Source organism: Giraffa tippelskirchi, chromosome 5 (genome assembly GCF_054371585.1).
Source record: "Giraffa tippelskirchi isolate mGirTip1 chromosome 5, T2T-mGirTip1v1.2.pri, whole genome shotgun sequence".
NCBI lineage: Eukaryota > Metazoa > Chordata > Mammalia > Artiodactyla > Giraffidae > Giraffa > Giraffa tippelskirchi.
The window spans coordinates 145199221-146352653 of NC_137279.1; the positions used below are offsets into that span (position 1 = coordinate 145199221).

Genomic DNA, 1153433 nt, shown 5'->3' on the forward strand with positions numbered 1-1153433 from the left:
CTTTCAAAAGATCAAAGTAGAGTTATGCTAATGAGGTGACAGCGTGGGACCCCAAAAGAAGCTCAGGATGGGGCTGATCACCAAAAAGACCAAGTAATTAGAGGGCACTGTTGTGGTCTAGACTGCCGCCCACCACCACCCCCTGCCCCTCCCTGCCCCATCATATGCTGAAGCCCTAACCATTCTCATGTGCACATATTAGAAGCTTTGGACTTGAGAGAAGTAATGAAAGTTAAATGAGGTCATAAAGGTATGGTTCTAATCTAATAAAGCTGGTGTCCTTGTAAGAAGAGACACCAGTGCCTGCTCTCTCCCTACAGTTGTGCACAGACACGAGGCCATGTGAGAACACAATGAGAAGGTAAGAGTGTATTACACAAACCAGGATGAGAGGCCTCACCAGAAACCAACCCAGATGGTACCTTGGTCTTAGCCTCCAGAATTGTGAGAAAAAAATTTTCTGTTGTTTAAGCCACCTAGTCTGTGGCATTTTGTTACGGCGACCTTAGCTGAGTAATGCAGGTGGGAATTTCAGCCCCACCCGACATCTGGGGAGGAGAGGAAGGCTGAAGATTCTCCATAAAAACTTGAATGATGAGATTCAGGAGTTTCCAGATTACACACTGAACTATGCTTCCAAGGAACACACTGAGGTACTGGAGAGGTGGTGCATTGGGAGAAATTATGAAACCTCGGGGTCTCTCCTTATACCTTGCCCTTTGCATTTCCTCCTTTGTAATAAACCAGTAAGTGTGTTTTATCCGAGTTCTGTGAGTCATTCTTGCAAATTATCAAACCTGAGGGCAGGGACATGGAATACCCAAATTTGTAACCAAAGTGGACAGAAGTGTGGGTAGCCTGGGGATCCAGGATTTATAAGTGGTGTTGGAAGCGAGATACCACTTCAGGCATAGTGGGCCAGAGTTTTTAAACCTGTGGAGTCTGATGCTAACTATTCTGCATTATTGTCAGAATAAGATTGAACTGTGGATGCCAGTTGGTATCAGAATTGGAAAAAAAGTGACATAAGAAATATCATCTGGTATAACATATTTTAGCAGTATTCAACGTTTAGAATTACAAAGAAATAGTAAATTCACATTTGGTCCTTTCATTATTCCACCTTGATATTTTCTGAGGTATCTAATAATGCAATCTAATGAAAATATGGACAGCTAACTTTATGCAGTTCAAAATCAAAACATGAATTTTTTTTCCATCATAGTAAATAAATCAAGTATACACTATTATATGAAATAAGACTTCTTGAAAAGAATACATACAGATACACAAATTGAACAGATACATAACACTGAACAAATTTATTTAAGTTTATTTTTAGAATGTATGTACATGAAATCAGATTGTACACAATAGACCAAAGGTTAACCAGAGACCAAAAGAGTCATATCAAAATAATTTAAGGGAAACTGTGTTGACTTTTTAAAAATAAGGCAAGTGAAATGTGGGCTCAGAATTATGTGGGTTCAGAATTAAAACTTTTATGTAACTTCTGATCACTGTATAAAGGGAGATTATGAACATCAAAGTTTTGACTATTACTGTACAAAACAGAAACCAAAAGCTTTCCAAATTGCAGTAAAATTAATTCCTCTAATATAAGACCATTAAGTCTACAAAGTCACTGACAAGTTATTTAAATCCTAGAATATTTTCTCAATGCAAATTTTGGAACACTCTGAATACTTTAAAACCTTTTCTGTCTGGAAAAACACTGAAATTCCAAGAAATTTCTGTTGCTCTAATTTTCAGAGGTTAAAACAACAAACCAAATGTATTTTTCAAGGTTAATGTAATTCAAATACAGTGGAACTAAAGGAAAACAAGTAATTTTAATAAAACCAAATGTGTTATAGAAAAGGCAAGTCATAAAGTGAAACAAAAGTAGAAAACTTTTGGGTTGGCCCAAAAGTTCGTTCAGGTTCTTTCATAACATTACAGAAAAACCCAAACAAACTTTTTGGCCAACCCAATACTATTAGAATCAATTGTACAGGTTTAGTACAAGAGAACCTATGTTAAAATTTTCACTGGAAAAAAAAAACCCTTAAAGCCCTTCCTCTTTACTGGAGTTTAAATAGTAGATCATATTCTAATTAGTCAACAATTATTAACACGGTGATCTGGTTAATTTTTATACCTGCCAATGTGTTCACGGGCTATAATAACCCTTTGAATTTGTGCTGTACCTTCATAAATCTGGAAAAAAAAAAAAGTAGGTTAAATATATTTCATATGTAAGTCCTCAGTATTTTAGACAGTACTCTAAACTCCATTCCAATACTAAACTGAATCAAACCATACATATGGTCTATAATCTACAGTGATTCTGAAACCTGATTTTCTGAAAACCATGAAAATACATAATTCTCTAAAGATTAGTTAAAATTATTATAAGAACTCTACCAAAATTTTGGAGGACAGTCTTAAAAGGATATTAACTTTCAAAAAGTATTTGGGAAATCTAATGTTTAATGTTGCTGAAATATTTAACCAAATGTTGTGAGCTGTTTTAGCTAGTTGTTGCCTTCAGTCATTTTCTATTATTACTCTTAAACATGATTTTTATTTTTTGTTCCTAAGGAACTGAGTTGCTAATGAAAAAAGATGCTGGAAAGATTTGTTTTGTTCAGTTAAGTAGTCCTAGAAGACAGCCCTCACTTCCAGTTTAAACTTCTAACTATTTGTTCAGATGCCACAGAAAAGTAAAAAGGTAATAATTATAGGCTCCAGGGAAAGGAGAGCATTATCAAATAAACCTGGAACTTTGGATAAGGCACAAATTATGGTCCTCAGTTTTTTCAAATCTAAATTGAGGGGCTACACTGTCTAAATTTCTTTCTTCAACATTCTGTGATTCTACCTCTGGATTTTAAATGGCTAGATTTGTCAAATAATTTCCTGGGGGTTGAGGGAAGCAATGGAGGAGATGCTGAGAATCATGGCTTATAAATACTTAATATACATGTGGCATGAGCATTTATATCTTATTTACTAAGTCACTACTATCTCTTCACTACTATCTCTAAGTTTTCTTAACCATCAATTTAATTTAGAAGACAGAGTCATATCATGTTCTCCTCAGGTTTTTTTACCTCCCAAATATGACCTCAAGAGTTGTCAGGTAAGATTCAAAATAAAATAATTTAATTAATTTAAGTGATACGCAAACTTTTAGGAGAGCAAAGAGTGGGTTACAATTAGCTAGGAGGTTAAGAATTAAAGAAGGATTATTCAGATAAATCTACATGTCTACACTATTTGCTTTGTCAGCTTGCTCACTCAAGGCACATACTTCAAAGTAACATTCTTCTTTGTGTTAATTAGTTCTAAAGATTTAGGCTCACAGCTACTTATTATGATGATTTATTATTACCTGTGACATAAAATCTTTAAATAATCAGAGATCTACCATATGATTTATGAATATCATATTCCTTAAAAATCAACCATAATCATTTTTAACATTACCTGATAGATCTTGGCATCCCTCATTAACTTTTCTACAGGATATTCAGTATTAAATCCATTGCCTCCAAAAACCTGAACAGCATCAGAAGCTAACTGATTTGCGATATCTGCAGCATATGCCTTTGCAATAGAGGCATAATAGGTATTTCGGCGTCCAGAATCAATTTCCCAAGCTGCTCTCTGGTAACTCAATCTAGCTAGTTCAACTTTCATTGCCATTTCAGCCAGCAAAAATGATATTCCTTGGTGCTAGAATTAAACAGAAAAAAAGTTTAAGGATATTTATTTAATAATTTAAAATTATTTCCCCTGAAACTTTTTTTTAACTTTAAAAACTAATTTTAGACTTAAAAAGTTACATTCTGCTTCTTCCAGTGGTAACATATTACAAAACCATAGTATAATTAACACTGGTAAAATATTATCAGCTAACCTATATACTTTATTCAAATTTGGCCAAGTTTTCCACCATGTCTTTACTCTGTTGTAAGATCTCATCCAGGATTCTAACTGAATTTAATTGTTATTTCTTCCTAGTCTTTGCAAAGCTGTTAGGATTCCTCAGTCTTTCCTTCTCTTTCATGACCATTGTGCACTTACGAAGAATACTGATTGGTTATATTTTGTAGAATGTCCCATAGTTTGGGTTTGCATGATGTTTTCTCAGGATTGGAATGAGGTTTTACATTTTTTATAAAAATACCACAAAAATTATATGGATCCTTCTGTGCAGCTCCTGGGATTTTTAAAAGAAAATTGCCATAGACAGTGAAAAATAATGTGGCACTCTTATCAGGTGCTGATGGGAAAATGACAAGGACAAATAAAAGATGCTTTTTATCCTCTAGAGGTTCATGATCAAACAGGGTAAGTGCTAGTCACTCAGTTGTGTCCAACTCTTTGCGACCTCATGGACTGTAGCCCACCAGGTTCGTCTGTCCATGGCATTCTCCAGGCAAGAATACTGGAGTGGGATGCCATGTCCTTCTCCAGAGAATGTCGCCAACCCAGGGATCAAACATAGGTCTCTCACACTGAAGGCAGTTTCTTTACCATCTTTCAGTCACCAGGGAAGCCTAATCAACTAGGAGACTTAGACAAATATTTTCAATAGGAGACAGTAAGTTATCTATGAGTTATATGGCCAAGATATGTTATAGGATGGAACTATGTCCACCATACCTTGATATGTGAAAGTTTCAAATATGAAGTATGCTTACAAGTTTGGAAAAATATATTCATGACCCCAAAAGACCAGAGTACACATTCTATTTAAAGAATCAATGAAACATTCTACATGATAGATAACATGTCAGACCACAAAAAAAGTTCAATAAGGGTAACAATGTTGAAATCATGTCAAATGTCTTTTCTGACCACAGTGGTAGAAACTATAAATCAAAAACGGAAAGAATCCTGCAAAAAAACACAAAAAATGTGGAATGTAAACAACATTTTATTAAAAAAAAAACAAACAATGGATCTCTTAAGAAATCAAAGAGAAAATTAAAAAAAATACCTGGAGGCAAATGAAAACAGAAACATAATGTTCCAAAATCTACGGGACATAACAAAGGCAGTTCTAAGATGGAAGTTTATGGCAATTCAGGCCTTCCTCAAGGATTAAATGAATTAATGCATGCAATACTATTTGTTGAGAAGTTCACAGTGCAAAACATATCATAAGTGCTAGAAGTATAAAGGTTTCCAAAACAGAAATTTACTGCTTGGGCAGAGCTTACATTCTAGTGAGACAGTAAAGAAAGACAGTAGACAAACGCATACATGATATAATGTTGGGCAGTGCTAAGAGCTATGAAGAAAAAAAAGTGAGATCTTCCCAGGGGGCACTAAGTGGTAAAGAATCAGCCTGCCAATGAGGCAGACACAAGAGATATAGGTATGATCTCTGGGTTGGGAAGATCCCCTGGAGTAGGAAATGGCAACCCACTCCAGTATTCTTCCCTGGAAAATCCCATGGACAGAGAAGCCTGGCAGGCTACAGTCCATGGCATCGCAAAGAGTCGGACACGACTGAGCACACACACATCAGTCACAGTCATCATTATATCAAGTGTTTCAGATGTTATTTTACATGGGGTAATCAAGGGTACATTCTTTAGTGAAAAGAATGAGGAAGGGGATATCTGCCAGGAGGAGTAAACACAAAAACAACAAAAAAAGTCAGTGTGAATGACAGAAGACCACTGCGAGTACTCTGGATTTTGATCTGAGTGTGATGAGAAGATACTGAAAGAATTTTGAGCATAAAGTGGTTAAAAAAGAAGATATAAGTATATTTCTTTCTAAGTATATCTTATTTCAGTCTCAAGTCCCAAATAGTATTTCTCCTCATCCATTTTCCCACCAAGAAATGGAAATCATGGGGAAAAGATATTGCCTACTAGCAATAATAATCAATACAAATGACAGTTACTCACAAGGGATTTTTTTGTATCATCCCAAACTACTCCAACTTTAACCTGGATGGAGGATTTTGACTAGACCAAGGAGTAGGCAGTTATTGCCTACTATTAAGAGATTTTACCATCCAGTAATTTGTTATTGGTTTTCCTAGTTTTACTTATTGACAAGAAAAAATACCAAAAAATACCAAAAATACCAAAACCAGAATTTGCCTGCTAATGCAGGAGACATAGGTTTAATCCCTGGTCCAGAAAAAATACCATCCTCTGTTTTTGTCAGTTTTCTTTACCCACAGCAACAGACCAAAGCTATGTATAAATCAGCCGCTTAATATCTCTTTTGTTTAGCTTAGAAAAACAGTAAGCAAAAACACAGACCTTCTATACTTAACAGTAAGAGCCATGAGGCAAAAATATCATTGTGCAGATGGTAAGAATACAAAAAAGAATCTTTAGAGTCTGTAAGAAAAGGCACATAAAATATTCCATTTTGAGTTGAAAATAGCCAGAAGAGTATCAGATAGTTGGTGAGAAGGACCTGAATGATGTTATCTGTTTATGATTCAGTTCAGTTCAGTCGCTCAGTCGTGTCCAACTCTTTGCGACCCCATGAATTGCAGCATGCCAGGCCTCTCTGTCCATCACCAACTCCCGGAGTCTACCCAAACCCATGTCCATCGAGTCGGTGATGCCATCCAACCATCTCATCCTCTGTCGTCCCCTTCTCCTCCTGCCCCCAATCCTACCCAGCATTAGGGTCTAAAGGCTTTGGCATAGTCAATAAAGCAGAAATAGATGTTTTTCTGGAACTCTCTTGCTTTTTCGATGATCCAGCGGATATTGGCAATTTGATCTCTGGTTCCTCTGCCTTTTCTAACACCAGCTTGAACATCTGGAAGTTCACGGTTCACGTATTGTTGAAGCCTGGCTTGGAGAATTTTGAGCATTACTTTACTAGCATGTGAGATGAGTGCAATTGTGCAGTAGTTTGAGCATTCTTTGGCATTGCCTTTCTTTGGGATTGGAATGAAAACTGACCTTTTCCAGTCCTGTGGCCACTGCTGAGTTTTCCAAATTTGCTGTTTATGATTAAACTAAACTAATATTTAACAATAAACATACATTTCACTAATCTGTATACATATAGCTCTGGTGACATCAATGAGCTAATATAGACTCTCTTTTCGTCCACAAACACAAAGAAATGCTTGATTTAAAAACAAAACAAGGGCGATTACCTCATGGCTCAGTGGTAAAGAATCTGCCTGCTAATGCAGGAGACATAGGTTTCATCCCTGGTCCAGGTAGATCCCACATGCCATGGAACAACTAAGCAAGTGTGCCACAAATAATGGGCCTGTGCTCTCGAGCCCAGGAGCTGCAACTACTGAGCCCGCGTGCCGAATGTTAAAACCTCTGCACCCTAGAACCTGTGCCACACAACAAGAGAAGTAACTCCAATGAGAAGCCTGCTCACCACAACTAAGAGAGAGACCCTGCTCACCAAAACTAGAGAAAAGCTCACAAGTAGAGCAACAAAGACCCAGCGCAGTCAATAAACAGTTATTTAAAAAATAAAAGCAAAATAAAACAACTTAAAGGAAAGAAACAAATCTCCAACAGCCTCCAAAAATTTAATCCTGATTGAGAAGCAATGACATGCGGAAGGAAAAAAAAATCAGACTGAGATTTGAGTCTAATGGGATAGGAGTTGGAGTTTTAATGAACACAGGAGACAGATGTGAGAATGAAAAAGATGAGGGGCTGAAATTGAGATTCCCTGCCGATAAGAACTTCTCTTTCCAAAAGAAGAACTAAAACTCTCAGCTCATCAAGGCAAGAAGGCCACAAAGAAGCTTATTTCTTGCCCAAGACTCTGTCTGGGAGATTTAAAAAAGGAATCTCTTTTAATCAATGTATACAGCTGTGGTACAGGATTTCACAAGTGGAGAAATTCATGTGGAAAAAACAGCTATAAGAATGCTGAAACCTCTGGGCTACCTGATAAAAGTACAAAAAAGTACAAAAACTGGTCTCCTGGATACTTCCACAAAGCATTGAAGGAAACTAATGAATGCAGCTACAGATAAGCTTATAAGCAAAAATTAAGACAGGAAATAACTGATCTAATAGAGAGATCAGATGCGGTAGACCAAAAAAATAGCCACCCAAAGAACTTGAAATAACAGAAAAAAAATCAGAAAGTGACTATAATTGAAGTTTTATAGAATTAAAGAGATAAAAAAGGAGAAAGAGAAGCTATGTTGAAAAACCAGGCCACCATAAAAGAAAGGGTAGAAATGAAAAAGAACCAAACATAAATTCTATAAATGATAAAAATCATTAAATGGATTGAAGAGGAGATTAGATGTAGGGTTAAAAAAAACTGAAAAGCAAATCTGAGAAAGTTATCTAGATTATATCAAAAATAAATTACATAATTGAGGTTGAGATACAGAAGTGTACTAACCCAAGTTTCATTGATAGAACACAAATTGATACTGGACTGGTTCATGATACACAAAGTGAGAGTAAGCATTTGTAACAATTTGATAGTGTTGTGACATTTTTATATTTTATAAAAATAATGGTCCACAGTTGACTGGAAATTAAAACCTATCTTCTACCAGATAGTTTGAGAACCACTGACACATGACTGGAAAAAGTCAGTTTTCATTCCAATCCCAAAGAAAGGCAATGCCAAAGAATGCTCAAACTACCACACAATTGCACTCATCTCACACGCTAGTAAAGTAATGCTCAAAATTCTCCAAGCCAGGCTTCAGCAATATGTGAACTGTGAACTTCCAGATGTTCAAGCTGGTTTTAGAAAGGGCAGAGAAACCAGAGATCAAATTGCCAACATCCGCTGGATCATCGAAAAAGCAAGAGTTCCAGAAAAACATCTATTTCTGCTTTATTGACTATGCCAAAGCCTTTGACTGTGTGGATCACAATAAACTGTGGACAATTCTGAAAGAGATGGGAATACCAGACCACCTGACCTGCCTCTTGAGAAACCTGTATGCAGGTCAGGAAGCAACAGTTAGAACTGGACATGGAACAACAGACTGGTTCCAAATAGGAAAAGGAGTACGTCAAGGCTGTATATTGTCACCCTGCTTATTTAACTTATATGCAGAGTACATCATGAGAAACGCTGGGCTGGAAGAAACACAAGCTGGAATCAAGATTGCTGGGAGAAATATCAATAACCTCAGATATTCAGATGACACCACCCTTATAGCAGAAAGTGAAGAAGAACTAAAGAGCCTCTTGATGAAAGTGAAAGAGGTGAAAAAGTTGGCTTAAAGCTCAACGTTCAGAAAACTAAGATCATGGCATCTGGTCCCATCACTTCATGGCAAATAGATGGGGAAACAGTGGAAACAGTGTCAGACTTTATTTTTTTGGGCTCCAAAATCACTGCTGATGGTGATTGCAGCCATGAAATTAAAAGACGCGTACTCCTTGGAAGGAAGGTTATGACCAACCTAGACAGCATATTTAAAAGCAGAGGCATTACTTTGCCAACAAAGGTCCGTCTAGTCAAGGCTACGGTTTTTCCAGTGGTCATGTATGGATGTGAGAGTTGGACGGTGAAGAAAGTTGAGCGCTGAAGAATTGATGCTTTTGAACTGTGGTGTTGGAGAAGACTCTTGAGAGTCCCTTGGACTGCAAGGAGATCCAACGAGTCCATCCTAAAAGAGTTCAGTCCTGGGTGTTCATTGGAAGGACTGATGTTGAAGCTGAAACTCCAATACTTTGGCCACCTCATGCGAAGAGTTGACTCATTGGAAAAGATCCTATGCTGGGTAGGATTGGGGGCAGGAGGAGAAGGGGGCGACAGAGAATGAGATGGTTGGATGGCATCACTAACTCGATGGACATGGGTTTGGGTAAACTCTGGGAGTTGGTGATGGATAGGGAGGCCTGGCGTGCTGCGATGCACGGGGTCGCAGAGTCGCACATGACTGAGCGACTGAACTGAACTGAACTGACACATAGGGATAGAAACAGGGAGTTCCGTCCACTGTTTAACCAATAGTTACAGAAGGAGTTATAGAAGAGAATACAGACAATGGGGAAGCGTAAATGTTTGGCAATCCAGTGGTTAGGACTCTGAGTTTTCACTGCCCCAAGGGCCCAGGTTTAATCCCTGGTTGGGGAATTAAGATCCCACAATACATGCTGGGTGGCTAAAAACAATAACAAACAGTACTAAAATTATTTGATTATTTGATATGCAAGGAGACATGAGAAATAACATGGATTAAGAGTATGAAATGGAACCCTGGATCTATGATTTCTAAATTGTGTGTCCTTGGACAAATTATTTATTCTAAGCTGCAGCTTCCTGGTCTTTAATGGAAATTGTAGTACAAACAAAAAAGAGTGTACTGGTGGAATTAGATAATACAGGCACTTAAATATTAGCTGTTCTTTTTCTTCTTAATTAACATAAATCCCAAAGCAGACAACAGATATTAATAGTAGCAGAGTCTAAAGAAAATCTACTCTTGGGACTTACCTGGTGGTCCAGGGGCTAAGACTCCACGTTCCCAATGCAAGGGGCTAGAGTTAAATCCCTGGTCAGATAATTAGATCCTACATGCTGCAACTAAGACCTAGTACAGCCAAATAAATTTATATATATATATATATGCAAATCTATTCTTAAAACCCACCCTGACACTTCCATTTCACATTATCTTCTTACTACCAAAGCAGAAATAAACTATTTTTTATTTAAAAGATAGTTTTCGTTCAATGCATGATACAGGGTGCTCGCGGCTGGTGCACTGGGATGACCCAGAGGGATAGGATGGGGAGGGAGGTGGGAGGGGGTTCTGGAAGAGGAACACATGTACACCCATGGTGGATTCATGTCAATGTATGGCAAAACGAATACAATATTGTAAAGTTAAAAAATAGATAAACATTTAAAAAATAAATAAATAAAAGATAGTTTTCAAATATGAAGTGAAAATGAATGGTTTTACATTTGAACAAAACAAGTATAGTATTAAAATTACCTCTATAAGCAGCTTTCCAAAAGTTTTTCTCTCCAGGGCATACTTGGTAGCTTCGTCCAAAGCTCTCTGTGCTAGTCCCACAGCACCAGCTGCTACCTAGCATTACATTTTACAAAGCAGAAGTTCATGTTGTCTTTAAAACACACATATAATGGCTACCTGCCTAAAATCTAAGTTAAAGTTTGTGCAAAGAGAAGCTGACCTATACCTTAAGGCAATAAAGGGTGGGGGAAATGACAAGCATTTAAATTTATATTTTATATGAATTAAAGGTTAATGGAAGGCATTTGTAAGGCACAGGCTCATAGCCTAGAGATAAATCATTCTTTCTGTTTAACAAGGGAAAGCTGCTCACGGGAAATGTTCCTAATGAGTGAGGCAAGAGGAATGAGTACACATTAGCAGGAATGATTAAATTAAGTGTGAAATGCTTCTTTGTAAATCTAACAACTATAGTAATTTTTACTAAAATAATTTCTGTAACAGCAAGAATGTTGAAGAATTCTAAAAAAAAAAAAAAAATCCCTCCATCTTTAATAAAAGCAGATATTTAAAAAGAAATACAGACCAAGAAAACAATGTTAAAACAAAACTATTCAATATAATAAATGAAAACTCCTCTACAGGTTATTAAGTCATCTTACTTACTGGTGGTCTGGTTTTATCAAATGCTCCCATTGCAATTTTGAAACCAGCTCCCTCACCAATTAAAACATTTTCCTTAGGCACTCTCACATCTTCAAAGACAATTCCTCTTGTATCTGAACATCGCTGGCCCATATTTAATTCCTAATAAGGAAAACAATACATAGTATGAAACATACTTTGAGCTAGCATAAATTCTTGCTTTAAGCATTGTTAAAGACTTTAAGATTTTCTGCAATTGCTTTATATGGAGGGGGACAAACTATGGCCTGCAATGCCTATTTTCTAAATATAGCTTTAAAGAACTACAATCACACCTATTCATTTACATATTCTCTGTGGCTACTTTCTTGCTACAACGGCAGAACTGATTTGTGACAGAGACCATGTGGCCCTCAAAATCTAAAATACTTAAGTATGCTATATCTTTGAAAAAAAAAGTTTGTGAAACCCTCATCTAAAACAAAGTTTCACAAACTCTGAAACGGTTGACTACAAATTGTCACTTACCTGTCAATGACAAATGGCACTTGCTGAGAGCATCTGCCAGTGAATGAACAACAAGGGCAGTCACCATTTGCATCTGCAGAGATTGAACCCTGTGCTGCTGCAGCTGCTGACTTTCAACACCTCCTGAGGGAGTTCAGGGTGGAATGAGGCACTCTGTGCCCCAGGGAATCTGGCAGAACAGATCTTTAGATGTGTGCTGTATGCTAAGTCATTCAGTCATGTCCGACTCTTTCCAACCCCATGGACTGGACTATAGCCCGCCAGGCTCCTCTGCCCATGGAGATTCTCCAGGCAAGAACACTGGAGTGGGTAGCCTATCCCTTCGCTAGGGGATCTTCCCGACCCAGGAATTGAACCCAGGTCTTCTGCATTGCAGGTGGATTCTTTACCAGCTGAGTTACCAGGGAAGTCCTAGTAAAGACCTACCAGTTCTTCAGATAGCTGGATATTTTCAGGAACTGATTTCATGATCCCACAGATTCTCCTGGGAAACTTAACAGTCCTATTAAGCCACTCCTCCTTCCCATTTCCCTCTGGTGGCTCAAAAATTAAAGAATCTGCCCACAATACAGGAGACCTGGGTTTAATTCCTGAGTCAAGATTTCGTGGAGAAGGGAATGGCTAGAAAAATCACTAAATTCCTTCATGGTGACATTAGCTCCTTGGGACTAGCAGAAAACCTTCTGTAAAGTAAGCACTTGATTGCATTGAACTCCTCCTTGACCAAAATCTTATATATTAACATTCCCTGACTGCCTCTTTGGAGCAGTCTCTCAGAACTATCTGAGGTGCTGTCTCACGGGCTGCAGTCTTCATTTTGCCCCAAATAAAACTTAACTCACAACTCTCAAGTTGTTTGTCTTTTTTAGCCAACAAAACCAACAGTAGTCTAAAGTCTACATGAACATATTACCCACAAAGACAAATTTCATTGTATGTTTGTAGACTATCTTGTTACCACAAATGTCAGTAAAAGCATTTAACATAATTTGCTTTGGAACATTTAATTTTAGCTTAACTAATAGAGCTAGCAATGTACTGAGTAAAAGTTAAACTTCTATTAATATTTATCTCCATCTCTGAGAATTAGGTGTTCTGGGATAGAATTTACATATAGAAAAATTAACTCTTCTAACATATTCATTTCTAATAGTTTAGACATATGAATATGTGCTAACTATCATCACAATGAAGATATTTCAGCATGCCGAAAAGTTCCTTTGTACTCTTAGTCAATTCCCTTACTCTACTCCCAATCCCAAGAAATCACCAATCTGATTTCGTCCATAAGTTTTTCCTTTTACAGAATGTCATATAAATGGAATAAGGTCATCCTTCTGTGTCTGACTTTTCACTTAGCAGAGTGCTTTTAAGATTCATCCATGTTGCTGCTGATCAGTATTTCAGAGCAGGATTCCCCTATATGGATGTACCATATACCCTTTATCTACTCACCAGCTGATGGACACCCCCACTGCCGTGCCACTCCCAAGTTTTCAGCAATTATAAATAAAGCTGCTATAAACATAGGTCCTTGTTTTTATTTCTCTTGGATAAATATCTAGGAGTGCTGGGTATGTGGTAAGTGCATGCTTAACTTGATAAGAAATTGCCAGGGACATGAAAATATACTTATCATTACTAACTATTAGAGAAATGGCAATGTAAACTACAAGAGGTACCTCACACTGGTCGGAATGGCCATCATTAAAAAGTCTACAAATAAACTGACATAGCCACTATGGAAAACAGTATGGAGATTACTTAAAAAACTAGGAATAAAACCACCATATGACCTAGCAATCCCACTCCTAGGCATATACTCTGAGAAAACCAAAACTGAAAAAGACACATGTATTCCATTGTTCATTGCAGCACTATTCACAATAGCTAGAACATGGACGCAACCTAGATGTCCATCAACAGATGAATGAATAAAGAAGTTGTGGTACATACACACAATGGAATATTACTCAGCCATAAAAAGGAATGCATTTGAATCAGTTCTAATGAGGTGGATGAACCTACAGCCTATTATACAGAGTGAAGTAAGTCAGAAAGAGAAAGATAAATACTGTATACGAACGCATATATATGGAATCTAGAAAAACGGTACTGAAGAATTCATTTGCAGGGCAGCAGTGGAGAAACAGACATAGAGAATAGACTTATGGACATGAGGAAAGGGGAGAAGAGGGTGAGATGTATGCAGAGAGTAACATGGAAACTTACATTACCATATGAAAAATAGATAGCCAAGGGGAATTTGCTGTATGTCTCAGGAAACTCAAACAGGGGCTCTGTATCAACCTAGATGGGTGGAGCAGGGGGAGGAGATGGGCGGGAGGTTCAAAAGGGAGGGGATACATGTATACCTATGGCTGATTTATGTTGACGTTTGCCAGATAACAACAAAATTTGGTAAAGCAATTATCCTTCAATTAAAAAATAAATAAAAGTTTACAAATAATGCTGGAGAGGGTGTGGAGAAAAGGAACCCTCTTACCCTGTTGGTGGGAATATAAATTGGTGTTACCACTATGGAAAGCAGTATGAAAGCAAAAATGTTAGTCATTCAGTTGTGTCCAACTTTTTGCAACCCATAGCCCACCAGGCTCCTCTGTCAATGGAATTCTCCAGGTGAGAATACTGGAGTGGGTAGCCATTCCCTTCTCCAGGGGATCTTCCAGACCTAGGGACTGAACCTGGATCTCCTGCATTGCAGGCAGATTCTTTACCATCTACGCCACCCAGGGAAGCCCAGAAAACAGTATGGAGGTTCTTCAAAAAAACAAAATTAGGGTTACCATATCAACCAACAATTCCACTCCTGGACATATACCCAGACAAAACTATAATTTGAAAAGATACACGTATCCCGATGTTACTAATGGCACTATATACAACAGCTGAGACATGAACCCAACCTAAATGTCCATCGACAGATGAATGGATAAAGAAGATGTGGCATATGTACACAATGGAATATTCCTCAGCCATAAAAAGAATGAAATAATGCTATTTGCAGTAACTTAAATGGTCCTAGAGATTATCATACTAAGTGAAGTAAGTTAGAAAAAGAAAGGCAAATACAATATATCACCTATATGTGGAATCTTGGAGTAAGAAATAGCAACTCACTCCAGTATTCTTGCCTGGAAAATCTTACAGACAAAGGAGCCTGGTAGGCTATAGTCCATGGGGGTCACAATAGTTGGACGTGACTGAGCACATATGTGCAATCTAAAATACAAGACAAATGAACGTATCTACAAGACAGAAACAGACTCCCAGACACAGAGAACAGACTTGTGGTTACCAAGGCAGGTGATGAGGGAGGGAAGGATTGAGAGTTTGGGATTAGCAGATGTAAACTAATATATACAGAATGGATAAACAATAAGGTTCTACTATATAGCACAGGGAACTATATTCAGTATCCTGTGATAAACCATAATGGAAAAGAATATGAAAAATATATATATATAACTGAATCACCCTTCTGTACAGCAGAAATTAACCCAACATTATAAATCAACTATACTTCAATGATATATATATATATGTGTGTGTATATATATATATGTGTGTGTGTATATATATATATATATATGAAAAAAGAAATTGCCAAGATAGTTCTATCCCCTCAATGTTTTGTTTTAAAAATTTTCAAACCAACAGAAGAATTGCAAGAGGAGTAAAATGAATACCTATATACCTTTGCCTAGATTCATCAATTTTGGCACATTTACTTTATTTCTGTGTTTTGTGTGTGTGTGTATAACTATTAGCTATTAGCATTATTTGTTGAATTATTTGAGAGGAAGTTGTAGATACCATGACCCTTCTTAAGAAAAAAATATAATCTAGTTTTTAATAAGCAGCATGAGAAGCAGGAGCAATGGGAATATAGACAAACTGTAAACATATAGAATTGTATATGTATACAAATTGTATACAATTTGGCCACTCTTTCAAATGACTTGAAATGACTATTCTCAACTTAAAAATCTTCAGGAAGGATTATTTTACCCAATAACATCAAATGCAGCTTTATTTTTATTGCAACTTAGTACAAACAAAATGTTTTCAATAAAGGAAACTGAAATTAGTAATTTTTAAATTTATAGTTAAAACAATATTGGAGGCCTTAATCACTATAAGTACACATTTACCTTTCTTCCAATCTGTACTCCTGGGGTGTCTGCTTCCACAATAAAGCCAGTAAAGGCTTTACTAGCAGGAGCCTTAGGATCTGGATCAGAACGAGCCAATAAAAAATACCTAATAAACATGGTGATAAAGATAATGGTATCAGCAGATAACAACATACAGCATATGATGCCTCCCATCTCAGTTAATCCTCCCAACAATCCAATTATTATTACCCCCATTTTATAGAAGAAATGAAGCATCAGAGAGATTTAAAAGCTTGCCCAGGTCATAACCTTATGATGTGGCAGAGCTAGTATTTCAACCCACATCTACTTCTTATCTATTAATAATATGGAATTTAACTTTTTGTTGTTGTTTGACTGTCAAGTAAAAATGCCTTATATCAAGATAACAGGAAGTATTTATGTACTGGAACTGTCACTTTTTCTTTCCCAAAACTAGTTTTAAGTATTTAAAGGACAAGCTATTTAGAAAAGTAGGGCAAATGGGGCTGCCTATGAAGAGCAACAATCTAGAGACCTGTAGGTTCTGACTACTGTCCTCTTTACACAGCAAAATCAGAGTTTCTGTTATAGCTGAATTATCATGAATATCTGCTATGTTTTCTCTACAGAAGAATTTTTCCCAGACAGATTTAAAAATGCAACATGAATATGAGGAGAAAAGGCAAAAACATCCAAATATCCATGTAACCCATGTTCTAAATAGCCTGAAATAGGAGAATTTTTTAAAAATTCCTTAAACAACAAATTTATTTTCTGTGCTTAAGACTAATAAATTATCATTCATTCTACAGTTTTACTTAATAGTTTAAAAAAATAGTAAAAACTCTTTTCCAGTTTCATATTTTACCTAATTTGTCTTATTACATGATGAATTGTACTTAATGAATTCTTACAGTTGTGAAAGTTTCTAATTGCATTATTAGATTTCTCTCAACTTGTTACATTGTAATCATTTCTTCACTTTTTTATTACTTGATGATATTATGATAACTTAAAGATAACGATATATGGCACTACATAATACTGGACACTCATAAAGTGATGGACATATTTAAAATAGACAGTAAACTCACTCTCAGGAATAATGCTTTTCTTGCCAAAAAATAATGCTGAAAGAGCACACATATATATATTGAGTCAGAATTTTTGCAGTCAAGGAAAGATAGTCCATTTTTAGTTCATTGTTCCAATCAGCAGAGTCCTTCCTCTATAAGTTTCTATTTATATACTTGTAATGATGAGTAAATACATTTTTCCCATCAACTTACATATTGGATAGAACCACTATCGAAATATTTGTCCTTATGCTGAACTATACTCTACATTTGTCTCACTTGTACCCATTTATTCTCAACTGGCTTTCTGAAGCAAATGTATGAACCTAGTCTTCTTTGTATGAGACATTATTTCAAAAATTTTTAAATTCTTCCAATACAAATATAATTCCTTTATTCTTTACAGGACATGTTTTCTGCCTTCACCCTAATGAAGAGCATTTACTTGCTTCTGAATTTATTCCATTTTGTCAACGACTTTCTTAAAAAGTGTTTCCTAGAACTGCTGCCATTTTTTTCCTGCTTGTTTGATGCTATAATTCAGCAAGAAGTATTCGCTTCTTAAAGGCAGATATATCGGACGGTTGATTCCTATTGACCCTTTCTTCATATTTTTTTTTCACAAATAGTGCTACCAAATATGTCTTCCTTCAACATTTTATATTTATACAAGTGATTTGATGACACTTCGTTGAACTTCATGTCACTATTTTTGAACTTACATATTTGGTCCTTTTAGATTTTATTAAAGTAAAATTCTGTCCACTCTAAAAGATAATGCTTATTGCTCAGGATTAGAGAAATGTGCTTTCCTTTTTCCTCCCTCAGAGTCTTAGGGGAATGATTCCAAGGAGGTTCTGGTGCAGAGAACCAGAGAGTAGGTGTAGTGTGCCAAGTAGATGGAGCTCTAGCTTTCCTAATTAGATTCAACCAGAGCAGGTTTTTTTGTTTTATTTTATTTTACATATTAAACTTCTGAGACAATTTGAAGAAATACCTCAGGACTTAGAACTTTTTTAAATTACTGAATTATTTAGAATCGTTTATGGGCCATCCAGTTCCATGAATAAACTTATCTTAATTGTGGTGGTTTCATAACAAAGGAAAGGAGAGAGGGGGAGATTCTGAATATGAAGTAATGAAGAAACAATGTACAGAGATGTTTTAAACAACATACCAGTTAGCTTTTCCTCCATTGGTTATCCACATCTTCTGACCATTAATAATATACTCATCACCTTTCCTTTCTGCTTTGGTTTTTATACCAGCTACATCAGAGCCTGCTATAGGTTCTGTTACACAATAGGCCTTGAATATATGGAAAAAAGGAAACAAATAAATCTTAATTATTAAATTATTAACATTTAGAACCAGAAAGTTATCTTATTTTTAAATAATTTTAAATATCAATAATTTTAAATTATTGAAATTATTTAAATGTCAACAATTTTAAATATTTTAAAATATGTAAAAATAAAATGTTCTTACAGAATCAAACTGTTCAAATGTAAAAACATTTAATATGTAATTTAAAACTAGATGTAGGATACCAATTATTGTTGTTCAGTTGCTAAGTCATGTCCAACTCTTTGCGACCCCATGAACTACAGCACGCTAGGCTTCCCTGTCCTTCACTGTGAAGGATACCAATAAACTATGTCAAAAATTAAAATGTTAGGTATCTTCAACCAAGGTAAATTCAATTTCACATGAACACATTCATTCAAACATGTACTGAGTAGTATCTACTATTTACCAGATTATAAAGGAGGAGATGAAAATATCTTGTCTTCAAAATTTTTACAATGTAACAGTGGAGACGAATACTATAGAACACTATACTGTAATTACATATCTAAGTATTATAGTCATACATAAAGAGCTTGAAAAACTATCTTTAGCTTTAGGGTGTCCAGAAAGCTTCCAGAGGTGATGCTTAAATTAAGTCTCAAAAATGAAAAGGAATACTCAGAGGATAATCAGATTCTATAACACGTATACTCTGTGCATGTAAAGGAATGGTGGAAAATTAATCTGGGAAGAAAGGAAGGGAACAGATGACAAAGAACACCTTTATTACACTAAGTTAAATTTTTATCTGGTAGAAAGAACAGGAGCCTCTTAAGGCTCTTCAACAGAGGTGTGACAAGATGTAAAAAGTAATGGATAAAGGGATGAGTTCAGTTCAGTTGAGTCACTCAGTTGTGTCTGACTCTTTGCCACCCCATGGACTGCAGCACACCAGGCCTCACTGTCCACCACCAACTCCTGGAGTTTACTCAAACTCACGTCCATTGAGTCAGTGATGCCATCCAACCATCTCATCCTCTGTCGTCCCCTTCTCCTCCTGCCTTCAATCTTTCCCAGCATCAGGGTCTTTTCCAATGAGCCAGCTCTTCGCATGAGGTGGCCAAAGTATTGGAGTTTCAGCTTCAACATCAGTCCTTCCAATGAATATTCAGGGTTGATTTCCTTTAGGATGGACTGGTTGGATCTCCTTGCAGTCCAAGGGACTCTCAAGAGTCTTCTCCAACACCATAGTTCAAAAGCATCAATTCTTCAGTGCTCAGCTTTCTTTACAGTCCAGCTCTCACATTCATACATGACTACTGGAAAAACCCCAGCCTTGACTAGACAGACCTCTGTTGGCAAAGGAATGTCTCTGCTTTTTAATATGCTGTCTAGGTTGGTCATAATTTTTCTTCCAAGGAGCAAGCGTCTTTTAATTTCATGGCTGCAATCACCATCTGCAGTGATTTTAGAGCCCCCCAAAATAAAGTCTGCCACTGTTTCTACTGTTTCCCCATCTATTTGCCATGAAGTGATGGGACCAGATGCCATGATCTTAGTTTTCTTAATGCTGAGTTTTAAGCCAACTTTTTCACTCTCCTCTTTCACTTTCATCAAGAGGTTCTTTAGTTCTTCTTCACTTTCTGCCATAAGGGTGGTGTCATCTGCATATCTGAGGTTATTGATATTTCTCCTGGCAATCTTGATTCCAGCTTGTGCTTCATCTAGCCCAGTGTTTCTCATGATGTACTCTGCATATAAGGTAAAAAAGCAGGGTGACAATATATAGCCTTGATGTACTCCTTTTCCTATTTGAAACCAGTCTGTTGTTCCATGTCCGGTTCTAACTGTTGCTTCCTGACCTGCATACAGATTTCTCAAGAGGCAGGGATGGTGGAAGGCATACAGATTTCCCAAGAGGATAAAGGGATGGTGGAAGGGTGAATAATGGGTTGCTGCAGTTCATTCCCATTTACTGGGTGATGGGAACTGTGAATAAAAGGCCTAAAGACACAAGTTCCTCACCCTTAAGGTACTTAGTCCAAAGAGAGAAACCTTAACAGTTCATTTTAATACAAAGTGGTAAGAGACCATAAGGACATTAGAAATGACTACTTAGACCTATAGAGGGGTGGGAGGTGGGTGACAAGGAGGGTAAAAAGAATACTTTTGGAGGAGATACAATGAATACTCATTGGAGGAGATAAGTCTTGAAGGACAAATAAATGAGGCAAGCAGATCTAGCCACAGAAGAATGAAATAGCATTGTGCAGGGCAAGGTACTAGCAGCTCAGGTGTCGTTCAGTCAGTAGGTCATGGATTCTTTGCAACCGTATGGATTGCATCATGCCAGGCTTCCCTGTCCTTCAGTATCTCCCAGAGTTTGCTCGAATTCATGTCCATTGAGTAGGTGATGCTATCTAACCATCTCATCCTCTGTCACCCCCTTCTCCTTTTGCTTCAATCTTTCCCAGCATCAGGGTCTTTTCTAATGAGTCAGCTCTTGGAATCAGGAAGCCAAAGTATTGGAACTCCAGCTTAAGCATCAGTCCTTCCAATGAATATTGAAGGCTGATTTCCTTTAGGTCTGACTGGTTTGATCTCCTTGTAGTCCAAAGGACTCTTAAGAGTCTTCTCTAGCACCACAATTTAAAGGCATCAATGTATTTATTTTTTTATCAATTATTTAAGTCTAGTGCAGCAGCAAGAAGAATGTCTAAGAGATAAGTCCATGTAAGAAGGTAAAGGTCAGATCTAAATACAGATCATACAGATTATAGCATTAGCACTGTTGATTTATATAAAACTTACCCTTGACTTAAATTGCCAAATCAGTCTCCCCATTGGTGTTAAGATTTGGTATACTCACCGAATAGCCTATTAAGTCCCCAGTTCCAGGCTTTACCTCTCCCGACCTTTACCTTCTTACATGGATTTATCTATTAGACATTCTTCTTGGTAATAAATACCTTAAACAAAATGTGTCCCAAACAAAATTATTTTCTGTCCACTCTTCAGAACAACTTCTCGCCTAGATTATCTAAAAGTGGCACTAGTGGTAAAGAATTCACCAGCCAATGCAAAAGATGCTAAAGATGCGGGTTCGATCCCTGGGTTGTAAGATCCCCTGGAGTAGGGAATCGCAACTCACTCCAGTATTCTTGCTTGGAAAATCCCATGGACAGAGGAGCCTGGAGGCTACAATCTATGGGGTCACAAAAAGTCAGACGTGACTGACCACGGTATCTAAAATGAGAGTGATGAAACCATTCTACTCTGTACTTATCACACCATGTTAGAGTGCTATATTTAACTCTATGATATTTTTGAGTCACTGTTAAGAAGGTGATGGGACTTTATTGTGAAGACAAGATGAAAAAAAATTGGCTCTAATTAGCTTAGAAAAGATAAGATTCACATGATAGCCATAATCAAATAGCTGAAGGGTTATATAGGCAAGGGAAAGAATTTGAATTTATAGGAGAAAACTGCTATGAAATTATTCAAACTTACTGAACACCTATTATGGTATCAGGTGGTGAAATGATAAAAAGAAATGACACAATCCTTTTCCTCAGGAGAACATAATCTAGAAAAGCTTTCTAATGGTCAGAAATACTCCCAAATGCAGCTGCTGGAGGAGGCCATGACTCCCAGATACGAAAACATGAGCTAGATGGCCTTTTCCCAGATATGTGATAGAGCAAATTCAGATGACACATAAAGTTAACTAGATTACTCGTCTACCTGTAGATGCATAGATGTTTTCAGCATCATAACAACAAAAAAAAGTATTATACAAATGAACTGTTCAGAAAAAATAACGCTTTAAAATACCAAAATTTTAAGTATTGATAACGTTGGGAATTTTTCCGTTGAAATGTGCTATTAGACATTTCTCTGGTTTATAACGTATAGTTTTTAGAGCTTATGAAGTGTATGGATTTGTGTGTTTCTATACAAAATGGATGGTTTTTGTCTTATTTGATTGCCACAGAGTAATTTAATTTTATGTTTTTTTCGGCAGAAGACACTTTTGCTTCCATTGCAACTTGTCTTCATTACCACACTGTAAGTCAAGAAAATTAGTATTTATTTTTATATAAATATGTTAAATATATTAAAATAATATTCTTGAAATAATATATTAAAAGATTAATTTTCTTAAAAGATATTAATTTAATATTCTTAAAGATATTAATATTCTTAAAAGATATATTAAAATATTAAGAGAACATATTACAATAATATTCTTTTATTCATAACTATTTATTTATGAAGAATTTATTTTGCATAATTTTATAAATCCTATGATACAATAATACAAATAAAATAATACAGTTTGGGTAAGGATATGAGGGTCTACCAGTCTGTTGTGAGCAGGAGCCCAGTTTTATTTGCTGTTTTATTCTAAGTCTACCTGGTACACAGTATTCAAAAATTTAGAAGAATAAGAATAACATTATAAGCCTATTAGTGATGATGCCATCATCTTATTTTTGTAGAGTTTACTAAGCAATTTTGCATTGTTCTCTATTAAATTACTAACTTTTTTTGTCTTACACTCTAAAGGGACTGGAGGTAGTTTATATAATACATGTTTTTTTAAAAATCACAGTGAAGTAAAGGTAAACTAGAAGAATAATATACTATAACACATGCTTTAAGGTTAAGATAATTACTAACAGAGGACTATAAAATTGGCTCTATGCTTCCTACTTACCAAAACAAAAAAATACTACCTGTAAGTGTAAACTGGCATATAGCAAGGAATTCAGATATTAAGTGAATGGATAGATGAATGAATGGCAGTTAAAGAGAAACAAAGTTTCCCCTGGTATTAGGTATGAAAGAAATTTCTCTATTATATTGCAAAAGGGACACTATGTAAAGATATTTTTATAAAAACATAAGCACTTTATCTCACTATATCCTTCTAAGATATTATATGCCCTATTTTCAGAAGAGATTTTGAACCTAGGTAACTGTATAAGATCCTACTGCTACTACTTTGCTTGAAGCCAGGTCTGGGGACCTCAACTTCAGTGTTGTTTCAGTTACATTTCAGCTATTAATACTTCCCAGTTCCACTGGAAATGCACGGTTTTATGACAAGAGTTTTCTTTACCACTGTTAGGTTTTTTTCAGACACTTCAAAGTTCTTAGACCACGTTTGGACAAATAAGTTTACTGAAAGACTTGCCTATGACAAGCTTGTGCCAACAGTCTGATACTTGTTTCTAGTCATCTAATACTGTATATATTTTAGGTATATGCTGTTTAAAAAATTTAACCCAATTTTTTAAAAAGAAATATGGTATTATAAACAGTGCTGCGATGAACAGGACATGGAAGCAACCTAGATGTCCATCAGCAGACGAATGGATGAGAAACCTATGGTACATGTAAACAATGATATATTACTCAGCCATTAAAAAGAATACATTCGAATCAGTTCTAATGAGATGGATGAAACTGGAGCCTATTATACAGAATGAAGTAAGCCAGAAAGAAAACACCAATACAGTATACTAACGCATATATATGGAATTTAGAAAGATGGTAACAATAACCCTGTATGCGAGACAGCAAAAGAGACACAGATGTATAGAACAGTCTTTTGGACTCTATGGGAGAGGGCGAGGGTGGATGATATGGGAGAATGGCACTGAAGCATGTAAATTATCATATGTGAAATGAATCGCCAGTCCAGGTTCGACGCATGATACAGGGTACTCGGGGCTGGTGCACTGGGATGACCCAGAGGGATGGGATGCAGAGGGAGGTGAGAGGGGAGTTCTGGAACATATGTGCACCCATGGCGGATTCATGTCAATGTATGGCAAAACCAATACAACATTGTAAAGTAAAAAAAATAATAAATAAATATATAAATAAAAAGAAGAAGGAACTAGCAAAAAAAAAAGAAACATGGTTTCTTATTATTTAAATATATATATACAATAATACAATTAGTTTTGATTTGGGGGAAATTTTTCTGTACTATTTTGGGGGAAATTTTTCTGTACTAAGTGGTATTGAAAAATAATTATACAGCTCATTGCTCTGTGACAACCTAGAGGGGTGGGATGGAGGGAGTAGGAGGAAGGTCTAAGAGGATGGGATATATGTGTTGTGTACATATAGCTGATACACTTCATTATACAGCAGAAAATAATACAACACTGTAAAGCAATTATACTCCAGTAAAAAAATAATTATAGTGTTACCCTTACTTATTTCTGTTCTCATATCCTCAACCAGAGTATAACTGATCACATGATCTGGCAAGAGATTAAATCTTACAAATATGTACTAACCCTGTAAAGTTAAACCCAAAGACTTATCTTTTTCTGTATAAACTTTTACCATGACATTATTTTTAAAAGCAACAATCTAAGGAATTTAAATATTCAATAATATGGACCACTGCTGCTGCTAAGTCGCTTCAGTCATGTCCGACTCTGTGCGACCCCACAGACAGCAGCCCATCAGGCTCCCAGGTCCCTGGGATTCTCCAGGCAAGAACACTGGAGTGGGTTGCCATTTCCTTCTCCAATGCAGGAAAGTGAAAAGTGAAAGTGAAGTCGCTTAGTTGTGCCTGACTCTTTGCGACCCCATGGACTGCAGTCCACCAGGCTCCTCTGTCCATGGGCTTTTCCAGGCAACAGTACTGGAGTGGGTTGCCATTATGGACTAGTGGAATAACTTATAGTATATCAATTAGATAGCATATTATGTAGTAATAAATATCACAGTATTTAAAAAGTAGAGCATAAAAATGCTTATTATATTAAAAAGGATATAAAACTGCACATACGAGCATAACTGTGAAAAATACATCTATATGTAGTAAAAAATCAAATAGAGTATACAGTAATACAGTAAGACAGCTATACCAGTTAACTTCATATCTGAGGGATTACAGATATTTTTATTCTTCTTCATATCTTTCTAAATCTTCTGTATCATTTTTATAATCAGAAAAAATTTTTGAATATTAATTTCTAGAAAGTTTAAACAGAACACAATTGTACTATAATTTTATAAATATTATTGGGAATTAACTGAAACTTAGTATAAATTAAGCAATACTGTGAATTAATATACCTATTGATTATTTTCATTTTCACCCTTGGCTTCATATTTTGAGTATATCAATTGCACTAGATACATATTTGAGTATATATTATGAGCTAGAAGAGGGAAAATGTACAGCAAACCTTTATTAATTCAGAGGTCAGAATACTTTAGTGACTAGAATGAATATATTTTTACATATATTAAAGGTATGAATAACAAAAAAAACTGTCAAAGAAATGTTTAAAATACTTAACTACTTTTAAAAGACTTTAATATTTTAGAAATACCTATTTATAACTGATAAGATAATTACAAATACTCTTATCAGTACATTAAGTTCTTCTAACCATCTCTCTACACTACAATTTTTTAGCTTGTTTCTAACATTTTATACATTACAAGAAAAGAACCTGGATGTTTCACACAATTCTTAGATAATATTGAGATTTAGCCTTCTAAGAAACTTTCATTTGTTGAAACAAATTGACAATTAAGTAGGAAATACATATAAATGTTTTTTATTAATTTGCCTGAAACTTAGGCCCTGAAATAAATTTAAAACATTTATTTTCAAACATTACTTTCTACTCTTTCAGGCTGATTCTCACAAGTAGCTTAAAACTAATAACCATTTACTATGTTTCAGTATCACAATCAGACCCTAGACTGAAATGTTTGACTAATACCCAAAAGAAAGAAAACATCCTTATGTAAAGTCACTTTCAAAATAAAAACTCAGTATGCATGTGTGAAAATGTATGAAAATATCTTTTTTAAAAAAATCCAATTTAAAAATTAGTTAACTCTCAGAAAATTAAATAAAAAATCTATAACTCTCCTGAAGTCACTCAGTCATTCAACAGTTATCTTTTCAGTCATATTAATTTCTTATTAGTTCAGTACACTACTAGTTCAAACACCTAGAATTATATATTTGATCTGAACTTTCTAACACGCAACCACTCAGTTCGAGAGCTCCAGAGTGCTCCATTAAGTAGATATTTCTTGCCTGGAAATAAGCTAGAGAATTGTTACGTTAATTTTCTGGCATCCTAGAAACATCATAAGTAGGTTTCTTTCTTCTGGAAACAGGCAAGGTAATAATTTTATGACACTTTGTGGCATCCCAGAAACACTACTGCACTTAAATACATTGCTTTTGTCTTAATGTGTTACATAGCCCAATGTATATATACAGACTGAAGAGGAAAAAGAGCATGCTTATTCCTTTCTTCTTCTATTTTTATTCCTTTCTTAAATGTGAAATAAAGTAGCTGCTGCATATACTCACACACATTAATGGCTCCTCAGTCATTCTCCCCAAATATTTCTTTTGTTGTTGATCATTTCCAGCAATAATAACAGGCATTTGCTGTCAACCAAAGGAAAATGACATTAAAAAAGCAAGATATTTTAAAATTAGTATGTCAATTCTTTCTTTATATATGGCCTCGCTGCACAGCTTATGGGGTTTTAGTTTCTCAACCAGGGACTGAACCCAGGCCCTCAGAGCAGTGAAAACTCAGAGTCCAAACCACTGGACTTCCAGGGAATTCTTAGTAAATTCAAATATAACACTATAATTCAAAACAAAACAACTATTTTTCCCCAAGTGTAAGCCCAAAGAATTGGCCTTTATTCTGCCTCTAAGTCAGAAAGCTAACACCACAAGGATATAAATCTGTTAATCCAAGTATGCACATAAAACTAAGTTATATAGGACTTGTTGGTAACATAATATGTAAACATCTACTGTAGTAAAATGCACAGGTAAATAATTAAATTTATAATAAATGACATGGTACATATGGTTAGGTCTCCTAAGACTTATTCACTAAACTTCAGCATTGCCAGCAGTGGCAGCAAGTCATCCCAATCCTTCTCCTGAATGACCTTATCTAAGAACTGCCACTGAAGCCACAGCCAAAGTGTACAGTTTCCCCACAAGGACAGGCAGAACTCCAAGTACTAACGACAACAGGGTCAGAACAATCAACTCATGGAGTAAAAATCCAGGCTTCATTGCAGAACCTTGTTTTTTTTTTTAGAAGAAAACTGTGTTATGCCAACTAACCTAACCTAGCAGTACTTCTTCATTAACAACAGCTCGGTTAGCCAATTAATTTTCTAAATAACTTACCCCTAGAGAATTTGCTTCAATAGCAGTCTGAACCCCTGTACATCCATAAGCCAATTCTTCAGTAATTAAACAGCTATCAAAAGTTCCAAGTCCAAGACCTCCTACAATATCAAAATGTTTTAAGAGCCCATTGTAATACATAGCATATCTCAACAGAAATAAAAGCAAATTATTTAAATGACTTGCAATATAACAATTAGGTTAACTTGCTTTTAAAAGCAAATTTACAAATACAATATCTATAACATAAGAAACTAAATGATTTTGGGCCAGTACAGTAACAAAGTATACTTTGTTATATAAAGCTAAAATTAGTTTTAAAATTTCAAAAAGCTCTCTTACTATTTGTAATGTGGACCTGTCTTCCTGCTTCACCTTGATTTTGTAAAAATTTGATTCAACTTTGCTAAAAGTTTGACCCTTTGAGGAGAGGAGTGAAAGGAAGTCTCAATTAAATGTAAACTTGAAAGTAGAATTTAAAAGCAACAACTCAACCAACCTAGACAGAGAAGTTAACAAGGATTAAGTTAACATTGTGATTTAATCACCAGGTCCTGTCCAACTCTTACGACCACGTGGGGTGTAGCCTGACAGGCTCCTCTGTCCATGGAATTCTCCAGGCAAGAATATTGGAGTGGGTTGCATTTCCTTCTCCAGGGATGTTCCTGACCCAGGGATTGAACTTGAGTCTCCTGCATTGCAGGCAGATTCTTTACCATCTGAGCTACCAGGGAAACCCCACTTTGGAACCGGTTATAAAGAAGGAAGAATGTCTCTAATTGTTGAGTACAAGGCTTCTAAAAGCTGGCAAACATTGAAGTCTATACAGGGGCACATAGGTACAAAACCATTTAATGGTGACAAATATTTGAAAGAATGACTGAATAGAGTTTTAGAGTTTTCTTGCTCATATGCATGCTAGGATTAAAAATGTAAAGAAAGCTTACCACAACTTTCTGGAATGTGTGTATTCATTAAACCAAGCTCCCAGGCTCTTTTAATTAATGGGACAGGGTACTGAAAGAAATATAGTAAAAATAGAGAAAAAAAAGTTATATTTAGAATCTACTTATATTTAAAATTTTGTAAAATTTGTCAAAGACTTTCATTCCTTAAAGTGTATATACTTACCTCGCCGGTTTTATCATATTCTGCAGCAACTGGAATTATTTCCTCCCTGGCAAATTTACGAGCAGTAGCTTGAAATTCTTTCTGTTGTTCAGTGAATTCTAAGGAAAAGTTATTTTTAAAATATTTAAATAGGACAATGAGTTGAGAAAATGAAGTCAGTATGTAGATATTTATAATTATAATGGAGACTTTCACCTTTGATAGCCAGGAAGTTACAATGCAATGTGCTTTCAGACTACTCAAGATTTCATTGTATCATATAATTAAATCTATGTCAGTATTAATGCCAAAAAGGTAGGTAAGATTTCTTGCTTTTACAAATGAGTAATAGATACAAACAAGTTTTTCTCTTCCCAGTATTACAGTAAAAACAATTTTTCTTACTTATTCTTAGCTCCGAAGCAGAATCATCATACGTTTACTAATACTGAAATGAAACTAATATGTAAGACATATCCTGATCTCAAGAATCAATCTAATTATGGAGGTAAGACATGACCAGTGACCATACACTAATAAAACTTGTACAAAATATCATATAAGAATACCATAACTTCAATTTTACGCCTCCTTTAAACTCAGATAACTTAAGTTTACAAAGGAGCCCAAAGTAACTGACAAAAGTGGTGGGAAGTCTTCTTAAATTAATGAATGAAATAGGGTGGCTGGACCAAGCACAGAAGCCAGTTACTACTGTATTTTTTTAATTCCACACTAACATGCAGTTTTATTATAGTTGCATCCAACATTAAACGATAGGTAAAATTTAAGAGCAATATAGGATGTTTTGGGCAAGAAGAATGAGAGAAAAGGCAGAAAGGTAAGAATGAAAAATAAGAATTTTTAGGACTATAGCAATCATTTGTATAAGGATGTGTGAAATAAAATATAAAAGACATTAGAAATTTGGTATTTAATAGCCTAAGATCAAATCTCTCATTTTACAGATAAAATGCAGATTTCCAGAGAATATCAAGGAGAGATAAGAAAGCCTTCTTAAATGAACAATGAAAAGTAGAGAAAAACAATAAAATAGGAAAGACTAGAGATCTCTTCAAGAACATTGGATATATTGAGGGAACACTTCATGCAAGGATGGGCATGATAAAGGACACAAATGGTAAAGAACAGAAGCAGAAGAGGTGGTAAGAATACACAGAAGAACTATACAAAAAAGGTCTTAATGACCCAGCTCACCACAATGGTGTGGTCACTCACCTAAAGTCAGATATCCTGGAGTGTGAAGTCAAGCAGGCCTTAGGAAGCATTACCACCAACAAAGCTAGCAGAGGTGATGGAATTCCAGCTGAGCTATTTCAAATCCTAAAAAACGATGCTGTTAAAGTGCTGCACTCAATATGTCAGCAAATTTGGAAAACTCAGCAGTGGCCACAGGACTGGGAAAGGTCAGTTTTCATTCCAATCCCAAAGAAGGGCAATGTTCAAAGTACCGTACAATTGCAATCATTCTGCATCCTAGTAAGGTTATGCTCAAAATCCTTCAAGCTAGGCTTCAACAGTACATGAACTGAGAACTTCCAGATATCCAAGCTGGATTTAGAAAAAGCAGAGGAACCAGAGGTCAAACTGCCAACATTTGTTGGATTATAGAGAAAGTGAGGGAATTTCAAAAAATATCTACTTCTGCTTCATTGACTATACAAAAGTCCTTGACTGTGTGGATCACAAACACTGTGGAAAATTCTTAAAGAGATGGGAATACCAGACTACCTTACCTGTCTCCTGAGAAACCTGTATGCATGTCAAGAAGCAACAGCTAAAACCTTACATGGAACAATGAACTGGTTCCAAATTGAGAAAGGAGTAGAAGATGGCAGAAGAATAGGACGGGGAGACCACTTTCTCCCCCATAAATTCATCGAAAGAACATTTAGACGCCAAGCAAATTCCACAAAATAACTTCTGAATGCTGGCAGAGGACATCAGGCACCCAGAAAGGCAGCCCATTGTCTTCAAAAGGAGGTAGGACAAAATATAAAAGATAAAAAGAGAGACAAAAGAGGTAGGGATGGAGATCCATCCTGGGAAGGGAGTCTTAAAAAAGAGAGAAGTTTCCAAACACCAGGAAACACTCTCTCTGGTGGGTCTGTGGCGAGCCTTGGAATCTCAGAGGGCAAAATAACCGGGAGGAAAAATAAATAATTAAAACCCATAGATTACGCACCTAACAGCAACTCCCAGCAGAGCAGCAGCCCAGATGCGAGCATCCCCCACTAGCAAGCGGGGGCTGGACAGGGAGGGGCGGGCTGCATTGCTTTGGGTAAGGACTGGGCCTGAATGCCCCGAGGGCAATCTGAGGGAACTAGATTGAAAAAGCAACCCAGACTGTGGGACAGCCATCCTGCAAAAAGCCTTAACCTAAGACACCGCCAGGCCCATTCACAGAACAAAGGACTGAGCAGAGCTAGCCAGCTGAGGACCGGCCCATCCGCCACTGGAGATGGGTAGGCGAGGGCAGCCAGAGCCAGAAGGGCACAGTAGTGGCCCCAGAGAGGCATCCTATACCAAACTGCAAGCAGACCTTGTTGCTAACCAGGACTTCTTGGGACTCTGGAGGGTTGACACCCGCCGAGAGGGTCGCAGCCAGAGATCAGCTCCCCAGGGGAGACACATGGCACACCTGGGAAGCCCAGCCCATTGTACACCCAGAAAACTGAACGGCTGGGATGGGGGAAGGGAAAAAGGTGCAGCCCCCGACCACGCTAGCCAAACACCTGGTCACCTGAGCTGCTCAGACCTTGGAAGGGCACAAAACCCAGGCTCAACCAAGTCTGCACCTTTGTGAAGTACCCAAGAACCTGAACCTGAGCAGCTTAGACGTGGGAAGTACAGGCAACCCCAGGGGCCACTTCAGACAGTTCCCAGCAGTGCAACCTAGAAACTGAGCAGGGTAGACTGGGAAAGCACACTCGCCGTGAGCGGGGGCAAACTCAGTGTGGCCAAGACACTGCAAGCACTCCCCACACATGCCAGTGATATTTGTTTGCAGTGTTCCTCCCTCCCCACAGCACGACAGAACAAGTGAGACTAAAAAAAGTGACCACAACCGCCCCCTGCCCCCCCACCATGTGTCAGGGCAGAAATTAGACACTGAAGAGACCAGCAAACAAAAGAAGCTAAAATAAACAGGGAACTGCTTTAGAAGTGACAGGTGCAATAGATTAAAACCCTATAGTTAGCACCGACTACATAGGAAGTGGCCTATAGACCTTGAGAAGTACAAGCCGGACCAAGGAACTATCCGAAAATGAACTGACACCACAGTGTCCGCAACAGCTCCAGAGAAACTCCTAGATATATTTTTACTATTATCATTTGTTAAATTTTTAAAACATTTTTTATTATTTTTTAACTTTTAAGTCCCCAATTACTCCTTCAATTTTCATTTTTATAACCTATTACTTGCAAAAAAAAACCCCTATTTTTAAAGCAAACTTCATATATATATATTTTATAATTTTTGTGACTCTGGTGTTTTTTTTTCTTTTTTCTTTCTTTTTTTTTTTAATATTGTATTTCTGAGAATCTAACCTCTGCTCAGATCATGAACTGCTTATTGCCAAATTCAGACTTAAATTGAAGAAAGTAGGAGAAACCACTAGTCCATTCAGGTATGACCTAGATCAAATCCCTTATGAGTATGCAGTGGAAGTGACAAATAGATTTAAGGGACTAGATCTGATAGACAGAGTGCCTGATGAACTATGGACAGAGGTTCATGACATTGTACAGGAGACAGGGATCAAGACAATCCCCTTGGAAAAGAAATGCAAAAAAGCAAAATGGCTCTCTGAGGAGGCCTTACAGATAGCTGGGAAGAGAAGAGAAGCGAAAAGCAAAGGAGAAAAGGAGAGATATTCCCATCTGAATGCAAAGTTCCAAAGAATAGCAAGGAGAGATAAGAAAGCCTTCCTCAGCGATCAGTGCAAAGAAATAGAGGAAAACAACAGATTGGGAAAGACTAGAGATCTCTTCAAGAAAATTAGAGATACCAAAGGAACATTTCATGCAAAGATAGGCTTGAAAAGGACAGAAATGATATGGACCTAACAGAAGCGAAAGATATTAAGAAGAGGTGGCAAGAATATACAGAACTGTACAAAAAAATTCTTCACGACCCAGATAATCACGATGGTGTGATCACTCACCTAGAGCCAGACATCCTGGAATGTGAAGTCAAGTGGGCCTTAGAAAGCACCACTACGAACAAAGCTAGTGGAGGTGATGGAATTCCAGTGGAGCTATTTCAAATCCTCAAAGATGATGAAAGTGCTGCACTTGATATGCCAGCAAATTTGGAAAACTCAGCAGTGGCCACAGGACTGGAAAAGGTCAGTTTTCATTCCAATCCCAAAGAAAGGCAATGCCAAAGAATGCTCAAACTACCGCACAATTGCACTCATCTCACATGCTAGTAAAGTAATGCTCAAAATTCTCCAAGCCAGGCTTCAACAATACGTGAACCGTGAACTTCCAGATATTCAAGCTGGTTTTAGAAAAGGCAGAGGAACCAGAGATCAAAGTGCCAACATCCGCTGGATCATCAAAAAAGCAAGAGAGTACCAGAAAAACATCTATTTCTGCTTTATTGACTATGCCAAAGCCTTTGACTATGTGGATCACAATGAGCTGTGGAAAATTCTGAAAGAGATGGGCATACCAGACCATCTGACCTGTCTCTTGACAAACCTGTATGCAGGTCAGGAAGTGACAGTTAGAACTGGACATGGAACAACAGACTGGTTCCAAATAGGAAAAGGAGTACATCAAGCTGTATATTGTCACCCTGCTTATTTAACTTATATGCAGAGTACATCATGAGAAACGCTGGGCTGGAAGAAACGCAAGCTGGACTCAAGATTGCCAGGAGAAATAACAATAACCTCAGATATGCAGATGACACCACCCTTATGGCAGAAAGTGAAGAAGAACTAAAGAGCCTCTTGATGAAAGTGAAAGAGGAGAGTGAAAAAGCTGGCTTAAAGCTCAACGTTCAGAAAACTAAGATCATGGCATCTGGTCCTATCACTTCATGGGAAATAGATGGGGAAACAGTGGAAACAGTGTCAGACTTTATTTTTTTGGGCTCCAAAATCACTGCTGATGGTGATTGCAGTCATGAAATTAGAAGACGCTTACTCCTTGGAAGGAAGGTTATGGCCAACTTAGATAGCATATTTAAAAGCAGAGACTTTACTTTGCCAACAAGGTCCGTCTAGTCAAGGCTATGGTTTTTCCAGTGGTCATGTATGGATGTGAGAGTTGGACGGTGAAGAAAGCTAAGCGCCAAAGAATTGATGCTTTGGAACTGTGGTGGTGGAGAAGACTCTTGAGAGTCCCTTGGACTGCAAGGAGATCCAATCACTCCATCCTAAAGGAGATCAGTCCTGAGTGTTCATTGGAAGGACTGATGTTGAAGCTGAAACTCCAATACTTTGGCCACCTCATGCAAAGAGTTGACTCATTGGAAAAGACCCTAATGCTGGGAAGGATTGGGGGCAGGAGGAGAAGGGGACGACAGAGGATGAGATGGTTGGATGGCATCACTGACTCAATGGACATGGGTTTGGGTAGACTCCAGGAGTTGGTGATGGACAGAGAGGCCAGGTGTGCTGCGATTCATGGGGTCGCAAAGAGTGGGACACGACTGAGCAATTGAACTGAACTAAGGGGTAGGGAAGGCTGGGATCTATTATGTGTTGTTTGAGAACGTACTTTGATCCCATCACTATATAGGATTTTACATATGTCATATAATTTGATCTTCAAATAAACCTTGTGTTACAGATAGATGCAACTGGTCACAGGTGTTATCACTATTCCTTTACTTGACCTCCACAATCTCCCTCTGAAAGACTTGTATCTATCTCATTCTCTGTCATTCACCAAATCACCACAGATTTCTACTACTAGTCTCTTACTATTGGTTATGAATCTGTATGTGACAAACTGAAACTAAATAGCAATGATACCAAATATCTCAATAAGAAAATAAGAAGATACAGTGTCCCAAACTGCTATCCTCACAGTGCCTTGAAATTTTCACTTAATTCTGTTAAAAAAAAAAAAAAAACAACTTTATATGGATGCTAACAATCTTAAAAAATAAAAACTAAAAATGTTAACCTTAGGGAGTTTTGAGTTTGCTATTTCTTTCAGGGTATGAGTTAATTATCTCAGCTGCCTTTTAACTTGTTTCTGAGACCAAGTGAATTGAGAAAACAGGTTTTTAAACTAGAGAAACGGTAATACTCCTGAAGCAAGACACGCTCTAGGGGGCAAAGGATGCTGAAGAAAGGGGTTATTATTTCAAATTCTTTGCCTGGGATCTTCATTTTCAAAAGAAAAGGGGAAGGTAAATGTTATTCTGGTTTCCCCCAATACCACAGGGCTCCCCAATCCCAAGACTAAGAACCACATTTAGCACCAAACTGCTGTTCAGTATATGATGGCCAAACTAGACTCTGGCTTATTAGTAAATACCTAGCAATGTGTATCTAATAGTGTTTAAGAAGTATTTGTTGCATTCATTTCTAAGTTGAAGACTATTCACATGGAACGGTGGATCTGTTATTTATTTGGGGCTATATACTTAAAAATAGCAGGAATATATATACACGCTGCTGATACAGATGTATGTATAGGGTACTACTGCTGAAGAAGAAAACAAGATCAGAAAGAATGAGTGTGACTTACAGTCAACAATCTATGGATGGTGACAGACATTGCTAAGTTTGTTTACAAACATATTTCAGATAATTAAATATAAAAAGTGGCATATATGGACTTCTCTGTTGATCCAATAGTTAAGACTCCAGCATCCACTGAAGGGAATACAGGTTTAATCCCTGGTCGGGGAACTAAGATCCCATATGCCATGTGGCAGCCAATAATAAATAAATAATGAGATAGAATCTTAAAAAAAAAGTTTCATATATATAACAAACACAAGTTTAAAGTCAAAACACAAAACAAAATATATACCAAAACTAAATCCTGATCCTGGCTCACGTTGTAGGGCAGTTTTTGTATGTTGTGATCTCCAGTCAAAACGAGAAAGACTTCTCAGTACCTGTAAAGAATAATTTTATTACAATAAATTTGGGAATTTAAACATCAGTCAAGTAGAATACTGGTAAGTATTTACAAGTAAACAGAGCAACTTGTTTGACCATATTCAGGAACATAGTTTAAGTCATTACTTAAATGCTTTCAACCATAATTTGATTTTTGTATTAAGTGAATTATCAGATGTTTTAACACCTATCATAAAGGAAATTCTTTTTTAAAAAATGCAATGCCAATAAAACTAATCAGTAGCTTTGCACTACTAAAATGGAATATTTCCAAGACAATTAAGAGTCAGGGGTAGTAGTAGACTTAGAACCACTGTTCCAGAAATCTCACCTTTCAGCACCAGAACACCTTGTAAATGGAGAATTGCAATGGGGGGCAAAAATAAGATAGTATCATACTACATTCAAGAGTTGCCTCATTCATCAACTTTGATTCCCTGTCCCTAGTAGCCTCCCAAGAATGTCTCTGGGAATCCTCCCCTTGAAGAACTCCATTTTCTAAGACATCTCACTTTAAGAAAACAAATTAGCATAAAAGCATGTTATATATTTTCTGCTGTTGTCTGAAAGTATTCTTCGAATGTTCTGAGCCAAGGGTCAGCACCTTATGGTACCCACCAGTCTTGTAAATAAAATTATGTTGGTACACAGTCTGACCACATTGTCCATTGCTGCTATCACAGCAAAGCTGGGAAACCATATAGTCCACAAAGCCAAAAAAAGTTTGCTAGCCCTATTTTAAACCATTACTCAATTATTTGTCTTAATTTCTGAAATCTACTCATATTTCTTCAAAAAGATATGTAAAAATACAATCAGATATTACTTTGAGGCCTATTTTTATATTCATAGAAAAAAAGGATATAATCAGATATTGTTCCTTTGCAATCTATTTTTATACTCATAACAGTTTAATATACACAAAAAGCAACCACTTGCATTTATTAAGTTTATCAAACTGGAAACTATACTGGAACTCCTGAGTAAATGTTTAAGGAGAGCCAAAATTACACAATTTACAGTTTAAGGAATTTGACAGAACTAAATTCTACTAGACCGGGAGCAGACTGTGGCTCAGATCATGAACTGCTTATTGCCAAATTCAGACTTAAATTGAATAAAGTAGGGAAAACCACTAGTCCATTCAGGTATGATCTAGATCAAATCCCTTATGAGTATACAGTAGAAGTGACAGATAGATTTAAGGGACTAGATCTGATAGACAGAGTGCCTTATGAACTATGGACAGAGGTTTGTGACATTGTACAAGAGACAGGGATCAAGACAATCTCCATGGAAAAGAAATGCAAAAAAGCAAAATGGCTGTCTGAGGAGGCCTTACAAATAGCTGGGAAGAGAAGAGAAGCGAAAAGCAAAGGAGAAAAGGAAAGATATTCCCATCTGAATGCAAAGTTCCAAAGAATAGCAAGGAGAGATAAGAAAGCCTTCCTCAGCGATCAGTGCAAAGAAATAGAGGAAAACAACAGATTGGGAAAGACTAGAGATCTCTTCAAGAAAATTAGAGATACCAAAGGAACATTTCATGCAAAGATAGGCTCGATAAAGGACAGAAATGGTATGGACCTAACAGAAGCAGAAGATATTAAGAAGAGGTGGCGAGAATACATAGAAGAACTGTACAAAAAAGAGCTTCACAACCCAGATAATCACGATGGTGTGATCACACACCTAGAGCCAGACATCCTGGAATGTGAAGTCAAGTGAGCCTTAGAAAGCACCACTACGAACAAAGATAGTGGAGGTGATGGAATTCCAGTTGAGCTATTTCAAATCCTCAAAGGTGATGCTGTTAAAGTGCTGCACTCGATATGCCACAAATTTGGAAAACTCAGCAGTGGCCACAGGACTGGAAAAGGTCAGTTTTCATTCCAATCCCAAAGAAAGGCAATGCCAAAGAATGCTCAAACTACCTCACAATTGCACTCATCTCACATGCTAGTAAAGTAATGCTCAAAATTCTCCAAGTCAGGCTTCAGCAATACGTGAACCGTGAACTTCCAGATGTTCAAGCTGGTTTTAGAAAAGGCAGAGGTACCAGAGATCAAATTGCCAATATCCGCTGGATCATCAAAAAAGCAAGAGAGTACCAGAAAAACATCTATTTCTGCTTTATTGACTATGCCAAAGCCTTTGACTGTGTGGATCACAATAAATTGTGGAAAATTCTGAAAGTGATGGGAATACCAGACCATCTGACCTGTCTCTTGAGAAACCTGTATGCAGGTCAGGAAGCAACAGTTAGAACTGGACATGGAACAACAGACTGGTTCCAAATAGGAAAAGGAGTACGTCAAGGCTGTATATTGTCACCCTGCTTATTTAACTTATATGCAGAGTACATCATGAGAAACGCTGGGCTGGAAGAAACACAAGCTGGAATCAAGATTGCCGGGAGAAAGATCAATAACCTCAGATATGCAGATGACACCACCCTTATGGCAGAAATTGAAGAAGAACTAAAGAGCCTCTTGATGAAAGTGAAAGAGGAGAGTGAAAAAGCTGGCTTAAAGCTCAACGTTCAGAAAACTAAGATCATGGCACCTGGTCCTATCACTTCATGGGAAATAGATGGGGAAACAGTGGAAGCAGTGTCAGACTTTATTTTGGGGGGCTCCAAAATCACTGCTGATGGTGATTGCAGCCATGAAATTAAAAGACGCTTACTCCTTGGAAGGAAGGTGATGGCCAACCTATATAGCATATTTAAAAGCAGAGAGATTACTTTGCCAACAAAAGTCCGTCTAGTCAAGGCTATGGTTTTTCCAGTGGTCATGTATGGATGTGAGAGTTGGACGGTGAAGAAAGCTGAGCGCTGCAGAATTGATGCTTTTGAACTGTGGTGTTGGAGAAGCCTCTTGAGAGTCCCTTGGACTGCAAGGAGCTCCAATCAATCCATCCTAAAAGAGATCAATCCTGGGTGTTCATTGGAAAGACTGATGTTGAAGCTGAAACTCCAATACCTCGGCCACCTCATGCGAAGAGTTGACTCATTGGAAAAGACCCTGATGCTGGGTAGGATTGGGGGCAGGAGGAGAAGGGGACGACAGAGGATGAGATGGTTGGATGGCATCACCAACTCGATGGACATGGGTTTGGGTAGACTCCGGGAGTTGGTGATGGACAGAGAGGCCTGGAGTGCTGCAATTCATGGGGTGGCAAAGAGTCAGACACGACTGAGCGACTGAACTGAACTGAAATTCTACTAAGCTAGACACTGAAAGAAAAGAGAAACCCAACAATCTACTAAAAGATGATGGACTGAACTTGCTTATGTTTTTCAAAATCTGTGAAAAGAAACTCTCCACTTTGTAGATGACAACTTCAACTCGTAAACAAAATTACTTGCATTTAAAGTGACAATATAGACTATCAAATGTATTAATTTAAATAACCCTTTCAATAATATATTTTATACTACAATTTTTTTAAATTACAGAATATAAAAATTCACATTTTCTTTGTAATCTTCATTAATTTTGGAATTAAAACATGGTTTCTCAGGTACTCATTGTCCGCAAAACCTATTCTTGTTCAATCACATTCCATGTATTAATGCACCCGAATCTTTGAGTCAATCCTAAAACTAAGGAATTATTTTTATTCCTACTTTGTATAAGAAGAAACTGGGCCTCAGAAAGGTCAAGTAAAATTGGCCAAGGTCACTCTACTATTAGGAACCAGGATTATTATCTTAACATTTACGATCAAGAATTTGTGCCCTCAACCACAAATTGCTATACTGCTATAGCAATAGCAATATTGCTATACTGCTCTTTCAATTCCAGTATCCTAATTTGGCTATTAGATTCTATAAAGAAAAAAAATGCACAAAAATCAAACCAAAAACCTCTTCTAAATGTGTTTATACAGCATGGCACAAAATCAGACCTCACAATATAGATAAATGGTTTGCTGAGATTTTAAATAGGGAATTATCAGTGTATTTAAAATAATTTAATAACAGTTTACATATGAAATTTACTCATATTTTACAAGGAAATATGTTACATAAAACAAAGTATAAAGGTAGTTACAGCCAGGGAACAATGTCCACAAACTTTTTATTAACTTCTTTCCCAACCTGGAAAATGAGGTCAACCTTATTGCATAACTGTCGAGATGATCAAAGTACGACAATGTCTTAGAAGCAAAACCGTTTATAAATGTTATTAAGTCTGAGTTCTCTGCCAGAAAAATGGAATTCAAAACCTCCAAAGGTAGCAACTTTAATCAAGCATTAACTTTTCAATAACAGCACAGCTATAATTGAAAACTTTTGCATATTTCTTAGGAATTAAGAGTCTGAGTTTCATGGGCGTGTCAAAGTGGTGTAAATTTTCTGGATCAGGTATTTCTGCATCTATTTCGTTCCGGCAACAACCCACCGCCCCCGCCCCCGCCCCGAGATTGAGAAATCCAGGTCTTTTTTCCTGGTATCAGCGTTTAAAATCATTTTTTAAATCCGTCAATTTCTGCCTTCAGCACCCAGTAACTTGTATGCTGCTGCTGCTAAGTCGCTTCAGTCGTGCCCGACTCTGTGCGACCCCATAGACGGCAGCCCACCAGGCTCCTCCGTCCCTGGGATTCTCCAGGCAAGAACACTGGAGTGGATTGCCATTTCCTTCTCCAAGTAACTTGTATAGCAATGACAAATACTGGGCAATAATCCATTAGAATTACTCTGAACTCGACGCTATTTTGGTACAAGACATAACTTTCTCAATTATAAGTAACATATAAATGGCAATAATATTTAAGATGGCAAACTGTATCTAGTATCATATGTGAGACACTAGAATAAACAGACGAGCTTCACAGAAAATCTTGCTCTGGAATTTTCTTTTCTCCTTTATTTACGTACACAACCTGGAAGCGCCTCCCTCCATACTGTAAAACCAAGTGCGTATTAAAACATATTAAGCATCCCAAGGAGCAGCTGCTCCATTTTCCTTTTCCTCGTGACTTGGCAGGCACCCAAGGTAAAGACTATCTAAATTCTGCACTTTGTAGTATATACATCACAGAAGACTTCCTTCTTAGAGTAGGGACTGAGAGCCGGTAGCGAGTGTCCTCCAAGAGATAATAAACTAGTTCAGCAAAAACACGGTTGTAATTTTTAGGCCCTGGCCAATTAAAAGACAGATTTACTTCGGGATATGACAGGATTCCTCTGGGAAATCTTTGGAAGGTTCTCGGGCCAGAGAAAGAAAAGAGATATTCTGAAAAGGGGACGCCATCTATATACGGGGCAATTGCCAAGGAGATACAGGAAACTGAAAACCCAGAAAGCGTTCTCTCCCACAGTGCGAGGAATGGGTGGGCGCGAAAGCCAGGCGAGGGTCCGGAATCCTGGTTGCTACCAGGAGTGGGGTAAGGAGGGCCAAGGCGCCCGATGATTGGGCTCCTTCCTTATCACAACTTCCCACCCCGCCCGGCCTCCTCCCAAACACCACAACCTCCACTTCCCACCTCCGCCGAGCCCTGCTCTTCCTCTCACCCTGCAGCTTCGCCTAAACAGCGCGATCATGGTGACTGCCGGCCCGGTTGTGCGGCCTCTAACCCGGTTGTGCAGTCTCTAACCTGGTTGTGCCAAGCCGCGGACGCTCCTGGCTAAGGTCTCATCTGCCCCCGCCCACATTATGTCCCCGCCCACCCGCAAAAGTTGTGGGCGGGGCCTCAGTTGGAAGGGACTAGAAGGAAAACGAAAGAAGGAGGAGGGGGCAGCCTGCGCGGCTTAGTTGAACGCATGCTCACTCGGCGATGGTCCCTCTGCGGCCCCCACCATCTTGGGAGGAGGTTTAATGTGCTCTAGGTGCCTGACGGGACCCAATGAGTTTCCCTGAAAAAGCTTATCTTCCCGTCGGTCCTTTGAATTCAGTCGACGCGCCCTGTTGGGGGAAGACTGAGGCTGTGCGGAGATAGAACCCGGAGGGCGAATGGTGGCGGAGGTAGGGACTGGGCGGACTGCAGGCGCCCACCCCGGAGATTAAAGGGTCACGTAGCAAGCCGAGAATCTGGGTGAGAGGGCTTGGCAGAAAGGCGTCTGCTGGTGTTCTATCTTGACTTTTATCCGGAGAAACCTATCAGACTCAAATCATTTCAGCTTCGAGGGGTCAAAGGGTAATTTTCTCTGAAACAGTGGACCCAAAGCAGAAGGATCTTCTGTGGTTTAAATCAAAGAGGAATGTAATCACTTGAGAGATCACAACATTTCTGAATATTCCCAAGGTTATTTATTACTGTGCACGAGTGTGGAAGTAAAGGTACAAGATAAACCTATCTTAAATCTTATTGCTCAGCTACTGAAAGTGAATGTCTGCCTGATTAATTCTATTTAGACATGATCTGTGAGATAACCATGGTGTTAAAATGCCCGGCAATTTGTAAAACTGTGTATTTGTGGAAGCTAGTAAAAGCCCAGTGCAAGTCGAGGGTATGAACGTTTCCCAGGATTCCTAGTACTTTTCATTTTTGTTGGCCCCATCCTAATTTAGGGGGATTCCCTGATGGCTTAGATGGTAAAGAGTCTTCCTGCAGTGGAAGAGCCCTAGGGTTGGATCGCTGGATTGGAAAGATCCCCCGGAGAAGGGAATGGCTACCCTCTCTGGTATTCCTGCCTGGAGAATTTTGTGGACAGAGGAGCAGGGGGATTCCCTGATGGCTTAGATGGTAAAGAGTCTTCCTGCAGTGGAAGAGCCCTAGGGTTGGATCGCTGGATTGGAAAGATCCCCCGGAGAAGGGAATGGCTACCCTCTCTGGTATTCCTGCCTGGAGAATTTTGTGGACAGAGGAGCCTGAGAGGGCTACAGTCAATAGGGTCTCAAGAAGTAGGACATGGCTGAAGGACTAACACTTTCAACACTTTCAACTTTCATCCTAATTTAGGCCCTCATCGCTGACCCCTAAATTTTGAAGACCCAATACAGCCTGAATAAATAAATAGGTTTTTAAAAATAAAATATCTCAACAAACTGGGTATAAAGAGAATTATCTCAGCATCATAAAGGCTTTGTTTATCTTTCTAAAATGAAAATCTGAAGGTTCCTAATTTTATCATCTTCGCTGGCTTGTTATTTGTAGGATAGAGTTAAAACTTAATTGCGTAACAGGAAAGATCTTTTACTTCCTAGCACATCTGATTGCTCCACCTCCTATCTCTCGTAGTTGTCTAATATGATTTTTGCATGAACGAATTCCTCTGGACGTAATACCCTGCCTCTTGGATCTCCATCTGATTTTTATTTGTCCTAAGGAAAGGCAGTTCAAATGTCACCTTTGGTGAAATTCCCAGAGCTATCTGTCAAATCAAATAATTTCTCCTGTGTGTTCTCTATACAAACCTTTTTTTTTTTTTGAACTTTTTATTTTGTATTGGGGTATAACCAATTAACAATGTTGTGATAGTGTCAAGTGAACAGCAAAGGTATTCAGCCATACATATACATGTATCCATTCTACCTCAAACCCCACTGCCATCCAGGCTGCCATATAACATTGAGCAAAGGTCTATGTACTATATAATAGGTCTGTGTTGGTTATGCATTTTAAATATAGCAGCGTTGTACAGACCTCTTTTATAATGTTAATAAAGGGTTAGGCCCCACATGGCCCAGTCTCTACAGAGTTATGTACACATAGTATAAAAATGAAAGCATTAAATAAGAGAAATTGTAATCTTTTACTTACATCGCTCCAAGAAAATTGTAGACATTCAATTTATAATCCATGGTTATGATCTGTTAAATCCCTTTCTTTTCTATTGATTTATTATCTTCCATTCTGAAACCACATCCAAATGTCTCTCTATCCCTTCCTTTATACTTTACTCCTTATTGTGGAGAAAACTCACAATAGCAGCTCTTGCTTTTCTCAATTTTTTCATTTTCTTTCCTCTCCTCTTATCTACAGTAACTTCCTCTCTTCCATCCCCCCTCTTTTTTTTTTTATAACTTCACTGAGATATAATTCACATACTCCAAAATTCACACTTTTAAAATGCACAATGTAATGGGTTTTAGTCTACTCACAGGGTTATATATGACCATCACAACTATCTAATGTTAGAGCATTTCATCATCCCTAAAAGAAACAACATACCTGTTAGCAGTCATTCCACATTCCCACCTTCTCCCTCCCTTCTCCCTACTTTGTTTCCCTAGATTTTCCTAATCTGTACATACATATAAATGGAATCATAAAATATGTGGTCTTTTGTGACTGGTTTCTTTCCACTTAACATCATGTTTTCAAGGTTTATCCATGTTAAATGTATCTACTGATACATTAATTCCTCTTTATGGCTGAATAATATTCTATTGTATGGATGTATACCACATTATACTTATGCATTCATCAGTTGATGGACATTTGTGTGATTTCCACTTTTTGGCTACTAGGAATAATGCTGATTCATATGTGTACATTTATGTACACATATGGATGTATGTGTATATACCTAGGAGTGGAATTGTTGGGTCATATGATAACTCAAGGTCATATGATAATGTCCAAGGTAAAGAGCAGTGGCTGTGCTTTCCTGGGGTAGCCGTGAAGAGATACCTCACATACAAGGTAAGAGAAACCCAAGTAAGACGATGTTGAGAGAGGGCATCTGAAGGCAGACAGACTGAAACCACAATCACACAAAACTAACCAATCTGATCACATGGACCACAGCCTTGTCTAATTCAGTGAAACTAGGTCATGCCAGGTGGGGCCACCCAAGATGGATAAGTCATGTTGGAGAGGTCTGACAGAATGTGGCCCACTGGAGAAGGAAATGGCAAACCACTTCAGTATTCTTGCCTTGAGAACCCCATAAACAATATGAAAAGGCAAAAAGATAGGACACTGAAAGATGAACTCACCAGGTCGGTCGGTGTGCAATATGCTACTGGAGATCAGTGGAGAAATAACTCCAGAAAGAATGATGAGATGGAGCCAAAGCAAAAACAACACCCAGTTGTGGATGTGACTGGTGATAGAAACAAGGTCAAATGCTGTAAAGAACAATATTGCATAGGAACCTGGAATGTTAGGTCTATGAATCAAGGCAAACAGGAAGTGGTCAAACAGGAGATGGCAAGAGTGAACGTCGACATTCTAGGAATCAGCGAACTAAGATGGACTGGAATGGGTGAATTGAACTCAGATGACCATTATATCTATTACTGTGGGCAGGAATCCATTAGAAGAAATGGAGTAGCCATTATAGCCAACAAAAGAGTCCGAAATGCAGTACTTGGATGCAATCTCAAAAACAACAGAATGATCTCTGTTTGTTTCCAAGGCAAACCATTCAATATCACAGTAATCCAAGTCTATACCTTGACCAGTAATGCTGAAGAAGCTGAACTTGAATGGTTCTATGAAGACCTACAAGACCTTTTAGAACTAACACCTAAAAAAGATGTCCTTTTCATTATAGGGGATGGGGATGAAAAAGTAGAAAGTCAAGAAACATCTGGAGTATCAGGCAAATTTGGCCTTGGAGTACAGAATGAAGCAGGGCAAATGCTAATAGAGTTTTGCCAAGAGAACTCAATGGTCATAGCAAACACCCTCTTTCAACAACACAAGAAAAGACTCTACACATGGACATCACTAGATGGCCAACACCAAAATCAGATTGATTATATTCTATGCACCAAAGATGGAGAAGCTCTATACAGTCAGCAAAAACAAGACCGGGAGCTGATTGTGGCTCAGATCATGAATTCCTTATTGCCAAATTCAGACTTAAATTGAAGAAAGAGGGGAAAACCACTAAACCATTCAGGTATGACCTAAATCAAATCCCTTATGATTATACAGTGGAAGTGACAAATAGATTTAAGGGACTAGATCTGACAGACAGAGTGCTTGAAGAACTATGGACAGAGGTTCGTGACATTGTACAGGAGACAGGGATCAAGACAATCCCTAAGAAAAAGAAAAGCAAAATACAAAATGGCTGTCTGAGGAGGCCTTACAAATAGCTGTGAAGAGAAGAGAAAAGCAAAGGAGAAAAGGAAAGATATACCCATTTGAATGCAGAGTTCCCAAGAATAGCAAGGAGAGATAAGAAAGCCTTTCTCAGCAATCAGTGCAAAGAAATAGAGGAAAACAGTAGAGTAGGAACGACTAGAGATCTCTTTAAGAAAATTAGAGATATCAAGGGAACATTTCATGTAAAGATGGGCTCAATAAAGGACAGAGATGGTATGGACCTGACAGAAGCGAAAGATATTAAGAAGAGGTGGCAAGAATACACAGAAGAACTGTACAAAAAAGATCTTCACCACTCAGTTAATCACGATTGTGTGATCACTCACCTAGAGCCAGACAACATGGAATGTGAAGTCAAGTGGGCCTTAGAAAGCATCACTACGAACAAAGCTAGTGGCGGTGATGGAATTCCAGTTGAGCTATTTCAAATACTAAAAGATGATGCTGTGAAAGTGCTGCACTCGATATGCCAGCAAATCTGGAAAACTCAGCAGTGGCCACAGGACTGGAAAAGGTCAGTTTTCATTCCAATCCCAAAGAAAGGCAATGCTAAAAAATGCTCAAACTACCGCACAATTGCACTCATCTCACACACTAGTAAAGTAATTCTTAAAATTCTCCAAGCCAGGCTTCAACAGTACATGAACCGTGAACTTCCAGATGTTCAAGCTGGTTTTAGAACAGACAGAGGAACCAGAGATCAAAGTGCCAATATCTGCTGGATCATTGAAAAAGCAAGAGAGTTCCAGAAAAACATCTATTTCTGCTTTATTGACTATGCCAAAGCCTTTAACTGTGTGGATCACAAGAAACTGTGGACAATTCTGAAAGAGATGGGAATACCTGACCCCCTGACCTGCCTCTTCAGAAACCTGTATTCAGGGCAGGAACAACAGTTAGAACTGGACATGGAACAACAGACTGGTTCCAAATAGGAAAAGGAGTACGTCAAGGCTGTATATTGTCACTCTGCTTATTTAACTTATATGCAGAGTACATCATGAGAAACACTGGGCTGGATGAAGCACAAGCTGGAATCAAGGCTGCTCGGAGAAATATCAATAACCTCAGATATGCAGATGACACAACCCTTATGGCAGAAAGTGAACTAAAGAGCCTCTTGATGAAAGTGAAAGAGGAGAGTGAAAAAGTTGGCTTAAAGCTCAGCATTCAGAAGACTAAGATCATGGCATCTGGTCCCATCACTTCATGCCAAATAGATGGGGAAACATTGGAAACAGTGAGAGACTTTATTTTGGGGGGCTCCAAAATCACTTCAGATGGTGATTGCAGCCATGAAATTAATAGATGCTTACTCCTTGGAAGGAAAGTTATGGCCAACTTAGACAGCATATTAAAAAGCAGAGACATTACTTTGCCAACAAGGTCCATCTAGTCAAGGCTTTGGTTTTTTCAGTAGTCATGTATGGATGTGAGAGTTGGACTATAAAGAAAGCTGAGCACCAAAGAATTGAAGCTTTTGAAGTGTGGTTTTGGAGAAAACTCTTGAGAGTCCCTTGAACTGCAAGGAGATCCAACCAGTCCATTCTAAAGATCAGTCCTGGGTGTTCATTGGAAGGACTGATGTTGAAGCTGAAACTCCAATACTTTGGCCACCTGATGCAAAGAACTGACTCATTTGGAAAGACCTTGATGCTGGGAAAGTTTGAGGGGAGGAGGAGAAGGGGACGACAGAGGATGAGATGGTTGGATGGCATCACCAACTCAATGGACATGAGTTTGGGTGAACTCTGGGATTTGGTGATGGACAGGGAGGCCTGGCGTTCTTCAGTTCATTGGGTCGCAAAGAGTCGGACACGACTGAGCGATTGAACTGAACTGATAACTCTGTTTTTAACATCTTTGTTGCTGTTTTTTCCAAACAGGCTGCATCATTTTATATTCTCTTTAGCAATGTATGAAAGTTCCAATTTCTTTACATCATCCTTAACATTATTATCTGTCATTTTGATTACAGCCATTCTAGGAGAAGTGAAATGGTATTTCATTGTGGTTTTCACTTACATTTCCTTGGTGACTAAAGACGTCCAGTACCTGTTCATGTGTTAACTGATCATTTGTGTATCTTCTTGGAGAAGTGGCCACTCAAATCCTTTGCTCATTTTAAAATTTTATTATCTTTTTATTAGTGAATTGAAAGAGTTTATTTTATGTAAGTACCTCATTAGATATATTATCTGCAAATATTCTTTCCCATTCTTTGGGCAATTTTTTCTCTTTTTTGGTGGTGTCTTTTGAATGAAAAAGTTTTTAATTTTAGTAAAGTCCAATTTATCTGTTTTTCTTTTGTTGTTTGTTCTTTTTTTGTATCTAAGAAATCTTTGCCTAACCCAAGTTTGTGAAAAGTTACTCTGATACTTTCTTCTAGGAGTAGTATAGTTTCATTTCTCACATTTAGGTCTATGATCCATTTTGAGTTAATTTTTGTGTGCAGTGTGGGGCAGGATTCCAACTTTATTGTTTTGCATGTGGATATCCAGTTGTGACAATGTCTCATATTGCATATCCAATCTAAAGCCAAAGAAAAGTGTTTTCAATTTTTAAACATTTGAATCTACATAGTATTTGATATAGTTTGAAAGGTTTTCCATTCTGGAAACAATCTTTGGTAACTTAATTGAAGATCTTTTATTTTTTGTAAAAATATAATTTTTATTTTTAATCTTTTTTCTCAAAAATTTCTAATCTAATTTCCATAACTAAAATAATTATTCTTTCATTATCTCTCCATGTAATGTTTGGGCTTTCCTGGTGGCTCAGACAATATCGAATCTGCCTGCAATTCAGGAGACCTGGGTTTCATCCCTGGGTTGGGAAGATCCCCTGGAGAAAGGAATGGCTGGCTACCCACTCCAGTATTCTTGCCTGGAGAATTCCATGGACAGAGGAGTTTGGCAGGCTACTATCCATAGGCTTGTATAGAGTCTGACACAACTGAGCCACTAACACTTTCACTTTCATATAAATTTTATTTGTGTGTTAGCAAAAATCCAAGCTAATTTATGAATGGTCAAAGTTACAAGCTTAGATCCTGTTATAAATCATTAAAACACTACTTGTTGGACATTGGATTCTGATTCTAAATGGTTGATTTCATGTTTTTTTGTTGTTGTTGTTTTGGAGCAGAAACTATTCTTTCTAAATTTTTTATGCTGTTGCTGAAATTATGCCCTAAAATAGTCTGCTTTATTTTCTGTAGATTTGCTTACACAAGGAACAGATTTTAAATTTTGCTCTGTTGCATCAAATTTTAATTGCCAGTTATTGGGAAATTTTCAATATGTCTTCTTCCAATCTCTTTTTTCTGTATCATTCCAGTCATATTATTAGCTTCTTTATCTCTGTCTGATTTTACATTGTATTATATCTTCATAGAAAATTTAAAATGTGTCCATGTTTATGTTTTTAAATTATGAAGTAACTTAATTACAATATCATTTAAAAATAATAAGTATTTACATTTATTTATCAATTAAAATTTACTTAGCTCTCACTATAACTAGTACTATCTGTATAATATAATTAGATAGATACATTACAATGTTATGTTGGCACCTAGAAAAAAGTTATTGGACCAAATCAATCCATTGATTCTGACTAAATGGGTATTAGCAGTTGACCCATTGAAAAAGACCCTGATACTGGGAAAGATTGAAGACAAAGCGATGGAGGTTAAAGCCCTTGGTGTGTCACAGCTCTTGGACAGACCACGTCTCAGCTCTTGGACAGATCAGTGTTACAGCTCTCAGACAGACCAGTGTTAGAGCTTCGTGTTACAGCTCAGTTTTATTTAGAAAATAAAGGAAAATACATCCTCGAGGTGTGAGGGCATGGTGACCCAAAAGACGCAAAGAGAACAGAGAGAGCAAGGGAGAGCGAGAGAGAGAGAGTGCCCTGGCCCTTTAGCTCCTCTTTTTATATGTTTTTTCCTCCCCCTGGGCTTGCCCTATGTAAACTGGGCCAGCCAGGAGTGCTGTTTGTTCTACCTGAGGTCCTCACTCCAGTCCTCAGACCTTCCTTTGTTCTATTTTTGTGGGTTTTTCCCTTTCTTGTCTTTTAGCTACTGCCATTCTGGACTCCTTTTTCCTATTCTAACAACCTAACATTCCCCCTCAAGAGATGGGAGGCCCAACTCTTTGGGAATAGGGGCGTCGAGGTCTTTCTGACTACTTCCTACTGAGCTGGGATGGTGAAGGGCATTGGACCTCCCCCTCTTGCTAGTCTCAGACCTGTGTTCTTACAGTGGTGTCCATCTAACGGTCAGTGATATTTTTCATGATCAGCGGTAGTTTTATATATCCTTGTTGAACTGGCACTGCATGTTGTAGCTTGTTGACCTGGGCAGAGACAAAATGGGTTAGATGATTGATAATACATGGAGCAATCATAAGCAGCATCAGTATAGCGTAACAAGAACTAGTAGGGGTATTAGCCAACTCCAAATTCCCATCGCCGGGATGGCTCAAGTTCCTCCTTGTTCAGGGATCAGAAGATCTTTCTCCTGTCTGTTTTGGAGTACAATTCCTGCCAAGCTGTGTTGGTTCTTTAGAGCTGTCCTGAGAAATCTTATCCCCAGAAACTAGATTTTGGGGGTGTTCATTAGAAGGGCACTCATTTGTAGTTCTGAAAAGGTATCTGAGACCTCCCAGGGCCTCACAAGTGTACTGTGTCCTCTTCTGTTTTCTTCCACAGCTTGGCTCGTGAGTAGTGAATCCAGGAGTCATGTCCTGATACCTTGACCACTGAGGGGATAGAAAGTATCACAGTGTAGGGGCCCTTCCATGTGGGCTTGAGTTGAGCCTTTGGGGACCCATCTTTCCAAACTTTAATTAGGACTTGAGTCCCTGGAGCATATAGGGGTGACTCCTTAGAATCTTTTGGATCCTGGTTCACACCCCACAAGCGTATATCCTGTTGGAATTGCCCAATGGCCATGGTATAAGACTGGAGGGTCTGAGCCTCTGGATCTAGGAAGAGGTCATTGACATAAACAAAAGGTCTCCCATATAGCATCTCATAAGGACTAAGACCAACCTGTTCCTTAGGGGCAATACAAGTGCAGAGGAGAGCTATTGGCAAAGCCTCCTTCCATCCCAGGAAGGTTTCCTGGGTTGTCTTTTTTATCGCTGATTTTAAGAATTGGTTGGCTCTTTCTATTTTTCCTGAAGACTGAGGCCTCCAGGTACAGTGGAGATGATAAGTAATGCCCAATGCTTTAGAGACCCCTTGGGTGACCTTAGAAGTAAATGATGTCCCATTGTCACTTTGTAATGACCTGGGCAGACCAAATCTTGGAATGATTTAATGGAGCAGTTTTTTTTTTTTTTACCACCTCCTTAGCCTCCTCAGTCTGGGTGGGAAAGCCATCAATCCATCCTGTGAATGTATCTATCATGACTAATAGGTATTTATACTCTTGAGAAACTAGCATCTGGGTGAAGTCCATCTGCCAGTCCTCTCCTGGGTAGGTCCCACATCACTGGACAGGCTGGGCCAGCTGGGGTCTTTGAGCTCCTTGGTGGTTGTTTAATGACAAGTGGGACAAGAGGAGACCACTTGCCTTATAGTTGTTTGGAGGCCTGTTCCTCTGAAGGGCCCTTCTAGTAATCTTTGGAGGGCCTTTTCCCCTAAATGAGTGGTGGCATATAAGGAGTTAACCAGCTTCCATTGGAGGTTCCCAGGCAGAAAACGGAGTCCCTCCTTTTGGAACCCCCCCATATGATCTTGAAAGTCCTCACTCTTAGCTTTAAGAGTCTCACCTTCAGTATATGAAGGAGTTTCTGGCAAATTAGTCTGTGGAACTAAGGTGGCAACCCCTATTAGATCATTGTTCTGTAATGCTGCTCTCTTAGCTGCCTGATCAGCTGCTTGGTTCCCTCGTGCCACTTCCATGCTCCCTTTTTGGTGTCCTTTACAGTGGGAGACTGAAACCTCAGTGGGCAGATGGACTGCCTCCAAAATTCGAAGGCTTCGATCACCATATTTGATCGGGGACCCTCGGTGGTCAAGTGGCTTCTTTCTTTTCAAATAGCAGCATGTGCATGTAGCAACAGCAAGGCATACTTGGAGTCAGTGTAAATGGCTACTCTTTTTCCTTTTCTGAGCTCTAAAACTCAAGTCAGGGCTATGAGCTCAGCTAATTGGGCTGAAGTACCTGGTGGCAAAGGTTTAGCCTCTATGTTCTCAAAATTGGAGACTACTGCATATCCAGTTCTTCTTTTTCCATCCAAGACAAAGCTGCTTCCATCAGTGTACCGGATTTCCTCAGGATTGGTCAGAGGATCTTCCGACAATCCCTCTTGGCGTTTTGTCCAGTGGTCCAAGGTTTCTAGGCAAGAGTGAAAGGGGAGAGAGCCCTCAGGGGTAAGCAGGAGGGTGGCTGGGTTAAGAACCTCACAAGGGAATATAGTGAGGGTTGGATTTTCCATCAGCGCTACTTGATATCTGAGGATTCTTTGATCAGACATCCATAAATGGCCTCTCCCATTTAGGAGTTGTTTCTCTTGGTGGCTGGTAAAAATAGTTAGTTTGCCCCCAAAAGACAGTTTTAAAGCATCTTCTATCAGGATTGCAATAGCTGCAAGATTTTGAAGGCAGGGAAAAATTTCTTCCCAGTAAGGGAGGAGGACAGTCAGGGACCACTAGAAACTGGTGGGAAAATATTTGTTCATCCCATCAACAAAGTGCTCAGGTGAATCCTTTTGTAACTGTTTTTCCTGTAGCACCCAAAATAGTACAGGTTTGGGAGGAGAAGGCTATGGAGTAGGAGGTCAGCACAGAGTAGGTAGCCCTGTGTCAACCAAGAAATTCTCAGGGCTACCTGCCCCAGTTGCACCCTTAGCTCCAGCCCCATGATGGTTATCTGCAACAGGCAGGCTGGCTGGAGTGGGCCGCTTCAGTCCTCTTGAAACAGTCCCTGTTGAGGGAAGCCTTGGCACTTGACCTTGAAGCTCTTGGGTGCCAAGGGCAGAGTGCTGCCCAATGTCCCAATTGATGGCATTTGTAGAAAGCTGTTTTAGGAGATTTGTCATGGTTTGAACACTCTTTGGCCCAATGCCCTGCCTGTCTACAGATTAGGCATTTTCCTGGTGCCTTGTCCTTCAAGGCACTGTGCTTATTTAACTTATATGTAGAGTGCATCATGAGAAACACTGGGCTGGATGAAGCACAAGCTGGAATCAAGGCTGCTGGGAGAAATATCAATAACCTCAGATATGCAGATGACACCACCCTTATGGCAGAAAGTGAAGAAGAACTAAAGAGCCTCTTGATGAAAGTGAAAGAGGAGAGTGAAAAAGTTGGCTTAAAGCTCAATATTCAGAAAACTAAGATCATGGTATCTGATCCCATCACTTCATGGCAAATAGATGGAGAAACAGTGGAAACAGTGGCAGACTTTATTTTCTTGTACTCCAGAATCACTGGAGATGGTGACTGCAGCCATGAAATAAAAAGACGCTTACTCTTTGGAAGGGAAGTTATGACCAACCCAGACAGCATGTTAAAAAGCAGAGACATTACTCTGCCAACAAAGGTCCGTCTAATTAAGGCTATGGTTTTTCCAGTAGTCATGTATGGATGTGAGAGTTGGACTATGAAGAAAGCTGATTGCTGAAGAATTGATGCTTTTGAACTGTGGTGTTGGAGAAGACTCTTGAGAGTCCCTTGGACAGCAAGGAGATCCAACCAGTCCATCCGATTGGAAATCAGTCCTGAATGTTCATTGGAAGGACTGATGTTGAAGCTGAAATTGCAATACTTTGGCCACCTGATGCAAAGCGCTGACTCATTTGAAAGGACCCTGATGCTGGGAAAGATTGAAGGCAAGAGGAGAAGGGGATGACAGAAGTTGAGATGGTTGGATGGCACCACCAACTCAATGGACATGAGTTTGGGTAAACTCCAGGAGTTGCTGATGGACAGGGAGGCCTGGCGTGCTGTGGTCCATGGGGTCACAAAGAATCAGACACGACTGAGTGACTGAACTGAACTGAATTGAACTGAACTTGTCCTTGAAGGACTCGAGGTTTGCCATAGGGCTTCCCTGGAGGGCAGCCAGCATCTGGGCATGCCTTATCTCTTTCCTTTTCTCCTTCTCTTGGGCCTTGGCCTTCCTCACCTATTCTCTGTTGTAAAAGGTATTGATGGCTGTCTGGACCATCTCATCTAAAGATGCAGCAGGGTCCTGCTGTAGCTGTTGTAACTTTATCCTGATGTCTGATGCTCATTGGGACAGGCATTTGTCCTTTAAAATCACCTGTTCCTCGTAAGAATCTAAGCCCATATTGGTAAAATTTTGTAGGGCCTCTTTTAGCCTTTCCAAAAAGGCAATGGGGTTCTCCTTGGGCTCCTGAGTTATTGCTGAGACTGGGCACAGACCCACAAGTAATAGGCTTTGTTCTATTTCCATGGGTGGACTTCCTTAGGGGTGAGTCTTTCTGAAGCTTACCCTACCCAGTACTGTTGCAACCTGAGAGCCAGGCATCCCCAGGTCAGGGTGCAGATCCCCAGGCAAGCTGAGGCATGACAGCCTCCTGGAGACCGAATCCCCCAGCAGGTACTGCCCGAGAATTGGGTCCCTGGGCAGGACAAGGCATGTCGACCTCCTGGGACCCCTGGACTGGCAGATCCCCAAGCAGGTTGAGTCATGACAACCTTTCGAGGACCAGATCCCTAGGCAGGGCAAGGCAAGTTGACCTCCTGGGACCCCTCTGGACTGGCGGATGCCTGAGCAGGTTGAGGCATGACACCTCCCAGGGAACAGATTCCTAGGCAGGTCGAGGCAGTCAACCTCCTGGGACCCCCGGACTGGAGTTGGGCGTCCCCAAGGTCTCCAGCATGACCAGTGCTGGGTAGGATTAAGGGGTTGTAATTTTAACTCATTGACAGTTTGTTCACTGCAGATGGGAATAGATATCATGATGTAAAGCAATCTAAGCCTGTTCCTAAGCCAGGTTCCTGAGATTGGGAACCTGATGAAGCAGTCCTAAGCCTTATCCTATTACTGCTCTAAGGGGATAAGTCACTGATTTCCTCCCCTAGTCCTTCATAAGAGCAGGTTAGGGTATCTCCAATGGTAAATAATTCATTGTCATAGACCCACTTTAGGTAATAACAGAAGTAATGACAAAAGAGTGGGTTATCTGGCCCTGTTAGGGGCATTAAAGTATTTTAATACTAGACTGAGTGGAGCAATGTTGCCTACAAGGGGGCAGAGTCCTGGTTGTAGGAGTTAGTAATTGGCTTAAGAACAAACTGGTAAGAGGCAACAGACCAGATGTTCCATAAAAGTGGAGTGGAGATTTGATCTGGGGCTAAGTTTGTAACTTTAGGAAAAGGGTGGTGAGGGTTTGGGCCCAAACGGCCTGCAAGGCTAACTCCTAAAGTGCAGGCATTACCTCTGGAAGCCCAATTGCCTTTGAAGGGATGCCAATAGATGGACTTCTAGCAGGCATTGTGTGCCTGTCTCCCATCCTAGTGGGTTCACTGAGAGTGCTGATGTTGCACATGTTGTAGGAAACATGGACGATGAAGGCCTGAATATCTAGAGGGAGTGGTTATTATACAGTATTTCCCTCCCTAGGGCCAAGTATTTTCTGGTTGTCCCTCCAGAAGATTGTAGAGGCAACATTGTGGGCCTGGACAGGGCTCAGGAAAAGAGCATGAAACAGGAGGGAAGGGGGCAGGGCACAACTTTTGAAAAAATGACATAGTGCAAGGGCATAACATAAACTGATTAAAATCAATTGGGTCCAAGATGACAAGTCAAATTCAAGTAAAACTTAATACCCAATCTGTAAGCTAAATGACATACCCAGAGATGGCAGGACAGCTCCAAGGTGCTGTCAAAAGAAGGTGGAGTGGGTGGTTCCCCAATGGGTGGGATGATTCTCCCACTCATTAGCATATGAATTCACCCAGCTCGCAAAACCTAGACCCATTCCATGACCAGAGCCCTTGCCCTCTGCGATGGCCCACACCCTGCAGAGTGTGCTTCTCTCTGAATCCTAACAAATCCACCTCTTACCTATTGCTGTGTCTCTCACTGAGTTTTTGCAATGAGACATCAGAGCCTGAGCTCCATTAGGTCCTGAAGCCAGGCATCATGAGTTTTGGATGGACTCAAGTCGCGGGAGAGAGGAGCTGAAGGACAGGGAGGAAAAAGCAGTGGGAAAAACATGCCAAGGAATCCACTTCATAGCCTGGCAGAAAATCTGCTAAATACTTGACCTGTGCTCACAGTTTTCATTGGCCTGATCTTTGGCACAAAGAAGATTAAGGACAGAAGAACCCTCACTGGCTTGGGTAACAGCTACTGGGACTCAGCAGAGAGTGGAGCCTTTGGGACATATTGAGGAGTAGCCTCTCCAGAGTCCCTCAATTGTGCCCACTGCTGCTTGCCTGTTCGCAGGGGTTTCTAGGAAACAAGAAACGAGAGATTGTAAAGGAATTAAGATTTTGTTAGGCATATGTCCCTCCAGCCATAGGAGCGAGGACCTCCTACCTTAACCAGAGGTCTTCTCGAATCTGAGAAGACTCAATCTCGAGACTGAGCCACGTGAGCTTTCTGCTGAGTTCTTTTTTCACTGTCCCTGTTTCTAGCACGCTGGGCTTCTTGTCACTTCCCTGTGCTGGGTTTTCTTCAGGTTCTGCTTCTACCATGGGAGCTTTCGCCGAGTTGGGCTCCTGCTGTGCTTGGCCTTCTCCTTGCAGGGGCCAGCACCGAAGTTGTTTCAGCCAGGTTAAATCCGAGTCATGGCACCATACATGTCAGGGGAGTGGGTAATTTCCTTGGTTCTGTCTCATCACAATAAAAATTTGAAGTGACGGATGTTAAAGCCCGTGGTGTGTCACAGCTCTCAGACAGATCAGTGTAGCAGCTCTGTGTTACAGCTCAGTTTTATTTAGAAAATAAAGGAAACTACATCCTCGAGGCATGAGGGCATGCTGACCCAAAAGACACAAAGAGAAGAGAGAGCAAGAGAGAGAGCGCGCGCAAGAGAGTGCACGTGCAAGAGTACCGGCCCTTTGGCTCTTCTTTTCATATGTTTTTTCCTCCCCTTGGGCCTGCCCTATGTAAATTGGGCCAGCCAGGAGCCTGATGTCCTCACTCTGGTCCTTGGACCTTCGTTTGTTCTATTTTCACAAGCTTTTCCCTTTCTTGTCTTTTAGCCACCGCCATTCTGGACTTCTTTCCCCTATTCTGACTACCTAACAGGTGGCAAGAATACACAGTAGAATTATACAAAAAATATCTTCATGACCCAGACAACCACAGTGGTGTGATCACTCACCTTGAGCCAGACATCCTGGAATGCGAAGTCAAGTGGGCCTTAGGAAGCATCACTACAAACAAAGCTAGTGGCAGTGGTGGAATTCCAGTTGAGCTATTTCAAATCCTAAAAGATGTTGCTGTGAAAGTGCTGAGCTCAATATGCCAGAAAATTTGGAAAACTCACCAGTGGCCACAGGACTGGAAAGGGTCAGTTTTCATTCCAATCCCAAAGAAAGTCAATGCCAAAGAATGCTCAAACTACCACACAATTGCTCTCATCTCACACACTAGCAAAGTAATACTCAAAATTCTCCAAGCCAGGCTTCAACAGTACATGAACTGTGAACTTCCAGATGTTCAAACTGGATTTTAGAAAAGGCAGAGGAACCAGAGATCAAATTGCTAACATCCGTTGGATCATCGAAAAAGCAAAAGAATTCCAGAAAAACATCTACTTCTGCTTTATTGACTATGCCAAAGCCTTTGACTGTGTGGATCACAGCAACCTGGAAAATCCTGAAAGAAAGGGGAATACCAGACCACCTGACCTGCCTCCTGAGAGATCTGTATGCAGATCAAAAAGCAACAGTTAGAACGGGACATGGAACAACAGACTGGTTCCAAACAGGGAAAGGAATACGTCAAGGCTGTATATTGTCACTCTGCTTATTTCACTTATATGCAGAGTACATCATGAGAAACACTGGGCTGGATGAAGCACAAGCTGGAATCAAGGCTGCTGGGAGAAATATCAATAACCTCAGATATGCAGATGACACCACCCTTATGGCAGAAATTGAAGAACTAAAGGGTCTCTAGATGAAAGTAAAAGAGGAGAGTGAAAAAGTTGGCTTAAAACTCAGCATTTAGAAAACTAAGATCATGGCATCCGGTCCCATCACTTCATGCCAAATAGATGGGGAAACAATGGAAAAAGTAAGAGACTTTATTTTCGGGGGCTCCAAAATGCAGATGGTGATTGCAGCCATGAAATTAAAAGATGCTTGCTCCTTGGAAGAAAAGCTATGACAAAACTAGACAGCATATTAAAAGGAGAGACATTACTTTAACAACAAGGTCCATCTAGTCAAGGCTATGGTTTTTCCAGTAGTCATGTATGGATGTGAGAGTTGGACTATAAAGAAAGCTGAGTGCCGAAAAATTGATTCTTTGGAACTGTGGTGTTGGAGAAGACTCTCGAGAGTCCCTTGGACAGCAAGGAGATCCAACCAGTCAATCCTAAAGGAAATCAATCCCGAATATTCATTGGAAGGACTGATGCTGAAGTTGAAACCCCAATACTTTGGCCACCTGATGCAAAGAACTGACTCATTAGACATGCAAAGACCCTGATGCTGGGAAAGATTAAAGGCGAGAGGAGAAGGGGACAACAGAGGATGAGATGGTTGGATGGCATACTGACTCAATGGACATGAGTTTGAGCAAGTTTTGGGAGTTGGTGATGGACAGGGAAGACTGGTGTGCTGCAATGCTTGGGGTGGCAAAGAGTTGGACATGACTAAGGGACTGAACTAAACTTGATTCTTGGTTTAAGTCTCTCCCTTTTTTCATGTCTTCTGGCCATCTTACCATGGACCAGATGTATGGGTTTAAGATTAATGATCACCAGTTGTTTTTCCCTCAAGCATATGGAATAGAATTTAATTACTGCCCTTCCCTGGATCCATCGTGCCTATAATCCATCAGACCAAAGACACATTCCTGGAATTAAGAACAATGGAGTGGGATATTTACTGAAAACAAGACTCAGGTCTCAGAGTTCTACACAGACTGCCTAGTAGTTTCTACCTCATCCTCACCTTTAACAACACCCTCAGTTCAATACAAAAGAGGATGCTGAGTGAGAGAAGAGTTAGTTATGGGAGATTACCAGGAAAAGCACAGTCAACCTGGATGACTGTGATGAGGGATTACATCCTTGCCCTCTCCATTGGTAAAAATTTCTAGAAATTTGGTCACCCTCCTCTTCCAGGTGTTGAGAGGGAGTTACTGTTATTGTTATTTATTTGCCAAGTTATGTCCAAATCTTTTCCCACCCCATGGACTGTAGCCTGCCAGGTTCTTCTGTTTGTGGGATGTCCCAGGCAAGAATAATGGAGTGGGTTGCCGTTTCCTTCTCTATGGGATCTTCCCAACTCAGGGATGGAACCCATGTCTCCTGTATTGGCAGGTGGATTCTTTACCACTGAGTCACCAGGGAAGCCACTGAGAGGGAATGAAAAATGAAAGTGAAAGTTGCTCAGTCATGTCCAACTCTTTGCAACCCCATGGACTGTACAGTCCATAGAATTCTCCAGGCCAGAATACTGGAGTGGGTAGTCTATCCCTTCTCCAGGAGATCTTCCCAACCCAGGGATCAAACCCAGGTCTCCCGCATTGCAGGTGGATTCTGAGAGGGAGACACCTTACAGAATCTCCTTACAAAAGGAGATTTTCCTTACAAATATTCCTTGCAAAAAGGCAACTCCTGCTTGGTTCTCAGGTCCTTTCCCCTGTCTGCTGTTATTCAGAAAATAACCAGCTTGAATCACTTAATATGCCAAGGACACATATTTCAGGGTGGCAAATTCTGCTCCCCTACAGTCTCTTTCAGGAAACATTATTGCTGCAGCCCACAATGATCTTTTCTACTCAAATCATCAAAGCATCTGTTATCAAACCAAACTTTGGTCTGCTCATCTGCCAACCAGCAACACCAACTTACTGACACAGGGTTGTAGTGAAGGAAAGTACAGTGTTTATTGAAGGTCCCAGCAAGGAGTACAGACAACTCAGGCTCAAAAGACCCGAGCTCCCAGAGCGTTGGTTGGTGGTGAGATAACAGAGTGGTGTTCCAGCAATCTTGTTCTCAGTCTGAAGTTATGAAATTCCACCTGGATAGGTGTCAGTAATGCGTTGGGAGCTGCGTTAGGCATTACTGACAGATAGGGGCCTTAGTTCCTATGTTGTCGTTGTTCGAGTTGCTAAGTTGTGTCCAACTCTTTGCGATCCCATGGACTGTAGTCCACCAGGCTCCTCTGTCCATGGGATTTTCCAGGCAAGAATACTGGAGTGGGTTGCATTTCCTTCTCCAGGGGATCTTCCTGACCCATGGATCAAACACAAATCTTCTGCATTGGCAGGCAGATTCTTTACCGTTCAGCCCCAGGGAAGCCCCTCAATTCCTGTAGAAGAACTCAAAGATACACTGTCATGTATCTCCCTTCAGGAGTAGCAAGGACTCCACTTTACTGCTGTACTATTTTTTCTTGGGGCTTCCCAGGTGGCTCAGTGGTAAGAATTCACCTACCAAACAGGAGACAGCTTTGATCCCTGGGTCAGAAACATTCCCTGAAGAAGGTAATGGCAACCCACTTCAGTATGCTTGCTTGGGAAATCCTATGGACAGAGAAGCCTGGTGGGCTACAGTCCATGGGACTACAAAGAGTTGTACCCAAAGTAGTGAGTAAACAACAATTATTTCTTGACTACTTTTTCTTTGTTTCTGCATTCCCTTTCTTTCCTGATTAGTAACTGTCTGAATCTGCCTTCTGGAACTCAGGAAAGGTCTAGAAGTTTGCAGTCTTTTTCTACAAATAAGAAACAGAGGACAAGGAAAACCTTTTGTACCCAGGAGGGCCTGCTCAGTTTCACATTTGTTAACTTTAATTTCTATGACATTTACTATACAACAAATGTGTCCAAGACTCTATTTCTAATGAGTCAGAATTCAGATTCAGTTCTGTCAAATGCTCTTACACATCTGCTTATTTACTTTATGAACAAAACTTGACTAAAAAACACACACAACCTAAATTTTGGGAATTATGTTTTCTTCAGGGCACTACTGAAGGATATAGCCCTCAAACAACCTCTCAACTCTGAGGAACTGTTTCAAAGAAGTAAAGAAGGAGGCAGGATAGATAGAAGTTTTTGCAGAAAAACAAAAAACAACAGGTAGTTGAACATCAAAAGATTACTGCTAGTTATAACCCAGATGTCTCAAGTTAATGAATTTTGTGCTTTTCTACAGTATGGGCTCGCTGAAATTATTCCTTTGATATGCACCTTAACTATCTAGGACCAATATCCTGTTTTTCCCCACCCTGAATCTCCTCAGGGTATACCAGGTGACTCCAGAGGCTGATGGCTTTTTAACTGCAACATTCTTTGTTTACTGAAATGGCAGGCGACATTCTTTGTGCACATTACTTTGGGAAATCTTTACAAATAGTATCATCGAACATTTATGGATAATTAACAGTGCATCAGATTTTAATGTGTTTTCCATGAATACAACAATTTAATTCTTTCAACAGTCTCATGAATAAGGAGCTGTGATCATTATCATTTTATGTATGTGATAATAGTACAGAAAGTTAAGTCTCAACTGGCAGAACTAGAATTTGAACTCAAGTAGTCTGAGTCCAAAGACTGTATTCTTAATAATCACTTATTCATACATTGCATTTAACAAAACTTTGCTGAGCAATTACTATGTGCCAAGCACAGTGCACAGTGCTGGGAATTTAAAGATAGAGAAGTGCATGTACCTTTTTTAGGAGCTTGGTATTCTAGAATAAACAAGAAACTTTTGTCTTTGGCATGAAAGTTATTGACCATAACTACCACCATCACCAAACAATAAGAACAGTGAGAACTTGCTTTTTCCCAGGTACTGTCCCAAGTATTTTGCCAGCATTAATTCACTGACCTTCCAAACAATCTTACAAAGTCATTCTTCTTCTTCTTCTTCTTCTCATTTTGTCAGATCAAGAAACTGGGACCAGAGATGTTAGGATGTTAAACCCAAGCCAAGAAATGGAAGATCTGGCTTATGGACACAGCAAATCTGGCTCCAGAACGCAAATGCCTAAATGAATATTACCTGTGAGTGGAAGAATTTCAATTTTTCTGGAGCATAAACAAATGGTATTATATTTTGTATAATTAAAAAAATTGACTTTAGACAATTCAGGAACTTGCAGCCTACCATGCTCTTCCGTCCATGGGATTTTCCAGGCAAGAGTACTGGAGTGGGTTGCCATTGCCTTCTCCGTGGAGAAATGATAGTCATTCTGAAATGAGATGCAAGAAAGTGCAGTTACTAGAATGGCCAGCAGAGGGTGAAGGGAGACAGGCTTTGTAATGTAATGCTACATGAAAATGGGGTAAACTGTGCAGAACTGATAATCGCTGAAGTCCCCTCTTGCTCTAACATCCTCTGACAGTGATACTTGTCTGAATTTCATTAGATCAGGGCAATATAAAACACAAACCAAAAAAGGAGTGGTCTCTTCTCAAATATATGCAGAAGAGATACTTATCTGATTTAACATGGTGTTTATTTGAGGGTTTATTAAACGTTAGTTAAGGCCTTCTCTAAAGAAATAAGTGTAAGATGACTCATATCCTTGAGGAACTCAAGGTCTCCCTGAAGAATTAAGATAAATAAAAATTTGGAGGATGATACTAAACATCATACTAATAGTTTTAGAGGAGTTCAGAGACAAGGAGAAATTAATGGGGTTGAAATGGAGCTGAACCACTTCATGGAAAAGGTAGCCTTATTCTAGTACTGAAAGGTGGGTAGTATATTTACAGGTAGAAAGGAGAAAGGGGGAAAAAAATTGGTCCTTTCTTAAAATTAAATTCAGTTTCTCAAGCATTTATAACCTGTTTTCAGTGAGCAAAGTGCCATCCTAGGCACTGTGGAGAAAATAAGAATGGGTGATACAGTTTCTGCCTAACAGAAATCACAAATACCCTATCAGTAATAACATAAGTCAGGATAATGTTGACAAATAACAGGGTATGGTAGAAAAACAACAAGATGCTCTATTGGAGACCCCTAAAGCTGACAACAAAATGATATATTCTTCTAATTTTAAAGACAGGTACCAGACCATTCATGTAGAACATTCTAAGTATATGGTCCTAAACTAGTTCTGTCAGCTTTTTAAAAGACAAATATTTATATTACAATCAGCTAAGACTACTGTCTATTACTTTTTTTTTAAGTAGCTCAGTTGGTAGGGAAGCGCCAATAAAGCCCATGCAACAATAAAGACCCAGTGCAGCTAATAAAAAAATAAACACAATTTTAAAAAAGAAAGAAAGTGATGGACAGTAGTCTTAACTGATTGCAATATAAATATTTGTCTTTAAACTTTGCTTTTTGCTTTGCTTTATTGCTTTTTTATTACTTTGTGACAAGCCAGGACTTCTGTCTCTTGCTGTGCACGGAATTCTCATTGTGGTGATTTCTCTTGGACTCTAGGGTGTGTGGGCCTCATAGTTGAGGCACAAGGGCTCAGTAGTTGTGCTTCCTGGTCTCTAGAGCACAAGCTCAATAGTTGTGGTCCATGGGCTTAGTTGCTCCGAGGCATGTGGGATCCTCCCTGACCAGGGATCGAACCTGTGTCTCTCCTGCATCTTCACCACTGAGCCACCAGGGAGGCCCTAGTTCTGCCAGTTTTAGCTGTTCACTCACTTTCAGTCTACACACAAAGCTGAGGTTGAAGAGAAAGAGGTTTCTTTGGAGAAGAGGTGACAGAGTACTTTGCATTTCACTCACCTTACTACTCCGTCTGGAAGGGGAAGGAGAAGAATGTATTCCTCTATAGTAGAAATCCCCTAAACAGATAGAAACTTCTAGGCACTCAGAACTTGCTCAGAGAAGAGGCATTTGCTAGGTGCCAGTATGGCAAGAATTTCAGAGTCTTGGAGAATGTGGCTCTCTGCATAGCAGAATTATTGCCTTCTGTTGGGCTTCCAAGGTAGCACTAGTGGTAAAGAACCCATCTGCCAAAGCAGGAAACATAAGAGATGCTGGTTCGTTCCCTGGGTCAGGACACATAAGAGATGCTGGTTCGTTCCCTGGGTCAGGACGATCCCCTGGGGGAGGGTATGGCAACCCACTCCAGTATTCTTGCCTGGAGAACCCATGGACCGAGGAGCCTGGCAAGCTAGTCCATGGAGTCAGACGGAGTTAGACATGACTGAAGCGATTTAGTACCCTTGCATATTGGTGTTCTAAGTTGTTTCTGGATGTTGACATGGCTGGTATGAGGTCCACATTCTTTTCCAACCTGGAAAACTGGCAGGCTGCCAGTTCCAATGAACTTTGAATGAACTTCTGTGGAATGCATTTAAAGCATGGGGAGCTGCATCCTCTGACCTCTTTTTTATTTTTATCAACAGCAATGTATTTACTGCTTTGGGAGTAAACAGGAGTAAAAGAAACCTTGAATAACAAAAAAGAAAGAAAGCTTGAATGGAGGCCAAGCTGTCTTTTTACCTCTTCTCAAACTTGGACCTGACAAACTGCCCTGTATGACTGCTACTGCTAATACTGCTACTAAAAGGTACAGAATATAATAGATGCCTCCTCTTCTCAAATCAAGGAGAATTTTTTTAGGGGGCTACTTAGTGAGTTTTATGCACATCTTTAGGAATGTGAGGGTCTTATCAATGATTATTCTAATGGTGAGATGCTGTGGCTGGAACGGCCCCACCTGGTAGCTGAACACACAGGTGGCTACGTTGAGACTGGGCTGTCCTTCCTCCCATAGCAGGATAAAGGTGTATGTTTTTGAGGTTTGGTAAGGACTCTGTGGAAATGATACTAACCATGTGTGCTACCTGAGGAGCAGGAACAGAGAATAGGTTCCAGAAATCCAGGAGCCAGACAGAAAGAAGGGCAGACCAGGCAACCACGTAATTTATAAAGAACTGACAAAAGTACCCCATCGTAAGCAATTACTACTGCCACCTAGAGGGCCCCGCCAGTAGATTACAACTGTACCTCCACAAAACTGTGCCGCATGACCCTGGTGGGGCTTCCCTGGTAACTCAGACAGTAAAGAATCTGCTTGCAATGAAGGAGACCCTGGTTTGATCTCTGGGTCGGGAAGATCCCCTGGAGAAGGAAATGGCTACCCACTCCAGTATTCTTGCCTGGAGAACCCCATGGACAGAGGAGCCTGGCAGGCTATAGTCCATGGGGTCCCAGTGTTGGACACCTCTGAGCAACTAACACACACACACACCCATCCATTACTTACCCTCCCACCCTCTAGATATTAGAAACGGCGACTAGAAAATTGGTGAGATGGAGCCAGGAAAGAAGACAAGCCAGTTTTGACCTGCTACCCCACATGGGTTAGAGGATGTTGTTGTTCTTTAGTTGCTAACTGTCTGACTCTTGCAACCCCATAGACTGTAGCCTGCCAATCTCCTCTGTCCATGGGATTTCCCAGGGAAGAATACTGGAGTGGGTTGCCATTTCCTCCTCCAAGGAATCTTCCTGACCCAGGGATTGAACCTGCATCTCCACCCTGGTGGGTGGATTCTTCACTGTGGCTTAGTGGCTAGAAGAAATTTAAATTAGAATGGGTTTGGCGTTTGAAATTACACTCAATAGAGCTATTTTTGTGCTTTCTAGCTTTTTTAGTTCTAATACAGTGTTACATGGTTCTCAGTTTTTCTGAGATTTGCATTCTCCCTTTTAATCTTCAATATTGCTTTACACTTTACTTTTAAAAATTAATTTTATGTTCTCATTAATGTCTGTATGAGGAAGAATATTTTCTTTTTGGGGCTCTGCTAACTTCCAGAATGCTTTCTTCATCTGTGTTCTCCTTTCTAATATTTATTTATTTTTGCCAATATGTGTTTGCAAAGTTATTGTGCCCTTTCTTTTCATCTTTTTTATATGGCATATGAGCAGCTTCTATTTGCTTTGCTACAGTGCGGATGAATCCCACTTGCTTAGCTATTACCTTAGGTTCACACAGGAGGGAAGAGCTCAGCTGTGGCTGTGTACAGCCTTTGTTGGGAGACCTGCACTCTGCCCTCCTGGGATTTCATTAAATGTTTCCTATGCTAAACTCTGTCCAGACGCTGGGGTTTGTTTCTATCACACTAAGAATATCAATGTGTTTTGGATTATTCCTGCTGGTCATCTTGGAGCCCTGACTTCTTTGTTTCCCTTAGAGAAGGTAATCTAAAATTTTGTTTTGTTTAGTTTGTTTGTTTGTTTTTTACTGGAGTCTCTACTCCAGTGTTATCAATTTTTCCTTCCCACAAACACCCATTTCTTCCAATCAGCAATTTCTCTTCCTCCCAACCCCCACTCTGTCTTCCTCTGAGGAAAAGATGAGCCAAAAAGGAGAGTTTTGCCCTGTATCAATAATACATGTGTAGGTTACTTCCCTTCAAGCATTAAGAATGCCTCTTCTCTACTTTCCCTCCCTCAGAGACTCTTGTCCTAATTATTCCCTTTTTTTTTTCTTCCTTTCTGCTAAATCCCCATTTATTGTTGGAAATAATTAACTCTGGGTGTTTATGATTGTTCTGCTATCCTCTGCATTTTCCACCAGCTGAAAGAGAGTCAAAGGGTTCCCTTTTCTGGCAGGACAAAGAGGTAGTTAGGGTAAAACTTTGCCCCTGTTGCAAAGTTCTCTGTCTTCATATCTCATCTGAATCTCTCTTTCCCAGGTTTCAGGGCAGATTGGGAGGGTGGTTTAAAGTTTTCAGAATCTTGTTTATTTATCTTCCCTACATAGTTTGGAGGATGATGTTAAAAGTCTTGCCATACTGCTCCGAGCTTTGTTCTGTAAATTTTTGGAAACTTGTGTATTTTTCTTTGATAGTTTCCAATTTTTGAAGGTTATGACATGACCTTTCCCCTTGTTTGATGGCGGTCGATATGTTTTTGCTGCTTTAAAAAGTTGCTTTTTTCCATTAACTATTCAAGTAATTAAGCTATGTGGAAGGGAGATTTTTAGATTTGATTGAACTCTAGTATCTAAATCTTAAACTCTCATTCCCATTCATCAGTTGTATAAATCAAAGGTCATAGTGTTTAAGTGAGTTACTTGAAACACAGCTTGCAATATCAAAGAAAGTGACAGGGAAGAGCCATGATTTGAATCTAGACCTCTTATCCTTCAATCACTATTCTATTCTGGAAGCCAATGAAGAGTAGTCCGGAGTTTTAAATTAAGTGACTGATGAAATGAGACATGCATTTTAGGTTAAGGAGGTGGCAGGTGGTCTTACAGATCTGTGAGATGAATTTATAGAGAGGAAACTATGAAAGCAAGGAAACAAGCTAGGAAGGAAGGTTTTTATAATATCAGATATAAAGCAATGAGGGCCTGAATTGAAGGGGAACCTCTTTTTTTGGTCTCACAGTTTGTGGGACCTCAGATCCCCAACCAGGGATTGAATCCACACCATTGGCAGTGAAAGCTCAGAGTCCCAGTCACTGGACTGCCAAGGAATTCCTTCATATCTTAGAGTTTTGAGTTTGGTCATCAGGGTTAGTTCCAGAATGCCATCAATATTGTCTCATACAATCAAATGTGTAAAAATTTTGTATTAAACTTGGGAAACGTTGGATTAGGTAACAATGGAAGGAATCTCTCGTAGTTTTTTTTTTTTTTTTTTTCAACTGCTTACTTGGGATTCCCTGGTGACTCAGACAGTAAAGAATCTGCCTGCAATGCGGGAGACCCGAGTTTGATCCCTGGGTCAGGAAGATCCCCTGGAGAAGGAAATGGAAACCCACTCCAGTATTCTTGCCTGGAGAATCCCACGGATGAGGGAGCCTAGCGGGTTGCAGTTCACTGGGTGGAAAAGAATCGGACACGGCTGAGCGACTTCACTTTCACTTGCATGTACATCAAATTGGTTCAAGTTACTGTGTTTCAGTTTCCTTATATTTAAACTGGAGAAGTTTAATCAGATGGACTGTAAGTTCCCTTCCAATTCATAGTAGACACTCAGAAGCAAGAGAATGATGTCAGCATCCTAAGACAGCCCTCTTTTTGTCCCCTTCCTTTTAAACAACTTAATTAGGCATCTATCTAGGGATTCAACACAATACTTAAAGGGGCCGAGGAGGAGTCTTGCCCATCTGCGCACTGGGTAATAGGCAGACATACCTTGATGCCAGCAGTGGAGCTAACAGGAGCTTGTGAATTAGCCATAGTCCCTCATGATCCTGGTGGAGGAACACCAGGATAGACTTAATACAAGTCCAACCTTCCTAAAAAAAGATTCCAGCTCTTCATTTGAACAAAAAAGAATATAAGTTTTGATGTATCGCAGAGAAGAAGAGCTTTGCCTGGCCTCCAAAGCAGCACAGCTGTGAAGCTGAACTAGCAGCGGTGACCTATCCCACGGAGGAAACGGGAGAATGGTGGGTGAGTGCCTGGCTACCTCAGCTATGTGGAACACTGCTGGAGAAGCCGGTTACTGTCCTGTGGCACCCAGAGCATTCAGGTTGGACCCCCATGACTGGGGGGAGGGAGAAGATCAAGAAGGGGGCAGAAGGGAATATCAAAGGGCATTAAGGGAGTGAGATTCCTGCTGACTACCATCAGGACTCCGGCAGGAAGCTCACTCGTGAGCCGCTAGAAAAACCTCATCCAAGGATAGCCCAACCTGGCCCATGGGCACCGTCAAGGCCCCGAGAGCTAAACCAGCACTTCCCCCACACTCTGCAGCTGACTCCTGGTGCCTGCTCCTCAGTACAGTAGAGAAAGCAAGCTCACCTGAACAGGGAGTCCCTTCAGAAAACTGGCCCGTGTCTGTGGGCAAGAGAGAAACCACAAACTTGAGTTTTAGCGCCACCTTCTGGAAAACAAAAGGAAGGTTGCCAACAGCCAGCCTACTGAGTTTTAAGAACCAGAAAAGACATACAATTTAAGAATTCTGCCACAAGAGGGAGCAAGAAGAGTGAAGCAGGTATATCCATATACGGCTGGAAAAAGCAGCTCACGTAAGCAGGACCAACAAAAAAATCTTCCACCAGAAGTCAAAAAGTAAAGTTTTGACGTATCTGCCTCCTCAAAGGCAAGAACAGAAATGCAAAACCCTCAGGAACATGAACAATCAAGGAAACTCGTTATTATCAAAAGATCACCATAATCCTCCAGAATGCGAATTCAAAGAAATGGAATTTTGCAATTTATCTGATAAAGAATTCAAGGTAGCTATTTGAGGAAACTCAATGAGTGACCAAAAAGTACGATTCATTGAAATCTGAAAAACAATACCTGAACAAAATGAGACTTTTAGTGAAAATGGAAATTACTGAAAAGAACCAAACGGAAAGTCCAGGGCTGAAGAAGTCAATGAACTTAATGAAAAATGCAATAGAGGGCGTCTACAGCAGAACAGACCAAAGATAGAATGAATCAAGGATCTTAAAGGATGGGAACTTTGAAATAATCCAGTCTAAGGAGAACAAAGGGAAACGAATGCAAAAGAGAGAAGAAAGCCTGCATCATCTATGGGACATCACTAAATGTACAAATATTAGAGTAATTGAAGTTCCAGATGGAACAGAGGGGAGAAAGGGGCAGAAAGGCTATTTAAAGAAAAAAAATGGTTGAGAATTTCCCAAGCCTGGGAAGAGACTTAGACATACAAGTTCACAAAGCGAATAGATTATTCCATTATCTCAGTGCAAAAAGGCCTTCTCCAAGGCACATTATAATGAAACTGTCAAAAATCAAAGACAAGTATAATTTTAAAACCAGCAAAGGAAAAAAAGGTTGTAAACTGCAAAAGAACCTGCATTAGGCTATCAGTAAATTTCTCAGCAGAAACCCTATAGGCTAGGAGAAAGTGGAGTGATATAGTCAAAGTTTTAAAAGAAAAAAATGCCAGTCAGGAATACTTTATCCAGCAAGCATGTCCTTCAGATATGAACCAGAAAAAGGACTTTTCCAGACAAAAACTTTCTGAGAGTTTATCCTGCCTTGCAAGAAATGCTGAAAGGAATTCTTCAAGCAGAAATGAAAAGATTCTAATTAGACATGAAAACATATGAAAATACATAGCATACTGGTAAAGGTAAATATACAGTCAGATTTAGAAGGCTAATTCTGGGCTTCTTCATGGCTTAGTAGTAAAGAATCTGTCTGCCAATGCAGGAGACATGGGTTTGATCCCACATGCTGCAAAGCAGCTAAGCCCATGGGCCACAACTATTGAGCCTGTGCTCCAGAGCCTGGGAACTGCAACTACTGAGCCCACAGGCTGCAACTACTGAAGCCCGTGTGCCCTATAGCCCATGCTCCACACAAGAGAAGCCACTGCAATGAGAAGTTCGTGTACTGCAACTCGAGAGTAGCCCCTGCTCTCCACAACTAGAGAAAAGCCTGTGTAGCAACGAAGATCTAGCACAGCCAAAAATAAATAAATAAACATTTTTTTAAACTTAAAAAAAGACTGATTCTGTAACATGAGGTATGTTAACCATTTAACTACAGTACAAAGGTTAAACACAAGTTTTAAAAATAACTATAGCCACTGTAACTTAACAAATACACAATATAAAAAGAGATAAATTGTGACATCAAAATCATAAAAGGACAGAAGCAAAAAAGTGAAGCTTTTATACGCAATTGAAGTTAAGTTTCTATCAGGATAAAATGGATTATTTTATCTATGTTTTGGGTAAGTCTCATAGTAACCATGGTCTTCCCCAGCGGCTCAGTGGTAAAGAATCTGCCTGCAATGCAGGAGACTCATGTTAGATCCCTGGGTGGAGAAGGTTCCCTGGAAGAGGGTATGGCAACTTACTCCAGTATTCTTACCTGGAGAATCCCATGTACAGAAGAGCCTGGCAGACTACAGTCCATAGGGTTCCAAAGAGTGGGATGTGACTGAAGAGACAAGCATGCACATGTGATCACATGGTAACCATAACACAAAAATCTATAATAGATTTATACAACATAAAGAGAGAAGAATTAGACATACCACCATGGAAAATTACCAATTCACAAAGGTAGGAAGGAGAAAAAAAAATAGTGGAAATACAAAAAAGTCAGAAAGCAATTAGTAAGACATCATTAGAGAGTCCTTAAACATCAATCAGTTTACTTAAGTTCAGTCACTCAGTTGTGTCTGACTCTTTGCAACCCCCATGGACTGTAGCACACCAGGCTTCCTTGTCCATCAACAACATGTTCAAACTCATGTCCATCAAGTCAGTGATGCCATCCAACCATCTCATCCTCTGTTGCCCCCTTCTCCTCCCACCTTCAATCTTTCCCAGTATCAGAGTCTTTTCCAATGAGTTAGTTCTTTGCATCAGGTGGCCAAAGTATTAGAGCTTCAGCTTCAGCATCAATCCTTCCAGTGAATATTCAACTCTGATTTCCTTTAGGATTGATTGATTTGATCTCCTTGCTGTCCAAAGGACTCTCAAGAGTCTTCTCCAACACAGTTCAAAAGCATCAATTCTTCGGCGCTCAGCTTTCTTTATAGCCCAATTCTCACATCCATACATGACTACTGGAAAAACCACAGCTTTGACTATATGGACCTTTGTCAGTAAAGTCATGTCTCTGCTTTTTAAAATTCTGTCTAGGTTTGTCATAACTTTTCTTCCAAGGAGCAAGGGTCTTTTAATTTCTGCAGCGATTTTGGAGCCTCCCAAAATAAAGTATCTCACTGTTTCCATTGTTTCCCCATCTATTTGCTATGAAGTGATGGGACCAGAGGCCATGATCTTCATTTTTTGAATGTTGAGTTTTAAGCCAGCTTTTCCACTCTCCTCTTTCAGTTTCATCAAGAGGATCTTTAGTTCCTCTTCACTTTCTGCCATAAGGGTGGTGTCATCTGCATATCTAAGGTTATTGATATTTCTTCCTGCAATTTTGATTCCAGCTGTGCTTCATCCAGCCTGGAATTTTGCATGATGTATTCTGCGTTTGAACAAGCAAGGTGACACTATACAGCCCTGATGTACTCCTTTTCCAATTTGGAACCAGTCCATTTTTCCATGTCTGGTTCTAACTGTTGCTTCTTGACCTGCATACAGATTTCTCAGGAGGCAGGTAAATATCAATAATTACCCTAAAAGTAAATGGATTGAACTCAATAATCAAAAAGCACAGAGCGACTGGATGCCAAAAAAACTCAAGACCCAAATATATGCTGCCTACAAGAGACTTCAGGGACTCCCTAACCTAATCCCGAAGTGCCCTGTCTTTCAGTCCTATCTTTTACTGCTCTGGAGAAGGGAATGGCTACCCACTCCCGTACTTTTGCCTAGAGAATTCCATGGACAGAGAAGCCTGGTGGGCTACAGTCCCTAGGGTTACAAAGAGTTGGACACAACTGAGTGACTAACACTTTCACTTTTCACTTTACCACTCTAGCCAAGGAGTTGTTCATCAATAAACAATGAGCTAAGCTCTCATTACAGTGGTTAAGCCCAAAGTCTCCACCCTAACGGACCATCTAGTTTAGTAGGGAGATAGACATCCACACAGTTTACCAAGATATGAGGTAAATAAAATAAATATTAATGATAAGGCACAAAAGTCATGCTATGTAATGCACAAAAAGAAGCAATTACTTGTCAGTAGGAGATTGGAGTGAATACCACATAGGCTAGGCCTTAAGGGATAAATAAGACTCTATTCCTTAAGGTGAAGATGAAAAGTAGAGTATTCAACATAGAAGAAACAATGTGAACAACAAATATGAACATACATGACATATTTAAGGAATTGTGAAAAGCACAATTTGATTAGAACATTAAGTGCTGAGGGCAGAGTAGAGAGAGAGGGGGCTGGAAAGGTGAGCTGGGGCCAGAGAGTAGACAACTTTGCGGGACATGGAGAACTTGTACTTTGTTAAATAAGCTTTCGGAATAGAAGAATAATATTCTTTGCTTTGTGTAACAGTAACGTAACCAAGGCATTTGTGAGTGTGGAGATGAATTAAGGAGATAAGAGAATGGAGGCAGAGAGACCGATTAAGCTTCAAGGAAAAGAAAAGATGAAAAAATTAACACTGGGTGTTGCTAGTAACAGAGAAAAGGGGCCAGGCTACTGGAAAATGATCTTGCAGAAACCAAAAAGATTTGACTATAAAGCCAGGCTGGGGGGATGCACATCGGAGAGGAATGGAATAAAATTTATCAAAAACCATATACCTAGATTACTTTCTTCTGGCCCACTTTGTGCATGGCTTCAGTGCAGAGCACAAAAGGAAGAGTGACGCCAGAGGAGGTTAGAAACAGTCATAGGTCAGATCATTCCCATGTTGGCATGTTGAGGATTTGGATGTTCTTCTACAAGAAGTGGAAGCCCATCGCAAGGATTTTAGTAGTCGAGTGAGATGATCAGTTTCCTCCCTTCACCCTATCCATCCTTATTCTGGCTAGAATCCGTAATACATTATTTTCTCTTCAACTTCTTATCCTCGCAAAACCTTCTTACAAAGCATACACTAAAGATCAATTTAATTGCCTGCTTTCTCTGGTCTTATGCATTGACTGAGTAAAATAAATTAATTCCCAGCTTGATTCTCCTATACATACATTGTCTTCAACACTGTTTCGCCATAACAATGCTCAGAATTCTTTCAGCATCTCTTGTTATCTCTTTCTCTTAGACTCCACAATAGGTATGCCAAATTGTTCTATTCTTCTCAGATGTTCTTCCCCACAATTTACTCCCTCAAACTAAGCTTTATCTTATCTCCTGCAGAAGCTGTTAGAAATTTTCTCAGCATCCTGCCACCAATATCTGCAAACTTACCTGCACTTACATTCACTTGTATCAGTTAAAAAAAGTGACTGCACCTGGAGAAGGAAATGGCAACTCATTCTAATATTCTTGCCTGGAAAAGTCCATGGGCAGAGGAGCCCGGCGAGCTGCAGTCCATGGGGTTACATGACTGAGCACGTCCACGCGTGAAGGTGGAGAGAGATGGGTTGGTAGCAATAAACTGGTAGAACTAAAAAAAAAAAAACAACGGACTGCAAATATAAAAAAGCACAATAGCAGTTTAAATTATAAAAGATTATGTTTTCTTTCGTTTTAAACTTCTTTTTTTAAAGAAAAGTTTCTTGCATGAGACAGGGTGCTCAGCATTACCTCTGGAAGCCCAATTGCCTTTGAAGGGATGCCAATAGATGGACTTCTAGCAGGTATTGTGTGCCTGTCTCCCACCCTAGTGGGTTCACTGAGAGTGCTGATGTTGCACATGTTGTAGGAAACATGGACGATGAAGGCCTGAATATCTAGAGGGAGTGGTTATTATACAGTATTTCCCTCCCTAGGGCCAAGTATTTTCTGGTTGTCCCTCCAGAAGATTGTAGAGGCAACATTGTGGGCCTGGACAGGGCTCAGGAAAAGAGCATGAAACAGGAGGGAAGGGGGCAGGGCACAACTTTTGAAAAAATGACATAGTGCAAGGGCATAACATAAACTGATTAAAATCAATTGGGTCCAAGATGACAAGTCAAATTCAAGTAAAACTTAATACCCAATCTGTAAGCTAAATGACATACCCAGAGATGGCAGGACAGCTCCAAGGTGCTGTCAAAAGAAGGTGGAGTGGGTGGTTCCCCAATGGGTGGGATGATTCTCCCACTCATTAGCATATGAATTCACCCAGCTCGCAAAACCTAGACCCATTCCATGACCAGAGCCCTTGCCCTCTGCGATGGCCCACACCCTGCAGAGTGTGCTTCTCTCTGAATCCTAACAAATCCACCTCTTACCTATTGCTGTGTCTCTCACTGAGTTTTTGCAATGAGACATCAGAGCCTGAGCTCCATTAGGTCCTGAAGCCAGGCATCATGAGTTTTGGATGGACTCAAGTCGCGGGAGAGAGGAGCTGAAGGACAGGGAGGAAAAAGCAGTGGGAAAAACATGCCAAGGAATCCACTTCATAGCCTGGCAGAAAATCTGCTAAATACTTGACCTGTGCTCACAGTTTTCATTGGCCTGATCTTTGGCACAAAGAAGATTAAGGACAGAAGAACCCTCACTGGCTTGGGTAACAGCTACTGGGACTCAGCAGAGAGTGGAGCCTTTGGGACATATTGAGGAGTAGCCTCTCCAGAGTCCCTCAATTGTGCCCACTGCTGCTTGCCTGTTCGCAGGGGTTTCTAGGAAACAAGAAACGAGAGATTGTAAAGGAATTAAGATTTTGTTAGGCATATGTCCCTCCAGCCATAGGAGCGAGGACCTCCTACCTTAACCAGAGGTCTTCTCGAATCTGAGAAGACTCAATCTCGAGACTGAGCCACGTGAGCTTTCTGCTGAGTTCTTTTTTCACTGTCCCTGTTTCTAGCACGCTGGGCTTCTTGTCACTTCCCTGTGCTGGGTTTTCTTCAGGTTCTGCTTCTACCATGGGAGCTTTCGCCGAGTTGGGCTCCTGCTGTGCTTGGCCTTCTCCTTGCAGGGGCCAGCACCGAAGTTGTTTCAGCCAGGTTAAATCCGAGTCATGGCACCATACATGTCAGGGGAGTGGGTAATTTCCTTGGTTCTGTCTCATCACAATAAAAATTTGAAGTGACGGATGTTAAAGCCCGTGGTGTGTCACAGCTCTCAGACAGATCAGTGTAGCAGCTCTGTGTTACAGCTCAGTTTTATTTAGAAAATAAAGGAAACTACATCCTCGAGGCATGAGGGCATGCTGACCCAAAAGACACAAAGAGAAGAGAGAGCAAGAGAGAGAGCGCGCGCAAGAGAGTGCACGTGCAAGAGTACCGGCCCTTTGGCTCTTCTTTTCATATGTTTTTTCCTCCCCTTGGGCCTGCCCTATGTAAATTGGGCCAGCCAGGAGCCTGATGTCCTCACTCTGGTCCTTGGACCTTCGTTTGTTCTATTTTCACAAGCTTTTCCCTTTCTTGTCTTTTAGCCACCGCCATTCTGGACTTCTTTCCCCTATTCTGACTACCTAACAGGTGGCAAGAATACACAGTAGAATTATACAAAAAATATCTTCATGACCCAGACAACCACAGTGGTGTGATCACTCACCTTGAGCCAGACATCCTGGAATGCGAAGTCAAGTGGGCCTTAGGAAGCATCACTACAAACAAAGCTAGTGGCAGTGGTGGAATTCCAGTTGAGCTATTTCAAATCCTAAAAGATGTTGCTGTGAAAGTGCTGAGCTCAATATGCCAGAAAATTTGGAAAACTCACCAGTGGCCACAGGACTGGAAAGGGTCAGTTTTCATTCCAATCCCAAAGAAAGTCAATGCCAAAGAATGCTCAAACTACCACACAATTGCTCTCATCTCACACACTAGCAAAGTAATACTCAAAATTCTCCAAGCCAGGCTTCAACAGTACATGAACTGTGAACTTCCAGATGTTCAAACTGGATTTTAGAAAAGGCAGAGGAACCAGAGATCAAATTGCTAACATCCGTTGGATCATCGAAAAAGCAAAAGAATTCCAGAAAAACATCTACTTCTGCTTTATTGACTATGCCAAAGCCTTTGACTGTGTGGATCACAGCAACCTGGAAAATCCTGAAAGAAAGGGGAATACCAGACCACCTGACCTGCCTCCTGAGAGATCTGTATGCAGATCAAAAAGCAACAGTTAGAACGGGACATGGAACAACAGACTGGTTCCAAACAGGGAAAGGAATACGTCAAGGCTGTATATTGTCACTCTGCTTATTTCACTTATATGCAGAGTACATCATGAGAAACACTGGGCTGGATGAAGCACAAGCTGGAATCAAGGCTGCTGGGAGAAATATCAATAACCTCAGATATGCAGATGACACCACCCTTATGGCAGAAATTGAAGAACTAAAGGGTCTCTAGATGAAAGTAAAAGAGGAGAGTGAAAAAGTTGGCTTAAAACTCAGCATTTAGAAAACTAAGATCATGGCATCCGGTCCCATCACTTCATGCCAAATAGATGGGGAAACAATGGAAAAAGTAAGAGACTTTATTTTCGGGGGCTCCAAAATGCAGATGGTGATTGCAGCCATGAAATTAAAAGATGCTTGCTCCTTGGAAGAAAAGCTATGACAAAACTAGACAGCATATTAAAAGGAGAGACATTACTTTAACAACAAGGTCCATCTAGTCAAGGCTATGGTTTTTCCAGTAGTCATGTATGGATGTGAGAGTTGGACTATAAAGAAAGCTGAGTGCCGAAAAATTGATTCTTTGGAACTGTGGTGTTGGAGAAGACTCTCGAGAGTCCCTTGGACAGCAAGGAGATCCAACCAGTCAATCCTAAAGGAAATCAATCCCGAATATTCATTGGAAGGACTGATGCTGAAGTTGAAACCCCAATACTTTGGCCACCTGATGCAAAGAACTGACTCATTAGACATGCAAAGACCCTGATGCTGGGAAAGATTAAAGGCGAGAGGAGAAGGGGACAACAGAGGATGAGATGGTTGGATGGCATACTGACTCAATGGACATGAGTTTGAGCAAGTTTTGGGAGTTGGTGATGGACAGGGAAGACTGGTGTGCTGCAATGCTTGGGGTGGCAAAGAGTTGGACATGACTAAGGGACTGAACTAAACTTGATCCTTGGATTAAGTCTCTCCCTTTTTTCATGTCTTCTGGCCATCTTACCATGGACCAGATGTATGGGTTTAAGATTAATGATCACCAGTTGTTTTTCCCTCAAGCATATGGAATAGAATTTAATTACTGCCCTTCCCTGGATCCATCGTGCCTATAATCCATCAGACCAAAGACACATTCCTGGAATTAAGAACAATGGAGTGGGATATTTACTGAAAACAAGACTCAGGTCTCAGAGTTCTACACAGACTGCCTAGTAGTTTCTACCTCATCCTCACCTTTAACAACACCCTCAGTTCAATACAAAAGAGGATGCTGAGTGAGAGAAGAGTTAGTTATGGGAGATTACCAGGAAAAGCACAGTCAACCTGGATGACTGTGATGAGGGATTACATCCTTGCCCTCTCCATTGGTAAAAATTTCTAGAAATTTGGTCACCCTCCTCTTCCAGGTGTTGAGAGGGAGTTACTGTTATTGTTATTTATTTGCCAAGTTATGTCCAAATCTTTTCCCACCCCATGGACTGTAGCCTGCCAGGTTCTTCTGTTTGTGGGATGTCCCAGGCAAGAATAATGGAGTGGGTTGCCGTTTCCTTCTCTATGGGATCTTCCCAACTCAGGGATGGAACCCATGTCTCCTGTATTGGCAGGTGGATTCTTTACCACTGAGTCACCAGGGAAGCCACTGAGAGGGAATGAAAAATGAAAGTGAAAGTTGCTCAGTCATGTCCAACTCTTTGCAACCCCATGGACTGTACAGTCCATAGAATTCTCCAGGCCAGAATACTGGAGTGGGTAGTCTATCCCTTCTCCAGGAGATCTTCCCAACCCAGGGATCAAACCCAGGTCTCCCGCATTGCAGGTGGATTCTGAGAGGGAGACACCTTACAGAATCTCCTTACAAAAGGAGATTTTCCTTACAAATATTCCTTGCAAAAAGGCAACTCCTGCTTGGTTCTCAGGTCCTTTCCCCTGTCTGCTGTTATTCAGAAAATAACCAGCTTGAATCACTTAATATGCCAAGGACACATATTTCAGGGTGGCAAATTCTGCTCCCCTACAGTCTCTTTCAGGAAACATTATTGCTGCAGCCCACAATGATCTTTTCTACTCAAATCATCAAAGCATCTGTTATCAAACCAAACTTTGGTCTGCTCATCTGCCAACCAGCAACACCAACTTACTGACACAGGGTTGTAGTGAAGGAAAGTACAGTGTTTATTGAAGGTCCCAGCAAGGAGTACAGACAACTCAGGCTCAAAAGACCCGAGCTCCCAGAGCGTTGGTTGGTGGTGAGATAACAGAGTGGTGTTCCAGCAATCTTGTTCTCAGTCTGAAGTTATGAAATTCCACCTGGATAGGTGTCAGTAATGCGTTGGGAGCTGCGTTAGGCATTACTGACAGATAGGGGCCTTAGTTCCTATGTTGTCGTTGTTCGAGTTGCTAAGTTGTGTCCAACTCTTTGCGATCCCATGGACTGTAGTCCACCAGGCTCCTCTGTCCATGGGATTTTCCAGGCAAGAATACTGGAGTGGGTTGCATTTCCTTCTCCAGGGGATCTTCCTGACCCATGGATCAAACACAAATCTTCTGCATTGGCAGGCAGATTCTTTACCGTTCAGCCCCAGGGAAGCCCCTCAATTCCTGTAGAAGAACTCAAAGATACACTGTCATGTATCTCCCTTCAGGAGTAGCAAGGACTCCACTTTACTGCTGTACTATTTTTTCTTGGGGCTTCCCAGGTGGCTCAGTGGTAAGAATTCACCTACCAAACAGGAGACAGCTTTGATCCCTGGGTCAGAAACATTCCCTGAAGAAGGTAATGGCAACCCACTTCAGTATGCTTGCTTGGGAAATCCTATGGACAGAGAAGCCTGGTGGGCTACAGTCCATGGGACTACAAAGAGTTGTACCCAAAGTAGTGAGTAAACAACAATTATTTCTTGACTACTTTTTCTTTGTTTCTGCATTCCCTTTCTTTCCTGATTAGTAACTGTCTGAATCTGCCTTCTGGAACTCAGGAAAGGTCTAGAAGTTTGCAGTCTTTTTCTACAAATAAGAAACAGAGGACAAGGAAAACCTTTTGTACCCAGGAGGGCCTGCTCAGTTTCACATTTGTTAACTTTAATTTCTATGACATTTACTATACAACAAATGTGTCCAAGACTCTATTTCTAATGAGTCAGAATTCAGATTCAGTTCTGTCAAATGCTCTTACACATCTGCTTATTTACTTTATGAACAAAACTTGACTAAAAAACACACACAACCTAAATTTTGGGAATTATGTTTTCTTCAGGGCACTACTGAAGGATATAGCCCTCAAACAACCTCTCAACTCTGAGGAACTGTTTCAAAGAAGTAAAGAAGGAGGCAGGATAGATAGAAGTTTTTGCAGAAAAACAAAAAACAACAGGTAGTTGAACATCAAAAGATTACTGCTAGTTATAACCCAGATGTCTCAAGTTAATGAATTTTGTGCTTTTCTACAGTATGGGCTCGCTGAAATTATTCCTTTGATATGCACCTTAACTATCTAGGACCAATATCCTGTTTTTCCCCACCCTGAATCTCCTCAGGGTATACCAGGTGACTCCAGAGGCTGATGGCTTTTTAACTGCAACATTCTTTGTTTACTGAAATGGCAGGCGACATTCTTTGTGCACATTACTTTGGGAAATCTTTACAAATAGTATCATCGAACATTTATGGATAATTAACAGTGCATCAGATTTTAATGTGTTTTCCATGAATACAACAATTTAATTCTTTCAACAGTCTCATGAATAAGGAGCTGTGATCATTATCATTTTATGTATGTGATAATAGTACAGAAAGTTAAGTCTCAACTGGCAGAACTAGAATTTGAACTCAAGTAGTCTGAGTCCAAAGACTGTATTCTTAATAATCACTTATTCATACATTGCATTTAACAAAACTTTGCTGAGCAATTACTATGTGCCAAGCACAGTGCACAGTGCTGGGAATTTAAAGATAGAGAAGTGCATGTACCTTTTTTAGGAGCTTGGTATTCTAGAATAAACAAGAAACTTTTGTCTTTGGCATGAAAGTTATTGACCATAACTACCACCATCACCAAACAATAAGAACAGTGAGAACTTGCTTTTTCCCAGGTACTGTCCCAAGTATTTTGCCAGCATTAATTCACTGACCTTCCAAACAATCTTACAAAGTCATTCTTCTTCTTCTTCTTCTTCTCATTTTGTCAGATCAAGAAACTGGGACCAGAGATGTTAGGATGTTAAACCCAAGCCAAGAAATGGAAGATCTGGCTTATGGACACAGCAAATCTGGCTCCAGAACGCAAATGCCTAAATGAATATTACCTGTGAGTGGAAGAATTTCAATTTTTCTGGAGCATAAACAAATGGTATTATATTTTGTATAATTAAAAAAATTGACTTTAGACAATTCAGGAACTTGCAGCCTACCATGCTCTTCCGTCCATGGGATTTTCCAGGCAAGAGTACTGGAGTGGGTTGCCATTGCCTTCTCCGTGGAGAAATGATAGTCATTCTGAAATGAGATGCAAGAAAGTGCAGTTACTAGAATGGCCAGCAGAGGGTGAAGGGAGACAGGCTTTGTAATGTAATGCTACATGAAAATGGGGTAAACTGTGCAGAACTGATAATCGCTGAAGTCCCCTCTTGCTCTAACATCCTCTGACAGTGATACTTGTCTGAATTTCATTAGATCAGGGCAATATAAAACACAAACCAAAAAAGGAGTGGTCTCTTCTCAAATATATGCAGAAGAGATACTTATCTGATTTAACATGGTGTTTATTTGAGGGTTTATTAAACGTTAGTTAAGGCCTTCTCTAAAGAAATAAGTGTAAGATGACTCATATCCTTGAGGAACTCAAGGTCTCCCTGAAGAATTAAGATAAATAAAAATTTGGAGGATGATACTAAACATCATACTAATAGTTTTAGAGGAGTTCAGAGACAAGGAGAAATTAATGGGGTTGAAATGGAGCTGAACCACTTCATGGAAAAGGTAGCCTTATTCTAGTACTGAAAGGTGGGTAGTATATTTACAGGTAGAAAGGAGAAAGGGGGAAAAAAATTGGTCCTTTCTTAAAATTAAATTCAGTTTCTCAAGCATTTATAACCTGTTTTCAGTGAGCAAAGTGCCATCCTAGGCACTGTGGAGAAAATAAGAATGGGTGATACAGTTTCTGCCTAACAGAAATCACAAATACCCTATCAGTAATAACATAAGTCAGGATAATGTTGACAAATAACAGGGTATGGTAGAAAAACAACAAGATGCTCTATTGGAGACCCCTAAAGCTGACAACAAAATGATATATTCTTCTAATTTTAAAGACAGGTACCAGACCATTCATGTAGAACATTCTAAGTATATGGTCCTAAACTAGTTCTGTCAGCTTTTTAAAAGACAAATATTTATATTACAATCAGCTAAGACTACTGTCTATTACTTTTTTTTTAAGTAGCTCAGTTGGTAGGGAAGCGCCAATAAAGCCCATGCAACAATAAAGACCCAGTGCAGCTAATAAAAAAATAAACACAATTTTAAAAAAGAAAGAAAGTGATGGACAGTAGTCTTAACTGATTGCAATATAAATATTTGTCTTTAAACTTTGCTTTTTGCTTTGCTTTATTGCTTTTTTATTACTTTGTGACAAGCCAGGACTTCTGTCTCTTGCTGTGCACGGAATTCTCATTGTGGTGATTTCTCTTGGACTCTAGGGTGTGTGGGCCTCATAGTTGAGGCACAAGGGCTCAGTAGTTGTGCTTCCTGGTCTCTAGAGCACAAGCTCAATAGTTGTGGTCCATGGGCTTAGTTGCTCCGAGGCATGTGGGATCCTCCCTGACCAGGGATCGAACCTGTGTCTCTCCTGCATCTTCACCACTGAGCCACCAGGGAGGCCCTAGTTCTGCCAGTTTTAGCTGTTCACTCACTTTCAGTCTACACACAAAGCTGAGGTTGAAGAGAAAGAGGTTTCTTTGGAGAAGAGGTGACAGAGTACTTTGCATTTCACTCACCTTACTACTCCGTCTGGAAGGGGAAGGAGAAGAATGTATTCCTCTATAGTAGAAATCCCCTAAACAGATAGAAACTTCTAGGCACTCAGAACTTGCTCAGAGAAGAGGCATTTGCTAGGTGCCAGTATGGCAAGAATTTCAGAGTCTTGGAGAATGTGGCTCTCTGCATAGCAGAATTATTGCCTTCTGTTGGGCTTCCAAGGTAGCACTAGTGGTAAAGAACCCATCTGCCAAAGCAGGAAACATAAGAGATGCTGGTTCGTTCCCTGGGTCAGGACACATAAGAGATGCTGGTTCGTTCCCTGGGTCAGGACGATCCCCTGGGGGAGGGTATGGCAACCCACTCCAGTATTCTTGCCTGGAGAACCCATGGACCGAGGAGCCTGGCAAGCTAGTCCATGGAGTCAGACGGAGTTAGACATGACTGAAGCGATTTAGTACCCTTGCATATTGGTGTTCTAAGTTGTTTCTGGATGTTGACATGGCTGGTATGAGGTCCACATTCTTTTCCAACCTGGAAAACTGGCAGGCTGCCAGTTCCAATGAACTTTGAATGAACTTCTGTGGAATGCATTTAAAGCATGGGGAGCTGCATCCTCTGACCTCTTTTTTATTTTTATCAACAGCAATGTATTTACTGCTTTGGGAGTAAACAGGAGTAAAAGAAACCTTGAATAACAAAAAAGAAAGAAAGCTTGAATGGAGGCCAAGCTGTCTTTTTACCTCTTCTCAAACTTGGACCTGACAAACTGCCCTGTATGACTGCTACTGCTAATACTGCTACTAAAAGGTACAGAATATAATAGATGCCTCCTCTTCTCAAATCAAGGAGAATTTTTTTAGGGGGCTACTTAGTGAGTTTTATGCACATCTTTAGGAATGTGAGGGTCTTATCAATGATTATTCTAATGGTGAGATGCTGTGGCTGGAACGGCCCCACCTGGTAGCTGAACACACAGGTGGCTACGTTGAGACTGGGCTGTCCTTCCTCCCATAGCAGGATAAAGGTGTATGTTTTTGAGGTTTGGTAAGGACTCTGTGGAAATGATACTAACCATGTGTGCTACCTGAGGAGCAGGAACAGAGAATAGGTTCCAGAAATCCAGGAGCCAGACAGAAAGAAGGGCAGACCAGGCAACCACGTAATTTATAAAGAACTGACAAAAGTACCCCATCGTAAGCAATTACTACTGCCACCTAGAGGGCCCCGCCAGTAGATTACAACTGTACCTCCACAAAACTGTGCCGCATGACCCTGGTGGGGCTTCCCTGGTAACTCAGACAGTAAAGAATCTGCTTGCAATGAAGGAGACCCTGGTTTGATCTCTGGGTCGGGAAGATCCCCTGGAGAAGGAAATGGCTACCCACTCCAGTATTCTTGCCTGGAGAACCCCATGGACAGAGGAGCCTGGCAGGCTATAGTCCATGGGGTCCCAGTGTTGGACACCTCTGAGCAACTAACACACACACACACCCATCCATTACTTACCCTCCCACCCTCTAGATATTAGAAACGGCGACTAGAAAATTGGTGAGATGGAGCCAGGAAAGAAGACAAGCCAGTTTTGACCTGCTACCCCACATGGGTTAGAGGATGTTGTTGTTCTTTAGTTGCTAACTGTCTGACTCTTGCAACCCCATAGACTGTAGCCTGCCAATCTCCTCTGTCCATGGGATTTCCCAGGGAAGAATACTGGAGTGGGTTGCCATTTCCTCCTCCAAGGAATCTTCCTGACCCAGGGATTGAACCTGCATCTCCACCCTGGTGGGTGGATTCTTCACTGTGGCTTAGTGGCTAGAAGAAATTTAAATTAGAATGGGTTTGGCGTTTGAAATTACACTCAATAGAGCTATTTTTGTGCTTTCTAGCTTTTTTAGTTCTAATACAGTGTTACATGGTTCTCAGTTTTTCTGAGATTTGCATTCTCCCTTTTAATCTTCAATATTGCTTTACACTTTACTTTTAAAAATTAATTTTATGTTCTCATTAATGTCTGTATGAGGAAGAATATTTTCTTTTTGGGGCTCTGCTAACTTCCAGAATGCTTTCTTCATCTGTGTTCTCCTTTCTAATATTTATTTATTTTTGCCAATATGTGTTTGCAAAGTTATTGTGCCCTTTCTTTTCATCTTTTTTATATGGCATATGAGCAGCTTCTATTTGCTTTGCTACAGTGCGGATGAATCCCACTTGCTTAGCTATTACCTTAGGTTCACACAGGAGGGAAGAGCTCAGCTGTGGCTGTGTACAGCCTTTGTTGGGAGACCTGCACTCTGCCCTCCTGGGATTTCATTAAATGTTTCCTATGCTAAACTCTGTCCAGACGCTGGGGTTTGTTTCTATCACACTAAGAATATCAATGTGTTTTGGATTATTCCTGCTGGTCATCTTGGAGCCCTGACTTCTTTGTTTCCCTTAGAGAAGGTAATCTAAAATTTTGTTTTGTTTAGTTTGTTTGTTTGTTTTTTACTGGAGTCTCTACTCCAGTGTTATCAATTTTTCCTTCCCACAAACACCCATTTCTTCCAATCAGCAATTTCTCTTCCTCCCAACCCCCACTCTGTCTTCCTCTGAGGAAAAGATGAGCCAAAAAGGAGAGTTTTGCCCTGTATCAATAATACATGTGTAGGTTACTTCCCTTCAAGCATTAAGAATGCCTCTTCTCTACTTTCCCTCCCTCAGAGACTCTTGTCCTAATTATTCCCTTTTTTTTTTCTTCCTTTCTGCTAAATCCCCATTTATTGTTGGAAATAATTAACTCTGGGTGTTTATGATTGTTCTGCTATCCTCTGCATTTTCCACCAGCTGAAAGAGAGTCAAAGGGTTCCCTTTTCTGGCAGGACAAAGAGGTAGTTAGGGTAAAACTTTGCCCCTGTTGCAAAGTTCTCTGTCTTCATATCTCATCTGAATCTCTCTTTCCCAGGTTTCAGGGCAGATTGGGAGGGTGGTTTAAAGTTTTCAGAATCTTGTTTATTTATCTTCCCTACATAGTTTGGAGGATGATGTTAAAAGTCTTGCCATACTGCTCCGAGCTTTGTTCTGTAAATTTTTGGAAACTTGTGTATTTTTCTTTGATAGTTTCCAATTTTTGAAGGTTATGACATGACCTTTCCCCTTGTTTGATGGCGGTCGATATGTTTTTGCTGCTTTAAAAAGTTGCTTTTTTCCATTAACTATTCAAGTAATTAAGCTATGTGGAAGGGAGATTTTTAGATTTGATTGAACTCTAGTATCTAAATCTTAAACTCTCATTCCCATTCATCAGTTGTATAAATCAAAGGTCATAGTGTTTAAGTGAGTTACTTGAAACACAGCTTGCAATATCAAAGAAAGTGACAGGGAAGAGCCATGATTTGAATCTAGACCTCTTATCCTTCAATCACTATTCTATTCTGGAAGCCAATGAAGAGTAGTCCGGAGTTTTAAATTAAGTGACTGATGAAATGAGACATGCATTTTAGGTTAAGGAGGTGGCAGGTGGTCTTACAGATCTGTGAGATGAATTTATAGAGAGGAAACTATGAAAGCAAGGAAACAAGCTAGGAAGGAAGGTTTTTATAATATCAGATATAAAGCAATGAGGGCCTGAATTGAAGGGGAACCTCTTTTTTTGGTCTCACAGTTTGTGGGACCTCAGATCCCCAACCAGGGATTGAATCCACACCATTGGCAGTGAAAGCTCAGAGTCCCAGTCACTGGACTGCCAAGGAATTCCTTCATATCTTAGAGTTTTGAGTTTGGTCATCAGGGTTAGTTCCAGAATGCCATCAATATTGTCTCATACAATCAAATGTGTAAAAATTTTGTATTAAACTTGGGAAACGTTGGATTAGGTAACAATGGAAGGAATCTCTCGTAGTTTTTTTTTTTTTTTTTTTCAACTGCTTACTTGGGATTCCCTGGTGACTCAGACAGTAAAGAATCTGCCTGCAATGCGGGAGACCCGAGTTTGATCCCTGGGTCAGGAAGATCCCCTGGAGAAGGAAATGGAAACCCACTCCAGTATTCTTGCCTGGAGAATCCCACGGATGAGGGAGCCTAGCGGGTTGCAGTTCACTGGGTGGAAAAGAATCGGACACGGCTGAGCGACTTCACTTTCACTTGCATGTACATCAAATTGGTTCAAGTTACTGTGTTTCAGTTTCCTTATATTTAAACTGGAGAAGTTTAATCAGATGGACTGTAAGTTCCCTTCCAATTCATAGTAGACACTCAGAAGCAAGAGAATGATGTCAGCATCCTAAGACAGCCCTCTTTTTGTCCCCTTCCTTTTAAACAACTTAATTAGGCATCTATCTAGGGATTCAACACAATACTTAAAGGGGCCGAGGAGGAGTCTTGCCCATCTGCGCACTGGGTAATAGGCAGACATACCTTGATGCCAGCAGTGGAGCTAACAGGAGCTTGTGAATTAGCCATAGTCCCTCATGATCCTGGTGGAGGAACACCAGGATAGACTTAATACAAGTCCAACCTTCCTAAAAAAAGATTCCAGCTCTTCATTTGAACAAAAAAGAATATAAGTTTTGATGTATCGCAGAGAAGAAGAGCTTTGCCTGGCCTCCAAAGCAGCACAGCTGTGAAGCTGAACTAGCAGCGGTGACCTATCCCACGGAGGAAACGGGAGAATGGTGGGTGAGTGCCTGGCTACCTCAGCTATGTGGAACACTGCTGGAGAAGCCGGTTACTGTCCTGTGGCACCCAGAGCATTCAGGTTGGACCCCCATGACTGGGGGGAGGGAGAAGATCAAGAAGGGGGCAGAAGGGAATATCAAAGGGCATTAAGGGAGTGAGATTCCTGCTGACTACCATCAGGACTCCGGCAGGAAGCTCACTCGTGAGCCGCTAGAAAAACCTCATCCAAGGATAGCCCAACCTGGCCCATGGGCACCGTCAAGGCCCCGAGAGCTAAACCAGCACTTCCCCCACACTCTGCAGCTGACTCCTGGTGCCTGCTCCTCAGTACAGTAGAGAAAGCAAGCTCACCTGAACAGGGAGTCCCTTCAGAAAACTGGCCCGTGTCTGTGGGCAAGAGAGAAACCACAAACTTGAGTTTTAGCGCCACCTTCTGGAAAACAAAAGGAAGGTTGCCAACAGCCAGCCTACTGAGTTTTAAGAACCAGAAAAGACATACAATTTAAGAATTCTGCCACAAGAGGGAGCAAGAAGAGTGAAGCAGGTATATCCATATACGGCTGGAAAAAGCAGCTCACGTAAGCAGGACCAACAAAAAAATCTTCCACCAGAAGTCAAAAAGTAAAGTTTTGACGTATCTGCCTCCTCAAAGGCAAGAACAGAAATGCAAAACCCTCAGGAACATGAACAATCAAGGAAACTCGTTATTATCAAAAGATCACCATAATCCTCCAGAATGCGAATTCAAAGAAATGGAATTTTGCAATTTATCTGATAAAGAATTCAAGGTAGCTATTTGAGGAAACTCAATGAGTGACCAAAAAGTACGATTCATTGAAATCTGAAAAACAATACCTGAACAAAATGAGACTTTTAGTGAAAATGGAAATTACTGAAAAGAACCAAACGGAAAGTCCAGGGCTGAAGAAGTCAATGAACTTAATGAAAAATGCAATAGAGGGCGTCTACAGCAGAACAGACCAAAGATAGAATGAATCAAGGATCTTAAAGGATGGGAACTTTGAAATAATCCAGTCTAAGGAGAACAAAGGGAAACGAATGCAAAAGAGAGAAGAAAGCCTGCATCATCTATGGGACATCACTAAATGTACAAATATTAGAGTAATTGAAGTTCCAGATGGAACAGAGGGGAGAAAGGGGCAGAAAGGCTATTTAAAGAAAAAAAATGGTTGAGAATTTCCCAAGCCTGGGAAGAGACTTAGACATACAAGTTCACAAAGCGAATAGATTATTCCATTATCTCAGTGCAAAAAGGCCTTCTCCAAGGCACATTATAATGAAACTGTCAAAAATCAAAGACAAGTATAATTTTAAAACCAGCAAAGGAAAAAAAGGTTGTAAACTGCAAAAGAACCTGCATTAGGCTATCAGTAAATTTCTCAGCAGAAACCCTATAGGCTAGGAGAAAGTGGAGTGATATAGTCAAAGTTTTAAAAGAAAAAAATGCCAGTCAGGAATACTTTATCCAGCAAGCATGTCCTTCAGATATGAACCAGAAAAAGGACTTTTCCAGACAAAAACTTTCTGAGAGTTTATCCTGCCTTGCAAGAAATGCTGAAAGGAATTCTTCAAGCAGAAATGAAAAGATTCTAATTAGACATGAAAACATATGAAAATACATAGCATACTGGTAAAGGTAAATATACAGTCAGATTTAGAAGGCTAATTCTGGGCTTCTTCATGGCTTAGTAGTAAAGAATCTGTCTGCCAATGCAGGAGACATGGGTTTGATCCCACATGCTGCAAAGCAGCTAAGCCCATGGGCCACAACTATTGAGCCTGTGCTCCAGAGCCTGGGAACTGCAACTACTGAGCCCACAGGCTGCAACTACTGAAGCCCGTGTGCCCTATAGCCCATGCTCCACACAAGAGAAGCCACTGCAATGAGAAGTTCGTGTACTGCAACTCGAGAGTAGCCCCTGCTCTCCACAACTAGAGAAAAGCCTGTGTAGCAACGAAGATCTAGCACAGCCAAAAATAAATAAATAAACATTTTTTTAAACTTAAAAAAAGACTGATTCTGTAACATGAGGTATGTTAACCATTTAACTACAGTACAAAGGTTAAACACAAGTTTTAAAAATAACTATAGCCACTGTAACTTAACAAATACACAATATAAAAAGAGATAAATTGTGACATCAAAATCATAAAAGGACAGAAGCAAAAAAGTGAAGCTTTTATACGCAATTGAAGTTAAGTTTCTATCAGGATAAAATGGATTATTTTATCTATGTTTTGGGTAAGTCTCATAGTAACCATGGTCTTCCCCAGCGGCTCAGTGGTAAAGAATCTGCCTGCAATGCAGGAGACTCATGTTAGATCCCTGGGTGGAGAAGGTTCCCTGGAAGAGGGTATGGCAACTTACTCCAGTATTCTTACCTGGAGAATCCCATGTACAGAAGAGCCTGGCAGACTACAGTCCATAGGGTTCCAAAGAGTGGGATGTGACTGAAGAGACAAGCATGCACATGTGATCACATGGTAACCATAACACAAAAATCTATAATAGATTTATACAACATAAAGAGAGAAGAATTAGACATACCACCATGGAAAATTACCAATTCACAAAGGTAGGAAGGAGAAAAAAAAATAGTGGAAATACAAAAAAGTCAGAAAGCAATTAGTAAGACATCATTAGAGAGTCCTTAAACATCAATCAGTTTACTTAAGTTCAGTCACTCAGTTGTGTCTGACTCTTTGCAACCCCCATGGACTGTAGCACACCAGGCTTCCTTGTCCATCAACAACATGTTCAAACTCATGTCCATCAAGTCAGTGATGCCATCCAACCATCTCATCCTCTGTTGCCCCCTTCTCCTCCCACCTTCAATCTTTCCCAGTATCAGAGTCTTTTCCAATGAGTTAGTTCTTTGCATCAGGTGGCCAAAGTATTAGAGCTTCAGCTTCAGCATCAATCCTTCCAGTGAATATTCAACTCTGATTTCCTTTAGGATTGATTGATTTGATCTCCTTGCTGTCCAAAGGACTCTCAAGAGTCTTCTCCAACACAGTTCAAAAGCATCAATTCTTCGGCGCTCAGCTTTCTTTATAGCCCAATTCTCACATCCATACATGACTACTGGAAAAACCACAGCTTTGACTATATGGACCTTTGTCAGTAAAGTCATGTCTCTGCTTTTTAAAATTCTGTCTAGGTTTGTCATAACTTTTCTTCCAAGGAGCAAGGGTCTTTTAATTTCTGCAGCGATTTTGGAGCCTCCCAAAATAAAGTATCTCACTGTTTCCATTGTTTCCCCATCTATTTGCTATGAAGTGATGGGACCAGAGGCCATGATCTTCATTTTTTGAATGTTGAGTTTTAAGCCAGCTTTTCCACTCTCCTCTTTCAGTTTCATCAAGAGGATCTTTAGTTCCTCTTCACTTTCTGCCATAAGGGTGGTGTCATCTGCATATCTAAGGTTATTGATATTTCTTCCTGCAATTTTGATTCCAGCTGTGCTTCATCCAGCCTGGAATTTTGCATGATGTATTCTGCGTTTGAACAAGCAAGGTGACACTATACAGCCCTGATGTACTCCTTTTCCAATTTGGAACCAGTCCATTTTTCCATGTCTGGTTCTAACTGTTGCTTCTTGACCTGCATACAGATTTCTCAGGAGGCAGGTAAATATCAATAATTACCCTAAAAGTAAATGGATTGAACTCAATAATCAAAAAGCACAGAGCGACTGGATGCCAAAAAAACTCAAGACCCAAATATATGCTGCCTACAAGAGACTTCAGGGACTCCCTAACCTAATCCCGAAGTGCCCTGTCTTTCAGTCCTATCTTTTACTGCTCTGGAGAAGGGAATGGCTACCCACTCCCGTACTTTTGCCTAGAGAATTCCATGGACAGAGAAGCCTGGTGGGCTACAGTCCCTAGGGTTACAAAGAGTTGGACACAACTGAGTGACTAACACTTTCACTTTTCACTTTACCACTCTAGCCAAGGAGTTGTTCATCAATAAACAATGAGCTAAGCTCTCATTACAGTGGTTAAGCCCAAAGTCTCCACCCTAACGGACCATCTAGTTTAGTAGGGAGATAGACATCCACACAGTTTACCAAGATATGAGGTAAATAAAATAAATATTAATGATAAGGCACAAAAGTCATGCTATGTAATGCACAAAAAGAAGCAATTACTTGTCAGTAGGAGATTGGAGTGAATACCACATAGGCTAGGCCTTAAGGGATAAATAAGACTCTATTCCTTAAGGTGAAGATGAAAAGTAGAGTATTCAACATAGAAGAAACAATGTGAACAACAAATATGAACATACATGACATATTTAAGGAATTGTGAAAAGCACAATTTGATTAGAACATTAAGTGCTGAGGGCAGAGTAGAGAGAGAGGGGGCTGGAAAGGTGAGCTGGGGCCAGAGAGTAGACAACTTTGCGGGACATGGAGAACTTGTACTTTGTTAAATAAGCTTTCGGAATAGAAGAATAATATTCTTTGCTTTGTGTAACAGTAACGTAACCAAGGCATTTGTGAGTGTGGAGATGAATTAAGGAGATAAGAGAATGGAGGCAGAGAGACCGATTAAGCTTCAAGGAAAAGAAAAGATGAAAAAATTAACACTGGGTGTTGCTAGTAACAGAGAAAAGGGGCCAGGCTACTGGAAAATGATCTTGCAGAAACCAAAAAGATTTGACTATAAAGCCAGGCTGGGGGGATGCACATCGGAGAGGAATGGAATAAAATTTATCAAAAACCATATACCTAGATTACTTTCTTCTGGCCCACTTTGTGCATGGCTTCAGTGCAGAGCACAAAAGGAAGAGTGACGCCAGAGGAGGTTAGAAACAGTCATAGGTCAGATCATTCCCATGTTGGCATGTTGAGGATTTGGATGTTCTTCTACAAGAAGTGGAAGCCCATCGCAAGGATTTTAGTAGTCGAGTGAGATGATCAGTTTCCTCCCTTCACCCTATCCATCCTTATTCTGGCTAGAATCCGTAATACATTATTTTCTCTTCAACTTCTTATCCTCGCAAAACCTTCTTACAAAGCATACACTAAAGATCAATTTAATTGCCTGCTTTCTCTGGTCTTATGCATTGACTGAGTAAAATAAATTAATTCCCAGCTTGATTCTCCTATACATACATTGTCTTCAACACTGTTTCGCCATAACAATGCTCAGAATTCTTTCAGCATCTCTTGTTATCTCTTTCTCTTAGACTCCACAATAGGTATGCCAAATTGTTCTATTCTTCTCAGATGTTCTTCCCCACAATTTACTCCCTCAAACTAAGCTTTATCTTATCTCCTGCAGAAGCTGTTAGAAATTTTCTCAGCATCCTGCCACCAATATCTGCAAACTTACCTGCACTTACATTCACTTGTATCAGTTAAAAAAAGTGACTGCACCTGGAGAAGGAAATGGCAACTCATTCTAATATTCTTGCCTGGAAAAGTCCATGGGCAGAGGAGCCCGGTGAGCTGCAGTCCATGGGGTTACATGACTGAGCACGTCCACGCGTGAAGGTGGAGAGAGATGGGTTGGTAGCAATAAACTGGTAGAACTAAAAAAAAAAAAACAACGGACTGCAAATATAAAAAAGCACAATAGCAGTTTAAATTATAAAAGATTATGTTTTCTTTCGTTTTAAACTTCTTTTTTTAAAGAAAAGTTTCTTGCATGAGACAGGGTGCTCACGGCTGGTGCACTGGGATGACCCAGAGGGGTAGGATGGGGAGGGAGGTGGGTGGGGGGTTCAGGATGGGGAATGTATGTACACCCATGGCTGATTATGTCAATGTATGGGAAAACCACTACAATATTGTAAAGTAATTAGCCTCCAATTAAAATAAATAAATTAAAAAGAAAACAAAAAACAAAAAAAAAGTTTCTTTATAAGTTTTTTAAAGAAAAATTTTAAAGTTGGTTTAAGATGCTGTGTTAGTTTCTACTGTACAGCAAAGTGAATCAGTTATACATATACATATATCTACTCTTTTAAAAATTATTTTCCCATTTAGGTTATTATAGAGTACTGGAAAGAGTTCCCTGTGCTATATAGTAGGTCCTTATTAGTTATCTACTCAATGCTAAGCTTCCAATTTATCCCTCCTCCCCATTCCCACAGTAATCATAAGTTGTTTTCTACATGTGACTATTTCTATTTTGTAAATAAATACAATTTATTCCATTTTTAAAGATTATACATGTAAGCAATATGATATGATATTTGTTTCTCTCTTTCTAACTACTTTACTCAATCTCTAGCTCCATCCATGTTGCTGCAAATGACTTTCTTTTGTTCTTTTTAATGGCTGAGTAATATTCCATTGTATACATGTACCACATCTTCTTTATCCATTTCTCTGTCAATGGACATTTAGTTTGCTTCCGTATCTTGGTTGTTGTAAACAGTGCTGCAATGAACATTGGGATGCATGTATCTTTTTGAAGTATGGTTTTCTCTAGGTGTATGCCCAGGAGTGGGATTGCAAGATCATTGTTGCTGTTGCTGTTGCTAGGTCGCTTCAGTCGTGTCCGACTCTGTGCGACCCCATAGATGGCAGCCCGCCAGGCTCCCCAGTCCCTGGGATTCTCCAGGCAAGAACAATGGAGGGGGTTGCCATTTCCTTCTCCAATGCATGAAAGTGAAAAGTGAAAGTGAAGTCACTCAGTCGTGTCTGACTCTTAGCGACCCCATGGACTGCAGCCTACCAGACTCCTCCATCCATGGGATTTTCCAGCCAAGAGTACTGGAGTGGGGTGCCATTGCTGATAACTCTATTTTTAGTTTTTTAGGAACCTCCACACTATTCTCCATAATGGTCGTACCAATTTATGTTCCCACCAACAGTGTAGGAAGCTTCCATTTCTCCACACCCTCCCCAGCATTTATTATTTGTAGATTTTTGGACGATGGCCATTCTGACTGGTGTTAGGTGATATCTCATTATAGTTTTGATTTGCATTGCTCTATTAATTAGTGATGTTGAGCATCTTTTCATGTGCTTTTTTTGGTCATCTGTATGTAAGAATTTGTATTTTCTCACATAAAAAGCTTGGGGCCAAAGACTAGAGGGTATTGACAAGGAATAAGTATAATAATTGGGAGGCTGGGACAGAAGTACAAAAAGTTAAAGCATCACTGGCCATCATAAGAGGAGCTCAGTAGTTGCTGCTACTATTATTTTTTCTTATCATGGAATTAGTTCTAAGTCACAAAGAATATCAGCAGACAAGTTGTGACTAGTACTCAGATTTCCTGATTTAATATGCTTAGACAACCTTAATGAGGATAATGTTTCTGGCTTAGGAAACCAGTGAATATTTAAATCCTCATAAACCATTTCCCTGTGGCTCCTTGCACACTGAATCGGTGGCAATCATTGCTTCCAAGAAGGCATAATCTGTCTAGAGAAAATGACCTTTGCTAAGTTTGAAATCTCACGGTGAACTTTCTTGAGTCCCTTGTCAGACATTTGTCTTGAAATTCAGACCTTTTGAAAGGGAAAGAAGCCATCTAAATTTCAAAGGTATTCTATTAACCAAGAGAAATTTTTAGTTATTTGAAAATAAAGCTAATACTCTATTTTTAAAAAGAAACCATAATGGAGAAAGAATGGAGGCTATGATCCAACAAAAGTCCCATTGTATGAATAGTAGGAAGTGCTGGGGAAAGAGTTAAGGGGTGTATGTGAGAGACAAGTGCATGAGAGATGAGACTGTGTCCTTTGCTCATAGTGCAGTTATGTGGGTTGACAGTTTTGGAGAAATTTGGGAACCTTACTGGCCAAGAGTTTGAAAGCTTTTGAGAAAAACCCTATACCAACAAGGGATAGCCACAGAAGCATAAAAATTGTGTTATGGTGTTTTAGGCAGAATAGTAGCTGGTGCATATGGCAGGAGAGATAGAAAGTTTCCCGGGAAACTCTGAGGATACATAAAGGGTGAAAGTGAGAAGTGAAAGTGAAGTCCCTCAGTCTTGTCTGACTCTTTGTGACCCCATGGACTGTAGCCTATCAGGCTCCTCAGTCCATGGGATTTTCCAGGCAAGAATACTGGAGTGGGTTGCCATTTCCTTCTCCAGGAGACCTTCCCGACCCAGGGATTGAACCCAGGTCTCCCGCATTGTGGGCAGACACTTTACCATCTGAGCCACCAGGGAAGTCCTATATAAAGGGTAGTTTAGAAATAAACATTAATATACTTGCCAGGAAGTCACAGCACAGGAGGTCTCAGTAGAGGTTTCTGTTCAAAGAACATAATAGTGGTAGCTGTGAGTGGGCAACTCCAAGATGAGATCCGGATGGAGGATTTTGCCAAGTCTCGGAGGATTTGCAGCATCAGTGAAAGTCAATGAAGGTAGCCTGATCAGCAGGAGGAGATGGCTTAGCTTCTTGAGAGCCATCATCCTGCATTGCCTATGCCAGGAGATCAGACAAAACCCACCCATTTTAGCAGTTATCACAGTAAACATATATGGACCAATGCCCAGAGCTCAGGTGAGGCAACCTATGCATCACCCACACATCATTTGGATGCCAGGGAAAAAGCACAATGTGTAGACCAGAAGACAGCCTGCCCCACTATGCTGTTGTTGAGACGTATAATAAACTTCTGTGTTCAGATTTCAAAAGATGAGAGGGGAAGAGAAAGAGTAAGAGAGAAAAAACCTTGAAAAACTGAGCACTAATCTCCCAAGAGACTAGGTTTATCTTAAACTGTTTTACCATTAACTGGGCAAAGCTGAATGTTTCACTTCCCCCATCTTTCTATTTCATATTTTGAAAAATCTCAAACCAACAAAGAGGTTGAAAGATTTTTACAATGGGTATTCCTATTTCTTCACCAGCATTCATCAGTTTTTACTGTTTTGTCTTACTCAGTTGATCTCTCTGCCTACCTACCTACTTATCTATCATGTATCAATGTTTCTGCTGAAGCATTTGAAAGCAAGTTGCAGACATCATGGCATTTGCTTCTAAATATTAAGTTTAACCTTATGAAATTGCTAATAAGTAGTCGTTTTTGTATTTTCAACTTAATACTTCAGTATGCATCTCTTAAGAATAAGGACATTTTCCTTTATAAAAACACTAATGATATTCTCCTATATAACAATGCATTCTCCTATATAACAATACTCCTATTGAGAGAGTCAATTCCTAGGCAGGTTGATAAGAAGTCCAGGATCCCAGAGGAGGATAAAGGGGTCTGGGACTCTCGAGCAGGAGGAAAGGACCAACGTTTTAAGTCCAGAGCTGATGATTGCACAACAAAACATTTGCTCAAGGATGAGTTGCTCAAGTTTTTCTTTAAACTCTGTACCAATGGCTATATAACAATAATGTTTCCTGCTCAAGGATGTGTTTCTCCTTCTTGAGAACCTTCTGACTAATCCTGTTATCTTAAAATGTATATTATGGGAGTGGGTCTGTTAAGACCTTTTACAATCTTGAAACATTCTTTTGATTTACTGTAATAACCAATTAAAAAAGTATGTAACTCCCTTGCTAAGACTAGTGAGGGGGGCACTCTCCGTCCCCCTTCTGATGTCTATGCCAGAAGCTTCCTCTGTCCCTTTTTTGCTTTAATAAAACTCTGATACACAAAAACTCTTGAGTGATCAAGCCTGGTCCCTGGTTCCAAAGCTAAATCTTCGGAGATCACAAACCGACATTGTTCACCGTAAGCTATCACTATATAGCAAACTATATAGGACAATCTCCTATATAACAATAACATTATGCATCTCCTAAGAATAAGGACATTCTCCTATATACCAATACTACTAACATAAGTAAGAAAATCACATTAATTGAATAATATCTTATGTACAGTCCATATTTAACTTTTTAATTGTCCAAAATGTCTGTTATATGTGGTCTACTTTCCCCACCCTGATCCAGGATCCAGTTGGATTTGATATTTATGCCTCTTTAGTCCCTCTGTTTTTTTCATGATGCTGACTTTTATATTTAAAAAAATAAAAATCCAGGACAGTGTCTTATAGAATTGCACATTTTGATTTTATCTGACTTGTTTCATCATGATTAGATTTATGTTAAACACTTTTTATAAGTAAACTACATAGGTGATGTGTATTTCTCATTGATTCTCACCAGGAGGCACATGACACATAGTTCAGCTACTGGTGATGCTAAGTTTGATTATTGATTAAGGTGGTGATCACACCAACTCTCCATTAAAGATACAATTTTCCCTTCTCAGTCTACAACTAATATACAGGATAATATATAAGAATATCATGTTCTCAACAACCTTTTATCCAAAGGCTTTAGCATCCACTGATGATCCTTAGATGTTATATGGGAAGTTTGCCAAATGATGATTTTCTGATTCTATCTTCTACACTTACTAGCTCAATTCTTCTAAAAAAAAAAAGCCTAAAGTTCTCTCTTTTGGATACCACTATGATTCATAGGGCTTCCCAGGTGATGGTAGTGGTAAAGAACCCACCTGCCAATGCAGGAGATGTTAGAGATGTGGGTTGGATCCCTGGGTTAGGAAAATCCCTGGAGGAGGGCATGGCAACCGACTCCAGGATTCTTGCTTAGAGAATCCCATGGACAGAAGAGCCAGGTGGGCTACAGTCTAAAGGGTAGCAAAGAGTCAGACACGACTGAAGAAAATTCACATGCTCCTGGGTTCATAAGTTTTATTTGATTTTATTCAATGTATTATAATCCATTATCATTATTTTGTATATATATATTTTGAAACTCAAATTTGCATAATTTTGACCAGTAGGGAACCATTTTAAGCTGGCTCATTTGTCCTTTTGTCCTGAGCTCATTGGTCTTTGAGGAGTTCTTTGATTTCTGGCACATCAAGATGTTCTTAGTTCACCTAGTACTTCATCTGCTACAGACCTGGAGTCATTTCTCCAAGGATCCCTCTCTCTGTCTTGTGGACAGTGGTATTTAGAAACCAAGATCTGACTGCCAGTTGTGTTTATTACTATAGAGCAACACTGCTTCTAGACCTAACAAGGAACTCCAGAACACATCTGAGTGTTAGTGTGAAACTTTAACTCTCATCCAACCCAACAGCCATATAATTAACTTATTAAATTTATTCCAATTACCCATACAGTAGTCAAGGAATCAGAGTTTTATTATAAAAGGTAAATTAGATCATGTCTTCCCCTTCTTAAAATCATCCCCATGTAGCAAACCTCAGGGCGTCCCTGATAGCTCAGTTGATAAAGAATCTGTCTGCAATGCAGGAGACCCTGGTTCGATTCCTGTGTTAGGAAGATCCCCTGGAGAAGGAATGGACTACCCACACCAGTATTCTTAGGCTTCCCTGGTGGCTCAGATGGTAAAGAATCAGCCTGCAATGCGGGAAACCTGGATTTGATCTCTGGATAGGGAAGATCCCCTGGAGGAGGGCATGGCAACCCACTCCAGTATTCTTTCCTGGAGAATCCCCATGGACAGAGGAGTGTGGTAGGCTACAGTCCATAGGGTCACAAAGAGTTGGACATGACTGAGCGACTAAGCACAGCAGAGCACAATAAACTTCGGCTACATTGATCTTCCTTTAGTTTTTCTAATGCGATAGTGTCTGGTGGTGACCGAGATGGTCCATTTTCAAAAACCTTACCCTTTAAAACTGCAAGATTTTGTATGTATTTATCATGTATACATATATTAATACAATAGTACACTCAATGTAAATACAACCAAATAAATATGGTTGGATTTGTGCAGCAATTTTTTTTTTAATTGATGGGATGCCTATCAATTTGGAATTTGGAAACCACTGTTCTAATCCTAAGTTTCCTACTGGGGTTTTTGGATGTGCTATTTTCATGAGGAATTTAAGATAATTCTATCTCCTCTATAAAACTGTAAATACCATGCATGCACAGATCATGTTGTTTTATTTCTCCATTGTATACCCAATCACCTAGAACATGACTGGCATATAGTATTACTCAATACATATACACATGTCAGAGAGGATAAATAGAAAGAGAAAAGAATGGAAATTACAATTTGGTCCATTATCAAAAATATCACTAAAATGTTTCTTTATTTTGTATGCTATTTATTTTGCATGCAAATTGCTCACTCGTATATGGAGAGGTCAGTTGGTTGATTGGTAGACTGAGTAAAGGAACAAAATTATAAACAGAATTATAATGGAGGGGGTTACTGCAGACACAAGAACGTTTTTAGGGTAAAGTGGTTACTTGGAAGCTAGCAGAGGTCAGATTGAATATTCTGTCCTTGAGCAGGTCAACTGGAGTATTAAGGAAAACAATTTTAGTTGTTTATATATATATATATATATATTCCATAAAATCTTGAGAGTTTAACTATAGATCATACATAGCAGACTATTTCTATATAATGTCTGACTATCCTTCCATCTATACACTGCTTTACTCGGGCCAGGTCTGTGCTATTTCCCCCAGAGGAACTTCTGGATAATTTGAGCAGAGACCTAGTTTGAGGATTTCTTGGCCTTTCTAGATGCCTTCTTTTGTTTCCTGTGGGTTTCTGTGGAGTTGAACTCTCTTAAGCATACACATCATTGTGGGTACAACAAAGCTCCATGTTAATTAACTCCCTTTTAGAAGGACATAGTCCTAGAGTTAGGTGACAGTTGGGAAATTGAACTTAGCAAAATCAAATTTTCTTTCTCATAGATTCAATTGCTAGTAGTGACAGCTGTATCACGGGTAGGTAGGTATCTCTGCAGAAGATTTTTGCTCTGAGAGTAGTAAAGTGTAAAGGAATCGTCTTGAGAGGGCGCCATCTCAGAAACCTAGAGTTGACGTTTAAGTCCCTAAATGCTGTCTCTGAATTTCATGTCTTTCTGTGCAATTCAAACATGCTTAAGTGAAATCACATTTCTTAAGGTCAGGGTCATCAATGAAAGAACTAGAATGAGGTAAGATTCTATAAACTCTCATTCCAGGACCCTCCAACTAAATTCAGGTGAAATGTTATTGTAATGAATATCTGTGTATCTATTATAATGATCAGAGAGAAAGGGAAGATGTCTAACTTAAGGTCTCACGTATCCATAATGTTGTGTGAGATGGGGTAGGAAGCCAGCCTCAGTTTCTCCACTCCTTCACAGGATGATTTTGAGTATATAAGTGCTATAGGAATTCTTTTTAGTGCACTAGTTGGACTATCTCTCTCTCTTCCTGTCATCTTTTCTTTTTACCTTTCTTTGACTCTAGTCACATAATTGCAGTTTCCCTTAAAACTTCAGCTTAAGTGAGTATTATGATTTTTTTTGTATGTAAAATTTAAAAATATTAGTTTTTTTTTTCAGTAATGGGGCAAGTTTGGATTCTTTTGATAGTCTTTGGTATTAAAATGATTAAAATCAATGGGGCTTTTGTTCCTCCTTTTCATTTTCTCTAAACTGCATGCTAAGTCGCTTCAGTTGTGTCTGACTCTGTGCAACCCTATGGGCTTAGCCCTCCAGGTTCCTCTGTCCATGGGATTATCCAGGCAAGAATAGTGAAGTGGGTAGCCATTCCCTTCTCCAGGGAATTCTTTTTAGTGTACTACACAGAGATCAACCCTGCATCTCCTGTATTAACAGGCAAATTCTTTACTACTGAGCCACCTGGGAAGTCCAATTTATGGATAGATATTCAATATAAAATATTTCAGCCAAAAATAATCTTCTGAGGGTTATATTTTCAACCTTTTTACTGCAGTGGCAGTATCATAAAATTAATGACAATCACGCTTTTTGTAGTATGAATGATATTTTAACTTTGGTCTTTAGTATAATTTGTATGACAGGTTCATTTTCCCTGTTGGGCTCACTTGATACTTCCACATAAGGAACATGTATTTCTTTCTGCCATTCTGATTATTTTTTACTCTATAGACAGTCTTGACAGGGCTGGAATAATCTAAATAGAATTATTCACTACATATAACTAAAGTTACCACTGTAGCATTGTGACTACTTTTTGAAGGGATTCATTCAGAACCTTCCTATCAAGGGAAATAGATATTAGACCAGTTTTGTCCTTGTCACCATCAATACTTCATTATCATCATCAAATAAAATATAGAGATTTCCTCATGCCCAGCAGAATTACATATGACTTAAAATTTCTGACTTACTGTGGTCATTCTCATTGATGTCTCTAAGAACAGCCAGAAATTTAAAAACACCAATCTCTGCAATCTATCTCTAGAAATCATGATTAAGTGGACCTAAAGCCTTGATAACCTCTAATTCTAAGGGTATATAGACACCAACAGAATTAGATTAGTTCCAAGGATTTGGTTCAGTACCTACTCTTTGGTGATAAAACTCAACTGAGGGCTTCCCTGGTGGCTCAGTAGTAAAGAATCCACCTAACAATGCAGGAGACTCAGACTGGGTCCCAGGTCAGGGAAGATCCCACATGCCACAGAGCAACTAAGCCCATGCACTACCACTATTGTACCTGTGCTCTAGAGCCTGTGAGCTGCAACTACTGAAGCCCACACGCCGTAGAGCCCATCCTTGGCAACAAGAGAAGCCCACATATAGCAACTAGAGAGTAGCTCACACTGGTCACTACTAGAGAAAAGCACACATAGCAATGAGGATCCAGCACAGTCAAAAAAAAAAAAAGTTGATGGGATGTGAAAATGGATACGGATATACACAGTCCATAAGCTATATATTACTGACAGTTGTGTTATGTTAAGCCTGCCTTGTTTTGCTTTGTTTCATGTTAACCAACATGAAAAGAATTTTTTATCTGGAAATCCAGATTCCTGAATCCTCTTGAAAAATGAGAATCCTCAAATCCAAGGTTTCCATTCCCACAAGCCAACTTGCAGCTGTGGGTACATGTGCTCTCAACTTCCTGAAGTCCTTACCTCTCACTTAAGTGTAGCCTACATATGTATGGGGCTTCCCTGGTGGCTCAGATGGCAAAGAACCTGCCTGTAGTGCAGCAGACCTGGGTTTGACCCCTGGGTCAGGAATATCCCCTGGAGAAGGGAATGGTAACACACTCTAGTATTACTGACTGGAGAATTCATGGACAGAGGACTAGTGGGCTACAGTCCATGGGGTCTTCAAAGAATCTGGCATCTGGTGACTAACACTTTTTTACATATGTATACTGCTTGTGTCATGCATTTTGCTTTACTGATCCCTCTGTTCAGTTCAGTTGTTCAGTCATGTCCGACTCTTTGTGACCCCACGGGCTGCAGCATGTCAGGCCTCCCTGTCCATCGCCAACTCCTGGAGTTTACTCAAACTCGTGTCCATTGAGTAGGTGATGCCATCCAACCATCTCATCCTCTGTTGTCCCCTTCTCCTCCTGCCTGCAATCTTTCCCAGCTCAGGGTCTTTTCAAATGAGTCAGTTCTTCGTATCAGGTGGCCAAAGTATTGGAATTTCAGCTTCAGCATCAGTCCTTCCAGTGAATATTCAGGACTGATTTCCTTTAGGATGGACTGGATGGATCTACTTGCAGTCCAAGGGACTCTCAAGAGTCGTCTCCAGCACCACAGTTCAAAAGCATTAATTTTTCAGCATTCAGCTTTCTTTATAGTCCAACTCTCACATCCATACATGACCACTGGAAAAAAACATAGCTTTGACTAGATGGACCTTTGTTGGCAAAGTAATGTCTTTGCTTTTTAATATGCTGTCTAAGTTGGTCATAACTTTTCTTCCAAGGAGAAAGTGTCTTTTAATTTCATGGCTGCAGTCACCATCTGCAGTGATTTTGGAGCCCCCAAAATAAAGTCTGTCACTGTTCTCACTGCTTCCCCACCTATTTCCCATGAAGTGATGGGATCAGATGCCATGATCTTCGTTTTCTGAATGTTGAATTTTAAGCCAACTTTCTCACTCTCCTCTCTCACTTTAATTAAGAGGCTCTTTAGTTCTTCTTCACTTTATGCCATAAGTGTGGTGTCATCTGCATATCTGAGGTTATTATATTTCTCCCGGCAATCTTGATTCCAGCTTGTGCTTCTTCCAGTCCAGCGTTTCTCATGATGTACTCTGCGTATAAGTTAAATAAGCAGGGTGACAATATACAGCCTTGATGTACTCCGTTCCTTATTTGGAACCAGTCTGTTGTTCCATGTCCAATTTTAACTGTTGCTTCCTGACCTGCATACAGATTTCTCAAGAGGCAGGTCAGGTGGTCTGGTATCCCCATCTCTTTCAGAATTTTCCAGAGTTTGTTGTGGTCCACACAGTCAAAGGCTTTGGCGTAGTCAATAAAGCAGAAATAGATGTTTTTCTGGAACTCTCTTGCTTTTTCGATCCCTACAAATATTCTATTTGCAATCCTTAAACAAAAGCATGTACTGTGAGCTACCCAAGGCCTGAGTAGCTGTGACTGTAATGTCTCTGGGTCTGTTCACTGATCTGTTCGGTTGGGCTCAACAAATCTCTTTCCATAGTCTTCTGTAATAGTTGTGACCTTCAGTTAAGAAAATGATTCAAAAATACTTTGAAGTTCTACAAGTTAATCATGAAAGTGAAAGTGTGAGTTGCTCAGTCGTGTCCAACTCTGTGACCCCATGGACTGTAGCCTGCCTGTCTATGGAATTTTTTGGGCAAGAATACTGGAGTGTGTTGCCATTCCCTTCTCCAAGAGATCTTCCAGAATCAGGAATTGAACCCAGGTCTCCCACATTGTAGGTAAATTCCTTGCTATCTGAGCCACCAGGAAAGCCATGTACAAAAATAGACAGTTTGTCAACTAAAATCTTGAGTTCCCTCTGCTAATAGTAATGGCATCATGGAAGGAATAAATAGAAGGAAACAACTTCTGGTCTGAAACAGAGCTATTCTATTTCATAAGCAGCTGGTGTCATGAAATGAGGCTGATATTAAGTTAGAAGAGCTTCACAGAAGTCCTGGAAGCTGTGTACCAATAACTGTACCCCCAGGAACCTCATGTCCTCATCTATAAAACATGGAAGACAAGGCTTGCCTTCTGAACTCTCAAGTTTGTGGTCAGCATCAAATGAAATAAAGTATGTGAAAGTAATGAATGAACTGTCAGATTTTATATTAATATAGACAATAATTAGTATTTAGTGATAAATTATGAACACATAAAGAATGTTTCCACATCTAATATTTACACATCTTAAGAGTCTGAAAAGTAGTTTGGAATTAAATCAAAGATGGCTTTTTGGAAGAGGAAATTTTGATTGAATCTCATTTCTAGCTATACAACAGAGAATGGGCCTATGTTGCTAATTAAAATAAGCTTGCTATTTTGTTTTTTAATTCCATTGCACACCTTTGTTGTGAGAGGAGTTGGGTATTTCATATTTTCTTCAGACTACTTACCTCAAAATAAAGCATTATATAAAGTTAAATTTAGAAAGAGTGCAAAAAAAATCTGATTATTTTGTGACTGAAAAATCTCAGGATATTTATTAGAATTGGAAGGAATCTTTGAGATGAGATTTTACAAACCAGGAAGCAGCACAGCGGGATTAAATGACTTGCGCAAGTTCTCAAAGCTATGATGTTGCAGGGTTAGAATTCAACACCAGAGGTTTCGACTCCAGTGTTCTTTTTCTTCCCTTCAAACTTTTTATTTTATATCGGGGTATAGCCGTTTGTCAATGTTGTGATATTTTCAGGTGAACAGTGAAGGAACCCAGCCATCCATATACATGTATACATTCTCTCCCAACCCCTCTTCCATCCAGGCTGCCACATAACAGTGAGCAGAGTTCCATGTGCTACAGAGTAGGTTCTTGTTGGTTATCCATTTTAAATATAGCAGTGGGTATATCGGACTCCAGTGTTCATACAGGGGCACCACATCAATGCTGGGGCAACTTCTGACTAGAGGTACTGAATTGAATCACTGGATGCTTAGATAATCAGATTAGGTTGGGGACACAGGCGAGAGGCAACTGCTGATAAGATCTCTGTGAATTAGAATGTGGGTTTTGAGGAAATCCCAGTTCCTGCAAAGAAAGAAATGAATTGGCATCTTCCCGCCTGCCTAATGGTAATCTCCTCCCTACTCTACCCCTTCCACCATTCCTTTAAAGCTAGGCTGCCAATCCTGAAGGAAATCAACCCTGAATATTCATTGGAAGGACTGATGCTGAAGCTCCCATACTTTGGCCACCTTCAACACTTTGGACAGCTCATTGGAAAAGACCCTGATGCTGGGCAGGATTGAAGGCAAAAGGAAAAGAGGGAGGCAAAGGATGAGCTAGTTAGATAGCATCAGCGACTCAATGGACATAAGTTTGAGCAAACTCTGGGAGATAGGGAAGGACAGGGAAGCCTGGCGTGCTACAGGCCAAGGGGTTGCAAAGAATCGGACACGACTGAGTGACTGAACAATAACTTGGTTACCTTTACATTCTCAGGTCAGACTTTTGCATGACCTTGCTGCTCCGACACACCGGTGAGATTCCCTTTCTGATCAGCACGCTAGAGGAGGACAGCTCCTTCTGGGTAATGAAAACTTTTCAAATTCACAATCAGAGCGAGAAAGAACTCGACCACTGGAACAAAGTTTCTCCTGGAGGTCAAGAAATCACTCCTCCGCCTCCTAATTCCTCCAGTTTCTGAAAGCGTGCTTTCTTTCCTCTTTTTCCACAGCCCTAAGGGACCTGTCCTGCGTTTTCGCTGTAAGAAGTTTAGGGCCTGAACTAGGTCATTCTTCCAGTTGTCGGTCCCTGGGCTGCCTCTGGAACTTAATTTCTCTCCTCTCAACCACTCACTATCCAGTGACCTTCTTCCCTTCCTGGTTCCGCAGGGGCAGAGGCATCCACGCGTCCCGGGGCTCATCGCCCGCTTGGAATTCTGGCTCGGTGCCCGAGACCAGCTTTTTGCAGAGCGGCCCGGTCGCAAGTGCAGGTGCCAATACTCCTGCAGTTGGCTGGAGTTCTTGTTGGCGTGTGAAGACTGGTGCCTTTCGGGGGCCTACCCCGCGGCCGACGTCGCTCCCTGCCACCTGGGGTGGGGGTGTTAGCTTCCGAGGCGCCGAGGCAGGCAGGATGCGAGCTGCATCAGAGTTGGACCGTCTGGCTTTCTCCCGAGTCGCAGATGGCCGCGGGACCCCCACTTCCTCCAGCAGTCCCCTGCCGCCGCCACCGTCGCCTTCCCCAGCAGCGGCGGCTGGACGACAGCGCCGTCACTGGTTGGATTGTAGCTGGCGGCTCAAACGGGACACCCTGGGGTGGGGGAGGGGGGAGGGAGGGTGTGGGAAAGGGGGAGGTCAGCGCTGGGCGGGCACTCGGGGGACCCGGCGCTGCCCCCTCCAGCAGCAGCAGCACAAGCAGCATCCACAGCCGCCGCCGCAGTCTGAGCGGCCGCAGCAGAGCGAGCGCGAGCTTCACCAGCTCCGCGCGGCGGAGAGCAGAGGGGCGGCGGCGCCCGCCCCAACCGAGCCGAGCAGAGCCGAGCGCGCAGCCGGGCCGCCGCCGCCGCCTCGCAGATGCCATCACAGCAACAAAGAGCTCACTGAGCCGACAGCCGCGGCGAGAGCTCGCCTGGAAGCCCTCCACGGTGCCCGCTCCAGGAGCTGGGTGACAGCAGGAGGAAACGCTCCGGGGGTCTGGGGGAGGGGAGGGGACAGGAGATGGCCAAGAAGAGAAAGCCCCCCAGCATCAAGGGTGAGTTAACGCTCCATTCTCACCTCTCTCCATCCCACCTCCCACCCGCCGACCGCCCCTATGGCTAGCCTGTTTACATCCGGGCTTGGCCAAGTGGAAGGCTGCCTGCTGGGGAAGAGTTTTCCTTCTCCCGGAGGTGGGGAGAACTGCTGCACCTTCCTTTACCTCCGGGGAGACACCGATAGGAGTTTGTCCCCTTTTTGTACCCCGGGGAAACCTGGAGACACTTGTTCTCACCCCACCCCTTTCCCACTCCAAGAGCTTGGGTATCTGTTGCACCTTACCCCCTCAGGGCAGTGGGGTGAGAAGCGACTCGGGTCCTCGGGTCTTAACCTTTTCGGAATCAGGCTGTGTGTGTGTGTGTGTGTGTATGAGAGAGAGAGAGTTTTTCGAGGTGTCTCTCTACTACTCTCTCCTCCCAACCTCCCTCCTCCCTCCGTCCCTTCATCCCAGGGTGACAAGTTCTGCATCCATTTTCCCAACCTCCAGCCTCAAGATAAGATAGGAGCTGTCCGGCTCTCCTTTTCCCTTATGGTCAAGGGGATTTGCTACAGGTCGTGTCCCTGCAGGCTTTTCCCCTCTTCCCGACTTGCTGAGGCGGGCAGTGACTCCCGTTGTTGAGGCGGGCCCCTGTTGCTCCTTTGGAACCAGGGCTTCTAAAGTTGGAAAGTTCAGAGGGGAGAAGCGCTGGCAGGGAGGATAAGGATGAGCTTATTGCCGGGGCTACTTCAGGCATCGCGGCGTGGTCGGGAGCTGGACTCCGGAGGGAGCCTCGTAGGCGGCGTCCAGCAGGAGCGGGGTATCCCGGACTCGCCCAGCGCCGCGCTGCGCGCAGGGAGCTGGTGCACTCGCCGCCCGCGGCCGCAGCGCGGACTAGCAGAGGTCGCCGCTGACCGGCTGCCTAGCGCTTCGACTCTCGCGCTGGGGAGCTAGCGGTGGCGGAGAGGTGGTCTGCAGCACTGCAGAGAGGTGGAAACCAGCTCGGCACCATGCGCGGTGAGGAAGCCTGTGCCGGAGGAACTGCACCAGAGCTTGGTGGGAAGGAGGAAGCAGTGGCGTTTGAAGTTGGATTTCAACCCAATGGGCCTGATAGCCCGAGAGGCGGAGATTTATCGCGCCTTGGGGCTTAATAACACAGAACCACACTCTGAGATGCGAAGGGATGTACTCTTGAAAATATAGGTTAGGTTTGCAGCAGCGCGCCAGGCTTTGGCTTGCTGCTTCCTTTTTTACCCCCCAAGTCTTGCTTGTGGGAGCTTAGCTCTACTCTAGAGGTCACTAGGGGGACACAACTTTATCTTGGTGCTTCAGCTTGCCTTTTAATTGCCGCGGAGTACTCAAATCACTTGTTAGAAAGGGTTTCAAACCATGATCCTTAATCTTTTAGAAGATGTTGCTACGAAACACCCAGGATTTTCTCTTTTCTGCTCGAAAATATAATAGATATATAATTTTAGTGCAATGCATTTCCTTAAATATAATACAGCTCCTGTAAAATAGAAAAGGCCTTAAACTTGATTTTTTTCTCTCCCAATGAATTAGTACATGTTTACAGTGGTAGACGACTAAAGAAAGAAAGAGAGAATATATTCATATATTCATCTACAAACAATTTTCTTATGATAATCTCAAAGAATTAGTCTAAACTCAGATTGACAGGGTGCATTAGCTGCACTTTTGGTTCGCTCCTTTTTATGGAACCATATCGCACCATGAATGAAACAGAAGGATTGGTTTTCAGCACTGCTGAACGGCTATCCATTGGCAGAAATACATTTCATACCCACCCCAAACCTTGCAGATTGTAAATGATCCATGAAGAGTGGAAAAATTTTCCCAGTTTTACAATACATGCTAGCTGGAGACAGTCTTACCCTGAAATTAATCTTGGCAGACATGCAAAAAAATACAATTGAAGCCAAATTAATAAGTGAACTAATATAACAGTTTGATGAAACGTATCTTATTACTACCCACCCCAAAAACAAAGAATTTTTTGATTTGTAAGCTGAGATAGGATTGTATTTTCTTGAATTTAACTAGATAGTGAACTAATTGAAGAGCAGCGATTAATAGAGTTTTGTCATTTAAATGTTAAGAGTTCTTTTGGAGGAATTAATAACCAGGCTTTCCTAGGAAATGTCTAAAGAAAGTTTATTGTAGTTCTTTAAAAATAAGGTTTTCTCATACTACATGTTTTCCTTAAAAGTTATGTTATTTAGCTCTTACTGATTTGTGTTTTTTTTTCTCTCTCTACTAATGCTGAGTTTCTGTCTTTTTCTTTAAACCAGATTGCCATTTCTTTCTTAGAAGGAAAGAAACCTTGGAGAAAATCCTTGGAGTTTCCCTTTAGCAAAGCACAATTAATTGTGATAGTTCAAAGGCAAGCCCAGGAAGTTGGAATCCATTAATTTGCCTCAATGTTGCCTTTTAAGAGGAGCACTCTACAAAAGCATCTGACTGCTGGCTTGCTGAACTGCTCCCAGACATCTGCTTCTAAGCTACAACCAACTTAAACTGGGACTGCCTGGTAGAAAACCAAACTGCTAAATGCTAGGGCATTTTTGTTTGCCAGTTTAGTTTTTTGGCAGGCTGGGGTGAACTTTGTGAATAATAAACTATAGGTTTAGCAACATCCCACCTGTGTTGGTTATCCTCTATCCAGAGCTGTTTTCTCTGCTTAGCTACACTGTGTGCCGGGAAAGATGATTTGTTAGAGCATGTGACAGGCAAGTTGCTCATTGGCTCCTGTAGTCCTTGCAACAGACACTACACATCTAGAAAGCTAGAAATTGGCCAGAGGGAAATAGTCTTTTAATACTGACAGAAGATACTAGCTTTCATTTGTGGCACTCATTAAAAGACATTTTATAAAATGACTTTTATAAAAGAATATTTGTCAATCCAATATTTATAATATTTTAATGAAAAGATATGCTGTAGTCCATTTCAATAAAAGTCTTATAAACATAGGTTAGTTACATTGATTATAGTGATACTAACCCTCCTCCCCCAGTATTATTAGTACAATGATTCTCACTCACATTTAAAAGTTAAGTTATGCTTTTAGATTCATCTATTTATGCATTCATTCAGCAATTTTATTGACTACTGGATATGTACTAGGTTCTGTGCAAAACTAGGGATGCATTGATAAACATGATACTCAATGAAGGGTATATTAAGAGGGAGGCTTGGACCAAGACTAGGTAAACAAATATATGAATAAGAAAATTTTACAATGATTAATATCATGAAAATAAAATAAGACATATTCTGGAAAGTGATTGGGGGGTTACTTTATTTTATTTTTTTTGTGTGTGAGGTTACTTTAGATTGTGACATTTGAGCTGGGAACCAAATGAGTAATTTACCTGCCAAGAGCTAGAACATGGTATTGCAAGCCTTAAGGCAGGAATGAGATTGTGGCTTGGCACATTCAAATACAGAAGAACTGCCAGTTTGGCTGGAGTGCAGTATGTTAGGTAGAGACGGGTAGGGAGAGGCCAGACTTTCTGGACCCTAAATAGGAGTTAGATTTTAGTTTAAGTGCAGTGAGAAGCCTATTGGATGCTCACTAGATGTTTAGGGCTTCATTCTTATCCTTGAGGATGGTTTCAGGGAGAGCAGCTTTCCTACGTCAACACCCTAGGCAGAGTAAGGTCCCTACCCAATGAACTTCATTTTTCTAAAAGGTCTAATTATAATCAAGGAACTGAGACCTCCTGCTGAGAGCCCTCTTACCTGCAATATTTGGGGCTGAGATGTTGATAGCATTTCTAGGAATCTCTGCTTAAGGAAACAATTCTAAAGAGAATCAGGACTATTAATAATTCAATGTTTTGGTAAAGGTTAGTCATCATCCCCATTCCCCATCCCCCAACAATCCTTTCAAAGCAAGTAAATCTTAGGAAAAGCATATTGTCATGGTAGAAGGGAGGAGTACAAAGAGCCTAGAACATTACTGTGCAGTAGGCGGAATGTGGAAGGCAGCACGAGAGGCTCCTAGGTAACGGAAAGGGGTCCGTGAAAGAAGAGTGATGCTTGGAAAGGGGACATGAGAAAGCCTCTGAGACAGCATCAGCCAGTTCGTGATTTTGCCAAGAGAAGCAGAAGCCTGATGTGAGAGTGTGCCAAGAGAAACACTCTAATTCAAGCACAAAGGAAGTTCAAATCAGGGTATCTTTATGCTTTTGACTGCTTTTTACTTGTGAAGCATTTATAACAATAAAAGCACACAGGCTTTTAAAAAAGCTCTTTGATTTTACTTATTATTAGGTAGCTCTTATGGATTATAATCCTCACAGATGAAAATAGCATAAAAAAAAAGTAGTGATAAAAACTGCTATTTGTTGGAGGTATCTGCTTGACATCTAATTAGCAGGGAAATTATACTCTTGGGTCTCTATCTTGCTGTGGAGATGTTGGCAGTGGGGAAGGGGGCAGGAGATTGGGTCTGTTGGATGATTTTCTGCCCCATAAGCATTTATTCCTAGAAGGTGCCATGATATTTAGAAGACATGTAAATCGTAATTTTAAAGCCCTCCACTGTCTCTCCCACCTTCACTTGTCTGCTTTTTTGCCAGCAATTAATAATGAAAACTATGTTAAGAATTTTTGTAGCTTCAGGACATTGTTTAGTCCCCTCTCCCTGTTTTCTTGGTGCTCCAATGGACTCTTGAGGCTGGCAGGGCTGATAGTGCTCAGGGATTATGTAACTAAGAATGGATTTGGTCCTTAGTGGTACTGTAACACAATGTGTTTATGACATCAGATTTTTTTCATAGCATTGAGAGTCATAGTAGGTTAGAGTTAAAAAAAAAGGCTCAGTGTTGTTAGAGTTAGTGGAGGAATGCTATAGTAAGAGGTGAGTAATGCTGTCAAATATGAATAGACTATATAAGGAATTTGGTCAAGTGTATTATTTGTAATTGCATATTATATGTCAGGATATGTCTCTCTCTATAGACATATATATGAGCATATATCTAGAGAGAGATATGTATATAGGCATATCTTGATATATATATAAACTAGAGCTCAGTTCCCAATGTAAATTCAGATTTCACTCTATACATGCGAGTGTGATGTCTGCATTTTACATATAAGGAAATTGAGACACAAAGATATTAGGTACTTTCTTGGGGTCTAAGAATAAATTATGTACTGTGGATAAAGGCATAACCAAGCCGTATGACACACTCTCCTTTGACTATGTTCAGTGTTTTTTTAAATTAATTTATTTATTTTAATTAGAGGCTAATTACTTTACAATGTTTTAGTGGTTTTTGCCGTACACTGACATGAATCAGCCACGGGTGTACATCTGTTCCTCATCCTGAAACCCTCTCCCACCTCCCTCCCATCCCATCCCTCAGGGTTGTCCCAGTGCACCAGCTTTGAGTGCCTTGTTTCATGCATCAAACTTGGACTGGTGATCTGTTTCACGTATGGTAATATACATGTTTCAATGCTATTCTCTCAATCATCCCACCCTTGCCTTCTTCCACAGAGTCCAAAAGTCTGTTCTTTATATCTGTGTCTCTTTTGCTGTCTTGCATATAGGGTAATTACCATCTTTCTAAATTCCATATATATACATTATTATACTGTATTGGTGTTTTTCTTTCTGACTTACTTCACTCTGTATAATAGACTCCAGTTTCATCCATCTCATTAGAACTGATTTAAATGTGTTCTTTTTAACAGCTGAGTTATATTCAGTGTTTTAATACCTGTTCACTTTCCTCAAGATCTCTCAAGTCTAACATAGAAAGGGAGATCAATTTTGCTTTTTCATGCTGAATCAAGAGGATGATACACTTTCCTCAGAAGTATCACAACTTTATTGTTTGTGATCCACTTTAAAAATTAGAAATACATTGCTAACAAAGTATGCTAACTGCTCACAAATGCTACGGTACTGAGGTTTTAGGGCCTCTCTAGTGATAGGGAGGCCAGACAAGTGAACAAATATTCTGATTTTTTGAAGTGGTATAAGTTGGAAAAGATGCATGTGGGTCACCTCTGAGGTAGATTCAAGTCATTTTGCCATTCATGTGGAAAGCCATTTGACTGCTGTGGTAGCTAGCCTTTAAGATGGCTTCAGTGTTTTCTGCCTACTGGTGTTCACACCCTTACATACTCCCGTCCCACACTGAACTGGGGCTGACCTGTGTGACCTGTAGAGGATGGTGGAAGGCTATGCTGTACATAAAGACATGCTGGCTTTTGTCTTGCTCTTGTATATCTGGTGCTCTCTTATATTGCTTACTTTGGGGAAGACCAGCTGCCAAGTTGTGAAAGCACTCAGGCATTCTGGTGGAGGGGCCCATGTGGGAAAGAAATGAGGCCTCCTGCTAAGAGCCAACTCCAGCTTGCCCTCCTTGTGCACAATCTACCTTAGAAACGACCCTTTAGCCCGGTTAAGCCTTCAGGTGTCTATAGCCTTAGCCAACATCTAACTGAACGTCATGAGAAATCCTTACCTAGGTCTACCCAACCAGCCTACTTTTGGATTCCAGTATTGCAGAAACAGTGAGAGATGATAAATGGTTACTGTTGTGCTGAGACACTAAAGTTTGTCACACAACATTGGATAATGAATATATCTATGGTTCATTACTTTTGTACCTTTATCTTGGGAGGTGGGAACCCTCTTATTGTTGTGTAAATAGTAGGGGAGACTGTGTATGTGTGAAAAAACATATGTATTTTTAAAACCTTCCACTACAATAATTTACTTATTTATATACTTTTCATATGTAAAAGATTAATATATCATTATTAATCTTTATATTTACATATCTTTTATACATAAAAGATTAATTTTCTTATTTATATAATCACTCGAGGGTTTCCCCTAAACTAGCTGCTACTTCCAGGCTCCTGGGAATAAAAGGAACATTGAATTCACAATCTTCATTACTAGTCTTGGCAATGGCCCTGAATCTTAGTTCTCTTTATTACTTCAGAGAGCTGGGCTGAAAACCTGAAGTTCTCTTTTTGCTGTTTCCCTTAAGTTCCTTTTAGCAGCTTGATTCCTTCTCCTCCACTTCTTTGGTTGGTCCTCATTTCTGCCCTCTATAGTTCACTTGGTTTGGCAGGTACCTTCCAAATAAAAGCCCCACCAAACGAAAAAATGAGAGTAATAGACTACAAATGCCCTCCAAGTCCTCCAACAGCCCTCCAAACTGAAAAGACAAAAAGTCCCTTAAAACATAAAATCTCCCAATAAACCCTTCTCCAGCTCTATTTATCTACTTCTCCCTACCAAGGAGTCCCTGCCCCCTCCCAGCCCAACTAGTCCCTTAATGTATAACAAGGAGAGTGAGAAAGAGGATAAACATGAAGAAGCCTGCGATTCCTTCTACTTCAGTGTAGAATACTAGTGTGCTTTATTTCAGCCCCTCACTCATGTCTTCATTCACTTGACAAATATTAACTGAAGACTTACTCTGTGCTAGAAGTATATTTGGGATACAAAATGAAGCCTTTAGGTAGGGAAGACAGTTCAGTTCAGTTCAGTTGCTCAGTCGTGTCCAACTCTTTGTGACCCCTTGAATCACAGCACGCCAGGCCTACCTGTCCATCACCAACTCCTGGAGTCTACCCAAACCCATGTCCATCGAGTCAGTAATGCCATTCAATCATCTCATCCTCTGTCATCCCCTTCTCCTGCCCCCAATCCTTCCCAGCATCAGGGTTTTTTCCAATGAGTCAACTCTTCGCATCAGGTGGCCAAAGTACTGCAGTTTCAGCTTCAACATCAGTCCTTCCAATGAACACCCAGGACTGATCTCCTTTAGGATGGACTGGTTGGATCTCCTTGCAGTCCAAGGGACTCTCAAGAGTCTTCTCCAACACCACAGTTCAAAAGCATCAATTCTTCAGCGCTCAGCTTTCTTCACCGTCCAACTCTCACATCCATACATGACCACTGGAAAAACCATAGCCTTGACTAGATGGACTTTTGTTGGCAAAGTAATGTCTCTGCTTTTAAATATGCTATCTAGGTTGGCCATAACCTTCCTTCCAAGGAGTAAGCGTCTTTTAATTTCATGGCTGCAACCACCATCTGCAGTGATTTTGGAGCCCCCAAAAATAAAGTCTAACTGTTTCCACTGTTTCCCCATCTATTTCCCATGAAGTGATGGGACCAGATGCCATGATCTTAGTTTTCTTAATGCTGAGTTTTAAGCCAACTTTTTCACTCTCCTCTTTCACTTTCATCAAGAGGCTCTTTAGTTCTTCAATTTCTGCCATAAGGGTGGTGTCATCTGCATATCTGAGGTTAGTGATATTTCTCCCGGCAATCTTGACTCCAGCTTGTGCTTCCTCCAGCCCAGCGTTTCTCATGATGTACTCTGCATAGAAGTTAAATAAGCAGGGTGACAGTATACAGCCTTGACGTACTCCTTTTCCTATTTGGAACCAGTCTGTTGTTCCATGGCCAGTTCTAACTGTTGCTTCCTGACCTGCATACAGGTTTCTCAAGAGGCAAGTCAGGTGGTCTGGTATTCCCATCTCTTTCAGAATTTTCCACAGTTTATTGTGATCCACACAGTCAAAGGCTTTGGCATAGTCAATAAAGCAGAAATAGATGTTTTTCTGGAACTCTCCTGCTTTTTCAATGATCCAGCGGATGTTGGCAATTTGATCTCTGGTTCCTCTGCCTTTTCTAAAATCAGCTTGAACATCTGGAAGTTCACGGTTCCTGTACTGTTGAAGCCTGGCTTGGAGAATTTTGAGCATTACTTTACTAGTGTGTGAGATGAATGCAATTGCATGGTAGTTTGAGCATTCTTTGGCATTGCCTTTCTTTGTGATTGGAATGAAAACTGACCTTTTCATGAATAAACTGTTGAGATTAAAAATTGAAATGTACTATGAGGAAAAAAATAGAGAATAGTATGGGGGATTTGGAGCGCTGGTGATGGCCTGATGGGGGAGGGTGAGCTATTAATAGGATGGTTAGGTAGACTTTTAATTGGAAACAATATTGAAGGAGACAAAGTAGTTTTTATGGAGGAGGAAGAATCTTTCAGAAAGAGAAAAAAGTCAGTTCAAAGACCCACTGGTGAGAGTATACTGGCGTATTTGATAAACAGAAAGGAGAGTGAGTGAAATTAGTAAAGAGAATAGAAATAGGAAAGGGGGGCAGAAAAGGGAGGGAGGACTAGATGACTTCGGGCCCTGTAGACAATTTTAAAGACTTTGACTTTAATCCTTAGTGAAATGGGGCATCATTGAAGGTTTTGAACAAAGGAATAATAGGCTCTGATTGACAATTTGAGAAGAATTACTGTGGCTACCATGTCGAAAATATCCTCTAGGGGCAAGAGAGAAGCTAAAAGACTAGTAAAGAGTCTTGCAATATTTCAGTTGAGAAATGATGGTGGCAACTATCAGGGTGGTAGCAGTGGAGGACCTGAGAAATAGAAAGACATGGAATATATTTTGAGGGTGGAGCTAATATGGTTTCTGGAACTAACAGGCTGTGTGAGAGAAAGATATGAGTCATGGATGATTCCATAGTTTGTAACCTGAGCTACTAATAGGATGGAGTTGTGATCAGCTGGTATTGGAAGATTGTGGATGGGGTAAGTTTAGTGACAAAGGAGTTCAGTTTTTTTGTTTTTTTTTTTTAGAAGATCAGTTTTTGACACATTCGAGTTGAAGTGCTCATTTGATATTCAAGTGGAGATGACAAGTAGGAGGTCAGACACATGAATCTGGAGTCTGGGGCAGAGGCTGGGCTGATGATGTGTATTTGGGAGACATTGGCACCCAGGTGGTGTTTAAGACCTTAGGCTGAATAACTTCCTGGCAAGTGAACGTAGGCTGAGAGACATGATCTAAGCCCAAGGTTACTGCATTATTAAGAGGGAAGGGAGATGGAGTGGAAACTGGTAAAGGAGATTCAGAAATAGCAACTGGTGAGTAAGGGGAAAGTCAAGAGTGTGAGGGGTCCCGGAGCCAAGGGAGAAAGTGTATCAAAGTGGAAAAGAATAATCGACTGTGTCAAATGCTGCTGCTGAAGTAACATGAGGGTTGAGAAGTGACCAAGGCATTCATTACTGTGAAGGTTACTGAAGACCTTGACAAGGGCAGTTGGAATAGGTCAACAGAGAATGGGAGGAGAAGAACTGGAGACATCAGAGTCACATCTTTTGAGAGTTTTTATGGCAAAGGGAGCAAAGAAATGGTGCTGTGGTTGGGAGCAGTAGTCATCAAGAAAAAAGAAAACTTTTCTAAGATGGGAGAAATGATGGCAGGTTTCATTCCTTGTTTTTTGTCATCATTTGCTTTGTGAGGTGGTCTTTAACATCTCTTTCACTATTTTTTTTTAAACCATTGAACTGTACACTTTTTTTTTTTAAATGGATTTGTTCATTTTTGGCTGCACTGGGTCTTCGTCGTTGCACTTGGGCTTTTCTCTAATTGCGGCGAGTGGGGCTACTCTCTAGTTGTGGTGTTTCGGCTTCTCATTGCAGTGGCTTCTCTTGTTGCAGAGCATGGGCTTTAGGGTGTATGAGTTTAGTTGCCCCACTGCGTGTGGAATCTTCCTGGAGCAGGGATGGAACTGTGTCCTCTGCATTGGCAGGCAGATTCCTAACCATTGGACCACCAGGGAAGTCCTTTCTTTCACTATTTTAAATTTTGGCTGCTTTCTAGGACAATTTCTTGGGGAGATACGGAGGGAATTAATGTACAATGATTTTATATTAGTTATAAGGATGTTTCTTTTTTGTCTTTTACTTCTGTAAACAGATTGTCTTTAAAAATATTAAATATACTATGAGAAGAGAAATAGAAATGGATTTCCTGATGACATATTTAATAAAATATGCACAGTAGAAGAAAGTTGCCGTGAGAGGAAAGTTTGCCAGTCATCATGTTGCTGATTGTAGCAGTCCATTCTGTCAGCTGGAAAGCTCAGAAGGAACTAAGGAAAAGTTTAAAAATATTTTGTGTAGGGGCAAGCCTGGTTGTTCTTGACCAGAGGCAATTATGCAGTGTCTTGACATTTTTGATTGTCATGACTGGGGTGATGCTATTGATTTCTGGTGGGTAGAGACCAGGGATGATGCTAAACATTCTGTAATGCCCAGGATAGCCCTCACAACAAAGAATTATCTGATTTAAATTGTCAACAGTGCCGAGGTCAAGAAATCCTGGAATAGCCCCATCATTTTTTCATTCTTTCAGAGAGAAGCTAGCAAGCTCCTTCTGAAAGAGTCTGTTTAACCTAGCCCATTATTCTACGTTTAGTCGAGGCACAGCTGTTTAAAAATTAAATTCAAATAAACACAGGTTTTTTTCTTTTTGTCTTTGCTTTCTCTTCCCACCTCCCTGTCCTGCCTTCTGTTGGTTCCCCTTATATTTTACTATTTTTATAAACTTGCACTGTTTCCCATCGGGCCCATGACATTAGAGGTATATTAAAGTTATGGTAAAAAAAATCCTTGAAAGAAAAACACCAATACAGTATACTAACTCATATATATGGTATTTAGTTAATCGTTAAAGATAACCCTGTATGCGAGACATCAAAAGAGACACAGATAAATAGAACAGTATTATGGACTCTATGGGAGAGGGCGAGGGCGGGATGATATGGGAGAACGGCATTGACGCATGTAAATTATCATATATGAAACGAATCGCCAGTCCAGGTTCGATGCATAATACAGGGTGCTTGGGGCTGGTGCACCGGGATGACCCGGAGGGACGGGATGGGGAGGGAGGTGGGAGGGGGTTTCTGGAACGGGAAAACATGTACACCCATAGTGGATTCATGTCAATGTATGGCAAAACAAATACAATATTGTAAAGTTAAAAAATAGATAAATAAACTAATTTAAAATGAGAAAAACCAAAACAAAACAAACAAAAATAGAAACAAAAAAATCCTTGATTCATTTGGGGAACCACAATTTTATATTGCTGATTCCTATTCTGCATCTGACAGTTTTTTGAAAGAAATAATCAAGAATAGGATGATTTGTTAAGCTCTAGCTCTTTAATGAGAAAGGTTAGGTGGCCTCCCAGCCATCTTTTCTGTGGCCTCTTTTGACCATTAGGACTTCAGGGGAAAGCTGCACAGTCCTACTGCCAATGTGTGCATTATCTGACAAGGAAGACTCTGAGCTAAGTCAGGACTGTCCTAAGTCCTTGTTGAGTGAAAGGATGAAAAATTTTAAATCCAGTTTTGTAAGAAGCAATTTAAAGTTTATGTATTTAAAAAACTTGAAGGACAGGTTCTTTATGTACATTTTGCAGTTCATTGGATTGTGTTTGAGTGTCCAAATCCAGAGATAAAAGTAAGATTTTTGAATTGACATTGAAAGTTTATTAAAAGTGTATTATCACTCTAGGCTTGCCCTATGAAAAAATTCAAAAGTCATTTTGAAGTTAGCCTATATACATTTTGTAAGTATTAGTTTAAGAATATCATAAAATTATAAAAAACTATAAAAGCTACTTAATGAACATTCATACTTCACAAGTTCTGATATTAACAGTATTTTTCACTTTGAATTAAGTTCCTGTTTCTTTTTATGCATTGTTCTCATACTCTTATTCACACTTACTTTGTTTGGCTGCACAAAAATGTTATCATTCTTTTTCCATGGCAATGACTTTGCTTCTGCTGATTTAACAAATTTACTGTAGTGAAAGAATATCTATGACTAAAAAAGAAGCATTATGTTATTTAAAAAAGATCTTTGTTCATAAATAAACCTGTCCAGGGATATCTTAGTTGTGTAAGGTAGGACAGATTTAAAGTTATAAAGAATAGTTTTGACATATTCCTATGGCTGATTCATGTTCATATATGGCAGAAACCAATGCATTTATTGTAAAACAATTTTCCTCCAATTAAAAATAAATAAATTTAAATTAAAAAAAGAGTAACACTGGAATTCATCCCTTCTCTTGCCCTTATTAGCCCTTAAGAAAGACTTATATTAAAATACATACAACAGAAATTCTGCATTGAATAATTATCATATTTCTCACACACAAACTTTATTTAGTAATCTATAGACACAACCCAAAGGCAAAAAGATATGTGGTTCACTTGCCAAATTCTAAGGTCAAGACTGGTTATGTTTTAACCTCTGTAAATTCTCTCTACTTGATTCTGAATCAATACCTTAAGTATGATGGATAAGCAAATTAATTAACTATACATAAGTTTATCTGGATCAAGAGAGGCATGTAACCTACTTAAACCATTTGGCAAACAAGCCATTTTTAAGTTTATGGCAGCATTGAATGGTAGAAAAGTATATTAATTAGAAATAACTTACTAAAACAAGCCTTTGAAGAATTCTAATGGCAATATTTTTAGTTAATTGTTTTTATTATGTTAAAGGAATGGAATATCTTTTGAATATTGAGAACTTTCATGAGTCTAGACTTTCCTCCAGTTGGTCCTATATAGTGTGGTTTTATGTTACATCTTGTATTTCTGAAAACTGGGTTTTTTTTATGTACTAAGGCTGAAGAACCTTGAGAATGGCCGCTGGCAGACCAGAGGTCCAGTCAACCATCAAGAATCCCTCGGGATGGGAAGTTGGCTCGGTGGTATCCTTGAGTAACTTGAGGTTAGGGCTCTCTATGAGGAATTTCCTCGTATAGGGAGGAATAAGCATGCAGTCTTTTCATTCCTTTGGATATGCTAAAATTTTTTTCTTGGAATCATCCAGACCCTGAGATAGCTCTTTATATAGCTTATTATTTTGACCCCACATAGATGTGCTTTTGCTGATTTGTGTTAGCTATTGTAGTGCTGACTGGCATTGAAAAACTTGACGTATGAAGTCATGTGGAGTTCAAGGATGTATGTCTCATGCTGATCACTATTTTATGAAGTATCTGCATTATGAGTACCTGATGAAGACGTTTTTCTGAGTGTCACTAGCTAACAATAGACAAAGTAAGTCATGAAACTCATTGAGTTTCCCATATGGGTAGACAGCTTGTTTTTGTTCAGTCACCAAGTCATGACCAACTCTTTGTGACCCCATGGACTGAAGCACTCCAGGCTTCCCTGTCCCTCACCATCTCCTGGAATTTGCCCAAGTTCATGTACATTGAATTGGTAATACTGTCCAACCATCTCATCATCTGTTGCCTCCTTCTCTTTCTTCCTTCAATCTTTCCTAGCATCAGGGTCTTTTCCAATGAGTTAGCTGTTCGCATCAGGTGACCAAAGTATTGGTGCTTCAGCTTCAGCATCTGTTCTACTGATATACCGTGGTGTTTCAGGGTTGATTTCCTCTAAGATCGACTGGTTTGATTTCCTTGCTTTCCAAGGGACTCACAAGAGTATTCTCCAGCACCACAGTTGAAAACATCAATTCTTCGGTGCTCTGCTTTTTTTACTGTTCAGCTCTCACATCCATACATGACTACTGGAAAGACCATAGCCTTGACCATATGGACCTTTGTCAGCCAAGTGCTGTCTTTGCTTTTTAATGCACAGTCTAGGTTTGTCTCAGCTTTCCTACCAAGAAGCAATCATTTTCTAAGTTCATGGCTGCAGTTACCATCCGTAGAGCCCAAGAAGAGGAAATCTGTCACTACTTCCACCTTTTCCTCTTCTATTTGCCATGAAGTGAAGGGACTGGATACCATGATCTTAGTTATTTTAAGCTAGGAAGGGTAGCTTGGAAGCTCAAAACTGAGAATGAGCCCACTTCTTACATAAGACTATGGAATCATAAATTATGCATTTGTGAATTAATTTTGTTTTTCATATCTTTATTCTTTTCTGTCATCATCTTTCTATATATACTTTGTTTTGTTGAAATGTATGTAGTTTTATAAACTACTTTAAATCTTCTTTGAAACAAGATGAATTATAAACAAATTAATGTTGGCTAAGACTAACTTTACGGAAATTAAATAATCTACTCAAAGTTATTAACTAGTAAAGAATGTGCATTTAAACCTAGATATAGACTCAATCAAATTTTTTTTTTTTTACATATAGTAAAACAAAGGATCTCATTGTCCTAATCCAACTTTTCATTTGCAGGTTACACTAGTTTTGTTCATATATAATTTTCTATAGTTGAGGTTTTATTTATCATCACCTTTATCCACTTGGCTGCACAAGCGGAGAATCTGGAGTCATCCTTGACTCTCTTTTACAGGCCTGTGCTCAAGCAAATGAAATTGGTCATTACTATTGATCCTGATAGTATCTACTTTTCTTTACCTCCACTGTCACAGATATAATTCAGCACTCCTCATTTCTAGTATGGATTAGAACTACCTATACACTAAAAGCAGAGAAGGAAATGGCAACCCACTCCAGTATTCTTGCCTAGAGAATCCCAGGGATAGGGGAGCCTGGTGGGCTGCAGTCTATGGGGTCGCACAGAGTCGGACACAACTGAAGTGACTTAGCAGCAGCAGCAGCATACACTAAAAGGTCTCTTTGCATAAGGCCTAAATCATCTCTTAAGTTATTTTTCACAGTATTGCAGATATGCTACTACCAACATGCATGTTTGATCATTTCACAGTCCTAAAGTAATGGCTCTCCATCACCTCTACCCAGGACAAAAATCGAAATTCCACACCAAGGTATATCAGACTCTCTAGAATCTGACCCATCAAAACCCTTCCTGCTTCATCTTTTCCACACCAATCCTAAACTTAATGACCCACCATTCTAACACTGAGGACCACACACATTCTTTTATGCTTCCTCTGCCTTTGTGATGTTGTGTGTGTGTGTGTAATGCTGAAAATTCCTATTTATCCTTCAAACCTCAGCACAATGTCACTACTATGCTAAACTTTCATCTTCATCTTCCCCTTTGACACTCCCTACAAGCACAGTTAAACTTTTCCTCTTTGCTTACCCCATTACATCTTCCACTTAGGTCTATTTGTCCTCCTATATTGATTTAAGATTTAAAGTGTAGAGTTTATTTGTCCATCTCCTTTCTCAGTTCTCCAGGGGATCTTTAGTCTTACCTTTGCCCTGAAGCAAAAGGAACCAAAAGCCTGACAGGAAATCAGTCACTGGCTTAACATCCCAGGGTCAAAGTATCACTGTAGCTTACCCCGCCTCCCATTATCCTGGTAATATTATAGGGAAGTGTGTGTTTCAGGCATGGGAGAACAGTTCCCTGTGCTCAAGTAAGTCTGCTAGAAACTGTTCTTTCCTAGGGCTGCTTCTAATCTTCCTGTGTCTTGGATTAATTTTCCTGAATCAAACCTGGCTCTCTGTAAGTTGTCACCTGTCTGGAGTTGGTCTTGAGTTTTATGGGATTGCACCAAAGGGACTTTGCCATGTGCCTGTTTGTTGTTCTTTCCTGTACGTTTCTTCATAGATACCTACCACTAGACTATGAACACCTTGAGGGTCCTGATTGTGTGATATTTATCCTTTAATCTAAAATGTCTAGTATAATTCTGGATATATTACAGAAATCTATGGACAGAGGAGCCTGGCAGGCTACAAGTCCAGTTCAGTTCAGTTCGTTCACTCAGTCGTGTCTGACTCTTTGCGACCCCATGGACTGCAGCATGCCAGGCTTCCCTGTCCATCACCAACTCCCAGAGCAGCTCAAACTCATGTCCATCGCATTGGTGATGCCATCCAACCACCTCATCCTCTGTCATCCCTGTCTCCTCCTGCCTTCAATCTTTCCCAGCATCAGGGTCTTTTCCAATGAGTCAATTCTTCGCATCAGGTGGCCAAAGTATTGGAGCTTCTAACTATCTCCCTCAAAATATAGGAGGGAGGAAAGAGAAAATATCTTTTCAGATACCTCCCTCTTTTCCTCCCTCCCTCCCTTCTTTTGTTATAAGTATTTTCTAATTTTGCATCAGTTTTGTTTAACAAAAAGGAATTTATTAAAAATTATTTCATTAAAAACTGCAGATATGTAATATCAAATTAATTTTAAGAGTTGACAGATGAATTTATATATTTGTGTTAACTTTATATGTCTCACTTTGAAATTTGGGGAAAAATATTATATGTTGAAAAACCAACTTGATTCTTATATTGTTATTAAAATTGTGACCTTAATAATCTTTTTTACTAAAATGATTTAAAAGAAAATGGTACCATAGCCTCTTTACCTGTTTCTGTTGCATTGTCAACTTTCTTCCAAGGTATAGCACCATTATAATTGCTAACTCAGTAATCTTAAAGAGGTAGGGAAGGTCTGCAGGTGTAATTTTTCCCATTTCTAAAATCGAGGCAGCATGGAGTTTTTGTTGCTTACTGTCAAATTACACATCACTCTATCATTACATTGTAACTTTTTGGCAGTGCTGCACAGCTTGTGGGATCTCAGTTCCCTATCCAGAGATTGAACCTGTACCAGGACAGTGAAAGTGCTGAATCCTAACTACTTAACTACCAGGGAATTTACATTTCATTGTAATTTTGAATGTCATTTTACATTTGACTTATGGACACTTTTAAAAAGTTGACCTGTCAACTTTTACAGGTTTTTCAATAATAATGTAAAATCTTTTGTACAACTTTTACAATAATAGTGAGATATTATTAAGATTGGAATTCAGCTTTTCTGTTGGTCTTATTATTATTTTTGTAGGCAGTTAGATATTATGCTAAGGTCAGGAAAATTTATACCTTTTAATATTTCATTTGGAGACACTAATGACCTTTGGATCTGGCTTAGAAGACTCTACTGCTATGTTTAAACATGTTCTTTCTTTCCCTTTGGAACTTTACCTTTTCATTTCAATTTTTCAAAAGCTGATCTATTTCCATTTATGATGTCGTTCTTCTTTTAATATTGATTAATAGCAAGCTGTGGTATGTACTTAGAAGTCATTAGAGTTAAAACTGAGTTAAAATCCTATGTTATCTATGCTAAAAGTGGGAAAGATTTTAGAAATGGTTTAGCTTAATTCCTTTTGAAGATGAGTAACCTTAGGCTTGGGCTTGCCAGGCTCAGAGGTAAAGAATCTACCTGCCAAACAAGACTTGGGTTCCATCCCTGGGTTGGGAAGATCCCCTGGAGAAGGAAATGGCAACCCACTTGTTTCTTGCCTGAAGAATCCCCATGGACAGAGGACCGTGGTGGGCTACAGTCCATGTGATTACAAAGGTTTGAACATGACTTAGCAACTAAATAGTAGCAGCAGCAGCAGCAGCAAATTTAGACTCAGGGAGGTTAAAATTACTTTTTCAAAGTTACACAGTCAGAACTCGGGCAAGCTTGGATTGAAATTCAGATCCGACGTTTAGTCCAATGTTGCTTTTCACCACATGCTCTGAAATTAGCTGTATTGTCTATGGATGATGTGGCAGATGGAGCAACAGAGGTCTTCCATTTATGACCTGGAATTAGAGTATTATTTTGAGTCAGAGTGGTGTATGCGTGTGCATGCATGTGTGCGATTGTTTCAAACTCAGTGTTAACAGAAGAAAGGTGCTTTCACTTATCCTCAGTTCAGTTCAGTTCAGTTGCTCAGCGGTGTCTGACTCTTTGTGACCCCATGGACTGCAGCACGCCAGGCCTCCCTGTCTATCACCAACTCCTGGAGTTTACTCAAACTTATGTCCATCGAGTCGGTGATGCTCTCCAACCATCTCATCCTCCGTCGTCCCCTTCTCCTGCCATCAATCTTTCCCAGCATCAGGGTCTTTCTAATGAGTCAGTTCTTTGCATCAGGTGGCCAAAGTATTGGAGTTTCAGCTTCAGCATCAGTCCTTCCAATGAATATTCAGGACTGATTTCCTTTACGATGGACTGGATGGATCTCCTTGCTGTCCAAGGGACTCTCAAGAGTCTTCTCCAACACCACAGTTCAAAAACATCAATTCTTGGAAGGGGAAATCATGTACATCCATGGTGGATTCATGTCAATGTATGGCAAAACAAACACAATATTGTAAAGTTAAAAAAAAATAGATAAATAAACTAATCAAAAAAAAGCATCAGTTCTTCAGTGCTCAGCTTTCTCTGTAGTCCAACTCTCACATCCATACATGACTACTAGAAAAGCCATAGCTTTGACTAGACAGACCTTTGTTGGCAAAGTAATGTCTCTGCTTTTTAATAAGCTGTCTAGGTTGGTCATAACTTTTCTTCCAAGGAGCAAGCGTCTTTTAATTTCATGGCTTCATTCACCATCTGCAGTGATTTTGGAGCCCCAAAAATAAAGCCTGTCACTGTTTCCACTGTTTCCCCATCTATTTGTCATGAAGTGATGGGACCAGATGCTATGATCTTAGTTTCCTGAATGTTGAGTTTTAAGCCAGCTTTTTCACTCTCCTCTTTCACTTTCATCAAGAGGCTCTTTAGTTCTTCTTCGCTTTTTGCCATAAGGGTGGTGTCATCTGCATATCTGAGGTTAGTAATATTTCTCCTGGCAATCTTGATTCCAGCTTGAAATTTTCATAAATATATATAATATTTAAAAAGCAGAATATAATCTACATTTTGTTATTCAGTGGCTAAGTCATGTCTGACTCTTTGTGACCCCATGGACTGCAGCACACCAGGCTTCTCTGTCCTCAGCTGTCTCCTTGAGTTTGCTCAAACTCATGTCATCGGGTCGGTGATGCCATCCAACCATCTCATCCTCTGTCGTCCCCTTCTCCTCTTGCCCTCAATCTTTCCGAGCATCCGGGTCTTTTCCAATGAGTGGGCTTCTTCACATCAAGTGGCCAAAGCTTTGTGGAGCTTCAGCTTCAACATCAGTCCTTCCAGTGAATATTCAGGACTGATTTCCTTTAGGATTGACTGGTTTGATATCCTTGCAGTCCTAAGGACTCTCAAGAGCCTTCTCCGGCACTGCAATTTGAAAACGTCAATTCTTCGGCACTCAGCCTTCTTTATGGCCCAGCTCTCACATCTGTACATGACTACTGGAAAAACCATAGCTTTGGATAAACTACATACCTATATGAATTAAGCATGCTCTCAATATCTGTGTACGTGATCTCATTTAATCCCTAAGAGGTATCTTAGTGGTTCTCAGTCCTGGGTTAGCTTCCAAATACCTGTGAAGCTGAAGTGCAAGGATTGAGGCAAAAAAGCATTTAATGAAGCTTAAATACCTACTGAATCAGAAACCACAGTGTTTCTAATATGTACTGTGATCGGGAATCACTTAAGGTAGATATTTGTATATTTTACATACATGACTAGGAGTTCTCACATAGAAAGAGGCTGAACAAATCTTTCATTATTTGCTTGGCAAATAGCTATTGACACTGAATGATTACCGAGGCTGTCTGACTTCAAGGACTGTGTTCCTAATCATTTAGGTGAATTCTATTTATGGGTTCTATCAGAAAAAATGCTTTTTTAAAGTGAGAGAAAGCTAATATTTGCAAAGAGATTTACAGTTCCTTTACAAAGAATGACAACTTCGCTATGTTATTATCATTGCTGTTTTACAAATTAGGAAACCAAGGATAAGTAAGATTAAGTGATTTGCCAAAAATTACTTAGCCAGCAAGACCTAGGGCCAACAGTGTGAATCTAGGTTTTCTGACTCTGGTCTTAGCTTTTTCCCATGACTTAAATTAACTGTTTATTTACAGTTAACTGTATATTTATGAACAGAATTAGAATAATGAAGGTAGTTACGTGACATCGTAGGATTAATTATCTCCTAATAATTAAATTTATTTAGAAATTGTGAAAAAATAAAACTAACATAGTATCTATGGTTACATTTTATTTTCTTAAGTGTTAAAGAGTCAACAGATTATCTATTTTATAGAAATGAGGACTCTAGGTTTTCTATTTAGCTAATATACTGATCATTGATTAATTCATTCCTAGTTGAGAATACATTGACCGATATTATTATGATACAGGATTTATATACTGGTGTGATGTGATACTTGGACTAGTTTGCTAGTGGAGTGACTGAAGCAGATGGATTTATTTACACCAGGAAGAATGCAATTAGGATAATGTTGCGCTGCTCTGGCTATCATAACCCTTTTAATTACCTTTGCTTATGCCCTTTCCATCTAGGCTGGACCGCATGCAAAGCTCAATAAAATGACAGTTTCATTCTAAAGAGACAGCTTTTTATTTTGGATTTCTCCTTGAGGGTAGTTGGATGACAATTCAGAAAGACAAATTCTCATTAAAATAGCTTTATTCAAAAGTCACGTTACATCTGTAACAGTATATGGAATTGTGGATGTTTTGTCTTAAAACTTGAGACCTCAAAGCTTAGGATATTGGGTGACAATTATGTCCACGGTTCAAAGAGAGGTGCTAGACATAGCTCCACAGTTTTACTGTAAGTTGGTCAGATCACCAGTGCTGTCACCTGCTTCTTGTCTATTTAGGAGAAGAGATTCAATTAAGATTTTTTGAAAGGAGCTCATAGGAGTAGAAAACAGTGCGGCTTTTCTTTGTTTTCTTTTACAGGGAGGGAAGAGAGGTGCTCCCCTTACCCTCAAATCAAGTCTTGGGGAACTCACGAGTACTGCTTATAAAAGTTAGAGTTGTCTATGAAATGGCAAATTGGCATTTCAGCCCATGGCCAGTTGCTTGCTAAAATTTTAGAATTTTAGGATCTAGTGGTCTTTTTCCACGCCTCTCCCCAAGCCCAGTATGAGCATTTTCTTGTGAGAACCTGATGTGTGGGCCCCTGTAATTTGGAGCAAGGTGTGATAATAACCCATCTCTGCTGCTTCTCTGGGGAAAACTGAAAAAAAAAAAAAAAAAAACAACAAAAAAACAGCTAAGTAGAAGTGCCCTTGACTGCAGAGCAAGGAAGGGAGGGGTCAGCAGTTTGTCAGGCTGCACTTGCATTGTAAATCCTCAGAACCACGTGGACCCTATCCAAGAAGGTTGCCTACTAGAGCAATCCAGAGAGCCAGTGGTGATGATTATAATGGTGGGTTGAAGAGTTCTCTGTCAATTGCAGGAAGCATATAGACGATAGGACCTTGCTGAAGGTCTCCTCCCAATCCACAGACCTGTCTTGTGAGATCTAGTATTTGGAAGCCTGCATGTAGAGTGCATTTAATAGTCAAAGGAGAATTATAAACAAGACTTATATTTTTTTTATCCCTGCCATTTCCTAGGATCCAGAAAGGCAAAGGGCAAATATGGGGGTGGGGAGGGAAGAAGAAGCATAAAAGAACAAAGCGGAGCCTTCCTCCTTATCTCCTCACTGCTGCTCTTCTTCCCACCCACCGGGAGTCATTCCTGAGGTGGCGTGAGGGGAGAAGCTCTAAATCAAATGTAAGATTAATGCTTCGATTTAGACGAGACTTAACTTTTTTAGTACCTGATGGCAAAACTGTTACGAAAAGAAATCTGAAAGAGATGCTGTCAAGGATGGAGGAAGGGAGACCTGACAGAATGTTTCATGCAGTGATAGGAGACAAATGAAGCTCTTTCCTGATTGTTATTGAGTCCAGTTCATGTGGTAATGAATAATGAAGGTCACTGTTTCTTTAACAGATAAATTGTAGGGAAAAGAAAAAGAAGCAGCTTCTGCTTTCTGAATTGTAAACAATTTAGAAAACTACAGAAATATTTTTTTAACTGAGAGGCTAAATTAGATAATTTTTATGATACTTTCGAACTTCAAAACTCTACACCGTTTTGGGGTGTGTGTGTGTGTGTGACTTTTTAGTAAGTTGTGGCCAAGAATAATTTGTCAGCTCTCAGTATGTTTTTGTACATAACTGGGGCTCAAGGATTATTTTTGGAATACTGTCTACCTTTCCCACATTACTGTATCCCATATATATCATTTTTATGAGTTTATTATAGAAGAGTTTCATTATAATTATGAAATTACATTCTTCACTGCTGACAATGCAGCTTTTAAATCATTGGTCCTAATAGTGGTATTAACTCGTTGCATTTTTTATTATTTTATGCCAATAGACCAAGCCTTTTGAATGTAGGCCAGTTCAGTTAGCTAGCCACATCATTTCTTTAAAGCCAAGATATACCTGGAACAATTTTAACAGATGGACCCCAAATTAAAAAAGCTTTGGTTTTGTAAAAAGCTCAGTTATATATTATAATATAAATGCTAGGTCTCCTGCCATTTCTGTTTATTTATTTATTTAATTTTTAAAAATCTTATATTGGAGTATAGTTGATTTACAATGTTGTGTTAGTTTCAGGTATACAGCAAAGTGATTTCTCCCACCATCTTTAAAAATTAATTTAAAAAATTGGCATATAATTGCTTTACAATGCTGTTAATTTCTCCCATACAACACTTTGAATCAGCTATAAGTATACATATATTCCCTCCTTCTTAAGTCCTCCTTCCACTGCACCCCCATCCTGCCCCTCTAGGTCCTCTCACCATTTTTAGAAAAGCCTTTGCCTATTTAATGCTAATGGTCCTTGACCCTTGACTCTCCTTAGGTAATGAAAGAAATAACACTGGAGTTGTTACTCGTTGAAGTTGGCTGTTTTCATCAGCCTTCAGGGTCTGGCCCAGGTTTTAAATGGGCAAATTTGAATAATGCCATTTGTTGAAGACACTTTCATTGCCTTAGGCTATTTCTAACTTTTTGACAATTATCAATACTTCCCAGGTGGCCCAGTTGTAAATAATCCTACTGCCAATGCAGGAGATGCAAGAGATGCAGGTTCGATTCCTGGGTCGGGAAGATCCCCTGGAGGAGGAAATGACAACACACTCCAGTATTCTTGCCTGGAAAATCCCATGGACAGAGTACCCTGGTGGGCTACATGGGGTCACAAAGAGTCAGACACAACTGAGCGCGTGGGCACACACACACAATACTTGTAGCAGGGCAGCATGGATAGTAGGTATCTGAGAAAGAGTCTTTCTTCTTCACAGGCACTAATCCTATCTAGTAGGTTTTGGTTTAAAAACAAATTCTTTGTGCAAGTGTACTGGTCCTAATTCATTATTCTCTCTAAGTCCTACAAACCCTTCAGCAGAAATTAACTTTAGAGGGTCATAGCCCTTCCTGATAATAAATCTGGTTATCTAGAACTTAGTCTATTTCTTCTTCATGAACAAAGGACTATGCACTGTGTGGTTGAGACAAGATAAGAAAACACAAATATTTGCATATGACCCTCAAATCACAAGTTTGAGGGCTACTCATAAGAGAAGCTCACCTTCTTTGTTTTAGAGGGTGACAATTCACTATTCAGGATGCTGCAAATTTTGCTTCTTACTGCCTAGGTTCAGAGAGCCTATAACTGTCCGTAAATATTCTTAAAAACTTAACTTAGGATTTTGTTTTTTATTTTGTTTTTTGCTTCTTTTAATACTAGTGTTATAGCTGAGACATAGATTTGTATCTTTTGACCCTAGAAATATTATCTTTTTACTTTATGATATAGATGATTTTGTTTTGTGAAGTGTCTAAATAAGGGACTCCCTGCTTTTACTGTTTTACTGATAGAATGTGAGCTTATATAATGTGAGTACAGGCATAGAAACATTCTCACTAGACTGTTTCCAATAGTCAACCAATAAAAAATTTTTTCTTGCATTTTAAATTTTTTAATGTTTATTTTTATTCTAAATTCACTGGTAATATAAGAAAAGCAAAGATTTTGGGAAATATGCTTTACCTGGCTATGTTCAGCTCAGTTCAGTTCAGTAGCTCAGTCGTGTCCCACTCTTTGTGACCCCATGAACCGGAGCACGCCAGGCCTCCCTGTCCATCACCAACTCCCGGAGTCCACCCAAACCCATGTCCACTGAGTCGGTGATGCCATCCAACCATCTCATCTTCTGTCGTCTTTCCTCCTCCCGCCCTCAATCTTTCCCAGCATCAGGGTCTTTTCAAATGAGTCAGCTCTTTGCATCAGGTGGCCAAAGTGTTGGAGTTTCAGCTTCAACATCAGTCCTTCCAGTGAACACCCAGGACTGATCCCCTTTAGGATGGACTGGTTGGATCTCCTTGCAGTCCAAAGGACTCTCAAGAGTCTTCTCCAACACCACAGTTCAAAAGCATCAACTCTTCGGCGCTCAGCTTTCTTTATGGTCCAACTCTCACATCCATACATGACTACTGGAAAAACCATAGCCTTGACTAGATGGACCTTTGTTGGCAAAGTAATGTCTCTGCTTTTTAATATGCTGTCTAGGTTGGTCATAACTTTCCTTCCAAGGAGTAAGCGTCTTTTAATTTCATAGCTGCAATCACCATCTGCAGTGATTTTGGAGCCCAAGAAAATAAATGTGACTCTGTTTCCACTGTTTCCCCATCTATTTGCCATGAAGTGATGGGACCGGATGCCATGATCTTTGTTTTCTGAATGTTGAGCTTTAAGCCAACTTTTTCACTCTGCTCTTTCACTTTCATCAAGAGGCTCTTTAGTTCTTCTTCACTTTCTGCTATAAGGGTGGTGTCATCTGCATATCTGAGGTTCTTGATATTTCTCTCGGCAATCTTGACTCCAGCTTGTGCTTCCTCCAGCCCAGCGTTTCTCATGATGTACTCTGCATATAAGTTAAATAAGCAGGGTGACAATATACAGCCTTGACGTACTCCTTTTCCTATTTGGAACCAGTCTGTTGTTCCATGTCCAGTTCTAACTGTTGCTTCCTGACCTGCATACAGGTTTCTCAAGAGGCAGGTCAGGTGGTCTGGTATTCCCATCTCTTTCAGAATTGTCCACAGTTTATTGTGATCCACACAGTCAAAGGCTTTGGCATAGTCAATAAAGCAGAAATAGATGTTTTTCTGGAACTCTCTTGCTTTTTTGATGACCCAGTGGATGTTGGCAATTTGATCTCTGGTTCCTCTGCCTTTTCTAAAACCAGCTTGAACATCTAGAAGTTCACAGTTCACGTATTGCTGAAGCCTGGCTTGGAGAATTTTGAGCATTGCATTACTAGCGTGTGAGATGAGTGCAACTGTGTGGTAGTTTGAGCATTCTTTGGCATTGCCTTTCTTTGTGATTGGAATGAAAACTGACCTTTTCCAGTCCTGTGGCCACTGCTGAGTTTTCCATATTTGCTGGCATATTGAGTGCAGCACTTTCACAGCGTCATCTTTCAGGATTTGAAATAGCTCAACTGGAATTCCATCACCTCCACTAACTTTGTTCATAGCGATGCTTTCTAAGGCCCACATGACTTCACATTCCAGGATGTCTGGCTCTAGGTGAATGATCACACAATTGTGATTATCTGTGTTGTGAAGATCTTTTTTGTGTAGTTCTTTTGTGTATTGTTGCCCCTCTTCTTAATATCTTCTGTTTCTGTTAGGTCCATACCATTTCTGTCCTTTACTGAGCCCACCTTTGCATGAAATGTTCCCTTGGTATCTCTAATTTTCTTGAAGAGATCTCTAGTCTTTCCCATTCTATTGTTTTCCTCTATTTCTTTGCATTGGTTACTGAGTAAGGCTTTCTTATCTCTCCTTGCTCTTGTTTGGAACTCTGCATTCAAATGGGTGTATCTTTTCTTTTCTCTTGCTTTTCGCTTCCTTTCTTTTCACAGCTATTTGGAAGGCCTCCTCAGACAGCCATTTTGCTTTTTGCATTTCTTTTTCTACGAGATGTTCTTGATTCCTGTCTCCTGTACAATGTCACGAACCTCCATCCATAGTTCATCAGGCACTCTGTCTATCAGATCTAGTCCTTTAAATCTATTTCTCACTTCCACTGGTAGAGTATTGTTTATGTACTATTTTTAATTGAAGTATAGTTGATTTACATTGTTTCAGGTGTATAGCAAAGTAATTCAGTTATATATACATAATTGAATATTAATTCTTAGGTATATATTCTTTTTCAGATTCTTTTACACTGTAGTTCAACCAGAAAAGATAAATGTGCAAAAATATACATGCTATACTCCCTCCTTACAAAATGAAATATTAAAACATACAAAAGCTTGTCTTGAAATCTTAAAAGCTAACCTTTTGTGTAGTCTCCCTAAATTCCTCTCATTTTCCCCCCTTCTTCATTGGCAGATTGAGATAGGTTGACTACTCATTTTGTGTGTGTGTGTGTGTGTTGTGCAGATAATTGAATTTGGGCTTTTCAAAAACTTCTCTCTTTGTTAAAGGAAAGTCTATACAGTCATTTCAGATTTGTTCTCATGTATTCTGCCTTCTCCAAGCCCTATCTATTGAGAAAGTATTTTTATCTTGTGATTTCAAAAGTATTCCTAGGTCTTAACCCTCTGCATGACTCTTGACAAGACGTATAATTAGTAGAAATGACATCTCTTAAATGCACTGGGTCAATGAAAAAAGGGTTATCTATTTAGAATTCATGATGAAGAGGAATATATTAGTGTAAGGAAGAGAGTGAAGGAGATTCTTTTAAAACTTTTGCTTAGAGACCTAGAATTTATTCTTATTCTATAGTCTCTGACTTAAATTTATGTATTCTGGTCAAATCCAGAGATTATTGAAGGCTTTCACTTTACTCTGATTTGTCTTCAGTAGTCATCCAAATCTAACACTTTCCTGATTGCAAGCAACTCTTTTTCCTGGTATATTAATGATCATAATTCAGAGTCCATTTCATTTCCTGACCAAAACCTCTGCCTTCAAGAAATTAAACTTTGTATTTTATTTTTTTGGTTTAAAATGAGCATTTTAAGCCCAAAGGCCCCAGTTTTTAATCAATATTGCTTTCCTCACTTAGAATATTTATAATAATATGTACCAATTTATTTCATATGATAGCTTTTGTATGCTAATATTTTTATATTTTAAATGCTGAAATTTGGCAACATGGATGATTTTTTTTTATCTTGGAAACCTAAAGTACTGTACAAAAACAGGTGTGGTATAATATGCCTCAGTAGAAGAATGAGGCATTTGGTCAAGAAAATACTTGTGTTAATTGAAGATTATCATATATACATTATAAATTAACAACTGATTTAGCAAAGATTATAATACAATAAAATGCCTGTAACACTAAAAACATGTAAAACAATCAAAGCTTTCTAATAGTGAGTCAGAATAATTACTATGAACATTTGCTACTATTGTGCCATAGATATAGAGAAGTGCTAATTAAGAGAGCCCTAGTTATGTTGGATTCAGGGAGCCACCTGAGTACTGTTTGTATTCTTATGAACCTATTATGTATGGAATTTAAAAAGAGGTGAAGAAAATGATAGAGGAAACTCATAGTATGCTAGATTTTTCTCTTTTCCATCTCAGCAATTAATTACAAGCTTGACTAAAATAGTCTTGATTTTTTAAACTCATTTAGCTTATAACCTTTAAGAAACTGTAGAAAATGAATAAATATATACAAATTATATATCACTAGATATTTTTACAATTCTCACTTAAAATGCACATAGGGAAAAAAATGTATTTAGGGACTGTTTAAAGACTATAAAAATATGTATTTAAAAGCTATTAAAAACTAGTTTGTAAAGGATCATTCTTGTTGAGAATGTCTTTGGAGCTTTATGATCTTGAGTTTTTAATGTCTGATTGCAGGTTGAACACAAAACAAAAGCAAAACATTAAAAAACAATGGACTATTTTAAAGCTAATATAATCCATGATTAAAGTATATATTGAGAAGACTTAAAAAACTAGAAGTGATTACATCAACTAATACCCTGAATAAGCAATAGCTAATTCTTATTGTACACTTAGTGTGTGTCAGACACATTTAAAAATGTTTTACACTTATTAACTTATTGAATTCAGTTACTTAACAAATACTTACTGTGTACCTCCTCAGTGATGTGTATATATAACTGGATAATAAACAGAAAAAAACCTTTGCCCTCAGGGAATTTGTATTTTAGTGGGAGAATACCCACAATAATCAATATTAATGAGCAAAACATAGTGTGTTTTATGGTAGTAAATTTTATGATGAAAAAAAGGAGTAAAGAAAGGAAGGGTGTGTGAGTGAATGTGGGGATCTGGTGGTTAAGACTCCACGCTTCCTGTGCAGGGGATTTGGGTTTGATCCCTGGTCAGGGAACTGAGATATCCCACACGCCTCTTGGTGTGGGGGGTGGGGAGGGAAGACTGTGACATTTGAGCAAAGACCTGAAGTAGGTTTTAAAGACACCTGGATATCTGGAAAAAGAAAGGCCTAGAAAGAAGGAATACGTGCCAAGGCCCCAAGGTGGAAGACGTTTCACACATTCATTCCTGGTGCAGCAGAGAAGCCCATGCAGCAGAATCCAGTGAGTTAGGAGGAGAGTAGCAGGAGAAGATGAGGTCAAGGAGATAATGAGGGATCTGATCATGTAGACCTAGGCTTTTATTCTGAGGAAGGTGCAAAGCCAACCAAGATTTTGAGTAGAGAAGTGACACCATATGACTTACATTCTAACGGGATTCCTTGAACTGCCGTGCTAAGAATAGACTGTGCTGGGCAAGGACTGGAAGAGGAGATCAATTGGGAAGCTGTTGGAATGGTCAAAGCAGATACTATGGTTCTTGGAGCAGGGTTGTGTACTGGTAGAGTGTAGTGAGAAGTGGTTGGATTTTGTTTGTGTTTGGAAGGTAGAGCCAATAGGTACAGGAAGAGAAGAATTAATTATGACTCAAAGCTTTTGCCCTGAATGATGGAAAGAGGAAATTCATGATGGATATGTGAAGACTGTGGGAGGAATAGGTTTGGAAGGGGAAGGTCAGAAATTCAGTTTTGGGCATTTTGAGTTTGAGATGCTTGTTAGGTAGTAGAGATGAATCCACTCTACAACTCTATGAGGTGGTTACTCTTATTGTCCCTCTTGTGCAGTATGGAAAGGTTAATTTCTGTTTATTTACTCAGGAAGTAACAGAGGCAGGATTCAAACACAGACACTCTGGCGCCACAGCACCTGATTTTAGACACTGAGGGGTCTGTAGCTAAGGAATTTATAAATGAATATGATCATATTGAGTTATATAGAATTATAACATGGAAAAGTCCAACCAAGCACAAGATCTAAGATACCTGGCAGCTTAGACTAAAATGGCTCTTTTAAAAGGACCATGTATAAAAATTTAAGTGGTTTGCACAATGTCCATGCCCATTTCTATCTCTATGTCTATCTCTGTCCCTCTTTACTTTCTCCTAGAGATCATCTACTGCTCCATACTTGCCTGGCTGGAGTGGGAAAGAGTTTTCCATGCTACAAGCTCTGTGTAGCTGTGGAAGTGGTTCCTATTTTGATCACTACAAACTTCTGGTGCTCTTTTATTTAGGCATTTTAGTCTCAATCTCTCTAGTGTCTCAGGTTCAAAGAAGCTCTTGTGGTTTCTGATTACTTCCTGAATGTTGAACCAAAGTCCTGGTTTCCTAGGAACCCATAACTTATGGTATTGTTCTGGGTTAGTACATCTTTATAGTTCCATTTGGTTCAGTGTACTTATAATTGACTTACCACATGGCAGCTGTTTAGGTGTCCTTTTGTCAATCACTTTACACATACAAGCCCAGCCCAGATAACTTGTGCTGCACTGTAAAGCATATAATTTAGCAAAACAAATTCTTACAATTTAAATATGCATTTTCTGTATTAATAACATTAATGCGGATTCTTTTATATAGTTCATCCAAACAATTGTGTACTTAAATTTATTTTTTAAAGAATTAGGACTTGAGCTAAGTTTCCTACCAGCTCATAGAAAATGTTTTATATCTTGGCATGCCATCTCAAGAAATATGTATTTGTAAATGAATAGCTGACATACCATTAACTATTCAGCAATACACTCAGCAAATCAATACAAATGTAGTGCACAGTCAATAGTATGATTCATTTGTCATTTGGCAGTTGGTCCCATCAGAGTAAGCACAGTATTATAAAAAGCTAAACTTTCCCCTTCCTTTATTATATGCTCTGTTACTGCATGATTAAACCAAAGTGTTAAAGTCTGAACTCATTATATTTTGTACTTACAAATACATGTGGCTGGAAGCATTCAGTGAAACAATATAATTTGTTGAGGGAATTTAATCTTAGAGTGCATTGAAACAATGTATAACTTAGAGTTAAGAAGCTTGATTAACTCTTAAAAATGTGGAGGATGTAGAAATTAAGCAGTTTTAAGAATAGAAAATGATTTTTGGATTTTTACCTGTGTAAACATTAGTAAGAATTTTAATGTGTTATAAGTTTTCTCTAGAAAATAGGAGTGAGGGCACCCCTCTTCTATGAACTGTGCTTTTCAGAGTATCCCTCCCCAATACTTCCTCATTCTTCATTGGCCTTGTTTATGACTCTAAAGAAATGTACAGATTGCCGGAAGAAATATCAATAACCTCAAATATGCAGATGACACCACCCTTATGGCAGAAAGTGAAGAAGAACTAAAGAGCCTCTTGATGAAAGTGAAAGAGGAGAGTGAAAAAGTTGGCTTAAAGCTCAACATTCAGAAAACTAAGATCATGGCATTTAGTCCCATCACTTCATGGGAAATAGATGGGGAAACAGTGGAAACAGTGTCAGACTTTTATTTTTGGGGGTTCCAAAAATCACTGCTGATGGTAATTGCAGCCATGAAATTAAAAGATGCTTACTCCTTGGCAGGAAGGTTATGACCAACCTAGACAGCATATTAAAAAGCAGAGACATGACTTTGCCAACAAAAGTCCATCTAGTCAAGGCTATGGTTTTTCCAGTGGTCATGTATGGATGTGAGAGTTGGACGGTGAAGAAAGCTGAGAGCCGAAGAATTGATGCTATTGAACTGTGGTGTTGGAGAAGACTTTTGAGAGTCCCTTGGACTGCAAGGAGATCCAACCAGTCCATCCTAAAGGAGATCAGTCCTGGGTGTTCATTGGAAGGACTGATGTTGAAGCTGAAACTCCAATACTTTGGCCACCTCATGCAAAGAGTTGACTCATTGGAAAAGACCCTAATGCTGGGAAGGATTGGGGGCAGGAGGAGAAGGGGATGACAGAGGATGAGATGGTTGGATGGCATCACCGACTCGATGGACATGGGTTTGGGTGGACTCCGGGAGTTGGTGATGGACAGGGAGGCCTGGCGTGCTGCGATTCATGGGGTCGCAAAGAGTCGGACACTACTGAGCGACTGAACTGAACTATTCACTTAAAGACCCAGCAGGCTCTTTCATGTTCTGTTAGTTCTTAAGCATGTCACATACAACTGTTCATAAACACATAATCAATTTTATCCTTCTGTATATTTCATTGTTTAAATAATTCTCATGTATTACTTATTCCCACAATATGGTCTTACTGCTTCTGCTAATAACTGGACCTAGGAGAGGACAGACACATCCATGAAGGATATATTTTGTAAGGTAGAAATAGCATTGCACTGAACTTGAAGGATGCAGGTCTTGGATGATGGGTGCTTACAGGATTGAGTTTCTAATAGAGATGGGTCACTGAAGGTTACTTACTCCACAGTTTTGCCTAAGAGCTCTCAGGCTCTTATAGTATTGAGCAGTTTGCTTTATCAGCACTGCTGGCTTATAGTTTAGTATCAGGAATATTTATTATTTTAAATATTTCATCAAGATTTACCTGTTGTTTGAAACTGCATAAATTTCAGCTGACAGAAGAAGAAAAGGTCTCAAGTTTAGTGACAGATAATAATTTACCATTTGGGTGTTCTTGCTTAAGTCAGATAGACTGAAGCCAAGCGGAACTATTTAGATCATTTACTAAACAATAGCAATGTATATTTTCTGGGCAGGCTTCCTTGAGTTTAGATTGCTGCAGTGTCTACCTGGAACAACTTTGGAAAATGCAAATTAGAAAATAAGAGAGGCCTGATAAACCACAGGGAGGACATTGTTTTTGTCTTCTAGTTCCACAGTTTACTCCCAGGTGCAATTTAAGGTGTTGGCTTTGGTATAGTCTGCTTTCTTGGCATGTTATCTTTTTCCAAATGCTACCTCTTGAAGCTTATTCGGCTGAAACTGAAATGAGTTGAGACTTTCACTGACAGTCTCTAAGCCATATTTGCTGATGCATTGGGTGCAGCCATGCATGGGGTGCATGATTATCTTTACCACAAATATTGGACCTGGGTAGAAGATGCAAGTCTTGTATTTGAACCTCAATGTGGTGAAAATGTACCACTCTAATGGCAGAAAGCAAAGAGGAGCTTAAGAGCCTCTTGATGAGGATGAAGGAGGAAGGTGAAAGAGCCAGTTTAAAACTAAATATTAAAAAAGCTAAAATGTCATCTGGTCCCATTACTTCATGGCAAATAGAGGGGGAAAAGGTGGAAGTAGTGACAGATTTCCTCCTCTTGGGCTCTAAAATCACTGCAGATGGTGACTGCAACCATAAAATTAGAAGATGTTTGCTTCTTCACAAGAAAGCTATGGCAAACCTAGGTTGTGTGTTGAAAAGCAGAGACATTACTCTGCCGACAAAAGTCTGCATAGTCAAGGCTATAGTCTTCCCAGTGGTCACGTATGGTTGTGAGAGCTGGACCATCAAGAAGGTGGAGCGCTGAAGAATTGATGCCTTCAGACTACGGTGCTGGACAAAACTCTTGAGAGTCCCTTGGACGGCAAGGAGATCAAACCAGTCAATCTTAAGGGAAATCAAACCTGAATACTCTTTGGAAAGACTGATGCTGAAGTTGAAATTCCAGTATTTTGGTCATCTGATGCGAACATGTGGCTCATTGGAAAAGTCCCTGATGCTGGGAAAGATTGAGACAGAAGGACAAGAGGGTGTCAAAGGATGAGATGGCTGGATGACATCACTGAAACAATGGACATGAACTTGGGTGAACTTTGGGAGATAGTGAGGGACCTGCTGTGCTGCAGTCCATGGGGTTGAAAGAGTTGGACATGACTGGGCGACTGAACAAAAACATGATGAAAACACTGTGCATATTTCTCAAAGCAGGCAAGCACTCTCATATGAAAAGGAAGGAAACATTTTTTTTTCTGGCTTCATTGCTTGAATTACACTCCATTTAATTCTTGTGCTTATTTACCTGATAGTTATTAGAGCAACTTCTATTTGTTTCATAAAATAAACCTGCATCATTTTGTGGCTGGAGTCACTTCCGTTATGTATAATCACTGTCACCTTTAGGAGTCAGAATCAGACTCAGCAACATTTAAGCACATTACCTGTGATGGGAACATGCTAAGGAGTATTTTCATTTATCCATGCATTGATGAATATTAAATTTTATTGAAATAATAAATTCATGTGGTTAAAAAAGTCTAGCAATACAGAAGAATTTATAGTAAAAGCTGCAATATCTTAGAGATAACAGCAGTAACTAACAGAAGAATCAAAACAGAAACTGTTAAAAGTTGGTCACCTCTGTGGGTAGGGAGGGCTTCCTCAATGTCTCAGCGGTAAAGAATCCACCTGCAGTGCAGGAGACGCAGGAGATATGGGTTCAATCTCCTGGAGAAAGACATGGCAACCCACTCCAGTATTCTTGCTGAAAAATTCCACAGACTAACGTGGTGGGCTACAGTCTGCAGGGTCTCAAAGAGTTGTACATGACTGAGCGAGTGAGCGAGGGAGAGGGTAGGGAAGTGTGTGGCTGGATGTTGTAGCTATATATACACACACCACTATATCTTGATTTATTTAATTAAAAAAAATTAATTTCCTTCTTGATATGCTAGATTAGGACTGAATTTATTTGTATCACTGTTTATGTTCTCATTCCCATTTTGTTGTTGTTTGTTGTTCAGTTGTTCAGTCATCTCTGACTCTTTGCGACTCCATAGACTGCAGCATGCCATGGTTCCCTGTCCTCTACTGTCTCCCGGAATTTGCTCAAACTCATGTCCATCTACATTTAATTATCTCAGTACAGTCTGCCCTCTCTATGCCATTGTCCATAAGGGGCTTAAGTTTCCATGGTTGTTGGTAACCCAGGGGTCCCGGAACCAACACCCTATGGATAGTGAGGGACAACTGCAGTCTGTTTCCATACAGATTACTTTTTTTTTTTAGATTAACTTTGGTACTTGAAAAACATAACTAAATCTTCATTTCTTATTCTATTAACCATGGACAGTACTCTTAACTACCCACTTTGTAAAATAAACATGTTATAACTATTAATTCTTTCTTCCTTTTTATCCTCTAATTCCTAATCTTCCAAGTCAATAAACAACATTTCCATTAATATTTACTGCAGAGCTGTATATAGTGTGTTGGTGTGACACTTCCTTCTCTATGGATCTAATGTTAGGACTTCTCTGTCACTCAGTGAAGAATGTTCCTAGCTTCAAATTGCAATGGGTTCTTTATTTAAAATTTCACCAATAGGCTTTATCATGTTCTTCTTCCAGATTTCTCAATCTATTCAGTCTCCCTGCCTTCTGTCCCTCTTGGGGACCTCTCTCCTGGGACACTGCATTCCCTGGGTCCAAGGCCTTTCCAAAGCTGTTCTCCTGAGACTTACTCTCTTCTGAACAGTGACTTCTGTTTCTTGGATCTTATGTGTTTTTTTCCTAACTGACACCTTCAAGTTAACTTCCTAAACAAGGATGTGTAGGAGGAAAACATCTTGTAAACCAGAACTATCTTGATTCTACATTCACGCTTAATTAATCTATTCATTTAGCTGGAAATAGAATCCCTGGTTGAAAATCATTTGCTTTCAGAACTTTAGGAAATGCTTCAATGTTTTCTAGCACGTAGCTTTGTGGATGAAAAAAATCTGATGTTAGACTAATTTTGTTCATTGATTACCTGTTTTTTTTTTTTTAATTTCATTTATTTTTTGGCTGGGTCTTCATTGTTGTGTGGGCTTTTCTCCAGTTGCAGAGAGTGGGGGCCACTCTCTAGTTGTGGTGTGTGGGCTTCTCATTGTGGTGGCTTTTCTTGTGGAGCACAGGCAGGGCATGTGGGCTTCAGTAAGTGTGGCATGTGGGCTCAGAAGTTGCAGGTCCCCCACTCCAGAGCACAGGCGCAATAGTTGTGGTGCATGTGCTTAGCTGCTCTGTGGCATGTGGAATCTTCCCAAATCAGAGATGGAACCCCTGTCTCCTGCATTGGCAGGCAGATTCTTTACCGTTGAGCCACCAGGGAAATCCCTGATACCTATTTTTTTTCTTCCTCTCTGGCCTCTTTCAGGCTCTTTTCTTTATTCTTTGTGTTTAAAAAAATTTACATATATATATGTCTTTGCTTTTAACGTGAAGATATTTTCTTATATTATTTCTTTGATAATCTTCTCCCTTCTATGTACTCTCTCCCAGTTTCTCCAAAATTCATTAGTGGATATTGAATATTCTGGATTTATTCTCTTTGTTTCTTTATTCCATATTTTCTGTTTCTTTGTCCTATTGTTCTATGTCCTGGGATATTTACCTGGTTTTATCTTCTAATACTTCTCTTGAATTACGTTATTCATCTAAAGCACTTTCTTGTTTACTGAAAAAAAAAATGATATTGTCTTCTTGTCTATATTTTCTAGAATCTCTGAGAATAATATTTTGAGGTTTTAAAAAATTTTCTTAGATCCCTCTGGATTATCATTGCTTTTTGTGGGGTCATTTTTCCTCTGCTAGTTCATTTTTATCTTTCTTTTTTAATATTATAGGCTTTACTCAAATATCTGGGGATTTTGGTGGAAACTGACTGGGGCTCTGGTTATGTTTACCAACTGACATTCTCTGCTTTTTGGTTCGTGGTTGGGGTACCAGCCATTAAGCTTGGGAATCCCTAATAACCAGGCCAAGGAATGCTTTAATCAACACTCTAACACTTATGACAACCCACTCCAGCATTCTTGCCTGGAAAATCCTATGGACAGAGGAGCCTGGTGGGCTATAGTTCCTGGGATCACAAAGAGTTGGACACGACTGAGTGACTGAGCATACTAACACTTAGACTTGCTGCTTCACTTTTTCCTAATACGATCAGAGACGATAGCTCAGATTTTTGTGCTAGGTTACCTGCCTGGCCTCCGATAGTCTTACTTCCTGGAATTGGGGAGAGGCTTGTACAACTGTTGACTCTTGTATAAACCAAGGATCAGTAAATGTTTTCTGTAAAAGTGTGATAGTAATATTCAGAATTTGTGGGTCACATACAGTTTCTATCACATAGGATTTTTTTTTTAAAACAATGCTTTAAAATGTAAAAACCATCCTTAGATAACTGGCTGTGCAAAAACAAGTGGTGGGCAGCAGTTTTCCATACTCTTGCAAAATAGACCTGCAGTTAGTCCCTGTTTTCAGCCCTGTGTTTCACTCTCAACTTCTGAGTCTCAGTCCTATGTGGGATTGGGATTTTATAAAGCAGCTTGAGCTCCCCTGAGTTCTGCCCTGCCTCCTGAACTTCAGCCTTTCTTCACTTGTATTCTGGGCTGTCTCTTTATTCTCTGATTTCTTGGTCACTAGACTTACATCTGCTTTCTTTCTTCCAAGAGTCTGTTGAAAATTCATATCCACTATGGCTCCCTCCCTGTTGTTTTTTGTTATTGTGGTATATGCTCTTGGTTCCTATAGGTTCTCATCACTTCCAAATTCCCAGTACCATCAGTTGCCAGCACCTGCTTCTCTGACTGTGAGGGTTCTGTCTCACTGTAGGAGCTTGCTCTGCCTGCCCAAGGGAAGAGCCAAGGAATGTCTCCTCCCACCAGCCCTCACCACTAGCTAACAGGGGTTGATAAATAAATACCCCAGCTTCCTTGCTTCCTTGCTTCCCAGCTTTCTTACCTCTGTCGAAGTATCTCTGAGGTACAGTGTTGTCCTCGGGCTCCAGAATTGCTAAGCAGGATTGACTCCAAGTGCTAATAGTATGTTGTTTGCTAATGAACCCTTGATTGGCCCTCCCTGGTTCTGTGACTCACGTGACTCACCTGACTCACCCTCCCTCCTCTGCTAAAGATCCGTGGGATTCCTTCTCCCTTGAATTGCTTGAATTGAAATCCCTGTGGAGAATCTGCTGGTGCTGAGGAACCAAAATGGAGACTAACCATGGAGACCATGGGTTAGTTTTTTTCCTTTATTATAATTTTAATTAAGTCTCAGGTAGAAGGAACAGATAGCCTTGAGTACTACTTTTATTATATTGAATCTGAATCTGATTAATCAATATTATTGATACAGTGAGTATTTACTATGGACGAGGCATTGTCTGTGGGAGACAGAATCATGAATTAGCCTTGCCTTCTAACCTGCAAGGAACTTGCATTCTGCAGAGCAGATAATCCATGCAGTAAAATGTTTAAAGTATTGTTAAGAGAGGTTGAGATGGATGTGTCGTGGGGCTTAGCGGGCATGAGAAGTTATTTGCAGATGGGTGACCAGGAATGGCTTCAGGAGGGGATGTGGGCTTTGTAGGAGAAATCAGTTTGAAAACATAATGACGGGGCTAGGCATTCCTAGGAGAGAAAACGGAACCAACACAAACCCTGCTCAAGAGGCATGTAACGAGGAATGGTTGACTCGAGAGAGGCTTTCTATTTCTAAAAGAGAAAAAAATGATGTAAAACAAGCATGTTGTTGTTGTTTAGTGGCTAAGTCATGTCTGACTCTTTTGTGACCCTTTGGACTATAGCCCACCAGGGTCCTCTGTCCATGGGATTTTCCAGGCAAGAATGCTGGAGTGGGTTGCCATTTTCTCCTCCAGAGGATCTTCCCCATCCAGGGATTGAACCCGTGTCTCCTGCATTGCAGGCAGAGTCTTTACCACTAAGCCACCTGTAAGTCCCCAAAACAAGCACTAGTACATATAAAAACACAAATGTGTGTGTATATGTGTGTGTGTGAATTCATTAATTCAAATTGTAAGGAGATAGTCACATGAATATTGATGGAGGTTGCTGATAACTGACTTATACAATTAAGAGTTTGGATTTGATGTAGGAAAGAAATGGAAGCTATCAGATTCCTCTGGGAAGGGAAATTAAAAACATATTTAAGGGAGAATTAGTGACTCGGGATATTTTATTTTGTGAAGGATAGATTGAACAGAGATGAGGAGGAAACCATTGCAGGTGAGTATAATTTTTCAGTCTGCATCATTGTGGGAGACTACGGGATTGGGAATCTTAGGGCTAATTTGAGAAATATGGAAGAAAAAGCTGAAAAAAAGAATGAAAAAGCAGATAGTGGTATGGAGACTGGGAAGCAAGGGGAAAAATTCTAAGAAAGAGGTCAAGCTCTTAGGAATCTCTCAAAGTAGGAAGGACACTAGGGAAAGTGAAAAACGAGGTAGGTCTGTGTCTGTACTAGTTAGAATTGAGAGGGTGAGCTGATAGGTTGTTGGGAAGAACTCTGCTTTATCTTTTATTTGTCCTGTCACTATTTCTGATGATTTGTGCCCTTCAGAAGAGTTGGTGAGGAATTGTGTAAAACTAACATTGAAGGTTAAGCTTCGGATTTATTTGAAAAACACATTTTTTTTTAGTACCAGTACTTAAAGGGGTTTCAATGAGAATAATTAAACAGAAAATATATCCTTCATTGATAATGAAGTCTTGAGCTTAAGTGAAAGACTCTTAGAGCTTTCAAATTGTACATTAGAATTTCTATTTAAATTGATTGACTGCGGTAGCCACAACAGTTGTTTTGCTGACTTCCCTGTGAAGACTTCCTGTATGGAGAAAAAGTGCAAAACAGAATTTACTGCATTCCCACAATGTCAATTTCTTAGGCACCGATCCGTAAATTAGCATTATTAGTGGGGAAGGACACCTTGTGTCTAGCTACATGTATTTAACTATATGCTGAAAAGACTGTGTTCATTACTGTAACTGTAAGGTAGCTGTAGCCACACATTAATAAATTATGAGCTACTATTTCAGAGAAATTGCTCTACCAATAATAAGTAGTCTATGTTCTATTTTTCTTCTCCCTTGGATATCTGTATAGAGTACAGTTATTCAGAAAACAATCTCAGAGAAATGGGAAAGCTTAAATTATAACCTGCTTTTGCCCCTTCATCCTCACCCTTATTAAAAAGCATTTAGAATTATTCTAGCATTATTAGTTGCTCTTTCAGACCCTAAATCTTAAGCTCTTTTTTTTTAAATTTCATAATCCTTTCAAGGTCACCTCCCACTGTCTTTTCTGTTAGCAACTGCTGTAAGTGGTATCATACTCTTAAGTTTTCTACATTTTTATGTGTAAGTCATTTACTCTAAAGGTTCTTTTGCCATCCAAAATCATGGAAGCAGTTTACTCTATAGGAATTCTACTGTCTTCTAGGATTTTAGAATGAACAATTCTTTAAAAACTCTCAGGTACGCTGAGAACTCCTTTCTTCTAATCTCAGCCATGCTTGTTGTTGTTGTTGAGTTAGTGGGCTATTTTAATTCTCTAGATTAGTCTCCTCTTGTCTGTAGTTGAAGTAACAGCCATCTCCATTTAGCATAAGCAGGAAGGGAGAAGATATCAGCAGCACACAAGACTATCTGTACATGATTGACCGTAATTGAGAGGACATGTGGACTGGCCACAAACTAATTTTGGAATCTTCGTACCACATGGGTACCATGTGTGCATTACCCATCTCCTGGTCCAGGGAGGATAACCAGCAGCAGTCAGGGATCACAGAAGTGGCTTGAAGGACAGGGTTCTATTTGGGATCCATCCAAGAGGAGCAGCCACTCTCCTGGCTCACCAGACTTGGCCGCCAAACTTAGTAGGTTAACAGTAGACAAGGAAATGTGGAGAATACAAGATAGAGGAGAAGCCTACTTCCTTCTGGGCCCCCCCCCCACCGCCCCCCGCTGCTGTCCTTCCCCCCACTTTCTACTCTATTCTTAAGGAGGAGAAATGAGGAAAAATAATCAGCCCATGGGTGTGATTGGTTCTCGCTTCCCTCCCTACCAAGCCTGGAAATGAAGTGCTAGTACCATTACTACCTGGAAGATGGCCCCACCCTGCCCTTCTGGTTCTTCCTGATGTCTATTGAAGGGAGGGGGGAGGGGCAGCAGACCAGCATACCTGTCATCATTCTCTTTTCCTTCCACACCCGTATCCAGCTGATGCTCACTCATTCTTTTAAACCGATATGTTAATATCATTGCTTATAACCTACAGTAATATAATTAGAATACCTCTGCTTTGTTACTCTCAGATATTTCTGCTTAGCAAATTATATGAAAGGTCCTAATTCCAGGACAGGGAGTACATCTTCTGGGGAAATTCTGATGTTATTATATATGGGGTAGAGCACATTTTCTTTCCACATCTAGCTTTGGAAAAAAGTGTTAGAGATGATAAAAATATTGACCTTTTGGCAGGATGGTTTATTTTCATGCTGATACTGGAACTTTGGGACAGTGCTATTTTGCATCGCTATTGAAAATTACAGTAAGAAAGTAAAACATATTCTGCTTTAACCAAACTGTAATTGACATTTTTGAAAATAGACCCAGTCTCAGACCTTCAAACAATAAAGGCATTTTTATTGCTAATTTGATTCTATCAAGATGACTTCTGAATCTCATAGAAGAACTTTAGTTGTTACAAGTAGACTCGAGGTGACAATCATGTGTATTTTTATCATAATATAACAGTACTATGATAAACTTCTGCCCCTTCTGATTTTCTATGAATTGGGACTCTAATTATCAGGCACTGAGCCTCAATAACTTCTGGTGCTGTGGCATTCTGTTTTTTCCCAGTTTCACAGGCTTCAAACACTGATTTTAGAAGTGCCTCATTATTGCATAATGTTCCTAGTTCATTGTCATGAACAGAGAGCTGGAAGTAGAATGTTTTAAGGTAGTTATTTGAAGACAGTAAAGTTTTTTTTTCGGTTTTTTTACATTTGAATAATGCATTAGTATGAAAAATAACACCTTCAATATTGTTTTCGAAGCCAAATTTTAATTGCATGAAATTTCAAAAGTTTGTCTCTCAAATGTTGCTTTACTACCTATAAAGCTCTATCTATATCAGCTGGGAAAAGCACCTCATACTTTTCCAGTGCCAGGCACTTCAGATACACTGTGTTATTAATTCTCACAATTGTTTCTGGAGGTAGGAATTATTACCCACATTTTATAGAGGAGGAAACTGAGAGTCAAAAGAGGTAAAATGATTTGCAGAACTCATAAGTACAAAGCAAGTACTTGAACCTGGATCTGACACCAAAGACTGTCTAACTTTCCACTCTACTGCCTGGAGTGAGGAGAAAGAAATGTGTCTAGTCAAACAGAAATGGATAGGGCCATCTGGAAGGGTAGTTCTGCCAAGTTCTAATAGGGAAAGTGCTGGGCCTCTTTATAACTAACATTAATGTAAAGTTGAATCCCTTTACTGAATGATCACACTCTTATAAAACACTCTGATACGTATTTTAGTTCTGAGTTCCCATATACAAGAGTACAGCATTGGCCATAATTGCTGCTGCTGTAACTTTGTACATTATTGGCAATTTTTTGAGGCAAGGTGAATTTTCCCCTTTAGTTAAGAGCTTGATTGTTCTCTCTAGCCTTCCCTTAATCTCCTGCTGAGATCTTGCTAAACATTTTGAGGATGAACTAATCAGTGTTTTGTATCCTTTCAAAAATGTGAATGCTTTTTTTTTTTTAGCATAATTTAATGTGAGGCTCTTCAGATGGAAATAGATCGAAAGACTCCCTTGCCAGTCATGGTTTCTGAAAATGGGTTGGCTTAGTGATGCTGATGGGTAGACAACCTCATTAAGGTTTAACCTGAAGTAGAAACCTCAGATAAATGTTTCTAAATGGGTGACAATTTATAAACAACTTTGAATCATTTATTCTTTCATTCTCAGAATTGTTCCAGGTCATTTGCAGATACTGAAATTCCTTCTGTGGGTATTATGAGAGGGAGGTAATCTGTTCACAAATCCTCAGAGCCAAATTGATAAGCTTTCAATTCTTAGCTTTAACAGCCTATTGATCCTATTGATTGATGCTTGAAAATCAAATTTGTTTTTCCCTCACCCTAGTGAATCCTTCAGCACAAAATTAAGATGCTTAATTTGAAATGAATTCTCCCCAAAGCAGAAACAGCTCTAATTTTCCTGTAAAGGCCATCAGTGTTGCTTCTTTGGATTTAGTGTTAGATGACAGTAATTTTCATGTCCTTTCTGGGTCAAGATAGTTCATTGGCATATTCAAACTTTTAATAAGCCAGAGTGTATTTGGATAGTATGCTGATTAAAGAGGTGAAAATGTTGTGATGACTTTGGTAAGAATCTTTTAATATAATTTCACATCATTTAAATATGTAGAGACATGGGAAATAAACCAGTCTCTCTCTCTCTCTTTTTTTTCTGTATGCTAGGTACAGATTTTAAATTTCAGCAGCATAATTCAGATTTTTGCCTTATATACTTTATTAGTAATCTATATATTTTCCAATTAAACTTTTTTTAAGGAAAGTTCTTATGATTTGGGCTTTCCTGGTAGCTCAGCTGGTAAAGAACCCATTTGCAATGCAGGAGACCTTGGTTTGATTCCTGGGTCGGGAAGATCCCCTGAAGAAAGGATAGGCTACCCACTCCAGTATTCTTGGGCTTTCCTGGTGGCTCAGGTGTTAAAGAATCCACCTGCAATGCGGGAGACCTAGATATGATCCCTGAGCTGGGCTGATCCCCTGGAGGTGAGCATGGCAACCCACTTTAGTATTCTTGCCTGGAGAACCCCCATGGACAGAGGAGCCTGACAGGCTACAGTCCGTGGGGTCGCAAAGAGTCGGATACGTTTGAAGCAGAGTTGGATATTATATACTACATGTGTAATTTTCAGACACCTTTGTGAAAACTGAAACAAATGCCTCCATGTCTGATGCAATGGAACGATTGTGTTATTTTCGGTTATATGGTTTAGGATGATGAGTTCACATAAATATAACCGTTTTTCTTACATTTGATGCCAAGACCATGACCCTGGCTTGTCTTATGAAGAGTAAAAGCATATTCTAAGTTATTTGTCTATATATAATTAATCTTACAATATTGGTTCAATTATTCTTTAATCCTTTTGGCTATCATTTGTAATACAAAAATAATTTTCCAAATAGTATTAAAGATAGTATTTGAATGAGATGGTAGGGAAGAAAATTTGAAGATTTTAGAGGTCAGAGTAGGCACAACAGATAAACTTCTTATACAGAATGTTTTCTGAATGAGGCCCTTTCTTATTTAGTTGTGTCATTAAAATACAAATAAATATTTTAAAAATATTAACTTACACTTACCATCATCATCTTATACTGCAGTATTAGTATTTATCTTAAATTGTTAACTTCAGCAGTTGCTTGACTTAGTTTTGCATTTCCCACAAAAACTATCTCTGAGGTTTTACTGTAAAACTCTACTTACATCCAAAATCCTTTTATTTTCCCACCAAAGCAGGGATTATTTTATTTGTATACTTTTTTCTTCCAGTTTTATTGAGATATAATTGATGCATAGCACTGTATAAGTTTAAGGTGTACAGCGTAATGGTTTGACTTACATACATCATGAAATGATTGCCACAGTTTTAGTGCATATCCATCATCTCATACAGATCTAAAACAGAAGGAAAAGAAAAAGAAATATTCCTTGATGAGAACTCTTAGGATTTACTTTTACCAACTTTCATATATAACATACAGCAGTGTTAATGACCTTATTATTGTCTCTATTCCAGAGACTGTACATTCATCCTCCTGACTGACTTGTTTTGTAACTCGAAGTTTATCCCTTTTAATTTCCCTCATCTATTTCATTCATCCTCCCACTCCCTGCCCCTTGAGTAATCACCTGTATGTTCTCTGTATCTATGACTCTTTCTGTTTTCTTTCTTTTTTTAGATTTGATATATGAATGAAATACAATATTTGTCTTTCTCTATTTGACTTACCTACTGAGCATAATTCCTCTAGGCCATGTTGTCATAAGTGGCAAGGTTTCATTCTTTTTAATGTCTGTGTAATGTTCTTCTGTGTGTGTGTGCATGTCCATGCCTCATCTTCTTTATCCTGTGAACACTTAGACTGCTTCTGTATCTTGGCTGTTGTGAGTAATGATATTTGCAAACTTTTATGAAATGTTCTTGTGTAAAACTATACTATGTTAAACCAAACTTTACTATCTTAATGATACTTATGTGCAATCTATGTTTAAAATACCACAGAATCTGTTATCAATTAAAGACAAAAAAAATACAGATAGAAATTTCAGTAGTTGAAAGGAACTCTAAATTTCAAAACAGACAAAAGTTTTTAAATATAATAGATGAATATATATGAGAAAACTTCACAGTGTTTTCTTGTGAGCTGTTTCTTGGGTTGCTTCACATTTTTTAAAAATTAATAAATTTTTTTATTAAAGGATAATTGCATTACAGAGTTTTGTTGTTTTCTGTCAAACCTCAACATGAATCTGCTGTAGATATACATATATCTCCTCCCTTTTGAACCTCCCTCCTATCCCCCTCCCACCCCACCCCTTGAAGTTGATACAGAGCCCCTGTTTGAGTTTCCTGAGCCACACAGCAAATTCCCATTGGCTATCTATTTTACCTATGGTAATGTAAGTTTCCATGTTACTCTTTCCATACATCTCACCCTCTCCTCCCTTCTCCCCATGTCCATAAGTTTATTTTCTATGTCTATTTCTCTACTGCTGCCCTGTAAATACATTCTTCAGTACCATTTTTCTAGATTCCATATATGTGCATTAGAATATGATATTTATCTTTCTCTTTCTGACTCACTTCACTCTGTATAATAGGTTCTAGGTTCATCCACCTCATCAGAACTGACTCAAATGAATTCCTTTTTATGGATGAGTAATATTCCATTGTGTATATGTAGCACAGCTTCTTTATCCATTCATCTGTTGATGGACATCTAGGTTGCTTCCATGTTCTAGCTATTGTAAAAAGTGCTGCAATGAACTATGGAATACATGTGTCTCTTTCAATTTTGGTTACCTCAGGGTATATGCCTAGGAGTGGGATTGCTGGGTCATATGGTGGTTTTATTCCTAGTTTTTTAAGGAATCTCCATACTGTCTTCCATAGCGGCTGTATCAATTTACATTCCCACCAACAGTGCAAGAGTGTTCCCCTTTCTCCACATCCTCTCTGGCATTTATTGTTTGTAGACTTTTTGATGATTGCCATTCTGACTGGTGTGAGGTGATATCTCATTGTAGTTTTGATTTGCATTTCTCTAACAATGAGCAATGTTGAGCATCTTTTCATGTGTTTGTTAGCCATCTATATGTCTTCTTTGGAGAAATGTCTGTTTAGTCTTTCTCTCACTTTTGATTGGGTTGTTTGTTTTTCTGGTATTGAGTTGTATGATGCTTGTATATTTTGGAAATTAATCTTCTGTCAGTTGTTTCATTTGCAATTATTTTCTCCCATTCCGAGGGTTGTCTTTTCACCTTGCTTATAGTTTCCTTTGCTGTGCAAAAGCTTTTAAGTTTAATCAGGTCCCACTTGTTTACTTTTGTTTTTATTTCCATTACTCTAGGAGGAGGGTCATAGAGGATCTTGCTTTGATTTATGTCATCGAGTGTTCTGCCTATGTTCTCCTCTAAGAGTTTTATGGTTTCTGGTCTTACATTTAGGTCTTTAATCCATTTTGAGTTTATCTTTTTGTATGGTGTTAGGAAGTGTTCTAATTTCATTCTTTTACATGTAGCTGTCCAGTTTTCCTAGCACTAGGGTTGTTTCACATTTTGAAGCTTATTATGGTGTCACGATAGCTAGAACAAAGTGTCAGAGTGAAAAATCATAGCTAAGAAAAGTGGGTGATGGCTCTCATGTTGATAGAGAAAAGGATTTTGGGAGGCTACAGATTCTGAGTTGGCTGAAGGTAAAGATTAAGGGGAAATTTTCATAAGTATTAGAAAGATAAAAGTTATAATATTATCTTAACAATTTCTGTCATAAAATAATAAATAAAATTATGCAAAAATGGTGATGTAATTTTTGGAATTATTTCTAAAGAAAAGAAAGATGTTTAGGAATTGAAAACATTTTTTATAGAGGAGTGATGACGGTGATGGGGCAAAGGAGAAAGAAAATATACATAAAAATGTAAAATACTAGAATCTCGTGTGACTATCTCCAAGGGGAATATTTATCATAATTTTAGAAATATCCTAAAGTGTTTGTTACAATGAAAAAATATTACATTAATGTGTCTCTTGATGAGAAGTAACCTGAGTCTCAAAAATTTTCACATTTCCCTTATTTCAATGCAAATCAGATTATAGCCATCACTTCATGGTAAATTATAAAGTAATAAGCAATAAATTTTGAAATAACCATAATATGATGGTAATGATAACCTCAATCACTTTTGTTCAGCATTTGTTGAAAGTGCCAAATCTTGTTTTGACTACAGTAGAGAAGTGGTCCTTAGGAAATTGGAAGGATTTTATGATACAGAATAGTTAAAATTTAAAGCATTTGATTTTCTGTTTTTAATTTTATTTAGCCAAGGATCATAGGACTCTCCCAATGCCTCCTAAATGATAAAGTCATTAACTATTTATTGATTGTTTATAATACTGGAATATTAAGCCCTGCAGTACTGGATGTTATGGGTGTTGGAGATGTGTAGTGAAAAATACCAAGGCCACTGTTCTCATAACATTTACATTCCCTGGGAGAAGAAAGACAATAAAAAGAAGTGACAAATGTGTGTAAAAGTATACTGATTTGCATTAAATACTATGGAGAAAACATTTAAGTGGGGTAAGAGTAATTTTTTTCTTTTTTAAGGATAAGAGTAATTTGAACAAATTACCCCAGCATAACTCCATTGTAATAAAATATTTCTATTCTTGTCCTTTCTATTGTCAAGAAATTTGCTAATAATAAACTCTGATAATATAGTGAGACTCCATGACTAATTACACATAATTGGTTTCTCCACTTTTTCACATACTACAGAGAACAGACTATGATTCCAGTAAATTTGGATCACGCATAGAGAAGATTTCAGATAAAAATAATGCATGGAAATAGACATTGACATCTTGTTTGCTGCCAGAAGCCACAATTAATGGCTAGCAGAGTGTTGAATTAGCCTATGGACAGATGTATGAGAGTCTTGAAGCAAAGTAGTTTTAATCAGAGGTGATTTATAACCCTATTAGAATTTTTACAATTTATTGTTTAGTTGCTCAGTCACGTCGATTCTTTGCGACCCCATGGACTGCAGCATACCAGGCTTCCCTGTCCTTCACTATCTCCTGGAGCTTGCTCAAACTCAGGTCCATGGAGTCAGTGATGCCATGGAACCATCTCATCCTCTGTTGTCCCCTTCTCCTCCTGCCGTCAATCTTTACCAGCATCAGGATCTTTTCCAATGAGTCAGATCCTTCTCATCATGTGGCCAAAGTACTGGAGTTTCAGCTTCAACATCAGTCCTTCCAATGAATATTCAGAACAGATTTCCTTTAGGATTCACTGTTTTGATCTCCTTGTAGTCCAAGGGACTCTCAAGAGTCTTCTCCAACATTACAGTTCAAAAGCACCTATTCTTCAGTGCTCAGCTTTCTTTATGGTCCAACTCTCACATCCGTAAAAAACTAGAGCTTTGACTAGACGGACCTTTGTTGGTAAAGTAATGTCTTTGCTTTTTAATATGCTGTCTAGGTTGGTCATAACTTTTCTTCCAAGGAGCAAGCGTCTTTTAATTTCATGGCTGCAGTCACTATCTGCAGTGAGTTTGGAGTCCCCCAAAATTAAGTCTCTCACTGTTTCCATTGTTTCCCCATCTATTTGCCATGAAATGATGGGACCAGATGCCATGATCTTAGTTTTCTGAATGTTGAGTTTTAAGCCAGCTTTTTCACTCTCCTCTTTCACTTTCATCAAGAGGTTCTTTAGTTCTTCGCTTTCTGCCATAAAGGTGGTGTTATCTGCATATCTGAGGTTAGTGATATTTCTCCCTGCAGTCTTGATTCCAGCTTGTGTTTCATCCAGTCTGGCATTTTGCATAAAGTATTCTATATATAAGTTAAATTAACAGGGTGACAATACATAGCCTTGACGTACTCCTCTGCCAATTTTGAACCAGTCCGTTTTTCCATGTCCAGTTCTAACTATTGCTTTTTGACCTTCATACAGATTTCTCAGGAGTCAGGTCAGGTGGTCTGGTATTCCCATCTCTTGAAGAATTTTCCACAGTTTGTTGTGATTCACACAGTTAAGGCTTTGGTGTAGTCAATAAAGCAGAAGTAGATGTTTTTTTCTGGAACTCTTCTGCTTTTTTGATGATCCAGTGGATGCTGGCAATTTGATCTCTGGTTCCTCTGCCTTTTCTAAATCCAACTTGGCCATGTGGAAGTTCACGGTTCACGTACTGTTGAAGCCTGGCTTGGAGAATTTTGAGCATTACTTTACTAGCGTGTGCTGCTGCTGCTGCTGCTGCTAAGTCGCTTCAGTCGTGTCCGACTCTGTGCGACCCCATAGACAGCAGCCCACGAGGTCCCCCCGTCCCTGGGATTCTCCAGGCAAGAACACTGGAGTGGGTTGCCATTTCCTTCTCCAGTGCAGGAAAGAGAAAAGTGAAAGGGAAGTTGCTCAGTCATTTCCGACTCCAATGACCTCAAGGACTGCAGCCTACCAGGCTCCTCCGTCCATGGGATTCTCCAGGCAAGAGTAGTGGAGTGGGCTGCCATTGCCTTCTCCTACTAGCGTGTGAGATGAGTGCAATTGTGTGGTAGTTTGAGCATCCTTTGGCATTGCCTTTCGTTGGAATTGGAATGAAAACTGACCTTTTCCAGTCCTGTGGCCACTGCTGAGTTTTCCAAATTTGCTGGCATATTGAGTACAACATTTTCACAACATCATCATTTAGGATTTGAAATAGCTCAACTGGAATTCCATCACCTCTGCTATCTTTACTCATAGTGATGCTTCCTAAGGCCCATTTGACTTCACATTCCAGATGTTTGGCTCTAGGTGAGTGATTACAGCATCGTGCTTATCTGGGTCATTAAGATCTTTTTTTTGTGTAGTTATTCTGTGTATTCTTGCCACTTCTTCTTAATATCTTCTGCTTCTGCTAGGTTCATACCATTTCTGTCCTTTATTGTGCCCATCTTTGCATGAAATTTTCTCTTGGTATTTCTATTTTTCTTGGACAGCTCTAGTCTTTCCGATTCTATTGTTTTTCTCTATTTCTTTGCATTGATCACTGAGGAAGGCTTTCTTATATCTCCTTGCTCTTCTTTGGAACTCTGCATTCAGATGGGTATATCTTTCCTTTTCTCCTTTGCCTTTAGCTTCTCTTCTTTTCTCAGCTCTTTGTAAGGTCTCCTCAGATAACCATTTTGCCTTTTTGCATTTCTTTTTCTTGGGGATGGTCTTGATCACTGCCTCCTGTACAATGTCATGAACCACTGTCCATAGTTCTTTAGGCACTCTATCAGATCTAATACCTTGAATCTATTTCTCACTTTCATTGTATAATCGTAAGGGATTTGATTTAGGTCATACCTGAATGGTCTAGTGGTTTTCCATACTTTCTTCAACTGAAGTCTGAATTAGGCAATAAGGAGTTCATGATCTGAGCTACAGTCAGCTGCTCCCAGTCTTGTTGACTGTATAGAGCTTTTCCATCTTTGGCTACCTAGAATATAATCAATCTGATTTTGGTATTGACCATCTGGTGATGTCCATGTGTAAAGTTGTCTCTTGTGTTGTTGGAAGATGGTGTTTGGTATGACCAGTGTGTTCTCTTGGCAAAATTCTGTTAGCATTTGCCCTGCTTCATTCTGTACTCCAAAGCCAAACTTGCCTGTTACTCCAGGTATCTCTTGACTTCCTACTTTTTCATTCCAGTCCTCTATTATGAAAAAGACATCTTATTTTTGGTGTTAGTTCTAAAAGATCTTGTAGGTCTTTACAGAACCGTTCAACTTCAGCTTCTTCGGCATTACTGGTTGGGGCATAGACTTAGTTACTGTGATATTGAATGGTTTGCCTTGGAAATGAATAGAGATCATTCTGTTGTTTTTGAGATTGCATCCAAGTACTGCATTTTTGGACTCTTGTTGACTATGATGGCTACTCCATTTCTTCTAAGGTATTTTTTCCCAGGGTAGTAGATATAATGGTCATTTGAATTAAATTTGCCCATTCCAGTCCATTTTAGTTCGTTGATTTCCTAAAATGTTGATGTTCACTCTTGCTATCTCCTTTTCGACTACTTCCAATTTACCTTGATTCATGGACCTAACATTCCAGGTTGCTATGTAATATTGTTCTTTACAACATCGGTCTTTACTTTCATCGCCAGTCACACCCACAACTGGGCATTGTTTTCACTTTGACTCCATCTCATCCTTGTTTTTAGAGTTTTCTCCACTCTTCTCCAGTAGCATATTGGGTACCTGCGAACCTGGGGAGTTCATCTTTCAGTGTCATATCTTTTTTCCTTTTCATACTGTTCATGGGGTTCTCAAGGCAAGAATACTGAAGTCGTTTGCCATTTCCTTCTCCAGTGGACCACATTTTGTCAGAACTTTCCACCATGACCGATCTGTCTTGGGTGGCTCTACATGGCATGGCTCATAGTTTCATTGAGTTAGACAAGGCTGTGGTCCATATGACCAGTTTGGTTAGTTTTCTGTGACTGTGGTTTTCATTCTGTTTTCCAGCTGATGAATAAGGATAGAACTCAGTTCATCTAACTAAATTGTCCAACAGTCATACCCAGTGCTTGACGCTAACTGATCGTGGAAACCAGAATTGTTCTTTCTAACATACCCAACCCCTACCACCTGTGTGTGTTTCTAACTCTGTGCTCTTCTTGTGTGATTCGTAACATTTAAACTTTTCTACTTTTTCTGTTCATAGCCTGTCTGTCGTTTAAAACCCTATTTCAGTGCTGCTTTCTTTTCCCTGACTGCTCATCATGATGTCCTATTACACTTGTTTGAGTCATACCATGAATACTTATTAAGAACTGTTTATTTTCTACAGTTTCTGTATATTTCACTTTAACACTTTAAGAACACTTATTTTTTCATGGTTTTGTTCTTGTAAGACTTATCAATAGATAACAGACTTTGTGTGAGAAAGTACATGTCTGCACATCTAGCACAGCGCCTGGAAAGTGGCCTATGGTCATTAAGCGCTTAGTGCTTGTCCACTGACTCCCTGATATCTTGGGAATTCTTGAGTGGCTATCATTGAGATTATCTGAGTTATGTTGTAATAATAATAATCTGTTTTATCTTTTGATTTTGGGGGGAAATGTGTGCCTGAGATCACTCTGCACTTTCTTTCTCTTTGGATGAGTTTGATTACATGTAAATGTGTTATTCTCAGAGTAGTCAGTATTGGTTTTATGCTGCTGCTGCTAAGTTGCTTCTGTCGTGTCTGACTCTTTGCGACCCCATAGATGGCAGCCCACCAGGCTCCCCCATCCCTGGGATTCTCCAGGCAAGAACACTGGAGTGGGTTGCCATTTCCTTCTCCAATGCACGAAAGTGAAAAGTGAAAGTGAAGTCGCTCAGTCGTGTCCAACTCTCAGGGACCCCTTGGACTGCAGCCTACCAGGCTCCTCCGTCCATAGGATTTTCCAGGCAAGAGTACTGGAGTGGGTTGCCAGTGCCTTCTCCGATTGGTTTTATGACAGTGCTTCAATATTGAAGTCTCGGACTTCCCTGGCAGTCCAGTCATTAAGACTCTGTTCTTCCAGTGCGGGGGTGCTGGCTCAATCCCTGATTGGGGAACTAAGGTCCCACATGCCATGCGGTGCCACCAAAAAATTAAAAAAAAAAATTTTGAGGTCTCAGGGTCTACATTGAAATATCACAAAATCATTGATGATAGAAGGAATGTGTACATAGTTCATGTCCTGTAATTCTATATAAAGTTTGGGGTTTCTTTGAATATGATCTTTACATTTTTTTTAAAGCAGCTAACCAACCAACACTGTTAAGGCAGTGTTTATATATGTATGTTTCCTTTTCTCTGAGTGGAAGAGCAATTCAACTTTGTGCAGCCTTCATGCTCATAGATGATAAAAGGCAGTGAACTCTGCTTATCTTGAATACCCACTTCTGTTGGTTTCAGTACAAATGTAGTATCTGTGCTGGTTGCTAGCCAGTAGTCTGAAACATGGAACAGAAAATAACTGATATGTCTGCATAAGCAACACACTTAATCTTTGGTAAAGTAATTTGAAAATTTGTGTTACATTTTATCAGGTGATAAAAATTTTAGATAGTATGTTTCTAAAACTTGCCAGGCATAAACTCAACAGTTTTCTTGCCCTTACTTGAACATCTTGCTCAACTATCTTGCTGTTACTTCTAGAGAAGTAAAAAGAAAAAAAAATGTGAAGGAAACAGAAATCAGAATTGGAAGGACATTTGTGGTGAAAATTATATACACTTACCATAGTACTTTCTACTGGTTCCCCATCTATTTGCCAATGAAGTGATGGGACCAGATGCCATGATCTTAGTTTTCTGAATGTTGAGCTTTAAGCCAACTTTTTCACTCTCCTCTTTCACTTTCATCAAGAGGCTCTTTAGTTCTTCTTCGCTTTCTGCCATAAGGGTGGTGTCATCTGCATATCTGAGGTTGTTGATATTTGTCTCGGCAATCTTGATTCCAGCTTGTGCTTCATTCAGCCCAGCATTTCTCATGATGTATTCTACATATAAGTTAAATAAGCAGGGTGACAATATACATCCTTGACATACTCCTTTTCCTATTTGGAACCAGTCTGTTGTTCCATGTCCAATTTTAGCTGTTACTTCCTGACCTGCATATAGATTCCTCAAGAGGCAGGTCAGGTGGTCTGGTATTCCCATCTCTTTCAGAAGTTTCCACAGTTTGTGGTCATCCACACAGTCAAAGGGTTTGTCATAATCAATAAAGCAGAAATATTGACCTCTGGTTCTTCTGCCTTTTCTAAAACCAGATGGGGAAACAGTGAAAACAGTGACAGATTTTACTTTTGGGGGGCTCCAAAATCACTGCAGATGGTGACTGCAGCCATGAAATTAAAAGGTGCTTACTCCTTGGAAGAAAAGTTATGATCAACCTAGAAGGCATATTAAAAAGCATAGTCATTACTTTGCCAACAAAGGTCCATCTAGTCAAGGGTATGGTTTTTCCAGTAGTCATGTATGGATGTGAGAGTTGGAGTATAAAGAAAGCTGAGCGCTGAAGAACTGTGGTGTTGGAGAAGACTCAGAAGAGTCCATTAGACTGCAAGGGAAAGTCCATCGTAAAGGAAATCAGTTCTGAATATTCATTGAAAGGACTGATGTTGAAGCTGAAACTCCAAAACTTTGGCCACTTGATGCGAAGAGCGGACTCATTGAAAAGATCCTGATACTTGGAGTGGGAGGAGAAGGAGACGACAGAGGATGAGATGGTTTGATGGCATCACTGACTCAATGGACATGAGTTTGAGTAAACTCCGGGAGTTGGTGATGGACAGGGAGGCCTGGTATGCTGCAGTCCATGGAATCGCAAAGAGTCGGACACTACTGAGTGACTGAACTGAACTGAACCATAGTACTTAGGGCTTCCCTGGTGGCTCAGGCAGTAAAAAGTCTGCCTGCAATGCAGAAGACCCAGGTTCAATCCTTGGGCTGGGAAGATACCCTGGAAAAGGGAATGGCAACCTGCTACAGTAGTCTTGCCTGGAAAATTCCATGGACAGAGGAGCCTGGCGGGGTAATGTTCATGGGGTTGCAAAGAGCTGGCCACAACTGAGTGACCAACACTTTCAGCATACTCATCAAATTGCCATTATTTGACTGTGTTATTTTTGAAAGCAGGAATTCTGCTTTATTTCACTTTTGAACCTAGCACAATGCATGGCTTATAGGTGCTCAATAAATGGCTGCTGAATTTATGTTTTTGGAGTAGGCTAATATATTTATTGTTGTTTAGTTGCTAAGTCATGTCTGACTCTTGCAACTGCCTGGACTGCCTGGACTAGGCTCCTCTGTCTTTGGGATTTCGGAGGCAAAAGTGCTGGAGTGAGTTGCCATTTCCTTCTCCAGGGGATCTTCCTGACCCAGGGATTGAACCCGAGTCTCCTATATTGGCAGGTGGATTCTTTATCACTGAGCCACTAGGGAAGCTTGGGCTAATATATAATGAAAATTTAATAATTTAGACTGAATAAGTGAATTTTAGTTTAACTCACTGACCACAAATTATATATTTATAGATTTATAAATAGCAATAAAAATGTCTATTGTCTACTGAATTCTTGAGTGACATCCAGTTCAGGTGACAGGAATACTGACACACACTGTGGCCATAATGTGTATGGGTTTCACCTCGTAGCTGGGAATTATAAATAAGTCTGGTTTCGATTTCAGTTATTGTGGAAACACTTAAGGCTTATAAATGTGAACCGTGGCCTTTTCTTTCCTTGTTTTAAAATGTTATTAATATTTTCCTAGAGGTGATATTCTGCCTATCTTGCCACTTCTTTGCACCTAGATAATAATACTTGCTGAATGTTAAAAGTGCCCTGATGGATCACCAGAAAACTTTCTACATATGAGATATGCAGAAACTGGAAATTTGTAAATCAGGAAACCACAAGATGTAAAGCTATTGATTAGAAAGTATGCGAAGTTAAGCTATAGGTCATTATGTCTCACTCCTTCCTTCCACATACTCCTTCCACTTTAAGGAAAAGCAGAAAAGCTTTTTCCTTAATTGTGCTTACTCTCTCAAAAGATGTGTCACTTACCAATGCCTACAGGCATACCATATTCCATACTCTATCAAGTCCTCATCCTCAGGATGAAATGTCTCCCCCTTGCTTGGCATATAAAGATGCCTTTGGGGAAGAATTTATGGAAGACTTTATTCATATAAAAACAGGCTTGGGAAATAAGTCTAGATAAAATTCTATCTCCACCTATTAGTACCTAAGGCAGGAATTGCTCCTTTGGCCTCCATCTATAATCCTTTTCTTCCTAGCAGCTTTCTGGTGGGCATTTGACACAATTCTGACCAACGATAAGCAAAAGCCTCTGGGTGGGGCCTCTGGGGAAGCTGGGAGATTCAGTGGGTAGACTCTTCTGTCTTTTCCCACTTCACTCTTTCTTGCTTCTTTCTGCCTGAAGTCCTCTGATGCCTGGAAGTGCATCCATGTAACTAAGAGGCAGAAGTCACACAGTGGTGCGTGTTGGGGCAGAAGGAAGAAGAGCCTTCCTATATCCTTGTCCACATTGTTGCTTTGTTGTGGTTTAGTTGCCAAGTAGTGTCTGACTCTTTGCAACCCCATGGCTTGGCAGCTTGAAGCACACCAAATTGTCCACCTCCAGCCCTCTTGTTTTTGTTGTTATTTATTTTTAGTAACAATGACCATTTCTTGTTTAAGCCACTGAAGTGATTGTTATATTACAGTTCTAACTCGGTACTTCTAACTCAGTCCTCAGTGTCCTCATTTATAACTTGGGGATATTAAAACTGCCTACTTCATAATGTTGATATGTGATTGAAATGAATTAAGTGAGAGGCACAGCAAAGTGCCTGTCTCAGAGTAAACACTAAACAAGGTTTAGATAACATCATTATTCCAACCTGAATATTTTGTTCATTATATTTGTGTTAGAAATTTAGGTTGCAAAATTGATCATATGCAACTCAGTGCAGCTTTATCATGATCTTGTCTTCTCTTCTGAAGATTGTTTTTAGCATTTTTAAGAACAGTTTTGTTGAGGTGTTACTGACTACAGTGAACTGTACATGTTTAAAATTACCGATAAGTTTGGATGTATGTATTACCTGTGAAACCAGGTTGTTGATATTTCTTCTGGCAATCTTAATTCCAACTTGTTATTCATCTTGCCTGGCATTTCACATGTTATGGCTCAGACAGTAAAGCGTCTGCCTACAACGTGGGAGACCCGGGTTCAATCCCTGGGTCGGGAAGATCCTCTGGAGAAGGAAATGGCAACCCACTCCAGTATTCTTGCCTGGAAAATCCCATGGATGGAGGAGCCTGGTAGGCTACAGTCCATGGGGTCGCAAAGAGTTGGACACGACTGAGCAACTAAACAAACTTGATAAACAAACAAACTCAGCATATAAGTTAAATAAGGAGAAAGTGAAAGTGAAACTCACTCAGTCGTGTCCGACTCTTTGCAACACCATGGACTTTAGTCCATGGAATTCTCCAGGTGAGAATACTGGCATGGGTAGCCTTTCCCTTCTCCAAGGGATCTTCCCAACCCAGGGATAGAACCCAGGTCTCCCGCAGGTCCCCTTCATTGCAGGTGGATTCTCTACCAGCTGAGCCATAAGGGAAGCTCAAGAATACTGGAGTAGGTAGCCTATCCCTTCTCCAGAACATCTTCCCAACCCAGGAATTGAACTGGGGTCTTCTGCATTGCAGGTGGATTCTTTACCAACTGGACTATCAGGGAAGCCCTTTAAATAAGGAGGGTGACAATATACAGCCTTGTCACACTCCTTTCCCAATTTTGACCGAGTCAGTTAGAGTATAAACTAATTCTGTTTGGAGGAAGAGTGGTCAGAAAAAGTTTAGACCATCACTATAATCAAGGTAATGAATATATCTATCACCCCCAAGGACTTCTTCATGTACCCTTCATAATCCCTTCATTCCTTCACTTCCCACCTCTCTCCCCTCTGGATGACTGCTTGTATGCTTTCTATCACTATAGATTTTTTTTCAATTTGTAGAGTTTTATATAAATGGAGCCATACAGTATGTCCTCTTTTTTTTTTTTTCTTTTCCCTGAGAGGGATGATTCTGGCCTCTTCCACTCAACATAATTATTTGGAGATTCATCCATGATTTTGCATGTTCAATAGTTTCTTTTTATTGTTGAAATAGCATTCTATGGCATGAATATGCAGACATTTGTTTTTACCTATTGATGAGGAACTTTGAGTAGTTTTCATTATTTTAAAACATTAAGTATCTCTCTCCTGAAACACTTTGTTTATAACTCTAATGGAACATTTCTCATCATGTGTTAAATGATGTTGTTTTCATACATCCTCCATTAGACGATTCTTGTCCTTCAAGATAGGGGAACTGGGTATTTTTCGTCCTTGCTCTCCCAGTCCCTAGCGTAGCACTATAGTTTCAAATTGGTACTTCATTTAAACAATCCTCTTAGGTGAAGCCCAGACTTTCTCTTCCTCCTGTATTGTCTTCATTATCACCATTACTCACTCAAAAAGAAAGTTGAGAGATGTTTGTTTGCTGCTTTTTGAAAGTAGACTTTATTTATGTATAATTCATACACAATAAAAGTCTCCATTTTTTTAATTTAAAAATTTTGTATAATTTCTAAAGGTTATACTCCATTTACAGCTATTACAAAATATTGGCTATATTCCCCATGTTGTGCAATACATCCTTCTAGCCTGCTTTACACACAATAGTTTCTACCTCCCATTCACAGACCCCTAAGCTACAAACCACTAGTTCTCTATATCTGAGTCTGCTTCTTTTATAATCACTAGTTAGTTGTAGTTTTTAGATTCCATATATAAGTGATACCAGGTAGTTTTTGTTTTTCTCTGACTTATTTCACTTAGCCTCATTCCCTCCAAGTTCACCCATGTGTGTGCTTAGTCACTCAATTGTGTCTGACTCTGTGATCCCATGGACTGCAGCCCACCAGGCTCCTCTGTTCATGCGGATTCTCCAGGCAAGAATACTGGAGTGGGTTACCATTTCCTTCTCTAGGGGATCTTCCTTATGCAGGGACTGAACCTGCATCTCCTGCATTGGCAGGTGGTTTCTTTACTACTGAGCCACACACACACACTTGTGTGTGTGTGTATGTATATATGTGTGTGTGATATATCTATGTATATGTGTATATTAATGTGATATATATATATATATAAAAGCTTCTTTATCTATTCTTCTTTTGATGGACACTTAGGTTGCTTCCTAAGTGTCCATCAAATAAATAATGTTGCTATGAACACTGGGAGGCATGTATCATTTCAAATTATTGTTTTTGTTTTTTTTTCAAGCATATACCCGGGAGTGGAGTTGGTAGATCATATGGTAGTTCTATTTTTAATTTTTAAGACCCTCCATACTGTTTTCCACAGTGACTGCACCAATTTACATTTCCATCATTAGTATGTGAAACTTCCCTTTTCTCTACATCCTTACCAATATTTGTTATTTGTGTTCTTTTTGATGATAGCCATTCAGACAGATGTGAGGTGATAGCTCACTGTGATTTTCATTTGCATTTCCCTGATGATTAGTGACGCCGAGCATCTTTTCATGTGTCTGTTGGACATCAGCTTTCCTCTTTAGAAAAATATTTATTCAGTTCTTCTGCCTCCTTTTTTATTTTTAGCCCTGTGGCATGGCTTCCAGGATCTTAGTTCCCTGACCAGGGACTGAACCCAGACCCTGGTAATGAAAGCGCCGAGTCCTAACCACTATATTGCCAAGGAATTCCCTCCCCATTAAAAGTCTTTTTAAAAATGTTGCATTGTATGAACTGTTTATATATGTTGAATATTAATCCCTATCAGTCATATCATTTACAAATATTTTCTCCCATTTAGTAGGTTGTCTTTTTGTTTTGGTGGTTTCCTTTGCTGTGCAAAAGCTTTTGTTTACTTAGATCCCATTTGTTTATTATTTGCTTTTATTTCCTTTAGGAGATGGATCCAAAAATATTGCTGTGGTTTATGTCAAAGAGTGTTCTGCTTATGTTTTCCTCTAGGAGTTTTATACCACAAAGCTATAGTAATTAAAACAATATGGTACTGGCATAAAAACAGACATATAGATCAATGGAACAATATAGAGAGCTCAAGTATAAACCCACACTTATGGTCAATTAATGTATGACCCCAGAGGCAAGAATACACAATAGGAAGAAGACAGTCATTTCAATAAGTGGTGCTGGGAAAACTGGACAGCTACCTGTAAAATAATGAAATTAGAACATTCTCTAGCACCATATTCAAAAATTTGTTGTTCAATTGCTCAGTTGTGTCTGACTCTTTGTGACTCCATGGACTGCCGAATGCCAGGCTTCCCTGTCCCTCACCATCTCCTGGAGCTTGCTCAAACTCATGTCCATTGAGTTGGTGATGCCATCCAACCATCTCATCCTCTGTTGTCCCCTTCTCTTGCCTCAGTGTTTCCCAGCATCAGAGTCTTTTCTAATGAGTCAGCTCTTTGCATTAGGCCAAAGTATTGGAGCTTCAGCATCAGTCCTTCCAATGAATATTCAGGACTGATTTCCTTTAGGATTGACTGGCTTGATCTCCTTGCAGTCCAAGGGACTCTCAAGAGTCTTCTCCAACACCACAGTTCAAAAGCATTAATTCTTTTGTGCTCACCCTTCCTTATGGTCAACTCTCACATCCATATGTGACTATTGGAAAAACCATAGCTTTGACTAGACAGACCTTTGTTGGCAAAGTAATGTCTCTGCTTTTTAGCATGCTGTCTAGGTTTGTCATAACTTTTCTTCCAAGGAGCAAGCGTCTTTTAATTTCATGGCTGCAGTCACCATCTGCAGTCATTTCTTGGAGTCCAAGAAAATAAATTCAAAAATAAAGATCTAAATAAAAAACCTAATATAAGACCAGAGACTATAAAACTCAGACATTCTAAGTGGACAGATCAATGACTTTGAAAAATGTTTTGTTCATAGAGCTCTATAAACCACCAAACCAATTAAGATATAGAACATTTTTAATCTTCCCCCAAAGTTCACTCGTACACCTTGGCAGTTTCATAATGTCAGTCTCTTGCAGCCCTCTGTTACAGCCAATTACTGGTCTGTCTGATTTGTATCAATATAAAATGGCTTTGTCTCAGGTGAACTTTCATACAAGTCAAATTATTCAGTATGTACTCTTTATTTCCAGTTTCTTTCAATTTGCATAATTATCTGTGAGGTTCATTTGTATTACATTGATTTGTCTTTTTAATTGAGGGTATTTAATCCATTTATGTTTAGTATTATCTTTGAAATATTTGGGTTTCAGTGTACTATCTTTTTTTTCATTCCATTTTTTTACCTCTACTTTTCCCTCTGTTACTCATTTCTTGACTTTTTTTAATTGAATTGAATTTTTATTTTGCATATGTGTTTCATTTTATTTCCTCTGTTGATATCTTAACTCTACCTTTTATTATTTTTAGTGGTTGCCTAGGGCTTACAATATATACCCTAACATAGCATAGTCTGTGTGTTAATAAAAATAATATTCTACCTTTTTGTGTTTCCTCAATCCTTTACACACATCACACTTCTCATTTCACAAATATAATAATGTTAATCAGAATTATTCCATTTACACCCTTTCCTAAATTCACTTTTTTATTTAAAATCACTCAAATGACTTTCCCTTTTTTTCCTGGTACTAAGTTACCTCCTAGAAATTAAAAGTCACTTGCTCCTTGGAAGAAAATCTATGACCAACCTAGACAGCATATTAAAAAGCAGAGACATTACTTTGCCAACAAAGGTCCATCTAGTCAAGGCTATGGTTTTTCCAGTAGTCATGTATGGATGTGAGAGTTGGACTATAAACAAAGCTGAGTGCTGAAGAATTAATGCTTTTGAACTGTGGTGTTGGAGAAGACTCTTGAGATTCCCTTGGACAGCAAGGAGATCCAACCAGTCCATCCTAAAGGAGATTAGTCCTGGGTGTTCATTGGAAGGACTGATGCTGAAGCTGAAACTCCAATACTTTGGCTACCTAATGCAAAGAATTGACTCATTTGAAAAGACTCTGACGCTGGGAAAGATTGAAGGCTGGAGGAGAAGGGGATGACAGAGGATGAGATGATTGGATGGCATCACCAACTCAATGGACGTGAGTTTGAGTAAGCTCTGGGAGTTGGTGATGGACAGGGAGGCCTGGCGTGCTGCAGTCCACGGGATCACAAATAGTCAGACAGGATTGAGTGACTGAACTTACTGCAGTTACCTCCTAACAAGGCTTATCAAGTTCATTATGTTTTGAACCTTGTGCACATCTCTAAATTAATCTACTACTGCTTCAACTCCAGGGATACTGATTTTCTTAGCATACTTCAAATACATCTGGCTGTTTGAAACTTTTGTGTCTTATATAAATTGTTCCTTCTGTCTGGAATACCCATTCTCTCTTGCCATTTACACCCCCCTCCAGGCAGGTTGATAAGAAGTCTGGGGTCCCCGAGGAGGAGAAAGGGGTCTGGGGCTCTCAAGGAGGAGATTGGGGTCTGAAATTCTCAAGGAGGAGGAAAGGACAAAGGTCTTTTTTTTTTTCTCTTTACATTCCATAGTCTTAGTCACATAAAATGTTTTTTTCTTTAAACTGATGATTAAACAACAAAAAACTCAGTTTAAACTCTGTACTAAGGATTATATAACAACAATGTTTCCTGATTGAGGACAGTTTCTATTTCTTGAAAACCTTCTGACTAATCTTGTTATCTTAAATGTATATTAAGGGAGTGGGTCTGGTAAAATATTTCTGTTGTTAAGTTCTAATCCTCTTATTTTAAAATGTAAGCTGTGGAAGTGGATCTGGTAAAATTTTTACAACCTTGAGACATTCTTTTTATTTATTGTAATAACTAATTTAAAAAGTGTATAGCTCTCTTGCTAAAGACTAGTGTGTGGGGGTGGGCACTCTCCGATCCCCTTCCGATGTCTGTGTCAGAAGCTCTCTCTGTCTCTTTTCTTACTTTAATAAAACTTTGCCACACAGAAGCTCTTGAGTGATCAAGCTTGGTCCCTGGTCCCAAAGCTAAATTTTCTTCTTAGGAGATCACGAATCCGACATTCGTTCACTGTAAGCTATCACACCCCTAGCCTAGCCTTCAAGATTCTTTACTTGATGGTGGAGTAGCATGGGGCACCATAGGATTTTGACCAGCAGTCAAACATGTGCAACAGAAGAAATGGCGGGGAGTTATTGCCCAGGGGGACACCACTGACCAATGAAGAACAGGTGGTGGTGGTTTAGTCGTTAAGTCGTGTCCGACTCTTGGGACCCCGTGGACTGTAGCCCACCAGGCTCCTCTGTCCATGGGATTTTTCCAGGCAAGAATACTGGAGTGGATTGCCATTTTCTTCTGCAGGGGGTCTTCCCAACCCAGGAATCGAACCCAGGTCTCCTGCTTTGCAGGCAGATTCTTTACCGACTGAGCTATGAGGGAAGTCGTGAAGAACAGAGTAATGGGTAAATGCTTTGTGCTTTCTTTCCTTGACAGGTTATTAGTGTGTCATATAAGACTCAGTATCCAACCTTCTGTATTGGTGGCCAGACAATTCAATAACAAATCTTTTTTTGACTCTCCTTCCTTCCCTCCTTTGTTCCTTCTTCCCAAAATTTTGTTCCCTGAAACATACTTCTTTGTCTTAGGTTCTGTATTCTGAGGAACCCAGGCTGAGAAAATACAATTATTACCTGTACAACAAGTACAATGCCCATAACTTCCTCCAGACCTGTGATTTTTTTTTTTCAAACATCTTAAGGCAGTACTTTATTAAGCCCTAAAATATACAGCTGGTAAAAGTAGAGCAATTCTGATTGGAATGAGAATGAGGCCGAGGTTTTGTAAAACAAAACACAATACACTAATTAAGCTGTGAACTTCATGAGACTTAGAAAATGTCTTATTAATCTTTGACTCCTAAGAACCTGGTATACAGTCTTGCTCCCAGCAGGTAGTCAATAATATTCATTCCGCTGAACTACATTTAACTGAGGGAAGCTAAAGTCTAGACAATATAAATAATTTTATTTAGTCTACAGTGATTATGGATACAAGAACAAAACGAACACCGTTCTAATACTTTTTCTGGAAACATGAGGTTTATTAGGAAAGGCAATAAAATGTTTTCTGCAAGGTCAAGTTTTTCTATTCTTGACTTTGTATGTTAATTTTCAAGTGGATGTCCAGACTTATGTGTTATGTCATCAGTAATAAATTGAAATAGAATTTTTAAAGATCCTCTACATTCTTGAAATTGTTTATTAATAAAGTGAAAGGGATGGGAAAGTTATTTATACTTATTTTATTGTTATCAGTGTGGGAAGAGTGAGATAGTAAAGTAAGGCTAACATCTAGAAAGTAAATAAACCACTACAGAATCAAAGAGCCACAAATGGAGCCTCTTCTTATATACTGTGTTGATAGTATTGAAGGGTGTCATCATTTCTTAAGCATGGCAAAAAATCCAGAGGGATAGATTTCTTGAATTAGTTATTGTGAACAAGATTTTCTGAGTGTTCAGAGGTGGGGGAGAAGTGACAAAAAAACTGACCTGGAAATTTATGCTCTTAAAAAATTTAGCTGGGTGTATTTTTATATGAATAAAGTATTTTATCAATTGGTCCATTAATTCACCTACTCACTCACCCACCCATTATAATGGTGTTAAGACTGGCACTTAAAAAGCTTCCATGAGAATCTGTTCTTTACCATTAGTCAATGATTTTTTTAAATTATGTTTCTTTAAATAAGAACTTCAAACTTTTATGGATAGCAAGTTAGTGACTGAGTTTCATTTCCTTTATTGTAAACATTGGACTTATTTATGAAAGTTGTGAGGAAAATATAGCCTTAAAATACAGCTATCCAATCATTCAGCATACATGTCAGTAATACATACTTGGTACTGAGTGCTGAGGATTCAGTGGTAAATATAGTTAAATAGATTTCAGAGATAGAAGGAATACCAAGAGATGTTATAAGGAGGGCTGGTAAGGCATAGTTACTGTCCATGAGACACAGACATGGAGAAAGGTTGTGACTTGTCCAAGGTTACAGAGCTTGTAAATGATTCCTCAGAATATATAAGGTTATTTTTAGGTATAATTTTGATTTGCATGAATCTTCTAAGCATTACTGAATGATATCTATGAAGACAGCCAATGGCAAAAGGATCGTTGCACAAATGAGAAGCCACTAAAAAAACCCACTACTCTTTGGAAGAGGAAAGGGTTAGGGCTTCCCTGGTGTCTCAGACGGTAAAGAATCCACCTGCAATGTAGAAGATCTGGGTTCAATTCCTGGGTCAGTAAGATCTCCTGGAGAAGGTAATGGCAACCTACTCCACTATTCTTGCCTGGGAAATCCCATAAACAGAGGAGCCTAGTGGGCTACAGTCCTTGGGGTTGCAGAGAGCCAGACATGACTGAGTGACTAACATATATAGGATGGAGTGGGGGGAAAAATTTAGGATCATTTCAGTTCATCTAAAAATTTTTCAAACTTGAGTCTTTTCCCCATTGAGTTGCATATGGCTTAAAGAGTTGAAAAATAAACTGTTTATTGAGAATCTAAAATGTGTTAGGTACTTTAATATCTATTAACTCATTTAATATTCACAACTACACTGTAAAACACTGTATCATTAAGTATGATTAGCTGTTTCAGCTTGGTGTCAGAGAGTGTGATATTCCTTAGTGATCATCATTGTCCAGAGTCTGACGCACACTCTCATGTTCAGTAACTTCTATTATGTGGTCATCGAGAGGTTAACAGGCCCAGGCAAATTGGTCCCTTCTCACCAAACTTATGAGTCTGACTATAAATCAGGACCTCAATTTACAAGTCTCTATGAGGAAATTAACTGCCAAGTAGACTAGATATTCATGTCAGCTTGTCAGAACCTTTTATTCCCTGAGGAACAGAACACTTGGGAAATTAAAGACAGGAGGATGCCAAGGAAGTAAAAATTAGAAGAAAGTGAGTTGGATGCTCTTAATAAGGAGAGTGTCATGCAGTTACTGGAGCCCAGTGTTCCTTCTCTGCCACTGGAATATACTTGCCTGGCTGAGGGATCTGAATATTATTTTTACCCAATCATATCCCTCAGTCAATATTGTCTACGATCATGGCCAGTTGTATACTCAGCCGCAGTAAGAGAAAATAGATAGGGAGAGCCTTAAACTTTGTTCCCCAAAGTCCTCTAGTTTGGGCCAAGCATCTGCAGATGCTAGAAGAAGGAACAGAGAGGCAGCTTATGGATTAATTATAATAATCAGGACAGAGATTATGATAGTGATAATCTCTGATAGTGACTCAAGATTTATTATGTGTTAGAAATTGTGCTGAGCTTTATATCAATTACCTAACTTAACTCTCATGACAACCATCTCCAATCAACACTTAATATTCTTGTTTTATGTAGATGCATGCGTGCCTGCATGCTAAGTCGCTTCAGTCGTGTCCGACTCTGTGTGACCCCATAGATGGCAGCCCACCAGGATCCTCTGACCACAGGGTTCTCCAGGCAAGAATACTGGAGTGGGTCGCCATTTCCTTCTCCATTTATATAGATGAGGAAACTGAAGTTTAGAAATGTTAAAAAATAATTCACTGGAAAGTGGGTAGTCCAAACCAGTGGAATGGGGGCATCTCAAGGTTAGTGTGTCCAAAGCTGACATCTTCATTTCTTCTTAAAACGTATTCCTCTTCCAGGTCTGAAACCTCTAGGTACTAGATCCCTCTCTCCATCTCTCTCTCCCTCCCTCCTTCTGTTCTACTTTCTCTCTCCCTACTTCTATCCTTCCTTCCTTCTCTTCTTCATTCCCTCCACTCTCAGTTCCTAACATCAGAAAATACAGTAAATTTCACCTCCAAAATACACAGTGGATCTTTTCCCTTTCCTTCACCTCTCCAGTCACCACTCTAATCCAGTTATAGACCACCTCCTGCAGTTGCTAGGCTCCCCCCGCCCCACAAACCAAGCATTGTCCAAAAGAGTGGTATTTTTCTTTATATAGGTAAAATTTATGTAACATGAAGTCAGTCATTTTAACCATTTAAAAAGTATACAATTGAAAGATGGTAACGATAACCCTATATGCGAGACAGAATAAGAGACACAGAGGCATAGAACAATTTTATGGACTCTGAGGGAGAAGGTGAGGGTGGGACGTTCTGGGAGAATAGCATTGAAACATGTATATTATCATATGTGAAACAGAACACCATTCCATGTTCGATGCATGAGACAAGGACTCAGGGCCGGGGCAATGGGATGACCCAGAGGGATGGGATGGGGAGGGAGGTGGGTGGGGGGTCCAGGAAGGGGAACACATGTAAACCCATGGCTGATTCATGTCAATGTATGGCAAAAACTATTACAATATTGTAAAGTAATTAGCCCCCAACTAAAATAAATAAATTTATATAAAAAAAAAAAAAAGAATAACTGGAGAAGGGAGGCCTGGGAAGAACAGGGTGAGATTAAGCAAGGGGATGGGAATCAAAAAAAAAAAAAAAAGTATACAATTGAGTGGCTTTTCATATATTCACAATGTTTTGCAGCCATCACTACTATCTAATTCTAGAACACTTTCAAAAAGAAACCCTGATCTATTAAACACTTTTCTGTTCTTCTTCCCCTGAAAACCAGTGATCTGCTTTCTGTCTTCATAAATTTGCCTATTCTGGACATTTCATGTAAATGGAATCATATTTTGTGGCCTTTTAAAAAATTTTTTGGCTTTTGTGTGTGGCTTCTTTCATGAGAAATGTTTTCAAGGTTCATCCTTGATGGAACATGTATCAGTCCTTAATTCCCATTTATGTCTGAGAAATATTTTATTGTATGAATATATCACGTTTTGTTTATTCATCAGTTGATGAACATTTGGATTGTTTCGACTTTTTGGCTATTATGAATAATACTTCTGTGAACATGTTTTAACACCTGTTTCAACTCACTAATCTTTCAAAAATGAAAACCATGTGATTTCCCTATTTAAAATCGTTCAGTAGCTTCTTATTGCAATCATATTATAGTCCAAATGGCTTATTTTTCTAATTTTAATTTATGTTTGACTGTGCTGGGTCTTTGTTGCTGTGTGTGGGCTTTCTATAATGGTGGTAAGTGGGGGATGGGGGGGCTACTCTAGTTGCCATGTACAGACTTATTGCTTCAGTGGCTTCTCTTTTGTGGAGCATGGCTTCAATTGCTCGGCAGCACCTGGTATCTTTCTGGACTGGGAATGGAACCTGTGTCCCCTGCACTGGCAGGCAAATTCTTAACCACTGGACCACCAGGGAAGTCCCAAGATGTTTTCTTTTGGCCCACAAGGGTCTACATGCTCTGCCTCTTCTTCCTCGTTTAAGCATCTTTCCTCTTCCCTTAATATGCGGCAGGCACACTTGCCTCCATTTCTTTTAGCTTCTCAAGCCTGCTTAGAGTAGTCACACTTAACTGTTTTATGCATTTCACACCTGAAATGCTCTTTGCAGTTCTTCACATGGCTAGTTTATTTCATCTTTCAAATCTCCATCCTTAATGTTGCCTTCCCTGAGAAGTTTTCCCCTAACTCTGTTATTCCCTATTTGCTTCTAATAGTTTTCCACCTTATGATTACATGTTTCTTTCTACTCTGTCACCCTCACAAGAATGTAAAGTTCCTTAAGGTCAGGAATTAAAGTGTACCCATTTTCATCATTAATGTTTACACCTGTGCTTAGTGCACAACTTGACACAGAAGAGGCACTTCATAAATGTTTGAATGAATGGGAAAGATCACAGGTGTTGGATGTGAGATAGAGTAATTCAATGTTTGGTGACAGAGGTATGTGTGCATGCTAAGTCGCCTCTATGCAACCCCATGGACTGTAGCCTGCCAGACATCTCTGTCCATGGGATTCTCTAGGCAAGAATACTGGAATGGGTTGCTATGCCTTCCTCTAAGGGATCTTCCTGACCCAGGGATTGAACCCACGTCTCTTATGTCTGCTGCATCAGCACGCAGGTTCTTTACCAATAGTGCCAACTGGGAAGCCCTAACAGAGGTACACTGACAAAAAAGAGCTAGGTGGTACAGGATCTTCAGTTATGCTAACATTTGAAAATCTCGGCAGGTGAGTGTTCAAAGAGCAGGTCAGTCATTGGTTCAAGATGGAATCTGAACCAAGATGGGAATCTGGTTAAGGGGTCAGAGGAAAACCTCTGCATGTAAAGCCAGAGTTTAGGAAAAAAGAGCATGGTTAATTTGATGTCAGTTCTAAACAAACTGACTAAATTTCCTTAAATATCACCTGTCTAAAATCAGGATTGGGTCTTGAAACCAGCCTGGAACTGAGGTCACAGCCATAAAGCCACCTCCTTTTAGAAGAGGATGACTAAAAAGATGAGGATGTAGGCAGGGGTGACAAACTCAAAACTGTTAAACACTGATAGACCTATGCTCTTCAAATCACCAATCTTTCTTTAGCATTTTTAATTAATACCTCATCCTTATCTACTTGATGTGAATAGATTGTGGCCAAATCACCTCATGTCCCCTTGCCTTCTGGATATGACCACCAGGGTCCTTTAGAGCTCTGAAAATCTATGATCCTCCATGCCATAGTTTCCAAGTTTCAAATGATTTTTTTCACCATGCACAATTGATGTTGGCTCTCAAGTATCATATGTGTTTGTGGGTCCTTTCAAAATGGCACTGCTTGACTTGAAAAAACAGCATATTTCAGAACACATAACCCTTAATCTTAAGACTGGAGGTATAATTTCAGAAAAAAAGAATTTGAATAATATTTAGTAGCAAGATTTCCTAAACTATTTTTTAATATGGTAGTTACTTAAAGGTAAATGCATATGTTTACAAAATCATCTAACTTTAGGAAGTTAACATCCAAAGTGTTAAAATTTTCTTTATTTGCTCTTCATTGTTGTGTGGGCTTTACTCTAGTTGTGGCAAGGGACAGCTGTTCTGTGTGCAGGCTTCTCACTGATGTGACTTTGCTTGTTGCAGAGCACAAACTCTAGGGCATGTGAACTTTAGTAGCTGAGACATGTGGGCTCAGTAGTTGTGACTCCTAGGCTCTGGAGAACAGGCTCAGTAATTGTGGTGTATGGGTTAGTTGCTCCATGGCACATGGGATCTTCCCAGATCAGGGATTGAACCTGTGTCTCCTGCACTGGCAGGCGAAATCTTTGCCACTGAGACACCAGAGAAGCTCCCAAAGTTTCCCCCTCCCCCAACTAAAGTTATTAGATCAATCTATTCTCTGAGGATTTCATTTTGATTTTTGTCTGAACACAAACTTAAGCTAGTAGAATAGAAGTTTATTGGTACCTAAATTGCAAGATTAGACTAATCTTTCTTATTCTTTGCTGTGCAATGAACTGTGATAAAAATGAGAGTCTGTACAAATCAGAGATATGTTAACAAGATTCTTAGACAGGAATTAGACATTTTCCATGACTGATCAGGTAGCACTGTAATGAGACAGATCTAGTCTTGGATTACAATTAGAAGTTTGAAGAAAGACTTAGAAGTCTTAAACAAATTTTATGAAGTACAAAAATGGTTAAGTGGAGCAATATGAAATGTCAGCTCTGGGCTTCTTAACATGTAACTTTGAAATGAAAAGTTAAAGAAAAACGTGATAACATTTAAAAATCTAAAAATAATTTTTGAAACAAGTCTTGAATTTGGACATACTTATAAGGAATAAAAACACAAATCAAGGAGAAGATATTTAAGGAAAAGAATGGCTACATACGCAAATGTAGAAGGAATAATGGAAGCAGAAAATCGCCATTTTGCAACCACTATTGTAATAATGGATTCAGAAGAATAATCGATGAGTGCTAAAAGTTTGAAGAGGAATGGGATATTTATGTGTCATCAGAGTATGCCCTTAGAGATTACCTACTAATTACAAAGCAAGAAATGGTAACTTGACAGTGGAGAAACTTGACACTACTTTATTGAGTGATCAAAGTTAACATCATAATGATGGAATAAACTGAGTTTGATTCCTGACATGATACACTGAGAAAGTCACAACGCCATTTCTGTAGTATTCTTGCCCAAAATGCATAACTTGAATCTAATCATGTGGAAACATCAGACAAACCCAGTATCTAATTTATTTATCTGTGGTCATGTAGAGAATGTCCTTGTTCTTAGGAAAGAAGAATGAAGTACTTAGGGATAAAAAGGCATGATTCTGCAAATAATTCTCAAATGGTTCAGGAAAAATATCTTGTGGATGTACATGTGTTTGTGTGTGTGGGTAGAAAGAGAAATATGGCAAAGTGGTAACTGTGACTTTGATTGAAGGGTATGCAACAGTTCTTTGTTCTATTCTTCCAACTCTTCTGTAAGTTTGAAATTATTTCAAAATAAAAAGTTAAAGAAATAAAAAGAGCAATCAATAATAATCTGCCTGAGAAAAGGTGTTCTTTTCTTCCTGAGTCACTATCAATGAATAGAAAGCATTTGAACAGTGCCAAAGTGAAACTGCAGACTCCATGAGGCAGAACTGATGGCAGAGTTGGTAGATGAACTTGCAGTATTATTTATTAGTATAATTCAGAAAACAAGGTTGAGTTTCTTATAACTATCTCTGAAGATTGTTACCTTATGTGGATAATTCAGTTCATTTTGTAGATATTGACAGGGCTCCTATTGTATTTCAATATCTTTGCTAGACGCTGAGGCTTCTGTGATGACTAACTCTTGTTCTCAGGTCACTGACACTTGGGAAGGGGGGACAGCTATAAAAACAAATTTAATATTAGACAGTAAAAGTAAACATAGATAAACAGATGCAATAATTATGATGGTATGGGGAGGAGGGGTTGGTGTGGTGGAGGGGAATGACAATGAAGCCCAGGAGTTTTCCATATGGTTGGGGGATGGGACGGATGGAGCAGAGAGATTCCTGGCAATGGGAACAGTAAGGACAGAGGCAGGAGTTACAAGAAAGGTTGGGTTGTTTTGGGGACTCAAGTAGTCTGGTGTTGTTGAGTGTATATAGCTTTCTGATTTTCAATTTGTAATAATAAAGCATTAGCCTTTAGTTTAGTTATAGTTATGAATATTGATGACACTAAAATAGTACAAAATAATTAACACCAGAGAACATACAATATAAAGTAAACCTTTCAGAAACTGTTCTTATTTTGTATTAGATGGCATTAAAAAAAAACACAAAACTTGGGATTCCTTTTGTTTAAAAATAACTTGTGATTCCTTCTGCAAAACCTTTTGCAGGTTTTATCAAATTTGAATAATATATGGGCTCTTTTTTAAGGAAAGAAATTCCCATTATTCCCAACAAGCATATCTTCAGATGCTTAGTGGCTGGGGGATCAGAGTTTGAGAATGAAAATGCCTTTCCATTACAAATTGCTACTATAAAAGAGATATTTTGTTTTCAATTGGCAAAAGTGTTTTGGATTATCAAAATGAAAACAAAGCAAATAAACTGCAATAGGCAAATGATAAAAGATATTTGCAGTCTTAGAGTTGAAAGCTTAGTATTCTTCACATGCAAGCTTTACACAAATTTGTAAGTAATGCATTCAGACACCCTGAGTACATGGGCAAACAACCTGATGAATAATTTATAAAAGATGAAATAAAAATGACTAGTAAGCATTTAGAATGTTCACCTTCCTGATAATTTAAAAAGTAATTTATAATGAGAGACCATTTTTTGACCTATAAAATTTGTAGATGTTTTTAAAATGTATAGCCTGTGTTGATGAGAATTTTTAATAATAGAAAAAAATTGCAAGCAATCTGTCTATCAAACAGTGTTAATGTATGTTGATATAGTATACATTTCCTGGTCATTAAAATGTTGCTTTTGAGAAATTTTAAATAATAGAAATGCCTGTGCTATCATATTAAATCTAAAAAGCAGTGAACAAAAAGTATGATTTCACCTTGTCAAAATACACATAGAGGATTTTGATAACATCTTCTATTACCATAGTATACTTATCAGTAGGAAAACTGGGTGAAAGAGTTTATAGGAACTCTCACTACTATTTTGCAACTCTTCTGTAAGTCTAAAATTATTTCAAAATGAAAAGTTGGAAAACATACAGAGAAAAAGGACTGATAGGAAAAACAACAAAATCTTTGTAGTAACCTCTACATGGTGAAATGGGTTTTTTCCCTTTCATTAAAAAATGCTTTTCTCTAACATTTTTACAAGTTACATGCTATATCATCATCATCATCATCTCTCTCTCTCACACACACACACACACACACTTCTTTCTCTAAAATTAGAACAACACAAAAGCTAAACTTGAAAGAAAAATGCCATCTACCACAAGCAATTTGTTGATCAGTGTGACAGCTAAACATAAAAAGCAGAAATATGAATGCTGAAAAAGGGTCCATATGGGTGGAAGAAAATACAGAGGTATCAACTGCTTAGAGATGCACTTAACAGGTGGATGTGAACTATGAGAGTAGATAATAAAAATAAAGGTGGAGATAGATGTAGGAGACTGTGGCACTGATAATTTTATTTTAGTGGTAAAGGAGATAACAAAGTCTTCTCAAAAGAGAGTAGATACCCACAGTATTTTATGTTAGAAGAGAATAAGGTTAATTCTTTAGGTTTCTAGGAATCATAAATCATAGTAGGTTATGGGAGTATTCCCTTAAGGTTGGTTTTTAATAAGTTAAAGTAAAATCATTTGTTGTAGGTAACCATCTTTATACTTGTTTTTATCACAGACTCTGTTCTAAGCAACTCAACTTTGCACTGGTTCAGGTCTTCTGAAACGACAGCCTCTTATCTTAATGACTGACAAAGGTAACCACCTAGTCAAATTAAGTCCTTCTTGATGTAGATGTTGGTGTAAAATATTATTGTTCAATATTAAATAAGGACAAATAGAAAAATGAATACAGAGTATGGTGTCACTAGGAGCTGCACCTGAAACACTGCAGCATTGTGGTTCTCAGTCTTTTCCTATCTCAAGACCTCTGAGATGCAGGGAATCCTCCTTCCGTGCCTGGGGGCTCCCTATAGCTGTGATTCTGAGGAAGTCATGGTGTATATGGGCTCTGTGGTTTGTAAAGAGCACATCCTCAGGCAAACTTAAGTCACTTCTGATACTGCCCCCTTTCTACTGCTTCACTCCCTGCACCTTAAGAGTTACTGTTAGAATTGACATTTTCTTAAAGGATTATTCTTCTTAGCCCCCTTTCTCATTGGGAAGTCAGAGCTCTTTGAAGCAACCTGGTATCAGAAGTTGTTCCTTCTAGAGGGACTTAGAAGCACTTTACATTTTGACCCTGAGTTCTACTATTTCTGTCTTCATAATTAGGTTTTAAGCCCTTGGCATTGAAAGACCAGGTTTTATCTATCTTTTTACCTTCTTCAGGGTTGGCCTTTAACATTCAAAAAGGTGGTTACTTAGCAAATGTTTGCTGAAAATGATTACTGTTTTCCTTAAGGGCAGATTTTGTTCCCTCATGAAGGAAAATCTATTTATTGCTATGAAAAAAATGTTGTATAAGTACAAATTAAAATGAAAAATATAGAGTATGTAGCTTAAAGCTAAGCTGCAGCTTTGATCTTTGGCTGAGTATTTTAAAAAGATTACAAGGGTTATTAAAAATAGGATCTAAAGGTCTAACAAGACCTAAAAATGGGCCCAAGAATGTGTGTAAATCTGCTTAGGCTCCTGAAGGCTGCAGGCACATTGTAGTATGTGGGCATCACTGACACAGACCCCTGCTCCATGAATATGTTCTAGGGGAGCCTCTACCCTCTGAGTGTGGACTGCAATTGTTCCTCAAGTAGGAAAACAGGAAAATGACAGATTTAAAGAACACTTTCTTGTACGCAGATATATAGTGTTATTAACATTCTTATGCCTGGTGCAGATTACTTCATTGCTTAGGCCTATTTGCTCCTTTGTCAAAGAGAATAACAATCACCTCCTAGAACAAGGTAAGGATCAAATGGACACAGTGTCTGAGAATCAGTATGTATATGTAAATAAATAGTGGTTTGTATTTTATTCACAAATTGAAATTCAGAAGTAGGTTACAAGTGTGTAAGTGTATTTGAAATAGCATCACTAGGGTTTTATGATACCTTAGCTATATTGTGGTTTACACTGGCATGTGAACAGAGAGCAGGACATTGCTACCGTGTTTGAGGGAAAGCAATTTCTCAAAGTCACACAACTGACATCCTCCTAGAGTTCTGGAACCATGATGTACTTGTAAGATGAGTGGTGACGCTGAAATTGTTAGTTGCCAGCCGTGTCTGACTCTTTGCGACCCCATGGAATGTAGCCCACCAAGGTCCTCTGCCCATGGAATTCTCCAGGCTAGAATACTGGAGTGGCTACCTGTTCCCTTCTCCAGGAGATCCTGACCCAGAGATCGAACCCCAGTCTCCCACATTGCAGGCAGATTCTTTACCATCTGAGCCACAGGGAAGTCCAGGTACCTAGCTCTTTTCCCTGTTGCTCATTTGGTATTTATCGTTCTTTCCTGAATATTAGCTATTAGATAAACTAGAGAAGATATCACAACGTTCACCATCAGAAAAAAACCATTTCTTTCACAGTAATATCTTCTTTTTAAAACTTCTCCTAATTGATGTTTCTGTTGGCCTTCATTTAGGGTCAGGTACCTTGCAGGCCTTTGACAAATAAATGAATGACATTTTCTTTGCCATTTATGTTAGGCTCCTTGGGCATGAGTCATTGTTCAACTCTAATCAATTTTTTTTGCAGGATTTACATGTGTAATAGATGAAAAAAATGTGATCGGAAAAATCATAGAAAAGAGTATAGATCTTGGCAAAAATTTCCCATCCATAGGACAACATTTGCATGCTTGTTAGAGTAGAACACAGAGGCTATAGCATCCCCAGTGACACCACTATCAATAGAAAATATTCAGTAAACATAAAATTACCTGTGAAGTTGTGCTAGGTGTCATAATATGAGAATCACGTTGAGAACAGTGATTGGGAATTACATATATTGACTTGATAGAAGGAGAGAAGAAAAGCAATAAGCAAATATCTATATATGGGCATTGTGGTTTTCATTATGTAGAAGTTATAACCTAAATTTTGGAATGTTGTTGTTGTTCAGTTGCTAAGTTGTGTCTGACTCTTCGCAACCCTATGGACTGCAGCACACCGAGCTTCCCTGTCCTTCACTATCTCCTGGAATTTGTTCATACTCATGTCCATCGAGTTGGTGATGCCATCCTATCATCTCATCCTCTGTTGTCCCCTTCTCCTCCTGCCTTCAGTCTTTCCAAGCATTAGGGTCTTTTCCAATGAGTCAGTTCTTTTCATCAGGTGACCAAAGTATTAGAGCTTCAGCTTTAGCATCTGTCTTTCCAATGAATATTCAGGGCTGATTTCCTTTAGGATTGTCTAGTTTTATCTCCTTGCAGTTCAAGGAACTCTCAAGAGTCTTATCCATCATCACAGTTCAAAAAACATCAATTCTTCAGCCCTCAGCCTTTTTTATGGCCCAGAATTTGGTATGTGGAAAAGGTTAATTATGTGACCGAAGTAGAGATTAGAAATAAAGTTTAGGTGACTTCGATGTCTTGTCAGTTTCACGCATAATAATCGTAGTGTTACTGTGAGCTCTTGAGTTTGCCAGGGGAGAAGGCATTTCAGTGTCGGCAGCCACCAAGGCAGGATAACAGGACAGTGGCAGGGAGAGTGATGGCTCTTACTCTTTGGAGTGTGTTCTTCAAGGCTGACCCAGGCTCTGGTTAGGCCTTGTGCTAGTACCTGAGGCAAGGTAATGCCTAGCACTATATTTCAGGGTGTGCCCTGGGCTCTTGTACCTGTGGGGAGGGTCAGGGAGGGGAACGCCAGCATTTTTATTTATGCAACTCCAGGGCAATGTATGTCTTCAGGGGCAATAAAGAGGAATGCCAGTGCTAGAGAGATAACCAAGATGATACTTGAGGAAATGATATAGCACCCAAAATTGCCTCAGAGATGAATAATAAATTCAATCTGAAACTGTTGTAAATTTTGTTTCCAAGTGCATGTAAGAGCAACAAAGCCAGTAGACATTTAGATGGGATTTTCAAGCTGACAGTTTATCCAGACTTTATACTTTAGCTTAAATGGGAGTGCCTCAAGTCACTCCTGATTCATTTCTGCAATGGAAAGGGAGTCTTTACAGTATGTTTTAAAACCACTGAGGATTTATTTGTATTAACATTTTAATTTTGCTAAATGCCAGTAAAGGCTATGCCTTATATTCACTTTTCTGTTAGGCAATTGCTTGAAAATGTGTCATTGTAAAGTTTAAGAGATATGTAATTTACTAGTATGTCCAGAAGCCAAGAAACTATTTCTACATTTATTTCTATATCTGTATCTATATGTGTTTATCTATATATTTATACCTACATCCATATCTATATTGTCCAATGGTCATACTTTCAAACATACTGATATTATAGAAAATAGAAATTGACATATTTAGATGGAGTTAATAAGATTAAAAATTATATAAAAATTAATCATGCACCCATACTTTAAAAGAAAAAGACTGTAAGAAATGAAGGTAAAGGCAGTAATAGTTCCCTTATATCCTAAGATTAACAAAGTTGATCAAAGCCCATCTGTTTATTCTTTGATTTTCTGTTTTACTTCTGTGGTCATTGTCACTCCAGTAGCATGTACAACAACACTGGAATATTACAAAGAAGGTTAGTATAGCCCCTGTGCAAAGATGGGACTTCTCAGGTGGCTCAGTGGAAAGAATCCACTTGCCAATGCAGGAGATGCAGGAGACATGGGTTCTATCCCTGGGTTAGGAAAAATCCCCTGGAGTAGGAAATGGCAACCTGCTCCAGTATTCTTGCCTGGAAAATACATTGACAGAGGAGCCTGGTGGGCTACAGTCTATGGGGTTCCAAAGAGTTGGACAAGACTGAGCAACACATGCACATACTAAAATGATTCACCAATTTGTAAAGCTGCCATATTTTTGTGTGGTTAATGACTTCTTTCTTTGGGTTCTTATGACACATGTATATACATTAGCTGTTATCTTACTGTATTATACTTGTTTACTTCTCTGTCCTGCAACAGAATTACTAAAAAAAAAAAAAAAGAAATTATTTTTTGTATCCATAGTGGCTAGCATATTGCCTAGCTTCTAAAAAGCACCAAGAAAATGTGTAATGGATGAATAAAAGCTTTATAGTCTATGAGTAAGAAACAAACAGCATTCTTTGTATAAATCCTTGTAACCCAGAAACTGATTCTGAAGCAGTTAATCCTCTTCTTCCTTTCTCACCTTGTCTTCTTGATGATAGAATTTCTATTTTAGTGTGATGCCCACATGGCCACCTCCTGTTGATAACTAGTCAGCACAACTCAGTTTGGTGATGGACAGATGGACAAGCCTGCTGTTGTTCTTGGCCATAAGACTGTTCTCCATAGTCTTATTTGTATCAAACAGGCCTTTCTTCCTGTCTTTTTTTTTGCAGGACTGTACATATTTGGTCCTAATACTGTCTCAAAATATTAAAGGCCATAAACAGGCTTTGGAAAGACAGATGAACAGAATTATTTTGAGAGATGCATGATATCTAACACACAAAAGAAGGACTTAATGGAAAAAGAACCATAAAATATGCCACTATTCAACTAAAGAGTTGCTAGTCTTCTCTCTTTTCTACCATAGTGGGATTAAAATAAAGCTGCAACATATTTCTGAAAAAATTCCAGATTATGGTACCAGTTATAATTCATTCAAATTTTATGTATAATCACATACATAAATAGTAGCTGCTTCAAATTAGCAATATAAACTAGAGTTGCATAGATAAGACACTGGCATGTTAATTTTTTCAACCATATGCAACATTCAAGAGCATTTTAACAGATATTTTCTTTACTGGAAAAAAAATGGGGAAAGAAAATGAATATTTAATGTTTATCATTGGTCAGGCATTTTTTTTCTTTTTTCTGTATTTTTTATGTAATCCTCAGAACTGCATTGTGAAATAAATTTTATTGTGAAGAAAAATTTAGGCTTAAAGGTAATAAGTAATCTGCTCATGGTCACAGAGCTGGGAAGTGACAAAACTGATTCCAAATCAAATTTTTCCAACTCTTGGATATTTTTCTCTACTTAATATGCTGGATTAGCCAGCATACAGTCAGTTTTTAAGGAATTTGGGTTCTTATTATAAATCTGTTGTTGTTTAGTTGCTAAGTTATGCCTGACTCTTTTATGACTCCATGGACAGTAGCCTGCCAGGCTCTTCTGTCTATGGGATTTCCCAGGCAAAAATACTGGAGTGGATTGCCATTTCCTTCTCCAGGGGATTTTCGCCAACCAGGACTGAACCCATGTCTTCTGCATTGGCAGGTGGATACTTTACCACTGAGCCACCAGGGAAGCTCTCATTATAAGTAGGAGTGTTTTAAAGCATTTCCCATTATTGTGAATGATGTCTTGGATGCCACCTAATATTTGTGCTACATGGGATGGGGTCCTGTCTCCTTTTCCAGATAAGTAAGTGGGTTGATTGAAAAATGATTCAATAGTGTGGTATAGGAAAGTGAAGTGAAGTTGCTCAGTCGTGTCCGACTCTTCGTGACCCCATGGACTGCAGCCTACCAGGCTCCTCCGTCCATGGGATTTTCCAGGCAAGAGTACTGGAGTGGGATGCCATTGCTTTCTTCCAGGTATAGGAAAAGTGATCTCTGAATTTTTGGAATGACAAGGTTGGAAGAAGAGTGCTCAGTGTCTCACAAACATTCTTCAGGAACTACTGGTCCATTTTTAGATGTCAATATTTGCCTTAGCTGTTCTTTTGCCTGAAGAGTCTGTGCCTGGGCTACTGTGATGGGGACTGACTTCAGCACTTGATTTCATTCTTGTTTTGACCAACTCATGGAGCACCGATGTTTTGACTGATAAAGGGGGTTGAGGGAAGAATCACTCTAGCCTTCTTGGGCTCTCTTAGCAAGCATCATTTTGTGGCTAGGTTTTATCTGAGGCCCATTGAGGTTGTTCATGTGTATATCCAGATCCAAGGAGAACTCCGGAACTGACTGCACTTTTTTGTGGAGCAGGGGTCATGCAAATCCTGAACTTCCTCTGGCTGTTTCAGCATCGCTGCCTCTCCCTCCCCGCTTTGGCATGGTAGCAGAAAGTGAAGTCGCTCAGTCGTGTCCGACTCTTTGCGACCCCATGGACTGTAGCCTACAAGGTTCCACTGTCCATGGGATTTTCCAGGCAAGAATACTGGAGTGGGTTGCCATTTCCTTCTCCACGAGATCTTCCCAACCCAGGGGTTGAACCCGGGTCTCCCGGATTATAGGCAGACGCTTTACCATCTGAGCCACCAGGGAAGTATAGTAGCAGAGTGCTTACTAAAGAGGAAAGATTCTGTGTGTTTGCTGCTCTTCTCATCCTACCCTCAGATGAGTTAGATTCACCTCAGGGTGAAAGGACAGGTTACAGGACTGACGGCTGGTACAGTAACCAAGTAACATAGTTGCTAAATGGGATCGACTCGATGAAGTAACAGACCTTGCCAGTTGTCATCCTGGTTTCCTTAGGTAATGCAAACAGTGCCAGAGGCAATTTCTAACTGTGTTAGATGATGATTTTTCTCCCCACAGCAGCCTTCAATTATAGTATGCTTAAAAATGGGAGTTAATCCAGACAGAATGATCAATTGGCTAGGTAAAATTTAACAAGTGAGTTTCATTCCAACTAAGTTACAAAGATGATTGTAATATTTGGAAACTGTCTTTTAGTGAGAAGCTCCGGAAAATAATTCTGAAATGCAGGCATAATTTCCAAGATGTAGAAATGGTCATTATGTTTAAATAGATGTTTATTTGTCTCTCTTATCTCTGTTTTCATATTTCTTTAGATATATGTGTTTTCCTATCATTTAAATTTAGTGATTAAGCTGTATTTAAACTAATGCTTTGTCATTAATGGGAGGTCGCCTTTAAAAAGTTGATTCAGTAGTATGAGTTATTTCAGGACTGGAGTTGAGCTGGTTCCTATTAATGAAGACTATTTTCCTTTTCTTTTTCTAGGACAGTGGAATTAATATAATCAGTTTTGTCTCTTTGTAGTCATGACACATTCTAGGCTTAGGTAAATAAACCCAACTGAAAAATAACAGACTAGCCAGCCCTGTCTATCACTTGGCTCAAAACTGTCATTTTTGGTTTCAACGTTATATTCACGAGCATTAATATGAAAAGTCTCTGTCAAAGATTTGCTTCATGTGTTTTGATTGCTTTAGAATGGAAATTTAAATACTGAATTTCAGAAATGAATTAGGAGAGGAGTGGAGAAAGTCCTGCACAACGAGTCAGTCAGTTGGTGCTGGTCTTGGTTTGCTACCACGTATGTACCTGGACAAATCACTTCAAATTTCTTAGCATGTTTCCTTTGTTTTTATTTTTTAAAAATAAATTTATTTACTTATTTATATGGGCCTTGTAGGTGTCGATATTGGTAAAGAATCTGCCTGCCAATGCAAGAGATGCAAAAGATGTGGGTTCAGGCCCTGGGTTGGGAAGATCCCCTGGAGTAGAAAATGGCAACCCACTCCAGTATTCTTACCTAGAGAATCCCATGCACAGAGGAGCGCGACACACACACACACACACACACACACACACACACACACACACACACACACACACACACACACACACACTTATTTGTTGGCTACTCTGGGTCTTTTTCACTGTGTGCAGGCTTTCTCTAGTTGTGGAGTGCAGGCTTCTCATTGTGGTGACTTCTCATTGCAGAGCACAGACTCTAGGGTGCACGGGCTTCAGTAGTTGCTGCACATGCTAGTTGCAACTCCTAGTCTCTAGGGTATGGGCTCAGTAGTTGTGGTACATGGGCTTAATCGCCCTGAAGCATGGGATGCATGTGAGATCTTCTCAGACCAGGGTTCCAGGGATCAAACCCATGTCCCCTGCATTGGCAGGAGAATTCTTAACCACTGGGTCATGTAGGAAGTTCTTCCTTTGCTCTTGTAACTAAGATGGTTCGACTAGGTTGGGATGGCCCATAGATGTCTGCTTGTCTGCCAGCTCTGATTAATTGGTAATACCTGCCTAGGGAGCTGTGCTGGCAATGAGGGTGAGCCTCTTTCAGCTGATGGGAAGACTGGGAGTGAGAGGGCCACTTATTTGCCCATACCTGAACTCACCCACTTCTTGGATCATTTTCTGTTTCTATTATGACTTTCATAATTTTTTTTTTTTTTTTGCCACACAGCGTAGCTTGTGGGATCTTAGTTATTCAGAGCAATTGAACCCAGGTCCTTGGCACTGAAAGCAAGGAGTCCTAACCACTGGACTACCAGGGAATTCCCCATGACCTTTATGATTTATTCTTAATTTTTACCTCAAGAAATGTTTTCTCTATCCTTGAAGATAATTGGAAAACTTAAGAGCAAGGAGACATAGTCTTTGAGTTCATCTAGTCAAAACTAGGCTGATGTATATAAAAGTGCTTTGTAAAATGTTGCACACTATTTTAGTTATTTGAGGACAGCATGGGTGGTGCTAGTGGTAAAGAACTCACCTGCCAATGCAGGAGACATAATAGACGAGTGTTCGATCCCTGGGAAGATCCCTTGGAGGAGGAAATGGCAACCCAATTCAGTATTCTTGCCTGGAGAATCCTATGGACAGAGGAACCTGGTGGGCTACAGTCCATAGCGTCACAAAGAGTTGGACACAACTAAATAGACTTAGCATGCATGCATGATTAACTAATAGTTAGCTTTCCCATGTGTTTGAGGAAGGGGGCCTTCCTCCCTAATTTTCATGAAATGGTTGTTAGAGAACTGATGCAGTTTTAAAATGTAAATTTCTCAGCAGTTATTCCACTGACATTAAATTAAGAAAATTAAGTGTTAAGTTGTACCATATGGGCAGTAAACACTGTAGATATTCAGAGAACTAGAGAGCTGGAGTCATCAGGGAGTACTGAATGAAAAGGTGGAAAACTGAACATGGCCTAATATGGGCAGAGTTAGACAGAAGGGCATTTTCAGGTACGGGACAGAATTTGGATAAAGCATGGAATAAGAACAAAGCACAATTTGAGGCAATAGACAATTGGAGGCAACAGACAGGAAGTATAAACTGTTAGGTTTCAATAAGGAAAAATTTGAATTGCTAAAAATAATATTAATTTTGATGATAGCTAGCATTTATTTATTTATTTTCCCACCAACTTTTTTTTTTTTTTTAGTACTTCCAATGTGTCAGACCCTGTTCTAGATACTGGGGGTACAGCTTTTAGTAAAATGGACGAAAATCATTGATCCTTAGAGCTTACATCTTAGTGGGAGAAGACAGATAATAAAGCAGTAAGTGAAATATGTGGTATGTTATACAACTACCAAGGAGGAGCTAATGGAGTATTAGGGATGGGCTGCAATTTTGGATACAGTGGACAGGGAAGTACTCAATTGATGGGTAATGATTGAGTAATGACCTGAATACCACATTTCAGGCACTCAGCTAAGCTAGTTACAGATACGAAATAATTTTAATTTTCATAGCAACTTTATGAGAGTAGGTACTATTATTAGTCTCATTTTATAGATGAGGACCTGAAACACAGACAACCAAAGTCATCAAGAGTGCACAGCAATTAACTGTAGGAGTGGGGATTTCCACTCAGGAAGTCTGCTCTTGGAGCTTATAATTTTAGTCTTCAAGTAGGAAAATCAAAAGTCCTTGAAAAGACTGTCAGAGGTCAAAGTATTGATAGCCTCTTAGAGCTAGAGGGGAATTTACTTATTTTCTAATCCAGTGGTTTTCAGAATGTATCAGAAGCACCTGGAGAGCTGGTTAAAACCTAGGTTTCTGGACCCTGCCCCACCAGTTTTTGCTCCAGTAAGCCTGGGGTGAGGTCTGGGAATTTACATTCTAACAAGTTTTCAGGTGATGCAGGTGTTGATGGTTTGGGCAACTTCTGAGAAATATTGGCTGGTCTGGTGGTTTGCAAACTTGGCTGCACATCACAATCACCTGGGGAGCTTCTAAGACCTGTTCATGCCTTAATACAGGAGACCCTGAGAGCCTGCACTTAATTTTGGTCTGGGCTGAGACTCTCATGGTATTAGTGAGTACATTGCACATGGAGGATTAAACACCACTTGTCTAGTTTAACTTTCATTTTACCGATAAGGAAACTGGTCTGAAGGAACAGTTTTTTTCTCTTCTGGTTTTGGCTTCTAGTATTCTGCACACTGTTTCTTACTCACTCACTTGATTCTTGATTATATAAGGTCAGGGGCTGTGTTAATCTATTTGCCACATGGTCAAATGTAGCAGGGAATAGGGAATCACTAAAAGTTTTTAACCAGCAAAGTGACATAAAGAAAGTAATATTTTAGGATAATTCATTATTCGAAAGGGTAGGATAAAGAGATTAGAGATGTGAAGATCTTCCTATTGCAGTGTTCCTGTAGAGCCTTGCTACTCAAAATGTGATAGACAGCAGCAGCAGTATTACCTGGAGCTTTGTTAAACATGCAACTCTCAGGTCCCACATCAGACCTACTGGATTAAAACCCACATTTTACAAGATCCCCAGTGATTTGTGTGCACATGGAAATTTAAGAAACACTGCCTAGAACACTGTATGACTAATACCTGGGCTTATAGGGTAGCCCTACAGGAGACTGAAAAGCAGCAGTGAATATAAATGGCTGAGCAGGTCAGCTTTTCTTTAAGCCTATTTCTTGGGATCTTTCTTTCTCCCCCTCTCCAGGATCTTGATAGGTATTCAGTGGTCAAAAAGGTTAGTTTGGCAAATACCAGGTTAAACAAAGATAAACAGGTTTCTTTGTGGCCAGACATCTTTTAATATGCTCATGTGCTTTCTGAATCTCCAAGATAAAAACTGTACTATGTAGCTGCTTCTACCTTTATTGATCATGGAAGTTAGTCTGGGGGGCATCTTCACATGTTACTATTTTGTTGATAATATCTTGGTAAAAATGTAATAGTCCTTTGTGACTATTAAGGTTCTAGACTTATAAGATATGCTAGCCCCTGGTCATCTTAGATTTCCTAAATTTAATATCTCTTGCATTCTTATACATTAATGATGAAAGATTAGAAAGAGAAATTAAGGAAACAATCCCATTTACCATCACAACCAAAAGAATAAAATATCTAGGGATAAACCTAGGACCCAAAAGCCCTGTACTCAGAACTATAGGATACTGATGAAAGAAATCAAAGATGGCACAAACAGATGGAGAGACATATCATGTTCTTGGATTGGAACAATCAATATTGTGAAAGTGGCTGTACTACCCAAAGCAATCTAGATTCAGTGCAATCCCTGTCAAATTATCAATGGCATTTTTCTCAGAATTAGAACAAAATAATTTACAATTTGTATGGATACACAAGCAACTGCAAATAGCCAAAGCAATCTTGAGAAACAAAAATGAAGCTGGAAGTATCAGGCTCCCTGACTTCAGACTACACTACAAGGCAGTAGTAATCAAGATAGTGTGGTAATGGCACAAAAACAGAAATATAGATCAATGGAACAGGATAGATAGCCAAGATAAACCCACACACTTATGATCACCTAATCTATGACAACTCTCACATCTGCTACTACTACGACTACTGGAAAAACCATAGCTTTGACTATATGGACCTTTGTCAGCAAGGTGATGTCTCTGCTTTTTAATACATTGACTAGGTTTGTCATAGCTTTTCTTCCCAGGAGCAAGCATCTTTTAATTTCATGGCAGTCACCATCCACGGTGATTTTGGAGTAGTTATGTATGGATGTGAGAGTTGGACCATAAAGAAGGCTAAGCACCAAAGAATTGATGCTTTTGAACTGTGGTGTTGGAGAAGACTCTTGAGAGTCCCTTGGACTGCAAGGAGATCAAACCAGTCAATCCTAAATGAAATAAACCCTGAATATACATTGGAAGGACTGATGCTAAAGCTGAAGCTCCAGTACTTTGGCCACCTGATGCAGAGTCGATTCATTGGAAAAGACCTGATGCTGGGAAAGATTGAAGGCAGGAGGAGAAGGGGATGACAGATGATGAGATGGTTGGATGGCATCACTGACTCAATGCACATGAGTTTGAGCAAACTCCAGGAGATAGTAAAGCACAGGGAAGCCTGGCATGCTGCAGTTCATGGGGTTGCAAAGAGTGTAGGACATGACAGAGTGACTGGACAATAACAAATCTATGACAAAAGAGGCAAGAATATACAATGGAGAAAAGACAGTTTCTTCAACAAGTGTGCTGGAAAAACTGGACAGCTACATGTAAAAGAATGAATTTGGAACATTGTCTAATACCATACATAAAAATAACTCAAAATGGATAAAAGACCTGAACATAAGGCCAGGCACTATAAAACTTTTAGAGGAAAACATAGGAAGAACACCATATGTCCCAGCAATCTCATTCCTAGGCATATATCCAGGGAAAGCCATAATTCAAAAAGATATATGTACCCCAGTGTTCATTGCAGCACTATTTACAATAGCCAGGACAGGGAAGGAACCTAAATGTCCATCAACAAAGAGTGGATAAAGATGATATGGTACATACGTACAATGGAATATTACTCAGCCACAAAAAGGAACAAAACAGTGTCATTTTCAGAGAGGTGGATAGACATAGAGACTGTCATACAGAGTGAAGTAAGTCAGAAAGTGAAACAAATATCATATAATGTTGCTTATATGTGGAATCTAGAAAAATGGTACAGATGAACTTACTTGCAAAGCAGAAACAGAGACACAGATATAGAGAACAAACTTATTGATACCAAGGGGGAAAGGAGGGGTGGGATGAATTGGGAGATTGGGATTGGTGTGTGTGTGTGTGTGTGTGTGTGTGTACATATATATATGTATATATATACACACATGCTGCTGCTACTGCTGCTAAGTCGTTTCAGGCGTGTCTGACTCTGTGCGACCCTATAGACGGCAGCCCACCAGGCTCCCCCATCTCTGGGATTCTCCAGGCAAGAATACTGGAGTGGGTTGCCATTTCCTTCTCCAGTGCATGAAAGGGAAAAGTGAAAGTGAAGTCGCTTAGTGATGTCCGACTCTTAGCGACCCCGTGGACTGTAGCCTACCAGGCTCCTCCGTCCATGGGACTTTCCAGGCAAGAGTACTGGAGTGGGGTGCCATTGCCTTCTCCGATATATACACACACATATATATATAAATAAAATACATATAAAATAGATAACTAATGAGAACCTGCTGTATAGCACAGGGAACTCCGTGCTCTGAGGTGGCTTAAATGGAAAGGAAAACTAAAAAGGAGGGGATATATGTGTATATATATATTTATATATAACTGGTTCACTTTGCTGAATAGCAAGAACTAGCACAACATTGTAAAGCAACTATACTCCAGTAAAAATTTTTAGAAATGTTACCTAAATTTATTATCCATTACTTATCTGTCCCAGTGTCCAACTTTTCCATCACTGGTATAGGTATATGACTTGACTTCTGACTCACTTTCATTGGCTGAGCCCTATTTGGATAGAGTCATAGGATACTACTATGGGTTTTGTCAGTGCTGATTTGGGGAAAGCATTCAAGAGTTGATGGTTATGGTGATGGAGATGAGGAGGAGATACTGGAGGATGTTCGGGTCACTGGTCATATGTTGAAGTTTAGATTGTGGTAGGAATAAAATCAAGAGGTATGACTGAGAGCAGTTACTGAGTGAGCAAAAAGAAACAGGAAAGTTTGATTGACAATTATAAGGCACAACATTTGTCAGCAAATTCATAGTCAAAAATAAAAAGAAGCAAATGAACAGGTCCATTTGGGAACTAGGGTTGTTTTAAGGCAGTCCTAAATGGGCTTTCTACAGTTTATTTCCATTGATGCCCTTTTTGAAAATTCATGGCCCATTTTAACTTTGACAGGTTGATTTATCCCAAATTCTATGACTTAGAACATATTTAATTTTAAATTATGTTATCCAGTAAATTACCAATATCTTGGATATAATATTTAGATATACTTTGTATTAACTTTCATGTATCCTGGATATGAAGTTTCACTTTTTTTTTCTTTTTTAGTAGTAGAGTACTTACTCTTCTCTTAGCCCTAGGAGGAATGAAAATATTTCTCAGTGATATACTAATACTTACTTTGGGCAGTAAACCACATCACTTTTTTTTGTTGTTAATAAATCAATGGGAAGTATTTTTGATTTAGATCTGTTTCTAAATACCCAAAAGCTTTTTAATTTCCTTTTCCTGACATTTAAAAAATGTCATTTCTTAAAAAAATCAAGGCATTACTGTTATTTCTATTTATGTCATCAGCATAACTTTTCTTAGGAGTTTTTCTCTTGAAAAATTTGATATTGCTTTAGCAAGTAAACTCAGATATGTAAATGTTTCAAATCTGATTCAGTTTCTCTTTATTGAACCGTTAGCTAAAAGAATTTTTATACTTTCAGAATAAATTTTGAAAATCAAGAAGAGTATATTGAATTAAGTAGTTTTTTTTATTTCAGAGACATCTAGAGGGGATAGTAAAGTTTAAACTCATTTTTCTCCATCTCTAAAATCTATAGTTCTCAGACCACTGTGATTAGAGTGATGATCCAGAGATCTTACAAGCGGCTACCATCCCAAAGAAATTCAATTTTTCTTTTTTTTTTTCATTAGTTTTACCAAGACAGAAAACTAGACTGGTTCATTATAGAATTATAGAGGTTGGCAGTCTCCAGGAGGAGTACTAAGATGCTTGATGTGTCCTATTGTCAGGCTAACAATGGTGGGAGATGCAGTTTAGTAGGCAACCCCGACTCATCAGCAGAGTGGGGCATGAAAGATTGTGGTAGCTGAGTGACTACTTCTGAACAGGCAAAGAGGGCTAGGTGGTTACTATGGGAGCACCAGCTACTGAATTTTAGATAGCATGGGTAGCTGGTATCAACTCTACATCCTTATGGTCATAAGGAAGAGATAATAATAGAGGCAGCCATTGTCTTGTCCTACATGCCAAAAGTAACTCATTAATGAGCCTTACTTAACATGCTATGGGTTGCCAAAATTTATTCTAGAAAGATTTTCAGCAAGGATTGGAGCAGGACATTCAAATTAATCCTTGGGTTACTAGACATTGCCATCACCTGAGTCTTTGTATGACATTCATCCAGTAGCGTGTTTATCAAACATCATGATGCTAGGTTCTGTGCTGGGTGCTAGAATATCAGGGCAAAAAGGTGAATGTTGTTGTTGCCATCATATTGCTATGCTGACTAGAGTAGGATGCACATAAGTAAACAAGATAATATAACAGTATATTCTATGCTGTGATAGGAGAAATACAGTGAGCCACGGTAACATACAGAAAGGAGGTGCTTAACTTTTAGTTAAGGAGTCAAATAAGAAGAGGTATCTACAGGAAAGCTGAGTAGACGATGAACAGACTGAGAGGGGCTGGGGCAGGAAAGAGAATTTTGGTCAAGGGGAAAAAAGCATATACAGAGGTCTGGAGAAAGATCAGAAAGAAAGTTCTGTTTAGAGCATACAGATCTTGGGAAGGAAGAGTGGCTAGAAATGTAGACAGAGTCTAGACATGAGGGGTTTTGTGAACATTTGGGTTTCTTTTCCTAGATGGAAAAAGAGCCATTGTAAAGCTTTCGTGCATAGAAAGGATTAGGTATGTGTTTTAAGATAATGACTCTGGCAGCATTCTGGAGATTGGGTTGGAGGGAGATAATACTGGAGACAATGAGCACTTGTCAAGAAGGGGACACTTCTAGGGAAGTTTACATAAATGAAGATGGTAGCTTGTATTTGACAAAAAATAGCATTCTTAATGGCTGATATTTTTGTGTTTGGCACACTGACATTAAAGTGATTTACTTTTATAAGATTAAAGTTTTTATGTCATTCTTTAACTCATTATTTCCCATTTTATAATTCTTCAAGAAACCATTCTTATTTCTTCTCTCATATCTTTGTAAATGATTGTTTTTGTTGCTTCCTGAATATTTTCTTGCCAGTGTGTTTTCTGCTCTGGACATGTTTTTTCCACCTTTTGTCACTGTGATTTTTTTTTTCAAACTTGGGTGAGGAGAATTAACATTGAGAGAGAAGTAATTATGATTCTAGTGAGTAGATCTTGGTTGCAACAATTATGGAGAAGCTGAGGTTTCCTCGAAAGGACTAGTAGAAAAACAATCAGCGGTTCTTGGCATTGGAAGGAAAGAAAATAGTTTAAAGACAAACAGCGTTCCTAGAGGAGAAGAGTCTTGCTGTACAGCAATCAATATAGTAGGATTAGAAAAGACCAACACGGATCAACCCCAAAGTGCAGAAAGTAATTAAGGGCACAGAAGGCACATAATACATGTCAAGTTCAAAAGAGAAGCTGCAAAATTACACGCTGGAGTTCAGAGTTTAAAAATGACAGAAAGAGCAAAGGTGGAAAATGACAAAAACATTTCATGTAAGACTAACTAAAAGTGCTGGGATTTTATGGTTATAGTACATGGGGCACAGAAGGTCCGTGAACAGCCTAGAAAGGTGTCTAATGGATGGAAAGGGTAATTCATTGATTTGAGGGGAACTTGTAGGCATTGATTTAAAAAAAAAAAGTAAAATTAAGTGAATTCTTTGCCTCAGTACTCTCAAAAAGCACAGTCTTGCTAAAAAGAGAAATCAATTTAAAATGAAAGGAGTAAAACTGTACCTGTAAAAATGTTACCAATCAATAAGTGGCAAAGAAATTGAGAAATCTGAATTCTCAAATAGAACTAGATATGCTTTCTTCCAAGATTAGTGGTGTCCAAAGCCAATACTTCATTCGTAGAGTTCAAAATCCTTTTAAAAATGTATTATGTGGCTTTCATATATTTTGTTCCCAAGTCACTCAATGTAGGCCATTTTTAACGCATTCTTGCCTTTCTGTCTATGCGTTACAGTGTGACACATACTCTTAGGTAAAGCAGAGGAAAACATCAAGAGTATATGGAGAAGTCCCAGCAAAGAGAACTTCCCTAACTTTTCTTTTTTTTTTTGAGGAAATAAGCTTGTTGCTGTGTACGATTTGGAGGAAATGGATTTTGCTTACTCTGTAAATCCTTGCCTTAGTCCGTTTGGGCTGCTGTAATGAAAATACCATCTACTTGAAGAACAGACATTTATTTTTCACAGTTCTGGAGACGGGGAAGTCTGAGATTTTTCAGTGGACTGTGTCCTGGATTCTTGTGGATAGCTGCCTGCCAGTGGTGTCAGAGAGACAGAGACAGACAGATAGGCAGACTAATTTAGTCATGTTGGCTCCATTTTTAACCTAATTACCTCTCAAATCTCTTATCTCCAAATACCATCACATTGGGGATTAGAGTTTCCACCTGAATTTAGGGGAATGCATAGCATCTTTAGTGATCCAAATTTTCCAAAATGACAGCAATTGCTCTTTCTTAATCACATGATAAAGGCAGGGTTGGAAGGATGGGTATGCTGCTGCAAAAACAGGGATTTCCTGTTCTCCTCTCAGAAAGGATTCAGAAATAATTTCATACAGAAGTGTTTTTGTAAGTCAAAAACAACTGCATATTGGCAAGTTCATATAGTTCAACCTAATATACATAGATGAGGGACCGCTACCTTAAGATTGGTATCATTTTTCTACATTTGTTCCATTTTCCGGTTTTCCCAGGTCTGTTTCTCCATTGTGATTAGAAATTAACCCCAGAGCAAACAAATGATGAAAGATTTTCCTTGTGCACGTTTTCAAGGACAGAAATACAAAGAGAGCCTCAGGGATATTGGACACATAATGGTAATTATCACAAGGAGAAGAAAGTTGGCTGTGGGTCTGGGTGCAGCTGCAAGGAAACAAGGGCTGGACTGGGCATGAGAAAAGGTACTAAGACTCAGCTTGGAGGGAACAGGTGGGGTTCCCCAGCTCCTTATATTTTCCTGAGAATAACTAAACGTGGGAACTGGCATAGTCTAGTTATTAAGAGCATGGACTCTAGAATCAGTTAACCACTGAGTGTGAGTGCTGCCCTAGTAAGGAAGTGAATTGCTGTATGCTCTATTCCCATTATGCCTGGGGAGACAAGGACCACAAAAGATGGAGTAGGTGAGAAGGTGGTAGCCCCTCAGGGTGCACAGGAGGGCAATTGAAGTATATCACAGGAACTGAGGAAATCAATGAAAGATCACGAAGAGCTGGTCTGAAGCAATGTGGAGGATTCAGGAGGCTCTTAAGGGTTAATTCCATGTAACTGGTATATATCTGATTCTGGTGCATTGTCTTTTACAGTGATCAATGTGGGATTACTAATTATATTACTTCTTAAAGGAAGCTTTGTATTTTATATCAGTGTATAGCTGATTAACAATGTTGTGATAGTTTCAGGTGAGCAAAGCAACTCAGCCACGCATATACATATGTTCATTCTCTCATATGTTCATGTTTATTTTTGTTTTTATTTCCATTATTCTGATAGATGGATCAAGAAAGATGTTGATGTGATTTATGTCAGAGAGTGTTCTGCCTATGTTTTCCTTTAGGAGTTTAATAGTGTCTTATATTTAGGTCTTTAATCCACTTTGAGCTTATTTTTCTGTGTGATGTTAAAGGATGATCTATTTTCATTCTTTAACATGTAGCTGTCAGTTTTCCAGCACCATTTGTTGAAAAGACTGTCTTTCCACCATTCTATAATCTTATCTCCTTTGGCATAGATTAATTGTCCATAGGTGCATGGGTTTATTTCTTGCCTTTCAATCCTGTTCCATTGACCTATATTTCTATTTTGTGCTAGTATTATACTATTTTGATGATTATAGTTTTGCAGTATAGTATAAAGTCAGGGAGTCTGATTCCTCCAGCTCTAATTTTTTTCCAAGATTGCTTTGGCTGTTTAGGGTCTTTTGTGTCTCCATACAAATTTTAAGATTTTGTTCTAATTCCGTGAAAAATGCCATTGGTAATTTGGTACACATTGCGTTGAATCTGTAGATTACACTGGGTAGTATAGTCATTTTGACAACATTGATTCTTCCAATCCAAGAACATGGTACTAATTATATTACTTTAAATGCAAGTATGTTACTTCAGATATAATTATATTACTTTTAATACAACTTGTGTTTTTTCTTCAATTTATTATTTTTTTTAATATTTATTTTTGACTACATTGGATCTTTATTGCTTTGTGTGGGCTTTCTCTAGTTGGAGAGAGTGGGGCTACTCTTTGTTGCGGTGAGCAGGCTTTTCATTGCAGTGGCTTCTCTTGTTGTGGAGCACAGGTTCTAGGCGTGCAGGCTTCAGTAATTGCAGCACATGGGTTCAGTAGTTTTGGCCAATGCCAGGGCATGGCTTAGTTGTTCCATGGCACGTGGACTCTTCCCAGACCAGGGACTAAACTCCTGTCTCCCGCATTGGTAGACGGGTTCTCATTCACTGTACCACAAGAAAGTCCTTTTCTTAACTTTATATTTAAATATTTTTCAAATATATAGAAAATTTGAAAGAATAATACAGTATATAAACTTAATATTTATTACTTTGATTCAACAGTTCATATTTTGCCATATTTCATGTAAGTGTGTTTTTTTCTGAATACATTAAATATAAGTTGTAGATATCTTGATATTCACAAGTATTAAAAAATAATGAAAATTTTTTATTGCAATAACATTGGTTTATAACATTATACAAGTTCTACGTGTACAATATTTTACTTCTACCTATGTATACACTACCTCCCACCACCAAAATTTAGTTTCCATCTTTCACCATATAGTTGATCCCCTTTGCCCATTTTGCCCTCCCCCCAACCCTTCCCCTCTGGTAACCACTACTCTGTTCTCTATCAATCATTGTTAATATTTTATATGACCACAATACCATCATCACATTGAAGGCAGTTAGATATACTAATAACTTTTCCTGATTAACTGGGACTTAGTTACATTTCTTCCTTAAGAAGTGAATGCATTCATAATTTTAAAAATTATTTAGCAATTTTGAATATAGAGAAAAACATAAATATCAGCTATAATCTTATTAGCCAGTTGAAACCAATGTTAACAATTTAATATATTTCTTTCCATTGATTTTTTAAAGCGTGTAGGATAAAATTTGTTATAAAATTTGATACCAAAAAAAACTTACATCCAGCCTTTTACAGTTAATATATCATTATTGCTTTTCTATGTTGAATGCTTAAAATATTTTTGTTAGCTACACACTATTTCATAATGAGGCATATTTTATTCCCCTATTCCCTTTACTCAATATGTCAGCAAATTTTGAAAACTCAGCAGTGGCCACAGGACTGGAAAAGGTCAGTTTTCATTCCAATCCCAAAGAAAGGCAATGCCAAAGAATGCTCAAACTACCGCACAATTGCACTCATCTCACACGCTAGCAAAGTAATGCTCAAAATTCTCAAAGTCAGGCTTCAGCAATACGTGAACCGTGAACTTTCAGATGTTCAAGCTGGTTTTAGAAAAAGCAGAGGAACCAGAGATCAAATTGCCAACATCCGATGGGTCATCGAAAAAGCAAGAGAGTTCCAGAAAAACATCTATTTCTGCTATGTTGACTATGCCAAAGCCTTTGACTGTGTGAATCACAACAAACTGTGGAAAATTCTGAAGGAGGTAGGAATACCAGACTATCTGACCTGCCTCTTGAGAAACCTGTGTGCAGGGCAGAAGCAACAGTTAGAACTGGACATGAAACAATAGACTGGTTCCAAATAGGAAAAGGAGTACATCAAGGGTGTATATTGTCACCATGCTTATTTAACTTCTATGCAGAGTCCATCATGCGAAACGCTGGGCTGGAGGAAGCACAAGCTGGAATCAAGATTGCTGGGAGAAATATCAATAACCTCAGATATGCAGATGACACCACCCTTACGGCAGAAAGTGAAGAAGAACTAAAGAGCTTCTTGATGAGAGTGAAAGAGGAGAGTGAAAATGTTGACTTAAAATGCAACATTCAGAAAACGAAGGTCATGGCATCCAGTCCCATCACTTCATGGCATAAAAATGGGGAAACAGTGGAAACAGTGGCTGACTTTATTTTTTTGCTCCAAAATCACTGCAGATGGTGATTGCAGCCATGAAATTAAAAGTTGCTTGCTCCTTGGAAGGAAAGTTATAACCAATCTAGACGACATATTAAAAAGTGGAGACATTACTTTGTCAACAAAGGTCCATCTAGTCAAGGCTATGGTTTTTCCAGTAGTCATGCATGGATGTGAGAGTTGGACTATAAAGAAAGCTGAGCACCGAAGAATTGAAGGTTTTGAACTGTGGTGTTGGAGAAAACTCTTGAGAGTCCCTTGGACTGCAAGGAGATCCAACCAGTCCATCCTAAAGGAGATCAGTCCTCGGTGTTCACTGGAAGGAGTGATGTTGAAGCTGAAACTCCAATACTTTGGCCACTTGATGCAAAGAGCTGACTCATTTGAAAAGACCCTGATGCTGGGAAGGATTGAGGGCAGGAGGAGAAGGGGACGACAGAGGATGAGATGGTTGGATGGCATCACCGACTCAATGGACATGGGTTTGGGTAGACTCTGGGAGTTGCTAATGGACAGGGAAGCCTGGCATGGTGTGGTTCATGGGGTCGCAAAGAGTTGGACATGACTGAACTGATACTGAACTGATACTGATTCCCTTATAACTGGGAGACCACGCACTCTGATTTGTCTAAGGGTAGTCCTTATGTATGAGAAGGGACTGGGAGAATTATTAAAATACCCTAATTTATTCCCAGAATTATCACATTTTGGGATAATTGTCCTGGGAGAATTATTAAAATACCCTAATTTATTCCCAGAATTATCCCATTTTGGAAGGCCAATTATATAGTCACCTTTCCTATAAACACCCAACCAACAACTGACCATTTGCTATTTTTAATTTTCTAATATATTTACTCTTACATTAAATTTTTGTTCATTTCCTGTTATTTCATGAAGGCATATGCCTAAAAGTGAGGTGACTAGATCAAAGAGTAAGAACATTTTTTAAGGTTTTGTCTACATACTGTTCTGCTTGTATTTCTGTTAAATATGTAAAATACTTTACCATTAAACTGGATTCATCAAATTTATCTGCTTTCAACTTTGAAAGTTTTACACTCTTTGAGAATGGTTTCTTAACACTGGCACAATTATTTTGGCCCAGATAATTCTTTTTGTAGAGGACCATCATGTGCATTGTAGTATGGTTCAGCAGCACTCCTGGCCTTTGCCTCTTAGATGTCAGTAGCAGGAGGCTCAGTGGTAAAGAATCTACCTGCCAATGCAAGAGATGCAGGTTTGGTCTCTGGGTTGGGAAGAACCCCTGGCGGAGGAAATGGCAATCCATTCCAGAATTCTTTCTGGGATAATCCCATGGACAGAGGAGCCTGGCGGGCTACAGTCCATGAGGTTGCAAAGAGTCAGACATGACTGTTCAGCTGAGCATGCCTGCACGCCAGTGGTATGCCTACCCAGTCTTGGCAGTCAACGGTGTCTCCAGATATTGTCAAACGTCCCTGCGTGCAAAATAACCCTCAGCTGAGAACAGAACTCAGAAAATGTACAGGGATAATAACAGCAACATCTTCCTTACCTAGTGTATTTGTCTCATTTTTTAATCTCATTTGTTTTTGATAAATAAATTGCTTATTTAGCATGCTGGAAATGGTATAAGTTATTTGTTCTAGATTACATGACCCAAAGTGGCCATTTGAACCTAGTCTATCTGTCTTCAAAGTCTTGTCCATGTGTCCTCCTGCCTGAAGGACTCAGGTAAGTCCTGTCATGCCCTCACCATTGTTTAACAGCAAACAAAGTATTTTCTCTCCAGTGAACTTTTGGCAATCATTTGGGATGTTTTATTGTTATCAAGGTAGTTCTTATTTTTATCATTTGTAAGTGGAATTGGCTGTGTGAATAGAAGTTGCCCCATAGGTACTAGTTTCCACTTACACTTGCATAGAGTTATTGTAATATGCTAATGAGTCTGCAGGGCTTAAAGGGGAAACCAAATGAAAGAGGACTGATTACCTTTTCCTCTTTCTGCCTCCAAAAGCTGTTCTCTTTACTTTCCCTTAATGTTGATGACTTGTCCTTTGAACAGGAGACAGACTCCAGGTCATCCACAAATGAAGGGAGTACAATTTAAGTCCCTGAAAGAAATGTTGATCTTTTTATCTTCTGTCTTCAAAGCTGTTCAGAATAAAGAAAGCCATCTTCAATCTCTGAAAGCAAAACACTGCATATGTAGTTTAGTTCCAGATTGTTTGGGGACAGATTCTAAGACAGAAACGTAGGACTGGTGAGTGGAGAGATCAGATTGAAGAGAGTATTTTCAGTTCATTCTCCGCCCCCCCCCACCCCAATGTTAATTCTTTCTCATTGCTGGTTTTTCCAGGCTGAGCTGACACCCATTATAGAGATTAACTGCTTTTTAAAAATTAGAATATAATTGCTTTACAATGTTGTGTCGGTTTCTGCTATACAACAAAGTGAATCAGCTATGTGTATACATATATCCCCGCCCTTTTGGACCTCCCTCCTACCCCCACCCCCATCCCACCCTTCTAGGTAATCCCCACACTGAGTTGAGCTTCCTGTGCTATACTGCAGGTCCCCACTAGCTATCTGTTTTACATATAGTAGTGTATGGATATTGATACAGTCTTGTGCTAGAGTCAGTCCACCAGTACTGCCAATGAATGCCTGAGTGATGATAACGTGCTAGAGAAATCTGGTGGATATTCCAATATTGGAGGAGGATGTTTGGCTTAATTTTACCAGCTAAACTCAGTTTAGAACCTTAAATATGGTAATTTAAGCAAGCATGACTGAACTAAATCAGTTTTGTCATTCTAAAATAGTGGATGTGGCTGATTGTGAAGGCTCTTGAAAGAAAAAGCAGAGAGGCACTATGACAGAATCACTTTTCCCCCAGAAGATACTAGGCCGGGAGAGAAAAAAAGAGACTTGGATCTGAAACAGAGAGAATTCTCATCTATTCTGAAATGATTCTTTACTTCACAGTATGCTACTTTATGTTTTGTAGTACTCTTTGGTCTTTGAAACGTTTTCGCAAATATTAGCTCTTTGACCACCTTAAGAGTTAAGTCAGGCAGACATTCATTTTTCAGAAGAAGGAATGAAACAAGGAGAAGCTGTATTTTTCCAGCTTTGTAGAATTAGGAATGACAGAGGATCCTTGATGCCAGTATGTCAGTGTTGTCTGTACTCTACCCCAATGCTTATGTAGTTCCAGAGATTATACAATTTCTCTGTTTTTAGACTTTCACAGTTTTGATGGAATTTTAAACTAGTCCCCTTGTGAATAGTATTTAAAATAATGATTATTATGTGGTTGCCTTCCCCCAAATTTGATGTGAGACTTCAAAGTATACCCACTGTGTTCTCTGAAATTTGAGTGCTATCCCTACTCTCTCTCTCTTTTTTTAATGTTTTCTTCTTTTCTATCCTTGTGTAAGGCTGAGCAGAGTTTATTACTGTACATACATCACATTTTGAGTTTATGATAGCTTTTCTGTTAATGGGTTGGGTATTACTGTGTTTCGACCCCTGTAAATCCTGTGTTAGGACAACTTGGCTCCACGATGTACTGCTGAACTGTAACTTAAAAACCCTTGGCTCTTCTCCTTGTCAGGCAAACTTGAACATATAACAGTGTTGTCTTAAATAAGACAGAATTAGATTTCTTTTTCAGTAAACGAATATTTGAAAAACAGTGTATGCTAAAATAGCCCTCTGTCTCTTCTCTGCTCTTCATGTTGCTCACAATGTGTTAAAGCATAATATAAAATGGAGAAAAGATCTTCCCTACTTTATTGTGGTGCTATTTTAACTTCTACTCCTCAACTACTTCATTTTGTGAGTCTTTTTGACCCAAATTATTTTCTGTCCTAAGCAGCCTTCTTGTAGCTTATTACTGCCAGTTGAAATTCTCAGTATTTTTCCTCCTTTTCTCTCCCTCCCTGCCTCCTTGCCTCCTTTTTCTCACTCCCCATTCTGCTATTTTGTATTCATTCATCTACCCATTGATCCACTGATCCATCCATCTCTATCTCTTAGTAATAGGAAGCCCATGTTTAGCATGCACAGTAGCCAAAGCTGTACAATTTCAGAATTTGAAATTTGAAAGTATTCTTAAATTGAGCAAGTTTAAGTGAACTTAGAATTGATCTGCCCACTCTCAGTTTTGAGAGTGTTTTTTATTACAGTATTATTATCTTTTAAGTATAATTTTATAGTCAAGCACTCATAATTTATGAGACTCTATATGGCTTCGAAAACTAAGAAGTTTTTGCTTAAGAAATTGAAATTTAAAGTCAGTTCAGGGTATAGATAAAAGTGGCCCTCTGTGTCTATCGAGGTGTGTACGTGTGTTTCAATAATTGATGCTTTTGATTTCAGTGACTGTGCCATTTCAGTATTCTCCCTCCTCCCCGCCCCGCCCCCTTCCCCACCAGGATGGAGCCAGTCCTGCTAGCGTCGTAACCCTCAATCTTTGGCACTCTTATCAACTGCCTCAAGATTATCTCACTTTCCACTGAAGGAAAATGACAGGTGACCAGGGAATTTGCTTTTAGCAATTCAGTCAGATTTCCTCAGAGAAAACTCTACCTCCCCATTTCCATCTTACAAAGGGCATCATGAGGGATTTAGTAACTCAGAGCTTAGTGACTGGAGAGTCATTGCATGATAGGGATATTTTATTTAGGAGATGACAGTCAGGCACATGTAAGCTAGAAGAAGAAGAAATAGTAGCTTCAGTCTCTTTAATATTTTGTAGAATACTGCATATTTTCAACATATACAGTTTTTCTGTGTTTTTTTGTGTGTGTGTTGGGGAAGGGTACAAATAATAATGTAGTAAATATAGAAGGATTTCTACTTAAGGTAATTTAGCTTATGAGCCAAGAAATGTATCTTATGTGGATGGTTTCCCACTTTGTGCTCAATTTGTCTTCACTGTCTTTGTTGAAGTGATGAAAATAATGTAAAAGTCACAAGGTTGTGTCTGACTCTGCAGTCCCATGGACTGTAGCCTGCCTGGCTGCTCTGTCCATGGAATTCTCCAGGCAAGAGTACAGGATTGGGTTGCCATTCCCTTCTCCAGGGAATCTTCCCAACCCAGGTATCGAACCCAGGTCTCCTGCATTACAGGCAGATTCTTTACCAACTGAGCCACTAGGGAAGCCCTGATATGGGAAAACAAAAAAAAGTAGGGATATACATATCCAGAGCCACAACCTGAAGGCTTGCTTGCAGTTTCAAATTTTTTAAAAAAGCGTGTAATGAAATAATTTTTACTAATATTGAAGATATCTAAAGTGTCAAACAGATTTATTGAGATATACTTTATATTTAATATAATTCTCCTTAAAATATGAAGTTCAGTGGTTTTTGGTATATTTATGGGGCAGAGGAACCAGAGATCAAATCACCAACATCTGTTGGATCATCAAAAAAGCAAGAAAGTTCCAGAAAAACATCTACTTCTGCTTTATTGACTACGCCAAAGCCTTTGACTGTGTGGATCACAACAAACTCTGGAAAATTCTGAAAGAGATGGGAATACCAGAACTCCTGACCTGCCTCCTAAGAAATCTGTATGCAGGTCAAGAAGCAACAGTTAGAACTGGACATGGAACAACAGACTGGTTCCAAATCTGGAAAGGAATATGTCAAGGCTGTATATTGTCACCCTGCTTATTTAACTTATATGCAGAGTACATCATGCGAAATTCCAAGCTGGATGAAGCACAAGCTGGAATCAAGATTGCCAGGAGAAATATCAATAACCTCAGATATGCAGATGACACTACCCTTATGGCAGAAAGTGAAGAAGAACTAAAGAGCCTCTTGATGAAAGTGAAAATGTTGTCTTAAAACTCAACATTCAGAAAACTAAGATCATGGCATCTGGTCCCACCACTTCATGGCAAACAGATGGGGAAATGATAGAAACAGTGAGAGACTATGTTTTGGGGCTCCAAAATCACTGCAGCTGGTGACTGCAGCCATGAAATTAAAAGATGCTTGCTCCTTGGAAGAAAAGCTATGACCAACCTAGACAGCATATTAAAAAGCAGATACATTACTTTGCCAACAAAAAAGTCCATCTAGTCAAAGCTATGGTTTTTCCAGTAGTCATGTATGGATGTGAGAGTTGGACTATAAAGAAAGCTGAGTGCTGAAGAATTGATGCTTTTGAACTGTGGTTTTGGAGAAGACTCTTGAGAGTCCCTTGGACTGCAAGCAGATCCAACCAGTCCATCCTAAAGGATATCAGTCTTGAATATTCATTGGAAGGACTGATGCTGAAGATGAAACTCCAATACTTTGGCCTCCTGATGCGAAGAACTGACTCTTTGGGAAAGACCCTGATGCTGGGAGAGATTGAATGTGGGAAGAGAAGGGGATGACAGAGGATGAGATGGTTGCATGGCTTCCCCGACTTGATGGACATAAGTCTGAGTAAGCTCCAGGAATTGGTGAAGGACAGGGAAGCCTGGCGTGCTGCAGTCCATGAGGTCGCAAAGAGTCGGACATGACTGAGCGACTGAACTGATAGGATTGTGTGACCACCAATCTACTCTAATTTTAGAACATTTTTACCATGCCAACAAGAGTCTCTTTAACATTCACTTCCTGTCTCCTAGCCCTAGACAACTACTTATCTGTCTTTTCTATTGATTTGCCTCTTCTGAATATCTCATGTAAATGGAACCATAAAATATGTGCTCTTTTGAGATGGACTTTTACTAGTAACTTTTTGTTTTATTCAGGAAAATTGTTTTAGAATTATTTAAAATACAGAATTTTAAAAAAATGTTTTATTTTATATTGGAGTAAAGTAAATTAAAAATGTGATAATTGTAGGTGGACAGCAAAGGGACTCAGCCATACATATATACATGTATCCATTCTTCCCCCAGACTCTCCTTCCATCCATGCTGCCACATAACATTGAGCAGTTAGTTCCCTGCGCTATACAGTAGGTTCTTATTTGTTGTAAGACAGAATTTTTTAAGAAAGAAAATTAAAACCACTTCTATCAAATCAGTGCTAAGAAAAAAACTCTAAATCATGTTTTATCTGTTTTCCCAGTCTTTTTCTATTTATTTGTTATTTCATTCATTAATTTGTTTAGCAGATTAATTTATTGAGTATGTAATTTATTGAGTATATGCATCAGTCACAGTGCTCAGCATCGGACATACTGCAGTACACAGACAAGCAGGTTAAGTCTGGATGAATAAGTAATAACCATTGCACTAAGTGCTGCAGATCAGTATAGACCACCTGTACTGTACAATGCAGATGTAGTTTACTTTTTCTCAAGAGGTTATTAATATATGCCTATGTATATGTATTTTAAATAACTGGAATCATATGACACACCAAGTTTAGTGTCTTTTTTTCCCCTTAAAACTATATGATGAGTATTTTCCGATTCATTTAAGTGTTCTTTGAAAATGCTATTTTCAATGACCTCATACTTTTCTACTGGATGAATACATCAAATTTATTGGAAATTTGAACACTTACTGGAATTTAAACTTCTCACAGTGGCATTCATCTGCAGTTTAAAGTGACAAAAAGCTTATGTGAAAAGGCGTTTGTATTTATAAACCAGACCTGCCAGTTCATTCCTTTTAATATATGCCTATCTTGTACATTTTGCTTCATGATCCTTCTATAATCAAGACTTTAGAATTTATCAAGAATTTAGAATTTACTATAGAATTTATGGCTCCTGGAGATAAAAAGGTGGTTATAGCACTTTTTGTTTTAATAACCACTCTCACTGTCACCGTTTTATGATATTTGGGAAATCTCAGAGAAATCCAATGTAAGAGATGGCAAAAATGACTGCTGGGTTTTCAAGGGCCCATCTGCACTGCAAATTGAGGGTTCTTTCTGGAGTTAGTATAGATACTTGGGTGATTATTGGGAAATTAGGGGTTGGAAAAGACACTGTTGAAAATCAACTTTTAAAAGAAATGACAACTCCACAATCATTGATGTTTGGGAAGTACTCACTTTTTTACTTAGGAGTTTATTTGGTTTTTATTTTTCCTTCTCCATTTTTTAGTTTCTCCTCATTTTAGTCTGTTTTGGTGTGCTCCTACCTTATTAAGATATTGCCTCTATTTATTTCTGTTTCCTGTGTGTGCAGGTCAGCTGTCTCCCTGGGGTCAAAGTCATCCAAGCATAAATCCCCTTCTGTTGGTCTCTTGCTTTTCTCCCGAGCTGTGTGTTGCCATTTTTGCTCCCAACTTTTGTGTTCCATCTTCATTTCTTGGGCTCCTAGCTCTACCTCCACTCATACTTTCTTGGGAGTCTGCAAGGTCTGTTTTTCATTTAGTGGTCTATCTGATGCTTTTCATTCTGTTATGTTTTGGTATCTGTGCTGTTTCTCTCTCTCTCTCTGATTAATATGTGTTTCACCTTGACTCTGTTCATTTCTGTTCCTAGATTTCTGCAGTAGCTTCTTGCACATCCAGTGAAAACTCATGGAGGGCAAAGAAATTGGAAGGAAAGGACAGCTGCTGTAGTCACTGATGGAACAGCAGCTCTTAGTGTAGATTTACTTATAAAAGGGACTCACTGAAAAGGAGAATTTTTCTAACATGCTGCTCCTATTGAGAAGTTCCCTGGCTTAAATCCAGAGATTCATCTTTACTTTTAAAGAAAGCCTCTAAAAATAGGCTGGTCCTCCAAGTAGGATTATTTATAGAGCCACACCCGATTCTTCCCATAAGCAGAACTGACTCTTTTAGAGGCTTGTAATAGGGGAAATATTCTTGAAGCAGCTGCTTAGAGTTACTTTAAAATAGTTTTTAAAAATTTCACAAGAAATTTGCACATATGATGTGCTTCAGTACTCCATATGACAAAAGTGGTTGTTTAAGAACTCTTACCCCACCTTGCAAAAAGAGAGGGTCAAAGAGTCAATTTGACGAAGCTTATTGGAGGACTTGCTATGTGCCATATACTTAGCTGGATACTGGGAAGTTATAGGTGAATAGGCATATGCAATGCCTGCCTTGGTCATAGTCTAACACAGAACTTACATTCATTCATCAGTTTATTTGTTTATTTATGTCACATGAATGAACAAGTTCTTAGACCTTGGTCTCAAGTAGTTCACAGACAAACTATTGCTTCTGTCCATGGGAACTCATGTTTTAGAAAAGGTGTTTAGGAACTAACATTCTACATACAGAAAGAATGGTATGTAAAACCATACCGTGGTATATAAGATTTCAGTTTGATAAATTTCAGATTTCATACTGATGCAAAATTTCTGAAATAACCAAGAGCTTTTTATAGTGGTACTAATTACTATGATTGGAATGGATGATTTCTAAAACCTTTTTCAGTTATTAAAAAGTTTATTTTCTGTGTTTATTGCTGTCAGTTTTATCAGTTGCTCTCCATCTCTGAGTCATATACCTGAAAGACGTTTACCTTTTTCAGACAAGATAAAATTTTAGTTTCTGTAGTCAAGCATCATGTTTTATTTCCATTCATAACAGGTGCCCCCAAATAGTACTGGACATAAGGTCTGGGTTTGTCCTAATAGATCAGTGTAGTTTTTGACCCTGAGTAATTATATCAAAGTAACTTACCTTTATTCCTGCTTATTTAAATCAGAAATCTGCCATTACCCTTGCATAGTCTGAAATAAACTGCTTAGTTGGTGCAATCAGTATGTTTTCTGGTGATGTGTAGATGTTTGAAAATACTAATTACCTAATTAAGTACCAAAAAATAATCCTGTTCCAAATCAAATTTATGTTGGTAAAGAAGAGAGATTAAAATGATCATCTCAGATTACAGGGGAAGGAGTTAGAAAAGAAAGGAAGCGCTCCTTTATTCAGTGTCTGTGTCTCATTTTTTATTTGTATTGTGCTCAGTTGTGTCTGACTCTTTGCAACCTTTGTACTGTAGCTTACCAGGCTCCTAAGTCCATGGGATTTTTCAGGCAAGAGTACTGGAGTGGGTTGTCATTTCTTCCCATTCCAGGGATTGAACCCACGTCTCCAGTATCTCCTGCATTGCAGGCATCAGGGAAGCCCCTTAACTACTTGGATACCAGTCAGCATTTCCTTCACAGGTAGAGGATCTGAGCACTCCACTTGTTGGCTGTGCTGACTTACCTGGAAACGTAATGCATTCGTACAGTTGTTGTCACCCTCAGAATCTTGAGTACCAGACAAAAGTTGACTGAAAGGCAAGTGTAGAATGTTGACCAAATTTGAAGAGCTCCCAGGTTAGATCACAGAAGTATAGTGCTGTTGTAAAGTTTCAGCTAGTGATATGTGGTTCTAGCAAGTGTAGCAGAAGAGGCAGCAAACAAGAACCATCCAGGATAGATATAACAATAATCTGAATTTGAGAAGTGTAAAGATTAGATTTGAATGAATACTATTCCTCTATTAAAATCAAATGCTTTGGCAAATGCATTTGGGAGATGTGTTATGCTGATTTAGGCTAATTCAGGCTTCAAGATGAATTTTGCATCAAAATTATAAATAATGCCCACCTACATATTTTCTATAGAACTCCCTTCTGTTTAATGCAGTTTAAACTTCCTTTCTGTGTAGTTCAGATCTGAGTCTTTTCTCTAATAGCACCTGACTTGGAGTCATGAGGAGAAGGGGGCGACAGAGGGTGAGATGTTTGGATGGTATCACCTACTCGATGGACATGAGTTTCAGCCAGCTCTGGTAGTTGGTGATAGACAGGGAAGCCTGGCATGCTGCAGTCCATGAGGTTGCAAAGAGTCAGATATGACTGAGCAACTGAACTGAACTGGAGTCTAGGTTCCAATTCTTCTTTTTAAAAAAATTTAATATTTGATTTCAACGGATCTTAGTTGCTACCTGTGGGCTTTATCTAGTTGTGGCAAGTGGGCTCAGCAGCTGTGGCTTGCCTGCTCTATAGTACAGGCTCAGCAGTTGTGGGGCTCAGGCTTAGTTGAGCTGAGGCATGTGGAATCTTCCCAGACCAGGGATCAAACCCAAGTCCCCTTCATTGGCAGCTGAATTCTTAGTCACTGGACCACCAGGGAAGTCCTACGTTCCAACTCTGGCTTCATTGTTCACTGACCCTGTAACATATACTAAAATAAAACTCAGGCTCAAGGTTCTCCAGTGTAAAATGAGTCCAACAGTATTATCCTATCAAACTGATATTTGTGATGAGGATCAAGTAGCATTAGGTAATAGAATGGAAGAAAGAACTCTGAATACTGTGATCACTGCAATTAAGTTAATAAAAGTAAGGTAGGCAATGCATTGTCAAATGCATTTTAACAGAATAATTTATTTTTCCAACAAAAGTGAAATTACTGACAAAAAGTGCATGTGGCAAACATAAATATTGAATGTGAGCTTATAGAGCTTCCCTGGTGGCTCAGCTGGTAAAGGACCCACCTGCCAATGTAGGAGATGCAAGAGACATGAATTCAATCCCTGGATTGGGAAGATCCCCTGGAGACAGAAATGGCAACCTGCTCCAGTATTCTTGCCTGGGAAATTCCATGGACAGAGGAGCCTGGCAGGCTATAGTCCATGGGGTTACAAAGAGTTGGACACGACTTAGCGTATATACACACACACATACATACACACACACACAAGCTTCTAGGTGTCCATTTTGTTCTTTGCCCTTTTTACCTAGGTAGCTTTACCTCAGTCTTGTTCAGGAGCGTCTTACCAGGGATTACTCCTCCACTCCTACCCCATTACAATGGGTAATGATGTGCTACTTCCCTTATACAATCTAGTTCTCAGTAGAATTCCTTTATGTAACACACATCACCCTTTGTAATGGCTACTTGTGTGCATGTTTGATTGTCTTTCCCTTTAAGTCCTGAACTCCAAGAGCTTGCTTGTTTTACTTACATACCTGATCACCCACACAGAATGTGGCACCAAATCATCACTGAATGATTGTTAGGTAAATGTTTCAACCCTTAATACATTTATCTAAATCTGTTTGAGTCACTAACCAAAAATTGGGTTCAGTTCAGTTTAGTTGCTCAGTTGTGTCTGACTTTTTGTGACCCTATGGACTGCAGCACACCAGGCTTCCCTGTCTATCATCAACTACCAGAGCTTGCTTAAACTCATGTCCATTGAGTCGATGATGCCATCCAACCATCTCATCCTCTGTCGTTCCCTTCTCTTCCTGCATTCAATCTTTTCTAGCATCAGGGTCTTTTCCAATGAGTCAATTCTTCACATCAGGAGGCCAAAGTATTGGAGTTTCAGCTTCAACATCAGTCCTTCCAATGAATATTCAGGACTGATTTCCTTTAGGATGGAGTGGTTGGATCTCCCTGAAGTCCAAGGGGTTCTCAAGAGTCTTCTCCAACACCACAGTTCAAAAGCATCAATTCTTCAGTGCTCAGCTTTCTTTATAGTCCAGCTCTCACATCCACACATAACTATTGGAAAAAACATAGCTTTGACTAGACGGACCTTTGCTGGCAAAGTAATATCTCTGCTGCTGTCTAGGTTGGTCATAGCTTTTTTTTTTCCAAGGAGCAAGCGTCTTTTAATTTCACTGCTGCAATCACCATCTGCAGTGATTTTGGAGCCCAAAAAAGTAAAGTTTCTCACTGTTTACATTATTTCCCCATCTATTTGCCATGAAGTGATGGGACCAGATGCCATGATCTTAGTTTTCTGAATGTTGAGCTTTAAGCCAACATTTTCACTCTCCTCTTTCACTCTCATCAAGAGGCTCTTTAGTTCTTCTTCACTTTCTGCCATAAGGGTGGTATCATCTGTGTATCTTAGGTTGTTGATATTTCTCCTGGCAATCTTGATTCCAGCTTGTGCTTCATCCAGCTTGGCATTTCGCATGATGTACTCTGCATATAAGTTAAATAAGCATGATGACAATGTACAGCCTTGATGTATTCCTTTCCTGGTTTGGAACCAGTCTGTTGTTCCATGTCCAGTTCTAACTGTTGCTTCTTGACCTGCATACAGATTTCTCAGGAGTCAGGTCAGGAGGTCTGATATTCCCATCTCTTGAAGAATTTTCCAGAGTTTGTTGTGATCCACACAAAGGCTTTGGTGTAGTCAATAAAGCAGAAGTAGATGTTTTTCTGGAACTCTTTCTTTTTCAATTATCCAACGGATGTCGGCAATCTGATCTCTGGTTCCTCTGCCTTTTCTGAAATCCACCTTGAACATCTGGAAGTTCACAGTTCACGTATTGCTGAAGCCTGGCTTGGAGAATTTTGAGCATTAGTTTGCTAGCCTGTGAAATGAGTGAAACTGTGTTGTAGTTTGACCATTCTTTGGCATTGTCTTTTTTTGGGATTGGAATGAAAACTGACCTTTTCCAGGCCTGGGGCCACTGCTGAGTTTTCCAAATTTGCTGACATATTGAGTGCAACACTTTCACAGCATCATCTTTTAGGATTTGAAATAGCTCAACTGGAATTCCATCTCCTCCACTAGCTTTGTTCTTAGTGATGCTTCCTAAGGCCCACTTGACTTGGCATTCCAGGATGTCTGGCTCAAGGTGAGTGATCCCACCATCATGGTTATCTGGGTCATGAAGATCTTTTTTGTATAGTTCTTCTGTGTATTCTTGCCACCTCTTCTTAATTCCTTCTGCTTCTGTTAGGTCCATAAATTGGGTTCAGGACTGCTCAACAACTCAACATAGTAATCTGCAGAAATCAAGGAATAGTCAGTCATTCTACTGGAACTTGGATTAATTATGTTTACTGTATACCCAGATGCCGATTACCATCTTTGCGGTCCTAGGTTCAAAGTAAATTTGATTCTTTTAATATTACATGAAAAGGATTTCTGGTTTTCTTACTGTTTATTGAGCTGAAGTCAGTCATCTCAGATGCTGGAAATCTTCTGGCTGTAAATAAATCTTGAGTCAATTATTCATTATTCATTTATAAAATAATTCCTTACAGTAAGATTACAGTTTTGGAAAGAAATCCATATCTTAAGGCTTTTATTTATTTATTTTTTTACTTGAGCTGTACTTATTTATATGAGCACCTTCTCAGATTTATCAAGGCCAAGCCATAGCACATCAACAAGGTTGCACAGGACCCAGAGGCTTATGAGTTCCTATCACAGCTCTGCACATAACTTTTCTGTGGCCTTGTGCCAGTCAGTAAGCACTTCTGGATTTTAATGTCCCAGTCATGTAATTGGGATTATAATGTGTGTCTCTTCTCTGCCTCACTTGAATGGTGAGGATTAATGAAGAGACTGACTTGACCCTACCAGTGAGAAAGAAGTAAATCACTCGCTTTTTAAGAGGTTCATTAACTCTTTGAAGCTAGTAGCTATTTAATGCTTGGAAAAGATAATTTACCAAATGACCCCAGGTTAGCCTCAAAGATGTCATGTACCTCCCTGTAGTGAGAACTTGTTCGGTTCTCACTGGCAAAAGCAGGCATTCAACCTTTTATATCGCTTTGAAGGAGTTGGTTTCATAAATGTGCATAGTGGTCTCATCACTCTGTTAATACTTTGTAAAAATATTGCTGGTAAGAGTGTATTGAGAATATATTAAAATGGGTTTTATAGGTAATATTTGTTCAAATGCGAGACACTCTGCTGTACTTGATATTTATGTTATTTTGCATCCTAATTATTATACTTTATTTTTGGTGGAATATGTTCATGCAAGTTCTCAAAACACATTTGCTTTTATCACCGCAGTGTTTGCACAGTCATGCCCCGTATCCCCCCACAAGCTTTATGTGTGTTTTAAATTAACTGATATAGCTACCATGTAAGGGTAGCCACAAAGGCTTCCCATATGGCTCAGCTGATAAAGAATCTGCCTGCAGTGCGGGAGACTTGGCAGTCCTGGCTTGGGAAGATCCCCTGGAGAAGGGAAAGTCTACCCAGTCCGGTATTCTGGCCTGGAGAATTCCAAGGGCTGTATAGTCCATGAGGTTGCAAAGAGTCGGACATGACTGAGCGACTTTCACTTTCTTTCACTTTCAGGTACCATGTAAATGTCTGTAAAACACATTATATGTTAAAAAAGAAGTTCCCATACTTGAAAAGTTTAGAAAGTACTGTCCAATAACAAGTCTGACTATATTTAGAATACAAATCTGGCTATATTTAGTATTTCTGTTCTGGAGTATAACAAGATCTGAGATGCCATTTTGGATTTTCCCCATTGTTTCTACCACTTTTGTTTCATTAAATACTTTCTCACCTTTATTGTTGGTCAGAATTGGGAGAGCATGTGCCTTTATTCTTCTGACTTCTCAAACAGGACCTCTTATCATGCACAGCAAGAATTTATGAGATGTGCTGATTTTATCAAATAGACTTCTTTGAGATACCTAGCTATTTGGAATGAAAGTTGCTCAGTTGTGTTCGACTCTTCATGACCCCATGCACTGTAGCCCACCAGGCTCCTCTTTTCATGAAATTCTCCAGGCAAGAATAGTGGAGTGGGTAGCTGTTCCCTTCTCCAGGGGATCTTCCCAACCCAGGATCAAACCCAGGTCTCCTGCACTGCAGGCAGATTCTTTACTGTCTGAGCCACCAGGGAAGCCCAAGAATACTGGAGTGGGTATCCTATTCCTTCTCCAGGGGATCTTCCCGACCCGGGAGTCGAACCGGGGTCTCCAGCATCGCAGGTGGAATTTTTGCCAACTGAACTACCAGGGAAGCCCATATATTTGAAGTCCCCCATAATTAAATATCTTGAGAGAGTATATGTGAATGTGTTTTGCACAGTGTCTAGTAGCTACATGGTAGATACTCAGTAAATCTTAATTTTTTTTCTTTTAAAATGGCTGCATCAGAAATGTGGCATTTACACCCTTCAGTTGGCCACAGGGCCTGTTGTATATGCCCTGAGTGGTCTCAGGTTTCTTTCTTTCTCCTTTTATTCTCCTCCAGCTCTTCTACCAATCACATTGCTCTTTCTCCAGCCTGGGATTCTTTTCAGTGAAATAATAACATTTTAATCTCTGATATCTAGCTGCAGTGTGATCCTATCAAGTTTGGGAAATACATTACAGTCACCCCTAGGTATTCATTGGGAATTTGGAAGAACCCCTGCAGATACCAAAATCTGTGGATGCTCCAGTCTCTTTAAAAAATGGCGTAGTATATGCACATAACCTATGTAAAATCTGTGGATACTTTAGAACATCTCAAAATTACTTTTAATACAGAATAAAATGCAAATGCTACATAAATAGTTGCAAATATAATGTAAATAGTATGTAAATACTTGCTGGAGTATGGCAAATTCAAATTTTGCTTTTGAGGACTTTCTGGAATTTTGGAGGAATATTTTTATCTCTAATTGGTTCAATCTGTGTGTAGAACCTGTAGCTACAAAAAGCCAACTGCACTTCTTTGCTTAGAACACCCCTGCTCTTTCTGCTCTTTTGGACTCTGTTCAAGAGCCACCTACTCTAGCAAATTTTCCCTAACCTCCTCAGTTAGATGTCTCTCATCTCTTATTTCACATAAATCCATATGTATCTCTATCAGTGTTTAAAATACTATAATCATTAGTCCATTAAGCTGCCTCACCCACTAGACTGTAGGTCGCAGCCACTGAAGTTCTCAGGCACTGTATTTCATCTCTGTAACTCAGGGCTTAGTACATAATCAGCATTCAATACATGTTTACTGATCCAATAAATAAAATTGTATTTATTTCCTTGTGTTAGTATCTCAAATTTATTACCCATTGTGTTTTGGAGTATAGACATCTCAGATCATAACTCTTATATCTGCCTCTCCTTTGCAAATGGGTTTCTTATGTAAATTATTGAGCCTCTCCTCTATTGCAAGTCTTCTTCCAATATCATTTATGTCCTCTAAAGTAACCATTCTATTTTTATAGTTTTAACTGAACATTTTCACTGCATTACTTTATTTCCAATTTAAAACCTTTCTGATCAAAGCTGTAAATTTCTGAACAAACATATTCTTCTAGTTCTTGCGAGATGAGTATTTTATCCCAACTAATTTTCATCACTTTGATACCTTTAACTTTTTATTTTATATTGGAGTATAGTTGATTAACATTGTTGTTAGTTTCAGATATACAGCAAAGTGATTCAGTTATACATGTGTATATCCTTTTTCAAATTCTTTTCCCATTTAGGTTGTTATGTAATTTTGAGCAGAGTTCCCTGTGCTATACAATAGGTCTTTGTTGGTTATCCATTTTAAATGTAGCGGTGTGTACATGTTAATTCTAAACTTCCTAACTATCCCTTCTCTCCTGGTAACCATAAGTTCATTTTCTAACTTTACGAGTCTGTTTCTGTTTAGTAAATGAGCTCATTTGTATCATTTTTTTAAAGATTCTGCATATAAGCAATACCATATGATATTTCTTTCTCTCTCTGACTTCACTTAATATGATAATTTCTAGATCCATCCATGTTGCCGCAAATGGCATTTCATTTTTTGTGACTGAGTGATATTCTATTGCATGTGTGTACTGCATCTTCTCTACCTGTTGATGGACATTTGCTTCTTTTAATGGACATTTGCTTCTGTGTCCTGGCTATTGTAAGTAGTGCTGCAGTGAATATTGAGGTGCATGTATTTTTTTTAATGATGATTTTCTCCAGGAATATGCCAGGAGTGGGATTGCTGGATAATATGGTTGCTCTATTTTTAGCTTTTTAAGGAACCCCTCCATACTGTTCTCGGTAGTGGCTCTACCAGTTTACGTTCTCATTAACAATGTAGCAAGTTTCCCTTTCCTTTTGATGTTGGCCATTTTGACTGGTGTGAGGTGATACCTCATTGTAATAGTTTTGATTTGCATTTCTCTAATAATTAGTGGTGTTGAGCCTCTTTTAATGTGCTTTGAATCTTTTTTTACATCTCCAGCCTACCCATGTGAACACATTAGAGATCCTTTTCAACTATTACTTTGGTGACTTGGGCTGCTGCTTGTGGTGGATTAGCCTGGCAGAATGATATTGTTGGAGTAGTTCTATGACCATGCATGTAGACAGTCTTTCTCTTTCACTTCAACCTGAATATTATGGCAAGTCAATGATTGTATCAACATGTGAGAACTTGTTTTTACAAATGCAAGTTTCAGCAGAACATTTATTACTTTAGAGGTTAATGCATTTTTGAAAAGAATGTGATTCAAGTATGAGATTTTGACAAATACAAATTACTAATATGTATTAACATTATTAAGGAGAAGAATTAATTGACATCACTTGAGAGACGTTGAGATGTCCATGTATTTTTGTAACTTTTCCTGTGGCTGTGAGTGTTGTCAAGAATCAAACATAGTGGCAATGATACTTAACACATTACACTTCTAACTTTAACATAGTTCTTTAGTCTCATTTAATTCTCAGAATAACCATGTGAGACAGACAAGAAGAGCAGGAAGCAGATAAGGAAATTAGGGGTCAGGAGAGGTAGAGTGATTTGAGGACCAACCAAGTGAAGATTGGAGCTCCCCTCCTGAGCTCCCAGTACCAGGCTTGTTCCATCACAGTACTTGGGACTTGGTTAAAGAATATGCTAAAGTGTCATCTGAGCCACTTTTGAAATAATAATTCTTTCGATGTCAATATAAAGGCCAAAACAAATTAAATTTTTGTTTTAAAAAGTAGGAATCTTAACATTTATCCTTATCTTCATGCATGAATATTAATTGAGGATCCACAGGGTGGTTGACACTGTAACTGACTAATTTCATGGGAGTTCAGACTTCGCATGAGACAATGATAAAGCAAAATGCTGCTGGCTAAAGCATACTAGCAGATATATAGGCAAAAATATTTTTCTGTCCTTTGATCAGTGTTGTTTGGTCTTACTGAGCTATGGGTGGGAGGGTGTGTGTGTGTGTGTGTGTGTTTGTGTGTTTGTGTGGTGTGACGTGACATGGAATTTGTCCTTTTATTTGGTGCATCAAAATTGCTGCCTTTTCTGTGTTGCTTTTGTTAATAAAAACTATTGTTGGCACTTTACTGGGTACCATGTGCTGATATTCACACTTGCTTTTAGTACTTGAATCTATCTTATGCATTGTTTTATCACAAAGAAATTTAGTAATTTTATTCTCATTGTATCTGAATGATCAGCTTTGTATGTGTGACTTAAGCTTATTATATCCAGTTTTAGAACATGTGTGCCTAGGGAAAAAGCAGGTTTTTTTTTTTAAAGAGAACAACAGAAGTTAATTATTTTGCTGTATAATACTGTTTTATTAAGCATCTGGCTTTGGCATTATTCATTGGCATCTGTCATTTCTCTATGCTTGAAGCTTTTTAACTCAGATAACAATTCATCAGAGGAGCACAATTATTCAACAAGAATCCTCTGTATAAGAACCTGGAGTGTAATCTATTTCAGCTGTCTTTTGGGGGGTGATGTGGCAGCTTACTGATGACTATCAATACCACCATAATCTCTCCTTGGCTCGTGAAATTCATGACTGGAAGCTTTTCCTTCTTGTAGGTATTGCTTGATGATGTTACTTCCATTATTATGAGAAAATGGGTGTGAAAGTGCTTTGAACTTTATTGAATGCTTAGCAAACATGAACATATGCTATTATCATTAGTTATACTTACCAGAATGCTCACCTTAATAAAGTGAGATTAGCTTGAAAAGGGAGCAAGATCTGCTATCTTTAGTTTTATGTAAGTCGAGGGAATGTAGTAAGAAAAATCTCAGCTAACAAAGAAATATCTGATCCATTATCTATTTTGTTACTGCTTTATAGGCTTTCAGTGCTTGGCAAAGAGGGATGAAATTGAGGAGGGACAGAGGAACAGAGAGATAAGAAGCAAATAATTTCTCAAGAGACTGTCACTAAGATGTGGTGGGACTAGCTCTTTGTTTCTCTGTCACCCTATTAATTTGTACTTGTGTTTTCTAGTTTTTATTAGAGTCACTGATTGAAGACTTTCACTAAAATTAAGTTTTTTTGTATGACAATATAAACTGCTAGTTTTCTAAGGTTTCCTTAATAGCCTGAAATCATTATAGAACAAGGAGAGAGAATCAATTTGGCACTTAATGTCTGACTTTGCCCAAAGCATGCTTTATGTGCTATAATGTTGTCATAATAACTGTACAAAGAAGAGTCAGTTTTCCCCATTTTATATACCAGAACAAGGAGGCTGCAAGATGATAAATCTTTATGTTTAAGGTTATACAACTAGTAAGTGCTAGAACTGGTGTTCAAGACTAGGTTTCTCAGAACCCCTTACCAGGACTTTTAATCTTGTACCCAGCATACTGACTTTAAAATTAAATGTTTATGCATTTGACATTTTCAAGGTTCTTTCATGAAGGTAATTTTCTCTGATTTTACCGAGAATTGTGTTGATGAGCTGAAATGATTTGCTTCATTTTTACAAATGAGCTTCAGAGTGTTTTGTCAGTTAAGGTATCTTCTGCTCTAACAGAAAGTCTAAAAATGTTCAATGTTCTGTTTCTCTTCCATGTAAAATAAAAAGAATTAAAAAACCCCTCATATTTACAACTGGTGGAGTTGACTGTTTTCCAAGAGGTAACTCTGAAGCACCTAGTTGCCGTCCATTTGGTGGAGTCTTCATCTTAAACATACAGTTTCCAAGATTGAACTGGTAGAAAGGACACGAAGAGGGAGAATGTGATGACAAAGATCATATCTGTTCCTGTTCTGAGGATAGCCAGCTACCATATGACCCTACTTAACTTCAGGAGGAGTGGAAAGTGTTGGGTTTCCCTGGTGGCTGAGACGGCTCAGAATCTGCCTGCAATGTGGGAGACCCTGGGTTGGGAAGATTCCCTTGAGAAAGGAATGGCTACCCACTCCGGTATTCTTACCTGGAGAGTTCCATGGACAGAGGAGCCTGGCAGGCTTGCAAAGAGTTGGACATGACTGAAGGACTAACGCTTTCACTTCACACTGGCAAGTGTAGTCTCTGGCAGGGCAGTGCTGAAGGTTCAGCAGGCACATGACCAGTTTTGTGAGTTTTTGCACGTGATAGTTTACCAGATGTATTGCCACTGTGTACCAGGATCCTCCAGCTTTCTAGCCTCTGACATTCATTCCTTATTATTCACTGCCTGGCCACAAAGCCAGTCACATATATTTTAGGTTTTCTTTTTTAACAGCAATATCAAATTTTAAGGAATGATTTTTGTTTGGTATGGATTGCAGCAGACTAATTGCTGTGCCAGATAAACTTTAGAATTGCCATGGTTTAGCACAGTAGAAGTTCATTTCTTACTTACATACTAGCAATGTGGGACCACAATGGTATATTTGTGTGTTTGGGGTGGGATAAACCAGGGTTAGGGGAACTATGATCTACACAGTTTTTTGAACATCTTGACATCCATTTTGTCATCTTTAACAGATGCCTTCCATGATCACATGAGCATTGACATCTTGATAGTGAATGGAAGTGTTTTATAGGTGGGTGCAATAGTGATGTCTGTCACTTCTGCTCATATTCCATTAGTCATAACTAAGCCATATGGCTGCATCTAAGCGGAATGTGTAGTATAGCTATGTGCTCAGGAAAAAGGGGCGGTGCTTTGGTAAATAGCTCGCTATTATGTTCCATAAGGAATAATGACTTTCTAAGCATATTTACATTGGCTACATCTATACATTTTACAAAAAAACTGTGTGTTCACATGAACCGAAAAAGTATTTAAAATATTCTAGTCATTATATAAGCAGAAAGAGAGGTGGAACAGCAAAAAGCTACCCAGTTGTAGCTGGAAGCTACTGTTTCTCATTTGAGTGTATAAAATATACTGACATATATGCAAAGCACTAGGCAAACCTGTTTTGATTATATTTACTAATAGTAAAAATTTTACTTTCAGCATACTGCATACAACTTTGTCATTTGGAGAGGAAGTATATTTGTAGAACTATGAATGGGTTCTCTCAGTGACAGACATCACTCATCTTGAAAATAACCTATATTTGTAACTAGATTAAATTCATTTTATGAAGAATTTATATTCCTGCTGAGTTAAAAAGTGTGGTTTTGATAATATGTACTTTCTATCACAGTATGTCTGACTTTAATTGCTTTGTATGGAAAAACATAGACTGAATACATAGCTTTTGTTGTGTTATTAAAATAAAGTATTAAAATATTTTTGAAGACTAAAGTAAAAATAACTGCATTGGCATGCAAACGTTAGCATTAAACCTGAAAATTGCTATTATTTTAAGGAAAATGGAATTAAAAGAGTAGACTGAACGCTATATTTTCTTATGTATATCTTAAAAATGCACCAAGGTTCAAATTTAAAAGGGCAAATTATGATTAAATTAACTGAAACAATATCAAATTTTAGGAAAATAGTGCTGCTATTTTAATGATTTTTTTATGAGAATTTATTGTTGGCTCCTTGGCTTAGATATGTGGAAAAGGGAAAGTCCACACTGAGACTGACAATATGCTGGACTGAATAACCCCAAAATATGCCATCTATTCATCTAACAAATATTTCTTAAAACCTACTTTTTGGCCCATGTTTGCAGCTGGTCAGATATCATCAATCACATACGTTGCACATGCTCAGTGTAGATTTTCCCTCTTCCACATGTCTAAGCCAAGGAGCCTACAATACATTTATACATAATCGTATTTTTTTCCTAACAATTTAAAAGTTGATATTGTATTCTTATCCAAACTGCCCCAAATGGCAAGAACCTTATCTGCTTTAAATATTCATTAACATACTTTTTCTCACATTTCTGTCTTATTTTGTTGTCTAGAATTTTAGTTTTATATTTTTAAACACATAAAATAAGTTATGCTTTTGGTAGTCATTAATCAAATATAGCAATAGTAAAAAATAAATTTCATCTTTATATGATCGGTCATATGACAGGGTCATGATTTTTGGCACCTTAGAGCTTATATATGAAGAACATTGCAGCCATAAAGTAAAGAGTACTACTCTGCCAGTTCTGGGCTTCCCTGGTGGCTCAGATGGTAAAGAATCCGCCTACAATGCAGGAGACCTGGGTTCGATCCCTGGGTTGGGAAGATATCTTGGAGAGGGAATGGCTACTCACTCCGGTATTCTTGCCTGGAGAATTCCATGGACAGAGGAGCCTAGTGGACTATAGTCCATGGGTTGCAAAGAGCTGGACCTGACTGAGTGATTAACACTTTTTTTTTTTTTTTGCCAGATCCAGGTAGAGAAGTCCTAGGGAAGGATTTTGGTCTTCCCTACTTTGGTCATTCACCCATCCATTGTCCAGTTCATTGTGCCAGATGGATGAGTGGCATTACTGACTCAGTCTGTTTAATATGCTGGCATTGTGGTCAGGCAGGATGGAGGTGGGATTTGTTACCAAAAGAAGGAGGACGAGGAGTTGCATAGATAAAAACAGTAGTTAAAGTGCACCTTTCCCTATTACTTTCCCAGATTAGGGAGTGAGTGAAAGTCGCTCAATCATGTCCTACTCTTTGTGACCTCATGGACTATAAAGTCCATGGGATTCTCCAGGCAAGAATACTGGGGTGGGTAGCCATTCCCTTCTCCAGGGGATCTTCTCAACCCAAGGATTGAACCTAGGTCTCCTGCATTGCATGCGGATTCTTTACCAGCTGAGCCACCAGGAAAGCCATAATACTGGAGTGGGTAGCCTATGTCTTCTCCAGCAGATCTCCCCAACCCAGGAATTGAACCAGGGTCTTCTGCATTGCAGGTGGATTCTTTACCAACTGAGCTACCAGGAAAGCCCAGATTAGAGAACATGATCCTTTCTTAATTCTACTCCTATTCTAACAATATCTCTGTTATTGTCTTTGTGACCGAGCCTTCCTTAGCCTTAGCTATGTGCATTTAATAGCTTCTTTATATGCTTTCCTTAGTTTATCATATGGGTTTATAGCTATAATCTCTTGTTTGTCTCCCTTATTAGCCTGTAATTTCTTTTTGGTAAGGCAGTTTCCTTTGCATTTTTACAATCTTCATGTATTCATTCATTCAACTATTATTTATTGAGTGCCTTTGTGCCAAATATTGTGATAGACCCTGGGAAAATAGTGGACACTCAATAATGCCTTTGGGAATAAAGTTTCCCTGTACATTCTGAGAAAATATTTGTTTTGTTACTAAGGTTTTGACAGGCTAGATTGTTTCATTTCATTTTCCTGATATTGTAATTTAAAAGCCTAGACATTCTAGAGAATGACCTTTGAAAGGTTACACATGATGAGGATTTCAAGGGGAAAATTTTGGCTTAGCATACCAACCTCCTCACTGTGTTTTGAAATGTAGTACCTCAGGGAGGAGGCGAAGAAGACCAAAACCTCCTTGATGAAGAGATGAACTGCAGGGCCTGGTGTATTCCTGTTTTCATTAAAATGGTAACATACCCATGTGTTTAGTCAGCTATAGCCTATTTCAAATTCTTTTAAACACTGTGAAGTACTGAAATAAATTTCAGTGCTTCTCAGGGTAGCACCAAATAAAGGATAGAATAAAATGAAAGCTATGAAGAAAAACCACTCACGTTCTACATTCTGACTACTATTTGTTATAATCATAAAAAACATATCGGAGCTGTTTCAATTTCTAAGACAAATCACTTCTTAAAGAATAAGCAACTGATATTTCTGCATAGCCTATTTTCTGCAGACCCTATGATGCTACCAAAAACTGAAATAATACTATATGTGTGTGTTTGCACATGCATATGAATTTATTAAACTCCCTGACACATCCTAAACTGTACACATGTTCTAAAGATGGCTGTGTATGATTTGGAGGATAATAAAGCATCTGGTCCCATCACTTCATGGCAAATAGAAGGGGAAAAAGTAGAAGCAGGGATGGATTTTATTTTGTTGGACTCCAAAATCACTGTGGACAGTGACTGCAGCCATAAAATTAAAAGATGCTTGCTCCTTGGAAGAAAAGCTATGACAAACCTAGACAGCATATTGAAAAGCAGAGACATTACTTTGCTGACAAAGGTCTGTATAGTCAAAACTATGATTTTTCCAGTAGTCATGTACGGATATGAGAGTTTGACCATAAAGGAGGCTGTGTGCTGAAAAATTGATGCTTTCAAGCTGTGGTTCTGGAGAAGACTCTTATGAGTCCTTGGAGAGCTAGAAGATCAAACCAGTCAATCCTAAAGGAAATCAGTCCTGAATATTCATTGGAAGGACTGATGCTGAAGCTGAAGCTCCAGTACTTTGGCCACCTGATGCACAGAGTTGACTCATTGGAAAAGATCTTGATGCCAGGAAAGATTGAGGAGAAGGGAGGAGATGACAGAGGGTGAGATGGTTGGATGGCATCACCGACTCAATGGGTGTGAATTTGAGCAAACTCCAGGAGATGGTGAAGGACAGAGGAGCCTGGTGTGTTGATATCTGTTCCATCCTGTCTCTCTGACCTCTGCTTCTGCTTGTTGTGAACACATACTAGAGTAATGGAGTGGACTTGCTCAGGAGTGTGGAAGGGCAGGTAGAAAATAATGGGGACTGAGAGGGAGAAAATGTTGTGTCTAACGTGGGAATGGCTTAGTTTTGAGAAAAACCAAAACCCTAACATTTTAAAGCATCTCTTACAAATAGTTCTCTCTTCAGTGAGCAATAGCAGCAAGATTAGGTGGATAAAGACTGTGTGAATGAAGTAGGATTTGAGTAACTAGTCTCAATTATTTCCCTTCAGATGTTGACCTGCAATATAACATGAAACAATTTGAAGAAAAATGCTCTTTTCAATAGGTCGTGTACATTACTTCTTTAAAGAGACCAGTCCTATTGATGGAAAAAATGCCTACTTTGTAGACGAAGAATAGAAGGAATTGTGTAATTCACAAAGATACCCCAAATGCCTTCATTAAAGAAAATGAACAAAAACATTAATATCAGTGATTAAATGTAACATTGTGTTTACTTAAGTCATTAATTGGTATCAATGGTAATAATTCCTCATATTCTTAGACATCCAATACATTATTCATTTCTCCTTTGGCTGATATATGGGAAAAATCAGAGGGACAAGTTTTCATGTAGTGACTTACAGGAAAAATAGATTATTCATTAAGATAATAGGTGAATGTTAAATGGAGGCATTGTTGCTTCACTGTTTATTTTTCTTGATGGTTTATTAAGTTTCTTTACTGTTCCTTTTTTTTTTTTTTACAACTTAATGTCTTCATGTGAAGTTGAGGGTATAATGAGTGTGAATATCAGTATCTTTACTGGATATATCAATACCCTAAGTGGAAGTTCAGCACATAATAATTTATGTGGCCTCTTGTACTTAACATTTCATATGGGCTAGTGCATCATGAAGCTAAGTAAAGAATTAATAATTCCTTCTTAGAAGCCACAAGTGATTTGTTTTGCTTATTAAAAGTAAGTCTACTGCTAGAAAATTGTGATACTTAAGTTACTGGTTCCTAAATATCTTTCCTTGAATATTAAAATCTACTTATTTTATTTTAGCTTCTTTGACAAATCATTTTCTATTATCTTCAGTTTTCTTCACTTGCCAGTGTGTTCCATTTATTCATTCACTCACTGCATTACAAAAGGTGTGATCAAGACTACTAACACAGATAAACCATTCAGTTTGAAGCTTCTACTTGCCAAAATAAATCACTGCAGATAGTGACTGCAGTCATGAAATTAAAAGACGTTTACTCCTTGGAAGAAAAGCTATGACCAACCGAGAAATCATATTAAAAAGCAGAGACATCACTTTGCCAACAAAGGTCCAAATAGTCAAAGCTATGGTTTTTCCAGTAGTCATGTATGGATGTGCGAGTTGGACTGTAAAGAAGGCTGAGCATTGAGAGCTGATGCTTTTGAGCTGTGGTGCTAGAGAAGACTCTTGGAGAGTCCCTTGGACTACAAGATCACACCAGTCCATCCTAAAGGAAATCAACCCTGAATATTCACTGGAAGGACTGATGGTGAAGCTGAAGCTCCAATACTTTGGCCACCTGATGCGAAGAGTTGACTCAATGGAAAAGACCCTGGTGCTGGGAAAGATTGAGGGTAAGAGGAGAAGTGAGCAGTTACCATCTCATGTACATTAATTTGAGCGATCTTCAGGAGATAGTGAAGGGCAGGGAAACCTGACGTGCTGGAGTCCATGGGGTTGCAAAGAGTCAGACATGACTTAGCAACTGAACAACAAAAGTGCTGCTTGCTTCTAATATTTCAGGGGCTTAAGCCTGAAGAAGCCCAGACTTTAGGACAAACAAACAAATAACCTAGCTGTAGATCTTGTATTCTCTAGTTTATGGTCTTGTAGTTTGTACAAATGATGACAGAGTATCTGGTTGCTGGCTGGCTGTTTCTCTTTTCATTCTAGCTGTTTTGGTTGTAAACACATTTTAGTCAGTAAGGCAAGATTTATGAAGCAGAAATCTTGAGAATCTTTACTTTAAGGCTACTAAAGCTCTCTGACCCCTCTTTTCCTCAAACACATGAATTTTTATTGTCTGTTATTCTCTAAATTCACAGAATAAAATCCAGGCTTATTTTCAATGATGAAGGCTACTTTAATTTTGGATTGGAGAATAACTTCCATACCCTTAGAATTGGTCTCAGTCAGCTATCTTAGACATTTGACTTAATTACACACATTTTTAACAAGTTGTATATATGTCATCAGATCATTTCACCATAAAACATAAATGAGTGCTATAATTACAGGGAAATGTCACATGCATCTCATTATCACAAAGCAGGATTTGTCTTAGAGAAATAAGTAATTTCATTCTAAAAAAAAGGATAAAAGTTCAAGTATTTTGAGTATTGCTGATACCTTAATGCATAAGTACATAAATATGAATCTGGAGGATTAAATATGAGAGAGGAGAGTGATTTTTAAAAAATAAATTACTTGAACATTCTTTTCAAAATTCAGATATAAATTTCTCAATACTTTGTTACTTTTATTCAGACTTGGCCAAAAATCACTAATAGTGTACCTTACCCTAAGTACCTCATAGAAGTGTCACAGTCTAGTGAGATCCGAATTGACTCACATGTGGATTATTTCTTGAGATCCTGGATAATTTTTTAGTTTTAGACAAGACATTCCTTTCTATGCTTTATTTCTTCAAAATTTTCTAAAGTGCCCAAATTTCAACTTGCCTCATGGCACTGCCTGGAGCTGTTTTCCTTTCTCTATTTGCATGGCTAGTTCCATTCTCATACTTAAAGTGTCAGCCAAGTAGCATTGCTTCTAAAAGGCCGTTTTTTGGACTACTCCATCAAAATCCCTTTTGATGTTATACACTCTCATTATGCATTGTCTCTTCATTCATTTTACATTTTTAGTTTGGAGTTAGGATTTGTTTAGTCTTTGCCTTTTCCTTATTACCACTTCTTGGGGACTGAGGACTCCATAGGTACAGGGGCACATAGTAGGTGTTTGTTAAAATTTTCTGACAGAAGGAATGATCCTGGTATTAAGGCTGGAATCAAATCCTACCAAATCAAATTAAATCTCCAGAATCCTACTGTTGTTGTACTTTAGCCACTGTATGCTTTTACCATATAATATATTGGATTATTTTCTGTCTTTTCTCCATATGTGAAATAGCCTCCACATGTTCTAAATTCAAGAGATGTCTCGTTTCCATATTATATTTGGGAAGCATAATAGAAGCAAGTAATTGTGGCCTCCCTAAGTATATTATTAATTGTAATACAGCATCAAAAATAGAATTCTGAACAGAAAATGACAGTTTCTTTTGACACCTAAAAAGCCTTTGCTTTTCAAAAAAACTGATTTACTCTCAAGACAAAAGCAACTTTTTTCAAAGATAAACTATTTGTTTCTTTCCTCTGATTTTTGGTAAATTAATAGGAAAGGGTAAAAATATGCTTTCTTTCTATGGAATTAAATCCTTTTAAGCTTTGTTTTCATTAAAAATCTCTAAACACTGATTATTTCACATCACATCTTCAACACATTCACATGTGCACACAGCTTCATTATGCATTTTTTTCAAGTACAAATTGTCTTGGCGACTTGATTGACTTAGGTGTGAAATAGTTTTTTTGTCCAAATCAGGGACAGACACATCAAATTTTCTCAAACTTTTTAGCAGCAGGCTTTCATTTGCTGGCTTGTGTAGAGCCTTTTAAAGTTTTCTTTGTGGAGGGAACATATTTGAAAATGTACCAGCATTTTCATATTACTATTTTATTATTAAATAAAGCAACTTATATGATTTTAGAATTAGAAGTTTTCTTAGAGATAATCTAGTCCAATAACCTCATTTCTTATTTATTGTCATTTATAGTAACAAAATGAATTTGTATATACATAATGCTTCTGTTTTGAAATGTATTTGAAATAAAAGTTTGTGAATAAGAGGTAGTAGTGCTCAGTCGTATTTGACTCTTTGCAACCCTATGGACTGCAGCCCGCCAGGCTCTGGAGTGGGTTGCCATTTCTTCCTCCAGGGGATCTCCCCAACCCAGAGGTTGAACCTGCTTCTCCTGTGTTTCCTGAAATGGCAAGTGGATTCTTTACCACTAAGCCACCTGGGAAGCCCTGTGAATAAAAATCTTTCAATAAAGAATATATTTTAATTTTCTTTCCTCGTAAAAAAGAGAGGGAGAATTTAGTCCCCTCAACATTTTAGCAGTTGTTTCATTCTAAGACTTTATTTATATCTTTCTTTGGATGTTTCTTTTCTTAATTTCTAGATCTTGGTTAGAGTATATTTGTTTCCCCATATAAGGACTTTTAATAAATAAATAATCCTATGTTAATTTGATGCTATTAGATAATTTGTGTGTTTAGGGAACACGGTATCTTTAAGCTTCTATTGAGGTTTAGGATGTTGATAATAATAGTACTAGTGGTAGTTATAAATGATATATTGATTTTGGGACCAAAGCTTGCTCATTGTTAAAATTTACACCCAAGGACCCTCTTTACCACAGTTTCAGATTGATTAATCTCCCTCTGAAGTTCAGTTCAGTCACTCAGTCATGTCTGACTCTGTGACCCCATGGACTGCAGCACACCAGGCCTCCCTGTCCATCAACAACTCCCAGAGCCTACTCAAATTCATGTCCATTGAGTTGGTGATGCCATCCAACCATCTCATCCTCTGTCATCACCTTCTCCTCCTGCTCTCTATCTTTCCCAGCATCAGGGTCTTTTCAAATGAGTCAGTTCTTCACATCAGGTGGCCAAAGTATTGGAGTTTCAGCTTTAACATCAGTCCTTCCAATGAATATTCAGGACTGCTATACTCCAATATAAAATAAAACATTAAAAATATTCTGTGTTTTAAATAATTCTAAAACAATTTTCCTGAATAATCACAAAATGTTACTAGTAAAAGTCAATCTCAAAAGAGTACATATTTTATGGTTCCATTTACATGAGATATCCGGAAGAGGCAAATCAATAGAAAAGACAGATTAGTAGTTGTCTAGGGCTGAGCGCCAAAGAATTGATGCTTTTGAACTATGGTGTTGGAGAAGACTCTTGAGAGTCCTTTGGACTGCAAACAGATCCAACCAGTCCATCCTAAAGGCGATCAGTCCTGGGTGTTCATTGGAAGGACTGATGTTGAAGCTGAAACTCCAATACTTTGGCCACCTGATGCAAAGAGCTGACTCATTGTAAAAGACCCTGATGCTGGGAAAGATTGAGGACAGGAGGACAAGGGATTGACAGAGGATGAGATGGTTAGATGGCATTACTGACTTAATGGACATGGGTTTGTGTGGACTCCAGGAGTTGGTGATGGACAGGGAGGCCTGGCATGCTGCGGTTCATGGGGTTACAAAGAGTCAGATATGACTGAGCGACTGAACTGAACTGAGAGCTGGGGGACAGGAAGTGAATGCTAAAGAGATTCCTTGTTGGCATGGTAAAAATGTTCTAAAATTAGAGTAGAGTGGTGGTCACACAACCCCATCAGTTCAATTCAGTCACTCAGTCATGTCCAACTCTTTGTGACCCCATGCACTGCACCCTGCCAGGCTTCCTTGTCCTTCACCAACTCCTGGAGCTTTCTCAGACTCATGTCCATTGAGTCGGTGATGCCATCCAACCATCTCATCCTGTGTCGTCCGCTTCTCTTCCTGACTTCAATCTTTCCCAGCATTAGGGTCTTTTCCAATGAGTCAGTTCTTCGCATCAGGAGGCCAAAGAGTTGGAGTTTCAGCTTCAGCATCAGTCCTTCCAATGAATATTCAGGACTGATTTCCTTTAGGATGGACTGGTTGGATCTGCTTGCTGTCCAAGGGACTCTCAAGAGTCTTCTCCAACACCACAGTTCAAAAGCATCAATTCTTCGGTGCTCGGCTTTCTTTATAGTCCAACTCTCACATCCATACATGACTACTGGAAAACCCATAGCCTTGACTAGATGGACCTTTGTTGGCAAAGTAATGTCTCTGGTTTTTAAACCCTCTGTAGTAGCACTACTCTTTTCCTCAGGCTGTCTGGCCAATGCAGTTTTCCCTCTGTCCTGAGGTGTCAAGCCATTCATCTTGTTCTTCCTTCCCTTCTTCTAAATGTTTATAGTAAAGCCTTTTCTAATTTATTTTATCCCCAGCAAATAGTAGATACTCAGTAAATATTTGTTGAATATGAATAAAAATATAATTTATTATATTTCTATCATATGTAGAATACCATATTCAGTTTTTAAATTTAGCTGGAAAAATTTAAAACATTCATGTGACTTAATATTATTTCATAATATATCATATCATTTCTTCTATAAATGGATTTTCCTAGTGTTTCAGATTTTTCTGAAAATCTGATCAGTTAATACAGGAGGAAAAGAATATATATTTGGGAATAAATGAAATTCGTTTTTACCCTGGACTTCCCTGGTGGCTAAGAGGGTAAAAGAATCTGCCTGCAATGTGGGAAACCTAGGTTTGTTCCTTGGGTTGGGAAGATCCCCTGGAGAAGGAAATGGCAACCCGCTCCAGTATTCTTGCCTGGAAAATCACACGGACAGAGGAGACTGGAGGGCTACAGTCCATAGGATTGCAGAGTTGGAAACAACTGAGAAGCTAACACTTCAAAACGAGATTTTATGATTGTTAAGGGCAGGGACAGTGTCATGTGTTTCTTTTATGGTTTTCCATTTTCATTAAAGAGTAGATTGCAACCGAAGTCTTAGAGCTTTTAAAAAAGGATTTGTATTAGACTTCAACTCTTGATATTTTAGGACTAGGAGGAATTTTAGAGATGGTCCAATGTAATCTTTTCCTTTTTCGGACAAAGAAATGGAAACATGATTGATTGTTGCCATTTACATAGTATTTGTACATACTTAGGGACTGTAATAATAACCACCTTTTCCTGGTGGCACAAATGGTAAAGTATCTGTCTGCAGTGTAGGAGACCTGGGTTCGATCCCAGGGTCGGGAAGTTCTCCTGGAGAAGTGAATGGTTACCCACTCCAGTATTCTTGTCTGGAGAATCTCATGGACAGAGATGCCTGGTGGGCTACAGTCCATGGGGTTGCAAAGAGTTGAACATGACTGTCTAACACTGTTGAACAGGTAGGCTACTGGGTGTGATTCTAAGCACTTCCCATGTATTACCTTGTTAATCTTGATATTTCCCACTGAAGCTATGTATTAATTGTATCCCCATTTTGTCCATGAGAAAGAGAAGTCCAGATGGGTTAAAATAGCTGCTCATCTTCAGACAGCTAGTAGGTGATAAAGTTATTTAATGTCTCTGAGCTCTCACTCTTAATTCATATGCTTTTAATATGTTGCCTCTCTGATTAGGACCAAGATCTTCTGAGCCTCTGCTTTCATGTGTGTCTACTCTGAAAAACTTAGAGATGATTGAGTGTTCTAAGTGAGAAACAGATATTAGGGTGGCAGTGAAGTTAGTAGGGGGCAGTAATGAAAGGAAGCTGGTGACGTTGGTGAGATGAGAATATAATATGGGAGAGAAGAAATGGTGGTGTGCAATTCTGGCTGGAGAAGTAATCCTAAAGTATTTTTGGAAGAAGATAGATCTTTCTGAGTAGGGCCCATGAAGTGATATTTGCTCAGAGAAGTTTAAACAAATTAGGGGTGATCATTCTGCGAGGAGAGCAAATCAAGAGGTAATTCCAAAGCTCATCTGCAAAATATCTATTAGACCTTCCTCGATTTGCTGTTTTCTCTTCTGAAATAAATTTGCTATTGTGAGTGTTGTTTGTCTTTTGAAAGGATCCCTCAAATGATACTGGAAGGACACCTAGACGGAGGACATAAAGTCCACTTTTGTCATTTGGCTTCTTGCTGAGATGTGAATACATCAGAGATGAGGCGTAAAATCCTCATCGTTGATGTTATTTTGCCTTGCGAGGACTTCTTTAATAAATGACAAGGGCAAGTAGGAAAGGACGCAGAATTCAGTCTCCTCATTTAGTTTCCTGCTGATGTGTGAATAATTCAGGGGTGATGCACAGTGTTTTTATTTTATGCCATTTGGTATTTCATGTAGGCAGCTGAATGGCTTTTACCCAAAGTCTTTGTAGGACCATCTTAGCAGAGTGGCACTTTGGAAGAATTCAGAATTATTTGAAAATTCCAGTTACTAAGGGATATTTCACAAGCCTGGGAACTGTTACATTGTTTACCACAAGGTTAGTGCAAGGCAGAAATTTCCGAAATTTTTTAAGAAAAGAAACCTGGAAAGATCATGAATTAAACATGTATTTAGTTAAGAGAAATACAGGGTATAACATTCTACTGATTGTGGCTATCTCTTGTATTGACATTTTGAAAATGTCTTAGAGCCACATAATCCTAGGTCTCAGAATGCAAACTTACATGAACTTGGCCTACTAATGGGCAGTAACAAAATAAAACATTCTAGTCAAAAGTTACACAAAAATATCTTAGTATCAAGATTAGCCGATAGCCTGTATCTTATCTTTATGAATGGAAGTAACTCCAGCTTGCTGATTATCAATCCAGGAAATGGTAAAATGTTTAGTATTTATGCATCTTGTTGAAAGGATTAGTATTATCAGTTCAATTCAGTTCAGTCGCTTAGTCATGTCCGACTCTGTGACCCCATGGACTGCAGCACTCCAGGCTTCCCTGTCTGTCACCAACTCCAAGACTATCACCATCACCAACACCATCACCAAGCTTGCTCAAAGTCTTGTCCATTGAGTCGGTGATGCCATCCAACTATCTCATCCTCTGTCATCTCCTCCTCCTCCTGCCTTCAATCTTTCCCAGCATCAGGGTCTTTTTCAATGAATCAGTTCTTCTCATCAGGTGGCTAAAGAATTGGAGCTTCAGTTTTGAATATTCAGTTTGAATATTCAGGAGTGATTTCCTTTAGGATGCACTGGTTTGATTTCCTTGCAGTCCAAGGGACTCTCGAGAGTCTTCTCCAACACCACAGTTCAAAAGCATCAGTTCTTCAGCACTTAGCTTTCTTTATGGTCCAAGATTGAAAATAATGTGTTCTAGTGAGAATTGAGTTCGATTCTTGGGTTAGGAAGATCTTCTGCGGAAGGGAGTGGCTACCCATTCCAGTATTCTGGATAATTCCATGGACAGAAGAGCCTGGTGAACTACAGTCCATGGGGTTGCAAAAATCAGACATGATTGAATGACTGTTACACAATAAGTGAATGTAAATATATATAAATATAATTATCTTGGGACACATTCAATTTAGCAGCATTAAATGACTTTCTCTAATTATAAAGTGCAAAATGAAATCTAGTAAGTCTAGGTTGGACAAATTTACTATTGACAATAAGTGCCTAGGAAATGATGAAAAAGGCAGAATGTATGGTAATGAAATTTTAAAAATATTGTTAGTGGTTTTGCCTTTTCTAGTTATCATATTGTTGTCATTTTCCTCCCCCTGGATTTTAGAATAGAATCTGCTATTGAAAGTGAACTGATTTAATGAAGGAGTGGTAAATATTCAATGAGGCAGCAAATCTGTTCATGTTTTTATTAGCATATAGTTTTGAAGAAACAAAACAAGTCTAAAGGAAAGACTTAGAGTCTAAGATACAGGCATAAATCAAGGTCATATTTGTATATCTTGTATGTACTGAATCAGGATGAAAATATTTGGCCTCTCTGATTTTCTGTCACAGAGTCACATTGCAGAATCATAGAACTTGTGTTTAAAAGACTGGTTACATTACTTAGAATGTAACCTTACATTACTTTCATTGGGCTTCCCTTGTGGCTCAGCTGGTAAAGAATTTGCCTGCAATATGGGAGACCTGGGTTCGATCCCTGGGTTGGGAAGATCCCCTGGAGAAGGGAAAGGCTACCCGCTCCAGTATTCTGGCCTGGAGAATTCCATGGACTGTATAGTCCGTGAGATCACAAAGAATCAGACATGACTGAGCGACTTTCACTTCACTTCACTTCACTACATTACTTAGAAAGAAGTATTCCACTGACAGCTGGATGAGACATATTGCGATTGGACAAAGTCTAAAAAGCCTACTGCCTTCCAGAGGAAAAGCTCTTCTTATTAAAAAGGAAGGTAATTTATAAAATTATGGGAAGCACATGAGAAAAAAATAAGGCTAGGACGAGGAGAAATCTTATAAAATAAGATGTTAATTATGTGCTAGAATCAGAGAAGCTGAGTACAATGGAGAAAGTCATCTGTAAAATGATTGTCTTTTGAAAGTAAACATAGAAATATTTCCAAATCAATGCAGAGAGGGTAATGAAACATCTGTGTGTGATTGGATTTTAATTGGGGCACACATATATATATATATGTTCTTTCTTGAGGAAAGAACAGCACAGGACAAGCCCCCATACTCAATAAATACAAAAACCCCATTCTCCTTTCTACCTCACCCAAACTGTCTGATACAGTCTAAATCCTTGTCATCAATTTCGGAATTTTGCTTTGGAAATCAACCAGTGAGATTGAATTTTATCTTCAGACATTATCTTTTCCTTTTGGAAAGCTACAAATATCTTCCGAGGTGTTTTAATTTTTTGATATTATTTTTTAAAAATTTAATTAAAAAATTGAAATGTAGTTGATTTACATTTGTGTTAATTTCTGCTGTACAGCAGTGTGATTCAGTTATACATATATACATATCTATATTTTCTTTTTTCAAATATTCTTTTCCATTGTGGTTTATTACAGGATATTGAATATAGTTCCCTGTGCTATAGAGTAGAACCTTATTTATTCATTTTTAACCATCATTATTTTAAATAGTTTTATCTGGTTTTTTTGGAGAAGGGAATGGAAACCCACTCCAGTGTTCTTGCCTGAAGAATCCTGTGGACAGAGCAGCCTGGTGAGCTACAGTTCATGGGGTTGCAAAGAGTCGGACACGACTGAGCGACTAACACGCATGCATCCAGTTCTTGGCTTTTGAATGTCCATGAGGAAGGTTTTGAAAGATTATGCAAAATATCACTCCCTTTGGAGCTTCCATGTAGGCCCTGGAAATGTTGGGAAATGCTTGTAATTTTCATGCAGAAAAAAGGACACCCAGCAGAATTAGGTAGACTGTAATTCAATCAAGGGGTTCTGGTGGCATTCTTAACCTGGAAAGTACAGTTTGAATGCTTTATGAATAATACCACATTGCCAACATTGAATTAGAGATAGTATTTTTACTTGAGGACTAGGAATACTAGGAACATAAAACAATTTTATAGCCTCTGAGGTTGAGGGAGATGATAATTTATCACACCAGAGGTCTTTTAGTGCATGATGCAAAGAAAGATTATAACATGTGTAGTATAATGTGTGTAAGAATGAAGTCTTGTCACTTGTTAGTCTGTGAGGAGAAGGATTTGAATATAGAGGACACAGTGGTCTGTGAAACATTACAGGACTTGTGATATGAGGACAGGATTGTAATGCTTTTGAGGACACCCAGGTTGCCAGGGACACGAAACCCTAGTCCTCACACATACCACATTTGTACTTTAATCGGAAAAATTCTATTGAGACTAACCTTCCTGCAAGGGAATATTATCTAAACAGAACACTGTCATTTTGACAGTTAGATGAAAAACTTATATTTTATGAGCCTGGAAAGAAGTGAGTTGAATGTTATCATAAGATAACACACGGTCTGGGGGCACCCTGGGGTGCTGCTATCTCTCATCCCAGCACAAGCTCAGAAACCCTTAGCCTGCTTGGTAATTGTCAAAGTTATTTTAATTTGAGCCATAACCAATTATTTATGTAAAAATATACTGTAAAGACGGTAGCTGGAGAGCAAGAACATGAAAATGTATTTTTTTTCAGACTTGTTGAGATTAATGAACCCTCAAAATGTTATTAACTTTGCAGAATGAGTACCAAGTCTAAACAGCTCTGCGTTTAAAAATGCCTTGGCTTTCTTCTCAGAGAAGTGAATGAGTTGATTCTTGTGACTGGGACAGAAACGTGCTTAGACATTTGCTCTGCACACTTCTCCCTGCATGATCCACCCTTAATTTTGCCATAATGACTTTTTATTCTAGTTTTGCTCCTTTGTCTTGAGAGGTCTGTTCTCAGTGGCATAGAAATAGGAAGAAGAACAGTGGCTCATTATTCAGTTTTCTTTGGCATCATGTTGTTTCACTATTGTTTTAACTTTGGGGATAGTTGCTCTGCAAGTTATCCCAAAGAGCAAGAGCCTTACTAGATTAGGGTGTTTAATCTCTCCCAATCTTGCCTTGTGGGGATGTGAAGAACCTGGGAGGACTTTCCAGGACACACTCTGAAAGAGATTCGGAGCTGGAAACCAAGAATGATTATGAAACAGCATTATAAATACAGATCAGGGAAGAAAAGGCTTAGTGGTTACTTGGCTATGGTTCTTAAGACTGTGAAAAATTTATGGGTGAAGGGTATTAACTAGCTTATTTGGATCTTTTCTGAGCATAGAGAAAGAGTAGATGGTCTTCCCTGGTGGCTCAGATGGTAGAGGATCTGCTTGCAATGCAGTAGACTGGGTTCAGTCTCTGGGTTGAGAAGGTCCCCTGGAGAAGGGAATGGCTATCCACTCCAGTATTCTTGCCTGAAGAATTCCTTGGACAGAGGAGCCTGGTGGGTTGCAGTCCATGGGGTCATAAAGAGTTAGACACGACTAAGTGACTAACACTTTGATTTTTTACCTTCAAATGGACTTAAGCAATGACTTGAAGGGTTGAATGACTGATTTGAATAAAAGCTGCCAGTCTAAGACAGTTAGCAGAAGAAAATTAATAAGACATAGAAGGTACTAGAATGCTAGAGAGGAAATACATTGAATAAATTAGAAAAGAAACCAAACCAAACAAACAGAGAAACAGTGTCTGAAAGTGAGGCATTACTATTTTTATATCCTCTCAGATAGAGGATTATTGCTTGATCAAGGGACTGTGCTCTCCTGGCCATCTCTGGAAGATGAAGGATTTGGTTAGGAAGATTCTGAGAGCTGCCTATGCTGGTCTTCTCTCCCTTCCTTTTGCCCTTGAGTTCAGGGATGTGTGTGTGTGCACGCGCGCGCGCATGTTTTAGATGCAGAGGGGTACTTGAAACAACATTCTCTGTTGAAAGGAAGGCCTCAGATAGAACCACAGTCCACCTTGCAGAAAGATTTGTATCCTGGAGATTCCCTTTAAGGCAGGGATTCAAGCAGTGATGAGAACGATTTGCCCTGTAATGAAATGTTACAAGCCATTAATTTTATGAAACTGCAAAGAAACCCCAGCCAGATCATTAAAAAAGACAAAAAAAAAAAAGATCTAGGAATCACTGAGAAAATATTAGCTTTCCAGGTTCAGGGAAGGAATTTAACTGGGCCTTTCCCCCCTTTTTCCATTGTATTTGAAGCTATCATGCATTGTATTTGAAGCTATGGTTTTTGCTGTTTTTCCCTTAAGCCCTTGTCATGTGCTTCAGTTCTAGAGTTTTCAGGGAATTAGGGAGCTAGAAAACCCCAAAAGGTAGAAGGTCAAAGCAAAAGCAGTCACTCAAAAGCTCTCCGTTGCTGTGAAGATCAAGTTCACACTCCTTAGTTTACAAGAGGCCATAGGTTCCTGTACCTTACTCACTGTCCAGCCCCATTTCTCCACCTGGCTTCCTTACTTCTCTCGGCTCTTTGACATGCCATGCTTCTTCCACCCCAGTCTTGGAACATTGTTTCCTCTCCTTCAAACTCCTTTCATAGGCTAACACCTACCTGTGGAATAGGTTTAGTTTGGACTTAACTTTTTCCAGGAGGCTGATCCTAATTACACACCCTCCCCAATATGGTCTGGGTGATGGCCCCACCTATGTGTTTCCACCGTGCCTCCTGTATTTAGACAGTCATAACACTATATAATAATTTAGATGCTGACTTGGCTGTAGTCATCCACACTAGGCTATAAATTCTATTTTATGTTCCAGAAGAGTTCCTATAACATAAACTAGCTTTTGTGGAAGAATTACATTAAACTTGGCCTAACTTTGGCTGTGGTAGTGGGTGAGGAACATTTATAAGGAGGCAAAACTATACATCATTTGCTTTCTCTTACATGTCCATTCTTTATTATCTTTTGGGTATTAAAAAAGAAAAACTGTTGTTGTAAATTATGGTCCTGGGGTTTTCGAAAAATGAAGCTTTTAGTTTCATGTATGGACCTCATTCAATTCTTTTTAGAAGTCTTGTCCTAAGGATTGATTTGAAAGCTTGGTTATTATCAGAAGCTCTTAGCTTTCCAGGATCATTCCTTAGGTACTCTTGTAGAAACATCTGCACTGTGGGAATTCCTTCAACGTGATGTGAAATGAGTGGTGATGAAAAATACCTGCCTCTAAGAAAATTTTTGGTGCTTAGGAAATATTCGAGTCATTCTTGAAGGTCCCCTTCCTTTGAAATGCAATGTGTCCCTGTGAGAGGCTGGATATGCTGACTAGTTTTTATTTGTCTCATAACCAGGACATTTTACCCCAGTGGCATCATATTTTATTCCGTTATACTCCATAACATTTATTTATGTTTTTTCACTAAGTTACACACATATTGGTTTCAGTATATCACAAAAAGAAAATGGAAAAGAAATCATTATGTTTTCAGTGGGGAATGGTAGTAAAATCTACTGCTGAACTACATAAATGGTATTATTGTCTTAAATGCCACATAGTATTACAGCATAAGGCTTATTATGTTGCAGTATACCTTACATAAGTATTTTCTTCATTCTGTCATCAATCACTCAGTCTTCAGCTGTCCTGTCTAAGATGGAAGCCCCTAGCCACATGGGCTGTGGAGAAGGAAATGGCAACCCACTCCAGTATTCTTGCCTAGAGAATCCTGTGGACAGCGGAGCCTGGAGGGCTGCTGTCCACAGGGTCGCGCAGAGTCGGACACGACTGAAGCAACAGCAGCAGCAGCAGCAGCCGCGTGAGCTACTGAGCAAGCACCTCAACTGTGGCAAATATGAGTTGAAATGAACTATAAATGTAAAAAATAGGGTTAATAAAAGGTTTAATAAAAAAAGATTTTAAAACATATCATTAGTAATTATAATATTGATTACAATTTTTGGGATATTGATATTTGGGATATATTGGGTTAAATAAAAGATATTACTAAAATCAATTTCATGTATTTCTTTTTACTTTTTAATGCGGTTACTAGAAGACTTAAAATTACATGACTTGTATGTGTGCTTTGCATTACATTTATTTTGGACAGAGCTGGTCTATATAGCGTTTAAATAATGAAGGCTTTTTTTTTTTTTTGCTGGAAAGGATATATATAGTCACTGTAGCAAGTAATACTTGGTGACTGGTTGACTTGTAGGAATGGGATCTCCCAAAAGCAATTAAGTATACCCAATGAAATAGATGGGGAAACAGTGGAAACAGTGTCAGACTTTATATTTTTGGGCTCCAAAATCACTGCAGATGGTGATTGCAGCCATGAAATTAAAAGACGCTTACTCCTTGGAAGGAAAGTTATGACCAACCTACATAGCATATTAAAAAGCAGAGACATTACTTTGCCAACAAAGGTCCGTCTAGTCAAGTCTATGGATTTTCCAGTAGTCATGTATGGATGTGAGATTTGGACTATGAAGAAAGCTGAGCACCAAAGAATTGATGCTTTTGAACTGTGGTGTTGGAGAAGACTCTTGAGAGTCCCTTGGACTGCAAGAAAATCCAACCAGTCCATCCTAAAGGAGATCAGTCCTGGGTGTTCATTGGAAGGACTGATGTTAAAGCTGAAACTCCAATACTTTGGCCACCTGATATGAAGAGTTGACTCATTTGAAAAGACCCTGATGCTGGGAAGGATTTGAGGGCGGGAGGAGAAGGGGATGACAGAGGATGAGATGGCTGGATGGCATTACTGACTCAATGGACATGAGTTTGGATGAACTCCAGGAATTGGTGATGGACAGGGAGGCCTGGCGTGCTGCAATTCATGGGGTCGCAAAGAGTTGGACATGACTGAACGACTGAACTGAACTGAATGGCTTGGGATAAACTACTCATAATAATATTAATAATAATAACTACTCTAGTGAACTAATAATATTATTCACCTTTTTGGATTTTTTAAGGATTCAATAAAATAATATGTGTGAAGAAAGTGACCTAAAAATAGTATTGTCTCATGGCCAGAAGGGTGAAAACTATCAGAGATGAAACCTATTACGGAACAATTTAAAAACTGTTTTCAAGCATGATATATAAGTAGTGATGTACTCTACTATCTGTAGATTCAATTAAAACATCAGAGAATGGACATTTTTTAGTTGATGTGAAGATTTGTTATACCAGCATCATTTTGCATGTATAACTGTTTTTCTGAATGGTGCATGATATTTTATTTAATCAATATATCAGCCTTTATGTAATCATTCCCTTATTCTTAGAGATTGGGTTGCTTCTAGTTTTTTGCTCTATTATGGTGATAAATACCTGTCAAAATTCCATATTTTGGGTAATTTTCCAAGGATGTCAGACTGATTTTAAAGTATATAATGAGTTATGTAGGGATTGAAACCCCATTTAAATTCCTGGCTGATACTGAACAAGTTATCCAACTAGGAGAGAGTTGAATATAAGCTCTTTCTTTACCAGTCTTGTATTTCTAGAGTAAGAAATTGAAATGGGGCAAAGATTTACTAAATGTTGACAGGAGGTTATTCCTATTTTGATAACATAGGCAATAAGAAAAATGATAATAAAATCAACAGATTTTGGACATTTCAGTTTCAACATCGAGACCTTGCTTTAACTGAAATCTTGAATGCAGAGTTTTAGCCCTGTTGAACAGTTTTGTCTAAAGCAGTCCAAAGGACTCTGAGAGTGCCCTGCAACTTCATAAAGGCCCAGATAATTGACCAATATCACATGTGAATTAGCTTAAATTTGCACCTTGGGTTTGGGAAGAGACTATTATTTGTATTTCAGACCTTTCAGTTTCAAAAAAAAAAAAAAAAGTCTTGGAAGAAAGGTTTCATTTTGCCCATGACTGTGTGTTTGTAAAAGTTTTATTTTCAGAGCAGATGTTTAAAGCCCCAAATGCTGCGATTACATTTTGTGAATATATTTATTGTCTTAATCACACAGAGCTTCTGTTAGTGGTAGTAGGTTAGAAATTGCAACTCATTCCAAATAAAGTTGGGCGGAAATAGGAAGGCAACTCCAAATTAAGGCAGAGCACTTTAATAATGATCTCTTTTAAAATACGGCTTCTCATTATCATAACATTACAAACCCTGCTTGTAGCTAGAGTTCCAGAGTTCAAGTGCAAATGTTTAGAGCTGCTGCTGCAGTATTCATTCAAATGGAGAGAACAGTGCAGAGAATGTGTATTCAGTGAGACCGAGTTGTATAGTTTATGTTCTATGCATATAGAGTTGTTAATTTTAATGTAGTTGCTCTTATTCTCAAGAACACCTGCTACCCGGACAATCCAGTTATAAAAGCAACTCTTCCCAAAATTATTTTCTACTATATTACTTGGGTCTAGACACAATGCTTGAGCACTGCTTGTGTATAAGAATGTTTACAAGTTACTGTGATATTGGTTGAACATTTCAAAGGTTCTAGGCACCTTAAAGACCATGACTGTTGCCCCTGCATTGTGCACTGAAAATTCTAATGATGATGTGGTAATATTCTGAAATAACAATAACAACAATATTAATGAAAAGGTATTCCATTTATTTTCTTTTAAAAAAATATTTATTTATTTGGTTGCATTGGGTCTTAGTTGCAGCCCATGAGGTCTTTTGTTGCTGTGCTCAGACTCTAGCTGTGAAGTGCCAGCTTAGTTGCTCTGCGGGATGTGGCATCTTAGTTCCATGACCAAGGATTGAACATGTGTCTTCTGCATTGCCGGAGAAGGCAATGGCAACCCACTCCAGTATTCTTGCCTGGAAAATCCCAGGAATGGGGGAGCCTGGTGGGCTGCTGTCTATGGGATCGCACAGAGTCGGACAGGACTGAAGTGACTTAGCAGCAGCTTCTGCATTGCAAGGTGAATTTTTAACCACTCGACCACCAGGGGAGTCCCAAGCATTCCATTTAGAATCAAAACACTTGGACTATGTTACTTGGGTGCTGGCTGCTTGTCACTTGGGCAAGTCACTTAACTTCTGAAAACTGCTGAATTTCCTTGTTGAGAAAGTGAGTGCAGAATGGATGGTCCTAACTTGCAATGCAGGAGACCTGGGTTCGATTCCTGAGTCAGGAAATACCCTGGAGAAGGGAATGGCTTCTCCATGCTGAATACTCCAGTATTCTTGCCTGGAAAATTCCACGGGCAGAGGAGCCTGGCAGGCTACAGTCCATGGGATCGCAAAGAGGCGGACACAACTGAATGACTTTCACATTCAGATTGATGGAAAGTAAAGCTCACGTTAATGATTCTTGGAGCTTGATTTGTATGATTTATTCAACTTTCCTAATCTGTGGGTCAAATAAAAATGAAGCTTTTATTTAAGTGACACCCCTAGGGTATGATCCTCTGCCAGTATCTCCTCTCACTTTGTGAGTTCATCCATTTCCACAACATCAGCTGTGAGGATGGCATCTAATTCTCTATCTTTCCCTGGGACCACTTTCCTGAGCTCTAAACCTACATTATTTTCAACTGGAAATTTCTACTTTGAAATTTCATGGATATCTTCAAGCTCATTATGTTCAATACCAAATTTCTCATTTCTACTTGCCCTTTGCTTTTTCTCATTAATTCCATGTGCATTTTTTTGAGGGAATACTTTATGAAGGCATTGGCATAGGCGCTGGAAATGCAGTGGTAAATAACATAGTCTTTTTCGTTTTCTATTCTGTCAGGAATACTTTTTGTAACACCTATGGCACCATCTTTTGGCTATTTCTTTTCCATTAAAAACATTTTTTTAATGGTAAAAGTCACACAATATAAAACATACTATTTTAACCATATTTAACTGTACATTTCAGTGGCACTAAATACATTCATGTTGTTGTGCAACTCTCACCATCATCCATCTCCCAAATATTTCACCTTCCCAAACTGAAACTCTGTCCCTATTAAACACTAACTCCCCATTCCCCCTCTCTATGGCCTCATTTCCTGGTCCTGGCCCCTGGCATCTACTAGTGTACTTCCTAACTCTATGAATTTGATTATTCTAGGTACCTCATATAAGTTGAATCAAACAGTATTTGTCTGCACCTAATGTATATTGGCCAAAGTACCTGATGTGAAGAGCTGACTCATTGGAAAAGACCCTGATGCTGGGAAAAATTGAGGGCAGGAGGAGAAGGCGACGACAGAGGATGAGATGGCTAGATGGCATCATTGACTCGATGGACATGGGTTTGGATGGACTCCGGAAGTTGGTGATTGACAGAGAGGCCTGGTGTGCTGTGGTTCACGGGGTTGCAAAGAGTCGGACATGACTGAGCGACTGAACTGAACTAAATGTATATTGGAATGCATTTTTAAGGTTAACAATATATGCTACAATCAGATTGTAACTTATTTCCTTCCGTTGTGCTATACAGTAGGCTCAGTCGCTTCAGTCATGTCTGACTCTGCTACCCTCTGGACTGTAGCCCACCAGGCTCCTCTGTCCATAGGATTTTCCCAGCAAGAATACTGGAGTGGGTTGCCATGCCCTTCTCCAGAGCATCTTCCTGACCTAGGGATCGAACCCATATCTCCTGCATTGCAGGTAGATTCTTTACTGCCAAGGAACCGGGAGAGCCCTCACTTTATACATAGTAGTGTATATATGTCAATCCAAATCTTCCATTTCATCCCAACTCCCCCACCCCCTCCTGGTGTCCATATGTTTGTTTTCTGCATCTGTGTCTTCATTTCTTCTTTGCCAATAGATTCATGTGCACCATTTTTCTACATTCCACATGTATGCCTTTAGTCTTTGAATTCTCAATGCTCAGTATATGGTAGGTGCTAAATAAATTTTGTTGAATTGAATCAAAGGATATGGTTCCTGATTCCAACTTCATTTCCTGCCATTTTCATCCCACTCTGTTGTTCACCCTCACTGGACTTAAGAGTTCTTTGAATATTCCGTGGTCTAGTCTCTGTGCTGTTTATAGGAATGTTGCTGTTCCATTGCTGGGAATACTGTCGCTCCTGCTTCTCTGTGTGGTTTGTAACTATTGGTCTGACAATTTGATTTACACTTCTCTAGGAAGCCCCCATTCCACTTCCTTGGTATTCCTATTTTATGACAGATTTAGAAAGTCTACTTTGTTTTCTTAAAGCATCCTCTGCTATCACAGCATTCTTTGTACTGGTTGTCCTTTTGAGTTTATTAGTCTTTCTCACCCACTGGACTGGGACCTCTGGTTTAGATCAGTGTGCCTAGCATTTAGTAAGCTCTTAATAAAGTTTTCTCCAAAACCATTTTTTCCTTCTTGATTAAAAGGAGAAGAGAGAAATAGCATTTTGAAAACCTAATATGTGCCTGTCAGTATGCCAGGTGTTTATCTGTACAGTTTTTGGAGAAACGCAGTTGGAGGCAAGAACCTTAGCAAATAGGCAGCATTTGCAGTTCTGTAATCTTAGACCTGTGCTTATTCATAGGCTTGGGGATCTATGTTGTTTCCCCATGTGTGCTATGAAAGGCAGTTTCTCTCATTAGAAAATGTGTGGGCCTAATGGTGAAGCTACATAATTAGTTTATTTTGTAATATTCTATGCTTTATAGTGTGGGGGGGAATCTACTTTAATAGACTGTAAGGTGTTTCCTAAACTGGGGCAAGCATTCTCCTGGGGTATGAAGCCATGGAATAAGCAGACGTATCTTCCACATGTTAACATTTACTCATAACTACAGACATTTCTCAGAGTCGCACATGACTGAAGTGACTTAAGCATGCATGCGTGCACAGACACTTCTACTTAAAGATAGTGGAGTAAGGTCATTTCAATGCTACTTTCCTCCCTGAAACTCATAAAAACAAACTACCTCTTCCCTAAATCCTCAAAGAATCAAAATCAGGGAAGAAAATATTATGTTCAAGTGAAAAAAAGATAAACAATTATGAGGAATAGCAGCCCAATATAGTGAAATTTAGATGAAATATGAGAAAAATAGAGTCAAATATGTAACAGGACTGTAGAGTTCCTGTTAATAATTCCTAAGAACAATGGGCAGTAATTGAAAGTTTGTTAGCATTATGACATGATTAAATTTGTGTTTTAAAATGATCCCTTTGACTGTAATGAAGACAACTGATTTGGGAGCAAAGACTAGTGTGAATACAGGGAGACCAGTTAAGAGGCTTTTGTAGTAAAACAGGTGATTCTGTGGTAAAAGAGGTGATTATGTCTCAGACAAGGGCTGTGACACTAAAGATGGAGGTAAATGGGTGTTTTCTGTGAAATAATATATAGGAGACAAACAGACTTAATTTGGTGATAGATTTGCATTTTGGAATGTGCATGGCAGAAACCCACTCATTGTTTCCTATATCCATTTTCCTTCATTCCTTCTAGAAATAGTGCCACTTCCCCTATCCTGAGTTTTAGCTGTATACATGATTATCCAGCTAGAGTCTCTTATCAGGCTCTTGTTCATTTACATGTGACCACAGACTAAATTTGGGCCAACAACCAGGTCCCTTTCTAAAAGTCAAGGCTACTTGCCCTGGACTCTAAGCCCCTTTCATGGGCTGGAACATGGACTGGTGCTAGTGATCCAGTTTCCATCCGTGGTGGCTTGAGCATCAACTTAAGGGCTGGGAGAAAAAGAGGGTAGAAGAAACTTGGGTTTTTGGATGACCTTGTGAAGCTGAGCTTCCCCACTGGCTTTATTCTACTCACTTTTGCATTTTTATACATTATAAAGATAATTTCCTATCTTGGTTGAGCCACAGTATTTTGGGATGGATTTGTTTCAGTAGTTTACCTTAATTATTCCAGGTGGACAGAGGGGACTGAATTGGATGAATGGTGATGTCATTCACTGAGATGAGAAAGGTTTATTATCTCTTTCAGCTTTGAATAATTTATATATTTGATTAAATATTATTTTTATATATTTACTTGAATAAATGATAAAAATGTTTCAAAAGCATATATACCTCTCCCTGAGTTACCACAAATTTATTCTTTTTTATGAGATTAAACTTTGCCAATATAATTTTATTTAATTGTGCTATCACCCAGCTCATGCTTCTGAAACCATTAAGGTATAATGAAAAGCAAAACTGACTTCCTGAATCCTTGGTCTATTTATTTTGATAGGCTTGACCTGACTTATCCATCTAGTTAGACAACAAACAGGCAAGAAACATTTCAATAAAGAGGAGGAGAAAAAATGAGGTTAATTCAGAATGAGTTTATTTTTTAGTTTACCTATGAGGGTCTCTAGAAATCATCACTTTCATTTTTAGGAAGGGTTTATGTTCTTTGCCCTTAATAATCCACTGAATTTGTTTGGAATATAAAGTATGCTCAGTATTCAGAAACCATCCTCTTTCCTTTTGAAAATCAGGGCAGCCACCCTCATGCAGATTTTAGCATCTCTTATTTTCTATAGTGCCTCATAGATTACTAAAAAATATTTCTGTCAAAATGTTTCCTATATTATTTATCCAGAGACACAATCATTATCAAAGTAATAACAGCTAGAACTAAGTAAAAAAGTGGTTTATTATTATGAGAATTATTCCTACCTTAAAAATCTATATTAAACTCATTTGGAATTTTATGAACTTTTCCTATAAGCTCAAAGAGGTAGAAATCAATGAAGAATATTAATAGTTTCTTTAATAGTCTTTATAAAAATGAATATTTTACAGCTCCTATTTCAACAATTCCACTTCTTCATGCTAATCCATAGAGAATTCTTTGGGAGCATGAGGGCAGCTGTTCCTACTTAACAGGTGAAGCAATGGAATTATTAAGTAACATAAGACTTTTTCAGTTTATATACTAATCAGGAACTAGATAAGGACGCTGAATGTTTTCATTTCTGGTCCAGGGTACCTTTCATAGAACTATGCCTTCTTATGGTAAATGCAAGTTCATTAGCAAATAGGGTGGTACTATAATCTATTTGAAATGATGGTGATGAATGAACTAATTGTATCTAAATAGTGATTTCTGTAGGTAATTTGCTTTCAAACCTTTCAGTGAGTGTTATTTTACACATTAGAAAGTAAATTTAAGAAATGATTATTCTTCTACAAGGAAGGAACCTGACCTTAGAGTATACAGCAATCCATAAATCCATAAACTTGATGCAAACAAAATTACTTAAGCTAGATTAACCAATTAGAGAGAATTTAGTTGTGACTTCTAAGCTGTATGAAATAAGTTTGAACTTATTCAACTGACAAAATTTTTTTGCTGGCCACTATTTGCAGTTAACAGTGGTGAGCAAGGCAGTCTCTGCTTTCATAGAACTTTCCTTCCAGTGGGAGAGATACATAAAATGTATATAAAACAGAATTCCATCCATGCAATTAAAAAAAATAAAGGAGAGTAAGTAGATAAAGAGGGTGGCCTCTTTTGGATAAAAATGCTGGCTTTAAGAGGTGATGTTTAACTGTGACTAATGAAAGGAATATGCCAAAAATTTCTGAGGCACATTGAATGTTGATGCAGATACCCTGAAGTAGAGATGAGCTTGACAACTGCTAGAAATGATAAGAGTTCTGATGTGATTGAAACAGAGTTAGAGGTGGGGGGAGTGATGGAGGGATGTGGTTGGGGAGTTAGCCAAAGCCAGATGACATAGAGCCAGATAGACTGGAGTAAGGACTTTTTGATTTTGTACTGAATGCATTAGACAACATAGGAAGATTTAAGTATGAGAGTGTATCATCTGATTTATTCTTTTAAAAGATCATTTTGGATGCATATGGAGAATGGACTAGGGGTGGGAGTGGAACTAATTTGGAGTCAGGGAAGCTATTGCAAAGATGTAGCAAAGAGATGATGATACCTTGGAGCAGAGTAGTAGTGGTGGAGGTGATGAGAAGGATTAGATTTGGGATTTTGAGAAGGGTTGTATTTTGAAGGTAGAGCTCCTGTAAGTTGCTGATAAATTGGATGTGAGGTATAAGAAAAAGATAAATCAAGAAAAAACTAGGTTTCTGTCCTGAGCAACCAGATGAGTACTTAATGCCATCTACTGAGCTGTGAAGACTGGGAAGAAAGAGGAATGGGCAGAGAAATAAAAAGTTTGTTTTGGACATGTTGAACTGGAGATGCCATTTGGACATTCAAGTATAAGCATCACATCGGCAGTTGAATATACAATTCTGGAGCTCCTGGCAGAGGTTAGGAGCTGCAGATAAGAATTTGTGAGTCATTAGCGCTTAGAGGATATTTAAAGCCATGGGAGTAGGTGAACTCATACAGAAACATGATGGAGAGAATGTATCTGAGGACTTAGCTCAGTCACTCCAATATTTAGGAAAGTCCATTTATAGTTGAGGAAGAGGATAAAAATCTAGTAAAGAAGGATGAGGAGTGGTTAGTGAGGTAGGGGAAAAATCAATAGAATGTGCATTAATGTGGACGATGTCCCATTACATTTCCCTGTTTAAAGTTAATAATTTCTCACCTTCTCTCTCCTCAAAACATCAGTGCTCCCTGCTTCACTCCACCCCACACACTATCAGCGTAACCTTGCTTCACATTTCACAGAGAAAATCGAACAACTCAGGAGATGTGAACTTCATTATCTTTCCATCAACAAATACATTAACTGTATCTACTCTGCCTGTCCATTTATTGAAACAAGTGCTCTTTCTCTGCTGTACTGTAAGATGGATCCTTCCTCACAGGTGCCAGATCAGATTTCCTTTTTCCTTTCCAAGGTCTGTGCTCTTATAATTATCCTCTTTTTCTCTTTTGCATCATCAATCATTTCCATGTTGCTTATGTCATTTCTATTAATATAAGAGCATGCTGTGCTTTCTTTCATATTGAAAAATAAAAACAAAAGTTGAATTCTGTCCTATTCCTATGTCCTCTTCTACTTTTAACCCTTTTGTTTCTACTGTTTGTAGTAAAACTCATCTTCATATACTATTTCTATTCCTTATCTCCTATCTCTTTAAAAGTATTTTTATAATGTAATATTTGATATATACAAAAGATTATTTTAACATATGTAAGATCTAAATCATGATAAGGAACACCTGAGCAACTGGAACCCAATTTAAGAACTAAAATGATTAATATTGTTGCATCTACAATTTGTACTTTCCTCACCTATTTTTATTTAGCCCCTTTCTTCTTCCCCAAGGTGACTCCTCTTGAAGTTTGTTTTTATAATTTTGTCTCCAGAGTTTTTCGTTTTATCTCTATATGTTTATTTTTGCTTATTTTTGAGCTTTATGAAAATGGCACAGTCTTCATAATGTCTTATGTACCTAGCTTTTTCCATTTCATTGTTATGTTTCTAAGATTCATCCAGGCCTCAGTGATATTTTACTTTCACTGATATATAATATTCCAGTGTGTAGCTATTATACAATGTATTTACCCATTCCTCTGTTGATGTATATTAGGATTGTTTCCAGGTCTTTTGATTTATGACTACTGCTGCCATGAATTTATTTGTATATCTCCTGGTGAACAAATAACAAGAGTTTCTGTAGACTAGGATTTACAAGCCCCACACAAGAATTGCGAGCTCATAGGATAAGGGAATGTTTACTTTTATAAGATAATGGCAAATAGCTTTCCGAAAGTGACTGTCTAAATTTACCCTCTTCCCAGCAGAATGGAGAATTTTTGCCATTCAATTGGCATTGACAGTGTAAAATGGCATCTTGTTGTGTTCTAGCTTTGCATTTCCTGATTATTGCAAGGGTGCTAAGTTGCTTCAGTTGTGTCCGATTCTGTGTAAACCTGTGGATTGTAGCCTGCCAAGCTCCTCTGTCTATGGCATTCTCCAGGCAAGAATACTGAAGTGGTTGTCATGCCCTTCTTTAGGAGAGCTTCCAACCCAGAGATCAAACCCACATCTCTCATGTCTCTTGCATTGGCAAGCAGGTTCTTTACCACCAGTGCCACCTGGAAAGTCTCTTCCTGAATATTAATAAGGTTGAAAATTTTTCTAAAATTATTTTTTATTGAACTATATTTGATTTACAATGTATCAGGTGTATAACAAAGTGACTCAAATATATGTATGTATTTGGCCCATAAGCATAAATATACGTATATATTTATATATGTTCTTTTTCAGGTTCTTTTCCATTATAGGTTATTATAAGATATTGCATATAGTTCCCTGTGCTAGTCAGTAGGTCCTTATTCTTTATCTATTTTGTATTTAGTACTGTGTATGTTAATCCCAAGTTCCCAATTTATCCCTCCACTCCTTTCCCCTTTGATACTAATATGTTTGTTTTCTACATCTTTGGATCTGTTTCTGTTGTTGTTCAGTTGCTAGGTTGTGTCCTACTCTTTGCAACCCATAAACTGCAGCATGCCAGGCTTCCCTGTCCTTCACTATCTCCCAGAGTTTGCTCAAACTCATGTACATTAAGTTGGTGATGCCATTCAACCATCTTATCCTCTTTTGCCCCCTTCTCCTCCTGCCCTCAATCTTTCCCAACATCAGGTTCTTTTCCAATGAGTTGGCTCTTCCCATCAGATTGCTAAAGTATTGGAGCTTCAGCTTCAGCATCAATCCTTTCAATGAATATTCAAGACTGATTTCCTTTAGGATTGACTTGTTTGATCTCCTTGCAGTCCATGAGATTCTCAAGAATCTTCTCTAGCACCACAGTTCAAAGGCAGCAATTCATTGGTGCTCAGCTTTCATTATGATTCAGCTCTCACATCTGTACACGACTGCTGGAAAAATCATAACTTTGACAATATGGACCTTTATTGGCAAAGTGATGTCTCAGCTTTTTAATATGCTGTCTAGGTTTGTCATAGCTTTTCTTCCAAGTAGCAAGTGTCTTTATTTCGTGGCTGCAATCACCATTCACAGTGATTTTGAAGCCCAAGAAGATAAAATCTGTCACTGATTCTACTTTATCCCCGTCTATTTGCCATGAAGTGATGGGACTGGATGCTGTGATCTTCATTTTTTGAATGTTGAGTTTTAAGCCAGCTTTTTCACTCTCTTTCACCCTTATCAAAATGCTCTTTCATCCCTCTTCTCTTTCTGCCATTAAAGTGGTATCTGCATATATGAGGTTATTGATATTTCTCCCAGCAATCTTTTGATTCCAGATTGTGATTCATTCAGCCTGGCATTTTGCATGATGTGTTCTGCATATAAGTTAAATAAGCAGGATGACAATGTACAACCCTGTCATATTCCTTTCCCAATTTTGAAGCAATCCATTTTTCTATGTTTAGTTCTAACTTTGCTTCTTGACCTGCATACAGATTTCTCAGGAGACAGGTAAGGTGGTCTGGTATTCCCATCTCTTTAAGAATTTTCCACAGTTTGTTGTGGTGGTGGTTGTTGTTCAGTTGCCAAGTCATGTCCAACTCTTCTTAACCCCATGGACTTCAGCACACCAGGCTTCCCTATCCCTCACCATCTCCCAGAGTTTGCCCAAATTCATGTTCATTGTATCAGTGATGCCATCCAACCATCTCATCTTTTGTCACCCTCTTCTCCTCCTGCCCTCAATTTTTTCCCAGCAGGATCTTTTCCAGTTAGTCGGCTTTTCACATCAGATGGCCAGAGAGCTGCAGCTCTAGCATCAGTCCTTCCAACCAGTATTCAGGGTTAATTTCCTTTAAGATTGACTACTTTGTTCTCCTTGCTGTCCAAGGGACTCTCAAGAGTCTTCTCCAGCACCACAGCTCAAAAGCATCAATCTTTTGGCACTCTGCCTTCTTTATGGTCCAGTTCTCGCAACTGTATATGAGTATTGGAAAGACCATAGCCTTGACTATATAGATCTTTGTCTGCAAAGTGAAGTCTTTGCTTTTTAACACACTGTCTGGATTTGTCATAGCTTTCCCTCTGAGAAGCAATTGTCTTCTAATTTCATGGCTGCAGTCACAATCTTCTGTGATTTTAAAGCCTAAGAAGAGGAAATCTGTCACTACTTCCGCCTTTTCCCCTTCTATTTGCCATGAAGTGATGGGGCCAGATGCTGTGATCTTAGATTTTTTTAAATATTTAGTTTTAAGCTGGCTTTTTCACTCTCCTTCTTCAGCCTCATCAAGAAGTTCTTTAGTTCCTCTTCGCTTTCTGCCATTAGAATGGTATCATTCACATATCTCAGGTTGTTGTGGGGGTACTGTGAGCCTAAATTGGGGGTGCTCTTTTCCAGAAAAGATTGGTATTTGCTTCTGCTCAGAGCCCAGGGTACTCTCAACCTGGAGCTACAGTCTCTTTGAGGTGTTTGGGTTGATTTGAGGATCTGAAGCTAGCCTGCCATGTCTTGCAGTTGGCCCAAGGCTTGGTCTTAGTTAGTAGTAATGGTATTGCCTTCAACATACCCTGTTTCCTCTTTTTATTTGGTATTGCACAGTGCTGGCTACTTAGGTTTCAACTCTTGGGAGTTTTTTCGTTTTATTTTGTGTTTTGGTTATGATGGTAGAGCTGCTTGGATTTTTGTTTTTTTATTTTTTAGTTCTTGCAAACCCAGCAGTTCTTTAAAACACTATGTATTATTCATGATCCACTTGGTTTGTAGCAGAAGGGCTCTTTTAGAAAATCTGGTTTACTGTTCTTTGGAAGCCATCATTTTGTCTTGAAGCCACTCCAATCAGGCTTTCTTCCCCATCATTTCAGTAAAAATATACTTGTCAAGATCACAGTGACTTCCAGATTGCTGAATCCAGTGATCTGTTCGTATTTCTTTCTGTCTCTTAGCAGCACACTTGAATGACAAGTTAAAATTTTTTTAACATAATCTGTTAAACTGCTTGACTTTGAATTTACTTGATTTTCTGGGATGCATCTTTTGTATTAGAATGAATACAAAGATGGCTAAGTAGATCTTCAATAGTGGCCCATCCTGGGGGCTAATCCTACTCAGGAACACTGCAGCAGCATATAGTTCAGCAATTCAAAGGAACAAATGTAGTACTAACTATAAATCAGAAGAAACATGCCTTACTAAAACACCACTACAGTCCTACGCAATTTGTCTTTTCTCTTAGTGAACACAATCTTTTGATAAGGAATATGATACTCTTTTGACAGTCTTCCCTCAGAAGTACTGGAGTCTGAGGGAAAAAAAAGTTACTGCTCCTTTGCAATCATTCTGGTAAAATTTCAGAAAGCAGCAGAAGTATTGCCCCCTATCAATACTAGCTAATGCATCGAACTTGCACTGGTTATCTATTTTACATATGGTAATGTACATGTTTCAATGCTATTCTCTCAAATCATCCCACCCTCATCTTCTCCCACTGAGTCCAAAAGTCTTTTCTTTACGTCTGTGTCTCTTTTACTGCCCTGAACATAGGATCATCGGTTGTTATAGTTTAGTCACTCAGTCGTGTGGGACTCTGCGACCCCATGGACTGCAGCATGCCAGGCTTCCCTGTCCTTCACCATCTCCTGAAGTTTGCTCAAGCTCATGTCTATTGAGTTGGTGATACCATCCAACCATCTCATCCTCTGTCACTCCCTTTGCCTCCTGCCTTCAATCTTTCCTAGCATCAAGTTCTTTTCTAATGAGTCGGTTCTTTGCATCAGATGACCCAAGTATTGGAGCATCAGCTTCAGCATCAGTCTTTCCAATGAATATTCAGGGTTTATTTCTTTTAGGATTGACTGGTTTGATCTCCTTTCAGTCCAAGGGACTCTCAAGAGTCTTCTCCAACACCACAATTTGAAGGCATCAATTCTTCGGTGCTCTGCCTTTTTTATTGTCCTGCTCTCACATCTGTACATGACTACTGGAAAAATCATAGCTTTGACTATATGGACCTTTGTCGACAAAGTAATGTCTCTGCTTTTTAAAACACCATCTAGGGTTTGTCATTGCTTTTCTTCCAAGGATCGTCAGTACCGTCTTTCTAAATTCCATATATATGCATTGACATACAGTATTTGTCTTTCTTTTTCTGACTTACTTCACTCTATGAAACAGGCTCCCAAAGTTGGTGCTCTGGGACAACCCAGAGGGATAGGGTGAGGAGGGAGGTGTGAGGGAGATTCAGGATTGGGGGGACACATGTATACCTGTGGCCGATTCATGTTGATATATGGCAGAAAACATCGAAATATTATAAAGTAATTATCTTCCAATTAAAATTAATTAATTAAAAAATACTAGCTGTTGGTAAAGGTGATGCTAATTGTTCTGGTGTTTTTGTGCCATCCTAGTTTTCATTGCTGTGGTTCCCAAGGGGCCTTTCTGCACCTTGGACTCTATTACATCATTGATAATTACTAAAGCTACCTTGATAAAAATTTATAATCTGAGCAAAGACAGGCTCTTTCAGTAAATATTATCAAAGCCTGATTGTACAGAATTCATTATAAAGTTTTGTTTGTCATTTAAATCCACTAGGATGGATTAAATTTTGGGATTGGATTATGTCCTGGACTCATTCATTGTATGAAACGTGGGCAATTGCATATATTTGCTTACCTCTTAATTTCTAGTGCTATTTATCAAATTTGTTTAAATTAACCTAATTGCTTTTTTATCCCTTAAATTAAACTTGATGCAGTATCCAGCTGTAAACCTGATTGCTTTATAAAATAGGTTATTTTAATTTTTAAGTGTTAGTTTTGTGTGCCTAAGATAGGTTTGGAACTTGCTAGAGTCTGAAGATACAAATGTGAATATGAGTATCTAGATGATTCACACTTTCTCATAGATTCAACTCTTTATTCCTTAATACAGATTGAAAAGAAGCAAAGATCCTCTTTCTTATGAAGCAGTATCAAATTCAGATATACACTACAATAAGAAAGCTTTTGGTGCTTGTGTGCATCTGAGTGAGTTATTTGATTTGGATTGAGCAAAAATCTGTAACACAGCTGATTACAGTTCTCTCAGGAGGAAGAAAACTTTAAGTAATCAGTGATAGAAAAAGAATACTAGAATTGTGACGTGTGTAGAAGTCATGAAACCTGAAATAGCTTATGTGTTAATATAGAAGGCAGCCACGTTTGCTTTATGTTTTACACTGCTTGTGTGAATTTTTAATATTAACTGTCACTGTCTTTGAACTAAGAAAACTGAGAAGTTTTTATAATTAGATGATTTGTTATGGCAAAGATGGATATGTTTGCATTTTAAAAAACAGTTTCTATTTTATCATAATTACATATAGTCAGAAAAAAAGAAGTTTGTTAACACTCAGTGTCATGTTCAAATATAATTTTGTAAACTGTAGTGTAACTCTTACGTTTTTTAATTCCTCTAAGATTATGATGCAAAACAAAAACCAATGTAGGAAATTCACTTTTTACTAGTTATAGAACACAAATAATAGATAACCAAAAGATCCTGTAATGCATTTAATTTTAAGAGCCAACTTTTACTTGTAAATTATAATTTTTTATTTTATATTTTGGAATTTAAAAGGTGAAATTCTTTGAGGTTAAGCCCAAATCAAGTTGTGGTAGTTTTATAAGTTTGTGCACGCCTGTATGTGTATGCATGTGTAGACGTAGGGGTGGGGGTGGTTGGGAGGGAAAAAGAAAATGTGTTTTCAAGATCTCTTTGAAAGAATACAGAGTAACATTGCTAATTATTTTATTATGTTTTATTAAATCAGTGATATAGAACCTAGTTACTCCAACGTTGGGTTTGAGACTTAGAGTCTCATGAACCAGTGAAGGAAAGAAATCACTTGTGAGTTTACTGTTACGAGAATGAACCACCTTTACCTGACATACAGGAGTGAAGTTCTCTTTTTCTACAGCTCCATGTGGGGATGTGAAGCCTACCACAGTTTGTAGGCAAATATAAAATGCAGATGAGCCACCTCTAGTTGTGGCCTATCTCACTTATCCATAGGACCCCTTTAGGGGGACCCCTGTTGTAGTTAGATGCTGATATAAAGATAAGCAGAGATGAAAGGGTAGAATTTATAGAGCATAGTTTCCCAGTTTTCTTGGTTAGTAATCACCCTTTGTTGTATATAGAGAAGTAAATTCATTAAAGAACCATCAACCATCACCATTATGATATCCTTTTGGTGTAAGAAACTGGAATCAAGGATCATGTTAGGGGCCTTGAAATGGGCAACCTTAGAAAAGGGGCTCCTTTTCTTCCCCAAAATCAGACTCATGATGTAAAAGACTAATGCTTCAAAACCACATTTCTTGACAAGATTCCTAATTTTCATGTTAAAACCACATATGGATCATTTCCTTTACATAGATATTTTAATTAATATATTAAAATGTTTTTGTTAATTAGCATGTATTTCAGTTGACTAAAACTCTAGCACCTTGTATTAGCAGCACCTTTTTGGGATGGGGGTAGCATAGGGTAGACAGAATACATTTACTATGTTGGGCCAAATGTGTCTGTAGCAGGGAGGACTGTTGTTCTTTAGTTGCTAAGTTGTGTCCAACTCTTTGCAATCGCATGGACTGTAGCCCACCAGGCTTCTCTGTCCATGGGATTTCCCAGGCAAGAATACTGAAGCAGGTTGCCATTTCCTTCTCCAGAGCATCTTCTAGACTCAGGGATCGAGCCCAGGTCTCCTACATTGATAAGCAGATTGTTTATGCTGAGCTATCAGCAAAGCCCTAGGAAGGATAGTACTAAAATTACTCAACTGAGCTCTTGTAAAATGAGGTGACAGAAGAGTTACTGGGTCACTTTAGTAATCCTTTTACTGAATGCTTTCTGTTGTGAGGCAGTGGCATAAGCGCAGTGGGGGATTTATGGTGTCCTTGGAGAGCCTGCTCCAATCTAGTTGGGAAACCTAGGTGTCCATGCCTGTAATGCAGGGTACAAGGTACAGTGTGCTCTAAGGTGCTATTAAGTGCTGGGGTACAGAGAGGGAAAGCAGCTCTTCCTTTACAGCAAGATTGGAGAAAACTTTAATGAAGAAGTAGAATTTTATTTTCACTTTAGAAGTTAAATGAATTTTAATAGGCAGAGCTATAAAACAGACATCCCAAGCCATAGTTGTAAGTAATACAGAGTGGATTCTAGAAATAAAAGAAAAAAGAGTCAACAGTATGTGTGGCTGGAGTGGCAAGTAGATGGGGAGGTGAGGCATAGTAGCAGGTTCAGGGCAGGCCCCAGAGGACTCTGAATGTCATGCTGAGGAGTTTCTGCTTTTATTCTGTGTTAAGAGTCATTGAAGATTTGGGGGCCAGTCTATTTATAGTATCAGATTTCCATTTTAGGAAGATAATTGCTGGCAGTAGGAGTTCAGTTCCACAAACATGTATTCAGTGGTTGTGCAGGGAAGTACAAAGATGATAGACATTCCTACTCCAGAGACCTTAGTCTTAGTCTTGATGTTATGGGGAAAAAATGGATTGGAGATAGGTGAGGGTGGCAGCACAGAGCACAATTAATACACTTTTGTAATGGTATTATTGAGAGATTATGAAAAATTTAAACTAGGACAGTAGCAAGGGGGATAGAAATTATGGGGCAGAATCAAGAAATGTTTCAGAGACAGTGTCATCAGGACTTGAAGCTGAGAAGAAGTTGCAGGTAATGGGGATGCTAACCTCCAGAAGCACTCTAAAATTGCTAACAACATGACTGGGAGGGTGTTGCTGCTATTCCTTAAAGGTGGGGACAGAAGAGAGGCAGACTTAGTGATGGGAAGGAGGGAAGATTGAGTTCTGTTTTGGTTCTACTGTGTGTGAGGTGCCAACATGGCATCTATGAGGAATGGTTCAAAAGCCATTTAGAAAGGTGAGTCTGAGAGATAGAAGAAAAATGAGAAGTAAAATTATGTTTGGATGATGCTGACAGAAGTATTTGAAACTGTGTCAGTGGTTGAAATCTTCTATTGGAAGAGGTATAGAGTAAAAAAGAGGGGTGGAAAACATGTGTTATCAATGAGTTTGGGGAGGATTGATGATATAAATAAGAGAAGCCTTGGTATATTGCAAGAAAACTTGAGGAAAGGAGTATTAATAATAAGGGTTGGTTAGCAATGTCAGGTGCTGCATGGAGGTCAAGTAGAATGAAGGATAAGGAGAACTCATGGATTTTTTAAATTAGAAAGCTCCTGGCCACCTCTGGAGACCAGTTTTAGTAGAGGAGTGGGCTGAGTAGTTTCATTAGTTTGCAGTGAAATGAGGAATACATGCGAGATGAAGCAATAGGGAAATAGAGTTCTTTTCCCCCACTTAATCCATAAATATTTATTGAGCATTTGCCTCTCATTTGTGAAGTGGGGGAAGGAGGAGAGATGGGATAGTTATTTAAAGGGAAAATCAGGGTCATAGAGAGACTATTTTTGGATGGGAAAGCAATGCAGAGGGAGAGAGTGAGTCTAAAAGAAGAAATAATAGAGCCAATGTCCCAAAAGGTAGGAGGGAAGGAGCTCATAAGTTTAGGTGGAGCAGTTTACTTTGACCTAGCCGTGTTCATGTGGGTGGGGAGAAGGATGAGGCTGAACCTCCACAGAGCTCTTAGTTTAAATCCACACTAACAGTTGCTTACTTTGTTGCATGTTACTGTTTGTGATGATGTTTGCAAAATGGCATAATGATATTTTCTGAGGGGAGTGGATCTTCACATTTTTCAGGTGCAGAGAGCTCTCTGAAAACCCTTTGAAATATTAATGGGGGTGCAGTGTTAGGAGTCCACCTAGTCATTTAAGAACATTAACAAGTGGAGGTGAGATAATCCCAGTAGTGAAGTCACACAGAAACAGTATCTCCAAGCAGGAATTTCACCTGTTCTGTAGAGAACAATGGTGATTCTCTGGAAATGACTCTTCCTAGAGTCAGTTGGTAATCATGTGAAATAATAGTAATGTCAGCTTCTGAATGTATGATATGGTAGAAATAACATGTAAACATTTTGGAGAACTTAAGGAGCAATGTTTTGTTCATAAACAAGAGAGTTTAGAGAATATATATAATAGAGGAGGAGCCTAAGCAAAGACACCTTCCCTCTGTTTAAGGGAGCGAGGCGGAGGTGACTGTTTCCCTGCGTGAGCTACAGAAAGTGTCTGGAGAGTATTAGTTGAGACCATCTCACTGTGGGATAAAAGCAAGCTGGGTTTATTTATTTATTTTTGAAGTTTTAATTTTGTATTGGGGTATAGCTGATTCACAGTGTTGTGATAGTTTCAGATGAACAGTGAAAGGACCCACATCTGGATTTATTATAAAGAATATTTGCACTACCATTCCATTTGTATCAAAACAATACAAATGTGCTACTATTACATTTGTATCAAAACAATAGCTTTTGCTGCTAAGATGATGATTAATAAAGAGTCATTTCAAGAAAATTCACCAAGCAGCATGAGAAATGGATTCCTGAAAGGGTTTAGAGCAGTTGAGGACAGATCCAAACTGACAAGAAAATTTAAGCTTGATTTAGTGCTTTATAAAAATTGCTCACTAAAACGAATGGGTGAGGGGTCAAGAGAGAATTCCGTTTTTCTTATTGACAAGAACTGGCTTGACATCACATACCCTAAATGGCAAGTGTCTACACATAGGCTGGAATAAAATGAAGGCAGGAATGCTCTAAAAATTCTATGTTGTGAAATAATTTTCCAAAACAAGGAATGAATTTGAGACAGAGACATTCCTTTTTGATAGGAAATAAACAAGCTCTACTTTTGACTATTTACTTGAATTATATGTTTTCATCTAAAGGTCTGACCTATTCCTCTTCTTTGCTTCAGATGGTGGTTTTTATCTTTTAGCTTTTGCTACACCGTCAGAAATCTTGTGTATTTCTCATTGGACATGAATTAATAATGCTTTACCTGCAACACAAAGAACTATTAAAGTGATAAAAAGACAATGACTGTATTTTGGCTCTTCAATAAAAGTAAATATCTGCTCCCTTTCTTTCCCACTGAACTACTAAATGCTGAAAAATCCACAGCCTTTCTGCAAAGAGGGTCACGTTATGGATCTTTTAAATAAATAAGTTAATTAAACCTTGATATTATAAAACATTTCTGAGAAGTTCTAATTAGTTTTTAAACAATATTGAAATAATGACTTGGTAACTCACATTAAAAAAAAATTATAACCCAATCAGTCTCACTATACAGTATGCCACAGTAGACTGATGATTTTTTAATGGTTAGAAACACAGTTCTTTGGTCTGGCTAGTAATCAAGATAGCTTGGGGGGAAAAAAAACACTGAGGTTTTATAGAAGTGACCAGAATTTTTAATGGCTTTATTGACTCTCCAGGTATTTGCTTTGTTTCTTTCTTGAATAGTATAAGGTACAGAAACTAACATATTCAACTGCAATCTTTTAATTTAAGTCAGTGTTTACTTTAGGTTGTTGGATTGCCTCTTTTCACTGGAGATACTTTGCAACTCAGTAAAATAGGTCTGGATTTTTTCCCGTGGGATTCTCTAATTATGCCCCAGTTCCCCTTGACTTAACTGCACAGTATAGACAAAACCACTTCTTAATCACTGGAGGTTTCATCTAATTTCTTTGTTGTTTCTGCTTCTGTTGGCAAGAGTTCAGGGTGTTTGAAGGGAATGCTAGGCTTGAACAAGAGTTATAGAGGAAGTGGTGGGGAATGGTAGAGAGGGAGCTGAATCTGACTGGATCCCAGAGGCCTAAGTGTAAGACCATGATCTTTCTAAAATGTGTAGCTGCCCTTGAGACCATCCTGCTTCATTGGCAGCAGAGTTCCTCACCACCTGTTTGAGATTTCCTGGCATGTTTGTTAAAAAGGCAGCTCCAAGAGTTCCATTCCAGCCTACTGGATCAGATCCTCTGGGGATGCTGTCTATAAATTTGCATTTTTAACAAGCTTCAGGACTTCATACTTTAAACTCTGAGAACCTGATTAAGTTTCCTGGCATACACAGCCAAGGTAGTCCTGCCTGAAATGCTGTCTCATTATTCATTCCCAGACATTACAGTAATCAGCGGGGGAATGCATGCATTTCTGTTCACATAATGCTGATTCAGGATCCCTGTGTTTGTAAATAACTTGACCTATAATAGAATTGCTCACTTGACAAGTTCTGTAGATACCTTTCTATCAGAGAGTTCTGCAGATAATAAGCTCCATGAGGGCCATGACCTTGTCTGTTTTCCCAGTTGTATCCTTAGTACCTCACATAGTGCCAGTGCATAGTAGATGCTCAATAAAATCTTTGAATTCATCCGTGCTTAGATATCATATCCCTCCTTTGCCCAAGAAAGATGTAATCATCTTCTGCTCTTTATTTTGGTCATAGTTTTAATATGAAGCCAGTTCATGACAGTCATGATCCAGGTCTACTGACTCTGGAGTCTGTTTCTTAGTTTCTCAGGATGTGTTTCTCTAACAAGAACCCCTCCTAACAACAAAAATTCTGGATGTTCTTTTAGAGGCAATTATTTTTGAAATAGTAGGAATGGTTATTGCTGAAATTGACAGAGAATCCAGCTACACTATTAGAGTTCCTAAGGGAGGGATCCAGGCATGCATCCTCTTTAAAAGCTACAGGATTCTAATATCCAACCAGAGTTGAACCACTGCTTATGCTGCATGCAAATAATGTCTTTAGTGACCAACTAGTAAGTGTATGTTTTGTAAACTATTTGGTATTGTGAGAAGACTGGAAAGCTGAGTCTTACCTCTGGCACTAACTAGCTTCATGCTTGAGGCCAGTTACTATTACTCCTGGGGCTCAGCGATGCTGTCCTTAAAATGGGATATTGGGTAGCTAAATCTCTCAGATTCTTGCCAACCCTACTCTTCTATACTCTTCTAATTGGAAGCCAAAGTCAAGTCAGACACTGGAGTAGCCAAGTTGCACAGGTGGTGTATGTATCTTGTGGCAGCTGTCATTTATTTTTTTCCTAAGTAAATCATTCTAAATTGGTGCTTGCACTGGGAATGCCTGTCAAGTTTAGTTTATTATGCTAAATAGTACCCTCTTGGATGAAGCTAATTTTGCTTCCCAAGTCACATCGATTAGCAACTTCCATGATGAGAACATCTGATCAGACCATATTTTGCACTCTAAAGTTTAATTTAGGTTAGCAGACACTTCTTGAGTTCCAACTGGTGTATCATACACTGTGCTAAATTATGAGATATAAAGATTAATACAGTAGAGTCCCTGTCCCTGAGTTGCTAACAAGTATAATGCACAAATGGGGCTTCCCAGCTAGTGCAGTGATAAAGAATCCATCTGCCAATGCAAGAGACAAATGGGACATGGGTTTGATCCCTGTATTAAGAAGATCCTCTCAGTAGGAAATGGCAACCCCCTCCAATATTCTTGCCTTGAAAATTCCACGGACAGTGGAATCCATGGGGTCAAAAAGAGTCAGACACGACTGAGCACACACGCACGCATAATGCAGAAATAGGGAGGTGTAAGCAGGGTGATTTCCCATAATGGAAAACTGATGAGATCACTATTTCTAGGTCTCTCCTCCTGCTACAGCCAGATCTTATCATAATCCAGGGCTAAGAGTCTGAAAGATAGAGACCATGTAGGTCAACTTGTTTTTAAGGAAGATTAGACATTAGCAAAGTGGCTGCAACTAGAAGTCGGGGGGTTTTAAAATTAAAAAAAAAAAGAAAAGAAAACACATGTGTTTCATTGCATCTTATGGTTTGGAGTTATAGGGCTATAGGTACTAGGACATCTGAGGGGTGTTCAGGAAACAAGATTGGAAGTAGTTTTCTGAAGTATGTGTTGATACAGTTTATGCAGAATGGAAAGCAATACAAGTTTTCTGAACTCATCAAAAATGTGATAAGGTACTTCTCTGCATTTGGTCCAGCTTAAGTCCGACCTTCAATTTTCAGAGAAGATTATGAGGTTAACTAGATGGGGGATTTAAAAATCTAACAACAGTTTAGGTGAGCAACTGATATGTTAACTTGGCATTCCAACAGAATTATAAAAAGCATAGACACCTGCTTGCTGTGAAGTATAAGATCTTCCATGACTAATTTACACACAGTTTCAGAAATAATGTAACCAGTGGTTTTGCCAGTCCTCTGGAAAAAAGACCCCATTAGAACTGAAAATGAGGTGATGAAAATAATGATAGCAGCTAACCCTATTGTATGTCTGCTATATGCTAAGCCCTGCGTTCTTTGTTTTACTTATCTAACAGAATCTCCTTTTACAACTTTACAAAGAAGAAACCTAAGGCACAAAGATGTTAGCTATTGTTGAAATTCAAAGAGCTGGTAAGTGGGGGACCTAGGGATCAAGCACATAGGTTAGTTAGGACCCTCCAGATGGAAACAGAAATAAACCTAAGCCCACTTAAACAAAAGGAAGGATACAGGGCTCTGTGGTGTAACCTGTTCTTAGAAATGTGATTGGAAGGGATTTACTGTCCACCTTTTCAGTCTTCATTTCTTCTCCTTTCTATGTCTTCTTTGTTGCCTCTTTCTCTTCAACTATTCTTGGCCCCTTGCTTTTGAACTGACTGAAAAATAGCATATAGTGGTGAAATTCTAAGGAAGTCAGACAGGAACTTTGCAATGGCTTATTAAGTGCCCTTGGAAAGGTTACTGAGGCTGTACTTCAATAGTTCCTATAGCTAGCATGGTCTTTCTTAGTAAAAAGTGAACGTGGATCTCAGATAATTATTTCTGTAGTTAAACAGCCTCCATGATTTTACCTATACATATAATTCTTTTTTGAATTATAAATCAGGAAGATCTTCCAAGTTTATCTTCCAACATAACTCTTATGCTGCCCTGATTCTTCATGGAAATAGATCAGATAAACCCATTCACTTGGATGTATAAAGACTTGATGATTTATGTATTACTTATCCTAGGGTATTGTGCCTTATTTAAAGGGACAACTTGAGAGTGATTTCCAAAAATCTTCAGAATGGAGCATCAGACTCCAAAAGGAAGACTGAGACTGTTATAGCCACGTGTTCTGGGAAACAAACTCACTCAGAAGGACAATGCAGATAGTGGAGTGCAGTTTATTACACCGGCAGGCCCAAGGCAGAGTCTCCTCTTGGCCAAGGACCCCAACCGACTTTTGTGAAAATCTTATATACCTTAAGTATACTGCTCAAGCCCACATCCCCGAAGTCCTTAAACCTATCCTGAAAAGTGTTAAAGGGAGATACAATCACGTTATAGCTATGATTCATCATCAAAAGGGTCAGCTGGTTATACATTGTAGCCTACACCAGTGGGTGACATAAAGATTACAAAAGTGATTGACTACATAGGGGATTATTGCATTCTTTTTGGCAATGGGAAATCTTGGTATGAAATCTGGTGTTTATCAGTCTGGGAGGCCAGTTCGGCTGTAGGTATGTTATCCCCATGGCTACCAGGCACATAGTCCAAAGCTCACTGAAAGTGCAAGATGGAGTTTCCTTCTTTTTCAAGATGGAGTCAGCTCAGCCTATTTCTTTCCTCCCTCAAGACAAGGCAGATATTTGGGGACATCATGGACTTAGACAGCATCCTTCAAATTATTCTTTATCCCACTATATATTATCCTACTCTAGATATTCCTGAGGATGTCATTCACTTGAATAGAGAGTAATATTTAATTGAAATATCTGGATAATTGCCTTACTTTCTGCATTACTCAGGATAGTCAAGTTTATGCTTTGGAACAAATGATCCCTAAAACACCAGTGGCTTGAATCAACAAAGACTTATCTTTTGCTTATGTGACATATCAATCTCAGGGCTGCAGAGAGGCTATGCTCATTTTAATTATTCTAGTCCTCTAGGCTCCACCATATTCAACAGTCCTAGTTGCCATGCCAGAGGGAAAAGATGTACTAGAGAATCTCATCCTCCCATTTAAATTCTAATTCACTTGACTTTTTCATTGTCTGGATAGAAACATGGTCCCACCTAACCGCAAGGGAGGTAGGGGGTTCCATGTGCTAGAAGGAATGAGAATTTAATTCGATTAATAGCACAAATGACTGTCCCGCATTTTAATAGTTTTCCTCTATAGGAGATTCCCAGAATGTAATAAAAGCGGACAGTTCAATCTACTAACAGTCGGATACTATTTTAAACATTTTATATGTATCATATCTCAATCTTCAGGTCAATGCTTTTGTTACTCCCATTTTAAAGATAAACATAAAGTCTGTCAATGTTTGGAAAAAAAAATAAAGATAAACAAACTGAGGCATAAGAGATTTAATAGTAATTTGTTCAAGATCTCACAGCAGCCTGGGATTTGACCTCTCGCTATAGAGTCCATGCTTTTAATCACAAAAAGCATGTTCTTTATCTGGATTACTTATAAATAATGATGGTTTTCATGAGAAATGATTAATTATGGACACATAGAGAAATTCAGAGTTTATAGGCATATCAGAGGTGTAAAATATAACTGTTGCTACAAAAATAGAAGTGACCCAATCTTGAGAACATTTAGGATAGGAGGCATTTTTCTATTTTGGTATGTTTTGGAATTTCAATGCATGACTGGTATTCTGATGGCAAGTTCTAATTTAGACCGATTTGAGTTGAAACTTAGATAAGCAGAGATGGGAAGACAAGCATTTCTCCTGGAGGAAAAGGTAAGAAAAGATAAAGTGGCTATATCTAGGAAGTAATAAGTTATTTAACTGCTGGACAAAGAAGTAAGTTAGGAAAGGTAAATCAAGCCTTGATCATGGATATTTTTGAATGAATGGGAAGTCTGAGTTTTGGTTCATAGGTACTAGGGAGCTATTAAGTGTTTTTGAGCAGAGCGACAGCAATCCAACTGACATTTAGGAAAATCAACTATCAGTAATACTTATCAGGTTGGCCAATAAGTTTGTTTGATTTTCTTTCTATAAAATGTAATGGAAAACCTGAGTGAACTTTTTGGCCAACTCAATAAAATGGCTAGGCTGAAAAGGAAACCGTAGTCAGAGAAATTATTTAAGAAAGTGAATAACCCAGGACAAAGACATGAAGGTCCTAAAAGAATCTGATAGACTTGAGAATAAAAAGGGAATGGATGTGAGAAATATTCCATATAGTTAAGGATTTTTTTATATGTGGTCACCGTAATGAGAGAGATTCCTGTTGAGGACCAATCATAGTCAGTTGGAGAGGGAGAGAGAGGAGAGACATGGGGAGGGGTGAGAGTAATGAGGAAACTGAACCAGCCCTTTCTTGAACCCCACTCTAGGATGCTACCACCACCTCTTTGAACTTTGCTGTACTGGTCTCACTGTAAAAATGACCTTTTTCATTAGTTCTTCCAAAGTAAGATTGAAATTCTTTTTTTTTTAAAATAGTAACATATGCTACCATTTTTGACTGTTTATCAAATGCCAAACATTTTCCATGCTTCATTTCTAATTATGATCACAACCTTGAGACATATATACTGATAGCACTTTAACTATGAAGAAACTGGGGATGAGAGAAGTAGGTGACATTATCTTTCTTACCACCGTAGTTTGGCCTCAGGTCAAACACAGGGAAGGAACGCAGCCCCACCCGTCAACAGATTATTGGATTAAAGATTTACTGAGCATGGCCCCGCCCATCAGAACAAGACTCAGTTTCCCCCACAGTCAGTCTCTCCCATCAGGAAGCTTCCATAAGCCTCTTATCATCAGAGGGCAGACAGAATGAAAACCACAACCACAGAAAACTAATCAAACTGATCACATGGACCACAGCCTTGTCTAATTCAATGAAACTATGAGCCATGCCACATAGGGCTACCCAAGACGGATGGGTCATGGTGGAGAGTTCTGACAAAACGTGGTCCACTGTAGAAGAGAATGGCAAACCACTTCCGTATTCTTGCCTTGAGAACCCCATGAACAATATGAGAAGGCAAAAAGATAAGACACTGAAAGATGAACTCCGCAGGTTGGGAGTTCAATACACTACTGGAGATCAGTGGAGAAATAACTCCAGAAAGAATGAAGAAAAGGAGCCAAAGCAAAAACAAACCCAGTTGTGGATGTGATTGGTGATGGAAGTAAAGTCCAATGCTGTAAGAACAATATTGCAAAGGGACCTGGAATGTTAGATCCATGAATCAAGGTAAATTGAAAGTGGTCAAACAGGAGATGGCAAGAGTGAACATAAACATTTTAGGAATCAGTGAACTAAAATGATCTGGAATGGACCAATTTAACTCAGATGACCATTATATCTACAACTCTGGGCAAGAATCCCTTAGAAGAAACGGAGTATCCCTCATAGTCAACAGAAGACTCCAAAATGCAGTACTTGGATGCAATCTCAAAAACGACAGAATGATCTCTGTTCGTTTCTAAGGCAAACCATTTAGTATCATGATAATCCAAGTCTACGCCCCGGCCAGTAATGCTGAAGAAGCTGAACTGTTCTATGATAACCTACAAGACCTTCTAGAACTAACACCCAAAAAAGATGTCCTTTTCATTATAGGGGACTGAAATGCAAAAGTAGGAAGTCAAGAGATACCTGAAGTAACAGGCAAATTTGGCCTTGAAGTACAAAAAGAAGCAGGGAAAAGGCTAACAGAGTTTTGCCAAGAGAACACACTGGTCATAGCAAACAACCTCTTCCAGCAATAAAAGAGAAGACTATACATGGGCATCACCAGATGGTCAATACCGTAATCAGATTGATTATATTCCTTGCAGCCAAAGATGGAGAAGCTCTATACAGTCAGCAAAAACAAGACCGGGAGTGGACTGTGGCTCAGATCATGAACTCCTTATTGCCAAATTCAGACTTAAATTGAAGAAAGTAGGGAAAACCACTAGATCATTCAGGTATGACCTAAATAAAATCCCTTATGATTATGCAATGAAAGTGACAAATAGTTTCAAGGGATTAGATCTGATAGAGTGGCTGAAGAACTATGGACGGAGGTTCATGACATTGTACAGGAGGCAGTGATCAAGACCATCCCCAAGAAAAAGAAAATGCCCAAGAAAAAGGCAAAATGGTTGTCTGAGAAGGCCTTACAAATAGCTGAGAAAAGAAGAGAACTGAAAGGCAAAGGAGAAAAGGAAAGATAGACTCAGTGATCAATACAAAGAAATAAAAGAAAACAATAGAATGGGAAAGACTAGAGATCTCTTGAAGAAAATAAGAGATACCAAGGAAACGTTTCATGCAAAGATGGGCTCAACAAAGGACAGAAATTTTATGGACCTAACAGAAGCAGAAGATAATAAGAAGAGGTGGCAAGAATACACAGAAGAACTTTACCAAAAAAGATCATCATGACCCAGATTACCACGATGGTATGATAACTCACCTAGAGTCAGACATCCTAGAATGGGAACAGGATGGTATGATCACTCACCTAGATCCAGACATCCTGGAATGTGAAGTCAGGTGGGACTGAGGAAGCCTCACTACAAACAACTAGTGGAAATGATGGAATTCCAGTTGCGCTATTTCAAATCCTAAAAGAGGATGCTGTGAAAGTGCTGCATTCAATATGCCAGCAAATTTGGAAAACTCAGCAATGCCCACAGGACGGGCAAAGGTCAGTTTTCATTCCAATCGCAAAGAAAGGCAATGCCAAAGAATGTTCAAGCTACAGCACAATTGCACTCATCTCACATGCTAGCAAAGTAATGCTCAAAATTTTCCAAGCCAGGCTTCAGCAATACGTGAACCGTGAACTTCCACATGTCCTAGCTGGATTTAGAAAAGGCAGAGGAACCAGAGATCAAATTGTCAACATCCATTGGCTCATTGAAAAAGCAAGAGAGTTCCAGAAAAACATCTATTTCTGCTTTATTGACTACGCCAAAGCCGTTGACTGTGTGGATCACAACAAACTCTGGAAAATTCTTCAAGAGATGGGAATAACAGACCACCTTACCTGCCTCCTGAGAAATCTGTATGCAGGTCAGTAAGCAACAGTTAGAACTGGACATGGAACAACAGACTGGTTCCATATTCGGAAAGAGTACATGAAGGCTGTATATTGTCACTCTGCTTATTTAACTTATATGCAGGGTACATCATGTGAAATGCCGGGCTGGATGAAGCACAAACTGGACTCAAGATTGCTGGGAGAAATATCAATAACCTCAGATATGCAGATGACACCATCCTTACGGCAGAAAGCAAAGAAGAACTAAAGAGCCTCTTGATGAAAGTGAAAGAGGAGAGTGAACACAGTGGCTTGAAACTCTACATTCAGAAAACTAAGATCATGGCATCTGGTCCCATCACTTCATGGCAAATAAATGGGGAAACAGTGAAATACTTTATTTTTTTGAACTCCAGAATCACTGCAGATGGTGACTGCAGCCATGAAATTAAAAGACACTTGCTCCATGGAAGAAAAGCTATGACCAACCTAGACAGCATATTAAAAAGCAGAGACATTATTTTGCCAACAAATGTCCATCTAGTCAAAGCTATGGTTTTTCCAGTAGTCATGTATGGATGTGAGAGTTGGATTATAAAGAAAGCTGAGTGCTGAAGAATTGATGCTGTTTTTTTTTAAATTTATTTAGTTTTTATTGAAGGATAATTTCTTTGTAGAATTTTGCTGTTTTTTGTCAAACCTCAACATGAATCAGCCGTGGTTATACATATATCCCCTCCCTTTTGAAACTCCCTCCAATCTCCCTTCCCATCCCCCCCTTCTAGGTTGATACAGAGCCCCTGTTTGAGTTTTATGAACTGTACAGCAAATTCCTGTTGGATATCTATTTTACATATGGTAATGTAAGTTTCCATGTTACTCTTTCCATACATCTCACCCTCTCCTCCCCTCTAGCCATATCCATATGTCTATTCTCTATGTCTATTTCTCCACTGTTGCCCTGTAAATAAATTCTTCAGTAACATTTTTCTAGATTCCATATACATGCATTAGAATACGGTATTTATCTTTCTCTTTCTGACTCACTTCACTGCGTAATAGGTTCTAGGTTCTTCCACCTTCAGAACTGACTCAAATGTGTTCCTTTTTATGGCTGAGTAATATTCCATTGTGTATATGCCCACAATTTCTTTATACATTCATCTGTTGATGGACACCTAGGTTGCTTCCATGTTCTGCTTCTGCTGCTGCTAATTTGCTTCAGTCGTGTCCAACTCTGCACGACACCATAGATGGCAGCCCACCAGGCTGCTCTGTCCCTGGGATTCTCCAGGCAATAATACTGGAGTGGGTTGCCATTTCCTTCTCCAATGCATGCATGCACGGTAAGTCACTTCAGTCATGTCCGACTCTGTGCGACCGTATGGACAGCATCCCACCAGTCTCCTCTGTCCCTGGGATTCTCCAGGAAGAATACTGGAGTGGGTTGCCATTTCCTTTTCCATTTCATGTTCTAGCTATTGTAAATAGTGCTGCAGTGAACAATGGGATACTTGTGTATCTTTCAATTTTGGTTTTCTCAGGGTATGTGCCTAGGAGTAGGATTGCTGGGTCATATTGTGGTTTTATTCCTAGTTTTTTAAGGAATCTCCATACCATCTTCCATAGTGGCTATATCAATTTACATTCCCACCAACAGTGCAAGAGCATTCCCTTTTCTCCACACCCTCTCCAGCATTTGTTGTTTGTAGACGTTTTGGTGATGGCCATTCTAACCAGTGTGAGGCAATATCTCATTGTGGTTTTGATTTGCATTTCTCTAATAATGAGCAATGTTGAGCATCTTTTCATGTGTTTGTATCTCTTCTTTGGAGAAATGTCTGTTTAGGTCTTTTCCCCACTTTTTGATTGGGTTGTTTGTTTTTCTGGCATTGAGTTGTATGGGCTGATTGTTTATTTTGGAAATTAATCCTCTGTCAGTTGTTTCATTTGCTATTATTTTCTTCCATTCTGAGGTTTGTCTTTTCACCTTGCTTATAGTTTCCTTTGCTGTGCAAAAGCTTTTAAGTTTAATCAGGTCCCACTTGTTTACTTTTGTTTTTATTTCCATTACCCTAAGAGGTGGGTCAGAGAAGATCTTGCTTTGATTTATTTCATTGAGTATTCTGCCTATGTTTTCCTCTAAGAGTTTTATAGTTTCTGGTCTTACATTTAGGTCTTTAATCCATTTTGATTTTGTCTTTGTGTATGGTGTTAAGAAGTGTTCTAATTTCATTCTTTTACGTGTAGCTGTCCAGTTTTCCCAGCACTATTTATCGAAGAGGCTGTCTTTGCCCCATTGTATATTCTTGCCTCCTTTGTCAAAATTAAGGTACCCATAGGTGCATGGGTTTATTTCTGGGCTTTCTATCTTGTTCCATTTGTCTATATTTCTGTTTTTGTGCCAGTACCATACTGTCTTGATGACTGTAGCTTTGTAGTATAATCTGAAGTCAGGAAGGTTGATTCCTCCAGCTCCATTCTGTTTTCTCAAGACTGCTTTGGCTATTCAGGGTCTTTTGTGTTTCTATATGAATTGTGAAATTTTTTGTTCTAATTCTGTGAAAAACGCCATTGGTGATTTGATAGGGATCACATTAAATCTGTAGATTGTGTTTGGTAGTATAGTCATTTTCACAATATTGATTCTTCCTACCCAGAAACATGGAATATCTCTCCATATGTTTATGTTGTCTTTGATTTCTTTCATTAGTGTCTTATAATTTTCTGCATACAGTTCTTTTGTCTCCTTAGGTAGGTTTATTCCTAGATATTTAATTCCTTTTGTTGCAATGCTGAATGGGATTGATTCCTTAATTTATTTTTCTGGTTTTTCATTGTTAGTATATAAAAATGCAAGTAATTTCTGTGTATTGATTTTGTATCTGAAACTTTTTGTAATTCATTGATTAGCTCTAGTAATTTTCTGATACTATCTTTAGGGTTTTCTATGTACAGTATCATGTCATCTGCTAACAGTGAGAGCTTTACTTCTTCTTTTCCCATCTGGATTCCTTTTATTTCTTCTCTGATTGCTGTATCTAGGATGTACAGATCTATGTTGAATAATAGTGGTAAAAGTGAACACCCTTGTCTTGTTTATGATCTCAGGGGGAATGCTACCAGTTTTTCACCACTGAGAATAATGCTTGCTGTAGGCTTATCATATATGGCCTTTACTATGTTGAGGTAGGTTGCTTCTATCCCTATTTTTTTGAAGAGTTTTAATCATAAATGGATGCTGAATTTTGCCAAAGGCTTTTCCTGCATCTATTGAGATGATCATATCGTTTTTATCTTTCAATTTGTTAATATGGTGTTATCACATTGATTGATTTGTGTATATTGAGGAATCCTTGCATCCCTGCAATAAACCCAACTTGATCATGTTGTGTGAGCTTTTTGATGTGTTGCTGAATTCTGTTTGCTAAAATTTTGTTAAGGATTTTTACATCTATGTTCATCAGTGATATTGGCCTGTAGTTTTCTTTTTTGTGTGTTTTCTTTGTCTGGTTTTGTTATCAGGGTGATGGTGGCATCATAGAATGAGTTTGGAAGTGTTCCTTTCTCTGAAATTTTTTGAAAGGGTTCTAGAAGGATAGGCATTAGCTCTTCTCTAAATGTTTGATAGAATTCTCCTATGAATCCATCTGGTCCTGGGCTTTTGTTTTTGGGGAGATTTTTGATCACAGCTTCAATTTCAGTGCTTGTAATTGGGTTGTTCATAATTTCCATTTCTTTCTGGTTAAGTCTTGGAAGATTGAACTTTTTCTAAGAATCTGTCCATTTCTTCCAGGTTATCTATTTTATTGCCATATAGTTGTTCATAATAGTCTCTTATAATCCTTTGTATTTCTGCATTGTCTGTTGTAACCTCTCCTTTTTCACTTCTAATTTTGTTGCTTTGATTCTTCTCTCTTTTTTTCTTGGTGAGTCTGGCTAAAGTTTTGTCAATTTTGTTTATCTTCTCAAAGAATCACCTTTTAGTTTTATTAATATTTACTATTGTTTCTTTCATTTCTTTTTCATTTATTTCTGCTTGGATCTTTATGATTTCTTTCCTCCTACTAATTTTGTTTTGTTTTGTTGTTGTTATTGTTCTTCCTTTTCCAGTTTTTTAGGTGTAAAGTTAGGTTGTCTATTTGATGTTTTTCTTGTTTCTTGAGGTAGGATTGTATTGCTATAAACTTCCCTCTTAGAACTGCTTTTGCTGTGTCCCATAGGCTTTGAGTTGTCGTGTTTTCATTGTCATTTGTTTCTAGAAATTTTTTGATTTCCCTTTTGATTTCTTTAGTAACCTGCTGGTGATTTAGAAATGTGTTGTTTAATCTCCATGTGTTTGTGTTTCTTATGCTTTTTTCCTTGTAATTGATATCTAGTCTCATAGCATTGTGGTCAGAGAAGATGCTTGATACAATTTCAATTTTCTTAAATTTATTGACTCTTGATTTGTGACCCAAGATGTGGTCTATCCTGGAGAATGTTCCATGTGCACTTGAGAAGAAGGTGTATTCTTCTGCATTTGGATGGAATGTCCTGAAGATATCAATGAGATACATCTCATCTAATGTATCATTTAAGACTTGTATTTCCTTATTAATTTTCTGTTTTGATGATCTGTCCATTGGTGTGAGTGGAGTTTAAAGTCTCCTACTTTTATTTGTGTTATTGTCAATTTCTCCTTTTATATCTGTTAGTGTTTGTCTTATGTATTGAGGTGCTCCTCTGTTGGAGAATAGATGTTTACAATTGTTATATCTTCCTCTTGGATTGATCTCTTGATCATTAGGTAGTGTCCTTCTTTATCTTTTGTAATCTTCTTTATTTTAAGGTCTATTTTGTCTGATATGAGGATTACTACTCCAGCTTTCTTGTGCTTACCGTTTGCATGGTGTATATTTTTCTGCCCTCTTACTTTCAGCCTATGTCTGTCTTGAGGTCTGAAGTGGGTTCTTGTATACAACATATATATGGGTCATTTTTTTTTATCCATTCAGCCAGTCTGTGTATTTTGGTTGCAGCATTTAATCCATTTACATTTAAAGTAATTATTGATATATATGTTCCTATTGCAATTTTCTTAATTGTTTGGGGTTGATTTTGTAGATCTTTTTTCTTCTTTTGTATTTCTTGACTATACACGTCCCTTTAATATTTGTTGTAAAGCTGATTTGGTGGTACTGAATTCTCTTAACTTTTGCTTGTCTGAAAAGCTTTTGATTTCTCCATCAATTTTGAATGAGATCCTTGCCGGGTACAGCAATCTTGGTTGTAGAGTTTTCCCTTTCATTACTTTAACTATATCCTGCCTTTCCCTACTGGCCTGCAGAGTTTCTGCTGAAAGATCAGCTGTTTAGCATATGGGGTTTTCCCTTGTATGTTACTTGTTGCTTCTTCCTCGCTGCTTTTAATATTCTTTCTTTGTGTTTAGTCACATGTTTCTCTTTGGGTTTATCCGGTATGGGACTCTTTGTGCCTCTTGGACTTGTTTGACTATTTCCTTTTCCATGTTGGGGAAATTTTCAACTATAATCTCTTGCAAAATTTCCTCATACCCTTTCTTTTTCTCTTCTTCTTCTGGGACCTCTATAATTCGAATGTTGGTGCAGTTGATATGGCTCCAGAGGTCTCTGAGACTGTCCTCATCTTCTTTCATTCTTTTTACTCTATTCTGCTCTTCAGAAGTTGTTTCCACTGTTTTATCTTCCAGCTTACTGATTCGTTCTGCCTCAGATATTGTGCTATTGATTCCTTCTAGAGTATTTTTAGTTTCAGTAATTGTGTTGTCACTGTATGTTTATTGTTTAATTCTTTTAGGTCTTTGTTAATTGATTCTTGCGTTTTCTCCATTTTGTTTTCAAGGTTTATGATCACCTTTATTATCATTATTCTGAATTCTTTTTCAGGTAGTTTGCTTATTTCCTTTTCACTTATTTGAACTTCTGTGTTTCTAGTTTGTTCCTTGAAGAAGGTTGAATTCTTTCTTCCTTTTGGTTTCTGCCCTCCTGAGATTGGTCCAGTGGTTTGTGTGAGCTTTGTGAGATTTATGCTGAGTTTTTTGTTTGTTTGTTTGTTTTTCCTCTGATGGGCAAGGCTGAGTGAGGTGGTAATCCTGTCTGCTGATGATTTGGTTTGTATTTTTGTTTTGTTTGTTGTTTAGATGAGGTGTCCTGCATAGGATGTTACTGATGGTTGGGTGATGCAGAGTCTTGCATTTGAGTGATTTCCTTTGTTCGAGTTCTCACTATTTGATACCCCCTAGGGTTAGTTCTCTGGTAGTCTAGGGTCTTGGAATTAGTGCTCCTACTCCAAAGGCTCACGGCTTGATCTCTGGTCAGGAACAAAGACTCCATAAGTGGTTTGTTATGGCATTAAGTGAGACTGAAACAAATATCCAAAAACGAGAAACCAAAGATGAACCCCAGACAAATGGCAGTTACAAAATCAGTCAGATAATAACTAAAATAATGGAATATACACAAGTACATATACACCCATGAGCAAAGTGAAAACAGTCCAACAAAAATAAAGTACAGTAAATTGACCCAGTGGACTAAGGAAATAAAAAATTATATTTACCAGTTAAGAACAAAACTAACTTAAGCACTAACTGTAAAACAAAACTAAAGCAAGGTGTCAAGTGGGCAATAAAGCAATGAATACAAAACCAACAAATATGTTGAGAGGAAAGGAAAGAAAGAAAAGAAAGAATAGATATGCAAAGTTAAATAGAGGTAGACGAAGAAGATTTATATACATTAAAGGTTAACTGCAAGGGGAAAAGAACAGTAGGAAAAGCAAACAAAGGAATAAATGTAGAAAAATAATAATAGGTTTAAAAATTAAAATTAAAAAAAGAGAGAGAGAGAAAAAAAGAGGAAAACTCCACAGAACTGCAAAAGCCCAATGTAGAGGCAGATGTTTATGACAACAATAAAAAATGTGACTGAGAAAATAAAAAGAAAGCTCAAAATCTTAATTGGATTTCTTAGTGCCAATAAAATAGACAGCTACAACAGAGGGGGAAAAAAAGGAAAGAAAAAAAAAAAAGGAAAAAATCCAAAAGAATGTACAGAACAAGTCAAAAAATAAGAATAATAAATGTTTTTCTTGAGCCACTACTGTCAGAGTCCTTTCCCTCACTGGGAGTCACAGCCACCTTACCTCCCTAGGATGCCCTCCAACACTGTGCTGATCTCTGGACCTGCTATGGAGGCAAATCAGATTCTAATCTGGCCCTACTCCTGTATGTTCTTGCCTCCAATGTCCACAGCTATCAGAGCTAGTAAGTTTTCTTTTGTGGGAGCTCTCGATGGCCTTTTATGTATTCAGTCGACACAGAGTCTGCTTAGTTGATCATGTGGATTTAATCTGCAGCTTGTACAGCTGGTGGGAAGGTTTTGGGTCTTCTTCCTTAGCCATACTGCCCCTGGGTTTCAATTGTGGTTTTATTTCCACCTCTGGATATGGGTCGTCCACTGGGGTTTGCTCCTGAGGCTGCCCTGGAGGACTTGCGTTTTCTCCTGTGAAGGCCAGGTGTGGAGGTGGTGAAGCTGTTTGGGTCGCAGGGGTTCTGGCAGCACCAGATAATCAGGGGGATTGGCGGCTAGGGCAGCAGGAAATATAGTGCTCTAGAAGGGTATGGTAACCAGTATTGGCCAATACATTCCAGTATTCTTGCCGGGATAACCCCCTATCTGACAGAGAAGCCTGGCAGGCCACAGTCTACAGGGTCGCAAAGAGTCGGACACAACCGAAGTGACCCCTTGCGTATAGACGCAAGACTTTTTTGCCTGTGGCAGCTCTGCCCCAGTGAGAGTTAAGAGTGAAGGTGGCGCAGCTGCTTGGCTTGCAGGGACCCTGGTGGCACCAAGTGTGCAGGGACACAGACTGCTTCTGTCGCAGGAGTTATGGCCCTATGAGAGTCTTTTTTCAAGCCTCTTGTAGCTTGTCAGCAGAAAGCCTCTTTGGCCAGTCTTTCTCTGTAGCTCCGCTCATTCAGGCACTTAGAAGTTCCCTTACCTGGGGACCTTCTCTGTTGTTTGGCGCATCAGGCACATAGAGGGGCCCCCCTGGCTGGGGTCCTACTCTCTAGTTCAGTGCATCAGGCATTTGATGAGCCAGCCTCTCTATTGTTCAGCTGCCGATGCTGGTGTGTGGGGAGAGAAAGGCCAGGGTGATGGCTCCACCCGCTAGGCGTAACTCAGCAGTATCGCCCTGCTTCCATGGCTGCCTGGCTTTCTTCCACAGGCATTTCCCACCACGATTTCCTCCCTCACATCCCCTGAACCCATCACTCCACAGTCAACAGCAGCCATCACCCTGAGATTGCTCCACAATCCCTAAACTCCAGCTCCCAGCTATTGCGCCTTCCAGGGGACCAGTTCCTGTCCAGGGTATGTATGACTGCCACAAGGACTGTCTGATTCTCATTCGATTTAGGCTCTCACAAATCAGCTGTTTAACTCTCAGCCTTAAATGTTTCTCCTCTGACTCAGACAATTGCCCCGCTGTGGGGATGGCACCCCTGCTTCAGTTCCCCCACCTGCCTAGGGCAGGTCCAGTCTTACTAACACTCCTGCTTTTCCACCTAGTTCCTTCATCCTACCAAGTTTTGCATGGTTCTATATATTCTTTCCTACTGGTCAGGTATTGCTGTTGCTCTCAGCTGGTGTTCTGCATGCGTTTCTGTGTCTGAAGGTATATTCCTGATGTTTCCGTGGGGAGAGATGTACTCCACGTCCACCTACTTCTCCGTCACCTTGTTTCAAATTGATGCTTTTGAACTGTGGTGTTGGAAAAAACTCTTGAGAGTCCCTTGGACTGCAAGGAGATCCAACCAGTTAATCCTGAAGGAAATCAGTCCTGAATATTCATTGGAAGGACTGATGCTGAAGCTGAAACTCCAATACTCTAGCCACCTGATGTGAAGAGCTGACTCAGTGGAAAAGACCCTAATGCTGGGAAAGATTGAAGGCGAAGGGAGAAGGGAACGACAGAGGATGAGATGGTTGGGTGGCGTCACCGACTCAATGGATATGAGTTTTTGTAAACTCCGGGACTTGGTGATGGACAGGGAAGCCTGACATGCTGCAATCCATGGGGTCGCAAAGAGTTGGACACGACTGAACTACTGAACTGAACTGAGGCAGAACTAACTTTCAAACTCAAGTCCTCTTACCAATAGCCTATTGTTTTTTCTGCTCATTTTTTTTTTCTCTGCAAGAAGTAACTCAAGTTATATTTTTATTTTAATGTTCTCTAGAACTGAATAATACTACTCTTTTCTACACTTAATGCTGCCCTTCTATGAATTTTTAAAAATAGGTCAAATAAAAAATTAAATATATAAAACTATAAGGGAAAAATTTAAGAGAAAGGAAGAAATCCACACATGGATGACTTTCAGAGTCCAGAGTTTTCACCTTAGGTTAACTAAAATCTGCTGTAGTTTAGCTTAGCTGCTAAATTAGATTATCAGAAAGAACTTATCTAATTAGTCTCCTTCTCAGTGTAACTGTGTCTAGACCACCTGGTTCTTACAACGCTTCATTGCTTTCCTCTGAGTGTTCTTCCTTTCTGCTAAGGTGTGGTCAATACGAAGTTCCGTGTGTTGACTATCCTTAACCAATAAACCAGTGAAACCTCAGACACCTTCCCTTTTTGGGAACGGTCAATGGATATTTCTAAGATACTAACAGAATCAAATGGAGGTAAAAGTATGAGAAAACTATCTGAAGGAAACAGAAAAAGAGATACTGAAATGGGGATTGGGGTGGGGGCGTGGGGGGCTGCTGGTTAGGTCTGAGAGATCTGGCTGGTGAGATCCGTCCTAGAGCATTCTTGCTTTGCTAGCTTCTGTCCAAGGTGCTGCTGCTAATGTAGGCAGTACAATGTTTTGTTTTTATAAATGTTTGTTTATTTATTTATTGACCCTGTCAGTTCTCAGTTGCAGCAGGCAGGATCTTGGTTGTGTCTGTGGAATCTTTCATTTCAGCGCAGTTGTGCTGCAGGGGCTCAATTGCTCTGTGGCCTGTGGGATCTTACTTCCCTGACCACGGATCAAACCTGCATCTTCTGCATTGCAAGGTGGTTTCTCAAGCACTGGACCTCAAGGGAAGTCCTTTCAGTACATTGTTTAATAGACAGTGAGGTAGAGCCATGAGATCCAAGACTGAGAAGGACAGGAGTGAGTGTGGCATGTTCACATCATTCAGAATGGAGCACTGTTAGTACTTATGGGACCCATGCAGGGCTGCTACTACTATGCTCTTTACTCTGCTGGAGCAAATGATTAGGACAGACTTTGTGGATCTAAAACGAGTTTCTTAATTAAGTTGGCATGTCTGTCTGACAGCCTTTGGGTCCTGAGAAGATTATCATCTGTGCAGCTTCTGTCTCTTCCACTATGTCTCAGACTCTTGGCTGCTGTCAGTGTTCCTTTAAAATGCAATGCTTCTGCAAGTTTACAGACTTCAGGGCTCCGAAGCTTTATTGACCATCTGCCACTTTCACGCAATTAGTTTTGCCCTTTCTGATTTTAATCGTTCCAGTTTACAAAGTTCTTTACTAGTTATGTCTTTTACTTTTCAATCAACCAACCACCAAATGCTTACTGACATTCCTAGTGTGCCTGATGTACTGCTGGACATTTGGAGGGAGTGTGCAAAGAAAAAAAAAAAGTCCGTGGTGCCACTTGTCCAGGTTGGGTTGCTCTTATACAATACTTTTCCTCCTTTTTTGCTGTGGCTTTCCTGTCACCTTCCACCTGGTTAGTACATTTAGATTTACTATCTTGTCTCAACTTTTGGACAAGTTGTATTTAAAGAGTTGCAAGATAATAAAGATAAAAGTTTTAACAACTTGGAAAGGAAGCTGAATCGGTATGGAAAAAGTGAGCTTATTAATGGGACAGCACTATTATTATTATTTTTTTTAATTAGTTTATTTTCTATTTTTTAACTTTACAATATTGTATTTGTTTTGCCATACATTGACATGAATCCACCATGGGTGTACATGTTTTCCCCCTCCAGAACCCCCCTTCCACCTCCCTCCTCATCCCATCCCTCCAGGTTATCCTGGTGCACCAGCCCCGAGTACCCTGTATCATGCATTGAACCTAGACTGGCGATTCGATTCACATATGATAATTTACATGCTCCCATGCCATTCTCCCATATCATCCCACCCTCGCCCTCTCCCATAGAGTCCATAATACTGTTCTATTTATCTGTGTCTCTTTTGATGTCTCGCATACAGGGTTATCTTTACCGATTGACTAAATACCATATATATGTGCTAATATACTGTATTGGTGTTTTCCTTCCTGGCTTACTTCACTCTGTATAATAGGCTCCAGTTTCATCCACCTCATTAGAACTGATTCAAATGTATTCTTTTTAATGGCTGAGTAATATTCCATTGTGTATATGTACCACAGCTTCCTTATCCATTCATCTTCTGATGGGCATCTAGGTTGCTTCCATGTCTTGGCTGTTACAAACAGTGCTGCGATGAACATTGGCGTACACGAGTCTCTTTCAAGTCTGGTTTCCTCAGTGTGTGTGCCCCGCAGTGGGATTGCTGGGTCATATGGCATTTTTATTCCAGCACTATTATTTTTAATGCTTCCTACCATAGAATGGCTCCTGTTGTTGAGAAATGTGTTTAGAATTTTTTGGGTTGCTTGTTTACTTTGCAAATGAATCATTTATGTTTTTGTTGTTTGCTGAGCTCACTCAATCAGTTCTTCACGTTGTGTCTTCTTTGTAAGAAAGAAACTGTATTGAGATACTGTAACTTAAAATCACCTTTCCTGCAACTTGATGCACAGAATGCATTATCTGAAATGAAACAAAATCCTAGTTTTTTGACATATTAATATTTCATATTTCTTCTTAGATGTTCAGACCCCAAGCAAATCTCACAAAACCAGAAACCCATTTTCTACTGACTTGTCCTTCTCACTATCAATGGAACCAAGACTCTTGTTGTTACTGAGGAGTATGCTATTAAAAAGTATGATAATGTATAGAATATTTAACACTATTCTAGGGGAAATTTTCAAAAGCATAGAGTGAGGGTCTCTTTGTTAATCCATTAATGTTCAGCTATAGACTGAGAGTTGTTAGTTTTACACAGTCAATATGATAATCTTTAGAAACAAAACAAGCCTCAGCATAGCAGACAGCAAAATAAATTCTCCAGCATTGTTACACAATGAGGTGTGTTGAAAATCCACTGTATTCTGGGAGGTGGTCCTAAACAATTGCAAAGCCTTATTACGTCCAGAAGTGGAAAGAAAGTGATACATACCAAAGCCAAATTCAAATTCTCCAGGGACATACGGGCTTCCAGCAAAGCAACACCTTTTCTAACCACTTGATGGTGTCTTTGCGGCTTATACCCTGAACAACACACCATAGGAAACTAATGGTGTTTTAAATGGAAAACAGCAGTTCATCAAGATTGGTTAATCGGTTCTTGGCAAAATTTCAACTTAATGGGTATGCAAGTGTATCTGTGTGTGCTCAGCAAGGCCTGTCCCGAGCTTTCTAATGGTGTCACTCAGTATTATAAATTTACTTTGACAGCTAGTAAACAGACAAGTGAGTCCTGAGAACAGGGAGTGTGGAGCCTGTAGCAATTTCCAAAAGAGGGAGGCAAATAGAGCCAGGAGCGTATTAACACAGCAAACATTGAACTTTTCTGCTTCTCCACTCTTTACTCTTTAATGGAATGTTAGTAACATAGCAAAATATGGTGCAAAACCTTCATTTAAAAAAAATCCTTAACTGATAGGCTAGGAATTTAGGATTAGGAATAAATTATTAAAATACACATTTTAAGGGAAATAACCTATGGTCAAACAATATTTCAGAGATATTAGCTTTGTTCCTCTGTGTTAGATCGATATTTCTATTGGCTACAGCTGACTTGGTAGAAGATTCATATAACAAGCAGACAACCATCTTATTTAGTTCTACCAGCCATGGGAAACTACAGTAGGAGATGTTTATATTTCATTGTTTCATCAGGAGGCTTGACCTTACTAAGCAATTTGCTAAGTATTTTTTTATGGTGGGTTTATGAAATTGCTATATGTGGGAGAAATTACTATACGTATTTATCCCATAGAGAGTACTGTTGTTTTCTGCTCTCTTTTGGCCTGTCAGAATAATACATCTTACACCAGAGAATTTTTTGTTTCTAATCCTTACAAATGATGCATTTGAGGAAAGAACCAGGTTTTAATGTCAATGAGTGAAAGTAGCTTGAGTCTTGAGAATTTGTAGAGCAGAGAAAGTGGAAGGAATGCCCCCCTCTTTTTTTTTTTAAGCACATAAAGGCATCAGGAAGGGAAGAGAGCTGGTTTTCTGTTTAGTCCAAATGTATAGCAGAAAGCTCTAGTGGAAAGAGCACTAGACCTAGAGTCAAAATGTAGGACCTAGAGTTCCAGTGTAGGATGGTTGTTTGATCGTCTTCCTTCATGTTGAGATTCATGTCACCCTTGCCAGCTAATGGAACAGATAATGCCTCCCTCACATGCTCCAGATGTTACACAACTGCCAAGTATTCTAATAGCGTCATAACATGTAAAACTTGCTCCACACCCAGAATCTCTTTCCAACTCCTATTTCTGTTAGTGGTATCAATATGTTCCCCAGCCAACGCATCTCTAATCACTACTGCTGTGAGTAGTATCTGTTCATTTGGGATATTGATGATTTGACTAAAGTTTACTTTCTAAGTTTTTATCTAGACAAACATTTTAAAGTGAAACAAAGTGAGCTTGTCAAAAGGTAACTGTGTTTTCACTGGTTTCTTGTGCACCTATTCACTAAAGGCCTACTAAGTGTAAAACACTGTGCTCTGCATTTTGGGCAGCTGACTGAGGACATGAACAAAGCCCTCCTCTGGCCCTCAAGTGAGCTGACAGCCTCGTGAAGGTTCAGATGTGTTCATACCTAACCCTGATATGAAGCATAGCTCTTAGAACTGTTGGGTCACTCTAACATGGAAACAACTCATAGCAGTATCCATTCCAGAAAGGGCATTCACTTTTACACATGTTGTCCAAGTTTTACATCACATCACTCTGGGTACGAGCCTAGCCTCCTATTTAACACACACACACACACACACACACACACACACACCCAAATGTTTCTTGAAGTTAATAATAACTTAATTGAATACATGAGGAGGTCATAAAATATCTTTCTTCTTGAATAAGCATTTCCATGATGATACATAATGGATGTGTCACACTTCAAATGGCTCACCAGAGTTCCTTTTTCCCTAAACAAATAACAGTGTTCTTCTGAAGAGGAATTCTGGCAAATAAAATTTTTGCCTTCTTATCTCACAAGATTTTATGAGTTGTAGACAAGTTTTCCTAATAAAACTTTTTTATGCCTATACATTTTTCTTTTTCCTATTATGTGTTGATCACTCTTAGCAAGGCAGCAATGAACTAAGGACATACATGAAATGAATAACCAGCAGTTGGCCCTTCAAGAGCTGTATGCAAAATGGTGATCTTATGAAAGAAGAGGGAAGCCTTAGTAAATTTTTCAGACCACTAGGGCACCATTGAGAACAATAGTGAAACAGTGTCTTTATGAAGTCAGCAAAATGAACCACAGCACACTACAGTGCCGTGGCTTCCTATTGAAAGAAAAATTAAAATGAGATGAATAACTGGGCTGTCATCTATTAAGTGTTTGCACATATGGCTAATGGCCTACATTAAAATTCTAACCAATCTGTACACTTCTATAAATAGATTAAGAAGCAGCTCCTTTGTTTCTTTCTTAAGCTTGCAGTCCTTGGGCCAAATAGGATATCTTAAAGATGATGGTTGGATGCGTTAAGCACCCATAGGTTCATGAGTCCTAGGTCACCTGTACATATCATTCTATCTGTGCTAATTAAAATGATCTGGAATGATTTTGTAATATTTTACATAGGTATATTTGTATACACTAATAGCATATGGTCCCCATTTTAAAGCTGTTTTACAGCAAATAATTGTTGTGTTTTGAAAGAACGATATTTGAGGTGGACCATACTATATTTGTTTTTTCTTTAAAAATTTTATTGTGCATTGAGTATAGAAGATTAATAATGTTGAGATAGTTTGGATAGCAAAGGGACTCAACCATACATATACATGTATCCGTTTCCCCCCAGAACATGTTTTATTATTACAAGTGAAATCAAAAGGGTAACACAAAGGCAGTAGGATAACCAAATAGGTAGAAGGTCAGTGAAATATACTAGGCCAACCTCTGACCACTGTTCAAATAAACAGAATAGCGCAGGACTCTCTTAAGCAAATGTGGCACAAAGAAAACTTCCTTTAAGAAGAACAAAAGTTTAGATATATTCTTTTTGGAATAAGTCTTTTGGCCTAAAATTAAGCCTGAAGTCATCTCTTTTATTCTAATATCTGTTTATAATCGCCCAAGGCTACTGGTAAATTGTAATACTATAGACTGAATTAGAATTATAATGGCTAATTGTGAGTGTTTTGTTATGATTTGAATGGACCTGGTGGCTCAGATGGTAAAGAATCCACTTGCAATGTGGGAGACTTGGGTTTGATCCCTGGGTTGAGAAGATCTGGAAGAGGGCTTGGCAACCCACTCCAGTATTCTTGCCTGGAGAATCCCCATGGCAGGAGCCTGGTGGGCTACCGTGGGGTCATAAAGAGTTAGACACAACTGAGTGACTAAGCATAGCACAGCACATATTATATTTGAAGGCTTCCCAAGTAGCACTTGGAGAAGGCAATGGCACCCCACTCCAGTACTCTTGCCTGGAAAATCCCATGGACAGAGGAGCCTGGTAGGCTACAGTCCATGGGGTCGCCAAGAGTCGGACGAGACTGAACAACTTCACTTTCACTTTTCCCTTTCATGCACTGGAGAAGGAAATGGCAACCCACTCCAGTATTCTTGCCTGGAGAATCCCAGGGACGGCGGAGCCTGGTGGGCTGCCATCTATGGGGTCGCACAGAGTCGAACACGATTGAAGCGACTTAGCAGCAGCAGCAGGTAGCACTAGTGGTAAAGAACCCACCTGCCAATTCAGGAGGCATAAGAGATATGGATTCAATCCCTGGGTCGGGAAGGTCCCCTGGAGAAGGGCATGGCAACCCCCTCCAGTATTCTTGCGTGGGAAATCCCATGGACAGAGGAGCCTGGTGGGCTACATATAGTCAATAGGGTTGCAAAGAGCTACATGCCACTGAAGTGACTTAGCACACACATGTGCATATTATATTTGAAAACCATCCTGCAAGTAAAATTAAACAATTTCCCTTCTGAAATAGTAAAATTACATTAAATTCCGAAGAGATCATTTCCTAGATGTCTTAATGCTTGCTCTTTTCATTTTTGTGAAATCCACAAATTTAATCTGTAGCTATTACCTAGTATGGCTTAGAATATGCAAGTGGTGGGTAAGAAACTTCTAAGGTTATGGTGTTTGGACACTCCAGCTGTGGGCTGTAAAGTCTTCTGCTTCATAGAGCATGGTAAATAAAAGCAAAGCATGAGGACAGAAATTTTAACTTTGGATATGCTTGCATTTTGTAGATTCCTTTATATTACTAGTCTGTACAATTATTGGGATATACTCACTGTTCAGAAAACAGTGTTTTAGTGGTGTTTAACATTAAAACAGTGTTTAACAGTGTTTAAAACAGTGTTTTAAACTTCTTTTAATTTATCAAAAGAAGTATTTCCTTTGATTGAGTAAAGAAAATTGTACACACCACAATAATCTGAAAACCTAGAGGCTCTAATCAAAGCACTCAAAACCTAAGAAATTAAGGAAACTATATGGAAAATTTAATCAATCCCAGGATTTATATTTCTATGGACAGCAGGTAGTTGTGCATTCTCATTTAAGTTGACAGTTTCTGTTGTTTAATTGAGTGTTTAGACAATTTGATTTAATTACTAATAGCGTTCGGTTGAAACCCAGAATCTTACTGGTTATTTTTATTTATTTCATCTCTTCTGTGTTCCATTTTCCTTTTTTCTTTCCTTCTTTCCTTTCCTTTATTTTTATTTTTACTTTTTTTTATTGAAGTATAGTTTATTAAAAATGTGTTAGTTTCAGGTGTACAGCAAAATGATTTATAAATTAAGTTCTTTTGTACCATTTTTTAGATTCCATGTATAAGTGATATCATATATTTGTCTTTGTCTGAGTTAGTTCACTAAGTATGATAATCTCTAGGTCTCCATTTACTGCTTCAAATGGCATTATTTCATTCTTTTATTTTATAGCTGAGTAATATTCTATTGTGTATATATATATGTGTATATATACACATGTATATACCACATTGTCTTTATTCAGCTGTGGATGGTCATTTAGGTTGTTTAGATGTCTGACTATTGTAAATATTGCTTCTGTGAACAGTGGAACATATGTGTCTTTTTAATTAGAAAGTTTTTGTCTTTTCTGGATATATGCTCAAGGGTGCTAGAGCGTGTGGTAACTCTATTTTTAGGTTTGAAAGGACCCTCCATACTGTTCTCCATAGTGACTGTACCAATGTACATTCCCATCAACTATGTAGGAGGGTTTCCTTTTCTCACATGCTTTCCAGCATTTATTATGTGTTTGTAGACTTTTTACCAATGGCCGTTCTGACTGGTGTGAACTGATACTTCATTGTAGTTTTAATTGGCATTTCTCTAATAATTTGTGTTGTTGAGCATGTTTCCACATGCTGCTCGGTCATTTGTATGTCTTCCTTGGAGAAATGTCTACTTAGATCTTCTGCCCATTTTTTGATTGGGTTGTTTGTTTGTTTGTTTTTTTGAAGTTGAACTGTATAAGCTGTTTGTGTATTTGGAAATTAAACCCTTGTCGGTGGCATCATTTGCAAATATTTTCTCCCATTCTGTAGGTTGTCTTTTTGTTGAGTTTATGGTTTCCTTTGTTGTGAAAAAGCTTTCAAGTTTAATTAGGTCCCATTTGTTTATTTTTGCTTTTATTTCCATTACTCTAGGAAACGGATCCAAAAAATTATTGTTGTGATTTATGTCAAAGAGTGTTCTCTGTTTCCCCCAGGAGTTTTATAATATCTAGTCTTACACGTAGGTCTTTAATTCATTTTGAATTTAATTTTGTATATGGTGTTAGAGAAAGTTCTGATTTCACTCTTTTATTACATGTATCTATCCACTTTTTTTGGCACCACTTATTGAAGAGTCTTCCCTTCTTTTGATTATTTTTTTATTACTCCATTTTATCTCCAGAAATGATTTAATATCCCTGATGTCTGTACCTTTGCCCCTCCTATGCCTGTCATGGGCAACCACTCTAGTATATTTGCTATCGGTCCTCAAATATAACATGTGCCTCCTGGAGAATCCCAGGGACAGAGGAGCCTGGTGGGCTACCGTCTATGCGGTCGCACAGAGTCGGACACTACTGAAGCAACTTATTAGCAGCAGCAGCAGCAACCTTGTAAATGAACTTTACATGCTTGTGTTTTTAAATTATCCAAATGACATCCTATAAAATAATACTTTATACACTTTAACATACTTAAAGTATATTTTAGAAGACTTTAATATACTTCTTTTTTATTTTTAGTGGTTGCTCTAGGGTTTACAGTATACATCTTTAACTTATGATAGTCTGCCTTCAAATGATACTATATTAATACCACTCCATGATGAGTATAAGGATCTTACGGCAGTTTGCTTCCATCACCCTCCTCCTGTTGGTCTGAGTATTATCACTAATGTGTTATAAATCCCACAAACACTGCTGTTATTTTTGCTTTAAACAGTCTATGATCAAAAGATTAAAAATGAGAAAAATGTTTTTATATTTACCTGTATATATATATATATATATATATATATGCACACATATGTTGCTCCTTGTTCCTTTGCATAGATTATTGTTTTTATCAGATATCATTTTCCTTCTGTCTTCTCTAGAACTTCCTTTAACATAACATACAGATCTGTAAATGAACTCTTTCGCTTTTTGTTGGTCTGAAAAAAGTCTTTATTTCATCTTTTCTTTGGAAGATTTTCTTCTAGATATATAATTTCATGTTAACAGAACTCTTTTCCCTTCAGCGCTTTAAAGATGTCATTCACTGTCTTAGATCTCTGATGAAAAATCTGTTATCCATTCTTATCTTTCTTCGTCTGTACGTATCTTTCTCTGGTTGTTTTTAAGATTTTATTTTCTGTTTTGTTGTTTCTCATCAGTTTGTTTATCATATTCTCTGGTGTGGTTTTCATGTTTATCTGCTTGTGGTTTGTTGAAATTCTGACTCTGTGGGCTTAGAGTTTTCATCAAATTTGAAAAAAATTCATTGGTTATTTCTTTAAATACTTTTCTGTTCCTCTCTGCCTTAGTGGAACTCTAATTATGCATGTGTCAGACTGCTTGATATTGTGACTTTTTTATATTCTGTCCAAAAATTTTATGCATCTTTGCTTTTCAAACTCTGATCTCAGTGGAATCACTGCGCTCTGTTTAGGCTTCTTTCTCTAAGGGCTTCCCTGGTGGCTCAGTGGTAAAGAATCCGCCTGCCAATGCAGGAGACACAGCTTCGATCTCCGGGTCATAAAGATCCCCTGGGGAAGGGAATGGCAACCCACTCCAGTGTTTTTGCCTCAAGAATTCCATGGACAGAAGAGCCTGGTGGGCTACAGTCCATGGGATCACAAAATAGTTGGACACGACTTAGTGACTAAACAACAACAGCTCTGAGCCATAGCATGGACCTGTTTCCAAGTGGTGATCTGGAGCAACCGAAAGGCTCACCTGGTTTGTTGCCCTTCACTCAGAGATCAGAGACCCATGCTCTGAAAAACCATTGTTCTTTGATTTTTTGTTTTGTTTTCCTACTTATATATGGCAAGAGGCAATTCACACAGCAATTAATCCTTCACAGGCAGAAGTTTCCCCTGCTTTATTTTTGATCAATTCATAAAATTCTTTTAAAAAACTAATTTTTCATAATAAAAATTAGAATATATGAGTATCATGAACAAACTGTATTGCATTTAGGATAAAATCCAGCATGCATTTTCTGACATAGAGGCCCTGCATGATTTGGCCCCTTCGTTCCATTCTAGGTGTCCCTTTTACTACTCTTTCCTCCACTCAAATCCTCCAATGATACTAGAGTATTTTATTCCTCCAATCTACCATACATGCTCTTGCCTCTACCTGGCAGGATTCTCCCAATCATCTCTTGAGTACCTCTTTGTCATTGTTTACATGCAGGCTTGAATGCCACTTACTGAGTGATTCTTTTTTTCTTTTTTTGCATGACTTGTGTGTGTGAAAAAATTAGGTTTTCTTGTTGTATTGTGTCATAGTATCCTCTAGTTTTCCTTTACAGCACTGAACATAATTTTTAGTTATATTTTTATTTGTATGCATTTCTTTTTATTTGGAGGATAATTGCTTTACAGTGTTCTGTTGGGTCTGCTACACAACAGTGTGAATCAGCCACAAGTATATATATATATATCTCCTCGCTTTTGAGCCTCCCTCCCTCCCACCCTGTATACTTATTTTTAATTGTCCATCTGGCTGATAGACTGTAAGCTCCAAGAGGGCAGTGAACTGGCTATTTTGTGTATCTGTAGGATGCAGAGCCTGTATCCTACACTCTGGCATATAGTAGGTACTCAACAAATAATTGTTGGCTTGCTGTAGTGCAAACTGGGTAACAGTGAATTCTGTAGCTTGCAGGACTTGGGATGACAAATAAGCTCATTTTTCTTTAATTCCAGTAAGATGGTTAAGTGTCACAGCACCTCTACTTTGTTATTATAATGTCTTAAGAAACTGGATATGAGGGGTAAAAGCAAAAGGAAATGTCACTTTTTGGTATTTCCATGCTTTCTGTATTTATCACTGTTAGTTGCTGTAATCCTATGGTTTTAAAAGTATAGCACAGAAAATCTTCCACGAACGTTCTGGTACATTTTCTCACTTAAAAATAAGGGCTATTGCTCTTAGTTATTATAAGACATTCTAATTATAGAAAATTTGGAGAGTCAAGAAACGTTTTCTGAAAGTTTCCTTGTTATCTCTTGGTCTCCTTTGTTGCTTCATCAACCTCTTCCCATCTTTTTTTGGTGTGGGCTGAAGATTTTAGCCTTGACTTTCTTCTTCTCATTGGGACTCTTTCCTTAGACTATTACCCATGCCCTTAATTTCTCTTTCATATGTGTATATGTGTGTGTGTGTATAAAATGTTTTTTAGTGTAGTAATTGACATATGTGGGCTTCCCTGATGGCTCAGCTGGTAAAGAACCCACCTAAAATGTGGGAGACCTGGGTTTGATCCCTGGGTTGGGAAGATCCCCTGGAGAAGGAAACAGCTACCCACTCCAGTATTCTGGCCTGGAGAATTCCATGGACTGTATAGTCCATGGGGTCACAAAGAGTTGGACACAACTGAGTGACCTTCACTTTCACTTTCTTTCAATTGACATATGTACACTGCTATGTATTAAGTAGATGGCTGGCCAGGGCCTACTGTATAGCACAGAGGAAAACAAGGAAGGTACAATCTGTGTGTAGGACATATATTAAGTTAATCTTAAAAATTCATTCCAGTATACATTAGTTAAGACAAATGTGTATTTTTAATCATAGTTTTTGCTCTAGACTCCAACCTCATGTATCCATTGGCAACATGACACCCTCTGTTTAGAGATCAGACCCGTGTCCAGAAACACATACATCATCAGTCTTCTAGACTCAGTCCATGTCTATTTCAGTGTCTGATACAACCACCTGCCTAGGTGTCCAATCCAAAAACATAGACCTTATCATGAGTTCTTCTTTCCCCTTCCTCATAGCTCTATCACTTTAACCAGTTCCGCCACTGTAACCAATCAAATACCTTTGTGTCAGTCTTTGTCTCCATCTCCATTGGCTGAGCTATAACCATCTCTCACCTAGAAAACTGTTCCAGTCCCTGACTGGTCTCTTTCATCATTCTTACTTCCTTTCTTTCATCTGCACACTGCAGCGAGACAAATTTTTGAAAAATACACATTTTAACCCTGCCCAGAACTCTTCAATGGTTTCCTACTGATGTCACAGTAAAGATAAAAAAAGTCCTAGTCTATTAACCACATAAAGCCTCCACACATTGTTCCTGTGCTTTCTCTTTTGCTCTTTTTATTCTTTGCAATTGTGCTAGACTTTTTTAAAATTAATTTTTATTGAAGTATAGTTGATTTACAGTGTTGTGTTAGTTTCTGCTTTGTAACAAAGTGAATCAGTTATACACACACACACACACACACACACACACACACAACCACTGTTTTTAGATTCTTTTCCCACATAGGCCATTACATAGTGTTGAGCAAAGTTCCTTGTGCTGTACACTAGGTTCTTATTAGTTGTCTGTTTTATATATGGTGGTGTGTATATGTCAGTACCAATCTTCCAGTTATCCTTCTTGCCCCCCTTTCCCCCTTGGTAACCACAAGTTTGCTTTCTACATCTGTGACTCCTGTTTTGTAAATAAGTTGACTTGTAACATTTTTGTAATACATTGCACATATAAATGATATATTTCTTTTTCTCTCTCTGACTTACTTCACTCAGCATGACAGTCTCTAGGTCCATCCATGTTGCTGCAAATGGCATTATTTCATTCTTCATTATGACTGTGTAATATTCCATTGTATATGTATACCACATTTTATTTATCCTTTTCTCTGTTGATGGACATTTAGGTTGCTTCAATGTCCTGGCTATTGTAAATAGTGCTGCAGTGAACATTGGGGTGTATGTATCTAGAATTTTGTCAAGTCTTAGAATGTGCATGCTCTTTCTTTCCTTATAGGTATTGTATGTGCTGTTCCCTCAGCCTTAAGCACTCATCCTCCTAAACTTTGGTCTGTTTAATTCCTGTCTATATTTCAACATCTTAATATAAGCCTTCCTTGAGTCTCAAATGGGTTTCCTTGTTTCATGCTTTTATGGCACCTCACACCTCTTCTTTATGGCACCTCAAAACAATTGTAACGATTATTAATTTTAAGTTAGTTATGTCCTTCTCTTACTAGAGTGTGAGCTTTCTGAAAGCAAGGCTGTGCCTATCTTATTCTTCATTAACATTGGTGCCTAACACCCTGTTTTGAATAAAATAGATAGTAAATATTTTTGGATGGAAAGATCCTTTGAAAAAATTTCTGGCAAAAGAATCAGTGTTCCCTTCTGATTGTTGGGCCCTGTTATCTATATTTAAAATGGGTGGCTCAATCATAGATTGAGGACAAAGGATGCACTAAAACAGACATGGGAAAACTGGCTACATACAGTTGAAAGTTTAGGAGAGTATAACTTTGAGTTTATGTAGGATGTCAGGGACTCTGTTTATTCCTAGCCATGAATGGTTTTTAGGCATGGGCAAAAGTGTATTCTCTGAATCAACCTGCCAACTTGATAATGGAAGAGAAATTAATAAAAAACATACCCCTGGACATAGGTCACATTAACCTAGAGATCTGGCTAAGAATAAACTTTGTAATTTGCAGGCAGTAGCCATTATTGTGGGCTATTCTGCAGGATTCAGGATAGACAGAAACTGTCCCAGATACCCATGCTTTGCAAGTTAAGTGTCTATAGTAGGGAGAAAGGAAGTTGTAGGACCTGAAAATTTTGTAATGCAGTTGAGCAATAAATATGTATTGAGTATCTTATATATGCCAGGTACTAGTGATTCCATGGTGTTCTAGACAGGCATTAAATAAATACACAAGGTTTTGGATAATAGAAAATTTATGTCAAATGAAAGTTGCTCAGTTGTGTCCGACTCTTTGTGACCCCATGGACTGTACAGTCCATGGAATTCTCCAGGCCAGAATACTGGAGTGGGTAGCCTATCCCTTCTCAGAGGATCTTCCCAGCCCAGGAATCGAACCAGGGTCTCCTGCATTGCAGGTGGATTCTTTACCAACTGAGCTATTAGGGAAGCCCTATGTCAAGTTTTATAAATATAATAGTCTAAGTGCACAAATTAATATAACCTACAATAAAGGTATCAACAAAAGCTGTCTTGTGCTGGGTCTGTGGTCTGCTCAAGATTTATAGATACACATAGTATGGTAAAAGGGGAGGAAGGCAGAATAACATGCTCCAAAATGTACATATTTGTGGATTTGATGATTATCAAAATTGTTAATTTCTATGTTGATACCAGAGGAGAAATTCTAGGAAAACATTTCTTGCTTATGGCTTGTCTGATGGAGACTTTTATTTCAGAGATAAGACTCAGTTTCAGTCTAAATGCCAGCTTTAATTTAACAGTGTAGTTGCCTAGAGTCCTGTCTTGAGAAGGATTCTGAGACCATGTCTAGTCTTAAGGTGTAGAACACTGTGATTGAAATATTTGACATAGCCGAGGATGTAGTTATGGAAGCTCTCATGTCATAAATTGGTTTTCCTTGTTCCATGTGATTGCAAAACTTACCTTTTTCATCCTCAGTAATTAAAATTGATTATTTATTTTATTAAACAAATTATAATATTATTGCATTAAAAATGCCACGTCTCTGTGTTGGACCAATATTGCAAAATGCTACATTTTCTGATTTTTCCTCATTAAATCCTACTGAATATAATCTATTCAATTTAATTAAATACTGAAGGTAGACTGAAAACTCTCAACTCATTTGGAGCTCAAGATTAGAAATAATACAAAATTCACAGATCCTAGTAAATTGTTATCAAACAGAGAATATTTTCATTGCAGGATTTGGGCTGCCCTGCACTAACAATTGTATTTTGGTACATATTCTAGTGGCTCGGATGGTAAAGAATCCTCCTGCAATTCAGGAGAACTGGGTTTGATCTCTGGGTTGGGAAGATCCCCTGCAGAAGGGAACAGCTACCTGCTCCAGTATTGTGGCCTGGAGAATTCCATGGACTGTATAGTCCATGGGGTTGCAAAGACACAACTGAGTGATTTTTCACCTTCACCTTCACCTATTTTAAACCTCTGTGGCAACAACAGCCAACATTAAAGTATATCATTGTGATGTGGCAGCTGTTAGAATAAATATGGGAAAATATCATAGAAAAAAAAAAGTCCCAGAGTGTATCTGTGCATATGTAATAACCTCTCTCTACTTATTTTGTCTTCATTTTCCTCTTTCCTCTCCTTCCTTCCATCGTCATCCCAGCTAAGTCACACCAGAGTTTTCTTGTTTTTCACTGAGAATCATGGTTCTTTTCCCTTTTGTATTTGGTGATTGGATTCTGTTATGGGTCAATGACTGTTAAAGAGAGCTGCCCTCACTTTCTTCTTTTGTGACTGTTTAATCCTTTTCTTATCTTCAATCATCTTATACTTGGTAGCTTATGCTTATTCAGCTTACACCCTTTTTCTTCTTTTTGTCCACTGCTTGCACTGAAGTTTGCCTGTTTTGCTTCTGACCTTTACATGGGGGGATATAATTGGACAGTCTACAAAGGCAGATGAATCTATGTGAAGTGATCTTTAGACTAACCTTCAAATGTCTCTTGAAGGTTGGGAAATTGACTAGTATATCTTGGCACCAGGAGCATTTTCCTAACCTACTTCATGAGCCATATTGAGCTCTAACTGCTTCATTTGACTTGAGACCCTTTTCTTCTTCAACACTTTCTAAAGGTGCTTAAGGTAATGGAATGGAATGAGTTAGGATTGTTGTGTACCATTTCTTTATCTAATTTGCTGTCTTTGTCATGGACCTGGGTAAGATTCTGATATTGACTATACTTCTGGCATTCAGAAATGGGATACAGCATTATGCTAGCAGTCCAATTTGAATCCCCCGAGTTACTAACTTCAGTACGCTGTACTTCAAACATCTTTCCCATGTGTTATTATGGCGGCACCCTTATGTCTTGTTGCTGCTTCAAGAATTATAGAGAATTCTCATTCTCACTGGACTGCAAACTATCAGGAGATAGAGACAGCGTCTTGCTATTTCTTTGTGACCCCTAATGCCACACTACTAACACAGAGTAGGTGCTCAAGAAATTTTGGTTGAATGAATAAAAATAAAACAAAGCTGTTTTAATTTAAAGTAGTATATAAATGTAACAAGCACCATTTCTACAACCTTCCTGTCCCAAAATACAGCACAGAAATTTGCAGTCAGTGCTGTCAATTTTCCATAAACTTTTAAGAATCATTTTTGGACTTGTGATTCTATATGTGGTTACCTTTCTTTCAATTTCTACCTTTTCTTCTCTTACCTGCCCCTCACATAGCATTAGGACCTATTATACAGGCTGATATGGAAAGAGATTGCATCTTTGCTCATTCAAAGGATAGTGCTGATCTGGACAAATGAAGTGAATCCTAGAAGTGTTTATTTAGGATGACATTGCTTGAGATGATATCACATAGATCTCGTTAATTCAATGAATCTTTGTTTTTATTTTTTTGAGGAGAAACAAAAGGATTTTTTTTTTAAATCACAAATGAAAAGAGACAATAGTAAAAGTTGGGACACATGACTTTCCTTATAAGTAGGTATGTGTCTGCACATTCAGTCATGTCTGATTCCTTTGCGGCCCCATAGACTATAGCCTGCCAGGTTTCTCTGTCCATGGAATTTTCCAGGAAAGAATACTGGAGCAGGTTGTCATTTCCTTCTTCAGGGAACCTTCCCGACCCAGGGATTGAACCCATGTCTCTTATTCCTCCTGCATTGGCAGGCAGGTTCTTTACCACTAGCACCATCTAGGAAGCCCCATATAGCAGGCAATTAATTGCATAAATCGTTCGGAAATGGCATCATTACTGCCAAACCTGGCCTTTTCTTTACCTCCCCTTGTCTGCCATCCATCATATGGGTGTCACAGTTTCTGCAAGGAATTTGTGCTTTATGTTTTCTCTTAGGACATCACCTAAAAATGTAGTTACTATGAAAATGGATAAATTACCTAATTTCTTTCTGCAACATGTAGCATAACATTAATTCACACTACAGCATTAAAGACATCTGTTAAAAGGGTTTAAACAATTTTTTTTTTTATTTGAGTATAGTTGTCCTTTTCATTATAGGGGACAGGAATGAAAAAGCAGTAAGTCAAGAAATACCTGAAGTAACAGGCACATTTGGCCTTTGAGTACAGAATGAAGCAGGGCAAAGGCTAATAGAGTTCTGCCAAGAGAATACACTGGTCATAGCAAACACCCTCTTCCAACAACACAAGAGAAGACTCTACACATGGACATCACCAGATGGTCAACACCAAAATCAGATTGAATATATTCTTTGCAGCCAAAGATGGAGAAGCTCTATACAGTAGCAAAAATAAGACCAGGAGCTGACTGTGGCTCAGATCATGAACTCCTTATTGCCAAATTCAGACTTAACTTGAAGAAAGTAGGGAGAACCACTGGACCCTTCAGGTATGACCTAAATCAAATCTCTAATGATTATACAGTGGAAGTGAGAAATAGATTTAAGGGATTAGATCTGATAGACAGAGTGCCTGATGAACTATGGATGGAGGTTGGTGACATTGTACAGGAGACAGGGATCAAGATCATTCCCAAGAAAAAGAAATGCAAAAAAGCAAAATGACTGTCTGAGGAGGGCTTACAAATAGTTGTGAAAAGAAGAGAAGTCAAAAGCAAAGTAGAAAAGGAAAGATATACCCATTTGAAGGTAGAGTTTGAAAGAATAGCAAGGAGAGATAAGAAAGCCTTCCTCAGTGATCAATGCAAAGAAATAGAGGAAAACAACAGAATGGGAAAGACTAGAGATCTCTTCAAGAAAATTAGAGATACCAAGGGAACATTTCATGCAAAGATGGGCTTGATAAAGGACAGAAATGGTATGGACCTAACAGAAGCAGAAGACATTAAGAAGAGGTGGCAAGAATAACAGAAGAACTGTACAAAAAAGATCTTCACGACCCAGATAATGACAATGGTGTGATCACTCACCTAGAGCCAGGTATCCTGGAATATGACGTCAAGTAGGCCTTAGAAAGCCTCACTATGAACAAAGCTAGTGGAGGTGATGGAATTCCATCCAGTTGAGCTATTTCAAATCCTGAAAGATGATGCTGTGAAAGTGCTGCACTCAATATGCCAGCAAATTTGGAAAACTCAGCAGTGGCCACAGGACTGGAAAACTCAGCAGTGGCCACAGGACTGGAAAAGGTCAGTTTTCATTCCAGTCCCTGAGAAAGGCAGTGCCAAAGAATACTCAAACTACCACACAATTGCACTTTCCTCACACACTAGCAAAGTAATGCTCAAAATTCTCCAAGCCAGGCTTCAACACTACATGAACTGTGAACTTCCAGATGTTCAAGCTGGTTTTAGAAAAGGCAGAGGAACCAGAGATCAGATTGCCAACATTCGCTGGATCATCAAAAAAGCAAGAGAGTTCCAGAAAAACATCTACTTCTGCTTTATTGACTATGCCAAAGCCTTTGACTGTGTGGATCACAATAAACTGTGGAAAATTCTGAAAGATATGTGAATACCAGACCACCTGACCTGCCTCTTGAGAAATCTGTATGCAGGTCAGGAAGCAACAGTTAGAACCGGACATGGAACAACAGACTAGTTCCAAAGACGAAAAAGAGTCCGTCAAGGCTGTATATTGTCACCATGCTTATTTAACTTATATGCAGAGTACATCATGAGAAACGCTGGACTGGATGAAGCACAAGCTGGAATCAAGACTGCTGGGAGAAATATCAATAACCTGAGATATATAGATGACACCACCCTTATGGCAGAAAGTGAAGAAAAATTAAAGGGCCTCTTGATGAAAGTGAAAGAGGAGAGTGAAAAAGTTGGCTTAAAGCTCAACATTCAGAAAACTAAGATCATGGCATCCAGTCCCATCCCTTCATGGCAAATAGATGGGAAACAGTGAAAACGTGGCAGACTTTATTTTTGGGGGGCTCCAAAATCACTGCAGATGGTGACTGCAGCCATGAAATTAAAAGACACTTGCTCCTTCTAAGAAAAGTTATGACCAACCTAGACAGCATGTTAAAAAGCAGAGACATTACTTTGTCAACAAAGGTCCATCTAGTCAAGGCTATGGTTTTTCCAGTAGTCATGTATGGATGTGAGAGTTGGACTGTAAAGAAAGCTGAGTGCCAAAGAATTGATGCTTTTGAACTGTGGTGTTGGAGACGACTCTTGAGAGCCCCTTGGACTGTAAGGAGATCCAACCAGTCCATCCTAACGGAAATCAGTCCTGAATATTCATTGGAAGGACTGATGTTGAAGCTGAAACTCCAATACTTTGGCCACCTCATGCGAAGAGCTGACTCATTGGAAAAGACCCTGATGCTGGGAAAGATTGAAGGCGAGAGGAGAAGGGCATGACAGAGGATGAAATGGTTGGATAACATCACCAACTTGATGGACATGAGTTTGAGTAAACTCCGGGAGTTGGTGATGGACAGGGAAGCCTGGCATGCTGTAGTCCATGGGATCGCAAAGTCGGAAATGACTGAGTGACTGAACTGAACTGCTAGTTGCTTTACAGTGTTGTGCTATTTGTATATATGTACCCCCTCTTTTTTGAATTTCCTTCCCATTTTGGTCACCACAGAGAATTGAGTAGAGTTCCCTGTGCTATACAGTGGGTTCTCATTAGCTGTCTGTTTTATACATAGTAGTGTATATAAGTCATTCATCTCCCCATTCATCCCACTCCCCCCACTCCTTTCTAAAGTGGAGCACATTATACTTGAATATCTGGAATAAGGATGAGTTAATTGAGAACACTGAGAGATAGGAACAGGTTAAAGAAAAAGTGAGTTTAAGAGTCATGGAAAATGTTTATCTGTCTGTCTGTATTTATGTGGAGGAGCATGTTCATCCTAGTGGTGAAAACTGGGGGAAAATCAAAGTAGGTAAACACTGGAACAGCCTTGGGCCAGAGATGCCTGGGGCATGATTATCAAAGGAGTGTTAGGGAGACTCCTGCTAGACGGGAGTGTCATTGACCATCTATTGTGCTCTTGTGATTTGGAAGGGATACCAGTGAGTATGTTTTGAGGTGCACTTATTTTCTTCATGGTTCAGGCTATATAAAAAAATATTAGTGATATACAAAATAATCTCTTGTTTATCAGTCATCTCTTCTTTTCATTCACCTATTTTATTTTCATATGGCAGCATCTGTCAGAGCTCCTGTTTTCTACAAGGAAGAGCATTAACATTCATCACCAGGTATCTGTTAGGTGACAGGCACTATGGTGAGCATTTTAGTATCACACTTTATCACGCTTCTTACTCCTGACAACAACTGTGATGGAGCTTCCTCCCACTGTACAGACAAAAAAACAGACACAGCATGCCTGCCCCAGGCTGTAAAAGGGGTGAGGGATAGTGTTGGGCTATGTCTTTCTCACCCCACCATGGCCATGCAGAAAGCAGAAGTTGATGTAAAATAAAATGTATTTTTTTTTCAGGCTATGAATTTGCAAACTTTCCATAAAAACACTGTTTCTAATTTCTAAAATGTAGTATTCATCTTTCTCTTCCTTATAACCATTCTGTAGCCTTTGATTTTGTAGACTTGGGTCATTTCTATCCTCATCCTTTTTTCTCTCTGTGTGATGCTGTTTATGTATGGACCACATTTTCTGGCCCATTTTCTTTTGGCTTTCTCTGGGCCTTCCCTAACTCCAGTATATTTTTCTTTAAATTGTGGCAACTTGTTTGTTATTGTTGCTCAGACACTAAGTTGTGTCTGACTCTCTGCGACTCCATGGACTGTGGCACCCCAGGCACTCCTGTCCGTCACAGTGGAGCAATACGAGCAAACTCCTTTCTGAAGTTTGCTCATATTCATGTCCTTTGAGTCAGAGATGCCATCGAACCATCTCATCCTCTGCTGCCTCCTTATCCCTTTGCCTTCAGTCTTTCCCAGCATCAGAGTCTTTTCCAATGAGTCAGCTCTTTGCATTAGGTGGCCAAATATTGGAGCTTCAGCTTCAGTAACTAGAACTGTAAAAAAAAAAAAAAAAAATGTTTACTGATGTATGGGATGATGATCTTTATTTTGTTCCAGTACCTGACCATGATGCCCAGAATACTGTTAACTTTTTGACTTCAGCAGCAGTTCTTTTTTTGGAAAACATAAAAGATTACAGATGATACCCAACAACATCAGGTCCTCTCAGACCTTGGGTGCTCCAGCATACATTTTTACAACAGCATAACCACGTGTGTCCATTTGCCCTCCCTTCTTGCTTCTCCAGTCCCAGCTCCTATCACTCAGCCTCTCACCCAATGTACTCCAGCCATGTTGGCTTTGTTTTAGTTTCTTGTAGTTGCCAAGTTCCTTCCTATCATAGGCTGTTTGCCCACACTATGCCCTTTGCCAAGACTGCCAACCATCATGCTACCTCTTACTCATCTTTTAAATTTTAGATTAGATATTGTCCTCACATCTTATACTTCTCCTTCATAGCATCTCTGATACCACATTTGCAAGTAAATTGTTACTGATGTGTTATTTGGTTAAAGTCTATCATCTTGAAGCTTTACAAAACAACTTCAAGTGGGCCGGGATTCCCTTAGTCACCTAGGTAGCTTCAGTGCCTAGCCTAGTATTTGATACCCAGTGAAAAAGAAGTCTTTCAGTCGTGTCCTACTCTTTGTGACCCCATGAACTGTAGCCTGCCAGGCTTCTCCGGCCATGGGATTCTCCAGGCAAGAATACTGGAGTGGGTTGCCATTTCCTTCTCCAGGGGTTCTTCCTGACACAGGGATCGAAACAGGGTCTCCCACACTGTAGGCAGACTCTTGATACCCAGTAAGAGGTCAATAAATGTTTGCTAATAATGAATAAATTAAGGAAGAAAGAGATGGGAATACCAAACCACCTGACCTGCCTCCTGAGAAATCTGTATGCAGATCAAGAAGCAACAGTTAGAACTGGACATGGAACAACAGACAGGTTCCAAATAGGAAAAGGAGTATGTCAACGCTGTATATTGTCACCCTGGTTGTTTAACTTATATGCAGAGTACATCATGAGAAATGCTGGGCTGGATGAAGCAGAAGCTGGAATCAAGATTGCTGGGAGAAATATCAATAACCTCAGATATGCAGATGACAACATCCTTATGGTAGAAATTGAAGAAGAACTAAAGAGCCTCTTGATGAAAGTGAAAGAGGAGAGTGAAAAAGTTGGCTTAAAACTCAACATTCAGAAAACTAAGATCATGGCATCTGGTCCCATCGCTTCGTGGCAAATAGATGGGGAAACAATGAAAACAGTGTTTAATTTTTTTGGGCTCTGCAGATGGTGACTGCAGCCATGAAATTAAAAGACACTTGCTCCTTGGAAGAAAAGTTATGACCAACTTAGACAGCATATTAAAAAGAAGTTATGACCAACCTACACAGCATATTAAAAAGCAGAGACATTACTTTGCCAACAAAGGTCCATCTAGTCAAAGCTATGGTTTTTCCAGTAGTCATGTATGGATGTGAGAGTTGCACTATAAAGAAAGCTGAGTGCCAAAGAATTGATGCTTTTGAACTGTGGTGTTGGAGGAGATTCTTGAGAGTTCCTTGGACTGCAAAGATATCTAACCAGTCTATCCTAAAGGAAATCAGTCCTGAATATTCATTGGAAGGACTGATGCTGAAGCTCAAACTCCAATACTTTGGCTACCTGATGTGAAGAACTGACTCATTTGAAAAGACCCTGATGCTGGGAAAGATTGAAGTCAGGAGGAGAAGGAGATGACAGAGAATGAGATGGCTGGATGGCATCACTGGATTTGATGGACATGAGTTTGAGAAAACTCCAGGAGTTGGTGATGGACAGGGAAGCCTGGTGTGCTGCAGTCTATGGGTTCGCAAAGAGTCAGACATGACTGAGCGACTGAATTGAACTGAAGGAAGGAAGAAATTAATAAGCCTGTGGACATAGTTATGCCCATACTCTGGGTCCTGTGCTCTTTTTCGGCAAGGAGTTTATAGTTAACCTCTTTTGCAAATGATGTAGGTTTAGCATCACATCCGTCTTGGGCTTGCAGACTCTCAGGTCTTTTTAACAGGGTTCAGTGAAGCCAGGAGAGAATGAGAAATGAAATCAGCTACAGAAGCTGGCTCTGCTTGGGCAGCTTCCTGGTCCCTTGCAGTATACCAGGTGTATTAAGCTCAGGCACAGTCTGGATAGGCAGCAGGCTCCAGAGCATGTCTGATTTGGCAAGCAGGTCACCACAGTGGCAATTCCAGCCGCCAGAAGATGTTGGAAGTTCAGAGAAGTGGCAACATTGTGGCTCTGGGTGTTCTCTCTGTTCAGACATATCCAAGTCAGGGAGTTAGAGCCCTGTGAGCAGGCTTCTGTCTTCAGAGCTGGCAGGAGTGAGGCAGGACCTCAGGGTCACTGCCAGGTCCATGAACACAGGAAAGGAAATGCAGCTCTGGGCAAAGCAACTAAGGCAGAAGCCCAGGTTTTCCCGTTGATGGTGGGAGAGCACAGGCAGCTGGCAGGAGAGCCTGCAGTTCAAAGGTTTCATGAGTGCCTGGATTCCTTCCTGGCACCTGGAGCCTAAGGGGTGGACAGAAGGGAGAGTCTTACTGAAAAATGTCAGCCTGCGTGTTTAATTCCGGAGTGTTCTTCTAACTAGTTGTGAATTATAAGTGCTGAAAATGGCCTCTGTGGGAAGGAACATGCATTGCTATTTCAATAGCTTGTTGTTGTTGCTTAGTCATGTCTGACCTTTTGTGACCCTGTGAACTGCAGCACACCAGGCTTCCCTGTTCACTGTCTCGCAGAGTTTGATCAAATTCATGTCCATTGAGTCGGTGATGTCATCCAACCATCTTTCTTCTGTTGCTCCCTTAATCTTTCCCAGCATCAGAGTCTTTTACAATGAGTTGGCTCTTCACATTACATGGCCAAAGTATTGGAGCTTTAGCGTCAGGATTCATCCTTCCAATGAGTATTCAGGGTTGATTTCCTTTAGGAGTGACTGATTTGATCTCTTTGCTGTCCAAGGGATTCTCAAGAGTCTTCTCCAGCACCAACAGCTAATTCTTCTTTTAATGACAATAATTTTATTACTATCAGTCAGTTCAGCTCAGTCACTCAGTCGTGTCCGACTCGACTCTTCGCTGCAGTCGAGACCCCATGGACTGCAGCACGCCAGGCCTCCATGTCCATCACCAATGAATATTCTGGACTGATTTCCTTTAGGATGGACTGGTTGGATCTCCTTGCTGTCCAAGGGACTCTCAAGAGTCTCTTCCAACACCACAGTTCAAAAGCATCAATTCTTTGGCACTCAGCTTTCTTTATAGTCCAACTCTCACATTCATACATGACTACTGGAAAAACCCCAGCTTTGACTAGATGGACCTTTGTTGGCAAAGTAATGTCTCTGCTTTTTAACATTCTGTCTAGGTTGGTCATACCTTTTCTTCCAAGGAGCAAATGTCTTTTAATTTCATGGCTGCAGTCACCATGTGCTGTGATTTTGGAGCCCAAAGAAATAAAGTCTGTCACCATTTTCATTGTTTCCCCATCTATTTACCATGAAGTGATGGGATCAGATCCCATGTTCTTAGTTTTCTGAATGATGAGTTTTAAGCCAACTTTTTCACTCTCCTCTTTCACTTTAATCAAGAGACTCTTTAGTTCTTCTTCGCTTTCTGTCATAAGGGTGGTGTCGTCTGCTATTCTACTTATCATCATTATTATCTTTTCTAAGTGAACACAGCTTATACATATTCACTTTCCCTTGACTCTTTATCACAACTCTGACTCTCAATGATTTATTATTTTTAGAACTTAGACCAAGTGTTGTCATTTCTGCCCACGAGGTTTACAGTGGGAATTCTTTTCAACAGCATTCATTAATGGGTTGGCAAATCTGATAAAGCACCAAAGAATTGGATGCTTATTTAAAGTATTGATATTTTTGTTTAATATGTGTGTGGAATTATTTGAATGTTAAAGCCTTAATATGCTATCATTGTTCAACATAGAGCTTGCTACCTTTTTTTTCTTCCCCACAAATACCCTAAATTTTACCTACCAAATTGAACTGGCTATGCTAATATCTGTCAAGTAGGTCTTTCTGTGAAAGCAAAAGGCCACGTGTAACATGGCTAAAGTGTGGCTGCTAAATTTGAATTATATCTCTTTTCTCTATTCTGCATGTAGTTAATAAGTATTTAATGCATATTAAGTTTCCAGGACTAATGTGCCTTCTAAGGAATAAGTATTAGCATAAAATGAAAGTAAACAAAGTGCCTCATTTTTTGGTGCTGAATTTTGCAAGACTGTCAGTATATCATCTACAGTGTACAAGGCATGGATAAAAATGGAAGAGTTAATAGCTTTATTTCCCACCCCTAAACCTCTTACCTCCAGCATTTTCATGCAGTTAAAAAAAATTTTTTTTTTATTGAAGTATAGTTGATTTACAATGCTGTGTTAGTTTCTGGTGTACAGCAAAGTGATTCAATTAAATGTATATTATATATATTTTCAGATTCTTTTCCATTATAGGTTCTTACAAGTATACAGTTTTTTTTACATTTAAAATGTTATTTGTAAGATTTGTAGTAATAATTTGAAATTATTGCATATTTTATTTTATATCTAGTAGCTTGTATCTCTTAATTCCCTTCCCCTACTTCTCCCCCCCCACCCCCGCCACCATCCCCTTCACCTCTGATAACTGCTAGTATGTTTTCTGTATCTATGAGTTTTTGTTCCTGTTTTGTTACATTCATTGACATTTGTTTCATTTTTTTGGATTTAAGTGGAAAAATACAGCATGTGTCTTTCTCTGCATGCAGTTTTTGTTTTTTTAATTTAAAATTTAGTGCTCTCTATCAGTGAATTCAGGTATTAAGTATCAGTTCACCAGTCCAACGACTTTATGTTATTCTGTGTATTAAATTTTAAGGACTAGGATTTTTAGGGCAGGGAGAAATAGGTATTGATCTCCAGAGACACCAACTTCTAAAAATAAAGATTTGTTTGCCCTTTGTGCTTTTTTCTAGAACAACGATCAGACACTGACTCAGAGGGCGAGAAATATGGTAAGTCAGTCTGGGTGCTAAGTATTAAGTTTGTCTAAGAATGCTTTATGACAGTCTATTGCAAATACACGATTCTTTCAAACTCTAGGAATGCCTAATCTTTAGTTGATAAAGACTAATTGCTGATGAACACTTTTTGGGTTCTTTCATGTGGCTGATTTCTACCTCCTGAAGGAGTTCCCTCTCTTCAAAGTTATAAAAGAATCCCCAAGGAAGAACATCATATATCTACTATGTTTCCTGACCTCAGTTCATCCCATACATGTTGATTTCTTCTGGTCCTTCCATCCCAGTTTATGACTTTGACACATGTGTCTTATTTACATCTTTTTCTGATCAAGATCTCCACTGTCAACCTTCTTGGATGTTTCATGACACCCTGAGTGTCTTAGCCAATCCTCTTCATTTTGTAGCACCTGATTTGCTCCTCAGTCAGCCCTTGATAGTCAAGTCTTGCTACTCCAAGGGTGGACCAACAGCCTGGGTGTTATCACCTGGGAGTTTGTGAGGAATGCAGAATCTCAAGGCCTGCCCCAGACTTAATGAATCAGAATCTGCATTTTCACAAGATCCTTAGTGATTCATGCAAATGAAAGTTTGAACCACACAGGCTTTAAAAATTGTTTTCCATGTATGCACTCCCATTGCCCCTGAGAGCTACAGATAAGTACTTTTCTGCTGTAACTTCCAACATTACTTGGGTTCCAAATCATCAACTAAAAAGATGAGCGTATATGTACCTCTATTCTCAAAGCCACTTTTTGGACTCTTGTGTAATTTAATTTTACCTGTGTAGATTCTATTATTTATTATGCTGTATAGCATTTTAGAGTTCTCAAATTTCCCTCACACAGATTTTATTTGATCACACATGGTCCTATAAAGTGGAAAGATAGGTAATATAATCTTTTGTAGAGGCTATATTATAAATTTCTAGTTGTGATTTTCTAACCTTAGGTTGGGAAAAGATCTGTGTCAGAAGATATTTTTTTCCTACTTTACAGAAAAATAGAAGTCAAGCCTTTGGGGGCTACCAGAAATCAGTCAGTTATTCTGACTAAAAATGTATCATAATTCAAAATCGTGTTTTACTGCTCAGTATGATCAGTTTGGAGAAGGAAATGGCAACCCACTCCAGTATTCTTGCCTGGAGAATCTCCATGGACAGAGGAGCTTGGGAGGCTACAGTTCAAAGGGTTGCAGAGTTGGACATGACTGAGCAACTAAGCATGCATGTATGCATGATCAGAGTTACCTTTTCATTTGCAAGCCTTGTTTGTCTTAATTAAAGTAAAGTAATTTGCATCCATGCAAAATTTTAATAGAATTTTTAAATAAAAATAATATTCAATTCTTCAACCCCTTTTTATTAAAAAAAAGAAAAACCCATATATATATATATATATCTATCTTTAACATTGTTAGTTTTATTTCTCAGAATAATTTCTACCTAATCTAATTTTACTTGGGTCAAATTATGTTTCCACAGTGTCAAAATGCCAGGGTTAAAATGTTCTGCTGTACTTTTAATTGCTACATTTTTTTCCCCTCAGTCAGGCTGTGAGTGTTAGCTAGAGCTGTAACAATGGAAAATTATTGCTATAAGTTTGACTTCAAGTGGAAATTCCAGAAAGCCTAGAGGCATCTTGCAGGGAGCAAATGTAAATTTAAGGGCAAAGGACACATTTTCTTCAGGCAAAATGTGTCAAATTGACTTCCTGGGAAAGAGTTCTCTCCTTACCTTGGAGCTTTTATTTCACTTGGCAACCCAAGCTGGCTTCCTTTCTTTCCATAGCATTGAGTGCCTCTTGGCACAGAATATTGCAATCAGCTATTCCACATCTATGTGAACAAGAGCCTTTGGAAGCAGAAACTGATTACAAAATATGATTTCCTCACACAATTCAACAGGACACTCTTTATTTTAGTTTTTGATAACTTGGTTTAAGTAACTGAAATGTATATATCTTGCATTATTAATTCTTGAAATAGCTTGGACTTTGCCTGCCTACTCTTCCAAATTATAAATATTAAACATAGATAAAGGTGGCTATTCTGGAATGACATTCATTTTATTTCCCAAATGTCTTTTTATTTTGGCATTTTCTTGAGAATCAGGAAGGCTGAGTGTCATGGATTTTAGAATACTACTTGGGTCTTTCGGAGGGTTGACATGACAACAACAGTAATAATAAAATATTTTCATAGCACTTACTAAGTGCTGGATACTGTTCTAATTGCTTTACGTATGTGAATTTACTTAATCTAGTCTTTGAGATTGGTTTCATTTCCCCCATTTTACAGTTGAGAAAACTGAGGCTTAGAGAGGTTAAGTAACTTGCGAAAACTAGCACAGTAAAAATCTGACACAAACTGCATAAAGTTTTCTATTTTAAAAAAGACTTTGTAATTAAAAACAAACTTTTGATTTCCTCACCTTAGGAAATGAGGTGAGCCTGTAATTTTCCATTGACATATCCTTGTTGCCCATAAGTAGATACAGAAGTTTGAAGTATTGATAAAAGTGAATCCAACTGGAAAACTGAAGTGATTTCTCCACGTGGGACTGAGACCACAGCCTCAATCCCCTTTCCCAGTAGACTTCTTAGTTTAGGTCTTCTTTATAGCACATGCAGTATATTCACTCATATAACCAACATAACTGGTCATACTATTAAGGAGTTCATGGGGACAAACTACATTCAGTCAAGATTTGTTAAACACTCTATTTTTTATTACTTAAACAGGGAAATTACATTTTCCCTCCCATTCCTGCTTCTGTCCGTCTCTGTCAGCACTGATTCCTTTCAATAGCCTCCCTCATTCTCACTCAGATCCCATGTCAAAGCTTCTCTTTCGAGTGGTGCTCAGCTTCCTGTTTGATCTCTGCAGGAAACCAAGGTTCATCTCTGAATTTCGGTTGAATGTTCTGACTACAGCTGTATGTTACAATCTCTAGAAGGGTTGCTCTGGTTTGAATGTTATTCCTGCTGTCCCCTGTGTACAGTTTATAAGACTGACTCTGGTTTTCTAGTGGTTCTACATTCTCTCTACTTTGGATCAGAGCAGTGTGGGTAGACTGTATTCTGCAATTTCAATTTCTTGATTTTTGGCAGTTGTAGGCACTTTTATTCAACAAGCATTTATTCAGGATCCATCATATGCCAGAGGTTTAGAGGCTGAAGGAACCTTGAGGATCATCTTCAGTATCTTCCTTTTATAGGTGAAGGGTTGAAGTTCAGAGGGTTTAAAGGGCTTCCCTCAGATTGTTAGTGCTGGGCCAGGATTAGACCCAGATCTTAGAATCTGTGCTCTCTCAACACCACGTTTTTCAGCCTTTACACTTTTAATTTGAGGGATATGGTTATTCTTAGATTTCCATAATATTCTTAAATTTCCCCTAAAAGCTTAAAAATATTAGTAAGTATCTCCTTGCTTTTGTAACCAGATAGCTAGGATGCCTATTAAAGCAAAACTGGTTGCAAAATTGGTCCAGATCCCTACCTTATGTTTCCAGAGATTCATAGTATATTTTTGAATATTACCAAGAGTTCCCACCCATTTATTTCTCTACTTGTGTAACTTCATGTTTGCATTTTATCCCAGTTTAATTTGCTCTTGTAGGATAAGGTGAGAGCAAAGCACATTAGCACAAAGACAAGAGATGAGTACTCACTCTATAAATTGCATGGAAAGGGGCACCTTTAGGCATTTATAAGCACACATCCTTGAATATTTTTGTAATGGTTGAGAATATTCTGATAAATATACTACCTGAGGCTAGTTGAAGAGATGAAAAAAGTAATAAAAGAGGGGAACTGTTTAAAGTAAAAGAAATTCCAATTAACAAATCCTTAAAACATTATACTCTTCTTTCTAAAATATTAATTTCAGATGTAGATAGGCATAAGTGTACATTATAGCCTATGCATACAAAGAGCCCAGAAACTCTTTCTATTCTCCTGAAAATGAAGGAGACCCTACGATGTTCATTTTTGAGCTTGATATTCTTTTCCAGATGACCAGGCCTGCCTTAACACCAGAGGGTGGAACACTGAGGAATATAATTTTTCTATTCATTGAAGAAAGCTCTTCAGTTAGAACCACTCTTAGCAGAAAAAAAAGCTAAGCTACTCAATTTTATTTTTAAACATAGATAAATAGTATCTTAGCAGCTCAGAACTTGCTGAGAAAACTGGATTGCTTAAACTGGAAAGTGCAATTGAGGTTTGAGAATATGAGCTGGAAGCAGGACATGGCTAAGCAACTGGAAAACTTCAAGTGGAAACCTGGTAATTGGTTAACCTGTGCTTAGTGGCTCAGTCATGTCCGACTCTTTGTGACCCCACTGACTGTAGCCTGTCAGGCTCCTCTGTCCACGGGGATTCTCCAGGCCAAAATACTGGAGCGGGTTGCCATACCCTCCTTCAGGGGATCTTCCTGACCCAGGAATCAGACCTGGGTTTCCCGCATTCCAGGTGGATTCTTTACCATCTGAACCACCAGAGAAGCCCATGTTAATGTAATACTTATCAGATTATTTATTTTATACCAAAGTATATAAGTGGTAAGAAGACAGAAATGAATCACTCTTGCTTTCTTTGAATATTGTCTATAAAACCATAAGAATAAGAGAGATGTGTGCCCGCAAAGAAAATTTCCATTGAACTCTAGTTTAGTATTGCTGACAGAGTTTAATGTGTATCTAACTGGTTGGTACACTTCATGTTCCATACATAAACCTCTTTGTTATAGGATAGACTGTGGCAGAGTGTGGAAACAATAAACACAGGAAACGTTCTTATAGTTGCATATCCCTCAGGAAGCAGAATTCCTTTTAACAATAATAGATAATAATAAACAATAATAATTAACTTCTTGGAATACATTTTCAGGACATTTGATTTTGAGCATTCAAAATACCAATTTGTCCTGAATTTGTGAGTGTCATGTGTGTGTGTGCATTGGTGTGTATGTGATGGCATGTGAGAAAGGGAGAGCCAAAGTCAATTTTGTTATGATATCAAGGTTAAAGTAGATTTTGCAAACACATCTTCCAGAAAAACTGAGTTGATGCCACCTAAGTCAGAGCTCATTAGGACTACAGAACAAATAATTACTCAAGTCAGTGATTATGATAAGAACCTTGACCTGATTGGTCAAATGGTCTTGTTAAATGTGATGCTTAGCAGGAGGCCTTCTTTTTTTCTTGGTTCCTCTGTAAGATAATTCTGGTTAAAGCAACATTTCCTGATACTACTGACATTTTACTCAAATACCTGGGTTAGTGATACACTAGCCTAAATAAATATTCAAAAAATTGTTAGTTATTTGTTAAACTTTTATAGACCTAGTTAAATACTCTTCTGCAAATGTAGAAATCAATGTATCCCTTAAGCATAGGGAACATGATGTCAAGGTGCAATGCAAAAAATTTGGCTTTTTATATAATTAACATCTTAAGCTGAGTCTTAATTTTATAAAGTATACCATTGGCACAGTAATCTCTATTGATACTTTAAATATACTAAATATGACATACATGCTTATACTCATACCAGTTTCCTCTTTGCTTCACATATTCACTGCATTTTGTTTTGTTTTGTTTTAAAAATAATTTATTGAAATATAGTTGATTTACAATGTGGTGTTGATTTCTGCTGTACAGCAAAGTGATTTATATATTTATACACATTTTTTTTCCACATTCTTGTCTATTATGGCTTATCACAGGATATTGACTATAGTTCCCTGTGCTGTACAGTAAGGCTTTGTTGTTTATTTATCCTATATATAATAGTTTGCATCTGCAACCCCAACCTCCCCCTCCATCCCCCCACCCTTCGCAACCACAAGCCTGTTCTCTATTTACTACATCTTAATTTACACCATTTCAAGCATTTTTCCTCCTAAAGAATCTGTTGGAGAACCTTGACTGCTCAAACTCATACCTGTTTTCTGTTCTGTTCTTCTCTTTGAATGTTTCCTAAGTACTTAAACTATGAATCGGGTACAGTGTCTCATATGAAATAAAGTAGCTCATAGAGTAAAAAGCTTTCAAAGAAACAATCTAGAATTGTGGGTGTATGCATGTATGTTTGTGTGTGTTTAAGAAGAAGAACACTAGAAACAGATGAGTGTAAAAGTCATATTAAAATTTATTTATTTTGGCTGCATGGGCTTTTCTCTAGTTTCAGCAAGCAGGGGCTACTCTCTGGTTTTGCTGCGTGGGTTTCTCATTGCAGTGGCTTCTCTTGTAGAGCAAAGGCTCTAGGGCTCATGGGCTCAGCAGTTGCAGCTCCCTGGCTCTAGAGCACAGGCTCTAGCTATGGCACATGGGCTTAGCTGCTCCACAGCATGTGGGATCTTCCTGGACAGAGATTGAACCCATGTCTCCTGAATTGGCAGGAGGATTCTTTACCACTGAGCCACCAGGCAGGCCCCAAAGTCATATTAAATTTTAAAGTCAAGTTTGTTGTCCTTAAAACTCCTGAAGTTCTGGAGTGGGTTTTCTGGAAACGGTGTGTGACATTACGTATTCAATCATACTTGTTGGTTTTTCTAATGAGATTTGAGAACAGAGTTAAATTCAAATTAGTAAGAAAGATAAAACTAGCTGATCTGAATAAATCTCTAAGCTAGCTATCACCATATTTACACAGTGATTCACCGTTTCCTCGACACACTGAATTTCTTCATCCTAGATTTTTCTTTCTTCACCCACTGAGCCCAGGCTCTCACCAAATCTAACTCAAAGGCCAGCCCCTTTATTTGAAGGCTTTCCTGGTATCTTCAGCAGAATGTGAATTGTCCTTCCTTCACATTTCCCAAGGCCTTTGTTATACTAGCCTTCAAGCACTCTTGTTGTTGTTCCTGAGTTACAGTATTGATGTATTTCTACTTCTACACTGAGATTTCCTTCACAGAAGGAGTTTTGTTTCTTATTCATCTTGAGCCCCACAGTGGAAGTGCTCAAGTGAAATAAAATCAATTCTATCCAATACTTGGGCTTCACAGGTTGCTTAGTGGTAGTGTATCTGCCTGCCAGTGAAGGAGACACAAGAGACGTGGGTTTGATCCCTGGGTCGGGAAGATCCTGTGGACGAGGGCATGGCAACCCACTCCAGTATTTATGCCTGGAGAATTCCATGGACAGAGGATCCTGGTGGGCTACAGTCCATGGGGCCACAAAAAGTCGGGCATGACTGAGTGACTGAGTGCTAGTTCAATACTCAGAGAAAAATATTCAGAGGTCAAAGTCAATTTAAAGGAAAGTTTTTTTTTTGTCAGGACACATTATATTTTATGGGCACTAGGTCAGTGAAGAGTATTCCAGGTTGCCTGAGCCTGAGTTCAGGAGGCTTTGGAGCTGGTCATTTTGGTGGCTGGAAGGGCACCGGATGCTAAAGTCAAGAGAGGAAGGTGTAAAGGTGATCCTTTCCTTTCTCTCAAGTCTCACTAGTAAAGTAAAGGAAGGCAGAGTGAGTGGCATGGATATGGGAATTAAAATTGAGCTGGCCTGTTAGGAGATCAGTGGGGAAGGAGTAGGACAATTTTTATTGAAGATCTATGATGTATTGGACATGTTACACATGGTATTTAAGGTAAAACTGTAATAATCATAATGCTTTCTCACATTTATGGAAATATCTCATACTTTTTATAAATGACTTCATATCATGATCTCACTTGATTTTTCAAGCCATGGCATAGGTAGTGTATCAATTGCATCCTTCCTTTTACAGAAACTAAGGTATGAAAGGGCAAAATTTGTTCAAAGTTACATACTGAGTCAGAGACATAGGATTGAATATAAACTTTGTTTTTCTGTTTCTTGTTTGACTCTCTACTACATCTTTTTTATGTTATAAAACCAACAATGTAGTTTTTAATTATTTTATACAGCTGTCTTTTAAATCAGTTAAGAGCTTTTTATTTCTTCATGTGCATCAACACTGGTTTTATTTTGGGAAATATTTTATTGTGGGAGATTTTTGTTTATAAAACAGAATATCATAATTTAAAAGTTTTAACTAAATATATATTGCTAAATAAATAAGCACATCTTACTAATCTCTCACTTATGACTCTAACCAATTATAGAGTGGGGAGGAGTGAACTTTAGAAAGTAGATATACTTGTAATAACCTATAATGGAAAAGAACCTGAAAAAGAATATATATATATATATACCTGAATCACTTTGCAGTACATTTGGAAGTAACATGCTTTGTAAATCAACTATACTTCAATAAAAAGAAGTAGATATAAGTTTCAGAGGTAATGGGGGAGTATATCTCAGTCTTTGTCTACTGATTTTAAAGCTGGCCTGTGTGGAAGAGGGAGTTACCAGGTGGCTCAGTGGTAAAGAAACTGCCTGCCAGACAAGAGATGCAGGTTCAATCCCTGGGTTGGGAAGATCCCCTGGGGAAGGAAATGACCACCCACTCCAGTATTTTTTCTTGGAAACTCCAATAGATTCAGCTTGGCAGGTGATAGTCCATGGGATCAAGAAAGAGTAGGACACGACTTAACAGCTCAACAACAGAAAAGTGAAAGACGGTAGCAGACTCTCATCATCTTGGCATAGAAAAGATGTCCGTCCAAAACTTCTTTTTACTTGAGAATATAAAGCTACCTAATAGAACTGAGTCAAAAATAAATGTCTTAGAAATTATAGACTTCCTGGAAGAAAGAGACCTAGAAGGTTTTAATTAAGAATTCAAGAGTTGATTGGACCACTAGATGACCAATGGATTTTTTGAACACTATTAGCTACCAGAGAAGGAAATGGCAGCCCACTCCAATATTCTTTTTTTTTTTTCTTCTTTAATAAATTTATTTATTTTAGTTGGGGGCTAATTACTTTACAATATTGTAGTAGTTTTTGCCATACATTGACATGAATCAGCCATGGGTTTACATGTGTTTCCCATCCTGAACCCCCCTCCCACCTCCCTCCCCATCCCATCCCTCTGGGTCATTCCATTGCCCCAGCCCTGAGCATTTGTCTCATGCATCGAACATGGAATGGTCCACTCCAGTATTCTTTCCTGGAGAATTCCATGAACAGAGGGGCCTGATGGGCTATAGTCAATGGGGTCACAGGGAGTCAGACATGACTGAGTGACTAAACAGCTATCTACCTTAAATTAGGTATCATCCCATTAATAATAAAGCTTTGGGAATGATTGGAATTGGGCTATAACTTGAGTTATCTTCAAAATGCCTAAAACACCCCCTTGTGCACAGCTGTGCTGACCTCTACATAAAGCTGCTCTAAAGGGTGCCACCTCCATCCTCTAAGAGCCTTTTCTGATGGCACTGAAATAATCAGGTGAATTTAATGGCAAAAGTAACAACTGCAGTGATTCTACAGATAGGTTCTCTGTGTGTTCTTCAGAAGTAGAAACTTTAAAATCTCTCTAAAGTAATTCACTTATTTCAAAAAGTACTAATGGGAGGAAAGATTGTATATTAATTACAGGCCTTTGAGGCAAATAAACTGTAAAAGAAGAATCATCCTTAGAAGAGCGTGGCAAATCTTACGCTATATTATTTCTTTATTTTGAATTTTTTAAAAATTGAAATATAATTGCTTTACAAAACTGTGTTGGTTTCTGCCAAATATCAACATGAATCAGCCATAGGTATACATATATTCCCTGCCTCTTGAACCTCCCTTCCAACTTCTTCCCATCCCACCCCCCTGGGTTGTTGCAGAACCCTGGTTTAAATTATTATTTCTTCTTGATGAACCTGAGGCTGGAGTTTGCACCCATCCTTGGCTGCCTCAGCAGTTCAGTTCAGTTCAGTTCAGTTGCTCAGTCGTGTCCGACTCTTTGTGGCCCCATGAATTGCAGCATGCCAGGCCTCCCTGTCCATCACCAACTCCCAGAGTCTACACAAGCCCATGCCCATCGAGTCGGTGATGCCATGCAGCCATCTCATCCTCTGTCATCCCCTTCTCCTCCTGACCCCAATCCTTACCAGCAATAGGGTCGTTTCCAATGAGTCAACTCTTCACACGAGGTTGCCAAAGTATTAGGGTTTCAGCCTCAACATCAGTCCTTCCAATGAACACCCAGGACTGATCTCCTTTAGGATGGACTGGTTGGATCTTCTTGCAATCCAAGGGACTCTCAAGAGTCTTCCCCAACACCACAGTTCAAAAGCATCAATTCTGCGGCGCTCAGCTTTCCTCATTGTCCAACTCTCACATCCATACATGACCACTGGAAAAACCATAGCCTTGCCTACACAGACCTTTATTGGCAAAGTAATGTCTCTGCTTTTAAATATGTTATCTAGGTTGGTCATAACTTTCCTTCCAAGGAGTAAGCGTCTTTTAATTTCATGGCTGCAATCACCATCAGCAGTGATTTTGGAGCCACAAAAAATAAAGTCTGACACTGTTTCCACTGTTTCCCCATCTATTTCCCATGAAGCGATGGGACCAGATGCCATGATCTTATTTTTCTGAATGTTGAGCTTTAAGCCAACTTTTTCACTCTCCTCTTTCACTTTCATCAAGAGGCTCTTTAGTTCTTCTTTACTTTCTGTGATAAGGGTGGTGTCATCTACATATCTGAGGTCATTGATATTTCTCCCAGCAATCTTGATTCCAGCTTGTGTTTCCTCCAGCCCAGCGTTTCTCATGATGTACTCTGCATGTAAGTTAAATCAGCAGGATGACAATATACAGCCTTGACGTACTCCTTTTCCTATTTGGAACCAGTCTGTTGTTTCATGTCCAGTTCTACTGTTGCTTGCTGGCCTGCATACAGATTTCTCAAGAGACAGGTCAGATGGTCTGGTATTCCCATCTCTTTCAGAATTTTCCACAGTTTATTGCGATCCACACACAGTCAAAGGCTTTGGCATAGTCAATAAAGCAGAAATAGATGTTTTTCTGGAACTCTCTTGCTTTTTCGATGATCCAGCGGATGTTGACAATTTGATCTCTGGTTCCTCTGCCTTTTCTAAAACCAGCTTGAACATCTGGAAGTTCACGGTTCACGTATTGGTGAAGGCTGGCTTGGAGAATTTTGAGCATTACTTTACTAGCGTGTGATATGAGTACAATTGTGCGGTAGTTCGAGCATTCTTTGGCATTGCCTTTCTTTGGGATTGGAATGAAAACTGACCTTTTCCAGTCCTGTGGCCACTGCTGAGTTTTCTAAATTTGCTGGCATATTGAGTGCAGCAGTTTCACAGCATCATCTTTCAGGATTTGAAATAGCTCAACTGGTATTCCATCAATTCCACTAGCTTTGTTCGTAGTGATGCTTTCTAAGGCCCACTGGTCTTCACATTGCAGGATGTTTGGCTCTAGGTGAGTGGTCACACCATCTTGATTATTTGGGTCATGAAGATCTTTTTTGTACAGTTCTTCTGTGGATTCTTGCCACCTCTTTTTCATATCTTCTGCTTCTGTTAGGTCCATACCATTTCTGTCCTTTATCGAGCCCATCTTTGCATGAAATGTTCCCTTGGTGTCTCTAATTTTCTTGAAGAGATCTCTAGTCTTTCCCAATCTGTTGTTTTCCTCTATTTCTTTGCATTGATCGCTGAGGAAGGCTTTCTTCTCTTTCCTTGCTATTCGTTGGAACTCTGCATTCAGATGGGGATATCTTTCCTTTTTTCCTTTGAATTTCACTTCTCTTCTTTTCACAGCTATTTGTAAGACCTCCTCAGACAGCCGTTTTGCTTTTTTGCCTTTCTTTTCCATGGGGATCATCTTAATCGCTGTTTCCTGTACAATGTCACGAACCTCTGTCCATAGTTCATCAGGCACTCTGTCTATCAGATCTAGTCCCTTAAATCTATTTGTCACTTGCACTGTACAATCATAAGGGATTTGATTTAGATCATACCTGAATGGTCTAGTGGATTTCCCTGCTTTTTTCAATTTAAGTCTGAATTTGGCAACAAGGAATTCATGATCTGAGCCACAGTCCGCTCCTGGTCTTGTTTTTGCTGACTGTATAGAGCTTCTGCATCTTTGGCTGCAAAAAATATAATCAATCTGATTTTGGTGTTGACCGTCTGGTGATGTCCACGTGTAGAGTCTTCTCTTGTGTTGTTGGAAGAGGGTGTTTGCTATGACCAGTGCGTTCTCCTGGCAAAACTCTATTAGCCTTTGCCCTGCTTCATTCTGTACCCCAAGGCCAAATTTGCCTGTTACTCCAGGTGTTTCCTGACTTCCTACTTTTGCATTCCAGTCCCCTACAATGAAAAGGACATCTTTTTTGGGTGTTAGTTCTAAAAGGTCTTGTAGGTCTTCATAGAACTGTTCAACTTCAGCATCTTCAGTAGAAATGTCTATTGGCAGGAATATCACTGAAATAACCCAAGTGACTAGAGAGTGTTTGAGAACTGTACACATTCCCCCTGACTTGTGAATTCATTTTCATTGTCTCCTCTGTAGAAGGCAAGTTTGAAATCTGGCAGGTAGTCAAGGTTTTAAAATATGAAAGCATAGCACTTTTTAAGTCAGTTTTATGATGCGTTCTGGTCAATAGTTGCATGTGCAGCATTATGAAAAGCTGAACTGGCTTCAGTCTGTGTTAGAGAGTGAATAAAAAATAGTGACATAGGTAACTAAAAAGACTGCTGTAGGTGACATTCCATTATTTGTTCATAACCAATATTTAATCAGCAGATGCTATGACTCAGAATTGCTGTTCAGAGTAGCAGGGCATATATTAGTGGAGAAAACAAAGCCCTTACCCTCTTAGAGCTTATATTCTAATGGAAAAGATAGACAATAAATAAAACAACTTTCCAACTTCTCCAAAAGTGGTTCTACCAGTTTTCCTTCTCACTCACAGTGTATGAGATCTCATTATTTCATGTCTTCTGTCAGCATCATATTATCAAGCTTTTTACTTTTTACAAGTGTTTTGGGGTTATATAGTTCTTTCTTTTTGTGGTTTTTGTTTATATCTGCTGTATTATTAATGAGATGGAATTGTTAAATTGCTCTGTCATGTCCGACTCTTTGTGACCCCATGGACTGCAACATGCCAGGCTTTGCTATCCTTCACCATCTCCTGGAGTTTGCTCAAACTCATGTCCATTGAGTCAGTGATGCCATCCAGCCATCTCATCCTCTGTCATCCCCTTCTTCTCCTTCTTTGATCTTTCCCAGCATTAGGGTCTTTTCTAATGAGTCAGCAATTTGCATCAGGTGGCCAAAGTATTAGAGCTTCAGCATCAGTACTTCCAATGAATATTCAGGACTGATTTCCTTTAGGATTGACTGACTGGACCTCCTTGCAGTCCAAGGGACTCACAAGAGTCTTCTCCAGCACCACAGTTCAAAAGCATCTGTCCTTTGGCACTCAGCGTTCTTTATGGTCCAACTCTCACATCCATACATGACTACTGGAAAAACCATAGCTTTGACTAGATGGACCTTTGTTGGCAAAGTAATGTCTCTGCTTTTTAATATGCTGTCTAGGTTTGTCATAGCTTTTATTCCAAGGAACAAGTGTCTTTTAATTTCATGGCTTCAGTTACCATCTGCAGTGATTTTGGAGCCCAAGAGAATAAAGTCTTCACTGTTTCCAGATCACTACTTTATTATTTATTGACCATTTTGATTTCCTCCTCTGAAGTCCCTACCCAAGTCCTTTGCTCACTTTTCCATGAAGTTTTTGGTCAGTCTTTTTCTCTTTGAGCCACAGGACTTCTTTACATACTCTGAGTATTAGTAATTCAGTGTTATAGGTGTTACTAGCATCCTCTGTGAATGTGTTATCCCACTTTTTAGTGAGTCTTTTGAAAACAGAATTTCTTCTTTTTATTGTAGTTAAATTTATCATTTATTTCCCTTGTATCTAGTCCTTTTTTTCCTATTGCTCAATAAATCTCTCTGAGGCTTTATAATTTTATCTTTCACTTTAAGTTTTTCTATCTAGAATCAACTTTCATGTCTGATGTGAGGTAGCAGTCCAAACTGATTATTATTTTTTTCCTTGTGTATATCCATTGTTCTATCACATTTATTGAAAAGAATGTACATCCATAGGGGTTTTATGACCTGTTTTATCATAGTATTTGATACAATACTGAGAAAGCATGTTAAAATATCCTACTGTGTGAATTTGTCTTTTTTTTCTGGTAGTTCTATACAGGTACATTTAAAATTTCATTAATTTCATGTGATTGAAACTGTTACAGCATTCTGGTTAATTGAAACTTTTATCATTATGACGCGCCCCTCTTTATGCTGGTAATGCTTTTTACTGTAATCTCTGTTTTCAGAGACTACATACAACTCCTTTTTTTTGGTTATGATTTATATGCCACATCTTTTTTCATCCGTTTACGTCAACTTTCTTATATTCTTATTTTTGGATATGCATACAGCGTATAGTTGGAATTTTTTTTTTTATCTAGTATGACAATTTTTATTTCTCACAGGCACATCTAGTCCATTTGTAGTATATGTAATTGTCAATATATTTGAGTTTATATATGTCTTTTCTGCTACAACAAAATATCAGACTGGGTGGCTTAAACAACATACATTTTTTTCTCACAATTCTGGTGGCTGGAAAGTCCAAGATCAAGGTGCTGGCTGATTTGGTTCCTGGTGAGAGCCTTCATTCTGGCTTGATGCTGTTTGCCTTCTCATTGTGTCTCCACATGGCAGAGCGAGTTGGCTCTGGTCTGTCTTCCTCTTTTTGCATGTGTGCGTGTCCAATTGCTCAGTCAGGTCTGACTCTTTGCGACCCTTGGACTGTAGCCTGCCAGTTTCCTCTGTCCATGGACTTCTCCAGGAAAGAATAGTGGAGTGGGTTGCCATTTCCTATTCCAGGGGATCATCCCAACCCAGAGATCAAACCCACACCTCCTGTGTCTCCTGCATTGGCAAGTGGATTCTTTAGTACTGCACCACCTGGGAAGCTCCTTCCTCTTCTATGAGGACATTAATCCTATTGTGGGGGTCCCAGCTTCATGGCTTCATCTAAGACCCTTCTTCCTGATAGTATCATATTGAGTGCTGGGACTTCAATATATGAATTTGAGGAGAACACAAGGATTCAGTCCTTTGACAATATGCATCACCTTATATATGTATACCTTACTTTTCAAAAGTTCACTTTACACCTCTTTGCTTTTTATGACAGACTTATATTTGTATCTGTTTTCAGTAACTGAAAGATATCAGAAGATGATTTTCACTTTGGCAAAAAGAGATGAAAAGTGGAAATAGTGTTCAGCACTTGTTTTGAATGCACCTCTTATAGAGGCAGCAGGCATTCTAGGCAGCGAGAGTAGCACACCAGGCTCCTTCCTCAGTGTCTCAGCATCACACTGCCACAGCTTTAAACTGTGCTTGTGAGCATCAGTGCTTTATCTCAATTTACTTTGTGCATCTATTAGCAACATGTGTCCTATGGTAATTGCTTCTTTGCTTAATGCCATTTTGGCTTACTAAAATTTTCATAGAAATGCTCTGCTTTTGGATAACAAGGGAAACCTGCATGGTATTTTTTCATTGCCTTAACTGTTCTATAAAGATTTTCTTCTCTTTCTTATCTGATTCTGGATTGGCTAATTTTTCTTATTCCAGTTTCCTTCCTATAATATTTTCAAAGTAATGCTTACCAATTCTGCTTTTTAAAATAATATAGCATACATGCTCATTAAAATTTAAAAGTCATTAATATTTTACTTCCTATTTACAGAATACAAAAGTGTACAATACTTCAAGTGCTTGATTACATTCTATAATTCTCATAATTTTCTCTTGTTTTATATAACCCCACATACTCTATTATTGTTGCTTTCTATAGCCACTGATTGTTCTCCCTTCTTAGGTGTTTAGTTTTCTTCTTTCATCAAAGACCTTCCATCTGACTTACTGTTTCTTCTTTCAGGAATATATATACTAAATATATTTCAGTGAGATGCTGCTAATGGCAAGCCTTCATGCTTTTTTTTTTTCTGAAAAATGTCTCTATTTCACCGTTTTTTGGGGAACACTAGACATAGGGACTCTGCATTCAGATGAGAATATCTTTCCTTTTCTCCTTTGCTTTTCGCTTCTCTTCTCTTCCGAGCTATCTGTAAGGCCTCCTCAGACAGCCATTTTGCTTTTTTTGCATTTCTTTTCCATGGGGATTTTCTTGATCCCTGTCTCCTGTACAATGTCACGAACCTCTGTCCATAGTTCATCAGGCACTCTGTCCATCAGGTCTAGCCCCTTAAATCTATTTGTCACTTCCACTGTATACTCATAAGGGATTTGATCTAGGTCATACCTGAATGGTCTAGTGGTTTTCCCTACTTTCTTCAATTTAAGTCTGAATTTGGCAATAAGCAGTTCATGATCTGAGCCACAGTCTGCTCCTGGTCTTGTTTTTGCTGACTGTATAGAGCTTCTCCATCTTTGGCTGCAAAGAATATAATCAATCTGATTTCAGTGTTGACCATCTGGTGATGTCCATGTGTAGAGTCTTCTCTTGTGTTGTCGGAATAGGGTGTTCACTATTACCAGTGCGTTCTCGTGGCAAAACTCTATTAGCCTTTGCCCTGCTTCATTCTGTACTCCAAGGCCAAACTTGCCTGTTACGCCAGGTGTTTCTTGACTTCCTACTTTTGCATTCCAGTCCCCTATAATGAAAAAGACATCTTTTTTGGGTGTTAGTTCTAGAAGATCTTGTAGGTCTTCATAGAACCGTTCAACTTCAGCTTCTTCGGCGTTACTGGTCGGGGCATAGACTTGGATTACTGTGATATTGAATGGTTTGCCTTGGAAACGAACAGCAAAGGAGAAAAGGAAAGATATTCTCATCTGAATGCAGAGTTCCAAAGAATAGCAAGGAGAGATAAGAAAGCCTTCCTCAGCGATCAGTGCAAACAAATAGAGGAAAACAACAGATTGGGAAAGACTAGAGACCTCTTCAAGAAAATTAGAGATACCAAAGGAACATTTCATGCAAAGATAGGCTCGATAAAGGACACAAATGGTATGGATCTAACAGAAGCAGAAGATATTAAGAAGAGGTGGCAAGAATACACAGAAGAACTGTTCAAAAAAGATCTTCATGACCCAGATAATCACGATGGTGTGATCACTCACCTAGAGCCAGACATCCTGGAATGTGAAGTCAAGTGGGCCTTAGAAAGCACCACTACGAACAAAGCTAGTGGAGGTGATGGAATTCCAGTTGAGCTATTTCAAATCCTCAAAGGTGATGCTGTGAAAGTGCTGCACTCGATATGCCAGCAAATTTGGAAAACTCAGCAGTGGCCACAGTACTGGAAAAGGTCAGTTTTCGTTACAATCCCAAAGAAAGGCAATGCCAAAGAATGCTCAAACTACCGCACAATTGCGCTCATCTCACATGCTAGTAAAGTAATGCTCAAAATTCTCCAAGCCAGGCTTCAGCAATACGTGAACCGTGAACTTCCAGATGTTCAAGCTGGTTTTAGAAAAGGCAGAGGAACCAGAGATCAAATTGCCAATATCCGCTGGATCATCGAAAAAGCAAGAGAGTTCCAGAAAAACATCTATTTCTGCTTTATTGACTATGCCAAAGCCTTTGACTGTGTGGATCACAATAAACTGTGGAAAATTCTGAAAGAGATGGGAATACCAGACCATCTGACCTGTCTCTTGAGAAACCTGTATGCAGGTCAGGAAGCAACAGTTAGAACTGGACATGGAACAACAGACTGGTTCCAAATAGGAAAAGGAGTACATCAAGGCTGTATATTGTCACCCTGCTTATTTAACTTCTATGCAGAGTACATCATGAGAAACGCTGGGCTGGAAGAAACACAAGCTGGAATCAAGATTGCCAGGAGAAATATCAATAACCCCAGATATGCAGATGACACCACCCTTATGGCAGAAAGTGAAGAAGAACTAAAGAGCCTCTTGATGAAGGTGAAGGAGGAGAGTGAAAAAGTTGGCTTAAAGCTCAACGTTCAGAAAACTAAGATCATGGCATCTGGTCCCATCACTCCATGGGAAATAGATGGGGAAGCAGTGGAAACAGTGTCAGACTTTACTTTTTTGGGCTCCAGAATCACTGCTGATGGTGATTGCAGCCATGAAATTAAAAGACGCCTACTCCTTGGAAGGAAGGTTTTGGCCAACCTAGATAGCATGTTTAAAAGCAGAGACATTACTTTGCCAACAAAAGTCCGTCTAGTCAAGGCTATGGTTTTTCCAGTGGTCATGTATGGATGTGAGAGTTGGACGGTGAAGAAAGCTGAGCGCCACAGAATTGATGCTTTTGAACTGTGGTGTTGGAGAAGACTCTTGAGAGTCCCTTGGACTGCCAGGAGATCCAATCAATCCATCCTAAAAGAGATCAATCCTGGGTGTTCATTGGAAGGTCTGATGTTGAAGCTGAAGCTCCAATACTTTGGCCACCTCATGCGAAGGGTTGACTCATTGGAAAAGACCCTAATGCTGGGTAGGATTGGGGGCGGGAGGAGAAGGGGACGACAGAGGATGAGATGGTTGGATGACATCACCGACTCGATGAACATGGGTTTGGGTAGACTCCGGGAGTTGGTGATGGACAGAGAAGCCTGGTGTGCTGCGATCCATGGGGTCGCAGAGAGTCGGACACGACTGAGCGACTGAACTGAACTGAACTGAGACATAAGGACACTAGATATCACTAGATGTAGACTTCTGTGCCCTTTCATTGTCCCTCTCCATCATTTCTGGTCTTTCTTTCTGGAAATCTGGTTTGACATATAGTAAAACTTCTCACTCTGTACTCAGTGTATCAACTATACTTTAATATTTTTTCATTCTTAGTTTCTTTGTGCTACATTCTGAATAATTTATTTTTACTTACTTTCTAGTTTGCCAATTGCCTCTACAGCTGTGTCTAATCTGATGCCAAACTTACTAAGTTTTACATTTCCTTTGCAGTATTTTCACTTCCAGATTTGATTTGATTCATTTTCAATTCTACAGAATAATTTTGTATACTTTTTCACAGTTAATTTCAAGCTTGTCTTTTTATTTATGAAAAATAGTGAGCATAGTTGTTTTATAATCTGGGACTAATGATTTAAATGTTTAAAGACTTTATTAGTCAAATTTTGTTGTGTGTTGATTATCTAGTTTTTTTTTTTTTTGTGGTGTCTTGTTTCCTTATATAATTTGCTTTTTTAATTGTGAGGTGCCTATTTCGTTAGAAAATTATTTGTGAGAATTCTTAGAATAAAGATGAATTTGAACAGAAGTCTATTATTGTCTGTCAGTTTCTTAGGAACCTGTACAGATTAATTTCACATACACTGCAAATTCAGATGAGAGTGTTTTCACCCATCTTACTGCCCAGTGTCACAGTAGCTTTCTGGAGGGTAAGGTCCATTTTATTCTGAGGGTATAGTCCTTTGAAGTTCCAGCTCAGCAGAGGAACAATTTCCTACTTGACTTTCCTGCTCATCTTGAGCAGTCTCTGGCCTCGATCTTCTGTCCCCTTTGCTCCTTGAATTTGCTAAGTTGGTAAGTATCCTTGGGTTTATCATGACTTTAGTGGTATTCTCCTCTCTCAGGGTTCTCACTTTCACTTTGATTTGAGCCTGGCATTTCTTCATTGTTTTGTCAGCTCTCCAGTGCTCAAAAAATATTCTTTAAACTTTGTATTTAGAATATTTAGTTGTTTTTATAGAAAGAGAGAAAGGAAAAACAGTTGAACCTCTCATACTTTTGGAATTGAAGCTAACAGATTTTCACTTCTAGATTTAATCTTCACAGTTTCATATTTCTACTGTCATGGCATGTCAGGGCTCCCTTGGTGGCTCCGATGGTAAAGAATCTGCCTGCAATGCGGGAGAACCAGGGTTCAGTCCCTGAGGAAGGGAATGGCTACCCGGTCCAGTATTCTTGCCTGGAGAATCCCATGGACACAGGAGCCTGGTGGGCTACAGTCCATGGGGTCTCAAAGAGTTGGACACAGCTGAGTGACTAACACACATATACAATCTCATGGCCAATTATTTAGTCAAGTCGTTGTCTTTCGTGCTAGATTTCCCTTCCCTAGTTTTTTCTCTCCCTTCTCTAAATCGGCACAGGATGTAAAAGAAATAAACCCCCAAAGTTTTCTTTTGACATTGAACTTAAAATGTGTTTACTCTCTTTGTGAAAAATCCATTCTAAGAGGAAAAAAATTCATGAGCATTTCTGCCTCACATATGTTCTATAGATTTTGCAAGCATGAAAACTGGGCTTTTTTATCTTTGACTTGATCCAAGGAGACAGGACTCCAGGAAGGAGTGAGATAAGTCCCCAGGCATCCATTCCAAGTGAATATCTTGTTCTGTAACACACCCCCACCCACAGCACTAAGAAGAGCATCAGTCTCTCTCTTTTGCTCTCTCTCTGAGTAGATTTAACAGTTTAGAGTGGATCATGGAGTATGATATATATCCCTGATGGCCGCTATTTCCCTGATGGTCATTATAAGCGACTAGTTTGACCAGTTGGTTAAAAACCATAGTTTACCACAATTTTTCCTCAGTTGTCTTACAAGTAGAAGCATCCACATGATACAGATTCTAACAGTGCACTCCATCTGCAGTTTTTATTTGTTGGTCATGATGCTTTGTGGGTAGAAATTATGCACTAAAATATGTTTTCGTTCCTACATTTGAGGCCCAGGAATAGGGATGTTTTTCCAGTGATTATTATCTTCCATCTTCTTGAGTTGTAGTAAAAGTCAGAGTTGATAAGCAGTTTAATTTTGTTCTCATAAATAACCTCTGGGTGATATGAGGAAGTAGAAAAGATGTTATCACCAGCTACCAAAATGCTTTATGCACTCATGATAAATTGACTAGTTCTTGCTATTTTTCTTTAGTAGTGTTTATTCTTAAGTTCACCAGAAGTCTTTTACTCAACTATAGTTTTAAAGATAATTTTCTCCTTTTTTGTTTTACAAAAGTTAACATTCATATTTATATAATGATGAAAACTATCATTTTCCCTAACCTTTATTCATTCACTGTGCTCTTGCCTGAACTCTGTAGATGGAAAGGCCAGATGAAGTCACTTATTTTTATTTTTAGGGTAAGTAAATATGCTCCTTGTTTCCTATCTCTGGTTGTGAAATTGTTCTTATAGTTTCTTGGAGGTATGGGAATAGGGCTTGGTATGCTAATGAAATATATAACCTATGAAAATGGGAAGAAAATAAGGAGTTGCTTCAGTGTAATTAGAGTATGTTATTGGTCTTTTTTTTTTTAAGTGCCTCATGTTGAGCAATAAAATACAAATATGGCTAGAAGGAAATACTAGAAAACCCAAGCTGTTAACCTTCAAACTCAATTCATGTTCTTGTTTGCTTCTAGACTGTTTTTAAATCAATATTGATTCATAATTTTATTTATTCTGAGAAGATGTGTAATTATCCAGTAATTCGTGGCTGTTCTATAGCACAAATTCAGTGCTTTGTCACAGTAGTCAAGAAAAATCATTTTTTCAGAAGTACATTTCCATTGCCCCCTAACCGTGCATCTTTCAGCATTGCCTATAAAACCAGTCTATTAGGAAGCAGCCTGAGTGTTTTATGTATGTTTTCTTTTGCTTGCTCAGTGGGCATGAGGTTGCTTTTTTTAGGTATTTCTTCTAAGGTTGACATTCTAACTAAATGTTAACAATTTGTGTTCATATAGGGCAGATTATGTCAAATGATGATGCAAGCTATTTAGAAACCAACCCTGTGGGTTTAAAGTGAAAGTGAAAAAGTTCCTCAGTCGTGTCCGACTCTTTGCAACCCCATGGACTATACAATCCATGAATTTCTCCAGGCCAGAATACTGGAATGGGTAGCTTTTTCCTTTTCCAGGGGATCTTCCCAACCCAGGGATCAAACCCAGGTCTCCTGCATTGCAGGTGGATTCTTTACCAGCTGAGCCCCAAGGGAAGCCCCCTAAAAAAATTATTTGAAAAAAAGATTAAAAAAAAAAATCTTAAAGCAAGAGATTTGACATTCCAGTGTTTTGTCATAGGGTGTTTTGTCATTCGTATGTTTAGGAAATTTTTCAATATAGGGGAAGAACAACCATCAAAAGATCATGCTACCATAGTATTGTTTGGTTTGGATCAGTGCTAAAGGAGTCTTATTTGCATTTCTGTTCATCTTGCCATGTCCAATGTGGGGTCATGTTTCTGCTCAAGAGGAGTTTCTGGAATGCACATCATTTTCTGCAGAGACATTGCCATCACGAGGTGATGAAGCATGGTACTATGCCCTTTCTTTCATGCCTACCAAGTGTACTCCTCTGCGGTGCTTCTGGAATTGCCTCATGTTCTCTCATTGCTACAGTCTCAGTCAGGCATCTACCACCATCTTATGTCTGAAATATGACAGCAATCTTCATGTTGGTTCCTCTGCCTTTGCTGTTCTGTTTCCTCTGCATCATGCAGAAGCATAAACATGTGACGATTGTATTACTTTCCCAGAAGACTTGAGGGGCTCTGTCAGTCCTCCAGCTCCGGATGGTGTGCATCATTCCCCTAACTGCTCTCGTAATCCTTCCCCCAGATTCTCTCTTTGCTCTGGCTCAGCATGTGCTTTTGTCCAGCTTTCCCAGGTGATACAAGATTCTATCCTTTAAGCATGCTCAAAATTTCTTTCTTTCAAAAAGTGATTTCATAAATGTTACACACAGCTTAGTCATTGAAAGCATTTAGAATTGTTGGTGTCACTTATAGTCAGTGTGACAATCCAACTAAAGTTGGGTTGCATCAATTCTGCACAGACTGACTTTCGTTATAAAGGTGATTTACATGTACTTTACTATTTTCCAGTTAGATGGTCATTCTGAAGGAAGAAATTGTTTCCTTCTTTTTTCATTTTGTACTTTTTGCTACTATCTATCATTTTATAAATGACAAAATGGAACTTCAGAGAGAAAAAAAGCAATTCTCTCAAGATCATACAGCTTGTAGTGGCAGAGATGACATTTGATGCCAGGTAATTTGATAGCAATTTTTACTCACCAGTATGGTACTGGCTCCCTTACTTCCTTTGTTAACTCCTACTGATCTTGACATTACAAAATGAATGATAAATTAGTGTTAGTGATAGGGGGAGTCATTTTTTTTATGTAAGTGCATTTTTAGGAGTCTATTAACTTGCTTTTAATACAATTTGAAACCTATCTAAAATAATTAGCTGATGATTGTCAAGATTGATTTCCTATTTGTATTTTTATAACCTAAATTAAAATAATTACTGTTAGTGTTAGTCTCTCAGTCATGTCCGACTCTTTGCGACCTCATGGACTGTGGTCCACCAGACTTCTCGGTCCATGGAATTCTTCATGTAAGAATACTGGAGCGGGTTGCCATTCCCTTCTCCAGGGAATCCTGTGACCCAGGGATTGAACCCAGGTCTCCTGCATTTCAGGCAGATACTTTACCACCTGAGCCACCAGGGAAGAGTTCACAATTACCTTGATATTATTTTTAAACTTACTCTATAAACATTTATTGAATGCCTATTATGTATACACCAGGTACTAAAGCAGATAATAGCAACAGAGCAATCTCCAAAGTCTAGTTTCTGCCCTAAATGACCTATCAATCCAATAGGAGGAATAGTCACATGTATTAGCTTCTTCTTGCTGCTGTAATGACTTAGCACAAATGAGGTGGCTTAAAATCACACAGACTTATAATTCTGGAGGTCAGAAGTCCACAGTAGGTCTCAGTGGACTGAAATCAAGGTGTCGACCGGGCTGCGTTATTTCCTAGAGGTTCTATGGGAAAGAGAATCAGTCTTCTTAAATTTCCACCTTCTAGAGGTTGCCACGTTCCTTGACTCATCACTCACTTCAGTCATCAAAGTCAGCAATGGCCAATCAAGTTTTTCTCATGTCGCATCACTTTGACCTTGTTTCCGTTGTCACATCTCCTTTGACTCTTCTGTCTCTCTTTTCCCTATTTAAGGACTCTTGTGATTATACAAGGCTCACCTAGATAATCCAGGATAATCTCTATGTCTTGTGATTTTCCACTTAACTAAATCTGCAAAGTCCCTTTTGCTGTGTAAGGTAACATAGTCACAAGTTTGGGGTTTAGGACATGAGCATCAATCTACCACATCATGTAAACAAACACCTTGTTGGTACAGTATACCACGTGCAACAATACAGTATACCACGTGCAATAATAGAAATATATGTCTCAGAGATGAATGGAATTAGCTACCATGAGGTAGGGACCAGTCAAGGTGGGCTCCACTTACTGGTATAGTGACCAGTAGAATATCTTTAGTCCTTGTCCTTCTTGACAATGAATGGGAAATTTGTGAGCAGAACTGTAGACTTCCTTTAGCCATTGCCAAGGGAATGAAGAGGAGAAAGTCATATTATTCAGAGAGCACTGTATAAAATACGAGCTTCCCTTGTAGCTCAGCTGATAAAGAATCTGCCTGCAATGCAGGAGATCCCTGTTCAATTCCTGGGTTGGGAAGATCCACTGGAGAAGGGAAAGGCTACCCATTCCAGTATTCTTGGGCTTCCCTGGTGGCTCAGCTGGTAGAGAATCCACTGTTCTTTACCAGCTGAGCCACTTTTGTAGGGGAACCATAGCAGTTCAGAGTTGCTAAAAGATCAAGTTTGAAGTGAGGGATGGTAGGAGATGAGGTGGATGAATGGGCCAGATCAAGAAAGACCATATGGGCTGTGAAATTGGAACATGGTCCACTAAGAAATGGCAAGGAATATGGCTCTTTGTCCTTCGTTGAGACTTAGAGGGAAGAGAAACTTCCTTTGATAAAATGATGGATCCTCATTTATAGGCACACCATCATAAGCATATTTGAAAAGTAAAGGAAAACAAGTATTTAATTATTCCCAATTCTCTACTGACTGTTGTGGAATACTAAAGTAAGACAACTTTGTACCACACTATTTTCCCATGCTCGTTGGAAAGTTATCTGATGTGCTTGCTCATAATAGTTCTAAGTTCTCGGATACTTGTTTGCCCCACCTTAGTTCCCCCTTCACACTCTAAGTCATATTAGATTCTCTGAAGGAGAACACCTGAAGGAATAACATTAAATATCTCAGATTTTTGCTTTAAATAACTGATCAGTGGTAGTTATATTGTCATTTTCTTTGAGAAACAGATTGCTTTTAAGAAAGAAAAGTGTCTGGGCATGACCAGATGCTTTATCTTGCTGTTTTCATTTGACTGAGTCATGTGCAGTTGGCACCCATAAACTGAATTAATTACCTGGACTGTTTTTCATAATCTTCAGGAATTATTTCTAGTAAGAAAAAATTGTACTATATGCCTGCAATATAAACTGTTAGCTATAATAACAAATGTGCAACTGTCTATAATGAATAATTTTTAGTGATTCTATTATCACAACAATTTTGGTGATCAGATAGTCATAAGAACTGATGAAGCTTTTAAAATGATTACCTAATCTTAATTTCTTTTCTTTTCCTTTAAGTGAGAAATATGAATTGCACTTAATTAGCTGAGCTATGTGGTAGTGAAGCATTATAGCTCTTTTTACTTAGCTGGTCCCTCAGTCTATTTATTCCAGAGATGCAATTAGAGCACATGAGAGCCTCAGAAAAAGCAATGCCCTGTATTGATTTCAGGAAATAAAAAATTTGCATGACAATACAGATTCTGTTAGCACATGGGGCAGGGTGAAGTTATCACTTTCCAGCTGCTATTACTATATGAAATCAGCTAAATTGTATCATTTGACTGAGGTGTTAGTGTATTTGCAACTGAAATATAAGGCAGCCTGAAATTACAGTCAAAAAGTGTCAGCTTTTCAGAAGATTTGACAATAACATTTCATTTACACTGCAATCCACTTTTCCACTTTGTAAGGTGCAAGTTGCACAAAAATTGGAAGCCAGCCTAGACACTTTTAAACCAGTTTTGCCCATCTTTTTGAAAAAAGAATAATTACAGGGTCAATATAAGTTTCCAACCTCTTTCAATATATTTTCTTTCCCCACTCATCTGTGAAATTTCTCTAAGGTCACTATTGAGAAATTTACTGCCAGGTAGCTCAGCAGAGGCTTTGGGGTCAGACTGAATGCCACCTCCACCTCTTGTTAGCTGACTGAGCTAGGGCAAATTAGCTGTGACTCAACTTCCTCATCTATAAAATGGAAGGATAAAAGTGGCATACATCATAGAATTATTGAGAGCATTAAATGACAAAATAAATATGCCAGTGCTATTGTATTGCATAGTTCAAGAGGATACTATTCACATTGTGTTTGTGTAGAATTGTAGAAAATGACATATGTGTGTAAAGCTCTTATAGCAGTTCCTGGTACAAATAGGCATTCACTTAATATTAATATTTCTGTGGAATTTATAATCCTTCTTTCTTGAAATTTTTGAGTTTTCTTGAATGTGACTTTCTGCTTCTCTTCCTATAGCTGTTATCTTTTACTCTTAATTGTGTGTTTCCTAAAGCTCATACATATCTACATATCTAATGATTTGCTTTTCTCTCACTTCATTAGGCTTGGTCTGTTATGTACAGCTAGAATTAAGGACAGTGCATGAATGAGACAGAGGTTAAGAATAAAATTCAGAATGAAATCAAGTGACCTCAGTTCAGTTCAGTCGCTCAGTCATGTTCGACTCTTTGTGACCCCATGGACTGCAGCACGCCAGGCTTCCGTGTCTGTCACCAACTCCTGTAGCCTGCTCAAATGTCCATCAAGTCGGTGATGCCATCCAACCATTTCTTCCTCTGTTGTCCCCTTCTCCTCCTGCCTTCAATCTTGCCCACCATCAGGGTGTTTTCCATTGAGTCAGTTCTTTGCATCAGGTGGCCAAAGTATTGCAGCTTCAGCTTCAGCATCAGTCCTTCCAATGAATATTCAGGACTGATTTCCTTTAGGATGGACTGGTTTCATCTCTTTGAAGTCCAAGAGACTCTCAAGAGTCTCCTCCAACAGCAAAGTTCAAAAGCATCAATTCTTTGGTGCTCAGCTTTCTTTATGGTCCAATTCTCACATCCATACATGACTACTTGTTGAGACCAGCTCGACAAGCAGGGTTTCCGAAAGCGCGATATGGCAGGAGAATGAGAAGCGAGACACAAGAATTCAGAGAAAAGCGAGGATCAGGGGACCAACGCCGCTCCAAGGTGAAGGTGCCGAAACTGAATCCAAGCCAGCTTTATTATACTTTCAGCTGTGAAAGAAAGAATATGCGGGGAGTTAAACTATAACTCATGTAGCCTTCAGGACCAAAGAACAAAATGATCATTAAACATTGAGTAATTAGGAAACAGTAATCAATAACAAATCAGTAACTAAGACTAATATTCTTATCCATAGATTTTCCACCAGATACGTAAAACATGTGACTCTGAGACGCCAGTTGAGAAACAGTCTAGGGTCAGTTTTCCGACCCCAGGGTCATATCTTGTTTTCAAGATTATTAACTGTTCCCTCTAGACTTGTTCCAAGAGTCTCATGCCTTATAGCATCCAGTTTATCAATAATTATAAATTTCTTTTGCGGCCCTTGCTGAGGCCTGCTTTTCTTTTATTCTTCTTGTCTCCTACAACTACTGGAAAAACCATAGCTTTGACTAGATGGATCTTTGTTGGCAAAGTCATATCTCTGCTTTTTAATATGCTGTCTAGGTTTGTCATAGCTTTTCTTCCAAGGAGCAAGCGTCTTTTAATTTCATGGCTGTAGTCACCATCCGCAGTGATTTTGGAGCCCCAGAAAATAAAGTCTCTCACTGTTTCCATTGTTTCCCCATCTATTTGCCATGAAGTGATTGGGACCAGATGCCATGATCTTAGTTTTCTGAATGTTGAGTTTTAAGCCAACTTTTTCATTCTCCTCTTTCACTTTCATCAAGAGGCTCTTCAGTTCTTCTTTGCTTTCTGCCATAAAGTTTGTGTCATCTGTATCTCTGAGATTATTGATATTTCTCCTGGCAATCTTGATTGCAGCTTGTGCTTCATCCAGCCCAGCATTTCATATGATGTATTCTGCATATAAGTTAAATAAGCAGGGTGACAATATACAGCCTTGATGTACTCCTTTCCCAATTTGGAACCAGTTCATTGTTCCATGTCCAGTTCTAACTGTTGATTCTTGACCTGCATACAGATTTCTCAGGAGACAGGTCAGGTGGTCTGGTATTCCCATCTCTTGAAGAATTTTCCACAGTTTGTTGTGATCCACACAGTCAAAGCTTTGGTGTAGTCAGTAAAGCAGAAGTAGATGTTTTTCTGGAACTCTCTTGCTCTTTCTATGATCCAGCAGATGTTGGCAGTTTGATCTCTGGTTCTTCTGCCTTTTCTAAATCCAGCTTGAACATCTTAAAGTTCTCGGTTCACATACTATTGAAGCCTGGCTTGGAGAATTTTGAGCATTACTTTGCTGGCGTGTGAGATGAGTGCAATCATATGGTAGTCTGAATATTCTTTGGTATTGGCTTTCTTTGGGATTAGAATGAAAACTGACCTTTTCCAGTCCTGTGGCCACTGCTGAATTTTCCAAATTCTCTCAGGTGACCTTGTGGTCTCCAAATCTGATTGTGCATCTGAATTATCTGATAGGACAAGTCTACCCCAGACCTTTGGAATTATAGTATTTGGTGTGGAGGGGCTGGATAAAATGGTTTTGGTGTATTTTAGCTGTTCAGCCAATTTGGGGGTGGAAATCTTGAACCAGCAAGAATATCAGCACTAGTGTTCATTATCCAGGTCAATGCACAGGGGCCTGAGTACTGGTGGAAAGTAGAGCCCGAGTTCAGCATCAGTCAGGAGGTGGAAAGACCTATCTGTTCATGATCCCCTTGGGCTCCATGGCACCCTCTGCACATCTCTGTCATGGCTCTTAACACCGGCGTTGAAATTTTAGTCTTAAGCTTATATTTCTTATTTTCACTTGAGATTTGTGAAAGCAGACTTAGTCTCCAGAATTCTTCCTCAAATCCCTACCAACTTTTTCTTGCAAGAATACAATAAATGTTGTTATAATGAGTTGTGGAAACCTTAAGTCAGGTCAAAAGAGGGAGTGTATTAGTGGTAGTCTTTGATTGCCTTTAACAGATGTGAAGTAGCAAAAAGCAATATAAAGAATTTCAGTGTAAGGATATAATATATCACACAAAACTCAACCCATGTCTCGGGTAGGGACTGGAACAGGAAGCTGAAGTCCATGAAGATTTCCCTCTTTGCTGCTTTTTATACATTGGCTTCAGTGATTTCTTTCTGAAAGCTTGCTTTCTCCGCTTCTCTGGTCTTCAAGATTTACATTTTTCAGTTCTGATCTTTCACTGTCTATTCTAATTCTAATCCCTGGGATAGAGTGACCAGAAATGACTGGCCTAGTTTGGTTGTAATGTCCAAACCAGATCCAGTCACTGAATCCCAGGAAACAGGTACAAGGGAGAAACTAGGTGGCTAGAGACCATGCCTGTGGATTAGAGAGGAAGTCAGTTCCCAGAGAAATGGTGACTAGACACCCTGAAATGTATTTGTTGCCATGAGGCAGAGGCAGACAAGGCAGTCAGAAAAGGAGAAGCTGACAATTGTGTCAGAACTGAAGTATTTACAGCTGTCTCAAACAAAAAGCGGAGAAGGCAATGGCACCCCACTCCAGTACTCTTGCCTGGAAAATCCCATGGACAGAAGAGCCTGGTAGGCTGCAGTCCATGGGGTCGCGAAGAGTCAGACACGACTGAGCGACTTCACTTTCACTTTTCACTTTCATGCATTGGAGAAGGAAATGGCAACCCACTCCAGTGTTCTTGCCTGGAGAATCCCAGGGACAGCGGAGCCTGGTGGGCTTCCGTCTATGGGGTCGCACAGAGTCGGACACAACTGAAGCGACGCAGCAGCAGCAGCAGCAAACAGAAAGCATTCTACTCACTTCCCCTGGAGTAGGAATCCATGCTGGCTTTGCAGGGTATGACCAGAGGAGTCTGTTTTGCTGCAGTGAGATAAGGCACTATGGCTCCCAGGTCCGTTATATACCATGTTGGTGCCAGTGGGTACCTTGGACTCTCTATGTCTGGATTTTTGCATATGTACAATGAGGCTAATAATAGTTTCTAATCTAACTAAAGAATACATTTGTTTTTCAAAGTAAGCAAAATAATGCTTGAGAGCACTTAGAACAGTGCTTAACATTTAATGATTGAAAACATATTAAATATTGTTATTGTCATTATAACAACAGATCCTGATGTGCTTTATGGAATTTATTACTTTTCATGTGATAAAGTTACGACTTCCAAGTATTTATCTCAAGATTTGACCCAGATTTCAATTTCTTTAAAAAAAACTTTTTATTGAAGTATATTTGATTTACAATGTTGTGCCAACCTCTGCTGTATAGCAAAGTAACTCAGTTTTACACATATATACATTCTTTCTTAAAATATTCTTTTCCATTATGGTTTATCCCAGGATATTGGATGTAGTTTCCTGCACTTTACAGTAGGACCTTGTTGTTTATCCATTCTAAATGTTATATCTTTTATCCCCCATCATCAAATTCCCAGTTCATTCCTCTCCTTCTCCATAAGACTTCAGTTTCTTGATTTAAGTTGAACACTGGACTTTCAATTAGATGTCCCCATGAGCTGAATCAGCCTCATGCTCTTTTTCTCATAACAACTTTACAGTTTCTTCCATTTGGTAACGTTCCCAACTGTTTTAATAATATCAACCTTAAACTGAGGTAAAAGACCCAAAGTAACTGAGAATCACAATTTCTAAGTCTGAAATCTCTTTATTTGGTCTTGACATCTCTCTTTCACACCCTAAGTCTTACCATTCAAGTGCTTTTTATCTTTGTCATGTAATTCTGACTAAGGGTGAATATACATAGGGGCTTACCAAGTGTCAACCACTGTTTTAAGCATTTTTACAAGTATTAATTCATTTAATCCTCATAACACCTTTATGGCATAGATACTATTGTCATCCCCATTTATAGATATATGGGATTTCCTGTTGGCTCAGACAGTAAAGAATCTGCCTGCAATGCAGCAGACCTGGGTTCAATCCCTGGGTTGGGAAGATCTCCTGGAGAAGGGAATGGCTACCCACTTCAGTATTCTTGCCTGGAGAATCCCGTGGACAAAAGAGCCTAGAGGGCTATAGTCCATGGGGTCACAAAGAGTTGGACATGACTGAGTGACTAACCCTTTACAGGTATGGAAACTGAGACTCAGAGAAGTGATATGATCTGTCTAGGGTCACGGCTAGTAAGTGACAGAGAACAGGCAGTCTGACTCCAGAACTGTTGCTCCTAAACCCTAAGCCACACGACTGCTCTGTGATGACTGATGAATCTCTCTTTTCATTACTTGCACAACCATTTGGGGTGGGGCTCACATGACTTCACCTCTATTATTGCAATAGGTTCCTAGTTGGTCCCCTTGACTTTGTACTTTGTGATAGCACTTATATACTGCCACTAGATTATTCTTTAATGAAGCCCTGCTTCTACCATTTCATTCCTTTGTTCAAAATCCTTCTGTGACCCAAGGTCCATGACTGTCAATACCCAACCTGGAGCCCAAAGATGTGGGATGTAAGTATGCAGAATTTGTATGTGAAAGAAAGTGAAGTCGCTCAGTCGTGTCCAACTCTTTGTGACCCCATGGACTGTAGCCTACCAAGCTCCTCCATCCCCTGGGATTCTCCAGGCAAGAGTACTGGAGTGGGTTGCCATTTCCTTCTCCAGGGGATTTTCCCAACCCAGGGATTGAACCCGGGTCTCCCGCATTGTAGGCAGGTGCTTTACCATCTGAGCCACCAGGGAAGTATCAGAAAGAGACCTGTCCAACTAAGTGACAACTTGAAATAATGAAGGTAAACCTAAGGTTTATTCTAGAAGCTGAGGCCTAGCATTCCCCTGTCCTGGGGATCCCCAAAGTGTATTCTGCGGGCACTGGCCCTTCTCAGCTCTGAGCTCTGGGTATTTCCTCAGATAACTTGTCCTTGTGAACAACCAGCATCTGAAAAGTCAGATTAAAATTGCTACCTACCTTTCAAGTTACAAGAAAAACTCACATGAGATCTGGGAATGAAGTAACATTTAGACTCAAAATGGCTCATCTTCACATGAGAAAGATGAAACTACTGTTTTTTGCATTAAGTTTTAGTTCTAGGCAAAGAAAGAAATCCTGCTATGACTCCCTGTGGCCTAGGATGTATAAAACACCTTCTGTCCCTGGTTTTTTCAGCTTTCGGTAGTCTGGTTCCATACTATCTATTTAGCTTTATGTTTTTCTCCTTCTGTCCGATTATCTAGGACTCTAATCAGGCTGATCTTTTCACCATCCCCATGCACTTGCTGTTCATTCCTAACTCTGTGACTTCATACTTGTCCATCTCAAGATACCAAGACTCTAGGAACCCTTCCTTACTAATCTCAACTGAATGTGACCTTTCCTTCCTTAGAATGCTCCTAATACTTTCCTTGTACCCCCTCTTATGGTATCATATTCTGTCTTGTTCTCTGTGACTTGTGTCCTTTTCTTATTTCTCTCCCTGCTCACTACTTTGTTAGCCTGTTGAAGAAAGAGACTGTGTTTCACTAAACCCTGTATTCCCTGCAGTGCTTCTTTCAATGCAGAGCACATAATGGGCGATCAATATGTAGTTACTGAATTCAACAGAATTCTAGTTTTACCCATTCAGAATGTTTCTCTTTTCTCTTTTATTTTGTTCCAATCTTTCACAAAAATCTCACTTCTTGAATGAAACGCTCTTGACTGCTCTAGTCCTCAATGAAACTTACTTTCTCAGAACTCTTGTAACACTTCAGGCTGATACCATACAATTTAGTACTTTATTATTTTATACAGTCTATTCATTGCTTGTGTATTATAAGACAAGACCTGATATATAAAGATTCTCAAGAGATGTTTGTTGAATGAATCAGTATGTCAATCTTGCCCACCAACTGTAAGGTCTCCAAGACAGGAAGCATTCTTTATATATCTTCTGTATGCCCTCAGAGCTCTCAATGTATAACAGGTGCTTTATGAATACTTGCTGACTGACTGGCTCTTGGATTTCTGTTCCAAGTCTGTCCTCTCCTTCCTGTTGTTCTGCCCTCAGCCTGTGATTACACTGAAGAGGCTTCGGAGTCCTCAGGTCTAATTTCCCCATTGAGTACAGGCTGAGTCAGATTGCTGACACACAGGCCTCTTTTTTCCAGACCCTTTTGAAATTCTGTCTTTAATTCAGGTCTTTTTATAGGAACAAATGCCTAGAGGAAGGGAGCAGGAATCCTTTGGTTGGGGGGAGAAGAGTCAGGGGGTTGAGAACTGCAAAATATAAACCTTTGGCCAGAAATGATTTTACAGAACTTGTTACTGGATGTACCCAGTACATGTGGGGGAAAAGGCCATTCTGTGTCTACTTTGTATTGTTTAAAGACAAGGGTAATATATGACAATTCATGTTACAACAGTGAATGACTAGGGCATTTCTTCAGATGGTATGAAGTCTGCCAGTAGATCTAAAAAATAACAATAAGAAGCAATAAAAATAACATTTGTATAGTAAAAGATAATAATGAGTTTTGCATAACATATAGCCAACATGGCAGAGACCAGTAGTGACTGGTATTCCAATTTCTCAAAGGAAAGCTTCATGTACTGAGAGGAAAGGGAGAACTGAGATAAGCAGACATCTCTATTACACTGTACACCTCACAAGTACACAGCAATACTTGGAAATGGCAGATGGTAGAATGTGTTTTTGCAGACTGGAAGGGCTTCAAGTTTTGCTCTCATGGCTGTGATCTATAATGTTGCTGCTCAGAACAGTGGGAGATATGTACACAGTGTGCCTAAGAATATGGTGCTTAACAACTCTTTCCAGACTTGCTTCTAGCTGGAGAGAGGGAAAATTATTGACAGCTGTATCCAAGGTATAACTGATATTTCACTGGACCAAAGAATGAGTTCAACACTGCACTAAGCAATGGACTGGCTAAGATTTGAATTTTTCTTTATTCATATTTTCTGTATATTTATTTGCCATTTCATTGGCTTACATGCTTAGAAAGTTCTTTATTTTAAATGCAGGTAATCCAAGGGCATATGATCCGCATTTCAGAGGACCCGTTGTCAACAGGTAAGCAGTTCTTTTCTCTGGAATGCATTTGTTAACAAACACAGAAAGCTTATTTTTTTTTAATATCATTTTCCGGTCAACGGAGAATTGTGTCTACTATGAGAAGGAAATGATTTATTTTTAGCATAAACGTCCCCTTATTTATACAGGGTAAGTACGGGGAATAAATCTTCCCATGAGTCATGAATAACCTCTCCTATTCAGCAAACTAACTGCCTCAATTTATTAGACTGAAGAGTTTGTGTTTCTTGAAAAGAGAAGCAAAAAACTGCTTTACAAGATTTAACCACTTTGTAGAGAAGTAGACACATTCCAGTAGTTGTTTTATGCACCTGTTTACTGTGTGATTCACCACTGCAAATGCAGAGTTGCTATGCCAACTTCTTCCACACAGGGTATTTCTGCCACTCAGCCTCCCAAAGCAGAGTGCCTTCTCAGAGTCATCCATTCACCAATGCCACACGTACGCTTTAGGGTATTTTAAACTGCTCTAGGGAAATAACTGCTTCTCAACTGGTGTTTCTCCTGCAAGGTGGCATGGCATTTAAAAATTATCCAATAATTCACAGGCTTCTTTTATTATTATTTTCTACCCTCTATTCTCAGGTTTCCTGCTAATCAAAAAGGGAGCTTGCAGGGTAGAATGGCTAAAAATGAAGAGAAAATTATGCTGTGGGTAGCTGTTTTTTTTGCTTAGCATTGACTTGATTTCTGGCAGTTGCATGTCATAATAAACTGTGATGTGAAATAATGATCAGCGTCCTTAGTTGCACTTGCCAGCATGTATATTAGCATTACAGTTATGTCTCTGTAATATCCTAGCTTTAAACAAATGTGTATCTAATTTATTCTAATTCTGTAAGAAGCCAAGTCATTTGTTTGAGTCACTCATTCAAAGATGTGCCTATGCCCTCTTTAGAGTAAGTCTGAAATCTCTCTCATTCTCTCCATGGTAACACCATGAATACATTTTATTGACCAGTGTACAAACGGCCTCATTTGATATAGAGGTTACTTTTATTGTACTTGCATTCATTTTATAGTAACTAATTTGTATGAATGGCATCTAGCTTATTGACCTCAAGAGATCTCTAGATATAATCCAGATTCAACAGTAGAAACAAAAACAATGATAATAAGGGAGCTGCCAAATTTACACAGATGAAATACAGATTAGAGTTAATGCCTTTTCTAGCCATAGAGAAGAAAGCAGAGCTTGGTCTGACCGACTGTAGGTGTGGGGAAGGAGGTTAAAATCTGTTTTCAGTTATTTAGAATGTACTGGTAGAACCAGGTAGTCCAGGTAAAGTCTAAAGCACTGTGATGATCACTGTGAGGAAAGTAATCTATTTTTGCTAAGGGCCTTTTGTGATGTTTTAGCACCAAAAAAGCCTTCAAAGGTGAAATAATCATTGTGTATACCCCCCCACACCCTAATTCTTTAGTCTAAGAATGGAGAGAAGTATTGTAAAACCTTGAGGGCTTAACTATAGAAAGACACAGTTTGCTCATTGGTAACTTTTCAGATACAGAGGTTTATAATGCATTTTCTGGGAAAATAGTTGGGTCTTTCAAGAGCAAGTGAGAAACCCCACCTTCTTCACAATACCTCTGCATCAAAGCCAGCTTTAATAACATGTTACTTACATAATGTCAGTTTCTTTTTGAGAGATCCCAAGTCTTATCAGATATTCCAGTAGACCTTTACAGCACTGTCTGCTCACCATTCACCATGTTCTGTATAACTCTTCAGTTCACAAGGTCATCATTTTGTGCCCAGTGATCACCCAACTGTAGTTGTTTCCAAGAGAAGTGAAGGAATGATGGTAATTCCATGGAAGAGATTAACTTGGTTTCTCATTTGTCCCCACCTACTTAGATAAGAGGGACTTCCTGGCTGGCTCAGTGGTAAAGAATCCACCTGCCAATGCAGGATTTTGATCCTGGGTCAAGAAGATCCCCTGGAGAAGGAAATGGCAACCCACTCTAGTATTCTTGCCTGGGAAATCCCATGGACAGAAGGAGCCTGGTGGGCTACAGTCCAAGGGGTCACAAAGAGTCAAACATGACTTAGTGACTAAACAACATTAACTAAGATAAGAATTGGGCATATATGGAAGCTAATGTCCCATAATGTTGACAACAAACAACAGTTCTTGAAGAAATGTTTATTTGGCTGCATTGGGTCTTAGTTGCAGCACGCAGGCTTAGTTGCTTAGTGTGTGGGATCTTAGTTCCCCAACCAGGTATCAAACCTGAGTCCCCGATATTAGAAGGCAGATTCTTACCACTGGACCCCAAGGGAAGTTCCACAATGTTTTTGATAGTCCTCTTTGGAAAAGTAGTTAACCAGCCTGTGCTTTGTCCCCTATATTCAACAGAATTTTAGCATTGGATTGAGGTTCTGAGATTTTTGTAAAAGTTTGAGGGATGTTTAGCAGTATTCTTGGCAGTACAGTAGAGGGCAAAAATGAATGCACATAGAAAACAGAAATAAATCTCTTTTACAAGCTGCTATGTTGAGAAATATCTCTTACAATTTTAGAACTAAGAAAAATTTTCATTTAATGGAAAGTTGGTATACTTTTCTTCTGTTATATAAAGAGAACTGTAATCTGCTGTTTCTCCTTTTGTCCTGACTTATAGAAAGCCCACTGATAATTTAATTTCAGTGCCAGCAACTACATTAGCCTTTGAGTCGAGCATTTCTTTTCAGGATTTTGAATTTCTATTTCTATTTTAATAATGCTGTTGCATCCAGTTTTAAGTCATTTCACAAAGTCAGAATATTCACTCTTGAAAGAAGCAGCTTATAGGCAGACAGGTAAATAGAAATGAAAACCTTGACTGTTCCATAATTGACTTTTCTCCTTCTCTATAAACAAAGTAGATGAAGGACCTGTGACTCATACTAATCAAATTGATAGGTTTCACAATGCTAAAAATAACTATTATTATAAATGGCACAAAATCTGTCTGGAATGTAATAAGATGTGCTTATTTTTACCTGAGGCACTCAGTTCAGTTCAGTCGCTCAGTCGTGTCCAACTCTTTGCAACCCCGTGAACCACAGCACACCAGGCCTCCCTGTCCAGCACCAACTCCCAGAGTATACCCAAACCCATGTCCATCGAGTCGGTGATGCCATCCAGCCATCACATCCTCTGTCGTCCCCTTCTCCTCCTGCCCCCAATCCTTCCAAGCATTAGGGTCTTTTCCAATGAGTCAACTCTTCACGTGAGGTGGCCAAAGTATTGGAGTTTCAGCTTCAACATCACTCCTTCCAATGAACACCCAGGGCTGATCTCCTTTAGGATGGACTGATTGGATCTTCTTGCAGTCCAAGGGACTCTCAAGAGTCTTCTCCAACACCACAGTTCAAAAGCATCAAATCTTCAGCGCTCAGCTTTCTTTATAGTCCAACTCTCACATCCATACATGACTACTGGAAAAACCATAGCCTTGACTAGACGGACCTTTGTTGGCAAAGTAATCTCTCTGCTTTTAAATATGCTATCTAGGTTGGTCATAACTTTCCTTCCAAGGAGTACGTGTCTTTTAATTTCATGGCTGCAATCACCATCAGCAGTGATTTTGGAGCCCAAAAAAATAAAGTCTGACACTGTTTCCATTGTTTCCCCATCTATTTCCCATGAAGTGATGGGACCAGGTGCCGTGATCTTGGTTTTCTGAATGTTGAGCTTTAAGCCAACGTTTTCACTCTCCTCTTTGACTTTCATCAAGAGGCTCTTTAGTTCTTCTTCGCTTTCTGCCATAAGGGTGATGTCAATTGCATATCTGAGGTTATTGATATTTCTCCCGACAATCTTGATTCCAGCTTGTATTTCTTCCAGCCCAGTGTTTCTCATGATGTACTCTGCATATAAGTTAAATAAGCAGGGTGACAATATACAGCCTTGACGTACTCCTTTTCCTATTTGGAACCAGTCTGTTGTTCCATGTCCAGTTCTAACTGTTGCTTCCTGACCTACATACAGGTTTCTCAAGAGACAGGCACTGGGGGAAGGTTAAATTCACTCTCATGAAGGGATTTAAGGAGAGACTGAAGGGGCATTTATTATGAATGTTGTGAAGGGGATTCATTCATATAAAGGAGTTGCACTAAATGACCTCTGAGTCCTTTCCATTCTTGAAACTCTGTGACTCTGTGATTCAATATTTTTGCTTACTGTAATTAGCATACAATATTATATTAGTTTCAGGCATACAACATAGTGATTTGATATTTTTTATTCGTTATGCTAGTTACCATCTGTCACCATGGAAAATTGTTAAAATATTATTGACTCTATTTCCTATGTATATATTATATTCCTGTGAGTTATTTGTAACTGGAGGTTTGTACCTTGTTAATTCCCTTCACCATTTGTCTGTCCTCCCATGTCTCTCCCCTCTGGTAACTCTCAGTTTGTTCTCTGTATTTATGAGTCTGTTTCTGTTTTGTTTGTTCCTTTATTTTGTTTCTTAGATTCCACATATAAATGAAATCATATGGTATTTGTTTTTCTCTAACTTATTTCACTTAGCATAGCACCTTCTATGTTTATAGTACTGTCACAAATGGCGAGATTTCACTTTTTTATGGCTGAGTAATATTCCATTAACACATACACTATACCACACCACACCACATCTTCTTTATCCATTCATATATTGATGGATACTTAGATTGTTTCCATATCTTGGCTATTGTAAATAGTACTACAATGAACATAGGCTGCATATATCTTTTTGAACTAGTGTTTTCATTTTCCTCTGATAAATACCTTGAAGTGGAATTGCTGAATCATATGGTACTTCTGTTTTTAGTTTTGTTTTTACATTTAGTTATTTATTCATTTTTATTTTTGGCTGTGCTGGATCTTTGTTGCTGCACACAGGCTTTCCCTAGCTTCATCATGAGGGGGCTATCTTCTAGCTGCAATGTGCAGGCTACTTATTGTGGTTACTTCTCTTGTTGTGGAGCATGGGCTTTAGTGGTTGTGGCACATGGGCTCAGTAGTTGCAGCTTGCAGGGTCTAGAGTACTGGCTCAGTGGTTGTGGCACATGGGCTTAGTTGCCCCATGACATGTGGGATCTTTCGAGACCAGGGATTGAACTCATGTGCCCTCCACATTAGCAGTCAGATACTTAACCACTGGACCATCAGGGAAGCCCTATTTTTAGTTTTTAAAGGAACCTCCATACTATTTTCCAAAGTGGCTGTACTAATTTATATTTCTAGTGATAGTTCACCAGGTTTCCCTTTTCTCATACATCCTTGCCAGTTTTTATTGTTTCCTGTCTTTTTGATAAAGCCATCCTGACAGGTGTAAGGTGATACCTCATTGTAGTTTTGATTTGCATTTTCCTGATGATTAGTGATGTTGAGTACCTTTTCAGGTGCTTGTTGACCATCTTACTTTTTTGGGAAAATGTCCATTCATGTCTTCTACTGATTTTTAAGTCAGGTTGTTCATTTTTTGATATTGAATAGTATGAGTTATTTATATATTTTGGATATCAACTCCTTATCACATATATTGTTTGCAAATATCTTCTCCAATTTAGTAGGTTGCATTTTCATTTTGTTGGTGGTTTTCTTCACTGTGCAAAAACTCTTTAGTTTGAACTAGTCATATTATTTTTGCTTTTGTTGCCATGGGATATTTGGAGATATATCCAAAAAGATATGCTAAGACCAGTATCAAAGAGGTTACTGCTTATGTTTTCTTCTAGGAGTTTTCTGGTTTCATATCTTTCATTTAAATTTTTAATCCATTTGAGTTTAATTTGTTTATGGTATGAGAAGTTGTCTAGTTGGATTTTTTTGCAATTAGTTATCTGGTTTTTCCAACACTGTTTATTGAAGAGACTGTTTCTCTCCATTGTACATTCTTGCATCCTTTATTGTAAGTTAATTGGTCATATTAGAGTGGGTTTACTTCTGAGCTCTCTATTCTGTTCCATTCATCTGTATGTCAGCTTTTGTGCCAGTATCATGCTGTTCTAGTGACTATAGCTGTGTAGTACAGTTTGAAATCAGGGACTGTGATACCTCCAGCTTGCTTATTTCTCAGGATTGTTTTGGCTCTTTGGGGTCTTTTGTGATTCCATACAAATTTTAGAAATTTGTTCTAGTTCTTTGAAAAATGCTATAGGTATTTCAAAAGGGATTGCACTGAATCTATGGATTGCTTTGGGTAATATGGACATTTCAACAATATTAATTCTTACACTCTATGAGCACAGTGTCTTTCCATTTATTTGTGTCATCTTCAATTTCTTTTATCAATGTCTTATAGTTCTCAGAGTAATGATGTTTTACTTCCTATGTTAAATTTATTCCTAGGTATTTTATTTGTCAATGCAACATTGAGTGGATTGTTTTCTTCATTTCTAATATTTCATTATTAGTGTACAGAAAAGCAACAAATTTCTGTCCATTAAACTTCTATCCTGCAACTTTACTGAACTCTTTCAATAGTTATAATTGTGTTTTGGTGGAGTCTTAGTGTGTTCTATACGTAGTCATGTTATCTGCAGATAGTAATAGTTTAATTGCTTCCCTTCTAATTTGAATGCCTTTTCCCCCTCTTTTAAAATGTATTTATTTTAAATTGGAAGATAATTGCTTTATAATATTGTCTTGGTTTCTGTCATACATCGACAAAAATCAACCATAGGTGTATATATGTACCCTCCCTCTTAAACCTCCCTCACACGTCACACCCCATCCTACCCCTCCAGGTTGTTTTTTATTCCTTTTTTCTTGTCTGGCTAGACTCCCCAATGCCACGTTGAATGAAGTTGTGAGACTGGGCATCCTTGTCTTGTTCTTGATCTTAGAAGAAAATCTTCCATGTTTTTACTGTTAAGCATAATGTTGGATGTGGATTTGTCATATGTGGCTTCTATTATGTTGAGGTATGTTCCCTCTAGTCACACTTTGTCAAGAGTGTTTGTCATAAATTGATGTTGAATTTTGTCAAAATTTTTTTCTGTATATATTAATATGATCATATGACTTTCATCATTTATTTTGTTAATGTGTCACATTGATTGCAGCTACTGCACCATCCTTCAATTCCTGGAATAAATTCTACTGTAATGTATTGTTGCATTCAGTTTGCTAAATTTTTTTTGAGGCTTTCTGCTTCTGTGTTTATCAGAGATATTTGTCTGTAATTTTCTCTGTGTTTGTGTGTCTATCTGATTTTGATTCAGGGTAGTGCTGGACTCATAGAATAAATTCAAAAGTATTCCCTTTTCGTCAATATTCTGGAATAGTTTAAGAAAAATAGATAACTCTTCTTCAAATGTTTTGTAGAATTCCCCTGTGAAGCCATCTGGTCCTGTGACCTTTGTTTGTTGAGAGTTATTTTTTAAATTACTGACTCAATAACATTACTAGTGATAGGTCTATTCAAATTTTCTATTTATTCTGAAAATAGAGTCTTGGAAATCTTGGAAGATTTTATGTTTCTAGGAATGTGTCCCTTTCTTCTAAGTTATCCACTTAGATAGCATCTGGCAACTGTTTATAGGGCTTCCCTGGTGGCTCAGACAGTAAAGAATCTGCCTGTTCATAGTATTTTCCTATTGATTTTCTGTATGGATGATCTACTGGTGTAAGTAGAACTGCTTTGTATTATTGTGTCTTTCTTTACATCTGTATATATTTTGCTTTACATATTCAGGTGCTCCTTTGTTGGGTGTATAAATGTTATTATATGTTTTATTCTTTTGTTGTTTTGACCCCTTTATCATTATGTAATACCCGTTTTGTCTCTAGTTAAAGTCTTTTACAAAAGACTATTTTGTCTGATACGGGTATTACTCCCCCAGCTTTCTTTTTGTTTCCATTTGCATGGAATATCTTTTTGTATCCCTTCACTTTCACTCTCTCTCTATGTCTTTAGAGCTGAGTTGAGTCCCCTGTAGTGACATATTAGATGAGTCTTTTTCTTAATGCATTAACTTACCCTATATCTTTTGACTGGAGAATTTAATTCATTTGCATTTAAAGTAATTATTGGTAGATATATACTAATTGCCATTTTGTTAGTTGTTTCCTGGTTGCTTTTGTAGCTCTTCTCTGTTCTCATCTTCTCTTGGTTACTTCCCTACGGTTTTATGTATTCTTTTAGTGGTATGTTTGGATTCCTTTCTCTTTATTTTTGTGTATCGTTAAGTTTCTGGTTTAACCATGAGGTGCTATACACGAACTTGTATACATGGTCATCTATTTTAAGCTGATATTCTTAAGTTTGAAGGCATCTGAAAGCATTGCATTTTTACCCCCCTCACATTTTATGTTTCTGACATCATATTTTAAATCTTTTAATTTTGAGTATCTTTTGGGCTACTCATTGTGGTTGATTGCACTGCTTTTGTCTTTTAACTTTCAGTCTAGCTTTTCAAGCAGCTGATCTCATACCGTTCCTATATATTTGCCTTTACAAGTGAGGTTATTTTTTCATATATTTAAAACTTTCCTTTGTGATCTTTTCCACTTAAAGGAAATCCTTTAGCATTTCTTGTAAGTTCAGTTTGGTGGTGATGAACTTTATTTTAGTTTGACTGGGAAACTCTTTATTTCTCACTTTAATTCTGAATTCTGTAACTTTGCCAGATAGAGTATTTTGGACTGTAATTATTTTTTCTTTCAGCACTTTACATGTATCCTGCCATTCTCTTCTGATCTGTTAAGTTTCTGCTTAAAAATCAGCTAATAGCCTTATGGGGTTTTCCTTGTATGGAATTGCTTGTTTTTCTTTTGCTGTCTTTGAGATGCCATCTTTTGCTTCCTTAATTATAATATGCCTTGGTGTGAATCATTTTAGGTTCATCTTGTTTGGGACTCTCTAGGTTTCCTATACCTGAATGTCTCTTTCTTTCCCTAGAATAGGGAAGTTTTCAGCCATTATGTTTTCAAACAAGTATTCTTCCCCTTTCTCTCTCTTATTTTTCTTGGACCTCTATAGTGCAAATATTAGTATGGTTGATGTTTCTCTAGAAGTCCCTTAAATTCCCTTTATTTAAAAAAAAATCTTTCTTCTCTTTGCTTTTCTGATTGGATGATTTCCACTATTCTCTCTTCCATGTAGCTGATCTATTCTTTTGGATTATCTAATCTGCTATTGATTCTCTTTTTCAGTTATTGTATTCATCAGCTCTGATTGGTTCTGTCTTGTATTTTCAAAGTCTTCTTTGAAGATCTCACTGTATTTCTCCATTTCTCTTCTAAGTATACTGAGCATCCTTATGATCATTTCTTTGTATTCTATGTCAGGTAAAACACTTACCTCTGTTTCATTAGGATTTTCCCTAGGGTTTTATTTTGTTCTTTCACTTAGAAAGTATTTCTCTGTTTCTTCATTTTGTGTGACTCTTGGCATTTGTTTCTATGAATTATGCAAAATATCTACCTCTCCTAGTCTGAAGGAGTGGCCTTATATGGGACTATCTACTGTGTAGACTGTTTGCACCTGCTAGCTTTGGCAGGCTAACTGGAGCTGGAGGAGGTGTGAGTTGGGTGAAATCTCAAGGTATGTTGTGCCAAGTTTGCCTTGGCAGGTTGGCAGGAGTTAGGGTGAGCATGAGTTGGAGGCAATCCTGAATCTGCCTTGGTGGAGTAGCTAGAATAGGAGCAGACTCTGGCTGGGGGTAGTCCCTGGGTGTGCCATATTGAGGCCATCTTGGTAGGATGGCTGGAGCCGGGATGGCTGTGGACCATGGAGAGTTCTGGAAGTGATTCAAACAATGGCACTTTCCAGTTCCTCTCATATTAGAGAGAGTTCCAGTGGTTTTCTGCCAGTTTAGCAGAAGCTCTAAGGTTAGTAAATTGATTTCTTTCCATATAATCTAAGTGCCCTTTAAAGTAGTATGTTTATTGTTTTTATTTTATATTTTTGCTGTGTCTCAGGGTGGATAAGTCTGCATTCAGGTCCCTCAATAATATCTGCCCCTGTTGCAGGTCATGTGGTCAAGGGTGAGGTTTCTGTGTATAGTGTTTCCCTGTCTTTCCTACCAATTTCTACGTGGTCCTTCTATTTGTAGAGCTGTTCAGTCAACCTCAGGATGAGTTGCTTTGTGTATAGGTGGAAATTGGGTGTGTTCATGGGAGGAGATGAGTTCAGGGTCTCTCTACTATATTGTCTTAGACTTCTTCCTGTCTTTATGATTCAACTTTTAATGCCAAAGCAGAGAAGGAAGAGTTCAGCTTCTGGGCTTTGTGATATATGCATATAGCTCTGTTGATACTCAACAAAAGCTTTTGTAATTTCTAAAGTGCCATTATTAAGTAGACAACTTCAATTATTGTGATAACACAATGCTGTCTCCTAAGCTTATGCAGTCCTCATGAACTTTTTATTCTTTTTGAAGTAATTGTCTTGTCACTATTCTTGTTGTTAAGTTGCTAAGTAGTGTCCAACTTCTTTTGTGACCCCCATGGACTGTAGCCCACCAGGCTCCTCTGTCCATGGGATTTCTTAGGAAAGAATACTGGAGTGGGTAGCCATTTCCTTCTTCAGGGGATCTTCCCAACCCAGGGATCGAACCTGCGTCTCCTGCATTGGTAGGCAGATTCTTTACCACTGAGCCGCTTGGGAAGCCCTCTTGTCACTGTAGAGGGAACTTAAATGTCTAGAAGTGGGGTCCATCATCAAGGGAAAATGTGAGGAAAAGTTCATTGAAAAAAGTACACAAAGATCAATAAAAAATGTAGGTCCCATGTTGTAAAAATATCTGAACAAGTTTCAAAATCATTTTGACTTGTAAAACAGTTTGAAGTAAAAACTCTATCTCTTATCACTCCTTTGAAAACTTTTAAGTAGTCTCAAAATGTGGAAGGAAATAAAAACAAATAATTTCCCTGAATGGCTAATTCTTCAGAATGCAAATATGAATTGAAAATGTGCTTTAACTTGGCATTTATTTGCCTCATGTTGATTGGAGCAAATGGTCTAATGTGATCAGTTATTTATCATTGTGACTCTATTCCACAGGAAGATGTGGACTAACAGACATCCTTGAAATTCATAGCCTATCCCTTGTATTCCTCAATAAGTGAATTTGTTCTTTATTAATGTTTTTTCACTTTAAAGAGTCACCACCTATAAATTATTCCTAATAATGAAAATAATCAATCTAAAAGATAATATTAAACCTTGAAACCACCTTTAAATCAAAGGATTTAAAGAAAAGTATTCATTAACTGTGTGCTTGTTATGTGTCAGGCAATGTACTGGTTGCTAGAAGTACAAAGATGAACTGAGCAAAGTTCCTGTTCAACAGAGCTTGCAATCTAGTAGGAAGAGAAGATGATAAAAGGATAAATGTGATGAGTGCAATAACAGAGTTACCAGCCCAGGCATGGGAAATGAAGAGTGTCTAGTGTGCTAGGAGTAGGGAGAGGTGAGTCTGGAAAAACCTAAGAGGAGAGGGGACCCTTGAGCTGGTTCTTAAAGATATTCCAAGAAAAGTTGGCAGCACACCTCAGCGTACAGAAACCTGAGAAAAACTGTCCTGTCCTGGAAATGGTTTGGTGTACACCCAGTGTGTGAAGATCAGGATGAGGTGGAGAGAAATGATGCTGAAGAGGTAACAATGAGCAAAATCATCAAGGACTTATTCAACATATCCGTGTGTTTGGTATTTTATTCTATAGGCTGAGAAAAGACATTGAAGAATTTTAAGAAATTGACAATGAAACTTGTATTCTTAGAAGCTTTTGTTTAGGAAGCATTAGGAGAACACTGCTCTGTACAAGATCTATATCCAGTACCAGGGACACAGATCTCCTAGAAATGCTCCTAAACTCCACAGTTTATTCTTATTCTGTTGCCTATGTTTGTGTCATAGAGTGAGGGGAGAGGAGTGTCGTAATCAAAGCAAAGACTGCAATGTAGAAACGTGTAAGTGGCGGTGACAGTTGGAATCTAAACACTCTTGTGATGGTCTCCGGGTGCCCTGTGAGAAAAAAGGGGAGGATGCCGCCGGAATCATCTTCCTCTTTGATGCCGCTGTCATTCCCTTCTACCGTACCCTCAGTACCAGAAAATGTTTCTAACTCTTCCCCTCCCCCAATGTCTTACATTGGGGAGATGAAGTGTATTCTTCATTGTCTTGCTAGCTGGTCAGGTCCTCAGCGTGAATATTTTCTACAGCACCTGGAAAATTACAGCTGTTGCTGTAAAGTCTAGAGCAAACCGACCACCTTGTATCTTTGAGTGCCAGCTGCATCTTTGGGATCAGTGGTTTTGAGGCTGGGTTGAGCAGGAATGCAATGAATTTCTCAGGCAGCTGGAGGTCAGTGAGCCAGACTTCGTGGCAGAATTTTACCAAGCAGTGGCTGCTACAGCTGGTAAAGAATGATCGGCATTAAAAATCAAAGAAGATAACCAGAGCTAGTGAGGTCATGGCCACAACTTTACTCAGAGAACTTTGGATGTATCACTTAAAGATCTGGGAATGGTGTCCATCTGAGCAAATCCAGATCAGCAGTCTGCCTCCTAGCTTACTTCTTTCCAAGAGATGTCAAATCATCAAGAATTTCAAAACTTCTTCTGCAACTATAACCAAAAGGAATCTACACATTATAACTCAAGTCTACTATTGGCCCATGGGGTATCAAGTAGAGCCCTTGTGCTCTATAAATAAGAGAAGGGAGTACAAAGTCATGATCTTACTAAAGGTCATGTTTTTATAATTTGGCTGGATTGGGATGGCTGATTTCATTGTCATTACCAAATGTTGGCATAATTATGTGACATCCCCATTACCAGCTTTCCTAGTGATGATTTAGTAATATTATGGAAAAATGAGGAGATAGAGATGTTTGTTTCTCTACAGTGATGTTTGTTTGAATCCAACAATACTTTTTCTAAAGTATATGTGAAATCTTTGGATTTCACAGATGCTTCTATCTTATAAGTGTTCTCTACAACAATATGAAAACAAGTGACATTCTTTAAGGTTGAAGGGTTTATTTTTTATATTAAAATAAAGAATGAATTTTCAGAAAGAAAGAAGACTGCAGTGTAGTGAGGTAAACACTATGTAGACATTCAGGTTGCAATGGAAGCTCTAAGGAGAGAGTAAATCATGTGGAAGGGAGTGGCACTGCTTGCCTGATATGGTCATTCTTGAAGAGGACTGAAGGATGTATAAGAGTTTTTCTTTATGTAGGAAAGGGCAAGGAGTAACCCAGAGATGCATATGGAGGAAGAGACTTTGCTTGACTCATGTTAGAGTATTACAAGTATTTACAGTAGTAGGAGGGAGAGTATGGTTGGGAGATAAAATTGCTTAGGTTGCAAGAACCCAGATACTGAAGAGCATTGTATATCAGAAGGCATGGAGTTTGACCTTTATTCTAAAGGGTGTGAGATGAATGGCAAGCTTCTGCTTTTTTTTTTAATTTTATTTTATATTGGAGTATAGTTGATTAACAATGCTGTGTTAGTTTCAGGTCAGGGGAGTTGCATGGTTAGATTTGCTTCAGTTGTCTCTATTTGTCATTTCTTCTTTCTCCCCTTTGTCACATTCTCTCCAGTACAGATTTATTTACAGCTCTCCTCAAACTGATTTTGAAAAGGTCACCAATGACTTCCATCATGCCAAGTATAGTGGGCAACATCTTTTATTTTAATTTTACAGCAGCATTTGACATAGTGACTACTCTTGCTACTTTCATTTTTTATTTTTTTAAGTATAGTTGATTTATAGTGTTGTGCCAATCTCTGCTGTGACTCAGTTATACATATAGATATACATTTTAAAAATATGTTTTCCATTATGGTTTATCATAGGATTCTGAGTATAATTTCCTGTGCTATACATTAGGACTTTATTGATTATCCATTCTAAATATAATAGTTTGTATCCACAAACCCCAAACTCTCAGTCCATCCTCTCGCTCCCCCACAACCTTGGCAACCACAAGTGTGTTCTCTATGTCTATGAGCCTGTTTCTATTTTGTAGATAGGTTTATTTGTGCCATGTTTTAGATTCCACATATAAGTGATATCATGCAGTATTTGTCTTTCTCTTTCTGACTTACTACCCTTAGTATGATAATCTCTAGTTGAATCTATGTTGCTGCAATATTTCATTCTTTTTTATGGCTGACTAGTATTCTGTTATATATGTACCACATTTTCTTTGTCCATTCATCTGTCGATGGACATTTAGGTTGTTTTCGTATTTGGCTATTGTGAACAGTGCTGCTATGAACATAGCGGTATCTTTTTGAATTATAGTTTTTTCCAGGTATGTTCTCAGGAGCAGGATTGCTAGATCATATGGTAATTCTATTTTTAGTTTTCTGAGGAAATTCCATACTGGCTGCATGGGTGCTAAGTTGCTTCAGTCATGTCCAACCCTTTGGGACCCCATGGACTGTATATAGCCTGCCAGTTTCCTCTGTTCATGGAATTCTCGAGGCCAGAATGTTGGAGTGGGTCACCATGGCCTCCTCCAGGAGATCTTCCTGATCCAGGGATTGAATCTACATCTCTTATGTCTTCTGCATTGCAGGAAGATTCTTTACCACCAGTGCCACCAGGGAAGCCCCCATATGGCTATACCAACTTATATTCCCACCAACAATGTAGGAGGGTTCCCTTTTCTCCATACCCTCTCCAGCATTTGTTACTTGTAGACTTTTTAATGATGGCCATTCTGACTGGTGTGACCACTCTCTCCTTTTTGAAATAGTCTTTTCTCTTGGTTTCCTTGACATCATACTCACCTGATGCTTCTTGCACCTCATCACTACTTCCTTTTTAGTTTCCTTTTCTGTGTCCTTAACCCCTACTTGATCTCCAAGTATGAGAGTGCCTTGGTCCTCATCCTTCACTCTTCTCTAGTCTACTTTTACACTAGGTCAATGACTTTAAATATTATCTACATGTCGGTGACTCCCAAACTTTATATCTCTAGCAATGAATCTTCCGTTGACCTTTATATTTCTTTATTCAACTGCCTGTTTGACTTCTGTATTTGAATTCATGGTACTTATTCAAACTTAATTTGGCCAAACAGAACTCTTGATTCTTACTTGCACTTGAAAGCTCTAAAATCTCCTCCATCAGTCTTTTCCATTTCAGAAAGTGACACCAGTATCCTCACGCTGTTACTCAAGTTACAGGTTCTTGGCTTTCTCTTCCCATCCTCCCCCCGTTTCTCACATTCAATGCATCAGAAAATCTTATTGGCTTTAGCTCCAAAATATATCCCCAAAATACCTACTTTTCTTTTTCACAGTTACCATCATCCATAGCACCATATATCCGACTTATACTTTAGCACTAGACTCTAGAATGATCTGTTTTCTTTCCTTGTTTTTCTATAATCCATTCTACATAAAAAATCTTGAGTGAGCTTTCAAATCATGAATTAATCATAGCTCTTCTCCTTAATACATTTTCAATAGCTTTCTATACTGTGTAAATTAAACTGAAACTCGTGTCCTACATGAGTGCCCTCTGTATGACTCACTTATATCATCCTGTACCACTCTTTCTCTCTCTCATCCTTTTATTGTAGCCATGCTTGCCTTCTTCTCATTTTTTAAAGATTTTAAACTTGAAGCCATCCTGGGTACACTGACTGAAATACTTTGAGCCCAGACCTTTGCATGAATAGCTACCTCTTGTCATCCAGCTTTTAACTGCCATTGCCCAAGAGCCCTTCATGACAACCCAGTCTTCCAGTCACTATCTACAACATCATTTAATTCTACTTTCTTTATAGTATTCAACACTATTGAAAATTTCTTTATTCATTTTTTTCTCACAATTAATATCCTGTTTAAAAGATCAGGTTTGTGAGCAGCAAGAACCTTGAATGTTTTGTTCATCAGTGTATTCCCTATGGTTAGAAAAGTCCCTGACATATAATATGTGTCTGGTGAATGACTAAATGAACTATTATCCTAGCTTCAAAGCCATGGGTATCCTGGAAAGAAGAGAAACTAGTTGAAACAAAGGTAGGATACCATTTAGATGAATTTTCAGTTATCTAGCTGACAAATGATTAAAACCTAGACTGAGGCAGTGCCTCTGGAAAAGAAGAAATCTGAGAGGTAATAAGAAGGCAAAAATCTACAAGGCTTTAGGACTGATTGTATGCTGAGGGTGGAAGAGAGGGTCTGGCATGACTGTACTAATAACTGAATGGATTACAGTTATATTCATGAAGGTAGGGAACACATGAGGAAGAGCCAGAATGGTTATGAAGAGCAGAGAAGACAGCTAATTTAGTTTTTGAAATGTTGAGTTTTGAAATGCCTATGGCCTCTCCAGGTAAGAGTATTCAGTAAAGAGTCAGAAATATACTTATGAAGCTCTTTTAAATATTGATATATTTCTTTTAACTAAAAAAGTATCTAAATACAAGGGAAGATAGAAAGAATGTTAAGTCTAATAGAAAAATGTGTAAGTTTTCTCTTCTGAGAAGTACTTCCTTATCCTTGCTGCTCTCAGAGTACTCTGTGTGCTTATAACACTGTGTTGTAATCAGTTGTTTGCTTGGCTAGCTCCTCAATTAAGCCATGAGTGCTGCCAAGGAGAGCTGAATATAACAGATAATACATGATAAATAACAGTTTCAATCATGTTGTTGTTGTTCAGTTGCCAGGTCATGTTCGACTCTTTGCAACCCCATGGACTGCAGCATGCCAGGCTTCCCTGTCCTTCACTATCTCCTGGAGTTTACTCAAACTCATATCCATTGAGTCAATGATACCATACAACCATCTCATCCTCTGTTGTCCCCTTCTACTGTCCTCAGTCTTTCCCAGCATCAGGATCTTTTCCAATGAGTCAGCTCTTCATATCAGGTGGCCAAAGTATTGGAGCTTCAGCTTTAGCATCAGTCCTTCCAATGAATATTCAGGGTTGATTTCCTTTAGGATTGACTGATTTGATCTCCTTGCATGTTACACACGCCCCCCACCCCCACCTCACCCTTCAAATTTCACAAATGACTTCCCACTGCCTAAAAGTTAACTCCAAATTCCTTAACATGTTACTGAAATCTCAACACAAATTTGTCTTAAGTTATCTGACTGAACTCTACTCTCTCTGGGGTTTCTAAATTCTTGAATGAACTCTCTGTTGAGACAAACCAAGTCATGTGCATTTCTGCAGGGTCTGAAAATTGACTTTGTCCATGTTCTAGAATTACTCTAATTCAGGGATCATGATTAGTATTAACAAAGCTCACAAGAGACTGATGTATAAAGCCAGAATGTTAATGTAATCATTTACATTGAGAAATTTAATTGCTGAGAAGGCCTGATGTTCCTGTTGGCCTGACCAGCGCATTGCTCCCTTTAGGCAAACTACACAAGAAACCTAATTATCAAAAGGTTGCTGGGTAAATGTGTAGTCAGAAAAGGAAATTACAGGAGTGGAATGGCTAATGGCATCAGGCTCTTCCAGCCTGGCTATCTATTGACAGAGCAGCATCTTCACATTGGATCCTTATTTCAATTTGTCTTAGTGCCCTAATCTGGAGGGTGCTCAGATGGGCAGACCTGTTTGAGCATCACGTGCAGTTCTCTTTAGATATGTTAATAGATTCAAGAAGTTTGGAATCAAGGCTTGTTAGACTGGGAGGCTTAGTCTCACTGAGGTGACTGTGTGCATTAATCATGTGTTTAGTCAGAGTTTAAGTTTCAGAAAGCAGTATTATTTTCTCCACACTCACAGTTTGGGGAAGTATCTCACTGACATCTCAAGTGGTAGTCTTCCTTGCTCCATGGCCCTGCTCAGGACCCACCTCCTATGCCCTCCAGCCTCAGAATGACTTCCCTCCACTGAAATCCTGCAGCTTTTACTATGGATGGTATACAGCACATAATACTTGTGATTGCTTTTTAGCTTTGGTACTCATGTATTGTCTTAATATCTGATTTGTAATTCCTTGGAGGACAGAGATCTGCATTCAGTATGTGTGTAAGTAGGTAATGATGAGCCTCTTTCTTTTTTTTCCTTCTTCTCAATATAGCACCAGTTAGAGCACCTACTCCTTGGATGGCATTCTGGTACAAGGAAAGGGGTTATTTCTTTCATGGCTGTGCTAAAAAATGTCAAGGTTCTTTAATTTGTATCTTCTTTCAGATGAGTTTTCTGTTAAAAAAACTAAACAAACAAATCCTTTCTCCATGTCCTGAGAAGATAGTGCATGACCTTTATTACAGGGTGTCAATTGTAGCAATTTGGACTTTATTTTTTTCCAGACTTGGATCACAGGTCAAGCAAGTGGTCATAACATTTTAATGACTTTTCTCTGACACAAAAATAATGGAATAAACAGAATAAGCTGACTTTTTCCACTGGGACCTGTAAATCTTTGACCTGCTTTTACATAGTATATTCAAATCCACAGTCCACACTGTGTACAGTGTCATGCCCTCTGTGGATACTTCATAAAAACTAATTGAATTGAAAAATAGTCTGAGATGTATTCCATAAGTTTTAGTAATTCAAATAGCTCAGAGAACTCTGACACTGTCTTCCTGTTACCCGAGCATCTTGTTTAGGAATTTGAACCCCTGTATCACACCAATGTCATGTGAAAATGGTGTAGGATTTGCATAACTTTAAATAGGCTAGAGTGTTAATAATGACTTTAAAGTCCTGAAGTTTAAACCTATGTGTAATGCTTCACTTCTCTGTGATGGTTGGGCTCAAATGCCATGGTCATTATCCAGTCTCTTATGAGGGTCACCTTTGTACTTATCCATAGGATCTATGTCACATTTCTTCCTCCACATCCTTGTTTTCTTTTATTCCTTCAACAAATATTTGTAGTACACCTTACTCTATGATAAGAATTGTACTAGTTGGTAATAATACAAAGATAAGATGTCCTTGTCCTCAAAGAATTAGCATATAGTAGAAGAGATAGGCAATGGAAAAGAGTTTACTTCAATGTGGGAAGTACTGCCATGGAAGAGAGAAGGACCTAACTCTCAGTGGATGCCTTATGTGACTGCTCTTCCAAAGATTAATTTTTATTTATTCTCACTCAAAAGTTATTGACTGATCATCTACTATGTGCCCTCTCTCCTCTGGGCATTAGAGATACAATGATAAACAAGACAGGCCAGGAGCTGGTTCCCTTGGAAGCAGAAAGAAACCGGGCAGATAACATCTGCGAAATGAAAATGACAGTTTTATAAGATGATAAGTATGTTGCTGCTGATGCTAAGTCACTTCAGTCGTGTCCAACTCTGTGCAACCCCATAGATGGCAGCCCACCAGGCTCCCCCGTCCCTGGGATTCTCCAGGCAACAATACTGGAGTGGCTTGCCATTGCCTTCTCCAATGCATGAAAGTGAAAAGTGAAAGTGAAGTCGCTCAGTTGTGTCCTACTCTTAGCGACACCATGGACTGCAGCCTACCAGGTTCCTGCATCCATGGGATTTTCCAGGTAAGAGTACTGGAGTGGGTTGCCATTGCCTTCTCCGTGATAAGTATGAAGAAGAAAATGAAACAGAGGATGTGCTAGTACCTGGCCGGAGTGTGAGTAGGAGCATTAATTTAGATTTGGTGGTCAGGGAAGACCTTTCTATGGAGGTGATGATGGAAATGAGACTTGAATGATAAAGAGCAGCCAGCCATGCGAAGATTAAAGGCAGTGGATTTCAGATAGAGGGAGAACAAAATGTAAAATCCCTAAGGCAGGAATGAGCTTCTGTGCTCAAGGAGTAGAAAGAAGACCCCTGTGAGCACAGCATGGTAGATGGGGGCAGGGAAGTGGGGAGGGAGTGTGAGTTGGTAGGAGAACCCTGAAAGCACATTCTACTAAGTGCAATGGAAAAGCTATTTGAGGGTTTTAGTAGGAGAGTAAGTTAGTCTTGTACATTATAAAAGCTCATTCTAACTACTGGAGAATGGCTTTTAAGAGTCCTAAAGCAGAAGCAAGGAGATCAATGGGCAGATTTTGCAGTCATTGAAGTGAAGGAGTCAGTGATTTGGCCTAGGGTGGCAGTAGTGGAGATGGAGAGATGTGTATAGATTCAGATATGTTCTGGTGGCAGTGTTTATTGATATGAAAGGTGAGGGAAAGAAGTCAAAGATAACTGCTGGACTTGTGACTAGTTGAAGCTCCAATATTTTGGTCACCTGATATGAAGAGGTGACTCATTGCGTAAGACCCTGATGATGGGAAAGATGGAAGGCAGGAAGGGAAGGGGATGATAGGGGATGAGATGGTTGGATAAGCATTACTGACTCAATGGACTTGAGCCTGAGCAAAAGGAGACAGCAAAGGACAGGAAGCCTGGCATGCTGCATCCATGGGGTCGCAAAGAGTCAGACCCAACTTAGTGACTGAACAACAAGATGTATGACATGAACATTTGCATGTATGACAATTCCCCTTCCTAAGAATGGAAAGATTAGGGGAGGTACAGGTGTGCTGGTTCAGAAATCAAGACTTCTGTTTTGTCTGGTGAGTTTTATGTACAGAGTAGATATTCATGTAATGATGCTCTATGTGAGTCTGGAGGTCAGTGAAGAATAAAGTGAGAGTGGGAGATTGAGAGTTGTTGGTCATACGCGTTTAGATAACATTAATATTTAAAGTCGAGTGTCTGGATAAGATCACTTAGGAGGGTAAGGAAGAGGCTGAAGGACAAAATTCTGGATTTGACAGCATTTGGAGGTCAAGCAGAGATGAAGGAGCAGGCAAAGGAGCCCTCAGTGATTAGGAAAAGCCAAAAGAATGCAATGTTATAGAAATTAAGAGTGTTATAAGAGTTTGTTTTTTATTTACTTATTTTTAAAGTTGCCAACTGTGTTGACAGCTTTGAAAAGTCAGGCAAGATAGAGCCTGAGAAGCCACCACTCGATCTGGCACCATGAACATCATCAGAGACCTCATCCAAAGCAACCTCAGTGATGTCATGGGCACTCAGGTCTGGCAAGGGACAGTAAGTTAGACTGTGCGGTGAAAATCTGGAGGGGGCTTCTAGAGACAACTCTTCAATAAGTTTTACTGGAGGGTGAGTGGAATCTGGGATCAAAGTGGAGTTTCTGAAGAGGAACTCTTCTAGGACACAGTAGTGTGTGGAGCTAGAGATGATCCAGGACATGGATAATGCAAGAGCAAGGGAAACCTATGGACGTGAAGCCCTGAAGATAGACTCCACCGCAAAACTGGAGAGTCTGGCTTTTGGTAGAAACAGGGGTTCCTAGTCTGTAGTACAAGATGGTAAGCAGGGAATAGACTAGAGATATTGAGTGTCAATAGTTTTGGTGATGAAGAGAGATTCTTACTGCTTGCTTTTAACTATTCGATGAATTATGAGATAAATTATCAGGCAGGGATGGGCTGGTGGTGGTGGTGGTGGTGGCAGGCCCAGGTGTATAAGGACTGGGAGGAGAAAGGATGAAACAATCATTTTGGAAAGTGGAGAAGTGAGCATACATATATGATTAATGCAGAATGTATACATATATATCATATTTCCCATATTGTTCATTGTTGTTCCATCACTAAGATCTACCTGACTCTTTGCAACCCCATGGAATGCAGCATGCCCAGCTTCCCTGTCCTTCACTATCTCCCAGAGTTTGCTCAAATTCATATCCATTGAGTTGGTGATGCCATATAGAGAATATTATTCTATTCTTAGAAAGATTTAAGAGAACATGAATATTGTTCTGATGGAACATAAATATTTTTAGACACAGATACTGAGATAGCTGGAGTTGAGGGGCAGTACCCTGGGGTACCTCACATAGATGGAGGGTCTGGAATAGTATTTTGAAGAAACATACTGTCAGATGAGACAGGAAAAATGTGTATCATGCAAAGTGGATTGGTTAACTAGATCAGAAAGCAGAAGCTAATATAAAATATAGCTGAAAAACAGAAGGGGCTGGATCTGGTGTATGAAATATTGGCAGAATTTCATTTCGGTTATAATAGAGAGGGGAAAAAAGAAGAGGTTTAGGCAGATTCTAGATCATACATTAATTTATTCCATCATTCATAACTCTTAACTGTTACACTGTGGGGCATACAGAAACGAATAAGACACAGGTTGTACTCTCAATAAACTTGAAATTTAAACTACTAGCTTTAACAGAAAGCTACTTCTCGATAGAGGTATAAAAGCACAATTAAAGGGGACAGAGTAAAATGAATAATTATTCCTGATTAGAAGGATAAAGGAGTGTTTCTTGAGGGTCTTATTTGAGCTGGACTTTGCAGGAGTAGAATCAGAGAATGAAGAAGAAAATCAGACTCATGGAGGCATGTTGCAGATAGAGTTTTCCAGACCCAGATGCTGAGATGGAGTTTGGGATCAAGCTCTCTGGTAGGGAATAACACCCGTGAAAAGAAGAGGAAGGAAGTAGAATTACATAGAGGGAGGTGTCAGTCTGTTACCAGACCCCACAAAACCTCAGCCCACATTTTAGGGAGCTCTGGAGCAAGGACTGCCCTACTGAGGGGTCCAGAGTAACTTTGAAATGGCTACACCTTTATGAGCCCACCTGACTCAGTCCCTGATTTGTGAGCTTCCCAGGAGGAGTGAAGTGGTAGAAGTGGACCCTGAAGATGCTGTCAACTAGAAGCTGTCTGCAACCATATCCGTTGTAGCCATTAGCACCTTCTTCCTTGAGGGGGAACCTGGGTGGTGCATCTTTGTGTGGAATATAGTGTGTGAGTGCATGGTATGACCCCTCATGGCCCCAGAGGGGTTGGAACAGAGACTAGGGCAAAAGATCCTTGGGGAATAAAACTGGACAGATCGTTTGGGATTATGATTTGAAAGTCATGCATGAGCATTGGAATGTTTTCGTTCCTATGAGGATGTTAGGTCTCTATAATGCTTGAGTGCTCTGCTTTCAGGAACAAACTCCAGGTAGTAGAACTAGGGTGGCAGAACCTCTTAGAAATAATAGTTGCCATAAAGCAAGCTGCCTAATGAATTTGGTAGTGGGGAATGAAGGGTGGGGAAGACCACACACTATGTCCATTTTCATTTGGATCCCTTGTTCTTGGATAACAGTATTTATGATGGTTCACTCAGCACAGACATCTAACCCTTCCCCTTTAACCACAACTAAAATGTTTCGAGGGGACCCATATAGCCCCTCTTTTTGAAAAAGCTAAAACATACATGTGTCAGAAGACTATATCAGCATATATTTTTCAAGCATTTTGGGCTTTCCTGGTGGCTCAGGTGGTAAAGAATCCGCCTGCAATGCAGTCCCTGGGTTCAGTCTCTGGGTTGGGAAGATCCCCTGGAGAAGGGAATGGCTGCCAACTCCAGTATTCTTTCCTGGAGAATTCCATGGACAGAGGAGCCTGGTGGGCTACAGTCCATGGGGTCGCGAAGAGTCGGACACAACTGAGTGATTAAGACTCACTTTTCTTTTGTTCTTGTGCTTAGGCTGTTTTGGCTTTGAATGGATTTGTTTTCCATTTGCTCTCAGGCCATCGTGATTGATAGTGAACTCTTTTGGCAGGGGAATGGGGAGAGATTTTTTTATTTAAAAATTAGAGATAGTCTGTGTCCAGAAGGAGCAGGAGACCAATGAATCGGCTCAGTCAGGAAGCCAGGGTGGGTGGAAGGCAGCAGGCAGCTTGCAAGAATTTGAGTCCCGGGGTGTGGTGCCCTCTTGTGACTGGGCTGTAGAATGTGAAATGAGGACTCGGGACAATGTTAGTAGCAGCATCCCAATGTTGAATTTCTAAGTCTTTCAGAAACCATCAGTAGAGCAGATGACCAAGTCCAAATAGAAGCACAGAGGACTTGAGAGTATAAAGATAGTATCAGGAAGCAGAAGGCCAAGCCTGAAAGAATCATATTCATTCACTAGCATGCCACTTTAACTGCTTCTTAATGTAATGACTGCAGGGCTTCACTGCCACAGTTATTTTCTAGTTAGACTCATGGAAAAGTTACTGAAGAAATAATATCAGATTTTATCTGGGTATTTTTATTTAGTTTAAATCTTTTCCAAGTTGTATATTAGTTTTCAAATGGTTATTTTGCTTGTTTAGTTAAATAAGGAATTATCATATACCTAGTATAAGCAACTATCAGAGACGCCATCCTATTTTGGTCATGAAGCCATCACTCAAGAAACACCCTTCACTTGGTATGAGTTTGCCCAAATTCCATATATAGAGTCTCAGAGAAAAGAAGTAAGTTTTTTGTTTGTTTGTTTGTTTTTAGGAATAACTTTTTATTGCTGGTCTTATAAACCCGAATGAACAAATCTCACAGCTCTACATTTTTAAAGTCTAGGCATCATAAAATTAGACTAAAACCTAATAACACACATCTTATTGTCACTTTAAATTTATTTATTAAAAATTTATCAAAGATGTCTTTGTGTTTCATGACTTTTGATCATAGACATCACTTTATATGCTTTGGGCTTGTGAATTCAGATCATTATGAAGTTTATTTCAAACTGGAAGTCAATTTATTTGGCCGGTGTCTTTAAGAATCAATTTCTTCATGTTGGCAAAGTTGTGGCCCTGCAAATTATTATTTATCTTATGTTTTTGGTAATTTGTTGTTTTATTCTTCACAGGATGCTTTGTGTCAGACACAGTAAAAAAAATAAAGCTGAAAATCAAAAGAAAATAATATTTGCTAACAATTTAAAGTAGAAAAGTCCACACTAGTGGTCTCCATGTGCTTATTTCTTAATTTTTTTTTTACTGAAAACACTCTGTTGTAATGTACATTAACATTTTATAGGTCCCTCTAAAATAGAGTGGAAAGTTTGCTCCTTGCGGTAAGTAGTGAAGGTACTGTTATTTTACAGTTGTGTCTTTGATATCACAACTTGTTTTTTCAGATTTCAGGTATCAAAGTTACAACTGCATAAGCCATCTCCATATGCATTATCCACAATTTAGTTTTGTACTGTTCAATGAAAGAGGAAATGAATCTCCATCTCCTCCTTCCTGAAAAATGTTTGATTTCCTATCTCATTACCGTTCATTCCTCCCTAAAACCCTGATCTTGATGTTTGTGTGTAATATTTGTGCTGAGTTTATGAACTTATTCAATGTACTTGGTTTCCCTGAACTAGCTATGATAATGTTGATGTATTACTTATTGATTCTGTGATATATTTAGGATTAGTAGACCATGTCTATTTTCTTAAATGTCTGTACCATCTGTATCATTTACAATTCAGTTGGAGAGTTAATCCTAACACACATAAACTTTAGCGAGTTTTTTGATGCTTAACCATCATGGTGATTGTAAGAGCAATAAGATTTCCAGTTATAGAAGAAAGAGCTCAGTTAAGTGCTAAATATCAGATTTAATGTAGGAGAGAGCTTTAGAAGTACCTGAAAATATGGATAAGACGTGAATTTTTAAAAGAAAAGGACAAAGTATTCCAAGTTAAAAAATACCCAGAATAAAGACAAGGAGTCTTCAGTACATGAAATACTGTCCTAATCACAGGGCTTCAGTTCTTCTAGCTTTCCTGAATGAATGTGTATCTGTCTATCTCAATATGAATGTATTTTCAGTTCAGATCAACCACTCAGTTGTGTTTGACTCTTTGTGACCCCATGGACTGCAGCACGCCAGGCTTCCCTGTCCATCACCAGCTCCCGGAGCCTACTCAAACTCATGTCCATAGCATCGGTGATGCCATTCAACCATCTCATCCTCTGTTGTCCCTTTCTCCTCCTGCTTTCAATCTTTCCCAGCATCAGGGTCTTTTCCAATGAGTCAGTTCTTTGCACCAGGTGGCCAAATTATTGGAGTTTCAGCTTCAACATCAATCCTTCCAATGAACACCCAGGACTGATCTCCTTTAGGATGGACTGGTTGGATCTCCTTGCAGTCCAAGGGACTCTAAAGAGTCTTCTCCAACACCATAGTTCAAAAGCATCAATTCTTCAGAGTTCACTTTTCTTTATACTCCAACTCTCACATTCATACATGACTACTGGAAAAACTAAAGCTTTGACTAGACAGACCTTTGTTGGTAAAGTAATGTCTCTGCTTTTTAGTATGCTGTCTAGTTTAGTCATAGCTTTTTTTCCAAGGAGCAAGTATTCTTTAATTTCATGGCTACAGTCACCATCGGCAGTGATTTTGGAGCCCAAAAAATAAAGTCGTGTTTTTTTTGGGGGGGGGGTCCATAAGTGAATGTATATTACATATATGAATATATATGCATGTTTGAGCCCTTTTGCAGTAAGAAATTGGGCCCAACTATTGATGAAACAACTTGTTTAATTGAGTTGTTCCCCCTTTGCACTGGTCCAGTTCTTTTGCTGGGTTGATCATATTGAATAATTGTCTTCATATTGAGTAGATATAGTTTCAGCATTCTTAATGAGGAACACAGTAATTTTCTCTCAATATTTCTGATTAACCTTTGTTGCCCAAGTGTGCTGAAACGTGAGAAGTCTTTTGGCCACAACCTTTGGCCTGAGACCTAAGTTTTTTCATTTTGTTTTTAAATGTGTTTATTTTTAATTGAAGGATAATTGGTTTATAATATTGTGTGATTTCTGTCATACATCAACATGAATCAGCCATAGGTATACATAAGCCCCCTCCCTCCCACCCCATTGCATCCTTCTTTGTTATCATAAAGCCCCAGTGAGTTCCATGAGTCATACAGCAAATTCCCACTGCCTATCTCTTTTACATATGATAGTGTATATGTTTCCACTAAGTTTCAGTTCCCTTAAAAGGGCCGGGGCAATGGGATGATCCAGAAGGATGGGATGGGGAGGGAGGTGGGTGGGGGGTCCAGGAAGGGGAACACATGTAAACCCATGGCTGATTCATGTCAATGTATGGCAAAAACTATTACAATATTGTAAAGTAATTAGCCCCCAACTAAAATAAATAAATTTATAAAAAAAAAAAAAAAAGAAATCTAACTAGATTACCAAAAAAAAAAAAAAATCAGAAGCCAGTATGACACATGCTGAATGGGTTTTACATCCCTGAGAATGTTTGGATTAAAATAAAAATATATTATGTACTAGTTATATTAGCCAAAGTGTTTTGTTTTAACTAATTTATTCATTTATTTAATTAGGTAATACATGGGGATTGGGTAAATGATTCAAATAGTACAGAAACGGCATAGAGTACCTAGTCCCTCAGAATCCTGCCTTTGAGATTCAAATATTAATGCCTTGTGTATCCTTTCAAATAAATGAATGCATTGAAAAGTATATGCTTGTGTGTACATATTAATATGTACACATGTATTTGTATATCCCTTTTTATAAATAAAAGTATGCTATAATAGCATTCTATACACACAATATGTTTGTAAATCAGTTCATCAGTATATATAGAGCAGTCATAGGAGTTTGAAAAGAGGTCTTGAAAATATATAACTCAAAATTTTATTGTTAGTCACACAATTTGAAGAAATATGTCTTCAATACCCTTCTCTGTCTTCTACTCACATATAAAGGTCAAGTTCACATGTTCCCTTTCTAATTCTTATTCTTATTCTCTGGCAGAATCTATTGCTCTCTTGTCTGTGTTCTCTAAATAATTTGTATATTATATATACTCTGTTCATGACCCTTATAATATTAAAGGTTTTTTGTTTGCTTGTTCTTCTGTTTTTATCCACGAATAGATAGTGAGTTCCTTTAAACTCTTCTTTTTCTGGATCTTCATTCTCTGGTACAGAGTCTGGTATATAATAGGTACTCAATAAATATTTGTCTGATTTTTTTTTTTTAAGTGTTAGGCCCTTAACTTTCATTGCTGGTAGAATCCATATTTTCCCCTCATTGTTGTTGTTCTTTGGTATTTGACTTGAATACTTATCTCCCCAATGATAACTTTCTTAAACCATGGAGCAGGAAAAGAATTAGGTTGAAAAATAAAACAAATATGTCACCTGGAAACATTTATTCAGTGTCCCTTTTATAAACTTTTATGAGAAAAATAAATGATCCTTTGCATTTTTTATTAAGAATTGCTGAAGAAAGGCTGATAATTGCCAAAATAAATCTACAGCTCTCAGCCTGGAGCAATTGCTTTACATGTGTTTGCATATACACTTCTTAAACCTGCTCCATGATATATGCACACATTTGTGTGCTGCTCACAAAGATGTTTCATGTCATTACTTCTGAAATCTTCATGTTTGGCTTAGTCAAGCAGACTTCTTTAATAGCATCATGGATTGTGTTGCCATGCTGTAAGACTACAGTGCTATATATTCATTTATCTGTGCTCTGTTCATTTATATCATCTTCTCTCGCTTGCAATATTTAATAGAACTTTTGGTGTAAATGCAAATAATTGAAAGCATTATTTTTTATTTGTTCACATTATGGAGCTTGTGGTTCTGTTTTAAACATCCTTACTGAACGCATGAGCATTTTTCTTCATTTTACTTTGAAGATCATCTAAGACTCATCTTTAAACTGCCTCATTATGTCTTTCAGAAATACAGTTCTCAGTTAACAACTAATCAGGAAATTCAAAGTATTTGAAATATGTTAGGAAAAGCAGATGTTTGCTATTTAAAGTACTGCAGATGATTGTTATTTCTTTTTCTAGTCAAAAGACGTTCATATCCACTAAATAAATGCATTGTCTTGAAGTGTGCATCCTTCTGTGTCACAGTGGAGGGAAGTCTTCACTGCTAGAGTAAGAAATGAAACTGTTTTGCTAATGTTCTGCTTAACTATTCATTTTGCACAGTAGGAAAACTGGGCTTGGGAAAACATTAGTAAATTTCACTCTTCTCAGCCTAACAGGAAAAATAGACAATGGAAATGGCAGTTGTTGGCTGGTTGCTTTGAAATACTAGCATGCTGAATGAGTTCAATAGTTTTATTTTCTTTTAACCCAAAATAAGCTTAGCTGATTTTGCAGAAAACTAAGCCTTAAGCATAAACATAGATGTTAACATGTTAAGCAACTGAGCTAATGATGTCAAGTCTAAGGGCACAGAAGCAAAAGTAGGAAGAATTGTTTAAACATATAATTACACAGTGAATTCAACTATAGAATTGAAAAGATCTACTATCATTTAATAGTTTCATTGAAACAATCATAATAATTATCCATGTACTTTTAAAAAAACTTTAGAGTTTATTTGGTTCAGCATTCTGTTTTGGGATTGCAGGCCTGGATACATGGAAAGGCTTATCCAAAATTGCCTGATGATTTGGTGGCATAGTTGGGGTTTGAATCCAGGTCTCCAGGTTATGAATCTAGAGTTCTTCTATATTTCTCTGACATACAATAAAAATGCTGCTTTTTAATTTCATGGCAGTATTTTTTTTGATATTCTGTTTTGGTGGGAGAAGCAAGCTGAGAGAAAGAAGAAAACTATATTTGCGGAAAAGATGGAGGAAGAAGAAAAAGGTGAGACTGGTTGGCAAATAAGGAGGAACTTTGGGAGAACAAAAACATCTAGTGGGGAATGTTTTTGGTTTCCAGAATATGGTGTATGATATGCCTTATTTTTTGCTTCCCCTGAACTCTTCAGCAAACGTCTGTTCCTCAATTCCACTGTAGCATTGGATCACTTTTGATGGACTTGACTAAAATGCTGAGGATAACCTCTGAATGGGTGAGGTCAAGAGCCCAGACTGTCACATGGAAGACTGTCACACGTTTATTCGTGGGATTATGTGACTAAAGTCTCTTCTCTAAACTATGAACTCTACAAGAATAAGCCATGGATCTCTTGTTCACCATTTTATCTTTAGTATCATGTATATTGCCTGGCATGTAATACATGCACCGTAAAATTTTGCAATCTGTTAGGACACAGAATATGACTTCTTTGCAAAGGATATATATCAGCACTTGATCTTCTGGACAGTTTAATCTCAGGACAACTCTACAAGGAATTTATTTCTAACTGCCAGTATAGATTAGGGAGCTGAAACTTGGGAACAGCATGTCACTATCCAAGGGCACAAAACTCATTAGTGACAGTGCTGGTACACTGAAAGAACGTTAGGGCTATCTGACTTCAAATGTCATGGCTAGGGGACAGTTCAAGATGACAGTGTAGGAAGACCCTGGACTCACTCCTCCATAGAAACACTGAATCTATACATACATAGAGGAGTTTCTCCCAGAGAAGAACTGAGGGCCGATTGAACAACTTCTGTACAACAACAATAAAGGGACCATGTAGCGGTGGACAGGAAAAACAGAGATGTCATATTGACAGGAGCCCCACCCCCAACACAGTGCTCTGCAGTAGAGAAGGGTGATACTGAAGGGCCCGTGTATGCATTTACACCCTCTGGGGCATAGTGAAAAGACAATGATTTAAAGGGTGCCTAGACCATGCATGAAGGAAATGCATTTACTAAACCTGGAGTGTCTGCCAAATGGGCAGGGAACTGCACAAACTCGCTCCAGGGTCAGAGGTCCTGGAAAGTGCCTTTTTTTTTTTTTTTGGACTTCTTCATCCATCTTGATGATGAGCTGGGAACATGATCTAAGCATTCTGGCCATCTTCCAGGACTGCCCTAGCCCACATCAGTTCTATGCTCCCCTCGCCCCACCACTACCCACACCACCAAGGTGGCCCCTGCCCCATACCTGTGCTTACCCCAGCTCTAGCTCTCCTGCTAGGTCAGCCCTGGTGCACAGCACCATGGGGCAGCCCCAGTGTGTACCTACCCCAAATCTAGCCAGCCTGCCAGCCAAAGCTATCTGACGCTTTGTTTACACAGAAGATTCCCTTATACAAGTCCACACTAATAAAACCAGGAGAGGTTCCTGTTTTGCCTAATTCATTGAAACAGTCACTGAGAGTCAAACAACATGAGGAGGCAGAAGGATATGTTCTAAACAAAAGAACAAAATAAAACTCCAGAAAAAAAACCTGTTGAAACAGACTAGTAATTTACTTGATAAAGAGTTCAAAGTAATGGTCATAAAGATGCTCACCAAGCTCAGAAGAATGGAGGAATGCAGCGAAACCTTCAACAAAGAGGTGGAAAATATAAGAAAGAACCAATCATAGCTGAAGATTAAAATAAAAAATACACTAGGTAGAATCAATAGCACATTAGATGATACAGAAGAATGGATCAGCAATTGGGAAGATAGAAGAATGGAAATCACCCAATCAAGACAGCAAAAAGAAAAAAAAAATTAAGATTAGGATAGTTTAAGGGGCTTCTGTGACAACATCAAGCATACCAAAATTTGCAGCTATAGGGTCCCATAAGAAGAGAGCAAGGGACAGAAAACTTATTTGAAGAAATAGTGGCTGAAAACTTCCCTCATCTGGGGAAGGAAATAGATATCCAGGTCTAAGAAGCATAGAGAGTTCAGAATAAGATGAACCCAAAGAGAGCCACACCAAAACATATTACAATGGAAAAAGCTAGAATTTTAGAGATGACAAAAGAAAAAAGTTACATCAGCTAATATTTCAGCAGGAACTTTGTGGGTCCAAAGACCCACAGATAATGTATTCAAAGTGTAGAGAATACTCTGACAAGGCTATTTAGAATTGAAGGAGAGATAAAGAGTTTCCAGGGAAGCAAAACTTAAGAGTTCATCACCACTAAACTGGCCTTACAAGAAATGTTAAAGGTTGTTTTTTGAGCAGAAAATAAAGGTCATAACCATAAATAAGAAAATACATGAAAGAAAAAACTGTCTCTGGTGAAGGCAGTAAGAAAGTGTCTCTAACAGAATAAGAGACACAGATGCATGGAACAATTTTATGGACTCTGAGGGAGAAGGTGAGGGTGGGACGTTCTGGGAGAATAGCATTGAAACATGTATATTATCATATGTGAAACAGAACACCATTCCATGTTCGATGCATGAGACAAGGGCTCAGGGCCGGGGCAATGGGATGATCCAGAAGGATGGGAGGGGGAGGGAGGTGGGTGGGGGGTCCAGGAGGGGGAACACATGTAAACCCATGGCTGATTCATGTCAATGTATGGCAAAAACTATTGCAATGTTGTGAAGTGATTGGCCCCCAACTAAAATAAATAAATTTATAAAAAAAAAAAAAAAAAAAAGAAAGAAAGTGTCTCTAGTTAAGGCACCAGATCAGCAATTTATAGAGCTAATATGAAGGTATAATCAATTATAACTATAGTAAGTAGTAAAGGGATATGCAAAAACATGTAATTATGATTAAAAAACATGAAATATGGGAGGGGTAGTAAAACTGTAGTACTCTAACAATTTATTCAAAATGTATTGATTATAGGTTTTAAATAAACTGATGTGTGTGTGTCTGTATGTACACATTTTTAATCTACATAATGGGTATTACTCAGCCATATAAAGGAATGAAAACTTGCCATTTGCAGTAACACGTATAGACCTAGAGGATGTTACACTAAATGAATGTTATACAGAGAAAGATAAATACTATATAATTTTCACTTATATGTGGAATCTAAAAAACAAAACAAATGACAAAATGTAGCAAAACAGAAGCAGGGTTATATATAGAGAGAATGTAATGTGCTTGTGCTTAGTCGCTCAGTCGTGTCCGACTCTTTGCGACCCCTTGGACTGTACCCCTCCAGGCTCCTCTGTCCATTAGGGATTCTCCAAGCAAGAATGCTGGAGTGGGTTGCCATGCCCTCCTCCAGGGGATCTTCCCAATCCAGCGATCAAACCCAGGTCTCTCACATTGCAGGTGGATTTTCTGCTCTCTGAGCCACCAGGGAAGCCCAGAGAATATAATACTGAGTTCTGATTTTCATTTTCTCCTATATGTTTATGATATATTCGTATTTCTTTGTCTTTTGCCTTACTTAGCAATTCAACAATGATAAATAAGCATACTTGCTTAGAATCCCAGCCTCATTTTCTGAAGCAAGGTCATGTATCACTAGCTTATTTGTGTTGCCCCAACCTTTTACCAGAAGGCTCTTAAGGGATTTGTGAATTAAATCTTTGAACGTATTTGAAAAGTTTGCCTGGTAATTGGACAGAAGGAGACCCTTAAGTACAAGGTCACCTAACCCAAACCATTATTTAGGTTGCATACAGCTCTAATATTAAGCAGTTAGGAAGACATTCATATAATTAAATGATCCATAGTATCTAATGAATATCCATTTGTCATCGAAAATCTTGCTCCCATCAGGGAAAGGTGACAATCATTAATATTCAGCCCTTTGAGCTATAACTTAAAGATGAGGTTATATCCTTAGACACATAGAATGGTTTTGACCTCCTTCAGCTTACAAGAAAAAAATGTATACATATCTTTGGCTTTTTCTTTGGTTGTGTTGCCTTTTTTCTTTCCATGCAAATTAATGTCATATTGTATTCTGTCTCTAAAGACTTATCACAGAATTTTGATATTTGCTACAGGGCAAATGAATTATAAAATCATGTTTTTAAAATATCTTTCATTTCTAGGTTTTGCATGAAGAATTCCCTTGTCTTTTGTTGTTCATTTTTCTTTCTATGGATTTCTTTGATTGCTTTTATGGATTTTTTTTTTTTTTGCTAGTCAGATATAGCTTGATAGTATTCTCTGGTATTTTTTTAAAGATAAGTTTCTTTTTGAGCTTTCTGGTGGATAGCTTTTACTAAATTTAAATATAAGCATCTATAAACTTTTATAAACCCTATTACACTTGAGACTTAGATGCCATATATTTTTGACTTTCCAGCATATTTGAATTCCAAATAATGAATTTTTGTTTTCTGTTTAAAGTAATTATCTTTTCCTTAGACTGAAATGGTCTAAAACCTTTGAAAAAGATCAGAGTAAAAAGTAGTACAGGGGAGGGAATTTGGGAAGTGGAAGAGAGTATGTTTTCCAACTCAGGTGAAAAAGCCAGGTACTTACCATAGTAACTAGGAAGATGAAATGAGAAAACTTTGAAGTATTTTCTACATTTAAGTAATTTACTTTATCTTCTGTTTCCTTTAAGACTATCTGCTTTCTTTTTCTAGGATACATTATTATTTTGCCTCTTATATTTTAAAGCCTTCCACTGAGCTTCTCGTGATATGAAAAGATTTCACCTTCTATTCCCTGTGACCCATGCTAATGTAAGAAAGCTATGCTATGCATGATCCAAACAGTTCCAGACGAGACACATTATTAGAGTTAAACATACACACCTTTGTCTCCTTGCCAGAAGGATGATAGCAGGGAGGCATGGATACACTGGTGGCTTAGCTCTATTGGGAACTTTAGAATAAAATTCAGGAGAATAAAGGGTAGATTTTAGGTCTTGAGCCTAAGGCCCTTTTCTTTCACTGCTTTTAGAAGAATTGGTAAAGACTTAAATAAATCAATAATAAAAATTTTAACAAGGCTAAGCATTTTCTTGACCTCTTAGTATCGCCTCTGAGAAAGTAGAGAGGGTCCATGCTGAACATAAAATCAAACTAAAACTGTTTAATAACAAATTTCAAGAAACCTATGATCTGGGATTAGGTTTATAAATTTTTCTATAATATGAGTTGAAATGGCCTCTAGGACAAATGCTATATCCTGTCTGCTGCTTTTATATTCGGAGAGGATGTATTTGACTATGGATTGGGAGTAGAGAGGGGAAGGAAAGATTACATTTCCAATTTGTACAAATATTAATGCATCCCAAAGCACACAGAAGTCTCTGCAGAATCATATGGCGCTAAATAAAAATCAACATAATGCACTGTTTACCAGCCTAGCATCTAAATGTCAGCTTGGCTAGATTTTTATGGGGGCCTTCTTATATGATAGTCTTGATGTGTTTTGTCAACTAAGCACTCACCTCTGAAGATTTTCAGATCCAGAAAGGCCTTGAAAATCTGAGATGGGGAGATGTGTGTTGGGGGATGCGATTTAGACTGGATATTTGAAATGAAGAATGCAAAACCAACTTTGGATACTGGTGCTGAAGAATAAGAAGCAGGCTTTTGTCCTTCACTTTATTCTGGTGCTCACCTCTCCATCTAAGACAGCTGCCAAGAATACCAAGGAGACAGTACAATGAGGGAGCCACAGAGACTGATGGTGGCCAAAAAAGCTCTGGACCAAAAATAAAGCTTGGACTAGAATATTCAAGAGGCAGCCAAGGGTGATGCTTCTGCATCAAAAGTCAGAGGCCAGCATACTTAACCTGTCATTGTCTGGCATGCTTTTGTCTCATCCAGGGTTTTATTTATCTTGAGATTCAAGGGCATGAAGCCTCAGGTCACTGTATGAAACCCATATGTGCTTGTCATAGAACACTATTTTACTATGACTCATTTATCTGTTCTTTTGGATAAAACAAACCAGGTCATCTTATTTCAAATTAAATGTATACTCACAAAAGTCAAATGTTCAAGTATATATTTTTACCTTTAGTCTATATGGGAGGTTTAACCACAGGTTGACCTCCTTTGGCTACATTTTTAGAGAACTTTACGTATAAGAAGTGCTTCCCTAGTAGCTCAATTGATAAATAATCTGCCTGCAATGCAGAAGACCCCGGTTCGATTCCTGGGTCAGGAAGTTCCCCTAGAGAAGGGATAGGCTACCCACTCCAGTATTCTTCGGCTTACCTGGTGGCTCAGATGGTAAAGAATCCACCTGCAATACAGGAGACCTGGGTTCGATCCCGACTGGGAAGATCTCCTAGAGGAGAGCCTGACAACCCACTCTAGTATTCTTGCCTGGAGAATCCCTATGGACAGAGGAGCCTGGCAGGCTCCTGGCAGGCTCCAGTCCTTGAGGTCGCAAACAGTTGGACCTCACAGAGCAACTGAGCATAGTACAGCATGAATAAAAAGGCATGCCACACCTAAACTGGAATAGGTTCTATTCTGTCACTGCACTATGAGAAATGCTACTTACCTGATGTTATAAACTAAATGTGTCTCTCTAAAATGCATATGATGAAGCCCTACCTCCACAATGATATTGGAGATGTGAGGCCTTTGGAGGTATCAGGTTCAGAGAACATTATTAGGATAAGTTCCTCATGATGGGGTTAGGGCCTTTATAAAAAAGGGACAGACCTCTCTCCCTCCTTCTCTTTTCTTCTCTCCTCTCCTCTCCTCTCCTCTCTTCTCTTCTTTTCTCTTCTCTTTTCTCTCTCTCTCTCTCTCTCTGCCATGTCAGGATACTGCAAGAAAGGAGCTATCTGCAAGTGAGGAAGAGAGTGCTCACCAGACCCTGACCATGCTGGAACTATGACTTTAGTCTTCCCAACCTCCAGAATGAGAAGTAAATGCCTGGTGTTTCATCACGCCAACTGTCTTATTTTGTTATAGCATCCTGAGCTGAGACACCTGGGATGCTCACTTTGTTCACCAGGAGAGTGTTCTTAAGGATAGATTGTTGTTGTTCACTCATTAAGTCATGTCCTACTCTTTGTGACCCCATGGACTGCAGCACACCAGGCTTCCCTGTCCTTCACTATCTCCTAGAGTTTGCTCAAATTCTTGTCCATTGAGTCAGTGATGCCATCCAACCATCTCATCCTCTGTCGCCCCCTCCTCCTGCCCTCAATCTTTCCCAGCATCAGGGTGAGGGATGCATCTCCCTTGCTTAAGAATCTATTCTTAATTGTGTATGAAAGGCATTTTGTGACAACCACAGAATCATTAGTTGAGAATGAATGACTGAACACAACTAAGGAATTTACTGTGTATAATTTTCCAACTAATTTTTATCAGTTTCAGCAACCAGTAATATATAGGCATCAGAATCATCCCCAGATGCCTGTCACTAACAGGTGGGGGAAGTTATTGAGAGAAAGGTCTGTCCTCATTCTGGTTTGAGTCCTTCTAACGTCTAAACTCTGCTGCGGTCTTGGTCCCTCCCGGATTTCCCAGTGATCTGCTTGTGATCTGCACACCCTGTCTGTATCTAGATTAGTCCAAGCTAAGTAGACATCTTCCTGTTATCAGAGGTGATTGAAAAATTGGAACATTTACAGTCTCTCAGTCTAAAATCATACTTTTTGAATATTTAATATTCTAGCCCTATATAAAGTCCAGTATTTAAAATACAAACGGGCTTTATCTCTTATTTCTATTACTCTTGGGATTTTAATCACCAATTCCACAAACTGGTAAAATTCTGGAAGTGCAACTTCTTTCAACATCAGTAGGCTTTGCAAAAATGCCTGCTATGTAAAATGCCTCCTGCACATTTTGCAACTTCTGTAAATGTCCTCCATGCATTTTCAGAGAGAGGTTTCATTGATCCTCATGGGTTTTTGTGGGTAGAAAATAATTTTGGTTTGAATGCTAGTATTTGCTTAAGAATTATTTACCTTGTGGCTGCTGCCTTTGTTTGCTGCCTTGTGGAGTTTTGTTAGATGAACATTATATATCTGCTTTCATGTGGGTTACATGTGCATAGCAGGGCTCATAGTGGCCATATGCTCTGGTAGTGTATAATCATTTCTTTCATAGCCATACTAAATCCATCTGGTAAGATCAAATCCACAGCCAGTAGGAAGAAAAAGGGGGAAGGTGATATAAGAAGAGGAAAGAGGCATTTTATGATATATTAAATCATAATACCAACATTCCTCCCAAATTTAACCAAAAAAATGTATCAGCTCCTTTGTGTACCAAGTTCAGAAGGAAATTTAGTCTCTCGTTCAATAAATATTTATTAACTCCTACTCAATACGCCAGCAAATTTGGAAAACTCAGCAGTGGCCACAGGACTAGAAAAGGCAAGTTTTCATTCCAATCCCAAAGAAAGGCAATGCCAAAGAATGCTCAAATTACCGCACAATTGCACTCATCTCACATGCTAGTAAAGTAATGCTCAAAATTCTCCAAGCCAGGCTTCAGCAATACGTGAACCATGAACTTCCAGATGTTCAAGCTGGTTTTAGAAAAGGCAGAGGAGCCAGAGATCAAATTGCCAATATCTGCTGGATCATTGAAAAAGCAAGAGAGTTCCAGAAAAACATCTATTTCTGCTTTATTGACAATGCCAAAGCCTTTGACTCTGTGGATCACAATAAACTGTGGAAAATTCTGAAAGAGATGGGAATACCAGACCATCTGACCTGTCTCTTGAGAAACCTGTATGCAGGTCAGGAAGCAGCAGTTAGAACTGGATATGGAACAACAGACTGGTTCCAAATAGGAAAAGGAGTACGTCAAGGCTGTATATTGTGACCCTGCTGATTTAACTTATATGCAGAGTACATCATGAGAAATGCTGGGCTGGAAGAAACACAAGCTGAAATCAAGATTGCTGGGAGAAATATCAATAACCTCAGATATGCAGATGACACCACCCTTATGGCAGAAAATGAAGAAGAACTAAAGACCCTCTTGATGAAAGTGAAAGAGGAGAGTGAAAAAGTTGGCTTAAAGCTCAACGTTCAGAAAACTAAGATCATGGCATCCGGTCCCATCACTTCATGGGAAATAGATGGGGAAAGAGTGGAAACAGTGTCAGACTTTATTTTTTGGGGGCTCCAAAATCACTGCTGATGGTGATTGCAGCCATGAAATTAAAAGACGCTTACTCCTTGGAAGGAAGGTTATGGCCAACCTAGATAGCATATTTAAAAGCAGAGACATTACTTTGCCAACAAAAGTCCATCTAGTCAAGGCTATGGTTTTTCCAGTGGTCATGTATGGATGTGAGAGTTGGATGGTGAAGAAAGCTGAGCGCCGCAGAATTGATGCTTTTGAACTTTGGTGTTGGAGAAGACTCTTGAGAGTCCCTTGGACTGCAAGGAGATCCAATCAATCCATCCTAAAAGAGATCAATCCTGGGTGTTCATTGGAAGGACTGATATTGAAGCTGAAACTCCAATACTTTGGCCACCTCACGCGAAGAGTTGACTCATTGGAAAAGACCCTAATGCTGGGTAGGATTGGGGGCAGGAGGAGAAGGGGATGACAGAGGATGAGATGGTTGGATGGCATCACTGACTCGATGGACATGGGTTTGGGTAGATGCCAGGAGTTGGTGTTGGACAGAGAGGCTTGGCGTGCTGCAATTCATGGGGTCACAAAGAGTTGGACACGACTGAGCAACTGAACTGAACTGACTGATTTAGACATTAGGGATTCCCTGGTAGCTCAGATGGTAAAGTATCCACCTGCAATGTAGGAGACCCCAGTTCAATGCCTGGGTTGGGAAGATCCCCTGGAGAAGGGATCGGCTACCCACTCCAGTATTCTTGGGTTTCCATGGTGGCTCAGCTGGTAAAGAATTTGCCTGCAATGCAGGAGACCTGGGTTTGATCACTAGGTTGGGAAGGGCCCCTGGAGAAGGGAACGGCATACTAGGAGTAAAGATACATAGATAATTAAGTCCTAGGTTCTACTCTCAACTTTCCCATATTCCAGTGGCAGAGACAAGTATGTACAAATAATTAAAGTACAGTGCTGTGGCAGAGATATGACAGAGTGGTCAGGGAGCACAGTGGAGAGACCAGTTCTTTAGCCTAGTGTGGTCAGTGATTGCTTACCAAAGGAGACGTTTAAGTTGGGTTTTGATGTTTTGTCAGGTAGTAAGGGGAGAAAGAGTATTCCTGGCAGAGACAAAAGGCGTTCTTAGTTAAGTTGTGTGAAATTGTCATTTTTATGTCAAAATAGTTAAATATCAGCAATTTCATATGGTTCAACCAAATACAAAGCCACTAAGATATGAGACAGCAAAGGTTATTTGTGAGTGTGAATGGACAATAAGAAGTAATTTTGAGCAGTTTAGTAAGAGCCAGATTATGGAGTTTGGACTTTATTTTGTAAGCAGTTGAGAATCTTAAAAGGTTCTGACCAATGGATTTATATGTCAAGTTCTGTATTTTACAGTGATAATGGGTGAGAGAGAGCACGATGCTGTTTGGAGGCTGTGGTATCCGTCCAGATAAGAGATAATGAGGCTTCAACCTAGGCAATGGCAGAGAGATTGTAGAAAAAGAAACAGAACATTGTAGATGGAGAATTTTAGAACTTGTCAATCAAACAGATGTGGAGGATGAGAAAGGAGTCGAGGATGTTAGGATTTGTAGTTGGAGTGAGAGAGTGGGTGGTAGACAGAAATAGGTAAGGAAAAGAGCAAATTTTTAGACCTCTGGGAGCAATAGATAGTAAATTTGATTTTGGATCATGGAATTTAAAAGTAAGGAGCTAGCATTTGGGAGAAAATTAAGGCTGTTCATTGCTGATGCCTTGGAAACCATGATATAGATGAAATCTCCTTAGATGAGCAGGTAAAATTGAAAGATGAGCTAGATCCCAAGAGAACCCTGAGATTATGCCAATATTGAGATGAGGGGCTTCCTAAGTGGCTCTAGTGGGTAAAGAACCCACCTGCTAAGCCCCAAGACACAGGTTCAATCCCAGAGTAGGGAAGATCCCTTGGAAAAGAAAATGGCAATCCACTCCAGTTTTCTTGCCTGGGAAATCCCATGGACAGAGGAGGCTGGTGGGCTACAGTCCATGGGGTTGCAAAGAGTCAGATGTGACTCAGCGACTCAAATAGCAACAACAAAGAGACTTGCCAGATAGACAACTTAAGATAGAACCTAGATTCCCAGACTGTGATTCTCAAAGCACTTTGTTGCCTCATGGAGCAAGCCCAGCCTGAAGACAGACCATATTTTGAGACACTTCCCTTCTGTTTGCAGCATAATGAGACCAGGAGAATGACTAAAAGCTGCAGGTCAGTTACTTTCTTCTTCTAGAAAAGCTTTTCATGAACACAAACTAAAATGAAGCAATCATATTAATTTACTGTCTAAGTTTTAGATAAATTTGAAATTCTGAAAAGCTACCATTGAGCCCTACAGAAAGTGATGATCAAGTGTCGGGGATCGTTCAGAGTTATTTGATGATTGCCTTAGACAGTCTTAAGAATACCAGTTATCTTTCCAAGTATTTTCATTTGTTAAGGTGAACCCAAGTCCTTTTTGTGTCCAGCACATTTCATTTTGGCCTTTTAAGTCTTTTGGCAATATCTCAGCTACTGTCATTGCTGCTACTGCAACCTCACACTTTGGCACATTTATCCAGTCACTAAAAAATGAAGTAAGAGTGAAACTGAAAATCTTCTAGCTTTTTAAACAATCAACTACTGAACACATGCAGCTTTCACAGCAAAACATGAATGATGATGCTGGCATGTTTCCTGCTATCCAGTGTTAATTAGCAGTAGATTGGAGGTTTTCCTAACTGTTACTGTTCTGGGACTAGGCTGCACAGACATGGAGACTCGGTAGATTCGCCAAGTTTGTTAATAGGAGAGACAGAAAGAGACATGTTGGGTCTGTTGAGTGGTTTGTAGGCCGCTGGCAGATAATAGTTGTATTAGAAAGGAAATAACAAGTGTTTTAAAAGGAGGGGAACAATAGATACAAAGAACAGATGTCCTTAAACTTTGTTCCTGTGTACAACCTTTATTATTTGACTGTTAAAATTACTTAAACTATAAAGTAAAAGTAGAGACATTAAATTTCAATTAATTTAATAACCACCACCCTTCTTTATCTCCTTTCACAGATTATGGAATACTAACTTTATAATTGGATGCATATATCTGCTTTATGATTTTCTTCAAAGTCAAAGTTTCAGTAAACTTTCTTACGGATGACCTTTATATATTTTCTTTTCCTTTCCTTATACCACAATGGTTCTTTCTCTGCATTTTTCTCCTTTAAAAAATTTGTTGTTTTATTTTTGGATGCACTGGATCTTCATTGCTGTGTGCGGTCATTCTGTAGTTGCTGTGAGTGGGGGCTACTCTCTAGTTTCAGTGTGTGGGCTTCTCATTGCAGTGGCTTCTCTGGTTGTGGAGCACAGGCTCTAGGCATATAGGCTCAGTAGTTGTGGTGCATGGGCTTAGTTGCCCCAAGATGTGGAATCGTCCTGGACCAGAGATTGAACCCATGTCCCCTTCACTGGCATGCAAATTCTTAAGCACTGGACCACCTGGGAAGTCCTATGCATTTTTATTGATCCTGTTTCTCTGAATTCTTCTCTCTTGCCTTTTTCCTTTTCATCCTTTACCTTGATTCTTCTGATTTTAATTAGGGGCCCTACTCCTTCCTCTCATTTTTTTCTTCCCTAAATCTCTTTTCAGCTTATTTTTCCTCTCGATTTTGTCTTGTCTTCAGTTGTCACTTTTTTCTTTGCATCCTTGTCCTTTACCCTGTCTTTGCTCACTTACACATAGTTGACAAGAGCTAGAAACAACACGATTCAATAACTTGTCACATGGCTTGTTGATAATCGACATCCACATCTAGAAGCATTCAAGGCAAGCTCTCTTTTGATGTGGCCTTTGGAGGTTAAAACCAACAATAGAGCAACACTTTATGTCCATTACAGAAAAGACAGATGTCACCTAACCACATTCACACCAGAAAATGAAAAATAAGATCTTTGGTCTCCCAAAGCTCAGAGGAAATATATTTTTATCAAGTTGAACAGAATAAAAAAGTGGAACAGAGTGCTTTGAAGACCATAGGAGAGATAAATATAAGGTTTGATGCTCAAAAATTTGTGAGCATCCTTTCTCCCTCTGTGTTAGAAACTGTTAGGGAGAAATTCATTCACATCTATTTCAGTCCATGAAGAATCTTTGTGGAACTGTAAACTCTCTTCATGCTGTGGCATTTATCATCACAGTATCCTGGCGACCCGGGAAAACAGATGTGCATGGGAGGCCGGTGATGCTGATGAAGCAGAACTGGCCCTGGTTTCATTCTCTTCTGTCTTGCCACTGCTCTATTTCAGCCCTCATTTCCCTAACTCTCATCCTTCTGCGTTCACCACATACTTTATTCCAACTCATCCTCCATTCTAGTGCCAAATATATGTAAATAAGATTGTGCTTTTGATTTATTACTCCTCTATCGAAGAACTTCCAGTCGAAAATAAGCTGAAATTGTTGTCAGTAGCTACCTAATTTGTAAAATGATGTGTTAGTAACAGCTTTTGTGTCAACTTTACAAAGGTGTTTTAATAATCCAAATGAGATAATATATGCCAAAATGAGACATAAACCATCAAGCGCTTAGACATAAGATACTGTAACTGTGGATTTCCCTGATGGACATGTCCAAACTGAGGACTGGTCAGTCATTCTGCTGTACCAACCTCCTCTTGTATTGCTGCCTCCCTTTTTCCTCTGTTTTGTTCATACTGATCATCCGTCAGATCACAGGGCAACCCTGGTCTCACCTGCCCTCAGGATCTTTGCGTTTGTTGTTTCTTCTGCTTAATACATAACTCCCACCACCTCTTTATTTCTTCAGTCCAGCTTTATTGGGATATAATTGATATATGACATTGTCTAAGTTGCACTTAAATGTTGTAAAATGATTAGCTAACACTTCCATCCTATCGCATGATTACCATTTCTTTCTTGTGGTGAGAACATTTAAGACTAGTCTCTTAGAAACTTTGAAGTATATAATACAGTGTTGTTGACTTTTTAATCCCTAGGCTGTCCATTAGATCTCCAGAAAATTTTTATTTTGTAGCTGCAAGTTTATACTTTTTGACTAACATTTCTCCATTCTTCTATGCCCGGACCCCCAGTAACCACAATTCTACTCGGTTTCCAAGAGTTTACCATTTTTAGATAAGTAAGTGATATCATGCAGTATTTGTTCTACACTATCTGACAGTATTTGTTCTACACTATCTCACTTAGCATGATGTCCTCAAGCCCATCCATGTGATAACAAATGGCAGGTTTTCCTTCTTTCTGATGGCTGAATATGTTCCACTGTATAACATACCATATCCTTATTCATTTGTCAACAGATAGATTGTTTCCATGAATGAAAACTTCGCTACATACATACTTTGCTAGTATGACTGATACTGCAATGAAGGTGGCAGTGCAGATATTTTTTCAAGATCCTGTTTCATTTCCTTTGGATTTATACCCCAAAGTGAGATTGTCAAATCATATGGTAGTTCTATTTTTAATATTTTGAAGAACTTCCATACTGTTTTCCAGTTTATATCCCCATCAGTAGTGCACAAGGGATCCCTGTCCTCCAAATTGTTGGCAACACTTATATTTTGACTTTTTGATGGTAGCCATTCTAATAGGTGTAAGGTAGTAATTCACTGTGGTTTTGGTTTGCATTTCCTTGACAATTAATAATGTTGAACACTTTTTCACATATATGTTGGCCATCTTTATATATTCTTTGAAAAAATATCTACTTCGATCCTCTGCTCATTTTTAATTGGATTGTTTGGATTTGCTTTTGAATTGTATGAGTTCTTTATATTTTTTGGATGCTAACCCATACTAGATACATGATTTGCAAATATTGTCTCCCATTCTGTATGTTGCCTTTTCACCTTGCTGATGGTTTCATTTGTTGTGGTGCAGCTTTTCAGTATGATGTAGTCCCACTTATTTTTGCCTCTGTTGCTTGTGCTTTCGATGTTATATCTTAAGAATTGTTGCTAAGACCAATGTCAAGAAGCCATTTTCCTTATTTCTTTTGGAGTTCTATAGTTTCAGGTCCTACATTTAAATTTTTAATCCATTTTGAGTTAATTTTTGTGAGTGGTGTAAGATAGGGGTCAAATTTTGTTTGTTTGTATGTGGCTATTTCATTTTCCCAAAACCATTCATTGAAGAGGCTATCCTTTTTGCTCATTGTGAGATATTGGCTCCCTTATCAATTGTTTGTTGACAATCGATTGGGGGGTTTATTTCTGAGCTCTCAATTATGCTCCATTTATGTATGTGTCTGTATGCCAATACTGTACTGTTTTGAATACTATAGCTTTGTAATAGCATGGTTTGACATCAGGAAGTAAATTCCTCCAGCTTTGTTCTTCTTTCTCAAGATTGCTTTGGTTATTAAAAGTCTTTTGTGGTTCCATGTGAATTTTAATCAGAAAAGTATGCCACCCAACAATCTTTTCAAAGTTCTTCCCTACTCTATCATAGTGTCCTTATATCTTTTACAATATCATGTTTATTTCCTTCCTAGCACTTCCATCGCTACCATAAATCTGTCATTGTCTTATTTGTTGACCTTTACTTATTTATGGCTAGTTTACCATATTAAATTATGGGTTTCATGAGTGAGGGTACTGTATCTGTCTGGTTCACCATTGTATTTGTAGTATGTACTGTAGTACCTGGTACAGAATAAGTACAAATAGATATTATGAAAGTAAAATAATGAGTTAATTTCTTTTGATTCTGTGACACTAACTGATCTGTTTTATAATTTCTACTGAAAAAGAATTCCAACTAACCTGACCTCGTTCTCATTTCCATCAGCCATGCACTTAACTTTGCAAATTTGTTCTTGTACTTCCTTTGGCTAGAATGAACCTCTCTTCTCAGGCAGTCAAAAATTTCCATAATCCAAAATTTGATTCATCCCTTGTAATTAAAATGTCTCCTATATTCTAACTCAGACTGAGCTTTTTCTACTCTAACCATCTAGCTTCTTCCTAATTGTAGTACTTACTTTTACTTCTACATTTTAGACAGTATTTATTTTTAATGTTAAACTTTTAGATGTTTTTATTTTTTTATACCATGAAACTAGAGTATTTAAGGGCTAGAGTCATATTCTTTTTTTTTTTTTGGCTTTATGTCTCCTTCCTCCCCCAACAGTTTTGACTTCCCCCTATGATGTACTCCACATCGCCCCCACCCCAGCCACCACCATATAACACACATATACGCATCTTACCTTAGTAGCAAATAGCAGACACTTCAATTCAGTTCAGTCGCTCAGTCATGTCCGACTCTTTGTGATCCCATGAACCGCAGCACGCCAGGCCTTCCTGTCCATCACCAACTCCCGGAGTCCACCCAAACCCATGTCCATCGAGTCGGTGATTTCATCCAACCATCTCATCCTCGGTTGTCCCCTTCTCCTCCTGCCCTCAATCTTTCCCAGCATCAGGGTCTTTTCAAATGAGTCAGCTCTTCTCATCAAGTGGCCAAAGTATTGGAGTTTCAGCTTCAACATCAGTCCTTCCAATGACACTCAGGACTATCTCCTTTAGGATGGACTGGTTGGATCTCCTTGCAGTCCAAGGGACTCGAAAGAGTCTTCTCCAACACTACGGTCCAAAAGCATAAATTCTTCGGCACTCAGCTTTCTTTATAGTCCAACTCTCACATCCATACATGACCACCGGAAAAACCATAGCCTTAACTAGATGGACCTTTGTTGACAAAGTAATGTCTTTACTTTTTAATATGCTGACTAGGTTGGTCATAACTTTACTTCCAAGGAGTAAGCATCTTTTAATTTCGTGGCTTCAATCACCATCTGCAGTGATTTTGGAGCCCAGAAAAATAAAGTCAGCCACTGTTTCCACATCTATCTGCCATGAAGTGATGGGACCGGATGCCATGATCTTAGTTTTCTGAATGTTGAGCTTTAAGCCAACTTTTTCACTCTCCTCTTTCACTTTCGTCAAGAGGCTCTTTAGTTCTTCACTTTCTGCCATAAGGGTGGTGTCATCTGCATATCTGAGGTTATTGATATTTCTCCTGGCATTCTTGATTCCAGCTTGTGCTTCCTCCAGCCCAGCGTTTCTCATGATGTACTCTGCATAGAAGGTGAATAAGCAGGATGACAATATACAGCCTTGACATACTCTTTTCCCTATTTGGAGCCAGTCTGTTGTTCCATGTCGAATTCTAACTGTTGCTTCCTGACCTGCATATAGGTTTCTCAAGAGGCAGGTCAGGTGGTCTGTTATGCCCATCTCTTTCAGAATTTTCCACAGTTTATTGTGATCCACACAGTCAAAGGCTTTGGCATAGTCAGTAAAGCAGAGGTAGATGTTTTTTGTTATATTAAAAAAATAGACAGTTCGTGGACAAAATTGCTTAATGTCTTCTATACTTATTATTAAGATACTGTTCTGAGTATCTCTTGTTGAAATGAAAGAGACTTATTGGTATAGTTTGTGATGTATTTTAAGTCTAATGATTTTTTAACAATATATTTATTAACTTAACAAAAACATTTATTTCAATATTTAGCTTAGGACAGCTGTAACTTCATACATTTACTATAGCTGGATTTAAATTTCAGTCTCCCACTGAACACAAATGTCAAGAATTAATTTATTGAATATAAAATGTAAAATTATTCAGAAATAAGATGTTATAACTTCCTATTTTACTGTTATCAGCTCTAGAATATGCTAACCTCGGAAATGAATCTCATTTTGGCTACTTGAATTCTGTGAGAATATACAATATTCAGTTTTCATATGTTATTCTTATAAAACATATTTAGTATTTAATAATGATAGTCACAGAAAAACATTCTTTGGTGTAATCCATTTGGGTTGTCTAAAAATTATTAGAATAGGAAAGTCTTATTATTTTTATGATTGTTTAAATGAATCTCACTAGTAACCGTGGTATATTCTGTAATTTGTCTCCCTGAACATCCATTCCATACCATCTTCTGCCTTGTCTCCTTTACTGTAGGAGTTGAAAAGTCAAACATTCAATTTTCCTAACCACTTTCCAGGCAGGAATGGCCATGAGACACAATTCAAGCCTATGAGCTCAAGGGCAAGTCTTCTAGGAGGGACCTTCTTTTCTAAATAATAAGACAAAGCTTTATTGAAGAGATACAGGTGTCTTGAGTGCAGCAGTCAACTTTTGATATGAGGTACAAACATGAAGATAAATCCCTACAAGCTAAAGATGAGAGGGGGAAGAAAGAGGAAATGAGTTACTTAGGTCCCTAATGGCATCACTGAATGACTCACAACACTAGCTCAGGACTTCCAATCGCAGAACTTCTTGTATGAAACAAATTCTTTGGAATTTAAGCCACTGTTTCTGGCATAAATTTTCTAGTATTTGCAACTGAACAGATTTTATTTTATTTTATTTTTATTTATTTATTAATAAATTTATTTATTTTAGTTGGGGGCTAATTATTTTACAATATAGTAGTGGTTTTTGTCATACATCGAAATGAATCAGCCCTGGGTTTACATGTGTTCCCCATCCTGAACCCCCCTCCCACCTCCCTCCCCATCCCATCCCTCTGGGTCATCCCATTGCCCCAGCCCTGAGCATTTGTCTCGTGCATTGAACCTGGAATGGTGTTCTGGTTCACATATGATAATATAGACGTTTCGATGCTATTCTCTCAGAACGTCCCACCCTCACCTTCTCCCTCAGAGTCCATAAGACTGTTCTGTGCATCTGTGTCTCTTATTCTGTCTCACATTTTAAACTGATACAGTTAGGTTCAGATTTCTATTGGATTACACAGAGACTGTATTTAGTAAGTGCAAAGCAATAAACATTTAGAAAACATTGTTTTATCTTAAACCCTAAAAAGGTTAATGAAATCCCCTTTAAAATTAATAGCAATCACCCTGTTCTTGGGCTTCCCTGGTGGCTCAGATGGTAAAGAGTCTGCCTTTAGTGTGGGAGACCCAGGTTCCATTCCTGAGTCTGGAAGATCCCCTGGAGAAGGAAATGGCAAACCACTTCAGTATACTTGCCTGGAAAATCCCATGGATGCAGGAGCCTAGCAGGTTAAAGTTCATGGGGTTGCAAAGAGTCACACACAGTTGTGTCCGACTCTTTGCAATTGCATTAATTAACTCTAATTAATTAGTGCAATTAAATGTGCATTAATTTTTTTAAACACCACCCTTGTAGAGAAGGGGGACAAAAAGAAGCAAATGTAGAAAAATATGGGAAACCTATTGAAAATGTGTTCATTTCCCCAGTACCTCTCAACTCCCCCATCAGGCAACACAAAATCAGTGCAGCTCATGTTTTCATCAAAATTTCGCTGTAACTCAAAAAGCAATATGGCTGGAAGTCTCCAGGTCCCTACATGGGAGTGTAGTTTTTATAGATATTAAACAAAAGTCTCTAAATTAAATTTGCCTTTATATATTCTTTTAAAATATAGACACCACTGGCCCCAGGCAGTGGGGTTGCAAAGAGTCGGACACAACTGAGTGACTTCACTCATTCACTTACTCACTCACCCTATTCTTACTAGTAATGCTTTGTTGTAGAATAAACAGCTTGTAGAATAAAATGTACTAGCAGATATTTACAAAAAAGAATGAGCAGTTCATGTAGTACTTCAGGCTCTAGATAAATGGTTGGAATTTCCCCTTTTGCTGAATAATTTGAGAACAGAGGGACACAGCAGTTTTATACATTTTAGAAATGTCTACAATGTACTAATGTCTGATGTTCAAGTAACACTTGCACTCATTCATTCACTGGACACATGTTGAATGTCTAGGCTTCTTTGCTTTGGACACGTAATGAAAACTACCATCTCTTATTATACCATCTCACAAATTGTTAATTTTCTTCCTAAAGTCAGCAGACCTCCCATTTCAAAGTAAAAATTACCAACAACATACTAGTATAGTGATGCCAGATATTACTTAAACCCAAGATGTCACGTTGTGTTTGTCTTCCTCTAAAAACTGAAATTATTGCCAAAACAAATTCTAAGTTTAAAAAAAATGTTTATGATGGGAGAAACCTTGTTTTCTATAGGTATGATGTAAGTCATTAATGGCCAAAATTCAATCTTTCAATCAAGATAAATAGGTAAATTTATATCATAGTTAAGGATTTTGCTTGTGGAATGTGTCTAATGACTTTATATCTGTATAGTTTGTAGTTTAATTTCTAGTAAATTAAGTTTATTTTCTTCCCTACTGTATTCATTGTAATGGTTAATAGTTGATGTTAATTCCCAGGTTATTTCTGTTTCTCAGATATGCCAAATCAATACTCAAGTGATTTTCTCTTATAAAAATTGTTTTTGATTAGAGTAATACATGTGTTTGATACACGGTTTAAAAGTTACAAAAGGATATGCAGTAAAAATTAGGTCTACCTCATCTTTTCCCAGACACACAGTCCCCCTTCTTAATGTACCTACCATTTCCAGTTCCCTGTATCAGTCAGTTCAGTCACTCAGTCGTGTCCGACTCTTTGTGATCCCATGCACTGCAGCATGTCAGGCTTCCCTGTCCATCACCAACTCCCAGAGTTTACTCAAACTCATGTCCATTGAGTCGGTGATGCCATCCAACCATCTCATCCTCTGTCGTCCCCTTCTCCTCCTACCTTTAGTCTTTCCCAGCATCAGGATCTTTCCCAATAAGTCGGTACTTTGCATCAGGTGGCCAAAATATTGGCGTTTCAGCTTCAGCATCAGTCCTTCCAATGAATATTCAGGATTGATTTCCTTTAGGATTGACTGGTTGGATCTCCTTGCAGTCCAAGGGACTCTCAAGAGTCTTCTCCAATACCACAGTTATATTCCTTGATAGTCTTACCTAAAATTATTTAAAATTTATTCTTTTATTTAATGGACACTTAAATGATTATAAATATAAAATGTTTTATGACTGAGGTAATGCCTTGCTAAATTTATTTCCAAAACTAGATTTTCATTTCATGTTCCAAAAGCACTAGGGTAACTATAGGACAACCTGCTTAAAATTAGTACAGATAGCTAATAAACATTCTAAGCAGAGGCAAAGTTCTAAGATCACCACTGAATACATATTATTTTAAGGAAAATAAAAAAGGATTTTTATTATCCACATTTGCTTAAATAGATATAAAGAAAATGACAAAAGAGAGACATACCATCAAATCAGAGAGACTTGATGAGTGAAGGTTAAAAGGCCAACTCTGTTTGCTATATATGCAGTGATTCAAACAAGAAGCAGGGGTCTGTATCTTATAAAGTTGGTGAGATGTTCATTACTGGGAAACAAAGGTCTGATTTGTAAGAAGTTTATTGAGGCATTTATGGATGCATATTTTCAATTCCATCTTCATTTAGAAATGTTTAAGCAATAAGAAAGATTAATCAGAAGACAGTCTGTTACTCTGTCACACACTTTTTTAGTAACCATTTTTGCTTAAAGGCAATAAAAATGTGTTTTGAATTTTAGTCAATAATGATCAAGAAAAAAGTTAAAGAGCAGAAGATCAATTTTTAAACTTATTTTGAGGGGATCAAAAAGAAATTCGTGTAATAAAATAAGGCAGCAATCTATATATTATTGTCAAATGCAATCTATGTGTCTTAGATTTTTGTTTCTGTTATAAATGCAATTTGTGCTCATTGTGACAGCTTTGGAAAAAACAAAGGAAGAAAAACAAAATCACATAAAATCATACCACCTTGAGATAGTGGCTTCTAGCCTTTTATTGTATCCTTTTTTATATTATTAAGCATTTGCATATATGTTTATATATCTATACATATATTACACATGTTTTATAACTATTTTTCTCAATATATTATGACCATGTTTTCATATAATTATTATTCTAAAAATTGTTTCCAAATTTTCTTTATTATAAACAGTATTTTAAATCCTTATAAATTAATTCTTGCTTCTTCAATACATATTTCCATGCTACAAATTACTAGAAAAGAAATTACTAGATCAAAGGGCATATAATTTTCTGATGTGCCCATCATCTGTAGGTACCTTTTTTCATTATTAAAATTTTGGGTGACAAATAGTAATCTTTTCATTTTAACATGTAGGCCTTTGATTACTAAAAATATTAACTGTTTATCATATTACTTAAGGAAGTATGATTAAAAAAATTTTAATAGCAGAATTTTTGTAGCTATCCCAGTCATGAGAATTTTCAGAAGTTCACTGTTTAAACAGATATTCTTGAGCACCTACTCTGTGTTTCTATGTAGAGGGATGTTAACCTATTCCAAGAAGATTAAAGAGCATTTTGAACTGATATATGTGCATCCTCAGTCACTAAGTCATGTCTGACTCTTTTGTGACCCCATGGACTGTAGCCTGCCAAGCTCCTCTGTCCATGGGATTTCCCAGGCAAGAATACTGGAGTGGGTAGCCATTTCCTTCTCCAAACTGTTACGAAGTCTCTGTAAACTTTTGGACCAATTCCCAAGGCTGTTCTCAGTTGGTTCTCCTAGGACCTCTTTGATGATACCAGTTGTACTGTAGGCAATAACTATGATCTAGTTTTCACTTGACTAGCAATTTTCTGAGTGGTTTCCTCTCACTGACACATTCTTAACTATAATGCAGGTTTTACAAAGACGGTGAATAATATAGTTAAGATCAATTTTGTCTGAACTTATTCCATTTTAAATAAAAGAGACATTGATATAGACATCACTTAAACTTCTGTATTTAAAAATAAGGTTTTATTTCCCCTTTACAGATAGAAAATATAACCAGTTAAAGCTACTCTCTAAAGACATTGGAAACCCAAGTGCAAACAATATAGGAGAAATATAGGATAGAGGAAGATTTTAAGATTCAGTTATCCAAAAGAACTAAATAATGCAGGTACAATATGGAAATATCATCTTAAATATTCTAATCAATTCAAAAAAAATTATCAGTATCATTGTATGATTTCTTAGGGTATTATGCTATTTGGTATATTTCATTTTCAGCAACAGTTTTAGACGTACTAAAAAAAGACAGTCCCATAAAACTAACACTCTCTTCTCAATGACTGGGTGTCAAAATTATCTTTTAAAGTAAATATAACTGTAAAGTCATTCTTAAATTTTTTTAAGAAAATAAAAACACTTGTATTCAGTTTGAGCACCTGAAAATATTGAGTTCATGTGATTAAAAGCTCATTGTACCTTCCTATTTTCTGATTATGTAATGGTGTAATTCTTCAAGATAATTTTTTTTTTTTTTTAGGTTTGAGGCATTTTGTTATAAAAAGCTGGTACGCATAAGTGAATAAGAACTTAAAATCATCATACATTTACTTCATTTTTTAACTTGGTCTTCTAGTAAACCTTTAGCTTCATTGATTTTGGCTGCTATATAAGGAGATCCTCCCTTGTCTGGGTGATTTAAAAGCATAATTCGTCGATGAGCATCTCTTATTTTGGCTTTATTGGCAGTAGGGCTTACACCTAGTATTAATGCTGCTTCCCGTTTTGTCATTTTGGATTCAAACCCACCTCTGTAATAGCCACCACTGAAGGCAGATTTCGGTAGACTTTGAAAAACTTGTTTTACTTGAGGCTCCATATGCTTCATGGCTTGCAAAGCATAACGACCTGCAAATCCTGCAGCAGCAATGGTCACTCCAGCTGCTACCACTGTACTGGCCATGGCACCTACTTGGTTCCCCTGCCTCCACCAGGAGCGCGGTTCATCCAAGCCCACCAAGTTTACTCCTCTATCACAAAGCGATTCGGCCACCACCAATGCTTACAAACCACCTAGGCAAAGGCGCCCGAGGAAATACGGCAGTGGCGGCCGTAAACTAGGTCAGAAAACTGTTGTCTTCAAGATAATTTTTTAACCTTTTATCATACTTGTAGAAATGGCTGGTGTAATGTGCTTATTTCTAAAACCTCAACTTTCACACACACCCCCAAATGGTATATATGGTATTTTCTAAAGCTGTGGGAATAGAACAGTAGAGAACTTTTAGACAATATGTCTGGAAAAAAAGAGAAGCTGGAGGGAAAGGGGAAGGTTACAGTTAACTCCTTCAAACACAACTCTTAGAAAATGCTCTTATCACCAATCATCAGATTCTCTATTAATAGTGAAGGGTGGCAGAATAGAAGAATTTTTAACTTACACAGATCTGTACCTCACATAGCTCCCAAATGTTTTGAGTCTGCTGACAAAGCATCATTTAGCTTGATTTAATTCATGCCACATTCTACAGTTTGCCAAGTATCTCGGTGGAGCTTAGAGAATGGCCCCCAAATTAACTGTCTTTTAATAAAGCCTCTGGGAAGTGAAGCAACCATTCAATTTTCTGGAACAGACTTCTGCAGTAAGAAACTGAGAGGTAACGGGTGACTTAATGGCATCATGCAGGTGCCAACCAAACTACAGAGGAGAAGTGCTTCAAAACTGTGGGTTATCAATGCAGCCATGTCATAGACAGATGTACTCAGGTGACACCACGAACTTTCAAATAAGAGGTGATCATCAGACTAAATTCATGGGCAGTGGACAGCCCCTAAACTGACTCATTAGGCATGAATGGATGATCTGTCAGAGAAAAATGACTTTTAAGACCTCCATTCTTGCTCTAATGCTTGATATTAATGACCTTTTGGGATGGTTGATATCATTGAAATTTCAGCTGCCACAAAGAAAACTAGTAAATGAATCAGTTTCTGAATGAAGATAGAAAGCTGTCCCTGAACAAAAGAGGCAGAATGACAGTTGTAGGAAAGAAGAACCAGTGTGGAAGTGAAATGTAAACTTAAGAAACAAAACTCTCTTATTACCTCTGAATTGAATTTAATTTTTTTATGATTTATTTTATAGGAGATTGAAATGTCTAGGTAGCAGACTTAAGCTTAACCCAAAAATTAAATCCTTAGACAACATATTCACTATATAGGCCTTATCCCCTTCCAGAAAGGAAGATCTGAAATTTGAAATACAGCACTTTGAGTTTCACCAGAGCCTGCTTATGATGTATTGGCCTGTCAGTTACAGGTGTGTCTTACTAATCATTCATAGGACATAGATTGCCATTTGTCTGTGGCACATAACACTCTGTGCTTAACTACTGCCGTAAAAGGACATTATGGCCTAGATCAGAGGTCAGCAAACCTTTTCTATAAAAATCTAGGTAGTAAATTTTAGGCTGTGCAGGCCAGATGGTTTCTGTTGTGACTACCCAGTCATTGTGGCACATAAGTAGGCATAAACAATATATATGTAAATGCATGTAGCTATTTTCCAAAAATCTGTATTTATGGACACTGAGATTTAAATTTTGTATAATTCTTATATCACAAAATACTCTTGATTTTTAAAACTATTTTTAAAAAGTAAAATCCATTCTTAGCTCACAAAAAAGCTGTACAAAAGCAGGCAGCAGGCCAGATTTGGCCCATGGGCTGTAGTTTGCACCCCCATCTCGATTATAATTGGCTTCCCTGATGGCTCAGCAGTAAAGAATCCACTTGCAGTGCAGGATACTCAGTAGATGTGGGTTTGATCCCTGGTTTGGGAAGATCCCTTGGAGAAAGAAATGGCTACCCACTCCAGTGTTCTTGTCTGGAGAATTCCTTCAGAGGAGCCTGGCGGACTATAGTCCATGGTGCCACAAAGAGTCAGACATGACTGAGTGAAAGCATGCAGGCACTAGATTATAATAGTTAAAAGATAATTGCCTTAAAGATGTACAAAGTGTCTGTGAGTCTACAGAGCTGAGAAGGATCTCTTTTAGCTGAAAACTGCATGAAGGAGGTGACATTTTAACTTATTTGAAAGTTGGGATTTTGATTTTCTTAGCTGAATACAATTTTCGCATTTAAAACCAGTTATTTAATACCCATATTAAGCTTGTTCATAGCAAAATTTTAAATTCAATAACACATGACCTTGAACAAATACATTCCTGTAAACTGAAGCCTCCAGTCATTATTATGTCTTCCATGCTGTTTTATTTTTTTAATTGCGGTAAGAACACTTAATGTAAGACCTACCCTCTTAACAGAATATTAAGTACCCAACACAGTGATGTTAAAAAAATATACACAATGTACCACAGACCTCTGGAACTTACTCATCTTGCATAATCAAAACGCAGAGCCACTGAATAACAACTCCCCATTTGCCCCTCTCCCCTGCCCCTGGCAGCCATCATTCTACTTTCTGTTTCTATGAATTTGACTATTTTAGATATCTCAAATTAGTGGAATTCTACAGTTATTTGTCTCTCTGTGGTTGGCTTATTTCACTTAGCATAAGGTCCTGTCCTCTAGGTTTATTCATGTTGTCCAAAAGAGTTGAAATCAGAACCTCAGATGTATATCTGCAAGTTCACTGCATGTTGTCCAAAAGAATTGAAATCAGGAGCTCAAATAGGTATCTGCATGTTCACTGCAACATAACTCACGATAGTCAAGATATGGAAATAATTAAATGTTCATTGACAGATGAATGGGTTACAATGGAATGTTATTCAGCACCAGAAAATGAAGGGAATCCTACTATATGAAGAATGGGATTTTAACAGATGGGGTAGAGATCCAGACTGGAGTGCTTTTGATAGTAAAAGTAAGCACTGTTGATTGTTATTCCAGGATAATAGGTTTAAATCCTGGCTATTTCATGCAAATTGGGACATATTGTATCCTAGTAGAATGAGTCTTAAAGCAACCATGAACAGAGAACCCTGAATGTTGTCAAGGGAGAGTTCATTAGGTATGCTGCTGCTGCTAAGTCGCATCAATCGTGTCCAACTCCGTGTGACCCCATAGACGGCTGCCCACTAGGCTCCCCCGTCCCTGGGATTCTCCAGGCAAGAACACTGGAGTGGGTTGCCATTTCCTTCTCCAGTGCATGAAAGTGAAAAGTGAAAGTGAAGTCGCTCAGTCGTGTATAACTCTTAGCAACCCCATGGACTGCAGCCTACCAGGCTCCACCGTCCATGGGATTTGCCAGACAAGAGTACTGGAGTGGGGTGCCATTGCCTTCTCCACGTTAGGTATGCAGTGAATGAAAAAGTCCAAGTTGGTTGAAGCACAGGAGATGAATAGGGGGAGAAAAACTAGAAAGGTAGTCTGAGGCTTGAACTAGGATTGAAATTGTATTTTCTTAAACATAAAGCTAAGACATTTGGAAATTATTAAACAAGTAGTGGAGAAACATTGCAACTTTTAAACAATAAAGGGACTTTGTTTGCTCTCAGTGACCCAACTGAGGAAAATGTACAGCTATGACAGACCTCTACCTAGAATATGATTCAGAATGATTTTAAACCACGAGCTTGTATCACCCAGTTACCTCAATTCCTATCTTAAGAGTCTTCAAAATTATCCAAACTAAGCAGTTGGTTTTTTTTAAAAAAATAACTCATTTTCCACAGAACATTTGGGATTGTAAAGATGCCTTGACATCAAAGAAAGAAACAATGATGACACTTTATAACTTATAAAATTTGAATTAAGCTTCTGCTGTGTTGCTGACTCCCAAAATGGTGCCCAAGCTATATTTTATATTTTTTATATTCAATTTTCCAATAATTTTCTAAGCAGTGACTTTTTTCCAGCAGGGAATATGGAGAGAAATAAGAAGTGGAAAGAAATAGATGTTTCACACATACACACAGCTAATTTTAAAAGAAAAAAAAATTAACAACAAAGGGAATAAAATCACTAGAGGAGCAAATTCAGAAATAAGAATTTTTAATTTAGAAAAACTTTCCTACTTTTTTGAAACTCTTGAATTCTTCAAACTCTTCCACTTTGTTCAATGCTCTTCCATGTTTAAATACTATGAAATTAACCAGTCTAGTCATGGTGTGTGGTATGGTCTGCTATTTTTCTAAAGTAGTGGTCCAGAAAAGGAAAAGTAGATTTGAATACATTATCCTGCCTGGTCCCAGAATAGAATCCCCAGACATCTCAGGGTGTGAATTAAAATGTTACCCCTCTCTAGTGAGAGACTAGACTGCTAGGAGAGTGGATAGAGAGTGGTTGTGTGGGTGCACAGTAGCCCCTGGTGCTGTGGCATGTTCTTGGTGCAAGAAAGAAAGAGAAATCATAGTATAAACCCCCCTTGTTGTTGCTGTTGTTATAAACCCCCCACAGACCAAAACTCTGATTGATGCCATTCATCAGGACCAGTAGTCGAGCAATGTGGGTTTTATTTCTTAGAAATTTCCTTTTGGCTCTGCTTCTTTCCTTGTGCTTTATTTTTTTTAATTGGTAAGTTTCTTTAACTCATCTTTCTAGTATGTTTACCTCTTCCTGTGCTGACTACATAATATAAATAGAAAACATTATCATGCTATATAATAGTCATTATAAACATGCAGTATAATGTATATTATCTATGATGTAGCCATGTAGATACAAACATATCATACATATAATATTACAGGATATTGGCCAGCCTGGCTAGTGCTTCTGACTATATCCCTCTCTCCTTGGTAGTTATGATTACACACAAGGGCTTTGACAACTTCAAGATTTCTAATAAAAGCTTATCAGTGTTCTAGTTTTCTCTTCCTTAGTTCTTTGCCTGCAGGCATTGCTTCTTAGGTATCATACTATTTAGCAACTACCCTGACAGGATGAAAACTGATCTTGAGTAGGATGTGTCAAAATGCAAATAAACCAGATCCTTTCCTCACTCTCTAGCAGGTTTTGCCTTCAGTGATTGTTAAACAAAGAAATCCAGATTATCTTTTTTTTTTCTCTTTTTATTATTCTCATAGTTCTTCAGTCCCTGTGAAATTTTAAATTCCTAGGTTGAAATTTGATTTAAACAAGTACTGGTTTGTTATTGAATTGACTGTGATTAGTTTTCTCTATGATGGATCCATTTCCTGTTGTGAGGTGGAGTAATAAGGATATGTGTGGAGTTTTCAATATGGCTAATTGGAGTCTTTCTAGAAAGTTGTAATCATAGCAGAATAACCACTAAGTGAAAAAGATTGGGTATAGGAGACTTAGATGTTTGTCTGCCTCTGCAACTACTTCTCTCTCGTGGACCTTATATAAGGCAACTCACCTCACTACCCTGAAAAACCCAAAGGTAGGAAACTCACAAACTTATGTAAGTGAAAGCAGTAAAAGTATAACAGGGCTTTATCAATATATAAGGTATTACTGTGTCTGTTACTGTACAATTATTATTCATTATTATTGCTATTACCACCACTAAAAATAGAATGTTACTTCAGCCTGTCTGTGCTAAAAGATTGGAACATATCCATCTAACCTCTAGAACAAGAAGTTTTTGCTATGAAAACTCTCATGTGCATCTTTTAATCCTGTCAAATACATTGCTCTGTCTCTTTCCTAATAGATTCTTCATTAAGTTTCAACAGATTGTATTTTTTTCTTACTTTTAAGACAAGTTTTGACCTTCTAGACCCCTTACAAGCTGAACAAAATTTAATATTGGAAGTAGGAAATACTTTAGATAAAAACCTGAGTTTCCCTACTGGATACTGGTTTGACTTGTGATCCCTTTGAAAATTACCATGCCTCTCTGAGCCAAATTTTCTCTAAATCTCATTTCACAATATCCAGCTTACAGAATAGCTGGAAAATTACAGTTTAGAGCATTTCGTTTCATAATGCATTATAGACATTGTTGTTTGAATAGTTGCAACTCTGTTCCTCATAGAAAGCTTATGTAGTCAATCTTTTATTTAATCAGAATATCCTTTATATGTGCACGTAGAAGGATAATGGAGAAAGAGAGGAATGGAAATGGCTAATTTTTTTTTTTATTATGTCATGTACTGGGAAACCTGAAGGAGAAAATTATAAAATCAAATAACTTTTCAAATAACAATTTCAAATAAAAGAATTTTTTGATGTCAGTGTACTCTAACTTCTAAAAAAAATTACAAATAAAGAATCAAGAGAATAAATGCTAACAGCTTTGGAGGAACTTCTTTAATCACAGAACTATAACCACTCTCTGCTGTTTAAGTCTTTTATTGTAGAAATACATCTGATCTACCTTTTAGAATTATTAAGTATAAAAAGGCATATCACTGTTGTTATTATCCATTATTATTAATAATAATGGAGGGGGTTGCCATTTCCTTCTCCAAGGAATATTCCCAACCCTGGGATCAAACCCAGGTGATCTGCATTGCAGGCAGATTCTTTACCATCTGAGCCATGAGCGAAGCCCAATTTTTTTTTTTATGCCTTCCTATGTATATTTTTGCAGTAAACATTAGTCATTTTGTATCCCTTTTAATTCTCTCCCCCCCTCCCCATCCACCTTCTAATACCATCACCTTGGGGGTTAGGTTTCAACACAAGGACTTGGGGAAGACACATTTAGTCCATAAGAGGGAGGAAAACGGATGCTATGTGAGTCTTCTCAGGATCCTTTTAATTCATTGTTCCTCTTCATCTTTAGGAGTTGTACAGATGTGCTGTGCTGCATGATCTTCATACTGTTCATTATGGCCTACATTCTTTTAGGACTTGCAGGTGAGTAAGAACAGGTATAGAAGATATTTAACTTTTACTATTTACATGACTAAGTCAATGTCACATTTTTAGCATTAATCATTCCAAAATCCTTCTTATTATTGATTATTGCCTTTTCTGGAGGGAGTATACCTTACCAGAACTCATTGGGTAGGAGATGCAATGAGAAATAAACACAAAGCAGTTTATTCAAAGGGAAGTCTATAAATTACTTAGATAGATAAAATTAGACAAAAGAAAGAAAAACCCTTTTAGTTGCTTTTTAATCATTTTTACTTTTGAAATTTTATTAAGCAGCTAATAAGGTTCACATTATTATTTACTAATTAAAGTTAGGGACTATTGATGAAAGTGAAAAAGGAGAGTGAGAAAGCTGGTTTAAAACTCAACATTCAGAAAACTAAGATCATGGCATCCAGTCCCATCACTTCATAGCAAATAGATGGGGAAACAATGAAAACAGTGACAGACTTTATTTTCTTGGGCTCCAAAATCACTGCAGATGGTGACTGCAGCCATGAAATTAAAAGACGCTTGCTCCTGGGAAGAAAAACTATGACCGACCTAGACTGCATATTAAAAAGCAAAGACATTACTTTGCTGACAAAGGTTCATCTAGTCAAAGCTATGGTTTTTCCAGTAATCATGTATGGATATGAGAGTTGGACTATAAAGAAAACTGAAGACCGAAGAATTAATGCTTTTGAACTGTGGTGTTAGAGAAGACTCCTGAGAGTCCCTTGGACTGCAAGGAGATCCAACCAGTCCATCCTAAAGGAAATCAGTCCAGAATATTCACTGGAAGGACTGATGCTGAAGCTGGAGCTCCAATACTTTGGCCACCTGGTGCAAAGAACTGACTCATTGGAAAAGACCCTGCCGCTGGGAAAGATTGAAGGCAGGAGGAGAAGGGATGACAGAAGATGAGATGGTTGGATGGCATCACCAACTCTATGGACATGAGTTTAAGCAAGCTCTGAGAGTTGGTGATGGACAGGGAGGCCTGGTGTGCTGCAGTCCATGGGGTCGCAAAGAGTTGCTCAGACAGGACTGAGCAACTGAACTGAATAAGGTTCATGTTACTATTTACCAATTAGAATTAGAACCTAGATAAGTCTAAGTAACTTATTACCTTTTCTTTTTATAAGCAAATCAAAAAGAAGGAACAATTATTAAGTATTTCACCAAATAGTTTCTTGACATATAAGAAGTCCTATTGTCTTTGCCTACCAGAAAAAGATAGCCTGTGGTTCATTGTTAGATTAAAGTTTTTTCTATGGAAGTGGAAATAAAGAGGACAAATGAAGTCTTTATTTAGGTTTAAAAAAAAAAAAAAAAAAACTACCAAAATGGATCAATCAGTATGGCAGAGTAAGAGGACATGAAGCTCACCTCCCCCAACAAACACATCAAAATATATGTACATGTGGGACAGTTTTCACTGGAAACTGGCAGAAAGACTCCAAGGACTGTTAAGATACACACATAACTGGGTAGGAAGGGGGAAAAAAGGCAATCAGGTCAGGTCGTGTGCTCCTGAGAGCGGACCTCAGAGGACAAGAAAGATCACACAGGTGGACACTCATTCTGTGAAATAAGCAATGAGAACCACAGATTGAGTGCCCCTGTCCTGGGTTTCTATACAGAGGAGACAAGCCCTCTTGGCTGGTTGAAGGACTGCTGGGATAACAGGATGGCTGTGGGAAGCCTGGACTACAACTGTGAGGAGCACTCCTATGCTAGCTTGCCCCTGAGGCAGGGCGGACAGAGGTGTGCTCTAGTGGCTCCTGGGTTTTCCATAACCTCCTTGGCATGCACACCAGCTGAGCAAAGGCTTTGGTCCTTCTCATTCCACATCACGATGTATCATTGGATCTGGGGCAGCAGTGAGTGGGTAGAAGACTCGACTGTGGTGTGCAGAGATGACCTAGTCCCAGGGCATACCCTGGGTGAGAGGGTGGCAGCCACTACTGAACTTACTCAGGCAATACATCTCAAGTAGCTCTCAGGTCTCGGACAGCAGTGGCTCCACCACAGCTTACCCCCAATCATGTGCCAAGTGTCCATGTAGCCCAGGGATGAGGTTCAACAAAAGCGCAGGAAAGGTGAAGGCTGAGGACAGTGACGTGCTATGAGGGACAAAGGGAGACTTGTACATCAGGTTGTGTCTGAGCCGAAAAAAGGAAACAGTTGTAGATGCCTTCACAGGCAGTGTGTCAGAGATAGCTGGGACCTCCGTCTGCAGACAAGGTGAGCAGAGAGCCCTCACAAGCCCCACTTACCTCAGCACTTCCCCACTCTAGGGCAAAGGTCCCAGTGCAGATAGAGGGGAAAACATACTGAAAGGGAAGAGAACCAGCTTGGCCTCAACCCTTAGGGTGTCAGCTCCAGCAGCTTGGGCTCAGACCCCACCCCTGATTGGACATTGGTAGCCATTGAGCAGAGAGAAAGTCCTGCCTCACACTGGGCTCCAGCTCTAATCCCTCCATCTCTAGTTTCACGGCTGCAGTCACCGTCCATAGTGATTTTGGACCCCAAGAAAATAAAATCTATCACTGCTTCCACTTTTTCCCCTTTAAAGCTGTGAAGCTATGGAACTGGATCTTAGTTTTTTGAATGTTGAGTTTCAAGCCATCTTTTTCACTCTCCTGTTTCACCCTCATCAAGAGCAAGAGGCTCTTTAAATACAATACTGTAAAGTTAAAAAATAGAAAATAAACTAATTAAAAAGGGGGGGCTCCTTAGTTTCTCTTCACTTTCTGCCATTAGAGTGGTATCATCTGCATATGTGAGGTTATAGATATTTTTCCCGGCAATCTTTATTCCAGCTTGTGATTCATCCAGCCCAGCATTTCGCATGATGTACTCTGTATGTAAGTTAAATAAGCAGGGTGACATTATACAGCCTTGTCATACTCCTTCCCCAATTTTGAACCAGTCCATTGTTTCACGTCTAGTTCTAACTGTTGCTTCGTGACCCACATACAGGCTTCTTAGGAGACAGGTAAGGTGGTCTGGTATTCCTACATTTTTAAGAATGTTCCACAGTTTGTTGTGATCTACACAGTCTAAGTCTTTAATGTAGTCAATGAAGAAGAAATGCATGTTTTTGTGGAATTCCCTTGCTTTCTCTATGATCCGATGAATGTTAACAATTTGATCTCTGGTTGTTCTGCCTTTTCTAAACCCATCTGGCAGATGTCTGGAGCATCTGGAAATTCCTGTTCACATACCATTGAAACCTAGCTTGAAGGATTTTAGCATAACCTTACTAGCATGTGAAATGAGCATAATTGTAAGATAGCTTGAACATTCTTTGGCATTGCCCTTCTTTGAGATTGGGATGAAAATTGACCTTTTCCAGTCTTGTAGCTACTGCTGAGTTTTCCAAATTTGCTGACATATTGAGTGCAACACTTTAACAGCATCATCTTATAGGATTTGAAATAGTTCAGCTGGAAATTCCATCACCTCCACTAGCTTTGTTTGTAGTAATGCTTCCCAAGGCCCACTTGACTTCACACTCCAGGGTGTCTGGCTCTTGGTGAGTGACTACACCATCATGGTTATCTGAATCACTGAGACCTTTTTTGTATAGTTCTTCTGTGCATTCTTGACATCTCTTCTTAATCTCTTCTGCCTCTGTTAGGTCCTTACCGTTTCTGTCCTTAATCATGCCCATCCTTGCATGAAATGTATCCTTAATATCTCCAATTTTCTTGAAAGATCTCTACCTTTCCCATTCTATTGTTTTTTTCCTATTTCTTTGCATTGTTCACTTAAGAAGGCCTTCATATCTCTCCTTGCTATTCTCTGGAACTCTGCATGTAGTTGGGTATATCTTTCCTTTCTCCCTTGCTTTTCACTTCTCTTCTTTCCTCAGCTATTTGTCCCCCTCAGACAGCCACTTTGCCTTCTTGCAATTCTTTTTCTTTGGAATGATTTTGGTCACCACCTCATATACAATGTTACAAACCTCTGTCCATAGTTCTTCAGGCACTCTGTCTACCAGATCTAATCCTTTGAATCTATTTGTCACTACCACTATACAATCATAAGAAATTTGATTTAGATCATACCTGAATTCCCTAGTGTTTTTCCCTACGTTCTTCAATTTAAGCCTGAATTTTGCAATGAGGAGCTGATGATCTGAGCCAGTTAGCTCCAGGTCTCGTTTTTACTGACTGTATAGAGCTTCTCCATCTTTGACTGCAAAGAACATAATCAATCTGATTTTGGTATTGACCATTTGGTGATGTCCATGTTGAGAGTCATCTCTTGTGTTGTTGGAAGAGGGTGTTTGCTATGACCAGTGTATTCTCTTGACAAAACTATGTTAGCCTTTGTTCTACTTCATTTTGTACTCTAAGTGCAAGCTTGCCTGTTACTCCAGGTATCTCTTGACTTTCTACTTTTGCATTCCAGTTCCCTATGATGAAAAGGACAGCTTTTTTTTTTTTTGGTGTTAGTTCTAGAAGGTCTTGTGGGTTCATAGAACTGGTCAGTCAACTTCAGGTTCTTCAGCATCAGTGGTTGGGACATAGACTTGGATTACTGTGATGTTAAATGGTCTGCCTTAGAAATTAGCTGAGATCATTCTGTCTTTTTTGAGACTGCACCCAAGTACTGCATTTTGGACTCTTTTGTAGAGGGTCCCAAACATGATGAACCTAAAATAGACCCACACCAAGACATACCATAATTAAATGGCAGAAGTCAAACATAAGAGAGAATGTTAAAGGCAGCAAGAGAAAACAGAGTCATATGCAAGGGAATTCTTATAGGCTATCAGCTGATTTCTCCACAGAAACTTTTCGGGCCAGAAGGAAGTGGCATAATATGTACAGAGTGCTGAAGGGAAAATCCTGCAACGTAAAATACTCTAACGAGCAAGATTATCATTTTTAATAGAGGAAATGTTAAAGGCTCTTCCATAAGTGGAAAAGAAGTAAGAATCTTAAGGAGAAAATCTCCCTAGGAAAGGTAAATATATAATAAAGACTGATGACCAACCACTTACATAAGCCTATTGGAAGTCTAAAAGACAGACAATTCTAAAGCAACTAAAACCATTATAAATAGATAAGAGGTAAATTTGGCCATAGAGTACAAAATGAAGCAGGGCAAAGGGTAATAGATTTTTGCCAAGAGAACACACTGGTCATAGCAAACACCCTTTTTCAGCAACACAAGAGAAGACTCTACACATGGACATCACCAGCTGGTCAACACTGAAATCAGATTGATTATATTCTTTGCAGTCAAAGATGGAGAATCAGCAAAAACAAGACCGGGAGCAGACTGTGGCTCAGATCATGAACTCCTTATTGCCAAATTCAGACTTAAACTGAAGAAAGAAGGAAAAACCACTAGACCATTCAGGTATGACCTAAAGCAGATCCCTTACAATTATACAGTGGAAGTGAGAAATAGATTTCAGGGACTAGATCTGATAGTCAGAGTGCCTGATGAACTATGGATGGAGGTTCGTGACATTGTACGGGAAGCAGTGATCAAGACCATCCCCAAGAAAAAGCAATGAAAAAGACAAAATGGTTGTCTGAGGAGGCCTTACAAATAGCTGAGAAAAGAAGAGAAGCGAAATGCAAAGGAGAAAAGGAAAGATATACCCATTTGAAGGTAGAGTTTGAAAGAATAGCAAGAAGAGATAAGAAAGGCTTCCTCAGCGATCAATGCAAAGAAATAGAGGAAAACAACAGAATGGGAAACACTAGAAATTTCTTCAAGAAAATTAGAGATACCAAGGGAACATTTCATGCAAGTTCAGTTCAGTTCAGTTCAGTCGCTCAGTCGTGTCCGACTCTCTGCGACCCCATGAATTGCAGCACACCAGGCCTCTCTGTCCATCACCAACTCCCGGAGTCTACCCAAACCCATGTTCATCGAGTCGGTGATGCCATCCAACCATCTCATCCTCTGTCATCCCCTTCTGCTCCCGCCCCCAATCCTACCCAGCATTAGGGTCTTTTCCAATGAGTCAACCCTTCGCATGAGGTGGCCAAAGTATTGGAGCTTCAGCTTCAACATCAGACCTTCCAATGAACACCCAGGATTGATCTCTTTTAGGATGGATTGATTGGATCTCCTTGCAGTCCAAGGGACTCTCAAGAGTCTTCTCCAACACCACAGTTCAAAAGCATCAATTCTGCGGCACTCAGCTTTCTTCATCGTCCAAATCTCACATCCATACATGACCACTGGAAAAACCATAGCTTTGACTAGACGGACTTTTGTTGGCAAAGTAATGTCACTGCTTTTAAACATGCTATCTAGGTTGGCCATAACCTTCCTTCCAAGGAGTAAGCGTCTTTTAATTTCATGGCTGCAGTCACCATCAGCAGTGATTCTGGAGCCCAAAAAAAGTAAAGTCTGACACTGTTTCCACTGTTTCCCCATCTATTTCCCATGGAGTGATGGGACCAGATGCCATGATCTTAGTTTTCTGAACGTTGAGCTTTAAGCCAACTTTTTCACTCTCCTTCTTCACCTTCATCAAGAGGCTCTTTAGTTCTTCTTCACTTTCTGCCATAAGGGTGGTGTCATCCGCATATCTGAGGTTATTGATATTTCTCCCAGCAATCTTGATTCCAGCTTGTGTTTCTTCCAGCCCAGCGTTTCTCATGATGTACTCTGCATATAAGTTAAATAAGCAGGGTGACAATATACAGCCTTGACGTACTCCTTTTCCTATTTGGAACCAGTCTGTTGTTCCATGTCCAGTTCTAACTGTTGCTTCCTGACCTGCATACAGGTTTCTCAAGAGACAGGTCAGATGGTCTGGTATTCCCATCTCTTTCAGAATTTTCCACAGTTTATTGTGATCCACACAGTCAAAGGCTTTGGCATAGTCAATAAAGCAGAAATAGATGTTTTTCATGCAAAGATAGGCACAATAAAGGACAGAAATGGTATTGACCTAACAGAAGCAGAATATATTAAAAAGAGGTAGCAAGAATACACAGAACTATACAAAAAAGATCTTCATGATCCAGATAATCATGATGGTATGATTACTCACCTAGAGGCAGACATCTAGGAATGCAAAGTCAAGTGGGCCTTAGGAAGCATCACTATGAACAAAGCTAGTAGAATTCCAGTTGAGCTATTTCAATTCCTAAAAGATGATGCTGCAAAAGTGCTGCACTCAGTATGCCAGCAAATTTGGAAAACTCAGAGGTGGCCACAAGACTCAAAAAGGTAAGTTTTCATTTCAATCCCAAAGTAAGGCAATGCCAAAGAATGCTTAAACTACCACACAATTGCACTCAATTCACATGCTAGCAAAGAAATGCTCAAAATTCTCCAAGCCAGGCTTCAACAGTACATGAACCTTGAACTTTCAGATGTTCAGGCTGGATTTAGAAAAGGCAGAGGAACCAGACATCAAATTGCCAAGATCTGTTGGATCATCAAAAAAGCAAGAGAGTTCCAGAAAAACATCTACTTCTGCTTTATTGACTATGCCAAAGCCTTTGACTGTGTGGATAACCACAAACTGTGGAAAATTCTTCAAGAGATGGGCATACCAGACCACCTGACCTGCCTCCTGAGAAATCTGTATGTAGGTTAAGAAGCAACAGTTAGAACTGGACATCGAACAACTGACTGGTTCCAAATCGGGAAAAGAGTACATCAATGCTGTATATTATCACCCTGCTTATTTAACTTACATGCAGAATACATCATGAGAAATGCTGGGCTGGATGGAGCAGAAGCTGGAATCAAGATTGCCAGGAGAAATATCAATAACCTCAGATATGCAGATGACACCACCCTTATGGCAGAAAGTGAAGAAGAACTAAAGAGCCTCTTGATGAAAGTGAAAGAGAAGAGTGAAAAAGTTGGCTTAAAGCTCAACATTCAGAAAACTAAGGTCATGGCATCTGGTCCCATCACTTCATGGCAAATAGACAGGGAAACAGTGGAAATAGTGGCTGACTTTATTTTTTGGGCTCCAGAATCACTGCAGATGGTGACTACAGCCATGAAATTAAAAGACACTTCATCCTTGGAAGGAAAGTTATGACCAAGCTAGACAGCATATTAAGGAGCAGAGACATTGCTTTGCCAACAAAGGTCCATCTAGTCAAGGCTATTGTTTTTCCAGTAGTCATGTAGAGATGTGAGAGTTGGACAATAAAGAAAGCTGAGCGCTGACATATTGATGCTTTTGAACTGTGGTGTTGGAGAAGACACTTGAGAATCCCTTGGACTATAAGGGAATCCAACCAGTCCATCCTAAATGAAATCAATCCTGAATATTCATTGGAAGGACTGATGCTGAAGCTGAAACTCCGATTTTTTGGCCACCTGATATGAAGAACTGACTCATTTGAAAATACTCTTATGCTGGGAAAGATTGAAAGCAGGAAGAGGAGGGAACGACAGGGAATGAGATGGCTGGATGGCATCACTGACTCAATGGACATGAGTTTGAGTAAACTCCAGGAGTCGGTGATAGACAGGGAGGTCTGGCGTGCTACAGTGCATGGGGTCTCAAAGAGTTGGACACGACTGAATGACTGAACTGAACTGAAGAGATAAGCATGAAGATGTAAAATATGACATCATAAGCACAAAATGTGTGTAGAGGAAGGGAAAATGTTGATATTTTAGAATGTGCTTGATCTTAAATTACTACCAATTTAAAACAAGTTTATATTATTATAGATCAACATATATGAACCACATAGCACAAATCAAAAATCTGTAATAGTTTCACAAAAATTAAAAGGAATGGAACACTCATATACTAATAAAGAAAATCATCAAACCCCAAGAGAAGAAACAAAATGAAGAAATATAAACAGAGAATAATATAAAAACAACTGGAGAACAAGTAATAAGATGGCCATAAGTACACACCTATCAATAATTGCTTTAAATGTCAATTAACTAAATGCTCCAATCAGAAGACACAGCGTGGCTGATTGGATTTTTAAAAAGATCGTCTATATGCTACCTGTAGGAGATTCATTTTAGAGCTAAAGGCACACAGAGACTGAAAGACCAGCAAGGGAAAAAGATATGTCATACAAATAGAAATGACAAGAAAGTGTGGGTAATAATTTTAGTACTGGAAAAAATGGCTTTGAAACAAAGGCTATATCAAACAACAAAGAAGGGCAGTATATAATGATAAAAGTCTCAATACAGGAAGAAGATATTTGTTAACATATGTGCACCCAACCCAGGAGTGCCTAAATATATAAAGTAAATACTGTCTGGTATAAAAGGAAAAATTGATAAAAAAAAAAATGATAATAGGAAACTTTAACATCCCAGTGATACCAATGTATCATCCAAACAGAAAATAAATAAGGAAATAATGTCTTAAATGACATAGTAGAGCAGCTAGACTTAATTGGTATCTAGAGGACATTCCATTCAAAACAGCAGAACATTCTTTGCAAGCGCACACAGAATTTTCCCCATGATGGATCACATCCTAAGCTACAAAACAAGCCTCCACAAATTTAGGAGGATATAAATTATACCAAGCATTTATTTCAACCATAACAGTATGAAATTAGAAATTAATTACATAAAGAAAAATGAGAAAAGAACAGATATGTGGAGACTAAACAACATGCTATCAAAAAGCCAATGGGTCAATGAAAAAAATCAGAGAGGAAATCAGAAAATACCTTGAGACAAATGAAAATGGAAATACAACCTTCAAAAATCTATAGGGTGCAGTTAAAGCAATTCTACGAAGAAAAATCTCAAACAGCCTAAACTACCACCTAAAGGAATTAGTAAAAGAAGAATAAACAGAACCCAAAGTCAGCAGAAGGAAGGAAATATTAAAGAACAGAGAGGAAATGAATAAAATAGAAATTTGTAAATCAGCTATACTTTGATTAAAAAAAAAAACTACCAAAGGAACTGATGTGAATATTTTCTGTAAAATGATTTCACCATTGCCTATGTATAGATTCTATCAGCAGTAAAAAGGCAGTGCCTATCTAGAGAACAATGGAAAATATTCTTCTCTGTTCTTCAGTTTTATTTTCCAATAAAGAGAAATACTTTGAGAACAGTAATTGAAAGTAATTTCCAAAAGATCATCTGAGTAATACTGTGCAAAAGCTACACATAACTGGAGAATGTAAAAAAAATACAACAGAAGATAGGGAAAGAGAGAAGAACCAAGGAATATAAACCACAAAACCAAATAACGTGTTGTTAAGTTCTTCAGAAGATTCCTTTGGTATTTCTTTTATGCATCTTAATTTCTAAACGTTGATGTAATAGTAGCACAATACATTGGAGAAGGATATGGCAATCCACACCAGTATTCTTGCTGGAGAATCCCATGGACAGAGCAGCCTGACGGGCTATAGTCCATAGGGTCTGCAAAGAGTCAAACATGACTGAATTTACTTAGTATGCATACATGTGAGCACAATACATAAATGAATGAATTGAATATTAAAATGAAGTGATTTTTCTTATTATATAACTAACGGAATTTTAGCATCTCCAAGTTTGGGACACATGTTTGTCACTGTCATTTTTTTTGTTTGTTTTTACTTTTTGTCATACAGTTGAAATATGTTGTATGAGAGAAAAGATTTGGAGTCAAACAGATCTAGGGCTTCCTCATATGGTTTGGTGGACATAAGCTACTTTCTTAATCTCAGTTTTCTCATCTGTAAAATAGGGAAACACTACCTACTTTAGAGGGCTGTTATGAGGAGTAAATGAAATAATATCCAGCTATACCAATAATGCTACATAATAGTACAAGGCAGTATTTCATTTGCTACCATTGTATAATCTAGTTGTTCTGAATTTTAATAAATTGTTTTTAAATATAATTTACTATATTGTTTCTATCAGTTCAGTTCAGTTCGGTCGCTCAGTCATGTCTGACTCTTTGTGACCCCATGAATCGCAGCACGCCAGGCCTCCCTGTCCATCACCAACTCCTGGAGTCCACCCAAACCCATGTCCATCGAGTCGGTGATGCCATCCAACCATCTCATCCTCTGTCGTCCCCTTCTCCTCCTGCACCCAATCTTTCCCAGCATTAGAGTCTTTTCCAATGAGTCAACTCTTCGCATGAGGTGTCCAAAGTATTGGAGTTTCAGTTTCAACATCAGTCCTTCCAATGAACACCGAGGACTGATCTCCTTTAGGATGGACTGGTTGGATCTTCTTGCAGTCCAGGGGACTCTCAAGAGTCTTCTCCAACACCACAGTTCAAAAGCATCAATTCTTCGGTGCTCAGCTTTCTTCACTGTCCAACTCTCACATCCATACATGACTACTGGAAAAACCATAGCCTTGACTAGACGGACCTTTGTTGGTAAAGTAATGTCTCTGCTTTTAAATATGCTATCTAGGTTGGTCATAACCTTCCTTCCAAGGAGTAAGCTCTTGGGTAACAATAAGTATAAGTATATTGTTTCTATAGCAACTCATAATTTTTGTTATTAAAGTTTGAATGCATGCAGGAACTTCATAAGGATCTCTTACTGTGTCTGAAATCTTTCCAATAGGAGATCTTATATCATAATTGAATTTCTCCTGTCCATCTCAGAGCCAGTCTCTTGTAATCCATGGAGAAATGCCTTCTGTCCTTATCTAGAGCTGGGAATGCTACTGCCACTCTCTCCCTTGTCAGCACAGTAGAACAAACAGTAGAATGTGTACTGTTATTTCCTCTGAAACAAGATGAGAAATTTACCTTTTTGTTTAAGATCTCCAGATGCAGTGTGTAAATGCCTTAACTCACATAGGGAAATTGGGATACAAATGTTCCTCAGTGAAAAATTGTGTTCAACATTGGAATTAGTGTTTCCTCTAAATTAATCCTTGTGCCACTAATTAAAATGTTGTTGTTCAGTTGCTAAGTTGTGTCCAATTCTTTGAGACCTCATGTATTGCAGCACACCAGGCTTCCTTGTCCTTCACTATGTCCCGGAGTTTTCTCAAACTCATGGCCATTGAGTCAGTGATGCCATCCAACCATCTCATTCTCTGTCACCTCCTTCTCCTCCTGCCCTCAGTCTTTCCCAGCATCATGGTCTTTTCTAATGAGTTGGCTCTTAAAAGCCATTCTAGCCTGTTTCTAAGACAAATTTAACTCTTCTAATGCTGGACTAAAAGAAGAATGAAGGAAAACACTTGGCAGATATTAATAGAAATGTTAAGCATTTTTTTTTAACATGAAAGAATGTACACCTTCACTTGAAGAAGGTTAAAGACGTCAGTTTTACTTTTGTGTTGTAAATAGTTTTGCATCTTGTAGATTAGGACCCTCCTAGGCTTATCTTTCATCCTTGTGCTTTTTATAAGGAATGTTACCATGAAAGAGACATGTTTCCTACAAATTCTACCAAGGGAAAACAAAACAACAAAACTGTTCTTTGCCCTGAATGTAGAATATGGCCAGCTAGGGTAACACTTGGATGCAACAAAGGCACTTGACATTCGACTGATGAAAGGCAGAACCTCTGTTCAAGTGGGTGAAGTGGAGTCTGGGTAGATGGTAATCGAATCTCCTTGAAAGGTCGAACTAACATTTATGCTAATAGCCCTCTTTTGTCCTCCTTCACTGATGGGTGCTGTTCAATTATTGCACTAACTAGAAAAAAGAGTAGGAATATTTATTATGCAAATTGTTCTTGCTCTCCTTGTGCTAACCTTATGTATACAATAATAGCACAATTTTAACATTGAATAATTTTTTTATTTCTTTTCAAGTGGATTTCCAGTTGAGTTACTTTTTTCATTGTTGTATTTACATGGGAAGGACTTATGGTTAGGGTTCAAAGCTTGTTTTTGGTTTTCTTTTTTAATCTTAATTAATTATTCCTATTAGTTAAGACAGGAAAGTAAATTAATGTGAACAAGCCTAGGCTCTGTCACTATCCTGTAAGAAACCAAGGTAACATGGAGATGACGTATATAGGTGTCCTATCACTAGGCTGGGTGAGCTCCCTACAGTTAGATAGTGTTTACTGTCGGCCTGTAGGGTTTTCAGATGATTGAAGCCCACTCAACGTTTGACTGTGTGAGATCCCCCACATCTCCTGCATTGGCAGGTGGATTCTACCACTGAGCCATCTGGGAAACCCTCATGGGATGAGGTGGAGAATAAACAAAATAGCTGAATTAATAATCAAATGTGGACTTCCGTGGCGGCTCAGTGGTAAAGAACCCACCTGCTAATGCAAGAGATGTAGGTTCTATCCCTGGGTCAGGGAGATTGCCTGGAGGAGGAAATGGCAACCCACTCCAGTATTCTTGCCAGAAAAATCCCATGAACATAGGAGCCTGGAGGGCTACAGTTTTGACTATAAGAAATCTTATAGTCAACTGGTGTTCTGATGTTTTTGGCTGGTGCCATTTTATATAATTTCTTAGTGAATTGCTTATCTGGATCCTTCCACTCATAGTGGTTTCCTATGCTAGGACCCAAGACTATAGTTTTTCACTTGTTATGCCGTGGTCAGCCATTCACCTGAGAATTCAGTCTTTGAATTCTGAAGATCTACAGGGAAGATCCTGTGCAGAAGGAAATGGCAATCCTCTCTGGTATTCTTGCCTGGGAAATCCCATGGAGAGAGGATCCTTGTGGGCTACAGTCCATTGGGTCGCAAAGAGTTGGACACAATTTAGTGATTAAGCATGCATGCACAGTCAAACTTGATCCTATCATTTCTAGTATTAAAGTATATGTTTATTGTCTTAGAGTGACAATACAGTCAGATGTCTACTTTTCCATTCATTTCTTAATGAAATCCAGCATTTTATTCTCTACTCTGACCTGGACTACCCTGAAATGCCAAGGAGAGGTCAGTTTTGTTTCCATTGTCTTGTTGGTGAGGGCAATCTTATAATCAACCGGTGTTCTGATGTTTTTGGTTGGTTCCATTTGATATAATTTCTTAGTGAATTGCTTGTCTGGATCCTTCCAATCATAGTGGTTTCCTATGCTAGGACCCAAGACCATAGTTTTTCACTTGTTATGCCATGGTCAGCCATTCACCTGAGAATTCAGTCCCTACTCTTAGACCCTTCTGTCAAGTCTAGGACACCATCCCAGTCTCTCTCTGTCTTCATGGAAAGCCCCCCTTTGGGGTATTTGTATTCCTTTTGGCCTATAGATATAGTTCAGGGTTGATTTATTCTGTCCTAAAGTGAAATCTCAAGGAGAAAAATTTAGTTCTTGTCCCTTCCCTTTCTTAAAGCTAATTAGCCTTCCTTTCCCAAGGGATATGAGGATGGGAGAAACCATATTTTCATAACTGAGAGGTCCCTCGGGTGAACTTTTGACAAACAAAGATAGTTCCAAGGTGACTTTTTGCTTCTGTCTATGTAGAGAAGCAGTGGGCTATCTCTCTTACTATTAAAGAAATAAGCAAATATAATTATAAAGATTATGCTACAGAGTCATCCCTTTATAGTTTGTGAGATTGCTGTTGTGATCCTAATATTCATTGTAAGTGAATACTAGTGATGAAAAGTGAATATGACAGGAAGTCACACTGTACCTTTACTCTACTTGGTAACTAAAATGAGCCTGCCTGTCAGATCACAGCTTGGAAACATTGTTTTAGCAAAATTACTTTTTTCCCTGAAAAACGTAAGAAAGTTAAATAATTCCAGTTCCATTATCTTTAAAATTGTTCTAGTAAACTTTTCTTAATGAAAAATTTATTGTATTTGTAAATAACCGAACCAGTATTAAATGTCCTTTTGCATCCTTGATAAATATATAGATGTTTACAGATAAAACTATATACCTATACATTACTTTGGAAGTCTTCATTTTAAAAGGAACACACTTAGTTTTGACTGTTACTCGAACAGATTTTTTTGATGTTGTGTGAGATTTTTCCTGCTTGTTGTATTTTGTTGAGTGCATGGGTCCCAGAAGATCTCAAGTGGAATATTGTTAGCCTGAGAGAGACTGATTTATGCTCAAGGACATGACCCTAAACTCACTATTGGGTGGAAGAGGCCACCTATGAAATGAGAAACAATATTTTTCTTATCCAGGCAACTGGAGACAGGGCTGCTTCCAAAAATGTTTCTCCAGCAGCAGTGTCATCAACACAGATTTTCAAATTCGGTGTCATGTGTCCTATTACCTGCTTCATTGCATTTGTAAATTGCTTGTGTTAAAAAGCCATAAGCACAATTTGGCAGGCCTGTTCCTCACATATTAAAACAGTTAAAATGTACCTTTAAGGGATACAAAGTAATGATACGAAAGCCAAAATTCCCAACCAGCAAGTGTTGAGGGAATGCCTTAGCTGCCCCAAACAGATTTGCAGTTAATTTTTAAGTGTCAGTGCAAGCAGTTGGTCTAATCACATTTTCTCCTTGACAGAGGGCTTTGCAATGGCTGCAACTTCTGACTCAACCCTAGAGCACAGCAGAACATGCTTGGCAAATGTTTGGAAATAAGAGAAAATATTAGATAATAATACTTGCTCCTGAAACTTTAGTAAGATACCTTGCCTTGACTATGAGTGAAAGGATAATTTGCCTGAATAAAGTTTTCACCCATCTCTTACCAGTCTTTGTTACTCTGCTATGAATTACCCAAATAGGAGTAGTTCACAAATAATTCCCCTTCTCTTTCTCTCTCTCCCTGCTCCCAACACAGAGAAAGGTGCATGCATCAGCTACACTTAAAGAGTTTTTTGAAATTTATTTCTAAATGTTATGTGGCAGCCTAGATGGGAGGGCAGTCTGGTGGAGATTGGATACATTTTTGTGTATATGTATATGTGTGTGTATATATTTATATATGCTGCTGCTAAGTTGCTTCAGTCATGTCTGACTCTGTGCGACCCCATAGATGGCAGCCACCAGGCTCCTCCGTCCCAGGAATTCTCCAGGCAAGAGGACTGGAGTGGGTTGCCATTGCCTTCTCCTTATATTTATATATACATATATACATATACATACATACATACATATATATATATATATATATATATATGGCTGAGTCCCTTTGCTATCCACCTGAAACTATCACAACAGTGTTAATCAGCTATACTCCAATGTAAGATTAAAAGTTTTTTTTTAAAAAATGGTGTGAAAATTAAGGGGGAGAGATGGTTTGTTCTGATTTTTATTGATTGCTATGTGACTTTGTCATTTGATCTTATTCACCACTATAATCCAGGCAGCTTAATTCTGGAGCCTGTGCTGTTAGTCACCATTCTATACTGCATTTTATTTAACAAGGAAGGTGAGTGAGGATTCTTTAAGTAATAAAGGTTACTGAGGGAGAGGCCAGACCAGAACCCCATGATACTTTCCTAAATGTTTTTCTCACTCCTTCCCCTCCCTCATCTAATTCCACAGAGTTGGGCTTAAAACAAAGAGTGTAAGAGAATAGCACTAGAGGAATAAAGTGAAAAGCAGGTATTATTCTGCAGCAATAATTATGAAAAATCTGAGAGCTGCAGTCTTGCTCTGTGACACCAAGTGTATATTCACTTTGCTGCAGTGTCATTGTTTACATTCACTGATCATTTGCAAAATTAGCCTCCATTATGTACCCACTAGAGAGAGGAGCATATTCTTTATGATAATCCACACCTATTAGTACAGATTTGATTTTTTTCTTTCAATCAATGTGTGTACTATGGAGTAAATAAAATTATGTCAGACAGTATCTCATTCTTTGGGCTTTTTTTTTGTCCAGGAAAACCTCAAAGGATTTCATAGATCTCTCCAAAAAGTGTATTTACTAGTAGATATTAATAATGAAGATTGCACGTAACATTTTCAGATAAAATAAACTACATCAGTGTTTAGGAGCAGTGAAAAACTCTTCCTTGACATAAAGCAGTGGTTTCCAGTTATAGAACCATAATTAAGCTAGTAAACACCTAGATGAGTGGTACTGAATGTATGGTGACTGTGCGTTTTTCAAGGAAAGTAGGAAGAGAAGGACCCACTTGAACAGAGCCTCTCCCGTGGATTGCACGTCTGGCACTGACAATCTTGTTATGCTAAAACAATCTCCCTGTAGTTCATTATATAAAATAACCTAAGATGCTGCCTCTCCATCCCTATCTTGGACCATGTTCCAGCCCATGTGTGCACTACACTGGTCCTCTTTCCATTCCCAGGACCCATCTTGCCCCTCCCCTCACAGGGCCTTTGTCCCCGTGTCCGTCTCCTGGAAGTCTCTTTGTACCTCTGTTCATTTTTCAGATCCCTGGTTCTGTATTACTTCACAGGACATCATCCCCGACCCCCCTCATTTGGTCATCTGCCCCTATGAATCGCTCTTTGCATTATGTATTGCTCCTTTCTAGTGCTTGTCAGAATTGAAACTTCATGTTTGTGTGAGTAATGCATTAAGATCTATTTCCCCCAGTAGACTGTAGGACCTGAGAGAGCAGGAACCTTTATATACTCAGCATCTAGCACGCTGCTGCCATGTAGCAGACACCCAGAAAACATTTGTAGAGTGAATAAGGAAAAGAATGAACAAATTTTTCTGTTTTCATTGTTTCCAACCACTTTAGTGTGGATCAAAACCTTGTAAATAGTAGTAGATCAAAACCTTGTAAACCTTGAAGCATATTATTGTATTAATAGCAAGCATAGAGTCAGACCTGCTAATACAGAAAAACGACAAAGAGGGTCTTCCTTGGTGGCTCGGTGGTGAAGAATCCTCCTGCCGATGCAGGACACGTGGGTTTGATCCCTGATCCTGGAGGATCCCACATACCATGGAGCAGCTAAGCCCATGAGCCTCAATTACTGAAGCCTATGTGCCCTAGAGCCTGGGCACCACAGCAATGAGAAGCCTGCACACTGCATCTAGAGAGCAGCCCCCACTCTGTAAAACTAGAGAAAGCCCTCAAGCAGCAATGAAGACCCAGAGTAGGCAAAAATAAACAAATAGATATTTAAAAAAAGAAAAAGATGTTGTGAAAAGTCTAATTTTATCTCTTGGTTATTTGGTGATTTTTCTATTTTCCTTCAATTCTATATATTATTATTATTAGTTACAAATATCCTTTAAATATATGCTTTTCCCCATCTTTTACTTCTTTCTTTCTCTCATCCCTTCCATTTTACAGACTCTGAAATTTAGAATATATGCCTTTCTGTTCTTTTCTTTTGCTGTTCTATGTGGCAGTAAATTCTGACAAAAGAATCTGAAAACATTATATCTCTGGTAGTTTTTTGTTTGTTTTTATAGATGGGGAAACAGTGGAAACAGTGGCTGACTTTATTTTTCTGGGCTCCAAAATCACTGCACATGGTGATTGCAGCCATGAAATTAAAAGACGCTTACTCCTTGGAAGGAAAGTTATGACCAACCTAGATAGCATATTAAAAAGCAGAGACATTACTTTGCCAACAAAGGTCCGTCTAGTCAAGGCTCTGGTTTTTCCAGTGGCCATGTATGGATGTGAGGGTTAGACTATAAAGAAAGCTGAGCGCCGAAGAATTGATGCTTTTGAACTGGGGTGTTGGAGAAGACTTTTGAGAGTCCCCTGGACTGCAAGGAGATCCAACCAGTCCATCCTAAAGGAAATCAGTCCTGAGTGTTCATTGGAAGGACTGATGTTGAAGCTGAAACTCCAATAGTTTGGCCACCTGATGTGAAGAGCTGACTCATTTGAAAAGACCCTGATGCTGGGAAACATTGAGGGCAGGAGAAGAAGGGGACGACAGAGGATGAGATGGTTGGATGGCATCACTGACTCAATGGACATGGGTTTGGGTGGACTCTGGGAGTTGGTGATGGACAGGGAGGCCTGGCATGCTGCAGTTCATGGGGTGGCAAAGAGTCGGACACGATTGAGCGACTGAACTGAACTGAACTGAATGGAGTCCTGAATGTCTTGCTGAATATATCTAAAGTTTCCCCTGTGAGTAGGCTGGTCATTTGTTCAGAATATGGACAGGGCATTTTTCCTTTTCCCCTTGGATTTCTTCTCTATCCGTTTCTTCACCCTGCTCTGTCCTCTGAGAAGCTGGCATTTATGATGGCATCAACAGGCTCTCTTGTTCACTGGCTCCCAACTTGGTTTGCCCTGGGCAGGGGGCGGGTGTCAATAGTAGATTGGATGGACTTTTCTGGTGGTCTAGTGGCTAAGATTCTTCACTTCCAGTGCAGGGGGTGCAGGTTTGATTCCTGATTAGGGAACTAAGATGCCACATGCAACACAGCTCAGCAAAAAAATTAACATAAAACAAAAAAAACAAAACACCAGTAGATTGGAGTGTAAGAGAAATGGCTTAATGGAACTTATTCTTCTGACTCTCTTGCTGGTAGGTCACCACAGGTGAGCTTCACCTCTCTACGTAAGGCCCAAGTCCAGTTAGTCAACTCTTTTCCATTTGGCTTCTCTTTCTGGATTTGGGGAACTCCTTCCTCCTTTGCCCTTTCAGGTCTAGAGGTAACAACGATTCTATTGTAGCTAGCCTCTGGGTTCTGAACCAGCTCTTCTTCTTTTCCTTAACTCTGCTCAGACCTTTGTAAATATTTCTTTATTGAACTCGCTGCAATTATCTCATGTGAGTATAACATCTATTTGCTGCTAGGATTCTTCTGTATTCTAGAAAACAGCAGCCCAACCTTGAAAGATATTGCTTCCTAAGTGGTGTATTAACTGGGTCTTCCATAGGGTATTTTGTTCCATAAGGCTGGCTATTCTGGTTGATTGAGTTGAGTGTTGGTCATCCACTCCTGACAAATTTGTCACATAAGCATTGCTCTGAGCCAGGTCAGTGTAAATAAAAGTCTGTGTTATCCAAAATCCACATACAGTCTTCATTCCTGTTGTCATGATTACTTTTTCACAAAAATCATTGAACAAGTACTTTTCTATCTGGTTATTGAAAACTGTCTCTATAGAGGGGTCTAAGCAGCCACATAAGACCCAAGTATCTTCATATTTTGAGTGCATTTGGAGGTCAATACGTCTAATATTTCTTAAGCTTTATTGCCATTGGTTGTCCAATATTTTTGCTTTTCCAGTTTGTGATAATGTGGTCAAAACATTGGCCTCTGTCTATGAATAGTGATTCAGTTCATGTCTTCTTTTGGTCAAAGTAGATAATCAGAAAAATGCCTCCTGATCAGTGCCAACAGATCCTCTATAATCATCTATAAATATTATTTGATTTTTTTTCTTTACTTAAGTAATCATAGGGGCCTTTCCATGAGCCATGGGTATATGTTGAAGCTATGCCTCAGGAGTCAACACACTATTATATTGAGCAATTTTCTTATGTAACTTCCTTGTGCCTTCATGACCTTTTCCAGCATTATATGGATATAGCACTTCTACTCAATAATGGAGTGCTGTTGGGCACAGCCAACTTTAGGCTTGATGGATCAGATGACATTCAGTTCCCTGATGGGTTTCTCATGTCGTTAGGTGATTATTCAAGGTTCAGAAGCTACCTCTCAAAAGAATAACAGTTATTTGCTAAAAGGATATGAGTTTTCTCCAAAGTCATAGGAACCTCTGTGATCCTCTAATAGGCATTTACCACAGTTGGCATATAACATCCTGCTCTCTGACAGATATTTTAAGTACCATTGAGTCCACTCTGCCATACAGACCTAGTGGCAGACATGCTAGTACAATAACCTGGATTATCTGAAAAGCACTTTATTTCTTGGGGCAGCCATTAAATGCTGTGCCTCTTTTTTTAATAACAGACAGTGCAAGGTACAGCAGCTTATCTTTTACTTTGGAGGAGGTATCACTACCCGACCCTCAGATCTTCACTGAAAGACTCCTGTATTTTCATGAGATTTATCTCCTTTCCGTAGCACACATATGTCTCTGTAAGACATCTGGATTGCATGCCATCCAGTACTCTCCAGATCTTATGAGCATGATGCCGTCAGTGTAAGGGATCTGTGTGGTATCCTGTGAAGTAAGATATTATTCAAACCCTGCAGACTAAACTGTGACAAAGAGCTAGGGGGTCATATAACTTTGAGGGGAGACAGTAAGGATGCAGCACTATCCCTACGAGGAGAAAGCAAATGCTCCTGGTGTTTTATACTTACTGGGAAAGCTTTTGTGAAAGCTTTTGTTATTAATAGATCAGTTGCTGCCTCCATGCTGACAGAAGCTGCTTTGATTTATTCTAGTAGAGAGACTACAACTTTAACAGTAGCTAAGATTAAGGCCATGACTTGGTTAAGCTTAAGCAAATCCATTATCATTCTTCAGAAACCATCTTCCCTCTTCACTGGCCAAACAGGGTGATATAGAGTTTCCTTAGGGAGAATGTGCTAATTATTAATTAGTGTTATACTAAGTATGAATGTGTTCATCTCTATATTTTCAGAGTCTTTATGTGCCTATCATATAGTAAGGCCAAATGAATGAATGAATGATAGTTAATAGGAATTTGATGAGTGACAATTCAGTATGGATGAATGAATGGGAATTTGACTGTATTCTAGACTGTTACTTTAAGATAAAGCTCTTCATGTTAACTTTTTTAAAAGAAATAAGGTAAGTAGGTATGATTGGTTAGATAGGCCCTAAGGAATATTGCCAATCAAGTTGCAGGCTCCACATATTAAATCATATAGTGAAGCAACAAAAAATAATTAAATCTTAGCTGTTGTAGCTATGAGTTTAAAACATAACAAAACAAATAGAAAATAAAATTTAAGTATTTTGAATATTTAGGTAGAAGGAGAGAAGGATTTAACTGCTTCCTTTAAGTATATAAATGATTTTAAAAGCTATATGGGAGTTAATTATCTATTGCTGCATAGGAAATTACTCCCAAACTTGGCAAAGTAAAATAAACATTCTTTAAATTAAAAAAAATTTTTTTTAACTTTTATTTATTTTAGGCTGTGCTGGATATTTGTTGCTGCACAAGCTTTCTCTACTTAGAGCAAGTGGGGGCAACTTTCAAGTTGTGGTGTGCAGGCTTCTCATTGGGGTGGCTTCTCCTGTTGCGGAGCACAGGCTCTAGAGCACAGGCTCAGTAGTTGGATGCATGGGTCTTAGTTGCCCTGTGGCATATGGAATCTGCCCAGACCCGGGATCAAACCCATGTTCCTTGCATTGGCAAGCAGATTGTTAACCACTCAGTCACCAGAAAATCCCTCAAATAAACATTTTTTATCTCACAGTTTCTGTGGTCAGAAATTGGGACTAGCTTAAAGTTGGGTAGTTCTGGCTCTGAATTCTTCATGAATTAGCAGTCAAGATGTAAGCCAAAGTCACAATCAGCTGAAGGCTTGACTGTGGTCAGGGATTAGCCTTCTAGATGGTTCCCTTGCATGGATGTTAGCAGGAAGCTTCAGTTCTCACTGACTGCTGACAATAATGTGGGCTTTATCTGTAGGACTGTCTGAGTGTCCTCATGTCGTGTCATATGGCTTCCCGTAGAGCTACTGATCTAAAGGGAGAGAGGGAGAGCAAAGAGAAAGCTGCATTGCCTTTTATGACCTATTCTTGGAAGTCACCAAATGTTATTCAGTCACATTCTATTCACTAGAAGCAGTCACTAAGTCTAGTCCACACTCAAGGGATAGGACATTAAGCACCACTATCTGAAAGAAAAATGTCAAGTAATTTATAGACATATTTGAAAGCCACCGTACATGGTGATCTGCAGCCATGAAATTAAAAGACACTTGCTCCTTGGAAGAAAAACTATGACCAACCACGACAGCATAATAAAAAGCAGTGACGTTACTTTGCTGACAAAGGTCCGTCTAGGCAAAGCTATGGTTTTTCCAGTAGTCATGTATGGATGTGAGAGTTGGGCCATAAAGAAAGCTGAGTGGTGAAGAATTGTTGCTTTTGAACTGTGGTGTTGGAGAAGACTCTTGAGAATCCCTTGGACTGCAAGGAGATCAAACTAGTCAATCCTAAAGGAAATCAACCCTGAATATTCATTGGAAGGACTGATGTTGAAGCTGAAACTCCATGGAACTCCAATACTTTGGCTACCTGATGCAAAGAACTGAATCATTTGAAAAGACCCTGATGCTAGAAAAGATTGAAGGCAGAAGGAGAAAAGGATGACAGATGATGAGATGGTTGGATGGCATCACCGACTTGATGGACATGAGTTTGAGCAAACTTTGGGAGTTGGTGATGGACAGGGAAGCCTGGTGTGCTGCAGTCCATGGGGTCACAAAGAGTTGGACATGACTGAGAGACTAAACTGAACTGAACTGATACATGGTGATCAGCTGAATAAAAGTAAGTGAATGGGGTGTATGTATACATGTAGCTGATTGACTTTGCTGTACAGCGGAAAACTAACGCAACATTGTAAAACAACTGCTGCTGCTTCTAAGTCGCTTCAGTCGTGTCCAACTCTGTGTGACCCCTTAGACGGCAGCCCACCAGGCTCCTCCATCCCTGGGATTCTGCAGGCAAGAACACTGGAGTGCGTTGCCACTTACTTCTCCAATGCATGAGAGTGAAAAGTGAAAGCGAAGTCGCTCAGTCATGCCTGACTCTTCGTGACCCCATGGGCTGTAGCCTACCAGGCTCCTCTGTCCATGGCATTATCCAGGGTCTTGCCTGGAGTAGGTTGCCATTTCCTTCTTGTAAAACAACCATTTGCCTATAAAATTTAATTTAAAAGAGAAAATGAGATTATTCAGGTCTTCTGCCTATTTCTTAATCAAGTTGTTGGGTTTTTTGATGTTAAGTTGTAGGAGCTGTTTATAGAATTTGGATATTAACCCCTTCTTGGCCATACCATTTGCAAATATTTTCTCCAATTCAATAGGTTATGTTTTTATTTTGTTGATGGTTTCCTTTGCTGTGCGAAAGCTTCTAAGTTTAACTAGGTCCCATTTTTTTTATTTTTTTTGCTTTAGGAGACAGATCCAAAAGTCTTGCTACATTTTTTGTCAAAGACTATTCAGCCTGTTTTCTTCTAGTAGTTTTATGGTTTCCAACCTTACATTGGAATCCAATGTACATTCCAATCTTACATAGCAGGGAGGGAACACAGCTCCACTCATTAACAGAAAATTGGATTAAAGATTTACTGAGCATGGCCCTGCCCATCAGAACAAGACCCAGTTTCCCCCTCAGTAAGTCTCTCCCATCAGGAAGCTTCTAAAAGCCTCTTATCCTTGTCCATCAGAGGGCCTACAGACTGAAAACCACAATGACAGAAAACTAAACAATCTGATCACATGGACCACAGCCTTGTCTAACTCAATGAAACTATGAGCCATGCCGTGTAGGGTCACCAAAGGCAGACGGGTCATGGTGGAGAGTTCTGACAAAATGTGGTCCACTGGAGAAGGGAATGGCAAACCATTTCAGTATTCTTTCCTTGAGAACCCCATGAACAGAATGAGAAGGCAAAAAGATAAGACACTGAAAGATGAACTCCCCAGGTTGATAGGTACCCAATATGCTACTGGAGATCAGTGGAGAAATAACTCCAGAAAGAATGAAGAGATAGAGCCAAAACAAAAACAACACCCAGTTGTGGATTTGACTGGTAATGGAAGCAAGGTCCAGTGCTGTAAAGAGCAATATTACATAGGAACCTGGAATGTTAGGTCCATGAATTGAGGCAAATTGGAAGTGGTCAAACAGGGGATGACAAGAGTGAATGTCAACATTTTAGAAATCAGCGAACTAAAATGGACTGGAATGGGTGAATTTAACTCAGATGGCCATTATATCTACTACTTTGGGCAAGAATCCCTTAAAAGAAATGGAGTAGCCATCATAGTCAACAAAAAAGTCTGAAACGCAGTTCTTGGATGCAATTTCAAAAACGACAGAATGATCTCTGTTCGTTTCCAAGGCAAACCATTCAGTATCACGATAATCCAAGTCTATGACCCAACCAGTAATGTTGAAGAAGCTGAAGTTGAATGGTTCTATGAAGACCTACAAAATCTTTTAGAACTAACACCCAAAAAAGATGTCCTTTTCATTATAGGGGACTGGAATGCAAAAGTAGGAAGTCAAGAAACACCTGGAGTAACAGGCAAATTTGGCCTTGGAGTACAGAATGAAGCAGGGCAAAGGCTAATAGAGTTTTGCCAAGAGAACCCACTGGTCATAGCAAACACCCACTTCCAACAACACAAGAGAAGACTCAACACATGGACATCACTAGATGGCCAATACCAAACACAGATTGATTATATTCTATGCAGCCAAAGATGGAGAAGCTCTATACAGTCAGCAAAAAGAAGACTGGGAGCTGACTGTGGTTCAGATCATGAACTCCTTATTGCCAAATTCAGATTTAAATTGAAGAAAGTAGGGAAAACCACTAGACCATTCAGGTATGACCTAAATCAAATCCCTTACAACAATAGAGTGGAAGTGAGAAATAGATTTAAGAGACTAGATCTGATAGAATGCAAGAACATCCCCAAGAAAAAGAAATGCAAAAAAGCAAAATGGCTGTCTGAGGAAACCTTACAAATAGCTGAGAAAAGAAGAGAAGCAAAAGGCAAAGGAGAAAAGGAAAGATATACCCATTTGAAGGTAGAGTTTGAAAGAATAGCAAGGAGAGATAAGAAAGCCTTCCTCAGTGATCAATGCAAAGAAATAGAGGAAAACAATAGAATGGGAAAGACTAGAGATCTCTTCAAGAAAATTAGAGATACCAAGGGAGCATTTCATGCATAGATAGGCTTAATAAAGGACAGAAATGGTATGGAACTAACAGAAACAGAAGATATTAAGAAGAGGTGGCAAGAATACACAGAAGAACTGTACAAAAAAGATCTTCATGACCCAGATAATCACAATGATGTGATCACTCACCTAGAGCCATACATCCTGAAATGTTGAAGTCAAATGGCCTTAGGAAGCATCACTACAAACAAAGCTAGTGGAGGTGATGGAATTCCAGTTGAGCTATTTCAAATCCTGAAATATGATGCTGTGAAAGTGCTGCACTCAATATGCCAGCAAATTTGGAAAACTCAGCAGTGGCCACAAGACTCAAAAAGGTCAGTTTTCATTTCAATCCCAAAGAAAGGCAATGCCAAAGAATGCTCAAACTACTGCACAATTGCAATCTTCTCATACACTAGCAAAGTAGTGCTCGAAGTTCTCCAAGCCAGCCTTCAACAGTACACGAACCATGAACTTCCAGATGTTCTAGCTGGATTTAGAAAAGGCAGAGGAACCAGAGATCAAATTGCCAACATCTGTTGGATCATTGAAAAAGTGAGAATTCAAAAAAAACATCTACTTCTTCTTTATTGACTATTCCAAAGCCTTAGACTCTGTGGATCACACAAACTGTGGAAAATTCTTAAAGAGATAGGAATACCAGGCCACCTGACCTGCCTCCTGAGAAATCTGTATGCAGGTCAGGAATCAACAGTTAGAAGTTGACATGGTACAACAGACTGGTTCCAAATCATGAGAGGAGTACGTCAAGGCTATATATTGTCACCCTGCTTATTTAAGTTCTATGCAGAGTACTTCATGAGAAACGCTGGGCTGGAGGAAGCATAAGCTGAAATCAAGATTGCCAGGAGAAATAGCAATAACCTCAGATATGCAGATGACACCACCCTTATGGCAGAAAGTGAAGAAGAACTAAAGAGCCTCTTGATGAACATGAAAGAGGAGAGTGAAAAAGTTGGCTTAAAGCTCAACATTCAGAAAAGAAAGATCATAGCATCTGGTCCCATTACTTCATGGCAAATAGATGGGAAAACAATGGAAACAGGGGCAGACTTCATTTTTTTGTGCTCCAAAATCACTGCAGATGTTGACTGCAGCCCTGAAATTAAAAGACACTTGCTCCTTGGAAGAAAAGTTATGACAACCTAGACAGCATATTAAAAAGCAGAGATGTTACTTTGTCAACAAAGGCGCGTCTAGTCAAGGCTATGGTTTTTCCAGTAGTCATGTATGGATGTGAGAGTTGGAGTATAAAGAAAGGTGAGTGCCGAAGAATTGATGCTTTTGAACTGTGGCGTTGGAGAAGAGTTGAGAGTCCCTTGGACTGCAAGGAGATCCAACCAGTCCATCCTAAAGGAAATCAGTCCTGAGTGTTTATTGGAAGGACTGATGTTGAAGCTGAAACTCCAATACTTTGGCCACCTTATGTGAAGAATTGACTCATTTTAAAAGAGCTGGATGCTGGGAAAGATTGAAGGTGGGAGAAGAAGTGGACGACAGAGCATGAGATGATTGGATGGCATCACCGACTCAATGGGCATGAGTTTGAGTAAAGTCTGGGAGTTGTTGATGGACAGGGATGCCTGGTGTGCTGCAGTCCATGGGGTCACAAGCAGATGACATGACTGAGAGACTGAACTGAAGTGAACTAATCTTACATTTAGGTCTTTAATCCATTTTAAGCTTATTTTTTATATGGTGTTAGAGAATGTTCTGATTTCATTCTTTTGCATGTAGCTGTCCAGTGTTCCCAACACCACCTACTGAAGAAATTGTCTTTTCTCCATCATATATTTTTGCCTCCTTTACTGTACATTGGCTGTAAATGTGTGAGGTTGTCTCTGGACTTTCTATTCTGCTCCATTGTTCTATATGTCTTTTTTTTTTTTTAAACCAGTACCACAGTGTTTTGATTACTATAGCTTTGCTGTATAGTCTGAACTTAGGAAGCATGGTTCCTCCAGCTCTGTTCTTCTTTCTCAAGATTGCCTTGGCTATTTGAAGTGTTTTCTCCTTCTGTACAAATTTTTAAATTTACATTTTTCTAAAGAATACACACTGATGGCCAACAGGCACTTGAAAAGATGATCAACATTGTTAATCATCAGAGAAATGCAAATTAAAATTACAACTAGGTATCATACCTTTAAGAACAAATATTTTCAAAAAAGAACACAAATAACAAATGGTGAGGATTCAGAGAAAAAGGAACCCTTGTACACTGTTAGTGGAATTATTAATTGGTGCAACCACTATGGAAAACAGAATAGAGGTTTCTCAAAAGAACAAAAGATACAATTACCATATGACCCAGAAATTCCACTCCAAAGAAACAAAACCACTAATTTGAAAAGACATGTGTACTGTAGTCTTCATAGCAGCATTATTTATAAATTCCCAAGATAATGGAAGCAACCTAAATGCCCAACAACAGATGACTGAACAAAGAAGATGTGGTGTCTGTGTGTGTGTGTGTGTGTGTGTGTACACACATAAATCCAGTGGAATAGTACTCAGCCATAAAATAGAATGAAAATTTCAGCATTTGCAACACCACAGATGAACTTGGAGGGCATTATGTTTAGTTAAATAGATCAAACAGAGAAAGATAAATACTGTATCACTTATATGTGGAATATAAAAAGATAAAACAAATGAATTTTTTTTTTAAAACAAGTGAATTTTTACAAGTACATGGGATTAAATTATAATAAATCCATGATAGCCTATCCCCCCAAAAATCTGGGAGAAAATAATGTGAAATTTATATATATATTTTAGATTGTTCAGAATGTGAATGACCATCTAAATCAGTGATTCTCAACTGGAGCCATACCGCTACATAGAAGGTCTTTGGGAAAATTGATTTTTTGATTGTTACAATGTTTTGGAGGTATTACTATCTTTTAATGGGAGGACGGGTGGGTGGGTGGGAGCCAGGAAAGATAGATGCCTGGCAATATATAGGACAGTTCTGCACTCCCTGCCAACTTTCCCATGTCCCACTTATGTAGGTGACAATTTGCTTTTAAATACTTGAATCTGGAACTTCTGTTTTAAAATCACACATTTTTTATTTTTGTGCGGTTTTAATATCTATCAAGAGAATTTGAAGAAAGATTGTATTTTTGTTGTAATTTAATAAAATTTGTTCATTTAGAAAAATCATATGACAGATAACACCACTTGTAGTATTTGAATCTCCTACACAATTGCTTGAATCCTCCTGCAATTATAACTGTTATATTCAATGATTCTATCTATAGGTACAAGCATCTGACTATTTTCTTGTGTCTTCTAGTTTAGTTACATGTGAGCATTTCCACATTGATATGCATTAATTTTAAATTAATTTTTAATTTATCATTTACATTACTGTTAGTACACTTTATTGTTTTTAAAAGAATTTGTGGTAGATAAGTTATGTTTTATAAATATTATTTCAAGATTTTTATAAAAGGAGCATTGTCAAATATTGGTTATAAAAAGGATGTGTTGAGTATGATGGGACTGAGAAGGACTCACATAGCCATGATGCTATGACACTATTAATTACCTTATATGAGAAGCTGTGACGTTTGTGGGAAAATATTCTAAAACAGATCTATCCTGGAGAAACTCAAGTGAGTCATATGTGTAAGTTAAATTTCCTAGTAGCTACATTTATGGAAGTAAAAAGAAACAGATGAAATTAGTTATAATAATATACCTTTTAAAATTAACCATAACCAAATATTATAATTTCAAATATAATCAAAACGAATAGTATTAATGAGATATTTACATTATATTTTGTTGTTGTTCATACTGTCTTTAAAACCTGAGATATATTTCACAGTTATAGTGTGGCTCGCTTCAGATAAGCCACATTTGTGTGTGAAGTAGACATGTGGTTAGTAGCTATCCATGGCACCCCACTCCAGTGCTCTTTCCTGGAAAATCCTATGGATGGAGGAGCCTGGTAGGCTGCAGTCCATGGGGTCGCTAAGAGTCGGACACGACTGAGTGACTTCACTTTCACTTTTCCCTTTCATGCACTGGAGAAGGAAATGGCAACCCACTCCAGTGTTCTTGCCTGGAGAATCCCAGGGACGGCGGAGCCTGGTGGGCTGCCGTCTATGGGGTTGCACAGAGTCGGACACGACTGAGGTGACTTAGCAGTAGCAGTAGCTATCCATATTGGACAGCACAGTTCTAGAATTTCCATGAATAGAGAAATTCCAAGAAAGGGAGTAAACTGTGAGAAGCCCCTTGCTTCACTAAGGGACAGAATAACTGCTACTGCATATTTCTTTTTTCTCCCTCTTTTTTTTTTCCCCCGCCATATTCCTACAGTGGAAGTGTGTAGAGATGTGGGCTTGGTGAAGAAGACCAAGACAACTAGAGGGACTTCCCTCATAATCCAATGGATAAGACTTTGCCTTCCAATGCAGGGGCTGCAGGTTCGATCCCTGGTCAGCAAGCTAAGATCCTGCATGCCTCACAGCCAAAACACCAAAGCATAAAACAAGCAATATTGTAATAAATTCAATAAAGACTTAAAAAGGGAGAGAGAGAACTAGATATCCTTGATTGAGGTGACTTGTTTGAACTGACCCTTGCAACTTTCAGGTCAAAGTCTTGATGTTCTATCTCAAACACAGAGCATCTGCAGCAACACTTCTGTGCTAGAGGCTGCATGGAGAGGTGTAGCAGCCACTTAGTAATTCAAAAGTACAAAATCAAGGAAAACTCTTCTCTTGACACTTCCATCTTCATCTTTCCCTCCTTCGACCCTGGGCATCAGATCCCTGTCAGCCAGATGCTTTCTCCTGCCAAGTACAAAGCTCTTTTGTACAGATGGCAGAGGATCCAAAATTACCTGTGTTATCTCCTTCCCTACCATATGTGTCTAACATACTGCTGATCCTCATTATGCTGATATCTTGTTTCCCACTGTTAACAAGCTCTTTCCTAATACCCTTTAGTAGGCAGCAGTATAGTGACTATAATCTAATGTTTAAAGCATGAGCCCTAGAGAGCAACACTCGTAAGTTCAAACCCTGTTTATGCCGCTTAAAACCTGAGTGATCTTAAGAAGTAAATAAAACTCTGAGCTGCAAATAATATCTGAAGTGAAAATAATGTCCACTTCACAGCCTATTGTGAGACTCAAATGAGAAATGGATGTAATACATTTTCATAATACTTGATATATGTAAGCATTTAATAAATTGAAGCCTCTTATAATGATACTATTTCATCAATCTATAATTCCTTCCTACTCCTGGTCACCTTCCCAATTCCTTCTCAAATCCTAGTCATTTCCCAGTCTTTCTGAGATCCCACCTCATCTCCAAGTCTTCTATAGACCTTATTCTCTCGTTTTCATGTGTTTGTTGAGAACTCTGATGTAAACTAAACTGATATTGACTTCTGTACAGGACACACAGAGGTCATTTAGTAATTTCTTTAATTGGATGACTGATGATGACAAAAAAAAAAAACAAAAAACTATCGCAGGTGTTACCACAACCCCTCAACCCCTCAGTTCTTCTAAGTTTGCTTGCCGCTATGGCGGATAGTTTTGTCATGCCCACTGACATGGCAGCATGGGCTGATGTTCTTCTGTATGGTTCCTGAGAAGCTCCCCAGCAGCATGGAGTCACCTCACTCATGACATTATTCCACTCATTAACATGCCCTTTATTGACTTTGCTCCCTTCCCTGTCTCACTCTCTTCACCTTCACTTAACTAAAATCACTTTGCAAATTAGCTACCTGCATCAGTGTTTGGTTTCCATGAAATCCAAATAAGACAGGAACTTGCATGACTAGGTCCACATTGTATGCCTAGTACCACATTAGGCATTCCACTTTGTCTTCTTTCATATTGTCAACATTCTTTGGGATTGGGTATTATTATAACCATTTTTAGTAACAAATTAGAAAGCCAAGACTAAAATATTTCAGTGACTTTTTCAGGGTTGTAAAAATATTAAGCAGCAAATGTTGCAATCCAAATGCTTCTTTCAGTTCAGTTCAGTCACTCCGTCGTGTCTGACTCTTTAAGACCCCATGGACTGCAGCACGCCAGGCTTTCCTGTCTATCACCAACTCCCAGAGCTTGCTCAAACTCTTGTCCACTGAGTCAGTGATGCCATCCAACCATCTCATCCTGATGTGAAGAACTGACTCATTGGAAAAGACCCTGATGCTGGGAAATTTTGAAGGCAGGAGGAGAAGGGGATGACAGAGGATGAAATGCTTCTTTAGGTGCCCGTTTTGAATTAAGCATATAAAAAAGGACTAAAACATTTGGGGATAAAGTTTAAAGAAATATATTACAGAAAATAGAGTTTGTAAAATTAGATCTCTTAGGTATCTGACAAACTAAGATATAAAAACAGAATTTAATAAAACAGTGGCTAGAGACATTGTACATTGAACACTTGGTTGTCATTTAAATGCCTTATTTATAATCCACTTTCTTTATTCTGGGAAATGAAGATGGGAGAGAACTGCCTGAATGAGTCAGATTTTATAAGAAGGTATTTAGAAGATGAAACTGATTTAGCCTCTATGACATTGGAGAAGAATTAGACAATGGAGACTTTTCTAGGTGCTTGGATACTAAAAGGAAATGCTTGGATGGATGATAAAAATTGAGAAAAAATTCTTTTCCATATTAAAATTCTCATTCAGAATTGATTTCTTTTTATCTTTCCAAGTCACACAGGCCATGTATATATGAGTGATTGAATTGTAACATGAACTGTCAAATCCATTAAATGTGGGTAAGGAGATAGCTGGGCAAATGTTTAAAGAAGTAAAGGACAAAGAGATAGGTTTTCTGTATGCAGAGGCAAACGTTAGGTGACCAATGCATCTTCCAGATTTTTAGGAACTGGATTTTTTTAACTGTTTATTTTATATTGGGAGTATAACTGATAAAAATATTGTGATAGTTTCAGAGGAACAGCAAAGAAACTCAGCTATATATATGCATGGTTTCATTCTCCCACAAACTCCTGTGCCACATGAAAGTGTTAGTTGCTCAGTCGTGTCCGACTCTTTGCGACCTCATAGACTATAGCCTGCCAGGCTCCTCTGTCCATGGGATTCTCTAGGCAAGAATACTAGAGTGGGTAGCCATTGCCTTCTTCAGGGGATCTTCCCAACCCAGGGAAGTTCCTAGGGAGATAGAAAGTGGCTCAGACGGTAAAGAACCTGCCTGCAATGTGAGAAACCTGGGTTTGATCCCTGGGTTGGAAGATCTCCTAGCAAATGGAATGGCTACCCGCTCCAATATTCTTGCCTGGAGAATTCCATGACAGAGGAGCCTGATGGACTACAGTCCGTGGGGGTCACACAGAGTTGTACATGACTGAACGACTAACAGTTTCACTTTCAGGTTGCCATATAGAATTGCATTAATCGAATTAGAGAAATTATAAGCATTCAGTTAAAATTAGAGTATCTCCCAATTTAGCTACCATATATTACTTTGTGTGCTTCTCTAATATAGCTTGCAAGTGTATAATTCTTAGAAAATACTGATGACGAATTTATATGACCCTACCTAGCATATTTAGAGAAAACAGAATCAAGTCTTCAATTTCATGAAGTTTGAAAACACTGGATATTTATAGGCAGTTTGAGATTATCACACAAAATGTATACTGAATTTTTATTGTGTATTACTTCTAAAGTTGCTACTGTTTGCCTTTACAGTGTCATAACAGATCATAAAGAACTAGCCAGTTTGAACTGGGCATTATAGTTTCATTTCTTGAAATTTTGAAATGGTCTTCACTTATGTATAACCTAAAAGAATTACATCATAATATTTACTGCAGATTTATTAGCTCTGATATGAAATCATTTCATTTTAAGCCCTAGCAAAAGTGACTTCTTGCCAACCAAGCATTTGTAGTGTGCCCTCTAATTCACATTTTAATAAATGTCATTTTCTAAGTGTGTTACCTCATGCTTTGGCTACAACCCAGATGAATCCTGAGAGAATAAGAAATGTGCTTTCTGACTGATTCATCCATATTTTATTTTGCTTTTCATTAAGAAATTACTCTTTGAAGAAAATCAATAATCTTTTGTGACTGAGGGGAGAGGTTAGTGTATTACAGTGGTGCATTCTAATTTCTCAAATCAGACTGCCTTTAGCCAGCTGTTGCTGATTGTTTTTTCTTTTCTTGTTCCTACAGCCTGGGTCAATGGTGACCCCAGAAGAGTGGCATATCCTACAGACAGCCAGGGCTACTTTTGTGGCCAGAAGGGCACCCCCAATGAGTGAGTATGGCCATCTTTCTTTGTCTGATTTTACTGTCTAAGCTGGAATGTGGAAATCACTTTTGCATTAGTCATACTAGACTTCATAAGAGGACTGAAATTCATATACTTGGGCTTCTATCCTCTTTTCCCCAGAGACAGTTTATAAACAGGTGGGATGTTTCATATTATTTGATTTAGACAAGACGTCATCGTTCTGCAGAATTTTATTAAAATGCATGAAGACCCTGGTTAGTAAAAAATATAAATGTGATGGATAAATTGGACCAGTGAGCTTTATGAGAAGTCATATTTTAAAATGCTGTATGAAATGAGCTATTGGAAGGCTGAGATCTGAGTAGCTGCTAAAAAGCTAGACAGTACAGTAGTTAGAATTGTTTTTGTCACAGTGTCTACAGATAAACCGTTCCACCTTTCAAAGTGAGGGGCACACCTTGAATGTCTTCAATGAGAGGCAGGTGGGCTTTTCAAGACAACTAGCCTGCTGCTGACAATGACCCTGAAGCTAAAACAAACAAGAAAGAATCTTCCATCAAATTTCTTTCTAATGTTAATCATAACGGAAGTTTTCATTTCTGAAAGTAAGTTTTCTATTTCTTCATCATAAAGAAAAAACAAAACAGAAACCCACATTTTTAGAAAAAAAAATTCTCCTTTCTCACTGGCCCTTTTCTTTGCTAGTTATACCTGAGTTTTTACACGGTCTCCTGGTTCTTCATAACCAATTCAGTTTCTATAAAAGTTGGTAATGAAAGGGTAAAAAAAACAAAGAAACAACAGCTCTCTCTACCACCAGAAACAGCAAAAACAAGGCTCAGCATATTTCTCTTATGTTCCCATGTCACCCAACTATAACTGTAGAGCTTATTATTCCAACAGATAAAACAGATTTAAAAAATAAGGTTAGGAAAGTGTTAACAAAATACAGGGTAGAATTATTATGAGCAATTAAGAGAAACCAGAAATTTGGGTGAGGTTGAGTGACACAATTAAATCCTTAATCATGTCAGGTTGAGTTTACGATATGTAAGTTGATGTCTACAAAGGTCTTCACTGCCTATTACAGACAACTAAATTCTCAGCTAGGGTGGTAATTCTTAGCCTCAGTAACTCAAAAAATCCTAGACATTGCCAACAAAACCTTCACACTATGAAGGACAACGAAAGCACCGGGTGGTAAAAAGATCATACAGATCTCTAAATAGCTAGTTCTTTAAAATAGGCTATCTTTAAAAGGGCTTCTGTAACAGTGTTTCTAGGACTTAAGCCAATGACCCACTTATTTTCAACAAAAATGGGATACCACAAATTTCAGTATATTAAAGATCATTCAGAGACAATCCCAGAGTAACACAGATATGTTCTTTAAAGTATTATTTGTAATAACAATATATTGGAAACTCTACAGATATCTAATAATATGTGGATGGTAGTAAATTGCCCTTGTATTTATTAAATATAATGGAGCCATTAAAAATTTGTATTTATAATTTTAAGAATTGATTATGTTAATTTTCTTCATAGTTTCTGGATTTTCTTCTTATTGCCAAATTCAGAATTAAATTAAAGAAAGTAGGGAAAACCACTAGACCATTCAGGTATGACTTAAATCAAATCCCTTACGATTATACAGTGGAAGTGACGTATATTCAAGGGATTAGATCTGATAGACAGAGTGCCTGAAGAACTATGGACGCAGATATATATGAACATTGTACAAGAGGCAGTGATCAAAACCATCTCCAAGAAAAAGAAATGTAAAAAGGCAAAATGGTTGTCTGACAAGGCCTTACAAATAGCTGAGAAAAGAAAAGACTCAAAAGGCAAAGGAAAAAGGAAAGATATACCCACTTGAATGCAGAATTCCAAAGAATGGCAAGGAGAGATAAGAAAGCCTTCCTCAGGGATCAATGCAAAGAAATAGAGGAAAACAATAGAATGGGAAAGACTAGAGATTTCTTCAAGAAACTTAGAGATACCAAGGGAACATTTCATGCAGAGATGGGCTCAATAAAGGAGAGAAATGATATGGACCTAACAGAAGCAGAAGATATTAAGAAGAGGTGGCAAGAATACACAGAAGAACTATACAAGAAAGATCTTCATGACCCAAATAACCACGAAGGTGTGATCACTCACCTAGTGCCAGACATCCTGGAATGTGAAGTCAAGTGGGCCTTAGGAAGCATCACTATGAACAAAGTTAGTGGAAGTGACAGAATTCCAGTTGAGCTATTTCAAATCCTAAAACATGATGCTGTGAAAGTGAGGCACTCAATATGTCAGCAAATTTGGAAAACTCAGCAGTGGCCACAAGACTCGAAAAGGTCAGTTTTCATTTCAATCCCAAAGAAAGGCAATGCTAGAGAATGCTCAAACTACCAAGCAATTGCACTCATCTCACATGCTAGTAAAGTAATGCTCAAAATTCTCTAAGCCAGCCAAGCTTCAACAGTATGTAAACCATGAACTTCCAGATGTTCAAGCTGGATTTAGAAAAGGCAGAGGAACCAGAGATCAAATTGCCAATACCCATTGGATTATTGCAAAAGCAAGAGAGTTCCAGAAAAACATCTACTTCTGCTTTATTGACTGTGCCAAAGCCTTTGACTGTGTGGATCACAACAAACTGTGGAAAATTCTGAAAGAGATGGGAATACCAGAACACTTGACCTGCCTCTTGAGAAACTTGTATGCAGGTCAGGAAGCAACTTAGAACTGGACATGGAACAACGGACTGGTTCCAAATTGGGAAAGGAATACGTCAAGGCTGTATGTTGTTACCCTGCTTACTTAACTTATATGCAGAGTACATCATGAGAAACACTGGGCTGGATGAACACAAGCTGGAATCAAGATTGCTGGGAGAAATATCAATAACCTTAGATACGCAGATGACACCACCCTTACGGCAGAAAGTGAAGAGGAACTAAAGAGCCTCTTGATGAAAGTGAAAGAGGAGAGTGAAAAAGTTGGCTTAAAGCTCAACATTCAGAAAACTAAGATCATGGCATCCGGTCCCATCACTTCATGGCAAATAGATGGAGAAACAATGGAAACGATGACATGTTTTATTTTGGGGGGCTCTAAAATCACTGCAGATGGTGACTGCAGTCATGAAATTAAAAGATACTTGCTCCTTGAAAGAAAAGTTATGTCCAACCTAGACAGCATATTAAAAAGCAGAGACATTACGTTGCCAACAAAGGTCCATCTAATCAAGGCTATTGTTTTTCCAGTAGTCATGTATGGATGTGAGAGTTGGACTATAAAGGAAGGTGAGCATCGAAGAATTGATGTTTTTGAACTGTGGTTTTGGAGAAGACTCTTGAGAGCCCCTTAGACATCAAGGAGATCCAACCAGTCCATCCTAAAGGAAATCAGTTATGAATGTTCATTGGAAGGACCGATGCTGAAGCTGAAACTCCAATACTTTGGCCACCTGATGAGAAGAACTGACTCGTTTGAAAAGACCCGGATGCTGAGAAAGATTGAAGACAGGAGGAGAAGGGGATGACAGATGATGAGATGGTTGGATGGCATCACCGATTCGATGAACATGAGTTTGAGTAAACTCCAGGAGTTGATGGACAGGGAGGCCTGGTGTGCTGCAATCCATGGGGTTGCAAAGAGTTGCACAACTGAGCGACTGAACTGAACTGAACTATGTTAATTTTCTTCATAGTTCCTGGATTTTGTGTCATGATTATGGTTGCTTTTCTCCTGAAAATAACATTTAGTTCTATTTCTCCAGGATATCTATGGTTTATGAGAAGTTATAAATTGCTAATACAGTTGCAATTTGTTTTTGTATATGGAATGAAATAGGAATCAAACTTCCTTTTTTTTCTAGTTGTAAAGCCAATGATCTTAAAATAATTTGTTGAAAACTGTACCGTTTGTCCTGATTTCTGATAACACTATTATCATTTGGTAAATTGATATGTATGTTTCTGAACCATCTATGCTTTTCAGTATATATATTTTAAGCCTCACAATGTTTTAATTCTTATATAAATGTGTATTAATTTGAAAAGTTAACAGGTTATTTCAAAAGTTTATGAGAGTTTTCATTGGTTAATGTAAATATTTCTGAAAATATCACATTTCAGTCATTAAAACAGTATGTAATTATCATAAATCTTAGGCAGAAAGAAATAAATACAATTACAAATATATATTTTGAATATGATAAGATGGGATTTCAAGTCAGTGCCAAAAGAATGGATTATTAAATAAGTGGTACTGAATTAACTGAAATGCTATTCATAAATATAAAACTGGATATTTATCGCATACCTTATGCCAAAATGAATACTGAAACTTGGAAATTTAAATATAAAATATACAACCAAAAAAGTAACAGAAGAAAATTCAGGAGTGTGTTTATATAATAATGGGGAAAATAACTTTTTCTAAACTTGACACTAAAGCCAGAAAATGTAACAAAAATGTTAAAGTATATTATGACACAATGTAAACCCACTTTAACCTACAAAGTGGTATACAAAGTTAAAAGATAAGTAGAAATTCAGAAAACATGTTTTTCAACATATATATCTGACAATGGGTCAATAGCTTTATTATATGAACTACTTTTACAAAATCAGAAAAGGAAAAGAGGATAATTCAATATAGAAGCTGGAGAAAGTAATAAAAGAAAATAGCATGATATAATAGCCAATAATAATAGAAAGTGCTATTCAATCCCAATTTTAAAAAGAAATGCAAATTAATAGATATTGTTGTTGTTCAGTCGCTAAGTTGTGTTCAACACGTTGTGACCCCATGAACTGCAGCACACCAGGCTCCTCTGTCCTCCACTATCTCACAGAGTTTGCTCAAATTCATGTCCATTGAGTAGGTGATGCTATTTAACCATCTCATCCTCGTCTTCTCTCTTCTCCTTTTGCCTTCAATATTTCCCAGCATCAGGGTCTTTTCCAATGAGTCGGGTCTTCACATCAAGTGGCCAAAGTACTGGAGCTTCAACTTCAGCATCAGTCCTTCCAGTGAATATTCAGGGTTGATTTCCTCTAGGATCGACTGGTTTGATCTCCTTGCAGTCCAAGGAACTCTCAAGATTCTTCTCCAGCATCACATTCAAAAGCATCAATCAGTGTTAAACCTTTATGGTCCAGCTCTCATATCCACACATGACTACTGGAAAAACCATAACTTTGACTATACAGACTTTTGTTGGCAAAGTGATATCTCTGCTTTTTAATACACTGTCTAGGTTTGTCATAGCTTCCCTTCCAAGGAGCAAGTGTCTTTTAATTTCATGGCTGCAGTCACCATCCACAGTGATTTTGGAACCCGAGAAAATAAAATCTCTAATTGCTTCCACTATTTTCCTTTCTATTGCCATGAAGTGATGGGAGATGCCATGATATTCGTTTCTGAATGTTGAGTTTTAAGACAGCTCTTTTACTGTCCTCTTTCACCCTCATTAAAAAGCTCTTTAGTTCCTCTTCACTTTCTGCCATTAGAGTGACATCATCTGCATAGCTGAGGTTGTTGATAATTCCTGACAATCTTTATTCCAGCTTGTGATTCATCCAGCCTGGCATTTCAAATGATGTACTTTGCATAGAAGTTAAACAAGCAGGGTGACAATATACAGCCTTGTCATACTCCTTTCCCAATTTTGAAGCAGTCTCTTGTTCAATGCCTGGTTCTAACTTTTGCTTCTTGACCCACATACAGGTTTCTTCAGAGACAGGTAAAGTGATTTGGTCTCTAGGAATTTTCCACAGTTTGTTGTGATCCAGAGTCAAAGGCTTTTGCATAGTCAATGAAGCAGAAGTAGATGTTTTTCTGGAATTCCCTTGCTTTCTCCATGACCCAACAAATGTTGGCATTTTGATCTCTGGTTCCTCTGCACATATGAAACCCAGCATGTACATCTCAAAGTTCTTAGTTCATATACTGCTGAAGGCTAGCTTGAAGGATTTTGAGCATAACCTTGGTAGCATGTGAAATGAGTGTAATTGTATGTGGTTTGAACATTCTGTGTCATTGCCCTTCTTTGGGATTGAAATGAAAACTGACCTTTTCCAGGCCAGTGGCCACTGCTGAGTTTTCTAAATTTGCTGACATGTTGAGTGCAGCACGTTAGCAACAGCAGCTTTTAGGATTTGAAATAGCTTAGCTGGAATTCCATCACCACCACTAACTTTGTAGTAATGCTTCCTAAGGCCCACTTGACTCCAGGATGAAGCTGTCAAATTAAAAAGATTAAAATTTCCAGGGTTGATCAAAGCTTGGGGAAGAATTCAAATTTTCTACTGGTTTTGGTGAAATATGATAAGATTTATCACAGTTTATCAATAGTTTATCAAAATTGTATATTCTTTTTGATTCAGCACTTTTTCTCCTAGAAACTTATCTAATGGAAATTTACATAAGCTTTCCTAATGTTAAGGTACTATGAAATAGTAGTAATAAAATGGAAACAGCTAAATGTCTGTTAAACTCTAAGGCTTCCACAAAGCAAAGGAAATCATCAGCAAAATGAAAAAGCAGGCTATGGAATGAGATAAAATTTTGGATTGGCCAAAAAATTCATTTGGGTTTTTCCATAAGATATTACAGAATAACTCGGACATTTTAGACAACCCATTATTTGTGAATCATACATCTGATGAGGGTTTAGTGACCAAAATTTATAACAAATCCATGTAATTCAATAGCAAAAAAACAGTGAAACAAATGATTAAAAATTTAGCAGAGGATCTAAATAGACATTTTTCCAGAGGAGACATACAGATGGCCAACAGCTATATGAAAATGTGCTCAACATCACTAATCATCAGCATATCAAACTATGAGTTATCATCTGATTAAAATGGCTATCATCAAAAAGACAAGAGAAAACAAGTGCTGGTAAGTATGTGGAGAAAAGGGAACCCTTGTGGATTTTTGGTGGGAATGTAAATTGTTGCAGCCACTATAGGAAACAGTATGGAGAGCCACAAAAATTAAAAATAGAAGTACCACATGATCCAACAATTCCACTTGGTACGTATCTAAAAGAAATTAAATCATTATCTTGAATAGATATCTGCACCCCCTTGTTCACTGAAGCACTATTGTAAGCAGCACTGCTTACAATAGCCAAGTCTTGGAAACAACCTAAGTGTCATTGGATTGGTATACAGATAAAGAAAATGTGATTTTATGCAAATAAATAAATTTAGTTAAAAAATCAGTCATAAAAAGGAGGAAATCTTGCCATTTGTGACAAGACAGATGGACCCTTAGTGAATTATGCTATGTGTTGTCAAGAAAAAATGAATTCATAAAAATGAAAAGATTGACGGTTACCAGAAGTGAGAGGTCTGGGTGTGGGAAAGGGGTTTAGGTGGTCAAAGGGTGCAAATTTCCAGTTATAAGTTTCTAGGGATATAATGTACAGCAGAGGATGAGATGGTTAGTGTTATCAATTCAATGGACATGAATTTGAGCAAATTCCGGGAGATAGTGGAGGACAGAAGATCCTGGTATGCTGCAGTTTATGAGGTTGCAACGAGCCAGACATGATTTAGTGACTGAGCAACAACAACAGTGTACAACATGGACTTCCCAGGTGCCACAGGGATAAAGAATCTGCCTGCCAATGCAGCAGATGCAAGAGACATGAGTTCAATCCCTAGGTTACGAAGGTCCCCTGGAGTAGGAAATGGCAACCCACGCCAGTATTCTTAACTGGAAAATTCCATAACAGAGGAGCCTAGTGGGCTGCAGTCCATGGGGTTGCAAAGAGTTGGACACTACTGAGCAAGCACACACTGTACAGTATGGTGAAATCATAGATGTAAACTAAACTTATTGTGGTAATTATTTTTCAATATATACATGTATTAAATCATTATGCTATATACCTTAAACTAATACAGTGTTACATGTCAAGAATATCTCAATAAAACTGGAAAAAATTAAAGTAGGATGTAGACAAAAAAAAAAGAAAAGAAATCCATGGATTTCAATCTAGTATGGTACAGTATGCTGGCTAAAGAATAAAGTATAATGCCTACAATTCCATCTGAAACATTACATTTACCCCCATTTTCTCTAGTTACTTTCTGGCACAAAACCCTAATTTAATGCCTTGGGTACTTAACCACTACATGAATTTATCCTGATTATTGATTTCACTTATTTATCTTCCTCTTCTAGAGTCAAAGTTCTTTGACATCAGGGACATTCTTTTTTGTTTTGTTGTTGTATCCTCAACACTTCATTGTAGTCAGTGCCTGGAATATTCATTGCTAAATGAATCAGAATAAAGGGGTAGCCCAGATAGGACACTGACTTGCTCCCAAGATGGAGATCAGTGTAAAGTTCTTATCAGATCCTCCTATCAGCACTGCTAAGTAGGTGTCATTATTTTACTCTGATTTTCAAAATTTGAAAGCAAATTCAGATAGCTTAAAATATGCATTTAGGGTCAACTGACTACTAAGTGGCAAAAGTAGCATGTTCTAACCCCAAATTCTGTGCTATTTAGAGTGCATATTGATAGAGTTCTAGTGAAATTGGTTTTCCATGTTCCATATATAATTCATGTTCCATGTTTAACTTGACATTCAGATTTGTAATTCTTCCCTCATTGCCTGTTGATTACATAGTTCTTAGGATCAGTTCACTTCAGTCGCTCAGTCGTGTCCAACTCCTTGCGACCCCATGAACCACAGCACGCCAGGCCTCCCTGTCCATCACCAACTCCCAGAGTTCACCCAAACTCATGTCCATTGAGTTGGTGATGCCATCCAACCATCTCATCCTCTGTCATCCCCTTTTCCTCCTGCCCTCAATCTTTCCCAGCATCAGGGTCTTTTCAAATGAGTCAGCTCTTCACATCAGGTGGCCAAACTATTGGAGTTTCAGCTTCAACATCAGTCCTTCCAATGAACACCCAGGACTGATCTCCTTTAGGATGGACTGGTTAGATCTGCTTTCAGTCCAAAGGACTCTCAAGAGTCTTCTCCAACACCACATTTCAAAAGCATCAATTTTTCGGTGCTCAGCTTTCTTTATAGTCCAACTCTCACATCCATACATGACTACTGGAAAAATCATACCCTGGACTAGACAGACCATTGTTGGCAAAGTAATGTCTCTGCTTTTTAATATGCTGTCTAGGTTGGTCATAACTTTCCTTCCAAGGAGTAAGCATCTTTTAATTTCATGGCTGCAGTCACCACCTGCAGTGATTTTGGAGCCCAAAAAATAAAGTCAGCCACTATTTCCACTGTTTCCCCATCTATTTGCCATAAAATGATGGGACTGGATGCCATGACCTTAGTTTTCTGAATGTTGAGCTTTAAGCCAACTTTTTCACTCTCCTCTTTCACTTTCATCAGGAGGCTCTTTAGTTCTTCTTCACTTTCTGCCATAAGGGTGGTGTCATCTGCATATCTGAGGTTAGTGATATTTCTCCCAGCAATCTTGATTCCAGCTTGTGCTTCTTCCAGACCAGTTTTTCTCATGATGTATTCTGCATATAAGTTAAATAAGCAGGGTGACAATATACAGCCTTGACGTACTCCTTTTCCCATTTGGAGCCAGTCTGTTGTTCCATGTCCAGTTCTAACTGTTGCTTCCTGACCTGCATACAGGTTTCTCAAGAGGCAGGTCAGGTGGTCTGGCATTCCCATCTCTTGAAGAATTTTCCAGAGTTTGTTGTGATCCACACAGTCAAAGGCTTTGGCATGGTCAATAAAGCAGAAATAGATATTTTTCTGGAACTCTCTTGCTTTTTCGATGATCCAGCGGATGTTGGCAATTTGGTCTCTGGTTCCTCTGCCTTTTCTAAAACCAGCTTGAACATCTGGAAGTTCATGGTTCACGTATTGCTGAAGCCTGGCTTGGAGCATTTTGAGCATTACTTTACTCGCATGTGAGATGAGTGCAATTGTGCGGTAGTTTGAGCATTCTTTGGCATTGCCTTTCTTTGGGTCAGCAGTCTCTTGATTAGTTGAAGCATCAGAGAGCATTTAAATATCTGAGACCATTATCGCTAAATAGTTCCTTAAGTAATTAGCCCAGACCCAAATTAAACAAAAGTTGTATTCTGTTATTTTTTATTTGTTTTTGAAGCAAAAGTGCTTTCATATGAGAATAGGAACACACAGGACAATGCACATTGTCCAAGTGAATACACCTGATTTCAGAAAAAATACATATTACCTTGAATTCAGACCATGATGAAAGCCAGGAGAATACTGTCCTTCCATAATGATGTATAATGAATGAAACACCATTCTTTGGGAAAGTGCTTGAAGCAGACACCAAACATTGTTTTAACCTCCTCTTCTTTTCCCTCCTCCACCAAAAAATACATAGACAAAGCAGGAAAAAAGTACCATTAAATTACAAATAAAATGTGTGTATGTGTATGTTCATTTGCAGATGAAATGGATCTTTGTTAGGATGTGTAAGCAGTTTAGACACTCGGAACAGTTGGGTCCAGGACATACTTGTTAGACTGTAACAGAGCATTTGTACTCAATAATTTCATGATGTACTTATAGCACTCCTTTGATTCTCAACTTTCAAAAATATTCCTTGTAACTGAGCTTAAAATTCCATGTTTAGAGATGGTGCGATAGTGTTTGGGATAGAATTTGTTGGTTCTGTGCTTTGTTTAATCCATGCCTAACCAAAAGGATTCCAAGGGAAATACTGAGAGTTTTCTAAAATGCCAAAAGAGATAAACTCTAAGTGAAATGGGGTGCTTTTTTTTGATGTGTATGACTTTCTCTGCCTTTGAGTTGCAGGGAAGTTATTCATTATACTTGGGTATGATCCTTTTCTTTGGGATTTCTACTAAATTTCAAGAACTCGATTGGTTTTGATGCCACCTTCTGGCTACTACAAAAATTTCAGCTTATAAAATTTGGGTTGTAAACACTTTGAACGCTGTCTGATACAGCCCAAATGCCAAATTAGACAGACTGAAATACCCATCCACCTAGTATGAACTTCAGAAAAGGAAACAGGAAAGATTAAGAAGACAAAACTTACATTTAAATTTTGCATTAATTTGACATCTAAGTGAAAGAATAACTTTATCTGCAATTCACTGAAGAAACTCTTACAAAATGGCAAAGAGGTCTCATAAATCTGAACATTCTACAAGCCCAGATTTACCACTTGATTTATTTTTTAAAATCTGTATCAAAATAATATATGCCTGTGAAAGTAAACCAAACAATAATGAAGAGCTTATAATAAAGGCAATAAAAGCAATGGTCTCCTGTCTTAAGACTCCTTACCCACAGTTTCATTCCACAAGATAATTGCTCCTCTTTCTGGTTGCTTTAGACACTTCAGGCTGCTACAGCAGAATACCATAGACTAATCTTGTAAACAACAGAAACTTACTTCTCACAGTTCTGGGAATTGGAAGTTCATGATCAGGTGTCAACATGGTCAGGTTCTAGGTGAGGGTCCATTCCCTGGTTTGACGTCTTTATTATGCATCTTCAAATGGAGGAAAGGATTAAAGAGGTCTCTGGTTCTCTTTTATAAGTGCACTAATCCTATTTATGAGGGCTACACCCCACTGACCTAAGCACCTGCAAAGGCCCCATCTCCTAATAACCATCACGTTGGGGGGTTGATTTTAACATGTGACTTTGGCGGGGGGAAAAATATTGGTCTTAGTTCTTCTGGAAGTTTTTTGCATAACTTTGAATCATATTCTTATTCTTTCATTTCATGCTTTATTAATTTTAGATAGTAGCCATTGATAGCCTGCTATGAAAAATGGAAGATTTAACTCATGTACTTTATGTTTTCCTAATCTTCCTCCTCCTTCCATGTTTGATAGTTAAATTATTACCTTTAGATACTTTCATGACTTTACACAGTATGCTGAGTCTCTACTGCTTGTCCCACTAACTTTTGTCAGTGTCTTGACTTCTCTTTATGTAAGAAGAAGGTATTACCCCCACTACCATTCTCCATCTTTCTTTCCTATTCCTCTTTCTAGTTTCTTTTTTTTTAATTTTTATTGGAGTATAGTTGATTTGCAATGATATATTAGTTTCAGGTGTACAGGAAAGTGAATCAGTTATATATATGTGTGTGTGTGTGTGTGTGTGTGTGTGTGTATACATATATATACACATATATCCATTCTTTTTAGATTCTTTTCCCATATAGACCATTACAAAGTGTTGAGTAAAGTTCCCTGTGCTATACAATGTGTTTATTAGTTATCTGTTTTATATATAGTAGTGTGTATATATCAATCCCAATCTCCCAATTTATCCCTTCTTCCCCCCATCCTCTGGTAAACATATGTTTGTTTTCTACATCTGTATCTCTGTTTCTGTTTTATAGATATATTCATTTGTACCCTTTCTTAAAATTCCACATATAAGTGGTATCACATATAGTGTTTGTATTTTTCTGTCTGATTTACTTTACTCAATATGAGAATCTCTAGGTCCATCTATATAGCTACAAATGCCATTATGTCATTCTTTTTATGGTTGAGTAATATTGTATGCAGGTCAGGAAGCAACAGTTAGAACTGGACATGGAACAACAGACTGGTTCCAAATAGGAAAAGGAGTACATCAAGGCTGTATACTGTCACCCTGCTTATTTAACTTATATGCAGAGTCCATCATGAGAAACGCAGGCTGGAGGAAGCACAAGCTGGAATCAAGATAGCCGGGAGAAATATCACTAACCTCAGATATGCAGATCACACCACCCTTATGGCAGAAAGTGAAGAACTAAAGAGCCTCTTGATGAAAATGAAAGAGGAGAGTGAAAAAGTTGGCTTAAAGCTCAACATTCAGAAAACTAAGATCATGGCATCCCGTCCCATCACTTCATGGCAGATAGATGGGGAAACAGTGGAAACAGTAGCTGACTTTATTTTTCTGGGCTCCAAAATCACTGCACATGGTGATTGAAGCCATGAAATTAAAAGATGCTTACTCCTTGAAAGGAAAGTTATGACCAACCTAGACAGCATATTAAAAAGCAGAGACATTACTTTGCCAACAATGGTCTGTCTAGTCAAGGCTATGATTTTTCCAGTAGTCATATATGGATGTGAGAGTTGGACTATAAAGAAAGCTGAGCGCTGAAGATTTGACGCTTTTGAACTGTGGTGTTGGAGAAGACTCTTGAGAGTCCCTTGGACTGCAAGGAGATCCGACCAGTCCATCCTAAAGGAGATCAGTCCTGGGTGTTCATTGGAAGGACTGATGTTGAAGCTGAAACTCCAATAGTTTGGCCACCTGATGTGAAGAGCTGACTCATTTGAAAAGACCCTGATGCTGGGAAAGATTGAGGGCGGGAGGAGAAGGATACAACAGAGGATGAGATGGTTGGATGGCATCACCAACTCAATGGACATGGGTTTGGGTGGACTCCAGGAGTTGGTGGTGGACAGGGAGGCCTGGTGTGCTGGGGTTCATGGGGTCACAAGGAGTCGGAAATGACTGAGCGACTGAACTGAATTGAATATTCCACTGTATACCTATACCACATCTTCTTTATCTATTCCTCTGTTGATGTATATTTAGGTTGCTTCCATGTCGTGGTTATTGTGAATAGTGCTGCTGTGAACATTCCTCTTTCTATGTTTACCCTTTACCTAATCAAGTTTGTAATAAAATTCAATTCTGCAACTTCATCAGAATCATTCATATTCTGTTGATAGATTGACTCTAAAAGTTTTGGAAATAAGACTTGTACTTTGTAATAGCTATTTAAAGTTTATTCACTGTCTGGCCATTACATTTTCATTTCTACTGCGTCCCTGATATCAAAGCCAAATTTTCCACTTCATTTGCAGCTTAGCATCATTCCACATTTTAGTGGATTTCAACTTAGAGCGATGACATTCTTGTATAATGTTTTATTTGCCAGCAAGTTTTCTTGAACAGTCTCTATCAGGACAACAATTTTTCTACCTTTCCAACCCCACTATTTTTCAAGGGCTCCCTCTTCTCTGAACACCTACCTTGCAGAATTTCTGATTTTTGTTCCACTCAGCACCAGGCAAATTTTCGGCTCAATGCATAGCTTTAATTCTGAGACTTATCTACCTCATTTGATTGGACCCTGCTGTTAGACTTAGCAAATAAAAAAATGCTCAGTTAACTTTAGATTTCAGATAAACAGAAGTATTTTTTTTTTAGCCTAAATTTGTGCCATGAACTGTTTTCTATATCCCAACTTGTCTTCTTTCTTTGTTGACACCCTTGTTTAGATGGAGAACATTCTTGACTATCTTCCTAAGACAAGAAAGCATAGAAAATAAATCCTTGGAAATGTTTTTCTTCTCCCTTTTTACAATTGATTGATGGTCGAGCTTTATATAGCTTGAAAGACAAGTCCTGTCAAAAATTTTATGATGTTATTCTGTTGTTTTTGGCATCCGGTCTGTCTAATGTTAGTCTGATTCACATACCTTGTAGTGACATTTTTCCTTTGGGAAAGCATTTAAAAATATTTATTTTTGGTGTTCTGAAATCTCAGAATTCAATGTAGGTCTTACTTTGAAAAGAAACCTTTTTGTCCAGTCTTTGATGGGTCTTTTAATTCTAAGGAACTGTGACTCATCACCTCTGAAAAATTTTCTTCAGTTATTTCTTTGCTATTTTCATTCTTTCCATTTTATTTGTTGTCTTTTTGGAACTCTGTTATTCATAACTTGGACCTCTTTGATTAGTCTCAATACCGTTTTTTTCCACTTATAGTTTCCATTTGTGACTTTTAATTCTGTATTCTAGAAGATTTTGTCAAGTTTTTTCCAGTTCTGCCTTTGATTTTTAGATTTTGTTAATCATAATTTTAGTCTCTTAAAGCCCTTTTGTTTTCTAATTGTTTATAAAAACAGTATTTTTATTTATGAATAAATTGATTGAATCTCTCTAAAAATACTGTTTTTTAAAGGTCCCTTCTATGCTCTGAGTTATTTTTATTTTATCCAGCATTGCTTTCTGTTTGTTTATTTTAGTCTTTTTCATTTTCTGATTTCTCTTAAATTCCTGATGCTACTTGGTAATTCATTTTTACTATAGAAAGAATTGGGTCACTTGTGTGAATTTGCTCAGCTGCTGTGTCAGTAGGTCAGTTTTTCCAAGGAGACCTCTGCCTAGTATGGCATAGGAACACTGTATTAGCTATTAGATTTCACTACCACATGACCTGGTTTGAAGCTGACTGTCAGACATGGACTTTTAAAATGCCAGAATATGAAGAATTGTAGACTGGGGTATCCAATTTCACAAAGCCTCTTGCTATCATTCAGTGAAAGAAGCCTTTGTTTTTGCCTGTTTTTCCTGGATCCTAGAAGTCTTACGTGTAGGACTATGGGGGGAGCACAGAGGTGCTGATTTGTACTGTACACCTGTATCAGTTCAGTCACTCAGTCATGTCCAACTCTTTGCGACCCCATGAATCGCAGCATGCCAGGCCTCCCTGTCCATCACCAACTCCCGGAGTTTACCCAAACTCATGTCCATCGAGTCGGTGATGCCGTCTGTATATAAACCTTTAATTAACCTTCTCACTTTTGGCCACATTTCTCACTCTCAACTTTTGAGTCCAGAATGTATCATGCTTTCTAACAGGCATATCATATCCCACCCTTTTTGTAGCTTTTCTATAGTGCATTCATCACTCAATACACTCTCATATACTCTTCATCTTCCAGAAATTATTGACCTCTCATGCAATTGTGAGCAGATCCCATCCTGCACATCCTTAGTCAGTATGGAAGTGATTATCCCTTTTTGTAGTTTTATTCTTTTATTTTTGTGTCTCAGGAAGGAAAAGAGATGGGCTTAAGTGCATCTTACATCATCTTGAACTAGTAGTTTGTAGTTGCTTCTATTTTATTGTTTCATGGTGGAAATATAATTCAAGTTAAATAATAAGTTACTTCCTTAATCACTTTTGCAGAATTATTCCTCTCCAATCATTACCATTTGGCTTCCCTCATGCCTCAGATGGTAAAGAATCATCCTGCAATGCAGGAGGCCCAGGTTCCATACCTGGCTTGAAAAGATCCCCTGGAGAAGGAAGTGACTACCCACTCCAGTATTCTTGCCTGGGAAATCCCATGGACAGAGGAGCCTGGCGGGCTATACAGTTCATGGGACCACAGATTGGTATGTAAGGAATCTGAGGACCACTGACATTCAAGGATATCAGGCAGGCCTTGACAGAAAGTACAGATGTGTGCAAAAAAACTAAGGAGGATTCTAAGATACTGAGAAACTTATTCTGAAATTGATCTCAATTATTCTGCAACATCTGATGAGTGCCTAGAATGGGCCAAGTACTAGGCTAAGTGTTGGGAAAGTAGATGGATATAAAGATGAATAAGATACAAACTTTACCCTAGAGGATTGCATAATCTGGTGAATAACTTGAGTTTATGCAGCATTTTGCAGTTTATAAATCAGTTTTACCTATGGTGGACTCTTGACACTTGCTGATTTACCATTCAGCCTTTTAACTACTCCTAAGGGACTCCAAGGAGAAGGCAGTGGCACCCCACTCCAGTACTCTTGCCTGGAAAATCCCATGGACAGCGGAGCCTAGTAGGCTGCAGTCCATGGGGTCGCTGAGAGTCGGACATGACTGAGCGACTTCACTTTCACGCATTGGAGAAGGCAATGGCAACCCACTCCAGTGTTCTTGCCTGGAGAATCCCAGGGACGGAGGAGCCTGGTGGGCTTCCGTCTATGGGGTCGCACAGAGTCAGCCATGAATGAAGAAACTTAGCAGCAGCAAGGGACTCCAATGATCCATGACATGCAATAATTTATTCATTCGCTTAGGTACAAATTTGAGTCACATGCACCATGAGACTGTGTAGAATGTATAGCTGCCTGCGTGGTGAAAGAGCCAAATTCACTCTTGTGGAATCTTTAAGTAGCCTTGTGCATACTGTGCATGCATTTATAGCCAGATTCTTGAACCATCAGAACTCGATGGGATTACAAACATGAAGTAGGTTTATTTCCCCTCATCATTGCCTTTAATGATATTCTTTCAAATTTCTTTTCTTCTTGTTTTGCCATCTTGGGTATCTTCCATAGCTTTCTAAACACTTTATGTTAAAAAGTTCAGTGTAGTCCAATTTAAAATTTGAACCCATCTCTTCCAATTCCCCAGCTCAGGTTTGAACTCTGCAAGGGAACTTAAGAGTGAGAGAGAGGGCCTGTTTTGTTATTTTCCTTCTCTTCCCTGCCTCCAGATTTTAGCTCTTTCTTTGTGTTGTGACATATAGAAGGAGAAAGAGTGTCTGTTACTTTCCTGGCCACTGCCCTAGTCCCACATGGTTGTTGCTACTGAAGCTAAGATGTAACTGACTATCTATAAACTCTCTCCTTGACAAAGCCTGGCTCTCTCATGGTGTAGTGGAAATTCTCTGGGGAAGTCCTTACTGACTAGTCTTTTGATCTCAGAAATCAGTTTTGGCTTTCTCTCCACCAAACCCCTTCAGCTCCATCCCTGGTGATTCATCTCCAGTCTCTTATCAGGTGATGCACCACCAGGAAGGTGCAAGCCTATTTCCTTGGCTCCATACCCTCCCATGCCAGACCGCTTCAGTGCTGTCCTCTATCTGCACCATTGGTTTATTTCCACTCTCTTGTGGTTTCTGAGTCTCACATTTCTCTGCTAAAATGGGCAGAGGGCTGTAGTAAGTCTGCCGCACAAAGCAGTATCCAGCTGGAAACTGAGATGCTGGTCTGCCCTTCCCATGTCCATGTATGCTCAGTCACTTCAGTCACATCTGACTCTTTGAGACCCTGTGGTAGCCCTCCATACCGTCCCAGCTATAGCCTGAGACTGCAGCTTGCTAGGCTCCTCTGTCCATGGGATTGTTCAGGCAAGAATACTGGAGTGGGCTGTCGTATACTCCTCCAGGAGATCGTCCCAACCCCAGGATCGAATGCAAGTCTCTTATGTCTTTGGCATTGGCAGGTGGGTTCTTTACCTCTAGAACCAACTGGGACACCCTCTGTCTCTGTGAGAGATTCTCTCACATCCTGTGTGATTTGAAATCCAGAAGAAATAATCCACCCTTTCAATGAAGAGGGGAGGAAAAATCCTCTGAACTCTGATCACTATATCCTGCCAACTCCACTGTCTCCAATCACCTCTCTCACTCATCTTTTGCTTATGTAGACATGAGCAAAAAGCAGCAGAAGTGATGCAAGGATCTAGCACACATTTTCTGTAGAGAGCTCTTTTTGTTTCTAGATTCAGATCCTACTTGGTGATTGTGAGTCAGCAGGAAAAATATAACTCAACAGCCTGTTATACATTTTATGCTGTATATGTTAGTCATGTTAATTGGGGACTTCACGAGGTTCTGGAAACATTCCTCTTGAATGTATATAGCTATGTTCTCTCCAGATATTGTTTGTAGAGCACCTGTATCTGAATCAACTGGAGATCACAGGGGGAAATGTGAATTCCTAGAGTCTGGGCTCTGAAGGGTTGAGAAGGAGTCAGGAATCACAGTTTTCAACAAACACCCCAGAGTTCACTGATGCATAGTAAAGTTAGACAGCCATTTGTCTTGAGCCCACCGCACATTTCCTATGTCCTCCCAACACCACTGTTCAGCAGGTCAGGCTGGTATTATCCCCGTTTTACTGCTGAGGAAATTGAGATTTAAAGGAGAAACATGGCTTGCCAAATGGCAAAATCATCACTTATTGCTAGCAGTGTGTGTGTGTGTGTGTGTGTGTGTGTGTGTGTGTGTGTGTGTGTGTTAGTCACTCAGTCGTGTCTGACTCTTTGTGACCCCATGGACTGCCAGGCTCCTCTGTCCATGGAATTCTCCAGGCGAGAATTATTGGAGTGGGTTGCCATTCCCTTCTCCAGAGGAATCTTCCTGACCCAGGGATTGAACCCAGGTCTCCAGCATTGCAGGCAGATTCTTTACCATCTGAGCCACCAGGGAAGATCCCCAATAATGAATGTCAAGTTATTGCACCACTATGCCCCTGAACATAATTTTAAACAGAGAGAAAATACAACTAAATTTATCTTTTTTCAGATCATTGAAATAATACATGTTTATCTTATGAAACCCATAAAATACAAAATTATCTAAGCAAATATAATGCCATCATTCAGATATAATCATTTGTTTCTGCATATAATGTGTTATAATTGTTTTTGCAAAATTAAATCATGTTTTGATACTCTTTAGTAACCTGTTCCTAAATTCATCCATTAAATATTTTTAAACATTATTTTCAATGGCAGTATAATCTTTTACTTCATGGATGTGGAGTTCTTTATTGAACCCATACCCTGTTGATGGACAATTTGATTATTTTGACTTTTTACTATTACCAAAAGCTACTTTCAGTGTTAGGCCACTTGACGGGGATTTGGGGAATATATCGCAACTGTCTAGAGGAAATGAAACAGATTTTTAAAGGTCATGTTATATTAAAGTATACCCGATGATATGAAATGATATGAAATATTTCCACAGTCACTAAAAATATTATTTTGTTTTTTTAGGAACAAGTCCGTTTTGTTTTACTTTAACCTGCTCACCTGTACCAGTCCCTCTGTGGTGGTAAACCTACAGTGTCCTACTACACAGGTAAGGCAAAAAATATGCTTCACTGGTTTTTAGCAATTTTGAACATTCTTGGATGACAGAACTGAGAAACTCTATTTGAATTCTGGATGTGTGTGATTAATGATGAATTTATGGAAGGTGACAAGACAGAAGTATAATCTCATGTTTGTTCATATACAATAAAAACAGGGATTAATCATTTAGTATCACTAGGAACCTCAGTGATTATCTTGTCCAACCACCTATTTTTATAAGTGAATAAACTGCAGTATAGAGAAGTGGAGATATTTTTCTCATGATCAGTATTAGGAAGAATAAAGCCATCTATTGTAACTAATAAACTTCAGTTTTTCAGTGACTGAACACAATAGTTTCTTTTTGGTCATATAATAGTATAAGGCAGTGTTTGCAGTCCGTGAGCAGCTCTCTTCCAGGCTCCTTTCATTTGGTGACTCTGTCATCCCTTAAGGCCTCAGCAGCAGCAGCAACATCAAGTTGCCAGAAGGAGGCAAAAGGCTGAATAAAGCACCCCTGTTCTTAAAAGCCTTGGGTCACACATTGTATTTCTACTCAAAAACCATAAACTTATAAGTTTTAAATGTTCAACCTGAGATGCAGGAAGGAAGGAAAGAAGGAATAAAGCAATGTAATTGTGGACTGAGCAGCCTCTTGTGTACCATGAAGAAATGAAACAAGGGGCACAGATATCAATGGGCAGTTCATTCTGTTTTCTGTAGTCTGTCCATCGGTCCTCTAGAGGACTCTTCTTCCCAAGGGTGACAGCTCAGAATCCCGTGTGGTACTGAACTTCAACCCACAGTCTAGGATCTGTGGATGATGGATAGTCTCTCCATCAGGTCTTGACACTGGGAATGTACAATGGGAACAGGGCTAGGGAAGTTATAACACAAACTCCCATTCAGAAAAGAAGGGGGTGTAAGTGCACAGTGATCTTTAGTGCATAGCATGAGAACAGTCTTTTGTTCTCTTTGGATTGTGTTCTCTGAAGGAAGTTCCTTATTTGTCATCCTGTGATCCTTCGCCCAACAAACTAGAAGGTTATTTCCTGTCTGTCATCCTCAGGTCATACCACTGCTAAGCATTGGAAATATGCCCTCTTAGAGGCCACGTGGCTTTGAAACTCTTCTTTCTGTTGTACAAGTTTATCATGTCAAAGATTATTTTAACAGTCAAAGGCCTTCTCAGGTTAGGTCATGAATTTAGCAGTACAACTACCTCAAAAACTCAGTAGGATTTTGACTTATTTGCTTCCTCTTGGTTCCTTATGCAAGTAAACCACAGCTGAAGGTCTTCTCTAGAATTAAAATCTGCTTGCTTTCCTCCTCATGTCCCTCAAAGACTTTTGATATCTTATTTCCTGCTGAGATTTAAGCCATCTTGGGGTATTAACATCTTAGTTCTGTGACCACTTCTACCACAGAACCTTGTTTTTATCACAACCACTCACCCCCAAGGTCAAATCCTAGATCTTGTAAGTACCAGTAATTACCACCCTTAATTTCAAACATCACACTGTCTAATCATCTCAGTCCCTCTAATATTTCAACTCTGGTTATTCTTCTACCTCACTGGGACCTACAAACCACTGACCTGATGCCCTTCAAAATTTCCCTCAGTTCTATCACGTTTCCATCTCCTTCTTTATATGATTTAAACTCCACGGTCCCTCTTTAAAATCACTCCTTTATAGAACCCTCATACACTGTTTGTAGGAATGTAAATTGGTGCAACAGGTATGGAAAACAGTATGGAGGTTTCTTAAAAAACTAAAGATAGAACTACCGTGTGATTCAGCAATTCCACTCCTGAGTATATATCCATAGAAAACTCTTAATTTGAAAACATACATGCTCCTCAGTGTTCATAGCAGCACTGTTTACAATAGCCAACATATGGAAACAACCTAAATGTCCATTAACAGATGAATGGTTAAAGAAGATGTGGTACACACATAAAATGGAATACAACTCGGCCATAAAAAGAATGAAATAATGCTATTTGCAGCAATTAGAGGGCATTGCTTAAGTGAAATAGTCAGACAGAGAAAGATAAATAACTGTATGATATCACTTATATGCTGCTGCTGCTAAGTCGCTTCAGTCGTGTCCGACTCTTCACGACCCCATGGACTGCAGCCTACCAGGCTCCTCCGTCCATGGGATTTTCCAGGCAAGAGTACTGGAGTGGGTTGCCATTACCTTCTCCGATCACTTATATGAGGAGTCTGAAAAATGATACAAATGAATTTATTTACAAATCAGAAACAAACTCACAGACATAGAAAACAAATTTATGGTTACCAAAGAGGAAGGTAGAAGAGAGATAAATTATGAGTTTGAGACTAGCAGATATATACTACTATATATAAAATAGATAAACAGGGTTCTATATAAACAGGCTCCCTGTTTAGTACAGGCAACTATATTCAATATCTTTTAATAAAGTATAATGGAAAAATGTATATGTATATATATATATATTCACTTTGCTGTACACCAGCCAAAGCCAAAACAACACCCAGGTGTGTATGTGACTGGTGATGGAAGTAAAGTCCAATGTTGTAAATAGCAATATTGCATAGGAACCTGGAATGTTAGGTCCATGAATCAAGGCAAATCAGAAGTGGTCAAACAGGAGGTGGCAAGAGTGAACATTGACATTTTAGGAATCAGCAAACTAAAACGGACTGGAATGGGTGACTTTAACTCAGATGACCATTATATCTACTACTGTGGGCAAGAATCCCTTAAAGAAATGGGGTAGCCATTATAGTCAACAAAGAGTCCAAAATGCATACTTGGAGGCAATCTCAAAAACGACAGAATGATCTCTGTTCATTTCCAGGGCAAACCATTCAATATCATGGTAAACCAAGTCTATGCCCTGACCAGTAATGCTGAAGAAGCTAAAGTTGAACAGTTCTATGAGGACCTACAAGACCTTCAAGAACTTACACACACAAAAAAATTTCCTTTTCATTATAGGCAACTGGAATGCAAAAGTAGGAAGTCAAGAAACACCTGGAGTAACAGGCAAATTTGGCCTTGGAGTACAGAATGAAGCAGGGCAAAGGCTAATAGAACTTTGCCAAGAGAACGCACTGGTCATAGCAAACATCCTCTTCCAACAACACAAGAGAAGACTCTACACATGGATGTCACCAGATGATCAATACCGAAATCAGGTTGATTATATTCTTTGCAGCCAAAGATGGAGAAGCTCTCTGTACAGTCAGCAAAAAACAAGACCGGGAGCAGACTGTGGCTCAGATCATGAACTCCTTATTGCCAAATTCAGACTTCAACTGAAGAAAGTAGGGAATACCACTGGACCATTCAGGTATGACCTAAATCAAATCCCTTACGATTATACAATGGAAGTGAGAAATAGATTCAAGGGATTAGATCTGATAGAGTGCCTGAAGAACTCTGGACAGAGGTTCATGACATTGTACAGGAGGCAGTGATCAAGACCATCCCCAAGAAAAAGAAATGCAAAAGGGCAAAATGGTTGTCTGAGGGGGCCTTGCAAACAGCTATGAAAAGAAGAGAAGTGAAAGACAAAGGAGAAAAGGAAAGATATATCCATTTGAATGCAGAATTCCAAAGAATAGCAAGGAGAGATAAGAAAGCCTTCCTCAGTGATCCATGCAAAGAAATAGAGGAAAACAATAGAATAGGAAAGGCTAGAGATCTCTTCAAGAAACTTAAGAGATACCGAGGGAAAATTTCATGCGAAGATGGGCACAATAAAAGACAGAAATGTTATGGAACTAACAGAAGGAGAAGATATTAAGAAGAGGTGGCAAGAATACACAGAAGAACTGTACAAAAAGATCTTCACAACCCAGATAATCATGATGGTGTGGTCACTCACCTAGAGCCAGACATCCTGGGATGCGAAGTCAAGTGGGCCTCAGGAAGAATCACTACAAACAAAGTTAGTGGAGGTAATGGAATTCCAGTTGAGCTATTTCAAATCCTAAAAGATGATGCTGTGAAAGTGCTGCACTCAATATGCCAGCAAAATTGGAAAACTCAGCAGTCGCCACAAGACTTGAAAAGGTCAGTTTTCATTTCAATCCGAAAGAAAGGCAATCCCAAAGAATGCTCAAACTACCACAAAATTGTACTCATCTCACACACTAGCAAAATAATGCTCAAAATTCTCCAGGCCAGGCTTCAACAGTACGTACGTGAACCACGAACTTCCAGATGTTCAAGCTAGATTTAGAAAAGGCAGAGGAACCAGAGATCAAATTGCAACATCCATTGGATCTTCAAAAAAGAAGAGAGTTCCAGAAAAACATCTATTTCTGCTTTGTTTCCTATGCCAAAGCCTTTGACTCTGTGGATCACAATAAACTGTGGAAAATTCTGAAAGAGATGGGAATGCCAAACCACCTGACCTGCCTCCTGAGAAATCTGTATGCAGGTCAAGAAGCAACAGTTAGAACTGGACATGGAACAACAGACTGGTTCCACATTGGGAAATGAGTACATCAAGGAGATATCGTCACCCTGCTTATTTAACTTATATGCAGAGTACATCATGAGAAATGCTGGGCTGGATGAAGCATAAGCTGGAGTCAAGATTCCCGGGAGAAATATCACTAACCTCAGATATGCAGATAACATCACCCTTATGGCAGAAAGCGAGGAACTAAAGAGCCTCTTGATGAAAGTGAAAGAGCAGAGTGAAAAAGTTGGCTTAAAGCTCAACATTCAGAAACCTAAGATCATGGCATTTGGTCCCATCACTTCATGGCAAATAGATGGGAAACAGTGGAAACAGTGACATACTTAATGTTTTCGGGCTCCAAAATCAGTGCAAATGGTGACTGCAGCCATGAAATTAAAAGACGCTTGCTCCTTTGAAGAAAAGTTATGACCAACCTTGTCTAGCATATTAAAAAGCAGAGACATTATTTTGCCAACAAAGGTCCACTTAGTCAAAGCTATGGTTTTCCAATAGTCATGTATGGATGTGAGAGTTGGACTATAAGAAAGCCGAGTGCCAAAGTATTGATGCTTCTGAACTATTGTGTTGGAGATGACTCTTGAGAGTCCCTTGGACTGCAAGGAGATCCAACCAGTCAATTCTAAAGGAAATCAGTCCTGAATACTCATTGGAAGGACTGATGCCGAAGATGAAACTCCAATAGTTTGGCCACCTGACATGAAGAACTGACTCTTTGCAAACACTCTGATGCTGGGAAAGATTGAAGGCGGGAGGAGAAGGGGATGACAGAGGATGAGATGGTTGGATGGCATCACTGACTCAATGGACATGAATTTGAGTGGATTCTGGGAGTTGGTGATGGACAGGAAGGCCTGATATGCTGCAGTCCATGGGGTCGCAAAGAGTCGGACATGACTTAGCAACTGAACTGAACTATACACCAGAAACTAACAAAACATTGTAAAACAATTATGTTTCAATAAAATTTTAAAAAGAATTTTTAAATCACTCCCTTATATAAACTCTCAGTTCTTTTGCCCTGTCTCATTTAGTTGTACTTCCCTGGCAAAAACTCATTCATGACTGAATGCAGCTTTCTACCTACGCCATGCTTCAACCTAGCCAGTAGTGTGTTCTTGCAGAAAACACAGACAACAGTCCGTTAAATTGAGGACTGCTAACCTCAAGGGGCCCCTCAATGCTCTCCCTGAATCGCACAAGAGACCCTTTGTCCATTCACTAGCCACTCTGCTAGAAAACAATTTCACACCTTTTCCTCTCACCTCAAACCCCCAAGCCCTCCTTCCCAGTCTCTATCAGCCTTTGACTTGGCTTCCTATTTCACCGTGAAAATATCAGCATTCAGAAGATAACTTTTACAAGTTCCCACACTGACTTTCCTGCCATTATCTGTGTTCATGTATTTACTCTGCCTTCCCTGCTCTTCTCTGGAAGAACAGCCTGTGCACCCAAGGCCAGCCCATCTGCTTGTGCATTAGGTCTTATCTTCACTCACAAACTCCCCCACACAACTCCAGAAATCTTCCTTTATTTATCTTTTATCACCATTTTCTTTCTCTACTAAATCATCCCCATTAGTAGAAAAACATGCTGTTGTTTCTTCCACATTAAAAAGTTCTCTCCTTGATCCCATATCCTCTTCCAGTTACTGCTTCATGTCTTTGTAATAATTTATATCCAATGTGTCTGAATCCTCTCTTCTTACTTGCATTCAGGCTTTTATTCTTACTCCATTTTCTCCAAATGATACCATCGATCTCCATATATTTAAACCAATGGTAATTCTGTATCCATATTTACTTGATCCAACAGTAATGTTTAATCAATCCTCTTCCTTAAAGTACTTTCTAACACTTGGCTCCTAGGACGTAGCATTCTCTTTCCTCTTAATTCTCTGGATCCTCCCTCTCAGTATTCTTTGATGGTTTCCCCTCATCTTCCCAGCGTCTTGTAAACACTGGAGTTTCCTCCTCCACCAGGCTTAGCTCTCTTCAAAATATTTATTTACCCCTTTGGTGATCACACCTTGTCTTTTGGTTTTACTACCATCTATATACCGCCCTTCCTAGTTTATATATGTATACAAGTCTGTTTCCAGGACTCCAGTTCTTTCTATCCAATCGCCTATGTCATGTCTCTACATGGATATTTAGTTGGCATCTCAGATTTAACATGTCCAAACTCAATCCCTGAAAGTCTCTGACTTTATCCCTAAAATTGTTTCCCCACCCACAACAGTCTTTTCTTTTTCAACTAAGGCCAACTCTAAATACTATGGAATCATCCTTGATCCCTCTTATCTCTTGTACTCATATTTGAGCTGTGAGCTAATTCCTCTGGTCTCCATTCAAAATATACCCAGGGCCAAATTACTTTTAACCATCTCCTCCTCTTTTCAAGGAGCCAGTATATTGTTTCAGTAATCCCTGACTGGTCTCTCTGCCTCTATTTCTGCCCCTGCCTCCCATCCCTTAGTCCCTTCTCCACCCAGCAGCCAGTGTGATCCTGTTAAACATCAGTCACATTATATCCCTCCTTTGCTCAGGCCCCTTTCCCTCAATAGCTTCCCAGGTTACTCATATTAAAAGTCAAAGTCCTAACAGTGTTCTCCAAGGTCCTTCACTGTATGCCTGACTCCGACCACATTTGCTCTGTTTCTCCCTCTGCTCACTGCACTCAGGTCATAGTGACCATCCATTGTCTTCAAAGGATCCAAGAAAGCACCTAGACTTCGATGTTCTCCCTGCCTAGCCTCCTCTTTCTCCAGATGACTACAGTTTGATCACTAGTCTTCTTCAAGTCTCCCTCAAATATTACCTTTTCAGTGAGACCTCCCTTGACTACCTGTTTAAAATTAGAATCCCATCCTGGTTCCTTTCATCATCTGGCTTTCTTTCTAGCCTTATTTTTCTCTATAACAGCTACTACCATCTTGGGTGCTTAGTCACTCAGTCGTGTCCGACTCTTTGCTCCCCCATGGAGCCTGCCAGGCTCCTCTGTCAATGGGATTCTCCAGGCAAGAATACTTACAGCAAACAATTGTACTCATTTGTTGTTACCCATCTCTTCTTACTAGAATGTAAACTTCTTGAGGGTAGGGATTTTTATCTCTTTTGTTGACTGCTGTGTCCCCAGTGCCTAGAACAGGCTCAGAGTAGGTGACTGATAAATATTTGTTGAATTAAAGAGTAAATGAGTGAATGAGAGAATTAATATTTTACTATTCCCAGTCTGGAAATGTTTCCACTATACTATACAAATCCATCATTCTCATGATGAAACAAAAAATCCTTCCACACTATGCTTTTTGTTAAACATTTCAGTTACTAGATCCTTTCTTCATTGGAACTGTACTGTTTTAACCTTCAGTGTAACTTTCTCTCCCACTCACCAAATCCTAATTTATATTAGAGTGTTAATTGCATATGAACAGAATATGTAAAAATAATGATGAAGAACTATATTCAAGGTGCCCCTTTGTGGTAACACAAAGAATCAGAACTGAGTCAGAATATATATCAGCTGCCAGTAATGCAGAATTGCTCTCAGTCTGCCAGGTAATAATGTATCTACTGATCCAAGCCATATTTTTATGCATTATGTCTTCCGTTAACAGCGGCATGGTCCAGACATGTGTCATAAGCATTTAAAGGACAAACCTTGATCAATTAGGATATCCAACCTCAATGTGACCTTCATTTTTGGCTAATTATATGTTGATTGCTACTAATCAGCACTGTATTTATAGTGAACAAACAGGTCTGATCGAGAGAGAGAGAGTAAAGAGCAGTTGCTATATTGTTTTTTAACAGCTCATTTATGTTTGGAATGAAATTTGATGTGAGTCTCTTTAACAAGACATTTTTTAACATTTAGATTACTTTCTTTTATATGTTGCACGTTTGCTCAGTTGCTAAGCTGTGTCTGACTCTTTGAGAACCCCATGGACTGTAGCCTGCGGGTTCCTCTGTCCATGGGATTTTTTCAGGCAAGAATACTGGAGTGGATTGCCACTTCCTCCTCTAGGAGATCTTCCCGACCCAAGGATTGAACTGGCATCTCCTGCATCTCCTGCATTGGCAGGAAGATTCTTTACCACTGAGCCACCTCAGAAGTCCACATGTTACATACAACATACTTTTATGTGTGTAGTATACATTGTATGTGTGTGTATTTATAAATGCAGAAATAATCATGGCCTCAACTAAGTAGTTCCTACCATCATTTAAAGCCAGTGAAGGCATTAATACATTCAGTTTTTACTTTATAAATCCATTTAAATGTATCAAACAATGGGCTAGTTCAGTTATCTTCCAGAGTCATATAAGTAAATTGCCAAAGTGTAAATGTCTGTGAGTTAGCTCCGAAAGTTTTTTTCAGCTTAACTCCAATCAGAGTAAACTTTGGATATTTGCATTGACAACGACCTCAGTCTTCTTCCCCAAAATGTGAGCATGTTAGATGTTGTGAATGTCTGTCAACAGTTCTTCAGTTTTCATAGAAAGAGATCTGCGAGACTTTCATTATTTCCTCCAGATGTGCATGAATGTGTATATGTACTTGTGTGTGTGTGTGTGTGTGCACAAGTATGTAGGAGAGACTAAGAAACAAAATACATCTGGAAGTGTGAACATGGAGATGGGTTGTTTACCTTTTAGAAACTTCTAAAAGAAGTTAGAATGCTGCTGCTACAAAACAATATTAACTGTGAGATTTGAGGTACCCATTTAGTTATCCACCTACTACCTTAGCTGTGGGATTGATACCAAATGTCCTCACGTAGCAGAAACATGACCAAAAGATAGGAAAGAGATATTAGCTTAGCAGCTGTGTTTTTACTTAATTGCCAATGGGGGCTGAGCTATACAATCTGGCCAGTGAGAATAGTTACCACAATACAGTAGGGAGATGGAGCAAGTCAGAGCTGAGAGGGCTTCCATAAGGAGGAACTGAAGGTAGAGGAGAGAATGTTCAAGAATTGACTGCAACTCTCATGACATCATGTGATCCTTGGTTTTTTATTATATACAAAAGCAAAACAAACAGAGTGCCTCCTCCCTGATTGTGTTTTCTCTCTGTGGAGTTACTAATTGGATTGCAGTCACTCCACAGGAGCTCTGTGAACTAGCACAGTGATCTGATTTGGCATTAATAGGCCCCTAAAGTTCATTAAAGATAATTACATCAGTGACCTCTCTGCCCACACTTGACTGGCATTGCTAAAAGACAATAATAATGATTGATTACCACAAATATCCCTAATTTTGTTAGTTTCTTATGGTGATAAGCCCCCCAATTATGTTCTGAGAATTCACTGGTTTTGATAGTTCTTAGTGGCATAAGTTATCAATGTTTGGAGCATTTTAAATTACCATTCTATTCATAGATAGGAAAGAAAGCAAGATTCTAACCCTGAAAATGTATAAACTACACAGGCAAAATTAATCTCAGATTAAACTCATCTACTAATTCAGAAAATCATTAAAAATCTCATTAAAAGTTCATCTCTGTCCTGTGAATGATGTCACATCTACAAGTGATAAAATTGCACACACACATACGAACACCTGTAAAACTGGTAAAAACTGAGTAAGGTTAGTGGATTGTAACAATACCAATTTCCTGGTTGTGATATTGTGCTATGGTTATGCGAATTATTACCATTGGACAAAACTGGGTGAAAAGTATGTAGAATTTATTATTTTTACAGCTGTGTGAAGATCTACAACTATATCAAATCAGAAGTTAAAGATAATTTTGCCATTGTATAGTATCTTATTGTTTTAATAGCACATTAGCATTCAAGGGCAAGGAGTAGAAGTTGATAGCTGGTACATGAAATTTAATTTTTTACAATGTGTTTAGAAAATTGATTTAACTTTCTTAGATGGAAAATGGTGTTTTGCTTTTTTATTATGATGGGTAATTTAGAAGTCTGACCTTGTAGATAATTCCTTGGTTTGTTCAGTTCAATTCAATTCCTACCACTGTGTTTCTTTATTTCACAGATCTGTGTCTCCAAGTGCCCAGAAAGATTTTTAACTTACATGGAAATACAATTTAAGTACAAAAATGACAGTGAATACTGGACATACTACAGCCAGTTCTGCCGGACTACTTTTCTTAAGCCTGCGGAGGTATGTGTGTTTAAGCTTAAAACTAGAGAAGAATTTGTCTTGTTTCAATCTCAAGTATAATGTATTTGTAACTGGACAAGTTCCAAAATTTTCTAGGAAATGATTACTAATGTTACCATTTCATTAAAGCACAAATGCCCATATATATGTACAAACATAACACAATTTAGAGCATATCATTTTGTAGACTTGGGGTGTTATACAGGACTGTTAGGTCTGGTAAGTTAGTATCAACTATTTCCTGACACCAACAGATTCTCCACTTGGATGGATTTTTTTTGCTGTCAAGACCTAGGAGCTAAATGTCATTTGCGGTCACCATTTCATTAATGTGGTGATAAAGCTCCATGGCTACAGGGTAACAAGAACTTTACTTCCAAACCTGGTTTGATAATTACTCATTTGAAAAAAATCCCCAAACACTATCTAGACTTAAGATTTATAAGGGAATTCTACAGCCTTATTATGTTAATTAGTTGTGATGGCTTCTAAATTAGAGGAGATATCATATTTCCAGGAAAAAAGTAAAGCATTAGACTGAGGATATAACTAAGACAAAGATACACACCTTCAAAGATTTACCTTGGTTTCAGCATGTCTGACTTTATTATTGTTGATTCAATTGAACTACAGTTAGGATATTTAAGAGTGTTTGTCAAACAAGTATGTGTGTATGATAATCTTACAATTACTCTTACTAGGGGAGTAATTTGAAATTAGGAGATTATTAGGGAATTGCATTTTTAAAGGATACAATTTATATATTGAGTAAGATGCGTCATCACATAGTCTTTGAAATGTTAACACACTCTTCCTTCAATTTTAGACTCTCTCACAAGTTTTACTGGATAATGATTGTCCATCAGCGATTTATCCAAGCAAACCTTGTAAGTGGTTATTATTTTACATCAGAAACACAGGATCTACCAAGAAGTTATTTAATTCAGTTCCCTTATTTTACAATTGACAAAACTGAGGCTGAGAATGGTCCTATGACTGGCCCAGAGTCGCAGAGTTAATTGAGAAGAAAGCGAAAGCTACAAAGCCCATTCTTCTGACTTCAGCCCAGGGTGTTCCCCAGGAGCTTGGTGAGGTTTTAGGTTTGGTGGCATAAACGCACACAGAAAAATTTGAAAATTGAATATTGAAAGTTCAGTAGGCTTGATTCTTTGCTACTCTAAGAACACATATGATCCACACACAGACATACCCTAACACACCTACCCCTGAATTCGGCCAAAAATTTGTTGAAAAATTGCTTGGGGATTGAAAATGGGCTATATATTTGTCTTTATAATTTTTGTCTTTATAATTTAAAACATGCAATATTTATATGTCTCCTGAATGAACTGAAATTGTATTTCTTTAAAATTTATAAACTTAAACCCTGTTTAGGAGAAAATGAGATAATCGTTCATTTTCCTTTCTTAAACATACAATTCTAACTACAGGTTAAAAAGCTTTACATGAATATATCCATCACAATGTTATTCAAAAGAACCAAAAAAAAAAAAAGAAAAAAGAAAAGGAAATATTCTAATATCCAAAAGCAAGAATATACTGAAATAAATTATGATGCATTTATTAAATGAAATATTTTAGAATTTTTGCATATGATAAGTATTGTTTATGTTACAATTTTTAAAAAATGAAAAATACTATATGCATTGTAATGACAAGCCTGTATAAATGAAAATGAATAAACAAAAAAATATTCAAAGAAAAAGATTGAAGAGAAATATGCCAAAATATTAAGTAATTAGCTGGAATCAAGATTGATGGGAGAAATATTAATAACCTCAGATATGCAGATGACACCACACTTATGGCAGAAAGTGAAGAAGAATTAAAGAGCCTCTTGATGAAAGTGAAAGAGGAGAGTGAAAAAGTTGGCTTAAAACTCAGCATTCAGAAAACTAAGATCATGGCATCCGGTCCTATCACTTCATGACAAATAGATGCGGAAACAGTGGAAACAGTGACAGAGTTTATTTTTTTGAGCTCCAAAATCACTGCAGATGGTGACTGCAGCCATGGAATTAAAAGACGCTTGCTCCTTTGAAGAAAAGTTATGACCAATCTAGACAGCATATTAAAAAGCAGAGACATTACTTTGCCAACAAAGGTCCATCTAGTCAAAGCTATGGTTTTTCCAGTAGTCATGTATGGATGTGAGAGTTGGGCTATAAAGAAAGCTGAGCGCCGAAGAATTGATGCTTTTGAACTGTGGTGCTGGAGAAGACTCTTTGAGAGTGCCTTGGACAGCAAAGAGATCCAACCAGTCCATCCTAAAGGTATTCAGTCCTGAATATTCATTGGAAGGACTGAAGCTGAAGCTGAAACTCCAATAGTTTGGCCACCTGATGCGAAGAACTGACTCATTTGAAAAGACCCTGATGCTGGGAAAGATTGAAGGCGGGAGGAGAAGGGGACAACAGAGGATGAGATGGTTGGATGGCATCATTGACTCAATGGACATGAGTTTGAGCAAGCTCCGGGAGTTGGTGGTGGACAGGGAAGCCTGGTGTGCTGCAGTCCATGGGGTCACAAAGAGTTGGACACGAGTGAGCAACTGAACTGAACTGATTTTGGAGAGAGCAAAACTATGGCCATTTTCTGTCTTCTTTCTTCTTTTTTCTATATCTGTTTTCCACAATGAGTACGTATTTCTTTTAAAATGGAAGAAAGATAATAGTCATCAGTTTGAGTAGAAAGTCAAGGTACCATTGAGTTAGCAACCATCAAACACAGTGTCTTACATGCTCCCTTCATTCTTCTCTGGATCATTAAAGACCCTCCATCAAAGTTGTGGGTCTGGCAAGCAACTGCATTTAACCAGCATTCCCTGAGCAATAGTGTCTGTAGTTAAGAACAGTGTTATAGATTTTTATGCAAAACGGTAAAAATTAATCATTAGTCCCTGAAGATACATTAGGTATATAAGATATAGTCCCTGCCTTTACAGTTATAGTTTGTTTAGATCACACAATATAAAATGTACTTTGGGGATGTTGTTGTTTAATTTCTAAGTCATGTCTGACTCTTTTGCAACTCCATGGACTGTAGCCCACCAGGTTCCTTTGTCCATGGAATTCTCCAGGCCAGAATACTGGAGTAGGTAGCCTTTCCCTTCTCCAGGGGATCTTCCCAACCCAAGGGTCAAACCCAGGTCTCCCACATTACCGGTGGATTCTTTACCAACTGTGCCATCAGGGAGTCTAAGAATACTGGAATGGGTTGCCATTTCCTTCTCCAGGGGATCTTCTTGACCCCGGGATTGAACCCACATCTCCTGCATTGCCAGGCAGATTCTTTACCAGTGAGCCACCAGGGAAGCCCTCATTGGGGACACAAAAATGAATAAGACACAGTCCTTCAAAGTCTAGTGAAGGAAACATTGAGATCAATTTGTATCCCCCCAATAGAGAATTAAATATAGTACTTGAAACAATGTTATGCAGCTAACAGAATTCACTCATTAAAGATTTTATAAATGGAAATAAGTAATAACAAAAGAAACAAGAGACAATATCACATATACTGCATAGTTAATTACTCTCAACAAAAAAATGTATACGGAAGAAAGACTGGAAGGAAATGCACCAAAATGTTAATATAGTTCACTGTAGCTGGTAAAACTATGTACAGTTTTGTGTCTTGTTTCAAGAATTTTTCTCTACTTTCCAAAAATATAATGAGCATATTTAGTAATTAAAGGTAACAGACTAGATGAGTTACTGTCCAGAAATACTACATAGAACAAGTTTGGGAGGTTCTGTAGATGGGATCAGTCATATTGAAGAAGCAAAAAGAAAAGGAGTACACAAAAAGGCAGAAGAAGGAGAGAACCTGGGCCTGTGAGCCAAGGGAAGAGAGTTATAAAGGGCAGGGGTTGTCTCCTGTGTCAAAGACTCATTCAACAGAAAAATTTAACTCATTCAACAGCAAAGATTTACTGAGTTCCATTATGTACAAAGCACTGCGCTAGATAATGGGTTTCAGCAGGATGAAGTAAAAAGTATTTGGAAGTTTTGGCAATTAGGGGGTCATTGGACTCGCTGGGAGGACAGTTTCCATGGCAAGGTGAAGGCAGAAATATGGTTGGATTGAGAGGGAATAGAATCATCTGGTAGAGACTATGTCAAATTTGCCGGGGGGGAGCAGGACAAAGAGAGAATACTGAACAGTCATCCCTATTACAGATGCTACAGAAGATGAAGGTGAGTAGACAAACTGATATTAAAGCAAGATAAGTCAGGAAAAGCTTTATGAAGACATAGTTCTTTCTCTATATCAACTGCTTTCATATTTTCAGGTTTAAACTGAATATCAACCCCTGAAAATCTGTAATACTTCTTGTAAAAAAATATAAAGATAAACCATTCCTGATTCTTCCTCTTTCTTCCTTTAAAATTGAGGTTTTAAAACATTTTTAGTAATAGAGATTTGTAGAGAAGCAAAGATTCTGTTGAATTAAAAACAAGTACATAAAAAAAAAAAGTACATAAAAGACTGAATGACAAACTCTCAGAAATCATGCTAGTTGACAAAGTATGGGCCATTTTTGATGGCTTTATATTTCCATTTCCAGCCCCTCTAAAAAACTGATAAATGAAAAAGCTGGAAGAGAGACAAATTATTAACATTTTATAAATAAAAATTTGGTTATCTTAGTAGCCTAAAGTTTGAGCTGATGCTTATTTCTCAAAGAATTATTCACTAAACTCTGGTTTTCAAGGTTTCACTCAAGGAATATCTAAGAATTTTAAAAAAAATAACAAAACTAAATTCATCTAATAATTCAAGTAAATATAGCCTTTTTATTAAGATGTGTTGAGTATGAGAGCGAGGTTGTCAGTATTATTCTTATAAAATCTGTGCTATGTGTCCTGCTTATGGCTACTTAATAAATATACCATGTATGAAATAATCAAGTTTAAATGTAGCTTCAGATTATGATTGTATTTACTTCCCATGTCTGTCTTAGAATCATCAAAAAATCTGATTATCAAGTAATGGGAAGTTATCTATACTGAGCAAGTTATATAGTGTCTAGCAAGCAAGCATTTGATTATAAATAACAGAAAGCTAAAGAAAGAGAGGATATCATAAAGAAAGAAAAGTGATTATCATAATTTTAATTTATTTTTACAGTTCTCCAGAGATGTTTCCCAGACTTCTCTACTAAAAATGGCACTTTAACAGTAGGAAATAAGACAGTGTTTGATGATGGAAGTGGAAAGACAAGAAATGCTGCAGAACTCAGAACAGCTGCAAAGTATGTTGATCACATCCCCATTTTCAATTTTTATGCACCCCATTATTATCCCTGAACTGAAGCTTTGTTAGGTTAAGGGTTATAGAGGAAAAATTATGTGTTATTCTGAAATATTCATGTCACTGTGGATTGGAGACGTTGGTATGTGTTCGTTGAGAATACCAAAGGAAAAAGCAGAATGAATTTGAAAGAACAATTATGTTTTTCAAAATGGTTAAGTCTTTCATCATCAACAGGTACATAAATGAGACATCAGGAAACATATTGAGACATCTTAATATAATTTACTTTTGAATGAGCATAATTTAAAAAGCCCATGATTTTTTAAAGCATCATTTAAAAAAAAAAAAGACTGAAATAATAAAGCTGCCAGCTGTTTTAAATGGAAGGGAGCCTTAAGAAAGGTGAAATAACCATGATGCTGCTGTGTTGAATTTCTTTTAATACTTACAATGAAATAAATTTTCTGTTTCTCTTGGCTGTATGCATCATGGCATTCCACGTTATTTGGAAATATAATTTCCTCATGCACACAGATGTGTGTATACAAATTTAAACACACAGTATCATTGCATAGCTCAGTTGTTAAATTTAAAATTAAAAATATATTGCAAAAATGTATTGTTCTAATAGTACAATTCCATTGATAAAATTTTGAAGTAAGCACACGTGTGCTAAGTTGCTTCAGTTGTGTCTGACTCTTTGCAACCCTATGGACTGTAGCCTGCCAGGTTCCTCTGTCCATGGGATTCTCCAGGCACAAATACTGGAGTGGGTTGCCATGGCCACCTCCAGGGAATCTTCCTAATACAGGGATCGAACTCACATCTCTTATGTCTCCTTCACTGGCAGGCAGGTTCTTCACCACTAGTGCCACCTGGGAAACCCAACTAAATTAAATTACACTATGATGCATATATATATGGTACAGCTAAGTAAACTGGGAAATTATAATCACAAAAGTCAGAATTATGGTTATTTTAGGGGAAGGGAGAGGTATTGTAATTGGAGCACATGGGGGAAAGGAATGACTGTGTTGCACTGACTAAGTGTGTTCACTTTGATAATCCATCCAACTGGATGCTAATGATTTGTGTCCTTTTCTGCATGTGCCTCTTTGTGCTTTCTGCTACAGAGTGTCAGAAGAAGCAGAAACTAAATATCATATTCACTCTTAGCTCTATGGATTTTATAAGTTAGAAGCTGATCTTATTTAAATTCATGTCTTATATTGAGGTCTCTGCAACACTGAGGGCATGTTGCATATATTGGAAAAATGTCGTTTACCACTCTTGAAAGCAATGCTTCCTCTGTCTGTAGCTGTAGCTACCTTTGTAGGTTCACCAAAGTGACACCTCATGTATTACTGTGGCTAGCAAAAGGGTCACTAGTGATAAATGGTTTCTAAAAATATGCTTAGAACATCAGCTTCCAAGTCCCTTTTATCATAACAAGAACATTTCTCTTTAGTGGTAGTCAAAAAATAATTGATTTTTTTTCTTCTTTGAATTCAGTGGTATCAATAAAGCCCTTGATGCAAGGGCAATTGGAATGAAGGTGTTTGAAGACTATGTAACAACATGGTATTGGATTCTCATGTAAGTGAAAACATAAGTGTTTTGTCTCCAGCCCCATTCTAAGTTTATCTTTGTAGAATTTCTTTCATCAGATTCCCCATTCATATTCATGAATGAGAGATTGACTCAGATTTCAGTTCCTGTCAGTTTCTTTTTCAGACAGAGTGAAGAGCCAAAAATATTTGGAAATCTGCCCAATATTAGCAGAAAGTTATAAGAATGTAAATTTTAATTTTACTCATTAAATTGCTAGTAAGAGTATTCATATATTTCAAGTCCCATGGGGCCTCACTGTGGTATGTATGTGCCTTTCACCACGTATAACATTTGTCCTTCCCTTGATCTCCAAAGGATCATTCTTATTTTTTAATGCAGCCCTTCCACATAATGTTTGTTATCATCATCATCAAACTCACTCTACTTATGAAAAGCTGAAAAAGATATATGAAGGGAGGAAGAGGTTTTAAATTTTCAGACTTAAGATTTGCATTTCTGAAACATAAAGGAAAATGTAGTCAGTCTTCCAGAGCAGGTCCATGTGTTTGATATCCCTAAGGCTGTCATTACTATCTGGCTTTTGTGTCACCTTCTTGTACCTTACGGAGAAGGCAATGGCACTCCACTCCAGTCCTCTTGCCTGGAAAATCCCATGGACGGCGGAGCCTGGTAGGCTGCAGTCCATGGGGTCGCTAAGAGTCAGACACGATTGAGCAACTTCACTTTCACTTTTCACTTTCATGCATTGGAGAAGGAAATGGCAACCCACTCCAGTGTTCTTGCCTTGAGAATCCCAGGGATGGGGGAGCCTGGTGGGCTGCCATCTATGGGGTCGCACAGAGTTGGACACGACTGAGGTGACTTAGCAGCTTGTTACCTTAAGTACCTTAAAGGCATCTATGACTCCCTAGTAATCAAAGAATAAAGTGGAAACTTCTTCAGATACTTACAGGAACTCTTACAACCTATCCAACTTACTTTCCCAGATTTATCTCCATCCATGTTTCTTGATTAACCCTATATTCTAAACACAGCAAATAGCATACCCATTCTCAGACCATCACACCCTTGTGTTTTTGCACATTCTCTTCTCTTTCCTAGAATATCCTCCCTTGTTCCCTGGGAAATTTCATCTCATTATTTAAAATCAGCTTTTGTGTCACTTACGATGTCTTCTTAACTTCCCTAGATACAGTAAATTACTTGCACCTCTGTGTTCCTCATTCATTGTGTGTGTGTGTATATATACGTGTGTACATACATATGTGTAAACACACATATCTATCTTCTATATAGCACCTACCATCTTGTGTTTTATTTGCCTGTCTCTTTCCCTCTGATAAACTATGAAATCTTACTATGGTAACTATGTCTAACCTGTCTTTGTTTTCCAGAGTCCTAGTATGGTTCTTGGACTGTAGAGAATCGTAGAAAATGTGGGTTTAAGAAACAGTTATAAAAGTACTAGGGGGAAAAGATAGATATATTTAAGTAAGGTGCTTAATAAAGTCAAAATTGTATTGTGTGTAAAATACTAGGGAGTAGTTTTTAGAGCTATAAAACTAGATAGTTTTATGAGGTTTTACATTGTTATGCTTTATCTTAAACAGAGTAATTATTTTCAGTGTGTATTTCAGGGTATATCTCCATCGCAGAGATTGTAGTTTCTACTTGACGGGAAACTGGTGCCCCTGTTGTCAGACCTGAATATCACTAGATAATTTCTGTATCTTCTTTATTTTGGCTTTTCTACTCTCACCTGAGAAAGGTATAATTTATAATAGATTCTCCTGCCCTCCTCACACACACTGAAATAGTCTCTACCCAAGGACTAAACACTAGAGCATAAACACCTTCCTTTATTATCAGCTCTTCTGTTCTCATCTGTTTCACACATATGGGAGAATGCCGCTGAAGCATGTAAATTATCATATGTGAAACAAATCACCAGTCCAGGTTCGATGCATGATACAGGGTGCTCGGGGCTGGTGTACCGGGATGACCTGGAGGGATGGGATGGGGAGGGAGGTGGAAAGGGGGTTCTGGAAGGGGAACACATGTACACCCATGGTGGATTCATGTCAATGGCAAAACAAATACAATATTGTAAAGTTAAAAAATAGAAAATAAACTAATTAAAAAAAATAAAACAAAACAAACAAACAGAAAGCCAAACAGACATGCCGGGACTTAGTATACTCAGAATTTTTACGTGGGAATTAAAAACACAAGTAGTCAAGAACTATATTCTTATTTTTTCCCCTCTGATCTTGTTTTTAAAATTTTTATTTTATTTATTTTTATTTTTGGCTGTACTGGGTCTTGGTTACTGCACAGGATTTTCTCTAGTTGCCGCAAGTGGGGGCTTCTCATTGCGGTGGCTTCTCTTGTTGCAGAGCACAGGTGGCGAGGGCTTCAGTAGTTGCAGTTCTGGGACTCTAGAACACAGGCTCAGTAGTTAATGGCACATGGACTTAGCTGCCCCGAGGCATGAGGGATCTTCCCAGACCAGGGATTGAACCTGTGTCGTCTGTATTGACAGGAGGATTCTTTACCACTGAGCCACCAGGGAAGCCTCCCACCCCCTGCCCCAAGCTTTTTTAAATAACCCTCTTGTCCTATGCCATAGAATAATTTTTTCAGTCACACTGCATATTTCAGTATTAAAGTATCTGTGGTTTGCTTCTAAATTAAAAGCCCAGGCTCTGTAAGACTGTGCACTGAGAAGGTACTCTGGTACATGCTGTCATCTATCCAGTGACAGTATTATTAATAGTTTCTTCTTAAAGATAACATTTGAAGACAATAAGCTCAGTAACTGTGCCAGGCTGTCTATTGCTATTTAGAAATTTGCAGATATCACCAGCAGTGTCAGGTCTTAACAGAGGTATCAGCCAAATTTCCAATTTTAGTGAGTTCTCTTTGATGAAATCACTTAGAAAAATCCAATATAACTTTAACCTGGACATATAGTGGGGTTGGGAAGAAGTACCTCCAGTACTCAATCAAACCCCAGGAAGAAATTAAAACAAGGAAAATAGTCATGCTCTTGATTGCTTGATAAAGTCACATGGCCCAGGAGACATAGATGCCTTATCCCGGCTCCAGATAATGGCCCACAGATCACTGGGGATCTGAAATAAATGTCTGGTGATGTTAGACATCACAAACGATTAGAGATAATTAGGCTAGAATGATAATGGATACAAAATCATGGATTCAGGAACTGTGTAGGACAATTATTTTGCTTGTCTTTCTGCCCTAAGATTGTTCTCTTACTGCTAGTTATATCACATACGGTTTTCATTAGTGACCAGGTATATAGAGCAGCAGTAACCTCTCATGGATATGCTTTGTAGCTTATCACTTGGTGTGTTAAGTGTGAAGAAATAGAATAGGACTGCGGCAGAAAGGAATTGTGATTTTTCCTGAACAACTATGGACACAGAATTTGCATTTACCTAGGCACGAAAAATGATTCATGTATCAAGTTCTGATGATCCTATTGTTTCCCTTGAAAGTCTTAACAGAAGGAATTGCTTATACTTTTTAATGTTATAAATGTTTCTACAGTCAGATAAAATAATCAAGAATTATTTTGAATAGAAATAAGTGTTGTCTTGCTGTGTTTGTTATGTTTAGCACACTGGCCCCCTATGTTTGTTGTGCCTTTTTTCCTCCAGTGGCCTGACTATCGCCATGCTCCTCAGCTGGATGTTTGTGATGCTCCTGAGGTTCACAGCTGGATTGCTTTTCTGGATCTTCACCTTTGGTGTGATTGGAATCATAGCTTATGGTAGGTATCCACCCATCTTAAAATCACCAAATACCAAAATAATCTTTTTCTTTTCAGTTGCCATTGTCAATGACCAGGAAGCATTTTACTTCCAGTGAATTTAATCCTTTTTTACTGTCTTCCTAAAGGTGTTAAATTGAGAAAAATTACTTAATTCTGCATATTAGTGTCTCTGTTACTTTTTTCTTCTTTATCTTGAGGGAAAAAGTGCTATCAAAATATTCTTCTATTTTTCTCTACAGTCTTTGGTCTCATATCTCATGAGTATTAAGAAGGAGGTGAAAAGAATCCCATTTAGGTTAATGAAAACTATTTCAGACAATTTCTTTTAGTCTTTTAACTTTTTATCTGATCAAAGGCCCAGGTCTGCGTAGTTATAGATGTGTGATCGATCTATTTTTCTCTTTCAACTTCGAACTTTTAATCCAGGTACTGTCACACACTTTAATAATTGGCCAGTACTCCATAATGGGCCATCACCCTCTAGAGGCAAGTATTCTGAATTACACTTATTGGATGGAGAGTTACTTTACTTCTAGGTTGAGTTCTAATTATTAACTCAGTTCTGCCAAATGCAGTACAGGTGAAATTCGAACATTGGAAAAAAAAAAAATTGGGCTTCCCTGGTGGCTCAGATGGTAAAGAATCTGCCTACAATGCAGGAGACCTGGGTTTCATCCCTGAGTTGGGAGATCCTCTGGAGAAGGAAATGGTTACCCACTCCAGTATTCTTGCCTGGAGAATTCTATGGAGAGAGGAGCCTGGCGGGCTACAGTCTATGGGGTCGCAAAGAATCAGTGAACAGTATAGCCCTTACAGCAGCTTCTTCTCAGTCTTCTAATAAATGTATGAGCCAGTATATGAATGTTTGAGAGGTTTCTATTCAAAAGAATGATTTTCCTACAACACCATTTACATCAACAATGAGACTTTTATACTCACAGATACCAAAATAACACTTATCTTGTTTCTGTCAGCCAAAGAAGAAGAGCTTTATACATATCAGTATAAGAATGTAGAGTACCCAAAATCTGTAGTTAGCTTGAGTTCCAATCCTGGCTCCATAATGTAACTGGAGGACTTGGAAAAGTTTCTGAATGATTGTAAGACTCAGTTTCCTTATCCATACCAGTACAGTAATGGTATCATATCAGCACAGTAATGGTATCAGCACAGTAATGGTATCTCCATCATACCATTACTGTGAGAATTAAATGAGACAATGAATATAAAGCTCTTAGAACAATCCCTGGAACACAGTAAATACTCAGTATGTCTTGGGTTACTGTTATTATCGTGCTCGTTAGCCTCATTGAGTTTCTCAACAGTTGCTTAGGTGACTCCATGTATTATTCCTTATCTGTTCATGCTGTGCAGCTGCCCATGCATCTCATGAAGGAATATAAGAATTGCTGTCTCCTAATCTGAAACTCCCAATAAAACTTTTTGTCAAAAATCCTTTGTTTTCTTCCTCGGAGCTCAAAGTATCCCCTGCCCTTTTCTGTCTTAGAGTTTGGGGATGTGAACAATTCTCACTGATTATAACAAATTAAGAGTTACATAGAGGATAGCCATATAATACCATGGTTATAAATATGTATTTGGAATATGGAGAAAGCATAGTTCTCTGCAAGTACAGTGTTCTCTATTTCACGGTTTCCTCAACTGCGTAACAGAAATCTCTGAGTGTTAAATAAATAATGTATATAAAGTACTTAGAGAGCCATCATAGTAATTGTCCGATAAATGGTATTTATTATTTTCTTATTATGCAGGAGTATTATTAAGGAAAGAGGACTTGAAGCCCAGGGAACATACTTTGAACAACAAACAAACACTAGGACAGGAATGAGATAGGAATAGAAAAATAATTGGAAAATAACTGCTGAGACTTTCACATCCACCATGGTGAAGGAACTAAATAATCTGAAGGGTCCTTTTGCTATGAAATGATGGCATATTATATTGTATTGTTTTATTTATTTTTTTCATGAGCTTACTAGAAATAAAGGAAGTATCCCAGAAAGGAAAACCATTTTCAACCCACAAGCTAAAAAGTGGGGAACTGAGCAGGAGGCACAGTAAGATTATGGGTAGATCATACCAGTGCTACAATCAGGAGACTCAGAGCCAGCAGAAGAGTAGAGAGTCAGGCCTGAAACTCCTGGAGTAGTCCTGGATCCTGGAAAATGCATAAAGTGATCCTAGTTTGGTAGTACCCTTTGGTTGCCAATAGAAATAAATATGAATCCCCTCTAGATGGAAGCACCTTCAATTCAGATCACTAGGTTTCAACAGATTAAAATGAACAATGTATGAGTTGCAATCAAAGATTTCCAAACATGTAAGGAAATGGTCTTTTGCAAGAAACAAATGATAAACCTCATATTGAGGTCGCTAAGAAATTAAGATATGGGCTGATGCAGAACATGAATTAATGTTTAAAAATTAAAAATACAATTAAAAAATAAGAAATCATCAAAAATATTTAGGCATACATGAAGATGAACCAAATAGAACTTTTCGAAACAAAGCAATAAAGTGTTATATTCAAAATTAAATAAGTTAAATAGTAAAATAGATAATTAATGAACTGAAAGATGAAACTCTTAATTAATTACTCAAAATACAGCAGAATGTGAACAAAGGACAAAATATGATTCTGTGTTTAAGAGAAATACAGAATAGATTGAGAAGGGCCTAACATGTATCAGCATATTTGAAAGGTATTGACTGAGAATTTTCTAGAACTGATGAAAGATATAAATTCAAAGCTACAGGAAGCTCTACCAAGAGGAGTAAGGGAAGTGACACCCATATATAGTCGTACATTTTTTCATTTATTCATTCAACAAATATCAGTTGTGCAGCTGCTGTGTACAGGCACTATTCTAGGCTCTTGAGAAAGAACAGTAAACAAAAAGTCAGAAGTTCTTACTCTCTTGGTGCTTATAACCTAAGCAAATTATCTATTAGAAGGTGATACTTGCCACAGAAAAAAAGAAATAATAGGCACAAAAGAAGGGGGATTGAGAGTATCATGGTAGGGAGAGGAGTACAACTTGCAGTATTAGTAGGGTAGGCATTTTTGAGAGGAGATCCAAGAAAACACTTGAAGGAGAAAATGGGATTAGCCCCTGAAGATACAGGAGAAGTTCCAGACAGTAAGTACAGTTAGAGCAAAGTCTTAAAAGATGGGAGCATGTTGAAGAAATGGTTAGAATGCTTGCATGGATGAGTGTACCAAATAAAGGGGAGAATAGGAGATGAGGAATTTCTGGAGGGCCAGAGACTTAGATTAGTTTTACTCTGAGTGAAATAGGGAGACAAGGTAGTGTTTTGAGCAGAGGAGAGATGTGAAATGATCATGACTTTAGTTCCTGGTGGCTCAGACAGTAAAGAATCTGCCTGCAAGGAGACCTGGGCTCGATCCTTGGGTCAGGAAGATTCCCTGGAGAAGGAAATGGCAACCCACTCCAATATTCTTGCCTGGAGAGTCCCTTGGATGGAGGAGCCTGGCAGGCTGCAGTCTATAGGGTCACACAGAATTGGATACAACTGAAGTGACTTAGCACGCACACATGAGATAGGAAAGGTTTGTGTGGAGCAAGCTTGGTTTAGAAATGGGATTAATCAGAAGTGTAGTTTTGGCTTTTGGTTTTTTTTCCTTTTTTAAAAATTTTTTTACTTTACAATATTGTATTGGTTTTGCCATACATTGACATGAATCCGCCATGGGTGTACATGTGTAATTTTGAATATGTGGAGTTTGAGATGTTTATTAGGCATTAAGATGGAGATGTCACATAGGCAGTTGAATACACAGTTGAATGTACAGAGAAAGAGATAGTTAGCCTAAATAAATATATTTAGGAATCAGGATTATTAGAGCCATGAGAATGGCTGAGATCACCAAGAAATTAGGTGTAGGTAGAGATGTGGACCAAAGACTGAGTTCAGAGGCCCTGCAACATTAAGAGGTCAGAGAGAAGAGAATGGAACAGCAAAGACAACAGAGGAGAAATGGGTTTTCTTTGAAAACTAAAAGGATGTGATGTTATAGAAGCCAAGTTTAAAAAAAACAAAAACGGAGGGGGTGATAAACCATGTCAAATGGGGCAGGTTGGTCAAGAAAGATAAGAACGGAGAATAGACTTTGGATACATAAATATGGCAAGATTATTGGTAATCTGATTAGGGTAGTTTTGGTAGCATAATGAGGAAGAAAAGCCTAATTAGAGTGGATTGAGGGAGAATTGGAGGAGAGGAATTACAGGCAGACAATATATATGGCTATTTGGGAGAGTTTTATTGCAATGAAGCACAAGAAATCTGGCAGTGGATAGAGGTAAGACTCAAAAGTAGACTTTCTTTTGTTTTACTCTTTAAGGTGGGAGAAAGGAAAATATGCTTGTATATTGTCTGGAATGAATACGTTAGAGAGCAAGAAATTAATGATGTAAAAGAAATAAATTGTGAAAGTTCAGAATACCAAAGACAAAATATTTTAAAAACGATAAGAGAGAAAAGACAGATTGCATACAAAGGAACAGTTAAGCTGAAGAAGACTTTTTCAAAACAACAAAAGGAGCAAAATAATACCTTCAAAGAGCTAAGAAAAAATAATGGTCAGCCTATAGCTGTATACTCAGCAAAACTATCTTTCAAGAATGACGGTAACATTGAAGATATTTTAGTTCAGTTCAGTTCAGTTGCTCAGTCATGTCCAACTCTTTGCGACCCCATGAACCGCAGCACAACAGGACTCGCTGTCCATCACCAACTCCCGGAGTCCACCCAAACCCATGTCCATTGAGTCAGTGATGCCATCCAACCATCTCATCCTCTGTTGTATCCTCCTCCTGCCCTCAATCTTTCCCAGCATCAGGGTCTTTTCAAATGAGTCAGCTCTTCGCATCAGGTGGCCAAAATATTTGAGTTTCAGCTTCAACATCAGTCCTTCCAATGAACACCCAGGACTGATCTCCTTTAGGATGGACTGGTTGGATCTTCTTGAAGTCCAAGGGATTCTCAAGAGTCTTCTCCAACACCACAGTTCAAAAGCATCAATTCTTAGTTGCTCAGCTTTCTTCACCATCCAACTCTCACATCCATACATGACTACTGGAAAAATCGTAGCCTTGCCTAGATGGACCTTTGTTGACGAAGTAATGTCTCTGCTTTTTAATATGCTGTCTAGGTTGGTCATAACTTTCCTTCCAAGGAGCAAGCATCTTTTAATTTCATGGCTGCAGTCACCATCTGCAGTGATTTTGGAGTCCAGAAAAATAAAGTCTGCTACTGTTTCCACTGTTTCTCCATCTATTTTCCATGAAGTGATGGGACCAGATGCCATGATCTTAGTTTTCTGAATGTTGAGCTTTAAGCCAACTTTTTCACTCTCCTCTTTCATCAAGAGGCTCTTTAGTTCTTCACTTTCTGCCATAAAGGTGGTGTCATCTGCATATCTGAGGTTATTGATATTCTCCTGGCAATCTTGATTCCAGCTTGTGCTTCCTCCAGCTCAGCGTTTCTCATGATGTACTCTGCATAGAAGTTAAATAAGCACAGTGACAATACACAGCCTTGACATACTTCTTTTCCTATTTGGAACCAATCTGTTGTTCCATGTCCAGTTCTAACTGTTGCTTCCTGACCTGCATACAGGTTTCTCAAGAGGCAGGTCAGATGGTCTGGTATTCCCATCTCTTTCAGGATTTTCCATAGTTTATTGTGATCTACTCAGTCAAAGGCTTTGGCATAGTCAATAAAGCACAATTAGATGTTTTTCTGGAACTCTCTTGCTTTTTTGATGATCCAGCAGATGTTGGCAATTTGATCTCTGGTTCCTCTGCCTTTTCTAAAACCAGCTTGAACATCTGGAAGTTCACAGTTCACGTATTGCTGAAGCCTGGCCTGGAGAATTTTGAGCATTACTTTACTAGCGTGTGAGATGAGTGCAATTGCACAATAGTTTGAGCATTCTTTGGCATTGCCTTTCTTTGGGATCGGAATGAAAACTGTCCTTTTCCAGTCCTGTGGCCACTGCTGAGTTTTCTAAATTTGCTGACATACTGAGTGTAGCACTTTCACAGCAGAAGATATTTTAAGATAAGCAAAAACTAGAGTTTACAAGTAGACATATAGTAATTCTAAAGGAGTGTCTACTTCTAGAGGGAAAAATGATTCTGCAAAAATGTATGAGATGCAAGAATGAATGGTGAGCAAAGAAAATTAATTGGTAAATGTGTAGGTAGGGCTTCCCCGGTGACTCAGACAGTAAATAATTTCCCTGCAATGCAGGAGACCTGAGTTCAATTCCTGGGTTGGGAAGATCCCCTCGAGGAGGGCATGGCAACCCACTCCAGTATTCTTGCCTGGAAAATCCCCATGGACAGAGGTGCCTGGCTGGCTATAGTTTGTGGTGTCACAAAGAGTTGGACATGACTGAGCGACTAACAGCATAGCACAGAACTTAAGAATCTTTGTACAAAATAATGATAATATCCAATTTTTTGAGGTATAACTGTATATAAGTAAAATACAGAGGAATAATCAGACTGGGATGATTATTGAATAATCCAAGGTTCTTATATTTACTGGGTTGACTTTAGACTTGGTTAGTAAGTACACAGTCAATTTTCAAGAGTAATTTATTCTAAAAATTACTGGTTTAGTAGATATCTCTAAACCAGTAAAGGGGGAAAACAGAATATAAGTTAACAAACAAAAACTGATTGGTTTTTAAAGGACAAGAATTTGAAGTGTTGACACAAAGTGGAACAGGAAATACAAAAACGAAGAAGGTTGAAACAAAAGTAAATATAGCAATACATTAAATGTATTAAGCTCACCAATTAGAATACAGAGATTGTCAGGTCAGATTAAAATATAAACATACAAATTGGAGTTGTGTTCTTTACAGAAGTTACAAAAACATAAGGAAAATGGAAGTTTGAAAGTGAAGGGATACAGAAAATACTGTATTCCTATGTATCTTCCCAGAAATACTTTATGTATGCATAAGAAAATATATATATTGTTCTTACTTCTTATATGAATTATAGAATATTTTATATAATTTTTATAATTTTATAATGTTTATTTATTTTTTTCATTTAAAAAAGCATCTAGTGATCATTTACTGTCACTAGAGACTTTCTCCTCTTTATATGGAAATACAGTATTCTACTGTGCAAATATACTATAATATTTTTAATCAGTCATTATTGATGGACATTAAAGTTGTTTCTAATTAAAAGGACATTTAAAGTCGGGTGTTGCCATCCAAAGAAATACTGAAAAAATTTTATTGAATATGATAGCACATTTAGACTGTTGGATGCACATAAAATATTTAATGTGTAAATAGGAATCTTTCCTTTGTAAAAATGACCATGCTAATCAATTTCATGTAGATGTGTGCTTATATTTCACAAAATAACATTTTATATTAGTCTACTTTTCTCTCTTTTTCAAGGAATATGGCGCTGTTACCTAGAATACAGCAAACTTCAGGAACAGCCAGGTTCTCAGTTAAATGTATATACCATCGGGATTCAGACTGACATAAGCATGTACTTTCGCCTGAAACAAACATGGTTCGCACTTAGTGAGTGGATTTTAAAAACTTGCTTTGTTAAAATTGTAATAACAAGAAAGCATCTTTTTGTCTAAAGAAAACTTGGGTTGGTATAACTCTTTAAATACATCTATTGCTAACATCATTAAAATAAGTGTCTATAATACTACTAGCCATAGTAAATGGAAAGTCATTGAGGGGAATTTATTATATAATCTAAGAAAGTGTTACTATACAATGATCTCAAGCTATTTGCCTTCAACTTAACATGAGTCAGATATAGACATTAATCTAATATCTAAGAAAGGTATTTTAAAAGGAAAAAATGCTTGAAAGTTCAAACTTGCATTTAAAAACAGAAAAAGAAAAAATAAAATGAAGAAACAAGTTTTTCATGACAGGACTTTAAAACTACTTGTTATAGAATTGGAATAATAAGTAATTTTTACAAATTTACATTTTTTAGAGTTTATTTAGATTAAGTTAGTTAAGGGTAATATTAACAGAATTTTGAAAGGTAGATGATTTCAGAGATGGCTTTAATAGTTTTTGTTATACTATTCCTTGTTCTTTACAGAGATTCATGTTCTTTAATGAAGATTTTTTTAAATGATCTCTAATTACATGGTGCTTTAAAAAAAATTCATCTTCCTATATTGTTGAAGTTAGACAGCCAGACAAGACAAGTTTGAGGAAGCCTGGTAAGGAGTCCAGATAGCCAAGAGGAGGGCAATATCTTGGAGAGCATCATGATTCCAGAATGGATCCCTTAACATAATCTGAAAACTTAATTTTGCCACTTCACCCAGAAGTCATTTGGATGGCTTTCAGAGACAGGCTCACAGCATGTCACCAGAGTGTCACTGTATTTGTTTACACTGTTAGGATACTCGCTCAGAATGTAGACATATCCCACCTAGCACACTGCTTTCCTGGGCTCAACCCACATGGGGAATAACATTACTAATTAGAAAGTTTTTTTAGCAGAGACCCTTGGATAGTCTTGAGAGGTATTTTCTTCAGACTCATGCCTAGCTTGATGACTTACCCTGGCTGCACAGAAGCCCCCACAAGATTCCTGTGTCTGACATATTCAGTATTTCTCTGTTCCTTGGATAGTGCTAGCTCAAAATGCCAAATTCTTGCTCTTTGAGTTCCCATTTCTAGCTCTCATGCAGCTAATTCCCTTCAATAATATAACACATTATTTTTTTCAAATATGTTTCAGAAAAACTTCATTGATAGCTGTTTCTTTCTCTCTTTTTTTTGACTATAAAAATCAAGCATCTTGGGACTTATATCCTCATCCCTTTTCCTGAATTTGAGTGATTCTATATCCCTCAATAGTCACCATACTGTTACCTATCATTTCTGAAGATGACAAATCTCATCCATTATGTATTGAAACCTCTAGTTTTACTCTCAGATGGATGTTAGTTACAGGTTCTATGGTCATCCTGCTGCTGTCTTTTAAGGATCTTCGACACAAAATCATTGAGATGATTAGAATCTGCCATTGGAAAAGTTAAGAGAGGTACTTTGAGGAAAATGCAGAGCTTTTATTTTCAAGTCTAGGAATACTTATCTTTCCTCAAATGAGTGTTAACTTTCATAATCCATTATGAAATAATATCAGACATTATTTGCTCTGTGTTTATAATTCTCAGCACCAGTGACAAGGGTATACATGTAAAATTATACTTATTGACATAAACGCTAAAAATATGCGTAGTAATGCACATAAAAATTATCATTTTATGAGTCTTGGATTGTATTAGAAGATGGTTCTATTCTCATTTCTATTAATTATCTCAGCCTCCTTGATAAAGTTAGATTTATACCAGCTTCTCTGTAGGGTCTCAAAAAATGTGTTTCTATTGTTTGCTCTTATTTAAACAAAAGGAGGGAATATATAAATTCAAAAGACTGCTGAATTTCTTTAATATAGCCATTTAAAATAATATAATTTTGTAAAAGTACAAATTTAATATGCAATGTTCTTTTTCAATGCAATTTCAGAACATAAAGTGACTGATACAGTTTATATTCTTAAGTTTATCCAAAGAAGATAATGATTTTAGCTTAATATGGTTACATTCCACATTTTTGGGCTCAGTGTAGCTTTAAAAGAATCAGTTATGCATAAAAACATAAATACACAGTTGTAATAAAAGAAGATGTAGCAGGGAGATATTACATTACTGAGAAACCTCCCACATCTCTGGGTTAACTGGTGTCTCCTCACTTGAAGATACTAACTGAAGTATGATAAACATCTGAATCTTAGTGGTATAACAATAGAATAAAATAATGAGTGTCCTATGATTGGAAGTGTTCAGACATGAGCAGAATAACTAGCAGGAATGTTATAGAGTAGATCCTTTCATGGGTAAGAATTTAGCTTTTCATTAAGTTTCTTTCATGATTTCAGAATCTGTTACTAGCCATACTAATTCCTTAATTTAGACTCCACGTCTTTTCACTTTTTAACATCTCTAAGGTCAGGATGCATTTTATAATCGATAGACAGACATTGAATAAAGGATTTTTTACTTTTCCTCAAAGGTTATTACTAAATTAAAGGTATGTCATAGAATTGAGGAAATATAATAATTAGGGCTGTTTGGCTTCAAGTGAAAACAAACAAAGCTGGAGGCAAGGCAGAGGCATTTATTCTAAGAACAGAGAAGTGTCTCACCAAACTCAAAATAGCAGAAAAGCAGCTGGACTTCCAAGTGGACCTGGATCTAGGAAACAAAAAGCCAAAATGGAGCCAAGGATTCCTCTACTTGCTCTCTTTCTTTACACTCGTACACTTTATTCTTTCTTCGCAGGTTCACTTACTTTACATAAATGTGGTTTTGACACAGTAAATGTGTATAACTCTTAGTTCAAGAGGCATACAAACATCAATTCAAAACTAAATTAGACCTAAAGGAGTGGATTGTGGGGTGAGAGGGAGGCTCAGGAGGGAGGGGTTATATGTATGCTTACAGTGATTCACGATGTTGTACAGCAGGGAAAAAAAAAAAAACTGAACTGCTGCTGCTGCTAAATTCTAATTCTGAGGCTTTTATTACACAGCTTGGGTTGGGTTACACTCTGATTTTATCAAGGCAGTCATGATGGGTGGGGTCACAAACTAAAAATGTGGTATCCCAGAGCCCCACCCTGTCCATCAGCAAGATAATTAAGAGGCATTGTGAGCCTGGCAGCAGCTCAAAAACTTTCTTCTGTAATGATTCTCTTACTCAAAGAAGTTTACAAGTGAAAACATCTAAAACAGAGTTGTCTCAAGCAGCCCTTCCTTTTTTTCTCTGCCTATTTTCTCATTTTTACAAGTGGTGTGAAATGTTTCCATAGATAAAATGAAGCCTGTCCAAAAGAGTTGTTTAAACTCTAGCTAAAAGTTTTAATCCAGAATTTTTTTTTAAAGCATTTCTGAGAGGTTTTAAAAGTGAATTTCTAAAACTGGCATTTTTGGAGAGGTAGCACTGCTTAAATTATGAAGTGTCAGAGCTGGCAGAAATCATCATGAAGATCAGTCTAATGTTTGCAGAGAAATTTGCTCTTTGGATTGATTTGCATCGCACACTAATATTTTTTTCCTGTTTAAAGTGATAATACTCTGCCTCCTTGAACTGTTCATCATCCTCATGCTGATCTTCCTCAGGAACCGAATCCGTATTTCCATCGCCCTGCTGAAGGAGGGGAGCAAGTAAGGCCTTGATGGAGAGACTCACATAATGTATATCCGTCATTCATACCAGTCACTGCTTATTTGTAGATGCCCCAGACTCTTTTCCCTTTAAGACGGCTTGTTAAATCTGCTTTCCATTCAAGAAAACTTGTTCAAGTTCAGACTTTGCCACATATTAAAAACTTCACACTAACAAGTCCTTCAAAATCCCCAAACATCAGTTATCTTAGAGCAAAATAAAGCTAAAACCTGTGTACTCTGTGCACTAGCACTTTTTTAAAACACTAAATATATGTTAGGAGAATAGCTTATGTGAAAGTAAGTGATAAAGTACTAATAAAAGTTAGTTATATTAAATGTTGTATGACTCCCATACTGAATTGTATGTTAATAGTGATGGTTGAGATCATTTGTAGAACTGTAAAACACTGTAATTCTATAAAGTCAATTATGTGTTCTGCTAGTTTTGTATAAGTAACAAAATTTGCCACTAGACAGAGTAATTGGTCTTAGCAGCACCAGACTACAGGTTTTTGTATCTACAGCTCTCAATTCAGGAACATTGTATACCCAGAGTCATTTTTATTTTAAAATACTACAAAATAAACACAATTTTTCATAAAATTCATGCTATGATGTAATAACACCTACAGTTACTAAACTATTCCAAAAGGTCACTTGAAGATAAGACATTAAACTTTTGAATAATGCATGGAAACAACAAAGTAAGTATTACTAAAAGCCAACAGATCATGTTCTTTGTTAAGAACAATGGAAATTGGGTTGTTAATGACCAAGGGCCAAATTATTTTAAATAGTCTTTAAGGATTGTTTTAACAAAATCGTCATCTATAATAATAATAGTGCCACCTAGAGCCAGTGTTTGAAATAGTTAACAAGCAGTTTGCTAGATTAAATCTGTCCTTCCCACAATAACTGAAGCCCTATCATTAACCACTGAAAGCTACTGATTTGCTGGGTTATTCCTTAAATAATGTGATGTTGTACAATTCACTTATCCAACCGCTATGCCTCTAAATGTGTGTGTGTGTGCATGTGTGTGTTAAAGGGCAGTCACTACTGTGACAGATTAATTTTTTTTTCAAAGGAAAATAAGAGCTGGAATAAACTGATGTGAGAATACAGGGTAATCATCATAGCGATGCGCAGTATTTCACTCACATCAGTGTCTGGAGGAAAGAGAGAATAGCATAGTCTAAATAGTGAGGTGGAGAAGGTACAAATAAAAAAACGAATCTAAAATGTGTCAGTGTGGGAATTCCCTAGTGGTCCAGTGGTTAGGGCTCTGGGCTTCCACTGTAGCAGGCAAGGGTTCCATCAGCCAGTCCAGGAACTAAGATTATGCATGCCCCATGGCGTGACTAAAGAAAAAAATGTGTCAGTGCATTAGGAGTAGAAATAGTTCTCTTGTAGTTCAAACAACATAGAGTTAATTTAGTGTTATATGCTAAAAAATTATTCAAAAGTAGTTAGTAATAGGGTAACTAGTATGTGAATATTTTAGAAAGCATATCTTAGGAGGAAACATCAAAATAATTATTTATCCTGGAAAATGAAAGAGTTACTTAAAGGGTTGCCATATGGAAAAGGTGGTCATTTCTTCTCCAGAAGGTAGTGGATGTGAATTACATGCAGGAGAAGAACTTCCTAATACTTTGGTTGTTAACAAAATAAGCTGTGTCATATGAGACTAAGGAACATGTTCTGAAGACAGTTCAGAAGGGATTCTTGAATTAGAGATGGATTCTCACATTTGATCAGATGATTGTCAAGATCCTCTGCAATTTTAAATGTCTAAACAAAAGGGAAAAATACCATGATTATAATGCATGAAGTCTTTCTGAGTTAGACAGAAATAACCAAAGAGGAGAAAGTTTGGAGAACTTTTGGTAGGAATCAAACATGAGCACTGAAAGAATGCTATTAACTTAATAAATAAATAAAAATTAAAACCAACTATGAATACACTAGCAAAAAAGAGTCAATGGTTATTAACACTGTTCTTTGAATGAATTCAGTCTAGTTCTAACAGATGAAATTTTAATTGAGAAATTATAACTGTATCATTTTGAATTTCAACTATTTGTTTTATTTCAGAGCCATTGGATACATCCCCAGTACTTTAATTTATCCAGCTTTAACTTTCTTTTTCCTCTCAGTCTGCATTTCCTACTGGGCTGTGGTAGCACTGTATCCTTTGGTAATTGACCTTTTTAAACCTCAGATCCACTCTCAGAAACTGGGAGTTTATATACCTTTCCATCCTGGAAAGACTAGAAACATCCTAAAGATATAATTGAAATGATGATGATGATGATGATAATGGTGATGACTGCTAAGCTCTAAAAAAGTTTTGGTGAACCAATTGAATTTCCCCTCAAATAGGTCATATGGTAGATTTTGTTTTAATTTATCTTCACATATGGTACTTCTCCTTTGCAATACCTAAAAAAAAAAAGTCTCTTTTATATTTTATTGCTTTTAAGGGGCCACTCAGTGTAGCTGACCCATGTTATATTACTCTGGGTCTTAAAATGAATGAATTATTAAAGGATTATAAGTTTTTTGAAATTAGTCTTTCAGTAAACTTTTGAGTTATTCACACATTATTTTCTTATCCATTTATTTTCAATCTACCAGCAAATAATTTAACCTTAATAGAGTTCACTCAGTTACTTGGCTACATCAGGGGCACCTATATACAAAGTCATAGCCCCACAGGGGCAATGTGAACATGAAAATAAAACCTGTGACCCAGTGGTAAGTAAAAGAAACTCTTTTGTTTACTTTAATACAGAACTCTACTACATTTCATCCAACAGTTGTTGTAGGAATAATGCTGCAATAGAGACCCTGTGCATTGATGAGGATCACTGTAGAGAAGGGGGGAGTGAGTCAGATGTTAGCTGAAGATCACTGAAAACAGTGGGCAGAATAGAGAGAAAACACTGCGATTGCCTGAGCTCACTTTTCGTGTCATATACCTAAGAAGCATGTATAGTCAACAACCACACTAACAAATGTAAAATTATAGTGGCTGCAGACTAATGAACATTTGATGGTAAAATGAGATACTTTTCCAGAACTCATAAAAGAACTGTATAAAGTGATGTTATAGAAAATAGAAATAACAGCAGAAGCTAATAGAAGAAGAGCAGGACGAGCAGTTGGGGGCTACACAAGAGAAGGCAGGGAAGGCATTATCTTGGAATAGTATTATTATATTATCCTTGTTGGTTTCTTTTTTCTGAGTGCAGGGTTTTAATACAACTGGAATTGCCAAAGCTTGCCCTGGGGCTCAGTGTCATTTTGCTTTCTATGGCGGAAAGAGCCTATATCATCAATACATCACTACCTTCCAGTTACTCAATCTATTCGTTTTTCTCTGGCTTATAAACTTTGTCATTGCATTGGGTCAGTGTGCCCTTGCTGGTGCCTTTGCTTCTTATTATTGGGCCTTGAAGAAACCTGATGACATCCCACCCTATCCACTTTTTACTGCATTTGGACGAGCCATAAGGTAAGTTTCACATTGAACACTACACCTATCTTCCCAGTTATGTTTAGTGTGCTTATAATATAAGTGGCAAAGTACTTGAGGTCAAAGGTATAATTCAAGATTCATGAATGTCCATTGGCTTTGTCTGGTTTTATAGACATCATTTTATTTTTAATCCCTACCCAGACCAATCCTTCTAAAAGGTTACTGGAGCGAAGAAGTAGGGGAGGGCACTAAATTAAAGATTAAGGATGAACTTGTCTCTCTTTCTTCATTGCTCAGCTCAAACATAAAATCAATGTAAAATGATAGGCTATTGGTATCATTTTTGTAGATGAAGTACAAAATGAGTGTATACGGTTTAAAGGCCTCTATGGAGACCTTTGTCAATCTGAATAAGAGAGTAGAAGTTCTTTTCTATCAACCCTTTTTACCAATAAAAATTAACTAACATCCTTTTAGTTCTTAGTAAAAACATTTTAACCTTTATTCTCATTTTATCTTTGTCCAGATATCACACAGGATCCCTAGCATTTGGATCTTTAATTCTTGCAATAATTCAAATGTTCAGATTAATCCTAGAATACTTGGACAAACGTCTTCAAAGTAAGATTCTAGAATTCATCTTTTCTCAGACTTCCTGACTTCTATGAATAGAGTAGACTGGATCAGGGGATGGGGGAACATAATGAACTGTAATTTGGATGCAGTAATAGGGATGGATGTGGTCAGATTGGGGAGATGTTTAGAAGGAAAAGCCAACAGGACTTGTTGAGTATTAAATATGGTGGGGGTGGGGATAGGAACAATGGTAAAGAAAAGAGAAAAAGTGTGTGATACTGAAAGCCGCTCACTTGTGTCCGACTCTTTTGTGACCCCATGGACTGTAGCCCACCAGTCTCCTCTGTCCATGGGATTCTCCAGGCAAGAATACTGGAGTGGGTTGCCATTTCCTTCTCCAAAAGTGTGTGATATTACTTACTAAATTATGGAAGCCAGGAGAAACACAATTCAAAGAAGAGATTAAAATTTGTGTTTTTGACCTGTTAATATTGAGAAGCATGGTGGGGATGTCAGGCAGTTCTAAGTCTAGAGCTCAAGACAGGGAAGGCTTAAAATATAAATTGTGGATATCATTTGCTCATACATGACACATACAGTTTACAAAAACATAAGCTGTTTGGAATGTGCTTTAAAAGATTTTATTATTAATTGTCAAAATAATCTTGAAACAGAACAACCAAGTTGGAAAACATACAGTTCCTGATTTCAAAACTAAATACAAAGCTACAGTAATCAATACAGTGTGGCACTGGTATAACGACAGACATATAGATCTGAGATAGACTAGAGAGCCCTAAAATAAATGCTCACAAAAAGGCTATTCAATATGGGAGAGTTTCTTTCAACTAATGTAACAAAGAAAACTGGATATCTACATGCAAACGAATGGCCTTATGCCATATACATGAATTAACTCAAAATGGATCAAAGACAAACATAAAAGCTAAAATTATAGAAGTCTTAGAAGAAAGCATAGGAATAAATCTTCTTAACATTGGATTTAATGATGATTTCTTAGATATAATACTAAAAACACAGGGAACAAAAGAAAAAACAGATAAATTACACTTCATCAATATTTTTAAAATGCTTGTACATCAAAGGACACAATCAAGAAAGTAAAAAGACAACCCACAGAATGGGAGAAAATACTTGCAAGTCATATACCAGATAAGCAACTAATATTTAGAATACATAAATAACTCCTACAACTCAAAAATAAACAACGTAATTCAATATGGGCAAAGAATTTTTTAAGTAAATTTTTTTCAGCTTGAGGTATAATTGACAAATAAAATTGTATTTTTAAAGTGTACAAATGATGATTTAATGCATATATACATTGTGAAAAGATCCCCACATTTAAGGTGGGACATTTTTTCCCTTTTTTCGTGAGAATGCTTAGGTTCTACTTTCCTAGCAAATTTCAATATACAATACAGTATTATCAACTGTAGTCATGTTTTACATTATATCCTAAAACCTTATTCATCTTATAGCTAAAAGCTCACCAGCCTCTCCCAATTTCTTCCATGCCCAGCATGTGATAACCACCATTCTATTCAGTTTATATGCATTACAATTTTTCCCCCATGTATAAGCAATACCATGCTTATACATGCATGCATGCGTATTTGTTTTTGTCTGGCTTACCTCTCTTAGCATAATGCTCTTCAGGTTCATCCATGTTATTGCAAAGGTAAGATTTCTTTCTTTTTATGGCTGAATAATATTCCATTGTGTATATATACTATACTTTATTGATTGATGTACCTAATAACACTTAGGTTGTTTCCATACATTGGATACTGTAAATAATGCTGCAATGAACACTAGAGTACAATTATCTCTTCAAGATAGTGATTTTGTTTCCTTCATATACAGAATTATATACATACTTTGTATCTAAACAAAATATACATATTCCTTATATATACAGAATTAGAATCGCTGGATCATATGATAGTCCTGTTTTTAATTTTTTAAGGGACCTCCATACTGTTTTCCATAGTGGATGCATCAATTAACATTCATACCAACAGTGTACAAGGGTTCCCTTTTCTCTACATTCTTACCACTACTTGTTATCTCTTGTATTTTTGATAACAGATATGTGAACAGGTATGAGGTGATATCTCATTGAGGTTTTGATTTGCATATCATTGATATAACTAATGTTGAACACCTTTTCATGTACCTATTGGCCATTTGTATGTATTCTTTGAAACATCTATTCTTGTTCTTTAAACATTTTTAATTGGGTTATTTGTTTTTTGCTGTTGAATTCTATACAGCCCTTGTATATTTTGAATATTAACCCTTTATCACATGTGGTTTGCAAATATTTTCTCCCATTCAGTAGATTGCCTTTTCATTTTGTTGATGGTTTTCTTGCTGTGCAGAAGCTTTTAGTTTAATGTAGCCTACTTGTTTAGTTTTGCTTTTGTTGCATTTGCCTTTTTTGGGTGTAAAATCCAAAGTCATTGCCAAGGCCAATGTCAAGGAACTTACCACTATAAAATCTTGTAGGATTTTATGGTTTCAGGTTTTACATTCAAGTCTTTAATCCATTTTGCATTGATTATTCTGTGTGGTGTAAGATAAGGGTCTAATTTCATTCTTTTGCATGTGGTTATCTGGTTTTCCTAACACCATTTATTAAAGAAACTGTCTTTTCCCCATTGTATATTCTTCACTTCTTTGTCAAAAATTAACCATAGATGCATGGGTTATTTCTGGGCTCTCTATTTTTTATGCCAATACCAGACTGTTTTGATTACTTTAACTGTTTAAAAGAATTTGAAACCAGAAAGTATAAGGCCTTTAGCTTTGTTACTCTTTCTTAATTGCTTTGGTTATTTGGATCTCTTGTGATGTTATACAAATTTTAGGATTGCTTTTCCTATTTCTGTGAAAAATGGCATTGAAATTTTGATAGGGATTGCATGAAAGTTTTAGATTGCTTTGGGTATTGTGTACATTTTGTGCAGTGTGGTGCTTAGTCACTTAGTCAGGTCTGACTCTTTGTGACCCCATGGACTGTAGCCCACCAAGTTCCTCTGTCCATGGGGATTCTCCAGACAAGAGTACTGGAATGGGTTGCCATGCCCTCCTCCAGGGGATCTTCCCAACCCAGGGATCAAACTCAGGTCTCCCTCATTGCAGGCAGATTCTTTACTGTCTGAGCCACCAGGGAAGCCCAAGAATTTCATTTTAAATGTACAATAAATTACATTTAAAATTACATTTTAACAATATTAATTCTTTCAATCCATGGAATATTTTCAACTTATTTGTTTCTTCATTCTTGTCAATAGCTCACAATTTTTAATACACAATTATTTCTCTTCTTCATTTATATTTATTTCTAGTTATTTTATTGTTTTGATGTAATTGTAAATGAAATTGTACTCAATTTCTATTTCCAGTAATTAGTTGTTGGTGTACAGAAAATCAACCGACTTTTGTATATTGATTTCATTACCTGAAACTCTACTGATTTCATGTATTAGCTTTAATTGTTTTTTTGGTGGAGATTGTAGCATTTTCTTATGTAAGATCATGTGATCTACAATTAGAGACAATCTTCTTCCTTTCTGATTTGAATACCTTTTATTTCTTTTATTTGCCTAATTGTTCTGGCTGAGACTTCCAAGTTCTAAACTGAAAAAATGTGGCATTAGTGGGCATCCTTGTCTTGTACCTATTATTAGAGGAAAAGCTTTCAGCTTTTTACCATTGAATATGATGTTAGCTGTGGGCTTGTAAGAAATGGTATTGGTTATGTTCAAACCTTCTATAACCAGTTTACTGAGAGATTTTATTACTAAAGGAAGTTGAGTTTTGTCAAGTAATTTTTCTGCATCTATTGAGATAATCACATTATTTTTTACCTTCATTTTGTTAATGTAGAGCATATTTATTAATTTTCATATGTTGAACCATCCTTGCATCCTGGAATAAATCCTACTTGATTTTGGCATGTGATTCTTTTAATTTCCTATTGAATTCAATTTGCTAATATTTTGTTGAGGATCTTTGCATTTATATTTATCAGGGATACTGGCCTATAATTTTCTTTTCTTGCAGTGTCCTTGTGTGGGTTTGGTATCAAGGTCATGATGGCCTCATAAAATGAGTTTATAAATGTTCTATCCACTTCTGTTGTTTGAGAGTTTGAGAAGAGTTATATTTATATTAATTCTTCTTTGAATGTTTGGTAAAATTTCACCAGTGAAGCCGTTTTATCCTGGACTTTGCTTTGTTGGGAGGTTTTTGATTACTGATTCAAAATCTTGACTAGAAATTGATCTGTTCAGATTTTCTATTCCTTCATGATTCAGTTCAGCAAGTTATATGTTTCTAGGAATTTATTCACTTCTTCTATGTAGTCACATTTGTTGGTGTAAAATAGTAGTCATAGTAGTCAGTTATGATCCTTTATGTGTGTTATCAGTCATAATGTTTCCTGTTTCATTTCTGAATTTATTAATATATAAGTCTTCTCTCTTTTTTTCTCAATTGGTCTAGTGAAAGGTTTATCAATTTTATGTTTGAAAAAAACAGCTGGTATTTTCATATATCTTTTTGATTGTTTTTTTCCATCTCTTTCATTTATCTCCAGTCTGAGCTTTACTATTTCCTTTCTTATACTAACTTTGTACTTAGTTTCTTCTTTTTTTCTAATTCCTTGAGGTGTGAAGTTAGTTTGTCTGAGATCTTTTTTAATAACATAGGTGTTTATTGCTGTGAACTTACCTCTTAGAACTGCTTTGCTGCATTCCGTATGTTTCGATGTGTTGTGTTTCTATTTTCCTTTGTTTCAAGTTGCTCTTTGATTTCACTTTTGATTTATTCTTTCAACTCTTGATTATTCAGTGGCATGTTGTTTAATCTCCACACACTAGTGAATTTTCTGGTTTTCTTCTTATAATTGACCTCTAGTTTCATACTATTGTCTTTAGAAAAGAGGCTTGATATGATTTCAGACGTCTTCATTTATTAATACTTGTTTTGTGACCTAACATGATCTATCCTGGAGAATGCTCCATGTATACTTGAGAAGAATGTGTATTCTGCTGTGGTTGGATGGAAAGTACTATAAATGTTAAGTCCATCTTAACATTTGTTAATATATACTTAAGTCCAATGCTTCCTTTTTGATTTTCTATCTGGACAACCCATTGTTAAAAAGGGAATTTTGAAATCCTGTGGTATTATTATATTGCTAAATATTTCTTCCTCCATACCTATTTATATCTACTTTATATATTTAGGTGCTCCAATGTTAGGTGCATAAATATTTATAATTTCTACCTACTCTTGATAAATAGACCCTTTTTTCATTGTATAATGAGCTTTGTATCACAACAAACTGTGGAAAATTCTTAAAGAGATGGAAATACCAGACCACCTGAACTGCCTCTTGAGAAATCTGTATGCAGGTCAGGAAGCAACAGTTAGAACTGGACATGAAACAATAGACTGGTTCCAAATAGGGAAAGAAGTACATCAAGGCTGTATGTTGTCACCCTGCTTATTTAACTTATACGCAGAGTACATCATGAGAAACGCTGGGCTGAAGGAAGCACAAGCTGGAATCAAGATTGCTGGGAGAAATATCACTAACCTCAGATATGCAGATGACACCACTCTTATGGCAGAAGGTGAAGAGGAACTAAAGAGCCTCTTAATGAAAGTGGAAAAGGAGAGTGAAAAAGTTGGCTTAAAGCTCAACATTCATAAAACTAAGATCATGGCATCTGGTCCCATCACTTCGTGGGAAATAGATGGGAAAACAATGCAAACAGTGACAGAATTTATTTTGGGGGGCTCCAAAATCGCTGCAGATGGTGACTGCAGCCATGAAATTAAAAGACGCTTACTCTTTGGAAGAAAAGTTATGACTAACCTAGACAGCATATTAAAAAGCAGAGACATTACTTTGCCAACAAAGGTCCATCTAGTCAAAGCTATGGTTTTTCCAGTAGTCATGTATGGATGTGAGAGTTGGACTATAAAGAAAGTTGAGCGCTGAAGAATTGATGCTTTTGAACTGTGGCGTTGGAGAAGATGCTTGAGAGTCCCTTGGACTGCAAGGAAATCCAACCAATCCATCCTAAAGGAAATCAGTCCTGAATATTCATTGGAAGGACTGATGATGAAGCTGAAACTCCAATACTTTGGCCACCTGATGCAAAGAACTGACTCATTGGAAAAGACCCCGATGCTGGGAAAGATTGAAGGCAGGAGGAGAAGGGGATGACTGAGGATGAGATGGTTGGATGGCATCACCAACTCAATGGACATGAGTTTGAGCAAGCTTGGGGAGTTGGTGATGGACAGGGAGGCCTGGTGTGCTGCAGTCCATGGTGTCGCAGAGAGTCAGACATGACTAAGAGACTGAACTGAACTAAACTGAATGAGCTTTGTGCCTTGTTTCAGCTTTTGGCTTAAAGTCTATTTTGACTGATACAAATATAGGTACACCTGATTTCTTTTGGCTTCCATTTTCATGGAAAAATATTTTTCTAATCTTCCACTATTGGTCTAAGTATGTCTTTAAAGGTGAAATGAGGCTCCTGTAGGTAGCATATACTTGAATCTTTTTAAAAATTTTCATTCAGCCACTCTGTCTTTTGATTGGAAAATTTAGTTCATTTACATAGTTGTAATTATTGCAAGTTATAGACTTACTTATTTCTATCTTGTTAACTGTTTTCTGGCTGTTTCAAAGTCTTTTGTTTTTTCTTCTCTTTGTGATTTTATCATTTTATATAATGGTATCTTTTAATTCCTTTCTTGTATCTACTATAGGGTTTTGCTCTGTGGTTATCATGAGGCTTATGTAAAATATCCTATAATAACTAAAGGAGAAGGAAATAGCAACCCACTCCAGTATTCTTGCCTGGAAAATTCCATGGACAGAGGAATCTGGAGGGCTACATACAGTCCATGCGATTACAAAGAGTCAGCCACGACTGAGCACATCAGCAGCGTAATAACTAAATACCTTATAGTTAAAATATCTTATAGCTGATAACAAGTGAATTAGTAATGCATACAAAACTCTGCATTTTTATATCCCCTATGCACATATATTTTATGCTACAATGTTTTTGATATCACAATTTACATCTTTTTATGTTGTGGATCCATTAAGTTATGTAGTTATACAGAAAAAAGTCCTTTTAATACTTTGCCTTTAACCTTTATACTATAGTTTTAAGTGATTTACCTACTACCATTAAAATTTTAGAGCATTTTGAATTTAAGTGTATATTTACCTTTACTGTGAGTTTTATGCTTTAATACATTTTCATGTTACTAATTAGCATCCTTTTGTTTCAGCTTAAAGAACTCCCTTTAATATTTCTTGTAAGGCTGGTCTACTGGTGATGAACTCTTAGCTTTCATTTGTCTGGAAAACTCTTACCTCTCCTTCAATATTGAAGGATAGCTTTGCCACATAGATAGTTTCTTGGTTGGCAGATTTCCCTTTCAACACTTTTAATATATTATTCTATTTCATTCTGTCCTGCAAAGTTTCTGATGAAAAACATGCTTATATTCTTATGGGGATTTCCTTGTATGTAAGAAGTTCCTTCTTTCCTGCTGCCTTTACCTGACTTTTGACTTTTGAAAATTAACTTTAACAATTAACAATGTGGATCTCTTTAGATTGGAATTCTTTGGACTTTCTGGATCTGGATGTCTGTTTCTCCAGGCTAGGGAAATTTTCAGTCATTATTTCTTTATATATATTTTCTGCCCCTTTTTGTTCTCTCTTCTCTTTCTGGGACCTCTGTAATATATATAATGGTCTGCTTGATGGTGTCACATTAGTCTCTATAACTTCATGCTTTCTCTAACTGGATAAACCCCACTGCATTGTCTTTGAATTCATTGATCTTTTCTTTCACTAGATCTAGTCTGCTGTTGAATTCCTTTATTTAATTTTTCAGTCCAATGATTATAATTTTGAGCTCTATAAATTCTGTTTGATATTTAGAAATTTTCTCTTTATTGAAATTCTCATTTTGTTCATGCATTGCTCCCTGACCATGGTAAGCATCTTTATGGCCATTATTTTGAATTCTGTATTGGGTAAATCAGTGATCTCTGTTTCATAAATGCTAGTTCTGGAAATATATCTTGTTTGTTTATTTGGAACATATTCTTTTGTTTCTTCATTTTTTTCCTTGACTCTCTGTATTCATTTCTGTGCATTAGATAAAGCAGCCATCTTTCCCAACTTGACAGACTAGTCTCCTGTAGGAGATGAGCTTCATTAATCAGCCCAGCCCAAGCTTCTTATTCTCTCAAATCTTTGTGATTGTCCTAGCCATCATAGTTAAGCAGCTCTTAGTAGTTGAAGGTGTAACTAGACCTGTCGGTGTCCCAAAGGGAAGGGTCACAATCAGAACCTAGACAAGGCTGATTAGAAGCTAAACCCTCAGACATCAGCTGGAAAAGTATATAGTTAAGCCCCTTTCAGGGAGAAACTAGGAGGGAAGTTTTTTCCTGCTTCCTCAGCACTCAGCCAGGATATATAGTCATGGTAGTGGTTAGTGGTGGTAGGGCACTCCTTTACCATTTAAAAACTGATTCTTAGTTTTCTATAGTCCTGTGAAACTCATAAGTACAAGCCCTATCAGAGCCACACAAAGCTGGGTCACCAGGCATGTGTACAAGCTCCTTCCAAAGAGAAGTTGGTGACCTGCTTCCCCTAGCTCCCTGTAGGACCACAGGTAGATCTAGAGTGTGCAAATTAGAAATTCAACTTTTAGGCAGGGTGTTGTAAAGTATGAACTCAGTCCCTTCCCAGGAAAAGACTGGAAGATGGGCATTTTTGCTTGCTCTCTCTTTGCTAATCTCTGGGGGTAGAGTGATTTGCTATAGTTGTTTTTTATAGTCCCATGGAACTTGTGGGCATAAGCTCCTTTGGCTTCAGAGCTAAATGTTTTGCGGGTCTGTCTCTTGGGTGGGAATCTTGAAAGTTGGAATCCTTCATGTGCTGCTCAAACCCTTTACTCCTCAGGGAGAAGCTGAGAGTTGGGGGTATTGTCCTGGTTGTATAGTGTTGTGCCAGGGGTAGGGTTTATGGTGAGTGCGTCTCAGCCTTTCCTACAATTTCACTGTTAGATTTTTTTAGTTGCCTGATGTGAAGGAGTCACTCAGCTTGTTTCTGGATTTCCCTCAGAGGAAATTGCTCCAAGTGTAGCTATACATTTGGTGCATCTGTGGGAGGAGGGAATTTCAGGAGCCTCCTTGTCACCATCTTTGTCCCTCTTGCAAATGATTTACATAGATATCGCTCTGAAGAAAGTATATGTGGTGAATAAATATATGAAAGGATGCTCAATATTAGTCATTGTGGAAATGCAAATCAAAAACATAATGAGCTACCACTTGATACCTAACAGAACGGCTACTATCAAAAAATGAAAAATAATATGTTTGTAGGTTGAGGATGAATTGGAACACCTGTGTATTGCTGGTAGGAATGTAAAATCGTATTGCCACTGTGGAAAACAGTATGGTGATTCTTTAAAATGTTAAAAATATGATTGCCATATGATCCAGCATTTCCACTTCTAGATATATACTCAAAAGGATTGAAAGCAGGGACTCAAATACCTGGGCACCAATATTCATAGCAGCATTATTCACAATAGCCAAAAGATAGAAACAACCCAAATTTCCATTAACAGATAAGAGAAAAAACAAAATTGTTTGTGTGTGTGTATATATATATACACACACACACACACATATACACACACATACATACATACAACAGAATATTATTCAGCTCTAAAAATAAATGTAATAGATGGATCCTCATAACTTAATGTTAAGTGAAATAATCAAAACACAAAAGGTCAAATATTATAAGATTCTGCTTATATGATGTATCCAGAAGAGGCAAATTCATACAGACAGAAGTATGATAGAGATTACCAGGGACTTGGAGGAGGGGAGAATGAGGAGTTATTGTTTTAATGGGTACAGAGTTTCTATGAGATGATGAAAAGTTCTGGAAATTGATAGTGATGGCAGTTTCACAATACTGTGAATGTACTTAATGCTACTGAGTTGTATGCTTAAAAATGGTTGAAATGGTAAATTTTATATATATTTTACTACAGTTAAATCAAAAGGCCCATTTAAAATTTTACTATTATTTATTTTTATTCATAGAGTCTACAAATCATTAATAGGTTTAAATATCTCCTTCTCATAGAGGCACAGAGCAACATTTCTAAATTCCTAAAATGCTGCCTGAGATGCTGTTTCTGGTGTTTGGAAAAAGCAGTAAAGTTTTTGAACAGAAATGCCTACGTTATGGTAAGTAGATTATTTTTATTTACTAAACTTCTTTGCAAACCCAAACCCCATGTCTACATTTCCATCTCAAAAGCACTTGTACATCAAGCAGTTGAATTTATCACCATGTTGACATAAGAATTTGTGAATCCAATGCATGATTCAGGGCTATGCTTTCCTAGCTGAGAGAGTAACTTAACTGTACTACATTATTACCTTCAATACCTTTATGGAGAGGGAAAATATTATTTCCCTTGTGTGTGTATACACTCAGTCGTGTCTGACTCTTTGCAACCCCATGGACTGTAGCCCTCCAGGCTGCTCTGTCCATGGAATACTCCAGTCAAAAATACTGGAGTGAGTTGCCATTTCCTCTTCCAGGGGATCTTCCCGACCCAGAGACCAAACCTGCATCTCCTGCATTGGCAGGCAGATTCTTTACCACTGCACCACCTGGGAAGCCCATTATTTCCCTTAGAAATATAAAAATGTGCTAGATTGAAAATAATATTATTTGTATTTGACATACTTTCATGGGAGGAAAGCTCAATTAGTCTAGATTTCACAATGAAAAGAAAATATTCTTCTAATTCTGGGATTTACACATTTTTAAGGAAGGATCTGTTTCTCTTTATGATTCTTATTTTGAAATGTGTGGGCATTGATAATGTAACTGAATTTGTTACTTATTTCCAATGGGAATATGGAGGCTTCTAAAGAGATTTTTTTTTGAAAAAATAGGGGATCCAAAGATACTGTTCTAAAATTTAGCAACTACAACCTTCTTAATACTTGATTATCACAGTGATATAGAGTCTGATGGTGTGATTCAAATAGTTATAGATACTCAAAGAGTCATTTATATAACTCCAGTGAGAATATTTTATGAGCCTCTTAATCAATAAAGCAAGTGTGTATTGGAAGGTACAGGGTTTCCTGAGAGTAATTTGTAATGTGAATGCTACAACATTTAACCTATTCAGCAACACATCATAGCCAAAACCCTTCAAACACAAGCTGTGACCTGGGATTTGAGAAGACCTACCTCTGTTTAAAGTTGTGTATTTTCCATGGAATTAAGGGAAAATAGCAACTGAAATATACCTTATTGTCAATGACTCTGACAGTTGTGCAGAGTTGAGGATACATGGTTCCCAAGCCTCCCATGAACCCAAAGGTTGGAAAGATGAATGAGAGTAACTATATGGGTAACAGAGAATTGATTAATGTTCCTGTCACTGGATTGTCTGTTGGTCTTGTTAAGTTATCAGAATAATATCAACTGTCTTCCTCAGATGGCAATATACGGCAAAAACTTCTGCAAGTCAGCAAAAGATGCTTTCAATCTGCTGATGAGAAATATTTTAAAGTAAGTAAGCAGGTTGAGCATTGCAGTGGATGGTTTGGTGAATCTTGAGCATTCATACTTCACATGTTAGTGGTTTTATTAGACATGAATCTTCTCTTTTATTTTAAAAGATTTAAATCTTATCCTTCACACCTTTAATTTCTTTGTATGTCTTTGAATTGTTGCTTCCATCATCCATCTATACCTTTATACCCACTGGCACTTACTCATCTTTATTATACCCTATGCTCAAGAAGTTCCCCACACAAACATTATCGTCACGTTTCTGACTTTTCCTTCCTCCCAAAATCGACAGAGTCTGAGTGAACAAAATTAGAGAACCAATGCAGCCATCCTCAGGATGCAGGGTGTCTATAGTCCTCAAATTAGAGTGAGAGAGCCTGACACCCCCAATAGCACCTGGCAGCCCTATAATGCCACTTTCTGTTTACTTCCTTATAAATAAGTCAGAATTCCATGCCTGGGTTCCTTCATTTCTTGCATTTAATAAATGCTAAGTAAGATTTCAGCAAAGACACATCAAAATGAATTTGTGGATTATTTACTTTCACAAATTTCTAGTAACAAATCTAAGTTAAACACAAAATTATACTTTTTTTCTGATTCTCAGAATTGCAGTTATGGATAGAGTGACAGACTTTGTACTAATCCTGGGGAAGATTCTAGTTGCTGGGTGTATCGGTAAGTAGTAGTAGTGATAATAGTAACAATAACAACAGCAATGAATATTTAAAAAAAATTTAACGGGTGCTTAGAAAAACTTCTTTATGACAAAAAGCTATATTCCTTTGCTCCAGGTGTCCTGGCCTTTCTACTTTTCACCGAAAGACTCCCAGCGATTATAGAAGGACCAACATCTTTAAATTACTACTGGGTACCTTTGCTGGTAAGAGCTGATAGTAAGTTTGGGCTGCTACAATAAAAATACCATAGACTGGGTGGCTTAAAGAACAGGGGTTTATGCCTCACAGTTTTGAAGACTGAGAAGTCCAAGATCAAGGTGCCCACAGATTCAGTCCCTGCTTTGCTGTATCCTAATGGGGTAGAAAGAGAGATCCTCTCTCATCTTCTCTTATAAGGGCACTAACCATTCACGAGGTCTCCATCCTTGTTTCCTCATTACCTCCCAAAGGCCCCACCTCTAGATGCCATCACACTGGGGATGAGGTTTCCACATAGGAATTTTGAGGGTACACAATTCATTCCATAGCCGCTGGGTAATATTGACTCTGATTTATGAGAGATGGCGAAATAAAAAACCAAAAAAGGGATAGGAGAAATAGTGATAGCTAACATGATTAGTCTTACTTTGTGCCCAGCCTCATTCTGCTGTGGAGCTTGGGTTCCTTGGAAGCCACCCCTGAGACAGAGGATTGCAAGCAGAGGGCTTATTATGAAGTGCTCTCCAGAGATACATTGGAGAGGAAGTGAGGAGGACAAGGCTGGGCAAAAAAGAAGCTGATCCATTCTGCAATTACAGTTGAAGTCTCAGACATAATTATAGGAATTTCTGACACAGGGACTAGGCCTCCATATACTGCATCAGGTAGCCACTGGCCAAGGGTTGCCCTCTGAATGATGGTGTAACCTTGAGTGAGGCAGTTCCCTGCAAAAGCAAGTCCTGTGGAGCAAAACAGCTGAGTCAGCTGCCTGCCTACATTCTCAACAACTGGGGGATGGATGTGGCAACTGTATAGGACCTGGAGGGAACCCTGTGGGGTATTTTACAGTATATTATTAATAACTCGCTCAATCCATGTGTCATAAACACCATTGTTACATCTTCTGCTTCCCCACCAACAATCTTCCATAGGAAGCACAGAGAGATTAAGTGACTTGTAGAGTGAGTGCCTGAGCTGTGATTAAACCTAGGCAGTGTGTGCCCTTAACTCCTATGCTCTGGACTTCCCCGGTGATCCAGTAGTTAAGAGTCTACCTGTTGGGCCTTCCTGGTGGCTCAGTGGTAATAAAAAAAAAAAAAAAAAATCTACCTGCCAGTGCAGGAGACATGGGTTCAATCCCTGATCTGGAAAGATTCCACATGCCACAGGGCAACCAAGCCTGTGAGCCACAACTACGGAAGCTCGTTCACCTAAAACCTGTGCTCTGCAAGCAGAGAAGCCACCCCAGTGAGAAGCCCCACTACAGTTAGAGAATAGCCCCCACTTGCCACAACTAGAGAAAGCCCGCATGCAGCAGTGAAGACATAGCACAGCCAAAAATAAATGAATATTTTAAAAAGAATAGGATTATTCCATGAAAAAATGAAACAAAACAAAAAACTCTGTGCTTTACTGCCTCAGTATGCAGGATCCTAGATTGGGATGCTTTTGGTAGGCATTAGGGATAGTGAAAAGAAAATTGGCAGATAATCTAGTACATATTGTTTAAATCTCAGTTCAAATACACTCAAAACCATTATCATTGAATCTTTTACATTTCTATATTGAAATCTTTTCCATCAAAGAGTACTTCAAAGCTTCCTTATCATGATTTCATTTAAAACTGCGTTATTGTTCTTTTGGACAAATTTACGCCATCTTCATTCTTTTCTCTACTCATTTACAGACAGTGATTGTTGGATCTTATATAATTGCACATGGATTCTTCAGCGTCTATGCAATGTGTATTGAAACAATTTTCATCTGCTTCTGTAAGTTTTCAGTATATGTGTTTTCCCTCTTCAGTGGATAACCGAAAGATGAAAAGGTTTACACCCATGTCTTTAGCTGGCTGTGGATTTGCTATGACCTGGCTGCAACTGCAAAACAGTGTTTATTTGGAGGGAGACATTGTCTAGTAGATTCTTTTTAAAACTTAACAGCTAATAGATGGTATTTGCAAAGCACAGGAGAGTCAGGCATCATGGCATGGTGTTAGCATGAAATTATTTTTTAATTTCTGAAAATGTTTTCAAATTTATAGTAATGATTGGCTTCTGTTATGCTTAGTTAATAACTGAAGACTTAACTGGGCTTTGAGGCTAGGCTTTGGGGACTCTTGAGGAGAGCCATTATAGTTTCTGATAAAGCCAAGCTGGCAATGATTTCAAAGATATACAGAGCCAATTCACACTAGGTAACACAACGACAGATAGATAGGATTCATAGAGAGGCATGTCTTGGAAATGTTTAGATGAACTCTGAAGCTTATAGTTAAAATATTTCATTAGGGCTTTCATTACTGACTTCTGCACTGTGCCTCTATGGAGCATGTGCTACTCACATACACAGAACGGGCATGTTTTCTATTAGTAACTCATCTTAAAAGCCCTGAGGAATCTAGTGCCCATCAGGAACTTGATCTGTTGTCACCTTCAGCCTATAAAGTAAGGTCAACAGATGAAAGAACAGAGCTTGTTAGCCCTACAGCTAATACCCTCTGAGAGATTATTTCTCTGGCACATTGCTCTTAAGAGAAGCAGAGAAAACATTCTATTACAGGGTATTACTGAGTGATCCACCTGTATAAAATGAACAGTTTCGTGGTTTGTTTTTTTATAACTCATAGCACCAACTGCACGCTGGGATCAGGAGAGGAGATAAAGTATATGTGTGTGTGTGTGTGTGTGTGTACCACCTGCAATGCAGGAGACCTGGGTTCGATCCCTGAGTTGGGAAGATCCCCTGGAGCAGGGCATGGCAACCAGCTCTAGTATTCTTGCCTGGAGAATACCATGGACAGAGAAGCCTACAGTCCATGGGGTCACAAGGAGTCAGACACAACTGAGCAACTAAGTACACACACACACACACACACACACACACACACACACACACAGATACTTCATAGGGAGTTATATTGAAGGAAAAAATCTTCTAGAAAATGGTTGGATCTCGTTTTCCTTTCTGAACATTCACAAATCAAATTTCAGTAACTGGGCAAAGAAATCAGGAGAACTTTGTGCACAAATGAGCTCTTCCTTTGGCTCTAAATGGAACTGGAATGTTTAATCTTTTCCTAGCACCTCAGTGGTTTGTCAGGAAAAGCCATCTACAAAATACCACATGAACAAACTTCAGCTCAGGTATGAGATGGAAGAAGAAACACGGGAATAAGGTAGCTTAAGACATAGAAGAGACAGAGCTTTCAAATGTTCAGAGATCTTTCATCTCAAATGCTAATTATGGGAGCCAAACTGGGAGAGCCCACTGGGATCATCCCCATTTTTGTAACTGAAAAGTTTTCTCAAAATGTATCCCAGGAAATGTCTAGAACCTACCAGTTTCCAGTCTTTGGAAGCTTTGGCAAGTCTTGTGGATTTTAATTTTGACAGTGGATTCTAAATTTGAGAATGAAGAGGTTTTTTGCACTCGTCTATGTTACTATATTCCATTCATCTATATTGCCAAGTTCTTAAATATCAGGTATAATTTCAGCCTTGTTCAAAACATCATGTGTTGAACATGAATTTTTCTTTTTGGATATTCTTGTCATTGATAATAAAGAACAAGAGAAACTAAATTGTGTTTCTCTTCCCTCTCCAGCTGTTACTTTGGGCAACATCTAACTTTGGAAAATATTCTCCTTAAATGATATTCCAAACCAAATTCTGATTGTGTGGAACTGTACCTTTTGTTGTTGTTTTTTCTGCATACCTCTTTATATCTATTATCTTGACTGCCAGAAAACTGGTATGTTTAAAAATGCAAACCACTTGCAAATACTCTACTTTATAGAAACATAGCATCCTTTCAACATTACAAAGAAATGAGAATTTTGATCCAAAGATAGGAGAAAACAATACTTGTAGATGATTATTATCATTATTATGTGATTGATACTGTAGTTCCTACCCATTCCTCAAAAGTAATAATGATATATAATATGTGATATAGAAATATGATTAAGGAAAAAAGAACAAAAATGTTCAGCATCTATGATGTTTCCTCCTTAGCTTTTCATTTTGTAGGTGAGGAAAGTCACTGTGAAGTTCACTGTAAAAATCTGATAAACCAATAATCCAACCATTCCAAAGAGTATGGTGAAAAATAACTTAGATATATTCTAAGTGATTATGCTATATGGTTTTATATAATATTTCTTATCCTTTATTTCATAATAAATAAAGGCTAAAAATAATATATTTTAATATACTAGTAAAAACAGAATCAAGTTGCATTTATATATTTATTGAGATATTATCAGTTGTGAATTATATGTATCTGCAAGAAATTTAATTCTATGTAAACTTCTTGTTTCTCAGCATCATTCTGATCCTTTCCCCCAACCACCCAGCAGATGTATACTCAGTGAATACCCATCATCTTACTATAGCCTAAGCAAAGCAGGAATATAAACTCATGTATTACAAAAGTCAGAAGACATTGCATTAGCTTTTGAATGTAATCTGAGGCAAACTGCAAGGATTTAGGACAGGGCACCTTTTAGTTAGCAGCATGAGATCAGAAGTAGGTGTCTAGAAACTGGGTCCTCACCTCATCCTGATTGCCCCAAAGCTTTCAAATTTAGGAGAATCATTTCATATCCCTGGGTCTCAGTTTCTTCATCTGTAACATTAGGGTGTGAATTACCAGTAAGAGCAACTTTGAACTCTGAAATTCAGTTATTCTCTACATGTATCATGCCACATTTTTTATTTAGCTTCATCTCAGAGGATACGGCAGTTTACCTTTAAGAACTGAACAGTTGCAGAATTTAAAGATAACACCTTTGAAAGGACATAAAAGAACTTATTAACCTTTAAACTATCAAAATAAACCTCTTTGGGAGTGGGTGGGATTTACAAAGTTTTAGTGCTTCCTGGCAGAAGTTGAAGCTTCTAACTTTGACTAGCATTGGCTACTTAACTGCACTAATTTGTCTTATATTTGACTTTCTAACACTGCTTTCTCTGATTTTTCCCTGTTCAACTCTGCAAATTCTAAAAATACATATAATTATTCTGCTGCTGCTTGCTGCTTTTGCCTGCTTTGGCTGCTGCATATACAGGTGAAGATCTGGAAAGAAATGATGGATCAACAGAAAAACCCTACTTCATAACCCCTACCCTGCACGGAATTCTGAACAAGAAGCAACTAGTTCCCCAGAAGCAGAAAAAGTAGAAAAGCTCCCAACAGTGCCACTCACTTTTAAGTAGAAGTTTTGTAAATTAGGTCATTTGTATTGGAAAATGATGCTTTTAAGTAATGTGAAATTTCAGTACCTATTCCTGAAAAGCAAGAACCTGGTACCATCTGAGGTATCAGGCAGTTGATGACAGTAGTCTCTGTGAACTAGGATACTTTATAGACTGTGGCTCCAACTGAAGAGCAAGGTGTAAATGTCACATGTTTTCTTAAAGACTATAGCTGAAAGTGTTTCCAAACTTTTATAACTTGGCATGCTGTTTCCCATTGTGGCACTTTGACAACCTTTCTTTTTACAAATGTATATTTGTAAAAGATATTCAGGAAATTTTTGAAAGCACTATAAATGTATAATCAATTAGCCATAAACAGGTTGATTTATAGTTAACCAGCATATGGTACTAAATTTGCAAATGTGGTGCTATGGTTATATTTATACTGTTCAAGATAGTGGACAACATCCTAAACTGTGATAAAACTTATATTAATGGTTCCCTAGGAAGTATATTTCAGTAAGTGATTCAAGACCATAATGAATATATAGATGGTAAGGTTATACAGGTTCCACAGAGAGCATTACTAGGTAAAAATTACCATGGAAACTTCATAGGCCATTTTGTTGTCATGAAATTAAAAGTTGAATCTGAGTTCTGGAATATCACTTTTAATAATATGAACCTGAGGCCACCATGAAAATATTCTGAGCAGAACTGAGATGGCCACATAACTCGTACCCTTTGTCTATAACCCAAATAGAGATGAATCCTTATGCCCACCGTATAGGAAATGGGTATGGATATGTTTCAGAAGAGTGATTAAATCTTTTATGAGCATACCTGTTTTTCTAGATTAAAGAGATCATGTCAGTTTGTTCTATAAAAGGTTTAATTTTAGCTTAACCATCAGTGAAAAAAGAGAAAAGATAAGTAAGACTTCAGATTTTACCCTAAGGAAACATTAGCCCTCCATAGGTACCTCAGCTGGTACCTTTACAAGGGGCATACTGTGGGTTAGGAGATCTCTTCCTGAAGGGTTCAGGAGGGAAGTTATTCTTCCACCTCTGCTGACCAGAGCAACAAACCAGGCTCTGGCAGCCATGCCTTAGTCTTTTGCATGGTGGAGCAAAGCATGAATCAGACATCCACGTACCTAGTCTATCCATCTCCTGTGTACAAGAGCATAAGATATGGCGAACAGTGTGAAAATGCACCCCAAAGGAGTACTGGGTCAACAGTGTCCTTTTGGCTTTTACACTAAGTTTGTATATAAGGATTATTTATGTCTTGACAAAAAGGAGCATGATCTGGATATAATCCATGTACCCAAGAAGAGAGTCAGAAATGTATTATTGTGTTATAAATTAACATGTCTAGTAATTTATTTAAAGACCCTGAAGTATGGGGTCACTGACTTTCTACCAGCTTAATAGCAAGAAGCCAATGACTAGGGGAGAGTTTCAAAATATTGGTCCTTATATGGCCCCCATCTTATTCTTGGCTTACTTTATTGAGACAATTGTAATCAAAAGTATCATTTGGCTTCATATCTTGGCAAAAGCCTTCTTCACTCTCATGCTCCTTGAAGTATAACTAGAGAAGAATGATAACCTATATTTCTAGATAGTTATTATTATTTTATTCAATAATATACCTGGATGAGAGGGGAGTTTGGGGGAGAATGGATACATGTGTATGTATGGCTGAGTCCCTCGTCTGTGTGCATGAAACTATCACAACATTGTTAATTGGCTATACTCCAATTTAAAATAAAAAATTTAAAAGAAATAATACAAGGTTCACAACAAAAATCTAGTCAAATAGTTACCTCTATCTTAAGTGTCGAAAAATTATAAGGAATAAATCCCCTTTTAGGAGTAGTTGAAAAATTCATAATGATGAAACCAAACAATTTTTAATTTTCTGTGTATGTATCAGAATCACTCTGAGAATTTGTTATAAATATTGCTATCTGTGCTCCCCACCCCAAGAGACTCTGATGTAAGTATTTTGGTGTGGGACAGCCAGTGAATTATTAAAAAGTTCTCTAGTGATTCTGATGCACATAAATTTGGGAAATCACTTGAATAAAATATAAGTTAATGTGTGGGAAATTAGTTGCTTATTTTCTTCTGATATTCTTGGCTGTTCTAGGAATTAGAAAATTATGAAAGACAAAGGAGATTCATTTGGAGATAGCTAGCAATCATAACTTGGTACTAGATGGGACCCATGTATTAAATGCTTAACATTAAAACTACTGATTAGACCATAAGACTCACCACAGTAAAAGTATTCATTGAACAGTACGGAGATACATTCTAAACTTGACTATAAGAATATAACCCTTGGGTGCAAAATCATAGGAAAAGGAATGTTGTTCGGTTCAGTATTTCTTAATATTTTTTTAATAATTAGAAAGCTCTAAGTAGAGAAGTTTTAGCCCATATTATGTGCTTAATCTAGTTAGAAGAATATTTTTCATTAATTACCTCTGTGTAATTGAAATATTTAGAGAAAAATGGGTGTTGTTTTTGAGAAAAATTTGGAAGCCACTTAGAAAGAAATTAAATAACAATGAAAAAATGGAGAAAATGGAGCAATATGTCTCAAAATTTGCGGTTCAAGGATTTGAAATATACTGAAAATTTACAAATCTTTTTAGAAAACTATACTGCTTAAATTGTTGCTTGAAACAAAAAGGCAATTTTGAATTAATACAGTAAGTTAGGAGGCAAATTCAATACATAATGCTTTTTAGGAATATGAAGGTGAATTTACAAATTCCTCATATATCTCTTGATTTTTGTATAATTACATTTGCTCTCTAAAAGAAGAGAAAACTTGTTTCCTCAATCATGCAGCTGAGAGGCAGGTGCTATTGACAGAATCAGACCTGGTACACAGAATGAGATAGTATCTTATTGACATAATAACAAGGGCTGATTGTTTTCTCTTAGTTATGTTTACAGTAATGTTGATGCCAAACTATGCTGTTTTTTAAAATAACATTTTGAACTGCTGTAAAGCAAGTATACAGCAGATGGCGATGTTACTTCTCTTACAGTTGTGTTTTGATATTTACCCTGTGCCATTCTTCCTCCTAGTGGAAGATTTAGAAAGAAACGATGGTTCTGCTGAAAAACCCTATTACATGAATCAGTCTCTGATGAAGATTATGAACAAGCGAAATGTAGGAACCAAGAAGCAGTAGAAGTGCAAACTCGGGTCATCCTGCAGCGGTGTCACCTCGTCTCCTGTGTCTGCACTGCACTCCTCTCATAAGTGCTCCGTGTGTGGAACCCTGTATTCACGACCTTGTTGGCTTTGAGTTGCATGTTTTATACCAAAGCTTATACTGTAATATGTGAAGCCATCAGAAGTCGCAAGGGAATTGTTAATAACACGGAACATTTTTTATACTAAGACCTTCTGTTTGGTAATTCATTTTTAAAGAGAATGGCTTGGATGTTTTGAAAATGCTAGTGAATATGTTAATATTGTTTTAAATACTAGGTTGAAAATGATACATGATTTAAACTAATAGCTCCTAATATATTTTTAAAATTACAACTAAAAGACTTCTGCAGGGAAAATTGGTAAGCAAAGTGAAAGAGAAGATTTTAAAGTTTTCCCATTTGACAGTAAATCGGTAAAAGGAGGACTCCACTCCAGATTTTGCTCTAAGTATAGACTGTTTCCTATGAAACAAACTGTCAGTCATCCAGCCTTTACTACTTCGTCCTCTCTGACAAAGTGCCTTACTGGCTGTTTAATATCACCCAGCTTTTGTGGGCAAGTTTACAAACATTGTTTAAAAAAAAATCCTGCAATGTTTAGTGATTAAAATAAGTCTTCTTGCATTTGTTTTCCTTTTAGCTTACTGGGTGGAAACCATTTGTCATTTCACTATGTTTGATAGTCTCACTATATAGACTACATTTTGCAGCATAAACAATTTCCCTTGCGCCTAGTGGACGTTCATGAATGTGTACTACACGCAAGAAAAAAACCTGAAAGGACACTTGTTGGGTTTGTTTGTTTTTTTTACTAAAAGTGAATTTAAAATGTAATCTTTTCTATGATTGATCTTTGAAAATAAAATAGGTATAAGACTACATTTATCAGTGTTTTACACAGATTGGAAAGGGAAACTTTAAAAAATCACAGAGGGAAACTTTACCCCCTGGAAAGGGTGCTCACAGATATCGTGTATTTTAAATGATTTATTGTCCATGAGTGTACCAAGTATGTTATTTCCATTCTCTAACTTTTGATATGAACTAGTCAGTTTACTTACGATACTTACTTTTTATTGTGCTAATATGAACAGGAAGATAATTTCTAATTCAGTTTTAAATAATTTTATTAGTACTGCTAACTTGAAAGAAAATGAATTCGGTTTGTTACGCAGTGTTATAGAAAGAGTCCATAAAACAATCACCCTAAGGGAATGTCAGTCACACAGTGATAAGTTGTGAAAGCTTTGAGAATCAACTGTGTAAGTTACTAGCAGTTTATCTACTATCATATTTAACTGTGACTTTGGATATTCTTTTATGCCAAAAATGAACTCACATGAGCACATGACAGTCTGAGCTCTGTAATCAGTGTGCTTCTGCTGTGCAGAAATACTAGGGACCTATTGTCTAAAAAACTTTGATAACTGAAGTGTTTAATATTTACTGAGATATGTTGTTACTCATTGTTTTAAATCTGTTTTTTTCTTCTAATAAACATTTAGATAAGAAAAAAACTCTCTGCATTTTCATTTCTTTAAGCTAGAAAAACATACCTACTAGGACAAGATTTCCTCTGTATCAAATATTTTGATTTCTTTTAAAATCTAGATTTATCTTTAAAATGGTTTTTCACTTTTTCCTAGCTGTACGTTGATTGCCAAACCAAATAACTGATAATTTATGTAAAGTAAGTAAGTCAAAGATAAATGGAGAAGAAATAGATTTTTTTTTTAAACCCAAACAATGGCCTAAATTAGTCAGTTGGTCTTTGTTTTTTAATTTGCCAAAGGTTTTCTCAGTCCCTCTTTTGGTTTTGGCCAGTTTCATAAGAAGTAAGTCTCATCAGTTTAAAGGCAGGGATAAGTTTACATAGTGTAAAGAACGTGAACACAAATTAACAATAGTTTTCTAAGGTGAGATTAAACATCACTATCACTGGTTTAGCTCAAGCTAAAAATTTTCTTAGGTTCAGATATTCCTTATCAAATGTATGAGTCTATTGAATTACATATTAAATCTTCAAACTTAATTTTTCTTTAAAATTTAATGGGTTTCTTTAAATGAAAATATAATATTGCAGTTCTCAGGGTTATTTTAAAATGTCCTTCATCTAATAATATGTTTGTTAATATACTAATGGTTCTTTTCTTATTTAAAAAAAAAAACAACTGTCATTTGATTTCCAGAAGAAACCCAAATCCTGCTTTATATTTTAATAATAACTCCCACTTTTAGGTGATAAAGTACTGATCATATATGTAAACAAATTGTTTGAAATTGGACTATGATTGATTTGATTTTTCTATGTGCCTAGAAATTTTAAAAAGAGATTGTGACTCCACACAGTAAATTCACACTATTAGAAGTTCTGTGGGATCATCAGGTATAATGCAGTTATTATTTAAACTAATATTGGAAAGCAGACTGCATTCAACAATTCCTTATTTTCTTTCACTATATAGCTGACCAGCACTCATTCCAATGTATGTTCTTTCACTTTCACAAGTGGTGTCTCAGGAAATTGCTCTTAAACTCTAACCAGGCATAGCAATTATCTTCAGTATTATCTGGTTCTGGACTGAAGAACATGCTTTATAAATCAGTCTTTGTTGGCATAAGATACGGGGACAAAACTGAACTAAAATCATTATTGCAGACCATGGATATGAAATTGTGTCTTGACATTTTTTCCAGTTTCTTGCAAATATTATTCTTAGATGTTTGTAAATGTTTGTGTTTTAAAATATACTATATATAAGTATATTATATCATGGTGAAATAAGTGTATATAAATAATTGATGAAATACCTTACCAATATAGTAGGAATAAATTACTTCTCCAAAGTTACTTCTCATATACTATGTTTCTAGTCTTGGTGCTAAAATGGGTATTGACGACTACTCAGAACCTGAGTTGCTTCTGGTCCTTAGTGAATTAATCATAATCCCAAAACAAAGCCAACCCCAATTAAAACAAACAAATTCCTTTACTCATGAAAACTGAGTATCATTTTATGCAAGCCTTGGACATCAGGATGATGTCACAGTCACGGACCCTCTTAAAATTTATCAGGCCAAACTGAACTGTTCTCTTCCCCCCATTTACGACTTTCCAATTGCTTAAAATGAAACAGCCAAAATAGCATACAAACTGGCAATATCTTCTCTAATGGTTTCTGTGCTGGGAAGAATGAGGGCTGTTATGTGACACATTTAAAAGCAATCAATTCTATTTTACTATTTGAAGTCACTATTTTTTTTAACACCTCAGATCTTTTTTTCCAGTCCTTTTTTCTACTGTATGATTCAGAATAATTTAAGCAGATGGATAAAACAATCTTGTGAATGAAGTAAAATGCCCATCTACCACTGACTTAAAAATATGGACATCTTCATATTCTGGCCTTTTACTATACATGATACTAAGAGCATTGCATTTTAACAAAGATGGGAGAGACTTATCAAATGAAAAGATGTTTCCATTCTGCATATAAATTAAAGTGAGCCTGGACTTAATTCATTGTTAGATTAATCTTGAAATCTCCACATTCTTCCACCCAAATGGAAGGCTGCACATGTGTCTGCAGTGCACAGGAAGAAGGAAATGAAGGTAAAATGTTGGGAAAAGCATTGGTGTCCAAGGAGAGAACAGAAAAAGTTGAGAATATATAAAAATATACCTGTAACAGCATCTAAGAGGGCAATGTTACAGGAAGTGGGGTGCCTTCTGAAGGCAATTCATAAATCTATTCAAAAAAGGAAACTCTAACAGATTTGAAGTTAGTAATTAAAAATATTTTTTAGCTTTCCAGTAGCTGAGCTATTTTAAATCATAAAAATGATGCTGTTAAAGTGCTGCACTCAATATGCCAGCAAATTTGGAAAACTCACCAGTGGCCACAGGACCCAAGAAGGTCAGTTTTCATTCCAATACCAAAGAAGGGCAATGCCAAATAACATGCAAACTACTGTACAATTCTGCTCATTTCACATGCTAGCAAGGTAATGCTCAAAATCCTTAAGCTCTGCTTCAACAGTACATGAACTGAGAACTTCCAGGTGTACAAGCTGGATTTAGAAAAGGCAGAGGGACCAGAGATCAAATTGCCAACATCCACTGGGTCATAGACAAAACAAGGGAATTCCAGAAAAACATCTGCTTAATTGACTTTGCTAAAGCCTTTGACTGTTTGGATCACATCAAACTGGAAAATTTTTAAAGAGATGGGAATACCGGATCACCTTACCTGTCTCCTGAGAAACCTGTATGCAAGTCAAGAAGCAATAGTTACTGGACAGGGAACAACAACAGACTGGTCTAAATTGGGAAAGGAGTATGACAAGTCTTTATATTATCACCCTGCTTATTTAACTTATATGCAGAATACATCATGCAAAATACCAGGCTGGATGAATCACAAGCTGGAATCAAGATTGCTGGGAGAATAACAACAACTTCAGATATACAGATGATACCACTCTAATGGCAGAAAATGAAGAGGAACTAAAGAGCCTCTTGATGAGGGTGAGAGAGGAGAGTGAAAAAGCCAGCTTAAAACTCAACATTCAAAAACTAAGATCATGCCACCTGGTCCCATCACTTTATGGTAAATAGATGGGGAAAAAGTGGAAGCAATGACAGATTACTTTCTGGGCTCCACAATCACTGCAGATGATGACTGTAGCCATGAAATTAAAAGACATTTGCTCCTTGGAAGAAAAGCTATGACAAACCTAGACAGCATATTAAAAAGCAGACACATCACTTCACCAACAAAGGTCCATATAGTCAAAGCTATGGTTTTTTTCAGTAGTCATGTACAGATGTGAGAGTTGAACCATAAAGAAGGCTGAATGCCAAAGAACTGATGCTTTCAAACTGTGGTGCTGGAGAAGACTCTTGAGAGTCCCTTGGACTCCAAGGAGATCCAACCAATCAATCCTAAAGAAAACCAACCCTGAGTATTCATTGGAAAGACTGATGCTGAAGCTGAAGCTCCAATACTTTGGCCATCTGATGCAAAGAGCCAACTCATTGGAAAAGACCCTGATGTTGGGAAAGATCAAAGGCTGGAAGAGAAGGAGACAAGAGAGGATGAAATGGTTGGATGTCATCACCAAATCAATGGACATGGATTTGTGCAAACTCTGGGAGGTAGTGAAGAGTAGGGAAGCCTGGCGTGCTGCATTCCATAGGGTCACAAAGAGTGAGGCACGACTTAGCAACTGAACAAAAACAACAAGTAAACAGCATTGAAGCAGACTATGTTAAAATAAAACTATCACATAGATGTATTTAGCCAAAACAAAAAAGAATGTTCTAATATGATTTATGATTAAGGGATTAAAAAACATCTGGGGAAGATATAAAGATGGCAGAATATGAGGATAGAAAATTCACCCCCTCCCACCCCATGAATCCATCAGAAATACATCTACATGTAGGAGAAATTCTCACTGAAAACTAATTGGAAACTGGCAGAAAGAATACTGTACAACCAAGCCTGTAAAAAAAGATCTACATGGAATCTTATAGGAAATGAAGACATCATTCTGGGACCTGTGCTTTTTAGAGGGAACTGAGAAGAGGGAGATTACAGGGCAGATATCATTCCTAAAAAATAAGTGGTTAAAAACCACATATTGGGCACCCCAACCTTGGGGTCAGCCACTGGGAAGATGAGTCCCCTTGACTGGGTGGAGACCAGTGGGATTAACAGGAAGGCTGTGAGAAATCAATTTATGAGTAGTGTGCATATCCCTTCCTCCCAAAACAGGGCAGAGAATGCAGATGGAAGCTGCATGGGACACTGGCTGGTTTCTCCCAATGGCTGGTGTGAGCCCCAGCCTGAACTGAGCACCCACTCCGGATCTACTTGCTTCATGACAGAGCTCTACCCTAGGGTGAGAGCTGCTGTGGCTGAGGTGAGATCTCAGCTGTGAGGCATGGAAGTGGCTCAGACCTGGAACAGCATCTGAGTGGGGTGGGGGCAGCCATTACTGGTGCTGACACAGGCATAGCATCAGAGGTCTTCCAAGTCTCTGCACCTAGGGCTGACAGCCCACACCGTGACCCATGCCAAGCACTGCACCATCCCCACTGGATCTACAGCACAAATCCACACTAGCACTAGAGTGAGTGCTGTGGTGGCCAAGAGAACTCAGTTGTGAGGGACAAAGGTAGGTCAGACCCAGACAGGCATTCAAGTGGGCCGGGGCAGCCATTATGGTGCTTACACGGGCAGAGCATCAGAAGCAGTCTTGGTTGCTGACTGGCTAGGGCCAATATAGCTTGTGCCCAGATGTATGGTGAGTGCCCAGACCAGTCCCTCCTGTTGCACCACTGCTCCCCTCTGGGGCCAAAGTGAAAGTTCTGGAAGTGGGGAGAGCACACACTTAAAAGGAAGGGAGTCAACTCAGACCTGAACCTCAGGGCTTCTGTTCTAGCACCTTTGGATCTACCTCCAGCCCCAGTAGGGTGGTGCTGACCACTGAGCAGAGGATAAGGCCTAACTCACAACTGGATCTGGCCGGCGTCTCTCCATCTCCAGCCCTAAAAGTGAAAGTGAAGTCATTCAGTCGTGTTCAACTCTTTGAGACCCTATGGACTGTAGCCCGCCAGGCTCCTCCATCCATGGGATTTTTCAGGCAAGAATACTGGAGTGGGTTGTCATTTTCTTCTCCAGGGGATCTTCTTGACCCAGGGATCGAACTCACATTTCCCACATTGCAGGCAGACTCTTTACCCTCTGAGCCTCCAAGGAATCACATCTCCAGCCCTGCCTTCTACCAAAGTGAAAACTGCCAGCACACACTGGGAGAAAACATAACTCATGCTCATATCAGATCCTGTTCTCCTACCAAAGCAATGGAGCTCACATAGACTGTATTAGGGGAACTCCCACACAAGGACACCCCTTCAAGACTGCAATTGGTAACTAACTCTTTCACCTAATTTCATAGAGACAGAGGAATTTGTTTTAACTGAAGGAATAAGAGAAAAACCCAGGAAAACAAAGTAATAAAACAGAAATAAACAATTGACCAGATAGAGTTCAAAGCATTACTAAAAAAAAAATGCTAACCAAATTCGGGAGAAGAATATATGAACACCATGAGAATTTTAACATGGAACTAGAAAATAAAAAAAAAAAATCTAGTCAGAACTGAAGAACAACTGAAATGAAAAAGACACTAAAAGGAATTAACAGCAGACAAGGTGATACAAAAGAATGCACCAGTGATCTGGAAGATGGAATAACGGAATTCACCCAGTTAGAACAGCAAAAAAAATGAGAATAGTTTAAGGGACTTATATGACAAAATCAAATATATTAACATTCACATTATAGGGTCCTGAAAGTGGAAGAGAGAGGAAAATGGGTCAAGAATTTGATGAAATTATGGCAGAAAACAACCGGAACCTGAAAAAGGAAGAAGCCTATTCAGGTACTGCAAGTACAGAGGGTCTCAAACAAGATGAATCCAAACAAATGCACACAAAGATATATCATAATTGTGTGCCTAGTCACTCAGTTGTGTCCAACCCTTTGCAACCCCATGGACTGTAGCCTGCCAAGCTCCTCTGCCCATGTGATTCTCCAAGCAAGAATACTGGAGTGGGTGGCCATTTGCTTCTCCAGGTGATCTCCTCAACCCAGGAATTGAACCCGTGTCTCCTGCATTGGCAGGTGGATTCTTTACCACTGAGCCCCCCAGGAAGCCCATACAATGGTATATTACTCAGCCAAAAAAAATGAACTCCTGCCATTTGCAGCAATATGGATAGACATAGAGAATATTATACTTAGTGAAGTAAGTCAGACAAATATTACATGATATCACTTATATGTGGAATCTAAAAAATAATACAAATGAAACTATATATAAACAAAACAGAAACAGGCTCATAAACACAGAAAAAAAACTTATGTTTACCAAAGTTAAGAGGGAGTGGGGAAGGACAAATAAGAAGTATGGGATTAACAGATATATGTAAAATAGATAGGCAACAATGATTTACTGTATAATGCAGGGAATTATACCCAATATAATAATGTGTGTGTGTGTGTGTATATACATATATATATATATATATATATATATAAAATATCCTATAATAGAATACACTCTGCGAAAAGACTAAAGTAAAAGTGAAAATTAGTCATATCCGACTCTTTGCAACCCCATGGACTATACAGTCCATGGAATTCTCTAGGCCAGAATACTGGAGTGGGTAGACTTTCCCTTCTCCAAGGGATCTTCCCAAACCAGGGATCAAACCCAGGTCTTCTGCATTGCAGGAGGATTCTTTACCAGCTGAGCCATGAAGGAAGCAAAAAGACTAAGTCATCATGCTACTCACCTGAAAGAAACATAATATTGTAAATAAACTCAACTTCAGATTTTAAAATCACATAATCATCTCAATAGATGAAATAAAAACATTTGGCAAAACTCAACATCTGATCATGATTAAGAACTCTCATCAAAGCTGGTACAAAAGAAACACATCCTAATATAATTAAAGCAAACCCACAGCTAATATCATACTCAGCAGTGAAAGTTGAAAGCCATTCCTATAGAATCAGGTACAAGACAAGGATGCCCACTCTCATCATTTCTATTTAACATAGCATTGCAAGTTCTAAACACAGCAGTTAGAGAAGAAAAAGAAATAAAATGCATCCAAATGGGAGGGATGAACTAATAAATTAATTCAGTGAAGTTGCACTATATAAGATTAATATACAGAAATCTGTTGCTTTTCTATATATAAACATAAAATATTGTGGGCCTTAGGAAGAATTACTACAAACAAAGCTAGTGGAGGTGATGGAAATCCAGCAGAGCTATTTCAAATCCTAACAGATGATGCTGTTAAAGTGCTGCACTCAATATATCAGCAAATTTGGGAAATTCAGCAGTGGCCAGAGGACTGGAAAAAGTCAGGTTTTCATTCCAATTTCGAAGAAGGGCAATGACAAACAATGTGCAAACTACCAAATTCTCCAAGATGGGCTTCAACAGAAAGTGAAGTGAAAACTTCGAGATGGTAAAGCTGCATTTAGAAAAAGCAGAAGAACCAGAGATCAAATTGCCAACATCTGTTGAATCATAGAAAAGGCAAAAGAATTCCAGAAGAACATCTACTACTGCTTAATTGACTACTCTAAAGCCTTTGACTGTATGGATCACAACAAACTGTGGAAAATTCTTAGAGATGGGAATGCCAGATCAACTTACCTGCGTCCTGAGAAATCTGTATGTGGGTCAAGAAGCAACAGTTAGAACCAGACCAGGAACAACGGACTGTTTCCAAACTGGGAAAAGAGTACATCAAAGCTATATATTGTCACACTACTTATTTAACTTACATGCAGAGTACATCATGCGAAATACTGGGCCTGATGAAGCATGAGCTTGAACCAAAATTGCTGGGAAAAATATCAATATCGTCAGATAGGCAGATGACACCACTCTTATGGAAGAAAGCAAAGAGGAACTAAAGAGCTTCTTGATGAGAGTCAAAGAGGAGGGTGAAAAAGCTGGCTTAAAACTCAACATTCAAAAAACTAAGATCATGGCATCCAGTCCCACCACTTCAGGACAAACAGAAGGGAAATAATGGGAACAGTAACAGACTTTATTTTCTTGGGCTCCAAAAATCACTGCAGATGGTGACTGTAGCCATGAAATTAAAAGAAGCTTGCTCCTTGGAAGAAAAACTATGACGAACATAGACAGTTTATTAAAAAGCAGAGACATTGTTTTGCCAACAAAGGTCCATCTAGTCAAAGCTATGATTTTTCCAGGAGCCATGTACGGATGTGAGAGTTGGACTATAAAGAAAGGTGACCATCAAAGAATTGATGCTTTTGAACTGTGGTGTTGGAGAAGACTCTTGAGAGTCCCTGGACTGCAGGGAGATCCAACCAGTCCATCCTAAAGGAAATCAGTTCTGAATACTCATTGGAAGCTCCAATACTTTGGCCACCTGATGTAAAAAGCTGACTCACTGGAGAAGACCCTGATGCTGGGAAACATTGAAGGAAAACACTGAAGAGGAGAGCATAGGATGAGATGTTTAGATAGCATCACTGACTCAATGGACATGAGTTTAAACAAACTCTGGGAGATAGTGAAGGACAGGGAAGCCTGGTGTGGTAGTCCATGGGGTATTCCATGGGGTCACAACGAGTCAGACACAACTCAGCGACTGAACAACAACAATGGAGAGAGTGTGGAGAAAACGGAACACTCTTGCACTGTTGGTAGGAACGTAAATTGATACAGCCACTATGGAAGATGGTATGGAGATTCCTTAAAAAACTAGGAATAAAGCCACCATATAAAGCAATCCCACTCCTAGGCGTATACCCTGAGGAAACAAAAATTGAAAAAGACACATGTATCCCATTGTTCACTGGAGCACTATTTACAATAGCTAGAACATGGAAGCAACCTAGATGTCCATCAACAGATGAATGGATAAAGAAGTTGTGGTATATATACACAATGGAATACTACTCAGCCGTAAAAAGAAACTCATTTGAGTCAGTACTGATGATGTGGATGAACCTAGAACCTATCATACAGAGTGAAGTAAGTCAGAAAGAGAAAGATAAATATCATATTCTAATGTATATATACAGAATCTAGAAAAATGGTACTGAAGAATTTATTTACAGGACAGCAACGGAGAAACAGACATTGAAAATAGGCTTATGGACATGGGGAGAGGGGAGGAGAAGGTGAGATGTATGGAAAGAGTAACTTGGAAACATACATTACCATATGTAAATATATAGCCAATGGGAATTTGCTATATGGCTCAGGAAACTCAAATAGGGGCTCTGTATTAACCTAGAGGGGTGGGATGGGGAGGGAGATGGGAGGGAGGTTCAAAAGGGAGGGGATATACGTATACTATGGCTGATTCATGTTGAGGTTTGACAGAAAACAACAAAAGTCTGTAAAGCAACTATCCTTCAAAGAAAAAAAATTTTTTTTAATTTTAAAAGTGAGACCTAATAAAACTTGGGCTTCCGCAATGGCTCAGCATGTAAAAAATCTGCCTGCAGTGCAGAAGAAACAGGAGACTCAGGTTTGATCCCTGGGTTGGGAAGGTCCCCTGGAGAAGGCAATGACAACCCACTCCAGTATTCTTGCCTGGAAAATCCTACGGACAGAGGAACCTGATGGGCTACAGTCCATGGGGTTGCAAGGAGTTGGACACGACTGAGCAACTAACACTTCTAATCAAACTTAAAAACTTTTGCATAGCAAAGGAACCATTGACAAAAGTAAAAGACAGCCCATTTGGTAGAAAATATTTGCAAATGATATGACAAACAAAGGGTTAATACCCAAAATATATAAACAGCTCACATAACTCAATATCAAAAAAGTAAACAACCCAGTCAAAAAAATGGGCAGAAGTCCTGAACATACATTCAGTCATACAGATGGTTAACAGGCACAGGAAAAGATCCTCAACATTGTTAACAGAAAAATGCAAATAAAAATAACAATATCACTTAACACCTATCAAAATGGCTTTCATTAAAAAGACTTCAGATAATAAATGTTAGTTAGGATTTGGAGAAAGGGAACCTTGTACCCTATTGGTGGGAATGTAAACTGATGCAGTCACTGTGGAAAACATTACAGAAGTTCCTTAAAAAATTAAAAACAGAACTACGATATAATCTAGTAATTCCACTACTGGGTATATATCTGGAAAAATCTAAAATACTAATGTGAAAAGATACACGCACCCCAATGTTCACAGCAGCACTGTTTACAACAGCCAAGACACGAAAGCAATTTAAGTGTCCATTGGCAGATGAATGATAAAGAAGATGTGGTGTGTGTACAATGGAATATTACTCATCTGTAAAAAGAATGAAATTGTGCCATTTGTACCAATATGGATGGACCTGAAGGGTATCAGGTAGTAGTTGCTCAGTCGTGTCCAACTCTTTGCCATCCTTTGGACTACAGCCCTCTAGACTCTTCTGTCCATGGGATTTCCCAGGAAAAAATACCACAGTAGAATGCCCTTCTCCAGGGGACCTTCCTGACCCAGACATTGAACCCAGGTCTCCCGCATTGCAGGCAGATTCTTTACCCTTTGAACTGCACAGCAAGGGTATTAAGCCAAGTGAAATAAGTCAGACAGAGAAAGATAAATATCATGTGATATAACTTATATGTGGGATGTAAAAAATAAAACTAATTGTATATGGCAAAAAGAAACAGACTCACATACATAGAAAACATACTTATAGTTACCAGTGGGGAGAGGGGAGGGACAAGATAAGGGTATGGGATTAAGGAATACAAATTACTATGTATTAAATAGATAAGCAACAAGGATATATTGTATGGCGCTATACAATATAGTCATTGTTTTGTAATAAATGTAAGTGGACTATAATCTATAGAAATACTGAATTACTATGGTGTACCACTGAAACTAACATAAACTGTAAATCAACTACACCTTGATTAAAAATATTTTTTTAAATAAGAAACACTTACCCTTCTTGTAAGTGTTCTTGTATGTCAGTCAAAGCTTTGTTGTCTTGATGAGCTCGGGTATTTCTTCTTTTCGTTACAACTATTAAGATGCATTCACCTTTGAACATTTTTCAGTTCCTAATTAGTTTTGGGTGGCCATAAAAGAGAGAAGAAAGGAATGGCTAGAAATCATTTTATGCTGTGTCATTTAAATACTTACAGTATTTATTTCAACTCACCAGGTAAACTGATGAATAATATAGATGAAATGATGAACAGAATCATTTTGCCATCTATAATATGAAACCTGAAATATCACTGAAATATCCACTTCAGTCTTTTTTTTGGTTTCATTTTTCCCTTGCTTATAAGAAATCTAGGCTCTAATAAGGTCTTTGGGAGGAAATGGAGGTGCAAGAAGTAAAGGAAGAATGATAATGAAAACCCTAACTACAGCTTGGTTTGCACTATGGAGTGGCACAAGTTGAAGGTGTGGATTCTGAACCCACACAAGGGCAGCAGGAAAGTGACAGAACACAGGAGTAGAGAGAGCGTAAAGGCATTGGGTTGGGTTTTTGAACCAGTTTGGTTCAGTCGCTCAGTTGTGTCTGACTCTTTGCGACCCCATGAACCGCAGCACGCCAGGCCTCCCTGTCCATCACCAACTGCCGGAGTCTATCCAAACCCATGTCCATTGAGTCATTGATGCCATCCAGCCATCTCATCCTCTGTCATCCCTTTCTCCTCCTGCCCTCAATCTTTCCCAGCATCAGGGTCTTTTCCAATGAGTCAGCTCTTCACATCAGGTAGCCAAAGTATTGGAGTTTCAGCTTCAACATCACTCCTTCCAATGAACACTCAGGACTGATCTCCTTTAGGATGGACTGGTTGGATCTCTTTGCAGTCCAAGGGACTCTCAAGAGTTCTTCTCCAACACCACAGTTCATAAGCATCAATTTTTCAGTGCTCAGCTTTCTTTATAGTCCAACTCTCACATCCATACATGACTACTGGAAAAACCATAGCCTTGACTAGACAGACCTTTGTTGACAATGTAATGTCTCTGCTTTTTAATATGTTGTCTAGATTGGCCATAACTTTCCTTCCAAGGAGTAAGTGTCTTTTAATTTCATGGCTGCAATCACCATCTGCATTGATTTTAGAGCCCAAAAAATAAGGTCAGCCACTGTTTCCACTGTTTCCCCATCTTTCAGCCATCAAGTGATGGGATCGGATGCTGTGATCTTAGTTTTCTGAATGTTGTGCTTTAAGACAGCTTTTTCACTCTACTCTTTCACTTTCATCAAGAGGGTCTTTAGTTCTTCCTCGCTTTCTGCCATAAGGGTGGTGTCATCTGCATATCTGAGGTTATTGATATTTCTCCCGGCAATCTTGATTCCAGCTTTTGTTTCTTCCAGCCCAGCATTTCTCATGATGTACTCTGCATATAAATTAAATAAGCAGGGTGACAATATACAACCTTGACGTACTTCTTTTCCTATTTGGAACCAGTCTGTTGTTCCATGTGCATTTCTAACTGTTGCTTCCTGACCTGCATATAGGTTTCTCAAGAGGCAGATCAGATGCTCTGGCATGCCCATCTCTTTAAGAATTTTCCACAGTTTATTGTGATCCACACAATCAAAGGCTTTGGCATCGTCAACAAAGCAGAAATAGATGTTTTTCTGGAATTCTCTTGCTTTTTCGATGATCCAGCAGATGTTGGCAATTTGATCTCTGGTTCCTCTGCCTTTTCTAAAACCAGCTTGAACATCTGGAAGTTCACAGTTCACGTATTGCTGAAGCCTGGCTTGGAGAATTTTGAGCATTACTTTACTAGCGTATGAGATGAGTGCAATTGTGCGGTAGTTTGAGCATTCTTTGGTATTGCCTTTCTTTAGGATTGGAATGAAAACTGACCTTTTCCAGTCCTGTGGCCACTGCCAGGTAAGTTTTAATTTCAAGTCACCCTGTTATTGTGTGACCATGGGCAAAGTATTGAACTATTCTGAGGTTCTGCTTTTCTGCTCAAGACTGAACTTCTTCTGCTCAAGACTGAAACTAACCTCCTCCTCACAATGCTACCAGGATGAGGATATGAGAGCTTGTGCTTTGTGCCTGTTTTTTAGGACCTGGTAAAGAGAGACCTGGTAGCCATTAACAGTGTGTTCTCTTTGCTGAGGACTATTTGTGCCCTTGACAGTTTGATTTTACTCCCCTGCTATGCAGCAGGCAGCTAAAGTGGGCCTCTCTGAGAAGCTAGTAAAGGGCATGTATGATAGAAGTGGGAACCCCTTCCCACCACCACTCTCACGCCAGGCCAGGGTCAATGTTTTCAGAACGTGGATGGCCAGTTTCTTTTTCATTCCTTTCTTGGAGCTTCATTCCAAATCCCACATAAGATTTATTTAGCAAAGCTGGAATTCTTGGGGCACTCATGACAGACCCCCCTTTTGAATAGCCAAGGAAATTCTACTGATGTTTCAGTTCTTCTGATTTATACTTCCTATTACCTTCTTTCATTTTAAATTCTGGCAATAAACTACATGTGAGAAGTTGGCAAACTGTATGGCATTTCTACAGTCCCTTAACCTTTACTTGTTCTCTAAGTAATTCTGAAAACTGAATAACATTTAACTTCAATTTTGCACAACTGGACAATTGGAGCCTTCAAAATTTAAGCCCATGGATTTGCACTTTGTATTTCTGAGTGGTAGCTTTTCTCTGCAGACCCTGCTCTACAAGTCGGTGTAAGTCTGTTAAAAGATTTCTTTCCTTCTGCATCCCTACGCTAGTTTTCCAGGCAGGAAGCCTTGGATAAACTGCAGGCGTTAGGCCTTTCTTGAAGACTGTTTTGGCCTCTATGAGGCTTCCTGTTTTCCTGAGACAGAACAAGATGGTTACATCAACCTTAAAAAAAATCAGCAGAGAAGAAACCATACTTAAAGTAGCAAGTATTCCCTTTCTTTTGGTGGGTCCTAATTAGTTTTGGGTGGCCATAAAAGAGAGAAGAAAGGAAAGGCTAGAAATCATTTTATGCTCTGTCATTTAAATACTTACAGTATTTATTTCAACTCACCAGGTAAACTGATGAATAAGTTAGATGAAATGATGAATAGAATCATTTTGCCATCTATAATATGAAACCTGAAATATCACTGTGTTTGGGTAGGTGGAGTCAAGAGAAATCAAACTAGTAAAAGATTTTAGGAATTACACAGTTTTTTTTTTTTTTTTGGTTTGCTTGGAACATTGGGATATTTTCAGATTGCTAGTTTAGCACTTGTGATAAAAAGAGATAGAGAATATCTGAGCACACAGTATGTTTCCCAGCTTATACACAAAGTAGATGTTAAGATAAAGGAACAAAAACTTGGTACAAAATACACTAAACTTTAACAATATTCCTGTGTTTTCCTAATTTATTACATTTAAATGAAATGATTTCTTGAATTTTTAAAGTTAACCTATTTTGAAAAACGAAGTTATTTTTGCTGCTATTCAGAACTCCTTTTTAAAATAATTTTGGTTTGCTCCTGACACAATTTGCCATCCTTGTTGTTGCTGTTTTGCATGTGTTTGTCTTGGGCATATAAATTGCTCTTGAACTGTTTTTACCAAATGTGGGCCATTATGAAATAGTCACTCTCAAATGGTACTTAATGGAATTTAAAAGCAGCAAATAAACCACAAGTAGGGAGGACTCTTGATGGGCCTTGATTGCCTCAAAGCACTGTACCTGCAGTGCATGTGCCTGCACCAGTACAGAGGTGCAAATGCATGTGTGTCAGGAAGGCAGGATGGTGTGTGTGCCCAGCACACAGCAGAGTATACAATAAGTGCCCATATATGGAAACTATCTTAGAAACAGGAAAACAATCTCTATCTCCTTATAAGACCCTGAGCCAGATACCAAAATTACCTTAATATTAAGAACAGAAATAAGAGCTGATCAAAAATGTTTCCCATTACATTCTGCCATGTTTCCCCAAACCACTGAATGCCCTCACCAGGTTTACAACATGCTGATACTGAAGGGAAGACCTCTTGGAGATAGAATCTTCAAAAAGAAGATTCACAACTATGGCAGTGCAAGCTATTTGACTGTCATTTGTTCCCCAGCCAGCTTTTAGCTGAATTTACCTCAAAGTATGCCATGTTCATTTCATTCAAGCTCTAGAGAATTGGATTTCCTGCCAGTACCACCCAGTCAGTCCCTGAAGAAGCAGCTGCTTGATCCATGCTGTGCTTCCATCTGTGCAGAACGGATCCAAGAATTTTTCCCATCTGAGACTGACCATTTGACTATCAACCACCTATGAGGTGTCCCAGTCCACCAAGACCCCAGAGTACTGGCAATGGTACTCACAGGTGCAAAGGCACACTAATAGATTCTCTCTCCAGATTTTCTCTCAGATTTGGAAAAAAATCAACTTGATAGTTATTAAACTCTTTCTGGATGTGTGGCAGTGTGGAAGGTTTAAAAATATAATGGCTTGTCCCTGCTCTACGCTTTCTCTTCAGAGTGATCATACAAATGCCCAGTTACTTACTTATTCCCCCCACTAGACTGTGAGCACCGTGAGGGCACAGACTCTGTCTTATTCTCAACTGTATCTGGGGCCTGTCATATAGTAGGTGCTCATTAAATGCTTCTTTAATAAGTGAATGAGTTAGGTGAAGTCTTCAAGTAGGTAGGACTTACATGGTCTTTGGAAGGATATTGAAGGTAGGCATAAGATACTGAAAAAAGAAAAATGTTAAAAATATCAGGAAATGTGAATTCTGAAAGGGAGGTAGATAGGAAGAAAAACAAGTCCCATATTTTGAACATCATTTTGTGCACTGTTGGGGCAAGAGCAGCAGGCAATTTTTGATGGGTGACTATAGCTGGGGCTTGATATATAGTATATCAAATGTTTGAGGCAGGGGGACAATGGAAGCTCCAGAAGTAGACACCATCTCAAAGAAAAGGTAGGAACCAGGAGGCATGAAGGCTAGGGAAGGTCCTTAGTGGGTGTCCTTAAGGACTGAGCAAAAAGATTCAGAGATCAGAAGAGAGAGACAGAGAGACAGAGACACACCAAAAGGTGGAATAAGAATACCTTTATCCTCTAAGGTTAAAGACTATTTTCTTCTCCTCCCTCTCATTCTAGAAGCTGGTGAGGTCCCTTGCTATTCACCATCAGGTATAGTCTTCCCTTGGAGAAGGAAATGGCAACCCACTCCAGTGTTCTTGCCTGGAGAATCCCAGGGACGGGGGAGCCTGGTGGGCTTCTGTCTATAGAGTCACAGAGAGTCAGTCGGACACGACTGAAGCAACTTAGCAGCGTCTTCCCTTGATAAAGGGCTCAGGGGCATGGAGCACCATCCACAGCTTTGCTATGTTCTCTATGACAAGTTACTTCACCTCTCTGAAACTCAACTTTTTCATCTGTAAAATTGGGGTGATACCTGCCTCTTGCAATTGGGGTGGTAATGTCTAAATTTAATGTGATATATCATCTAAAGCACCAAACACTTAGTACCTGACACATCACAGAGGAGATACATATACATTTTTTTTTCTGCCCATGTAGCACTTAGCCCTAGACTCAGAAGACTTACATTGAAGGCCTCTCTCTGGCACTAAGGGCTTCCCTGGCAGCTCAGACAGTAAAGAATCTGCTTACAATGCAGGAAACCTGGGTTTGATTCCTGGGTCGGGGAGATCCCCTAGAGAAGGACATGGCAATCCACTCCAGTATTCTTGCCTGGAGAACCCCATGGACAGAGGAGCCTGGTGGGCTATAGTCCATGGGGTCACAGAGAGTTGGACACAACTGAGTGACTAACATTTTCACTTTCTCTGGCACTAAGCTCATGTGTGACCATGGGCCTCTGTTTCCTCATTAAGGAAGACATGAAGGAATGAGTAGGTCTATCTCCAAACCATCTTCAAGTGCTAAAATTCTCTAGTTCTCAGATTATAAAGAGGAATGTTTGGGAATCAAATATTTAAGATTTTTAACAATGTAATTGCTCAGGAGAGGCAGAAGTCACGAACCAACTAGTCACCACTTAGCTTGGTGATTAGCTCTGACACTTTCTGATCTTCCTCACTTGGGCCATGGATGTGTCTGTGAGACAATTCCTAAGAGAGTCACTCATGAGTGAATGAAGGGGTTTAAGTCCATGAGAGAAACTCCCTGTTTTCCTTTGAGGAACCGTAAAGTTAGTGTGTCAGCCTCAGATGGAGACCCTGGGGTGAATAATGAATGCACAGGTGGTGGCTATAAATGTTGGAAAGGGAGGCTATCAAATGCAGAGATGGAATTACATTGAAAGCACATTTCTAGACAAATCCTCATGGTGTTTGTTTAATAACTATGCTACCTCCAGAGCTATAGGCTTTCAGAGCACTATAATTATGTCACGGGCCAGACTTGCAGCTTCTCTTGTCTCAGACCCTGCCTCAGGCAGGGACTCAAGCAACTCATGGTGGAAGCCGTCAGCAGCCCCTTACACACCTCCTCCACCTCACCACATCACTACCACCAGACAGCAAGGACCTTCAGGATACTGCCTTATTCTGTGGACCCTGTCACAGCCCTCACGTGTGGTTTTACACAAAGGCAGCCCTCAGCAAATGTTGGGTAAATGAATGAAAGGTGGGAGCTGCTGCTACTGCTGCTGCTAAGTCGCTTCAGTCGTGTCCGACTCTGTGCGACCCCATGGACGGCAGCCCACCAGGCTCCCCCGTCCCTGGGATTCTCCAGGCAAGAACACTGGAGTGGGTTGTCATTTCCTTCTCCAATGCGTGAAAGTGAAAAGTGAAAGTGAAGTCGCTCAGTCGTGTCTGACTCTTAGTGACCCCATGGACTGCAGCCCACCAGGCTCCTCTGTCCATGGGATTCTCCAGGCAAGAGTACTGGAGTTGGGTGCCATTGCCTTCTCTGGAAAGGTGGGAGGGATCCCCCAAAAGACCTAATGGAGAGAGAGTCTAATGTTAGCCATTCAGTTGTGTCCGACTCTTTTCCACACCATCATGAACTGCAGCTAGCCAGGCCCCTCTGTCCATGGGGATTCTCTAGGCAAGAATACTGAAGTGGATTGCCATTCTTTCTCCAGGGGATCTTCCTGACCCAGGAATTGAACCTGGGTCTCCTGCATTGCAGGCAGAGTCTTTACCATCTGAGCCACCCAGAAAAGCCCCCAAAGTCTTAATCACTCTCAATAATAGCTAACAGATCAATGCTTTACAAAGTTATTTAATCCTTTTTTGAATTTGTTTCATCCTTTCAGCCTGTATGAATGTGGATAATTAGTGATGGAATGCTTCTGTTCATTTGTTCTAAACAGTTCACTCTTGCAATGAAGCATTTCCTAAAGGAACCCTAGGTCAGATGGGAGAGGTAGCAGATGCATAAACGTAAATTATAAGGCAGAATGTAAATTAAAAGAAAAAAAAGCACCACGGACATTTAAAGGAGAGGATGACTTTCAGGGAAATGGAAATGTTTCAAGGACTGAGTGGTATTTGTGTTAGATCTTTAAGGAGCTATATGATCTTGAGTAACAGAAAAAATAAAAGGAGGAAGATGGCCAAGTATAAAGCCTGAGCAAGGCATGAAGGTAGAAAGCAAAAACACATTCCGAAAGCAACTAGTTAGATTAAATGTAGACTAGTTAGATAAATTAGATTAAAGGTAGGCTAGGGATTGTAGGAGTTAAGGCAGAAACACAGGTTAAAGTTTAATTGTGAAGTTTTATTTACTATCAAATTATGTAAGTCATAATATTTTACCAAGGAAGACCAGGATCAAAGCTTAGGAATACTAATCTGAAAATTGAATTAGCAAGGAAAACATCTGCACTTAAGGGCTCTCACTAGAAGACTACTTGCCTTGCTTTGGAAAGTGTGCTAGGGGACCGGCAGCTTTGGTACCTGGGAGCTTGCTACAAATATGGAATCTCTGGCTGTCCCAGGCCCACAGAATCCAAATCTGCATGTGCATTAACATATAAGACCCAACTCGTCCAAGGAGGGTAGAGAAGAACCTGAACACAGGAGGCTGCTCAAAGATGACAAGGAGGCGATAGGGAAGAGAGATGTGGAGAGGCAATACACCTCAGGACAGCCAGGACATCTGAAACTTTGCACTGGGACTGAGAGGATGGTGGGGCCGTTTCTCAGGAATGTCCAGAGGAAAAGGATGCAGCGTGCATGAGATGACAGGAAAGGAGAAAACCTGCCTTCACATCTAGAAGTCAAGGAGCCTGCAGGGAGCATCCAGGTAGAGATGCCCAGAAGGCATTTGGAGAAGCAGATTAGATCACGCACAAAGTCCTCTTGTACTTTGTCTCAGTACCAAAAACATTCAAATAAGAAATGTAACGAAACACCTATAGTGCTGGCATTGAGTAAGATTTCACAACTCAATGGAAACACAGGTGTTATCTAGTTCAATCCTCTCCTGTGAGAGTAGGAATTGTAAGCCCAGGAAGGGAAAGTGACTTTGACAGGTGACTCAGAAAAAAAACTCAGCTAGATAGTCAGGGAGTTACGTGACTCCCAACACAGGGCTATTCCACTTCACTGTTATTCTAGTAATAGAGGCCTTGGGAACTAGGAATAGAGGAACTGGGCTCAAGGAAGTTATGCTAGAAATCATGAAAGAATCAATGGAAGTCTCAGAAAATGTCTCAACAAGTAAACTTCAGGAATTTTATAAATAAGTCTCTTCTCATGGTCCATAAACGTTGATCAGGTTTCAGTGTTATTTCAGAATGTACTTAGTATTGGCATAGCAAGACCAATTCTAATCTGGAATGTTTTTTATATGACAACCATATTAACTAGCATTTTTATAGACTCACTATGCACCAGGCACTTTTCCAAGTACCTTACATATATATCAGCTCACTTACTACAACTAGCATGAAAGAGGCACTAATCATTTTCCACATGGAGAAACTGAGGCATAAATAAAACAAATAACCCACCTGATGACACACTGCTAGTTATTGGTGGAGCTAGGATTTAAACAGGCAATAATTTTTTATTTTTGTATTGGAAGATTAGCCATATGTATTTTTCCTCCTTTTCATGTAAAATGATAGATCTTTCTATGAGAACCAGTTCTAACCCTGCACAGAGACTGTTGAGCTAATAGAAGTGCTTGGCTTAGGGTAATGCATTAGTCTATATCCTCTTTGACTAATCCTCATGCAGTTTTGATCTAACGCTGGCTTCTAGCCAATGATTTTAGTCCACTTCCATATCCTTTTTAATGCTTTTCAGTCTCATTATCTTTACGTCATGTCTAATGACCATCCTAATGAGTTTGCCTCTCAATGTCTTTTAGTAATAGGAGGCAAGAAAAGACACTGCTTCTATTGTTTTCAAAGGATGAAGCCCTCTTATTGGGCTTTCTCTTTTCAGCTTTGGGTCTGGGGTATTTGTCCAATGGAGTTCAGTTTCCTTAGAAAGCAGGGGCACTGGCTAAGGTTAGCTCCCTTTCTCCATCCAGAGAAAGATGCTTCCAGGATGCCACCTGCACCTCCTTTGTAGCATCGTTTGGGAAAACGTGCTCTGATTGTGTCTCCCTTGGAAGATGCTGGCACAGCTCCTCTGAAATAAATCCTCCCAGCTGGAGGGAGCCTGGGCTGAGGGCGGGGTACAGAGGCAGAAGCTGTCTTATGGAGACCTTCATTAATGGCCTTGTGAGTTGCCCTGATTTTTCCACATGTCTGACCAAGTCAATTTCCTGTCTTGGATCTCTTTTCTTCTTGTCAATTCCCAACTTTTCTGCTCTTCATTCTTGGCCTGGATGGAAGGGTGATTAATTTTATTTTTTTTGCTTGAAATGTACCAAGTGTTTGCCTTCTGGCATGGAGTCCAGAGTAGTGTCAGGGAAGGGCTCAAAGTTTAATCTTCTCCAAATGATAAAACTGAAAGTCTATTTTCTGTCCTCTTTCCCTCTCAGTTCTTTTCTTTCCGAAAAAAGAATTTTTAATCTAAGTTTTAAAATTTACATACAATAAAATCAACCTTTTAAATGTATGATTCTATGAATTTTAACAAATGTGTAAAGACATGTAATTGTCATCATAATCGGTTCTTTCCTTTTTTTAAAATCCAAATCACTGAACAAAACATTAAGTAAACATGTTAATACTTCGTATAACTCAGTTGAACTATTATTAGCGCAAGACTTGGTGACTTTTTTTCCTAAGACGATTATGTTATCCATTAAGACATTTTAAACATTGCAGTGTTTTGTTTATCTCTAAGAGAAACTTCCAGTTCTTGAATATACAAATATAAATGAACAAGATCAACATTTTCATGGTCTAATACAATTGATTCTACCAAGTGTATCTTTAAATTTCTTTTTTCCCTTTTGGACTAACATGAATAATGTTTTGATGGTTTATCTTAAAGAATCTTGATTTTATTACTTCATTTGAGCAGTTATTTATTTAGGGCAGGATAAATAAATTATATCTGGTTGAGAAATGATATTTACATCTCAAAGTGGAGAGCGATGTTGTGAAAACATAATAAGCAGAGGGACATGAATGAAGTCAAGCTTGACTATCACATCAAATCACAATTTCAAGATTCTGGAAAAAGTCATAATCATGTGAGAATGTGGCTAAAGGGAACAATCTGTCTGCAGCTTTGTGTTCAGGGCCAAAAATATAAGAAGGAAACAAAGAATCTAATTAATGGAGAATAATCATATGATCCTGAATGACAAAACAGAGCAAAAGTCAATTTAGACAGTCTTGATTTTTATTCTTGAGTAAAAATATTTTTCTATTTTTTTATTGAAAAGGTTTTTCATACTCCATCCATTTCTCTGTCTGGCCTCTCATTCTTCAAGATCCAGCTGAAAGGAATCCTTCCCTGAAAAGTCTTTCTCATTCCCCATAGTGAAGCTACTAGTCTTGGCTGTGTTCAGCTAAACATCGCCTAGTGTGGGTGTGTGCTCAGTTGCTGAGTCGTGTCCGACTCTTTGCAACCCTATGGACTGTAGCCTGCCAGGCTCCTCTGTCCATGAGATTTTCCAGGCAAGAATACTGGAGTGGGTTGCCATTTCCTTCTCCAGGGGATCTCCCCAACCCAGGGATCAAACCCATATCTCCTGCATCTCCTGAATTGGCAGGTAGATTTCTTACCACTGAGCCACCTGAGAAGCCCCAACATCTCCTACAGCATTGACTTTTTTGCGTCGCAAACATCTGTTTTTAAGTCTGTCTTCCTCCTTGGGTTGTGAATTCCATGTCATATTCACCCTTATTTTGATAGGGGCCTAGCAGGGAGCTCACTTGTTACTGGGTGAAAAGTAAATGGATAAATATCAGTTGAGCAGTTGGTTAGATGGTCAGTATTCATACCCATTCAGCAGTATTACCTAGCACAGCAATGTGCTAAAGATATAATGATGAACAAAAACACCCTGGTCTTTGTCCTCAGAGAACTTACAATCTGATAAGGGAAAATAATAATAATAAATATCATCAATTTAGAGAGGATGTTTTTTCTTAATTGATAGAATGCATTTTAAATTAACTCAGTTATTACAGTTCCATTATTATTTTTATTATACTATTAATATTTGATATTACTGTGATGAGACTTTAGTTTCAGCAAAGGGCTATTAACTATGACATCAATCAACATAATTAGAAAATATATGAGCATTTTTTTTTGCACAGCAAAGGAAACCATAAACAAGATTAAAAGACAACTCTCAGAATGGAAGAATATATTTGTAAACAAAGCAACTGACAAAGGATTAATCTACAAAATATACAAAAAGCTTATGCAGTTCAACATCAGAAAAACAAACAACCCAATTGAAAAACTGGGCAGAACTAAATAGACCTTTTACCAAAGAAGACATACAGATGGCCCACAAACACATGAAAACATGCTCAACATCACTCATTAGCAGAGAAATGAAAATCAAAGCTACAATGAGGTATCACTTCACACCAGTCAGAATCAGTTCAGTTCAGTCACTCAGTCGTGTCCAACTCTTTGCCATCCCATGGACTGCAGCATGCCAGGCCTCCCAACTCCAGGAGGTTACTCAAACTCATGTCCATCGAGTCGGTGATGACATCCAACCATCTCATCCTCTGTTGTCCCCTTCTCCTCCTGCCTTCAATCTTTCCCAGCATCAGGGTCTTTTCCAATGAATCAGTTTTTCACATCAGGTGGCCAAAGTATTGGAGTTTCAGCTTCACCACCAGTCCTTCCAATGAATATTCAGGACTGATTTCCTTTAGGATGGAATGGATGTCCAAGGGACTCTCAAGAGTCTTCTCCAACACCACAGTTCAAAAGCATCAGTTCCTTGGTGCTCAGCTTTCTTTACAGTCCAACTCTCACATCCATACATGACTACTGGAAAAACCATAGCTTTGAATAGACAGACGTTTGTTGGCAAAGTAATGTCTCTGCTTTTTAATATGCTGTCTAGATTGGTCATAATTTTTCTTCCTAGGAGCAAGCATCTTTTAATTTCATGGCTGCAGTCACCATCTGCAGTGATTTTGGAGCCTCGAAATACAAAGTCTGTCACTGTTTCCATTGTTCCCCCATCTATTTCCCATGAAGTGATGGGACCAGATGTCATGATCTTAGTTTTCTGAATGTTGAGTTTTAAGCCAACTTTTGCACTCTCCTCTTTCACTTTCATCAAGAGCTCTTTAGTTCTTCTTCACTTTCTGCCATAAGGGTGGTGTCATCTGCATATCTGAGGTTATTGATGTTTCTCCCAGCAATCTTGATTCCAGGTTGAGCTTCATCCAGCCTAGCATTTCTCATGATGTACACTGCATATAAGTTAAATAAGCAAGGTGACAATATACAGCCTTGATGTACTCCTTTCCTGATTTGGAACCAGTCTGTTGTTCCACGTCCAGTTCTAACTATTGCTTCCTGACCTACATACAGATTTCTCAGGAGGAAGGTCAGGTGGTCTGGTATTCTCATCTCTTTCATTTTCCACAGTTTGTTGTGATCCACACAGTCAAAGGCTTTGGTATAGTCAATAAAGCAGAAGTAGATGTTTTTCTGGAAGTCTCTTGCTTTTTCGATGATCCAGCAGATGTTGGCAATTTGATCTCTGGTTCCTCTGCCGTTTCTAAATCCAGCTTGAACATCTGGAAGTTCATGGTTCATGTACTGTTGAAGTCTAGCTTCCACAATTTTGAGCATTACTTTGCTCACATGTGAGATGAGTGCCATTGTACAGTAGTTTGAGCATTCTCTGGCATTGCCTTTCTTTGAGATTGGAATGAAAACTGACCACAGGACTGGAAAAGGTCAGTTTTCATTCCAATCCCAGTCAGAATAGCCATCATGAAAAACTCCACAAATAAGAAATGCTGGAGAGACTGTGGAGAAAGCAGAACACTCCTACATTGTTGGTGGGAATTTAAATTGGTATAATCACTATAGAGAACAGTATGGAGGTTCCTTTAAAGACTGAAAACAGAACTACCACATGACCTAACAGCATGACCCAGTGGTATAGGCTACTTCTGAGCATATACCCAGAGAAAAGCATAATTCAAAAAAATATACACACCCCAATATTCATTTCAGCACTATTTACAATACCCAGGACATGGAAGCAACCTAAATGTTCACCAACAGAGGAATGGATAAAAAAGATATGGTACATATATACAATGGAATATTAGTCAACCATAAAAAGGAATGAAAATTGTGCCATTTGCAGAGATATGGATGGACCTAAAGCCTGTCATACAAAGTGAAGTAAGTCCAAAAGAGAAAAACAGATGTCATATATTAATGCATATATGTGGAATCTAGAAAACTGGTATAGATGAACTCATCTGCAAAGCAGAAATAGAGACACCGGCATGGAGAACAAATGTAGGATACCAAGGGGGAAAGAGAGGATAGGATGGAGTGCAAGGTTGGGATTGGCATATATACTCTATGTATAAAATATATTACTAATGAGAACACACAGTGCAGTCCAGGAAACTACTCAATGCTCTGTTGTGACGTAAATGGCAAGGAAACCCAAGGAAGAAGAGATATATGTATACATGTGGCAAATTCACTTTGTTATACAGCAGAAATTAATACAACAAAAAAGCAACTATACTCCAATAAAAGAAAAAAGAAAATATATGAGTGTTCTTATATCTTGTGTTTTCTTAAGTTACTAACTTACATAAAATGTTTCTTAAGTTACTAACTTATATAAACTTCTATGAATAAAAAAAGAAAATATATGAGTATTATTATATCTTGGGTTTTCTTATTTAAGTTACTAACATATATAAACACACAGCTACATGTAATTTTACTTATATATATGTATAATATTGTGTGTGTCAGGTGCTCAGTAGTGTCCGACTCTATTGGACCCCATGGACTGTGTAGCCTGCTAGGCTCCTCTGTCCATGGAATTCTCTAGGCAAGAATACAGGAGTAGGTTGCCATTCTCTTCTCCAGGGGATCTTTCTGACCCAGGGACTAAACATGGGTCTCCTGCATTGCAGGCAGAGTCTTTACTATCTGAGCCATATTATTGGAATCTAACAAAGAAAACAATGATTTTAGTTCATAGATGATATTAATAGTTCTAACTCCAGATCTAACAATAAAAAACTCTGTATACTTAAATATTAACACGTCTCTCTCTTCTTGTACAAAGAGCTCTAAAAGAGACATTGTGAGAACTAGATAATAACTGCAAAACCTAATAACTCAAAGATGTTGCAAATTTCAGACACATTGCACAATTCTAGTAAAGGAAGATTTACTGAGTACTTCCTCTGTTAGGCACACTGGCCCAACTAACATATTAGGGGATCTGAGAAGATCTATCCTTTACTGTGCCCAACTTTGCATGAAATATTCCCTTGGTATCTCTAATTTTCTTGAAGAGATCTCTAGTCTTTCCCATTCTATTGTTATCCTCTATTTCTTTGATCACTGAGGAAGGCTTCTTATCTCTCCTTGCTATTCTTTGGAACTCTGCATTCAAATGGGTGTATCTTTTCTTTTCTCCTTTGCCTTTAGCTTCTTTTCTTTTCTCAGCTATTTGTAAAGCCTCCACAGACAACCATCTTCCCTTTTTGCATTTCTTTTTCTTCGGGATGGTCTTGATCACTGCCTCCTATACAATGTCACGAACCTCTGTCCACAGTTCTTCAGGCACTCTGTCTATCAGATCTAATCCCTTGACTCTATTTGTCATGTCCACTATATAATCATAAGGGATTTTATTTAGGTTACACATTAGTGGTCTAGTATTTTTCCTTACTTTCTTTAATTTAAGCCTGAATTTGGCAATAAGGAGTTCACGATCTGAGCCACAGTCAACCTCTGGTCTTGTTTTTGCTGACTGTATAGAGCATCTCCATCTTTAGATGCAAAGAATATCAAATCAATCTGATTTCATTATTGACCATCTGATAAAGTCCATGTGTAGAGTCTTGTGTTATCGGAAGAGGGTGTTTGTGATGACCAGTGAGTTCTCTTGGCAAAACTCTGTTAGCCTTTGCCCTGCTTCATTTTGTACTCCAACACCAAATTTGCCTGTCATTTCAGGTATCTCTTGACTTTCTACTTTTGCTTTCCAGTCCCCTATAATGAAAAGGACATCTTTTTTGGGTGTTAGTTCTAGAAGTTCATGTAGGTCTTCATAGAACTGTTCAACTTCAGGTTCTTCAGCATTACTAGTTGGGAGATAGACTTGGATTACTGTGATATTGAATGATTTGCCATGGAAAGATGGGCACAATAAAGGACAGAAATGGTATGGACCTAACAGAAGCAGAAGATATTAAGAAGAGGTGGCAGCAATACACAGAAGAACTATACAAAAAGATCTTCATGACCCAGATAATCATGATGGTGTGATCACTCACCTAGAGCCAGACATCCTGGAATCCCAGGTCAAGTGGTCCTTAGGAAGCATCACTACGAACAAAGCTAGTAGACATGATGGAATTCCAGTTGAGCTATTTCAAATCCTAAAAGATGATGCTGTGAAAGTGCTGCACTCAATATGCCAGCAAATATGGAAAATTCAGCAGTGGCCACGGACTGGAAATGGTCAGTTTTCATTCCAATCCCAAAGAAAGGCAATGCCAAAGAATCTTCAAACTACCGCACAATTGCCCTCATCTCACATGCTAGCAAAGTAATGCTCAAAATTCTCCAAGCCAGACTTCAACAGTACACGAACCATGAACTTCCAGATGTTCAAGCTGGATTTAGAAACGGCAGAGGAACCAGAGATCAAATTGCCAACATCTGCTGGATCATCGAAAAAGCAAGAGAGTTCCAAAAAAACATCTATTTCTGCTTATTGACTATACCAAAGCCTTTGACTGTGTGGATCACAACAAACTGTGGAAAATTTTGAAAGAGGTGAGAATACCAGACCACCTGACCTTCCTCCTGAGAAATCTGTATGTAGGTCAGGAAGCAATAGTTAGAACTGGACATGGAACAACAGACTGGTTCCAAATCAGGAAAGGAGTACATCAAGGCTGTATATTGTCACCTTGCTTATTTAACTTATATGCAGTGTACATCATGAGAAATGCTAGGCTGGATGAAGCTCAACCTGGAATCAAGATTGCTGGGAGAAACATCAATAACCTCAGATATGCAGATGACACCACCCTTATGGCAGAAAGTGAAGAAGAACTAAAGAGCTCTTGATGAAAGTGAAAGAGGAGAGTGCAAAAGTTGGCTTAAAACTCAACATTCAGAAAACTAAGATCATGACATCTGGTCCCATCACTTCATGGGAAATAGATGGGGGAACAATGGAAACAGTGACAGACTTTGTATTTTGAGGCTCCAAAATCACTGCAGATGGTGACTGCAGCCATGAAATTAAAAGACGCTTGCTCCTAGGAAGAAAAATTATGACCAATCTAGACAGCATATTAAAAAGCAGAGACATTACTTTGCCAACAAATGTCCGTCTATTCATAGCTATGGTTTTTCCAGTAGTCATGTATGGATGTGAGAGTTGGACTGTAAAGAAAGCTGAGCACCAAGGAACTGATGCTTTTGAACTGTGGTGTTGGAGAAGACTCTTGAGAGTCCCTTGGACATCCATTCCATCCTAAAGGAAATCAGTCCTGAATATTCATTGGAAGGACTGGTGGTGAAGCTGAAACTCCAATACTTTGGCCACCTGATGTGAAAAACTGATTCATTGGAAAAGACCCTGATGCTGGGAAAGATTGAAGGCAGGAGGAGAAGGGGACAACAGAGGATGAGATGGTTGGATGTCATCACCGACTCGATGGACACGAGTTTGAGTAAGCTCCGGGAGTTGGTGATGGACAAGGAAGCCTGGCGTGCTGCAGTCCATGGGATGGCAGAGTCAGACACGACTGAGCGACTGAACTGAACTGAGAAGAAGATCTACTTTGTAGATAGAGGATAACGAGTTTGTTCTAGATTCTTCTATCCATTAATTCTTGTTTCACTGCAACTTACTTGGGAGAAAGAGGAGAGTGGCGGGAAAGTCCAAATGACACTTATCTTTACATTTTATTCTTTGAATTTTTGTAGAGAACTTTGAGATACATCTTGATGTTATCCACAGTGTCCACAGTAGATAATGTGAGTAGCCCAATTCGAGTTAGGAATCTCTATAACAGTTACATTTACAGGAAATTATAACTCATTCTCAAGGCTTTAGGAAACTTTCATTTTGAGAATACATCATATAGAAAAGTTATCAGCAACAGAAGATTAATGAGGCTTTCTAACCGACCATTAGTAGACAAGGAAGACTTCTCAGGGGAGTTGTAGGGGGGAGAAAAAACAAACTTGAATCACTGGAGGGCCTTTCACTTGTGTTTTTGTTGTATACCAGAATTTGGCACTAAATTAAATTTATGTGAATGTAATTATTAAAAAAACGTGGTGGGGGCGGGGGGGGAATGCTTCCCTGGTGGCTCAGATGGTAAAGAATCTGTCTGCAGTGCAGAAGACTTGGGTTCAATCCCTGGGTTGGGACGATCCCCTGGAGAAGGGAATGGCAACCCACCCCAGTATTCTTGCCTGGAGAATTCCATGGACAGAGGATCATGGCAGGCCATAGCTCGTTGGGTTGCAAAGAGTCAGACAAGATCTCATACTATTTATCCTACAATTCCAGTGAAATTTGAAAATCTCTGGAAGGTTGGAGTATGATGGCCTTGACAACGAAAACTTGCCTTTGATACTTCATCCATAAATTGCATTGTACACACCAGCTGCACATGCCACTTGTACTGGGATCAACAGAATGAGCTGCTAGTTCATTCCTCTTCACTTTAAGGCTTGAATTATATTTTTGATAATATTTTTATAAATTAATGGCTTTCTTGGCTGCTCAGATCATGGAAATTTTGATGGTAAACAATCTCTTTAGAAATGTGATTAAATATAAGAAAGCAAGAGAAAAGAAAGCATCATAATTTGTATGATATAATAATTTGGCATTTTATTTCCTTCATCTCAGGGAAAAAGCCTGCTCATGTCTTGATAACACCATTTTTCCATCAGATGGTGCAGGCAGGAGTCAGCTGTTTCCCATAAAGATATCTTGGGAAACAGCAGCGGTGCTGTCTACACTGGCAGATGCTATCTGACATTATTTCTGGAGGGTAGTTCCTATTGAAATGTTTCAGGAGGGTTTTCTAAAGAACAGGCCAAGATGTCAAGAATGGTTAGTGCTGATACATGCCAAAGTCAATGCAAAATAAGTAGAGAGGAAAGTAAAATCTTCTTTGAAGGAGGAAAGAAAGATTCTGAAGAAGGTGAGAAGCAGGCAGTGTTCACAGGGCATTGAAAGGGGGATTGGTAAAACTGTCAGGTACTGGGAGCTGAAAGTTGAAACCTGTGGCCACAGGCACTGATACCCAGATCTTAGCCAATGTTTGTATAACAGAGGATAGGGAATCTTAGCTCAGTGATGGAAGGAAGAGAACGCAAAGCTCAGAAGTCCTCACCTGCTTGGAGCTGGGTCACTCTACCTTGATCGATCTTCCATTGAAGAACATTAAGAATTCTTCTCATGGTCACCAAAAAGGAATAAAGCCTCCACATATGGAGTGCTAGACCTAGGCCAGGACTCCAAATAGATGAGGGGCAAGTCAAATGGCTGCAGTTCCAGTGGAGGGGGCCCAGAGTAGAGGGAAGCTCTGTTCCACAAAAAAGGATCATGGAGAAAGGAGTTCAGGGGGGATGAGACAAGCCTCAGTCAAATGTTTTAAGATCTGTCATGTGGAAAGTCTTGGTCCGTGAGTTCCTGAAGGCTGGGCTTGAATCCATAAGGAAAAGTCACAAAGAGTATAATTCATCTGAAGATAAGTAAAGCCATTACATTGGATAAGCCAGCTGCTGGAGTATAAACAGACAAAGGCTGATTTTTTCTCACACTGTCTCTTTAAACCTGCTCTTTGAGAGTAGTCTTTCCTTATCCTGGATGAGAACTGGGGCAAGCCCATGACTTTCTGTTTTCTCTTAAGTAAAAGAAAGTTCTGTAACTACTTAGACATGAACATGTTCATGGACATGAACTTGAGCAAATTCTGGGAGATGGTGGAGGACAGGGAAGCCTGGTGTGCTGTAGTCGATGGGGTTGCAAAGAGTCAGACGTGACTTAGCGACTGAACAGCACAACCACATATCTCCTTAAAGTAAAAAACATAGCCTCAAACCAGATGACAAAGATAATGAAGGGGGTGGCCCTTCTCTGTTTCCCTGCTCCTTGTTGCTTCTCCTCTCCCAGTTTGCTTACTGTGACTTCTGACCTTTCCAGATAGAGGCAAAGGAAGGAAGAAGAGATAAGGGGAGAAGGAAATGTCCTACTTGGTTGCTCTGTTATGTGGTCTCTTGTCTGCAATTCTTTGACCTGGATGAATGCAAGCTTAGTCTGACAGTGACTTTCTGCTATGACCCTAGAAAATTTTCCTCCAGTCTCTCTTCTACTGAGGCTTCAGTGCCCTTTGGATGGCCACTGAACAAGATCTAAGAAAAACCCCACTAGGGCTTGCTTTTATATATTCATAATTGGGAAGTATAAGCCCTGGCCAGCAGCTGGCCAAGCAGTTCTCTTTCTTCATCCTGCCTTGGTTCCCTGTGCCCACCAAGGAGAAAAGGCAAGCATCCAGCTCTCCAAATGAAGCCTCTTGCCCTTGAATTGAGATAGTAATAAGGAGGGACTTTCCATCTTTTGCCCCACACGATCATTTCCAATTTCCAGCAGCTTGACTCTTTTATTGCATCCTATATGTTGCAGATGAGTCTTCTATTGGGTTGACCAAAAAGTTTGTTTGAGTTTTTCTGTAAGATGTTGTGTGTGTGTGTGCACTTAGTCGCTCAGTTGTATCCAGCTCTTCATGATGCTCTGGACTGTAGCTCACTAGGCTTCTCTGTCCACAGGATTTCCCAGGCAAGAATACTGGAGGAGGTAGTCGTTCCCTTCACCACGGAATCTTTCTGACCCAGGGATTGAACCGGAGTCTCCTGAATTGCAGGCAGATTCTGTATCGTCTGAGCAACCAGGGAAGCCCAAGACATTATGGAAAAACTCAAAAGAACTTTTTAGCCAAACCAAAAACAATTTCTCAGTCATAGTGGCCTATCTCATTTTGGAATTTGGTGTTTGTCAACCGAAACTGAAATAGGAAGAGTTCCATGTTAATACCCTATTATCCAAAGGAGGACTTTTTCACATAAATAGTACAGTATTTCTCATGCTGAGCTGGGATTGCAGGCGCAGACAAGAGGAATGTCTCACTTGGTGCTCTGGCTCCTCCACCCTCATGTCAACTGCAGCAGTTCCACTATTATGTTCCTCGTATGTTGAGTTTTTGTGTAAGATTTCACTGTGTGGTGTTAAGTCGCTCAGTCATGTCCCACTCTTTGAGACCCCATGGACAAACTCCTCTGTCCATGGGATTCTCCAGGCAAGAATACTGGAGTGGGTTGCCATGTCCCCTTCCAGGGAAGATTTCAATGATTTCAGTCAAATGCTGTTTATGCAGTAAAAATGCCTTGACTGGTGACATTCACTCACTTGCCTACTCTAGTTCAGTTCAGTCGCTCAGTCATGTCCGACTCTTTGTGACCCCATGGACTGCAGCATGCCAGGCTTCCCTGTCTATCACCAACTCCCAGAGCCTGCTCAAATTCATGTCCACTGAATCAGTGATGCCATCCAACCATCTCATCCTCTGTCATCCCCTTCTCCTCCCGCCTTCAATGTTTCCCAGCATCAGGGTCTTTTCCAATGAGTCAGTTCTTTGCATCAGGTGGCCAAAGTATTGGAGTTTCAACTTCAGCATCAGTCCTTCCAATGAATATTCAGGACTGATTTCCTTTAGGATTGACTGGTTTGATCTCCTTGGAGTCCAAGGGACTCTCAAGAGTCTTCTCCAACACCACAGTTCAAAAGCATCAATTCTTCACTGCTCAGCTTTCTTGCCTACTCTAACCAAGATAACAGTCTAGGCAGATTTACCCTGATCTAAGGCATCCAGAACTACTGTAATGGTTAACCAGCAGCTTTTAATTCCAGTGAAAGTGAAAGTGTGTCACTTAGTTGTGTCATACTTTCTGACCCCAGGGACTGTAGCCCACCAGGCTCCTTAGTACATGGAATTCTACAGGCAAGAATATTGAGTGGGTAGCCATTCCCTTCTCCAGGGGATCTTCCTGACCCAGCGAATGAATCCAGGTCTCCTGCATTGCAGGCAGATTCTTTACTATCTGAGCTATCATGGAATTCCAATGAAAAAAATGCCTCTTTTTAGTTCAGCTATTTACTAACTGGAGGAATTTGGGTGAGTAACTGAAATTGTGTCTATCTCAATTTTCTCATCTGTTAAATACCAGTTAGTATTGTTTTGAGTCCTATATGTCAAGTGCCTGATGTGATAATCACAATCATTGTTGAGACTTAGAACATCACAGCTGTACAGCCTTTCAAAGCTGCCTTGGAAGATACTGTGCAATGCCCCCATGGTTACATCCTCTACTATGTCATCAGTTTGAAGAACTTTGCTCTGATGATGGCTGTGTCAAGAGGACACAATGTCCTCTCAAACCACTTCCTTCTACTCTCTAAGTGAAAAGTTTCAACATCTCGGAGTTTCCTTGGAGCTTTTATTATGGGTACAGACATAAAAAGCCCATATGGGCAGCTCAACCTAAATATAAATGTGAGGAAACCTCATTACTGGATAGTCCTAGCAATGTCCTCCCCAATCTGAATGTAGACCTGCCTCAAGGCAATCGGAAGAAGCTTTATGATAATAAAAGAATGAACAACCATTATGTAATTCTGCTTGGAAATTGCAGTCACCTCTAACTTCCAACATCTCTCAGTGCTCATTGGGAATAATTTCCAGTATCACAATTTCCATATGAAAGATGGATCCTGTGATGGTTAATTTTATTCATCAGCTTTTCTAGGCTATGGTGCTGGTTGTTTGGTTCAATGTTGCTGTGAAAGTATTTTTACATGTGATTATCATTTAATCAGTAGACTTTAAATAAAGCAGATAACCCTCTATAATGTGGTGGGCCTCATCTAATAGATTGAAGGCCTTAAGAGCAAAAACTGAAAATATCCTGTAAAAGAAGAAATTCAGTCTCAGGACTGCAACACAGAAACCCTGCCTCAGTTTCTAGCCTGCCTGCCCTGCCCTGAAGATTTCAGACTCAAGCCTGCAACATCAACTCTTAAATTTCCAAACTGCTGGCCTCTGCTATAGATTTCAGACTTGCCAGCCTCCACAATCATGTATGCAAGTTCCTTAAAATAATTCTTTCTACGTATCTCTGTATATCCTACTGGCTGTTTCTCTGAAGAACCCTGACCAAGATTCCATCTTGGTACTCCTCACAGTGTCCACCAAGCACAGGGTTGAACTGAATTTTCTTAAATGGGTTGGTTATTCCTTGAATATGAACTAGAGTATAAGTGGCCACAAGACTGAGCTCTATGTGGAAAAACACTGCTCTGGGCTTGACTTTGCCCTGCCACTTACTACTGTATGAGGCTCATCTTTTGTGCTCAGCCCTGCAACCTTCTTAGCACCTCAGCACATTCACCTAGATCATTTCCTCTGACTCTACCTGTGGTATCTAAGTGCATTGAACCCTTTGTGATAGAAGTCTCAGTGGCTGCAGACCAACTGATGGGATCCATGAAATTCTGCCTTTTCACAATGGTTGCCAAGAGAGAACAGGTGACAAGCTGTAAGTGCAGGAAAATTAATGCCACATCGGACAGATGTTGATAAAAAGATGTTGATAAGAAGAAGTCGGCAAATCAACTGCATGCTCTCTCTCTTCATGATGGGATTCAGCGGTTCTGCATGGATGTCCAGACTCTCCGAAGAATCACATGTGACCAAACAGACAGATCTGAAGAAAAGCTCACAGTAATGTACCACTTTGAATTTGCTTCCCCTCTGTCCTTGCCTCAGTCCTTCTTTTCCTACATTTGTGATTCCCTGGAATTGTATCCCACTCCCTAATAATGTTGACATGTAAGTTTTGTTTTCTAAACATCTGGGTGAAGACACTAGCTGTGTGACTTTGGTGAATCACTTGACTCATCTAAGCTCCAACTCCCTTGTCTTTAATGTGGAAATAGGAAGAGTATTTTCTTCAGGAATGTTTTGAGGATCAGGTAATATAATGCACAGATCTTGGGGATGCATTTGATAAGTGACAATTATAACACTATGTACAAACCTAGACAGCATATTAAAAAGCAGAGACATCAATTTGCCGACAAAGGTCGACAGAGAGTTGGGCCATATAGAAAGTTGAGTGCTGAAGAATTGATGCTTTTGAACTGTGGTGTTGGAGAAGACTCTTGAAAGTCCCTTGGAATGCAAGGAGATTAAACAAATCCATCCTAAAGGAAATCAGCCCTGAATATTCATTGGAAGGACTGATGCTGAAGTTGAAACTCTAATACTTTGGCCACCTGTTGCGAAGAGCCAACTCACTGGAAAAGACCCTGATGCTGGGAAAGATTGATGGCAGAAGGAGAAGGGGATGACAGAGGATGAGATGGTTGGATGGCATCACTGACTCGATGGACATGAGTTTGAGCAAACTCTGGGAGATAATGAAGGCCAGGGAAGCCTGGTGTGTTGCAGTCCATGGGTTACTGAGAGTAGGACACGACTAAAAAACAACATAGCTTTTGCTGCCTCATGCAGCATATGTACAGGAGCAGCCCCACATCGGGGAGGACTAAAGCTTTCCAGTGCCACCTGTGACTGAGGGGTCCATTCTGTCTAATTCTGGAGCTTATTACTAGGAAGCCTGTCGCTGTGGCATACATAAGCCAAATTTTCTGATAGCAGAGCAGAATGCCCCCTCCCTGAGGGCAGCTGGATCCCAAGGGAAAACCATTCCCAATACTTCTCCTAACCTCATTCATCTAGTGTCTTGATTTCTGTAGTGGAGAAGTAAATGGTGGGGCAATTGGACAGAAGAGTATAGAAAAGTTCCTTCACCTGAAAACCAGGAATGGTTTTCTTGGGGGATTGTGGAGCGGGGGTGAAGAAAAGAAAATCAGGAATGGTGAAGACATTCTATCTGCTACCAAGCAGTGTAGCACTTTCTCAAGTCCTACTTTGAATATGGAGTTGTTGGGGGTAAAGCTGGAGGGATTTCTTTAGATGAAATGTCTTTTATTATGAGACAGAAAACAGGATAGATTTTGAGGCTGATTTTTCATGGCTGGAGTGCAGAGTTAGGGGCAGGAGCTGGCTCTAGGCTCCAAGCCCTTGCAGGTAGTCTTGGGAAAAATGGCTTTGGGTTGGATGTGTGTATGAGTGAGAGAGAAACAGAGGGAGGGGGGAAGAGAGAAAATGCATAAAATAGAGAAGCCACAGAACAAAGCATATAAAATTATTGAGAACCTGGGTTTATGGGGGCAAGGGGAGTCTACAATGTACCCAGAGTGGGGCATCAGAAGAGAGGCATCTTCTCCTCTATATTGCGAGAACCCCAGCTGCACCAGGGACAGAAGTAGGGGCCTGATGTCACTGCCCTTCTTCAGTGTCCAGGGGTTGTGCCAGGCTCCAGGACTGCCAGGCTGGGGGTAGGGGTTCATGACCAAATCAATAGACCATCAGTGTTTCCTTGATGTCAAATGGCACAACAGCCAAAAGAATGGGAGTTTTCAGCCGAACAAAAAGTGTTCTCTCTCCAGAGCCATACTAATAGAAAATTCCTTAGGCTGAGGAAGTATAACTGAGATTCTAGAAGCTACCATTATAGGAAGAAGGACACACCTATTGTAGTTAGGATGAGGTCTTCGAGTTATTTGAGTAGAATATTTAAAAGATCAGATCCTTTTTTCAAATTCCCTGAATTGGTAAGTTAAGACGGCTTCTTCTTTATACCTCAGTATTTTAGAGACAGGATAGCATAATGATTAAGAATATATATTCTGAGGCTAAATTGCCTGGATTTAAATCCTGGTTCTATCAATTACAAGCACTGGGAGTGAGGCTCCAGTCTCCTCAAAGGTGAAATCAGGATGGTAGTAACTAACTCATGGGACGCAGGGAGGATTGAAGAAAGTTCCCACCTATGGTGCCAGGCACCTAATAAATGTGCATAATAGTACATAATTAGTACATAATAAATGTACTAAATGCCAGGTAGTAACTTTTTTTTTTTTGGTTGTGCCTCATGGCATGTGGGATCTTAGTTCCTGACCAGGGACTGAATCCACACCCCCTGCAATGGGAACACTGAGTCTTAACCACTGGACTGGTGGGGAATTCTCTATCAGGTAGTAATATTGTCTTGGTTTTTTTCCTGAGAGATCTTGCTTTTCCCAGGGGAAATGGAAGCTCCCAAAAGGTTTCCAGAAAAGACTGAGCATGCTCACAATCAACTCTTAATAATGGAGCTCCTTGTTCAAAAGAAAGAGACTGAGCTAAAAAGAAACAGAATGCCAGAACTCAAGGTTTGCTATTAGGGTTTCCAGCTGAGGGCTAATTTGAGGTAGAGAAGATGGTGTCATGAAGACCTGGGAGCAGCTCGGTGATCCCACAGAAGCCTCATTTGCAAGCACATCAGTTAGCAGAACCCGGATGTTTCTCTGAGAATCACGTGGGAGCCCCAAACTAGATAATTTGTGTTTCCATCTCTAAGGAGAAGCTGGAAAGGAGAGGAATTTGGATTCAGAGAGTAAAATGAGGGTATTGGATGACATGATCTCTAAAGACTGTTCCACATTCTGTAGGCACGGAGTCTGCAAGCATGACAAAAAGTAGATTAAAAAATATTCAAGGCAGGGAATTCAGGCAGATGCTCAGGAAAATATGTTTCCACCAAATTCCTGCTGAGCCTCAGAATACCTCAGTAAGGGAAATGATGGGACTTTCATACACAGAGTTATGGAGGAAAAAATGAAGCGCAAAGTTGGGGGAAAAACTTACATCAGCAGAGACGGGCTTTTTTTTATCTAGCCAGTCTCTCCTCATTTCACCATGGCTAAAAGTTATGTCCTGTCAAAGGAAGCCTTAAAAGAATTTGGATGGACAAGTTCAACAGCAGCTACAATCAAATTATCTCCTATTCTGTTTTGAAATCTCCCATTTGAGCAATAGCTTAGGCCCAGAATTATAAAATAATTCATGAAATATTGGGATAGCCAAAAAATTCATTTGGGCTTTTTCCATAAACTGTTCGAGACAAACCCGAACAAACTTTTTGGCCAATCCAACAAAATATTTGGCCAATTGCATGTGACTGTCAGAAGACCTTAGGACTGACGTAATGGTTCCTTGTGTCTCTAAAAAGCAGTCCGCAACAAATAGTTATGATATGCAGTATAGTCTGTGCACTGTAAGGTAATGAAATTAGACTGCAAAACTTCATTTGATGGATAAGGATATTAAAAAGGAATTAAAGTACTGCTGCAACAGAGGAATTCTTGTGCTCCAGGAGATGAAAGATGGGGAAGCTTCGGCAAGTCCAGGGATGAGACAAGCAGCTGCTGAGCAAATCTCTTTGCTATTATTCTACCAGAGCATCCCTAGAGTTTCTAGTCCAGGATCTGCTGCCCTACACAAACACCAATCATTCTGCCAAGATGTTGGCTCGACATCCAATGAAGGAGCTGAAGCCACTCTATTAGGCCCATCAGCAAAGCTTCAGCCTTACCAGGCTCATTCTCTCTTAGTTTTTCAGTCCCTAGCGGCTTTGTCACCCTGCTTATCATTCTCTCTTAGGAGGAAAGAAGAGAAAGGAAGAGAAATCTTATAAGGCATCAACTGAAATCTGAGACAAGACAGCAGTCTTTCCCTAGTGCTGTCTTTCTGTGTGCATGCTAAGTTGCTTCAGTAATTTCCGACTTTTGCAACCCTGTGGACCACACCCACCAGGCTCCTCTGTTCATGGGATTCTCCAGGCAAGTATGCTAGAGTGGGTTGCCATGCTCTCCTCCAGGGGATCTTCCTGACTCAGGGATCGAACCCAGGTCTCTTACGTCTCTGGCATTGCAGACAGATTCTTTACCACCTGAGCTACCTAGGAAGCCTTTCTACTTACACCAAACTTCACCATCTTAAAAGCACAGCACAATTCAAAAAAATCAAAGTAAAGCATTCATGTTATGATTCCAGCTTGGGCAATCTTTTCTTGAGGCACAGAGATCATGCTTGTTAATAGTGATTCCCTTTATCTCCAGTTGTCAGCCTCTCTGGGAAAGAGATTCTCAGGTGACAATGACCTCCAACAACGCCAAGTATACTGGTTCCTTACCATTTTGGAAGAAGTGGTTATACCCATACAAGTTAGCACACCAGATAGAGAATATATACCATGCACCCCTTCCTCCCTCCCCACCAAAAAAACCAGGCCCTGCCTCTTGGTCACTTAGTGACTCAGATTTCCTACCTGAAAATTACAAAACTAGGTACAAGCCAGTGTCTCTGTGACTCGACAAAACGTCTGAATATTTGAAAATATGCATATGTAGGGTACCAAGTGCATTCATCCAGAGGACTGACTCACATTCTGGCAACTGGGGAATGCCAAATAGCATCTTGGTCAAAGATTTCACAGAACTCTAAAAAGTCAGCGAGAGGAATTTTTGGTGTAAACAAAGCAGACCCAATCGGTTATAATTTTTTGAGCCCCCAGGGCTGATTTCGCTCTGTGTGCCTTGGTTGGTTTGCTCCAAGGACACCTGCTTCACTTCCTCAACCTTTACTGTAACACGTGTGGTGAAGAAAAAAAAAAGAATCTAAAAACTGAGTTCAACTACCAGCCTCCTAGGAAAGTTTTTTGGCCACCTCAACTGCACCACCGATAAAGTGGGAATGAGAATAGTTTACCCTGTACTGTTGTTGAGAGGACTAAACATAATGTTCTTTAAGCTGCCCCTCATAGCAAACTCTCCGTAAATAAACAGTAGCTTAATAAGGGCTACTGTAAATTAACACCTGCAGAGGCAGAATCACTCATCAGGAAACTGCTGCTTAAAGTCCCTCTTACTGTCCCAGGGTTTCTCAAAAGTGTAATCTCTGACCATGTGCTGCAGAATCCCTCAGGATGCAAATAAAAGAGATTTCTGGTCCTGATCCCAGATGTGGCAAACTGGAATCCCTGGGAATCGTCATTTCTGATGCCTCCATAGTCTTCAGATGACTGTCTAGTATGATAAAAGTTGAGAACCACTGAATTAGAGCACTAGCTAAAGCAGATGATTTCTTTTAGTCATGGGTTTGTAAAGAACTAGATGAGTTATAAGTTTCAATGATTTTAAAGCACGCTCCACATTTCCTGACTCCTGAGGGCCTTTCTAATCTCTGAAAGATTACATAATATGGTTAATTGGGGAAATTTAAAAACTAGTCAAGATAGTTTGGAGGGAAGTTTTTTTATTTTTTCCTGACTTACTCGTTAACTGAATAATTCTGGGCTATTATTTAGGCCCAATAGGCAGCATTTACCCAATTCCCTGGGCTATTAAACACAATTTTATATTATTTGCTCATTTAGCTTGCTTAATACAACTCTAATTATGTAGAAGGTGCCTGGTCTAAAATCCACTTGCTCTTAGACTTAATAGTACAAAAGAACTAGGATCACTGAAGTCTTGAACTTACAGTTGCACAGAGAAAAATTATTTAGCAGCCATGAAACACTGGGCTGATATGGATCCATGTTAGCATGAAGGCGAGAGTCTGAACAGCAAATACTAGCCACTTCTTTGGCAATGAGTAAGTGTGGCCCTGGAGTATATGCTGAAAAAGCAAAAACAGAGTTGGCAGAGCTGTCAGAGCTGTCAGTCTACCAGTGTTCCTCTAGCAGTGACACCAGGGAAGCACCAAGAATCCTGAAAAGCAAGCCAATTTCACTGGCAAAGACCGGGAGCTCCCCTTGAGCATTAGCGGAGCCTTTATTAAATGGGCCCCACAGCTAACTGGTGATATGGAGAACTTGGAGAAGGGCCACAAAAAGCAATCAGGATCAGTCAGGCTCCAGAGGAATACATTCTTTGATGGTTTGGTGATAGAGTCATGGGCTGGGAGGGTAGCTGTACAGGAGAGATTAACAGTGCATTTAGATGGCTAAGTGATAGTTAGGAGTGTAAATATTTCTGCTACTAAGAAGATCAAAAGGAATTGATCAAAGGATCAGTTCTTCTTATTAAGAAAATTAGGGTGGACTTCTACAGAAATTGGGCCTGAAATTGAAGACCTGGTGGTGAGGGAGAGGGTTACGCTGTCTTAGTGTGTTAGGGGAAACCTACTGCTGCTTTCCCACTTGGGAGCACCCTCTTTCTCTCACCTCCACCCTGCCTCACCCCTCACTCCAGGAGCCACTACCCACTCTTGATCTAGGGCCAACGATATGCCAGACATGGGGCTAACTGCTTTATATTTCCTATCTCGTTTAATCTTCACAGTAAACCTGTAGGGAGTGGGGTGGTGTTCTTATCTATAGAAGAGAAAACAGGATCCATGAGATTAAGCAACTTTCTCAGAGTCATATGGTCAGAAAGTAGCAGACCTGTTATGTATTGTTACAAAACTCTAAGCACAATTTTATCACGTCTACTTGCCCACAGCCCAGGAGGCCAGTGTGGCTGGAAGTGAGCAAGCAAGTCAGGCAAGGATTGGAAATAAGGTTAAAAAGTGATGGGGTGGGGATGGCCACCTGATAAGTATCCTCCAAGGCTCTGGATATACATGGAGGATATAGGATTTTCTTATGAATATGAAAGGAAGCCACTGGAGGGTTTTGAGCGGAGAAGCACTAATCTGGGTCTTAAATAGATCTATTAGGGGGGAAAGGGCAAAAACCAGGAAAATAGTTGTGTATATATGTTAACAGTCCACTTGTGAGACTGTGGCTTGCAGTAGATGTGAGTGGTAAAGATGTAGGGAAGTGAGTGGATTCTGGAGACAGTTCAAGGGTAAAAGTATGTGATGAATTGGTAGGTGATATCCCCAAGGCCACATATAGGTAGTAAGGCTGCACTAGGCTGGGGTTGGAACAAGGCTCTGACACCAAACCCAGCAATCTTTCCCCAACTACAGGGAGCCATGCCACTCATTCCTGAGAAGGATTTCCTGAACCTGAGGGCCAAAATACAGTTTCTAGCATGTAAAACTCATGACTGGGTTGTGCATGAGTTTTGTCTCCTGTGTGTATCCTGCATGTCCATAGCTCTTCGCTCCACATACGAAACAAGAGGAAAGTTGACAGCAGATTATCCAGAACACAGATTAAAATACAATTCCGAACCCTCTGTCCAAATGTTTTAACCTACTATGAAGACTACCAGAGCAAGGTCAGCTGAAGCTTAGTATAGCTACTAAGGGCAAAGAGAAAAAGTGTGAAAATCGCTAAGTCATGCCTGACTCTGTGACCCCATGGACTGTAGCCCGCCAGGCTCCTCTGTCCATGGAATTCTCCAGGCAAGAATACTGGAGTGGGTTGCCATTCCCTTCTCCAGGGGATCTTCCCGACCCAGGGATCAAAACACAGTCTCCTGCACTGCAGGTAGACTCTTTACCATCTGAGCCACCAGGGAAGCCCACTAAGGGCATGTTGAAAGGTAAATTTTATGCTTTAAGCTGTACTAGGTACAGGATGGGAGGAGCCACTTAACAGAAATGAAGTGACTCTGTGGCCACATTTACACAGCAAAAGCCAAGTGGAAGACAGCAATTACTCTGTAACTACAGGCTGGGGAGTCAATTTGGGTAACTCCAATAAAAACATGTGCATTGGATGATTTCTCTTGCCTGAATTACTTGATAATGACCCAGCTATCTGCTTTACTTAGTTGAAGAGAACAAGAAACAGGTACATCTGAGTCAGGGACCTTCCCGGGGCCATGGTACAGCCGAGGCTGAGGAGCCAGCAGGGGAAGGCTATCCCCAGAAGCCCGCCTCCAGCTGGCAGATGCAGTGAATCCTTGATAAAGAGCTTGCTCTGTCAGTGCCCTTTGCTAGGTTCTAGAGATCTTAAGATGCCATTACTCCGATGTTTCACAAAGTCTAGTCTTGAGACAAACTTGAGAAAGAATACTTAAAATGTGTGAAGTTTAGAGATACTTTGAGGAAATGATGCGAACAGAGAGGGGGCAACTGACTCACACTGGGAGGGGATGTGGAACAAACAGGGAAGGCTTCCTGGAGGAGACGATGCCTGGGATGGGTCCTGCAAGATGAACAGTTAGTAGCTAGTAAAAGAGAAAGAGAGAAGGGAGAGGGAAGGCTAATGTGGAGGTTGGTGGCATTTTTCTTCTCTAATGATAAGAGTTTACCCCAAAATGATATTTAATAAATCCTATTCAGGCTTTGGTCTTCCCTGGTGACTCAGACGGTAAAGAATCGGCCTGCAATGCAGAAGACACCAGCTTGATTCCCTGTGTTGGGAAGATCCCCTGGAGGAGGGAATGGCTACTCACTCCAGTATACTTGCCTGGAGAATTCCATGGACAGAGGAGCCTGGTGGGCTACAGTTTATGGGGTTGTAAAGAGTCAGATATGACTAAACGACTAACACTTCACTTCACTTCTCTATTCAGGCTTTACTATGCACCAGACACCTTGCTAACCACTTCCAGGCATTGTCTTATTGACTCTTTATAATAACCATTTGGGAATAGCACTATTATTATTCTGTTTTATGCACAAGGCACAGAACAGTTTAATAATTTGCCCACAGTCATACCAGTAGGGTGTGGCAAAACCAGGATTTCAAGCTATATGACTTCAAAGTCTTTGCAATGCTTTTCTCTGTCCTGATTTTGTCTGTAATATGGTTTCTGTAGTTCTGGGTGATGCATGCAGTTTCCACACAAGCCCATGAGATCAGAATAAACTCATGTTTCATTGAGGCCAGAAGTGTGCTCTCAGGGAAGAACTCTAGCAGGCAAGTGACACAGAGAGGCAGCAACTTTGCCTCTGACCTGCTGTTCCTGAGCTGGTTCGGCTCTATCTCAACTCTGCCCTCTCTGCTTCCTGGCACCTTGTCCCCCTGCCCTATGTGAGCTCGGGATGCTGCTCAGAACCTATGTAGTCCCTGCAGACTGGGGCAGCCTCCACTTAGTTTCACCACAGTCTCTCTCCTTCCATCCTACTGAGAACGCGGGTGGGATCTATGTCTTTGCGAGAATTTTCCTGGTTCCTCTCTCACCTTCCTTCCGTTACTGATCTCCTGCAAGTGCCATGCTCAGCTTAGGAGTCTGTGAAGCCATCTTTGCTCATCAAGGCTCCTGACACATTTCGATCATTGCCATAAAAAGAGCCAGACCATGTTCTAAAAGATAAATGATGAACTAAGAATTGTACGTGGTCTCGATTGGAGGAGTTTCAGCCAAAGATGAAATTCCGTGGGTCAGAACTATGCTGGCAGTGTAGCAGACTTCTTCCAGTGCATCACAAAGAAATGAGCTAATAACTAGTAGTGGTTCTCTAGAGACTTTACCCTCATTCCAGGAAATAAATATTTTGAAATTGAATTTGTAGCCATGATTTCCATTTTCCAGTATAGCATCATCATTCCTTTAGGTTTAAAAAATATTTTTTCAAACATTTATATCACCTCTGCAAGATAAACTATACAGAGATTTTATCTACCCAAATTACAGAAGGTGACACCTCTGTTTGCCTGAGGAGCTTTCTAAGATGAAGAAGGAAGTTCCTCTGGACAGCGAATAGATAGTTTCCATTTGTACTGAGGTTGCGATAAGAGAAAAACTTCACTTGAGAACATGGAATTCATTACCAGTATAGATGCCCCACCTCTGACTTTATTTAAGGAAATGGATGGAGCACTGTCCTCCTGGGGTTGCTTAGGCTTGGGCAATGCTTGCCAGACTTCTGATGTTTTAACAGCCCAGCCTCAGTTTGCCTGATCCCCTGCCATTAGCCCCACCCTGCTAAATTAATAGATCATGTTTTTACCATGTTTTTCCATTTATCATATCATGTTAAGTCTCATACAAAAATCTTCCTTTGACTGTTGAGGAAACCGGTAACCAGGGAGGCTAAAGCCCTTGTTCTACAGTTCACTGGTGTCAGAAACTGCTAAAACCAGGTGTCCCACATTTTATACTGTGTGTGTGTGTGTTTGCGTGCACTTAGTCATGTCTGACTCTTTGCGGCCCCGTGGACTGCAGCCCGCCAGGCTCCTCTGTCCATGGAATTTTCCAAGCAAGAATACTGGAGTGGGTTGTCATCTCCTACTTCAGGGTATCTTCCCAACCCAGGGATTGAACCTGCATCGCCCACATTGGCAGGTGGGCTCTTTACTGCTAGTATCACCTGGGAAGTCCGACATCTTATACTAAATGGTGTAAAAAGAATATAAGGTGCAAAAGGCATTTAAAAGATATTTGCTGAAGGAAGAATATTTTGAGGATTTAAGAAGAGTTCTTTTGGAATTTGAAGTTATTTTAGGATGCTCAAGCATGAGAATCATGCTCATTATTTTCCAACAAACCTCATTCAATAAACTGAGCATTTACCACATTATACTGTGAAAGCAATGGGAAAGCAAGTCCCTCCCAGGACTTGCTCTCCCTTATTTCTTAGCAGCCTCTCTCCTTTTGCCCTGTGGTCTCTCTCTCACACACATACCACCCACCCCTGAACTCTGCTCTCAGCCTCCAGGACTCACTCTCCCTTACTTCTTAGCATCCTCTCTCCTTTTTCCTGGTGGTCTCTCTCTCTCACACACACACACACATACCACCCACCCACCTACCCACCCCTGAACTCTGCTCTCAGCCCCCACCAAGTACAGAACCTTGGTAGATCCTCAGCAAGTATTGCTGATACAACTAGAGAGAAGGGTGTTTCCTGCAGGCGTCTTTACATCCTCTGAAAACCTATCTTCCTTGAATTTGTTTATGAAGCTCAAGCAAATGACAGTCACTTACAAATTTATTCTGAGACCTCTACAGAGTTATAGAAATAATCTGATGCTCTGGAGAATTCTTGAATATTAAAAACCAAAGGCCTAATTACATTAATCAAAGTTTCTTAAATTTTAGTTTCCCTACTATTACAATATTGTAAAGTAATTAGCCCCCAACTAAAATAAATAAATTTATTAAAAAAAAAAAATTTTAGTTTCCCTGTCTGTTGAATGGGGGACATGATGCTATACAGAAAAGCATTTGAAGAGCATGAAGGGCTTTTCAAAAAAACAAACAAACAATAAAATCATCAATGAATCTAATAAAATGTTATAAAGACTTTCCAGATGCTTCAGTAAAATGTTTGATGTCAATAAATGATACCTCAGCTGAACAAATCCTACGGGATGTTCACTTAGCCATGGATGCAGAACAATTGAAGGAAGAAAGGTCACAAAAATGGTTGCTTGTGTTTACCTTTACTCCTTTTACAAGAAAATAGGTCTTCAAAATGTAAATTAAAATGTTTTATCAAGTAATTAATAAGGCTTTAAAATTATCTTTCTCTCTTGGAAAAATAATTGGTATCAACTCCACTAGTAGGCAAGATAGACACGTGCTCTGGAAAACATCTCAAACACTGCTAGTGGAGATGTAAATTAGTGCACCATTCAGAGAACAATTGATGAATTTCAGGAGTCTTAAAACTATTCATGCACATCTGGTGCTGGGGCTGCTGCTCAGCTTTTGAGTCACAGCCGGTTGACCTCTGAGACCCCACAGACTGTAGCCCCCAGGCTCCTCTGTCCATGGGATTCTCCAGGCAAGAATACTGGAGTGGGTTGCCATTTCCTTCTCCAGGGGATCTTCCCAACCAAGGGATCAAACCCACATCTCCTTCATTGGCAGACAGATTCTTACTGCTTGCCAAGCTCAAGCAATATGGTGGGCTGTGTATCAATTAAAATATTGTAGATGAGTATGGTACTTTGAAATATGATTATTATATTAAAAGGGAAAAACAGGCTATAAAATAGTTTTCACTGTGTGATTGAATCCAAGCAGACACATATTAGACAGTACCCAGTGTACTTCTTTTGAATTCAGATCCATTCCTTCTCTAAAAATTTGGTTGTATTTCAAAAGAGCAAAATCAAATACCACTAATTTTAGTTTCTTTATCTCCTGGAATGGAAACCATTGGGAAATTTTCCTGGGCCAATATACTTTTGGTATTTAGTGTACTGCAATCCAAATGACTTCTAAATAACAGAATCATTTCTTTCATAACAGGTAAAGTCCTTCAAGCTATAACACAGTCCTAAGATCTCATTTAGTCTCATAATGCTACTGGAGTAATTATATACATAATTTATCAAATCAAGAAATACTACAGCTATAAGATTTCAAATGCTTATAACAATTTTAAAAGCATGAACTATAATCTTAACAATACTTATTATGAGATACTCAAAACACATGTACTTACAACTTAAAGTAATGTGGAATTTTAAGAATGATATTTGCATAATGCACAATTACTGTTAAAGCTATACTGTCTTACTCACACTCACTTAAAGGAGCATTGACTTAGTGTGACTTCAATTTTAATGTCTGAATTGGTGATTCAATTGATTTGCAGAGCAAAAAAGTTATCTTTACTCTCCTACAGCTCATGAATCTCTGAATACTGAAGAGATAACCTATTTGTTACCCAGATCTTTGTTAGTCCAACAATAAAAAGTCTTCCTCCAAGACTCACAAAAGTCGTTTGATCACCCTCTAATTTCAAGCAAATAGGTATTGTGCCTACATGCTCACACTGAGCGGAGAAGGCAATGGCAACCCACTCCAGTACTCTTGCCTGGAAAATCCCATGGACGGAGGAGCCTGGTAGGCTGCAATCCATGGGGTTGTGAAGAGTTGGGCACAACTGAGAGTCTTCACTTTCACTTTTCACTTTCATGCATTGGAGAAGGAAATGGCAACCCACTCCAGTGTTCTTGCCTGGAGAATCCCAGGGGCGCGGGAGCCTGGTGGGCTGCCATCTATGGGGTCGCACAGGTTTGGACACAACTGAAGCGACTTAGCAGCAGCAGCAGCAGCTCACACTGAGTATTACTAACATGGAGATAGTTCAATCCTTCCCTAACTTAAAGTTATAAAAGTAGCACCTCCGACTTCCATTAACAGAAGCAAAAACATAGTCATAATGTTTGTATCACATGCAAAAAATGTTTTAGTACTCTATCTATCCCATTTTTATTATTAGCAACTTCATATGCTGGATCTATAAGTCTCATTATTTTGACAACTTTGAACTTCTCTGTTATGGAAATTTTACTTCAACTTTGGGTATTCATCTTTGGAACTAAAAATGGTAGTGATGTGGTTCATAAAATTTCTCTGAGCATTGTGAGCACAGAAAAAAAGACAAAAGAGAGAGAAGGAACACTCACAATCAAGCACCTTCCAAGCTAAATGGTGCCAATTACATGCAGCTGGGAAGTGGAAGAAGCCACTTACAACAGAGGTTGGCTAGACTACAAGAGCTTTCTTCCACATCTGGTAAAGGAAAGCTGACCTCACCACGTGGTGCCTGGGACAGGTAGACAAGAACCCAGGAGATTAGCATCGATTTCACAAGATCAGATACAGTGACTACTGGCTATGTTCTTTGTTTTTGGCCAAAAGGATTGTAACTGGAGTAGCAAGTTTAAAAAAACAAAACACTTTTTCCCCCCTTTCTCCCATAGTGAAACTTAGGTTTGTTGCTTCTGGTTTGAGGCAGATAGTAAGTTACTGACATCCATGTGATTGCTTTCTGGTTGCATTTATGATTACTAGAATAGAATTACAAATACTCCACTATTACTTCCAGTCCTCTGCCAGATGTGAACCCGCCAAGTTAAACAAAGACTTAAACTTAAGATTTCTTTCTCACTACCTTTTTTTTCCTGATTGGTATATAAAAGACAAGAATTAAGTACTGATTAAATTCTTTAAATCCAAAAATTAGTAAGTAGAGGGTGGCACTACTTACTTTTGTAATTCCGAGACAAGTGTCCACTGCTACATAGGATAAAGTCCTGAGGTTTAGATTTCAGCTCTCAATCACAATCCCTAAAGAGGGTTCACTAGGAAGAAAAAGTAAAGAGTCTCTGCTCTAGAAGCATTGATCACAAACTCCAAATATTTCTTGTCTTCCTTTTTCAACCCTTAAGAAATACATTCTAATAGCCCACATTTCATTTCTGGCTTGGGACACCCCAAAAGGTCATTTTGAAAAGCACTCTGCCTTTTCTTTCACATTAATTTTATTAACTAGTTCAAAAGAGACAATTTGCCAAATGAGATATTTTCATGTGTTCTTTTCTTGAGTAAGTGCAATCATCTACAAATAAGTTTCCTATTAAAATGTACTCAAAACAAAGCTCAAAACAAAATGACTTTTAAAATTAAAAGTTGTTATTATATGTGTAAGAGGCTAAAGTCAACTTACTGCTGAAAATACACACACAAAAAGGATAAATTGGTTGAAACTTTCACAAGAATGAAAAATGTTTAATAAACTTAGAATGGTGGGCTTATTAAACTATAGTGTTATTTACAGCCATAGTTCATCAACCACAAACACAATAATGTGTTTGCATGGCATGCTACAACAGAAGCTTTATTCAGTTCATTCAGAAAACATTGGCAAAATAAATTTCAATTGCAAATTCACAGATACAAGCTTCAAAGTATAAAGTTGTATATAACAAAAAAATACAGGTAATATTTATAACAATAACTTACAGATACAAACTAATGATAAACTACAATTTCACAAAGGATTGTAAACATTTTGCACACTTGTCAGTCCTTTCTTTTAGGCAAAGTGCTGTTTTGATGACAAATAAATTAACAGATACACACTTGAGTGAACTATTTTCATACAATACAAAAAAAAGTTTTGATTTGTTTTCTTCTTGTAAACATAAGTTTTACAAAAAATGAAGAATCAATAAAAGTGTCTTGCAGGCCAACTAGAGATACATACCTGGGCAGCAAAGTGATGTTGGAAATGCTTTGGGTGTTAAATAAAAAATTAACATTAATATATTTTCAATGGTATTTTATACATAACAAATGACAAGTTTATATCCTTAATCATTTCTATCCCTGAAAAAAGGAATTAGGTATGACTTATTGGCAGTTGTGTCATTGAATGGGGTAACAAGGGCTGGAGTCCAAGAGTTGTTGGTGAATGAGCTACAAAATAGAAAGAAATTTGTGGATCAGTTTTGTAGGGTAAATAAAACTGACTTAAAAACAAACAAAAAACAATCCAAGGCAAAGTCCTCTCACAACTGATTATAGCTGAGGGCACCAAGCTATACTCATTCTACTGACCTCAGCAGAAGCATTAACTTATTCAGCATAGTGAGCATAGTATTGTGAGAATCCAGGAGTGGTTTACTCCAAAATCTTTATTTTGGGCCCCAAGCTTTTGCCACTTTAAAGTCCTCCATCCATACCCCATTCACTGCACTTTACCCTGCAGCCAGAAACACACCACCTTCATCTACAGAGATGTTGCTAAATTTCATATGAAGTTTCCTCTATAGGGTGACTCTTGCCCCAAATTCCTATTTATGAATGTTTAACTGCCTCCTTCCTAAACATACATGAAAACACATTTGACTCGGGCAACACTAGTCATTCATGTGAACACACACAATTTTAATCCTAACATAGGTAAATGGCAACAATGATACAGGCTCTGATTTTCACTTTAACCAAAACTTAAAATGAACTTTTCACTCTCAGCAAAGACTATGCTGCTTCAAACCAAATGTCCTTCTAAGAGCAACTAAGAAAGCTGGACAAAATTTTTAAAAAGCTGTTTGAAGGCATCTGCAAGATACGAAGGCAGTGAGAGTTCGCAAAGTCAAGTCCCAGAGAAGGAAGGAAATAAAATGAGGCTATTTCTCCTCCACAAGTGTAATAACAATTTTAAAAGAAAATGAGTGTCTAAGAGGCTGAGAAGTTTAGCAGAGTTTTCAGGAGTTAGACTTTGGGTGATGTGGAACAAATATGAAGGACCAGGTACCACTGAAGAGAAGCCTTCATTAAAACTAATAGACACAAAACACAAGCTTTGGGGGGTATCCCAAAAGGCTGCTGCCAAGAAGTGGTGACCCAGAAACATGCCAGCCTTTGTGAGAACTGATGTCTGATTGGATTAAGTTGGTCTTCCCCTGACCTAACTCCCTGCCAATGGCAAAACTAAATTCTCTCTGGTGGAAAATATCCCATCCAGAGCTTCAAATTATTTCTAGTTTTCATACCTCACATCTGAAGTGCAATAAAAAAGTAACAAGGTAAATAAGACATGACATGACTAAAAACAAAGAGGAAAAAACAATAGAATAGATCGCCAAAATATCCAGATATTGAAGTTGTCAGGTATGAACTTTAAAATAACTATAATTAGTATAACAATTTATTAAGAAATAAAGTGACAAGATAGATAATTCTGGCATAGAAATAAAAACTATATAAAAGAATGAAATGGAAATTCTAAAAACTGAAAACAATAACTGAAATTAAGACCTCAGCAAGTGAATTTTACAGCATAGACAGAGAGAGAATTAGTGAACTGGAATACAGGTCAGAAGAAAATATCTAGTCCAGGACATGGAAGATCAAAAGGCTAGAAAATATGGACTTTTTCAGTAATAGCAGAAATAATATTTGAAGATACAGAAAGTTTGTATAAGCAAATACATCAAACTTTCATATTCAAGAAGCATATCTAGGCACATTCTATAAAACTTAAAGCCAAGCACCAAGAGAAAAGCTGGGGGAAAAGGACATTCACCTTTAAAGGAGCAAGAATAAGACCCACAGCTGACTTCAACAATAAGTGGTATCAAGTCAGTTAACTACATTCTAAATAACAGAAACAATAGAAGAAAACTGTTTTATTCATATTGTCAAAGTGCTGAAAGAAAATAGCTGTCAACCTAGATTTCCACATATAAAGGAAAATCCATTTACAGTTAACTGCATCAAAACATTGGAGAAGGCAATGGCACCCCACTCCAGTACTCTTGCCTGGAAAATTCCATGGATGGAGGAGCCTGGTAGGCTGTAGTCCATGGGGTCGCTAGGAGTCAGACACGACTGAGCGACTTCACTTTCACTTTTCCCTTTCATGCACTGGAGAAGGAAATGGCAACCCACTCCAGTGTTCTTGCCTGGAGAATCCTAGGGATGGCGGAGCCTGGTGGGCTGCCGTCTATGGGGTCACACAGAGTCGGACACGACTGAAGCGACTTAGCAGCAGCAGCATCAAAACAAAAACCTATAAAAAAAAACCTAACAAAAGATGTGCAAGATTCCTAAACAGAAAACTCCAGAATATGAGAGAGTATTTGAAGGTGACCTAAATAAACAGAAAGACAGACTAGGATCATGGTTTGGAAGACAATATTAGTAAGATGGTTTCCTACAAGCTAATTTAACAGATTATATGAAAATCTCAACTGTTTCCTCTTTTTTTGGTGGAAAAAATTATGGGAACATAAAGGATCAAGAATAGGCAATACAAACTTAAACAACAAAATAGGATAACATGTATTACTGGATATCAAGAATTATATATCCAGCATTAGTAAAACAATTAGGTATTGATACAGAAATAAATAGACCAATAAAACAGAATAGTATGTGCTAAGTCCCTTCAGTCACGCCCGACTCTTTGTGACCCCAGGGACAGTGGCCCTCTAGGCTCTTCTTAGGGTACAGAAGTTGACATATATATTATATGGACACTTGATTTATGACAAATGTAGCACAGAAAATCAGCTGGGAAATTGGTATTTTCATAAACATAACAAAGACTTGGTCCTTATTTTACACTACATAGAAAATTCAATTCCAGATGGACTGTAAATCTAAATGTCAAGGTTAAACATGGTTAGTGAAGTTTGTAGAAGATACCATAGGAAGAATATATGACAAAGGTCCATTTGGTCAAAGCTGTGGTTTTTCCAATAGTCATGTATGTATGTGAGAATTGGACCATAAAGAAAGCTGAGTACCAAAGAATTGATGCTTTCGAACTGTGATGTTAGAGAAGACTCTTGAGAGTTCCTTGGACAGCAAGAAGATCAAACCAGTCAATCCTAAAGGAAATCAGTCCTGAATATTCATTAGAAGAACTGATACTGAAGCTCCAATACTTTGGCTACCTGATGCAAAGAACTGACTCACTGGAAAAGACCCTGATGCTGGGAAAGACTGAAGGCAGGAAGAGAAGGGGACGACAGAGGATGAGATGGTTGAATGGTATCACTGACTCAATGGACATGAGTTTGAGCAAGTTATGGGAGTTGGTGATGGACAGGGAGGCCTGGAGTGTTGCAGTCCATGAGGTCGCTAAGAGTCAGACACAACTGAGCAACTGAACTGATAGGAGGAATGTCTTCATTATCTTTGAGTAGGAACAATTTCTTGAACAGGTCATAAAAAGAGCGTTCCTCATGAAGGAAAAAAACTGATGAACTACATTAAAATTAGGAACTTGTGCTCCATAAAACATACCCTTAAGAGAGCAATACATATAATCATGAAAAAACTTATCTATATGCAATACACAGCCAAAGTTAGCACAAATCAAGGAAAAACAAAACAGACAAGCCAACAGACCAACAAGCAAAAGACATGAACACAAAAAAAACAATATACAAATGCCCAAAGAAAAAATACTCAGGCTCATCAGTGATGAGGGAAAAGCAAATGGAAATAATGAGATAGCACTATACAACCACTAAGCCGGCTAAATTAAGAGGTCACACCACATCAAGTGCTGGAGAGGATGTAGAGCTCCTTGAACTCTCATGTGTTGCTGGTCAGAGTGTATATTGGTTCAATCAGCATCAGAAACTTTTTGGCAGAATCAACTAAGATTGAACATACGTGTAGCCAAGCCCCTATATGCTACTCTTAGCATATATATACTAAATAAAACTGAATTAATATGCACCAAAAGGTGTGTACAATGAGGGCCATAGCATCATATACATAAAAGCCCAAACCGGAAATAAAATGAGTGCCTACTAACCTTAAGTGGATAATGGTATCCTACAGTGGAATTTTGTATAACAATGAAACAAATCACTGATTCTTGCAACAATACAAAGGAATCTCACAAACATTATAGTTGAAAGAAGTGAGACACAGAATACATTCTGCAAGGTTTGATTTATATAAAGCTCAACAACAGGCAAAACCAGAACATGATTTTAAAAGTCAGGCAATGTTACTTTGCAAGAAGAGGATAATGACTGAGAGGGGACATAAGAGAAGCTTCTGAGGTGCTAATTATATCCTACTACTTCCTCTGGGTAGTGTTCACATGGATATGTTGATTTTATTAACTCATCAAGTTGAATACTTATGTGTGTACTTTTCTATACGTAGGTTTTGCTTCAATAAAAAAAGTTTAACAAAATTCAGTAAACCTCAATCTAAAAATCTAAGGGTGAATACTGTCTCTGACCATAGGAAAATAAATTATCCAAATATTTATCAGGTCAAAACAAAAAGAATGTTTTTTTCTAAGTAAAAATCAAGCACCATCTATGAGTCATTACAAATATCTGTATTTTAGCTGTAAAGTGAGTGCTATGCATGCCCCTTAAAAGGCTGCCACAGAAGTAAGAAGGTTGGATCGTTCTTCTCCCTACTGCATCCCACTCCCACAGCATTTTTCAGCTACTACTGAGGTAATATTTCAAAATGTGAATCATACTAATAATATAATATTAGAAGGTATGAGTGATTGTTTGAAAGGCAGCTGTTAAATGTTAGGATACCTACCATCCATATAACTATGCAGTGCAGTTAACATCGTCCCATCTTGGGGCACATAGGCAGAATAAGCCATTTCTTCTAACATCGGTGGAGACAGTCTGGAGGGGGGCACTGCTGTGACTGGGGCAGAGGAGGAGTGATTAGGACTGACGTGTTTCTTGTGGCGTGCTCTACAGTTCTGAAACCATACCTGAGAGGAGAAAAGCAACAGTAGCTACGTCACATAGCAGCTGAGTACAATACCAGTTCAATACAACAAAGGATGCAACTCTACCATATAAGCGCAGCACAAATCTAAAGAAGCTTTCTTTAAAAAAGAGTTCTGTAGACACAAGAGAAATCATTTTGCACAGTTATCAACGGTCATTTTCTTTGCCCAAATAATAATGATCTGATGATTTAATTTAAAACTGGTTCTATAATAAGCCAGCATCTTCCAAAACAAAAATGGGGGTGGGGATTCAAAATTTCAGAAAAGTTTCCTTGCTTCTCCTACTGACATTTGGGACAAAAAGAAAAACGGGAAAAGCCCTTTCATCAGAAATTTTTTAAAAATACACTACTCACTGTATTCTCAGACACCTGCTGGACTTATTTGAAATCCATTTTCAAATGATTAAAATCCCCACTGAGAACTTAAGACTTTCTACAAACCTCTTGATTCAGTTATTCCAGTCTCTTGGTAACCTGCTGAGTTCAATTCCTCTTAGTAAATACATAGGCTATTCTCTAAGAAGCAGGTTAAAGTCAGGCTTACAGTAAGAAACAACTAGCAATATTTAAGTAGAATAAAATACAAACATATCCACTGGTGAGACAGTTCACCAAATGTAAAGAGCGAATCACTTTGTTGTCCACTCCATCACAGAAATAAAGGAAGCAAGTTCTGGGTTAAGCAGAATTTTATACGCAAGTCAGGGTAAACAAGTCTAGACCACCCAGAATGCTTCCAGTAACTAAGCTACCTGCATGTGAACTTCCTGCTCTTAGATAAAACCCACTTACAGAGTGTTCCTCTATTAAAATATTACAGCATTTATTTGCTATCACTCCAAACAACTCTGTCATAAGAAGATAGAGAAGTGGAGGCATAAAATCTTTATAAGGAAATTAGGATAGGAATATTTGGGGATCAAGGGAGAAGGCCAGGCGCATAAGTCTCTGCCCAGGGCTGGCAGACAGTTAGTTGATGGCTCAAGGGAATCAGGGCTGAACAATGTGGAACAGAGGGCTGAACAAAAAAAGATTTATTAAAAAGCTGGCCTGCTTCAAAAGGCATACCTTGTTATCCTTGGGATTCATTAACAGAAGTATAAACTCAAGGGGTTAAAACCAAAGGAAAAGGGGTCTGAGCAGGTGGCTGAGGGGTAGCATCTAAGGAGTATTTCGGGAACAAGCTTAGGCATGTATCAAGGAAAACGATGTAGTCACAGCCTGATCACCCATGTTCTAGAGCACTAGCGAGACTCAGGTATCTATACAGAGACTTCATCCAAAGTCTTCAGTCACAGGTCCCTTTACAGGCTCCTAAACAACAGATGCCACTGCTGTCACCCAGCCAGCCAAGAGGACACACTCACACATTCTCCAACTTTTAACCAGGGACAGCTGCCACCTGCCTTTTCCGCTCACACTGCCCAGAAGACAGGCACCCCAGAGGACTACATTAACCTGAAACACATGGCACTACGATTACCAGAGTTTCTTCAAGGTATCCTATGTCTGCAATAAATTATACATTAGATGGAAAATATTCATTTTTTAAAAAATTTCAGACTTTGGAAATAAATATGAAGATAGCCTGATGTTAACAGTAGAATAACTACCTTAATGCAATTCACATACCTCCTAGAAAATAAATCAACAGGAAATTAAGCAAAGAGAGGTTTGAAAACACAAAGTGTCATGTAACTTGCACATTTAAACAAAGTTGAAGATTTCAGGCATCAGAAAACTTCTGACATGAGGGCTATCTAGCTTGAGGAACGAAATACAAGTCCTTTTGATTCTCCTTACTGACTTAAAATCTCCTCTTGCTTTGCAAACCTCTAAGAGTTAAAATTTCTTCTAAGTAGCATACTTTTCAAAAATCTGAGCTGTAAATTGTAAAATACATAAGCTGAAAGCAAGCCATGTAGACATTCTGTAAAAGAAAAGACTAGTGCATTAGATCAATCTCTTAGAAAACCCAAAGGGCCAAATGAAAGAATTTAATGTATGAAAAAGATATAATTTTAAATGACTGGGAAATCAGAGCTGGCACAGAATTGATTAGAGAAAGCTAACTAATCATTTGGAGGGGGAAAGAAAAATCTCAACTTCACAACATGTAACCAAAAGTCCATTACAAATAAATAAGGGTTCAGATATAAATAATTGGGACCATAAATGTTTATCGAAACAAAAGCCAATATTGATATACTTCTCTAGGTGAAGCAAGAAAAAGTCCAAAGCTATCAGAAAAAAAAAATATGAAGAGATTTGAATACAAAACAATGTAAAATTTCTATGTGGAAAAAATAAATGAAAAGGCAATTGATGAACTATGAAAGTTTAACATGATAAGCAATAAAAATCAGTAAGATAAAGAGAAAAGAAATAACCCAATATAAAAATCAGCTAAAAAAACCCATTTTTTAACCATAAGTAAACGTATTAAGGTTTATTGATAATAAAAGAAAGATAAATAAAAACAAAGTTATTTTCTTACTGGCAATTGGAAAGGATGTAAGAGAATGATAGTTTTTAGGATTTATCCACATTGAGGAAAGAGAAATTTCATATGTAGGTTCTGGGAGAATAAATTGATAATGAACTTTCTGCAAGGTGAATTTTGTACTATCAGTCAAAGGCTCTTATAATGTTTTTATCTTTTGACTCAATAATCTCACTTCTAGAAATTTATCCTATAGACACCACTGGACAAATGCACAAAGTATATACACAATGTTCTTCACTGTAGCATTTTTATGAGGTAAAAAAATTCAAAATAAACTAAATAAATTATGTAGCAATACAAAGGATGTATATTTTAATATGGAAAGAGAACTCCAAGCACACTGAAAGAAAGAGCAATGTTTTAGCATGTTTCTGTAAGATATACAATTCATAATTCAACTTTGTGAAAGGATATGTGAGCAGTGATTATATCTGGATGTAGTATTAAAAGTAAAATCACCCATCTTTGTTCTGTGATTTCAGCTCAGTGATGATCTGCTCTGTTACAATGTCTCACTGTGCAGATTTTCAGGGCTTCCCTGGAGGCTCAGATGGTAAAGAATCTGCCTGCAATGCAGGAGACCCAGGTTTGTTACCTGGATTGGGAAGATCCCCTGGAGAAGGAAATAGCTACCCACTTCAGTATTCTTGCCTGGAGAACTCCATGGACAGAAGAACCTGGTAGGCTACATAGTCCACGGGGTCGCAAAGAGTCACACACAACTGAGCGACTAACAATTTTCACTTTCATGCAGACTTTAGCTAGTAAAGGTGAGACCTGTGTTTATATCCTGTATAGGACCAGTATTTCCACCTAATCTTTGGATAACCTAGTTTACATATACGAATCAAGTCCTAGTAAATCTCTTTTCTTTAACATTTCTAATGTGTGCTCAACGCTAGGAAGTAGCTGGGCAAAGAGGTTCTGACTACTATTTGAGTTCACAGTAATTAATCCTTCAAAAATACTGTGAAGGACTATATATTTGAATTGTTAGTACTCCTTTGCCATTTTATCAAAATATTTAAATTTAACTCTTACATATTAAAAACCACCACCCAACAACATATTCTCCAGGTTCTAGGGCTTACAATGTAGTTAACTTGCTTATAATACTGGTGACCTAAATACCTGGAAATTATATGAGCGATGTCTGTCTGAGGTTCTTACTTCTTCAAATAATGAAGAAGGCTCTCAGAAAATCCTCCATTTTCCTTTGCTTCCAACTTCAAAATAATCTAAAACATAATAACCATGAATCTGACTTAGCTACAGCAATCACTGTCACTGAATGTATAGAGTCTTGATTACGAGGACCCCCTCAGACCATTGAGTTGAAACTACCTCAACAAAGGAAGCTTCACTTCCAGGTAAAGGAAACTCATCACCTCAATGGTGTGAGCTAAGTTGCTCAGTCATGCGTGACTCTATGTGACTCCATGGACTGTAGCCTGCCAGGCTCCTCTGTCCATAGGATTCTCCAGGCAAGAATACTGCAGTAGGTTGCCATGCCTCCTTTAGGGGATCTTCCTGACCCAGGGATTGAACTCATGTCTCCTGCACTGGCAGGCAGTTTCTTTACCAGTAGTGCTCAACAGTAGCTGATGCCAATTTTGTAGACTTACACACTGAGAAAATTCTTCACTGTGAGTGAAATCTGTTTTTCTCCTACATTCCCTTGCAGAGACATGATCCTGCCACCTTTCATAACCATTTAAAGACACCTCTGTTTATACTCTTCCTTCCCTTACCATCTCTGGATCTTTTCTCCAGATAAATATCCCCGTTGCTGTTAATAACAACAGACTTTCATGACCTTAATCTTCCTCTAAAGGGAGCACTCTTTTCACATTGGTTCCTAGTTAGCCCCTTTCTAGAATCTGGCACTCTGAGACAAACACAATACCCTGGATATCTGAACGTACTGAAGTCATGGGACTTGCCTCCTCAGATAGCCTCATTACACTGCACTTAACCAAATCCACTGTACATCTAGGTCTTCGGAGAAGCTGAGGTATTTTCAGGTCTCTCCCACTGACTTCTTGGAATAAATGATCTTTTAAACATGAAATACTTCAGGCTTAATAGAAATAAATATAATAAATAAATAAATAGAAATAAACTGAGGAATAAACACGTTTACCCACCAGCCAATTTAAGAAATAAAACATTATAGTGCAGTGTTAGACTTAACTGTTTCCCCCCACTGAACTTCATCTTGACAGTCAGTCACTTGCAACATTACTTCGTTATACCTTTTTAACCTTAAATATTATTTTAAATTGTTTTCTATTTCCCTAATCGAAGGGAAATATAAGATCCTGACACAGTTGACCACCTCCATCTTGAATCCACCTTAGTCCTTGGGCCTCCATGATGCTTCTACACAAGACTCATTCCTTGGTTCTGGCTGTGATGGTCCAGTTCAAACAGCTCACTCCATAAAGTTCATTCTTCAGCTTTTACTGTCCACAGTCTCTCTATAAAGGATCTAATTTCATGAGTCGTGTTCATCCTCTGTGAAAGTTGCTCAGTCATGTCTGACTCTTTGTGATCCCATGGACTGTAGGCTGCCAGGCTCTGTCCGTGAAATTCTCCAGGCCAGAATACTGGAGTGGGTAGCCATTGCCTTCTCCAGGGGATCTTCCCAACCCAGGCATCAAACCCAGGTCTCCTGCACTACAGGCAGATTCTTTACTTTCTGAGCCACCAGGGAAGAGTATCCATGGAAATGGTGTTTCATCCTTTAAAATACCGGTTTACATGCTCAACTGCCACCATCACTGCCTGATAATCAGAGCTGGAAAGGAATTCATCTCCCTCCCAACTGCTGAACCCACATTTTAAAAACCTTTAATATTCCTGTCAGTAATACCATTTCCATGGATATTTTGACTTCAAATATAAGTCATCTTTGATATCTCTCTGCTTCACCATTATGGTATCCATGTCTTTTTCCTTGTCTCTCTTGCATCCAGTGCCTGCCATTAGTGTTCAGTTGATAAAATGTTTCAGAATGAATTTGAGGCCACCACCTCAGTTAAGTCTCTTTTCGAAAAATCATTATTTTGCTGGGCATCACTCCTAACCTGTCAATCCCCATGTAGCCTCTCCCAACTCTAAGTCTTTCTAGGTACTGTCATCAGTCCTTTCTTCCTAAAAATACATATCATGGTTTTCTCCTGCTCAGAAGCAAACTTGATATCTACAGGCCTCTCCAAGTTCAGCTCAAACAATTCTATTTCCAACAATTTGCAAACATAAATTTTATCTTCCAACAAATTTGCTCTAACTTATCCTTCCCTACTTTTGTTTACATCATTCCTTCTACCTGGATCTTTAATAAAGGTCATCAACATTGCCCACCCCCTGCACACACACACATCCACATACACAATCATAGAAAAGTAGAAACAATTCTGGCTTCAGAAGCAGATCTAGCTTCAAACCATAGTTGTCTTTTTAGCCTTAGGATCTTAGGCTTGCTCTGAGCAATGAATGAAGTAAGTTTTGTAAAGAGCTGTCTAACAAATGGTAGCCTAGATCAAGCAGGTTAATTGATTATCAGGCTTTTTAAAAAACTGATTGTGAAGAGATCTAAAACGAGAAGCTAATGCTTTGACATTTCTACACACACACACACACACACACACACACAATGTACACTTATGAAAACCTAGAATAGAACTTTTAGCATCTCTTGATTAACCTTTAAAATAGTCACCTGTATCACACGTCTGCTCAAGCCTGTCCTTTCTGCCAGTTTCTGGAGAGTCTGTGCATCTGGGTTGTTGTCCTGAGCAAACTGCGCTTGCATAACCTGTTTTTTTAAAAAATGTAGGTAGTAAATAGTAAATAGCTAAAAATAAGAAGCTCAATCTTCTGAACTTTGATGACAGGAGAGATAAGGCATGCACAAGAAAATGGAATACTTGTATTTTACTACTTGAAAATCAATACAGAGAAGTGTTTATCAATAAAAAGAAAGCATATTATGTAAAATTGTGCACAAGTTGCTATGCTGAAATCTTTAAAAAAAATCAATTTCAACATAAAAACTTGTCTCTCAACTATGCTGTTAAAAATAAGCTCACCTTTTCTTCCATTCTTACAACCCACAAAAATGCATAATAGTATAAGTCTATTGACTATTTTTTCCATTTTGTTAAAAATTACTAGCATTAAACAATTTTTTAAAATATAAAAATCATCTTTAACCTCTACTCAACTAAACAGGTTCAAGGCCCCTACATCAATTTGTATGAAAATAGTAGACAGTGCAACAGATTGCACTCCACTTAATTGCAATGACTCCATCATTCATTGTTTCTAGCACTTGTTCTATGCAAAGGAACATCTGGGACCTTAAAAGAGAGATACTTATCAGTCTATTGCATAAGAATTTCCTGAGATCTAAATATTCATAGATTGAAAAGCTCCCAGGTGATTCTGATGTGAACCTTTGGATTGGAACCTGGCCTCAGCTTCCTGGGAGAAAGACATATGCATGCCAATAATTAACAACAATACAAGCTAAAATGAGATGCATGGAGTGAAGGAGGAGGAGGAAGAGGAGTTCCAGAATAAAAGTACAAGCAAAGGGTTTTGGATTCCTTCAGAAAAGGAAGTAATGGGAATCAAGCAAGGTATTTGAATTTTATTACTTATAAGTCAATAGAGGGAAGTATAAAATATAAAGAAAGTATTATAAGAATGAGAGAGTGGAGCCTAGCATCCAAATGATTGTGCATGTCCTGGGCATGGGATGGGGGTAATCTACCTAACCTAAAGTCCTGCTGACCCTGACACCATTTCCAACAGTCAAGATTAACTGCATTCTCTACTATGCTCCTCAAATAATACCATCCTCTGCACTGCACCAGGTAGCTAGCTAATTTGCTAGCAAGTCGAACTCTTCATAGCAGAAAGTGAGTTTCTGGAGGGCAAAGGGAATGTCTTATCCATTATATCTGGAGATAATGCCCAGATTAACCGAATGAACCTCCACAATGTGCACAAAATCTGAAGATAAAGACCAATGGAGAAAAAGTGGAGAAAAAGACCAATGTTGTCCCGGGAAACCTTATGAGGTTTAAAAATTGTATATTTATTTTCAGTTAAGTTCTCACTGATAGGGACTCTTCCAGAATAAGGTATTCCTGGCTTCCAGTCCAATATACTTGTCCACATACTCGCTGTAAACTAGTACTTGTACTTTTGCTTTTAAAAATGGCCAGAAACAGCCTAAAAGTTTATTATCATGCCCAGTTCACTTCATTTTTCCTCTCCTACTCCAAATGTGTTACTTTAATATCTTCATGTGCAAACAGTTGTGTTTATATGTACTTGAGCATGTAACATCCCAAAGAGAAAAGATGAACAAATTAATGTCTTTGATTTTTTAATTTTTCAAGGAGAAAAGCTGAACAGATATTTATTTGTAATGCCATTATAGATAATTTATAAAACAAAAAACATATGCTCTTCACAAATGCATTTCAAATTCACAAGTTTAATAATGGAACCAAATTACATTTACTAAAGCAATTTCTCATTAAGGAATAAAGGAAAACTTAAATCAACACTGATGGTTTAAAACTGGAATATGCTAACGGAAAAGTAAGATGCATTCATCAGTGTTTAGTCTCACAAAAGAATCCTTTTAATTTCGACTTGGTTTCATTGCTTTCCAGTCACTAATGATAATAAAAATCTACCCTATTCCTCTTCTGAGCTATTTAAAATGGTCAAGGATCTAGCCTCTGTAGACACATCATTTTAAAGCCAGAAAGTCTACCAAAAATGTCAAGAGTCAGCACAGTAGCAGCTGACCAACTTAATCTGAAAGTAGATTAAAGTAGGGGCTAAACCTGGCGTGTTTAACATTAATAATCATTGAGCAAGTACTTCCAACTACAATAAGCAAACCATAATATTGGCAGGGACTTTTAAAATACAATTTATACAAATGAGACAATATTTGAAATATTTTTGCCAACACAGAGTAGTCTATTTTGTAAGTGTTAAACTGTTTTTTTCTTCTTGTAATTTTCTAAAGAATTTGGGAAATTTGTTCCTTATACTTTAACTCTTCTAAAGTCCAAACAAGGTACTGTATGAATAGTCGTGACTTACTGATCACCTACATTTTATTGTTTTGCTAAATTCAAGCACTACTTAAATAACTAGCTTTCTGAAAAGTAGGACAATTTAACAATGAGGTACATGGCCTGATTTATTAAAGGTTCTGGTAGAGTATAATGATTCAACTTATCCTAAGTACCTAAGCAACAAAGAACACTTGAGGACAAGATTATGTCTCATTGTTTCAGTCATTCCTGGCATAGATAAATGCTAACAAATACTAAATAAATGAGAATATGCTTAGAAAGAATATAATTTCTGCTTTCATTTTTAAAAAATCCATGATTCTGGTATAAATTTTTAAAAACTCATGATTCAGATCACATTTTCATATAATAATGCATGGCTTAAATAGTTTTTATGCACAATTTGCAATTTAAAACTATAAAGCCATCTTCAAGATTCAGAATCTCACTCTTGTTTTAGCTGCCACAGCAGTTAAATAGAATCTGGGTAAGGCACAGCTCTACTCATGGTCTCCTGGGAGGCCAAGGAAAATTAAAAGACCAGAAGTTTGGGAAGTAGGGTCCAAATCTCTTCTCTGCCATTCCCTTGGTTGTCTGCCTTGGGAGAGTCCCTGCAGTTCTTGGATGAATTGTAAGAGATGAAAGAAGATAACGTACAGGAAATTATCTGGCATAGGACTTGGTACACAAAGACTGCCACAAATATTATTCCCTTTCTATTTAATTAGTATCTATACTTTCTAGATGAGATTGTACATATATACCTAAAAGTTGCTTCAAATTTTCAGTTACCCTTTTACTAATAAATTTTTATATTGAATGAAAGTTATTGGTCTTATGACTATTAAAATTATGGCCAGTCTTTCACGGAAACAGCCCACTTTATACACAGAACATATTTATATTAGAGACTATATTTTAACCCAGACACCTTTTAGCTACTGGGTATTTTGCTACCAGGTCTCCCACAGGTACACATATCCCCTAACTTGGGGCTTTACATGATCTTCACGATAACCAAATGAGGCACCCAGAAAAACAAGCTTCAAACAGATATTTCTTTCAGCTGCCTTACCTTCCATTTTCTACTTACTATGTAGTTGATGCCTGAATTAAGGAATCAAAAATAATTTTCTGGAATTTTTTTCAAGAATGGATCTAGATTTTAAAGCTAGATTGCTTTTCAGTGACATTAAGGTCCTTTGGGATATTTATGTCATAGCAAGGCTTCTTTCTTAATCATTGTCAAAATAAACGTTCTCTCTTTTACTGCATTCATCTTAAATACTGACAAGTATTAGAATACTATCAGTGATTTTTCAAAAAATTATCTTCACTCATTTATTAACATTGTATAAATATCCTCTAAAGTCTGATCTAAGATGGATACTATATAAAGCTCCTAGCCATACATACATGGTAGGTGCTCAATAAATGTTACCTCACCTTAACATAAAGCAAATACTTCAGTCATACTAATCTTTTAGAAAACGATTTATCTGAAAAAAAAATGTCAGAAATAATCACTGTGTGTACAGACTTAAATATAAAGCAAAGAGCAATTATTTCATTATTTTCTTGACTATAAAAACAGAAGTTATGACAATTATATTTAGGACAACTAAGTTGAAAATAATCCCTCCATTTTCAGGGAACATAATCAAACTTTAGCATCAAATTATAGAATTACTCCCTCTACCCCCTTTAAAAACAAGGAAAGGTCTACTTGATTGCAGTCAATCAGTAGATTTCTATTTATGGTAAGGCATTTTCAATTCCTTCCTCCTCAGAAAATGTACAATCTTGTCTATTAAAAGACTCAATGCGGTTTGTTAAAAAGATGAACACATCAGAGTCCCACAGACCCACATACTGAATGTTTTTTTCTGTTAAGTGTCGCAAAATGTTCTGTCTTCTATTAAAATTACATGTAGTAACATAAATACCTGGGTTAAAGTAATTTTTTTCAGAAGTCAGGACAGAGAAACATTTTGTTTACACCTTGATGTAAACGTTAACAGACGTCAGGAAGACAAACTTGCATGACAAGTTCACATCATATCACAACTCTTGGAATATTGATAAACAATATTTAGGGCAATGTTTTCATACACTCGACAAGTCAGTTTGCACAAAAAGCGCAGAGTAACCTTTTTGAAAAAATAAAAATATTTTAAGACAGCATAGACATTGCTTTTTGTTTGGCTTTTGTTAGTTTTGGTGTTTTTTGTTTATTGGGCTTTTTTTCTTTTTTTTTTTATTTGGTGGAAAAGGGCTTCAAAAACTCAAATTCATTGTCATGTCTACCTGGAGCTGATCTGCTGTAAAGCTGGTCCGAGCTCTTTTTGCTGGTTTTGGATGATTAACATCTTGCTCTGTAAGAAGGGCGCCTTCAACACTAATCCCATTACCTGCATTTAAAAAACACACCAAATGTGTTGGTAACTCAAATGGGGGCAGTCATACAATAATAGGCTTCTTGCATCTCTTGGCTTGGTATGAAACTGTATACATCTTCTAGTTTTCCAAATCCCTTAAGATTTAGAACATACTAGAAACATAATGTAGAAACAACATTTCATTTGTAGGCTTATATATTTAGTCAAAAGTGCACCAAGTTGGAAGTGCACATCTAAGGCTCATCCTTAAAAAGGCAAACACAAGGAAACAACTGGTTACAAAAAGCAAAACAGAACCCTAAACTCAAGGCTGCTTCCTGAGAATATGGCACAAGGCAAATACATATGCCATGGCTTTTCTTATAAATAAACAGATGGAGACCATCACTAACAGTAGAGGGCTTAATGAGTTTCACCACAATTACACTGCACAAAATAATGCTTTAAGACGACCTTAGGAAAAAATCATTTTTATCCCTGTGTTCACTGTCCCAAAAGATTCAAAAGTATTTTAAGTATATATTTACCATTTTCCACTTCTCTTTTTAAATTATCCAGCATGCAGTCATAATGCACTCTGCAGAGGACTTTCTCTTCCACTAAAGCAAACTCCTCTCCCGTGGAAAGTTGTCTTTTGCAAGAAAAGCAGGCAAAGCATGCCAAATGATAGACATTCCCCTTGGCCCTCCGGACCCAGTCAGTAGAATGGATATGCCTCCCACAGCGAGAGCAGCGAGTTCCATACCTTCTACATAAATGGGGGTGGGGGGAGGGTGAAGAGTTAATGCTTGGTGAGATATTCATCAGTCTAGGATTAAACTAACACGTTATATTATTCATTGGATTAACCCAAGTATTTAAATCTTTTGAAAATGAAACAGGAATCAATTATTTTTTAAAAGTCAATATGGTAAGCAGCAGCAAGACTTGAGATGGGATCATAATTCAAACCTGTTTATAAAACAAAAACTTCTCATTGTTACTCTAAAGGAGGATAGGATTTTTTTCTTTTAAAATAAATGAAACATGAGTTTCAATATCCTTCTTGTAACAAATATCAGGGCATTTATAAATTATCTAGAGACTCAACATAACACACACACACACTCCAGACTGAAAAAACTAAAAAAGTACAAAGCCATACCACTGAAGATATAAATAATGATGTCTTAAAGCCAAGTTGAGACAATTAGAAAATGCTTTAAACTTTTTTAAAAAGTTAAAACATTTAAAATTGATATTATCAAATAATGAATAGAACAGAAATTGTTCACTCTGGTGCGTGAGGAAGGAAAATTCAGAAATGTTTCCTTTGGTAAACAAGCTCTTGCATTACCATCCACAAGAGGAGGAGAAATATTACCTAAAACTTTTAGACACATTTCTGGACATTAAATGCAAGTTAGTCTTAACAAAATGCCAGATGTAAAGATTTCCTTTTTCTCTCAGTCCTTGTGACACTCTTGTCATATCTCCTACCACAACTGCAGTAATAGCCTGGCATATCCACATTAAACTAGATAAGTATATGTGTCTGTGTCTATTCATTAACATATCCTTAGAGGTATTGCTAGTTTTTAAGTTAATCTGAATCATAAAAATCAAGTTTTGAATATAGTAAAATACAAGGTATTAAAAAAATCCTGAAGAACTAGACTTGTAAAAAGTCTCTGAAAACAAACCTTTCAAGCAGCTTTAAATTAAAAAAAAAAAAAAATAAGATTAGCATACCCTATGTGAAAGAGGAGGCAAATTGCTACTGTTTTTGAGGAAATAGAAAGTAAATCTGATGAGAAATATATGATTTGGGTAATTATAAAATCCTATGATTTTATAAAATAAAGGACTCTGGGTTTCATGAAGTGCTTTAACTTGCCTAGCAATTTTATTCAAATTAATCACAAACTCTTAAATCAGTTTTTGAAATTGAGTATAAACAACATAATTAGTATTACAAACTTCATTATGTAGTATTAACTTCCGAGTTTCACAATGAACATTCTTCTTCCTTTGGAAATGCAAATAGAGGAAAAAGCTGATAATTTTGAAAAGTCATGCTTAAGGATGATTTCAATTTTGAGATAGCTATCCATTAAGAATTGAATTCTATCCTTGAGGAAATTTTCCATTTAAATGATTATAAAGAGACCAGGCAGAGAAAATGTTACATTTAATACCCAACGCAAATATAATCGCACAAAATAAATATCAAAGAACAGACAAAAGAAACAATTTTTAGGCAGGTTATGTAATTAGACTTGGTGTATTTCCGATACTGGAATGGTCAATTCTTCTGAATAATATGGTTTATCACAGTTTTCAAACTGCTGGCAATTTATAGGTATATTACAGGGGGTCATTCTATAATAAACTGGTAAAAGCTCAATAACACTTTGATTTTTTTTCCCCTATAATTACTTTATTTTGTCTTACTACTCTGCCTGAACAAAGAGCATTGCTATAATAAGTCACCTTATATTTCATACTTTATATCCCTGCACAGCAAAGAAGTGTCCCTGTTTTTAATAACTAAAACTTTCATTTACCAAGGTAGAAAAAATTATTCAAAGTTAATTTTTATATACTGGGTTCCTAAAACATATAAATATGCTAATTTTGTTTTAATCCAATTTACCTCAAAAATATGAAGCATTCTCATTTTGAAATCTGTTGTATAAGAAAAAGTGGGCTTCAGTAAATAAAACTGGACCAGAAAGCCTATTTATACAATTCTCTTTGTGTAAATAATTTCTTGGTGTATCTACTTACTAAAAAAGCAAAAGAAGTTTCAGTATACCTGAAATAATCAAGTTTGCAGAAAATGTCTTTGTCTTTAATATAACAGCTGGTGTGCCTTCCTAAGGAGGTCCTGCAGACGCTGCAGGAGAGACACCGGACATGCCAGCATAGGTCGTTCACCTGTGAAGAAAAAGGGGCCAAATGAGAAGCCATTCTAATACCACGCTTAAGAGTATCCTTCATTGGTTTTCTGTATCAGGCAATTTTAAAAGCTAGCCCCTTAATATTTTAACACATGCTCTCAATGTTCCCATCTAAGAAGTGTCATTTACATAAATACGCATCTAGATATACTCTTTTAGATTTCAGCCAGAAAAATCACAACATATTCTATATTTTGTGTTTATTTTTAATATAATTTTGAAAAATTCAAGTTTTCTTTTTAAATCAAATGTCCATTCTGTTTTTTTTTTTTTAATCAACATCTAAGAACATAGGGAAAATTTTGGTCACTTTAAGTCCTACATATTGGTTTTATAATTTTTCCTTGACCAAATTCTTCCCACCATAACACATGGCAACTAAAAAATTCAAGTCACATACCTTCTCAATCTACTTTTTAGCCAAATAATTATAAACTGTTCACTAGTTACAGTGAGAAAGAAAGTGGACAAAAAGCTTTGTAAGATAAATACTTACCCTTGTAAAGAAGCCAGGCAATTCATTTCGCTTACAAAACAGACACTGCTAAGGTAGATTTAGATGTTGATATGGCAGAAGCCCTGGCTCCCACCTAACATTAAATGACCAAACCATAAAGCACTGGTAACCCTATTTTAATGATTTGGTCATTAAAGGAAAAAAATAAATCTATTATAAGTGATTCTAAAAAGGCACACAAGTATTATTTATCATTTATACTTAGTAAGACATTTTATTTTATAAAATGCTTTAATAAATCATAGCACTTTATATTGTAAATAGGGGAATGAAATACTGTTGAATCAGTGGACAAATCATACAAACCCTCACCTTAAACTGTTGCCATCATACTATAAGCTGCATACATTTAGCCTTCAGGAATGAAGATGTGTACTGAACTGAATTTGCCTATAATGCAAGCTCCTAAAGTTTGCCCTTGTTAAATGGGCACAAGAACTTGGTTTAGTTTAATTAAATTTCATTTAAAAGAACAGCAATAATGCAAAAGAAGCAGTTACACTGTACAAATGGATCTAATGCCTAATATAGGAATTAGGAAATTGAAAAAAATGGGAAATTTTGAAATATAGCTTTTGCTACACTATTTCATAATAAAGACAATCTTGTCCAATGATTCTATCATGTTAGCACTACTGTTCAACATGTTTTACTGTGACATGAAATATAAAAGGTACTGTGAAGCTGAAGAAGAAAGTTTCACTGGCTTCTAATTAGTTATGTGCCTCTTTCCAAAGCACTGATCAGAGTATCATTTTAGTGAAATTTTAACTTTTGGTTTTTCTATAAAAGAACACACTCACCATACAAGAAAATAGGGAAAACAGCAATGGAAAACAACCAGAAAAAAATCTGAGGAAACTAAAATTTTAAAAATTAACAATGGTGATCGCTGTCCTGGAAACAGAGATGTATTTTCTTCCCCCCCGCCAAATGGGTCCAATTAAATTAAAGTTGAGAAGTACAGGCTTCCATTAGTATTCCACTGTTTAAGGCCTTCTGCATTTTGATCTCATCCAGGTTCTTTTTTTTTTTTTTTAAAGCCAGGATAGATGCAGTCTTCAGGGCAGAGTCATGGTCATTCTCTAGTTCCCTAAAGCCAGATGTAATTCCTGGTCTGCCACCTTTCCTCAAAGCTTACTAAAAAAACAAAACAAAACGAAAACCTCCTTCATCTTCTTTTTCTTTTCCAGAGAGGAAAATAAGGTGAACAGAAAAAATTCTGGAGACTATAAACCTGTCCTGATGGCTAGCATTCATTCAATCTCTGTATGTATACATATATAGGATCAATCCAGAAAAAAAAAAAAAATCACTCAAACGACAGGGCACTGAAGTATCACATAGGGCAATAGACATATCTAACTCCTCTCACATTTTTGTCTAACTCCGTTTTACTTGCCTCGTGATATGGTGTTTTTCTTTAAACAGTTACATACTCAAATATTCTATTTAACAATTATTTTTTCACCAGTGACTTGAACTGAATTCAAACTTATCTGGAAGACTATGTACTCAAAATGGTGGTGGTGGGGAGTTGAGAACTCGAGTTTTTATATAATCATAAACTGTCAAACTTTTGTTAGTTTCCTATATGATAGGAAGACAGTTTTCTTGCATATCTACTAATATGTACTTATGCATACTTTCTTGTACATATACTAAAGAGTAAACTAAGACTGTATGTAGAAGACTTCATTGAGAGGACTCCAGTCCTATTACAAAGGAAAGCTTTTTTTTTTTTTTATAAATTTATTTATTTTAGTTGGGGGCTAATTACTTTACAATATTGTAATAGTTTTTGCCATACATTGACATGAATCAGCCATGGGTTTACATGTGTTCCCCTTCCTGGACCCCCCACCCACCTCCCTCCCCATCCCATCCCTCTGGGTCATCCCATTGCCCCGGCCCTGAGCCCTTGTCTCATGCATCGAACATGGAATGGCGTTCTGTTTCACATATGATAATATACATGTTTCAATGCTAAAGGGAAGCTTTTAAAAGACTCATTTAGATAATTTAGACTGTTTTATACAAATATATATCTGATATATAAACATATGTTAACAGATAAAAGATAAACGCTAGAAACAATTGTCTATTTCAGAGGATATGTTAAGAGTCACTTTAAACTTTTTTCTTTTTCCTCTCTAATATGAAGTGGATCCATTACACATCCATTCAGAAATATTCTGAAAGGTAAAGCTAATTCCTGAGAGGGCTCAGGAAAGGAAGAAGCTAGTTTTGATTCAAAAGATGGTTTTGAAATATTCAAAGAGGTTCAGGTCTAGAGACACTGAAATGGGAATCTTAAGAATGCAGATTTAAAGAGAAAGCCATGCTAACTTGCCAGCCTTAAGAATCAACCACTAATTAAGTAACTTAGTTACTTTTTTAAACAGTTTTCACCAAAATTCCTTTTGGTACTTTATCTTAGTTGTACCTACAGGGTATCATTCCAACTTCCCAGATGCAGCAGCTTTGTATGCTGAGGCAGAAATTTAAAGAAACTCATAAACTTGCTTTTTGAATTCATATTCTACATAATGAATTCTTTTGAGAAACTAGGTGGGGGGTGGTGGGGGTGGGGAGAATAGAAAGTGAAACTGGTTTGCTACTAATTTAGTGTAGGAGAGATCATTATTTTAAATAGTGGTTTTAAAAAACTATTGAAGTTGAAATTCCATGATATTAGGATTAAAACACAGGGGACTATGATCCTTCGTGCAATGACATGGATAACTGGCCTGCCAGAATTTGTACTCCAAAACTCCCCCACAATATCTTGAGAGAAGTAAAACAAATTAAGACAGACAGTCAGCTCTCAAACCACCACTTGAAGCACTTCATCCTAGGCATTTTTCTTTCTTTTTGTTTTGTCTAACTTCACATCAATTTCCATTGCCCTCCTAAGCACTAGAGATGACGTTTAAAAAAAAAAAAAATCACTGGGTGGCCCTGAAGTATTAAACCTTAGTAAGAGGAGGAAGATATTGAAAATGGTTTTTATTTAAATGGTAGTACGAATTTTATTTTGGAAAAGCCTCAGGTTAGTGTAAATAAACATAAGACTATGTAAAAAATATCTGTCTAGAAAAGACTCTTTAAGGCACTTTACAGTGGTTCTCGCCAAAGGAGACACTGAAAAGGGAAAATCGGTCAACATGTACAGACTTGGAACCCTCATAAGCAGGCAGACGCCTGGGTGTTACTGCGGGTTATAACCCGAGGATCAGTAAAAATAATTAGGCAGGACCTTGTTTCCAGAATGGGTAAGGATTTCCCCACTTCCGTTCCTCTACATGTAGGTGGCTGACTCCAATACTTTCACTCGGGTATCGCCACCCCTAGACCACACACACAAGCAGTTTGGCAACAACAGGGGGTGTTCTAAGATTTCTTCTCCCACTTTTCCCCACCTTATGAGTTGGTCTTGACTGGGCGGTTGTGCTAAGAAAGTCTACAACCTCGAGCGAGAACTTCAATGGAAAAGAAGGGGAAAATAAACTTTTCTCCTTCCCCAGAGCTCCCTGGGGAACCGCGCTCGCCTGGGCCTCGCGGCTCCGCCCTACCTTGAGAAGGTACTTGTCCACGATCTCCAGGCCGCAGCTGCTGCACACACACTTGCCAGGAGGGCAGACGGAGCCCGAGGCCATGGACCGGGGCGAGGACGACGGGGACAGCGGGGCCGAGGAGGAGCACGAGTCCTCGTCCCCCACTCCCTCGGGGCTCACCTGCAGGAAGCCACGAGGCGCGGTCTCAGGCGGTTCTAGACCCCTCCTCCTCTCCCCATCCCACAGACCCGCGGGGGCTCCCTCACCGCCTCCCCTCCCTTCCCCCAAACCACCCCCAGTTCCTGATGTCCCGCTCCTCGCCCTCCCCGGGGTCCAAGCTCCCACGGCGAAGCCGCCGGGGCTGCAGACCCCTGGCCTCCAAGTCCTGGGGTGCCTGGCGGCTCTGCCCAGCTCGCCCCAGATCCTTCCCCCTCCACCAGCTCCTCGAGGGGCCAGTTGAGCCCGGGAAGGAACTCTGGGACAGCAGCCCTTCGTTCTGGGCCGCCTCTCCACGGCCAGCACCCGGGGCCCTACCCACTCACCAGCCCCTCTTCCCCGGCGCCTTTCCGAGTCCTCCCGGCCGCCAGGGCTGCAGTCCGCCCGCACTCCTCCGACATGAGCCCCTGGCACTGAGGAGGTGAGAGCCGGGAAGTGGAGAGGAACAGAGACGAGAAGTTCAGAGTCGGCACGTGCAGCCGGGAGCTTCAGCTTCTCGGCACGCGGGGCGAACTAATGAAGGCCCCGGCGCGCCGGGCCGCACAGGCAGCAGTCTGCGCGCCTGGGCCCGCGCGCTGCGGGCGAGCGGACGGCGGCGCAGCCCTAGCACGCAGCGAGGCGGCCACGGGAGCTCCGGGGGCTAGCCAGGCCCGCCGCCGCGCTCTCCGGGCTACGGGTCCCCAGCGCTCACCGGAGCACGCCGGTTCCCCGCCCCCCTGCCAGGGGTAACGAGTTAATAACAATCATCCCCGCACAAAGCATTTTCTTTCTAGACGTCAATCACTGCGGAGCGGGGATCACTGGGCTAAAGGGGGTGCATGGGGGGGTGGGGTGGAGTAGGAGAGAAGAAAAGAGGATTTGAGGAGGGGGTGGGGGTAGAAACTTGATTTCTTTAATAGCCTCAATTAAAAGAGCGAGACATATATTTTTAAATGGGAGCTTTTTGAGTTAGATAGCCCGAAAGGTGAAGAGGTTTAATAGGATACTTGAAAGCTAATTACAGCGGGATTTAAGAAGCCTGGTGTTTGTTCCGATGACAATTTGAATGAAAATGCTTCAGATTAAACCGAGCCAGCAGCTCTTTCGTAAACTTACAGCAATTAGAGCTGCGAGTGATTTATACTCGTTTCTTTAAGGTGTAAATTGCCACTTATTGCTCGGTAAGTCAACATTTTGAGTTACCAAAGGATTATTTTTAACCAGCGCAAAAAGCGGGTCGAATAATGGAAAATATCCAGCTGAATTTAATTTGTGTCATTAAAAAACAACTCACACAACCTCGGTCAAAATGTTTTAAAGCAACAACGCGCATTACTCAAGTGTTTCCAAGCCTTTGCAGGAGTTTTGTTCTTAAACGAAAAAGCAGCCGCTCTGGGCTTTTTCTGCCTTCGTTTACGGAAACGCTAGCTTGGGGGGCGGGGGGCTGGTGTCACGGAACTCAAGCGGCCCACACTTTTGTAGTTCTGTCTCTTCGCCTCCCTCTTCCCTCTGACAGCATCAAGCGAGACGCTGTCCGAACCTCTGAGTCCCCCCAACTCCACCCCCGGGCTCTCTGCCGGGACCCAGCGCCGCAGCACGGAGGCCGCGTCCTCGCAGACACAGAGTTTAGGCAGTAGCCCCCGGAGTTCCCGTGCGTCCTCCGCAAGCATTCGGGCGAAGACAAAGTCAGTGGTGCCCAGTGCGGGGCCGCGGAGGCGCTCAAACAGGCTGCAGATGATTTTCAAGCCTAAAACGCGACATACCCCGCGTTTGTGAGTAAACGCTCCTGCCTCCAGAGCGAGGTGAGAGTTTGTCATTTCCCCGCTATCTACTCTAGGAACGGTGCGACTGGAGAGCCCTAGGGTTTGTTTCTTTCGATTTTTTTTTTTTTAAAGTAAAATGGCCCTCAAGCCCTCCCTGCAATCCCAAAGGTCTTCCTGGAGCTCCGTCTGCTTCTGTTTCGCTGTGCGACCGCGGCAGCGAGGATCGCCATGCGGCCGGAGGAGCTCCTTAGGGCCAGCAAGCGTCCGCCGGCTGCGTAACAGAGAAGCCTCGCCTCGGCTCCGTCCCTCCCCCACGTCCCCCCCTGCCCCCAGCCGCCCGAACCTCCCGACTCACTTTCCCGACCTCCCGATCACCGCTGCAAACACAACAAAAGCACGACTCACATCGCTTTAGGCTCGAGGCTTCGTCTCCCAAATTACGGTCTCCATGCCTCAGGTTAAGTGAGCTTGTGGGGAGGGGAGGCAATGATTACTAACTAACGCCACTACGTAATAATAATAATAATAAAAAATTGCCGGGTTTGAAGATGAGACTGTTACAGGTAATTTCTGAACCTCGTTTAGGAGCCCAAACAGCTCGCGTTTCAAGGAAACTGCGATTCAGCTGGTCTGGCCGGGCGTCGGGTCGCTCACCTTCTCAAGGGGAACTGCCAGCTCCGGCACGTCCTTTTCTTCTAGTTTACACACAAACATCTGATCGCTTTTCCAATACATGGCACTGCTAGGGCTGCTTATCACATACCAACTCCAGAGGGTCAGAGGCTGTCCGTGTCTGCCGATCTGGCCCCCCTCCCCCGCCCCAGTGCGCTAATGAAAGCTGACACACCAAGAAGAGTAAGAAGGCTACAAGTCTTCGTCCAAAGAGGCCGCTGTGACCGTAACCACTCCGATGGACTGTTCCTAAGATTCTTTCCCCAACTTCATTGAGCTCTGCGCCTTTAGGAAAAGGGGGGAAAAAAGTTTTGTTTTCCAGAGGGTGGAACCTTACATGGGGAGAGGGAAGAGGGTGTGGGGTGAAAGTCTTTTCCAGGAGGAATAGCCTCACCTCCTTCAGAAAAACCCGCCTTCCCTACAAGTTAAGATCGTTATCAGGACAAGCCAACTTACTCCAGATTTAGTATTAAAGAAGGAAAAAAAAATGAGAATGGCCTGTTAACTTTTGACTTTTAAAAAAATCTGCTCTCTGCATCTGCCGTGGCTTTTTAATTCTCACTCCCCGACCAAAACCTAAACAAAGATTCAGGTTACATCTCTTTCTGCAGCAAGCTGAAGGGGAAGCGGAGGTCTGGGTGACTCGAATGTTTTAGTCATTCTCCTGAAATGAGCCGCTCTCCTGTCTAGCCCTGGACCGCGACGGCTCCCTGGCAGCCTGGAGGCTGAGTTATCTTGAGGTTCGCACTCCCTTTGCGAAAAGTCTTCTCATTAAGATAAAGAAGGAATATCTGAGCAGCACAAAAGCTTTGCTACCAGATTAGAAATCAAGGCTATAGGAAAGACAAAAAAAAAAATATGTTGCTAATAGTATTGCTCTTTCATCTCATCCTAGGCAACACTGAAGCCCTGGAAGTGACCAACTTCTGCCTCAAATTTTGGCTGCGGATTTGGGGGGTGGTCCTCAGAATACTGGTAATTTTGATTAGAATTGGAGGGTGTGTTTGTTTAAATAACTTCTTTATGATATAAATTTTACTTCATTATGTAGTGTATAAAGAGGAATTTGATAAGACTAACAATTTTTATTTCTAATTTCCCCTTTTTAAGAAACAAAACAAAGCAAGCCTCTGAAACAATAATATAAGACTATCTAGGAGTCTCTGTTTCTTAAAGGCCTTTAACAAAATCATATAATGTTGCTTCAATAAGATATAGATTTATAATATTGTCTCCTTGCCTTATTGTCTAGAAGAGGAAGATCGAGGCGTTCCCACCCAGACTCGTCAGCAGCAGGCTAGAGGGAGGACAATGGGCAGAGATAGATAGACTTGCCGGTCATAAAATGAGCCCACGTAACAGCCTGGGACCGAGCATCGACTACAGATTTAGTTTTTCCTCCATTACATTTTTCTCTCATAAACACGAGGGTCTCTAGAGCATTTTCCTAACGCCATTGTTTTCTTTACGTGAAGCTGCGCCCACGTTAATATTAGCTATCCCCCTGCCGGTGCTCTCTGGGAGCTCTCGTTTAAATTTACGGAGGTGCGGGGGAAGGGGACAGAATTGAAGGCTTGGGGTGGACCGACTTCTCGAAAAGCTAACTTGTGCTTGGAGAACAGAAATACTTGTGTTTTTCATCAAGTGCAAAAATTAGTGTTTTTGGAAGAATCCACATAATGCATTTTCCATGAAATAGCATCAGTCTCGAGATTGCTCTTCTAAATGGAGAGAGTCGTGCAGAATGTGGACTATCAGGCCGTATATAGAGCAGAACTGAAAATGGAATTAAAAATAAAGACCCAATTCGGCGATTTAGTTACAGTCTCTATTTGTTAAGGGTCTGCAAAATGAATCTGGGGTACTGTTTGGCTACCATCCGGGAGAATAAATCGCGCGGATCATTTGGAGATTCGGGGAGCGCTGGAGCTGTCTTGGGAAGTTAGGGCGGGGGCGCGGGCGTTCATGCGGTCTTTCCACCCACCCTCGCCTAATCAGGCGGCTCTCAATCAGGTTTTCAAAATACTGATCTTGATCTAAGAGCTCCTATCTCTGCATAAGTGGAGGAAATTATTCGTTTTTAGAGGCTTCTGGGTTTGGACAAGAATGATCCTCAGACATAAGAAGACCTCAAAGACTGGTCTGGCGTCCGCTTTACTCCTGGAGCCCCGCAGGACACCGACCTTTCCCACGGGGTAATTGCTCGCACCCAGCCTTGCTCAGTAGGCCTCCGGGTGGTGAGTTTATTTCTATGTCCCAGGCGGTATAGGCCTTCGGTCGGGGGTCGTGTGGGGAGGGAGGAGGCGAGTGATGCGCAGGTGTTTGCTGTGAATGTCAGGGCTGAGCGTCCCTCTCGTCCAGGGCCCAACCACCTTGTGACCCCCAGTCGAGGGCGAGCATACCGAGGGGTCTTTCCTAGACAGTGGCCCCAACTCCTTGGAGCTCGCGTCACACCTCTTACCCAGGCTTCTCCTCGGCTCCGGCAAAGGAAGAGTTCGCCTGATGCTTCGCAGAGTACCCCTTCCTACCTTAGGTGCTTGTGCTAGAAGTCAGGACCTTTTTTGTCTGTTAAATGAGTGTTTTTAGCTCGACTCCAACTGAGACCAATTTTGGTCGAATAAGGATAGACCAAAAAAACATCATCTTGTGTGTCTGCAGGTGGGTAAGGAATCGCCGAGTTGGAGCGATTCCTACCTACTAACTTGAAATTTCTGGAATGCCCACCTCTCCTTAAATGAAAACCGGGTACCTAAGCCCACCTAGGGGGCAACCAACACCCAACCCACAGCCCTGACGGATAGGACTCTTTGCAAGTTTGGGAGAAAGAAAGCCAGAGACTTGGGAGTGCCTCCTGCCCCAGGCTTTGGGGCGCTCTGCTAGTTGGGAGGTGCAGGGTGTGTCCCTCTAAAGATCGAGGGGGTCAGGGCAGGGGTCTGGGTTGAGCCAGGCCTTGATTGGAGGTCCATGGCTGGAGAGCAGGAACACCAACCCGCCCTGACCCCCACAGCTTCCACTCACCGCGAAGAGCTGCCTAATTGGGCTCCGAGCAGCTGCGAAATTTGTAATCGCCTAATAAGCCTTCCACCTCGGTAATTCTTATCAAAAGGCATAAAACTGATATTTTCACACTCGGCTTGCACCACAGGAGCCGTTTATAAACATCCTTCATCAGTGGGATGAAATTAAGCCTGCATTGACAGAGGTCTCTGGAACTCGATATTTAAAAGCAATAGATCCGAATTAGCAAATTATTACTTTAAGTAAGGAAAGTCCCCACCAACTTGACTATTGAACCTTTTGCCTTTGAGTTCCTCGCGGTGAGTAACCACATGTTTGAGAAAACTTAACCTCGAGTTTTCGCGGTACTCAGGCAATCTTCGGAATCTCGCTTCCTGAATCCGCAACCGCCCCGGCTCTTAGCCCTCCCACCAGCCTTCAACGCGCTCGAGTCAGACCTGTGTAGACACGGGGGAGACACTGCTGAGACACGGACGAAAACACAGTCAAACGAGACTCGTCCAGGACTCCCAGGCTCGAAGGCACAGGGCCAGTACCAGCGATTGGGGCCCTGCATCTTCCCGGGCAGGCGGCTCTCGCTAACCACACCCCTACCCCCAGGTATCCGCTCCAGGGGTCGGCGAGAAGACAGGCGGAGGGTGGAGGGCGGAAGACCTCTGAGCGGTAAGAAGGCACAGCTTCTGGGTGATTCTTTACTCCTAGCGCTCAGCCAAGAGGCCTCTGAAACTACGGAGGTCACACTTGATTCAGGGTATCCTTTGATTTTTGACCACTTCGTCTGGCCATTATTAATATTGATCCGGAAAAGGACGGATGGAAATAGCTTGCAGAGTTTTTTGTTGTTTCGCCCTGCCCCCGCCCCAAACTTGCCCAGGAAGCCCCGTGACTCCTCAGAGAGAGCGGAGCGGGAAATGCTCTCACCTTGGGACTTACCGGTCCCAGGCTCGTTTCCAGACCTTGTCACCCAGTTTCCGAGGGAAAGGGAAGGGCGCGTTTATTCATGCCAGCGGAGGTCGCCCAGTGGTGGCGAGAGCCTCCGTCTGAGACCCACTGATCTTTCCCCCACTGTGGGCCAAGGCCGAGGCTGGAGGGTCTTCCCCGGGAGGCTCGCTTGGTGTGCACCGGACAGCCAGGAACCACGGCGCGCAGACCCGGCCTCCCTCTCCAGCCCCGCTGGCAGTCTGTTATGCCAACTGCTGTCGGGTGAGCCGGCTGGGGCTACTTGTCACTAGTGGGTCTAGAAACCCACCAACTAAAAACCGAGTTCTGCGACCGAAAGGATTGTTTGTGTAGATTCCGTGTTCCTTTCCAGGCGGTGCGCTCATCCCCTCCCCTAGCTTTCCCTCCTGAGCTCAAGCAAACTTGCGTGGTCCGCTGCGACAGGAGATAGCGGTACCGTTTCTCCCAGATGGGACCGCTGGTAAGAGAGGAAAGAATTAGAAGCCGTATGCAGCCCGAAATTAGGCCGAGCGCTCTCTGGGACGCTCCCGGGCTAAATGCTACTGCACAAAGCGCAGAAGTCCACTACTTCCTTTACTCGTTGTGACATTTCCAAGCCGACAATCTCGCCTTAAGCACGCTTGTGGCTTGGAGCTGCTGATTTTATATGCATTTTATCGTTCAGAATGAGCAATAGGGCAGGACCAGTGGAAACCCGATTCTAACTTATTTCTACAGACCTCTGCCCGCACAGCTCTGTAAAAGCCAAACTAGGAGTTTGAGAGAAATAACAACCAAGTCGTTTCTCTCCAGCTTTTTATTACACATCCGAGGCCACCGAGCTGATCTAGCTTGGAGCTCACTCATCTAGAAAGAGGACGCAGACTTCCCCTTATCCACTCTCCTCACTCCCTGAGAGTTAACAAAAACCCAGCAAGGGAGGCAGGAGAGCCAGACTTGATCCGAGTGCAAAATCCTGGGTGCCTGACGGCATTTCCTGGGTGGAGTAGGGGTGGTGGCAGGGAGCTGTGTGAGCCTCCCATTTGCAGGCTTCGATCCTGTTTTGACGAGAACTTGCAGCTCCGTTGTTAGTGTGGGTGCATCCAACAAGTCACGAAGTCTCACCCTGCAACCTCAGTTTTGAGGTTTCTACCCCCCCCAACATTTCCATGTCCCATTGCTGCTTATCCGATGTAACTTGTGAAATGATAATTTGAAAGAAATCTGCAGAATAATCTTGAGCCATAATTTTTCATGTTAAATAACCTTCTATAAGGATTTCTGCTAGAGGAGACTGGCTCTTGTAACTATGGCAGTGCTTTCTCCCTCCTCCCTTTCTTCCTCCCTCCTTTCCTCCTTTCCTGTCTGCTTGCCTCCCTGCCTGCCTGCCTTCATGGGAGATCAGGGTTTAAGAACTATGTGTTATACTAAGCTCAGTTTTTGAAGTTAGTCAAAGCTGTAATGGATTTTAGAGTAATTTACTTAACAACTTAATTTTTCTCATCAGTAAAATGGGGACGACAGCACTAATGATGTTGAAATATTTTCACCAGCAGATACACAGTAGCTTCTCAATGAATGTAATCTTCTTCCACTCCTCCCTCCTCCTCCTTTGCCACCCAAGAGCTGTCTAGATGCAAGGTGTCACCAACGGCTTAATTTCCCAGGTGAAGGGGTCTGGCCATGCTCCTAAGCACCGACCTTGGTTCCAGTTGGCCATTTTGAGTAGTTCACCTGCTCGGATTCTAATGCTGGAGGAGCCTCCCAGTGCTGCTGGGGTTCTGAAGAAGAACTCACAGCTGCCAGCCACCTCTAATCAGGGCATCTCAGCCCAAGTAGGCACGCGAACAACTTTTCCTCCCACAGCTTTATTTGGGGGTTAATCTGGCGCATGTAAATGATTGGCACCCTGCCTTCTGTTAGTTTGCAGGAACTTCTGAATATTGTGAAAGCAGCAATACTCATTCATAGCTGTTGCTTTTTGTCAAAAGGAGCTGAGGAGCATCACCGTTCTTCAAGAACTTGCCAAAGGCAATTTTACCAGGTTGAGTCAGAATTCGAACCCAGACACCGTACGCTGAGGCCGACTTTCCTTGTTTTTCAAAAGCCCTCCTCTTAACCATTCCGCTGTGTTGTCCTCTTTGGGGTGAGCTCAGAAAAGGACGCTTTTAATCAGGGGATTCATTTACCTCAACTCGAGACGGTTTTTTACATAGCTCAGTTGACCTGGGTTGCAGCTCCAGCACAGGTGGTCCAGCTGCCAGAGCTTTGCCCCCGCCGGCTTCCTGCCCAGTTGCCAGTGCCGGGAATCCGGTATCCGGTGGGAAAGAGCGCCCCCTTCCTTCTACTCTTCCCGGTGCGAAGTTTAAAAGCACAGAATAGTTTGCAGTGTCAAATAAGCTGACTACAGGGGGGAAGAGTTGAGTTTTTAAATCGGTGGTAAAATTTTTCTCCTTTCCTTTGCAAATTACAGAATCCGATGACTAATCATCAGCGAGTGGGTCAAAACCTGGATTAAATAAGTGACCAGTGCTCTCCGTACCTCCTGCAGTGTAAAGGTCGGCGGGCACTCACTTCCTGAACTTTCCTCTGGACACTTTGACCAAAGTTCGGGTCACTGAGTCTCCGGAGTCTGCAGAAGCCTCGGTGCCCAGCTGTGCAAAATCATCTCGCTGCACCCTGTATCACCACTACTCCGGAGAAGTCTTTAGAAATAGTTTTCCCCCCTAGAGAAACAGGTGGATAAAGTTGACTCCAGCAGATCTTTGACAGCTCCAGGCTTCTGTCACTCTGGAGGCAGGAACCATGTGCTGTTCTGACTCTCTGGAACCTAGTTCAGTATGTTGGCACTGGGCAATAAAGGATGGCTTTTTGAATGAAAAAATATAAATATGTGTGTTGGCAGGTACAGAAGGTTTCATGCCTTTCTATGTATTCTTAGTTCCAGCTTCCTGTTTCTTTACAGTAGCACCTTCTTGCCAGGACCCAAGTCTTTTAATCCCTTAGAAGAATGAGGCAAGGACGGGCATAGATATTCTGACAATTCAAATTGAGGAACTTGCCAGGCTCTACTTTTCTTCTAGGGCAAGGGACTTACAATGGCTCATTTGGACCCCTCTGGATCATCCTTCAGCCCTCAGTGTTTGCAACTGAAAACCTACTGTGGGTGCTTCAGAGACCATCGAGGACTGAGCCTCAGTTATAGGTGAGGACGCTAATGGGACAAGGAATTGAACCATATTGGACCCCAGAAGCCCAGAGAAGCCTCCATGGGCCCACTCTTGACTGCACACATGGAAGTGCTGTGTGTGTTTGCCTGACCTAAGTTGATCTATGCTTTGGCTTGCCCCGGGGCAAAAAGGGAGCCTGGATGGTAGCTGAGGTCACTGAGAGCCAGATGGTGGTGCTGTCAGGCCTCCCCGGCTTGGGAAGGAGATGCACCCCTGTTTACAGCCTGCAAAACTACCCAAGAACGTGGAGAGGATGCACAGGTGATGGTGTATAGTCTTAAGCTAGGTAGATCCACGTGCCCCCCACACCCACCCCACCCCACCCCCCTGCCAGGTCATAATTGTGTGCACTGGGTGCCTCAGGGGCTCAGCTCCCTCTCTCCCCAGACCCAGCCTCTCTCAAGCGAGGACAGGTCTGGAGCAGAAACTGTAGCCCTGGGGGACCGTTTGACTAGGGTCCTGAAGGGCTGGAAGAGATCTGTTGGCCTGGGATTACTGCACTGGGAATTTACACCAACACTAAGAGAAAAGCCCTAGGGTTTTATCTTGAAAACTGGGGTCTCTTGACAGATGCACCAAGAAAATTTGCAAATTTAGCTACAGCTGCTGCAGGCAAAGAAACACAGGGAAGAACATGGTTTCTTCCTTTAGAAGAGCATGCTGCTGCTTCTGCTAAGTCGCTTCAGTCGTGTCCCACTCTGTGCAACCTCATAGACTGCAGCCCGCAAGGCCCCCCCGTCCCTGGGATTCTCCAGGAAAGAACACATCCATTACCTTTCAGAAATAACTCCTTGACTTGCTGAGTGCTTAGTTTGCCTTTTCATTGCTTTTGGGTTTCAAAGTCACCAAAAACAGCAGGCACAATTTCTTGTGGAGCTTTATGAATAAATGCCTTTTCAAGGTGTCTTCCTCCTTTCAAAATACTTTTGCCCTGTTTCAATAATTAATTTTAGCGATATTGTGGGGAAAACCTCTCGCATTACAAAACATCTAGATCAGTCCATGAATATCTGTCTTTTAAAGGTCAGCGGAGGAAAAAAATTACAGTTAATAAATTAAGCCGTAATTCCCCATTCTTTATACTGTCCCCCACTGCCACCCAGGCTGAAATATCTTTTTTCCTAAAAAGGTTTTGTATTTTTAGAGAGGAATATGTGCATGTATGTAGATACTCATAATAAAGAATAGCATTTGTTGTTTAGCATCACCTATATTTAACATATGTTGTCACGCATATTCTTCACAGTCATCAAGGAGGTAGATATTGTTCTCAAGACATATTTGCAACGGATTCTAGATGCAAACCAATTCCAAGGTGTTAACCACTTTACTATATATAAAGGATATTGAGTGAGCCTGGCAGGGTATGAAGTCCTCCCTCCTGGACGTTTGGACATGTGGCTCCACCCTTGCTCTGGAGTCCTAGAAACCTAAGTTCTCTTAAGAGCTGGGGGAATGGGGGACTGCAGGAGAGGCTTGAGGGACCTGACTGATGCTGTTACTTAGGACCCAAAAGCGGTGGGGGAGGGGGAGTAGGGCTAGAGGGATAGGAAGCTGCTGCGGGGGAGCGGGGAGGGAGAGGAGATAGATCGCGTGCTGGGAGAACACTTTCTCATCGCCAGGTCATAAATATTGTTGCATTTCCTTGGAAACCCCAAGCCCCTACGCCCCTAGGGGCTAAAGCCCTTCCCCTCCAGCAGCAGCCTGGGTTGGTTCAGTCGGCGCCTGCCTTCGGAGGTGACCTCTCCGTGACGGCCCTTGGAGCCCCGCTTGTCCTCGCGGCGTTCGAGCCGAGGTTCCCAGCCCCTTGGCCTTGGTCGCAGCCGGTCGGCGGCCCCGGGGCAGGCTGGGAAATTCCCTGCGGCGCAATTCCCTGCCGCGCGGTGCACCCCGGGAGGCGCCGAGGCGATGCGCCGTGAAGGAGAGCGAGGCCGACCGCCCCAGCGACGTATCCTAGTCCCAAAGTAGCCGGGCATCCAGGTGAACCCCCACACCATTAATCCAGTCTCCTGGAGAAGGTGGGAGGAGGGTGGCCCCGGCTCCGAGCATCGGAATGCCTACCCCAGGCCAGGCTCTGAGTTAGGCTGGTCGCCCTGGTGGGTTTGACCACTGCCCTCCTAGCGCCCTTTTCCGTGGGCGACCTTAGGGCGGAAGCTTGGGTTTCAAATGTGAAACATTCGTCTCCTGGAATCAGATCCGGATTCCAGAGGATGTTAAGGCTTTTCTTTCCTGGGGGGATAAAAATAATCACCGCCCGAGGAGACTCAAGGCCCAAGCCCTTCTGCCCATCAACTGTCTCTGCCTATAAATAGGTAGGTAATTCTTGTTCAACCCTTCCAGTCCTCAGAGTGCACATCTTGGTATCTCACAGAAAGCTGTTACAGAAGAGAGAAAACCTAAAAGCCAAGCCTACTACACACCAGGCCATGGGGGCCTGACTAGGTCAGAACAACGTGTGCCTGAAGTGATCAGTAAAGTAGTCAGGCTTGAAATGCTCAAGTCGGGAGTGCAGGCTGGCTCCAGATAGATGCCGACCGGAGAGTTATGTCGTGTACTGCTCTTTCTCCACGAGTGGCCTCTACCCAGGCAGGCCAAGGCCCTGGAAGTCGACCCACACTTGGGAGGGGTGGGTCTGGCTTTAGGGAGGCGTTTCGAGGGATTTTACTGTCTTCTACTTGGTTTTGGTTTCTGTGCCAGCCATAGAGGCCGTTGGTACTTTTAAGACTGTTGTGCAGTGCATGAACAAACTGACCAACTGCCCGAACACTTGTATACAGCTCTAATAAAAGGTGTGTGTGTGTAAGAGAGAGAGGGAGAGGGAGAGAGAGGGATTTTTCTGGGCTGATGAGAATATTTTCAGTTTCAAGTGATGTGTAGAGGTCCTTTGTTGTTGTTCAGTCTTCAAGTGGTGTGTGACTCTTTGCAACCCAATGAATTGCAGCATGCCATCTAAATTTTTGAGATTAATACAAAAACTTATTTCCTTTTTATGTGATCACTTTTTAAAAACATGCATGAAAATTTATGTTCTTAATTCTGGCCACTCTGATAGAGGTTTAATACCAATGCATAAGAGGAAGCCAAAGGGAAAATATTTGTATGCCAGCCTTGGTCTGGAAAAGTATCAGTAGCATTTCTTATTTGACAAGGAAATGCGTTTGCTCACTCTTTTCTTTCCCTTTCTTTTTCATTTGGTAAAGGCACCATTTTTAATATATATCCCATGTTTATTGTTTCTGTTTGGTACTTTGGTCATTTACAGCACATCTGTTTCTGATATTGTTCCTGTGTTAAGCACACACTATTGTGTTAGTAAGATTTTACACCATCTGTTTAAGAAAATTCTTGCCAGTGCTATTTGATGCCCAGTTGAACTTTAGCCAAACTTCATTTTATAATGTTCTCTCAGTCCTGAGCATATATATAATACACTTTAATGAAATTATGCTTTCATACTTGCTGACAGACATCAGAAACTCATTTGCCCAGGTCAACAGCCGTTTAGCTAAATGTTAAATAGGAGGAACAATATTAAAATAGTAAAAATGTTGAAAAAAATTAAGAAACAAAACTATTGAATTGAGATCAAATAATCACCCAAATAACTGCTACACACACACATACACACACACACACATACACAATGAATTTGGATGTGGCTGTTGGGAGTTTATGTATGTTTCTGAAGATTTATGTATTTCTTCATTATATATATTAAACTTGGCAGTTTGTATTTTTGACGTTATTCCTAAAGGTGTAACAACTGGTTTGAAACATAATAAAGTAGAATAAAATTATAATGTGACTATATCACATATATATTAAATTATATTAAACACATACAAACTTAATAATTGAGCTTAACTAAAATAATATATATATATACATATATATATTATCATGTGTACACTCATAAAGGTTTTCACTGTATCATCAAAAGGTAACAGGCAATGTTGCCCACCTGAGGCCTCTTTAAAAGTAGAGTTATTTAGGGAATTCCCTGGTGGTTCAGTAGTTAGGACTCTGTGCTTTCACTGCTGAGGAACCAAGTTCAGTCAAAAGAAAGAAGTAGAGCTGTTTATGACAATTCAAAAAATATTAAAGTACTAATATCTGTATTTGTTGGATGGGCATATATATCTAATAGTGGCATAATGATAAGATTGGAATTGGCTTGAAAAAAGTGATTACTGGCTATTTTCAAGTATCTTTTCTAGAACACCATATTCCTATTGATATATTTATCTATTTTGTTTACATCCAATGTGTATACTCCAGTGTAAAGCCTTAAAAATGGTAATTTCACATGATTTTACGTGAAATTAAAACACAGAAATAGAAACCGTAACACTTGGGTTGACAAACTTCTGACATTCATTCCCAAAAATCAGCATTCTTCAATTGACAAAAACATGTCCTTTGATTTGAGTTCTGCCAAAAACAGATTGTCACAGCCTTTTGCTTTTTACCTGGACAGACTGCTTTTATGGCAGATGCTATGAGGAAAGATGTGTCCCTTAGATAACTGCTTAGGGGTGTACAGTCTCTTTATGTTTGTTTCTTTAGGAAAACAAACTTTGTTTTGGTATATTTAATTTCTAAATAAAATGTATCCATAATAATTGACATTTTTAAGCAAGAGAATTGGAATTTAGTACTATTTTACTGTGAGATATATCTGGTTATAGAATTGGAACAAGCCTCATAGCATTTCTCCCTATATATACACTTTATTAAGATCTACATTCTCTTTAAACTATTTATTTAGATGTCTCAAATGTAACCTGTAAACCTTTTAAAATAACTGATGTTAAAACAAACCTTATGAATCTTCACATGTCTGGTTCCAATTAATCTGCTTAGACTATTTAATGGATAAAATAACAAGCCTAACTTTGTCAATCTCCAGTTCTGCACTAACATTCTATGTGCCTCTTTAAGGTCTAATGCCTTTTCCTATACATATTTAATCCGTAGTTATCCTCATGTAAAACCTGGGATTAGAAGAGTAATTAACTGTGTGCATTTTCTTAGAAGACTGTTTTTCAGCTTAATCAATATAAAAGTGAGATGGTCTCAAAATTATGTCACTGATTATTGAAAGGAAACTATGTACCTCTTTGTGAATTGAATTCATCAGGTATCTACAAGGTACCAGGTGCTGTGGATACAAAGAAGAGTAAGACATGGGTGGTCCTTGCTCTCAAAAAATTCCCAATCCATTAAGGAGACTGACAAAAATAGAACTAGCTCCTTCCTTCAATTCTATTATTGCCTATTTCTTGGGCTTTTAATTGATTAAGTATCAGATGATCTTATCATAATACTTTGTATAGGTTTTTAAAATTTAAAAATAGTTCAAAGATTTTATATAGAATGAAAGTGAATGAAAGCAAACTACCCCCAGAAGGCTATATGGCTTCTGAGATAACCATTACTTTTGGTACTTTTTCAGGTGTGGGAAGGGGACAAAATTAACTTGATGTTCCTGAAACATCTGCTCAATTATTTTGAGTCTTGCATCATAAATCCTCAGTCTGTTGTAGAATCTGTTGAAAAAGTAGTAGTAGGGCACCATATAGGAGCTAGAGAAAAATTTTAGATTTGTTCAATTCCAAAATCTGGAACAGCTCCTTTCCTCACACTTTCTTTATCTCCCCTACAAAATAATCTTAGATTTTATCACTGAAAACTTTTACAGATGATTGGAAGGGGAGAGGAGGATTCTACAAAGGCTACCATTTAAGGCAATGGATGATTGAAGTCAATATTTGCTATTTTTTCCAACATATACTTGCTAACTTTGGCAATTAATTATTCCAAAACTACATGGCAGAGTTTATTTTTCAAACAAACAAGTTGGGGATTAAGTATTTAGCAGACCTTTGTAAAAAAAAATATAGAAAGTTTTGTTGGGAATATAGAGTAAAAAGAGATAAAGTTTCCTTAGCATGTCAAAGAATTATAGTCGTTAATTTTAACTACTCTCGCTAATACTTTTAGAAATTAAAGTTTACTTTTCTTCTTTTATATACATTGATGAAAAATATCAGGAGAGAAGAAACAATCATTTGATTGAATTAATTGAGTGCCTTTTACCCTTGAGGAAACATTGCATTTTAATTTTCTTTTGTTTAATCATGGTTTTTGAAGTCTATACTGTGCTTTTTTCTTTTAGAGGATATTGCATCTCTAATACTCATAGATCTATTTATGTGATCAGTTGATTCCTACTGGCTATTGTCACACACTTTATTTCTAATTTTCTTTATTTTCCTTAACTCCTTGCTTCTTAGGAAGACAGAATGCTGATGTAAAAGCTTCACAGTTGGAGTCTGCTGACCTGTATCTCAGTTTTAGGTCCTGTTCTTTTTTAGTTAGTTGTGTGGTTGTTGTTTGTTGTTGTTCAGTCTCTCAGTTGAGTGAGACTCTTTGTGACCTCATGCACTGCAGCATGCCAGGCTTCCCTTCACCATCTCCTTCCCTTCACCATGGTCCTTCACCATCTCCCGGAGCTTGCTCACACTCGTGTCCATTGAGTTGGCAGTGCCATCCAACCATCTCGTGCTCTATTGTCCCCTTCTCTTCCTGCCTTCAATCTTTCCCAGCATCAGGGTCTTTTCCAATGAGTCAGCTCTTCACGTCAGGTGACCAAGGTATTGGGACTTCAGCTTCGTATCAGTCCTTCCAATGAATATTCAGGGTTGATTTCCTTTAGGATTGACTGGTTGGATCTCCTTGCAGTCCAAGGGACTCTCAAGAGTCTTCTCCAGCACCACAGTTCAAAAGCATCGATTCTTCAGCGCTCAGCCTTCTTTATGGTCCAGTTCTCACATCCGTACACGACTACGGTTGTGTCTTGTTGAAATCACTCAACTTTCTAAGCCCTAGCGCCTACAGTTTGGGGTGGGGGAGATAGGGCTCTTCAGAATAAGTCATCATTGAAAATCTTTCTAGCTTTTAGAGGTAAATCACTGTTTACAGATTTTTAAGAACTTTTCTCAAACCAGCTTTGAAATCTGTTATGATAGTTCTCCAAAAGAAAATGTTTCTTCAGGTTATAATCCTATTTAAGAGTATCATCATGTTATAGTTTATTTACTGAAATCAAGTTGAGACTGAACTCTGATCTCTAACCTGCATCAGTTCCTTCTACAAAGCTAGATAAAATTATCTTAAAGAGAAGTTAACTCTTACTCCAGCCCAGAGTATGGATCCAAGTGTAACAGAATGAGAAATCCCCAAAAAGGCTTCCTCATTCTTCTGTTTCTTTTCACTGAACCTTTAAAACCTAGTTTAAATGCTTCCTTCTCATTGAGCATTTCCATTCAAGTTGGAGGCGATTTCTCTTTTCTTTGAGCTGCATATTCATTGAATTGGTCAGCTGCTTGGCTGTATAATTCATGTTCACTGTAGGCACAGCTGAATGTGATTCTCCTAGTGCTATAGCTCTGGCATTCTGTTTTTGGTGATTCAGCCTTAGAGTTTGGTGTTAAATAAACCCTGGTAATGATGCAGGTGAGGCAGAGCTAGGAACTGGTAAGGTGATCTGATAGATCATTTGTTAATTAGCTCAACATATTTGACTTTCTCTTGTTTATTTCTAGGAGACTTCTCTCCCATCGTGAGTGTGACATGTATTTTTTTTGGTTTGTTTCCTTCCTGGTGGTCATAATGAATTTGGAGTGAAATGGCCATCCTCAGTTCAGGGGCTCCTTAGTTGATATTTGTAGGGCAGCAGAATAAAGTCAAGGATGAAGACTGTGGCCATGGAAGAGACTAAAGAAAACTAGGACACTGTAGGCTTGGTTTGGAGTGTGAGGATGTTTTACTTTCCAAAATATAAGTTTTTAAAAAAAATTGACAGTATATTTCCTGACATTAATTCTGGTGATAAAAACATTGGCATAGCTAATGTTTTTTGAGGTGATGGACAACTCAGTAGCAGCTGAGTAGAACAGAAGTCTCATCAACTTGACTGGCTGAGACCTGTAGCCCATTTGACAGCTGCAGAGGATTATTTCCATTCTCCCCAAGGTACAGGTTATTTCCATGTAAAATAATTCCATGTATGTATTTTTAAATGCTATAGTATTGTGCATGGATTGAGCTAATTGATTATCAATATCTGTTGCCAAATATTAAAAAGTGAGAGGGATAAACATTATAATTGCCTTACTAACATCTGTCCTACTCTTTATACTACTGTGTAGTAGCATGTAGTTTGATTAGGGTTGATTCTAAACCTAGGTCCAGGAGTGGCAAACTAATGGAGGTAAACCAATTATCACTGTGATTTTTAAAAATTGAATTATAATTAACCTAAAATATTATATTAGTTTCTGATGTGCAGCTTGACTGTGATTAATTCATGGATGGTTACAGGTAATTAAACTCCATGAAGATATGTAATCTGTTTTGCTCATAGCTGTATTCCCAGTGCTAAGTCTCTTCAGTCGTGTGTGACTCTTTGTGACTCTATGGACTGTAGCCCGCCAGGCTTCTCTGTCCATGGGATTCTCCAGGCAAGAATACTGGAGTGGGTTGCCATTTTCTTCTCCAGGGGATCTTCCTGACCTAGGGATCAAATCTAGGCCTCCTGCATTTCAGGTGGATTCTTTATCCACTGAGAATAGTACCTGACATACAGTAGGTGATCAGTGAATATTTGCTGAAAGAAAAAAATGAAGCAAGGTAGTCTGATCAAAATGATTCTTGGGCATTTTGTTTGATCCTCAGAATTTGGGAAGAATCCCTATTTTCCACAGATATAATTTGGGAAGCCTGTAGCAAATGTATATATTTTGTGGCCATGAAAGAAATGCCCAAAGATGAAACTGACATGTGGAGGAGAGAGGAGGGCAAAGCTGAGAAAATGAATGAGAAATAGAGCCTCTGTGTTAACCTGTACCTCTAGTTCAAACTACCTTGAATTAGATGTTTTTAGTTTGACCAAGAGCATCCTAAATGATATATGGAGAACAGTTCAAGGTGTATAACAAAGAACAACTAGCACACTGATTAGCTCTTTTCCTATACATACTGAGTTTTCAGGTTGAGAGTTTAAAGACTTGAATACAAAACTACCATCAGACAATCTTCGACTGAATTAGAGTTTTTGGTAAAAACTCCAAGACATGTGGAATCTTAATAGTTTTCACGTTGTGATTGAGCAAGACTGCCTTTAAAAAATCAAATAGTTTTTAAAGTATAATGCATTTATTCTAAATCCATAGGTTAAGTGAGTGTTAAGTGATGCATCCAGTTCAGTTCAGTCACTCAGTCATGTCCGACTATTTGCGACCCCATTGACTACAGCACACCAGGCCTACCTTTTCATCACCAACTCCCAGAGTTTACCCAAACTCATTTCCATTGAGTCAGTGATGCCATCCAACCATCTCATCCTCTGTCATCCCCTTCTCCTCCTGCCCTCAATCTTTCCCAGCATCAGAGTCTTTTCAAATGAGTCATCTCTTCACATGAGGTGGCCAAAATATTGGAGTTTCAGCTTCAACATCAGTCCTTCTAATGAACACCCAGGACTGATCTCCTTTAGTAGGGACTAGTTGGATCTCCTTGCAGTCCAAGGGACTCTCAAGAGTCTTCTCCAATACCACAGTTCAAAAGCATCTTCGGTGCTCAGCTTTCTTTATAGTCCAACTCTCACATCCATAAATGACTGCTGGAAAACCGTAGCCTTGACTAGGTGGACCTTTGTTGGCAAAGCAATGTCTCTGCTTATTAATATGCTGTCTAGGTTGGTCATAACTTTCCTTCCAAGGAGTAAGCGTCTTTTAATTTCATGGCTGCAGTCACCATGTGCAGTGATTTTGGAGCCCCCCCCAAAAAAAGTCAGCCACTGTTTCCACTGTTTTCCCATCTATTTGCCATGAAATGATGGGACCAGATGCCAAGATCTTAGTTTTCTGAATGATGAGTTTTAAGCCAACTTTCTTACTCTCCTCTTTCACTTTCATCAAGAGTCTCTTTAGTTCTTCACTTTCTACCATAAGGGTGCCTTAGTTTTCTGAATGTGGAGCTTTAAGCCAACTTTTTCACTTCCATTGAGAGGCTCTTTAGCTCTTCTTCGCTTTCTGCCATAAGGGTGGTGTCATCTGCCTATCTGAGGCTATTGATATTTCTCCCGGCAATTTTGATTCCAGCTTGTGCTTCATCCAGCCCAGCATTTCTCATGATGTACTCTGCATATAAGTTAAATAAGCAGGGTGACAATATATAGCTTTGACATACTCCTTTTCCTATTTGGAACCAGTCTGTTATTCTATGTCCAGCTCTAACTGTTGCTTCCTGACCTGCATACAGATTTCTCAAGAGGCAGGTCAGGTAATCTGGTATTCCCTTCTCTTTCAGAATTTTGGACAGTTTGTTGTGATCCACACAGTCAAAGGCTTTGGCATAGTCAATGAAGCAGAAATAGATGTTTTTCTGGAACTCTTATTGCTTTTTCGATGATCCAGCAGATGTTGGCAATTTGATCTCTGGTTCCTCTGCCTTTTCTAAACCCAGCTTGAATATCTGGAACTTCATGGTTCACGTATTGTTGAAGCGTGGCTTGGAGAATTTTGAGCATTACTTTACTAGCATGTGAGATGAGTGCAATTGTGCAGTAGTTTGAACCTTCTTTGGCATTGCCTTTCTTTGAGATTGGAATGAAAACTGACCTTTACCAGTCTTGTGGTAATGCATAGAAAACTGAACATGTTCCATTTAGGTAAATTCTATTTTGTGGCTTTTCCCCTGAATTTGATATAATAAAAACACATGTATTTCACTCAGTGGTATGTACATAGTGCTAAATAAAAATTTGAAGTGACTTTAAACTAGCTTTAATATAAAATGTAGCTTATATATCAGAAATAGAACATCTCATATCTCCCTTTTTTGTTATATATTTAAGATCTATTTTTAAAATTATTAAGTGTGTAGTAGAATTGAAGCCTTAGGCTCTCCTCTGAAACATAGTTACTAATTTTTAACACAAATCTGTAATGGTTTGAGCTTAACCTTAAGTTGTCTATAGTTTTCATTCCATATGACAGAGTATTAATAACTCAGAATTTAGGCCTTTGTCATACCTTGCTTATATATATTCAGATTAATTTTGATTTTATAAAACTTCAAGTGTGAAGACACAAAGATTGCTAGTTTGAGATTCCTGCACTAGGTCTTTAAAAAAATCTAAGTTAGAGTTGACGACTCAGCTGTGCTACTTACTAGCCTTGTGGACCTTTCTATGCCTCATTTTTTGTTTAGAAAATGAAGATACTAATGACTTCTTTGACTATCTTAAAGGGTCATTGTGATGATCAGATGAGTTAATGTCTCAGAGATGTCTATTAAAATGTAAAGCAATAAACAACTCTTAGGTAATCTTATAAGTTTCTAAAGTATAAATTGTGGGAGCATATTCTAAATGCAAACAAAAAAATGATAAGGGCTTATTAACAGGATAGTAATGAGAAAATCTGAAAATGGTTTCTATTGTAATCCGTATCTCAACTCAGGTGACTTGATTTTGGTAGACAGTGTGCAACCTAGTGATTTAGAACTTCTTGGGGCTTTTTAAAGTGTTTGTTTATAAGGCGAGATCCAAAAAGACTTCCTACTAAGAGAAGACACTTTGGGAAGTCATTGTGGAATGGCAGATGAGACAGACAGTGCTTCAACTAGAAGGTTACAAACCTAGAGACTACATTGCTTCCCTCCTACGGGGCATGACCCTATGAAGTTGATGGCTCTAGTTTTAATTAAAAGAAAAACAACAGAGAGGGCTGTCCTAAGATGGAGGAGGAATAGGACAGGGAGACCACTTTCTCCCCACAAATTCATCAAAAGAACATTTGAATGCTGAGCAAATTCCACAAAACAACTTTTGAATGCTGGCAGAGGACATCAGAAACCCAGAAAAGCAGCCCATTGTCTTTGAAAGGAGGTAGGACAAAATATAAAAGATAAAAAGAAAGACAAAGGAGTTAGGGATGGAGATCCATCCCAGGAAGGGTGTCTTAAAAGAGGAGAAGTTTCCAAACACCAGGAAACTCTCTCACCAGCAGGTCTGTGGGGAGTTTTGGAATCTCAAAGGGCAACATAACCAGGAGGAAAAATAAATAAATAAATAAAACCCATAGAGTATGTGCCTAATGGAAACTCCCAGCAGAGAAGTACCCCAGATGCTTGCATCTGCCACCAGCAAGCGAGGGCTGAATAGGGAGGAGCGGACTGCATTGCTTAGTGTAAGGACCAGGCCTGAATGTCCTGAGGGCTACCTGAGGGAGCTAACATGAGATAGCAATCTAAACTGTGGGATAGCCAGAGAGAGAGGAAAAAAGAGAGAGAGAGAACTATCCCGTGAAAAGCCCTAACCTAAGGCATTGCTGGGCCGCTCACAAAACAAAGGACTGAGCGAATACCAGAGGAGAGCTAGCTGGCTGCAGACCGGCCCATCCCCCGCCAGAGGCAGGGGGCAGGCAGGCGGCAGCCAGAGTCGGAAAGGGGCAAACTCGGCCTCAGAGACGGCATCCCCTACCAAACTGCGAACAGGCTTGCAGTTGCTAACCAAGACTTCATGGGATTCTGGACGGTTGACATCCACCAGGAGGGTCGCAGCTAGAGAGAGATCAGCTCCCCAGAAGAGACACACAGCACGCTGGAGATGGGGAGCGCCCGCTGCCACACAGTAAGCCGAGCGTCTGGGACCGGGGAGGTGATAAGACACACTTGCTGCCGGGGGAGAGTGCGTTTGCCAAGCACCTGGTCGCCTGAGCTGCTCGGACCTGGGAAGGGCACAAAACGCGGGCCCAACTGAATCTGCACCTTTGTGGAGGACCCGAGAACCTGAACCTGAGCAGCTTAGACCTGGGAAGTGCATGCAACCCAGGGCTTGCTCCCTGCAGAGCATCCTGGAGCCTGAGCAGTGTAGACTGGGAAAGCACACACGCTGTGAGCCAGGGCAAACCCAGTGTGGCCGAGACACTGTGAGCACTCCTCACACACGCCAGTGATATTTGTTTGCAGTGTTCCTCCCTCCCCATAGCAGGACTGAAGAGACCACCTAAATAAGAGACCTAAATAAGAGCCTAAGTAAGAGACCACCTCTGCCCCCTTGTGTCAGGGCAGAAATTAGACACCAAAGAGACCTGCAAACAGAAGAAGCCAAATAAACACAAGGAACCACTTTGGAAGTGACAGGTGCAACAGATTAAAACCCTGTAGTTCACACTGACTACATTGGAAGAGGCCTATAGATTTTGAGAAGTATAAGCTGGAACAAGGAACTATCTGAAACTGAACTGACCCCAAACTGCCCACAACAGCTCCAGAAAAATTCCTAGATATATTTTTACTATTATCATTTAAAATCTTTTTTAATTTTTTTCTTTTTTTAAGTCCTCTATTACTCCTTAAATTTTCATTTTTATAACCTACTATTACCTTGCAAAAGAAGACCCTAGTTTTAAAGCAAACTTCATATATATATTTCTTATACTTTTTGTGATTTTGTTTGGTTTTTTTTTTTAATATTGTATTTTTGAGAGTCTAACCTCTACTCTAGATTTTTGGTATTTGTTATCAATTTTGTACCTTTAAGAATCCAATCTTCAGTACCCATTTTTACTTAGGAGTGTGATTACTGGCTTGATTACTCCCTTCCCCTTTTGACTCTTCTTTTTCTCCCCGAGGTCACCTCTATCTCCTCCCTCCCCCTTCTCTTTTCTACCCAACTCTGTGAATCTGTGTTTGTGTTCCGGGCTGTGGAGAACACTTAGGGAACAGAGTACTGCCTGGATCTATCTCTCTCCTTTTGATTCCCCTTTTTCTCCTCCTGCTCACCTCTATCTCCTTCCTCCATCTTCTCTTCTCTATGTAACTCCGTGAACCTCTCTGAGGGTTCCAGACTGTGGAGAGCACATAGGGAATTGTTTACTGGCTAGATTGCTCTCTCCCCTTTTGTTTCGCCGTCTTCTCCTCCAGGTCACCTCTATCTCTCTCCTCCCTCTTCTCTTCTCCATATAACTCTGTGAACCTCTCTGGGTGTCCCTCACTGTGGAGAATCTTTTAACCATTAACCTAGATGTTTTATCATTGGTACTGTATGGATGGAGAAGTCTTGAGGCTACTGTAAGACTAAGACTGAAAACCAGAGGCAGGAGGCTTAAGCCCAAATCTTAGAACACCAGAGGACTCCTGACACCAGGGAACATTAATCAATAAGAGATCATCCAAAAGCCTCCATACCTACACTGAAACCAAGCACCACCCAAGAGCCAACAAGTTCCAGAGCAAGACATACCAACAACTTCCAGAGCAAGTTCCACCAACTCAGGAACATAGCCCTGAGCTTTAATATACAGGCTGCCCAAAGTCACACCAAACCCATAGACATCTCCAAACTCACTACTGGACACTTCATTGCACTCCAGAAAGAAGAAATCCAGCTCCACCCACCAGAACACCGATGCAAGCTTCCCTAACCAAAAAACCTTGACAAGCCACTCATCCAACCCCACCCTCAGAGAGGAACCTCCACAATAAAGAGGAACCACAAACTGCCAGAATACAGAAAGGCCACCCTAAATACAGCAATCTAAACAAGATGAAAAGGCAGAGAAATACTCAGCAGGTAAAGGAACATGATAAATGCCCACCAAACCAAACAAAAGAGGAGGAGACAGGGAGTCTACCTGAAAAAGAATTCAGAATAATGATAGTAAAAGTGATCCAAAATCTTGAAAACAAAATGGAGTTATAGATAAATAGCCTGGAGACAAGGATTGAGAAGATGTAAGAAATGTTTAACAAGGACCTAGAAGAAATAAAAAAAAGTCAATCAATAATGAATAATGCAATAAATGAGATAAAAAACACTCTGGAGGGAACCAACAGTAGAATAATGGAGGCAGAAGATAGGATAAGTGAGGTAGAAGATAGAATGGTAGAAATAAATGAAGCAGAGGGGAAAAAAGAAAAAAGAATTAAATGAGGACAACCTCAGGGACCTGGACAATGTGAAACGCCCCAACATTCGAATCATAGGAGTCCCAGAAGAAGAAGACAAAAAGAAAGGCCATGAGAAAATTCTCAAGGAGATAATAGTTGAAAACTTCCCTAAAATAGGGAAGGAAATAGTCACAGAAGTCCAAGAAACCCAGAGAGTCCCAAACAGGATAAACCCAAGGCAAAACACCCCAAGACACATATTAATCAAATTAACAAAGATCAAACACAAAGAACAAATATTAAAAGCAGCAAGGGAAAAACAACAAATAACATACAAGGGGATTCCCATAGATAACAGCTGATCTTTCAATAGAAACTCTTCAGACCAGAAAGGAATGGCAGGACATATTTAAGAACTCGAACCCAAAACAACAAAGTAAATGACAACGGGATCATACTTATCAATAATTACCTTAAATGTAAATGGGCTGAATGCCCCAACCAAAAGACAAAGACTGGCTGAATGGATACAAAAACAGACCCCTATATATGCTAAAGGCCCACCTCAAAACAAGGGACACATACAGACTGAAAGTGAAGGGCTGGAAAAAGATATTTCATGCAAATGGAGACAAAAAAAAGCAGGATTAGCAATACTCATATCAGATAAAATAGACTTTAAAATAAAGGCTGTGAAAAGAGACAAAGAAGGACACTACATAATGATCAAAGGATCAATCCAAGAAGATATTACAATTATAAATATATATGAACCCAACAAAGGAGCACCGCAATATGTAAGGCAAATGCTAACAAGTATGAAAAGGGAAATTAACAATAACACAATAATAGTGGGAGACTTTAATACCCCACTCATACATATGGATAGATCAACTAAACAGAAAATTAACAAGGAAACACAAACTTTAAATGACACAATGGACCAGTTAGACCTGATTGATCTCTATAGGACATTTCACCCCAAAACAATGAATTTCATCTTTTTCTCAAGTGCACATGGAACCTTCTCCAGGATAGATCACATCCTGGGCCATAAATCTAGCCTTGGTAAATTGAAAAAAATGAAATGATTCCAATCATCTTTTCTGACCACAATGCAGTAAGATTAGATGTCAATTACAGGAAAAAAAAAACTGTTAAAAATTCCAACATATGGAGGCTAAAAAACACGCTTCTGAATAACCAACAAATCACAGAAGAAATTAAAAAAGAAATCAAAATGTGCATAAAAACGAATGAAAATGAAGACACAGCAACCTAAAACCTATGGGACACTGTAAAAGCAGTGCTGAGGGGAAGATTCATAGCAATACAGGCTTACCTCAAGAAACAAGAAAAAAGTCAAATAACCTAACTCTACACCTAAAGCAACTAGAAAAGGAAGAAAGGAGGAACCCCAGGGTTAGTAGAAGGAAAGAAATCTTAAAAATTAGGGCAGAAATAAATGCAAAAGAAACAAAAGAGACCATAGCAAAAATCAACAAAGCTAAATGCTGGTTCTTTGAGAAGATAAATAAAATTAACAAACCATTAGCCAGACTCATCAAGAAACAAAGGGAGAATAATCAAATTAACAAAATTAGAAATGAAAATGGAGAAATCACAACAGACTACCCAGAAATACAAAGGATCATAAGAGACTACCACCAACAGCTATATGCCAATAAAATGGACAACTTGGAAGAAATGGCCAAATTCTTAGCAAAGTAAAGCTTGCCAAAACTAAACCAAGAAGAAATAGAAAATCTTAACAGACCCATCACTAGCATAGAAATCAAAACTGTAGTCAGAAATCTTCCAGCAAACAAAAGCCCAGGACCAGATGGCTTCACAGCTGAATTCTACCAAAAATTTAGAGAAGAGCTAACACAAATCTTACTCAAACTCTTCCAGAAAATTGCAGAGAAAGGTAAACTTCCAAACTCATTCTATGAGGCCACCATCACCCTAACATCAAAACCTGACAAAGGTGCCACAAAAAGAGAAAACTGCAGGCCAATATCACTGATGAACATAGATGCAAAAATCCTTAACAAAATTCTAGCAAACAGAATCCAACAACATATCAAAAAGATCATACATCATGATCAAGTGGGCTTTATCCCAGGAATGCAAGGATTCCTTAATATCCACAAATCAATCAATGTAATACACCACATTAACAAATTGAAAGATAAAAACCATATGATTATCTCAATAGATGCAAAGAAAGCCTTTGACAAAATTCAACATCCATTTATGATAAAAACCCTCCAGAAAGCAGGCATAGAAGGACCATACCTCAACATAATAAAAGCCATATATGATAAACCCACAGCAAACATTATCCTCAATGGTGAAAAATTGAAAGCATTTCCCCTAAAGTCAGGAACAAGGCAAGGGTGCCCACTCTCACCACTATTCAACATAGTTTTGGAAGTTTTGGCCACAGCAATCAGAGCAGAAAAAGAAATAAAAGAAATCCAGATTGGAAAAGAAGAAGTAAAACTCTCCCTGTTTGCAGATGACATGATCCTCTACATAGAAAACCCTAAAGACTCTACTAGAAAATTACTAGAGCTAATCAATGAATATAGTAAAGTTGCAGGATTTAAAATTAACACACAGAAATCCCTTGCATTCCTATACACTAACAATGAGAAAACAGAAAGAGAAATAAAGGAAACAATTCCATTCACCATTGCAACAAAAAGAAGAAAATACTTAGGAATATATCTACCTAAAGAAACAAAAGACCTATATATTGAAAACTATAAAACACTGATGAAAAAATCAAAGATGACACAAATAGATGGAGAAATATACCATGTTCATGGATTGGAAGAATCAATATAGTGAAAATGAGTATACTACCCAAAGCAATCTAGAGATTCAATGCAATCCCTATCCAGCTGCCAGCGGTATTTTTCACAGAACTAGAACAAATAATTTCACAATTTGTATGGAAATACAAAAAACCTTGAATAGCCAAAGCGATCTTGAGAAAGAAGAATGGAACAGAAAGAATCAACCTGCCTGACTTCAGGCTATACTACAAAGCTACAGTCAAGACAGTATAGTCCTGGCACAAAGACAGAAATATACATCAATGGAACAAAATAGAAAGCCCAGAGATAAATCCACGCACCTATGGACACCTTATCTTTGACAAAGGAGGCAAGAATATACAATAAAGAAAAGACAATCTCTTTAACAAATGGTGCTGGGAAAACTGGCCAACCAGTTGTAAAAGAATGAAAGTAGAACACTTTCCAACACCATACACAAAAATAAATTCAAAATGGATTAAAGATCTAAACGTAAGACCAGAAACTATAAAACTCCTATAGGAAAACATAGGCAAAACACTCTCCAATGTAAATCACAGCAGCATCCTCTATGACCCAGAGTAGTGGAAATAAAAGCAAAAATAAACAAACAGGACCTAATTTAACTTAAAAGCATTTGTACAACGAAGGAAACTATAAGCAAAGCGAAAAGATAGCCTTCAGAATGGGAGGAAATAATAGCAAAAGAAGCAACTGACAAAGAATTAATCTCAAAAATATACAAGCAACGCCTGCAGCTCAATTCCAGAAAAATAAACGACCCAATCAAAAAATTGGCCAAAGAACTAAACAGACATTTCTCCAAAGAAGACATACAGATGGCTAACAAAGACATGAAAAGATGTTCAACGTCACTCATTATCAGAGAAATGCAAATCAAAACCACAATGAGGTACCGTCTCATGCCAGTCAGAATGGCTGCTATCCAAAAGTCAATAAATGCTGGAGAGGGTGTGGAGAAAAGGGAACCCTCTTACACTGTTGATAGGAATGCAAACTAGTACAGCCGCTACAGAGAACAGTGTGGAGATTCCTTAAAAAACTGGGAATAGAACTGCCATATGACCCAGCAATCCCACTGCTGGGCATACACACCAAGAGAATCAGAATTGAAAGAGACACGTGTACCCCACTGTTCATCGCAGCACTGTTTATAATAGCCAGGACATGGAAGCAACCTAGATGTCCATCAGCAGACGAATGGATAAGGAAGCTGTGGTACATATACACAATGGAATATTACTCAGCCATTAAAAAGAATACATTTGAATCAGTTCTAATGAGGTGGGTGAAACTGGAGCCTATTATACAGAGTAAGCCAGAAAGAAAAACACCAATACAGTATACTAACGCATATATATGGAATTTAGAAAGATGGTAACAATAACCCTATATGTGAGACAGAAAAAGAGACACAGATGTATAGAACAGTCTTTTGGACGCTGTGGGAGAAGGCGAGGGTGGGATGATCTGAGAGAATAGCATTGAAACGTATATATTATCATATGTGAAACAGATCGCCAGTCCAGGTTCAATGCATGAGACAGGGTGCTCAGGGCTGGTGCACTGGGATGACCCAGAGGGATGGGATGGGGAGGGAGGTGGGAAGGGGATTCAGGATGGGGAACACATGTAAACCCATGTCTGATTCATGTCAATGTATGGCAAAACCCACTACAGTATTGTAAAGTAATTAGCCTCCAACTAAAATAAATTAAAAAAAAGAAAAATAACAACAAACAAACAACAATATATATATTAAAAAAAAAACAAACCTGATGATCTGTGTGGCAGAAAGAATTTTTTTAAAAATCTCAAAAGCAAATAAACACTGTTTAGAAGTTGCTGGCTTGAGTTAGTTTTAAGTCTCAGAATGCCTAATCTTAAGTATTTACTACTTATCTCATTTTCAGCACAAACATGCTACTTACAAAACTGTATTGCAAAGAGGTTTTCCACATCTGCTAATTATTTATAGCTACTAGCTAATCTGGTAGTTTAGATCAGAGAAAATTAATCAAACTAGCTTGTTTATCACGGTACAGCTGAAGCTTCCATTTTTAGGAAAGTGTTTTGTACTTCTGAGTAACCATCAAATCACCAATTTCACCATTTTTACTTTACAAAATATTTTTGAGCTGTTGGATATGTAACTCAGTCATTAATTCAGAGTATCTAATAAAGGACTTAGGTTTTTTGTTTTTCTACACTTTCTCCTGAATGCTTTTGAGAATTTGCTTTGGGGTATTGCCTTTTTTCTTTATACTGAGTTAGTGTTCACTTGGTGTTTTGCTTTCCAATTTGTGGGTTTACTTGGGGCAGATATTCCTCATAGGTTACTTTTCCTTGATTCCTAATATTATAAAGAATATAATAAAATAAATTTTGAGGTTATTTAAATTTGGATATTGTAAAGAGAGAATTATGTATATTTGTATTTCAAAGTAAAGCATAGTAGTCTCTTGTTTTTGTAAATATCTCTTAAAATGTATATCTGCCTTAAATAGAACCAAGAGGCAATTAAAAACTACAACTTTAAAGCTTTTGAAAATGATGAAATTCAGGAGGTAAATATTATATTACTGATATTTGTTAGCCAGATATTCAGAATGAGTCAGGCTTAAATTATCAAAGAGAAATGCTGAGTAATTATCTATGAATGACTAAAATAATAGCAGGAATAATCAAAATTTCATTTAAATTACACAAATGATGAGTTGATTTCTTTTTCCACTTGGAAAAAAATTCACAGCAATTGCATTGTAGAAAATGTTATAGTACTTTTAGAAGATTGATCAGTAATATTTTGAGTTTATTATCTATGAATGTATAAAATAGATCAGAATTACAGTGTAAATAATGTGGATTTTAATAGACTTAGTTCCAAGTACATTTTCACTCCATTTTTGATAAAAAATTTGGGAACTGAGCCCTCACTTAAGGTTGAATAGCAAGGAGTTTCAGTATTTTTTGTTGGTTTACTAATATCTTGATTTTCCATGTTAAGCTACTATTATGGAGAAGGGAAGATAAAATATTAAGGCCACAAAGATTAACTACTGATCTAGCAAAGTAAAATATTTTCTGGCAAAGTATAATATTTTTAATACTATAAAAATAATATTAAAACAAGTACTTCTAAAGAATTATGATATATTTCTTTGAATAGAATTCTATATAGACCATTGAAATAGTTACCAAAATGAAATTGAAAAAAAAAGAAGAATCTGTTCCAAAAGTTCAAAGTCAATGTCAAAGCAAAAAAAAAAAAACCCGAGAAACTTGACATAGGCAGTTTGAATTAATTAATATTTTCAATCAAGCTATAAAGACATTGCAATTTTGTTTTCTTTTGCATTTCATAAGGTATGCCAGCGCTGGATATATTTTTATATTTCATAATTTGAAATAATGAGTTACGTTTAGACAAAGTAACAGTACATTCAGAGTTGGACCTTTACTTTTTATTTTCTTAGCTGCAGTACATCTATTTTGTCTATGGCATGTTTCCAGCATTTTTATGATGTCCTTTGTACACAAAGTTCTTTGGTGTATGTGAATCAGGGTAGATTTGTTTTATATTTGACTTACTTTGGAATCAGTGTAAATAAGGTGGATTTTGATAGACTCTTAGTTCCAAGTACATTTTCACTCCATTTTTGATAAGAATTTGGGAAGTGAGCCCTCACTCAAGGTTGATTATAGTAATAAAAATGTGTAATTTTGAGCCAGAATAGTTGTTTATGAACTATTTGATTTAATTAATTATAATAGATATGTAGATATGACTTCATTTTTTAGAACTATTAACCATTTTGCACAATAGATATAAGCATGTAGTGCTATGTTAAGCAGACTTTTTAAAATGAAGATAAATCAGAAAAAATATTTTGAGACTAAAAATTATTTTATTGTTTTCTAACTGTAAGTATGGTATATATACTCACTGTAAAATTAAAATACTAAACATACAAATAAAAAAACGGATACAATATCTCATAGGCAGACTGGGTTACATTTTAAAATGGTAAAAGATTGTTTTTCACTTTGTTAGATCTCATGGAAATAGTGTAGATTTTTAAAATGTATATTGCTGATTTCACTATTAATGAGAAAAATGACTCTGATTTAAGCCAGTAAAATTTAATATGTGAACATATTTGTGTGGAACAATGGAAGTTTTCCAGTCTTTTATGAAAGAAATTAGGGAGTGCCATATCTTGAAGTTATAGTAAATGAGTGCTGATCTTTTACTAATTTATTACTGAGAGAGAATATTTAAGTTAGCTTTAATTTGTAGCATATTTTTTCAACCAGAAAAAAATGATCTAAATTATTTGGAATTGCTTTATTTCTGTAAATAATCTGGATTGTTTTGGCAAGATTTTACCTAATATATTCTAATATGTATGCTCGGTTAAACTTTTATGAGAGGAACATTTATGGGTGGAGGTGCTTCTTAGCGCTTCCCAGGTGGCGCTAGTGGTAAAGAACCTGCTGGTGAAGACAGGAGATGTAAAAAGTTGAGTTGGGAAGATCTTCTCCTGAGTCTGGAAGATCCCCTGGAGGAGAGCATGGCAGCCCACTCCAGAATTCTTGCCTGGAGAATCCCATGGACAGAGAAGACTGGCAGGCTATAGTCCATAGGTTTGCACAGAGTCAGATACAACTGAAACGACTTAGCACACAGGCAGGGTGCTTCTTATGTGGAAATTATTTTTCATTAGCCAGCTTGGTTACCAGTAAATTAATACATTTTGAATGATCAAATTCTTTTCCCAAGTACATTTTTAAATATATTTTTATTCAAAATTTGCTCAACTCCCCAATGCATCAAAATGAGAGGGCATAAATAATAACTTAATTTGGTTAGCTTTTTATAATTTACAAAATAATTTTCAAAATATATAATATAATTAAATAAAATTATTCAGAAAGACTTTGTGGAACCAGAAAGACAATCCATTATTTGACACTTTTGTTTAATCATGGTAAGTGCTTATATTGACCTAGTATCCATATCTTTGATTAAAATAACTTTCTTTTATAATCTTGAGTGAATTAATACTATTTTTGTGAAATTTACTCCCTATTGTTAATGTAATGGATGGAGGAGTTTTGCCAAATTTGTCTAGATTTTTATCCATTAAAAGAAAAATAATTGTTTGAAAACTTGTTTCCTTATTTTTGCTTTTCTATAATTAAGGATGCTGTAGAGACCTGTAGTTGATGCTATGCATTGTTTCTTATCTTCTGTAAGTACTTTTATTCTTAATAGTCCATAAAAGAAATCCTCATATTAGTGTCCAGTCTAGCAGTATCTCTGTACCTTCACAGATTTTCTTAAATGGAAATCCCATGTATATTACCATTATTATTTTATATTTTATAGTTATCCTTAGTCTTTAAAGCAACAAAAGATAGGTAGTACACTTAATCTACTTTCAGAAAAACCTTTTTAATTTAAACTCTGCAGTTTACAGTTGGTAATCATGTGAGTGGAAGTTAGTGTTTCTTAAGGGAGAGTACTCATGAATAATTTATATAATATTATTTTAGTAATATTTAAAATAGTTCAGTGAATTTTTGATGACTATGATATGTTAAATAAAATGTCTTGGGTATTATTTAAACAATAAATTTTCTAACAGGTTGAAATAAATTTGCTATGAATGTGACAAAGTATTGATAACTTGTTCAGTAAAGAGCTCATACAACTTAAATGAGTGAGAAACATGACTGTTTCATAACAGAGGAAATACAAATGGTTAAGAAACATATGAAAAAAACCTCAAACTTATGTAAAACTTACAAGTAACAGAGTAATGAGATTATTTATTGCTCAAATAAGATTAGCAAATCCTAAAGATATGTCATGCCAGTAAATGTGAAGGTCATTGTACTCTTGCTAGAAGTAAAACTTGATTCTGCTTTTAACAATATGTAGCAAACAAGCCTTATAAAATGTTTATAATGAAGTATTTTCCCTTTTTGTAGTTTGTGTAAAGGAAATAATATAAAAATTTTCACTAAGGCTTTTACTCTAGGATATTTAGCTCAGCCTTTTGTATATAAAGGAAAAATTGTAAACAAACTAAATTCTCAGGGACATGCTTAAGTAAATTATGCTTCATTCAAATAATGAAACATAATGTAGTCATTAACAATAAATAAAAATGATTTTATTATCTTATAAAAAACTTCTGATATGTTAGATGAGAGAAACTGGATGTAAAAGTAAATATACAAAATGATTTATGTTATAATGAAGGAAAAAAGACTGGAAGGAAATTTGACAGAATGTCATTGCAGAAGGAGAAAAATTATGGGTGTTTTTTTCCTAGTGCTTTTTCATTTACTACTTAGTAAATATTACCAGTGAGAAATATCTTATTTTTAAGTTGGGGGGGGAGGGACCTTAAAAAAAGCCCATATCCTTTGCCTCAGCTATGTCATATCTAGAAATCTATTCTGAGGAAATAATCCTGAATATTGACACAGATTTGTACAAAAGCAGTATAGCTTTTTGTTGCTGTTTATTAATAATTGCTATTTGAATCAAGCAAGATATTCAGAATATATGAATAATTAAGATATGCTATTTATTTCTAGAATGGAATATTATATAGTTATTAAAGTTGTTTTTCTGAAGAAGTTTTCAAATGGGAAAATTTTATGATATAGTATGATCCTATCACTGATTCAAGTTGATGTTTGGCAGAAACCAACACAATACTATAAAGCAATTATCATTCAATTAAAAATAAATAAAATTAAAATAAAATACAACAACAACAGCAGAAAGAAGGCTAGCAGATGTGCCTGTCAGTATGGTTTCATCCTTCTCACTAAATCAAAATTCCATCATATCATGGATAACTTTTTAAAATAGTCATGACTATCAGAGATGAGTCTTATTTTGCGTAAAAGTGCTGTCTGGTGAGGGAAAGTGTAGAAGGTGGCTGTTTCACTGACTTAACTCCATAACACATGGAGATATTAATGATGTCTACTGTGGTGTTAAAAGTGTAGCAAACCCTGTTTCAAACAATACAGGATAATGTTGAACACTTCCTGGTAAATAGGTAGGAAGATAGACCTACCTAATAGCTTCTATAGATTGCAGCTAGTTACAGAGTCTGAAAAATTTAGATGTTCTTAATAAAGAATAATTCTTCTACCCATCTAACGTGCCAGGGAATGGCTGACAAGATCAACCTTTCACAGCCTGTTCACATTTCTATCGTGATAGAATTATCAGAAGTATAATCTTGGAATGTCAAGCACATTAATAAACACATGATTTTCAGAATGTATCAGTGGTCATGTTTAAGAACTAAAATACTTGTGCTTCTTGAAAAGATTTAAAAGGGAAATTTGCACAAAAGAAGTATATAAAATAGTTTTGCTTCATTTAAAAAATCCATTTCAAATAAAAATATGTAGTACTATAATAAGCAAGAGGCATCTACTCACATACAATATCTTAATTTGAAAGTACTATGTCCCTACTTATTTCTTTCTTAGTCACTCTGTTCATAGATGAATAAATGTATGCTATAAACATGTGTTCATTTAAAATATATATTCACATAAAATCACTTGAGCTAATCACAAGCCATATCTTCCTATCTCATTTCAGAAGCTTACAAAAGATTTAAATGACCCATGTTACCTAAACCAGCTTTATTTCTTTCTAAAGGAATAACAGATCTTGAAAAGAAACATGGTTTCTGATAGGGGGAACCAAGATTTTTGAGAGCTCACAAATATCTAGTGGGGGAACTTATAAAAGAAATACCTGTTATTACATGTCACAGCAATCACAGCATTTTTTTCTCAAATTTAGTTCCATTTTCTTTCTTTCTGCAAAAAAAAAGACAGGCCTGAATCAATGTAAAAAGTCCCATCCGTAACTCACCAAAAGCAAAAAACAAAAAAACAATTTTGTTCATATGATATTTCCCTTGAGGTCTTAATCGGTTTAGTCTGTAGGATTTCCTTTTTGGGTGACATTATCAGAAGAAATTACCCTATACCATTACCTTTGGTCAACAAGATTTGACAAGCTTTCCTTCTCTCTCATCTGCATCTAAGTAGAGGTTGCAAGCAATTCCCTGAGACAGGAAAGTGTCGTCTAGACGTGACCCTTTGAAGTTTCTTTTACTTCCATCTTCAGCTCACTGCAGTTTCATTTTGGAGGGTCATCAGCCTTAAACACTCAGAATCTGTGGACGATGCTGCTTTACTTATTATAGCCATTTACTGTAGTACTCTGTGCTGAAGAAAAAGTGAGGCTGGCTGTAGAATTTGCCTGGAATTCATTCAGTATCACCCTTGGTAACCGTTACTTGGGCAGTGGCTTCAGGTCAGGGAAGAATACAGGGAGAAGCTGGGAAGAGAACTTTGCAAATCAGAAAGGTCCAAGGGAGTGTATCTCAGTCATGCAATAGTAATTTTTTGTTCATTTTGTTTTTCTGAGGACAGAGCATTCCTTGAAAATTTGCAGTTTAAAACTGGTAATAATAATTACAGAAAAGAATGGTGCTTCAGCCAATTTCTTAACTAATTTTAAAAGTTTGCATTGTTTGTTTTTCTCCTTACATTACTTCCATAAAGCAATATAGCTAGATTCTCTTGATTCTAGTACATTGGACAAAGTTTCAAAAAAGTTTGTCACTTTAGGAAAAAATTGCTCATTTCCTACAGTGTACCCAATTTCCAATGGATACAGTAGATTGTGTCTAAAAGGTTGCACAGTCTTTAGCATAGTCCTTGCCTTCCTTGTTCATTGTTAGTACAACATTAAAAAAATGGTAACCTTAATGAAACCTGAGACTCCTTTAGACTTACTTAGAAACTAATAATAACTTCTAGAAGTCAATCTTGCAACTGAACAGTACTATTGTGAGAGGTGGGGGAGATAGAGGTAGAATGGGGGTAGCATAGAAATTCTAGACTTTTCTTTTACTGATAAAAGGATTAACTTTACTGTTTCATATTACATACCTATTCTGTTTGTCCTAATATCAGTAACTTCCCTGCCTGTGTTCCTCCTGCTGTAGGAAAAAGTTTTATTCACTTCTGATTTACATCTGTCTTATCCAAGTTGCAGTTTTAGGAAAAATGTGAAAGTGGTCAGTTTTCCAAAACCTTTTGTAAGTAGGGCTTTACAGTTACTGTCCCAAGACCTTAATTCCAATAGGGAAACTTGCTAATAAGTTAGACAACATGGTAGGAACAGGTTCTGAGAAAGCTCTGAGAAATACTCTTACATTTTTCAAGTAGTGATCTGGGTCTCTTAGTATCTCATAGTTGAATTGATTCTTAAGAATTAGAAAGATGATGTTTTGGATTTATTCCTATCAAAGGGAGGTTGAAAGGAAGAGAGGTTACGGCATAAATACTGCTAAGCCAGAGAGAGCAGTCTTACAGAGTGCTCTATAGTTTGAAATAGCATTTTACCTATGCATCATCTCACATTGATTTTGATCCTAAAAATACTCCTTCTTAAATAGGCCATCATCAAATGGCCATTTTCAAATTTCCATTTTTCAAGGTATGGAAACTGAGGCTTTTGCTTAGTAACTTTCTTAAATTCGCATAGTTAATAAAGAACAAAATATTAAAACTAGGTCTTATGATTGTGAGATCTGGCCACTACACCAAAATTTAATGAGGATTCCTTGGTGAGGAGGGAAATATAGAAGAATTTGGTTTCTTGAGATCTGCCAAAGGCTAAACCTTTGCAAGCGTCATTTAGCTGGAGAATAAGTAAAATCTGCAAAGTACAGAGCAAATATGCATTGTTTTAAACACCCACAAATTGATATATGAATGTTTTTTACATTCTTTTACAAAGCATTTTATAGCTGTTCAGTTTTAAGTTGATAGACTTTTTGCACATTTTCACGCTTCAATATGTCAAAAATATTCCCCCTAAATTACACCGCGTATCTTTAGAAGATGGTTTTCCAGCCAGTTTTCAGAACCAGTGACATGGAGTGTAGGATGAAGTAAAGTTTTAAAATCTGATATTTATGGTTGGGGACTGAGAAAAGTAGATTATTAAAGACTCCTAAGAGATGTATATATACTCTTAAAAACTTACCCATAAACCCAGTAATGAAGATTTAAAAAGTAAAATTTTATTATTTGTTGATTAAAATATTATATACCAATACTCTGTGGTCACAGATATTTAAAAATAAGACTAACAAACTGGAAAAACGGATTTAGTCAAATAGTTTAGTGGTGAGATTGTGTGATTTTTTTCTTTGAAGAGTTTGGTTTCAAATGTTTTCAAAAAATTACTGTGCATAATTTTTATAATTTTAAATAAAAACAAAACACTGGGAAAATAATTTAAATGCTGGTATCCTTTATTTAACAATTCTCTTTCTAGTCATTATTCATTTATTTAATAATTTTTTTCTAGTCATTTTTATAATGTTTCTGTCCCATTACAACTTACTATTTTCTGATTTTGAAGATTAATGGGATTAGTCATTAGTGCTTTATTGTCTAGCAGAATCAGGATTTTCATCAAAAAAGAAAAAGAAAAGGATCTCACGGTAAGCCTGAATCATACCAGTAATTTTATTGGGCCTGAAAGTGTTCTGAGTCTGGAGGAAACACTCTGTAAAACTTGCAGACTCATCTGGTAGTGATTTGTCCATTTACTATGTTTTGGACTTGCATCCCGGTCAGCTGTTGCCAAGAGAAGGCAGACAGGGGAATAAAATTATTATCAAGAAAAGGCTTGGAAACACACTGAATGAAGAAAACTGAGATAAACTCAAACAAAATTAAGGATGAAATGGACTCCAAGAAATAAAAGGGATTAGAAAAAGAAGTGGACTTAGTCCCTCTAGGATAGCTTTCTTTCTTTTTCTTCCTGCCCTTGACATATCAAGTATTAGTCTTTAAATTTATTTAATTAATTGGACAACTAGGAATAGGTTTTCTCTAATATTTTAGTCAAATAGATTCTATGTCCTGAAAATTTGCCTTTGTTGTTACTCCTTCACCACTGCTTTAGTAGTTTTAAGTGTAATTTCTAGCAGGTTTATCTTATGAACTCACTATTTCTCAGATTCATTAATAAAATATGTAAATAATTAATGTAAATAAATTTAAGAAAAAGATATAGTTTAAATATAAGAAAAAAACATTATGGGCCAAGGACTTTTAGGTGTACTTGTACATCCAATGAGACTTATAGTTTAAATAAAAAGATACTGAATGAAGATAGAACTATGTAGATAAATCCCTGTTATATGCAACTCAAAAATATTTGTAACACACTTGAAGTTAAGTGTTCAGAAATCTTTGGACATGAAGTGCATCCTTTAGGAGCTTACCAAACTTCATTAGATATTTTGACACTTTTAAGTAGAGTAATTGTTATAATCACTATTATTTATTAAGGTACTCTAAGTTGATAATGGAGAAGGCAATGGCAACCCACTCCAGTGCTCTTGCCTGGAAAATCCCATGGACGGAGGAGCCTGGTAGGCTGCAGTCCATGGGATCGCTGAGTGACTTCACTTTCACTTTTCACTTTCATGCATTGGAGAAGGAAATGGCAACCCACTCCAGTGTTCTTACCTGGAGAATCCCAGGGACGGCGGAGCCTGGTGGGCTGCCGTCTATGGGGTCGCACAGGGTCAGACATGACTGAAGCGACTTAGCAGCAGCAGCAGCAAGTTGATAATACTTACTAGTAGGCTGAAGATAGAATTTATGCATTCAGTCACTAAACTGTAGTTGAACCTTCTGTCTTTGAGGAGCTGTTATTATAAAACAGACAACGTTGATAATGATCAAGAGGTAACAAATGGAATACATTTAGATAATGTGTTTATTTTGTAATCTGTCCGAAATGTAGAGAACTCCGGATGATGAAAACAGTTTATATATGCTCAAGTGAAAGTGAAAGTCACTCAGTCATGTCCAACTCTTTGTGACCCCATGGACTGTATGCTGCTGCTGCTGCTAAGTCGCCTCAGTCGTGTCCGACTCTGTGCGATCCCATAGACGGCAGCCCACCAGGCTCTGCCATCCCTGGGATTCTCCAGGCAAGAACACTGGAGTGGGTTGCCATTTCCTTCTCCAGTGCATGAAAGGGAAAAGTGAAAGTGAAGTCGCTCAATCGTGTCCGACCCTTAGCGACCCCATGGACTGCAGCCCACCAGGCTCCACTGTCCATGGGATTTTCCAGGCAAGAGTACTGGAGTGGGGTGCCATTGCCTTCTCCCATGGACTGTATAGTCCATGGAATTCTCTAGGCCGAAATACTGGAGTGGGTAGCCTTTCCCTTATCCAGGGGATCTTTCCAACCCAGGGATCAAACCCAGGTCTCTCACATTGCAGGCAGATTCTTTACCAACTGAGCCACCGGGGAAGCCCAAGAATACTGGAGTGGGTAGCCTGTCCTTTTTCCAGTGGATCTTCCCAACCCAGGAATTGAACCAGGGTCTCTTGCATTGCAGACAGATTTATCAGTTGAGCTGCCAGGAAGATACTAGTAAAATAATTTAGAATGTAAGACTGATTCATATGTCTAAAATAGTAGTTTGTATGAAATGGGTAAATATTTGAGAGAATTGTTTATTCCACTTAAGACGGTATTGTATAATACAAGTGGAAAGGGCACTCTCTTAGCATCAAGCAAACCTGGGCTAGAATCCCAACACTACCACTTACAACCTGGATAATCTTGGGCAAATCATTTAAACAATTTACTCATATATAAATAGGTTGTAATTATATCTTACTCACAGAATTCTTGCTGATAATGTAGCTATAGTGCCTAGAATGACAACTGATACATGAAGGAGTTCAATAGATGGTGGCCACAATTATTATAACAGTTCTAGTGATTACTTTATTCTAAGCCTTTAAATTCATAATATTTCATAATTTTAAAAAGTATAAACTTCTTATGCTTTATTTTTTATGTAAAGTTCTTCTAGGATTTCTTGATCATATTATTGTGACTGACTTCATCTTGAAATAGGTTGGAGAATGGTTTGGGATAAATTAAAAGAAACTGGAGGTTGGTGTGCTCAAGTTTACCATGCTGACTTTCTGCTACTGAAGTCACATTTATACCTCAGGACTGCTGCTACTTGGCAAAAATATGACCCACTCCTAGGAAAGAAAAAGAAAAAAGGGCAGCTCATGAATTCCTCAACTATTCCAGGAGTTAGTACAGTTATTGTAGCCACTGCAATCTATGGGGTAGGCATGTTTTTTGTTGCCAAAGCCATCTGTTATGGGTCTGTTAATCCTATTATTTAAGAAAGAAAAGGAGTAGAAATTTGATGGTTATATTTATAATTTTTATATTAACAAAATATTTTAGAAATCTGTTACGTAGCAATCTTTTAGGGTTCATCAGATCTTACTATTGTTTTCTTAATGTTCATTAAATGAAAGTTTGCCTTTTATTGCTTTGCATTTCTCATGGTGCCTAAGTTAGGGCCTTGCATGTTTTTAAAGTTTTTAAGTAAAAGTTAATTGATTTATAAATTCCTATTTCCCCCAAGGACTTGTCTTTTTCATGAGTTTTTTTTTTTTTTAGAAATGTAGCAATATGGAAAATGGGGGTGTGTAAGTTCTAGGTTAAGGCCTTAAAAAGCTTTGCAGCATTATCTTATCCTGAGACACCATACATAGAAGCCTGAATTAACTCATTTAAAGATGACAGATCTTATAGAAAAAGAGGTCCTGTTATAGAAAGACTATAAAGAGAGATTCAGCCAGACATCAGTCATTTCTGCCATACCAGCCTATAACCTTGAAATGTGGATGAAGTCATCTTAGATCCTTCATCTCTGGTCAGACTGCAAGCTGGCAGATTCATGAGTGAGCTCAGTGAATACCTTATGGAGCAGACATAAGCTGCCCAACTCGATCCAGTCCTTACTGCAGAGTTGTTAGGAAATGAATTGTTGTTGTTTTAAGCACTAAATTTGAAGATTGTTATGCAGCAATAATTAACTTACATTTTGTATAAGAAAATTATGTGTAATCCCATCACTTTGACAGAAATAAACAGTCTGGAATAATTCATATGGTGTAGAGAGTTTGTAATTTGCTTTTTAAAATTTAACATTGTATCATAAATATTTTCTTATGCAATTAAGAAATCTTTAAAATATTTATATTTAAAAGAAAAAAGATACATAAAAATAAAATCAACAACCCAAACAAAAACATCATAACAAGTCTTTAAAAAATGAGCAATGTGTGTTCTTCTCTATATTACTGATACTTTAAATGTATGTGGAATCTGGGCTGTGGGATCTGCATATTAGTTATCTATTGCTGTGAAATAAATCATCCCAAAACTTAATTACTTAAAATAATAATAAATATTTTTTGTCTCTCAGTTTCTCCCAGACAGGAATTCAAGAATGGCTTAGCTTGGTGGTTCTGGCTCTGGCATGAGATTGTAGTCAAGATTTTGGCTGGTCTGCAGCCATCTTAAGCCTTTACTGTGCTGTGCTTAGTTGCTCAATTGTGTCTAACTCTTTGTGACCCCATGAACTGTAGCACACCAGACTCCTCTCTCTGTCCATGGGGATTCTCCAGGTAAGAATACTGGAATGGCTTGCCATGCCCTCCTCCAGGGGATCTTCCAACCCAGAGATCGAACCCAGGTCTCCTGCATTGCAGGCGGATTCTGTGCCATCTGAGCCACCGGGGAAGGAGTTATCTATTGCTATGAAATGAATCACCCCAAAATTTAATCGCTTAAAACAACAATGAACATTTTTTGTCTCTCACAGCACTTTACTAGGGCTGGAGTATTTACTTCCCAGATGTCTTGCTCAAGAGACTGACAAGTTTATCCCTGTTGTTGGTTGGAAGCCTCAGTTCCCCCCTCTCCACAGGGCTGGTTGAGTGTTCTCAGGACATGATGGCTGGCTCACCCCACAGCCTGTGACCCAAGAACTAAAAGTGAAATCCTGCAGTGCCTTATTTGACTAGCCTCAGAAGTTACATACTGTAACTTCTGTAGTATCATTTTAGTCATTCTCGTCAACCCTATTCAGTGATATATGTATCACCTTTGCTGAAATATAGAATGATATAAATGACCATTAGAAATATACTGACTATAATAAAATCTGAGAGAATATTGAACCAAAATGGCCATAGGATGAAAATAGTTTTATTGAAATATAACCTTAGGACTTGAGAATTGTGTAGCTATGCAAAACAAGGTTTATATGTTCTGTTTGGAAGAAAAAAATTATTTATAATTAAAAATCATCAATGGTGAAGAATAGGTTAATAAGTGAAGAGATTAAGAAACTAAGTTGGATTTCAGTATTTTAGTGAAATGATATATTAAGAAAAATCTTCTACCATTGAGTTAAAAAAAATTCTCTGTTGAAGATTAAGTTACGCAGAAAGCTGAGCTGAAAAGTAACTTAAAACTATTTTAAAAAAGAACCTGGGTCTCCCGTGTTGTAGACAGATGCTTTACCATCTGAGCCACCAGGGAAGTCTCAACAACGAGTTAATGCACATAGTATGAAACTACATAAAGTGAAGTAGAGTTAAGATATTTTCTGATGGATAATATTGGTTTATCATGTAGATAATCAGTCTGGAAAATGCAAGTATTTTCAAAGAGTTATTGTTATGTTTTTAAGTAACAGTTTTCCTTTGTTGCTTTATCCACAAAACCAAAACTGATTCATGATATCCTGGTAGACTAAAACTGGAAGATACTTTGGCAATCAGTGAGCGAGTCTTCCATCTAATACAATAATTTCTTCCTATAGCTTTTTGATAGATATATATCTTTTACTTGTATATCTCTGTTGGGCAATTGTAATTTTTTTAAATTTTATTTTTAAAATATTGAGTCAACATATAACATATTATACTATATGTATTTCTGTCTTTAGAATAGCAAATAGTTTTTTCTGCTTCTCCATGACAGCCTTCAAGTGTCTTCCTTCATCTTGCTTTTCGATGTCATATATGCCAAGATTTAGGTTATTCATAGGCAGCATTTATTGTCACTGTCCACTTCTTTAGGACTTCATTTTCCTCACTGTGCCATTGTAAAAGCAGTCTCAAAATGTGACTAGAAAATACGGATATACATTGATCTGATAGAATTTGAGCTTAATACTTTACTAGAAGTATAAACCTCATGAAGGCAGGGACTGTATATTTTTACTCAACATTACATGTAGATACCTACCACTTAGCAAGTTGTCTAGCACATAATAAACAATAAATCAATGAATGAATATGGCTCAACTTAGCATATGTGTCTTTTTGCTAGGTCCTAGATTTGTTCCTTTCTCAAAATTTCAGGGTTACTTTACTAGTGGATGATAGTACTTTGTGGAGGCGGAAATGGCAACCCACTCCAGTATTCTTGCCTGTGAAATCCCATGGACAGAGGAGCCTGGTGAGCTACAGTCTATGAGGTTGGAAAAGAATCAGACATGACTTAGTGACTAAACAACAACAACAATAGTACTTTGCATTTTTTAAAAGTTTATTCCAACATTTCAAAATATCTTGTGGATAAATTAGTGGACCATCCCCATATTATCGGACAATGTCTGTTTTTCATTGCACTAGTACTACCACGGAGAAGGCAATGGCACCCCACTCCAGTACTCTTGCCTGGAAAATCCCATGGATGGAAGAGCCTGGTAGGCTACAGTCCAGGGGGTCGGAGAGTCGGACACGACTGAGCAACTTCACTTTCACTTTTCCCTTTCATGCACTGAAGAAGGAAATGGCAACCCACTCCAGTATTCTTGCCTGGAGAATCCCAGGGATGGCGGAGCCTGGTGGGCTGCCGTCTATGGGGTCGCACAGAGTCAGACACGACTGAAGCGACTTAGCAGTAGCAGTACTACCCTGGTATCCTAAAAGCATTTTTTTTTTAACCATGAAAAGGACAAGTACATTATGCCCAGTGGGAGAGGAAAGTAGGACAAGATCAATTCTGTGAATTGAAATAAGATCACATAACAAGGATAGCCTCTTGATTCTTATAAGATTCAACAATGGAATTTTGTACTAATGCCTTTTTGAAAATAACCAAAAAAACAAACAAACAAACAAAAAAAAACAACTGGAAACCAAAAGCACCTCTTTCTTGCATTTGGAAATTATTAGATTTAGATCTGGCTCAGAATAAAGAGCTCTTATTCATCATCTACACATTTGCATTGTCTACACATTTTCTTGAATTTACTGAAGCTGTTTGTCTTAAGTATAGACCTAGCTTGGTTTTATTAAACTTTTAGTAACTGACAGAATCAATGTCAAAGTTAAGAGGTTTACTTTACATTGAAGCTGTTTATTGAGATAAACTGGAGTGATTTTAGCTTTCATGTCAACCTTAAGTGGAATCTACTTACTTGCTCTGGTCATTCAAGAATTCCTGTTAAAGTTGCCAAAACACTTGCATTAGAAAGCACCAACTCAGTTACTCGATTGCCACCCAACTAATCAAGGTGTAGTTAGTTTGTTGGAGCAAAGTAAGGTGCCCCTAAAACTAGAAACAAGACTACTTTCTAAATGTAAGACAAAAATCATTGAGTTTTATATGAGGTTAGGTATCTGTAGAAACTGTTAATGTGTGCCTGAGGTTGTCCATGGTTTAGATAAAATACTCTTCCAAACTCAATTTGCTCAGACTCTTACTTACAAAGCTATTTTATGATTAGTAAGTCAGTCTTCCAGATGTTTTGATTTGGAAGGTCTACTTCCCTGAATAATAATAGATAGACCTGTGTCCATGGTTACTGGAAAAAAATATTCCTCATTATAAATGAATGTGTTGCTTAATGAATCAGCCTCTGGTGCATTTAGCTAACCTAAATCAGTATTTAGGAGCCTATTCAACTCTAGGTGCACTGAGAACAACAAAAAGATACAGGTGTTATAGTATTAGCTCTTTTTACATCTGGGTGGATAGCCCTAATTTCTCACTTTAAATATTCTAAAGAATTCCACTGTAGTTATTAATATAGTGAATAGACATCACCATCATCATTATTTGTTAAAATTCTAAGTTGAGCAAATAATTTTAGCAGTATGCAAAGTACCGCTTCCCTGGTGGCTTAGAGGGTAAAGTGTCTGCCTGCAATGCGGGAGACCCGGGTTTGATCCAAGACCCAGGTTCGATCCCTGTATTGAGAAGATCCCCTGGAGAAGGAAATGGCAACCCACTCCAGTACTCTTGCCTGAAAAATCCCATGGATGGAGGAGCCTGGTAGGCTACAGTCCATGGGGTCACAAAGAGTCGGGCATGACTGAGCGACTTCATTGACTTACTCACTTAAAGTACTAATTGGCTCATCTCATTCAAGTTTTGAGATGGGAGCTGAATTTGACAGTAATAAAGGCTGACTTGTCAGATTGTGTGTTTGGCTGGTATTTTGGCACCATCCACCCAACAATAGCTATGTAACAGCATAGTTATCATAATGTCTGTAAAGAATATTTCAGAACTGCAGAAAATTATCTAGCTCAGAATGTGTATAAGAGATTCACTTTCTATGAGTGAAATATGAAATGTAAGCATTGAAATAGAAGTAGGACTATCAGATTTTACATGAAAAATTCTGGTGTCCTAAGTAAGGAATTTTTGCTGTTTCAAGAGAGTTCCTAAGAACTATTATAATATATTTATAGAACTATGAAAACTAAGAATATAAATATTTATTCAGATAGCATAATAGCCATAAAATATAATGTGGGTATGGTAGGTAAAAATGGCACCCCCAAAGATATATTCCCTCCATCACTCCTAGATCCTTGAATGTTACCTTATATAGCAAAAGGTATTAAATATAAATATTTAAATGTAAAAAGATGTAATTAAATAAATGATCTGAGAGGAAGAACTTTTCCTGAATTGTCTAGTGGGCCCTAAATGCAATCACATATTCTTATAAGAGAGAGGCAGAGGGAGATTAAACGGACAGAAGAAGAGAAGATACACTGAGAACAAGGCAATGTGAAGGCAGAATAGAGAGAGATGTGGCCACAAGCCAAGGGATGCGAATAGCCACTAGGAGCTGTGTAGGGAGAGAGCAAATTAGCCAAGCTGGCCTGTTCAGGCTCTCTCATCCTGTGTTTTTGTAAATAATTACTATGTAACAGTTGAGATCATTTATAGCACTGCATGTGGGCTTCAGGAGGTACTGGCTTGGTAGTTGCTACTTTGTGCTTTATGCATGTATGAGCTCCACCTAAAAATGCAGTGGCATTACTACTGTGTCACTGCTGTATCCCTTGGATCAGTCACAAGAGGAGAGAATATAGTGTGTCTGCTGCTATGGCTGCTGTGTCAGCCAGGAGAGAATAAATGGGTCTGCAGTTCCTACGACTCCTTGAGTCTTCTTCCAGCCTCTTAGCTCATGCCTTGCCTACCCTGGATTCAACAAACAGTGTGCACAGTGAGATACAGCAAGACAACTGGCGTAAAGGATCAGCAAATGAAGCTGGAAGAGGCAAAGAATGAATTCTGTCTCCAGAGATAGTGGGGCTTTGTGAAACCTTGATTTTGGACTTCTGACCTCCAGAATTCGAAGAGAATAAATTTCTGTTGTTTTAAGTTAGCAGATTTGTGGCAAATTTGGTATAACAGTCAGGGGAACCTAATACAGTAGGTGTAGGTTTGCAGAAGTTTTGTTTCCCTCCCTAACTTAAAAATCATCCTACTTCTTTTGATGGTGAGATACAGGTGGAAAGCAAACAGTTAGCTGTACCTTTGATGAAATGCATTGTGGTCTTCTTACATGTTTATATGATATTTTGCTACATTAAAGTGTTTTCCTTCATTTTTTAATAAGGAATACATACATACTCTTGGCTGAAAAAAACATTTCGCTGCACTGATAAACATGTTTATCACAATGATAAACATTAGGTTGTAGTCTACCTCAACATAATTTGTTTGTCATGATTTGTTGATATGTTAATAAAAACACAATGACAGCACACGATGCTTAGTTTTCTTTGCTCTTTGACTTCCCATGTTCAACAGTGCATATTCTTATGTCAAGGAAAGGAGCACTTATCTATTAATAGGGTCTCTGCTTGAGTTTTTGCACTTACAGACATGTCACATAGGGACTCTTTGTTTCTTTTTTCCTTCATACTCTGAATATTTATTAAGTTTCTGTTAGGTGCCAGGTGACTCAGAATGCTGAGGACATGGTGGTAGATGGGTCAGAGAAGACCCTTGTCTCTTAAAGTCACTTCCAGCCCGTTAGTGCTTTTGCACAAATTAGTAAAAGGTCCTTTCAGCAGTCACAGCTGCGAGGGTACAGGATTTGTCCAGCTAAATAAAACTGGGGTTTAGCCTCACTTGCTCCCTTGGCTGGGTACTTTTGTGCCCAACCTGTACTGCTATCAGCAGAACCCTGGCTTTGTCTCAAGAAGATTGGTATGTAGCCATAGCAGATGGTTTTCTCAGTACCTCCAGCACTTCTTTTTACTTTGAAAGAGAGACAAAAAAGTTTCTGGGTGACTGAATAGAGCAGGCTCCATTTCCAAATAAGGTTGCATATACCTATGAATGGAGAAACTGAGAAGGTGAATATTGCTAGTTTCTGCTCCTGCATGCTTTCTCTCATAGAAGCTGGTAGATTTATCTTGACAGGTTTTCATGAACTTAATTCTGTCCCACAGGTCAGAGAATTTGTTATGTTCTGTGTTTTCCAGAAGGTAAAATGTCGATGAATTAGAGAAGAAGCCTACTCCTGTGATGCTGAGGATTATTCTGTGGGCTCTGGACTGCTAAAATTTGTGGAGAGGTGCTAATAGGCTATGAGAAACTATTTGGGAGGATGATATATTGAATGAAAAAAAATTATAAGAACAGAAGTGACCAGAGCTACACCACAGATGTGTATGGAGAAAACGCTGCTCTTTTTGGACTGCACAAAATTATCGCATGACAAGGATGAAGAAACCTCTTGAATTCTCAGTATAGTCTGTCTTCCTTTTAACAGCAGCAAAGGTACATGTGGATAAATGGTTCATGTATTTTCCATAAGTAAAGGTAATATTTGCATTGTTCAAAAGAGGAAATTATTAACCATTGGAAAACTTGAGAACACTGTGGGATTTAAGGTGTGTGTGTGTTAGGGGGAAAGTGTGTGTGTGTGTGTGTGTGCGTGTGTGTGCACACATGTGTACATGGTAATTAGGTGTCTTTTGCTTTAAAAAGATAATGGGAGATGTTTTGCTTTAAAAAGATAATGGGAGAATAAAGTTTCTTCATCTTTCTCTATCATAGCATAGGGATTTAGGGACAGAAAAATAACTGATAAGTGATCCTTTTTAACAAAAAAGAAAAAAAAATGCCTGAATCAGTAATCTAGCTTGCCAAATGCAGTCTGATGTATAGAAAGATTTGTATTTTAGGGATTGGGGCTGAGTGGGAGTGGAGGAAAAGATGTGAAGGGGGAAAAAGTAACCAACAGCAGGCTGCAGATAGTTAGGACAGAGCCAAGAAAGAAAGACAGAGCCAAGATCTGGAAGATTCATTCCATTCTAAAATAAGTATCTCCACTGCTTAGTTAAGTTGAGAGAATGGTTTATGTTAAAATTGCCTGTATGTGGGATAGCTTACTATAAATGCTCTCTTAAGATGACTGAACTACTCATTCAGTTATAATTAAGTTGGTCAAAATATATAAAGTTCTTTCTTTGAGTTCTAACTATTCAAATAGGTTGTTACTACATTTGTACAATTGAGTGTGATATAAAGTTGCACTTGACTAGAAAGTGAGGTATCTTAAAAGTAGCCTGATTTTTTTTTACTTACTTTTGGCAAGGAACAGAAAAATCCCTGTAAAGAGTCATTCTTCTTTTCTTCAATTTCCATAATTGTATTGAACATGAAAAGCAGAGTGTATCTTCTTATACAGTATCCTCATAGGTTAGATAAGAAAGGCCCTAAGGTTAAATGTCTCTCGTTTATATAACTCTAGTTGTGGACTTGGAACACGGCTATAAAACTCAAGTGGGTTCCATTCCAAGCAAAACTGACTTTTTTTTTTTTTCAGGTACAGGACAATAAGTTTGCAAATCAGACCTAATCTCCTGACTATAACTGACAGCAGATAGATCTGAAAAGACACCAATTGAACCAAACACAGATATACTTGACCAACGAGTTTTCATTTGAGAGAATAGCTACATGTGGCAGTGGTGGCTTCAGTAATATACATTATAAACAGTATCTTCCATACCACACAAAGCAGTGATATCCTTCTTTCTTAACTTCTCATGAAGGCCTGGTTCTGACTGAGTCTTTTAATGGTCAGCCTGCATTTCTGTTTTCTGAATGCTGACTCACAGTCTCCTTGCTCCCAGCCCACCCAATGGGCATTCTTATAAATAGAAAGATGTGTTAGTTCACAAAAGAGGAAGTGGTAAGACCCAGGGAAAGCATTTTGCTGCTCTAGAGAGCTTTTTTTCTCTGGGAAATTTCTGAAACATGCCAAACTATCAGTGACAATTCCCAGATCCCAGCTTAGGGAGAGTTTAGTATCTACTGGAAGGCAGCATAATGTAGTGATTAAAAATACTAAAGTCAGATTTCCTGGATTTGCATTTTAGCTCCTACAAGACTACAGGGCTTCAGACTAGTTAGCTAACTTCTCTCTGTGCCTCATTTTCCTCATTATAAAGTGGTGATAATAACAATACCCATCTCTTAGGGTTATTGTCAGAATTGAGTTAATATAAAGTGCTCAGAATAGTAAGCAGTCTAATTCTTTTAAAATACAGTGAGCATTGCCAGCAAGATACTATTAATATTTGAAGGGTATAGAGTGATACCTCAAATTATCTGCCCAGTAGAGTTTCCTAATGCTTTGCATTTTGTATTAGAAATCACTCAGTGTAGAACAAAATTAAGACATATTTGTTATAGGGACAAGGGCCATAAATTGGAAAAAGGCCAGTGTTATATTTAATTGTCTGTGATAAAGGGTATGGGTTGCAGCACTCTCTATAGCTGTCCTGATTAGGGGCTAGTTTTGTCTCAGAATTGAACTCAAGACTGAGTTTTCAAATGAGGACTAAGGTTGGTTGGTCAAGCTTTGGTGCTAGGTCTAGCTGCAGTGACATCCAACCAGGTTAGTTAACCCAAATGACATTATGATGGCAGTTAAAAAAAATGACTGAAGAAGTATGAATTGGAAGAAATATTGGACTCATTTATTTCCATAACGGAAGTAAGGTGAGTGACTGGAGTTTTCATGAAAGCAACTTGGGCTCCATATGAGGAAATAGTTTTCAACCACAACTGTTTTAAAATAGAAAAGGCTGCCTTAGTAAGTAATAAGCTTTCACACTAAAAATGTTCCAGGAGAAACTGGCCTGCCACTAATCAGAAATGTACCTGTTTGTTCATCTGTAAAGTGAGGATAACCACCAGAGTTGTAAGATTAAAGGAGATAATATGCACATGGCGTTAGCATGGGGCTGGACACATTGTAAATACCCCATGAATGGTAATTGCTGATACTACCATAACCACCATCATTGCTACCATCATTATTATTATTAATTAGAATTTTAAATTTAGCAAAGATGCTGGACTATATAATCTCTCTAGTTTTTATGAAAATAGATGGTTAGCTTATGCTAACCATTTTAAGGTCTTCTTCCACTCAGGAAGTTTAAAATACTTAGAAATGGGAGACATTTTGTGTTGTAGAATGTGGTGTTACTCTTCATGTGTTTATTATGCTAGCTCCTTTGACTATTCTATTTATTATTCTCTACTTTATTTAGAATGGTTTAACCTGTGTGTAGTTCAGCTGTATTCTTTGTTAGTATAGTAATTATAGACTTTCTTCTGTTTATAAAGATGAAAAGGAGATGGGATAAAGAGACGAAAGAAGTTTCAAGTTTAAATACCAAGGTCTTTTATTTCTCAGCTGGTGAACAGGTTAGATGAGAATTATTTTAGAGAAAAAAAATGGCACCTTGTTTATTTTCTCTTGAAGGATTCATTTTATTCTAAACTCACACTTTGAAAGTTTTAATACTTTTTTTTTGTGACTGTGTCTTTTCTTGCAAAAAGAAATTGAGTTAGAAATAAAACAAAAATCAGCATATTTCCTTTCAAGGCGAAGGAGTAGAATTTGCAGAAGCAAGATTAGAACAAAAAATTTAAATGAGGTGCATGTTTAAATGAAGGAAAAAAGTGAAAACTATTATTTTTTCTTTTGCTCTAAGTATATTCTCTGATATACAGTATTTTATATCACTACAGAAACCTCTAATTGTTCTCATTCTGTATTCATTGATGGTGAGGTAGGGCTCCACAGGACAAATAAAAGATTGCAGATTTATCACATCTATGAGGAAATAGGGGACAAGAAAAAGGAACACAGATAGTGAGGTTATAAAGGGTTCAGAATCATAAATGGTTTTGCTCTATAATCCCTACTCGCTTAGCAGATGATAAATGGAAGCCCTGTTGGGGTTTGGCTTCATTTTTATTTTTTCTGTCTGTGTGCAGTTTACTTAGATTCTTTCTCTTCTCCTTCAAGGATTTTTTTTCACCCTTGCCTATAGGCCTGGAGAGGCAATCAAGACTGAACAATAGGTGCCTTCTTATTTCAAGTGGGTAATTTGCATTTCTGAGGATCTCCTGACTGGATTAAACACATTTCCCAGAGGCTTCTGCAACTGGGGGAATGCTCCTTCTAGAAATTTACTTCATCTCTAGCAGGGTAGGGTGTTGCTCAGCTTTCACACTCCTGAGAAGCACAAGACACCTGAATTTGCACAAAGTAATTGTTTCATTTCCGCTGTGATTCAGTTATTCATAAATTCAGAAGGGTTGAGTACATACTCTTTCCTAATTTTCACACTGTTTACTTGAGTGTTTTGCTTAAAATGAAGCAGGCAAGGTGTGAAGGAGCAGGAAACTAGAATTTTGAAAACCTATTCTTGAGTTCTGATTTTAGGTCAACTGCTTTGCCATACTGAGCCTCGGTTTCCCCATTTGTAACTTGAGGGATTGCCACCCTTTAGAGCTCTGAGAGATGAAAACTCTATGCAATAGATAACACTGACATACCCTTTTTTCCTTTTTGCAAAAACAAAGTACTTTGGGAGCAGGCTTTATAGTGGAAGTGGTATCTCAGTTGGTCTAGAATGGAAAGCAATTCAATAATGAATAGTCCATACTATAATATGAATAGGCCAAAGAGGAGAGACTGGAGCTCTGGACTATATAGAGGAAGCAGGACTATAACAAAGGAAGCAGCACTCAAAATGGAGCCTCAGGGAGGTTGGTGAGGTAAGATGAAAAGCCAGAGAACAGAGTCCTGGAGGCAAGGAGGAGGTCATGCCAGATGTCACGAAAGTGAAAGTGAGGGTAGCTTAGTTGGGTCAGACTCATTGTGGGCCTCATAGACTATCTAGTCTATGGAATTCACCAGCCCAGAATACTGGAGTGCATAGACTTTTCCTTCTCCAGGGGATCTTCCCAACCCAGGGGTCGAACCCAGGTCTCCTGCATTGCAGGTGGATTCTTTACCAGTTGAGCCACAAGGGAAGCCCAAGAATACTGGAGTGGGTAGCCTATCCCTTCTCCAGAAGATCTTCCCAACCCAGAAATTGAAGATTGAACTGGGGTCTCCTTCATTGCAGGTGTATCCTTTACCAATTCATCTATGAGGGAAGCCCCCAGATGTTACTAAGGACCCACTTAAGGCTCACGTCTATTAGAACATATAACGGTTGGAGGCTTTTTTCATGAAGTTGGTTGAAATAGTGGGACAGAATATTGTGTTGGGTTTAATAGTAATTGTGGAGACAAAGTATAGATTATTATTTACATAATAATAAAGAACTATAAAGAAGGTTGGCTATTTGGTTGGGAAAAGAAGGAGAAATAATAGGAATAGATAAAGAAACATAGGGTCAAAAGATATTTTCTTTTTAAAGGAGGAGAGATATTGATATATTTATATATTAAGGGAATAAAGACAATATTGAAGGGATAGTATATGCAGGCCAAGAAAGATGCCAGCCAAAGCCCTGCTTAAAATTCTGTGGTCTCTTGGGACTGACATATACAGTCCTATGATTTCTGACTGTTCTTACCTTCTGGCTTTATCTCTAATCATCCTCTGAATGCTCTTGAACTAAGCAGTGCAACTGAAAGAAGTATGATACTTCCTTTATGTCATTGCAGATGCTAGTCAAAATGACCTTCCTTTTTCTTCTTCTTCTTCTTCTTCTTTTTTGGCCTGGCTAATTTTCAGTTCAGTTCAGTTCAGTCATTCAGTTGTGTCCGACTCTTTGCGACCCCATGGACTGCAGCACGCTAGGCTTCCCCGTCCATCGCCGAATCCTGGATCTTGATCAAACTCATGTCTATTGAGTTGGTGATGCCCTCCAACCATCTCATCCTCTGTCGTCCCCTTCTCCTCCTGCCTTCAATCTTTCCTAGCATCAGGGTCTTTTCTAGGGAGTCAGTTCTTCACATCAGGTGGCCAAAGTTTTGGAGTTTCAGCTTCAGCATCAATCCTTCCAGTGAATATTCAGGACTGATTTCCTTTAGGATTGACTGGTTGGATCTCCTTGCTCTCCGGGGTACTCTCAAGAGTCTTTTCCAACACCACAGTTCAAAAACATCAGTTCTTCAGTATTCAGCTTTCTTTATGGTCCAACTCTCACATCCATACATGACTACTGGAAAAAACGTAGCTTTGACTATACAAACTTTATCGGCAAAGTGATGTCTCTGCTTTTTAATAGCTGTCTAGGTTGGTTGGTCATAGCTTTTCTTCCAAGGAGCAAGTGTCTTTTAATTTCATGGCTGCAGTCACCATCTTCAGTGATTGTGGAGCCCAAGAAAATAAAGTCTGTCACTGTTTCCATTGTTTCCCCATCTATTTGCCATAAAGTGATGGGACTGGATGCTATGATCTTAGTTTTTTGAATGTTGAGTTTTAAGGCAACATTTTCACTCTCCTCTTTCACTTTCATCAAGAGGCTCTTTAGTTCTTCACTTTCTGCCATAAGGGTGGTGTCATCTGCATATCTGAGGTTATTGGTATTTCTCCCGGCAATCTTGATTCTGGGCTAATTTTCACTTATCCTTAAAGCTTTGTTCAGATGATCCCTTTCTCTGGGAAACATTTCCTGTTATCTTTGTCCTCCACTCTCACCTTAGCCAGGGTTAGTCACTTCAATTGGAATTCCTTTAAAATTCTTCATAGACTTTTATGTTATTAATCATGTAATATTAAGTTTTTAAAATTTGTCTGCTTCCTGTAGGTGGCCATGAATTTCTAAAAGTCAGACAGCGCTACTTGAGAAGAAGTGCTCAATAAATGTTTATTAAATAAGGCAAGGAGGGCAACACTTGAGAATCATGGTGTCAAAATGACCTCTACTGTGTTTCAAGGATTGTTGATTGAATGTCTCTTTGTTCCCCAGTTCTACTCTAAAATAATTGAAGCTTTCTTGATTGTGAGAAAGAACTACTAGTAAGGCAGATAGTTAGTAGTCATATTGCCACCTGTTCTAAGGCCAGGACAGACTCCATTAATCAATTACTATACTTGCTCACACAGCTTGAGTGTTGCCTCTTTACATGGTAATGGATCAGTGTTAACACCTGGGGCAAAACCTATTTGCTGTTTTGCAGTCTCTTGTTTTTCTTAAACCTTTTCTTTGTTCTTATTATTCAGTTGCTAAGTCATGTCCTACTCTTTATGATGCTATGGATTATAGCATATCAGGCTCCTCTCCTCCACTCTCTGCCAGAGTCTGCTCAAATTCATGTTCATTAAGTTGGTGATACCATCTAACCACCTCATCCTTTTACACCCCCTTCTCATTTGCCTTCAGTCTCTCCCAGCAGCATGGTCTTTTCCAATGAGTCGGCTCTTCACATCAGGTGGCCAAGGTATTGGAGCTTCACTTTCAGCATCAGTCCAATGAATACTCAGAGGGGATTTCCTTTAGGATCGACTGGTTTGATCTCCTTGCAGTTCAAGGGACTCTCAAGAGTATTCTCCAGCACAATACGAAAGCATCAGTTTTTTGGTGCTCAGCCCTTTCTGTGGTCCAGCTCTCACATCCGTACATGACTACTGGAAAATCTATAACTTTGACAGTATGAACCTTTGTGGGCAAAGTGATGTCTCTGCTCTTTTAATTTTATTATTATGTTTTCTAGGTTTGTCATAGTTTTCCTTCCATGGAGCAAGTGTCTTAATTTCATGGCTATAGTCACCATCCACAGTGATTTTGGAGCCCAAGATAATATCTGTCACTGCTTCCACTTTTTCCTCTTCTTTTTGCCATGAAGTGACAGGACCAGATAGCATTTGATCAGAGTTATTTCAATGTTGAGTTTTAAGCCAGCTTTTTCGTTCTCCTCTTTCACCTTCACCAAGAGGCTCTTGAGTTCCGCCTCACTTCCTGCCATTAGAATGGTGTCATCTGCATATCTGAGGTTGTTGATATTTCTCCTTGAAATCTTGATTCCAGTTTGTGATTCATCCAGTCTAGCGTTTCATATGATGTACTCTGCATATAAGTTGAATAAGCAGAGTGACCATATACAGCCTCGTCATACTCCTTTCCCAATTTGGAATGAGTCAGTTGTTCCATGTCCAGTTCTAACTGTTGCTTCTTGACCTGTGTACAGGTTTCTCAGGAGACAGGTAAAGTGGTCTGGTTGTATGGTCTTTTAAAGAATTTTTCACACTCTGCTGTGATCCACACAGTCTAACGCTTTAGTGTAGTCAATGAAGCAGAAGTAGATGTTTTTTTCTGGAATTCTCTTGCTTTCTCCACGATCCACCGAATGTTTGGCAGTTTGGTCTCTGATTCCTCTGCCTTTTCAAAACCCAGCTTGTGCATCTGGAAGTTCTTGGTTCATGTACTGCTGAGGCCCAACTTGAAGGATTTTAAGCATAACCTTGCTAACATGTGAAATGAGCACTATGGTATGATAGTTCTTTGGTATTGCCCTTCTTTGGGACTGGAATAAAAACTGACCTTTTACAATCCTGTGGCCACTGCTGAGTTTTCTAAATTTGCTGGCATATTGAGTGCAGCCCTTTAACAGCATCATCTTTTAGGATTTTAAATAGCTCTGCTGGAATTCTGTCACTTTCACTAGCTTTGTTCATAATAATGCTTCCTAAGGCCCACTTGACTTCACACTCCAGAATGTCTGGTGAGTGATCACACCATCATGGTTATCCCGGTCATTAAGACCTTTTTGTGCAGTTCCTCTGTGTATTCTTGCCACCTCTTCTTAATCTCTTCTGCTTCTGTTAGATCCTTACCTTTTCTATCCTTTATTGTGCCCATCCTTGCCTGAAATGTTCCCTTGAAATCTCCAAGACTATTGAAGAGATCTCTAGCCTTTCCCATTCTACTGTTTTCCTGTTTCTTTGCCTTGTTAATTTAAGAAGGCCTTCTTATCTCTTCTTGATATTCTCTGGAACTCTGCATTCAGTTAGGTATATATCTTTCCCTTTCTCTCTTGCTTTTCACTTCTCTTCTTTCCTCAGCTATTTGTAAAGCCTTTCAGACAACCACTTTGCCTTCTTGCATCTCTTTTTCTTTGGGATGGTTTTGGTCACTGCCTCCTGTACAGTGTTAGAACGTCTGTCCATAGTTCTTCAGGCACTCTGTCTACTGGATCTAATCCCTTGAATCTTTTCATCACCTCCACTATATAATCATAAGGGATTTCATTTAGGCCATACTTGAATGGTCTAGTTATTTTCCCTACTTTCTTCAACTTCAGCCTGAATTTTGTAATAATGAGCTTATGATCTGAGCCACAATCATCTCCAGGTCTTATTTTTACTGACTGTATAGCGGTTCTCTATTTTTGGCTGTAAAGAATATGTGCTTAGTCGCTCAGTCGTGTCTGACTCTTTGCAACCCTGTGGACTGTAGCCTGCCAGACACCTCTGTCTGTGGGGATTCTCCAGGCAAGAATACTGGAGTGGGTTACCATGCCCTCCTCATAAAGAACATAATCAATCTGATTTTGGTATTGACATCTGGTGATGTCCGTGTGTGGAGTTGTCTTTGAGTGCTGTGACTGGTGTTTTCTTTTGACAAAGATCTGTTAGCTTTTGCCCTGCTTCTTTTGTACACCAAGGCCCAAAGTTGCCTATTTATCTCTTTATTTCCTACTTTTGCATTCCAATACCCCACGATGAAAAGGACATCTTTTTTTGGTGTTAGTTCTAGAAGGTCTTGTAGGTCTTCAAAGAACTGGTCAGCTCAGCTTCTTTGGCATCAGTGGTGGGGCACAGACTTGGATTACTGTGATGTTGAATGGTTTGCTGTGAAAATGACCCGAGATTATTGTGTCATTTTTGAAAATTTACCCAAGTTCTGCATTTTGAACTCTTTTGTTGATGATAAGGGCTACTCCATTTCTTCTAAGGGATTCTTGCCCACGGTAGTAGATATAACGGTCATCTGAATTAAATTCACCCATTCCCATCCATTTTAATTCACTGATTCCTAAGATGTCAACATACGTTCTTGATATCTCCTGCTTGACCACATCCAACTTACCTTGATTCATGGACCTAACATTCCAGGTTCCTATGCAATGTTTTCTTTACAGCATCAGACTTTATTTTCACCACCAGACACATCCATCACTGAACATCATTTATGCTTTGGCCAAGATGCTTCATTCTTTCTGGAGCTATTAGTAATTGCCCTACAGTATTCCCCAGTAGCATACTGGATACTTTCAGAGCTGGGGGCTCATCTTCTGGTGTCATAGCTTTTTGTTTTTTCATGCTGTCCATGGGGTTCTTCAGGCAAGAATAATGGAGTGGGTTGCCATTTCCGTTTCCAGTGGACCATGTTTTGTCAGAATTCTTCACAGTTCTGGCAAGACCTTTCCTAGAAATGTAATATAACTCCTACTGCTCTAAAACTATGTTCCCCTGGTTTCTCCAGAAATCTGTCTGGCCAGTGCATGTATATGTGACCTTCTGGCAATAAGCTAAGATGGATTTTCATTTTCCTTAGTAATTTATTATAGGAATTATACTCCTATTAGTAAACAGTGAGTGTTAAGCCCACTTTTCAGATGAAGGAGCTGGGAATCGTTAACATTTTTAAAATTATAATAGGGAGGATGTTGAGGGCAGAAAGGTGATATCTATCTATATGGAAAGATTACATCATATTTACACAGGAAAAAAAATATGAAAAAGTGAGGAATTTATTGTGATATTTATCTTTTTCTTAATCCCCTGTTCTCCATTCCTTACTCCACACCCTATAATGTAATTTAACAAAAATTTGCTGAGTAAGGATGGTATCCCCAGTGCAGTGGACATGAGCTTGGGCAAACTTCAGGAGACAGTGAGGATCAGGGAGGCCTGGCATGCTGCAGTCCAGGGGATCAAAAAAGTTGGACATGACTGGGTGACTGAACAACAAATAACTTGTGCTAAGTATGCTAAATATGTTCTAGGAATAGGAGATACAAAAATGCATAGGACAAATCAACTGTCAGGAAGTTTACAATCTAATTAGGGAAGGTGTTAAGAAGTAACACAGGGATATATAGGATGAGGGTGGAGGCTTCCCTGGTGGCTCAGCTGGTAAAGAATCCTCCTCCAATGTGGGAGACCTGGGTTCGATCCCTGGGTTGGAAATATCCCCTGGAGAAGGGAATGGCTACCCGCTTCGGTATTCTGGCCTGGAAAATTCCATGGACTGTATAGTCCATGGGGTCACAAAGAGTTGGGCATGACTGAACAACTTTCACTTCACTTCATTTCAGTGGAAAACATGCTAATATGACTTGGTCTGCATTGTTCCATTTATCCATCCATTATTGTTAGATCATTTACTAACCTTTTAATTTTAATGATCAAAGTCACTTAGAATTTTTCTTAATCTTGAATCTTGTTTGTATAAGGATAATTCCTTGAATCATGGAAACTGTATGTGGATAAGAGAATCTTATGCTCCTATGGATAAAACCATTAAGGAGTATTACATTATAAACAGGGTGTGTACTTCTTTTCTGGATCAGAAAGTCAGAATTTAGTAAGATAAAAAAAAAACCCTCAGTAAGACTTAAGAATTAATCAATTTAGAACATATTACTAATTTTTTTTAATGACCATCCAGACTTTGTTGAGTCTGTAGAATTAGTTTGTTATAAGTGGCAAAAGACAAACATTATTTAGAAAATTAAACACAAAAAAAGACATATCCCCACCTTGTTTACTCGACTCAAATTGCAGCACAAGCATTAAAGAAAGCCTTGCTAAACTTACCATGTTCTCCAGGGAACATTAAATTAGCACCCATATGAATATTATAAAAATAAGGAACAGAATGTTCACAGTAAACCTTAGGAAGATTCTGAGGCAGATAAGGCCAAAAGTTTAATTTTCATTTTTTAATGTAATGCTGTTACAACTTACTTGCAATGTTCCTCCCTACATGGCGGCCCCATAATTATTTCATCATGCAGCAGGAAATCCTGGTAGGTCATATATAAACAGCCTGAGGCAGGAACCTCTTCATCTGATAGAGTATGACATCTGACATCTGTGCAGCCGGCTGCTTGCCTGCCACAATTAACCAGGAAGCTCGGGCATTAACTAATGCAAAGGCCACTGGGAGCTTGGGATAATGTGGAGTAGCAAAGGTCTTTCCTAATCCAATAAATTCCTATGAAGATGAAAAAGTGACAGCAAATAGGTGACAGTTTTCTCTGGAACTGAACCTTTGTGGTCTTTTTCCTGATTGTTTTCCAAAAAGCAGCAAGCCATCTTTCTTGTCTTGCCTCCCATTCTACTTCTCATGTATGCATAATTTCCCTTGACTTTGAATGAGACTTAAGTGCACTTAGAGGCTGCTGAAATTTTGCTCTTGGTATTGTTTATGCTCAAGTGGGGGTGGGAATCCCTTTCTGGGCTTCACAAACTAAAGGAAACCCAGATTGGAACCTCTGTGTAAAATATGTTGAGGGATTGAGCCAGCACCTGCTTTACAGGCTAATTGTTTCTACCAGCCCTATTGTTTGTTATTCTATTTGGAGGCAAATGCTAAGAACACTAGATGATTTGCATTGCCAGGAGTTTAACTGGATTGCCTCCTTTAAAATACATGTATATATATATGTACATATATATATATTATATGCATGCATATATAATTTTTATATTTTATTTCAGTGTTTTTATTAAACAAATTCGTTCCAATCCCAAAGAAAGGCAATGCCAAAGAATGCTCAAACTACTGCACAATTGCACTCATCTCACATGCTAGTAAAGTAATGCTCAAAATTCTCCAAGCCAGGCTTCAGCAATACGTGAACCGTGAACTTCCAGATGTTCAAGCTGGTTTTAGAAAAGGCAGAGGAACCAGAGATCAAATTGCCAACATCCGCTGGATCATCGAAAAAGCAAGAGAGTTCCAGAAAAACATCTATTTCTGCTTTATTGACTATGCCAAAGCCTTTGACTGTGTGGATCACAATAAACTGTGGAAAATTCTGAAAGAGATGGGAATACCAGACCATCTGACCTGTCTCTTGAGAAACCTGTATGCAGGTTAGGAAGCAACAGTTAGAACTGGACATGGAACAACAGACTGGTTCCAAATAGGAAAAGGAGTACGTCAAGGCTGTATATTGTCACCCTGCTTATTTAACTTATATGCAGAGTACATCATGAGAAACGCTGGGCTGGAAGAAACACAAGCTGGAATCAAGATTGCAGGGAGAAATATCAATAACCTCAGATATGCGGATGACACCACCCTTATGGCAGAAAGTGAAGAAGAACTAAAGAGCCTCTTGATGAAGGTGAAGGAGGAGAGTGAAAAAGTTGGCTTAAAGCTCAACGTTCAGAAAACTAAGATCATGACATCTGGTCCCATCATTCCATGGGAAATAGATGGGGAAACAGTGGAAACAGTGTCAGACTTTACTTTTTTGGGCTCCAGAATCACTGCTGATGGTGACTGCAGCCATGAAATTAAAAGACGCTTACTCCTTGGAAGGAAGGTTATGGCCAACCTAGATAGCATGTTTAAAAGCAGAGACATTACTTTGCCAACAAAAGTCCGTCTAGTCAAGGCTATGGTTTTTCCAGTGGTCATGTATGTGAGAGTTGGACGGTGAAGAAAGCTGAGCGCCGGAGAATTGATGCTTTTGAACTGTGGTGTTGGAGAAGACTCTTGAGAGTTTCTTGGACTGCAAGGAGATCCAATCAATCCATCCTAAAAGAGATCAATCCTGGGTGTTCATTGGAAGGTCTGGTGTTGAAGCTGAAGCTCCAATACTTTGGGCACCTCATGCGAAGGGTTGACTCATTGGAAAAGACCCTTATGCTGGGTAGGATTGGGGGCGGGAGGAGAAGGGGACGACAGAGGATGAGATGGTTGGATGGCATCACCGACTCAATGAACATGGGTTTGGGTAGACTCCGGGAGTTGGTGATGGACAGGGAGGCCTGGCGTGCTGCAATTCATGGGGTCGCAGAGAGTCGGACACGACTGAGCGACTGAACTGAACTGATTAAACAAATATTTACTGAGTACCTACTATGTGTGAGACACTATGCTTGACCCAGGGCTAAATAAGATCATTTCTAATCAGAACTGAAGATCATCTCTGCCCGTGAACTTGGTCTAATGAAAGAGACTACCACATACAGCAACATACATACAGCAATATACATACAGCAACTAACATGCAATTGTGGTTACTGGCTTATAATATGAACTAAGAATTGATAAAGGAGGAAACAGATTCCTTAAGAAGAGGACAATCAGAAAAGATAGCATGGAGGAAGTGATAGTTTTTCTGCATCTTGAGTGCTAAGTTTTCTAGGTTCTCAAAGTGAGAAAGAGCGTCATAGAGTGAGTAATGAACACAAAGTCACTGAGTTGTTGAAGATCCAGGGATGTTTGAGAGAATTAAGGGAGGATTAATATTGTGTGCACATAGGATGTGTGGAGGGGTGAGAAAGGAGATCAGGCTAGAAAGATAGGCCTGGTACCTTGGGAGCCATGCTACCTTGGGAGCCATGCTAAGGAGTTACTGTGCAGGCAGTGACTAGCTTGATTTCTTTTAAAATTAAATGAAAATTATTGCTGGAATGATGTTTTTGGAATCTTTTCTGGCAGAAGTGTGAGATAGATTGTTGAGGGAAAACATATTTGAGTCAGGAAGCCAGTGAGAAAGCTATTTCAGTAGGTACTCTCCACACTTCATTTGTTGATTCCTTCAACAAGTAAATGCATAAAAAGATTAAAAAAAGATACTTTTGAGTTTTTGTGTCTTGGTATTTTACTGGTATGGCTTCATAATTAATTTGTGTGCCCTCTCTTTATCTTTATTCCCCTACCTCATTTCCAATTTTCTTTTTTCCATTTCTGAGCCATCTGAAACCAGAAATTACTGAAATCATACCCTTTTGAGGTTAAAGCTCTTGGCCAATATTCCAATCATTTCAACACTATCCAAGTTGAACTCTTTGAAGTCAGTGCCTTGCTAGTAATGATATAGCAGATATTTGTCCAAAATAATCACTAGTTGGTTTATAAGAGAGAAAGAGGCCTAACAGACAAGTGTTGGAAAATACATATGGTCAAATATGAACTGACTTGAAAAGTAGGCTGCAAGAATCCGATAAGGAGAAGTCTGTGGGATTCAGAGCATACTGTATTAATTATTATTATTCATTCTATATTGCCACAAGTGTGCAAAATGTTATATAAGTCGTTGACAGTGCTGGAGAAAGAATAATAGCCCAGGCCTGGAGTGCTTATAATTTATGTAAACACATCCTTTTATTTTGTTTTTCTAAGCCATATCTCTGAATTGTTATTCGACTTATTTTGCTCATATTCATATTTCATCTCTGGTTCTCATATAAACTAAAAAATAAGTTGTGTTAAGAATCACACATGTTTTTACAAAATGATGGTTCTCATCCATAGTATTGGAACCACCACATTGGGAATTCTGAGTACAAAGCAACTCCTTGGTTGGGGTTCCATGTGTTTTTGAAATGAGAAAAGGAGAGTATATTTAAGGCTCTCTGGAGATGAATGAGACTAGAAGACTGTAGTGTTATTAGGAGCTTTTCTTAATAGAGTATTAAAAATCTTTGTCTTTGAAAGTGTTTTTACTACTAGGAAAACAGAGGAAGTCATGTAGAGAAGATTAGTATCAACATTTATTATTACCCTAAATTTCTTGCTAGTTCTGCCTCCCGATCATACTTAGTTTATCAGGTTCATTGGTCTCCACCAATATAAATTCATGCCATCTTATTGCTCTATTTTACCTTGTTGAGGAAATTCCTTAAGCTGACTTCGTTCAGAAGCAGACTGAGTGATTTATACAGCCTCGGGTTTTTGTTGGATAGCAATAAGTGACTTATGGACAGGCAAATTCGGTAATGATATGAATGTGATAGTCGGGAGACCTCTATTTTACTGCAGCTATGCATATTACTTATTTTACTATTTAAAAATATTTGAAAGATACAATTTAAACACTGATGCAATTTGTGTTAGCCTCTGAAAAGCTTTGCCTTAAAGTCAGAAATAAAATTTATGACAAGTTTGGAACTTCTAATTTGAAGGTTCTATAAAATATGATTTATAAAACTTATCTATCTTCTGATATGAAATAACCCCCACTGATAAGAAAGAAATTAATAAACCAATAAAATGACTGTTTTAATTCACTAAAATTAATTGAGTCCTCATTGTGTGAGTACTATACTTAGGCACTATTGATACCCTGGTGAATAAAACAGATATGTTCCTTGACCTTATGAGTGTACATATTGTAAACTGACAATCACAGTACTTTATGGAAGTGTTTTTATAGGAGAAACAGAATAAACTGTGAATCTCTTTTATGGCTCTAAACTTATACCTAATTATCAGAGAGGATTTCCCAGAGGAAATGATGTCTAAGTAGCTGAAAATTGGGGTTGGGAGTTTGGAGAGGATTCCAGGTAGAGAGAGGAGAAAAGTTTAGAAGCAAGTGAAATTCTAGTAAGAGTCTATAACTGAAGATAATCCAGTATGCTTTGAGCTTAGATTACAAGGATGGAAGAGGGGGAGGGAAAACTAAAAAGCAAAATTATTCATATTAGTATAAGCCAAGATAATACATTAGGACCATCTACTAAAAAAGAGGTTCTAAACTTGGTCCCATGGCCTTGTGGGGAGTCATGGATGAGCTTCAGGGAATTTCTTGAGGAAATTTTTTGCATAAATATATTCTTGAAGGGCACCAACAAGTCATTCTTGTTAAGAAGAAAAATTTCTTCCTTGTTGTCCCTCCCCCACCAACACATAATAACTATTTGTGATATGTTAGCAATTGGACTTTGGCAACTTCATTCACTCATTCACACATTCATATATTTAACAAATATTTATTGAATTTTTTGTAAACAAGGGATACAATGGTGAATAAGAGATGACAGACTTCTAAAGGGGAGGACAGGAAATAGGCAACAAATGAATGAGATTTCATAGTAATAAGCATTATAAAGAAACTAAAATAAGAGATTTTGATAGAGAGGAAGGCTTCCCTGAGGAAATCACAGTTGAGCTAAAACTTGAATTGGCTAGAAATGGAAATAGCTAGTGAAAGACTCTGAGACAGAATTGATTTGATATATTTGCTGAATCAAAAGAAGGTCATTGTAACTGCAATATAAATAGTTGGTGGGAGAGTAGTACAAAATAGGATGTGACACTGGAGAAAAGGATAGGATCCAAGTCATATCGATTGTGGCCAGGAATTTGAATTTGATTCTCAATACCATGGGAAATCATTGAAAAATTTAACAGTAGTATCACATAATATGATTTATGTTAAGGAAAAAAAAATGTAGAGAAGAGTAGAAATAGGGGGAGACTAGTTAGCAATCTGTTGCAGTAGTTCAAGTGAGATGATTTCATTTTAGTAATGGAAATGGAGATTAGCATATAAATTTGAGATTATATTTTGGACCAATACCTAGCTGCCTGTGCATAGGCATGAAAAGATGACTAACTGCAATGGATGAGATTCTCCAAATACAAATACCTTTTACATGGAAAATATTAAAGAAATTTCCACAAAATTTCTTCACAGATCTGACAGACAAAACCAAGTCAAGATATGTGGGTTCAAACTTCAACCCTGTCATTTGTGACTTTGGGTCAACCAGTGATGTACCTTCTCTTGGTCAATTTTCTTATATAAAATATGAAGTTAATAAAATATGAAATCATCCAACACTCCTGGTTCCAAGTGAATTTTGTTTAGTTCTAAAATGAGCAATAAATAACTTCAGCACAACCAAATGATCCTTGAGAATGGATAGCTGAAAAAGGGAGACAAGAAGAGAATCCTGAGGAAAAACTGTTATCATTTTTACCAAAAGCGAAATTGCTACCTTTCTTATGGTGCTCCACATTGAAAACTTTTTTTAGGATCCCATTAAACATGGTCTTAACTGGCTCCTTTTGTTCTTGTATTCAGAAGTATACACACACAGGCAGTGAGATTTCCAATGCTAGGTAAACAATATGGTCTGGCTTCTGAAAATTCATTCTGCATATATTACATGCATTGATATTCAAATATTCACATGAACTTCCCAGGAAGCTCACAGTGATTATGACCTCCACAATCACCTTAATTGGCCCAGGCGCTCTTCAAGAGTGTGCCCAGGAGACACTGAGGATGAGCTCAGACCTTTGTGGCTGTGTACTTACAAATCTTCTCCTTTCTCTTTTCTATACACTGTGAAAGCTCTGCAGTTGAAAGTAACTCTAGGAAGCAGGTTTGGTATCGGGGTGTGGAACAATCTCAAAAAGCTTTAATTAGATACCTCCTTCCTTGTGGCTCAGCTGGTAAAGAGTCCACCTGCAGTGCAAGAGATCTGGGTTCAATCCCTGGGTTGGGAAGATCCCCTGGAGAAGGCAACTGCTACCCACTGTAGTATACAGTCCAGGGGGTTGCAAAGAGTTGGACATGACTGAACCACTTTCACTTTTGGTGAAAACTAGGGACTAGCATTGTTCATATATATACATATTTATTTATTTATTTAAATTATTTGCGGTATCTTTTGCTCTCTTAAGCAGCTAAGTCAGTGTTAAGTAAAAGTGTAGCTTAGTTAATGTTGTTTGTAGAAATGGGAGTTCTTTGTTATGTTGCCATACTGGTATAAAACCAGAGAAACACCGTGTGCCTTTCTTCATCCCTTCATATAGAAACAAGACTCATGAATTGGGGTATGGAGGCAACTTGGGCGGGAGTGCAGGGACAGAAGGTAGTTGATGGCATACATAAATTTTCCAGTTGGAAAGTTGGTATTCTCACTCTGCACCTAGAATCCTGTAAATGGACTTAAAGCTTCACTACTATTGTTGATCTGGAAGAAACCTGCTAAAATAAGCCAATGTTTCCGAAATCTTAAAACAAATGGTTTTAAGATTTTAGAAATCTTAAAAGAAAACATGCTTTTAGGTTGTGCCTGTGAATTTTATGGCTTCCCTGGTGGCTCACTAGTATTTGGATGAACTAGTCAGTGCCTCTGTGAGTAAGAAAAGAGCTGTTGAATTTTAATTTTGATTGTTCTCCATATTGCTTCTCAGCTATCAACCTTCCATTCATGTTGATATATTTTAAGAAAAAAAGCCCTTGAATTCAGACACTGCTAGAATATTCCTTTGAATAGCAGGGCAGGAAATCTTCCTGTTGAGCAAAATATTACAGTAAGTGAAGTTTGTCCTAAGGGAGATGCCTCTCCTGCTCTTTTGACATATCCCCTTTCATTATTTTACCCTACCGAGTTCTAAAAGATAATTAAAAAAAGTAAGATCATGACTCTTGTACATGATATAAAAATGAACATGTGTTAAAGATTTTATTTAACACATTCAGTGAGGGAACCAGGCAGATGTTATAACTGGTCAAAAGAGAATCTGCAAAACAGAAGGATCTATATAAATTTATTGAAACAAACAGCCAAGTCAAGGGAAAGCTGATTTTTTTTTCCCCAGAGTTGGGAAGTCCATTAAATCTAACAGGACAGAATTTGCATCTTTATCAGTTATGTACATTTTACAGAGTTGTAAAATAACTCAAGGATGATGAGAACTAAAGTCAGATAACCTGAAATGGTTTCTTTTAGACAATGCATAGTTTTCTTGTTGTTGTTGTTGTTTAGTTGCTAAGTTGTGTCCAGTATTTTTTGTGACCCCATGAACTGTAGCCCGCCAGGCTCCTCTGTTGCTAGGATTTCCCAGGCAAGAATACTGGAGTGGGTTGCCATTTTCCTCTCCAGGAGATCTTCCTGACCCACGGATAGAACCCATGTCTCCTGTTTGGCAGGTAGATTCTTTACCACTAAGTCACTTGGGAAGCATAATTTTCTACTGAAGACCAAAATTTCTTGTACAGTTCTTGTATAAATTTATTAATATTATAGAACAAAGTAAGCATCAAGTAAATATGGCAAGTATCAATTGGAGTGCAGTCATTGGTTAATTGACAATGCCTGGAACATTCTCTGAGAAGTTTTCAGGTTCAGCAGGAAAGAGTGTAACAATGGAGTAGTAAATAATGGTATTTGTGGTAAGCATTTGATCCTCTGTTATGGAAGAAAGTCATCTGTAAACTAATTTACCCTAGAATATCATGGACTCATTGTTACTCCTCCCAGAGGATTTACATATAAAAAGAAGAAAGGCACTATGAAGGAAAATATTTAATTTTCTTTTTTTCATATGTGTTACACATGTGAAATTACATGGCTTGGAAAAGTTCAAATGGGAAAAAAAATTCAAGCATTACAAAATGAAACACAATGAAAAGTCTCCCACACCTGCTTACTGGTTCATTTTACTGTTTTTCTTAACAAAGCAGCTACTGATTACCAGTTTCTTGTGTATCCTTTAAGATGTACACAAAGGCTGAACATGAAATATATTGCATGTTAGTAGAAATTATTTGTTTGGTCTCATAGTTACTGTTAAGGTCTTAGCTGTTAAGTGGAGTCCCTACACATGCGGCCAAAAGTGTGAAATTTCTTATTTTATTTTATTTTTGTTTATTTTTTATTTTATTTTATTTTTATTTTTTCTTTATTTTTTATGTTTTCTTTTATTTTTTCTTTATTTCTTTATTTTTTTCTTAAAATGTTTTGCTTTGGATTATGAAATATTATGAACATATAGAAGTTCAGAAAGTAACATAATAGACATCCATGCACCCTTCATAGATTATAGATTTAGAAATATTGCCAGATCCTCTGAAGAACAGATAAATGTTACTGAAGTAAAGTTCAAATCTTCTAGCATTTCCTTTTCTTTCTTGCACCAGAGGAAACTATGATAGTATTCTCAGATTGACACTGATCATTTCTATGCATATTTTTCCTACATATGTATATATGTAGAATACATGTGCGTAAATGCCTATACTATGCCTGAGTGTGTATGAGCTCAGAGGCATATATACGTATGTATTAACACACACACACTATATGCTATTATATTTGTGCAGAATTTTGCATTATCCTGCTCAGTTCAGTTCAGTTGCTCAGTTCTGTCTGACTCTTCACAACCCCATGGACCACAGCACACCAGGCCTCCCTGTCCACCAACTCTCAGAGTTCACTCAAATTCATCTCCATTGAGTCGATAATGCCATCCAACCATCTCTTCCTCTGTTGTCCCCTTTTCCTTCTGCCTTCAATCTTCCCCAGCATCAGGGACTTTTCAAATGAGTCAGCTCTTTGCATCAGGTGGCCAAAGTATTGGAGTTTCAGCTTCAACATCAGTCCTTCCAGTGAACACTCAGGACTGATCTCCTTTAGGATGGACTGATTGAATTTCCTTGCAGTCCAAGGGACTCTCAAGCATCTTCTCCAACACCACAGTTCAAAAGCATCCATTCTTCAGCGCTCAGATTTCTTTATAGTCCAACTCTCACATTCATACATGACTACTGGAAAAACCATAGCCTTGAGGAGATGGACCTTTGTTGGCAAAGTAGTGTCTCTGCTTTTCAATATGCTATCTAGGTTGGTCATAGTTTTCCTTCCAAGGAGTAAGCGTCTTTAATTTCATGGCTGCAATCACCATCTGCAGTGATTTTGGAGCCCCCAAAATAAAGTCTGTCACTGTTTCCACTGTTTCCCCATCTATTTGCCATGAAGTGATGGGACTGGATGCCATGATCTTAGTTTTCTGAATGTTGAGCTTTAAGCCAACATTTTCACTCTCCTCTTTCACCTTCATCAAGAGGCTCTTTAGTTCTTCTTCACTTTCTGCCATAAGGGTGGTGTCATCCGCATATCTGAGGTTATTGATATTTCTCCCGGTAATCTTGATACCAGCTTGTGCTTCATCCAGCCCAGCGTTTCTCATGATGTACTCTGCATATAAGTTAAATAAGCAGGGTGACAATATACAGCCTTGACGTACTCTTTTTCCTGTTTGGAACCAGTCTGTTGTTCCATGTCCAGTTCTAACTGTTGTTTCCTGACCTGCATACGGATCTCTCAAGAGACAGGCTGGTATTCCCATCTCTTTCAGAATTTTCCACAGTTTATCCTGCTCTATGCATCTCTTGGAAACTGCCCTAGTAAACATTACTTTTTGAAATTTATGCCTAGTAATACAGTGCTAAGTTGCCTTGATCGTGTCTGACTCTTTATGACACCATGGGCACTAGCCTGCCAGGCTCCTCTGTCCATGGGATTCTCCAGGCAGGAATACTGAAGAGGATTGCCATGCCCTCCTCTAGGGGATCTTCCTGACCCAGGGATCAGACCCAAGTCTCACATCTCCTGTATTGGCAGGCGGATTCTTTACCACTATTGCCACCTGGGAAGTGATACAATAGATGTAGTTAATTTATTTTTATTGCTATATAGTGTTAGAAGATTAAACTAGGACATATTAAAATATGTAAGAGTTTTTTTGAGCAAAAATTGATTTGAATTGGGCAGCACCAAACCAGAAGTGATTAGGAGCACTCCACCAACAGGAACTAAGGAAAGACCTTTATAGGGAAGAGGTGGAAACAAAGCAAAGCTGTTATTTGATTGGCTGCTGCTTAAGTGGTTCCCTTATTTGGGAAAGCCTAGTTGTCTGTGATTGGTTGTCCTTAGGTTCCAATTTCTTAACTGTCAACTAAAAAGATAAAATGCATAATGTGAGAATTGTGAGTTTGTTTTATTTGGGGCAAAAATGAGGACTATAGCTCAGGAGATAGCATTTCAGATAGCTCTGAGAAACTGCTCCAAAGAGGTAGGGGAGAGGTCAGTATTATATATGATATTAGTGAAGGAGGCACATGTACAATTAAGCACTCATTTTGGCAGAGGCTTGCTGCTCAGTCATGAGAAGTAGGCATCATCAGTAATGAGTTTAATGCTTTTCTAGATATAAGAAGATGCAGGAATTGGGCTCATAAAATCTTCTCCTGAAAATATCTGTCTGAAGGCCTGTTCTGGCAGTTTTTCCTAGAGCATGGAGTGCCTCATTCCTGATCTCCACCTTGAACTTCTTTCAGGGTGTGTTGAAGGTCAGCAGCTACAGTAATTGTGACTTAATCCTTGTAGAGGCAGATGGCAAGTTCTAATTTTTAGTTGGCATCACCTTGAGACATTTCAGGCTTAGGTTTGGTTTACTTAAGTAGGCTACTAAGGCACTGAAGGCAGCTCACTCTAATGGCCACTTTGTTTAATTAGTTTAACAATAGCTGCACTCAATATTGGAGAAGGCAATGGCACCCCATTCTAGTACTCTTGCCTGGAGAATCCCATGGACGGAGGAGCCTGGTAGGCTGCAGTCCATGGGGTCGCTAAGAGTTAGACACGACTGAATGACTTCACTTTCACTTTTCACTTTCATGCATTGGAGAAGGAAATGGCAACCCACTCCAGTATTCTTGCCTGGAGAATCCCAGGGGCGGGGAAGCCTGGTGGGCTGCCGTCTCTGGGGTCACACAGAGTCGGATACTACTGAAGTGACTTAGCAGTAGCAGCACTCAATATGCCAGCAAATATGGAAAACTCAGCAGTGGCCATAGGACTGGAAAAGGTCAGTTTTCATTCCAATCCCAAAGAAAGGCAATGCCAAAGAATGCTCAAACAGCTGCACAATTGCACTTATCTCACACGCTAGTAAACTAATGCTTAAAATTCTCCAAGCCAGGCTTCAGCAGTACATGAACCATGAACTTCCAGATATTCAAGATGATTTTAGAAAAGGCAGAGGAACCAGAGATCAAATTGCCAACATCCGATGGATCATCGAAAAAGCAAGAGAGTACCAGAAAAACATCTATTTTTGCTTTATTGACTATACCAAAGCCTTTGACTGTGTGGATCACAATAAACTGTGGAAAATCCTGAAAGAGATGGGAATACCAGACCACCTGACCTGCCTCTTGAGAAACCTGTATGCAGGTCAGGATGCAACAGTTAGAACTGGGCATGGAACAACAGACTGGTTCCAAATAGGAAAAGGAGTACATCAAGGCTGTATATTGTCACCCTGCTTATTTAACTTATATGCAGAGTACATCATGAGAAACATTGGGCTGGATGAAGCACAAGCTGGTATCAAGATTGCTGGGAGAAATATCACTAACCTCTGATATGCAGATGACACAACCCTTATGGCAGAAAATGAAGAAGAACAAAAGAGCCTCTTGATGAAAGTGAAAGAGGAGAGTGAAAAAGTTGGCTTAAAGCTCAACATTCAGAAAACTAAGATCATGGCATCCGGTCCCATCACTTCATGGCAGACAGATGGGGAAACAGTGGGTGACTTTATTTTTCTGGGCTCCAAAATCACTGCAGATGGTGATTGCAGCCATGAAATTAAAAGATGCTTGCTCCTTGGAAGGAAAGTTATGACCAACCTAGATAGCATATTAAAAAACAGAGACATTACTTTGCCAACAAAGGTCCGCCTACTCAAGGCTATGGTTTTTCCAGTAGTCATGTATGGATGTGAGAGTTGGACTATAAAGAAAGCTGAGTGCTGAAGAATTGATGCTTTTGAACTGTGGTGTTGGAGAAGACTCTTGAGAGTCCCTTAGACTGCAAGGAGATCCCACCAGTCCATCCTAAAGGAGATCAGTCCTGAATATTCATTGGAAGGACTGATGCTGAAGCTGAAATTGCAATCCTTTGGCCACCTGATGCGAAGAACTGACTCATTTGAAAAGACCCTGGGATTTTCAAAGATGCTGGGAAAGATTGAAGGTGGGAGGAAAAGGGGATGACAGAGAATGAGATGGTTGGATGGCATTACTGACTTGATGGACATGAGTTTGAGTAAGCTCCAGGAGTTGGTGATGGACAGGGAAGCCTGGTGTGCTGCAGTCCATGGGGTCACAAAGAGTCAGACACGACTGCGTGACTGAAATGAACTGAACTGAATGTGTATGTTTGCTAGTCAGGAGACTCCCTGTCCCCAGTAATACTGGGATTTTATGGAGGCTTCCTCATATACACATGATCAGTCATAAACTCCATTTCCAGTCCCTTTCCACTTTCTAGAGGATCAAGGGGAGAGCTGAAAATTCTTAATATCTTATCTTGACTTGATCTTTCTGGTGACCAGCCCTATCCAGGAGTCATCCAGGAGCCCATCTAGAGTCATCTCATTGAACAAAAGATGCTCCTAGTGCTCTTATCAGAGATTCACAAGGTTTTTAGGATCCCTGTGCCAGGGAAAGTTAGTTGCTTAGTCGTGTGAGACTCTTTGAGACTCCATGGACTGTAGCCTGCCAGGCTTCTCTGTCCGTGGGATTCTCCAGCCAAGAGTACTGGAGTGAGTATCCATTCCTTTCTTTAGGGGGTCTTCCCAACCCAGGGATTGAACCCAGTCTCCTACATTGCAGGCAGATTCTTTACCATCTGTGCCACACATATTAGAACAAAAGATGCTCCTAGTATTCTTGCCACCTTGGAATTTGCCGAAGTTTTAGGAACTCTGTGCCAAGAACCCAGTGAAAAATTGCTGTGTTCTATAGTATATGCATAAACTGTATAAAGTATATCACATAAACTGTATAAAGTATATCATATAAACTGAAATTGCCTCTTCAGAGTGGTTGTACCATCACACACTTTAACAGCAATCTATCACTAATGCTTGTTTTCAGGTTTACTGTTTTTTGTTTTTTTTCTGCCAGGCTGGAGGGTATTGTTATTTAATTTTTGTTTTCTGGTTTACTAATAAGGTTGATCATGTTTTCATTGTCCATTATAAATTTTCCTTCTCTGAACTGTCTATTGACCTGTTGGGTTGCTTGGCTTTTTCTTATTGATTTGAAGAAACTTCTAAAATATTAGGGTGTGAATATTTTTGTGATTACAAAAATTTCAAATTTCTTTTAAGAGTATGAGACTTATCTTTTAACTTTGTTTATCACACCTTTTGACATATAGAAGCTTATCATTTTAATGTTCATCCGTCTTTTCTTCTATGGTGTGTGCCCCCTTTTGGGGTGTTTATAATAAATCCTTTCCTAACTGGTGGCATTATAATGTATCAGTTTCAGTAGGCTGAGCTGCATTCCTGTGTTTTCAGTTAAGGTAGGCCACATAAAGAGATTCTTGTGAGAGATTTGGAGACTGAAGTGTAGCAATAGGCATTTTGTAGCTCAGACATTTTATCGCATATCTAACAGGTCGCTTCATTGGCATGAAGCAACAGTCAGGCTGTAACTGCTCTGCCTTTTCCTGAATCTTTCTTTAGTTGCTCTAACGCCTGGGCCAGATGTGTGTGTTTTAAAAGCTCCATTGAAGAAGAGCCCCGGTTTCTATAGGACACCTATATGTTTGTTGCTTCATGTTTATCTGGCCTTCCCAACTTTCTGCCCCGTGGCCTTAAAGCTCCAGCATCACATGGGAAGACACAGCAGGCTTACGGAAACTGGGTAACCAGCTTCCACAGTCACATAAAGTCAAATTCACATGATAAATCACAAACCACGTGTGTCCGTATGATTGAAACTCTGACTGATACAGTATGTTTATGACATAAAGAAAGCCTTCTATAGCTTTTTGTAATAGCTATATTTTTCACATTTAGGCATTTAGTGCATCTAAAGTTTACCTTTTTGTGTGGTGAGTTATACACAGACCAAAACAATCTTTTTTTTTTTTTTTTAATGTGGATAGCTGTTTATCTATCCTTATTCCAGCAGTTTCTCTGTCACAAATAAAATATCTATATGTCCACATCAACCTTTTAATTTATTCTGTTTCATTAGTCTACTTACATGTAGTTGGCACACTATCAGAATTACTGTTGCCTCACAGTTAGTGTTAGATAACTAATACAGTTAGCTCTTTGATTCTTTCTTTCAAAATCATGTTGGTTATTTTGGCTCTCTATACTAACATAGGAATTTTAGTAGAAACTTGCCAAGTTTCATGAAAAAAAAATGGAATTTTGTCTGTAGTAACCCTTGCTATATAGATCAAATTAGGGAGAATTGCTTTATGTCTAAGACCTCCCATCTAAGGACATGATATATTGTTCTCCCTGCACTTAAAGTCAATAGTCTTTATTTTTAGAGCAGTTTTAGGTTTATAGAAAAATTGAGCAGAAAATAATGAATTTGTTACAGTTTATGTGCCAGTACTTACATAATATTAACTAAAGTCTGTAGATTACTTAGGGTTCACTCTGTATTCTGTTTTCAGTGGTGTTTGACCCATATATAATGACAGGAATTCACCATTACAGTATCATGCAGGGTAGTTTCACTGCATTAAAGATTCTCTGCATTCCACCTATTCATCCCTCCCTCCCAAACCCTGGCAACCACTGAGCTTTTTACTGTCTCTACAGCTTTGTCTTTTCCACAGTGTCATATATTTGAAATCATACGGTATATAGTCTTTTGAGATAGGCATCTTCACTTAGCAATATGCATTTCTGTATCCTCCATGTATTTTCATGGCTTAAAAGTTCATTTCTTTTTATTACTGAATAATATTCTGTTATATGCATGTACCGGAGAAGGCAATGGCACCCCACTCCAGTACTCTTGCCTGGAAACTCCCATGAACGGAGGAGCCTGGTAGGCTGCAGTCCATGGGGTCGCTAAGAGTCGGGCATGACTGAGCAACCTCACTTTCACTTTTCACTCTCATGCATTGGAGAAGGAAATGGCAACCCACTCCAGTGTTCTTGCCTGGAGAATCCCAGGGACGGGGGAGCCTGGTGGGCTGCCGTCTGTGGGGTCGCACAGAGTTGGACATGACTGAAGGGACTTAACAGCAGCAGCAGCAGCAGCAACAGCATATGCATGTACCAGAGTTTGTTTATCCATTCGCTGTTGAAGAATATCTTAACTGCTTCTGGTTGTGGCAATTATGAATAAAGCCGCTGTAAACCTACATGTTTAGGTTTTTGTGTACATGTAAGTTTTCAGCTAATTTGTATAAATACTAAGGAGCATGATTACTGAATTGTATGATAAGAATATGTTTAGTTTCATAAGGAACTGTCATATAATCTTCCACTGTGACTGTACAGTTTTGCATTCCTACCAGCAATGAATGAGAATTCCTGTTGCTCCACAGACTCTGAGGTGGCTCAGTGGTAAAGAAACTGCCTGCCAGTGTCGGAGATGCTAGTTCAATCCCCGAGTCAGGAAGATCCCCTGGAGGCAGAAATAGCAACCCACTCCAATATTCTTGCCTGGAAAACCCCAAAGACAGAAGAGCCTGGCAGGCTATAGTCTATGGGGTTACAAAGAGTTGGACATGACTGTGCAGTTGAGCACACACACACACTCACTTGGAGCTGTGTTTTGGATTTTAGCCAGTTGGCATCTGGTCCCATCACTTCATGGCAAATAGATGGGTAAAAAAAGGAATCAGTGAGAGACTTTATTTTTTTGGTCTCCAAAATCACTGCAGATGGTGACTGCAGCCATGGAATTAAAAGACACTTGCTCCTTGGAAGAAAAACTATGACCAACCTAGACAGCATATTGAAAAGCTGAGACATTATTTTGCCAACAAAGGTCCGTCTAGTCAAAGCTATGGTTTTTCCAGTAGTCATGTATGGATGTGAGAGTTGGGCTATAAAGAAAGCTGAGCACCAAAAAATTGGTGCTTTTGGACTGTGGTGTTGGAGAAGACTCTTGAAAGTCTCTTGGACTGCAAGGAGATCCAACCAGTCCATCCTAAAGGAAATCAGCCCTGAATATTCATTGGAAGGACTGATGCTGAAGCTGAAATTGCAATCCTTTGGCCACCTGATACGAAGAACTGACTCATTTGAAAAGACCCTGATGCTGGGAAAGATTGAAAACAGGAGGAAAAGGGGACAACAGAGGATAAGATGGTTGGATGGCATCACTGACTCAATGGACGTGAGTTTGAGTAAGCTCCAGGAATTGGTGATGGACAGGGAAGCCTGGTGTGCTGCAGTCCATGGGGTCACAAAGAGTCGGACAGGACTGAGCAACTGAACTGAACTGAATATATATATATACACACACACACAGTGGTATCTTATTAGTTAATTTGCAATTCCCTGGTGATATATGATCTGAATTTTTATGTGTGTATTCATTTGCCATCTCTATATCTTTGGTGAAGTGTCTGTTCATATCTTTTGCTCATATTTTAATTTTGTTGTTTTCTTATAATTGAGTTTTAAGAGTTCTTGTATATTTTGAATACCAGTTCTTTATCAGGTGTTTTGCAGAGATTTCCTACCAGTCTAGTGCTTGTCTTCATTCTCTTAGTGTCTTTCATATAGTCAAGTTTTTAATTTTAATGAAGTCACATTTGTCAATTATTTTTTTCATCAATCACGCTTTTGCTGTTGTATTTAAAAAGTCATTAACAAATCTAAAGTCATCTGAATTTTATCCAGTGTTATCTTCTAAGAGTTTTGTAGTTTTACATTTTGTATTTATATCTATGATCCATTTTGAGTAAACTTTTGTGAAAGATGTGTGGTTTGTACCTATATATATTTATTTTTTACATGTCAGCATTCAATTGTTCCAGGACCATTTGTTGGAAAAATTATCCTTTTTCATTGAATTGCCTTTGCTCCTGTTTTGGTCATTTCTAGGCTTTCTATTTTGCTGTACTGATTTACTTGTCTGTTCTTTTACCAATTACTCTACTGTCTTGATAACTGTAGCTTTCTAGTAAGTCTTAAAGTTGGGTATTATCAGTCCTCTGAATTTGTTCTTCTCTTGCAATATTTTGTTTATTTTGGGTCTTTTACCACTCCATATAAACTTTAAAATCAGTTGTCAGTATTTACAAAATAACTTGCTATAATTTTTATTGGGATTGTGTTGAGTCTATAGATCACATTGAGAAAAACTGACATCTTGACAGTATTATGTCTTTCTATCCTTGTACATGGAAAGTCTCCGTTTATTCAGATTGGTGATTTCTTTCATGAGAATTTTGTAATTTTCCTCATATAGATCTTTTATATATTTTTTCAGATTTACTTCTAAATATTTCTTTTTTGGGCACTAAATTTAATCGTATTATTTCTAATATCAATATCTAATTGTTCCTTGCTGGTATTTAAGAACACAATTGACTTTTTTTTTAATTTATTTTTTTATTGAAGGATAATTGCTTTACAGAATTTTGTTGTTTTCTGTCAAACCTCAACATGAATCGGCCATAGGTATACATATGTCTCCTCCCTTTTGGACCTCCCTCCCATCCGCCTCCCCATCCTACCCTTCTTGGTTGATACAGAGCCCCTGTTTGAGTTTCCTGAGCCATACAGCAAATTCCCTTTGGCTATTTTACATATGGTAATGTTAGTTTTCATGTTACTCTTTCCATACATCTCACCTTCTCCTCCCCTCTCCCCATCTCCAAAAGTCTATTCTCTATGCTTGTTTCTCCATTGTGCCCTGTAAATAAATTCTTCAGAACCATTTTTCTAGGTTCCATATGTGTGCATTAGAATATGATATTTATCTTTCTGTTTCTGACTCACTTCACTCTGTATAATAGGTTCTAGGTTTATCCACCTCTTCAGAACTGACTCAAATGTGTTCCCTTTTATGGCTGAGTAATATTCCATTGTGTATATGTAGCACAGCTTTATCCATTCATCTGTCGATGAACATCTAGGTTGCTTCCATGTTCTAGCTAAGCCACTCTGGTATTCTTGCCTGGAAAATCTCATGGACAGGGGAGCCTGGGGGCTATAGTCCATAGGGTCACAAAGAGTCAGACATGACTGAAGCAACTCATCATTTACACATGGATATTAACCTTATATCCTACAATTTTGCTATAATTGCATTTTAGTTTCAGAAGTTGTTGATTTTTTAAAAAGATTTTCTGTGTAGACAGTCATGTCATCTGTGAACAATGAGAGTGTTATTTCTTCCTTTCTGATTTGTATACCTTTTATTTCCTTTTCTTGTCTTATTTCATTAGTTAGGCTGTCCAGTAAATGTAAAATAAGTGTAGTAGGGAGAGACATCCTTGCCTAGTTCTTGATCTTAATGGGAAAGAATCTAGTCTTTTCTGAGAACGTTTTTCATGTATACAAACAACAGTTTGATTTCCCATTAAGGGCCCACACATCTTTTATTTCTAGGCATTTTAATGTTTTTGTTGCTATTGATTTTTCTATGTTCATCTTATGCCAACATTTCTCCTGCACACTCTTACTAGGTTTTATAATTTCTCATGTGTTCTTTGGGTATAAAATCATATTATCTGCAATAATGACATTTTTTGTTTATTCCATACTAATTCTTTTTGTCTCTAGTCTCTTTTCCTTACCATATTGCACAAGATACAGTCTATAATGCAGATGTTAAAATGGTATGGTGATACTGGATATACATTTCTCACTCCTGACTATTTTAGTTATTTTCAAGCACAATTTAGAGGAAATAAATATATAAGAGCCAGGAGTTGCTGAGTTTGAAGATGAAACTATTTCTCACTTAATCTCTCCTGGCTAAAAGCTCTGAAAGTAAGAAGTGAATTGTTGCCATTAGTGCAGTGACTGAGCAAAGATGCTGTGGAATCTGCTGGCTCTTCATCAGATTATCCAGAGGACCATAATTACTGCTTCACACAGGAAGTTTGAAAATAAGGTTCCAGAGAAACAAAAGATGTTTCAGGAGGATAATGGAATTCCAGTGCATCTGAAGGGTGGGATAGCTGACACCCTCCTATAAAGAGCCACCATGATTCTTGCAGTTGGTGGAATGGCATATGCCATATATCAGCTGGTTGTGGCTTCATTTCCCAAGACGAAGGACTGGCTTCAGTTTATCCTTCCAGCAGTCGGTTCAGTTTCATTCAGCTCTCTGCGGACTGATAAATAGCTAGGTTCTTGGGGATCAGTATTTATTGACTTGTACTAACTGCCACCAACAAAGCAGTCTTTACCATAAAAAAGGAAAGAAAACAAAAGGCCTTAGGACAAGGGTCAAATTCAGGCAACTACCAGTAAATTTCAGGGTAAAAACCAGATCAAGTGTGTAGCTACAGGACTCTTGTTTAAATCTGAGAAAGGATAAAAATGATGCCTCAGAGACATTTACAGCTAGACAAAGGAGCTCTAAGAATCTTAAGAGTGCTCTCCCGTGACACCCTGACTCTCAGCTCACATTAGAGAGAGTGCTGTTTCAAAAAGACAGGTGGGTGAGTTGTTTGTCTAACTGTTGTTGTTCAGTTCTTCAGTCATGTCCGACTCTTTGCAACCCCATTGATTGCAGCACACCAGGCTTCCCTATCCTTCACCATCTTTTGGAGTTTGCTCAAACTCATGTCCATCGAGTCAGTGATGCCATCCAACCATCTCATCCTCTGTCATCCCCTTCTCTGCCTGCCTTCAATCTTTCCCAGCATCATGGTCTTTTTCCAGTGAGTCAGCTCTCTCTTCAGGTGGCCAAAATATTGGAGCTTCAGCTTCAGCATCAGTCCTCCCAGTGAATATTCAGGATTGATTGTCTTTAAGATTGACTGGTTTGATCACCTTGCCATTCATGGGTGGTACCAGATGCTGTTGGCTTTAGGGAGTGCGAGCCTCATGCCGTTCAGGAGCTGAGTACTACAGAAGTCATCTTAGAGGGCACTGAGGGAAACCATTCACAGGGATGTGTCACATGCGTCACACGAGTCACATGTGTCACATGTGTAATTCTTTAAAAAGACAGGAGGGGAATGTATTCTTATAGCTGATTCACTTCGCTGTACCACAGAAACTAAACCAATGTAAAGCAACTATACCCCAATTAAAAAAAAAACTGTATCCATCTCATTATTATGTATACACTAGATCTATTTATTACCTGCCATGATTCAAAGAATCATTAACCACTTTTATGTAAAGTTTAATAGAAATATTTTTAGGTGACTAACTTCAAAATTAGATAAATGAAAGAAAAAGGAAAAAATTTAGACATATTCCAGATCCAGATGTCAAACTTATTTCATCTTTAGAGATTCCTCTGGTAAAATCTGCCTAGAGCTATCTTTTGAAAATTGTGAATTAACTTCAGGACTCAGAGGAAAATAGCTTAGTGATTGATTACCGATGTCTTCCATGAGTGTGGGAAGGGGCTATGCCAAGAGAGATAATGGCTTCAACTTTGCCCATTGGTCAGTCAACATTTGTGATATTATGTTCTATGCTGGAAATCACATTAAAGTGTTACATTGAAACAACTGTTTTTACAGTTTGATGAAAGTTACGGACTTGATCCCACGAGAATGTACATTGCATATATATGTAAAGTTTTGTGTGCCATTGCAAGAGATTCATGGCATCTAGATTAAGAATTCTTGAGTTGGAGGATATGGGGAAGTATACCTTAAATAATAGTAATAGGAGCTACATTTAGTAAACAGTTCTATGGGCCAGTGCTCTACCAGGTAATTTCATATATAAAATATTCTTTAAGATACAACCAACAATCTCACAAAGTGTGGAGTATTACTTTCATTTTGGATGAGAGGTAACCAATGGTAAGAGACATTCTGTAATTTCCTTAAAGTCACACAATGACACATCTGGGATTCCAACTCAAGTACCTCTCACTCAAAGCTCAAGGTTTCCATCTTCTATAAAGGAACATATCTTACATACAATGCTTAATAAATATATGAACAGTAAATAAATGAAAGGCTGTCACATGGAAGGTATCAAATTTTATATTGCTCTGGAAGTAATGTATAGGTAGACTCTATAAAGAGTGATGTTTGATATATAAAATTTATTTTTTTAAGAACCCTATGTTACTAGTCCTTTGCATTTACTTAACAGTTTGTCTCCTTAAAAGACCTTACTTTCAAGTATAATCTCAAATGACTCTCGGTCTTACTCTATGAGGCAGATAAGGTAGTTTTAATTACTACTGTTTTATAGATAATGACACTCAAACAAAGGGATTAAGTAATTTTCTAAGGTCAGACAGTAAATTATGATCAGAGCTCCAGGTCTCCATTAGTCATCAAGCCTATCTTTTAACCATGTGATTCTGCGTCTCAGAACAGCTCACTGTAAAATGAGAGGTAAGACAATGAAAGGGGTAGGATATATATTGGAGTGATACTGTCCACTTTGGCTGGCCAGATAAATGAAGATATCTATTTAGGTACTCTAAATCATTAATTCAAAATATATCCTCTCTGCTACTGTAAAGGGATTCAGAGGTGTACAGTTAAACATCTTAACTCTTGGAATTATTTTATGTGGAATTTTATAATTTACCGAGTTCTTTCAAATACATTATATCTTTCATATACATGATTTGATTTTCAAACCATGCTGCTTGCTAGGCAGACCAGACCTTGTTTATCCTTATTTTAGAAATGAAGACATTGAGGTTCATAGAGCTTGGAAGGCTTCCTCTAGTCACACAACTTATGTAGTAGAACTGAGGTTTAAACCACCAGCTTTCCTGCCTCTTTCCATTAGTAGAGCTGAGAGAAGAGAGTCCAGTAAGTACAAATTGGAAAATGGATGCTGCTGATTTTTGTAGTGAGCAGCAGCACTGAAACATTTCAGGATGACTTGCATTTGTTTTTAGAGCTACCTTCGGTCTGTGTTTTAGGACTGTCTGTTTACCTGTTCTGGTGTGGAGCAATCTGGTTTTCTTTACTTCTGTTCATAACTTCTCTTAAGAAAAGATAAGAGGGATAAATTGTTCTCATGACATGGGTTTTTGGATGGACCCAGAAATTGTTTTCTGAATCTGTCAAGTGCTACCTATGATTGGGATCTTGGCTGGAGACACTTTTGGCAGTTTATTCAAGTGCAACCTTCTTACTTTCCCTCCCTCTGCTTGTTTTTGTCGAGTTAGGGCCTACCTAACATAAGTCTGACTATTTGTTAAAGAAGGTCAAGAGGGAAGCAAAACATGGCGTATATTCACACTTTCAAAAGTAAACCATACCTTTTTCACTTTTAAAAAGGATTGAAATATAATTGACATAGGACCTCATATTAGTTTCAGGAGAATAACAAATGATTCAGTATTTGTAAATATTATGAAATGATCACAACCATAAATCTAGTTAACATCTCTCCCCATACCTAGTTATAAAAATGTTGCTTCCTTATGATGAGAACTCTTAAGATATTTCTTAGCAACTTTCAAATATGCAATACAGCATAATTAGCTATAGTAACCATGCTGTACATAATATCTTCATGACTTATTTATTTTTAATGGGAAGTTTGTACCTTTGTTACACTGAGGAATTTTTCATCTATTCCTTGTTTGTTGAGTATTTTTACACTCAAAAAAAGTGTTAAATTTGTTAATTACCTTGATTGATTTTGGGGCTTCCCTGGTGGTTCAGATGGTAAAGAATGTGGGAGGATCCCCTGGAGAAGGGAATTGCTACCCATTCTAGTATTCTCACCTAGAGAATTCCATGGACAGAGGAACCTGGTGGGCTACAGTCCATGGTGTTGCAGTTGGACACGACTGAGCAACTAAACTTTGGTTACTTTTTAGCTATTAAAGCAGTATGTATTTCTGAAATAAATCTGACTTGATCATGGTGTATAATCCTTTTTATACATGGCTGGATTTAGTTTGCTAGTATTTTGTTGAAGAGTTTTACCTCTTTATTCATAAAGGGTATTGGCTATTTTTTACTTGTATGTCTTCTGTCTGATTTTGGTATCAGGGTAATACTGATTTCATAAAGTAACTTGGGAAATGTTCCCTCTGCTTCTTTGTTTGAATAATTTTTGGAGGATTGATATTAATTTTTTGGAAACATTTATAGAATTTACCAGTAAAATCATCAGGGCCTGGGGTTTCTTTTATGGGAAATTAAAAAATTATGAATTCAGTCTTTTACTTGCTGTATATTTACTCTGTGTCTTTCTAGGAAATCTTCCATTTTCTCTAAATTATCTAATTTTGAGGTACACTGTTATTTTTCCTGTATAATTCTTTTTATTCTTTTTTTCCCCTTTAATTCTTTGTATTTCTCTTAAGTTGACATAACAACCCCTCTTTCAACTTTTATAATCTGAGCCTTCTTTTTTATTTGATTATTCTAACCATCTGAGCCACCAGGGAAGCCTATTCTAGCTAAAGTTTTGTCAATTTTTTTGATCTTTAATAGAACCAAATTTTGGTCATGTTGATCTTTAAAGTTGTTTTTCTACTCTCTGTTTCATTTGTTTGGCTCTAATCTTTATTATTTCCGTCTGTCTCCTTGCTTTGGGTTGAATTTTCTCTTCTTTTTCTAGTTTCTTAAAGATGAAGTTTAGGTTATTGATTTTAGATCTTTCATCTTAAAAAAAAAATACTGGCATTTACAGTTTTAAATCTTCCTCTAACCACTGCTTTATTTGTATCACATAAGTTTTGGCATATTGGGGTTTTGTTTTCATTCATTTCAAAATTAAATTTACCCTTCTGATTTCTTCTTTGACCCAATGGATATTTAGGAAAGTGTGCTTAAATTCCACTTATTTGTAAATTTCCCCAAATTTCCTTTGGTTATTGGTTTCTAATTTCATCCTCTTGTGGTTGGAGAATATAGTCTATTGTGAAGAATTTTCCATATGCACCTAATAAAATGTATATTGTGCTGTTGAGTAGCATGTTCTCTTGTTCTATAGATATCTTTTAGGTCTAGTTGGTTTATAGTATTGTTCAGGTCTTCCATTTCCTTGATGATCTTCTATTTATCCTATTTATTATTGAAAGTGAAAGACTGAAGTCTATTATTGTTGCTGTGTCTGTTTTTCCCATTTATACTGTGTTTTTACTTCATATATTTTGAGGTTCGGCTGCTAAGTACATATGGGTTTGTAGTAATTATGTCTTCCTGATGGACTGACACATTTACCACTATAAAATCTACTTCTTTGAATTAGCAGATATTTTTATCTTAAACTCTGTTTTGTCTGATGTTAGCTTAGTCACTCCAGCTCTCTTTTGGTTATTGTTTGCATGGTATATTCAGTTCTTTTAGGTGCAACTTATTTGTATCTGTAAATTATGAAAGTCTTTTCTAAACAGGAGATGTTTGGATTATTTTAAACTATTATGCCAATTTCTACCTTTTGATAGAGTGTTTAATCCAATTATATTTAATGTAATTTATAATGAGATATGATTTATGTGTGACATTTTTCTATTTGTGTTCTATGTTTTGTGACTTCTTTATTCCTTTATTTTTCTATTTGTGCCTTATTTTGTATTAAACAGATATTTTCTATGCCAATTTAAATCACTTGTTTCTTTTACTCTATATATATTTAAAAATTTGTTGCCATGGGCATCACAATTCTCATTTTGTGTTAAAACAATATAGTACAGGTTAATACCAACTTAATTTTGATGGTATATAGAAACTTTGCTCTAATAATGCTTCATTTCTTCCTGCTCCTTTGTGTTATTATTATCAAACATATTGCATCTTTATACATTATAAGCTCTTCAACACATAATTATTACTTTATGTAGTTGTCTTTTAAATAATAGAGAGAAATAGTTACAAACAAAAATACACTTAATGGTTTTTTATGCTTACATATGTAGTTACCTTTACTGATACACTTTATTTCCTTATGTGGATCTGTATTACTATTTGGTATCCATTCATTTTTGCCCTAAGCGCTCCTTTTAATATTTCTTGTAGGGCTAGTAACAAAATATCTGTGGTTTTTAAAAAATCTAGAGTGTTTTAATTTCTGCTGCATTTTTGAACAATAGTTAGGTATTTATAGAATTTTTGGTCGGCATTCCTTTTCTTTCAGCACTTTGAATGTGTACTCCTACTGCCTGCTAGGCTCCAGAGTTGCTGTTTAAAAGTCAGCTGTTCATTTTATTGAAGATTCTTTGCATGTGATGAGTGTTTCTCTCTTGCTGTTGTGTCTTTGGTTTTCAACATTTTGACTATGATATACTTAAGGATAGATCTCTTTGAATTTATCTTATTGGAGTTCACTGAGCTTCTTAAATGTGTAGATTAATGTTTTTCATAAAATTAGAAACTTTTAGACCTTTTTTTCTTCAAACATTGTTTTGTTGTTTTCTCTTTATCCTCCCATTGTACACATCTTGGTTTGCTTGATAATGTCCTGTAGGTCTCTGAGGCACTGTTAACTTTTTTCCTCATATTTTTTTCCCTGGTTCTTCAGATTGGATAATTTGATTACTGCTGCTGCTGCTAAGTCTCATCAGTCGTGTCCGACTCTGTGCGACCCCATAGACGGCAGCCCAACAGGCTCCCCAGTCCCTAGGATTCTCCAGGCAAGAACACTGGAGTGGGTTGCCATTTCCTTTTCCAATGCATGAAAGTGAAAAGTGAAAGTGAAGTCGCTCAGTTGTGTCCGACTCTGTGCGACCTCATAGACGGCAGCCTACCAGGCTCCTCTGTCCATGGGATTTTCCAGGCAAGAGTACTGGCGTGGGGTGCCATTGCCTTCTCCAGGATAATTTCATTGACCTGTCTTCAAATTTGTTGATTCTTCCTTTTACTAGTCTTCCCAGTTTTGTATTGAGAGCCTTCAGTAGATTTTTTATTTTAGTTATAATTTTCAACTCCAGAATTTCTATTAGCTTCTTTTAAATAATTCATATCTCTTTATTGATATTTTCTTTTTGGTGAGGGATTGTTCCCATAATTTTAACTTCTTTGGTTCTTTAGACATCATTCCTTTAGTTCTTTGAGCAGATTTCGTAGCTTATTTATAGTCTTTGTTTAGTAAGTCCAACTTCTGAACTTCTTCAGGTATAATTTCTGTTTATTGCTTTTTTACCCCTGTGTATGGTCCATAGTTTCCTGTTTCTTTGCATGACTCCCATTTTGTTTAAAACTAGACTTTTAAAATAATGTGATAACTCTTGAAATTGGATCCTCTTCTCTCTAGGATTTGTTGTTATTCTTATTAGTTGTTGTTTCTTTGTTAACTGACTTTTTGGGATGAATTCCCTAAAATTTGTATTTCTTATTGTATGTTGCCACTCAAGTTTCTGTCTATCTGGTTAGTGGTCATTGGAAGTCAGTGTGGTTTTTTGTTTGTTTTTTAAATAAAGTCTCCATGAATTGTTGCAAGCCTTTGGTTAATTTTCAGAGTTCTGAAAAAGTTGATTTTGGCAGGTATTTCCAGTGTTCACATGATTTTTATAGAAGAGTAGATTGTCGGAGGTCTTTACTTCATCATTCCAGAAATGCTCCTTTTTGCATTATTCCCTATTCACTTTTACCAAGGCTGATGGGAAAATGTAGCCCTATGAGGATGTCTAGCTCTACTTGCCTCACGTCATTTTTTCAGCAATGCTCTTGAAATCTGTGTAGCTGACCATCAGATTGTCTTCTTGTAAGCAGAGAATTTTATTTTTAATTCATTCTTGTATGACATTACTCAAGGGTACTAACTGTATATCATTAAAAGCAACATTAGACCCAGTGACCAAATCTTATTCCTCCAATCTGTTCTCCTTCTCACTAATATAAATATGTCTCCTCAAGTCTCCTGGGTCATCTTGTGTGTGCATACTAAGTTGTGTTAGTCACGTCTCGCTCCATGTAACACTATGGACTGTAGACCACCAGGCTCCTCTGTCCATGGGATTCTCCAGGCAAGAATACTAGAGTGGGTTGCCATGCCCTCCTCCAGAAGATCTTCCTGACCCAGGGATTGAACCTGTGTCTCTTATGTCTCCTGCATTGGCAGGCAGGTTCTTTACCACCAGTGCCACCTGGGAAGCCCCCTGGGCCATCTTACAAAGGTAAGAATAGAATCTAAATGTAGTTACCGTTCAGTTCAGTCATTCAGTTGTGTCTGATTTAGTCTTTGTGACCCCATGGACTGCAGCATGCCAGGCTTCCCTGTCCATCACCAACTCCCAGAGCTTGCTCACACTCATGTCCATCGAGTTGGTGATCCATCCAACCATCTCACTCTCTGTCATCCCCTTTTCTTCCTGCCTTCAATCTTTCTCAGCATCAGGGTGTTTTCTAATGAGTTAGTTCTTTGCATCATGTGGCCAGAGTATTGGAGTTTCAGCTTCAACATCATTTCTTCCAATGAATATTCAGGACTAATTTCCTTTAGGATTGACTGGTTTGATCTCCTTGCAGTCCAAGGACTTTCAAGAGTTTTCTCTGAAACCACATTTCAAAAGCATCAATACTTCGGTGCTCACATGACTACTAGAAAAACAATAGCTTTGACTAAGTGGATTACTTGTAAGCAGTTTTATTAAGTAAGTGCTTTACTTGCATTATCTTATTTGATGTTCACAATAAATTTATGTGGTCAGTAGTTTCTTTAGGTCAGTTTACATCAGAGGAAACTGAAGTTGAAAAGATCAAGCAACTTTTCCAAGGTTATCCAGGTAGTAAGTAATAAAGCTGGTCCTCAAACCCAGGAATTCTCATTGTAGAGATCACATGCACTGACTGCATTGTGCTGATTTTTGCCTCAAAGAGGGCTTCCCTGGTGGCTCAAACAGTAAAGAATCTTCTTGCAATGTGGGAGACCTGGGTTTGATCCCTGGGTCAGGAAGATCCCTTGGAGAAGGAAATGGTAACCCACTCCAGTATTCTTACTTGGGAAATCTCATGGACAGAGGAACCTGGCGGACTACAGTCCATGGGGTCACAAAGAGTCAAACCCGACTAAGTGACTAACACTTTCACTTTCTTTACCTCAAAGAAGTGTGAAGAAATAGGAGGGTATGGAATGCGAAGGTAGACATTTGACAGAGACTTTGGAGCACTGTAAATCTATATTCTTTTTCACTTTTGCAGATCTTTCCTTCAGTACTGCTGTGAGAAATTTTTGGAGCTGCTTTGTTAATTAATCTGACCAGTTATAGAGAGAAACATAGACATTCTGGGCATATGGACTAAATTATCACATGAAGTTATTTTAGAGATTTAAATGTAAAGATGGAAGGGTGAGGAATTTGTAGACTTGGAATATTTCTATTAGATAGAATAGTTACAGTCATTTTTTGATAAAGAAAATTAAAATGCCAAGCATATTCCTTTTACATAATGGATAATATGCTATATGAAAGAGTGAGGAATGTTTTATAGGGATTTTATAGAGAATAGTTTAAATCCTTAATTAAAAAATTAAGGTAATTATATTTTCTTGATTTTGTGACATAATGTTCATAAAAAGGCAGTTTATTTTTCTCTAAGAAATTTATTATTTTCTTAGTGATGCTTACACTCACACATTTCTCAGCTTGGAGTTACAGTGCTAAATGCAGCTATATTTAAATTTTTGAGGAAAAATGCTGCACTGTAGGAACCATATAAAAATTTTGTACAAATGATATTCTTTTCAAATAAATAAAGCTAATTTATGTAGCTGAGAAGTCATAAATTGAAATCTATTGTCCAAGCTCAAGAAAGTAAGAGACAATCATGCAAATTTCATTTCTAATTATATAATATGATTTATATATATTTAAACATACCAACAAATATATTTTCTTTATTAATGAGTGCATTGATACCATATAGTGGTATTTAATATTTCAAAGAGTGGCATTCTGAATTGAAATTTTTTCCTATTGATGTTCTTATTTTTCTTTTCACTTGAAGGAAAAAATCACATTCATTTTATAGAGAGTTTCAGTTTTCCACGGATGAAGATATTAATAATATTTTCTTTAAGGCATCTGTTTTCAGTTGCCCAAGAAGCTTCTCAATAGCTAATGGAAAAGGACCAAAGAGTGAAAGAAATGTTCTGATACAGTTCTTCAGATTAGAGTCACTGGACATTCCACCTGTGGTAGCTGGTTTGTGGTTGGCAATTGTACTCCTTGGTCTGGCCACTATGCAGAGCAGAGGAAAGCAATCCTTATAGTCTGGCTGTGTGTTGCTACATCTGTTTGGAAGTCTGGTGGTTGTGCATTTTTGTAAGCAATACACTCCAGCTCGTAAGCTTAGGTACAAGTTGCTTAGTTGCTCTTCTTGTCATGTGTCCCCAGCCAGTTGGCCTGGAAGTGGCTGGAAAGGCCTGTGAGAACTGCTGCTGACCTTAGAGCATGGGGCAGTGTAGCATGTCCCTCCATAAAAGGGAGATAGTATAAATCTGGCTACCAAGAAGCAACCTTGCACAGCTGCCTCCCATCAGAACCGCAGTCAGCTAATCCTTCTGCAAGATTAGCTGTTAGAGACAGGCAGGTTATTGGATCAACATTTTCTGGCTTGCAACCCTGCCAGGTGCTTCAAACTTTCCTTCACTTAGCCAGATTTAACCAGAGATTTTTTTCTTTTGGGTGTTCTACCAGCTGTTAAACTCTGGGGATATGGACTTTGGAACAATAAAGCTTACTTCTTCTGCAGCCTGTCAATTGCAGGTGTTTTTCTGCTGTGTGTTTCAAGCCATAACAATTGGTATTCAGAGACATGGGTCTGATTATGGGGTGTAGTTAGACCAGACTGAATTTGAATCTTGGCTTCAACACCTTCAAGCTCTCTGCCTAGTTTTCTCTTTTGTAAAGTGGGATAATATCTTTTTTTATAGGTTGTAAAAAGGTTTTAGCTAGTTGATACAGAGAAAGAGTTTAACATATTATCTGGCAAATAAAAATCCAATTTGTTCTGGAAAGTTCTAACATGTTCTAGTGACTTGAGAGACAGTACTGTTTGGGATAACACAACATTTTATCAAAGCTGATGATTAATCAGAATGCTTCATTCCTGATGACATTAATTCTAATATAAATTAATTCCAGTTTTTGAAATTTTGTTTATTGTATCCTTTGTTCAAGCAATAACTGTCCTAGTCCATTTGGGCTGTTATAACAAAATATCATAGTCAGGGTAGCTCATAAATACCAGAAATTTATCTCTTACAGTTCTGGAGGCTGGAAGTCTGAGATACGGGTGGCAGCATGATCAAGTGAGGGTCCTTCTAGGTCACAGACATCTTGTTGTATTCTCATGTGGTTAAAGGGACTTGAGAGCTCTGTGAGGTCTGTTTTATAAGAGCTCTAACTCTGTTTATGTGGGCTCCATCCTCAAGACCTAGTCACTTCCCAAAGATTCACCTCTTAACACCAGCCACATTGGGCATTAGGATTCTACCATGTGAATTTTGGGAGGAAATAAATATTCAGATCATGGCCATAACCATTTGGTAAATTTGTAATGTGTCTCTAGCTGAGGTGTTAGTAGACGTACAAAAGAAACAGAAGAAGACTTGTACTAGAAGAGATTTTAGTCTCTTTTTAGCTTTGTGTGAAAAGTCAGCTTACTTCTAGCATTCTTTTGGTCTTGAAATTTGGAGCAGTACTTTGATATTACACTGAACTTAAGGCATTATACTTCTCTTGGAGTTATAGTTATATATAAAACTTCCACTGAAGGTCTGCCATTCATCTTATAATATCTAAAATATGGGTCTATCACTATGGTTTATTCTTTATTGAAGAGCACTAGAGTACCTTCTAGGATATCAAAATATTTTCTGTTTCTAATGTGATATTCTGGATAGTTACAATCTATTAATTTTCCCTCTTCTCATATTTCTAAAGCCATAGCTGGATAATGGAATAATGGAATAATTATTGGCTAATCCATTATCCAATAATGGATTAAATAATGGAATATGACCAGACACTGAATTTTTTTAAAAAATGGTTAATGTGTGATACTAGAAAGAAGAAGGAATAACATCTTCAGATGTGTCTCTTTTCTGAGAAAGTGCTCAATTTTTATAAATGCTGACTTTCAGTTTTTTCATTTTGTTATAACTACAGTTTAGTTGGAAGGTGCTATGGCCTAAATGTTTATGTCCCCCCCTATCAAGTTTATACATTGAAATCCTAATGCCCACTGTGATGATTAGGATGTGGAGTCTTTTTTAAACTGAAGTATAATTGATTTAAAATGTTGTGTTACTTACTGCTTTATAGCACAGTGACTCAGTTACATATATATACATATATATATATACACACACATACATTCTTTTTGAAAATATTCTTTCCCATTATGATTTATCATACAATATTGAATATAGTTCCCTGTGCTATACAGTAGAACCTTGTTGTTTATCCATTCTGTTTATAAAAGCTTACATCTGCTAACCACAACCTTAAGAGGTTATGAATTGGGTTAGTGTGCTTAAAACAGAGAACCCACAAGCTACCTGGTCCCTTCTATTAGATGATGGCACAGAGAGAATACAGTAGTTTGTAACCCAGAAGAGGGCTTTCACCAGAACTTGACCACACAGGCACCTTGATCTTAGATGTCCATCCTCCAGAATTGTAAGAGATTTCTGTTGTTTATAAGCTACCCAATCTGTGCTATTTTGTTATAGTACCTCAAATGGACTAATGCAACAGCCAAGTTTTCAGTAATGAATTAACCAGGGGAGATTTACTGGAACAATGATGATTGTGCAAGAGTGCTTAGACACGTCCAACTCTTTGTGACTCCATGCACTGTTGCCGGCCAGGCTCTCCTGTCCATGGGATTATCTAGGCTAGAATACTGGAGTGGGTTGCCATTTCCTCCTCCATGGTATCTTTCTGACTCAGGGATTGAACCCACCTCTCCTGCATCTCGTGCATTGGTAGGTGGATTCTTTACCACTGAGTCACTTGGGAAGTCCCAGCGATGATGGTTGAGTTTCTTAAACTATGATCAGAAAACATCAGGCTTTTAAAGAAGTTATTAACTGACAGTGAGATTTTCTAGCCTGGTTTGAGTGTGGCCATCTAGATATGTCCACGTACAAATTCTCCACACTGTTTTTGCTATATAGACTGGTCTTGGAAGAGGAAAAGTCTGCAGTTATCCATATGATTTTATACCTCAAACCTGAAATTGAGCAAATTATTGAATTGTCTATAGTGTGCATGCAACCAAAGATTCTTATCTTGAAATGCCTAGATAATAATAGTAATTATCTGTGTTTATTTGAAAATTCCAATTTTTCAAAGTGTTCCCCACTTAACTTATTTATAAATTAACTTCATTTGATAATAGAAAAAAAGCATGAGAAATTGGGATACAAAGAGGTTAAGTGACTTCCTTTAGGCTGCACAGCACATCAGTGGAGAAGAACTCAAATCTAACTCTGGCTGAAGATTTAGCTTTCTTTGCATTATATAACCCAGCTCAAAAAAGGATGATAGCCACTTCACGCACTGTGAGTTAAGCTTCATTTAGAACATGACTTTTTAACACATGCCTTTGTAGTAGACTTTTAAAATTTGAACTATTCACTTAATCAGTCTTTTGCTTGGCTGATGCAAAATTCACAATGGAGTTAGCTTGCCTGCCATGTGGAATATAATGGTGACAAATCACATTCCACGTTGCTAGGCTTTTTACAGTATACTTAAACTTTATTGGCTACATATCTGTCTTTGAGAAAGGGAAATGTGAACAATACAATGCAAAATGCAAAACATCTGTTAGATTTTCTTATCCCTAAACAAGCATTGTTCAGCGAGCATTTTAAGATTAAAAAAAAAAAAACATTCTAGTAACAAGTTATGGAAGGTAGAAAACTAACAATTACATGAGTTAGCTTCTGAGGGTTGGTTGTTTTTGTGTACTTAAGCTTCTAGATGACCTTTGCATAATGTATATCCGAACTTAATCTAACTTGACTGTGGCTTTTAATATATGTACAAAGAAAAGTTTAGGCTAAAAATGAATGACTGTGACTTACAAATAGTATAATGGGGAAACACACAGAACCAACATACTGAAGTGTTTTCTATTATTTATACTAAGCAGTTATAGAAATTATATAGATGTAGGATATAATGACTCTAAATTATATACTTTCTGTAATAGTCTTATTCAGTAACCTTTATCCTTCACTATGAATAGATCCTTTTCCAGAAGCGGGATGGCAGTAGGAAAGGAACCAAACCTTAAGATAGCCCTCAATTAGATGGTACTGGGTATAGCTGAGTAGCCCCCTTATTTTGAGGAAATATGCATTCTTATTCTTCTGTACTAAGAGAGGATGTTTGTGTACCTTACTTTCTCTAAGCCATCTTTCATCATTCTTAATAATGTGACTTATATTTTAAGTAATTAAATACCAGATTTACCCCCCTCGATTCCTTTTTATAGATGGATTATTACCAAATTGGTAGGATGTTTGGAGACCTCTGGGACATGGTAAGTAGCTATCATTCCCTATAAATAGATAATAAGCACCTTATTGTAAAGCTTGAATTCTGTTTGACATATGCAATTGTGAAAGCACATTTATAAACATGCAAGAGGAAAAGAAAAATATTTTTTAGCTCTTTGCAGCCCTTTTGGAATTACTGTTTTTCATATTCCTTGTATAAGGGAACCTGTAAATACTTATTCTAAAATAACTGCTCAAGATAAGTGAAACGTAGGTGTTTGAATTTTCAGGCCTACCTTATCGAAAAAGATGGCGGGAGAGTTGTTGACCAGTTTCAGCACAAGTTTTTCCTTTCTTTTTTTCTAATCATGAATTTATACCGCTCATAAATTTATCATACAAAATCAGAAGACTTATGTGTATGTTTTTAGCTAAATATTTTTCATATGGTAGATTATAGAGTTAGCAATTACCTAGGAAATTTGGGCTTTGCAGACAACTGAAATCATCGTAGGCCAAGATCAGAAACAAAACTAAAAGCACTCGGCTATTTAAATAAGCAAAAGAGTACATACTTGATTTAGCCTTAACTAACTTAAAATTCTGGAGTACTTTTACCTGATTTTCTTAGTAATCTTTGTGGAATCAAAATAAGCCTCTTCCTATTTGTATTAAAGGCTTTGCTTAAAAATGATGAAAGAAAGAAGATTTTAAGAAAAATATTTTGCATATTCAGAAAGGAAAGTTTAAAGACAAAATAAAAAACATTATTGGCTCATAATAATTTTGTAGGAACAGCATGGTTATGTTTTCACTCAGTCAATGAGTAAAACCATTGAAGCCTGGGTTTAATAAGATAGGTATCTCAGAGATCAAATGATTGACAGAAGCACTCTCTTTTCCTTATGTATCAGCCTTCAAAGTCCAATGGCTCTTATACTTTTCTGTACTTTAAAAAGGTACAAACATTGCTTGAAAACTGCTTTTACTGCCCATTGTGTCATGTCAATTTTAAGTCAAGGCATTATTTGTACCATTAATTATACCATTTGGAACATGTTTATTTTTGTTCAGTCTCTAAGTTGTGTCTAACTCTTTGTGACCTCATGGACTGAAGCACATGAGGCTTCCCTGTCTTTCGGTATCTCCTGGAGTTTGCTCAAACTCATGTCCATTGAGTCGGTGATGTTATCCAACCATCTTATCCTCTGTCATCTCTTTCTCCTCCTGCCTTTAATCTTTTCCAGCATCACGGTCTTTTCCAATGTGTTGGCTGTTCGCATCAGGTGGCCAAAGTATTGGAGCTTCAGCTTTAGCATCAGTCCTTCCAATGAATCCTAAAGGAGCTCAACCCTGAATATTCATTGGAAGGAACATGTTAAGGATCTATAAAAAATGTAAAATAACCTGAAGACAGTAGTTGTTATCAGCATTAATAAAGATTGATGATAATTTTTTACCAGTATTATTTAACCTAAATTCTCAGAAAACCTAGGGATAAGTGACAGAGGAAAGAGTTGTCATTGTGAGTGGACTATAACAAGATCGTTGTTAAAGAAACGTCTAACGAACCATATGAGGAAGAGGAGCAGGCTGTCACTGCTCTGAAGATAATTATTCTGTGCCAAAAACTTTTCTAGAGGAGTTTTGTTGTTTTTGGTGCTTGTTTCTGGGTTTATAAAATTGGAATAAAAGAGATCTTAGTTTCAGTCAGCTCTGCCAGCTGTGTGGTCATGGACAATATATCATTGAAACTCTCTGGGCTTTGAGTTTCTCATCTATAAAATTTTGAGATTAGGATTGGAACTCTACAGCCTTTTCCAGCTTTAAAATTCTAGGATTCCAGAAAATAGAAAGAAGAGAAAAACACATAGGGACTATAATCGGTTTTTGAGCAACTCCTCAAAACCCCTCCCCTGAAATATCCATTTTGGACGTAGTGATCTTTAGGTTTTCATGGTCCTATACATAATAAATATGTGTGTAAGGAGGAGGGAACACCTACTGAGCACTTGTAAATGTTAGATGTCACTTTCTCCAGGAAGTTTTTCCTAAATACCCACCCTCCTTCACACCTTTTAAAATGGGTATTCATTCCCACCTTTACGTTTCATCTGCATCTTCTGCTTGCTTCTATTATTATTGCATTGTACTCACTTAAATGCCTGTTATTGCTACCAGGTTGTTAGTTCCTTTGATATAGAATTGTGTTTTAGTGTCTACTCATCTTTTAATCACAATTTCTCACACAGACCCTCGCATATTAAAGGCACTTAGTAATAAAAATCTTTGGAATAAATATTCACTGTTTTATATGTGCTGTCTCACTGAACCTACATAATATAACCCTATCTCTAAGAAGATGAGCTCAAAGTGGAAACATAAATGTCATACTGCTAATAAATGATAAAGCAAAGATTCTACTTTGGAACTCTCTGACTCCAAATGTGAGTCTTTTCTGCTTGATCAAGCTGCCTTCCATGCAGAGTAATCAGAAGGCCGGTAGAACAGAATTTGGTTCACAGCTTGGACAGGATATCTGGTCAAATTTCACATTGTTGAACAATGTACATATTTCTTTTGTCTTTCAGTATGGCTGATGTACCTGTTTTCACTAAGGAAACAGGGTTGGCTTGGATGCTTATTTTGTATTTTTAAAGTTTTGGTACTACTGATCTTTGCATTTAAGAAAAAATCGACTTAGCCATAGTTGGGGTTGTTGGAGACCAAGGGGAAAGCAGAATTCAGTTGCTTCTCTTCTCAGTCTGCGCTCCACGATAGATTCCACATCCTCTATTCTCCTTTCACTTTCACTTATTTCACTACCTGTTTTGTTATGTTCATAGGCTATCAGCATTCCCAGAGAGAGTCACAATATCCCTCTCCCTGACTCTACCACAAATACTTGCTGGATCTCATTGCTGCTTTTGATACTTTCATTCCTGTCACACTGATTCCTTGTTGCATTCCCTACAACACCTATTGTAAATTTTTTGTACTTTTTCTATTTTCATTATTCCACTTTCATTTACCTTCATCCTTTTATCTTCAATTTTGTTGATTTAGATTTGCAGTTATTATATAATGGGATGACAGAGGATGAGATGGTTGGATGGCATCACCGAATCAATGGACATGAGTTTGAGCAAACTCCAGCAGATAGTGAAGGACCTGGCATGCTACAGTCCATAGAGTCACAAAGAGTCATACACGACTGACCAGCTGAACAACAGCATATACTGGGAATTTGAGCTTTACTATTCTTCACCTTAATCTTTCACTTTTCCATTTTTTAACTCTGTGTCACTGGTCACTGGCCTACCTTCTTCCTCTTCTCTTCTGAAGAGTGACATTTCCCAAGGCTCTGTCTTCCACTGTCCTCTCTCTCTCTCTTTTACTTGTTACTTACCTACTTTTATGTAGTAATTTGCATCTGTTAATCCTATATGCCTAATGTGTCCCTCCCCCCTTGTTGGCTGTTGGATTGTCATAAGTTCCATTGTCTCCTCCTGACTTACTCTTTTGTGATCCTGTGTGTCCTGTGACTTAAACTATCATCTCCAAAGACACGACTTTCAAATCTACATCTAGCTCTGATCTCTCAAGTCAATTTCATCCTTATCTTTAAAATTGCTATTTGGAAATCTTCACTTAGCTGTATTTCACTCAGTTCAGACTCAGCATGTCTTTATCCTGATCCTAAATCATCTTTCCTTCACTTTCTTATTTCTGATAATGAGAGTTCTTCCTCCTTTTTTTGAGACTGTTCTCCTAGAGCATAGTTATGATCATGTCATTCCCATTGCTAATTCTGTATTTAACCTTCCTAAGCCTCAGTTTCCTCATCTGAGTGTGTTATGAGTCTTTGGATTGTGGTGATGAAAGTATACACTCATATGAAATGGGCCAAACTTGGCACCTGATTTATGGAAGGCATTCTCTGTTGGACTTTCCCTTATTTAGATTAAACACTGTCTTGGCTTTGTATTGTTTAAGAAATAGAGCTAGTGCTTCTCAGCCTGACTTGCAAACTCTTATCAAAGTATCTGCTGAAAATGCTCCACTTTTTCTAACTTTTGCTTATATTTTTTTTGAATTTGAAAGTTGGCCCTTTATAATTTATACCAGTTAAAATCCTAACCCAGTATAAGTACTTTCTCTTCCACAAAAGGCTCCCTAATGCTCACATTTATATGTCAACTCCTCTTTTCATTCTCAACCCTTTTCCCACAATTTACAAATTCTGTCTTGAATTATACTTATAGGTAAAGATGACATTTTTCTGTTAGAATTTTACACTCATTGTGAGGATTAGTCTTATTTTTAACTGTTTTTTATAACCTTCACAGTGATAATAGAGGGCCTCCTCCATAACAGACCTTCAAAATATTTTTTGAATAACTTTTGATAGATCATCAGTGTGTTTTGTTTGTGCATTCAGATTCCCAGATGCTTCAGTGGGAAGAGCTGATTGTGAAATATGATAGAGTCATGGGTCATGACATTGCAGAAGTATGCTAAAACTATATTTGATTAGATTATGCAGTAGCCTGATAGCAAAAGCATATATGGTTTGTTCACTTTATGTGATATTAGGAGAATGGGAACAGGCCTAGACTAAACATTTTCATAATCTTTCATCGACCTTCCTGGAGATAGAATGCTCAGTCTTTGCCATCTATAATTATTGTAATTTTGGACTTAGAACATGTGTGTTATATGGAAATCTCCCTTGCCTGTCCTACTTCCCCATGCCTTGCTGGCAAGCAGTATAGGTAGCTGTTGAGGTTCCTTTTTGCAAAAGCTATAGTTAAACTCAAAGCCATTATGTAGAGAATTCATAGATCTACCCAGTCAAAGTAAAGAGGAAATCAAAACAAGTAACATATCTTATTCATGAAAACAAATTTTAACAACCAATAAAACCCGTAATATAGCACCGTCACTATTGAAGACAAGAAGAGGAGGGTGTGGAGGCAGGGATGTGAAACATGAAGAGATGAAGGAAACGCTCTTCCAGAAGAACTCTCTACGCTGTTTATTGTTTCTCAGCTCTTAATCTGCCTTTCCCTGGGTATATCTGGCCTTGAGTCCTAGAGCCTTTTTACAAAATCGACGTCTTTGTGGTTAGGATGAGACTTTGCTATAGTGGGAACAGTGTTGGCTTTGGCATCAGAGGGACTAGGGCGAGTTCTGGCTCTGGTGTCACTGTGTGACCTCACTTCACAGCTCTAGTGCCTTAGTTTCTGTCTGTAAAGGGAAGCTGTTAGTACCTGCTTCCTGTAATTGTGATGAGGCTTGAGAATAATATTGTAATATTGTAAAAACTTCCAAATTATACAGTGTTTTGTGAATAACCACTCAATGAAGGAGCTATGTTGACTTACTCCTGAAACCAGACCCAATGTTTAAAGCTTTTAATTCTCACCTCAAGGTGAGAATTTTTTTCCCATGGGTTCAAAAGTACATAAGTATATGATTACAAGTGGAAAAATATGGGACAAAAATAAGGTATTGGCAGTTTTTCCATTTTCATTTGTGTGTGAATTTGTAATATAAATTCAGAGACATAAAGCATTAATGAAAGTCAAAATGCTTTAGTGAACAAGTTTCAGCAGTTTAACTTTATAACAATTAAACCTGTTAAATTTTTCTGAACAATGCCAGCATTTGGGTTTTTTTTAAAAACAAGTAAATTTCTTATTGACTGCAAAAGTCAATAGAGTTCCTCTATTTGGAGCTCTTTTCTATTTTTGTCATTCTGCAAGTCCTAACTTTAAATATACTCACTTCAAAGAGAGGCTTTTTTTGATCATTGTATTAGTTTTCTTTCTTTCTTTTTTAATTAGTTTTCTAGGACTGCTATGGGCTTCCTTGGTGGCTTCTACGATAAAGAATCTGCCTATTACACAGGAAACCCAGGTTTGATCCCTGACTCAGGAAGATCCCCTGGAGAAGGAAATGGCTACCCACTCCAGCATTTTTTTTTTGTAATTTATTTATTTTTAATTGAAAGATAATTGATGTACAATATTGGTTTGCTTTCTGCTATACATCAGTATGAATTAGCCATAGGTGTACATGTGTCCCCTCCATCTTGAACCTCTCTTCCACCCTTTGCCACCCATCTAGGTTGTTACAGAGCCCCAGTTTGAGTTCCCTGAGTCATGCAGCAAATTTCCACTGGCTATCTATTTTATGTATGGTAGTGTATATGCTTCTATGCTACTCTCTCCATTCATCTCACCTTCTTCTTCCTCCCCACAGCACGTCCATTAGTCTATTCTCTATGTCTGCATCTCGATTGCTGCCCTGCAAATAGGCTCATTAGTAGCATCTTTCTAGATTCCATATATATGCATAAATATACAATGTTTGTTTTCCTTTTTCTGACTTCACTCTGTATAATAGACTCTAGTTTATCCACCTCATTAGAACTAACTCAAATGCATTCCTTTTAATGGCTGAGTAGTATTCCACTGTATATATGTACCACAGCCTCTTTATCCATTCATCTGTTGATGGACATCTGGGTTGCTTCCATGTCCTAGCTTTGTAAATAGTGCTACAAAGAACATTGGCACTCCAGAGGAGCCTGGAAGGCTATGGTCCATGGGGTCACAAAGAGTAAGACATGACTGAGCAATTAACACTTGCTTATCTAGGACTGCCAAAACAAAGTACCCCAGGTTGGGTGACTTAACAGAAATTTATTTTCTCATAGTTCTAATAGATAGAAGTCTGAGATCATGAGATGAGCAGAGTTGGTTTCTTTTGGAGTCGTCTTTCCTTGGCTTACAGAAGGCTATCTTCTTCAGATATCTTCACAACCTCATCTCTCTTTGACTGATTGTGTCTTAATCTCTCTTCTTACAAGGACACCAATCATACTGGATTAGTTCCCCACTCATATGACCTAATTTTACCTTAGTGGCCTCTTTAAAGGCCCTGTGTCCAAATGCAGTCACATTTGGAAGTATTGGGGGTTGGAATTCCAACATATGAATTTTGAGGAAGACACGGTTTAGCCCATAACAACCACCTTATCAAAAGTACTTCCCCCATTTTTATTCCTTTTGTGTGCTTATTTGAAATTATTTTATTTGTTTACTCTTTTTGACTGACTGTTTCATTTGAATATAATTGTTGTAAAGACAGGATTAGATACTATTACTTTTGTATCCTCAGTCTCTGGCATAATGCCTTGCATCTGGTAAGTAGCTGGTTTCATCACTTACCTTGTAACTTTGGGCAAATAATTTAACCCCTTTGTGCCTCAGTTTACTTAGGTGGAGGTGGAAGTGGTGGTGATTTAGTTAAGTCGTGTCTGACTCTTTTGCAACCCCATAGACTTTAGTCCACCAGGCTCCTCTGTCCGTAGGATTTCCCATGAAAGAATGCTGGAGTGGGTTGCTGTTTCCTCCTCCAGGGGATCTTTCCAACACAGGAATTGAACCCGTATCTCCTGCTTGGCAGGTGGATTCTTTACCACTGAGCCACCTGGGAAGTCCACTTAGGTGGAGATCTTATGCATTATCCACTTCCTATTATGTTATCATTTTTCAGTGCTTAGAACAGTATCTGACACATAGAAAATGCTCAATAAGTGTTAGCAATTATTCTTACTTTTTCCACACATTTGTTGAAAAACAGAATGAATGAATCAAATGCCTTTTGAAAAACTTAGATATTTCTGAATGATTTCCACATGGCAGTCCACAAAGCAGCTTTTTTCCCAAGGCAGATTTGTTTTTTTTTTTTCAGTTCAGAATGTGTTATACTTCACTGACCATAGTAACTACCATAAAACCCTTTTGGTGCTGGAAGATTGTGATTCTAACTGCGCTTTCAATGATTTCTGCACAGTCACTCTGACTATGTCTTGGGTCTCTTTGGTGGGTGTGTCATTGTATACTTGCCTTGAATTATGGTTTTTGCATGTCTGTAGTTTTTATTCAGAGTTAACTAGAAGTGGGAAAACAAGAATGTTATGCAAAATTAATGACTCTGGATTCCAGGAGAACTAGAGATCAAAAGCATAGTTCCAATGGAAGGAGACATGAATTCATGAAAGTTGAGTTGCAGAGAGCTGTTGAGCAAGGAACTAAAGGAACAGGAGCTTGGCCTAGCTGGGCCTGAGAGCTCAGAGAGGGCAAGATAAGAACCACTTCTTTAGATGTCTAGCTTGTTCTGGGAGAGACACAGCTGGAAGCTCAAAGAGCTTATGTGATTCTTGATTGAACTTAGACCAAGAATGCCTATACACATCCATGCCAGGATAGATATATCCAGACTGAGAGATCTCAAATGGTCTAATCAGTTCAGAGATGCTCTATAATTTACTAGTTTTTAGGCCTCTATAATTCTCAATTTATATAATACATAGAGTGTCTCATGTCAATCTTTATTCTTATAAGAAAATAAATGAATCTTTTCACAGATTTTCCTGAAAGTGTGCTAAAATATGCTGTCTATACAAGCATTCAAAAAGTAATAAATTCATAATAATGGTTAATATATAGAGCATTTACAATGTGTTAGGCGCTGTGGTAAGCACTTTAGATATATTATCAGATGTAAGTATCACATATTATGAGTTAGATAATATGTCATTCCAATTTAAAGAAAAAGAAATTGAAGCTCAGAGAAATTAAACTGGTCAAGGTTGCACAGTTTATAAGTAGCAGAAAAAATCAGGTCTATTTGCTTACAAACCTCTGTACTCTATTTACCTTCCAAGTAGCATTTATTGTTTATATTCCCAAATAGCATTTATTGTGTATATGCTAAATGGTATATAAAAGTTATAGCCTTTAATCTTGGTAACATTTTTTGCGTGTGTGGTAGATATTATAATTCCTAATTTTCCAATGTGAATTCTGAGGCTTAGAGAGATTTGCCTAAAGGTTTCACTTTGGGAGATAGGATCATAAGCAAGAATGTCAGGCTTTCAAGTTAAAGAAGAATGACAAGAACTATCATACTTTTAACTAATGTATTTTAAAAAACATATTTTCAGTCCAGATGTAGTTAAACACACACACACACTAAACACAGTTCAGTTACCATAAATGGAAGGAGGAGGGGGTCTTTGGATTAAGTGGTAGTAAATATCGTGTAGTTTTATTTAGTGTGAAGCATAGAGGCTTCCACATAGGAATGCTTCCAACTGATATAGCACATGTGCCTCTGAAGCCAGTTCTTTCTCAACAACACCTTTTTCAGAAGAATAAGGTGGCAAAAAAAAAAAAAAAGAAGCATTCATATGTAAAACAGAGATTTGGCAAATGAACTGTCCAGTTCTTGACATCCCTGCAAATTCACCCTCATTAAAAATAGAAGTTGAGACATATAGCTTTCCCCTTCATCTGTCCTAGGATAAATCTCTGAATTCCCATGTTGAATAGAAAATGCTAAAATATCACCATCTCTATGACTACCTTATCCCAATAAATCCTGAAATCCAACCTCAAAATTATATAGTTATGGGCCCACTACAGGAGTGTTTCTTTTAACACATGACAGTATCCATGCACACTAACACTGCATGTTCATTCTCTCCAGAGATTGTAAATAACATTATACAATATATGTGGCTTTTTTCCTTCTCTTTCTTTTTTTAGTAACTGCATAAATAGACAAAAAGCTTTGGGAAAAAAGTATCTGCTTTCTTCCCCCTTCGTGAAATCTTTAGTCTGATTATTATACCCAAGATAAGCAAAACCCAAGTGTGTTTGCTCTTAATTAAAGCTCTTTTCATAGTGTACCCAGAGGCACCACTCAAGAGTGTGCAAACCAGATGAGATGAATAGTAAGCATTCTGATTTATTCACCAAAAGATTATCTATGCATTTTTGTTTTGAGAAATTGATGTTGGGAACTTAAACAAGAATCCTTAACACTTACGAGAAAAGTAAGTTTGTATGTCAGTCATTCTCATGCATTTGGTTTCCACAGTGAGGGCTTTACAAAGAAACTACCATGTGGACTGGGAGTGAGGGAAGGAATAGGAGAGTGTTCTCATCTACCAAGAAGCAAAGGTATGACTCTTGTCTCTGAATTTCTTTAGCACTCTCTCAGTTCTCCTGGTTTTCTTGTCATAAAAACACATGGTTTATGTTCTGAAGAGATTATAAGTTCCTAGTCATTTGTTTGTAGTGTGAATAAATGAAAATAGAAAGTTGATTGTATCCACTCCAGAAAATAGGACACCTCAGCAGGATCTCATAAAACTCTAAAGAAAAGTTTCATTTTGCTTTTTTAGATATAGAAACAAATGGAGGAGGAAAAGCTGCTTGTCTAGAGTTAGTTTCAAGAACAATCAGTATAACACACATAAGCAGATCATCAAGCATCAGGCTCTAGATTCTGTAGTCTAGCCTGCTCTCCTTCTATTTTATAACCTATCTGTTTGACTTTGGGTTTTTAACTTTCTGATTCTTAGTTTTCTTACCTAGATGAATGCAATGCAATGTTTGTTGTTGTTTGTTGTTCAGTCACTCATTCATGTCCAACTCTTTTTGACCCCATGGACCGCAGCACACCAGGCTTCCCTGTCCTACACTGTCTCCTGGAGTTTGCTCAAACTCATGTCCTTTCAGTCAGTGATGCCATCCAAATATTTCATTCTCTGTCTCCCTCTTCTCCTTTTGCCCTCAATCTTTCCCAGCATCAGGGTCTTTTTCAATGAGTTGGTTCTTCACCTCAGGTGGCCAAAGTATCAGAGATTCAGCTTCAGCATCAGTCCTTCCAATGAATATTCAGGGTTGATTTCCTTTAGGATTGACTGGCTTGATCTCTAGCCATTGTGTAAAGCTCTTCATATATTATTCATTTTAATCTTGACAGTAATACCGTGAAAGAGAAATTATTCCCTATTATACAGATGAAGAAATCAAGGTTTAGAGAAGCAAAATACTTTATCCAATTTGATATAACTAGTAGAAGAGTTATTAATAGTATCAGACTCATGGCATTCTGATTCCAGTGCCCAAGCGTTTAACCGCAAATGGTTGTATTGATACACTAAGATAATGGCTACATAATAAGGGATTAACAAATGATTTATTAATTCAACAAAGGTTTATGAATGCTTCTATTTTTTTGTCATGTACTATTCTATGCATTTATGTTATAGCAATTAACTATAAAGACAAAGTCCATGGACTTATAAAACTTACATTACTATGAGGAAAACAGATAATAAAAAATTAATATTCCTGGTAGTGATGACTCTTATGAAGAAAAATGAGGGAAGGTAAGAAATAGAGAGTGATGAAGATGGGATGACTATTTCACAATTTCTCTGCTAAGGTAACATTTGAACAGACACTTGAATAAAATGAGGGAGCAAGGTATATAGAATTAGCTGGGAAGAATATTTCAAGCAGAGAGTAAAGCTAGTATAAAGCCTTGAAGTAGTCAAGAAACACTACAGAGTTCTGTCTGGCTAGAGTGGAGTGAGCTAGAAGAAACATACTGGGAGATGAAATCAGAAATAAGGGCAACATTATGAAAGGCTTTATAGACTATAGTAAGAACTTTGGACTTGATTCTGAATGAAATGGGAAGCAATTATAGGATTTTTAAGCAAAGGAGTGATACTGTCTGGTGTAAATTTTAAAGTAAGGCTGCTTATTGGATTGTAGGGTAAATTATTAAATTGAAGCCAGATTGAAAGTGGAGTTAATAAGACTTGCTTATGGATTAGATGTGGCCAAGAGTGGTGTGAGAGAATGTCAAAGAAGTTTTTGATCTGAGCAGCTTAAAAAATGGGGTTGCTACTTACAGAGTTAATGGAAGGGTGGAGGCAGAGAGAGGGTAGAAATAGGAAAATAGGAATTCAGATTGGGAACTGTTATTTGTGAGATACCTCTTAGGCAGTCAAACAGAGGTGTTCAATGGGTTATACAAATCTGAAATTCAAGGAAGAGGTTGGAGTTCGAGATATACATTTAAGAGCTGTTAGTTTCTACATGTTACTTACAGTGCAGAAATGGATAAGATCACTAGAGAAGGGGGTTAGCTAAAAGGCAGAGATATGAGCCCTAGGGCACTGTTAAAGTTCTGGGAAATTAATCAGAACCAGTAGACAAGATTGAAATAGAGAGCTGAAAGAATTGAGAGAGTAGAAGGAAAACTGAGAGAGTGCTGTTGTGGTTGCCAAGTGAAGAAAATGATTCAAAAAGGGAGAAATGGTCAACTGAGTCAAATGCTGCTTAAAGGACAAGTAAGATGAGCATTGGATTTGATAACGAGGAGGTCCTTGGTGATCTTGACAAAAGTGACTTTCAAACAGGGGCTGGAAGCAAAACAGCTCAGTATTGTGGCCTCAGGAGAGAATAGGAGGAGAGGAAGTATGGACAATGTGTACAAACAGGATTTTTTCTGGGGGGCGGCCCTGCATTGGATTTTCGTTGTGGTGCAGGCTTCTCTTCTTGCATCACCCGGGCTCTCTAGTTGTAGTGCAAAGGTTTAGTTGCCCTGTAGCATATGGGATCTTAGTTCCCTGCCCAGGGATTGAACCCACATTCCCTGCATTGGAAGGTGGATTCTTAATCACTCGACCACCAGGGAAGTCCCTCTAAACAGGATTTTGAAGATTTTTGTTCTAATGGGGAGCATAAAGATTGAGTGATAGTTAAGTGGTAAATGTAGTTCACAAGAGAGTTATTTTTTTTTTTATATAAATTTATTTATTTTAGTTGGGGGCTAATTACTTTACAATATTGTAATAGTTTTTGCCATACATTGACATGAATCAGCCATGGGTTTACATGTGTTCCCCTTCCTGGACCCCCCACCCACCTCCCTCCCCATCCCATCCTTCTGGATCATCCCATTGCCCTGGCCCTGAGCCCTTGTCACATGCATCGAACATGGAATGGTGTTCTGTTTCACATATGATAATATACATGTTTCAATGCTATGAGAGTTATTTTTTTAAATGAAGTGTATATAACAGACTTGATGTTTATGGTATCACTTCTGTAGAGGGAGCAATGGATGTTCAGGAATGAGAGGGAGCAGTTACTATTGCTATTTTACTGATTTATCATTATTGCTACTAATGACTATTGGTACTGTACAATGGGAACTGATATTTAAAATTCATATTCAAAAACTCTATAAATGACTCAATTATACTAACAACAGATATTTGTTGTTTGCTGTATGACTGAGACTCTTTCAAACATTCTAATTGTCATTTCCTTATTTATTCCTCTCAGTGCCAGTATAATCATCCCCATTTAACAGGTGAAAACCAGTTTAGCAGAGTTAAGAATTTCCCCACAGTCACACAGCCAGGGTTCAAGCCCAAACCCAGGTTTGACTGCCCTCAGAGTAGGTTGCTAATCTCTTCTAAAGTGCTTCTGGTCAGTTACTCACTATGCTTTACTCAGGACAAATAGATTCTCTGTGGAAATTTCAGCAAAATTGTTTATTCTAAACCAGAAATTTTATATTTAGTGAGGCATGGTCTTTATGAAGATTTCCCACTCTATAAAGTTTACTTTCCATTTAAATGTAACTATAAATTTGAAATCTCTGTGAGTGCTTCTGGACATCATGTAAATTAAAGGGTTGTTTTAGGACAGGAAGACAAATGGTCACCTATTATTATTGGTGTCTTTAAGGCCAATGTGTGGGGGAATATTAAAGGATCTCTTAAGTTTTGTGGCCTTGGGCAGAATATTTAGTATTAATTAGTCCCAGTTTTTCTTATTAGTAAAATGGAGACAAAAGGTATACTTTGCAGGTTTATGGCAAAAATTGTATACACACAAGGGATAATATGTGTCAGTTACTTAGCATAGCGCGTGGCCCAGAGTAAGTAAACACTTAATAATGCTCACTATTGTTTTTCTCCTCTCAGTAGCTTGGAAAAGGCAATTTTTCATTTCTAATTGAATTACAGAGAGATTTGAAATTTACAGGGACAAGGGAATTTGCTTAATTAGAAGAGAATATTAGGGGGATTGAGTAGGAAACTATATTTAGAATGAATGCTGAGTTCCAAAGAGACTGTCTTATGCTCCAGTTCTACCCAACTCAGTTTCAGCTGGGCACCACATGAAACATGTCCTTTTCGTTACAAGGGTAACTCACCTAGACAGCTGGTTCAGTTTATGTTATGAAATCAACGTCTTCATGAAGCAAGCATTTTGAATTGTGCTATGTTGTCAATTACCTAATTCCAGTGTTGTTTAAAGTTCCTGTAGCAGTAGAATTTCTTCTTATGAATAAATTTTTACATGAAATTACAAAATAATTTTCATTAGTCTCCCCTCCTCACCTCAGATGGTCCCTCTGGCACAGCAACGGAACTTTAGGATTCTGTGAGATCTAGTTTGAAAACCACTGACCTAAGTTATTTGGGTACTAAAAAGTGACAGTTGCTCAGTCGTGTCCAGCTCTTTGTGACCCTATGGACTGTAGCCTGCCAGGCTCCTCTGTCCATGGAATTCTCTAGGCAAGAATACTGGAGTAGGTTGCCATTTCCTTCTCCAATCTGGGTACTAAGATTATCAATAAATATGTTTTTCAATAATATTTATCAATCAAAAACTGTTAGTGGCACTGTGCTGAGTGGTGAGAGGGAGGATATGATGAGTAAATCAGACCCAAATTCAAATTAGGTAGGCTTTAATTAGAGGGAAATTTATTGTACCAGGTGACTACAAGTCCAGAAACTAGAATGGCTATGGAAGATAGTATAATGGCTCCCTCAAAGTGTCTGTGTACTATTTCCCCAAACCTGGGAAATGTTATGTTATAATGCAAAGGGGAATTAAGGTTGCTAATTAGCTGACCTTGTATAGGGAGATTATGCTGTGTTTTTTTGCTTGAGTCTAGTGTAATCATCAGAATCTTTAGAAGTGTAAGAGGAGGCAGCAAAGAGTTAAAGAAGGAGACATAAGGATGGAACAAAAGTTAGAATGATAATGTGAGAAGGGCTTGGTCTACCTTCACTGGCTTGAAGACAGAAGAAGAAGGCCTCAAACTGACTTTTATAGCCTTTGTTTTTCAGTCTGTATGGTTTAAAATTCTGGCAATTTCCACTATAAGCAAAGGTTCTGATGGGCAGAGGTTGAGTAGATTCATTCAGTGGTTTATGGATTCATTCAGGCTCAAAGTCATGATGATTAGAGGGCAAAATGGTATATTCTCAGATTGATTAGGGCTTTGGGATCTCTAAAATATATAATTCAGAGATTTGATTTTCTTGAGTTACTTGAGACCAATGATAGTGTCTAAGTCTTAATCCTTTCAAGCAGGATATCTGCTATTGGTAAGAAACTTTTGTGTGGATTAGAAAAATGTGTCCGAACTACTGAGTGAGGCAAGCCCCATGCTAGGGCACAAAGCTTGTTGAGCAGAGTTCAGGCTGGATTTCAGTTCCCAGTCAGTTTTGGGGGGGCATCTTTGTGTAGTGAGAAACCTGCAGAATCATATAGGATAGCTGCCTGGCATTTAGAGACAGGACACGAAATTGATCGTGATTCACAGATTTTGACAAATCTCAGTGCATTAGTTAGGGTAATGATGTCCTGAACTAAGGTAATGACAGTGAGGATGGAAAGAAGTGTCAAATTCAAAAGACATTAAGGATATGGAACAAAAGCATTGGTGTTTGATTTGAATATAAGGGGGTGAGAGAGGGAGGCATTATATATAGTGCCTCGGTTTCTAACGGGCATTTGAGTGGAATTTGGGGATTGGTGACAAGAGGGTGAAATAGGGGAAAGACAGGAGTTTGGGGGGCTTCAGTTTCTACATGGTAGCCTGCTTGGTTACTTTTCTTAGTACTCCAGTCAGGTCTCCTAGGCATCTAGCACTCACCTGAACCTGGGCTATTGTAAGGTCCTGATAATCTCATTTATCTCCTTGAAAGCTAGAACTGTGTCCTTAGAGATAACTCCACAGTCGCCAGTTCCATTGGCTGGAGACCTCTCAGATGTGGACAAAATTCATTGGATCACAGTTATAATATACCAGGCATCAGTGTCAATTCCTGCCTAGATCCCCCTCTGCAGTGCTGAGTCTTATACATATGCCCCTGATACTAACTATAGACCTTCTGTTACCAGGCCAGCAGCTCCAATAATGATTGTTTTTCTTTTTCCATGGTGATGCAATACTGCAGGTGACCCTACAGCCTTGTGCCAAACTGACCTGTGGTAACACTGTGGATAATGCATTATGGAAACTTAAACAGCACCCAGAATTCTACTTTGCCAGCACATCTGCCTTTGATGGACGAACTAAAGTTGACTATCAGTGGAGCTGCAGGAAGGGCATACCTTCCCATTATTTCTTCCAGAGAGCACATAGGCTGAAGGGAAGGCCCCCTGTTAAATATCAGTCACTTTCACCTTCTTAGCTATGATCTGAAGCTAGTTCTGGTCCTACAAACTTAAAGAGCAACCAACCAAAGAGAGACCTAATGAGAATTAGAAGGTTCTCAATAATTAGGTTGCCTCTTAAAATTCTTACCTGTGGTGAGTACACAACATTCAACACCTTCGCTCTGTGTGTAGCCTCTCACTAGGCATTTATAACCAATTACCTCATGTATGGATTTGTCAGAGTGCTTGAGTTAATGCAGCTCATTAAAACCTCATGGAGATGAGTGACTCACAGATCCCTGCTGGCCAGAATACCTCTTCTAGTCAGGTTTGCATGGCTGACAGGTTGTTGACTAACCAGCAAATTTGACAAGGTTTGCTATAACTCAGAAGTTTAAACCTGCACAGGAATTTTATGAAAACCTCATGGGCTGAAATGCTGGAGCATCAGGCCTTTTCCCAAGAAAACAGGCATGTGGGGAGGTATTAGAGGTGGGAGGAGCAGAAAGAGAAAACTTGAGAAAAGAAAACTTAAAGAGAAAACTTTGATCATTTTTCTGTATGGAATTGTGATATGTTTCTGGGAACTCTCCCACCACCCTTTTCCATCTCCCTCCTTATACAAAAATTGGAGGTCAAAGAGAGGCAGAGGTATGCCCCCCAGATAAGACAGCATGAGTGGTTGGTGGGAAGGGGCTGTCGATGTCAGTTCTCCTATCTCAGAGATGATGGATCTGAGTGTTGGAGCTATCCTGAATAGTTGTTCTGAATGTCTGCTCTGTGCTGCCTCCAACCATGGCAGCGTGGATAAGTGACGTGCTAGAGCTGAGAGGTACTTGAGAAAGAGCTATGACTTTTTGGAAGGCTGAAAACACCCTACGCTGGTAGTAGAAGAGCCAACTGGATTTTGATAGGAAAAGGGAGGCTCCTGTAAAGTGTTGCTAAACCTCAGTTAATAAGAACTGAGTCATGGCATTCCCTGCTGTTAGACACAGGCAACTTCTAACTTGACATGTGCTAGAGTAGCTCCAATCTTCAAGTAATCTGCATGACATCGCACAAGGCACACACCATGAGGTGGAGAGTTGCAACTTGTGGTGGAAGTGGTTCTAGGTAACCTCTGCCAGATGTGTGAGGACCATTTATTATCTCTACTGTGTGCTTGGTGAAGCATTTATCACATAATCTGGAGACAGATCAGAGGGACTCATTTTGGGAAGGGTTATAGATGGTGACACAGTCTGGCTCTGACTGGTTTGTTAGAGAAAATAATATTGAGCATATGAATATACTTATTTCTTATGTAATAGTTATCACTTATTGAGCATTTACTCCAGGCACATTACACACAACTTTTCACTCTGTACTCACAATGACCTTGTAGAGTATTATTTCCCCGGTTACATAGAGGACATACAAAAGACTGAGAGAAAAAGACCTAACTTGTTTGCTATCCCCAAACATATGCTCTAAATCACTTTTTATTCTGTCCTCCCGTTCCTTGTAGTTCTATTAGTAGCTAAGGACTTCAGTTCTTAGTATTATCAGCTTAACTGGATGAGGAAAATGTAACTTTTTTTTTCAGTTGACCTATTTGTCTCAGGCTATTTATTGTAAACAGGCTGATAGCTCAAGGTGAGAAAAAAATTGAGTGAAATATGAACACCTTGTGTCTTCTGTGCATAGGAGGATCATAAGCTGGTTTTTGGTGGGACTGAATAAAGAAATAATGCATGTAAAAGTATCAAGCACAGTGCCTGGCACATTGTGGAAGCTCAGAAAAAAATGTTAGTTTACTTTAGTCTCCATCCTAGAGTTGTATGAATTAATCTTTAATTGCTAAGTCACCTCAGTCATGTCCGACTCTGTGTGACCCCATAGACGGCAGCCCACCAGGCTCCCCCATCCCTGGGATTCTCCAGGCAAGAACACTGGAGTGGGTTGCCATTTGCTTCTCCAATGCATGAAAGTGAAAAGTGAAAGTGAAGTCGCTCAGTCGTGTCCGACTCTCAGCGACCCCATGGACTGCAGCCTACCAGGCTCCTCCGTCCATGGGATTCTCCAGGCAAGAGTACTGGAGTGGGGTGCCATTGCCTTCTCCAATCTTTAATTAGAAAGAGATTTAAGACGAAATTATATAGTCTAAAGAATATTTCAGATTTTCTTTAAACCTGAAAGACTTTCTGTTTAAACACAGATTTTAAAAATTTGTTCCTCTCTCCCTTTTTTTCAATCACCTCTAAATTTAGGTCTAGACATTTTACCTGTAAGCTATTTGTGTGCTTACACCCTTCCTTATATTAAGACCAGAAGCATGGGATAGGGATGAATTAGGGATGGGTGAATCCAGCTGTACTCTTGAGTTCACTGAACATCTCAGATGAGTTTTTGAGTGTTTGGAGCTCACTGAAATCCAAAACAGCTTTCACCCATGCGTATTCTCTGCAGTTCAGAGCATGTGCAATTTAAGGGAAATTTAATCCATATGTTTCTGATTCGTTTACACTTAAATAGTCAAAATATTGTTTTTAATAGTTATTTGATGCCCAAGTAGCCTTTTGAACCTTTACAATAAGCTTTTAGAAGCCTGCATTTCTCTTCAAAACAGGAAATCATGTCTTCCCAAGGAGGCAAACTAACTTATGCATCTGAAAATTCAGGTTCAGTTGAAAATACCCCAAACCACAGGTTTTTAATGGCCTGTCTGCTTGGCAAATGAACACTCAGCTTTAGACTAAATTTTGTTTCAGCGTACCTACCTCTGGATGTATATTTGGACTGAACATCCATTTCGGTTGTTGTTGAGCTGTTTTGTGGGTAGATTTAGCATCCTGAAGCTTGGAATTTACCTGGCTTTTGTTTTGGTGCAATTATTCTCAGATTTTTTTTTCCAAGTATTAATTCATTTCAGCTCTAATTGTTAACTATTATGGCTACTATTTTTCCAAATATTTCGTGTGTGATGAAATCCTTTTGTTTTTTTTTCTTTTTCTTCACCATTTATTTTAATAAAAAAAATAACTGGAATAGCTCATTTTCAATAAAACTATGATGGACTTTAGTAGAGATATTAACATGCTTTTTCAACTGCACGTCCAGAGACTAACACCTTGCAAAAGAAAGAAAAAGAAAAGAAAAACCACAAGGATTAGTGGGGAAAATGGATTTAATTATTTTTACTTACTTTGTGAATTTGTCTTAAAGGGATAAGATACTTGCTTAGAGAAACTGAAGTATGGCTACATGATTCCCATTTCCTACCCCACTCTCTTCATTAAATATTTGTCAAATGAATAAATGAGTATAGTTTTTAGTGTACATATGTGTTTTCTCATGCAGCCATTTCTACTTTGACTTTTACAAATGTTTATTGTTACTAATATGTATGTAGATTGCTGACATCTGTTTAGTCCCTAGCTGTGTGAACTTGTATACATCATTAAACCTCTCTGTTCACCCTTTATCCATTTATAGAATGGATATTACTAATAATAGTTTTTAATTCATAGGGTTTTGTGAAGATTAAAAAAAATGCATAAAGTCCTTATTATTGAGCCTGGCAAATAGTAAATCCTTCATAAATGGTAGCAAGAAGACAAAACACATACACACGCATTAAGCAAACTTTGGAAAGAGGATATTTACTACTTACTGTGTATGAGGCTGAGAGCTATTCTGGGAACAGCAAGTTATACTTTCTTCTCTTAAGGAGTTCATCACTGTTACTATATAATTTTAGAAATGCTTCAACAGAAGTTCACCTACAGGGATACTCAAATCCAGTTGAAGAGCATTTACGCTTGGTAGGTCAGAAAAAGCTTGAATTGCATTGTTTAGGCAAATAGAATTTATCAGCAAAGAAGAAAGGATAGAACAAAATGGTGTGCCAGACATGGCAAACAGCAGGCAGAAAGGCATGGAACCATGAAATAGCATGGCCTAGGTAGGTTGGTGTAGTAAACTCTGGGTGGTCTGGTATAGCTGAATCATTGGACTAAACTAAGATGCTTGCATTTTTCTTGAGTTTCTCATTGAAAAATTCTAAGAAGAGAAATAATGTTATCAGATTTGGATTGTAACTCAGTAGTCAGCAAGGTACGAGGACATTTGAGAGTCAAATGAAGTTTGCTGGAAGTTCAAGCCACAAGAGGAGGAAGTTCTGTGTCTTTCCCGATCTTTCTAGGGATTTGATGGAAAACCAAGGAAGAGAAGGGGCTGTTGAATTTCCTAGGCCTTCTGGCTCAAAGTGTCTGCTTCTGCTGAATTAGCTCAATGTATGCATCCTCTTATTCTTACACATATCCTTAATCTTTATCTTGTCCAACCAAATGCAAAATTTAGCTCATTTCTCCCACATTGTTTCTCTCCTTTTCTTTTAGGAAACAACTACTTCAAATTTATCCTATTTTACCACACATACTATTTGTGGAAAGAGAGAACATTTTTTTGCTTGCTGCCAAAACAAAGTCCTTTGGTGGAAGTTTGGGTAATTAATAAATTGGAGAAGATCAAGATAGGAGGAAAGCAGACCAGGTGAAAGGCTGTTGTCAAAGAGCAAAATGCTGAGGGTATGGCAGTGGCATTGGCAGTGGAAATGGTGAGGGAAGAGTATTTTTGAGGTATATTTATGAAACAGAATCCACAGGACTGGACTCATGATTGAAACAACCTGGAGCAGTGGTATAGGGGAACAAAATAGAGGAGAGATATGAAAGGGAATGGTAGGGAATGCGGGCTTCTGTTTGTAATTTGGGATTTTGTATGAGTCAAGTGAACAGTTTAGGGTGACATTCACTGTTGTTCAAAATACAGAAAGAAATGTATATTTGGGGAGAAATTTGAGTCCAGTTTTGGGCAAGTTTGAGGTAATAAATGGAGATATTACTAAAGTACTTAGTGTGTGCATCTAAAATTTAGAAGTCTAATCTGGACTGGAGAAGCTAGGCTTGGGAGTGGATCATTTAGGGACTATGCTCAGGTACAAGTCTGAGAAACCCAGCTACAGGAGCTTAAACAAACTGTCAGTTATTTTTCTTACTTAATATGAGATCTAAAGTTAAATAGTTCAGGATTAATGTGATGAATCCAAGATTTCACTGATGTTTCAGGCTTTTTTTTTCTTCTCTAATCTTTCTGTTTTATCATTATTAGTATCTTTGGTCAGGTTTCCTAGAAGCTGAGTTGACATGAAAATTCAGGTTATGAGATTCATTAAGAGAATGATTTTCAGGAAAAACCTACAAGGAAAAGTCTGAGACGGGATAGAGAAAAGGACAGAGCAAGTTGTCTGACTACCTAACTAATTTATTATAAGTGGGCCATGCATGAAGTAATGATGAATGTGCCATGAATCAAGGGTTATGATTAATCTCACTCTGAACATGTGGTCCAAGGAAAACTCAAAATAATGGGTGAAGAGAGAAAGAGATTCAAGAATATAAAGGTCTTCTTTCAAGTAGCTTAACTTTGAAAGGAAGAAGAGTGGAGGAGGTGTACTTAGGGGAAGATGTGGGTTAAAAGAGAATTTTAAAGAATAGGGAATGAGCTAAAGAGAAAGAGCCAATAGAGAAGGGAAGATTGAAAATTTAGAAATGGGAGGAATTGTTTGGTGGAGTAATATCTTAGATGTGGGAGGAAGTCCAGAGATAAAAAGATTAGCTTTAGACACAGATAAGGACATCTTTTTTACTGATCCAGAAGGTAAAAACACAGAAATAAGTGGGTTTACAAATAAATTCATGATGGTGAGGAGCTAAGGAATTCCTACATGATTGCATTTAAATTTACTTTCACAACAGAATACAGAAAAAGTCATCTGTTGAGCATGTGTGTGTGAATTAGAATTAGGAGGTGTCAGTGATGGTAGGATGGGGGAGAAGTGTAGAAGACTTAAGAGTGGTGAAAGTTTAAAATAACCACTGAGAGAAATAGAAGAGTAATCTGACTGGAGCTGCCTAGCACATTTCAAGCCCAGCTGAGGTAGAAGATAATCAATTTGTAGTAGCATCATCCCTGGTTATGTGATTTTTCTCCAGCAATGCTTTTTAGTTGTGGATAGCATCTGGGTGGGGGGAAGAGGTGGGCTATTAAATCAAGAGACATCACACATGTGGTTCAGTTTTCTAGCCATTAAATATCTTTCAGTTGTAAATCACAAAGAGATTATGGATATACGTGAATGTCTGCACATACATTTAGGCAGTGGAATGTAACACTATTATTTGGTTTGGGTGGGTCTAGGAATCAGCCTAATTTCAAAATTCAGTTTCAAAACTGGTAAAGGAGTATGTGAAGGCTGTATATTGTCACCCTGCTTATTTAACTTATATGCTGAGTACATTATGCAAAATGCTGGGCTGGATGAATCACAAGCTGGAATCAAGATTGCCAGGAGAAATATCAACAACCTCAGATATGCAGATGATATCACTCTAATGGTAGAAAGCATAGAGGAACTAAAGAACCTCTTCATGAAGGTGAAAGAGGAGAGTGAAAAAGCTGGCTTAAAACTCAACATTCAAAAACTAAGATCATGGCATCTGGTCCCATCACTTCATGGCAAATAGAAGGAGAAAGTAGAAACAATGACAGATTTTCTTTTCTTGGGCTCCAAAATAATTACAGACAGTGACTACAGCCATGAAATTAAAAGATAGTTGCTCCTTAGAAGAAAAGCTATGACAAACCTAGACAGTGTATTCAAAAGCAGAGACATCACTTTGCCAACAGAGGTCTGTACAGCCAAAGTTATGGTTTTTCCAGTAGTCATGTATGGACATGAGAGTTGGACCATAAAGAAGGCTGAGCACCGAAGAATCAATTCTTTCAAATTGTGGTACTGGAGAAGGAAGACTCTTGAGAGTCTCTTGCACTGCAGTGAGCTCAAACCAGTCAATCCTAAAGGAAATCAACCATGAATAATCATTGGAAGGAATGATGCTGAAGCTGAAGCTCCAATACTTTGGGCACCTGATACACAGAGCTGACTCACTGGAAAAGACTTTGATGCTAGGAAAGATTGAGGGAAGAAGGAGAAGGGGGCGACAGAGGATGAGATGGTTGGATGGCATCACCAACTCAATGGACAAAAGTTTAAACAAACTCCAGGAGATAGTGAAAGACAGCAAAGCCTGGCGTGCTGCAGTTCATGAGATGGCGAAGAGTTGGACATGACTCAGTGACTGAACAATGAACAAGAAGGAATCAGTTTAGTGGGTAAGAGCATAGGCTTTGCATTTGTGTTCAAATCCTAGCTTTTAAGTTACCAGCTGTGAGATCTTAAGAAATTTAACTTTCTTTGTTCTAGTTTTCTTACCATAACATGGAGATAACTATATATACTTTATAAGATGATGAAGTTTAAATGAAATATGCTTAATACAGTGCCTGGGTTACAGTATGTTTATAATATTTCAGTTCTTTATTTAGTTAACTCAATTTACATAGTGTTTTGACACTGTTGGAAACTCATTTAATCCTTATAACAATCCTCTGAAATAGGTAATATTATCCTAATTTTACAGATGAGAAAAGTGAGTATAGGGAAATTAATTAATTCTTAGCAGCTGTTAAGTAGTAAAATCATGTTTCAAACTCAGGGAGTCTGTCTTTAAAAGCCATGCTGTTAGTCACTAAGACATGTTACCTTTCAATAAATGGCAACTATTAATACTATACTTATTTTCCCTTAAACATGTCATGTGTATTTCTACTTCCTTGTTACTATTCATATCATCTATCATGCCAAGAAAGCCCTTCCTCCTTTTTTACCCAAATTCTGTTTTTCTTTTAAGTCCATGTTAATGTCTGCACTTTCCATCAAGCTTTCAGTGATTCCTTAGTTATCAGTGATCCTTCTCCTCTCTGAAGTCTTGGCACTTATTGCCTACATAATTTAATTAACACTTAAAATATTGTTTATAGTGTCTATATTTTTGTGTGTATATGTTCTTTAATCTATCCTTGGTTTTCAACTAGGTAACATTTGTGATGGTGGGAACAATGTGTTGCTTTGTGTCCTTAGCATTGTTTAATGAGAAATTCACTGAATTTTGCATTGGAGGACCCAAATTCAAGTTACAGCCCTGACACTTAGTAAACCTGGTGACCTAAGACATATTGACTTGATCTCTTTGAACTTTAACTTCATCAGCTGTTAAAATGGGGTTAATAACTAATCCATCTCAGAGCTTTATTGTGGGGATTAAATGAAAAGTGTAAGTGAAAAAGTTATGGGGGTCTATACAAAAATCAGAAGTTTTGTGCATAGTATTCTTTCTCTAATATTTATTAAAGACATGAATAAATGAATTATGGATGTATATTTGATGGAAAGAAGACAGAATACCAAGGAATGAACTCTACAACTTTAAATCTGTATTATCTTAAACTAGTCATTTAATCACTCTGAACATTCTTTTTCATATGAATAGCAGAGATAAGAAGCTAGGTTTATCAGTTCAGTTCAGTCGCTCAGTCGTTTCTGACTCTTTGCGACCCCATGGACTGCAGCATGCCTGACCTCCCTGTCCATCACCAACTCCCAGAGCTTGCTCAAATTCATGTCCACCGAGTTGATGATGCCATCCAACCATCCAACCATCTCGTGCTCTGTTGTCCCCTTCTCCTCCTGCCTTCAATCTTTCCCAGCATCAGGGTCTTTTCCAGTGAGTCAGTTCTTCACATCAGCTGGCCAAAGTATTGGAGTTTCAGCTTCAACATCAGTCCTTCCAATGAATATTCAGGACTGATTTCCTTTAGGATGGACTGGTTTGATCTCCTTGCAGTCCAAGGGACTCTCAAGAGTCTTCTCCAACATCACAGTCCAAAAGCATCAATTCTTCGATGCTCAGTTTACTTTATGATCCAACTCCCACATCCATATGTGACTACTGGAAAAGCCATAGCTTTGGCTTTACAGACCTTTGTTGGTAAAGTAATGTTTCTGCTTTTTAATATGCTATCTAGCTTTTCTTCCAAGGAGCAAGCTTCTTTTAATTTCATGGCTGCAGTCACCATCTGCAGTGATTTGGCGCTCAAGAAAATAGTCTGTCACTGTTTCCATTGTTCTCTATCTATTTGCCATGAAGTGATGGGGCAGGATGCCATGATCTTAGTTTTTTGAATGTTGAGTTTTAAGCCAGTTTTCTCACTCTCCTCTTTCACTTTCATCAAGAGGCTCTTTAGTTCCTCTTTGCTTTCTGCCATAAGGGTGATATCATCTGCATATCTGAGGTTATTAGTATTTCTCCCTGCAATCTTGACTCCAGCTTGTGCTTCATCTAGTCCGGCATTTTGCTTGATGTACTCTGCATATAAGTTATATATACAGTGTGATAATATAGATCCTTGACGTACTCTTTTCCCAATTTGGAACCAGTCCATTGTTCCATGTCTGGTTCTAACTGCTGCTTCTTGACCTGCATACAGATTTCTCAGGAAGTAGGAAGGTGGTCTGGTATTCCCATCTCTTTCAGAATTTTCCACAGTTTGTTGTGCTCCACACAGTCAAAGGCTTTAGTGTAATCAATGAAGCAGAAGTAGATGTTTTTCTGGATTCTCTTGCTTTCTGTGATCCATTGGATGTTGGCAATTTGATCTCTGGTTCCTCTGCCTTTTCTAAATTCAGCTTGAACATCTGGAAGTTCATGGTTCATGTACTGTTGAAGCCTAGCTTGGAGAATTTTGAGCATTGCTTTACTAGCCTGTGAGATGAATGCAATTTTGTGATAGTTTGAACATTCTCTGGCATTGCCTTTCTTTGGGATTGAAATGAAAACTGACCTTTTCCAGTCCTGTGGCCACTGCCAAGTTTTCCAAAATTGCTGGCATATTGAGTGCAGCACTTTCACAGAATCATCTTTTAGGTCTTGAAATAGCTCAGCTGGAATTCCATCACCTCCACTATGTTCGTAGTGATACTTCCTAAGGCCCACTTGACTTTGGACTCCAGGATGTCTGGCTTTAGGTTAGTGATTACACCATCATGGTTATCTGGCTCATGAAGATCTTTTTTGTATAGTTCTTCTGTGTATTCTTGCCACCTCAAAATATCTTTTGCTTCTGTTAGGTCCAAACCATTTCTGTCTTTTATTGTACCCATGTTTGCATGAAATGTTCCCTTGGTATCTCTAGTTTTCTTGAAGCAATCTCTAGTCTTTCCCATTCTGTTGTTTTTCTCTGTTTCTTTGCATTGACCACTGAGGAAGGCTTTCTTATCTCTCCTTGCTATTCATTGGAACTCTGCATTTAGATGGATATATCTTTCCTTTTTCCCTCTGCCTTTCACTTCTCTTCTTTTCTCAGCTGTTTGTAAGGCCTCCTCAGGCAACCATTTTGCCTTTTTGCATTTCTTTTTCTTGGGGAATGATTTTGATCACCACCTCCTGTACAGTGTTACAAACCTCCATCATAGTTCTTCAGGAACTATGCAAATAGATACTCTGTTCATAGTTCTTCATGTAGGTGTATATGATACTTTGAAAGAATGCAGGCCTTCATAGAATTCAGCTTTTGACTGAAGTATGAAGGACCTGGTCTTGAGGATAGAAAGAAAGGTAAAGGAAGACAGGGTGCAGACGTACAGGAAATGGGAGGTTATAAAACACAAACTTATAACGTTTTTGCTAAAGCTAAGCTTTGTGCCTTTAGCATATGAAAATGTAGAGAAATGCAAATCAAAACCACAATGAGGTACCACTTCACACCAGTCAGAATGGCTGCTATCCAAAAGTCTACAAGCAATAAATGCTGGAGAGGGTGTGGAGAAAAGGGAACCCTCTTACACTGTTGGTGGGAATGCAAACTAGTACAGCCACTATGGAGAACAGTGTGGAGATTCCTTAAAAAACTGGGAATAGAACTGCCATGTGACCCAGCAATCCCACTGCTGGGCATACACACCGAGGACACCAGAATTGAAAGAGACACGTGTACCCCAATGTTCATCGCAGCACTGTTTACAATAGCCAGGACATGGAAGCAACCTAGATGTCCATCAGCAGACGAATGGATAAGGAAGCTGTGGTACATATACACAACGGAATATTACTCAGCCATTAAAAAAATACATTTGAATCGGTTCTATTGCGATGGATGAAACTGGAGCCCATTATACAGAGTGAAGTAAGCCAGAAAGAAAAACGCAAATACAGTATACTAATGCATATATATGGAATTTGAAAGATGGTAACGATAACCCTATATGCGAGACAGAATAAGAGACACAGATGCATAGAACAGTCTTATGGACTCTGAGGGAGAAGGTGAGGGTGGGACATTCTGGGACAATAGCATTGAAACATGTATATTATCATATGTGAAACGGAACACCATTCCAGGTTTGATGCATGAGACAAATGCTCAGGGCTGGGGCAATGGGATGACCCAGAGCGATGGGATGGGGAGGGAGGTGGGAAGGGGGTTCAGGATGGGGAACACATGTACACCCATGGCTAATTCATGTCAATGTATGGCAAAAACCACTACAATATTGTAAAGTAATTAGCCCCCAAGTAAAATAATTAAATTTATTAAAAAAAATTCTTTAGATTCATATTTTTCACAAATATATCACTGACTGTTCAGTTCAGTTCAGTTCAGTCGCTCAGTCGTGTCCGACTCTGCGACCTCATGAATTGCAGCACGCCAGGCCTCTCTGTCCATCACCAACTCCCGGAGTCTACCCAAACCCATGTTCATCGAGTCGGTGATGCCATCCAACCATCTCATCCTCTGTCGTCCCCTTCTCCTCCCGCCCCCAATCCTACCCAGCATTAGGGTCTTTTCCAATGAGTCAACCCTTCGCATGAGGTGGCCAAAGTATTGGAGTTTCAGCTTCAACATCAGACCTTCCAATGAACACCCAGGATTGATCTCTTTTAGGATGGATTGATTGGATCTCCTTGCAGTCCAAGAAACTCTCAAGAGTATTCTCCAACACCACAGTTCAAAAGCATCAATTCTGCGGCGCTCAGCTTTCTTCACCGTCCAACTCTCACATCCATACATGACCACTGGAAAAACCATAGTCTTTACTAGACGGACTTTGAAGAAAGTAGGGAAAACCACTAGACCATTCAGGTATGACCTAGATCAAATCCCTTATGAGTATACAGTCGAAGTGACAAATAGATTTAAGGGACTAGACCTGATAGACAGAATGCCTGATAAACTATGGACAGAGGTTCATGACATTGTACAGGAGACAGGGATCAAGAAAATCCCCATGGATAAGAAATGCAAAAAAGCAAAATGGCTGTCTGAGGAGGCCTTACAGATAGCTGGGAAGAGAAGAGAAGCGAAAAGCAAAGGAGAAAAGGAAAGATATTCTCATCTGAATGCAGAGTTCCAAAGAATAGCAAGGAGAGATAAGAAAGCCTTCCTCAGCGATCAGTGCAAACAAATAGAGGAAAACAACAGATTGGGAAAGACTAGAGACCTCTTCAAGAAAATTAGAGATACCAAGGGAACATTTCACGCAAAGATATCACTGACTAAAGTTCCTCTTTTGGCTCTAGGGTAAATAATTCTAGCTAATTTCTCCTCATAAAAGTTCAGTTTGAACTTAAATTCCCTATCTACAGGACAGATCTGTCTAAAATTTCATATAACCCACATGTAGCATTTTAAGATTTCTATAACCACATAACCATGAATTTCTAAATAATATGTGAAAATTCTTGATTCTTATTCGACTTACTTGTGTAAGTCTAGCCAATTTTCACATTTTTCCCTCTTCAAAAATTCTTCCAAAATAAGCCACCAGTTGCTAATTTGTTAGAATTTATGATATGTACTTATATCTCAGGTATCTGCCACCATTCCACAGTCAGAGTATCCACTACCTAATCCTCTTGCTCTTACTTGCTATTTTCCTTTCTATTTTATTCTGATGTTACACTTTGTTTCTTTCTGGACTCTGTATTATTATGCTTAGAGTTTGCTCAGGTCTTTTTTTTTCCCACCTTTCCCATCCATAACACAAGCAAATTATGTAGCCACATGTTAGGGAAATGAAATGGTTAACAAGAAAAGACCTCAGCTGCTAATAGAAGAGTTGGAGGTGAGGTGGTTAAGAAAAGTTTTAAAAATAAAAGACATGAAACCACCTCGAGAGAAAAGAATTTGGAGTTGTGGGGAAAGAGTTTTCCAGGTAGCACTTAGCTCAGAAGAAATACTACTATTGTCAGGACCTGCCTGCCCTACTTCCACCCATGGTCTATAATTATGTATGTCATTTGCAGGCTCATCACAATCCAGTGAAATTTAGAGTCTCTCCCTCTCTCGCTCTCCTCTTACAAATAGGACATGAACTATTCCAGGCTTTCTATTATTGCATAAGGGCCTGGAGTATAGTTTGAGGTTACTCTGTTGTGCTTCAGTACCCTATGTGACCTCCATCACATGTAACTTGTGTGCTCATACTCTGATACTTGGATATTCTATCTGCTTTCTCTTTGCTTCTTTCATGGAATATGAGGTCTAACCTGAAATCCCAGCCAGAAAGCTAGAGATTCTGACCTCCTTATTGGGTTTTGGTTAGCTCTATAACTGAGTTCTAGTCTTCTTAAATTATTTAATCTCTGAGAGTGACATCAGCAAGATGATGGTATAGGAATTTCTATTACTTGTCTCTCCCAGAAGTATAAATTTGAATAACTATCCATGCAGAAAATACCTTCACAAGAGCTCGAGATTTCAGGCAAGGGTTGATAGAACCTGGATGGAGCACAGAAATAAAAGGTTCACTGAAGAGAATAAGAACAACATTGTCCCATTACCCCATCATCCCTTCACCAAACCTAGGCAGCCCAGTGTTGAGAGACACATTTCTGTGGGGGAAGGAGAGTAAAATATGTATCTGACATCACCATGAACATCAGCACTGACCCAAATCAGCACTTGGCCCCAGCCCATGCCTCTAGGCAGCTCTCATGGCCTACTGCAGCACCAGAACAGGTCTATTGGACCTGGGCTCCAAAACAGCTACTGTGGGCTACTGACTGTCCTCAGAAATGGGCTGGTTATCAGAGTCCCAGGCTCCTGGCAAGCCCTACAACTGCAAAGATCATGACTACTCAAAAAAACAATATAGTAGTGAAGTAACTAATAAAAAACACTTCAATGATAGGCCCTAAAGAAATGGCAATCCATGAACTATCTGACAAAGAATTCAGAATATTCCTCTTGAAAAACTTCAGTAAACTACAAGGAAACACAGATAGACAATCAAATAAAATTAAGAAAGCACTGTTTGAGTAAAGTGAGAAGTTCAACAAAGAAATAGAATTTCTTATAAAAACCAAACAGGAGTACTAGAATTGAAGAATGCATGACTGGAGAATTCAGTAGAGAAATTCAACATTAGACTCAACCAAACAGAATTAGGGAACCAGAATATAGGTCATTTAAAATCATCCAGTTAGAGGAGCAAAATGAAAAAAAGAAAGAAAATGAGTAAAGAAAGCCAGTGTGAATTATGGGATACCATTGAGAGAAACTATCTACATATTGTTGGAATCCCAGAGAAGAAGAGAGCAGAAAGCTTGTTTAAAGAAATAATGGCTGTGAACTTTCCAAACCTAGACAGAGATTTGGACATCCATTTTCATGCAGCTCACTGTCTCCCTGAAATTTCACCCAAAATGGTCTCCAAAACACAGTACAATAAGATTGTCTAAAAAACAAAACATTTAAAAAGCAGCAGGAAGAAAACATCCTCTTTACATACAAAGGAACCACCATAATGCTATCTGTGGATTTCTCAACAGAAGGTTTGGAGGCTAGGAGAGAGAATGGTATATTCAAAGTGATAAACTGCCAACCAAGAATACTCTTCCCAGCAAAATGTGTGTGTGCATGCATGCTCAGTTGTGTTTGACTCTTTGTGACCCCATGGGCTGTAGCCTGCCTGGCTTCTCTGTCCATGGGATTCTCCCAGCAAGAATACTGGAGTGTGTTGTCATTTCCTTTTCCAGAGAGTCTTCCTGACTCATGGATTGAACCTGTGTCTCTTGACTCTTCTGTAATGCAGGCAGAACAAAACAGTCTTTCAGAAATAAAGTAGAAGGAAACACTTTCCCCAGCAAACATACATCAAGGGAGTTTATCACCACTGGAACTGCCTTACAAGAAACAATGAAAGGAGTTCTTCAACCTAAAGTGAAAGCATGCTAATTAGTAATATGAAAACATAAGAAAATATAATAATATAATTTTCACACAAATAATAAATACAACAAAACCAAACACACAAAAAAAGAAGATATTTTCAATCTTACAGTACCTTGAAAAGTACAGTAGTACATTACAATAGCTAGCATACAGGAACTGGCACATATGTTTGCATCTTTGAAAGTCTGCAACTTGAAGGTTTGTATATAGGGAACTTACTATATAAAAAGGTAAGTTGTAATATTGAAAATAAAATATGAGAGAGGGATTAAAATATGAGAGAGAGATTTATATGTGATCAAAATTATCAGCTTAAACAGACTATTATATCTATAAAATGTGTTATCTAAGCATCATGGTAACTGCAAAACAAAAACTTGCAGTAGATACACAAAGTATAAAGAAAGAGAACCAAAACATACCACTAAGGAAAATCATCAATTCAAAAATGAATAAAGTAAGAGAGAAAGAAATAACAAGAAACTCCAAAACAACTGGAATGTAAGTAATGATATTTTAAAAGATGTTTGAAAGATGGCATTAATAAGTTCCTTATCAGTCAATTATTTCTTTAAAATTAAATGACCTGAATTGTCCAATCAAATGGCATACAGTGACTGAATGGATAACACAAGACCCAACTATATGAGACTCACTTCAGCTTTAATGACACACATAGACTTAAAGTGAATGAATGCAAAAGATAGTCTATGCAAATGGAAACCAAAAGAGATAAGGGGTGGCCATACTTACATCAGACAAAATAGACCTTAAGTAGAAAACTATAAGAGACAAAGAAGGTCATTATATTATGATAAAGGGGTTGATATATCAAGATAATGTAACCATTACATACACACATATAGCATCAGAGCACCTAAACATAGAAAGCAAATATTAACTAATCCAAAGGAAGGAAGAGAAAATACAGTAATAGTAGGAGATTCTGCTTACAACGGTGATCTTTTAGCAGAAAATCAGTAAAGAAACATTGGACTTGAACTATATTTAGAGCAAATAGACCTAATATGTATATAACATTCCATCCTATAACTGTGGAATACACATTCTTCTCAGTTGAACACAGAAAATTCACAGGTATATATCATACATTAGGCCATAAAACAAATCTTAGCCAATTTAAGAAAATTAAAATTGCAGTGGTATAAAACTAAATATAAATAGCAGGAGGAAAATTGGAAAATTCACAAATATGTAGAAAGTAAACAATATGCTTCTGAAAAACTACTAAGGAATAACTCAAAAAGAAAATTTTTTTGTAATATATGAATGGAAAGATGGAAACACAACATACACAAACATACGTGATGCAGCAAAAGCAGTTCTGAAAAGGAAGTTTATAGTGCCTACATTTAAAAAAATTAAAATAAACAACCTAACTTTACACCTCAAAGAAAAAGAATAAACTAAGCTCAAAGTCAGTAAAAGGGAGAAAATAATAAAGATCGGAGCAGAATAAATGAAATAGAGAGACCAAGAATAGAAATACTCAGTAAGTCACAGATAGTCCCTTCAGTAGCCAATGTTGGAAAAATTATTTCTTCATGTAAAAGAATGAAATTGGACCCTATTTTATACTATGAAAAAAAGTTAACTCAAGTGGTTTAATGATTGATATGCAAGATCTGTAACCCGTACAGAAAAATATAGGGGAAAAAGTCCTTGACATTGATCTTGGCAATGATTTTTGAGGTTTGGCACCAAAAACACAAACAATAAAAGCAAGAATAAACAGGTGGGACTATATATCAAACTAAAAAGCTTCACACAGCAGAAGAAATGATAAATGAAAAGGCAACCTACAGAATGGTAGAAAATATTTGCAAATCCTATATCTGAGAAGTGGCTAATTACCCCAATATATAAGGACCTCATACAACTCAATAGCAAAAAAACTCAAATAATCTGATTAAAGAATGGGCTGAGGACCTGAATGAATATTTTTCCAAAGAAGGCATATTAATGGCCAACAAGTACATGAAAAAGTGCTCAACAATACCAATCATCAAGAAAATACAAATCAAAACCATAATTATATGTCTTCTCACACATGTTAGAATAGCTATTATCAAAAAAACAAACAAGAAAACCAAGAGAAATAACAAGTGTTGATGAGGATGTGGAGAAAAAGCAACCCTTCTTCTGCACTGTTGGTGGGAATGTAACTTAGTACAGCCACTATGGAAAACAGTATGGAGACTTCTCAAAAAATTAAAAAGAGAGCTACCATATTATTCAGCAATCTCATTTCTGGGTATATATCCAAAGAAAATGAAATCATTATCTTAAAGAGGTATCAGCACTCCTACATTCTTTACAGCATGATTTACTATAGCCATGACATGGAAACCACCCAAGTGTCCATCAGTGGATAAATGGATAAAGAAAACATGGGAGATACCCACACCCATACATTGTAGAATTATTTAGCCATAAAAAAAGAAATTCTTTTTTATGACATTTGTGACAACATGAATGTGCCTTGAAGGAGAAAGACAAATACTATACGATGTAACTTACATGTGAATTCTACAAAAACCAAACTGACAGAAATAGAGAGTAAAATAGTGGTTGCCAGGGGCTGGGGGCTTGGGGAAATGGGAAATATTTTAGAAGAGGTAAAAGTTTCGAGATATAAGACAAATACGTTCTGGAGATCTAATGCACAGCATGGTGACTATAGTTAATAATACAGTAGGTATATACTTGAAAAGTTGGAAAAAAATGTGGGAAAAATTTAAATCTCAAATTTAAATGTTAAGTGATTAGTGACTGAGAGATTTCTGCAGGAACTAACGCCTATGGCTGGCAAATTTTATTTTAGCCAGCAAAATTAATTCTGTTATTTCACTAACAATTTGAGATTTACTATTTTCAACAGTTACACCTGAAACATCTGAAAAATCTTCTCCAGCACAAGTTTCACTTTCACTTTTCATATCAGAATCAATCACTAAGGTGTTTTTTTCTTGGTGGTGGTCTTTTTGTTGACCTTTATACAATCAGCAAAAACAAGACCTGAAACTGTCTGTGGCTCAGATTTTGAGCTCTTTATTGCAAAATTCAGACTTAAATTGAAGAAAGTAGGGAAAGCCACTAGACCATTCAGGTATGATGTAAATCAAATCCCTTATGATTATACAGTGGAAGTAGACAAATAGATTCAAGGGATTAGATCTAATAGAATGCCTGGAGAACTATGGACAGAGGTTTGTAACATTGTAAAAGAGGTGGTGACCAAAACCATCTCAAAGAAAGAGAAATGCAAGAAGGCAAAGTTGTTGTCTGAGGAGGCCTTACAAATAGCTGACAAAAGAAGTGAAGGGAAAGGCAAAGGAGAAACAGAAAGATATACCTAACTGGATAAAGAGTTCCAAAGAATAGCAAGGAAAGGGAAGAAAGCCTTCTTAAGTGAACAATGCAAAGAAATAGAGAAAAATAATAGAATGAGAAAGACTGGAGATCTCTTCAGGAAAATTAGATACACCAAGGGAACATTTCATGCAAACATGGGCACAGAAATGGCAAGGAACTAACAGAAACAGAAGATATTAAGAAGAGGTGGCAAGAATACACAGAAGGACTGTACAAAAATGGTCTTAATGACCCAGATAACTGCAATGGTGTGATCACTCACCTAGAGCCAGACATCCTGGAGTGTGAAGTCAAGTGGGCTTTAGGAAAAAGCTAGTGGAGGTGATGGGATTCCTACAAACAAAGCTAGCGGAGGTGATGGAATTCCAATTGAGCTATTTAAAATCCTAAAGGGTGATGCTGTTAAAGTGCTGTACTCAATATACCAGCAAATTTGGAAAACTCAGCAATGGCTGTAGGACTGGAAAAGGTCAATTTTCATCCCAATCCCAAAGAAGGGCAATGCCAAAGAATGTTTAAACTACCACACAATTCTGCTCATTTCACATGCTAGCAAGTTAATACTCAAAATCCTTCAACCTAGACTCCAACAGTACATGGACCGAGAACTAGATGTACAAGCTGGTTTGAGAAATGGCAGAGGAACCAGAGATTGAATTGGCAACATCCATTCAATCCTAGAAAAAGCAAGAGAATTCCAGAAAAGCCTCTGCTTCATTGACTACACTAAAGCCTTTGCCTGTCTGGATCACAACAAACTGTTAAAAATTCTTCAAGAGATAGGAATACCAGACCACCTTACCTCTCAGGAGGCAGGTAAAGTGGTCTGGTATTCCCATTTCTTTAAGATATACCCAACTGGTGAAAAGGGAGAGTGAAGGAGGAGAGTTTAAAAGCTGACTTAAAACTCAATATTCAGAAATGAAGATCGTAGCATCCAAGTCCCATCATTTCATGGCAAATAGATGGAGAAACAATGGAAACAGTGGCAAATCTTATTTCTTGGGCTATAAAATCACTGCGGATGGTGACAACAACCATGAAATTAAAAGACACTTGCTCCTTGGAAGAAAAGCTATGACAAACCTAGACAGCATATTAAAAAGCAGAAACAATACTTTGCTGACAAAGATTCATATAATCCAAGCTGTGGTTTTCCCAGTAGTTGTGTATGGATATGAGATTTGAACCATAAAGAAGACTGAGCCAAAGAATTGTTGCTTTCAAACTGTGGTTCTGGAGAAAAATCTTGAGTTCCTTGATCTGCAAGGAAATCAAACCAGTCAGTCCAAGAGGAAATCAGTCCTGAATATTCATTGGAAGGACTGATGCTGAAGCTCCAATACTTTGGCCACCTGATGCAAAGAACTGACTCATTGGAAAAGCCCCTGATGCTCTGAAAGATTGAAAGCAAAAGTAGACGATTGTGTCAGAGGATAAGATGGTTAGATAGCATCACCAACTCAGTAGACATGAATTTGAGCAAACTTTGGGAGATAGTAAAGGACAGGGGAGCCTGGCCTGCTGCAGTCATGGATCTTTGCCCCACGAAGGCAAAGAGTTGGGTGTGACTTAGCAACTGAACAACAACAAATATTGCTTAATGTGAATACCTTGTCAATAAAATATTTCTAATTCCTCCCTCCTCTCATTTGTAATATTGTTGTCATTCATTTTGAAATGGAACAAGACTCTGTGGGATCCTCCCAGGTATAAATCCTTTCTTTGTCCTCTATTTCCTGTATGTAGGAGAAAGGCTTCATCCTCCTTGACTTTCTCTGAGTTCCAAAGTGTTAGTTGCTCAGTCATGTCTGACCTTTGTGACCTCATGGACTGTAGCTCACCAGGCTCCTCTGTCCATGAAATTCTCTAGGCAAGAATACTCAAGTGGGTAGCCATTCTCTTCTCCAGGGGATCTGCCCAACCCTGGGAACAAACTGGATCTCCTGCATTGTAGGCAGATTCTTTACCATCTAAGCCATCAAGGAATCCCAAAGAGTTCCAAAGGGCAGATTCAAATAGGTTTATTTGCTAATCAGGGAAAGGAGGGAATGAAGAAACAAAGGAGGAGCAGTCAAGAAACAATAGTGCAGTGATGGGGCAGCATCTTGGTTCTTCCTCAAGGTATATACATAACAATATCTTTGATTACATTTGTAGGAACTAAGGCTCTCATCCAAGTAGAGGATAGTAACTTCAGACTGAGCAGAAGATTCCTGGAGCACTGCCTTGTTACCTTACTGCTAACCAATCAGAAGAAAGTCTGCAAACAATGAAAGATAACAAAAACTCTAACCCATTTCTTGAATGATTTTCCCTTTAAAAACTTAAATGGTGGAACAGAATCTACAGACTTGGTTTTTGGACATGAGTCCACCTTCTCTCAGATTACTGGCCTCCTGAATAAAGCTTTTCCTTTCCAACCAACACTATCCTCTTAAGTATTGGCTTTGGAGCACCCAAACCTGAGTTTGGTAACAATTTCACTTGTATAAAAGTGAAATGTATATATGTTTATATGTGTATACATAAATTAGTATATATAAGTGTATACAATCAAATCTTAATATTGTTGCTATTACTGTTTTGAATAAATTGTTAACTGTTGGATCAACTAAGAATAAGAAAAATTTTAATTTTATTGATATCTTAACTTATTCCTTCTTTAGTTCTCTTCCTTTATGTAGATCTGAGTTTCTTACCTTTATTACCTTCCTTCTCTTTAAAGCATTTCTTGAAAGGAATATCTAGTAGCAACAAATTCCCTCAATTTTTGTCTATCTGAGAAACCTTTTATTTCTCCTTAATTTTGAAGAATGATTTCTCAGAGTAAAGAATTCCAAAATGGTGGATTTTTCTCTCAACACTTTAAATATTTCACTTCACTTTCTTCTTGCCTGCATGGTTTCTGAGAGGTTAGATGTAATTTTTAATCTGTTCTTCTACAGGTAAGGTGTTTGTTTCCTCTGGCTTCTTTCAGGATTTTTTTCCTTTACCTTTGATGTTCTGTAATTTGAAAATTTTATTCCCAGGTATTTTTTTTTCTGACATCCTGTTTGGTATTATCTGAGCTTTCTAGATGTATGGTATGGTCTCTGACGTTAATTTGGGGAAATTCTCAGTCATTATTGTTTCATATATTTCTTCTGTTCCTTTTTCTCTTTATTCTCCTTCTGATATTTCCATTACACAAATGTTACACCTTTTGTAGTTCTTCCACAGTCCTTGGATATTCTGCTGTTTTTTTTCAGTCTTTGTTCTCTTTGCTTTTCAATGTTGAAGGTTCTATTGATATATCCTCAAACTCAGAGATTCTTTTCCTCAGCTGTGTCTGGTCTACTAAAAAGCCCATCAAAGGCATTCTTCATTTCTGTTACAATGTTTTTGATCTCTAGCATTTCTTTTTGGTTCTTTCTTAGGATTTTTATTTCTTTACTTATATTACCCATGTGTTCTTGCATTCTCTCAAATTTATTCATTATTCATGTTAATCACAATTGTTTAACTCTAATTCTCAATCTGATAATTCCAGCATTTTTGCTATGTCTGTTTCCGGTGCTTGTTCTGTCTTTTCAGATTGTCCTTGTCTTTTTATATATCTTGTCATTTATTCTGGATAGTGAAACATGATGTATCATGTAAAAGGAACTGCTATAAATAGATCTGTAGAAATATGTTGGTGAGGTTTGAGGGGAGGGGGAGCATTATGTAGTCCTAGGATTGGGATTCAGTCTTTTAAGGGGTCTGTGCCTCTGGGCAGTGAACTTCACATGTGTTTCTCTAGTTCCCCCACCCACCCCGCCTTGGGTGGGAAAGGATGGTTGGAGTGGGCTGAAGGTGGGTAGCTTCTTCTCTCCTGTGTGGAATGCTAGATCTGATTTGAGTTGGATGCTTTCCCTTTCCTAAGTCAGCTAGGCTCTGATAATACCCAGTCAGGGCAGGCCTTGTTGTGAAGAACTGAGTGCTCTGGTATATTTCAAAATGGTTTCTTTTCCCCTTTGCCTGACAGAAGCCCAAGGGGATTTTTCTGATATTTACTGTGGGAATCTGGTCCAGTTTCTGGAGGTAAACCTCACAGTATCATGAAGACCTCCCCATGACTGGGTCCCTCTGGGTTTTTTAACTGCACAAGTTGTCCACTTTCAGCTGTCAACAATTCATCATAGTTCAGGTTTCCTTCCCCAGCGCAGGTTCTTGAGACAGTTTTTGCTTGTGAGTTCTATTTCTGCAAACTGAGATGCCTGTATTCTCATGTCTCTTCAGTCTTGGGGCAGCAGTTTGCCCTGTGTGCTCCTATCTGTGGATCCAAGAAGTGTTGAGTTTTCAGTCTGTGTAGCTTTTTACTTGTTGTTGGAACGGAGTAGCAACTTCCAAGCTCCTTACATCCAGAACTGGTTAACTTCGAAGTTTCCTCCTTCTCTAATATTTAAAAATTGTTTCCCTGCCTTCTAATTGTTCCATGGTGGTAAGGTTGACCTGAACAGTCTTCTCAGCTGTTGCCATAATTGTAATTCAGCTATACTCTATCATAATAACCCCATTTTCAGCCCTGACCTTGACTTTAATCTTGCCTGTTAATACTTAGTTTTGTTCCCTGGTTTGATCCTCACACTTTCTAAAATCTGTGATTTCAGTTCACATCTCTTTTCTTCCAATTCTTCCCTGTCTTTAGTTATATAAACCTTATCATTACAGGCATTTCTAGAAGCCAAAAACCATGACAGGTTCTTTTGATTGATATTTTTCTTGTCCAACCAAAGCTCTTCTTTTTTATTAATAGAAAATACAACTCCATTCAAGATGGCCCAAATAAAAGAGTATTGTTGTAAGGATATAATAGATAGTGTTATGAAGATTTAATTATATGAGATGAGCAACAGCCTGCTTTCATACATCTTAGCACTGGAAAAGATATTCTTTTTATCACTGTGATTTTTATCACTGTGCACATACATTCTCTGCTTTTGTCTCGGTCTCTGTTTCTTTGTCCTCTTTGTCATGGTTTCTCAGTTTACATAGGGCACACAATTCAGTTTCACACTTTCCCTCCTTCTTATATTGTTCATAGAACTTTTAATTTAGAGCTTTAATTTTGTGCATACCAATTTTTAAACCTTTAAAAGGAAAGGACCTACTAAATATTTAAGGATTCAGTTACCTAAAGTCTTAAGGGCTTCCCTGGTGGCTCAGATGGTAAAGAATCTGCATGCAATGCAGGAGACCTGGGTTTTGGAAGATCCCTTGGAGAAAGGAACGGCTCCTCATTCCAGTATTCTTGCTTGGAGAGTTCCAAGAACAGAGGAGCCCGGTGGGCTACAGTCCATGAGGTCGAAAATGAGTCAGACACAACTGACCAACTAACAATTACCTGAAGTCTATCACTCATTTTTTTCTTCTCTTTTAAGAAATTATATAAAATTAATTACTTAAATGAGGAAGTATAAATATATTAATTTTTCTGTAACTACTATATATCCTTCAGTTCAGTTCAGTTCAGTCGCTCAGTCATGTCCGACTCTTTGCGACCCCATGAATCGCAGCACACCAGGCCTCCCTGTCCGTTACCAGCTCCCGGAGTCTACCCAAACCCATGTCCATCGAGTTGGTGATGCCATCCAACCATCTCGTCCTCTGTCATCCCCTTCTCCTCCTGCTCCCAATACTTCCCAGCATCAGGGTCTTTTCCAATGAGTCAATTCCTTGCACGAGGTGGCCAAAGTACTGGAGCTTCAGTTTCAACATCAATCCTTCCAATGAACACCCAGGACTGACCTCCTTCAGGATGGACTGGTTGGATCTTCTTGCAGTCCAAGGGACTCTCGAGAGTCTTCTCCAACACCACAATTCCAAAACATCAATTCGTCAGCACTCAGCTTTCTTCACTGTCCAACTCTCACATCCATACAAGACTACTGGAAAGACCATAGCCTTGACTAGACGGACCTTTGTTGGCAAAGTGAAGTTTCTCCATTTTAATATGCTATCTAGGTTGGTCATAACCTTTCTTCCAAGGAGTAAGCATCTTTTAATTTCATGGCTGCAATCACCATCAGCAGTGATTTTTGGAGCCCAAAAAAATAAAGTCTGGCACTGTTTCCACTGTTTCCCCATCCATTTCCCATGAAGTGATGGGACCAGATGCCATGATCTTAGTTTTCTGAGCATTGAGCTTTAAGCCAACTTTTTCACTCTCCTCTTTCACTTTCATCAAGAAGCTCTTTAGTTCTTCTTCACTGTCTGCCATAAGGGTGGTGTCATCTGCATATCTGAGGTTATTGATATTTCTCCTGGCAATCTTGACTCCAGCTTGTGTTTCTTCCAGCCCAGCATTTCTAATGATGTACTCTGCATATAAGTTAAATAAGCAGGGTGACAATATACAGCCTTGACGTACTCCTTTTCCTATTTGGAACCAGTCTGTTGTTCCATGTCGAGTTCTAACTGTTGCTTCCTGACCTGCATATAGGTTTCTCAAAAGACAGGTAAGATGGTCTGGTATTCCCATCTCTTTAAGAACTTTCCACAGTTTATTGTGATCCACACAGTCAAAGGCTTTGGCATAGTCAATAAAGCAGAAATAGATGTTTTTCTGGAACTCTCTTGCTTTTTTCGATGAACCATCGGATGTTGGCAGTTTGATCTCTGGTTCCTCTGCCTTTTCGAAAACCAGCTTGAACATCTGGAAGTTCACAGTTCACGTATTGCTGAAGCCTGGCTTGGAGAATTTTGATCATTACTTTACTAGCGTGTGAGATGAGTGCAATTGTGTGGTAGTTCGAGCATTCTTTGGCATTGCCTTTCTTTGGGATTGGGATGAAAACTGACCTTTTCCAGTCCCGTGGCCACTGCTGAGTTTTCCAGATTTGCTGGCATATTGAGTGCAGCACTTAACAGCATCATCTTTCAGGATTTGAAATAGCTCAACTGGAATTCCATAACCTCCACTACCTTTGTTCATAGTGATGCTTCCTAAGGCCCACTTGACTCAACATTCCAGGATGTCTGGCTCTAGGTGAGTGATCACACCATCGTGATTATCTGGGTCATGAAGATCTGTTTTGTACAGGTCTTCTGTGTATTCTTGCTACCTCTTCTTAATATCTTCTGCTTCTGTTAGGTCCATACCATTTCTGTCCTTTATCGAGCCTATCTTTGCATGAAATGTTCCCTTGGTATCTCTAATTTTCTTGAAGAGATCTCTAGTTTTTCCCAATCTGTTGTTTTCCTCTATTTCTTTGCATTGATCGCTGAGGAAGGCTTTCTTATCTCTCCTTGCTCTTCTTTGGAACTCTGCATTCAGATGGGAATATCTTTCCTTTTCTCCTTTGCTTTTCGCTTCTCTTCTTTTCCCAGCTATTTGTAAGGCCTCCTCAGACAGCCATTTTGCTTTTTTGCATTTCTTTTCCCTGGGGATGGTCTTGATCCCTGTCTCCTGTACAGTGTCACGAACCTCTATCCATAGTTCATCAGGCACTCTGTCTATCAGATCTAGTCCCTTATATCTATTTGTCACTTCCACTGTATAATCATAAGAGATTTGATTTAGGTCATACCTGAATGGTCTAGTGGTTTTCCCTACTTTCTTCAATTTAAGTCTGAATTTGGCAATAAGTAGTTCATTATCTGAGCCACAGTCCACTCCTGGTCTTGTTTTTGCTGACTATATAGAGCTTCTCCATCTTTGGCTGCAAAGATTATAATCAGTCTGATTTCGGTGTTGACCATCTGGTGATGTCCATGTGTAGAGTCTTCTCTTGTGTTGTTGGAAGAGGGTGTTTGCTATGACCAGTGCGTTCTTTTTGCAAAACTCTGTTAGCCTTTGCCCTGCTTCATTCTGTACTCCAAGGCCAAATTTGCCTGTTACGCCAGGTGTTTCCTGACTTCCTACTTTTGCATTCCAGTCCCCTATAATGAAAGGATATCTTTTTTGGGTGTTAATTCTAAAAGGTCTTGTAGGTCTTCATAGGACCGTTCAACTTCAGCTTCTTCAGCATCACTGGTCGGAGCATAGACTTGGATTACCGTGATAGTGAATGGTTTGCCTTGGAAATGAACAGAGATCATTCTGTCGTTTTTGAGATTGCATCCAAGTACTGCATTCCGGACTCTTTTGTTGACCATGATGGCTACTCCATTTCTTCTAAGGGATTCGTGCCCACAATAGTAGATATAATGATCATCTGAGTTAAATTCACCCATTCCATTCCATCTTAGTTTGCTGATTCCTAGAATGTCGACGTTCACTCTTGCCATCTCCTGTTTAACCACTTCCAATTTGCCTTGATTCATGACCTGACACTCCAGGTTCCTATGCAATATTGCTCTTTACAACATCGGACTTTGCTTCTATCACCAGTCACATCCACAGCTGGGTATTGTTTTTGCTTTGGCTCCATCCCATCATTCTTTCTGTAGTTATTTCTCCACTGATCTCCAGTAGCATATTGTGCACCTACCGTCCTGGGGAGTTCATCTTTCAGTGTCCTATCATTTTGCCTTTTCATGTTGTTCATGGGGTTCTCAAGGCAAGAATACTGAAGTGGTTTGCCGTGCCCTTCTCCAGTGGACCACATTCTGTCAGACCTCTCCACCATGACCCATCTGTCTTGGGTGGCCCCACATGGCATGGCTTAGTTTCACTGAGATAGCCAAGGCTGTGGTCCGTGTGATCAGACTGGCTAGTTTTCTGTGATTATAGTTTCAGTGTGTCTGCCCTCTGATGCCCTCTCACAGCACCTACCGTCTTACTTCGGTTTCTCTTACCTTGGACGTGGGGTATCTCTTTACAGCTGCTACAGCAAAGTGCAGCTGCTGCTCCTTACGTTGGACAAGGGGTATCTACTCATGGCGGCCCCTCCTGACCTGAATGTGGAGTAACTCCTCTCAGCCCTCCTGTGCCCACACAGCTGCTGCTCCTATATCCTTAAATATAGCTTAAACCACACTGGGGCACATGACTGAGGCTAAAGGCAAAAGAAAGGCCCTTGCTTCCTTTTCTGAAGTCCTTTACTTAACAAAAAACCCCCAAACATTTAATTGGAGAATAATTGCTTTATAATGATGCTCTGCTGATTTCTGCCATACAACAATGTAAATCAGCCATAAGTATACATATGTTCCCTCTCTCTTGAAACTTCTTCCCACCTTCCACCCCATTCCATACCTCTGTAATCACGATGGTGTGATCACTCACCTAGAGCCAGACATCCTGGAATGTGAAGTCAAGTGGGCCTTAGGAAGCATCACTATGAACAAAGCTAGTGGAGGTGATGGAATTCCAGTTGAGCTATTTCAAATCCTGAAAGATGATGCTGTTAAGTGCTGCACTCAATATGCCAGCAAATCTGGAAAACTCAGCAGTGGCCACGGGACTGGAAAAGGTCAGTTTTCATCCCAATCCCAAAGAAAGGCAATGCCAAAGAATGCTCGAACTACCACACAATTGCACTCATCTCACACGCTAGTAAAGTAATGATCAAAATTCTCCAAGCCAGGCTTCAGCAATACGTGAACTGTGAACTTCCAGATGTTCAAGCTGGTTTTCGAAAAGGCAGAGGAACCAGAGATCAAACTGCCAACATCCGATGGTTCATCGAAAAAAGCAAGAGAGTTCCAGAAAAACATCTATTTCTGCTTTATTGACTATGCCAAAGCCTTTGACTGTGTGGATCACAATAAACTGTGGAAAGTTCTTAAAGAGATGGGAATACCAGACCATCTTACCTGTCTTTTGAGAAACCTATATGCAGGTCAGGAAGCAACAGTTAGAACTCGACATGGAACAACAGACTGGTTAGGAAAAGGAGTATGTCAAGGCTGTATAATATCACCCTGCTTATTTAACTTATATGCAGAGTTCAGTTCAGTTCAGCCGCTCAGTCGTGTCCGACTCTTTGCGACCCCATGAATATGCAGAGTACATCATGAGAATCGCTGGTCTGGAAGAAGCACAAGCTGGAATCAAGATTTCCAGGAGAAATGTCAGTATCCTCAGATATGCAGATGACACCACCCTTATGGCAGAAAGTGAAGAGGAACTAAAAAGCCTCTTGATGAAAGTGAAAGAGGAGAGTGAAAAAGTTGGCTTAAAGCTCAACATTCAGAAAACTAAGATCATGGCATCTGGTCCCATCACTTCATGGGAAATGGATGGGGAAACAGTGGAAACAGTGCCAGACTTTATTTTTTGGGGCTCCAAAATCACTGCTGATGGTGATTGCAGCCATGAAATTAAAAGACACTTACTCCTTCAAAGGAAAGTTATGACCAACCTAGATAGCATATTAACATGCAGAGACATTACTTTGCCAACAGAGATACATCTAGTCCAGGCTATGGTTTTTCCAGTAGTCTTGTATGGATGTGAGAGTTGGGTGGTGAAGAAAGCTGAGCGCCGCAGAATTGATGCTTTTAAAGTGTGGTGTTGGAGAAGACTCTTGAGAGTCCCTTGGACTGCAAGGAGATCCAACCAGTCCATCCTGAAGGAGATCAGTCCTGGGTGTTTATTGGAAGGACTGATGTTGAAACTGAAGCTCCAATACTTTGGCTACCTCATGCGAAGAGTTGACTCACTGGAAAAGACCCTGTTGTTGGGAAGGATTGGGGGAAGGAGAAGAAGGGATTGCCAGAGGATGAGATGGCTGGATGGCATCACGGACTCAATGGACATGAGTTTGGGTAAACTCCAAGATTTGGTGATGGACAAGGAGGCCTGGCATGCTGCAGTCCATGGGATCGCAGAGTCGGACATGACTGAGCGACTGAACTGAAGGTGTCTGAGTCCTTTAGTTTCCTGAAACTTATCTATTTCTTCTCCTTCCTTCTCCCCAAACTGAAGGTGGAATATTTCTTTCTAGAGCAATGACATACATTTTTCAAGATTTATTAATACTTTTTGTTTCTATGTGCTGTGCTGTGCTTAGTTGCTCAGTCATGTGTGACTCTTTGCGACACCATGAACTGTAGCCTGCCAGGCTCCTCTGTCCATTTGGATACTGCAGGCAAGAATACTAGAGTGGGTTGCCATGCCCTCCTCCAGGGGATCTTCCCAACTCAGGGATTGAATCCAGGAGTCCCCCATTGCAGGCCGATTCTTTGCTGTCTGAGCCACCAGGGAAATCCTTTGTTTCTCTAAAGGTATCTAATTAATAATAATTAGCAACTAGCTTTTTCTCTTACTAATTTTTCACATGGCTCAACATGACTGTCCTCACCCTTCTTATCCAATTCAGGGTCTGTCACTAATTCCTATAGTCTAAATTATTTTTTTCATTATTCATTTGTTCATTAATTTGTAGCTAAAGCAAAAAATTGGTCTTGGAACTGGTGTCAATTATTGTCTAATAAGCTATGGCCATGGTGGTAGTGTCTTGTGGCAAATAAGAATGCTCCTTCCAGGCTCTCTGAGAGGTTTATGCTTTCATAAATAAGATTATTTAATTTGGTCTTATTTAATTTTAATAGTAGAAAAACTAAGTTGAAACTCCACAGCTATTACATTTAAATATTTAGACTACAATATAAATGGTACTCCCTAGAGTTGGGCAGTGAAAAATCCATATAACTGTATGTTGCAGGTCCCTGAACTTCAAATAAATATTTCTACCTAGTAACAACTATTATTTCACAAAAACATCCTCAAAAGTTACGTATAAAGATTATGGAAGATAAGTTTTGAATGACATGTTTTCATATTTCATATTCTTCCTCACACTTTCTCTTCTTCTCATAGCTTGCGTGTTATATTATTGCTTATTCACTGTCCAGATTAATAACCTTTAAATCAACTTTCAGTCTTTTAGCATGGCTTCTCCCTTCCTGAATTCTTGATTGATTTACCTTCTAATGATCTAGAGTTTGAGTGATATTTAAACCATATTACCATATTCTCTGAGTTCTTCATTTTGCAAATACCTGTCTTTTTATTTTTGAAAGATATCTTAGCTGAATACAATATTTTCAGACCATATTTTCTTTCTCTCAGAACTTTATAAATATTGGTCCAAAGTGTTTTGGAAATCATTGTTGTATGAAGTTTAAAGCCACTGTGGCTGATTTTCTTTTCTTGCAGGGAATTCCTGAAGAAATTTTTCTTCATTCTTAAAATTCAGTAACAATCGGAATATATCTTTATGCTGATCATTGTATTTTGTTTTTCCTGGAGCAGAGAATATTTTTTGATATGCAAATTTGAGTTACTTCATATCTGGGTAGTTGTATTATATCTTTGGATATATTTTGTTCTTCATTTCTGAGGTTATATAATTCAAAACCCCTCATTATGTGGTCTTGCCTCATCCTTCAAATCTGTTATCTTTTCTTTACTGCTTTGTCATGACTTTTTCCTCTGCATTTGCTCTAATTACCTCAGGCTTTTCCTCTCTGACAGTAATTATGTTTTGTTTCTCGTGTCCTCTAGTTTATTTAGTAGTTTTTTAAAAAGTTATTTTTCTTCCTTAATGCTGCAATCTACCATTTATGTCATATTATTGCTTTTTCACCTCATCTTTTAGGTTGATGAAGAATCTATTTTATTAATCCTTTTTATTATGTTCCTCTATAGCAACACACTTACAATGAATTTTTTTCTATCCTTCAGGTTTTTGTTTGCAAACATTATTGAGCTACACTTTGTATGCCTTATTATTTTCCCACTCTTTTGTTTCTATACTGCAATATCTATAGTTGCTATGCTATTTCCCTCACCCAGAATGTTGCTTATGTTCAGCATAAGTATCTCTTTTTTAGACATTCTATTCACTTTAATATAGACAAATTTATCTTTATTTTGGTTTACTTTTCCCTCTAAGCTAAATTTTTGGGCTGGATAATTTGTATTTTTTTCTATTTTTCTCTAAGTTGAGGATATGCGAGGGTTTCTGAAGTTGGTTAGAGGTCAGAGAAAATTGTATGAAGTTTTATTGTAATGCCCTGAGGTTTCCTCACCTGAGGTTTTGTTAACTATCGCTTATCAAAATTCATTTCTTATCTCAAATATATACCATTCCTTAGGGCTTTAAGTAACTCTCTTAGTTCAGTTAGGAGCCCCATAGGCTTTGTTTCTAATATATAACAGTAAACACTTCTCTAATTTCACCAGTCTTTAAACCATCCCTCTCCATGTGTACCTCATACCCTTCTCTCAGCTAATCAGTTAAAAAGAGAGAAAGAGAGAGAAAAAGAAAACTATGTCTTTTCATCTTAGTTTTGTCATTGTTGTTTGGTTGCTCAGTTGTGTCTGATTCTTTTGTGACCCTATGGACTGTAGTCCACCAGGCTTCCCTGACCATGGGATTTACCAGACAAGAATACTGAAGTGGGTAGCCATTCCCTTCTCTAGTGTTCTTCCCAACCCAGGGATTGAACCCACATCTCCTACATTAGCAGGAGGATTCTTTACCACTGAGCCACAAGGGAAGGCCCATCTCATTTTACTTATCTCCAAATTTGGGATGTTTAGTGAGAATTCTCAGAATTTTCCAAGCCACCAGAACTTCCTTTGCAGCATTTGAAGACACCTGGTGAGGACCTCCACTAAAGAAAGCTATTTGATTTTGCGAAACCCAGTGTTTTCTATATTTACACAAATTCTTTTCTGTAAGACAGTTGCCAATATTATTTTGGGAACCCTGACTTTTGAAGTCCCCAGAGTTCATATATCCTAGACAGTGATTTGATAGCCAACCAGTAAAATGAAGGTCAGTCCCAGTGTGTGGTTGACCTGAAAATATGTGGGTTGAGGAAGAAGAATACATGGGGCATAAGCCATACAAGGGACATCATGGAGGATGTCCCATGGCTGGAGCTTCACTGACATGGTTTTTCTGGAGTTGGTTGAGAGTAAGGAAAATCAAGGAATCAGTTCAAGTTGTGTTCTCAAAAGTATGGCAGGTTGAAACTAGAAAAACCAAATTCTAAGGACAAATTTTCAACCAGGAAGAGAAGGTTAAGCCAAGATTTAAGTGTTAGGTAGACACAGGAACAGAATAAGGAGTGAAAAGCAAGGATGGGAGATATGAAGTATGAAAAGCATAAAGAATAATTGCCTGGCGTTGAGCTAGGGTGCCCAAGTCTGGTGTCTCTGAGGTCAGTCTATGATAGAGGCTCTGGAATGTAGTAGTATTGACTGCTAATGGACTCTGTTTCAAGTATAAGTTCTGTCTCTGTCTGATGAAGAGGACTATTTCAGTTAATTCTTGGGTATTCAAGCAATATGAGGTTGTCTAATTACTAACTTACACTGGATGTAACTGTCAGTTGCATAAAAAAGCATTTTCAGTGGCCTGACATTAATACAATGGGTGTATATATAGAGTCACTGGCACAATGCTTTGCCAACAATAGATTTTTCAGTAACTTTTTGATGAATTCAAGATATTTAATGTTCCTGGAAGCTTTGATATGTTCAAACTCATGTAATAGTAAGTTGGAGTCCTCATTCTGTAAGAAAATATTGTTCTAGGTCTTATGCCACATTTGTGCCATGGTGTTGAAATACACAGTTAAAAAACATACAGGTCCAGCCCTCAGAGAACTCTTTTAAACCCTAATGGAGACCACTGTATTGATTAGTTCCATCAGAATTAATGCCCAGCTCTCCTTATCAATACTTGAAAAGATTTACTTAGAATTACACCTTAAAGCAGCAGTTCTCAAACTTGGTTTCACATTAGAATCACCTAGGTAGCTGGTGCCTGTGTTCTATTCCAGACCAATCAAATCAGAACACTTGGGTTTGGACTTTTGCATCAGCAGTCTTTGAAAACATCCTAGGTACAGACTGTGTTGAGAACCCATGTTTTAGAAGGAAGATACAAAAGAATCAATTGGGAAAAACTAAAACAACACAACGAGGGAACTGTGTACTGTGTTTTAAACATTTAAGCATATCTATAAGTGTGAATAAATTAAGACTATAACACATATAGGTCTTCAGTTTTGTTCTGGTGTTAATTACCAATCTCCCTTCATTACGGTAGTTGGTAAAAACTAATAACTAGTTTTGACTGAGTTAATGTCTTTGTTCTGGCTTTGTTATTGACTTTGATCCAATACTTTTCTGTTTTCTATTTCTGTTTTTTTTTTTTAACCTTTATCATTTTCATTGGTAAGAAACTTTTATTACAAAATTTTCTCACTTGCTCATTCTATAGCTACTATAATTCAGTCACCAGGAGATATAGCAGTCATTCTTAGATCTAGCTGAATTTTAATCACCCGGAGAACTTTTAAAAAATGCTGGTGTTTGGGCTTCACCCCAGACAACTTAAATCAGAATCTCTAGAAGTAAGCCCCAGTCATTGGTAATTGTTTAGAAGTATTCCAGATAATTCTATGTGCAGCTGGGATTAAAAATGCTGTAGCTGTTTTAGTCACTCAGTTGTGTCTGACTCTTTGTGACCCCATGGATTGTAGCCCTCCAGGCTCTTCTGTCCATGGGGATTCTCCAGGCAAGAATTCTGGAATGGGTTGCCATGCTCTATTCCAGAGGATTTTCCCTACCCAGGGATTGAACCTATGATGTCTGCCTTGTGGCTCAGCTGGTAAAGAATCCACCTACAATTTGGGAGACCTGGGTTCAATCCCTGGGTTGGGAAGATCCCCTGGAAAAGGGAAAGGCTACTCACTCTAGTATTCTGGCCTGGAGAATTCCATGGACTGTATAGCCCATGGGGTCGCAAAGAGTCACACACAACTGAGTGACATTCACTTTCACTTCCACTCCTGCATTGCAGGCAGAGTTTTTACCATCTGAGCCACCAGGGAAGCCAAAACTCTAGTGTGATTGATTGTTAGACATATAATGGACACCAAAGAGTTATGCCTTCCTGTGTCCACAAACTTTTGCAGTGTGACTTCTCCCATAAACAGGTGGTCTGTTTTCACACCTTGACCACAGGCCCTTACGTGACTCTCCAGGTGAATACAGAACATGGGTGAGTACAGGTTAGGTGAGAAGAGAAACCATCCAACCAAACCCTCAGAAGACTAATAAGAGTAAGCATTTTTAAAGCCACTAGTTTAGGGATGGCTTGTTATACAGCAAAGTCTAACTGAAATATAGTATATAGGGGACTTTCTATTATAAACTAAGACAAAAAAGCACTATTCTTGATTTTATTTTTTTAGTTCTATTTTTATTGCTGTTGCAGGAACCACTCTAACCGCTCTTTCTGTTCCCTAGGATTTTCCTTCAGACTCTTTTACTACTGAAAGAATGAGATTTAGACAGAAAAAGAATTTCTTGTCATTGTACAAATGCCTTCCATTTGTCTCTAGGGTACTTCTCCAGTCTGATTACCAAATGTTTCCTTTAAAGCTGTAAAGATCAAAGGAGCCACCTGCCTCAGGGGCCATGGCTTACACAGACTGTCCTAACACTGCCTGTGGATTGCATCAACACATCCTGAAATTTGCCGACTCAGTTTCACAAGTTAAGGTCCAGAATAAAGAAATCCCCTTGTGTTAGCAAGATGGTCACACTTTATCCAGGAACAAATTGAAGTCTCCAATCAATTTGCTTAGCAATTTACAAGAAAGAGCTGTAGTTGGCATCTTCACTATGCTATCAGTGATGAAAATTACCATACTTTTGCCTTAATAATAGTATCAACTGTTTTAACAAGTCTAGTTAGAATATCTGTCTTGTAAAATCAGCAGTGAATGAAAATGAGTTATCTATCTTGTTACTTGCTAGATTGGTGGGATGAAATGTCATGTCAAAGACATGGATTTGACACAGTTCTACTACTTATATATTATGTAACCTTGCATAAATCACTAAACATTTTAAAAATCTTAGTTGCCTTATCTATAAAACTGAGATGAAATAAGCATTTTCAGAATATATCTAAGATCAAAAAAGGTCACATATATAATACACCTTTGCAATCTTTAAAGCTTACTTTAAATATAAGATGTTATTATTCTTGGTATAGGTAGCACGAAGAAAGAATAAATATGGAAGTTTCTCTGACAACAGCTGAGAAAAGTCATTTATATTCTCACAGCATCAGGGAAAGTAAATACTTTATATGGCTTCACCTTTTTCTTTAATCTCTGAATCTCAAAGTACCTTGCAGCATACTTTCATTAATTTATAAGACCCCATGAAATACATTTGTTCCCCCTTAAACTTCTTTCTAAACAAGGTACCTTTTCTAGAACATATAAACTTAAGCCTCACCCACAAAGAGCCCTCAGATTTGTGAATGAATCGAGGGGTTCTGATCCTTTTTTATGTTGTAATTTTTTGTCTTATTTAAAATCTGCAAGTCTCTTGATCTTGTCTGCCTTCCCTTGAAGTCTGCCCCTTGATGCTTTGATGTAGTGAACATGCCTATGAAACTCAAATCCTAGACAGGTGGCAGACTTTTCATTCCTTACATGTTAGGGATAGGGTTTGGAGATAATTTATTAATCTATTTCTTCCTTAAGTGTTTGAAAGATACCCACTAAAAATATGTGAACCAGATTCTTATATTGCCCAGGTTGAATTCTGTTTGGAATTCGAGCCCTTTCAGGCTGCATTTGACTCTTCAGCTCCTTGACTAGCATGTAGGAATTTTTCCTTACTGAGTGGTAGACTGCTGATGTGAATGAGCTAATAGGGCTTTCAGTCAAAACTTATTTAGAACTAAAAGATGTAGCTATAATTATTCCCTGTATTTCTATGGTTTCTTTTTCGAATAGTTCAGAGAGCCCTGCATGTATTATTCAATCTTTCTAAAGTACGGTGAGCCAGATGAATTATGTTATTTTATTAGAAAAATTTATCTTTGCTCCAACTTTTTATGGTTATATCTTTTGGTTATCTTTACTCATCTTACTAATATTCAGTGATTTGACTTTCTCCATGAAATTGTTCTCCTTAACTTGTTGAAATAAACCTGATTTCTGTCTGTTTCCTCAAACACTGCTCTTAAAGGAAAGGATATGGATGTTTATAGACAATTAACATATATTAGGCTCTAGTTCAAAAGAAGGACCATTAACGGTGAATTTCTTAGCTTGGCAACTTCCCTTGTAGGTCAGTCGGTAAAGAATTTGCCTGCAATGTAGGAGACCCGGGTTCGCTTCCTGGGTTGGAAAGATCCCCTGGAGAAGAAAATGGCAACCCACTCCAGTATTCTTGCCTGGAGAATCCCATGGATAGAGGAACCTGGAAAGCTATAGTCCATGGGGTCACAAGAGTCAGACATGAATTAGCGACTAAACCACCACCACCAGTGCATGAAAGAGGATGATACATTTTGGGGACACATGAATCTTTTGCACTCCATGAAAATAAATCACATAGATATTTGCTTATGCATAAAGCTTATGCTGTTTATATCCTCTTTTAGACAGAAATTACTTGCTACAAGCTCTATTTTAGGGTGAGGGAGACTGAAGTACGGTACAGATTGGTAACATGAAAAGAAAACACAAGCCAATTTTTGGTAGGTTATGATTTTGATTATTAATGCTTATGGCCTGGTATCTGCTTTGACAGGATCACACTTATAGAGATTTACAATGCCCATGCTGAAACTCTGATCAGATTATTAGAGCACTTGAAATTTGAGACTGCTAGAGGTTTATCAAACTGATTTTTCTTTATAAATTTCCCTAAATGATTTTCTCTTCAATTCAACACATTTTTATTGCAGAGTTTTCCATATTAGGCCAGTAGAAAGATGAGCTTTTTATTTTTTTTTGAGAATTTTTTTTCTGTCCTGGAGGTATACTCACACAAGTAGTCTTGGTTTTGAACTCTGGTGGTTATTAACTCAATGGTGTGAGCAATGTACATGTGCAGGTGATATGAATGGTTAAAACACCAATACTGTATAGTTCACTTACCAACATAGGCTCCTTTCCTCCAAGTCTCAGATCCACTGTCTGTCTAATCACTAAAGGATTAATATCATTGAGAATTGCACCTCCATGGACATCTTCCATAACTTATTCAGAGGAGACTTAAGCAGAGGTCATGCTGGCTTTTCTAAATAACTTTCTAGAGGAGAGGAGCATAATTGCCTCCTTCCAGGAAACTAGCATTCATCAAGAAAGGCTTGCTTTTCATGTCCTCCCTGGTGGCCATCAGGGGGATTTTTCAGGATGTTTCTCAGAGTCTCTCCAACTCTCTTCTATGTGTTTTGCTTCCTCCTATGCCTTCCTTTGTACTTCATTTTTTCCTGATTGTTCATACAGGAAGGAAATAAACATTTGTAATGAAATGACCCCTTAGAAAGAAAAATAATTTCTTATTATATTGCTATAAAATCAAATCTCCAAATTAAACATATTTGGTTGTTTGAACTCAATTGGCACTCTTCTCCTTTGCTGGAATTGTTTATCGTAATGAAAACACGCATACACTGGCACAGGTACACCCCAAGGTTGAAGAGAAGTTTCTTTTGACAGATGGATGCTGTTTTTGCAGCTTGCTTACATTTTCCTTCAGTAGTTTGATATACTAGAAAGAGTATGAACTTTGAAGCCAAAATGGCTTGAGTTTGAATCTGTGTTCTGCCACCCATAATTTTACAATTTTAGGCAAGTTAGTTAATATTTTCAAGGCTATGCTTTTTCTCTATTAAAAGGAGATCAATAATATCCACTTAGCAGAGTGCCATAAGAAATAAAAGAGACAATACAAACTAAGGCATATGGCACATGACAATTTTAATGATTTCTAAATAAATACTAGTTACTTTTCCTTCCTGTTTTATGTTGGCCAGAGAGTAATGTGGTATTGTGATTATTAAGATAAAATTTTAAAATGTAAAAAAAGTAAAGGAGGCATCCAATTGTAATGAATTTTTAGAGTCATTTTGTACTTTGCAGGATACTTAGTTAATCTTAGCTCAGTTCAGTTCAGTTGCTCAGTCATGTCTGACTCTTTGCAACCCCATGGACTGCAGCACACCAGTCCTCTCTGTCCATCACCAACTCCCAGAGTTTACTCAAACTCATGTCCATTGAGTTGGTGATGCCACCCAACAATCTCTTCCTCTGTCATCCCCTTCTCTTCCCTCCTTCAATCTTTCCCAGCATCAGGGTCTTTTCCAATGAGTCAGTACTTCACATCAGGTGGCCAAAGTGTTGGAATTTCAGCTTCAGCATCAGTCCTTCCAATGAATGTTCAGGACTGATTTCTTTTAGAATGGACTGGTTGGATCTCCTTGCTGTCCAAAGGACTCTCAAGAGTCTAAAGCATCAGTTCTCAGCACTCAGCTTTCTTTACACTCCAACTCTCACATCGATACATGACTACTGAAAAAACCTTAGCTTTGACTAGATGGACCTTTGGTGGCAAAGTAATGTCTCTGCTTTTTAATACGCTATCTAGGTTGGTCATAGCGTTTCTTCCAAGAAGAAAGCATCTTTTAATTTCATGGCTGCAGTCACCATCTGCAGTGATTTTGGAGCCCAAAAAAATAAAGTCTGTCACTGTTTCCACTGTTTCCCCATCTATTTCCCACGAAGTGATGGGACCAGATGCCATGATCTTAGTTTTCTGAATGTTGAGTTTTAAGCCAACATTTTCACTCTCCTCTTTCACTTTCATCAAGAGGCTCTTTAGTTCCTCTTTGCTTTCTGCCATAACGGTGGTGTCATCTGCATATCTGAGATTATTGATATTTCTCCTGGCATTCTTGATTCCAGCTTGTGCTTCATCCAGTCTGGCATTTCTCATGATGTACTCTGCATGTAAGTTAAAAAGCAGGGTAACAATGTACAGCCTTGACGTACTCCTTTTCCTATTTGGCACCAGTCTGTTGTTCCATGTCCAGTTCTAACTGTTGCTTCTTGACATGCATACAGATTTCTCAGGCGGCAGGTCAGGTAGTCTGGTATTCTCATCTCGTTAAGAATTTTCCACGGTTTGTTGTGATCCACATAGTCAAAGGCTTTGGCATAATCAATAAAGCAGAAATAGATCTTTTTCTGGAACTCTCTTGCTTTTTTGATGATCCAACAGATGTTGGCAATTTGATCTCTGGTTGCTCTGACTCTTCAGAACTTACACAGGACTGGGGGAACATACTCTGGGAGGGCACAAACAGAAACTTGTGTGCACCAGGACCCAGGAGAAAGGAGCAGTGACCCCAAAAGACACTGCCTGAGTGTCCAGGAGTCTCTGGCAGAGGCATGGGTCAGCAGTGGCCTGCTGTAGGGTTGGGGGGACTGAGTGTAGCAGTGTGTGCATGGGAGCTTTTGAAGGAGGTCAGAATTCCCTTCATTACCTCCACCATAGTTTGGCTTCAGGTCAAATAACAGGGATGGAACACAACCCTGCCCTTCAACAGAAAATTGGATTAAACATTTACTGAGCATGGCCCCACCCATCAGAACAAGACCTGGTTTCCCCCTCAGTCAGTCTATCCCATCAGGAAGCTTCCATAAGCCTCTTATCCTTCTCCATCAGAGGGCAGACAGAATGAAAACCACAATCACAGAAAACTAACCAATCTGATCACATGGACCACAGTCTTGTCTAACTCAATGAAACTATGAGCCATGCCTTGTAGGGCCACCCAAGACAGCAGGATCATTGTGGAGAGTTCTGGCAAAATGTGGTCCACTGGAGAAGGGAATGGCAAACCACTTCAATATTCTTGCCTTGAGAAACCCATGAACAGTATGAAAAGGCAAAAGGATAAGACACTGAAAGATGAATTCCCCAGGTCGGTAGATGTCCAATATGCTACTGGAAATCAATGGAAAAATAACTCCAGAAAGAATAATGAGACAGAGCCAAAGCAAAAACAACACCTCGTTGTGGATGTGACTGGTGATGGAAGTAACAACCGATGCTGTGAAGAGCAATATTGCATAGGAAACTGGAATGTTAGGTCCATGAATCAAGGCAAATTGGAAGTGGTCAAACAGGAGAGGGCAAGAGTGAACATAGACACTTTAGGAATCAGTGAACTAAAATGGACTGCAATGGGTGAATTTAACTCAGATGACCATTATATCTACTACTGTGGGCAAGAATCCCTTAGAAGAAATGGAGTAGCCATCATAGTCAACCAAAGAGTCCGGAATGCAGTACTTGGGTACAGTCTCAAAAACAACAGAATGATCTCTGTTCGTTTCCAAGGCAAACCATTCAGTATCACAGTAATTCAAGTCTATGCCCCAACCAGTAATGCTGAAGAAGCTGAAGTTGAATGGTTCTATGAAGACCTACAAGATCTTCCAGAACTAACACCCCCAAAAGATATCCTTTTCATTATAGGGGACTGGAATGCAAAAGTAGGAAGTCAAAAAATACCTGGAGTAACAGGCAAATTTGGCCTTGCAGTACAGAATGAAGCAGGACAAAGGCTAACAGTTTTGTCAAGAGAATGCACTGCAAACACCCACTGCAAATGCTGTGAAAACACAGCAAACACCCTCTTCCAACAACACAAGAGAAGACTCTACACATGGACATCACCAGATGGTCAATACCCAAATTAGACTGATTATATTCCTTGCAGCCAAAGATGGAGAAGCTCTGTACAGTCAGTAAAAACAATACTGGGAGCTGACTGTGGCTCAGATCATGAACTCCTTATTGCCAAATTCAGACTTAAATTGAAGAAAGTAGGGAAAACCACTAGACCATTCAGTTCAGTTCAGTTCAGTTCAGTCGCTCAGTTGTGTCCAACACTTTGCGACCCCATGAATTGCAGCACGCCAGGCCTCTCTGTCCATCACCAACTCCCGGAGTCTACCCAAACCCATGTCCATCGAGTCAGTGATGCCATCCAACCATCTCATCCTCTGTCGTCCCCTTCTCCTCCTGCCCCCAATCCTACCCAGCAATAGGGTCTTTTCCAATGAGTCAACTCTTCACAGGAGGTGGCCAAACTATTGGAGTTTCAGCTTCAACATCAGTCCTTCCAATGAATACCCAGGACTGATCTCCTTTAGGATGGATTGATTGGATCTCCTTGCAGTCCAAGGGACTCTCAAGAGTCTTCTCCAATACCACAGTTCAAAAGCATCAATTCTGCGGTGCTCAGCTTTCTTCACTGTCCAACTCTCACACCCATACATGACCACTGGAAAAACCATAGCCTTGACTAGATGGACTTTTGTTGGCAAAGTAATGTCTCTGCTTTTTAATATGCTATCTAGGTTGGCCATAACCTTCCTTCCAAGGAGTAAGCGTCTTTTAATTTCATGGCTGCAATCACCATCAGCAGTGATTTTGGAGCCCCAAAAAACAAAGTCTGACACTGTTTCCACTGTTTCCCCATCTATTTCCCATGAAGTAATGGGACCAGATGCCATGATCTTAGTTTTCTGAGCATTGAGCTTTAAGCCAACTTTTTCACTCTCCTCTTTCACTTTCATCAAGAGGCTCTTTAGTTCTTCTTCACTTTCTGCCATAAGGGTGGTATCATCTGCATATCTGAAGTTATTGATATTTCTCCTGGCAATCTTGATTCCAGCTTGTGTTTCTTCCAGCCCAGCGTTTCTCATGATGTACTCTGCATATAAGTTAAATAAGCAGGGTGACAATATACAGCCTTGACATACTCCTTTTCCTATTTGAACCAGTCTGTTGTTCCATGTCCAGTTCTAACTGTTGCTTCCTGACCTGCATACAGGTTTCTCAAGAGACAGGTCAGATGGTCTGGTATTCCCATCTCTTTCAGAATTTTCCACAGTTTATTGTGATCCACACAGTCAAAGGCTTTGGCATAGTCAATAAAGCAGAAATAGATGTTTTTCTGGAACTCTCTTGCTTTTTCAATGATCCCATGGATATTGGCAATTTGATCTCTGGTTCCTCTGCCTTTTCTAAAACCAGCTTGAACATCTGGAAGTTCACGGTTCACATATTGCTGAAGCCTGGCTTGGAGAATTTTGAGCATTACTTTACTAGCATGTGAGATGAGTGCAATTGTGCGGTAGTTTGAGCATTCTTTGGCATTGCCTTTCTTTGGGATTGGAACGAAGACTGACCTCTTCCAGTCCTGTGGCCACTGCTGAGTTTTCCAAATTTGCTGGCATATTGAGTGCAGCACTTTCACAGCATCACCTTTGAGGATGTGAAATAGCTCAACTGGAATTCCATCACCTCCACTAGCTTTGTTCGTAGTGATGCTTTCTAAGGCCCCTTGACTTCACATTCCAGGATGTCTGGCTCTAGGTGAGTGATCACACCATCGTGATTATCTGGGTCATGAAGATCTTTTTTGTACAGTTCTTCTGTGTATTCTTGCCACCTCTCCTTAATATCTTCTGCTACTGTTAGGTCCATACCATTTCTCTCCTTTATCGAGCCTATCTTTGCATGAAATGTTCCTTTGGTATTTCTAATTTTCTTGAAGAGATCTCTAGTCTTTCCCAATCTGTTGTTTTCCTCTATTTCTTTGCATTGATCGCTAAGGAAGGCTTTCTTATCTCTCTTTTCTATTCTTTGGAACTCTGCATTCAGATGGGAATATCTTTCCTTTTCTCCTTTGCTTTTCGCTTCTCTTCTCTTCCCAGCTATCTGTAAAGGCCTCCTCAGGCAGCCATTTTGCTTTTTTGCATTTCTTTTCCCTGGGGATGGTCTTGATCCCTGTCTCCTGTACAATGTCACAAACCTCTATCCATAGTTCATCAGGCACTCTGTCTATCAGATCTAGTCCCTTGAATCTATTTGTCACTTCTACTGTATACTCATAAGGGATTTGATCTAGGTCATATGACCTAAATCAAATCCCTAACGATTATACAGTGGAAGTGAGAAATAGAATCAAGGGACTAGATCTGATAGACAGAGTGCCTGAAGATCTATGGACGGAAGTTCGTGACATTGTACAGGAGGCAGTGATCAAGACCATCCCCAAGAAAAAGAAATCCAAAGAGAAAATGGTTGTCTGAGGAGTGCTTACAAATAGCTATGAAAAGAAGAGAAGCGAAAGACAAAGGAGAAAAGGAAAGATATACCCATTTGAATGCAGAGTTCCAAAGAATAGCAAGGAGAGATAAGAAAGTCTTCCTCAGCGATCTGTGCAAAGAAATAGAGGAAAACAATAGAATAGGAAAGACTAGAGACCTCTTCAAGAAAATTAGGGATACCAAAGTAACTTTTCATGCAAAGATAGGCACAGTAAAGGACAGAAATGTTATGTACCTAACAGAAACAGAAGATATTAAGAAGAGGTGGCAAGAATACACAGAATGACTATGCAAAAAACACCTTCACGACCCAGGTAATCTCGATGGTGTGATCACCCACCTAGAGTCAGACTCCTGGAACGCGAAGTCAAGTTGGCCTTAAGAAGCATCACTATGAACAAAGCTAGTGGAGGTGACCAAATTCCAGTTGAGCTATTTCAAATCCTAAAAGATGATGCTGTATGTGAAAGTGCTGCACTCAATATACCAGCAAATTTGGAAAACTCAGCAGTGGCCATAGGATTGGAAAAGGTCAGTTTTCAATCCAGTCCCAAAGAAAGGCAATGCCAAAGAATGCTCAAACTACCACAGAATTGTACTCACCTCACTTAGTTAATCTAGGGAACCAAATAGTTAGATATAAAAATGCTACCATATTCTTGTAAGATAGAAAAATAATATTAATAAATTCATTCATTAAATATCTATTAATGCTATTTATTTTTTAAGTACTATGCTAAGTTCTAAAGATACAGTGGTGAGGAGCGTAGACATTGTTTCTGAAGTTGGCCCACTAGGTTATATTCAGTTTTTAAATAGGAAAAATTTAGAAGGAACCAATTTAAGGAATATTGACTTTGATTTCAACTAATACATAATCCCTGCTGTATGAGTGCTGCTAAGTCACTTCAGCTGTGTCGTACTCTTCGCAACCCCATGGACCGTAGCCTGCCAGGCTCCTCTGTCCATGGAATGCTCCAGGCAAGAATACTAGAATGGTTTTACATGTCCTCCTCCAGGGGATCCTCCTGACCCAAGAATCAAACCCGCATCTCTTATGTCTCCTGCATTGTCAGGCATGTCCTTTACTACTAGTGCCACCTGGAAAGCCCCATAACCCCTGGAATCATATCTCAAATGGTATTTACCATCATCTTGTAGCCAATTTACTTCTCTTATTTTCAGTCAGTAATTGAGAATTTTTCCTTAGACTGTGCATGAAAACTCTATGGATGTGAAGGTATTCTAGGTATTTCAACCATTACAAAGAACTTTAACTGATGTTTAGGTCAGTTGTAACTCTGGGACCACATAATACAATATTAAAAGAAAAAATTCCCTTTTTTTTCCTCTGAAGAAAGCAACATTGACCAAAGCCAGTTAGTACTCCCAGAAGAGAGACAATTCACCATTTTTGTCCTAAAGAGCTCTGCCTCATCCTTAGCCCTATGAGTAAAGTTTGGCATGAGGGTGGGATTATGTTTCTTGTGTTACTACACATTTTGCTCCCACTGGGGCAACTTACCCCATACTTTGGAATGATGAGAATGACATACACATCAAAATTGTGGCTTAATCACTTTGTTTAGTGCCTGTGGGTGATGTCTTAAACCAAAGGATAGTTGGGAATAGCCACCAAAGTGATTTTTTTCCCTTTATTTGTTCTCTTTTCCTGTTTTTTTTTCATCTTCTTTGTTACTCTCACTTTCTTTCTCTTTTTCTCATTTACTTTCTCTTCACCTCTGATGCCCAGCAACTTAGTTTGTTGGAGTTTTACTGTTGTGTGAGGTTTAATCATGTCCCCAGGAAGAGGGATAATTATTAAATCACTGGAAATTTAATGATGGGTATTTATTCCCCAACCTTAGTCATTTTGGTGTCTGGGGTTTGGCATACTAGTCACTGGAAACCAAGCTGGATAAATGTCATCAAGCCGCACATGATTTTCCAGTGATTTACGTGTGTTTGTTGTACTCCAGAAGGGCAATTGCCTGATGCCCTGCTCTGGCCTTTATTTGCAAGCCTCTCACGATCAAAATAACAAAGACTTAAAGCAAGTTCACCTCTCCACAGTGGTAAAAAAACAGGTCTGTTTTTTTAATATGTAGTCAGTTTCTGAAACTGTGTTCTGCTGTCACATTTTCTTTTGGGGGTGCTTAAGTCAAGATACCCTGAGCTTCTTTTTTTAATATTAAAAGTCGCCCTTCCCTCTGATTTAAGAATTCAGATTCTTAGAAAAAAATTTGGATTTTATATTTTTTAATGAATTAATGTTAATCTTCTAACATATGTATTTGCTTACTTATTATGTTTACATTTGTTGTCTATTTCCTCCCACTAATATTTAAATGCCTCAAGGATGGGAATATTTACCTCTTTGGTTCATTAATGTATCCCATGTGTTTAAAACAGTGCCTGCATGTATTAGGCACCCTGTTAATATTTGCTGAATAAATACTGAATGAATGAATACTACTACTAAGTCCTTAGTGCAAGACTTGCCTGGAATTACCATTCTCATAGATGAGAGAGACTGGTGTTAAATTTCCCACTTTTTTCTTCATATAAGCTTAACAAGTTAATTAACCTTTCTAAGTATTTATTTCTTAATCTTTATAGTGGGGATTTTTGAAGATTTAGGGATTAAATACATAGGATAATGCATGAAAACTTGTTCAGCACAGTATCTAGTGTATATGGTTTGTGCTCAAGAAATTGTAAATGTTATGAAGGTGTTGCTCTTCCATTTAATGTTGTGCAGTTGTGAGAAATATATTACTGTGCTCATGAAAGAAAGTTTTTTTTATGATATTTGTTTTGATGATATTGATATTTGATGATAATTTGTTTTGAAGCTCCACTGGAATGTAAATTTAATAAAGATAGAAATATTGCTTGTTTTTTTTCCTTGATGTATCTTAACAATTAGAACGGGGCTGGGAATATAATAGGTACTCAATAAATATGTGTTGAATGAATTATTGAATGTTTAAGATGGGAATTAGCTTCACAAGTCTAACCTTCTGAGTCCCTGGGGTAACTAATTGAATTAATGGCAGAGATGTCAAAATCCTGTTCTAAAATGCCTCAGCTTTTTCACTGTGTGGAATGAAAGACAAGAGAGGAGAGTTCTGAGAACTAAAAGTGAAGGGGAGGAGGAGCTGGAAATTATCTAGATGTTTAGGCCATGCAGAATTACTTTAAGCACTTCAAAATCAAATGGACTTTTAATTTTCTTACTATTCCATTTGACTTTCTGAAATACTTGGATCTACAGTACTTAATTTCAATTCATATTCTATAGCTCTGTCTGAAACAGAGCATTTTATTTAATTTTTAGCTTCTTTTAAATAACTGTCTTGGTGGTAGGCATGTTGGTTTAGCAGAAAAGATACTACAGCCTCATGAGTCAATTTACCTTTCTGGTTCCTGCTGCAATCCTGTGCTCAGGAAATGCCGCAATCCAAAGGGCATACAGAAATGTTGATCTTCTATGAAATGAAAACAAAACGAATTCTTGAGCCTGTTTCCCATCCTGCTAACTCAAGTTGTTCTGCTAAGTGACTAACTGATCTGCTATTATATTTTCAAATGGATAAAGGGGGTCTTCAATGTTCTACTTGTAATCAAATATTTAACAATTGCATTTAAATATTTAATAATTGCATTTTGTTAAAACAACATTATATAGGATCATGAACTAAATTCCTTAGAAGAATCTATGTCAGGCAATTCACAGCTACATCATTTTGACATTTTCATGTTTTTTTAATGTCCAAGTTTTGGTTTTGTTGTATTCTAACAAATATCATTTTTTCGTATTAAATTTTAGTAATCATAAGTATTTCTATTGCTATCCTTAAAGTATTTTAAATGCATGCTATTGTTTTATTTTTATTTTTTTATATATAATTTTAGAGGATAAAGCATTATATATTGAATTTTGCAACTGCTGAAATAAAGCCTGAAACTTTTCCAAAAATAAAGATTCTAAATAATTTAGGTTTTAAAATATGTTCATAACTGCAACTCAACACAATACAAGTTGCACATAACTTTAAGAATACCATGTCCAAACCATGTGGATACAGTGAAATAATAGAGATTTATATAGTCTTGAGATAACCAATATTTTAACAAAAATTTTTGAAAATCCAACTTCTTTTGTAATTGTAGGAAGACTAATTTCACCAACACCCCAACTGTTAATTCAGTTCGAACTAACTCCTAAAAAACTGAGCTACCAAATATTTTCCAACACTTATGGAAACACCTGAGTGTTTTTTCCCCAAAATATATTTGCTTTTAATAAGTACAGGAAAGCATGGAATATCTCTTAGAAATTTTCAATATATGGAATTGGAGCAGACACAGAAGTATAGAAATAACAGAATTACACTACGGAGATATGACAGTGTATGTAGTTTTGGGGAATATTAATCCTGGGGTCAGATACAATGTGATTATAGCCTGTGATTCCACCAAATCCTTAGTCACTGTCCAGAAGGGCAATTGTCCTGAAGTCAGCTTTCTTATCTTCTGCATTGACAGAAAAAGCAGACATAGTCTAGTGACAAGGAAAACAGATTTGTACTTATAAAGTTTGAAAGTTGTTTTTTAAGAAGGAGAACATAGCTTTTCTGCCCCCCCCCCCCCCCTTGCTCTATAAATAGCTCCTGGCAGGCAGAAACAACCCTGATTGCACCAAGATGAAGGAGAACAAGCAGCAGGCTGTAGTGCAGAATCAATGGCACAGTGCCAAGAGCTTCATCAAATGAATAATAGCTTCCACTTGACAATCAGTAAAGTGCCTCTTCTCCTACGGATTTAGTTTTTAATGATGATTAGAGAGGATGGGCCCCTAAAATTTCTCTGGTAGAAATGACCTCCTATTAATTTCTATTCCTTGAAATGCTGAATTTCAAAGCTATTTTACAGCTGCAAAACTAAAGGCACTGACATAAAGGAACTATTATCTTTGTAATTGTAGCAACAAGTACTAAATTTGTCATTGATTAACAGAGACTTTTTAACTTCATGATCCTTTGTTGGTTAAGTCCCTTATTTGGACCTTGCTGGTTTACTTGCTTTGAAAGTCAAATGTTACATTTTAGATCCAACAGCTATCAGAATAATGTCCTTTGTTTTAATATAATGAATACTTCCTTATAACATCTTACATTGATTATTATGCAATAAAGGTGAAGGTCATGTCAGAGCTTATTAATTCTATATAGTGTTTTGTTTTCTTTGTAGGTAACAAAATATTCTAATCAGATATGCTTAAAATATATGCATAGAAACATGTTATTAGGAAAAGAACTTTTTCAGAATTTTAAAATTTTCCAACACATTTTCATCTGTGTTTGTGTATATAAAAAGTAGATTTTCCAAGGGGAGTTAAATGTAGAAGAAAGCTTCTTAAAGAGCAGGAATGTTTATACTAATATTAGGTGATAAGACTATAGGCTTACTTTGTCAAATTAGGTCATTAGTTTACGAAGCAATGTCATAGGTATTGAAAATAACCTGTGTATATCTTAGTCATTTAATATGTGGCATTCTATTTTATAAATAAAAGTTTTGAACGTAAAAATTCAAGAGAACACAATGGCACTTTCTGTATAGTGTTCTTAGTAGTTTTTTAAAAAGACATAATTAAATGCTTACTTCAAAGGTTTTTAAATTTAAGGTGACTTTGAAAAGCCACAGAGTCGATACTCTTGAATTTCATGTATTGTCATATGTAGAAGTTCATAAAACTTGCAGAAATGTTTAAACTGGCTGAAAAGCTTAGAAGGAAATATTTATTAAGAATTTTAAAATATTACCACACCTCTAATACAGGAGGCTGCTTGGTGATGTTCTTTGATGTTCTTCTTCAGTGTTTCCCCAGAGAAATGAGAGTGAGTGAGTTTGTTGCTTAATTCATTCAGTTAAAAGGATTCCTTCAGAATTAAAATGTCTTTTCCTTTATGAAATATTGTTAGGGAATTTTACTTTTAAATGTCTTTAATTAATTAAAAAAATGGCAATCATTTGTAGGTTTTATCTTCACTTTAAAAAATAGCCTGTGAAATCCAAAATTTATGCATATACTAACCTAAGAGAATTTGGAAATGAGTGAGCAGAGCTTTGCCTTTTATTAGAAAAGCTGACATGAAAAGTCTGTTATAGCCACAGGTCAACCAATTGCATGAAGTAGAAACATTAAAAAAAAAAAAATTAGCATGCTATGAAACCCCAAGAAACAAGAGTCATCAGATACTCCCATAATTAGGTCATACATTTCAGAAAAAAATCAATAAGGAATTAAACAGAATAAAGCTTTTAGGAATAGCAGAATGTCAGAGCTCTAGGAGGAAGTTTGAACATATTACTTCCCTTTGATACCCTTGTTACTTTTTTAGAGAACCTGTAGAACACATCATCATTTTGTCAGGAGAGTGGGAAATTTCCTTGATTCAGTCTCGCCACAACAAATACTTGAAACCTCCACCAATGTTACAGCTCGATTTCAGCTCAGAGCTTTATTTGGTAAAGCCCCAAGGTGTGAGGGCGGGGGACCCTGAAGGAGTGGCCTCAATGCATCTTGGCTTCCTCTTTTTATACTTTTTGTCTCTCTCTCCACGCACCCACTCCCCTAGCCTGCCGTATGCAAATTAGGGATAGTACCCATCATAGATCAGGAAGGGGATGGTGTTTGTTTCACCTCAAGTTCCCACTCTGGGGTCCTCGGATTTTTCCTTTGTTCCCCTTTTGCAGGCTTTCCCCCTTTCTTTGTCTTTTAGCTGCCTCCATTTTGGACTCCTTTTTCTATTCTGACTACCTAACAATTTGAATGTAGAAATGTCCAAACAATTCCAACACTAGGGAACAATACTTTTGCTACTATATCACTTATTTCTCAGCATAGAAATGAAATAATTTTGTACTTTGTTAAAATATGGCTATCCTCGTGTAGTGGGCCTACCAAGCTAAAACTTATTTTTTTTTGAGGAGGTAGCATTTCCTTTGAAGTATGACTTGATTCCTGGTATTAGTCTTCCAGGGTTGAGAGAGGTTTCTTTGAGAGATACCTAGAAATATTTAAAGAATTAGGTGCAAAAAACGCCCCAAAAACGTCTAAAAGGCAAGTTTGTGGGGAAGTGAGGGGAGTAGAATGGGCTGATGTATGGTATGGTTGAATCATAGGCTTCCTAAGAATAAGTCTGCTATCCTAGGACCATGGTCTTTTTTCTGTCAGACGGACAGTTTCTATTCCTTGCGCATTCTGTGTTTACTTTTCCGTTTTCTTTACTATTTAACAAATCCCATTGGAAATCTCTGGCTTAGTTCTGTTGCAGTAAGTAGCGTAAACAGAATTACTTGAACCTGCAGAGTAGTGAAGGGAGAAGTGTACCCCAGAGGCCAGTGTGTTGTGGCTCTAGGATCCCCAGTGGGAGACCGTCAAGAAGATCATAGAGGAACAGAGTCATGTTACTTGGTCAGCTTCTTTTTCCCACCAGGAAATTTTCCCTTCCAGTAGTGATCCTGGAAGGATTTTGGCAGAGATAGCTACATAATTGGTAGGGCCCAGGCCACAATGAAAGTATGGGACCCCAGCTGGGGTTAGGGAACTCAATCTCCTTTTCATTCAGAGCTGTTCCTGCCCACTTTATTGTAGATGGGGTCCTGAGCCAGGCCTCACTTGATACCTGGGTGCGATTTGAGAAAGATCCCATGGAGTCACCTATTGAGTGCCCTGTCACGCTGTGTGTAGAGTGGTGCATAGTTGACCTGGACCCTGTCAGGGGGCAGGGAGAGCAGTTGGAGGAGGGAGATGTGGCCTCCTCCAGCCAATTCAAACTGTACCCCAGAGAGAAGTTGGCAGCAGTGGTAGACCAGAGCTTGAAGAACTTCAAGATGGCCACTCTAGGGCATTAAACCCCCACCACAGACCATTAAACCCCTAGCAGGACTTTTCTGAACATGAGACCCCCAAGGACTGCACTAATTGTAAAGCTGTGAAGCTGACCCTGAATGTAACATACATTTTATTAAGGAAGATACTTTATAGCTATACTGTGGTGTTTAGCCTCTTTCCCCTAAATGGTTTGTTTTTGTTGCTATCATTGCTCAAAATTTTATACACTTGCTCTAGTAAAGTGAAAACATCAGTGCTTGTTCACCTAAAGCAATGATTAGTTTCAGGTTTTCTTTTATCAAGATGAGTGATAGAACACTTGGCCATTTTCACTGTTGTTCAGTTGCTAAGTCATGTCCGACTCTTTGCATCCCCATGGACTGCAGCACACCAGGCTTCCCTGTCCCTCATCATCTCCTGGAGTTTGCCCAAGATCATGTCCATTGAATTGGTGATGCTATCCAACCATCTTCGCTGTAGGAGAACACAGATCCCTGTGGTTCTCTAGAGCAGAGGGCTTGGAGAGTGCTCTGTTAGTAAGCCAAAGCTATTTTTTATACTAAGGAATTGTTAAAGTGAGACGCAAGTAACAAGACCAGGTAGGTCTGTTTTTGAAAACACAACTGTGGATTCATTTCTGATAGGAAATACAGTGCTGCTGAACGTGGAGACAGTCAGCCAATTTTGACTTGCAGCCATTGAGAACTTTATAGAGCAATAGAGTTAGCTGGCTAAGAAGGAGATAGAACATGAAAGGATTCTGATAAATTTGGGGGTGTTTCAGTGATGGAAAGACCGAGCTCCACACTCAGTTCTTTCATTTTCTTAACCCTAAAGACATAGGAGTCTACAGTGAATAGGAAAGGTGTATGTATTACTAGTCTTTTTTTATTTTTTTTCACCTTTCTTCTGGTTCTTTTTATGCTCTTCCCAGTTTGATTGCTGTTTTTTTTTTTTTGGCTTGTTCTTGAGTCAAGGTAAGTTCACTAGGAACAAGATTTATATTCCTCTACCTAGGTGATGAAGGAAGATGATACTAGGAACTAATATTAGAATAACTCACATTTTCAGAGATGATATGAATAACACTTAAAGTTCCTTCTTCTCTATCCCCCATATTCCTACTACCCTTACCCTCTAGTCAACTTCCTAGATTGCTGACCTATGAAAACTAATTTTCACAGGATTCACAGCATTGCCTATTATATTAGAAAAATACCTCAAGGAGTATGCAAAGGAAGCAATTATATATATATATAATAATATATAGCAATTATTATATTTATATAATAAAGAAAGGCAGATTAAATTTTGTAGCAATTTATTTGTATAAATTTTATCATTGCTTTTCTTGGACTTAGATTACAGAAGACTAAGTTAGTTATGTTTAATGCATGGAACACTGTTAAAATTAGTCTGTGCAATGACCCTTCCTGTTTGTTTATTTATTTTCCTTTTTATCCTTAGTCCTCAGCCATTTTAATGTGGGGTCCTTTTGTGTGTTTTTGTAAAATATGTACTTATTTTACTATTTCTTCTGCATGCGCACGTGCTCAGTTGCTCGGTCATGTCCGACTCTGTGCCTGTAGCCTGTCGGACTCCGATGTCCGTGAGATTTCCTAGGCGCGAATACCGGGGTGGGCTGCCACTTCCTACTCCAGAGGATCTTCCCAGCCCAGAGATCAGCCTGTCTCTCTTGTGTCTCCTGCCCTCGGAATCATGCAGATTCTTTACCACTGTGCTACCTGGGAAGTGCCTCTATTTATTATAAATGTATCTTATTTTCATGTGAATATTTTTATTTATAGAATCTACTGCTATAAATCTCATTCTATTTTTCGCTTATTTTATTCAGCACTATATTTGTAATAGTTATGTGTCATATGTATTAGAAATCCTTTTTTTCTAATGGCTAAATAGTACTTCACAGTGAACTTACCATTAAAAAAAAAACTCTGGAATTTCAACTGAAATTGCATTTAATGTATAAATTAATATGAAGAAAAACTGGATCTTTAAATTTTTACCATCTCTTCAAGCATATAGAATATCTGTCTACTCATGGTTTTCAATAGAGTTTAAAATTTATCTCTATAAAAATTTCAGTACTTTTTAATCCATGGAAATTTTATGCTATGCTGTGCTTAGTTGCTCAGTCATGTCTGACTTTTTGAAACCCCATGGACTGTAGCCCACCAGGCACCTCTGTCCATGGGGATTCTCCAGGCAAGAATACTGTAGCGGGTTGCCCTGCTTCCCTCCAGGGGATCTTCCCAACGCAGGGATCGAACCCAGGTCTCCCGCATTGCAGGTGGATTCTTTAACATCTGAAACAATATTGACTAGTGAGAGATTTCAGTAAGGTTGCCAGATTCAAATTCAATACAAAATCAATAGCATACAAAATCAATGGCATTTTTCTATGTCAGCAAAATCAACAGCATTTGACTTTGCTATAACTATAAAGAAATTTTGTAGAGAAATTTTACAGTTATAGCAAAATCAAATGCTATTGATTTTGCTGATATAGAGAAATGCTATTTTATAGGGAAATTTTATAATTATAGCAAAATCAAATGCTATTGGTTTTGTATGCTATTGATTTTGAATCTGGCAACCTTACTGAAATCTGTCACTAGTCAATATGGTTTATATATTGATTTTTGTTTTTACTATATAGAAGATCTTCAAATAATGAAAATTTTGTCTCTTCCCTTTTAATACCTTACTGGACTATGTTAAACAGAAGCAGAGAGAATGGATATCTTGGTCTTGTTCCTAAACTTAAAGAAAATGTATTGAAAGTTGAGAATTTGTGAATATAATCTTTACTTGGTTAAGTAAGTTTTTGCTAATTCATAGTGCAATAAAAGGTTTTATTGTAAGGTGTTAAACTTTATCTCTTTTCTATATTTATTTAAAATCTTAGATTTTGTTTAGTCTGCTAATGTAGTGTATATCATTGATAAAATTTTCTCGTGTTAAATATCATTATATTCCCAGAATAAATTCTACCTGATAATTCTGTAGCTAAAAATATAAGTAAAGTTGGATTCATGTAGCTAATACTTTATTTTAAATTTTACATCCATACTTATAAGTGAAATGATATATAATTTTCTTTTCTTGTATTATCCTTATACAGTTTTTGAATAATATGTACTGGTCAGTCATCTTTCCCTTTCTACTTAGAGAATTAACTAATCTTTGCAAGTTTGATAGAACTCAACTAATAAAACAATATGGACCTGAGACTTATTTGGAATGTCTTTGTTCACCACTTAAGTTTTTTAAATGCCAATTTGTATATTCATATTTTCTATTTTGTCTTATATATACATTTACATTTTACATTTTTCCAGAAATTTGTCCATTCCATTGAGGTTGTCAAATTTAGTTGAATATAATTTTTCATAATACCATTTCATTATTATTAAAAATCTACACTGAGTCTATAGTTATATCTCCTTTTTATACTATATATTGTTTGTTTTCAATCAGTATTTCCCAAGGCTTATCTGACTTATTGATCTTTTAAAATAATGAGCATTTGAGTTATGGTACTCTCTATTTAAAAAAAAAAAAAACCTGTTTAGTTGAATTTCCCCTTATTTTCATTTATGATTTCCTTCCTTTGGAGGATATTTTCTTACCTTTTTTCACCTTCTTGCTTAGCTATATTTTAATTCAATATTTCTTATGCCCAAATAAATGTATTCAAAGCTGTGTGTCTCCATAAATACTGCTTCAGATTACCTCACAAACTTTAACACATAGTATGAATTTCATTGTTCAATTCTAAATACTTTGCCATTTCTCTTATAATTTCGAAAGGCTATTTCATATTTTGTTGATTTAAGACATGGGATTGAACATTTTATTAACTTCTAGTTTTCTGCAATACAGTTAAGAAACGAGAACTTAATCTTATTTTTCTGGATCTATGTATTTCAGAAGGTATATGTTAGAAGTCTCCAGCTACAGTTTTTGATTTATCTATTTTCCCCCCACCCTGCTGTCTATCTATATTGTTAACTGGATTTATGTTCATGGTGACTAAATCTTGCTTATTGTTCCCTTTATCAGGCTAAAATATTCCTCATTGTCCTTTATATTTTTCCCCATGGATTTTTGCTTTGTCAGATGTTAAGAGTGCAATTCTAGCTTTCTTTGGAATTTTGAATTGCCAGGTTTCCTTTTCTTATCCTTTCTGTAGCCTCTTGTTTGAATGACCCTTCTTATGAACAGCAAGTTATTGTATCTTTTTTCTTTTAATTTAAAAACTAGTATGGGAATATCTGTCATTTAAGTAATGCTAAACCCATTTAAATTTATTCTAATCACAATTATATTTTCATTGTAATAGCTATTATATATTTTAGGATCTATTTTTATGGAACATCTTAGTTAATCAATGCTCCATCTTGCAAATACTTTATATTTCTGAGCAGAGGTAATCCCCTTAGGTTATAATCCCACCAGGCGGGAAGTAGGTTAGATAGGGAAGAACTCTAGGATTGATTCATGATATGTGACTGGTTGGTGGGAATATAATTTCACTCCAGCAGGATTTTTACCTTAATTAATTACCTCAATATTATGCCATGTCAGTGACCTAGACTATTGTAAATTGTTGGTGATATGCAGACAGTGACTGTCCTCAGATAAAAACAGAATTTAAAAGCTCTCCCTAAGTCAGTCCTTAATGCTGTGACACAGTAGCTTTTGCCCCATGCTGCTGCCACCCTATTGGCTTCCACGGTTTTCTCTGTAGGAGTTTATTCACTGTTTTTATTAGTTATTCAGACCCATGTTTCCCTGTCAAGCCTGTAGTTCCTCCAGTATTGACTTTGGGAAATGAGCTCATACTCTGTGCTGATATACCATTGTTAGAAAGACACAGACATATTTTATGAATACTGTATACCAGTAAGAGTGGTAGTACAGAGATATTTTAGGAAAAGTTATTATTAGAAATTACTTAAAACCCCCAAACAAGGTGAGCTTGGCCAGTCATTTAATGAGAATATTAGAAAACCCAAAGTACTTCACACCTACACCCAATATTTTCTTCAGAACCAAATCAATCACTCCATAGTACCCCTAAGTCTTGTAAAATAGCTTAGCATATTAATTTGGTTAGTTTTCTCATCCTCTCTTTCTCCCTTTAAAGATTTCTCTGCATCTATTTCTTTATGATATCCCTATAACTCAGAATGTTTTTGAAGCTCATTCTTGATACTGTGTCAGTTTCTGCAGACTGTGTGCCATTCAACTTCCCCGACGGTGAGCTATTTAACAGGTTGAGATTGCCTTCTCTTACTACCAGCAGGCAGCACTGTTAACAGCATTAATCCCCAAGACCCATTCGTTTACCCTAATGACACCCTCCTGCACTCATGTATTCACATGTGTTAATGGATAGCATAAAGGGATATCTCGCCTGTCCCTACCTTTTCCATTATGTGATCCACTTAACCAAAGACAAAAGTTACTGTTTCTTTACTGCTTTTCAAGGGAATAACTCTTGCCAGTATTTCTAGAAGAAACTCTTATAGTTCTTCCTCTTCTGTGATAAAGGGATGGCATTGCCAGCCACAAATGAGCAGGGATGCTAAACTTTCAGTTAAATAAGTTATGGGGTGTAATGATTTGTATTAGATAGACAATCCTTAGAGGATTGGTTGTATTATATTTTAAAAATGTGTTGTGATAGTTCAGTCATAAGTCATGTCTGACTCTTTGAGACCCCATGGACTACAGCACGCCAGGCTCCTCTGTTCTCCACCATCTCCCAGAGTTTGCTCAAATTCTTGTTCATTGAGTCAATGATGCTATCTAACCATCTCATCCTCTAACATTCCCTTCTCCTTTTGCCTTCAATCTTTCTCAGAATCAGGGTCTTTTCCAATGGGTTGGCTCTTCACATCAAGTGTCTAAAGTATTGGAGCTTTAGCTTCAGCATCAGTCCTTCCAATGACTATTCAGGATTAATTTCCTTTGGAATTGACTGATCTGATCTCCTTGCCATCCAAGAGACTCTCAGGAGTCTTTTCCAATGCCACAATTTGAAAGCATCGATTCTTTGGCACTCAGTCTTCTTTATGGACCAGCTGTCACATCCATACATGACTACTGAAAAATAAAAACCATAGCTTTGACTGTTTGGACCTTTGTTGGCAAAGTAATGTCTCTGCTTTTTAATACACTGTCTAGATTTGTTATAGCTTTCCTTCCCAGGTGCAAGCGTCTTTTAATTTCATGGCTGCAGTCACTGTCTGCAGTGATTTTGGAGCCCAAGACAATAAAATCTGTCACTGCTTCTAGTTTTTTCTCTTATATTTCCCATAAGGTGAGGGGGCCAAATACCATGATTTAGTATCAGATCCTAAATTCTCCATCCTATTTAGTTGGTTAAGGAATTAGAAACCTTGTGTATAAATTAAAGTATTTCTTGAGAAAACTGAAACGTCAAGTGCTTGATACCATGGATTTAAAATGATTGATTAGGAACTGAAAAATATACAGATTCGTTCCAGTGAAATTATTAAGTAGCTATGTGACCTTGGGGAAATTAGACAACTTTCTGGGAATCAGCTTCTTCATCTATATAATAACCTTTGAGGCCCCATTCCTCAAAAACCCAAGATTCTATGATTATAATATTCTAAGACCTTTAAGCTGAGAACACTTTTGCTCCTCTACAGAAATATTAGCAGTTAACTTAGGGTTATAAGTGGATGCAGGTAAGTTTTCATAAGAGATTATGAAGAATGGATGTATCCAATTCTGGATGGTGGGGAGAACAGACTCAGGCAAACTACGGCTCACTAGAACCTGAAGATCTGGGAACTGTGGAGGCACAGGGGTTGAAACGGAGGGGCATACCTATAGGAAAGTGAGACCCTCTGCCTCTTACATGCCCAGGACCATGCCAGAGTCCCTGAGACAGATGAGAATATTTTCCTTGCTCCTTATATGTAGGCAGTGTATGAAACTCCCTACCACAGACTGATGAAAGACATACACACATGATCTGTAATGTTAGATTTTTAAACGGTAAATCTGCTTTGTTACAGATTTAATGAGTTCTTTTTAGAAAAGAGTTTTCATGGAGAATCTCATTTGCTACCCCCATCTATCTCCACCCCACCCCCTACTTCACCTAAGACTCACACAGGAGTGAAATGAAGTGGTCTAGACATATTTTTAAGATTGGAACATTTTTTCCAGACGGTGATAGGACAGCTCCAAATGCGATGCAGCTGGATTTTCCTTGGGTGGCCTGTGGTGCCTCAAACCCAACCCCAACTCTCTAAGCAACCTAAAATTCATGTTTTTCAGGTCTTTAATTAAGAAGGATAGAGACAATTTTATAACCTTGCTTACATGAAGGAGAAGTAGTCTGACTCTGTAGAAGAATGCTAAAGGGACTTACCTAATGCTTTTGGCTTTTCAGGACCCCAAATCAGATTTCTAAATTCTCCTATCTTTTTACCTTTCTCATAGCTTAGCTAGGAATAACTCAGAACAGAACAAACTGGCTCTCTGCCTTCCTTAGGCTGCAGTGATTGACTAGTAGAGTCATAAATGTAGCTCTGAAGTAAGTATGTAAAAATATAAACAAAAACAAGCCCATTAATCATAAAATAATGACTTACACTAAATAGTAATTTGGGAGTTACAGAATAATATTTGGGAAATACATTAGAAGTATAGAAAAGGAAGACACTTTGAAAAATAAATACATTATGGCACAACAGAAAAAGTCTTGTTTGTCATATTTTAAATAATAACAATTAGGTGTTTGCACAAAGATAACTATATATACCTTTGGACACCTCAGCCTCTGGCACAATCATAAATGGACAAAAATCAGCAGCAAATATACCACAGTTCTTTTTTAATGGAATTTATTTATTTAATTTAGATTCCACTCAGTGAAAATAATATTTTAAAATTCCAATCAGTCCCAGAAGGCAGCAGGAGATCTGGGGCCTCCTGCCTAATGATATAATTAAGCTTAGCTCATCATTATCCAGACAGACACCACACATGCACACATACACACACACTGCTGTGAATTGCAACTGCATTTGGAAGATTATGGGGGTCAGTAAATGACTGGGGACATGTTGAGGCTGAGGAACAAAAAGTCGTAAGGGATATTTAGTTTTTGGACTAAGTACTTGTTGATGTGCGTTTATAGTAGCTGGATGAAGAACAGAGATATTTTGGTGTGACAATACTGGGAATCATTATAAGAGACACAGTAAAATATGCAATGCTTATTGTTTACTACAAACACATTGACATAAAAATGAGATGAAGATTTTATGTACTTAAAGAGTGTGTATCTTTTTAGTTTTCAACTTTTATTGTTTATGGTTTATTGTTTATATTTTATTGTTTTATTGTAGATTAATGCAGAAAATACTGAGTTTCTTTGGAAACTAGAGATTTTAGTTGTCTGATAGACACCTCATCACTCTTGGCCATGATGAGGAAGTATTTCTTTCAAATACTGTTTTGGTTTATCTTATAAAGAATGCATGACATAAGAATAAATATAGTATATGAGTTATTGAATAATTCCACTGGATATGCCATTCATTGCACAAGAGGATCATTTATCAAATAAAGTCTATCCCTCCAAAGAGAAATTATTTTGAAAATAATTTCAGTTTTTTTGGAAAAATTAATTATTTTGGAAATGAAGTTTTTCCTGCATGGAAATCAATGTCACTAAAACCTTTAAACATATGCAATAGATGCTCAAACACTACCCAGTGTCTGTTCTGCACAGTTTGGTTTAGCTTCTGTCTCAACACATGTGAGACTTTTTTAAAAAAATTATGAAAATACGATAACACATTTACAGGAGACTTGGAAAATACAGAACAAAGTTACATATAATTCCACTATATATTACAATTATTTTTAAAAGATAAATTAAGATTTTTGGTTGGAGTTTTAATATCAAACTCTCAAAAATAAATAGAATGACTATACAGAGAAGTAGGGGCTTTCTGGGTGGTTCAGTGGGTAAAGAATCTGCCTGCAGTGCAGGAGAGGCAGGAGAGGCAGGAGACTTGTGTTCAGTCCCTGGGTCAGGAAGAACCTGTGGAGGAGGAAATGGCAACCCACTCCAGTGATCTTGCCTGGAGAATCTCATGGACAGAGGAGCCTGGTGAGCTATAATCCATAGGGTTGCAAAGAGTTAGACATCACTGAAGCTACTTAACATGTATGCAAGCATAGAGAAGTAGAAGGATATAGTAGACCTGAAAAGCCCTGTGAACCAATTCAACATAATTAAGATTTAGATAGTTTTCACACAACAGTAGGATATAAATTCTATTCAAGTTCAAGTTATTCTAGACTAGGAGACACGGAAACATATCCAGGGACATAAGACCAGGTGCAAAATTTCATGGCCTAAAGGTATTTTGAAGTCATATAGAGTCTATTCTCTTATCACCATGGAATTATGTTAGAGATCAATATCAAAAGATATTTGAAAATAACCCACATATTTTCAAGTGCATCATGACATTTACCAAGAGACATCTTTGACTTAGCCACTGAAAGCCTCAATAACATGAGTTTTTTTTTTTTAAGCTATTTTACCTGATGGTATTATGGGCACAATGGCTAGTTTTTAAGGGAGTAAGACATACAGAAAAGGAATTTCTTACCCAGCTATAAAAAAATCCTCACCTACATGAGTAAAACTGTATTTTGTTTCACTGTTAGATGATTTCAGGTCTTAAGGAACCAATTTATTCAGAATAAACAAGGTAATTCCTAATCTTTTTTTTTGTTTGTTTGTTTCTAAGCACTCCTGAGACACCGTTTTAATACCATGGCTGCAAGTGAAATGGCTTTGGGGTAGTCTTAAGGCCTTGTCATTGGCTAACAATAGCTACATTATAGTAGCAAATAGTTTACAGCACAGAGTGCATCCTAGCTTGCATAAAGGGTATGCCATAGGATAAACTTAAATTCTCTGGACAATTGAGGTAGCATAGGGACTTCATAGCTTTTGAGGTCCAAGTCTTGAAGGAAAAAAAAAAACAAAACCAAGAACTGCAGGAACATGTATTATGTGTGACCAGGATAACAAGATGTGGCATAGATTAAAAAGCTAGAAAACTTAAGGTAGGATGGATGGCACAGGCCATGCTAATTCTATTTCCCCACCGTTTCTTTTATTCCATTAATAAAAATTTGTTGAGTGACTGCTACCTGCTAGATGTACTGAGGATATAGCAGTACAAACTGATGATTTCCCAGTCCTCATGGATTCATACTCTAGTGAATGAGAAAGATGATGGACAGATAAATACACAGTTACACTGTGATAAGAAACATTGTATGCAAAAGAAGTGTTCAAGTATTGCTGTTGAAATGTCCATATATATTCCTTATGTTTTAGTCTAGCTTTATTAACAACTATGACTTCCTTTGAATATCATATTCTAGACATTTCAGTTCAGTTCAGTTGCTCAGTCGTGTCCGACTCTTTGCGACCCCATGAACCACAGCACGCCAGGCCTCGCTGTCCATCACCAACTGCTGGAGTCTACCCAAACCCATGTCCACTCAGTCGGTGATGCCATCCAACTATCTCATCCTCTGTCGTCCCCTTCTCCTGCTGCCCTCAGTCTTTCCCAGGATCAGGGTCTTTTCAAATGAGTCAGCTCTTCACATCAGGTGGCCAAAGTATTGGAGTTTCGGCTTCAACATCAGTCCTTCCAATGAACACCGAGGACTGATCTTTAGGATTGACTGGTTGGATCTCTGTGCCATCCAAGGGACTCTCAAGAGTCTTCTCCAACACCACAGTTCAAAAGCATCAATTCTTCAGCACTCAGCTTTCTTTATAGTCCAACTCTCACATCCATACATGACTACTGGAAAAACCATAGCCTTGACTTGACGGACCTTTGTTGGCAAAGTAATGTCTCTGCTTTTTAATATGCTATCTAGGTTGGTCATAACTTTCCTTCCAAAGAGTAAGCGTCTTTTAATATCATGGCTGCAATCACCATCTGCAATGATTTTAGAGCCCCCCAAAATAAATTCAGCCACTGTTTCCACTTTGTCCCCATCTATTTGCCATGAGGTGATGGAACCAGATGCCATGATCTTAGTTTTCTGAATGTTGAGCTTTAAGCCAACTTTTTCACTCTCCTCTTTCACTTTCATCAAGAGGCTCTTTAGTTCTTCTTCACTTTCTGCCCTGAGGGTGGTGTCATCTGCATATCTGAGGTTATTGATATTTCTCCCTGCAATCTTGATTCCAGCTTGTGCTTCTTCCAGCCCAGCGTTTCTCATGATGTACTCTGCATGTAGGTTAAATAAGCAAGGTGACAATATACAGCCTTGACATACTCCTTTTCCTATTTGGAACCAGTCTGTTGAACTAGTTCTAACTGTTGCTTCCTGACCTGCATACAGGTTTCTCAAGAGACAGGTCAGGTGGTCTGGTATTCCCATCTCCTCCAGAATTTTCCACAGTTTATTGTGATCCACATAGTCAAAGGCTTTGGCATAGTCAATAAAGCAGAAATAGATGTTTTTCCGAAACTCTCTTGCCATTTAGTACCAATTTAAGTTCCACAAACATTAATACTTTTTCACACTTTGGAAAATTTGAAGATATAGGTGCTTCTTGCTGGAATCCACCTCTTTTGTCTGCTTAGAAAACACCTGATCTGTCTAGTTTCAGTAGGGCTAGGATTCTTTCCTCCTGTGTGTGTGCTCAGTCGCGTCTGACTCTGCGATCCCATGGACTGTAGCCCAACAGGCTCTTCTGTCCAAGAGATTTCCCAGGCAAGAATACTGGAGTGGGTTGTCATTTCCTTCCCCAGGGAATCTTCCTGACCCAGGGATTGAACCCCCATCTCTTGTGTCCCCTGTATTTGCAGGCAGATTCTTTATCATTAGCGCCACCAGGGAAGCCCCACAAACACGTTTCTTTCCTCACTATACCTCTTGTTGGCAAGCATTGTCTTTTCATCTTTGTAGCCTTATCTAACACCTGGTTGGTGCTCAATACATATTTGTTAAATGAATGAAAGTTTTTTGTTTTTTTTAATATATATAAGGTCAACATACCTCTGATTCTTTTCTGTTCCTGCAACTCTTGTGGTGACCTCCTTTGTTTCTAGCTGGTATCACTCCTTTTTCTTTGTATCTACACTTTTGTGCATTATGTTTACAGGGCCACTCTCTCCCACCCTCAAGGCTGTATGTCTTTCAGACACTTCTCCCATAAGTAGAGGTCACAAGTCACCTGTTAGGGATTTTTGCTTGGTCCCAGTGTTAGTCACTCAACTCTGTGCTTTCTTTTGCTTACATGGACCACTCCGGCTCTAGAGATTATATTTGTCCCTCTGATTCCAAGGCTTTGCTAGTCACCCATGAACTTTCACATATCTTGAGCTTACTAGTTTTATTAATCACAGTTTTCTCTGAGTCCAACCGTAAGTATTATGTCTACAGATACCCTCATTTGGGGCAATAAAGTGTTAGCTTTCTGATAAAGTTATAATGTGTAGTATTTCCACAGGAAATAAATTAATACTATATTTATAAGGATTTCTGTTCCCCTAGTTCACAAACCTCTTCTGGTATAATGACACAGCACACCCCCACTCAGAAAGAACTACTTACCATTGAAAAAATAATGTAGAACTTTGGGATGCTTTATTTCCCTTCCATTATACTTGGTAAAGATTTATAGCAAAAAGGAATGGGTAAAAATTGGCCAAACTTGTTTGAAGGCCTGACATTCTACAACTTGCTTATCAAAAGAGGAAGTAAGCAGACTATAACAGCAAACAAAAAGAAAAACAAAAGCTATTTATGACCTGTTTCTTTTATTTCTCCAACTTACTGAGTATGATTTTAACTCTGTCTGCTGAGATGATACACTCCTGGGACCATGATCCTCCAGAACAAGATCAAATTAAGTCTCAGTAGTGACTAAAGTGGCTCTTTGAACTTAAAAAAGGCACACTATGAAAAACTGACTTTGGCTGTAGACTAGACGAAGTTACTTGGTTCAAGAATAGTTTATTTTGTTTAGTGTTTACTATTTCTAAGAGGAAGGGAAATGACATTTGTTGAATGCTTACTTGACCAGGCACTGTAGTAAGGTCTTTGAATTTCATTGCTACCTTGTGAAGAAGACATTGTTCCCCTAATTTTCTATATGAGGAAACTGAGCCTCATATAATTAATGCGTTTTTCAAGAATTTCACAGCTAGTAAGTAGAAGGCTAAGGAAGAAGCCCTGTTCTATCTGACTTCAAAGCCTATACTTTTCCTACTATTTGGTGAGGGTATAGTTGAGTTAGTCTGGATATTTCTGCCTTCCTCTGTAACTTCTAGGGAAGTCTGGTTCTAAAGTCTGTCCTGTTAATGCCTAACCTAGACCCAGGTGTAGGGGCATTACCTTGAAGAGTAACTGCTGAGGATAAAAGATGGTTGGAAAGCTCCTCCTACAATAGGCAGTATTCACATGAATTTTCAGGCATGCTTTTTTCTTTGTTTTGCTATTTTATTTCTCCATCTCTATTATCCCAGTTTTAAAAAACAAACAAACAAAAATGCTAATTTATGTTTGCTCAGTCTTTATTCTTGGATCTGCCATTGCATCCTCCTTCATCCAACCTTAGTTAATTTTTTTCTTCAGTTTCTTTTTATTTTTCTCTACCTCTTTTTTTTTTTTTTTTTCCTTTCTCTCATCTTTGGGTTATTTAAGCCTATGTCCTCTCTTCCCATTTGTAGGACTGTGGTTCCAGAACTCCATCATTCCCACAAGAATTTCCAGGACAAGAGTGGAAAAAAGTTTACCAAATTGCAGAGGTTGGAGACAGTTGGAAGCAGAGCTCAATCAAGGGTCAGTGAATTTAACTCTTCTCTCCCTCTACCCTCTACCGCGGCCTCACCTTGTCATGTCTGTCTAGCATGGCCCACATGCCAGAATGATGAGAGTCCTAAAGAGAGGGTGCTAGCCTCAGAGCCTGTGCAGGATAGTTTTTGTCTCCCCTGCAACTGTTTTTGTCACCTGGGCAAGCACAGCAGTGGACAGGAGGTAAAGCCTGCACAGGACGTAAAGCCAAGAGAATCTGGGCATAGTATTCTGGCAGTTCTATCTTAGTTTTCTGGAGCTTGAAACCCGAACTTGTCTAGAATTTTTAACTAGATATCAGAATGGGTGTCTTTGAGTCTAAAAATGGAAGAAAAGAAACAAATAAAAAAGCAATTTCTGATGGAAATGGAACCACTAATTTCAATCCAAGGACTCTTAAGTTGGTTGGAATTGCCCAGGTGGTTTTTATTATGTCTCTTTCTGATTGCTGGTTGCCTCCTACAGAAAGAAGGGTAGAGAAGTTTTGTATTATAGAGATTGGTTGGGTGCCCATCATGTGTCTTCATTTTACGTAGTACTGAGGAAAAGTATAGGGGGAGATACAAGACTAAAAACAAACAGTCCTAAAATGATATATAAAAATAAGTAAAGTCTACAACAATGTCAAAACAATAGAAGGCTGACAGTTACTGCACTGGAAAGTTTTGAGGAGCTGTTTTTTCAGGAATTATATTTGAAATGATTTGAGCTACAAAAGTCAGTCTGACGACTACCTTGCTTACTCACTTACTTTAGTACTAGATTTGATGACAACTACTGACTGTTTTGAAAAGTAAATTTCATTTTCAAAGAAAGAAAATTCTTTATTTCTGAGGCTGTGCAGAAGAATGTGCCATAGGCTTCATAGCACTATAAATGGCAGCAGTGTTGAACAGGGACCGAATCCCAGAGTGAATACTTTGAAGAGAAGAACATTCATCTGAGCATACTACTTTTTGGAATGCTTGTTCAAAAATAAAGTTGTGCTATTTTGAGCTTATCCTGTGAACACAAGTTCACTGACATTAGATAGGTTAAAATTTTGTGAGACCTATACGTGTAAGACTTTTAAAGAATAACTAAAGGCAGAAAAAAAGAATTGTCAGTTTGGTATGTGTATACACACACACACACACACACACACAATGGGATAATATTAACCTTATAAAAGGAGGAAATCCTGCCATTTGCAACAACATGGGTGAATCTGGAGGGCATTATGCTAAGTGAAATAAACCAGACAGAGAAAGACAAATACTGCATGGAAACACTTATATGTGGAACCTAAAGAAGAAAATTGAACTCATTTAAATAAAGAGTAGAATGGGGATTGTGAGGGCCTGGAGAGTGAGGGAAATGGGGGAGGTTGATAAAAGGACACAAAGTTTAAATTATAAGATGAATAAGTTCTAAGGTTCTAATGAACAGCATAGTACTACAGTTAATAAAACTGTTTTGTATAATGAAAATCTACTAAGAGAGCAGATCTTAAGAATTTGCTCCAATATAAATAAATAAGCAAATAAAGGTAACTATGTGAAGTGAAGCATGTGTTAATTAACTTGATTGTGGAAATCCTTTTACAATATATATGTATAAATATATCAAATCATCACATTGTACATGTTAAATGTATGTAAACACATTATAGTTTTGTCAGCTATGCTTCCATAAAGCTGGAAAAATTTGTAAAAGAATCTATTATACCAAAAAAATAAAAAAAAAGCAACTCACAAGAAAGAAAACCAAACTGCCAAAACGGTAGTTGAGTTCAAGGGCAGAAGACCATACAGTCTGGAATTATTAGTAAAGACCATAGAGAAAATGAAACATTTTATACATAAAATTTTGGAAGCTGGAACATAAAAAATTAAGATGTGAGGCTTAAAGTACAGGAGAAGCTTAAACATTATCTTTAAATTAAGCAACTCATTGAAATAATAACCAAGGATATTGGGCAATGTTACAGAAATCCTCTAATCAATGTTACAAAAATTATCTACTTAATCCTTATTTGACTTATAAAATAGTGCTAACTCTTGGTAGAAGTCTTATGAAATAATGTTGGAAACTGCCTAAAACACATAGATGCATTGTCTTGAGGTTGTTCAAATGTCTGACTAACCCAGAGACTGCAGATGCCTTACAGTGTCGTATTCTTAAAATTCCGTAGAATGCAGTGACTAAGAGATCTTGCAGAAACTGCAAGGAAAGTCTCAAATAGTAAATGCAGATTAACAGACAAATATACAGGAAAAAATAAGATCTGAAAATAAGTGACATATTTGTTTCTCTATTATGATCTGAATATTAAAAAGTACCTAGATGGCTATAGTTTTACTGGCTTTTTGCTTTGTTCCAAATTTGGCCTTATCTTCACACAATCATGCAGAGAGCCTATTCAATATATTCTATGGATTTAAGAAAAAGGAATGTAACTTAAAACTTGTCACTAATTTCCACTTGTAACATTAAAGACTTACATGAAAATCCACTATGAGGAAACAGATTCACTCTGAATCAACTCAAATTTCTTGGCATTTAATATGATAATTGGCTATATTTATTGAGCATCAGTTAAGATCAAAACACTGTGCAAAGTGGTCTCTTTAATCCTTATAACATACTTATGAAATGGGAACTATAATAATCCTTATTTTGTAGACTGAAAAAAAAGGGAGGCATAAACAAGTTAACAAATTGAAAAAGTAAAAGTCACTCAGTCATGTTTGAATCTTTTCAACCCTGTTGAGTATAGCCTGGCAGGCTCCTCTGTCCATGAGATTCTCCAGGCAAGAAAACTGAAATGAGTTGCCATTTCCTTCTCCATGGGATCTTCCCAACCCAGGGATCGAACCCAGGTCTCCTGCATTGCTGGCAGTTCTTTACTATCTGAACCACCAGGGAAGCCCTTCCATATCCTAGCAGTTACCATATTATATTGAAACTTGTCAGAATACTGTGTGCTAGAATACTAAGTGCTGCTAGGCTTCTCAAGGTCAGGGTTCATGAATGTCTATTAACAGGGCCAGTGCCTGGTATATCATAGGTACTTGATAAATCCTGGTCCACTAAATGAGTGGGTAAATGAGAGTTCTCTACTGAGAATACAGTAGAGAAGTAAGAAGTAGAAGACTTTGAGTCAATACTGAATTTGTAGTACATATATGGTATAAGATATGCTGTGTTTGGGGACCTGAAATACACTTCCACAACATTATACTTTTTTGCATTAAATATTATAATATTCAATTACCAATAATTACAGTATAAGGACCTTGTTTGGATCTTGATTCAGTCAAATTAATAAATTTCAGACTACCTGGGAACTTTCAGCAATGACTAGATTATTCATGGTATAAAGAAAATATTGTTCATTTTTAGGTATAATGATATTACTGTGGTTTTTAAAATTTAATTTTAATTGGAAGATAATTGAATACAATATTGTGTTGGCTTCTGCTATACAACAACATGAATTAGCCTTATATATATACATATGTCCCTTCCTTCTTGAACCTCCCCCCACCCCCCACCCAATCCCACCCCTCTAGGTAGTCACAGAGTACCACTTGAGCTCCCTGTGTTATACATCAACTTCTCATTAGCTATCTGTTTTACATGTGGTAATGTATGTTTCAAGGCTACTCTCTTAATTTGTCCCACCCTCTCCTTCCCTCCCTGTGTCCAAATCTCTTCATATGCCTGCATCTCTATTTCTGCCCTGCAAATAGGTTCATCAGTACTTTTATGGATTCCATATATATACATGTTAATATACAAAACTTGTTTTTCTCTTTCTGACTTACTTCACTCTGTTTAACAGGCCAATAAGAATGACCGTCATCAAAAAAATCTACAAACAATAAATACTAGAGAGGGTATGGAGAAAAAGGAACCCTCTTGTACTGTTAGTGGGAATGTAAATTGATACAGCCTCTATGGAGAACAGTATGAAGATTCCTTTAAAAAAAAACAAAACTGGTAATAAAACTACCATATGACCTAGCAATCCCACTACTGGGCATATACCCTGAGAAAACCATAATTAAAAAAGACACATGTACCCCAATATTCATGGCAGCACTATTTACAATAACTAGGACATGGAGGCAACCTAGATGTCCATGGACAGATGACACATGGAAATCATGGCACATATACACAATGCAATATTACTCAGCCATAAAAAGGAACACATTTGAGTCAGTTCTAGTGAGGGGAATGAACCTAGAGACTGTTAAACAGTATGAACTTAGAGACTGTTAAAAAATATTCTTCTTAATACTAAGTGATGTGATAATGAAGTAGAACATATAACAATGGGTCTAGACTGGTGTCTTTCATGCATGCATGCATGCAGTATATATGTGTCTGATATGGAAAATAGAGGTAGGGCTTATTCAACAAATATTCCAAAAATTCTTAACGTTTTGGATTAGGGGCTGACATGAGATGTGGGAATGATGGCAGCAGTGGATGCTTTGTTAATAGTTCAATAAAATTTTGAAAAGTCTCTAGATTGAATAGAAACCTCAATAGAGAGACTGAATAGAAATGATGGGCTTCATTTTGGCAAACCTTGGCATTTTCTTTGGTTGTGTCTTGACTTTGTTATAGTAGCCTAACTTTAAAAAAAGTTGGACATATAATTTTTCAAAAAATATACAATTGCTTGTTCAGTATGAATTAGTGATTTTCAACCTTGCTATTACAAAGGGAAATGTGCAACTAGAGTTAGAGAGATAATTTTGAAAAACTACTTGGAATCAACAAGTTTCATTATTCTCTTTCCTGTTCATTGATTTCTTTTATGTTTGAGTGAGCTAAACTGTCTGATTTTGTTTTAGACACTTCTGAGTGAAAAATATGCTGAGTTGTGGACTGCTTTTACTTGTGAACATAATTTCTTCCTTCCTTAGCCTCATAGTTTTTTAGGATTTTTCTTTTTTTCTACTCATTGCTATAGTGTTTCCTTTTCTTTTCAATATGCTGCATCTTACTGAATCTAACTCAATATGCTGCATCTTTCACCGAAATTTAACTTACATTCATTTTATAGTAAAGAAAAAAAGACTCTTATCCATTAAAAAATACATCTTTTCCCTTTTTGATTTCTTCATGTGAATGTCTTATTTAATTCCATCACATTTGGCTGAGGTGTTAGGAAGTTGCTTACTTAGACTGTGTCATTCCTTTTTGACTATCAAATGGGTAGTTATTTTTTTAATCTACTCTGGCATGGCCCAGATTTTTACATATGATTTTTAATTAATACCACCCCAACTCTATTCAGGCTTCCTCAGTGGCTCAGCGAGTAAAGAATCCGCCAGCAATGCAGGAGACACAGGAGATGTGGGTTTGATCCCTGGGTGGGGAAAATCCCCTGGAGGAGGAAATGGCAACCCACTCTGGTATTCCTGCCTGGAGAATCCAATGGACAGAGGAGCCTGGTGAGGTATAGTCCAAAGGGTTGCAAAGAGTCAGACACTAGTGAGCAAGCATGTTCCTATTCATTCCAACTTTATTCTACATTTCTATTTTAAATAAATGTTGAATTTATAACCACAGTTTATGATCCAGTACTAAAAATGCTACAGGCACCCATCTGAGCAGGCTCACTGGCCTGTTAAATCATGGCTGCCTTTGCCTTCCTACAGTCCAGGGTCCTGAGTGCCGCCCATGCCAGAACCTCCTCTGGAATAGCCCGGGACACCCCTGCCTGTGATGGGAATATACCAATGCTTGAGGGGGCTCAGTGCTAAAGCATGGGGTTAGGAGAGTGGATCTGGGGAGAGGATCACTTTCCGCTGAGGGGACAGGAGTGAGGGGCTCCTTGGCCACAAGTACCTCTAGAGGATCTAGAGGATCTGCCTAGGAAATGAGAAGCCCAAGGGACAGGGCTGCTACCACCCCCACACACCAGCCCCTGCCTTCAAGGGAACTGAGAGGGACTCCCATCAGAGCAAATGCACCCCAGTCTGTGGTAACTGCCCTCTGGTCTCCACCACTTCAGGCACTTTGTGCATTACTCCAGTTGTGGCCACTGTACCTCTCCTCAGCCTGAGTCAGTGTGCCTCAGTAAGCCACTTCTTTTGCTCCCTCTCACCAGGGTAGGGAAGAGACCCCTGATGGTGGTGCACACACAGAAGTGGGGTCAAAACCAAAACTGAACTCCAGGGGCAGTGAGACTAAGAGGAACAGAAATTTCTGGGCAGCTGTGCAAGTCATGGATTATATCCCTGTGATCTGCTTAGTAACTACTACACCTGTAGAATATCTAAGTAGAGGAGTATTCCTACAAAAGAGACTGGTCTAGCTTTAGCAGCAGTGGACTTGGGGGAAAGTACACGTGGGACTTGGGCCAGGTCAGAGTCTGAGTTGCCCCCACAGTGCCCACAGAGACCTATCTAGAGGTATTGGAGATTCACCTGGAGAGGTGGAGGTTGGCTGTGGCTCACTGTGGGGACAAGGACACTAACAGCAGAGGCCCCAGGAAAATCTTCTTCTTCTTCTTTATCTGTTTCATTCAGTTGTGATTGTTTTATTATTTATTATTTTTTAAATATTTAAAAAATTTTCTGGTTTTTTTTGTTTTTTTTTGTGGGGGTTTTTTGGTTTGTTTTTGCTCTGTGGTTTTTTTGTTTGTTTTTTTCTGTTCTAGCTTTGTTTTTTTAGTTTGCTTTCTGTTCTTGTTTTATTTATTTATTTATTTTTGTTTTTGTTAGTTCTGTTTTGATTGTTTTTATTTTTAAGTTCTTTGTTCTCTTGTTTTTTTCTATTTTGTCTGTTTTTTTGTTTCTGTTAGTTTGCTTTTGTTTTTTTTATCATTTAATTGTCTTGGGATTAGTTTGTTGGCTTGTTTTCTTTTTTCTCTTTTTGCATTGTTTGTTTTTGTTTTTGTTATTTGTCCTATGTTTTCTTTGTCTGTTTTTTTTTTCTTTTCTTTTTCTTTTTGCTCTGGCCCTGCTGCACAACTTGCAGGCTCTGGGTTATCTGGCCAGCAGTTGGGCCTGGGCCTCTGGAGTGGGAACATCAAGTTCAGGATGCTGGACCACCAGAGAGGATCAAGGGACTATTAATTGCTGTACACTCCCCCAGAGATATCTGTCTCAACACCAAGACCTGGCTTCATGTAACTGCCTGTGGGATGGTGCTGGACACCTCACACTGAAAAACCAGCAAGACAGGAACACAGCCCCACCCACCAGCAGACAGACTGCCTAAAGTCATACTAAACTCACAGACACCCCCACACACACCACCTGATGTGGCCCTGTCCATCAGAGGGAAGAGTCCCAGCTCCACCCACCATAACACAGGTGCCAGTCCTCCACACTGAGAAGCCTACACAAGCCCCTAGACCAACCTCACCCACAAAGGGGAAGACCACACAAGCAAGAGGAACTGTGATCCTGCAGCCTGTGGAAAGGAGGCCACAAAGACAGTAAATTAGACAAAATGAGATGACAGAGAAATATGTTGTAGACTAAGGAGTAAGGCAAAAAACCAATAAGACCAAATATATGAAGAGGAAATAGGTAACCTACCTGAAAAAGAATTCAGAGTAATGATAGTAGAGATGATCCAACATCTCAAAAATAAAATGGAGGCACAGATTGCGATTATACAAGAAATGTTTAACAAGGACCTAGAAGAAATAAGGAACAAACAATCAGCGATGAACAACACAATAATTGAAATGGAAAAATACATTAAAAGGAATAAATAGCAGAATAACTTAAGGAAAAGAACAGAGAAGATAGATGGAAGATGGAATGGTGGAAATAACTGCCACAGAGCAAAATAAAGAAAAAAGAATGAAATAAATGAGAACAATCTCAGAGATCTCTGGGACAACATTAAACACCCCAATATTTGAATTATAGGGGTCCCAAAAGAAGAAGAGAAATGGAAAGGGTCTGGGAAAATATTTGAAGAGATTATAATAAAAAATTTTCCTAACATGGAAAGGAAGTAGTTACACAAGTCTGGGAGGCACAGAGAGTCCCATACAGGACAAACCCAAGAAGAAACATGGTGACATGCAAATTAGCAAAATCATTAAACTAAATTTAAATTAATTAAACCAACAAAAATTAAATACAAAGAAAAAATATTAAAAGCAGCTAGGGAAAAGTGACAAATAACATACCAGGGAATCTCTGTAATGTTAGCAGCTGAGTTTTCAGCAGAGACTCTGGAGCCCAGGAGGAGTGGTAGGATATATTTAAAGGAATGAAAAGGGAAACCTAACAACTGAGGTTACTCTACCTACCAAGGATATCATTCAAATTTGATGGAGAAATCAAAAGCTTTATAAACAAGCAAAGGCAAAGAGAGTTCAACACTACCAAACGAGCTTTACAACAAATGCTAATGGAACTTCTCTGTGCAAGAAACGCAAGAGAAGAAAATGATACCAAAAAAAGCCAGAATAATTAAGAAAATGGTAATAGAAACATACATATCAATAATTACCTTCAGTGTAAATATATTAAATGCTCCAATCAAAAGATACAGATTGGCTGAATGGATATAAAAACAAGACCCATGTATATATATACTGTCTACAAGAGACCCACTTCAGGCCTAGGGACACATACAGACTGAAAGTGAGGGGATGGAAAAGATATCCCATGTAAACGGAAATCAAAAGAAAGTCAGAGTAACAGTACTCAAATAGACTTTAAAATAAAGACTAATATAAGAGACAAGGAAGAAAAACACTACATAATGATCAAGGGATCAATTCAAGAAGAAGATATAACAATTGTAAATATTTATGCACCCAGTATAGAAACTCCTCAATACATAAGGCAAATGCTTATACCCATTAAAGGGGAAATCAACAGTAGCACAATGATAGTGAGGGACATTAACACTCCACCTACACCAAAAGATAAACCATCCAAACAGAAAATTAATAGGTAATCCAAACCTTAAATTATACATTAGGCCAGATAGACTTAGTGGTTATTTCAGAATACGCTTTCTTCTCAAGTGCACATGGAGCATTCTCCAGTATAGATCACATCTTGGGTCACAAATCAGGCCTTGGCAAATTTAAGGAAACTGAAATTGTATGAAGCATCTTTCCAACCACAATGCTATGAGATTAAAAACCAATGACAGGAAAAAAAAACTGTAAAAAAACACAAGCATATGGAGACTAAACAACTTGTCCATCGACAGAGGAATGAATAAATAAGATGTGGTACATATATACAGTGGAATATTACTCAGCTATAAAAAGAGATGAAATTGTGTCATTTGTGGACATGTGGATGGACCAATGCCAAAGAATGCTCAAACTACCGCACAATTGCACTCATCTCACACACTAGTAAAGTAATGCTCAAATTTTCCAAGCCAGGCTTCAGCAATATGTGAACCGTGAACTTCCAGATGTTCAAGCTGGTTTTAGAAAAGGCAGAGGAACCAGAGATCAAATTGCCAATATCCACTGGATCATCGAAAAAGCAAGAGAGTTCCAGAAAAACATCTATTTCTGCTTTATTTACGATGCCAAAGCCTTTGACTGTGTTGCTGCTAAGTTGCTTCAGTCGTGTCTGACTCTGTGTGACCCCATAGACGACAGTCCACCAGGCTCCCCCGTCCCTGGGATTCTCCAGGCAAGAATACTGGAGTGGGTTGCCATTTCCTTCTCCAATGCATTAAAGTGAAAAGTGAAAGTGAAGTCGCTCAGTCATGTCTGACTCCTAGTGACCCCATGGACTGCAGCCTATCAGGCTCCTCCATCCATGGGATTTTCCAGGCAAGAGTACTGGAGTGGGTTACCATTTGACTGTGTGGATCACAATAAACTGCGGAAAATTCTGAAAGAGATGGGAATACCAGACCACCTGACCTGCCTCTTGAGAAACCTGTATGCAGGTCAGGAAGCAACAGTTAGAACTGGACATGGAACAACAGACTGGTTCCAAATAGGAAAAGGAGTACATCAAGGCTGTATATTGTCACCCTGTTTATTTAACTTATATGCAGAGTACATCATGAGAAACGCTGGGCTGGATGAAGCACAAGCTGGAATCAAGATTGCCGGGAGAAATATCAGTAACCTCAGATATGCAGGGAGAAGGCAAAGGCACCCCACTCCAGTACTCTTGCCTGGAAAATCCCATGGATGGAGGAGCCTGGTAGGCTACAGTCCATGGGGTCACTAAGAGTCAGACACGACTGAGCGACTTCACTTTCACTTTTCCCTGTCATGCACTGGAGAAGGAAATGGCAACCCACTCCAGTATTCTTGCCTGGAGAATCCTAGGGACGGCGGAGCCTGGTGGGCTGTCGTCTATAGGATCGCACAGAGTTGGACACGACTGAAGGGACTTAGCAGCAGCAGCAGCAGCAGATATGCAGATGACACCACCCTCATGGCAGAAAGTGAAGAAGAACTAAAGAGCCTCTTGATGAAAGTGAAAGAGGAGAGTGAAAAAGTTGGCTTAAAGCTCAACATTCAGAAAACTAAGATCATGGCATCCGGTCCCATCACTTCATGCAAATAGATGGGAAAACAGTGGAAACAGTGTCAGACTTTATTTTTGGGGGCTCCAAAATCACTGCTGATGGTGATTGCAGCCATGAAATTAAAAGACGCTTACTCCTTGGATGGAAGGTTATGACCAACCTAGACAGCATATTAAAAAGCAAAGACATTGCTTTGCCAACAAATGTCCATCTAGTCAAAGCTATGGTTTTTCCAGTGGTCATGTATGGATCTGAGAGTTGGATGGTGAAGAAAGCTGAGCACCAAAGAATTGATGCTTTTGAACTGTGGTGTTGGATAAGACTCTTGAGAGTCCCTTGGACTGCAAGGAGGTCCAACCAGTCCATCCTAAAGGAGATCAGTCCTGGGTGTTCATTGGAAGGACTGATGTTGAAGCTGAAACTCCAATACTTTGGCCACCTCCTGTGAAGAGTTGACTCATTGGAAAAGACCCTGATGCTGGGAAGGATTGGGGGCAGGAGGAGAAGGGGACGACAGAGGATGAGATGGTTGGATGGCATCACCGACTCGATGGACATGGGTTTGGGTAAACTCCGAGAGTGGGTGATAGACAGGGAGGCCTGGCGTGCTGCGATTCATGGGGTCGCAAAGAGTCGGACACGACTCAGCGACTGAATTGAACTGAACTGAACTGACCTGGATGGACCTAGAGACTGTCATACAGCATGAAGTAAGTCAGAAAGAGAACAAGTTATCATACATTAATTTGTATGCTTGGAATCTAGAAAAATAGTATAGATAATCTTACTTGCAAAGCAGAAATAGAGACACAGATGTAGAGAACCAGTGTATGGATACTAAAGAGTAAAGTGGGCAGTGGGATGAATTGGGAGATTGGGATTGACATATATACACTACTGTGTATAAAATAGATAACCGACGAGAACCTACTGTTTAGCACAGGGAACTCTGCTCGGTGCTCTGTGGTGACCTAGATGGGAAAGAAATCCCCCAAAAGAGGTATATGTGTATGAATAGGGCTGATTGACTTTGTTGTACAGCAGATACTGACACAGCAGTATGAAGCAACTATACTCCAGTTTTTTTAAAAAAAGGAAGAAAAAGCTAGAATACAGTGAAAGCTGGAAAACTGTGTCTGTGGGGAAGAAAGGGTAGTGTACATATATAAATCAATGATGTGCAATATATCTGTTGCTCATTTAAAATGTTGGCATTGCCTACATCACCTATATGTCCTATACATCTGTATAAAATCATATTGAGCCTGTATGTAATATTTGGCATTGATCTTGCCAAAGTCCTGATTTGAATTCTTTCCAGGAATGTTCGAGTTTGAGTTTATTGTTTCAAGTTAATGAATATGCCTTTAACTCAAGGCAAAGACAAGGGTTGAAAACAGATTATGTGGCCTTAAACCACACAACTGTTTCCCTTGTGAAATTTTTTGCTGTTTGAGTTTAGTTTGTATAAAATAATCAAAACACTCTGTAGGAATTATAAGCTTCTAAAGTGTTTTATACCCACAGAGCAGTTTAGTTCATGTGTGGCAGTCCAGAACTTGGAAACTGGTTGACTTAATTTATTGTAAGCATTAGAAATCAAAATTAGCGTTAAAAGTCAACCCCTTGTAACTCCCCCCTTCCTTAAGTTGAGCTTACATAAAGCAATCTAATACACTGTAGATTTCATCAGCTTTTGGTGAACTTTTTTTGGTTGTATAATGGTACAAAATGGTTTGGAATCAAATTTGAATTGCTTCTAGTTAACTCTGAAAATTTTTGAAACAGAGATCTGTACACTTTTATTGATAAACATTTTGATTGCAATTTTATTTTAGAAAACAGTTCTTAATTTCCATGTTTGTGTAATTGTTAGCTTCCAGGAAGATCTTATCAGTCTTCTTAATCAGGGCTAAACACAGATTTTAGAGTTTTGTTTTTTTAGTTTTATATTGAGAAGTGAATGTACTCTTTGTCTTTTTCAATATAAACTTAGTATGTAAGAAACTTGTATATTATGTGAGCATTTACATGTGCTTTGTATATGCATAGAATAATTTAAACTTAAATTAGCATAGAACAGTGGAAACTTAAAAAGGATGTTTCCTAATAACTTTAGTTTATTCAAGAGATCATTACTTCAAAAGCAAAACAAAACAAACAAGTAAAAAAACTGATTTTATTTCCTACAGTTTTAAAATACATCAAATCCTCTATAGTAAATAAATAGTGTTGTTAGTTAATAAATCATGAAACAGAAGTGACATATAACTTTCTACAAATGAAATTTACACATTCATATGTGTTTTCGTATTCTTTTTTTTACATTGCTTTTTCCCCAGAAGAATAAATAAAAAGACCATCTTTTCTAAAATAAATTGTGGGGGAACAAAAAGGATTGATAACTATAAAGTCAATGAAATATAACTTGAGATGAATGTGTCTTTGCTTAATATTGATCACTTTTGAGAAACAACTGGCTATTTTAAGGTAACAACTCTAATTATTTTTGGACTATTTTGTTTACTCTATGAAATCTACAACCATTTCTATTTTCCTCTTAGTACAGCAGTTTGGTGAACTATAATCTACTGCAATTTGTGTGAATGAAGACTGTAGATTATATTCTACTATTAATATTCTCAAATACAAATTTATATAAACAAATCCAGAGGTGGCATATGTCCAAATTCAATGACTGATGCTTAAGAAAACAATCGTTAATTATAGTTTTAAAAGGTAGTATGTGTTCCAGCCATTCAAAAATAAAACAGCCTTCCAACAGTAATCTGGGGTTTGTACCAAATGAAAGCATCTTGCTGAAATGTCTGTGGGATCTCTTGAGGCTTAAGTTCATTAGGATATACATACAGAACTATCCGGGCTTCCCCACTGGCTCAGCAGTAATGAATCTGCCTGCAGTGCAGGAGACGCAGGAGACGAGAGTTTGATCCTTTGGTTGGGAAGATCCCCTGAAGGAGGAAATGGCAACCCACTCCAGTATTCTTGCCTGGAAAATTCCACAGACAGAGCAGCCTGGTGGGCTACAGTCCATAGGGTCGCAAAGAGTTGTACACAGCTGAAGCGACTGAGCACACGTGCAGAGCTGTTTATTGTTCAGAGGACTGACTAGGACAGTGGGAACCCAAAGCAGTCACTAATGGCTTAGCCACTTGAACCCACCTGCCCTCCTCAGCAATTCAGACTCTGTATTTGCTAATAGGTTGAGGGGCGGGATAAATGTTCATAGATACATACATTAAATTGTGTAACTAAGTTAGAGGAAAGAAGAGACACTTCTAGAGTTAGAGGAAAGAAGAGACACTTGGTTTTAATATTTGTTTAAAGAATACAGAAAGGTCATCTCAGTCTCCAGATTGACTCCTGTATCTATTACTTGGATCACCTGACAGTCTTATCATAAAAATTCATCCTACAGGCTAAAACATATTGTCCAGAAATAAGAATACCTTATAGAGGTTTTGATTCACATGTCAATAATATTTTATATATTTTCCCCAGTACTTTATAATTTACAAAGTTCTTTATGATAATTCTATTGGCCATTGTCCTTTTTCAGAAAATCTTTATGGGGCTTATTTATGCAATGGGGCTTATTTATCCAAGAAAGATATATATAACTCTCTGCAAGTACTCTCTCTGTGAATGGCCTCAATGATATATGTATGAAATTCTGCAAAGTAGGTATTTTCTATGTTAGAATTATTTCATTATTGTCATTAATAAGTACTCTCTTAGAACTGGAGAATCTGAAGCAGATCCTGTTTTAGACTCTATTTCTTACTAGTTCTGCTACCCTGAACAATTTCCTCATCTGGAAGATAAGGCTTTCCAGGTGGTGCAGTGGTACAGTATCTGCCTATAATGCAGGAAACCTGGTTTCGATCCCTGGATTGAGAAGATCCCCTGGAGGAGGGAATGTCTACCCATTCCAGTATTCTTGCCTGGAGAATCCCATGGACAAAGGAGCTAGGAGGGCTAGAGTCCATAGGATTGCATAGAGTCCATAGAGTCGACATGACTGAGCAACTGAGCATGTGTGCACAAGATAGTGATAGTATCTACCTCATGGATTGTTGTAAGAATTACATAAATACATGTCAAGATCTTAGAACAGTTCTTTGTCAGAGTAAGCTTTCAATGAATTTTTTAGTTATTATTACAATTTACAGAAATTTATAATCAGGGCATGCCACAAAAATTGTAGATGTAATTGAAAGGACTACCCCAAAAGTTTTGAAGTTTTAACTTATAGTAACTATTAATATTTTTATTAATGTGTGCATTTTTAATTTTATAGTTAATGAATAACACTTTGGTGAAACTGCTTTTCTGTCTCATCCTTGAGTAAGTAAAAGGCAACTCTTTTGTTTTAAAGACTACAGAATCCCAAGAGAAATACTAACAGTAGTAAGCTGTTGGAAAGACCAGATATCAGGAGATGTAGGAAATAAAACAAAGGCAAGAGTTGAGAGGACAGTTAGAAAAGGGACCTTTGATCAAACAGAAGGTTCTGGGAAACTCAGACATGAGAAGAAAAATTATCATATTCTTTTGTTTATTTCTTCGGGTCAATTAATTTATTTCTCATCAATATTATATGAAGATGATAGAAGCTATTTAAGATCAGCTAAGAGAAAATAATGCAATTGCCTGGTGCTTGTTTATCTGACTTTTTTTTTTCTGTCTTTCTCCTCCTAGTTATTTCTGTTTCTTGAACATTCCATGCTCTCTCTTGCTTTTTGGATACATACTGTGCCCATCTTGCAAAAAAACTCCAAAACAGACTCATCCTTTGCCAGGTTAGCTTCTCCCATCTCTCAAGTCTTTGTGTAAATGTCTCATCCTTGGGATACTTGATGTTATCCCTAGATCAGGTTAAATTCCATGTTATATGCTCTCAAAGAACCTTCTGAGCCTTCCCTTTGTCAAACTGTATTGTGACAAAGTCTTATTGTATGGTATTGTACCTCTCTAATGCTGTCTTTTCTTCGAGATTGTGAACTCCAAAAGAGTACAGCCTTCATCTCTGGGGTTCTGGAAAATATACTCTATCTTGATTTGGATAAATCATAAAAAATTCATTGAGCTGTACATCTAAGATCAGTGCACTTTACTCTGTGCAGGTTATGCCTCAGTAAATAAGAATGAAAAAATTAGGCACTTATTTGGTTATTTAATCTGCACAATACCAAACCTTGAGGTTAAGTTGAACAGTGAATTAGTAGAAAAGTTCTCCCTTTACTTAGAGTTGAAATATGCATTATTGTAATTTTCATCTGTTGACCATATATCTCTTCTCTGAGTCAAAGTTAAATAATACAATCTCTCTTTTTACATGATACCTTTTAAAAATATTTGATGAGAGCATTCATGTTCCAGGCTAATCTCAACCATTCCTCTTCTGACAGTTTAATTTTCTAATCATCTTGGTCTTTCTTCAGCAAATGTTCTCTAGTTTATTAATGTCCTTTAATATATGGTACCTAGAACTGAACACAGCATTCCTAGTATTATCTGACCAATGCAACATACAGCTTGCCATCACTTCCTTTGAAATGCATATTTTGCTACTATTAAACAGACTAAAAGACTTTCATTAATTCTATTTAGCATTATCTCTTTGCATATTAAGACTCCTTTTCAACTCCATTTAAAAATTACCATTAAACTAGATTTCTTCCATTTGTATTTGCATAATTCATTTTTTAAACCTGATGCAGGCCACTACATCCTGTTGGCTTTAGGCAATAATAGGTTCCAACTTATTCCACCCCAAATTACATTTTCTCTTCATTTCATAAGTTTGTTATAAAGATTAAATATGATTATACCTATAAAATGTGTTTTATAAAATGCATATTATATGCAAATTTAAAGAAAAATAATGAGAAGATAATTTTAAAACTTAAGTCTTTCATTATTTCTTGTTGTTTATTAAGAAGATTAAATGTAAAAAGTGCAGGAACAGAGTCCTGTAGCATAAATCCCTTTCAATTTGACATCCACTAAGACTTTTTGTCTGTACTTGTTTAATCATTATTAACAGAAATGTAGCCTAATGCCATATGAAAAATAAAAATGTATTATGAACCATATAGAAACAAGACCAAGTTGAATAGTTTGTGTGTTTTGCTGTCACTTCTTAACATATAATTAACTCCTTAAGCAGTAATCCTATACAGTCTTATTTACTACAGCTTTATAAGACATTTTCCTATCTGGTAGATCTTTGCTGTTCTTGGCCCTGTGATTTCCATACACTATTAGATATGCTATTCTAGTCCTGCACATGTGTGTGTATACATGTGGGCATACACATACATACCAATCTATTTAGGATTTTGACTGGGATTGGTTTGAGTCTATAGATCAAGTGAGAGAGAATTGACATCTTTAAAATAATTTTCCCAGTCTATGATCAGTGTGTATTTACATCTGTTTAGATTCTCTTTGTCTTACAGTGAAGTTTGTAATTTTTCTATAACCGTATTTCTTGCTTTCCTATGTATGCTGCATTTTTGTACTGTTTTAAGAGGTATATATGTTAAAATATAATTTTCTAACTTTTGGCTAGTCCATAGAAATCCAATTGGCTTTTGTTTATAGATTTTGTATCTACTAACTTTGAAAACTCTAATCAATTATAACATTTTAAGATTTCTAGTTATATACAAGGCCATGCCATCTGTGCATAATGACAGTTCTGTTTCTTCTTTTCCAATCCTTTTAACATATTTATTTCTATATCCTCCTACCCCAACCCATCTACTTATTTTCCCTCCTCTAGACTGCCACTCTCCTGAATCTTGTTTTGAATCATTTCTTTAATATTTAAAAATATTGTTTCATCATTTGTGTATTCTTTTAAAAGAACATTTAAATTGCTTTTAACTTTAAGAAAAATACCGTATTGTATATAGTATTCTTGGAATTATCAGTATTGCATTACTTCACATTACTGCGTAAATAAAACATAGGTGAATACCTCCTTGATCTTGGTGTAGGGAATGATTTTCAGTAGGACTATGGAAAAGTAATATTTCTTTTCATCAAAGAAACTTTAAATAAAGTAAAACTATGTATTATAGAAAGCAGGAACTTGAACAGATATTTGGATACCAGTGTTCATAGCAGCATTATTCAAAATAAACAAAAGATGGAACTACATTACCATCAACTGATGAATGAATAAATGTGGTATGTATTCAATGGAATATTACTGTATAGTGCGAATGAATCTTGAAAACATTATGACACATGAAATAAGGCAGGCATAAAAGGAAAAATATATGATTCAACTTATATGAGTTACCTAAAATTAGGAAATTCATAGAGACAAAAGGAGAATAGTGGTTAGGAAGTACAGGAGAGGAGGGAATGGGGAGTTACTGTTTAATGGGACATAACTTCAGTTTGGGATAATGAAAAATTTTTAGAGATGAATAGTAGTGGTGCACAACAATGTAAATATACTTAATGCCACTTAATTGTACATTTAAAAATGGCTTTAAAATTCTTTTGGTCACCAGTTCCTGTACAATTTATGAACTTCCATCCATAGTTCCTCAGGCACTCTGTCTACCAGATCTAATCCCTTTAATTTATTCATCGTCTCCACTGTACAATCATATGGGATTTGATTTAGGTCATACAGGAACGGTCTAACAGTTTTCCCTACTTTCTTCAATTTAAGCCTGAATTTTGCATTAAGGAGCTCGTGATCTGAGCCACAGTCAGCTCCAGGTCTTGTTTTCACTAACTGTATGGCATTTCTCCATCTTCGGTTGCAAAGAATGTAATCAATCTGATTTTGGTATTGACTGTCTGGTAATGTCCATGTGTAGAGTCATCTTTTGTGTTGTCGGAAGGTGTTTGCTATGACCAGTGCGTTTTCTTGGCAAAACTCTGTTAGCCTTTGCCCTGCTTCATTTTGTACTCCAATGCCAAGCTTACTTGTTTTTCTGTGTATCTCGATTTCCTACTTTTGCATACCAATCCCCTGTGATGAAAATGAAATCTTTTTTTTGGTGTTAGTTTTAGAAGGTTTTGTAGGTCTTTTTTTAACAATATTGTTTATTATGTAAAATCCATGAATTATTTAATTTTTATTTATTTTTCAAAATTTATTTATTTTTAATTGAAGGATAATTGTTTTACAATATTGTGTTGGTTTCTGCCATGCATCAGCATAAATCAGCCATAAGTATACACATGTCCCCTTCCTCTTAAACCGCACTTCCACGTCCCATAGCATCCCACCCCTCTAGGCTGTCATAGAGCAATGGATTTGAGCTCTCTGTGTCTTACAGCAAATTCCCACTGCTGTCTATTTTACATATGGTAATAAACCATTCAACTTCATAGAACCACTGGCTATGTATTTTACATATGATAATGAACCGTTCAGCTTCTTTGGCATTAGTGGTTGGGGCATAGACTTGGATTACTGTGATGTGGATTGATTTGCCTTGAAAATGAACTGAGATCATTCTGTCATTTTTGATATTGTACCCAAGTACTGCATTTTGGACTCTTTTGTTGACTTATGAGGGTTTTATGTTATACATACTTTACCGTAGTACAAAAAATATGTTTCAAATTGGGATATGGTATTTATAGCAACTATAACTTTCAAAGCATTAACATCAAGAATATAAAAGAACTTATAAGAATATAAAAAAACTATAAGAAAAGGATAAACAATAGAAAAATTAGCAAAACCTGTGAACAGGAACAATTATGGCTGATACACACATGAAGAGATATTAAACCTCAGCTGTGATAGGGAAATACAATTCAAACCACAGTGAAGTGTCATTTCACATTCACATGGCACATTCATTTGCAAATATTAAAAAGTCCAACAACCCAAATGTTGAAGGGAATGTAGACTTTATCTCTTAATCATTGCTGTAATATAAAGAATATAACAACTTCAGTTGTTCACAAACCCAACTCTTTAACAAGTCTATCCTTAAATATTTATCCAAGAAAACTCTTAAATTTTAGTGCAGAGAAAAGTATAATAAAGTCTGTAGCAACTTTATAATAAAAACTGGAAAAGTCCAAATGCTCTCTGAAAGAGAATAGATAACTGTATTTTTTTGATATATTCAGTGACTATCATTTGGCAGTCAAATCAAACGAATTATAGTGACCCTAAAGTACAGATTCCCAAGTGGCACAGTGGTAAAGAATCTGGCCACCTACACAGGAGATGCAAAAGATGTAGGTTTGATCCCTGGGTTGAGAAGATCCCCTGGAGTAGGATATGGCAACCCACTTCAATATTCTTGCTTGGAAAATCTCACTGGCAGAGGAACCTGGCGGGCTACAGTCCATAGGGTCACAAGAGTCAGACACGATTGAGCGCACATACATGAGTTTTTAGTACTTCATCTTATTTAATATTTAAATAATTAATAATTAAATATACACATTTAATGTGTGTATTTAAGGCTATAAATTTCCTAAGTGAAATTTTAGCTGTATCTCATACATTTTGATGTGTCGTACTTTTGTTACTGCTTAATTCAAAATATATTTATAATTCTTTCTTTTAATAATGAATTATTTAAACATCTATATCTTCATTTCCAAACAGTTTTTTCTACTTTAAAAAGCTGATTTTTAGCTTAATTGCAAATAACAATGTCTATATGGTTCTGTTCCTTTGAAATGTGCTATGATGTGGCTTATATCCCATTAAATGATCAATTTTCTCAAATGTTTGAGAAGAATATATATTTTGCAGGTCTTTTATGTGGCATTTTTACCTTTTTTTTTTTTTAATGGAGTGTGCTTGATTTTTTATTCAGGTGGCTGACTATGCAGTCTCAAAGATCTATTGCTGCTATTGATGAATAACATACTGCTATTGATTTTTTATAAACATAAATATATTTGCTTATATATGTATAATTTCAATTTTGAAAACTTTAGCTTGGCTCTCAACTTTGGAAAAAGCATCCCAGTTGGTACTATGTTGAGGTGGTATTGTATAGAAATTAACAGTCATATTGGTCTAGAAACAAACAAATAAAACCCAAGAAAAAAGTAAAATTCTGTTACTATTGTGGTATCTGGCACTGTTTTTTTAATCAATTTCTCTATCATCATCTGGAAAGAAAACATCCCAGAATAATGTCATTAAAAACAGTGCTGACAAAGCACCATTACTGTTGTGTATCGTAAAGCAGGTTCATGCTATTTTACATTCACAGAGGTATGATACTGTACTGTCTTTCATCTGTAATACTAGAGAATACAATTCAAAAGGCATTATTTGAGATTTGATTCTACTTTTCTAGCAGAAATCTCAAAGGATGGTATGACATAGCTCTGGGAAAGAAATGCACCATCTTAGATAAGATTTCCTTTCATTATTAGTGGCACAGTTCCAGGTACTCCCTGCTCTTTGTGAAATTCAGGTAAACACTATTAAAAACAAACAAAAACAATTACTGAATTTGGACACTGATTTCATTTTTCAAGATTGCCTTAGTCTTCTCTGTCTTGGCTTTAGCAACATTGACTTTGATATATGGAGCCAATATTTTACAACTTTTTGAGGTTTATAATCTTTTTCAAAATTCTGTAATTCTGTACAAGGCCACATATTAATGAAATGTGAAAACAGAATAAATAAAATTTTTGGAAATGCAAGGTGAAAATGCACAACTGTGTAGGAAGTTATGAGGTCCTACAACGAAACAAGGAATAGACCATGTAATAAAAAATTGTAGTACTCAGGGACTAGTGTACCCACCATAACCATAGGAGAGTTGTGTAAGGAAGCCTCAGTATAACATGGAGTGTCAGGCCTAGAAAGTAACCAGTCCATATTGATGGACTACAGAGAAACTTAACTATACAGAAGAAAATGTGTAGCTATCATTTACAGAGTCATAATCATTAACTAAAAATTGTAATACAAATATGTGTGGAGGATAGAGAAGGGTTGATGTATTAGATAGTTGATGTATTAGATAGCTGCCAAAACAAAAAATCGATGGCAAAGATCTGAATGTGATAAACGAAGAATCATAGCATTACTCTAGAGTGAAGGAAGAGAGTCTGATTAGATAAGCAAGAGTCCTCCCTTTGCCAGTGTCCGTGTGTCTTCCATTAGGGTCTAGCTAGTATCGTTTTCTGAAGGTTTATCAGTAGGTCTGGATTTGCTCTCATGAGGCAATGTTTGATATCAATTATATAACTCCAATGACACAGAGTGTCTCATTAGTCTCTTCTATGTTACATTTTTCACCCACCAGCTTGATATTCATGTTGATTTCTTCTTCCCTCTTAGAATAATCTTTTGGTATCTTTCCTGCAAAATTCACTGTATCCTGTAAGAATGCTTCTATCTATATGTAACAGGAAGTGTTTATAGGCACTTAAGCAAATAAGCATTTATTTTCCCCACATTATAAGACATCTGGAGATAAGCAATAGCTTACAGTGGTTTCAAGGTTCTGCTGTATCTGTGATGCTCTTGACCTCTTTCTCATGCTGTTAAGATGGCTTCCCAGTTTTAGACTCCTGTGCAAGTTCCAGATGCTGTATCCCTTTTCAAGACACACAGAGAAGAGTAGTATTCTCTGTTTCTTTTAACAGGAAAGAGAGACTTTCCTAGAATTTATCCCTCTCCCACAGACTTTCAGTTTCATCCTAAATGGAAAAAATTATGTTACATGGCCAATACTAACTGCAGGGGAAACTAAGAAGAAGCTAGAAGTCAGCAAGGGCTAGGAATGGGTTTGAGATCAACTATGAATAACCTCAGATATGCAGATGACACCACGCTTATGGCAGAAAGTGAAGAGGAACTAAAAAGCCTCTTGATGAAAGTGAGAGAGGAGAGTGAAAAAGTTGGCTTAAAGCTCAACATTCAGAAAACTAAGAACATGGCATCCGGTCCCATCACTTCATGGCAGATAGATGGGGAAGCAGTGGAAACAGTGTCAGACTTTAATTTTTTGGGCTCCAAAATCACTGCAGATGGTGATTGCAGCAATGAAATTAAAAGACATTTACTCCTTAGAAAGAAAATTATGACCAACCTAGATAGCATATTAAAAAGCAGAGACGTTACTTTGCCAACAAAGGTCCGTCTAGTCAAGGCTATGGTTTTTCCAGGAGTCATGTATGGATGTGAGAGTTGGACTGTGAAGAAAGCTGAATGCCGAAGAATTGATGCTTTTGAACTGTGGTGCTGGGGAAGACTGTTGAGAGTCCCTGGGCTGCAAGGAGATCCAACCAGTCCAACCTAAAGGAGATCAGTCCTGGATGTTCATTGGAAGGACTGATGTTGAAGCTGAAACTCCAATACTTTGGCCACCTGATGTGAAGATTTCACTCACTGGAAAAGACCCTTAGGCTGGGAAGGATTAGGGGCAGGAGGAGAAGGTGACGACGGAGGATGGGATGGCTGGATGGCATCACCGACTTGGTGGACATGAGTTTGGGTAAACTCTGGGAGTTGGTGATGGACAGGGAGGCTTGGCGTGCTACAATTCATGGGGTCGCAGGGAGTCGGACATGACTGAGCGACTGTACTGAACTGAACTGATTTAATCTTGGAACACTTCAGTGTTTTTTTCTATGTAAAAAGATAGAGGAAAAGACATATTGGGATGGCAAAGATATCCCTCATCTTTAAGCCTTTTTCATCATCTTCCAAGTTAGGAAACCAGTTTGCATTGGTAGTGCATATAATTGACAACTCTCTTACGCTAAAACAGTTGGATATCACAGTTCTGATATCATTTCTCATTTCAAGTGCCACTAGGTCATATCAGTTCAGTTCACTCGCTCAGTCATGTCCAACTCTTTGCGACCCCATGAACCACAACACGACAGGCCTCTCTGTCCATCACCAACTCCCGGAGTCCACCCAAATCCATGTCCATCGAGTCGATGATGCCATCCAGCCATCTCATCCTCTGTCGTCTTCTTCTCCTCCTGCCCTCAATCTTTCCCAGTGTCTTGGTCTTTTCCAGTGAGTCAGCTCTTCACATCAGGTGGCCAGAGTATTGGAGTTTCAGCTTCAACAGCAGTCCTTCCAATGAACACCCAGGGCTGATCTCCTTTAGGATGGACTGGTTGGATCTCCTCACAGTCCAAGGGACTCTCAAGAGTCTTCTCCAACACCACAGTTCAAAAGCATCACTTCTGTGGCGCTCAGCTTTCTTTATAGTCCAACTCTCACATCCATACATGACCACTGGAAAAACCATAGCCTTGACTAGATGGACCTTTGTTGGCAAAGTAATGTCTCTGCTCTTTAATATGCTATCTAGGTTGGTCATAACTTTCCTTCCAAAGAGTAAACGTCTTTTAATTTCATTGCTGCAATCACTATCTGCAGTGATTTTGGAGCCCAGAAAAATAAAGTCTGACACTGTTTCCACTGTTTCCCCATCTATCTGCCATGAAGTGATGGGACCAGATGCCATGATCTTAGTTTTCTGAATGTTGAGCTTTAAGCCAACTTTTTCACTCTCCTCTTTCACTTTCATCAAGATACTCTTTAGTTCTTCTTCACTTTCTGCCATAAGGGTGGTGTCATCTGCATATCTGAGGTTATTTATCTTTCTCCCAGCAATCTTGATTCCAGCTTGTGCTTCATCCAGCCCAGTGTGTCTCATGATGTACTCTGCATAGAAGTTAAATAAGCAGGGTGACAATATACAGCCTTGACGTACTCCTTTCCCTATTTGGAACCAGTCTGTTGTTCCATGTCCAGTTCTAACTGTTGCTTCCTGACCTGCATACAAGTTTCTCAAGAAGCAGGTCAGGTGGTCTGATATGCCCATCTCTTTCAGAATTTTCCACAGTTTATTGTGATCCACACAATCAAAGGCTTTGGCATAGTCAATAAAGCAGAAATAGATGGTTTTTCTGGAACTCTCTTGCTTTTTCGATGATCCAGTGGATGTTGGCAATTTGATCTCTGGTTCCTCTGCCTTTTCTAAAACCAGCTTGAACATCTGGGTCATATAGTTGCTCTTAATTACTTTTACAAGAAACAGTTCCTCCTTCCTCTGAATTTTCATATTTTCTTATCTGTATTTCTTATGGTACATGTCTCCTTTAACCTTGTATTGAAAAAATAATATTTATATCTATCTGATTAAAAAATTAATATTCACAGCAGTTTTTACGTTTTTGAAAATTCAGACGCATAGAAAGAAAATAATAGCATTCCTCAGGTACATGCTTGTAAAACATAGTATAGAATGTAAAACATTCTTCACTCTTAAAATTACTTCTTTACTATTTATATTTTTTATAAACACCATGAAAGATCATATTGTCTTATCATTGCAGGTATCCAGCAGAGTGCCTAACACATAGTAGACATTTAATAAATATTAAATAAATATTCATCAGACTACAATTAATATTTTGTGTATGTTTTATTTTTTCAGTGATTTTCATTCATGACTATAAGTTCCTTAAGAATAGAATCTGTTTTTGATATAACTTTCTATCACTGATCACTTGCCCTCCCCCAATCAGTAAACATAGGACTTGATACATAGTAGAAACTCAACAAGTAAATATCTATTGGATGAATAATATTTAATCAGCCTATTATATGAACCCATAGTAACAAATAACATCTTGTTCCTGGATATTCATTCATCTTCCACTACTCTTCGGCCCTGTCTCAGAGTAGACCAAGATGTTATAAATCTCTGGCAAGAGAGTCTTCATCACCATGACTCTGGCTCTAGATCAAAATTTTGAATTTAAAGTAAATCTCTACAATTTTCTGGATGTGTAAATTCAGGACAATCCTTTCAACTGTTCGAGTCTATACTTCTTCAGTTCCAAAATGGGAATAATACTATTTCACATGATTCTTTTGGAAATTCAGTAAGAATTCATGAAAAAACACACAGTATATAGTAAGTACTCATATAATTTTTAGGAAGTTCAAAAATGTAATTTTCATTTAAATGTAGTCTCTACGTATGTATATATACGTATAAAGATTTCAATCGCTAATAAGAGAGTCAGCAGGAAAATCAATTCAAATAGCATTTGAAGAATTGAGTACTTACAGATATTGAAGAAAGAATATTGGAATAAGATTGCCTGGTTATATCTAAAACTGGTTAATGTCCTGGATAGCATACCCATAATCTTTGGATTTACTTTTTACCCTAGACAGAAGTTATTTGAAGTTTTATTGGATTAAGAAATATGTAAAATAACATGAAACTTCACAGTGTTGGCCCCTTAAAGAACATGTGCTCTTCTTTTTGCTTTATTTTTTAAGCTTTGGACAATTTCCTTAGTATAAACATAATGATATAATACAAGATATGTTAGAAGATTTAGTGAGGAATGAATCCTTTCTCTTATGCAACAGTGTATTTTTCCATTGATTCCAGGTTTCACTCTTCAGGTAGAGATGGATATTTTCTTCTTAATCCATGAAAGATCAGAGTTAAGGAAAAAAGTTTTGTGAAAGATATGAGATTGCACCTGAATCCTAAAGGATAGATTGAACTAAAGAGTGAGACATTAGAACAAAATAATGTAGATCACTATTAGCTGAAATGTGTTACTTTTATTTTGTCTTAATTGAACTGTCTCATAAGACAAGTTTAGATTTAAATAGAGAAAAGAGCCAATAGAGAACAGGGCTGTGAGAGTCAAACAGTTAAAGAGAATGGAACAAAATGAAACCAAAATCTAATCTGCCTAAAGGGACTCAGGATACAATATTCATTTATTCAAGATTAAAGAATAAATACTCATTTATTCCCATTCTAACAGTATGTCTCAGGGCTGGAGATGCTACATAGGACAGTTCAGTTAGTAACTGGGCACCATGCTGTCCAGCACCCACATTCATGCTTGTTGTGTAGTGTTTCTTAATAGAGGTGCTTGAACCTGATCTGGCCTGAGAAATGTGATCTGTATGAACAAAGGCAAAATTCAAGGATCCCTTAGGAGCATAAGCTTAGTAGATAGAATATGCTGGTGAGGGAAAACTGTAAATTTGTTGTATGAAGAACTGAATGGAAAAATTAACTCTGTCAGTTAGCAGCAGTGATGGCACTGGGCAAGTGATTTAAGTTTTCAGAGTCTTATTTTCCTTATCTGCAAAACGGGAGCCATAATACCTGTATCACAGAATTGGAGTAAGTATTAAAGGGAAGTGTCTTAGTCCATTCATGCTACTGTAATAAAATACTACAAACCAGGTAGCTTATAAACAACAGAAGTTTCTCACAGATTTGGAGGATGGAAATGTAAGATTAGAGTGCTAGCATGATCAGGTGAGAACCCTCTTCTGGTTACAGACTTCTCATTGTACTCTCAAGTTGGGGGAAGAGACCAGGGGACTCCTTTGGACCTCTTTTATAAGGTTGCCAAATCCCATTCATGAAGGCAGAGCCTCCCAAAGGCCCTACCTTCTAATGCCATCACTTTGAGGTTAGGTTGTCAACATAGGAATTGTGGGGAGACTCAAACATTCAAGCTATAGCAAAAAGTATGTGAAAGTACTTTGTTAATGATTAGTATAAAGGAAATTTGATAGGTTTCCTTGATCTTACCCTCTATTGGCCAAGAGATGTCCTTTAACCTAATGGAGATATTTTCCTTTTGATCAGATTTCCAGAACACAATGACTGAGGCTTAGAATACCTGTCATTTTCAAGCATCAGGTAGGTGCTGCTGATGTTCTCTAGGCTCTGTGCTCTGTATTGCCTTGTAACTTTCATTAAGAAGTTTCAAGCAGCATTCATGAAGAAGTTGGAACAGATTCCTGCCTGTACCTGTGGCTGTTTTATTTTATTTTGTGTTTTAAAGGTCAAGCCCAACACATCTGGACTACGGTGGGATGTTTAGAGACATATCACTTTATGAAAATCTTGACAGGAGGATTTGGAGCACATGTTGTATGTACTGTCACTTTTTACTTCCATCTGGTAAACAGAAGCCTAGCTGGGACTCACAAGGGAGAATGATTTATACATTCTAGTGAAGACCCCATTTATAACATTTATAAAACAAGATCAAGTTAGTAGGTTATTTTATTTATTTAAATGCTTTTACTCTGCTTCATTCCACAAAAGATTTAAGAGAAGGTAGGTCAGAGGGTTGATTGAGAACTAGTCTATTACTTAGAAAGACATCAACATTGCAATGAAAATTGAGTTATATTTTTGAAGTAAAATTTATTTGAGAGAATATATGCTATAGTGGCTGTATTCATCCTGGGCAAAGTACATGAAGAATTTGTGTATAATTCAAGATAGTAAGGACTATTCCTTTTGTTTTAGTATCTTTGACATGTAAACAAATGTTCATGTGTACATGTGTGAATGTATACATATGTATATATACATATATGATTTTTCTTGAATTACCTGAATTTTATGATTATTCTGTTTACTGTGCTCAACATGAGCAGTTCAGTGACAGGAAATTAGCAGAAAAAAAATTGTATCAGGCAGTTTTGTCAGGGATATTCCATTAGCATACAACTGAATAATGAGGACTGTCAGTCAATAAAATGCTTGACCAGAACTTCTCATTTCTTTACTGTCATGTCTTTCTTAGGCAGATGAATTTTGATGAATCAGTACATTCTGTTTTATGTATATGAAACCAGTCTGATGTCATATCTGGTTTTGTGTGTATATATATATATCCTTTTTCCTGAGTGGGTTACTTCATCTGCCCTTATTCATGTAAGCCAGGAATCCTTTTTCACTTAGCTCTGTGGATATTTTATCATTTCCAGGACCAGTTTTAATCAACGAACAGTAAATTTGGGCTGGAGGGAATTGATTAAGGCCAGGTATTTTTTACTTTTCATTGTTTAAAAAGAAACTGAATTTGGAATACATAGATATAATGGTCATTCATTAAATACTTGTCAGGAAATAAAGCATAGTTGAAATTAATTATCTTAACATTTGGGGTCTATATGACATGTTAATTTCTATCTATAGTTGTATTTCTTAATTCTTCTTTCATTATTTCCCATCCACTTATCAACTGTGGTGTAAAAGCTTTGATTTTTTAAAAAAACTAGAATAAATAAATTTAAATTCTATTTTGATAGAATTCCAATATAAGTCTTAAAATAATTGGGTTATTCTTGACTGTTCGGCCATTTTTCTTTTCACCAGATGTTAATGAGCTTCTACAATGTAGCAGCCTCTTTGATAAGGCAGAAGATTTATCAGAGAACAAAATAGACCCAGTCCTTGCCCTTATGGTCTTTACAGTTTAGAGAGGTCGACAAGAGCAAACTATTAACCACAAAAATATACAGGTACTTAGGAACTGAAGTAAGTGCAATGAAGGAAAAACACAGGGTTCTATGACTGAAAATTAAAGGGACACGCAGCTTAGACTGAGAGAAAAGGAAAAAACTTCTATGGAAATTTCAGCTAAACTTGTAAAATACTGAAGGATGAGCTGAAGTTATCTGAGGAATGGGAGATAATATGTTTGAAGTATACTGATGGAGGGAGAGAGTGGCAGAAATGATAGGTAGATTCAGGTGGATTGTACAGGCTCCTAAGGCCTTGTTACAATTTTAAATTTTGATCTTAAGTGCATTGGAAGTCACTGAAAGGTTTTAAAGAGATCCAAAATAAGCTTAGTATTTTTAATAGATACTCTGACTTCTGGTTGTGTGGAGAATAGATTGCAAAAGAACAAAAATGAAGATGGATGGGCTTTTCAGTGGGGGACATCCTTCAGGAGGTTACTGCAAAAGGCTAGGTGACAAGTGATGGTGATTTGGACCAGGTAAATGGCAGGCAGTGGAGACAAAATAAAGTGGACGTGTATAATGAAGATAGTATAAACTTACCATGAAGAGGACTTGGGAGACTATGAATGAGTTATTAAGAATGACTTACATTTTCTATCATGAGGAATCAGGTGGATGGAGATACCAGGATGTACAAAGATGGAGAAGAATGGAACAGGAGCAGCTTTAAAAAAACTGAGGATTGAAAACCTAGAGTTAGGAATCAGTGTTCTAGAGGAGTTGAAAGGAAAGATACAGTGAAAGACAGATATTTGGAGTAGCATAGAAATAATCCTGAAAATGACAGAACCCTTAGTGAAAGTTCAATAGGGATAGATGTGAGTCTTCCTAATTTAGGAGAACAATGGACCTGGATGCTTGGTAAGAATTTCAGGAGAAGACACAAAAAGTCTCAGTTATGGACAGCTTGTTTGCCTTTGGACAAATCACTTAACCTATTGACCTCTACTCACTCATCTATTAAATGAATGTGTTGGATGAGAGAAGGTATCTTTTTATTCTAGCATTCTATTAATATGATTCTACGAAGATGGTAGGTGTTGCTAGAGGGCATCAGAGGGCAGACACACTGAAACCATAATCACAGAAAATTAGCCAATCTGATCACATGGACCACAGCCTTGTCTAACTCAATGACACTAAGCCATGCCGTGTGGGGCCACCCAAGACGGACGGGTCATGATGGAGAGGTCTGACAGAATGTGGTCCACTGGAGAAGGGCATGGCAAACCACTTCAGTATTCTTACCTTGAGAACCCCATGAACAGTATGAAAAGGCAAAATGATAGGATACTGAAAGAGGAACTCCCCAGGTCGGTAGGTGCCCAAAATGCTACTAGAGATCAGTGGAGAAATAACTCCAGAAAGAATGAAGGGATGGAGCCAAAGCAAAGCAATATCCGTTGTGGATGTGACTGATGATAGAAGCAAGGTCCGATGCTGTAAAGAGCAATATTGCATAGGAACTTGGAGTGTCAGGTCCATGAATCAAGGCAAATTGGAAGTGGTCAAACAGGAGATGGCAAGAGTGAACATCAACATTCTAGGAATCAGCAAACTAAAATGGACTGCAATGGGTGAATTTAACTCAGATGACCATTATATCTACCACTGCAGGCAGGAATCCCTTAGAAGAAATGGAGTAGCCATCATGGTCAACAAAAGAGTCCGGAATGCAGTAGTTGGATGCAGTCTCAAAAACGACAGAATGATCTCTGTTCGTTTCCAAGGCAAACCATTCAATATTATGGTAATCCAAATCTATGCCCCAACCAATAATGGTGAAGAAGCTGAAGTTGAACGATTCTATGAAGACCTACAAGACCTTTTAGAACTAACACCCAAGAAAGATGTCCTTTTCATTTTAGGGGACTGGAATGCAAAGGTAGGAAGTCAAGAAATACCTGGCGTAACAGGCAAATTTGGCCTTGGAGTACAGAATGAAGCAGGGCAAAGGCTAATAGAGTTTTGCCAAGAGAACGCACTGGTCATAGCGAACACCCTCTTCCAAAAACACAAGAGAAGACTCCACACATGGACATCACCATACGGTCAACACCTAAATCAGATTGATTGTATTCTTCGCAGCCAAAGATGGAGAAGCTCTATATAGTCAGCAAAAACAAGACTGGGAGCAGACTGTGGCTCAGATCATGAATTCCTTATTGCCAAATTCAGATTTAAATTGAAGAAAGTAAGGAAAACCGCTAGACCATTCAGGTATGACCTAAATCAAATCCCTTATGATTATACAGTGGAAGTGAGAAACAGATTTAAAGGACTAGATCTGATAGACAGAGTGCCTGATGAACTATGGACAGAGGTTCATGACATTGTACAGGAGACAGGGATCAAGACCATCCCCAAGAAAAAGAATGCAAAAAAGCAAAATGGCTGTCAGAGGAGGCATTACAAGTAACTGTGAAAAGAAGAGAAGCAAAAAGCAAAGTAGAAAGGGAAAGATACACCCATTTGAAAGCAGAGTTCCAAACAATAGTAAGGAGAGATAAGAAAGCCTTCCTCAGTGATCATTGCAAAGAAATAGAGGAAAACAACAGAATGGGAAAGACTAGAGATCTCTTCAAGAAAATTAGAGATACCAAGAGAACATTTCATGCAAAGATAGGCTTGATAAAGGACAGAAATGGTATGGACCTAACAGAAGCAGGAGATATTAAGAAGAGGTGGCACGAATACACAGAAGAATTGTACAAGAAAGATCTTCACGACCCAGATAATCACGATGGTGTGATCACTCACCTAGAGCCAGACATCCTGGAATGTGAAGTCAAGTGGGCCTTAGAAAACATCACTACGAACAAAGCTAGTGGAGGTGATGGAATTCCAGTTGAGCTATTTCAAATCCTGAAAGATGATGCTGTTAAGTGTGCACTCAATATGCCAGCAAATCTGGAAAACTCAGCAGTGGTCACAGGACTGGAAAAGTTCAGTTTTCATTCCATCCCAAAGAAAGGCAATACCAAAGAATGCACGCAAATGCACTATCTCACATGCTAGTAAAGTAATGCTCAAAATTCTCCAAGCCAGGCTTCAGCAATACGTGAATCGTGAACTTCCTGATATTCAAGCTGGTTTTAGAAAAGGCAGAGGAACCAGAGATCAAATTGCCAACATCTGCTGGATCATCGAAAAAGCAAGAGAGTTCCAGAAAAACATCTATTTCTGCTTTATTGATGATGCCAAAGCCTTTGACTGTGTGGATCACAATAAACTGTGGAAAATTCTGAAAGAGATGGGAATACCAGACCATCTGACCTGTCTCTTGAGAAACCTGTATGCAGGTCAGGAAGCAACAGTCAGAACTGGACATGGGACAACAGACTGGTTCCAAATAGGAAAAGGAGTACGTCAAGGCTGTATATTGTCACCCTGCTTATTCAACTTACATGCAGAGTACATCGTGAGAAACGCTGGGCTGGAGGAAGCACAAGCTGGAATCAAGATTGCTGGGAGAAATATCAATAACCTCAGATATGCAGATGACATCACCCTTATGGCAGAAAGTGAAGAAGAACTAAAAAGTCTCTTGATAAAAGTGAGAGAGGAGAGTGAAAAAGTTGGCTTAAAGCTCAACGTTCAGAAAACTACAATCATGGCGCCTGGTCCCATTACTTCAAGGGAAATAGATGGGGAAGCAGTGGAAACAGTGTCAGACTTGATTTTTTTAGGCTCCAAAATCACTGAAGATGTTGATTGCAGCAATGAAATTAAAAGATGCTTACTCCTTGGAAGGAAAGTTATGACCAACCTAAATAGCATATTAAAAAGCAGAGACATTGCTTTGCCAACAACGTTCCGTATAGTCAAGGCTATGGTTTTTCCAGGAGTCATGTATGGATTTGAGAGTTGGAGTATAAAGAAAGCTGAGCACCGAAGAATTGATGCTTTTGAACTGTGGTGTTAGAGAAGACTCTTGAGAGTCCCTTGAACTGCGAGGAGATCCAACCAGTCCATCCTAAAGGAGATCAGTCCTGGGTGTTCATTGGAAGGACTGCTGTTGAAGCTGAAGCTCTAATACTTTGGCCACCTCATGTGAAGAGTTGACTCATTGGAAAAGACCCTGATGCTGAGAAGGACTAGGGGCAGGAGGAGAAGGGGACGACAGAGGATGAGATGGCTGGTTGGCATCACCGACTCGATGGACGTGAGTTTGGGTGAACTCCAGGAGCTGGTGATGGACAGGGAGGTCTGGCGTGCTGCTATTCATGGGGTCGCAAAAAGTCAGACACAACCGAGCGACTTAACTGAACTGAACTGATGCAGTGGAAAATAGCAGGAGTTTTGGATCACGAAGATGGAGTTCAGTAATCCAGTTCTCTAATTTCCACATCTACAAAATGGGACTAATATTAATGAGATAAGTTACATGTTGGAAGTGCCATTCTTCCTTTATTCCTTTAATTCTAATGAATAGTTCCTACATATTTCATTTGGGATTTAGTCATATACTTTCCTAAACAATCTTTTCTAAAAGCTGAGAAACAAACTTGGAGTAGAATACCAGATTGATACATTTTTCTGTTATTTTATTTTTGTCATGCGATCTTACTTCTCTGAAGCTCTATTTTCTCCTTTGTGGAATAAACATAGTAATATTTAGCTTATCAAGTTGTTATAAGGCTTGCACAAAATAACGCATGCTAAGGGCTGAGCCAAGTACCTGGAACATAGTAGGCTCTTGAAAGATTTGAGATTTAATCCTCTCTCTAGATTCCATTCTAAGGCAAAAGTAGGTAAGATATCTTTAGGCCAGAACTACTTTCTGCAGTTACTGGATAACTGGTCATGTGATATTTATTTCTATATTCAGTAGTTATTGTATTTTTCAGCAGAGTCAGTAAGCATCTTGTCAGTACTTTATTGTGACCAGAGGGATTCTGACTTGCTCATTTATGAGACAAAACTACTGCAGGAGCTGTGAAAGAGCTTCCCTAAGCCTAATTGGCATCTGTGGAAGCTTTGTGATATATGTTGTTTAATGCCAGTGAAAGTAGTTTGTATTTTAATGGCAATAATAACCTTTCGAATAGGTAAAAAGATCCTGGAGTGCTGTGTAAAAGAAAACAGCACACATGCCCTTGGCTTTTAAAAATGCAGAAAGCCTGATTCTGGAGCCATTATAATCAGTGAGCTACTCAGTCCTCTCACAGACTGCCCTTTTCAGTCGCATCCAATTTCCTACTTCTTAGACCTCAGGTCATCTTAAATGAATTGCTGAAAAGAAGACAAAAGGTGCCTCATGTAAGATGCCTAGGATACTGAGGCCAGGTTAAATGGGATCTCTAGCACCTTTGTGTTTAAAGCTCTGGTTTAACTCACAGGTAGTTGTAATTCTGTCTGGCAAGGCCAAGAGCATCTTGAAATTTTGGCCAAAGTGCTTTCTTCACCCAGCCTTTGAAGTCTAGGGATTGGGAGGTCAAAAAATACAAGTTTGGTATTTCATCACTGTAGGCTCTGGCTATTACAGTAAAGCCCTAACTCCTAGCTCTCCTTCTAATCTCTCTGCCACCAGTCTCTCTCTTTCCTTCAATTCTGACTCCCCTTGGATTAATCTTCCTAAAACAGCCTTTGGAGTCTCGCCTTATCTTCAAACTTGTCACTCTCTGTTAAACAGAGTGTAAACTCTGTACAGTGGCAAAATCTGACCCTAAGCTACCTTCCTAGATTTTTCTCTTATTATAACCTTTCATAAACCTGACATGCCAGGCATATGTAATTTCTTGGGATCTTGCCAAAGCCCAGTGTTACTGCCAGAAGCAAGGTACACATCCCATTTGATTTTGAGATCCAGGTACTTTTCCCTCATTTCTTCTTCCCTTGCACATGGGAATCCTTATATTCTATGCTAAAAAACATTTTGTCTTCATGCATCTTCAGGATAGCTTGTACTCATGAATTCCTTCCTTTGAACTGCTCTTTTAAAAGCTAAAGCCAGTCATTGCTATAGGATCTTTTTATTTTCTCCCCCAACATGTATTGCTCCGTGCACTAATGCTCTTAGAGGTGATTATTAACTTTCTAGAAAGTAAAGAGGAGAATGCAGGGAAGGGAAAAGTACACACACACACACACACACACACACACACACTCATTCACTTATCTAGACATCCATTAAATAATGCATTTAATCTTCAAGACAAACCCTAGGAAGTGAGTTTCAGTAAAATACTTTAGAGATAAAGAAACTGAGGAAGGACATTAAGTGACTTGTCCAAACATATACATTATTTAGGGCTTTTGTGGCTCAGCTGGTAAGAATCCACCTGCAATGAGAGAGAGCCAGGTTCGATCCCTAGGTTGAAAGATCGCCTAGAGAAAGGAAAGGCTACCTACTCCAGTATTCTGGCCTAGAGAATTCCATGGACTGTATAGTCCATGGGGTCACAAAGGGTCGGACACGAATGAGTGACTTTCACTTTCAACTTTTCATACATTATTTGAAGGTGAAACCAGAATCTAAAAGCTGGTCTAATCTGACTTTGTAGTATAGGCTTTCATTCAAGAGCATTGATAGCCTCTAGGCATGAATGATATAAAAAGGTCTCTATAGGTTCCACTTGAAATCCTACAGGGAATCAAAATGTGATTCCAATATTCTGTTTTCTGGAAGCTGAAAATTAAAATTTATGCTTTGCCACAAAGGGGGAAGGATGGGAACTAATATTACCAGGCAGTGTTACTGATTCTAACTTGTGAAAGTGAACATATAAAATATTGAGAGACTGACAGCTCACTGTATATGTTCTAACGCTGGACTAGAGTGACTGTGGGACTTCAGAGAGCAATGAGACTCTTGAGTACTGTCAGTGAGTTAGTACATACTGAGGTAATTCAAGTGCAAAGTCAAGTGGAAGAGCAGGCCAAGAAAGCCCAAATGCCAGTTAGAATTTTGGGATGTTGGTTTAACTTTTGGAAGCTTGGTCTAATAACTTCAAGGCAAGCATAGACTAAGTCAGGAACATGGCTGCAAAACAGGTCAGAAAGTCTCTGTATTCAACTAAGGAAAATTTGGCAAAATCAGCAATTATATACCAAGATATAAAGTAGCAAGTGTTGAAGGATACTTCTAGAATTGTCAGTTAAAAAAAAAAAAGTGATGGAGTAAAAGTTGGGCCAGCTAAATGTTTATTTTATCAACAATATCTATGGATGATTGTTCTTTTTATTTTTTAAATAAAATATCAGGTTTCCCTAGACCCCTGCCCTTAATGAGATTAAATGATATTCGAATTTCCAGTTCAGCTGCTCAGTCATGTCTGACTCTTTGTGACCCCATGAACCACAGCATGCCAGGCCTCCCTGTTCATCACCAATTCCCGGAGTCCACCCAAACCCATGTCCATCGAGTTGGTGATGCCATACAACCATCTCATCCTCTGTCGTCCTCTTCTCCTTCTGCCCTCAATCTTTCCCAGCATCAGGGTCTTTTCAAATGAGTCAGTTCTTTGCATTAGGTGGCCAAAGTATTGGAGTTTTAGCTTCAACATCAGTCCTTCCAATGAACACCCAGGACTGATCTCCTTTAGGATGGACTGGTTGGATCTCCGTGCCATCCAAGGGACTCTCAAGAGTCTTCTCCAATACCACAGTTCAAAAGCATCAATTCTTTGGCGCTCAGCTTTCTTTATAGTCCAACTCTCACATCCATATATGACTCCTGGAAAAACCATAGCCTTGCCTAGATAGACCTTTGTTGGCAAAGTAATGTCTCTGCTCTTTAATATGCTATCTAGGTTGGTCATAACTTTCCTTCCAAGGAGGAAGCATCTTTTAATTTCATGGTTTCAATCACCATCTGCAGTGACTTTGGAGCCAAAAAATAAAATCAGCCACTGTTTCCACTGTTTCCCCATCTATTTGCCATAAAGTGATGGAACTGGATACCATGGTCTTAGTTTTCTGAATGTTGAGCTTTAAGCCAACTTTTTCACTCTCCTCTTTTATCTTCATCAAGAGGCTCTTTAGTTATTCTTCACTTTCTGCCATAAGGGTGGTATCATCTGCATATCTGAGGTTACTGATATTTCTCCCAGCAATCTTGATTCTAGCTTGTGCTTCCTCCAGCTCAGCATTTCTCATGATGTACTCTGCATAGAAGTTAAATAAGCAGAGTGACAATATACAGCCTTGACGTACTCCTTTTCCTATTTGGAACCAGTCTGTTGTTCCATGTCCAGTTCTAACTGTTGCTTCCTGATCTGCATACAGGTTTCTCAAGATATTATGATAATATTATAAATGATATAAAGATATAAATGATATTATGATGATATAATACAGAGTGAGAGAGCTTTGGAGTCAGACAGAGCCATTTCAGATCTTAGTTTTTTCACACTGTCTGTTTATGTAAATAGACATGTTTTGTGTTCATTTGCATATTGTCTATGACTGCTTTCAAGCTATGATAGTGTGTCGAGTAGTTACAACAGAGCCTATATAGTCTCCAAAGTCTAAACTATTTACTGTCTGGCCCTTTATAGGAAAATTTTACTAATCCCTGGCTTAAAAGAGCAGTCATTTATTCTTGTTCAGTAGTTGGTAGGTTGGCTGGAGTTGTTCTCTTCCATAGGACTCTAGGACATAGCCTCAATAGTACAATCAGGTAAGGCAAAGACTTTTCAAGGTGATGAAAATTCAAGGAGCAAACTTCTTCAGGACTAGGCTCAAATAGGCCTACTGTTACTTCTGCCCATATACTATTGACAAAGCAAGCCAAATGGCCAAGCATAAAGTCAGGGGTCAGGGAAGTATGTCTACCCATGATGAAGCAAGAATATGGATGTAGGGAGGGATAGAAAATTGATGTCAATTATTCAATCTACCACAAAGTAATTGGCTGTGTGATTATCTGGGGATAATAGCATATCAGGTAAAATAAACAGCCAGTATGTACACTCTAAGGTGAGAGCATCTCTGGTATATCCCTGGTATATATGAGAAGTATAGATACTAGTCAATCCTAAAGGAAATCAATCCTGAATATTGACTGGAAAGACTGATGCTAAAGTTGAAACTCCAATAGTTGGCCACCTGATGCAAAGAGCTGCCTCATTAGAAAAGACCCTGATGCTGGGAAAGATTGAAGGCAAGAGGAGAAGGGGATGACAGAGGATGAGGTGGTTGGATCACATCACTGACTCAATGGACATGAGTTGGAGCAAGTTCCAGGAGATGGTAAAGGACATCTTGGGAAGGGAAGCCTGGCATGCTGCAGTCCATGGACTCACAAAGAGTCAGACACGACTGAGCAACTGAACAATAACAAAATATCTGGAAAATGGCCTACAATGCAGTGAATGAGAGGGAGAGTAGTTACAGTTAAGAGTGGAGATGTAATGGGGACCAGGAGTGAGGAGACTATAGCCATTAGAGTGAGATGGGAAGTCAATACAAAGTTATAAAAAGATGACTGATACATTTTGACTTATATTTTAAATGAATTACTGTGACTCCTGTGTTGAGAATAGACTTGAAGAGAAAAGGATGGAATCAGAACATTTAGGAAGCTGTTTTAATTAGTACATGTGAGAGATAATGGTGGTGGATGGCATCTGTGGAAGTGGTGAGAAAGGTTAAATTTTGTATGTATTTTGATGTCAGAACCAAGAAGATTTTCTGACAGATTGGATGAGGAGTGTAAGAAAAACAGAGGAGTCACAAATAACCTCAACATCTTTGATCTGAATCGTGGAAGTGATGTAGTTATTAGCAAATAAAATGGAAAGGACTGCAGGTTGAGTAGTTTTGAAAAGAGGAAGCTTGGTGGGGGATATTTTGAGTTTGTGATATCCACTGGACGCTAAGTGGACATATCAAATAGGCAAAAGGATACACAAGACTGAAATTCAGGAGAACATTTGAGAAACATTCATTTGTTAATGATATTTAAAGCAGTAAGACTGGATTCATTCACTAAATGAGTTAGTGTAGATGGGGAATAGGGCTAAAGATTGAGTGTTAGGGACTCCAATGTTAGGAGGTCTAGGACAAGAGGAAGAACAAGGAAATAAGACTGAGATGGAGCAACCAATGAGATAGGGTGAAAACCATGGGTGATTATATAGGCATTTTATGGAAAAGGCAGAAATCAAACCTAAGCTGCCTCAGCTGCCTCATTTTCAGACAAGGCAGTTTGGATTTCTCTTCTTTATGGAAAAGGCAGAAATCAAACCTAAGTTGCCTCAGCTGCCTCATTTTCAGACAAGGCAGTTTGGATTTCTCTTGGAAAAAAATTTCCACTATTTTTTCAGATGTGCTCTGGTTGTACTATCAGTACAAGCTGAAGTTGAAGCTTTGACTTAAGAGTTACAGGAAATTTTAGTAATATGCTGTCACAGGCACTTAATTCCAAGAGCCATGGGTTGGTATGAGTTGAAGAGATAGATTAATTTGATTGTTAGCTTTTCCTGATGAATCTTAATTTCAAAGTTCATTGCTTTTGTTTTCCTGGTGGCTATGTCAGAAATATGCCTTATTGTAAATCTTATATAAACACAAAATTCCTACAGCTCAATTATTTCATCTCACAACTTGAACTCTTCAAAATAATTTCAAAACTTCTTAGACTAATATAGAGGAAACTTAGAAATCTGGGTCCTGATCTTCTTTTTTCCATCATCTTTCATCCTTACTCCCCACCTTCTCCTTGTTCTAGCCATGTTGACCTACTGTGATTTCAGTTTCCTGAGTGAGACATGCTCTCTTGCCTTCCTGCCTTCATGTGTGACCTGTCCTTGGATTACTTTTTCTCTACCCATATCTGATTGCTACTTGTTCATTTTGAGGTCTCCATTTGAATGTTTCCTCAGTCTTTCTTGATCCTCAGAATCTGCTATGGAACTGCAAGATTCCATATACTTGTCAATTTATCCCTCTAGATCAAAGGTTGGCAACATTTTTTGTTGTTGTTGTTGTTTGTTTGTTTTTGTTTTGTTTCTTTTTTCTGTAAGGGACAGGTAGTAAATATTTTAGACTCTATGACCCAAACATTCTCTGTCACAACTACTTGATTCTTTCATTGTAACAGTCATAGCAAACCAGTCATGGCCAATACATAATCAAATTATAGTGTTTTAATAAAACTATGAAAAAATAGGTAGTGAATTTGATTTGGCCCATGAGGGTAGGAAATATACTTTTGTTCTTTGTTATGTCCCTAGCACCTAGCACAGTTTCTAAAACACAATAAGAACTGTACAGACATTGTTTAAAAGATAAAGGGCAATGTGGTAAACCTTGCCAATAAAATGGTGTCACTGTGAACATGCAAGAGTTGTGCAACTTAAGTTATTTTATGTGTATTCTTTCAAAGCAGTGCTCCATCCTTAAAATCTTTTCTCCTTTGCTCCTGTCTAAAATTGGCATCCATTTTACTGTTCTGACTCAGATTTCTGAACTTATCCTGGCTGGTGAAACAGTTTTTACACAGACACTCAAGGGCTACTGTTGAGTCTGTGCATTTCCAGCCAAAACCAGGAACCAGCTTTCTCTTTACATGCAGCTGAGATGGAGTTGTCCCTGAGATTGAATCTGTGTGTTGTGGTTATTGGGAGTCTGGTATTTATTGACCATTCCTGTCTCTGCAGTGCATGGAACTTGGGTAAGCACTGATTCATTTGCAGAGATATCATTTATTTAGATTCATTTGTTGGAGTTTCATGTGGTTTCTCGGCCATGGTTTACTTCCCCAAATTATGAACGGGAAATCAGGAGGTTTATGAGAATTTTGGCTTGTACCTCTGCCAGGTAATGAGTAAAACATGGTGTTGGAGATGAGAAACTGTGTTTGCGGTGGTCACATCTTTTAACCAGACATTGTCAGGATGTTGAGCCAGATTTGGTCGGATGAGCAAGTTAATTCCTGGGAAGTCTCATTACTTCTGGGTTATTTAAATGAAAAGGAAAAATAATAGAAAAGATGCTTGTATTTTTAAAGTGGCCTCACAAAACCATAATTATTTCCACTTTTTTCCCCAGATTTTACTGTACATTACATAGTACCAGAGGATCTTTAGTTGGTTTTGAACATCATCCAAACCTAGAAGAGAAGGGACTTTAAGACTATATCCCCCCTTAATTGGATATACAAGATGCGCTTAGTCTGCCCTAGGTACAGAGATATGACACTGGGCTTGTAAGCATGTGTAGAACTTACCACTTTTGTGAATTGAAATATTACCTCAGGCCAAAGCGGTATTTCAACTATGTGTCAATTGTAATAAAAGTCTTTCACATTTTAAAGTTAAATACAGACATAAGAGAGATAAAAAGGGGTTAATGAGAAGTTAGAACAGGAGAGTGAGGATTAGAAAAGAGACCATAAACAGGAATAAAATGTTTTAAGTAGTTTTATATTTAGAAAGTACTTTATTGAGAAAAATTCTGAAAAAACTTTTACATTTGATTCCTTCAAAAGCCCTCTGAATTAGACAGGATTAAGTATTTCCTTTTTGCAAATAAGGAAATTAACTTCAAAGAGAGTAAATGATTTGATCATACCCAGTAGAGATCCTCATGGTAAATAAGGGAAAAGGCCATGCTTACTTTTATTGCTACTCACCTGTTCAGTTCTCTGCTTTCTTCCATAGTTTTATTTTGTTTTGTGTTCCCAAATTCTAAACCTTGAGGTTTCAGGGTTCAAACACTGAGTTTCTGTTGGCTAACATTTTTCCTTTATCCTCATAGCTGGCTGGGTTATTTCTTCCATTGTTTCCTGTAACTCTTATGGCACAGTGAATCAGCCTGGGGAGAGATGAGTACAGGGGAACAGAGACTTGGTGAAATGGTGGTCAGGAGTGAGGAGAGTTTAAGCAGAGTTAAAGTGAAAGCTCTAAATGAAAGGAAGGCCAGCAGTTGCTGTAAAAATATTCATTTCCCAAGTAGGAGGAATTAATTTTTTTCCCTTCTTGATTATTAGTATAATAATTGATATTATTCAATGCAGTGGTCATTTTATAAAGAGTACAAAGCACACATCTAATTTATAGTGGTTAGTTAAAGCTGTGTAAGTGAACATCTTAGTGAACAGGATCAGTTGTAGTTTCTATTGGAATTAAGATGCTACAGACATTTTTCTTTTAAGGTGGGCCTATGAGCCATATGAATAGATATTTCTTTTTTTAAGTTTTGAAGGTACCTTTGTTTGTTCAAGATTTAATCCTCAGTGTTCTCAAATGTTCTCAGATGGCATATACTTCTAGGTAGAAGAAATCTTACATGGAGATATTATCTGCTTTGATTGATGCGGCCTGATGTTGTCGTCACATATTAACATTGTGTTTGTTTATATGTGTCTTTGAAACATTTAAAATTTATGCCCATTTTCTTCACTAGCAGATTCTCACTCGGGATACCCTACTGAAAACTACCACCTTACATTTATGTAAACAATGATCTAAGCATGCAGAATGTTTTAGATAAGAATCCCAAATTCTCTTGTCTGTGCTGGAGACGGTGCCTCAGAGCTCACTTCAGCCAGACCTAGTTAAACTTATACATATGGAAATGCTATTCTTTGTTTGCATAATACCTTTGTACTCACATTTTCTGTTCTAACACGTGGAGTTAGTTCCTCAGACTTCATATCAATCACTGAATAAGGAATTCTTTCATCTAGTGGCAGATATTTAACATTTGTCTTCACATTTTTTTTATGCTGTTCCTCAGTTTCAAAAGAAACTCTAATCCTATAGATGACTGGCCTCCATAATTGCTATTGTCATTGTTATCATCATCCACATTATTTTCTGCCAGTTTTTTCAGGTCACTCCTGGTTCACTATCAGAAAAGGAATCAGACTACAGGAAGTTAAAAATTAAGTAAAATTTGAAAACACAGATTAAAATAATTTGATGCGTTCACATGGAAGAGCAGGGGGAAAAAAAGAAAGGTACAGTTGGGTCCATGAATAACAATCAGGTTATGGAATGACAGAACTCTGAAACAAGTTTTAAAATGGTCAGGTGGCTACTCAGTTCACCTATTCTTTGGCCTCTGTCATCACCTCCCCAACATCACCACTGTTTTTTCCTTTCATAAGCCAGTGGCTATGGATGTGAGTATTAAACAAGCAAATGGCCTAGAAGCCAAGAAACTTGGATTCGAGATCTGACTGTGCTGCTTGGGTAAATCACTTAAAGACTCTGAGTTTGTTTTTCCAGCTGTAAAATGGAATCAGTGACATCTGGCTGCCTCCTCTATGGGATTAAGGTGAAGTAAATATAAGAAAGTGTGGAAGAATTTTTGAAATTCTACACTTTTACATCTATATAAGGAATTTTCACAGTGAGCATTATTTCTATACTCAGTTATTTTAGAAATTTCAATAACTTACTTTCTTTAAAAATTTCACAATTTTTCTACAATAAGTACTTTACCTGGGTTATGGACTCAGGGGGACTGAGGCTGCTGTTTTGCAGCAGAAATGTTTAGATTCCGTATATTAATGAGCAAGCGCTGACAGAACATGCCTGATTAAAAAAAAAAGAAGAATGGAGACAGCTGTACAAAGTGGAGAAGGTGAGAAATCATGGGCTTCCAGAGAATTCTTGATAAAGCATGAACTGAATTTCTTGCCCTAGAGTTTTGAGAATATCCTTAATTCTTCATTATAAATCTCTCTTTACTAAGGCCAATTTAAATATGGTTCAGTTTTTTTTTTTTTTAATCAGCTCCAAAGGACCTGACTGTGAAGAAAAATGATGTCGGTCAGAGAGAACAGCAGCCAGAAGCAAGGCCACCGACTATTTTTGCAGGAGATAATAGTTCACAGTGCTCTGGAACTGACACTTAACACTCTTGATGAGTGTTCTCATCAGTGTATTGTCTTTGGTGCCATTTCAATAAGGCTAGTGGAATGCCACAGTTGGCCACTGATTATATTTATTTTGAAAATTATTTTGAGCTAAAAGGGAAGATCCTCTGCCTGGGAAATTTCAAATAATTATTAAGACATGTTTCAGTCTCTACTGGAAACTTTTGAACTCAGCGACATCACAGTGGCATAGAATCACGGACAGAACATGGACTGAGGTCAGAAAACCTCTCATTTTAGCCTGAACACCACATGTGTGATGTTGGATATGAAGCTTCATTCATCAGGGCCTTGATATCCCTTAGAACCCATTTTATTTCTACAAGGTTGTCCTCATTCATTTTTTATTTTAGTTAGTTTCAGTCTTAGCTCTTTTTTTCTCAGTTTCGCTAAAAATCTGTCAACTGTGTCACTGTCATTACCTCCTGAACCATCACTCGCCCCCACAACTGGGTCTGTGGAAAAATGCTCTTCCACTAGATCTAGTGCCAAAATGGTTGGGGACCACTAATCTAGAAAATATAGTCAATTAGGTTTATATGCTTAGTAAGAGAGCTGTGACATATGTGAAACAAACTAATAGAACTGCGAGACTAAATAAACAGGGAAATCCTTAATTAGAGTCTAGAGTACTGATAGAAAACCTACAGGAATATTATAGATTTGAGCAACAGTACAACCAACTTTGGAGAAGGAAACAGTGACCCACTCCAGTATTCTTGCCTGGAAAATCCCATGGATGGAGGAGCCTGGCAGGCTACAGTCCATGGAGTCGCAAAGAGTCAGACATGACTGAGCGACTTCACTTCACTTCACAACTAACTTTAACTTAACTAACATTTATCAAGGACACCATCAAACAACAGCAGAATGCACATTGTTTTCAAGTGCATGCAGAATATTTACCAAGATACATTGTATTTGAGTTAGAAAACAGATCTTAATAAATTTAAACAATTTAGTTCATACAAAGCATGTTCTCTTACAGTGGAATTAAATTAGATATCAGTAACAGAAAAATCCCAATCAAAATTTCAGTGGATTTTTTTTGGTATTTTTGTAGAATTGACAAATTGATTACAAAATTCATGTGGAAATAAAAGGACATAGAATAGACAAAATTTTGAAAGAAAAAAAATAAAACAAGCCCACACTTATATGGGCAACTGCTTTTTCATAAAGGTGCAAAGCAGTGAAGTGGAAAATAATAGGCTTTTCAACAAATAGTAGTGGAACAATTGAATATTTATCTGTGTGTATGTGTATGTAAAAGAACTTGGATACATATATCACATTATATACAAAAATTAACTCAAAATGGATCAATGTAAAACTATAAAATTTTTAGAAGAAAACATAAGAAAAATACTTTGTGATCTTAAGTTAGTCAAAGATTTTTTTTTTTTTTAGATATGACACCCAAAACACAGTCTATGAATATAAAAGAACAAACTAGTAATCTGGTCTCAATTTTAACCTTAAAAAGACTGGAGACAATAAGCCAAAGCGTGGAAGACAATGTTTGCAAATGATTTGTCTAATAAGGGACTTGTATTCAGAATATATAAAGGACTCTCAACATTCAACAATTTAAAAAACAAAACAAAATTAGCAAATGGGCAAAAGACTTGAACAGACACTTCACCAAAAAGATATCCAGGTGGCAACTACTGAAAAATACTCAACATTATTAGTCAGTATGAAATTGCATATTAAAACTACAATGGAATGTCATCACAACATGTTTAAATTTCTAATATAAGAAAGGCTGGCTATATCATAGTGGAAGTGTATGGAACAACTGGAGCTCTTATACACTGCTGGTAAGAATGTAAAACTGCTGTGACAGATAATTTGACAGTTTCTTTACAAGTTAAAAATACACTTACCATATTGCCCAGTTATTCCATTCATACATTCTCCCCAAGAAAAATAATAATATTTGTCCACAGATAAAATCAGCCCAAATGCCCATCGAGAAGTGAATGGATAAAGAAATAGTGGTACAGCCATGTATTAGAATACTGCTCTCAGTAGAAATGAACTATTGATACATGCAATAACATGAATCAATCTCAAAAAATGCTGTGAAAGTCAGACAAAAAGTACATATTATTAATATGTGGTTCCATTTATATAAAACTTAAGAGAATTAAAACTAATCTATAATGACAGAAAGCAGAAGAATGCTTTCTTGGGAAGTGATGGAACTGAGAGATTACAATGATGCACCAGGAAATTTTTGAGGCGATGGATATATTCAGTATTTTGATTGTGATCCTGGTTTTACACATACGTGTGTCAAAACTTATCAGATTGTACCTTTTAAATATGTGAGGTTATTGTATGTCAATTATACAGTAAAGATGTTTAAATATATGTGTATAGATATGTGTGTGTGTATCATATGCAGCCTATGTGGTATAAAAAAATTATTTTGGGCACCCTAGAAGCTACCTCAAAGAAACAGGCAGTTATCCTACTGAGCAGCAATAGCTGTTGATTAGCAATCCTGTTATTTCTCCTGTTATCCTGTCTATATGGGTACACCAGGGAGAATAGCAGCATGAATATATTTAACAATGACTTATAATTTTAGAGCAATGCCTGAAAGTTGTTGTTGTTCAGTTGCTCAGTTTTGTCTGACTTTTTGTGACCCCATGGACTGCAGCACACCAGGCTTCCATGTCCTTCACCATCTCCTGGAGTTTACTTAAACTCATGTCCATTGATTTGGTGGTGCCATCCAACCATCTCATCCTCTGTCCCCCCACCCACCTCCTCCTGCCCTCAATCTTTCTGAGCATCACGTTCTTTTCCAATGAATTGATGGATACTTCCCATCACGTGGCCAAAGTATTGGAGCTTCAGGTTCAGCATCAGCCCCTCCAATGAATATTCGGGGTTGACTTCCTTTAGGATTGACTGGTTTGAACTCCTTGCTGTCCAGAGGACTCTCAAGAATCTTCTCCAGCACCACAATTTGAGAGCATCAACTTTTTGGCATTCAGTCGTCTTTGTGATCCACCTCTCACATCCATACATGACTACTGGAAAAACCATAGCTTTGACTATATGGACCTTTGTTGGCAAAATGATGTCTCTTCTTTTTTATATGATGTCTACATTTATCATACCTTTTTTTCTAAGAAGCAAGTATCTTTTAATTTCCTAAATGTAATCACTGTCTGCAGTGATTTTGGAGCCCAAGAAAATAAACCTGTCACTGTTTCTGTTTTTCTCCACCTATTTTCCGTGAAGCGATGGGACTGGATACCATGATCTTCATATTTTGAATGTTAAATTTTAAGCCATGTTTTTCACTTTCCTCTTTCATATTCATCGAGAGGCTCTTGAGTTTCTCTTCGCTTTATGCCCCTAGTGTAGTATCATCTGCATATCTGAGGTTGTTGATATTTCTCCCAGCAATCTTGATTCCAGCATGTGATTCATCCAGCCCAGCATTTTGAATGATGTAATCAGCATATAAGTTAAACAAGCAGGGTTGCAATATACAACCTTGTCATACTCCTTTCCCAATTTTGAAAGTTAGCTTGTGTGAAATAATAGATATTAACTGATGAGTCTTGTTGGTCAGTTTTAAGGACATAACTGTTATCAAGTGATCATCCATAATCATTTTTTCATAACATATTATTTCTGGAAGTTTTAAGAGAGAAAGTGTGAAGAACAGAATCAACCCCCTTTCTCCTCTCTCTGTTTATCATATTTACCTAAAAAATAATCCAATTCTGGTTAAACCCAACTATCAGCCAAATCATTTCCTGTACTGGAGCAACTGCATGATTCTTGAGAAAATCATATAACCATGCCCATGGATTTTCTTTAGAATTTACATTAAAAAAATTCAAGTGAGTATTCACTAGTGCCAACAGTAAAAGAGTGCCCTGGTAAAAGCACTTTCCTGCTTTTCACAATGGTCATTTTATATCTTGTCTTCTTTTTTCGCAAATGTTCTGCTTCTACCTCTCTGACCAGTAATAATTTTACTTAAAATATCACTGAGCGTATAGAAGCAATCAGAAAAGAACTTCTATATTTCTCCTACCACCAGATCTACTAGTCTACCAGTTTATGGATCATGAGCTCTGCCTTTCCTTCTTTCACCGTGGTCTGTGCACCCATCTATGGAACCTCTGGGATTCATTTTTTCCCTCCTCACATTTAGATGTGAGAATCCCTCAGAGTTCAGTCTTTGGCTATTTTCTCTATCTAAACTTTTAACCTACACCTTTTCTCTGGGTAATCTCACCCAGTTCTATGGTTTTAAATACCATCAATATGCTATCGACTCCAAAATTGTAGCTCCAGTTAAGGCCTGTGCCTGGAATTCAGCTACATTTCACCTTTACTTTCACTGCTTTAGTTCAAGCCACCTTCATATATTATCTGGACCATTACACCAGCCTCCTGTTCCCATTTTTGCTTCTCCTGTTCATCCATTCTCTATATAGTAACCAAAGTGATATTTTAAAATGCCTGAGTAAGATTATTTTGGTTCTCTATTTTAAAACTACACAATAGTATGTAATTCTGTTAGAATAAAATCCAAATTCCTGACTATGAGTTAAAACAGGGGTCAGCAAACTGCAGCTTTACCAGCCAAATACAGCTTGCCACCTCTTTTTGTAAGTAAAGACTTATTGGAACACAACCATACCTATTTATTTACTTATTGTTGATGTCTAGTTTACTGCTACAAGGGCAGAATTGAATAGTTACAACAGAGACTATGTCTTGCAAAGCCTAAAATATTTACTATCTGTCCCATTAAGAAAATATTTGCCAACTCCTGGTTTATTCCATCTTCATAGGATGGAGAGAAAAAGAAAGGAAAAAGAAAAGCAACAACAGTTAAAAAAAAGTTTTGTGAAAATATTTCAATTCCAAGCTAAGGAATTTTGAGTGTCTTTGGCTTCATTGGTGACTCTTTAGTTCTGCCAGGGGTTTTGCAGGTCACATGGCAAAATATTTGCTAATAGAACATCTAAGTTAGTGCCTTTTTTTTCCACTTTATTTTTTTAATTTAAGAATATTTGCTTTCCAGAGTTTTGTGGTTTTCTGTCATACATCAACAAGAATCAGTCATAAGTACATGTGTGTCCCTTCCCTCGCGAACCTCCCCTCCATCTTCCTCCTCATCCCACCCTTCTAGATTGTCACAGAGCTCTGTTTGAGTTCCCTGAGTCATACAGCAAATTCCCATTAGGCTATCTATTTTACATATAGTATTATAAATTTCCATGTTACTCTCTCCATATGTCTCACTCTCTCCCCTTTGCCAAGAACTTTGTCAATGGAATAGATGCAATTTTGAAACACTGCACATGTAAATGTAATTAGAACACTACTTATGTTTCAGGATGCTTTTCCATAAAAATGACTTTACAATTTTTAAATGTAAGTGAGAAAATTCTTTGCCATTCATAATTTTGCATTTAAAACAATTTTTCAGGAATGCATCTGCTTTTGTACATAGATAAACACAAAATTGAGGGCTTCCCGGGTGACTCAGTGGTAAGCAGGAGACTCAGGTTCAATCCCTGGGTTGGAAAGATCCCCCTGGAGGAGGAAATGGCAGCCCACTCCAGTATTCTTGCCTGGAGAGTCTTATGGACAGAGGAGCCTGGTGGGCTACAGTCCATGGGGTCACAAAGAATCAGACATGACTTAGAGACTAAACCACTACCACTATGAAACACCAAATTGGTCTTCCTAGAATTTGTCTGAGTGATCTTAGGCCAAGCAATGCCTATCAAGCTATTTTAAGTTCCTCTTCCTGTGTTGTTGATGCTTGTAGATGCATTGGCCTTGCAGTCAAGAAAATTGTTTAAAGTGGGATGTTTAAAGTGTGCGTAAAGGCAAGAAGAAATTGACACAGAATTTTCCCAGCAATTGAGAACATTCCTTTTTCATGTATTTTTTAGGGGATAGGCCTCAGAAATATGTTGCTATGTTTCTAAATTTTATTGTACATTATAATACATTTATTATACATTACCAACTCTCTAGTGTTATTTGCTAAATAAATACTGCCAAAATACTAAATCTGAACACTGTATGTTATGTAGTAAGCATATAAGCACATTTGTTGAACAACTATAACCAAAGAAAAAAAGGGTTTTTTTTGTTTGTGTGTTTGTTTTTTGGATCTTTTTATTGTGTTAAAAATATGTAAAAATCACCGTCTTCACCATTTGTAAGCATATAGTTCAGTAGTGTTAGGTATATTTATATTGTTGTGAAACAATCTCCAGAACTCTTTCATCTTGCAAATCTGAAATTCTATACCCATTAAACAAACAATTTCCCTTTTCTACCTGTCTCTTGTAACCACCATTCAACTTTCTGTTTCTATGAATTAGACTACTTTAGATACCTCATACGAGTGGAATAGGCTTCCCCGATGGCTCAGCAGCAAAGAATCAGTCTGCAATGCAGGATTCACAGGAGACTCTGGTTTGGTCCCTGGTCGGGAAGATCCTCTGGAAGAGGAAATGGCAACCTACTGTAGTATTTTTGCCTGAAAAATCCCACGGACAGAGGAGCCTATTAGACTACAGTGCATAGGGTCTCAAAGAGCTGGACATGACTGAGTGACTGAGCAACAACGACAATGAGGGAATAATTCATCATTTTTGGGTTTTGGGGTTTTTTTTTTGTGGCTGGCTTATTTCGCTTTACACAATGTCCTCAAGATTTATCTATGTTGTAGCATATGACAGAATTCCTTATTTTTTAAGGCTGAATAATATTTCATTGTATATACATGCCACATTTTGTTTATCCATTTATCTGTCCATTGACTTTTGGGTTGCTCCCACATCTTGAGTATTGTGAATAGTGTAGTTATGAATATAGATGTTCAAATATCTTTGGAACTCTCTTTCAGTTCTTTTGAACATATACCCAGAAGTATCATAATACCAGAAGTGGGATTGATGGATCAAATGGTAGTTCTATTTTTTAAATTTTAACAAGAGTTTTTATATAGCAAAATTTAACTTAATAGATCAGAAATTTGTTTTCACAACTGTGTAGTTTGTTTCCCAGTATAGTTCAATGAAGACTCTGAGCAATAGAGAAGATAGAAATAGTTTTATGGTAAGAGAATGAGGTCACAACAGAAACAAGTAAGACCATACTAAAAATGCTAATTAGGGTTGAAACCTCAGTTTAGATCAGTGATCAGAAATACATAATAGTAATATAAGGTGGGTGCTATATTACAATTTCTACTACGACCACTAACTACCACTACTACTACACTATGATATAGATTGAGTTTCTTAAAACATATTTTTATTTATTTGACCACACTAGGTCTTCGTGTGGTATGTGGGATCAAGTTCTCTGACCAGGGAACAACCCAGGCCCCCTGCATTGGGAACATGGAGTCTTAGCCACTGGACCATCAAGGAAGTCCCTAGATTGGCTTTTGAGTTGATATCTGGGGCATTTTATAGTAGGCAAGGAGTCTGTACTGTATGAACCATCAAATGCTGAGTTCCTAACTTGAGGCACTTTCTCTGAAATGTACCTCTAACTGTTTGGTCACAAAGAATAACAGGGCCCCAGAAGTGACCTGCTCGGAACCACCAGTTGAAAATAGTAGTTAGGGAGGCAGCCAGCAGTTCAGGCCTTGAGGTTGTCATCGTGTGTAGCTTTTTAAGTTTCTTTCTTAAAGTTCAAAGTCATTAAAGTAATTCCTCAGCGGGTCTCCACTCATCATGCTTTGTTTTGCAGAGATAATTACCATCAACACTAATGGGAATTCTGTATTTGACTCCAAAAGTAAGCAAAGCACTAGCCCCTGAAACGGAATACAAGAGTTACTGAGCTCCGTCTAAATTTTCTTCCAGATTTTCAAAGGAGAGAGAATTCAGTTGGCATTAGAAAGACACTTAAATAAATCCTTCCTTTGCTTCTGCACTTATTTATATTTTTCTAGAATTTAAAAGTGCATAAAAATGTAAGATACTGTTTCCTGAGAATAGAACAATAATCACATAAGTGCTTATTGTGTGTGAGGCAGTATGCCTAGCATTTTACTTATTTATTTTATTATTTTACTTATTTTTTTCCTCACAGAAACCTTCTAAATAAGTAAGTGAAAGTCGCTCAGTCGTGTCTGACTCATTGCAACCCCATGGATAAACCATGGAATTCTCCAGGCCAGAATACTGGAATGGGCAGCCTTTCCCTTCTCCAGGGGATCTTCCCGTTGGCCTCCTTTTAAAGGTGTGGAAACTGAGAATAGGGAGGATCAGTAGTTTTCCAACACTTAGCACGGGTTCTCAACCCTGAGCTAAGGACTATGGGAATACATACAGAGAGGACTCCTTTTAGAGTCTCGTCTGAAAAAAAATAAATCTATGTCTGTTATCAGAGAAGAAGGAAGTTATGACATTATGAACAGTGATGCAGTCCTGACTGGACTTCTCAGGGTTCCATCTCTGAAAATAAATATGTCTGATACTAATATCAGCATGTTCAACAATGTAGGCAAAAGTCTACAATTTTCAGGGCCTCAAATGAGAGTATATACATGGAGGCCCATATGCTTGTTGTTTAGTTGCTAAGTCGTGTCTGACTCTTTTGGGACCCCATGGACCATAGCCCACCAGGTTCCTCTGTTGATGGGATTTCCCAGGCAAGAGTACTCCAGTGGGTTGCTCTTTCTTTCTCTAGGGGATCGTCCTGACCCAGGAATGGAACCTGTGTCTCCTGCATTGGCAGGTGGATTCTTTACCATTGAGCACTAAGGAAGATCACATAAATATAGCTAGATATTTAAGTCAAGCCATCAAACTGTTGTTAAAATATATATTGTCTTCTTATCTCAATAAATGTACTTTTATAGTGACCTGTAAGGCTGGCATTAAATTTAGAGCTCTGACCCTTCAGAATTGCACACCAAAATGTGGCAGAGTGGAGAAAGCCACTAGCCTGTGGCTTGCCCTCATTCTCTTCCCACGCTGGTTCTGTCCCACTCTGCAAAGGGCCTAGCCCAGACGTGTGTGGGTCCTCACCCCAAACTCAATCCATAACCCTTCCTACTCCACATTCAGCCATCCCTCAGCTATGCACTTGGCCTGAAAGTATATGTGTTAATAATCTGGCCTGATCTTAGAAAGATGGACATCTATATAGACCATGGGAATGGATTTGGAGCATTTGACACCAAATCTCAAAATCTTACATGAAGAAGGATCTAGAAGAAGAAGCCGAATGATGCATCATTTGGTTCCATGGAAGCCTCACACTATGGAAACCTCATATTATGACAAAGAGTGTGGCCAGGAGAGGGCCATGCTATGGCCCCCTAAAGTATGGGCACAGTGAATGGATCTAAGTACTAGACTTGACAAGAAGCTTTAGAGAAAAGTTAGCATATCAGTAGAGAAGTTCCCTCATAGCTCAGTTGGTAAAGACTGCCTGCAACGCAGGAGACCCAGGTTTGATCTCTGGGTCGGGAAGATCCCCTGGAGAAGGAAATGGCAACCCACTTCGGTATTCTTGCCTAGAGAATCCCATGGATAGAGGAGCCTGGCAGGGCTACAGTCCATGGGGTCGCAAGAGTCGGACACGACTTAGTGACTAAACCACCACCAGAGAAGTTCAAAATTTTCTAGACTCCCTAGTCTCTGGGATTTTCTTCCCAATGACTTTTTTTTCATCTAGTCTTCACCATCTCATTAAATGATGTCACTACCCTTACACTTTCTCTGGATGAAAACATTGAAGCCATCCTTGATTTCTCTCTTTAACTCATAAATCACATCCAGTTTCTCAGAGCAAATCTTGTCATGCACCATCTACAGAAATTATCTAGAATTTGACTACTCTTCAACACTTCCAGTGCTACTACTCTGGTCCAAGACATCATCACCTCTCTTCTGGTTTAATTTGTCTACGTGTTTCCTGCTTGATGCCTGGTATGTTTGCAACAGAGCAGCCAGAGGACTCTGGCACTTGCTATTCTCTGCTCAGAATGTTCTTGTGCAAATATTGGACAACTTGCTACCTTACCTCCTTCTTAGTGAGGTCTTCTCTGTTTGCCCCACCTAAAAGTTGATCCTCCTGATAGTCTATAACCTGCTTCCCTTCTTTATAATTTTTCTCTTTGCACTTACCACCTTCTGACATAAATATATTTTACTTACTTTCACTGGGTATTTTCTGTCTTTTTCCACTATAATATAACTGGGCTTTCCTGGTGGCTCAGATGGTAAAGAATCTGCCTGCAATTCAGGAGACCTGGGTTCAATTCCTGGGTAGGGAAGATCCCCTTTAGAAGGAAATGGCACCCACTCCAGTATCTTGCCTGGAGAATTCCATGGACAGAGGAATCTGGCAGGCTACAGTTCATGAGGTCGAAAAGAGTTGGACGTGACTGAGTGACTAACACTTCCACTATAATACAAGCTTATGAGAGCAGGAATTTTTTTCTCTGTTATACTTACTGCTGGAAACCTTTGAAGGAGGATCCATGATAATCTGTTCTCTATTCTTTCTTTCTGCTCCCTGGAATACAGATATGATGGCAGGAGTTCAGGCAACCACTGCAGATACTGAGGCTATGCATTGTAAATGACAGAATAGTAAGACAGAAGAAGACGACATTATGAACTATCATACTACTCTTGGACTACTTATCTATGTAATCTTCTTTTAGCATGAAAAAGATATATCCTTCTATCTTGTTTATTCCACTGTTATTTTTGGATTTTTCTATTACAGTGTATTCAGTCAAATCCAATTCCAAGTAACAAATGACTATCCAGTAATTTAATATATATTTGCCAATATATTATATACTGTATAAGGATACATAAGCCATGCCCTCACCCTATCATGCATTATATCTATTTCATGATAGGGTGACGGCATGGCTTATGTATTCTGTATGAAATTACTCCTTCCATTTGACTTCAACTGATCACAGACAGTGGCTTCCAGGGGGGCTCAGTGCCAATGCAGGGGATGTGGGTTTGATCCCTGGGTCAGGAAGATCCCCTGGAGAAGGGAATGGCTACCCACTCCAGGATTCTTGCCTGGAAAATCCTATGGACCAAAGATCCTGGTGGGCTATAATCCATGGGATCTCAGAGTTGAACATAACTGAGCAACTGAGCATGCATACACATCACAGTAATGTGAAAAAACTGAAAAGCAAATGATAAAGAAATACAAGTTATATCAAAAATGTCTCATCAGAATTTTAAGAGATGTAAATAGTATTTCAGAATTGCATACTTCAGAATGAAATTCCACTAATAAACAATGACTTTTGGATTCACGCCAGAACAAAATGTGTAAGTGATCCACTTACTTTGGTTTAAAAGTCTCATTTAAGAATGTCTTTATAGAACTACAAATCGATATATTTTTCTGAATCTATCTCAGGACTAGAAAGGGATGAATATGAGCATACAAATATGTATAAGAACAGATCATTTGTTTTGCCATCATCATGAATTCATGCTTATGTACCTGATTAAATCATTTGAAAATTTGCTTCAGGATGAATCAAATATTTGGCCATTCAGTGGTGTAGGTAACTTAGGAAATATTGCTTCTTAAAAAAAAAAACATTTTCTTTTCATATCCTGTCAGTGAAATTTAGATTAAAAAGAACTATTTCAATTCAAAATACCTCTGCCTGACCCCAAAGTGTTAATTTTATTTTCACTCTTCATAATAGTTTGCAGTTTTGTTAACTTCAAAGTACCATCCTCAGCCTTTCAATGTGCCTAAAAAATATGTTTTCAGGCACAGAAATGTCCCCTTTCCATGTTATGTTATGTACATATTTTTTGTACATATTATATATGCAAAAGAACTCTTTGGATGTTAAAAATTAAGAGTTTGAATTGTAGGCTTTGTGGTAAAATTTCATTGGCAAAGAAATACTTCTTAGAAAGGCAGCCTAGTGATGAAGTGGAAAAGCATGGACTTTGAAGTAAAAGGGGCTTCCCTGGTGGCTCAGACAGTGAAGAATCCGCCTGCAGTGCAGAAGACCTGGGTTCAGTCCCTGGGCTGGGAAGATCCCCTGGAGAAGGGAATGTCATCCCCCTCCAGTATTCTTGCCTGGAGAATTCCATGGACAGAGGAGCCTGGCAGGCGCAGTCCATGGGGGCCTTGAAGAGTCGGACACGACTGAATAATTAACACTTTGAAGTAAGAAACAAAAGCAAATGAATAAAATCCTGAGACTGGGTTCAATCTATTATTTATAACTGTGTGAACTTAGATGGGTTATTGAACTCCTCTGACTCTTACTTTACTAAGTTATGAGGAAATATTATTCAGAGGTTAAAATGATAGACATTGAAAGTGTCTAAAATCCAACTGACTGGATTTTAATCCTAATCCTCACTGGCTGTGTAATTTGGGGCAAATTACTTAACCTCTCCAAATGCTTTATGTGTAAACTGGGTATAACAATAGTACTTGTTTCAAAGAGTTATTTAATATTTACATGAAAAATATTTAGAGCCGTGCCTGTCATAGAGTAATTTTTAGTAATGGCTATTATTATATCTTAATAATTGCTCTCCCCTCATTTCTGTCTATAAAATGGAGAAAATCATATTACTTTATGGAGGATTAAGTTAATTAATATATACATAAGCAACCCCAAATGAGGAAGAGTAGCTGCTTAATAAATATCAGCTATTATTTGTAAAATACTTTGTAAGTATTTTGTAAAGAATAACTGAGAAAATACATTTAAAAGCCCAGCATAGATAACAGAACAGAATACATGCTTGATAAATTTTAGTACCCATATGGAAAAGTATTTCCTTTTTCCACAGATTTAACTATGAAAAGATACAAAAAAGAAATACTAGAAATGGATCCCCACTTGTTAGGAATATTCCTGTAACTTCAGTGTAATGACGTTTTAGGGACAAGTCAATCCTCATTCATGTTGATGAAGTGAAAACCACCTCATGTCAGTTATGTAAAGAATTACCTACCAATGAAAGAGGGACCTGACCTCCCATGCTTGTGATTTTTCCAAACTCTCCATTCTTTGACATCAGTGAGGGGCTTAAAGAGATTTCACACTACATTGTCCTTTCTGTAAAAGGTTAGCTTTCTTTGGGACATCCATCTTCCATGTGAGAATGCTGATGCTGTTTGCCCCTGAAAGAACCTCATTTCTGCCTTTGGACTTGCAGCAACCAAAATCACATCACTCCCCAGTACACCACCAGTACCCCTGAGATATAATCACTATCCACTAGAGAAACAAATACCTCACCTGGTTTCTGCAAGCATTTAACAGGGAAAACCACATTTGGGACTGAGAATGCTGAGTTATAAGGCCTGGGGGTCAGATGGGGGTGCTGGAAGAGTTCCAGGCAATCTGCTTATTTTTATTTTTTATTTTCTATGTGAAAAGCATGTACCTCCCCGTACCACAGGGTAGATGCTGCTGCCAAAACTACTTATGCACTAGCCTCATTTCCTGGGCTGAGAGTCATATTCCTCCATTTACAGTGATTATCAACATTCTTTACACCAAACTGCCCTCAGAGAAAGGGACTTGGCAGGACTCAGCAGCCATGTCAGCAACTTCTCAGTTTTTGGATTTCAGTTTCAGAAATGGAAAGTTTCAGAGCCCAGAACTATGGATATTTTGCTTGACATCTGCTTGCCTCTGCAGGGGGCTGGAGGTAGACAGAGGGTAAGGCTAGGCGTCTGTGGTGAGTCTTTCTATTGTGGGTCTCAGATACCCAGGGAGGCAGCGGAATCTAGATGGAAAGAGTCTTGGATTTGGAGTTAGTCAGACCTGGGTTCACTTCTCAGCTATTTCCTTATTTGTGTACTTAGGCAAATCACTTCAGTCTTTCCAGGACCCATTTTAGTCATCTATACAATGAGTTTCCTGATTACAAAACCTACAGTGTTGGTGTGGATATTAAATGACATTATGGAAAGGCTTTTAAGAGATTTTTTTTTTCCCCTTCAGTGGTTGCTTAACCGTCATGAGATAGATACATACAACTGTCTTGGCTGCTGTGGGAGTGGTTGCTTAACCATCATGAGATAGATACATACAACTCTCTTGGCTGCTGCGGAAATGGTTTTCTTGCTACTTCTTAGTGTCAGAAAGCTTATGTCTGCCCAAGAGCTGTAAGTGAAGTAGATCATTTGCCAATTATCCTCATTTCTACAGGTCACGCCAGCCTTGGTGACTTACGAGAATAGGAGTCTGACATAGTGGTTTTCAGCTCCAAACCCCAGTTTCCTTACTCCCCAAAACATGCCACCTTCCTACCACTAATGGAGGTTGATGACTTCTGGCTACCCATGCTGCAGTAATCCCCATTCTATCTACCCCTGGCTGTCGTGTTTTGTAGCAGTTATTGCCGCTGTCAGAACCCATCAGAAATGACCAGCTCCAATGCTTCAGGTACAGTTACCAGCTTTGCTGGTGGCATTTGTCATCATGACTTTTCCCTTTGTGCTGCTACCTTTATTGCAATAACTTTTGTCATTCCCACCACCCAGGTCTTCTCAGACATGGAGGCCTCTCTCCCTGCAGTGATTACAGGTCCAGTCTGGCCCAAGGTTCCTGGGCTCTGCTGAGAAACCTGAAACCCACAGGTTTTCAGAGGTTGGGCTGGTATTGTATGAGAGACTATTTAGGATCATGTGTGAACATACTCAGTGTCCCTGAGTCAGTATCCAAGAACTAGGCCTGAGCAGCTCAAATCCAGGTCCTCTCTATCAAAAAATCTTAATGGTAGTGTCCAAGAGATGACATCAGCCTCCAAATATCTTTTCTGACTCCCTGGTGTAGCTAGTCCATCATGGACATGAATAAGTATCTAGCAAAGGCCTCATCCACACAGCAATGTATCCTGGGTGGAAAGCTTTGTACTTTATTCTTGGAATTCAGTTTTAATTATATATAATTTATATTGCTTCTGATGCCCTAGGGTGGGGGAGAATTGTGAATGAAGGCAAAAATAGAGGGAAGTTATTTTGAGTGATGGTGGAGAGTTTTCAGGCTGGTAAATGTAGCCCCAGATCATGGAAGCTTAGAGTACATTTGCACATTTTTACAACTGGAAGAATTTGGGTTACACACATCTCAGTGATAGCAATTAGTAACTGAAATAAGGCCTAAGACGTACTTGCTGATTCCTTTAAGGAAGAGGAATAAATATTTATAAGTATATTAGTATTGTTACCCAGGAGGGCCAGACTAGTATGGGCCAACAAGGGAAAACAAGAAAATAAGAGAATTCAAATAGATCACTAGCAGGAAGTTGTTGTATAGCACAGGGAGCTCAGCCAGGTGCTCTATGGAGTGACCTAGAAGGATGGCATGGGTGGGAGTGGGAGGGAGGCTCAACAAGGAGGGAATATATGTATAGTTATAGCTAATTCGTATCATTGTAGGGCAGAAACCAACACAAAACTGTAAAGTCATTATCCTCCAATTTAAAAAAAGAAAAGAAGAGAATTCATGCTAAGAGACACCATATCAACCATTTGGGGCTTAGGTAATGCACCCATAAGATGTGTGATCCAAGTTGTGACTTTTCTGAGAATAAATGGAGCACCATTACAAAGAAATTTCCTCATACACAAAATTAGAATGTAAGGTCACTCCAGACTTAGGGCCCCACCAGTTGCTAGTGAGGATTGATCAGTAGACACACTGAATGTGGGCCTGCACATGACTTATAATTTACTGTGATTGTTTATGTTTACATTAAATGTTGGTGAACTGTTTAGTGCTCACCCCATAGCAAGGATTCAAGGCATTTTGATTAATCTTGTTGTTGTTACAGGTTTTCATGTTAAAAGAACCCCTTTAGGGATTGTTAAGGAGAGGTACTTGATCCTATTTGAAATTTGTAGTCCCTATATTTATGCTCAAAAAGGGCTTAACATTGATTTTATAATTTGAAATGCTAGTTAACCACCAACTTCATTTTACTTCATGCTCTAAAAACTAGAGTAAATGCTGATGAATGACTGAGCTGTTCATTGGAGGTAAATATTTATATTTATTTTTTAAACCTATTGCTATTAAAATAGCAATCTATTTTTTAAGCCTCACTACTGAGATTTAATTCTTTTAGGGTCCTTTTAGTTATGACAGATTTTAATATCAAATTTATTTACTTATTTTGCATGCATTATGCTATCTTAGAGTTAAAAGAAAGTACATTCATCCTTTAATCTGAAGTAGAAAAGGAGCCAAGTTTTGATAGATTTTATAGGTCAAGAGGGCTTACCTTGACCCTGTAGGCTCAAGACAATACTTATGTCTCTAAGGTATGTTATTTGCTAATATCTTCAACATCATTTAACTTAGAAATATTACATTTGGCCTTAGCAAAAGGCATGAGAAATGATATTGCAGAAATGGCTGGATAAAGGCACATTGATGCTGACAGCATATTACAAAATAAAATTTTGCTGTTGATTTTAAAAGCCACTGCTTCTTAAATTACTCAGATGTTGAGTAAGTAAATAAAATGTTCCAACTTTCTTTATTTTCTCAGGTCAGTGGAAAGCTTCCCTGCCCATCCTATTTCAAAATGAATCATGTACTTTAAAGAAATCTTTACCTGAAAGCAGTAAAGATAAAACTCTGCCCATCTCTCCAGGTACTTGTAGCAAATAGTGTATGGCCTGCTTACCTCTACCCCTTCTTTATAAATTTAGAGAAGTCACTCTCCATACACATCTGTGGTTGGCATCCTGACATTCCTTACATTGAATAAATTACTTAACTTGTGGGGCCTGTCCTTTTCCCTGTCCTTTCCAGTCTGATTGTCTTCCCAGTAACCTTATTCTTATATGCATATGCTAAAATGAAGGCCTGCAATTTCCCTCTTCTAGCCACATTTTATCTTTAAAAAACTAGAATTTTAAGAAAAAGTCTTTCTCTCTCTTTTTTTAAACTAAACACAAGTATAAAGGAGTAGTTTTCTAACAAAATAACAATCTCTGCTGGTTTATTTGCAATGTATGAATGGTTGGATCATTCCTGCTCATATTACATTATCTGATGTCGCCTACAACATGTTAGTGACTAGTTAGTTTCTCTGTACTCGAGTTTTGTGAGGAACTGAAGAGCTTATTGTTGCATAGTAGTGAGTGAAACAGCCATTCTCTGATTTACCTGGAATTAAGATGAACATGTAAATATGTTCTTATTCCTTTAGCAGGAAATGAAGAGGGAGGGTTCTGTTTCTCACTTATCACTAGTCAAAAAGAATTAAAATTCTCAGGATCAAACTGAAAAGTTAGAAGGAAAAAATATTTTTAAGAGTAGAAGTTCCCCAGGTGCTGAAGAGATTGAGCACATCAGAGCTGATGGATAGTATCAATATTGACATTTGTGAAAATGTGCATGAAGAAATATGCATTGATTTTAAACTGCATGCCACAAAAGTCTAAAAAATGATGCATGATTTTCCATTTTCTAACTTAGATGGAAAAACATGTGTTTTGCTCACAATTTTGTGTAAGGGAAATGTGAACTCGCAGCCAATTGCATTCACATGCAGGCCCTTTTCCTGAGATTGCTTTCAAATGTAAGCATAGCATATGTTGTTCTCTAGAAAAAAAAATAAAGTGAACTTTCGAAATGTGAATTCCTAATATATAAGATTATGTAAAAGAGCCATGTTGTTTAAAATAATGCATGGTTTTACCTTTTGGTAAATTCATAGAGATGGGAGTGAGGGGTAAGTGATTTTAACCCTTGCATGTCTTATGTTAAACCGTGGTACATGAAGGTTTGTCAGAACAACTTTCCTCCATCGGGGTGTAGAGAGTCAAACTCAATAACCATATTAGGAAGAATAATAAGCCATTGGGAAATGTGTTGACAGATGTTTTTTACCCAGTGGAAAGGAGATAGAGGAAATTAGATGATGGATTTTGAGGCCTGATGCATACATTGTAGTTTCTTTTTCAAATCTTCAAGTATTATGTTCTTCCTGAGGTCACAAACTATGTGTTGGCTGCCTTTGGTGACACTGAAGAGTCCTTAGAGTCTAAATGAATGAGCTCTGGAATTGCTCCCATGATGAACTGCTAACCAATTTGTCTCAACTGGCACTTGAATGCAAAATTAAAAATGAAGGTCTTCTGGACTGCACTGTGGCTTTATGGAAGACTCTTGAATGATTTATTCTCACTCATTTTCTCCACTTTCCATGCTAAAATATTTTCACATGGTCAATAAATTATGATGGCTGACATTAACATAATGAACTGTGGATGAAAATATGTGAACCTGAATATTTATAAGAATGTGGAATTGATATTTTACTTTTTCTCCAACCAGCTCTGGACTTGTGGGAGTTCCATTAAATGAGGGCATCTAACAATTCAGATTAGTTTAGTAAAAGGCCCCAGAGACTGATGGATCATGGATCATTAATAATGGAAAATGAAGTGCTTAAATACTTAGGACATTTTAATGAAAGAAAGTGACATATTTGGAACAAGTAAGATGATATACTCTCGCTCTCTTTTGGGGAAGCCTTTGACATTGGAACACTGAATTTGATTCTGACCTGGGGCCATACATAAGTTCTGATGTGCCAATGATGTCTACTTATCATCCAAAGGATCAGGTTAGCATTTGGCAGAGGTTGTTGAGAGCTAATATTGCAAGCTGTCCCAGCTATGAAGACATGTTCTAAGAAAAAAAGAAGAGAAGTTTAATTCAGGCGTAGTCATTTAGACATTGGAGAGAAGGTAAAATGTTCTACTTAGAAAAGATTCTGACTTACTGCTGAAAAGAAATATTTTGGGAAGTCTAAATAGTGCAAATAGATCATCAAGAAATGAGTTTTTAGGCATATGGTGGGAATAACAGTGCTAGCGACTAATATTTTGAATTTTATAATGTAATTGGTTTTGTACTCTGGTTATTTTATTTAAGTTAACTCTCAAAACACACTGTGATATGTGCATGTCTCTGGGCTTTTCTAATTTTTTGATTATGCACTTTGTCATTTGTAGCAGTATTAACAAATATGCGTTAAGCCTGTGTTGGGGCATCTAAATCTTTGAGCAAGTGACAGCAGGTAATTAAGAAAAAATCAGAAGAGAAAATCATTGCTAAATTTTTAATACTATACTGATTTATACCTAGAGTTCTCATAATCAGTAATTTGAAAGTGCCATGTGTTTTTCAGTTCTTAAGGGGAAAAACCTATTTCCTGGAATTCATTAGAATCTAAATATTGACATTTTTTTCTTTAGATGCCAACTTCTTGAGTTCAAAGGGACTGACATGACAAGCCCTTGGAGTATATGAGATGCTTGTGACCTCACGAACATTGAAATGAGAGATGAAGAAGCTTATTTTTAGCAGAGTGTTTAGAAGGACCTCATGGGCTAATTTTTGCTTAGGTCTGCTCATATAACAGTTGAAGATGTGCTAACAGGGCATGCTGCCAAGGTCTGTGATTGTTGTTATTTAGCACTTTATTTTAAGAACTTTAAACATCATCCAGAAATATTTATTAAGTGCATGTATGTATAAGACAAGGCTGTTTGAATGCTGGACAAGATTTGTAGATCTAAGTAGTGAATAATTTCAGCCTTCAGCACATGATGAGGAGTGGGGCCACTATTCCCTATGCCCTGTTGAATAGAAGAGAGCATGATTTGCTTAATCATTATCTTTTGTTCCACACATGATATCAGAGTTTTGAAAATTTGGAATTAAGCTTTTTATTCAAGTTAACTTCTCATGCACTCCATATTACATATGCAAAATTGAGAAATGAAAAATAACCTTGGTAATTTAATGATTGTGGCAAGATAGTCTGCATCAATGGAGTACAAACACCCTTCTTTGTTCTATACAAGTTGTTTGGTGGGTTTTTATTTTTGGTGAGATTTGTTGGGTTATATGGGTAAATTTTTACTTTTTAATTTATCTATGTCATTGTGTGTTGTAGGATTTTTCAAATTTGGAGAGCTATCTTATATGAACAGATCCTATTTTGATTCTTTTGATCAGAATGGGATAAAATACCAGCTTATCCAAAGACAGACTGATCAAAAGATTTTTTATATGCATTTAATTCTTTATCATATTAACAACCTGCAGTATCCAAACAAAATCCATGTTTCTTTCAGCAGTCTACAGAAACGTGGAAATTCTCAGTCGTCAGAGTGACATGGATCCCCAGAGCTAATCAAGTCCATCAATGCTGAGGATGGGAAGAAAGGCTTTTAGCCTTGTATGAGCCAGAACCCTGTAGAGTTTATCCAGTGACCTGTTCAAAAGGGGTAGGGTGTTCTGATCACTTATTGATTTTTCCTGAGGAAAAGTGTGAAAGTCTGTGGAGACATTTGATTATAACTTCTTTTTGCCATATTTGGACAGAGGACAGGTTTCTTCTCTTCTATCTATAATTAAGAACATAACTAAAAAAGAGGTAGAATAATTCATAGGCAAGAGACTTTCAGCAAGCTATTTATAGATATTGCTTCTTTTTCTTCTCTGTAAATAACACTTTAAATTTAGGAAAAAAGGTGTAATGACTTCAGTATACCCTAAGAATAATGATCTTAACCTAATTAGACTATGCATTGCCATGAAAAGACAAACTCATGGTATAGGAGTGCCAGGGGTCTAAGGTCTCAGGTCTTCATTCACTTCGTCTCATAGGTGTCTCGGCTAAAGTTCAGGTACTTTCTAGTGACCAACAGCAATCGATAAAAGAGTATGTTGCCCTTACTTGATAATTTATTTTTCTCATCCAGTGATTTAGTTAATTCTCTTCTAATAGAGATTCTTAAAACAGCACATATTGAAAAAATATATATTCCCTGGTGATTCCCAAACTAAAGAATCTGCCAGCAATGCAGGAGACCTGAGTTCAATCCCCGGGTTGGGAAGATTCCCTGGAGGAGGACATGGCAACCCACTCCAGTATTCTTGCCTGGAGAATCCCCATGGACAGAGGAGCCATGAGATCACAGAGTCACAAAGAGTCACAAAGAGTCAGACACAACTGTGTGGCTAAGCACACAGCACATCCAATAATTAGCCATGTGAACAAAAAATAAGGATAATACAAGCTGGCATTATTTTGCTTGACTCAGCTGTTAGTACTATGTAGAATTAAAACCAAAGCCATGAATTAAAATAATTACATTAGATAATTTTTATGATGGCTAAATAAGATATTTTTATAATCTCATGCATGCTGCTGCTGCTGCTGCTAAGTCGCTTCAGTCGTGTCCGACTCTGTGCGACCCCATAGACGGCAGCCCACCAGGCTCCGCCGTCCCTGGGATGCTCCAGGCAAGAATTCTGGAGTGGGTTGCCATTTCCTTCTCCAGCGCATGAAAGGGAAAAGTGAAAGTAAAGTCACTCAGTTGTGTCCCACTCTTAGCGACCCCATGGACTATAGCCTACCAGGCTCCTCTGTCCATGGGATTTTCCAGGCAAGAGTACTGGAGTGGGGTGCCATTGCCTTCTCCGATCTCATGCATAGAGCTTGGCATATGTAGGCACTTAATAAATCTTTAATAGAATATTTTTTGAAGAAACTTGGTCACCTAGTAAGGAATGATGAGCTGTTTTGCTTGCACTTTAACATCTATGTCTTCATATAAACAGTACTCTGTAAAGCTGTTTTTTGAAACTTCCCTTCATTTCTCATTCTGATAGTTTGTATCAGAATGTATTAGTATATAGAAATGCAACTGACATTTGTATACTGATTTTGTGTCCTGTGACTTTACTGAATACAAATCATTTTAAGGTATGATATAGGACAAGTAGATGTTTTGAGATTTTAATTTCAAATGTTTTTATTCTAGTTTTTTATTCTTTTATTCCAGTTAATATAATTTAATTGGGTAAAGAATTCTAGGTTGAAAGTAATTTTTCTTGTTGTTTTATGACTTTGTTGTGTTGATTCTTTTAGACCCGAGTTGTATGGATGTTTTTTACAAGGCATTTTCCGATATCTTCTGGTATCTATTTACTGATTTATTTGAAAAGATACTTTGGTACCACTGTCAATTTGATAGGAATGGGCTTAATCAGCATGGCATTTATCATGTAATCACTATCTAAAGATATTAAAATTCTCAATGAATCTTATACCAAAGCAGAAAGCCATGGAAATTTTGCAGTGATCTTGAAAAACTGAGCAGTGAAGTAAGAGTTAAAAGACCTGGAATCCAGTCTAGGATAAACAGATAACTCCCAGAAAGCCTGCGCTAGTCATTTAGGCTCCTTTGTTGTTTTATTCAGTCACACAGTCGTATCCAACTCTTTGTGACCCCATGGACTGTAGCCTGCCAGGCTTCTCTGTCCATGGCATTCTCCAGGCAAGAATACTGGAGTGGGTAGCCATTCCCTTCTCCAGGGTATCTTCCAGACCCAGGGATCGAAGCCTGATCTGCACTGAAGGCAGATTCTTTACCATCTGAGCCCCCAGGGAAGTCATTTAGACTCCTTAGCAGAACTTCATCTTTAGCGAGCGATGTGACTGCTATACACCTAAGAGCCTGTCAGCTCTTAGAAGAATATTCATACATCCAACCTTTCTTGCTCCACAGGCTGTATACTTATAGATAAAAGGCCCACATCATAGATCAAAGCGCCACTAACATTTGCAAAAGCAACCAAATGCTGCTGCTGCTGCTGCTGCTAAGTCACTTCAGTCGTGTCCGACTCTGTGTGACCCTATAGACGGCAGCCCACCAGGCTCCGCCGTCCCTGGGATTCTCCAGGCAAGAATACTGGAGTGGGTTGCCGTTTCCTTCTCCAGTGCATGAAAGGGAAAAGTGAAAGTGAAGTTGCTCAGTCGTCCAACTCTTAGCGACCCCATGGACCTTAGCCTACCAGGCTCCTCCATCCATGGGATTTTCCAGGCAAGAGTACTGGAGTGGGGTGCCATTGCCTTCTCCAAACCAAATGCTACAATATACTTATTACAGGCACTTCTTTATTATTCATGTTAACAGATAGAAAAAAATAGAGGACAATCTTTTTTATGCAGATGAGCTTTAAAGCATGTACTTAGCTTCAGGCAGCCTCATGCTTAGTAATATTTATGTGAGAATTTTCTTTCCATGTTATGTTTTAGTTGGCTAATATAAAAATTGGTGTATATTTCCTGAGAACACAGCAATTTCGCATTGGAAAAGACAGACTTAGAATCAAATTAAGTACAAAATGTTTTACATTTGCTGATCTACACCTGGATAAAATTAATAATTAACAATACCCACACGTAATAACAATTTATGGTAGTTTTAAAAGATGCCTGCAATTTGACATTCCTCCTATGAATAGGTGGAGTGTGCGTCACTTCCTATCAACCTGAGGAGGACTTGGTGACTTTGATGAACACAACATAACAGTAGTGATGCTGTGTAACTTCTGAATTTGGGTGAGGAATGGTTATGCCTCTTCTGCTGGCTTTTTTGGGAGATACTAGTGTTTGGAGTTGAAGCCACCATGTAGGGAGTCTGATTATCCTAAGGCTGCCTCCATGGAATGAGAGCCTGCTTGGAGTGACGACATTCAGAGAAAGAGAGAAACAGCTCTAGTCCCCAATACTTGTGTCTTTCCAGCCTAGGCACTGGGAGTGAGGGAGTTTTAGAGGTGACTGAAGTCCTAATCACTGTCTGACTTCAGCTGCATAAGAGACCACGAGCAAAATTATCTATCTGGGCCTTATCAAAACCCATATTCATTATTGAAATGAGTAACAGTTATTATTTTAAGTCTGGTTTTGGTGGGTCATTATGCAGCATTAGACAACTAGAATATACTTTTCTTTCTTACTTTTTAGTGAGCCTGTTCTGTTAGGCTGAGCAGGTCAAAGCCTTTTTTCTTTAAATAAAGTAGTTGATTTACAAAGTTGTGTTAGTTTTAGGTGTATTAACTAAGTAATTCAGTTATTTATATAGATAGATATATATGTATATGAACATATGTATATGAATATATATATTCTTTTTCCTTAAAGGTTATTATAAAATACTGAGTAGAGTCCCCTGTGTTATACAGTAGGTCCTTGCTGGTTATTTATTTTATATATAGTAGTATGTATATGTTAACCCCAAACTCCTACTTTATCCCTCTATACTCATTTCCCCTTTGGTAGCCATACGTATATTTTTTATATCTGTGAGTCTATTTCTGTTTTGTAGATAAGTTCATTTGTATAAACTTTTTTAGATTCCATATATGTGTTATCATATATTTGTCTATGTCTGGCCTACTTCACTTAATATGATGATCTGTAGGTCCATTTATGATGCTTCAAATGGCATTATTTCATTCTTTTTATGGCTGAGTAATATTCCATTGTATATGTGTCAATGGACATATAGGTTATTTCCATGTCTTGGCTATTTTAAACAGTGCTACAGTGAATATCAGCGTATGTTTATCTTTTCAAATTATGGTTTTCTCCAGATAGATATATTCCCAGAGTAGATATATGCCCATGAATTATATGGTAGCTCTGTTTTTAGTTTTTAAAGGAACCTCCATACTGTTCTCCACAGTTGCTTTACCAGTTTACCTTCTCACCAACAGTATGAAAGGATTCCTTTTTCACCACACCCTCTCCAGCATTTATTATTTTTAGACTTTTTAATGGTGGTCTTTCTGACTGGTGTGAGGTAATTATACTACTCACTGTAGTTTTCACTTGCATTTTTTGAATAATTAGTGACATTGAGCATTTTTTCATGTACCTTTTGGCCATTTGTATGTCTTCTTTGGAGAAATGTCTATTTTGAACTTATGCCCATTTTTTCATTAGGTTTTATTAGTTTTTTTTTTTTTAGTTGAACTGTATGGCTGTTTGTGTATTTTGGAGATTAATCCATTGTCAGTTGCATCATTTGCAAATATTTTCTCCTGATCTGAGGGTTTTCTTTTCATTTTGTTTATGGTTTCTTTTGCTGTACAAAGCTTTTAAGTTTAGTTGCGCCCCATTTGTTTATTTTTTTTTTCTATTTCTATTACTCTAAGAGATGGATCTCAAAAGATATTGCTGTACTTCATGTCAAAGAGTGTTCTACCTATGTTTTCCTCTAGGAGTTTTATAGTATAACATCTACATTTAGGTCTTTAATTCATATTGAGTTTATTTTTGTGTGTGGTGTCAGAGAACGTTCTACCTTCATTCTTTTACATGTAGCTGTCCAGTTTTCCTAGCACCACTTACTGAATAGGTTATCTTTTCTCCATTATATATTTCTGCCTCTTTTGTCACAGATTTTTAAACTTTTGTTTAGTTTTTCTTAAGTTTAAAAAAAAATTTATTGCAGTATATTTACAATGTTGTGTTCATTTCAGGTGTACAGCAAAGTGATTCAGTTATACATATATATATCTATCCACTTGCTTTTTAGATTCTTTTCCCATACAGGCTATAGACTATTGAGTAGAGTTCCCTCTTCTATACAGTAGGTCCTTCTTGTTTTTGTTGTTCAGTTGCTAAGTTGTGTCCAATTCTTTGTGACCCCGTGGACTGCAGCATGCCAGGCTTCCCTGATTTCCACTATCTCCCAGAACATACTCAAATTCATGTGCATTGAGTCAGTGATGCTATCTAACCATCACATCCTCTGCCACCTTCTTCTCCTTTTGCCTTCAATCTTTCCCAGCATCTTTTCCAATGAGTTGGCTCTTCATATCAGGTGATCAAAGTATTGGAATTTCAGCTTCAGCATCAGTTCTTCCCATGAATATTCAGGGTTGTTTTCTTTTACGATTGACTGGTTTGATCTTCTTGCTGTCCAAGGGACTCTCAAGAGTCTTCTTGAGCACCACAATCCCAAAGCACCAATTCCACAAAAAGCTGAACACAACTTAGTGATAAAACCACCACCACCACCACCAACTTTGTAGTATAGTCTGAAGTCAGGGAGCCTTATCCCTGTAGCTCTGTTTTTCTTTCTCAAAATTGCTTTGGCTATTTAAGACCTAAAGTTTCCATACAAATTAAAAATTTTTTGTTCTCAGTAGATGCAGAAAAAGCTTTTGATAAAATTCAGCATTCATTTAGGGTAAAAGCTCTCCAGAAAGTGGGCATAGAGGAAACATACCTCAACATCTAAAGGCCATATATGACAAACCATCAGTTAACATCATACTCAATGATAAAAAAACTAAAAGCATTTCCTCCAAGATCAGGAAGAATACAAGGATGTCCACTGTCACCACTTTTATTCAGCATCGTCTTGGAAGACCTTGTTACAGCAACCAGAGAAGAAAAAGAAATAAAAGGAATCCAGATTGTTAAGGAAGAAATAAAGCTGTCACTATTTGCAGATGACATGATACTATACATAGAAAATCCTAAAGATGCTATCAAAAAACTATTAGAGCCCAACAATGAATTCAGTAAAGTTTCTGGGTACAAAATTAATACACAGAAATTTGTTGCATTTCTATACACTAACAACAAAAAAATAGAATGAGAAATTTAGGAAATAATCTCATTTACTATAAAAAAGAATAAAATATCTAGGAATAAACCTACCTAAGGAGGCAAAATGGGCTTCCTTTGTAGCTCAGTCGGTAAAGAATCTGCCTGCAGGGCAGGAGACCTGGGTTTGATCCCTGGGTTGGGAAGATCCCCTGGAGAAGCAAATGTCAACCCCCTCCAGTAACCTTGCCTGGAAAATCCCATGGACAAAGGAGCCTGGTGGGCTGCAGTCCATGGGGTCACAAAGAGTCAGGCACAACTGAGCTACTAACACTTACTTACTTAAGGAGGCAAAATACCTGTACTCCAAAATCTATAAGGCACTGATGGAAGAAATCAAAGATGGAAATATATACTGTGTTCTTGGATTGGAAGAGTCAATATTGTCAAAATGACTATACTATACCCGAAACAATCTATAGATTCAAGCAATCCCTACCAAATTACCAATGGCATTTTCACAGAACTAAAACATGCTTTATTTATTTATTTAAATATCTATCTGTTTATTTATTTATTTGGCTGTGCTGAGTCTTAGTTGCTATATGCAGGAAGTTTAGTCATGACATCTGAACTCGGTTGTAGCATGTGGGTTCTAGTTCCCTGACTATGGATCAAACCTGGGTCCCCTGCATTGGGAGCACAGGATCTTAGCCACTGGACCACCAGGGAAGTCCCCAGAGCACACTCTAAAAATCATTTTATCTTTCAGTTTTCCTTTGAAGGCAAGCTTATACTCACATGTGAGGAAATTGAGACTCACATGTGAGGAAATTGAGACTCAGAGAAATTAAATGGATAGTTGCATTAGTCTAATTCAAGTTCCTCTTTCCATCATTGTGGAAAATGAGGATTAGAGAGGTGAGATGACTCACAAAAATCATAGATCCTGTCAGTGGAAGCTCTGAGACTGTCTCTAATCCTCTTTACAGTAACTCGCTATATGTATGTCCTCTGTTCCATACCGACCAGACTTGCTTCCAGGAAAATAGAAGTGTACAGGATCACTTTCATATTCAGGTCATGTTTTCCTTGGACCCACAGAAAGAGTAGAAAAGTATAGACTTCTTAGTGACAGACGGATTTGGTTTCAAATCAACTTCTTGGCTATATGCTTACAGTTACGTTATTTAACTTCTCTGAATCACATTTACAGCATCTGTAAAATGGGGATCAAAATGTTTCTTTTGAGTATTGTTAGAAAAACAAGATATAATGAATATTAATTGCCTGGCAAAATATAAGTACCCAATAGATACATCTCATAGAAAGTCTCTTGTAAAGTAACTTATCATTATCATCATTATTGTTTTTCAGAGGGCCTAAATGAGGAAAGTGATAATATTATAGTATGGTAATAATAGTATAGTAAAAATAGTCACTGGGGCATCCCCAGTGGCTCAGCGGTAAAGAATCTGCTTGCAGTGCTGGAGACATGGGTTTAAACCCTGGGTTGGGAAGATCCAATGGAGAAGAAAATGACAACCCACTTCAGTATTCTTGCCTGGAAATCCCATGGACAGAGCCTGGTGGGCTACAGTCCATGGGGTCGCAAAAGAGTCAGACACAACTGAGCGACTAAACAACAGCTACAAATAATGGCAACTATAGTTTAGCTTATTTAATCCTCACAGCCAGCACATGAGATATGTTAATACTATTTACACCTTTAGGTGAGGAAATGGGCATGAAGTAGTTAAGTAATGTGCCAATGTTAGTTGGGATTTGGATCTTAGAAGACCAGGAAGGGAGAAGAAAATAATTTATTAGCCTGGTGGTAAAAAATATACATTGTTACTATTTGACCTTCCCTTAAGGCCCTTTAGGGGAATAAAACTACGTGTAGTATGTCTGATAACAGCCAAGTCTCCACCAAGCCAGATCATTTCCGAGTCTTGCTGGAAAGTAAATCAGATTCTATATTAAATTCATCTAGTGTTAATGTTGCGTTAGAGAAGGTCTTTCTGGGATGTCTGGGATTCATTGTCTAAGGTCTTCAATGTAATCTTCATGCTCCAGATAAGGCTTCCTCACCTAAAATATGCATGCTTTAATGATGCTATGAAATGTGTTTACAAACTGAATCACAAAGTACCATCATTAGGGCTATTTTAGTCTCAAGGTGACCTAAAATGTTTGTCTGAATTGCATTATAATTGTCAGATTCCTGAGTTAAGATTTTATAGCAACTTTTCTTTATTATAAAGTTACATCTATTCAGTACATGTGGATTATATTACTTTTTTCAATCTTGCGGGTTTTGTATTATAAAGAGACCTATTGGTTATTAGTCACATCGTTCTTTAGCACATAATGTAATACAATTACTACACCAGTACTAATTTCTAGTGTGCAAGTATCTTGTGAAGTTGCATGTTGTCACAAAGTGATTCTAATAGCTTTGATCATTTCTCTTAACAGCTTACTAGGTATTACTCTCTGGGGAAGTGTCTAGAGAAATATCTCAGATGTTAAAGGCACAAAGGCACATTAAACCTGCAAATTCTTGATTTACTCAGAACTCAGACTGTTACAACAGTCAGCTCATACTCTATACTTTTGCTTCTGACCTCCGTAAGCATCTACAGGACCTTTCTTAGCATTGTCTCAGCTTAGATTGTAAATGAGAATGATTTGCTTAACACAGAGGCTTGTATGCTTTTGAATCAGGAGAGGGGAGCTGATGATTTACCATCAAGGTCAGCCTCTCACTTTGCTAGAAATGGTTGGTGCTTGCATTCTATCATCTGAGAATAGTAGGAAGCTAACTGTCCACTCTAAATTTTTTTCCTCCAGCTTTGGTAGTCATATCTAAAATTATACTAGCGGAAATGAGTTCCTTTACTTTTGACAATTCAAGGACATGGAAATGCTGAATAAAGTAACTTAAATACACAGACAAGCAAGCAAGGAAAAGAACCTATATATGTTAGAATTAAAAGTGAACAATAGCCATAATGATAATCATGTGAGTTCATGAAAACATGGACCAGGGAGACATAGCACTTAGATGGACCTAAAATTTGCTCTTGCCAAAAAAAAAAAAAATGTAGACTGCCCAAAAGAAACAGTTCATCAAAAGGTAGAGAAATACAACAAAAAAAAGAATAATTTTCACCAAATAACTAGAAATGATACAACTACCCAAAAGACCTTATAAAAAAATATTTAAAATTGATTAAAGAAATAATATAAAGAAATAGAAATTTAATGAAATTATAATGCATAGTAAGAAAAGAACAAGACTGTGTGAAAATGACACTTTAGAAATTAAAGATAGTCATTGAAATTTAAAATCTAATGACCATCCTATAAGGAAAGTACTATCATCACCTTCTCCATTTAACAGATAAAGAAACTGAAATTCAAGTTAAATAATTCATTCAAGTTCACACAGCTTTACAGTTGATGGAGTTGGACTTGAACCCAGGTATCTCTGATTCCAAAATTTAGCTTTTTAACAATTACCCTAAACTGCCTAAGAAAAGTATGAATCCTAAAACTATAATAAATATGTGTATATGTGTATATACATATATATATATATGTTTGTATGTGAGTGTGTTTATCTAGATAAAGCATATGTATACAAATAGAGGGATATAGTAAGATTAATAGTGGTGAATTATGAAGGTTGACTTATTTCTGATTTCCTCTGTACCCAGAATTTTCTACATTCAATGTTATGATAGAAAAATAAGTATAACTTTAAGTCTTCCTTTGGTAATTACTTTAGATGAAGTGAAGAAAAATGTAAACAAACAAAAAATCTTAATGACAAGGAAGAGAAGCAGATTAGACTCAGCTGAAGAGGGAACATACGGTATGAAAAAAGTAGATCTAAAGAAGTTACCTATAATGCAACAAAAAAGAAGTTATACATTCTATCTATAATTTTTAGTGGCTGCCTTTGTATTTTAATAGGTATATCTGATTTTACATAATTTAAAGTTAATCAATATCTTTAGAATCTTACCAAGCAAAATATGTTCCAACTTTTTTTTTTTAATTAATTAATTTATTTTAGTTAGAGGCTAATTACTTTACAATACTGTAGTGGGTTTTGCCATACATTGACATGAATCAGACATGGGTTTACATGTGTTCCCCATCCTGAACCCCCTCCCACCTCCCTCCCCATCCCATCCCTCTGAGTCATCCCATTGCACCAGCCCTGAGCACTTGTCTCCTTGAGACAAGTCCATTGAACCTGGACTGGTGTTCTATTTCACATATGATAATATACATGTTTCAATGCTATTCTCTCAGATCGTCCCACCCTCACCTTCTCTCACAGAGTCCAAAAGACTGTTCTATGCATCTGTGTCTCTTTTTCTGTCTCGCATATAGGATTATCGTTACCATCTTTCTAAATTCCATATATATGCGTTAGTCTACTGTATTGGTGTTTTTCTTTCTGGCTTACTTCACTCTGTATAATGGGCTCCAGTTTCATCCATCTCATTAGAACTGATTCAAGTGTATTCTTTTTAATGGCTGAGTAATATTCCATTGTGTATATGTACCACAGCTTTTTAATCCATTCATCTGTTGATGGACATCTAAGTTGCTTCCATGTCCTGGCTATTGTAAACAGTGCTGCGATGAACATTGGGGTACACGTGTCTCTTCAATTCTGGTTTCCTCAGTGTGTATGCCCAGCAGTGGGATTGCTGGGTCATATGGCAGTTCTATTTCCAGTTTTTTAAGGAATCTCCACACTGTTCTCCATAGTGGCTGTACTAGTTTGCATTCCCACCAACAGTGTAAGAGGATTCCCTTTTCAGGTTCCAACTTTTAATGTTGATCATCTTTTTGTTTCACGTATAATTTTTGCTAGTGTTGTATTTCCAATTGGTTCATATGGCCCCATTATTACTATTATTTACATTTCTTATATATCAATGCTTATTTAGAGTTTATCATTGACTTTTTTTATATCTCCAATTTCCATCTCCTTAAATTACACTCTATTAGTATTCCATGGAAGTATACCAAATTACCACAAAGTTAGTGGTTTAAAACAACACTTATCTCTATGTCTGTGGATGAGGACTCCAGATACAAACCTTGGACCTCTGCTTGCAAAAGGTTGAAATCAGATTGTCAGCTGGGCTGCATTGCTTTCTGGAGGCTCTAGGAAATGATTTAATTCCAAGATTATTCAGTATGTTGATAGAGTTCTGTTTTTTTGTGGTTATAGGACATAGATTCCTGTTCTATTGTAGATGTTGGCCAGGGATCATTCTCAGCTCCTAGAGGCTTCCCACAGTCCCTTGTCATGTGGTCATCTCTCTATTCCTTTATATACTTTGAATCTCTCTGATTTCCTCTGTTTCTGACCCCTACAGCCAAATTTAAAGGACTCATAATTTCCCTGTCTTAAGAGCAACTTTTTGGGAATGTCAATACATCAGTAAAATCTCTTCACAGCAGTACCTAGATTAGTGGTATACCTAGTAGAAGGTGTGTTTACCACAGGGGTGAATATCAAGGGGCCATCTTAGAATTTTTCCTAACACATAAACTTCTAAAAATGTTTTTTTAAGAAATTATAAATGGTAAAATCTCTCAATATATTCTTGTCTTAAAACCTTTATATAACTTCACTCTTGAATGATTGTTTAGCTGGATATAGAGTTTTACTTTGACAGTAAATTTCTCAGCTTGAGATATTATTACATTATGTTCTGACTTCTGTTGTTGTTGTCAATAATTCTGCTGTCAGTTGAATTTTCAATCTTTGTACCAAATCTGTCCTTTTTGTGTAGTCTGCATGCATGCATGCATGTGTGCTAAGTTGCTTCAGTCGTGTCCAATTCTGTGCAACCCTGTGGACTGTAGCCTGCCGGGCTTCTCTGTCCATGGGATTCTCCAGGCAAGAATACTGGAGTGGGTTGCCATGCCCTCCTCCAGGGGATCTTCCTGACCCAGGGATCAAACCCACATCTCTTATGTCTCCTGCATTGGCAGGCAGGTTCTTTACCACTAGTGCCACCTAAATTTTCTCTTAGTTTCTGATGTCCTACAATTTCACTAAGGTCATGTAGTTTAGATTTAATTTTATTTATGCTGCTTGTTACATTTCCTGAATCTGATGATTCATGACTTTTAACAACTTTGGAAAATTTTCAGCCACTGTATTTGAAAGTTACCTATTTCCCTTTTTCCTTCAGAAACACTTAATAATCTTATGTTCTGAAATGTTAATACTTATTAAGCATCCATAATTTTCTTATTCTTTTTTCTACTTCTCTTTATTTTCTTTTAAAATTTTTATCTCTTTATCTCACTGGACTGGATTCTGAAAAATCAAAGATCCATATTCTAGTGTATCAGTTTTTTCATCTGTGTTTAATATGTATTTAATTAATTCATTGGCTTGGTAATTTTGATGATATTGTCTTTCATTTCTAGTCATTCTCTTTGTTTTTCAAATCTGTATTTTTCCTAAACTCTTCTCTTTTAATATTGTCACTTCTTTATTTACATATTAGTTTATAAAAATATACTAATTTACTATCATTTGGCAACTAATGCAGTAATACTGTTTTGGGAAAGAATAATCAGTGAATTCTGAAACTAATGAGTGAAAGTTTGACAAAAAATAAGGGTATTTCCATAGTCTCAAAATACCTTCACACATGAGATTTATTCTTTACAAAGGATAAGTAGTAACTTTGTAGTGAAAAATCCGGCACACGTTACTTTGTTCTCAAAGTTAACCTCCACAGTGATAGGAAAAATAGACATAATTTGCCTCCTAATATGATGCACTGAGAAGGGTATCTCTATGGTATTTCTGCCAAAAATGGTATTTCTGAATCCATCCATAAGTCTTTGTTACCTATCATTTATAATTTTCTTTTTAAGAGCTAACAAGTTTTATTAATCTATCACGATATAATATATATTACCTACTTAGTCAGAGTACAGGACTTGTAGTTTTATATGTCTGACTTTGAGATCTTGCACCATCATCCACCATAAAGATTTAAAAACTTGAAGCCAACATGGCTAAAAGAGGATTATTCTGAAGAAAGCTGTTGATGTTTTGTATATGTCCACTCCTGTGAGATAAAAGGGGTACTTCCTCCTCCCCCCTGATCTAAATAAGAAAGGGAGCTTCAAGGAAATTACTTATGGGGCTTGACCTATTATTCCATAGTCTGGAAGTGTCAGGATGGCAAGAGAAGCTGAGACAGATTGACCCAAGGCAGTGAAACAGAAGAAAGAGGACAACCTTGGAAATAAAAAGTTCTTCTGTCAAGAACTTGATAGGCCAAGGATGCATGAGTTTTTCTTGTGGCTCAGATATGGACCACATGAGAGAGAGGCAATACAGAACCACTTTGAATTCCACTCTCCTCCCCCAAGAAACTGCATGGATGGAGATGTAACACCAAGGAGAGATATTACTTCTACATGCTCAAAGGCTGAGGAAAGAATTTTAATAGGCCAGCAGGTGATAAATAAGCATCAAAATAGTTGTAATTGGAAGTAGCCAGTGGGCTACTATTGGTATTCCGTTGCTAAGTCGTATCCAACTCTTTGCGACCCCATGAACCAGGATTCCCTGTCCTTCAGTACCTCCTGGAGTTTGCTCAATCTCATGTCCATTGAGTTGGTGATGCCATCCAACCATTTTATCCTCTGCGTCCCCTTCTCCTCCTGCCTTCAATCTTTCCCAGCATCAGGGTCTTTTCCAATGAGTCGGCTCTTTGTATCAGGTGGCCAGAGTAGTGGAGCTTTCAGCTTCAGCATCAATCTTTCCAAACAATATTCAGGTTTGATTTCCTTTCCAGGGAAACAGTGACAGATTTTATTTTCCTTGGCTATTATTGAGGAACACACAATAACACTCTACAGAGGGAAGAAATGGCTTTGGAACACTGCCACCCTCAGGAGTTTCCCTCACAGATTATTTCCATGCCACTCAAGTAAGATCTTTTCTATTGCTTACATTTCCTCCCTCATTACCCCACCTAGAAGCCTGATAGATTCAGAGAAGACCTGAAAATAGTGAGAGGAAGAAAAGATGGAGAAAAGAGAAAAGTCAAGAGTGCCCTTTCCCCATTCTGGACTCCAGGTCTAAAGCAATGCCAAACTCAGGTAGAAGGATGATGTAAGAGATAGTGGCAGTGATAAGAATAGGGAGCAGTGATTATGACATTTTAGTCTTCTAATAAGACTATGAATATGCATAAAAGTGACTGAAGTACATGCATATCTAAGCATACTTGAAAGTTCCTGCCAAGATTTCACTGTTAGTGGTGAGGAAGAAGTAGCCCACAGAGTAAGTCTGAAGAGAGAGCAGTGAAAAATAATAAACTTATCTTATTTGCTTTTTGTTTCATTTTCCTTTCCTGCTTATATCCTATTGAGTTCAGCCCATTCAGCATCCAGGTTTCATGCACAACTTGTCCTAGCTCATCTGGCAGTTAACTGAAATTCAGGTTCTATTTACTCTATATAATAATGACTTTCTTAAAAGAGAGGAAGTGGTGGGGAGGGGGAGAGAGAATGAATATTTGGTACTTATTTGCATAATTAGAAAACTTAGTTTTATCTTTGGCCCAAAGGACAAACACATGCAAAGTGCTGAATCTGCAAAATCTTCTCTCCAAGAAGGACAAGTCAAGTCTTGGCTGGTTTGGGTATGGAATTCCCCTGAACATGAGGCCGAGATTTTGAGAGGTCAAGATTTCCCTGGGGAGCCAACACTCATGGAGAAAGCAGATGGTTTCCAAAGTAAAAACTAGAAAGAGTTCCCCAAAGGGGACCAGATCTTAGATTTTTGGCAGAGAAGAGATTGTTTCACTAGTAGAGAGAAAACATCCCACCCCCCAGTTCACTTCCCTCCATATACACACTTGTAGAACATTTTCTACATAATGACAACACATAGCACTAAAAGATGATTATATCTTCCTGTTGAACACAGTGGGCTTTTCAAACAGATTATGAGGAGCCTGTGTTTTGTCGATAAACCTCTAGCAAGACCCAGAGGGAAACCAGAACACAGGCTTGGGATTTGAGACTGCAGCCTGGCTAGTGACAGGAACCAGGCCTGGGCCGCCCTCCACTGTAGAGGAGCTGGCAGGGAAGGGGGAGGGGAAACCAGGTGCAGAAGAAGGAAGGGGGTTTCTTACAGAATCTGCTTTCAACTCTGCATAAGTTGGAAGCATCACTCTCACTGGAACCTAGTTGATGAATGGCAATTGAAGAACACTGGGTATACTGTTTTATAATACAGAATTTGTTTCCCAGAGCTGCTGGACCAACAATTTTCATGAAATTTCTGTTTTAATACAATGTGACCCCAATGTATTGTAAGGGGTAGGACACAAAGCATAAATTGGATATGAGTTTTCTGCAAGCATTTTGCCAACTCTAAAGCTCTGAAAACCAATATATCAGCCTCCTTCAAGTAAAGTATCTGAAGCTGACTGGAAGACTCAATATGGACAGAGACTTTGAAGTTGGATTTATGGTTCCTCCATTTTCTTCTTTTTTTTTTTTATGAAGGAAAGGTACATATCTGCCTCACTTCTCCAAAAAACACCTGCAAGTAATTTATTTACTTGTAGATATTAGGAAGGAAAAAAAGTAAATAGATGTTTTTTGAAATTTTTGTTTGAAATTTTAAAGCATCCTTCAAGAATACATTATTCCTAGCAATCATTCTTCATTGACAGCAGCTTTAATTATTTGGACATAACTTGTTAGAATTCAATGTTTAACTAAAAAATGTTTAGCAATAAAAATGTTAAATTATGGAAATAGAAAAAATTGAAGCATAGAAAATATTGTACTAAACGGTAATAATAAAAACTTCTCTCTTTGAATAATGACCTAAAATATATAACCTACTTAATCTCTTTACATGTACCTTCAATTCCTGCATAAAACAGAGAATCACCTATAAGAAATATTGATGATATGGTCATCCTTTTTTCCATCCCTGATTCTGTTTTTAATATTAATGTTGACAGTCAAATGTTAATATTCAAATTTATTTAGGTTTAATGTATTTAAAACAGGAGGCATAATGAGGAGGTAGATTTAGGGTAATTCCACTGAACTATCCTCTCTCAGACCTGAATTTGGTCTGAACATCGCATAAAACTAAGCACTTATATACATGGGGTCACAAAATAGTAAATGTAAAATCTATTTCTTTTCCTTCTCTGCTTGTCTTAGTAATTCTTTGAGGGTGTCTAAACCTCAGATATGCAGATGACACCACCCTTGTGGCAGAAAGTGAAGAGGAACTAAAAAGCCTCTTGATGAAAGTGAAAGAGGAAAGTGAAAAAGTTGTCTTAAAGCTCAACATTCAGAAAACTAAGATCATGGCATCCGGTCCCATCACTTCATGGCAAATAGATGGGGAAACAGTGGAAACAGTGGCTGACTTTATTTTTCTGGGCTCCAAAATCACTGTAGATGGTGATTGCAGCCATGAAATTAAAAGATGCTTACTCCTTGGAAGGAAAGTTATGACCAACCTAGACAGCATATTAAAAAGCAGAGACATTACTTTACCAACAAAGGTCCGCCTAGTCAAGGCTATGGTTTTTCCAGTGGTCGTGTATGGATGTGAGAGTTGGACTAGAAAGAAAGCTGAGTGCTAAAGAATTGATGCTTTTGAACTGTGGTGTTGGAGAAGACTCTTGAGAGTCCCTTGGACTGCAAGGAGATCCAACCAATCCATCTTAAAGGAGATCAGTCCTGGGTGTTCATTGGAAGGACTGATGTTGAAGCTAAAACTCCAATACTTTGGCACCTGATGCAAAGAACTGACTTATTGGAAAAGACCCTGATGCTGGGAAGGATTAGGGGCAGGAGGAGAAGGGGATAACAGAGAATGAGATGGCTGGATGGCATCACCGATTCGATGGACATGAGTCTGGGTAAACTCTGGGAGTTGGTGATGGACAGGGAGGCCTGGTGTGCTGTGATTCATGGGGTCGCAAAGAGTCGGACATGACTGAGCAACTGAACTGAACTGATGGACTGACTATTAGTGGACTGGCCTTCCCTAATTATAAGAGAAATCAGAATAAGTTGCATGCTGATTCAAGAAAATATCTGATGAGAATATAAATTATTTAAATATAATGGGAGATACAAAAATGCATAGCTAGCTAGTGAAGTGAAAGTCATTCAGTCATGTCCGACTCTTTGTAACCCCATGGTCTGTAGTCCATGGAATTCTGCAGGTCAGAATACTGGAGTGGGTAGCCTTTCCCTTCTATGGGGAATTTTCCCAACTCAGGGATCAAACCCAGGTCTCCTGCATTGCAGGCAGATTCTTAACCAGCTGAGCCACCAGGGAAACCCAAGAATACTGGAGTGAATAGCCTATCCCTTCTCCAATGGATCTTCCTAACCCAGGAATTGAACCAGGGTCTCCTGCATTGCAGGCAGATTCTTTACCAACTGAGCTATCAGGGAAGCCCCATAAAAATGCATACTATTATATAATTCAAGCAGTATTTTTCATTTACATGTTCTTTTTAAAATTAAAGCATAATTGATTTACAGTGCTGCATTAGTTTCAGGTGTACAGCACAGTGGTTTCAGTTATATATTCACTTACATACATATATATTCTTTTTCAGATTATTTTCTCTTATGGGTTATTGCAAAATATTTAGTATAGTTCCCTGTGCTATACAGTTCCTTGTGCTATACTATTTTAAATAGTGCTACAATGAACACTGGAATGCATGTAGGTTTTTGAATTATAGTTTTCTATGGATATATGCTCAGGAGGGGGATTGTGGGATCATACGATATCTCTATTTTTAGTTTTTTGAGGAACCTCTGTACTGTTCACCATAGTGATTACATTCCCACCAACAGTGTAGGAGGGTTCCTTTCTCTCCACACCTTCTACAGCATTTATTATTTTTCAGTCAGTTCAAGTTCAGTTCAGTCGCTCAGTCATGTCCAACTCTTGGTGGCCCCATGGACTGCAGCACGCCAGGCTTCCCTGTCCATCATCAACTCCTGGAGCTTGCTCAAACTCATGTCCATTGAGTTGGTGATGCCATCTGATCATCTCATCCTCTGTCACCCCTTTATCTTCTCTGCCCTTATTCTATCCCAGCATCAGGGTCTTTTCCAATGAGTTGGCTCTTTGCATCAGGTGGCTGATGTATTGGCATTTCAGCATCAGTCCTTCCAGTGAAGATTCAGGGTTGATTCCCTTTCGGATTGACTGGTTTGATCTCCTTGCTGTCCAAGGGACTCAATCAGTATGATATACCACATGAATTTGATAAAATTCAGCAACGATTTAGCGTAAAAACTCTCCAGAAATTTGGCACAGAGAGAACATACCTCAACATAATAAAGGCTGTATATTGACAAACCCACAGCTGACATAATACTCAATGGTAAAAAGCTGAAAGCATTTACTCTAAGACCAGGAGCAAGACAAGGATGTCCACTCTCACCACTTTTATTCAACATCATCTTGGAAGTCCTAGCCACAGCAATCAGAAAAGAAAAAGAAGTAAAAGGAATCCAGATTAGTAAGGAAGAAATAAAACTGTCACTGTTTGCAGATGACATGATACTATACATAGAAAATCCTAAAGGTGCTATTAGAAAACTACTAGAGCTCATCAATGAATTTGATAAAGTTGCTGGATACAAAATTAATACACAGAAAGCTGTTGCATTTCCATATACGTACATGTTATATATTATGTATTTCATTATACTGGTTCCTGACATCTATTAAAAATAGTATGCCACTATCAAATACTTAAGGAAGAAATAATATCAGTTCAACACAATTGCTTAGAAAACCAGAGGTGGGAATATTTCTCAACTCAATTTATAAGGCCCACATTACTCTGTTTCCAACAGCAGGAAAATACATTAAAAGAAAAGCATAAGCAATATTCCTGTGAAGAGACTCAAAAATCCTTAACAAAATATCAGCACAAAGCAACACATAGAAAGACACTATACCATGGTTTCTTAGGTTTAATCACAGTTATGCAAAGTGGTTTAACATTTGAAAATTAATTTATGTAATCATATTAACTGAAAATGAAAATATTTTATTAGATACAGAAAAAGCATTTGACAAAATCCAATTTCCATGATTGGTTAAAAAAAAAAAACTCTGGTTTTTTAACTCTAGTTTAAAAAAAAAAAAAACCTGTTCAAAATAGGAACAGAAAAGAACTTCAAGCATTTGACAAAGCATATTTATAGAAAATATACAGGTTTTCATACTTAAGAGTGAAAGACTGAATGCTTTCCTTCAAGGTTCTGTTCAACATAGTATTAAAGTTTCTTAGTACAGTAAAGGCAGGTAAGAGCAAGGATTAAAAAGAAAGAAAGAAAACTGTCTAATTTGTAGGCACTATTATGGAGTAAACAGAAAATCCTAACAAAACTAAAGAAAAACTCCTAGAACTTACATATGAGCTTAGCGGTTATTGGATGTAGTATTCTATAAATGTCAATTTGTGCAGGATTTTTAATAGTGTTGATCATATCTCCTATATATTTACTGATATTTTCTCCAAGGGTTGTTGAGAGGGTTGATGCAATACATATAAGGTGCAGAATGATGCTTAACATGTAGTATGAGTTCAGTAATGTAAGCTGCTTCTATTTTCTTTGGAAAAAGGCAAAACTGTATGACCTGGGATGAATATTAGTTCATTTACTTATTTGGCAAGGAAATATACATTGATGTCAGTCCTAGCTCATAAGGTTGTTATTCATTTATTCACTCATTCATTCAGGAAACATTTACTTAGCACCAGCTCTTTGTGAGCACTATGCTAGATAATGAGGATGTAGTGGTGAACGGGATACATGAAGTTCCTCTGTTTGTGGGGGATATGGACAACAGACAGTAGTCAATAAACATGTAAACAAAAAAAGATATATAATTTAGGGTTTCCTGGGAGGAAAAAAGCAGAGTAAGAGCATGGGAAGTGACTGGGAGGTACTAGCATAGTAGAGGATGTCCCTGGGAGGAGGTATCATTTAAACAGAGATATGAATGAAGGAGGGGTCTCCCATGTGGCACTATTCCCACCTGCTACTGCAAGAGATGTAAGAAATGCGGGTTCAGTCCCTGGGTTGGGAAGATCCCCTGGAGGAGGGCATGGTAACCCAGTCCAGTATTCATGCTTGGAGAATTCCATGGACAGAGGGGCCTGGCAGACTACTGTCCATAGAATCGTGAAGAGTTGGACACAACTCAAGTGACTCACACGTGCACACATGAATGAAGCAGAGGAGTCAACCATGCCGGGAACTGATGTAAATACATTCTGGGCAGAGAGGACACCAATATAATGGTTCTGAAGTGGGAACAAGCTTCAGGAACAACAGCATTTCAGGGACAGAAAGAAGGTCAGTGTGTCTAGTGAAAGACAAAGAACTGATAGCAGGAGATGTCAGAGAGGTAAACAGACCATATAATACAAGGACTTGTAGGATACTTTTTAAGAGTGGTCAGTTCCATGTGTGGTTGCACCATTATCTTACTTACAGTGCTAAAAAGAATTTCATCAAGAGTAGAATGCAAGGAGCCTAGCATAGAAGCAGGAAGACCTATTAGGAGGCTTCTGCAGGAATCTAGTTCAGAGATGATGCTGGCTTAGGATAAATATTATGTTAACAATGTAAGTGAAGAGAAAAGATGAAATAGACACACATTTTGAAGATACAGTCAGCAGAACACAATGAGAATCAGGTATAAGGTGTGAGAGAAGATGAGGAATCTAGAATTTCTCCTCACTTTCCACCTAAGAGGACTTCCCTGATGGCTCAGTTGGTAAAGAATCCACCTGCAATGCAGGAGACCCTGGTTTGATTCCTGGGTCAGGAAGATCCATTGGAGAAGGGATAGGCTACCCACTCCAGTATTCTTGGGCTCAGATGGTAAAGAATCTGCCTGCAATGTGGCAGACCTGGGTTCAATCCCTGGGTTGGGAAGATCCCCTGGAGAAGGGAAAGGCTACCCACTCCAGTATTCTGACCTGGAGAATTCCATGAACTGTATAGCCCATGGGGTCGAAAAGAGTCGGACATGACTGAGTGGCTTTCACTTTTACTTTTTCACCTGAGAAATGGGCTTATGCTGATGCCATTTCCAACGAAGAAGATGGGAAAATAACAAGTTGGAGTGAATAGTCAAGAGTTCTGTTTGGACCTCTTAATTTTGTGTTGCTTGCCAGAAATCAAAATAGAAATGTAAATATCTCTTTCAGTAGTCAGGAAAAAATGATGATAACTTTGACTAGAAAGCTATGGTAGTGGTGATGGTGGTAGTGATCTCTTGAGAAATAGACTAACAAGAGATATTTCTGGAAGTTGATAAACATTAGTGATATATTGGATGCCAATGTGAAGGATACTAAGATGTCATAGATAATACTAGTTTCTGGCTTGCAAAACTAGATGGGTAATTGTGCTTTTGAATGGAGAAGGGCAAGATTTGGAGGAAAATCATAAATCCCATACTAGATATTTAAAGCTTCAAATACTTGTGAGATATCCAAGATGTGATGTCAAGCAGGCAGGCAGTTGTGTAGGTGATTCTAGAGATATAAATCTGAGTATTGTTGAAATGTACAAGGTAACTGAAACATTAAAAAAAATGTGATCATTTAGAGAGAAAATATAAATATAAGAGGAAAAGGGCTAGGGCTGAGCCTGGAGGGATTCCAGGATTAAAAATTAAGTAAAGTAGACTTACCCTAGAAGAGAGGATGTTGAGAGGCCCAATTCATGTGGAAGTATTTTACAATTCATAGAGGTCCAAGCAAATGATAGTTTTAATAACTAAATTAGGCCAGTACCTCTCAAATGGGGTTAAGAGTGCCCCCAGATATAAGCTGATTGAATCAAGGGACACTTAAAACCCCAGGATAAATGATGATGTTTTCCTTGAGCATGAATTTTACTCAAGGATAAGTAATTTTAGATATTATTTCTATGTGGAAACAAACATATCTATTATGGAGTAAAATGGAAATTGAAGTCAGTGAAAGATTACAACGTAAGAATTCTAAAAAATTTCATACTTAACATAGGATACCTCTGGTTATATCCTCAGAAATTCCTTCCACTGCCTACCTCTTCCTCATCTCTTGTGTTTATAGAATTGTTGGTGGGAATGTTTGAGAAACACTGGATAAGTTAGAGGAAAGAGTCTTTATGGCAACGAAGTCTTTGATCACTCCAGCTCTGTGACAGTAAATAAGAAGGATATTGTTGAAAATACACTGATTTTTTTTTAATTTTGTAATTAAAAAAAAAAAATTCAAGCAATAAATAGAAAAGTGCAGAGGAAAGCCAAAATGAAGAATTCTTACTATTCAGAAGTCACCAGAGATAATGTTATATAAATATTATTTCTAACAACTCTCTTTGCAAAAATACTAATAATAAGGTAGAGTTTTAAAGGCAATTATTTTAAGAGATGATGCTCTGGACTAAATTTATCCTCCCAGAATTCATATGTTGAAGCTTTAACCCCTGATGGTATCTGTACCTGGAAATAGAATCTTTGAGGTTAAAGGAGGTCATAAGAGTTGGGCCGTTATCTGTTAGGACTGTGTCCTTACAGGAAAAGGAAGATCTCTCTCTCTCCTTCCTCCTTGCTCTCAGTGTCATGTGAAAATAGGTAAGAAGATGTCCATCTGTAAGCCAGAAAGAACACTCTTCAGAGAGCAACCATGCTGGAACCCTGATCTTGACTTCCATCCTCTGCAACAGCAAGGAAGAAAATTTCTGTTGTCTCAGCCACCTAGTCTATATTATTTGTTATGACAGCCTCTGCTAGCTAAGAGAGGTGAGGTGACGTATACTTGGAAAACTTTTTATTACAAATATAAATTTAATTTCATCTGAATTTAAGAGGAAAAAAGAAAGCATATTGAAATAGAAAGGAATTTTTGAAGTTCCTAGAGGAGGCATTACCTGTTTCTTTATACACAGTTAAATTGTTTGTACAGGTTTACAGTCCCTTCACAAGGAAATGAAAATTCACATTTCACTACATCCTTGCCAAAAATGAGTATGGTATTTTTTTAATTGTATTTTTTTTCAGTGAAATATTGTATTTTCTCATAATTTGCATTCCTTTGATTCTAGGAGATATATCATGGTTTTCATTTTGGGAATTATTTATATTTTTTCTTTTAAATTTTATATGCACTCTATTTTCTCTGTTTTGTTATACTGGAGTGTTAGAAATTTGCAAACTAAAGGAATGAGGGAATTGGAAAACCTCCTTTCAGCAGCCATGATAATAATTATTTCTGACAAGACACATTAGGGGATGCTAAAGTTGCTCTCTACTAAAGGAACTGCCTTGCTCAAGGTAACCCTCTCCCAGGGGACAGTCCCCATCCAAAAGCCAGGAGAGTATGTACGGGGTTGGATTTTGAGGATGCTGAATCTAGAAGATAGAATACAAAATTAGAGAAAAGAGAGTTTAGAGATAGCACTAGTAGTATGCCTCTAGAACAGTTGTTGAAAGCTTGGAAAAAGTGATAGCTCACATGAAATGAAGGAGAAGTGCCCAGAATTTCCATGGCAGGTGGTGGAAGAAGAGATTAAAAGGCTTAGAGGTGAGCAGCTAAGGTACTAGTCAAGTGTGTTTAGATGGCAGATACTCTGTCAAAGCAATAAGGTGAAGGAACATTAGGATCATTGAGATCAGTGTTGGCTGTCTGCTGCAGTCTTGGGCTATTCTAGAACTGGGCTCCCTAGTGGCAAAGGGTGGGCTTCCCCGGTGGCTCAGTGGTAAAAAATCCACCTGTGGTGCAAGAAGCACAGGAAACACGAGTTTGATCCCTGGGTCAGGAAGATCCCCTGGAAGAGGGCATGGAAACCCACTCCAGTATTCTTGCCTGGAGAATCCCATGGACACAGGAGCCTGGTGGGCTACAGTCTATGGGATCACAAAGAGTCAGACACAACTGAAGCGACTGAGCATGCATGCACCAGTGGCAAAGGGTAAGAAAGTATTCTGAAATAATAGAGGCAAAAATGGCAACATATAACCAGCAGAAGCAAAATGAATACAATGATCATAATGAGGAGCAATTTCAGAGTGACAGCCAAGGGGCCTGGTCTGCATTGAGCTGTATAGATAGTTAATAGAACACACTATCCTTACAGGCAAGATAATGGGCAGCAAATAATAGTATGCTTATTTAACTGAAAGAAATGCAGATAGATGATCAGAGACTGAGGTCCCCAGCTCCAAATCGCAGTTCATGATTTGGACTTGAACTCAGCAATTTTCAGAGTTGCTGAAAAATGAAGCACTCTCCCCATGAGGAAGATCATAGAAGAGCATGGCAAGTGTTTACAGTAATGATTCCCCTTATCCTTTTCCAAAGGGACTTAGGGACTTGTACTTAGGTACACTGGGGAAAAGGGAATACTCATTTGGAAGACTATTGGACATTGGAAAAAGTGTCACAGTAACCCCTGCCATTAGAGTCAGTGGGGACCAGTAGTGAATGGAATCCTAACCTTGTGTTTCTCACAATGGATCTGCTATGTTCAGAACCCAAAGCTATCCAGTCGCCAGCTCTCCAGGCCTTGAGTGTACAATTGAAATGTACGTACTTGGTAACTGGCAGAACCCTCCATGGGTTTCTTGGCCTGTGGAATAAAGAATAGAACAGTGAAGAAACACACATGGAAACTTCTCAAACTGGCCCCTCCTCTTGGTCAAGTAGTCAAAAATATTATCACAATCTGGGTTGGATTTGTAATGGCCTGAAAAAGTATGAAGTAATTTTAGAAAAAGTGACATTAATTATAACAATATTCCTTCAGTTCCCAGAGAGGTAAATGCTGCTGCTAAGTCGCTTCAGTCATGTCCGACTCTGTGCGACCCCATAGACGGCAGCCCACCAGGCTCTGCCGTCCCTGGGATTCTCCAGGCAAGAATACTGGAGTGGGTTGCCATTTCTTTTTCCGGTGCATGAAAGGGAAAAGTGGAAGTGAAGTTGCTCAGTCGTGTCTGACTCTTAGCGACCCCATGGACTGTAGCCTACCAGGCTCCTCTGTCCATGGGATTTTCCAGGCAAGAGTACTGGAGTGGGGTGCCATTGCCTTCTCCAGAGAGGTAAATATGCCTTTTCAATTTTTCCATTTCTTTTATATTTCAGCAAATGTAGTTTCCTACATATAAATATCACATTTCTTGAGAAAGTTATTTCTAAATGTCTTAACACATTTAATTTCCATTGTGAATAGGAATGTTCATACATTTTCTGAATGTTGCTGGTTTCTGGACAGCTATTCAGCTGCCATTCTAATTCTTTAACCCAGGATGGTATCGTCACCTCCATGATTCAGAAAAACACTCAGTGGAGGGATTTACATAAGGACAAAGCAATCAATTCAGCTAACTATTTATTCACCAAGATTTACTGAAGGATTGAACTTGGTGATTTGTAGGTATACAGAGATGAATAAGTGGGGTGTGCTCAAGAAGCTTGTCAGTTTGAAAGAGATAATCACCATATCAATAATAAATATGGTACAATAATCACAACAAGAAGGGTAAAAGGAATTATTACAGCAAGAGGGAAAGAGAGGGAGGAAGGAAGGGAGAGTAAAGAAGAAGGACAGAGGGAGAGAGGGAGAATGATGGGAACTGGAGGTGGAATTGCAGATGGTGTCTGTGCACAGGGCATACTGTCAGTCTTGGATAGAAGGTTCTCTTTCGTCTGATAAAAAAAGGAGTGGTGTAAGGATGAACTCAGGAAAAAAAGAATAGCAAGAGACATTCTAATTGGTTATCTAAAGATGGAAACTGAAGAAATTCAGCTCAGTTCTCTTGTTCTCTGTAAAGAAATATGCAAAGTCATCTGTGGATGGTAGATTTGGGGGTATAAGAAGAAAAGGTTTTTAAATTGGTAACAGGGGAAGTAGAATTGAAAGTAATAAAAGAAGAGAGAAAACAAGATTTCAGAAGTGTGATCTTAAAGAGTACCTACATCAGAATCACCCGTGGGTGTTTGGTAAAAATGTAGAGTTCCCAGTCCCACTGTAAACTAAGTGCTCAGGAAACATTAGATGACTTGAATTTGTATGTGAAACAATCAAGTAATCTGAATTTTATATTAAGACCAAGGAATAAGAAATAAAGGCAGTCTTTACCACTAATGGCCAGTAATAAAAATATATTTGATACTGTGACAAAGGCCAGTTGATGACTTGTGGGAAGGTGACAAAAAATGGGCAGGGAGGAGCACAGATAAGAAGATTAAAAAGTTAAGGAAAGAATGAGAGAAGAGAAAAGAGAAAAAAATGGAGAAAATTAGAGAGATACAAGATAGAAGAAATTTGAAGCAGAAAGGTAAGAGAGGTATATATTGACACAGGGAGAAATTTAAAATGTGAGAAGGGGCTAAGTAGATTTGGGGGTTGGTGTTAGAATGAAAAGTGAAAGTGTTAGCTGATCAGTCATGTCTGACTCTTTGCATCCTCATGGTCTGTAGCCTGCCAGGCTCCTCTGTCTATTCTCCGGGAAAGAATACTGGAATGGATTGATGTTCTCTTCTCCAGAGGATCTTCCCGACCTAGGGATTGAACCTAGATCTCCTGCATTGCAGGCAGATTCTTTTTTTTTTTTTTTTTTGCAGGCAGATTCTTAATTGTCTGAGCCACTAGGGAAGCCCACTATTAGTAGTACTAATGTATTCTATGACAAAACTATGACAAACCTAAACAGCATGTTAAATAGCAGAGACATTACTTTGCCGACAAAGATCTGCATAGTCAAGTGAGTCTCTCAGTCGTGTCCAACTCCTTGCGACCCCATGGACTGTAGCCTGCGAGGTTCCTCTGTCTATGGAATTCTCCAGGCAAGAATACTGGAACAGGTAGCCATTTCCTTCTCCCAGGGATCTTCCCCAGCCAGAGATGAAACCCAGGTCCCACACTGCAGGCAGATTCTTTACAGTCTGAGCCACCATGGATTTAGCCTTCAGAATAAATTATCACATTGTTACCACCTTATTTGGATTCTGATTAGCAACTTTGCTACTCTTTCTCACAGTTAGGTATTTCAGCTAGCAATGTGTTGGCTAAACTGAGTTTCTCAGGGGAGGATGATTTTCTACAACATGTTATTTTTCCCCCAGAGGATGGCAGATTATACGCAGATCTTATGCTCTTGGAGATTTCCTGTTCTGACTAGCCCTCAGGGCTCAAATAACAGGGAAGCCTGGAAAAATCTGACATAGGGCTGTAGACGGTTATCATGGTTAATAACCTAACCTTTGGTCACATACAAATCAGTATGTACTTTTCCTGTTGTTAAATAATTACTTATTACCTGGGTAACCAGTCAACTAACTCTCTAACCTGAATGCTGGATTCCTAAATATATTATCACACCTGATTTATATTGCTCTATACAATAAATTGAAACTAAATTCTTTATGATTACAAGTCCAGCACTCCTTTGTTAGAAATATAGCCTAACAGTGGTTGATGCTTATCACAGAGAAGTCAGTACCTAGTTGACCAGTGGAATAGTGACTTTCTTGCAAACTCGTGAGGATTTGAAGAGCACAGGTGAAAACAATAAGGAAGAATTATTTTTTCAGGTACTAAAATTTGATAAAAATAAAACTGTATGTATGTGATGAGCTTCATGGAGTTGGCTGAGATTTGAAGAGCCATCTGTTGGAAGAGAAAGAGGAATTTCTTACAGCAAGAGCTGGAGGACACCAGTGGCTTCTATATACTTCATAGTCATCTTAATAGTCTTACCCATTTTTAACTATCTCCATGACCAACAAGACACTCCCTTCCTGCCTCAAGCCATCATGGTGTTCTTTTATGAATTTTCTTCCTCATTTTTATTCTCACTTGATTTAATGAAGATAAAAATGCTTCACATGGAATGCAAAAGATAATGCATTTCTTTTTTTCCCAGAGATGGCTCTTTCTTAGCAGCCCCAGAGCAGTGTACTCTGTCAAAAGCTTATTTTTAGATAAATGAAACACTAAACTATTGCTGTAGCTTCATGAAGGACAGCAGTCTTAGACAGAGCTAGAATAATTTTTTAAATGAGTCCTAATTGTGTATTGCTATAAAGTTTCTGGGCTTCCCTGGTGGCTCAGATGGTAAAGAATCTGCCTGCAATGTGGGAGACTTGGATTCGATCCCTGGGTTGGGAAGATCTCTTGAAGAAGGGAAAGGCTACCCACTCCAGTATTCTGGCCTGGAGAGTTCCATGGACAGAGAAGCCTGGCAGGCTACAGTCCATGGGGTGGCTGAGTCTGACAGGTCTGAGCTTTCACTTTCACATTCATAGTTTCTAGGTCTTCTGAGGTAGCTCAGATGGTAAAGGATCCGCCTGCAATGCGAGAGACCTGGGTTCAATCCCAGGGTTAGGAAGATCCCCTGGAGAAGGGAAAGGCTACCCACTCCAGTATTCTGGCCTAGAGAATTCCATGGACTGTAGAGTCCATGGGGTGGCAAAGAGTCGGACACAAGTTAGTGACTAAACAACAGCGATAAAATATCTAAGGACAATTTGAAATTGTATCAATATCCTCAGATCATGTTATATGCAAAAATAAAGCTTATAAATAATATGAAATCATAAAAGCATGCATAAGCTTTGGTCTATCAACTCTAATTCTGAATAACTAATAACTATCCAAAGAAAAATGGTATACCACTAATGACGGTGTGTTTACCAATCCCATATCTTTTTCTTTCAGGGCACATAGCTATATGGACAGAGGAGCCTGGTAGCCATGGGTTTGCTAAGGGTTGGACACGACTGAGCGACTTCACTTTCACTTTTCACTTTCATGCATTGGAGAAGGAAATGGCAACCCACTCCAGTGTTCTTGCCTGGAGAATCCCAGGGACGGGGGAGCCTGGTGGGCTGCCGTCTGTGGGGTCGCACAGAGTCGGACATGACTGAAGTGACTTAGCAGCAGCAGCAGCTCATATCATATCTCCACCAGTTAGGTGGAGTTATGTGACTAAGTTCTAAAATGAAATGTGGGAAAATGTGATGTAGACCACTTCAAAACCCAGGCTATAGTGAAATCTTTGTAGAGGCTCTCTTCAGGCTCCCTCTCTCTCTCTTTCAAGCTCTCTTTCTTTTTCTATGTAGCTAAATTCTGAGAAGAATGAAGTTCTAGAAGATGACTGAGCTATGTGGTAAAAGGCACCTGGGTCTGGACAAACCACGTGAAGCAAAGTTCCCCCACCAGCTAACTCACATGAGAATTCAGTTTTAGAAAGCCACTGAAATGCCTCATTTGTTTATTACTGTATTCAGCCTACTTTCACAAATACACATACTACCAACATTTTACAACATTGAGGAGGAGTGCATAAAGATTAGAAAGTAAAAATAAAGTGGTTAATTTTTGCTGGTGTAGTAGTCTGTATAGAATATCCAAGAGAGCCGACAAAAGTATTAGAGAACTGGAAAGGTCTTAGACACAACAGCAGAGTTCAGTTATATTGCTTGAAACAAAGTCAATAGTCAAAATTCAATTATGTGACATCTATACTCAAGCATCAAATTGTAAAATAACATTACAAGAAAGGTATTATTTATGACACCAATAAAATTATATGGTATTCAAGCATGAGTCTGATAAAAGATATAAAAGAAATACTTATACTGAGAAAAATTAGAAAAGATGACCCAAATAATTTGAGAAATGTGCCATGAGTATAGTCAGAGTTCCCCAGAGAAACAGAATCAATAGGATATATATTAATATGTTATTATATACACACACTATATATATATTATAAGGAGTTGGCTCCACAGTTATGGAAGGGGCAAATCTCAGGATCTGCAGAGTGAGTTGGCAAGGTGGAGACCTAGGGAACTCCTAGTTGAGATCTAGTCCAATGGTTGCAAACTCAAAACCCAGGAAGAGCCAATGTTCAGTTCCAGTCTGAAGGCAGGAAAAAAAACTGCTGTCCCAGTTTGAAGGCAGTCAGGCAGGAAAGAATTCTTTATTACTCAGGAGAGTGTCAGACTTTTTGTTCTATTCAGGCCTTCAATTGATCGGATGAGGCTCACCCACACTGGGTAGGGAGTGGCAATCCACTTTAGTCCACCAATTTCAATGTTAATCTCATCCAAAAGCACCCTCACTGAGACACTCAGAATAAAGTTTGCCCCAATATCTGAGCAAAATGAATACCAAACCATGTTTATGGATAGGCATGAAAATGGCAATTCTTGCCAAACTGGCTAGAATTTAATACAATTCTTTCCAAAATTTCATTTTCCACACAATTTGATAAATCCTTTTTAAAATTCAAGTAGAAGAGTGAAGGGCCCAAAATAACCAAGATGAGCTTTAAAAAAGCATTTTCCCAGGTGGCGCAGTGGTAGCAAATCTGCCTACCAGCACAGGAAACACAAAGACATGGGTTCAATCCCTGGGTTGGGAAAATGCCTGGGAGTAGGAAACGGCAACCCACTCCTGTATTCTTGCCTGGAGAATCCCATAGACAGAGGAGTCTGGCAGGCTACAGTCCATAGGTTGCAAAGAGTTGGACACGTCAGAGCAACTGCACACACACACACACACACACACACACACAAGCTTTAAAAAAGGAAAACAGTAGAAGAGAATTGCTCTTACATTTGTATTAGTTTTCTATGGCTGCTATAATTACCACAAGATTCATGGCTTAACATAACATTTATTTTCTTACATTTCTACAGATGAGAATGAACCATTTATCACTAAAATCAATGACATATTTTAATATTCATTCACATATTCATTATTAGAGGCTCTAGAGGAGTTACTTTCTCCCTCTCACTTTGATCTCAGTGGATAAAGGTTCTCCCCATTGAAGATTTGTGAATTAGATTGGGCCCAACATAATCCAGGATAATCTCCCCATATCAAGGTCCTTAATTTAATCATATCTGTCAAGTTCCTTTTGTCATACAGGATAACATATTCACAGGTTCCAGAGGTTAAGATATGAACATCTTTGAGGAGCCATTTTTCTGCCTATCACACCACTTATCAAATTTGGAATTACATTATATGAGACAGTGTGGCATTGATATAAGTCTATAAGGATAAAGATGTAGAAAGAGAACCATGTATATTTTAGAAGCTTAGGCCTTTAACTTTTCACAGAAGCATTAGGCCTTCTATGAGAAAGGAGATTTGCAAATAATAGAGTAAAAGATAAGTTATCTAGTTCTTGGCACAGGAACATGCAGATATATAACAGATTCCCATGTTATATTTTCTGCAGAAATAAAATTTTAAACTAATATAAAAGGAGAAACTAAATCTTTTAAAAGAAAACATTAGAGAATAATTAATATCTTTATGGAATCTTTTAAAAGAAGCATTTCTTTAACAGGATTCAAAAAGCAAAAACCATGAAAAACAAGATTGATAAATTAGAGCACTTTGAAATTAAAGCAGTTTTGTGAAAAAGACATCGTAAGTAAAGTGAAAAGACTGACACAGACAGAGACATATTTTGCAACCTATATCTTAAAAACCAGTAAGAAGGAAAGAAGAGAAATTGGTAAAGGGTATGAACAGACAATTCACAGAAGAAGTGTAACCAGCTGATAATAATATAAATATAGTCCCCAAATCATTAGTAGTCAATGATATAAGAATATTCTAAAATAATTTTAAAAATAAAAACCTCAGTGATATATAATTTCACAACCATTAAATTGACAAAAATTAATTAGTGGTATTATATCAAGGGTTAGTGATGATGTAGGGAAACATCAATTCTTATTTATTGCTGATGGTAGTATAAACTGTTAGAGCCATTTTAGAAAGCAATTTGATAATACCTGATATGGTTGAAGATAATCATTCCATAGCATCTAGCAATATGACTCCTAGATTTCTCCTCTAGGAAAACTCTTATATATGCTTAGGGGTACATGTGCAAAAAATGTTCATTTCAATCTTGTTTGTAATAGTCAGAAACACATGTGCTACCAGGAGACACATCTTCCTGTTAACTCTCATACATGTGTGTATTAATAAAAGGGCTTGATTGAAAAAACAACCTGCCATCCTATTAAGCTGGGCCAGTCTAGCAATTTCTGAGAACTTGGACTGGTCCCTCAGGTGGGAATGGATTACATACACATGAAGGAACACTATTAAGTTGAATGAACTAAGTCTATATGTATCAATATGAATAAATCTTTAAAAATTGTTAATTAGAAAGCTATAAAAGGATAAATACAGCATAATTACATGTATGAAAATTGTTACATGAAATGATAGTACATAGTATTCAGGAACACCTACTCCTGTAGTAAAAGTATGAACATATGCAGAAAAATAATACAAAACAATTTTAGATGAGTTTTTACTTCTGAGAAGGGGTGAGGATAAGAGGATGAAGGGATGAGGATATATCTAGGTAACATTTTATGATTATAAAAGAGTGAGGTTTCAAGCATGTGTTGAAAAATGTTAGCATCTGCTTAATCTTGATGGTAGAAAACAGAGGTCTGTTGCATTATGTTCTGTACTTTACTACATGTTTTATATTTCATATGAAATGTCTCAAATTTTTATAAAGAAAAAAAAACAGAGATGGCCAAAAGATGAGAAAATGACCAAGCAATAAAAGAAAGCAATTTCTTGAACTGAAAATCATTCATTACCTTTTCAATAAGCGTTTATTACAGATTTGCTATGTGACGTATTTTTGTACTGGGAATTTGAATAGCATCCTATTTTTTTAAAAAGAGACATGCTCTATTAATTATGCCAGTGTTACTTAATAGTGGAACACTACGCCTTTTGACTTCGACTTCAACCCAACTTTGTTTCCTATAATATAGACCAGTCCAAGTCTTTAGTGCCTGCTAGATTGTTCCTGTGTAATTGGATGGCTGCTGAATCTTTTAAGGACATACTGCTGCTCATTCACTCAGCTTCTTCCTCAACATTCGGTGAAAACTAAACCATCTGTTGTAATGAATATAAGGCTTCCTGCTCTCAATTCTGTCTTCTGATTCCCCCAGTAAATGTTGGTTGTCACTTTCAATTTAGAAAAACATCATTATACTCTCCAATTCCTCCTTTAGAATTTTCCTGCGAGGATCTCAAAGCACTTCCTCCCATTCAAGGGAGTCATTGCAGTTTGTCCAAGGGACTCAGCAGTGGTATTAGCCGCACTTGATATTCTAGACAAAAAAAGAGATTTTAGCGAGCTCCAGGATTTTGTACACATCAATTTGGAAGTTAGTGCCAGTCAAGAAGTATGAGTTGCTACTCTTAAACTAAAATGTCAACATCGGGCAGTGCTCTGTAGAAAAATTTCAAAAAAATGCTCACAGTGTTAGAATCTAACCTGATGGACCCTGCGTCAGCTGTAGCTGACAGGTTTTCAGCACTTTTCCCCTTATAGGCTGTGGGTGGTCTCCCAATTACAGACCCTGGTAAAGCTGGCTAGTGAATCAGATGGGACCTGTGAAGGAAAAAAGTAGTTGGGGAGGAGAGGGTTATGGAAGGTGAACTATGGTAGGAAAACTTTTTCCCAATGAAACTAGACATTAGAGTGGAAAATGTAGACTTCAGAAGAGAAAGTGTAAAATGAGCAATTAATTATGGCAATGTTACTTAGAACTGTAATAGAAAAGGCAGAAATCTTCTTTGGGGCATGGGAAATGGGAAATTTCACCTTAGTAACCAAAAAGCAAAGAATTTTAAATATGAGTTAATCAGTTTCCCTAATATACTTCTTTCCTTTCTTTCCATGCTTTCTTCTCCTCTCCTTTTCTTTCTCTTTTTTTTAGAAGCATCTCCAATATCCATTAAAGATGGTCCGGGGGTTGTTGTTTAGAGATAGCTCAGCAGTCTGACCTTCTCAGATCCTGAACCATGAGATACTCTCATTGATTATTTTCTGAGGCTCCAGGTAACACAATTAATTTCACTCAATTAGGATATTTAAGTTTTCATTTTCCATTCTGTTGAAAGAGAAGAATCAAGTTCTTGGCCATCTGATATATACTTGGATCTTGAGCACTGAATGCAACTCATTGTGTGTGTTTGTGTGTGTGTGTGTGTGTTACTGAGGTATAATTGACATAGCATTATGTTCAGGTATACCACATAAGGACTTTCTATATGTTGCAAAATGATCCCAGTAAGTCTAATTGACATCTACCACTGTACATAGTTAAATTTTTTTTCCTTATAATGAGAACTTTTAAGATGCAACCCACTTTTTAAGAAATATAACCTTTATATCATGTTTAGTTGTTAGCGTGGCAGAAATTATTAATAATAAGAATATATTAAAGAACAAAACAATTAGTGGTTTCACTGTAGAAGCACAAACTTCTGATTTGTTAAAAAAAAAAACAAAACTTCTTATTCTGAACGACCAAAACCACCACTCTTCTTGTTTGAAGAATATATATTAATCTGGCTTGGGCTCTAAATATGGCCACTCAAAGGAAACGTATGAGGTTCTGGCTTGTCCTTTTTATTGACAGATTCAGATCTCAACTATATCAGGCCTATATCTTAAGTCTCTTTGTTAGGGACCAGCAATAAATTACCTGAGGTCAAGTTCTGTTTATACAGTGGACTGTTCTGAGAGAATTACCTTCTTGACTTAATAGCTTCCTTTCGGGTGACATTTTTCCCTGAAAGAAGACAAATTGTCTAAGGTCAGCCTGCAGATCAGCTCCAAGTGTAGGAGGAAATTGTAGTGGATCAGCCAAATTGCACCATCTCTACCCGCCAGCATTAGGCAGCACGCCGCCAGTCAGAGGCCTGCCCTGAGGGACTCCAGCCACAGCAGCCTGGGGCTGCTCTTGGAAGAGCAGAATTTTCAAATCTTTCTCTTTAGGTTGTTCTTGAATTTTACCCCCCCCACCCTTACCCCCAAACCTTCGATTTCCCTCCTTCTCTTATCAACAATGAAATGATTTAAAGCTGAGTTGCTTCAAAAAGTCTTTCTCCAACTACTGTCTCTTCATCTAATTAGGGAAGAAGAGTGGAAACTGAGGGTGAATCTGAGACTCAACTTGAGCTTGAATTTGCTTGGTTTCAGCCACTGGAGTGATGGAGTGAACTCCGAACTGTCGTTTTAGTAAAATGGAAACTTTAGGAGTTAGAAGTAGACCCAAAGCAATGAGTAGGTTTCAGGGCATTAAAAACAGAGCAGTTTGTTCTTAAAGATGGTTGTCTTCTACATGAAGAAATTCAAAAGGATAATTTTTTTATTATATATTCACCTTCAAAGGAGCTGGTGACTTTGCCAACTGAGTGGGCATTTTACCCCTCCTTTAAAGGAAAAACACAGAGAAAGGGAGAAAAATAGAAATACAAGTCTCTTTTTAATTAAGCATTTTATCCTTTGAAGTTATTCTGATTTTTTTCACATTGATGATGTAATTTATGTAAATAATCATCTATCTATGAAAGGAGTGTGTCTGTCAAAAGCTGAAATAAAAAACATCCGTCATTTTGAAGTGATTAACATTCTCCAGATGTTTAAATCATCAGATTTCAGGAGTTTCTCTTTGTTGTGATAATGATATAGTATCCAGAACAAGAATGTTTACTTTTTTGTATGGGTCAAACGCAGATTTTTCACAATCCTATTAAGGCATGCAGTTCATTGTAATTGTATGTGCAGATGAAAGCATATCCAGTTATTATTATTCCCCTTAATTGTAAACTGCTGCTGGTAATTTTACTGTAAAGCTCAAACAAAAGGAGTGTACTTGAAAGGACCACCACTGCCCACTTATGTAATCAATTTATATATGTCAAGTTTGTACTGGGATGGTTATCCCCTTCTGTTACCAGACATGTGACATGCTACCACCCTGTAGCTCGGGGCCATGCACGCATGCCACTGTCTCCCTTTGCAGGCTGCTTGGAAATACAGTACATGTCGGTGATAATGTTAAATGACAGTTCCAAACTATTTCCCTTAGGCCTGTTTGACCCTTGGGTTCAGGGTAAAACAGGAAAGGTTCCGCTTGCCTTCAAGGACTGAGCATCCTCACCACTGGCAGATTTAACTTGGAGGCTTGGAGAAGCTCCCTGGAGGCCCAGTTACCCTTGTTAGAGGACCTATTGAAACATTAATGACATGTAGGCACTTCATTCATAAAGTTGGGCTCAACTCATGTCGAGCATTATCCCCCACACCCTTGCTGGCTTCAGATCTGAAATGCTTGTAGGGATTTATTAAAACCGCTTGACTAGAGCACAAACTGACTACACGCTTATTATGTGCTACCTAAATGCAGACAAAGCTGAGAGGGGGGTCTCAGATCCCCATGTGTCCAGCTCAGTTTTGTAGAACTGCACTAATGAAGAACAAGAGATTCAGAATAATTTCTCAAAAGCTGTACATGAGTAATAAAGTTTCTGGCCTTTTTTGCCTCTTGGAGCCTTATACATAAGTTCTGGAATTTAATGTGATTTTATTCCATCAATGGTCACACAGTTCTTCTGTGCTGAACATCACAGAGATCTCTTGGCATCAAAAGAGGGAGGAAATGTCTTCCTTTACTGTTCTTACAAGAAATCAAAGCATTACAAGGGTTAGATGATGATGATTCAGACATAGAATACCTTCCTTCTTATTGGACTGAAGCCTTGGTAATAGGCTAATAATTAATAGTTACCATCTGCTATCCCTTGTGCCCAACCTTCAAATCAGTCTTCATTTGTATTTGAACACACACATTCCTTTTAATCATTCTGTGGCCATTTAAGTACTCTGATAAGCCATGGGTTCCTAAAATGTTTCCAAATCATCCCCATCTGACATAGACCCTTGAATTAGAACTTTATTAAAGAGGAAGTATATATAATAAGCAACCAAGAGCTGTAGCATTGGGCTGGGAATTGGTAACTTGGGCTCATTTCCTTGTTATGTTCAAGCATCAGAGCAAGTACTGGAGCCAGTTTATTAGCGTTTTTGCCCTTACCTTTTCTAAAGAATTTGATAGCCTCTTTAGTCACATGAAGATAAATGTTTTTCAGCTCTTCTCCCTATATACCCCTCATCTTTCCTTCATTTAGAAGAATTGTTCTTTCTCTAAATTAGAGAAAAAGATGTGCCTCCAGATTTTTATACAAGATTCAATTCTGCTTGTTGTGAACAGCCAAAGGGTCCAGATTTTCCTGGGTAGAAGAAAAAATGTGCAGAGAAATCTGGGGAAATCACAAAGCATTTTGTATTCATCACCATCATCATTAAGTCAACATCGCTAGACTTAGTATTGATAGAGAACATTTTCTCTCTTCAAATCAAATTTAAATGAGAATATTATTTATTAGAAATTTAAACCTGGATCCAGATAGTATAAATGACTTACCCGAGGCCCTGTAATTATTCATTCATCTACTCAGCAGCTACAGTTGCTGGTCACTGACCTTGATGCTTGTAATAGAGCAGGAATAAGATCCTCTGTCCTGAAAAATGAACAGAGCCAGGACTAGAAACTTCAGAGCAGGAAAAACCACTCCTGCTTCCACTTTTTGCATTTCTTTCTGGCATAGCTTAAACAGGATTTTATGTTGTGTTCTGGTTCTATTGTGACAATTAATCCCACGGTATAGATGATAGCCATACTTCTCCAGGCTATCCAGGGTAGGTGATAGACATATAGAAGAAAGAATACACAATTTATGTTTTGAAAGTGTTATCCTGCCACATAATAATTATTTTGCCTGAGATCCACAATTAATGTCTTTGCTGACACTAAAACCAAATTTGGTCACTGCCAGAACAGCTTTCTTTTAATAAGTCAAAATTTCCTAACCCAAGTTTAGGATCATTGGGAATTTTGTGACAAATTTCAGAATAGCTCTACAAAGGCTAATGACAAACTTTTCTTACCAACAAACTAGTATCAGGTACCAATGGATACTAAGGAGCTTCGAAGTTCATGAACATGTGAAGTTAGACAAACAATGGGGAAATTATCAACAAGATGCTCTCAAGGCTGGTCAGTCCTTCTTGATCTTAAGAAGAAAGGTAGAGAGAGACTGAGACAAACTTGTTTATTGTTATATTTACATATATTAAACACATTTCTTACCCAAACCTGTGGCTATTCACTTCTTTGGTTTTTGAGGCTTTTAAATTAATGTACTTGACATCTTAGGCAAATCTTTCCTGTTTCATTTCCTTGATACAAAAAAATGGCATGTTCAGTTTTAGCCTAAGTATTTTTAAAATTCCAGCGTAAGTGGCTACAGCCTGTTGACAGAATATTTTTGGTGATTTGTTATGCAAATGAATCTAACAAAATCCTCTCTCAATCTTACTCTTTCCCTTCCTCATCTTCCTCTCCTTTCCCCTTTTTCTTCCCCACCGTTTGGCTTCCTTGATGTATTGATATATCGCTCACAAGACCCACTGCCTCTTCCCTCTATATTGGACCTAATTTTTCTGTTTTCATATCTAAGCCCTAGCATACACTTCTTAGCTCATAACTTTAAATTCATTTTTTCATCCTCTGCATCACTGTCACATTAATCTTCCAGATATTCCATTTTCATATTAGTGAATGTCCACTAGCTATTATAAAATCCAAACTCTTTTGCTTGATCTTTACAAAGTTTTCTGTTACCTTATCCTTTCAGAACTCATTTCTAGGGAAGTATTATGTAACACATTACTGTTTACAATGCATTTTACAGCTACTAACCCTGAGAGCCTCATAAAAATGTAAATGAAGCCTAGAGAAATTAAGTGGGAGTGTGAAGTTGCCTTAGGCCAGAGCATAGACTCTCTTTACGCCATTTTCTTGGAGTCCTAGAAAAAGTCCTAGGAAATCAGTCCTGAATATTCATTGGAAGGACTGATGCTGAAGCTGAAACTCCAATACTTTGGTCACCTGATGCGAAGAACTGACTCTTTGGAAAAGGCCCTGATGCTGGGAAAGATTGAAGGCAGGAGGAGACAGGGACAACAGAGGATGAGATGGTTGGATGGCCTCACTGATGCGATGGACAGGAGTTTGAGCAAGCTCCAGGAGTTGGTGACAGCGAAGCCTGGTGTGCTGCAGTCCATGGGATTGCAAAGAGTCAGACACGACTGAGCGACTGAACTGAACTGAACTTCATAGGAGGACTTCCCCAGGGAGTCAAGTCAAGATCTTGAGCAAGGTGGGGAGGGCATTTCTGTGAATGGGTAGCCAAACATGAGGTACAGAGCACCAGTGATGTAAAGAGGGTCAGGGTAGGGGTGGGCTGCACTGGGGATTCAGAGCCTTATTGGGACGGGATATTGGTGCATACCAGGCATTAGTCATACCAATAAATATATTAGAATGAAGGGAGCAAAGTTTCTCAATGTCAGGAGAGGGATTTGCAAATACAAAACGGGAAAAAAACTATAAAGAACCCTGTAATATTTGATTGGAATTGAAGACATTCATGTGGACTCATAGATTTCAGTCACTATAGATAGATATACTAGTAAATATAGATGTAAATATGCATTTAAATACATATATTCCCCAGCTCTGTACACTGAGATTACCTGAGAACAGAGACACCATTAACAATGAGCACATCTAGCTCTGAGATCGTAGCTTTTAAATCTCATTCTCCACCAAAAGGAACCAAGTCTCCTTAAAAAAAAAAAAAATGACAGATTCCAGGAGTGGAGCACAGGAAGTAAAAGATGTGCCAGAGCATCTTGTGACAGAAAGCAAAGAAATGACAGGAAGCAACACATGATGAGGACATACCCTGAAAAAGAAGAAAGGAAGGAAGGGAGAGAGAGGGAGGAAATAAAGAAAGGAAGGGAGGACAGAAAAATGAGATTAAATAAGCTCCCCGTGTTCAAATAGGAGACAAACTAAGCATGAGGATAAATAATATTATTAATGAATTAAAATGGGAATCTATGAGTCCTTAATTATATAAATTTAAAAATTGGAGCTTGATGTAGAACAGGATATTTACATAGTCCCCAAATATCTCCCTACAAAAATATCTCCTAATTACAAGTGAGAAAAGAGTAACTTTACAGTGGAGAAACCTGGGAGACACAGCTTTAATAAAGTGATCAAAGTGAACAACTATAATGCTGACAAATCAAAATCATGAGTTACACTATAGGATGCAATAAGGGGAACACATCACTTTTCGACATTCCTGGCACAGATGCTTAACTAGAGTCTAATCATGAGAGCATACCAAATGCCAGTTTTGAGAGAAACTCTACAAAATTACTGGCTTATAAATTTCAAAAATGTCAAGGTCATGAAAGTCAGGGAAAGACTGAGCAACTGTTCCAGTACAAAGGAGACTAAAGGGACATGAGAACTAAATTCAACCTGTGATTCTGAACTAGGTTTGTTTTGTGGACATTTAGTGGAAATTGAATGGGATTGAGGATTAGATGGTAGTAATGTATCGATGTTACTTTTGTGATTTTAATATGTTATTGTGACTATATATAAGAACGTCCTCACTTCTAAGAAATACACCCTGAAGTTTTCAGGGATGTTGGAGCAACAGGTTGACAAGTGATTCTCAAATGGTTCAGGAAATAAAATTTCTTTGTAGAGTACTTACAACTTTTCTGTAAATTTGAGACCATTTCAAAAGTTAAAAGGTTTTAAGTTAAAAGAACAAAGTCACTTGTGAGTTCCCTGTCTGGAGATATATAGCCATTGATAACCTCGGTTTATAGCTTTTCACCTTTTTTTCTGCATAGATATTATTTTAGTGACCTCAATTATACCATTCTTAATATTTTATAGTTTTCTTTTTTCACTTAACAATAATCATGAAAATTTTCTTATTTAATTTAATGCTCTTACTACTAAATAATGTAAACTGTATGCTAGTGTTTCATCTTTTGGATTATAACAATTTATTTAATCAATTTCTTATTATAGAACATTTACATTGTTTTCAGTTCACCTCTGGTTGTTTCCTAATGGAAATCTATAAAAATAAAATTACTGAGTTGAAGAATATGGATAATTTTAAGGTTTATGATACATAATGAAAATTATCTTCCAGGGAAATTCAACCAAGTTACATGACCATTATCAAATAATTGTTGAAATAATCTATTTTTCCACAAGCCTAACAGTGATAGGTATTTTCTTTTAAAAAAGAATCAAAATAAAGTATCTTGGTTCTCATTTTGATTTTAAATAACTTATATTATATATATATATATATGTTAACCATTTATATTTCTTCTTTTAAACTTTTCCTTTTCTATTTCTATTTTCTGTGACACTATTCTTTTCAACTGAATATATTTATATATTACCTTTGTATAGAATGTCATTAACCTCTTTTTCTTTCATTTATATTGTAGGTATCTTGCTTTCCATTTATATTGACATTGTTTCTGTTTTCATTATTATTAGAAAACAGAAAACTTTTCAATTGTGATTTGTCTTTTTCTGTGTGTTGCCAAACATATTTATTTTATTTAGAAGTATTTAAATGTATTTTTATTTAGTCAGGTTTAGGAAAGCATCTACCACCTTTAGACCATCTATTTATATGTATTATTTTAAAAGTTATTTAGTCTGAAATTCTCATGTGATGTAGGGATGTAACTCCCTATGCGTGAGTGGTAAGTCATGTCAGTCATGTCCAACTCTTTGCAACCCTATAGACTGTAGCCTGCCAGCCTCCTCTGTTCATGGAATTCTCCAGGCAAGAACACTGGAGTGGGTTGCCATGCCCTCCTCCAGGATAGCTCCCCCAACCACCCCCACCCCCAGAAAAAAATCCCAGCAATTGTGAAGGTCCATTGTTAGTCTCAGAAGACAACAAAACTACAAACAATGAGTTATGCTCACTTTGGTCAGCTCCTCATCTCTGAGGCTTTCTTTAAGCCTAGGATAACCCTTGTTTATAGGCCCAGTTTCTTGGAGCTAGAAGAGGAGCAGTTGTCAAGCTCTAGATATAGAGTGTGCCTATACAGTCTAGGGGCCTAGTAGGATGCAATGAGGCTTTTCCACATGATGGTCCTTGTAGTTCTCTGTTTGTAGCTTCTGTCTTGAAAAAATAAAAAGTTACGCTTTTTACATTATAGCAGAACAAATAGAATTGCAACATTTACATTATAAAAAGAAAATATCTATTCAATAAAATACCTGTAGCACTAAGAAGCAAAGGTTTCTAGGTGTATCTACAGTATATTGAAAAATCAGTGATTTGTTTCACAATAACTTACATCTGAATGAGATTTAGAGAAGTCCCAATTTCTGAAACAACTTCAGACAATAATTATGATTAACCCATTTTGAATCTAGATGGCACCTTATTTTCTTTCTTAAACTTAGTTTTTATTTTTATTAAAATATGTCCATAGACTGAAGTGTTCGTGTTAGTCACTCAGTCGTGTCTTACTCTTTGTGGCCCCATGAACTGCAACCCACCAGGCTCCCCTGTCTGTGGAATTCTCCAAGCAAGAACACTGGAGTGGGTTGCCACTTCCTTCTCCAATAGACTGAAGAGTCAAGCACTAATACTAAAAGTAAAAAGTGTAGCATTCTTTTTGGCAAACATTTCTGTTTCTCTCCACTTATGAGTATATGATAAGATTGTATGGCTTTGGTTTCCTTATACTTGCATGTAGCCAATGGGTTGTAGCAGAAATGGGGTGTGTCACTTCCAGGCTGCAGCATTTAATTACTAAAGTGAAACTCACCAAAAATTTTTTTCACTCTGATACAGTGACAGGCAACATTCAAGCTGGCAACTCCTCTATTACCCTGGGTCTATGAGAATACAATAAACAGAATTTTACTGTCAGCAGTGGACATTTAATTTAAGCAAGAAATAAACATTTGTGGTTAAAGTCACTGAAATTTTGAGATTTCTTGTTTTTGCAGCATAACCTAGTCTATTCTGATTGATATAATGATAGCAATATACTATTTAAAAATTGTATTGTATATCATAACTGTCTATATTTATATTCTTTCATTTTATTTTATCATTATGATAGTTTATATTATTTATTCATATTTACTAGCTTTCATTATTAGAACTACCATAATAGCAAACATATAGCTCTTATTATATGCTAGGCACTATTCTAGTGCTTTATATATATATTAACTCATTTAATATTCATAATTATTCACTGAGTACCATTATTATCCCTGTTTCATACATGACAAAACTGAGGAAGAAGATTATGTAACTTGTTCAAAAGGGTGGCAGGACTGAATTTTGAGTCCAGGCAATTGTTCCCAGAGTCCAACCTCTCAACCACTGAGGCAGTTCTGTAAATCTTCGTTCGTTTTCTATTGTGGAATGAATTACCAAAACTTAGTGGCTTTAGTTTTAAAACAACACATATTTATTATCTCACACTACCTGTTGATCAGTTATCCGTGCTTGACTTAGCTTCCTTCTCTGCCTCAGGATCTCTGTAGGTTGCAGTAAAGACTACTGGTATGGAGGCTTGACTGAGGAAGAATTCACTTCTAAGTTCTTTCAGGTTTGTTGGAAGAATTTCTTTGCAGCTATATGATGAGGAATCTGGCTTTTTTCTGGTTGTAATCTGGTGGCCGCCCTCAGGTCCAAGAGGCCACCTGCAGTTCCTTGTTGTGTTTAAGGCCAGGAGGAGAGTATCCCTAGTGCATACTAGCAAGATGACCATAGGGTCACAAAGAGCTGGATGTGACTGAAGTGACTGAGCACACACACACACATATATTATACATGTAAGCTTCATTTTGCCAGTCTCTCTTTACACATGTATATGCATATGATAAAGTAACCATAGGAATGGCATCTTGCTACCTTTACCATATTACCTATCTACTTATGGAAGTGTCAGCCCATCCCCTTTGCCATATTCTCTTAATTAGAAGCAAGTCAACATTTTACCTACACTCAAAGGGAAAGTATCTTATAAGGTGTAAACCGAGTTAATTTGGGATCTGTCTCTACAGGTAACATGAGAAAATGGAAGTGCAAGAACAAATAGAAAATATGCATTATATTTTCCAAGTATTACATTTACAGAATTCTACAAAAAGGGACAAGGCATTTAAAGAATAAAAAGGACCCTTGGATTCAAAAAATGTGGTTGATTGATAGATAGGTGATGAATAGGTAAATAGATAATGGATAGATAGACAGGTAGATAGGCAGAGAGATAGATTAGGAGATTATTACAAAATATCCAAACAAGAGGTCAGACTAATTTGAACCAGGATAGTGAATGGCAGAGAGAGATCTCCCACAGTTCTGAATGCTGGAGGCATTGCTGTAGAGCATAAAGAGATCTCAAGAATCTCATCAGGGCCTAACTGCTACTAATGGGAAAAAAAATCTCAATCTTATCCTCAAAACACTTAAAACCAGTCATGAATTGAATAAAACTAATGCTGTAAAAAGACCACAGACGTAGCCTGGCAGGAAAACAGATGTGTGCTCTCTTCTGGAGGTAAATATTATTTATTTTATTTCATTTAAAAATATCTAGAATACAATAAAATATTGCAAAATACACACAGAAGCAAGCAAGTGTGCTGGAGAGGAAGCAGTCAATAGAAACAGACTCAGAGATGACCTAGTTGTTAGACTTATCAGACTACAACTTTAAATAACAGTAATACAAAATATGAAAGGATCTAATAAAAAAGGTTAAAAATCTGTATGAAGAGATGATAAATTTAAGTACAGACATGGAAACTATATAAAATAGATTCAGACTTTATAAGATAGAGAAACAAATCTGAGTACTAAGTGTGTTAGTTCTTGGCACTTAGATCCACACCTAGACAATCTCCATGGAGAGACGGCTATAAATTAAAAAGGTGGGGGAGGAAAAGGAAGAGGGGGAGGGATAGTGATGGTTGGTACACACTTTGTTACCTAATAGAAGCAGCAGTGAAGCTCAATAAATGTGCTAACACTCTATGGGAACAGTAGAACAGCAAATATCTCAAGATCACTCATTCAGTTTATTCATAAATACACATCTTCTGAGAACTCTCAGGAGCAGGGACTGAGAACTTTCTAGAGTCTGAGGTCTTACAGAGCATGTGGGAGCCAAAATCAATGAAGCCTGTATGACTACTGTTCATGTTACTCCACCTATAAAATAAGCTGCTGAGGCCTGCTTGAACTTGGGTTTTGATAAATGATAACATCTATTTCCCTTCTTCTGGAATGTTAATGATGGGGAGAAGTGGATTATTTCCTTCTTGTATAGAAAGTTGCTCAGTTGACATAATGCATTCATGTAAGAGATCAAAGAATATTCATCTTGTTTTAGAATAAATCTTACTGATCCAAACAACAGATGCTCTTCTACTAAAAGTTCTATTTGTTCCTAGGAGAAATCAATATAGTCTTTCTCTTCTCTTCCCTTCCCTTTCCTTCTCTTCTCTCCAGAGCACAGTTTATTGTGTGAGACTATGTCTTTTCTATTTTTATTTTATAAAAGCTGCTAGGAAACACTGTAGTTACCTAGCATTTATTAGACAGTTACTTGTTCTCAACTCACTTGTTTTTATTTCCAGTGAAGCTTGACTATACTTAATATACCTTTCTATTTTAATTAATTGCTTATTAGCACTGCACAATCAACTAGATAGACTTCAACATCCTTCAGTTCAGGTTTCAGTGTATTAATTTGAACAAATATATCACTTTGTCAAAAATGGATTTTTAAGACTCGGTAATAGTCTGAATCTCAATGGAAAGCCATTTTTAAAAAGTCGTTTTTTAAAAAAAGAAATCCAGGTGACACATAGTACTATGTTGAGTATAAAAATAATAACAAGGATGACTTCTTACTTGTGTGCAACTGAATTTGACAGAAACGTTTAGAACATATAACAATTGTCATTTTTAACACAGTTTTTGTGACAACATTTACATCTATAAGATAAAATGTAAAATTGGTAGTTACTGAATTCTTAGTTATATTCAGAGTATTGGTTAAAAAACACTCTGGAGTTTACTATAAAGTCAAATAAGAGTACTTCTCAACATTTTATGCAACTGTATATGCTTTTTGTGTGTGTACTGGTGGCTAAATCCAGGATGGTACAAAGGTGGGAAAGAAGTGAGAGGCACCCAGGGCAACCAGACTGCACTATGGATATAATATGTTAATGATACACAGCAAATGCCAAGTGAAAATCTGAACTTGCAAAATAAACCTATCAACCTTAATTTCTAAAAGATCCGTTGTTGAGTGAGTGAAAGTAGCTCAGTCGTGTCTGACTCTTTGAGACCTCATGGACTGTAGCCCACCAGGCTCCTCTGTCCATGGAATTCTTCAGGCAAGAATAGTGGAGTGGGTTGCAATTTCCTTTTCCAGAGGATCTTCCCCACCCAGGGATCAAACCTGGGTCTCCTGCATTTTAGGCAGATTCTTTCCCATCTAAGCCACCAGGGAAGCCCAAATACAGGAAGTGAGTGAGGTGCACTTTTAAATTGTAGGCCCTGAAAAGTATTGAGTTGTTTGCTACTTTTCCTGCTAAGAGCAAGCTACATGAACCTGCGCTACTCTGAGCTGTGTGTTGGTTGCTCACTTGTGTCCGACTCTTTGCAACCCCGTGGGCTGTAGCCTCTGTCCGTGGAATTCTCCAGGCAAGAATATTAGAGTGGGTTGCCATTCCCTTTTCCAGGGGATTTTCCCAACCAAGGGATAAAACCTGGGTCTCCCACATTGCAGGCAAAAATTTTTTTTTTTTTTTTCCACTGTCTGAGCCATCAGGGAAGTCCTACTCTGAGCTGATCTGTGGGGTATTATAAACAAGCTCTAGGTGTAACTCCGGAGAAGGCAATGGCACCCCACTCCAGTACTCTTGCCTGGAAAATCCCATGGACGGGGGAGCCTGGTAGGCTACAGTCCATGGAGTCACTAAGAGTCGGACATGACTGAGCGACTTCACTTTCACTTTTCACTTTCATGCACTGGAGAAGGAAATGGCAACCCACTCCAGTATTTTTGCCTGGAGAATCCCAGGGATGGCGAAGCCTGGTGGGCTGCCATCTATGGGGTCGCACAGAGTCGGACACGACTGAAGCGACTTAGCAGCAGCAGCAGCAGGTCTAACTCACAAGTAGGTTTCTTTCTTTCTTTTTTCTCCCCACGAGGAGTTTCTAAACAGATGCATTGTCTGCTAATAGTTTATCCACATCTCTACCAAATTTGCCTGAACAACTCAGCATTCAACAGTGGTTGTAAAGTTGATGCTGCTACTAATTACTTATGTAGGTGTACCTGAGAAGAAGGCATTTCAAAAATAAGGTAATGGCGTGGGCCTGGGAGGGCAAAGCTCAACATCTCCTGCCTGAAAATAATCTTCTTGTACCCTGATTTTTCTTCAGTCATTTGTTGTTACTCAAAGGTAGAAGCACAAAGAGTAGAGGTTGTGGCATCAGGTTCATTTATATGTGAACTTTCTTCATGACCACTTCTGACCTGGGCAAGGCTGAATTTTGCATTTCTGCTACCCCAGTTAAGAAAAGATTCAAATGACCCACACAAAGTTAGCAATAAAGAGTTTTTTAAAAAAGCAAAAATACTTATTCTTCTAGTGAAAGCTTTTATATTATTTTAAAGGAAATGGATTAGTAAAACTATTTCTTCTTTTCTTTTTTCACTGACCCAAGTATAATTATTGATTTTATGTTTAACCTTTTACTTCTCTTTCTCTCTGACTCTTTAAACAATTACATTTCAGAGCTGATGGAATATTGTGCTCCATTAAGAGCTCAAAAGAGATTTGGTCAAAATTAAAAACTTTTGTGCTTCAAAGACACTATCAGGAAAGTGAAAAGTCAACTCACAGATTGGGAGAAAATATTCATATATCATATATCCAATAAGGGACTTGTATCAAGAGTATATTAAGAAGTCATACAAGTCAATAATTAGAAAACAGCTCAATTTTTTTAAATGGGCAAAGGGTTTGAGTAGACATTTCTCCACAGAAATATACAAATAGCTGATAGGCAAAAGAAACAATTGTCATCATCATTAGTCATTGGGGACATAAAAGGCAAAACTACAATGAGATCCCTTTTTCACCCACTGGAATTACTATAATAAAAAAAAAAGGTCAATAACGTGTGTTGGCAAAAATTAGAACTCATACATTGCTGATGGAAAATGGAAGATGATGAAGCCATTTTGCATAACAGTTTGGAAGTTTATTACGTTAATCATAGATTTACCATATGATTCGGCAGTTCTTGCCTGGAGAATTCCATGGACAGAGGAACCTGGTGGGATACAGTCCATGTGGTTACAAGAGTCAGACATGACTGAGTGACTCAGTTCACTTTAGTTCATTTCAGTTCAGTTGCTCAGTCGTGTCTGACACTTTGCGACCCCATGTACTGGAGGACACCAGTCTTCCCTGTCCATCACAAACTCCTGGAGCTTACTCAAACTCACATCCATCAAGTCAGTAATGCCATCCAACCATCTCATCCTCTGTCATCCCCTTCTCCCACCTTCAATCTTTCCCAGCATCAGGGTCTTTTCCAATGAATCAGTTCTTTGCATCAGGTGGCCAAAGTATTGGAGTTTCAACTTCAGCATCAGTCCTGTCAATGAACATTCAAGATTTATTTCCTTTAGGATTGACTGGTTGGATCTCCTTGCAGTCCAAGGGACTCTCAAGAGCCTTCTCCAACACCACAGTTCAAAACCGTCACTTCTTCGGTGGTCAGCTTTCTTTACGGTCCAGCTCTCCCATCCATACATGACTAGGAAAAACCATAGCCTTGACTAGACGGACCTTTGTTGGTCATGTCTCTGCTTTTTAATATGCTGTCTAGGTTTGTCATAGCTTTTCTTCTAAGGAGCAAGTGTCTTTTAATTTCATGGCTGCAGACACCATCTGCAGTGATTTTGAAACCCAAGAAAATAAAGTCTGTCACTGTTTCCTTTGTTTCCCCATCTATCTGCCATGAAGTGATGGGACCGGGTGCCGTGATCTTAGTTTTTTAATTCTACTCCTATGTATCTTCCCTTGTGGCTCAGCTGATAAAGAACCTGCCCGTGATGCAGGAGACCTGGGTTCGATCCCTGGGTTGGGAAGATCACCTGGAGAAGGGAAAGGCTACCCACTCCAGTATTCTGGCATGGAGAAATCCATGGACTGTATAATCGATGAGGTCATAGAGAGTCAGACACAACTGAGCGACTTTCCCTTTCACTTTCCTATGTATCTAGCCATACAATTTGAAAATATATATCCATACACAGATTTGTACACAAATGTTCGTAACCAGTGCCAATAAAAAATATCCAAAAAGTCTAAACCAGAATGGCTGTCTTTGAATGAATGAGTAGATACGATACAGTGTATCTATATAATAGTATGCTATTCATCCATAAAAGGGGACAGCATGCTACAGCATGGGTGAACTGCCAAATCTCAGAAACAGCTCAGTGAAAAAGCCTAACGTAAAAGAACATGTATTATTCCATTTAAATGAAATGTTCACAAAAAGGCAAACATAGGGACAGAAAAGTAGATGACTGGTCGCATTAGGCTGGGAGTAGGAATAAGAGGGATTGTCAGTGGGTACGTTTCTTTTCAGGATTGTGGAAATATCCTAAAATTAGATGGTAATGATAGGTGTACAACTATAAATATACTAAAATTCATTTAATTGAATATTAAAATATGCAAGTTTTATGACTGATAAATTATATCTCAATAGAACTGGAGGAAAAAAAAGATTTCTTATGAGTTCTGACCCAAATCCTAAGGGAGATTAGTATTTACCAGATGGTATTCTTAATTTTGGGAGCCTCACTTTATATTACAGGTTTGTTATGATCCTGACTAAGTGTATTTAGAAAGATAAAAGTACGGTATTTATTTCATGGAAGTTTTCTGGGCATTTTGGTTTGGAGAAACAGGAGCAGAACTAGTTTGTTCACATGCATTATTATTTGCCTGTGATTGACAAGATCCCGGAAGTTGCCCGTGATAATCAGCTAATTCTAACTTTGAAACTCCAGTTTCTTCTAGGGAGTCTCTAACGAGTTCCAAGCAATGAGATGTGCTGAACTTTTTAACTCCTGGCAAAAATAATCCTTCACTGTCAACAGCAGGAATAGACTGTGTTAAATTAGAAGAGGTATTAAATAATTTTTAAACCTGACAATAGGACTCCACTTTTAAGAGTTGTTAATACCTTCTTCCTATAGACCTTAAGTCCGGTGAAAAAGTTATGAAATGCTCCCCCACGCCCCAAAGCAAAGAAAAAGCCCTTGTTTCTATATCATTTCCCCAGAGAACAAAGAATATGCTAGTACACAAGCCACACATGCCTTCAGATGCCTTAGTATCAGCATTGTACCCCATACCTATTTCCCCCATCCCCCCACTCCCAGTGGGATAAATAAAGAAATGGAAAATGTGCTCTAACAAGTTTCAAGTCTCTGTCCAAACTTATTTATTAGGTGTAGAATGCCAAGTTCCAACATTGTTGTTATTTCGAGTGAAAAGTTCTCTCTGAAAATGTAAAATAGGCACATTAAGAAGCCAAATGTACACGAGTTACCTGCTCCCATCCCCCACTCTTTTTTTTTTTAAAGGAGATATTCTGCATGATGGAGGCTAAAAGGTGGCAGCTGTGCCAAAGTAGTGGACCCTAAATCACCGAGCAAAAATGAGAGAGGGGAGGCTCTGATTGCTCACAGTACAGGAGTGAATACGCACTCTCAACCACAAATCAAGCAAGCTAAAAAAAAAAAAAAGGCCCAATCAAGGCAGTAATGGCCTCCACTTCACAATCAGACAAGTGCTTCTTACTTGAAAAATCCTACCATTTATAGCTGATTGCTAACCCTGGCCTCATTTCTAATCTAAAGGGCGAGTAATAATTTGGAAAAGGAATTATAACAACTTCCCAACAATTTAGCAAATTGTTATTATTTCAGGGGGAGGGGAGGAGGGTGGAAAGGAGTTGCTTTTGTAATGTGTTTCTCTTGTGGGCTACCATTTACGTGACATCAAATCCCATTGCTGCCATGCTAGAATAGCAACTAATATATATTGGAAATATTTTTTTAATGGTGATATCTTATGCCATGTCACATGTTTCAATATGGTCCAAGTTATAGGTCTTCAAAGAAAAAGGGAGGAAGAAGAGTTGTCAATTATTTTGTATACATTTATCTACAATACTCTCAAATAAGTTTGAGTGAATGTCCTCGAGTATCTTTGTTTTAGAAAGGATTTTGACCTTTTGGAGAATTTGATTTCATAAAAAAAAACACTGTTAAATACTCCATGGGCTTTTTCATTGGTGTTGCAATGTTGATGGATTTGGCTCAGAAAAGTTTTTGCTCATGGAAATATAGTGATATATGGTCACCTTCTACACTTTTATTTTTGAATTTGTACATTAGAATGGATATATATGTGGCAATCATTTCATTAACCTTTTACATTCATAAATGTGTGCACAATGGCAAAAAGATAGTGGAGTTCACCCTATTCAGCCTAATTATTATGCAAATAAGGAGACACAGGCTGGGAAAAGGCAGAAACTTCTTAAAGGTCACAGGCTACTAAGTGACAGATTAAATTGAGACTTGAATATCCTTATTCCCACCACTACACCTTTTGCATTATATCTTATTTTTTCAATATCATTCTTTAAAGTGGCTTTAAATTATCTGTTTTTAGTAAAATATGGCATGTTAGCCTCATATAATACAAACACCAGTGATTTTTGTAATAGGATATGCTTAACATCAACATGCAACTTTAAGCCTATCGTGTGAGCAATAATATTGTTTCTGCATGTTTCTTCACTTTCCACTATCTTTGTAGCAAAATTTCATTGTAGTTTGGAACCCTTTTGTTCCTATGATATAAGATGATTAAAATACCATCAATTGAAAATATACTTCTTTCTCTTTTGTTCCCCAAATTAAGACCAGTTATCCAAGACACAATAGACAATTAGTAACAGAACCAAAACACACTATTGTTTTTTCATTTCTCTTTTCAGGTGGTAGGCAACCAGCAGAAGAATTCTGTGGGCACAATACAGGCCTTTGCAGCTGTACAAAAGGCAATTGACATGCCTGGAAAATCAGGTCATAATTTTAATTCTAAGTTAGAAAAAGTGGAACTCCCTACTGTTTGAGTCAATGTAAACATAAGCATTTTAAAATTATTTATTTATTTTAGTAAAAAAAAATAACTTTCTTTTGGTATTTTCCACATGTCTAGCAAATACTAGGTATAAAAAATATATCTAGTTTTTGAATCAAAGGAAATACTTTGATTTTAAGTGGAAAATGTTAAACATAATATACTATGCTTTCTAAAGAACAATAGATTTTAAGCAGATCTAAAAAATTAGGTTTAGAAAAACAAATACAACTATCTTTATTTATGTGTGTAACTAGAGTAAGAAGGCTAAAATTTTTGGATACCCAAAAATGATTTATAGCTTGCAATTACCCACTCCATTCAATATAAACAGAATCATAATTTATATTACATAATCTGTAGCACATTCTAAAATACATAATGCTACTCTGAAAAAAAATTTTTTTATATCATCTCTCACACCCAGCACCACGGCCTTAAAATGAATTTTCTAAAAGAAATAAGGGATTGATAAGTCCCAGAGTGGGAAAAAAAGTACTTTAGAAAGGAGCTTGAAATTTTAAAACTTTTAAGACTAGGAAATCTGAGATATTGTAGTGAGAGGTGTTCATTTTGTTTTGGAAAGGAAATCTTCATTCTAATGAATACATTTGCTACACTTGAAAACATTTGAAGATTAGCAAAAAATCAATAAGACTTTTACTGTGGCTCAGAAGTGTCAGAATGTAAAAGCTTGAAGAAAAAGGCCAAGCAAGCCCCAAAGCTGACACAATATGAAGCAGTGAGCACAGGCAAAAACATGAGATGAGGCATAATGCTTTCAAAAGTAGCCAAAACATTTTAGCAGAATTAGCAAAAATGAACTTTAGATAAGAAGCTCAGACCATATTTTTGTTTTACAGTTCTAAAGTTAGATAAAGTAACAAAATCCATTCACAGTCCAACTAGGGGAAAAATTAGGGATCTGAGCCCAGGGAAATGTTTTTCAAGGACAGCACTTTTTTAGGAAATGTCATATTCCTAAACTTCTATTTTATTAAAACTAAACATTTTAGAATATTACAAGCTAAAATGACCCCTAGTGCTAGGAAATAGATTCCTTAGGGTAAATCATAAGCACCAATTTTATTTATATATACAGATATGGTAGCACATACATCTTATCACTGTAATACAATAAGCCGCTTTAGCCAACACAAAGACATAAAGCATACTATAAAGACAATCTCTTTTCTTTTGCGTATTAAATATAGGAATAGCTAATCCTCAGATCCCTCAAGGAACAATAGATTTTAGTCATTCAGAAGTGACGTTTTTCTCACTACAAAATATATGTTTATACCTATGAGTTATAGCAGATGTAGCTATGAAGAGAAAAAAATAAAGAAATTTTTAATAAAAATTCTTGTAACATTGTCAAGGAGAGTGTATAGAACAATTTCAAGGCAGGCTTCTTGAGTGGTATAGTTACCTCTGTAGAGGAAATCCTAGCTTATATGGACTAAATGGGAAAGTACTCAAGCTGTTTTAGCTGTGTAAATCATTAGACATTATAATGAAACTTTATAATTTTTAAGTATTTAAACACATTTGTATCATTAAACCTACATGAATGAATCTTGTAGCCATTTAACAGTTAATTTTTATATCTTAAAGAGCAAATTTAGGGGGAAAACACAATATTAAGGAATAAAGTTCCCACAAGGTAGGAAAAAAGTGCGACACACGCGTTGTAAAGGGACTTCTTTACGTTAGAAAAACAGTACTGAAAGAGGGTTGCATTTGTTCGATAATGAATAATTAAACTCTATTATGACTTTCCTATGTTTGTGGCAATAAATAAAACTAGTGAAGTTCAGTGTAATTTAGAGAAGCAAGGAGGGATTAAAACAAAAATTGACAAAAAACCTGCACTTGTGATAAATAAGTAAATGCAAAATGAAATGAAATATAAAACATAGGCATATCTTTAAACTTTTTAAAACATATTGATTGTAAATGATAGATACTTATGTTGAAATAAGAGATTTCATTTGCACTGCCTAATTTATCAATGAACATTAGAAAGAAAGTGAAAGAGCTAGTAAAATACAGATTTATGATACAGATTAAAAAATCAAAATTACTTACCTAAACAACCAAGCACGTCATTAATTTCAGAATAAATTAGTATTACACACATTTTGCACATTAGAAATACACAAGACCACTTTCAAATATATGTTTTGAATTTTGTTCTGAGCTTAATTTGAGAGATTTCCTGAAAACACCATGCTTCTTCCTATGTGCTTATTGCTGCTGGAATAATTATCTAAGAAGAATATGCCTTAATGATAAACTTCATTACTCAATAACATCAGTAAACATTAAAATATTTAAAGAATATTGTACTGCATTATGGCTTATTCTATTTAAATCTCACAATTATAGCCGCCTTTTCTTCTTGTCTTTGTGGGTTGAATTGCTAGGATTTGATAATCTGCTGCTAATGCAAGCTGATATTACAGTCATATGACCTAATTAAACATCAAGATTCATACTTAAAATACATAATTACCAGAGCATCATTTTTAAAAATGTAATTACTAGTTTCTACTGTAATAGCAAAAATTGCTGTTCATGTCAACAGACTATGGAAAGTTTTCTGGAAAATGTTTTTCTTCTCTGGTTGTAAAGAAACAATGAAAAAGATCTCAGTGTTGACCAGCATTATTAATTTTATTTTCATGGAATAAATTCTTTCATCTTTCATCACTGTGGAAATTTCTGCTTCCAGAAGTATATTAGGTGTCATTTCTTATTGTCGCTTTGGTCCATTCATCATTCTTTATTCATTTTTCTTTGTAGGAATATATTTTCGTTTTCAGTATTTGAGAAATCCATGCACAACACTAGCGTGAAAGATCAGTGAAGCAACAAACTTCTATTATTTTAAACCAAAATAGACTCAAAGATTTGGGGCTTTAGGGAGGAATTTTTCATTTCTGAATTGCACAAAATCATTCATAATTGCCTCTTAGTGATTTCAATATCACAAATCCCTTCTGATTAGCTCTCTTTAAAAAAAAAAAAGAGGAACCCGCTTCAGAATTGTTTGGCCCTGTTGGAAGCCTTGTCTTAGAGAACAGCAGATTATGTAATTAAATTGAATCGTGTATTTTCCATAGAAACAAGGCATGATACTGGAACTGATGCAAGCTATATGCTCATTTCTATATTTAGACCGCTCAGTGTCAACAGCGCAGCAGTCCAGTGACTGATCAACCAAGAGTTAAAGCATCTTGTGTAGCTTTTTTAAAAAACATAGAAAGACAGAAAAACATAGTGACTATAGAAATGGTTGATGAAAAGTAACTCCTTTAAGGAAATTGTGCTTCATTTCTTGAGTAAAAGAATCTCCCCACAAACGGTATTTTCTCGTTGCGAGGTCTGACTTGCTTAGAGTGCAGTATAGAGAAATCTGGGGAAACAGTTAAGTTTAGGATCCAAAAAGGAGATTCAGGCAAGAAAGCAAAAACGTAAGTTCACCGAGGAAACGTGCCAAGTACCTCCAGAAGTTTGTAAGTGAAAATACAAATGTAATATTGAAGAAAGATGATCCTTTGTTTTTCAAATGCAAAGTGTAAATTAGAGATTACAAGGACAAACCAGGTGATATCACGACTGCATCTAGCACACAACAGTGAGAAGGAAACAAATCACTGAGGATTTGTCAGCATTTGATGAACTTTAAGGACATGCTTTCTTACTGGGCTTCACAACCACACCACCCACAACTGTAGTCCTAAATACTCAGATGAATTTTGGAATCTTCAGCACTATGCTCTAAATTGAAAGTGTACCTTTTACATTTTACCTATACATTCAGGAAGAAAAGTCAGTGTCACAAAAGTCCCTCAAAATCAAGAGATCAAAAAACTCTGTCAGTGCCTGAAAAAATCTAGAATATGTTGTCATCAGGAATCAGTGAACATCAATCTTAGAATGATTGTTTTAAATCAGCAGCAATGGATTATTTATAGACTTGGTGATTGAATGTAGATATTTATATTTGGTAACTGATGCTGCTGTTTAGTTGCTAAGTTATGTCCAACTCTTTTGCAATCCCATGGAATGTAGCCCACCAGGCTCCTCTGTCTATGGGATTTCCTAGGCAAGAATACTGGAGTGGGTAAATTTGGCAGCTACTTGTTGCCAAGTATTGAATATTATATTTAATATAAAGAATATACAGGATTTCATGAGGAATAGTAACATTAAAAACACAAAAGAAAAAAATTTGACATGGAAATCTATAATCCTGCTAAATTTCATTATAATTACCCACATTTTTTTCTAGGATACCTGTATATAGAATACAGATACACAGAGAGACAGCAGTTTTCTTTGGAGCTTATACACATATAAATATATAGATTTATCTTTTGAATTTGTAAAAAGAAAAAAATGTTTATTATGGATTTCCTAGGCAGAACTACTGGAGTGGGTGGCCGTTTCCTTCTGCAGTAGATCTTTCTGACCCGGGGATCAAACCCAGGTCTCCTGCATTGCAGGCATATTCTTTACCATCTGATCCACCTGGGAAGCATGAATTCTTTACACATATACATTACTTATATGCGTGAAAAATATTTAAAGATATGAAGATGATCTTACAATTCTATATAGATTTTAGATTCAAGCAGATAAAAATTTGAAATATAGCTTGTTCCCAGTATTTCTTTCATTTTGTGCCTTAGACATAATATAATTGTAATAGCATACTGGAGCAACAAAGGTGAAAGCTTCTGGATATTTGTTGTTGTTGTTTAATCCCTAAGTCACGTCCGACTCTTTTGCAATCCCATGGACTATAGCCTGCCAGGCCCCTCTGTCCATGGGATTCCCCAGCCAAGAATACTAGGGTAGGTTGCCATTTCCTTCTCCAGGGAATCTTCCAGACCCAGGGATAGAACCTAGGTCTCCTGCATTGGCAAGCATATTCTTTACGATCTGAACTGCCAGGGAAACCCTCTGGATATTTAGCTTCTGTTCTTAAAATACCATATAGTGAAAATATCATTTGACATTATGTGATTTTATGTTTTAGAAGAGTAAATGGCAGAGTTATTTTTCTTAGTACCATTGTTTCTTAAAAGCAGAAACACCAAAATATTCTCGATTGGTTTTATAAAGAAAATCAAGCAGAGCAAAACCCACACTTAGCACTTCAGTTTTAAATGATGCTCCAACTGCTCTGCTTAGCTCCACTGTGTGTGGCACTCTGCCACCTGGTGGCGACTTGTGAAAGATCTAGACAGTGTGCTTGGGCATTCTGTTTCTTTTTCCCTTTAGCCTCTCCTTTACAGAACTAATGGATTAAACTTCAGTTTGACAATATGCCTGTTGCTGTGGGAACACTGGCTACTTCATGTGACTTACTAATTTGCTCTTGCCTCATTTCAAAGCATCAGTACAAATTAGCTGCAAGATTAACAGGAGGCTTGAATAAATCATTGGCAATTGTTAAGTAAAATGAAATTAGCTAAAATTTCTCGATCTCTGCATAGTGCTTTTCTCCAAGGAGTGAGGAGCAGCTTATTTAAATCATACCATGTTCCTCAAAATAGGTAGGGGTATATATTAAATCATGAAAAGCCAAAGAACAAAGGAATTTAATGAGACAGCATTTCCACATATCAATATGAACATTCCTGCTGCTACATCACAGAGAAATGAACTTAGCAGACAGTTTTAGATGTCATTTCTGTCAACACATCTCATGGATGGGGTAAACTGCTAGATCCAACCTTTGAATAATGATCACTTAGTGATTATTATACACTGATGAGTCATTTCATAATTATTAAAAAAAAATAGCAACTTTCTGTGATGAACACATGCAGGGTTCAGAATGTAGTTTCTAAATGCCAGGGAATCAGATCTCTTTGACTGAGAATGTCTCACACACACACGTGCACACACACACACACAGGAATATTACTCAGCCATAAAGAAGAACAAAATCTTGCCATTTGCAACAATGTTGATGGAATTTCAGGACATTATGCTATGAAATAAGTCAGAGAAAGACAAATGTTGTATGAGCTCACTTTTACGTGGGCTTCCCTGGTGGCTCAGATGATAAAGAATCCTCCTGGAATGTGGGAGACCTGGCTTTGATTCCTGGATTGGCCAGGTCCCCTGGAGAAAGGAATGGCTACCCACTCCAGTATTCTGGCCTAGAGAATTCTATGGACAGAGGAGCCTGGCGGGCTACAGTCCATGGGATTGCAAAGAATCAGATATGACTGAGCGAATTTCACTTTCACTCATATGAGAAATCTAAAAGCAAAAACAAAATCTCTCAAATCAAGCTCATAGATACAGAAAACAGATTGGTGGTTGCTAGAGGTGGAAGGTAAGGGGGGTTAAGGAAATAGGTGAAGGAGATTAGAGGATACAAACTTCCAATTATAAAATAAATAAGTCATGGGATGTAATATACATTATGGTGACTATAGTTAGCAATACTGTAGTGCATATTTGAAAGTTGCTGGGACTTCCCTGGTGGCTCAGTGGTAAAGAATCCACCTGCCAATGCAGGTGACACTGGTTCAATCCCTGATTTGGGAAGATCCCACATGCCACGGAGCAACTGAGCCCATGTGCCACAACCATTGAGCCTGTGCTCTGCAGTGAGAAGTCACCATAATGAGAAGCCTGCACAATGCATCTTGGAGAGTAGCTCCAGCTTGCTGTAACTAGAGAAAAGCCTGTACAGCAATAAAGACCCAGCATAGCCAAAAATACATATATTTTTAAAAAGAAAGAAAGTTCCTAAGACAGTAAATCTTAAAAGTTATCACAACAAAAAAATTTTTGTAACTATATATGGTGATGTATGTTAACTAGACTTATTGTGATCATTTCACAACATATACAAATATATAATCATCATGTTGTACACTTGAAACTAATGTAATGTTCTATGTCAATTATACATCAATTAAAGGAACCAAACTATATTAAAACAGTTGGGAAATACTTGTTAGAAACCAACAATGGGCATTAGTGTTTGGGGCATAGACTTGGATTACTGTGATATGGAATGGTTTGCCTTGGAAATGAACAGAGGTCATTCCGTCATTTTTGAGATTCCACCCAAGTACTGCATTTTGTACTCTTTTGTTGAGTATGAGGAATACTCCATTTCTTTTAAGGGATTCTTACCCACAGTAGTACATATAATGGTCATCTGAGTTAAATTCACCCATTCTGGTCCATTTTAGTTAACTGACTCCTAAAATGTACATGTTCACTCTTGCCATCTTCTGTTTGACCACTTCCAATTCACCTTGATTCATGGACCTAACATTCCAGGTTCCTATGCAATATTGTTCTTTACAGCATTGGACTTTACTTCCATCACCAGTCACATCCACAACTGGGTGTTGTTTTTGCTTTGGCTCCATCTCTTCATTCTTTCTGGAGTTACTTCTCCACTGTTCTCCAGTAGCATACTGGGCACCTACAACCTGGGGCGTTCATCTTTCAGTGTCCTATCTTTCTGCCTTTTCATACTGTTCATGGCGTTCTCAACGCAAGAATACTGAAGTGGTTTGCCATTCCTTTCTCCAGTGGACCACGTTTTGTCAAGGCTGTATATTGTTACCTTGCTTATTTAACTTATATGCAGACTACATCATGTGAAATGCCGAGCTGGATGAAGCATAAGCTGGAATCAAGATTGCCAGGGGAAATATCAATAACTTCAGATATGCAGATGACACCACCGTTATGGCAGAAAGCAAAGAGCCACTTGACGAAAGTGAAAGAGGAGAGTGAAAAAGCTGGCTTAAAACTCAACATTCAAGAAACTAAGATCATGGCATCCAGTCCCATCCCTTCATGGCAAATAGATGGGGAAACAACAGAAACAGTGACAGAGTTTATTTTCTTGGGTTCCAAAGTCACTGCAGATTGTGACTGCAGCCATGAAATTAGAAGATGCTTGCTCCTTGGAAGAAAAACTATGACCAACCTAGACAGCATATTAAAAAGCAAAGACCTTACTTTTCTGACAAAGGTCCATCTTGTCAAAGCTATGGTTTTTCCAGTAGTCATGTATGAATGTGACAGTTGGACCATAAAGAAAGCTGAGCACCAAAAAATTGATGCTATTGAACTATGGTGTTGGAGAAGACTCTTAAGAGTCCCTTGGACTGCAAGGAGATCCAACCAATCAATCCTAAAGGAAATCAGTCCTGAATATTCACTAGAAGGACTGATGCTGAAGCTGAAGCTCCAATACTTTGGCTCCTGATGTGAAGAACTGACTCATTGGAAAAGACCCTGATGCTGGAAAAGACTGAAGGCAGGAGAACGGAACGACAGAGGATGAGATGGTTGGGTGGCATCACCAACTTGATGGACATGAGTTTGAGCAAGCTCTGTGAACAGAGAAGCCTGGCATACTCCAGTCCATAGGGTCACAAAAAGTCAGACACAACTGAGCGACTGAACTGAACTGAACAATGGGCAAGGCATTGGAGATACAAAAATAAGGGAAATATAACTTTCTCCTTCAAGCAGTCAAAGTTCAGTAGGGAGATGGTGGTGGATATGTATGTGTGTGATTAATACATGTCAAGCTTCCCTCCCACTTTCTTTAGAAGATATAGTAACACTATACAATGGAATATTAGCCATAAAAAGAAAAAAATAATGCCATTTGCATAAAAATAGATGGATTTAGAGATTGTCATACTGAGTGAAGTAGGTCAGACACAGAAAGACAAATGTCATGTGATATCACTTATATGTGGAACCTAAAAGAAATGGTACAAATAAACTTATTTACAAAAGAGAAATGAAGTCACAGATGTAGAAATCAAACTATGGTTACCAGGGGGAAAAGGAGTAAGAAGGGTAAATTGGGAGACTGGGATTGACATATATGCACTAGGTAACCAGTAAAGATCTTGGGTCGGGAAGGTTCCCTGGAGGAGGGCATGGCAACTCACTCCAGTGTTCTTGCCTGGAGAATCTCATGGACAGAGGAGCCTGGAGGGCTATAGTCCATAGGGTCCAGAGAGTCGGACAGGACTGAAGCAACTTAGCACGCACATATGCAAGGACCTACTGTATAGCATGGAGAACTCTACTCTATACTCTGTAAGAACCTATATGGGAAAAGTACATAAAGAAGAGTGGATATATGTATATTTATAACTGATTCACTTTGCTTTCCCCCTAAACTAACACAACATTGTAAATCAACTATTCTCCAATAAAAAAATTTTTTAAAAGGTAAGTAAAGAAAAGTTGCTCTTTGGTATGTATGATTAAAGAGATGAAAACAAGTGCTATGTAATGTACAGCATTACGATGTAGTATAGCTATGGGAAAACAGAGACGGAAGGAGTTAATTCTGGTATGGGCTATCTAGAAAGCTTCTCAGAAGAGGCAACACTTGAGCTGGGCCTTGACTGACAGGTAGAAATTAAAGAGCACAGAAGAACCTAGCAACCATATAACAGTGACCATAACACAAAGTCTTTAAATAGTGTTACTGGAAGGAAAACTCTGTGAGGAGAGGGACTTTGTTTTGTCTTTATGTGACTGACACAGAGTAGGCACTCAATGTTTTCGAAGTAAATAAATAATAAAACCATCGTGCAATTGTCGTATACATATATGAATGCCAAGCAAACAATTTGGTCACTGGCAAAGATTTCACTTTTCCTCTTGCATTTGGAGGAAGGACTCTTTTCAGTTATCCTTGGAATAGCTAGAGAAAGTAGGCCATTTCTATGATATTCAGCTGTGTGAATAGTTTTGACAGAAATATCTGGAAAAATGTATATGGGAAGAGAAAGAAATTACTAGAGTATTTAAATAATCTGCTGCTGATTTGAAAATGAACCAAAGAGAACATCCCAGAAATAATAAAAATAAAAATAAATAAATAAATTATATAGTCTTTAAAATATAAAACTTAGTGGGGCTAGCTAGACTGTAAATTAGACACAGCTGAAGAAGGAATGAATTTACTGAAAGATAACCTGAATACATGACACAGAATGAAGCACATAAAGAGATGAGGTGGGGGAGGAGGGAGATGAAAAGGGTGAGAGAGATGGAAAATAGATAAAGTAGATCCAATGTACATGACTAATAGCAGTTTCTTAAGGAGAATATAGAGATGAGGAGAAGCATGAAATACAGACTTTAGTTAATAATGCTGTTTAAAAATTGGCTCCTCAATTGTAACTAAAGCAACACAATAATTTAAGTGGGAAACTGTGCCAGGGAAGGGGGAATTGGACAGACATATATGAGATCTCTCTGTACTTTTTTTAAAATTTTTCTGTTAACCTAAAACTACTCTAAAAAAAATAAAATGTATTTAAATAAATAAACAGTAACATATGCGATGGGTTAAAATTAAAGTTTAAATTGAACCATTTTAGAGGCAAAAAGAAAAAGGACTGAGAAATAAATGCCTAGCAAAAAACAAATACATAAAAATCCAGGACATTGAACATAAGCATCTGTAGGTATTAAAATTCTTTTGCAATAAGAGAGGTCTGCATGTTGAGAGCAGCACAATAGAGCAGGAAAAGGAGAGGCTTGAGGGTCAAAGCCCATTTTTAAAAGTTGAAAGCCCTAACCCCAAAATATTCCTTGTTATAAATCTCTGTGGTAGAGCTAGATTTACTCCCCTTCCTCTAGCCAAATTAAAGCCTGTGTGAGGGCCACCCACAGAAGGATGACAGCAACTATGTTTCAGGATTGCTCAGCACTTAACACAGGAACTTGCACAACTCCTGTTCAGATGGGGAAAGCCTTTGTTTTCAAAACATGATGCTCATCACTGGTTTTGCTCTCATGTGAAATCAGGTAGCTCTGAAGAAGTCTTTATTTCTCTCGGTTTCAGTTTAGCCATTGAGACCTTTGCCTTAGCTTCCAGAACATCAGTGATGAGTGCTCAGGTCTTGGAGGCTCCCAAACAGCCACCCATGGTCCCACCGCCTGAGAGGTGCTCCAGGTCCGGGCACCACTCTGCCCCTTTTCTAGTGGGGGAGGAGGGTTAGACACCCCGCACCCATTCCCCTCGTCAGCTCTTGACGCACCAGGCCCCCGTTCCAGGACTGGTTTAACCTCATGTGTAGCTCCACAGGTCTGCGTGCTCAGAAGCGCCCTGCGCTAACCTTAACGCTCTGTTGTTGCCATTTTGTAATTCTTAAAACATTTTGACAAGGGACCCCACATGTCCATTTTGTATTATCTCCCGAAAATTAAGTAACCTGTCCTGCTCTAATCTCTTATGTATAATATACTAAGATCATGGTTTAACTCCCCGCAATTTCTAACCAAGGGTTGCCAACCCCGGTGCCCACAAGAACCAAGCCTCGAAGTGTGAACGATTGCAGCAGGTGAGCCAGGGAGCCAGCAGGGGGCGCTGCAGCTGTGGTGCTAGGGAAACGAGCGTGTCCAAAAGGGAGAGCCCAGTACTGGACTGTGCCAAGTGTTGTCACTGGCCCAGTGTAGCCAGATCTCCCAATTTTTAAAGAAAAATTAGAGATGTACTTTTAATAAGTCATATATTTTAAAATATTGTCTCAATTAGGAAAAATATCCTTTGTGTGGGCCAAACAAAACACATCTGCTTGGCTGTAACTCAGTCACTAGTTTACGGTGTCTGACCCAAATTTTTAAAAACAAAACCATGTTTTTTAATTTCCCCTTCTATTTCTCAATAAAATTGACAACTTTCTTTCCCCTCTCTTTTCGAGCACAAAGGTAGTTAACAATATTAAACAAATGGAGAATCCAGAGGAATAGATGCCTGCCTCCATCCTGAGAAAATATTTCCTTTCATTTTGGGTGGATCAACGACAATAAAAACAAACTACAACATAATTCTCAATGGCTTACCTTATATATTAAATTATTACTAAATTTCCCTGCTGTGGTTATTAATCTTGTTGATCAGGCATGTGGATTGAATATATAAGTAAAATAATATATTAACGGATGCTAAGGAGTGAGTGGGGCTTCCTCGTGGCACTAGTGGTAAAGAACCCACCTGCCAATGCAGGAGACATAAGAGCTGTGGGTTCAACCCTGGGTTGGAAAGATCCCCTAGAGGAGAGCATGGCAACCCACTCCAGTATTCTTGCCTGGAGAATCCCATGGACAGAGGAACCTGGTGGGCTACAGTTCTTAGGGTCACTAAGAGTTGGACGTGACTGAAGTTACTTACCACGGCATGGCAAGGAGTGAGTGGGATTCAGTGTCTTCTCGGGTGCAGGGCAACACCTGGCCTCTCTTCTCTACTAATCTAAAAGGTCCAGGGTAATTCTGTTTCCTTAGATAAATCAGTTAGGAGGCAATTGTGGACTCTCTTCCAGAGTCTTATGCATATACTGTTTACTGAATCTTTATTTTTATTTTTTATTGAATATAGTTGATTGACAATGTTGTGTTAATTTCTGCTATATGGTAAAGTGACTCAGTTATACACATATATACATTCTTTTCCATTATGGTTTGCCCCAGGATATTGAATATAGCTCCCTCTGCAATACAGTAGGACCCTGTTGTTTATCAAATCTTTAGAATATATAGTTCCCTCAGGGGGCAGGTTGAATAAGTGAAGGAAAGTCAGTGGATTACAAGCCCTTTAGAGAGATTTTTAAACAAGAGAACATATAGTCATTCCACCCCAGGCTGCTGTTCTTCATACACACACCCTTTTCCTACAATTCCTGTGTATTTAGGGATTATTTTTAAAAATTTGTTTCTCTTCTCGTTCTCTCTACCTGCCTAACAAGTATTTCCATATTCTACTCATTAAATTAGAAGAAATGTTCCAGATATTCTGAAGCCGTACATTTTTTCTCCCCAAATTCCCTCCTGGCAAGACTGCTGTATGTGTTAGTATATAAGAATGTGTACTGCACAGCTTCAAGGAGTGCCATTCACATTGTCAAATATAGGGAATGACTCTTCCTCCTGGAGTTTATACAGAGTTCAACTTACACAGCTGTACATGTGGCCGTTCCTCTGGGCAGCTGCTTTAAACCTAAGGATAAGGACAGTGACTTAACTAATTAATATATTGGAGACACTGGTCTACCTCCATGCTGGGCCACAAGGCCCTTCACAGTTGCTTTTCCACCAGCTTGACTCATTTCATACCACATGTTGTATCTCAGCTTTAATGGAATATTTACCATCACTGACTATATCATGTTCTTTGGTGTCTCAATTATACACACATTCCTTCTGACAACAGGAATTTTTCTTGGATTTTTTCCTGTCAAGTGAACTTGTTTCTTGGCCTTTAAAATCTAAACAAAATGGTATCCCCTTGAATTGGACTTGTAGTATTTTCTTGCCTAGAATCCATTATTCCTGTCTCTAAGTTCTTTTTTTTTTTAATATAGGATTTAAAATTTTCATTTAAATTTTTATTGGCATATAACTGATTTACAATCTTGTGTTCATTTCAGGTGTACAGCAAAGTGAATTTATACATATATCCATACATATATATAATATACAGATATACATATATCTATACATATCAACTTTTTTAGATTCTTTTCCCATATAGGCCATTACAGAATACTGAGTAGAGTTCCTTGTGCTACACAGTAGGTCCTTATTAGTTATCTATTCTATATATAGTAGTATGTATGTGTCAATCCCAGTCTTTGATTTATTCCTCTTCTCCTTACCCAACAGTAACCATAAGTTTATTTTTTACATCTGTAACTCTATTTCTGTTTTGTAGATAAGTTCATTTGTAGCTTATTTTAAGATTCCACACATAAGCGATATCATGATATTGTATTTCCTTTTGTCTGACTTACTTCACTCTAAGTTCTTATAACAGTATGTATTATAGCAGTGATCCTCAAATATTGTTGGCTAGATATTTACCCCCAAAGAATTTTTAAAACTCTGTACCTAATATAAAAAATTTATTTGCATTGTATAAGTTTAAATTACTACCAATGATATAATTTCTAACACATTAAAACATCAGCTCTTTATAGTAAACGTATGCCATCACTTTCTAAAATATAGCCAAAATACTCCCAATATCTGTCTTAGGTCAGGTTCATGCAGAAGAAGACACCATTCTAGTGCAAGTAATTTATTAAGCAGGAGCTCCCAGGAGAAACGGGGAAAGGAGTGGGAAAAATATGATAGGGTTCAGGTGAAGTCCAAACCTCAGCCTGATGGGGGGCTTAAATGGCAATTGCACATCCAAGTTTATCCCATTTCTGGGCAACAGAATTGTCTTTTGAAGCTCTGCACTTGTCATTATTGGCTATGAGACAGGGAGTATGTATGTGGTGGGGGTGGAGGGTCAAGGACAGGAAACAGACTTTCAGGCATTTTTTTCTTTACTTTAGAATGAAGAGGCTGCAGCAGCCTAAAGCAAGAGCAGCAAAACATACAAACTGGGAGACAAGGGGCAGTACTAAGTCGAGGGAGCTGTGGCTATCTGGATGGGCTCCAAAGCTATCCTCAAGAATACCCCACGGTGTGATATCATCATTAACTATAAAAATACATTAGATTTCTGATTCTCAAAGGTGAAGTAGATAAACTTTTTTCTATTCCTTCCACTAAATGCAGCTAAAAACTCTGCACAGGGAATTCCCTGGATGTCCAGTGATTAGGACTCAGCAATTTCACTGCAGGGGCCCCGGGTTCAATCCCTGGGCAGGGAACTAAGATCCCATAAGCCACACAGCATAGCCAAAAAATAAAAACTCTGGACACTACATATAAAACAAACTTAAGAAGACTCTGAGAAGTGACAAGGGAAAGGTAGACCAGCTAGGGATTTGAGAACCTAAAGGACAACACAGTCATGAGTTCCCTGGCTTTTCTCTTTACCTCACATATCCCAGACTGGGCACTAGAAAAGCCAGCAGCCTGGAAATGCAGGTGGGCACAAACAAACAAAAAAATACAACAAAAGTCTGCTTTCTTTAGCCAAAGAACCAGGAAATAGACAGACAAGAGAAAACTTCTGAAAAGTAATAGCTGTACTGGAGAGGCCTAGTAGTTATTCAGAGTGTATTAGACAGACCAGGACAGGAGAGGCAGGAGTTATTGTCTCAAAAGTTAAGGCTACTGGGATGGATGAGTTCAGCTGGGGTGCAGACACGAATACAAGATGAAGGCCAAAGACAGAAACTTGGGAATGCCTACACTATCACTGGGGCTTCCCAGGTGGTGCTAATGGTAAAGAACCTACCTCCCAATGCAAGAGACATAAAGAGATGTGAGTTTGATCTCTGAGTCGGGAAGATCCCCTAGAGCAAGGCATGGCAACTTACTCCAGTATTCTTGTGTGGAGAATCCCATGGACAGAAGAGTCTGGCAGGCTACAGTCCATGGTGTCACAAAGAGTCAGACACAACTGATGTGACTTAGCATGCACACATGCACAATGTTATTACCCTTTGGTTTCCAACTAGAGAACAACTTGGGAGCTTTAAAAAAAAAAATGTGCTTATCCCTGGGCTTTCTCAGGTCTTTTGTGTTTTTCCAAGGTTCTAAACATGATTCTAAGGCACAAGAAGTGTTGGAAAATGTTAAAGGGTTGGAGAGAAAAAGAACTGAGAAAGATTATAAACAGGGAAATGATTGAGAAGAAAGCATTCAGGATGCTTATGAAAGGGCAAATTCAGGGATAAGAGTGTTAATAGGCCAAGTGCTGCAGGAAGGCAAGGAGATGGAGGACTCAAAATGACTAAAGGAAATATTAGCTCTTACTTTAAAGGCCAAAGAGAGAGTTCAGAGCTGTGACAGAAAAAAAGGAGTAAACCTGGGCATACAGGTCCGTCTAGTCAAGGCTATGGTTTTTCCAGTGGTCGTGTATGGATGTGAGAGTTGGACTATAAAGAAAGCTGAGCGCCGAAGAATTGATGCTTTTGAACTGTAGTGTTGAAGAAGACTCTTGAGAGTCCCTTGGACTGCAAGGAGATCCAACCAGTCCATCCTAAAGGAGATCAGTCCTGGATGTTCATTGGAAGGACTGATGTTGAAGCTGAAACTCCAATACTTCGGCCACCTGATGCGAAGAGGTGACTCATTGGAAAAGACCCTGATGCTGGGAAAGACTGAGGGCAGGAGGAGAAGGGGACGACAGAGGACGAGATGGCTGGATGGCATCATTGACTCGATAGACATGGGTTTGGGTAAACTCCGGGAGTCGATGATGGACAGGGAGGCCTGGTGTGCTGCGGTTCATGGGGTCGCAGAGTTGGACACGACTGTATCCAGACAAAACTATAACTTGAAAAGATACAGGCATCCCTATGTCCGTGACAGCACTATTTACAATAGCCAAGACATGGAAACAACCTAAATGTCCACTGACAGACAAATGGATAAAGATTTGGTTTGGTACACATAGACAATGGAGTATTACTCAGCCATAATGAATGAAATACCATTTGCAGCAACAGAGATGGACATAGAGATTTTCATTCTAAGTGAGGTAAAAAAGACAAATACCATGTGATATCACTTATATGTGGAATCTAGATTATGACACAAATGAACTATCTATGCAACAGAAATAGACTCATAGACGTAAGAACAGACTTGTGGTTGCAAAGGGAGAGAGGAGTGGGGGAGGGAAGGACTGGGAGTTTAGGATTAACAGAGGCAAACCGTTACATTTAGGATGAATACAGCAGAAATTAACACAACATTGTAAATCAACTATACTTCAGTAAAATTTAAGAAAGAATAATAACTTTTTAAAAAATAGAAGAGGAATAAAGAAAAATCTCACAGTAACTTTGGAGCTTCCCAGATCCCATCCCTGATAAATTTTAGATGATAGCAGATAGTTATCAAGTTGATCAACTTTAAAATGAGAGTATAAAATGGTATTTGTCAGAAGGAAAGCATCTGTGATGCAAATCTAAAAATAATTTGTATAAAGACTGAGATAAATAATTAAAATATTAGGAAACGCCAAAACCACAACTTAGTGTTGACTACCTCATATAATTTTTATTTGATGTTCTGGTGTTTTTGTCTTTCAATTTATTAGCTCTATGACTAACTAGTAATTTCTTTTTAAACATATATTTTTTATGATTTGATATTCTGAAAATACATTGTGAAATGTCTTCAATTTATAGTGAAAATAAATAGCAAAATAAATAGTAATATATATGCAAAATGGTCTATTAAGTGCTTTCACATTTTTATTTAACTTAGATGTCAGCACTCCTTTGGTGTAAATATGGAAGCGATTGGAATTACTATTATGCAGAAGAGGAAATGGAAGCCCTTGGAAATTGATCTGCTTAAGGAACTCCAACTTCTGTCACAGTCAGACTCAAACCAAGGCTTCTATTCTTTGCAGTTTATCACAGCACATTTATTTATTGAGATTCCTGTGTCTTACATTATCATTTCTGACCAAGTATAGTGAAAAACTATGCCCACCTGTTCAACAGAGGCTGTGCCAGTGGCAAGCTCTGGGTTATGAGAAATAATGGGGAAAGAAGGTGTAAGTATTTTGTCCTGAACAAAAAAGATATTAGTTGTTTTATTCACAGAGTCTAAAGAGAGGAAAAATCCTGTCCTTGGACTCCAGGAAAGTAAGCAGCAAAGTGATCCTCTTGAAAGCTGTTGATTTCAAAGTGAAAACTAAGAAAAATGTTGTTACGATTTTTACTCAAATATTCCTAATGTTAAGGTTCCCTTGAAAGGGTATTATAGTTCTGTTTTGAAGTAGACACTGAAACTTAGAGGCATTAAAAATCATAATTTTATTTTTGCAATGACTATGTGATTAAAAAAGATAGTATATAAGAGTAAATATTAAACACAGTTGTTTTTAAAAGTTAAGAGTTTCTCTAAAATATAGAGAAAAGTTAAATCTTGCTTTTCTGAAAGTCTGATACACTCAACAAACTCTTATTAAGAGCAGCTTTATAATATCTATTAGAAACATCATTCTACCAGGACATTTCAGAACCAAATCTCAGTAATCTTCAGGGAAGATAGTAACACTGATTCCTGGATCATCATGGTCATTATTTTCAAGTTCTTTATCATTTTCTTCAGTAACACGTTTGCCATGTGCTTTTTCTGGGTTCCTTTTTTTTTTACGAATATATGATGAGTTAACTTTCTCTTTAGGATGTGAGGTTGTAGAAACAGTTTCTTTTTCCAAAGCATGTTGTAGGCAGCTGTAAAACCTGTAAAGAAATAAAATACTTCTGTTATGTATCTGTGTGTTCTCAAGCAAAATGACTGACTATACCTCAAACATAAAATTATGTAAATCTGGTATCTCATATTAACCTTAAGATATGAAATAAATCACAGAAATAATGTGCTTGTTTTTATGATTGCTTATTTATGAAAAGAAATGCATTTTCAGTTCTTTAAGAACAGTCTTGAAAACTGGATTGGAATCACCTCTTGACAACCTCTATCCTACCTTAATTTCTATTCCAGATGTAGGAGTCAAACAAAGGTAAAAAAAGAACAGAAATATTTTTCTTTAAAAAAAAAAATCATAACTGTAACAGAGGTCCATTTTAGAGAATTTGGAAAATATATGAAGTTACAAATAGAGATGACCTCCACATAATTACCTAAAAATAACCACTCTCAATATTTTTATTTTTTCCAGTTTATGAGTCTATTCTGAATTAATACATCTGCCCATGTATACATATACCTGTCTTTTATAGAATTGTGATATTATATACAAAGTTTTATTTTGTTTTTTCAAATTTAATATTTATTGAAAACACTTTCCACATCACTAAATGAATTACAAAATAATACTTTTTAATGGTAGTAGAACATTATGTCACTTAGATTGGCCTTTATTTTTAAGTTTTCCCAATACAAACAATGTTATAAACATTTTGGAAATAATATGATCTGAGTCTTTGGCTATTTAGGATAGATACCTTGAAAGTAATTAAATGGTTAAAAGGTATAAATATTTAAGACTCTTGATAAATACTGTTTTCCAGAATGGGTATGCAAAAAAAATATGCTAATAGCAGAACTTGAGACCACTTCACTCATACAGTTAATATTACATCAAACACATGCTTTACTTTGATAGGTGATAAGGATCTCTCATTATTTACATTTTATTTCTTTGAAAGTGAACATTTTTTGTTTATTGTTGTTTGAATTTTTTACTGTAAATTATTCTTTTCCGTTACTCATCTTTCCAGTGGAGGGTTTGTGTTAGTTTTCGGCAGATGCCGGAAAGCAGCAAGGTGGCTAGGTTTGCTCCATGTACTTCACATCAGTGCTCCACTGGGAAAGCTGAGGTTGCAATTTCAACCTCACTGAATCTCAATTTCCTCCTTTATAAAACTAGCTGTTATCCTGTACCTAGCAGGGTTGTCAGAGGGTTATATATGTAAGTACCTAGCACAGACCCTGGCACTGATTAAGTTCTCAAATGTGACTATTCTTACAGAATATAAACTCCATGAGACCAAGGACTCCATCTACCTTGTCATCTGTTATATTCTTAGCATGGAGTACAGTGCAGTCACACCTGATTAAAAATATGCCCAATAAGTGAATAAATAACAACTGAACAAAAAAGGTAAACATCTGAGGTGTTATCCTAGGTCCCAAATAAAATGATCTAAAAGTTGAGAATGCTTCTGCCATTGTTGAGATCTTATCATGCTTTTAACAGTTCTGCTCAATCGTGTCCGACTCTTGGGGACCCCATAGACAGGCTTCCCTGTCCATCACCAACTCCCAGAGCTTGCCCAAACTCATGTCCATCGATTCAGTGATGCCTTCCAACCATCTCATACTCTGTCATCCCCTTCTCCTAAATCAATCCATCCTAAAAGAGATCAATCCTGGGTGTTCATTGGAAGGTCTGATGTTGAAGCTGAAACTCCAATACTTTGGCCACCTCATGCGAAGGGTTGACTCATTGGAAAAGACCCTAATTCTGGGTAGGATTGGGGGCGGGAGGAGAAGGGGACGACAGAGGATGAGATGGTTGGATGGCATCACCGACTCGATGGACATGGGTTTGGGTAGACTCCGGGAGTTGGTGATGGACAGGGAGGCCTGGCGTGCTGTGATTCATGGGGTTGCAAAGAGTCGGACACGACTGAGCGACTGAACTGAACTGAGAATAACAAGAGAAACCCAGAAGGAAGCTAAGAAAAAACACTGGAAGGAAAGTAGCAAAGTGATGTCACACAAACGCTTACCAACAGGTGTAAGGAAAATGCTCAATGTCACTAATCATCAAGGAAATGCAAATCAAAATCATAATGAGATATCACCTCACACCTGCAAGGATGGCACTTATCAAAAAAACAAAATAAAACAAAAGACAAGTGTTGGCAAGGATGTTGAGGAAAGGATGACAATGAACTGTATAATGGCTAAAGTTGTGAATTTTATGTTATGTATATTTTACCATAAAAAAGTAAAAAACAAAAAAACAGCCATTAGAAATATTTACTTTTTTTGCTCTAATTTGCTTAATTTTTATCAATATTATATGCCAATATACTTGGACTTTTTAGTCTACATTTTATTTAACATTTATTTTCTTATTACATAGTTGGAGAAAAGAGGAACATGGCTAATTTCATCCAATCTAAGTCAGTCTTGATCTTTTATTAACAGCTACAAAGATAGACCTCCTCTTGTAATTAAATAAACCTCCAAACTTCCCATGTTTCACCTGGAAATCATTATAGATGAAATTATCTTACTCTTCCCATGAGAAGTGGGCTTGGGAATTGTTTTTTATGAAAGAGACCTCTTGCTATTAAAATTATCTTAACTTTTCATTTTCACATTTCAAGAAAATTTCTTGTTGCTGGAATGCTACTCATTAGGATTTTGACTTTTAAAACTTCTCTTATTACAGCTGTTTGAATTGTGAAACTTTGGTCCTATGACAAACCAATTTTATACTCAACATCTGATTGCAGAACTCATCACCTCCAGTGTTTAATTTTTCTCTTTTCCACATCAGAAGAGTAGCTCTTTTTCTGCATTTGGTTGAATATACAGCTGTTCCCCAAGGAGCTCCCTAATTTGTTCACTCTTTCTGAATTCACATGTAATCTTCTAATCAGTATCTTAAGACACTTTTTACCCTTCTTTAATTTTTCACTGATTTTATATGATGAGCATGACTCTCTTGATAGCAGCATGCTCACTATAATCTCAAAACATATTTTTGAGTCAATGGATTTAAAGCATAATTTGATTTTATAGTTGGTGAACGTGGCTCAATTAACGTCACCAGGTGTATAGTTAGTTGATCTTGGGCTATATTTATAATCTTGTTGAAATTCAAGAAAACAGAGAAACTGATTTCCTACCTTCTACTTTTTCACCAACAGTCTCACAGAATGCTGTCTAACAAATGTAGCCAACTTTTGGGATGGTACTAATAAATACTGCAGCCTGGCATGCTGCAGTCCATGGGGTCGCAAAGATGTAGACATGACTTAGCAACTGAACAACCACCAATAAATACCTCCGTAAGGTTCAAACTCTGTAGCCTGGTGGAATGGCTGGGTATCTTCAGTTACTTTGTTGAAATCAAAGTAACTTTATTTAGAACATCTGCTCAAAATACCTTGTGATCAGGAAAACTCAGGCTTTTTCAACCAGGTTTCCACTAAGAAATTAAGCCCTAATGCCCACAGACAGCCACTGTATGTCATGAATTAACTTATCTCCAATGTATCTTGGCTGGTATAATTTATATGGCATTGCTGGGAGAATTAAGAAATCGTCACTTGCATAATTTTGTTAATTTTATGGTTCAAATAAGGAGCCCTGGCTGAAAAAGCCTGGATGGTAATACTGATGTGATTATAGGTTTATTCTCTGTATGAATCAGTGAAGAAGGAGAAAGGCTATCCAAAGAATCATGACATGACACAGATGGGGCCCGTCATTACATATATGCTGTCTGAAGTGAAGTCTCTCAGTCGTGTCTGACTCTTTGTGACCCCACAGACGGTAGCCCACCAGGCTCCTCTGTCCATGGGATTCTCCAGGCAAGAATATTGGAGTGGCTTGCCATTCCCTTCTCCAGGAGATCTTCCCGACCCAGGGATTGAACCTGGGTCTCCCACATTGTAGGCAGACGCTTTACTGTCTGAGCCACCAGGGAAGTCATATGCCGTCTAATATATGCTAAAATTGTTCTTTAAGACAGATACAAGAAAACTAAAGCCAAGAGAGTTGAGTAAGTTGTGGTGGGAGCAGAATTTGAACTTGGTTCTGCCTCTGGAACCCAGTTCTACCTCTTTCCATCATGCCACTCTGCTGCCAGAGTGGCTTCTGGCTTTAGCTGTCTTGTAAAAAATTCTAGGTATTAAAGAATTTTAAGATATTAAAGAAGCTGAGTTTTAAAGAATGTTAAGCAGACGAGTTAAGCAAGAGGATTCCTTTTCATTTTATAGACAGGATTCTTATGGTGATATGGAGAATGGCTTAGCAGAGAGACACCCTGGAAACATTCTACTCTTAGATCAGTGGTCCTGAATGAAGAATGTGGCAGGAAGGGTGGGGAGAGAAGAATGAGTCAAGAGTGATTTCGGCAGTGATTGACTGGTTGTGAGGTGACCAAAGGGGTGGGGAGAAAGCAAAAAGGAAATAATAAATGACACAAGATGATTTCTTCAGTAACTCAGAAATACACATCTTACTGACGGTAGGTCAGTGGCATTTATCTTCATATATAAAAAGCAACATAATAGTCACTTCTCTATATCAAAAATTCTATTCTGAGGAAAAAGTTGAGAAAGAGTAATGTAAAATTAATCAAACAGAAACAAGAGAAATATAAAGATGTGCACTGACAGCCATAATCCTTCTGACTAGAACAATTATGCCAATTCAAATCTAATTCATGACAAGGGCTGGGTTTTGATCTAGCCAGAGGTATAAAATCGGAGAAGGCAATGGCACCCAACTCCAATACTCTTGCCTGGAAAATCCCATGGATGGAGGAGCCTGGCAGGCTACAGTCCATGGGGTCGCTAAGAGTTGGACACGACTGAGCGACTTCACTTTCACTTTTCCCTTTCATGCACTGGAGAAGGAAATGGTAACCCACTCCAGTATTCTTGCCTGGAGAATCCCAGGGACAGCAGAGCCTGATGGGCTGCCATCTATGGGGTCGCACAGAGTTGGACACGACTGAAGCGACTTAGCAGCAGCAGCAGCAGCAGCAGAGGTATAAAATATTTATCAGATTAAAATTAACCAGGCTGTTCTCCTCAAAAGGAGATTCTAAGTAATCTTCAGTAGGTCCCATCCTGGGGGCAGAGTGTACCATGTCCCTGGCTGCCTTCGGCTGGATCAGTTATGTCCCTGTGGCTGCCTCGCTCTCACCTGAGTGACTATTTCTCCTTAATGCCTGGTGCTGGCAGCCACATGTCCTACTGGTCTGCCTGGAGCTTCCTCCGCTTTATGCTCCATTTAGTACCCACTGCAGTTTGGCCTTTATGCATTGCTATGTGCTAAGTCTCTTTAGTTGTGCCCGACTCTGGGCAACCCTAATGGCCAGTACCCCACAAGGTTCCTCTGACCATGGGATTTCCCAGGCAAGAATACTGGAGTGGGTTGCCATTTCCCTCTCGAGGGATCTTCCCAACCCAGGGATCGAACCTGCATCTCTTATGTCTCCTGCACTGGCAGGCAGGTTCCTTACCACTGGCCTACTCTCATCAATTATTTTCATTATCTTTATTATTCATGATAAGGCTACAAATATAAAAGCAACTGGGAGTATAAACTGGAGATGATGTGTATTAATATTTTTCAAAGAAGACCTAGGTATATAAGACTAACATGGAAATATATAATTAACATACCTTTCAATTCTCTTCTTGTTTTCTTCCATTTTTTGATTTGCTATCTTTACTAGGAAGTTGATATATTCCTCTGTCACCATCAGTTTTCCTTGATGGCTTAATGGAACTTCTAAGCCATGTGTGCTCCGGACAGCCTACAAGGAACAATTTAGATTGGATGACTTATGTACTAGAGACGCTGAAGATAACTAAAGAATAGTCCACTCAGGGCTGTGTTTATATATAGTTTAGCTCCATTACAGCACTTAGGTTTGCACTTTGATACAACTTAGTCAAATACAGTTGAATCAAAGGAGACTAAATAGATTTTCCTATCATACAAAGTCATTTGTAAAGAAAATCGTTTTATACATTGTCTTTCAGAGAAGCGGATATTATCAAAGAGTCCAATAAAATTAATAGTATCAATCTCACTAAATCTAAGAAAGTTTTAATACACTATTTAAAGAAACAAAATAAATGAAACCTCAACAGAAGTTTTAAGGGAAAATCAAAATGGCTTGGATGCTGAAGGGCCTCTTAGCACCGCTTGCACAGGGTGGTCACAAGATAAACCAGGCCTGTTCTATCACACAAAGTGGCTGCTTTCTTGATGCTTTAGGGTTTCCAATCTTAGTAACCCCATTGAGGAAACAGTCAACATGTTCCCAGTAAATCCAAACACTGGATATAGGTTAAGAAACAATAGAAACTCTTATGAGGCAGAAAAGTTGATTCAACGAGCCTTTACTGAGTGTCTGCAATTTTCCAGGCCCCACGGAAGGTATGAAGATACAGGATGAATACACATGGTCCCCATCTAAAAGAGAGCTAACACGTCCCAACAAAAAACCAAGTGAACAAAGAATCACAATCCAACATGGTACTAAGAAGAAACACATAAATGTGCACATGTGCACACACACATACACAAAATACTAAGGAAATGTATTCAATAGAAGAGGAGCAACTAACTGAGACAGGTGGTGGTTTTATGGTATTTTAAAGCATACATATAATTTCAACAGATGTAAAAATGGGAGAAGGGGAACATTCAGCCAGAGAAAGAACTTTTCTATAGTAACAGGATGTGAAAAGCATAATACATTCAGGAAATGACCAACAGTATTTTATCTGGCTGGAGTGGAAGTATGCTAGTGGAACATGAGCATAAATAAGGTAGATGCAAAATAGTTTATTTATATAAGGTCTTGAAAGTCACAGAAAACACCAGGTGACCTTGACTTCTTTAAAAGGGAGATTCTGACACTACTGGCTAGAGGGACTGAAGGAAAAGATAGGGAGGAGGAAGACCAGGCAGGAGACGGCTGTAAAGCCAGAGGTGAGAGATGAAGAGGGCTTAAGGAGGGGCAGTGGAAGAGGGCTGGGAGAGGTGGAGTCCAGAGTGAGGACTTAGAGGTAGATGTGACAGATTTGTCACTAATTTAATATAGAAGACAAAGGAGAGAAAGGTAGAAGAGTGGTTCTGTTTTTGCTCGGGCCACCAGACATACATAGTGGGGAGTAAAATGGGGACTCCAATCAGTACCATGAGCTTTGATTTTCTATTTAGTCATGCTGTACAGATGTCTTCTTTTGTAAGCCACCTCTTTTTGGAAAGTAGGTTATCTGTTAAAAATAGATAGAAAATTGGCAAGTCTAGGGACCTAGAATGGAAGACAATCTGAAATACTACAAAAGCAAACAATGTGCACCATGCCAAACAGTAAACACAAACAGTAGCTACTACAGGAGAGGGCAAAAATCACTAGGGGCTGGCTTGGCTAGGAAAGGACTCAGAGAGGCTGTGGGACTTGGAAGGAACTTTAAAGATCCTCTAGTACAGGGGATGGCAGACTTTTTCTGTAAAAGGATAGATAGTAAATATTTTCAACTTTGCAGGCCATATAATGTCTGCCATTGTAGCACAAAAGCAACCTTAGACAGCAATTAATCAAATAGGGGTACTGGAACTGGTCTCCCGTGGGCTGGATGTGGCCCTAGGGCAGCAATTTGATAGATCCCTGATACAGCTGAAAAAGTTCAGTCTCTGATGGATCCCTGTAGAGGACTTTAGAGCCCATCTGTGATTCTTCCCAATACATCATGGTGCTGATTAAATTGGGCCTTGACTAATCAGAATGCGGAGGCCAGAGAGAATCAGGTTAAAAGTAAGTGGTGTATGTGTTAATCGCTCAGTCACGTCTGATTCTTTTGCGACCCCACGGACTGTTGCCTATCAGGCTCCTCTGTCTATGGGATTCTCCAGCCAAGAATCCTGGAATGGGTTGCCATTTCCTTCTCCAGGGGATCTTCCCAACCCAGGGATCAAAACTGGGTCTCCTGCATTTCAGGCGGATTCTTTACCATCTGAGGCACCAGGGAAGCAGAAAAGTAAGTGGAGGGGAATATTATAAGGCCTCAAGTGTAAAGCTAAGAACTCTGGACTTTACCCTGTACAGAAAAGTCAGTCACTAAAGGTTTCTGAGCAGGGAATGGCAGGAAGATTTGAGTAGAAGGTTATTTGATAATCTGGATTACTTCATGATCAAAGAATTGCTTTTTGCCAAAAGGTACCTTACCAGCATAGTCTTTCCTCTCTTTCCCACAGTTATGCCCGAGTTCCTGAAGCCAGAATCTATTGCCACTGAATGCTGTAAGAAAATAAATTTGTTAAATTCTGATCATCTGCCTAACCAGATAAACACTTTAGCTCGACAAACTGCTGAAACATATATAACCTCAAATCTATAACTAGATAAAACATTAGTTCATTAAACTAGCATTGCATTAATTGTGGTAGAAGATTTAAAGTTCAAAACTAAATCTACTCATATACCTATAAATTCAAGTACAATCACAAAGTTTTACCAGAATCTGTGCATCCTGCAGCTGTCGACACTGCACATGAAGAACAAGTGGCTCAAATTTCAAAATGGCATCGCCATTCGCTTTCTTCAGGGCCACGATCTAAATATACAGAAAATATTAGGATTAGACACAAATACATGATCCTATTCCTTGGTGACCCTTTATCCTATGTACCTTCAATATTTCCAAGGAACTTTCAAACTCATTCTGCATCCTTCTTCTACAGTAACTTTTCACTCTGCTTTCTTGGGTCTCTTTCTCCAAAACTCATTAATCTGCTTATTCTTTTAAGAGACTTGATTTCTAATACTCTCATAAACCATCTGTGGCATTCTTTCAAACCATACCTCAAACAAGTAAACTATCACTTTATATTTTTAATAAAGGAATATGGAATGTAAAGACTGTACTGCTGCTGCTGCTGCTAAGTCGCTTCAGTCGTGTCCGACTCTGTGCGACCCCATAGACGGCAGCCCAGCAGGCTCCACCGTCTCTGGGATTCTCCAGGCAAGAATACTGGAGTGAGTTGCCATTTCCTTCTCCAGTGCATGAAAGGGAAAAGTGAAAGCGAAGTTGCTTAGTCGTGTCCAACTCTTAGCGACCCCATGGACTATAGCCTACCAGGCTCCTCCGTCCATGGGATTTTCCAGGCAAGAGTACTGGAGTGGGGTGCCATTGCCTTCTCCGAAAGACTGTACTAGATCTGTCTAAATGCTTTGTTGTTAAATTGAAGATTGAGACACATGTATTATTATGCTTCAGCTAGAATCTGTATGTGAACTGAGAACTTCCAGATGTTCAAGCTGGATTTAGAAAAGGCAGAGGAAACAGAGATCAAATTGCCAACATCTGTTGGATCACAGAAAATGCAAGGAATTCCAGAAAAACATCTATTTCTGCCTCATTAACTACGCTAAACCCTTTGACTGTGTGGATCACAACAAACCGTGGAAAATTCTTAAAGAGATAGGAATACCAGACCACCTAACCTGCCTCCTGAGAAATCTGTATGCAGGTCAAGAAGCAACAGTCAGAATTGAACATGGAACAACAGACTGGTTCAAAATTGGGAAAGGAGTATATCAAGGCTGTAGATTGTCACGACGTTTATTTAACTTATATGCAGAGTACATCATCTGAAGTGCTGGGCTGGATGAATCACAAGCTGGAATCAAGATTGCTGGGAGAAACATCAACAACCTCAGATATACAGATGATACACCACCCTTATGGCAGAAAGCAAAGAGGAACTAAAGAACCTCTTGATGAACGTGAAAGAGGAGACTGAAAAACCTGGCTTAAAACACAACATTCAAAAAACAAAGATCATGGCATCCGGTCCCATCACTTCAGGGCATATAGATGGGGAACAATAGAAACAGTGAAAGACTTTATTTTCTTGGGCTCTAAAATCATTGTGAACAGTGCCTGCAGCCATGAAATTAAAAGACGCTTGCTCCTTGGAAGAAAAGCTATGACAAACCTAGACAGCATATTAAAAAGCAGAGACATTACTTTGCCTACAAAGCTCTGTCTAGTCAAAGCTATTGTTTTTCCAGTAGTCATGTATGGATGTGAGAGCTGGACGATAAAGAAAACTGAGCTCCAAAGAATTGTTGCTTTTGAACTGTGGTGTTGTAGAAGACTCTTGAGAGTCTCTTGGACTGCTTGGAGATCAAACCTGTCAACCCTAGAGGAAATCAGTCCTGAATATTCATTGGAAGGAATGATGCTGAAGCTGAAACTCCAATACTCTGGCCACCTGATGGGAGGAGCTGACTCATTGGAAAAAACCCCGATGCTGGAAAGATTGAAGGCAGGAGGAGAAGAGGACGACAGATGATTGGATGGCATCACCAACTCAATGGACATGAGTTTGAGCAAACTCTGGGAGATGGTGAAGGACAGGGAAGCCTGGTGTGTTGCAGTCCATGGGGTCACAAAGAGTTGCAAATGACTCAGTGACTGAACAACAACAGAGTTTGTACAAGGCAGTTGTTACTTCTGTCTGTCTAACCTACCTGCACCATTCTCCCTCCTTCACATCATTTGATTCTGGTGCGACTGTCAGTCGCGACCTTGTCGCTCATCGCTCCCACTATAAAATATCAGCGACAACAAGTGCCTGGGTCTGATCAAGGAGAGCATTCTATTCTACTGGCAAAGATAACTCATCTTGGCGGAGAATACCTCACCAGGCAGGATGACTCAGAGTCCTTTGAAAATAATGCATGGATCTTAAAAGTGAATCTTTTTCTGCTGGGGTTGCTGGCAGCTATCTTTCCTGCCACAAAGATTATCTGCAGCAGAAGAGATGGACAAACATACAGAGAGAACCAGTACCCAGAGGAGACTGAGTGAGTACTCTGAAGACAACATTTAAGCACCTGAGCCAGTAATGTAAAATGCCTGACTAATATGAATTTATATGAACTCACCTAAACATTTTAATTTTGGGAACTAAATAATCCAGCATAGACAGTAGTCTCCCACAACTAAAAAAATAGCCATTGTAATGAATGCTCTTTAGGCCTTGTAATCTTCAGTCATTAAAATTGTGCACATAAACTGAATTTTCTATTCTTTTCATATAGATTTAAAGTGACTGTGAATTAAAGTTTATTTCTGAATTTATATATAAAAACCTACCACGTCATCTTTCACACAGGCTTTGTGTGAAACCAGTAGCCAGCAACAGTTTTGTTTCTGAACCTCAGAACCATTTATACTCTAAAATGAAAAAATAACATAATTTAAGTTAGTCACATAATATTTATAAAATAAGAAGTACAATGTGTAGCATATTTTGTGCTTGGGCTGTTCTTAGTCACTCAGTCGTGTCCAACTCTTAGGCGACCCCAGGCTCCTCTGTCTGTGGGGATTCTCCAGGCAAGAATACTGGAGTAGGTTGCCATGCCCTCCTCCAGGAGATCTTCCCAACCCAGAGATCCAACCCAGGTCTCCCACACTGCAGGAGGATTCTTTACCATCTGAGCCACTGGGGAAGCCCATTTTAGGCTTTCTCAAATTAAGAATCCCAAGTGGTGGTTTTAAGTATTACTGAGAACAATTCAATAGGCTTTTGGGTAAAATTAAACATACAACAAAAATGAAATGAAATTAGTTGTGATAGAAAGAAAGAAATAAATTTGTTTATTAAGATAAAAATACTTAGTAAATATTTTCTGAAATACAGTCATGTTTTTGTTAGGAGAAAAGGTATTATTACAAAGGGTTGTACACTAGTAGCCCCTAAGTTGTACTCTAGCTGTTTTATATGATTAGCAGAACATTAAAAACATTTTTTAAAATTCCTTTTGTAAGAAAGCACTGTTCCAGTCCCACACAGGACCTACCACTTTTTACTGATGCCTGATCTGTTCATACCTTTCTATGTCCCTAGTCACTATAGGCATAAATTTGTGACCTCTGGATTAGACTTTATATGTAGCACCAAAGGGCAGAGCTAGGACTGAAAGTTCAGAATTTCAAGAAGGCAAATATTTTACCAGTATTCTCTGCTTATTAACTGTAAAAATGTTTATTTGTCAAGTTCTATTAGGTACTTTGTATATAAACAGAAGAAAAGCTATGACAAACCTAGACAGCATATTAAAAAGCAGAGACATTACTTTGCCAACAAAGGTCCGCATAGTCAAAGCTATGCTTTTTCCAGTAGTCATGTATGGACGTGAGAGTTAGACCATAAAGAAGGCTGCGTGCCAAAGAACTATGCTTTCTAGCTGTGGTTTTGGAGAATACTCTTGAGAATCCCTTGGACAGCAAGGATATCAAACCAGTCAATCATAAAGGCTGCTGCTGCTGCTGCTGCTAAGTCGTTTTAGTCGTGTCTGACTCTGTGCGACCTCATAGACGGCAGCCCACCAGGCTTGGCCGTCCCTGGGATTCTCCAGGCAAGAATACTGGAGTGGGTTGCCATTTCCTTCTCCAGTGCATGAAAGGGAAAAGTGAAAGTGAAGTTGCTCAGTTGTGTCCAACTCTCAGCGACCCCATGGACTGTAGCCTACCAGGCTCCTCCATCCATGGGATTTTCCAGGCAAGAGTACTGGAGTGGGGTGCCATTGCCTTCTCCGATCCTAAAGGCAGTCAGTCCTAAATATTCATTGGAAGGAGTGATGCTGAAACTGAAGCTCCAATACTTTGGCCACCTGATGTGAAGAACTGACTGATTACAAAAGACCCTCATGCTGGGAAACATTGAAAGCAAAAGGAGAAGAGGGCAGCAGAGGATGAGATGGTAAGACAGCATTACTGACTCAATGGACGTGAGTTTGAGCAAGCTCTGGGAGATGGTGAAGGACAGGGAAGCCTGGCTTACCGCAGTCCATGGGGTCGCAAAGAGCCAGACTTGACTGAGCGACAGAACAACAACAAATATAAACAGATCCTATCCTCAAGGACAATTTAGAAAGGATACAAGAAACCACATGCATTTTCTATGCAGTAAACATGGTTTATATATAAACTGTAAATTTATCCAACTAACTTATTGAAATAACTCCAAAAAACTGGAACTGCTAGTACTAAAGATATCCAAAATTTATAGTTTTGAGTCTAAACTATAATAGATTTTCTCCTACTATACAGAGGGGATTTCATCAATCTTGGCCCCAAATGTTTATGTGGATATGTTTCCTAAAACTGTACAAATGTTAATATTGGGCTTCCCTGGTGGCTCAGACGGTAAAGAATCCGCCTGCAATGCAGGAGACCCAGGTCAGATCCAAGTATGGTATTATAAAGAAATTGCTTTTCGTTTGCTACTATTCAGCTCAGTTATCTTCTTATGCTTAATCCTTACTAGTCACTTGTGTTATTTCATTTTCTTCTTCATTTTTTTCCATTTGTCTTGGTTTATCAATGTCTTTGTTACTAGTTTCTAATTCTAAGAGCTCATTGATGACTGAGGAGGTTAACCATTTGTCAGGAAATGAAAATGAAATACCATATTTTACTGTCAATTTACTATGATGTTTTATATTTTGGTTGTGTATTAAAATATAATCATGCTGTGTTTCATGAAAATAAATCAATCACCATACTTCCACAAGGTGACTTTTGTACATTAGGTACACAAGAGACTTTGCCATCTGGCTTTGGAATGGAGAAGAGTTGTGCTTGTCCAAATAACTGATCTGTTTTCATTAAATAACCTCAGTCAGGGACTGATGTTTCTGATCTAGTGCTGGCTGCCCTAAATCTTACAACCAAATGTGTGACCCACCTCTAGCAAATTAACAGTCTCGTGGTATATTTTGAGAACTAATGCCATTTCTGTTTCATCTTATCTATACTCCTTTTATCCAGATTTTCTCACTTTTTATTTTCCTTCTTGTATTGCCTACTTGTAAGTTGATCCAAATTCTTCCAGAAATAAGGCAAAGTGAAAATAAATACAAGGTATAAGGTAATACATAAAATGAAAAGATGTTCAGGAAAAAGTCCTAAAGGTAGTTCAGAAGAAGTAGTCATTGCTTCCAAGTGGATGTGTGTGTTTGTGCTCAGGTAGGAAAGGGGAGTTTGGGGAGGTATGTCTCAGATATGCAAAGATAAGGGTAAACATTTAAGGAAAAATAAAGACGAAAAAAGGCAAATAAATGTAAGAGGAAAAAGAGACCAGATTAAGATGAAGAGTCATAGAGGGAAAAAAGCTGAAAAGTGTATTGGAGTATTTCACTAGGGCTTCCCTGGTGGCTCGGACGGTGAAGAATCCACCTGCCATGCAGGAGACCTGGGTTCCATCCCTGGGTTGGGAAGATCCCCTGGAGGAGGGCATGGCAACCTACTCCAGTATTCTTGCCTGGGGAATCCCCATGGACAGAGGAGACTAGCCGGCCTACAGTTCATGAGGTTGCAAAGAGCTGGACATGACTGAGTGACTAAGCACAACACAGCACAAAGTATTTCACAATATATGAGTAACATACACAGAACCGTGCTTTATAAAGGGGAATCTGTTACCAGAGTGTAACATGGTTTGGGGTAGGGAGACTGGTAGTTCAGTGACCTGTTAGGAAATCACTGCATAAATTCAGGTAAGACAGGGCAGGAGAAATGAGGGCAGAGAGAGAAAGCAAGCCAAGCAATGGAAGCAAAATAAGATGAATAGACCCTGCTAACGTGGGAGACGTTCACATGACCTGTCAGTGAGAGATCTAAAGAATGAGTTTACGAGCATGGTGTCTTGCAAGCTCTGAATTCAATCTTAATGTTAAAGTGAACACACAGCTAACTTTTATAGTGCACTTAATATGCCAGGCAGGGTGCTAAAGTTTCAAAGTTGTGTCCAACTCTTTGCGACCCCGTCGACTATATAGTCCATGGAATTCTCCAAGCCAGAATACTGGAGTGGGTAGCATTTCCCTTCTCTAGGGGATCTTCCCAACCCAGGGATCGAACCCTGGCCTCCCGCGTTGCGGGCGGATTCTCTACCAGCTGAGACACAAGGGCTTCCCTCGTGGCTTCCTTTTTTGAAGCAATGTAAAAATTACCAGAGCTGTAATAATGGAGTGGGCCACTAGGAGGCAGTAAACTCCTTAACTATAGCGAGCAGCAATCAACTGGTTAACGATGGTTTGGTAGAGCGGTCGACGAGAAGGGAGCCCCCTCGCCAGACTAGAAAATCTTTAAATCTCCTTAGTATTGAAAAAATAAAATTACCTTAGTGTTAAAAAAATAAAAGTCTCTAACCCTTGCAACTCAACATCATTCCCAGGCCAGTAGTTTCAGCATCATTTGGGTGCTTGTAAGAAATGCAGATTACGCCCTACCCTTGACGTACAGAATCAGAATATGTATTTAAAAAGTTCTCCCAAGTGATTAATAAACACATTAAAATTTTCGACGCATCGGTTTAAGTCACACTGTCAGTTTAAAGAGACCGAGACCACCGATCAGAAGGACAAACAGGCAAGCTGGGTTGGGGTGTTGCATCGGGAGGGTGTAGGAGTTCCCGTCGTGCACACTACAGGGCAGGCACTGGAAGGGCACAAAGGGTCCTCACCCCGTCTAGGAGGATGATTCGGCCAGCGCAGGAACTGGTGGTGAAAAACTGCTCTTGCCCATTTAGGAGCTGCACAATCTCTGACACGTCCTCGTCCACACTGCCCTTCCGGCTGAGGTCCGCCTTGCTCAGACACTGCGCCTTCCACCTCTTGAACTCTGCGCTAAGATCCATGCGACGAAGGAGTTAGGGTCTCACTTCCACGTTAGCTTCGTTTTTCCCTGGAGGCAGCCATATTGATGTCAATGGTGGCCGGGAAGGTCCAAACTCCTTCCTGGGACCCGCCCCTGGGGCGGGGCGGGGCGGAACCTGAAACTGCTGTGGCCGGCCGGGCCCGCCCCATTTTCCCGTGCAATCTCGGGGGACACTCGCAAATTTTGAGTTTCGACTCTAGAACGGGGTAAGTGGTTTAAAAAGTCCCTCAGTTCAGGCTGAGGGTTTCCCCAGCGCTCGTCCAAAAAGGAACCGAGCTGGATTCTGGCCGCGTTCCTGTCCTGCGTCCCGTCCTCCCGGAGAACCATGGGATAAGGAGTTTGTGGCCAAAGTTACTTTGCACCGGGGGCTGCAGGTTGATCACGCGTAGGTCACCAGGGCAGTTTGACTTGCTGGTCCTGAGAGCCCGGTTTTGCTTACTGGCAGGGTCAGCGTTTCGGGTACCCCCGCGGGGCGCCCACCCCGCAGCCTCTGCCCGCCTGCCCCCCGCTAGATTTCCCCTCGGCCTGGGCTCTGGATTCCTGCGGCCTCGCGCGGCTGCTGTGACCCGCGGCCACTCGGGTTCGGGTTTCCTAGGGCTCCTTCTCTCCGGTCTTTTTTCCTGCTTTGATGACGTCTTGGAGAGAATTGTGTAGACCCCTTCCACCCCGCCATGACCCTCATCTAGGAGACTCTTCAAAAAACAAAACTCCCTGTTAGCACATCGTTGGGTATTTACATGTTTCTGGAGGAGACTTATCTCAGTGACCAAGGAAGGTGTGTTAATGATTCAGCCATTGAAAGGCTAAAGTGTGGACTGATTGTCAGCAACTAGTGGAAATGGCTTCCCACGTGGCACAGTGCTAAAGAATTCGCCTGCCAACATAGGAGAGGTAAGAGAGGCAGTTTGGATTCCTCACTTGGGAAAATTCCCGTAGAGGAGGAAAGAGCAACCCGCTCCAGTATTCTTGCCTGGAAAATTCCATGGACAGAGGAGCCTGGCGGGCTACAGCCCATAGGGTCCCCAAAAGTCCGACAGGACTGAGCATAGCACAGCATTAATGGAAAATGGCTGTGTGATTCCTACTGAAACCATTGGGACACTCCATGAGTGGCTGGTCAGCAATAGTAAATCCCACGGAGCTCTGCTCCCCCAGCGCAGGAGCAGCCTGACCAGTTAGTTCCACCAAATCTTTTCTTCCAAACACCTGCAAGGGTTTAGAATAACTATCTGATCAACTCCAACTCCCCTCCTAATCAGAAGTGGGTACTAAGAGCCAAGCCCATGAAGTAGTATCCTGACAAGGTCATTCAGTTAAGAAGAGACTTTTCTTTGGCTGCGTTTAATTAAAAAAAATTTTTTTTTCTGGCTTAAGAATAAATCTGCTACTATGAGTCATTCTTGATCAACAGTGGCACATTTATAATGTTTGATTCTCTTTCCAAGTTTTTTTTTTCTTGTTAGAAATTCTTGAAAATTAAGAATTTTTTTTTAATAGTATGTCTTTGCTTTGGCTTTGTGAATCGCTCTGTTCATTCTGTGTGAGAATATATTTCCAACTTTTTCCCTATCCCTTTAATTTTCATTTAAACCAAATGGATTCAAGCATAGCCTGAAAAAGATCAGTGTTGAAGGAAGAATGTTAAATTCTGTATTTCCTCCATTTGTAAAATATGGTTGGCAACATTTCATAGGTTAAAAAGTAAAACTGAATAAACCAAGGTGCTCTGATTCAGTTTATATTTGATAAATAGAAAAACCTGCTGAAGTACATTTTAATTAAAAAACACTAGCAGTGTGATGAGCCTGCTGCTAACTGTAAATGATTTACTCTGAATAATAGAGCTTATAGCCTGTCAGGCATGCTCTGAAGCATTCCCCATGTGCTGCTGCAGTTCGTTTTCACAAGGATCCTATGCTAGGGAGCATTGGCCCCATTTTGTAGATAGGAAAATTATTATTATTTATTATTATTATTATAGTTTTCCTGAAAGAATCACATTCTGTGTATCTCTAGTAGATCCCTTAACTTATGGGCATTTGAAAAATTTCAGACTCAAAGCAGGTGTCTCAATCATAAAATATGTAATGCAACCTGCAGGTTAGCTGAATTTCATATCTCTAGCTCAGTCTGTTTCACTATCATCATTATAAATTCTATCTCTAAGAAATTAAAGGTCCTCTCTGCCAATATTTCAAAGGGTGAGATGAAAAGGATTTTACAGTTAGGGGGAAAAATGCCCAATAACATCTAAGGTGTTGGGTTTCAGCTCTGCTTCAGTGTGACCCTGGTGAATCTCAACCCCTTAGATGTTTCCTCATCCGTAAGAAGGATGGTGATTTTATTTCCAGTTCTGCATACAATTAAATGGTGGTTTTAATAACTGTTGCTTCTCTACCTATTGTGAAAATTCTGTTAATGGATGTGAAAGATGTGCTGTTTAGAAGAAATCAGGTATTGCAAGGGTTTAAAAATAATTACTATTTTAACAATTTTTAGCATAGCACTTGTATTATGAAGCAGATGATGATTCTGTAGGTAGTTGAGGGGGTTCAAAGGCAGTGAATGCAGACTGGAGCCTGAGCAATCATAGTGGCAAGGGCTCAGCAGGAAATAAGACCACCAGAAGCAAAGTAGAAGTTAGAGTTGTCAAGGTCATGCCCTGTTTCCTTATGAGCTCCACAGGTTAAGGGGTAGTACTGGGCAAGACTGGGCTGGAGGTGGGGTCTTCTAAATCCAGGATTAAGGGTGAGTCTCTTCCTTCCTTTGTTCTTTTCTTCCAACTTAGCAAATGTTCAGATGGGAGGAAAAAAATGTATGTGCTAGATATTTTTGACAGATCCTATTTCAGGGTAATTTTGCTTTTATTATTGCTACAGTTTTTTTGAGGGTACTAGTGATGTCTGTTGGTGAGAAGATAGATGTGAGAGCTTGAAAGAAATAAATAGGTAGGAAGTAAGTAGATATTGAAAGTGGAAAGAGAGCTACACCTCTTAACATGGGGGTTGTGCGCGTGCGTGTGCGCGTGCAATGCGGGGAGATGAGGGCAGAGTGGGGAGAGTGTGGGGCTTGTTATCCTTGCCCTCTGTGCTCTCTGTGTTTGGCACAGTGCCTCCCTTATAGTTAATGTTCAAAAATGCATGTTGAATGAATAACAACCAATGTTTGGTATTAGTGCTTTGTTTGAATAGTTCTCTGGACTGTGGCTCTTTGAGGTTAAGGACTTGATTTTACAACAGTCCTATAAATATTGTTAAATCAAAGATGACTATAGGATTATAGAACCAAAGATATCTTCATGAATAAGAAATTGGAAAGGAGAAACTAGGTGGCAAAGGAATCATGATATCACTATGTATAGAAGTAAATATTTGCCGGGTTCTGTGCTTCATACCTGCCCTGGCTCTTGCATAGTAACCCTGAGTAGAACTCAGTTTTCAGATGAAGAAGCTCAAAGAAAGTGACTGCCTTGCCCAAGGCCCCATGGCTAGTAAGTGATAGATCTGGGATTCATACTGAGAGCTGTCAGATTCCAAAACCCGCACTCTTTTCACAACACCATGCTGAAGACAAAAAGGAGAAAAAAAGAGCTATGTTCTTATTTTCAGAGTAGAAAACTCTGGTCTGTACAACCTTTTCTTTTTCTGTTTTATTTTCTTAATATATATTTTCGCTTTCAAGTCTTAAGAAATACTCAGCTTGAGTGAAGATCCAAATAGAAAGTCAGGAGTGAAACTGCTGGGTAGGTACAGCGTGAGCTGCCGGTCCCCTGGTCCTAGTTCCTGCACAGGCTTCGTACCCTAAGACTGCTGTGCTCCTCTGCAGTGCGTGAGGCTTATGCCTGCTTCTGACCCCACCCCCTTTTTTAATACGAATACAGCCTTTTAGGCTATTTCATTGCTAAACAGCCTTTTAGCAATGGAGAGTTTATTTTCTCTTCTGTACTAGGTACTATATTAAATCATTTTGAATAAAGGGTTTTAAAATGGCACAACTTTTGGTTAATTATATCAAGAACTTTCCATTAATAACACCATCAAAGTGCTTTGATTCTCCCTACACATGGAAGGGCATTTTATAGTTAGCATGAGCTTTGTTCCAAGGAGTCCTGTGTTGGGCTTCAGTACAGTGAAATCTGAATTCTTTCATCTCAAGTCTTAGTTTCTGCAACTCTTTTTGATGTGTCAGCTGCTCGTGGTTGGTAAATATGATTATTCCAGAAGTTAGCAAAGATGTTCCTGTGGTGGCAGAGTTTAACAATATTTGGTGTGGTTAATTTCAAGAAATTGTCATAGCAGACAAGCCAAATTATGGAGGTCAGACAAAGCCCTTTCATTACATCTCTATAGACGTAGGATTTCCAGAATATATATATATTCTCTCTATATATATGTTCTTTACCTTTTCTAAGCTTATTTTAACTCTGAGTTTTCATTTCAGTATTTACGGTGGTAGAAGAGAAAGGGTAACTATAAATTACGCTTATGATTTACAGAAGATTACATACAAAGCAGTTTTTAGCTGTTTATTCTTTGTTAAAATGAATGAACTTCATAAAACTAAATGTTTCAACCTTGATAAATCTCAAAAACAATACTGAGAGGAAAAAACAAGTTGCAGAATTCAGTACAATATGATCCAATATGATTATAAACTTTATTTATAAAGTTTGAAAACATGCAAAATAATAACAATAGCACATACTGTTTAACAGTGCAAATACATGTAGCAGTGGAATTACATCCTGCCTGAGAAGGATGAACTCAGAGTTTATGGGAATAGTCACCTCCTAGAATTGTGGAACAGAAATGGGTTTGGGGACAGTTAGAGGAGGCTTCAGTTATATCTATAATACAATGTTTTAGGTTTTTACAGTGGTAAGGTTTATTAAAGCTGGGTGGCAGGTAAATGTTTATTATATGTTTTATATTTCTTTCTATATCTGAAATATAATCTAACAAAAGAAGATGTGTTCATCTAATGTTAAGGAAACTTACATTAGCTCCTAGAATTTCCAAGATGTTATAGCCCAGGCTTACACAAAACGAAACCTAAGATAATTGTATCATGCATCGCCTATCCAGATGTTTTTGTTTGTATGTTTGACTCCCTTGTTGAAAGCACTGAATCCCTACAGGAAATAATATGAAGCATTTTGCTTTGTAGCTGAAGGATTTGTAAGATGAAAGGTCCTTAAACATGAAATGAGATCAGTGGTAAGCTCATGATTTAAATTGTTGTTTGAAAAATTGTTTGATCTTCCCCCTCCAGGGGAAAAAACACAGTGATAGCCTAGATACAATATGACAATATGTTATTTTTTTTTCTTAGTGTCTAGATCTCCATGGCGACTGGACAGAAGTTGATGAGAGCTATTAGAGTTTTTGAATTTGGTGGACCAGAAGTGCTGAAACTCCAGTCAGATGTTGCTGTACCAATTCCAAAAGACCATCAGGTGGAAATCACTACTTAAAAACAGGCAGTAGTTATACTAAGTGTGTGTCTCTAGCACATGAAGTTAATGTTCAAAAGAATGATTTATAAAGACATTGCTTTAGGACAAACCCTGGAGCAGGGAATGGCAACCCACTCCAGTATTCTTGCCTGGATAATCCCATGAACAGAGGAGTCTGTTCATGGGACTGTTCAACAGTCCACAAGGTCACAAAGAGTCAGACACGACTGAGCTACCTTCACTTCACTGTACTGTTTACACCTATAAGCTCTGACAAAAGAACATATAATTCTAACTAGTGAAGTAAATGTATAAAAAGAAAGAACATAAAAAAATTTTTGAAGTTGAAAATCATCTGTGTAGTGAAGTAATTGGATTTTTCTGAATGGAGTCATGATTATTCGATTACAATCTTTCATGATTTTTGTTTTATGCATGGGGAGAATAATTTTATTCTGCATACATGCTTTTTCACATACAAGAGATTTTAAATAATAGATTTTAATCATTTCCAGTGACTTTAACAGTATAGTTTCTCAATAAAAATTGTATATTTTTATTACTGCACCTTTCATCGCTCCCTTGCCTAACTTCCTTAGCAAGCCTTATGAGAGTTTTTACAGTTTGGTTATGATTTGGCAAAGATTTATTTCTTATCATTTCTTCTCAATAGCCTGCTGTGACAATACAAGTTTTATCTGGTTTCCCCAAGAGGTCCTTTCATTCCTTCTGTCTTTGCACATACTATTCCTTTAACTTGAAATACCCTTCTTCCATTCTGAAAGATATCTACTCATCCTTTAAGATCTAAATCAAATACCACTTCCTTCATAAGGCCTCTCCTTACTTTGACAGCAGAAGTAATCATTCTGTATTAAGGTCAGATGAGCTTCTATAATAGATGTAGCTTCAAAATTTCAATGGTTGGCAGCCTCAATGGGAGGGGAGTTTGGGAGAGAATGGATACATGTATATGTATGACTGAGTCCCTCTGCTGTTCACCTGAAACTATCACAACATTGTTAATTGACTATACTCCAATATAAAATAAAAAGTTAAAAAAAAAAAATCTCAGTGGTTCTCATTCACTAAATTCCACAATTCTAAAATGTCAGTGAAGAGAGTTCTCTTCCAAAGTGATGTAGGGACCTGTACTTCTTCCCTTATGTGGCTCTGCCACTTTCAACACCTGTCTTCTGAGGTTACTAAGGAAGGGTGGAAACGCTGTGCACATTGCCTAGGAAGGACTTTGTGGGTCAGTCCCGAAAGTAGCTTTCGTCACTTTTGTTTACATTCCGTGTGACTGCTTATAACTCTGAAGGAACCAGGAAGGAATATTCTTCCTACCTTCCTGTCCCGGAGGAGAAAGTAGGTTTGATGAGCACGTAGAGGTCTCTGCACACATCCCCTCAGATATCTCCACCACTGTTTTCTCCAGATGTTTTTAGTGTAGCAGGTAAACCCTTGTGTCTTATCTTTTTATTTATATGGTGATTTCTAAAACTGGCATGTGAGCTCATTGAAGGCAGGGTTTTCCTCTATTTTTATAGCTCCCATGATCACTCCACTCCAGTCCTATGATAATGCTGGATGAATGCCTAACTGCTCTGTATGAACTGACGTACATTGTCATTGCAGGTTCTCATCAGTGTCCAAGCGTGTGGTGTAAACCCAGTGGACACATACATTCGCTCTGGCACTCACAATATAAAACCACTTCTACCGTATACTCCTGGCTTCGATGTGGCTGGGATAATAGAAGCTGTTGGAGAGAATGTATCTGCTTTCAAGGTATTACATTTTTAATTATTTCTATTTTAGCTTAATATGTATATTTTTTAACATTTTGACATAGCTTTAAAATGTATCAGTATTTAAGTCTTTAAAAGGTCCTATTACACAATTTCTGCCACTTGGGGGACTCCTCTAGTCAAAAAAGAAATTATCTTTTATCTAGGGACCTTGCTTGTTTGCATTGTTGGGAATAAATGTTGGATAATTTCTGTGTCTCCACATCCTCGTAGAATTGAACTGTGATCCTTTGATTTAACAGAAATACTTAAGGAAAGAATATAATAAGCAAGGAAATTATACTGCTTCCTAACTCTTGATAATACACAGCCAACATAGTTTTTTCTTTTTTTGTCTATAAATTTAGTTCCACAAAATAAAGGGAAGGCTAATTCTTTTGAATAATAAGTAAAAGATGAACAAATGCAAGGTCAACTATACATTTTTAGAGCTATGATTCAGACCAAGGTGGCTGAGTCAATGTAGATGTTATGAGTTATGATCAGAGCTTTTGTTATTTATGTGCAAAAAGATATAAAAAACCTAGATAGCATATTCACGTTCTAGCATCTGGCCTCATCATTCCTTGACCTGCTCAACTGTGGCAGCACATTTACCAAAATTGAACTGAGCGAAGATTAACAGGGTCTGACCCAGGAAGCCAGGAAAATTCCTTTTGCTTTCTACTCCCCTGCCTATGGCAGTCCAGCTGCTGCCCCCACCGCTCCACTGAGACAATGTTTACTAATGTTGCTAATGGCCTCTGTATCGCTGAAGCTAATGGGTCCTTTTATGTCATTATCTGTCTTGACTTCTCTGGGACATTTGACACTCTCAGCCATTTACTTTTTCTTAAAAAAACAAAACAAAACAAAACACTTCTTCAGCTTCTGTGACATCATATTCTCCAGGTCTCCCCCCTACTCCCACCCCCCATTCTTCTCGGAGCATCCTTTTTCAAGCTTCTTTTTCTCTGGATGTTCCTCACATCTTGGTGTTGTGCAGCGCCCACTGACCCTATGTAGACTCTGCCTTTTGCATTCTCTTCCTTCTTCATGACGGGCTCATATGCTCCCTCAGTTTCCATTATCTAGTGTGATATCTTTAGCTTAGAAGCTGGACCTGTTCTTTCCAAATACAGTGGCCACTAGCCACATGTGGCTGTTTGAAATTGAAATTCAATTAAAATTAAAAATTCCATTCTTTAATTGCTTCATAGAGCCAAGTGTCTGGTGGCCACTGTTGGACAGTGCAGCTGGAAAGCATTTACATCGTCACAGAAAGTTGTGTTGCAGGGCCCACATCAGCAAACTCGAGGAACCTCTTACTCATGTCTACAGCTGAGCTTCTCTTTCTCCCAACAGACCTGCTGCTCGCGTGTGACTGTCTTGGTGACATCTGGGGTCTGAGGCTTCTCTGTCCCTCACTCGGCTCTCCCTCACTGGGACTGTTTCCTCTCTCCTCTTTTTCCTCCCCGCTGTGGTGTAGTTCTGGTTATCTTACATAGTCCCTTATCTGGATTTTTATAACAGACCCTTAACTTACCACCCTCCCTCCTAGCCCCTGGAATCTATTCTTGTTCTGTAAGGAGTAATTTTCTAAAATGTAATTTAGATTGTTTTACTCTATGTTTCAAATCTTGTATCAATTCTTTATAGATTTCAGGGTATCTATACCCTGAATACCCTGCTGGAATGCTTATGTTACAAAAGAAGACAGCTTCGTGCTCTTTCTCCTACCCATCTTTCCATTCTTATCTCCCATTCCTTCTCACTCTGTAGTTTATCCTTTAGTAATAACCGTTTGTTCTTCCCTGTATGTCCCATGCTGTTTCATCTCTGTGTCTTTGTTTGTATTGGCTCTTCTGTTTGGCAGAACTAAATCAAAGCTTATAAACATGGGTTCAGGGGCTTTTGCCCTCCAGCTTTCCTTTCTTTTCATTTTTATCTCCCGAAACTGTTATATTCCACACGTTAAATTACTTATTCCTTGGGAATGCATGCTGGTGATTTCTCAGCAGCTATTCTTATCACTGTTCCCTGACTTAACTTTGTTTCCTTTATTGCTAGCATCTCTTCCCACTTCCAGTTTTCAAGATCTTGTCCTATCTTTCAGAGTGAAAGTGAAAGTGAAAAAGTTGCTCAGTTGTGTCTGACTCTTTGTGACCCCATGCACTATACAGTCCATGGAATTTTCCAGGCCAGAATACTGGAGTGCGTAGCCTTTACCTTCTCCAGGGGATTGTCCCAACCCAGGGATTGAACCCAGGTCTCCCGCATTGCAGGCGGATTCTTTACCAGCTGAGCCACAAAGGAAGCCCCGTATCTTTCAACACCTAACTCAAATACTGGTTTCTCAGTCTAGCTGTTTTGATTCCTTCAACTTCGAAATAGTTCTTTCTTTTTCTCGTACCTATCTTTGATGGCTCATCAGATTTGCCTTGCTTTAAAATTCTCTCTCCTTTTTTCCCTCTTCCTGGAGTTTAAGAAGCTTGAGATTAGGGAGAATGTCTTGCTATTAATATCCATCACAGAACTAGAAGTACTGCTTTTCATAGTGGATTCTTAAACAGGTTGGAATTATATTGAAATCAATGCAGTGTGTTTTTAAGCTGTAAAAACAGGATTAATCTGATGTTAGTCATACTTGACCATTTGCAGGCAACACTGATAAGCAGTGATGCTTGTCTTTGACTCCCGGGTGCCCTTGGAACCTTTTCTGTCTCTGCATCACCCTATAGTGTTGTGTTATAGGGCAAATTTAAGTGTATTGAGAGTTATTGCCTTAATGTGTTGCTTATTCCGAGGACTATTTACTTTTTTTTTTTCTTTAAAAACAGGATTTAGAAGAGGTGCTTGTACGGGGCAGTCTAATTTCCTTGGTGTGCAGGTCACTTGGAACCAGCTTGTAGTGCTTGCATGGTGCCTTTCCTTACCCTCAGTTACACATCTGCCTTCCAGTAGTGAGGACCCAGCAGGAGTTTGTGGAGAGTTTGTTGTATGTTTCTGGTGCTGCAACAGGTCAAGACACTTTTCTTGGCTCATCTTTGTTGTTGGGATCCAGCCAGAGTTGCCTGCCTTTTGGTCCATGCGTGAAAAATGAGGGAAATGCGGGAACAAACCTACAGAAAGGATTTAGAACAGGTGTTTGGAAGAAATCTTACATTGTATTTGTTTCTTCTCCCCAGTATTTTGGATAAAAGACATTTATGTTAACTACCATTTATTAACTGCTTGATCTGAGCAAATTACTGAACTTATTTACGCCTCCATTTCCTCATCTTTGAAGTGGGATTATCTAAAGGGAGGTAATGAAAGTTTTCCTCATAGACTGTTGTGAAGATCAAATTAGATAACACTCATTACACACTTAATGCTGTGCCTTGCACAGCAAGCTGTCAGTAAAGGTAAGTTATCATCATAATCTTTAGACCATTCTGGACGTTCTCTCTTTTGTTAGTTTTCCTATTTCCCTTGATTTTTCTTCTTCCTAGTTTCCATTAAGAAAACATTTTAAAATATTCCATATTTTGAAGTTGTTTTTACGAGACCTTAGGATGTAGACAACAATATATAAATACTCATTTTATTTCTTGTTATAAATGTTGCATTCTGAAGGGTTTCACCCATGTTGACAACCTTTTTAATCCCTGAAGCATTTATTAATTTATTGCTTTCCCCAGAAAGGTGACCGAGTTTTCACTACCAGGACGATCTCTGGGGGCTATGCTGAGTATGCTCTGGCAGCGGATCACACTGTTTACATACTGCCAGAAAAACTGGACTTTAAACAAGGAGCTGCCATCGGCATCCCGTACTTTACTGCTTATCGAGCTCTGCTCCACAGGTAATAACACACTCTGTCAGCTTTATAACCAGCACCAGAGGAGGGCGGTATTAATTGGAGGAAGGTAATATATAATTTATGCTTCCTACCACCCGTCTACCCATTGGTCATTTTTGGTTCCCATTAAGTTACCGTTAAGGTTTATGGAGGGGAAACTGCTAATTTGGTAGATTGTTCTAATCACTGAAGAAAAAGATAAGAAGAGCAAAACCCCATCTTTGTCTTCAAGATGCTCACAGTCTAGTAAGGGAGAGAGACATAAGAGTAATAATACTGATAGATAATGTGGAAAGGACAGTGGTAGAGATGTGCATAGGGATTTACGGGATCACAAGGGACATGCCTGTGGTAATGAGGTCAGGCTTCCTGGCAAGGCATAAGTCTTGGATTATTTTAAAGCCATGGTTCAAAAATCTCGTTATCCAGCTCCAGAAACTTAATTGCTGCAACTTTAAAGTACAGTGGCTCTACCCTAGTCCCCCTGGTCAGTTTCCATGGCTGATACCTGAGAATCTGTATCTTAATCAAATTCCCTAGGTATTTGAAAAGCATCAGAGAGCATTATCCTGGGGAAGGGTAGCTGGGAGTAGGGAGGGTATTCTAGAGAATGGGAAGAGCTGGTGTGGGGAGCAAACGTTGGGGTGTCTGGGGAGAAGAGCTATAGCAGTTTGCTTTTGTTAGAAGATTTCAAGGCAAAGAGTGGTAAAGAATAAAGTTGGAACATAGTAATCTCTCAGTAAATGTTAGCTGTCATTATCAAATAGGTGCACCTCAGATTGTAAAGAGCTAGATTATAGTGCTGACATATTGTTCTGTAAGGACTTAGGGGTCATGTAGTGTTTTATTCAGGAGAATGATATTGTCATATCTGTGTTTTATTAGGATCACCCATCTGCTATGGGAAGGATGGATGTGATAACAGGAATGGAGAAAGACATGAGAGAATCTTATAGAAGTGCCCTCAGGACATTATTAATACTTAAGGGCCAGAACAAGACTCATGGTAGAGGTGGAGAGGAAAGGATAACTATTTAGGGGGTAAAATCAGAAATATTTGGTAGCTATTTGCATGTGGAGAATGAGGGAGAGAAAGAGCTTAAGAATACTTAGAGCTTTATAACCGGTAATGTTGGACTTGACAAAGAGAAGGAGGGAAAAGTTTCAAAGGGAAACTAAGTTCAGTTTTGGATGTGATACTGAGACAGACATCATCATGGAGAAATCCAGCAGCCTGTCGGATGAAAGAGTCTGAAACTCAAAGGCTGGAGCTTTAGATTTGGGGCTGTCAGCATGTGGTTAGAGCTGACGAAATGAAATTCCTCAGGGAGTGAGAACAACAGTGGAGAGAGACTGGAACTGTACTGAGCATTAACATTTAGAATGTGGTCAGAGCTAGGGGACAGAGTCCTGAGAGAGGCAAGGGAGTGTAACCCAAGGCCAAGAGAGTCTAGAGGTCACTGAGTCTGTTAAACGTCCGTTAAGCTCGTAGGTGTTGAAGCCAGGAAGGCCTAGGTTTCAGTACTGTCTCCACCTACTACTAGTCAAGTTGCTTTCCTGTCTCAACTGTAGTGTACTGACTTGAAAAATACAGATAATAATAGCAAGCACCTTGGGGTGTGGTGAGAATTAGATGAGGTAATGCTTATAAAGCTGTTTGTACGCAAATAGTACAGAACAAGCACTCAGTTAGTGTGGGTGGTGTTAGGGGTGGTAGTTAATGTTGCTACCAAGGAGGGAAACTAGCTGTCAATGCAGCAGTGAGGACTGTTTGGGAACAAAATAACAGCCAGGCTTAGTGATAGGAGGTCAGTGGTGGCTTTCATGAGATCATTTTCAGTATAGTGATGGAGCAAAGCTTCAGTGAATGGGTTGAGAGAGTGAAAAGGAAATCAATTCTTGAATGGAGACTACTCTTAAAAAGCGGGGAGACAGTCAGGAAGAGGTAGGAAAAATACTTGAAGAGAGTGTGGAAACAAAAGGGTTTTGTTTTTTTTTTGAGATGGACAGTACTTGGTCATTTTTATAGCTAAGAAAGGATCTAGCAGAAATAGACAGATGGGAAGCTTGGAGAAGAGGGCAGAGTAGCAGATGTAACAAGGTCCTGTGCTGGGCAAGGATTAGACTTAGCACAGAGGTAAAGATTGGCTTCCAGTCAAAGGGAGAACTCACCTGTCAAACCTGGAAGAGGCAGTGAGAGAGTCAATTCCTAGGGCAGGTTGATAAGAAGTCTGGGGTCCCCAAGGAGAGAGGGGTCTGGAATTCTCAAGGAGGAGGAAAGGACAAACTTTTTTTTCCTCTACATTCCTTGGTCTTAGTCACATAAGTCATGTTTTTATCTTTAAACCTGGAACTGATGATTACACAGCAAACAACTCAGTTTCAACTCTGTACTAAGGATTATATAACAACAGTGTATCCTGCCTGAGGACAGCTTCTGGAAAAAACCTGGCTAATCCTGTTATCTTAAAATGTAAATTATGGGAGTGGGTCTAGTAAGATCTTTACAACCTTCAGACATTCTTTTGATTCATTGTAATAACTAATTAAAAAATATATAACTCCATTGTAGCGAGGGAGCACTCTTTCTGCCCCCTTCTGATATCTATGTCAGAAGCTTTCTCTATCTCTTTTATACTTTAATAAAACTTTATTACACAAAAGCTCTGATCCATCAAGCCATGTCTCTAGCTCCGGATTGAATTCTCCTCCGGAGGCCAAGAATCCCAGCATCTTTTGTGGTTCAACAACAACCTTTCAGCATTGGTGTACTTAATGGAAAGTTTGAGGGCAGGGAGGTGAGGCATTGAAGGAACTCATATGTGGTTGCTTCATTTTGATAACTAAATAGGAAGCAAAGTGACCTTTTGAGAATCAGAACTGTAGTGGTACCAAAATGCATGGTCATGTGATTTTTTTCTTAGGGTATTTAGCCATTTGGATACATTATCCAGGGAAGGTAGACCATAATATTAATTCAGGGCTGGAATATTAGCGGCAAATTGAAAGAGCACAAAGGAAATGGGAACACTGGAGAGAAAGAGAGAAGTTGGGGTAATGTCCCATGGCATCCAGGCTGATGGGAGTGTGGAAGGAACAGCAAGAGGGCAGAAAAGGAGCAGACAGCAAGCTCTGTGAAGCCAAAGAAAAAGTTTTGAGGGAATATGGGGTTACAGAATCGGAACAGGAGATCAGTGTTGGTTATTAGTATCTGATATTCCTCAGGTAGAATGGTTAGGGAAGACTACTAGGTGTGGGAAGAGAGTGGTAGAAGTAGAGGAGAATTCAGGAATTGTGAGTTTTCTTCCCATGAATGTTGAAATCTCTCAGGTTGGGTCTGGATTTGGGGTGGAAGAAGAAACCTCTCGGAAGCTCCAGTACTTTGGCCACCTGATGCAAAGAGCTGACTCCCTGGGAAAGACCCCGATGCTGGGAAAGGTTGAGGGCAGGAGGAGAAGGGGACAACAGAGGACGAGATGGTTGGGTGTCATCACTGACTCAATGGACATGAGTTTGAGCAAACTCCAGGAGATAGGGAAGCCCGGCACGTCGCAGACAGTAGGGTTACAAAGAGTTGGACATGACTTAGCGACTGAACAACAAGGAAACCTATGAGCCAGGTCCTAGGCTTCAATGACTAGGAGGGGGTACCACAGCAGCACCGAAGGCCAGGCCACATGCTCCAACCCTGCTACAGGCCCCAGGGGCAGAGGACTATTAGTGTTCTCCAGAGAAGCAGAACCAACAGAATGTGTATATTGATGGATGGATTCATGGAGTCTTGCTGAGTCTAAAATCAGTAGAGAGACCAGCAGGCTGGAGAGCCTAAGAAGAGTAGCAGTTCAAGTCTAAAGACAGTCTGCTGTCAGAATCTCTTCTTGCTCTAGGAGAAATCTGTCTTTGTTTTATTAAGACCTTCAAGTGTCCAGGCCAACCCACACTATGGAAGATAATCTGCTTTATTCAAAGTCTCCTGACTTAAACATTACTCTCATCCAAAATAGCACCTTCACAGAAATACCCAGAATGTTTGACCCATATCCAGCACCGTGGCCCAGCCAAGATGACACTTAAAATTAACCGTCACAGTGACTACACAAGGACAGAAGGATGGTAGCCATGGAGACCCAGTAGACAGATAGCCTGCTGTTTCTCCACTTGCTGCAGACCCAGGGGTTTAGGACAATGTACTTAGTGTGTGGAGACTTGTTTATAAGATTTAGAAAAAATCAATGGAAGTATGTCATGACCTAAAGTATAACATTAGTAATCCTATTCCCTTAAATTTGTATTTTACTTTTTAAAATGTCAAAGTGTTTTGGTAATAGCTGTCTCAGTTTATCACTCCAAACCCTCAGTTTAACTTACTGTGCTCAACCCCCCATCTCCATGCCAGCATGTTGGAGAAACTTCATTTACTGACTCCCAGCTGCCATTTGTCAGCTGTTGGCACACGGCCTTGAGTAGGACTCTGGGTGACTGTGTTCTCACTCCCAGATTGAACAGAATATCTGTACAGGGTGATGTGGTTTAGTCACTAAGTCGTGTCAGACCCTTTGCGACCTCATGGACTGTATAGCCCACCAGGCTCCTCTGTCCATGGGGTTTTCCAGGTGAGAATATTGGAGTGGGTTTCTGTTTCCTTCTCCACTCTACAGGGTGACCACCCCCTGTGGTCCTGGTAAACAAGGGATCTCGCTGGGAGTCAGATCTGGACCACACAGCCGTTGCTGGCCTGTGACGTCAGCATTTGTCCATGTGAAATGATAAAGCATCCCTGTGTCTTGCTGCATGTTCCTTGTTTTCAGTGTAATAGAAACGGAGTGAGTGAACCAGAAGTCAAAAGAATATGTCATTTTACCAGAGGCTCTGGGCATTTTAGGGGGTGGTAGGGGAACCTGTGTGACAGGACTTGTTATATTTCTTACTCTCTTCCCATCGCTGACTCAGCATTGGTTTCTGAAACAAGGGCTTGGAGGCTGTGCAGCCAGGTGTTGAAAGGCATGGAGAAGAAAGACAGTAGCTGCTGCGTTGACTCAGGTGTGAGTCTGAACCATGGAATAAAGACTGAGCTATAATGACCCTGTTTTGAGATACTTTCTGTGGGAATGAATGGGAGACTCCGGTTCTTCTAGGTGAAGCAATTTCCCTTGACACATCCACAAAGCCTCTTAGCAGGTAGCACAATTACATGATCCTGGCACCCCAACAATATCTGGCACATGGTTGACTCCCAGTAGACATTTGCTGAATGAATAAATGAATTGAATGTTTTCTTTTATCTATGGTTCTAAAGAACCATTGTTTGAGTCTGGGGAGTGAATATCTCGGGTTGTCTATCAGGATGAGTTTCCTCTTTGGGTAACTGTTGGTTGAAATGAAGGTAGAATTTTCTTAAGAATTATGACAAACACTGAGCTTAATTAGCTCCAAAGTAAGGCGATGAACCTGTGCTTTCTTTTTCAGTGCCCATGTGAAACCTGGAGAAACTGTTCTGGTTCATGGAGCTAGTGGAGGAGTAAGTATTTTTTTCTTTCAAGTTTTTGTGTTTTTTTTTTTTAGAGCTTATGTTTGTGGGTTTCACATTATATTTCTTTAAGTTGCTTTTAAAAACCAAATTTATAAATATAGTCAAGGGTGATGACTTTTTTCTTTTTCTAGTGAGACTTCTTTAGATTCTGTCTTCTGAAGGTAATTCCCCATCATATTCGTTTAGCATTTCTTGGTTAATAAATTCAACAGATTACCCGATCAGAAATGTATGCATTAGGTTTTCTACCTGTGTTGGGTATGGACCAAGATAAACGGGCTTTGTTTTTCTTTTCAAGAAGTGAATGTTATAAGAATATTTATTTAGAATTTTAAACAGTTCTTTAAGGTTAATATAAATTCCACATCCCTTTAGATAAGAAAACTAAGGCTCATTAAAGCTTTACCTCTGTTGCCCTAGACAGTACTGCAAAGCCACACTGTGAGTTCTTCATCCTTTCTAGCTCCCTTCCTGCTCGCCTGCTGCGCTTTGATGACATTCGCAGGGTGCACAGTATACAGCTGTGTCCTTCACACCACAACCCACAACTTAAAATGCTAATGGGTGTGGGGGGGGTGGGGGTTGGGGAATGCTCAGAACTTATCAAACCAGCCCTGCAGTGAAATCACCCAACACAGAGCTGTCAGAAACCTCTTCAAGAAACTGGATGTCAATCTGCCTCCGAGGAGCTTAGAGGAAAAGTTAAAGCTCTGAGGTTGGAATTTAACAAGAAATCCGCATGACCTCTATCCTGCATGTAGAGGCTTTAGAAATTTTGGAGACACGATTTCGCCTTTTTAAAATACAGGGCTTGGGGCTGGATGTATAAGGAAGCAGGTTAACCCTTTTAGGACACTGTATTCCAGAGAGGAAATGGAAAGAAGTAACCTATTAATGGCAGATTGTTCCCGGCATAATGAGAAGCATCCTGAAAATGCATTTACCTCTAAAAGTGGAAAGGTAATACAGAGAATTCAGATCTCTGTATATTTGTTACTTTCCGTGGATGTATCATGAGGTTTCAGGCCCAGCTTCCTGTGTACTTCCAATAGATCAACTCAGGGATTTCACAGATAGACTGTTTACTTAAAAAAAACACCAATATTGTCTTTCTGGGGCTTGAGAAAATATGACACATACCCTTGTTAAAAACTCCTGTTGTTTAGCCTCACTGAAGAGGCATTTTGGGGGTTAAATTAAATTTAGCCCTAAATAAGTAAATTTAATGCTGAATAAGTACAGAATCTGTCCAACATGCATTTATTTAAATTGCCTTGGCTTTCACAGAGCTAACCTTGTGCTCTGTATCAAAAAGAGAGATTTCAGTAGGAAGAGGAGAAGCGAGTTTAAAGAAAATCTCTTTTTATTCCCTTTACCCTCTTGTAAAAAGCCAGGTCGCTTCACCATTTTTTTTTTTAAAGGCAAAATCCAGACTGTTCTCCGTGCTGGCTGAGTTTGTTAAATCCTTGGCTGGCAGGGATAGGCTGGCGACCTGGTGTGTGAAGCGCTTCTGATCCTCGCTGCCCATCAGGGGGAAACAGTGCTGAGTTTTGTCTAGCTTCTATTTGTACTTTCTGTCCTCATTTAAATCAAATTCCTTTGGGATTATGTTGTGTATTTAAAATGGTGTAGAATTTGTGAACACAGCCAACATCCTGATATGTTGGCAGGGAGTGCCCTATTTTATTGTCAGCAAAATAAATAGAAGAAAAAATAGTTGACACATAATGGTGTATAATCTATGGAAGAAATATTGTTAGTATAATTGCTGACAAGAATAGAATAAGTAGCTCCTTTAAAATAGCTCTTGAGTGCCCCTTTGAAGTAGTTAGAGCATAAGGAGATAATATTTACATTATCTCTTAGGTTAAAACATGGTTTTATTAGAGGCCCCCCCCTTTTTTTTAATTGAAAATTAAAGTAGCAAAAGTCAGCCATGCTAACCCCATGGTGTATTGGTATTTCATGGAACTGAATGTCTCTCGCACTCACAGTGAGTTCCCTGTGTTTGTTTTGGTTAAATCAAACAAATCCTCAGCATAACCCAACTGGGTTCAGGCTCCTCACTCCCATATGCCATACAATCTTTAAGGTCTTATTTTAGGCCTGGGAGTTTGCAATTCTGTTACAATTTTAATTAGTTTCCATCATCTTTTTTATCTCAATTCTCTTCTGTCTTGCCCAGTCCATAATGATTGTATCTTCCTTTAAATCAGTGGTTTTCAATAAAGGGTGATTTCATACCATCTCTTCTCCCACTTGGGGACATTTGGTGGTGTCTGGGGACATTTTTGGTTGTTGCAACTGGATGAAAGGGTCTGGCATCCAGTGGACAGAAACTAGGCTCCTTCTAAGCACCCTTCACTGCACAGCATAGTCCCCACAGCAAAGAATTACCTGGCCCAATAGTGCCAAGTGTGAGAAAGCTTGTTCTAAATGTATGGGCTGACCTTTATCTGTACCATTCACTTGGCATGGGACCAAACATGTTTCCTAGTATAATTTAAATGATTGCTTTTATCTATATTCCTAAAATAGTTTTATTTCTCCTTTATGCTAAGCACATCTATCTAGTGCTCTAGTGATCTCATGCAATCCTGTGGCTTTAAGTACTGTCTATAAACTGATGATTCTCAAATTTTTGTTTCCAATTCCAAACTCTTTTCAAGTCCATACTCATATTCAGCTAATGATTGAGCATCTTCAGTTGGGTGAATTCAGTGTGTTCAAAGTGAATTCTTGATGCTGTCACAAACTTGATCCTCTCTCATCTTCCTCATCCCAGTCAATCTACCCAGTTATTCTGGCCTGAGACCAAGCAGACATTCTTGATTTTTCTCTATTCCTCACCTCCCACCTCCAATCTTTGATGAAGTCCTGATCTTCCTGCTCCCATTTCCCCCTACCTTCTTTTTGCCTCCCATTTAATTAGAATGTTCTATTAAAAGCCTAATTCAGATCATATCCCTCTTTTGCTTCAACTCTCCAATAGTTCTGCATGGCTCTTAAATATAATCCAAAGTCTTTACCTCCAAAGCCTTGTGTGCCTTGGCCCTTCTGTGCCTCTCTGGCCTCATCTTTTGCTCTCTTCCGCATGTCCCGCCCTTAAGCCACATTGACCCTCTTTCTGACGTTTGAATGCCCCAAGCTCATTCCCACTTCAGCAGGATAGCCGTGACCATTCAGCCTACAGCGTTCACCAGCAGGCATCCCAGACCTCTCCCAGACTGTGCTTGTCCCTCTCTCCATTCAGGTCTCTTCAGCATGCCTTTCCTGATGACCTAGTTGGCCTGGTTCTCTATCTCTTTATAACCAAATAGGCTATTTTTTTTCAAGTATTTTTCATTCTCTGAATTTACTTTATTCATTTATTTCTTCATGTGTGTATTATCTCCCCCTTCCTTAGAACAAAGTTTCATGCATGAAGAACCACATCTTGCACATCAGTTCAGTCAGTTCACTTGCATCCGACTCTTTGCGACCCCATGGACCGTAGCACGCCAGGCTTCTCTGTCAATCACCAACTCCAGAGTTTACTCAAACTCATGTCCATCGAGTCTGTGATGCCATCCAACCATCTCATCCTCTGTCGTCCCCTTCTCCTCCTGCCTTGAATCTTTCCCAGCATCAGGGTCTTTTCCAATGAGTCAGTTCTTCACATCAGGTGGCCAAAGTATTGGAGTTCCAGCTTCAGCATCAATCCTTCCAGTGAATATTCAGGACTGATTTCCTTTAGGATGGACTGGTTGGATCTCCTTGCAGTCCAAGAGACTCTCAAGAGTCTTCTCCAACACCACAGTTCAAGAGCATCAATTCATCGGCACTCAGCTTTCTTTATAGTCCAACTCTCACATTCATACATGACTACTGGAAAAACCATAGCTTTGACTAGATGGACCTTTATGGGCAAAGTAATGTCTCTGCTTTTTAATACACTGTCTAGGTTGGTCATACTTTTTCCAAGGAGCAAGTGTCTTTTAATTTCATGGCTTCAGTCAGCATCTGCAGTGATTTTAGAGCCCCAAAAGATAAAAGTCTGTAACTGTTTCCATTGTTTCCTCATCTATTTTCAATGAAGTGATGGGACCAGATGCCATGATCCTAGTTTTCTGAATGTTGAGTTTTAAGCCAACTTTTTCACTCTTCTCTCTCACTTTCATCAAGAGGCTCTTTAGTTCTTTGCTTTCTGCCATAAGGGTGGTGTCATCTGTGTATCTGAGGTTATTGATGTTTCTTTCGGCAATCTTGATTCCAGTTTGTGCTTCATCCAGCCTGGCATTTCACATGATGTACTCTGCATATAAGTTAAATAAGCAGGGTGACAGTATACAGCCTTGACGTACTCCTTTTCCTATTTGGAACCAGTCTGTTGTTCCATGTCCGATTCTAACTGTTGCTTCTTGACCTACATACAGATTTCTCAGGAGGCAGGTCAGGTGGTCTGGTATTCCCATCTCTTTAAGAATTTTCCACAGTTTGTTGTGATCTACTCCAATACTTTGGCCACCTCATGCGAAGAGTTGACTCATTGGAAAAGACCCTAATGCTGGGTAGGATTGGGGGCAGGAGGAGAAGGGGACGACAGAGGATGAGATGGTTGGATGGCATCACCGACTCAATGGACATGGGTTTGGGTAGACTCCGGGAGTTGGTGATGGACAGAGAGGCCTGGCGTGCTGCAATTCATGGGGTCGCAAAGAGTTGGACACGACTGAGCGACTGAACTGAACTGACACAGTCAAAGGCTTTGATGTAATCAATAAAGCAGATATTTTTCTGGTATCCTCTTGCTTTTTTGATGATCCAACGGATGTTGGCAGTTTGATCTCTGGTTCCTCTGCCTTTTCTAAATCCAGCTTGAACATATGGAAGTTCTTGGTTCGTGTACTGTTGAAGCCTGGCTTGGAGAATTTTGAGCATTACTTTGCTAGCGTGTGAGATGAGTGCAGTTGTGCGGTAGTTTGAATATTATTTGGCATTGCCTTTCTTAAGGATTGGAATGAAAACTGACTTTGTCCAGTCCTGTGGCCAATGCTGAGTTTTCCAAATTTGCTGGCATATTGAGTGCAGCACTTTCACAGCATCATGTTTTAGGATTTGAAATAGCTCAACTGGAATTCCATCACTTCCACTAGCTTTGTTCATAGTGATGCTTCCTAAGGCCCACTTGACTTCACATTCCAGGATGTCTGGCTCTAGTTGAGTGATCACACCATCATGGTTATCTGGGTCATGAAGATCCTTTTTATATGGTTCTTCTGTGTATTCTTGCCACCTCTTAATATCTTCTGCTTCTGTTAGGTCCATACCATTTCTGTCCTTTATTGTGCCCATCTTTGCATGAAATGTTCCCTTGGTATCGCTAATTTTCTTGAAGAGATCTCTAGTCTTTCCCATTCTATTGTTTTCCCCTATTTCTTTGCATTGATCACTGAGGAAGGCTTTCTTATCTCTCCTTGCTATTCTTTGGAACTCTGCCTTCGAATGGGTATATCTTTCCTTTTCTCCTTTGCCTTTCACTTCTCTTCTTTTCACAGCTATTTGTAAGGCCCCCTCAGACAACCATTTTGCATTTTTGAATTTCTTTTTCTTGGGGACGATCTTGATCACTGCCTCCTGTAAAATGTCACAAACGTCCATCCATAGTTCTTCAGGCACTCTGTCTATCATATGTCTTGCACATAGTAAATAATAAATGTTTTTCATATTCATGAATATGAATATGCCCATGTACATACCTGTCTCTTCTATGTAAATGGTAGATGACTTGCTGTTTTTATGTAATATTTTATGTGTACTGTTAAAGTATGAAGTCAGTGAGCATATTTTGATCATCTTTACACCCTGTATCTTCTGCACAAAACAGAAGCTAAGTGAACATTTTGCACTGTGTTTCTTATTTCTTTGTTTAGACTCTGAACATTTATTAGCAATAGTCTAGAACCTAGAAGAACCTTACGTTAATTATATGTATTTAATAAATGTTTTCAGAGATGCAAAGTACCTAAAACTACTTGGCTGTATTTTGTTTTTTAAGGTTGGAATAGCAGCATGCCAAATTGCAAGAGCTTATGGCTCAAAAGTTTTGGGCACAGCTAGTACTGAGGAAGGACAAAAGATTGTTTTGCAAAATGGAGCCCACAAAGTGTTTAATCACAAAGAAGCTAATTATATTGATAAAATTAAGGTAAAATTGTTCTATAATTTTATAAAACTAAAATTTTGTTTCATGTTCTTCTGTAAGTTTTTATTTTTTATCAGCTACTCTCTTAAAGTTGTTTGTTTTGCCTATGTGTTTTAAAGCTTTAATTAATTTAAAAGTAGAGATGTCCACTTTCAAACCTTCACTATCATTTCTGTCTTGTTTATTTTTACTAAATAAAATATAGCCTCTCTAGAGGCTTATAAAAATCGGTAGTCTTTAATGCAAATCATATTTTAAGTAAAGCCACAGCTTTGTATTTGAAGCTGTGAGGCATTTTTTAAACATGTATTTTTATATATTGTGAAATGATCACCACAGTAAATTTAGTTAATATCTGTCCCCATACATAGTTAACAAAATTTTGTCTCTTATGATGAGAACTTTTAAGATCTATTCTCTTAGCAACTTTCAAACATGTAATACAGTATTCCTAACTGTAGTCACTGTCCATTACATGCTCATTACTTATTTATTTTACAACTGGAAGTTTGTGCCTTTTGATCCCACCTTTATCCATTTCATCCATCCCCCACCCCTTGCCCCACCTCTAGCATCAAAAAGGTATTCTTAATATAACTTCTATTGGTGTAAATTTTCCATAGAAAGTTAAGTTATCCATGGATTACAAACTGGATCTGTGTGTCCTAGGGAATTAAGTTTCTTTGTTTATTGGATGTTTTTGGAGAAGAAAGCACTGCCTCATCCAAAATGGTGAGGCAGAATTGAGTTTCTGTTACATCTATTCCATTGCTGCAATCGAATTCAAGCAGGTTCTGGAGTTCTCCATCTTTGCCATAGTAAGAATTTACTAAACACTGATTACTTTTCTGATCCTCAAACTACTTGATCATGTTGAGAAAGAATTAGGATATCCCAGGTACTGATTACAGTGTAAACAAGGTCATTACAAACTGAAGAAAAAATGAGTTCGAGTTTGTTTATTACCTCTAAATCATCTTGCCAAAAAACTGAATAAAGGCTCTCCTTTGTATATGTTAAGGAATCCAAAATTGATTGAGCATGCACTCCTGATATCATTATCAAAGATGAAAATTGGCCAGTTATTTTAAGAATAGGTTTTTGTTTTGCAGTGTAATTCTAAGACCACAAGACCTTGTAGCTTCTATCTCTTCTACTGGTTCCTTCTGCTTAAGTCTCTCTCATTCTCCAAAAACATTCTCTTAACCTTTTCTCCTCCCCTTCTCTCCTTTACCACACATTTCTCTTAAGTAAGAGAGTACTTAAACTTCTCTTACTTCCTTACCTCCCACTGCAATTTTGCTTCCACCCCAGGGCTTTCCAGGTGGCCCTAGTGGTAAAGAACCTGCCTGACAATGTAGGAGATGTAAGAGATGCGGGTTCCATCCCTGGGTCGGGAAGATCCCCTAGAGAAGTGCAACCCATTCCAATATTCTTGCCTGGAGAATCCCACGATGGAGGAGGCTGGTGGGCTACAGTCCATGGGGTCGCAAAAAATCGAACACTACTGAAGTGACTTAGCCCACATGCACACACCAGCTACTTACATCGCTTGTCGGGGGCACTGATAATCCCATCACCAGTCAGCTGCTCTTGGCTCAGTTCTCATCATACTTGACCCTGACCACACCTCCTGGAAGCTAGCTCTCTCCTCACTTCTCTAACTTCACTTTTAGTCTCCCTCCTCTTCATTTCACTTGCTGTTCCATAGGTCTTTCCTCTTGGTCTCTCTCTCTGGTGCTACACCTTCATCCTGATCCATCTCACACACGTCCTTACGCTGCTGGTTTCCAGCACTGTCTCTGGCCTATTTCATTCCTTCACACCATCAGCCTGCTAGACATGGCCGTTCATCTGGATAGACCCAGGATAGACACCCACATTTCATTTCCTGTTCCTGTTGTTTAATCATCTTTCTCCCTCCTGCACATCAAATTGGTCACCTTATCTATCAGTTTCATCTCTGACATGCCTTTCATATATGTCTCTGTTTCTCTTTTCCCTTCACTGTTGTAACTTCATTTAGTCCTCATCTTTTCCAGTCTTGACTCTTATTCACAGCTGAGCTAATGCCCCCTTCTGTCTCCTCTATGTCTCCAGAGTTACTTGGCTCTCCATTTCAAAGAAAGGAAAAAAAAAAAAAAAGTCCTCAGAAATAAATGAGAGCTCCATGAGAAGAGGAATCTCTGTTTTCTTCTTCTCTGCTGTACTTTCAGTGCCTAAAACAGTGCCTGGCACAAGAATTAACTGACAAACATCTGTCCCCACAAAGTCCAAATCTTTTAATGTGGCATTTGATGTATTTTCATAGTCTGAACCAATTTGCAGTCTCTTATCTCCTACCTCTCCCCTCCCACTCCCGCCCCTATCTCCTTTACAAATGCATACTCCAGCTCTGCTGGGCCACTTTCCAATTCCAGCCTTTACTCTCCATCCCTACATCTTTGCTCTTCTGTTTCTTTTGTCCAGACTGACCGCCTCATGTCTAGCTTCTCCTTGCCCCTTCTTCCTTCTGTTCTGCTTAAGAACTCCTACTTATCCCTCAGGGCCAAGGTCGTCATCTCTGTGGGATTTTCTTTGACCTTTACAGGTGATCAGAGTTGTAACTTTTCCCCTCTCTATAACCTATGGCTTGTTTCCCTGGTGGCTCAGATGGTAAAGCGTCTGTCTGCAATGCAGTAGACCTGGGTTCGATCCCTGGGTTGGGAAGATCCCCTGGAGAAAGAAATGGCAGCCCGCTCCAGTACTCTTGCCTGGAAAATCCCATGGATGGAGGAACCTGGTGGGCTACAGTCCATGGGGTCACAAAGAGTCAGACATGACTTCACTTTCACTTTCAATGCAGTACTTAGCCCATCACATCACACCTTTAATTGTAGTGTTTTCCATTTTCCTCTTTATTTTGGGATCTCTATGTCCATCTTGACATTCGTAATACCTCACACAGTGCTGGGCATAGGTGTTCATTTTTTTTCTTAAAATGAAAATGTATAGCTTAGCTTATTTAAGAGCTGGTTTTAGATGTTGGGAATTGACATCAGAAAGCCCAAAAGAAAAGGAGTAGTGTGCCAAGCTGATTGTAGACCACTGAGAACACAACTAAATGCACGCACACACACACACACACACACAGAGAATACTGCAATACCCAAAAAGTCAGTATTTTTTTTCTTTTGTTGTCTGTTTTTTAATAAAAATGGGAGCCCCGATGCAGTTTTTGATTTTTGATTTGTTGCTTCTTCCTCTATTAAAATACATTTTGAAGACAGAAAATTCTCACCTGAGGAAGAAGTACTTTATAGTCAAGTTGAGTCTAAGCACATGAAAATTTTGGACAAATTTTATTTCATTATAGCAATTTTTAATACAAATCTGTCATTTTAGATGTGGCTGGTACCTTGGAATTACAGCATCACTGTATAATTAAATTATCCTAAAATTGGCATTATTACTCTTTAAAAATATAGAATTTTATGTCATTTGAAATATATTTCTATAATATATGGCACTATGATAATCTTTTTTTTCCCTAATCTACTCTGCATTCTTTTATATTATATAGAAATCTGTTGGTGAAAAAGGAGTTGACGTGATTATTGAAATGTTAGCTAATGTAAATCTTAGTAATGATTTGAATCTTTTGTCACATGGAGGACGAGTAATAGTAAGTATTTCATTTTTTTCATCACTTTGCAGTTTTTTCATAATTTAACACTGTTTTGCAGTAATCTTTAACTATAGACATATTGTTTTTCATACTAGGTTGTTGGCAGCAGAGGCTCTATTGAAATAAACCCACGGGACACCATGACAAAGGAATCTAGCATAAAAGGAGTTACTCTGTATTCATCCACCAAGGTAGAAGAGTGATTCTGATAACTTAAACATTGGTGTAATTTGCCTAGTCAGGCAGACTGAAAATTTAAGTAGATGTTAAGGTTAGTTATCTAAGTGGGTTAAGGATTAATTCCTGGAAGATAACTAGGGTGACAATATAATTTATTTTCCAAGCCAGGGCACTTAAGAAGGAGAGAGGAGATACTGTTGGTAATTACTAATTACTCCATAACAATAGGTATCTTGTAAACTGAGACTGCCACAGACAAATTGCTGTGTTGGTTAACCTATAGGAAACTTATTTTTTAATAGTTCTGGACAAGTTGACAAAAGCCACACATTTATGAGGAAACTCTTAATGCTTTCTTAGACTCTGAAAAATGTTAATGCTTCTGAAAATTGTCATGTGTTCCTCTATTGAAAAAGACGTTTTCTTTCCCTCAGGAGGAATTTCAGCAGTTTGCAGCAGCCCTTCAAGCCGGAATGGAAATTGGTTGGTTGAGACCAGTAATAGGTCCCCAGTATTTACTGGAGAAGGCTGCCCAGGCCCATGAAAATATCATTCATAGCAGTGGGGCTACTGGAAAAATGATTCTTCTCTTAAAATGATCAATCTTTCCATTGATTTCCTGTGTAATTAGAGGTTTCATATCTCAGTTTTATGTACACTGTGTTTGCTCTACTTAGCATTCATTTGATTCAGTGAGTTTCTTAACATTTAAAAAAAAGGTTTGTCTTTAGTGATCATAAACATTGGAGTACTGTTTATTTTATAGCTGGCAACTTTCTTTATGCCTTCTACTTCTCATCAAGGGATCATTGTAGTAGGAAATAGGATGTTAGTGGTCACTTGGCATTGGAGGACATTACAGAAATTCCTAACTGATACTCACCATTAATCCCATACCTTTGACTAAAACATACTAATTCAAAATAGGACTGCTTGATTTCCAAGCCTACTTCTTCTTATAAAGGTTCTTTAATCTCTGATTAGCCCAGAACTATATTGGACTCTGATGATTCTCTGGAGTAAATGATACCCCTTTCCCAAACTAATCTTATCTAGATCTACAAGTCTCTCAGAAAGGCAAGATAAACAGTGTCCAGAGAAATTTGTTATTTTTCCAATATTCCCAATATTTTATGATATTCACTAGGTTAATGAGCCACATATTCTGTGAGAACAGCAGCTTTCTCTCTGCTATATGATACTGGGTGCATAGTTTCTAAATAGATATGTATTGATTGATTCAACTTCAAAATAAATTTAGAATTATCTCTTTGTGTGATTGGGATCATATATTTTTATTTAAGTTAATAATCAAATTAGATGCATTAAGAATGATTTGCTTTTGTTATTATAACATGGTAATTGCAATAAATTCTAGATGCAATTAAAAATGGTGGTTTTCTGGTTTATTTTACATGTAGTACTTGCCTCCTATCAGTTTTACATAGCACCAAACTGAGGTTACTTCCTAACAGTGTTCTGTGTTGGAAGTCTTTATCTAAACTAAATAAAAGGATAATTACCTGGAAATCTTGCCATCAATAATATATATGTTAGTTGCTCAGTCATGTCCGGCTCTTTGCAACCCCATGGACTTAACCCACCAGGATCCTCTGTCCATGGTATTTCCTAGGCATTAATATTGGAGTGGGTTGCTGTTTACTTCTCCAGGGAATCATCCTTACCAGGAATCGAACCCAGGTCTCCTGCATTGGTGGTGGATTCTTCACCATCTGAGCCTCTAGGGAAGCCATTAACATTATGTCTCAGAAATGAGGTTTGATTGTTATTTTTGTTCTTGTTTTTCTTCATGTGAACACAGCCTCCTGTCTGTTGTTGTATGGTTGATTCTCTTGACCTGATTTGTTCTGTTGAATAACAACTTCTAGTTTGAACAGGGAATCCTGCGTTCATAGTGAACAGAAAGCACTGCTAACTTTTATAATTCAGGGCCATCACTGGCTTCTGACTCATGTGCCATGCGGAAGTGTTTTTACTATTTGTTATTTTCCAAGTTTATTTATTATTTCTTTTACAGGTTAGTCTTGTAGAGTAAAATAACATTTGAAAAAGTTGTTTAAAAAGCAATGTTAGGAATCTAGAGACTAGCATTTTATATACATTTCAAAATGGAAGATTTCTTGCCATTCAAAAAGATAAAGGAATAATCATTTTGTAAAAGTCAGCTTAATCTGTTTTCACATTTGCCTCATCTATAGAATAAGCTAAAGCATACTGCTAACTTAACACTGCACAATTCATTGATACAGTTCAGTTTATTTCAAAGAAAAAACTAGCCAAATTTTATGCATTAACTACCATATTTGTGATTATATAGCATTGGACATATTTCCTGTACACATCTCCTTGTCATTCTAGTTCTGTCCTTGTCTGAGTTTTCAGCAAACTATATTTACAGCACTATTTCTGCTTATAGTCCCAGGGCTACTACCCCAGTCACCAGTGCTGTCCCTGATACATAGTAGAGAATAACTTGTAGAATCAACAAGCATTATTTCATGTTTTAACCATCTGAATTTCTGTTCATTTGCTTTGACCTTAGAATTGTATTTGCTAGAATCATATAATATGTGTGTTAAAAGATCAAACAGATCAGCCACCCTGAGCCTAAGAAGGTGAACTGTCATGCCAGTGGTCACATGATTAGTAGAATAAAGTTGGTGGGCTGAAATTAAACTCATTTAATTTCCAGGCCTTTGGCATTCCTGGCTTGTAACCCTGGCTACTGCACGTGTTGGGCTGCCTGCTTTCCAGCCTCATTTTGCCCGAGATTCTTAGTTCTGACCCTGTTAATCATCTTTGCCTCAGTTGTCACTTACCTTCTGATTCAAGTCTTTTATGAAGGGGTTATTCTATTATTTCAAAATATTGAATACATTGAGTTTAGAAGGCACTGTGGTGGAATTTGAGAATACAAAGGAATATAAGACATAGTCCACATTCTTGAGCTTAGAACGGAGTAGAGATGAGAGCTGAGTAAAACACATGGAGTAAAATGTGTAGATAGATAGATAGATTTATTTTAAGGAATTTTCTCATACAATTATGGGGCCTGATGAATTTCTGTATTGCAGTACTAAGGCAGAATTATTTCTCTGGGAAACCTCAATTTTTGTTCCTATGGCTTTCAGCTGATTGCATGAGGCCTACCTACATCATGGAGGGCAATCTACTTAAAACACATAAAACATGACACGTTGACACAAAACTGACTATCACAAAAGGTGACCTAGGGACAAAAATGAGGGACACCTAGTGTAGCTTGAGGTTGCCAACTACACACTTAATATTTCAATGCATTTGTTCGCTCCTGCTATCCAAAGTAGCTTTGGCCAGAGAAGTACAAAATAACTTGAATGCTTCAGAAAAGGGAAGAAAAATCAGGTAGCATTTTATAATGTCCTTAGCTCAGCTTTTCTTTAGAGGCAAGAAATCCTATGTGTGCCAAGGGTCCTCCACAGTTCACAATGTAAAAGCTTATTTTCTGCACCAGATAACTCAAGAACAGCAGGTCACTTTGACCTGGCTCTTTCAGCCTCTTCAGCCATGTCTCACAGACAGGAAAACACCTCAGCTCAATCCTTAGTTCTTTTTCTAATGCTACCTTTTCCTTTCGTCCAGTGATTTTTTTAAAATGTCATTTAAAACTGTCATAGGACAATTTTGCCAATCCATGAGGGCTTAGGAATAGCTTGTATTGTGGGAGCTTCCTCCAGCCAAGGAAGGAGTCTAGGAAATGTATCATAGAAAGAAATCTAAATCCACTTTGGCCCGTGTCAATGGTCAGTAGTTGTTGATGGAGACAGTCCATGTATGTTCTTTAAGAGGGAGTCTAACACTGATCCCAAACTGATTGCCTGATATAGATGCTCATTAAGCATGTGTTAAAAGTGGCGATGGGCTTTCCAGGTGCCTCAGTAGGAAAGAATGCACCTGCCAGTGCGGGAGACATGGGTTCAATCCTTGGGTTGGGCAGACCCCCTTGAGAAAGGAATGGCAACCCACTCCAGTATTCTTGCCTGGAAAATTCCATGGACAGAGGGGCTTGGCAGGCTACAGTCTATGGAGTCACAGAAGAGTCGGACATGACTGAGTGGCTGAGCATGAATGCATGCAAGTAAATGTGGCCACAGATTAGCAGTCTTGGATTTTATCTTTCCCCAGCTTCATGTAAAGGTATCCACAAAGAGACACAGTACTAACAACTAAAGAGGAAACCCTGTGCCAAAGTCCATTGGGAATATATACTAACTCCAGTGTCAATCATTTGACTTATTGACCCAAATTACCTGCAGAGTATGTAAAAAGAAAAAGCCTCCACTCAGTCACTACCTCTAATGCAGGCCACCTAGAATATCAAACATTACACAGAAAGTATCTGAGCCAGCTAGAGACATATGCCCAGTCCCCAGGATTCCTCATCTCCTTTTTAGAGACTACAGGATTAAATTTTTGGTACAACTTCAGGTTCAAGAGGAAGGGCAACTTCGCACTCTTGGACATATAGTCACTCCAGAGAAAGCCTTGTAAATGGGTGGAGAGTGGCAGACTCAGATTGTAGCAAATGGTGGAGAGTACACAGCAGTCACACAACAGACATTTCTCTTCGACTTTAGAAAAGCCAGACTAAGAGCTGTCAGTTGGGGGGAAAAGGCACAAATAAAATATGAAAGTTAAAGTTAAGTTTTATTTGGGGGCAGAATGAGAACTATAGCCCAGGAGACAGTGTCTCAAATAGCTCTGAGAAACTGCTCCGAAGAGGTAGAGGAGATGGTCAGTATATATGTGATTTTGGTGAAGGGAAATTACATGCAATCAAGCACATATGTTTCACAGCAGATTGCTGCTAGTCTTGTGAAGGTTACTGCTAGTCACGATGAGCAGATGTCACCATGAAGGACTTTAATGCTTTTCTAGATACAAGGAGATGCAAGAATTGGCCTCATAAAATCTTCTGAAAAGATCTAATTATCTGAAACCTGTTCTGCCAGTTTTTCCCAGAGTACGAAGTTCCTCATTGCTGATCTTCACCTGAACTTTCAGGGGGTGTTGAAAGTCAGCAGCTGCAGCAGCTCATAATTTAATCCTTGTAGAGGTAGATGGCAAGTGCCAATTTGTAGGTGACAAAGCAGAGGACATTCATGTCTTAGTTGAGCAAGTAGTTAAGAGGCCATGTCAGTCCAGGTATAGATCTGAGAAGAACAGCTCCCTCATGAGCAGGGAGGAGAGCCAGGGCACATGAAGCCCTCTGGCAGGATTAAGAGCATGGGTTATGGAGGCAGAAGACCTGGCTTTAAATCCTGGCTCTACTATTGACTAGTTGTAGAGTCCTGGGCAAGTTACCTGGTGATCTGAAGTCTCAATCTCCTTACATGTAATATGGTAGTAACATCTACCTCAGAACGTTTGTATAAGTTAACAAGATAATGTCTACAAAGTACTTATTAGGACTCTGTCCTGCAGAAAGTGTCTAAATAATCATCCTTTCATTTTTATTAACCATAAAAAATAAGTTGAGAAAAAGAAGGAATGAAGAGGGAGCATCCTGAAATATGCCACAAAATAAAAGGAAACCTAAATGCAAATTCCCAGAGGTATGAGTCAGCATTACTGACTACAGTAAACTTCATTGGTCATATGGGTAAATTTTATCCCTCTTCAAAAATGTAAGGAAAAGGGATGAGTAAACAAGAGCAAACAAAAAACAAATACAAATGCAACTTATGTTTTTGGCTGCGCCAAGTCTTTGTTGCTTTGCGTGGGCTTTCTCTAGTAGCAGTGCACAGGCTTCTCATTGTGGTGGCTTCTCTTATTGTGGAGCACAGGTTCTAGATGGACAGGCTTTAGCAGTTGCAGTGTGTGGGCCCTGCAACTTGTGGTGTATGGGCTTAGTTGCTCCGTGCCACGTGGGATGTTTCCAGACCAGGATCAAACCCATGCCCCCTGCGTTGGCAGGTAGATTCTTGTCCACTGCACCACCAGGGAAGTCCTAAATGCATCCTTTGAATTACAAGTGTGCTCCCTCTGAAGAACCCAGGGTGGGGGGGGAATAGTAATTAAGGAAATCTTTACTGAGCCAACCAAAAGAGCTGAGTTTATTCACTGATAGTATATATTATGTCTATGTAAAATCAATGGAAAATACGAGTAATAAGCATATCATTTAAATTTTTCAAATTGTACGTAGTCAGATACTGGAAGAGAGTGTGCAGAAGAATCACTATTTATAGTTCTGTTATTTAAAACCTGGACAATGCAAGAGAACAAATAGAAAAACTATTAATGAGTCCAGAAAAGTAGTTAATTGCATAAGAAATATACAAAATTAATATACAAAAACTAATAAAAGTCAGTTGATCAGTTAGAAAATATAATGGGAAAAGATTTTATTCACAATGGCAGTACAACTATTACTAATTCAAAGACAGTGAAATATGAGTAACCAAATCCAAAAGAAATATATAGGATCTTAAAAAACAACTATAAAACTTTCCTGGGAGACATAGGAGAACACTCAAAGATTTCTAGGTCAGATTTATGTAAAGATTTTCCTTCCCCTCATATTCTACAAAGTAATTCACACTAAAATCTCAATAGGACTTTTTAGGAACCTGAAAAAATGTTTCTGAAGTTGTGTGTGTGTGTGTGTGTGTGTGTGTGTGTGTGTGTCTATGGGAAGAAAAAAAAAGGGCAACTAGCCAGAAATCTTCAGGAAAAAAGAGTTGGAAAAAGTCTCACAAGACATGAAATTTTCCCCCAAATTAGAGTTACTAAAGTAGAGACATTCATCCAAGAATAGTGTGTGTGTGTGTGTGTGTGTGTGTGTGTGTGTGTGTGTGTGTGTGTGTGTGTCTATGGGAAGAAAAAAAAAGGGCAACTAGCCAGAAATCTTCAGGAAAAAAGAGTTGGAAAAAGTCTCACAAGACATGAAATTTTCCCCCAAATTAGAGTTACTAAAGTAGAGACATTCATCCAAGAATAGCTATAGAGCAGCGGAACAAACAGTCCAGAAATGTTTCTCACTTTAGCGGGTGATAAAAATAGCTTTTCAGAGGGGAAAAGTTACTTAGTGAGAGAACTGGGTATCCATTTGGAAAAAAAACAACTACAATCTGACTTCACATATAGTATCAAAAGACTTTTAGATGGTTCAAACATTTAAAATGTGATAAATGAAATTATATAAAACATAGACTATTTTACAATCTTTAGAGGTGAAAATTTCTTCCTACTGTTACCCGAAAGCTTAAATTATAAAAGAAAGAGCAAATTAGAAGTGGAAAAAGATCTTCAATAACAGATATGGATTAGTAATGTTCAAGACATAGTATTAAGAATAATAAGTTTAAAGGATAGAGAAGATGCATATTATAATTCCACTTCTATATTGTTATCTGTGTTTACTTAAAGCATTGCAAGTGATGAGTGCGTGCTCAGTCATGTCTGACTCTGTGCAACCCTATGGACTGTAGCCTGCCAGGCTCCTCTGTTCATGGGATTTTCCAGGCAAGAATACTGGAGTGGGTTGCCATTTCCTCCTGCAGGGGATCTTTCTGACCCAGGGATCGAAACCACATCTCCTGCACTGCAGGCAGATTCTTCACTGCTGAACCATCGGGAAGCCCATTGCAAGAGATATCTGGTAGTTATTTTTTAATATGTCTTATCTTAGCAGTGGGGTTATAAATATTTTTCCCCAACACGTTTATTTTTCTGACATTTTCAAGTATTTTTTAACAAAATGTTATTTCTGACAAATCAGTAGCTAAATTCTATTTAAGAGAAGTATTTTCTAAAATAAAGATCTAAAGAGTTTAAATATCAAAATAAATAACTTATTACATCTCAGAGTCATATATTTATCTTGACTCTTCTATAACTGTATGTCTACACATTCAGAATTAGTTCTCACCTGTGTTGATAATTTATGATTTATCCTTATGACATGCTCCATAGAAAGTTATAGTGTATTTGTATTAAATTTGTCCTAAGTGGATCATAATGATTTATTTATTTTATTATTGTTTTTTGAAATAATACATTGTCCTCTGAAAATATTCCATTTTCTTTTAAAAAGATTCTTTTGATGATAAGAACTACCTGATCTTGAGAAAACTTTGTGTTTACATTCTTAGTAATGAACTCTCAGACTTCACTCATGGTTAATATAAAACCCAAGATGAACTTGGGTTCATCAATTTGTTTTGGATGTTTATTTTGATTGCAGCATCACATTTGAAATCCAACTGAAAGCCTCACTTCTAATCAAAGCAGTTTTAGTTAGATGTGACAAATGTGTTTTAACAAAATTGTACCCTTGCATCATTCGGTGAGCTATTATTTTCTTAGGAATTAACACTGTAATTCTATTTCACAGTTTATCCATGTAATTTGAGTTTTTACATGTCTTGCAGTTTCTTTCATCCTGCAGTAGGTTCTGAGTTTATTAGCTGGTTTCACATATTCTTGTTTATAGATCTATCACTAACTTCTAAGTGCATCTCAGATTATGTTTCTTTTATGTCTATCAAACTACATTTCCACATAAATGAAAATTCTTAAGATGCTGGAATTCTTTGCCTTTTCATCATCAGCCTGCTGGTTAACCAAATGAAGAATACTGTTTTTCAGAGTGTTATTCCACCCAATGGTAGGCGATTTATCTGAAATTTTTTCTCAATGAAGAAAACGCTAACCTTATTCACACTTACAAATTTATATGCAGCCTTTTGTCTTTATCTCTTGCTTCACTGGAAGTGATAACGTCCCTTATTAAGAATAATTTCTCTGTCTTTTCTCTGAATCCCATTGCTCTGGCCGCTTCATGAACTTTGCTCTATCAGTTAGCCCCTCAATCTTGTACCTTCATTATCTCTTTTAAAATATAAACACCTCAATTTCTTTCCCATCTGGTCTTCTAGAACATCATTCTCCTGGTACCCCTGGTCCCTTCTCAGTTTTCTTGCAAACATTGCTTCTTCCATTCACCTCTTAAATGTGGATGTGCTTTACTGTGTATGACTCTTTCCTGTATATGTTGCCCTTGACTGGCACCCCTTTTTCTCTATGCATTCCCTTATCCTGAACCCAGGCGTTAATATCACCTTTGAGCTGATGACTCTCCAACCTTTATCTCCAACCTTCTCTAAGGCCCATATGGACTTCCCCACTGGAAAGTACTTGGATGTTCCATGAACCTCTCCAAATCAGTATGTCAAGAACTGAATTCTTCCCAGTCACGAACCTATTCCTCTTCTTGTATTTCCTATCTCAGTGTGTGAATATAATTTTGAACCTGCTGACCCAAGTCCAGCAGTCATTCTCTCTTCTTCCCTCTCCTGTGTCCCCAGTCCTGCATCCAGTTGGTTACCAAGTTGAATGGATTCTATTCTCTTTGTACCTACAGAATCTGACTCACTGCCCATGCCTTGGTTGGAACCCTTGGTGCTTCCTACTTGGAATTCCATTGTGGCATTCTCACTGGCTGCTCGACTTTTATTCTTGCCTTACTTTAAATCTATTGGCTACACACTGCCAGAATGTTCTTTGTAAAACGTCTGATTAAAATCCCTTAATGTATTTTAGGAAGAACCATGACTCCACAGCTTTGCACAAAGGGCTCTGCCTTTGCAGCTTCAGCCTTCACTGAAAGTGAAGTCGCTCAGTGGTGTCCGACTCTTTGCGACCCCATGGGCTGTAGCCTACCAGGTTTCTCCATCCATGGGATTTTCCAGGCAAGAATACTGGAGTGGGTTGCCATTTCCTTCTCCAGGGGATCTTCCCGACCCAGGGATTGAACCCAGGTGTCCCGCATTGTAGGCAGACTCTTTACCATCTGAGCCACCAGGGCCTTCACTACATGAGGTCTTATCAACCCATTGTTCCTTTAGACAATACACCATACTCTTATATCTCTGCTCTTACACCCTTCTTTTTTCTCCATTTCTCCACCTACCTAAATCTTATTCATTCTCCAAAACTTAACTGACACTAATTATTAAACTTAATTATTTATTAAATAAATATTATTTAATAACTTAATTATTAAAGTTATTTATAATAATTAACTGATTATTAAAACTTAACTGACACTTAACTATTCTAATCACCTTCTAGTCACTGGGTTGGTGAAGGAGGGAACTTGAGGGAGTCAATTCCTAGGCAGGTTGATAAGAAGTCTGGGGTCCCCGAGGAGGTGGAAGGGTCTGGGGCTCTCAAGGAGGAGATGGGGTCTGGAATTCTCAAGGAGGAGGAAAGGACAAACGCCTTTTTTTTCTCTACATTCGTTAGTCTTAGTCACGTAAAATATTTTTTTTTCTTTAGGCCCAGAACTGATGATTACATGACAAACAACTCAGTTTAAACTCTGTACTAAAGGTTATATAACAACAATGTGTCCTGCTTGAGGACAGTTTCTCCTTCCAGAAAACCTTCTTGCTAATCCTGTTATCTTAAAATGTAAATTATGGGAGTGGGTCTAGTAAGATCTTTACAACATTGAGACATTTTTTGATTTACTGTAATAACTACTTAAAAGTGTATATAATTCCCTTGCTAACACTAGTGAGAGGGGCATTCTCCGTCCCCCATCTGATGTCTATGTCAGAAGCTTCCTCTGCCCCTTTTTCACTTCACTAAAACTTGGCTACACAAAAGCTCTTGAGTGATCAAGCCTGGTCCCTGATCTGGAAGCTAAATCTTCTTCGGAGATCACGAATCCATTGCCATTCACCATAAGCTGTCAATCTCTTGCCCTAAACAGCGTGAGATGGCCAAACTTGCAACACCCAATACAGGTTAGATGAAATTGGAAAGTGATACTAGTCACATATACTCACAGTCCAGGGAAGAGGGTACCGAATGCCATCTGGGGTCACAAGGGGGATGTATTCAGAGGTAGAATGAACCAGAAGTGGTGTGAGAGGCAGGCTTTGTAGTAACAAGTGGGTAGAGGACCCTGTGGTTCCTGTTGAGGTGTGATTTGTTTGTTTGAAGAGTTTCACAGGCTGGCTTCCAGGGAAAACTCATTAAGCTGAGGACAGGATGGTTGCAGCCAGTCCGACTTACAGAGGAACTAGCTGGGTGGGGAGGCTTTCCGGCCAGGTGAGGGCATATCTGGCAAGAGTAGAGGAATTCAATGGCTAAGCTTTTGGGACGCTGTGAGACTCAAAGAGGTCAAGGAGGCACAAGGAATTTCAAGCCTTATGATATGATAACCTCCTGGACAAAGTCTTCCCTGACCACTTTTAGTCAGAGTCGGGCACCTTTTCTGTACTCCTAGAGTAAATGTGGACAGTTGCCACCCTGCCTAGACTGTTAAATTCCGTTTTGGAAGAAGATAATAGGTCTAAACACACACTCATACACACACACACCCCCCACAAACATAGAAGCAAATAAGCACATCTTACGCTATTGCAATCTACCACTCACTTGCCTGCTTTCACAACTACGGTAGTCTAAATGTCTTCAGTGTAGGGACTCTGTCTTTCATTTCCTAAATTTTTCTCTGTACCTCACACACAGAAGGAACTTACCAAGTATTTCTTGAATAAATGAGTAAATATTCATTATGGACTAATTTGTGGAATATACCTTCATTTCTGCCTGAAAATATACTCACGATGCATTTTAAAAGTAAACATTCAGAACACTGTGATTTTACCAAAGATAAGGAATTTGCAACCAGGTGGTCCAAGCACTCTGCCCGTTCTTCCCCCGGGGGTAGGGGTGTTCAGAGGCTGACTGGGGGACTGGGTTATGCAGTACAGAAGCAATATGCAGTACAGAATTTTCCTGAAGAGTAGAGTCTGTCTAGACAGAAATACTTGGGGAAGATTTTTCAGGGAGCTGGGTGCCCTGAGCCCGTGACTGGACTCACTGAAATAATAGAAGCTGTGTTATTACTATGGCTGTGACCTCATTACCTCACTTCCAGCCCCCAGGGTGAGGACCAAGACAATTTAATACTGCTTTCTAAAGTGATTAGAGGGGAGAAATCAGCTTCCAGAGCAGAGGTAGTTTAAAATCCTTTTTCTTGTTTTAATGATTCCTGCTCTTCATCTTCACTCAGTCCCTTCAATCATTTGACCCCTCATTTCTCCCCAGTCCATTGGCCTTAACCTCCCATTCCATCAAGCCTAGGGTGGTCATTAGAACACCCTCAACTACCTTGAGCCATGTTCCTACAAAAGCCACCCAAGGAAAGCTAACCCTGGATCAAACCTATAATCAACCTTCAACTTCCAGCCTTATTTTCACTACTTCGCTTCATCTGCATTTAAGTTTAGCCACTTGCGTGTAGCATATGCTGCTCAGCCTTCCCCTCTGACTTGCCCTTCAAACTCAGAGTCTTCCTGCCCTTGCTCCTGTCCATGCCATTTATTTCCCATTTATAACCTTTTCTCCAGACAAAATTGGAAACTCATCATTGAATTTTATGATGATTTGCATTTATTCCTGTGTGCATGTATTTAGAAGATGAACAAGACATTTTTCATTCTGGAAGGTAGGTAGAATGTGGGAGCAGCTATTCATCAGATGTCACTCAAACCGTTTGTGAGAGTGTATTTCTATAAATTTAAAAAACACAATTGTAAAGAAGATGGAATCACTGAAGTATGATTAGCAGTTGCGGATCAGGAGGACTGAATGTTTTCATCTTTCCCTTTAACTTTCTTGGACTAGAACTTAAGCTTCTTGAGGTGAGGAATAAGACCTAGCAGAGAGCTAGCCAAGAGCAGGCACTCAAATGTTTGAAGAATGAAGGAGGATAAAGGTGGGTTAGGTTTTCCTACCTGTAAAATTTCTGTCTCAGCTAATTCACACACACAAACACACACACACACAATGTATATCATATTTAATTTGAAGTTAAATTGTGTCACAGAAGAAAACACAGAGGTATGTATACAGGTTTGTACATTAACTATAAATTACAAAATTGATATTTGGATCAAGTATGAAAAAGTTGACCTTATGTGCTATCAAAGCTTAGCTCTTGTTATCTTGATTCAAAGAAAACCTTACTTTGGATGGTCAACAGAAAAAAAATGAAATTCTTAAAAAAAAAGTAAAACCAATCCCTCAAAACACTTATTTCCCTTTATTATTTTTTTTGGATGAAATAAGCATCTAATCCTCTTAACCTTATTTAATTTTTACCTTGAAAATGTTTAGCAGCCTGTTCTTAAACTTATATTCTAAATTCAGAAAGTGCATAACGTAGGTCAGTATTAATTTTTAGAATGTCAATTCAACTTAGTAGAAAAAAAAGCAACTGATGTGCTTCAGTAATAACTTCCATTTGTTTTTAACTTGTTTTATTAAAGCTTGCAATTCTATTTAATTGGCATGTAATTTAATTGTCACGTAAGTTATTTAATTATATGCTATAAATGGAAAATGTTTATAGGCAATCATATCTCTTTTGTTAGACTCTGGAATTCTAGATCTTCCTCAATCTCATTTTTACATGTAATTCTTTCATGCTGATTACTTGCATTGCATAACTGATTTATATCACATATTAAATTGATTTTGCCATTGTTTATAATGGGGTGTGTGTGTTTTATAAATCAGAAGGCCAAAATTTAGCCTAGTTTATCAATGAAAACAGAAGCCCAGACAACCTGTGTTTCTTTCTTCAGGCAAAGTAGACCATCACAATATTTCACATATGCCATTCAATCAGTCTGGCACGCCCTACCCTCCAATCTTTGCCTAATTTCAGCATACTACTTTTGGAGGTTTACCTTCACTGTTCTACTCAGAAAGCTCTTCTGATCTCATAACATATTAGATGGCTTTTTTCCAAGTCCCTTTAAGCAGAATAATAGTATTGAGTCAGACAGAACTAGGGTCTAATCTTTATCTTTCACTAATGGGGCAACTGTGGGGCTCCGGTAGCCTCAGATTTCTTGGTTGTAAATCAGGGACAATAATTACTTACCATATTCGGTTGCTGTGAAATATATTAGATAAATCTTATTGTGCCTTTTCACAGTGGTTGGCACATAGAAAGCTTGTGAAAAATTTCTCTCTTCTAGTAGGTGCTCAGTAAATATATGTTGGATGAGTGAATAAATAGATTTAAGGGACTAGACCTGATAGACAGAGTGCCTGATGAACTATGGACAGAGGCTCGTGACATTGTACAGGAGACAGGGATCAAGACAATCCCCAGGGAAAAGAAATGCAAAAAAGCAAAATGGCTGTCTGAGGAGCCCTTACAGATAGCTGGGAAGAGAAGAGAAGCGAAAAGCAAAGGAGAAAAGGAAAGATATTTTCATCTGAATGCAGAGTTCCAAAGAATAGCAAGGACAGATAAGAAAGCCTTCCTCAGCGATCAGTGCAAAGAAATAGAGGAAAACAACAGATTGGGAAAGACTAGAGATCTCTTCAAGAAAATTAGAGATACCAAAGGAACATTTCATGCAAAGATAGGCTCGATAAAGGACAGAAATGGTATGGACCTAACAGAAGCAGAAGATATTAAGAAGAGGTGGCAAGAATACACAGAAGAACTGTACAAAAAAGATCTTCACGACCCAGATAATCACGATGGTGTGATCACTCAACTAGAGCCAGACATCCTGGAATGTGAAGTCAAGTGGGCCTTAGAAAGCATCACTACAAACAAAGCTAGTGGAGGAGATGGAATTCCAGTTGAGCTATTTCAAATCCTCAAAGGTGATGCTGTGAAAGTGCTGCACTCGATATGCCAGCAAATTTGGAAAACTCAGCATTGGCCACAGGACTGGAAAAGGTCAGTTTTCGTTCCAACCCCAAAGAAAGGCAATGCCAAAGAATGCTCAAACTACCGCACAATTGCACTCATCTCACATGCTAGTAAAGTAATGCTCAAAATTCTCCAAGCCAGGCTTCAGCAATACGTGAACCGTGAACTTCCAGATGTTCAAGCTGATTTTAGAAAAGGCAGAGGAACCAGAGATCAAATTGCCAACATCCGCTGGATCATCGAAAAAGCAAGAGAGTTCCAGAAAAACATCTATTTCTGCTTTATTGACTATGCCAAAGCCTTTGACTGTGTGGATCACAATAAACTGTGGAAAATTCTTCAAGAGATGGGAATACCAGACCATCTGATCTGTCTCTTGAGAAACCTGTATGCAGGTCAGGAAGCAACAGTTAGAACTGGACATGGAACAACCGACTGGTTCCAAATAGGAAAAGGAGTACGTCAAGGCTGTATATTGTCACCCTGCTTATTTAACTTCTATGCAGAGTACATCATGAGAAACGCTGGGCTGGAAGAAACACAAGCTGGAATCAAGATTGCAGGGAGAAATATCAATAACCTCAGATATGCGGATGACACCACCCTTATGGCAGAAAGTGAAGAAGAACTAAAGAGCCTCTTGATGAAAGTGAAAGAGGAGAGGGAAAAAGTTGGCTTAAAGCTCAACATTCAGAAAACTAAGATCATGGCATCTGGTCCCATCACTTCATGGCAAATAGATGGGGAAACAGTGGAAACAGTGTCAGACTTCATTTTTTTGGGCTCCAAAATCACTGCTGATGGTGATTGCAGCCATGAAATTAAAGACGCTTACTCCTTGGAAGGAAGGTTATGGCCAACCTAGATAGCATATTTAAAAGCAGAGACATTGCTTTGCCAACAAAAGTCCATCTAGTCAAGGCTATGGTTTTTCCAGTGGTCATGTATGGATGTGAGAGTTGGACGGTGAAGAAAGCTGAGCGCCGAAGAATTGATGCTTTTGAACTGTGGTGTTGGAGAAGACTCTTGAGAGTCCCTTGGACTGCAAGGAGATCCAATCAATCCATCCTAAAAGAGATCAATCCTGGGTATTCATTGGAAGGACTGAATGTTGAAGCTGAAACTCCAATACTTTGGACACCTCATGCAAAGAGTTGACTCATTGGAAAAGACCCTAATGCTGGGTAGGATTGGGGGCAGGAGGAGAAGGGGACGACAGAGGATGAGATGGTTGGATAGCATCACCGACTCGATGGACATGGGTTTGGGTAGACTCCGGGAGTTGATGATGGACAGGGAGGCCTGGTGTGCTGCACTTCATGGGGTCGCAAATAGTCGGACACGACTGAGCGACTGAACTGAACTGAACTGATTCTTCCCAGTTTTACTGATGTGTAATTGACTACAATTATCTTTGACTTGTCTGATCCCCACTACCGTTCATTTGTCCAGGGACGGGTAATGGTCTTTTGTCTCATGTAAGATAGAGAATAGTACTTGCCACATAGTAACTGGTTGGTAAATGGTGAAAATCTCTAGCTCTCCCATTTGACTAAAGACTTTCACAACAACTTTAGCACACACCATTCACTTAATGATTATTTGTTAAGCACCTGCTCTCAGACAGGCATTGTTCTCTAGGTAGGTTATATATCAGTGACAGTCTCTGTTTTCATAGCATTTGCACTTTAGTGGAAAGAGGCAGTGATAAGCAAATAGACAGGTAAGTACCCAGAATGTTGAGTGATGATAAGAGCTATAGAGAAAAATAAAGCAGAGTAAGGGGCAGGAGAGTGTTGGGAGCCATTGCTATTTTATGTAGTGTGATTAGGGGTGCCACCCATGAATGTGATCTTTAAACAAGAGATCTAGAAGAAATAATGGAGTCAGACATGCAGATAAAATATCTGGATGTAGAGTAATCGAGGCAAAGGAAATAGCAAGTGCAAAGCCCTGAGGAAGGAGCATGTGGTGTATCTCAACAAGATCAGGGAGCTGTGACCAAGGTGGAATGAGGAAGAGGGAGAGTAACAAAAGGTGACATCCGCACAGTAACCAGGAGATTACCGTGGAATCAGAGATCAGTGGAAATATTTAGATTTTTAATCTCAGTCAGAAGTGTACCCATTAGTGTTTGGATATGGAAATAAAAGCACTTTGTGAAGCAGGAAGTGGTTTATATAGAGAATAAGTGCTTGAACATCACTGGAAGGGACAGAGGATGGGGGTTTAGGTTGGACCTCCTGGAAAGATGCCTAGAACAAGTCTTTAAAGCACCTTCCAAGTGGCATTGCTGTCTCTGCTCTTATAAAGAAGATGGGGAGTTAGCTACAATCCAGGGCTAACAAACCACCAGCAATATCACATCTGGTTCTTGCCACCCAACGAGTGAGTGACTAGAAAAGCTATGAGAGCACTGATGTTGAAAATCCTGAGATCTCCAAGGTGCTGCTCCTCAGGGCAATGGCCCAATGGCAGGAAGATGATTAACTCGTCTTCCAAATCTGATTAACTTGTCTTCCAAATGCGGCTCGGGTGTCTCTATTTGGGGGAACTTAATTTTATCATGAAATTTGTCTTTCTGGTGTTTGCATACAGGAAGGCAGGCTAGAAGAGGCCCCAATAGACTATCCACCACAGGAAGACGTCAAGGAAATACACGATCTGAATTGTTTCAATAAGACCACTCTGGCTGCTATGCAGAGAATATACAAAGGGAGATCACCATGATCCAGTGAGAGACGATGGTGGTTGGTGTAATCTTGTGTTAGATGAAATATTACAATCTAGGTCCACTCACTCACTGAACTGATGTCATTCATTCACTCAACAGTTTATGCCTTTTACCACAAAACAGATTGCATGGCTCAATCCTGGGGAAATGTACTCATGTGATCTTATTGAAAACTGACTAAACATTTCTGCAAAACCAAGAATGAAATGTGTATGGCTATATGAATCAAAGCTTAAAGGCATCTTGCCTATGATGGTTATGTACATCCAAAGATTTTAATAGATATAAACAGTTATCTTTCATTTCTTAATATCAAAAGAGAAATCAGTTTATCCCTTAGTTTGAGTTCACTTGTCTACGTGTAAAGCATGTCAAAACTTATGAGAAAGCTGGTTATGGACAATGATTCCCTCCCAGGCCTGATAGAGGGCCAAAACACCTTGCACACTTAACAACACTGCTTATTTATTTGACCCTCATAAAGGCTCATTGCTTTATAGGTCAGGATGTGGTAAAAATTCTGATAAACAAATCCAGGTAATGTAGCCAAAGCTGTTTTTTTTTTTTATAAGAAAGTTAGAGTTTGTCTTGTTTTCAATTCTTGCATCTCAGAACAATGTAAAATTCCAAAACATGAATAAATGCTACCTGATGACATTTAATTTAGCATCTGAAATACATGTTGCAGATATTAAGCAGATGATTCAAAAATAGACCTTATAATAAACATGATTTTTACTTCTTGATCAAATAATTTTACAATAAAAATAATTCAGTTTGCCTATTTAGCTACTATAGGATACATGTTCCCAGGTGATGGTTGTAACCACCCTACTCACTTTACGTTGTTTTTATTCTCCTTTGTGCTGCTTTTAATATACTTCATACATAGTTTATTTGAAGAGAATACTGTCTGTAATGATTACTCTTCTGGAACCATGTAAAGTATTAAATGAAACAGTTTTCAAAATGTATATCTTCTGTATATAGTACCCAAAAAAGTGTGTGTAAGTATATATATATGTATATATGGTATATATATATCATGATTATAACTTTAGTATGTCAATTCAACAGTCATCTGACTTTTTAAAGTTTCTATAAGGTTTATTTAATGAATCCAGTTGAAGGAGGAATATTATATTGGGCTTCTCTGGTGGTTCAGTGGTAAAGAATCTGCCTGCCAATGTAGGAGACACCAGTTTGATCCTTGGGTCAGGAAGATCCCCTGGAGGAGGACATGGTAACCCACTCCAGTATTCTTGCCTGGAGAATCCCATGGACAGAGAAGTCTGGGGGCTATAGTCCATGGGGTTGCAAACAGTCGTACAGGAAATTAGCAGCTAAACAACAGCAAGTACATTGTTAGGTAGTATGATATAGATGGTTAAAAGTATAAGGTATGCTTTAAAGCTGTAAAGTTATGTTTTTATATAAACAAGACCTGAATTAAATAATCTCTTCTCACTCTTCAACTGCCACAGGTCAAATAGGTTTACTAAAGAAGGGATTTTTATTGTTTATTTCTAGAATATGTCCTCACACTTTATAGTTTTAAAACTATTGTTTAATGGATATATATGATATATATATGTACATACACACATACATACATGTGTGCATATATGCATACACATAGAGGTAAGTAGGATGTACATATATAAATTTTGGAAAATAAACAAACTATCCATTCCTGGAAGGTTAGAGATTTCTATTCCCAGAGATCATGGGTATGGTTTTTATGGCAGTACTAAGGCACTGTTGATACAAATTGCCATTTCTGGGCCCTTGTTTCCCAATTGCATTCATTAAATGTTTTCAGGTGTGATCAATACTTTTTGAAAGTTTCCAAATTTAGTTTGTAAAATTGCATGCTTGGCTTGTGGAGCAATTATGCTCTTACCTGATGAGAAATATTTTAATTTTTTCCTAATGTCAGATACAAAGAAAAAGAAGAGATCTACGTTAAAAGACTGGGCTTTCATTCGTTTAAGGAAAAGAAATGTCCTCTTTTTTTCTAGCCATATAAGCATAAAGTGTCTTTAAAAATCCTGCTTTCTCAGAGTCCACATCCAGACACACTCTAACACTGGCTGATGCTCCTTCCTAAAGCACTTTCTTCTCTGCCCATCCCCACATTTCCTGCCCCAGTTCAGTCTCTCTTGTCTCTTGAGCTCTTAAACAGCCTTGAACTTTACCTGCCTGGCCTTCACCAGTCTTCCTCCTTCCCTCCACACTGAAGTGAGGGTAATTTTTCTAATTAGAAAATCTGATTTTATCACTGTCATGTGTACATCTTCAAGTGGTGCCTGAAGCCTAAACCATCAACCCATACTCCTTAGTTGAGTTTTCAAAGCCCCTTGGGTTGGGGCCTCTCCATTTCTCCAGCCTCATCTCTCTGCCTGCTCTCTGCATTCCAAGTGAACCAAAGTAACTTCTGATTTCCAGTGTGCAGCTCCTTTCCCTCTGTACGCCCTACTCCCTACTGTGCTTGAATGGCTGCAAGTTGTTGACCACGTTTTGGTGTTAAAGTGCCTTGAACTCTGGAAAAATTGGTGTAGCATTAAGTACTGAGATTGCAAATTCTCAGGTTAGAAACAAGATTTTAAAATCAGGAGGAAATTTAGTAAGAATTCAAGGCTAAAAGGAAATGTTAATAGAAGAAAAAAAAACCCCAAATATAATAAAAAACCTCCCACCCTGAGTTAGATTTTTTAAAAAATGCAATCAACCCTCCACTCCCTTATTTCTCTTGGAAAAGCTACCCAAGGTCACACACAAAGTAGCCTGATTTGCAGATCAGCTCTGGGATTCTACACTGACCCCAGTTAAAAGTTGCCTTAAACTTACTCATCCTTCAGGACTTCAACATCACCACCTCCGTGGATCCCTCCTGATCCATGAGAGTAAATTGCTTCTGTGAGCCCCTGTAACATCTTGTGAGTCCCCAGCCCAAATATAGCACTGACATACTTGTCATCTGCCTAAAGATGGGTGTATAGATGGACATTTTTCCCCCAGTACGTGGCTAGATTATAGAATGGAAAGATCATCTCTCTCCTATCATTAGTTAAAGTGCATGTCACAGAGCCTGAGACCTACCAGGTAGTCACACAATATAGGTCTGTTGAAATAAAATCTCTCCGGGAGGACCGTTGACTGAAGTCCCTTTTGTTATTGACGACAAAGTGCACTTCACCAGTAGGTGTCGCACTAGCTCTATGTTTTTAGAGCACGTTTTGTCTTTTCTGTTCCCCTCTCACATATTAATTGGGTTGTTATGGGAAGGAGATGATAATTTAGGCACTGTTTACAGAATAAAACTGATTTAACCTTCAGTTTTTCTGTGAACAGTTTTTTCAAACCTAGTGTTCCAATTGAAATTGCCAAAGTAAAAAGAAGACTTCAAATTTAAGAGATGATTAGAGTGAAATAAAAATTCAAGATGGGACGTCAAGTTAAGAACACAGGAAAAATGTGAAGCACAAAATCAACACCTCAGAATGGTAATGGCACGATAATAGCTGTAGCCACACAACTGTTTCTTTCCATCTCACAAGCAAAAAGCCAATTGTGTTTGGTATCTGAGCAAAAGGGCTCGAAGGAAAAACAAAACCCAGAATAAAAAGTGCTTTGTTTGTAAGGTGTCATTAGCTTTGAGGAACTCAAGATCCTGTATAAAGAATCTTTAATCATGCACTTATGAATATTATACGCCTAATACTTTCACAACCTGAGAACCAGGGAAACAGAGAAACAAGCAGAAAAGAAAACAAAGGAGATGATAAATGATCCTTGGAAGTGTGAAGACATACAGTGAAAAGAATTTTAAAAATAGGAAAGAAAATGGCCAGATACACATTACTAAATACTTGCAGCTTGGAACAGTAGAGGAGAGACCGAGTCTTGGAATCAGAAGATCATGGTTATGGATTCTAAGACTAGCTGTGTGACCTCAGGCTACATAGATCTGTCCTCTCAGATTGTCTAAATTTTGAAACATAAAATAAAGCTGATATCCAAACGGTGTTGTAACGGTCAAATAAGATAATGCATGTAAATACTCTTCATGTTCTTTAAAATGCTGTAGCAACATAAAGTAGTATTGGAGAAGAAATGTGAAATTAACATTTATTCAGCATTTACCTTGTGGCAGGTAAGTGCTGGGGGCACTTGACTTAAAAATACCTTTGATTTCTTCCAGTAGGCAACACTCACCTAGTCATTGAACTGCATTCACAGGTCCCTACACTCACTCCTGGTCATCTCCGTTTTTCAGTGCAGTTAAGCCCCTATGTATGAACAAGTTCCATTCCAAGAACATGTTTGTAAGTCCAACAAGGTTGCCTAGGTACCCAACTAACATAATCAGCTATACATTACTGTACTGTAACAGGATTATAATACTTTTCACACAAATAATACATAAAAATAATACCTTGAAAAGCACAGTAGTACAGCACGACAGCTGGCATACAGGGACTGGTATCAAGTGAACATGCAAGAAGAGTTACTGACTGGAGGAGAGAGAAGAGGTAGGAGATGGTAGAGCTGAAGGATCATCAGCAATAGGAGACGGAGGGCAAGCCACAGTTTCACTCACCCCTGATATTGATGGCACAGATTCTGGTTCTGATGCTGGACTCAATTCTATCTACCCTCTTGAAAAAAATGGTCCAGTGGTGTCTGGGTAGTGGCTCTTTTTTTCTCATCATAGATGACACGGTAGCACTGGATCTCCGTGCAGGGTTCTACGCTCAGGTCCTGTGCCTGAAAAACTAACAGTGCCTCCTCAAATAAAGAAAATCCCCTTGCCATTTCCTGCATCGTGAATCTCTTCGGTTCATCAGTTAAGTAACTTCTTTCTCTTGTCTATCTACATCCTTTTTCTGTACATATTTGTATCTTTGAAAGTTTGAAAGTTGAAATTTTGTATGTAGGGGACTTATTGTGCACATCTCTTGCATGTGGAAATTATAGATATGACTACCAATCTCTCAACATTGAGGGATTTTCACACAGGGTAAGCTTTGTCAGAATTGGTAGTCTTGTGGCAGTGGGAGTTAGACCTGGTGCTTTTAAGGAAGCCCTGGATGTATTTGCCAATAAGTTCCTGCTCGAAGCTTCCTTTTGAAGGAAAAAGATATAAAGGAATTAGTCATCAGATCAAGATTGCAGATACCTTTTACACCTGAAGAGGTAGATAGATGAGACTTTTTGTCTTCAGCTGGAAGGTTTCTTCTATTACAGGAGAAAACCAGTTTTGGAAGATGACACCTTGTGAGACAACAGGAATAACCTTGCCCCTGGATGTGCTCTCAACAAACATTTACTAAATAAAGATCAGTTTCTATATCTTGCAATGTTAGTGATCCATATTTCTAAGTTTGTTGGTTTCAATACACGCATATGATTTTAAGTTGTTTAGTAGTTTGTCTTTTCCATTCCAGAATAAGTGGATTTGGACAAGCAAATTTGCTTTCTTGAAAGTACACACTTTTGTATGCTTTGGTATCAAGAGTGTTATTATTCTAACTTACTTCATATGGGCTTGGTGAAAAAGAAGAAGCAAAAACTAAAATAGTGAAAGAGAGAAAGGAAATTCCAAGATTTAATTCAGCCGAAAGCAAAACCCTTTCAACAGAAAGCAAACCCTACAGCAATTTATGTCCTCAATTCGATTCTAATATTCTCTCCTTATATTTCTCTTCAGCTTTTACATTGGAGTTATTTGCTGCCAAAAGAAACCAAATAGTGCAGGAAATTAAACTTTTCTTCCTTAAAAAATTATAGAAGTTTGGATCAGTATTTCACAATCACTGTTAGAATATTAGCAGTCTATGCAATGGATTATAACTCCCATAGATTTTTCTTGTGCACTTCTGCAAAATTTCATTATATCCATGACTGTTGAACTGAAACTATTGCCAGTTCCTAAAAAGGCAGGTCAAATATTATGTCAGTTGCTGATGAGTAGCTCTGTTCCTTGACAAGATTACCAGTGCTGCCATTTGATGTTTTGTGCAGAGTGGAATTAATGTTATTCCAGGAGGTAACAGTAATGAACTAAATTTTACATCCACAAAGGAGATTGGACAGCAGGGCAGTCTTGCACTTTGGTTTTTATCTGTAATCAGATGCTTTATCACCACAAATCCTGTCTGTCAAGTTCCCCCAAGTAAGCTGGATTTATTAAAATGCGTTGTTATTCCTTGTTCCAATAATGAGCTCCACTACTGGTAACTGTTCAAAGAACCACAGAAAAGCAGAGGAGAGGACCTGTTAACTATATAGCAAGGAGACTACATAGACAGTGGGAATTGAATATGACTTTTAACTCCATGCCATTGATGGTAATTTTTGGTTGCTTGCCTGATTTGCCTGGGGCAACTAAAAACATCACCTTAGTTTTATTCAGGCTAATTGTCAGCCTGTGCAGTGGTGCCAAATTTGAGAAATGATTGACAATGAGACATACAACCTCAGGTATATGACCCTGCAGTTCATAGTCATTAGCACTCAGTCATTCAGGGCTGGCCTGCCCCAAAGACATTAGTGGAGGCCAGCCATCTGATGAGACCAGAGAGCTCTGGGGAGGCGCAGCTGCACGTTCTACCCAGATGTTCATGATTCTTGTTGCATGATTGAGCATCCTTGTGCAGGAAAATTAGATAGCTTAGGGCCTATTGATGACCTTGTCTGACACCCATTTTTGTGCAGGGGCGGTTCAGGCTGGACGCCATCTGGCCTGACTAGGCTGGCTGTTTCATCATGCGGCTGCCTCTCCACGCTGATGGATTTCTCTGAATAGCTGAGTGTGTTGAGCTTCACTAAGTAAGTGAAAAACAATGTATTTTATGCCCTGCAGTTACTCACCACGTTTCTTCTCAGTCTGGAAAATTGAGGACTGCCTCTCTGAGGCTTATTATAGTATCTGTATATGAGCTCCATTACCTTTACAATCTAACCATATCTCAAATTTTGTTCTTTCTCCATTTATCCTTCTTAAACACATTCCCCTATAGAGTGAAACAGAATTATTCTACACCTGTCACTTTTGGGTTTTTTTTTTTTTTTTGGTGTTTCTAGTGCTTTGTTGTTTAATCAAACTTTTATCAAAACTAAAATCCATATGAACAAGCTGTAAGAGCTTACATTTAAAAACAGGGCTGAAGTCAGATGTGCTAGGAACTAAAGCATTATACCTTAGTCAGGGAAAGACACTTAAAATTACACCGTAAATATGACTTTTCCCCTAGTCTGAGGAAAAAACGTCCAAGGAATTAAAACATTCTCGAGGATCTCTTGGTGGTCATCCCAGTTTCTATCTTTGCTGAACTTCCTAAGATCTCTGCTTCTTCCTCAGAACGCCTTTCTCAGAGTCAAACTTGGCCTGGAGAATTTTCATATACCCTTTGGGGAAGATGGAGTCCCCAAGTACAGGGGCTGAAACTGCGGGAGGGTCCAGCAGTCTCCCCAGGTTTGATCTTGAAGGGAGAGAGGAATGCCCAGAAGCTCCAGCAGGACAGTGCAGGGCGGCATGTAGCCCTGCAGAGCTGCAGGGCCCTGTAGCGAATCCTGCAGAGCAGCGTCACCTCGGGGAGTCACCCTGAGAGATTCTTCCTTAGATCCGCCCACGCCCACGGGTAGAGCCAGTCACACTTCGCTTTATCTTCCGCCACCCTGCAGAATTCTGCTGGCTCACGTGAAAATGTAAATGCGTGCTCAGACCTCCCGCCCACCCTTCCCTGAAGGACAAGCCTTCCTTTCCAGAGACAGTCAACTCCTCATTTGCTGTCATAAACGGAAACTCAGTGGGCAGAATTCTAACCACAGATAATTTTTGTTTGGCTTGCATAATGTTCTAAAAATCAGAAAATTTCACCAAAAACATCTGGCATCTTAGCTTCTTTGGAAAAACAAGATGTGGCATTTCTACAAGGCATTTCTAGAAAGTAACAAACAACTGAGCTCTGGAGCCCAGCTTTAGGCAGGCCATGTGATCATGTCTGCTACAGGCCTGTTGCTCCTTAGTGCCTTACTTTCTCTTCCTCTTTGGGGTTTTTGACTCCTGGTGTAAGAAGGAAGAAAAACATCCTAGATTGGACACAGTGGAGTCAGTAGAACTCATTAACATACAAAGAAGTGTTGCGTTTCTTATTTCTATTCACACTCCCTTTTCAAATTGTGATTCTTGGATCTTCCAGAAAAGAAAACATACAGCTGCTTCACTAAACCCTGTACTCTCTGTGGCTGTTTGCTTAGTTATAAAAGCCCTGACAGAAACTTTTTAAATTGGAGTATAATTGTTTTAAAATGTTGTGTTAGTTTCTGCAGTACAATGAAGTGAATCAGCTATATGTATACATATATACCCTCCCTCTTAGAACTCCCACCCTCCAAGTCATCCTACCTCTTTAGGTCATCACAGAGTACGCAGCTGAGCTCCCTGTGCTATACAGCAGCTTCCCACTAGCTATCTATTTTACATACGGCAGTTTAAATATGTCATAGAAAAAGCAAGAGAATTCCAGAAAAAATATCTACTTCTGCCTTTGACTACGTGGATGACAACAAATTGTGGAAAATTCTTAAAGAGATGGAAATACCAGACCACCTTACTTGCCTCCTGAGAAATCTGTATGCAGGTTGAGAAGTAACAGGCAAAACTGGACATGGAAAAATGGACTGGTTCAAAATGAGGAAAAGAGTATGTCAAGGCTGTATATTGTCACCATATTTATTTAACTTATATGCAGAGTACATCATGTGGAATGCCATGCTGGATGAAGCACAAGCTGAAATCAAGATTGCTGGGAGAAATATCAATAACCTCAGATATGTAGATGACACCACCCTTATGGCAGAAAGCGAAGAGGTGCTAAGGAACCTCTTGATGAAAGTGAAAGAGGAAAGTGAAAAAGTTGGCTTAAAACTCAACATTCAGAAAACTAAGATCATGGCATCTGGTCCCATCACTTCATGGCAAATAGATGGGAAAACAATGGAAATAGTGACGGACTTTATTTTCTTGGGCTCCAAAATCACTGCAGATGGTGACTGCAGCCATGAAATTAAAAGATGCTTGCTCCTTGGAAGAAAAACTATGACCAACCTAGACAGCAGACTAAAAAGCAGAAACATTACTTTGCTGATAAAGGCCCATCTAGTCAAAGCTATGGTTTTCCAGTAGTCATGTATGGATGTGAGAGTTGGACTATAAAGAAAGCTGAGCACCGAAGAATTGATGCTTTTGAACTGTGGTGTTGGAGAAGACTCTTGAGAGTCCCTTGGACTGCAAGGAGATCCAACCAGTCCATCCTAAAGGAAATCAGTCCTGAATATTTATTGGAAGAACTGATGCTGAAGCTCTCCAATACTTTGGTCACCTGATGTGAAGAACTGACTCATTGAAAAAGACCCTGATGCTGGGAAAGATTGAAGGTAGGGGGAGAAGGGGATGACAGAGGATGAGATGGTTGGAAGGCATCACTGATTTGATGGACATGAGTTCGAGCAAGCTCCGGGAGTTGGTGATGGACAGGGAGGCCTGGAGTGCTGCAGTCCATGGGGTTGCAAAGAGTCGGACACGACTGAGCGACTGGACTGAACTGAACTGATATATGTCAGTGCTACTCTCCCAATTCGTCCCACTCTCCCCATCCCCTCCAGAGACCCGAGAGAAACTTCTAAATTGCCACGTATAAGGGTTGGTGAAGGTGAAGGGCTTTCTTTCTTTCAGAGCTGGAGGATCACAGGAGATTGCCACTATCATGCATTCATCAAGTGAAGATTTCCTGGAGAAGCCTAACGATCCATTTAGGTCAATATAACTCTCTGTGAGGACCTTCTCAAGAACATTTCTGATTCTCCTCTTTGATTATTTGAAGAGACAATGACCTCTCTATCATCAAACACTGCCCATTGCTTTTTTGGACACACCCTCTATAACATGGGTGTAAAATGTATTCTCACCTATGGAGTCATTGCAATAGGATTTATAACTGTTGTTTGGTTCTGGAAGGTTCTTTCTTTTACTTAACCAAAAATTATCTTATAGATTCTTTCCTTAGTTATCGTCCATGAAACTTCTCAGGCTTTTCTCTCTTTTGCATGAAATCCTTTCAGATATTTAGTGACACTGGTACTTTCCAAGTCATGTTTAACTTAGATATCACCAGTTATTTCAGTGGATTTGTCAATGAAATGCTTTCCAGAGTATTCACCATTTTGATAAACTTACACTTGTTATTGCATTTTTAATGCAACTATTTTATTTTGGATTGTTGAATGTAATACCCAGAAATAAGTGAAACAGTCTTTTTGTATCTTAATTTCAGCAGAGGTCCCCTAGATGGAGAATAAAACAATAGGTGCCAGTAGAGTTGCCAGTTGCACAGCTGCAGGGGGCACCATTTACATCATGGTCTGTGAACAGTACACTTTGGGACTGTACTTGCTGTGCACAACCTTTGTGACCCTACATGGCTGTCCCAGACACTTCTTAGAAGTGCTGATCACACTTAGAGGATATGCATTAACCCATCACTCACTCACTACCAGGGTTTAAGAAGGAAAGCAATTCATGGCCAGAAGGAAGAAGCTGGTGGTGAAGATTTCATTGGAAAAAGCTATACACATGTTGATTTCTCCCTGATTCCACAACTATGTACCATGGATGAGAGGGAAACACTTTTCCCTTACCTTGAACCAAATGAAGAGGGATTTCAGAGTACAACTCAGAGAGCTTGGGCCTTGCCTCTGAATTTAGAGAATGGAGTGACATAAGCACCTAGAGACAGGACCCTATCATGTGGGCACAGTGTGTAGATTTGGCCAGATCAATGCATAATACAGAAGAACTTGTCCATCTGAGAATGTAAACCAGTATCACATTGATGTTTTTAATTGCCATGTAACAAAATGACTTTATATTGAGTTTCCAAGCAAACATCTAGGTAGTTCTCATATAAACTGCAATTGGGTCATGTTTCCTGATATTTTACATGGAAAAATAATTATTTTGAGGTCAAATCAGAATCAACTTGCTACAGAGGCAGCACCATCAAATGTGGATTTAGCTTGCCTTGGTTTGTGTCTCACCTTGTCTATGTGGTTGACCAATCCATGAATCTCCCTGAGCCTCAATGTTCTCCTCCTCTCCTTCCCCTGACCTGGAATTGTGAGAGTTTAATGGGCTGCTATGTGAGGGCGGTTAGCATATTGGAAGAGTTTGATAAATACCAGTTCCCTTCTGCCTTCTTGATGACACCCTCCATTGGTGGATTTGTTCATTCCCAGTCACCCTGCAGGGGACAGTGTAACACAAGGGCTGAGTGCCATTGTTAAGAAAGTGTCACCACTAACAAGCCTGTGACTTCAGCAAATTACTTCAATTCCCTGCTTCTCAGCACCTTTCTCTGTTAATAGGGGGAAATACTAGTGTTTGAATATAAGATGAAACATGACATTTAAAGTGTTTAGCACAGAACCTGGCACTCAACACATACTCAGTGATTCTTTTTCCTTAATTGTCATTACTGTACGCTACTGCAACTATAGCTGAGTTGCCTGTTTGCTTTGATGATGAGGCTGAAACTGTCCTCCTGAAACCTGGACAAATGGTCCATTTGAAACACATTTTACTGTGCTTGCTCTGGGGACGCCAGGAGTACCTCTAATTTAATAAGTCTGAAAGTGAGTAGCAGGTTTCCAGCAGAGGGAGATGGAGGGAGGGATGGTTACAGAACACCATTTGATCATCTCTCATTCATTCTGATTCACATTTCCTACAAATATCTCTCGCAAATTCCTCTGAGATGTATCCTCTCCCTAATTCTAGGTGTCACGAGCATATCCCACAAAGTGACAGGTTACTTTTATTTTGTCCCTTTCATTTCAATCCATCAGCTCTTCCTTTTATTGAATTAACTACAGAGAAGTTGCTCCTCTTATGGATTCCTCTGAATTCCCTCCCCTGCTGATCTCTCTACTCACACTGCAGTATTTGCCATCCTCCTATGCTGGCATCTATGTCTCCTGCTGTGCAGCTTCTCAGTGCCTCTCGAGACTCTAGGGGGCAACCTGGGTTATTAGGAGCTCAGATGCAAAAAGATGGAGAAAAGTAAATTTAGGTTTGTTTGAGTCAAAATTTGAGATTTGGGATATGAAAGTGTTTGCTAAGTCGCTTAAGTCACTAACTCTTTGTGACTTACTCTCACTGACTAACTCTTTGTGACTCTATAGACCATAACCCACCGGGTTCCTCTGTTCATGGAATTCTCCAGGAAAGAATACTGACTGGAGTGGCTTGCCATACCTTTCTCCAGGGGTCTTCCCAACCCAGGGATCGAACCCATTTCTCTTACGTCTCCTGCATTGGCAGGTGGGTTCTTTACCCCTAACACCATCTGGGAAGCCAAAATTGTGTTTAACCACCTTTTTATAACCAAGAGCTCCTTATATATTATTTTTTAATCATCATAAATCTCATGTTCTGAAAAAGACTACAATTTTATTTAAGAATGATAACAAATATTGCTTCCTTTGAGAAATCTAAATGTACCACAGTGAGATGATCCATAATTTTTGAGAAAATAGAAAATAAAATGGTGATTATTTTTTTTATTTAGCTTAGCCATTCACCTGCCAAAACTGTATTATTTCTTCTAGACTTGTGGAAATCTTGAAAATAGCTTGAAAACCCGCATTATTACTTTAATAAATCTTTAGCAGTTGGCAACCTCAGATTAGGAATTGCTGGTTACGGCTTTAGCTGGAATCATTAAAACCAAGTCTTTAGTGAAAAAGATGTCATGTATGTAAAAGATGATGATTTAAAGCTCTACATAACTTATTCTATTTTCATTTGTTTCTTTAATAAGATGCTTGTCATTTAAAAAAATTCTTTTTCAAATTCTTTTCCCATTTAGGTTATCACAAAATATTGAGCAGAGTTCCCTGTGCTCTACAATTAGTCCTTGTTGGTTACCTATTTTAAACATGGCAGTGTGTGCCTGTCAATACCAAACTCCCAATCTATCCCTCCCCCTCACTCTTTCCCATGGTAACCATTAGTTCATTTCCTAAGTCTGTGAATCTGCTTGTTTTTTTAAATACCTTCATTTGTATCATTTTTTTAGATTCCACATATAAGTGATATCATATGATAATTTGTCTTTCTCTGTCTGACTTATCCTCGTTTAGTATGATAATCTCTAGGTCTACCCATGTTGCTGCAAATAGCATTATTTCACTCTTTTAATGGCTAAGTAATATTCCAGTGTATATACATACCACATCTTCTTTATCCATTCCTCTGTTGATGGACATTTAAGTTGTCTCTGTGTCTTGGTTATTGTAAACAGTGCTGCAGTGAACACTGGGGTACATGTATTCTTTTGAACCAAGTTTTTCTCCAGATATATGCCTAGGAGTGGCATTGTTGGATCATATGGCAGCTCTGTTTTTAGTGTTTTAAGGAGCCTCCAACTGTTCTTCATAGTGGCTGTACCAATTAACATTCCCACCAACAGTGTAGGAGGGTTCCCTCTTCTCCACACTCTCTCCAGCATTTATTGTTTGTAGATTATTTTGAGGATGGCCATTCTGACTGGTACGAGGTGATATTTCACGTAGTTTTGATTTTTATTTCTCTAAGACAACATTGAACATCTTTCCATGTGCCTCTTGGCCATCTATATGTCTTCTTTGGAGAAATGTCTATTGAGTTCTTCTGTCCATTTTCTGATTGGGCTGTTTGTTTTGATGGTATTGAGCTTGCGTGAGCTATTTGTAAATTTTGGAGACTAATCCTTTGTTGGTCAAGAGGCTTAATTACTAATATCTCATTTATGTAGAGGTGAGCTATTTTGAGGGGAGGAGGCATGGTGGGAAAAGTAAGAGCTCAAGATCAGAAAGATCTGGTTCCTATTACTTACAAGCTTACTGGTCGACTTTCATAAAGCTAGCATACTTCTTTGCTGCTTGGTTTCATCATCTATAGAAAGATCAATAACACCTCCCCTATGAGATTGGTGTGAGGATGAGAGATGATGTGTGGAAAGGGAAGATATCGACTGGCAGAGTATAAGTCGTTATTAAAGAGTGGCTCTTATTATGGGGATGAACAAGCTACCATTCTTTGAAAGCTCACCATATACCAGGCCCCTATTTTCTGATGAGAAAGTTGAGGGATGGAGCCTGTCAGTAGCTTTCATAGCCACTCTACGGCTGTATTAGTCACTATAGGCCAGCAAACTGTGATAGCCTATAACCCCCATATTTCAGTGGCTTCAAAAAGCGAAAGTTTGTTCCTCGTTTGTGTTCCTGTCGAGCTTGCAGGACACTCTGCTCCATGCTCTCCTTACTTGGACAATAGGCTAAGGAATGTCGCTGATTGTTGGGCCGAGGGGATAAAAGGGGATTTCCCTGTGGCTCAGCGGTATAAAGAATCCACCCACTATTGTAGGAGATGGGGGTTTGATCTCTGGGTTGGGAAGATTCCCTGGAGAAGGAAATGGCAACCCAGTCCAGTATTTCTGCCTGGAGAATCCCATGGACAGAGGAGCCTGGCAGGCCACCGTCCACGGGGTCACAAAAGAGTCAGACACGTCTGAGAGACTCAACAATAACAACAACAACAGGGGATAAAAGATGGAGAATCCTGCAGAGCCCTCAAATGATCCTACCTCAAAGTGACACATGTCATTTTTCACTTGTATTTCCTCAGCCAGAACAAGAATTATGGCCGTGCCTAATGTCAAGGTGACAGAGACGGGCAAGACCCATCTGAAGTGAACAAGAAGCAGAAATAGATGTCACCTCACATGGTGACAGCATTCTAGTTCAAACCCCAGTCTCTGATTTAAATCTGGATGAAACAGGGGAGCTAGAAACTCTCGCTTTTCTTAAACCTGTTCTTTATAACATGGCCTCATTGGTATATGTGAAGAAAATTCTCACAATCTAAATGTCACATATACATAACCACTTAAGTCTAAGTGCAAAGATGTGGTACCAAGCAAAGTGAAGGGGATTTATGTATTTTACTTTTTTGTGATTGTGGATAATTGAAACTAAGTACCTTTCATTTAAGACTTTGCCTCTTTCTTTGCCACTTAGTACCTTTTAAGTCACTAAAGGTATATTTTCTCTGCTTGCCAAAAGCGTTTCTGCATACCATAGCACACCTTAATGTTAACAGCTTCCTTTTTCCCCCTTTGGCTTACAGCTGAGGAAATAGTCTTGGTTACCATGTGAGCCTATAGAACATCTCAGAGGAATGAGGCCATGAAGTTTCCTGCTCCCGTGTCCAGTGATGTGGAATTCTGGCTCATCAGAGCTCTTCTCCTGTGTCCCCACCTGGGCCGACCATTTAGCTCAGGGACAAAAGCTCCATATGGTGACACCCCTGCACAGGTGCAGACAATAAGCCCCGAGGTCATGATGCCTCCTCCTCTACCGAATTGTGGAATCTGAAATGGCCTTTATTAAATGAGAGAAAAACTCACTTCAAAAAAAGAAAAAACTTAGAGCAAGGGAGAACCCCCACAATTCTGACTTTGGGTCAGCTATGGGGGCTGTGTTACATAATCCATATTTCACAGAATCACCAGATTTTTTCTTTCCAAATAAATCCGTAGAGCTCAGGAACTCGTGGTTTTGCTGTTGTAATCTGCTCACCTATTGATTTATTTTCACTTGTTCCCGGTTTTCCTACACCTAGCTGACAGGTGGATAATTTCAGTTTCCAACTTCCATTCCAGAATGGTATTTTCCCCTTTGTATGTTCTTTGTTGCTTGGTCCACATGTCCATTTCTTTGATGAGGATAGGAAAGTCTCATTAATTCAGAATCTGTGATCACTCTAACAATGACAATACTAATTTTTTTTAACCTCCGTGTTCTTAGGGAGAAAGTGTTAACTGAGCAGTCCTTAGTGAAAGCATACTCAAACTCCTCTAGGGGTACTTATTTACATGAAACTAATATGTTAATTACCAAAAAATATCTTTAGTCAGTATTTGTTTCTCAAGGACCTTATCAAGTAGTACCTTAATTTTGGGATTAAGACCTTAATCTAGCTTGAGTTATAATATGAATTTGTAGGTAATAAAGCTGTGTGTGCATGCACGCTCAGTCGCACAGTCATGTCCAGCTCTTTGCGACCCCATGGGCTGTAGCCCACCAGGCTCCTCTGTCCATGGGATTTTCCAAGCAAGAATAGTGGAGTGCGTTGCCATTTCCTCCTCCAGGGGATCCTCCCAACCCAGGGATCGAACCCACGTCTCCTGTATCTCCTGCAGGCAGGCAGGTTCTTTACCATTGTGCCACCTGGGAAGCCCCAATAAAGCTATGCTTTTATTTAAAAAATACATACCACAGTACAGATGGTTTGTTTCACTATCATCCACCTCCTATATGAACCTTAGTCGTCTCTTTAACACCATGAATCTACTTTTAACCTGAGTTTAAGAAATGCAGTGTTTTTGTTTATACAATCAACTTCATTGCATAGAGTAGTATATACACGTTCCCCCTTTTCTTCTGGCTAGAGAAAAGAAAATTCAGTCAGCAGTTTTTCTGATGCTGGAATGCTTAAAGTTCAATGCAGTTTGCTCCCATGGAAGAGCCAAGTCCAGTGCCATTTAAATCAAATGAAGCTGTAAAACATTTTAGAGATCGTTTCTTTTAAGGGCTAGAGGATGTGGACCATTCTATTTACTCTGTCAGAAAACAGATGTGCGGTAATAATAAATGAAATTCCTGCTTGTCGGTTTCTTTTCACCAGCCATATTATTGAGCCATGGTGCATGGGGAAAGCTGGGGGAACAGTTGGTATAATCGAGGACAACTTTCCTTGTGGTCAGTGAACTTACAGCAATTACCTTCCCCATGTGTGGCTGTATTCCCTACCTCTTTAAGGTGGAAGGGAAGAGAGCAAAGTGTTTAAAATTGTGGCTTATGGAATCACAGAAAATGGAATCTGAATCTCAGTTGTGCCATTCAGTAGGTGGTATTTAACTTACCTGAATCTTAGTTTCTTTATCTATAAAATAGAAAAATAACACCCACCCTACAATTGTGAGGACTCAAAGGAGTGAAGCACTTAACATAGTGTCTGGTACACAGTAAAGTCAACGGATATTCTCCGCTGTTAGGTCAAGAGGAGCCGGAGTGGGGTTCTGTGGACTCCACATATGCTATTTTTCATGGCAAACAGTCGTGTCAGCCATCTGTAGCTGCTTAGGAAACACTGGACCAAATAAGCAAACCTAGTCTTCCATTGCATCCAGACGTTGTGAGATCTCTGCTCATATCCTCTCCCCAGATTCAATGCTTTAGAAAGCAGTTTTTGGCTAATGGTGGATAATCACAGACATGGTGAGCTTGTTAACATCTAACAAATTCACTCCTACATGGTTAGAGCCATAGCCTGGGAAATAATTATTATGACTCTTATCACCTGCTTCACATCCTCTCCTCCAAATGGAGTGTCTAGGACAACATAGATTACACCCCTTACACCACTTACTTAACAAATACTTATTAAGGGCTTCCTAAATTCATGGCAGTTTGATTGGCCTGATGTAGAGCGCAGAAACTTAGCCTGGGGTTGGAGGAGACATGCATGCAAAACACAGTATATGCCTACGCAGCACGAGCAGTGCAGACAAAGCCTTAGAAGAGGAGGCGGCCCCGAAGAAGTGGCTTAACACAACTGAGCTCTGTTCAATTCCCATTTTCTTGATAAAACTATCATCTCCTACCTTTTCTTCTCCTCCTCTTCCTTTTTTCTCTTCCAAATCACAACCGCCATTAATGTTTGGGTTGCAGAAACCAGAACAGGATTTACAGACTGGCTGAGTCCACTGTCAGCTTGAGAGACTTAAATGGGAAGGTCCTGGCTTGGGGAAGACACCCTCTTCCCCCTGAAGCCCCATCTCCCTGGCCAACTCCTATACATCTTTTCAGGCTCATCTTAAACACTGCCTCCTCTGTGAGTCCTTCCTTGATTTTCCTAGACAAATTTTGGGATGGGGTGGGGAATGTATTTATCAGAATTATAATGGTAATTAAAACACAAATATCCTTTACTCTCAGATTTCTTATGGTTATGCCTTCCCAACAGCTTCTATGTTGCTCTTCCAACATAGCCAGTCTTTTCCCTCTCCTGGCATAGAATCCCTGGGAGATGGTGAGGAATAATCAGGGTATTAAGGCTAGTGGAAATAAGAATGTGATTAGTGAGAACTGGTGTTCATCATCACAATGAGTGAGTACCTGACTGGAAATGATGGGTGATGGGGCAGGATGAGGCCATCAGTGAAAAGGCACCCTTGTATTGCACCTTATCTGTACTTCTATCACTGCACTTTGCACTTACTTTGTCATTCTTTGTCTGCATGTCTATGCAGCCGATGTACTTCAGCTTCAGGGCAAACAGTCACTCTGTCTTTGAGGCCTCAGGTACAGTAAATGCCATTGATTTCCCATGGCCACTAAATAAGTCTATTGAATGTCCGTTCCAATCTGTCTGTATATTCTGTCTAGCTCAGAAATAGGGGTAGAAGGGTTGGAAGACACCTCGCCTATCCTGGTTGCTCAGAACTCTAAATTAGGACTGTCCCCTTGAGTTTGTCCCTCTATCCATTGTATATGCCTGCTAAGCCCTTCCTATATAATACCCAGTACCATGCTTCACTAAATGACTCACTGGAATTAAGCTTATTAGGGAAGATTATTAGGGAAAGCTGGAAAACAATTCAGGTTTGAAATTAAATCCTTGTATATTTGTTCTTTATTTTCCAACTTCTTCAGAATTTGCAGTTCTGAAGGACCCAAGCTAATGTTGGAGTATACAAGGTATTAGGAAGCTCTCTTATAAACGTAACCATCTACAATTGTGTCCTGATGAAATGCTTACACTACATTCTACTGGAGTTCTATGCTCAGTCATGTGACCCTCAGTTGTGACTCCATGGACTGTGGCCTGCCAGGCTCCTGTCCATGGCATTTCCCAGGCAAGAATACTGAAGCGGGCTGTTGTCTTTTCCTCCCCCAGAGGACCTTCCCAACCCAGGGATTGAACCCACATCTCCTGCATCTCTTGCATCGGCAGGCAGGTTCTTTACCACTGAGCCACTTGGGAAGTCCCACTGGAGTTTTATCAGTTCAGTTCAGTCACTCAGTCATGTCCCCAACTCTTTGTGACCCTGTGGACTGCAGCACGCCAGGCGTCCCTGCCCATCACCAACTCCTAGAGTTTGCTCAAACTCATGTCCACCGAGTTGGTGATGCCATCCAACCATCTTATCCTCTGTCATTCCCTTCTCCTCTGACCTTTTATCTTTCTCAGCATCAGGATCTTTTCCAATGAGTCAGTTCTTCACATCAGGTGGCCAAAGTATTGGAGCTTCAGCTTCAGCATCAGTCCTTCCAATGAATATTCAGGACTGATTTGCTTTAGGATGGACACCCTTTGGGATGTGACTGTGCACAAAACCATGCACAGTTTTGTGCATGGTTCTGTGTGTATATTTCATAATAAAAATGTTGATTTTTAAAAATAAAATATGTATTATTAAGTAGGAAGCAAATCACACTCATACATTTCAAGCATAACATTTGCTCCCAGGATTCAGATTTCTGCACTAAAAGCAAGGGACTTGGACAGTCCCTTGCTGTCCAAGGGACTCTTAATAGTCTTCTCCAACACCACAATGCCAAAGTATCAATTCTTTGGTGCTCAGGTTTCTTTATGGTCCAACTCTCACATCCATACATGACTACTGGAAAAACCGTTGTTTTGCCTATACGGACCTTTGTCGGCAAAGTAATGTTTCTGCTTTTTAATATGTTGTCTAGGTTGGTCATAGCTTTTCTTCCAAGAAACAAGTGTCTTTTAATTTCATGGCTGTAGTCACTGTCTGAAGTGATTCTGGAGCCCAAGAAAATAACGTGGAGTTATATACGGTGCTGCTAAAAGAAGGTCACATCAGATCATCATGCACGTCTGTTACATCTGAGGAGAAAATCTTGATGAGTTGATCTTTACCTGTGGGAGAAAATAAACCCTTGGGAAAACTTATTCCTCATCTGTTTATGCTTTCCTTCATTTGCTTGTTGAGTATACTTTGTGAGGAGCACTGTGGTAGGTACTGAGGATAAAAGATAAAAGATGTGGTATCTGTTCTCAAAGTCCAGGAGGGTAAATTACCTCTCTGATTGCAGTGACAATCTAAGTCAGGGGTGGACAAACTTTTTCTGTAAAGGACTAGATAGTAAATATTCTAGACTTTGTGAGTCATAAGGTCACTGTGACAACTACTCAATTCTGCCTTTGTAACACTAAAGCAGCCACAGGTCATTTATAAACAAATGTGTGTCTCTGTTCCAACAAAACTTTACATATGGATACTGAAATGTAAATTTCATGTAATGTTCATGTATCCTATGACATTATTTTTCTTTTGACTTTTTCAAACAATTTACAAATGCAACAACCATTCTATGCTTGTGGAATGTACAAAACCAGGCAGCAGCATGGATTTGACCCTTGAGCCATGGATTTCCCATCCCTGACCTAGGAGATGGTCACTGATGGTTTAAATCTGTGATTCCCAGGTTCAGCTAGTATTCAACCAAAGCAGAGATCCAGTCAGCATTCTAGGAGTAATTCTTGTGTTTATTCTTTCCTGCTTCTATCAACCCCCTGTCCCCAAAGCACAGTTCCACAGGTCTTTGTACAAAACAGAAATCTCTTTGTATTTATGATACTACCAGGGACATCTGGGGACTTGTTTCCCTGTGAGAAAATGAAAATGACTCTAGTGACTATTTGGTCTCTGAAACAGTTTAATTTACTGTTTTTTTTCCCTCTTTTCCTTTTTCCCATCTCCATACTAGAAATTAACATAAAAATTCCTTCTGGCTAAATTCCCAATGCATTCTCACAGTGAGCATTTTCTGAAGTGAAAATTAGTAGCTTCCTTGCAGTTTTCATCAGGGATGTGAAATTGTGCAGCTTGCAGGGGTGGTGAACTCAAACCCCATTTATGAATTATTACATGCTGCTCAGGGTACCTCACTGTCTGCTGAGTGCCAGATAGTCTTTCCTACAGAACCCTGAGTATCTAAATAGTGGATCTTAATTTTCTTTCTCATTCTACCAGTGAGAGAATACCACTTTCTATTTGCACAAATGAATTAATATGTAACACTTAGTATTTACATAATATTATTTTATTTACACCATTCTTAGGGGTTGGTAGCACTTGGGAAAATGATGAAGTCTCTCTGTAGTCCCTTCTCTCTCCCTCCCAGTGAACTTTAAGGACATCATCCAAGGGAAACCACAATCAATAGGAGTAAGCTTATGGGGGAAGGGAGGTTCAAGTGCCATTTATGGCTGTGCAGTGATTAGGTATCTATCTATCTTCCTCATTTAAACATAAAATGCCACTTTTACAAATCAAATATTTCTTCTTTGACAACCTTGGCCTCTCTCTAGCTGCTCTAGCCATCTGCTCCCCAAAGCAGCTTGGAGTCCTCTGTCTCAGGACCTAAGCTATTGAGCTAGAATGCTGTTTTGTCTCTACAGAGATGACTCTTCGTCTTTCAGGTCAGAAAACCCTGACAGTATAGAAAATTTGACTTCTGCAGCAATGCACAGGAGTTATGGGAAAAAGAATCTGTAATTGCTAAAAACACAGGTTTTGGAATCAGAGTTGTATTTGAATCCTGGTTTTTCTACTTAGAAGCTATTATACACTTCAGTCAAAATAAATAACTTCTCTGTGTCTTATGAAATGGAGGGAAAAGCCAACTTTAGAGAATAGAAGTGAGGATTAAGTGAGATAATGAACAGTTAGTAAGTGCTCAATAAAAGACCAAGGAGAGCATTTAGTAAGTACTCAGTAAAAATGCTACCACTTTGAAGAGATTTTTCTTTTCTCCTTCATTTATACTCTAAACAATTGTTAAACTGCTATTTGCCTCCGAGACTACTGAAAAATAAAATAGATATACACCATGAAATAGAGAAGCTCAGGTTCAAGTAGGAAAGTCAGCCATAGATCAGTAAGTAAGTGTGAAATAGAAATGTCCAGGCAGAGTGGGACCCCAGAGGCAGGAGTCATCAACTCACGTGGAGATGTCAAAGAAGACAAGATTTGAGGTAAGAGTTGAAGGATGAATAGAATTTTGTCAAGTTGTCAGGGTAGAAGCATGTTCCTATGAGAAGGAAAGTGAAAATTTGGTCTTGCTAGAGTTTAGGGTAGTAGAGATGGAGAAAGTGGTCATAATGAGGATGACAAAGGATGCTGGGGACAGATGCTAAAGGGGCTTGAATGTCATGTGAAGGAGACTGGACTCTGACATTCTTGGTGGGCCTTTAGGACGTGTGGGAAAGCAGAATGCCATTAATGAGGTGATGCTCTTCACACGGGTAAGTGTGGCTGAGCTAGAACTGAGATCCATGGAGAACTCAATCACCTTGAATGTGTCCAACCCTGACTTATACAAGGCAAACCTGAGGCCGGAGGTAAAATTACCCAGCATAGAACCTGACAAAGCAAAAACAGGACTAGGAATAGCTCATCTGAATCCCAGGCTTTCAACTTCCTCCACACCAAGACCCACTTGAATAAAGTCAGGCTTCTTTGTCTGAGCCTTGCATTGTCCCTACTAGATTCAAATACAAGTTCCAGGTGCCAGCATGCTTCACTGAGGAACAGCATCTTTCCCACCTTCTGAATGTCAGAACCCTCAGCCCTCTCTGCCAGAAGTGGTGACCTCAGCTAGGAGCAAGGTTGGGAGTTTTCCAAGGAGGAAATCCAGGAACAGCAATCTCTAGCAGTTGCAGAAACAAAATCAGAAGCCAGAGCTTCTTTCTTTGCCTGGAACTTGCAATCTAGCGTCTGTTTTACAATTGGAAACCAAGGTATCAACACAGTAGCTGCTCCCTGCTCTTAATTAACTAACCCTCCCTTCCCAGGGCCTAGCAGAAAGCACACAAGCCTAAGCAGGGCGTGTGTGTGTTTTAATGTCGCAGGTGCCTAGGGAACCTGCCCGCATAGTGGGTGTGTGTGTTCAGATCGCAGGTGCCTAGGGAACGAGAGCCCCAGAGCCACAATGCAGGGGCCTGGATGTTCTCTCACATCTGGGCCCAGTAAAAGCGCTGGAAGCTGGGCTTCACTTCCAGCTTCCCTGGGCTCGGCTCCAGCAGCGCCTGGGCTTCTCTAAATCCTCCTCGCTTGCCTTCCTTCCCGCCTTAGCAACCAGAGGCCGTGGATACCGCGGGCGGGTGAGGGCCTGGGAGGCTGCGTGCAGCCCGGGCGCCCAGGGGCGGCGGCCCAGCCCCAGTGCCCTGCGCACCGGCGACCGCAGTGCGGAACCACCCGGCAAGGGCGACTGTCGCGGCCCGGGCGTGCACGGGTCCCCCGAACCCACCCTCCGTGCCCGCCGCGGGTCCAAAAGGGATCCTGCAAAAATGAGCCATTCTCACCCTGCTGGGTAAGTGACAACTGGAGCTTTTCCACGCCGCGGCAGGTGGCGGCTGCAGCCAGCGGTCCCTCCTCCCCTTCCTCCTGCTGCTGAGGGAAGGGACGAGCGGGGAGAGGGGACTGGGGAGAGGAGGAATGTAATACGGATTCTGGGTCGCAGCGAGGATGGCAGACATCCCAGTCTTTATATCTTCCCCCCTCCCCTCCCTCATTTCTTTCCATGACGTTTGCCCCCTTTGAAATGTTCACTCAGGAAGGATTAAAAAATGGATGTGAAAAATGCATGCGTTAAGCGGGGACGTTAGCTGAGACCAAGAGGATCCTGCGTGGTGGAACATATGTGTTTAAATACAAAAGCAAAGGCCAAAGCATGCGCGTTCGTTTGGAGAATCAAGGCTTAGAGATAAATTCTCATTGTGGCGTCTTGCATACAAACGAGTTGTGCGTCGATTTAACACGCATTATGGGAGGTTTCCTGTGAGGGTACCCCATATTTCAGGATTTTTATCTGCCCCATCTCAAAAGGATGATAGGGGTTTTTAAAAAAATATTGTGACCAGGGGATGTGGTGTGATGCAGGAAGGCAAGAAGGAAGAAGTTGGGTGCCTGTGTGTTTACACATGATCTCCTGTTGTGTTGGGCAGGGTGACTCCTCAGAAGACATATTTTGGCAATTATTCAGACTGTTTTAGAAAGTTAACACAGTCATTGTTGGCTGTTGAAAAGAAAAAAATAAAACCAACCCCCAACGGATCTTGGTCCTTTTATTGGAAGAGAGAGTATCCAGTTTCCTTCTGAATTAAATAATGTAATGCATATTAGATGGGGTTTTTCTTGTTATGATACATCTAGTAAGCAGCTAATATCCTAGTTGATCTTGCAACTAATTTGAAGATGCTTTCCTGTTTAATTGAATTTATTGCACATTTTCAAGAGCAGCAAATTAGCAGAGGACAACATATTTAAGATCATTTGGAGTTTGTGATGTCTGAAATACCACATTAGTCGCTGGTTTTGGGATTTATAGTCAAACTTAAAGATTTTGCTTTTTAATGAATTCTCTGAACGCAAGACATAAATGAAATTGTTTGAAAAAACTAAAGGCCTATAAGGTGCCCTGTTGGAAGTCAGTTTCAGAGCTTTTTGGAAAGTGATGAAACTATGCCTAAATAAGCTTCCTATTTTATCTTAAGTTGAGTTTAGTTTAGGTACTTGAGGGGGTCCTCTGGTCGCTCAGATGGTAAGGAATCTGCCTGCAATGCGGGAAACCCAGGCTCGATCCCTGCATCTGGAAGATCCCTGGAGGAGGGCATGCCCACCCATTTCAGTATTCTTGACTGAAGAATCCCGTGGACAGAGGAACCTGGCAGGCTGCAGTCCATGGGGTTGAAAAGAGTCAGACAAGACTGAGCGACTAACACTTAGGTACTTGAAGAGTTTTATGCTGAACTCCTGTGCAGTTTTAGTTGCTGTGGGTCAGTGGGATGTAAATAGCACTATTTTTCTGCAGCTGCTTTTTGCAGTGTCCACATTCAGGAAAATGAATGTGTCAGTCATGGTTGTCTTCCTATGTTTTTCAGGTTTTTGGCTAAGTCAGAATCTGATTAGACCATTTAATCATCTATTTTCAAATGTGGAAAAACCTGTAGCTGCTGACTAAATTGTGCATGATTAAGATTTCAGAAACTGAAGTGAAATTTTTCTGAAGCTCGATTAGTTCCAAGCACATGGGAAAAATAGGAAAATGTGTGATCTAGTGAAAGAGTGTGCTTCATGGTACTCTGCAAGAAGGATAGCCATAATAATCGTGCACTAAAGTTGTAGACACTGTGTCTCATTCATCTTTGTGCCCCCTTTGCTTATTCCTGTATAAAGTAGTGCTCAACAGATGATTGTGGAATGAATGATATCATCTGACAGTGCGTCCAGTCTAGAGGTGGATGGATTCACAAAAGAAAACCATATAAGGGCTAAATATTTATTAAGTGCTTACCATGTGCCAGACTCTAGTCTACTGTTTTACAGGAAGTACCTCATTAATCTTCCTACTCACTTCACAAGGCAGATTCTAGTCACTCTTCTTTTCACACATAAGAAAGCTGAGGACTGAGAAGTTTTCAGAGATTTCAGGAGGGGTCAGGGCTCTGATAAAAAGCCAAGGAGTCTAGCTGCAGAGCCTGTGTGACTAACCTTTACACTATCTGCTTCTCATGGTCAACAGCTGAGATGTGAGGGAGACCTAAATACATGAAAATTCTCAGTCAGATCAGACGAACCTCTGACAGGTGATAGTGGTACATAGCTATCAGTATTTTGATATAGAATTAGAAAATAATTTTGTGATAGTGTTTATATGTATATATTTTTTGTTTTTACTTCAAAAATAAATGAAAACTATAAACATAACAACTCCAAATGCCTTAAAAGTCACCCAAGAATAAAATTATTCAAATTGCTAAAGTGTTCCCTCAATATAAGTAGTCATTATTTTTCTTATCTATGCTACCATTTGGAAATAATAAAAGCTTCAGTAGCAAATAAAAGGTTTCATTAAAGCTGAGAAAGTTTTCCATCATTACTGAAGCAATTTGTATTTATTACATTTTAAGATTTAAAGTGGTAATAAAGTGCAGTTGTACAGAAAAACAGAAATTTAAAATTCCTAAAATTCCACCCGTCAATAAGATGCTTTCTCTTGGTGCTTGCTTGGAGTTCCACTGCTTCCTTAATTACAGCAGAAAACACTTGACGTAAAAATTGCAAAGGGCCTGTGCCGACTTTGTTCCAATAGAGTTTGGAGTAAATAAAAATGGGTCTTAAAAACTTCTGCCAAAGATTATAATAGAGACTTTGTTTCTGAGCTGCATTGTAATTTGGGGGAAGTCAACTATAACGTACTGCTTCTGGCACTGCCATCTCTAATGAAATTGTTTTAGAGTGGAAAATTTCAGTTGATAGTCCCTCTAGTTTGTTCAATTTCATCCTGAGTTGTTGTTTGTTTGTGTGGGTGTTTGTGGGTTGTGCTCTAGTCCTGGAGGTGGAATGGGGATTTTATACCCCTCAGTCATGCATGAGGATAAAATGACATGGCTCTTCTGACTCCTTCAAAGGATCATCACTGAATCCATGTGCAGTTGGCTCCCTGTGTGAAAGATAAGCTTGGCTCTGAGTAGAGATAGTCACACTCATCTGTAAATTTGCTTTGAGGAACTGGAAGAATGTCAAGCATTATAGTTTATAAGAAAATAAAAATGCAGAAGATGTATGTTTGGAAAGATTATTCCAAGGTTTTGAAACTTTCTTTTTTGGTTTAGACTTATTAATTTATACCTTTTAATGTAAAGTATGTTTTATAGTAACAGAAGATGCTGAACTGTGATTTAGAAAGAATGATCATATCCTTAGTACTCTCTAATCACTCGGTTCTATTTCATCAAAGGCAGAGTGCAAAGTGCTACAGGTAAAATTATCAATTTTTAGATAGTGTATAGTGTATATGTATATCCAAAAGTGACAAAGATTATAAACCCACCATGTCATTTACATATGGAGTATCCATTGCATTTTGTCTCTGTCTTCTTTTTATCAATCCAGCATGGTATTTCTTGTTCTATTTTTTAAAAATGATATATAATTAACATACAACCTTATATTAGTTGCAGGTATACAACACAATGATTTGATATTTGTCTACTTTGCAAAAATGATCACCACAGATACCGAATGATCTCACTTATATGTGGAATCTAAAACAACAACAACATGCACTCATAGATACAGAGAATAGATTGGCGGTGGCCAGGGCTCAGGGGGTGGGGGAGCAGTAAGAAAATGGGTGAAGGTGGTCAAAAGGTACAAACCTCCAGTCATAAAGTAAATAAGTCATGTGGATGTGATGTACATCATGGTGACAATAGTTAATAATACTGTATTTTAAATTTGAAAGTGGCTAAGGGAGTAGATCTTAAAAGTTATCACACACACACACCTACATAATTTGTAACTATGTGTGTGTGTGGAAAATTCTGAAGGAGATGAGAATACCAGACCACCTGACCTGCCTCTTGAGAAACCTGTATGCAGGTCAGGAAGCAACAGTTAGAACTGGACATGGAACAACAGACTGGTTCCAAATAGGAAAAGGAGTACGTCAAGGCTGTATATTGTCACCCTGCTTATTTAACTTCTATGCAGAGTACATCATGAGAAATGCTGGGCTGGAAGAAGCACAAGCTGGAATCAAGATTGCTGGGAGAAATATCAATAACCTCAGATATGCAGATAACACCACCACCCTTATGGCAGAAAGTGAAGAAGAACTAAAGAGCCTCTCGATGAAAGCGAAAGAGGAGGGTGAAAAAGTTGGCTTCGAGCTCAACATTCAGAAAACTAAGATCATGGCATCTGGTCCCATCACTTCATGGCAAATAGATGGGGAAACAGCGGAAACAGTGGCTGACTTTATCTTTTTGAGCTCCAAAATCACTGCAGATGGTGACTGCAGCCATGAAATTAAAAGACGCTTACTCCTTGGAAGGAAAGTTATGACCAACCTAGACAGCATATTAAAAAGCAGAGACATTACTTTGTCAACAAAGGTCCATCTAGTCAAGGCTATAATTTTTCCAGTAGTCATGTACGGATGTGAGAGTTGGACTATAAAGAAGGCTGAACACTGAAGAATTGATGCTTTTGAACTGTGGTGTTGGAGAAGACTCTTGAGAGTCCCTTGGACTGCAAGGAGATCCAACCAGTCCATCCTAAAGGAAATCAGTCCTGGGTGTTCATTTGAAGGACTGATGTTGAAGCTGAAACTTCAATACTTTGGCCACCTGATGCAAAGAGCTGACTCATTTGAAAAGACCCTGATGCCAGGAAAGATTGAGGGCAGGAGGAGAAGGGGACAGCAAAGGATGAGATGATTGGATGGCATCACTGACACAATGGACATGGGTTTGGGTGGACTCCGGCAGTTGGTGAAGGACAGGGAGGCCTGGCGTGCTGCGGTTCATGGGGTCGCAAAGAGTTGGACATGACTGAGCGAATGAACGGAACTGAACTGTGGTGTTAAATGTTAATGAAATTTATTACAGTATCTTTGTCTTCCTAGCAAGCAGTGTAGTACTTTGTAGTAGCACTCTAGTCTCTTTGTTGCTCACCACTCCTACCACCAAAATTATCTGTGGCACAGAATTTCAGATGTGATATTTGATATCTGAAATGTTTGATTTCAAATTGGGTAGTTTCTATTTAGCCTCATATTAAATATTAACATGACTTCATGGAGTAAATTGTTTCTGGTTAAAGGAGGTGAATTGAACATGCTCACATGTCTTGGCTTCCGCTCTGATCATTTTGTTGCAGAGTTTGTTCTCTTATTTTTTATAGAAAAGATGTCATCTCATCCCTTTGCTTAACAAACCTGTTCACATAACTAGATGGGAATGGAAAGGGATTTGTTATTTGTTTTATGTCTGCGTGTGAGTGTGCTAAGTTGCTTAAGTCGTGTCCGACTCTTTGCAACCCTGTGGACAATAGACCACCAGACTCCTCTGTCTATGGGGATTCTCCAGGCAGGAATGCTGGAGTTGGTTGCCATGCCCTCATCCAGGGAATCTTCCCGACTCAGGGATCAAACCCCATGTCTCTTATGTCTCCTGCATTGGCAGGCAGGTTCTTTACCACTAGCACCACCTGGGAAGCCCTATTTGCTATACAACATCACTCAGTTCTTTGAAGTTTTCAGAGATATACAACAAACATCACATAGTGATCTATTACCCCTTTTTTCAACAATCTGTCAAATTACAGCTGAATAGGTCCTCCCTCAGTTGTGCTGGAAGCAAACCTTGGAAACTACTTCCAATCATATTTGTTGCCCAGTCAAAGCCATTTCGGAGAAGGCAATGGCACCCCACTCCAGTACTCTTGCCTGGAAAATCCCGTGGACGGAGGAGCCTCGTAGGCTACAGTCCATGGGGTCGCTAAGAGTCGGACACGACTGAGTGACTTCACTTTCACTTTTCTCTTTCATGCACTGGAGAAGGAAATGGCAACCCACTCCAGTATTCTTGCCTGGAGAATCCCAGGGACGGCAGAGCCTGGTGGGCTGCCGTCTATGGGGTTGCATAGAGTCGGACACGACTGAAGCGACTTAGCAGCAGCAGCAAAGCCATTTATTATATCAACACCTACATAATACTTCAGATTGTACCTTTGTCTCACAAATGTTTTTCTAAGTTCAGTACACCCTAAGAAGACACCATATGGTGAGACGTATGCATTTCTTTTATGAAAGGGGAAAGTTGATTACAAAACGGAAAGGAGGGAGGTGGTTCAACATGGCTTGGAGTGCATTTTTTAGGTAGACCAGTATTAGGAGAGTATACGGAGGAACTTAAGGGTCTAGAGATTGATTCCCTTCAAACGGTCCTTGCCTGGGTTCCCCTAGGAGAGTCTCTGGGTATCCCATGGGAGTACATATCCCAGTTTACAAACTTCTGGTTTAGCACACAGGGTGCTGTCAAATGCAGGCTGCTGTGTAGCAATCCACACTTCTTTCTCTCAGTTCCTATTGAAGATCAGTATCTCTAAGCTGTTAGAAGTAGAGACTTCCCCCAATTTATTTTGATTATTAATAACTATGAAAAGCTTTTTGGGGAGACAAGAAAATAAAACATTTTCAATGTTTAATTGACTCATTGTGCAATTCTAAAATCAACCTCAAATAATCCTGATCTGGGATGTTTATGTATTTTCAAGACTTTTGGTTTCCAGAGATATCACTTTCAATGAAAACTTCAGATTCTAGAATTTAGTACTGAAATAATCCTTAACCTTTAGTTGCTGATTTTGGTACAAAGCAAAAGAAGTAGTATGCACATTGATTCTTTGGATCTTTCCCTCCATGGCTTACTCAGTTCCCAACACAAATAGTTGAAAATCGTGTATTCTCTGGAATGATTCCATAAATGCCCATCAATTTAAAATAAACTGTCCAATTAGGTGGGGGTAAAATTTGTGAAAAATAGAAAAAATTTAGGTTTATGCATTCATACTAGTTTGCAAGTGTCTTTTGTCACTTTTCTCTAACCTTGAAATCCCAAATGATACCTTATGAATATGATTTATATTTTTAAAGAGGATTAGGAAAGAGGAGAATCAGTTGAGGCATTCAGAGCAAAACCTGTGACACTACAAAAAAGGACATACATTTATGCTTTCAATTAAAATAAGATAAATATAAATGTGGACTTCTGAGGTGGTGCTAGTGGTAAAGAACCTGTCTGCCAATGCAGGAAATATAAGAGATGCAGGTTTGATCCCTGGGTGGAGAAGATCTCCTGGAGGAGGGCATGGCAACCCACTCCAGTATTCTTACAGTTTCCCTTGCTTGCTAACTCCCTGAGCTGGAGGTGAGCTTGTTCCTTATATGGGGTGAGAATAGGGGTTTATCCAGGGGTTGGGTTGGAGGGGTGGCTTAGATAGTTTGCCCACCCCTTAGGTACTGTTGTGTGCAGGGGGCATGTGCAGTACCCCACCGTGGCTCTGGGCTCTTCAAAGCAGCAGTTGGGTTTTTTGGTCTCTTTGTATCTTTTGTCCAGAATTTGACCCAGCTGCAGCATGCATGTAGTTATTTTTCATCCTATATAGTTTCCCTATATTTTGTTGCTGGAGGAGAGATGTAATCAGGTGCAAGCACTACAGCACTGCAACAAAGGATCCCCAATCCAGCCTGTGTCACGGATTTCATTGAACAGGACTTGGTTAGTGCCCTCAAAAGGAGATTATTTGAGTGTTGGACATTGCATTTTGATTTTTCCCTTAGTTCCTTGTTTTGCCCTAGCTCCTATGGTTCAAGCATATAAAGAATTACTGAATAGTGTGGGATACTTTATGAATTAAAATTTCAATGATAATTTTTAATACGCAGTTTGTTTATATCTTGTGCTGGCTAAAAATTCAACCCAAATGTGTGTGTGTATGTGTGTGTGTGTTAGTTGCTCAGCTGTGTCCAACTCTTTCTGATCCCATGGATGATAGCCCACCATGCTCCGCTGTCCATGGAATTCTTGAGGCAAAAATGCCAGAGTGGGTAGTCATTCTCTTCTCCAGGGAATTTTCCTTACCCAGGGATCGAACCCAGATCTCCCACATTACAGGCAGATTCTTCACCATCTGGGCCATCAGGGAAGCCCCAACCCAAATGTAATACTGCATTATACCTTAGTTTCCATCCCAGCAGAAGCCTTTTGGTTCTTTCACTAGCCAGAAGCACCAAATCACTCTTTTTGTAGGACTCCCAGTTAGGGAACACATCCTTCATTGACAAGACCATTGCTGTGCCTTGTTGTATCGGAAAATATATTTGAATTAAACTTATCCACCTGGGAGCTTGCCTTTCTGGATTAATGTCTTTCCTGAGAAAAGAGAAAAAGATGTGACAAGTTCAATAGCCACAGCTTGAAAAATCATGCTTTAGAGAGATTCTGGTCAGTATTAGGATTAAAGGTTTTTTGAGAATTGTTGTCAAATTGTTGTTTTTATAGTGAGCCACAAGAAATGTACTTAAAAAGTGAAGAACATTTCAAGTGTAGGTGTATGGATTGGGATTTTTAAATAATTTCTCATTGTCCGGTGGGACCCGTCTCACTATTCCTCTTCTTGTCTCCTGCCCCTTTTGTATGGTAAACTCTTTTGTCTATGGGCAGATTACCACGAGGTGCAGTTTCTTCTTGTGCCCCATGCTCTGGGGACTGTCTTTGGAGAGTTTCATTATCCTCTTGTCATCCATCCCAGTTCCCTGCACAGACGTGGTGGGATCCAGGAGGTATCTGTTTCCTGTTTTGATGGCTCATCAGTGATCCTTTTCCATTTGTCAGCACAGATAATTCAAAGTGCAGTAGCTCGCATTTCTTTGAACCCAGGAAGCATGGTCTTTGTTACCTCTGTCTAAGTCCATGTTACATACTTAAATCGAGCATCTTTCTGTTTATAGCTGTGTTTGGGGCTAAATTTTGTCTGTCCCTTCCCTACAAATTTTTATGTTGAAGTCCTAACACCCAATACTTCAGCTATAACTATATTTGTAAGTAGGGTCTTTAAAGAGTTAATTAAGCTGAAATGAGGCCAATGGTGTGGGCCTCAATCGAGTATGACTGGTGTCCCTATAAGAAGAGGAGATTAGAACACAGACACGTACATACAGAGAGAAGACCATGAGAAGGTATAGGGAGAAGATGGCCGTCTGTATGCCCAAGAGAAAGGCTGGGGCTTATCCTTCCCTCATGGCCCGCAAAAGAAATCAACCCTGTTAACAACTTGATGTTGGACTTCCAGCCTCTAGAACTGTGAGACAGTACATTTCTGCTTAAACCATCCAGTCTGCCGTACTTTGTTATGGAAGCTCTACCACAATGATACTACCTGTTTGCAACTCCTGATGCTTTTTTTTTTTTCCACTTGGTCCTTCTAAAGTTGAAGATGGTTTTTATGATACATGTAGGATCACTGAAAATAAGTGCTTTAACAATATGAGGGGCATAGGGAGTGGAGATTAGAAGCCAGAAATTCAAAAAGGGAGATAAAAATGAAAGCAAGCAGAAAATATGATGAAAGGACTAAGTGAGGAGAAATAATTAAGGCAATAAGTCAATGATCTCTACTGGTAAGTATTGAGCTTTTCTTTTGTTAAGTCTGATTAGTAATCAAATTACTCCCCACCTCTCCATGTCTGACACTACTTGGGATAGAAAATTGAACATTTGAAGCTGGTGATCCATTTTTCTATGACAGTTATTATTTTCTTATAATAGTAATAAACATTTATAAATTAATGAAAATTCTTAGGGCAAAATATTGCAACAAAAGAAGATACAGCAGGGAACTAAACAGACAATATAAATTGCACATAGTAGTTACGAAACAGCATTAAAAGCTAAGGATTTTAAATTGAATTGAATCATAATGTTTTATACTAGCAGTTAATTTGGCATTCTCTATATACCGTGGATGATAATATTTCATATTTGTGAATCTTATGTGGCTCTCATTTTAAGAAGTTGTCTCTCTTTATAGCTTGCTCCAAGATATTTACAATAATATTGTTTCTCTTGCTTAGATTCAAATAAAACTAATCTGCTGTAAATTAGAATAATAGACTTAGAAAGGATCTCAAATCTCTTGGTACTAGTGACACAATAGATTTTTTATTTTCCTTCTTATACTTATCTATATTTTGAAATTTTTCTATGTGGAAAAATTCAAAGAGGGAAGTGAAAATTGCTTGAAATCTTCCCATCTATAAATAATCGTTTTGGTCATTTTCTTTCTTCTCCATTTTTCTGTGGAATATTCCTATTTTTAAGTGATACTAACAAAGCTCTCTTTTTTTAAAAAGCTGTTTCTAAGACTCGACTGTTTTAAAGTACCATATGGGCACTGCCCTCATAGTGTTCCAGCTGTCTTCCTACTTCTGTTACAAACTGAAAACTCTGTGAGGGTATAGACCACACCTGTCTATATCTTGTGTTTGTCCAATATCCCTAGGATTTAGCTCAGTAATTGCTGACATATGTCATCTATTTTAGTGACCATTTATGGTAAATTCCAAGAGTACATCAGAGAAGGCAATGGCAACCCACTCCAGTACTCTTGCCTGGAAAATCCCATGGACAGGGGAGCCTGGTAGGCTGCAGTCCATGGGGTGGTGAAGAGTCGGACACGACTGAGCGACTTCACTTTCACTTTTGCCTTTCATGCATTGGAGAAGGAAATGGCAACCCACTCCAGTGTTCTTGCCTGGAGAATCCCAGGGATGGCGGAGCCTGGTGGGCCGTCTATGGGGTTGCACAGAGTCGGACACGACTGAAGTGACTTAGCAGCAGCAGCAGAAGCCAAGAGTACATTTGCTCATCAATTCAATTAATATTTGCTGAGTGCTTACTATGTTATCATATTCAGGACATATTTAGTTCCAGAAAGTCATTTGAGTTCTAGAAAAGACCTGAATAGTAAGTTTTATTTTTAAAAACAGATTTAAAAGTCACTGACCTTCCTTGAATTTTGCCATCCTTGGGCAGTAGAGCAGCAGGGTGATTAGTAGTTATCAGACAGGAATATTTTCATTGGCAAGTAACAGAAAGCCAAATCCGCTTCCCTGGTGGCTCAGATGGTAAAGAATCTACCTGCAATGTAGGAGACCCGAGTTGGATCCCTGGGTCAGGAAGATCCCCTGGAGAAGGGAATGGCTGCCCAATCCAGTATTGTTGCCTGGAGAATTTCATGGACAGAGGGGCCTAGCGGGCTATAGTCCATGGGGTCACAAAGAGTTGGACACAACTGAGCAACTAACACTTTCACTTAAAATTATAACAACACTTACTGTTTATTTCACAAGTAGTTGGGAGGTAGGTGATTCTATTTTATCATATCAAGGTCCTTATTTTAAATTTTTTTGGTCTTTTCCTTATGGTACCAAAATGGCCATCCTAGATCCATGTACAATAGCTTTATAAAACCATCCCAAACTGAAAGGAAAAACATAGATGAAAAAAATGACTTTTTCAGTTCTAATGAGGTGGATGAACCTAGAGCCCATTATACAGAGTGAAGTAAGTCAGAAAGAGAAAACAAATATTGTATATTAATGCATGTATATGGAATCTAGAAGGATGGTGCTGATGAATCTATTTGCAGGGCAGCAATGAAGATACAGACATAGAGAACAGACTTATGGACACAGCAGGGGAAGGAAAGGGTGGGACGAATTGAGAGAGTAGCATGGAAACATATATATTACCATATGTAAAACAGATAGCCGGTGGGAATTTGCTGTATGATGCAAGGAGCTCAAACTGGTGCTCTGTGATAACCTAGAGGGGTGGAATGGGGTTGGAGGTGGGATGGAGTTTCAAGAGGGAGGGGACATTTGCATACCTGTGGCTGACTCATGTTGATGTGTGGCAGAAACCAGCACAATATTGTAAAGCAATTATCCTCCAATTAGAAATAAACAAATTTTAAAAAATACAAAGGAAAGTAAAGAAAAAGATGGCTTTCTTTTCATCTAGGAGGAAAACATTTCCAAAAGTTTTCATTAGACTTTCCTTTATATCTTGTTGCCCGAGAACAGCATCAACGAACATGCCTACTTACCAGAGTGGGAAAGAAAGAATAGGTTTGACTTTCCTCACTTCTGCGGGCAATAGACAAGGGAGAATGGTTTGGGAAAGGTTTCTGGGAGCCAGTCAACAGTGTCCAGTGCAGAGCCTCAGTAATGAGCTGTCTGGCTTGGGATATGGGTAACCTGAGTTGAGATTCGCCACATAGCCGCTGTGTGACCCTACGTAAATTCTCTATCATGTCTCTGACTTGTTTTTTTCGTCCTTGTGGAACACATGTCTCCTTTGTAGGTTTTGTGAGGATTGAATGAAATACTTTAAAGCATTTAGCACAGGGCCTAGCACATAGAAAGTGTTAATGTGCTAACTGAGTGCCTGAGAGCTTAGATGCAACATATGTGAGTAAGCCCAGCTTTCTGTAGGAGAACTACCATACCCAAGTCCTGAGCCAGATGTAGAGTTGGATTAATTGGACAAGGTATGCTGGAGAGATTAAATTTGGGGGAAGTGTTTGGAAAGAGGGGAGAAAAGATATCTGGACACATTTAAGAAAAGTAAAAAGCATTCTCTAAAAACAGTATTATAAGTACAATCATCATTGCCAGGGTAAGAGTAGCCAGTTGTGACTTTGAATAAGTGAGAGAAGACAACATTGTTTGTTTATTTAGTTGACAAACCCTTAGGAGCAGGCAAGGATGCTGTAAAACCAAGCAAAATCTGGCTTACCTGAGAAGTTAATACTTCAAATTTGGTTTTGTCCCTTTCAAGACTCTCTTTTGCTCAGTTTTTAGAACCTTGGATATGATACCAAGTGTGTGCACTAGGATTTCCTTTTTTAACTGAAAGATCTTTGCCTTTAATTCTAAGTCAGAAATTAATTTCTGATTTATCTCTGTTCATCTCCAAAATCTTTTTAAAAGTGAGTTTGAGTGTTTCTTCTCCTTGAAATTAGACTCTCTGTCTCTAACTGCCAGCAAATCACCTTTTCACCACAATTCATAGGGATTTACATAAGGTTATCACTGTTAAATTCTTTCTTACAAACTCTCCTTTCCCCTCAATCAGACTTGAGACTGAAAGCTTTAACCCTGGCTGGTATCTTCCAGAATTGGAAGTAGGTTTAAGGAGTGGGCGAGGCTAATCTCAGGCTACAGTCTGTAGAGAGGGGTTTGAGGTCCCAGTTCTTAGTGAGAATATTGACTCAGAAGGGAAGAAGTCTGGTTTCAGGGCCAAATACAAGAGCAAGGAGGAAGAACTGATCCCAAAGTCCCAGGGATCCCAAGTGACAGGGAGCAGGGCAGCTCAAGAAGGAAGCTGGCGGGGTGGGACTGAAGAACATTGAGAAATTGTCCTGGGGAGTGTGGGCAGAAGGCGGGAACGTTTCAAAGGGAAAACAAGCAAAGGTTTGAAGTATCTGCAGGATTAGAAGTGTGTGAAAATTGTCCTTATTTTTTTGTGTTTCTCTAAATGAAAAGAAATGATATTCCAAGAGGAAACTCGGAAATAAACATGCCACAGTAGAAAGAGGAGCATGTTTGGAGTCAGAAACATATAGGTTTGAATCTCAGTTGTGCCTTATGTGAACTCAAGAAAGTCAATTTCCTTTGTGTCTCACTTTCCTCTTTCAAAAAATGGGGTAAATATAAATACCTCCCTTGCAGGAATGTTGGCACATGTTACAGACTCAATGAATGGCAGCTGTTGTGTATTTACTTTGATCTTTGTGCAAAGCATATGCTGCATATGTATTTTTCTCCGTTTGTTTTTTACTCTGGTTTTATTTTTCCAGCCCTATTGAAATATAATTTGGTGTAAGTTTAAGGTGAACAATGATGATGATTTTATATATGTGTATATTATGAAGTGATCATTATAAGATTGTCAAATCCTTAAAATTTCATTCTTGAAGTATATCAACCAAAAATATGTAAATATACAGCTCAAAATAAGTAGAAATAGACTAAACTAACTGAGAAGGAAGATAAGGAATGTATTTCTAGTCCATAAATCACTTTCTTGTTCAATTAAACTAATTTATTTTAAATGGTAACCTGTTTTTAAAGTCATGGATTTTTACAATGAAAATTAGCAATGATCTACCTATTCATAACCTTGAAAATGAAACTGCCCTTTTAAAGAAACCATGATCTGGACAACTGGGAATTTTTATAAGATGGAAACTCTGACCCAGAGCATTTTTACTTCTCCAGAATACTTAGTTTTCCTATCTAATTCAAGAACTAAGGACAAACTCAGGAAACTGCATCATTACATTGACATTGATAAATGCTAGAAGGACTGGTGAAATTTTATAAGTACTTTTTTAAAAATGATTGATCATTTAAGATTTAGTCAACCTCTTTAACCTTTGACTGAATGTCCTTACTATTTTAAACCTCACTACTGCACATAAGAATTACATTTTAGAGGAATGAGATGATCTTTAAAGAGGTTGATTATATTAGCCTTTCCCACCCAACACGCTGGGTAACTTTATTGGTGTTGCCCTCATTAGTGGCTGGTTTTGTGTTTTCGTTTTTTTTTTTTTAAGTGAGCTCTTTGCATCTATATGAGATTATATTCCAAGGTCAAATATAAACAATGACCAGACTTCTAAGCCAAGACAGCCCACTGAAGCCTATTTGACATATAATACGTAACTTAACTGATGATTTAGTAATACTATAGAACTCAACTCTCTTTAATTGCACTAATTCCATGGTAAATACTTAACAAGTTTCAACTTGAGTACTGGGGATTTGTGTTCTATCTCTTTGGGACATTTTGTATATAATGTTTTCCTTACTTAGCATGAGTCTGGACAGCATTTCTGACCCCCGTCATCACCCATTGACATTTACTTTCTCCCTCAACAATTGACTTGTCATTCAAGATCCAGTTCTGATTTCAGTTCTCCTGGGATACTCATCCTATGTGGGCATAGTTCACTTATTTGTGAAATGGGGTTAAAAATCTCATGCATAGGGTGTTTTGAAGATTAAATGAGATCATGTATGCCAAGTATGATAAGCTATTATGATTATAGCACATCAGAATGTCCTGCCATTGCAGGCATATCTCATTTTATTGTGTTTCACTTTATCAAATTTCAAGCATATTGCATTTTTTACAAATCGAAGGTTTGTGTCAACCCTTCATGGAGCAGTTTTTTGGCACTGTTTTTTTTTTTTTTTTTTCCCAAAAGCGTTTGCTCACTATGTGTCTCTGTATCACATTTTGGTAATTCTTGCAATGTCTCAAATTTTTCATTCTTATATTTGTTACCATGATCTGTGATCTTTGCCATTACTACTGTACCTGTTTTGGGGCTTCATGAACTGGCCCATATAAGAAGGCAAACCTAATTGATAACTGTTGTGTGTGTTCTGACTGTTCTAGCAACCAGAAGGTCCCTCATTTCTCTCCCTCTCCTTGTGCCTCCCTACCCCATGAGATATGACAATATTGAAATTAGGCCAATTAATAACCTTGCAATAGCCTCTAAGTGTTCTAGTGAAAGGAAGAGTCATATATCTCTCAAAAGCTAGAAATTATTAAGCTTAGTGAGAAAGACAAGTCAAAAACCAAGATGGGCTAAGAGCTAGACCTCTTATGCCAAACAGTTAGTCAAGTTGTGAATGCACAGGACAAGTTCTTAAAGGAAATGAAAAGCGCAATTCCAGTGAACACATGAATGATAAGAAAACGAAACGGCTGTATTGCTGTATAGAGATCTGGATAGAAGATCAAGCCAGCTACAACATTTCCCTAAGCCAAAGCCTAATCCAAAGCAAGGCCCTAACTGTCTTCACTTTTATGAAGGCTGATAGAGGTGAGGAAGCTGCAGAAAAGTTTGAAGCTATTATAGCAGAAATTGGTCCATGAGGTTTAAGAAGCCATCTTTGTAACATAAAGGTACACAGTGAAGCAGCAAGTGCTATTGTAGAAGCTGCAGTAAGTTATCAAGAAAATCCAGCAAAGATAACTAATAAAAGTGGCTACATCAAATGACAGATTTTCATTGTAGATAAAAACAGGCTTATATGGGGAGAAAATGCCATCTAGCGCTTTCATAGGTAGAGAGGAGAAGTCTATGCTTGGTTTCAAAGCTTCAAAGGACAGGCTGATTCTCTTGTTAGGGGCTAATGCAGCTGGTGACTTCAAGCTGAAGCTAATGCTAATTTCGGAGAAGGCAATGGCACCCCACTCCAGTACTCTTGCCTAGAAAATCCCATGGATGGAGAAGCCTGGTAGGCTGCAGTCCATGGGGTGGTGAAGAGTCGGACACGACTGAGCGACTTCACTTTCACTTTTCACTTTCATGCATTGGAGAAGGAAATGGCAACCCATTCCAGTGTTCTTGCCTGGAGAATCCCAGGGACAGCGGAGCCTGGTGGGCTGCCGTCTCTGGGGTCGCACAGAGTCGGACACGACTGAAGTGACTTAGCAGCAGCAGCAGCAGCAATGTTAATTTACCATTCAGAGAATCCTAGAGTCCTTAAGAATTATGTGAAATCTACTTTGTCTCTGCTCTATTAATGAGACATCAAAGCCTGGATGACAGCACATCTGTTGACAACATGGTTTACTGAATATTTTAAGCTCACTGCTGATATCTACTACTTAGAAAAAAAAGATTCCTTTCAAAATATGACTGCTCATTTTCAACGTACCTGGTCACCCAAGAGCTCTGACAGAGATGTATGATAACATTAATGCTGTTGTCATGCCTGCTAATATAACATACTTTCTGTAGCCCATGGACCAAATAGTAATTTCAATTTTGTCATATTATTTAAGAAATATATTTTATACGGCTATAACTGCCATAGATAATGATTCTTCTGATGGGTCAGGGAAAAATAAATGGAAAATCTTCTGGAAAGTATTCACTACTCTAGATGTCATTACGAATATTTGTGATTCATGGGAAGAGTCAAAATACCAACATTTACAGAAGCTTGAAAGAAGTTGATTCCAACCCTTGTAGATGACTTTGAAGTGTTCAAGACTTCAGTGAAGAAAGTCACTGCAGATGTGCAAATAGCAAGAGAACTGAGATTAGAAGTGTGGCCTGAAGAGGTGACTGGATTGCTGAAATCTCATGGTAAAATGTTAATGGCTGAGGAGTTGTATCTTACAGATGAGCAAAGAATACTGTCAAACAGCATTACATGCTATGGAGAAATTTTTCATCAAAAATTCAATTGATGCAGCAAACTTCATTGTTGTCTTATTTTAAGAAATTGCTGCAGCCACCACCTTGCAGCCAAAATGAAGATCAAGGAAAGACCCTCCAATAGCAAAAAGATTACTCTCTGAAGACTCAGATTATGGTTAGTATATTTTAGCAATAAAATATTTTTAATAAAGGTGTTTTTAATATAATTCTGTTGCATACTTAATAGAATACAGGTTGTAAACATAACTTCTTTATGCACCAGAAAAGGAAAAAATCATGTAGCTCACTTTATTATAATATTTTATTGCAATAGTCACCTTATTGCAGTGATTTGAAACCAAACCTGCAATACTTCTGAGGTATGCTTGTATTTCCTCAGTTGGTTTTTAAGTACTTTGAGGGCAAAGACCTCAAAGATCCCTTGTAACCTTTCAACAGCCCAGGCCTATTACCTAATAAGCCCCCTGTTGCATAAAACTGTATGAACCTCAGAGGTGTGCTGACCAGCCTCCTCTCAGTTTTATCCTCTGGCCTTTGAAGCAGTGAAATCCTCCATGCTTCCCATGGAGGCTCTGGAAGAGTGTGTGTGTGTGTGTGTGTGTATGTGTGTGTATGCAATGGATGTGGAAATGGAAGCTCCATCTGGGGCAGGAGGAGAACCTGGCAGGACTACAAGGTAAAGTCTGGAACCAAGGTGCTCTCTCATCCCTGAGCTTTTGCATATATTCCCTCTTCCTAGAAGAGTCTTGATATAAATTCCTTCACCCTCTCTTCACATAGCCTAGCATTTATTAGACTTCCTTCTACTGGCTCAGACTTCATTTCATTCCTGTTTTATTGAATTGTCCCTCTACTCTCAACTCTTGATGTACCTCCTCTGTGATCACAAAGCATGGTGTGTTTACCCCTACCTGAGCACAGGTGTATATGTGGTTCCTTTAAGAATAAAACATTGCTAAACACTACAGCAGCAAATGATGCCATGTGCTGTACTAAGTGCTTTATTGGCACTATCTTATTTAATCTTTAACAGAAGTTCTATGGGTGAAGCACTATTATTTCCCCCCTTTTACAGATGAGCAAATTGAGGATAATTGTGATTAAACAACTTGTCAAAACTCAAAACGCAAAAGTAGCAATATAAGACTTAAGCTGGATATTTCTGAATCCAGATGGTGGGGTGAGTGGACAACCCACTAGTGACATGGTCTTGAAAATGATTAGAAATAGCATGACATTTTAAAAAGAAACCCAGCCCTTGCGAAACTGACTTTGGGGGACATAAACAACAGAAGTTTTGCAGAAATTCTTTAATAACAGTTTTAGTTTTTTCCCTCATATGATATTCTCAAAGTACATTAGAGAACACAGCATGTTTTTTTTTGGTCCAGTGCACAGTGGCTTGTGGGACCTACCGACAGGTGTCAGTTGATTGCTCACTGATTGGTCGGTCCCACGCCTAGAGCTGTCTACCGTGATTATCACTGACCCAGGAGAAGGGCTGAATATTAAGTGCAAACATACAACTAGCTTTGGAAAATATGGACATCCAGAAGCCAATAGAATCAAAGTTCAATATTCTTTTAGTGAATTTGAATAGGTAATTTGAGTGAGAGTTACCATAGACAATTTCAGATTAAGGGAATAAAGAAGCTTCCCAAATGCAATCATTTATGACATCAAGGAGTGGCAATATACTACTTGCAATACTTTGTATCCTAACTTGGATCAGTGGAGTAAAGCAAGTAGGATATTAATGAAATAGAGGAGACAATTACCTCCATACTGGATTTCAGAAAATATTCCCCACTCCTGGAAGTTACCTCTTTGACTTGGGTTTCTGGTTTTTATACAAGTGGAATAACATGAAGGGTTTTCAGATCCTTCCTCTCTGAAAGACTAGTTTTCTGACTTCTTAATTCAAAATGGGTATTTACAACTAGAAAGAATTGGAAGGTATACAAAAAAGCAAAAATATCTGTATATTCAAAAAGTAGTTGCCATTGTACCGTGTAACCAGAGTACTAGGTTCTAGTGAGTAGGACAAAGTTAATGCTCTCATGGAGTTTTAATACAGAAGAAGGACAGTTAAGGACTCTGACTTTTTCACTTCAAAAATATACTATTTAGATTTATGGAACCCCTTCCTGAGAGGATAACGATTAACCACTTTTTGAGGAACAAATAGGCATAAGTAGATTTTGAGCATAGCCTCCCTAAGGAAGATTTTTCTGCCAATGTACATGTGTACTAAGTCACTCAATCGTATCCAACTCTTTGGAACCCCATAATCTGTAGCCCGCCAGGCTCCTCTGTCCATGGGATTCTCCAGGCAAGAGTACTGGAGTGGGTAGTATCCATTCCCTTCTTCAGGGGATCTTCCTGACCCCGGGATCAAACCCAGGTCTCCTGCATTGCAGGCAGATTCTTTACCATCTAGGCCACCAGGGAAGCCATGCTTGCCAATGGGGAAATTTAAATATGGGTAGAAAGTACTCATGCTGGAAGTTTTTAAGAAGTAATTAGAGTTAACCCATATAGTATTATTTAAAGTGATGATGAGAGGGGATGAGTATAATCAATGGTAACTTCTAACATTCACTGAGCGTTTTCTATGTACTGGCTAAATGCTATGTAAAGCTTGAACGATATGATGCTCTGAGTTTCTGAAATAGCACTATTATTATTTCCATTATTTAACCCTTGCCTGTGGTGTTGGAAAAGACTCTTGAGAGTCCCTTGGACTGCAAGGAGATCAAACCAGTCAATACTAAAGGAAATCAGTTCTGAATATTCATTGGAAGGACTGACGCTGAAGCTGAAGCTCCGATACTTTGGCCACCTCACGCAAAGAACTGACTCATTAGAAAAGACCCTGATGCTGGGAAAGATTGAAGGCAGGAGAAGGGGATGACAGAGGATGAGATGGTTGGATGGCATCACCAACTTGATGGATGTGAGTTTGAGCAAGCTCTGGGAGTGGGTGATGGACAGCGAAGCTTGGTGTGCTGCAGTCCATGGGGTTGCAAAGAGTCAGACATGACTGAGTGAGTGAACTGTACTGTACTGTAACTCTTGCCTCTGATTGCTAGTCTAGTAAGGTTCAAACTCAAGAAACCAGACTAGAGAGGTCAGACTCTCAACTACCTACTGTACTCTGCCTCCTTAAGACACAACAGGAGGAATTTGGTGTTAAAAGGAAGGTTAGGGTAATCTGGTTGTACCATTTGCCTGTTAAAACTCTTCACTGCTGTCACAAAGCGTGGGGCACACCATCTTACAGGCCCTTCCTTTGATTTTTAAACAGTTTTCTTTTTACTGAGCTAACATATTCTCCCTGAACTTTCACTCATCACCTGTCACAGTCCTGCCTTCTTAGCACCTTTTACAGGCTGACTGTGCACTTACCTGACACTGTACATGCCTTTCCTTCTCCAGGCTGAGCTCCGTGGGGCAGTTGTACCTCATAGAGCACAGTTCAGTTTAGTGATTAAAGCACACAGCCCCTTGTTTGATTTCAGAATATGCCTTTTAACTAGTTGTGAGCTAATTGTCTGTAATAACTACTCTACATCTCAAATTATTCATCTATGAAAAGGAAGGATAACAGTACTTTGTAGGATTGTTTTGAGAGTTAAAATATACAGTGCATGTTATACAGTGCATGTTATATAGAGAGTTTGAGCTTCCCAGATGGCTCAGTGGTAAAGAATTTACCTGCCAATACAGGAGACACAGGAGATGTGGGTTAGATCCCTGGGTCTGGAAGATCCCCTGGAGGAAGACATGGCAACTTACTCCAGTATTCTTGCCTGGATCATCCCATGGACAGAGGAACCTGGAGGATACAGTCCACAGGGTCACAAAGAGTGACTAAGCAACAACAACTAACATAGAAAATTTACTGTGCACTACAAAAAAGGAAGTGATCAATAAATACTAGTGATAAAAATTATTGGTTTCTAGAACTTTCCTGTTAGTCACCTTTCCTCCAAACAGCCTAGTCCTCTCCCTTAGTTTGGATATTATTCTTCTATTAATGAATATTTTTGACATGGCCACAATTGGCTTATTATTAAAAGATATAAAATTCTTAAGTCTCCAGAGAAGAGCTGGGTGGCTCAAGTCAGTTCTTATAGACAGTTAGTCAACCTTAGTGTGTCTCAGCCCTGCTAACTCCCCATAACCAAAAACAGGTCAAAAACTATCTTGCCAGCAGTCAGCATGGTTTAGAGACTAGCTTTGTTTTTACTAGTCACTCCACACTATTAATATTAAGGCCATAAATAAAATAACCTGATGGATCACATCCGGATGCCTAATTAGAATAAACTGAGAGAAATTGTAAATCAATATTTAGCATAATTGCTGAAATATGGCAGATTTGGATGCAAATAAAAAAGAACGAAGAATGTAATACAAAATCGTTTATATGATATCAGTCCAATCGCCCTCTATAAAGGGTCAGGCAGCAGAAACTCACGGTTTAATTTTAGTTGGCAGAGTTTTCTTATAAAGGGTTGGAAAATAATTGACCCTTATGTCAATTGCTCTTCTGTACTGGTCTTTCTTCAAGTTTCCTCTAAAGGTGTTTTTTCCTTGCCTCCCTGGGAACTTTTCTTCTAATGTGACTTTGAAGCACACCACAAAGGCACTTATTTGACAAAACCAAAACAACAACACTAACACTGTCAGCGATGTGTGCTCATCCACACTGAGCATTCTGCATTAAAAAAAGTCCAAATATGTAAAACATGCTCTTCAATCTCTTTTGTTGTAGATTGTTTTCAGTTCTTATCCTGAAGCAGAAGAAATGTTATGATTCTTCCACATGATTTTTTTGTAAAGGTTATACATTGAGGAATTGGACCAATATATTTGATTTCTATTAACTGATTGACCATTCATTCAACCAGTTTGGGATGGGTATTTACAGTGGACCTGGCTCCATACTACAACAGATGAGAAGTGTACAGGGAAGAATCTTGTAAGGATCTAAATGGAGTGATTAAACAGGAATGGAAGAAATTCTGGTGGAAGGCAAGACAAAGACCCTAGGAAAAGGATAGGAACAATTTTGTGGGAACTCCTGCAACATTCTGCATTTTCTTTGTGAGGACTTGGATCTGAGTGTACTAATGAATCAGTGCAGGTTCTACTTTTAGAACCTCAGTTTCCTGAATATAAAATGAGGGAGTTGACCAGACCTTTTCACATATGAATTTCTGTAATCCAGTGATGTAATATGCTGTACTAAGTCACTTCAGTCATGTCTGACTCTTTGCAACCAATGGACTGTAGCCTGTCAGGCTCCTCTGTCCATGGGATTTTTCAGGCAAGAAATACTAGAGTGAGATGCCATGCCCTCCTCCAGAAGATCTTCCTGACCCAGGGTTCAAGCCCGTGTCTCTTATGTCTTCTGCATTGGCAGGTGGGTTCTTTACCACTAGCACCACCTGGAAAGGGCTCCAGGTAAATCTGTTTCCAGACCCATAAGCATAGATCATCCACTTCAGGAAGCAGTCACAGCATTTTACTTCATGGTGACAATAATTGTAAAGGGAAGAAGATTGAATTCTCCAGGGCCAGACATCTTTTAAGGGGTAGAGTTATTATTTGACCTCAAGCCTTCTGGCTCCAAATCTTATCCTTTTTTTTTTTTTAAATCTCATTAAATTTACTTTGGGCAGGAAGTGTTATAGATATATTTGCCTTAAGTAATTGCGGGAAAATCATTGCACCTCTTAAGAGTTAAGGTGTCAGGTCACATATTTCTTAAATTTCCTACTCTTAAATAACAAACTTGCAGTTTTTAATGATAGAAAGCTTTTTCTACTTATTAGTGCTGCTTTCAAATATTTTATTTGGGGAAGTTGTTTCCATCTAGATATTATTAACTTCTTTGCTAAGAGTCTTACTGTGATTCAAAATCTTTGATTTGGTTGGCTGGCTTGAGTGTGATGAGTTTCTTCGTGGAATGGGAGTTCAGTGGATTCTTGCAAATTTTTTTCTGATGGACAGAAAGAGAGACATTTGGATTGGTGCACTGTGCTCCATTCTTCATGAACTGTAACGTGAACGCAATCAAGCCATAATATCCTGTGGTTTGTTTAACTTGCTTTCCCAGTACAAGCACTTGGTATGTGAGTTGAGGAAACATTTTATCTGGCTGAAAGCCTGCCTTGGCAGTGGAGATTTGATATAGGCCCCCCTTGGACACCATCAAACTCTACCAATTGCAGATTTAGTGACCTCTGAAATGCAAAGCACCTCTTGATTAGGCTTCTCATCCTTAGTAATAAAACTGTGCTCATTCACCTAAGTCTCAGTGATTCTGTTGAGCATACAATGGTATAATCAGTTTTTCCAAATTGGTAGATGAGTTGAATCTTTCCATTTGCTGCAATGTAAAGAGACATCTTGCTTAAAATTTCCTGATTGAAATGCTGCTGAAAAATGTCGATGTATTTGTTGGAGTCCTTATGGCTTTTTTGTTAGGGATAGGAGAAAGTTAAATAGGAATATGAGGCCATTTGGTCAAATATTAAATACAAAAGATCAATTTCTGAATTAAAAGTATATAAAACATATTTCTATATGTTGGCTCATATAATGAATCATTTTATTTATCCCATGTTATATACCTTGCTACTTATTTTTAAATTTAGTCAGTGGTGTGCTGATAAACTGGCTTTTCAGAAAGAAAAAAAGAGACTTGACTTGTAGTGTTTGCCAATTTCTGTGGTGTAAATACTCCTTGATTCCAGCTTGTACATCATCCAGCCCAGCATTTTGCATGATGTACTCTGCATATAAATTAAATAAGCAGGGTGACAGTATACAATAGTATTATCCTCCTTTCTCAATTTTGAACCAGTTGTTTCATGTCCAGTTCTAACTGTTGCTTCTTGACACACATACAGGTTTCTCAGGAGACAGGTAAGATGGTCTGATATTCCCATCTCTTTAAGAATTTTCCACAGTTTGTTGTGATCCACACAGTCAAAGGGTTTAGCATAGTTAATGAGGCAGAAATAGATGTTTTTCTGGAACTCCCTTGCTTTCTCCATGATCCAACAAATGTTGGCAATTTGATCTCTGGTTTCTCTGCCTCTTCGAAACCCAGCTTGTACATATGGAAGTTCTTGGTTAGTGTACTGCTGAAGCCTAGCTTGAAGGATTTTGTGCATAATCTTGCTAGGTCACCATGCTGTGTGTTATATTCCCAGAATTTACTCACCTTATAATCAGAAGTTTGTACCCTTTAATCAATCTCTTCCATTTCTCCCACCCCTGAGCCCCTGGCAGTCACCATTCTATTGTATTTCTATGTTTGGATTTTTTAGATTCCATATATAAGTGAGATCATACAGTGTTTCTTTTTCACATTCTGGCTTATGTCACTTGACTATCTTCAAGGTCCATTTGTGTCATAAATGACAGGATTTCCTCATTTTTTAATGGTTGAATAATATTCAAGTGTGTGTGTATATTACATTTTCTTTATCCAGTTTTCCATTGATGCATACTTAAGTTGTTTCCATGTCTTGATTATTATGAATAATGCTCCAAATGAACATGGAGGTACAGATACCTTTTTGAGATAATGATTTTATTTCCGTTATATATGTACCCAAGTGTGGGATGCTGGATCATATGGGAGTTCTATTTTTTAATTTTTTGAGAAACCTCCATACTGTTTTCTACAGTGGCCGCACCAATTTAAATTCCCACCAACAGTGCACACAGATTTCCTTTGCTCCACATCCTTGGCAAAACATGTTATCTCTTGTCTTTTTGATAAGAATCATTTTAACAGGTGTGAGATAATATTTCAGTGTGCTTTTGATTTGCATTTCCCTGGTGGCTAATGATGCTGAGCACCTTTTCATGTTCCTGTTGACCATTTATAAGTCTTTGGAAAAAAATCTCTTCAGGTGTTTTTCCCATTTTCTAATCTCATTATCTGTGTTTTTGTTTTTTATTTTGTTTGCTTTTGCTACTGAGTTATATGGATTTTTTATGTAATTTTGATATTAACCCTTTATCAGATATATATGGTGTGAAAATATTTTCTCCTGAAGGGGCTTTTAAAGGTGATTCTCATGAGGAGTCAAAGAAAAGGGAGCAGGAGAGGAAGCATCCGTCTTCTTACACAACACATCACAGTACAGAACACTGGTAGAAATATGGATGGCAATGGCCATTCTGATGGAGTCTCAGACAGAAATGAGGAATATGTTATTGGAAACTGAAGGAAAGGTGATCCTTGTTATAAAGTAGCAAGGAACTTGACTGAAATGTGTGACTGTTCGAGTGTTTTGTGGAAGGCAGAATCATCAAGGCATGGGGAGGTTAAGTCATGTGCTCCCAGTTGTGGAGCCAGTAATGGTAAAACCAGATTGGACTGAAGCTGGAGTCTTCACCACTACATCCCTCTCCCTCCCTACATCCTTCCCTCTACAGAAGTAAGACAGCGTGGGGACTGGCATGCTGGGAGTGGGTGTTGGGGTTCAAGAGATTCCTCTATCAGTGTGGTCCAGGATACCTTACTCTCATCATGTTTTCTTTGGACTGACCCACCTTAAGCAATAATCCTGTTTTGGAGCTTTTCCATTTTAAGAACATGGAAGAGCTATAACAGATACTGCTCACATTCCTGAGGCCTGGAAGCAGACGAGTGGGACTATGGATGTGAAAGTGTAATCTGCAGAGTGGGACAGAGATTCCACACTCCTTCCCCAGCTGAGGGCATGGTGTCTGACATGGGGACACTCAGTAACTATTTGTGAAAGAATTAGCCTATGACACGGGAAGAAATCAAGCGTGCGTGCACACACACACACACCTATGTACATGCATAGCCTCCCATTGGAGCTCCATGAGTACAGTGTCTGTGCCATCTCTGGGTCCCTGGGGCAGTACAGAATGCCCTGAAAATAGTCAGTACTCAGTAAATGGTCTGTGATTCATATTATAGTGCCTTTCCTTTTAGTCTGGTTTTCTATGGGACAGACTCTCTAAGGGGCAGATGGAAAGAACTGGATTGATAAGATGGATTGATAAGAACTGACCTTTTTAGTTCAGAGCCCTGAATATATCATCGACATGGTGGGAGGCAGGAGTCAAGGGTTGAAGGGTCAAATGTTGAAAGGCTGCAGCTGGGAAGGCCACTCTCCCTGTGACTCAGCAGCTGCTCCTTAATACTCAGGCACCACAGGAATGGGGAGGTGCAGACTGAAAGGGGGGAAACAGGAACCATCGTAGAGTTGCTTTGTTTCCTGGGGGACAGTTTTCCCAGTGCATTGAGCCAGAAAGTGGGTCATTCCCCACCCAGTGTACTGGGGTTGGATAAAGAATCTTGTCCATCATGTAAAGAAGCCAACAAATTGGTTTGGCCAGTTAGTTATGGGCCTTTGTGTAAACAGCATGGCATGTGAGTGGTGTGGTCACAGTAGCCAGGTGGTCACTGTGACCAGTACAGCTGTTGATCTTATGGATAGGAGCAGGAGAGGATCACAGGGCTGATGTGGGTGACCAGGAAGTCCAGGTTTGATGGATACTGACAGTAACTTACAAGAGAGTGGAATATTCAAGATGCAGCACAATCCCAACCCAGGCGAGGTGACCTCGTCTGGTCCAGGGTTGTGCTGGGTGCAAGGAAACAATGTGTGTGTGTGTTGGGGGGCAGAACCAGTGGCAGTGAGTGCAGAGAACAAAGGCAGAAAGATCAGAAGCGCTCTACTAAATCTAAGTGTGGCTGTAATTGTAAATCTTGTAATTGAATACATGCAAAAGGAAGCTGCAAATCATACCAAGACCTGTAAAGGGAAACAGAATGGAAACAATGAGACAGATCATGGCTGTGACTCAGCCATGGGATGGCTACCCTCTCCCCGTGAAGGGGGCTTGATGGTCACAATGAGGGTGACATACATATGTTGACTGTAGAAATGTTTGCATTATTTGCTGTCTCAGTTTGTTCAGTCTGTTGTACAGAATACCATAAACTGGTATTATGACAGCATAAACCACAGAAATTTGTTTCTCACAGTTCTGGAGGTTGGTAAATTCAAGATCAAGGCACCAGCAGATTTAGTGTCTGGTGAAAACTTGCTTCCTAGTTCGTGGATGGCCATTTTCTTGCTGTGTCCTCACATGGTGGAAGGGACATGGGAGCTCTCTCGGGTCTCTTTTATAGGGTGTTAATCTCATTCATAGGAGCTCCACCCTCATGACCTAGCCACCTCCCAAAGGCCCTGCCTCCTAATACCATCACATGGGGGAATAGGGCTTCAACCTGTGATTTTTTTTTTTCTATTTTTGGCAGCACCACTGGGCTTGTGGAACCCTAGATCCCTGACCAGGGATCAAACCAATGCTCACTGCAAGTGGAATCTCAGAGTCCTAACCACTGGACTGCCAGGGAATTGTTCAACGTATGAATTTTGGGGAGAAACATACATTCAATCCATAACAACCATTTTACTAAATCTGTATATAATTTAGTGTAGTTTCTTGTTAGCAAACAATTCATTTATCTAAAATTTCAGTTAAAAAAATTAAGGCATTGTCTGAAAAAGAAATGACTGAGCCTGGGGGGACCCAGCTGGTTATTATTCATAGTCATGGGAAGAGATGCTTTACACATGGCATCCCAACCAGGGGCCCTCAATCTTTCCTAAAAAGTAGAAGGTGAGAAAACTGATGTGTGCAAAGATTTCAACTTGCCTAGATCTATTCCACATCTCAGTAAGATTGGAGGGGCCTCACAGACACATACTCATTCAATAGGAGCCTAAGAGAAGGCAGAATTAGAATGAGATGGTGCCAAAGCTGGCTAAGCTTTCTTATTAAGACCCAAATATTAAAAATGTTTCAAAGTCTAAATGAAAAGAATGGGATATTTAACTGTCAATAGGGAAGTTGAGGTTCACGTTTTCTTAACATTTTGACCCTACTACATTTAATCAGGGTTTTAGCACTCACAGTTATTCCAAAACTATTGATTTTTTAAAATGTGAGCCTGAAAAACAGACAAAAGACTATATATGATATCAGTCTAATGATTTATCTTAAGAATCTGTGAACTGTGGAATCATGATTGTTAGGACTGAGAGACATCTGCTCACCTTTCTGAAATGAGTTGCTGAAAAGGTATTCTGAGATTCAGAAAGGGTAAGGGATACAACATTGACCTTTTGGAGACAGGAAACCTTTGATGAACTATAGGACACCAAGACAGTTCATTTAAAAGGTGGTTTCAAAGCATTACCCAGGGCTGGTTTTGTGTGTGCATTACGGAGGCCCTCAGGTTGTCTTTTTATGTAAACCCAATGAAATAATGGTTTCCGCAGTTGTTCACGCATCTGCAACTCTCATGTGGCACCTTGGCTTCTGAGCTTTGTAAATGCTTTTCACTCTCTTTTGTGGTACGAAATTAAACTTTCCATACTATTCAACAGCATGGAACTTTCCCGAGGTGGGCATTAAGGAGAAAAGAGACAGGAAAAGGTCACCAATACCATCTCCATGTAATTAAGGCAGTGCAAATAGCTAAATAAAATGGTTGCTAATGACATTTACTTCATTCTATAATATGCGTCCCTGCTCTGGTCTCAGAATAAGTTTAAGTTAAGGATCAGTTGTTCATTAAACATATAGATTATTAATCTTTGTGGCAGGTAATAGGGCATGCATTTTTTAGGACAGCTTTATGTTAGGGCTGTGTTTAGGCTTATGTATTTTCTTTCACTCCCTATGTCTCTGTCTCTCTGTGTCTCTCTATGTATATACACATAGTCATATTTATGTATATGTATATATATGTGTATGCACATGCATGCATATGTGTACATGTATAGTGTACCTGCTTTTGTAAGATAACAGTTAATGAAGGATAGATTAAAACTTAGAAAACATAGTTTCAAACTTTGATTTATACCCTTATTTTGACTATCTACCAAGGTGTAGCATATGACCAGGGAACCAGTTTGTCCTCTTTTAAGTGAAAAACCCTAAAAATCAACTGTAATTCTATGAATTTCTCTTTTTTTGGTTCTGGATGTGGAATTAATGAAATTGTCTAGCTATATATGTGGAAGTTACTACTTCTAAATTGCCGAGCTTAAGCTAGTTAGAAACTTATACCAGTAAGAATGTGTCACAAACAAAATTGTATCTTCATGTGTTGAACACATCATTATTTAAATACATAATAAATAGCATCAGTAAGGATACTGAAAATAATGTGCCATCCTGGTCTTCAAATCTAGCAGAGGTATTGAATGAGGTTATTGAAAGCATGTGACCACCTCAAGCTGGACCTGGGTAATCAGAGGCTCCTCACCCCCTACCCTCCATCCATGGAATGTATGCCCCAGACCTGAGAGCGCAATGTGTTGTTGACCCTGTACATGACTGAACCCAGTTAAGGCCTCTATCTAAGCTTTTAAGATTCTGGTGGGCAGGTGTGGAGAGATACTCATCTTGCAACCGCCCGAGACAAGCCTCTTAAGGAAGGTCTTAGTTGCCTGGTGGCATGTGGATCCATGTGGACCAGGGGTCAGGCCCACTGGCAGCCAGACTCCCCACCACCGGACCACTATGGAAGTTCTAAGAAGACTTTCTTGACAAGAGGAGTTGCTGATCTCCTTCTCTGTGTCCCCATGGTTTTTTGTATTTTTCTGTTATTGGATTTTTCACAACCAATTTAATAGTTCACATCTGATTTCCATACTTGTCTGTGGGATAAAATGGCATCAAACTGTCTCCCAGTTCTTATCATCAAACCTAGAAAACAATAGGTGCTTGTTGTTGTTCAGTCGCTGAGTCGTGTCCGACTTTTTGTGACCCCATGGACTACAGCACACCAGGCTTCCCTGTGCATCACCATCTCCCAGAGCTTGCTCAAACTCATCTCATGTCCATTGAGTTGGTGATGCCATCCAACCATCTTATCCTCTATCATCCCCTTCTGCTCCTGCCTTCAATCTTTCCCAGCATCAGGGTCTTTTCTAATGAGTTGGCTCTTTGCATCAGGTGGCCAAAGTATTGGAGCTTCAGTTTCAGCATCAGTCCTTCCAATGAATGTTCAGGACTGATTTCCTTTAGGATGGACTGGTTTGATCTCCTTGCTATCCCAGGGACTCTCAAGAGTCTTCTCCAACTGGAGTGGGTTGCCATGTCCTCCTCCAGGGGATCTTCCCAACCCGAGAATTGAACTCAGGTCTTCCAAATTGCTGGCTGATTCTTTACCATCTGAGCCACCAGGGAAAACCCCAATAGGTGCTTAATACCTGTTTATTAAACACATACACGAATGACTGGCTGGCTGCATGAATGAATGATAATGCACAGTTTGGGAATGAGAGTCAAGAATTCCTTGGTTATCAAGTAACACTTCATAAAACCTTAATGGTTTCATTTTTCTGTTCTAGATTACTTGCTGCGTATAATAGTCTCACGGATAAACACCTGGCTGGATATTTTAACAATACAAGGATAAGGCGGCATCTCTTAAGATCAGGGCTGGTAAGATTTGGTTTTGTTTCTACCTACCCTCTTATTTCATTAAGTCCAATATTTCCCTATCTTTTCTAGTTTCCTCTTTGAGCTTAACAATGACATCTTTTCCCTTCCCTCATTTTAGAATAATTACTTCCTTTCCAAAGCTCTGATTTATCTATTTGAGTCTGTGTTTCAAAAGATGAGAAGAGAGGTCAGGATGGCTGCTAAGGCAACTTATAAATTATTAAGGAAAATCCCTATAATTTTCCTACAACTTATTTCATTTGTTTATTCACTCATCTATTCAACACATATTTATTGAACATATTGTATAAACCAGGAACTATTAGGGAGTTAGGATAGAGAAGTCTTTACTGTCTTCAGGAAAAAAATATCGTTTTTAATAATCACAGAATATGATGTGGAAGACATGAACAGTTTAAAATTTTCCTCTACATTTTTAAAAACTCTTTCATTTCATGTGACAGTTTATTGATACATTAGTGTCTTTCATTAGCTCCAAAACTATCATTTCCAGAAAATTTCTACTTCTCTAAATGTCTATAATGTGAAAACCTTAAAAAAATACTATAGTTTTCCATTCAAAGTAAGGGGTGTGGTTATAAAAAGTGTGACTAACGATTTTAGCTGTTTACTTTCTTAAAACACAGTGAGTTTCCTTAACTCTTGTTGCCATGGTGTTGAAAGGATATGCATTGCATTTCGAATTGTTGTTAATGTGCTTGGCACTCTGTCTGGGTAGATCTCAGAGAGTTTGCTTTTAGTCTCCTGGGGCTTTGTTATCAGATAGACCTGGCTGAAACCTGGCTCTGCCATTTACAAGACAAAATCTTCAGCAAAACACTTAAGTTTCTCAGGTCCAAAGTGTTCAGTTGAAGAAAGATAATGAAGATAATGATACCCAGAACTCAGAGTTGTGACAATTAGAGATGTAGAAGAAATGGTTGTTGTAATTACCGTGGTTACTATTAACACTGCTTCTTTGGATAATAGTCCGTGAGCTTTGTATGAAATGCGAAGGATTTTGTATTTCTTATCAACATCATTAACAAGCACTTATTGAATGCCAATTATATACATGGCAACTCAAACAGCAAAAACACAGCCCTTTCTCTAGAGCAGTCGTGCAAATATAGTCCCTGAATCGGGAGTGTTCGGCATTATCTGGGAACTTGTTAGAGCACCACTCCAGATCTGCTTCCCTGATGGCTCAGATGGTAAAGAATCCACCTGCTAATGCGGGATACACAGGTTTGATCAGGGAAGACCCCCTGGAGAAGGAAATTCAGTATTCTTCCACTTCAGTATTCTTGCCTGGGAAATCCCATGGACAGAGGATGCTGGTGGGCCACAGTCCATGGGGTTACAAAGGGTCAGACACAACTTAGCAACAAAACAAAACATCCCAGATCTGTTAAGTCAGAAACTGGAGAAGGGCCCATCAGTCTTTTTTAGCTTGTCTTCCAGGTGATTCTTCATCTCAAGTTTAAGAACTTCTGCCTTACAAGAGCTTCCAGTCTAATCGGGGAGAAATAACAATGTTAATTGCTGAGGGAGGGGCAGTACAGGAAGTTCTCAACAATTTTTCCTGATTGGATAAACGGGACATAGTATCCCATGGACAACACATTTCAAGGTCTGTAACTGATTTATTCACAATTCCGAGCACACTTTCTGTAACCACACCCCTTTCTTCCTTTAGAAAATGCATTCATGAAAAAGGTGATCAATAACCAATCACTTGTAGCACAATTCTAGTTGTTCTCAATACTCCAATATGTTGCAACAACAGTGCTAAAAACCTAGTTATCAGTTAAGAAATATGTGGACTTGAATTAGATGTGAAGAGAAGAGCAGTGTTTAAATAAGGGAAAAGGAAGAAGATGAACATTCTAGGAAGTATAACATCCTCAGTTTAGGGAAGATATTAAAAATAGAACAAATACGCCCATAGGACATAGGAAGGAATAAAAGAAAAGAAAAGCAAGTAAATAAAAATCGGAAACTATCACTCCTAGGACTTGCAATGATGTCTCTTGAAACCCGTCTGGAATACTTTGTATCTGTAGTACTGTATAATCTGAAAATATCTGAATCACAGCAAATTAAATTACATTCTGGGCTGGAGAGTAGAAGAAAAGCAGTGTGAAAACAAAGTAATGAAACCAATTATTTTAAAAACAAATTGATGAGATCCTCTGTAGCTTACATGTTTTGCCCTTCAAAGTATTTCCTGTGAGATCATCAGCCTTGTGATCACTGCTCCTATTCATTGTTTCAAGGTAGCACCCCACCTCTTCTTTCCCAATGTGCTCAAAAAAAGAAATGAAAAGAACACATGGGTTCTATCAAGGGAAAATTGTTACGCTAATGAAAACCTTGTTTTAAACATCAAGTGCACCACCTGTATGTGTTTTCCCAATGATGAGTTTATGAGACTGCCTTTTGGTTTTTTTTTCCCTTATGAAACATTCATTAAAAGTGAAAGTTTATCAACCATAGTACTATACTCTGTAGGCTTTAAAGATGTTGCCTACTTCTCTTTCTGATTGACTGTCCATCTATTTCTCTGCTTTGTGTTTCTATGTATGTTTTATTTATTCATGACAGATCACAAGAAATGGAAGAGTACTTTCTGAAAAGGAATACAAACTAAATATCATGAAGAAGGATCACCAAAAATATATCCGGGAGTGCTTAGCCCAGGCTATTTTCCATAAGGTTCTTGATATGGAGGTACAAGTATTAACTATTTTCTTCACAACTGATACTTTCTAGTAAGAAAATTAATACTTTCTGTACCCAGAAGCAGGCGGAATTCTTCCTGTATTTTGTTAAAAATGAATGAAACAAGGTGACCTGAGAAATACTGTAGATCTCTCTAGGTAGTGAGAGGAGGCAAGACACCAAAGTAAGCGTTTCTTCATTTCAGTTAGGGAAAAATATGGACATCATTGTACCATTTGTGATATTTAATTTAACAAATGTAGATTTTTAGTCCATAATGGCTACTTTAAAACATACCAGTCCTTACCATCTGTACCTCAATTTCCATTTGCTAAAAAAAAAGTGACATCTGTTTAAATATCAGTAATTCCACTGCCATGAATTATTTCAGATTTGTTATTCTTTGAAGACTCCGAAGCTCAGCCGTATGCTAAATTTCAAGGAACAGGCATTGGAACATCTGCTGTCCCTCCTACTTTAGGCTACATTGGTCAGCATAGATTCACAACCCAAGGATCAACAACTTTTTTTTTCCAATCTGACATGGCATTTTTAGAAGGATATCTAACTAACTTGATAAGTCACTTTAGCCTTGCTCCATGGAACTTGTAGCTTCAAGCATCAACATCGTTTTAATGTCTGTGAAAAAGCATGACACTTCTCTGCTTAACCAAGTAGCAGTAAATCAGAAAACTTGGCTCATGAAACCATTGACCTGTGGGTGCACTATACAATTATGAATAACTGTGGAATCACGAGTAAACCAATACTAAGTGTGAAGTGAAGTGAAGTGAAGTCGCTCAATCGTGTCCGACTCTTTGCGACCCTATGGACTGTAGCCCTCCAGGCTCCTTCATCCATGGGGTTTTCTAGGCAAGAGTACTGGAGTGGGTGTAGTGTCACTGGAAATATTTATTAGTATGCTGCTACTAAAGTTAGCAAGTGTTATGCTCACTTCAGATGTATATGATTTGTTCATTTAGGAATTCATTTTGTGGTTTATGGGCTTCTCTGGTGGCTCAGGCAGTAAAGAATCTGCCTGCAGTGTAGGAGACCAGGGTTCAAACCCTGGGTCAGGAAGATCCCCTGGCGAAAGGAATGGATACCCACTCCAGTATTCTTGCCTAGAAAATTACATGGACATAGGAGCCTGGTAGGCTACAATCCATGGAATTGCAAAGAGTCAGAGATGACTGAGTGACTAACACTTTGTGACTTATATCGTGTGCGTGAATTATATAGAATCCTTGTTTATGGCTCTCAAATTCACTTCCTTATAAAAGTATTAGTTGGAATTCTACACCTAATGTTGAAAAAATAGTACAGTGTAAAATTAACCTATACATATACACATAATTTCAAACTTTATCAATAGGGACCAAGTTCTATATTAGTCTTGATCCTTGAACTTTGGTTTTCTAAAGTTTCATGTAATGCACACATCATAACTGTTAAATGTGCAATTATTAAAGTCTTTGTGTATTCTTCAAGTTTGAAATAAATAGTTCAGATAAATGTTAATGTGTAATATATAATATAATTTTATATTATATACAATATGTTAATATAATTTAAAATAAAATATTCAGTATTTCTAAATTGTCACCTTTGTCTCACTTTTAGTTTATGCCAATACTGTTTACTAGTGTTGTATTAATATTCATATATTCATTCATGCAAGAAACATTAATTGCAAGCTTACCATGTACCAGTATGGGGTTACGTGATGTAGCTGCGAGATATAATTTTTTAAAAAATGCTGTAGAAAGTGATCACATGCTAGATGAGAGGAACAAAGAGACTGAGCCCAGAAAAGCAGGGAATGATGAGTTGCCCCTATGAGAGTAGGAAGAAGCTGAACAGAGGTCCTACCATTTGAACTGAACCTGGGGGACCGAATGCGACTTGACATGAAAAGATCTAAGCAAGGCATTCCTGACATGAAAAGATCTAAGCAAAGCAGGCGTGAAATTGCAGAGGTGTGAGGGGACATTGTGGGTGGAAAGGAAAGCTCACTGAGGCCAGACTGCACTGTGAGTTGGCTGAAAGAGTGGCAGCAAGTGACGCTCTCTACTAAGTTGGGGCTCTGTTTCTTGAGGCCTTCAATTCTCAGCTAGGTTAGGTGTGTAGGTGATGAGGCGATGAAACATTTGTCAGCAGGGGAGTGAAATTAATGAGCAGAGCTGTTTTAGAAAGATGATGTTGCTAAAAATGTGGAAGATGGATTAATGAGCTGGAAAAGATTGGAGGTGGGAGGTCAATTAGGAAGCTGTTGCCAGAGGGTGTGGGCTCACAGCAGTAGTGGAAGTGCCGGGGCGAAGCAGCTGTCCGTAGGGATCCGGAAGAGGGAGAGAGAACAGAGAGACCGACTCTGCCTGGACCAGGAGAGGGAGGGAGGCACCCGAGCCACTCTGAGGTTTCTAGCTTGGTGGTGTGTGCGTTGCAGGAAATTGGGAACAGCAACATGGACTAGATAAAAACCTCCAACTAATGGGAAAACCTGATAGAGTGGAGACCTGGAAGCCAGCAGGGTCTCACAAGCTACAGAATGGTTCCGTAAGATGACAACTGGGGAGAAAAGGAAATTCTGTCTGACCTCAAGGGCAAAGACATTGGGAGCCTTGGTGAAAGTGGTTTCAGAGATGGTAGAAAGGAGTGGGGCCTCCCGGGCGGCTCAGTGAGTGAAGAATCCTCTTGCTGTGCAGGAGACACTGGTTTGATCCCTGGGTCTGGAAGATCTGGAGGAGGGCATGGCAACCCACTCCAGTGTTCTTGCCTGGAGAACTGCATGGACAGAAGAGCCTGGTGGGCTACAGTCCACAGAGTCGCAAAGAGTTAGACGTGACTGAAGCGACTGAGCACTCACACAGGCACAGAGAGGAGTCAGGGTGGGAGAGGGGGACTGCCGTGAGGTGAGAATAAACGGAAGGTGGGAAATGGTTGGTAGTGAATCTAATGAAGTTTGGTGATAAGTGGGTGAGATAACAGGAAAAGAAAGACAGAAGAAAGGCTTTGAGAAGAGGACTGATGACACTTATAGAGGGAATGATTGAATCTGCAGGGTCTTAAAGGCAGCCGGAGGGGATCAAGAACAGTTAAAAAACAGTTTTTAAAAGCGACAGTGTATCAAACACTCTCAAAGGTGTCTGCATGACTTCAAATTGAATTATAAGCAGATTATTTTTACATGAAATTTATTTTTAAGTTATGTAACTAATATACTACCAAAACTTTGGAAAACATAAGAAAGCATTAAAAACAGAAAATAATTATGCATAATTTCTCCTCTCAGAGATAACTGCTGTTAACATAGTCACACTTCCTTTTTGTCTTTTGTCTATTCCTATATAGACATTAATAAACCCATATCATGGTTTGAGAGAAGCATGGTTTCTCCAAAAAAAAAAAAAAGACAAGCCAGGAAGTTAATGTCAGAAAGTGAAAGTCCCTCAGTTGTGTTGACTCTTTGCAACCCCATGGACTATATGGTCCATGGAATTCTCCAGGCCAGAATACTGGAGTGGGTAGCCTTTCCCTTCTCCAGGGGATCGAACCCAGGTCTCCAGCATTGCAGGCAGATTCTTTACTAGCTGAGCCACCAGGGAAGCCCAGGACTAGGATTCAAATTACAGTTCTACCATTGACTAGATGTATGACCTCGGGTAAGTTCATGGTCCTCTGCCTCAGTTCCTTCATTTGTAGAACTAGACTGCTTAGCAATTGGGATTGTTCAAGAAGAGATGATATTCACGAAGCACTCTCCCAGCACTGGGACAGGCACACGATGTAAGCTCGATCAACAAAATTGCATTTCCATGTAGTTCAGCATTCTACTTTTATCAACGTTACATGCATTTTCCATTTTTAAAGCCAAATCTTTCGGAACCTTATTTTAAAAATTACATTCTGTCCCGTTTATATGGATGTGCCCCAAACTTAAACCATTCTCTTTAAAGTTTATAATGCTTCTGAATTTTTGCTTTGAAGGAGAAAAAAAAAACTTTCAGACAGCATCTTTGTGCATAAAACATTTTTTTTTTATTATTTAGATTTTCCCCTAGGTTTAGAGGTGAAATTTATGGGTTATAGAGTAGGAACACTTTTAACTACCTAATGTATGTTAGGAATTGGCTTTCCAAAGAGTTGTACCAATTTATATTCCCACTTGCACACTTATGCACATGATTCTTCTCCATCTCAGTGACAAGAGGGGTAATTGAGAATACCGTTAGCTAGTGGGGTTATTTTCCTCTCAAAAATTCTTTACTATAAATGATATGATGCTTTCCTTCACTCTTTCCTCTTTGCTTAGCGTTACCATCAGCTTGAAATTAAAAAGAAACTGGAGACCTTGGCTAGGAAGGAGCGAATTCAGAGATTTAAGGTAAGGAGTTCCATAACCATTTTACTTCATAATATTATTTCATGATTTTGAAGGTCAGTGGTACTATTATTGAAGCTCTTTGGGGTCACTTTATTTTGGGGTAACTCATAACTGACATCAAATGGTTCCACCACACTTGAATCTTGGCCACTGTTATTCTGGAAGATCATGACAAAATAGGAGCTACTGTACAAGAGAAACTGTATAAGGCACAATTAATTCAAAGAAAAACTTGAAAATGTCCTCAAGTTTGAAATTTTGCTTTTGTATTTTCTTGATTGATTTGTGATAGAGGCCAAAAGATTTGCTTGTCATAAGAAGGTAAAAATAGACGGTGATGTTCTCAATATGATGGAAAATGGAGCATTTTAAGAATTATCCAATGGTACTCTTTCATGTGAATGTGACCTTTGAAAATATATGGTAGGAAAGATCTATATTAGCAAACAAAAGCAAAGATTTAGGGATTTTGTGAAGTCATTTAAAAATTCCTGTTTTCTACTTTTGCATTTGATATTTCTTCTTTGCAGTCAACTTAGGAGATGTATAAATTTATATCAAGAGATGAGAGATTCAATTAGGCATGTTTGAAAGGTTTCAGTTTAGGTTGGCAGTTTTACTCAATTTGTTGAGTCATTCAAACCCACATGTTGTTCCTTCATTTTCAGTGTAGTACTACAAATGTAGGACTTAAGACACATTTCACAAACTGATGAATATTCGTGAAGCTTCTGTGGAATAACTTGCAGTAGGAAACAGTAATTTTCCCTCTTGCCTGATAGACTCAAATCTGTCTATTTTATCTTGGTCAAAACATACTCCTGTTATAAAAGTGTTGTTGAATAACAGATAATAGATCAGTTTCTCCGGATCAGAAAAGTTGGTGTGGAAAGATTTGTGGTTAAGTCAACTTTGCCAATAGTGTCCTCTGTCAAGGAATGATAGATTCTATAATTTATCTGCTGAAGTGTTGATGGAGAAAATGGTTACTGGGAATGGTTTCTGAAACAGTGTTGTATTCACTCTTGCCTGTATTGCCAGACACACTAACCAGGTACATGGGCATGTTGCAACATTGGCAGAAATTCCTGATAGACACTTCATTTCCTGCTTGTACGGTTTTTATTCATCACAATTTTCACCTGTAGCAGCACTTGGCAAAAGACATATTTTAGGCCCCCCTTATATCATATATAACCTTTTGCTTTTGGCATTATTTAATTTTTTTAAGACAGAAATGTAATACTTTCTGGTAGTCTCTACTGATCAGAGTAGTGAGGAACATTGTGCTTCTATAGTGATGTGCTTCAAGCAAATTAATAAACATTATGCTAAAACTGAGGATACATTGCATCTGTGGCTGTTACCACGAGCACAGCTATTCCTTTAGGTAAAGCTCACTCAATTTCTTGCCTTTCACTACCATACCCAACTCTCTAGTACAGCTGTGGAACCATCTCCTTGTTATTATGATGGTCCTTGGATGGAGTACTTTTGAAAAGAACGAGAAAGAACTTCTCTAGTCATATAACACTTCTTCTCTGGCAGGTATTAATCTAACCTAGATGACTAATTATGCATTGATTTATTAAATCACTTTCTTATTCTAGGGAGAGCACACAAGATGGACTATAGAAAATAACATACCCCTCCTGTCTCCCCGCCCCCCCGTTGGCCCTAAGACTAACCGTGGCCATAGCGTTCTGGTTGATGAAGGGCATTCCAGTCCAGTAACACCGGTGAGTCACAGTAATCATGCTAACTTGCACCATGCCAACTAATTAATTCATGATTTCTTATAACTCTCAGAAAGAATGCTCTCTGGGTACATGGTTGTATCATCCTTATAGTCTTATAGCCATTCAACTCTGTGCCTACTGAATGTCCCGCCTTCATTCAATGTCACCACTGTCAAATCCATTTTGTTACTACTAGATTAGTTTTCTTGAAGTGAAGATTATTTGTTACTTACATGCCCAAGTACCTTCACTGGCTCTGTGTCGCCTATAGAGAAATCCAGACTCTTGCAACTGACATTTAAGACCCCAAACCACATGACATCAATTTAGCCATTTTAATATTTTTCCTCACCATTGCCCTTTAGCACCCTATGTTCGAGTATGCCGAGTCAGGTCAGTTGTGTCCGACTCTTGGCGACCCTGTGGACTGTAGTGCAGCACAACTGAACTGTTGGTTGTTCCATACATGTTCTATAGTTTCTGACTTCTGGATTTTGTTCTTGCTATTCTCTCTACTCTTACCTTATCTGTAAAGGTTTTTTATGCACACAAATTCAATATACTACAGAACACAAACCAGATACTTACATCTGAGCTTCTTTTGTCAGAAGTATATGTACATAGTCTAAAAGAAAAATAACTGAATGCACAAAAATTCTATTTAAAGAAATCACACACCCTTACATTTCATTCCAGTTCAATTCATTTACAACCTAGGGGTGGTATTTGCTTGAAGGAATAGGTAGCTTGAAACAATATAAATACAGGAAGAGATTTGCAAAATATTTGCTGGCAGTTGATGGGTTCAGCTTTCAACAAATAGCTTTGATGACATCTTTATTCTTGCTTTTTGTGGCCTAATATATTTCCTTGTTAGCATGGACATATTTTGGATTGCACATTATTTATAGAGGTATTGCAGTGCTTTTTCAGATTATTGAAGTAGATTCATCACATATAGCGTTAAGCTTTGACATTTTCCAAAGGTAAATATGTTTTGACATTCACCGATGAACAGCTCAAGTTATAAAAAGCAACTGTTTTCCCTTTGTTGTTACCATATTTCCAGGCTTCATTTAAATGTATATGTACACAAATATTCTTTCATTGGGTGGCAGATTCACTAGAATCTCAAAAGCTTATTCTGGATGAAACAAAAGAAATAATCAAGTTCCGTTTTCTATCTTCCCACCTGTTTTAGGGAGAAAAAACCTTTGAAAGGCTTTCTTTTCAATTTTCCAGCTGAGCAGCCTCAATAAGTAGTTTATGATACATCCAGGAGATCTTAATGTGGCAGGAGTGAGAAAGTAATTTAAAAATTACAGGAAACACTGACACCAGCACTTTAGCAGCCTTTCTATCTGGTAAGCCAGGATCCCTCACTTGATCACCCTCTGCGGTGCTTCTGCCCTGGAATGGATACCTACTGTGATCTTGGAATTGTACTTCGCATTTTACAGAAATTCAAGTCCTGCTTTTTTGTTTTCCTAACTTGCTTACATATCCTCTACACCTGACTCCTGACCTCTAGGTGCTATTGGGATGAAGATAATCCTTTGGGGATACTGCCATCCATTTTTCTCTTTTAACTTTCTTGAGTGAATAAGGAAAGCATACAGTGAATAGTTACAACACTTGATCACTAATTGTACCTGGACTTTCAAAATAGCATGTAGCTTTTAGCTGCACCATGCCATTAAAACTGTGGAAAGTCATTCAAGTAATTTTGTACATGCTTGGAAAATTCACCCCCAGAGATCTTCTTAGAAGAATTAGAAATGCTCAGCTATGCTGAGTAATCACCAGGTAGTCAATTTCAATTCACATTCTGGTACAGTTTTGAAAATGTTAAGCTACAGTGCCATATTTATTCCCAGAAAATACATTATGAACAGTTTAAAGTGCAGCAAATTTAAGGTGGCTTCTGATGTGAACTACAACAGTTTGTAGCTCACAGCTGTTAGTTGAATGGTACAGATTTGTTTTTTAGAGATACATGTAATCAGTTAAACATTTGACTGCCACGTTCATCTAACTGAATGCAAATGTGGGGAAGTAACATTTAGAGCACAGCAGCAAATAGATCATGTTTTAGTTTATAGTAACCTGCTTTCCGAATCCTACGTTCAGCGTTTTTGTATTCGGTTGGATTTTTAGACAGGAGTGAGTCTTAAGGCATATTTGTTTCACAGAGATCAAAAGAATTCTTTTGGATAATATGATTCCCTTTTTTAAGAAAACATCTAGTTTGATTTTTCTTTGTGGGTTTTAAGACCTTGCACCTTTTGGCTCATAGAGGCTTATGTCCTATTTCTTTAAACTAAATGTTGTTCTAGTCAATCCACTTGGTTTCCTGTCTAGGTTTGTGTGCAGAGACCACAATAATGACTTTAATGTGAGGATGTGCGCCCCACCTTAAGTCTCAGGTCCTGTGCCATCTCTACTTTCTCAGTTATAAAAAGCTCAGACTCCTTTTGTGTCACTGATCTGCCAAATTCAGTGTGTTGTCTTCATCCACTCAAGCCACTATGGCCTATTGTTGTTGTTCAGTCGCTCAGTCATGTCCAGCCCTTTGTGACGCCCATGGACTGCAGCACACCAGGCATCCCTGTATATTACCATGTGGATATTTCAGCTTGAGAGAAGGGGATAAGGGGAAAGTGAAGACTTGTTTTCTTTCTAAGAACATGATCTGGAAGTTTCATATATCACTTCTGCTCACATCTTATTGGCCAAAACTGAGGCATACGTCTATATGGAATTGGAAGAGATGCTGGGAAATATAGTTCTTATTTGTTATACCATCTTCCCTAATGGGCTTCCTTGGTAGCTCAGCTGGTAAAGAATCTGCCTGCAATTCAGGAGACCCCAGTTTGATTCCTAGGTTGGGAAGATCCCCTGGAGAAGGATTAGGCTAGCCACTCCAGTATTCTTGGGCTTCTCTGGTGGCTCAGTCAGTAAAGAATTTGCCTGCAATGTGGGAGACCTGGGATCGATCCTTGGGCTGGGAAGATCCCCTAGAGGAGGGCATGGCAACCTACTCCAGTGTTCTTACCTGGAGAATTCCCATGGATAGCTGAGCCTAGCAGGCTGCAGTCCATGGGGTAGCAAAGAGTTGGACACAACCGAGCGACTAAGCACAGCACACATGTTCCCTGATAAATGTTATATTACATGAAGAAAAGAAAGCAGATCTTGGGATATATTACTTTTGCTATCCTTCCCATGTTTGGTTCACAACTGATTCTTCTTACTTGGATGTCCAAATTCACCATCTCTCTTTTCTATTTAACATTATCCTTTATTGCTCATTCATTTGGATAAAATGTAACTACTTCTGTGAAACTTTCACTTTTAATACTTGTCTCATTGGCTTATTTGAGCGACTTCACTTTCACTTTTCACTTTCATGCACTGGAGAAGGAAATGGCAACCCACTCCAATATTCTTGCCTGGAGAATCCCAGGGACGAAGGAGCCTGGTGGGCTGCCGTCTATGGGGTCGCACAGAGTCGGACACAACTAAAGTGACTTAGCAGCAGCAGCAGCATTGGCTTATTCCAAATAACTTTTAGTTCTAAGTTCGTTAGTTCGCAGTTATTTTGTTATTATTATCTCTTTGACAGTATTTGTGTAGTTCATTTGACACTAATTGTCTTGTGTTGCCATTAGATGTTACAAATTACTGTTTCATCTCCTCACAGTGACTAGAGTTGGAATTCAGTTAAGTGCTGACTTAACAAAAGCAGAGCTTTGGCAACATACAACATGCTTGTCAAGATGGTACTAAGATCAATTTTTGGTGGTGGGAGTAGCCCTATCACCAATTTTTATGTATTTATACACTTTTCCAGAGTTGAATATTTGTGGTCACTATTCTTTAGAGTCAATGTAATAAACCTTTTTTATGAATCATTTACATTCCATCTTTCTCACACCCTCTTACCCAAATTTGCATGTATTATTCTTAACAGGTTTACCACTATTTTATTGTAATAGAACAACTGGGCCAAACATTTTGTTTTTTCCATTTTTGAAACATTGCTGATCTTTATGCTAAGGTTACAATGTTCTGTCAGTGCTCCCAAAGGCACATCTAATGCTCTGAACTGGCACTTTTGGTGTTCTCTGCAGTACATTCTTGATTAGAAAGTACATCAGTCAGGGTCTCAGCAGGAAACAGATGGCTCACACAAATAGGGTAATTAGGAGGAGTTTAATAAAGAAACTATTTAGAAAGATGCAGGCAGGGTTAAGGAAAACCAAGGGATGTAAAGCGTGCTGGGGGTGAACACAGTGGGAAACCACATCAAGTAGGGCTAAGGGGAAAGGGAGGTATTGGATACCAGAACCAGCAGGCGGTTTCTGGAAGAAGACTTCCTGAAGAGCTGTGGACTTTGGTGGAGGGACCCAGCTGGCCCATCGTGACCTTGGCCAGAGGGTCCAGCAGCATTAGGACCCCAGTCTCCTTCCCTCCTGTCTTTGATCTCCTGCCAGTGTCTTTCACTGGCTGAATCCGACTGGAAACCTGAGGTTAGTTGATGTGGTCCATTAAGAAATGACTCCCAGCAGCCAAAGCAGAATGGAGAAGGCAGAGAAGAGGAGCAAATGGAAACTCTCTAGCTTGGAAAACATCTCCAAACATCTACATTTTGATAGTATTTTCCAAAGTTGCCAGTTACTATTTCTCATTTTTTCCTAATAGTTCAAGGAAGACATTGAATAAATGGTAATGCATTAGAGGTAAGCATTCGCCTTCCCTCATTTTTGAATCATATTGCCTGCTTTTACTTCAGCACTAGTCTTAAGGCTTAAAAACTGGAATGAGTTCATTCTAATCATATGCCTTTAGGTCTCTATTATTCAACTTAACATTTAATTGAACAAAGGGCTTCCTGGGTGACTCAAATGGTAAAGAATCTGCCTGCAATGTGGGAGACCTGGGTTCGATCCCTGGGTTGGGAAGATCCCCTGGAGAAGGGCATGGCAACCCACTCCAGTATTCTTGCCTGGAGAATTCCATGGACAGAGGAGCCTGGTGGGCTACAGTCCGTGGGGTCGTAAAGAGCCGGACATGACTGAGCGACTAAAACTTTCATTCTGTGTACAGCATCAACTAGGTATTGTCAGTGTGTTTACAGTATGAATAAAATACAGGAACCTAACAGAGAACATCTCCTTTATCTAAAATACTCTACAATTGTGGCATTTAGGTATGTAGAAGACTTCCACACCATATGTTTTAACAAATACATTGGGTCATAAGGGTATGTATAATGGAAGGACATAATTAAAATTTAATCTGTTCAGTAAAAAGGCACCATTAATTACTCTAGGCAATTTGTTGAGTTATTAATTGGTTCTGGAAACATGTCAAGATACTAATTTAAATGGAATTTTTTCCCCTAATTGTCTAGACAGCCCCTCGACCATACACTGCTCCCGGAAATATGCAGCCTCCAATTCGATTACAACCTCTTCCCAGTAATCCTGCAGTACGAACTGTTCCAAAGATAACTTTGGGATCCAGATCAAAAACCTCATTGCTGGAAACTGAAACTCCATTTCGCAGTGGGGTAAATGCTTTTTCTTCTCAGTTTTTAAAATGCTAGATTCAATTAATCTATTCAGTGAAATTTATATTGTGTACTTATTAAGCACTTGCTCTGTACTTCTGTTTAATGATATTTTACTTTAATTGGAAGACTTATAATTTCTGTGTTATTGGGAAAAATAATAAGAAATAGACTTATAATAATATAAGATGATCTCTCATGAACTTGAAAGGTTATATAAAAACAAAGAGGATCTTTTTATGGCTAGATATGACTTCTAACAGAATAGACACAGTGTTGACTGCTTCGAAATTTTAAAATGCATGAAACCTAGAAAATGAAAATTTCCAAGAATAGGTTTGCATTTGCATGCTGACTTACTTTACCATCAGTGTATGAAATTGCTTCAAGTTTGACTCTGGAGAAGGTTGGATATAGAAGGAAAAGAATGTCTGTCTTAAAAAAATCCTGAATTAATCACACTCGGAAGCTTGACTATACTTCTTTTTCAAGGTTATGTCTCAGGTTATTTTCACTTATTTTAAACAAAGCACAGGAAGGAGGTAGGGAAGTCATAAAACATGAGTTACTCTAACAGGGAAGGACAATGGGACATTTAGTAATTAGAAAAGGTATTGTTTGTATTTCTAAGACCAAGAAGAAACATTTGCCAGCTTAAGAAAGAAACTGTGTTATGAGTACAATTGTAATTATGCTCAAATGGGTGAATTTAGTTCCATTCATTATTAGGAAACATAAGACATATGAAATTAAGATGTTTTTACCTAAAGCTGACAGATGACCTTGTCACTAAGAAATTAATTGAAATAAATTATTTTTCACATTAAAAGTATAAATATAATCCTCAAATGATACATAATATTTTAATCCAACTAATATGTTTTTTAGCTGGTGAAGCATTTTTCACAAACCTTACTTTAGTTAATTTAATAGTACATTCTTGGAAAGACGGATAAATTAAAAAGTGGTGGCATTTTGTATAGGGAATACTACTTAGAGCAGGGCAGAATTTATTGGGTCATAAGCCAATTTGGTTGACACCTTCTAGGATCTGATCTCCACTTTAAATGTCCAGAGATTTCTCATTTCAAGCTAGTGTCCAGGAATGGTCAGGTTCTGAGATACTGTCTCAAGCTAACTAGACTAAGAAGAGGTGGCAAGAATACACAGAAGAACTGTACAAAAAAGATCTTCACGACCCAGATAATCACGATGGTGTGATCACTCACCTAGAGCCAGACATCCTGGAATGTGAAGTCAAATGGGCCTTAGAAAGCATCACTACGAACAAAGCTAGTGGAGGTGATGGAATTCCGGTTGAGCTATTTCAAATCCTCAAAGGTGATGCTGTGAAAGTGCTACACTCGATATGCCAGCAAATTTGGAAAACTCAGCAGTGGCCACAGGACTGGAAAAGGTCTGTTTTCGTTCCAACCCCAAAGAAAGGCAATGCCAAAGAATGCTCAAACTACCGCACAATTGCACTCATCTCACATGCTAGTAAAGTAATGCTCAAAATTCTCCAAGCCAGACTTCAGCAATATGTGAACCATGAACTTCCAGATGTTCAAGCTGGTTTTAGAAAAGGCAGAGGAACCAGAGATCAAATTGCCAATGTCCGCTGGATCATCGAAAAAGCAAGAGAATTCCAGAAAAACATCTATTTCTGCTTTATTGACTATGCCAAAGCCTTTGACTGTGTGGATCACAATAAACTTTGGAAAATTCTGAAAGAGATGGGAATACCAGACCATCTGACCTGTCTCGAGAAACCTGTATGCAGGTCAGGAAGCAACAGTTAGAACTGGACATGGAACAGCAGACTGGTTCCAAATAGGAAAAGGAGTATGTCAAGGCTGTATATTGTCACCCTGCTTATTTAACTTCTATGCAGAGTACATCATGAGAAACGCTGGGCTGGAAGAAACACAAGCTGGAATCAAGATGGCTGGGAGAAATATCAATAATCTCAGATATGCGGATGACACCACCCTTATGGCAGAGAGTGAAGAAGAACTAAAGAGCCTCTTGATGAAGGTGAAAGAGGAGAGTGAAAAAGTTGGCTTAAAGCTCAACGTTCAGAAAACTAAGATCATGGCATCTGGTCCCATCACTCCATGGGAAATAGATGGGGAAACAGTGGAAACAGTGTCAGACTTTATTTTTTTGGGCTCCAGAATCACTGCTGATGGTGATTGCAGCCATGAAATTAAAAGACGCTTACTCCTTGGAAGGAAGGTTATGGCCAACCTAGATAGCATATTTAAAAGCAGAGACATTACTTTGCCAACAAAAGTCCATCTAGTCAAGGCTATGGTTTTTCCAGTGGTCATGTATGGATGTGAGAGTTGGACGATGAAGAAAGCTGAGCGCCGAAGAATTGATGCTTTTGAACTGTGGTGTTGGAGAAGACTCTTGAGAGTCCCTTGGACTGCAAGGAGATCCAATCAATCCATCCTAAAGGAGATCAATCCTCGGTGTTCATTGGAAGGGCTGATGTTGAAGCTGAAACTCCAATACTTTGGCCACCTCATGCGAAGGGTTGACTCATTGGAAAAGACCCTAATGCTGGGTAAGATTGGGGGCAGAAGGAGAAGGGGACGACAGAGGATGAGATGGTTGGATGGCATCACCAACTCGATGAACATGGGTTTGGGTATACTCCGGGAGTTGGTGATGGACAGAGAGGCCTGGCATGCTGCAATTCATGGGGTCGCAAAGAGTCGGACACGACTGAGCGACTGAACTGAACTGAACTAGACTAGGACATGACAAGACCACTTTTGTCACTATAGTAAATCAAAATAGGGAATCAAATCATAATTTGGGGCCATTAATTCACCAGCTATCAAATAAATCAAAGCTTGTCGAAACAGTACATTTTCCCCTTGTAGGCAGACCTAGATGGGAAGCCAGATCACAATGAGAAGGTTGCCTAGTGAGTATGGAATCAGAATGAGGGGATATGGTAGAATAGAATGTTAATGGCATCAGGCTGTCTTAGCCTGATGCATCTGTCTCATCTTAGAAATGGGCTTGCCAAAGGTACCAAAAAGCTCAAAGGTCTTTGGCTAAAGCCATCTGAATCCTCCAGGGATAACTTTGCCTTTAGGACTGGAAATATTCAAAGTCCAATGGGTGGGATTTTCTCTTCCTTAGATAGTACTCAGATGGGCACTCTCCATGTTTGCCAAGGTGATTATATTCTTTTCTAAGTTCCTATTATCTATTAACTCTACTTGATCAGACTCACTTTCTGTTAGATATGTGACCATTATCAATCAGGTAATATTCAATTTCTTCTGACTAGTGAATGATTTTTCTTTTAGGTGATTTTCCAAATCTGCTCTGAGTAACTGGGTAGATTTATTAATTAAATCTTTACAGGGCCTTTTATTTGACCATTTCCAAGTTTTGGGATGTGAATGAGTGAGGGATTGACATTTAATGGTAGCTTATGATTCATGTTTAGGTTTGACAGTAAACAACAAAATTCTGTAAAGCAGTTATCCTTCAGTTAAAAAATAAATTAATTAAAAAAATGGTAGCTTGTACATGCTGACAAGGTTGAGATCAATTCCATGTTAATTTCAGCCAGCTAAACTTAACATTTTTCATGTTAAATGGAATTTAATTGGGCATTTACTATTGACTGGGTCCTGCTCTAGGCATTAGTAATATATCAATCATCAAAGCAGACAATGTTCTCTGACTTTTTGGAGTTTATACTGTGATGTACACAGTCAAAATATACCGCCAAGAAAGACATGTAATTCTTTCAATGGCATTGATGATGAAAATTACTTAATATAAAATCAGACAAGAAATTCCTAAAGAATAATAGCTTGCATGACTGCTGAGTATGTAGTAAGCACCCAGTAAATAGTAAAAAAATATGCATGGGGGAATTGTTTGAAGGTGTGACATTCTTAAGCAAGTTGAATTTTTCCAAGTATTAGGAGTGAGGATCTTTGATTTAGGCAGAAGCTATTTTGTCAAAACAGATTGGTTGAGATGCTGTTGTGTAAATTAATGACATGACTGAAAATGATTATACTTGGAATGAGAGTTTCTTATACACTATTGATAGGAACAGAAATTGGTACAACTATTTGTGAAGGCAGTATGGGAATATTTATCAACAGTTTAAATGAACATGCTCAAGTATTTTAGCATATTGGAATTTATCCTAGGAACATACATGCATGTGAAGAGAAATAGATTCAGGAAATTTAGAATTATAATATTTCCAATAGTGAATGTTTGAAAGACACCTAAGAATTTAAAAATGTTATAGCATATTAAATAATATTTAAAAATAAGGTAAATTATTTATACTGCCATAGGGAGATGTCCAAGATTCTTTGGGCTAGAAAAAAAACAAGGTATGGAGCAGAAGTTTGATTTTTAAAAAATTTACTAAACTTCATTACCGAATAAGGCATGCCAATGATGGATAACTACTTAGAAATTAAAAGTAGAACCTCCCAAGACCAAAAAGTTCTGAACTCATTGATTTTATTGTTTTATTATCTTATTTTCACTTATTTAATTTATATTTGTTATTACAATGTCAGTGCACACCAGTACAGAGAAATTGGAAAATGTAAGAAAAGAAAAATGAGAGCATAAATAATACCTGCAACATCAAGCAATCTAATAATTCTAAGCCCCTTGGTGAATATCTATTTAAATCCCTTCTGTTCATATAAATGTTGATTTCAATCAAACTATGGAGTACCCATGCCTTTATTTAATCTGCTTTTGTTTAATAGCAATGAGAATGTTTGGGGAATGACTTCTCTTTCTTAAAAATAACTTTTTACAATTTAAGCATCTCAAAATAAAAGATAAATTGGCTGAAAATAAATTTAAAACAATACCAAATAAATTGGTATAAGACAGATTTAAATGATTAAAGATAATCTAAAGTTTGAAAACTACCTCAGATATAGAAAAACTATCAATATGTGAAAATTCAGAGGCTCAAATACACCTGAAACTAAAACTTCTGATTATACGTTAGGTACTTTTTAGTCATTAAGGTACTAAATGTTGACTAAACTTATATGCTCCACCCCCACAAATAATTCAAATCCTTAAAGGCAACCCTGTGTTCAGAGTCTTCCAGTCATCCCTGATTTTATCAAAATCCACATATAAATTATTTAAATGAAATGTATGACCACCCTGCATGGAGCTTTTTATGTCAGGACTCTGAAAGAATAGATTAACAGTGTTCTTTTTAAAGCCTATGAGAATCTTTTATCATAACAAAGCAAAATTTATTTAACTATCTTTTTACTGATGGACTTGGTAGTTCAACTAAATTTTTTTTCTCTTTTTTTCATGGAAAAGCATCTTATTTTATATATTGCAGCGTGTACATGTCAATCCCAAGCTGATCAATTAAATTTTTTAGACATCTTTGTGTGTGTACCTGTGTTTGTGTATCCTTATACACATTACATAAATGTACTTCTGCAGTTAACTGGGTAAAATTTATTCCTACAAGTTAAATTTCTAGGAGAAAATAACTTGAATAGAGACTTTGGGTCAGAGTCTAGGTTTTTGATTCCTTGAAACCATATTATCAAGGAATGTTGTAACACCTGGATGGGTGAAACCAATGTAAAAAAAAAAAGTGCAAATACCCCATCACTGAGTGGACTACGCAATCCTGTCTTGAAGTACAACACTGCAAACGTATTGATTTTAAATTGTTTCATTGTACTGGGTCCCCATAGATTTAATGAAATACTGAGGGAAAATCCCTGAAGTGCTATAAAAATGCCATGATTGTATGTTCAGTTTAAAAAATACGCTTAAATAAGTTTAGAAATCCATGAAAATTTGATTTGCTATGGATACTGCCAAATGTCATTTTTCAACAGATTCAGGTATCTTAAGTTTGCCTATTAATATCAGTTGTGTTTGCATGTAATGTCAATGCCTGTAATTTTGAGTTTGTAATTTTGAGTTATGTTAGGTTACCACTTCTACTTCACGAATTCTTATGTCATGAAATGTGATTCAGTTCAGTTCAGTCGCTCAGTCATGTCTGACTCTATGCGACCCCATGAACCACAGCACGCCAGGCCTCCCTGTCCATCAACAACTCCTGGAGTTTACCCAAACCCATGTCCATTGAGTCGGCAATGCCATCCAACCATCCCATCCTCTGTCATCCCCTTGTCTTCCTGCCTTCAATCTTTCCCAACATCAGGGTCTTTTCGAATGAGTCAGTTCTTCGCATCAGGTGGCCAAAATATTGGAGTTTCAGCTTCAACATCAGTCCTTCAAATGAACACCCAGGACTGATTTCCTTTAGGATGGACCGGTTGGATCTCCTTGCAGTCCAAGGGACTCCCAAGAGTCTTCTCCAACACCACAGTTCAAAAGCATCAATTCTTCAATGCTCAGCTTTCTTTATAGTCCAACTCTCACATCCATACATGACCACTGGAAAAACCATAGCCGTGACTGACAGACCTTTGTTGACAAAGTAATGTCTCTGCTTTTTAATATGCTGTCTAGGTTGGTCATAATTTTCCTTCCAAGGAGTAAGCATCTTTTAATTTCATGGCTGCAGTCACCATCAGCAGTGATTTTGGAGCCCAGAAAAATAAAGTCAGCCACTGTTTCCCCATCTACTTGCCATGAAATGATGGGACCGGATGCCATGATCTTAGTTTTATGAATGTTGAGCTTTAAGCCAACTTTTTCACTCTCCTCTTTCACTTTCATCAAGAAGCTCTTTAGTTCTTCTTCACTCTCTGCCATAAGGGTGGTGTCATCTGCATATCTGAGATTATTGATATTTCTCCTGGCAATCTTGATTCCAGCTTGTGCTTCATCCAGCCCAGCGTTTCTCATGATGTACTCTGCATAGAAGTTAAATAAGCAGGGTGACAATATACAGCCTTGACGTACTCCTTTTCCTATTTGGAACCAGTCTGTTGTTCCATGTCCAGTTCTAACTGTTGCTTCCTGACCTGCATACAGGTTTCTCAAGAGGCAGGTCAGATGGTCTGGTATTCTCATCTCTTTCAGAATTTTCCACAGTTTATTGTGATCCACACAGTCAAAGGCTTTGGCATAGTCAATAAAGCAGAAATAGATGTTTTTCTGGAGCTCTCTTGCTTTTTTGATGATCCAGTGAATATTGGCAATTTGATCTCTGGTTCCTCTGCCTTTTCTAAAACCAGCTTGAACATCTGGAAGTTCATGGTTCACATATTGCTGAAGCCTGGCTTGAAGAATTTTGAGCATTACTTTACTAGCATGTGATATGAGTGCAATTGTGCGGTACACTTTGAGCATTCTTTGGAATTGCCTATCTTTGGGATTGGAATGAAAACTGACCTTTTCCAGTCCTGTGGCTACTGCTGAGTTTTCCAAATTTGCTGACATATTGAGTGTAGCACTTTCACAGCATCATCTTTTAGGATTTGAAATAGCTCCACTGAAATTCCATCACCTCCACTAGCTTTGTTTGTAGTGATACTTCCTAAGGCCCACTTGACTTCACATTCCAGGATGTCTGGCTCTAGGTGAGTAATCACACCATTGTGATTATCTGGGTCGTGAAGATCTTTTTTGTACAGTTCTTCTGTGTATTCTTGCCACCTCTTCTTAATATCTTCTGCTTCCGTTAGGTCCATACCATTTCTGTCCTTTATTGAGCCCATCTTTCCATGAAATGTTCCCTTGGTATCTCTAATTTTCTTGAAGAGATCTCTACAGGGCCCTTAAGTGGGACTCCCCTGGTGGCTCAGATGGTAAAGAGCCAGCCTGCAGTGCAGGAGACCCATGTTTGATTCCTGGGTCAGGAAGATCCCCTGGAGAAGGAAACAGCAACCCACTCCAGTATTTTTGCCTGGAAAATCCCATGCATGGAAGAGCCTGGCAGGGGTTCATGGGGTCGCAAAGAGTCGGACATGACTGAGCGACTTCACTTTCACTTTGTTTGCCTGTTAATATTGGTTGTGTTTGCCTGCAATGTCAATCATAATCTTGTCTGTAATTTTGAGTTATTTTGGGTTACCAATTCTATTTCACTCATTCTTATGTCATGAATTCTAATTATAGGGCAAAAAGGCAATGATGAAGTTCAGGAACTCCATGGACAATTCACAGGGAATGAATGGATACCAGTTTCCAAGCATTAACCGTTACATTGTGCCTATTCCTCCTCCACTTCCTCCCACCAGTGGAAAAATCACAAGAGAAAACAGACCTGAAACATGGCGAAGGAGAAGATTTCGTCCAACCACTGCTCCAAATGGCTTAGAACCTGTCTTTACCAAGGTGATTATGGAATCAACTTTTCTTTCATTAATTCAGCACCAATTACATTGCACTATTAGATTTCTAGATATGCAGTAAGAGAATCTAGGGAAATTGAATGCCAAATGACTTGCGTAAAAAATATAATAATTTTTTAAATATTGTAATTGTAAGCTTGAATGAATCCGAAACCAAATATTTGAGTAATCCAGTTGAATAATTTAGCATAATGGACAAAAAATTAAGTAAATCTTATACTCAAATGTAGTCTATACTATACCCATTTCCAAATCATTTATGTCCTTCAATTTGCCATTCAATCATGTCAGAAAGTATTTTAACATTTAATTTGTGAATATTCAGTAACATATTGAAAACCAAAATGTACCATATAAAATAATTATTAAAATTCACTTTTAATAATTTTTGGCAAACTACTATGTAATATTCATAAATATTTTCCTTTCCATGTTCTTAGAATATATTGTTTTGTTGTAATCATTCTTTAAAATACTGATAAAGAATGTAGTTCTAAGGGCATTTACACTTTTACAGATACAGGCTAGTATGAAGGTCAAAAATCTCTTACTTTATAGTGTAAATACACAACCAGTAAGCTATTATATGCAATTTTTGTGGTTATTGGCAAGTGGCTGGGTCAACATTTCACTGTTGGAGAATCAGGGAGTGAAGTTCCAACACTGCACATTGATATCATAGTTCCAACACTACACATTGATATCATGCTGGCTCTTCAAAAACAGCCTAGTTCAACTGCTTTATTTACCCCCATCCACATCTCTCTCCTAGCAGCTATCCTCACCAATAACCTTCTCTAAAAATTGTGACTATCTTCCTTTTGCTTGCTTAGATTTCCTTATTTCAATCCACCTTTCACCAATTCTTTCTTTGTTACGGTCTCTGACAGAGCATTGTATCCTTCATCCTTGAGGTTCCCTCCCCTTCCTCCCCCAGCCCTGTTCCTTAAGCTTATTTTTCCCATTACATGGCACTTTGCACTGTCTGTCATTCTTCTCTCCTATTTGGATGTTTATTCTTTCCTCTAATATCCATCTGTCTGTCAATATACCCCGGCCTTATATAGAGTAACTAAATCCTTTCCTCATATTCTATAGCCTGAGACTTCTGTTATCTCCTTTCCTACTGCAGAGTTCTCTGAAGTCTAGTGTACTATAGCTTCCTTCTAACAAGCAACCCCAGGTGACTCATGTTACAGCAGCAACTTCTTTTTATCGTTATTGTCTGTTGGTGTTCAGTGGCAATTCTGAGACCCATACTGAACGAATCATCCCTGCCTGGGGTGTGTTTGCCTCGTGGACAACAGAGTCATGGAATGCTTTGTAGATTTCATTCGGGAGTGATACTTGTCACTTACACTTGAATTCCATTACTAAAGCCTGACATAGAGTGGAAGGTATCATCCTCTTATAAAGAGGGGGCAGTGAATATTTGGGGCCATGATATTAGAATCTACTACTCTACAAATTTACTATGCATTCTTTGAATGCTGGCATTTGTCTCCACCAGGCCAACAAACATGCTCTCTTAAAGGCTGTGGCCTCCATTTTGCAAGAACGGTAATTTCCTCATCGTCCTCATTTCGTGGCAAATTTGATTTTCTAATGTTAAAAATATATTACTGGGATGAACTCTACCCAGTCCTACTTTTTTAAAAAAATGTTTAAATATCATATAAACCATAAGAATATGTAAAATCTATATGTTCATGTTAAACAACAATTAAAAACCTGTGTATATACCATTACTTCTCAACAAAGTAGCAGCCTTTTGTCATATGATAAGCCCCCTATTTCCTGCCTTGTTACATCCTTGACTCCTTCTCAGAGCAACCAGTATACTGACAAATGTATTAATTGAGTCTCTGCTTTTCTTTGGAGTTCTATTATTTATATGCATAAAACTTCAGAAAAAAGCTCAAACTTAGCATCATAATGAAAGGCTAATATTTCCAGGAGAAAGCTGAAGAGAGCTTTAGGTCACCATTTAGGTTTGGTTCCTTACAGTTTTAAGAGCTCCTCGTGGGGAAGTAAGAGAGGTCAGGTCATGAGTGTTCCTAAAAAAAATCAGTTCAGTTCAGTCGCTCAGTCGTGTCCAACTCTTTGCAACCCCATGGACTTCAGCATGCCAGGTTTCCCTGTCTATCACCAACTCCCAGAGATTGCTCAAATTCATGTCCATGGACTCAGTGATGCCATCCAACCATCTCATCCTTTGTCATCCCCTTCTCCTCCTGCCTTCAATCTTTCCCAGCATCAGGATCTTTTCCAATGAGTCAGTTCTTTGCATCAGGTGGCCAAAGTATTGGAGCTTCAGCATCAGTCCTTCCAATGAATATTCAGGACTGATTTCCTCTAGGGTTGATTGGTTGGATCTCCTTGCAGTTCAAGGGACTCTCAAGAGTCTTCTCCAACACTGAAATTCAAAAGCATCAATTCTTTGGTGCTCAGCTTTCTTTACGGTCCAACTCTCACATCCATACATGACTACTGGAAAAGCCATAGCCTTGACTATCACGGACCTTTGTCAGCAAAGTAATGTCTCTGCTTTTTTAATACGCTGTCTAGGTTTGTCATAGCTTTTCTTCCAAGGAGCAAGTGTCTTTTAATTTTCTTAGAAAAATGGGGCTCACCAGAATCAGGGCATCTAGTGAAGTCCTCAAGTGAGCCAGATGCTGGATGTCCAGCAGGAATATTCTCAGGCAAATGGGCTTATGTAGCTGTGCACAGAGGAGAGAGCAGCAACTTCTGCACCCTGTGGCCATGACCAGTGAAGCATAGAGAAGCATCTGAGCCAGCTTCCCCTGGGCATTCTGCTTCAGGTTAGGAGCACAACGGGTGTCAGCAGGCATCCTGGCTCTGTCTGGCTTGGTCTGTCTGGCTCTTGAGTTCACAAGGCTTCAGTCTGACTTGGTCTTTTTTTTTTTTTTTTAACTTCTGTTCTCTCTTTTTGGAAATCTTATTTTGAGAATGTTGCTACTACTAGCCTGATGCTCTAATAGTCTTAGCTTTTCTCTCATATTTTCTACTTCTTTACCGCTTTGTTCTACTTGCTGGGAGATTTCTTCAATTTTATCTTCCACACATTCTATTGACATTTTTCTTTTTAAAAGTTTTATTGAAGTATAGTTGATTTAGAATGTTCTGTTAAATTTCTACTGTACAATAGAGTGACTCAGTTATATATTCTTTTTCATATCTTTTTCCATTATGATTTTTCACAGGATATTGCATCTAGTTCCCTGTGCTATATATTGGACTTCCCAGATGGATCAGTGGTAAAAAAAAAAAACCCACCTGCCAATGCAGGAGATGCAGGAGATGTGGGTTAAATCTCTGGGTCAGAAAGATCCTCTGGAGAAGGAAATAGCAGTCCATTCCAGTATTCTTGCCTGGATAATTCCATGGACAGGGGAGCTTGGCAGCCTATAGTCCATAAGGTTGCAAAGAGTTGGACAGGACTGAGCACACAAGCATGCTATACATTAGGACCTTGCTGTTTATCAATCCTATTTATAATAGTTTGCATCTGCTAATCCCAGACTCTCAATCCTTCCTTCCCCAACCCCCTTCCCCTTGGCAACCGCAAGTCCGTTCTCTATATCTGTGGGTTATTGACATTTTTATTTTCCTACCATATTTTAAATCCTAGAACTCCTTTTGTTCACTGAATGTTACTCTTAAAAAGCATCTTTTTCTATATGATTTTGATCCTTTGGTACTTGTGGAGATTTGCTTTGTGGGCTAAGATAGGTTCAATTTTTGTAAAGAATGTGATCCTCTAATTGTTGGGAGCAGAATTCTTCCAATAGGTAAGAAATGTCCAATTATGTTACGCATAATTTTACATCCTTACTATTCTTTTTATACATGTGGTCTCTTAGTTCTTAAGTTCTAGTGAGAATTAATTCTCTGTAGTTGTGGATTTGTCCGTTTCTTCTTGTAATTAATGGAGTTCTGTTTTGTAAATATTGAGAATACTTGTTTATATGCCCTCAGATTTAGGATACTTTATCTTACTGGTGAAAATATTCTTTATTATTAAAAAAAGATCCTCTTTATTATTACTTTTGGCCTCAAAATCTATTTTGTCTAATAGTACTTCTCCTTATTTTCTTTAGATTATATATTGTTGTTGTTCAGTTGCTAAGTTGTGTCTGACTCTTTGAAACCCCATGAACTGCAACACACAAGGCTTCCCTGTCCTTCACTATCTCCCAGAGTCTGCTCAAACTCATGTCCATTGTGTCAATGATGCCATCCAACCATCTCATCCTCTGTTGCTCGCTTCTCCTCCTGCAGTCAATCTTTCCCAGCATCAGGATCTTTTCCAATGAGTTGGCCCCTTGTATCAGGTGGCCTAAGTATTGGAGCTTCAGCTTTAGCATCAGTCTTACCAATGAATATTCAGGACTGATTTCCTTTAGGATTGACTGGTTGGATCTCCTTGTAGTCCAAAGGATTCTCAAGAGTCTTCTCAAGCACCACAGTTCAAAAGCATCAATTCTTTGGCACTCAGCCTCCTTTATGGTCCAGCTCTCAGATCTGTACATGACCACTGGAAAAACCATAGCCCTGACTAGGCAGATCTTTGTTGGCAAAGTCATGTCTCTGCTCTTTAATATGCTGTCTGGATTTGTCATAGCTTTGCTTCCAAGGGGCAAGCATCTTTTAATTTCATGGCTGCAGTCACTGTCTGCAGTGATTTTGGAGTCCAAGAAAATAAAATCTGTCACTGTTTCAACTTTTTTCCCATCTATGAAAACCACAATCACAGAAAGATTATTTATATATATATGAATATATATATTTATATTCCTTTTACTTTCACTCTTCAATGTCTTTAAAGCTTTAGACTTTAAATATGTTTATGTAGTGTATGTATGCTTTCTGTTTATTTCAACTGAGAATCTGTCCATTAATTAGTGAGTTTAATTACTGATTTATTTTGTAGTATGTTTAGACTTATTTCTACCATCTTAGTTTATATTTTTTATTTACCATGATTTTTCTCTGATAGTAGTATCTTTTGCTATCACTGCCTCTTCCTTGAAGCTTCTCTCTCTTGCCTCATGGAACTCTTCTTTCATGGCTCTTTGCTCTCTCCTTTTACCTATTGTCTTGCTCCTCTGTGACTCTTTCATCTTCACCCCTGAACCTGGGCATCACCCTAGGCTTAGACCTTGACACTTGTCTGTCTATTCAAACTGTGATCATCTTCTCACATGGCTTCAGTAGTTTTCTAGATGTCTCTTGGATTTGTTACTAGCTCCTAGGTCCTGGGTTTAAGAATGAAATTGGCACAGTGGGGTAAATCGTGTACTTTCATTTAAATATTTGGATTTATTTTATATTTGATCTAGAAAAGATTCATTTAAGGAAAGGTGGCTCTCATGATTAATTTACACATTAAATTCATACTTTCATGACTACCATCCCAAAGAAAATTCTCGTAAAATAAAGAGGTAAAAGAAAGCCAAAGAAATATGGCTTGCTGGTGGCCCATCACCTGTTCCTCTGTGCATATGTAGAACAGGATCCCTGGCTTCTTTGGTCTCTGTCTCTAGGCCATGATCCAGGAAGCCAAATGACATGGTGTAAATTTCACAGCCCAGCACATTGCTTCTGTACCCCGTTGCTTTATAATGTGAAGATATAATACCTGCAGAGCTTATAATGCTTTCATGGAATCTCTGCAACTAGTTAGATTTTACTCTGAGTTTTACTTCACCAATCTGTAGACTTTTGTGTTTCCACTCAGGACTGCCCAGCACCTGTTCTACACAGCTGCCTACTGAAAATGTGGATGTCCTATATAGTGTTTATAGATGTGAATAGTGTTTATAGATGTGAAAATAATGGCTTTCAAATAAGAACCTGCATGTGTACTAAGTTACTTCAGTTGTGTCCGACTCTTTGCAACCCCATGGACTATAGTGTGCCAGACTCCTCTATCCATGGGATTCTCAAGGCAATAATAGTGGAGTGGGTTGCCATTTCCTATTCCAGGGGATCTTCCCAACCAAAAGATCGAACCCACATCTTCTACATTGCAGGCAGGTTCTTTACCACTGAGCCACCAGGGAAGCCCAAATAAGAACTTACTTAAACATTATGTTTATCAATTTAAAAAATGAAACATAGTTTGCTTTAATTTCTTATATGTTTTATGAAAGAGAGGGCAAAGAGTTTCTCCAGGCATGAACTAGCCTGGGGCTTTCTCCTATTTGCCTGAGGTCCCCTGTCCACCGTCCAGACTTTAGATAAGCCCTATGCAATTACAGATGCCTGAAAGGTTCTATGAAGACCTACAAGACCTTCTAGAACTAACACCCAAAAAAGATGTCCTTTTCATTATAGAGGACTGGAATGCAAAAGTAGGAAGTCAAGAAACACCTGGCATAACAGGCAAATTTGGCCTTGGAGTACAGAATGAAGCAGGGCAAAGGCTAATAGAGTTTTGCAAAGAGAATGCACTGGTCATAGCAAACACCCTCTTCCAACAACACAAGAGAAGACTCTACACGTGGACATGGGAGGAGGGTTAGAGACTGGGGGAGGGTGGATATGGGCTCACAGTTGGCTAGTTTGTATATGATAAATGTTCTCCTAGGCAAGTCATTTATTATGTCTGGTGGTTTAGTTGCAAAGTTGTGTCCAACTCTTGTGACCCCATGGACGGTAGCCTGCCATGCTCCATTGTCCATGGGATTTCCTAGGCAAGAATGGAGAAGGAAATGGCAACCCACTCCAGTGTTCTTGCCTGGAGAATCCCAGGGACGGCGGAGCCTGGTGGGCTGCTGTCTACGGGGTCGCACAGAGTCGGACACGACTGAAGCGACTTGGCGGCAGCAGCAGCAACAGGCAAGAATACTGGAGTGGGTTGCCATTTCCTTCTCTGGGGGATCTTCCTGACTCAGGTATTGAACCAGAGTCTCTTGCATCTCCTGCATTGGGCAGGTGGATTCTTTACTGACTGAGCCACTAGGGAAGCCCTTATTATGTCTAGGAACTGGTTAGTCTTGGGTGAGGTATATCCCAGGGTCAGCAAGGACCCAGATGTCAAAACATCAGAATAAAGGGACATGCTTAGTGTACTAGCATTTAAGGGCTTCTGATTTTGGCCCTTTTCCAGCTTTCTCTCTGCTCCTAGCCAAGCCAAGCTGACTATTTTCTATGCCCTCAACTGGTTGGTCTACTACTTCCCAACTTCAGGTATATACTTTTTTAAAATTAGTTTATGCCAGATATTCTGTGAATTGCCTGAGAATGCATAACAGATACGGAGAAGGCAATGGCACCCCACTCCAGTACTCTTGCCTGGAAAATCCCATGGATGGAGGAGCCTGGTGGGCTGCAGTCCATGGGGTCGCTAAGAGTCGGACATGACTGAGCGACTTCACTTTCACTTTTCCCTTTCATTCACTGGAGAAGGAAATGGCAACCCACTCCAGTATTCTTGCCTGGAGAATCCCAGGGACGGCGGAGCCTGGTGGGCTGCCGACTATGGGGTCGCACAGAGTTGGACACGACTGAAGCAACTGAGCAGCAGCAGCAGCAGCAGCATAACAGATAAGAGGAATGTGTTTCTCCACGTATCTTTCCCTGATCTTCTCAAAGACTTTATTCTCTATACTGTATTTCTGTACAGAGTAATAGGATTCCATCTCTTCTTCCCTTCAAAAGGACTTTGCTACTTTTCCTATGTTCTTTAATATTTTCTGCTTAACATAAATATTCATGTACCTTTATTCTTACTTCTACTTCCAGGTTATGAAGCTTGTTGAGGGCAGGTGTTTGATTTTATTTACATTTAGTCACATGGTTATTAGTAGTGTGTTCATAAATGGGTATTGCTTTATTATCCATGCAAAAAGTAAGTTTTAGTTATACTTTTTAGCTTAGGTAAATATTGTAGATGACAATTATGCCTTTCAGGTATAGATCCCTTTTCTCCAATAACAAATAAAGCCTAACAAATATTAGCTTCGTGGGGGAAATTGCACATTTCTTTTGTTTGACTTAATTTAAGTAATATTTTTAAAATTTAAAATACTTTAAAAATTTCTTCTAGCCAGTGCATTACACTGGTATTTTTACTCTTAGTTTTTCTCATCAGTAGACTAAGATTTGAGAATGAAAAAGGAAAAACATCAGCATGATTTTAATATATGGTAATTCAACATATTTCATGGTAGGCTTGATTTATTTTAGGCAACATTTTCCTTTAAACAATGCTTTTGCTTAAAATTAGCACTGCAGTTTGGTAACTTCATAACTAAAAAGAACTTAAAAACAGTATTAAAAAAGTCAATTCAACAATCAAAATATCTTTGCAGCTGGCATTGTGGAACAAACCCTAGAAGAAAAGAAGAACCAGAAATGCTTCTAGGAGTCAGGGCAGACCAGTACTAAGAGGGTCAGATTTGGGGACCTTCTCATCAAAATAAAAATCCAGCTGGATAATTTCTGGTCTTAACAGACTTAATGAATTCATTCTGTTGAGGGAGATGAGGAAGTAAAGGATCCAGTGTCAGTTCAGCATCCTCAAAATCTGGAGCTCAGATTCCTCCAGAAGTCCAGAAGGACCAAGGCATTTGGGGGTAGGTCAGGAATTTGCATGAGATATAGGTCATATAGTAGTAAGAAAAACAAGCAGGGGTAAAGTGCAAGGAAGATGCATAGTAAAAGCAAAGGAGGGAGAAGGAGAGAACAAGTTAAAACCAGTGAGAAAGAGAAGGGAAAGAGCAGAATTAAATGAGGAACGTGAAGACAGGTTTCCATCACAACCAGCGGCTTCCTGAAACATTAGGGTATGAACACTGCAGCACTCTTCCTCTAGCTCAAGTCAGAATTTCCTCTCCTAAAGACTTGAATAGGGCTTCCCTGGTGGTTCAGTGGTAAAGAATTTGCATGCCAGTGCAGGAGACATGGGTTCAATCCCTGGGTCGGGAAGATCCCCTGAAAAAAGAAATGGCAATCCACTCCAGTATTCTTGCCTGGGACATCCCATGGACAGAGGAGCCTAGCGGGCTGCAGTCCATGGGGTTGCAGAGTTGGGCTTGACTTACTGACTGCACAAGACCTGAATCAAGGGTCAACATGAAGCTGTCTGTCGCTCTTTATGGGCAGGCTTTTTATCAATATCAAGGCTTAATCAACAAAGGTGGTGTCTTGTTTAACAAGACACCATGAATCACTTTCCATGCTTTAGTACCTATTGAATTTCTGTAAATGTAGAAAGCTTCTGATTTTGGGTGGGGTCAGCCTGCTTTTGTCTCAGCAAAGGTCAGAATGTGGAATCTTTAATTGTTCCATGGCTGTGTCCAGTCAGATCAATGTTTATTAGGCTTTTACTAGGTGTCAGCAGGCTTCCCTAGTAGTTCAGCTGGTAAAGAATCTGCCTGCAATGCAGGAGACCCTGGTTTGGCTCCCAGGTAGGGAAGATCCCCTGGAGAAGGGATAAGCTACCCACTCCAGCATTCTTGGGCTTCCCTGGTGGCTCAGATGGTAAAGAATCCACCTGCAATGCGGAAGACTTGGGTTTGATCCCTGGATTGGGCATATGCCCTGGGGGAGGGCATGGCTACCCGTTCCAGTATACTTACCTGGAGAATCCCCATGTATAGAGGAGCCTGGTGGGCTACAGTCCATGGGGTCACAAAGAGTCGGACACGACTGAGCAACTAAGCAGAGCACAGCACAGCTGTCAGCACTGTGCGGGTGGGGCACAAAGATTGGTAAGATACTGTCCTTATCTACTGAGAGAGACAAATGCAAGGAAACAGGTCAATGCCATGTGACTCATACAGTTATAGAGGCCTTGAGATTAAACGCGTGTTGGTCATGTGTGGACCATTACAATTAGTTCAGTTGCTGTACCTTTAGATGTGACACAAGAAATTGCAATAGTTGAAAGATAGTAGGAGTTAGAGACTGTAAGACTTTTTTTACTGTCTGAGGAATGTTGGACCTTATCCCGTAGATATTGGGGATTATTGGAAGACTTTAAGCAGGAGAGTCACATGATCTATTTAGTGACAGTAGATCACTCTGATATCCAGGACGAGGGAGAATTTGAAGGACAATAGGATAGAAGTGTGGGGGCCAATTAGTAAGGTAATCATACATCCAGATTTCCTGGAACAGCTCAAATTTATGCTCTTTTTTTCTAGTATTCTAACTGCAAGTTAATTACAGTGGTCCAGGTACGATATGATGTTCAGAATTCATCAGGGCTTGTCTTATAGATAGGAGGGGCTGCCCAACACATCAACAAAAACAGGAACTCTGACACTTAGTCAGTCTCTAGAATCCACCTATTATGTAGACCTGGGCAGGGGTAAAGAGATGCCAGTGAAAATTTAATATATCCACTAAATGCTAAGTATTACAAATACATAGTAGCTGACTGGTTCACAACTCAATAGTTTTGCTGTTTGTCAGTTCAGATTATACTTGCTTGAGAAATCTGAAAAGAAATGAGAAGGAAAGTCATAAGCAACTGGTCAAGGAAGTAAGAGAGATAATCCTTAGTTGTACAGAGGCTTGAGACTTGCTCTTGTTCTTGAAACACAACTGAATTTTCATGGAAGTTTCTGATACTTGCTTGAGGACAGCAGAAAGGGCCATGAAACCTTGTTAAAGTTTCATCAGTCTGGGTTCATTATAACCTTGGAAGATTGTAAGTTTAGAGTAAGTTTAGTCAACTGCAAGAAACAATCGTTCATTTCTTTGTCGATATATTTAATCATGAGCTGTCACTTAGGCCTCCTATTAGAATCCAGAAGGTGTTACTTGGTGGCAATGATTGGGGAATATTTTAAAAAGGAATCAAGCAACCAGACCCAAGAGAAAAGAGATGTTGCTATCAGAAACACACTTCAGCAGAAAAAATAAGAATATGAGTAAAGGAAAAGGGTGAAGAGCTGTTCTTGATTTTACTTTTAAACATTCTTCCATCCAGGTTTTCTTTTTGCACTGACGAGGCAGACCCTTCCTCCACTCTAATCCCACTATTACCTTGTATTTATGTAGTGCTTATCTCCCAGAAGCTCTCAGGGCTACCTCTGAACACATGCCACTTCAGAAAGTATTGCTTAATGAAGTGGGATGTTCTTATTTAATCCGCCACATCATTAAATGCTCTAGTGGGAGCTTGGAGCTGGATTTGCCTTAGGCTGGTGATTGTGGGTTGGGCTGCACACGTGCATGTCACAGCTCCATAGTCACTCACGCAAGAGGAAACATGCGATGACTTTGCAACTAGGAGCTGGGCCTGCCAGCATCCCTATGCTTTCAACTGGGATGCAGAGTGAAGGTTCTAGTCTGCAGAGAATTATCCAGTTTGCTGATTTGCTGTCACGGCTCCTGAAGTCCCTGAAATAGTTCTCTGGATTATCTCTCTATTTGGGAGCTCTGTCCACATGCAAGCCAGTGCGCTCAAACTTTAAATCTCAGACTGTCATTTGCAGAATTTCATCAAATTTACCTCCTCTGGTTTTTGCTTCAAAGAAATCGAAGTGAATGAAAAAAAAAAAAAAGAATCTTCCAAGGTAGAAGGAAATGGGTTTGGAGATAGAAATATTTCAGTAGTTCCTTCAGATTTTTTTTTTTTTTTTTTGAGCTTTGTCATTCTTAATAAAATGCATGCTTCCAAGGCATCTGTAAGTCAACGAAATCAAACGCAGATTAGTGCCTTGGATTCACTGAAAGTTGGTCTCTTCACATTTTTCATTTAGCTAAAAATTGACTTTTAGAAAAGTGAAGTAGATTAAAAGTAATGCCTTGTATCTGTATAGTTCTAGCAGCCTGCAATATTCTTGCTGAGACCTCTTGAAGTCTTTCACGGAGCCATTCCATTTTGCTGTCTCTTCTTCCTCTTCCTCTTCCTACTTCTCTTTCCCTCTCTTCCTCTTAGAGGTTAGGCAAACACTGTGCTTATTCACGACTGTGAAAAAATCCTTCAGAATATAAACCAGGAGGCAAGGCTTTGGATATTTAATCTCACATTTGAGTTTATTGTTTATTTTATACATAATTTAAACTGGTCAGTGCCATAGAATATCAGATAGGCTTATGAGGTGATATTTTTGGTTGGGTAAATTGTTTGCTATTAAGGCTAATATTGATGGTGTTGGTTTTTCATTGAACTGAATGCCTCCTATTAAACTGGATAATCCCAAGTATCTGACATATATTGCTCCTGATCCTCAGGGTGACTGCAGGAAGAATCAAATGTATGCCTCTCCCTCTCACATAGAATAAACTCAGGGAAGGATGTCTTGTCAGTGCACAAGCATAAAGATATAACACTCAATTACAAAAACAATTGCTAAATCACAGTTAACGTCAATTTGGATTGGAAGAAAATTATGTCACCAATATTTATTTAATTAATTTGATTAAAATTTTTATTTGGGAAGAACAAGAGTAGTTTTCGTCTTCACGTCATTGATGTTTTTGTGGCGTGAAAAAAAAACACATACGTAAGCTAAAAGGTACAAACGTTGTCCAGATCCCCAGAATTTACATTAAAAATGCAAAGCCAAAATGTATATATGCTATAATTGTTAAAGATATTTATTTTGTAATGGGGTTGACTTTTTGTGCACTGTATATGTTGACATGTTATAAAGGTTTTTTTTGCTGCTGCTGCTGCTAAGTCACGTCAGTCGTGTCCGACTCTGTGAGGCCCCATAGACGGCAGCCCGCCAGGCTCCTCCGTCCCTGGGATTCTCCAGGCAAGAACACTGGAGTGGGTTGCCATTTCCTTCTCCAATGCATGAAAGTGAAAAGTGAAAGTGAAATCGCTCGGTCGTGTCCGACTCTTAGCGACCCCATGGACTGCAGCCTACCAGACTCCTCCGTCCATGGGATTTTCCAGGCAAGAGTACTGGAGTGGGTTGCCAGTGCTTTTTTTGCTAGGTACATAAAAATAACGTATTTTTTGTATTACAATGTCATCACACTCTGATTAGAAGGAGATTAGTTAATAAGTCCCCCTTTTTGTTTATTCTAGGATTCAAGAAGGATTCATAAAACACCAGTGCATAGTAATGCGGCTATTACAATGATCTATTTGGGGAAAAATGTGCACCTAGCTTATGATCACCCAGATTTCCGAGATGAAATAAAAGTTTATCAACAGCACTGTGGTGGAGAAAACCTTTGTGTCTACACAGGCAAGCTACTTGAAAAAGGTACACATAAAATGTGAATTTTTTAATTGCTTGCAGTTGATGCTATAGATAAGCTATTGTTGATATAATATCAAAATGACTTCAATCACTCTATGAAATTATGCACATCCAGGGACTTATAAACCAGCTGCCTAAAAGTAAATCCAGATTTACTGCTCCATGATTGAAACTGAAGCAGCAATTACTCTTGCAGATTGTGGAAGAAAGAATTTGGAGTGATTTAACCCAGTAACAGATTAATCTTGAGATATAGATATATGATCGTTAAAATGTTGCATGAATAACTGTCCCCCAAATTACAAGTTAACTATTTGGCTTGCCATAGTGAATTATATCATACATTATTCTAAGAGAAAAATATTAGATTGGCAATTTGTTCTTTAGAAGTATACTGAGATAAAATCACAAATCCAGTAACATTCAGGGTGGACCACACCTAAATAATGCAGTACAGAATTTAGGTAAATGCTTTTATTACATTTTCATTTCCCTTTGATCATAAATCCATGTTTGTTAGCATAAGATAATTTTTATATCCAGTATAGGATTTCACATATTGTACCAAAGTGTTTTTTGGTCACTATTTAGTTCTGTGGAACTGCAATTCAAAGGAAGTGTTGTTACAGGATTGTATTTGTTATTTCCTTGCTTATGAAACTCTTTAGAAAGTGATAGAGTTTTTACTGATTAAAAGAAATATTTATATTTGGGTAATCTAGACATAGACTTAGATATTGAAGGGAGGAGTTGGGAGTAAACATGTTTTTGTTACTTTTGACTTTTCTGATTTCCTTCATCAAACAAAGACAGTGACTATTAACTTAAAAAAGTTCAAGCACTTAAAGAGAACTATACATATTTAGGGATAAAATATTGAAAACTTTCCAATATAAGAAAGGATAAACATTTGAATGTTGGTTTTAAATTAGAGTAAAATATTATATATTATAATTAATTATATACATATCAAAGTATATAATGAACTATTATGTTTTATAATGAAAAACATTTTTCTTTATAAAAGTGTAAAAAATTTCTTTAAAAAAATAATGCTAGAAATTTATTTTTCTCATTTTATGTACTTGCCTGAAATATAATTTACTTTGTTTTATTTTGTCATAGCATTTGAGAATTCGTTCCTTTTATTCTGTAGATGAGAAAAATGAGAGGCATCAGAGGTACAGACCTCCCCAAGGTCACAGTCCCAGCTCTGACCAGGGTTGAGAGCTGATTCCACCCCTCACCGCCACTAGGTGCAGGACCCTTGTTTAGTACTAAATACTATCCGGCCCCAGTTAGCTATTCTCAGTAGCAAAGGGTTTCAAATATTTTCATAACATGAGGGCTATGAAACCCCTAATGATAAGTGATTGCACTTATTTTTTGAAAGTATCATTTTCAACCATTAATTTAGAAGAATTTCTAAAATTAGCTATAGCCTCAAATTGAAATTAACATAATGAAACTTTTCCTGGGTCTTGGATCACGCTTTATTCAAGAATTCATATATAATGAATTCATATATAATGGCTTTTTGACTGCTGGAAAATGTACATACAATTGAAAAAAGAACAAAAGTTGGCTGAAGGATTTTCTGGGAGATGATATACACTCTGTGATAAGATTGCAAAAGGTTACTGGAGAGTGTTACTTGGCTAAGTGTTATTTTGCATGCATATTGATCCTAGGACTGACTTTATGTTATGTCATTGGACAATCTTAGATAATAGGATGGGATGGGGACTTAAATAATTGAATCCTGTCCACACAATAATTTTGTCTCAGCTTGCCCTTGATTGCTAGGAAAGTAATTGTTCAACACTGAAAAAGTTGCAGGCTTCAAGTTGACTTGTAGTTCAGTAATCTTAGCAATTTAACTGGACTGAAAAGAATCTGCTCTTTTACAAATCAAAGCTGTGTGTGATTCAGTGAAATGTGAATAGGTTTTTAGAAGATTTCTGCTTTAAGAAAAAGGGCCTTTAGCATTATGCTTGGAACAGTAAACTCATTAAAAATGTGGCATTTGTTAATTTGTCTTGCTTTTGGATGAGCATAACAATACAATTAATTATTTAGGAACATAGCAAGTACATCTTTTATTATCACAGTGATTCATAATGTCTTGCAGTTTGATTTTAGACATCAGGCCATAGATTGATTGTGTATTATGTACACCGGTGAAGTCACAGAATATTTTTGCTACTTGTAAAGAGTACAGTTCTTCATAGCAGTTTTATTTACCATTCATCCTTTCAAATAAGGCAGACGTTGGCCTCCTGGGTTCATGTGGATATGAGGAACAAAGTAACTTTTTCTGGCTCTCTTATAATCCCTTTTCTGCCCCATTTTCTTGTATTTCCATGACCTGATCCTGTTGTAACTATTTGTGCATCCCTCACTACTTCTTCACAAACACAGCAGCTGCTTCACTGGTCCCCCTGCTTCTTCCCCCCACCCCCACCACACACTGTTATCTGATCTTTTCCTGTGCTATTTTCTTTGTTAACAGGACAAAGAATTTTAAATTCAAAATTGTATTTTAAATTCAAATCTTCCCCATCTTTTAAGATTCAGATTAAGGTTGTGAAGTTTTCTCAGCGGACTTCTATTCTGTTTTATCCCTCTCTCTTGATTGGTCATGGTTCTTGGTCTGTACTTAAAATTGAAGTATTTTATTGTACCTTGACTTAGGTTAACTGTTTTTTTTTCCTTTACTTGTTATTGATTTTTAAAAAAAATTTAAAAATAGGTGTAGCTTGCATTCCGTAAAGTTCATCCACTGTGAAGTGGACAAGTCACTGATATTTAGGAATTGTATAGGGCTCTGCAGTCATTATCACCATTTTCCTTTGTGCTCACACTTTGACAATGAATCCTCACTCTCATAGGCAGCCCCAGGGCAGCACTGATCTGCTTTCAGGTTCTACAGGTCTGCCTTCTCTGGACTTCTTGTAAATGAAATCATACAATAGGTAGGATTTTGTATCTTGCTTCTTTCAGTTAGTATATGGGGTTTTAAAACTTACTGTATATAATTTTTTAAAATTTAATTAATTTATTTTTTGTTGTTGTTTAGTTACTAAGTTGTGTCTGACTCTTTGCGACCCCATAGACTGTAGCCCACCGGGCTCCTCTGTCCATGGAATTTCCCAGCAAGAATACTGGAGTGGGTTGCCATCTCCTTCTCCAGGGGATCTTCCCGACCCAGGGATCAAACCTGTGTCTCCTGGGTTGGCTGGTGGATTCTTTACCACTGAGCCACCTGGGAAGCTGGAGGATAATTGCTTTACAATACTGTGTTGGTTTCTGCCATACATCAACATGAATCAGGCATAGATATAGTATTTTTGAGAGTCATCCATTTTAGCATCTATCAATAGTTGCTCTCTTCTCATAGCACTGAATATATTGTTTCGTGGATCTACCACATTTTATTCATTTACCCAGTTGGTGGACATTTGTACTGTTTCCCTGGTGGGATTCCCTGGTGGCTCAGACAGTAAAGAGTCTGCCTGCAATGTAGGAGACCTGGGTTTGATCCCTGGGTTGGGAAGATCCCCTGGAGAAGGAAATGGCAACACACTCCAATATTCTTGCCTGGAAAATATCGTGGATAGGCTACAGTCCATGCGGTCAGAAGCAGTTGGACATGACTGAGCGACTTCACTTCACTTGCACTTTTCCCAGTTTGGGACGATCATAAATCATGCTGTAATGAATATACAAAGACAAGATTTCTGTGTAGACATCAGTTGCCATTTCTCTTGAGCCATGTCCTAGGAGTGGGTTTGATGGCTTTCTCTTCTTGAGAATGGGTCACACCCTTTCCCGTTTCTTTTTATCTTTGAGATTTTTTTGTTGTTGTTGTTGAGAACTCGACATTTTAGATGATGTATTACAGCAGCTGTGGATTCTGAATTCCACTTTCCCTCTGGAAAGTTATTCTTGGTTTTGTTGTTGTTTAGTAGCTTATCTAGAACGAATCTGAAGTTCATGCCGTCTTTCCTTGGTATATAGCCATTAACGTCTCTGCTCTGATTATTTTTAATTTTGTTTATATTTTTTAGGCTAATCTCTTAGGCTTGTCTCTGTATTTTCATAGTTTAGTGATCATCCAATGATTTATCAGAGGTTGTAGTCAAACACTTTGAGCCAGTATACCCTCTGTCTTCTGCCAATGGATCGCTTTGTAGATTTATTAGTTTCCTGGAGCTGACATAGAAAATGCCCCTAAATTTGGTGGCTTAAAACAACAGAAATTTATTGTCTTGTGGTTCTGGAGGCCAGAAGTCTAAAATTAAGGTCTTAGCAGGGCCATGTCCCCTCTAAAACCTTAAGGGGAGAATCTTTCTTTGCCTCTTCCAACATCTGGTGATCCTTAGCAAAATCCTTGGTATTTTATGGCATGTAGCTCCATCACTTCAACCTGTGCTTCTATCCTCACATGTAATTCTTCTCTGTGTATCTTTATGTGTGTGTGTGTGTATGTGTGGATTTAGGACAATACAAATTTTGGATAATCTCACCTAGAGCCTTCCCTGATTATATCTACAAAGACCCTATCTCAGAATAAGGTCACATTCTGAAGTTCTGAGTATTCATGAATTTTTGGAGGGCAGTATTCAATCCACCATAGTGGGTTCAGGAGTACATTCAAAGTTCAGACAGTTTTCAGGTCAGTTTCAACTTTTATTTTCCACCAGGCTCTCATATTTCCTTTGTACACAGGTGCTAGCTCCCAGTAGGACAGGGATGTGTCAATAGGTTGGGCCTACTTCAATCCATGCCACTTCCAGTTAGCTGGGGATGTGTGGAAAGCTTATTGAATGTGTCTGTGACTGCCTTATTGCCTGTATCTCCCTGTTAAATTTCTGGCTAGTCTGCTGACCTGTTGCTTGCTCTAATTAGAACTACAATCTCATGGTTGGAAGAACCTCTGACCTTCCCTGTTAATTTGCTTCTGAGATTGTAGATTATTACTCATAATGCCACTGACCAAAGTTTTTTAGTTTTTTTTTCTCCAAATCAAGTCATCCTCCACTGACAGTGAAAGTGCAGTTTACTTATGTCATGTTCTTCCCTGCTAGAGGGCTTCCAGGTAGTTCTAATGGTAAAGAATCTACCTGCCAATGAAGGAGACACAAGAGATGTGGGTTTGATCCCTGAGTTGGGAAAATCCCCTGGAGGAGGAAATGGCATCCCACTCCGGTATTCTTGCCTGGGTAATCTCATGAAGAGAGGAGGCCTGTGGGCTATAGTCCTTGGGGTCGCAAAGAGTTGGACATGACTGAGCAACTGAGTACATGCGCATTCTTTAGTACAAGTTGCATCTGACTTAGATTTTTTTAAGGACATAATGTGATATAAGGAGAAGGCAATGGCACCCCACTCCAGTACTCTTGCCTGGAAAATCCCATGGACAGAGGAGCCTGGGAGGCTGCAGTCCATGGGGTCACTGAGAGTCAGACACAACTGAGCGACTTCACTTTCACTTTTCACTTTCATACATTGGAGAAGGAAATGGCAACCCACTCCAGTGTTCTTGCCTGGAGAATCCCAGGGATTGGGGAGCCTGGTGGGCTGCTGTCTATGGGGTCACACAGGGTCGGACACAACTGATGCGACTTAGCAGCAGCAGCAGCAGCAATGTGATATAAATACAGTATTTATAGATGACTATGAAAGAATAGGTTAAAATAATAAATGATGATTCATAATTATTTATTGGAAGCCCCTTCTGCTGTTGTCCTGAGATCTGAAGAAATGAAGATAAGTTAGACCAGTTTAAACTCATGGATTTCACAAACACATAGGGTAATAAACATTTAGACTAAAGTTCTCAGAGTGTGGTCCCTGGGCCAGCAACATAATCATCACATGGCAACTTGATGGAAATGCAAATTCTTGGGCCCTGTAGAATCAGAAACTCTGGGGTGAGGCCCAGAAATCTATGTTTTCATAAGCTTTTCAGGTGGTTCTCAAGCACACTAAAACTTGAAGGCCACTGGTGTAGCCATATTTTAATATATTTTGGAAGCACAACAGTAGGAAATATTGCAAAAGAGAAACAGAAATTATCAAGCCTATTACTGGTAGGAGTGGAATAGTGCATGGAGGCTTATTTTATAGGAAGTGACATTAGAAGTATCATGAAAAGTATATTTCTGAGTCACTCTGTAGAATAAGATTTCTCAGAATTGGGTTTTGGAATGTCTAGGGTGAGACTTCTTCAAAGAGCATTATAGAGACATGGAATGATTAAAACCTGTTAATTACAAGCAGTGGTGCTTAATTTATTGGTGAGACTTTTGGGTGGGTGGGGGATCAAGAAGGGATCTCAAATCTAGGCAGAACCAAAAATGAACTGAAGATAGAATGATTCTGCCTCATCCATATATGTATCAGGATGTTTTGAGTCACAGTTAAAAAATAAATTTATTTAAAAACACTACTGAATTAAAAGATAGTCATATAGAAGCATTACTGAGCTAATAGTCACCTTTCGTTATGTGCTTTATTGGTAGATAGCATAGCAAGATAGAGGTGTGGAGTCCAGAGAGGTGTTTGGATTCAAACACTGACTCTCCCACTTACTGTATGATCTTGGCTAAATTACTGAATCCATCTAAACTTAAATTTCTGCATTATAGAAACTAATGATGGTAATATCTACACTCCATATGGTTGTCTAGAAATAATACATCCAAAGTAATCAAGCATAATGTCTGGCCATATTAAGTGTTCATATAATTTTAGGTTTTATTATTTTATTACAAGTCAAAGAGTTTTATAACACCTTGTAGTATTGTTATACTATATATATAAGTAATAGAATGTATTTTTGTGATTAAAAATTGTCCTCAGTAAAACAAAAGGAGATCTAGAAAATAATATTGTACTTATCTACCAGAAAAATATGATTTAGAACACGTTAGTTCAAGGTCAGTTGCTTTCACTAATGTATTTCCTTTTTAAATTCCAGAGACCTTTCAGTTTATTTCCAAAAGGCACCAAGGTTTTCCCTTCAGCCTCACCTTTTTCCTGAATGGGATACAGGTGAACAGGTTAAGCTCCTGCTGTGAATATAAGCATCGAAAAGGTTCCAGACTTGGAGGCAAACGAGGCTACTTCGGGTTTGTGTGTGTCGAGAGATCATCTCCTTGTTACAAGTATGGAAACAAATATCCTTTGGTAGAGAGCAAGTTTTGCTACATGCTCCTTTGTATGCTTTTACTGATGTATTTCTCAGCACAATTTGTTAAGAATCATATTAATGTAGATGAGCCTAAAATATCTAAGGTTAAGGTTGTTTATCATAATCCTATGTGTTGTATTTAAAATTATAAGATGAAAAGTAGATTTTCTGTTGTGTTATATAGTGGGGATAAAAGCTGGTGGTGTTTCAAATTCTATTTCTTTTCTACCTCTTCCTTTCCTTGTGATGCTTAAGTTCTGTTTCTAAAGGGAAAGAGGGAGGTTTTTTCCTACATCATTCCTCGTAGTAATTGATTTTGGGCTGAGCTCCAGAGCGTGTGTCAAGCATCCAGCTTATACAATTGGATATTATAGGTTATGTATATTAGAGGTATGCCTACATTATTGTGTAGCCCAATGATCACTTTCATGCCACTAGTTTCAATCTCAGGCATAAAAAAATACATGTAAAAAGGTCAGTTGTGACTACTATTTATCAGTTTTCATGTTGGACATTCTGTTTGAGATCAGTAGATTTTCTTGCAGGCTTTGTTTAACTTTCTCCTGAAAGTACTCATGGAGAATTAATTGATTCTGTGCCAAGATAGAACATGGGAGTAAACCAACTAAAGAATCTGACCCATGGAGTGCCTTCTAATTGGGGAAGTGCAAGTAATATACCAATAAATCAATGCCAATATACCAATAGTACACCAACCAATTAATGTATGTTGTTCAGTCATCCAGTCATGTCTGACTCTCTGCAACACCATGGACTGCAGCATGCCAAGCATCTCTGTCCCTCACCACCTCCTGGAGTTTGCCCAAGTTCATGTCCATTGCATTGGTGATGCCATCCAGTCATCTCATCCTCTGATGCCCACTTCTCCTTCTGCTCTCAATCTTTCCCTGAATCAGGGACTTTTCCAATGAGTCAGCTGTTTGCATCAGGTGACCAAAATAGTGGAACTTCAGCTTTAACATCAGTCCTTTCAAGGACTGATTTCAAGAATATTCAAGGTTGATTTCCTTTAAGATCGACTGGTTTGATCTTCTTGCTGTCCAAGGAGCTCTCGGGAGTCTTCTCCAGCACCACAGTTCTTCGAAGACAGCAATTCTTTGGTGCAGTCTTTCTTTTAATATATATGAGATGGTAATAAAAATGATAAACACAAGATAAGGTAAGGGAGATAAAAGGAATGGCAAGGGGTAAAAGGGTCAGAAGGCAGTATTCTATTATGTAGGATGGATAGTAAAGGTCTCTTTGATGTCTTTCAAGCAGAAACCAGAAAAAATGTTCCCTTTTTCAAATAGGTTTTCAGGTAGAGAAAAAGCATAGACAAAGGGTGTGAGACAGGATGATGCTTGGTGTATGTAAATTTGCGTGGTCAGAGCACAAATGAGGAATGGGACAGTGATAGAAGATGAGGTCAGAGAGACAGTGGGGTCAAGTCATGCAGAGTCCTATGGTCACTGCAAAGACTTTGACTTTTATTCTGAGGGGGATGGGAAGCCTCTAAGGTAGGTTTTGAGCAATGGCCTGTCATGATCTGACAGTAGCTCTTATGGGAAAAATAAACTAGGGAGGGTGGGGAAATGGTGGAAACTACTTTAATCCAGAGGCAAGAGAATGGTGGAAAGAATTATAAGAAATTAGGTTCTAGATGAATTTTGAAGGTAGGGTTTATAGGATTTATTGATGGACTGGATGCAGGGCATAAGATAAAGAGTCGAGTCAGAGTAATTGAAAAGTTTTTAGCCTGAACAACTCGAAAGATGCCCAGTTAACAAAGGAAAGACTGTGGAAGATGTAGGTTTGGGAGTGGAAGGAAGGCATTTTGGTTTTGAATACATTGAGTTGGAGACATCTATGAGATGTGCAAGTAGAAATGTTGAATAAGTAGTAGGATCAGTTAATCTTGCGGCTGGTGAGATGTCCAGGCTGGAGATGTAAATTTGAGAATGGTTTACATATGGATGGCATTTAAAGTCATAAGATGGGATAAATCTGCTTAAGAATGGAAGGCAGTAAGAGAAGATGTCTGAGTAATGAGCTCTTGCCACTTTGATTCAAAGGGAAGGAAGATAAAGAGGAACCAGGAAAAAAGCCTAGGGAAGGAAGGCCAATGATTAGACAGAGAACCTGGAGAAAGCAATGTCCTGGAAATGAACAAAATATTTAAAGAATTAGGCATGATCAACTGGGTCCAAGGTGTGGCTAGGTGAAGCATAGTGAAAACTCTGGAATGAGCATGATTTGGTAATGTGTTGGTTATTGGTGATCTTGACACAAGTTGCTATAAAGGAGTGGTAGGAATGCACTTTGGATTGGAGTGGGTTTAATACACAGTTGGAGAAGAGCTGAGGCCAGAGATTATAGAGAGCTCTTATTAAAGAGTTTTGCTCTGAAGGATGGAAATTGGGTGGCAGCCAGGAGGGAAGATGGAGGGGCCCAAGAGGGGCTTATTATTTTTTAAGATTGGAGATGTTATAATATGGTTAAAAGCTGATAGATAATGTCACACAATGTTAGGTAGTTAGAATAGGAAACAATAGGATTAATACCTGAGGAAAGGAAAGCATTGATCAGGCATGATATAGAGGGAGATATTTAGTGCTTGAGTAGATGAGAAGAGATGGGGTCTGGGGCTCAAATGGAGGTATTAGCCTTAGATGAAGTAACATGAAGAAAGATGGCTGTAGGGCAGAGAGAGATGTATATTGGTGGATGTTTTTGGACCACCTGGAAGTTCTCTGCTGATTGTTTCTATTTTCTGGTCAAATAAGAATTCATCAGCCGAGGTTAAGGCTAAGGGAGGAAGAATCTGGAATTTATAGGTGAGAGAAGAGGTACACGTGGCCCAGTGAATGGTCTAGGGCAAGTAGTAGGAATGCTGAGGTGCACATAGGACATACATGCAGTTGCTTTTCTGTTCCAAGTCAAACATGCATTCTCCATATTTGTGGGCAAGTCATTTAACACATTTCTGTTTAACTCGCAAGAAAGCTAACAAGTTTGTATACAATCACTCATGTGTGAACACGTAGCACTCACTGGGAATTGCTGTATAAATCCAAGCTATAAAGTGTTTGGTCCTAAACACTTTCTATGGAGGTTTAATAATCGGTACCAAAATCAGATTGATGGCATCTGCTCTCCTATTCAATTCTTACAAGCATCTGTACAATTCTTTATATGAGTTCACTTGGTTTCCTCTAGCTTCTTTCTTTGAAATGTTCAAGCTGGGAAAGATTGAATGCAAAAGGAGAAGGGCATGGGAGAGGATAAAATGGTTAGAAAGCATCATCGACTCAATGGACATGAATCTGAGCAAACTCCGGGAGATAGTTTAATAGAGGAGCCTGGCATGCTGCAGTCCATCAGGTCTCAAAAAGTCAGAAACAACTTAGTGACTGAACAACATCAACAAATAAAATGGTTTTGATATTTAAGAGTAAAGTCTATTCAGTCAGTCACTTCACTCACTCAGTCATGTCCAACTCTGCGATCCCATGGACTGCAGCATGTCAGGCTTCCCTGTCCATCACCAACTCCCGGAACCTAGTCAGATTCATGTCCATCGAGTCAGTGATGCCATCCAACCATCTCATCCTCTGTCATCCCCTTCTCCCGCCGTCAATCTTTCCCAGCATCAGGGTCTTTTCAAATGAGTCAGTTCTTTGCATCAGGTGGCCAAAGTATTGGAGTTTCAGCTCCAGCATCAGTCCTTCCACGAATATTCAGGACTGGTTCCTTTAGGATGGACTGGTTGGATCTCCTTGCAGTCCAAGGGACTCTTAAGGGACTCTTCTCCAACACCACAGTTCAAAAGCATGAATTCTTTAGTGCTCTGCTTTCTTTATATTCCAACTCTCACATCCATACATGACTACTGGAAAAACCATGGCTTTGACTAGACGGACCTCTGTTGGTGAAGAAATGTCTCTGCTTTTAAATATGATGTCTAGGTTGGTCATAGCTTTTCTTCCAAAGAGCAAGCGTCTTTTAATTTCATGGCTGCAGTCACCATCTACAGATTTTGGAGACCAAAAAAATAAAGTCTGACACTGTTTCCATTGTTTACACATCTATTTGCCATGAAGTGATGGGACCAGATTCCATGATCTTAGTTTTCTGAATGGTGAGTTTTAAGCCAACGTTTTTACTCTCCTCTTTCACTTTCATCAAGTGGCTCTTTAATTCTTCTTCACTTTCTGCCATAAGGGTGGTGTCATCTGTATATCTGAGGTTATTGATATTTCTCCCAGCAATCTTGATTCCAGCTTGTGCTTCATCCAGCCCAGCATTTCTTATGATGTACTCTGCATATAAGTTAAATAAACAGAGTGACAATATACAACCTTGATGTACTCCTTTCCTGATTTGGAACCAGTCTTTTGGTCCATGTCCAGTTCCAACTGTTGCTTCTTCGCCTGCATACAGATTTTTCAGGAGGCAGGTCAGGTGTTCCCATCTCTTGAAGAATTTTCCACAGTTTGTTGTGATCTACACAGTCAAAGGCTTTGGCATAGTCAATAAAGCAGAAATAGATGTTTTTCTGGAACGGTCTTGCTTTTTTGATGATCCAGTGGATGTTGGCAATTTGATCTCTGGTTCCTCTGCCTTTTCTAAATCCAGCTTGAACATCTGGAACATTCACGGTTCACACACTGTTGAAGCCTGGCTTGGAGAATTTTGAGCATTACTTTTCTAGCGTGTGAGATGAGTGCAATTGTGCAGTAGTTTGAGCATTCTTTGGCAGTGCCTTTCTTTGGGATTAGAATGAAAACAGACCTTTTCCAGTCCTGTGGCCACTGCTGAGTTTTCCATATTTGCTGGCATATTGAGTGCAGCATGTTCACAGCATCATCTTTTAGGATTTGAAGTAACTCAACTGGAATTCTATCACCTCCACCAACTTTTTTCATAGTGATGCTTCCTAAGGTCCACTTGACTTCAGACTCCTGGATGTCTGGCTCTAGGTGAGTGATCACACCATCATGGTTATCTGGGTTGAAGATCTTTTTTGCATAGTTCTTGTGTATTCTTGCCACCTCTTAATATCTTCTGCTTCTGTTAGGTCCATTAGATTTCTGTCCTTTATTGTGCCTATCTTTGCATGAAATGTTCCCTTGGTATCTCTGATTTTCTTGAAGAGATCTCTAGTCTTTCCCATTCTATTGTTTTCCTCTCTTTCTTTGCATTGATCACAGAGGAAGGCTTTCTTATCTCTCCTTGCTATTCTTTGGAACTCTGCATTCAAATGGGTATATCTTTCCTGTTCTCCTTTGCCTTTTGCATCTTTTCTTTTCTCAAGGCCTTTGTACGGCCTTGTCAGAAAACCATTTTGCCTTTTTGCATTTCTTTTTCTTGGGGATGGTTTTGATCACTGCCTCTTGTACAATGTCACGAACCTCTGTCAATAGTTCTTCAGGCGCTCTGTCTCTCAGATCTAATCCCTTGAATCTATTTGTCACTGAAAGTGAAAGTGAAGTTGCTCAGTCGTGTCCGACTCTTTGCAACCCCATGGACTGTAGCCTACCATGTTCCTCCGTCCATGGGATTTTCCAGGCAAGAGTACTGGAGTGGGTTGCCATTTCCTTCTCCAGAGGATCTTCCCAACCCAGGGATCGAAACTGGATCTCCCACATTGTAGTCAGATGCTTTACCATCTGAGCCATTATCACTTCCACCATATAATTGTAAGGGATTTGATTTAGGTCATACCTGAATGGTCTAGTGGTTTTCCTTACTTTCTTCAGTTTAAGTCTGAATTTGGCAATAAGGAGTTCATGATCTGAGCCACAGTTAGCTCCCAGTCTTATTTTTGCTGACTGTATAGAGCTTCTCCATCTTTGGCTGCAAAGAAGATAATCATTCTGATTTCAGTGTTGACCATCTGGTGATGTCCATGTGTAGAGTCTTCTCTTGTGCTGTTGGAAGAGGGTGTTTGCTATGACCAGTGCGTTCTTTTGGCAAAACTCTGTTAGCCTTTGACCTGCTTTGTTTTGTACTCCAAGGCTGAATTTGTCTGTTACTCCAGGTAACTCTTGACCTTCAACTAAAATGCACAGTTCTCATAGGACATTGGTTTTCAATGTTTTGTTAACTTCATAATCATTTCTCCAAATGAAATCTGTGAATGTCCCAAGTAGAACATGTGGTGTCATTTGATGTGTCCCTACTGCAGCTCAGGTGAAAGTCAATTCCGTGCAGATTGGTTTAAATGGGGCAGGGATGGACCAGTAAGGGCTACAGCCTCGCTTGTTTGGCTCTGCTCTACTTGAGATGACTTTGTTTATTCCAGAAGCACAAACACTGCAGAACTCCAATGAAAGTTGAGAACTATCCCTCAGGAGATTGATATCACTTATAATATTCTGTAACTTTTGTCACACCCATAATAATACCTTTCTTTAGTTATTTTGAGAGATGTGCTTTCCTTCCCCCAGTTTGCTAAAAATGAAGTTCATTTTAATTCATTAAAAAAATACTGGTTCCTTGAACTTTTATTATGAGAAGGAGGGCAACTAAAACAATAGGGAGTTCTATTTTTAATAAGTGATTTGGAATTACCTGTTTTGAGGTCCTTAGAAAACAAGAAAAGTTCAGCAGTGTTCATTACCGAAGTGTGGAGGTTCCACACTGGTACCCATCCCTCAATCATGGGACCTCTTTGAAGAGGCATGGTAGTTATTTTCAGTTGCTAAAGTGAAACACAGGAAGAAAAATTGCCTAACCAAGTAGAATGCATACTGCTTTGAGCTTCAGTAATCAGAATCAACACCTCAAATTATACTCAGAAGTCAAATAGGTAGTCAGTGACGAGGAGAGCACAGATGTTACCCACTTTGTTTGTCTAATTCCCTTAAGCAGATGGGCCATAAAACGTCTGCACAGGCAGTAGGGAGGCATCAAAGCCTCTACACAGTCACAACATAAACCAAAAGTAACAGCATATCAGAGGCTCCAAATCAATGGATTTGGTGTTGCCATTGATAAGGGAAGAACAGCTTGAACAGAAGGCAATGCTAGTAATCATAGTCTTTGAAGATTCATGACACCTTTATTCCAAGGAAAGCAATGTGCTAAGTATATCATCATTATAGTTGAGAATTAATTTATCATGCTAATATGGGTGAGGTAAGTGTGTTCTTATTATCCCATTTTTCACAGCCCCTGATAGTTACTTTGAGTGCCTATCCATTTAGCCTTATTTTATGGGGAGATAGTGAAAGGATATGTGATATAACTAAGCCCTCATATTTGCTACTGCTAGTCTAGGGATGGCTGAAATTTAGTGAAATCTTCATTTGAAGAGATTGACATTAGTTTTGATTCACCCTGAAGCGATTTTCAGATTTTTACATATTGTTTTGATTCTTCCTGGACTGACAAGTCTTGACTACATTCTAATCCCACTCTAACTGGCTCAGTTCACCAAGAGTTGTGTGACATGGAGAGAAGGGACTGGGTAAAGTTCTAGAGGAGGAGTAGGGAGACCAGTAACTACCAGGTACCTTTTTCGGGTTACAGATTGTCTCTAGGCCTTGGTAAAAACTTCTCCATATTGTGTTAGTCTCTGGTGAGAGTGTGAGTACTTGCCCTGGTGGTAAGCTCAGCCGTGAGACATTTGTCTGTACACAGCAGTCATCTGAGAAGACTGTAGCTGTAATTTATTAATATGGGTGTACTTCAGTGTGAGGTGATGGAGTCTAATAGTCCTGAGCTGAAATCCAGTTTCATCACTAACCTGCTGGGTGAACCTGGGCAAGTCATGGAACCCTTAAAGCCTCAGTTTCCTCATTTGTAAAGTGATGATGATAATTCTTAAGTAATTGGTCTGTAGGGGAATGTATCCTATAAGATCATGTATACAAAGTACCTAGCAAAGAGATTGGCACAGAAGGAGCGCTTGATACTTTTATTGTTATCATAGTCATCATATTTTTTAATGTGTATTATCATCATTACAATTCCTATTTTGATATTATCTTGAGAAACAGGAAAAAAACTATAGAAGAATTTATTGATCTTAACTTTTTTTATAACTGATTTTTTAAAATATTTTTTAATGTCTTCATACATTCATATCATCTGCTGACTCACCAGATTTGAATTTGAATGACCATATGACCTCTAGAGATTACTGCCATTTTCAAAGCACAAAAACTTATTGCCAGCAAAAATCAACAAAAGATTGTGGTACAGGTTTCAAAGTTGTTGTGTGTTATTTGCTCAGTTGTGTCTCTTTGCAACCCCATGGACTGTAGCCCACCAGGCTCCTCTGTCCGTGGAATTCTCTAGGCAAGAATACGGGAGTGGGTTACCATTCCCTTCTCCAGAGGATCTTCTTGACCCAGGGATTGGAACCCAGGTCTCCTGCTTTGCAGGCAGATTCTTTATTGTCTGAGCCACCAGGGAAGCCCACAGGCTTCAAAAGACCATTCTAAAAGTAGTGATGACAATTCTATTACAATAAGCATTCAGGCTCCTGAAGTGTTTGTTTCAGTTCAGTTCAGTTCAGTCGCTCAGTCATGTCCGACTCTTTGCGACCCCATGAATTGCAGCACACCAGGCCTCTCTGTCCATCACCAACTCCCGGAGTCCACCCAAACCCATGTCCATCGAGTCGGTTATGCCATCCAACCATCTCATCCTCTGTCATCCCCTTCTCCTTCTGCCCCCAATCCTACCCAGCATTAGGGTCTTTTCCAATGAGTCAACCCTTCGCATGAGGTGGCCAAAGTATTGGAGTTTCAGCTTCAACATCAGTCCTTCCAATGAACATCCAGGGTTGATCTCTTTTAGGATGGATTGATTGGATCTCCTTGCAGTCCAAGGGACTCTCAAGAGTCTTCTCCAACACCACAGTTCAAAAGCATCAATTCTTCAGCACTCAGCTTTCTTCACCGTCCATCTCTTACATCCATACATGACCACTGGAAAAACCATAGCCTTGACTAGACAGACTTTTGTTGGCAAAGTAATGTCTCTGCTTTTAAATATGCTATCTAGGTTGGCCATAACCTTCCTTCCAAGGAGTAAGCGTCTTTTAATTTCATGGCTGCAATCACCATCAGCAGTGATTCTGGAGCCCAAAAAAATAAAGTCTGGCACTGTTTCCACTGTTTACCCATCTATTTCCCATGAAGTGATGGGACCAGATGCCATGATCTTAGTTTTCTGAACATTGAGCTTTAAGCCAACTTTTTCACTCTCCTCTTTCACCTTCATCAAGAGGCTCTTTAGTTCTTCTTCACTCTCTGCCATAAGGGTGGTGTCATCCGCATATCTGAGGTTATTGATATTTCTCCCGGCAATCTTGATTCCAGCTTGTGTTTCTTCCAGCCCAGCATTTCTCATGATGTACTCTGCATAGAAGTTAAATAAGCAGGGTGACAATATACAGCCTTGACGTACTCCTTTTCCTATTTGGAACCAGTCTGTAAAGGGTGCAAAAATATTTGACTGTGTTTCTTAAAAAAATAAATCAATTATTTAGATTCAACCTTATATGTAAGTCTTTTTTTGATTGTGATGTTGGAATAATAAATTATCAAAGACTGAATGACGTCTTCTGATAACTTTTATCTCAGCTTCCTTTTACTGAGAAACCTGAATGTCCATTTGTCACATAATTCTAATTTAAAGACTTAAATATCTATCTATCTATCTCCCTACCTGACTCTGCTCTAGAGCCAAAAATATACTTTTAAGGCACAAAGCTTAGTTTGAGACTATAATTCTTAGTTATTAAGTTGCTTCCTTTTCTTGTTTATTATTGTAGGCAAAACTAAGAATTTTTTGTGTTTACTTACAAGATTGTTATATTAATAAGGAAAAAGTAGTTAATTTGTAATTAACTATGTGCACTATGATAAATATGTTTCTTGTAAGATTTCTTACTGGGTTAAGAGAAGTAGTTTAAAGATCTTTGTGGTTCTGCTGTGTATAAAGTTTAATCACGCTTTATGTTAATGTTTTTCCTAGGTGTATTATTGCAATGGGCCTTGACAAAAAAACAACTTCTCCAAAACCCAGGAAAGAAAAGAACACTGAGAAAAGAGAGGGACAGAAGAAGGGTGAGGGGAAACTGAGGAAGGATAGAGAATACCCGATACCAAGAAGGAGAGATATGGAGGGGACCAAAGCCTCAGCTTCAGTCATTTTTTCAGCTCAAGAACTACACGCAGGGCTCAGTGAAGTGAGAACTGCTGTTGAAGAAATGGAATGTAAAGAAAAACCAGGGCAAGGTGTCTGGGAAGATGACCAAGAAAACATATTTAAATACGGTAATGCATGGCACTGTTTTCTTTTGTTGTTGCTGTTGTTTTGTTGAAGTCTTTAGAATGTAATTATGAAAATTTGCAAAAATATCCATTAAATGTTGTTACTCAGTTTTGATCCTCAGGCAACTCTGTTGCAAGGAGGACTCTTCCCTGATCACCTTCCTCCACTGTTTTGCAAAGAGTTCTATGTGAATTGGGCTTCCCTTGTTGAGTTGGGCTCAGCTGGTAAAGAATCTGCTGCAATGTGGGAGACCTGGGTTCTACCCCTGGGTTGGGAAGATCCCCTGGAGAAGGGAAAGGCTACCCACTCCAGTATTCTGGCCTGGAGAATTCCATGAACTGTACAGTCCGTGGGGTTGCAAAGAATCAGACACGACTGAGCAACTTTCACTTTCACTTCATGTGAGCTGTCTTAAAGGAGGGCTGCCTAACTCCAGGAGGTTGGAGGTGCTTGTAGGGGAGGCAGGGAAGAGTTTGTATCTGTGTGGGCAGAGGCTCCTTTCACTTCTGCAGGGAGAGACCAGAATTTTGCCTATTTTTTTCAGTATCTGATGTTTTGAACTGTGGTGTTGGAGAAGACTTTTGAGAGTCCCTTGGACTGCAAGGAGATCCAACCAGTCCATCCTAAAGGAAATTAGTCCTGATATTCATTGGAAGGACTGATGCTGAAGCTGCAACTCCAATACTTTGGCCACCTGATGTGAAGAACTGACTCATTTGAAAAGACCCTGATGCTGGGAAAGATTGAAGGCAGGAGGAGAAGGGGACGATAGAGGATGAGATGGTTGGATGGCATCACTGACTCAATGGACATGAGTTTGAGTAAATTCCAGGAGTTGCCGATGGACAGGGAAGCCTGGTGTGCTGCAGTCCATGGGGTCACAAAGAGTTGGACACAACTGAGCGACTGAACTGAACTGAACTGATGTATTTGCTCTGATGAAATTGATGCTTTGGCATCAGGAAGGCACAGCCTATATGATTATACAATGAAAGAATATTCCATAACTGAAAACATTTGAAAATATAGGCCTGGGGTCCTGGAGCCTGTCTGCCTTTCTTGTTTTTTTATTTTTTCTTCCCTTGTCTTCCCTCTTCTCCCCTCCCCTTCCCTCTTCTCCTCCTTCCTCTTCATCTTCTTCCTCCTCATCCTCCTGCTCTGACTCTTTCTCCTCCTTTCTTTCCCCTATAAACATATACATACACACATATATATGTGTGCATATATATATCTCCTTACCTTATATATATATACACACACATCCTCATCTTTTGATGTTGTTGCTGTTGTTCAGTCACTAAGTCATGTCTGACTCTTTGCAACCCTATTAACTGCAGCATGCCAAGCTTTCCTGTCCTTCACTATCTCCCAGAATTTGCTCAAACTCATGCCCATTGAGTCAGTGATGCCATCAAACCATCTCATTTTCTGTCTCCTTGTCTCCTCTTGTCCTCCATCTTTCCCAGCATCAGGGTCTTTTCCATCAGGTGGCCAAAGTATTGGCACTTCAACTTTAGCATCAGACCTTCCAATAAATATTCATGGTTGATTTACTTTAGGATTGACTGGTTTTATCTCCTTGCTGTCCAAGGAACTCTCAAGAGTCTTTTCCATCACTACAGTTCAAAAGCATCAATTCTAAGACATTTCAGCCTCCTTTATGGTCTAACTCTCATATCTGTACATGACTATGAGAAAAACCAAAGCTTTGACTATATGGATCTTTTCTGCAAAGTGATGTCTCTGCTTTTTAATACACTGTCTAGGTTTGTCATAGCATTCCTTTGATGTAGTAGATATTATTACTCTCTCCATTTTAAGAAAATAAGGCTCAGACATACAGAGAGAAAGTAGCAGAGCTAAGATTCATACTGTAGGAAAGAAAAATGACTTTCCCTCTACCCATCTTAGGTTCATTGGCTGTGTCCATGTAAATAAAACCAACAGATTAAAAAGGGAAAACAAAGAGAAGTTTGTTAGCAGTGCATCGTGCATATGGATGGGAGCACTCAAATCTGAGTAACTCAAAGTGGTGGTTAGAACTTGGGCTTATATGGCATCTAATAGAAGAATAATACATTTTTTCAAGAAGTGACAAGGCAAAGGAAAAGGATTGAGCTTCCAGGGACAGCGAATTGTGGGAAGGCAAATATTATGTGGAAACTAACGTTATCTAAGGGCTAGTTTCAGTGAAGTTTGTGTTGATTTCTTTGGTGCCATCTCTGGGCTGTTAGGGATCAGAGTTGCCTCCTAGGATTAACTTCTGTCCTTCCTGGGAGAGAGGAAAGGGGAGACACCTTCAAAAATTTATGTCCTAGGACTTCCCTGGTGGTCCAGTGGTTAAGAAGCCACTTTCCAATGTAGGGTACATGGTTTGATCCCTGGTCCAGGAAGACCCCAAATGCTACCAGGGGCAGCTAAGCCTGTGCACCACAACTACTGAAGCTATGTACTCTAGAGCCCTTGCTCTACAATAAGAGATGCTACTGCAGTGAGAAGTCTGTACACCACAAGTAGAGAGTAGCCCCTGTTCTTGGCAACCAGGGAAAGCCCTCACACAGCAAGGAAGACCCAGCACAGTTTAAAAAAAATAAATTAAGAGTAAAATTTATGCCTTGCTTTTAGGGAAATAGGATGAGGGCTGAGAGCTCTTCTATTTACAACTTCTCAGTTGCCTTATGCCCAAGTGGCATAGTGTGCGGTGGCATACTCCGCTACCTTTAACACCCAGTAAGTGGACTCCAATGAATATTCAGGGTTGATTTCCTTTGGGATGGACTGGTTGGATCTCCTTGCAGTCCAAGGAACTCTCAAGAGTCTTCTCTAGCACCACAGTTCGAAAACATCAATTCTTTAGAGCTCAGCCTTCTTTATGGTCCAACTCTCACATCCGTACATGACTACTGGCAAAACAATAGCTTTGACTATATGGACCTTTTTCGGCAAGGTGATGTTTCTGCTTTTTTAATACACTGTCTAGGTCTGTCATAGCTTTTCTTCCAAGGAGCAAGTGTCTTTTAATTTCATTGTGCAGTCACTGTCTGCACTGATTTTGGAGCCTAAGAAAATAAAGTCTGTCACTGTTTCCGTTTTTTCCCCATCTATTTCAGGACATATAGGTATGTTTATTTGGGCTATGTTCAATTTCTGTTCTTGTTTTCTTAAACCAAAATGGTACAATGAGTAGCATACTTTATGCCTGTAATACAGCTTTTCTCAAGATCTCTCTAATGGATTTTAAATGCTGATTTCCTTTTAAAAGAAAGAAGAAAAAGCTGATGAAGTCTTCAGCTCTCTGTAAAACAGTCACTGATGGTCAGGGCAGCAAGAAGCCTGTGTGGAGGTCAGCCAGGCAGAGTCGTGGCTGGATTGATGTTGACCTTGCACTGACTTACTTCCTCATTAGTGGGGATGGTAAACAACAACCTAATTACATTCTCTGGGAGAATAAAGATGAAATGGGGAAACAGAAGAAATTATGAAAAGGGATCCAGAAAGCATACCACTAGTTCATTCATACTGAAAACATGAGTAGATAGATGAAGGAGTTGTTTTGAGCTCTGAGATAATGTAGAGCTCCTGGTTAATAGAAGACTGGTATTTAACTGTGATGATAGAACAGAGCTGGGGCAGCCTTGAATTTCCTATTTGAGAGAAAGCACTGAAGCTCCTGCCAAACAGGATGCAGGGATTTTTCCTCTGCTTCAATAATATAACTGCAATTGTGTCCTAATTGTGGACACTGTACTTTTCTCATTTTAATCAGGTGCCACCATTAAAGTGCATTGCTGTCAATATAGCACATATCGTGTGTGATTTCTCCTGCTCTACTACCAACTCCCTCCACTCCCCAGTCAATCACAATTACTACTAATCTCTAATATTTATTTGGGCTTCCCTGAGGTCTCAGTGGTAAAGAACCCCCCTGACAGTGCAGGAGACCAGGGTTTGATCCCTGGGTGGGCAAGATCCCCTGGAGAAGGAGATGACAACTCATTCCAATATTCTTGCCTGGGAAATCCCATGGACAGAGGAGCCTGGCAGGCTCCAGTCCATGGAGTCACAAAAGAATCGGACACAACTTAGCAACTAAAACAAAACAATATTTGTTAGGTATCTACTTTCCTTGGCACTATACTAAGCACATTTTAAGCATTGTTGCTTTTAATATTCCCCAGTTTTGTGAGGCAGGTACCACTCATACCATAAATGAAGAAACTCAAACTTTAAGATGTTCAGCAAATTGACTGAGGTCACACAGCTGTGTTTAACTGGTACTTGGACACATGACAGTGTGACTCCAAAACCCTATTTCACCACTCTGTAATAGTTGATGAAATTGAAGCAACTTATTCATGTACTATCTGTCCCTGCTTATCCTATGGCCAGCAGCATATATCTGTTTCTGATGTGTTTCTCTGTGTGTGTGAGTTCTGTGGCTAACTTCAGCTACTCCCTAGGAAGTCTTCCACAATCTTCGAATGACTTTCCTCTCTTATTTGACTCTATTCCACTTATTTGACATTATTTCACATTATTAATCAAGGGTCCTATATAAAAGTCTACAGCAATCAAGCCCAATAGTGTTAAAACTAAACTTACTGAGGGTCATGTATAAAAACTATTCACATATGAGTACAGTATTTCTTGTGTATCTATGTCTTATTTCCTCTACAAAAATTGGAGATCTGTTGAGAGGCTACGGTAATGTCTTTTATCTTGCAATTTTATCCTCTTCCACATGGGAAGTTCTCAATAAAGAGAACCTTGCTGGACCAAGTGAGGAGCTATCCTCTTACTTGGCCTGAAATATTTGAATCAAGGTATTTGTTTTTATTAGTACTTTCTGTTTGCATTATGCAATATAAACTAAATTTTTCATCTTCCTTCTTATTTTATAATTTTGTCCTACTGATAATTAGCATTTCTCTTTCTACATATTAACTCTCTTTCATGAAAATATTCTCACGAGTTCTCTTTGTTTGCTTTTTTGTTACAGTTTTTGATTTCACTTTTCTTCTAACATGACCCTCGTACCTTCTCTGCATTAAAAGAGCTTTCTACATATGCATAGGGCATGCGTTTCTGAATTAAGTTTCTCTCATTGTGGCAGAGTGGACCACTCTCAAGTAATTACCCAAGAGACCCCCACCACTGGAGAAGAAACCAGACTATCTAATAACTAAAACACAGAAAAAGGGAAAACTTTATTTTCCCTGTAATCTTTATTTTAAAGATAATTGTTTATTTGCTTAATTGGTTCTGCATGAAATCCTTTTGCTCTCTATCCTTGGCATGTTGTCACTTCAAGATTTTTAGTTTTTAGTGGAAGAAAAAGGGGAATAATTAAATATGAAAGGTGAAAAATTATAACCACAGGGGACAGATGGCGTTTATCTGATGTGACAGATTCCTTTTCCTGCTGCAGATGTGTTACACTTCTGTAGGGAATGAAGCAAATTCATGATTGTGACAGGAATATTCTATTTTATAAGAATTTTTATCCTTGGAATGTAATTATTTTATTGATTGTAGTAATGAATAATGCATATGATTTCAGTTCTAGCCCAGGTATAGAATCCTTCATAATGCCTTTTTGATGTCCATTTGCTGCTCTCAAAGAATTTACTATTCACAGTGTTACTTCTCAGGGCCTTTGGGCTTGATTAATTGAATTTTTCTACTTCACTATTCATTAACTTGATATCCAAATATTTTGAACATTCTTCCTATAAAATATGACCTCACTGGATCTCCAAATTAACTTTCATTATTATAATCCTGTTCTCTTCATTTTTAATTTATTTCTAATTTATTGTTTTCTATCAAGTTCTTCTCTTGTCCATTTTGGTTATTGTAGATGACGATGTCCATTTGTAAATGAGCTTTTATTAGGTTTCAGGCTTGTCATTTGGAGCTTCATTTCTTTAGTGCTCTTGTATATGTAACTGATTGCTCTCTTTGATCATTTGCTATTAGTTTTCCATGTTCACTAATTGTGTGAAAAAGAAGTAAAGAAAGGCCCAGAGAGCAGAGGATAATGGAGTCAAAGTCCTCATTAAAGTGAAATGGGCTCAGTATTAGGGATTCTATTTTCATTCTCATAGTGGAAATTTTCTTTTCTCAGAATATGAAGAAGATTTTGAAGCAGACGAGGAGAAACAAGATGAGAAAGCTAATGAAGAAGGACAGGCTGATGATCAAATGAATGAAATGTCAAAGTCACCCTCAGATGATGAAAAAGATCATTTAGACCCTGAAAGGGAAAGTGAAACCTCTTTGTGGAAGGCAGCAGATGCTGATGACAGTGTGAAAGATGAGGGTGATGGGTGCTCGGAGAGTGAACTGGAAGATGATAAACAAGGCAAGTTGTTTAGCTTATCATGTGACATAGGCTGTTTAGCAAGTGTACTTACCCTTATATTTAATGAGATAATCCTCTTTTAAGACTGTTTAGAACGTGGTACCCTTACCAGAAGATGCTGGTCAACCTATCTTCCATAGATACCCATTATGGAATCCTTTCTCTTTAATTTGCTGGGATTTTTCAGCAAGGTGTCAGGTAAAAGTTGTAGTGACACATCTCCTGTTTACTTAGAAGTTACCTCATTAAAAAAAATTTCAATATTCTCTTATATACACACACATATAGACCATTTCTCTTGGCTTCGGAAAATGAAAAGTGATTCCTATTCAATTAAAGGAAAGTTGAAAATTTCTCCCTTATTTATGCTCATTTTTTTTAATTTACTTTGAACACAAGATACAGGTATATCAGTTTATGGAAAGATTGATAAAATTTCCCCTTTACAATATTCAAGCCTAAAATGACTCTGAATTTCATAGGAAAAATACATAATATTTCAGGTAGATAAAAAACCCTCATCATCTGTGGCATATCTTGAATTTTTAAGATCTTTTAAAACATGTTAAGTCACCAAGATAACATCCAAAGAAGGAACCCATTTCTGGTTTTATCCCTTGAAAATGTTTGGCCAAGGGTATGTGGGTCTTAGTAAATAAATGAAATATCTTCCCTGGTACATTCTGGGCATTTTATTGGTGATAATAATAGCCTCTTATATTTAAGTGTGTGTATGTCTATGGAGTTTGCTTTAGACTAGAGCAATGAGGTCACATTATTATGAGTTTTTGAATTGCTGTTCATTTTCTCCATTTTTCACCTCTCAAATTTTTTCCTGTAGAAAAATATCAAAAGTTTGAATTCAAGGAATATATTTGAATTATACAAAATAAGAGTAAATTAAGTAATAAAGTAATCACAAGAGCAAATAGTTTGTCACTTTGTCCTCTTCAAGAAAGAATTTAAGAAAACCTATCCTAAAATTTCATGCAGACATACACAGGGCAATAACATATAGAACAGAAATTATTTAGAGCAAGAGAGAAGATAATTTTGCTAGGAGCTGCACAGGGGATCATGACTACCCTTGAGTTAAAACTTTAATCCTGAACTTTCCGATAGTCAAAGCAAAGAGTGAAGCAATGTGAAAAACACAATGTGAAAAACTAGAATGACTTTAACTTTCAGTACATTTGAAAAGATTTGCTGCCATTTAAATTACAGTTGAAAGAGCTACTGTATATTAATAGTCAGGCATTGAAAATTTTTTTGTAAAGTCTTAAATTAGGCCTTTTAAATTTCTCAGTACTTTTCATTTTACATTTCTAGGCATGCCTAATATATGTTTCTTTTCTCATTTTGAATGTAAATGTTGAATTTAAGTTTATATTCTTATATGATATAGAAAAAGTTAAAAGAATTCTATGGAAAAGTGATGTCACCTGAATCCTATTTTAAAGAAACTATATTTGAACCTGGAAAAAGATTGAAAATGTGCTTGTGTATAAATATAATCTAGTCAAAACAAAGAGGAACTCAATTTTTTACCTCTTCAATGATGGTGAGGAATTGTCATCTATTGATTTTATAAAGAGTCAGTACATTATTTCAATATATGATCATCTGAGGATTATTTTTATACTGCATAATTGACTTCCTTCCTGGGATCAAACGAATTTCTTCCAAGATAGAATAATTTTTTTTGTGTTCAAGCAGACAAAGATATATGCAGTACTTGAATTTTACTTGGAGGGAAAGCTTTAATCATTTAGACCTGTAATTATTGAATAGCTGACAATGATGGGTAAGCTTTAACATTGAATGCTGCTTGCATTTAAATAACTGGAATCCTATGTTTAGGAAAGTATCCTATAGGTATTGTTTATAAGACTCTATTTTGTGCTGAGCTCTGTATTAAATATTTTACGTGAATTATCTGATTTATCTCAAACAACTTTTAAAAAAGCAGGTACTTTTTGCCTCCATTTTACAAGTAAAGAAACTTGGAAATAATGAGATTAAGTAATTCACACAGCTGGAAAGTGGTGGAACCAAGACACAAAATTCAGAGCCTGGATTTTGGAGAAAAACAATGTAACATTTTTCCAAATCAGTCAACATCTACTTATCTAAAATTAATGCAAATCCCTCTAATAAAATGATTTTGTTTCCTTAAGAATGTAGATTTTAGAGGCATTTATCTTGAGCTCTTCATCTTATTCTATTTTTTAGCCTCTGTTTTGGGGTTTTGTTTTGCTTCTAGACAGAGGAAAATAAAATGGAAAAGTTTTAATTTTACCTAAATTTACCTTTCTCTTCCATTGATCCACTCCCCGGCCTGTTGCTCATTTCCAGTTCATTGCCCGCCTCTTCCATGAGACTCTCCTACTTCCACAGCCTTCACTGAGCTCTTTATTTTATGAAACTCTATCATGCCATAATTCATTTTCCGCTTACAGTTTCATGTGTGTTAAATTTTGCCCCTCAAATTAATCACCCAAGTTAATAACACACAGATTAATTATACTACAAAAGCTAAGACTGTGTTGTTTTTGTTATTTCTCACAGATACAGTTTCCTAAAGGATATTTTGTGAATATTAAGAATTACTTGATTAACACTAAAAGTCCTAAAATACTTTTGTCAGTGCCATGCTATCTAGCTACATTTACACTATGTGATTATTATCGGAATTTTATTCAAAACATTGTATAGAGTTAGCTGCATAACATAGGTATAGAATACATAATATTTTAAATAGTTATGTAATGAAAACTATCAGAACATATAGAATCTAGTCCACAATGTTTGGACATTTAACAGCCCAAAATTAAACTGGTTAACTATTCTTCTTTCAGTAATGACATTTCTGAACAATCCTTTTTAAGAGCTCCTTTGCATTCTTGATATTTACATTTAAACTTTGCCATTTTTCTGAAGTAAAAATCTCATTGCTTATTACCATTTCTTTCTTCCACCTCCAGGCTCTTTTATTTTCCATCCCATTATTTTGATAACCTGACCCTGTGTTATTCAAAAACATACTCTTTAGCATGCAGAGTATCAGAATTAGAGATTTCATCCGGCAAACAAGAAATGTGTATTAAAAATGATAATGACGTAATAGATTCCTTGGTACACCCTATTGAAAAGCCAGACAGCATTTCATCTTCAAAAGTCTAAAAGGCATATTGTGACCACTGCTTCCTAGACACTGGTACATCCTTTTTACTGACATGATTAAGAATCTTGCTGTTAGTGTTTGGATGTGTTTCATTTGAACCTGCCTGCACCTGTTCCCAGAGGGCAAACAATTGCCCAGGCTGTCACTCCTGTGACAAGTCGGCCCCATTTAAACTGCCAGCGAACAATTGCATCGGCTTGCCTTGATGAACACCCTGTGCTGAGCAGCTCGCAAGTGATGGAGTGCTAGGGACTGAGCGCCCACCAAGAGAAGACCCTACTTTAGGAATGATGTGTGAGACTTCCCTTCATTTAAAAAGAATGACAGCTTCCTTTTCTCTGCGTTTGTGTTGACAACCCCGGGAGCTAATTCACCACTTGAAAATATATTGTCATAGATAAATGTTATAAGGTTGCGGGGGAAAGTGTCACGTTGCTGAGAATAGACTTTTGCGGACAGTTTGGATGATAGTACCTATGAGTAAGAGGTAAAGACTAAGTAGCTCCTTATGAGAAAGAGAACAGAGGGGAAGCGGAGGGAAAGAAAGAGAGAGAGAGAGGTGGAATCTGTTCCCATAATACAAAGAAAGGAACAAGAATTAAAGCAATTTTTTCTAGTAAGAAAGATAATATTTTACTTGTGCTATTTTTCACTCTATTGAAGCAGTCGGCCTTAAATACTTTAAAAATCTCAGTGTCATAAAAATATTCTCTACTTGACGTACTTCAGATATCTCACTCTTCCTTTCTGGGTCTGACTAGGGGCTTGAAGAGATGCATATGAGGGAATGATGCTCCTTCTAGGTTGAAATTGTATATGCTCTGAAACCACACTCTGTGGACTTCAGTAATCCTTAGACAGAGAGGGTTAGGGGACGATTGTACACAGCTTTTGGTCAGAAACTATACCTGCATTTTTTGCATGGTTAGTCACATTTTAATTTTTCTTAACTGTGAGAATTCCTCATTTTATCTTCACTTTTGGATCACTGAAGTAGGAAGTCATGGCTTTCAGATGGATACTTAAATGCAGCATCATCTTTTAGTTCACATAAATTACTTTTCTATGAAGTGTTTCTCTACAGTTTTGAATCTGCCTTGTACATGGCAATGGCATTATTGAGACACTCAATAAAATCTTGTGAAATGCATGGCTGGTGGACTAGATTAATGGATAAATTGAAAAAGACTTAAGCAGCACAATGTGATACATGATTTGATTATATTCTCAGTATTTTAAGTATTCAAATTAATGTTTAGAAAACCCAATTAAAGATAAATATGGAGGAGCTTTTAAGCTTGCTTCTTCTCCTGCTACATCTGAATTTACTTTAGATATTTATTCTTACAAAGTAATGTATATATTTATCTTACTGATGAATTGATAATGAACTCATTTCATTATCAAGGGAGGACATATGTTCTCCCTTACACCAAATACAAACATGTCATTGAAAATGTGAAAGTGTTAGCTGCTCAGTTGTGTCCAACTCTTTGCAACCCCATGGACTGTAGCCCACCAGGCTGCTCTGTCCATGGAATTCTCTAGGCGAGAATACTGGAGTGGGTAGCCTTTCCCTTCTCCAGGGGATCTTCCAGACCCAGGGATTGAACACGTGTGGAAACATCTCATTACAAAAGTAGTATTTTACAAAAGTTGTTCCTTTATAGCTAATGGACAGTATATATTATTTAACTTCTGTAGTTTTTACCTTCTAGATCAAAAAAAGAAGATGAGTATTCCTTCCGATTAAATGAGTTGCTTGTAAAGTGTTTACCTCATTGCTTGGTGTAGAGTAGGTGCATAATCATGACCAGGTTTTGTCTTATTTTCCTCATTAAATGGTAACTGTGACTACTATTCCTAATATAATGTACAGGGTGAAATCACAAGAAATAAATTTATTAGAATATACTTATCATGCCTTAGGAAGCATCACTACAAACAAAACTAGTGGAGGTGATGGAATTCCAGTTGAGCTATTTCAAATCCTGAAAGATGATGCTGTGAAAGTGCTGCACTCAATATGTCAGCAAATTTGGAAAACTCAGCAGTGGCCACAGGACTGGAAAAGGTCGGTTTTCATCCCAATCCCAAAGAAAGGCAATGCCAAAGAATGCTCAAAGTGTACCGCACAATTGCACTCATCTCACACGCTAGTAAAGTAATGCTCAAAATTCTCCAAGCCAGGCTTCAGCAATACGTGAACTGTGAAATTCCAGATGTTCAAGCTGGTTTTAGAAAAGGCAGAGGAACCAGAGATCAAATTGCCAACATTCGCTGGATCATCGAAAAAGCAAGAGAGTTCCAGAAAAATATCTATTTCTGCTTTATTGACTATGCCAAAGCCTTTGACTGTGTGGATCACAATAAACTGTGGAAAATTCTGAAAGAGATGGGAATTCCAGACCATCTGACCTGCCTTTTGAGAAACCTGTATGCAGGTCAGGAAGCAACAGTTAGAACTGGACATGGAACAACAGACTGGTTCCAAATAGGAAAAGGAGTATGTCAAGGCTGTATATTGTCACCCTGCTTATTTAACTTCTATGCAGAGTACATCATGAAAAATGCTGGGCTGGATGAAGCACACGCTGGAATCAAGATTGCCAGGAGAAATATCAATAACCTCAGATATGCAGATGACACCACCCTTATGGCAGAAAGTGAAGAAGAACTAAAGAGCCTCCTGATGAAAGTGAAAGAGGAGAGTGAAAAAGTTGGCTTAAAGCTCAACATTCAGAAAACTAAGATCATGGCATCCGGTCCAATTACTTCATGGCCAGTAGATGGGGAAACAGTGGAAACAGTGTCAGACTTTATTTTTTTGGACTCCAAAATCACTGCTGATGGTGATTGCAGCCATGAAATTAAAAGATGCTTACTCCTTGGAAGGAAAGTTATAACCAACCTAGACAGCATATTAAAAAGCAAAGACATTACTTTGTCAACAAAGGTCTGTGTAGTCAAGGGTATGGTTTTTCCAGTGGTCATGTATGGATGTGAGAGTTGGAGTATAAAAAAAGCTGAACACTGAAGAATTGATGTTTTTGAAGTGTGGTGTTGGAGAAGACTCTTGAGAGTCCCTTGGACTGCAAGGAGATCCAACCAGTCCATCCTAAAGGAGATCAGTCCTGGGTGTTCATTGGAGGGACTGATGTTGAAGCTGAAACTCCAATACTTTGGCAACCTCATACGAAGAGCTGACTCATTTGAAAAGACCCTGATGCTTGGAAAGATTGAGGGCAGGAGGAGAAGGGGATGACAGAGGATGAGATGGTTGGATGGCATCACCGATTCAATGGACATGGTTTGGGTAGACTCTGGCAGTTGGTGATGGACAGGGGGGCCTGTGTGCTGCGGTTCATGGGGTCGCAAAGAGTCGGACATGACTGAGCAACTGAACTATTATGTATGATATTAGAGAAGAAGACTGAAAATCATAAAGAAATTATTATTTGATTTGGTAAGATTAATTTTATCATGTAATATCTGTAATTATTTATTGAGAAAAATAGGCAGAATTTACAGCCAAGAAAACAGAGGCTTAGAGAAGTAGCATAACCAAAGTCGTAGGTAATGAGTAGCTTAGTCATGATTGGAGCACCTAGGGTTGTCTTAAAGAAAAACATAGTGTTTTCTCTCAATCTCATGTTGTATGAAATAGTGATGTAAAAGAAGAAATTGTTATCACTGAGTAGTTATGATGACATGAAGAGAAAAGATAGAAGGGATTTGGGGTCTGATTGAATGTTCAGAGAGAGAAGTTAGAGATCCTTCTTAGGAGGTAGAACTGTGGCACCAAACATGATGGCTTTGGCAGAGGACTCAGGGAATGGGTGCAGGTCAGGTCCATACCATGGAGACCAAGGGTAAATTCTTAGTATCAGTACCTAAAGGAGTGTTGAAGAGACTAATGGAATTTTGGCAGGAGGCAGTGCATGCTCAGTTGCTCAGTTGTGTCTGACTCTTTGCGACCTGATGGACTGTAACCAGGCTCCTCTGTCCATAGAATTTTCCAGGCAAGAATACTGGAGTGGGTTGCCATTTCCTACTCCAGATAGGAGACAGAGCTGTCTCCTAACATGCCTCCAATACAAATTTTTTCCCTCCTGATGAAAAAAATTACAATTTACATATCTGCTCTCAAACTTCCTTTATATAAAAATTTTTACATAAAAACTTTATTTCTAAGAGAATAAATAAAATTAGTGTTGAAAATCCCATTCCATGGCCCTAAAGCATCTTGAGCTTTTTTGTAGGCAAAGCCTTGCCCCAGCATCTGTATGAAGATGAAAGTAAGAAATGAGAGTGAAACAAGATTATGCAAGGAGGTTGGAGAGAAATTTGAAAACTGAAATCAGTTTATAAGGGAGGTCAGATAGCCTCGCCATTCATTCTGCTGATCTTTCTTCTCTTAAGGACTGACTCAAAATTGAACCAGAGCTCATTTCAGCCTTTGAAATAAAATAATCAATTAATAGAAGCTGCTAAAGAAAGCAGAGCCCTCATTTTTTAAATTATGCGAACAATACTCAGAGCCAAAAGTGAGCATCTTCATGTCAACATTCAAATGGTAGATATGGATATTTTTGGATGTATAACAAGTATCAATATAACATTGTGTCCTAGCTAATTGTGCAGTTAATGAAAACCACTGATCAAACCACTAGCAAACAGGAGTTGTTTCCCTTTTTTAAAAAATAACAAATGTGAAACACTGAAGAGAGGGGAAGATCATAATCCCTGAAGTTTCTCAACTAGTGCAAATAAGATAGAGAACGTCTGTCCTTGATCGGTACATTCCCCACCGAGAAACAGCACATCAAGTTCTTATACAACAGAGATAAAAAATGAGCCGCTGAAGTATGTGACTCCTTTGAGAAACAGTGGTCATCTGGTGCCTGTCAAGGTAGTTGAGTGATAAGAACAAATGGAATTGTACTTAAGGGGTTCTGTTGCTTAAAGGCTTTTTGGAGTTTGTTTTTTACTGCTGTGTAGCATCTCTGAAATCTTTGCGGAGACTCTGATATGTCTCAGTGACTATACTTAAAATGCTAAACCTTGTCATGGAGAGCCGTTGGGGCTGGAGGAAAGAGGATAAGAGTAAAGACAGGTATTTCTTCCCTTAAACTCTGCCTCAGCTTCTACAGCAATCTGGGTAGCTGCCAAGCAGAAAAGAAATAAACAGAAAAAAAGAGTCCAGAGCACACAGAGAAGAGAAAAATAAGAAAGCTAAGCAGCTTGTAAGTGTGGGCTCTTTCATTTGGAAAAAAAATAATGTATTCTGTAAAAAACAATTATAAACATGGATCTATTTGGTTAAAAAACAATCAAAGGCAAGTTTGTATTTTTCTGGCCCACAGCAGTGTATGCCGTGACATTTAGGCAGCACATCTTCCTTATAAGAGTCAGTGTGTGTGTGTGATTGTCTTGGAGATACTAAAGCATTTGCAGGTAGCAAATGCTAAACCATTTTTGGCTGCGGTAAGTTTCTAGACTGAGTATCTGTAGCATCACATCAGCGTACTTCATAAGTCTCCTAGAATCTCTTTTACAGATTCTGTGTGCCCATTTCCAGCTCTGCATCCTCTGTCTTCTTCAGAGGAAAGCCCTGGGCTACTGGATTGGCTTCACCCTCAGGCACAAAGAGCTTGGAAGTGTCAAGGAGTTTATATCCCCCCAGGGTGGCCTGTAACCATGTCTAACTGTGAGAGCCATGTCTAAGTGTGAGAGCCCAGAGTCCTCCAGGGAGGAAAAATTCTAATATAATCTAGACTTCAGAGTTTCCCCTGAGTTTGGGCTGAGGCTGAGATGTTGCTTGAAATAGCTCCCTTGATTGACTTCTTCCCTTCCCTGCTTCCCCCGCACTGGAAGAACTTCTCTTGGAGCATATTCTTAATACATCACTTGCCTGTGCGTCCTCATCTCAGTATCTGCTTCTGGGGAGCTCGAAAAAAGACAGTATTTCCTTCTACACACACACATGTGTGCAGACACACACACACAAGCATTATTTCAAAATATTTATTAAGTATCTAGGTATTATGCAAATACAAAGATAACTGATGCTGGGAAAGACTGAGGGCAGGAGGAGAAGGAGGTGACAGAGGATGAAATGGTTGGATGGCATCACTGACTCAGTGGACATGAATCTGAGCAAACTCCAGGAGATGGTGAAGGATAGGGAAGCATGGAATGCTGCAGTCCATGGGGTCACAAAGAGTCGGATACACCTGAGTGACTGAACAACAACAACGACGGATATTTTTACCATACTCAGCTACCAGACTATACTAGTATGGTGGGTGTTGCAATAGATAAAAATGTAAACTTTATGTACAGAGAATACTGTGGCTACCCAAGATGATAATGAAATAAGTGCTCCTGCTGAACAGTAAAAGACTATTCCATTTCTTCTATAACAAAACAGTTTTTTCCAATGAGATGGCTTTCAAAAAATAAATACTATTTGTTTTCAAATGTGACTTTCTATTAAAATCTTTTATAGACTCACAGATTACCTAGATTTTTCTTTATCATGATAAGTATGTGGAATAAATGGGAAAAGGGAATCAAATCTACTGAACTATATTTAAAATGTTAATATGATTAATTATGAACATAATTCCCACAATAATTATTAAATTTCCCCTTATGAAAATACAATGATGATATCATTTTTATTTTTCGTAGATGGAAAAACTGCTTCATCAACCTCATCCAGAAGTCATCCATATTCTAGTTCTAGTGAAGATGAATCTGCACTGAGGGACCGGGAGACCCACGCTGAAAACAGTCCAAATGAAAATGTCAGAAGTCCATCTTCTCAAGAGTTGAGTGAAAATGATAAGCCAGGAAAAACCTACCTTCCAACTGAGGATTTTCCAGAAATTGAAGAACAAGAAATAATAAAAACAGGTGTGGAGACCAAGCCTCTGCTGACAGAGGAAAATTTGGAGAATGTTCTTGAACAAGAAGCAGAGAAAGGAACTGGAGTGATTGCAGAGAGCTTATTTGAGAAGTCCAGGGAACATGTTTCCAAGGAAGAAAAGGAAAAGAGTAAGAGTAAGCTTTGGGAAGAAAGCACTGCTAAGGTGAAGGACAAAAAGACAGGTCCCCATAGGGTGGATAAAGGTGGTAAGTATGGCCTTTGAGTTGACCTGCCATTGTCCCTGTGCATGGAACCTGATCTTGATCACTGCATTCTGCCAAAGCTTGGGAAATACTGTTGTGATAATGTCAGAAGGATTCATTTTTTTCCTATTTCTCTCTATGTCACATAACCATACATGTATTTTCAGCTTGCTGTTTTCCTTCTACTGCATTTTAAAAATTACTTGATAATTCTTATATAGCTTGTCTCCTATTTTCTGTAATTCCTTCCTATGGCAGTTCTATCTCAAGAATCAAATAAAATACAATACATGTCTGAAGGCAAGGGTATGTGTGGCTTCTTAGAGGTTATTTAACATTAGCAATGCTATTTGTTCTTTTCTAAATATGCAGTCATCTGTATATATAGCTAACACTGATAGATGCTTCCTATGTAATAGTGCTAAGTACTTACATATAGAAACTCGCCTAATCCTCACAATAGTCCAATATCCCCATGAGTTAGGTTCTCTTGTCATTGTCTCTTTTTTTAACAGATGACAAAATTGTGGTTTGGAGAGGTTAAGTAAGATGTCAAGGATCATACAGATAATAAGAAAGATTCCTAGGATGTGAATTCAAGGAGAGCGGCTCCAGTTTCTGAACATCTCCTATTGCATCTGTGCAGTAGGAATTTAGAGTTAAATGAAAATTTAAAGATTTCATACAAATCTCCAAACTTCATTTTGAGTTGTCTGAAGCTGAGTAACTTTCTGATCCAGGGATTTCCTGGGTATATAGGAAGTTCAATGTGACACAGAAAGTCCTAAGACGTGTCCCAGGATAATCAGGCCCTGATACCACAGGCAGTGGAAGGTCTGATGCTTTTTTCAACACTAGGAGGACAGTTAAAGGACTTGAGTTGTGTCCTGTGGATATTTGGCTCTCACCCCATGCCTTATATCTCTCCCATCTCTCCATCTGTCTTCTCTACCAACACGGTGGGCATTCTTTTTGACTCAAAGGTAAAATTTGTTGTCACATTTTAATATTACTAAAATCCATCCATGTTTTAAATCTTATGAATACTTTAAATGTCTATGATTTTTTTTTAGAAACTTAAAAGCTGTTATTAAACCACTGGGGCTCATATCCAGGAACTGAGGATGTCAAATGGTTATCTTTCCATTCAACCATCATCATTAACCTTCTGCCATGCACCACAGTCAATAAGAAATGTGTAAGAGAGGGTTTCATTTGAAAAGACCCTGATTCTGGGAAATACTGAAGGCAGGAAGAGAACAGAGAGAACAGGAATGACAGAGGATGAGATGGTTGGATGGCATCATCGACTCAATGGACATGTGTTTGAGTAAACTCTGGGAGTTGGTGATGGACAGGGAGGCCTGGCGTGCTGCAGTCCATGGGGTTGCAAAGAGTCAGACATGACTGAGCAACTGAACTGAACTGAACTGAAGAGAGGGTTTCATCCACAAAATGTTAAGAGGAAGGCTTGGCACATACATAACTGGACAAGGTCAGTAGTCACGTATAAAACCAGAGAAAGTACAAATGCTATGCAGTTTCAAAGGAAGAGAAGGCCCATTTGATAAAGGACACCTAGAAAGTTTTCATGAAGAACATATTTGAGGAAGACTTTAAAGGTTAGATAAGATTTTGAAGGTGGGATGGAGGAGGATAAAAGCATGCTGAATAGGGGGAAGTAGCAAGGGATATCAGCTTAGAATAAGTTAAACAAAAACTCTAGAATGAACGGTTTGACAAACGTCAGCCCACAGGCTGAATCTGGCCTACCGCTTTTCTTTTTGTATTGCCTGTGAGCTAAGAAATTTTTTTCATTTTTAAATGATTGGAAAAAATCAAAAGAATATCTGATAACATGAAAATTATATTAAATTCATATTACCGTTCCAGAAAATAAAGTTTCATTGAAAAGAGTCATGTTTATTGATTTACATATTCTCAGTTGCAGCTTTTGCTCTGCAAGGTCAGCAAGTTGGTTAAGTAGTTGCAACAGAGACTTTATGGCCCACAAAACCCTCAGGATTCACTCTCGGGCCCTTTACAGAAAAAGTTTGCCAACCTCTGCCCTAGAATTATACCACTAAGACCCCCTACATTTTCAAATGATTTTGTCATATGTGAGTTAGGATTCTTATTAAAATACATTTGAAGCTCTTTAATAAAATAATTCAAATGCTTGATCTTGGATCTCATAGTTCAATTCTGGTACATGGAATATAATCTAGAAATTTGTACAATTTAGCAAACTGCTGAACCAAAAGGTAGAATGTTAAAGTTCAGTAGCAATGTTGACATTATTATTTCATTTATTTCCACATCAGAAAACTAGATTGTTTACTTGGAATTATGAAAATAGACAGCTTTCTGTAAAATAATCTGCACATAATATGGGCTCTAATTAGGTGATGGAAAGACTAATAGAAGCATTCGACTAGAATCATGTCACTTGGAAAAGAGTGGGTTTCCCCTCTGGATTTGTGAAATGAAAAGAGTATAGGTTGATTGTTCTTCTCAACTACTATGGGAAATATGTGTTCTTGACTTGATCACATCTATAATTTTAAAACATTTTGTTATATTTTCATTCAAATGGGTTCAACACTAGATGGCAAGGTTTATGACTTTCTTATGACCTAATGTATGAAGAACTATGGCTGGAGGTTTGTGCCACTGAACAGGAGGCAGTGATCAACACCATCCCCAAGAAAAAGAAATGCAAAAAGGCAAAATGGTTGTCTGAAGAGGCCTTACAAACAACTGAGAAAAGAAGAGAAGCTAAAGGCAAAGGAGAAAAGGAAAGATATACCTATTTGAATGCAGAGTTCCAAAGGATAGCAAGGAGAGATAAGAAAGCCTTCCTCAGCGATCAATGCAAAGAAATAGAGGAAAATAATAGAATGGGAAAGACTAGAGAGCTCTTCAAGAAAATTAAAGATACCAAGGGAACATTTCATGCAAAGATGGGCACAATTAAGGACAGAAATTATATGGACCTAACAGAAGCAGAAGATATAAAGAAGAGGTGGCAAAAATACACAGAAGAACTGTACAAAAAAGATCTTCATGACCCAGATAACCATGATGGTGTGATCACTCACCTAGAGCCGGACATCCTGGAGTCTGAAGTCAAGTGGACCTTAGGAAGCATCACTAAAATAAAGCTAGTGGAGGTGATGGAATTCCAGCTGAGCTACATAGAATTCTAAAAGATGATGCTGTGAAAGTGCTACACTCAATATGCCAGCAAATTTGGAAAACTCAGCAGTGGCCATAGGACTGGAAAAGGTCTGTTTTCATTCCAATCCCAAAGAAAGGCAATGCCAAAGAATGTTCAAACTACCACACGATTGCACTCATCTCACACACTAGCAAAGTAATGCTCAAAATTCTCCAAGCTGGACTTCAACAGTATGTGAAGTGTGAGCATTCCAGATGTTCAAGCTGGAACTAGAAAAGGCAGAGGAACCAGAGATCAAATTGCCAACATCCATTGGATCATAGAAAAAGCAAGAGAGTTACAGAAAAACATCTACTTCTGCTTTATTGACTACACCAAAGCCTTTGTGTGGATCACAACAAACTTGAAAATTCTTAAAGAGATGGGAATACCGGACCACCTGACCTGCCTCTTGAGAAATTTGTATGCAGGTCAGGAAGCAACAGTTAGAACTGGACACGGAACAATAGACTGGTTCCAAATCGGGAAAAGAGTATGTCAAGGCTGTATATTGTCACCCTGTTTATTTAACTTATATGCAGAGTACATCATGAGAACATGGGGCTGGAGGAAGCACAAGCTGGAATCAAGATTGCTGGGAGAATATCAATAACCTCAGATTTGCAGACGACACCACCCTTATGGCAGAAAGTGAAGAAGAACTAAAGAGCCTCTTGATGAAAGTGAAAGAAGAGAGTGAAATAGTTGGCTTAAAACTCAACATTCAGAAAACGAAGATCATGGCATCCAGTCCCATCACTTCATGGTAAATAGATGGGGAAACAATGGAAACAGTGAGAGACTGTAGTTTTAGGGGCTCCAAAATCACTGCAGATGGTGACTGCAGCCATGAAATTAAAAGACCCTTGCTCCTTGGAAGGAAAGCTATGACCAACCTAGACAGCATATTAGAAAGCAGAGATATTATGTGCCAACAAAGATCCATCTAGTCAAAGCTATGATTTTTCCAGTAGTCATGTATGGATGTGAGAGTTGGACTATAAAGAAGGCTGAGCACCGAAGAATTGATGCTTTTGAACTGTGGTGTTGGAGAAGACTCTTGAGAGTCCCTTGGACTGCAAGGAGATCCAACCAGTCCATCCTAAAGGAAATCAGTCCTGAATATTCACTGGGAGGACCCTGATGCTGAAGCTGAAACTCCAATACTTTGGCCTCCTGATGCAAAGAACTGAGTCATTGGAAAAGACCCGGATGCTAGGAAAGAGTGAAGGCGGGAGGAGAAGGGGACGACAGAGGATGAGATCACCAACTCAATGGACATGAGTTTGAGCAAGCTCTGGGAGTTGGTGATGGACAGGGAGGCCTGGTGTGCTGCAGTCCATGGAGTTGCAAAGAGTCAGACACAATTGAGTGACTGAACTGAACTGTATGTATGTACCAGACCTCTTTTGGTGTTTAGTTTTCATTAATAGCTTCAAAATAACATTTAGGAGATTGTGAAAACTGGTCTTCAAAATATCTGTGAATTATCACACACAAAAATCACTTTCAACATTTGATCAGGCTTTTTATTTCTAAAGTTAGCGTTTACAAAGCTATGTTGCCATATTTCTATAAAATGTTGTATTTTGCTTTTTATTCCTAACCTTATATCATAAGCATTTTTATGTTATTATGTAATCTTCATGAATATGTTTAATGTCTGTGTATTAGTCCATCCTGTGTTTTTTTCATAATTTTACTACTTCCCTAAGTTTTCCCCTATTTAATTACCCTAATATCTTATTACCTAAGATAATTTAAAATTAATAATTATTTTCTTAGGCTAGTTTCCAAGAAGTTTTATTTCTGGGTCAAAGGTAATAGATATTTTAAAGTTTTTGAAAAAAATTTTTTTCTTATAAAAGATTGGTTGAAAAGTTTTTATAATACAGAATGGATGAGAATAAGATGAAAGCTAGGGTCTTCCTTGCCTGGCCTTTTTTCTATTTCCTGAGCAATAACTGTGGATAAGTATTTTTTTGTGTGGATGATTTCAGAAAAGTTTCTCTCTATATAAACATATCTAAATGTATCATATTACATATATACAGATGTCATTTTCATATGCAGATAGAAACATGATACATTTTGTTTTATAACTTGTTTTTCACTTAACACTATATCTTGAATATCTTTTCATATCTGCATATATAACTGTACTTTTATTCTTATTTACTGTACATTTTATGCCACTGTATTGCCTTAGTTTCTTATAACTTTGCAACTTTTCTTAAATATTGCTTTTCTGCATAAGAACTGGTAGATTTGTTTTATGGTCTATCTTCCACAAAAGAATAAAATTTCTAGGTTAGAGAGACCTAAAGGCAGAGAGATTAAAGTACAGTGGAAAATAAGACATTTATAAGCAAAATAGCACAAGGACCTTGTAAAATACTCAGGATAATGTAAAAGAATTATGGTATCAAAACCTTTAAGGATTAGTAGATTAATGACTGTTGGGTGCTGATGTTTTTAAAATAAACTCAAGGAAATGATGCAATAAATTTGTAAATATTTAAAATAATAGGTTAAAGGTAATGACAAATATTCTCAAAATTCTTTATATGAGTAAACATTCCTAAGAAAATTTCAGATAAAATAAACCAGGTCTTGAATGCATCGTGTGTTATATTGATGCCAAGCAGAGAGGTTATGATGGTTCTTTCTCCTTAATTAAATCTTCAGTTAGGTGGCTGAGGGAGAAAGGAATGGAACCAAAGTTATGTGCTTGAAATGAAGGTCATTTAGGTGACTCTGCTGCAAAACATAGCTTATATAAATTAAACCAGAAGGCTAGTGAAGATTGAAATGTGTATATTTTAATATTTTACTTAGCTCCCTGATTAGAACCTTAGGTTGAAATGAAATGGGAGCTGAGATAATGTGTAAAAGATTCTATCTCATTTTGCATAGCACTGAATTAATCATTTTCCACTAGACTTCGAATAAAAATTGTGATTATGTTAAGAACATAAAAAAGTCACACACAATTAATGATGTTTTGTTGTGTCTAACTTAATATAACTTAATCTGAATTGTTTTCACTTGTAACAATGGGTAAATTTGCAAAGTACTGCATTTAATGCCTTCATACCTCTCATGTTGATAACATAAAGTGATAGCTTCCTTCTAACTATTTTATAATATGTCACACTTAATTAGGTTTTGTGCAGTCCACCAAAAAATCAGGTGAATTTATAGAAAAGATAAGTCGTATGCAGTGAAGTGGGTAAAGTAAAAGATTATAGTTGCTAGCTACAATGAGATAGTGTCCTTGGGAGTTAATTCAGTATTATAGAGCATAGTGTTATTTAAATGTCTTTATTTTTCTCTGTTATTTTTAGTTTAAGCTGTCTTAATGCATTGTGACACATTGTATTCTCATGGTGGAATAATTCATGTGCCTTAATTTGTGAAGTTAATATAATTTATACATTATGAATATAAAGAAAATATTAAGAATAAAGTATTATATAATGTAAAATGTATATAGCAGTAGGCATTTTATACTTTAATATTTGAATGGGCTTCCCTGGTGGCTCAGAGGGTAAAGCATCTGCCTGCAATGCGGGAGACCTGGGTTTGATCCCTGGGTGGGGAAGATCCCCTGGAGAAGGAAATGGCAACCCACTCCAGTATTCTTGCCTGGAGAACTCCATGGATGGAGAAGCCTGGTGGGCTACAGTCCATGGAGTTGAAAAGAGTCGGACTCGACTGAGTGACTTCACTTTCACTTTCAAAGTGCTTGGCCAAGTAATATAAACCTAAATAGTAGGATTTAAATAAAATGCGATTTTATCATCATGTAGGCAGGATATAATGGTCTTGATGAAAGAACAAGAAAATCATGCATTAAGAGTTGCAGTTCTAAATACAATTTCTGAGTGAATTGGGAAAGCATATAGCTGTTGGTTTTCATAGATTCCTTCTGAAATATTTGCTAGGTATCTGTTTTATGCCACACTGTTCTCGGTGTGAACATAACAAAGTGCTTGCCTATATTGAAGTTTATATTCTGGGAAGAGATATGCCCAATAAGTGAAAAACAAATGTGTAATGGGGCATATGGGCTAAGTGCTAGCAGAAAAGAAAATCAAGGTAAGGAGATAGAGTGATGGTTTGAGGAAGGGGTAGTGTTTTTAAGGGCTGGCCTCTCTCAGTGAGGGGACATTTGAGCAGAGAGGGAAATGAGGTTCAGGGGTGAGTCACTCTGTCGTTTGAAGAAGCAGCACAAGAAGCAGAGAGCCCAGAAAATGCAGAGTCTAAATTGGGAGCATAGTTTTTGAGTGAAGAATTTGGAAGGAGGTCAGTGTGACAGGAGCAGAATGGACAAGCCGAGAGTGGGAGAAGATGAGGCCAGAGGGAAAAAAACACTTTTATGCCATTAGGAGGATTTTATTCTGCGATAGGAAGTCACTGGAAAAATTAGAGCATACAAATGACATGAGCTGAAAGTTTTGAAGAGATTATTCTTGCCACTGTGTAGAGGATAGACCTTAGCTTTCTGAATCTGTTATCTTTGAACAGGTGTGGTCTTGAGTTGTAATTAATCCCGGGTTTTTGTAAGCCATGTTTCAATGACAAAGGTAACATACGAACAGCTTCACTGTGTAGGTAGATGATGTTAGTTATGAAGTTTGTTATGGTGAGTTGCTGGGAAGATAATTGATTGGCGACACAAAAAATGATCAAAGAACAGTCAGAGTTTTCAAAGTGACCGGGAACTTGGAATAAACCTGGATTTACTCTGCTTTTATGGCCTTCTTAGGCTCTTAAAATTCAGATAAACAATTCTTGGCAAAACTTTCTTCTGATACAGAATTGCTAGTTTGTTTAGCTTCAAAAGAAGCAGAGGAAAGGGAATGAATTTAGAAAGCTTGCCTGCTAATATTGAAAACCATATCCTTGCCACCACTTTTCAATTACTAAATTATCAAATTTAGAAGGAATTGGTAGAAACTGAGAAACTGTCAGCAATAGTACAGGGACTTAAGACCCCTTATCATTACAGGTGAAATTATTAATTGATATCTCCTTTTTTGAAGAACATAGAGAAAAATATGTCAAAAGTGTCTAAAAGTTATCATGCTCTTTGACCCAATAACTCCAATTCCAGGAATTTATACTGAGGCAATAGTCAGAAATAATAAAATAATTATGAGCTATATTTGAAGTAGCTTTATAATCACAAAAAATGGAAACAATTCAACATTTAACACCAGGCAATTGGTTAACCAAATTTTAGTAAAACTTTATTAGAATATTCTGTACAGTTATTGAAGAATAGTTCTTATTAAATGATACATGGAAACAGTCACAATATTTTGCTAAATGAATAAAATGGGATGCAAAATGTTATCTATAGTAGTAGTAGAGTAAAAAAAAAAAACTTAGAAACCTGACAAAATGTTGACTAGTAGTTGTTTCTGAATGGCGAAACTAGGATATTGTTGTTGTATTTAGTTGTAGTGTCTCTGTATTTTTTTATTATTATTATTTCAAGCTTCAAGTAGTGAATATGTACTCTTTTCATACTTGGGGAAAGTAACATATATTATTTTTAAAAATATTTGTTTTCATAATAGAAAACTAATACTGCAATGTAATAATATTTTGGTATTTTAAAAACACCTCGAAACATCCTATAGCATTTGAGTGGAAAAGATGTTTTCCTGTGAAATTCTCTGTATGAGCCTCATCCATTTTGTTGCAGATGCTGTGGGAACTGACAGTTCTCTTTGCTTTTAATGGTCATCTTTATAGCAAGGGGAAGGAGCAGAGCCTTGAGGGATGAAGGGCTAAATAGATAGAGGAAGCAGGGTGATGTGTCACACCGCTGACACAGGAGTCTCCGCATGCACAGTCCTCCCTTACAGTAGGTGGGAAATGGTCAAGGTTAGACACTGGCTGAGGTCTTGCTTTTAAGTTTCAGTTTCAGAAGAACATCTGAGAAAAAAATGACCAAGTGAGGCCTTTTCTGATCTCACACCTAATAAATCCTTGATGCTCAGGCCAGTGTACCATTTTTGCTGAATCTGAAGCAGGCAGCACCTAACTGTACAGGCGCTCGTCGACTTCCAAAGCCTAACCCTACAGGGGCAAGCTAGCTGACGTGGGCAAGTGGTGATTCCAGTCCTGAGAAAGAAGGACTACATGCTTCAGGAAATTCTGAGTGAGTCTGTAATTTACAGATTATGCTAGTACTGTTTGGCTTCTTAGAATAGTCTTTTGGTTCAATAGCTGCTAATTATTTATTTTAGTTATTATTATTGTAAATCATATCAAATTTTTTATTAAGGTATCATTGACACACAACATTATATTAATTTCAGGTATACAACATAACAATTCTGTAACTGTATAGTAAACAATATTTCTTTATAGCCTGTGGACTACTTGGGGAAAAGCCTAGATGTCCTGTTGGCTCTGATGAAACAGACCTTCAGTAATTGATACCAAATCAGATTCCCCCTCACCCTCCTTTCCTGCCAACCTTGGGATTTCTGTTGCTTAGTAGGTCAAGCAGATTTATACACAAAGACCTAAAACACTGTTTATTTAGACTCTAGTTAAACAGTGCCAGCATTAGTATAGTGGGAAAGATGATATCTAACTTATATATACTATGTTATAAAGTTACTAAAATAAAGATCTACTTGATTAAAAAAAATGATAACCTAATTGTCATGAGTTGATGTCATCTCTAAGCCATATTATTATAAAAAAAAAAAACCACCTTTTTGTATTTGGTGGATTGGATGAGTGAGGAAAACTGATGCTCAAAGACTTTTTACAGAGAATACATTTGACCTATGTGATGCACTTCTTTCCACTTCCACATTTTTTTCTCTTAAGATTAATGTAGGTAAGTCATTCCATTTTTTCCCTGAAAGCCATATGAACCAGATATCTCACTGTTTGTTTCCAAACACAGAGGGATGAGTAAGTAACTAACTGCTTCTTAGCAACTCACCTTAAACTGAGCAAGGGATCACATTCTAGTTGTGCTTTTCTTGAAGAACAGTCTTTGGATCAACTGGATCAGACTATCTGAGAGGAAAGAAAGCAAGAAAGTAAGACAGAAGGGAGGCAAAGAAAGAAAGGGAGAGAAAGATAGAGAGGGAGGATATTTTGGAGAAACTATGTTTTTATATAAAAGGGATAATTTAGGTCTAGTATTCTTTTGTGAGCTTTTGTTAACCAGGAAGTGGCGTAATGATAGCCGTCAGAGATTTAGAGACATGGGTCACCAGATGATAAGCAAGGGATGTAGACAGGGATGTGTCAGAAACTAAAGACAAACTTAATGGCTATTACAGGGTTGCCTAGAATTATATCAAGGTGGGAGATAATATTTGCAATAAACATGCTCATTATTTCATCTATTATTATTTATTAGGAGCTTGTGCTTAGTTACTCAGTCATGTCTGACTCTTTGCAACCCCACAGACTGTAACCCACCAGGCTCTTCTGTCCATGGGGACTCTTCAGGGAAGAATACTGGAGTGGGTTGCCATGCCCTTCCCCAGGGGATCTTCCCAACCTAGGGATCAAACCCAGGTCTCCCACATTGTAGGCAGATTCTTTACCATGTGAGCCTCCAAAGAAGCCCCATTAGGTGCTTCAGTTCAGTTCAGTCGCTCAGTCGTGTCCGACGCTTTGCGACCCCATGAATCGCAGCACACCAGGCCTCTCTGTCCATCACCAACTCCCGGAGTCTACCCAAACCCATGTCCATCGAGTCGGTGATGCCATCCAACCATCTCATCCTCTGTCGTCCCCTTCTCCTCCTGCCCCCAGTCCTACCCAGCATTAGGGTCTTTTCCAATGAGTCAACCCTTCGCATGAGGTGGCCAAAGTATTGGAGTTTCAGCTTCAACATCAGACCTTCCAATGAACATCCAGGATTGATCTCCTTTAGGATGGATTGATTGGATCTCCTTGCAGTCCAAGGGACTCTCAAGAGTCTTCTCCAACACCACGGTTCAAAAGCATCAATTCTGCGGCGCTCAGCTTTCTTCACTGTCCAACTCTCACATCTATACATGACCACTGGAAAAACCATAGCCTTGACTAGACGGACCTTTGCTGTCAAAGTAATGTCTCTGCTTTTAATATGCTATCTAGGCCGTCCATAACCTTCCTTCCAAGTAGTAAGCATCTTTTAATTTCCTGGCTGCAATCACCATCAGCAGTGGTTTTGGAGCCCTAAAAAATAAAGTCTGATACTGTTTCCACTGTTTCCCCATCTATTTCCCATGAAGTGATAGGACCAGATGCCACGATCTTAGTTTTCTGAACATTGAGCTTTAAGCCAACTTTTTCACTCTCCTCTTTCACTTTCATCAGGAGGCTCTTTAGTTCTTTGCTTTCTGCCATAAGGGTGGTGTCATCCGCATATCTGAGGTTATTGATATTTCTCCCAGCCATCTTGATTCCAGCTTGTGTTTCTTCCAGCCCAGCGTTTCTCATGATGTACTCTGCATAGAAGTTAAATAAGCAGGGTGACAATATACAGCCTTGACGTACTCCTTTTCCTATTTGGAACCGGTCTGTTGTTCCATGTCCAGTTCTAACTGTTGCTTCCTGACCTGCATACAGGTTTCTCAAGAGACAGGTCAGATGGTCTGGTATTCCCATCTCTTTCAGAATTTTCCACAGTTTATTGTGATCCACACAGTCAAAGGCTTTGGCATAGTCAATAAAGCAGAAATAGATATTTTTCTGGAACTCTCTTGCTTTTTCGATGATCCAGCAGACATTGGCAATTTGATCTCTGGTTCCTCTGCCTTTTCTAAAACCAGCTTGAACATCTGGAAGTTCACGGTTCACATATTGCTGAAGCCTGGCTTGGAGAATTTTGAGCATTACTTTACCAGCATGTGAGATGAGTGCAATTGTGCGGTAGTTTGAACATTCTTTGGCATTGCCTTTCTTTGGGATTGGAAGGAAAACTGACCTTTTCCAGTCCTGTGGCCACTGCTGAGTTTTCCAAATTTGCTGGCATATCGAGTGTAGCACTTTCACAGCATCACCTTTGAGGATTTGAAATAGCTCAACTGGAATTCCATCACCTCCACTAGCCTTTGTTTGTGGTGATGCTTTCTAAGGCCCACTAGACTTCACATTCCAGGATTAGGTGCTTAGGCACTTGCTAATAAGTTAAATATAAACATGTTCTACAGGTATTATTTCATTTAATGCTCCCAAAGAATCACTAAGATATCTTTTAGACCGATGAGTATACTGAGGCTGAGGCTGAGCCTTAGGCCAAAGAATTTACCCATGGTGACACAGTTAGTATGGAACTCGATCTCTTTAGGTCTTTGCGTTCCTAAAGCTCAGTGCTAGTAATCAGTGCAGGTAAACAGAAATGTCTACAGCAGCTTTACTGTGAAATTTATAGGAATTATGCAATAGCTTTTCTGCTCTGTCCACATGGAGTGTTGGGGTCACATCACTGAAATCTACTAATGGATGAAATGCTTATAGTATAGTCAGTTCTGGTAGTTTTAGAGATCTAAAGGAATAATGATGATTTGGATTATAAAAGCCATAACACATTTCTAAAAAGGAAAAGGCAACTAAATTCCTTTACAGTCATTTCATTGCATGTGCCTTTGGCAAATCTGTCACTGCTTCTGGCTGTTGCCTTTTTTTTTTTTTTTTTTAATGCAAGTATCTCTTTGCATGGATTTCTTTACTTCATGATTTCCTATTTTGTTTTCATTTTGAAATCATAGCTTGAACATTGTTTAATCCTGACATTTTAAAAACAGGGTCTTAATGTGAATGCTTTTAAATTAACCCCACTTGCTGCTGTTTCATTTACAATGTTCCCTTGACCTGTTTTTAATACCTTTTGATATTTTATGTGGTCTCCAATTAGTTGAACAGGTAGTAGCTGAAGCTGTGTACTCTAGCCTCCACTGCCACTATGACTCTGAGTCTGGTGTTAGCAGCATAGATGAAGGAAAGAAGCTCTCAAGGAAGCTGGAGACTGACACAGGTGCAGGTAAGGGTACATCATTACCTAAGAAAGATCTTCAGAAAGCCTCTGCAAAAGGCAGCGCCATTTCCATCTTTCATCTTCTTATCCTTGTTTCCGTCTTTATTTTCTTTTTGACCAGGGAATGTGATGGCAGGAGGTGGTTGAGAGGACTTAAGGGGAGCTTTGGAGCTGACATCAGATATGAAAGTTATCATTCTTTTTTTGAATACATTGGTGCCTAGAGTTTGTTTTTTAAAAAAGGATTTCAGATAATAGAAAAAAAAGGACTGCAAATAACAGAAAATATTGGTAGAGATTTTCAGACCAATCTTATTTCTTAGCTTGTCTTCCAGTTAGGTGGATGTGCCTAACTGACCCATTGGAGACTTGAAGAGCCCAGACACATTTCATGATGATTTATTTGAACTCCTTATTTTTTAAAATTAGGCAAGAATTCATTGCCATCAGCAAATGACCTGGCTCTTGATGATGAGTATTCCAGCTGCAGAAGTGCCAATTAGAGTGACTCAACAGACCATGACTCATACATATCTAGTCACACAGCCTGTGTCCTTGAAATCAGGTTTCCCTGTATTTAGTAGATAACTTTTTAAAAATACCCCTATTTGAATACATGTATGTGTGTGTGCAAGTAGGGGAGGGAGAGGGGGCTTCACTGTATTCATCATGTGGTCACATTACCCCCCATATCCAATTTTTAATGATGGGCATCAAGCTCTGTAAGGTATTTGAGATTTCACTCTATTTTCAAGCAAACAAATCAGCCAGACAGTTTCACAGATGCATCAGAAGATAAAGGATTCCTGGATCAGAGAAAAAGGACTTTATTACTCAAGACGAATAGTAGCAGCCAGATGATTTGCACTTAGACTGGCTCCCTGAGCTCAAGTTCCCCCAGGGGATGTGGAGAGGGGCAGGTGACACCCAAACTTGAGTGGACTGAGTTGCAGAAGGACTCTGGGCTTCAGGAATCCAAGTCTTTCATAGTGGGCATTCAACCAGAGGAGTTCTGATATACCTCCCCAAACTTCTGCAATGCAGGCAGAGTAGTTGTTGTCTATTAAATCTGATTCAAGCAAGAAAATATCACATATTGTATGCAGTGAGAGGGGAATGTGGAAGGAAGATTTGTTAGAGCTCTCTGTGTGCCAGGCACTGTGCCAAGCATTTTATGGTTTGTTCTTACAAAGATTCTGTGAGTCAAGGATTGCTATTATCACTTTATGGGTAAGAGAATGAAGGCTTAGAGATAATTTTCCCAAGTTCACACAACTATGTGGCAGAGCTGGCATTCTCACCCAGATCTGTCTGACTCCCAAGTACACACTCAGTCACTAAGTCAAATTGCCCCTGTTTGTGAATATTCCTTGGTTTCTTATATTCATTATTTTTTTTTCAAAAGCCCATGAGGTTGCTAGCAAAAACATGTCATGTTTTTGTATTGATATTTCTTAGAAGGGCTTCAATTACGCTTTCTCCCTTGCTTCAGGAACGTCATGTCTGATCCCCCTGTGTGTGTGTGTGTGTGTGTGTGTGTGTGTGTGTGTGTGTAATAACTCAGCTAGGTGCCATTAGCACTTTTTCTCTGAGAATTTAGGCACAATATATTATTACATAGTGGCTAGGCAATTTTATTACCCTGTATTCCTGAATGCTCTTTAATTAATCCATAAATTTAGAGGTCAACTTAGCAAAACAGAGGACTTTCCTTAAGTGTTTTTTATAACTGACTATTGAAGTATACTTTCATGCAGGAATTTGAATAGTAATAGATATACTATTAAAGAGACTTGACATGTTGTTTCTCATGGCATTCCTTTGTTTTAAATCTAGTAATCTGTAATGAAATAAAACAAACCATATTCTTTCAGGTGAACTGGCTCCATGGAAGCCCATTTGGCTCTACATTTAATATAATAAATAACTGCTGTGGTATGCTAAGGACCTCCTATAAAAGTTAACAGCACCCTACTGATAGACCTGAGGTTTCTTCTGTGCTGTGTGCTTAGTTGCGTCTGACTCTTTGCGACCCCGTGGACTGCAGCCCCCGGGGCTCCTGTGTCCATGGGGATTTTCCAGGCAAGAATACTGGAGTGGGTTGCCATGCCCTCCTCCAGGGGATCTTCCCAACCCAGGGAGATCGAACCCAGGTCTCCTGCATTGCAAGTGGGATTCTTTACCGACTGAGCCACCAGGGAAGCCCAAGAAAACTGGAGTGGGTAGCTTATCCCTTCTCCCGGGGAAGTTTCTGTTACTCCTTTGAATGAATATATCAAAAGTTACCTTCCAAATACGTTTTTAAAGGGAAATGTAATATCAGCTGTTATTGTCTAACTTCATAATGGCTTGTTTTAATTGCTGGTAAGAGGCCGAGAGAAGGAACAAAGGACAGTCACGTGTGGTGTTAGGAGAGGAACTGCAGTTATAGGACAGTCCCAGATTGGGTAACAGAGTAAGGATGAAGTGAGTAAGATCAGGGCTTTCGGTTTCTGGGAGATTGTTGGTGATGGGTTAGGGGTGAGATGGCAGCCAAAAGGGCAAGCAAGAGAAAACCATGAGGAAGACACACTTGCCTACTTTATACATTTATACCATTTGGAAGTTGGCACCCTGGCATTATAACTTATTTTGTAAAATCTATTCCAGTGTCTTCTACAAACAAAGAAGATTAGATTGATAGAAAGCATTGAGAGGACCATTTGAGAAGCTCTAATCTCCCTAAGTATTATTCTGCAGTTGAAAAATTTAAATGCTTTGGCCTTTGGTCTGGAATGCCTTTGTTTTGTGTGGATCATTGCAACAGAAATGCACATATTTGGTAAAGGATAAGAAATCTATCTGAAGCCTTTTAATAAACACATTGAACTTGTATTTATTGAAGTATGATAGCTAACACACCCAGATTTGCGGAAAGTATGGATGAGAAACTTATGAAATGCTTCAAGTAGGTTATTTATGTTGAAAATTGTCCCAGACTACAGAGTCATGTCTTGCTCTGCTCTGTGATCCTCTTTTGCCAAAGGCAAATCAATTTCTGAAGGTAGAGGGGAGGTATTCTGACCTACAATACAAATTTGTATCTATAGTAAAAAGTCTTACCTTGAGCTACAGAAGTTATTTGAGGACTAAATTTGAATATAGTAGCTTTAATGGGAGCAATGTATGGGATAACGATCAGTTCATACTGTATTATGATTCTGTTGCTAAATGCTTACATGAGTACAAGAAACCTAGGCTGAGAATAAGCATATTATGGTCCTGTAGGGAACAATGATTGCTAAAATGAAATCTTCACTATTTTCCTTGTTGCATATTTTTTTCTGCAAGTCCTAATATTTCATTTGAAAGTGGGATATATATGTGTATGTATGGGTGTGTGTGTGTGTGTGTGTGTGTGTGTGTATAAGAAAGAGAGGGAGGGAGAGAGATTTTATTATTCTGAGACATGGATATTTTTTGTTTGTTTTCAACAGTTTTGATGTTCAATTTCCTTTAATATCAACATGTCCTTTAAATTTGATAGCTCTTTTTTTTTTTTTTCATCACGAAAAGCCATTATTAAATCATGGTGCGTGTTACAGCTGATGGCATCCTAGAATTGAGGAAATGAAATATAATATCAGTAGCCCCTTGATATTATATATAAATATCTTTTATATAGAGAAAATTATATGTAATGTCTCCTCCTGCACTTTGATTAAAGTAACCTTGATTTCTAACCTTATTTTATAGCACTGGATAGGAATCTAGTGGTGGAGGAAAGGACTGCACTCAGCTCAAACAAGAAATCCAACCAAGTTGCATCAGAAGAGCATACCCTGGAGAAGAAAGAAGCAGTGGAGGAAGGTGAAGGTCCCCAACACAGGGATGCTGACACAGAAGGAAAAGGGGATACAGCACTGTGGGGAAAAGCCAGGGTTAATGAGGTTCCCTCGGGGCAGGGGAAGCCAAAAGTAGAACAGCTGGCATTGGTAGGACAGTTTACAGAGGAAAGAGAGCTCTCTCAGGGCATAGCAGTTGGGGCAGAGGCAGAAGCAGAAGGGGATAGAAGGCAGGATAAAGAAGGGTTAGGCACCAGAGAAGGAGAAGCAGCAAAAGACTCTGGAGGTCTGAATGAAGGTGAGCCTGCTGAGGCACGGGCCCTGATGCAAACAGTGCTGGAGACGGAGAAGGCAGCTTCTGAAGGTGGGCAGGCTTCAGAGAGGGCATTGCTGGCAAGCCAGGCAGCAGCTCTGAACTCGGGGTGTGCTCAGGAGACAGCAGCCCTAAAAGAGGCAGTGAGGCCAGAGAAGGGAAAGTCTGAGAGCGTGGCTGTGAGCGCGGCTGGGTCTGCAAAGCTGGGTGTGGAGGACAGTGAAGAGGAAGCATGTACAGACCTAGAAGACAGGGGACCCCTGGAAGACGCTACATCTGACAGAGAGGAGGGTTTAGAAGAGGCAATGCTGGGGCTAGAAGAGCCGATCAAAGAGAGAGAGGCAGTCACGGGAATGGAAACACCTTTGAGCTCCTCCACTGTTGAGGCTACTCAGATGGGGAGTTCAGTGGACAGCCTGGAAGGACTTCGTAAGGACCAGGTGGAAAAGGAGGGGGTGGTGATGCAGTCAGAGTCTAATAAAGATGATGATAGGAAAGAAATGTTACCTGAGGAATCAGACTCAGAAAAGAGAGAGAGGAGGAAAGCTGAGAGGTCAAAAACACCTCTGGGGGAAACTGAATCTGAGAGAGAAGAGGTGACAAGGGCAAAGGTGCTTCAGGATGAAGACACCTTAGAAGAGGAACAAAATCTTAAAGGGAAAGAGGGGGAACTTGTGCAGGAAGAAAGACCAGAGGAAGAGACACAAGCCTCCCCAAATGAAACGGAGCATGATGCCGAGGATGAAGCAGCCATGGGGGCATCTGAAGTGACTGAAGACACAGGGCAACAAGGAGAGAACTCACTGAGAGACAGGGAGGTTGACATGTTTGAAGCAGCCCCTGGATTTGAAAAGTCCCTAGAAAACATAACGGTTTGGGGGAAAGGAGAAGGAGGGGAAAGACTGAGAGATGACGGAACCATAGAGCAGAGAGGCTCAGCAGAGCTGCTCTTTGGTGAGAATGTGGCCCACGAAGAGCAGGAAGAGGAGTCCACCCCTGCAGGAGAGGGGGTGTCAGGAGCTCCCAAAACCAAGTCCACAGGGAGGGCACAGACTCCCAGGGATACAGGCGAGGCCCAGGGATCTGCAACCAAAGATCAAGACATGGTCGCCAGCCAGGAGGGGAGGAATAAAGACGGGCCTTTACAGGGGCCAGAGGGAGTAGCTGTCACAGCCTTGACCCAAGATGTTCTCGAGGGAGATTCCATGATGGCAGGAAAACTCAATGAAGTGATGGATGAGGACTCAGAGGAGGAGGTGGATAAAGGGTGCACACTGGGGACAGGAGTGACGAAGAATGGGGACCCTAAGGGGGCCGAGAGCTCGCATGGCGTGGTTATGACTGTGGAAGATCCCCATCAAGGAGGAGGAGCCTCAGAAGAAGCTGCAGAGAGGGAGGACGATTCTGCTGAGGGGAAAATAGAAGCAAATAAAATCTCCTCCTTTTCAGATATTGCTGGGGAGGAAGCTTGGCACACAGTGGATGAGATGCCAGGAGAAATGGCAGCTGCAGAGAAGGTGGCTGTAGAGGGGATAGCGCTGAGCGGGGAGTATGTGCCAGTGGCCGAGGTAATGACTGCGATTTCAGCACTGGAGGTTGAGGTTGAGACTCCAGGGGAACCTTCTAACCTGGAAGGGAAGGTCCCAAAGCTAGGGCAAGCTGGGGAGGCAGAGAAGGCTGAAACCACCCTGGGGGCTGAGTCTGAGTTAGTGGGAGAGAAGCCAGGTATGGGGAGTCCTGATGGGGAGCAGGAGTCAGGGGAAGCTGAAGAATTTAGACTAGAATTATCCCAAGAGAGCGGGTCAGAGGCCAGGAGAGAGAGTCCACAGGATGCAGAAACACTCCCTGAAAAGCCCAACTGCAGGAGAATCCAAGAGAAGCAAGAGCTTTCAGTGCAAAGAGGAAGCGAGGACCTGGATGTTTCCATGAGTCCGGGGAAGGCCTAAGAGACTTCATGGCTGATGGTGAGTTTAAGCCCAACCTGTTTACAGGATTACACAGATCTCCCACCTGGGGTCTCCTGTGGGCTGTCTCATCCCTTTATCAGTGCCTGCACACACAGGCTTCAGTTCCAGGGGCTGCTGAGCCCATCAGGATGGGGGCTGGGTGAGATGGACAGGCAGACTAGAGGCATACAGGGACCCATAGTTCTACCCCCTGTACAAATTTAAATCCCAGCCTCTGCCTTTGCAAGCACAGCTCTCAAGCAGTGAGATCCTCCTCCTCTCCCTTACAGGGCCAGGAAGATGGATACAGAAGAGAGCGTGTGCCATGGGGACAAAGGGAAAGAGGCTTAATTTGCCTCTAAATGGGCTCTCTGTTTTCATTTCTGAAGCTCTCTGAAGTTTAATAAATACATAGAGCATAAACTAGTAAAATATATTAAAATATTTGAAACGTGTTAAAAAATATATGTGTATCTGTAAAATACTGATGATTATAACTAAAGACCAAAATTATTTCTAGCACTTCCTTGTATTTCTACTTTTTGCATGAGGTATCCTTAATGCCTGGTTTCTACTATTCTGAGTGATTATATTCATAGTTCTATCCTTTTTATTGTCTTTCAGGATATTTTCAAGATGTCTTCCAGAAGACTTGGAGTGGAGGAGAAGGATTCACCTGAATATCTCACCAGGACTTTTTGTTTTTTTAATCCCTGTCCTTGTCTGAGCGATTCCCAGTCGCCAGCTGGTCTGTAGCACCTCAAGCACCTTGAGAAGAGATGCTCAGCTCCTTCCTAGAGTGCTGGTTTCTGATGGAGGACTGGAAGGGTCTTACCTAATTCTACACAGTTAACATGTCTATATTCAAATCAAACTGATCATTTTCAAATGTTTGGGAGGTTCTTACCTAATTCTACACAGTTAGCATGTCTATATTCAAATCAAACTGATCATTTTCAAATGCTTGACTTTTACCAAAGATTACCTGAAAGGCCCAGTCCTGATATCTGGGGTTTCTTTAAATTCCTATTTATTTATAATCACATATTAGTTCCAGCTTCATACATGAGCATTTGATTTAAAATCTTTGGCTTTGTCTGTGAAAATGAGCTCTACACATTCTTCCAGGTACCTTCAGTGCTAAAGATTGCTCCAGACCTGTAAGTCCTTCCAGAAAAGGGTTCCATGGCATGTCTATTTACTTATAAATAGTCGTGCTTTCTATTTACGCCAGATCAGTAATTTAACATCTAAATCTTATTTCAAAATACCCTTTCTTTTTGCATGTTTCTATAGTCTTGCTTTCTGAGGTGAACAGGTAAATGCTTGTGGCATTTTATCCTTGGGGGACTTATTTATAGGGCCACTCAAATTAAATTAATGTAGTAAATAATTTAGTTGAGTAAAATGAGTAGCAATCATTATAGCAGCTAAACATTGCACATCAGCCTATATGCCAACATTCTAGACTCTAGACTCTGGTTGGTGTCATTCAGTGGAAAAGAAACTTGGATTAAATTAGCATGCTGCTCACCTTCCCAGGTTCTGTTATTTCAAACCTGTGAACTAACTCTGCAGTGCATTGCAAAGCAACTGTCATGACTGCTTTCTAAATTACCCCTGCCCCCCATAGCACTAGAAATAGTTGTGTAGCTGTGTCTCTTGGGGATTTCAATTTCCCTATGACATCTCTGTTCATACACCAGTGTCCAGAAGGGCACATATATTTGACTATCTTTTCATTATGTAAGGAGGTGAAAGAAGATGTCCTAAAGCAGTGATTCTCCAGTTACACTACACATTAGACTTTCATGGAGCACTTTCATGAATGAATCAATCCTTGATCCTACCCCAGGGATTCAGATCTAATTAGTTTTAGATGGGTGTAGGCATTAGTTTTTTGTTTTGTTGTTTTAATTTTTCAGTTGATTTTACTATGTAGAAAAAGTTGAGAATTGCTGCCCTAATCATTATACAGTCCACACTGGTTACCCTATGTCCCTAAAAAATCAGGCATACTATCTTTACTTTTTTTTAACTTTAGAGGTGTGTTTCATTTTAATAAAGGAGTCATTCAGTGATCAAAGGTATTAATATAATGGACCAGTGGTTCGCAAAATGTGGCCTTGATCAGGATATCAGCATCACCTAGAACTGTTCCAAATACAAATTCCTGCCTTCATCTCACACCTATTAAATTGGAAACTCTGTGGGTGGGGCAGAGCAGTTGGTGTTTTAACAAGCCCTCTGGGTAATTCTGATGTACACTCTAGTCTGAAAACTGCTGTCACGGACTATTGACTGTATTGAAGATTAGTCTCAGTTGGAAAATGGATTGCAGAAGTATTGTGAACTTTGTCTCTCTTTCTGTCTCTTCTACCCTCTGTGTCTCTTCTCTCTTTTCACTTGAGGAAATGATGGTCACTATAAAAGTGATGACCTCAACTTTAAACTCATTTTTATCATGACTGTAATGATATATATGTGAAATCCTTCAGCCCCACCCGCTTTCAAGGGTGAACATCACTCATGGCACATCATAGATCTCCACTGTCTTACATTATAAAATAGGTTTCCTCTCCATTATATCCAATTTCATTTATTACTGAGCTGCATTAGTGTGGAGTTCTACAGTATTTTTTCTTTGATCTCAACCTCATTGCTACAGAGCACTTTGAATACATAGCACCTTATGGGAGAGATTATGAACTTGTTAATTCCACTGAAGAATTCATTTTGTACAATGTGCTAAATGGAAATTGCATTGGATTATTTTATATTTAACACATTCTATCAAAACACATTCTGTAAAATTATACTACAATCTGCATGTGGGTTTAACTGTGAAATTCAGTGTTGTGATATTTCAATGAAGTGAATTCTTTCTCTGAAAATACTATGTTGATAAAATTATTTATGTGTTCAACTGAAATGATTTTTGCCCTAGTGTCATTATTAAAAGCATAAATAAACCATATGTACATATATAAGACATAAATGATGCTTTATAAGTAAGACTAGACTTTTAAAATCTTCTTTGTCCTTTCCTTAAAATTTAAATTCCACAGAGTAGAGCAGAGAGAAGTATTTTCATTGGTCTGTATTTTTGAGTATATGTGTTTATATTCACTCTACATTCACATATGTCTTTCACATACATGTAATAATGTCAGAGAGGAAAATTGTTATCACTATTTCATAGATAAGCAAATAGAAGTTCAATTAAGTGCCTTGTCTAAAATCATAATCTCAGGTCTTCTCACTCCAAACTTTGACTTTTTAAAAAATCACATACACTTCCTTCTAGGAAGAGGAATATTAAATAGATACTAAGGTATTATATGTGAATCTTTACATATTTTTGTTTACTTGTAGAGATAAAAATCAAACCTCATTAATATATACTGTATCAGTAAGAAAAGGGTTACTGTTCCAGTCAGTATCAACTAAAGAATATGATAGATTATTTAAATAATTCAAAGGAAAGATAGGCAACCAAAGTAAAGATAGGCAGAATTAGGTTTTGAATTTCTTTCTTTTTTCAACAATTTTGTTTTTTAAAATATTTATTTATTTGGCTGCGCCAGGTTTTAGTTGTGGCATTCAGGACCCCGAGTTTTGGCATCTGAACTCTTAGTTGCGTTATGTGGGATTTAGTTTTCTGATCAGGGATGGAACCTGGGGCCCCTGCATTGGGAGTTTGAAGTCTTAGTCACTGGACAACCAGAAAAGGGCCTGAATTACTTGAGTAAAGCTTTTTCTATGACTTTGCAAACTCTTGTGTTGTAAATTTAAATTATAGTTGAGTTCTTTAAAACTTCTAAGATCAATAATTTTGATTGCCATGGGAAATCATTATTTGGGAAAAGAAGACTGCAAAAAAGATTCATCTAGCATGTGAAATATTCCAACAGCTTCAAGAACTGCGGCCCTTGAGAGGACACTTCTGACCTTGATAACATTTTCTTCTAGTCTCTTAAACCACCTGATTTTGTCATTTGAAAGATGTTCCCAGTTACGTGGCCAGAAACAAGAGGTACAAAAGAACAGGGAATAAATACAACTGGAATTATTTAAAAGCCGCTCTCAAACTCATCCTTTTCCCCCTTTTATTATGTTTTCTCCTTCCCTCTAATATCATGCCTTGCAACAGGAAAACTATACTTTTCAAAATAACAGAAAACATAAGCTCTACAGTAAAATGCTAGATGTTTGAGAATGCACACTCCCTTTGAAATTCCAATCAGAAGTCTCAGACTACTTAATAATCTGTGCAACTGTGTCATATTTTGGAGTGATGCAAACCCCCATTTTTATTAGGGAAAATGAGGTACATAGAAATACCTGAAACAGATAAGCTGATACCAAAGAATATAGAAGAACTAACTTTCTCTCTCCTTTGTCAAATGTTTCCTGGTCTTATTAACATCTGCTTATACTCAAAGGGTATAGGAAAGACAAAATTATAGGAGAAATCTCACACTTGTTCAGGAGCTTGGTACTAATGTGACACAGAGACCCTCAAGCTAGTGTGGTGTTCCTCTGAGGGCAGATGAAGCTTTTCAAAGGATGCATGAAGGCTACTTTGCAGATGTCAACCTCCATATACACTTTTGTCATAAAATGCACCTGCCTGAGATCTAGCCTCAGTCAAGGTCTTCCCTTTTGCCAGTCTCCCGCTCTCATTCATAATAGAGGCCAGCTATTCTTCCATTTACCAGTTTTACTGTGTTGCCTCTGGGATGATACAAAATGATAAAGAAACGATTTGAAATATGGTGCAGGTATTAAGAAAGGGAATGACCTTAATGGCTGGTTAAATCCTTCTGCAATTCAAGTGGTTTTCAGTTGTTTTCAAGAAAACTAAAGGAGAACCTAATTGACTTGTCAGCTGATAAGCCTCTTAAATCTTCTTTGGTATTTCATCAGTCCTTCATTTTTGGTAAATCACTCAGGAGTTCAAAGTAGAGCATTGCTGCACAATACAAGCAAACTACCTCCATTCCCATTTGTTTATTTATGTGACATGCACAGATACTGTACTTGTGTTAGTGTTAGTCGCTCAGTCGTGTCCAACTCTTTGCAATCCCATGGACTGTAGCCCGCCAGGCTCCTCTGTCCATGGAATTCTCCTGGCAAGAATACTGGAATTGGTGGCATTCCCTTCCCAAATGAGGGCTCAAACCTGGCTCTCCTGCATTGCAGGCAGATTCTTTGCCATCTGAACCACCAAGGAAGCCCCACTGTACATCTAAAAAAAAAACAGCAAATGTAACAGAACTGATGTTGAACACTATCATTGTAGCAGGAAATAATATTTGTTCTCAGATACACAAACTAAAACAGAAATCACTGTCTTAAACACACATTTCTACTTTTACATTTCATGTATAAGGTTTATCAAAATTTATGTGTGTTATTTTGATCAGATGTACATTACTAATTATTGCAATGGTAGTTCAGTTCAGTTGCTCCATCGTGTCTGACTCTTTGCAACTCCATGGACTGCAGCACACCAGGCCTCCCTGTCCATCATCAACTCCCAGTGTTTACCCAAACTCATGTCCATTGTGTCGGTGATGTCATCCAACCGTCTCATCCTCTATCATCCCCTTCTTCTCCTGCCTTCAATTTTTCCCAGCATTGGGTTTTTTTCAAATGAGTCAGCTCTTCGCATCAGGTAGCCAAAGTATTAGAATTGCAGCTTCAATATCAGTCCTTTCAATGAATACTCAGGACTGATCTCCTTTAGGATGGATTGGTTGAAACTCCTTGCAGTCCAAGGGACTTTCAAGAGTCTTCTCCAACACCACAGTTCAAAAGCATCAATTCTTTGGTGCTCAGCTTTCTTTATAGTCCAACTCTCACATCCATACATGACTACTGGAAAAACCATAGCCTTGACTAGACAGACCTTTGTTGACAAAGTAATATCTCTGTTTTTTAATATGCTGTCTAGGTTGGTCATAGCTTTCCTTCCAAGAAGTAAGCATCTTTTAATTTCATAGCTGCAAACACCATCGGCAGTGATTTTGGAGCCCCCAAAAATGAAATCTGACACTGTTTCCCCATCTATTTGCCATGAAGTGATGGGACTGGATGCCATGATCTTAGTTTTCTATATGTTGAGTTTTAAGCCAACTTTTTCACTCTCCTCTTTCACTTTCATCAGGAGGCTCTTTAGTTCTTCTTCACTTTCTGCCATAAGGGTGGTGTCAGCTGCATATCTGAGGTTATTGATATTTCTCTGGCAAACTTGATTCCAGCGTGTGCTTCATCCAGCCCAGCGTTTCTCATGATGTACTCTGCATAGAAGTTAAATTAGCAGGGTGACAATATACAGCCTTGACATACTCCTTTCCCAATTTGGAGCCAGTCTGTTTTTCCATGTCCAGTTCTAACTGTTGCTTCCTGACCTGCATACAGATTTCTCAAGAGGCAGGTCAGGTGGTTGATATTCCCATGTCTTTCAGAATTTTCCACAGTTTATTGTGATCCACACAGTCAAAGGCTTTGGCATAGTCAATAAAGCAGAAATAGATGTTTTTCTGGAACTCTCTTGCTTTTTTGATGATCGAATGATGTTGGCAATTTGATCTCTGGTTCCTCTGCCTTTTCTAAAACCAGCTTGGACATCTGGAAGTTCACGGTTCATGTATTGCTGAAGCCTGGCTTGGTGAATTTTGAGCATTACTTTACTAGTGTGTGAGATGAGTGCAATGGTGCAGTAGTTTGAGCATTCTTTGGCATTGCCTTTCTTTGGGATTGGAATGAAAACAGACCTTTTCCAGTCCTGTGGCCACTGCTGAGTTTTCCAAATTTGTTGGCATATTGAGTGCAGCACTTTAACACCATCATCTTTGAGGATTTGAAATAGCTCAACTTGAATTCCATCACCTCCACTAACTTTGTTTGTAGTGATACTTCCTAAGGCCCACTTGACTTCACACTCCAGGATGTCTGGCTCTAGGTGAGTGATCACACAATCGTGATTATCTGGGTCATGAAGATCTTTTTTGTACAGTTCTTCTGTGTATTCTGGCCACCTCTTCTTAATATCTTCTGCTTCCGTTAGGTCCATACCATTTCTGTCCTTAATTATGCCCATCTTTGCATGAAATGTTCCCTTGGTATCTTTAATTTTCTTGAAGAGATCTCTAGTCTTTCCTATTCTGTTGTTTTCCTTATTTCTTTGCACTGATCGCTGAGGAAGGCTTTCTTATCTCTCCTTGCTCTTCTTTGGAACTTTGCATTCAAATGGGTATATCTTTCCTTTTCTCCTTTGCTTTTTGCTTCTCTTCTTTTCCCAGCTATTTGTTAAGGCCTCCTCAGACAGCCATTTTGCTTTTTTGCATTTCTTTTCCATGGGGATGGTCTTGATCCCTGTCTCCTGTACAATGTCATGAACGTCCGTCCACAGTTCATCATGCACTCTGTCTATCAGATCTAATCTCTTGAGTCTATTTCTCACTTCCAATGTATAATCATTAGGGATTTGATTTAGGTCATACCTGAATGGTCTAGTGGTTTTCCCTACTTTCTTCAATTCAAGTCTGAATTTGGCAATAAGAATTTCATGATCTGAGCCATAGTCAGCTCCTGGTCTTGTTTTTGCTGACTGTATAGAGTTTCTCCATCTATGGCTGCAAAGAATATAATCAATCTAATTTCGGTATTGACCATCTGGTGATGTCCATGTGCAGAGTCTTCTTTTGTGTTTTTGGAAGAGGGTGTTTGCTATAACCAGTGCATTCTCTTGGCAGAGCTCTATTAGACTTTGCCCTGCTTCATTCTGTACTCCAAGGCCAAATTTGCCTGTTACTCCAGGTGTTTCTTGACTTCCTACTTTTGCATTCCAGTCCCCTATAATGAAAAGGACATCTTTTGGGGGTGTTAGTTCTAGAAGGTTTTGTAGGTCTTCATAGACTGTTTTACTTCAGCTTCTTCAGCATTACTGGTCAGGGCATAGACTTGGATTACAGCGATATTGAATGGTTTGCCTTGGAAATGAACAGAGATCATTCTGTCATTTTTGAGACTGCATCCAAGTACTGCATTCATACTCTTGTTGACTATGATGGCTATTCCATTTTTTCTAAGGGATTCCTGCCCATCTGAGTTAAATTCACCCATTGCAGTCCATTTTAGTTTGCTGATTCCTAAAATGTCGATGTTCAATCTTGCCCTCTCCTGTTTGACCACTTCCAATTTGCCTTGATTCATGGACCTAACATTCCAGGTTCCTATGCAATATTGCTCTTTACAGCATTGGAGTTTACTTCCATCACCAGTCACATCCAGAAGTGGGTGTTGTTTTTGCTTTGGCTCCGTCTCTTCGTTCTTTCTGGAGTTATTTCTCCACTGATCTCCAGAAGCATACTGGGCACCTACTGACCCGAGGAGTTCATCTTTCAGTGTCCTACCATTTTGCCTTTTCATATTGTTCATGGGGTTCTCAAGACAAGAACACTGAAGTGGTTTGCCATTCCCTTCTTCATTGGGCCACATTTTGTCAGAACTCTCCACCGTGACCTGTCTGTCTTGGTTGTCCCTACACAGCATGGCCCATAGTTTCATTGACTTAGACAAGGCTGTGGTCCATGTGATTAGAATGGTTAGTTTTCTGTGATTGTGGTTTTCTGTCTGTCTGCCCTCTGATGGAGAAGGATAAGAGGCTTATGGAAGCTTCCTGATGGCAGAGACTGACTGAGGGGGAAACTGGGTCTTGTTTTGATGGGCAGGGCCATGCTCAGTAAATCTTTAATCCAATTTTCTGTTGATGAGTGGAGCTGTGTTCCCTCTCTGCTATTTACCTGGGGCAAACTATAGTGGAGGTAATAAAGATAATGGATAATTGTGACCTCCTTCAAAAGATCCCATGCGTGTACTGCTACACTCAGTGCCCCCAATCCTGCAGCAGGCCACCACCAACCCATGCCTCTGCTTGAGACTCCTGGACACTCACAGGCAAGTCTGGGTCAGTCTCTTGTGGGGTCACTGCTCCTTTCTCCTGGGTCTTAGTGCACAAGATTCTGTTTGTGCCCTCCAAGAGTCTATTTCCCAGTCCTGTGTAAGTTCTGGCAGTTCTGTGGTGGGATTAATGGTGACCTCCAAGTGCGCTTATGCCATACTCAAGTCTGCTGCACCCAGAGCCCTGTCCCTGTGGCAGTCCCCTGCTGACCCATACCTCCACAGGAAATGCTTAAACACAGTTCTGTCTCAGTCTCTGTGGGGTCCCTGGGTCCCGGTGCGCACAAGGTTTGCTTGAACCCTCTTAGCATCTCTGGCAGGAATGGAGTTTGCTTCTAAACATGAATTTGCCCCCTCCTACTGTCTTGCTGGGGCTTCTCCTTTGCCCTTGGATGTGGGGTTTCTCCCCACATCCAGTCCAGCGAAGCACAGCCGCCGCTTCTGACCTTGGATGTGGGGAAGCATAGCCCCCGCTCCTGACCTTGGACGTGGGGTATCTCCTCTCGGCCACTCGCTGCTCCAGCACCACAATTGCAATGGTAGCTCAGTTCAAAAGAAATTCACCATATAGAACATTATGGTCATAGACATTTTTAAATTCAATTTTATGTAATAATTTATTTGCAGAGGAGTATGACAGGATGATCAATAAAAGACTTTCAAACATAAAAAATATACAACAGTAGGCTAAAATTCTGTGGGCAAAGCGGAATGGAAATGTAAGCATATTAAGAAATAAAACTCCGTGAGATTCCCTAATGCTAAAGAAAATCTTACGTACTTTTTAAAATGGTCAAGTTCCCCAGGAAATGCTAAAGAATAGAAGTTTTTGTGCAGAAGGCTTATTGGGGTGCGCTTTGGGATAAGCTTCAGCTTTGTGTGGGGGGGATAGGAGAGGGAAACAGGAATGGGTTGAAAGGAAAGGTGGGTTGTGGTATAGTTGCCCTGGGGGCTGCATCCGTCCCATGGGTGCTCCGGAGCGCCAGTGGGAGAATGAAGGCAACACGGCCACGTCTCTGAGTCCCCACAATGGGCCAGTTACTGGATGTGGCTACCTTCCCAGGAGGACCACAACCTTTGAGTCAGTATCTGCCTTCCACCAAAACCACTTCCGGTGGAAGACTCAGATGTGTGCCAGCAGCAGACCCACTCCAGGCAGAATAAATGTGTCGGCTGTAAACTGTATACCAGGGTGGCACGCAATAGCCTCCATTACATGGATAAAGGTGCTATAAGATTGGGATGGCATTTCAATTTTTAAAGTACATTTAGGAAAGAGGTGTAACCATTTCATCTTAAAACAGTCCATTTTATAACATGCTAGAGATTACGTCTGTATCTATTATTTAGATTTATGAAAATGCCTTGTTGTCAGTGTGAAAAATGTGTAAGACAGGACTGACAGTTTTTCAAAGCTCCCTTAGTGGTTAGTGAGCAAAAATATTTAAAGAGCACTGGTGTAAAGGACAAGGTGAACAGGTTTCTCAAGCTACAAGGCGTGGCAGCCATCACAAGTGATTGCAAAAATCTCTATTAATGTGTAAAAAATCTCTATTAATGTGTAAAATGTGTTTTGGTTACATGCTACAACAGTGATGTCTGATAGAAAAATAAATGAGTGGGTCATGCAGCTTGGGGATGCCTCAAGGAAGGAGTCAGAGTCCTAGGACAATGCCTAGCTGTTCCTAGGGAAGGAAGTGTGCCTCTTGAGTGTGTCCGAGTACACAATCATGAAAACTAGTGTGCTCCCATAGCAATTCAGTGCTAAAGAGCAGTTTCAGCACAATTTTCCCAGATAGTATGTATTTCAGGTTCCGCAGGTTCTGAGTAGTTCAAAACTACTCAACAAATGAGTGTGTCTACTCAACAAATGGGTGTGGCTGTGTTTTAATAAAGCTTTATTTACAAAGAAAGGTGGCCTGCCAAATTTTGCCTGAGGACTGTGTCTTGAAAAGCAGTCAACCTCTGTAACTATGTAGACTAATCCTCACGGAAACTTCTCAAACCCTCACTGCCCCATATGCCACAGATATTTTAGTTTTCAAAAATATGCCTTAATAGAAAAAGTTAGGAAACAACTAGCACAAAGGACCTAATTGCCCTTTAACTCCTTTGTGGAATAAGATGATTTATGACAGTCATCCTCTCTTTTTAAGATTATTATTAAAAAGCTTCATTTTAGCCAGGTTTTCAAGTTCTTCTTCCATACCATTGCCATTTTCTCTTGGTGCATCTGTTAGAATGAGATGTTGTGAGGAAAGGGAAAGGAGCTGCAGACTTGTGACAATTACATTTCCTGTAACATAGGCTGACTTGTTCTGCAATAGAATGTCAGTTCTATGAGTGAACAGGCGTGGTCTGCTAGGGTCCATGTTCAAATCCCTGTGCCAGGAGCAATGTCTGGATATGGTGCACATTCAATAAATATCAGTAAAAGGATGACTAACAGAACTAAAATGCAGAGGTAATACTGTTATGTGTCATTCTGAAATTTTTAAGTCGAAATTTGACTGATGTTGCTAGGATGCAGGGAGTATCTGAATTTGTGGACTGAAGAGAAAATGGTCATTATCTTCATAAAATATTAGAAGTAATGGGGACCCGAAAGAGCAAATGTTCTTCCAGCACCTCTGTAGATACCAGATTCAGAAAGCAGAGACCCAGTGGGTCTGAGGATTAGGCTACACCCTGGTGAGGGTCAAAACAGGATTATAACTCCCATCTTTAGTCTAGAGCTTATTTCATTTCACAATGCTGTCCCTCATTAGTAAAATTTTCTTGTTAGAGATGCAGAGTTCCAATTTCTAGTCAAATTTACTCTCTAAAACTTGATGGGTTTTTTTTTTTTTTTTTTGGTTTTGGTTTTTAGAGCAGCTAATTTTGCTCTTGCTTTGCAAATCCTGAAATACAAGTTTTCAAATGCAGCTTATGTGAAACATTTTGGTTGTCTGAATTACAGATGTCCCAAGATTTGTCATTGCCTGTTTACAATTCCCACTGAGAATTATGGTTAGAGACAGCAGAAATACCACATACTAGTTATTTTATGCACACACATGCATGCTTGCACACATACACCTCTCATTGATTAAAGAAGAGAAAATCTTTGAAAATGAATGGAAACTCTCCCCCACTGAACTAAGCATATTATTAGTGACTCCCTACTAAGCACAGGACTCTGCAGTAGAATTCAATAAATTACAAACCTATCTATGCATATATAAGTCAGCTTAACAAACTCAAGTCTAAATCACTGATTCTCAAATTTGGCTGTACATTAGAATTCCTCCGAGGAGAATTTTTAAACCTCTGGGGATGAGACTCGGGGATGAGGACGTAAAAAATCTCCCGAGGTGATTACTATTTGGAGTCAAGGCTTGGCCCCACAGATCTCAATTCTGAGGAACTATTGACATTAAAAGGGAAACTGTAAATGTGATTTCAGAAGCATAAATTAAATCAGTATAACACAGCTTAACACATTATACTTTTACTATTTTACTCATTTTCTTCTTTTACCCTTCAATCTTTTTTACTCATTAAGCCTCACAATGGTATGAGGAAGGTACAATTAGCCCCATTTTACAGATGATGAAACGGAGACACAAAAAGAGGAAGTAACATATTCAAGTCATAAAGCTGGGAAGTGTCACAGATGGGGTTTAACCCAGGAAGAAGATGGCTCCATCTGGTGCAGAAGTTCTCAAAGTTTATCTTTGAATTACAATCACCTGGAGGGCCTTTTAGGTAGAATATGCTGGGTTCCCCTCCTAGAGTTTTCAGTTCAGTAGAGCTGCAAGGCACCTGAAAATCTGTTATTTCTAACAAATCTCCACATGATGCTGAGGTTGCCAAACTGGGGACCAGTCTTTGTGCCCAGAGTTCAGATCGTGTTTTAAAAAACCCACCAGGTGACACTGATGCACACTGAAGTATGAGAACCACCGTTCTCAAAGGTTCTCAACCTGGGCTGCATGTTAGAACCCACTGGAAGGTTTTGAAAGCTCCTGACATTCAAGCTGCCTCCAGACCATTAGACTCTCTGGGGAGTAGGAATGGGTGCCAGTCTCTTAAAAGAGACTCCCCATGCAGCTAGGGGTAGAGAACCATTGCTTTTGAGTCTACTCTCTGAGCCAGAACTCTGTATCCTGATCTCCACACCACAGAGAAGAGGGCCTCTGACACACAGTACTACTATAATTGCGAGCATAATGCTGGAATTATTGTCACCCAAGAGGCTGTATTTGAGTCATACCCTATTAGTCTACAAGGCCTTCCCTTCACCACTGAGGCCTCTTCTAGAGGGGATTGCTTCTCAGTAGCAATTAACTTCCATTGTTTTCAAATGTTAATCTCTATTTGCAAACTGCAAAATCTGTGAAGCTGAGTCTCCGGAGATTTGTGGCTGATTTTAGCCTCTAGACACTCATGGAGAGCTGAGTGCCGGTTCTCAGTAGGAGAACTAGTGTTCCTGGCAATACCTAGCCCATGTGTCTCCTAAGGCTCAATGTGAAAGGGTCGAGAACCCTGAGCTACCCCAGTCAAGGGATCACGTCTCAACTGAGTGCCTCTAACCAGTAAGATAAAGAACTCCACACCTGTCCAGTCCAGACCTGGAAAACAGGTATCTCTGTTGATTCTAAGGGATTGGGGCAGGGCTACATCATAGATTATATTCACCCTGACTCTCAACAGTTATGTCCAGGGAAAATCAGAGTATAATGAACATGAATGGTGTGAGGAGCACCAACAAAGAGAAAACAAAATTAGATAAGGATAATCTGAGGGCTTCCCTGGTGGCTCAGACGGAAAAGAATCTGCCTGCAATGCAATGCAATACAGGAGACTTGGGTTCGATCCCTGGGTCAGGAAGATCCTCTAGAAAGGGTAATGGCAACCCACTCCAGTGTTCCTACCTGGAGATTTCCATGGGCAGAGGAGCCTGCTGGGCTGCAGTCCATTGGATAGCAAAGAGTTGGACATGACTGAGCGACTAACACTTTCACTTTCAATCTGAGGGAAAGAGATGGAAAGGAACAAAGGTAGTCTCCATTCTACCTTCTGGTATATAATAGTGGTTTCCACTTATGGGTTATTACCACATTTACCTTGCATTGTTCCCATTAAGTAAAATCTAGTGGGGGACATAAGACAGGGCAGGTATAACTTGCCCTCTGTAGTCATGGGTGCTACATCTGCAAATTCAATCAAAGAGATCAAAATTATACATTTTTTAAAAATTCTAGAAAGTTTCAAAAAGCAAAACATAAATTTGTCATGCACTGGAGACTATTTACACTGCATTTACATTTTACTTACAATTATTTACATAGCATTTACATTGTGTTAGGTAGTATAAGTAATCTAGAGATGATTTGGGCTTCCCTGGTGGCTCAGATGGTAAAGAATCGGCCTGCACTGTGGGAGATCTTGGTTCGATCCCTGGACAGGAAGATCCCCTGGAGGAGGGCATGGCAACCTACTCCAGTATTCTTGCCTAGAGAATCCCCATGGACACAGGAGACTGGCAGGCCATGATCCATGGAGTCGCACAGAGCTGACATGACTAGCATATTAGAGAATGTACATAGATTATATGCAAACACTACAACATTTTATATAAGGGACTTGAGCATCCTTGGATTTTGGTATTCAAAGGAGGGTCCTGGAACCCCAGATACTAAGGTATGACTGTATTTTATAAATTGAAATAACACTAATTTATAACATTATATGAGTCTTATGTGTATGATATAAACAAAAAGAGTGTTGCTCATCGTCCAATACACAAAGGGTTAAGTCACAACCCATTGCAGTCACCCACTGACAGAACACCCTAAGGGGAATTAAGGAAGAACTTCAGTGACCCCAGATGCTTTCATCTTCTCATACATAGAAAAGCACTAAAATAATTAAATTGAGATGAACTGTTCTTTGTAATTAACAGTAACCTCTTACCAAAATGTATGCTTGATTATGGGCTTCCCCAGTGGCTCATCAGTAAAGAATCTGCCTGAATTGCAGGAGACTGAGGTTCGATCCCTGGGTGGGGAAGACCCCCTGGAGAAGGGCATGGAAACCCACTCTAGTATTTTTGCCTGGAGAATCCCATGGACAGAAGAACCTGGCAGGCTACAGTCCATAGGGTGGCGACTAATGCGACTGAGCACACACACACACACACACATACACACATGGATGCTTGATTATACCTATTTCCCAGCTCCAAAATTCATATAAATACTGACTCCAGCCCTACCTCTTCAGAGTGGTCCTCTCAGAGCTACTGAAAGACTGTTTCCTGGGCTATAGTCCTCAGTAAGTTCCCTGAATAAGACTTAACTCATAATTTTTACACTGGGCCTTTTTCTTTAAGATGATAATATTATATTTCTACTTTTGTATATACCCTACAATGTGCTCACTTCCAAAAGCTTATCCATTCAAAAGGATAAAGTTGAGTCCCTTTATTCATTCCCTACCCCTTCCCACCCCTTCCCCTCTGATAATCACTATTCTGTATCTATATGTTTGTTTTTGTTTGGTTTGTTCATTTTTTTGGTGTTTATCTATTAGTTTTTATGCAGCCACTGTTGAAAACAGTATAGAGTCTTCAAAAAATTAAGAATAGAACTACCATATGACCCAGCTGTTCCACTTCTAAGTACTTATCCAAAGAACATGAAAACACTAATCGAAAATGATATCTGCACTCTTATGTTCATCACTATACTATATTTACAACAGCCAAGATACGGAAACAACCTAAGTATCCATGAACATGAAGAGATAAATAAGATGTGATGTATATATATACACATGCAGTGAAATACTACCCAGCCATAAAAAGATGAAATCTTGCCATTTGCAGCAACATGGATGGATGGATGGACCTTGAGTAATGACTGCAGTTTAATTCTTATTTTACAGATGAGCACAAAAGTTTTGAGATTTTTCTACCTTTTGTTCCTTAAGGTTATAGTCTGTGTAATTTCTTCAGAGCTATCTGCCAGTTCTTTTCTATTTATCTATCTAATCTTCTATTTAATGCATTCACTGTACTTGTCCATTAAACAATTTTATTTTTCATTTCTTAATGTTGTATTTAGTCTTTAATCCAAGTCTACCTGTGTTTTTTTTTTTCACAAAAACTTGTCATCTCTTTGTTTTGTATTCCATGTAAAGTCCATCAGTAAGCCTTATTCGTCTCTCTCTCTCCTTTTTTTTCCACATCTTTTTTTTTTTTTTGCTGAGCCATGTGGTGTGCAGGATCTTAGTTTCCTGTGCATTCCTACTTAGTCACTCAGTTGTGTTCCACTCTTTGCCTCCCCATGGCCTGTAGCCCACCAGGGTCCTCTGTCCATGGAATTTTTATGGGTTGCCATTTCCTCCTCCAAAGGATCGTTCCCACCCAGGGACTGAACCTGAGGCTTCTGCATCTTGTGTGTTGAAGGCAGTTTCTTTACCTCTGTGCCACCTGGGAAGCCTCTTAGTTCCCTGACTAGAGATCAAATCTGTGTCCCTTACGGTGGAAGCACAGAGTCTTAACCACCGGACTACCAGGGAAGTCCAATCATCTCTATAGTAAAGCATATTGAGGGACATATTGAGATATAACAATTAGATACTGATTTTGAAATATTCAAAATGAATTAATGTTTAAGCTAAAGCTAGCTAAAAAGTGATATGAAGTTGTGAAAACTAACTATTTAGTATAAGTCACTGGCATCCACAAAAACTATTCTGATGTTTTTCTGTAATAGGCATAAAATAAGAATAAAACACAGTTGCCTACAGGGCAGGGCAAAAAGAAGTATGAAAACCACTTATACAGAAACTGAACTGAATTTCCAAACATGCCAAAAAACCTAAGGTATATATATCTGTGTCACCTCTATCAACATTTAAAGAGGAGAAAGCATCTATGAAACTCCATGATAAAACTCTGGGATAATACTACAGTGGCAATAATCATCAATAGTATTAAGAGAGTAAACTCTCTTATAACAGCAAAGCAAATTTAAATATACATGAAAATATAGATGCACAATGATATTTTCATTTATTATTCAGCATATCTCCCAACCCACCAGACGTTTCCAACCAACATTATACCAATTTCTTCATTTTACCACCAGGCATGTGATGGTACTATCTACTTCAACACCCTCTCCTTTAACTACAAAACTGCAAATCTGTCTATTTATTTTTGATGGCCTTATGCTGCTTGTTAATTTTTTCACTCTTTATGTCATTTTATTTTTTGGATTTCTTTAAGTACTATATGCGTAGCTACTTTGTATTCTGAAATGGATTCTTCTAACATCTGATATCTTTGGCGTCTGGAACTATTAGTTTATTATTTCTGTTAATTTTCCTTCTTGGTGGTTTATTTCTCATTTATTTGTCAGTATTGAGTTAATTTTAGTTTGAGAATAATTCTTTCGGGGTCCAGTTTAATGTGCCAATTTTTAATAAATTTCCCCCTCATTGGTACAAGGCTTAATCACCAATCTTAGTACTAATATCCCACTGCCCTCAGGGCAACCTTATTTTCTCCTTTTGCTTACATGATCACTGATTTTTTTGCTCACCTTTTTCTAAGTGTTTCCTTATTCCCTGCAAGTTCAGCATTACAGTAAAAATTTTAATTTTATGTAGGTTTCAGTTGTACTGTAGTGAGAAAGTCCTTTAAAGAAGCAAGTCCCTATATTACAAGAGGCAGACTTTTGACATAATCTTCAAATAATTATATCATTTAATTGTGAAGTAAGAGAATATATTTTTTCAAATATGCATAGTTACAAATTCCCAAGAATAAGATTTGGGTTGACTATGAAGATACTAGCAATTGAGACTAAATTTTTCTACAACTATAGCTTCTTAAATGATAGCTTAACACAATTGTCTTAGAATGGTTGTGAAGAGATTTTTAAATCGCAATGCTCTTGTTATTGGCATTTAACATTGTAATGCTCTTTTTAGTGGCATTTAAAGTTGTAATGCTCTTGTTAGTGGTATTTCTTCCCTTATTTCAACTTCAAGGAAGAGTTCACAGATGGGTCAAGGAAACAACTAGGTTGTATGAAGCTTCCCAGTACAGAAGCAAAGAAGTATTCTACCTTTTGGGTACCTCAGTCTTAAATTTTTTTCACTCTTTTGTAATTTGTCCACTGGCTGGTAAAATGAGACAAGCTCTGGCCTCTTTCTACTCAGAGTTAAGTAACAAGCCCCTTTAAAAAGAGGGTAGACCTTGCAGCCTATTCAGCCAACGGTGCTGTTTTCTCCAGACCAAATTCGAGTTCTGCAGCAGAAACTTGGTGGCAGAAAAATGACTCAACCTGGATGGCTTTGGGGTCAAATACATCCCCTGGTCAAACAGCAGGTCCTGCACTCAGGAAAGCCTTGGCACTGTCCCCTTCTTGCTCATACCCATCAATAAATCCTACTTTCCTGTCAAAAAATCAAATTAAATTAAAAAAATTTAAAAACAAAAAGGGGAGTAGACAAATGACTATTTCCAGGTTTGATATTGCACTGTAGTTAGCAAGATATTTCACTGGGGGAGACTGGGTGAAGAATACACAGGACTTCCCTGTACACTGTTGTGTAAATTCAAAGGAATTGATCACTATCTAATATAAGTTAAAAAAAAAATAGAGTGGAAACTAGGGTAAGGCCTAGAGACCACAGGGTGTGAAGGAGGATGCTGCTTCTGTCTCTGACCAGGCCTTAAAAGAGTGGGAGGGCTTTCTGGATGGCTCAGTGGTAGAGAATCCACTTGCCAATGCTGGAGACACAGGTTTCATCTCTGGTCCAGGAAGGTCCCACATACCACGGAAGAACCCAGCCCATGCGCCACAACTATCAAGCCTGAGCTCTAGAGGCCAGGAGCTTCAACTACTGCGTCCATGTGCGGCAACTGCTGAAGCCTGTGTGCCTTTGAGCCTGTGCCCCACAAGAGAAGCCACTGCAATGAGAAGCCCCCACACACCACAATTAGAGAGCAGCCCCTACTCTTCACAACTAGAGAAAAGCCCATGCAGCAACCAAGACCCAGCACAGTCAAAAACACACAATTGAATAAAAATTTTTTAAAAAGACTGGGGAAAAGGAGCTCTGTGTGGTACCCTCAAGGCTTATCCTCGTTCTCCATAGGCAATGTGCAACAAAGCCCTAAGAAATGATAAAAAAACCAAAAAAACAAAAAAACCCCACTCATTTGCCTGCTTTATACTCTATCATAAAACCCTTCAGTGACCCAGCAGGGTGACAGGTAGCTGCATGAGGGCACAGAAAAGCAGTCATCTTCTTCCTGGAGACACAACTAACAGCTCCCTTTATGCAAAGTGGGTTTTTTTGATAGTTATTAATGCCAGGTTTACAAATAAACACCATAAATTAGCACCACAGGCAAAATGAACCCTATAAAGTGGAGTCTGTAAAAATGAAAGAAAACATGACTTTTAATGCAGATCATTAAAATTAAAGGCGATAGAGGATCTGTTTTTTAACCAAGTTAAGAACTCTGAGAACATTTGTAAACACTCCTGTTTGCTGTGCATATGGCTTTGATTAATTGCAGCATATGCTTGTACTATGGATAATCATTTTTGATACAGTAGTAAGACATCTGACAGAAAAATTGCAAATAAGGAAGTGTTTCTCTGTGATTCTTGAACTCTATTAATATTTTAAATCAATTAACAGCTTAATGGATAGTGCAGGAAACAGGAACAAACTAATTTAGCTTTAGCAAGCAACTTGAACAGTTTTCACAACTCACTATTTTACATTTTGCAGAATTTCCATTTGTATTAATAACTTATTACTTCTATTAAACATACATTTTCCCTTAAGCCTAATGTTTCTTCAGTGGAGACCAATTAACTAGGATAGTCTTTTCTTAGCTAGCCAATTATTTTAATTGCTGGAATTTTAAAAAATGTGCTTACTTTGTACAAATTTGATGAGTTGAATTTGCCCCCAAAATGCATTGCCTCGGTAACACAGAGATGGAAGATTTTTGGTGAAAATGTGGATGTCAAAAAACCTGGACAGTTGGGGTTCTGCAGAGTAGAGTGGTAGACTAAGAAGCCTATGTCTTTATTACATTGCTATTCATCCTGGTCTTTGCCTTTAATTTGGTGCCTTCCCAAACCAGCCCTATTTTGTTCATTTTTCATTCAACTTCCTTGTTGTCTATGTGAATAGCTATGGCTTGAAGGATGGGCAGGCAATCAGTGTACTAAGCAGGAACTATAATATGGTAGAAGGGACTCTGCAATAACAAAAATCTGAGCTTTGCTTTCTTATTCTTTTGGGACTGGTATTGAAAAAATACTTGAAGTCCATATTTATTAAGCATTGAAGAGTTAAAAGCAAAAGCAATGACAGAGCATTTCATTCATTAGATCTCCAAGCAAGGGGTATGAGGTGCTTAAACTGAAAGAACAAGAAGCACCATAGAGACAGAGTTTGTTTTGGAGGTTAGTACCCTGCTGGCAATGCCAGGAAGCTGGTCATTTTCATGTAAAAGACAGATGTGCCAGAAGGTCATGTAAAAAGTCATTTCCAGCTTGCAGAGACACAAACCACACAACTAGGGAGGAAAAAGAATAGCAGTAATGAAGAGAAGGCTAAATAGTAATATACTAATAAAGTAGAAAAATTAGTAAGCAGATTGGTAGAATGAGAGAAATAATAACAACCAAAAAGGGAAAGGGGAAAAAATCAGCTTACAGAAATTTAGAGGGAAGTTAGCAAATCCCTAGCAACACAGTATTAGTTTTGCTGATGACAGGGTAACTTACAAAGGGCATAATCAAACATAGTAGCGCTAAGTACCACATCCCACACATTAAAAAAGATACTGTGAGAGAGTGAAAACAGTGTTAAATTAATTAAACAAGGAAGCCACTAGACTTAGGTGGTTCTAAAGCCTTAGCAACTTACTTAAGCAATCCAAAACCTAAACCTGTAAATGCCTCAAGGTTAAGAAATCAAAATCTAAGGACAACCTATCACAAACAACTGGCTAGGCTTTCCTAACTAAGACAATCACTTGAGCTGAAGCCAATCAAACAATTGTTTTTCTTTGTTCCTGTTTTCCTTTGTTTTCTTTTTTCTTTTCCATAAGTCTTACCCCTGGTTCCTGCAGATAAGAGTGCTCCTAACTACTCCCAATTGGTCACTGCCCACTTTGAATGGATTTTTGCTCAAAAAAATGTTAAATTCTTTTTTAAAGTATTGTTGGCCATTTCTCTGTTTTTATTTTTATTTTATTTATTTTTTAATGTTTTTAGCTACACCTGGCAGCAAGTGAGATCTTAGTTCCCCAAACAGCGATTGTACCCACGGCCCATGCATTGAAGGCAGAGTCTTAACCCCTGGTCAGCTGGGGAAGTTTCTTAAAAATGTTTTAAATGCCTGGGTTTATCTTTTAACAGAGATAATAGGAGAATCGAAGTAGCTGAAAGAAACAGGCTAAAATAATGACCTCACTAAAGCAGACTAGTGAATCCCTTTACTCCTTTGTTAATTCATTCTCACTCCCATTTAATTATCCAATTGCTCACTCCATCATTCCACAAACCACTCCTTACTAAGGAGTAACTAGCACTCAAAATTCATTTATTTGCATGCTGTCTATCCTACCTTGGTCACTCTAGAAAGCTGTTGTTGTTCAGTCACTAAGTTGTGTTAAACTCTTTGTGACCCCATGGACTACAGCATACCAGGCTTCCCTGTCCTTCACCGTCTCCTGGAGTTTGCTCAAACTCATGTCCATTGAGTTGGTGATGCCATCTGATCATCTCATCCTCTGTCACCCCTTTCTCCTCTCTGCCCTCAATCTACCCCAGCATCAGGGTCTTTTCTAATGAGTCAGCTCTTTGCATCAGGCGGTCAGTGTATTGGAGTTTCAGCATCAGTCCTTCCAATGAAGATTCAGGGTTGATTCCCTTTAGGATGGACTGGTTTGATCTCCTTGCAGTCCAAAGGACTCTCAAGAGTCTTCTCAAACACCACTATTCAAAAGCATCAATTTTTTGGCACTCAGCCTTCTTTATGGTCCAACTCTTACATCCATACATGACTACTGGAAAAATCATAGCTTTGACTAGACGGACCTATGTTGGCAAAGTAATGTCTCTGCTTTTTAATATGCTGTCTAGCTTAGTCAGAGCTTTTCTTCTATGGAGCAAGTGTCTCTTAATTTCATGGCTGGAGTCACCATCTGCAGTGATTTTGGAGCCCAAGAAAAGAAAGTCTGTCACTCTTTCCATTGTTTCCCATTTATTTCCTATGAAATGGTCGGACCAGATATCATCATCTTAGTTTTCTTAATGTTGAGTTTTAAGCCAGCTTTTTCACTTTCCTCTTTCACTTTCATTAAGAGGCTCTTTAGTTCCTCTTCGCCTTCTGTCATAAGAGTGGTGTCATCTGCATATCTGAGGTTATTGATATTTCTTCCTGCAATCTTGATTCCAGCTTGTGCTTCGTCTAGTCCAGCATTTCGCATGATGTATTCTGCATATAAGTTAAATAAGCAAGGTGACAATACACAGCCTTGATGTACTCCTTTCCCAATTTGGAACCAGTCTGTTGTTCCATATCCACTTCTAACTGTTTCTTGTTGACCTGCATACAAATTTCTCCGGAGGCAGGTAAGGTGGTCTGATATTCCCATCTTTTTAAGAATTTTCCACAGTTTGTTGTGATCCACACAGTTAAGGCTTTGTTGTAGTCAGTAAAGCAGAAGTTGATGTTTTTCTGGAACTGTCTTGCTTTTTCAATGATCTAATGGATGTTGGCAATTTGATCTCTGGTTCCTCTGCCTTTTCTAAATCCAGCTCGAACATCTGGAAGTTCTCGGTTCACAAACTGTTGAAGTGTCACTTGGAGAATTTTGAGCACTACTTTTCTAGCGTGTGAGATGAGTGCAATTGTGTGGTAGTTTGAACATTCTTTGGCATTGCCTTTCTTTGGGATTGGAATGAAAACTGACCTTTTCCAGTCCTATGGCCAAAGTACCGGTAAACTTCCAGCTTGTGATTCATCCAGCCCTGCATTTTTCATGATGTACTCTGCATATAAGTTAAATAAGCAGAAAGCAGAGCCCAAGCCAAAACCTCAGGTAGTACTGTTTCTTTAGGAAATGCAATTCCATGGAAGCAAGAGAGACGAAGGGAAGCTGGGAGGGAGAGCCAATTCTACAGTGCAATGTTGAGCTGACACTGTCTGCAATCAAGGGCAACTGATGGTCAGTCTCACTGAATTGTTCTCTGAGACTCTAGGACTGGCAGTGCCTCAGGACATTTGTGATGTGGTGGAGAAGGGAGAACTTATTCCTTGGCACTGATCCCTATTAGTCAAAAGTTTACTCCATAGGTCCCCAAGTGTTGACTGCCAGGGTGACCTGCAAAGACCTCAAGAACTTAGGACATCTCTCCTTTGGGTAACAGGAGTGTGCCATGGCAGTGATCTGAGAGGTACAAGGCAAGGTGTGGTCAAGTTGTGCCTATGGAAAGTAGGCCATGGTGATGGATGACACAGTAGCCAATGGCATATGTGGGACCAAGATTTGAGGTAACACAAAAGAGGAGCCTAATACATGTTCCTTGGAGACATTAGTAATTAATTGTTTACATTTAACTTAGCTGCACTGCAAATGTGGTTATAATTTTATTCATGTTGTGCTTTTTATATTATTCTCATATTCTTTTTGTTATATAGCCTTGATTATAGGATGTTAATTTAGGATTTACTTGTCTCACAAACACTTAAATTCTCTAAAACCATAATCCTTTAATTAGCATCCAGGAAGTAAATGAGTCACCCTTGGTGCTTGGTTGATTTCTCTCTCAGTCATGTTATATTAAGCATGGCCAGTTGCTATGGAACACTTATTATGTGCCTGGCACTGTGATGTGTGATTTTCCTGCATTATTTTACTTAATCCTCTCTATGAGGTAATAATCATTGTCTCCACATTATAGATGGGGGATCTGAAAATCAGAGGGACAGAGTAACCTGCCTATGGAAAGTCATACACACAGTGAGGTATTGAACTAGACTTTTACCTATGCTTGACTCAAAAGCTCATGCCCTTTACCACAATGCCAATGCTTCTCAAAGTGTCATCCTGGCACCAGCAGGATCAAGTTTCCAGGGAACTTCTTGGAAATGCATGTTTTGGGGTCCCACTCCAAAACTTCCAATTCTAAAGCCCTGGGGTGGGGCCCAGGAACCTGCATTTGAATGAACCCTCCACTGATTCTGACAAACACCAAAGTTTGAGAATGCTCTGTGCTATTAAGGTTCCTGCAATTTCATACCTGGTACAGGGTAAACTGTACCAGGGACATCATCCAGTGTCCCATTTATGTTTATTCTGCTCATCTCAAATTATCCTCAGTTCTGACACTGATTCTTTTCCCTTTGACTAATTTGAGTTTAAGGAAGGCAAAAAAAAATTCCTCTGAAAAAAGAACCCAACACTCTTCACTGTGGATTAATTTTTGAAGTGTTGTTAAGCAGACCATGGATTATTATGAGTAAAAACTGAAGGGCAAACCAACATTCAAATTATTTTTATTGCATTTCGTGGTCTTGCTGGAATCACCCCTTCCTGATTAGTTGAGATACAAGAAGAGATGGAAGTTTGTGAAATTAGTGAGCTTCAAAACCTTCTTTAAAAGTGGTGAAGATACCTTTTCCTGCATATGAGTCCATTGCTTAAAAGACAGATATTTGAGATGGTATTTTCTTTTTATCTCACTAATTAAACATAAAGTTAGACTGAGAGTGCTTTGGAGACCTGTCCTCGTCAGCAGGGCCTGGCACCCGTGGCAGCGTTTTAATTCAAGGGGCCTAATTTAATTAGCACCCTGCCACTGGGTCGGCTGCTTGCTGCCTTGGATCTCGGGCCTGAGGAGAAATGTACAACCCCTGCTTTTTTATATCTAGTGAGCCTTCTGAAAGGTAGGATGTCCAAGGAGGGAGAGGAACTTTGCTTCTCTATCATGTTTTGCATATGGTGCTAATTGAGCTGACAATCTTGGACCACTGTCTGTTACGGCAGCAGCTGAGCCTTCAACTGATCCCCTGTGAAGGGATTGCAAATGTCAAATGGCTCATCTTTGCCCTTGTGGCTCTTGAAATATGGAAGGGAATTGATCAGGGGGAGCTCTGTGGTCTGCATGCTTGAGTAACTATAAGCAACACAAAACTAAGAAGGAATAAAGTATTCAAATCTTACTGGTAATGGCCACACCATCTCGCCTCACTTTCCCTACCCAGTGTGCTAATGAGGAGAGGAAAATGTGAAACTCCTTGGCTTCCCTAATTGCTGTGCTTTGCCCTCATAACTTTTTTGTTCCTGCTTATCGCGGTGAGAGTCTTGCTTCTGTCAATCATTTCTGGTTCTTTCTGCCTAGAAAATAACAATGTATGTTTTTTGAACCTTGAGATTATTCCAGCCCTCTTTTTTCCATAATTAAAACAGAGAAAATGATGATGATTTCTTTTTTCTTTTTTGGTTTTACTTTGCAATCATGCACTATAGTAATCAAGAAAGGTTTGCTTTTTTATTTTTCTGGGTCCCTGCAACTTCTCCTGGGTAATTCCCAAATTTTCCTCAGGCCTGCAGAACTGCAGATTTGTTTGTTTTTACCACAATTCTGGATTGTGAACGTTGCTATTTTTATTCCTTTTTCTCCATCACAGTGGAGGCAGTACTATGTAGTGAAAAACTCATGGATACTAGTGCAAGACAAGCTGAGTTTTGAAACCTGATTCTGTTCTATAGAAGCTTGGATTCATTATTTACCCACTTGAAAAAATAAGGAAGAGCATTCTCCCTTTCCAGAGATATTCCAAGAACTATTACTAATTGTAATAATATCCTTAAAATCATCTAAAACAGTTCTTGTCACACAGGAGATAATAAATGTCTTTTCTTTCTACTTTAAAAAAGATTTGTATTGATTTATTTATGGAGGTACTGGGTCTTGGTTTCTTCACACAGGCTTTCTCTAGTTGTGGCGAGTGGGGGCTACCCTCTAGTTGTGGTGCACGGGCTTCTCATTGTGGTGACTTCTCTTGTTGCGGAGCACAGGCTCTGGAGTGCTCGGGCTTCAGTAGTGGTGGTGCATGGCTTAGTTGCCCCGAGGCATGTGGAATCTTCCCAGGGATTGAACCTGTATCCCCTGCATCAGCAGGAGGACTCTTAACCACTGGACTATTGGGTTCAGAAAAATAGATTTATAATTATCAGCCCTCTTGTTTGGGAAATTCTTTCTGGTTCTTATCTTTCATTTAAAGAATTTCATTTCTCTTCAGGTTTTATTTCAAGTATAAATAAGACATCACTGCCTAAGGCTGATGGATCTTGACTCCAACTGCCTCAGAAGCCTAAGCTTGGCAGTTTGCTGTTTGCAAAGGTGGGTTTTTTAGGAATGTCGATGGTTATCAACAAGAGAGAAAAATCTCTACCCTTCTAATGCTCTTCTATTGTAGAACAGCTCTTTGGCTGCATGATGAAATATAACAATAAACAACATTTACAATATTGACGAGCGTGTGCCAGGAACTCTGCAATGCAGTTTATATTATTTGTAATCCTACTAGCAACCTTACAACTTAATTTGTATATCACCATCAAACAGATAACAAATGAGCTCAGGTAGGTAAGTGACTTGCCCAAGGTCACACAACTTTTGTAAAAGGTCAAAGTGACTCCAAAGTTAATGCTTATTGTTGGAGGGAGAGAAGGAGGAAGGGAGGATGGAAAGAAGGAAGGAAAGAAGAAATTAAGAAAAGAAAGGCAGAGAGCATAAAGAGAAAGAAATCAGATCTTTCATTTCAGATGGATTGTCTATCACCAGCCCTTCTCCCTACTACTGACACCCATTTTTTCCTCTTTCTCAGGGAAATGTCAGCTTTGGAAATAATTTAACCCAAATAATCACTGTGTTGGAATAACTCTCTCCTGGTGCTGCTGTAATTTGGCTTACAATTATGGCTAATAGAACATCTTCTAAGTGAGCTCAGTGCTGCATGCACATGGAAAAAATTTTTTAATGTGCTAAGCATGCAAAAACATGATCATAGAAGTCCATTTTTACCAGCATAGAAAGAAAGCAATTAGTGAGACATTTTTTCCAGCAAGGAGAAAAAAAACCCCCATGATCTCAAGACAACTCTAAGATAATCCCTGGGCTCCTTTAAAGGCACAGTAATGAAAAGGTTTTGTGAGTTATAGGTTGGCATCTGTGAAAAGGTCCCCCTTCTCAGAAATCAAGACACATTAGTCTCATTTTTTGCAGATACTTGATAAGACAAGAGCCAGAGGGAAGTAGTACATAAGGAGATATAGTCTGGAGAGAGGAGGTGGTTAGAGGAAACAAAGAAAGGGAGCTTGACAAATTTGTTCTAGAAAATTCTTCTCTGAAAGAGGGGTATTTCAGAAGTGAACAGTCATTCCTCTGGATCTGGCCTCTATTCCGTGGGAACCTGGGAGGATGCCCGTTTTACCCAGCACAGGTCTGATCAGACCCACATTTGGCATTACCCCTACTGCGAATCTTTTAGTTAAAACTGGTATGTATGTATATATTCAAAACTTTTTAACTTTCAAAGGTACTCCTTTCAACTCAACTCATAAAAGCCCCAAAGTTTCCCAGGCTGGTGCTGGCTCATTTCCTAAAGCAGCAGAACTGAGGACGTGAGGGAGAGCTGTGGAGACAGATGCTTTTTAACCAGTCCTTTTCCTTTCCTTCCTTTTTTTTCTGTCTTTGCCAGAAAGTATTTTGCCTGTATGGCCACTTCAGGCTCCTTGGGTCCTGCTTATTATTAAGCCCCTTGGCGACTTGGTTGGTGGGATAGAGTACGTGAGACTCCAGAATAATTGGGTGGGAAAATGGAAAGGCTGGGGGCTAAAAACGGATAAATCTAATTGGAAGTACCATGGTTTTCACTTCCACCTCTGGATTCTCGTTGGGCTGTTGCCAAGCTCTTCAGCACATGTGGGGGCTTTCAACTTTGCGACCACAGGTCATAAGAAAATGTTCAGAAGGATTTAGAGGTGGGGTTGCTGTTCTGATAGAAGTTGCCCGCAAGCAACATAATTTCTAGTTCTTAGGGGGTCGGGGAGGATGGAGCAGCTTGCCACAGACATAGAAGGAGCAATCAGTACTTATTCAGCTCTGTTTGTCTATGATTGCACATTACTAAGGAGGAGGAGAAAGCAGTTTTGCCTAAACGCAGCCAGCCAGAGTCAGGATCTATCTTCTTCTCATTTCTCTTCAGGCCCCTAATCTCAAGATTGAGGGCACTGGCTCTTAACCTGGGGCAATTTTGTCCCCCCAAAACACATTTAGAAAACTCTGGAGACATTTTTGATTTTTGTGACTTAGGGAGCTCTTACTGGCATCAGGGGGGAGAAGCCAGAAAGCTAATAAAAATCCCCCAATGCATAGGATAGCCCCCACAGAGAGTCGGTTCCTCCAATAATTCTGAGATTCAGTAACACTAATTGAGAGAGTGCCCAATCTTCCTTTACTAATGTTATTTCTCTTACCAAGGTGCAAAGCAGTAATTATAACACTGAATTTTCATTGTTTCCTGCTTGATTTTGCCAGGTCTGTCTCTGAATGGCAAAACTATTTTGTTTGGTGGAAGTATTCCTGTCTCCCTGGTTGGAAGACTGAAGGGCAGATTTCTCATTTTCTGAAGGCAGCAGGCATCTTAGCTATTCCCCCCGTGCACTGTGCCAGACTCTGGTATGAATGACAGCCTTGCATTTGTGGGTTGCTTTCATAACAGTACTGATGGTATTTGTGACACCTTGGTGATGACAGCAGCAGGTCACTCAGGCAGAGCACAGAGCACTTGGTATCATGTAGAGAGGAGGCCAAATAACTGTGCTATATATTTGCAAGCTTCTTAATCTGAAGATCATCACTTCTTTTTACCACTATGTCTGAAAGAAAGGTGTACCTCATGTAAGTCTTGTTGGAATGAAATACACTTCTGAATCAATTTTGTATGCCACTAAAAATCTTTAATCACAGAACTGGGCACTAGAAGTAACATAATGAGATAAGAAAATGAACAATTCTAAGAAATCAAATGCATGGCTTTCAAACACAAGTCTACTTAATTCAGTCTAGGAAGACATAATGATTGTTAAGTCCCCACCATGGACTGAGGCCCCATCTCCAAGCAACAACATGAATTTATTTTTTTAATTTACAAAATTGAAAAAAAAATTCTTCAAATACATTCTGTTTTGGTTCTTTTGCATTTCATTCCTCAGCCCCAAATCCAAAGCCCAACTTGTGGTAGGGAATTAAATAGGACCAGTATGAGCAAGCCAATTTAAGGGGACCTTAGAGGGTAAAATATTATAATTGGAAGCAAGCCTGCCATGGTTGGAATTGTTACTGTCAGTTTGGAGGAAAACTCTCCTTAGGTAAATGTGGAATGCTGTCAGCTGCTATCCTCAAAGCTGCCACTATTCCGGCAAGAATGAAAATGCATCGGGCTCATGGGATCAGACACGTAGCCTGCATCAGGAAAGAAGTTCAGATGTTACTTATTAGCCTTTCAGCCCATCTCCCCATTTTTCTTTTCTTTTTTGTTTTAAATGTTTTGGCCATGCCATGCAGCATGTGGGATCCTAGTTCCCTGACCAGGGATCAAACCCAGGCCCGCTGCATCAGGGGCTCAGAGTCTTAACCACTGAACTGCCAGGGAAGTCCCCTCCCCATTTTTCTTAACAGCTTCACCCAGTGTAACACACAGCTGCCAAACAGCTTCTCCTGGCTCATGTGAACAGTCTGCCTGCCCATTGCTGGCAAGCAGTTATAAAACAAAAGCAAAATTTACAATGATAACAGAGAGCTGAGGCCAGAGGAACATCAATGATGGGAGTCTGACGTGAACCCAAGCTGGCCACGTGAGAGTTTGGAGTAAAGAAGGGTGCAGTTCAGGAAGGTGGTATATCGTGGTGGCTAAAAGGATGAGCTTCATGTCAGGCAAATCTGGGTTTGAGCTCTGGCTCCACTATTACCAGTTCTGTGATTTTTGTTAACCTTTCTGAACCTCAGTGTCTTCATTGTAAAGGGGAGAAGTAATAGTACTTAGCCAAAAAGTTGGTAACACACATAGGACAATCAGCAGTGTCTGGCACATAGTAAGTGAGAAACAGATGATGACAGCTGGAAAGGGGAGACAGAGATGGCGATGAAGAAAAGCAGAGTATTCTCTATATCAGATTGGCTCTGATTGTTTTTTTATCTTCTCTCTGAGACTTTAATTTTTAAGTGTGCATCAACGCTTAGGTCTGAATTCTAGTGGCATTTGATGCTCAGTGAAGCACTAACCCTGGGTGTGTCCAGAAAATTGAGCTAGTGCTTCAGGATCTGGCCGCGGTCCTAGAGAACGTAGGACGTGCACAGGGAAGCAGTTAGTTACCTTTCCACTCTGAGTGAGGAAGCCATTCGTTGTTTCTGTGAAAATGGGCACATTTGTCAATAGCTAATGCTGCTTTCGCTCCCCTTTGATAGCTGAGTTTTCAAAACCAACTCAGCCATCCACATTTTCATTAAGACATCTGGTGATACGCAGTTCAATGGGCATATTTATTTTCATAAGAAAGGCCTCCATCAGCATCTCTTAGGCAGCACAGAAACTCTCAGGAAAGGCAGAGCCACCACTGCTGATGCTGCTTGAAGGTCTCCTTTCGCTAGTGGGCTGGCCCTGGCCAGCTGCAGCTAGGGGAAGCAGGAGTCACATTACTGAATCTTAACTCTGGGTGGATGAAAAATCTGTATCTTGGAGCAAAAATATTTCCTTTTGTTCAGCCTGAAGCTGCAACTCCTTCCCAGGCATAGATAGATGCCTTAATAAGCTTGTAATTCTCTCATTACAGTATAATCAACTGTCTAATGTACCACATACAATTTTACTGGTCTACGATGCTCCATGCCTCTCTCTCCATAGGGCTCCAGTGGAAATCTGATTGTGAGCATTCTTCTTGCTAGTGTGGGCAGGGTTGCCTTCGGGTATGGGTAGCAAAATCAGCAGGACATAGATACTGACATTTATTATTGATGCCATCATCACCAGAGTTGAAGGGACAGTCTTTGTGCAGTGAGTCGGCTTAAGAGGGACCAAATGAAATTTGACCCTGGCTTTAAGAAAAGACTGAACCATGTTTGTGTGTTTTGTTTCTTAAGGGTGAAAGGTCTCAAGTACAGCTATGTACTTAATTTTATCTGCATTCTCTAGCCCTGTTCTTTGGGGAAGAAACAGTTCATAAAGTTGCTGTTATATACCACAAGTGGTTTATGAAGTGGAAATGGAGGGCAATTAAAGGGTTCTGTCTTGTACAATGTGATGTTCCTAGTGGGAGACATTGAAAACATCTTTTTCATCTACTGGGACTCTCACTCCATTCAAACACCCTAATGTTTTCTTCTAGCCCTGGTACACATACATATAAGAAAAACCTGCTTTTGTATGATTACATCTTTTTTTGTCTAGCTTCTCCATCTTGAGGAATTCTGTTCAATGTATCATCCCTTTAAGAAACAGATTGTTAAGAAGTGCTTCATCTTGAAACTCCACCAAGAAAGGAAAGACTCCTGGTCAAAGCACACATTTCAAAGGGTGCCCTATATATTGTGGTTGTGCAGTCACATCTGTAAAGGTTTGAAAAAACGATATTATATCTATAAAAAAATGTGATGATGTGACACTTAGCACATATTTTCCTCCGTTACTGGAGTGGCCAATTATGTCGTAAAGTTGACGATGAAAAGCACTCGGCTGCATTCTAGACATGTACTGGGAAGTCAGAAGCACAAAGGTTTCTTTCTTTAATGTTCCCAAGTAGTTTGTCATATCTATCCAGAACATTTTCCCCCTTCATTTCTTAAAGGCTTCCTAATGCCTTAGATACTGATACTCTGCAGACAAAGTGCATTGGTGAGGATCCCAAAGCTGCAGGGTCTACTGGCATCAATAACACAGAGCCAGGAACATAACATATGATTTATTCTTCCACAAACCCAGTTCTTGTAATAAATCTGATCTATTTAACTGACATACATTTTTTTTTTTCCAGCTCTACATATTGTCAAAGGAAGTTCCCATGAATAAATGAGCCCATTGGGCTAAAATTCCAATAAAATAGAAAGCCTTTCAGGCTTAGAGGTTGGAGAAAGGACATCACAGGCCTGGCACTTTAATATGGGAGCTGATGATAACAGTTATTGCCCATCCTCTGGCTTTTAGGGGCAAGCATAGAACTGTGCTAACTATTTCAAAGAGCTCTATTAATTCTTTCTAAAGTAGTCCTGTGCAAAATGTATCCCATCAGTGAGACACTCACCTCCTCTCCAGCTTTTTGAGAAAATAGCTGGGTTCACATTTTACCCTCAGGTACTTGCTAAAGAGGAAACACTTCCCTAGGATACGGTGCAATTGTGGAAACTCATCTCTTGTTCTCTCCTCTTCCCTACATCTCTGTGATGTGGGACTTAGAGGCAGTGAACTCAATCAGGTGGCAGCAAGGTGTTTGGAATGTCATGAGATGTAGGAGATTATTTTCATAAGAGTTGTACTTTTTCCACATGTACATACACTCCCATATACTTGTACATACACTTACCAACTTATGCACACATTATTAAATGCAAAGATAACTAGACTTATATAAGACATACAAGAGCAAATTTCCCACTTTTATAATGTTTTTAAAACACCCTTCATTTCTACTTATTACAAAACAGAATCTTCTCTCCCTCATTATCAAACAGATATCACCTTCCCAGGGATAGTTTTCTTAGTCAATCTGATAAATCTGTATACTTACCATATTTGTCAATGGTTGAGAACTGAAGACTTTTCTTCATGTCATCCAAAGACAGGCCTTGAGTGGAACACTGTCCAGCACTAGAAAATTCCATGAGACACTGTGAAAACTGCAGTGGCATTTGCTAATAACATTTTTATAAAACAGAATTTATTCTCTCAGCATAGATATCAGAGAACTGGCAATGTGACACAATGGTACTTTTATTTTATACTGACTTGTTGGGGAAGAGTTCAGAATTATTTGGAGCAAGTTAGATCTAGGTGTGTCAGATCTAGGTAGGCTCCAATTCCTAGCTGTATAACCTTAGACATAGTATCCATTCTGAGCCTTAGTGTATTGATCTGTAAATCGGGGAAAGTACATAAATAATATGCAATTTGTCTTGATGATTAAATATAGCAAAAAGAGTTGAGTATAAAATCTGGGTTAATATCCTTGCAAGCCTTGCTTAAAAGGAACTAATGACCAGAACATTATTATCTTAGTCATAATCAACAGAAATGAAACACATCCTAAAAGGTAACGTTATTTTTATATTGATATTATTATTACACAAATTACAAGAGATAGTGATAATTTATTGAATGATTCTTATGTATTAAGCATTTGCATATATCACTATATTTAATCTTTATTATTATTAATTCTCTCATTTTATAGATCAGAAGGCCTTTCCAGGTGGTGCTAATGGTAAAGAATCTGCCTGCCAATGCAGGAGATGTAAGAGACTTGGGTTCCATTCCTGGGTGGGGAACATCCCCTGGAAGAGGACATGGCACCACACTCCAGTATTCTTGCCGGGAGAACCCCATGGACAGAGGAGCTTGGCGGGCTACAGTCCATGGGGCTGCAAAGAGTTGGACATGACTGAGTGTCTCTGAATACATAGATTAGAAATGGAAGCTGTGGCAATTAAGAAACTTGTTACATACATTTGGTAAATGGCTCACCTAGGATTCAAACCCAAGTCTTCCATATTCTAAAGCCCGTATCCTTGCCCAGTCAGTATTCAATTGGGAATTTTCTTATGATTCCTTGGCTTAAATTAATCCTTCTCTTTGCCAAACTTCTACTTTACCATGTAGGTTAATGGGATCACTTCTTTTCTAATTTTTCAGACTCAAAACCTGAAGTTATCAGAGCTTTCAACCTAATATAAATCACATCTGTCAGTCGTATATCTGTAATTCCTCTTGTATCCATTTCTTTCATCCATACTTTAGTAACCTTAAAAAGGCAACCCAAGTTACCCCTAGAGCTGTCCCACTATGTCCACAGTAGAACTTGTAACTCCCCCTGTCCCCAAGGCAGTTCTCTCCAGCTCATTACTGGCACTACACCATTCAGTTACTTAACCCAAAATTCTGGGGTCATTCTTGGTACCTTTCTTTTTCTTATATCTTCCACCTAATTCAAATCTTTTTAACTTTGCATCCAAAATGTAACCCTAATCCATCCATCTCTCCTCCTTCAAGGTTTAGGCCATGTATCTTTCTTGTCCGGACTGCTGCAATTTGCCTCCTAATTGATTTTCCTGCTTTCATTTCTGTCTCCTTATAATTCATTCTCCATATATTACCCAGAGTGGTCTTTTCAAAATATAAAAGCATAAGCCATTTACTGACTCATTTGAAAAGACCCTGATGCTCGGAAAGATTGAAGGCAGGAGGAGAAGGGGATGGGAGATATCTGGATGGCATCACTGACTCAATGGACATGAGTTTGAGTAAGCTCTGGGAACTGGTGAGGGACAGGGAGGCCTGGCGTGCTGCAGTCCATGGGGCTGCAAACAGTTGGACATGACTGAGCAACTGAACTGAAGTCATTTATCTACCTAAGACATACTTAAGCACTTCCCTGGAAGCTCAGTGGTAAAGAATCCACCTGCTAATGCAGGAGACACAGGTTCGATCCCTGATCTGGGAAAGTCCCACATGCCACAGAGCAACTAAGCCCGTGTGCCATAATTACTGAGCCTATGCTCTAGAGCCTGGGAGCAGCAATTACTGTGCCCAGGTGCTGCAACTACTGAAGCCTACATGCCCGAGAGCCCATGCTCCACAACAAGAGAAGCCACTGCAATGAGAAGCCCATGGACCGCAACTAGAAAGTAACCCCTGCTCACCACAACTAGAGAAAAGTTCGTGCAGCGACAAATAGCCAGCACAGCCAAAAATAAATAAATGAATAAACAAATAAACATACTTAAAACCTTCCAATGACTTCCAAGTTCATTTAGAATAAAACACAAATACTTTACCTTCAAATGCAAGGCTCTCTCGAACCTTGTCTCATACCCCTCTCACCATCTTTGCTAAGCACTTCTTTTGGCATTCTTTCTGTCCTTTGAACCTTCCAAGCTTTCTCCCAATTCACAGCTTTTACATTTGTGAAGTCTGCTTGGAATGCTTTTCTTTTTCTCTTCTTTTTTTTAAAAAAAATTTATTGGAGTGTAGTTGCTTTACAGTGTTGTGTTAGTTTCTGCTAATACAGCAAAGTGAATCAGCTATATGTATACACATATCCCCTCTTTTGGGGATTTCCTTCCCAGTTAGGTCAACACAGGACTGAGTAGAGTTCCTGGCGCTATAGAGTAGGTTCTCATTAGTTATCTGTTTTATACATAGTAGTATATACATATATATATATATACACACACACATATATGTCAGTTCCAATCTCCCAATTCATCCCACATCCTCCTTTCCCCTCTTGGTATCCATATATTTGTTCTCTACATTGGTATTTTTATTTTTGCTTTGCAAATAAGTCCATCTGTACAGTTTCTCTAAATTCCATATATATGTATTAATATATATTTGTTCTTTTCTTTCTGACTTACTTCGCTCTTATAGTCTCTAGGTCCGTCTATGTCTTTGCAAGTGGCACAATTTTAAATCCTTTTCATGGTTGAGTAATATTCCATTGTATATATGCACCACATCTTCTTTATCCATTCCTCTGTTGATGAACATTTGGGTTGTTTCTGTGTCTTGGCTATTGTAAATAGTGCTACAATGAACATTGGGGTGCATGTACCTTTTTGAATTATGGTTTTCTCTCAGTATATGCCCAGGGATGGGATTGCTGGGTCATATGGTAGTTCTAATTTTAGCTTTTTAAGGAAATGCTATACAGTTCTCCATAGCAGCTTTACCAATCTGCATTCCCACCAACAGTATAGGAGGGCTCTCTTTTCTCCACATCCTCTCCAGCACTTTTGTTCATAGATTTTTTTTGCTTATGGCTACTCTGATCATGTGAGGATTTACCTCATTGTAGTTCTGATTTGCACTTCTCTAATAATTAGAATAATTAGTGATATTGAGCATCTTTTTATGTGTTTGCTGGTCATCTCTATGTCTTCTTTGGAGAAATGTCTGTTTGGATCTTTCATCCATTTTTTGATCGGGCTGTTCGTTTTTTTTATATTGAGCTGCATGAGTTGTTTGTATATTTAGGAGATTAATCTCTTGTCAGTTGCTTTGTTTGCAAATATTTTCACCCATTCTGAGGGTTGTCTTTTTGTCTTGTTTATGATTTTCTTTGCTATGCAAAATCTTTAGATTCCATTTGTTTACTTTTGTTTTTATTTTCATTACCCTAAGAGGTGGGTCAAAAAAAGATCTTGTTGCAATTTATGTGAGACTTCTGTCCATGTTTTCCTCTAAGAGTTTTATAGTGCCTGTCCTTACATTTAGGTCTTTAATCCATTTTGAGTTTATTTTTGTGTACGGTGTTAGGGAGTGTTCTAATTTCATTCTTTACATGTAGCTGTCCAATTTTCCCAGAACCACTTATTGAAGAGGTTATCTTTTCTCCATTGTATTTTCTTGCCTCCTTTAAGAATCACAATAAGCCTCTGGTGCAAGACTCCTGAATTTGAGTCTTCACTCCACTATTCATTAGTTCTACAACCTTTTTGGCAAATTGTTTAACTGTCATGTGCCTCAATTTGTATAACTATAAAATGGGAATTATAACAAGACGTCACTTATAGTGTTAATTTTAGAGAATTAAATAAATATTAATAAGTTTTAAAGTATTTTGAACAGCTCTAACATTCAGTTCAGTTCAGTTTAGTTCAGTCGCTCAGTCGTGTCCGACTCTTTGTGACCCCATGAATTGTGACACGCCAGGCCTCCCTGTCCATCACCGACTCCTGGAGTCTATCCAAACCCATGCCCATTGAGTTGGTGATGCCATCCAGCCATCTCATCCTCTGTCGTCCCCTTCTCCTCCTACCCCCAATCCTTCCCAGCATCAGGGTCTTTTCCAATGAGTCAACTCTTCACATGAGGTGGCCAAAGTATTGGAGTTTCAGCTTCAACATCAGTCCTTCCAATGAACACTCAGGACGGATCTCCTTTAGTAAGCACTCAAAAATGTTACCTACTTTTATTATTTATCAAGTTCTAACTCAAAGAAAGCATTTCCTCAAAGTCCTCTTGGATACTCCCAGTTGGAATTCCATATCCCTCTAGTACTTTTTACTCCTGACACAGGGCTTATCAGAGTCTGCCTTGGTGTAGAATGATCTATATTTCCATACTAGTACCCCACTAAACAGAATGCCTGTGCAGGTCTGAGATCCTAATACCTGTGGGTCTTCTGCAGGACTTAGCTGGTACTTTGTAAATAGTTAAAGTAATAAAAGTGTGTTAAATTAAGTTATTACAAAATATTCATTCAGAGAAGTTAGACTTTTCTAAACACTTACATGAATTCACATAGATTAATTCACTTAGTTGCCTTAGAAATGACTACATGTTTGGTTACTTTCTTAAGCTATAAAGTGAAGATACTGTTTCTTAGAGAAAAGCAATGATTAAAAAAAGGAAGTATTGAACTAAAGTGGGACATGGCGTGATCTCAATCAATATTAAATGGCAAATCACAATCAGTTTTGGACAACATAATCTCATTCAAGATATTTTTCAAAATCAAAATTAGCCTACTAATTCCTGTAACCTCCTTAGCACTCAAGCTCCTTTCAAGAAATGAACCATAAGCAGTAGTCTTGGCAACAAGAAGATAATAGGGAATAAATATTTTATCATCAAAAAGGCTATCTGGTTTCCTATGAATAAAAGCCCATCTCCAAGTTGTCTTATTTATTTAGTTGCTGAATGCAATTCATGCCAGGGGACTTAACCCTTCTGCCCAAGAGATACCACATAAGCTGTCTCTGGCTGCTATTCTAGGATGACAGACAGATGGAAGCTAAGCACAGTCAAGGCAAACAAAGCAAAAGAAACCAGACCTTGATCAGTGGAACTAACTGTTCTCAACCCATGGGTATCCAGACTTCAGTGGGAGTTTCACAGAAGCCCAGAGTTTCAGAGACACAACGGGACGTCTGTTTGCTGAAGTCATGGACAGTGTAAATAGGCATTTCCAGGATGCAGCTGCCCCACGAGTTCTGTGAAAGTAAATCTGAACCAATGGCAGGTAAGGAAAACACTCAATTTTGCAGCATTTCATGTTACTGGTCAGCTAGGAGGCTTTCTTTATGCTAAGAGGATAATAAGTATCATATATAGGCATATATATGAATGATATATAATATTATAATGGTAATTTTATATACACCTTTTATGGGAATGGAATGAAACTTTCTCTTTTAAAGAGAACAAAATAGTCTTTAGGTTAGTTTTTGCATACTACAACATTATATTGATATGTCTTATTTTAGTGCTAAAACACTTTCAGTCATTTTAGGCTAAACAGTTCATATTAGCTCTGTGATAGATATGCAAAGATAAGCATAATCATCAGTCATTTTCTCCTATAAAGATATTTTGCGTGTGTGTCTGTTCAGTCAATCAGTCATGTGTGACTCTTTGTGGCCCCCACAGACTGTAGCCCACCAGGCTCTTTCTGTCCTTAGAATTTCCCAGGCTAGAATACTGGAATGGGTTGTCATTTCCTTCTCCAGGGGATCTTCTCGACCCAGGGATCGAACCTGCGTCTCTTGCGTCTACTGCACTGGCAGGCAGGTTCTTTACCAGCTGAGTCACTATATCCAAAATGTACACTAGGGAATGTAATTTATCTAACAGGAAGACCTGAACCAAAATTCAGAAGTTATTTTTTGCTTCTCAATCCATGTGTTATGTTATAGACTACCTAGTTGATTGGCTGCTAATGAGGCCAGTTCACACCCAAATCCAAATAACGCAATTTCTATTTTTGTGTGTGCACACCATTCAGACTGTGGCTTGTCAGCGCAACATAGCCTGCTTGCAAATAGTCACTCATGTACCCTGAGCAAAGACAACAGGACATTCAAAACTAAAATATGAGGCTATGTTGGCTGAAATGAATGCAGAGATAATGACTCTCATGACAAGCACATTAAGCACAAATATCCAGGGAGAAGTAAATCAATATATACATAAGATACAGAGGAACCTTGAAGAGTGGGAAAAGCACTAGCAGATAGAACGCACCCAAATATAGCTTCAATTATCCAAAGCAGGAGTTAGGCAGAGTCCACAAGCTAAACTGGTGGGTTAATGCGTATTATGGGCAAAATTCCTAAAAGGAATATGGAAACAGAGTTTTTCTGTACACTTAAAAATAGTTCTGGTCACTAGAAGCTAGCATGGTGTCAGTAAGAAAAAAAATACGCTAGATTGGCTTTATTTCTTTTGAGTAGGGACAAACTTAAAGGGGCAATCCATAGGTTAGAACATAGAGCTAGACTCATATCATGGGCAGAACTTCGCTTGATTGCTTTATGAGTAATGAGGGGAGGTCTGTGCCAGGTGACAATGGTTAGATTGGATTGTCACTGGTTGAATATTCAGAATCGACAAAGACCTCAGGTAGGTGACATCTCCTACAGTTTAAGTTGAGCCTTAGACATTGGGAAAAGTTAAAACAAAATACTGCATTTCCTAACATTAGAACTGTCCATAAATAGATTGAGTTGTTCTAGAAGGGGGTACCATCCCATCTCCAGGCATATTCCAGCTGTGGTTGGAACATCTGGTTCCAACTGGGTGCTACAGAGGGATCCCGGTGTCCATCTGGAAGTCACCTGCCCTCTATTTCTTACATTCTATGATTCTTTAGAAGGTATCTGGGAATGATGTAGTCTCTGAAACTAGCTTTGATGTATTGGAAAGGCAGAGTGAAATTACACAGTTCCCACTTAGACAGATGATTTTTATCTTCCTTATCTGCACTGACTGACATTTGGCCAGGGCTGAATGCCTGATTCCCCACCCCCCTCACACCACCGCATACCTAGCTCTACATTACCACTTCTGCTCAAGCTGGTGTTGGTAGCTTTTTGTCTATATACATTTCATTTGATACAGTAACTGAACCATGCTATTTGCCTGAAGGAACCATCTTCTTGAGTGCTTTTTTTCTTCAAAGGAAGAACCACACTGCCATCTAAGATGAAGCAAAGGAAAGTGTAGAGAAGTCACTTTCACATAAACCCATCATTAAGGATTTGAATGACAGGCTGTGTAAGGTTGGCACTGAAAAATTCTGAGCTGCTTCACAAGGGTTTTTATATAAAGCACGTCTATAGAATACTCATGTCGAACACCTGAGGGGTGGGGAAAAACCCTAAAACACTGTCATCTCTTAATCCAGAAAGGTATATTGTTAAGGTCCATGAGGAAGGAGGAAAAAGACTGTCTGAAGAGATCCCAGGGAATCTGGGTCCCATATCTCCCGAGTTGTGGGAGCAGGCAATACCTCAGTGAGTGCAAATGGCCCCATTTAGAGCTTCAAAAGCAGCCAGTATTGTGGTTTCCCAGGTAGCACAAGTGGTAAAGAATCAACCTGCCAATGCAGGAGATGCAAGATGCGGGTTGGATCCCTGGGTCAGGAAGATTCCCTGGAGGAAGAAATGACAACTCACTTCAGTATTCTTGCCTGGAGAATCCCACGGACAGAGAAACCTGGAGGGTTATAATCGACAAAGAGTTGCACAGGACTGAGCAGGCGCCCGCGCGCGCGCGCGCACACACACACACACACACACACACACACACACACACACACACACACACTGTGGCTTCCAAATCACAGCCTGCCAAATGCGTCTGGTATTGAAGCAGCAAATCATGGCTTTGGCTGTGGGATTCATGAATTCTCGGAATATCTGCTAGTGCCATAATTGCTTCTGATGGAATTACACTCCAAAGAAGACTTCAGATGGGCATACAATCCAAAAGAAACCATTTTTATCATGCTCTTCCAAATGTGGCTTACGCAGAGCTGGGGATTTTGCCTCGGTGAATTACAGCACACATATGCAGTCTACATGGCTTGAAAGCAAGAGTAAAATTAAAACAACCAGATAAAAATAAAGCGACCTAGAACATTAAGTTCTGTCACAGGGACATAAAAATAATTTCTTATATTTGCAGAGGGCTTTATAGCTTGCATGTACTTTTCGATTGATTAGTTTAAAGAGTTTAAAACCCCCATGGAGTTTAGCTTAAAACCTCCATGGGTGTCTGAGAAGGCATCAGTCCTATGCAGGTGGAAAGTCAGGCTCAAGAAGTTTGAATCACCTGCATAAACTCACAGAACTAGCTAGCAACAGGAAGAACCAGAACTTGATCAACAGGTCTTTATACTTCCAGTGCATGCTTTTTGTTCTAAAATACACTTCATTTAACAGCAATATGGGCTTCCTAGGTCGTTCAGTGGTAAAGACTCCCCCTGCCAATGCAATAGCCACAGAAGAAGACATATGTTTCATCATTTAGTTGGGAAGATCCCCTGGAGGAGGGCTTGGCAACCCAATCCAGTACGCTTGTCAGGAGAATCCCATGGACAGAGGAGCTGGCAGGCTATAGTCCATGGGGTCACAAAGAATCGGACATGACTGAGCATGCACACACACACATAACAGCAGCACATGTCAAACTGCTGATGTGTTACCACGTGTGGAGCTCACTGAATGAGTCATGAGTTAGAGTTTTGAACCCTTTGCATACAAAAGTGATCAAGAAAATTCTTATGGAGAATATGCCTCCTCATCATAGAGACCAGAATCAACTTCTCACGTCTTGCTTTGTTAGACCTTTTAAAAAAGTATACTTTCCACTGTCTAACAATGGCTTTCCTGTTCCTGAGCAGTGATGTCAAAACATGAGACATACACACCAAACTTTCTAAATGGGATGTTTATGATTCTCCCCGACTCTCTGAGCTTGTGTAAGGTTTCCTAAGCTGTACACATGGATTCATCTTCCTAGACACTGTCCTAAGTTGAATAGAAAACAATTAGGTTACCCATGTGATTAAACACTTCAGGCAAAATTTTCTTTCGAGTTGTTCCAGTTAGTTTTATGCAGCTAAAAATGCCCTCCAGGGGGGCCTGTAACCTGGAAGATTTAGCTATTTGGATTTTGCATAAAATAGCACCATCTAAGGCCTCACAGCTTTGCAAATACGCTTGGTGGTTTGTTGGATCCTTTTGCTGTATGTCTGAACCATGTTATCGATGTAAGGATATTAGCCCAAGGATTGGCGCCATATGCAACCTCATCCCCTTCCTCCAGAGGAATATATCCAACTTAGGAGTCATTTATTTCACTCAAAAGGAAACACAGACAGGCAATATTTAACCAGAATTTCAGAGCTTTGACACTAATCTAAAGGACTAATACAAAGAAAAGGTGAAGAAACAGCCTGCTGAGATCCCTAATAAAGGTGTTTACACAAAGAAAATAAATGCCTTGCCATAGAAAAGGCTACTAGAGTCATCTGGCTATTCCTTTTGGCATTTAGCTGAAAACAAATACATCTATTTAAAACAGATCTGTCAGAAGGGATAAATGCCGTTGTACAGTTTGCAATTTCTCTCTATGCCACACACCTTTTCTTTGGCCTGAAGAGAAAGACGACATTTCTATTAGAAACAGAATCACCTTTGGCCTAACTCTAAAATAGTCCAGACAGATTACTATGAATAAACCTTTGTTAATTTATCAGCTAGTTTCAACATATTTATTTATTCATGATTTCCCTCTGGCTGTTTTGAAAACATTGTTTTGTCTTTGTCAATATTCTCTACTTGATAATGTCCTAAATTAAAACAAATTTATTGCACCCATTACAGTAAATGTGCAATGGCCAAAGTATTTAATGGGGTCAGGGGTCAGTGCAAAATATCTTTTTCAGGAAAATCAAGCCCATCAGCTTTCTATCAGTGGCAAATGTCCCTGGGCTATAAAAAGACTGAAAGACTTGGCAATGGGTCATGGCTCTATTTGAGCCATTAGGCAAATAGCCAAGGTCTCAGCTCCCTTACTTTTAAAGGAAAAAGCAATTAGGTAAAGAATTATGAATAAGGAAAAATGCAGTGAGAACTGAAAGTGTGCATTAATTCCTTGATGGTTTATAAATTATTAATGTGCTCAACAGTAACCTGACAACACTACCACCTCTCAATTTACCTCTGCTTTAAGCAGGTATAAATCAATCAGCTGTACAATCTAGCAGGAGGTGGACTTTGCCTGCTAAACTGAGGAAAATCCTTTAAATATAGCAGAACCTTTCTTATCCTTCACTGTTTGTATCCAAAAAAGGGAAATCTTGTTAAATACAGAACTGTGAGATCTTCGTAGCATGACAGTTATTAACCCCACTCCTCATCCCTCCATTTATCCACCTCCCATTTTACTGAGAAGTACACTGAAGCCATGTAAAGTGAATTAATGTATTCAAGTTGATATGCTAGAGTGAAGTCAAGAATATAAGCTGGAGTTGTAAACCTCTAGTCTTCTTTGATGATTTTTATTCTTATTTTTAAGTGGAGAGGGAAATTAAAATTTGCAGCCCATCTGCTAAGCGCCAGGAACACAACCAGATGCCTTACAATCCCTCTTATCTTTGCTCCACCCAAAAATCCATTTTACATGTAAGGAAACCAAGGCTTAGAAAGTCTAAATCTTGTCCAGGGTCACACAGTTGTAATTCAAACCTCAAGGAAATCAACCCTGAATATTCATCGGAAGGACCTATGCTGATGCTCCAATACTTTCGCCACCTAACGCAAAGAGCCAATTCATTGGAAAAGACCCTGAGGCTGGGAAAGATTGAGAACAGGAGAAGAAGCAGGTTACAGAGGATGAGAAGTTGGATGGTATGAAGCATCAATATGAAAAAGCTAGTGGAGGTGATGGAAATCCAATTAAGCTATTTCAAATCCTAAAAGATGATGCTGTGAAAGTGCTACACTCAATATGCCAGGAAATTTGGAAAACTCAGCAGGGGCTACAGGACTGGAAAAAGTCAGTTTTCATTCCAATCCCTAAGAAAGACAATGCCAAAGAATGCTCAAACTACAACACAATTGCACACATCTCACACGCTAGAAAAGTAATGCTCAAAATTCTCCAAGCCAGGCTTCAACAATACACGAACCATGAACTTCCAGATGTTCAAGCTGGATTTAGAAAAGGCAGAGGAACCAGTGATCAAATTGTCAACATCCTCCAGATCATTGAAAAAGCAATAGAGTTCCAGAAAATCATCTATTTCTGCTTTATTGACTATGCCAAAAACTTCGACTGTGTGGATCACAATAAACTGTGGAAAATTCTGAATGAGATGGGAATACCAGACCATCTGTCCTGCCTCTTGAGAAATCTGTATGCAGGTCAGGAAGCAACAGTTAGAACTGGACATGGAACAACAGACTGGTTCCAAATAGGAAAAGGAGTACGTTAAGGCTGTATATTGTCACCCTGCTTATTTAACTTCTATGCAGAGTACATCATAAGAAACGCTGGGCTGGATGAAGCACAAGCAGGAATCAAAATCGCTGGGAGAAATATCAGTAACCTCAGATATGCAGATGACACCACCCTTATGGCAGAAAGTGAAGAAGAACTAAAGAGCCTCTTGATGAAAGTGAAAGCGGAGAGTGAAACGTTGGCTTAAAGCTCAACATTCAAGAAACTAAGATCATGGAACCTGGTCCCATCACTTCATGGCAAATAGATGGGGAAACAGTAGAAACAGTGGCAGATTTTATTTTTTTGGGCTCCAAAGTCACTGCAGATGGTGATTGCAGCCATGAAATTAAAAGACACTTACTCTTTGGGAGAAAAGTTATGACCAATCTAGACAGCATATTAAAAAGCAGAGACATTACTTTGCCAATATAGGTCCATCTAGTCAAGGCTATGGTTTTTCCAGTAGTCATGTGTGGATGTGAGAGTTGGGTTATAAAGAAAGCTGAGCACTGAAGAATTGATGCTTTTGAACTGTGGTGTTGGAGAAGACTCTTGAGAGTCCCTTAGACTGCAAGGAAATCCAACCAGTCAATCCTAAAAGGAAATCAGTCCTGAATATTCATTGGAAGGACTGATGTTGAAGCAGAAACTCCAATACTTTGTCCACCTGATGCGAAGACCTGACTCATTTGAAAAGACCCTGATGCCGGGAAAGATTGAGGGCAGGAGGAGAAGGGGATGACAGAGGATGAGATGGTTGGATGGCATCACCGACTCAATGGACATGGGTTTGGGTAGACTCCGGCAGCTGGTTATGGACAGGGAGGCCTGGCATGCTGCAGTCCATGCGGTTGCAATGAGTTGGACATGACTGTCCAAATGAACTGAACTGAACTGAACAGAGGATGAGATGGATGGATGGTATCACAGACTTAATGGACATAAGTTTGAGCAGACTTTGGGAGATGGTGAAGGACAAGGAAGCTTGGTGTACTGCAGTTCATGGTGTCAAAAATAGTTGGACACGACTTAGCAGGCGCTCAGTCATGTCTGACTCTCTGTGACCCCATGGACTGCAGCATTCCAGGACTTGGTGCCCATCACCAACTTATGGAGCTTACTCAAACTCATGTCCATTGAGTCTGTGATGCCATCCAACCATCTCATCCTCTGTCGTCCCCTTCTCCTCCCATCTTCAATCTTTCCCAGTAACAGGGTCTTTTCAAATGAGTCAGTTCTTCACATCAGGTGGCCAAAGCATTGGAGTTTCAGCTTCAATATCAGTCCTTCCAATGAACACCCAGGGCTGATTCCTTTAGGATTGACTGATTTGATTTCCTTGAGGTCCAATGGACTCTCAAGAGTCTTCTCCAACACCACAGTTCAAAAGCATCAATTCTTTGGTGCTCAGCCTTCTTTATAGTACAATTATTATGTCCATACATGACTACTGGAAAAATCATAGCTTTGACTAGAAGTACCTTTGTTGGCAAAGTAATGTTGGCAAAGCTTTGTTGGCAAAGGTTTTTAATATGCTGTCTAGGTTGGTCATAGCTTTTCTTCCAAGGAGCAAGCATCTTTTAATTTCATGGCTGCAGTCACCATCTGTGGTGAGTTTGGAGCCCCAAAAAATAAAGTCTGTCACTGTTTCCATTGTTTCCCCATCTATTTGCCATGAAGTGATTGGACCGGATGCCATTATCTTCGTTTTCTGAATGTTGAGCTTTAAGCCAACGTTTCACTCTCCTCTTTCACTTTCATCAAGAGGCTCTTTAGTTCTTATACACTTTCTGCCATAAGGGTGGTGTCATCTGCATATCTAAGGTTATTGATATTTCTCCCGGCAATCTTGATTCCAGCTTGTGCTTCATCCAGCCCGCATTTCTCATGATGTACTCTGCATGTAAGTTAAATAAGCAGGGTGACAATATACAGCTTTGATGTACTCCTTTCCCTATTTGGAACCAGTCTGTTCCATGTCCAGTTCTAACTGTTGCTTCTTGACTTGCATACAGATTTCTCAGGAGGCAGGTAAGGTGGTCTGGTGTTCCCATATCTTGAAGAATTTTCCACAGTTTGTTGTGATCTACACAGTCAAAGTGTTTGGCATAGTCAATAAAGCAGAAGTAGATGTTTTTCTGTAACTCTCTTGCTTTTCAATGATCCAATGGATGTTGGCAAATTGATCTCTGGTTCCTCTGCCTTTTCTAAATCCAGCTTGAAAATCTGGAAGTTCGCAGTTCATGTACTGTTTATCCCTACCTTGGAGAATTTTGAGCATTACTTTGCTAGCATATGATATGAGTGCAATTTTGCAGTAGTTTGAGCATTCTTTGCATAGCCTTTCTTTGGGATTCAAATGAAAACAGACCTTTTCCAGTCCTGTAGCCACTGCTGAGTTTTCCAAATTTGCTGGCATATTGAGTGCAGCACTTTAACACCATCATCTTTGAGGATTTGAAGTAGCTCAACTGGAATTCCATTACCTCCACTAGCTCTGTTCATAGTGATGCTTCCTAAGGCGCACTCGACTTCCATTCTAGGATGTCTGGCTCTAGGTGAGTGATCACACCATGTTGGCTATCTGGGTCATAAAGATCTTTTTGTATAGATCTTCTGTGTATACTCGCCACCTCTTTTTAAAATCTTCTGCTTCTGTTAGGTCCATACCATTTCTGTCCTTTATTGTGCCCAAATTTACATGAAATGTTCCCTTGATATCTCTAATTTTCTTGAAGAGATCTCTAATCTTTTCCATTCTATTGTTTTCCTCTATTTCTTTGCATTGATCACTGAGGAAGGCTTTCTTATCTCTCCTTGCTATTCTTTGGAACTCTGCATTCAAATGGGTATATCTTTCTTTTTCTCCTTTGCCTTTGTGTCTTTTCTTTTCTTAGCTATTTGTAAGGACTTATCAGGCAATGGCACCCCACTCCAGTACTCTTGCCTGGAAAATCCCATGGACGGAGGAGCCTGGCGGGCTGCAGTCCATGGGGTCACTAAGTCGGACACAACTGAGCGACTCCACTTTCACTTTTCACTTTCATGCCCTGGAGAAGGAAATGGCAACCCACTCCAGTGCTCTTGCCTGGAGAATCCCAGGGACGGGGGAGCCTGGTGGGCTGCCGTCTATGGGGTCGCACAGAGTCGGACACGACTGACGCGACTTAGCAGCAGCAGCAGCAGCAGACAAACATTTTGCTTTTTACCTTTCTTGGGAATGGTTTTGATCACAGCCACTTGTACAGTGTTCATATGTACCTCTGTTCATAGTTCTTCAGACACTCTATCAGATCTAATTCCTTGAATCTATTTGTCACTTTCACTGTATAATTGTAAGGGATTTGATTTAGGTCATACCTAAGTGGTCTAGTGGTTTTCCCTACTTTCTTCAATTTAAGTCTGAATTTGGCAATAAGGAGTTCATGATCTGAGCCACAGTTAGCTCCCAGTCTTGTTTGTGCTGACTATATAGAGCTTCTCCATCTATGGCTCCAGAGAAGATAATCATTCTGATCTCGGTATTGACCATCTGGTGATGTCCATGTGTAGAGTCTTCTCTTGTGTTGTTGGAAGAGGTTGTTTGATATGACCAGTGCATTCTCTTAGCAAACTCTATTAGCCTTTCACGTGCTTCCTTTTGTACTCCATGGCTGAATTTGCCTGTTACTCTAGGTATCTCTTGACTTCCTACTTTTGCATTCTAGTCCCCTATAATGAAAAGGATATCTTTTATGGGTGTTAGTTCTAGAAGGTCTTGTAGGTCTTTAAGAATCGTTCAACTTCAGCTTATTCAGCATTACCTTTTGGGGCATAGACTTGGATTACTGTGATATTGAATGGTTTGCCTTGGAATTGAACAGAGATCATTCTGTCGTTTTTGAGATTGCATCCAACTACTGCATTTTGGACTCTTTTGTTGACTATGATGGCACTCCATTTCTTCTAAGGGATTCTTGCCCACAATAGTAGATACAATGGTCACCTGAATTAAATTCACCCATTCCAGTCCATTTTAGTTCAGTGATTCCTAAAATGTCAACATTCACTCTTGCCATATCCTGTTTGACCACTTCTAATTTGCCTTAATTCATGAACGTAACATTCCAGGTTCCTATGCAGTATTGCTCTTTACAGCATTGGAGTTTACTTCCATCACCAGTCACATCCAGAAGTGGGTGTTGTTTTTGCTTTGGCTCCGTCTCTTCATTCTTTCTCGAGTTATTTCTCCACTCTTCTCCAGTAGCATATTGGGCACCTACTGACCTGGGGAGTTCATCTTTCAGTGTCCTATCTTTTTGCCTTTTCATACTGTTCATGGGGTTCTCAAGGCAAGAATACTGAAGTGGTTTGCCATTCTTTTCTCCAGTGGACCACATTTTGCCAGAACTCTCCACCATGACCTGTCTGTCTTGGGTGGCCCTACACAACATCGCTCATAGTTTCATTGAGTTATACAAGGCTGTGGTCCATGTGATTAGATTGGTTAGTTTTCTGTGATTGTGGTCTTCATTCTGTCTGCCCTCTGATGGAGAAGGACAAGAGGCTTATGGAAGCTTCCTGATGGGAGAGACTGACTGAGGGGGAAACTGGGTCCAGTTTTGATGGGTGGGGCCATGCTCAGTAAATCTTTAATCCAATTTTCTGTTGATGGGCGGGGCTGTGTTCCCTCCCTTTTGTTTGACCTGAGGCCAAACTATGGTGGAGGTAATGAAGATAATGGCGACCTCCTTCAAAAGGTCCCATGCGTGCACTGCTGCACTCAGTGCCCCCAATCCTGCAGCAGGCCACTGCCGACCCACACCTCTGCCGAAGACTCCTGGACACTCACACACGAGTCTGGGTCAGTCTCTTGTGGGGTCACAGCTCGTTTCTCCTGGGTCCTGTTGGGCACAAGCTTTTGTAAGTGCCCTCCAAGTGTCTGTTTCCTCAGTCCAGTGTAAGTTCTGGCACCTCTATGGTGGGGTTAATGGTGATGTCCTCTAAGAGGGCTTATGCCATACCCAGGTCTACTGCACCCTGAGCCCCTGCCCCTGCAGCAGTCCATTGCTGACCCATACCTCCACAGGAGACACTCAAACCCAGTTTTGGCTCAGTCTCTGTGAGGTCTCTGGGTCCTGATGCCCACAAGGTTTGTTTGTGCCCTCCAAGCGACTTAACAACAACAAATCTCCTGCTTTCCCCCACTTAACCTTGTTGGCTCTAGGAATGTTTCCCAAATTTATACCATAATCTTGTCTCTATCCCTCTGCCCATGGTTGTTTATCAAGCATAATGCCAGGCACTGTGCTGAGTAGGAAGGATTCAGATATGAGCGTGCTGGGCATGAACACTACCCTCTGTGGTAGAAATGTGAACTTGGACAGGTAAACATTAATTCTGGGAACATGGTACATATTCTAGCGGGTACCCTCCCTACACAGAGGAAATGGCATGACATGACAGACAAGCAAAGGTTTCCAAGGGGAGGGGACTTCTAGGGAAAGGACTGAGTAGGGGTATGTGTGAAGACCCAGGAAATTAAATGGCTAAAGTGAACATATATATATTTTTAACTTTTCATTTTGAAGCAATCTCAAAATAAAAAAGGTTGCAACTACAGTACATTTTTCCCTGAACAATTTAAGAGTAAACTGCCAATCTGATACCCATGATCTCCCCAAGATATTAGTGTACTCCTAAAATAAAGACATTCTCTTACATAGCTTAATAGAAGCATTTCATTCCACCATCTACCCTCAGACTCCATTTGTCTGTTATCTCTATAGTGCTCTTCACAGCAAAATGATCCAATTCAGAATAGCACTGTTATACTTCTTTAATCTCCTTCAATCTTGAACAGTTCTCAGTCTCTACTTGAATTTCATGACATTTTCTGAAGATGATGAGCCAGTTATTTTGCAGTGTCCTTTGTGCACGTGTGCATGTATAGTCACTTCAGTCGTGTCTGACTCTTTGCGACTCTATTGACCGTAGCACACCAGGTGCCCCTGTCTAAGGGATTCTTCAGGCAAGAATACTGGAGTGGGTTGTTATGCCCTCTTCCAGGGGATCTTCTTGACCCAGGGGTGGAACCTGTGTCTCTTATGTCTCCTGCATTGGAAAGTGGGTTCTTTACTACTAGCACCACCTGGGAAGCCCGAGTGTCCTTTCATTTGGCTATATTTGAGATTTACTAATAAATAATTTAAAATTATGCATCTTTGGTGGGAGGTATCATAGAAATGATCCTGTATTCTATTCACTGTATCTCACTGCATTTGATTTATCCTATTATTGTGCTGTTAATTTGGATTATTTGATCAAGGTGGTGTCTGATGCTGCTAAGTCACTTCAGTCATGTCCGACTCTGTGCGACCCCATAGACGGCAGCCCACCAGGCTCCCCCGTCCCTGGGATTCTCCAGGCAAGAACACTGGAGTGGGTTGCCATTTCCTTCTCCAATGCACAAAAGTGAAAAGTGAAAGTGAAGTCGCTCAGTCGTGTCCGACTCTTAGCGACCCCATGGACTGAAGCCTGCCAGGCTCCTCCGTCCATGGGATTTTCCAGGCAAGAGTACTGGAGTGGGGTGCCATTGCCTTCTCTGGTGGTGTCTGATAGGACTCTCCAATATAAAATTTCTCTTTTTCTCTTTGTAATGAGTAGATATTTTGTGGGGGAGATGTCCTATATCTCAACCAAATTTCATTATCTTTATTTATTTACATCTGTATGCATTTGAAGTTACTATTTCATTCACTGGATTATAATATTATGATCATTGTTTATTTTGATGCTTAAATTTTCTCACAGTTGATAGGTAGGAGCCCCTCCAAGCTGTCCCTTTGCTGTATACCCATCTTTCTTTGAGTACCACTTAACTTCCTGGCATAAGATGTGCTAGGCATATTTTGTACACTCCTTGCCCCAGACTTGAAATCTGTTATTTCTCCAAATCATTCTATTTCCTTAGGAGGAAAGTGAAGAATAGCATTTAACAATCAAGATTCAGGTGCTTGTTATGATCCCAGGCCCTGTCACTGAGCAGGCAAAGCTCGAAAAACATTTATGTACACATGTATATACACATTTGGACCCTCCTTCCTCAACTCTAACTCTCAAATAACAAATTCATACCTATATCTCCAATTCAAATCAACAGGGTCTCTCCTAGTTTTCCCCCTTTGCATATCTATAATGCCCTTTTCTGACAATAAGAGGTTCCCAGCACCATTAATATCTTTACCTATTTGATCAATGCCCCTGAATGTATAAAATCTCTGGCTGCTGTGGCATGCCAACACTTCAATGCACACAGACACCCTCCTTTACCCCATTTGGACTCTGACATTCCATGCCCACTGTTGTCCCCACAAGGACACTCTCCTTACCATCCTGTGTTTTGACACCCTGCTCTGGGATTTCCCCACCTGTGCGCCCCAAGGGCATGTCCTCTACACTCT

General features: G+C 38.6%; 9 protein-coding genes, 2 long non-coding RNA genes and 2 pseudogenes across 52 annotated transcripts in view; 7 read left to right on the forward strand and 6 right to left on the reverse strand.

The window, feature by feature from the left end:
- Positions 1–1294: 1294 nt before the first annotated feature.
- On the reverse strand, positions 1295–41737 carry ACADM (acyl-CoA dehydrogenase medium chain). Of its 5 annotated transcripts, none has more exons than XM_081490195.1 (12): positions 41688–41737; positions 35995–36082; positions 28990–29087; positions 28806–28875; positions 27859–27959; positions 27010–27090; positions 18523–18653; positions 16285–16393; positions 11603–11743; positions 10955–11050; positions 3493–3741; positions 1295–2220 (listed from the first exon to the last, which is right to left on the reverse strand). In XM_081490195.1, exons 4-12 carry the CDS (start codon positions 28831–28833, stop codon positions 2149–2151), a joined length of 1008 nt encoding a protein of 335 aa, XP_081346321.1. In that variant the 5' UTR covers positions 28834–28875; positions 28990–29087; positions 35995–36082; positions 41688–41737; the 3' UTR covers positions 1295–2148. The 5 variants fall into 5 exon arrangements, with proteins under 5 accessions (XP_081346321.1, XP_081346318.1, XP_081346319.1 ...); XM_081490192.1 differs by having other exon boundaries at positions 41605–41695; XM_081490193.1 differs by having other exon boundaries at positions 10955–11046; positions 11599–11743; positions 41605–41695.
- Positions 41738–41878: 141 nt separating this feature from the next.
- SLC44A5 (solute carrier family 44 member 5) lies at positions 41879–513447 on the forward strand. 22 transcript variants are annotated; one of them, XM_081490170.1, is made up of 29 exons: positions 56981–59344; positions 59995–60852; positions 61231–61347; positions 62162–62280; positions 64594–64757; positions 180309–180387; positions 307999–308037; positions 342107–342155; positions 401976–402049; positions 435900–435984; positions 455521–455605; positions 466096–466224; positions 467051–467111; positions 471379–471502; positions 473017–473100; positions 476760–476872; positions 484353–484484; positions 488073–488172; positions 490273–490365; positions 490848–490935; positions 491433–491695; positions 492186–492280; positions 502485–502588; positions 503863–503936; positions 504547–504617; positions 504734–504822; positions 506505–506589; positions 509889–509997; positions 513129–513447. In XM_081490170.1, exons 6-29 carry the CDS (start codon positions 180375–180377, stop codon positions 513160–513162), a joined length of 2193 nt encoding a protein of 730 aa, XP_081346296.1. In that variant the 5' UTR covers positions 56981–59344; positions 59995–60852; positions 61231–61347; positions 62162–62280; positions 64594–64757; positions 180309–180374; the 3' UTR covers positions 513163–513447. The 22 variants fall into 22 exon arrangements, with proteins under 22 accessions (XP_081346301.1, XP_081346296.1, XP_081346311.1 ...); XM_081490175.1 differs by lacking the exons at positions 56981–59344; positions 59995–60852; positions 61231–61347; positions 509889–509997 and adding exons at positions 41879–42055; positions 266278–266353; XM_081490172.1 differs by lacking the exons at positions 56981–59344; positions 59995–60852; positions 61231–61347; ... (1 more) ...; positions 64594–64757; positions 509889–509997 and adding exons at positions 111850–111888; positions 120532–120637; positions 266278–266353.
- Positions 75762–109656, forward strand: LOC145506175 (uncharacterized). Its single transcript, XM_081490197.1, has 8 exons — positions 75762–78137; positions 80024–80140; positions 80955–81073; positions 83387–83550; positions 105771–105858; positions 106163–107021; positions 107754–108017; positions 109313–109656. Exons 6-7 carry the CDS (start codon positions 106404–106406, stop codon positions 107952–107954), a joined length of 819 nt encoding a protein of 272 aa, XP_081346323.1. The 5' UTR covers positions 75762–78137; positions 80024–80140; positions 80955–81073; positions 83387–83550; positions 105771–105858; positions 106163–106403; the 3' UTR covers positions 107955–108017; positions 109313–109656.
- LOC145505538 (uncharacterized protein C14orf119 homolog) lies at positions 354153–354537 on the forward strand (annotated as a pseudogene).
- On the forward strand, positions 360343–364108 carry LOC145506177 (uncharacterized). Its single transcript, XR_014053594.1, has 2 exons — positions 360343–361396; positions 361538–364108. It is a non-coding gene; the product is annotated as an uncharacterized LOC145506177 (long non-coding RNA).
- Positions 394863–399222, reverse strand: LOC145506176 (mitochondrial import inner membrane translocase subunit TIM14 pseudogene; annotated as a pseudogene). Its single transcript, XR_014053593.1, has one exon. The product of XR_014053593.1 is annotated as a mitochondrial import inner membrane translocase subunit TIM14 pseudogene (transcript).
- A 50317-nt stretch (positions 513448–563764) lies between the features above and the next one.
- LHX8 (LIM homeobox 8) lies at positions 563765–590004 on the reverse strand. The gene is made up of 9 exons (XM_081488829.1): positions 589694–590004; positions 587873–587959; positions 587349–587510; positions 583112–583233; positions 580842–581062; positions 580223–580326; positions 575530–575625; positions 569093–569276; positions 563765–564475 (listed from the first exon to the last, which is right to left on the reverse strand). The coding sequence occupies exons 2-9, from the start codon at positions 587945–587947 to the stop codon at positions 564399–564401; spliced, it is 1041 nt and encodes a 346-aa protein (XP_081344955.1). The 5' UTR covers positions 587948–587959; positions 589694–590004; the 3' UTR covers positions 563765–564398.
- A 9035-nt stretch (positions 590005–599039) lies between these two features.
- LOC145506180 (uncharacterized) lies at positions 599040–899145 on the forward strand. 10 transcript variants are annotated; one of them, XR_014053601.1, is made up of 6 exons: positions 599040–599127; positions 763109–763220; positions 826175–826373; positions 827063–827212; positions 879415–879502; positions 896772–897896. XR_014053601.1 is itself a non-coding variant. In XM_081490206.1 (6 exons), the coding sequence occupies exons 3-6, from the start codon at positions 691590–691592 to the stop codon at positions 899100–899102; spliced, it is 348 nt and encodes a 115-aa protein (XP_081346332.1). In that variant the 5' UTR covers positions 599040–599459; positions 681605–681652; positions 691566–691589; the 3' UTR covers positions 899103–899145. The 10 variants fall into 10 exon arrangements, 1 of the variants encoding a protein (XP_081346332.1); XR_014053602.1 differs by lacking the exons at positions 826175–826373; positions 827063–827212; positions 879415–879502; positions 896772–897896 and adding exons at positions 681605–681652; positions 691566–691648; positions 790382–790435; positions 790581–791300 and having other exon boundaries at positions 599040–599459; XM_081490206.1 differs by lacking the exons at positions 826175–826373; positions 827063–827212; positions 896772–897896 and adding exons at positions 681605–681652; positions 691566–691648; positions 899014–899145 and having other exon boundaries at positions 599040–599459.
- On the reverse strand, positions 804738–841829 carry LOC145506181 (uncharacterized). Its single transcript, XR_014053604.1, has 7 exons — positions 840988–841829; positions 834363–834556; positions 833015–833158; positions 825481–825605; positions 817381–817494; positions 805622–805857; positions 804738–804822 (listed from the first exon to the last, which is right to left on the reverse strand). It is a non-coding gene; the product is annotated as an uncharacterized LOC145506181 (long non-coding RNA).
- Positions 897305–913556, reverse strand: TYW3 (tRNA-yW synthesizing protein 3 homolog). Of its 3 annotated transcripts, XM_081490203.1 has the most exons (6): positions 913293–913556; positions 908918–908998; positions 906269–906367; positions 905980–906051; positions 903419–903552; positions 897305–897760 (listed from the first exon to the last, which is right to left on the reverse strand). In XM_081490203.1, exons 1-6 carry the CDS (start codon positions 913464–913466, stop codon positions 897544–897546), a joined length of 777 nt encoding a protein of 258 aa, XP_081346329.1. In that variant the 5' UTR covers positions 913467–913556; the 3' UTR covers positions 897305–897543. The 3 variants fall into 3 exon arrangements, with proteins under 3 accessions (XP_081346329.1, XP_081346330.1, XP_081346331.1); XM_081490204.1 differs by lacking the exon at positions 908918–908998; XM_081490205.1 differs by lacking the exon at positions 906269–906367.
- A 74-nt stretch (positions 913557–913630) lies between these two features.
- Positions 913631–941527, forward strand: CRYZ (crystallin zeta). 4 transcript variants are annotated; one of them, XM_081490200.1, is made up of 9 exons: positions 913631–914377; positions 918818–918941; positions 920580–920732; positions 924415–924578; positions 930042–930093; positions 936143–936292; positions 939852–939953; positions 940052–940147; positions 940571–941527. In XM_081490200.1, the coding sequence occupies exons 2-9, from the start codon at positions 918831–918833 to the stop codon at positions 940733–940735; spliced, it is 993 nt and encodes a 330-aa protein (XP_081346326.1). In that variant the 5' UTR covers positions 913631–914377; positions 918818–918830; the 3' UTR covers positions 940736–941527. The 4 variants fall into 4 exon arrangements, with proteins under 4 accessions (XP_081346326.1, XP_081346325.1, XP_081346328.1 ...); XM_081490199.1 differs by having other exon boundaries at positions 913631–913692; XM_081490202.1 differs by lacking the exon at positions 939852–939953.
- A 39102-nt stretch (positions 941528–980629) lies between these two features.
- On the forward strand, positions 980630–1104412 carry ERICH3 (glutamate rich 3). 2 transcript variants are annotated; one of them, XM_081490209.1, is made up of 15 exons: positions 980630–981148; positions 1011882–1011975; positions 1014583–1014708; positions 1019012–1019083; positions 1020694–1020822; positions 1026239–1026397; positions 1034489–1034707; positions 1047746–1047926; positions 1054909–1055095; positions 1065115–1065416; positions 1071542–1071778; positions 1081659–1082102; positions 1095212–1095337; positions 1099067–1101432; positions 1102039–1104412. In XM_081490209.1, exons 1-14 carry the CDS (start codon positions 981126–981128, stop codon positions 1101412–1101414), a joined length of 4647 nt encoding a protein of 1548 aa, XP_081346335.1. In that variant the 5' UTR covers positions 980630–981125; the 3' UTR covers positions 1101415–1101432; positions 1102039–1104412. The 2 variants fall into 2 exon arrangements, with proteins under 2 accessions (XP_081346335.1, XP_081346336.1); XM_081490210.1 differs by lacking the exons at positions 980630–981148; positions 1011882–1011975; positions 1014583–1014708; ... (1 more) ...; positions 1020694–1020822; positions 1026239–1026397 and adding an exon at positions 1029381–1029592.
- Positions 1104413–1130427: 26015 nt separating this feature from the next.
- TNNI3K (TNNI3 interacting kinase) overlaps positions 1130428–1153433 on the reverse strand; it is a 340280-nt gene continuing 317274 nt past the window's right edge. The window contains exons 26-27 of the mRNA XM_081490211.1: positions 1134269–1134348; positions 1130428–1130954 (exon numbers count right to left, since the gene is read on the reverse strand). Coding sequence (XP_081346337.1) covers positions 1130878–1130954; positions 1134269–1134348 — 157 coding nt within the window. The 3' untranslated portion in view covers positions 1130428–1130877. The remainder of the gene's footprint in view (positions 1130955–1134268; positions 1134349–1153433) is intronic.

Coding starts and splice junctions, on each gene's coding strand:
- ACADM (XM_081490192.1), bottom strand. CDS start 41,634: ATGATCGCGCTGTTTAGGCGAAGCTGCAGG. Junction 18,654..27,009: donor CTGAGGAGCCATTAATGTGT/GTGAGTATATGC, acceptor CATATATTCAAG/GCCTATTGTGTAACAGAACC. Junction 2,221..3,492: donor GGGATGCCAAGATCTATCAG/GTAATGTTAAAA, acceptor TTTTTTTTCCAG/ATTTATGAAGGTACAGCACA.
- LOC145506175 (XM_081490197.1), top strand. CDS start 106,404: ATGCGAGCTGCATCAGAGTTGGACCGTCTGGCTTTCTCCCGAGTCGCA. Junction 107,022..107,753: donor AAAGCCCCCCAGCATCAAGG/GTGAGTTAACGC, acceptor GGGCTACTTCAG/GCATCGCGGCGTGGTCGGGA.
- SLC44A5 (XM_081490168.1), top strand. CDS start 237,088: ATGAGACATATTGCGATTGGACAAAGTCTAAAAAGCCTACTGCCTTCC. Junction 308,038..342,106: donor CTCAGAGGGCGAGAAATATG/GTAAGTCAGTCT, acceptor TTTTAAATGCAG/GTAATCCAAGGGCATATGAT. Junction 488,173..490,272: donor CTGCTGAAGGAGGGGAGCAA/GTAAGGCCTTGA, acceptor GTTTTATTTCAG/AGCCATTGGATACATCCCCA.
- LHX8 (XM_081488829.1), bottom strand. CDS start 587,947: ATGTCGGAGGAGTGCGGGCGGACTGCAGCCCTGGCGGCCGGGAGGACT. Junction 581,063..583,111: donor TGCAAACTTGATTATTTCAG/GTATACTGAAAC, acceptor CCATTTATGTAG/AAGGTATGGAACTCGCTGCT. Junction 580,327..580,841: donor AAAAAGAGAAGTGGAAAATG/GTAAATATATAC, acceptor TTTTAAATGCAG/GTAATGGGATTAGTGTTGAA.
- LOC145506180 (XM_081490206.1), top strand. CDS start 691,590: ATGTGGACTGGGAGTGAGGGAAGGAATAGGAGAGTGTTCTCATCTACC. Junction 763,221..879,414: donor GAAGCAGAGCTCAATCAAGG/GTCAGTGAATTT, acceptor TTCTCTTTTCAG/GTGGTAGGCAACCAGCAGAA. Junction 879,503..899,013: donor TGACATGCCTGGAAAATCAG/GTCATAATTTTA, acceptor CTATTCTTACAG/AATATAAACTCCATGAGACC.
- TYW3 (XM_081490203.1), bottom strand. CDS start 913,466: ATGGATCTTAGCGCAGAGTTCAAGAGGTGGAAGGCGCAGTGTCTGAGC. Junction 908,999..913,292: donor GAATCATCCTCCTAGACGGG/GTGAGGACCCTT, acceptor TTTTCATTTTAG/AGTATAAATGGTTCTGAGGT. Junction 906,368..908,917: donor CCTGTGTGAAAGATGACGTG/GTAGGTTTTTAT, acceptor CTGTATATTTAG/ATCGTGGCCCTGAAGAAAGC.
- CRYZ (XM_081490200.1), top strand. CDS start 918,831: ATGGCGACTGGACAGAAGTTGATGAGAGCTATTAGAGTTTTTGAATTT. Junction 930,094..936,142: donor TTCATGGAGCTAGTGGAGGA/GTAAGTATTTTT, acceptor TTGTTTTTTAAG/GTTGGAATAGCAGCATGCCA. Junction 939,954..940,051: donor CACATGGAGGACGAGTAATA/GTAAGTATTTCA, acceptor TTTTCATACTAG/GTTGTTGGCAGCAGAGGCTC.
- ERICH3 (XM_081490209.1), top strand. CDS start 981,126: ATGAGCCATTCTCACCCTGCTGG. Junction 981,149..1,011,881: donor AGCCATTCTCACCCTGCTGG/GTAAGTGACAAC, acceptor TTTCTGTTCTAG/ATTACTTGCTGCGTATAATA. Junction 1,020,823..1,026,238: donor ATTCCAGTCCAGTAACACCG/GTGAGTCACAGT, acceptor CTAATTGTCTAG/ACAGCCCCTCGACCATACAC.